A 1,097,513-nucleotide genomic window follows, 5' to 3' on the forward strand; every position below is an offset into this window, starting at 1 on the left:
AGGAATGGCCTGCCGAGGTGGCAACGTGCAAGTTTTGCCAGCCAGTTGCGACAGCGGCGGCAAACTTTTCTTGGAACGCCACCGCGAACCTCTAGCCACGGCGTCACTAGGTCGACTGTTTGTGGAGAACAATACGCGCGTCCTCGACTCTCAGTCGCTGGAGCCGAGTTTGACGAAGCAGGCTTTGTGCCTGAACCCGCCACCGCGGATCTGATCTGCTATGAGCGGGGGAGTTGCCGCGGGAACGTCTACGGAGACCCCTTCCCACGCGCCGTTCAGGAAGCAAGACAATGGACACCACGGCGGCCGCGCTGAGGGGGTCAGCTCCGAGTTGTGCGAAGGCCCTCTGCCCTCGGGGGGGGGGGGGAGACCGTGAATCTCTCTCTCTCTCTCTCTCTCTCTCTCTCTGTGTGTGTGTAATCCCTCGCGAAGACGCGGCTCGTCTCCGGGTCGAACGTTTCCCTCACCTTGGGAGCGAGGGTGGACTGGGTGTTTATAAACCGCTGTTGTGCGCCTGCTCAGTGCACTTTCTCTCGCAGTCATGCTAGACTGATGAACTGCAACATCCTGATGTAGATACTGTAAATAAACCCATATTCCTCGTTCTTGATGAGAAGCAGGCCTTCCCTTCAACAACGTCCTCAGCGTGGATAAGTTGGAGGACGGCATGGGCCAGCTACCTTCTAATTCATGCCCGAGTCCAATCATGACAACTGATTACGAGCGATGAGATTGGGCCCCCAATCCTGACAGCAACACTGCACCAAATTTGACGAGGTTTGTCGCATTTAAAAGAAAAATAAATTCTAATGACTGTTGGTTTCAATTTTTCATTTAGGTTGTCACTTCTTTATTGAAGACTGACCGAAATAACTTTCAGAAAACGAAACTATCAAGTTTAAATCTCGGTAACTCAACAACGAAAGGTTATATCACAATTCTGTGAATTGCATATAACAGTACATCTTCAGCGGGCAAAATTTATATGTTACACATGAATCTAAAAAAAAAGAAGTATTATGGAAATACAGCTTTTGCAAAACCCTTGTACATAACGTAACCAATTGACGTAAGATACAAATTGACATATCGAATTTGTCCGCTTTGAATGATCTAATGGGTGCCGTTTACAGAACCGCGATATCTATTCTTGATGCAGAGCTATTAATTTGTAAACTTCGTGCTTCTATTCTTTCGAACTTTCGAATTTTTCAAAATATTTTAAACAAAGTTCAGGCCCTAAATCGAAATTCCGCTTCCAACAGACACTATAATTTAACTTTTTCTCTCAAATGCAACAAAGTTAATTAAAGCGATCCAGGGGTTATCTCAGAAAAGCGTTTCTGCGTTTTACATGTATTTGAATAGGCGCATCGGAGTTGGGCCCGAGCTAAAGCTTCCTCTTAATGAGACACTAAAGCAAAACAATAAATCAGTTTAGGCTAATAAAGCACTGTTTGAGAACCATGAAGACAGTCATTTCAAAATAATAGATTCATTATTGGATTAGAAAATGTCACTTAGGCGATTGGTGATGACGAGAGGCCCGGTATAGTGAGCCAGAAACTTCTGGCACAGACTGCGCTTACGAAGCGGCATCCAAATCCTTACTATGTCCCCTTTGTCGCACGACACATTCTTATGTCGTGAATCGTAGCCGATCTTGGAGCGGTCCTGGGATGCCAACGTACGGAGCTGAACTATGCGGTGTGCTTCCTCAGCATGGTAGAGAGTCTGGGCAATCGAAGAGTTCGCATGAGGAGTAAAAGGTAAAATGGTGTCAAGGAAGCTGCGGGGTGGTCTGACATAAAGAAGATAGAAAGGACTGTAGCCGGTAGTTTAATGCTCAGCAGTGTTGTAGGCGTATGTGATAAAAGGCAAGACGTCATCCCAATTTTTGTGCCTGGAATCGACGTACATCGAAAGCATGTTGGTCAAAGCTCCGTTACTGCGCTCGACGGGACCATTTGTCTGCGGGTGATATGGGGTCGCGTGGCGAAACTGGCAAGCACAGAGACCCAACAGCTCTTTGACTACGTCGGCCACGAACTGGCCACCACGACCGCTTACAATAACACGAGGGGGTCCATGACGCTGTATAACGGAGGACAGGAGGAAGCTCGAAACATCAAGAGCCGTGGCCGTTGGCATCGCTGCGGTTTCAGCATAACGTGTCAGATGGTCGACGCAGACTATAATCCAACGGTTGTCGTTTGTTGAGCGCGGGAATGGGCTGAGAAGATCCACTCCAACCATTTCGAAAGGAGATGATGGTGGCGCCACAGGGTGAAGGAGTCCGACCGGAGCAGTATTAGGGTGCTAGAATTGCTGGCACTTGTTACAACTGGCCACATACTTTTCTATGTCCCGTCGCATACTAGTCCACTAGAATCGGTCGTGAATGCGGTAGTATATTCTGGTGAAACTTAGGTGCTCAGCACCTGGGTTTCCATCTGTGCATCATCAGCCGCATAATTCTTGTAGTGCAAGCCATCTTGGATGACAAAGCCATTGTTACCTGTTGGTTGAGCAGCTGAGGTGAAGAGGGCATCCAGGCTGCGGTCGTCACGCTGCTCTTCCTGGAAAGTGGCCAGGTCGAGAAAAAATGTCGTCGGTGGAGAAACTCATCGAAATTGTTGGCGTTACATGCAATTGTTGGTAGAGGGAGCCTCGAAAGACAGTCGGCGTCCGCATGATGCCGGCCACTCTTGTAACGGACCGCAAAGTCAAATTCCTGCAAACGTAGAGCCCATCGAGCAAGGTGGCCAGACGGTCGCGGAGACCGACCAAACAACATAGTGAATGGTGATCAGTAACGATCGTGAAGCGGCGCCCATGGAGATATGGGCGGAACTTCTGGACTGCAAAGACGACAGCGAGGCACTCTTGCTCAGTGTCGGTGTAATTCTGTTCAGCCTTGCTCAATGAACGACTGGTATACGGCAATGGCATGCTCGGCGTCACCAAAACGCTGGACGAGGACGGCACCGAGGCCGATTCCACTCGCGTCGGTGTGCAATTCTGTTGTGGCAGAGGGGTCAAAATGGCGAAGTATGGGTCCTGAAGGGAGCAGGAACTTCAGTTGGCGAAACGAGGAATCGCAATCTGCTGTTCAGGTGAAAGGGTTATTCTTGCGCAGCAATGAAATCAGAGGGTAGACAGTATTCGCAAAGTTGGGCACAAAACGTCGGAAGCACGAGCAAAGACCCAAGAAGCTCCTGAGCTCGCGTTGTGACGGCGGTTGTATAAAGCCGTTAACGGCAGCGACCTTCTGTGGGTCGGGTCGTAGCCCCTGCTTGTCCACTAGATGTCCAAGTGCTAGCGTCTCTTGTTGGCCAAAGTGACATTTCTTGGAGTTGAGGGTAAGGGCAGCTTGTTCAAGGCACGTCAGAACTGCGTCCAGTCGATGGTTGTGCTCTGCAAAAGTGCGGCAAGAAATGAAGACGACGTCTGGATAACACAAACAAACCTCCCATTTCAGGCCGCGCAGTACCGTGTCCATAAACCTTTCAAATGTAGCAGGCGCGTTGCACAAACCCAACGGCATGACGTTGAATTCAGACCAGCCATCTGGAGTCATAAAAGCGGTTTTCTCTTTGTCAGCTGAATACATGGGTATCTGCCAATAGCCAGATCGGAGGTCCACAGATGAAAAGTAGGATGTGGAATGAAGGCAGTCGATAGCGTCATCGGTGCGGGGAAGTGGATACACTTCCTTTTTCGTCACAGAGTTGAGGCGATGGTAGTCGACACGAAACCTCCAGGACCCATCTTTCTTTTTCTCGAGGATGACCGGCGCAGCCCAAGGGCTAGAGGAATCTTGGATGATGCCCTTAGCTAGCATGTCGTCGACCTGTTGAGCAATGATCTTGCGCTCTGACGCAGATACGCGGCAAGGCTTCTGCATGATGGGATGCGCGGACCCCGTGTCGATCCTGCGGTGGTACAAACTTTATTCAGTGAAGGCCAAAAAATGAAAAGAAAATTAAGATGCCGCCGTTAGGTGGGTGGCCTTCAGACTGCCGGTCGTGGCCACCAGATCATGCCTGGCGGCGACTTCCGCTGCTCATATCGTTAGCCGTAGCTGGACATCCGGCTCCGAGCTGGGCAAAGCAGCCTCCCACATCTGCGGACTAGATACATGCTGGGGGAGAGTGTTTCGGGCATGAATAGAGAATATGAGCATAGTCTGCTCGTGGGTGTCTGCAGAGCGTGCATTCGGGTGAGAAGGCACCGGGTGAATAAGGGAAAGTCGGGCAGGAGAAAGGAAAGTGTGGGCCTGTAAATGGCGCCACGTGCTCTGTGGCGAGCCCGCGTAGTTGCAGCGCGAACTTTGTTAGCGTTCTGCGCGAAATCAAACAATGACGCATGCTTGCCAAGGACGCCAACCAGGGCTTGACGCTCCTCTGAAGACAGGGACTTGTTAATCATTTTTAAAAAAGGCAACGAGTCTTCAGGGGCACCGGGGCCAGCCCCGTGCTCTCGTAATTCGTGTGACGTGTCATCAGTTAAAGCGACTATGCTGAGACTGGTATCCACTTCAAAAGAGGCAAGTCGCATACCGCTGCGTAGTACAACAGACTGGGAGGCTAAATTTGACGCTCGCAATGCAGTTGTTCCACAGGCCACAGAGAGGACACATCGAGGTACGAGCACACTTCACAACCATCGAAGGCACACGCTCAATAATTACGTCAAATGTATCGGCGTCGACACCGCAAGCAGCAACTCGAACTCTGGATAAGGAACGTGCCGGTAAGACAGCATCTTCAATGACAGCGAGTGCGTGTGAATAGGTAGCAGGTTGGTCGGCAAGGGGAGACAGAAAAAGCTCGCCAGTACTGCAGTCAACAGTGGCACCGCACTGCTGTAGGAAATCGAGGCCAGAAACTACGTTGTGAGTGGATTGAGCGAGCACTGCGAACTCGGCTTGATACACGTTATTGGAGAAATAAACGTTCGCGGTGCACACTCGAATAGGCCATAGCAACCCTCCACTCACAGCACGAAATGCAATAGCGTTATCCCAGCAAAAGATCACTTTACGGCCCAGTCGGGTTTTTAAATCCAACCTGATGACGGAGACACTCGCTCCTGTGTCCACTAAGGTCAACGTAGCAACATTGTCCGCTAAAACACGAATCTTGTTATGACACATGGTGACTGGCGGAGGCATAGGGACGTGTAGCTAATGATGACTGGCGACCTCACCTCCATTGGTCGCGCCGCCTAGTTTCCCGGCGGCGGTGACGTGAGACGTCGTCGCGGAGATGGAGACCTGCGCTGGCGTGAAGGCGGCGGCGTCAAACTCCGCACAGAAGCTGGTGAGTCGCTGCGGTAATTCGCCTGGTGGTTTGTCCTGCTATCGGAGTCAGAAGGCCAACGTGTCCCGTCGCCGTGCCGATTGCTACGCTGATAAAAAGTGCGTGGTCACTCATAGGACGTTGGTGACGTGCGACGGCGATAAGGACAAAATCTGGCGACATGCCCGCGAATACCGTACCGGAAGCAGATGGGGCGCTCACAGGACGCACTGAAATTGTCAGTAGCAGGATAACTGGCACGGCCGTCCCACTCTAGAGAAACTGTAGGTGGTTTGGGCGAGTAACCATCGTGGAGCTGATTACTGGGATGCGCGTTCATAGTAGGGTTTGACGCTCTTGAACAAGGAGCGAAGTTGTAGGCGTCTATGGAGGCGGCGGTGATGGACATCTCACCGAAGTCGCAGTGAGAAAAAGGCTCTCGAGCCCGCGGTGTCGAGCTCTTCGCGCACCACTTGCCGAATAACTGACGCAAGGTCGGATAGAGCTGCGACCACGTCAACACTGGCGACGTTAGTTACGTTGGCCAGACGGCCGAACTTAAATGTGATACGCCGAGCTTTCCGGCAGTGCCGAATGACCTCACTTACGAAGTCCAGACTGACTTTTCCGGTGAGGAACTGGTACACGTCCTCGACGATCCCTTTCAAAAGATGACCAACTTTGTCCTCTTCTGTCATCTGAGGGTCCAGGGCCTTGCACAACTTCAGCACTTCCTCTATGTACGTCGTGTAGGTTTCGCCGGGAACTTGGGCTCGCTGCATTAGGGTTTGCTCTGCACGCTTCTTTTTATCTGCCGAATCTCCGAAGCACTTCCTGATTTCGTCTACAAACTTTTCCCACGTCGCCATGCTTTCTTCGGGGTTTTCAAGCCACACAGACGCGGTTCCCTTGAGGAAGAAGGCAACGTTCTTAAGCTGGGTGGTGGCATTCTAGCCATTGAACCGACTTGCACGTAGGTAAAAGCTGAGCCATCCGCCCACGTCTTCCCCGGCTTTTCCGGCGAAGGTTCGTGGTTCGATGTAGGGCTGCCAAGGGTACCTGGAAGAAGGTGGCGGGTTTTCGCCGTCGGAAGCCATCTCTGGTGGCAGACAGGCAATTCGGCGAAGCTCCACGGATTGCGCTTCTGCAGCCGGTTTGTCGTCGTTCGTCGGGGGCGCCATTGTTTTACCCTGCACCGTCCGCCAAAACTGTTACGATGGCAGGCACGTACCCAGGGGGGGGCCCGGGGGGGCCCGGCCCCCCCCCCCCGAAATCAAGTGGCATACCCCCCCCCTCCCCACCCACGCCACGACACCTCACACATTCCTAAAGCGCCGCCAGATTAATGTTGAGACTTGGCAGCTGTTCATCGGTCAGCCTTATGCTGCCTTTTTCACTCCTTTTAGATGGCGGTAGTTATCGGCATTTCTTGTAATGTGAAGGACAGTTTTCTCATAGATTTCGCACCCGCGCGATTAACTCGAGATGCGCTCAGTTGTCACCATCTATTCAACCGTCACGCGCATAGCTGTTGCTTTTGTTAGTTCAACCTTCTTTGTTTAGGCTGATCCTGGGACCAGGAGAGGGATGCAGCTGTTACTCAGCTGGTCTGTACTCTCATGGAACGAGTTGCGGCCGGAGAAAACACCAATTGCGTTTAACTTTTCTCTTTGCTTCATTATTTCCTTGAGTTACGGCTCGCCGCGACGCTGGCAGATGCCCGGAACCATATACACGTGATATGGGTTAGATAAGGTGGGAAATAAAATGATGTGAAAGAGCGTCCATCATGAAATCCTGCGATAACCCTTAAACCCATAAGCAAGATGACAGCCGCCAGTTACCTCGTCTGTTTTTCCTTAATTGTATAGCACTTTTCGTGCAAAATTGGAAACCGGAAACAAAAATCGCAAGGAGTTGAGAAATTAAGCGATCTACTAAGGGAGAGAGCCAACGCAACAACCAAACTGCAAGCAAAAGCGAATAATAAAAATGTTAACCGTTGTTTATGAGAATATTTATGGATCAGCATCTTTTTATTTAAGAAGGAAGTAGAGAAAACGCCGCCGGAAGTGGAGAATAATTACTTGCTTTGAATGATGCTTCTACAGTTATCGGTCGAACCGCCTCACGTAGCCACTTCTCTGCTGTGCTTATGTGGGTGTTTTTCTAACCTTTCTCGGTGAGCGCAGTACGTCTAGAATCGCAGAGTCCTGCGCTCTGCGCGGTTGTATGGGACTGGCGGCCGCACAGCGTTACGCAATTCGCGGAACTGTCAAAACTGATCCACAAGGCGAAAATAACTGATATTCGAAACTATAACATGTGAAAGACTGAAGAAGCCGTAAAAAAATGAACGCAGCCTGAAATCAGTAAAAAAGAAACCTGGCATAGGACAAACCATGGTGTATGCACTAAAAGATAAGAGGGATAATATCATAAGCAATCTCGAAGATACAGTAAAAGCAGCGGAAAAATTCTAAGCTGACCTGTATACAGTACCCAGAGGAGTCACGATACCTCACTTAGAAACAGTAATGAACAGGATACAGAAACTCTCCTATAACTAGCGATGAGGTCAGAAGGGCGCTGCAAGACATGAAACGATGAAGAGCGTGAGGAGAAGGTGGAATAACAGTCCATTTAATCAAAGATGGAGGAGACATAATGCTTAGAAAACTGGCGGCTCTTTATACGAAGTGTATATCGACTGCAAGGGTCCCAGAAAACTGGAAGAATGCAGACATTATACTAATCCACAAAAAAGGAGACGTTAAAGAATTGAAAAATTATAGGACCATTAGCTTGCTCCCACTATTATATAAGATATTTACCAAAATAATCTCCAATAGAATAAGGGCAACACTGTATTTAGTCAACCAAGGGAACAGGCTGGCTTCAGGAAGAGATACTTTACAATGGATCACATCCATGTCATCTATCACGTTATCGCGAAATCTGCAGAGTACAATAAGCCTCTCTATGTGGCTTATATAGATTACGAAAATGCATTTGATTCAGTAGAGATACCAGCAGTCTAGAGGCACTACGTATTCAAGGAGTACAGAACGCTTACGTAAAAAGCTTGAAAAATATTGCTACATGTGTGTGGTATTTGTTTATTTGAACGAGGTGCGTGGGCGCCATCACTCCAGAAAAGAGGAGGAAGAACGAACTGGGCTCGCGCTGTGAATCTAACCCGTCAGCGCTGCAACCGTTGTTGCAAATATAATCTGTAAATAGTTTCTCGTCTTACTGGCTCGTCCTTCGCGTAAGAATATATACAGAGGTTCTACAGCTACTTTAATTCTACACAAGAAAAGCAGGGAGATACCTATAGGGAAATGGGTCAGACAGGGAGACACAATTTCTCCAAAGCTATTCACTGCGTGCTTAGAAGAAGTCAAGCTATTAAACTGGGAAGGCTTAGGAGTAAAGATCGACGGCAAATATCTCGGCAACCTTCGGTTTGCCGATGACATTGTTCCATTCAACAACAATGCAGACGAGTTACAACAAATGATTGGAGACCTTAACAGAGAGAGTGTAAGAGTGGGGTTGAATATTAATATGCAGAAGATGACGATAATGATAAATAGCCGGGCAAAGGAACAAGAGATCAGGATCGCCAGTCGGCCACTAGAGACTGTGAAGGAGTACGTTTACCTAGGTCAATTAATCACAGGGAACCCTGATCATGTGAAGGAAATTCACAGAAGAATAAAAATAGGTTGGGTCGCCTACGGCAGACATTGCCAGCTCCTGACTGGAAGCTTACCATAGATAGAGAGATAGAGAGGAGAGTTCAGGAAAGGCAGGGATGTTAACCAGTCAATAGTCTGGTTGGCTACCCTACACTGGGGGATGGGAGAAGGGGAAGAGAAAGAAGGGAGAGAGAAGGTGTAGGTGCGTGTACGGACAGCACTTCAGTTAGAGTCGCTCGAGCAAACCAGAAGTTCTGAGAAAACACAAAAGTGCCTTCACTGCCTTCTGAGCCGATGATCGGTCGGGACGGTGCTCTAATATGGTCTGTTCACTCAGAGGACGATTATCGAGTGTCCTCAGTGTGTTGGACAAAGACTGTCTTTGTGCTTGAAATTGAGGACAATGGCACAATAAGTGGTCAATGTTCTCCTCGCATCCGCAAACATCACATGCAGGAGTATTAGTCATTCCAATTAGTGCTGAGTAGGCATTCGTGAAGGCAACTCCAAGCCATAACCGGCACAGAAGAGACGCTTCACGTCGGTGTAGACCCGCTGGAGGTTTGAGTTGAAGTGACGGGTTTAGTCTTTGCAGTCTTGTGCGCCTTGTATGTGCGGTGTTCCACTCTGCCAAGGAGATCGTGCGCGCTAGAATGCCAAGTTGCCTCGCGGCGTCGGTCCTTGAGAGAGGAATGGGGACGCAGCGGTCTTCTTGGTTTGACGTCCGAGCTGCCTTATCGGCGTCATCATTTCCAATGATACCGCAATGACCTGGTATCCACTGAAAAGAGATATCATGGCCTTTTTCTATTAAGTGATGAACAAGTTCCACGATTTCGCACGTGAGCTGATCGTGAGTTCCATGTCGGAGAAACGACTGCACACATTGCAAGGCCGGCCTTGAATCGCAGAAGACCGCCCATTTTCTAGGACTTTCAGCATTTATTACTTGAAGCGCGTCGCGGAGAGCCGCGAGCTCTGCAGCTGTAGACGTAGTGACATGGGAAGTCTTGAACCGCTTGGTTATTCTCATTGCTGGTATAAATAGAGCGCCGCCGGAACTGGTTGATGTAGTTGATCCATCAGTGTAGACGTGTGTGCAGTTATTACTGAAAAGTAAGGTGTGCAATCAGTGCATTTTGCCAGTGCTGACATATGGGGCAGAGACTTGAGAATGAGTTAAGGACCGCGCAAAGAGCGGTCGAACGAAGATTGCTGGGCATAACGTTAAGAGAGAGAAAGAGAGCGGTTTGGATCAGAGAGCGAACGGGTATAGACGATATTCTAATTGACATCAAGAGGACAAAATGTAGCTGGGCAGGTCATGTAATGCGCCGGCTAGATAACCGTTGGACCATTAGGGTTACAGAATGGGTACCAAGAGAAGGAAAACGCAATCGAGGACGACAAAACACTAAGTGGAGCGATGAAAGTAGGAAATTCGCGGGCGCTAGTTGGAATCGGTTGGTACAGGACAGGGGTAAATGGAGATCGCAGGGAGAGGCCTTCGTCCTGCAGTGGACATAAAACAGGATGATGATGATGATGATGATGATGATGGAGGTGGTGGGCCCCCCCCCCCCCGAAAAAAAATCCTGGGTACGTGCCTGTACGATGGGGTGCGTTTATTTAAAGATGAATTGGTGAAAAGGGGGCAGCGCCGACACCGAGTGACTGCAAAGACAAGCGCGCTTCGTTCTCCTCTTCTTTCGTCCTTGCTGTAGCTTTAGCGTAACAATATATTAGTCAATATTGTGCGGTTAGCTCTTTAAATGTATCCATACATTGCAAATGGTCATCGCCAAAGGAATTCTATTTTGTGACCTTGATTTTCTTTGCAGCCCTTAGGTGCAGAAGAAAGCGGCTTGCTTACAGATGACCATGAGTGTCTGAGTCCTTGTCTTGAACCCATTGAAGATGTCATTTCTTCAGGCACTCGCATACTAGAAGCAACCACACAAACTAAGGAGCAGCATGTGCGGACAATTGCAGTTGGGCCTTCCTCGAGGACATGTTTTTTTTAGTGGCTACAACAGTATTATAGGTAGCCCTAGTGCACTGTGTAGTTTGTGTGGTCTGGATGAAAATGCGCTCGCTTTGTTACTCAGCCTTTTTCCGATAGTTAGGGACAGAACCACAGACTTAAAGAATAAGTTTTATTTATTTATTTTTATTTATTTCATACTGCAGACCTAAAACAGGTCCAAGCAGGGTGGTTAAACACAACAATATTACAATGCATTATTCAATCAAGTAAGGTGGTAAGACACAACAGTAATACAATGAGTCAGACAATTGAAACAGGCAACAACGAGTTATTCCAGTCTGTTATAGTTCGGGGAAAAAAAGATTACTTGAATACATCCGTCCGTGCAAAATAAGGTGTTAGTGAATTCGGATGATGGTGTCGAGTAGGCCTAGACGTTGTACTGAACAGATACGATGCAGGATTAATTGATAAGTCTCCATTAATAAGCATGGTAAGAAATCGAATTCTTAAGTGTTGCCTTCTCTGCTGAAGGACTTCGATGCCATTATCATGCATTATTCGTGAGGGGGAATCATAGCGAGAGAATTTAGAATATATGAATCGTACGGCTTTTTTTTGTACCCTTTCGAGACATTTAATATTTTGTTTAGTAAACGGGTCCCAAACAACACATGCATATTCAAGTTTAGGTCTAATTAATGAATAATAAGCAAGCAGTTTTACATTAGGTGGGAAATTTCTAAGTTTATGTCGCAAAAAGTATAATTAAAGTATACTAAAAGTATAATAAAAGTATAAAAAAAGTATAATAAAAAGTATAAAAATAAAAAGTAAAAAGTAAAAGTAAAAAGTAAAAAATAGAAAGTAAAAAGTATAATAAAAGTATAAGTTGCTTATGTTTCTAATGAAAATGAAACTTGGTGGCGTTATTCAGTGCTATACCCGTTATGTTTGGTACACATAAGAGCACTGCCAATCATGTATTTTTTCTGTTTTGAATACATTGGCTGAAGTGACCAGGGACTGGATTTATAAGCCACCCATTGGCGACATAAACATGACACAGCCAGTTTGCTTCAGGAAGGATTACCCTGAATGCACATTGATAATTGACTCTACCGACATCAAGACATAGACACCTACTGAGGTCAGGCAGCAGCACATGCTCTTCTTAAAAAGGGTGTTACACACTTAAATTTATAATCGGTATTATACCTAATGGGATGGTTGTCTTCTCATCAAAGCCACGTGGTAGACGGTGTTCTGACGCTCAAATCACATTGGAGTCTGGTTTACTAAGCATTGTCGAAGAAGTTGACAAGATTTTGGCAGATAAAGGTTTTCCAGGTATACGAACACACCTTGCCAGCAAAGGCGTTGTCATGATCATGCCTCCTTTCTCAGTTGGAGGCAACATTCCATTTACTCCTGAAGAAATGGAACAAACTTACACAATAGCAACAGCATGTGCTCACGTAGAAAGGACAATTCAAAGAATTAAGGTGTATGGCATCCTGAAACATACATCCATTTCCCTTATTCCATCAATGAAAGACATTTTTCATATGTGTTGCGTTCTGGCAAGCCTACAGCCCCTATAATCTGTTCATAAGGTGTTGGCTTGCTTAGAATATCGGCAGATTTTACTTTATTTGACATCTGCGTAATGTGAAGATTTGCACAAAGCGTTGCAGTACAAGGCACAGATGAGGTGTCGAACCAACAGGGCTCATGCACTTGTTGCGAAATGAAAATCCATCAAGCACCTCGGCAACTAGCTTGCACACTGTCGACATAAGCATCTTTGTCGTAATGCCTTCTGTGCTAAAGAACCGGTGTTTGAATCCTGCAGAAAACTTTATATTTTTATCGCTTACTTTTTTTACTTCTATTCCTTTTTCATTTTTTTTTTTGCATTAGTGGGCAAAGTATCGAAATAGCACCTAAGACTTACTGCATTCACCTTTGCTTTCATTTGACAAACATTAAAACCATATCCACATTTAACTTCATTTATTAACTCATCTTGCAAATTAAGTATATATTATTATTATTTTCTACTATATAATTGTCAACTCGTATTCATTTCATACGACACCTTTCACAAATTTTCATTAATTTCTCTTATATCCCTGTATTACTAATTAACAAACCATTACTACTTCTAATTAGTTGTATATGCTACTATTATCTTTTATCATCATAATGTACATTTAAGGGCTGCTTATATCTACTGAACATCTCCTATACTCACTATCTGCTAGCAATGATGGACAACTCGACACACAGACCACACTTGCTCAGAATAACATTCTAATGCTTTGAAATAATATGCTTCAGAAAGTTTTATTATGGAGTTATCTAATTCTTATTTATTTATGATAAAATATGTTGAATTGCAATGAACTCTTGTCAGCCCCACATGTGATTCCATATGATATATTAGCTTTTGCCATTTTGTTTATTATTTTCAGGCATATCTTGTGCTCCAGTATTGGTTATACTGGAGCACAAGGTGTATATAAAGTTATACACAGACATGGATGAATGTGCTGTGCTTGCGCTTATTCTTTGATTTGAAGTAGGCCGTTAAACATTCCCGCATGCTGTTCAGAACTGGAAGTTGATTCAGGAAGGTGCCGTGAAACGCAAGTTGATGCACAGCCATAATTAAGACATACAATCACCAAAGTGCTAGAAAGGGAGTAGGTGCAGCTGTAACATTCATGCGCGTTTTGTCTACTTGTTTACTATTTGCAGTGGAGACCTCAATCTTCATATTCCGCAAGCTTTTGTTTTACAGCTAGTGCTAGTATGTTTTACATTATGCTTACAAAATTTTACATGGTACATCAAATCATATGCAGGAAACTGTTAATTTTGCTAATGTGGTAACAAAGCGTGTCTCTTTTAATGTAACGCCTTATCAATACTGTAAGCAGCTGCAATTATGCAAGATAAGATTGACACATTGAACTTTGGACTACTTTGGAACAACCGGTGTTTATTTATTGTCTAAATGCAACATATAGTCAGTTTTTCAAAGGTGCTTTTTGTACCAAGTAAAAGGGGAGTGTGCTGAGTATTTCTTATATTATGAAGGCCAGCAGAGTCCTTTGATATTGCACAGTGATTAAAAGTAGCCAAGCAAGGGCATAGTGCCGCTAGCAGCAATGCTAGATACCGTAGTTTTATAAGCACCGCTCAGCTGTCATTTATACACCTCTAATCTGCAGTGAAAAACAGCTCATATATGAAGCAGGAGGCATGCATGTTTTTCCAAGCACTCTTTGAACAATGAAAATGTCTACCACTTCTGCATAAAGTGCTTTGCCTGCTACGTCACCACATTTTTCAGATGCACTATAATTACTGGTGTTGTGAACTATATTGCAGCTGAAGGAAGAACGAACATCTGTGGAAGCAATAAATTTTATTTGCATGTGGACCGAAGTGGTGCTTGCTTTGCTACCGTGCTTCACAAGCTATGACTGGGCGAGATGCTTGAGGTTAAAGCGCTCCATCCTCGGAACAGCCTCGGAGAGGAACTCGTCTCTTGAAACAACTATTGTTACACTGTGCTTTGTTGTGCATAGAAAGAAGGAACACTCGTGCTTGTTACATACATGGCTAATTTAATCTGTGAGTAATATGGGTGCCGCTTCCTCAACTTTAGGGGACCGTCTTCGTACACAATGTACTTCACAAAACTGACTTCCGAAAACTGACTTCATTCTGTTCGTCAATGATGACGTCATTTTTTCTTGAATATGGGCACTTTGTCTCCAGCAGTGTTGTTTTATCAGCTCTGGAGAGGCCATCTGCGCTGGCGCATAGCCACGGCTGCTTTGCGTGCATGATGAGCCCGGTCTGCATAACAGGGTGGACAGTTTGTATGCAATTTCATCAAAATAACGCGGTGGCACTGAAGCAATTAGGCACCACTACAGTGCTGGAGTTATACTGCTTCTTATGCACTGCATTATGAATACAGATATTGGCACACTTTGCTATTATAATTTCTTTGCTTCATTAGACACTTATGTAGTACTAGCCTTGATATTTCCTGTTCACTTTTATGCGGTGACTATCTGCATGAATGCCTATTTTGTTGGTAAGAGAGATTTCTATCTACAATACACAGCAACATTGCATTACCACCGAGTTATTAAATTTCCATAGCAGAACTGGCGCTCATATAAACCTGATGGCTCGTTGAAGAAGCTCATGTTTAGTGAGTCTTATCACTCACCTGTAATACGGACAGTCCAATCTTTTGCTCAAAGGCTGCACGCGCTATAGCCTCTGTGTTCTGCCCCGAAAGTAGAAAAAAAAATTTTCTTCCAGATTCTGATGCAAACTTAGGTCACCACAATTTCAACTAAAATACATGTTTTTCTGCTTATCATTGGTCTTAAGCTCATGAAATCCCCGCAGGGGCGTCTGCGTCAGCAGGCGTTTGGTGTGTTGCCACACTACATACCCAAGCACATGAGGGTTGGACCCTCCCGCGTCTAACCGTGCGCGGCTTAGCCGTGTCCGGGGAAAAGGGGATCCAGGGGGTTCAGCCAATACCGGGTGTTTGTACCTTTACGGCCCCTCGGTGGCGGCAACACACCCCTTTGGCCTCGGCTTCACGTAGACGGCACACCAGGACTGACCCATCCGGGGGAAATCGGTAGTTGCCTTTTCCTGTCTCTGTCTCTCCCTCCAACCTTCGTCTTTCTCTCACTTTCCATCTTTCCTGTCTTCTCCTGGCTTCCCTTTACTTCCAGTTTTTCCAGGCAGCAAGGGTTAACCTTGTGTGAATAACCAATCTAGGCTATTTCATATTTGGTTATAGTGGTAATGTACAGCTGGCGTTTGTAGGCTGTGTTTCACAGGTCCTGCAGCCTCCACTTGTAGGACTCCACGGTGGGTGGCTAGCGTTACTGCCGAAAATGCACACTTTTATGGCTACTTCCTTCCCCCCACTACCTGATCGCTCCCTGAAAAGGGGGCGCACCGATGATGCCTTCGAGTTTTTTGCCCACCAAACAGAAACTTTCCCTCGTTTCCATGTAGTCCACTCTGATCAACCAGACAAACCCGTGCGAACAATTTCACCATTTCTCGTGTCTAAGTATCTCACCCAAGTTTTTGGTACAGGTTATAAAGCATCCGGGATGGCAAGTGGTGATCTCCTCTTGGAGCTCCGCAACCAGAAACAATATGAAAAGCTACCCAATCTAGTATCATTTGGGGACACCCAAGTAACAGTAACTCCACATCGTACTATGAATACCACCCGTGGCGTATTCTCCGATGATGATCTCTTGCAGCTGACTGAAGCTGAGCTCCTGGAGGGCTTCAGTGAGCAGAACGTCATCAACGTCAAACGAATTAACATGAGGCGTGACAATAAGGAAATAAAGACCAAGCACCTAATACTTACTTTTGGCACAAGTGTTCTGCCCGAGTCAATCGAGGCCGGGTATATCAAGCTTCGTGTTCGGCCATACGTCCCTAATCCCCTGCGATTATCCAAATGCCAGCGTTTCGGTCACAGCTCGCAGAGCTGCCGAGGCCACCAAACTTGCGCGAAATGCAGTGCTCATGAGCACATCTCTGAATCCTGTGAAAACTCCCTCCACTGTGTAAACTGTGATGGGGAGCACGCTGCATACTCGCGGTCGTGCCCATCTTGGAGGAAAGAAAATGAAATTGTTACAATTAAAGTAAAAGAAAACATAAGTTTCAAGGAGGCACGCAGGCGGGTATCCTTCCTGCAAAAGAACACTTTTGCCGATGTGACGCGTCAGGGGGCAGCGACACAACGGCTTCCGGCGGCTGTCCGACCCACAAGCAGTGAGTCGGCAGTTACGCCATCTGCGGCGTAACGGCGTAGCGGCGGTTGCAGCTAGCGCTGCTCCGTCAACCCAGCAGAACGGGACATCTACCTCCGGGCAGGTGGCCTCAAAGGCCTCGTACAACGTGCCGAGGTCAAACAAAGCGCTCGCAAGAGCGCGTGTCCAGCGCCTCGCAAGAGGCGACGGACACAATTAACGACCAGCCAGACGGCGCCACCAGCGCCTAAGGAGCGGCGAGCCTCTCTCGACCGCTCCAAAAAAGACAAAACTCCCGTCACGGCGCCTGGAAAGGGCTCGTGAGCTAATCCTCGTCTCTTAAACACAGATCACTAAACACAGGTAGCATAATGGATACACAAATACTACAGTGGAATGTGCGAGGACTTCTAAATAACCTCGACGACATTAGAGAACTACTACACAAACACAATCCCAAGTTGCTGTGTGTTCAGGAGACACATCTGAAACTTACAAACACAAACTTTCTTCGCAATTACTTCATCTTCCGAAAGGACCGCGATGAGGCTAACGCCTCTGGCGGAGTAGCAATAATAGCGGACAAGTCTGTAGCTTGTCCGACATGTCGCCCTTCAGACGACCCTTGAGGCAGTGTCAGTTCGGGCCATTCTTTTTAATAAATTAATAATATACCTCCGAACCATCATCTAAAAAAGAAACAGACTTTTACAACCTTATTATCCAGCTTCCAGAACCTTACATACTTGTGGGAGATTTTATTGTCCACCACACGATGTGGGGAGACTCACGATGCGACGCGAGAGGTCGATTAGTAGAAAACGTTTTAGTAAACACGGGAACATGTCTCTTCAATAAAAACGAACCGATATATTATAATCTGTATCACGATTCTCATTCTTCTATAGACCTATCTGTTGGCTCGGCAGATCTTTTCCCTTACCTAGAGTGGAGTGTTGTTAAAAATCCTTACGGAAGTGACCATTTTCCTATACTTTTAAGCTTAATTAACCAACATCAATGCCCTTCATATACGCCTCAGTGGAAGCTAGCTTCTGCCCACTGTTAGCATTTTAAGGAATCGACTTACCTATCACGAGGTTTTATCACCGATTTTAGTATCGACGATGCGGTAGCGTATTTTACCGTTTTTATCATCCAGGCAGCGAATAACTTCATCCCACAACCAAGGGGTACCTCATCCAAAAGACGAGTTCCGTGGTGGAATGAGGAATGCAAGGAGGCGCGGAAAAATACAGTGTGGGGCATACTGCGCCGATACCCCACTGCAGAAAATTTGATAGAATTTAAAAAAAAACGTTAAATAACAGGGAAGGCGGACGCGACGGCAAGCTAAGAAGACAAGCTGGGAGAGATTCTTGTCCGGCATTAACTAATACACACAGGAGGCAAAAGTAGGCAAAAGGAGACTAAAGGGACAACAATTTCAGCCATTGCCCCTGGTTGATAAAGAAGGAAACAAGTTGGAAGATCAGGCTGATGCTCTCGGTGAACACTTCGAGCGCGTGTCTAGCTCCACTCACTATTCGGAGATTTTTCTTAAACATAAAGCAATAGAAGAGCTTAAGCCACTGAATAGGAAATGCATCCCAAATGATCCTTATAACCGTCCTTTTACCATTGCTGAACTTAAAGCTTCCATATCAGTGTGTCGGAGCTCTGCACCGGGCCCCGATAGAATCATGTATGATATGCTTAAAGGGACACTAAAGGTTACCAGAAAGTCAAGTTAAAGTGATAAAGCAATGCTCTAGAACATCTAAGGCGTCAATATTATCGCGAACAGAGCTTTAGTAACCGAGAAATTGGTGTAAATGCATGACACGATTTGAGACCCCCCAGCGACATTCCGGTACTAGCCCGATGACGAAAGTACTCCTCATCATAATTTATGTCGCTAGTACTCAAGAACTCGTATTAAAAATATCATTTCATTAGATTATAAGACGGAAGAAAATGCTACTTGCCTACTTCTATTCGATTCTAAGAAAAAATAACATTTTCACGTTACCCTTGAGTAGTACGGGTGATCGAAAGGTTTCGTTTTCGCTCGACTCTGCGCACTCGACTTTGCGTCGCGCGCGCTTTGGAGTTTCAGTTGCTTCTTTATCGCGTCGTGCTACGGTGGCCCTGCTGGCTCGAGAAACTTGCATTTGGAACAAGCAGCGAGAATGCCACGTCCATGTGATGTCGTGGGATGCGCGAACGGTCCGCGAAACTTGGCCAAGGGCAGTTTCATCGGCGAATCTAACGTTACTTATCACTGTGTGCCAACGAGTGAACCTCTCCGTTCGAAATGGTAAAGTGCCGTACCTCTGCCACAGCGCGCTGGCAAAGAGCCGAAAAATCACATAGTATGCTCGCTGCACTTTCGTCCAGAGGATTACGAGTTCAACGACGAATTATTGAAGTCGCGTGGAGTGCCTTTCAAAGCAGGCCGCCGGCGTAGTAGTACGCAGAAACGCCGGCAGCGCGAGCCCCCAGCAGCAGGTCACGTTCATCAGTGCTTAAATCGCTGAACTCGAGCCCAGCATCGCGAGCCAATCTGTCGTTGTCAGGGTCGTCCATTGCAACGGGCGTCGAAGTTGGCGTCATAAAATAAAGAACAAGCTTATCGTCGCGCGCTATCCCTTCCTGTAGCCACCATAGTTCCGCTTTCGCGCTGCTGTCGGCTCTGTCTTGGCTCTGTTTCTGGCCGCGCGTTTTCGTTTTGCACAGGAAAGCGGTAGCGCCGTCTGCGGGAGCCGTTTTACTCACCGACGGCGCAACGTCACTATGAGACCATGACGTCAATACTCCTCGATCGAAGGGCGGGTGGTTTGAACTGCGCTAGAGCTACGCGGACGCTTCAGAACGCATTTTCTCTTAAAGTCGCACAAAACAAGCGTTTCGAGGTTTCTTGGATGGCGTTTCAACAGTACGCGTTGACTTAATGTTGACCTTTAGCGTCCCTCTAAGCACCCGCACTCCGACACGCAAGTCACGCTACTCGCGCTTCTCGATACGATCTGGGCTGCTGGTTGCCTCCCATCAAAGTGGAAAGAGGCTATTGTGATCCCTGTTTTGAAGCATGGTAAAGACACTTCATTGCTTACTAGCTACCGTCCTATAGCACTTACGAGCTGCCTCTGTAAGCTTTTTGAAAAAAATGATCGATCGCCGTCTCGTACATCTCCTAGAGTCCAGCAAAATGCTTGACCCATTTCAACGTGGTTTTAGGGAAGGGCGATCTACAACCGAGCATCTCGTGCGCATCGAAGCGAGCATTCGCGATGCCTTCGTGCACAAACAATCTTTCTTATCTGTATTTCTGGATATGGAAAAAGCGGACACAACCTGGCGGTACGGAATCCTGCGCGACCTTTCGGTGCTGGGCATCCGCGGCAATATGTTAAATATTATAGAGAGCTACCTAGAGAACCGTGCATTTCGGGTGAAAATAGTTCATGCACTGTCGCGTACATTCATACAGGAAACTGGGCTACCCCAGGGTGCCGTACTCAGCAGCACGCTCTTTGTCGTAAAGATTAACACGCTTCGTGCATCATTACCACCAGCTATTTTTTATTCCGTCTATGTAGACGATATACAAATAGGTTTCAAATCCTGCAACCTGACAGTGTGTGAGAGACAGTTACAGCAGGCCCTAAACAAGGTGTCCATGTAGGCAGACCAAAATGAATTTAAAATCAACCCCCACAAAAGTTATTGTGTTCTCTTCACAAGAAAGAGAGGCCTGGTCCTAGACCCTTTTCTAGAACTGGGCGGACAACAAATTCCTTTTAAAGAAGAGCACAAATTTCTAGGTGTTATACTTGACTCCGAGCTTACTTTCATTTCACACATGAAATGTCTAAAAACAATGAGCTTACTTAAAATCCTATCCCAGACAACATGGGGTAGCGACAGGAAGTACCTGTTGAATCTTTACAGGAGCCTAGTTCGATCACGAATGGACTATGGTGCCATAGTATATCACTCTGCTGCCCCGAGCGCGCTAAAGATGTTAGACCCCGTTCACCATCTGGGAATCCACCTGGCCACTGGCGCATTTAGAACAAGCCCTGTTGAAAGTCTGTATGTCGAGTCAGATGAGGGGTCACTGCATATTCAGAGAACATACATCAGCTTTACCTATTTTCTGAAAGTGCACTCTAATAAGGAACATCCGTGTTTCACAACCGTTGACGACTTGACGTGTGAAACACTTTTTCGTAATAGACCCTCTATGAGATTGCCTTTCTCACTGCGTGTAAGAGAACTTAGCGAAGAAATGGACGTCCCATTCATCGAACATCGCCTAATGCCTGCAGCTAAGCTATTCCCGTCCTGGCAGTGGCAGGTGATAGAATGTGACGTATCCTTTATAGAGGTCACAAAGCACGCTCCTGAGCTTGAAATTGCCATGCATTTCCGTGAGCTTCAATTGGAGTACTCCTGCTCCGAATTTTACACAGACGCGTCAAAATAACATGCTGGCATATCCTACGCTGCTGTTGGTCCCTCTTTTTCTATCTGACGTGTTGAACCCCCTAACAAGTATCTTCACTGCAGAAGCCTATGCAGTAATGTGTGCAGTAAAACATATAAAGAAACTGAAACTTGACAAAGCAATCATATTCACAGACTCGTTAAGTCTTGTAAAAGCACTCATTTCTTCACAAAAGCATACGAATCATGTCTTCAATGAACTCTACTTACTCTTATGCAACATCTATATATCACATAGACACGTAGTAATATGCTGGGTTCCTGGCCATAGAGGAATCGGGGGAAATGTGCTTGCCGACGAGATCGCCAAATCGATAGCATCGCAAGGTATTCGTTCTGCTGCTGTCCCTGCCATAGACATGAACCCCTTCCAAAGAAACAAACTACGAAGCCACTGGCAACGCTTGTGGGACGCAGAAACGAGTAATAAGCTTCACCTAATTAAGCCGAAGTTAGGTTTCTGGCACCCAACTACGAAAGCACGAAGAACAGATGTCCTATTCACTAGACTGAGAATAGGACACACATTTGACACTCATAACTTTCTCTTGACTGGTAACGAGCCTCCAACCTGTTGTAGATGTGGCGACCGGCTGACCGTCCTCCATGTCTTCCTGCAGTGCCGGGAAGCCCAAAGTGACAGGAGGAAACATTTCCCTTTTGCATACCGCCATTGTATTCCCCTGCATCCGGCTATGTTTCTTGGTGAGGAACCGCTTTTTAAGACCAAAGCAGTCCTCGCCTTTTTGAAAGATGCTGTGCTTCATGTCACAAGCCCATTAATTTCGTAGCGCATCCTCTTTCCAGAGGTTGCCGCTACGATAGCTTTCTTTGTATAGCACATGCCTCTAGGCCCTTGACTTTCAAGGGCTCTGGTGAGGCAGTAGTGCTCTAGACAATTTTAGCACCTCACATATTTTATATACTGCATCATTCTTTCTCTATGCGTTCTAATGTTCATAGTACATGTCAGTTGTCATTCCCATAATTTTGCTACACGTAGATTTTATGGAATTTACGTCAACTCTTTTAGGCCCTTTACACCCACGTCACATTAAGTTCACAGAACCCATCAGTCCACTGCGAACTCATTAACACTAGCATGGCGCTCTTTGGCCACACCTGGCCCTTGCGCCATTAAACATCAAATATTCATTCATTCATTAAGCTCATGAATTGTGATGGCTTCTTCAGATAAATAATTTCGAACGAAATTTGTTTTCCAGAAAGTGTGAATCGAGCATTTGCTACATGGACACAGAATAACACAGCACATAGTGTATTCACTCACCATGCATGACAGCTTTCCAAAAACAACTGTTTTCTTTGAAGAATTTGCTGCCCAAGCGTGTCAAATGGCAGCCTTCGAGCTACCACAGCATAAGAAATGGAGCTAGGCAGCTGTACTCTTCGTTCATGGTGCCACATGGATATTAATTTTGAGTAAAACAGGCAACGGATCCTAAGAATCGTGAAAAGTGCGATCGAGAGGCTGTATCTTCGTACATAAATATTCACAGCGCAAAGCAGAATCTATAGTGCTGCATTTCCGACTGAATAACAACAGTTGGCGACGTGCGAGGTGATGGAGTCCCAGCAGAATATTAAGCACACTGAGGACAACCCCATTTTTATGCAACGTACTAATTGCGGCAGCAAAAACGCTGTTGAGCAGGCCGGAAGAATTTTTAAAGATGCAGCATTAGGGGATGCTTTGATACGAGCAAACAACACTGTTCTTTGTCGGAACAAAATTCTTTCGGCCAATGTTATGCAGCTACTGCTTCCTGCGCAAGCCGTCACGCTTCCCTTGTGGTATCATAAAAACTGCACAACCATTTTCAGGCTTCTTGCTGCAGTTATATGCGCAACAGCACTGCATAGCGCTAGCACAGAGATAAGGAAACACAGCGTACAACGCTCGCTACACCGAGCTAAAGCGCTGAGCCAGCCGAGGAGAAAAAATTGGAGGACGCTTAAGCTTCGCCTTCAAGAGTGGAACGCGACAGCGTTCCCGTCGACCCGCCAAGGGGTGTAAGACAATGGGCTACGGCGCAGCGACTACGCGCCCCGCATCGGACGCGGTGAGCGTCGAGCAACGCAGCGTTCGGCGCGACAACGAAATGTGCGCCTGAGCAAGCGACGCACGCCTGAGCCTTAGCAACAGCTCGTTTCTAAGGCAACACCGCGTTCACTAGAGGCGCTTTTGTACCGCTTTGAAGCATCGAACTCGTGGCTCAGTGGTAACAGCGTAAGAGGAGGTCGCGCGAGTCGCGCGGTGGCGGCAAACTTTAAAGAGTGGCGATACTTTCAAATTATCAAGGGACCTTATGCGCGCCGTGATTGCAGCGCTCCCAAACGGTCTGCGTACAAACAAACATAGCATTTACTGTCATTACTGTCCTGAACCACCACGGCAGAAGCACATCGCTGGCCTAAATTGCACAGCCAACGATCGAGCGGCCGTGACCAACGCTTGCGTCGCTGCCCTGTGGCCTTTGAGGCGGCAGCACACCATAGACGTCAGACTCTGGAGTTTTGCAGTACGCGTAGCGCCACCTGCCGGTGCGAAGAGGCAGTAATTGAGTAGTTCGAAGCCCGACTCTCTTGCTAAATGCAGCAAGAGACGGCGAAACGACGATTTAACTAGATTTTGGTCCATATGGCGAGTGTTTTGCGTGTTTAACACCCAGACAGAGAGCTATAAATTTCTACGCTAGTCGGACGCGCCGCCGAACTGCCATAAAGCGCTTGCTGGCTCACTCATCAGACTGATGGCGGAAACGACGGCAACTGCGATGGCTCCACGCGCTACAAAGAAACGCCGCAATAGACGCTACTGTTGTGTTGTAAATTGCTATGAACGTGAAGGACGGAATAACAACGTTCAGTTTTACCGAATTCCATCGCTATCGTATGAAGGGGAAATGCGAGAGCGCTGGATACGGGCCCTTCAACCTGTTGGGTAATCGGATTACTTGCATTCCCCACAACATAGCGGCTCGCACGAGAAAGTGCGACAATTTTCTTCTTCTGTAATTGTGTTGCGTAACCCTGACGGAGGACCGTGGTAACCAAGCGAAAACTCAAGAATGTGCAGCCGACACTTCGTTGGTAACAGAAAAAAACAACGTTGCGTCGAACCATCCTGCTTATGTGCCATCGATATCTCCGCCTTTTAACCGACGTCCGCCTCCGCTTAACTCAACAAGTGGAACGGAGAGATTTGGCAGGTCAGTTTAACCAGACATTTTGGTTCGTTTATGAATTCAAAATCCTGTTCTAGAGCATCGTTGTATCGCGAGCTCATTTCTACTTTCGGTATTTTGTATGTCCTGCGCCGATACAACAAGCACGCTTCGCAATGTGCTGAGCCTGCTCGACTGCGTTTTTCAAATGTGACCAATAAAGTTGCTGTAGGAGCACTGGATGAGTAATTGCGAAATAACGCACGTGTGTAAAGAAAAAAATGTCGCGTTTATTTACATTTATTTGTGCGCGCTTGTTGCTCGAAGCGTCTGCAAAAAGTTCAAATTAAGGTACTGAGCGATGCTGTAGCTCCTGCGATAAAGAAAGATGCAGTGCGCAGGCACTGTAGGAAGCTTACTTCCGTTATGATCGCAAGCTATTTGCTGCCTTGGAAAACGTTTTCTGTTTGTTGCCCCGGAAAAGGCTATGAAAGGATTTACTCTCTGTAAATAATTGCGAGACAAAACATTACGATAAAATACATAAAAATATAGGAGATAAGTCTTGTGTTCAGGACATATTCAATATGAACCAATTTGAAATGCTTAGATTGTTATGCTGATATGCCTATAGACAAACCTGATGCTCTCTGTACTTGCGAGTTGCAGCACGCCGAAATAACACTTGCGACTTTATTTTATATTGTACAAGTACTTCGCCCTGCTGAGCTTCCTTTCCGAAGCGTGAATGGGCGGAAGAAGCTTTCCAGGACCTTGATTTTTTCGGGAACCGTGCTTCAACACAAACGAGAGAGAAGGGTCCATTGTGGCCTATGCACCTAGCTTCGCTTGCGGACAGCTGTCCTTGCACTACTCAGTTTGCGCCAAGGCTCCGATGGGGGCGCTGGTGACAGGTCTTTCCGCAGCGGCGCCTGGGCAGAGTCTGAGTTCTTATGAATAAAGAACGAGCACACCTTGCTGGGAATTACTGGGAATCATCCGCCTTTTTTCATAGCGCGACGGCGCATGCGCCCTGCCCTAGCGGATTAGTCGCGAAATGTTTCGGTGGACGCGCGCCGGAAGGTCCTCCGAAAAAAGAAAGCGCTTGGACGCGCGTTGCTGGCATGCTTCGGCCTCCGTGGCCCCAACCCACGGGCCGCCCTTGTTCCAACTTTGATCCTCCCGCTACCCCTTGGGTGTTCTGGAGATCCTGCGCCGCCTGCCATAACTTCAGGTGCTCACTGAGGCCTCCGTTTGCCGGTTACATGTGCCCTCCTTGAGCACTGCTTGTTTAAAAAATCCAGTCTATCGTCACGACGAAAAAAGCGGCCCGCAACTTGTACAACACCAGGCAGAACCTTGCCCCTTCAGAAACAGCGATCACCAAATAGGGCGCCTGTGCCCACTGCCTCACCGCGCGGGCAACCAGCAGCGGAGCATAGAATAAAAAAACAACTGGCGGAGCGTAATAATGCCGGCTTGTTATGAGACAAACGCATACATGCGCTAATAGCGTCCTCGATCACCCGCACCGGTGCGCACCGGGGCGCCTTGGTGCGCACTTTCATCCTCGATCAACCGCACCGGTGAGCACCGACCATCGTCGATCACCGGAAGCGCACCCTGTTGGAGCGGTTTTCCATTGCCCCGTCTCGCACCGAGAAAATCGGCGGTGCGCCGGGGTGCAATCCCAGCAAGCACTGCGGGAGGCGCGCGCGCACTGCCGACTGCAGAACCGCGGATTCTCTGGCCCGATAGCTGCGGTTGCAACGGAGTTGACGGAGTTAGCTAGTGGAGATGTCGGCAATGAGAAAGGAAGCGCTGCTAATTGCCGCAATCGATGAGCTTTTTTCAAGTTCGTCTGACAGCGAAGACAGCATGCTGATCGACCTCGTCCAAAAGCAATGTGGTGAAGAGCGGTCAAAAGTGGACAGGTTCGTTGAACGGGTCTTCAGGAACGGGTCGTCAGGATTAATTATAAAATCCATTGGTGTTTGCTTGCAACCAGGTATGTCGGAGCACGCAGTTTCACTAGGTTTGAGCGCTTGCCGCAGATGCTCAGCACCTGCAAACAATAAAATGTGCACGCGCGCGTGTTCGCGCACGTCTTGCGCGCCAGGGGCAAAGTAGCGCTGCATGCAAGCACCCTGCACGGGGTGTAGTTTTGTCCTCGATGTTGACCCTCCGCAGTGCGCCAACACGGCGGTGCAAAGCGCGCACCATTCTGGTTTCGGGGCAACCCCGGGGCAAAGTGATCGAGGACGCTATAAGAAACCTCCATCGTAGTGCCTAGGCAGAGTCATATCTATGGTCATATCATAGAGTTTCATATTAGTATACCTAGAGGGAAATCTGGCGCTGCGATCGTTCAACCATCATGGGAATGATGGGAAGTGCAGGCTTCGGATTGGCGTTCTGTTGACTGGCGAACCAGTCTACAAGTATTTTTTTTTCAGTTTTGGTTTCGCTTCAAGCTCAATTGCTATAACCTGCAGTGGGACAGTACAACGCAAAGCTCTCTGCCTTTGTTATGTTGCTCGAAGTGGCGATAGCGCGCTGGGCCAGCGACTGAGACGATGTTTGTGTCGCGGTGTGGTGTCGAAGTCCTGACGAGAAAGCGACGGCATCGTAAACATTGAAAGAACATGTTTTGAGCGTTTGGACTTTGGCTTGTTAAGTGTGTTAGGTTGACGCTGTAGCGTTACGTGCTTTATGAAACTTCAGAATAGGGAAAAGAAGGCACTACTGATACAAGACATATTATACAGTTGTACTTCTAGTGGCTTGACAATCAAATTTTATTGACGGCTTCATCATGCATTGCTGGTTTATGTGCTCATTGAAATGCGTGTTTTAGGTCTCTGAGAACACAAACTTACTTGTGGTAGGACAGGTTGCTGCTTCCTGGCTGTAGTCTAGGGTCGCAAAATGGGTAATTTCAAAGCCACGCCATAACGCTTCGGAAGCGGTACCTCAATATAAAGTATGATGAAGCATACTCGTATGAGGCCACTAGCGTCCTAGCTAGCACTGCAGCAGATGTGCTTAAAAGTACTTGAAGACGTTCAGCAATCGTGACAGCTGACGCAGCCTTTCGAAAGAGCAAGAGAGTATGCAAGTGCCTGTCGTCTGCGAGAAATGTCTCGCGTTTGCAGCGAGCAGGTGTCGTAGCAGACGACACTTGCAGCATTCCGCTCAAGGGCGCAAAACTTTCTCACAATACAACATTGTTATTTCCAATAATACTTGACGAGTATTTTTATATAAGTAAATGCATGGTTGTTATAGCTGTCGCAAAAATAAATAAATAATTATTCTCTGGCGTTGAATCGGGAACATAATCGCACAAGAATGCATACCCTGGTGTGTCCTGGGGATAAACCATAGTAAACCATGCTTCCATCTCACAGTCATACAAAGTTTATGTAGCGTGTTTTACATTATGTGACATACTGCAGAAATAAAATTAGTTTTCATGGGATAATATTTGAGTATAGCTTCGTTTAATGCGCCGCAAGCAAACGCCACTAGTCTAAAGATCGAAGTCAATCCGAAGCCTGTACTTCCCATCATTCCCATGTAGGTTGAGGCAACGCTCATGAGAACCCCCGTAGACACTAGCGCCACATTTCCCTCTAGGGTATTATTAGAAACTCTATGGGTCATATATTCAAGGAGCAAAAGCCCCCAGATTTTCTCTCTCACGCCCGCTCTTACTCGCGCCGGCGCACAAACGGCTGGCGATCCCTCAAATGAACATCTCGTGCAAGCCAGCGTGTTGAGACGATTGGCGCGTTTCAATTTGGCCACCTCGACAGGTTGAGCCGCTGCAATTAGTAGCGATTAGAAAAGTATAGATCGCTTGGAAATAAGAAGAAAAAAAGAAAAAACGTATGAATCCACGAGCATGAACATGAACGATCGCAATGCCAGAGTTCCTTCTAGTCGTGGAGGAAGAAAAAAATTGGAGGCTTATCAAGGTTAAGCCCAGTGGATGCGAAGCATCCACTGGGCTTAACCTTAGCGTATCCTTAGCGTTTGGAGGCATCTTGACCGCATACACGCCCGGCGCAAGGACGCTGGCGCGGTTGCGGGCACAGAGACTGACGCGACGGCGGGCGCGCGCCGCTTCATCCCTGGCGTGACGTCACATATCACGTGATGCAGCGATGGTGGCGCCGCCGCCGCGTCGCGCGCGACGGCGCAAACCGAAGCGTGGAGGCCTCCGCCGGGCGACGTCCGACGGCGCGATATGAGGCCCCATCTGCAGCCGGTGTGACGTCATCACGTGACGTCACATCATGTGATCTCACTTCAGGGTCAATGGTGGCCACCGCCGGGAGGCGACCGACGGCGCGATATGAGGCCCCATCTGCAGCCGGTGTGACGTCATCACGTGACGTCATGTCACGTGACCTACTTGAAGGCCACTTGAAGGTCAATGGTGGCCACCGCCGGGAGGCGACCGAGGGCGCGATATGAGGCCCCATCTGCAGCCTGTGTGACGTCATCACGTGACCCCACTTCAGGGTCAATGGTGGCCACCGCCGGGCGTCGCGCGAAGGCCCGAAACCTACGTTAATATGCTTCGCATAAAAAGTTAGGAGGGAGCATTACGTCACGCAGCCAGCCCTGGCAAGCGAACTTTCCATGAAGCCTATTAGCGGCGAGAATTTCGAGTGGCGCCCCTGTCGCGAGGGACGTCACGGCCAGGTGCGCCGCTCGCTCCGGCTCGCTCGGCTGCCGTGCGCGCTCGTTCCCTAGTGCATGCAGAGCCGTACTTTCTGAGGAATATTTCGGATTATTTCTGCTGCCATGCCTGAACCGCAGTTTCTTCTTCAAAACCGCGTGAATCGAGAAAATTTGCGACTTGGATATCGCAAGCTATGTAGCGCTGAAGGGGTATACTGTTCCTGCGGTGCATATATGTGCTGTGTCTGGCCATAAATGTTGTTTAAAAATAATGTCTGCAAGCTCAACACGCGAAGTTATGTATAATGCTCCTCTAAACATTTAACATTCTCTTACTACTTAGATGTGAGAGACATCGCATTTTACATGGAAGGAAACGTTGAGGTTTCGTGTCAACATTATAAAATCGTGTTAGAAGGAAGCTTTCATTATGATTCTTACTACTCTGGCGAGCTTCAGGGCCTAAAAGGAAGAGTGAGGCGCGCATTTTTTTTTTGTGTGTGTGTGTGAAAAGGTTTGGTACTACTTTCACCGCGTTCTCTGAAACAGGCACCCATAAACGCATTGGCTCTTCACATGACGGCGCATCGTATATTGTATATATATACTTAACGAATACCATACCATCAATCCCATGAAAGAAAATTTCGTGGTTAAAATCGAGAACCAATCAACTGCAAGCGATGAATAGTGCCATAGTGGCTCTCGCTAGCTTTCATCGACGACATGGCGCACCCCTCCCCCAATGGAAGCAACCGACTGTCTTTATGGCGAGGCACGCATTGTTGGCGAAACCGAGCCGTTCACTACAACTTCGAATTGAAACCATGAAGTAGCTCTTTACAGCGCCAAGTACAATGCCTGTAGCATACTCGAAGCCCTACAGCGCAGCTTAGGCTCCCTTGAAATGGAAAATTCAAGCACATTCTGCCTCACCATGTCTCGATCCTGCGTTGTTTAATTATACGAACTGAAAACTATTCGCTTCGTCAGTACGTACAAGAAAATCTCGCATACCCACCTCATAAGAAGACACCACAAGCGTCCCACGAATTCACTTGACTTTTGACCTCCACTGGGGAACAATGGTATCATCATCATCATCATCATCATCATCATCATCATCGTCAGCCTGGTTACGCCCACTGCAGGGCAAATGCCTCTCCCATACTTCTCCAACTACCACGGTCATGTACTAATTGTGGCCATGTTGTCCCTGCAAACCTCTTAATCTCATCCGCCCACCTAACTTTCTGCCTCCCTCTGCTATGTTCCATTCCCTTGGGATCCAGTCCGTAACCCTTAATGACCATCAGTTATCTTCCCTCCTCATTACATGTCCTGCCTATGCCCATTTCTTTTTCTTGATTTCAACTAAGATGTCATTAACTCGCGTTTGTTCCCTCACCCAATCTGCTCTTTTCTTATCCCTTAATGTTACACCCATCATTCTTCTTTCCATAGCTCGTTGCGTCGTCCTCAATTTAAGTAGAACCCTTTTTGTAAGCCTCCAGGTTTCTGCCCCGTACGTGAGCACTGGTAAGACACAGCTGGTTATAAGCTTTTCTCTTGAGGGATAATGGTAGCTTGCTGTTCATGATCTCAGAATGCCTGCCAAACGCACCCCAACCCATTCCTATTCTGATTATTTCAGTCTCATGATCCGGATCCGCGGTCACTACCTGTCCTAAGTAGATGTATTCCCTTACCACTTCCAGTGCTTCACTACCTATTGTGAACTGCTGTTCTCTTCCGAGACTGTTAAACATTACTTTAGTTTTCTGCAGATTAATTTTTAGACCCGTCCTTCTCCTTTGCCTCTTCAGGTCAGTGAGTATGCCTTGCAATTGGTCCCCTGAGTTACTAAGCAAGGCAATCTCATCAGCGAATCTCAAGTTCCTAAGGTATTCTCCATTACCTCTTATCCCCAATTTTTCCCAATCCAGGTCTCTGAAGACCTCCTGTAAACACGCTGTGAATAGCATTGGAGAGATTGTATCTCCCTGCCTGACGCCTTTCTTTATTGGGACTTTGTTGCTTTCTTTATGGAGGACTATGGTGGCTGTGGAGCCGCTGTAGATATCTTTCAGTATGTTTACATACGGCTCGTCTACACCCTTTACTCCGTAATGCCTGCATGACTGCAGAGGTTTCGGCTGAATCAAACGCTTTCTCGTAATCAATGAAAGCTATATATTAGGATTGGTTATATTCCGCACATTTCTCTATCACCTGATTGATAGTGTGAATATGGTCTATTGTTGAGTAGCCTATACGGAATCCTGCCTGGTCCTTTGGTTGACGGAAGTCTAAGGTGTTACTGATTCCATTTGCAATTACCTTGGTAAATACTTTGTAGGCAACGGACAGTAAGCTGATCGGTTTATATTTTTTCAAGTCTTTGGTGTCCCCTTTCTTATGGATTAGAATTATGTTAGCGTTCTTCGAAGATTCCGGTACGCTCGAGGTCATGAGGCATTGCGTATACCAGGTGGCCAGTTTTTCTAGAACAATCTGCACACCATCCTTCAACAAATCTGCTGTTACCAGATCCTCCCCAGCTCACTTCCCGCTTTGCATAGCTCCCAAAGCTTTCTTTACTTCTTCCGGTGTTACTTGTGGGATTTCAAATTCCTCTAGACTATTCTCTCTTCCATTATCGTCATGGGTGCCACTGGTATTGTGTAAATCTCTATAGAAATCCTCAGCCACTTGAACTATCTCATCCATATTAGTAATGATATTGCCGGCTTTGTCTCTTAACGCATACATCTGATTCTTGCCAATTCCTAGTTTCTTCTTCACTGCTTTTAGGCTTCCTCCGTTCCTGTGAGCATGTTCAATTCTATCCATATTATACTTCCTTATGTATGCAGTCTTACGCTTGTTGATTAACTTGGAAAGTTCTGCCAGTTCTATTCTAGCTGTAGGGTTAGAGGCTTTCATACATTGGCGTTTCTTGATCAGATCTTTCGTCTCCTGCGATAGCTTATTGGTATCCTGTCTAACGGAGTTACCACCGACTTCTATTGCACACTCCTTGATGATGCCTGCAAAACTGTCGTTCACTGCTTCAACACTAAGGTCCTCTTCCTGAGTTAAAGCCGAATACCTGTTCTGTAGCTTGATCTGGAACTCCTATATTTTCCCTCTTACCGCTAACTGATTGATCGGCTTCTTATGTACCAGTTTCTTCCGTTCCCTCCTCAGGTCTAGGCTAATTCGAGTTCTTACCATCCTATGGTCACTGCAGCGCACCTTGCTTTGCTTCATGTGCCACACTACTTATGAATGAGGCTTCGGCTTCTTGGTGGTTGCAACGAAACGGTACAAAAGGCATATTTCACTCAAATATTAGGCCCGATCAACCTGTGTCAGTTCTCCAAAGAGGTTCATCATGTCTGTTTCTCAAGCAAGTAGCACCAGTAAATTGCTCAAGTGAGCTGAACGTTTAGCAATTGAAAGGGAGTAAATATTCGTACACATTCCTTTCCGTATGCTGCAAAGAGCTCTAGGCCTCAATCATCTTTGCTTCAAGTTACCCCCACCTAAGTTTAACCGGTGCAGAACGGCCTTTTGAGATGCAGTTAAAAACGCAAGTGGTGCTGGCAGAATCTAAACTGCAGTGTTAGTTAAGTCCTCGTGTTACTGCCGAGCGTTTCTGTGAAGAAATAGAACAATTCGATATTATACCATTGACTACTCGTCTTCAGCAAACATGTTTTTGTGGTTTAAAATCAAAATAAATGTTGTACAAGTCATATACACAGTATGCACGTACGTCATTCAATGATACTGTCACGTGGTGGTGACGTTGAAGAACACAGTAGCAAATACTGTGAAAGACAAAACTAACTTTTATTGGGCGAACCTGTGCCCACAAAAACATGCTACACTTATAGCACAACGATAGCGGCGAACACGGTCGGCGATCGTCGAAAATCTGTTCAGCGGGTCAAGTGCGTCGGCTTTTATAGATCGGTCGTCGAATGTTCCAGATTAACCGCTGGGACCCGCGTGTCTTCCACAAAGTTCTACACTATTCGCGTCGCGCATAGATGCAATCAGATTACACAAGTTGCGGTGAAAGACAGTGGACGGAACCATCGATAACATTCCAGAAACTTCTTTTACATGCAGGGGCGTCTTGCGCTGTGCGATAACGTTTGTTAGGCGGCGAAACGTGGTCGCCCGATAAAGTTAATTACATGTGTCAATACTCTGCGACTTCCGGTTTACGGCAGCGCCATCTTGGGGAACCTATAGGCCTATGCGCGTGCCTGTTCATAGCCTCCTCCATAGCGACAGCCTGATACGACGTCAGGACAGGGGAGGGCTTTTTTATCCATCTGCCGAGTTCGTCTATGTGCTTTACTCACTACGAAAGTACATTGAAGTGATGCTAGAGAAAAGGAGGTTTCTGGCAAAGCCCCTTCAAGCTGCAGTCTCAACTGCTGTGGATGTCCTTGCAGAACATGGGGCATTAAAATGTGCACGTGCACGCAGTGACCATCACAAAGAACTTTTGAAACTTGTTTGTGCAAAGTTCTTCAGACCAGTATTCACGAACTATGCCTTGTCTGTGACAGACAGGAGGGACATAGTCAAGCCACTTACATCCAAGCCGCTTTCTAGGAAGTTGCTGAAGCTGTGACATGTGTTTGCCCTTATGACTTTTCTTGCTTATGACAGTAAAGTTCTTGCATGTCGACTAGATGTGCCTTGCCTTTTGGTTCCGTTGCATTATTACCAGGCAAAAGTGGTTGTAAACACACAGATAAGGAACGCTTTCAGAGTAGCCTGCAAAAAACATCTTCGGAACATGAGATGGTGTTCACAGGCAGAATCTTGTGCCATTGAGAAATACTCTCATATAATGTTTGTTAATGAGGTAACCTAAAGTTTCTAATGTTAGTGCGTTTTATAGGGAACTAGCGAAATGAATAGCATCGCAGGTGATGAAGTCGACAAACTAAACGTTCACCTTGGAATCGCTGCTCACAATTTGCTTCGTAATCCAACTCCTCATTTAGGTATACAAATTCCATCGCGATCCTTCATGTCCCAACTGCCCTGCCCTTTATGCCAACCTATTCTGCCCTGTTGCTCTGTAATGGGGTTTCTTTCACACCTCCTCCCATACTGGCTGGACTGGCTTGGAGCTGAAAGTGAACGGCGCCTGCTCGTGCAGCAGGCCATCGACATCCTAGGCGCCTAATGTTTTGTGCCTTATACTACTACTACTCATTTACGTACGCTTGTATATGTATGAAAACAATATATAGGTAGCCAACATCGTGACCATTTTCCCAAATTATGTATGTTCGGAGAAAAATGGAAGCTGCGCTGTAACAAACAGCAACGTTCTCTACGCTACTTATTACTGCTGCGTCGTCTGCTCATGGATGGATGGATGGATGTTATGAGCGTCCCCTTTGGAACGGGGCGGTGGCTTGCGCCACCAAGCTCTTGCTACTATGCTGCCTAATATCCTACCTAGGTTAACCAATAAAAAAAAAACTATGAATTACCACGTCCAAATTTTCTGATACCCTATTGCGAACTGTGCTTTTGTACGTCTCCGTCTTTTGTCGTTTCCCTACTTTTCTTCCACCAATCCTCCAATCGCCTCTTACTGATGTCTATTGCGGACCTGTTTGCTTTACCACTGCTCCCGCTGAACCCAAGGGCTTCAAAGAGGCCAGGGGTGCCTAAATCGACCGCTGGGTAGACGTCTTCACATTCTAATAAAACATGCTCCGTAGTTTCCCTAGCTTTACCACAGCAAGCACATGCTTCTTCTTTCTTACATCTCGCTTTATAGGTGCGTGTTCTAAGGCATCCCGATCTCGCTTCGAAAAGTAATGAGCTTCCCTTTGAGTTATCATAAATGGTTTCTTTCCTAATTTTGTTTTTTCCCCTTAAGTAGTTACTCATGGCAGGTTTCTTTTCCACTGCCGCCACCCATGAGGTTAATTCAGCCTCTCTGACTTTCCGCTTGACCTTCTTTGTTGCTGTGTTGCCCACCCCACAGGCCGCATACTTGCTGGTAAGCTTCCTAGTTCTCTTCCTCCACTGTGAATCAATGTTTTGCCTGTACAGATACCTGAACACTCTCCCAGCCCATTTACTTTCCTCCATATTCCTCAGCCGTTCTTCATACTCAATTTTACTGCGAGCTTCCCTCACTTCAAAACTAGTCCAGCCCATATCCCCTTGCACAGCTTCATTTGTAGTCTTCCCGTGAGCGCCCAATGCGAGGCGACCCACTGACCTTTGGTTCCCGTCGAGTCCTGATTGTACCCCTGATTTAAAGCAAACAACCGCATTTCCAAAAGTAAGTCCTGGAACCATTACCCCTTTCCACATACCTCGGAGGACCTCGTACCTATTGTATCCCCATAGCGCTCTGTGCTTCATTATGGCTGCATTTCTCTTCCCCTTGACTGTTATGGTTTTTTCCTGTGTTTCCATATATCCGTTGCCTTCGTTTATCCATATACCAAGGTATTTATATTCTGTTACCCGAGGTATTTCTTGGCCCTGTATCTCCACTGTCTGTTCACTGTTTTCATTGAATACAATAACACCTGATTTTCTAACACTAAATTTCAAACCTAAATTGTTGCCTTCCTGTCCACAGATATTAGCCAGACGTTGCAAATCACTTTGCTTGTTTGCGAGCAACACAATGTCGTCCGCATAAAATAAACCTGGGAGTTGCTGCTCTATTACTGTACCTGCCTGTTTGTATGAGAGATTAAACCCGATATTACTTCCTTCTAGCGCCCTCTCCATCCTCACCATGTACATCATAAACAGCAGCGGGGATAAAGGGCACCCCTGCCTGAGTCCCTTGTTGATATGAACTTTCTCCGCGCTCCTCATCCCTTCCCATTCAACGCAAACAGTATTTTCTAGGTAAATCTCTCTCAAAAGCTGTATACAATCGTTACCTAAGCCTTCCCCTTCCAGAATATCCCACAAAATGCTGCGGTCTACGTTGTCGTATGCTCCTGTAATGTCCAAAAAGGCCACATACAACGGTCTGCTTTCTGCTTTTGATATTTCAATACACTGAGTAAGAACAAACAAGTTATCATCCAAACGCCTACCTATTCTAAAGCCATTCTGAAGCTCTCCCAAAATGCCATTATTTTCTGCCCATGCTTGAAGCTTTAATTTGATTGCCTGCATTGCTAGCCTGTATATTACCGATGTAATGGTCAACGGTCTATACGAGTGAATTCTGTCTTTCTCCCCCTTACCTTTATAAATTAAATTCATTCTACTTTGTCGCCAACTGTCTGGTATTCGTCTATCTTTTAAAGTTTTTTCAACTGCTTTCACGAGAGCTTCCTTACTTTTTGGTCCCAGTTCATTTATCAGCCTAACGGGAACCTCGTCTAACCCTGTGGCTGTGCGCTTAGGAATTTTCTCTTCCGCTTTCTTCCAGTTTAAATTTGTAAGCACTAGCTCCTTTCCCCCTTGGGTCTCTTTCATGCTCTTTTTTTCTTCAAGTACAACCTCGTCCTTGCGTTGGAAAGATTCGGCTGTTACTTTTTGGATGTAATTTATTGCTGCTTCTCCTTCCAGTCTGTTTTCATCTTCGTCTAGGATATGTTGTTGTATTGTTGCCTTCCTGCCTAATAATTTTATGTGATTCCAAAATATTCTAGGTGCGGCCTTCTTTTTCTCACGTATTTCTGACAACCAACGTTCACTTTCACCTTTTAATTTTGCTTGCACCAGTATTTGAACCATAGACTTTTTCTCCCGGTATACTTCACATTTACTGGTTACTTCATCCTGTGGCAACTGCGCCTTCTTTGCCTGCCTGTGCTCAACCCAGGGCTGCGGGCGCCACCTGGGAGCGGCTTCGCGTACTTGCGCGAACGGCGCTTGGCAACGGCCCCAGCTGCCATTGACCAGGCACAGAAAAATAAAGGAGGCTATGGCCTGTTGATAAGGTACCCCAATATGGCGGAAGGTAGCGGAAGCCATAGAGTTTCCTACAAAATTACTAGAGGGAACTCTGGCGCTGCAGTCGTTGTCCTACCATGGGAATGATGGGAAGTACATGGATTTGTCTGATCTTCGTGCTTGTGGATTCAGACGTTCTTGTGGCTTTGTATATTACGCTATATAAATATTATTGTCGTATATTTCAGCGCAATCTATATTCTTCGAAGTGTAGAAGACGCCGGGGAACGCGTACAATTGCTATTAATTGCAACGATTGAGCTTGTTTATGTGCCCAAATCGAAACGCACCAAGCGTCTCAAAGCACTGGCATGCCCGCGATAAATTCATAAGTGCGTTTCATTCGCTTGTCGATACATGCATCCGTGGCTTAATGGTTTCAATATCAGGCTTCTGTACTAGAGTCCCTGTGTTCGAATCCTGCAGTCGGGCAATTTTAATGACGTTTATTTAATTATTTATTACGCAATAAACTGTTGAAAATGACGAGTTTACTAAGTCACAAAGCCGTTTGAAGCCAAAAAGGACGAAGTTTAGGCAAATCCATGTACTTCCCATATTTCCCATGCTGGGACAACCGCTCCCATTGTAGCTCACGTAGACACTAGCGCCAGAGTTCCCTCTAGTAATTTTGTAGGAAACTCTATGGCGGAAGCAGACGACAGCAGCGGATGTTACGTCACGTGCATACTATCATAGAGTTTCATATTGGTATACCTAGAGGCAAATCTGGCGCTGCGATCGTTCAACCATCATGGGTATCATGGGAATGATGGGAAGTACAGGCTTCGGATTGGCATTCTATTGACTAGCGAACTAGTCTACAAGTATTTTTTGGCAGTTTTGGTTTCGCTCCAAGCGCAACTGCTATAACCTGCAGTGCGACAGTGCAACACAAAGCTCTCTGCCTTTGTACTGTTGCCCGAAGTGGTGACAGCGCGCTGGGCCAGCGACTGGGACGATGTTTGTGTCGCGGTGTGGCATCAAGCCCTGACGAGAAAGCGGCGGCATCGTAAACGTTGAAAGAACATGTTTTGAGCGTTTGGACCTTGGTTTGTTAAGTGGGTTAGGTTGGCACTGTAGCGTTACTTGCTTTATGAAACTTCAGAATAGGAAAAAGAAGGCACTATTGATACAAGACATATACAGTTGTACTTCTAATGGCTTGACAATCAAATTTTATTGAATGCTTCATTATATGCATTGCTCGTTTATGTGCTCATTGAAATGCGTGTTTTAGGTCTTTGAGAACCCAAACTTACTTGTGGTAGGAAAAGTTGCTGCTTCCTGGCTGTAGTCTAGTGTCGCAAAATGGGCACGTGCAAAGCCACGCCGTAACGCTTCGGAAGCGGTACGTCAATATAACATATGATGAAGCATACTCGTAGGAGGCCACATAGCGTCCTAGCTAGCACTGCAGCAGATGTGCTTAAAAGTACTTGAAGACGTTCAGCAATCATGACAGCTGACGCAGTCCTTCGAAAGAGCGAGAGAGTTCGCAAGTGCCTGTCGTCTGCGAGAAAAGTCTCGCGTTTGCAGCGAGCAGGCGTCGTAGCAGATGACACTTGTAGCATTCCGCTCAAGGGCGCAACACTTTCTCACAATACAACATTTTTATTTCCATAAATACTTGTTGAGTATTTTTATATAAGTACATGTACGGTTGTTATTGCTGTTGCAAAAATAAATAAATAATTATTCTCTGTGGTTAAATCAGGAACAGAAGCGCACAAGAATGCATACCCTGGTGTGTCCTGGTGTCAAACCATAGTAAACCATGCTTCCATCTCAAAGTCATACAAAGTTTATGTAGCGTGTTGTACATTATGTAACATACTGCAGAAATAAAATTAGATTTTACGCGATAATATTTGAGTAAAGCTTCGTTTACTGCGCCGCAACCAAAGGCCGCTATCTAAAGATCGAAGTCAATCCGAAGCCTGTACTTCCCATCATTCCCATGTAGGTCGAGGCAACGCTCATGAGAACCCCCGTAGACACTAGCGCCACATTTCCCTCTAGGTATTTATTTAGAAACTCTATGCATACTATGTATAGGCAGCGTTTGATTGCGACAAGCATGTTGCACCATGGTGGGTATGGGATCCTAACTGGATTCTTATATGCTCTGCTTTTGCGTCTATGCTTTCATTATTCATGTGAGCTACCGCTGCAAAGTGTAGATCCGTGCATGAAAAACCCGTAATGGGCTGGTCTGCGCTTCCTCGAGTGGCATTATAAAAAATTATGGGGTTTTACGCGCCAAAACCACTTTCTGATTATGAGGCGCGCCGTAGTGGAGGACTCCGGAAATTTTGACCACCTGGGGTTCTTTAGCGTTCACCTAAATCTAAGTACACGGGTGTTTTCGCATTTCGCCTCTATCAAAATGCGGCCGCCGCGGCGGGGATTCAATCCCGCGACCTCGTGCTCAGCAGCCCAACACCATAGCCACTGAGCAACCACGGCGGGTGAGTGGCACTATAGCGTTGCCTTTGAGAAATATATTATCGTCTAGGAAATAAGCTCCTTGATTATATTTTAGCGAACGAAGACTTCTAAAAGATATATTTGAGAGGCCTGTCATAAGTATACAAGCATAGACAACGAGAGCGAACAAACAGAAACACTGCAGAAGGCGCTCGGGGACCGCCCGAACTGAAGCAGACGACAGGCGCGAGTCCGTGCCCTGGTGTCACGCGAGTGCCGCTCGCAGCGCCCTCTAGGTCGTTCTCGGGGCTAATACCAGCTAATATAGTGGTATGGTGTCTAGACAGGGGGGTGGTGTCTAGACACCATAGCAGTGGTGTTCAGATGGTGGCTCAACACGTGACGTCTTGAGTTGAGATCACGGAGCAAGAATCGAGATTTGCTGAGACGTTTGGTTCCCAGTAGTTATGCCAGTAGGTTTTATTGGGTGCGCGTTTGCTCGGCTGCCCTACCGTGGCTCTGTCTGCAGCGCGGGAACACTACACTCTAAGAAGTCAAAATGCTATCATGCTGATAACGCGCGTGTCGTTCGTTACTGAAAAGTACCAGGCTCGAAGCGTTAAAGAAAGGAAACGCATCAAGGCAGATGACGATTATCGTTATGCATGTGGCAAAAGGGGCACTCCAAAGGGTGTAAACTGTTCTTAGAGTGTAAAACCAACCGCACTTTGACGTGCGGTCACGTGCTGGGCCGACAGGTTTGGTTTCAATCGCTTTGCGGTATGTTCTCTCCTATCTTTTCCTTCCTCCGTGCCTCTAGTAATTATTGTATGAAACCACCACGGAGGAAGGAAAGCGTAGGAGAGGCCCCAAAGCTGGTTCTTTATTTTACGAGGCCCCGTCCAGCATGGACGTGTTGGAGAAATTGTGGCGGAAGTCACGTGTTTTTCGCAAAGGTGGGACTGGACCCCGTCAACGTTGCCATAGCAACCGCGCTCCTGAAGCTCTCTCTGAAAAGCGATATAAGTTTTTTCGGCCCCTGTCTTTCTCGCAGCACATTATGTTCGCGATACATGCTGTCTTTGGAGTGTGTTGTGTGAGCTTGAAAGTTATGTTTTGGGTCTGTGTGTGTGAGTGTCAACCGGCAACAGACAGCGCGAGTCTACGGCGCGTGTCTACGCTGTCTTCTTCAACGTGCCGCGGAAAAACGCAGGAACGTGGCTGCTTCCCTAAAACTGTTACAGAAGTTTCGTAGGCTTTGTTCTGACGCGCGTCGGCAGCACACCATTCTGGCGGCTCGTAGCAATGAAAGTTCAAAGTTCGCGCCTGTCTGTGCCGGCGAACTGATTGGAGGCGCAAAGTGAGATGGTACACCGTAATAGTGAGAAACTCTATGGGCACACCAACATTCTAGCCACCCTAACATGGCTGCATTTTCGGCTACGTGACCTCAGGGCGCTTCTTTCATTTTCTTTCTTTCTTCCATGGAAACATGTATGAAACTATAGTGTATGAAAGACTGATCTCTATAAAACCCTATGGCGACAAGCGTCCGGCCGGCGCGCGGGCCGCTCATTCAAGTGAAGGCGATGGTAGCGCCACCAACTTTTCAATTAAAATAAGCCTCGGCGGAGAGCCCGCGCTGGATCTACTCTCCCTGTCTAGTACACTGTACCGTAACCAAGCTGGCGGCGCCCCAACATCGGGCCGTGATCGGGCTTCTGAAAGTGACGTCAGGGCCTATTCAAGCCAGCCGCGCAAGTAGGCTGTCCGTGGTAGAAGTGGTAGTTCCGTAAGTCTGAGAAATTGGTCCGAGGTGGGTGGTCGTGCTGTGGTCGCAGAGGCAGCCGCTTCGTAATGGCAAGTAAGTCCGAGCGCGAAAAGCAGAAGCAGATACAAGACAAGTGCCAGGTCATTTTGGGCCAGCTTCTTCGCGAAGAGGACAACAAATACTGCGTCGACTGCGACGCTAAAGGTCCGTGCACCAGCTCTTTATGCAACACTCTCTTCATAAGGCTTAGATTTCAACTACTTTCTGAGCCCAGAAGTTACCAGTTACCGAAAATTAAATAGTTAGGGTCATGTGCTTTCTCAAAACCGATTATAGTGATGTTTCCTGTGCGCGGGTTGCCGTATTGATATATCTTGCCAGGCAGGGAAGCGATGACGGAAGCAATCTCGCCGGAGGTAACCAATTCGTATTTCCAATGGGTGTTTCACGGACTGTTGTGCATTTTTACGCTGAAAGCGTGCACCTGTGCTATTCCATTGGGGGCGGGTCGGCTATAGTTGTCTGTGCTATAGCCGACCGCGTATCCGGCTGCCCAAGTTTCATTTTAGCCTCAGCTAATCTCGTGGGTAAAATGCTTAAAAAGGTGGTGCTGGGCTGCTAAGCACGAGGTCGCGGGATCGGAGCCCGGCCACGGCGGCCGCATTTCAATGGGAGTGAGATGCGAAAACACCCCTGTACTTAAATTTAGGTGCATGTTAAAAGAACCCCAGGTGGTCCAAATTTCCGGAGACCCCACTACGGCGTGCCACATGATCAGGTCGTGGGTTTTACCCGTCAAAACTCAATTTATTTTTTTTATGTTTACATAGAGTAATAATAATAATGACATACAAATGAGGCAGGGCATATGCTGTTAGTCTTATTTAGCACATTTGCATTTTTTGAAGGTTCATCTAGCCCTGATGCTCGTAGCGGCCGATGCCATCCTATTTCAAAAGCAGCACTCATGTTAAAATGCTTTTTTTTTTGTCAAGGACCGCGATGGGCCTCGTGGAACCTGGGCATGTTCCTTTGTATCCGCTGCGCGGGCATACACCGGAACCTTGGCGTACATATATCACGGGTCAAGTCGGTCAACCTGGACACGTGGACTCCTGAGCAGGTCGCCGTAAGTATCGTGGCTATGTCATCATATCGCATTCTTATGACTGTGTTGATTCCCTGCTGTTGTCTTCTGTAGGCCGTCTGAAACCAAGCAGCGAACCATTGGCATACTTGTTTTGCACCAATGCTTCTCGAACTGGCTGTCTGGTGAAATTTTCTACTCTGTTCTCTCGACAGCCAGGAAAATTTTTGAAACGGATTTCTCCCTGCACTCGCCTCCTATTGGCGCTCGGAAGTCACATGACAAAGTACCGGGAAAAACTTCCTGCAGGTGTGCCCTAACCCAACCTTACTTTCCGAGAACCAGTAAGAGGTGAGTGCCGGGAGAAATTCGTTTCAGAAATTCTGCCGGCTGCTGGAAGAATAGACACTGCCAAATATTTATCTGCCTTACATGGTACGACACATTGTTTTCTTGAGTCAAGCAAGAGTTCACACGCTGCTGTTTTCAGCACTAAAATCGCAAAGCTGCTGAGCAGCATGACCTCCTATGAGCTGCAACTTACTCAGCAGAAAGGCAGAGCACACACTCCATTGGTGTAACGAGTGCAATAAAGGAAAATGAATTGGCTAATGTGTCTTGCTGCACTCATGATAAGGAAGCAGGGCATGCTTCTACACTTGCATACAGTATAAACCACTCGCACCAGAATGTGACTCCTACTTTGCTACCCGCCGTGGTTGCTTAGTGGCTATGGTGTTGGGCTGCTAAGCACGAGGTTGTGGGATCGAATCGCGGCCATGGCGGCCACATTTCAATGGGGGTGAAATGCGAAAACACCTGTGTACTTAGATTTAGGTGCACATTAAAGAACCCCAGGTGGTCCAAATTTCCGGTGTCCACCGCTGCGGCGTGCCTAATCGTGAGTATTATAATGAGTTCTCCATTAGGCAGTGGCTGCATGCACTGTGGCAATAGTTTAGGCAATCAGCATGTTGAATCACAACTTGTGACGTGCTCGACCTTAGAGAAACGCATCACAGCTCCACTGTACGATGAGAGAAGCACTGTGAATTTCGGTGACGAACATGCACCCTAACTTAACTCTTTGTCAGCTAGAAGATGCGCATGATCACATTTTTGTCAGTAATTTGTTGCTATGTTGTGCTGCCAACATACCGAAATTCTCAAAGTGCTTGTTTACACGAAGAAAATTTGTATGTGTTTTATTCAGCCTTCTTATGCATGCGTCCGCAGCCTAATGTTAGACCATCAGGCTTAAATCAATCATCAGACATGTCATTTCTTTATGCACACACATATGCACGTACACACACGCACGCCATCTGGCCCAATTAATATTAGCCTAGCTGTTCAAAGAAATAAAAGATGAAAAATGACTGTGCAAGATATGAGTATAAGACTTGCGGTGTTTGGTCATCAACGGTCTTACAAGTGAACACTGTGGGTCTTAATCATGTCTGGCATGGTGCTTTCAAATATTTTTGTTTCTTTGAACAGCTTTGGCTAACGTTAGCTGGGACACTCATATATATATCTTGAGTTTCACGAGTTGTGGAAGCATGACATTTTTTTTGTCATCTGCCATGGCGATGTATTGGCTATGGCATTGTGATGCTAAGCCCAAGGGCATGGGATCAAGTCCCTGCCACTTGGCTGCATTTCAATGAGGGTGACATGCAAAAATGCCCATGTACTATGCGTTGGGTGCCCGTTAAAGAACCACAGGTAGTCGAAATTAATCTGGAGTCCCCCTCTACAATGTGCCTCATAATAATATTGTGCTTTGGCACATAAAACCCCAGAATTAAAAAGTTTTTCCTTAAAGTTTTGATGTTGGTGTGTACCTGTGCAGTCGATAATAGTTAGAATATCTCCAGAGTGCAGAAGAGGCTAATACCTCTGTCGCACAAGAACGCAAAAACTCTTTTACATAAGTGGTCTTTTACCATGTTGAAAGACTTTTTATTGAAGATGCTTTGTGCAGCAGACGCACGGCACCGATAATCTCTTTTTTAGTGTTTCTTTCTGGAAGACTGTACCGATAGCGTGGCTCTACCGTTCGAAACGAAATCTGCCAAGGTAAACAGATGCATCTCGAAATATTAAGTGAAAACTTTTATTACTTGGCTTTCAAATAAATTGAACAACGCCAGATAAAGAAACGTCAATGTAAAGTTTTATTGTGGTAGTATAGGGTGTGTTCGACCTGCTTGCGAGACCTGTTCTACCTGTACAGTCAGCATGTCTGTCACAGCGCCACATCAAGCCCAGAATGTTTTCCATGTGTCGAAACACCCGTTCACCATGCCAGCCGTCGCCTACTAGGCCTAAGCCAAGAATTTGGTCCCCTATCAGAAAGCCTGCCTGTTACAACTGCCCAAGACATGGCGGAAGACTCAGGCCCTGCACAGGTGATTCTTTTGACTCCTCGATCTCCTGTGAGCTTCCACGGCAACGCCTACGAGGATGCAGAAGACTAGCTCGAGAAGTACGAGCATGTAGCCAAGGACCAGGACCAGGGCCTGGACAAATTTTTCTTCAACTGTGAGGCTTTTCTTTTGAGGAACCCGTATGGGGGTTTCCTTTGTAGCAATCGCTACGAACGGGTAGATGTCTGATTTTCCCTGTATTAATTACTTCTCTCCACCTTGCAGGTTTCCACAGAACTATTATGTCAAACTCTTGCTTTGCTTTGTGTTGTCGACAAATTCAACTTCGCCCTGCCATCTGCTAGCCGCCTGGTTAGCTCAGATGGTAGAGCGGCTGCTCCGGAAAGGCGGTAGTCCTGGGTTCGAGTCCCGGACCAGGATGAATTTTTCTTCAACCGTGAGGGTTTTCTTTCGAGGAACCCCTATGGGTTTCCTTTGTAGCAATCGCTACGAACGGGTGAATGTCAGATTTTCCCTGTATTAATTACTTCGCTCCACCTTGCGGGCTTCCGCAGAACAAATTATAGTTGCCAGTATTCGCGCAGCTGCTGGGTGCAATGAACACCGTAGTTCCTGAAACCAGAAACCTGAAACTTTTGCGAAAGCAAGTGCAGATTTCTATTAGGCCTTTTTGGTGAGATACGCCGAATGGTGTGCCAAATATCTTTACTTTATTTATAATAAATCACTTTCATGTGCAGAAATCCCAAGTGATTGGAAACATGCAAAAAAAATTCCCATCCCTAAATCAGGCTACAATCATTGAAGTTCATTGCTCCAATCTTACCGTCCTATCTCCCTACTTTGTACTTCATCAAAAGTGATAGAACACATAATATTTAAGCACATCTCAGTCTTCATAGAAAATAATGGCCTCTGTGACGAGCGTCAACATAGATTCCGTCGTGGTAAATCCACCGTAACACAACTATTAGAAACAGTGCATGAAATCGCGGCAGCACTAGATGGCCAAGGCCAAATTGATATGGTATTCTTAGATTTTGAGAAAGCCTTCGGCCATGTGTCCCACCAAAAGTTGTTATCAAATTTAAAACCTATTCTCAAAAACGACCAACTACTTCACTGGATTGAGGCGTATCTTATGGGCAGGCGACAGACAGTGGTTGTTGATGCGAAAGCAGACTTATCCAATGTGTAATCTGGAATCCCAAAGGGATCAGTCTTGTGCCCGCTTCTCTTTCTAGTTTTTATCAATGATATAGTGAATAACATACCAGTTAAAATTCGGCTGTTTGCAGATGACAGTGTACTTTATCATAAAATTCACCGCGAGGCAGATCAGACTATCCTAAATTCATCTTTATCAGCAATAGCCACATGGTGCTTAGAGTGGCAAATGAGCATTAACCTAAAAAAACAGTCTCAATGATAATTACACGCAAAAAGAAGCCGTTACCCTCTGTATACAGCATTGATGGCCATAACTTATCCTCTGTTACAGAATACAAATACCTTGGTTTAGTAATTACGTCGGACCTTAGGTGGAATAGCTATGTAGCTCACATTAAGAAAAAAAGCCATGAAGAAGCTCGGATACCTGAGGAGGACCTTGGCTAAATCTACAAGTAATATAAAATTATTAGCATACAAGACTTTCATCAGACCATTGTTAGAGTGCGCTACTCCTGTTCGGAACCCTTACACCCAAGCAAGCATAAATATTATTGAAATGATACAGCGGAAATCAGCCAGGTTTATTTTTAATTCCTACCGCCGTCACTGCAGTTAGCGCTCTTTTACAGGAGGCGAACCTGGAAACCCTAGAGGTAGGACAGTATCGAGAGAGGCTCAAAATGCTATATTTAATTCATAGGGAGCATGTAAAGCTAGATAAAAAATTGTATATTACCCCTTGTAGCCGGCGCCCAACGCGTTCATCACATTAATTCAGGTTAGACAAGTATTCGCACCATACCACTTTATTTAAGCCGTCGTTTTTCCCCCGAACCATCCATGACTGGAACGCCCTGCCTGAAAACGTTCTTCAAAGCTCAACCTTATCATCCTTTGTGCACGGTCTCATTAATCTATGACCCGAAACGTTCTCCACGATCTCTGTCCTATTCCACATACTATGTGACACAGATGATATTATGTTAAGGGCACCCTTATCTTTTTTTTTTTTTTGTGCATAAGCCATTGTGCAAATATGTGCTGTAGTGCAGAATTTTTTAATATTGTTGTTTATTGTTTCTTCTTTTTTGCATTGTAACAAGATGACGCTTTGCTTGTTTCCACCCTTTCTTTCTTTCTTTTACTTTTTTTCCCTTTTTTTTCTTTCTTGTGTTTCACATGTTATTAGGTTGTTAAACCCTTTATGCATATCCTAATCCTGCCTAGGGCCTATAAAACAGGCTGGCAGTACGAAATAAATAAAAAATATATATAATTTCAGTGTGCCTGACCCTTAACACGCTGCTTAGTATAAATTAATGTTTCATTTTTCACAGCCTACTTTCTACAACGGCAATTTTTTATCGTAAGTGGCAAATTTGGTGTCAGAGCTATGAAGATATGTTCGGCAGCTTTTTTTTTTTTTCTTTACGGCAGTCCAGATATAGTGATGATCGGTTATAACAATCAGATTTTTCATTCTTTTTAATATCTTTATAAATGGACTGCGCTGTATTTCTCTCTTGAAGACTGAACCCGCACATAGTTCGTAAATCCCAAAGGAATCGAGCCAAGCTGGGATGAGTTCCTCTATATGTTCGGGGGCACCGAAAGGCGAGAACACGCACAGTGTCTTCTCAAATCACGGAATCAAAAGCTGAAGGAAACTGTTGCCATGTTCACTGAGGACACGACTTGTCTTTGTTGTCGTTGAGACCCTGATAAGTCCGAGGCAAAAAAACTCGCCACCTCATGCACAGCATAAAGGAGCAGCTGTTTGCTGGTCTTGTGTGGAACCTGCCAACCAACTCTAGATAAATTTATTAAAAAATTGACAGCCATAGAGCACGCATTACACCTATGCTGCCACCAGTATGGTCACTTGTCTAGCAGTGGACCAGCAAGTGCAGCAGCAGTGACGGTCACAGATGACGGTTCCTGGCGCTGTCTGATACGGGAAATTGTTCAGGAAGAGATTAAGAAGCTCACTGCCATGGCAAGTGAATGCACAGCTGCGTCAGTGGCTGAAGTTGTGCACCAAGAAATAAGGCAAGCGTTTTCGGCTTCCGAGCCCAATTCCCAGACGTGACAGCCCAGCTACGCAGATGTTGTCCGTTGACTGCCATCTCCGATGCCGATGCCACAGTATCACCAGCAGTCAGCACCGGCATCACCTTGGTGCCATAGAGAACAAATGACTCAACTACTGCTTCGCAGAACTGACATGCAGCACACAGGTGAGTATAGGCCCTTGTGCTTCCACTGCGGGGAAGCGGGCCACATCTGCTGTCATTGCCCTTGCCACGTCACAGGGTACCAAGCATTTACATCCACTTCTCGTCATGTTTTCGATGGCAGCTGAGTGAACATCGATGTGAATTCGACTAACTGGTGAGCCGATTCTCCCAGTTACCGGTCTCACTCCCCCTCTCCGGGACATTTTCCACCTGCAAGACGCAGTTCCACTGTCGTGGCCCCGAGGGCGATCTCCCAGCCCTCACCAGGGAGACTGAAATCCACGACCTCAGGAGAGAAGGTTGCCACACGTTGAAGTGCCAAAAACTCCTATTGCCATCGAACGAGCAGCCGATACAGCCAGATGATATGACAACAGACAAGATTGTTAGTGCCAGTGTTACTGTATGACTTGACGGCCACAACGGGACTCCACTGGTAGACACTGGCGTGGACTTTTCGATCGTAAGTGAAAAACTGGCAGACAGACTTCACAGTGTGAAAATGGAGTGGTCAGGCCCACACAATAGAGGTGCTGGAGGCCATCTACTAACACCGACTGACCAGTGTACATCAAGGATCAGCATAGGGGATTCGTCGCAAATTTTTTTATTCTTCCGAACTGTTGCAAAGACAATCTTGGGTATGGACTTCTTATGTGAGTACGGCGCCGTCATCAACCTACCAGAAAGTATACTAACCTTTTCTGGGATGAAAGTGCAGAACTACAATGCAAGTCCTTGTGCATCGTAGATGACGTGACCGTACCATGGTTATCTTGCAGTCTTGTTTCCGTCAGGTGCGACACAGAGTATGACGAGGAAGGTCTTGCTGAACAGATTATGCTTTTGCTCACTCAAGGTGTTGCCGTACCCAGAAGTCTCGTCAAATTAATGCATGGGCAAACAAATACTGGCGACAAACTTCAGCAAGGAACGACAACACATTGCAAAAGGCGCAGCAGCTGCTTACCTTGACCAGATTGCGGAATTCGACGAATTCTGTACATTACAACAGGGAGAGCAAGACACTTCGGCACCGTTATCTGTTCTTGACATGAGCGCGAGCTTATCACCAGCGAGAAAGCAGCGCCTTGTGGACTTGCTGCATCAGTTTCGCGATTGCTTCGCGTCCACATCCGGAGTCGGTCAGACGTCACTGATGAAGCACAGGATTGTCACGGAGGAGACAGTGAGACCAATGTGTCAAAACACATACCGCGTAGCACCAAAAGAATGCGAAGTAATCCAAGAGCACATGAAGAAAATGCTTGACCACGTTATCCATCTATCAAAAAGCCTGTGGGCGTCGCTGGTAGTGATGGTCAAAAAGTAAGACGGCCGCTTACGTTTTTGTGTCGCCATACGTTGAACAGGGTGGCAAAGAAAGACCTATACCCATTACAGCATATTGACGATTCTTTCGACAGGTCAAGGCATCCCCGCTACTTCTCATTATGAAATATAGACTCCAAATAAACGGACACACACAAGAGAAGAGAACGAGACAGGGCGGTATATATGTGCCTGCGTTCTGTGAGTAAAGCAGTTGTGAGTAGGCGCCCTGTCCCATTCACTTGTGTGTGTCTGTTTATTTGGCGTCGTTATATTTTATAATGAACAACTACCAACAAGAAGTGCTTTTCAGCTACTTCTCGTCGATAGACCTAAAATGTGGCTACAGTACAACCCGACTATATCGAACCCGTTTACATCGAATTGTTCTATATATCGAACAATTTCTGGTCATGGTATAGTTACAATGAGTATATATAGCAAAAATTACGCTTACATCGAACAAAAATAGCACCGACTCCCCATATATCGAACGTCACGTGGCGGTAAGTGCCCCTGGAAGTTGGCTTTCCCTCACGGTGGCGGGAAAACCTGGCGGCGCGGCTCCGTTCGACTGCATTCCCTCGGATGAGCCGTTGACTTCCCCCTGCAAGAAATGATCCTGGCCTGCCCGCAGGGCTTGCTCAGACAACCAATCAGAGGCTCTTGTGCCCTCGTGCAAGATGGCGAAAGTGCGAGTTGTCTCGCTGCTTTTCTGGTTCATTGTATGTGCACCTTGTGGGCCTTTTTCCACAGTGTTGCCGGGATGAAGCGGCAGAATTCGCCTTTCGTCGTGAAGTTCGAAAACATAAATTAGGTCGAACACTGAGAAGTCAGATGTCCCCGCAGCGTACAAGATTTCAAGGAGCACTCTCAGCACGATCTTGAAAAATAAGGGGGAGATTAGGGCTAAAGTGGCCAAACTCGCGACCCGGCGCCCGTGGCGCCTGTCGCGTACGCACAGCCGTGTACGAGTGGTTCATCCGAAATTGCTTCAACCATGCCGACTTCCGCGTGCTCGGTGATGACTGTAAATTCTAATGAATGCGACAAAGCCATTGCCGGTGTTGCTGTAGTTTGGAGCGAGCTGTCAGAATTTCCAAAGGCCGTTGAAGAATCAACGGTGGACGAGTTTGTGAGCGCAAATGATGTTGTCGCGACCACGGGAGAGCCAGAAGACTACACTGCCGACATCGTACATAGCACAAGTGAAAGTAGATGCAATAAGGAAAGCAACAACGGTCTTTGGCCCACATCCTCCGAAGTGATTGGTGCGCTCGCAGTAGTCCGATGCTTCTGCGCGAATGCGGTAGGTTGCAGCCTCAGCTTCTCCAACTCCTTAGACAATGTGTAGAAGTGCATGTGCCGCAGGCAGCGAAATTGCCGAAGCAGAAGAAAATGCAGGACTATTTCGTGTGAAACTAAGCTAGTTTCATCAATAAAGTGATTTTATAAATGGTATGTGCTTCTATGACATCCAAATCTGTAGCAGGCTTATATAGATTTATGCTCTATATTGAACTAATAGGCATGTTTTTGCAAGTTCGATATAGCCGGGTTCGACTGTATTTGCAAGTTGAGGTCGATGAGAGAGACAGAGAAAAGACTGCTTTCATAACACCTGATGGGCAGTTTATTCTCAGCTCCCGCAACTTTTCAGCGACTCATGGATATGGTTCTGTCAGGCCTGAAGTGGCAGACATGCATTGTCTACCTCAACGACGTCATAATTTTTTTTTTAAACATTCGAGGAACACCTCAGACAGCTGTTCGCAGTTTTATAAACGATGCGGCCCACCGGCCTAACACTGAAATAAAAAAAGCGTCACTTTGGTTTCAAGGTTTCAAGTTCTTAGTTCATGTTGTGAGTCAACGTTGAAGTCATCAATAACTTCTGAGGGGGGATCAGCACCAACAATTCCACACACAGGTAAAGATTGGACGAACACGTGCATAAACCTTGTTTGCATTGTTGCTACCCACCAGGCCTTCATGTCATCGAAGAGCTTCTCATTTCTGGTACTTGACCAAATCGTTGACCATGCTGCATGGAAGAAAAGCATTCCAAAAATATTGTGACTTGCTTGTCTAAGAAACGCATAATAAGCACCCCCCTTCTTTTTTTTTTGCTTCTTTTTCTTTCCCTTCTCTCTGACTTTCATTGTGTTAAGAAACTTGAGAAGAGCTTGTTGTTAGGCTAGTTTTTACACGCTGATAAGAATGAAAACGTCTGAGGCGCGATGGAGTGATAGACAACTTGCAAAATATTGCCCACTCTCTCCCGAATGTAGCCGTGGTCGTACTACTCACTAGAGGTTCTGGCTGGAAAGCAACGGTTATCTCTACTGTTACCTGGGCTGCAATAAGTCTGACCTGCAAACAAGAAACGAGAAAAAAGGGGGTTAACCGAGGGGCCCTATTTTTATTAGTCGTATCATAAGAAGCCAACAATCACTGACACCAAGGACAACATAGGGCAAATTACTTGTGCTTAATAAATGAAATAAAGAAACTAAATTAATGGAAATGAGAGTGGATGAAAAACGACTTACTGCATGTGGGGAACGATCCCACAACCTTCGCATGCAAACAACTCACGATAGTGTGCTGCCTTGTTTTTGTTTGGCGCTGTTTTTAGTGCTGTTTGTTTTTCCTAGTCATGTACCAGCTAGCTCATCAACATGCATTATATAAATGCATCAATTTGTAAAGAAAATTTAGAATTTTTAATATCAATTTGAAAACTAACATAAGGATGATAGCATAATTCGATGCAATGTGGCTGCACGCCTTGGCAATGAAAAACTTCTGTCAAGAAGTTAAGCGAGGTGCTGTTTTGGCAACGCAGAAACGGGCATATATGTGTGTGCGTGTCTGTGTGTGTAGCAGTGCGACTCCACCAAAGCAGGCGAAGATGGGCTCATGTGCAGGTAGCACGAGCATATAGTATGCTAGCGCTCAACCTGAGTGGCCGCAGTGTTGGCCGCTCCAGAGATCCAGCAACACCATGGCTGGCTGGTTTGAATATACCGTGGCCATGGCGGCTACGTCTCCACGCTGCCTTCCACAGATTGGTGACACCGGGCGACTAAGCTCAACCATGCCAGCGTCACTGCACAAATCATATATATATGTATATATGTAGAGAGAGAGAGTGGTAGCTGGCGAAGAACTGCCCCCACCCCCCGAAATAAATTTCTGGTTACACCACTGGCTTTAAGAGGAAGCTTTAGCTCGGGTGCTCCTATTTAAATACATGTAAAAGGAGAATTCGTTTTTCTTGGCAACCACTGCACCAAATTTGATGAGGTTTGTTGCATTTAAAAGAAAAACTTCAAATCTAGTGACTGTTGGTCTCGAATTTTCGATTTAGGTCATCAATTTTTTATAGAAGGTTGGCAAAAATAGAAAATCTTCAAGAACAAAACTATCAAGTTTACAACTCTGTAGCTGAGCAACCAAGATGTTATACAATTCTGTGAATTGCATCTAATAGTAAATCTAAAGCGGACAAAATTGATATGTTACACATGAACATAAAAAAATTTAGTAATATGGGAATACAGCTTTTGCGGAGCCCTTGTACACCACGTAGGAAATTCACGTAAGATGTAAAATGACATCGAATTTGTCTGCTTTATTATTTTATTTTTTTATTTGAAAAATACTGTCAGCCTTATACAGGCCATTACAGGGAGTGGACGGGTCGGTAAACGTAGGAGTACAATTTATCAACTATACATCAGTAATCATAACCGATACAACAGCAATCGATACAAAATCCTATACAACTGATAACAAACAAATCGTAAGCCTCATAAGTAAGCATAAAACATAAGTAGACATAATATAACCAAGTATAACACATCAATGTTATAGCATAAAAAGGTATTCTTCTACCCTTTCCACAAATTTCTCTACGCTATCCATGCCAATAATTTCCCGGGGCAAAGCGTTCCATATTTCAATGGTAGCAGGAAAAAATGAAAATTTGAACGTGTTGCAGAGTGTGACGTATTGCCTGATATGTTTATCATGACACTTTCTACGGGAATGACGATGTGGTGGTTTCAAGTGGACGTGTTTATCTATTTTTATACGATCATGATAAACCAAAAAAAAAGGAACTTCATTGCTGCCACACGCTGCCGACAAGCAAGTGTAAGAATGCCTGCGGCATTTCAAAGAGCAGTGACGCTGTCCTGACGGGAATATTTTCAATAGACGAAACGTAATGCCTTATTTTGAATTCTTTTCAATCTCTCTATAAGGTATACCTGATGAGGGTTCCAAACTATACTGCCATATTCGAGAATGGGCTGCACTAGAGTTTTATAGGCTAATAACTTAATGTAAGGAAGAGCTGCAGCCAACTTTCTTCGTAGAAACCCGAGCGTCTTAAAAGCTTTTGCGCATGTATTTTCTATGTGAATGTTCCACTTTAAGTTACTTGTAATTGTTAAGCCCAAATATTTTATAGCGTCTGTGCTATGTCGGAGCCCGCTATTCTATAATTGAATTTAATAAACGACTTCCTATGGCTAATAGTCATGCACTTTGTTTTTCTGACGTTAATTTCCATGCCCCAGATTACACACCAATGAGTAATTTTATCTAAGGAGGCATTTAGGAGCTTCTGATCCTCAGCATCATGCACACAGGTATACACAACCAGTTCATCAGCGAATAACCGAACTTTCACGCTTGCTTCAACACAATTAGCAACGTCATTGATATAAATAAAAAATAATAGTGGCCCTAACACTGATCCCTGTGGTATTCCAGAGTGTACCTCAAGTAAATCAGACTTACTATTATTAATGGTCACATTTGTGTACGATTCGACAGATAGGCAGTGATCCAGGCTAATAATTTTGGTTCTATACCAATAGACCTAAGTATCTCAATTTAAGATGTATAACGCGGTCAAATGCTTTTGAAAAATCAATGAATATAGCATTGATTAAATGATCTAGTAGATGCCATTTACAGAACTGCGATATCTGTTTTTGATGCAGAGCTATTAATTTGTAAAATTCGTGTTTCTATTTTTTCAAACTTCCAAATTTTTGAAAATATATAAAAAAAATTCAGGCCCTAAATTGAAGTTCCGCTTCCGACAGTCATTAGAATTTTAACCTTCTCTCTCAAATACAGCAAATTTCATTAAAATCAGTCCAGGGGTTTTCTCAGAAAAACATTTTTGCGTTTTACATGTATTTGAAAAGGCTGCGTCAGAGTTGGGCCCGAGCTAAAGCTTCCTCTTAAGGTTGCCATGTTTCTGAAATAGCAGTTATGTGGGTAAATGTGGGTCTATGTGGGTCTACCATAAACCCGTTCTGTACCATGCAAGTGCGTTTCTGAGTTTAAATGAGTTTCAGGTAGTTACTGTACGTCATAGTTCCCCAAACAGGAATGCCATATGATAACGTTGAGTGCACAAGTTTATTTATTTGCAGGATACTGCTGGCCTTAGTCTTAGGCCTTGGGCAGGAGTGGAGAGTGTGATATACACAGGAAAAAAAAAAATGAGCAGCAAAAATCGTCACAAGAATTAAATACATTGCAATAGACATATTACCTGATCCCCACGAGCTGTACAGAGCATTCCAACAAAAAAGCTTTACAAAATTTCAATATATTTTAGAATACGGACATTTGCTGAACCGCACAAGCTGTACAGAGCATATTGATAACGCAATATTGATAACAAGGAGTCGCATTCATACCGGTATGCTGAAAGACATTGCGCATGCTCGGTAGGTTGAGCAGCAAAAAATACACAAATAGTAACGACAAGCAAGCGAAAATAGCACTTGCGTATATTGTGAAACAAAAAGGAGAAAGAAAAATTATATACATACATACTTTCTTACACACACACACACATATGCATACATATAACATCAAGTCTAAATGCTATTTAGCATGTTGCAGAATGACTGGACGATCGGGCATTCCACTGTACTGGCAGAGAGTGCATTCCACTCACCTATCGTCCGAGGAAAAAAAGCGTGTATTTAGATGCGGTTGTTCTGCAAGAAAATTCCTTTATCCTTTTTGGATGATTAGATCGTGTTGCAGGTCTGATAACTAAAGTAATATACATATCCTTATCTATCCCCAGCATATCATGGTAAATACATGTATTTCAGTCTGTCCCTATATCGCCTTAACTTTAATGTTTCCAGGTTAGTTTTGTTAATAACAATCGCAGATACGTGCCAGCTATAACAGTTAAATACGTATCTAACAAATTTTCTTTGAATGTTTTCCAATTGAGTAATGCTCTTCAGGGTGTACGGGTCCCCATACTACCAAGGCGTACTCAAGAATTGGCCTAATATACGTTTTGTACGCTAAAGGACGGATTTCTTGTGTGGACTGTCAAAGCGACCTTCTCAAGTAACCAAGTTGGAGCGTTGCCTTTTTTGTAATATGAGATATGTGATCGTTCCATCTAAGGTCGGATGAAATTACGAGGTCTAAGTATTTGTAGCTACTAACCGTAGATATATTATTACCACTGAAACTGTAAGAAAATATTAAGGGATGGCGTTTTCGTGTTACTGACATAGCAACCGTTTTCTTTGCATTAATATTCATTTGCCATGTGGCGCACCACGCTTCTACCTTGGCTGGTGAAGAATTCAAATGGACCTGACCATTTACGCTATTAGCTTCTTGATATAGTATAGTAGTTGTCTGCAAATAATCGTATTTTCACGTTTACTTCTTTTATTAAGTCATTGGCAAAGATAAGAAAAAAAAAAAGGCCCAAGGACGAGCCCCTGTGGAATGGCCGACCGAACCGGTGCTGATCCAGAATGCGCGCTGTCAATAAACACACTTTGCTGCCTTAACAACAGATGTGCAGAAATCCATGAAATTAAATAATCATTTTTAAGTATTGTTTGTAGTTTTAACAGTAGTTTAGTGTGAGACCCACGGTCAAATGCTTTTTCGAAATCTATAAATATTATATCAATTTGGCCCTGTCTGTCAGAACTACTGCGAGTTCGTGGATAGTTTCGAGTAGCTAGGTTGTTGTACACACTCCCTTCCGAAACCCATGCTGCCTGAAATCAATTATATTGTTGTCATTCAGGAAGACCGAAATATGCTTAAATATAATATGCTCAAGAGTTTTCGCACATGTGCGTAACAGCGCTTGTGTCTCGTCCATGGTACTTTGTGGTTGCATGTGTTTGCGCTGTTACAATTTGTATGTCAAGGGTAACAATGAAATCGGTCAGTACGAAGTGATAAGTGACCTGTTTTCTGATTTGAGTATTGGGGTAACCTTTGCGTACTTCCAGTCATCCGGAACTTCTGCACACAATAAAGACTTCCTAAATAGGTGCACAGATATTTCGAGCACCACTCGGCATATCTCACGAGGAAAGCAGTAGGTATGCCGTCCATTCCAGGCGATTTCTTTGTATTCAAATTTAACAAGAGAAATAAAAGCCTTCTTCGGTCACTGAGATATCTGCAGTTGGCGGGCAGTCAACTGGAAGGTAATAGCTTGGTTTGTGACCGTCGTGATCCGTAAATACCAAACAGAAAAATTGATTGAAAGATTTTGCTACCAAACTTTTATCAGTTACGGTTTCCCCGTCGATGCAGAAACTGGACTAGGGCTGCTTCTTCAAAGAAAAATGACACCAGAACTTTGCCGCGGAAGACAGCAGAAAATTCTTCAAAGACACACTTTGATAATATTCCTACGCTTTTCTAATGCTTGCCTTTAGTTGCAGCATTGCCATTTGTTGGGCATGTTGGTAAACTGAAAGCATATTTAGTGCCAGCTAGCAAGGACGGAAGGGAGACGACACCACAATGCGCTAGGTGTATATATATAGGTGCATTTCCTGAAAATGAAGTTGAAGTTAGCGCATTGTGGTGTTGTCTCCCTTCCGTCCTTGTTTGCTGGCGCTAAATATGCTTTTAGTTGCAGACATATGTTGAAAAGTTTACTGGCATTGCCCTCTGTTGTATACTGACGGTGCTGTTTTCTTATTCATTTAGCCTTCCGTTCCAGCCGCAAGTGCGGCTGGAACGGAAGGTGCGGCTGAATTTCGTAACCTGGTGGTGTTACTTCCTCGTCGGAAATATCGGGGTGAAGCCAAGTTTCTGTGATTATAAGAACATGTGGCTTGTGTGTTAAAATAGTACTTTCAATATCATCAGATTTATTAACCATGCTACGTGCATTAAGGTTGATGAAACGGAGGTGCTTTTGGGTATTGCTTTGGATTCATTGTGACTGGCGTCTGTCTTTAGTTTGTCTGCCTGTGGGAATCCTTTTGTCACTTGTGCCATCCCATTGGAATAGCTCACCATTAATCCTAATATTGTTGTACACTAGTTGGACTTTCCCCCCAGCAGCTCTAATTTCGGAGGTGCTATTCCAGAGTTTCTTTCTTTTAAGTCTTGTGGGTGCTAAGAAGTCTTCCGAGACAGAAATATCTTTATTTTTCAGTTTGAAACAATTCCATAGTACAGCCATTTTTTTCACTGAGGTCGAAAAGCTTGATCATGACTGGGCGTGGTCTAGTCCCGTGTCTACGCCCAATCCTATGAAGTCGTTCAGTCGACAAAACTTGTACACCGAGAATGCTCTTAAACACGCCTTCTAACACAGCTTGTTTCAGATCATCATGAGTTTCGGCAGCTGTTTCTTTGACCCCAAAAACCAGAAGGTTGTTCCTCCTGGAACGAGCTTCTAGATCAATAAATTTGTCCTGCAACTTCTGCACACTTTTCTCGAGGCCAGAGACTTTTGTGCTGACTTCTTTAATAGCCAATGCCAACTCCTCAACCACCTTTAGTTTCACTTCAATTTCATCGAACAGTTTTTCTATTTTCTTCTGACCATTAATTAGTTCGATTAACAGTTCATCAGTCGTAGGCCCAGGTCCAGGATTGGGTTCTGCGTCCCCAGAAAGCATTAGAAAAGAGAAGACAAAATCCTGAACAACCAAACAGAGCGTACAAAGGCTGCGTGAGCACGTCAGCTGGATGAAACATCTATTGCTGGATTTAGCAGTAGAAGCTTTGTTACTGACCTGCATGTAAAAAAGGAACGGGCTGGTCATGTTGACTAGCGGCCAGCCGACGAGCCCACTGGAAGGTGCTGGTGGTGGCTGGCTTCTTATATGCGCTCTTGATGATGTCGATTGGCCTGGACACGTTGACGCTCAGCAATCTGTCATGGTGTGGTGGTGTGTACGTGCAGTCTCCGTAGGAAGCTGCCGTGGTGATGAACAAGGATGCTGAATCTTGCAATGCGCCGACCGCTGTCGTGCTAAACAGGAAAAACTGTGTGCAAGAAAGCAACGGGTTGGCGGGTTGGCCATGTTGACTGGCGGCCAGCCGACGAGCCCACTGATAATACATCAGTGGGCCAATACACGGATATCTTTAACCAGGGAGTCAACAAATGAGATTTTATACAGACAACGTGCAGTTTTACTCAAATCTGGCACTGTTTCTGTAATATATTGGGAGGATTCCAAGAAAGGTTCTCATTTAGCCAAACGCCAAGCAATTTCTGGCTTAAAACTCGCTTTCCAAATGCTCATAGACAACTTCCAGAGTGATACTTTCTAGTGAAAGTGAAAGTTTATTTTCCATCTTGTAAGGTACAGATCTTGTAAGATACAGATGGAGGGGTGGAGGAAAAAAAGCTGTCCATTGAACAGCTTAAGTCCCCCATCCTTCATTTGGGCAGAGGCAGCATCACATTCTTTCATTCAAATATACGCATGTATACCGTACATACATAATATTGCACATAATATACATTACTCAAGAAGTCACGAAGATCATCAAGGAAAAATACACATATAATGGTCATAGAAGTATTACAAATCAATCACATACATCAGCCGGAGCTCATTGAGAGACGAAGAGAAGAGATTGAAACCAACCGAATTGTAATAGTTTAGGAGTGTGGGTAATGTATACCTCAGACACTGTTTCCCATAGTTTGACTGTGGTGTCAGTACTGCCCAGTCTTCGAAGTGTCTTGTGCTATAATGTAGTGGTCTAGTTTGCAATTGGGCGAGTTTATGCAGATTAAAAATATTCTTATAGACTTCTGCCTTATAGACACGACTTAATCGATATTTGTACAGATTATACGCTGGAATTACACGGGTGTTCATGAAGAAAGTTATTGTCGATGCAGTGTAGGGAGCATTATATGTATGTCGGAGATATTTTTTCTGTACTAAGTGAATATGCTCTAGATTGTTGGATGTCGTGTTTCCCCACACTAACTGACAATAGTTCAAGTGTGAATAAAAAAGGGAATTATATAGCAAGAGTTTGATGCGCGTAGGAAGAATGTACCTTAATCGACCTATTACACCTGTTATTTGGCTCAGTTTGATTACAACATTTTTGACATGATTATCCCAAGACATGTTCGCGGAAAAGATGACACCCAGACATTTGAAATTCTCGGCTATTTCAATACTGCGCAAGCTTAATTTAATATCTTGATGCAGAGGTATATGTTTGTTTTTCGCTTAAATATAACTGCTTTCGTTTTGCTCTCATTTACCTTCATTAGATTAAGTTTCGACCATTCCTCTAAGGATTTCATTGTACTGTTAAATTGTTTAATGAGAATATGGATGTCATTCCCTGTGAAAAAAATACTGGTGTCATCTGCATAGATGATAAATCTTGCCTGAGGGTTTATGTTGACGATATCGTTAATATAAATATTAAAAAGTATAGGGCCTAAAATACTTCCCTGGGGCACTCCGCTATGGACAGTCCTGGCTTTTGAAGTAAAAGTATCTATTTTAACAACTTGGGCTCTGTTGGAAAGGTAGGATTTTATAAGAGATAGTGACTGTCCTCGTATCCCATAATTCTGTAATTTCTCCAGCAAAATATTATGGTCAACTAAATCAAATGCTTTTGAAAAGTCTACGAAAATACCAACAACTATTGCTCTGTTCTCGAACTCTGTTAGTATATATTCTTTCTGTTCTAGTAATGCTAACTCGACTGATTTGTTCTTACGGAAACCGTATTGATGTGGTGTTAACAAGTTATGTTTTTCAATGAAGTTTGTTATCCTTGGACACAAAATTTTTTCGAACACTTTTGAAAACACGGGTAGAATGGATACCGGCCTGTAATTTCCCAGATCATTACGATCTCCTTTTTTATAAATAACAGTAACCTTTGCAAACTGCATTTTCGCCGGAAAAATTGCTGATAGCAAGCACGTGTTAAAAATATGAGCGAGTACTGGGGCAATAATGTCAACCACATGTTTAATAGGGCCAACTTGAAGACCGTCTATGTAACAATTGGTGCTATTGTTCAAGGCTTTTATAACGGACGCAACTTCATTTAGTGTTACAGGATGAAGGTACATTGTGTTGTCATTATAAGTGCATACGTAGTTACTAGTCTGAGAGGATGGAGACCGAGTGTTACCGATACTTGTGAAAAAATCATAAATGCATCAGCGAGCTTAACACCGGATAAATCTTTGCCATTAATGTGTAATTTCGTTAAAGGCCTGTGTGAGTGATTTCGATTTAGGAGAGTGTTCAACCTGGACCATAGCAAACTATGTTGACGACACTCAATGTCCAGCAAAGATGAATAGTATACTGTGCGTGCGTGTCGCAATTTTTTTGTTAGCCTATTGCGATACTTTTGAATGCGACAAGGTCATCGGTTGATCGTGTCTGAAGGAAATGTTGATATAACTTGTCCCTAATTTTCATTTCATTGAGTAATTCAGGAGTAATCCGTGGTTTCCGCATATTCTTACTTTTTCTATGTGTTCTGAAAGGGAAGCTATTGTGGTATAGTTGGGTCAGTATATCTAAGAACTTGTCGTAAGCCTCATTGGCATCTGTAAGGTTAGTGATAGTGTCCCATTTTGTTGACATCAGGGCGTCGCAAAAAGACTTGAATGTTTCATCTGTAATTAGCTGGTACAATACTGGTGGCAACTTTTTTCCTTTCGACTCGCTTAATTCTACACACAGAAACACCGGCAGGTGATCACTGATTGAACACGATAAAGCTCCAAATTTAACGTTTGACTGCATGGAATTAGTAATAAATAAATCAAGGGTTGACTCGCCTTCCGGTGTAATCCTAGTTGGCACATTAAGTTGGCAAAACTATTTGATAATATAACCATGTTGAAAGCGTTTGAAAAATAACTGTTTGTACTCATGTCAATGTTAAAATCTCCACTGGCTATTATTGTCTTAGAATTATGATTATGAGCCACAAATGCTAGAAATTGGTCATAAAACTCTAGAAACGCTGATATATCACTGGACGGTGGCCGATAACACACTGAAAATACATGCTTACCTGTGCACAGTGACAACAGTTCATAGTCTGGAGACATTACGGTATAAGGCTCAATGATTTCACCTTCAGCATCACCCATAATGAGCAGTGCCACTCCACCCCCTCTCGAGTGTGACCTGTTTAAATAATAGGTATTATAATTAGGCAACCTAAAAACATCACAGTCATTACTACTCCATGTCTCGGTTAGCATGATAACCAAAAATTCAAAAGAAAATCTGGTGAACAGCTCCTCCAAACATGGCACCTTATTTCTCACAGATCGTGTATTCAGATGGATGCATTTGATGCAGGGTGCAGAAAATGCTGCGACAATTTCATCTACATCATTAGGCAAGTGAAACTCCACCTCCTCTTGCATCCTTCCTTTATCACACACACATAAAAAAAAACTATCGATTATAGCTCTTCCAGTTCGCCCCTATCCTTAATGTGAAGGGCATGAGCTCCCTCGGTCTTTCGAACAAGCACCTTGCCGTTAACGTACCAAGCAAACTTATACCCTTTCTCTTTTGCCACTTCTTTTGTGGATCGTAGAAGCTCCCTGTTTTGCCGAGTCAAATTTTCTTGAAAGAAAATTCGCGGTTTTTCGTCCCGCAGGTAGTTCTTTCTTTTAAGCCATGCATCTCTGGTCTCCTGCCTTGTGAAACGAACGATTATTCCCGGCACGTAGTCTCTCCTCGCGGGCAGCCGATGCACGGATACAACGTCAGCCTCTACAAGCTGAGGTATTTGTAGCTTTTCAGCAACCTCATTGAGAGAAGACATCAAGTTTTCATTCTCCTTAACAGGGAGTCCATGGACTTCTATGTTCAGTCGCCTACTCCGGAACTCTAGGTCATTTACCTGCTGTTGAAGACTGGATTCTGCGGACGCATTCAACTTTTCTTTTTCTTCCAGTTCTGTCACTTTTTTTCTTAGATCATTAATTTCATTGTCCTGCTTAGAGATCTTTTCCCGAAATTCATCAAATTTTTGTGACAGAAACTGAACTGCCTGTTCCATGCTGTTCACTTTTTCTACCAGAGTCGGCAGGCCCTCGAGCTTCTCGTTGGTTGAAGTAAGTGCCAGGCTTATGGCAACGTCATCCTCACTGCGACTAGCCCGCAAGCCAGCGCTCTTGCATGTGGCGCATTTCCAGGCCTTTTTTGCCGCCTCAGATTTTGATTTGTAGGACTTTTCTTGCAAACCTACTTTTCTTACCGCACTGTATTAGATAGGAAAAAGAATAATGTAGTTTGACTTAGACAAATTAAGGCCCAGCTTGTTAATCAATATACATAGTTTTTCTTAACAGGCATTAATGGGATGAAAAAATATATTCGTGTTGTCGGCCTACATCAATAGATTAGGCAATTCGGGTGTGTTGGCAATATTACGTATGTATACTAAAAACAATAAGAGGCCTAATATTAATCCTCGAGGAATACCATGCTGAATTATTAATTTCTCGGAGAGTGCACAATTAACCTGAACATACAGCAATCTGTTCTTCAAATACAGTTCCTTTTGGGAACCGGAATTGTGCAACGCATGACCCCTGCCCTGTTTTCCACGCTTTCAAGCCATTGGCGAAGATGACAAAGGTGGAGTCGGCGCCATTGCTGACAGCGGCGGATTGTTTCAATAAAAAACACAGCACCAAACAGCAGGAAGCTTGGTAGCGAATGTTGAGTTAGCTAGGCCTAGCATTGCCGCAGTGGTGGCTGTGGCCAACGTTTTTAGATTCCTTTCAGTTTGCAAGCTCCCCCGAGTCACGTGCGAGAAGGTGACCCCCTTTTGTTTCCACTCGCCACGCGGCGCTGCTGTCGCTGTCGGCCTGAAGCACTTGTGCTTGGCAGCGGTTGCAAGAGCCTTCTCCGCCGGCCTTTTCTGAGCTGTTACATTGAAACTTCAGTCACATGGTTAAAGAACTGTTTGATCTGAGTGGTAAGGGTAAGATAAAGAGCAGCCTAATGCAAATTCGCAAAGAACTGATCGTGTAATTTCTTTGTGCTTTGTTTATCGCACGCACTTCCGACATTTACCCTGAACATTTTAGTGTTTGTTAGAGAAGCAGAAGCTTGATGTGGGCAAGTTGGTTTTGCATACTTGAAGAAAAGAGCGCTACGAAGACGCGGACTAAAAGAGGAACATGTACGACGGACAAGGCGCTACTTCCAACTAAATGTTTTTTGAAGAAACAGGCTTTTTGATAGATACAACCTAGAATGGCCCATTGTGACATCCCGACCTCCCTATCTCATTAGAAATGCTATCTCTTTTTCGGTAAGTGCCACTGAAGGGCAGCTAATGCACGTGCCTTTGGCCTTTGTAATGTAGAAAGCTTCTAACATCTCCCGTTCTAGTCTATCTCTAGACCATGCCAGAAACCTGGTGTCACGAAGATACGGGCGGCAATTGTGACGTTTACAGTGTTCTGCCAGATGGTCCCCGCATTGTTATTTACGGCCCAATTGTGCTCACGCGCCCTTTCATTAAAACACCGTCCGATTTGACCGATATAAACTTGTTGGAAACTTAGGGGTATCTCATATACGACATTACTTTTGCAAGCCATGTACTGCACTGCATGTTTCTTAGAGCATTGTTCGGGTTTTACTTTTGTCATCATAGGGCATATCTTGGCCAGCTTACACGGTGCACTGAAGAGAAGATTAACACTATGCCTTTGCGCCACCTTCTTGAGGCTGTGGGACATCCTGTGCCAATAAGGAATCACATGTACTCTCTTCCTATCAAATGGCTTTTTTGTGTTAGTGCCCTCTCTTGCCTGTTTGATCTTTTGAAGAAGCTTATCGCAGACGCTAGAGATAACAGTGAAGGGAAACCGGCTAGGCGTAGCCTTGAAACCTGGTCATTGAAACTGCTTTCTATTTTGTGATTGCAAGACTTTTTTAGAGCTTCTTTTAGACAAGTCATTGCAACTCCTCTTTTTACTAGCTTGGAATGCGCAGTGTCGTATGAAATTAGCTGCTTTTTCACCCTCGGCTGATATTCGAAACAGACATGCGTGTTCATTAGAGTGAGATTGAGGTCCAGAAAGCGAATGCTGTTATCACAAGGCCTTTCGCACGTGAAGTTTAGAGCCTCCGATGCATGTCTAAATGTGTTAATTATAGATTCTACAGTGTCACCTAGCCTAGACCCTGGAACCCCGTTAACAACCATCAGATAGTCGTCGACGTACCTCATTATAGAAGGGGCACATGACTGATTCAGAACGCTGTTTACACACTTGTCAAAGGCGCTGAGAAAGATGTCTGAAAGAATGGGAGCGAGCGACGATTCACGCATGTGGCTATCAACTTCATACACTTCGAACCATGTAAGCACATATGCTGGTCTTCGTTCTCAGCAAATCATGGCTGAGGAAGACCACAAGCACAATTTGCCCATGGCTGCATCAGGAAAGAACCAATGGGAAGCACCAGTTACGGTGCGTGTAAACTGGGAGCCCATGTCGCTGTGCGGACTTATCTCGAGAGACTCCTTACCAACGCAACTGACCAGGCTTCCACATCCGAGAAGCTTAACACGGCGACCAGAACCAATTGGGGCAGCAAAACCAGATTCTGCAATCAATCACTTCAGTGTAGCTTGCGTAAAGACCCAGGTTATCGAGGAAGAAGAGCAATCATAGAGACTAGGAATATGGAAAATGAGAAAGCTTGCATTCAAGAAAGAAGCCACTCTGCCCTGCAAGCATTGAAGGCTAAAAACATTAAGAAAAGTAACATGGTGCATAGCATGCGGTGCGCAGGTTAATGCAAGACACATGCCTTTGCTGAATCAGCTATTTCAGTAGAGGAATTGGGTATGACAACAACATACACTAGAAGATACTGCTTCAGATATGTTATGCTACTAGACAGTGACTGGAATTAAGTATAAGCAAAGAATCGGTTGACTTTTTTGTTTGGATGAGGATGAATTATCTCTAACGAGAATGGGCAATGAAAAAGCTTGCATTTATTTAAAAAAAATTGCACTTGGCACAAATGGAATTGACATGGCCAGGAAGCTGATTAAGGGCAGACTGACGTAACTCTTTTGGCCAGTGTCGTCTTTACTTGGTCAGAAGTTGCAGGTGCATCTGAACACGAAGAATTTTTAGAAAGTCCTTCTTGAATTACCTGGATGACTCGGCCAAATGTCCGTGCTGGGGGAGTGGTGGCGGAAGCTCTTTTAGTCTTGACAAAGTTCTCTGCAGACTTGATATCTCATCCAAATTCTTCTGCATGTGCTTCTTTGTTCATGGTGTAAAAGCCTTGCAAATTCAGCTCCAGCCCCTTCCTATGACTTTAGCTTGACTTAATGTTTGCCTTTAGTGTCCCTTTAAAGGGGCACTAAAGGCAAATACTAAGTCGGCGTGGACTGTTTACATACCATTCCAGAAACATCACAATGCTTGTTTCGTGCCAAGAAAAGACTTAGTTTACGAGAAAATTGCATTTGAAAGGTCCGAATACCTTTTTCGAAATTCAAATCTCCTGCCATCCAACCGGGGGAGTGGTGATATTGCATCCACACTTTGCTGCCGTCGGTGAGTAAAACAGCGCCCGACAGACAGCGGTACCAAGGCAAAAGAGAGCGGTGGGTTTGCTGCTGCAGCTGCTTTTTGGTCAAGTGGTGTGAACTGTTGGCACATCCCACGACATCACATGGAAGCTGAATTCTCTGCTACTTGCAATTTGTGTGAGTTTCGTGAGCTGGCAAAACCAGTGCAGCACCACGCGGTCAGGAAAGGAGTGAAACGTGAAAGTGTGGCCGGCGCAGGGTCGAGCGAAAACAAAAGGTTTCAACCGCATGCCTCCTTGTCAACGGTAATTTCAATGCGCGCTTTTTCTAAAAATGAAATAGAACTGGACATGCAGCATTTTATGTCATCCTATAATACAATACAAGGATGTTTTTGCAATGAGTAGTTGAGTACTAGTGACAGAATTTAACTGAGGAGTGCTTTCGTCATCAGGCAAGTGCTTGAATGTCCTGGGGAGTCCCTAACCACGTCATGCATTTGCCTTGATTTCTTGATTATTAAGGCTTAGTTTATGATAGATTCTCGAGCACTAATCTATCACTTTAGCTTGACTTAATATTTGTCTTTAGTGTCCCTTTAAACTGAGATAGATACTCATTGACAGCCCTTCCATCCGAGCAACTGAACATACTGTTATTAAGCTTCCGTTTTCTTTATTTAGAAAGGAATGCATTCCTCTTTTCTTATCGAACAAAACAAACTATAATGTTAGTCTCATCGGAGTTCTGAGTTGAAATGGGGTGACATGTATCAATGTCTAAGTCGCTGACTGATTTGCCAACAGCTTTCTAATTTTCTTGCGACATCAATAGGCTCTGCATTCTACTTTACACCCTTGCAAATTGTTCAGCCTCAAACCTTCATTACACTTAACAAGTTCACTGACTTCCTTCCTTAATGCCTTTACTTCAGAGGTGATCCTCTTCATCTCATAGCAAGTGTCGCTACAGAATTTCACACTCTTTCACAGAATGAAGTTCTAATCTCATTTTACGTTTAAAATCCTCAAAAGCTTTTGCAATGACCTTAGACATATTGGAGAAAAAAAGAAAACAAATGGAACAGTAACAAATATGGCAGCAGTGCGCAGTGCAGAAAATGGAAAAGTTGCCCCTGGCAGGTGCATCCCTGCGAAAGATACTTTGATTCTGCTTCCCTGCAAAAGATACAAAAGATACTGCAAAAGCTGCCCCGCGCTGATTGGTTGGTTGATGCTTGTCACTCTGATCAGTAGGCATGCACTGAATGGTGCTGTTCATTGCAGCGATCTACGGTGTTAGCTTTGTGACAGCATAGTTGCTGCCACAAAGTTAGTGAAAGAAATGTGAAGTGTTTTGAGAAGCCATGTTGCTAAATTTGTAAAGATGGTAAATGTATGGGCCCCTACTGCTTTACCACTGCATTACTGAAGGGCACTAAATTTTCATTTGTTCTTTCAACTAGGCCTGGTGGCAGCAGTTGATGCAGCTCCGCTCATGCACTTGATCGTCTCTCCTCCTGTGCAGTGCCTCCAGCAGATGGGCAACAGCAAGGGAAGAGCAGTGTATGAAGCTAACCTGCCAGACAACTTTAGACGTCCTCAGACAGACTCGTACGTTATCTTCAATTTTTGACGGCTGGGGTTGGCAGCAATGCTTTGCGGTTGCTTCCTGCTGCACAGCCAGTATGATAGATGTGCTCATGAATGTGTACTCGTATGGCTAGCACCTTTGTAGTAGCGACAGTGAATGATGGGAGTTTTGAGATCGCTGCCCAAAAGTTTCTGCGGCATAACTGTCATTGAACCAAATTATAAGTGAATTTTCGTGCATATGCAGAAGGATGTGCAAGTATCTCGGTCTCATTATAATTTTTGGCAATTTTGGTTATGTGTATTTTGGAAAATCACTCGACAGTGTTCTTGAAAATGGCAGTTTGGATTAAAAATGTTTTCTTAAATAGTACAGCAATGAAAATTTCTTTAGTTCCCATGTAATCTGCGCTCTCTGTGGAATAGATTGAAACTTGTGCTCCAGATTGAACAGAATGAAAGTGCGCTACACAATCATGTGCCTTGTCTAGCATGGCTTCCAAGATCAGATGGTGTCTTTCTGAGGCCCTGCCACTCTCCAGCAGTTCAAGCATAGCATGCACCAATTTGTCCGCTAGCTGCTATAGTAGGGTACAACTTTAGAAAAAAAGGGATGTTTACTCTTCCAAGGCAGATGCACACGAGCCTCCACTAATGGGCCCACACTGTACGCTAATGTCACGAGCCAAACAACTGGTGCGTTGCCGATGGGAAAGATGGCCGCCCACACTTCGAACTGGGCCGAATTGCATCTCTGCCCCTCGTCAGAGTGAATTCCCAAACTATTTGAGGTGGTCTATCATGCCAGAAATATTATTGCGAGCTTACACTGCACCATTCCTGCAGCGGGTGTTTATTCTGAGCCGTGATCCAGTGACAAAAGATAGCAGCGAGCATCGCTGACGCTATGCTACGCGAACTGGCAAGACTGCATGCTTGGAAAAAAAAAAGCTTGAAAATGGGAAAAGGAACAAAACAGAAACCTATTGCATTCTTGAAAATAAGTTTGTGAAAACACAAAACCAAGAAAATATATAAATCTTGTGCTATTTAAAAGGATGAATGAAGCATTTCTGTATCTTTCCTGTCTTGATTGTCTTCTCGACCCAGATTTGTAAGGGTTTTGATAAATGCATTGTTTTTTTTTAAGTACTTGTTAAATAGCAAACTGATTCATTTCAAACTTGGGAAACGAGTAGTAAATGAGCCATGTACATGTAAACCAGTGCAAAAGCCATGCAGAGCTGCTCATTCTGCTTTTGTGCCTTGCAATGAAGCTAAAAAGCAGATGACGCGCAATGTTGTAGAAGGCGTGAAGTTATTTTTTTCTCACAATCTGGCATGTGCTGTAGCATTCCAATCATGAGTGCTCTACCAAACTAGTCATCAAAACAGAGTCTTTGTTTATACCGAGAATTACGCGTTTTAGAAGCACAGTATTTTGAGCGGGACTATTGGCGGCGAGGAGTTACGGAGTCGCCATCTATCGGAAGCGCCTCGCTGGCGTAGTATGAGGGATCACGTGGCGCGCTCCTCATAGGTTTTGCTGTCAGCGCTCACTGAAAACACCACGCGCGAGCTCTCCCGGACATTTCTGTAAGTACTTTTGAAACGAGAGAAGTTTCTTACTGTCTAAATAATAACCTTGGGCAAACTGAAAGCACACCATCGTTTACAGACGCTATCTCTTTACCGAATACGTACAGTGAACGCCACTGCGCGCAGTCGCCGCGATGGAGTCTCCTGAACCGGCTTCTTGCATGAAAGTTAGGTAAATGCTGAGAGCAAACTCTCTGAAATATGTTCTTATAGTGTTTGTATAACTAAATGGAGCGTAATAGAATGAAGCCTCAATGCAGCGATCGCGCAGATTCGCAGCAACCGACTGCGTGTCTGCATGCTTGTCCGCGCACTGTTTCGCTTTCTCCACGCGCGCGTTTTCGCACCGTGCTATGAGCTTTAAGCCGCAGAATATGAGCATTTGACAGTATACAAGCAACCATTGTTGCGTGGGCGCTATCAGAGCTGTTAAAAAATAATTTCATTGTAGAGACTTCAACGCCTACGGGGACTGTGATGTGCCGTCGCGACGATTGAATCTTTTTTTTTCTACTAAATTCTTTGCCCTTTCAATACTATTTCTCGAGTTGCGTCGCACTGTATGTTTATCGGTGTTCTCAGCATGCAATTCCCCGCTGCTCCTTTTTTGTAATCCAGTGAATTAATTCATAACACAAACATGACCATATGCCATGCTTTTTTTAAATGTGCTTCTTACCGCTGCCTTTCCGCTCCACTGAACTTGCCAGTATCTATAGCATCGACAAGTTCATAGACCAAACCGTCATGACATTAGTCGGGCAGCGGACTCGGGCGAGCGTCTCAGTGCGCGTTTTCAGAACATCGCAGACCGGGCGCCGTAGCAGAAATCTTCCTCGCGTCTGTGCTTGCTGCATACCCGAATTGTAGCCGATGACTGTTTGCCGGTTTTATGTTTCGCGAGCCAAGCTTCACACAGCTTCTTGTCCTGCGGCTACGTGTGAATAAGGCTGACACCGTGCTTCGTCGTGTGCATCCGGCAATGCGGCACCGAGCAGTAGCCTACCATGTTGTGCGCCTTCAAAGGCAGCCACTACCTATTGTAGTGCTTTCAAGTGTTGTAAAGGAGACACTCGAAGCGGGAAAATCTCGCCACTGAATGAGGACCGCAGCGTACGAGGGAATTTAAACTCTCGTTTTCAGCTCGCTTCGGCGCGCCCGAAGCAGCCGACGCGGCCGCTATATCCACGTGATCCCTCCTAGCACGTCACGCCGATGATGGCACCAGCTTTTCCAGTGGTGGAGCTCGAGGCCAATTTTAGTTGTAGAGGCAGTCGGCTGTCGCACTTCGGTCACCTGGGCGGGGCCTCCCCTTTTTTTCTAAAGTTGTACCCGACTATAGGTGCATGGTCCACCAAAGCACCACATCGCTTGTTACTAGTGGAAATTGCATCTGCATCACAGATAAATTATTTACATGCTCAAAGAACATAAATACCATATTGATGTGACGCATAAGCATTGAGTGGTCCACTACTGTAAATTTGTGCACAATCACTTTTGATTGTGCTGGAGCACTCTTTAAAAGGGTGTCCCAGTTTTGCAAACAATTTACGTGCATAAATCAGACACATGCTTGATATGATGTATGAGCTTTGTGGGGCACACTTGATAAAACTTTCTTTCTTCTAACCTTTTCTCCTTTTTAAAATATTTCTCTTGCTCATTTCTCAACTGTCTAAGGCCGATTTATTTTTACTCCGTTTAGTGGGAAAATTAACCCCACCAGGTTCAAGATGCCCATTTCCGCTTAGATTCCTTTAACTTTTATCACCTGTGGCATTTCCAAATACTTACTTCCCATTTTCCCACAAAATAGTAACAAAGATGGGCTTTGCATAGTTGAGAAACAAGTGAAAATTATTTCAAAGAATGAGCTCAGCAACAACTGAGATGTATGTATGTACAGGTGTCCAGATAAAAGCAAATAGGAAATTAAAGCAATCAGTAGGAATACTCATTGTCAAAATTTGAGAGAGAGAGAGAGAGAGAGAGAGAGAGAGAGAGAGGATGTAGTGGTGAAATATAAAATAAATCAATATATGTAGAAAGGATACTAAAATTCAACAAATAATGATCATCTATAAAAAGAAAATTAGTAAAGAAACGGTTTGTGAGAAAAAAAATTGGAGGACGCTTAAGCTATGCCTTCAAGAGTGGAACGCAATAGCGTTATCGCACCCGTTCGCACCGCCCACTCATTCGCTTGGCATGCTCTTGAGTCAAACAAAGACGAAACGTGCCCCTGAGCAAGCGGATCGAACCAAACAACTCGGTGTCTCGGAGGGAGAAATTACCTACGCGAGCCAAACGTCGTGATCGGCATGGACAGCCGGGCCGTGACGCACCATGAAGGCGGACGCGATCATGGGGCTGATGCCTCGATGAGATCGTCCTCTATCTCGCTTGGGAGCACCACGCAGACGCATGACTCCTCGCCAGCAGCACGGCACACATTGCAGGGGACACTTTCCCACCAGACGCGCTACGGCACAGCGATCACGTCAGGCGTCGTGCATCGGACGCTGCACCTAGGAATCGCACTGTGAGCGGAAAGAGGAGCCGCGTTGCCTAAACACGAGGGTTCAAGTGATGCACGTTGGAAGTTGGAAGGGGAGAGAGCGAGAAAACTTATTAAACGCAATGGTATTGGGGCATCCTCGCACCAGTCTCCGCAAGGCCCCATTGCGCTCAAACGAGACGAAGGGGAGAAGCGGGCAAGTGGCGCACCACCTGTCAGGGCAGCGCCGTACATTGCGAGGAAGGGGTCTTCTGTGTTTGCCGCAAGATAGCTCTGCGTGTGCGCCAATTGCTGAAGAAATGTAGCGGAAACGTACTTCGCTACTCGTTTAACTGCGACTTCTCTAATTTACATGCTCATAATTATCGATATACACCGCAGTATAACTTTCTACGGCACTTTTCTAAGGCAACGCCGCATTCACTAGAGGCGCTTTTGTCCCGCTTTGAAGCGTCGAACTCATGGCTGAGTGGTAGCGTCTCCGTCTCACACTCCGGAGACCCTGGTTCAATTCCCACTCAGCCCATCTTGCAAGTTGTTTTTATTCATGAATTGCCTTCCGGGATTTTTCGCTCACTGCCAATGCCACCGACCCCGGCTTTTCTGCGACACGAGCTCCTTAACGCTGTCGTGCTAAAAAGTAAATTCGACTGAGACTAGCAAGCACACCTTCCGGAAAAATAGATACACAACTAGCTTGAAAGTATTACACAGAACAAAGACAGGGATACATTGAACACTAACAATAAATTGCTGCATTAATCATTGAATGTGCATCGCTATCAAATGCGGCCTCATATTTGTTGTTGCAGTACAGTTGAGTGCAAATGTCTGTGGACTACAGCAGCGGAGCCTCTCACCATCAAAGTTTCTAAATACATTGCGTTGATTGAAGAGGTGCTATACCAAGAGGCTGTACCACTTGATCTCGACCTTCATGTTTAGGCTGTTAAAAAAAAAAGTCTTGCCATCTGTGTTCCACAGACTTTTGCTGAGGGCTGTACATTGTCTTTCATTTCGTATACTTTGCCATACTGCAAGTGAATTAAACAGCATTGCTGTTTATATTATCTTGCCTAATCTGATATTGCTTCTTTGAAATGTGGGTGTCGATGCAAGAACTAAAAGTAGATGCCTTGATTTGTATTAAGAAACACCTGTACAGCAAGGATTTTCAAGTCTACATTTGGTTGACATGCTCTGAATATTATCAAGTTTATTGCCATTCGATAAGATTGTTCCTTTAGTTTTGTAATGCGTGCAATTCACAATTATGGTACCATTCTTGCCAACAGAATGATGATCGAGACCATGAGCTCTTTCTAAGTCGCGAGGTTTCAAGGTTATTTCCAGATTATTCTGGAAAAAGTTCATGATTGCTTCTTCAAATCTGGCCCATGTTTCGATGCCATTAGGGTCAGATATGCCATAGAAAATTGAGTTATTTCGACGTGATCTGCTTTCAGCATCATCTAGGCGGGTTTCTAATTCTTCAATTGTTGCTGCTGGTGTCTGTCCGTATCTTTCCAATGTCATTTCGGAGGGGAAGGAGAGCTGGGTAGTGTGTTTCTAGATCAGCCATTCATTCGCATAAGTTTGTTATTGTTTTATCAGTAGTACTTAGCTGGGCCTTGAATCTCTGCACTTCAGCGATTAGCTGAATTTGGCCTGTGGTTACTTTTGAAGTTCTGCCAATACAGCATCATTTCCGTCAGGACCAGGGTTAGTTTCAATGTCTCCTGACAACATGAGCAAAGAACGAATTACAAAAGCGCACTCAGTGGCAATGGCAAAACAGCACTGCAGGCTTGGGAATCGCACCAGAACATAGTTACTTGATTGAAGGAAAAAAAACACTCGCAAAACACAAAGGACAAGAAGAGAGGTTCACACCACAACGACTGGTTCTCTTCTTGTCCTTTGTGCTCTGTGACTGGTTTTTTTCCTTCAACTATGTACCAACTGGCACAGCTTTTATATTAGACGAGGTGGTTGATGTTGATGATGAAGCGGTCGTCCTTGAAACTGTTGTTAGCGGCGTATTGCTGACCAGCGGCAGGTAGAGGCATCCTGATGCTGCTTCGGAGCACGGCAGTGCGCACTCCGGGGATACACCGGCAGAAATGCCGGCCAAGGTCGACAGCAGCAGGCTGGCGAACAAACGGAGCGTCGCCTGCATCGAAAAGAAAGTGTGGAAAAGCTTATTCTTGAGTTTTATTTCCCTTTTGTGTGCAAGCGTTTCCCACGGTTTTCTTATTTTTCTGGGTGGTCTAAAAATTTGAAAAAGAAAATTCATCATGTAAATGTTCGTAAATGTCTCCAGAAATTCTATGTCGTTCACATTTCTCTTTTCATATATGCAAGAAAAATCTTGCAATGAACTTTTAGATTTGAAAGCCCCTAAGGCATCATCAGAGATACACTGAACAGTAACTGAATCGCACTGACATTTTCCAGTTTTCCCCAGAGTCTCATAACACATAAAAATTGGACAATGGTCCCTTATTTCCCATGCTCATGTACAAGTGTCACGAATAGCAGTTTCGCAGTTTGTGATCAGCAAGTCTAAAGTAGATGAAGTTGACAATTTTGATTATAATAACAAAGCCAGATGAAAGTAGCAACGTCGTGAGGTCGCATACAATAGGTGCGCCATAAAGAACATTTGTTTGAAGTCACCAACACAAATTAATGTAAAGTTATTCGAGTGAGCCTATTCCAAAAATGCTTCAAAATAATTCATAAACAACATGGAGGGCGATACACCAGAGCAGCTAGCTCAGAGCTATTTTTTTACGCATAAAAATTTGTAGTCATAGGTAATTACCGAGTATTCTGGTAGGATTTTATAGTTTTTTAGAGGTGTCAGTGTAAAGAGCAACAGCACCTCCACACTGATTGGTGCGGTTCATAAAGAAGTTTTTGTAGCCTTCAAGACACAAAGTATCGCATCCTTCATCATACCATGCCTCTGTAATCAAAACTATGTCAAATTTAGAAGAGAATTCACTTAGTAAGTACGTAATAGTATCGTGTTTCCCTTTGGCAGATCGTACATAAAATGTAGTACAGAGTTTGAAGAATTAGAGCAAAAGGTAATCAGATTAGGTGAAACAAACTTGGTAATTCAGAGCCATTGCAATCAGCCAACACTGTTTAAATTATCTTTTCAAGGTCATCCTCGCAAGCAATCTCGTGGCATCAGAAGTCTCAGACTGCCTGGCAAGGATTTTTCCATTGAAGGCCCCAACCGACTTTCAGTGGCTGTCATGTTTTCGTTTCACGGCCGTGCCAAGCAACTTCAGAGCTGGGAAGAGGTGTTCATTTGCGTATATTCATGCTGTGTTATGTAGCCCAACATCAGTATTAGTAATCCGAGCCTTCCTTGCCTTCTTTAGTATTGCTTCACATTTTGCATTGGACTTGAGGTGAACAATTATCTTCGTTTTCTGAGTGTTGTGAGTTGGGACACAATGACAGCACTCAATATCAATTTCAGATATTGCCTCACTAACAACGTTGCCTCTTTTGGAAACAAAGTTCCTGACGTTCTCGCCGTCTTCTATTGGCAAGCCCTTTATTTCTAGATTAGAGCTCCTGGAATACTGGTCCATTTGTACATCATGCCTCTCAAGTTCTTCATTTTGGGTTTCCGAAAATGTGCACCTTTCCTTCAGGCCTTTATTCTCTTTCTGTAATGTGGAATTTTTAGAAATTTTGGCCTCAAGTTTCTTCCGCAGGTCATATATAGATGTGCAATGTCAAGGCTCCTTGTGGTGCTTTGGGGATCGTTTTTCGAATCATGGATTTCAGCTCTCAGCTCTCTTTTAGCACCTTCTCATAATGTCTTCATTTCTTGCCTGAAATCATCTTCAAGCAGAAGCATTTATGCCTTCATCTCCTTATCGAGCTTCGCCAATTCCTTAGCCATCCCACTAGGCACACACAAAAATGGTATCGAAATTTTTGATACTGGTCTCGCAAGCAGAAATAACTTAACACTTTGGCAGCAGTGACGGCAAACAAAAGCAAGCAAGATTATCATACAGATGCCCTGGCACTAACCTGCAGCAAAAAGGCAGAGACTCGCTTAGTTGTCGCTTGCAGTAAGCCGTCACTGCAACCAAGTCAGGATTCCGTTGAACACCAACCCCTGCTTTCTGCCTTGATCCTTTTGAAGTTTTGGGTACATGACGTCAGGGCCCAGGCTGCAAATAGTTGCTTGCTGCTGATGGCACACCGCTTGCAGCAGAAGGAGCAGATCAACGCTTGTACAGACACGTGTGCTTAATTGGATCGAGTAGTGGGTGCACAGTGCAGGCAGCCATGAAAGCAATCTGCAGCAAAAAGGCAGAGATGCGCTAAGTTGCTTCTTGCAGCTGTCGCTGCCGCCAACTGAGGATTCTGTCGGTGAAGAGCTCCTTTTGAAGCCTGGCGTACATGATGTTAGGGCTCGTGCTGCAGATAGTCGCTAGCTGATAATGGCACCCCACTTGCGGTGGAAGGGGTGGATCAGCGCTTGTACAGGCACATGTATGCAACTGGATCAGGTAGTGGGTGTGCAGTGCAAGCATCCATGAAAGCAATCTGCAGCAAAAATGCAGAGACACGCTAGTTGCTGCTTGCAGTAAGCCGTTACTGCTGCCAAGTCAAATCAACAGCGTGTTGTGGCGTTTTTTTCTGCTTATTCCTTGACCTGCCGGTTGATTCAACCAGTTTCTTTAGTCCTGTGAGGATTTAACAGAAGTCGACTGTATACATGAGCTCACATAGATCTAAAGTGTTGAAAAACAATTTTCTCCCCTGTAATTATCATATAGCATGTATGCTTGTTCGGGAAAAGCAGTGTGCTTAAAAAGTACATCCTAGCACTACAGTTTTCTGTTTCAGAATTGAAATTTCCATACTGCAATATGCTTCAATATGTTGCAACACAACTGCTTGTTGGCCTAGTTGGTGCTTACTAAAAGACATGTTTTTTGCCGCAAGTTAAAACACACACAAAAGGAAGACTTGCGGCAAAAAACATGTCTTTTAAAATACTTAAAGTAGCTTCTGTGCAGAAACTGTACAAGATTCTTGTGGAAAAGGCCCATTTGCTGAACAGCTGTGTCAACGAGTGTTTTGTTCTCTCCAGGTCCCTGGAGGCCTTCATCCGCTCAAAGTATGAGCAGAAAAAGTACATAGCCAAGGAGTGGGTGCCACCTCCCATGCCACCTCCTGCTGTAAGTTTGTGCACACTTGGCTGATAGCTTTTGATGTAGATTTATCGAGCAGGCTTAATTGCAGAGTGTTTAGCAGTTCTGGAAAAGGCTGATCTTTGCTTAATTTTAAGGGTAAGTTTTATACTCCAGCGTAATGCAAGCACGCCTGTGCTTTCCTGACACAATGATGTTACTGGGGCGAACAACTGGCTTCTGTACTCCAGCAACATAGCTCAGATGGCCTGAGTGGTGCTATCAGGTGTGCTCTAACATTGTTGAGGCATTGTGTGGGGATGCACGACTCTCACTTGCCCCTGATGTGTTGTTTGCTCGCATAGCTCCGGTTTTCTGTAATCCGGCTTCGTGGCGTGGCTTTACTGAGGTGGCCGGTATGCTTGCAGGGTAGTATGAGAGATGGCGCGAGTGTTGCTCTGCTAACGCCACCTAACTCCGAGGTTACTTGGGCACAAAAAGGAGACGGCTCTTCCTCTTTAGCTTGGGGTCGGCAAGCGGCGCGGAGGTTCTACGCATGCGTCGATTCATGCTTCTGTGAGACCGTCTTGTGAGGCCTACCCCGGAATGGACCAACACTATTGTTCGTTTGCGCCACCATTCGCATGACCGTACGCGCGAACGACTAGGCGTTGGTGTCCAGCGTGGCGTGAACATATTAGCTCGTTATTGTTCGGTCACAGTGAGTCATACTTCCGCGATTTGTCGCACACCCATGGGCATATTTTGTGGATAGCAACTCGGCTAGCAGGCATTACTCTATGAAAGGTGCAATAAATGCCCTTGTGATTGTTTGAACTACTGTGTTGTCGTTCCTTTGTCCCAAGAGCACAGGTGAGAACCCCACATCTGGTGGCCCAACGTGCACCTCTTGGGGCATCGGACGATAGCTTTAACAGTTTTGCTTTGTTTGAGATCTTTGTTTGAACCGAAGCATCGGGCTAGCACGAATTTCGATCGCTAGCGTCAGCGGCGTGCTTTCTTGAGCGAGGCGATAGTGGCTGTAGTGTGTTCGAACATTCTAACATGCTTAGCCTTTTCGCAAATTATTTTTTTTAATGACATTCGTCAGTATGAGAGCCACGTGGTTTACATCTTGGGAGAGCGAGGCTTAGACCCGCAGAGCATTGGCAAGCCTAAAGCGAGTGAGTATCGAAGCCTCATGGGTGGTCCAAATTTCTTTTGTAAATAGCTTGTATCTCTTTGACTCTGATGAAGTCGTGGCTCTGGGAGCCTTGTGGCCGTGAGCCACGGCTGCCACTACAGGCTGACTGGTATTGTGGCCTGGTACTGGGCGCTCCGACACCGTCTGGGACAGTGGGTGCCGTTAACTCGGATGCTGTGTGCACCGAGTGGGTAGGACCACCTAACAGCTAAAGCTGTTGTCTTCTCGCGGCTGCCTGTTTTGCGCCCATTTTGGGTGTTGTTTTTTGGGATGCCAGTTGTTGTCAGGGTAGCGACAACAACGTAATGCTTGAGGCCTAAGGCTTTGTGAAGCTGCCTGTCGTGTGTGGAGGGACACAACCTGGTGGACCGTGGCGTTGAGGTATTGCACTTTGCTTCCCTCATTCTAGTTAGCCTCGCATGAATTGAAATTACACGTTCGACTCAAGGAAGCGAGCTTCGTTCACGTGAACTTAGCATCTGAGTAGCCACCCGATCTTTTGCTAGTCGAGTTGAACATCATACCACGTGGGTGATACACATGCAGAATTCCTCTCCCTTGCTCTACTTTAGTGTTTGCCGAGTGCGTTGAGTGTATGCAACGTGAGTGGAGCCACCCCTGGTTGGCTGTCACCTGCATATTGTGTGCGCTGCTGCCCCGGACTACGATCGAGCCACCCCGGGCAATGGTGATGCTGTGGCCAGTTCGGCACAGCGACTTTGGCGGCCGCCTGTATCCGGCTCGCAACCCTCAGCGGCAGTGAAAAGAGCCAGTGGTCACCAATAGCTATTGTGGCTCTCGCCAGCACGGCGCGTCGATGCGAGCGACGCTTGCTCGTACCTACTACTGCGTTGCCGTTTCCGGAGTCCTGGCCTGGAATCCTGCCGTCGTGTCTGCAGAGCTTCTGTTGTGGCCAGCGTACGCTAGTGGTGTACTCAAGGACAATGTCGGCTCGCATGTTAATGGACAGCATGTGGACATTTCCTCGGCGCAGCCACTGATGCATGTACTACCCTGTTCGCGAAGCACACATTGATGTTAGACCATGTGATATGCTTCGTCGGAATATGTAGTGATTTAAGGTTGGGGGGATGTGGGCACGCGCAACTCTCACGCGTCCCCTGATACGCTGTTTTCTCGCATAGCTCCCATCTCCTGTAATCCGGCTTCACCGCGCGGCTTTACTGCGGCGGTCGGTATGCTTGCAGGGTAGTACAAGAGATGGCGTGAGTGATGCTCTGCTAACGCCACCTAACGGCGGGGTTACTTGGGTGCAAAAAGGAGATGGCTCTTCCTCTTTGGCTTAGGGTTGGAAAGCGGCGCGAACATTCTGCGCATGCGTCGATCCATGCTTCTGCGAGACTGTCTCGTGAAGCCTACCCCGGAATGGATGAACACAATCGTTCGAACATGCCACCATTTGCGGGATCGTACGCGCAAACGACCAGACGTTGATGTCCAGCATGGGGTGAACATACTCGCTCGTTATCCGGTCGCAGTGAGTCGGGCTTCTGCGATTTGTCGCGCGCCCACCGGCATATTTTGTAGATAGCAACTCGGCTAGCAGGCATTAGTCTATGAAAGGTGCAATAAATGCCCTTGTGATTGTTTGCACTACTGTGTTGTCGTTCCTTTGTCCCAAGAGCACGGTTGAGAACCCCACAATTGATAGCTCCTCTCCTATTTATTGCCAGCCGCACCAGACTGCCTTGGCCAAGCGTCTTGGCATTTCTAGTGTGGAGCCAAAAAGAATGGCCTAGCGGCAGCATCCACCCACATGGATGGCTACCTGTGCATGCACGATGGTTGCTTTGACAACATGTACCATTGGTGCAGTTGTAGTCCCTTGCAGTGTAGTGTTGAATTTTCACCAAGCCCGGTGTCAACAAAGTGACATTGGCATAGTTTGGTGAACTGAGAACACCGGAGTGTAACTTGACCTTTAATGAGGGAGCGTTTGTTAAGTAGGTGGGATGCTAGTTCATCTCTTCAATGTCTGAAAAAAAAAAACTTACTAGACTAACTGAAAACAGCTACATTTGCCATGGGCAAGAAAGTGTAAAAGTCGTTCGTTACAGTTATTCATTCAACTGGGCCTGACTGGTTATGTTGCCCTTTCAAGCTGCAAGCCCTGATAGGAGTGAAATCTATTTTGCTGTTGAGAGGAAAAATGTGGATGCAAGCAAGTTTTGGCACAGCAACCATCACAGGTCGGATTTACCAAATTAGACGCTTGTGTAGGGTTTCTGTACACTACTGTGCGGAACTACTTCAATATAAACGACAGCAGAGATATTTCTTGTATTTGTGATGTGTGATAATGTTGATTTACCAATCAAGCATTAAACTGCCCACATTTTCCTTTTTTCCAGTTTGACATTGAGCAAGAGCGTCGCAGGGAGAAGGACAAAAAACGGCCCAAGCCAAAAGCATCCACTGGTGATGTATCGGTGAGGCCATTTGTTCCTACTGATCAGCTTCACTCATTATTAACGTTAAAGGTGGTGTCATGAGGAAAATTATGGCCTCATTTACTGTCATGGCTCTCGTGAGCTGCACTTGTGTTGTAGAATGGTTGAGCAGGTTGGCACATTTTGATTCTCTGTTGCAGTCTTCAACAACTAATGAAATTTTCAAAAACAGCAATTTATAAGTGCATGTTATGGTTAAAGTGGGGCACATAAGTAAAAGTGACAGCATATGCATAAGTCTCCCTTCGATTAGCTTGTATAAAGAGAACTTGTCAGGCCCGAATCTGGTGAGAGTATTATGATTGAGGGCTGGACACTGGCTTCCCATGCGCATTTTGTCTTCCTTCTCTGCCCCATTAATGTTGGCCCTTTTTTGTTTCAAGCCTGCCTTTTCATACCTTGAATTTTTGTTCTTTTCATTGTCGTGCTGGCACTGTGGTGTCAGTCTGTTTCCAGTGCATAAATGCCTTTTTTTTTCTGTTTTGTAGACTTCAAGGCACAGGTTCAGGATCTTGTTGGTCTACAGTGAAATCCTGATAATTCGAAATGTTAATTTGAATTGACGGATAAATTGAACTTCTGTATTTGTCGCGGTAAAGTCCTAAGTATTTTTTTTTTAAACCCAAATACCTTGCTACAAATGTTTTGCTTCCATGGACTGCCTTTTCGACAAACCCGAGCCAAAGGTATTGTTAGCTACCGTAATGTCACAGACTAAAAATAACGAGGAGAGACTTATGGGGAGGAGCCGAGAGGGAACAAGAGCAAGCAGATCAGCATGTACTCTGTCTTTCCCACCCGGTTTTTAAGGGAGCAGAAAGAAAAAAATTCGGTTTCGCTTGAAAGGCAAAGCATTTCAAAGAGGTCCCATTTCAGTTTCTAAGGGACCTTCTTCTGTATATACTTATCATGTAATCCCCACTTTTGTCATGAATAAACCGATTTTGATTCTTATTGATAGCACTAGCAAAGCATTAGGCAATTACACGATGTAAGGATTGTAGTTTTATCACCTATATAAATTACACTAAATGTTGGCTTACTAATTAACAAACATGCTGTCATGCCTGCACGCCCACCCACCCTTTAGTTCAGGCAAACTTGGACCCCACAAAGAAATCAGACAACTGCTTAGCAGTTGCCTTTGGAAGTGTGCCTGTTATGGATGACGGGTAGCGTAAATGGAGCACATGGTCAACTACATGCAGCTAGCCTTTAAAGAGTGGCATTGAACGTGTTGCCATCCATTTACCAACAACCACGAAACTTGACAAGACTGACATGTCATACATTATTTGGCAGCTGTCATGGGTTATCTAGACACAAGAGAACTCCTCCCATTAGTGCATTTGCATGGCAAAGCGAAACAGTAGCAGTAATCACATGGCATGAAGAAATGCACGGGACAATACAAATAGTGCACGACATGGCACAGGTGCAGGGAAGTATTTTATTAAATGTTACAGGCAAGCTGAACAGACCACTTCCCTGTTCTTTATGCTGGTATACATTGCTAAAACTGAAAATTGTTAACGTTTACATTTCAACCAAGAGGTTGCCTCAGGTGCCACCTTGGAGCACACTGGATTCCTTGTTTACATGTTCAACTGAAGCAGCAGCTGCTACTAGAATTTGGACATCTGTGCATGTGTTGAGTACGTAGCCTCTTTGCACTTTCTCTATCCAACCAGACCTTTCACTCAGTACAAAGGTGATACACTGGCACAATTGGATATGGCAAGCTAAAGCACAGCTTTGCCCAGCAAAGTCTCTTCTCGTTTGCCATGCTTGTGCAGTCTTGGACACAGCTTCACGTGTCCACAGCCAGCCCATCGGAGCCGCACCTTCTGGCAACAATACACCTGATCCAGTGCTTCTTCATACGCCTCGCACATTGCCTTTGATCACACATCCTACAGAGTACTATGTGTAGTTTCACTCCATATTATTAGTTTGCATTGCTTTTTCTTTTTCTCCCAAAGGGCATCGGGAAAAGTGTTTTATTCCTGGTTCTGCTACTTGTACATATGACATGCAGGCACCTACAGTGAACAAGGTTGTGCTGCCAAGACCCCAGAGTACTGCCACACCTGTCCCTGTTGTCAACGCCTCTCAAAACACAGCTGACTTGCTTGGTCTTGGTGAGTTTGCTTTCTAGCCTGTAGTGCACACTTATGTTTTAGGAAGAGTTGCACCTAAGAAAGAACAAACACAGGAAAGAAATGAGGTAGACGAAAAGCACAAGCTATCAACTGGGTTTATTTGTGTCGAATCTGCATATATAGGCAGTGTTCACAGGTGACAAAAGAAAGAAAAGGAAGGGGGAATGAGGAGCAGAGGGCAAATCAAGCCTGCCTCATGTCAACACAAGCCGTGCAGGAAATTGTGTTCAGCGTGGTATAAGGCAACAGAAGTATCACTTGCACAGTCATGACCCTATTCCTTGATGTGAAATCCTTCTAAAAGCTCACAGGCTGTTTTATTCTTTCTTCTGCCTAGAATCTTAATTTTGTTGAACAGTGGTCCGAATCCTCTACATGCAATGCAATGAGCGGTACAAGTGTGTTCTTTCTGTTTTTCTAATTGACAATGTGTGCTTCCCCTCGCGTTCATTCACGCAGCGCCCTGTTTGGCCCACATATACTCGTCCACATTTTAGCGGGATATTGTATACCACACCCGTGGCACATTTCATGAACGTTTCGGCATGCTTTATTCCACAACCACTTCGTTGAGCTCCTTCTCCGTTTATCCTCGGGCATAACCCAGCGAGCTTATTTGGAGGGGGGAAAAAAAAACGCACAGGGACGCCATGCCTTTTTGCCGCTTTAATGTTGTGGGCGACTTTGTGCATATATAGCACAACCGTGGGTTTCTTTCTGAGCAGGCACTCAGTGCTGCTGCCACGTTTCTCTTTCTTTTACCTAGAAGGTTTTCTGCCACTGCTTTGATGGCCTTGCAAAAGAAGCTGGCTGAAAGCACCCTGTTAATTTGATTATGCAAACTTTCTTGCATTGGCATGTGGGCATGATTTTGTAAGAGGAGATTGAGGCACGAACTTGCAATCGCCCTCTTAACTATCTTCGAATACATTGTAGCCAGGCAAAGTGTTGCAGCTTGCCTTCCCATCCCGACTGTGATGCTGCAGGCATATGGCTACATTTCATTGGTGGTGGTCATCTACATGCTGCGTTTCCCATAAGCAGAGGTTCTCTCACCGCATTTTCATTGCATGCAGTAAATGTTAAGACAAGTCCTGCCCTTGATGAACAACATAGTTCAAAGTTGGGACAAGTGCATTATTACACCATACTATGCCATTAACTTTAAAACATTGCCCTTTCACATTTCTTTTATTAGAGACGACAATGTGGCATAGTGATGGAGGGTTTCATTCTGCCCCTGTGTGTCTTTCACATGCTTTAGCACAAAGTAAGTCTGCAGCTGCATACTCATATGCCACGAAACAAAGCATCCACCAATTGCATCACATAGTACTTAGTGATCATCACTCTGGCAGCACTATGCAGAGACGTCCATTTCTCCCTGCACATAATGAAAAGTCGGTTTTGCTCTTACCACTGTTTTGTTCTTGCTCAAATTTAGAAGCAAGATTGCATTTTGTGGTTTGAATATATGATGTGGCACTGTTGCAAGCCTGGTTTTAAACCTTTTCTGTGTGGTGTATCATTTATGATACGCATAGAACCTCTAGCATAACAGAATCGAAAAAAAAAAAAAAAACAGCCTACATATTCTCCCATTTTCTGTGTCCTCTCTAGCAAAGAAACATAGTGATTTAGCATTGGAAATTATTTTTTAGTAAATTTTCTTCTAAAATCAGGGGTGGGATTCCTGCGCCATGCTGGCCAGAATGGCTTCGACACGTGTGCTGTGGCAGTGGCTGTGAACAGTGAGTGGATTCATTCTCCAAAAAGGAGTGCAGCCATTCACGTTCAGCACACCATGCAATGCCACCTCCTGCACAGTTTCTCGTAATTTTCACGCTTGTATCACTGGACTTTTTGGTGCTTCCAGCAAGTGGCCAGTGCGCACGCGGGCACTTCTGGCTGTCGATGCTGACATTGGAGTGGCCAGGGTGGCTGTAATTAGTGTGCTAGAATACAGTTGAGTAGGCCAAGTGGCTCTGTGCTTCCTAGCTGAGATGCAAAACAACGAATAGTAGGTTGAGGGCACTGCGAGCGAACTAGATATTGGGGAGGCACGCACTGCAGCGGGTTCAGCGGCTGGGTGTCTCTGTTTCCAGGGCCAGTATAAAGTAAAACTATTCCAGTCTTTTTTTGTGCCCATATGGGTGAGGCCATGGCCATTTTGACTTATCACAAAGGTCTAATGGTGGATTTGGAATAAAAACAGATTGGAATAGTTTTACGTCATTAGCCCTCAGAACGAACTACAGGGGCGTTGCAAGCGGCCGCTCCCGTGACGTCAGGTCACGGACTTGCGCCTGTCATCTGCTGCAGTTTGGGCAGTGTCTGGGTGCCTTCTGCAGCATTTTCGTTTGTTCACTCTTGTTCCCTCTGCTTGTATATTTATGGCGGTCGTCTCAAATATAGTTTTGTGACGTCTTTGTTTGCATAAATTTGTTCAGAGCTTATTTTCTATATGACAATATATTTTTTAAAGGTAAAACTGCAGTGCTAGCTGAAGGAGCTCATACCAGCCCACTGTAGGTTTCTCATGCACGGATCTACGCTTTGCAGTGGTAGCTCAGGTGAATAATAAAAACATCAACGCAAAAACCAAGCACATAAGAATTCAGTGAGTATAGTATACCGGCCGTGATGCAACAAGCATCTCAGAAACACTGCTGATATATGTCTTCGAGAACATTTGCCTTGATTGTAACCCACTAAAACATGTTTGCTCACAACGAGGAAGTTCATAGTATCGTGACGAATTTTCGCATTTCTTCACAGTAGCACTTGGCAGTAACACAGGGACTTATCACATTGTCGTTGTTCGTGCTTATTAACTGCTAGAGCAGCACTGCAGTTTAGATTCTATCAGTGCCACTTGCTTCAACTGCTTCTCAAAGTTAGGCTGTTCTTCATCAGTTAATTTTAAGTGGCGCTAATTTGAAGTAAAGTTAGGAGCTTAAAACTGTTTGCAGCTTACAGGAAGGAATGTACCAACGTTTATTCCCTTTTCGATGCTACACGGTCAACTCACTTGAGCAATTTACTAGAGCTTACAGCTTGAGGAACGGACATGACGAATCTGTTCAACAAACTGACACAGGCTGCTCGGCTCAGATTTTTTAGTGAAATGTGCCTCTTGGACCGTATGGCCGCAGTCAGAAGGAAGGTGAAGCATCATGCATTAGTAGTATGGGACATATTGATGATATCATAATTCCCCAGCGGAGGGTCAAAAATCAAGAGGGATATTTAAGGCTTGTGGTGTCTTCCTTATGAAGGTTTGCGAGGTACTCTTTTATGTACTGACAAACCGAATAGTCCTCTGTTTGTATAATTGGAAAACACTAGATCGAGAGATGGTGAGGCAGAAGGTGCTTCAGTTTTCATTGTCTAGGCACCCTAATCTGCACTGTAGTACCTCGAGTATACTTTAGGCATTGCAATTGGCGCTCTAAAAACTTCTTCATGGTTTCAATTCGAAGTTATGATGAACTGATCGGTTTCGCGAACAACAGCCTCTCCATAACGATAGGCGGTTGCTATCGTTGCGTGAGGGGTGTGCCATATTGTCGATAAAGCCTACTGAGGGCCACCATGAAACATTTCATCACTTGCAATTGATTGGCTCTCGATCTTAACCACGAAACATTTCTTTCGGGTGATTCCTACTATGGTTTTTATGAATTAACTATGTAAATACTTTACATGACGCGCCATCATGTTAGCAGCTATGGGCAATTAGTTTTATGAGGGTTTGTTTCAGAGAGCGGTGAAACGCAATAATAAAGTGGCCATATTTGAGTAGAACAGCTAACCTGAGTAAAAATAATCAGGATGACAGCTTCGCTGGGCAGTGTCGTTCTAACACAGAGCATGTTGACACCGAATGTCCAGATTTTTCGCCCATCTAAAATGTAATGTCTCTCGTAGCTACGTGCGAAGGGAATGTTAAGTGTTTAGCAAACCATCATGCACAACATTTCGTGTTGAATTTGCAGACATTCTTTTTACGAAAACTTTATGGACAGACCCGGCGCGTATATGCATTACACAACCAGTAACTCCTTCAACGCTACATAGCTTTCAATAGCTAAGCCACAAATTTTCTTGACTCACATGCTTTTGAAGAAGGAACTGTGGTTCAGGCATGGCAGCAGAAAGAAGCCGACATATCCTTCAATAAGTGCGGCTCGAGCCACCCATACCCCAAGCATACGCAAAGGGAACGAGCGCGCGAGGCAGCCGAGCGAGCCAGAGCGAGCAACGCCCTGGCCGTGACGTCACTCGCGAGAGGGCACCATTCCGAGCTCTCGCCGCTAATGCTAGCCCAGGGTCGATTGCGGCTCTTTGACTGTGCTGACATATGGTGACCCAGAAATTATGTTACCGCGTCAATTGGACCGTATAATTTGAGACCATTTTCCGCTATCATCGAGAGTGTTCACATAGGAATACATAGTTTGATCGTAGTGCCACCGGTGTTTTCAGATTTACAGGGAAAAATTCACCATGCCACCGCTTGGCCCAATTTTCCGCATTCTAGTATGTTATAGCTACAAAGCACGCTTCTACCGCCCTGCATTCTGATTGGCTTGCAGCCAGGCAAAACTATTTCTAAAATGTAGAAATGGCTTTCAGTGAACTGCATTAGTTGATAGCTCTGGCTTCTCCACACAGGTGAATTTACTGGGAGCGGGGGTAGGCACTTGCCCCCTGTCAAGAGTGGAGGGGCAAAGTATGTCATTTGCACCCCCCCTCCCCACTATTGAAAGCGGGCACTTTTGGCTGCACTTTGGGAAGTCCAACAAAAATACAGTTGAAGCTAGATTTTCTTTCTTTATAGAGGGGACACGTAATACTTTTTACTATGTATACCCTGTCTGGGCAGCAGTGATTGTCTTTTGTGCCCCCTCGGGACGAGCTGTTGCAGATGACATGCGGGATTTGTGGTACACGCTCGTGTTGTGGAGAAGGCCTGGTGCTGGGCAGTTCCCACCTCAACAAATTTCCACTTGTGCTATTTGGATTATGCCCAGTTTTTTGGGACCACCTAACCATATTCGAAAGCACAATCAGCTTGCTGTATTTAAATGGGCCCTCAACCACTTTTTGTCAAAGAGAAATGCATTTGAAGTTAAATTAGGCTAGTTCAGAAATACTTTGCCGGAAAAAGTACTTCGTATTCAGCAGAAGTAGAGTTATTGGCAATCAAACATGGCCTCCGCTGTGCTCCCATTCCTTCTTCAATGCCTTGCCCTGCAACGGCTACAGGGGAGTGGGACGTGCCTATGATGCTCCGCTTTCTAAATATCACTGTGGCACTTGGTTCAAATTTCAATTTGGATGTTAATGTAGACATCACTATTTCTGATAATGGTGCCTACGACATGCTAATTGCAAGCCAAACCCGGTTTTCCTCAGCGAGCCGCAGTGTGCTTAGCCACTGGACTCGTGGCGGCACACCAAGGTGGCTGCGGTATCTATGCTTTGTAGCAGACCGCTGCTACCAATAGCAGCCGTGTATGGGAATCCGCTTTATTACGAAATAAGGCGCCCAGAAGAGACTGAGCAGCAGGTTTCTGTTGAAAAGTGAGCATTTGAAAGAAAGGTTACTTCACGCTCCTCTTGCAAGCTCCACGCACCGCGTGCGGCAGCAAAACTTGGCTGATATGTTCACAGCAGTGTATGCTACCTGCGGACTATGTTATTTCACCAAACCTGAGGGCTGGTTCAGGGCCCCTTTAATCTGCGGACGAGGAGAGGGATTCAGATAAAGTATAATCAGCCACACCCAATGATTAGTGGGCCTTACGGCATGAAATTGTTGGATTATGAAATGCCAAAACTGTAGAATATCTTTCCAGAGATAATCTACGTAGCGTTGCAGGCTGTCTTTGATCACCATCAGAAATCTTATCAATCCTCTTACAGGTCTGTTGAATTTCATTGTGTAATCTTGACTTATCGTAGGGTATTTTTGTGAAAATTAGCTTGATCGAACATGCAGAGCCATTTCAATATCAAGTGTCACTTCTTACTGTCGATTTCATTTTTGGGTTGTGTCTAAATAAGAGTTATGCTAGTACTTATTTCCTAGCAGGAGCAAGAACAGCAGATGTTTCATATTTTGAAGAAATGGGGGCCACTTTTTGTTGACGTGTACTGAAAATTTGAACTGTGTGGGCTTCTTATGTGCTCTAAAAACAGTTACTAAATACTCGCTTTATTCCAATTTTTGTTAGTTATACATGGCATTTAGTTGTTTTTTCCTGGTATCCTTGGTAAACTATGCTGGGTATGTTGTTTATATCTCTTCAAAGTACGAAGCAAATTTTTGAGGGACAAGCGGTAAATGTTTATTTATTCTGTTTATTCTGTGTAGGTTCATTACAGCCTTTGTAAAAATTTGCTCATTCAAGTAATTTCAATTCAAAGCATTTCAATTAGCGGCAGTATGACACTCTGGAAAGGGTGTCATACTGCCGCTAATTGCAATGTTTTACAGGCTCCTAAAACAGCATGAGATACAGACTTGAAGTTCTGTGAAAAATAAGAATTGTAAGCACAGTGCATTGCAAAAATTTCATTTTCCTGCTTTGGATGCACCTGTTGCAGATAATTGCTAAACCACTGTTTTTCCATGTTTTCATGCACTGTACATGATTCGTAATTTGTTTCTCTGGTGTCCTCGGTGACCTAAACAAGGCATCTTGTTTGTATCTGGGGAAGATTATGGTCATGTTATGGACAATGTGTAGGCAATGTTCCAAATTGGTGCGTTAAATGCACTTTTTCCAGCAGAATATGTATGCAAGTGGTCCATAGCTTTATTAATGTGCTTTAAGAGCAGTGTAAAACAAACTGCTGTGCTGGTGTAATGTAAAACTACTCGTACAACTGAGGTCAAATTTTGTGAACATAGGGGGAACATTATGCCAAGTTTATGTGTGATGGTAAATGCATGTTGACCAAATACAGCTTTTAGAAAAAAAAATTGTAAGTAGGTATTCAAAGGTATCCTATGCGGCTGTTATTAGGTAGGTCTCCCAATGTCCCGAGAGAACTGTGCATTTCAAAAATTTTCCACCTTGAAAGAATAGGCAGCATTTTAAGTGCATTGTGTGGTGAAGTTTAACGTTTCTGGCTTATTTACATGCATCATGAATAATTATTGAGCCCTTTTTTTTTTTTTACTTTTTCAGGCATGATATATTAAGTTTGTCTGGTCTCCTCATTGAACTAAAGGAGGCAGCTTCTTTACGTTTGGTGACTGTAAGGACCAGGTAATGGGTGATGTGTAGGTAAAGCTTAAAAATAGATGGCAAATTAGGTCTTTCGCAATGGATTACGTGTGCACGTACACTAGAGCGTTATGGGTGTCTAACAAGCGGGGCAGAATAGAGCCTGCTACCGTAAATGCCACCAAGACCAAATTAAGTGAACATTGGCAGTAATCCATAGAAACTCTCTGTGCGAAGTTAAGTGCAGATGGATCAAACACAGCCTTTCCAAAAAAATTCTTATTCAAGTGTTGGTGCCAAAAAACATGCACTCACCAAGCATAAAAGAAAAATAAAGAACATGACATTTCTGGCCCCATATGGGTCCCTTGATCACAATGAAGATGTAAGCATGGGTGCGTGACTATTCATGGGTGAGGTGGCTTAGTGTACAGGTGTATATCTCAGGAAGATTGCCCCATGTCCTGTTTATTGTGTATCTAGTTGCTTGAATGTAGTATGATTCTCAAAGACAACGCGCGGCTGGCGTAGGCGATGACACGTTCCTGGTCATACTGGCGTCATACTGGAGGACTGCACCTACACCGTGGCCACTAGCATCGATGTGAACTTCTGTTAGGGCTGGAGGGTCAAAATGCGCCAAAATGGGTGGTGATGCAAGTAAACTGACCAGGGTGGGGAACGCAGTAATTTGCTCACAACTCCAAGAAAGAGACGTCCTTGTTGAGTAGGTCAGTAAGTGACCGGGCAATGTCGGCAAAATTTGTGGCAAAGCGGTAGAAGGGCACAAGCTGACAAAGCTCCGGATACCTCTGACTGAGCGAGGAACAGGAAAGTCTTGGACGGCACACACCTTGTCTGGGTCAAGTTGGACACCACCATCACTAACAAGGTGACCAAGAATGGTGATGTGATGTCGAGCGAAACAACACCTAGAGGAGTTAAGTTGGAGGCCAGCGCGATGAAACACATCGAGAATGGCTGGGAGGGTCAGGTGGTTCTCAAAAGTAGGCGTAAAGACAATCATGTTATCTAGGTAGCAAAGACAAATAGACCACTCATAGCCCCCTAAGGAGAGAATCCATCATTCACTTGAAGGTTGCAGGGGCATTACACAATCCAAAAGGCATAACTTTGAACTGGTAAAGTCCATTTAGTGTGGTGAACGCAGTCTTTCCACGCTCCATGCCATCAGCGGTAATCTGCCAGTATCTGGAGCGCAGGTCGATAGAGGAAAAGTATGTGGCTCTGTGGATGCAGTCGAAGGCATTATCGATTCGGGGCAGTGGATATACGTCCTTGCGCGTGATGTTTTTCTAGTGTCAGTAGTCAACACAAAAGTGCCAGTTGCCGTCTTTATTTTTGACTAGCACCACAGAGGACAACGATGGACTGGAAGAAGGTTCGATAACGCCTTTTGTGAGCATATTGTCAACTTTGCCTTGGATCAACACACGTTCGGTGAGGGAGACATAAGGACGGCGGCAGGTAGGGGTCATGTCCCTTGCGTCGATTTGATGCTAGACAACAGATGCTTGGCTCAAAGGTTGATCGTTGAAGTCGAAAATGTTATGGTATGACTCCAGGAGGTGGCAAAGGTCAGTAGCTTGAGCAAGAGAAAGGTCAGCAGGGATCATTCTGTCAAAGGCATCACGAGGCAAACTGGTTGTGGTACAAATGAAGGATGAACTGAAGGGACAAGAGGGATCCAAAGCGCAAATTTCACAGTCTTTGGCAGCAGTGATGGTGGCGAACGACATGCCTGCTGGAATCATCTGAGAGGTGCTGAAGTTTAAAATGGGAATGCAGATGCGATTTCCGGTTACGGTCATGAGGGTGTTAGACACAGCGACGCTTCTGGTGAGCAGAATGTCTGTTACTGGGGAGAGCACGTAATTGCCATCAGCTACAGGTGGGCTCGAGATCATGGAAATATTCATGGCGGCTTGGGGGGGCATGTGCACATAGTCTAGAGAGCAGAGACTGGCTGAAGGCATGGTTGGAACATTGGCTAGATGAGGTACTTCAAGCTGCAAGGGTCCAGTCGCACAGTCAATTAGAATAGAATAAGTTGTTAAAAAGTCCATACCAAATATACGAGAAGAAATGGGGTTAACCGAGGAGCCCGATTTTTATTAGTCATATCATAAGAAGCCAACAAACATTGACACCAAGGACAACATATGGAAAATTACTTGTGCTTAATAAATGAAAATAAAGAAACGATAAATTAATGGAAATTAAAGTGGATGAAAAACAAACTTGCCGCAGGTGGGAACCTAACCCACAACCTTCGCATTTCACGTGCGATGCTCTACCAATTAAGCTACAGCGGCGCCGTTTCCCCATCCACTTTCTTGGGTATTTATGTTCCCTAGTAGAACCCTGGGAGTGTTAGCCAGCGCCACCACTCACAGACCTTGGCGGGGGATGTGGAACGTCCTTTTTGCCGCAGGCATTACGAGAATGTGATCTTTTTGGGTGAAGGCAACTGGTCAATAAACCCACACATGCTACCTGAAGGCATCAATGTTGCCGGATTCGAGACCCTCATTATGTAGTAAACGAGAAGAAAGGGGGTTAACCGAGGAGCCCGATTTTTATTAGTCATATCATAAGAAGCCAACAAACATTGACACCAAGGACAACATTGGGGAAATTACTTGTGCTTAATAAATGAAAATAAAGAAACGATAAATTAGTGCATAAGCATAAAGATTGTATGGGTTTGCCACAGGTGGTGACTCAAAAGGTCTGCGTTCTAGGCAGCGACCCTGGGCAAAGGATGGAGTAGGTTGCAGGAACGACCAGCCATTGTTACAATAGCAAGCAATGTGCCCAACACGGCGGCAGTTAAAGCAAATAGGTTGATCGTCTTCAGTTCTCCAATCAGTAGGGTTCCAAGATCGTGGCACGAACCTTTGATAACTAGAGAACGATGTTGGGGCCCCAGAAGTGGATGCATGACTGTCCATGGTGCAAGCAGCGTGAACCTCGAGATTTACTAGTTCGTTTTGCACGATGGCTTGAACGAGTGAAACCACTGGTGCGTTTGAGTCGCTGGTGTTAGAGCTGACAAAGAGGCCAGCTGGAGCCATTGCTTCGATTTTGCAGTGGAGAATCCTCGTCAGTTTGGCTGAAGGCGGTGAAAGGCGAGATGGCGGCCACTCTGTACATGAAGACATTGCAGCCGTGTTGGGAAGCCGGTCGAATGGTCGTTCAATATGATGGCTCTTGGCCTGCTCGAAGTACTGGCACTTCTCGATCACGGCACTGATGATAGCACAATTTATGCACACAATCAGATTGAATGCATCGTTCGTTATCCCCTTCATAACGTGGCCAACCTTATCAGACGCCAGCACATCCTGTATGTACGGCAGGTACGACTCCGTGGACGTTTGGGCTCGAGTTGACAGTGGTTTCTTTGCAGCGATTTTGCGACTGGAAGCCTTACCGTACAGGTCATGGAGCTTTTGCTTAAATGTATCCCAGCTCCCAAGTTCGGCCTCACGATTGTCAAACCACAACTTTGCTGTTCCACTCAGATAGCAGACCACATTGGTCAGCATGACCGTCAGGTCCCAGTGAGTGTGATCGCTCACCCGTTCGTATTGTCAGCCACTCCTCAACGTCTGCTCGAAGCTCCATCGTGTGGTAAGAGTACCCCGCAACTCCACCAATGTGTGGTGGGGCATCAAATAGATGAAAGCAAAGCATCGATATAAGTAGACAATTTACAGGGATGGCCAAGATGGCTGAACACGTGCAATGACCCAATCATCGTTGTCTTATTCGTTTGTCCAAGGAGGTAGCTCGTAACAATATCTTCACATTGCAGGCATAAAGTGAAGCATGCGAAGCTTTTGCTTCCGCTTCGCCGTCGTGGCTGACAGTGTTGCCTGAGATGAATCTGTCAGCGGAACGCTCTCTACACAGGCCACATAATGTAGCATCAAAACTCACTGGATACTGCAAGAAAAGCTTCACTTAAAGATTGCCTAAAAGCGAAATGATGGGCGAGAACCCTTTGTTCTCGACCAGCATGTTTTTTGTAAATTTGCAACATTGTGCTCATGTGTCGTGTTTGAGAAATCGAGCAAGATCCAGTACGGCATCTAAAATTTCAACCAGTGAAAGTCCCAGTTTTGTTTGAGAGGCGAACTATAGATAACAATAGCAAAGAACTGGACAACTGCGCAAGGGTTCGTAATTTTAGAGGCCGTATAGATTGCAGTAAACATTTGCTTAATAATGAAATTAACAACCATGGTGGGATGCACACACAAACAAGAACCGATCTTACTTGGTCTCTGTGAATGCTTCCTGCCCTAACGCTGGCGTGATGAAGAGCATAGAGGGGTTGCCTCTTGTTTCAGTGAATCTCCGAAACTCGAGTGAAGCCACCAGCCATCTCGATTTGCCCAGCTTTTGCACCTACCGCAAATTACCTCCAAGACAGGACGCATGGGCTGCATATAATGTTGCCATGTGCTCACCCCTCCTTCTTTGCCTTTTGTGATCTTTTTCTTGGGCTCGCAGCATAGCGCACTCACTCATGGTGCCATGGGATCTTATCGCAATTGGACTTCGTATGAAACATGACAACAAGACAATCTTGTTTTCTGCTAGTACTGCTAATCGAGCATGTTTCACTAATATTGCCACATGAGGCAGGAATAATCGGCCAAAAAAGAAACACCATATCCAGTGCTGATGCACTGGATACAGAACTATGCACGATGTAGAATGCGTTGATACGAATGCATGATACACTGCCAACACCACACTCTCCAGTTATAACCTGCAAAATCAGGCGGCATGCACTGGGAGATTTCGGAGGCCGGTACCAACTGAGTTTCTTGCTACTGAGGAGGACACTGCTCTGCTTCGATGCGTCGCACGGCACATGATTTGAGAGGTGTGCTTGCAAGGAACAGCACGTAATTCAGCCCTTTAACCATATGCAACCACAGCAGTTTCCATTCCTGGAATCAACATTCCTTTGTGGCAGCAGTGAAATTTTATGTTGAAATCATGTAAAAACATATGTAAATCGCGTATAACAACACTTCGTTATACTGAGGTTCAAAATACATTATGTCTATGGACCAGGTATAAAAAGTTAAATCCTTTGTTATAGTGCAGTTCATTATGTCGAGGTTTAACTGTATAAAGGCATACTTATGGCATGCCCCTTTCTTGTTCTTACTGAAATTTCGCAGCAAAGTTGCATTTTTTAAATATTCCTAATTCAGTGAAGCACTCAATGTTTGTCTTTTCGGCACACACACAAACCATTGTAAGGGCACCCAGCCATTGCAGAAGTGAGGTTGTGTGGAGACGTAGAGTTCCACTGCCTGTCAAGTTCAAGCCAGGTAAACGATTCCAATTGTTTTATTGAATGATGCAGACCTTGAGAAATGCAGTCTGGGTGAAGACAGAGTAGCAATAACTGATAAATATATTAAAATTAATAAAAGCAAAAGCATGGGTCATTGCACGTCGGCACACACACAAACCGCAGGCTATGCACAAATGCGCATCAAGCACTTGTGAGATTTCTGTACGCAATGTCGACAGGCCTGCAAACTGACATGCTATACACATCGCACTAAATAATTTAGCTTGTGTTGTCACGTATCCTGAAAAGGAACTGGTGGCATATATTGAGAGCAGTAGGCTCCTGAAAAACACATCAGTGGAACCTGGCTGCAGAGCGAGGTGGGTAGCATGAACACTTCTTTCTTCTAGTCCTTGCCTGCCTTTCACTGTGCCCGCTACTGCAGGTGGCATTTTCTCCCTTCCTCGGAGAGAGCATTGGCTCAATGGTTCAGAAATGGTGTAAGAAGGAGAAAAAAACATCTTCAAGGTAGATGCTTACACATATACCACAGCTACAGCTATAGGAAAGTCGAAAGTACAGCAGAGGCATTATAATGTCTTGCATCTATGTGCTGCTGCTGAACATTGTGTATCTGTGTGAGCTGGCGAGCTTCCTCAGCACAGTCAGGAAATTCTTTAGCATCAGTAGTTAGGTGGCTGGTGTCTCTCTGTAAGTTCATTGGACTGTGGATGGTAAGCAGTCTTTCAATGCCTGGCATTGCTCAGTTGAAAATGTTCGTCGATGAGCTGTGCTGGGAATGCCGTCCCTCTGTCTGTGATTATGGTGGAAGTGGCACCATGATGCAGTACGATGCGACAGAAGGAATTGCACTACCGCGGAAGCCGTGGTTTGCAGGAGCGCTCCTGTCTTGGTCGGCGAACGTCTCTACGACAGCCACTAGAGTCATGCGGCCCCCACTTAGCTGCCTCCAGGACGTTTGTTAATAAAACAGAGGCAGCCTCACCCTTCTCCTTTTGCAATAATACCCCCTCCCTTTACACCGCAGCGCCCTTGGTGCATTCTAATTTAGAATAAACGTGGTTTCCTTCATTCCTGTCTTGGTATAACAGGTTAAATAGTCTCGATGATCACACGTTTGTTGCCATTGGTTGATAGAAGAAAAGCCCTGAATGTCCATGCCAACTTGGTCGAATGGCTTATGAGGTGGTTCATTGGGTAACAACAACAGAGTCGGCTTTGAAATAGTGTTTGATGCCTGTCTAAAGCCCGGGCCAGTAATACATTGCCTGCAATCTGGCAAATATTTGTGAGGAGTGCAAGGGGTCATATGTGGGCACGTCATGGCAAGTGAAAAGAACATTGTCTCTCAAGTCATTTGGAACCATCACAAAGTAGACTTGGTCATTCAAACAGGGCTTTTCTTATACAGCACATTGTCTCGTAGACAAAAGGACGTCAACACGCGATATAGGTAGCATATTATGGTTGTTGGGTGATTGATGATAGGTCGAAAATCGGCATGGTCACACTGCCTTCTGATCAAGTCCAGTGCGGTAATGGCACCCAGGAAGCCATAATTTTCCTCTGACTCACAACTGACAGATGTGGTGGGTGCACATGACAGTGTATCGGCGACTTAGTGCTTGCAACCAGATTTATAAACGATAGTGATGTTAAATTCCTGTAGCTGCACGCTTCACCGTGCTGGTCATCCTGAAGGGTTACGAATGTTAGCCAACGAATATAGAGAGAGCATGGTGGCCTATCACCACTTTGAAGGGATGACCAAGAGATAAGGGTGAAACTTTGTGATCACCCACGTGGCCGTAAGACAATCTTCTGGGGTGGAGTAGTTCACCCCGGTGCATGATAGTAAGCGGCTGGAATAAACTATTACTCTTTCAATGCCTTCTTGACATTGAACGAGTACTGCACCAGGACTGGTGTTACTGGCATCAGAATGCACTTTGGTGTCAGCCTTGTCGTCAAAATGTGCAAGGAGGGGTGCTGACTGTATGCATTGTCGTAGTTCACCGAAGGCTGCCTGTTGCTCATTCATCCAGGGAAATGGCATGTCATTCCTTGTAAGGCGAGCCAGGGGTTCCACTATCTTTGAAAAGTTTTCACTGAAATGACATTAATGCGCACGCAAGCCCAGGAAATGCCGCATGGCCTTCTTGTTGGCAGGAAGAGGAAATGCTGCTACAGCGGCAAGCTTGTTGGTATCGGGTCAGACTCCTCTGGCGCTTATGACATGTCTGAAAAACTCAAGCTCCTAGAGCATAGCCAAAGTGTTACTTAATTGAGAGATCAGCCGATCAGAGTGCTTCTAGCAAATTCCGCAGCTGACAAATATGTTGCTCAGAACTTTCAGAAAAGAACTACTACGTCATTAAGATACACAAGACAAGTCTACCAGTTCAGTCCAGCAGCAACAGTGTCCATCATTCGCTGGAAAGTTGCTGGGGCTGAACATAAACTGAAAGGAAGCACTGGAAATTCGTAGTGGCTTTCGGGAGTCACAAAGGCAGTTTTTTTTCATGGTCTCATTCGTCTACCTTGATCTGCCAGTACCCGCTTTTCAAATCGGGTAACAAACGATACTGGACACACCGCATTTTATCAACCGGAGATTGTGGTGACACGGCATGCGAGCGTGTCGCGTTGCGTGTCGGAAGGAACAGTCGACGAGCCGCGCTCCAGGTGACGAAAAGGAAAAGCCCCCCGTTTATTGTGCTGGCCGATAATATACATTCTGGGGACGTCACGTGTCACAAGTAGCTTGGCACTCGCAGTGGTTGTCCAGCTATCTGTCGTGACGTTACACGCCGCACACAGGCAGGCGATAACAGCACATCCCTCTTTTTCAAGGACAGGAACATTCGCACATACATGGTAGGGAATATGTTATACCAGGAAAAAAAAAACAGAGCAGCAAACCACTCAAAGTCACGTCGTATGGATTTCTTCACCACACAAGAACATTCGAAAATACAAGACAGAGAACATATATTGTACTAGAAAAACACTGAACACTAAACACCAAAGCACTACTCATCAAAGCCCAGTCGGATGGGTTTCTTCACCAGTCTACCAAACCGTGTTACAGTGGGAGTGGGGTCACCACTGGCCACCGCGCGAGTTGGAGGCCCCGCTGAATCTGTTGCAGTCGCGCCATCTGGGCTATGAGCCAATTGTGCTGCGCTCGGCTGCTCCGCGGTTTCTGGAAATTCGTAAGTTTCCATGTGCGCCCCTTCTTTTGGGAGACGGTTAAGCATTCTCCTGTTTCGGCGGAGGCAAACGCCGTCGTCTGTTCGCACTACATATGACCGCGGTTTCGGTGCTCGTGCGAGGACTGTGGCCTTGGATTGCATGTCTGTCACCCAGACCAAGTCACCTGCTTTTAGCTCGGGAAGCCGTCTGGCCCGATGGCGTCGGTTGTAGTAGCGGCATTGCCGCCGTCTCACCGTCTGGTCTCTGGCCACGACTTTCGGGCCGCTTTTTCCCGGATTTCGATGACATGGTAGCATTGGGACTCTTGTCCTCAGTCGCCTACCCATAAGTATTTCCGCAGGACTGACCCCAAGAATGCCGGGCGTCGCCCTGTAAGCCAACAATGCCAGATAAGGGTCTTTAGACTTTAGAAGAAGGTGCTTAACCGTCTGAACCATTCGCTCTACTTCCCCGTTGCCCTGCGGGTGCCTCGGACTCACGGTGACATGGCGAAACCCGTATGACATAGCGAACTGTTCAAACTCAGTTGCCACGAACTGAGGACCGTTGTCGGTCACCACGCACTCAGGGATTCCACGCCTAGAAAAAATACTTTTCAGTCTATCAATGACCGTTCCCGACTTTGTGGAAGGAAGAATGGCTACCTCAGGGTAACGTGAAAGATAATCCACGGCGACAAGATATGCCTGGCCGTTGCTTACGCACAGATCTACTCCCACTCTCTCCCAAAGAAACGATGGTGTTGCGGTTGCTATCATGGGCTCGGCTAGTTGCTGGGCATGTCGTGCGCAAACAGTGCACTGATTCACGAACTGTGCCAGATCGGTGCTCAATCCTGGCCACCAGACAGAACCTTTAGCAATATTACGAAAACGCACGATACCCTGGTGCCCATCATGTAGTCTACACAGCACTTCCGTTCTTAGAGAGACTGTGGGATTACAAGCCTTGTTCCTTTCAACAAGAGACCATCAGTTATGCTAAGGCATGCTCTATCTTGCCAGTAAGGCATGAGGAAAGAAGGAACATTCGCTTTCAACAAGAGACCATCAGTTATGCTAAGGCATGCTCTATCTTGCCAGTAAGGCATGAGGAAAGAAGGAACATTCGGTTTCCTTGGCCAATTGGTTTTACACAGTCTGCGCAAGTGTTTGCAAACGGGATCATTAATTTGACATTCTCTCACTCTGGATAAAAAATTGTCCCCCGTTTCCAAGCCAAGCAAACACGCCTTAGAGTACGCTGTGATATCTGACACACTCAAGCCTTTTTCAGAATCGCTGCCTGCTACAGGGGATCGCGAGAGGGTGTCGACCGTGACTAGTGATTTGCCGGGAACGTACTGGACCGTGAAAAGATAGCGCATAAGGCGTAGCCGGAAGCGTTGAATTCGAGGGGGCATATCATCAATGGCCATCTGGCCCAGTAAAGACACTAAAGGCTTGTGATCAGTTTCAAAGGTAACGTTTAGGCCACGGATGTACTCGTCAAATCTTTCGGCTGCCCACGTGAGCGCTAGCGCTTCTTTTTCTATCTGGGAGTATCGCCGTTCTGTGTTCGTGAGAGAACGAGACGCGAAAGCTATTGGTCTACGGTGACCGTTTTTCTGCATTTGAAAAAGAACAGCTCCCAGTCCGAAAGAGGATGCGTCCGCTGAAAGGATGGTAGGAAGCGTTGCATCGTACATGGCCATACACTGCGCAGAACAAATGAGCTCCTTTAGCTCGTTCAGCGCTTTTGCTTGGTCACACCCCCAGACCCATTCGCTATCTTTGTGCTAAAGAGCACGCATCGGAGCGGTAGTTTGCGCCAGGTGAGGCAAAAAGCGACCTAGGTGATTGGCCATGCCGAGCAAGCTTCTCAGTTCGGTGACATTTTTCGGTGCGTTTAGATTCTTAATAGCGCTGACCTTCGCTGGATCAGGCTCAATTCCGTTCTCATTCAGAATATGGCCCAGAAATCCCAGTTTATTAACGCCAAACAGGCACTTTTCTTTGTTCAGAGTCACGTTTGCGCTAGCTAGGCGTGACATAACATCAGCTAAACGTTCGTCATGCTGGGCTTTCGTATTACCGAACACTAAAATGTCATCCATGACGTTGACAACGCCTGGCAGGCCACATAGGATTTCTGACATCCTTTTCTGGAAATACTCCGGAGCGGACGTAATTCCGAACGGTAGTCGGGTAAAACAGTACCTCCCGAATGGAGTCAAGAATGTAGTTAGTTCTTCAGAGTCCCTACTTAGTCGGACTTGATGGAACCCCGAGAAGGCGTCAAGCTTCGAAAACCATTTCGCACCCGCCAGAGAGCCTAATGCTTGTTCGACCGTAGGTAGCGTGAAGCGTTCACGAACGACGCACTTATTTAACCTTGTGAGGTCGACGCATACTCTCAGTTCCCCCGACTGTTTAGTTACCAGGACTATTCCTGCGCACCAATCCGTGGGGCCGTCTACCTTTCTAATTATTCCCATGCGCACGAGTCTCTCGATTTCCTGCTTTAGCCTTTCCATGAGCGGAATTGGCACTCGCCGCGGAGCAGTTATGGCATGTGGAATTGCGCCCGGTTGTAGCCTGATTGTGTATTCGCCTGGAATAGTGCCTAGACTACGACTCATGCGCGGAAAAAGTGTCTCATACCGTTGCTTGTCTGCAGTTAGCGAGTCGGCAAATTTAACGATACCTAAAGCCTCTAAGGCTGGCAGCCCGAGAAGTACGTCGCGAAGAGGGCTAACGACATAGCACGTTTGTCGGACAGTCCTCTGTTTCCACGCAATCTCTGCGACAAATTTGCCTAGAACATTGAGCTTGTTCCCGCCAGCCCCCTGTAGCACCTCGTCTGCGTTATCCAGGTGGGTGGGCAATCCTGGAAATGTAGAAGGTAGAACCGACACTTCTGCACCCGAATCAACTTTAGCAAAGATAGGCACAGAGTTTATCAGAACCTGCACATAGCGCGCTTTCCCGGCCGCGTCAATCGCGCCAATGAAAGTTTCCCCGGTACCATGTTCGACAGCCGAGACGCGTACCTTTCTTTGCGCTGACCCAACTTTCTTAAGGCAGGCTTTCGCAAAATGTCCTTTGTTACCACAGTAGTGGCACTTGGAAGCTTTGGCTGGGCACGTCGACCTCGGGTGCGCGTCGCCGACGCAGTAGGGGCACCGTCCCTCTTTGTGCTGCGGGCGTTTCTGGTGGCCTACGGCGTCCACGATGGCACCTTGGTCCTGAAGTTCTGGCGGGGTCCCGATGTGGGCACCCTCCGGTCGAAGGCTCTGCTGCTGCTGACGCACGGTTTCCTTGAGGCGAGCCTTGGCCAGCGCCGTAGCCAATGTCGGCTGCGGATCCATCTGCAAGGCCTCGGATAGTTGCATGTCCCGGAGCCCGACGACAAACCTGTCCCGGATGAGTCTCTTCTTCATATCCCCAAAGGCGCAGCGGTCTGCCAGCACGTGAAGTGCGGTTGCGAACTGATCCACCGACTCTTCTGGTCGTTGCTGGCGTCTGTGAAAGCAGGCACTTTCATAAACAATGTTCCGCTCTTTGACGAAATGACTGTCGAACCTCTGCTTGACGACATCGTAACTTTTTGCTTCATCGTCGGTCAGCTCAAATGTAGCAAAGACTTCGCGGGCTTGGCGTCCCATTGTGTAAAGTAGCGTGCGCACCTGGGTCTCTCCCGAACGTTCGTTGAGAGCTGTGGCGAAGCGGTACTCATCGAAGTGGTCGATACACGCCGGCCACTCTGACGTTTTGTCAAAGTCCAGCGGTGGTGGCTGCTGGAGCCCGGGGATTACCGTTGCGGGCTTGTTTGCCATTTTCTGGAAATGCCACCGTCCACAGCCTCAGCGAGATAGTTGACCACCGCCCACTTCTGACACCATGTGGTGACACGGCATGCGAGCGTGTCGCGTTGCGTGTCGGAAGGAACAGTCGACGAGCCGCGCTCCAGGTGACGAAAAGGAAAAGTCCCCCGTTTATTGTGCTGGCCGATAATATACATTCTGGGGACGTAACGTGTCACAAGTAGCTTGGCACTTGCAGTGGTTGTCCAGCTATCTGTCGTGACATTACACGCCGCACACAGGCAGGCGATAACAGCACAGAGATGACTGTGAGCTGTTGGAAGATTCAATAATGCCGTTCTAAGCATCTATTGTACTTGCATACAAATTGCTTCGAATTTTTTTGACGACACGTGGTAGGGCTGCTGGCGTATTGGGCCTCCTTGTATTGGGCATGCATCGTCACACGTGATGATCCTGTGTCTTGTAATTGAAACGGGCCATACCTTAGACAAACTTGCGAAGCACGCCTGAGATTCAAACAAGAGCTTGCGCAGTGCTGCCTGGTTGTCTTTCGATAGCTCGTAATAATCTCGATGTTGCCCATTGACTTGTCACCCCACTGCTTTTGGGTCAAAACATTCAGCCACATTCTCTTTTTCGTCTCCAAACACTATTGAAGTACCACTGGAAATGTGTCGATGCTTGTTACTAAAATTGTTGACAAGCAGTTGAGATCGGCCATCAAAAAGCTGTAGGACACTCCTAGCCATACAAACACCTTGCGTCAGTAGATGTGACTTGTTACTTTCTGTGACCACTTCACTTTTACACATTCCACTGCAGGTCCCTTCGACTAGGAGACTAGGAAGCATTTCAATTCTGGCAGAAAGACGAGACACGTCGTCATATCGCTTGCAGTCATGCCGTTGATTGCTTGGTCAGCTGAGAAGGTGATTACACCTCCTTGCAGGTCAATAATAGTGCTGTATTCCTGCAGAAAGTCAACGCTCAGAATGACGTTGTGGGAACATTCACGTAGGACAAGGCAGATCGCTATGAATGTCAATCCTCGAATTTGAACTCTTGTCGTGGGGGTTCCCAGTGGGGTGACGACGTGACGACCAGTGGTCTGAATCTGTGAGCCATGCCATTTAGAAACGTTGCCATCTTCCTGCTTAAGATAGAATAGTTTGCTCCGGGACCTACTAAAGCGCCTACTGCATGACCGTCGATCACCACCGGTATGTCAAGCAAAAGTCGTTCATTTTATTCAGCTGCAGTTGATGTCGGATTCCTACTCTTTCTTGTTCTTGTCGATTTGGGGACTTCAGCACGTCTACTGCCAGTGGGCTCACCCCCCAAAATAGCTGTAGTTAGTTTTCCCGATGGGGACTTCGTGATCATGCGCTCAATTATCGCTGGAGCAGTGATGATCACCTTGACAACGGTGAGCGTGACTGCCGCCTGGTAGGCAGTGGCATGAACTGTTGGACCAGATAGTCTTCATTGTCCCGAGCTTGTTGGCCAAGTCGGGGTGGTGGCGAATACGCAAAAAAGCCCTCAAACCGCGGGGTTGGTATGGGTACTGGCAGTACAGGTGATTTGCCTCACCACAGTGAATGCACCAGGGATTACCAAATTTCTGGAGACCATGGCCCAAGAAGCGGTGTTCCCGGCTTCCTCGAGTGGCCCATGCACCGGTTGGACCCTCGAGCCGAGCCTAGACCCGTGATTGGCGCACACACACACAGGGTCGAGGCGGAACCTCCCCCCCCCTCCCTCTTTCCACCTTGCTGATCGCACCGCGCGTGTGTCCCACTGGTTTGACGGACGGCTGCAGATTCCAGTAGCAGGCGCAGGTGAGCGCGCATCCGTCTTTTCGGCCGAGTTACGGCTCTCTCTAAAGGTGCAGCGGTGGCGTAGAGGTAGAACACCCGCCTCGCGTGCAAGAGGTCCGTGGTTCGAATCCCGGTGCCGGCAATTTTCCACCGGATTAAAAAAAAAAAATACAATCCGCGTGTTGATAAAATTGCACAAACAGGCCTGGAGTGTGGCCTGATCCCGGTGACCAGAACCGGTAACGCACTCCCTCACCAGAGCAGGATTGGCCACCCTGGTGCAGTACTTGGCCACAACCTCCTATGAACACAACAATCAAACCCCGGCCCTCAGTCCCCAGCAGCTGCGAAGCAACTGACCACGGCGGCGGTCAGACCTGCGACGCAGCAGAGGGTGCTAAGAATCACTGGCTCCGGACAGGCCGCCATTGGAATATGAACCTGGCAACGTTTAACGCTAGAACGTTATCTAGTGAGGCGAGTCTAGCAGTGCTATTGGAGGAATTAGAGGGCAGTAAATGGGATATAATAGGGCTCAGTGAAGTTAGAAGGCCAAAAGAAGCATATACAGTGCTAAATAGCGGGCACGTCCTGTGCTACCGGGGCTTAGCGGAGAGAAGAGAACTAGGAGTCGGATTCCTGGTTAATAAGAATATAGCTGGTAACATACAGGAATTCTATAGCATTAACGAGAGGGTGGCAGGTCTTGTTGTGAAACTTAATAAGAGGTACGAAATGAAGATTGTACAGGTCTACGCCCCTACATCCAGTCATGATGACCAGGAAGTCGAAAGCTTCTATGAAGACGTGGAATCGGCGATGGGCAGAGTGAAAACTAAATACACTATACTAATGGGCGACTTTAATGCCAAGGTAGGCAAGAAGCAGGCTGGAGACAAGGCAGTGGGTGAATATGGCATAGGCACTAGGAATAGCAGGGGAGAGTTATTAGTAGAAGTAGAGTTTGCGGAACAGAATAATATGATGATAATGAATACCTTCTTCCACAAGCGGGATAGCCGAAAGTGGACGTGGAGGAGCCCGAACGGCGAGACTAGAAATTAAATAGACTTCATACTCTGCGCTAACCCTGGCATCATACAAGATGTGGACGTGCTCGGCAAGGTGTGCTGCAGTGACCACAGGATGGTAAGAACTCGAATTAGCCTACACCTGAGGAGGGAACGGAAGAAACTGGTACATAAGAAGTCGATCAATGAGTTAGCGGTAAGAGGGAAAATAGAGGAATTCCATATCAAGCTACAGAACAGGTATTCAGCTTTAACTCAGGAAGATGGCCTTAGTGTTGAAGCAATGAACGACAATCTTGTGGGCATCATTAAGGAGTGTGCAATGGAAGTCGGTGGTAACTCCGTTAGGCAGGATACCAGCAAACTATCGCAGGAGACGAAAGATCTGATCAAGAAACGCCAATGTATGAAAGCATCTAACCCTACAGCTAGAATAGAACTTGCAGAACTTTCGAAGTTAATCAACAAGCGTAAGACAGCTGACATAAGGAAGTATAATATGGATAGAATTGAACATGCTCTCAGGAACGGAGGAAGCCTAAAAACAGTGATGAAGAAACTAGGAATTGGCAAGAATCAGATGTATGCGTTAAGAGACAAAGCCGGCAATATCATTACTAATATGGATGAGATAGTTCAAGTGGCTGAGGAGTTCTATAGAGATTTATACAGTACCAGTGGCATCCACGACGATGATGGAAGAGAAAATAGTCTAGAGGAATTCGAAATCCTGAAGGTAACGCCGGAAGAAGTAAAGAAAGCCTTAGGAGATATGCAAAGGGGGAAGGCAGCTGGGGAGGATCAGGTAACAGCAGATTAGTTGAAGGATGGTGGACAGATTGTTCTAGAGAAACTGGCCACCCTGTATACGCAATGCCTCATGACCTCGAGCGTTCCGGAATCTTGGAAGAACGCTAACATAATCCTAATGCATAAGAAAGGGGACGCCAAATACTTGAAAAATTATAGACCGATCAGCTTACTGTCCGTTGCCTACAAAATATTTACTAAGGTAATTGCAAATAGAATCAGGAACACCTTAGACTTCTGTCAACCAAAGGACCAGGCAGGATTCCGTAAAGGCTACTCAACAATAGACCATATTCACACTATCAATCAAGTGATAGAGAAATGTGCAGAATATAACCAACCCTTATATATAGCTTTCATTGATTACGAGAAAGCGTTTGATTCAGTCGAAACCTCAGCAGTCATGGAGGCATTACGGAATCAGGGTGTAGATGAGCCATATGTAAAAATACTGGAAGATATCTATAGCGGCTCCACAGCCACCATAGTCCTCCATAAAGCAAGCAACAAAATCCCAATAAAGAAAGGCGTCAGGCAGGGAGATACGATATCTCCAATGCTATTCACAGCGTGTTTACAGGAGGTATTCAGAGACCTGGATTGGGAAGAATTGGGGATAAAAGTTAATGGAGAATACCTTAGTAACTTGCGATTCGCTGATGATATTGCCTTGCTTAGTAACTCAGGGGACCAATTGCAATGCATGCTCACTGACCTGGAGAGGCAAAGCAGAAGAGTGGGTCTAAATATTAATCTGCAGAAAACTAAAGTAATGCTTAACAGTCTTCTCGGGAGAGAACAGCAATTTACAATAGGCAGCGAGGCACTGGAAGTCGTAAGGGAATACATTTACTTAGGGCAGGTAGTGACGGCGGATCCGGATCATGAGACGGAAATAATCAGAAGAATAAGAATGGGCTGGGTTGCGTTTGGCAGGCATTCCCAAATCATGAACAGCAGGTTGCCATTATCCCTCAAGAGAAAAGTATATAATAGCTGTGTCTTACCAGTACTCACCTACGGGGCAGAAACCTGGAGGCTTACTAAAAGGGTTCTACTCAAATTGAGGACGACACAACGAGCTATGGAAAGAAGAATGATAGGTGTAACGTTAAGGGATAAGAAAAGAGCAGATTGGGTGAGGGAACAAACGTGAGTTAATGACATCTTAGTTGAAATCAAGAAAAAGAAATGGGCATGGGCAGGACATGTAATGAGGAGGGAAGATAACCGATGGTCATTAAGGGTTACGGACTGGATCCCAAGGGAAGGGAAGCGTAGCAGGGGGCGGCAGAAAGTTAGGTGGGCGGATGAGATTAAGAAGTTTGCAGGGACGGCATGGCCACAATTAGTACATGACCGGGGTTGTTGAAGTATGGGAGAGGCCTTTGCCCTGCAGTGGGCGTAACCAGGCTGATGATGATGATGATGAGTGAATGCACTGAGGACGGCGTTGCGGTGCACGCCAAACATCCGACTTGCGAGGAGACATGCTTTGATCACTGGCGTAATGTACCGGTTGCTCCGGCTGAAGCACAAGCGCGGGAGCAGCATGGGGAAACACTGGAGGCGTGCGTTGTTCTTCGATGTACTGTACTGATTAGGCTAGTGAAAGTGCAACTGGGTCAGTGGCATGAACAAACAGCGGGGGAGATGAAGTCGGATGTCTCAAAGCTTCTGCGTAGGTCACAGGGCAGCATTCAGTCATTGCAGGCACGGTGTTAGCAAAAAGAAAGAGGTGGACTGGAGCACATGCTGCACTTTACCTTTTATTACATTCTCAATGGAGCTTACCATAGCTTGTAGCATGCTGGAAAGCTTCTGTATCTCTTTGCACACAACAGTGCGAATGAGTTCTTGAAGGTTGTCATAGTTGCTTCCAATGGCCGTGAAAATGGCAGTAGTGGTTTCATGTTCACTTGCCACTCGTAAAAGCTTGATCGATGCTGAAGCATCGTCTCCGTATTTACAGCCTCGGATAAAAATTCAGCGACAGTCTTCGGAGGGCTCTGCACAAGGCCAGTGAAGAGCTGCTCCTTCATTCACATCAGGTGACTCAACTTGTCCTCGTTCATTCGTGGGTCTGCTTTATAGGGGTATTACTCAAGTTCGCGCGTGCGCACCTGACCCTTCTCTGGATCGTACAGCGCCGGCGGAGCGGCAGTCGCTCGCTAGCACTTTTGCAGCAGCCCTAACAGTCAGAGCTGTGACCCCTAACCCGCGGTTCGCAGTGAGTTGCGACCACGGCGGGTTCAGGCCAGGGGGGACAGGGTGAGTCTCGACCTAACGTGTTTATACACCTTAGAGTACAAGTATACCAACTGACGACAACAGCAACCACACATACAAATACAACACAAAACAAAACCACAGCGGCGGAGCGTTCCGCACGTCTGGGGCGAAATAAACCGCACAATGTGGGAACCACAAAAGAGGCTGATAAGAGTTCAGCTCACCCAGAGTGGATCCGCGCTCGGGCCCTGGGGTGGTCAGTCGCTCACAAAGGCCGGGCGCAGCAGGGGGGACGGCGTGCGGCGGTCTCAGCGGCTGAATTAAGATGCGGCCAGTCGCAAGCTCCTCAGCCAAAAGACCACGGTGCATCGGGGGAATAGCGCTTCTCCCCGAGCGGCGGAGAGGGAGTCTCCCCAGTTCCAAGAAAGGGAAAGGGGTGCCTTGGGCTACGGCGTCGCGGCCAGGCGCGAAAAGCAGCGGGAGCGGCGAACGTGCCCTCTCCCAGTCGCTCTCCGCGAGCGAGCACGTGATTATAACCGCGTGGCCGCTCCGGAGATATCGGGATGTGCCTGCGAACCCCGCAGCTTGTCTGAAGAGGCGCGTCATATCTTTGACGAATGCGGTAATACTTTCACTGGGAAGCTGGACGTCTGCGTGGATCGCTTGTTCCGCTCATTCACGGCGGTCAGCACTGGTGCAGGTGCCCAGTAGCCGATGGCGGAACTCTCCCCACGTCAGTTGCTCCTCACAGTTTTGAAACCACATATGCGCACCGCCCTCCAGGCTTTTAACCCCTTAACTGTCAATGACTGGTCAACTTCTGATAATGTGTGCCTTTTGGTGCCGATGATGATTTAATCATCATAAAATTCCCCATATTTTTTTACTATTCAATGCAATTAAATTCAGTAATGCTTTGACGCTGTAGAAATATGCTCAAAAGGGTCTTATTAACAGTGTTTTTTAAATTGTATTTATTCACTAGGCAGTCAAAAACATCAATTTTGAAATTGGGCCCACAAGCACTTGGTTTTAAAATGTGGCAGGAAGAACCCAGTGATTGTGGACACTTCAGAAGAGCTCACTATTACTGGTGTGCTATTTGATGGTGTAGTGAAACTAGTTAGGCCTGTTGCTGGGAGAGGGCTTTTGTCATGCAGTGAACTTAAAATAGGCTGATAGTGATGAAGCTGAGATAGGACCATGTGAAGAAGGGGGAGCGATGTAGGGAAGCAGGCCTTGTGGAACCATAGATTGTCAGTATAAGCAGATGGGCAATCATACTCGCTCCCCATATTGTGCAGGCTTATGTACTCACTCAATATCATGTACACTGATTCTCGTCCACTCAGTCACTGACTTTCGTTCGTGCTCACATTAACCGGCACTCGCTCATTTTCATACTCGCATCCACTCGAACTCACCGGCCCAAACCCTTCATCACTCAGTAAGGCTCTGTTACAAGCCTGTGAAGTGAGCATGGGATGTGTACAAGTTGATGTACTCGTGAGTGAGTATGCCGACTTAAGCTGGGAGCCACATGAAAGCTTGTTGGGTTTCTTAGGCCACAGTTCAGGAACCCCTGGGTTAGTTTGTTTCCCAAGTGAAGCAGTGCAAAGCTTTAATGTCCAAATTCATTGGTATCCTTTAGTTAAACTTGCCTTGTTAAATGAACCTTCGGTTAAATCTTGAATTGGTCTTCATAAGGAGCAGTAACATGGATTTGTCTCCACTTTGTTATGCAGCTAATGTATGTGACTGTATGTGCTTATGTAACTCTGATCATAACCCACTAAACGAGATGTGCTCAAAATGTTGCTTAAGTTGTCTGCCTGACAGCAGTGCTGGTCTCAAATGGCGCAGATATTGATTCATCTGGAAGCGCTGCTTGTGGACCACAGGCAGAAGAAGATCCATTTGACGAGTTCTTAAGTGCTGCCCCCGTTGCCACCGCTGTTCCGGCATCGGACCCCTGTGCTGAGGAGAAGGCCTTCTTCAGCCAGACTGCAGAGCGGCGCAACGTACTCACCAAGGAGTCAATCCTGTCCCTCTACAGCGCCTCACAGCCTCCAGCCTTCACTGCACCTGCTGCCGGAATGTCCATGCAGGCTGTCTACACACCTGGTAAGCAAGCGCGCCCTCTTGAGCTGTGTTCGCATTGGCGCTCTCGTCGTACGCGACAAAATGTTCATTGCCGCCTGTCAACTCTCAGGAGGAGATGCACTTTGCGTACACGGAAGCTCACAAAATCACTTCTCACAGGAATAAACCACCCAGGAATAAACCGCGCAACGGTTTCTGCAATAATAAAGTTTCTCCTCCTCCTCCTCCTCCAAATTCATGGTTAGTGCTAGAGTGCAGTAGAACCTCTTTCATACTTTTTGAAAAAAAAAAAAAATGCGAGAAAAAAACTTTACCAACCGGGACAACGTAAGACCTAAAGTCACTAAAGATAGGCGGACTCAACTGGAGTTGATGTAATGCAAAGCATGGCACAAATTGTTGCAGCAGAACATGCTGACACGCTGGTGGGGCCAACCTGGTGGGGTTCCCATCGCCCAAGATATGCATTGTCATTTTTGCAGCTAGTTATCACTTGGGCCCTATATAAGACTGTAACAGGAAACCAGAACAAAATCAAGCTGGTGGGTGACACAGGAATATGATGCCACCAGAGGGAAACATGGCATTCAATTAATGCTGCCTGCAGCAGGGAACAGCTCCACATCCGGATTATCGCCTATTAAAAGCGGGCAGCATGCTTCCAACGGCACTAGGCCACACTCGATATGAAAGAGATAGGTGATAAGGTGTATGTGTTTATTGGTATAGGGTTAGTGGCAATAGATGTGAATGCGACATACGATGACCTACTAGCAAATTCACTAATACAAGAAAAGGAAATTGAGTGCGTGCTGGCATTTTCACATGACACGGGCAGTTGACTAATGCCTGGAAGCTGCCATAGTGGGCGCCTGCTGCTCTCGATTGCACATGCGTCATTGTTCCTCTTGTTCACATGGGATCTAGCTGCCAGAAAACATATCATACAATCAGAGTTTAGCAATTTAGTGAACATTGCTGATCACATTTTCCGGGAACAAATTGACTGGTAGTGTAGTGGGTAATATGCATGTGGCGCTGTGCGGACTGCCACCGCTGTGGTGCGAGACCCGAGCTCGGGCTGCTGATGCAAAGCGCTTGGACTCGTCATCAAGAGCTACTTGTGATACCGCAAACGAGCTGCAATAAACCCCTTTTAATTTTGTGGAGGTGCTGGGTAACCTTGGAAACTGGAACTCCGAAGCCGGACACTACCAACTGCTGTGACCATGCCTGACGAAACCACCCAGGAAGATGCACCACAACCACCGGCGGTCATCGTTTCTGGTGTGTTGCGCCAGTGTGATCCTACCATCTTTAGTGGCACTGATGTTCATGACGTGGAGGATTGGTTGTCATCTTACGAACGGGTGAGCCAGCATAACAAGTGGGATGATGCCACCAAGTTGCACAACGTGCTGTTTTACTTGACCGGCATCGCGAACCTCTGGTTCCGAAACCACAAACACGATTTCACAACATGGAGCGCGTTCAAGACAAGTTTCGCAGAAGTGTTCGGGCGCCCCGCTGTGCGCAAGCTTCGCGCAGAACAACGCTTACGGGGGCGTGTGCAACATCCCGGTGAAACTTTCACAAGTTATATCGAAGATGTCATTGACCTGTGTAAATGCGTGAATTCATCAATGGCAGAACAATACAAGATAAAACACATTATGAAAGGCATTGACGAGGATGCCTTTCAAATGTTGTTAGCGAAGGATCCGCGTATCGTGGGGCCAAAGTTATCAATTTGTGCCAAAGTTTTGACGAGCTACGGAAACAACGCATCTTAGCTTGGCGCCCACCGGCTACGGAAGATTCGTTAGCAGCGTTGGTTATTAGCGACAACCACACAACTTTCCTGACGCAAATAAAAGAATTTGTGGGTGAGGAGGTCGCGCGACAGCTCTTGATTTTGCCGACCACAGCGAAGCTTTCTCAATACTTGGCTCCAGTGATCTGACAGATAATTGGAGAGCAAGTGATCGAAACTCTTCCACCTCCGTGTCACCCGGCTCCCGTGGCCGCGCCTCTGACGTATGCTGAAGCCGTTGTACGGGCACCTCATCTGCCGGGGTTCTCTCCTCCGCCTTCAGTGCCTCGCCCGCCGGTGTTCTCTCCTCCACCTTCGTCTCGCCAGCCGGCGGCTACTTTTTTCAGTGCACAGCAGCAGGGTACAAATCCTTGGCGCACTGCTGACAACCGCCCAATATGCTACGCCTGTGGTGCCCTAGGACATGTAGCACGCTTCTGCCGCCGGCGCATGCCGGCCTTCGTGGGCACCCTGCGACCACCCAGCTTCAGCTTCCGGCCATTCCGCATGCCTCAACAGCCGCCACTGGAAGTCTACGCTGCTGATGACATACTAGCACCGCAGTCACAGCTCTATGGCACTCGTCGCTCGCCTTCCCCTCACCGGTGCTCTCACTCACTCATGCAGCGTGGGCCCAGTGCCAGTACTACTGAAGCGAAAAACTGATTTCCGCAGTTCCTGAGGCACGAACTGCGTCATCATCGGAACATCAAAGTCCATTTTTCCCCCACTAACTATATTGAAGTGTCCGTTGATGGCATCAAATCTCTTGGGCTCGTCGATACAGGTGCTGCTGTATGCGTGATTAGTGAGAAGCTTTGTCGTGCATTACGGAAAGTGACCATGATGCCTTCGGTACTATTGCTTAGAACAGCCATTGCACAACAAGTTCAGCCAGTCGCTATGTGCACTGCCAGGGTGCTGATTCGAGACATTTTGTATTCGATTGACTTCTTTGTGCTAACTTGTTGCTCCCGCGATGTGATTCTCGGGTGGGATTTTCTGTCGCGCCATCATGCCGTCATTGATTGTGCATGTGCTGAGGTTCAGTTCTCCATTTTGTGCGATTCGCCATCTCACGACTTTCAAGTTCATGATGTTAGCAGGAGCTGTGTAGCTTCAGATACTGACCTTCCTTCTCACAGTGCTGTATTAGTCCCTTTTTCATGTGCATCACTTGCCGAAGCAACAATCATGTGTACACCCGCTGCCATCTTCAGTCACTGCCAGCCTATATTGTTGCCTTTCGCCCTCCTCATGGCTCACCATGGTGCTGCAGAAATGCTAATTTCTAAACCAAATTCGTACACTTTGACTTTGCACTATGGCGAGACTATTGGCAACATCCAGACTGTGGACGCTGACGTTAATGTGCATTTCCCTGTTGCCAACGACATGGATAAACCAGGGTGTCTACCAACCGGGAAAACTGGGAGAACCCGGAATTTTCAGGGATTTTGAGTAGTCTGGAAAAATTCAAGGAAAGCTCAGGGAATTTGTGCCTCTATCAGGGAAAATTAGCTGTGATTGTATTGAAAGGGTCGAAAGTCGCGGTAATGCTGGCTTGAGCAACAGACAGGAATCGTAATGAATCGTCTTTGATGCCCTGTCGTTGGCTGGAGGAGTTGCCAGTGTATAGTCAACGACCGACTTTCCGGATGCCCGATAATTTGGATGGCTTCGCGGCACAATCACGTACCCCATAGAGTCAATATATAAGAATGTCTCAAATTTCTGACACAAGAAACATTCCCCGTCCGATTTTCTTGACCTCTTGCCGTGACCGCAGGTCTGAAACGACATTAATCAGTCACCACCGCTGCCGTTTTGATTACCTCGCCACCTCGAGCCTGCACTCTCGCACGCAGATACGCTGGCAGCCGTAGCCACCACCGCGGCAGCGTTAGGCCCACCTGCTTCTACGTTCGCTATTAAGCTTCTTGCCATGTGTTGCCGTGTTTTTTATTGAAAAAATTTGCCGCTGTCAGCAATGGCACCGACTCCGCTTTGTGGTCCTCACGATTGTCTTAGAAGCTTGGAAAACTTGGCGCATTGCATAATGCGGGTTCCCGAAAGTCAGCTTCGCCTCAGTACAGGAATGTTATTTGGTGAAACCCGCCGTGGTTGTTGCTCAGTGGCTATGGAGTTGGGCTGCTGAGCACGAGGTCGCGGGATCGAATCCAGGCCACGGCGGCCGCATTTCGATGGGGGCGAAATGCGAAAACACCCGTGTGCTTAGGTTTAGGCGCACGTTAAAGAACCCCAGGTGGTCAAAATTTCCGGAGTCCTCCACTACGGCGTGCCTCATAATCAGAAAGTGGTTTTGGCAGGTAAAACCCCAAATATTATTGTTATTTGGTGAAGCATACTCAAAAGTATTGCAGTGAAGCATAACAAGCGTTGGAAGGGGCTATTGCCACGGGACACAGTATGTATTCCTTAATTATACACGCGCGCACCCGGTATCTCTTGTGACAGCACGACTACCGATATGCCTAATACCTACACGCCTTCAGAGCGTTTTCGAATGTGCCTGTGGCGGTTTGAGCCCTTAAGGGCAGTAAATGACATGCATTTATTTTTTCCAACTGGCCGATTTTCGGAGATTTTCCCAACCCCTAGGGAGTTTTGAAAACTCTGACATGGACTGCGCAACTGATCAAGATTCTTCAAATGGTCCGTGGGGAGAACGAGTGGCGGGAGGAGGACAAGAACAGAAAGGACCTACGCATTGAGGAATGAACGGGAAAGGAAGCGTGCTGCCGCCGTTTTGAAGGAGCTTGAGCTCAAAAAACATTGTTGGCTGATGCCGAGATGCAGGTGTCCCTCATCAAAATTAAAATAAACTCTTTAAAGCAGTGAAACACAACTCTAAGGCGTCGTGCGTGGGCTGAGAGTATGTCAGGACAGTTGAGGTTGACTTACGAGCTGTAGAGAGAGCATCGAAATTCTGAAAAAGTTCGGGCCTCATACCACTGAGCTCGCTATCAGTGATAGAAATGGCTCATATTCGAAAATATTAGCTTCTGTATACATCTCCCTTTCATTCGTATTTGAGAATGTCCGACTCGATTTCCAATTTTTTTCGAAGACATTTTATTTGCTGCACATTTTACTAACCTCTCCCTTCTATTCTCTTTTTGAATTACATAAACACTTCTCCTTAGTATTCAAATTCGATTAAATCGTTTTTTTATATGTTTACTAGAGAGTGACAGCATCGGGCGATATGGTTTCAACCCGTCTTGACATAAAACTTGGTTCTGCATCACTCAGGGCATTTTGCAAAGGTACTCAGGGAAAACCTAAAAAACTAAGGTAATTTGGAAATGTCAACTTGGTAGACACCAGGGTGTCTACCAAGCGGGAATAAATACTCAGGGAAAACTCGGGGAATTTGGGCTTCTATCAGGGAAAATTAGCTGTAATTTTATTGAAAGGGAACGAAAGTCGTGTTAACGCTGGCTCCAGTAACAGAGGAATCGCAACGAATCGTCATTGACACCGTGTCATCGGCACGAGGTATTTCCAGAGCAGTTAACGACCGATTTTCCAGACGCCCGGTTTTTCGGACATGCCCGATAATTCGCACGGCTTCGCGGCACCACCAAGTACTCCATATAGTCAATGCATATTGCCCTGACTGCAGTTCTGAAATGGCATTAATCAAAGCCACCACCGCCGCCTCGAACCGGCACTCTCGCACGCAGATACGCTGGCAGCCGTAGCCACCACTGCGGCAGCGTTAGGCCTAGCTGCTTCTACGTTCGCTATTAAGCTTCTTGCCATGTGTTGCCGTGTTTTTGATTGAAAGAATTTGCCGCTGTCAGCAATGGCACCGACTCCGCCTTTGTAATCCGCGCGATTGGCTTCGAAGCTCGTAAAGCACTGCGCGTTGCGTAATGCGTCTCCGAAAGTTAGCTTCGCCCCAGTACAGCAGTGTGACGCGGTGAAGCTTAACAAGCGTAGGAAGGGGCAATTGTCATTGGACACAGTATGCATTCCTTAATTATACACGCGTGCATCCCCGTCTCCTGTCACAGTACGAACACCGATATGCCTAATAAGTGTACTGGCAGGCCTTAAGAGCTTTTTCGAATGTGCCTGTGGCAATTTTAGCCCTTAAGGGCAGTTAAAGACATTCATTTCTTTCGGACTGCCCAATTTTTCGAATGTTTTTGCGGCCCCTAGGGAATCCGGAAAATCGAACGTTGACTGTACAACTGACAAAGAGGATGCTTCAAACGATCCATGGGCTGAATGCGTGGCAGGAGGAGGATGAGAACAGAGAGGACCGACGCACTGAGGAAGTAACGGGAAAGGAAGCGTACCGCCACCTCTTTGAAGGAGCTTGAGCTCAAAAAAGAAAGTGTTGGCTGACGCCAAGATGCAGGTGTCCCTCATCCAAACCAAAATAAACTCTTTAAAGCAGTGAAAGCCAACACTGAGGTGTTGTGTATGGGCTGAGAGTATGTCAGGACAGTTGACGTTGACTTCCCAGCTGCTGAGAGAGAATCTTAGTTGTGACGAAGTTCAGGCCTCATACCGATGAGCTTGCTATCAGTTGATAGAAATAGCTCATATTCGAAAATATTTACTTCTGTATGCATCTTCGTATTTGAATATGTTCGACTCAATTTGGAATGCATTTTACCATTTTTTTCACTGTGCATTTTACTAATACCTTCTTTCTGTTTTCTTTTTAAATAACATAGATATTACTCCTTACTATTCAAACTGGATTAATTTTTTTTTTTTTGTTTCAACATGTCTACTAGAGAGTGACAGCATCAGGCAGCATAGTGTCAGCCTGTCTTGACATAAAACAAAGTTCTGGCTAATTCAGGGAATTTTGCAAAGGTGCTCAGGGAAAACCTGGAAAACTCGGGGAATTTGGAAATGTCAACTTGGTAGACACCCTGGTTAAACATCCTTTTTGATGATTTTGTTCAGGTGGTGATAATTTGCACAAAGTGCCACGTTCCATACTTCTTTTTTGACAGGTAAGTTGGGAGAAGCCCAAGGTCTACAGGAAAGCTCAATAATGTCCTTTGCAAGCATCTTTTTTCTTTATTTTGGATAACTGCTTGTTCCGATGCGGAAACACGATATGGACATTGGTGAATAGAGTTCGCATCGCCAGTATTTATGCGACGGTTCACGACCCTTCACAAGGCCCCATAGCAAAGTTTGATTATATGCTGGAAATTGTTACGTGTCCTCTAGGGAGCATTCTGCCGCAAAAATTTTTCAAATCGGCTCATTAATAGCCGACATAAAAATATTTCAGTGCCACGAACCCATGATTTCAGAAGGAGAGCTCCACTGCATAGTGAGACTCTCTCCCCAATCGCCCCATCTAGCCTCTACAAGCGAAATTCCTTCCCTGCATTCTCCCATACCTGACCTCGAGGACTGCGTGACACATACAGCAAGGGCCACGCCTTCGTTTTCTTTTTCTCCTTTTTTTTTTTCCTCCCCGGCGCTGCGCATTTCTGCTGACAGTGTGGCACGCGAGCTGTTGTGATGTCTCATTTCGCGGAGCGCATGATTTTGCGCGCTGTGCACATTCGGTACCTGCGCACGTGACTGCACTACCGTGGGACAAGCAGACGAAGCGGGAATACACCTCTCTTGCTTCGGTGCGAAGTAAAGCAAAAGACACGCAGACATTCTGTTTGTGTCTTTTATTATTTCTCTAAACTTCAATTCGTCAATTCAAGCAACAGATCACACGAATAATGGATGTTGCCTTGAATAATTCTCGAAGTGAAATGTCACCATGAGCGACGTCACACTGCGGACACAGTTACGTAGGCACAGGGACACGACTACGTCACCGTCCAGCTTGGAGCGCGAGGGAAAGCCACGAGGGAAAGAGAGAATGGCATTCGGATTGAAATTTCAGACCTTTGCGCAGCGCGTAGCGATTTAATTCTTCGCAAACACGATCATTAGCGTGCATTGTATACTCTGCGCTTGTCAGCTCAATATGGCCAGACCTCGTGAGGGACCCTTTGAGGGTGAATTGCTAGTAAAAAAATGTTGTGGTAGCCTTCAAGAATGTGGCATAGGGCTTCAGCTTGAGCAGGTGTAAGGTCAGAGGAAACTATCTGAATGTTGATTCCACTGCCACGGGTTGACGTCGCGGTATGGGCTGAGCTGAAACTAGCTTCAACAGTGAAGGGCTCGGCCTGATCATCCTGCAGAGTGCTGATTTTAGCCAATGAGATCCCTTGTGGGAGGACTTGTGTGGTTAGCACGAAATTGACAAAGGGAAGGCAGGTGTGGTTGCCAGTAATTGTCAGCAGTATGTGTGAAACTGTAAAACCATATTTAAGGATAACAGCCGGAATTGGTGTGACCGTGTAATTGCCATCAGGTACAGTTGGTGTGGAAAATAAGTCGTGTCACAGATTTAGGCAGGAGGCTATTGAATTCCATGCAGCCTAAACGGATTTGAGGCGGGTCCACAGGGTCGGCAAGAAGAGGCAAGTCAATGCAAAGTGAGCTGGCTGAACAGTCAATGAGGGCAGAATGAGTGGCGAGAAAATCCAGACCAATAATGAGTTTATGAGGGCAACGCTCGATGACGGAGAAGAGAGCGATGGTGGTTCTCTCGACGATGGTGAGTCGGGCAGAGCGCATGCCAACAATAGCGGCAGTCCCTCCATCGGTGACTCATACAACTTTGTTCAGGCAAGTATCACAACTTTCTTAAGCCAGTAGCGAAGAGCAGCACTCATAATGAACACATGTGCCCTGGTGTCAATCAACATGCACACGGGAACATTGCCAACAATAACGTCCAAAAGATTCTGGTTCGTGGGTATGGTCAAGCGAGGATTTCGTGCCAGTGTCGTCAGGGCAGCTCCACCTCCAGAAGCTTCAGTGTCTAGTTTTCCAGTCGGAGGTGCTGCAAATAGATTGGAGAAGGTGCACGGCGTGAAGGAGGCGAACGAGTTTGATGGCTGGAGGGAGAAGGTGAACAAGCGTAGTGGGGTCTTGTCAGAGGTTTCGCAGGGTCAGACAATGGGTTGAGCATAGAGGGAGTTCATGAAAAGGACGAACTAGGAGGAGAGTGGTTGGCAGAAGAATAGCATGTTGTAGAAGTCCAGTGGATGTGGCAGTCGCGAGCGGTATGCCTGATGCGTTGGCAGTTAAATCATATAGGCTTGTCATCAGTAGTGTGCCATTCAGACGGGTTGCATTGTCCATCAGAGTAGTAAGAGGACTGATGTGGGAAATCGGTGGATAAAGAAGTTCAGAGTGCATGGGACAAATGGAGTAAAGGCAGACGTTTGAGAATTCTTGGTGGACGATGGCCTGTATCAAGGAGATCATCGCTGATGAAATATCAAGACGAGGGGAATGAAGTGGCCGCCGACTATCCTGTTTTGAACTCGCAACGAATGATGCGGGTTAAGTTGTCATTGTGTGGGCTGGTGGAAGAGGCCATCACAAGATGATGTAACAGTTATACTGTGAAGGCACATGACGTTTTGGGATACACGGCAGCATTTAGCATGCTTGAGGTGACAGCATTCAGTGAGGATTGTATTGATGCTGATGACGTTCTTAGACACTAGTAGATTGAAGGCGTCATCAGCAGTGCCTTTGAGGACGTGACAAAGCTTATCATCCTCTGATATGTTTCAGTCAGCCTTGCTACAAAGGGCCAAGACGTCGAGAATGTACAACAGATAGGACTCGGTCGACGTCCATATGCATGCGACAAGGACCTTCTTTGCTTTGAGGTGGCGACCAAACGAATTACCAAAAAGGGGCGGAGCTTCTCTTTGAAAAGGTCCCAGCTCGTGATCTTTTCTTCGTGAATCTGGAACCATGCCCATTGCATTGATGCACCCAAGATGCAAATGACCTTTTGCACCTTCCACATCTGGTCTTGCAGCCAACCAGGGTTGCCAGCTGAGAGTGGCGGATGCAGCTATGTCCAACTATCTGCATATGATTCATCTTCCCTCCCTTAACATCAGAAATCAAAACTCATGATTGGCCAACTCAGTTACACACCCCATACACCCATCACGGAGATGTCACAAGGACCACTTGTTTGGACATTGGCCTTCCCACTTTACTGAATTACATAGCTGAGCACAATGTGTCAGTATCAGGCGAGCTGCTGAAACTGTAGATGGTCCATCCGATGAGCAGTGGGGCCTTGCTAATGACTGGAATCTGTAGTATTCCCTCTCTGGGTTTCCGAAACAGTCCATTGTTTGACCGCAGCCATCGGTAAAGACTGATTTGTATGTTTCTTGGTTGACAGCAAATGCTGCCTGTACTTGTGGAGCTTGGTTCCGTTTTCCGTGACCACAGTGTATGACCTCTCTGCTACCTGCTGCTGTACTTCTGCCTTGATTTTCCATCCGCAGTCATAGCGAACTCGTAGGACATACTTTTTTTTTCATGACAGGGAGCAGACATCTTCACTTTGGTAGGTTTCGCTTCCATACTTCTATGGGGACTATCTGCTGCAAAGTCCGGTAACCGTGTTTTCTCAGGCGACAGCTCATGAGAAGCTCACTCAGGCACCTTCCATCTTCAAGAGGAGTGTCTCTGTAGTTTAGCAGGGACAACCAGAAGCATTCTTTTCCACTCAATGTCTTTTGTAGTAACTGCTTAGTAATTTGCACACCTTTCTCTGCCAGGCCATTTGATCGGGGAAATCGTGGACTGGATGTTGTCTGATGGAATTCAAAAACGTTTGCGAATTGTCCGAATTCGTAGCAAGTGAATTGTGGACCATTGTCAGTGACAACCTCCAATGGAATGCCATGCTTGCTAAACATGCTGCCCAACTTATCAGCAACATCCCGGGCATTGGTGCAGATGCTCAACTTCTAGGAAGTTTGTGAATGCGTTATATGCCACAAGGCAGTGCTGCCTGTTCAATTGCCAGAGGTCTACTCCCACACCATTCCACAGCCGTGCTGGTGCTTTGCAGGGCAAAAGGGGCTCGCATGCCTGGCGATATGCGAAGGTCTTGCACATGCTACATGACCTGATTAAAGGTTCTATATCACTGACCAGGCCAGAAGACCAGTGCCCATGCTCTAGCTTTGCACTTGCTGAAACCTAAGTGACCTTAATGAATCGGCTGCAGCATTTCCAATCTCAATGCTAATAGAATTACCACTTTAATGCCCTTAAAGAGCAATCCATTTATCTCCAGCAGCTCTGCTTCAAACGGCCAAAAAGGGCTTTTTATTAGACTGCCTGCCTTGAAAGATTACATGACATTTTGCAGCTCCGGATCTTCTGCCATAGCTTTGACCAATCGATGGGCTGTCTGCTCACTGACTAGGCTGTGTTGGATGGTAAGTGCGTGAAGGTCTGTGTCAGCTGAGGCAGCACAGCCTTGAGCCTTCCTGTTACGTGGAAATGCCCTTAAGAGGGTGTCCGGAATTACAATATATTTTCCGGGTACATACTGCAAGATGTAATTATACACCGTTAGGCGCAAGAAAAACCGTTGCAGCCTTGGTGGCATGTATCGAATTGTCTTGGCAGAGATGGCAGTGAGCGGCTTATGGTCAGTTTCTGCAATATCCCGACGACCATACATTGAAATCGTGAGGTTTCTCTCACCCGAACTAAATTTTCAGCACTTCCTTTTCAATTTGTGAGTAGCGTCCCTCAGCATAATGACGCTACCGGGCGCCAGCCATCATTATGCTTTTCTGGTAAAAATGCCCCCAGACAGTACGATGATACATCAGTTGACAACGTATCTCTTGATCCATCAAAAATGGCTAGGAGGGGTGCTTTAGTGAGAAGTTCCTTAAGTTCTCACATTCTTGCTTGAAAGGATGGTCACTCTTGATCAGTGAATGCAGTAATGCAGTGCTAGCTGACAAGTTTGGGATGCACTTGCCAAAAAAAAAAAAGCCTAGAAACCTCAGGACAGCTATTCTGTCTTCTGGCGGGGGAAAATCTTACTGCCGCCACGAACTCGTCACATGGCCTTATGCCGCTTTTACTAATAACGTCACCCAGGAAAACAATTTCTGAGAGCCCAAACTGACACTTTTCGAGATTCACTGTAACATTCTCGCACTTCAGGCGAGCTAAGACAGTACGCAGTCGCTCATCATGCTCTTGTCTAGCACGTCCCCAGACTAAGATGTCAGCAATACATACTTTTGTTTCCACTAGGTCTTCAAACGTCTCACTTACGGTTTTCTGAAACAACCTCGGGCGCGAAACTGATTCCGAAGGGCAACTGCAAGTACTGGTACCGACCGGATAGTGTTGAGACTGTGCAGATCTTTGATGTGGCCTCATCCAGCAGAACTTGATGGAACCCAGAATTTTCGTCGAGTTTGGAAAAGTAAGACAGCTTGGCTAAGCTTGGCTTCTCCTTATAGAATTTGTCGAGGGATCAAATACGTGAATAACTGCATTGTCATTGCCAGAGATGCTGCAAACGAATTATTGAATGCTATGCACTGTCAAGACAAGTATGTATCTTTTCATAAACGAATATACTCGTATGGCTTAAAAATAGTGCCCAAAATAACTGATATCAATGCTTCAGTGTTTTTTGCCTACTTATAAGTCAAGAAAATATCATGCCAACTTTAGAACTATATCAGTTCAAAGCCAGCAAAGCAGTGCATGCCACTGATATGAAAAAATGTAAAGGCCATGAAATGAACAAGTTGAGGACAAATATTTTAAACAAAACTTTCTCATTCAAGCATCTTCACATTTTTGTACATATGCAATGACCAGGGCAAAATCTCAATGACGCTGTCCTTTGTTCCAATGTATTTCGCAGGAGCTGTCAGTGGTCGTGTATTGTGAGTAATTGCACAGAAATTATAGTCTCAACAGAGTAAATAAATAAAAAGCAGCAGTTGTGCAAAATATACGAGGGTGCGGCAAATGAAAGTGAGCCGATGCGAGCATATGACAAACGAGGTATTTTATTTAAAAGTAGCCTACATGAGCATTTAGACATTTGTCCCACTGACTAACGAGGCTCGTGATTCCCGTCTCATAAAACTCTTTGGCTTGATACTTCAAAAAGTCTAACTGACTTTTTCACGTCGTCGTCCGACACGAATCGGGTTCCCTTGAGCTGTTTCTTCAATTGCCCTAAAATGTGGAAGTCTTAAAGCGACAGATCTGGGCTGTATGGTGGATGTTTCAGCGTTTCCAACTTGAACTTTGCCAGTTTTGTGTTAACCACATCAGCGACGTGGGGACGGGCATTGTCGTGGAGCAAGATGACCCCATTCATCAGGCCTCCACGGCGTTTGTTCTTGATTGTGACACAAAGCTGATTCAGCATTTCACTATACTGGAAACAATTGATAGACTCTCCAGGTTTAGCTAATACGATCAGTAATGGCCCCTACAATCGAAAAAAAAAAAAAAGTCTACACCTTCTCGCGGAAATGGCGGCCTTTGCTTTCTTTGGGGGTGGTGAATTCGAATGTTTCCACTGTAAGCTTTGCCATCGTGTTTAAGGCTCATAGAAGTGGCACTATGATTCGTCCTGGGTCACAACTGCAGAAAAGACATCACCCTCTTTGTGATACCAGATCAGATGAGTCAAGGCAGCGCCGAACCTCTCCGTCTTATGGCAGTGGTTCAAAATCTTGGGCACCCATTGCGCACACAAGAGCCAATAACCAACATGTTCATGAATTATGGCGTGAACCGAACCGTGACTGATGTTCACAGGCTCTACCAGTTCATCGATGCTTATCCTCCATTCTTGTCTAATGAGCTCATGAACCTTTTCATTTGTGTTTGAGGTGATTGCACGGTGGCTTTGGCCCAGTCTTGGATCGTCCTTGCAACTTTCACGTCCGTTTTTGAACCGTTTGCTTCAGCGCTTCACTGTGGGCAATGAAATGCAATGTTCAACGTAAAAGGCAGCCATACGACGACTAATTTCTTTTTGGGAAATACCTTCAGCTGTCAAAAAGCTCGCGGCACCACGCTACCCAAGTTTTTGAGCATCCATTATTCCATGCAACCATGTTCAACCCAGTGTATGAGAGCATTAAAGAACATTTATCCTCACACCTTCATGTCATTTTTGTAAATGAGAGATGTCTGTGTGCTACACAGATGCCTCGCAGATAATCAACTGAACCATTATTGCGCAGATTGGGTTGGCTCACTTTCATTTTAATTGCCGTGTGCATTAGATGTGTGAAGATACAATGGAGTATACAAATGTGAAGATACAGTCTGACAAAGGGCAAAAGAGTGTGACTGGAAACGAAGTTCACTGCCCGTATACACAAAACATCCCACAAGATATTTAAATACGTCTCCAATAGTCTCCAATAAATCTACGTATCTAAGAAAAAGTCACTGTATACAATGCATCAGACAAGGCAAATAGACATGTTGCGCAATGACAGATTCACTGATTACAAAATCCTAAGTCTTCCCTCCACTCCCCCTGACAATTGCGTGCGACAGAAGGCGGCGCGCTTCCTCCCTGCTTTTCTCCCCTGCGCACACAAGACGGAGCCACCATCGTCGGCTCACCCATGCCACTCAACTCCCCCCTTCTCCCCCCCCCCACCTCCCCACATGCTTTCACTTGCACACACAGCATGCAGCATGTGGTCACGATGTTATCGCCGTTGGACTTTATAAGGGAGACAGCAACGGCAGGAATGTGCCTGGAGTGTCCGCATAATTGCTATCGCAATAATATCATAAGAGTATCTGGCAACTGAAGTGTCCCTTGGCCTATTACTTTCCGCAAAATAAGCAACAAAATCAAACTTTCACCATGCAACAATTTACTGCGCAGCAACAATGTCCTTTTTTTTTTTGTGGGGTGGGGGCACCGAAATGAAAAAAACGCGAAGGCAAGCATGTTGGCCACAATTGAACGCCTCTGCATTTGGCACCTACCAAAGGAATATCGAAGAAAATGTGAGACGCTTGGTCGACAGAGAAACATACGCATACTGCTCGATATCCTACACCTGTGAGGCAAGACTTTCTGGGAGGTAGCGCTCAAGCGAATGCGTTGCAATCGGTTGAGTCCCCACAGTGATGGCGGCGAGCGACCAGTGTTTCTTTTTCTCGTCTGCTAGACAAAAGGCGACCAAAGCTCGGCCACAGGAAAACGAACACGCACCAAAGTGCACCGGGCGGTGGTCGGGGCAACACGAGAAAAACACTTGCGCTCTGGCTGTCTCTGGCAGCCCGTAGGTAGCGAGAACAAGACAATTGAAGAGGCTCAATGTGTCCTCACGAATAAAAGCCAAAGTAAAGAAATAAGAACGTACAGTCGCACCTGACTACATTGAACCCGTTTACATCGAATTATTCTATATATCGAACAATTTCTGGACATGGTATAGTTACAATGAGTATATATAGCAAAAATTACGCTTACATCGAACAAAAATAGCAGCGACTCCCGATATATCGAACGTCAGGCAGTGGAAAAGTGCCCCCAGAAGGTGGCTTTCCCTTGCGGTGGCGGGGAAACCCGGCGGCGCGGCTCCATCCAACCATTCTCCCTACCGTGACCACGCTGCCTCGGACGAGCCGTTAACACCCCCCTGGAAAAAATGATCCTGACCTGCCTGCAGCGCTTGCTCAGACAGCCAATCAGAGGCTCTTGTGCTCTCGTCGTGCAAGACGGCGAAAGTGCGTGTTGCCTTGCTGCTTTTCTGGTTCATTGTGTGTGCGCTTTGTGGGCCTTCTCCCGCAGTGTTGCCGTGATGAAGCAGCAGAATTCGCCTTTCGTCTTGAGGCTTGAAATCATAAATCAGGTCGAACGCGGTGAGAAGTCGGATATCCCCGCAGCGTGCAAGATTCCGAGGAGCACTCTCAGCACGATATTGAAGAATAAGGGGAAATTAGGGCTAAAGTGGCCAAACTTTCTACCCGGTGCCCGTGGCGCCCAACGCGTACGCACGGCCATGTACGAGTGGTTCATTCAAAATTGCTATAGCCGTGCCGGCTTCCACGTGCTCGGTGATGACAAAATTTCGATGAATGCGACGAAGCCGTTGCCGGTGTTGCCGAAGTTTGGAGCGAGCTGTCATAATTTCCAGAAGCTGTTGACAAATCAATGGTGGACGAGTTTGTGAGTACGAATGATGGTTTCACGACCACGGGAGAGCCCGAAAACGAAGACTACATGCCGACATCGTACCGAGCACAAGTGAAATTGGGCACAATGAGGAACGCAATGATGGTCCTTTGCCCACATCCTCCGAAATGATTGGTCCACTCACACTAGTCCGGCGCTTCTGCACGAATGCGGAAGGTTGCAGCCTCAGCTGCTCTGACTCCTTAGACAATGTAGAGAAGTGCGTGCGTCGCAGGCAGCGAAATTGCCCAAACAGAAGAAAATGCAGGACTATTTTATGCTAAACGGAGCTAGTTTCATCAATAAAGCGATTTTATGTATGATATGCGTTTTTATGACATCTTATTTAGCAGGCTTATATCGAATTATGCTCTATATCGAACTGTTAGGCGTATTTTTACGAGTTTGATATAGCTGGGTTCGACTGTACTTACCTTTGCTGGCTTTAGTGTCTTCACATGGATTCTTTGGTACAGGTGAAAAAAATGTTATTCTTTTCTGTGACATGATGGCACCAATGAACCACCACAACACTTCGTCTCATGAGACCTCGCTGCGTGCTTTGTCAGCTTTAGAGCAGTACATTCTAGTCAACATGTCTGATTGTGTGTTGATTTGGCTTGTCTGGTTGTATGTTCTAAAGTACGACTTAGGAAAGTCAATGCACTTTGGTATCAAATGTCTATAACAACATTAAACCCACAAAGTTGCGGCATTGAAAACCTAAAGCACGACTTTAGAAATGTGAATGCATCTTTCACATTAAAAGTTTATAAGAGCTTTATAACCATAAAGTTTCGGAATTGAAATTCATCCACTCCGTATATTCCGCGGTCTCCGCGAGATGCTGTGACAAGCCCGTTCACCACCGAAACGCCCTTGAAACTTGGGGCTCAGATGGGGCTCCTTGCATTATGTGACTCCCTGTGCATGGGCGCTGCCACAATATTCAGCCAGAGTTCACAACAATTGCACCGAAATTTTTTTTCAAGTGGGAAAAATACATTCTAAACGAAATCCAGAATGATTTCCGATGATGGGGGTTATTTTAGTCAGCGGTGCATGACAGCATGAAAAAGTTTCATAGGGGGCTACTGCCCCCCATGAAATCACTGCAGCAAAGTGATTCGTCGCAGTGTCGGAGGAAAGGCTAGAAGGTCACTACCCCCGCTGGCCAATCGTAACACTGCCTCCCTTCCTCCAGCTATATTTTGGCACAGCATAGAGGGAGAATATGGGCATGGCGCAGTCAGCGACGAACTCGATGCGGCAGACACTTCCCGACAGCATGAGGTGTTCCATTATGGCCTTCACACTTGCTTCAATGGCACAGTCAATCAATCTTTGCACGTGATGCAGAATGGCTTGTTCGAGTTGCCTTATCTGCTGCTCAAGCATGGCTTCGAAGTCAATGAGTGTGTTCCTTGCGGGATTGGTTGTGCCTCCTGGCACTCTAGTTTTGATATTCGTAGTACTTCACATGGGCACACACTACAGAAGCAGAAAATCATTCGGCGTAGTTGTTACTACGTGCTGTGCATTTGTAATCTGACCCACTTTGTCGAATATGATCTTGCCATGCTCTGATGGAGCAGCACGTTGTAATATTGGCCCCGTATAAAAGGCTCGTCATAAGGCCATTAATGCATGGCGAACATTGGCCTCGCTCGCAGAAGGCTGAGTTTGTGATTTTTTTAACATATTGTTACGCGAACGAAGGATTAAGAACTGGGGACTATTTGCAAATATGTTTGCAAAGGATAACTGCAGCGCTGCCCAGTTCAGCACACAGCTCAAGAGCCAGAGATCGTTTGTAGTCTTCGTCTGGGCACCCGCGTGCATTGTCCACAAGAAACACGCAATATGCATGTATCATTAACCCGGCGGCAGAAACATCGTCCCGGGGCATCTGAAGATCGGTTACAACAGGACAGTAATATGGTTTGAGGCATGCGACATGCACAACGTCAGTGGAATTCGGGGAAGATGAGGCACTGGTACTGACAGGGGTGATTTCGTACGTAACTGGAGTCACGGCACGCAGCACTCAATATGGGCCTGTGTACCAAGACAGGACTTTTTCTGACAGGCCAACATGACGAGTCAGAGACCACAGGAGTACCAGAGATCCAGGCGAAAAGTGGACATCTCTGTCTTGGCGATCGTATAAACACCGTTGCTTCTCTTGGGCGGTCAGGAGGCGAACGCGGGCAACTTCGCTTGACGTCAAGTGCATACTCACTGGTGGTCTCTGCTGCGGCGGATGGAAGGGATGTGTCCAGTGGCAATGTGGGTTCTTGGTCGAACAACAGAAAGAATGGGTAATAACAGGCAGTGTTGTGAGGTGAACAATTATCTGCACAAGAGACATAGGGTAGGGCAAGGTCCCAATCAGTATGGGCGGACGAAACATACTTTGCAAGTATGTCTGTTAGGGCACGATTCAGACGCTCCATGAGACATTAGTCTGTGGATTGTAAGACATAGCTTGTGCTTGGTTGAGCAGGACTGCAGGGTGTCGGCGATGACTTTAGAAAGAAATGTCCAACCACGGTCTGTGAGCAGTTGGTGTGGAGCACCATGCTGCAGAGTAAGGTCGTGTAAAAGAAAATCGGCAACATCTGTGGCGCAGCTTGTTGGAAGCCTTCTGGGGATGGCGTAGCGTGTGGTATAATCTGTTGCCACAGCGACCCACTTGTTGCCAGACGTGGATAGAGGGAAAGGGCCAAGTAAGTCCAAGACAATGCGAAAGAATGGCTCCAAAGAAATGTTGAGCGGTTGAAGGCACCCAGCAGGGAGCGTCGAGGGTGTTTTTCAGCGTTGGCATTTTTCACATGCCGTAAGTATTTCCGGACAGAGTAGGCAAGGCCTGGCCAAAAAAAGCGTCAGCGAATCCGGTCGTAGGTGCGAGAGACGCGAAGGTGGCCTGCCGTTAGTAAATCGTGAAGTTCTTAGAGAACAGCTAACCGGAGGTGCTTAGGAATGACAAGGAGTAGGGCAGGACCGTCGAAGCGTACATTGTGGCAATACAATACACCATCCCGGAGAACAAACATATGAAGGGATGAATCAGAAGACGATTCCAAGCCATCAATGATGGCTCGCAAAGTGGCACATGGCGTTGCTCGAAAACGGAGAAAACGCAAGCGTCGGTATCGGTGTCAGGGTCGGCGGGTGGTTCGTCCGCTGGATAGCATAATGAACAGTCTGCGTCTTGATGTAATCGGCCTGACTTGTACACTACTGCATAGGAATATTGTTGGAGCCGCGGAGCCCACTGACCAAGCCGGCCGGTAGGATCCTCGAGTGAGGAAAGCCAGCAGAGTGCGTGGTAATTTGGAAACCGCCCAGATGAGAGCCAGGCATTCACAATCTGTAATCGAATAGTTGCACTCTGCTGCTGTGAGTAGGCAGCTAGCGTATGCGATAATACGATCTTGAGCCTGTTGGCGCTGGTCTAAGACGGCTCCAATACTGTGACTACTAGAATCAGTACGCACCTGTGTAGGAGAGGACTGGTCAAAGTGGGTCAGTATATAGGTGGCATGGTGAGAATGTTGGTGAAATTGGCAAAGGCGGCAGTTTGAGTGGGGCCCCATGTAAATGGCACGTCCTTCTTCAGAAGATCAGTAAGAGGTCGGGCAATCGCTGCGAAGTCTTTAATGAAGTGTCGGAAGTAGGAGCAGAGTCCTACAAAACTTCGAACATCTTTGACAGACTGACGTACAGGAAAAGACGTGAATGCACGAATTTTCTCCGGGTCTGGTTGAATACCGGAAGCATCGAAGAGGTGGTCCAGCACTGTAATCTGCTGACGACCGAAGTGACACTTCGATGAATTTAGTTGGAGCCCAGCCTCGCAAAAGACTTGAAAAACAGCTAATAAGCACTCAAGATGTCTCAAATGTAGGTGAAAATATGAGAACGTTGTGTAGATAGCAGAGGCATGTTGACCATTTGCACCCTTGAAGCAAAGAATCCATCATGCGTTCGAACGTTGCTGGGGTGTTGCATTGACCGAAGGGCATAACTTTGAATTCATGTAGACTATCAGGGGTGACGAACACGGTCTTCTCTTGGTCCTTTTCATCCACAGAAATTTGCAAATAAACAGACCAAAGGTTTATTGATGAAAAGTAGTTGGCACCATGGAGACAGTCGAAGGCGTCGTCAATGTGAGGCAAGGGGTAGACGTCTTTCTTGTTAATGTAGTTTAGAGGACAATAATCTACGCAGAAACGCCATGTGCCATCTTTCTTTTTAACAAGCATCACGGGCGACGCCCAAGGGCTCGACGAAGGTTCAACCATGCCTTCGGCAAGAATCTTGTTCACTTCATCTTGAGTAACCTTACGCTCTGAAGCAGAAACTAGATATGGCCGGCGATGAACAGGACTGGCATCACCAGTATTTATTTGATGCTTAACAATTTAAGTTTGGCCCAATTGGCGATTGTTGAGGTCGAAGATGTCCTGTTAGAAAGCCAAAAGGCGACACAGAGCTGCTGCTTGTTCAGGCAATAGGTCCGCAGCAATCATGGAACGAAATGTTGCATCACGGCAAATAGCATCCCGTGGACTTGGTGAAGAATCTGAGCAGACGTCTACGGAAAATGTCGTGATGGGGTCATTTCCGATAGCACAGATCATTGCAACCGATATGCCTTTTGGTGGAACTTCGTTTGTCAGGCCAAAGACGGGGAGGCATGTCCGGTTATAGGCGATGGTGATGACGGAGTGGAGTACAATGATATTGCACATCAAAAGGACATCAGGAACAGGCTTAATGACATAATCACCATCGGGCACAGGAAAAGATGATACCAAATCAACAAAAGTCAAGGCTTTAGGTGGTAGGCGGATGAAGGCGGTCATACTAAAGTTGTTCGGCAGTTCGGCACAAATATGCGCGAGTAGAGGAAGTTCAAGGCAAAGGGTACCAGCAGAACAGTCTATCAAAGCTGAATGCACCGTAAGAAAGTCGAGTCCGAGGATTAGGTCATAGAGACAGTTGGTCAGCACTGTAAAAAGAACAGTAAATTGGCAGTCATTGATACTTATATGGGAAGTACACATTTCGGTGACGTCAACAGTGCTGCCATCGGCCACGCATATGGCTTTAGTAGTAGCAGGCATGAGGACCTTCCTCAGTCGACGACGGAGTTTACAACTCATTATGGACTCCTGGGCTCCAGTATCTATTAACGCCGTCAAAGGGACATTGTCGACGTGAAAATCAAGTAAGTTCTGGTTCGTTGGGAGCGTCAGTGGAGGATTTTGACACGACGAAGATAATGCAGCACTACCTCCAGGAGCTGCATGGTCTAGTTTTTCGTCCGGGAGGGTCCATAATTGGTCGGCGACAAGTATCGGCGTGGCTGGAGCAATGGGGATCGACGGCACTGAGGTGACAGCGAGCAAGCAAGACTGTCATCAACGGATACGTCAGAGGTAGGAGGCATGCGGCGAGGCGAGTAATGGCGCGGGCCGGCATAAGGGCGAGGAGACGGGGAAAAGGAGCTCGAATACACCGACGTCCAGGAGGTGCGGCAGTGGCGAGCGACGTGGCCAATGCGGAGGCAATGGAAGCAAATGGGCTTGTCATCCGGAGTTCTCCACTAGGTATGGTTGCGGCATCTGGGAGGGGAATACAGATCGCTATGAGGCGTAGATGTTGGCACTGGTCGGGCATCAGGTCGGGAAACAGAGCAAGCAGCGGGGAAATCTAGGTTTGAAAATTCTTGCCGCGCAAGTGCCTGAATGAGAGAGATCGCTGGGGCTGGTTGGTCAATGGTGGGATCAAGTGGGCTTGGATGGAACGCGCAGGACCTGTAGCCTCGAACTCGCAGCAAACAATACGTGTGACGTGCTCATTTAAGGGTGGTGAAGCGGTAAGGTCGACGCAAGATGACGTCGCAGCCATGTTAGGGAGCCGGGAGAACTGTGGAATAATGCGGCAGCTTTTGGCGAGCTCAAAGCGGCGGCATTCCTTAACAGTGACATCGATGGTGGGCACATTGTTGAAGACCAACAAGTTGAATGCGTCATCCGCAATCCCTTTGAGTACATGGTTAACTTTGTCAACCTCGGCTATCTTCTCGTCGATGTTCTGGCAAAGAGCGAGCACGTCTTGTATGTACAAGACATACAATTTAGTAGAAAACTGAACTCGGGTAGCAAGCTCTTTTCTAGCAGCCAGCTGCCGACCGGTGGGATTTCCAAAGAGGTTGCTGAGCTTCTCCTCGAAAGCATCCCAGGTAGAGATCTCGTCCTCATGTGTCCGGAACCAGACACGAGGAGTTCCGTTCAAGTAAAATAGGACATTGGCTAGCGTAATGGTACGGTCCCAGCAGTTGTTTCAACCAACACGCTCATACAGGCTGAGCCAGTCCTCAACATCAACATTATCTTGGCCAAATATGCTAGGATCACCGAGATGGGTAACCGTAACATACATTGTTGTTGGGGTCGCAGGAGTAGGAGACGAGGTGTCGACACGGAGCCATGGCGACAAGCAGGACGGTGCAGCCGTTGCGGATCTCTGTGGCGAGGATGGGGAATGGTATCCTCCACCATAATGTTACGCGAACGAAGGATTAAGAACTGGAGGCTATTTACAAAGTATATTTGCTAAGGATAACTGCAGCGCTGGCCAGTTCAGCCAGCAGCTCGAGAGCCAGGGAGCGTTCGTCGTCTTCGTCGGGGCACCTGCGTGCATTGTCCACAAGAAACACGCAGTATGCATGTATCAATAATTTTGCTGGCATTCATGGTTGCAAACGTAGCAGCCCATTCGGCATTGCGTACTATTGAGCGGCACCTATTAGCAGTGTCTCAGTTACTTTAATTCATTTCGGGCATTTGCGGTCAGTATTTAAATGCGGTTTTCTGCAATTTCTGCACTTTGGCATTGCGTTCATCCATGACATGTTGTCTTCATGCTGCTTGTGTCTGCATGTGTTGCATCATGGCCTGTTGGCATTAGGGGGTTGTTCCTTACAATGTCCTGTGTGGTGGCATGTGTCACAAACCATTACTTTTGTGTGGTATGGGAGCACCCTGATATTGAAAGATTGTAGCCCGACGCACTGTGGTGGGCTAGTGCCATCAGACGTTGTGAGCACTGTCCCATTGTCACCCATTGGCACCCATTGGCACCCAATCTCGCACTTTTGGCAGTGTAAGATTTTCATGAGCTCGTCCGAAGTTAAGCATCCAGCTTTATTACTCCCTATATTTGGCCTTTCCCTGCTGCTTCATATTGTTACAGAAATAACGTCTATTTACAAATTATTACTATGTACAAGGTTACAGCAGCCACAAGCAGCTGTAACCGTAACAGGGTAGACAAATGCAAGGCTCTCGCTTGTCTCTGGCTACTTTGTTGCCGTTGTCTTTGTCTGCCTGGCAGTAGTAGCCCATTCACTGTCTCGTGGCTTTATCCCCCCCGGGCGAGTGCCGACCCAAACATGTACGACTTAAGTCTCATAATGTGCACGATAGAGGGTGGTGGTGCAGACGCCGCTGGCTCGACAACTGGTTTGATTTCGTATGTGACGTCGGTGACTAGGCGTAGCACCCTGTAAGAACTGTTATAGCGGGACAATAGCTTTTCGGAGAGACCAATACGGCAGAACAGAGGCTATAGTAGCACAAGGGCACCTGGGGAGTAACAAATGTCTCTGTGGCGGCTGTCATACAGGGTTTTTAGGGAAGCCTGGGACACACAAAACCTTGGCCGGTAGTATAAACTGATGTCTTAATTTTATCTTTCACAAGGGACAGGCACTGTCCTATCTGTAGCACAAATGAGAACCATGGTACAAGGCAAGTTCAACTCGGACCCTGCATCAGGCCAGCGTTGCATTGCATGTGAAACAACGAGACCACACCACATGCTCCGCAGGCTGGACACCACAAATAGCATATCTTCCTACAGAGCGATGGGAAGGCGTCCTTCAAATTGGCACCTCCAAGGTTTGCTGCGCACTGATCCGACGGGCACAGGCCATCGCCAAAGGCGTCATAGGAGCCCGGACTCGGGGCGCCTACACAATTTTCTCTTATTTGTCAATAAAAAATGTTTTCATCATCGGCATCATAACAGTGCACTTTGCAATTGTCAGCAGTTGTTTTTGAAGCATCATATGCTGCAGCTTCGCTTCAAAGCTGGTTAGGCCTAAAGGCACCTTCGGCACTTGCTCTGCAATCTAGCTAATAAGGAGAATACACATCTTGCTGACCATTGTAGTAGCTGTCCCACTTGTGAACCATGTTTCCTTAACATGAAAATCCTAGGCAAGAGAAAGCTTAAAAGCGCTTGTGAAACGTTAGAGGCATTTTTTTATCAGAAAAGCAGGTCAAGAGTGTGGAAGCGAAACATTGACTGCACTGTACATTGCAGAAATGAAATTCTTTTCACGCCTGGTTTAATCACTTCCTGTTGGACGAATTCCATTTTTTCTTGTAACGGTGCGTCTGCACAGCTTGCAAATTTATATGCCTGGGGGTCTGGCTTCAATAAAATCAATTGTTAGTTTGCGCCTGTGTTTGTCTTCCTTTCTGTTGTGCCGTCCGGTTGCACGCTATATCAAGATGGTTCTCACATTTATATGGTTTAAATACATTCACCATCAGCATGCATGGGTATTTAGCCCAGTCGGTAAGACACTTGGCTTCTGAGCGTGGTGTCGTAGGGTTGAAAATTACCACTGGCAACGTTTCTCCTTTTGATTTTATTTTGGTTTTACATTAATTTCTTTGTAGCAATTAGTCTTATGTGATGCACGGGCAGGCAGATGGACACGTTTCCGCGTTGGGTAGGCATGGAAGTGCTTATGCATTTAAAAAGTGCCTCTGGTAATGTGCACAAGTTAGTTCAACGCAAAAGTAGCATGATTTACTTGCTTTCGGAACATGCAGCACATGTTGCACTATGTAAATGAGTTGACTGTTAGCGCTCAATTTGCACACAATTTGCAATGAGTAAATGAGCCTAGCCAACTTTTGATGAACATTTGAAAATACTGCTGGAACTTTAAGCCTGATGGCACAAATACCAGTTGGTGTTGGGTGATGTGTGAACCCCCTGCTATGTTGAAAGCAGTTCGCTCTTCCCTTCATCAGCATAACCACTGTGTTCATACGAGCCATTGCCAAGAACTGGAGCCTTGTTAAGAATGGGCAAGGTCAATAGGACAGCTTGGTAGACTACCTTAAAGACCAGCATATAGGTAGAGTAGGAATATAGGTTGTGACCCCTTACCTTGAAGTGAAAAAGAGAAAAAAAAAAATTGCCAGAACACATTAATTTTCACAACAGCGCTGCAGATTCGTGGTGAATTAATTGCAGGTCTCCGGTAGCGGGTGCGCATGAAGCTCCCTCACAGAGTTCACAAGTGCGCCCTCAAGCTGTGGATGTATGCACTGCACAAGATCCAAGAAATGTGTTACATGGGTTTGATGCCAACAGTTTTCTTTTCCTGCCAATATCGCACATCCTTTTCAGAAACGTCAAAATGGCGCTGAGTGGCCATGCCGCTGTTTGCTTTAGCAAAGTCTACCACCTTTATTTTGAACGTCGCTGAGAACTGTCTGTGTCACTACTCGTCACTCACCAGAGAGAAAACGAACAAATCCCACATGAGGTCAGTCGGAAGAGCGCACACAAGAAAACAAGGCAACAAGATCACATTTCAGCACAATGCGTTGGCGGGCTAGTTGGTGCGAATCCATGAATACTTTGTTTAGCGCAAAAAGACAGACACAAGAAAGACGACAGGACAAGGCGCCTTGTCCTGTCGTCTTTCTTGTCTGTCTTTTTGCGCTAAACAAAGTATTCAAAGTTCACATTTGTATATTGAAATAGCTTTGGTTATGTATTTCCCAACATGTGCACCCTAGCTTGCCAGAGGACAACTTTCATTCTGGTAAAGACTGCCATATAAGACGAGGGGTGACTTTAGCCTGATTTCTTCAAGAAAATATCTTGGCTTATATTTTGGCTTATGTGGTACTTATGCGGCTTATGTGGCCCCATAAGCAGGACATCCACAAACTGCTGTAGTGGCCTCTCATTTCAAGTTGTGAACAGGAGGCAAAGAGGAAACATGAATGTGTCCCTAATTGCCACAACGCTCCTTGTGCATTTCAGGTGGTGGTTACACAACTCCAAGCGTGTTTCTCCAAGGGCTTGCATCGATGCCTGGCGGCAGTATGCATCTTCCTCAGGTATCGTAATTCATTGAAATAGCACAATACTTACACATTCAGGTTAGTGCATAGTCCCCAGATGCTTCAGTGTTCATGAACTTTTTTTGTCCACTTCATGTCAGCCTAATAGCAAAAGAGATCAGTGTTTTTCTAGCGAACATTGTTTAGACTTTGCTTTGTTGTGGCAATGTTTTAACCACTCATCTGAAGTAATTAAAACCAAGTGAGACAAAATAATTTTCACTAGGTATGATTTGCATAATGACAAATGGAAAATTCTGTAATTCCCTATTTATCCAAATCTATTGTGTTCCTTTTTTCAAAGAAAATGGACCCAAAAATTGCTTGCACATTGCCTGTACTATCACTTTCAAAAGATTTTGTGTGTCAGTGTAATTGGTCCCAGCATTACTTGCACTGTGCCGAGCTCTAGAACTAGAGCTCTAAATATTATCTGTAAACGTGACTGCTTGAGAATACTGCCCCTGTGTGCTTGTTATCCATGGCCAGTGAAGAGCAAATGGTGACTACAACACGCCACTTTCATCACAAAAGCCTTTGTTTCTGATTGCGAACTTTGGGGGCATTGGCAGCATGTTACATTCAGATGCAATTTTATTTTCTCATAATAAGCCCTTGAAAATTGGGTGTGTGTTAGAATAAAGTAAATACGGTAATCACCACTATGGTTCTTCACCAATTTTCACACTTGATTACTTCAACTCTTTTCCTACAGTAGATAAAATTGCCATTCTTTATAGGTTACACTGAACTTTCCTTCGTGTAAAAAAAAAGCACTCTAGAACTGGTACAGCGTAACATACAAAGGAAAAGACAAGCCGAGCCGGCCGGCTCGGCTTGTTTCTTTTTTTGTAAGTTGCGCTGTACCAGTTCTAGAATGCAATACCAACTCGCCCAATCCTCAACTCTAGTGAGAAAAAAAGAACACTATTGCACTTGTAGTTTTATGTAATACATGAAAACGAAGCAGAATACATCCGCTTTTAAGGCAAAAACCTTCGTTAATGAGATTTGTCATAAAAAATATAAATTGACAAACACAAGATTGTAAAATAAAGTTGAACAACACTTGTAACGATAAGCTTGTATCTAAAAAGAAAAAAAGGCTAAAGAATTTCTGGAATATACAAAATGTTTCACTGTTTAATAACCACCATCTGCAAAGAAATTAAACTTTCCCTGAAAACTATTTGGGCTCCAAAAATTTTGGCCCTTAAGTTGGTTGGGCAAGCCACGCAGCAAAGCATTTCCTTGATGTAAAACATAAGGGAACTTTGCGAGTCTACTGGTATATGTGAGGTGGTGCAGTGTGTCCGTGAGCAGCGTTAAAGGTCTCAAGTGGCGTACGAAACCATTGTTAGCAGACCAACCATTTCTAATGGCCACATTAGGGAAACAGTAACTGTATTTACTCGAATCTAACGCACACTTTTTTCCTGATAAAATGTGTCCAAAAATTGTGTGCGCATTAGAATAGAGTACGACCCTAAATCTGCATTACCATATTGCTATCGGCTTTGCAAAATGGCCGCCATGTACGTGCTTCAAGCCTAGCTGCCATAGCTTTCTCCATGTGCTGCAGTAGGGGTGCTTAGGCAGTGCTTCCTTTGGCTTAGATCAGTGCACCGTCCGTATTCCAGTTTTCTGCATTTACTCTATCAGCATCGAAGTACCGACTGCAAAGACATGGCGAGTTCATCACGATGCCGCAATTAAAAGGAAAGCAATCACGTGTGCAAAAACGTATGGAAATCGGGCCGCATCACGGGCATTCAGAGTTCCCGAAACTTGCGTGCGGGACTGGTGCAAACGGGAGGTGTTCTACACCAGTGGCTGCTATGTACAGCGCGGCCGCGCAGCCCCTATCTTGAAAGTGATCTGCAACGGAGACAAGAATGCGCATCTAGGTGCACTGCGCTGCGTTCTCGTCGCTTAGTTCATGTTGAAGCAAGAGGCCGCACAAAGGTGAATTCCTTCACTCCTGCTACTGCACTTCCTCGCTCCAGCATTTTGATAGAGTTTCTGCGGTCATTAAGTGAGACGTGTTTGTTTGCTTGTGCTTCTACTTGCGCTACTACTACTGCTTGTGCTACTACTGTCTACTAATCTGCTATAGTAATCGATGCTTCGCTTTTCGGACGAAACTGTGACTTTTTTCATTTATCCCAACTTTAGTGCAGTGGGAGTAAATCTTTGCTTTTCCAAATGAAGTTTGTATTTCTGTATGAAAGAATGAGGTGTGTGGCACTGTAAAGGACTTCTATTTTTCTAGGTCATCGCAAACAGGTGCGCATTACAATCGAGGACACATTAGAATCAAGTAAACACGCTAATGAGCATTTGTGCAGTTTCTGAATAGACCGATCTTGCCACAAGTTGCGCTACACCACCGCTGCCGTGGTGCACGCCAGTAGTTGTAACACTCCGGCTGTGTTGCTGCACAGGGAGCGTTTACGAAATGGGAAATTCAAGCCTTTTTGGTCATATGCAATGTTTTTTTCATCGGTGCATTCTGACAGGATATTTATTTATTTATTTATTTATTTATTTATTTATTTATTTATTTATTTATTTATTTATTTATTTACCCACAAGGCTAATGGCATTGCAGAGGGGAGTGGGGGAAAGGATACAATAGTAAAGAGAACAACTTAGTGAGTTATAATAACAAACAAGCATGTACTTAAACAATGGTGCTTAGTGCCTCGCGAGAACGTTGGTTATCAATGATTGATGCGATATCAGCAGGAAGGTGGTTCCACTCAATTGCTGTGCGTGAAAGAAAAGATTAGGAAAATGTTTTCATTTTACGAAATGGAATACCTACCTTATGGCAATGATCAATGCGATGGAACATATATTGCGGTGATAGAATAAATTTGTCATGAACGGTATGATAACAGATGTTATGAAATAAATTCAAGTGGCCAAGTTTTCTATGCATGGCTAGAGACAGAAGGGAAAAGCTGGCTTTCATGGCTGTTATGCTAGCAGTGTAATTGTAGTTGGAGAGAATGAAACAAGTTGAGTTATTCTGAACAAGTTCCAGGGCAGTGATTAATTTTACATGTATAGGATCCCAGACAGAAGCAGCGTATTCAAACTTTGGTCGTATTAATGTTTTGTAAAGAGTTAGTTTAACTGAAGAAGGAACAGTTGAAAAGTTGCGACATAAGTATCCTAGCATACGGTTACCATTGTTAATGTTTTCTATCCACTGTCCAATTTAGATTCCATGATATATGAACACCTAAGTATATATAAGATGCGATGGATTTTTGTGGAACGCTAGAATCTGTCACAGTAGTCCTTCTCAGTATACAGTATAATACTTTACAGTATAGTAAATGACTATACGATTGCTTGCCTGTGTGTTGCAATAAAATACAAAGAAAAAAACCTTTTAAGAGGAAGCTTCAGCTCGCCCACCATTGTAGAGTAGTGGCTATGGTGGTGCACTGCTGTGCCCAAGGGCGCGTGATCAAATCCCAGCCGTCGCAGCCGCATTTTCATGGAGGTAAAATGCAATTAGCACATGACCGGGGTAGTTGGAGAAGTATGGGAGAGGCCATTGCCCTGCAGTGGGCGTAATCATGATGATGATGATGATGACGATGACGAAAAAATGGCCATGTAATGTGCAGTGAATGTGCTTTAAAAAGCCTAGGTGGTCAAAATTAATCAGTACATCATTATGGCATGCCTCATAACCATGTTGTGGTTTTGGCTCGTAAAACCACATAATATACAAGGTGTTTTTTTAGACATTACAGATTTTTCCTAAGGCTATAGGTGCGGCGGTGGCGTAGAGCGTGCAGTGTTGGCGTAGAGCGTGCAGCGGTGGCGTAGAGGTAGAGCATCCGCCTCGCGTGCAAGAGGACCGTGGTTCGAATCCCGGTGCCAGCAATTTTCTACCGGATTAAAAAAAAAATCCGCGTGTTGATGAAATTGCATAAACAGGCCTGGAGTGTGGCCTGATCCCAGTGACCAGAACCGGTAACACACTCCCTCAACCGAGCAGTATTGGCCACCCTGGTGCAGTACTTGGCCACAACCTCCTATATGAACACAACAATCAAACCCCGGCCCTCAGTCCCCAGCAGCTGCAAAGCAACTGACCATGGCGGCGGTCAGACCTGCGACGCAGCAGAGGGTGCTAAGAATCCCTGGCTCCAAAAAGGCCACCATTGTAATCTGAACCTGGCAACGTTTAATGCTAGAACATTATCAAGTGTGGTGAGTCTAGCAGTGCTATTGGAGGAATTAGCGGGCACTAAATGGGATATATATGGCTCAATGAGGTTAAGAGGACAAATGAAGCATGTACAGTGCTAAAAAGCGGGCATGTCCTATGCTACCGGGGCTTAGCGGAGAGACGAGAACTAAAAGTCGAATTCCTGATTAATAAGGATATAGCTGGTAACATATAGGAATTCTATAGCATTAATGAGAGGGCGGCAGATCTGGTTGTGAAACTAAATAAGAGGTACAAATTGAAGGTAGTACAAGTCTACGCGCCTGCATCCAGTCATGATGACCAGCAAGTCGAAAGCTTTTTGAAGACGTGGAATCAGCGATGGGTAAAGTCAAAACAAAATGCACAATACTGATGGGCTACTTCAATGCCAAGGTAGGCAAGAAGCAGGCTGGAGACAAGTCGGTGGGGGAATATGGCATAGGCACTAGGAATAGCAGGGGAGAGTTATTAGTAGACTTTGCAGAACGAAATCATTTGCGGATAATGAACACCTTCTTTCGCAAGCGGTATAGCCGAAAGTGGACGTGGAGGAGCCAGAATGGTGAGACTAGAAATGAAATGGACCTTATACTCTGCGCTAACCCTGGCATCATACAAGATGTGGACGCGCTCGGCAAGGTGCGCTGCAGTGACCATAGGATGGCAAGAACTCGGATTAGCCTAGACTTGAGAGAATGGAAGAAATTGGTACATAAGACGCCGATTGATGAGTTAGCAGTAAGAGGGAGAATAGAGGAATTCCGGATCAAGCTGCAGAACAGGCATTTGGCTTTAACTCGGGAAGGGGACCTTAGTGTCGAAACAATGAATGACAATCTTATGGGCATCATTAAGGAGTGTGCATTTGAAGTCAGTGGTAACTCTGTTAAACAGGATATCAGTAAGCTATCGCAGGAGACTAAAGATCTGATCAAGAAACGCCAATGTATGAAAGCCTCTAACCCTACAGCTAGAATAGAACTTGCAGGCCTTTCGAAGTTAATCAACAAGCGTAAGACAGCTGACATAAGGCAGTAAAATATGGATAGAATTGAACATGCTCTCAGGAACGGAGGAAGCTTAAAAGCAGGGAAGAAGAAACTAGGAATTGGCAAGTATCATATGTATGCGTTAAGAGACAAAGCCGGCAATATCACTACTAATACGGATGAGATAGTTCAAGTGGCTGAGGAGTTCTATAGAGATTTATACGGTACCAGTGGCACCCACGACGATAATGGAAGAGAGAATAGTCTAGAGGAATTCGAAATCCCACAAGTAACGCCGGAAGAAGTAAAGAAAGCTTTGGGAGCTATGCAAAGGGGGAAAGCAGCTGGGGAAGATCAGGTAACAGCAGATTTGTTGAAAGACGATGGGCATATTGTTCTAGAGAAACTGGCCACCCTGTATACGCAATGCCTCGTGACTTCGAGCGTACCGGAATCTTGGAAAAACGCTAACATAATCCTAATCCGTAATAAAGGAGACGCCAAAGAGTTGAAAAATTATAGATCGATCAGCTTACAGTCCGTTGCGTACAAAGTATTTACCAAGGTAATGGCAAATAGAACCGGGAACACCTTAGGCTTCCGTCAACCAAAGGACCAGGCAGGATTCCGTAAAGGCTACTCAACAATAGACCATATTCACACTATCAATCAGGTGATAGAGAAATGTCTGGATTATAACCAAGCCGTATATATAGCTTTCATTGATTATGAGAAAGCGTTTGATTCAATCGAAACCTCAGCAGTCACGGAGGCATTACGCAATCAGGGTGTAGACGAGCCGTATGTAAAAATACTGAAAGATATCTATAGGGGCTCCACAGCCACCATAGTCCTCCATAATGAAATCGACAAAATCCCAATAAAGAAAGGTGTCAGGCAGGGAGATACAATCTCTCCAATGCTATTCACAGCGTGTTTACAGGAGGTCTTCAGAGACCTGGATTGGGAAGAATTGGGGATAAGAGGTAATGGAGAATACCTTAGGAACTTGAGATTCGCTGATGAGATTGCCTTGCTTAGTAACTCAGGGGACCAATTGCAAGGCATACTCACTGACCTGAAGAGGCAAAGGAGAAGGACGAGTCTAAAAATTAATCTGCAGAAAACTAAAGTAATGTTTAACAGTCTCGGAAGAGAACAGTAGTTTACGATAGGTAGCGAGGCACTGGAAGTGGTAAGGGAATACATCTACTTCGGGCAGGTAGTGACTGCGGATCCAGATCATGAGACTGAAATAATCAAAAGAATAAGAATGGGCTGGGGTGCGTTTGGCAGGCATTCTCAGATCATGAACAGCAGGTTGCCATTATCCCTCAAGAGAAAAGTGTATAGCAGCTCTGTCTTACTAGTACTCACGTACGGGGCAGAAACCTGGAGGCTTACAAAAAGGGTTCTACTTAAATTGAGGACGACGCAACGAGCTATGGAAAGAAGAATGATGGGTGTAACATTAAGGGATAAGAAAAGAGCAGATTGGGTGAGGGAACAAACGCGAGTTAATGACATCTTAGTTGAAATCAAGAAAAAGAAATGGGCATAGGCAGGACATGTAATGAGGAGGGAAGATAACTGATGGTCATTAAGGGTTACGGACTGGATCCCAAGGGAAGGGAAGCGTAGCAGGGGACGGCAGAAAGTTAGGTGGGCGGATGAGATTAAGAAGTTTGCAGGCATGGCATGGCCACAATTTGTACATGACCGGGGTTGTTGGAGAAGTATGGGAGAGGCCTTTGCCCTGCAGTGGGCATAACCAGGCTGCTGCTGCTGCTGCTGATGATGATGATGATGATGAAGTGCGGCAAATCTGGCATTTTTGCAGAGGAGTTCCTAGGCGAGGTGAACATACTTAGCCACTAATAAAGTGAGCTTGAGAAGATTAAAGAAAATTTATAAATTCTATTATTGCATTAGGGCAGTTGTTTAAATGGTGGATTTGAAGGCGATTACATTTTAATGCACCTGTATTTTATTTTGTTTCTTTTGTTTATTTATTTATTCAGGTTTCCTGACAGGTTCCATCAGGAACATTGAGTAAGGGGGGCGATTTAATCAAACATCAGTTTAACAGAAACAACGCAATATCAAACAATACAATGTGGTTACATAGTACAAATAAAGAAAAGGTTAACATGACACAAGTACAATATAGTTACAAAAAGGTTATGGTTTGCAAAGGCGCGATAACACCAGAATGTAAGATACACATGGGGTGGAGACACCATGTTTAATGGGCAGGCAATAAGCGCACTGCCACAACTGGTACGCTAAAAAGAATGGTGACAGTACACTTCCACGTAGTCACAACAAAACATAGTTACACTACTTAAGATGTATAAAGTTGATACGCTTGGTTGCGAAACGATGCGTGATCAGTTACTGAAATGATTTCGTTGGGAAGATCATTTCCTAATGTTATTGCTCTGGGCCGACGTCGATGAGTTCTATGCTTGCGTGTGGCCGTAGATGCGTTGAAAGAGCGATGGTTGTTTAATCGATTGGACATGTGCATGGGAGATTCTAGGGATAGAGGTTAAAGATAAGCGCAGTTTATATACTTGTGTAGCAAACAAACAGTAGCGACAGAATGACGAGTGTTTAAGGATTCGAGAGTATTATCAGTTTTTATTTGAGTTATGCTTAGATGACGGCTGTATTTTTGAGAGATGAAACGAGCAGCACGGTTTTGTATTGCTTCGATCATGGAAATTAGATATTTTTGATGAGGAGACCAAATCGATATGCGAACTCGAGCTGAGGATGGACGTATGTTAGGTAGGCAAGTTTACGTATATTGGTCGTGCAGTTTCGTAAATTACGACGTAAGTAACCCAAAGTTCTGGAAGCCTTGGCACAAATGGTGGTGATGTGCAAGGCCCAGGAAATATCATGTGTTAGATGCACACCTAGGTACTTATATGATGGAGCTTGGGATACAGGTATAGTATCTAAGACATATGTAAAATTAGAACTATTGCATTTGCGACTGAAGGTTATGAGCCTGCATTTGGATAGGTTAAGGGACATAAGCCAGATTTTGCACCAATGGGAAATAATGTTAAGGTCATTTTGAAGAGCGATATGGTCTTCGACATCTGTAATTGTACCGTATATGATACTGTCACATGGTGGTGATGTTGAAGAACACAGTAGCAATACTGTGAACGACAAAACTAACTTTTATTGGGCGAACCTGTGCCCACAAAACAGGCTACACATATAGCATAACGATAGCGGTGAACATGGTCGGCGTTCGTCGAAAATCTGATCAGCGGGTCAAGCGCGTCGGCTTTTATAGATCGGTCGTCGAATGTTCCAGATTAACCGCTGGAACCCGCGTGTCTTCCACAAAGTTCCACAAGCGAATGTTACGTACGGCAGGACGGCATCCCAGGTCTTGTGTTCGACGTCGACGTACATTGCTAGCATGTCGGCGAGGGTCTTATTCAGCCACTCTGTAAGACCATTCGTCTGCGGGTGGTAGGCCGTTGTCCTCCTGTGCCTTGTCTGACTGTATTTCAGAATGGCTTGGGTGAGCTCCGCTGTAAAGGCCGTTCCTCTGTCGGTGATGAGGACTTCTGGGGCGCTATGTCGCAGCAGGATGTTTTCGACAAAGAATTTCGCCACTTCGGCTGCGCTGCCTTTCGGTAGAGCTTTAGTTTCAGCGAAGCGGGTGAGGTAGTCCGTCGCCACAACAGTGCCAACAAGTCCATCCCAATCTGCTGAAAAGGTCGGTAAGGAGGCTTGATCAGCTGTAGTAGTCCCGCTGGCCTTGTCGGTGGTGTCTTGCGTCGCTGACAGTCTCGGCATGTCTTGACATAACGGGCGACGTCGGCTGTTAGGCGCGGCCAGTAATACATTTCTTGTATCCTCGATAGCATCCGGGAGAAGCCGAGGTGCCCGGCGGTTGGATCGTCATGTAGGGCGTGCAGTACTTCTGGACGCAGCGCCGACGGAACAACAAGAAGGTAGTTGGCGCCGACTGGTGAGAATGTCTTCTTCATGAGTAGATTGTTTTCAAGCGTGAAGGAAGATAATCCGCGCTTAAATGCCCTGGGGACAACGTCGGTGTGCCCTTCCAAATATTGGACGAGGCCTTTTAGCTCCGGGTCTGCCCGTTGCTGTTCAGCGAAGTCTTCCACGCTTATCATTCCAAAGAATGCGTCGTCATTCTCGTCATCTTGCGGCAGCGGGTCAATGGGGGCGCGTGATAGGCAATCGGCATCGGAGTGTTTTCGTCCGGACTTGTTGGTTACAGTGATGTCATATTCTTGTAGTCTGAGGCTCCACTGCCCCAGTCGTCCTGAAGGATCCTTTATATTCGCTAGCCAACACAACGCGTGGTGGTCGCTGATGACATTGAATGGCCTGCCATATAGATAAGGGCGAAATTTAGCTGTAGCCCAAACGATAGCGAGGCATTCCTTTTCGGTAGTAGAATAGTTGCCTTCCGCTTTTGACAGCAACCGGCTAGCATAAGCTATCACCTGTTCGTCTCCGTTTCTCCTCTGGACAAGAACGGCACCGAGGCCTAGGCTACTGGCGTCAGTGTGGATTTCTGTATCGGCGTATTCGTCGAAGTGCGTAAGTACCGGCGGCGACTGCATGCGTCGTTTGAGTTCTTCAAATGTGTCTGACTGCAACGTTTCCCACTTGAACTCAACATCACATTTAGTAAGATGTGTCAACGGCGCAGCCATGCGTGAAAAGTGCTTGACAAAGCGCCTGTAGTAGGCACACATGCCAAGGAATCTATGCACTGCCTTCTTGTCGATGGGTTGCGGGAACTGTGCGATGGCAGCTGTCTTTTGCGGGTCTGGGCGGACACCAGCTTTGCTGATTACGTGGCCAAGGAACAGAAGCTCATCGTAAGCGAAGCGGCACTTTTCCGGCTTCAGAGTGAGCCCTGATGACTTGATGGCCTCTAACACTCTCGCAAGCCGCCTAAGGTGATCGTCGAAATTTCCGGCGAAGACGACGACGTCATCCAAGTAAACAAGACACGTCTGCCACTTCAATCCTGCTAACACCGTGTCCATGACGCGCTGAAATGTTGTAGGCGCCCAGCACAGTCCGAATGGCATGACCTTGAACCCATGAAGGCCGTCTGGCGTGATGAAGGCGGTCTTTTTGCGATCTCTCTCGTTGACTTCTATTTGCCAGTAGTCAGATTTGAGGTCCATCGACGAGAAGTATTTAGCATTGCAGAGCCAATCCAATGCGTCGTCTATCCGTGGGAGGGTGTATACGTCCTTCTTCGTGATCTTGTTCAGTCGACGATAATCGACGCAGAAACGTAGGGTTCCATCCTTTTTCTTCACTAAAACAACTGGAGACGCCCACGGGCTTTTCGATGGCTGGATGATGTCGTCGCGCAGCATTTCGTCGACTTGTTGTCTTATAGCTTCGCGTTCTCGCGTCGAAACTCGGTAAGGGCTCTGGCGGAGTGGTCGAGCGCACTCTTCGGTTATTATGCGATGCTTTGCAACTGGTGTTTGTCGAATCCTCGATGACGTCGAAAAGCAGTCTTTGTATCGTCGGAGAAGACTTCTGATCTATTGCTGCTTACTCATAGGAAGACTTGGATTCATGTCGAAGTCTGGTTCGGGGACTGTGCTCATCGGGGTAGATGCGGCAGAATCCGAGAGGACAAAGGCATTGCTGGTTTCCACAATTTCCTCGATTTATGCGGTTGTCGTGCCCTTGTTGATGTGCTTGAACTCTTGGCTGAAGTTGGTTAGCATAACTTCCACTTGCCCTCCGTGGAGTTGAGCGATCCCTTTGCGACGCAAATTTCACGGTCGAGCAGTAGATGTTGGTCGCCTTCGATGACGCCTTCTACGTCAGCAGGTGTTTCGGTGCCGACCGAAATAACAATGCTTGAGCGAGGCGGGATGCTCACTTGATCTTCGAGCACACTCAAGGCGCGGTGACTAGGAAGGCTCTCCAGCGGTATCGCATGATCTTTCGACAGCGTTATTGACTTCGACTTCAGGTCGGTGACTGCGCCATGTTGGTTGAGGAAGTCCATGCTGAGAATGACGTCTCATGAACACTGTTGGAGGATAACGAAGGTGACAGGGTAAGTCCGGTCGTGAATGGTAAATCTTGCCGTGCACATTCCAGTCGGCGTTATGAGGTGTCCTGCAGCGGTCTGAATTTGAGGGCCTTCCCATGTAGTCTTAACTTTCTTCAACTGGATGGCGATGTGTCCACTCGTGACGGTGTAATCAGCCCCTTTGTCGACTAAGGCGGTGACTGCATGGCTGTCGAGAAGCACGTCGAGGTCGGTGGTTCTTTGTCTTGCATTACAGTTCGGTATTGGCGTCGGATCACGACTGGGTCGCATTGACCTGTGGCTGGTATGTGACGTCGTCAGGTCGTCTTTCGTTGTCACATTCTTTGCTTCGAGACTTCGTCGCGACGGTGGCATGTCGTTATGTCGTCGAGGTAGTTTTTTCGGCGTCTTCGTTGGCGGCGGAGGATATTCGTCAGTTCGACGAACAGCAACCACACCTCCATCGGTTGCTGCTTTTACTTTTCCGGATATGGCCTCGCTGACCGGCCCCAGGCTGGGCCAGTGTATGGTCGGCGCTGCGGCGACAGGTAGGGGCCTGGTGATGGCGAACGCGACGGTCGTCGAGAGCTCCACTGAGTAGCGGCGAGGTAGTCGGCGATATCGCGAGGGCGTTCACCTTGCTGCGGGCGCGGAGTGTTGACGGCGAAACCTCGCAGTCCCATCTCACATCGTCGCTAGACGTGACCCGCTTCTCCGCAGTGCTAGCAGAGCGGGCGGTGCTCAGGAGCGCGCCAAACGTCTGTCTTCCTTGGGTAGCTGCGCTGGGCAACAGGTGGGCGTGCTGGCGGCGGCGGCGGTCGACGGAATTGCAGCGTTACAGGGCCCTGGCGCGGTCGCGGAGGAGGACCTTGACGGCGTGCGACGGCGGCGTAGGTCATCGCTTCTGGCTCTGGTTGCGGTAATTGAGGTTGCACCTCTGGAACTCCAAGCGACCGCTAAACCTCATCTTTGACGATGTCAGCGATCGAGGCCACTTGAGGCTGCGATGACGGGAAGATCTTCTGAAGCTCCTCTCGTATGACTGCCCTGATCGCTTCGCGCAGGTCATTGGAGGCCAGTGATTGAACTCCGACATAGTTTGTAGAGTTGGTGCAGCAGTCGAATTGCCAGTTTCGCATCTCGAGTGTCTTCTCGATGCTGTTGGCCTCACGAAGAACCTCGTCGACGGTCTTCGGTTGGCTTCGTACCATTCCGGCAAAAAGTTCCTCCTTCACACCACGCATGAGCAGGCGGACTTTCTTCTCCTCGGGCATTTTAGGGTCGGCTTGGCGAAATAGATGGCTCATTTCCTCTGGTGCTTCGGAACAGGTCCCAGGTCATTAAGGTGGCTTCTTGGTTCTCGAACCACGTCCTGGCGGCGTCCTCCAATGCAAAATAGACATGTCGCAGCTTGTTGTCGCTTTCCCAGCCGTTAAACGTAGCCACCCTCCTATACGTTTCCAGCCAGCTTTCCGGGTCCTCAAATGTGGAACCGCGGAATGTCTGTGGTTTCCTGGGCTGGGGTGGGGGGGGGGGGTGCTGAAGAATTATTGGGCCTGCTGCGGCTGCCATTGGGGATGTCTTCTTGGTCGTTTCTGGACGATCCTCTTGGGCTGTCTTCTTGGTCGTATCTGGTAGTAAACCGTGTTCTGGGGGCAGCTGCTGTAGCCGGCGGCTTGGTCGGTGTTCTTGGACGGTGTTCTTGGACGACGTTGGTGTTGTCTTTGCGGTCCGGGCTTGGATTACGGCTTGTCGGGGGCATCCGGTACATGAATGTAAAGCACCTACACCAGATGTCACATGGTGGTGACGTTCAAGAACACAGTAGCAATACTGTGAACGACAAAACTAACTTTTATTGGGCGAACCTGTGCCCACAAAACAGGCTACACATATAGCACAACAACAGCGGCGAACACGGTCGGCAGTCGTCGAAAATCTGATCAGCGGGTCAAGCGCGTCGGCTTTTATAGATCGGTTGTCGAATGTTCCAGATTAACCGCTGGGACCCGCGTGTCTTCCACAAAGTTCTACACTATTCGCATCACGCATAGATGCAATCAGATTACACAAGTTGCGGTGAAAGACATTGGACGGAACCATCGATAACATTCCAGAAACTTCTTTTACATGCAGGCGCGTCCTGCGCTGTGCGATAACGTTTGTTAAGCGGCGAAACGTGGTCGCCCGATAAAGTTAAGTGCACGTGTCAATACAGTCATCCGCAAATAAGTGCATGCATGATGATATGTTGAGCGGTAGGTCATTGATATAGATCAAAAATAAAAGGGGCCCTAGAACACTTCCCTGAGGAACAACGGAAGATACATGGCAACAGGGGGAGGAAAAGTTATTAACCACTGTGAACTGTTGACGGAGAAAAAGGAAATTCCAGATCCAAGTTAATGTAAGTCTAGTCTAAGGGCTCATAATTGGGATATTAGTCGACCATGAACTACGCGATCAAAGGCTTTAGAAAAATCAAGGAACATGCAATCAGTTTGTTTATTGGCATCCATGCTGAAGTATAAGTCGGTGGTAAATTCCAATAATTGTGTGTGGCAAGAAAAATATTTTCTGAATCTGTGTTGATTAGCGAGCATTGTTTAACTGCACGAACAAACGAACCACAAAGACAGCGAGGGACAAGGACGGGCGCAGGTCCGCTGTCTTTGTGGTTCGTTTGTTCGCGCAGTTAAACAATGCTCGCTAATATCTACCAACTCGCCCAACAACAAGTTCTTCTAAACTGTGTTGATTAGACAAGAAAAAGTTGTTTGATTCTGGGTGACTGAAAAATGAGACACGATAATATGTTCCAGCAGCTTGCAACAAATGCATGTGAGCGCGTATCGGATGATAATTATCGGGTGAATGGCTGTCATCGCTTTTGAACATGGGGACGATTTTTGCAACCTTCCAGTTAGCTGGTAGCCTTCCTGACATTAAGGATTGGTTGAATAAATAGGATATTTGACTAGAAATTGACAAGGTATTTTGTAATATATTAGAATTGATATTATCTATACCGGCCGATGTAGATACCTTTAGGTTAGCAATGAGGTGTGAAAAGCCATCAGCAGTAATGGTAATGGGTTCCATAAAGTGCCAGTCATATTCAGGTACAAATGGCATGTTGGAATGATCTTCCCGTGTAAACACTGAGGAGAATAAATTTCGAAATATGAGTGGGCATTTACTGTCGATACTGGTGCCTGGTTAGCATCGTACTATGAAATACGATCAGAGTTGTGGTGAGGGGACACAGTTCGCCAGAACTTTTTACAATTGTGTTGAAGGAGAGAGGGCAGGTCGTTGCAGTAATACTTTTTCTTTTTTAGCATCGCATATTGCTTTAGTATGTGTTTTAAGGAATTCTTTGTATTTTTTTAATGCCGAAGGATCACACCCATGTTTTGTGGTGCGATACAAGCGCTTTTTTGTGTTTTGTAGTCTACGTAGCGATCGATTGAACTAAGGATTTGTCCTGTCATTAGTAATCGTTCTTAAGGGAATGTAGAGATCAATCATAGCTGACATTTGGTTCCTATACCGTGCCCAGTTTTCTTCGGTTGTGCGATCAGTAAAGTTAGGTAAAAGTGTCTCATTAAAAAGTGTTCCAGATCAGAATTCATATCAACGTAATTAGCCCTGCTGAAGTCGCGAATTCCTTTGGTCATTGATCCTGCATGGTCTAGTGGGACGTGAAGTGTTATTTGAAGCAATTTATGATCACTGAAGCTATCTATGTAGGATATTGTTTCTACAGTTTCGGGGGTATTGGTTAACACAATATCAATTATATTTGATTCTCGAGTGGGCTTGCTTACAACCTGGAACAAATTAAAATCTAAAGTAAGGTTGAGAAAATTTGTTGAGTGGTGGCATGAAGACAAGGAAAGCCAGTCTATTTGCGGAAAGTTAAAATCACCGAGAAGGTACACGTGATCTGAATCGAAGGTTGTCTGAAAAATTTTGATCGCCGGTAGCAAGCACCAATCAATATTTTCTTTGTTGGGGTCAAGCATGCTACCCAGACTATCTCAAGAGATGAGTTTGTAGGGATGGAAAATGAAGAGATTTCTTAATGCCTATCAGCACACCGCCTCCCCGTCATGCCACACGATCTTGCTGATAGACGTTGAAGTTGTTGTAGCCTGTAAAAATTTCCGTATCGTGCGTGTCGACGTGTAGCCAAGTTTCTGTCAAAATGACAGCATCTGAGTCATTGTCTTCAAGAAAAGAACAAAGGTATTCCCATTTTGGCATCAAACTGCAGATGTTAGAGTTATTGAAAGGCGTGAAACTGATGTAGTGGGGCATGGTTGAGCGTGATCTTGCAGATAGTTCTTTTGTGGCTATATTTTATATTCTACGACATAATCTGTAACATGGTCATAAATACAGGTTGTTTTCCCTATGTGCAGCTTATCGACGAAAGTTTGGATGGCTTTTTGAGCGGTCGCACGAAGTATAACAGCTTCTTCCGTGCTTGCTGCGTACGCAGCAAAAAATCTTTCCCTATTGAGTATCCCGTATCTTTGAGCTTAGGTGCAGAGGACAAAATTAACTGTTTGTCTGTGAATGCAGCCAGTTTAGCTATTATCGGTCCGGTTTTGTTATCCGAAAGACCACCATGCATTCGTTCATTGTGATCAAGACACCCGTATTGGGCGCCGAAACATCAATCTGTGTTTTGAATTTTTTCAGTTGGCGAGTGTACGTTTATTCAGCCAGGTGAAAGAAAAGGTTGATATTTTCAGTGACCTGACGGCACAAATGAACCAACATAATGCTTTGTCTCATCAGACCTTGCATCCTTTGTTAACTTTAGAGTAGTACACTCTAGTCAATTTGGCTGATAGTGTGTTGATTCGGCATGTCTCATTGTATGGTCTGATGTACGAATTTAGAAAAGTCAATGCACCTTTGGTATCAAATGTCTATAACAACATTAAACCCACAAAGTTCCGGAATTGAACATTTAAAGCACGACTTTGGAAATGTCAATGCACCTTTCGCATCAAAAGTTTATAGAAACTTTATACCCATAAATTTTTGGAATTGAAATCCATGCGCTCCGTAGATTCCGCAGCCTCCGCAAGAGGCCGCAACAAGCCTGCTCGCCATCAAAATGCCCTTGAAACTTTCTGCTTGGAAGGGGCTCCTTGCGTTATGTGACTCCCGGTGCATGGGTGTTGCCACGAAATCCAGCCAGAGGTTGCAATGATCGCGCCTAAATGTCTTTTCGAGCATGAAAAAGGCATTCTAGACAAAATCCATAATGATTTTTGGTGACGGGGGTTGTTTTGGTCAGCGGTGCATGACAGCGCGAACCACCCCCTCTTGGCTTCGCCCCTGGCTGTGTGACATAGGATATGTCGTAGTGTGCTATCATTCATACTACACACCACGCTTCTTTACAGCGTGTTGCTGTCTGAAGTGTAGCCGGACACACTCAATCTCGATATTGCCTTGATTGACCTTTGGAATTCAATAATGAATATCTCAAATTAGATGTGACTTTCAATATATTTATATGTGTGTGCATAAAATGTCACCGCCTCCAAATTTGCCGTGTAGACAAATGCCCCCAAGTCACTAATAAAAAAGTTAGTTCATTAATTTTTGTTTATTAGTCTTATGAAGCTCACATTATTGAGGGCAAGGTATGTCCACCTCGCCTTAGAACTCGTCTACAAGAACGTCATATTAGCTGCGCTCATTGCTTTGTCAAAAATCCGTATCTAAAAAAATAACACCCTGTACATAATATAGGAAGCTTCAGCTCAGGGCCAATTCCATTCTCCCTGTTCAAATAGATATAAGACATAAAATGTACATAAAGTGTAGTGGCAAAAGACCGGGTGCAAGGATGAATGTCAACACAGGGGTCACGGGAGTACTTCGTTTGAATCATATGCCTCCTTGATACGAAGATGACGTAGTGATTGTCTTCACCATCAGAGCCTGTTAACCAACCTGCATTGTCTTCCACTGACATTGCTGCTCGTCATTGCTAAATTAAAGCGAATTGCAGTGACTTGTGACCTATTAAACTGATTTTCATATTCATGGGGTAAAGAACTACAATAATTCAATGAATTTCTTTCTTTCTTTCCTTCCTTCCTTCTTTTCTTTCTTTCCTTTTTTTCTTTCTTTTTGAAGAGCTTCAGATTTCCTTAAAGGGGCCCTCCAGCGCCATTTTTGGGCCACTATATTTGCTTTAGATCTATTCTCAGAATTTCATCGAACACAAACCGAAATGACTTACGAAAGTTGACCCATGCAAACCCAAGTTATTGGTCAGAAAACACTCAAAATACAAACAAAATAAGTTACCCTCCACTCGACTTTTTACATCTTTAAGGTGCACATTTCACTCTCCTGTGACGCCATATGGTGCCAGCCAATAACTGCAGAGTATTGGCAAAAGTCGGTGCACCACAGTTGACAAGCCTGCTCAGCCTGTTGATGGCGTTCCCATGGCCTCTTTAATTGGGCAGCTCACAGGCTATCTCGGAGGCCATGGCATCATTTTTGTTTATAACGGCTGTCGCGAGGCGGCTATTGTATTTCTGTGGTTATAACACTTCGCCCGTGGCTCTGTAACAAATAAAATGGTTGTGAATCGTAATACCATAGCTCTTTTTGCAATACTCGCAGTATTGTGCGGACGTAAACCACTTATTATATTTTTAACCAACCATCGCAGTGGCACACTCGTTCGTCATGTCCTTTCTAGGAAGTGCACAAAATCGCCAGATCAAGAAGATGCCAACAGTGTCATTCAAGCTTTCCCTGGTGGGTTGCAGGACCCCTTTAACGCCATACATTATCTATTTACTTGGTGCTTGAACTGGATAACCTTTTATGTGAGCCGTCGTGGTTGCTTAGTGGCTATGGTGTTGGGCTGCTAAGCACGAGGCTGCGGGATCGAATCCCGGCCACGGCGGCCGCATTTCGATGGGGGTGAAATGCGAAAACACCCGTGTACTTAGATGTAGGTGCACGTTAAAGAACCCCAGGTGGTCGAAATTTCCGGAGTCCTCGACTACGGTGTGCCTCATAATCAGAAAGTGGTTTTGGCACGGGAAACCCTATACTAATTTAGTTTTTAACCTTTTATGTGATCCATGGTTTAATCATTTGCCATTTTCTTCTTTTTTTTTTTTTTGTGTGTGGATGTACATGTCAGTATACTTAAACACAAGTAATTTAAACATCAGCCGCAAATTATTTATATGAGTCGATGGATCAAACACCAACTGTAAAAAGCTATGGAACTTATTAGTCAGGTGTGTAACCACATCAGGGTCATCTGCTATGTAAAAGTTTACTGTGGTGTGTGTACACTTGACTCAACCCTGTTGCAGTGCTGCCGAGCTTCACATGTCCCCGGACCCGTGGTTTTGTTGACCTTTGTCTATAAACTTTTCTTTCTTTGCTCATTTAAAGACGCAGCTTTAAGTAGAAGCGCTGTAAACAACAGGAAAGTTTATTCATTTAAAGCCTGGACATCTCTTTGGTACGCATAAAGCCAGCTCCACTAGTATTATCAGTTACTTCAGTTAATATAGGGACCATATCAGGTATATCGATGGATAGACACTGAGCTAAAAAAGTCTATCGGTGTGCCAAATCGGATTTTACCTGTACCAAAAAGTCAAATGTTTGTTGCACCACTGTAGTTGTTTTTTGGTAAAATTTTATGTATCCCCTCATCTGATGCTTTTTGACGGAAACATGAGAAATAGACGGCAGTACTCAAGTGGGAGAAACAGACATGCTGCTGATCTCAAAAGTAATTCCAGAACTGCTGTGACAACACAGGCAAAGGGCGCTATTTTTTGTAGAAGGTGTGGTTTCTACTCTAGCTGTGTTTTCCACTGTTTGCAGCAGCACATGCCAGTGAGCAGCAGCAGGGAGACTGGAGAGGCGCAGCCGTTCCCCAGCAACCCCTTCTTGAGCCCAGTGACACGGCCAGGCAATTTGCCCCAGGTGTGTGTGCCTTGCCTGTTCGCAGCAGTGACTCTCTGACTGGCCTGAGAGTGACTCTCTGTCTGTGTGTGCAGCTTCAACAGCAGATGGCTGGCCTGCAGCTCAATGCCAGCAATGCTGCTGCTTGGGGAGGGCACCCAGTTGTGGGACGTGTGTCATGGTCCAGCAACCCAGCTCACCAGGGACACACACTGTCCACTAACCTGTGGCAGTGAGGACGGTCAGTCTCTTCCATGTTCACGAGACAACATTGTGCGCCCAGTGGCCTGTGCGCAACTGTTGCATTCACTTATGGAACGAAGTGTTACTATACAGTATTCGCTGATTTAAATAAAAATATGGCACTAGGTTACGTGGATTTCGATATGCACAGCAGAGAATGTTGTAGATTAAATGTTACTTTCCAATGCCAATATAACAAATGCTGCTTTAGCTGAATAGTAAGCAATTCCTTATCAAAGATTCGTTAGTGCATAAAAATGCCTGCTGACAGGTCGTACTGTCGATACATTGGCTCTGTGCTGTCAGGCTCTTTGTTCACTGAATGTTGATCAATTTGTCTCCATCTTCCTGTGACCACATTGTTACGCCAAAATCAAGACTGTTTTATGTGTTGCTTAACAAAATTTCCTTGCGTGTTCACAAAGTAACAAAGGGAAAAAAAATTGTTGCTCAGATCTTTGCAGATCTTTGCAAAACAATAACCATTTCGGTCATGTCATCGCTAAGGTGGTCAAAATTTGTGGAGCCTTCTGCTACAGCCTCTTTCGTAGACCTAGCATTGCTTTGAAACAACAAACCTCACGAATCAATCAACCAAGACTGTGGTTTAACCAAACTTTTTCATTTATGGAGATTTTTTTGCAGGCAACTGTGGGCTTCACAGCACTTGCTCTATATTATCATTTAAAACCACCATTGTAACAGGACCTCTTCGAATTAAATATAGGAGGGCAACAGGCAACTGGCTCTTGCAAATCCTACAACTCCATTTTATATAAAGTGGTATACAGTCGACTTGCGTTAATTCAACTCTGATGGGACCATCAAAATTGATCTAATTATCCGACGGGTCTAATTAAACAAGATGCATAAAAAGTGTCAAAACACACCGCCAATTCATTTGGCAGTATCTTTGAGAATTTGGCATGCCACCGAATGAAATACCCACTGACTTTCTAGGTGTCTAAAGAAGAAAACTATGGTAGAAATTACATTTAAGCTTCTGAACAAAGTAGAAATCTAATGCACACTCGATTTTGTGGGGGTTCAAGCTAACATGCTCGGACCTGGCTAGCTAAGGTCTAAGGAGACACGTAGTTCGTCCCCACTCCGCAGCGCACGCAAAGGGGCGCTGCGGCGGGTTCGCTGACTCACCGGCAAGGTGTAGAGACGACTCCAGCTGTGATACCAATGAATGAGGGTTTATTCCCTGTTATGTAAAAAATGCGCGTACAATACAGGAATATGGCACTAGGCTGGCAGTCGCAGACTGCTTGTGAAAGATCCCGGGAAGTCTGCTCCGCCACACTGGCTCTTCCGAACAGGTTCGCCACACAGAAAGGTGGTCGCCTTGCTTAGAGGGGCGCGGGACCAAGTGGGTCCGCACGTCCGACAGCCAGGAGCACCGAAAGTCAATCTGTCGGGCGAAGGCGCCCACATAGCTCCGATGTTGAAGGAGAGAGCAGCCGAAGAGAGGGCGAGAGGGGCCCGCTCCTCAGGCACTGTTCCTAAGCTCGACACACGGCGTAACATGAGCTGCGCGCGCGCAAGCAGCAGGCTCCGCGTCGCACCAGCGCCAGCGGCCGCAGGGAATGTACGCTATCCAAAATAAGGCTGGAACTGCGTGTTCCTAGCGATCGTGCGGGCGAATGGCCCAAGTCGCGCGTGAACAGGAGTTAGGGGTCCAAAAGGGGTCCCCCCCTCCTGAAGACTCGGGCCGGCCCATAAGGGAGCCGACCGGAATCAATGGCGAAGCTGACGTCTGACCTGTTCTATTTCCTCAAGCGAAAATATCAAAGTCGAGCCTCTCTCCAGGCGGGTTGGTGCCTCCAGCTTGCGGCTAAAGGACAGAGCTGTGGAGAGACGCCAGTGCTGTAGCTTGCTGAACAGTTGCCGTGATGGTCGCCGCAAATGCAGGATCCGAGGCGAGAGCGCCGACAACGGAACACAACAGGGCAGTGTTGACGTCCGGGCCCGTGGTCTTCAGCACCTGTGTGGCTGGATCCGTCCCGGGCTCCCCGGTGCCTGGCTCTGTCGTCTTCACGTGAAGCTTGTGCACCCCGCTAGAGTCATGGGACTGGCACAGCTGCAGCACACCGCAGACGGCGCAGTACACTGCCGAAGGGTCAGGGGCCATGACTGCTCCACCAGAGGCCTCAACCATGGCTAATACCGTGCGGCCGTGGAAGATGCGTGGGATCTCTCGCCCGTTCATGTCGTTCTCCACCTTTCTCTATTCTTTCCAGCGTTTCGTTGACACGAAGCAAAGTGGCACTGCAGAGCCGGATTGGAAGGTCCGCGTAGTGACATGGCGGCGTGAAGGCAAACGGGAACCTGGCTGTGGAGATGCAGGTAACGACAGCACCGTGAAGGACGTGGAGGTGGCAGAAGCGCTAGATTGGACCACGTGTCGTTCTGTGGTCTCAGGAGCGAGTGTAACCGTAGTGGCTTCCTGGACGGCTTGCGACTGGAGGTGCCCACGGCCGCGGCGACAGCTCCCATGAGACCTGGACAATTCGGTCGACGTCCTCGAGGCGCGTTGGGACGGGATCATTGTAGGCGTCTGTCTAGCACCAGTTCGGTTCAAATGTCACGCCGAAGTGTGCCGCGCGCCCTGGCCTTTAAAAATGGCGGGCGGAGGCCGGTTTCTTTATTGTTGTCGTTTGCGTTTTTCTTCATTATGGCGTCGTTTCTTTTTTTGCTTGTATGTGTGTGTGTGTGGTAAGTAAATGATTTGTACTAAAAAATATTATTTAAAAGAATATGAGACATCCACCCAATCGTAGCAATTGCCACAAAGGAATCCCATACGGGTTCCTTGAAAGAAAAGCATCACAGCTGATGAAAACTTCGTCTTGGTCCGGGGCTTGAACCCGGGACCATCGCCAATCTGGGGCAGCCGCTCTACCATCTGAGCTAACCAGGTGGCTAGCAGATGGCAGGGCGAAGTGGAATTTGTTAACTCGAAGCAAGAATTTGACTTAATAGTCCTTTGTAGAAAAGAACTATCACGTCGAACTCTTGCTTTTGCTTAATGTGGTCATGGTTGCCACTGTTTCGAGTTTCAAACGTATTACAGTCAACGACCGATTTTTCGAACCCTCTAGGGAACGTAAAAACGTTCGAAAATTCAGACAGTCCGAAAAAATGAATGCATGCAAAAAAAACGCACTTTTTCTTTTTTTATCGGATCTTGAGGTAAAGGGCGAAGTACCAGGCTTCCGAAACCCTGCCAAAGCATCAGTGAAGTGGCTATAAAAAGAGGCGTTCAAGAACTCTGTATGCAGCCGACTGCCGGTTTATTATGTACATTGCATCGTCGGGCAGCCGGTGTTATTGCTGCAGTGGCTTAAAGAACTTGTTGATTGTTGTTTGGACGGCGTTCCGGTTGCATGCGATCATATTTGCCTCGATCTGAGCAAGGGTCATGTCAGCACTGTACACCGATGAAAGAGTCAACAGTGCACGCGTCAACTCGGCGCTTGTAGTCGGCGCACGCATTGGCTTCTCATTTTCAACATCGGAGTCTTTTGAATCCCTCACAACCTGACGGACTATTTCCTCATCAGTCAGTTCTGCGCAGAAGTCGAGCTCGTTGTCAGCGTCAACAAACTGTTTGAAAGTTATTTCCGTGGGTATGGAAACCCCAGCAGAGCGGAGGTCGTTGATCACGTCGTCCATGGGCGCCGAACTCCTTGCTCACGCCAGCCGGGGATAGGCCGCTCACGACTTGCTTAATAATGGCAGCTTTCTTCTCCATCGTTAACCGACAGTACTGCTTTCCGCGCTTCGATGCCATCAGCGAGGACGACGAAGGCGGAGTGGGGGCCATCGAAGGCAAGTGAAATCCTCAAGTTGCGAACAGTGGAGCTCGCTGACGAGCGTCGAAGCACCTAGGCCTAGCGTCGCAGAGCACACTTGAACAGCACAACCACACACCACGCCACTACTCGCAAGCGAGGATCAGGGGAGCCAATTGAGGAGTTTTTTTCGAAATGAGCCAAATCCACAAACCGAAACTAGGTCAGATAAAACGGTAATGACAAGAAAAACTAGGCAACTTTCTCATAGAAAAACCGTTGCAACGAAATGGGTCAAATACCGCCAGGCGAACGTGTTCGCAGATCGTATTTCGTATCGAAATTGAGCCAGATCCAGCTTTTGCACGGATCAAAATGAGCCAAATCCATTTGCCCAATAGGAGAGTGCTTTTGGCGTGACGTCATTTAGCCATGGCAGCCTCCTTGCCAGTTCCCGCCAAGGAGTTGGTTCCCGCCTGACAGCTCAGAGTGTTTCGTTCGTGTTTTCGCGAGTTCTTCGCTTTTCTGATATCGTTGTTCATGGATTCGGATGGCAATGAAGAGATCGGCGAAAGATCTATCCCTAGACGTCGACGACGAAGTGAAAAGAAGCCGCATCACCACCGTAAAAGCAAGAATGCGCCGTTGCCAAAATGTAAACACGCGAAAAAGACTCTCAGGTGTGCGCTTGTGACAGAAGCATCCACTAAACGTTTCAAGGAGAAGTTTTACGAACTGTGCAGCGCGGAACAAAAGGCGTTCGTTTTGATGTACTGCACGCCATCAGCCGTAAAACGTAGGAGAGGAAAAGAAGCGGAACCTCGTCGGAGCCTTGCTGTTGTTTACAAGGTACGGATAGAAAATGGCTAAGAGATTCGTGTTTGTCGCGATATGTTTTGCGCAGTCCTTGATATTAGTCACAGCACAGTTACTCGCTATATAAAGCACAAGCATGAAAAAGATGAAGTGAAAGCCGATGGTCGTGGAGGTGACCAGAAGATCAAGCGCTACGGTTGAAAGCGATTAGCTGTTGTGGGTTTCATTAAGCGACTTCGGGCAAGAGAGTCGCACTACACCCGGAAGAAGACAAAAAAGTTATACCTTCCAAGTGAGCTGAAGAGCATCCGAAACCTGTGGCAGATTTATAACCAACAAGCACCCGAAGATGTGAGGGTGAAGTATGGCTTCTTTCACCACATTTTTCGAGCGAAGTTCAATCTTTCGTTCAGAACACCCAGGACAGACGTTTGCTCTGTATGCCTGAAAAATGCGTATGAGATGAAAACTTGTGGAGAAGTTTCACAGAAGCAGCGTGTCATAACAGAGCAACGTGTACACAAGTTGAAGTATAAGGCTTTTTATTCCCTGCTGCGTGAGAAGAGGGAAGACTTGAAAACTTTCTCATTTGATTACCAACAAAATCAAGTGCTCCCCAAAGTTCCGGACCAGGAAGCCTACTACAGCCGCCAGCTCTATCAGTACCACCTCTGCGTGGTGGAAAACCAGGCAGATGGATCAATGCCCAAAGAAGCCATCCATTCCTACACATGGAGCGAAGATGAAAGCTCCAAAGGAAGCAACCAAGTAGCTAGTGCGGTACATATTACACTTCGAAGCGCTAACTTCGAAGGAATTAGAGAGGTGCGGTTAGTAGCCGATGGCTGTGCTGGACAAAACAAGAACAGTACTGTGCTTTGCATGCTTCTTTGGTGGCTCCAGAATGAGGCTCCAGCAGGTGTCGCAGTAGTTTCCCTTGTGTTTCCTGTCACAGGACACAGTTTTTTACCCCCAGACAGGGTATTTGGCAGAATTGAAAAAGATGTCAGACGACACGAAGAAATCCTGAATCGACAAAGCTACCAAAGGATTTTTTCAAATCACGGCACTGTGTTAGAGCTTGGAAAACAATGGCATGCATACGACTGGAAGGCCTACTGCACGGCGGTGATGAAGTCGACATCCATCTTGCCGTTCAAGATAACTGAAACGAAGGTCTTCTACATTCAAAGAAATGCAGCTAGTAGGAGTCCTCAAATTAGAGCAGAGCCTCACTATAAAGTTTCTGTGTCAAATTTCGTGTCAGTGCTAAAGAGGGGAAGGTCCCTTGCACAAGCACCCATAAAATGTGCACTGTACGCACACCACGTCAACGAAATGAAAGTCAGAGATGTGACCAGCCTTCTTGTGAAGCATTTCGGAAATTCCTGGCAAGACAATGAAGAGCTTGCGTACTTCGTTAGTGTCTTCAGGCGCGCCCAAGGAAATGATCCTGCGGAACAATTCGAAGAGAGCTGCTTATGCTGCCAAGAAGACGCACCTGCTCTTCATATATAGTTCTATTATTCTTGAAGCACAGCAGTGCCCTGCTGCCAATGTTATTATAGCTTTTCTGTCAAAATTACATGATGCCATTCTGGAAAGCCAATTTTAATAAAGTTTTCATAGCAATACCGCCTAAAATCCAGCGTTTCAATTCAATACGAGCCAAATCCAAAGTTCTCACCCTAATATTGGGCATATCTGCCGCATAATTTTTCATTACTTGTGGTCGTAAACTTGCCCTAGCTGACATGTAAAGCATATCATATAATAGATTTGATAGCATTGCATTTAGGTCCGGTAACAAATTTTCGCTTTTTTCTCAACTTCTGTTTACGTGGATTTGACCCATTTCGAAAAAAAACTCCTCAATTGGCCCTCCTGGACTAAGCTCAGCGAGCCGCAAGAGCCAGTGGAGCCCTGGACTGAGGGCCCCACCCAGACCTGCCATAACTCCGATTAACTGATCAATAAAGTTTTTTTCTCTCGCTCTCTCTAGCCAAAACGTGGCCGGGCTAAACAAACAAAATGGCGCCGCTCCGGAAACTCCGCCGGAGGCGAAAGTGCGGCGATAAACATAGCCAGTGTGGCCAGACCAAATCGGTGTGTGACGGCTAGATTCAGCTAGTTGTGGTTCAAAGCGGTGATATGCTTCGGCTGCAAGTCGATTTCCTTCGCAAGGGCGCTGCGTGAGGAGCCAAAGGACCTTCCGTTGCGTCAAAAAGTCAGGAAAATTGGACGGCGGGGGGTTCGAGCGTCCGAAACTTCAGATGTCCTTATACATTGATTCTATGGGGCTCGTGGCGGTGCCACGAGGACGTCCGAAATATCAGGCATGTCTGAAAATATGGGCGTCCGAAAATTCAGTCGTGGACTGTATTTGCCCAGAAGATGGCACGATCATCCAGCAAATGGTGCAGAAAGAGAACTTTAGAGGTAATTGGTCTTCTGAGCAAATGTATTCATGGACGAACACAGAACACCAATGAGTCAGTCAACCAACTCATCTGGTGCCGCTGCCCTAAGAAAACTTTGTCAGTTCTTATACATTAAAGACAGCAACTAACAATACTGTAGCCTACTACAATGGCAGTAATTCTGCATGAAAAGCTCTTCTGGAGGCCCTTCGAATTGTTCCAAGTCGGTTTTGTATTACTGCCCTCATCAGGATTGACAAAAAGCCTGTTGACAGGGCAGAATTCTATGACTCTGCCGAGAGCGAGGAAGGACGACGGACAAAAAGGAACACTAAAAAGGGTTTTGGAGACACCTGCAAGAAAGTCAGCAATGAGATGTATTCTCCCGGGGCATTTTGAGCATCTACAAGCAGTATTCGAACATAAAACTTCATTTTTCTCAAATTACATTTTATATGAATTTTTCAAGTTCAATGTACCTTTTCTCAGAAAGTATTCATCCCACTGCAGTGAAACTTTGTACACATGTACTACAACCAGCCGTAAATATTCTGAACTAAAAAAAATCTGATGTTGTTATTTAGGAAGACACAGATGAAAAGCTATATACAAGTATATTTACTAGGGAATACACCGCACTTGGCCAAGAGGCAACAGCCCGCGCTAGCCTCCAATTGTCGTCGTCGTCTCCTCACTGCTCGCCTCCTCGTCATTGCAAATACTGTTTCGTAGCACTACCCCCGGCGGCAAAAGCACCGTTCCGGAGTGACTAAAGGCCAGACTCTGAAGCAGTGTAGTAGGCCTTGAGCCTAGTGATGAGCACAACATCACTAGATGCCAGAGTAGAGGATGAGGTTGAACTCACAGCGTGCATAGTCGGCAAGGGCAATGGCGTCGCGCGCATACATGCTTGTTTAGATCGCAGCAGGAGGAAGTGCCGTGTCAAGGGGCAAGGTTGGTTCGCGACCGTACAGGAGATAAAATGGAAAAAATCCGGCGGTGTCGTGCCAGGAAGAATTATAGGCAAATGGGACATAAGGAAGGGCAATGTCCCAGTCGTGGTGGTCCTTGGAAACGTACTTGGACAGCATATCGGTAAAAGTATGGTTTAACCGCTCTGTCAGGCCATTGGTTTGAGGATGATATGAGGTAGTCAGCTTGTGTTTAGTGGAGCAGGAACGCACAATGTCGGCGATAAGTTTCGAGAGGAAGTTGCTTACTGACCACGGTCAGTAAGCAGCTGTTGCGGGGCGCCATGAAGTAAGATAATTTCACGCAAGAGAAAGTCCGTGACGTCAGTGGCGCAACTGGTAGGGAGAGCCCGCGTGAAAGTGTATTGGGTGCCGTAATCAGTCGCGACGGGTACCCATTTGTTCCCAGAGGATGACGTGGGAAAGGGACCGTGGAGGTCTAATCCAACACGAAAGAACAGTTCCACGGGGATGGTGATCGGCTGAAGATAACCGGCAAGTAGCACCTGAGGTGTTTTCCGATGCTGGCAGGGATCACAAGTAGCAACGTAGCGTCTGATGGAGCGAGCGAGACCAGGCCAATAGAAGTAGCGGCGGATGCGGTCGTACGTGCAGGTTACCCCAAGATGTCCTGCAGTGGGTGCGTCATGCATCTCAAAGAGCACAGTCTGTCGTAGACGTTTTGCCACGACAAGAAGATCAGATCTGTCGGGGAGGAAGTTCCTTTGGTACAGAATGCCGCCCTGGAGAACATATCGGCGAACGGATGCGTCGGTAGGTGTAGAGCGCAGACGCTCTATGAATGCTCGCAGCGATAGGTCTCGGTACTGCCCATCGGCGATGTTAGCGAAGGCAGACACAGAAAAAGTGCCGTTGGCGGTACTACTGTCGGCAGCGTCAGGCTCGTCTACCGGGTAGCGAGACAGGCAGTCAGCGTCGTTGTGTAGTCGGCCAGATTTGTAGGTGACAGTATACGAATATTCTTGGAGGCGTAAGGCCCAGAGACCAAGTCTTCCTGTAGGATCTTTCAGTGAGCATAACCAGCAAAGCGCGTGATGGTCTGTGACAACGGAAACGGGTCGGCCACATAAGTATGGGCAGCACTTCGCATCCGCCCAAACTAGGGCCAGACACTCACGCTCACTGATGGAATAGTTGTGCTCCGCGGGCGAGAGGAGCCTGCTGGCGTAAGCGATAACACGGTTGTGGCCGCGCTGGTGTTGTGCCAGTACTGCGCCAATTCCGTAACCGCTTGCATCAGTACGGACTTCGGTAGGCGCAGAACGATCGAAATGGGCCAGAAAGGGAGGCGTTGTGAGAAGGTCAATTAAAAGCGAGAATGCAGAGGCCTCGTTATCGCCACACTGGAAAGGTGCATCTTTTTTCAAAAGCTCGGTTAGTGGTCGTGCTATGGCCGCGAAATTTTTCACGAAACTGCGGAAGTACGAACAAAGGCCGATGAAGCTGCGCACATCCTTGAGACACTTTGGAACAGGGAAGTGCGTAACAGCATGGATCTTGCACGGGTCCGGTTGCACTCCGTTCGCGTCAACGACATGTCCAAGGACGGTAATCTGGCGACGGCCAAATTGGCACTTCGATGCGTTGAGTTGCAGACCGGCTCGCCGAAAAACGTCCAGGACTGCTGAAAGGCGCTCGAGGTGCGTAGCGAACGTTGGGGAGAATACTATAATGTTGTCTAAGTAGCACAGGCACGTGGACCACTTGAAACCGTGCAGAAGGGAGTCCATCATGTGTTCAAAAGTGGCAGGAGCGTTACATAGACCGAACGGCATCACTTTGAATTGATAAAGACGGTCGGGTGTGACAAAAGCAGTCTTCTCGTGGACGAGATCGTCCACGGCAATCTGGCTGTAGCCGGAGTGAAGGTCAATAGAGGAGAAATAGCGAGCACCATGGAGGCAGTCAAGGGCGTCATCAATGTGAGGTAGGGGATAAACGTCCTTTTTGGTAACCCTGTTAAGGTGCCAATAATCCACACAAAAGCACCATGAGCCATCCTCCTTTTTTACCAGTACAACAGGTGACGCCCATGGACTACATGACAGTTCAGTAATGTTCTTGGCAAGCATCTTGCAAACTTTGCGTGAATAACTTGACGCTCAGCCGGTGACACTCGATACAAGCGGCGATGAATAGGAGAGGCATCGTCGGTATTAATGCGATGTTTAACAGCTGTAGTTTGGGCCAAAGGACGATCATTAAAGTAAAAAATAACGTGGTAGGAAAACATAACACGGTAGAGCTCACAAGCGTGCTCGGACGGCATGTCAGGCACGATCATTTTCTGTAAGTCGGCGATGGTACAAGTTGCCGATTGCGATGGTAGAGGAGGATCAGCTGAATTGTCTACTGCAGTAGATGCTACTGAGTGATCCTCTAATGAGCAAAGCTGGACCAGAGACATCCTGCGAGGCAGCACTTGTGTCGTCAAGCCAAAATTGACCACTGGCAGCCAGACGCAATTCGCCGTAATAGATAAAACTGTATGAGGTACTGTGATCCCGTGTGTAAGTAGGACGTCTTGCATAGGAGCCGCGATGTAGTGACCGGCGGGCACTGGTGGGGATGACACTAAGTCAACGTAAGTCAGTGCCAAGGGTGGCAAGCGAACGAAGTTGACGGAACTGAGGCGACTGGTGGGGTTCAGCGGGATCCCAAACAGGCAGGTCAAGGCGGAGAGTACTGGCGGAACAATCGATGAGAGCAGAATGCGCGGTGAGGAAGTCTAAGCCGAGGTTGATGTCGTGGGGTCAGTGGGCGATGACTGTGAATAGCACGATAGTGGAGCGATCAGCGAAGGAGACCCGGGTGGCACACATACCAATTACAGGGGCTATTCCACCATCGACGACATGGACAACAGGCGTCGTGGCGGGCATGAATATTTTCTTCAGGCGGTTACGAAGGTCAGCGCTCATTACCGAAAAATGCGCCCCAGTGTCTATAAGAGCAGGTACAGAAACTCCGTCAACTTGTACGTCAAGAAGGTTCAGATGAGTGAGCAACGTCGGTAGAGGATTTGGTGGCGTAGGGAGCAATGCAGCGTCACCTCGAGGCGCTGCATTGTCTAGTTTTCCGTCTGAGAGCGGGGTCCGAAGGGAGTCGGCGAAAAGGAGCGACGGGGCTGGGGAGAGCGAGATTGTCGTCGTTGGGGTGAAGGCGAACAAGAGTAGGGGTGCTTTGATGCAGGAGAATCAGTGGTGGTATTATCGGAGCGTGCAGCATAGGGACGAGAAGGGCCACCTGAGGGGCGAGAGTAGGCAGTATAAGTAGACCGGGTCGGGGAACTCCAGCAACTGCAACAGTGCCGAGAAATGTGCCTGATTCCATGGCAGGGAAAACAAATGGTCTTGTCGTCAGCAGTGTGCCATTCAGATGGGTCGCGAAAATGTGGTGGGTAATAAGATGCGGGACGGGGCTGAGTCAAATAAGCCGGGTGGATATTGGGGCGATGGGCCGAGCAGTTGGTGTGAAGACCTATGTTTGTAAATTCCTGGTGAACAACTGCCTGGATCAGGGAAACCGTGACTGCAGGGGCATTGAAGGAGCTGGAGTCGAAGGCAGCCAGATAGACGGCCTCAATCTCACGCCAGATGATCCTGGTAACATTGCCAGTGTTGTTGGGACGAGGAGCGTCGGCACAGGAAGATGTCGCTGGAGTGTTGGGCAGACGAGCAAAGTGCTGGTCGATACGTCGGCTTTTAGCAAGTTCCAGGCGGCGGCACTCTTTTATAACTGCATCCACCATCGCCATGTTACTGAAAACGAGCAAGTTGAAGGCGTCATCGGCAATGCCTTTGAGGGTGTGGGAAACCTTGTCGGACTCAGTTATATGTGCATCAACTTTGCGGCACAGAGCCAAGACGTCCTGAATGTACATGACGTAGGGCTCCATTGACGTCTGCACACGGCTAGATAACGCCTTCTGCGCGGCAAGTTGGTGACCGTGTGGGTTGCCAAACAAGTCTCGGAGCTTTTGCTTAAGCGAATCCTAACTGGTGAGCTCATCTTTGTGCGTCCAAAACCAAACTCGAGGTGTGCCACCGAGGTAAAAGACTACGTTGGTGAGCATGATAGTAGGGTCCCACCGGTTATTGCGGCTGATGTGTTCGTACAGGCTGATCCAGTCCTCGATGTCTTCCCAATCTTTGCCCGAGAATACGCCAAGATCACGGGGAGCGGGGAGAGTGATGTAGGTCGACAAAGTGGCGGCAGATGTCGGAGGTGGCTGATTCGAGTTGTCATCGCCGGGAACCATGAAGGAAGGCTCGACATACTGTCCACTGCGGAGCTCCGTGACGAGGTACAGGGAACGTCCACCTCCACTAGATATGTTACGTAGGAAGACACAGACGAAAAGCTATATACAAGTATATTTACAAGGGAATATGCCGCACTTGGCCAAGAGGCAACAGCCCGCGCTAGCCTCCAATCGTCATCTTCTCACTGCTCGCCTCTTCGTCATTGCAAATACTGTTCAGTAGCAATATGAATGATAACACTGGAAAAATTTACCCTGCAAGAAACCCCCCTTGTGGCTTTGTGCAAGCAGAAATGTTTTTTTTTTTTTTTTTTGGGTGCGAACTCCAAAGTGGATATATCTCTTTAGTTCAGATATAGCCTATGAGAATTTAGAATAACACTGTGTAATATCACATTCCCCTGCATGGTTGCAGAGAAAAGGTACATCAAATAATTAAACACACCAGAAATTTTGGGAGTGGGCCACAGGAAAGGCACACCATCTAGACACAAACTAAGTGTCTCTTGTTGTACCCTAGAGCATCTTTTGTAAGCGTGTGAAATTTGATGCGAATATCTGCAGCCGTTTCTAAAATATTACGTTATAACTAACATGTACCATTCACCCTACCATACCTCCTTAAGGTAAGTCTTAGGCCACTCGCGTGTCTGGCCAACCGCGAGTCATGGAAATAGCTCAGTGGCCCTCCATAGAATGCGGGGAATCACCACCTTAAAGGACTCATGAGGAGCCTCTTCAGATGGGATATAGCGCAGGACCACTCCATCAGCATCCAGCAGATACAAATCCAACGCGCCTGCAGCAATATCAGCTGTCAATTTGTGCCCATCGGTGTTGCCACCTCACTCCCTTTCAGAGCTGTGCTCTTTTTCGAGCTCGTCAGCAATTTGCTGACAAAATAGGTCGTTCCGCTGAGCTTCCAGCAGGTCCTGTCTGCTGAATGCGATACGCATGGACTTTACTGGGACTAGCCGGGTGTGCGACGAGTTCGCGTCCTCGCCGGACCTACAATAAAGTTTATTCACTCACTCACTCACTCACAGGGTCCAGCAGGTACGCACTTTCGTCCGGCGACGGCGGCTTATGGGCCACACTGCCGCCTGAACTCGCTCCGTTCGCACTGTTGGAGACAAGGGCACTGGCTTTGTTCGGAAGCGTTGTCGCGGAGGGGTGCCAGTCAAAAGTGTCCGGGTCTGAAACGGGGGCACACGACAGGGCGTCGGCCACCACACTTGTGCTCCCTTTCCAATAGCGAACAACAAAGTTGTAGTGCTGTAATGTCCATGCCCAGCACACGAAGTTGCCTGAGGGCTCGCGCAAGCGCTTCAGCCAAGTGAGCACCATGTGATCGGTTTCAACAAAAAAGGCACGCCGTCCATGTAGTGATCAAACTTACGCAGAGCGAATACTATTGCTTAAAGGGACACTAAAGGTTACTATTAAGTCAACGTGGACTGTTGAAATACCATCACAGAAACCTCGAAACGCTTGTTTCGTGCCAAGGAGAGACTTATTTTAAGAGAAAATGCGTTCTGAAGCGTCCGCGTACCTCTAGCGCAGTTCAAATCGCCCGCCCTCCGATCGAGGAGTACTGACATCATGGTCTCATAGTGACGTTGCGCCATCGGTGAGTAGATTGGCGTCCGCAGACGGCGCTACGGCTTTTCTGCGCAAAACGCGAACGCGCGGCCAGAAACAGAGCCAAGACAGAGCCGACAGCAGAGCGAAAGCGGGAGTATGGTGCCTAGCGGAAGGAGAAACGAATTACGTCCCACATTATGTCCCATGGCACACGGAGAGTCCGTTTTCGTTAAACTATAGGCTGCGGCGAGCTCGCAGCGTGGTCGGCGTGTTCTATGAGAAGCGACGAGCCTTTTCGCACTCGCAACAGGGCATAAAAATGTGCAAATCGACGCAAAACTCGGCCTAGAAACGTGCTTCGCCACAGCCAGGGCTCAATACGACCCAAGCTGGCACGACCCAGATGTCGTTTCCCGCACCGCCACCAGGCGCCGCTACTATACCTCAAACTCCAGCGCAAGACGCCCATAAGCTGTTACTTCATTCTATGACGCTAACTTCGACGCTCGTCGCAATGGACCCTGACACCGACAGATTGGCTCGCGATGGTGGGCTCAACTTCAGCGATTTGAGCACCGACGAGCGCGACCTGCTGCTGAGGGCTCGCACTGCCGGCGTCGTTGCGTACTACGACGGCGGCCTCGACACCGGCTCTCCGGAGCGGGAAAGCAACGAGGGCTTCCCACGACATCACATGGACGTGGCATTCTCGCTGCTTGTTCCAAATGAAAGTTTCGCGAGCAGAACCCTCACAGCACGACGCGATAACGAAACTACTGAAACTCCAAAGCGTGCGCGGCGCAGAGTCGAGCGAAAACGAAACCTTTCGAACACCCATATTACTGAAGGGTAACGTCAAAATGTTATTTTTTCCTAGAATCGAATAGACGTAGACAAGTAGCATTTTTTCCGGCTTATAATCGAATGAAATGATATTTTTAATACGAGTAGTTGAGTATTAGTAACACAAATTATGAGGAGACCTTTCGTCATCGGGCTAGTACCGGAATGTCGCTGGGGGGTCTCAAATCGTGCCATGCATTTACCTCAATTTCTCGGTTACTAAAGCTCTGTTCGCGATTATATTGACGCCTTAGACGTTCTAGAACATTGCTCTACCACTTTAACTTGAGTTTCTGGTAACCTTTAGTGTCCCTTTAACACTCGCGTTCGGTCACGGAATAGTGTTATGCTCTGCGGGCGTCAACGACCGGCTGGCAAAGGCCACTGGTAGAAGAATGTCCTCATGTTCTTGGAGCAGCACCGTCAGCTTGGACTATGAACTCCCTGTTCGAGTCGGGCAGCTTCAGCTCGACTGTGTCCACAAGAGCTTTAGAGAGAGCCCTGAAGGCAGCATCTTGCTCCGGGCCCCAGCTCCAGCTTAGACTTCCTCAACGAGGTCAAGGGAGCCTGTAGAGCGGCGCAGTTGAACACAAACTGGCGGTAGTAATTCACCATGCCCAAAAAGCGTCTGAGGGCCTGTATGTTCGCCGGCGTTGGGTACTTGAGGATAGCTCGGACCTTGTCCTCGCTTCGCAAAACACGACCTTGCTCTATTGTAAAGCCCAGCAGTGAAACACGGGTCTCTACGATCTGAGCTTTCTTCGGGTTCAGAGTGATCCCGGCAGCGAGCAGCCTTCCGAGGATGTCCTCCAATTGGTGGAGGTGTTCCTCAATGGTGCGAGAGAAGAGGACAATATCGTCTAGGTAGGCTAGGGCTTAATGACATTTTGCCCTTCCCAGAACTCTGTCCATCAATCTCTGGAAAGTTGCTGCAATGCCCAAGCGGACAAAGGGCATGCGAGTGAACTCGTACAAGCCTCTATGTGAGGTGAAAGCGGTTTTCTCCGCGTCCCTTGGCTCCATCTGCACTTGCAGATAACTACAGCTAGCATCTGGAGTGGTAAGATAATGTGCACTACCTAGGCTCGCTATGATTGAGTCAGTGCTCGGCATAGGGTAACCATCTTTCCGAGTGACTTCATTGACTCGGCAGTAGTCCACGCAAACACAAGAGGAGCCATCTTTTTTCGTGACCAGCGCTACCGGAGAACCCCACGAACTATTATATCGGCGGATTATCCCAGTCTCGATAATTTCGTCCATTGCGAGGTCGATAGCTTTCCTTTTGGCCACACTTACGGGCCTAGGATAGCATTGCCATGATAGTGCTTCGCCTGTGTCGATCCGGTGTCGCACAAGAGTGGTGCATCCCAGCCGATCTGTAAACATCGCGTGAAATTGGTTCAGCAGCGATGACAGCCACGCTTTCTCACGTTCCAACAAACTGCCAGGTAAAGGCAGCAGCGAGCAGCTCGTTTCGCTTTGCGCCCTTGCGATTGTAGGATTACATGAAATCATATCCGCTAGCGCTGTGCTCAGCTCGGGAGAATGAGTCTCGCTACAAGGATTTGTTCCCTATAGGGAACAAATTACACGTAAAAAGACATCAGCTCAACTCAACACTGTGGGGATGCGCGATTCTCACGCGTCCCCTGATATGTTGTTTTTCCCGCATAGCTTTCGTCTCCTGCAGTGCGGCTTCGCCGCATGACCTGGCGCCTGCGGCGGTTGGAGTGGTTGAAGGGCAGTGCGACAGATGGCGCGAGTGTTGCGCTGCTAACGCCGCCTCACGGCGGGGTTACTTGGGTGCGGGAAACACAAGACGCTTTCTCTTTGGTTCGGGAATGGCAAGCAGCGCGGACGTGCCACGCGTGCGCCGATCCATGCTTCTGCGAGACCATCTCACGTGGCCTTTTTCGAACGTGCCACCGTTGGTGACCGTTCGCGCGTATGGGGCAAACATATTCGCTTGCTATCCGATCACAGTGAGTCGGACTTCCTAGATTTGTCGCGCACCCATCGGCTTGTTTTGTGGATAGTAACTCGGCTAGCAGGCATTGATCTATGAAAGCTGCAATAAATGCCGTTGTGATTGTTCGCACTACTGTGTTGTCGTTCCTTTGTCGCAAGAGCACGGGAGGAGAACCCCACATCTGGCTGCCCAATGTGGACCTCTTGGGGCATCGGACGATAGATTTAAGTTTTGGTTCGTTCGAGACCTTTGTTTGAACCGAAGTGTAGGGCTAGCGTGGATTTTGATTGCTAGCGTTGGTGGCGTGCTTTCTTGAGCGAGGCGACGGTGGCTGTAGTGTGTTTGAACATGTCAACATGCTAAGCCTTTTCGCAAGTATTTTTTTTTTTTTAATGACATTCGTCGGGACGAGAGCCATGTGGTCTGCATCCTGGGACGAGGCTTAGCACCTGCGAAGCATCAGCAAGCCTGAAGCGAGTGAGTACGGAAGCCTCGTGGGTGGTCCGAATTTCTTATGTAAATAGCTTCTTCTATCTCTTTGACTCTGCTGAAGTCGCGGCTCTGTGATCCGGGTGGCTGCAAGCCACGGGTGCCACTACGGGCTGACTGGTATTGCGGCCTGGCACCGGGCGCTTTGACACCGTCTGGGACGGTGGGCGCCATCAACTCGGATGCTGTGTGCACCGAGCGGAGTAGGACCACCTCACAGAGCTGACGTCTCCTCGCGGCTGCCTGTTTTGTGCCCACTTTGGGTGTTGTTTTTTGAATGCCGGTTGTTGTCAGGGTAGCGACGCTTTAGGCCTAAGGCTTAACGAAGCTGCCTGTTGCACGGGGAGCGACACAACCTGGTGGACCGCCACGGTCCACCAGGTTGGGGTGTTGGGGCGTTGGGGTGTTGCACTTTGCTTCCCTCATTCTAGTTAGCCTCGAACGAATTGAGATTACTCGTTCGACTCAAGGAACCGAGCTTCGTTCACATGAACTTAGCATCTGAGTAGCTGCCCGATCTTTTGCTAGCCGAGTTGATCATCGTACCACATGGGCGATGCGCATGCAGAATTCCTCTCCCTTGCACTACTTTAGTGTTTGCCGAGTGCGTTGAGTGTACGCAGCGTGATTGAAGTCACCCCTGGTTTGCTGCCACCTGCTCATCGTCTGCGCTGCAGCTCCGGACTATGATCCGAACTACGACAATGGTGATGCTTTGGCCGGTTCGGCGCGGCGACATTGGCGGCGGAGAAAAGAGGCGGCGGTCACCAACAGCTACAGCGGCTCTCCCCAGCAGGGCGCGTCGGTGCAAGCGACGCTTGCTCGTGCCGACTACTGCGTCGCCGTTTCTAGAGTCCTGGCCTGGAATCGTGCCGTCCGTCGAGTCTGCAGAGTTGCTGCTGTGACCAGCGGACGCCACCGTTGTACCCAAGGACAAAGTCGGCTCGCATGTTATGAACAGCGTGTGGACATTTCCTCGGTGCTGCCAATGTTGCATGTACTACCTTGTTCGCGAAGCACGCGTTGATGTTAGACCGTGTGACATGGTTCGCCGGAATATGTAGTGATTTAAGGTTGGGGGATGTGGGGATGCGCGACTCTCACGCGTCCCCTGATATGTTGTTTTTCCCTCATAGCTTTCGTCTCCTGCAGTGCGGCTTCGCCGCGTGGCCTGGCGCCCGTGGCGGTCGGAGTGGTTGAAGCGCAGTGTGAGAGATGGCGCGAGTGTTTCGCTGCTAACGCCGCCTCATGGCGGGGTTACTTGGGTGCAGGAAAGACAAGGCGCTTCCTCTTTGGTTCGGGACGGCAAGCAGTGCAGACATGCCGCGCATGCGCCGATCCATGCTTCTGCGAGACCGTCTCGTGAGGCCTCATGCGAAAGAGCCACCGTTCGCGTGACCGTACGCGCAAACGACCAGGCGTTGGGATCCAGCAAGGGGCAAACATATTCGCTTGCTATCCGGTCGCGGTGAGTCGGACTTCCGCGATTTGTCACGCGCCCATCGGCATGTTTTGTGTCACTTCGGGTAATCCTTCTTAACAAACTGGTGACTGTGTGTTCTATATGCATACCTCCTATCACTCAGAAAAAGCGATTTCTATAACTTAATTAATCAGCTTCCTGACCCCTGCATACTCGTGGGTGATTTTAATGCCCACGACACGATGTGGGGATTCGCGATGTGACGCGAGAGGTTGATTGATTGAAAATTTTCTTCTGACCTCTAGTGCCTGCCTGTTTAATAAGAAGGAGCCGACGTATTGCAGTGTCCAACATAGCACATATTCCGCAATAGGTCAAGCAATTGCCTATTGTTCTCTTCTGCCTCACCTAGAACCGAACGTCATCAATAAACTGTATGGAAGTGACCACTTTGCTGTAACTTTAAACCTGATAACTCTGCGTGAGAACCCTCTGCATATTCCTCGATGGAAATTAGCATCGGCGGACTGGGAGCGCTTTAAAGAATCATCTTATCTACCGGGAGATTTTATAAATGATTTTACTATAGATGATGCTGTTGCATGTTTTACAGCTTTTATTATTGATGCAGCCGAAAATTTCATCCCACGAATGAATGGTGGTTCACTTTGTGGGGGTTCCACTCTGCGTGCGGCTAGGGCTGAAGGCGAGCTCCGGATCTAGCCCCACGCAGTCGCTTTGTGTTGCTCCCCAACCCGTAGCGCGGGAATCGCGGCTACGTCGGGTTCGAACGAATAAGGCAACCAGCGGCGTCAACTGTAAGAACGTTTATTGCTACCGGCAATAAAGAACACTGGCAGAGGGGCGTCCTCTCTGTAATAATAATAAATAGGCTGGCCTCGTTGCCCGGGATAGTCAGGCAACGTGGTCACTCACGTGTTGCGGCAGGTACTCCAGTCCGGCAGGTTAGGGGTCCGGCCTCAGAGAGCGAGGGTCTCCCCCGGTCGCGCTGTTTTGTACCTTTTTACCTGGGCGAGAGGAATGTCCTCCTCGCCCGTCCTCCCCGCGAGTCGGGGAGGAAGGGCGCGCGCGTCGCGAGAGCGAGGGAGAATCGGGAGAGGGCAGAGTGCGCCTCTCCCCTGTCTATGCCGGCTCTCGACGCGACGGCGCGGGGGAAGATGGGCGCGTGTGCTCCCCACAACTTACAAGACATGTTCCCTGGTGGAACGAAGACTGTAGAGAGGTGCGAAAGAAGCAGAACATTGCATGTGGCATATTGCGTAGATTGCCTAATGCCAAAAATCTAATTCAGTTCAAACAAATTAAATCACAGGGAAGGTGAACACGATGTCAGGCAAAGAGAGAAAGTTAGGTGAGGTTCATCTCCGGCATTAATTCATACACGCAGGAGGCAAAAGTGTGGAATGGCTTACGGAAGCTAAAAGGGCAAAAAATCCATCCGTTGCCTCTGGTGAACGACCAAGGGAATACTGGGATATCTTGTGTCAACTTCCATTTTCGGTTTCGGATTATGTCCGAGAGAATCATTCAGCGCCAAATGCTGTAAGTATACCTGCTGCGTTTCCCTTCGCTGGAATAAAGTAATTCTTTGTCTGGCCCCAACTCAAGCAGTCCGGCTCTTCATTTGCGACGCTTCGTGCCCCAGCCGTTAGGCCTCCTGTCCTAGGTCCTGCGTCCAGCTGCCTCATCGAAGCTACTACAAATACCTTACAAGACCAGGCAGACTCTCTCGGGGAACACTTTGAGCATGTGTCGAGCTCAATCCACTATTCTAAATCCTTCCTTAAATACAAAGAAATAGAAGAACTTAAGCTATTTGTATGTAAATGTAGACACAACGAACCGTATAACCGGCCATTCAGCATTGCCGAGTTGAGAGCTTCCTTGATTTAATGCAAGAGTACTGCACCGGGACCTGACAGAGTCATGTATGACATGATCAAAAACTTGCACACTGACATGCAAGTTACACTACTTGCACCTTTCAACATTATTTGGGCTGCCTCATACCTTCCATCCATATGGAACGAAGCGATTGTGGTCCCTGTTTTGAAGCAGGGTAAAGACCCTTCCATGGTGGTAAGTTATCGCCCGATAGCTCTTACAAGTTGCCTGTGTAAGCTTTTTGAAAAATGACTAAACGTAGACTCATACATTTCCTTGAACTCAACAATATGCTTGATCCTTAACAGTGTGGCTTCAGAGAAGGGCAGTCAACAACTGATCATCGTGTGCGCATTGAAGGATATATCCACGATGCATTTATACATGAACAGTTTTTCTTATCAATATTCCTCGATATGGAGAAGGCGTACGACACAACGTGGCATTACGGGATCTTGCGAGACTTGTCGGGAATGGGCATCTGTGGAAATATGCTGAACATAATTGAAAGCTATTTATTTAATCATATCTTCCGCATGAAAATTGGCAACGTATTCTCGTGACCTTTTATGCAAGGGACTGGTGTATCCCAGGGAGGCGGGCTTAGGTGCACGCTCTTTATCGTGAAGATTGAAGAGGAACATGCTTCGTGCTTCATTACCAGAGACCATTTTTTATTCCGTGTACGTGGACGCCATTCAAATCGGCTTCAAATCCTGTAACCTCGCAGTATACGAGAGACAGGTACAGCAAGGCTTGAACAAGGTGTCTAAGTTGGGAGACAAAAATGGATTTCATATCAACCCCCGCAGAAGCTCTTGTGTTCTTTTTACAAGAGAGGCCTGGTTCCAGATCCTTGTGTAGAATTGTGTGGACAACAAATACCTGTCAACAAAGAGCATACATTTCTGGGTATTATACTTGACTCCAGGTTTACTTTCATTCCACACATTAAATATCTTAAATAAATATGTCGAAAAACAATGAACTTACTAAAAATTCTATCCCACACAACATGGGATAGTGACAAAAAGTGTCTAATGAATCTTTATAAGAGCCTAATACAATCACGATAGGACTATGGTGCCGTCATATATAACTCTGCCACTCCAAGTGGGCTAATGATGCTAGCTCCTGTCCACCATCAAGGTATCCGCATAACAACTGGCACATTTAGGACAAGTCCTATTGAAAGCCTATACGCAGAATCTAATGAATGGTCACTTCATCTGCAGAGAACTTGCATCAGCCTTACATATTTTCTAAAAATACACTCCAATCATGAACATCGATGTTTTAATACCCTTAACGATATGACGTGTGCTACACTTTTCCATAATCGTCCCCCTGTAAGGCAGCCTTTCTCGCACTGTGTGAGAGAGCTTAGCGATGGAATGCATGTCCCACTCCTTGAGCATCGCTTAATGTACATTACCAAGCTGTTACCTCCTTGGGGGTGGCAGGTGGTAGAATGTGACATGTCTTTTCTAGTAGTTACAAAACACACTCCAGGGATGGAAATAAGAATGCATTTCCTAGAACTCCGGTACAAGCACTCCTGCACAGAGTTCTACACAGACGCTTTGAAGTCTAATGCTGGGGTGTCCAATGCAGCTGTCGATCCATCGTTCTCGGAATCTGATGTACTGCATCCAGAAACGAATATTTTTATGGATGAGGCCAACGCACTATTGTCGACTGTGAAGCACATAAGAAAATCAAAACTCCCAAAAGCAGCTATATGTACAGGCTCCCTAAGTGCTGTGAAGGCCTTGATGTCACTCTGTAAGCATAAAAATCCCATACTTATTCAGCTCTGTTCCGAGCTGTGTAAAGCTTATCTGTCTAACCAGCATATAATTATATGCTGGGTACCTGGACATAGGGGAATCGAGGGTAATGTTGTGGCAGACCAGATGGCCACGTCAATTGGATCACATGCTATTAATCCTACTGTTGCTGTCCCTGTCACAGATCTGAAGCCTTTCTTACGAAAGAAACTGCAAAACCACTGGGAACGCATGTGGAATGCAGAAACAGATAATAAACTGCACATGATAAAGCCACCATTAGGTTATTGGCCCTCCGCAACAAAATCACGCCGAACAGATGTCCTATTCTGTCGTCTCAGAATAGGACACACATTTGGGACCCATAGTTTTCTACTATTTAGAAATGAACCTCCAACCTGTAGTAGATGTGGTGAGAGGCTAATCGTCCTCCACGGCCTCCTGGAGTGTTGGGAAGCCGAAGCTTAGAGAAAGAAACATTTTCATCTTGCATACCGTTATTGCATCCCTCTTCACCCAGCTATGTTTCTTGGTAAGGAACCGCTTTTTAACACCAAAGCAGTCCTCGATTTCTTGTATGATGTTGTCCTGCATGTTATAAGCCCATTAAATTCGTCCTTCATCCTCTTTCCAGAGGATGTTCCTGTGATAATGTTTTGTATAGCAAATGCTTCCAGGCCCTTGTGTATCAAGGGCTCTAATGAGGCAGTGGTGCCCTAGCCAAGTTTAGCATCAGACATTTTCTGTATTGTATCATTCTCTCGCAATGCATCTTTATGCTCATAGTTTGTCATATGTCATCGCCATAATCTTATTGCACATACGGTAGATTTTATGCACTTTATAGCGACTCTTTCTTAAGGCACCTTTTCAGCAACGTCACATCAACTTCATAGAAATTATAACTCCACTGCAAATTCATTAACATTGGCATGGCACTCTTTGGCCATACCTGACCCTTGCACCACTAAACATTGCACATTCATTCATTTGCATCTGCCCAATGTAAACATTACCACAGGTAAATGGTATCAAGTGTACCACATTCTGCATCTTACAAATTTGGACTCTTGTTTAATTCCACAGCCACACTTACTTTGTCCTACCAACTCGGACCTCATTTGCACTGGTTGGCAAAGGCATTCTAGCTTATCAAAGGCACTAAGGACTATGCCAACAGCAAAACTGCCAGCCACATTCTTCAAACCGTGTGACAAGGGATCAGTGTATGGTATCACAGCATTGAACGTGCACATGCTGGCTTCATAGGTGTTGCTTTGTCTTGCAGAAATGCTCTCTTGAGGGAACAGCTGCCTTCAGCTTCAGCACTTCATTATTGAAGCATTTAGGCATCTTGTGTTAGCATGATTTATTCAATGCCACTGTAAGCCATGAAACAGGAATGCCATTTTTACAGCATAAGCTGTTATAGGCACATTCCAATAGCCATTTCAATTGATGATGGTGTCCAGTTTCCGTAGCAGCTATCGCCGGGTATGAGAAAAAAAATATGCAGTTCCCACTGGGATCAAACCTGGGCCTCCTGTGTGGAAGTCAGGTACTCATCCACTGATCCATGCCAACGTTTGCTAGCATGCAGTGGAAAAATGCCCTATAAACGTGTCCTAGCACTGGAGGGGACACGTGATGTGACATGCGCTCCACATAGTGTCGATATTTGCACATTTTGCATTGTGGCTGCATATTATTAAACCAGGTAGAACGCCATGTAGCAGATGCGCAGGTAGTGGTACAAGGCAGTTAAAGAAGGTTTGAGGAAGAAAAAGCTTTAAGGAGATGTATACAAGAATGCTAGAAAATGTATATGTTGTGTACCTCATTAAATCCAGTTAGCTAGGTGACTGTCACCACCGCATTTCAAAGGGGATGCCAATAAATCAAGATCATTACCATTGTATAGTGCCACTTGCCTTGCGATGCGATATGCGTACCGCATAGCATCTATATGTGCACTCTTTGCATTGCAGTAGCATATTATTATGCCAGGTGGCACGCTGTGTAGCAGTTGCATAGGTAGTGGTACAAGGTAGATGGAGAAGTCTTGAGGAAGGAAAATATATAGATGTATAAATATTAATGTAATGAACTACATGTATGGCACACCTGATTAATTCAAGCAAGCTAGGTAACTGTCACGGTCCTGTTTTAAAGGGAATGCCATTAAATCATCATCATCACTAGCATTGTATCATGCCATTTGACACGCGATGTGGCATGCATGCTGCATAGTGTCAGTATGTACAAACTTTGCATTGCAGTTCCATTACATTCCACCAAGTGTCCCGCGATGTAGCAGTTACATATAGCAGTTGCATGCTTCATGCAGCTGGACCTGGTTAAAGTGCCCCTCATCATGCCACATAGAAAATTTCGGTTATACACTGGAAGTTATTACATGCCCTTTAGGGAGCATTATACCACAACGATTTTTCACATTGGTTAATTAATAGTCAAGATATATATATTTTAGTGCTGCAAGCCCATGATTTCAGGAGGTGAGCGTTGCCACCAACACAACTCTCCACTTGCTCCGTCTAGCCTCTACAAGCGAAATTCCTTTCCTGCATTCTCCCATACCAGAGCTTGAGGATTGCGTCCTTTTTGCGTCCTTGTGCCCTTTTTTTGCATCGTGGTGCACTTCCACTGGTGGTCTCACGCATGAGCTGTTACGTTTGTCTCATTTTGCCAACTGCACGATTTTGGCAGCTGTGCTTAAGATCACCTGACTTGCTGTATAGTTCAGTGCTACATGAACACTGAGGCCGACACAAGCGGATCACAGAGTGTGATCGCACGCTGAAGCATAGTAGAAAATGACATAGTTCCATTGGCTCCACACTCGACTGAATGATGTGGAAACAACCAGACAAATCGGAAGTACATCTCTCGTGCTACGGTATGAAGCAACAGATTACACAGATAACAGATGTTGCCTTGAATAGTTCTTGAAGTCACGTGTCACTATTAGCGCATAATGCGAAGACGTGGGATAGTTCCCCACCTGCGGCAAGTTTTTCATCCATTTTCATTGCACTTAATTTATCATTTCTTTAATTCAATTAATAAGTGCAAGTCATCATCATCATCATCAGCCTGGTTATGCCCACTGCAGGGCAAAGGCCTCTCCCATACTTCTCCAACTACCCCGGTCATGTACTAATTGTGGCCATGTTGTCCCTGCAAACTTCCTAATCTCATCTGCCCACCTAACTTTCTGCCACCCCCGTTATGCTTCCCTTCCCTTGGAATCCAGTCCTTAACCCTTAATGCCCATCGGTTATCTTCCCTCCTCATTGCATGTCCTGCCCATGCCCATTTCTTTTTCTTGATTTCAACTAAGATGTCATTAACGCGCGTTTCTTCCCTCACCCAATCTGCTCTTTTCTTATCCCTTAACATTGCACCTATCATTCTTCTTTCCATAGCTCGTTGCGTCGTCCTCAATTTAAGTAGAACCCGTTTCGTAAGCCTCCAGGTTTCTGCCCCGTACGTGAGTACTGGTAAGACACAGCTGTTATACACTTCTCTCTTGAGGGATAATGGCAACCTGCTGTTCATGATCTGAGAATGCCTGCACCCCAGCCCATTCTTATTCTTTTGATTATTTCAGTCTCATGATCTGGATCTGCGGTCACAACCTGCCCGAAGTAGATGTATTCCCTTACCACTTCCAGTGCCTCGCTACCTATCGTAAACTACTGTTCTCTTCCTAGACTGTTAAACATTACTTTAGTTTTCTGCAGATTAATTTTTAGACCCGTCCTTCTCCTTTGCCTCTTCAGGTCAGTGAGTATGCCTTGCAATTGGTCCCCTGAGTTACTAAGCAAGGCAATCTCATCACCGAATCTCAAGTTCCTAAGGTATTCTCCATTACCTCTTATCCCCAATTCTTCCCAATCCAGGTCTCTGAATACCTCCTGTAAACACGCTGTGAATAGCATTGGAGAGATCGTATCTCCCTGCCTGATGCCTTTCTTTATTGGGATTTTGTTGCTTTCTTTATGGAGGACTACGGTGGCTGTGGAGCCGCTATAGATATCTTCCAGTATTTTTACATATGGCTCATCTACACCCTGATTCCGTAATGCCTCCATGACTGCTGAGGTTTCGACTGAATCAAATGCTTTCTCGTAATCAATATAAGCTATATATAAGGGTTGGTTATATTCCGCACATTTCTCTATCACCTGATTGATAGTGTGAATATGGTCTATTGTAGAGTAGCCTTTACGGAATCCTGCCTGGTCCTTTGGTTGACGGAAGTCTAAGGTGTTCCTGATTCTATTTGCGATTACCTTAGTAAATAGTTTGTATGCAGCTGACAGTAAGCTGATCGGTCTATAATTTTTCAAGTCTTTGGTGTCCCCTTTCTTATGGATTAGGATTATGTTAGCGTTCTTCCAAGATTCTGGTACGCTCAAGGTCATGAGGCATGGTGTATACAGGGTGGCCAGTTTTTCTGGAACAATCTGCCCGCTGTCCTTCAACAAATCTGCTGTTACCTGATCCTCCCCAGCTGCCTTCCCCCTTTGCATAGCTCCCAAGGCTGTCTTTACTTCTTCCCACGTTACTTGTGGGATTTCAAGTTCCTCTAGACTATTCTCTCTTCCATTATCGTCGTGGGTGCTGCTGGTACTGTATAAATCTCTACAGAACTCCTCAGCCACTTGAACTATCTCATCCATATTAGTAATGATATTGCCGGCTTTGTCTCTTAATGCATACATCTGATTCTTGCCAATCCCTAGTTTCTTCTGCACTGCTTTTAGGCTTCTTCCGTTCCTGAGAGCATGTTCAATTCTATCCATATTATACTTCTTTATGTCTGCTGTCTTACGCTTGTTGATTAACTTGGAAAGTTCTGCCAGTTCTATTCTAGCTGTAGGGTTAGAGGCTTTCATACATTGGCGTTTCTTGATCAGATCTTTTGTATCCTGCGATAGCTTACTGGTATCCTGTCTAACGGAGTTACCACTGACTTCATATTCACGCTCCTTAATGATGCCCATAAGATTGTCGTTCATTGTTTCAACACTAAGGTCCTCTTCCTGAGTTATAGCCGAATACCAGTTCTGTAGCTTGAACCGGAATTCCTCTATTTTCCTTGTTACCGCTAACTCATTGATCGGCTTCTTATGTCCCAGTTTCTTCCATTCTCTCCACAAGTCTAGGCTAATTTGAGTTCTTACTATCCTATGGTCACTGCAGCGCACCTTGCCGAGCACGTCCACATCTTGTATGATGCCAGGGTTAGCGCAAAGTATAAAGTCTGTCATTTCTAGTCTCGCCATTCGGGCTTCTCCACGTCCACTTTCGGCTATCCCGTTCGCAGAAGAAGGTATTCATTATCCGCATATCCGCATATTATTCTGTTCTGCAAAGTCTACTAATAACTCTCCCCTGCTATTCCTAGTGCCTGTGCCATATTCCCCCACTGACTTGTGTCCGGCCTGCGTCTTGCCTACCTTGGCATTGAAGTCGCCCATCAGCAAAGTGTATTTTGTTTTGACTTTACCCATCGCCGCCCCACGTCTTCATAGAAGCTTCCGACTTCCTGGTCATCATGACTGGATGTAGGGGCGTAGACCTGCATGACCCAATCGATACCCATCGCCGCCCCACGTCTTCATAGAAGCTTCCGACTTCCTGGTCATCATGACTGGATGTAGGGGCGTAGACCTGCATGACCTTCAATTTGTACCTCTTATTAAGTTTCACAACAATACCTGCCATCCTCTCGTTAATGCTATAGAAAACTGTATGTTACCAGCTATATCCTTATTAATCAGGAATCGAACTCCTAGCTCTCGTCTCTCCGCTAAGCCCCGGTAGCACAGGACGTGCCCGCTTTTTAGCACTGTATCCTTCATTTGTCCTCCTAACTTCACTGCGCCCTATTATATCCCATTTACTGCCCTCTAATTTCTCCAATAGCACTGCTAGACTCACCTCACTAGATAATGTTCTAGCCTTAAACGTTGCCAGGTTCAGATTCCAATGGCGGCCTGCCCGGATCCAGGGATTCTTAGCACCCTCTGCTGCGTCACAGGTCTGACCACCGCCGTGGTCTGTTGCTCCGCAGCTGCTGGGGACTGAGGGCCGGGGTTTGATTGTTGTGTTGTGAAGTACAAGTAATTTCCCCTATGTTGTCCTTAATGTCTTTGTTCGGGTGCGTGTGCGGGTGCATGTGCAGGTTTATTGACCAGTTGCCTTCACTCAAAAAGATCCCATACTCGTTATGCCTGTGGCAGAAACGATGTTCCAAATCCGCTGCCAAGGTTTGTGAGTGGTGGCACTGGCTAACACTTCCAAAGTTAGTTCTAGTAGCAACACACAAATACCCAAGAAAGAGGATGGGGAAACGGCGCTGTGGTAGTTCAATTGGTTAGAGCATTGCACGCGCAATGTGAAAACATGGGATCGTTCCCCACCTGCGGCAACTTGTTTTTTCATCCACTTTCATTGCCATTAATTTATCGGTTCTTTAATTCAAATAGTAAGTACAAGTAATTTACCCTATGTTGTCCTTGGCGTCTTTGTTGGCTTCTCATTACTTCTCAGCCCATGCAGCAGGTTGTATACATGGGCTCGAAAGTTACAGGGGCATTGCAAAGCCCAAAAGGCATGACTTTAAATTCCTATGAGCTGTCCGGTGTGACAAAGGCCATTTTAGATCATCTGGCATGATGGGAACTTGCCTATAACCACTACGTAAGACAATAGAAAACCCTGCACCTTGGAGGCAGTCAAGAGAGTTGTCAATTCTTGATGTAGGATGAACATCTTTGCAAGTTATTTTGTTAAGACAACGCTCATCAACACAGAATGGAACGGTTGTCTTTCTTCTTAACGAGAACTGGGGACATCCAGGGGCTGCTGGAACGTGGCACGACGCTGCGCTGGGGCATATTCGCTACTTGGTCGTCAATAATGCAATGCTTCGATGCTGACACTCGATATGGTCTTTATCGCAGCGGTGCACTTACTTCTACCTGTGTCGATGCAGTGACAAGCAGTTGACATGCATCCCAGAGGAACATGTTGGCAGTTAAAAGAAGAGAGAAAATTGCCTAGGAGACATAGAAGCTGGGCGTGTTGGGAAGGAGTCACGGCGTCAGCGATAGAACGATTCAATAAATTGTGATGCAGGCTCTTGGGGAGAACTGTAGGTCACCATGTCCATCTCACTGGTCATGTAACCTGTTGGCCTATTGATGATGGTAAAAAGGTCGACGCTCTGGATGTGGCCATCGCACTTGTCACAAAGCAATTTGGGCGATATGGCAGCTGGTTGCTGACGAATAGTCTAGTGACGGCATCGCGCAAAGAAAGCAGAAGGCAGCGGAAAACATTTGCGGTGAACAAAAATGGTAGAATGCATAGAAAGGATGCTTGCGCCAGTAACAATGTTGCAGGATAATGTGGCAAGGGCAGAAGAATACTGTGGAATATAGGTGTCTTCCTTGACGAATACCTTATCATCACATTACTGAGAATCAACAAACGAGGCGTTGCAAAGTGCAGCAAATTCCACTTCGGCACGGGAACAATCGATGACAGCATGATTTGTGAAAAGGAAGTTCCAGCCTAAAATAAGGTCATGGGAACAAGGACACAGAACCAGAAACTCGACAGTGTAGAGCGGGACGTCACTGACAACACGGGCATTGCATGCAGCCGCAGGCGTAATGCAGTGTGAACTGGCAGGGCAAAGTGAAACGTTCGACAATGCTCTCGTAACTTTTTGTATCAAGTGGCAAAGTTTGGCACTAATGACAAACTGCTGCACTAATGTCGACGAGGGCAAGTGCAGCGACGCCTTCCATGTATACGTCGATCACATTCCTTAAAGAAAGAGAGAGGCCTTGGTTTTTCGGCGATAATGCCATTCTTGCCTCAGCAACTGTGGCAATTAGTCTTTTTGGTTGGGCGTAGGGGGCCAATGATGCATTGGCGAAAGAGCATAGTTGAGGTGATTGCAAGTGGCAGTCAGCGAGAGGTCGGGAGCCTAAGTACAGGAATGTCTGGTTGGGATCCCAAAGCTCAGAGGACAACGGATATGGTGAAACATACAGGTTAGGCTGGAAGCTCTGCCAATAGGATGTCACACTGTGATGGCAGAATCGTGCAACATGGCTATGTAAACCACACGAAAAACAAATTGGCCAGTTGTCAGGGGTGCACCAGCATCCACTGCAAGGTGGATATCTCAGCTCTGTTTAGTGGTGCAGCTGTCTCAATGATGAGAAAGTCCGAGGTAGTGGCCGTGCAGCAGCGCCGGGGTAGGTGAGGGGCACAGATGTGTGGGACGCATTTAACTTGGCATAGGCATCGGGTATGTGTGCTGGTGGAGGCTCGCTGGGAGAAGGCAGAGCTTCACGAACTTGTTCCAGTATAATCTGCCAAAGGTGTGGAGGCAAGAATGACAGCGGCTGCTTGGCACAGGATAGCAACAAAAATTGCCGAGTGACCTCCACGCGGATGCCCTCTTTTTATCTGAGAGGACAATTGGTCAAAGTTGGGAGCAGTGGCAATGTTTCATAGGGCTTCATGTGACACAGATTGCTATCACGTGAGAATACACTGCCTGCGGAGTTTGTCAACGCTTTGACAAAGCTCAGCAACCTCAATGACAGTGCCAGGGTTCTTAGCCAGAAGCATATGAAAGTCATCGTCCAAAATCTCTTTTGTGATGTGGCACACCTTGTTCACCTGCATCATCAAGAGTTGACATGTCTACAGAGGTCAACAATGTTCTCTATGTAGCTCATGAGCATCTTGCCAGTTTGCTGGGACCGGCCTCATAGGCGTTGTTTTGCACAAAACTTGAGCACCTCAGGTTGGCCAAAGATTTCTGTGAAGCTTGACTTGAAGCCGACCCACATGCAAAGATCGGCTTCGTTGATTTTAAAGCACAGATAGCCAACACCTGTTAAATAAAAGATGACATTGTTGAGCATCATGGTGTTACCTTATTTGTTGTGGGTGCTAGCACTTTCAGATGATGACAGTAAATCTTCGATGTGGTCATCCATGCTGCTGAAGATAGCAGGATCTCGCAGACAGAGGGCACCAGCATAAACAAGGGCTGATGAATCCAGCAGCGTAGTCTGGCTTGTGTTGTCAGGCATGACGGATGGGAGAGTTCGACTGCGCAATCCTGGGGTGGGCAAAGCCTGCAGCAAGCTCCGCCGAAATATAAGGCAAGGGGATGACTGGCCACAGCAGCAGCAACGTTTTCTAAATATCAATCAGTGCTCCAGAAGCGCAAGCTCTGCTACCAGTGAAGGAATGGCAATGTAGCTACAGTGTATGGCCTTGGTCTTCATCACAGAACATGTATTTAAGATTTAAGATGAAACAGAATCGCTGAAAAACTTTAAACAGAAATTCTGTGTAGTTCTGTAATGTACTGCTCATAATCGTCTTCACTAATGCACAGACTAATGCTGTTGATCAGCTCAATATCAAGTACAGGATAAAATGAAACTTCAGCGTCAACACTGAATTAGTTGCAGCTTCAATGATTATCATCAGTCAGGTACTGAACAACCACCTCAGAGCTATGAACAAGGTGGTCATAATCGCCAATGACAGATGTTTTTGAACGAACAATGTAACCTGCTTGTTGCTACGTGTTTCTTTCAGTTACTATTGCTTGGAACGGTTCAGATGGCTTGTGCATCATGCATAATGGAGACACTTCTAAATTCATGCTTTTTTTCCTTTTTCACTGGTTTTACCAGTTTTCTAAAGTGTGGTTCCTTAGCATGGTCACTGCCTTTATCTTAGTAGGCTTTGTGTTGTAGACAGGGTGCCCACCAAGTTGCCTTTGCATGCAAGGCTTCAGCTTGACAGCCAACTCGCAAGCACTCGTCTTGTATGGTCGGACTTCAGCAGTACAAGGGCAAGCTGAAATGCTACACAACTGATGAATAAGAATGTTTATTGCAAAGCGGGGGTTTCACTGAGATGCAGGCTGGTAGCGACCGAGAAGCTTACCGAGGTCGTATGACGAACAAAGTTAGGGCGCAGCAAAGGAGAGAAACAAGATGTTTCCCTGTAATCTTTTCTTGTTCAGGGCTTGCAATATTCTTCCCTGTGCTTGCCGGCTGCACTGATTTTGGTGCCCCTACTTTGTTCTTTGCCCGGTGCAATGGGCATGGGTATCCGTGGTCGCATGATAGTTTGTGACCGGTTCACAAGAGGGTTGTGCCACTGCTGGAAAAGCCATCTGGCTACCCAGACAGAAAGGAAGAAGGCATTGCTCTCCTCATTCCCACGACACGTTTAGGAACGTGGGAAAATACGAAGCTTCATAATTGCCACAACATTTACTTTCATAAAGTTTTTTTTTTCAATTGTCTCAATATCTTTAACAAACCTGCTCTCGGGAACAATAACAAAACATTTTTGCTTATTAACGGTGACTGGGTGTAGCCCTCTAGAATTGAGGTAAGCAGCCACAAAGCCCACATGGCCATGTCCTTGTTTTGCAAGCTATGTTGTTTTGACTAAAACATCAACACATTCTGAAACATGTCTGGTGCATTCATCTTTAGGAACCTGCTTGATGGCCCTTAGCACACGTTGACCAAGAATATGAATTTTCGAACACTTCCATTTGGTTTTACTAGCCCATATTTAATTGCCTCTGTCCTCTGGATGCTGAAATGCATATACTGCTGCTTGTGTAAATTTTTTTATTTTCTTCTTTACGAGTCCCCCTATTTGTCTTTTCCTTGAAATGTGCGTGTGTTACTTTCTTTTGTGTCCATGTTGATAATGGTCACTGAAATGTACAAAAAAATGAAAATGTACCAACTCGCCCGACTTTCTCTTCTGCTGCAGTACTTTACCTGCGAAGTTTCTTTTTCTGTTCACTGTTGGCTTGTTGCTCTTTTATCATGTGTGTAGTGAAGTTATGGATCATGTAATATGGATTTTATAATGTGTAGTGTAGTTATGGATTCGCACCAACTAGCCCACCAACGCATTGTGTAGTGAAGACATCGTTGCAATACCCCATGCTGTGTTCATTGAGTTTATACAGGGTGCTTCTTTTTTAGACTATACAGATTTTTTTATATAAAGGCTTTAAGTGCAGTGAACATGGCATTTTTCCAGATGAGCTCCTAGGCGAGGCAGACATACTTTGACACTAATAACGTTGGCGTCAGAAGACTAATTAAAAAAATTAACTTTTTTTTAGTGACTTAGGGGCAGTTGCTTAAATGGCGAACTTGGAGGCATTCACATTTTAATGCATCCTCACTTTTTTTTAAATCTTTAAAGTCTCTTCTACTTTGAGATTTATCATAAATTACGATTTATCATAAATATCGAAACTGAGCGCTGTGGTAGTGCAGGAAAGGTGGCCCCATTATCATGTCAGACCAAAACTCGCTGTGACATCAAGTGTGAGGAAGGTTGAAACTTCTGCAGTCACTGCACCTATTGATACAGCACGCTTTACCTGGCAAGCATGTGCGGCTGTGTGTCAAGTCAGGTCAGGATTTGCCGTGGCGTGCTCTCATTCAAATTTCACCCCATACTTCTCTACGGGGCGTTGCCATCTAAGGCGCAGCGAGACACGCTCAGTCTTGATATTGCCTCAATTCACCTTTGGAATTCAATTATGGATATCATCATCATCATCAGCCTATTCATTTCCAGTGTAGGACGAAGGCCTCTCCCTGTGATCTCCAATTACCTCTGTCCTGCGCCAACAGGCTCCAAATGGCACCTGCAAATTTCCTAATTTTGCCACTCCATCTAGTCTTCTGCCATCCTCTATTGCGCTTCCCTTCTCTTGGTACCCATTCTGTTACCCTAATGGTCCAACGGTTATCTAGTCTGCGTATGACATGACCTGCCCAGCGACATTTTTTCTCTTAATGTCTATTAGAATATCGTCTATGCCCATTTGCTCTCTGATCCAAACTGCTCTCTTTCTGTCTCTTAAAGTTATGCCTAGCATTCTTCATTCCATCGCTCTTTGCGCGGTCCTTAACTTGTTTTCAAGCTTCTTTGTCAGCCTGCAAGTCTCTTCACCGTATGTCAGCACCGGTAAAATGTACTGATTGTATACTTTCCTTTTCAATGAAAACGGTTAGCTCCTTTTCAGAAACTCACGTCTGCCGTATGCGATCCAACCCATTTTTATTTTTCCGTGAATTTCCTTCTCATGGTCCGGGTTCCCTGTGATTAGTTGACCTAGGTAAACATACTCCTCCACAGATTCTAGAGGCTGACTTGTGATCTTGAACTCTTGTTCCCTTGCCAGGTTACTTATCATTATCTTTGTCTTCTGCATATTAATCTTCAGCCCCACTCTTACACTCTCCCTGTTAAGGTCCTCAATCGTATGTTGTAATTGGTCTGCATTGTTGCTGAATAGAACAATGTTATCAGCAAACCGAAGGTTGTTGAGGTATTTGCCGTCGATCTTTACTCCTAAACCTTCCCAGTTTAATAGCTTGAATACTTCTTCTAAGCACGCAGTGAATAGTATTGGAGAGATTGTGTCTCCTTGTCTGACTCCTTTCTTTATAGGTATCTTTCTACTTTTCTTGCGTAGAATTAAGGTGGCTGTGGAATCTCTCTAGATATTTTCTAGGGTATTTACGTAAGCGGTCTGTACTCCTTGATTACACAATGCCTCTATGACTGCTGGTATCTCTACTGAATCAAATGCTTTTTCGTAATCTATGAAAGCTATATAGAGAGGTTTATTGTACTCTGCGGATTTCTCAGTAACCTGGTTAATGACATAGATGTGATCCATTGTAGAGTAACCCTTCCTGAAGCTAGCCTGCTCCCTTGGTTGACTAAATTCCAGTGGTGTCCTTATTCTGTTGGAGATTATTTTGGTAAATAATTTATATTGTCACGAAAAGACAATAGACGATGTACCCGGCGTCGGCGAGGGAGGCGGTTGTACTAGATGGCGTGCAATAATTTAAGCCGGCGTCCTCAGCTATATAATACTTGGGAGTAAGCTAATAGGCTTATAATTTTTTAGTTGTTTAACGTCGCCCTATTTGTGGATTAGTATAATGTTTGCATTCTTCCAGTTTTCTGGGACCCTTGCAGTTTATAGACACTTCGTATAGAGAGCCGCCAGTTTTCCTAGCATTATGTATCCTCTATATTTGATTAAATCGACTGTTATTCCATCCTCTCCTGCCGCTTTTCCCCGTTTCATGCCTTGCAAGGCCTTTCTGACCTCATCTCTAGACATAAGAGGAGTTTCTGTATACTGTTCATTATTGTTTTGAATAGATCGTGCCTGAGTCGTCTGGGTACTGTAAAGGTCAGTATGGAATTCTTCCGCTGCTTTTACTATATCTTCGAGATTGCTGATGATATTACCCTGCTTATCTTTTAGCGCATACATCTTGGTTTGTCCTATGCCAACTTTCCTTCTCACAGATTTGAGGCTGCATCCATTTCTTGCGGCTTCTTCAGTCTTTCTCACGTTATAGTTTCGAATATTGCCTTTTTTCACTTATTTTCGCCTTTTGATCAGTTTGGACCGTTCCGCGAATTCTATCTTATCTCTTAAGTCAAACACTTTCATTCTTTGTCGTTTCTTTATTAGGCCCTTTGTTACTTGGGAGAGCTTGCCTACTGGTTGCTTTGGTGCCTTGCCTCCGACTTCAATTGCTGCCTCTGAAGCCAGCCTCGTTACGGTTTCATTCATTACCTCTATGTCATCATCATCATCTCTCTGTTCTAAGGCTGCATATTTGTTTGCAAGTACCAGCCTAAATTTGTCTGCTTTTACCCTTACTGCCTCTAAGTTGACCTGTTCTTTTTTGACCAATTTTACTCTTTCTCTGTTTAAATTGAGGTGGATCCTGGCCCTCATTAACCTGTGATCACTACATTTTACCCTACCTATTACTTGAACATCCTGTACTATACTGGGATCGGCAAAAAGTATGAAATCAATTTCATTTCTTGTTTCACCATTAGGGCTTTTCTAGGTCTCATTTTCTGTTGCTATGTTTCCTGAAAAAAGTGTTCATAATTCTCAGCTTATTCCTTTCTGCGAATTCTACCAGCATCTCACCTCTAGCATTTCTAGAATCGACACCGTAGTTGCCAATTGCCTGTTCACCCGCCTGCTTTTTCCCCACTTTTGCATTGAAGTCCCCCATTATACTGCTGTATACCGCGTTTGCACTTTTCTCATCGCTAATTCAACATCTTCATAAAACTGATCCACTTCCTCATCGTCCTAACTGGATGTTGGAGCGTAGGTTTGTACTACCTTTAATCTATACCTTTTATTGAGTTTGATTACGACTACTGCTACCCTCTTGTAGATGCTGTAAAATTCGCCAATGTTGCCCGCTATGTGTTTATGTATTAGGAATCCCGCCCCGTAGTGCTTCTTATCTGGGAGACTTCTATAGCAGAGGACATCGCCGTTATTCAGCAATGTGTAAGACTCACCAGGTCTTCTAATCTCACTAAGGCCGATGATATCCCAAACAATGTCTGATAGTTCTTTGAAGAGTCCTGCTAAACTTGCCTCTCTCGAAAGGGTTCGGGTATTAAACGTTGCAAGGGTCAGTCTCCATTGGCGGCCTATCCAGACCCAGATATTCTTAGCACCCTCTGCTGCATTGCAAGTCTGACCGCCGCCTTGGTCAGATGCTCCGCAGCCACTGGGGACTGAGGGCAATTTCTTTGAGGAAATCATTTCGTTAGGGAGGTTGTGGCCGAATACTGCACCAGGGAGGGCAATTCCTGGCCGCTATTTTGTAGCGATGCCTTATGCCTTATTCTATGCTATTCTTATCATCCACCACACACGGCCGCCTGATCCCGTCGATAATGTGGGCAGACCGTCGCTCTGACCACTGGCCAAGCGCGAAAAGCCTGAAAAAGCATAGAGTAGTAAAAGGCATCGCTACAAAATACCGGCCCTGTTCTGGTCAGGGAGTGTCTTCGTTCAAGCTTAGTGGGCCTTCCTAATTTGGTTGTACCTTGATTAGTATAGCCATACTCGCTCTCGGCATCTTTTGCCAGCGTCAGGTGCCACTCCAAGCCTGCAGATGTAGTGCACTGGAGGATGTCATACGCAGATGCACCATCGTTTAAAAAAAAAAGGACAGAAAAATAAATTAAATTAATCAAATTAAATTTATTAAATTGTGATTGCCCCCAAGTCTACCATTTACGCAACTGCTCCAAAGCACCAATAAAGTTGATAATTAATGAATTTTTATTTATTATTCTTCTGAAGCTCACATTATTAGCAGCAAAGTATGTCCTTCTTGCCTAAGAATTAATCTGCAAAATTGCCACATTTGCTGTGCTCATTACTTAGTTATAAAAAATTTGTATGGTCTAAAAAAGCACCCTGTATGTATCACCCATCTTGTTTAATCTCAAATTTTGTTTCTGAAATGCTCATATTCTCCCAGCTCTTAAGGATCAGTAAATGAAATGAAGTTAAATGAATATGGGCTGATCCCAAAGGCAGCGGGGCATTATTACACAGTATGTCAAAGTCCTAGCTGGTATGAGGGAAGAAGGGAAGAACTGACATGCTGTCACATTTGTAAACAATTTGATGCATATGAAAGCATTCTTGCTTTGTGATGTGATCCACTCTAAATACCGTGGTAAGGTTTGTAGGTCTCATTTTTGCATGTGTGTCCTAGCTTTCACACATTTTTTCCCTGCATCCATGGCCTAAAAGAAACTGGTGTGCACGCTTGTTTTATGTTGTTTGAGATGTCGTCAGACATCTCAAAGAGCTATGCTGCTCTGTTTCAGTAGTCCCTTGCAGCACTGTGGAAGCTACAGGCATCTTCGAGCAATCAGTAATGCAAACACATCTTGAAAGTGTCCTACACGCCCTGTCATCTGTTAGTGATGACTGCTGAAGTGCAGGTGGGTGGCAGCATCTATGAACAATGGAACTTTGCACCGAGATCAGCTGTTGAGATAGCAGCAGAACATTCACTCTATATCTGCTCTGACACCGAAAAGGCATATCTCTTCACGATATTTTGAGATGCAAAGAAGGAGGGTTGCCGACATGGTGGAAGCAGAGGATTCAGAAGGAGCACTCTGCCAGCGTGTTGCCCTAGGGAGCCTACTATGTCACACTAAAGCCCCTGGGAAAAAAACTAAAGTAGTCCCAAATGCGCCCCTTTACTTCTACCGCCTCTCCTAGAAGCTGATGCAGCATCTCTATGGTGTCTACAAGGAAACCATCGGTGCAAGAGCCATGAGCACGGACGGGCTCGACTGGCGTGCACTCGCTGTCGCAGGTGGATATTCAGAATGGTGCCTGATTGACCTTCTAAAAACATAGTGCGTCACATTTGAAAACCTGTGATTTCACTTCAGTTCCACCGGGCTTACCCAGATGTCCATTGCCAGTGCAGTGGCGCTGCCTTCAGGAGTGTCAACACTGAGTACATCTGCATGCAAGCGCACTGCCGTCCGGCCCTGCTTGCTTGCGAGAATGGTTTTTGTGGTTACAAGCATTTTGCTGACTTTAAACCTCCCCATTTAAAGCCCCTGAGAAAAAAATGATTCTTTTTCAAGGCCTTTATGTCATGCATCTGAACACACTGCAAGCACTTCTGTATGCACTTGACTACCGCATATTTTTAAACTTTCAGACACTACAAAAATCACGCCACTTGCTTCTACGTACGTTCCATAGTCATACTCAACGTTACTTCTTTGCATTTTTCCTTCTCTCTAGTCTCTCTCGAACTGCACTGCACTGCTCCAAACCGCACTGCCCTGGTGTATCTTAGCGGCAAATTGCACAAGGCCATCTTTCCGGCCAAGGGCCATGCACCACAGGCTTCGCACCTCAACTAACTTTACTTGCAATCTACATACTGACAAAAATGGTACTGCTTTAGTTTTTTCCAGGGGCTTTATGTCACACGGGATGCTGGCACCATCTCTTGATCGCTCTTGTAACATCCACTTGCACACGATGCACTCGTTGACATCTGCAAGTGCCGCTGTTTTCTTAATTGGTGTTCGGGCATGTTTGTCGCACTCTTTCTGCACTGTTCAAAGCATTTTCAATGCTGACTTGTTCGTTCCTTTAGTGTAAAAGGGCAGCTTGGAACAACACAACACAAGCAAGCCTGCGGGCGCCATTTCTGTGGAGGACAATCCAGGAGGGAGTCCTCGGCAATGTTTGTGGCTGTGGTGACTACATGCATGAATTTAGCCAATATCAATGCAATTATTTGTTTGTACTTTTGAAATGTAAATTGTCTCTATGGCAACGTTGCATTTCTTTCTTTGCACATCTTCACTTGATCAAGTGGAAAACACTATTTTCAGTATCATAGAGCCTCAGTACATATTTTATTAAAAATGAAGCAATATCACGCAAAAATGTGCAGCTGCAACCTCCAGAGAAGCTTCCAAGTAATCAATTAAACACCTGCCAACATAACCACTTGTCAAGGCCAATTGGTCAAGCAACGAATTCCATACTATGGCATCACATCTAGCTGCGCAAGTATCTGTGCTCGCAGGTCTTACAGCCTTGGCTCTGCTGCGAGCGACTACTGAAACAGAGTATAGTTGGAATTGGCATGAGGGAGGTATGCTTTTGCCCTTGTGGTTAGAGCATCAGTCTGTTGGGCAAGAAAACCAATCTTAAGCTTCATCATCGGACATATATTTTTTGTTAATGAAAAAGCCTGAAACAAGACTAAACAGGGACCTACATACCTAGCCTGCCTACTACCCAACCCACCTACCTACCTAGGTGCTTAGTATGAGACAAGGAATCCTTTTAGTTAAAGTGTCTTGTTCTTTCACTGAGTGTATCATGACCTTTAAACAAAGATCCCTGAAAGATTTTGACAGCACAAAAAATGCATAAGGAGTATGAAAATACTGCAAAATTTAGGCACCATACACAGTGAAAATTTGCAGTACAGCCCATGTGGCAGATAGAGCAAGAAAAAGAAAAGTTAAGTGATGGTAGTATTGCATGACCGAAGTATGTGTTGTGCCCACATGCGCCTGGCTGCACAGTGGCTTCCACTGATACACTTAATTTACTGTTAGCATGCTCTTCAGCACACGTGTCTGTGGGCAGGAATTTTTATTGTGCTGTGAAGCTCTTGCTAAGGAACCTCGGGAAAATGGCCACATGCTACAAGCTTTTATGCACCCTTGTAGTATTTCACCCCAATAAAGCAAAGTCCAAGCCTGTGTGTCCACTCGAATCATTATAGGCCTAACTGCTATTAAAATAGTTGGAATTGGGCATAATTGGTTCTTCAGTTCCAGTTGGATGTCATTGGGGGTCCAGTTGGTGCTAAGTTAGAGTTAGGTGCAATTGCGTGCTTGCTGTGGCGAGTTTCATGCATGCTTCACTGTGTATCCCTTCAGCACTTGCCTTTAGCAAAAGGGCCACTGCTCAGACTGCAGTGATGAATTTTCAAAAGGCTCACCCTTTGAGGGACGGTAAAAAAAGGGCATGACGCTCCTGCACATTGTAGAGAAGGCTCCGAAGTCAGATCGCTAACAGACATGGGTTTATTAACCCAAGATACAGCACAGTATAACAGACTGATCAAGTATGCGTGCCTGCTGCGCTTGGGCAAACCAGGTAGCGGCCCACCAAGCACGAGGACAAGAAGTCGCGGGAGCAAAGGTTGCAAGTAACAACCTCGTTGTGAACCTGTGAGCACCTGCCACGGCAATGAAACAGTCGGCAGAAGAGAGCTTGGGTAGAGAGGGCACCCGGGGGCCGCCACTCGGGAAGCCGATCAGGGCATGTCCTGGTGAAGTATGCTCATGTAGAGGGAGAAACACGTTGCGGGAAATTAGCTCCGGCGCACTAGCGCTGTTCACCATGTTGCCACTGGGGTGGCAGTTCCCAGAGATTGAGCTAAGCACGAAGTGCAAGTTGGGGGACGAAGCGCAGGAAGGCACCTCAATCCCCACAATCTGCAACAGAAGGTGTGGGTAGATTCTGTGAATGCGATCATGTTACATGCTCAGGTACACCTCTCTCTCTCTCTCATACAGCTATCGCACTGCGAAGAGTGGCATGCAGGAAATGCTTCATTCACTAAGGCATGGGCTGTGTGAAACGAGCTGCAGTGTTTTTGTGTGTTTCGTATTCTGTTGCAGTGCTTTCATTTTCTTGAGTGAATGAATAAAATTCTTATCAAGTATGTAAAAAAAGGGAGGGGAGAGCATGTTTCTGTTGTCATTCAAAGGAAGCTTCCTAGGTGAAATTTTGTTTGCTACTGTTCACTTCTTATTCAACCTTGATGGGTCCGGCAAAATTGATCTATTTACTGGCAGGTCAAATTAAAGAGAGAGAAAAAAACGCGCTAACACACTGCTCTTTCAATGAACAATATTTGCTTAATCGTCACGTACCCCCAAATCTAACGTGCACCCAGTTTTATGGCTTTAGAGTAGAAAGCTGAAGTGGAAATAACATTAGAGCTCCTAAACAAAGTTCGAATGTAATACATGTGCAATCTTCTAATGAAAAAAAATAAAGCATGCGTCCAGTTCTGGTAATCGTAGAATGAAACCATCAAACTTGAAGTTCACAGAGTTTAAGTTTATTTACACTTAATGCCCATTGTTGTCACTTATGGACAGCATTTTATTGCTGTCTGTGGGCCACAAGTTGTCCTTTATCCAGCCTATTGCACATTTGATATTTTTTATTGATCGAACTAAGTTGTAACACTCACAAATGAGATGTTGGCTCTCGCCTAGCCTAATCACTTTGCTAGTTCATCCTGCAACGAATGCGATTCTCTAGAATGCTGAAAACACCGCACAAATTTGTTGCTGCTAGCTTATCAGGAATAACTTTGCTTTTTTATTTTTCATTTAACGGGCTTTTCTAACCAAACTGAAAGTGGCACGTTATGTGGAAACTTATCACTGTCTTCTGACTGCAATGGCAGTAATGCTGGCTATGATGGTACGCTGTTTCATACAGTTACCACGAATGCAAAAAACAAGGTTACAGTTTCATATCAGATGACATTGCAATGCGTAGGCAATTTGCGGACCAATTTTTGTGGAAGAAAGGAGCATTAGAAATGGGTAAATAAAGCTATTATTCATTATGAATTACGAAGGAACAGTGAACGTAATTCAAGTATGCACCATCTAGCCCAAATGAATGTTGTACTGAACTATATATTCATTATGACCTGCCGTTTTCAATTGAAAATTTTGCTTGAGCAGGCCAGGAATAGGCATTTTCAGCTGGAGATGCCATATCTTCAATGCATTCACTGTCTCCTAGCACCTAACTTCAAGACAGACGCTGCAGCCATTGGGGTCACTAGTGGGGTCACCAATTGAGTCGTGGCAAGTTCGGATGAGAGCCAACTCGAGGGTTCAAAGATAAACATGAGTTCTGACCCACCGACCAGGACTTTCAGTCACAATGTAATTAACCAATAAATCAAATTAGCCAAAGTCAAATTAACTAAAGTTCACTGTGTTCGGCTATTAACTTGGATTATACAATTTTGCCAAACAGCATGTTTTAGCTTTACAACATATTTTCAGTTTGCAATAGTCTCACGCACCAACTTGACCTGGTGATTCATGGGGAAGTTACAGCAGAATAGTAATGAAGGCCGAGTTGTTGGAGCTCGTAGCAGCCATCAAACATTACCTGTTTAGATGCATATTTAAGTTACTCATGGCATAGGCTTTCCACAAAGTTCTGTCACTGTTGTCATCATTGCTGTTGCAGAGAATGATGCTTGAAGATATCACGTTATAGAAGCCTCGTAGGAAAGGTGGCATAACACACTTTGATGATTGGCTGGAGCAAGGGGTGCACAACAGTGTACGGGGCCACTTCTCAGTATTATGAATTGATGTGCCTTATTTCGTGCAGTCTTAGTTGTCACTCCTATTAACCTCTTGTGTCTGCCACTACCTTCTCATAGCCTTATAGATCTTTGTCTTTGGGTGAGTTATGAAAGGGCTATGAAAAAAGCTTTGTACAATTTCCCATGCTTCAGTGGAATTGCTCTTTACTGCATAAGTGCAGGTAAAACACGAGTGAAAATGGATTGTTTTCTACACCAGTTTAAACCCAAAAGTTCTGAAAATATGTTTTTACTATAAAAATATCCCTGCAGGTGTCTGGTAGGGACGAAAATTGGCTGTGCGGCTCCACTTCATCATCTGGACTTTGCACCTGGGCTTCACATCCTGGAAGAAGTAAATGATGCCACAAAGCCTGAAACATGGAATGCTAGTAGCAGGAAGCGTTTTGCCCAATTAAGTTATTTATACTTCCTCAATCAGAGGTGGGAAGAAAGGCTGTGCCACAATCCTGTACCTAGATCCCCCCCCCCCCCCCCCCCCGAAGTCATTTTTTGAAGCCATGCTTTTTTTTATAAAGGTTTCAGGACCATGTAATTGTACAATGTTGCCTTGCACAAATTTGAAAGCTCGTGCTGCAATTTATTTTTTAAATGGAAAGAAAGCTGAGCTTGCTGCTCTGTTAGTTTGTGTGGAAGGGCAAGGAAGGTCTCTAGACTACCCTTCTGTGCTTTACTTTAAACAACAACAACAAAAAACTTACTTGCTTTCTTAGTTTTTAGCCCACATATGTACCTTTAGTTTCACTGACCTATTAATTTCATTGGTGGAGGTGTTGCGATTAAATTAGTCTCCTTTCAGTTTCTTTTCCATTTACTCGGTTTGATGTTATTTTGCTAGACAATGAATTTTTGCATACGCTTAGTTTTTGTTGCATCCATCTATGGTTTTGGCATAGTTAAAGGAATAGACAGGTGTAAGCAGCTTTGTTCCAACGGGCTCAGTCATAGTTCCTCCTGTTTTCTTATCTGGGAATGGTGTTTTAGGGCAAACATTTGAAAGAAAGCTGGTGTAAGATAGACAACTCACTTTTTCTTATTGTTTTTCTTTTTAATCAGAAGTCCTTTTTAATGAGGCTCGGCAAGTGTTTTGTTATGAAGCTCTAGCCATCACTTTTGTAACTGATTGTTCTGCATGAATAAAAAATGTTGCAATGTTTTTCTAGTGTGCTGTTCAAGACATTCCAGTTGTTGCTTAGTTAGTTTGGTTTTTCACACAATCTTGTCTGTATTTAAACAAACTGACCGAACATCGATTCCTTCATAAAACCATTTGGTGCACATACTTTTTTTTACTTTTCCAAAAAAAGTAAAGGCAACAATATATTGATTCCACCAATTCTGTTGTCTGCGCTCCTTGTCTTGAACGCCTGACAACTTGAGAACTTTATTCAAGTTCTTAAGTTGTCATTTGATAACTGGGTCCCCATTTCAGATAAGTCTGTGGTGCTTCCCTTTGAGCATAAATATAATAGCAGTTCGCATGAACAACAATTCCGAGTGACAGTGATATACAGTATAACCTTTTATACGTTTCGGAAAAAATTGGGAAAGACGTACAATCCGAAGTAACTAACAAATGGCACTCAACTATTATTGACATCTACATAATGCTAAGCATCGCGGGGATCGCTGCGGCACGAGACATCAACGCGCGCCAAGCTGGCGGGGCTCCGGCGGCCCGAAACGCATTTCATTGTTTTCCACTTGTGTTGTGTTTTAAGGGGGCAATGGGAAACCGAATCGAAATTGAGCTGGTGGATGACGCCGGATGCCGCCGAAGCGAAACGTGTTTGGATTGTCACCTACTAAACGTTTCCAGTACACTACCAATGGCACTACTACTCGCGCTGTTATAACAAATAGGTGAAGATGCTTGTTGCAATAGGTTTGGCGGCAATAGCTATGAATGTGGTTTGCGACGACCTGTGCGGAGATTTGCTCATACCAGAATAAACTGCGTGCCATCATTTTCACGTGAGACGGGTGACTATATACTGTTCTTGATCACGCGCCTCGTGCCTTTTCTTGTTCACATAGGATCTAGCAGCTGGAAAATGTATGCGATCACAGTCTGCAACAAGGAATGGTGGCATGTTTCGGTTATTGCCTATTAAAAGGGTGCGCTATGCTTCCGACGGCACCACACCCACTGAACACACATTGGTCTATTAGCCGTCTACAAGCCGTCTTGAAAATCATTATAAACATTTACAACACATCTTCAAGACATCTTGGCAAGATATTTAAGACGAAGACATTTTACCAAAACTTTGTCGGATGTCTTAAAACGTCTTGTAGTCATCGTGAAGACCGTCTAATGCACCACCAAATAAGGAATATAAGACGTTTTGCAAAACATCTTGTAGCCATTTTCAAAACAGCTAGATGTTTCGTAGCTGTTTTGGAAACTGCTATGAAATGTCTTGCAAAACGTCTCATAGCAGTTTTAAAAATGGCCGTAAGAAATTTTGCGAGAAGTGTAGCTGTATTTAAAATGTTTTCCCAACAGACTAAACAAACTTGACGAGCAAGGTACGATACCTTCGAGTCAATATTTGTGTAACATAGCCCTATATTTTAGTAAAGCAGTTTGTTGAGTGACAGGTCACTTAAGGCCCCGAGCTAACGAACGTACAAATCATTCAAAATCTTCAAGAAGTGGCAGCACTTCTGGTCAGGCATATTTAACATTCATTGCAAGCATCAGCACCTTAAAAATCCATCAAAAAGTACCACTTGTTCATTGGGCTAGGGAGTACTTGCAAAAGTGACAGCAAGACCTACAAACCTGTCAATTTACAGTGGGAACACCATTGCCAGGGGAAGCACTAGCACAAAGGTGACATTTTAAGTAGTCTCTTGATGGTAAAATTCAGTCATAACATAGCTATCCAATTTCGGTTTCCTTCCAGATCAACTGTCCAACGAAATGATGCCGAGATTCAGTGATCTGGTAAGAAATGGCATACACTGCACATATGTGATGGTCTGGCAAGACCCAACAGCATTTTCCTTGTCAACATTATTTGAGTGCGAATGGAATAATATCAGACTTCAGCAACACTATCACAGAAGTTTTTCTTCCATGGATGTTTGGCACACACATGAATTTAGAAACACAATACATCCTTCCACAATAGCATTAATTAAAAAGAAATCGAGTGGCTCCTGACAGGCTAAATGTATAAAACAATGGGAATGCTCCTAATCCTTGCAAGGTTGAAAAGTTTGGCTGCACCAACAGAACCAATGCCTATGGCCCATTTCTTACAACCCACCATAGCACCAATAAAATATTTGCAAGGCCGCAAAGGTGACAACACATGGTAAAGCCTCGCTTAACATTAAGGGTGATTAATCACACAAATGAAGCACTGAAGTGGCCAAAGGTTTCAAAGAATTCTTGATAAATCAGATCAATAACACCACTACATAAGCAAAATGTTTCTAATGCACTGTCTAAAGATTTGCTTTGCGATTATGTTATCACATTGGTCACTTCATGAATCAGGGAGCTGTCTTAGGTGGTTCCACAGGCTGATGCACCTGCAGACAATGTAGTTTGTTCGTTATATTGCTTGAGCTCAGATTTGTCACCTGTAATTAGAAGGTAATACAAGATATTAACAAACAAATGTTGCACTACAGTGAAGCTTCGTTGTAATGAAACGGAACATAACGATTATTGGATGTAACTAAGTGAAATCCCAGTTGAAATCTCCGTAGATATCCACGTTTTAAAACCTTCTTTCAACAAAGTAAAATTATCCTGCCAATAGATTTGCCGAACATGACTTGTCTCCGAAACACAAACTTGATTTGTCTTCAAAACAAGAAATGCCTGACCTTTGCAGACTCAATCGCATTCCGTGGGGTATGGTACACATCCAGTGCCAAAATTTTTAGGTAATTGCGTTAAATGCGCCATCAAACACTGTTCCTTCTCACCTGCACGTATCTGTGCATAAGCAGAGGCTGAGTATCACCATCGCAATTTCTCCAACTGCGGCACCGCTCAGGCTAGTACAGCTAGGCGTAGCCTCGGAGATTGTGCTGATGCAATCTCAGAAACCACGGCTCCTTGTGTGGCCTGTGCTGCTCGAACACGACAAACATTGGCATCGCAGCGTGCAACCTACTCAAACGCGCTACCATTTCGCAATGCTAGAGGCAAGCCAATTGAAAGTGGAAGTGAAAGACTATCACATTGAAACAGAAGGCAGCTATCGTAAATGCAATCATGTCAGATGCTAAGAAGTTGTGTGTTGAGGAACGCTGAAATTTCTTTTGCTGCCTTCTGTTCAGCGCATGTGGCCATGTAGCGGTTCTACTGGCCGCAAGGCCGTCTTCTATGCAAGTTCAAATTTGTGCACTTCATTACGCATGCAATGCAGTGAACTGCAGTAATGAATATAATGAATTTAGGCTCCCCTTCAACGTGGTTATAAAGAGATTTGATAGCATGTGACTGATAAGAGCTCCCACTCATTTGCACGGAAGCTTTGTTTGCAAACACTGTGCTAGAAATTCAACCTAGGCATCTTGTCTATGCATACAGAATAATGCCATTGCTGCAATTGAGCCTTCTTGTGTAGTGGGATAGGAAGCACCCGGGATACTGACATGAAATTAAGATTCTTGGCGATAGCGAAAGTTTTATCCAAGGCTAATATCATGGTTAGAGGCTGCCACGTCCACCGCAAGTACGTCACCAGCGACATTTTTTATTTTCGCATCATACACATGCTGCTTCAAGCACTTTTCTAAAATGCATCTTTTGTTCAGGTAAACGTAGGCACAGTTTGCACACGGCTTACCTATACCACACCGAAAAAACATTTTACAGCATGTCCTTCACACGCTTTCAGAAACCTTCATATCACGCATGTGATCGCTCTGCCATCAAGCTATGTTCGCCATAGTAATGGGCTGTGCGTGCTCGGTCCATGATTCATTGGTGGTGCGTTACACATTCATACTTCGTACTGGCGATGTAGCCTTGGTGGGAGAGGTGTTCGTTAACCTAGTACACACTCATCGCACGGCAGCTGTATCATGGTGCACTCAGCAAACTGAAACTTCCTGGCTTGTTATCAGCTGCTTTGCTGCGTCACATTTATCTGTGTGTACTCATAACGCAGCGGGCTTGTAGCTCGGCCATTTTACTAGCTGAACGACTTTAGTGTGAAAGTGAAATTGCTGAATGGGCTATTAGCATTCCATGTGACTCTATTGCCGTGAATCTCTTTGTGCCTTTATGTGGCTCGCTTTACTGCTCCGGACGAGCTGTATTTTTTTTAGTGTGCTGGTTTTCTCAGTGTGGCCGTGGATGGTAGTAATTTGTTTTTGAGTGGTTGCAGCCGTCGGTTATCTTCGAGAAGAATAGCAATGGTGCGTGCCGGTACTCTGGAACCATTTCTGATGTGTAGGAATAGTGTCTGGCTGATAACCATTCAAAATTTTTGACTGCTACAAAGTCAGCTACAAACCTCTTGGCCATTCCCACCAGTGCATAGAAAGCAGCATAATAATGTAAAGATTTTAAGCAGTGATATGTCTGGCCCCTTGCGCATGTCCATGTTTAGTCTCAATTTAATTGAGTGTACTGTTACTGGCAAGCTAAATCTACCACTAAGTAGCTTGAATTTACCATTGAGGCAACGACGCCAGGAGAGTGTAGGTACGTCATTGTGGCCTCGATAATGAAGTTGGACTTCAGAGAACACACGGATGGAACGTCCTGTTGTGTGTACTTATGTTGTTTGCTCCATTAAATAATTAAATTGATAAATGTGCCCTGTATGTGCGGCATATGCGTTTCTGTCATTATCTTTTTTGTACTTCATTATGGAGGCCGCAATGACGTATTTACCTTCTCGCATATTCACCTCAATGGTAAGCTCAACCTACTTAGCGGCAGATTTAGCTTGCCGGTAACAGCACGCACAATCGAGACAAAACGTGGACATGCACAATGGGCCAATCATATCACTGCTTCAAACCATCACATTATTAAGTTCCTTTCTATGTGCACTTGTGGTAATGGTCAAGACGCTGTGCCGTGCTCCCATCATCATCATCAGCCTGGTTACGCCCACTGCAGGGCAAAGGCCTCTCCCATACTTCTCCAACAACCCCGGTCATGTACTAATTGTGGCCATGCCGTCCCTGCAAACTTCTTAATCTCATCCGTCCACCTAACTTCCTGCCGTCCCCTGCTACGCTTCCCTTCCCTTGGGATCCACTCCGTAACCCTTAATGACCATCGGTTATCTTCCCTCCTCATTACATGTCCTGCCCATGCCCATTTCTTTTCTTGATTTCAACTAAGATGTCATTAACTCGCGTTTGTTCCCTCACCCAATCTGCTCTTTTCTTATCCCTTAACGTTAGACCTATCATTCTTCTTTCCATAGCTCGTTGCGTCGTCCTCAATTTGAGTAGAACCCTTTTCGTAAGCCTCCAGGTTTCTGCCCCGTACGTGAGTAGTGGTAAGACACAGCTATTATACACTTTTCTCTTGAGGGATAATGGCAACCTGCTGTTCATGATCTGAGAATGCCTGCCAAACGCACCCCAGCCCATCCTTATTCTTCTGATTATTTCCGTCTCATGATCCGGATCCGCTGTCACTACCTGCCCTAAGTAGATGTATTCCCTTACGACTTCCAGTGCATCGCTGCCTATTGTAAATTGCTGTTCTCTTCCGAGACTGTTAAACATTACTTAATTTTTCTGCAGATTCATTTTTAGACCCACTCTTCTGCTTTGCCTCTCCAGGTCAGTGAGCATGCATTGCAATTGGTCCCCTGAGCAAGGCAATATCATCAGCGAATCGCAAGTTACTAAGGTATTCTCCACTTTCGGCTATCCCGTTCGCAGAAGAAGGTATTCATTATCCGCATATCCGCATATTATTCTGTTCTGCAAACTCTACTAATAACTCTCCTCTGCTATTCCTAGAGCCTATGCCATATTCCCCCACTGACTTGTCTCCAGCCTGCTTCTTGCCTACCTTGGCATTAGAGTCGCCCATTAGTATAGTGTATTTAGTTTTCACTCTACCCATCGCCGATTCCACGTCTTCATAGAAGCTTTCGACTTCCTGGTCATCAGGACTGGATAGAGGGGCGTAGACCTGTACAATCTTCGTACCTCCTATTAAGTTTCACAACAAGAACTGCCATCATCTCGCTAATGCTATAGATTTCCTGTATGTTACTAGCTATATTCTTATTAATCAGGAATCCGACTCCTAGTTCTCGTCTCTCCGCTAAGCCCCGATGGCACAGGACATGCCCGCTTTTTAGCACAGTATATGCTTCTTTTGGCCTCCTAACTTCACTGAGCCCTATTATATCCCATTTACTGCCCTCTAATTCCTCCAATAGCACTGCTAGACTCGCCTCACTAGATAACGTTCTAGCGTTAAACGTTGCCAGGTTCATATTCCAATATTCCCATATGGGCTGCAGAACTGAGCGTATTTTCCCTCTCCCAAATCACGAAGAAGAAGAAAAAGCTTTGTAGCTGATGTTGTACCAGTCAACAATAATTTTGAATGGTTATCGGCTGGACACTATTCCTACGCATCAGAAACGGTTCCAGAGTACCGGCGCGCACCATTGCTATTCTTCTCGATGAAGATAACTGACGCACGCGACCACTCACGAACAAATTACTACCATCCGCGGCCATACTGAGTAAACCAGTGCACTCGAAAAAATACGGCTCGTCCGGAGCAGTAAAGCAAGTCACATAAAGGCACAAAGAGACTCACGGCAATAGAGTCACGTGGAATGCTAATAGCTAATCAAGCAATTTCACTTTCGTACTAAAGTCCTGCAGCTAGTAAAATGGTCGAGCTTGAAGTCCGCTGTGTTATGAGCACACACAAATAAATGCAACACAGCAAAGCAGCTGATAAGAGGCGAGGGAGTAAGTTTCAGTTTGCCGAGTGCACCATGACACAGCTGACCTCTCCCACCAAGGCCACGTCACCAGTAGTAAGTACGAATGCATGATGCACCACCAACGCATAATAGAACGAGCACGTAGAACTAGGCCTGACAGAATTTCATCCTAAACTACGCCAAACGCATTATTATGGCACACAGACCTTAATGGCGGAACAGTAATATACATACAAGTTTCTCACTATAACACCTAGACGGAAATCTGGCGCCACCGTCTATGGGTGTTTCCTAAGGGGCGCTGTGTCATCATGAGAATGATTGTATTAGCCTCGAGCTCCACCACTGGAAAAGCTGGCGCCACCGTCGGCGTGACGTGCTAGGAGGGATCACGTGGGCATAGCGGCCGTGTCGGCTGCTTCGGGCGCGCCGAAGCGAGCTGAAAACGAGAGTTTAAATTCCCTCGTACGCTGCTGTCCTCATTTAGTGGCGAGATTTTCCCGCTTCGAGTGTCTCCTTTACAACGCTTGAAAGCACTACAATAGGTAGTGGCTGCCTTTGAAGGCGCACAACATGGTAGGCTACTGCTCGGTGCCGCAATGCCGGACGCATGCGACGGAGCACGGTGTCAGCCTTATTCACACGTAGCCGCAGGACAAGAAGCTGTGTGAAGCTTGGCTCGCGAAACATATAACCGGCAAACAGTCATCGGCTACAACTCGGGTATGCAGCAAGCACAGACGCGAGGAAGATTTCTGCTACGGCGCCCGGTCTGCGATGTTCTGAAAACGCGCACTGAGACGCTCGCCCGAGTCCGCTGCCTGACTAATGTCATGACGGTTTGGTCTATGAACTTGTCGATGCTATAGATACTGGCAAGTTCAGTGGAGTGGAAAGGCAGCGGTAAGAAGCGCATTTAAAAAAAGCATGGCATATGGTCATGTTTGTGTTATGAATTAATGCACTGGATTACAAAAAAGGAGCAGCGGGGAATTGCACGCTGAGAACACCGATAAACATACAGTGCGACGCAACTCGAGAAATAGTATTGAAAGGTCAAAGAATTTAGTAGAAAAAAAAGATTGAATCGTCGCGACGGCACATCACAGTCCCCTTAGGCGTCGAAGTCTCTACAATGAAATTATTTTTTAACAGCTCTGATAGCGCCCACGCAACAACGGTTGCTTGTATACTGTCAAATGCTCATATTCTGCGGCCTAAAGCTCATGGCAGGGTGCGAAAACGCGCGCGCGTAGAAAGCGAAACAGTGCGCAGACAAGCATGCAGACGCGCAGTCGGTCGCTGCGAATCTGCGCGATCGCTGCATTGAGGCTTCATTCTATTACGCTCCATTTAGTTATACAAACACTATAAGAACATATTTCAGATAGTTTGCTCTCAGCATTTACCTACCTTTCACGTAAGAAGCCGCTTCGGGAGACTCCATCGCGGCGACTGCGCGCAGTGGCGTTCACTGTACGTATTCGGTAAAGAGATAGCGTCTGTAAACGATTGTGTGCTTTCAGTTTGCCAACATTATTATTTAGACAGTAAGAAACTTCTCTCGTTTCCAAAGTACTTACAGAAATGTCCGGGAGAGCTCGCGCGTGGTGTTTTCAGTGAGCGCTGACAGCAAAACCTATGAGGAGCGCACCACGTGATCCCTCATACTACGCCAGCGAGGCGCTTCCGATAGATGGCGACTCCGTAACTACTCTCCGCCAATAGACCTTTTCATCGGGCGAGGAGGATAGGGCGCGCGGAGAGCCTTTCCTCCTCTCTGGCTTGGGCGATCCGGCGCGGCGCTGCTTGAAAGTATTGCTGTCGCGTGCTGCGGAACGATTTCGAGATGTTTTAGATGGTGCTTTGTGAAATTTATGCCATGTCCGTTCACATAAGGTCGTCGGGGAAGCCTTTCGGTGTATCGGTAACTACAGTAGGCGGAAATATCTGTTGGGGGCTCAAAAATGTGACGCGCATAATCAGCCGTGGTGTACGCGCATTATCAGTTGTGATGTGTGTAGGTGTTGTGAACCATTTTGCTTATATCGGCTTTAATTCAACAAAGAAAACTGGTGTCTGTGTATTACCACCATTAAATGGTAAATCAACTCAGTCTGATCGCTTGGCGTAGGGAGTAAAACATAAAACATTCTCGTGCACGGCCAACATAAGGCAACCACGAAACATGTACGCGGCAGGCGCTATCAAATATTTGTGATGCACCGGCATCGTTCTTGCGCATTTCAAGTCTAGTAGCCTTCAAATTACCATATGTCTACGCTAGCATTCCTGCATGAGGCCGATGGCGCTGCTCAACACAGCGATCACTGCGATTGGTGAACCAGTACGATACATATGTAAGCTGTCTGCTTCGGCATTGCTTTTTTGACCCATATACAGCCATAATATATGAGAGGGATCGCCTAAAAAGAATGCGATGCCTATTCTTGAGGACAAAATTTCCGTAATACGTGTGAGTGCGTCGTAGAGAACGGAACGAACACAGCCGAAAAAAAATTCGGTTATCATCCTCTATCACGAACAAGCAAGAGAAAACGGGCTAACGCCGCAATACGACCTCGCATAGTCACGCCGCACAACATTTATAAATATATAACCGCTGATGCCGTATGCTTGAACCATGCTTTATATAGAACAAAGATATCTGTAATCCAGCGCCTACCATTGCCTAGGACGCTCGCGCAGTTCGTAAACAGTCTCTTTGCTGCACACGCTTAATTCAGACTGTAAGGTATGCTGCTATTACTTGCCAAAACTACTTTATTCAGGGGCGGAAACCTCATCCATCGAACCAAGTAGTCACGCAGTGTAACCTGCAGCAAACAGTTTGAACGCTTGTCAAAGTATAACATCACAGCTCCTATCGTAGCAGAACGGTACCGACGCTGTTACGATTGTCGCGTATGTTTAATTATTTTATTTATTTATTTCAGTACTCTCAGGGCCAGAGGCATTACAGAGAGGAGGGGCATACGAAATCGGCGGCAGATTTCTTAAATTTGTTGACGTCGGTGATGGCAGCCATGAAGGCAGGGAGGTGGTTCCGGTCATTTCCAGTTCGAGAAATAAATGAATTTATACAAAGGCTAGTTCCTAAACTCCTAAACCGCAGCTTAGAAATAGAGGATAATACTGCAATAAGGTCACATTAGTGATTGGAACATTCAGAAATACACAATTGATCTCCGAGGCTGATTGTAGGCTCAGATATGCGCGCACACATCGCGCTGCGCGTTCCGTCCACCTCAACGCCAGCAGAAATTCCGGCCATGACGCCTTAAACCACTTTAGCACGTCTCACAAAATGTTTCCCACGTAGAAGACGCACGTCATACTAAAGAGACCGCACGACCGCGAGAACAAACGCCGTATGCAAAACACCGCTTTCACCCAAGCCAGTATGGCGCTGCTCATAGGCGGCGCCACTGCGTTCACAACATGGCGGCGCCTACGAAAAAACCAACGTTCTTAGACATGCTTCAGTTTCGCAGCTCCCTATGCGAGCCCATTGGCCGACGTGGCCGCAACGGGTGTCACTGAAACTACCGGCGCTGCAGTCGTGTCTTTCGTCATGCGCCGCGCGTCGTCTGCTCTTGCTGCGACGCGTCGTTTTCACCAACTGGCTTGTAGGCGCTTATCTGTTGGTAAATGTAGTTTAGATACGCAGTCTGAGTTTTGTGACAAACCTGCCGCGCGTAAGTAACCGGTACTTCACGGTGTCTATGCACTATCGGCGCTGCAGTGACGTATCTCTCACGCAGCGCGCATCGTCTACTCCTGCGATGTCATTTCTGCGGTTGGTTGTTTTCCCCAACTGGCCTGTGCCGTTCGCTCTTTGATGACTGTGTTTTGGCTGCCCGCACAATATTTTATGCCAAGGACCCTTGAATGGCATGTCTAACTAGCCTATAGAGGCTGCAACTACACCGCAAATGAGCGGTCGTGCACTGCGATTCCGCTTTTCAACAAACTTTTTCCCTATAAAAGCGCCACGGTGCTCCCTTCAGCGGGGGCTTTATTTTTTGCTGCTTATTCTTAAGATGTGTCGTAATTAAAGACGGCGAGCGCCTGTGCAGACGTAGGGACATTAACGCATCACGCCCAGCAGTCGCTTGAGACAACGCTGTGGTGAATTAATCAACCCCCGTCAACGCTTCTTCGCCTAATAAATTTAATTGACACATGTACTTTTTATAGTTGTCCGCGGATATTATGGGACGTGCAAATGAGTTTGAAGTGATCTCTGAGCAGTGACAAGGACGAAGTTAAATGCTATGAACATATTTAGGTCGAAGCTTAATTAATTCATTTTCTTTTTGACGAACAAAACAAGCAACAAACACAGTGGCACTTTTTATTTACTTTGTACACAAAAAAGTAATTTTGAGCTACTTTTGCTCAAAGCAATTTTGCCCTCTTTCTGGTTGTTTGCACCTGCTCTGTCAGCGAGTTATCGACGCCAATCAGCACAGGTTATATATGAAATAAATTACGTTAGCTCACCTGTCCATATTTGTGCTTGAGCAAATGGTTGCGTACGCACTTTAGGGCATGTGGCACATCACACAGGAAATAAAGGTACGTGCGCTCAGGCAGGCATGGATGTGGAATCTTGTGAGAAGTTACGCTGCCGCTGATTCCCATCTGCTGCCACATCGAGCGATCGTTCCCAGCTCCGTCACTGACTATACGGCGATCACCATAGCACCATGTTTATGCAATTGCATTACTGCTTACAACACCAGCTCTACTAAAATATTGCCAGGCGCAGCACCTTTCCTGGCAAAGGTGTCAATCGGTTGCAGCCAGCACTCCAGAAGTGGTACGAACATCAGCAACGTACGAGCGCATGATCTGCAAGTTGGTCAGTTCCTTCATTTGAAATACCACCGTAGTCCCCAAAACCATCAAGTTTGAAGGTTGACTTGTTGAAATTGTGTGCCTGGCGTAACTTAATTTCATCCAAAATCAGTGTGCCGAATTTCTACCCATCTGCTCTGTTGCCCAGCTGTTTCCCAATAGCTTCCATACAGAGAGGATTGAACCCATACTTGCATATGGTATTCCTTTCAGAATTTGTGTGAGACGGCTCAGGGAAAGCAAGGGGAGCATGTTCATGTCAGATAGAAGCTTATATGCTCGAGGGCTCGCTATCCTCAGCATTGAACAATTCAGGAGTCAATCCGCATTGTACCGTGCGCCACACAGAGACTTTGCTTTCAACTGTTTAAACGATGTCATAAATGCAAGTAGCTGTAAAGGCAGAAGTTTGGCCAACGCTTCCTCAATTCTGCTATCGGGCATTTCAGAAAGCCTTTTCTTCAGAGCCAAAATTTTCTTCTTTTGCTTTTGATGCGCAGCAGCCGCCCTAAGCAGCCTCTTCTTCACATTGCATAGTTTCTGATATCGCTTGAGCGTAGGGCTCGGAGCCTTAATACTCAGTCGAAGTTTCCTCTGCAGACAGAGACAACGCACGCAGACTATAGTTGCATTGTAAGTACATTGCACTGCTTGTGGTGCATATTATCTGATGTCGCCGTGTCCCGCTGGCCTGCTTTCACGCCCGCACATATGTACAAGCTGTCTGCTTCTCTCACGATTGTTTCCACACTTGCAATGCTAGTCGCAGCTCGAAATAGCCTCTTGTGAATTTTGCTGTAGCCGTTTATGCAGCAAGTACCGTCCTCTTCAAGCACAACAGTTTTCATTACTCGCAGATGCCCGTCTACCAGTTGCCTCATATAAAATACTCCACATCGCTTCTGTGTTGCGTCGTCCTCAACAATTTCGAACTTCCAGAGCGCAGAAGGCAGTGTCAGGTTCGTGAGCTCGTTGAGCGCAAAGTGTTAGAGCATATTTCTGAAGTTCCTTCTTCCAAGCCCAACAGCAGGTTTGAAGTTGAAGCGCTGTCACAACAAGCTTCGCCCGATATACTTGCCGGCACTTACGCTCGTTCTTTTGGTGGGCGTCGCTTTCGCTTCACATTTTTTTGCTTTGAGATGTGCTCAGGCAGCCCAGGAAAGAGCCGAGGAAGTGGGCCGGGAACAAGCATCCATTTCCCGTGAGGTATCAATATTTCTTTGTTACCCACAACATGCTTGTAGTATTTCAAAATGTCGTTGTCCTCAAAGTGGCGTTCACACACTTTTGATTTGTTTGTGAGGCGTTTGTCTTTTTGGTGTAGCATGCGTTCCAAACTGTTAAACTCTCCGGCGTCCTGCGGCGGTGCGAAAAAATGGTGACCAGCGGCATCCTGTCTCAGGCCGCTGGTGCAGCCGGGGGCAAAACAGCACGGCATAGCGAACTTTTTGCTGTCATAAGACGCAGAAGCGCTTCTTCAAGAAGCTTTTCAAAGAGCAAATCACGACAGATCACACAACATCTACAAAACGGAGAAGGATAACGGCAGACGATGCAGTGTAACCAACATGAAACCAGAAGTGAAAGCAGAAGTCAAGTTTCAAGTTCATTACCAGAAACGCATTTACAATAACTAGCTCAGATATGACAAATTTTCACAAAGAGGCTCAAAATTAAGAACTGTGAATAACTACTTCTTAAAATAAAAACCGGTAATCTACCAGATATCAAGAAACTTCTATCAGGAACTAAACAAAAAGTGACGAAAGACGCGGAGGAGCTAGCGGGGCTGGCAGCAGTCTCGTCCTCTCAGCCCAAGTCCAAGCTTTTTGTGCTTAGGGATAAACTAAGAGGGATACATGTGCTGCCACCACCGGTGCAGGTGAAAGTGGGGGTGCACCTGTTGCTGAGGTCCAAACGATTAGGATCCTGGGTCTGTATCTGCAGACTAATAGGGAGGCCTTGGAAAGGCTTAAAAATACGGTCAATGCTACTGTGAGACTAATCATGAGAATCGCCAATCGTAAGCGAGGGGTCAAGGAAAAGGACTTGTGTAAGCTGGTACAGGCGTTTGTGCTCTGTAGAATACAGGCATTTGTGCTCAGTAGTAGGCTCCTGCATTGCTCCCATACTTAGTGAAATTTTTTTAGGCCAATTTGACAAGCGCGTGGCAGCGTGCATAAAACAGGAAAAACATGTTGTGAGGTGTTTTAGATATGTCGATGATTTTATTGTGTTTGTGAATGTTGAAAACGAGAGCGACAAACCACAGGTTATAAAAAGTGTTTTAGAAATTTTCGGTGATTGTTCTGGCAAATTAAGGTTCACGCATGAAGTGCCGATGAACGGATGTCTCAAATTCCTCAAGCTGTGTTTGTACCTTGGCACAGGGCACATCTGCTGGTCGTACCAGCCTCGCACAAAAAAGGAAATTCTAGCATATAATTCGGCTCACTCAAAATTGGTTAAGAGGGGCATTGCAAGAAATTGCCTGTGTGGTGCTCTCGAAAAGTCCTGCCACCATAAAATTGAGGTTAGCTTGCAGATGCAGGTGCTCCGGTTGCAGAACGCCGGTTTTCCGAAAGATATCGTGACGGCTGTGGCGGAATGCCTCCTGAAAGAAATCAGAGCAGGTGGACGCCCTGGCGTAGCAGCCGAAAAAAGCTGCAAGAAGCTGAAACGTACAGCTATATACCGTACGTGCACCAGCTATCGCACCGGCTGAGAAAAGTTGGAGAGAAGTGCGGCGTGGACATGATGTTCACTGCCCCCGAAAAGCTGGTGCGCATATGCAAAGCCGTAAACGACAAGAAAAAACCGGTCTGCACCATAAAACTTGCATGCAAGTTTGTACCCTGCATTGTTGGGGTCGTATACCGCATACCGCTCTCATGCGGTAGATGCTACGTGGGGCAGACTGGCCGCTGCCTAAATGAACGGCTACGAGAGCACCGAACGCTGGTAGATTCATTAGCGGGGGGCGGCCATTTGGCCATGCACTGTAAGCGACGCGGGTGCGTGCCGGCGTTTGACACCACGTGTGTGCTTGGTAGGGGAGGCACAAGGTGGGGGCGCGAGATTTGTGAGGCATATCACATTGACAGGGAAGGTGATAACTGTGTCAGCACGGCTTCACTTGCCTTGTCCAAAAAAGAAAAAATGTACTTACAGAACAGTCTGCCACGTTTTGATTAGAATGTGATTGTACTGTTTTAACACTGTGCGCATGCACCAACGAAATGTATATATATGTACCTTCGCTCGCAGTAAAAACCAGTTGATGTTTAGCGCTTGCCCTGTCGTCTTCTCTGTCTTTGTCCCTGCTACTTTGTGCTATATAGTCTTTTGAATAATGACGCTGTACGCAATGTACCGCGCCACGGGAATGGCGACGGACGAAGGAATATCCGCGGGAAATTTTGCTCTGGCGGAATCATGCTAACGTGCCATCGCAGGCCGAAAGCGATGCGCTTCAGGATCTGTACAATGAACGCTTTGCATGTCAGTGATTCCTGCACTTGACAGCGCATATGGTGCATTTGCGGCACGTATAAAGTACGTTATGAATACACTATGGTTCGTGTTCAGTAACTTGCTTTTGTGCATATTAAAACACATGTTGCTTAACTGTTGCTTGTTCCTCGTATTAGTCGCGACAGCACGAAGTCCTTTAAGCACGCATGTTCGAAGTTCATGCACAGCTGCACAGGTGTACTTCAATACGTGCACGTGCTGATAGAGCGTTATGCAGAATATGTGCATTTCGCTGCCCTCGGCACCGTGCGCCTGCTTCATCCCGGAAGATGGGAAAGAAGCGGCTGCTAATTGACTAAAGGAACGAATCCTCCCTACCACAGGCGTATCTTATCTGTGCGCGCGAGAAGCGCGGGGAAGTGAAGGTAATTAGCGGATGGGCTGCAAGAGTCGGCAAGGCTCCACAGAACGTACGCCTGCGAACACATCGAACGGCTAGCTGTTCCATGGTCGCATATGTAGGCCGGTTCTACGCGCGTACTGTTCTGCACCGTGCGCCGGCTGTCGCAAAACTTTGGTTCCGTGATGCTTCACAATTACCATGGTAAGAAGACATCTCAGGCGCCACAAGTCAATGAATCTAAACGCGGAGTCAGAAATGACATTCTGCCTCCTTGCCGGCGCGCTGTCGCAGTGATGCGCGGCCACCCGAAGTTTGTTCAATAAAGCATGACGATTCCTCAAGCGAGAATGTGTTTGTGCTCATAAACTCCAAATGGATCACAAATGGGTCGGTGTGTCGTACGTGTCTCCAGTGCGGTCTTACAGTGCAGTGAGAATGCGTACATTTTTCTCCTATCGCCAGACGTCTAGCTCGCAAGACCGTCTGAGAGCCCCATGCAGGAAGCCCAAGCAGAGCGAAGCAAGTAGAAGGCAGCGATAAAGGTGGCCTTGTTTTAAAGAAAACACGCAAGAACTGCGCAGCAGCTGGTACCTGCGGTTGATGAGAACAGTTGTTGGCTGGCATTATAAGGCATGTTTATTTTCATAAAAGCCAGTAAAAGCAGCCGATTAGACCTCACGACCCAATTTGGGAAGTTCATTATGAACTTTTGACATGACTTGGGCAACGGTAATGCAATGAGACATCGCGCGCGTCTGAGCAGCCAAGTGACGCCCAGGGGTGCGATCGGAGATGGTTGTTCGGCGCGTTCGTTCGGTTACCGGCGCGCGCGATTGGCCTACTCCGCGCCGACATCGCCAGCCGCGGGGCGCCGCCCCGTTTTTGGTGACGTCAAAATGACGACACGCTCCTGTCAATCATCCGCCCACCGAGCATTTCGTCCGAACGCGACGGGAGTTGAGAAGTTTGGAGCGATCATACGGCTTCGCATGGCGCGTCTGGTGGATTGGATTGGATCCAACAGGCGGCCTTTTCGGCTGCGGAATGGCAAGTTTGAATCCAATCCATAGTTTAATTCTAGAAAATGGCGCTTCCGTTGGAAACTTAGGTTGTTGCGCTGCACGGAGGAAGGAAACTAAGGAGAGGCCCTACCCCCTCCGCGCGCTAGGAGAAAAGTGTGGCGGAAATGACGTATAGGTTCTCATTTTTTTTTGCTGCTTTTTTTATTTTTTTTTGTTGCATGGCCACGCCTTTTGGGCCACAATGGCGGCGTTGTTCTGATTTTTTGAGCGCTCACACGTGTTGCTCTGGTAGGTTTCGTGCCGTGGCAAAGGCGCTGTGTGGGCGGGTTTGCGTTAGTCACCGTGTCTTGTTGCGCTGTGTTACCTGCACCGTGCTCTGCCGGATGTTGCGCGAGCGTGCGCGAAACCACGCGCAGCGCAGCGTGGTTCCGCGAAAGATGTAAACAAGAGAGGAGGGTGGCACAAAAGGCGGAGCATCGCCATGAGCAACGCCAACTTCCGGCTTCACTTTTGCTTCACAAAGAGTGACGTCAGGGCCTCTCCTTAGTTTCCTTCCTCCGTGTTGCGCTGGCTTTTCTAGAGGAAGGAGGAACGCGTTTGAAGAAATGGCAGAAAGTGAATTCCGGCGTCGTTTTTGTTTCTCGAAACAAATGATTCGTCGGTTGTAAAGAGAAATCGACAAGATCATCGGTGCCAGCGAGCCACTGGGATGTTGCCGCTGCCTCTTGAGAAGTGCGCCACTCTTCCCGTCGTTTTTTTTCTTTTTTCCTTCTCGCTGTGCGCGACACCACCTAGGGACGACGCAAAGAACCTAATAGTTAAAATTGCAGTAGTCACACGTACTACTATTTGAAAACGTGTTTGGGCTTGAGAAGAAAAAAAATAATTTTTTTAGATAAAGATTTAATTCACTTGGAAGACGAGAAACATTTGGTTTTGTAGTACACTGTTTGCAAGCAGACGACAAACGACGCAAGTAAACTTCCGGGGAGGTCACCGCTTCCTGATTGGCTGCTCTCTCCGCCCCGCTGACACAAATTTTGCATACTGCAACTTTGTGACGTTGCAGCAACTGAACAGAACGCGTATCGAACAAAATATCTCCGATCGCGCCCCAGCGCGGCGTGGTTTCGCGAGGAATGTAAACAACAGAAGAGAGCTGGCCCGATAGGCGGAGCAACGCCATGAGCAACGCCAGCATGGAGGAAAGTTTCCATCCTCCATGAGCGTACACCAAGCGTTTCGAACAAGAATTTTTGTAGGAAACACTATGGCGTACATGACCGGCGAAAAGCGGCCATATTGAATAATGCTCTAAAAAAATGCGCATTTCCGATTTTTGTTTTAGCAGCGCCATCTGGCGTCCGCCTAGGTAAGTTCCATGCGCTGCCGCTGCTTATTTTCGAACCACTACGGAAGGTAGTTTCCCTTCTCTAACGTTATTCCATATATTTATTCTATGGTTGGTGCAGCGTGTTATGGCTGCAGCAGGTGAGCCAGGCCCCGCACACTCTCAAGTTCAAGAAATGGCCACAGAGGGCGAAAAAATCGACCGCGCGCCGCTGCTATTAAATAAGCATAGTAGAACACCTCAAAGAATTCCCAATTTAGTTTCAATATCTCCCGCTAGAGGCGCCGTAATAAGCGTAATTTTTTTTACAAACTTTTTCCTACAGTTAGCGAAGCACGTTTAGTACGTAAGATAAGCCGTAAAATTATCTTTGCTGATTAGCTACTGTACTTTTCATGAGTAAGTTCACTGTTTCTGTCATTATAAAGGCAAATAGTGTTCAGCATCATCTATCTTTCACGTGACCCCTCGCCTGGATTCAAAATTTTTTTCGAGTGCATGGCGGCACGGATTCATCCGTGCGTACACTTAGACTGGTTGCTTCTTTGTTGCTAAAATTAGTTCATTGCGATTCGATGTCTCGCGTTGCTTAACTTGGGGTGAAGTGATGTGTTTGCAAGTGGACATGTAAGCCCGAAAGCCATGCGTCTGCATCGAAATGGGAACCGTATTTTGCGACTGAGGACAGCAGTACCGGTGACAGTCGTTTAATATCGCTGCCTGAATCCTTAAGTAATATTGCTCTCGTTAATTTACAGGCGGAGACAAGTTAACGAACTAGACGCTGCATTACATATGGGCAGTTAGGACCCTCCGTTGCTGTTTCCGAAATAAACTTTTAGTTGCGAATTTACGAAAGAGAAAGCGATATCGGAACGCGCGTCACATTTTTTATCTCGCAGCCATAGCCATGGATGACAGAGTAGACTTATCAATGTACCTTTTTTTTTCGAGTCCGCCTGCAAGTTCTTTCGTCCGCAGAACCCAATAACCCTTTGATAAACTAAAGCTAAAGTATTGAATTTATTGTATCAAACAGTTGCACGCACGATAATTCACCCATATTTCGTACCTGCTGGTTCGAAATGTTCTTGCTGTTTAGTTTGGTTTACTTGAGGACATTTATTTTTGTAGTAGTGAAGCGGTTCATCACGTTCATGCAGCAAAAGAATGCATCATTGATAATAGCTTCATGTCTTTCATGCATTTGCTTGTGAAACCAGCAGTGTGATCTCTTCAATTGTATAAAATGAGCGCACAAATGTTCTCATTTGTGATCATAATAATACTTAAGCTGTTGACATACATTATAGTTAGGTAGATGCCAAAGTTATGAACAGTGGCAATATTTATTTAACCCCACAAAGCCCAAAATATCATTTTTGATAAGCTGGATGCCTGAAAAATTTCATTTTGTGCTATAAACCCAATGTACAGCCCATACTAGCCTTTTCGATATTCTGGAGGGAGTGTTCAGTTGTGAATAGTTCGGCAAATGGATTACTAATTCGGTAATCATCATACTAATTCATTTTACTGAATTGTAATTTTGCTGTTTTCTTCGTACTAATATACTCTCTGTGACCAGAAATATGTGTTAGCAAGTATTCTTTTTTACGTCTCTTTGACGTGGGACGGTGTGCATTTGCATGTGTTCTGCAGTCACACACCATTACAGTGTCACAGTTTCTTGCATTTCACATAGCAAAATTGATCTTTTTTCAATTTCTGATTGAGTCAAAATTTATTTTCCAGACATGCAGTAATAAGGATGGTGCCTATGTAAAGCAAGGCACTCACGCATTGAAGAGAAGCTACTGTCTACTACAAGACCATTGTGTGGACTTTGCCCGCTACTTCGCCATGCAAGCTGCTCACTTTCAACGGCAACTGTCGGTTCAAACAGGTGGGATGCTCTGTCCAACCTGTTTGCACTGCTGGTTGTCGCTTGTTACCAGACCGCCAGGTCCGACAACGAAGTAGGAGCTCGCGTTATTCCAGCGTATCTCGACATGCAAATTTTATTTTTGTTGTTGCACGAGAATGTACAGGGACACTGCTTTACTTCTGCCAATAAAGTCGCACGTTCAGTTCACTCGTCTTGTTTGTATGGGCGTCAGTAGAGGCTCTTTGGTCTCCTGGCAATTAGAGCGCACCAGCTACGCGGCAGCCAAAACAAGGCATGCCGCAGAGTCATAGAATGCATAGCCAGCAGGGCGAGCACAGCGCGTACCAGCGCACGCTACCGGCGAGAAGCGGCCATATTGGATATTGCTCTAAAAAAAAAAAAAAAAACTGCGTTTCGCTTTTGTGTTAAGCATCGCCATCTGGCGTCCCCCCCGCTAAGTTCCATGCGCTGCCGCTGCTTATTTTCGTACCACTGCGGAAGGTACAGTTTCCCTTCTCTAAAGTTAGTCTTTATTCTATGGGTGAGCTTCTAAGCGTAATAACGACAGAAATACGGAAAGAGAAACAACATGTTCGTTGGAAAGGAAAATAGAAACCGAAAAGCTGGTAGAACAAGGAGATACGAGAAGCGATCGCTGAACGACAGAAAGCATCTCGAGAGCACAGGCAGGCAAAGAAGGCGCAGTTGCCACAGGATGAAGTAACCAGTAGATGGGAAATATACCGGGAGAAAAAGTCTATGGTTCAAACACTGGTGCAAGCAAAATTAAAAGGTGAAAGTGAACGCTGGTTGTCAGAAATACGTGAGAGAAAGAAGGCCGCGCCTAGAATATTTTGGAATCATAAAATTATTAGGCAGGAAGTCACCAACAATACAACAACATATCCTAGACGAAGATGAAAACAGACTGGAAGGAGAAGCGGCAATAAATTACATCCAAAAAGTAACAGCCGAATCTTTCCAAGGCAAGGACGAGGTTGTATTTGAAGAGAAAGAGAGCATGAAAGAGACCCAAGTGGAAAAGGAGCCGGTGCTGACAAATTTAGACTGGAAGAAAGCGGAAGAGAAAATTCCTAAGCGCACAGCCACAGGGCTAGACGAGGTTCCCGTTAAGCTGATAAATGAACTGGGACCAAAAAGTAAGGAAGCTCTCGTGAAAGCAGTTGAAAAAACTTTAAAAGATAGACGAATACCAGACAGTTGGCGACAAAGTAGAATGAATTTAATTTATAAAGGTAAGGGGGAGAAAGACTGAATTCACTCGTATAGACCGTTGACCATTACATCGGTAATATACAGGCTAGCAATGCAGGCAATCAAATTAAAGCTTCAAGCATGGGCAGAGAATAATGGCATTTTGGGAGAGCTTCAGAATGGCTTTAGAATAGGTAGGCGTTTGGATGATAACTTGTTTGTTCTTACTCAGTGTATTGAAATATCAAAAGCAGAAAGCAGACCGTTGTATGTGGCCTTTTTGGACATAACAGGAGCCTACGACAACGTAGATCGCAACATTTTGTGGGATATTCTGGAAGGGGAAGGCCTATAGGTAACGATTGTCTACAGCTTTTGAGAGAGATTTACCTAGAAAATACCGTTTGCGTTGAATGGGAAGGGACGAGGAGCGCGGAGAAAGTTCATATCAACAAGGGACTGAGGCAGGGGTGCCCTGTATCCCCGCTGCTGTTTATGATGTACATGGTGAGGATGGAGAGGGCGCTACAAGGAAGTAATATAGGGTTTTTTCTCTCATACAAACAGGCAGGTACAGTAATAGAGCAGCAACTCCCAGGTTTATTTTATGCGGACGACATTGTGTTGCTCGCTAACAAGCAAAGTGATTTGCAACGTCTGGCAAATATCTGTGGACAGGAAGGCAACAATTTAGGTTTGAAATTTAGTGTTAGAAAATCAGGTGTTATGGTATTCAATGAAAACAGTGAACAGACAGTGGAGACACAGGGCCAAGAAATACCTCGGGTCCCAGGTGAAAATATTTTTACTTCCAGCTGGATACTTTTCTGGTTTCCGGTTCCATAATCCAGCTAGAATATGTCCCAACTGGAACATCTTCCAGCTGGATCCAGCTGCAAGAAATGCCAGCTGTAATTCAGCTGGAAGAGGTTCCAGGTAGAATCTCCAGCCCGGACTGTGGGTCTATAGACCCACAGATCGGGCTGGCACACAGCACCGGTCGCCATGGTGTTGAGCCATGGCGACAACACCATGGTGTTGAGCCATGGTGACAACACCATGGTGTTGAGCCATGCCCAGGTGAAATCCAAGGGTGTAAGCTCGCATGAAGCAGGATACAAACTGGCCAGAACTCGCATGGATCTTAGCTTGCTGTCGCAAGTCGCAGTTAGTTCCTAATGTGACTGGCCGCAGGACCAACTGATCCGGTGAAAATACATGCAGCCAAAAGAGCACGGTGCTGAAACTTGCAACCATTTATTTGAACACTTGCAGCAAGGATTGCGGAAGCATATCTTGCATCTCCCTCAAGATGTGGAATACACTTGCACATCTCCTTGTACACCAACTGAAAGAAATATTTAGACATAGTGAGTGAACTTTAAAACAATCATCACTTTAATCCACTCAGTTTTCGTACACAGTGACCTTTACCAAAATCACGTGGATTGTATCAACAGCCTTTGGACAGTACCACAGTTTACCTTCATCACAGCCCCTTCTACAGTTTATGTGGCGCAAGGCCTCAACCTGAGCTCTCAAGAGGCTCTCAACTTGAGCTGCAGAAGCTATGTAATGATTGTTAAATTGTTTAGCGCCATTGACTGTGGCTTTAGTGCAAATAGAATTCAAATGATCTCATTTGTATTTTGAACTAGGCGTGTGATGTAACTCAACAGCCTCCCAAGAAGCATTTTTCTGCTGAATAACACAGGAGCTTGAGGGCCAGTCTTTTTATGTTATCGTTGTTTTGCACCAATTCAAATGCCTGCCATTCGAGGCAACGTGTTTACGAGCACGCACTCGCAGCGAAAGCACGCCATAAATGTGCTTCTATTGCGTTGGGCAGATTGACATATACGCACTAGTATTTAATAGACGTAAGTATGTGCAACATTGGGCACAAACACTGCACTATATTCAAGTGGGCTATTGGAGACAAAAGGGGCTTACACAAACTGGCAAGCACTTCACATATGCTGCGTGATAATTTTAAGTTTCATGCAATTCTTAACAAATCGCCTGTTGAAGATACTGTAATTCTAGTCCTTGAGCTGGATCCTTCAGAGCAGGAGATTACTTGCACGAAAAATCGGAACACATATTGAACTAATTTTAAAAAATTAAATAATGAACTTCCTAACTTATTACATTACGGCACATATCGCAATCTACGAATTGTAGCCATTGAGATTGCCCGGCGTATCCACTTGGACTTACTTTCCAGAATGACACCAGTTGGAAATATGTGTCATCAAACTCGCCGTAAAAGTGCGCTGTTGGTCTACTTACTTTTTTAACAAAACGCTGTTTTATGTATTGGAGCACAGAAGTAACTGGAACGCCCATTTATTTCGTCTCACACTTTAGAAAATAATATATTGAAACTGATGTAATTCTGGAAATTCATTTAAATTGGATCCATCTTGCAAACTCACAGGCTACAATTCGTACATTTCAATATGTGCAGCAAGGTAATAAGTTAATTTGTCAATTTTTGCTAATTACTTGAAGATGTCTTTCGATTTCGCATGCTAATAATGTCCACCTCTTCGAATAATTCCTCTCAGCGACAAGAATTATGATATCTGCCACAGGCCATTTCTACAAATTCCGCAAAACATAAAAATGATCAACCTGTATACGAACATCACGTACAGCAGGGACCTATGATATCATGCTCAAGCGTGCCAACATTCAGGATAAAAATAAACATTAACTTACGCTCAAAACATAAGCAAGTGAAATAATTACCACCAAATTGTAGAATCAGGGCTGGAGAAAACGGTGCTCTTCGATCCGCACTGGTGAATCACAACACCACAAAGTACAGCAATAACGACCGTTGATACCCGCTTGCCTGTACTTGTAACGCCGTCCAGAGAAGAAGCTGTCCCAAAATAATTACTTTATGCGCAAGATCATGCAGGTTCCTCACAAAAACTTGATCACACGCACACCCGAGAGACGCTCGTTGTCTCAAAATTGCCTCGCCGTGACAGTTTCTGCTATGTGCTGTACGAAACTAGGGCTTCTGTGGCGTCGCCACATTTTTTATAGGCCGCCGTTCCTGCGACCCGGTCGCAGGAGTGGAAAGGGGGGGTAAGCGTTATCGTGCCCTGGTCGTTCGAACGCTTAGGGCCCGAAAGCGTTAGGTTCACCCAAATAGTCGCTAAATAATGGTTTGGCTTGGCTCCGTATATTATTTTTAAATAGGTGGCGCTAAAGCGATGAACGCGACGATCGAGCCATGATCGAGCCCTGAATCGGTGCTTCCGTTCTTCCCGTGCGGTCTTCGCCTGTGTCCGTGGCTGTGGAGGAGTGATTGTAGCTATTTGATGTCGTTAAATGTGAGAGCTTGTGGTGAAGTGATTGAGTATGGCCGTAGTAGTTCTGCCCATGTAGTGTTTTGCGGACTTCACCTGTGCCTGTGACTGATCGTGTTGCCCAATAGCTTTGTGGAAAGCGACGTGGTTTGTGTGGATGTCATCGCAGCGTTTGCCAGCTCCTCGGTGGCCCGTGTGCCAGTTATTGATGGCGTTGCCCAGTAGCTTTGTGGAAGTTGATGTACCTTGTGTGGATTTCGTTGCCGCTTATGACTGCCTTAATTATAGGTGGTCATGTGCACGCTGCCTTTTGAAGCGCGTCCGAGCGCGAGAAACTTCGCCGATTTTTTTGTAAACAACGTGGACGTCTCGAAATGTTAGCTAGAAATCAACCAGCAGCAAGCTAAGTCTTTATTTTGTGGTTTTTCGAGCTTATGCTCATGCGAACAGCAGAAGGACAAAAGGTCCGTTACATAATGTCAGTTCCATAAAATCAGCTTTGCCGCAATACAGTCATGTTATGCGGTGAAGCATACGTAATGTATTGCGGTAAAGTATATGAAAAAGTAGGCAGGGACCACTGCGTTACTGGGGCGATTTTCTTGTATTATGGTCATGGCCGTGCGCGAACAAGGAAAAATCACTGTCGAAGCGCATGGCACAAACCTTGCCAATGCTTCAATTGGAAAAAGAAAGAAAACGAATTGGAGTGGGTGATGCCAAAAACAAAGCCTTGACTTTTGTATTATCAAAGCAGTTCCGAGAATGGCCAATCATATTCCAAGCTCCTGCATTATTTATGATTGTTTAAAGTATATGCATATATTGTGCACCAGCCTTAGCACCAATTCTAATGTACTTTAATGATGTAAGTTTCATAACACGTGGCAAATATATAATTTGTGCTGTATGGTGTTGTGCTGTTTATAAGCGACTGCTTTCATCTGGTAATGTGTACATTGGCTGGAACAGTTGATGCATCCTCCTTATAGAACTCATTGAAATGTGAACCACCTGTCAAGCCATCATTGTTCTTGCAGTTGTACACCAGATTTCACAAACATGGGGATAGTTATGATATAGAAAGAGTAGCTGAGGCTTAACATGTCCACATGCATGCACAGGAGTGCGGGAGTCGACCATCTATCTCTCTAACTCAGGTTGAATGTGCATACTTGAGTAACATGAGTAACTTGAGAGTTGGGTGTCAGGTTTCTTTTATTGTTAGCCTAGTTTGTGTTTTTTCTCCCATTTGTAGGTTTTAGTGTGTGTTGCTGTGTATTTATATAATTGCTTCCAGAGTGGCTTTCTTGTTGCTAATAAATTTAGAGAAGGCAGCGTTCTTCATTTTGTGCATCAGACAGCAAGTGAGCATGTTTCAAAGGATGTTGGATTTTGTTGCCATAAGCAACAAAAAGGCATAAGCATATAGACTGCTTGCTGGAGGTACTATTTATAGCATTAAGGATATTATCATGCTGATTACTCTGTGCACAATAATTAGAAAGATCACATCAGGTCTGATATGTCTTCTTGCCACCATGAAATCTTGTCAGATGCATAACACGGGACAGATACCACAGATCTTGGCCAGCCATTCTCATTTGTGGTCTCGACCTCCTACCACTGAGCAGACTGGTCCAAGAGACAAAACATGCAACTTTTATCTGATTAAATGTAGTGCATGTTGCACAAAATTAGATGTCAGGTGTTATTGTTGACACAGATACATATCTGTGAGCCTCATAAACTAATGTCAAAAGAAAGAGAGTAATACCCATGAAATGCACTCTTGGTAGGATGGCAGGACCATTCTCTTGCAGAGTTAAATAACAACCATGCAGCAATATCATGATATCAAGCTGAACAATAATTCACTCCAAGAATAGGTTTCTTCATGCAACATTGCACTGATAGTCTTGAAATACAATACCCATTGCTAACAGAAGGCCTTCCAAATTATGCATGACAGGAGGGCATATTTTAGGAAGCAAGAATGAAAACGGAGCCGGCTAACTATGAAAGTTGTTAATGCAACTCTGCAGAAGTTAGAAAAATGAACCAAACGGAATAGTTTAAAAGTAAGTGGTTTAGAGACAAAAGGCCGTTTTATTCCATGCCAGAAAAGCAAGCAGAGGTTGAAATGCTTTCCACATACATACCTTCAAGGTGCATGTACAGGGTCTGTCCTGAAAGTAATGTCAGTAAGGCGATTAAAAATCATTTATTGAATTTTTTGTTACAAAAAGTTTAAAAATCTTCAAAATACTCTCCTTTTGTGTCAATACATCGGCTCCAGCGAGACTTCCAGCTCTCGAATGCGTTGTCCTCCTCCGGAATGGCCTTTAATGCTGTGGTGCTAGCTGCTTTAATCACGTCCGCTGTCCCAAAATGATTGCCTTTCAGGGGTATTTTGAGGCATGGAAACAGAAAAAAGTTGGGCGGGAGCCAAGCCCGGGCTGTACGGGGGCTGGGGGATCGTTGGCCCCAATGCATTAACCAGGTAGTCGGTGACGATGAAGGCACTGTGGGCCAGCTCATTATCGTGGTGCAACTTCCAGTTGTCTGCAATGTCCGGCCGGATATGTTGAACCCTGCGTTTCAGTCTTTCAAGGACATCCACATAAAACTTGGAGTTCACAGTGGTTCTTTAAACTCATGATGAACCAGTCCGTGGATGTCAAAAAAAAACAATGAGCATGATCTTGATCTTTGATTTGCTCATCCTGGCTTTCTTCTGGGGAGGGCATGAGTGTGTGTGCCACTCAGATGATTGCCTTTTGGTGTCCAAGTCATATTCAAATACCCAAGTCTCGTCTTCTGTAATGATGTTGTCCAAAAATTTTCGCTCACGTTTGCACATGTTGAGATTTTCTTGGCATGTTTCAACGCGGCGTGACTTTTCATTGTCAGGGAGCACTTTTGGAACCATTTTTGTGCACGCCTTCCGCATGCCGATATCGTTTGTAACAATTTCATGAACTTGAGTTTTCGAAACGTTTAACGTGTCGGCCATTAAACGAACACTTAATCGTTGGTCTGAGTTCAACAGTTCTCTCGCTCGTGTCACATTGTCAGTCATAGTGGTCGTAGATGGCCATCCAGCGCAGTCCTTGTCGTCGCCCTCTTCCCGGCCTTCCAAAAGGCTTTGTGCCACTGAAACACTTGCCGATCTGACCAGGCATGTTCTTTATAAGCAGTCTTGAGCATAGTAACAGTTTCCGCAGCGGTATTGCCCAAGTTTCACACAAAACTTGATCGCAAATCTTTGTTCTAATGAGCGCTGCATTTTCACTTGCACAAGAATAAAAAACAGCTCTCACAAACGGGCCCGTCCGACACTCTCCGATGTTCGGAGCACACTGACTGACGGACCGCTGCTTAGCTGGATTCCGTCACTACTAGTTTCAACCAGTTAGACTGCTCTGACATACAGTCACATCACAATAAATTTACTGACATTACTTTCAGGACAGACCCTGTATGTGGTGATAGACAAGCTTTTTAGATATAAATGTTGGGAACCTGGATGGAGTTGAGGGACATGTACAGTAAAAACAAGATGTATAAGGTCAAAAATTAATTCTTTTAGTCAGAAATTGGTCAGTGGTGTCTGGCTTCTCTTGTTCCCTGGCCCTGGATGGTGAATACAAAGTCATATATATATATATATATATATATATATATATATATATATATATATATAGTTTTGTACAATCAAGCATAGAATCATTGCCTTCTACCTGAGCTAACGTATGGGGCAGAAACTTGGAGGTTTCTTGGAGACGAAAAAGGGCATTGTGTTGTCATGTTGGAAAGCACTTTTCCGGAGGAGGGTGTGTCAGCCACTGACATAAATTTTAATGAAATTTATACCAATATAGCTGACATAAAATGTTGAGCTGTCACGAAGTTGAATCAGTTTGGTTCGACAACAATCTCAAATGATGTTAAGGTGGAAAAGGTTTTCTTTTATGCGCCTTCTTCAGTGCAAAACACACAAGCTTAGGGAATCCATATCAGAACCATTGTGTCGGAATATAAATCATGGCTTCATGTTTCAGAATTTCTGCAGACACACCTTGACAGGCTGGGAATCAACGACCAATTCCTTGCTGCCAGCTCTCAGACTGTTGTACACTTCCTGCAGGAGCATAATCTGGGGGAAATGGGCAGGCTTTAGTATAGATGCAGAAGATTTATACAATTCTTTGCCGCAGGTGCATCTCTTGCAGTTTGTTAAGGACTGCATACACAAGCAAACAAGTTAGCTGGAATTTGCTGAAAGGTGTAAAATTCTTGTTGCAAACTTTCTGGAGCTTCTTGATTTCTATTTAAGGTCAATTTTGCTCTGGTGGGAAAGTAAAATATGTGTCCAGAATGCTGGAATCTGCATAGGTTCCGGTGTTGCACCAGTGCTCAGTAATATTTTAAGTTATGTTGACCAGAAAATAATCAAAACCTGAGTGGGCTTGCTCTTAAAATTTTCAGATACGTGGATGATTATTTGTTTTTCATGAGCAAATGATAACTTTCGCAGAGCTGTCATCGAAGTACTGAAGCTATTTAGAGAACAATAGCAAGGTTTCAACTTCACTTTAGAAGTTCCAGAAAAAAAAAAAGTGCTGCAACTTCTTATGTCAGGCTTACTTTTATGTGGGATCACGTATGCTGGGGATGTCAGTCGAGAACTTCTAAGCTCCTTCTTGATTATAGGTCTAGCCATTCAAAACTTATTAAGTACAGTATTGCCACTCACGCAATTAGAGATGCCCCAACCAAGAGCTATCCTCACCTTATCCTTGAAAGTGTAAGGAATCTGGTGACAAGGCTTAATGAGGCAGGTTATTCAGTTTCAGTGGTTTTTTTATCTTGAAGCACGTTAATTAAGGAACTTAAGGTGCGGCCAGGGTGGAAGAAGCTTAAGGAGTAAGAGCGGAACAAAGTTGCCATTATCCCCTCTATTAATTGTCACACAGGCAGAAAAAGGTGGCTTCTAAGTTTCAGGAGAGGATTGGGTTTTCATTTAAAGATAAGCTGAAGGGAATATGTGAAGCAATAAACAAGCACATTCTTCACAACGGGTGTCTGAGCAGGGAGGACTGCAAAGTGAAATATAGCATACAGTTTGTCTCTTGCACACGAAATGTTGTTTATTCGATTCCTTTTTCTTGAAGCCTACAAAATATATATCAGTCAGACTGGAAGGTGCTTAAACATTCGACTAAGGAAGCACCATAGTTTTTTTAAGGGTTTTTGCGCATCCACACCTTTCTGTGCATTGTTGCAGCATTGGGCGTCATCCAGTTTTTGAAAGTACTATTCTGCTGTTCACACACTGTGAAAAGCTCTCAAATGAATTAATGGAGGCTTATCACATTAGAAAGAAAAGCACACTGTGTGTTAGCCAGCCATCCATCTCGCTGCAAGATAGCGAGGTTGCCGTGTTAGATCTTAAGTAAAACCACAGAGTTGCATTGTGCCTTAGGAATTGTTTTTTTACATTGATTAATCAGCCGTGACATGTGTGTTGCCGTCAAAACATGTGCATTCGGTGATGTGAAGGTTGTTTTGGTATGCATCTGCATATGCTAGGGGGCCGGGTGTTGGTCACGTGATGTGTGTTATATATTGGTTGTTTTCTTTCAATAAACTTCATTTGATAGTGCTGTATCCTGTCCCATTCTATTACTTTTGTCGGCATCTGTCATGCAGTAGCTGCCATGAAGCTTCAACAACTTGTCCAATTTTCTATCATATTTTCAATCGTATGGAGCATTAGAGTTACGAAATGGGTGCCATGGTATATATATATATATATATATATATATGTGTGTGTGTGTGTGTGTGTGTGTGTGTGTGTGTGTGTGTGTGTGTGTGTGTGTGTGTGTGTGTGTGTGTGTGTGTGTGTGTGTGTGTGTGTGTGTGTGTGTGTGTGTAAAGGTAAAATGGTGGTAAGGTGGGGTGGTAAAAGTAAAATGAAGAGATTTTCACATCATGACTAGTCCTTCTAACACATTTACCTACAAAATTAAAGACTCTTCTTATTAAGCACCTTGTACATAGGTATTCATATTACTAATAATCTTTCAATGCAAATGCATATCAACTTTTTGAGTAATGCTAATAACTGAACACATGGCTTTTTGTGCTGCAAGTTTTCTTGGGACTCCTGCTTCCCTTAAACTTATGTTGTATAATATGCTTGCAAGATCAAGACTGGAGTATGCTTCATCAATCCGGGATACACCGACAAAAAAACACAACTCTCATATTTAGTTGAAGCCATACAAAACCAACCTGTACATTTTATTGTAGCTGCTTATTCCCATGCCGCAAGCATATCAACAATTAAAAGTTGCCTTGATTGGCTAGGCAACAAGAAAACTTACCTGTTTATTTCACAAATTCTCAATTGAAACATGTTTTTATTACCTCCTTGTAGCTCATTGATATATATGTGTGTGCGTGTGTGTGCGTGTGTGCGTGTGTGTGTTCTGAGGCTGCCTTTTACAGGAATAGTAAAGATTGGTTTGGGAAGTTGGCACCTGTACCTCGAGGTTGTAGTTCATTCTCAATGAGATACAAGGAGGTAATAACGTATGTTTCAATTGAGAATTTGTGGAATAAATGGGCAAGTTTTTTTGTTGACAAGCCTGGCCAATTAAGGCAAGTTTTAATTGTTGATATGCTTGCGGTATGGGAATAAGCAGCTACAATAAAATGTACAGGTTGGTTTTGTATGGCTTCAACTAAATATCAAAGTTGTGTTTTTTGTCGGCGTATCCCAGATTAAGGAAGCATACTCCAGTTTTGATCTTGCAAGCATATTATACAACATAAGTTTAAGGGAAGCAGGAGTCCAAGAAAACTTGCAGCAAAAAAAGCCATGTGTTCAGCTATTAGCATTAGTCAAAAAGTTGATATGCATTTACACTGAAAGATCACTAGCAAAAAATCTGATAGGGCAACCTAATAAAAATTATATCAGTTTTTTTCTATTGCATTATGAAACGATGCAACTGATGCACTGATAAAATTACTTTTAGTTCTATTCTGGACGTATATGTGCTATTCTGCTTGTACAAGTCTACTAGTGTATTCTTTTTATTAGTGTAATAGTGTATTCATATTAGTTTGCCAGATCTATAGTCTATCAGTATCTATGTGTGTTGTATAGGTGTAATGTGCTTCAAGGAGAAGCAAGCTTCCTCTTTTGCCCAAAAAATGAGTCAGAAATTTTGCATTTATATTATGAGAAAAGACAATACATATAAATCAAATATGAAGCCCAGGATTCAGAAAGGAAAGATTGTTGGAACAAATATACACCATACAACAGCTTAAAAAGAATAAAAATGTGATCCCATTTAAAAGAGAAAAGATGTTTAGATTGGTTCACAACAAAGTTTAGCCTCTTTAAACAGGAGGTTATTGGCAATCAAGCCACCGAATTGGTTCACACTTACACCACAAAGATTATCAGACTTCACAATCTGGAAAGCTAGTGAATGGAAGTGGTGGGTTCTTCATTATTCATTACCATGCCTTCATGGCTTTTTGCTAGATAAGTATGTCAGACATTCCAGTTTGCTTACGGAGGGTGTCTATATACTTCTACTAGACACCATCACTTCAGATGACCATAATGAGATCATCTGATCTTCTCTCGGAGTTTGTTGTGAGAGCACAGTCTTTGTTTGGATTGGGTGCAATGACATACAATGTACACCAAATCCTGCATCTTCCTAAAAGTGCGGCTAAACTAGGACCTCATTGGTCGCATTCTTCATTTGTATTTGAAGGCGGAAATTAACTTCTTGTGAAATTGGTCAGCGGAGCTAATGATGTTCCTTTACAAATATTGGAATGTTATGTACTTGCTCGAAAGTTACAGGCAGCTAAAGCTAGTTTAAATCTTTCACCAGAAGCAGTGAGTTTTTTTGGTGTACAGGAGAGGAGAGCTGGTCAGCGGACAGTTTTGTTAGGCACTGCAAAGCTGTGCCTCAACTTGGATGAAAGTGAAAAACAGGCTGTAGTCCACAACCGTGGCTGTGACTCAACAAGTGTCACTGAATATTAGCGAATGGTCATCAACCAACAAACATTCCACTCTCTCCAGTACACTTGAACTATAAAGACTAAAAACAGTGCATTTGTCAGCCTCTCAGGTGCGTTTTCTCTCATTTGTAGAATTCTTACTGGAGCAAATTCTTGCATAATTCTGAAATGCAAGAAACTATTTCCTGTTGAAATTCTCTATGCAAAGCACCTTTCAGTCTGCGTCAGAAGAGAGGAGCCACTAGTTTACGTAACACCCAGCGAAGTTATGCGCCTTTATGTGTTTATAGAAATAGACAACAATATTTTTGAATGGACAATACGAAACCTTTATGAAAGAGACTAATTCCCATGCTCAAAACATGGCAACGATGAACAGTATGTCTTCAGCCATGGTACATGAATGTCTGGTAATAACAGGTTATAGCTTTAAAAAAAACTGTTGGTAACAGTGCACCACACTTTATGGCATTCTGCAATAATCAGCTTTTTCATGTTTGAATATATTAACCAAGCCAGAGCGATCAAAATTCTAGAGTGTTTATTTTTTCTTGCGTTAGCTTCTTGTTTTCCTAATGAACCAGCTAGCCCAATTTGCCACTCTTCATTATTGTACTCTTGTTGATTAAGTGCTTGGGGAATTGCATGGTCTGCATGTTGGCAGTAGTGATGCAGCTGCTGATGAACAGCTGCAGTAGCCAAAAAATGACAATATTTTACAGGACTTATGCACAGTTTCAGGTCGGTGTCCTTACATGTAGCGAAGGGCCCTACTTAACCACGTGACTGCCTTGAGTGGGTGATCACAGTGAACAAATAGTGCTTCACTAGCAGATGGTGAAGAGGTAAAGATTCTCAGTCTGTATGCAGAGGCATGGAAAGCAGCTGAATGTTAAGTGAGCAGTTGTGCTACTTGATACAACAGCATCATTTTCACACCATGCATCTGTCTGCCTCACTTTATTTACTCCTTTGACTCAATGTAGCTGGTGCAAGTTTATCCATTAACTGTGGCAGCATGACTAAGACACTATCTTTTTTCTGAATGAAACAAGCAAACTCTGAAATTTTATTTTAACAGTGTATTACGGTTTGAATCAAAGACTCCAAACACTATATATGAAGCCTGTTCTGATAGTCTTCTTTGCTTTCGCATGCTGAAGGCTACACAGGTTAAACTACTTTTACACATTTCGACGCGCGGTGGTTGAACTAGCACCCAGTGAAGAATTGTGTCTTCTGATTTTGCAATATGTGCACTGATGTTTAGCTGTTTTTGTTCATGATTATGTGGTTTTAAAAATGGTAAATCCATGTTCTTACTTGAATAAGCTCTCAGATCTGTACTCACTTTTGCTTAAATAATATTGCTGTATTGTCATGTTCTGATACATTGCTGTAGATCTTGTACCAATAGCGATGCTTGTCCTGTTTCCTTGCTTCCTGTCAGTGTGCCATGCCAGTTTGTTCTTTTTGCACAAGCTCACTTGTGTTCTGTCACATATCACAACACTTTTGGGGTGAATGCAAAAATGCATAGTCTAGAGAAAATAGCTTCATATGAAGTTGTAATATTATAAAAGCATATGCCAATTAGACCTGGTGTTCTATACAGCATCTGTGAGCACAAATGGGCATGGTGAAGTTGGTACTTCAGTCTGTGTTCTTCCTCTTATGTGTTTGTTTAAATGTGGCTAAAGTTGCTTGCTTATTCTTTAGATAGTGAAGTGTAAAATAAACCCTAGTCATGTTTGTAGTCATGTTTTTTGTGTCTTGTCCTTGTTCCTTTGTGGATGGATGCATTAGCGTTGTTATAATTTTCAAATCAAGTATGCACAAACTAGCCCAGAAAGTAGCTTTAATGAAATCACGTTGGTAGTGTCTAACTTATGGCATTCACAAACTCAGCCGGACATGTTAGAGCTACAGTTAGTATCCACAGTCTTGAAAGTGCTTTGTTTTGCTTTTGTAAATAAACTTTATTACAAGAGTAGGAAGATACCTATGAAGAAAGGAGTCAGACAAGTAGACACAATCTCTGCAGTGCTATTCACTGCATGCTTGGAAGAAGTATTCAAGCTATTAAACTGGGAAGGTTTAGGAGTAGGGATCGACGGCGAACACCTCAGCAACATTCGGTTTGCCGATGACATTGTTCTATTCAGGAACACTGCGGACGAGTTACAACAAATGATTGAGGACATTAACAGGGAGAGTGTAAGAGTGGGGCTGAAGATTAATATGCAGAAGACAAAGATAATGATAAATAACCGGGCAAAGGAACAAGCGTTCAAGATCGCTAGTCAGCCTCTAGAGTCTGTGAAGGTGTACGTCTACCCAGGTCAACTAATCACAGGAAAACCTGACCATGAGAAGGAAATTCACAGAAGAATAAAAATGGGCTGGATCGCATACGGCAGACATTGCGAGCTCCTGACTGGGAGCTTACCATTATCATTGAAAAGGAAAGTATACAATCAGTGCATGTTATGGGTGCTGACATATGGCGCTGAGACTTGGAGACTGACAAAGAAGCTTGAGAACAAGTTAAGGGCCGTGCAAAGAGGGATGGAACGAAGAATGCTAAGTATAACTTTAATAGACAGAAAGAGAGCAGTTTGGACAAGAGAGCAAATGGGTATAGATGATATTCTAATAAACATTAAGAGAAAAAAATGGCGCTGGGCAGGTCACGTAATGCGCAGATTAGATAACCGTTGGACCATTAGGGTGACAGAATGGGTACCAAGAGAAGGGAAGTGCAGTAGAGGATGGCAGAAGACTAGGTGGTGCGCCAAAATTAGGAAATCTGCGGGTGCTAGTTGGAATCGGTTGGCGCAGGACAGGGGTAATTAAAGATTGCAGGGAGAGGCTTTCGTCCTGCAGTGGACATAAATATGATGATGATGATGATGACAGTAATACTGTTTTGGATATGCATTAAATGTTGCACATCCGTCTTGCAAAATTTGTAAATGTAATTTTGTATTAAAAGAACTGGAGCACACCTGCTACAAAGATGGACTGATACTTTTCTCATGCAACTTCCCCAATGTAGTTTCACAGGCTAAGTAACGCTGCTGTGCTTTGAAAACGTGTGCTTTAATTTATGTTGAAACTTGTTTAGGATAATATATCTGCATACAAGCTGTAAAAAGTTTTGATAATTGCACAGTTTACACACTTCATTTTTATTTGATACTCCAATATCGCAACTGTGTTTGTTAATTTGTTCACGTGGCAGGCAATGCATTCAGGGTTGTATATTCAGTTCATTTTAAAAACGTCTCTTCAGGCGTGTGGGCACCGGCATGTGTGCTATTTCTAACATGCTTTATCAGTGCCTCAATCAGATTTCTGTATGTCGTATGATGATCTCTATCTGGGTTTAAAAGACTGATACGTACATCATGCTATTTGGTCTTGTAGGCAGCACAGTGAGATCTATCTGCTGCCTGCCAGTCTGGTAAGGAGTTCTATGGGTCAGGTGGGAATATATATCACTCTTAGAAGGACCCGTACAACCTATACATATTCCTAAGAGACTATAGAAATTTCTATCAGTTTTTTTTGCTAGGGTACTGATGTTAGGTTTTTAACTAGTGATGGCACTCCGGAGAGACATTAGTGGAGACATTGCCCCACTGGGCACGTGCAGCAGCTAAGCCCATTGGGGGAGGGAGGGGGGTTGATATGGACTGGGCGCCGGCTTGCGAGAGCAAGGATGACGTGGCATTGCGGCGGTGCCCTCTCCCCTCATGCAACACCTGGCGCGCTAGAGCGACGGCAGATGTACCCTTTCACCCGCTCTGCTCCGTAGAGGCATGCTTGCAATGTGGTCACAACCAATGGGATTTGAGGTTCCATTTCGCTGAGACGACAGGCGCTGCCTTTTTTACTCAGTGGGCCATTTGTTTAGTCTGTTTGAACAGAAACGGAGCTGCCAGAGTTTGGTTGTTTCACGACAAAGCACACAGTCATCAACAGAAAGTTTAGTTTTCTACGTTAAGTTCAGTGCGAGATCTAAAATGAGAAAAATCAAGGGCCTAAACACTCAGCATTGTGGCATGCCAGAAGTGACAAAAGACAGATTTGTGAATTGGAGTTGTTAACATACAAATTGTGTTTAGTCATGAAGAAAGCATTCAGTGAATTTTAGTAATTGCATGTGGATCAATATTAAGTTAGCTTATTCAGGAGAAGGAGGCAGTGGCACAAAGTAGCAGAATTTAAAACGCTAATTAAAAGCATCCATTCAATGCAAGAACTAAGTTCAATGGAGGAGATCAAGTTAGTGAACATGACAATATAGTTGTGTTTTTCATGAGAGACAAGGTCTTATGGAAACCATGTTGACATTTGTTGCAGAAGTTTTGTGACACAATTTAGGATTATTATGGAGATTGAAATAAATGATGTTACAGGGAGGCTTGGCAATTGAGGCCAGCAATTGTTCCGCCCAAGTGTCTCTCATGATATTACTGCGGTAGATCACCACGTATGTCGTCTATCGCTGTCCTTGTCCTTTGCGCTGTACGTTATTTTTGATCACCACATGCATTCTGTTCTAGAAGCTGAAAAGGTAATGCTAATCTGTGTAATGCATCTGTCGAATGCCGACAACAGTATGACGCTGATGCGGTGACAACGATGGCATGATCGATGATGGGATGACAATTCTAGAGTCATCACGATTGAGGCATAACGACTTTGGGATGATGAGTGCATGCATGGCAATGACTGCGTATTTACTACACAGTGTGAAGGCGGCAGCATCTGACGGCGTGATATTACAACTAATTTGAAATGACAATGCAATGATGACTGTGAATGTGAATGACTGTGACTGTGAATGGTGAACAATGATGCGTCCACTTGGCAACTAAGGAAAACATATGAGGACAGCTAAGCATGTCTTATCTGAGTGATGATTGCGAAAGCATTAATGCCCCATTGAACGCCGCTGAGCAGTCCTTCGAGTTTTACGCTGCAAGTGTTGCACCCTACAGCTACATTGGGCCCGAGCTAGCAAGCAGCAGCAGCCTGCGGTGCCAACACCGCATGCCACCGACGTGCTGCATGACCAGAGACCAGGAAACAGCAGTGGCCATCAAGGCCGGCAGGCACACGCTGCAGTTAAGCCCAGTGGAGGGGGGAGATACGGACCGGGCGGCGGCTTGCGAGAGCAAGGATGACGTGGCGTCGCGGCGACGCCCTCTCCCCTCACGCAACACCTGGTGCACTATAGCGACAGCAGGTGTACCCTTTCACCCGCTCTGTTTCGTCGAGGTGCGCTCGTGACGTGGTCGCAGCCAATGGGATTTGAGGTGCTGTTTCGCTGAGACGACAGACGCCGGCTTTTTTGCTCAATGGGCCATTTGACGCTTTCGCATAAATAATCGCTACAGAATAATGACTACGTGGTTATGTTGAGCTCGCGTTCACGCTTCGTCTACACGGACCACCCTACCTGTGTACTTTTGGTACTGGGGCCAATTCTGTACCATGCAATACACTCAGCCATGGAGCACCCGCAACGATCACGCGATAGGCAAAAAACGCTGTGCTTTAAACATGCACCTATAGAGTGCCCCAATATTGCAACCAGCCGATCCGTGCATAGTGAAGCGTCCGCATGGCCGCGTTTGCCATGTGGCCGTGCTATGCGAGTGTGTGGCTGATATATCAATTGAGTAATCGAAAGACTGGTTCCGAATGCATTTACTAACCAATTTGAGTCCGCGGCACTTTTATGTGCTGCTTTGAATAACTGCGTGTGGTACTGCGGTTCCCGCCGTTGCCCAATGCATGTGGCACGTACTTTAGCAGCAACGCTCGGCGTGTTTCGACTAAAGCAATTTCATTTCAATTCTGCTCGGCTGTAGCTGCTTATAGTTATACAGTACTTTGGTTATAAAGTACAGTAAGTCTAGTTAATAAATTTTATTGGGATGTGAGGTTTTATTTTGTTAAATCGAGAACTTCATCAAATTGAAACCACTTGATTAGATCACGCAACATGCCATAAAATTGATGCAAGAACCAAAAATGTCGTTTTTGCCTACATTCACACTTATTGTAGCAGTTGAGCATGTAATCTGCCTTAACAGAAGAAACGATTAAACATTCTTAAAAGCTATATGTCAGTGATACTAAAATCACTAGAACTCAATTAGACCTACTATACCCACATTTTTTTTAATTATGGCAAATCAGGCAAGATATTAGTTGATTCTAGGTTTTCAGTGCTCATGAATGTGACAGTGAAAGTATTGAATGTCATGTAGTGTAATGCAACGAAAACAAGGACACAAGAAAAAGCAAAACACAGACATAATTAGGCGCTTGTGTCTGTGTTTCATTTCTTCTTGTGTTCTTGTTTTTTGCTGCGCTACACTACATGCTGTTCCATGATGATCAACGAACAAGCCCACATTGCCGCCCCCGTGTAGAGAACAGGAAATTTCGTTATACACTTAAACTTTGATATAACAAAGTAGGTAAAATCGGCAATTCGCTTCGTTATATAAAAATTTCCTTGTATTGAAATTCGATCTGTTATACAAATGAGTACAGTCGCCGATCGATTTTTGTTGCACGGAAAGGGGCCATGCAATTTTCCGAATTATTGGGCAATAAAAAAAAAAGCAAGTTTGAATGAGAAAACATTTTATTTTGACGAATATAGGAGTCAGCGATGAATGATACGGTTTCATGCCACGTTGATATCTTCACATCAGCGGTACGTACGAATTAAGTGACGCCATATGCTTTCGCGCGCACTCCGCCCCCAAAGCGTCGCCCGGTCGCACTGCGACGACGCTATCATGAAAAGCGCCAGCAGCTGGGAGCGAATGCTTCGTCTGCTTCTCGTTCCAACGGGTCATCAAAACTCGAAATTGCGCAACCTTCAATACTAAACGTGCTGGAAAACAGCTTACATGATGCCACGCCGTCTTGGCATGCCCGCTCTTTCCACATGCAGCAGATTACCTCTAGAGCAGGGTGCGCGGCTGCATATGCGCTCAGCCGCGCTTACAGCCACGCGCAGTCATGGCCGAGAGGCGCGCCAACTTACCCCCTTCCCCCACTCCGCCCCCGCGCGCGCGCTTGATCGCGTTACCACGAGCTCGTTTTCCTTCCCCACTTTGCCATTGCTCGCGTGGGAAGGCCGCACTTACGAAGCCATCATCTTTCTTGTCTCACCCTCGCACTCTTTCACTCGCACCTAAAACACAAGTGCGTGGGGCGCGATAGGATCTGATCGCACTTAGACTTAATTTATACGGAACATGATGCGGCTCCAAGCTGTTGTTCTTGTCGCGCTGCACGCAGCTTGAGAGGTGCGTTTGCAGGCAGCCGCTTGTAATTCAATCATTTGACTATCGGCGTCAGCAGAAGTTACCATTGATTGTCTTGGCACTCCTCTGCGGCAGAAGCGAAATTTCGTTATACTGAAATTGCACACAAACACACTTCTTTATATTGAGGCTCTAAATGCATGGTGTTCTATGGAGAAGAGGTTATGAAAAGTTAAATACTTCGTTATATCGAGAATTTCGTTATACTGAGGCTTAACTGTATAGAGATTTGAATTTATATACCTTGTTGTTCAGCTCCTTGGGTCATGGTTTCTATGACTATGACTCATATAACTCTGTATCTGTTGCGTAGAAAATCTCTCTCGCCCCGTTTCCCTACCGTTCTCCTTTTGGAGGAGGCCCCCTCTTGATGCTATCCTCTTTCCACTCTTGGCCCACATCATTTCATAATCGAGGCATGTAAGGCCACAGTTCCTTATGCGATGCAGCTCTGACACCATGTGTACCATACAGAATTGTACATGAGCCTGAGCCCATGCATAACTATTCTTCTGATCAAATGTTAATTTTTAGACTGACGTCCTTTCCTCTTGCATGACAGTTATCTCTGCTGTATTGTTGCTGCTCTCTCATGTATGTATACCAATCAATTATCTTAGTCAATTACTTCTTGAACATTGAGTCCAATCTTTGCCAACTTAAGTGTGTGTTGAATGTTAATTTTTTAAGACCTGTCTTCACAATCTGTCTCCACCTCATCCATTTTAGCATCCTCAATTCAGTCACTTCTCCATCCTGACTGCTAGGTGAATTTATTAAAATTGTTTAGGTTCCATACAGTATTGCTGGTCATGTATTGTCTTATAAGTTTATTAGACAGTGAAAATCTTCAACTTGACTGGAACTTGTGTAACATAAATATCATAATGCATCTTTTCAGTTTTTCCAAACTATGTCAATTCTGCTGATTCTGTGGGCTGTCCAAATTTTCCATGTTGGTGTTTTCAGTTATCATTGAACCAAGGTATCCGTCTTCTTTATGGTTTACCCTCAAGGCTTCCCTTTCATCTACTCTGAGAAATTGGCATGCGGCTACCAGATGTGGGGAGCTTGCCTCACAACACATGCACATGCTCAGCTACTTTTTCCAACCTTTGTGCTAGATGTCAATCAGCATGAGCGAAGCAGCGAGAATGGGGAATTATGAAATTAAGGCAGAGGCTCGAGCATTAAGGGAAGTCACACTTATGGGGTGAGTACATGTGAAGAAAAGTATTCAGAAATGTTGGGAATTTGCAGTTTCCTGTTTATTGGTCTATTAAACTCTCCCTAGCTATTTAAGTTATTTCATCATGTGTTGCAATTTTTAGTTGCAATATGTTCTTCTTAAGTGCTGCCACACTTACTACTAGAAGTTTGAGAACTTATATTTCTTATTCACTTGGTTCATTCATACCTACAAGCAGCAGTCTTTTCACTTTACATCAGCTATTGAATGTAATGCCCAAATATGTTCTCAGTCTACTTCAGTGGGAGTCACTAACACAGTGAATGATCATGAAGCATGTGTGTTCTTAGAAAGTGCCTTCATGTGATGCAGCTGTAAGTTAAGGTAGGGGATGCTTTGGAAAGCATGTTATGTGGCTTACATGAGAATTATTTTATGCCAGAAAGCACACAAATATTTGTGTTTAATTCTGGTGTTCTTCTTCCTTAATTACTTTCTTGATTCAGTGCATATATATGAAGCAAGAGATCTTGGCTTGTTCTTTCTTTACATTAGCAAATTACATTAATCATATAATAGCACACTTTACATAATTGAGCACATTAAAAGTCACTTGGCGAGCAAAGCATGTACTTGTCTTTTTGAATATCCCAGCTTAATGTTTTAGTGTGTGCAGTTTGGACGTGATTCTTGAGAAGCACTACATCTGCTTCAAGTATATGAGGTATAATTGCTTTTGCTTAAAAATAATCCTAATCTTCCTTGATAGCTGTCCTTTTTTTACTAGACAATATAAACATGGTGCTTAATTCCAAGATAAATATGCCTGCTGTAACTGTATGCATCAGTGTTTGACTATTCGTTACCTACTATTCCTATTAGAAAAATGTATTTGCTAACCTCCAATTATTTGCATTGAAGTAGTGAAGAGTTTGACGGCAGCCTGTCTGGTTTGGTCAAAAGAGGCACGGTAAGTAGTTTAAAATTAGATGCTAACCATAAAAATGAAAAATAAGAACTGGTTCAACTGGAGCTTTGTTCACAATCTTTGCGAACAAGGCTTTCAAGTGGGAGCCGAAGCATCTATCTTGTATGCCCGATCTTCATTTGCTTATTATTATTATTATTTGAATTCATCTAGCCCTAAAGGGGTGGCAATTTATTTCGAATACTACTCTTTGCATTTTGTTTCCATTGCTGAGTTTTTTTAAAAGTAACTTCATGCACCACAGAAGTACAACTCAAACATTTTCATTCTTTCAAGGACGTCACAACTAGTGGAAGGTATTCTGCACTAACATAATTATTTTGAGATTTCCAGTAAATACGTAGTCCTCATAAAAAGTATCTAAATAATTTTTGCCTAAGCGGTTATACATTAACCATGTAGGCTTCATCAACTTCTGACATCACTTGGTCTTGGCAAACTTGTGAGCTGACAAGTTTGAGCCTGCAGTCACTTCCCTCCATATTTGTTTCGATGAAGGCTTGCCCTTTGGTGCTACTCTGGATCCACCCCCGTTTCCTGTGATTACCACTAGGGGCTTCAAGGCCCACACCCTCAGGAAGACTTTTCATGCACAAACCTGGTTCTTTCACACTTTTACTAAGACAGACATTGAAAGCAAGGATGACATAGCAGGCATGTTGGTTACAGAAGTACTTTATTAAATAGCTTTGTAAGTATTCATCTTGTGGACATTTCCTTATCCTCTTCTTCTGAATTAGCTGGGGGAGCATGTCTCCTTCTCATGCATACCCCAGCCCAGCCAATCAGAACTTCAGCAGCGGATGAAATGGATATTTCCACTAGGTGGACACAGAATACATCCCCTGTGCTCTGTCCTATCTTATCTGTCCTATCTCCATGTATCTTACTCAGTAAACTACTGGTTCAGCATGTTGGTCACCTTAATCAATCTTCCAATAGCTCAGCACTTAAAAGGTATACAATACAAATAAGGCACTGTAAACCCAAGCAGTTAGGCTGGCGATTGCTGCTGTTATGCACCATACAGGCTGAAGCAATGGCTTCACCGTAGCTTTTTAAGTTAACTTTACTGAACTTTGAATTTAGAGAAGGCAGAATATAAAAACAGACTAGCATCTTTCTTATGTGCTTCACGCCTCTGCTTTTTTGTGTTACTAAAATAAGTATGTTGAACCTAAATGAAATAAAAGGAAAAGAATATTGTCACACTAATTTCATTTCACTGTCTTTTGAAAGTTATAGCAAGATTTTTTAATTGCATTACGAGTTGTTACTTGTTTCAATCTTAATGTTCATTTCTCATACTCCAATTGGACTACAACTGTTCCCTGATCCACAGCTATCAAGGCCTTATGGCAACTTTGGAAGCTCTCTGAACTGAGTAAATGCTATGCATTGCATCATTTATTAATACATTTTCATGGCTGCCTTTAACCTCTATAGTTCCTTATTAAAGCCAGCCTCTCTCTTGTGACCACATTTAAAGAGCTTGTGGTAATGTATGCCTAACAAGAAAGATGGGCACTTTGTAATGCTAGTATGCTCTAAGTAAATTGTTTTATGCAAGAATTGCTGACATAATTGTCTGACAAATACTGCATCATGTTTGCTATTTTGCTTTCTGTTTCAATTTCACTGCATCTATACATTTTACCAGTGCATGAGTAGGGTTCAAGGCTGGTCTCTAATATGCTCATGAGCACTTATCATGATCAGTTCCCCATATAAGTGGTTTTGCTGATGAGAATACAGGAATACAAGCAAAATTGACATGGAACCAACATATATATAACGTCTGCATGACTGCCTATCAAAAGTTATATTTTCTGAGAAAATAAACTGGAACATGCATCGCGTAATGTAAAACTTATTGCATGCACCGCCTTCATTAAGATGATACTAGAATATTCAGCCGTTGTTTGGAGTCCCCATCAAGTGACGCTCAAGAGGAAGTTAGAAAGGATACAGAGTCTGGCGGCACGTTTTATTTGTTCGAAATACCAAAGGAAGGAATCGGTCACGCTTATGTTACAGCGCTGCAACTTCTATCTTCTTGAGTTACGTAGGAAAAAATATAGGCTGAAGGTGCTTTATCAAATAATGCAGGATCAACTTTAGATTGATAAGCTCAAATATCTACATGCTCCAGGCAAAAGATACCCGCAAACTAACCACGACTACGTCATAAAGCCGGACTGTACCAACAGTGATACATATCGATACTCATTTTTCCTGGATGCGATAGAAATGTGGAACCAATTGCCAAACGCTATTGTTAGCCTAAAAGATGTCACCGACTTTGAAGATGCTGCTGAAGCATATTTATGGGAGTTTTCGAATTAGTTTTGAAGTGCCAAGTGATATGTGCAACTTGATATTCATTGTATGTATTTTGACAAATGTCAGAAGTGTGCTGAACAGCATTCAAGTGAACATCTTATTCAGTGTGAATTGATAAGTGTTAAGCAACTTTACGTACATTGACATTGTCCATATTTGATTTATGTAATTGTATTGTCCTCTCTGTTATTACCCTCTATGAGGGTTGACAGTATTAATAAATAAATAAATAGACAACGAGGAATGTGGGTAAGAACACTTTATTTTCAGCACACATGTTTTTTTAATGAACGGCTGTTATACTGCTAAAATATGCACATTTAATAAAAGTACACTGCTCTGCTTCATCACTCCATGCTAAGTGCAAGTATCCTGTACCAGGAAGTCAAACCAAGACGTGGGATGTTCAGTCTGTGAAAATAAAAACGAGTTTGAAACATTAACGTGCAAAAACTAAAGCACACTCAAGAAAATAAACACAGCACAGGAACATATCCAATGAATCAGAATTACCTTTGAGAGCAAACATATAGTTTCTATGCCACAGTGAAAAAACCTTATTCATCCGGCTTTTTTTGTGCGTGAGAAAATATGAAAGTGCATGCGTTCTCCCCATATTGTGTATCTGTCATCTTTTCACACACAACAAAGATGTTGTCTCAATGTGCCCAACTGTCTTTGCATATCCATTTCTCTGCTCTCATACCATGATACCTACAGTTAAAGGCTGTAGCAATGCTTAGCTTGAATGAACCAACACAAGCTACATGCACTGTGCTGTTGAACATGGCATTGTAAGTTAAGATTCATGCACAGCACATTCATGTGCTATAAACATTTGATTGTTATTGTAGGCGAGATAAATAAAAAGAAGGTATGTAAATAAGAATGTTCCCTAATAAGCTGTGCAGAAGTACTCTCCCGTTTGGACAGACGCCGAGCACAGCTGCAGTGAACAAGAAGCCAACTTATACAGCATTTAAAATCTAGGTTCTAAATGTGCTGCAGATTTTTCTGAATTCATGGTCGAAAATCTAGGTGTTAAAGGTGACAAACATTTAAACAGGTCTCTATTTGGACTGGTAATGCTATGTGTCACCTAGTTTGATAAAATATGCCATATCACTGGTCTCCCAAGCTAAGGCTGCTGTCCAGTTGAAAGTGCAAATTACTCAATTATGTCTAGGGCACGTTTGAGCAAAGGGCAGCCAAGATTACTGTGCCATTGAGGTCTATTTCCTGAAATCTGATTTCTTCTCAGAAAGCTACCTCTCTAAAAAAAAAAACCTTCCCAACAACATAAACCTTTCTTGAGAAAAGCCATCACACTGGTCCTTGAACAGTAATTACACAGTGGCTCCTTGTGATGTAATGTTATGTACGTCAGCACCTTACAAAGTACAGGAAAATTTAATAATGGCAGCGTGACAGGTATACAAAAAAGTAAAGGGATAAAACATAACACAGGCTGCCATCAGTGTTCATATCTCTACTTTAATGTGGATGTTTTTAGCAGTGAATACATGTTCTCATTAAACTGAGTCATAATATTACAAAAGCGAAGGGCAAGGGTCTTTACATTCTAAACTGACAAATGTGCTTTATTACGATCCACCGCAATACAGGAGGCGTTTTGCAGTGAACGGTCACGTAAGGTTTTGGCTAACTACGGCGGGCGTGTCCTGCAGCGAGGCCTCTTGTGTATTGCGGTAAAGCGTATTATTGTGACAAGAGCTAACCTGGCATGTATGGCTTTAGCCAACAAAAGTTCTCAAGACATCATGCATCCTGCTGCGAAAATCTGCTTTGTTGAGAGTAGAACATTAGGTTCGTCGCTGACAGAAACCATACATTCGAGATTCACGTAAATCTTTCCCAATATCGGCATGCTTCACCGCAACACACAAAGATGTTGCGGTGATAACGGTGGTCGAACAGGCTGGTGCAAATGTTTCGACAGGGGAGCGTGCCTTCATCAGGGCAACTGCTTTCCTTGGCAGTTTTCATATACGTGAGCCCCCCCCCCCCCCTCCACTTCCAACAGGGGAGATTTAGCTGGACCTTTGCCAAGAAACGTACCGGCAAGCGTTTGGTAGTGGCTGGTAGAGATGCAGGAGTCTAAAAAGCGTTGCGAAATTCGGTTCCGTAAGGTTAGCTTCACCGCAATACAAATATGTTAAGCAGTTAGACATACATGTTTTGCGGTGAATCATAGCAAGGGTACCTGGCCTTTGATGCAAAGCAGCTTCCCAAGAGGAACGCTAATCCAGTGGCTAGTTATGCAGTTCCCCGCATGCGAGTGAGTTCCCTGCGTTCGGCGGTTTCCCAGTGACATACAAAATGACATTGATTGACTGTGTTGTAAAAGGGCGACGGCACTATATGCTGATGCAAAAGCGTCGTTTCGCTTGCGAAAACTGCGCTCGGCTAAAGAGAACACCTTGACTCGCATATGACCAAAGCAGTTGAACAGGAAACTACGAAATTACGTAGCTATTATGGAAGAAATCAACAGTTAAGAAAAAAATGAGCGTGTAAACATTAACTGGCTTACGAGGTCGACAAACCAATGGTTCAAAGCATCACAGCCACGTCCGAAATAGCGCTGAAGGCCGGCCAGTACACTTAGGCGCCTCGGCGCGCGTAATGTAATAGGAGACGGCAGGTCCACAAGTACATTATTAAGGAACACATATGTCGGCAAAAGCGGTCACTCTTCAGTTCTGACATGCTACACCGCGTAACACTAGTATACTGCGGCGAAGCTGACTTCAGGACGCCGATTTCTTCAACTCATCTAGCGAGGCAGGTCCGTTTATCACGCTTGGCAACGTTTGACATTTTCTGCATTAATTTCGTTTGTTCTTTTTAATTTTATTATCACAGTGACCCTGTATCACGCAGTAGCAGAGCTAGTGCCGCGTCTTAGCTGCGTTAGGAAAGGTAAGCGTGTATGCAGCAGGCACGGCGGCATTGGCTCTTGTTTGGAAACTTCAAGAGACGCTCTTCCGCGGAGCGATGCCATTTGTATTATTAAAAGAATGCAGGTGATCATTAAATGAGCCGCAGCAAAGCTGTAAAAAAGCAGTAATAATAACGCTGTTCTAAGATCCTCTCGCTCGAGCGAGATGGTCTTAGAAAAAAAGCGCGATGTAACGCGATCTGACGGAACAGCTCGTCATGCCAGTGTTTTCTTACGTCCTCGTTCTTACGCGCACCCTCCCCTGAATCAGACTACTGAATGGTTCTGTGCACGCACTGACGATCCTGACGGAGGCAATACCACTCACATGAGCAGTTCCATATAACATGCCACGGCCCATTCCACATGCCGGCTGCAATTTGACGCGGCCATGAGGCAAAATATGCGCACAAGGTACCTAATGGTAACGCATCAAACAGCTCACAGCCCCAATCCTTTATTACACGCATATAGCGTGGAAAGATGAATTACTCACGCTCTAAGTGGGCACGGAATACGAACCGCTTCGCAGCGCAGCCGGCTCCGTAAGACAGACGCCATGGAAATGAGCGGATGTGACATCATGGGTTATAGCGGACGTGACGTCATGGGTGAACGTAAACATTTCGGGCACCTTTCGTCTGCTGTGCCCCGGGCACAGCAGACACGGCCATGTATTTTATTGAGACGGCCGGCGTTGCGCGTACCCGGTGGTTCGAACGGGTGCGTTGCGTTCACCCAAATAGCCAACTTGTTACTGATTTGGCTTGACTCCCGTTGGATTTTTAAAAGGCGGCGGTAGTGCGCTTTGGACATTTCTTGAATTTCTTGTGAGCGTCTGTGAAACAGGGCGTAACCTTTCTCTATGGTGAAACCTTCTCGAGGTGTTTCTGCGTTGTATTTTCGATTTAAGTGGTATTCGCTGCCGTGGTTAGTTTGTTTGGCTGGTTAGTACATGTGCAAACGGTCTTTTGTGATGTTCTGGAGTTGTGGAAGGTCGTCGCCCCTATTGCAAGTACTTGCGTTGTCGCGACATCATTCGAACACTATACGATCAGAGCAGAAACAAGTGCTATAACCTACCCCGGTGGTTGTGTAGGCGTCAGCTCTCAAAGTATTGGGCAATGCACTGTGGGAGCCGTTTTATCTGCGGATGCGTGCTTGCACCAACTCTGACGAAACTCTGATCATTCGGGACGTATGAAAGCAGTGCTGTGTTTTTGTTCCCTGCTTAGTTCGCCTGTTTACAGACTCGCCTGAATGTGTGCTATTGTGATTTGTAAGTTTTCCCCCGTTGGTCTGTACCAGATACCTCGCATTCAGCTGCTTGTCACCTGTAATAATAATAATAATAATATTTGGGGTTTTACGTGCCAAAACCACTTTCTGATTATGAGGCACGCCGTAGTGGAGGACTCCGGAAATTTTGACCACCTGGGGTTCTTTAACGTGCGCCTAAATCTAAGCACACGGGTGTTTTCGCATTTCGCCTCCATCGAAATGCGGCCGCCGTGGCCGGGATTCGATCCCGCGACCTCGTGCGCAGCAGCCCAACACCATAGCCACTGAGCAACCACGGCGGGTGCTTGTCACCTGTGGTCGTTTTATAACTTTGCTGCAGAATTTGGGAAGGAACTTGGGAAGGAAATCGTGAAGCTTTACTCCCGAAAAGCGCTTGTACGTCCATAGAATTTACAGTTCAAATGCAACACATATCCTCATTTAAATTTTAGAAGAATTTATAATTTCAGTAAATTGAAATTGCAGATAAACAGAATACAATAAATTGAAGATTTCTGTATGCACACCAAATAAGTTCTGCAAAGTAAAACGGTTTGTTACATTAAAGTTCAATATATGGAGGTCTAATTGTACAAAATTGATTGATATAGGGGTTGATTGGATACAGGGTGTGCATATTCACATGCCTGCTTCCTTAGTCAGTCGTTCCGTGCCGGTCTACTTGGGAAATAAACCAAGCAACAGTGTTAATGTTTTCGAACTGTTCATATATCGGGAGCACACCAAGAAGGTTATCTAAAACCTCCAGGCATATGGTGACTTTCTGTTCCAAAATAAAAAAAAGTAATAGTAATAATTTGTACAGTGGCATAGCAGAGTGAACAAACAAAAAAGCTGTCTTTTTAAGACAATGCTACATTTTTTTTTTCCTAATTGCAGCAGCCGTGCAAGGTGTTCTAGATCAGTTACAATATTTGAAAATTCATTGTGATGAGCCAGTTTGTTTCCCTTAGTGTTATAATGGCCTCATATTCTTGCAAAGTTAATCATATTACTCCTGTATCCTTACTACATTGAACTCCTGAAATGTTTTATCCCAGCCACTGCTCCTCATCCACCATGCTGCTTCTGCTTAATAGTTCTCAAGGCAATTATATTGCCCTCCTCTCCCTATTATTCAGGCAGAGAAACAGATCCACATGGCCATACTAACTAATTTTCACTTGCACATGCCCTGACGTTCAAAACATTGCAGTTGAGCTAGAAGCTAGAGGGAAGCTAGAATTAGCACTAGTGAAATGTGAAGGTTGTTAGCAAAGGTGCCCACAGTGTGTGAGGCCACAGTTTATGTGAAGATAAAAGTTTTGAGAAAAATTATATAAATTTTGCAGTTGATATTGTTGTTTTATTAATGCTGCTCTTGCTTTAGTTATCCTTTTTTTTTTAGTTACCATATGTGTTAAATGTCACAGCATTTGATAATATAGCATTGACATATATCAGTGGGTGGGGGGTCCTCATCTGGATAGTTCATTTCTTATGCATACACTTTGCATGGCTTGTTCGCGTTGCCAACACCTACTGTATTACTTTGCAATTAAAACCTTCACAATTGTTTTTCGCACAAAAATAAAACAAGCAGTCTAAAAATGTTCCTTTGTCTCATGCAATATAGCGCTCCTCTCACCTAAAGCTGTATGTTCTCGAGACACAAGTAAACAGCTACATGTTAGCTGCAAAACCTCTTAAATTTGCAACAATATCGAATATATTGAGACAAAAAAAATATCTTGGTGAACATATTGCTGCAGATGCTGACCAGCACATGAGTAGTGCTTTTTTATTACAAACATTTAATCACATTGCAGAGAGTGTGTACCACTTAAATCACAATCATTTTATTGAGATATTTTTGTGTCATTTGCATGTGGGAGAAGCAGGAAATAGTAAGCTGACTCTGCCTTAAAGCAAACATATGCATGAGAGAGCGCTTAAAGCATTACTTGTTCAAACCGAGGCTTTGGTGTCTAGACTTCACGACGAAGAGAGTAAAATGTGAGGTCACTTACCCTGTATTCTGAAACCATCTATGACTGGAAGCTTCATTCCACTGAGCTGAGCGCAGTGCCACCCCTAGACTGAAGACGACGCTGTGTTTCACAGTAATTGACATGAAGTTTAATTAAAGCTAAGCAACCGCCTCTGTCAAGGAGCGGGGCTGCTGTGCATTTGAATCCAGGTGGAGTGTTGAGTGGAGAATACGGGAGTTAGTCATCTATACCTATCCTCGAGCCTCTTAAGAGATTTCCTACAACATTTAAGCTCAGCCTTTCTGTTTTTTCTTACAGCATGGTTATTACAGGTGGTACAAAACATTCCATTGTACAGTTTATATAATTCTTTGGGAAAACATCCATCATCTCACTAAACAGGAATAGGCTCAATAGGTTCACTGGTATCATCTATAGTGTCTCCATCCAAGACCTGTTGCTATTACAAGGCATTGCAGACATTCAGTGACTTAGCCAGAAATTTATTTCAGGGAAGGATTCTCCACTGGCCACTACCACTCCCCCATCACCTCTCACTCTCGCACTATATAAATGTGTGGAGGGTTTTACATCACACCAAGACAAACTCCTAGCACTCCCCGGACAGGAATGCTTTAGCAATGAGGATGCACATTTTTACGTTGCCAAAACAACTTTGCTTAACTTCTGACAAAAGTTTTTCATTGCTAAGGCATGCAGCCACTACGCGTAAAATTATGCTATCATCCTTGTGCTGTTTTTAAAAATGACTATATTAAAAATAACATTTTGTTTACAAATTGATGTATTTATATAATGTATATTATGACCTTGTTGGTACATTACTTAGGAAAGCGAGCTGTGCTAAAAACATGACAGCGCTCTGTCTTGTGTCTTCTTGTTTGCAGCCCAGACTTGTTGCAGCCCAAATAACAGTGGAGGTCAGCATTATTTTCTTACCAGATTTGCTAGTGAGTGGTTCAGCCATGGCTGTGTATGGAAGAGAGCGGGCACTATTTTGCAAGTCGCCTATTACTTAATTGCAGGCATTATGGGCATGCTTCCCTGACACCTGCCTATTTTAAAGACTGCAGAGCAGCAAGCACAGCACATGCTATGACAGGGTAGGTGAATCTCGGCTAAAGCAACTGGCCACGGCTATCTGGTGTAGAGCGATCGAGCAGTGATGAGACAATCCCCCTATGTTCCATAATTTTTCACTTCATTCTTGATGCCCTTAATACGCGTCACCACTCTAGCCCCCTTACCGTATCCATCTCCCCACTCCCTGGAGCTCTCTGAAACTCTTTTCAGCTAATCACTGTCCCACTTTTCAACATTCGCGGGGTTGTTGAATGACACAGCATTCTCTAACATGCCTATATTTATGTTTCTGTGTGGACATCGCAGCCATTTACCTAGCTCCCCTAGTTTGTTGTGGCGGCTTCTTAGCTTCCCTGGTCCAGCACCCCATCCTTGATATAAATTGCCGCGCGCAAATCAGCATTCTGTAGGCCTTTCTTTCTTGTCCCAATTTCTCTCCATTTTTTCATTCTTAGCAGTGTGTACAAACTAGCCTGAGAGCAAGCTCTTCTGAAGTTTATTAACATAATGAAAGTCAGAGTCAATTGAAAGTAAAAGAAGAAAAAAAAAGGTGGGGGGAGTGTTTTTTATGAGTTTTCTAAACAAGCAAGTTGTAATATAAGTAAGTTGTATAATAGCAAGCACCAAGTATGAAAGAATAAAAAACGCATTTGCACTTCTCGTCTGATGAAATTTACTGTGCTTTTACAGAAATGAAAATCATTGAAAAGGAAGTTAGTGTTTACATTGAGATACGAGCACATAATCTGTAAGCCTCGTAAGCTTATGTCAAGTAAAACAACATGAAATCCTGAGAGATTGAGCTTCTTAAGTACACGTGTTATAATAGGAACACCAACCTTCTTCAGGATGATAAAAGCACTGTAGATCAAGGTTCTCCACGTAGTGGAAACATTGTTAAATCTGTTAAGATGTGAATGTGGGCAAGTTGGTAACAAATTTCTAACTTGCTAAAGCACATTACTGTCCTCATCGAACTAATAACTATAGTTTCTTGTACATGTGTCTTGATCACATTCAGCACAACATTATGCATTTTTATCTTTCTTTAATACATTCTGTAGCCCCTCAATGGATTCAAGATGCTAGAAACCCTTTGTTGAACTACAAAGTGCTTGCCATTAGAAAAGACAAGAAGTCAGTTCCTGTGTTAGAAATATTTATTAGTTAGAGAAAGGCTAAAATTTAGTATGAACATTAGCCATGTCTTGAAGTTTTCATCCTACTCATTTTACAGTTGAAGCTAGCTTGCTTCTCAGGTTACTTGTGCTTAGAATTAAAGCACAACAAACAGATGAATGGCTTGCCGAAGCGTTATTCACAGAAAGTGGTCACTTTTCTCACTCTCACCGTAGTGTTTGGGCTATTGCTGGTACTGTTGGCCGCATAGCAGCCAGTGCAGTGCCACTGAGTGTCGTGTGCCGATGTGCCAGTTTTTCTTAGCATGTGGACACTTCTCCCACGAGTTTCTTCGATGTTGTCTTGACGAGGGCCGAACAGTGAATGAGCCAGTTCATCTTGAAATTTTATAATTGGCGTAGAGTTTCCTTCAAGCATGCCACGAATGTTCCATGCATTTATGATGGCACTTCCAACAAGCAACTCAAAGCTACCTTTCTGTACCACTTGAGTCCTTTTCTAAAGCAGTTGTGGTATAACGTCATTTGGTCACTATAGTCGACGCCCTTTTTTGCTGCATTGTAATCGAGACCGGCCTGATGTTTCATGATTGGTGCGCCGTCCCTTGTTTTCTTCCCACTGTCCACCAAAGTTGCTTCATATTTGGCGACAGGTGTGAGTATCAGAACAGGCCTCTTGTCCATCCACTTCAGTGCCTTCACTCCATTTTTGGACTGAAGTACGGTAACACTGCCATTTGCAACCTTTACTTCAGTGAGATCTTTTGGCAGCCCTTTCCTCACTGAGCGAACTGTGCCGCGAATGAAAGTGTCTTCCTTTAGAAGGCGAAGAGTGAGCGGCAAGCTCATGTAGAAGTTGTCTACGTACAGCGGGCACGCGACTTCCTTGTAATTTTGCAGGAGTTTCAAGCATACATCTTCGGCATGTCCGATGCCAACTGTTCAGTCACACTTTCCGGCATATACATCAACCTTTAGCCTGTAACCGTCTTTGGTACATGCCTTGAACAGCCTGACTCTGTAAGAACGAAAGTCTGCCACGCCATGGCACTATTGTTTCATCTATCACAACCTCCTTTCCCGGCTCAAGCACAGTGGCAAATATTTTGGTTCAATTTCTCTACCAGAGGATGAATCTTAAAGACATGATCCTGCAACTCTGCAACCAGTTAATTGTCCGCAAAATGCCGGAACCTCAAAAGTAGGGAAAAGGCGGTCACGGCTCATATTTTGACGAATGAGTTCAACACCATACAGGTTACTTTTTGCCCAGTAGTGACTCAGATAGGAAGATGGACGAGATTAATACAAATCGGTATTCCAACAAATGCTTTCGTTTGTTGGAGATTGGTTTCCATCCAATTTTTCAACTTTGATTTAGATTTGGGAGTAGGAAGACCGAGGAGACCAATACAAATCAGTATTCGAATAAATGCTTTCATTTCTTTGGCATTGGTTTCCGTCCAATCTTTCAACCGTGATTTAGATTTAGGAGTAGTTGACTTCAACACTTGTTGTGTGAACCTGTTTGTTTCATTGACCATCATTTGCCAAATGTCATCCGTAATAAACAGTGAACATAAAGATGGGGCATAACGGCTAGATGGCAACTGAATGATAGTGGGCGGCCTAGAGTGTGGTGTCACACTAGGCGAAGTGGTTGTTGCCGGTGTCCATTTCTCTAGAGATGGGCTGAGAGAAATGAGAGCATCGTATCCTGAATCATTCACCTCAGAATCATCAGTCAGGTCTGGCTCTCCATTCGACATGCTGGCTGAGGTCTGTGATGGTTCGTAAACACTATCTTTCTCACTGATTTCACTGTCTGTCCACTGCTGAACATCTGACACTGAAGCACTTGACTCATCCGCTGGTGATCGCGAAGTTGCTGGTGCATTCTTCTGGCCCAAAACGAAGTTTATTTGTTTCCTCTGCATTGTGCTTTTTTTTTTCATCCATAAGGGGCATGAGGATCTATCTATGAGACACGCTGAAAAGTTTGGGAGTAGCAAGAAAAATGCAGGTACTTATTTCAACGGCACGTATTTCAAGAACTGCAGCAAAAAGTTTGCAAGAAACCCAACTGAGAAATGTGCCGCCACTCCACTCTCCGAAACAAACATGCCACCCCATGTCCAGTGCAGTAAAAAGATATATTAGTTGCAATTTCAAACCTCAGATGGCAACACAAGAGCGAGAATTCTTGCGTGTGGGTCACTGGTGAGTCACGCCGCACAAAGCATAAAAACGTTTTCATTGAGTGCATCGTGGATTGCCAGTGGGTCATAGAATTTAACATCAGACAAGTAGCCTACTGGCTATCTATAACCTCACACAACAAAAATCGTACCTCTGAGTTCAAGTGTCATAATGTTATCGAAGCAGCAAGCAGATGAATGCCCGTAACTTTGCTGCTGCATAGGAGCACAGGCTGTGCTGTGATGGCACTCAGAGTAACACGTGACTTAGATTCAAGGCAGCATCAGGTATTTGTTGAATCTGTTGCTTCAGTGGACTAATTAAAGTTTAGAGAAATAATGAAAAATACAACCCGAATGTCTGGGTGCTTTTGTTTTACTTCGCACTGTAGCAAGAGAGATGAATTTCCGTTTCGTCTCCTTCCGACGTTTGCACGCGCGCAGAGAACGAAACTATACGTCATTGTCTACTGTGTTCCAGCATTGCGATCATGCTCTTTCATCCTCTCGCGTTTGCCTCAGTGCTGGGGCACTGACTTATACCGCTAATCACGTGTTCTCGTGTATAGTGCGCATTATCGTCCGCTACAGGAAACGAGACAAGCGCAAGAGCTCGCGCGACACCGTCACCGGAAGTGTGCCGGTGACGGTGAAAAAAAGAAGACGGCAGGGTATACCCGCCGCGCGACCCCTCGGCTCCGGTATGGGAGAACGCAGTGAAGGAAATTTGCTTACACAGGCGAAACGGGGAAAGTCGAGAGAGTGTTTATATAGGCGGCGACGTTCGCCTCCTGAAATCATGTGTTCGCGGCACTTCAATCATTCTCTCTCTGCTGTTAATGAACCAATTTGAAAAATGCTTGCGGTAGAACACTTCTTAGAGGGCACGTAACAACTTTCAGCGTATAACCAAAATTTGTTATGTAGCCTGTGAGGGGCCCTTTAAAACAAACTCGGTAAAAATCGGGTGGACCGTGAGATGCTGTTACAGCTGCGTCGAGCTTCACAGCCCTCTACACAAGTATTGCTGTGAAGCCTGTGGCAGAAATAGAGTTTTATTAAATCAAAGGACTGCATAGAGCGCGCTCTCGTGTTGTGCTACGTGAATTAAATCATTCGTTTCCTGCCTGCACAAACGTTTGCATCTCGAGTGGATTTCGAGCACACCGTATAATGATGTGCAGTTCCGTCGTGCTTCGCAGCACTATACACAAGCACTGCCGTAAAGCTAGTGGCAAAAGTACGATGTCATGAAACCAGATCAATGCATATACCACGCTCTTTTGGTGCGCTGCGTGAATGGAAACATTGCTTGCCTGCCTGCACAAACGTTTGCATCTCGAGTTAATATCAAACAAACCATATAATATGTGCAGTTTTGTCGAGCGCTTCACCGCACTGCATGCAAGCATTGCCGTAAAGCCTGTAGTATAACTAGGGTTTCATGAAGTCAAATTAATGCGCAAACCTCGCACTTGTGGTGTACAACGTAAACAAAGAATTCGTTGCCATGTCTCCGCAGTAGTTGGTCACGTTGATTTGTGTGAGCATATAGGTTCATGTGCCCCATCTACCTCTGTGATGAGAAAATAAGCAAGAATATATCAGCTGCTATGTGTCGATGCATATGCTTTTTATTACAAAGTGTAGGAGCAGTACATCTTACTGCATGAGTAAACCACTCATGGAAACAGTACGTTCCTTGAACATTGTAGCTATTTAATAGCCTAGGAAGCGCGCTATATTGGAAGTTGCAATTTTTTTTCTGTTCGCAAAATTCAATAACTCGATGCTTTTTCTAAAAGCAAAAAATTATAAATTTCGCAATGATACCTATGCTGCGTCAGTAAGTAGGCAGCACATAATTAGGCTAAACCAGAGGAATATCTGCAGGTAGGGATTTATACAAATGTACAAAGTATTTTTAAAAAATTTTTTCTCAACTGTTTTCAGTGTGGAGTAAGGAGTTGCATATGCGTCCAGCGCTGATTTCCAGCGCTTAATTTTTGTTGAACCTTGATGTAACAAAGACCTAACACTCAGCACTCTACTTTGTTACATAAAAATTTTTTTTTTTACAATGGAACACTGCATTCTACTATACGTGCCGCTCATACGCCCCAAAATTTTGGCCCCTCTAAGGAAGTCACTGTTTTAAGTCACTGTTCTCTAAGTTTCGTCAGAAACTTAGATAACGCTACTTCCAACACTCGTGAAACCAGCAGCCACGTCGGCTTGCCGCCTTTACACCGGCCGCAAATTACTTTAAAAAATGTGGCACGCGCGGGCCGTGTATATGCACTCTGCTGCGCGCGGACAGCCATATGCACGGGCACGGCCGGGCAAGAGACGTCGCGCGCTCTCCTACCCTAGCGCGCGCTAGGGTAGGAGAGGGTTTATGCGCGCTGTCCACGGGACGTGGACAGCGCGCATAAAGCTGCCATCCTTCTCGGCTCACCCTCGCACCCTTTCATTCGCAATTAACCCCAGCATGTGGGATGCAACGGGGCACCATAATTTTTGTCACACTTGGACTTTAAACCAAACATCAGGGCGATGGCGAAAATTCGCTTGGGGTGTCCAAAAATTGCTATCGCAATAATACACTATGGAGAAAGGTATTATGGAAATTATCTGTGGATGGGTCGAAACCCCTTAATTTCCCAAACACGCACCCATCCACTGGCACGCTGCACACATCGATCCCGCGCGGCACGCTGCATCATTAAGGCGTATCGTTCTTCTCTAGCTCTATGATCATTTCTGCAGTAGTCACTTGGCGAGAAGCTTAATTTCCAACCTATGCGCAAGTGTCGTACCTGAATTTCGAAAGTACACGGACCATATATATGTTGGCAAAATAATCGGAACTCCCTATCTAGACTCGCCAAAATTATACTTAGCTGCTCACTTGAACTCATAAGAATATACTACTCAGCCGAGCTCACTTGGGCTCAAACTCGCCAAAATACTGCTCAGCTGGGCTCACTCAGACTCATCGGATGATCCGAGGGAGTTGACTAATCAGTGAGTTTGCCAGCGTATGATGTGTGCTGAACCACAAACCTGGCTTTCTTGAATAAAAACAGTTGGTCGCTGCAGCATATGGGTGCACACAAGTGTAATTCAGAGAGTGCGGCATTGTAAAGGCTGCCACAGTTACCATGCCATGCTGCAGCTCATTTCAATCATGTCAAATGCAATACCCCTCCCAGCTTTTAGTCAGTCGATCAAATGTGATTGCTATTTATCTCATCACAACACCTCATTTTCCTGCCTAAGGCTTTGGGTGAATTTTCCTTGGCATCCATTTTGTTACTCTAACAGGTTACCAGTTATCTGTTGCCTATACGAAATTTGAAGTTGTGCACGTCATGTGAACTCCATGCCAAACTCGTAGTACTGCATGCATTTTTGCAGTTAGGTCTAGAGTTACAGAATCGCATGTGGGAGTTACTTTAGTTAGCAACTGTAGCTTTGAAACAAACATGTGCATGAGAGGGTGCTTAAGTGTTACCTGTCAAGACTGGGAGCACCAAGGCAACTTGTGCAGTAAAGGCATGGGTAGTACGAGCCCACAAATTTTACTAAGTGTGGCTGAGGTGATGCGTCCAGACTTCACTATGAACAGAGCCAAATAAAAGGTTGCCTATCCATCATACCTATTCTGGAGCCTTTTCTTGAGCTTTTCTAAACCATTAAGCTCAGCGTGTACACTTTATCACAGCATAATTATTACATGTGATATAAAACATTGTATTGTGCAGTTTCTCCAACTCTTCGTGAAGGCATCTATCCATAGATTAAACAGGAACAGGCTCAATGTTGACATATCTCCACAGTAGCATCTCCAGGACCTCGTACTGTCACAATGCATCACAGACACTATTTAAGTGAACTAAAAGTGAAGCTCTTCGTTAACATTGACTAAAATTGTATCTTTCTATAGCAAAATGATCATGCATAAATCTGTATGTCACGACAGAACACTTCATCGTTTCTCACAGATTTTAGTTTACGATTGTTTTCAGCATCAGGAAAATTGTGCAGTGGGCTAGTTGGTTCGACATACTTAACGCTGTTGTGCAGAGCGACGAAGGGACAGGACTTGAGCGAGAAAACAACACACGACACCTGAGCACAAACTATCAACTGGTGATTATCACAAGACAATGATTCTGCTGAAAAGTAGGAACCAAAGGAAAAGAGAAGTCATGGAAGCATGCAACATCAAGATGTACCTCAGGGCTCATGTGTCAGTGTGCCGTCTATTTCAATCAGCAATAAACAGACTAGCATAATCGCTGACAATAGGTAGGTAGACTGGGAAGAAGACTCCTGTGCATGCATGTAGGCTTTATGTACGCTTCATTTGCAGAAAAGTAAACCAGTTTATAGTTTGTGCTCAGGTGTCGTGTTGTTTTCTCGCTCAAATCCTGACCCTTCATCGCTCTGCGCAACAGTGTTAAGTTTTCAGGTTGTTCGCTATGTGATGTAGGAAGGGTAAAATTGATGGGAAATCCCAATATTCTCAGGCATATCGGGAAAAATATGGCCCAAGTCAAGTGTCACTTTAGGCTCCACTGTCCCCTTTTATAGGGCAAATAGTAATAGTTTGAATTCTATGGACGCTGGTTGCTTTTTCTGACATAACCTAGGCGGTGCTCAGCTCTCAGTTGAAAGGAACAGGTAAACAGGAGGACTTGCCACATAAGTAAGAGGTAGCACTCCAGACTTAAGCTTAATATACTGCGTGCTTCCACAGCCCTAGGGGGCTAGTCTGTAAGTGTCGACTAAGTGGACTGTCCATTCCAGTACACGCTGAATGAATAGAGCACAAGAGCCCACGGTGACGATTGCTGCTTGCTCTACCAACTTAGAGCGCTACCTAATCAGTGTGTGCTGAAATAGTCCACTTAGTGGATCCTTACAGAATCCTTCCCTAGACTGATGTTTCTGTTGGTAGGTTGCAAGTATTGCACTTTCTTTCCTTTCATGTGGGCAGTTCCCACATATGAATGTAATTTAAAATATTGTATTCATATTGCCTTTGGTCTATAAATTTCTAATTCATGCTTATAACCAGGCCTACCAGCTCTTGTCCTGCATATTTATATAGCCTTCTCATTTCTGCATCAACACTGCACATATTTATAGCAAATTGGAGTCATTCTCCATAATACCCTCAAGCACTTGAAGTAGACACTGCCATAACCCTAAGGGAGGGGGGACAGTAACGCAAAAACCTTATTGGGCTTGTAGTGCTGCTGAAGGATGCACACATACCATTTATGCTAAAATTCTCAGCAGACATTCCAAAGTTTGTACGAGTTCGACTTTAGCTGGCTAAACTGAATGATTCATATTGAAGGCAATTCTTGCAACACTTGGTCAAACTGAATGAAACTGGACAGCACAATTAGCTGTGTTCATCTACCATTTATACGACTGCTGCCCCAAGCATTTTGCCTGTTACTTTGCCTTTCGTTTCTGTACTATCAAGTTCAAGTACACATGTACTTTATCACTGTACAAGTAAAATGGCTTCAAGGCTTTTCCTGGGCATTCAACAGTCACTATTTATTCCTATAAACCTTCCTGCATGTGAAGGCAAAAGAAACTTTATTAATTCATGCTGGAAGTATAAAAAGACAGTTATTTGCACAGAAAATGTTTATTTTGAGCACCGAGGTTCTTGCTGATGTAGATATGGTGCTGGCTCCCTCCTTGCCCGAAGCATGTGCTTGCTGTACACAGCACCAGATGATGGCTTCCTAGGTCAAAAGATCAAATTGAAATAAGAGGCATTTTGTTTAGCTCCGGAAAGAGAAAGCAGGATTGAGACATTGTATTGAGACATGTATAAAAAATACTTGCCTAAAGAAAAATTAATACACAAGCAAATTCACTAAAGAGGTTCACTTTCAAGAGCAAAAGTATGGTTACGATGAAAATTACAAGGAAGCTTCACTGCTCATTGAGGTTTCGGTTCAGTAGTTGTTGAGCCATGAGGGTTAGCATGCTACATCTTGCATATTATGTTTTGTAGAACAATATTGCACTTTGAACAATGTAGTGCCTATTTAAATGAACTGACAAGGAACGCTGAAACTCCAGGCTAGTTTGGTCTGCACAAGATATGATACAGACACTGTACTGCATTCATTTAGTGTTTTTGTCACTGATCTCATGCACAAAGGTCATTCACACCTATCCTACATGAAATGCAGTTACTTCTTTGAAGCTTCATCTAGTCCTTGAATTTGCTGCATGCTTATGTCTAAGGGAGTTTGTTTGGTTCCTGTTAATGTAGTACACATCTAAGCAACTGCTATCAAATGCCCATAGTGTTCCCTTGCATGTACAAAGCATTTTTGGCCCTTTCAATGCACAATACTCATTACATTTGACACTTGGGGCTCGTGCAAGGCGCCATTTAGTATTATATGCTTGTCCACATCTGATAATACCTTCATAGCTGGGTCATTCCCATGCCAAATGCCTTGGTTATTACTGTGACCATCTCACACTTTTCCTTTAGAATCTTCTTGTCCACTTTTAAGGAAGCATCCCACGACACAATGTCTCCATCCTAGTGGTGCTATGGAGTTAACTTATGTGCTAGTTGTAGCAGATGACGTCAACTGAAGGCCACTGAAGATAAAACTCTCTGCGAGAATTCCTTTTGCACAAAAAATGCAAACAATACAGAATAGTCAAAATGTAGTTATCTGGCAAGACTGGCTGCATCCATCATCTTTGTTTGGTGCAATTCTGAGGTGGCTCCCTGTTACAAGACGCTTGGCGATTATTGCCATGTGACTGTTCGGGACTCTATAAAACACAAGAATTGCCTTACTCCGGCCTTTCTCTTTGTGCAGCGGCCAACGTTATTATTCGTCCAATCGCACCGTATACTGTTCGTGTGTCCATAGACTAAATTCTTCACCACATTGCTTTTGCGGTATTTCGTGAGTGACCCATGAACTCATCTTGGGGTGGGACTCCTTATCTTTGGCGTTCGCTTCTATCTCTTGTCGTCAGCACCTCACACAACTGGATGCCACTGGCAGTTCTCTTCCTAACCTCGAAGAACGCATTTGTCTCATCACCTCTTCCGATTGCGTTCTTTGGCCACCTAGAGAAGAGATTATAGGTGTCAACTCCTGTAACATTGTGGATGGCGGCGTATTCATTCTACCCTATGACCATACCCTATCTCGAGCAATTCTGATTACCCCTGGCCTTATTCGCTTCTCTGAGGGGTCTGCATTGCTTACTGCAATAAACCAAATCGAACCCCAACTGTTGCCTCGTGGATCAACTGTCACTTGAGCTGTTGACACTCATGTCGTTGCAATTGTCACGAAGACAGCTCAGTGTGTTCTTGCGTCTATTACTGTGCGCTGAACAAAATCGTGCGCAAAGATGTTTACCCCGTGTCACGGATGGATGATGCACTAGATTCACTCCACGGTGCTGAATATATTTCTAGCCTTGACTTTAGACCAGGCTACTGGCAAATACCGACGTCCAAATCCGACAAAGCAAAAACGACATTTGCTACCCCTGATGGGCTCTACGAGTTCAGTGCGATGCCTTTTGGACTCTGCAATGTGCCTGCCACATTCGAACGCATGATCGATAAGTCTTGTGTGGCTTGAAACGGAAAACCTGTCTGTGCTATCTCGACGACATTGTGTTTTCAACCATGTTCTCACAACATTTGCAACATCTTGATGAAGTCCTTGCCTGTCTTGCAAATGCTGGTTTGCAGCTCAGCACACGCACACGTGCGCACGCACACACACACAAATGCAGTTTGGCCAGCAAGGCCATCAAAGTTCTGGGGCACATAGTCAGCAAAGAAGGTATTCGACCGGACCCCGAGAAGCTTACTGCCATCCTCGAATTTTGTGTCCACTGCGTCAAAAAGACATGCACAGTTTTCCTGGACTTGCTTCTTCCGACACTTCATATGCAACTTCGTTACGTTTAAGTCCCCGCTCCATCAACTCCTCGCCAGTAATGCGCCCTTTGTTTCGTCCGACGAATGTGAACATGCTTTCCTGCTTTTGCAACATGCGCCGACGTCAGACCCAGTACTGTGCCACTTTGATCCGACCGCGCCCACCATCTTTCACACCGACGCTAGCAGTCAGTCTCGGTGCCATTCTACTGCAATGTGACAACACATTCCGCGAACGAGTAATTGCTTATGCTAGTCGTGCACTAACCAGTGCAGAAAATTACTACACCATAACCAAGCAGGAGTGCCTTGCTGTTGGGCAGTGCAAAAATTTCACCTATGTCTTCATGGCCGCCATTTCACAGTCGTTACCGACCATAACACACTGTGCTGGCTTTCATCGCTAAAGAATTTATCAGGTCACCTGGGTTGCTGTGTGCTTCACCTACAGGAGTACGATTTCAATGTCACCTACAGGGCTGCAAAGAAGCATCAAGACACCAATGTTCTCTCTTGCTACCCTCTGCCGAATCATGACGATTCACCATAACCTCTCCGTGATTGTGTACGTCCCGAGTCCTCTTCATCGGCTTTACCCATTGTAACCCTCGAATGGCTAAGACACGACAGCCCACCTGTCCTTGTGTCCCACTAACGCGTCGACCCATACTGCTGAACTATTCTCCAACGCATGGAAGATTCTTCGTCGCCTCCAAATGCCAGACTTCGTCGACAACTTAATCAATTCAAGCTGCACAATGGGGTTTTACATCGCAACATTTATCAGATCGATGGCAACAAATGGGTCCCGGTCATACCATGTTCTCTGCAATGTGAGGTGCTTGAAGCCTTTCACGATCATGCGACGACTGGTCATCTAGGCTACCACAAGACTTACAACAGAATATGAAGTCGCTGCTCCTGGCCTGGCCCATCTACAGCCGTTGCGAAGTATGTTGCACCCTGCGTTCATTGTCAAAGCAAACCCAACAGCTCCTTCTGGCTCTTTACAACCTCTGCATTGTCCCGCTTCACCTTTTGAAGTAGTTGGAATAGACTTGTACGGTCCTCTTCCCATGACCTTACATGGAAATTGTTGGATTGCAATGGCCATAGACCAACACGCTATGCGGAGACAGCATCTCTACCATCCGGGACTGCTGCTGAAATCGCCAATTTCTTTCTACACAACATTATCTTACACTGCAGCGCTCCGCGCGTTCTCCTCAGTGACCGCAGCAGTCTTCCTCTCTTCTATCCTTACCGAAGTTCTGTGCGCCTCTAACACAATTTGCAAGACGACTTCCAGTTACCATCCGCAGACCAAAAAGGTTGACGGAGTGTTTTCACCATACCCTCTCTGACATGATTGCGATGTACGTACATCCACCCTGGCCACACGAACGGGGATGCAATCCTGCCGTTCATGACATTCGCCTATAACATGGCTACGCAACGTACTACTGGCTTTTAACATTTTTTCTTCATCTATGGCTGTTCACCAAGTTTCATTCTTGATGTATCATTCCTTTCGACTCCTGTACCCCCATCAGTTCCTTTCTTGGAACAGTTTGTGTCTCGCCTCGCAGAGTGCAGACGCCTCGCCCCGCTTAACACCGGCGTCTCCCAGGACACTCGCATGTTTTGTTATGACTGGACCCACTGTGCTGTGACTTTTTCTCCTGGTGACGAAGTTCTTTGGACTCCTGTGTGCATTCCTGGCTTATGCAAAAAATTTCTCGTGTTTTATTCGACTTTCCACGGTCATTGAGCAGACATCACCTGTCAATTATCATGTCTCGCTTGTTAGAACGCCACCCGATTCCCGTTGCTGTGGCACAGAGATAGTGCATGTCTCCCGCTTAAAATCAAATACTTGACGCATTTTATAGTACTTACGTGCTGCCAGGCGGCCGCTTCCACAGCGAGAGAGAATTAGCATGGGCACAACACATGCCTGACTTTCAACTTCATCATCTGCACATCTTTTCCATCTGCATATATCATCACCAGCAGCACAGTTTAATCCTCGAGGTAGCAGTCCGAGCTTGGCTGGAATAAAGCAGTTCCTTACGATACACACACACACACACACACATATATATATATATATATATATATATTTCTTGCACTTCAAGAAACTTCGCTTGACCTCGAAGACTTGAGCACTGAAGTGACGGCGCTAAGTATATACAAGACCTCATAGTAGGAGACAGTTCAATTTCACAGCCTGAGTCCCCTTGCTGGTGTAATCTTCCTTCGTGTAATTGTCGCATCCTTGGCTATCACTAACACTGCTTCGCCTTTCTGCAAAACTGCAGCCTCTCTTATTTTTCTGCTAGTCCGAGCATAAGTGCTGCCGCACATGACTGCTGTTGATTCTGATTTCGAGTGAATCTGGCTTGGCTTCATTACGGTTACTGAGTGAATTATAGAGAGAGAGAAATAGAAGAGAGGAAAGGCAGAGAGGTTAACCAGACACATGTCCGTTTTTCTACCCTGCACTGGGGAAAGGGGTATAGGGATGAAGAGAGAGAGTGTTCCACAGCTATCATGCACTAAGATTTAAAAAAAAATGCAGTTCCGTTACTCGAAGAAAACCTAGTGCATATTGTTTCCAGTAAAGTGGAGTAGTAGCCAGTAATTCTTTCGTTACTGAGGTTTAATTTGGTAATTACAATTATCTAACTCGAGAAGTACTCTCATAATTTTCAAAGTGTCAATGAGGCATTTGTTGGCATCCCAAAATGACATTTAACTGCAGTGTTTTCAGCCACATACTAATTGCGTACAATTTTACCGACTGGAAAATAACCTCACGAACTATGAAAAACACCATGTGAGTGAACTCTCACCCGCATCATAAAGCAGTGCCCTCAAATAAGCTGATTGAAAGTAACTGCATTGGCTATCGCGAACCCGAAGAGACAGCGCACCACCTTGATAATGGTACGGAAGGAGCCCCAACAGCAGGTTTCGCAGCTTCGCAGCTACTCCTTTCTCTCTACGTCACACTTATTATCTCTCTCTCAAGGCCGACTGATAAATGATAACAAAAGCACCTTGATAACGCAGCCAAAGTGCAGCTCTGACCACACACGAAATGTGAAGAGCAATGTAATAGGCACAGAATGTTTCAAAATCCAGACTTTGCTCGCACCGCATCGAAAGAGTGCGGGCGAAGTTATATTTCACACCAGAAACTTGCTTCGGACCAAAGCCAATATAAAGTGAGCGTCTTATTTTTCATGAAAGTTTATACGTGCTGCAAAAACAGGTTCGTGTCAACAAATAAAAGCGAAATAAACACACTGGAAAGCGACCAACTTGTAGAGAAAAGGCAAAACCAATGCGTTCACGAAATTAAATATACTGCTTCTATGAGCCGAACTGGCAATCAGAATGTCGGCACACACACACACACAGACAAAAAAAAAAAAAAACTGTGTGCGCTTACTATCTATTAATTCGTAAGCCCCGTTGAACATCAGCCTAGAGGACGTGTTCAAATAGGTCTCCTTTTGCAGCTACGCAGTACTGTCTATTTTATCACACCTTTAGTGGCTTTCTTGATGACCGATGCCGGAATTCTATGGCAGACATCCATTATCCTTACCTTGAACTAATCTGACATTCGTCTAATCTGACGTCCGGCACAATCTTTCACATAACCCCAAAGAAAGAAACTTAACGGAGAGAGGTCAGGTGACCTAGCCGGCCTATTTACAGGTTCGTGCCTTCCAATCTATTTGAAAAGTAGCACCCAACCAGTTCCATGCTCGGCTGCTGCTGCATGCAGGTGGCCCATCTTGCTGATACAGCAGAAGTGGAAGATGTGACAGCGCGACTTTGCTGAGAAACTCATCAACCACTCCTTCAAGGATATTGTTCACATAACGCTGTCCAGTCAGTGCGTGATTGAAGATGGTACTGATTATTGCACTGGCGTAAATTCCAAACCACAGATTGAGAAACCACTGGTACTGGCGCCGATTGCGCTGTACTTAATGTAGATTGGAGTCCCTCCAATAGTCTGCGTGAATGACAATGAATGTATATATGATGCGTGGGGTCCTCTCACACCCGTACCCTTGGGACAAAGGAACGACGACACAGTAGTGCAAACAATCACAAGGGCATTTATTGCACCTTTCATTGATCAGTGCCTGCTAGCCGAGTTGCTATCCACAAAACATGCCGATGGGCGCGCGACAAATCTAGAAGTCTGACTCACCGCGACCGGAAGCGAGCGAATATGTTCGCCCCATGCTGGATCCCAAGGCCTGGTCGTTCGCGTGTATGGTCACGCGAATCGTGGCGCGTTCGAGGGCGGCCACGCGAGGCGGTCTCGCAGAAGCATGGGTCGGCGCGCACGCGGGATACGTCCCCGCCGCGCGCCGACCCGCCGGGCAAGAGCGTCGCTGCACGTGCGGCACGGCCGTCCCGCTTCCTGTCTCGAACCCAACAGCCCGAGCGCCTTGTCTCCCGACGCCCGAGTAACCCCGCAGCGGCGCGACGCTCGCGCCATCTCTCGCACCGCGCTTGTACCACTCAACCGCCGCGGGCATCACGCAGGCCACGCGCCGAAGCCGGATCACAGGAGACGCGCCGTGCGGGAAAACTAGATCTCAGGGGAGGCGTGAGAGTCACGCATCCCCACATCCCCCCAACCTTAAATCACTACATATTCCGGCGAGACATGTGACACGGTCTAACATCAAACTGTGCTTCGCAAACAAGGTAGAACATTAAACAGTGGTCGCGCCGAAGAAATGTCCGCACGCTGTCCATCACATGCGAGCCGACATTGTCCTTGGGTGCACCGCTGGCGTCCGCCGGTCACAGCGGCAGCTTTGCAGACTCGACGGCACCATGCCAGGACTCCGGAGACGACGACGCAGTAGTCGGTACGAACAAGCGTCGCTCGCGCCGACGCGCCCTGCTGGGAAGAGCCGCCGTAGCTGTCGGTGACCGCCGGCCCTTTTGTCCGCCGCCGAGGGTTGTGAGCTGGATGCAGGAGGCCGCCGAAGTCGCTGCGCCGAACTGGCCACAGCATCACCATCGCCCGGGGTGGCTCGGTCGTAGTCCGGGGCAGCAGCGCAGACGATGTGCAGGTGACAGCAAACCAGGGGTGACTCCAATCACGCTGCGTAAACTCAACACACTCGGCAAACACTAAAGTAGTGCAAGGGAGAGGAATTATGCATGCGCATCGCCCACGTGGTACGATGTTAAACTCGGCTAGCAAAAGATCGGGCAGCTACTCAGAGGCTAAGTTCACGTGAACGAAGCTCGCTTTCTTGAGTCGAACGAGTAATTTCAATTCGTGCGAGGCTAAATAGAATGAGGGAAGCGAATTGCAACACCTCAACGCCACGGTCCACCAGGTTGTGTCCCTCCACGTGCGACAGGCAGCTTCGTAAAGCCTTAGGCCTAAAGCGTCGCTACCCTGACAACAACCGGCATCCAAAAACAACACCCAAAATGGGCGCAAAACAGGCAGCCGCGAGGAGACGTTAGCTCTGTGAGGTGGTCCTACTCCGCTCGGTGCACAAAGCATCCGAGTTGACGGCGCCCACCGTCCCAGACGGTGTCGGAGCGCCCGGTGCCAGGCCGCAATACCAGTCAGCCCGTAGTGGCACCCGTGGCCCGCGGCCACCCGGCTCCCAGAGCCGCGACTTCATCCGAGTCAAAGAGATAGAAGAAGCTATTTACATAAGAAATTCGGATCACCCACGAGGCTTCCGTACCCACTCGCTTCAGGCTTGCCACTGCTCTGCGGGCGCTCAGCCTCGCTCTCCCAGGATGCAGACCACGTGGCTCTCGTACTGACGAATTTCATTAAAAAAACACTTGCGGAAAGGCTTAGCATGTTGACATGTTCAAACACACTACAGCCACCATCACCTCGGTCAAGAAAGCACGCCGCCGACGCTAGCGATCAAAATTCACGCTAGGCCTACGCTTCGGTTCAAACAAAGGTCTCGAACGAAGCAGAACTGTTAAAACTATCGTCCGATGCCCCAAGAGCCCCACGTTGGGCGCCAGATGTGGGGTCCTCTCACACCCGTACCCTTGGGACAAAGGAACGACGACACAGTAGTGCAAACAATCACAAGGGCATTTATTGCACCTTTCATTGATCAGTGCCTGCTAGCCGAGTTGCTATCCACAAAACATGCCGATGGGCGCGCGACAAATCTAGAAGTCTGACTCACCGCGACCGGAAGCGAGCGAATATGTTCGCCCCATGCTGGATCCCAAGGCCTGGTCGTTCGCGTGTATGGTCACGCGAATCGTGGCGCGTTCGAGGGCGGCCACGCGAGGCGGTCTCGCAGAAGCATGGGTCGGCGCGCACGCGGGATACGTCCCCGCCGCGCGCCGACCCGCCGGGCAAGAGCGTCGCTGCACGTGCGGCACGGCCGTCCCGCTTCCTGTCTCGAACCCAACAGCCCGAGCGCCTTGTCTCCCGACGCCCCCGCAGCGGCGCGACGCTCGCGCCATCTCTCGCACCGCGCTTGTACCACTCAACCGCCGCGGGCATCACGCAGGCCACGCGCCGAAGCAGGATCACAGGAGACGCGCCGTGCGGGAAAACTAGATCTCAGGGGAGGCGTGAGAGTCACGCATCCCCACAGATGGCACCTACACTGTTCTTTTGCGTAAACTCATCATGCCACAGGTTCTTAGTGTCAAGATGTAAAACTTATTAGAACCAGCTTGTCAGTTAACAATATACACTATAGAATTAACGTCTAAGGTTATCGCTAAGAGGAGTGCTAAAACCCCTTAATGCTTACATTAGGACCAGAATTCACAAGTGGCTGTAATATCAACTTGTAAGCGCTCAGAGGGTTCCTGAAGCACTGTTGAGCACATGAACATAACTTCCAGCCGGGATATACACGTGCGATGGGAGACAATGTCACACTCTTAAAAGTCACTCGTTACAAAGCAATACACAACACCCTTTCTCACAAAACCTTATAACACTAGTAAAATTTGTTGGCCACGTTTCGATTTATCCTACTTTGAAGCAAGCACATAAAGAGAACGTCCCAGTCTTCATCCACGATTAAATCACCAGTATTAAATGGACCCACCATAAGGGTTATTTGGCAACAGCATGTGTATGTCCATGCTTGTATCGTTTATTGATTGTCCCGCTCTAGTAGAATGGACGACCACGCAGCCTGATCATGCACTTTGTAATGAAGCTTCTTTCTAGAAAATCACAAATACCGACCGCATACACAACCTTTGTCACATCTGCACAGAGCACTCGAGCGTTACGCTGCGGAGAAAGGTTACCAGAGAATGGCTGTTGACAGCGCAGCGATATTGCTATGTAAAGGCTCATATTACTATGTAAACGAACGCTGTTTCCCGCGCGTGCAATGACGCCGCAAAGCACTCATTTAGCGACTTCATTCACTACCGCCCTTAGTCGGCGGACGGCAGACCTGAACCATGTGTCAGGAATGTGCGTTTACATTGCGAGATAAATGATGAATACTCTTTATTTTCTCTAAACAAGTGCGCGCACATGCCGCACTTGGGTCATCTGCCATTTACACATTCTGCCGTGTAGCAGCACCGTAACCAGGTAATGTTACGTTTAAGTGATTGTGAAAAAGGCTCTTACCAGTACACTGTAGCACTGGCTGATCGGTGCGGCGGTCCGCGGGATGCGTCACAAGGAAAATAAGCTGGTAAGGAACCTGGAAATGAAGTATCAGGCAGCCGAAAGCGTAGGTTTGCATAGTAGAGGCACATCGAATGGAAAAGTGAAGTACTTACGATAGCTTACGCTAGCACAAGCCCCAAAAAATAAACGATCCACATCTTTGTCCAGTTGTTTGAGCGTAGCTCACCTTTGAGCTTGCCATTCTGGCGCCAAAAACCAAAGACGGATGTGACATCACGGACGCGAAAAACAAAGAATAAATGCGACATCCCGGACGTGACGTTTGGGTGAACCTAACGCCTGCGTTCCGTCGACCGGGTGAACGCAGACACTTTCTTTATTATTACTGTCAAAAGAGTACATCAAGACAAGATACGAGACTAAAGCTACTAACTACTCAACAATGGATGGATGGATGGATGCAAAACTCATAGAGTTAGTAGAACAACTCAGTATAGTAACTCTATGCCGGAGACACGCGGGCATAGAGTTACTATACGCCTCGTGCACCGCCTATAGAGGCGCCACTGAAAGCCACCTAGCGGACGCTTCCAACAGTACACGCGGGAGCAGTAGCAGACGACAACCCTTTGCAGCAAGGATGGCTGAAGTTCGCGGCTGCGATTTCTCCTTTGTTCGGGTGCCAGGATGCTTCTTCTGCGGTGACAGCTGTAGGGAAGATGCGGACCTCTGTGCGAGCGGGTATGAACACGATGTTACCAGTGTTTGCGACAACATGGTCCACATACGTGCAAGGTGTGTCCCGCAGACAAACGCCGTGAACGCCATTTACATGAAGTGGAGATCATGTTCACTAGCCGATAAATTTTGTTGACTAATGCGATGTCTCGATCGTGTTTTTTTTTTAAATTCTACCCTTGCCGTAATGCAGCTTCTGTGCCTCAATAATAAGCACCCTTCGTTAGTGCAGAGTTATATCAAATCCGCACGGTGCGATGTCTGCATATTCCGTTTTGATTTTTCTGCCGATGAATACATGTGACATCGCCGAATAAGTGCAGTGGAAGTCGCCTCAAGAAGAGTAATTGCCAATTGGTGGAAATGAGTACACTAGCCAACGAAGTCACCAAACAGACGGGTTAATAAAAGCGCGTCTTAGTGCTGTACCGCCGATGCAATTCTGCTGCATACGCCGATGAACTACCGTTCCCGCTGCAGTTTGTGCAATGTTAAATTCCCCAAGGGAGCTGCTTGGAAACGTACAAAGCTAAAGACTGACTAACTTTTCAGTACTTTTTTATATTACTAGAGAGAGGTGCCACATGATATATTTAAAGGCAGAGCAGCGCCAGTCAAAGTAAATGAGCGCTGGCGGCAAGGCCCGGTTTAGTCGTCTGCAGCGTAAGTATAAGAAAGAATTCAGTTGAGTACAAAACTCACATGCAAGAAGGGACTACGTTGTGAAACAAACAAATCACTCTGCGTGTTAAGTTTGCACAGGCAGCATCGAGGTGTGATGACTTCCCAAACGGGACGCGAACTTTTCAGAGGGAAATGGAACAAAAATACCATATGCAGCAGCTATTAGCAATTCTCGCCCCGCACTACCTATTTTCTAAACACATTTCCCAAAACGCAAACAATATCTAAGATGCCCTCGGGCGAAAAGAATAAAGCTGTTAAAGAAGCACTTCCTTGGTATCATTCCGATAAGACACAGCGTGATTTATACCCTTTACAAACAAGGCAGTGTGCAAACTTCGCAGCTCAAAAGAATCAACAAGAGTTATGCATGGAGCAACTAGCAACAGTTAAACATGTGCGAAACCACGCATTAAATAGATGTAAAAACATGAAGTGCCCGACAGCTGGTGCGAGGATTTACCGCGCCACATGAAACCAACAATTTCAGTTCTTGCAAACTTCAGTAGCTTTAACATACAAAACAATGAACTCGTTCAGTCGTGCTGCCTAGCTAGCGCAACGCGGTAAAGAAGCGAGTAACAGTAGAAGCGGCAAACGGCATTCCGAACTTTAGCGAAATGCCTTTAAACCTCATGCTGCACTGCAGACGAACTTCGTTGCTCACGCGTCTAACTATGATCGAGTGGAAAAAAACACCGACGAGACAAAGGAAAGGATGGGAACAAGAAATTTCCTTTCGAAGCGACGATCCATTCTTGCTAACGTTGCTCCCGCTGATGAGGCTTTGTCGGGAATGATTAGTACCGCATCGCCGGCACGTTTTCGCCGGTATTTGAGCCCCCCACCCTGCAACAATTCTTCGACATTCTTCGGAAGCTTTGGCCATCCCACACATGCGAAGGGTGTTGACCATTTTGCTCTCAAAACACAAATAAGACGGAGAAGCTCTATCAGCGACGCAACAAACTACGGCGCTACGGCGTGCTACGGCACGCGGCTCGCTTCTCTCCCGTGCGTTCCGCGCAAGGCCGCCACGAGTGGCGCGGCCATCGGCGTGGACTCTAGAGGACAAGCTACCCATAGGGCCCATGCATTGAAATCGGGAACCGCAAGAGTGCCGCCATGTTGCTACGCGCCGAGGTTGCCAGCTCCTGAGACGCTTGCTGGACTTGGTGACAGTAGTCAGTTTTAATCCGGCAACAGTAGCAGCTGCATGGCGTCTCGCTTGTACTGTCGTGATGTGTGCGTGCAGCCGTGTGTTTGGGCTTTATAAGTTGGTTCTTTATTCTATGTTGCGGGACGGTGGGGGTGTGGTCCATGTTGGCCGTACAGGTGACAGTTATGCAACCGAGGGATGATCCTGTTGAAGTTTCCAGCGGTATGCGGTTTTCAGCGGTCACGCCTGTTGCAGGAGTGTCACTCGACGAGGTTACGAGCTCGAAGCTGTGGTCAGATTCCTTGTTGGCATTCCGTAACTCTCTTCGCACGAGCGCGGTATGTTGCAAAAGCCGCTTTCGCGATCTATCGTCGCGACGATAGATCGGGCTTTTTTATTACTATAAGTACTGATCCAGCTGGGGTAGGGCACATGTAACCGGCAAACGGAAGTCTCAGGAGAGCACCTGAGATTATAGTAAAGCAGGCGGCGCAGGAACTCTAGGGCACCCAAGGGACAGTAGGGGGATCAAAGCTCGAAGCAGAACGGTACGTAGGTTGGGGCCGCCGAGGCAGGTGTGTGCCAGGGAGTGTTCGCACGGACAGCTCCCCTGGCACGCGCAGCAGAGCCTCGCAAGGTCGAGATACTTTAAAGGCACCTGCGCCCATGGTCTTTCTTTTGCCTCGGTGCAGTGTGCACGATTAACGAGAATAATATGGGGGGCATCCGGTGCAGTCGCGAATGCGTCATGACAAATGTAGCTCGCTTCGCCTGGCGTGTGTAGTAATATCAGAGTTGGTTGTATGAATTTTATGCATAATACGCTTTGTTACGGTACCTTAACGGAATGGGTCTAGAGGACGGTGTTGGTACATTTTTTCGTACCGCCCTGATCCTATACCCCCCACTACAAACACACACACATACCCCCCACTTTTTATGTATACATACAATTCCTTGCCATAACGGATCCATAGCCTCCTTTATTTTTGAAAAATAGAGGAGGCTATGGACCGATTTACCAGTTCAAGTTGTCAACTTGTCGTAGGAATCACTGTATTAAACACAATTCCACGATCGGATTGTTTACATTCATTTTTTGTTGTAACACTGAGGACTACATAGAACTTTATTTTGTATATGTGAGAGAAGTATGTGGATATCACGAGCTCAATCCAATGTGCGATACACAGACAAAGCAGCTGCTACAACATGAACTGCATTGAGGGCCACACAACACATACATAATTAAAGGTGCAAAATATAGGGGGAAGCTTCAAAATACGCTCTGTAGCACTGCAAAGTGTAACATATATTGTATGTGTACAATAAATGTTCAAAAATACAATGCATCAATGTACCATTTGCTTTCAAGTTTATTATCAAGTTCAAGTTTACTGAAGTTTATTATGAGCATATGTACAACAGGAATCTACTGACACACCCGCAGTCAAGGTGGCTGTTGAGGTGTGCTGGCTGCCTCAGTGTAAGAAAAAGAAATTGGGTAAATTTCGACACCAGTGCCACTGCTTCTTGCCTCTGACCTGCACGTGCCTCCACGGCATCTTTGTGCAAAAGTGTGCTGGCGTGGCGAGGCGTAGGAGTCATCCGAGAGAAAGAGTATCGTTTACATGGAGAAGTGGCTGTTCACATTGCCTGCCGCTTTCCTTGGCGACTAGGGTGACACACCCGCAGTCAAGGTGGCTGTTCGAGGTGTGCTGGCTGCCTAAACGAAAGAAAAAGAAAGAAATTAGATGAATGTCGATACCAGTGCTATTGCTTCTTGCCTCTTACCTGCATTTGGCTCCACGGCCTCCTGGCTTGCAGAGTCTGTATGAGGGAGCTGCTGTGGCTAGGCGTAGGCATTGTCTAAGCAAAAAGAGAAGGCCATTCAAATGGGGAATTATGGAAATAAATGCAGTTGTTATGTCTGCTTCTTGCACTCTTCTTGCCTAAAAGTTTTCAAACATAGTGTCCAGTACACACCAGCACTTTGACTGCTTCTGCTTTTTACCTGCAGGTGTTGCTGCGAGATCCTTAGTATGGCTGCGTGCAGCATTGTAACACTTGGTGAAGGCATTTGAAGTGGTAGCCAAAAATATAAAGAATCATCCTTGTCTGCACGAATGCTTTCAATTTCTAAATGCAGGGGTAACTATCACTATTAGTGCAAGGCCCCCCACATCTATGCGGCAAGTGCCATAGCTCGAAACTGAATTTTTCCTTTAGTGTTTCACAAGGCGTCTGATATGTCCACATTAGATGTGATGTGTTTGTTTTTATTTATCCCAGTGTGGAGAGAGCATCATTAAATTGTTTTTTATTTTTGCGTGTCTTGTTTTTTGGTTTATTTCTGAATTTATCAAGCAGCAGTCTCATGATGCTAAAGTGACTTATGTAATGGCAATCAGCTTTTGTTTTGCAGAAAAACAATGTATTTCCTGACCCATTGTTTGACATCCCCTCACTCGCATAATTTTGCAGAGTATTCTACCTATATTGACTTGCTTGACCTCCACTAAAGAGTCTTGCATATTCAAATACGACTCTTTCCTTAAAATCATTCGACACTTCTCATAATTTCTGTACCTTGGGTTTCTGATACTCTGCATTCACCATTTTTGCTTGTTTCTGACTAGAAATGTCTTCTTTAATTTAGAGCTTAAATTTACCTTTGGAACACAGGGAAGGGCTTGCCATTGCATATCTGAATAAAAGGGAAACATGTTTCATGAAACATTTGCAAAATCCAATTGAAGGTTGATGAATGCAGCTTGCAGTGTGATATGAATGAATGAGTCATAAAAGTAACTCATCTCACTTGGTAAATTAAAGCACATATTAGTGTGATATACAAGATACGTTACACTAACATGGTGGGTTCTCTTGCTTATACAGCAAAATAATCGGTGCGCGAGAAAAAAATTATTTTTGCATACCCCTTGTACACACTGATTTAAGGAAAATGAGCTGGAGCTGTCCACATGATGTACTTATTTAACATGCGAGTATGGTCAACAAAAATGTGTCCCAGCTGCTTAGTGGTATTCGGGATTATGTCAGTATTGCATATGTGCCTGTTGTCTAAAATAACTGAATTTTGAAAATGCTCGCAGGGATCTGATGTGCTTATCTGCAGTTTATGGATACATGTAAAAGACTCAGCATCAAGTGCAAGTGAACGGTCCCACAGGCCCGGAGTCGATCATGCAAATAGATTCGCTGCACAAATTTGTGACCAGAAAAGATATTCCACATGAAATGGCATGCAAGGAAGTGTTGAAAATATTGCACAGTTAATAAAACGCCTAGGCTATTAATATGTGGGTTGATGCACTCGTTATGCCAAACGGAGGTGAGGCGTGCAGACAGGACACAAGAGTAGCATATTTACAAGCAAACAACACAAGCGCCGCCCACTTCTCTACTCTTGTGTCCTGTCTGCACGCCTCACCTCTGTTTTGCATAATGAATCCTTACCAACTAGCTCAGCTTTTGTCGTTCTAAGTCTCGATGCACTCGATTTCGTCCGCATTAGGCACTCGCCTCTTGATTACTTCGTGGCACAGAGATACTCGGTCCGCATCAGGCTGTTTTTCTGCTGTGGCCTTTGTAGAAGCATGATTGTTCAAAGTGCAACAATTAAACAGATTCTTTGAGTTGCTTGTGGCTTCGCCAGTACAATTCCGGTGCGCTGGTCCGCCTGTCCAGCAATTTCCTACTGAAGGGAAACCTGCAAATAAAAACGCCGCTCCGCATGTAGAAAAATACTGTGAAGTTTCTCAAACGATTGTGATGCACCACAAGAGCTGCCTACTCGCGTGATATTCTCAACAAGGAGATACATTCGTTTACTTACATGTGAAGGTATATGCCAGAGCACTCCGGGACTTCGGTGGCACATAAGGCACGAGTGTACCATAGCGTCCGATGTCGACGCGCGATCGCATGTCAAACCAGTGCCTCCTTTGTCAAACCTAAACTGTACGAAACTACTACGCATCCAAAAAAACAGATTCGAAACCGAAATTCGCGTCATCCTTTATTGCATGAATACGTACATCGTGATTTACATAAGTCACGGACTTAGCGATCGCTTTCTGTAAACTTAATATTAACGCACCACCTTCATAAAGCCATCAGGTATGCGTTTTTAGATGACAAAGCATAAGGTGACCTGTACTTGTTTTCAGCCCTTTCAATAGTAATTGTGCTGGCCACATTGACCAGTAGCAACAGGGCGGCGCCCTAGAGGTTCCCACCATAGAGTTAGTAGAGTAGAGTATAGTAACTCTATGGTTCCCACTTTTCCGGCCCAGCTTTTCCTCTAGAGTTGTTCTACTAACTCTATGATAGAGTTAGTAGAACAACTCTATGCGAACAACTATGAACAACTCTCTATGAACCAGTAACTCTATGCTATGAACAACTCTATGGGTTGGGGCATAGAGTTTCCTACAAAATTAATTTTGTAGAAACTCTATGGGTTGGGGAACCGTTCCTTTGGCCTCACATGATTGGCCAAAATTTTGATTACGTCACAGGTCGTCAGAGGCAGCGGGGCGGTATCGCAATTTTTGAATACGTCACGCATCTGTCAATCACCTTCAAAGCGAACCGGTCGTAGGAACCGGCGAAGGGGTAGTCCGCTTTGGGTTCCGTTGCTGTGGCTTGGCTGTGGACTTGCGACCCTGGCCGCGCGCGCCGGTCGCGCGACCCCGGAGACCATAGAGTTAGTAGAACAACTCTAGAGGAAAAGCTGGGCCGGAAAAGGATGGATGGATGGATGGATGATTGTGGCTCAACCCTTTGAATCGGGCGGCGGCGGCGCGCGCCACCTAGCCTTTAATGGTTCCATATGCATGCATACCTATGTATTTACTCCTTTACTTTTGCGTTGATATTGTCCACCAATCAGATAGCCTCCGTTTAGTTATTTCTACCTGTTCAAAGTCTATTCTACTTTCACTGTCTTTAAAACCCAAGGCTTTGAATAGTTCCCCGTTAGATTCAACTGCAGGGTGAAGTTGTTTACAAGCAAGTATCACGTGTTCCGCCGTTTCCTCCTCCTCTCTACACGCCTCGCACACCAAATCTATCTCCTGGTATCTGGCTCGGTACGTTTTAGTCCTCAGTACACCTGTCCTGGCTTCGAACAACAATGAGCTTCCCTTAGAGTTATCGTAAATATTTTCTTTGGCTATTTCTTGCTTAAACGTCCTGTATGTCTCCAATGCCGATTTGGTTTGCATCTCTGTACTCCACATACCCCTCTCTGCCTCCTTAACCTTTTTCTTGACAGACGATTCCTTACTTGTTCCCCCGCTACTGCCCAAGTATTTGCTTGTCAATTTTCTAGTTCGCTTCCTCCACCTCGTGTCAACATTCCTCGTGTATAAGTAACTGAAAACCTTCCTAGCCCACCGAATTTCCCCCATTTTTCTCAATCGCTCCTCAAATGCTATCTTGCTACTAGCCTCTCTGCCCTCGAAAGAAGACCATCCCAGATCCCCCTGCACTCCAAGATTTGGTGTCTTGCCATGTGCTCCCAGAGCGAGCCTACCCACACCACGTTGCCTAATTTCCAACTGTTGCCGGGTCTCTGTTCTAATACATAGAACTGCATTGGCAAAAGTCAGGCCTGGAACCATTACCCCTTTCCATATCCCTCGTACTACCTCGTACCTATTGTAGTTCCACAGTGCCCTACTCTTCATAATCGCTGCACTTCTGTTACCTTTAGTCGTTAGATATTTTTCGTACTCTGTCAGATACTCAATGCCATTATTTATCCACACCCCAAGGTACTTGTATTTATCGACTATCTCCAGCGTGGCCTCCTGTATCTTATGCTCGCCGCAACTGTTATCATTAAAAATCATGACTGCTGATTTTTCTTTGCTAAACTTCAAGCCTAACCTGTCTCCTTCTGTACCACATATGTCCATTAATTCCTGCAGATCTTCTGCATTGTCAGCCATTAATACAATATCATCCGCGTACATCAGTCCTGGTAATGACTGTTCAATCAATTTTCCTTGCTTGAGAAATGATCGGTTGAAGCCGAGTCCGCTTTGCTGTATTTTGGCCTCTAGACCTTGTAGGTACAGCATAAACATCAGAGGTGACAATGGGCACCCCTGCCTAAGCCCCCGCCGAATCATCACAGGCTCCGAAACCTGCTTTTCCCATTGTATAATCACCCGGTTACCTTTATAGATATCTTTTAAGAAATTGGTTACTCCATCTTGCACTCCTAAAGTTTCCAGAATGCCCCACAAGCCCTCTTGAAGTACACTGTCATAGGCTCCCTTGATGTCCAAAAAAGCCAGCCATAGGGGTCTGTGTTCCTTTTCAGCTATTTCAATGCACTGTGTTAGCGAGAACAGATTGTCTTCTAGCCTCCTATGCTTCCGGAATCCATTTTGTAGCTCTCCAAGTACCCCCTCGTTCTATACCCATGCCTGCAGTCTGTCCTTTATAATCTGCATAACCACCCTGTAAACCACTGACGTCACTGTTATAGGCCGGTAGTTATTTATGTCAGCTTTGTCCCCCTTTCCCTTATATATCATTCTCATCCTACTTAGCCTCCATTCGTCAGGTACTTTACCATCCACTAGCATTTTGCTCACCACCTCCCTCAATGCTTTCTTAGATTTCGGGCCCAATTTCTTTATTAACATAATTGGAATACCATCGGGGCCTGCCGATGTGCTACTTGGTACCCTCTTCTCCGCCCTTTCCCACTCTTTTTGTCCAAGCGAAAGCAGTGGGTTGACCGGGCTATCCCTCTCCGACGTACTGCATGTACCATTTGTCTGTTCTGTAAATTTTTCCCTCATCATGGTTCCTATATGCTCCATTGCCGCCTCTCCTTCTAACCGAGTACCTTGAGCTGTTACTATATACCTCTGCTCTAGGCTTGTCCTATTACCCAAGGAGTTCAGATGTTGCCAGAATTTTCTAGCTGCCTGTTTATCTTTTTTATTGCTTATTTTTGACAGCCATTGGGACCCTTTTGTCTTGATTTTCTCGTTGATCAAATAAGATGCTTCCCTTTTGCATTTTATGTAGTTTACCCATTTCCTCTCTACTTCTGCTTCAGGTTCTCCCTTACTTTTGGAATACCTGTGTTCCCTGGAGGCTTCCTGACGTTTCTTTATGGCCTTCTTAACCTCTTCATCCCACCAGCTCTTGAGTTTTCGTATCCCTTGCCTTGTTTTCCTGACTCGCGCCTTACCTAGCTCACGCTCAAATAGTCTCATTAACTTTGGGTAAGTCCAATCAGTTTCAGTACTCTCTGATATTTCCTCTTCAATTTGTTTGGCCGCTATTTCCACTTCGTCTTCTGAGTAAAAAATCACATCTGGCGTTTCCTCGCGCGTCGTTCGTGCTTTAGTTTCCCTCTTAAAACTCAACTTGATACGTTTGTGGTCGCTACCTATACTTCTGGAGCCCTGTTCATCTATAATCATGGCTCCTAATCTATCGTACATCCTATGTGACATCAACGCATAATCTATTGTCGAGTGTCGACCCCCTACCTCCCATGTTATGATCCCGTCACACTTTTCAGTAGAGTTACAGACAACTAAGTTAAGCCTCTCACACATATCCAGCAGCATGTTACCTGTGGAGTCTGTGTACCCATCCATATCTTCAACATGCGCATTCATGTCTCCTAATACAATTACTTCACATCCTTTTCCTAGCTCATTGATGTCCGCTGCTATACAGTCCAACATTTTTTTGTTTTCCTCTTTAGCATTTGATCCTGTCCAAAGATATACAAAGCCCAGAAGTGTTTTCGCCCCTGCTACTTTTCCTTCTAGCCATAAATGCTCCTTGCATTCCTGTTTGACCCTTTGCCAATTTGTATTTTTATGAATGAATGCTCCAATTCCCCCACCCTTTCTGCTACCCTGCACTCTGTTGCAGTATTCCCATGCATAATCAGGGTTACAGGGCGGTTGTTCCATGTCCCTAAGATGTGTCTCTACAAACCCATAAACCATTAAGTTCTCCTGCCTTAGTTGTTCTTCGATTTCCTCCCATTTTAGCCTATTTCTGCCACCTTGCATGTTAATGAACCCTATGTCTGACTTAATTTGGCTCTTGCGCTTATTCCTGTCACCTCTCCTACAGTACCGATGTTCGCGTGTTTGTGGCTCCTGCCTCGAAAGTGGGAACCTCTAGGGCGCCGCCCTGTTGCTACTGGTCAATGTGGCCAGCGCAATTACTATTGAAAGAGCTGAAAGCAAGCTTATGCTTTCTCATCTGAAAACGCATACCTGATGGCTTTATGAAGGTGGTACGTTAATATTAAGTTTACAGAAAGCGATCGCTAAGTCCGTGACTTATGTAAATCACGATGTACGCATTCATGCAATAAAGGATGACGTGAATTTCGGTTTCGAATCTGTTTTTTTGGATGCGTAGTAGTTTCGTGCAGTTTAGGTTTGACATGCGATCGCGCGTTGACATCGGACGCTATGGCACACTCGTGCCTTATGTGCCACCGAAGCCCCGAAGTGCTCTGGCATATACCTTCACATGTAAGTAAACGAATGTACCTCCTTGTTGTAAGTAAACGAATGTACCTCCTTGTTGAGAATATCACGCGAGTAGGCAGCTCTTGTGGTGCATCACAATCGTTTGAGAAACGTCACAGTATTTTTCTACATGCGGAGCGGCGTTTTTATTTGCAGGTTTCCCTTCAGTAGGAAATTGCTGGACAGGCGGACCAGCGCACCGGAATTGTACTGGCGAAGCCACAAGCAACTCAAAGAATCTGTTTAATTGTTGCACTTTGAACAATCATGCTTCTACAAAGGCCACAGCAGAAAAACAGCCTGATGCCGACCGAGTATCTCTGTGCCACGAAGTAATCAAGAGGCGAGTGCCTAATGCGGACGAAATCGAGTGCATCGAGACTTAGAACGACAAAAGCTGAGCTAGTTGGTAAGGATTCATTATGCAAAACAGAGGTGAGGCGTGCAGACAGGACACAAGAGTAGAGAAGTGGGCGGCGCTTGTGTTGTTTGCTTGTAAATATGCTACTCTTGTGTCCTGTCTGCACGCCTCACCTCCGTTTGGCATAACGAGTGCATCAACCCACATATTAATAGCCTAGGCGTTTTATTAACTGTGCAATATTTTCAACACTTCCTTGCATGCCATTTCATGTGGAATATCTTTTCTGGTCACAAATTTGTGCAGCGAATCTATTTGCATGATCGACTCCGGGCCTGTGGGACCGTTCACTTGCACTTGATGCTGAGTCTTTTACATGTATCCATAAACTGCAGATAAGCACATCAGATCCCTGCGAGCATTTTCAAAATTCAGTTATTTTAGACAACAGGCACATATGCAATACTGACATAATCCCGAATACCACTAAGCAGCTGGGACACATTTTTGTTGACCATACTCGCATGTAAAATAAGTACATCATGTGGACAGCTCCAGCTCATTTTCCTTAAATCAGTGTGTACAAGGGGTATGCAAAAATAATTTTTTTCTCGCGCACCGATTATTTTGCTGTATAAGCAAGAGAACCCACCATGTTAGTGTAACGTATCTTGCACATCACACTAATATGTGCTTTAATTTACCAAGTGAGATGAGTTACTTTTATGACTCATTCATTCATATCACACTGCAAGCTGCATTCATCAACCTTCAATTGGATTTTGCAAATGTTTCATGAAACATGTTTCCCTTTTATTCAGATATGCAATGGCAAGCCCTTCCCTGTGTTCCAAAGGTAAATTTAAGCTCTAAATTAAAGAAGACATTTCTAGTCAGAAACAAGCAAAAATGGTGAATGCAGAGTATCAGAAACCCAAGGTACAGAAATTATGAGAAGTGTCGAATGATTTTAAGGAAAGAGTCGTATTTGAATATGCAAGACTCTTTAGTGGAGGTCAAGCAAGTCAATATAGGTAGAATACTCTGCAAAATTATGCGAGTGAGGGGATGTCAAACAATGGGTCAGGAAATACATTGTTTTTCTGCAAAACAAAAGCTGATTGCCATTACATAAGTCACTTTAGCATCATGAGACTGCTGCTTGATAAATTCAGAAATAAACCAAAAAACAAGACACGCAAAAATAAAAAACAATTTAATGATGCTCTCTCCACACTGGGATAAATAAAAACAAACACATCACATCTAATGTGGACATATCAGACGCCTTGTGAAACACTAAAGGAAAAATTCAGTTTCGAGCTATGGCACTTGCCGCATAGATGTGGGGGGCCTTGCACTAATAGTGATAGTTACCCCTGCATTTAGAAATTGAAAGCATTCGTGCAGACAAGGATGATTCTTTGTATTTTTGGCTACCACTTCAAATGCCTCCACCAAGTGTTACAATGCTGCACGCAGCCATACTAAGGATCTCGCAGCAACACCTGCAGGTAAAAAGCAGAAGCAGTCAAAGTGCTGGTGTGTACTGGACACTATGTTTGAAAACTTTTAGGCAAGAAGAGTGCAAGAAGCAGACATAACAACTGCATTTATTTCCATAATTCCCCATTTGAATGGCCTTCTCTTTTTGCTTAGACAATGCCTACGCCTAGCCACAGCAGCTCCCTCATACAGACTCTGCAAGCCAGGAGGCCGTGGAGCCAAATGCAGGTAAGAGGTAAGAAGCAATAGCACTGGTATCGACATTCATCTAATTTCTTTCTTTTTCTTTCGTTTAGGCAGCCAGCACACCTCGAACAGCCACCTTGACTGCGGGTGTGTCACCCTAGTCGCCAAGGAAAGCGGCAGGCAATGTGAACAGCCACTTCTCCATGTAAACGATACTCTTTCTCTCGGATGACTCCTACACCTCGCCACGCCAGCACACTTGTGCACAAAGATGCCGCGCAGGCACGTGCAGTTCAGAGGCAAGAAGCAGTGGCACTGGTGTCGACATTCACCCAATTTCTTTTTCTTACACTGAGGCAGCCAGCACACCTCGAACAGCCACCTCGACTGCGGGTGTGTCAGTAGATTCCTGTTGTACATGTGCTCATAATAAACTTCAGTAAACTTGAACTTGATAATAAACTTGAAGGCAAATGGGACATTGATGCATTGTATTTTTGAACATTTATTGTACACATACAATATATTTTATACTTTGCAGTGCTACAGAGCGTATTTTGAGGCTTCCCCCTATACTTTGCACCTTTAATTACGTATGTTTTGTGTGGCCCTCAATGCAGTTCATGTTGTAGCAGCTGCTTTGTCTGTGTATCGCACATTGGCTTAAGCCCGTGATATCCACATACTTCTCTCACATATACAAAATAAAGTTCTATGTAGTCCTCAGTGTTACAACAAAAAATGAAAGTAAACATTCCGATCGTGGAATTGTGTTTATTACAGTGATTCCTATAAAAGTTACTGAGAAGTTGACAACTTGAACTGGTCAATCGGTCCATAGCCTCCTCTATTCTTCGAAAATAAAGGAGGCTATGATCCGTCATGGCAAGGAATTGTATGTATACATAAAAAAAGGGGGTATGTGTGTGTGTTTGTAGTGGGGGGTATAGGATTAGGGCGGTAAGAAAAAATGTACCAACACCGTCCTCTAGACCCATTCCGTTAAGGTACCGTAAGAAAGCGTATTATGCATAAAGTTCGTACAACGAACTTTGATATTACTACACAAGCCAGGCGACGCGAGCTACATTTGTCATGACGCATTCGCGACTGCACCGGATGCCCCCCATATTATTCTCGTTAATCGTGCTCACTGCACCGAGGCAAAAGAAAGATCATGGGCGCAGGTGCCTTTAAAGTATCTCGACCTTGCGAGGCACTGCTGCGCGTGCCAGGGTAGCTGTCCGTGCGAACACTCCCTGGCACACACACCTGCCTCGGCGGCCCCAACCTACGTACCGTTCTGCTTCGAGCTTTGATCCCCCCCACTGTCACTTGGGTGCCCTGGAGTTCTTGCGCCGCCTGCTTTATTATAATCTCAGGTGCTCTCCTGAGACTTCCGTTTGTCGGTTACATGTGCCCTACAGCTGGATCAGTACTTATAATAATAATAAAAAAAACCGATGATCGCGAAAGCGGCTTTCGCAACGTACCGCGCCCGTGTGCAGAGAATTACGGAACGCCAACGAGGAATCTGACCACAGCTTCGAGCTCGTAACCTCGTCGAGTGACACTCCTGCAACAGGCGTGACCGCTGAAAACCGCATACCGCCGGAAACTTCAACAGGATCATCCCTCAGTTGCATAACTGCCACCTGTGCGGCCAACATGGACCACACACACGCCGTCCCGCAACATAGAATAAAGAACCAACTTATAAAGCCCAAACACACGGCTGCACGCACACATCACGACACTACAAGCGAGACGCCATGCTGCTACGCTGCTACTGTTGCCGGATTAAAACTGACTACTGTCACCAAGTCTAGCAAGCATCTCAGGAGCTGGCAACCTCGGCGCGTAGCAACATGGCGGCGCTCATGCGGTTCCCGATTTCAATGCATGGGCCCTATGGGTAGCTTGTCCTCTAGAGTTAGTATAGTAACTCTATGAACTCTATGCCCCAACTGAACCGTTATAAGATTGGGCCCCAGAGCCCATTTTCATGTGGGCAGAATATATATACCTTGGTATATGGATAAACGAAGGCAATGGATATATGGAAACAGGAAAAAAACCATAACAGTCAAGGGGAAGAGAAATGCAGCCATAATGAAGCACAGAGCGCTATGGGGATACAATAGGTACGAGCTATAGGTCCTCCGAGGTATGTGGAAAGGGGTAATGGTTCCAGGACTTACTTTTGGAAATGCGGTTGTTTGCTTTAAATCAGGGGTAGAATCATAACTCGACGGGAACCAAATGTCAGTGGGTCGCCTCGCATTGGGCGCTCACGGGAAGACTACTAATGAAGCTGTGCAGGGGGATATGGGCTGGACTAGTTTTGAAGTGAGGGAAGCTCGCAGTAAAATTGAGTATGAAGAGCGGCTGAGGAATATGGAAGAAAGTAAATGGGCTGGGAAAGTGTTCAGGTATCTGTACAGGCAAAACATTCATTCACAGTGGAGGAAAAGAACTAGGAAGCTTACCAGCAAGTATGCGGCCTGTGGGGTGGGCAACACAGCTACAAAGAAGGTCAAGCGGAAAGTCAGGGAGGCTGAATTAATCTCATGGGTGGCGGCAATGCAAAAGAAACCTGCCATGAGTAACTACTTAAGAGGAAAAAACGAAATCAGGAAAGAAACCATTTATGATAACTCAAAGGGAAGCTCATTACTTTTCGAAGCGAGATCGGGATGCCTTAGAACACGCACCTATAAAGCGTGATATAAGAAGGAAGAAGAAGCATGCGCTTGCTGCGGTAAAGCTAGGGAAACGACGGAGCATATTTTATTAGAATGTGAAGACGTCTACCGAGCGGTCGATTTAGGCACCACTGGCCTCCTTGAAGCCCTCGGGTTCAGCGGGAGCAAGCAAACAGGTCCGCAATAGACATTAGTAGATGCGATTGGAGGATTGGTGGAAGAAAAGTAGGGAAACGACAAAAGACGGAGACGTACAAAAGCACAGTTCGAAATAGGGGATCAGAAAATTTGGACGTGATAGTTCATAGTGTTTTTTTTCTTTTTTCATTAGTTAACCTAGGTAGAATATTAAGCAACATTGTAGCAAGCATTGGTAGCAAGGGCTTGGCGGCGTCACCCACCGCCCCGTTCCAAAGGGGACGCTCATAGCATCCATCCATCCAGAAGCAGCGGTCATGTTCACTGGAAGTTCCATAGAGTTTCCTACAAAATTACTAGAGGGAACTCTGGCGCTGCAGTCGTTGTCCTACCATGGGAATGATGGGAAGTACATGGATTTGTCTGATCTTCGTGCTTGTGGATTCAGACGTTCTTGTGGCTATGTATGTCACGCTATATAAATCTTATTGTCGTATATTTCAGCGCAATCTATATTCTTCGAAGTGTAGAAGACGCCGGGGAACGCGTACAATTGCTATTAATTGCAATGATTGAGCTTGCTTATGTGCCCAAATCGAAACGCACCAAGCGTCTCAAAGCACTGGCATGCCCGCGATAAATTCATAAGTGCGTTTCATTCGCTTGTCGATACATGCATCCGTGGCTTAATGGTTTCAATATCAGGCTTCTGTACTAGAGTCCCTGTGTTCGAATCCTGCAGTCGGGCAATTTTAAAGATGTTTATTTAATTATTTATTACGCAATAAACTGTTGAAAATGACGAGTTTACTAAGTCACAAAGCCGTTTGAAGCCAAAAAGGACGAAGTTTAGGCAAATCCATGTACTTCCCATAATTCCCATGCTGGGACAACCGCTCCCATTGTAGCTCACGTAGACACTAGCGCCAGAGTTCCCTCTAGTAATTTTGTAGGAAACTCTATGGGAAGTTCGGCGTGCGTCTATTTGTCGTACAAAAATCCCTCACGTGACCTGATCCTAGGTGCCTAGGGACTGCATCGTTTAGGGATTTTTGAGAAGGCGCGATGCTGGCGCCGAGCGACGCCGTGGCGTGATCGTTCTCTGGACCCCGCGTTGTTCAACATTGCTCATGTGATTGTACGTGCGTTGCTTGTGTGTTGGTTGTAGGTTCTGCGTTACTTGGCGGAAAGCCGCGAGTAGTGGTGGTGCGGCAGTGCGGCTTTCGCCTCGGTGAGCTCTGGCAGTAGAGAATCTGCGTTGTGTGACCGTGCTTGCTTGACAATTGAAATGTCGAAGTGGCCTAGCGCATCGGCAGCGAAGTTCTGCGAACCGCGATGTGGCGTCGCCGTGTCCGACTTTGCTTAACGGACATCGAGGGATGTGCTGCTCGCTACAAGTCATGTAAATGCGACTGCGTCGACCGCCCACTGTTCAGTGCTGAATGTGTGTTAGGTGTGCTGTGCTTGAAACGAGTGGTTCAGCCGTGCAGCGGGGGGTGGTGGAGGAGCAGAGTGGCTTAGGGTCTCCATTTGCACGTTCACAGATATGTACTCCCGTTTTGGTCTCATTAGCGGCTGTCGCGGGATTGTGGTGTGCTTCTTGCCTAGTATGAAGTTTACGATGCTAACACACAGCATGTTCACGTTTTTCCGTGCTATATGTCATTTGCATGACGACAGAGTTGAAAACAAGGCATATGTATCTGTTGTTTTCGTTTGTGTGTTGTAAATTACTACCTGTTGTGGAAGTTCTGGAAGTCTTATTACGCAAGGAGTACGAACGTCAACATATAAACATATTTCTGTGTGTGTGAAATTATGAATTACCCAGAATAGCCTTTACGACTGATAAGTGGGCTACACAGCCTGTGTGAATCAGCTACCTTTTGTTGCGACGCTCTTCCATGTGTTAGACTGATGCATGGTGCGCGTTTATTTCTGTACTGTTGTAAAAAGCATTTGTTTATTCACTCAATACAAAAGTACTGCTTCTTCGCCGCAGCGCATTTTAGTTACGCGGTAAAGGATACTAAAAGTGGGAGGGGGCCGCTATCACCCAGCATAGTATGTCCACTCAGGCGACCTGAGAGGCGGCGGTTGCGCGAGTGTATAATCATAGGGTATAATTAAAGAACTCTTTTTATGTCCAGTGACAGTGGCCCCTTTCCACTTTTAGTATGCTTCAACGCAGTACATTGCTTAGGCTTCACCGCAGAACATAGGTGTATTGCAAAAAAGTTAATCTTAAAAAGCTCAATTATGCAACGTTTCTTTCGTAGTTTGCTACACCGCAATACAGAGGTGGAAATAAGCATTGTGCAGTAAAGCATACTAATAGTGGAAAGGGCACATAGGTTTGCTCATTATTTTCAATTGTGATATAATTTGCAAGTGCATCTGTGCTCTTGGTAAGCTTAATTGACAATTCTTTGTACATTACAAATTAATATTGCAGGGAAGCTTACTAAGGCACATTCGTCATTTTGTAACGCAGTATTCACCTTCAATGCAGGAGCACAATGCGGATTCATACCTATGCTTCTGGCTGGACTGCACATGCTCTTTGAGAATTGATTCATTTTGCATAAGTGCACTGGTACTTTACTCTAAACTGGAGGGCTGAAGTTTATACGGAAGCACAATTTTTATTAAGGGGACAAGATGTTGCCAAGATGGTTGCAGCACAGCTTTTTTTTCTTCCAGGCACCTTTTCTATTAGAAGCTTCCATTGCAGTGTTTCGAGCCTCTTTGAGCCAGCATATAGTGTATATAAAAATCGGACACCGATTGGGAACATCACCTATGCTCTCTGCAATAAGCTGTGCACAGGATAAGTTCATGCCTATGTATAGAAAAAAATGTAGCATGACCAGACAAAATAAAAGGGGGTGGGCTGCAGCAATACTAGGTGTTAAGTGGTGCCTTATCCTTTCCCTTCAGTTTTCTGTTTTGTGCTTTCTATTATGGATCCTCCACAGTAACCACACGAGTGCTGAACTTGAGCTTGTTGGTTTCAGATCTGATGGTTGTTACTAACAGAACAGTGTGATACACGAACAAGGGCGTGGAGGCATCCGGTCACCTTGCTTGTCTCATGGTGTCACTTTGTGAGCACCATGAGCCTCCAGACCAACTCGGAAGAAAGATTTCTTGCAATCGCTTCTGAACTGTATTGCCACCAAACCAACAGTGCTCTCAATGACAACTTTTGGACAGTAGAATACTTGCACCCAGCAAAGTCTAAGAAGGAAGCATTCAGGATGTGCCAAGTGGGCCTTTTGAAGCTGGCCGCATTGCTGAAGGGGCTTTGCCTATCCGCCCTCTTTATGGATGCACAAGGATGATTTCTTCTTTCAGAAGGATTGTTTCAGAGGTGTCGCATGGCAACAGTGTTGGGTGTTTAGTAGCAGATAAGTTTGCCTTTGGCCACTGTCAATAATCTGTTTTTTCTCCAATGCCCCTGTGAAGTGCCTACTTTTTGGACACAACGTGCTCTCCATGCATGCATGCATTTTTAGCTTGTAAAGATGTCTATTACCCCTTGCCTCAAGCCGGTCCTTGCTGATGTCAACCAAGAAGGCAGTGGGGAGTATGGCGATGCATACTTACAAAGCACTGCTAATACCAGTGAAACCAGATTAGTGGAGCTGCCGTTTTTTTTTGTCCACTCCATCTTCATCAGTTACAATGAGCAGTTCTTTGTCCAAACAGAAGGCATATGTAGTTGGTCATGCATAGCCTGCGCACTAAGATTTGTTGGCGTGTTACAAGAGACGTGCCTGAGAACCTTAGCAGTGTCTATACGCAAAAACCTTCTGATGTGTTGATGACTTCCTTCTCTTTATCACAGTTTGCCTGATGAAGCCAGCAACTTGGTCAATTAAATGTTCAACAGGCTTCCCACTAGTTTTCCCAGCGTCTCCTTTACCAGTGTGCTGCTCATAGATATCTGTTTTCTTGACCTTGCACTGCACTTCAACCATGGCCACACCTGCTGAACCTATAGTATGTGATCAGAAAAGTGCTATACATCACGTTGCTCCAAACTCATGACAAGCTAGAAGGCCTTGAGGAACACCTTCATTAAAGGGACCCTGAAACGCTTTTGACGATTTTCTACAAACGTACTGAGTCGTTAGAGTAGGTCCTTCTGATCATTAATTGACACATCTAAGTGCCCCACGTAAAGCGTGTAATTTATTATAAGGTTTTAAAAATGCACATCGCTGCCGATCGCAGCTCAGTGCTCGGCGGAATTTTAAGCCGCCCCTACCCATATGACCGAAATCACCCATATGACGTCAGTGGGGCGAGCTATCCGATTGGCTGACAAGGGCGCGTGATCGATAATTTTTCCAACTTTATGGTAAACAAATGATCTTCATAATAGTTGGAATGTTACCTAATTTGTTTTTATGAAAAGAAAGTAACATAAAGAGAATGCACAAGAATAATTTTTCAGTGCACTTGAGCACTTCCGGCACACAGCAAGTGTCGTCTGCTTGTGTTACAACGTACTCCATTTTGTCGAGAGCTCCGCGGTCAGAATCAGTCTCAGTCTTTTCGCGAGCACTATGATTCGACTTTGTTGCCTTGTGGACTGCAAACGTAGCGAGTGGCAATGTGTCAAGCTGCGACATCGTGTCCCTCTGCAAGGCAGCGTACGAGCGAACTGGCTGCTGGGCATCGGACTGCCGCTATCCGATCGGCCCCAGGATTTGCGCGTTTGTGGCCGTCACTTTACACCGTAAGATTACTAACGCAATAGCGTTTCGCGAGTCCGGTATTAGGGCAAACGCAAGCGCAAGGGGACAGAGTTTGGCCATGGTTTGGCCGCTTGACTGTGCCGTAACGGGATGACCCACGAGATGAGCAGAAGGGCAAATGTGAATGGTCTGCACGGTGCAGCCACCTGGTGGCACAGAGCTCAACCATACACAGTAGCAGCAAGAAGTGTATTCTTCTTTGTTGCTGGTGTGTATTTTTCGCAGGAGTGTAATCATCAACACGTTGTTTTTATAAATGTTTAAAATGTTTTACACTTGGTTAGAGCAATATTAGCGCTGTGTTTGGCTGGTTAAGCGCTGCGCCAACAAGTGTATGGACCGTGCAGACCGATCAGGCCGCTCACGTACGTCTACGCTAAAGTTCCTTCATCAGCTTGAGTTTATGCCTTCAGTCATTTGCCGAAATGACCAGCTTGCCTGTGGTTACCGCTAGTGTGTGGTTAACGGAATACCAGACATGTTCGGCGCTACGACAGAATGCTCGCAACGCACGCTGCTTCGATAGCTCTCGCTTGGGGTCGACGGCCAAGCGGCTAGCGGAGAGGTCTCGCGCGGGCGGGCTCCAAAACAACCGGAAGTGGACGATGTGACGTCGTATCGTGACGCTGAACCAGTGAAGGCGGAGCTTAGCCCCGCTCGCTTGGCGAACGAGTTGAGGAGGAAAAGCATGCCTAGGGAGGAGGGTAACTTCTAATCGCTTGTAGCTCCATTAATACGTAACGCTTCACTTAAATTGTGGTGCGAATGTTCTACCTAAGCTGAACCCTACGCGTCTACAAAATTTGTCCGAACCGTTTCAGGGGCCCTTTAATTTCCGTACTCGTCATACTGTAGGAAGCTTCGCATGACAAGTGCAACAATTAACATCTGCTGGTTTTTCAGTGCTATTCCTGTCCAGCTTGCTGAAAGCTATCCTGAGTGTTTCAAAAGCAAAACTGCTGCCGGACAAGAAGTGCATAAAGCAAGGGTAGCTATAACCATATATGTCACACAAAATGAAGAAGGCCACCGAGTGTACAGGCGGTTGAATTCATATCCAACAAGCTTGGTTCTCTCTTTGCAAGTGAGTAAACCCAACTTGCCCCAGAAACATGGCCTGTGACAAACTATGTGCCAGATGCTGTGTCCCCTGCAAAGCTGAAGATGTGTACAAGATCCTGACACCCGCAGTGGCTTCTACACTGCGCAAACAGTTTACTATAAGAACGACTGCCTCAACTAATATGCTAATAACATGAAAACGGGCAGAAATTTGGCTATTCATTGGGCCCCACTGCAGGTGCAAGCCACTCTTCCGCCAGATGCGTGTTGTTCACAGGAACTGGAGCTATACAAATGCAGATAAAAACAATGATGTTTGAAAGTCGTAGAGTTGAACTATATTCTGCACAAACAGTGCTACTTGCAGTGCTGGTAACTTATAGCTACAATTCATGGCTGCCCCACCATGCAAAGGCACTATTCTTGAATTAACTTCTATTTATGGTGGCCATATATTGCAAGTACATATCATCCACATTGTGTGCAATATGATTAAATGATGTCAACTTTGATAGCCATTCCTAATCTGAGATACAACAAAAGAACTAATATAGGCAACAAATCGTAATTCAAAAAGACAACCAGTGCACAGGATAAGTGACAGACTTCCTTTATTGAACAAAAGTCACATGTCAACAACAGTGGGTAGCAAGCTTGGGTGACAGAGGCAAAACTTAGCGAAATGCTACACTCATACTCAAATGTAAAACAGCCTATGACACAAAAAACATTATATTTTACTGAATGAAAGGGCAAGACTCCATCCAAGAATGCACTATGGCACCACATAATTGACATGGTGTAAAAGATCTTAACATGCCCTCTCCATAAAAAAAGAAACACTTAAAACATGCCTTAAAAGGCAATGTGCAGATTCTGAAAGCAAGGAAAAACAACCCAAAAAAGGTTTCGCTAAGTCTTTCAATGATTAAAATTGTCAAACTGTCTTGTCACTTCTTAATGAATCTGCACAGCGGAAAAGGATGAAAAGAAAGCCCAATAGCAGGGCCACAGAAAATGTCACCAAATAAATAAACCTTGCTTACCAAGGATACTGGTTTAGTTGTCTGACTCTGCTCTGACTCTGCAAAATAATTGTCTATGAGCTTTTCTTGTTTAGAACGGTTTAGCAGATAGCGGAAAAAATGGACATGAGAGCACTAGGTGCATGCATAGTCGATGCACGAAGAGCCACTGTTTTCTTACTTTTTTTCTCTACTACTATTCACGAATATGTAAGTGCCTTAATAGCACTGCTAAAATACTACTGCAAAACACAAGATTGGGCAAGTTGTGGCATAACGAAAATTGGAGTTCCACTCATACTGTGAAAGTGATGCAATAAATGGTGAAATATGCGCAGGAAGCTTGCTTCATTCGGTGTTTGTTGAAGTGAACACTTGCCAGCGTAAGTCAGTAATCTCCTTTAAAGAAGTAAAATAAGTGGGAGTTGTGCCTCCCAGTGTTGAAGTGGAAAGACAAGTTTTCTTCCTCCTCTTTCACATCCAGACTTGGTCTCTGGTCTCCAGAAAAACAACCCTTTAGCTTCTTACTGCTGAATTAATTTGGTTTCCTCAAAGCTATATTTGAGCTACCCATTGCTAGGTCTCGCGCTCTGCCCCATCAACCAGCCCCATCCAGCAAATCTGAGAAGCCAAGCACTAGAAGATTAATAAAGCAGATGCATCCAATCACTGTCATTACATGTAAGAAGAAAAATTAACATAGTACTGCTTTCACAAGTGGGGCAAGTGATGAGTAAGAATTTGAAGGCGTGGACGCCAGTTCTATATACAGCACGCAGACATTGAACAGGTGTTAGCCAATCATGGCACCTGTTGGCTAGATCGCACTCTCCAGGATCGGTATTCGCCACGACTGTACCTTCAGCAGAGTGGCTGAAATGTAGAATTGTGGACTGCCAATCTTTTGATCATATGCTTGAATGAATCACAATGAGAACTTTATCTGCAATATTCTAGCAATAAATTTGGGAATTAGAGTGACAACACCAGTAGACATCAGAACCAGGGGAGTTGGCCCATAGCAGCTATTGGTGTAAAAAAGAAGACTGGCATAAGAATTGAGATGTGCACGCTACATGCCTTTGTTCTGGTAGTGTTCCACTACTTTGGTGCTACAGTTAATGATCTCGAATGAGTTCAAGGAGCAAGAATTTAGTCCAGAAAAAAATATTACGCATAACAGCTGTATCTAGTTGTATCATTTGCCTATGCCGCTGTATATAACCCTGTCCACACTGCTAGGAAGGGAAGCGTAGCAGAGGGCGGCAGAAAGTTGGGTGGGCGGATGAGGTTAAGAAATTTGCAGGGACAACATGGCCACAATTAGTACATGACCGGGGTAGTTGGAGAAGTATGGGAGAGGCCTTTGCGCTGCAGTGGGTGTAACCAGACTGATGATGATGATGTCCACACTTACCTAAAGCACATGAGTGGCATCCTAAACAAAATTGAGCTTTTGATATTGCTTTGGAGAAAATTAATCTGTTTCAGCCTAACAGTATGTATACATATTGCGCATACCTGCATTCGGTGTACCTTATCACCAACTGTTAAGTCACCTTCTTACCTCATCAGCAAATCACTCCTGCAACCAAGTGTGCTGGTCCGGGTTTTACCTGCATTTCCACCTGTGCAGTTGGTAAAAGTCTTTGGCTGTTTACTATAACTTCATATTCAAACATATGGTTGCATTAGAGGCTTTCACACCACTAATGACTGGGCAGGCTTCACGAAAGGCCACCAGTACCTCCTCATTGCAGACTGTGCTCAACATCCTTCTTGGTTGGACTGTGACTAAGAACCCATACATCTTTCCTCCAAAGCGGCTGGCATTGACGATGGTTTGATGCAGAAAGAGGCTATTGTCTTTCCCAGATGCTGGTTCAGCCTCGCGAGGCACATTCCTTCAGTCAATATGCACACTGTCAATGTGAGTGAGACTGATCAAAGGTTGTCTATGGTGTCAGGTTTCTTGCCTGGTTTCGGTAGTGGCATCATGACCAAGTGTTTTCACTCTGTGGGGAATTCCAATATTCCAGATTTCATTGATTACAAGCAATAGTGCTTGCTTCCTTGTTTCGGCAAGATTCCTCAACATCTGAAAAATGACTCCATCTTTGCCATGTGCACTCTGTGGTGTCTGCTTCGTCAAGGTGGCATCCTCTTGGCCGTATGTCTTTGCATCCCCAGTGCGGGTGATGTGCATTGAGCTCACCTCGACTGAGTATTACGTGCTTGTGAAACCGAATTTGAAGCTGTCAAAGACAAGTGAAGTCGCCTTGGCTGTGGTGCCTGGTTTTGGGACAGAGGTAGACCAATGCCAAAACGGCTTTTAGCCTGCAGTACACCACCGCAACTTTCTGATGAGACATATGTTTATTCAAGCCGTTTCTTCCTTGCCCTAATTCAATAATAGCCAATTTTAGCAGCTGCAAATCAAGCTGACTTCAGAAGACTGCTGATTTTTTAGCCACTTCTAGTAGATTATTGCATGGTTAATTTTCTAGTTGGGCATGACATGCTTTGTGCTTAAAAAATGAACTGTTTAAAGAATTATTGGAGTAATATTAGGACAGGCAACTCTGACTGAATCATCACTGCTTTTGTCGCAAAATGTGGCAATGAGCTAGGCAGATGCTGTCACAAAACCATAGGTTGTACAAGTACAGAAGAAACAAAATTGGAGTTGCGAAATTCAAAGCCATATTTTTACAGCCTCTCTTTATACTGCTGACATTAGAGAGCGTTAGATTAGTGGACGCAAGCAGCGTGTGTAAACAAGCACCATGTTTGGGTATTTCTGGCACCCATGTGGTTTGCATAACCAAGCAGCACACGAGTCGCTTGCGTCCTCTTATGCAGTACTATTATTTTCATTGTGAAACAACCAATATCAAAGTAAGTCTGATCAGCCTGCATCAATATGCTAGAAATTTTTAAGCACTTAAGGTGTGTTGGTTGAATGTTTAAAGCACTTCACCACACCCTTGGTCACTAGACTTGAACTTTCCAGTATTACTTGCTAATCAACTCTTGAGGTGTTTACGTTGCTTTTCTGTGCTGTAAGATTAGTTTGACAGTCCTAATAGAATTGTTAAAGTGAAGGTATGAGCTGTTGTATTGGCCATGTCATTCTATAACTGTTAGATCTGACACTGTCAAAGCACTTGGCAACATTAATCAGCTTCACCTCACTATATATATGTATTGCGGTAGGACCATTCAGCACGTGAAAATAAAAATACCGGCAAATAGAGAGTTCGAGAGCACCTCAGATTATAGTAAAGCGGGCGGGGCAGTATGTTCAGGGTAACAAATGTGTTGCGGTGAAGTTATTGCAGACGTATATACACATTCATTCGTCCCAACTTTGCACTTAACCCTGCGTCCCGTTGCTAAAACTAAGAGCGCGAAAAACGGGCACAAATGCAGCTGAAGATTACAGGGCACAGTATTAGGCTCCACCTCACTGTGCTTATCGCGCCCTTAGTACGAATAATATTAAACATCTACTCTGCATTTCGTGGAATTCTGGCAGATCATGTGACATCACTAAAGCTCCGTTATGTTCACAGCAATACGCGATAATTGTCGTAAAGCCCACGATAAAAGTAAATCACATGAAGTGACGGATAGTGCACTAGCGCTGAACACGATTGAAAACATGCGCTGCCCTATTTCAAGGACGCGTGAACAGTTGTGAGCAAACACCACCTTATGCATTATATTACTTACGTAAGTCGTGGCGAAAAACACGTGCAATACCTCCGCCTACGAGTCCCGTCAAGTAAAAGTGCATGTGCGATGTGATGACGCTGCCGAAAAGGGGCGAACACGACGACGCTGCTGCACAGCGCCGGTTCGCAAATCGCATTGCCGTGGCGCTACGCCACTTGAATATTTCAATCGTCAGCACCAATGAATTCTTCAGAAGTACGGATCTCACACCACCAGAGTTCACCGAGACTTAAAGCCGACATGCCACACCACTACTACTGCGCGACTTTTAGCCAACAAGTACTGATCCCACTGCGGAGACACACGACCAGCGGTCGGCGTGGGCCGGAGATTCAACGCACGCCACGGCATCGCGGTTCGCAGAACTTCGCTGCCGAGGCGCTTGGCCACTTCGACATTTCAAATGTCAAGGAAGCACGGGTCACACAACGTGCCAGAGCTCACCGAGGCGAAAGCACAGATGGCGAAAGCCGCACTGTCGCATCACCACTACTCGTGGCTTTCCCGCTAAGTACGTACAACCAACACACAAGCAACGCAAGCACAATCACATAAGCAACGTTGAACAACGCGCGGTCCGCGCGAGCCGGTGAACGATCACGCCGAGAACGAACACGCCACGGCGTCGCTCGGCGCAACCATCATGCCTTCTCAAAAGTCCTTAAACGATCCTGTCCCTAGGCACCTAGGATCAGGTCACGTGAGGGATTTTTGTACGACAATTATTAGACGCACGCGAAGTTCGGGAGTTGGTTTGTAGCTCTTTTAGTTCGTGCTTGGTTCGAATTTGAGCGAGGGACAGTTGGCGTCGTGTGTTATGGCTGTAGCGGGCTGTAATCAACGGTCATATTCACTGGAATCTCGGGATTAGCTTGTGGCTCTTGAGTTCCCTCCGTGCTTGGATCGAATTTCAGCGATCGAGCGCCGGCATTGCTTGCTGTAGCGTACTTTGTGTGCGATGGAGGTGGATGTTCCCACTCTTGTCACCAAACTGTGCGCATTGGTGGCCGGTGGCGCTAAGTCGGACGTGCCCGTCAAGGAGCTGAGGAAGCTGGCCTTCTCCATTCTACTGAAGGTGGACCATAGGCCGGCAACATCGCCTGGTCAGTTATTGATATTCCGTCAAAGAACAGCGTTGTTGTTGCGCAATATAGATTTTTGTAGTCGATTATTGTTTATTGCCCGTGCTCTATGCTTGAGAATGGGTTTGCTGAATGAAACATCACCGCATGGCAGCTACTACTCGCCAAAGCTGTCTAGTAGAATAGTCGGGACAGTTCTGCTTTATTGTTGATCGGCTGTTGCACTGTAATTTGAAGCACTTAACTGGCTTTTGCGTAAAGGTCGTGGTACGCAGCTAAACCTTTTGTCATGTTTTCAATTACTTGCTATGCCAAACACCTGTGTTAGACTTAGTGTAGCACTTTGACCTATGCTGTTTATTGTCACGTCAACGCACAATATCCTTTAAGTATGTGGCCCGAGGTCCATAGTGCTTTTGCGTTGATTTTCATTTAAGTACCACTTTCATAGGAAATTTATTCTGATATATTGCACTGTGAAAAATTGTACGAAGTAGTGGTGCCATGTTTGTAAACTCTAGAAATTGTCATGCCACCCATCTCTGGCGTAGCTTATGAGCCTGTCAAATTTACCACCATAACTGCAGTGTAGTTTAGTTGAAATGTATACCTTTTGGTATCGAAGTTTAAATGTCATAACGGCACTGAAGTGCGCGCTGTTATGGCTGTACATTGTTCGCCAGGACCTGTTGGGAGCACACACGCACATCTTCCCTCGCGTCGTCGCGCACGCGTCGAGGGCCGGCGTAGACACGGGAGAGGCGCACTAACCCCCTCCCGCTTCTCCCTCGCTCTCGCCACGCGCGCATCCTTCCCCTGACACAGCACTCAGATGACTCCTGTGACGAAAACATGGACACCGCAAGCACTCGCAAGCGTTCGCGCGACGACGAAGGCGGTGGCGAGGTGCCCCGTAAGATGCTGCCGCTGTGTGCCACACCAGAGAAGCAAAGTGCCGACGACGAGCCTGCGACATCCTCGGCGACCCTCTCACCTGGTGCTGATTCTGCTGCAGAGCCAGGTGTGTGTGCTCCACGCTTCTGGAAAGGAGACCCACAGCACTTCTGACTCCAATCAGACTCCCCCACCATCTGGAGCCCCCGCAAAAAATGCAGCTTCCCACATGCCTGCTGGCGTGGAGCCAACTAAACAGCACACCCCTGAAGGCACTGCTCTGGTACTCCTGCTCCTGGGTGCCCTCGTAACGACACCCAAGATGGTTTCGCACTCGTCCAAGGACGCCAGCGTCCAGCAGAGCAGTCTATGTCGTTACATCACACGTCATGCCAGGCCATTGCACAGGCCCTGTCTGTCCTACCTGGCGGCTTTGCAGTAAGGGTCAACACGAAGCTGAAAATTGTTGCGGCAGACATGGACACGCAGGAGTGACTACAGGAGCTGCTCTCAATGGGCTCCATCTGTGGTGCGGCTGTTCGAGCGGGCCTTCCAGTGAACCGAAGCCAGTCCATGGGTTAGGTCCCCGGCATCTATGGGAAATACACAGATGATGAGCTGCTTGCTGCCATCGCCGCCTCTGCCCATGTGCTCTCAGTCTCGAAGAATGGCAACTCACTGACAGTTGCCTTCGCAGCAAGCACACGTCCAACCCACCTCAATATCTTCAAGCTGCCGTTCACAGTTTGCCTATCACGCCCGCATCCTACACTGTGTACAAACTGTGGAAGGCTGTACCATGTTACTGCTGCCTGCCAGTGGCCAACCCGCTGTCTGCACTGCGGACAACAACATGTACTGCTCCGAAGGCCTGCTACCCCAACTGTAGCGCTAGCGACACTGGTGAAAATCCCAGATGCCGTCCATGGCAAGAGGTGTGAAAGGCTGCCACCATAAAGGCTACCACCAACAGCGCCTGTCTCACGCCAACAGGCCTTCGCTGCTGGAAGAAAGGAAACCCCCCCCCCCACCAGGCCAATCCTTGCACCGCACTGCAAGAGAGCTCCCAAAAAGAGCTATGCAGATGTAACGAGAAGCAACCCACCTCCGAGACATCGCAGCCCCCCCACTGGGAAACAACAGCTGCAAGCCCAGGTGTGGCTGCCCCCTCCTCCCTGCCACCCTCTGCTCCAACCACAGCAGTGCTAACACAACAGCTGGACCAGATGAAAGTTCTACTGCGGTCGGTTGTAGCGTTTCTCTCAGAAAACAACCCACTGTGGGCTGTCTGCCTTCAGGCAGGTGGACTGCCAAACACAAGTCCATCATCATGGCTCACACCAGCAGGAACAGCCCCCCCCCCCCCCCCCCACTGTCCTCCAGTGGAATGCATTCTCATTGCAGTGGCGGCAAGGAGATCTATGGATGTATCTCCTGCAGAGTCACTATGGTGTACTTGCCCTGCAGGAGGTCAATGTGACTGCTGGAGACCTGCACCTCCCAGAATACATGGGATACTCCAGCACCACATCCTGTTCCCTACCTACTTGCACAGCTGCCCCTTGCCTGGAGAACAACCGTCCCCATGGCTTCCCACGCTGTGCTATCTACGTACGACGTGAGCTGCAGCAAGCCGAGGTCAACATGGCTGACCTGACAGGAGGGCCCATGGAGTGCTGTGCTGTGACCACGAGGCTCCGAAGGGTGGGCATAACAGTGACTTCCAGTTACGTGCGACCCTCCCAACGATGGGACCTTTCAACACTCCTGCAGCTAGCTACATGTCTCGGCCGTGACTTCCTCCATTGCGGCATTGTGAATGCACACCATACGGTCTGGGGAAGCTGCAGATGCTGCGAACGAGAAAAGGATCTTGTGGAGGTGTTCCACAGCTTGGGCCTACAGGTGCTGAACAATGGATCATTTAACTATGTCCCAAGGGCAACGCACATGACCTGTACTGCCATCGATGTCAGCCTGTCAACGGAAAGAACCCACTATAGCTGGGCCACGCAGCCAGACTCCTGTGGCTCAGACCACCTCTCAGCAGGAGGAAAACGACCCAGTTCCAGGTAATGCAGCTTAGCTGACTGGGGAGCCTTTAGGAACCAGCTCGTCTGCATACCAGAGGACCGGGACTTCTTTCTATGCGTGGCTGAGGCAGTGCAAGCTGCAATCATCTGCTCACTCATGCCCAAAGACCAACCAGCTCCTGACCTCCGGCATCTGGACCTCTGTGCCGCCAGATGCCGGGCGAAAAGGCGAGCATTGAAATCACGGTTGCCAGAACATCGCATCAAGTATAACTGAATTGATGGTGTCTGCTGACGACATGCTAATTGCTGATGACAACAGAGCTGGCAGCAGATCTTCAACTCTTATCAGCGAGGCCAATGGCGGTCCAGAATCATGGCGGCTTCTGTGGTCCCTGCTCTCCAGTCCAGGGTTACGACAGCTAGTGCTCTCAGTGGCCATCTGCATAGGCATCAGCGAGGCATCCCTGGCAGAGCTCTCGGCGGACCAATTCGCAGCCCTCGAAACTGCGAGGTTGTATCGGACCCTCCATCTCCGAGGCAGCGTAGTGGCTTCCACCCAGCCTGGACATCCAGCCAGATTGCTGCCCTCTGCCATGGCTCACTCCAGGCGCATGAGTTGGTATCTACATGGGATGCAAACATTGGATTATGTTCCAGGTGCTATGAAACCTGGACAAGGGAGCCTTTTGTTGGTTCCTGGTGGCCTTGAACGATGTCTGGCAGACCGGCTTGCTGCCGGAGACCTGGTTGACAGCAGTGGTGGTACCCATACGAAAGCCATGGCTATAAACTCCTACAGGCCAGTATCACTGACCTCTGTTGCCTGCAAGCTGATGGAGACTATTGCACTAGGATGGCTAAACTGGATGGCAGGAGTGGTGGGCTTCCTCCCTGAGCAACAGACAGGCTTCCGTCGCCATCGATGCAAGGCCCACTGAATCAAAGACGTGATCTTCACCTGGGAGGAGGCAAGAAGCAAGGGAGAGGTGGCCCTCCTCATCCTGTTAGATGTCCAGGGCGTGTTCGATGGACTGCCTCACAAGGTCATCAAGGTATGCATCAAGGCACACATGGTGAGAACAGCTGTTAGCCGGCTTCGCTAGTGAGGGAGAAGCTGCACAGCATGATGGGCCCTCCTACTGCACTATAGTGCCACCACCTCGTTGTTTCTCTATGTGCCACCTCTGGCAAACCTAACGCTGACCTGCAAGAAACGGCTAGCACTGGAGCAGAGGACAGCCATGAGAACACTTCTCGGACTACCACGCCAGTCACTGGTGGCTGGTACATTGGCGGAGGCCCAAGCCTGCTCCCTCTTGTTGCTCATGCTGCAGCAGGGGCATCTTCGCATAGACCACCTGCACCATACTCCGAATGGCGATGCCTTGGTACGTAGACTGTGGAGCCGACCCTCCTCCTGGATTGGCAGCATTTGCACACTATATGATGAGCTGGTAGGCCAGCCTCCCACAACAGTGACACCACCCATACCCCACCAGCAGCCACTTGAGGTCCATCTCCAGTTGGAAGGAAAATGGAAGAAGAGGCCCCCACAATGAGCAAGAGCATGCAGCGCCTATTTATTATTTATTACAGAGTGGACTTCCCCCTGCAAGTGTTACTTATTGCTTGTAGCAATAAACATCGTTAGAGTTGACACTGCTGATTGCCTTATTCGTTGAAACCCAACGTAGCTGCGATTGCATGCGCTACGGGTTGGGGAGTACTAAGGAACGACTGAGTGTGGCTAGATCCAGAACTTGCCTTCTGTTCTAGTCTCATGCAAAGTGTACCCCCACAGACCATAGTGGCTGCTTTAAGCTATGCTAAGCATCTGCGGCTCTTGGTATCGTGGGTAAGGCAGTGATATTGGAAGGATAAACCGTTATCATATTACGGTGCGAACACTACCACAGTTTGAAGTACGTTTTGCCAGCCTCATTTCTTATTAGTGATTTTGAATACCTGCTGACAAGCAAAGTAATCTAAATTGAGTGTTATGGGCAGCACATATCTTGCCAAATACAAAAGCTAAATTGGTAGTTTATTGTTCATGATAGGTCACGCATGCAACTACATACTTCCTAAGGACCTAATTCCTCCTCTCACACAGTCATCTGTGCTGGGCTCGGCCCATCCCTTTATCTTTACTGCGCCTCTGCTACTTAAGGCCCACTCTTCAGTCACTGCTCACACGTACTGGTTGGATGGCTACACTGGATGGCACCACAATCTTGTGAAATGTGTATTTTACATAGCATAAACTAGGGAGAATATACTGTAAGAATTACAGAATGCCCTCCGAGGCCTCTTTTTAACATTAGCATCTGATTTTCTATTTTCAACAGAATGTTGACAGAACAGAACCAATTACTGACAAGTGTATTTCTCTTTCAGGAAACACTTGAAAGTGCAGTTGCCTCCCAGATTTGATGCCAGCATAAGTGTGAAACAGCACAAACTTTTCCTAAAGTTTTGTGCATTCCTGCATATGAAACGCGCCTGTGCTGGTGCATAAAAATGATATGGTGTGGTTACAGTCAGTATGTATCTTGTAGTTAGTTTGGGTGCGGTGTGTTTGGTTGAAATGGAAAGCAAACAGTTATAGTATGCCACACTCCTTTGTCAAATCTTGGTTATAACTGAAACATGCTGGTGCTTAAGACCAGCAGAACCTGAAGTTGATTTGTTTTCAGCAGCAAGATCATCAACATAGGATGCCAAGAAACATGTGGCCAACCTGCACGGAACATTTACATTAACTGTACTGATGCTATTCACTGTCTGCCTTCAGAGCAGTTGTATGCATAACATTGCACAGTTACCAACTGTTTGCACTAACAAATGTTTTTGCAATGAAGCATGCGAGCATTTGTTATTTTTCTAGGATTTTGTATTTATATATAGTTTTAGTTAAACGCTAGCATAGTAATGGTGTTAAGCAAAATAGTCTTACCGCCTGCAAATGAACCTCGCACAAAGCGAGTTTTAGTACAGCATGATAGCATAGTTTATGTGCAAGATGCTATTCCATTACGTTTTGAATTTCCTTATATAGTGCACCTAAGTGATTTTATCTATTCGCCAAGCTTTGTGTGCGTGTCTCGAAACTGTGAGAGGCAGTGCAATGGAAGGTGGTAGTGCACTTTATTTGTACTTTCCATATCCACCAATCCACGGTGAAATCAGTACAAGCAGTACAGGCTGTCCACCATAGCTTCTGAGATATTCCACTCTCAGAGGCCATATGCTATCGCCCCTATTTCTCAACTTTGCCGATAGTTGGCGCTGGCATCTTGGACATTTCTCTTGTTAGGCCTTGACGCATCCGAAACAAGTAGCGAACTCGAAAACTATACAAGGTTATCCATAGTATTCTGTGGTTGAAGCGGCCTGAGACTAAGCGAAAGCTGTTTACAGTCATTTGCTACAAGTAAACTGAATTCTACAAAACAATGCCAAATTCAGTTCAAAGCGGCCGGCCAGGACCGCCGCCATGTTTTACGTAATCTATGTAAGCCATGCAGAGATGGTAATGTTAAATCTCAGAAATAGCATGTGTACGCTAAATGCTATGGGTTGTTTAGCATTCTGTGCATGCGCATTTCGATCCTGCTATTCCGGTAAGCCTGCTGTTACTCTAAACACGCTAAACTAAAACTATCTAATTACTGCAATGAAAAGAGACAAACCCACTATGTATAGGCATAACAGGGTGTAGTAATACCATGTACTGAAATTTGACATTGATCTTTTGCGTGAATGAGTCCTCACTGAGGGGAAGAGCATCTAAATCATCCTTCTAGAAGGCCTCCTCCCTTTAAAAAAAAAATAATCATATTAAAAAAAGGTAAAGAAGACGGAATTTATAATAAATTATTTCCTATGGATTTCTTTCTTTCATTTCATTTGAGATGTTATGTTCAGGCACAGGTACTGCTCTGTTCTTACACTTTTGTTTTGCTTATTTTAAAACTTCTGTTATGCAGCTTTCTGTCATGTCCCTTTGTTTGCAACTTGCACACATTTCGCACCTTTATTATTTTTTTCCTCTCACATCAATAACATTGGTGTTTCTGGTTTTAGGTACGTGGGATGTACCCGTCGAAGACCGTGTCCTGGCCAAAGCATTTGCAATGCAGCTACAGGACAGGCATCGAGATGCACTGCAGCTCAGGGCATGCATCACTCGGCTCAAAAAGGGTCATGAGCACTGTTCACGTGAGTGCTCATTTAGGTTTAGTCTCGTATCACCCACAAAAAAGAAAAAGTTACAGTGATGTTTGACTTCGTGAACGAGGGTGATGCGCAAGCACATGGGTGCTATAACGCACATGACGCTATCAGCCCTCGGTGCGCCTTGACACATACACTGTCTGTATCACAGACAGCATTCAAAACAGGGCTCACGTGGCCCAGCCACGTGAGCCCTGTGACACACATACAGCAACTGCCGGAGTAGAACGCCCGTTTGTAAACATTCACTTGCTATTTAATTTACCTAGCATGGTGTCAGCATGCACAGGCAAACAGCAATGTCCGCACTCAATGACTGCACTCACTGTCAAAATGCTGGCATGAGGAATCACAGCAGCAGCACCGAGCGAAGTGACCTTGTTGCTGTCTATCGCAAACTCAGCGGTGAGAACACATTGCACTACAAGCTACGAGCCGTCGGCCCACCTAAACTGTGTCCCCAAAGCATATCGTTTTCAAAATAAAGCAGGCGCAACTGCGTGCGGCCGAAGCACAACGCCCCCACTCCAGCCCCTTCCACAGTGCCATGGTGCAATGTGCGCAACGGAATACAGTGCTCTTCCTCCCCTTGCGCATGCAAGGTTGAGCCGCCATCAGCTTTGGAAAAAGTGTCCACAAATATTGGCACTGGTAGTGAACAGGAAGATTTGCAAGAACGCTTACAGAGATGTTTTTTTGAACGGCTGCATCAGCCGAGAAATGGCTTCCTCCTTTGTAAACTGAATAAACCATGGTTCGCGCTGAGGAAATTGCACAATTCACACACACACACATTCCTCACACACTACACATTCCTCTAGGTTGCGGTACTTTGCCCTGTGCTGAGGGTGCTCTTTCGTACTATCCCCGGCGCCTAATATTCTTTACCTCCAGACGTGTTCCTCGTTCATTTGCGCAGACTCAGACAAACACTGCTGATTTGAAGAGCTGGCCAGTTACTCCTGCACATAAAAGAAAAAAAATTGGCAGAAATAATTTGTCGACTATCGATGCGCAAGAGGATTCTAAAAGGATGCTGACTTCACATCTTTAACTCTTCTTCTATTGCGTTAAATGAAGGTTGTGGACCTCAAAGCCCCATAAAATACCCGGCAAGCCTCGAAGCACCCTAAATACTGTAATTTACCAGTTTCAATTTTGTTTCTAATGAGGTGTGCGTTGTCATGTCATGACATGAGTTAACTATATATTTTTTTCATTTTATGCGCTATTTTATGGTCACAAAGGTGGTCATGTAGGAGCAGGATGCTGTGACGCTTTGGAACTTGCTTTGGCTCGCTCAGTCTCCTGATGTACTTTTACATTGGACCGCGGGATAATAGCCTAGTGCCTCTGTTTTAAATTTTTTGCAATGCCTTATTTGATGAGCAGCAATGTAATCTTGCCTGCTGTCACATGCCTTTTTGCACCTGAAGGCAATAACACTGTGGCATGAGTAGTGCAGTCGTACAAGTCTCACTCCGTATGTTTGACCCTGCAGTTGTTTTGATTTGGGACCCCTTGGATGTAAAGCTGCATTATATCACACTTTTTGTGCACCTTCATGCTTCCAGTATGTGACACACTATGTTTTGGTTGCGAGCACAAGTGGTGGGCCGTGGCAGCTGGTTGCGGAAATGTGTCACTCTACTCATTCACTGGTGTGGTAGCTTCAACGGGGTGGCCAGACGCGGGACCTTTGGCATGAGTCCTAACGGCCGGGGCGCGAAGCGCTACAAAGAAGAGCCAGACTGCTCGAGTCGGGGACCAGACAAAGAATGACTTTATTTCAGCAAGGGGAAACGCAGCAGGTATACTTACAGCGTTTGGCACTGAGTGGCCCGCTGACGTAACCAATTCGAAACCGAAACTGGAAGCCGACACAGGATATTACATCATCTCTCCCTTGAGAGAAAAATGCACCGCTCGCTCTCCTCGCAACAAAAGCAAGTCATGAGTTAGAGAACACAGAAGTGTAAGTGTTACACAATGAAGATTTTCCGGTGTAAGTTTTGGACATGTTATCATTTACACATTTTAGTTGGCGTTAGCCAAATGGAAAAATAATCGCAGTGGAAATGCTGCTCACTACATGCCATGTTATCAACTTGAACTGAATTAACTAAAGAGCACATGTTAGCACTGTAACACGCATGTTTGGTGATGAAATCTTCATAGAACAGAAAATTCAGGTACATGTACCTATCAGACTTTTTTCTAAGCGGACATCCTTGGTTTCCCCGTTTGAAAAGAAACACACAACATGGAGTCTGAAAATGGACACTACAGTTCTGAAGAGTACTCGTCTTGGGAAGACAAGGACAAGATGCACAATTGCACATACAGATCACATGATAAAAGTTCACTGAATACAAGCAAATGCAAACATCCGTGTGCCCCCTTGGACAACCCTGATGGGTGGCTCATTCGCTCTAAGCCTGACTCAGAGAGCTTTGTGGCTGTCATGGATTGAAGATTGTCCATATAAAGCACTTTACACTCCCAGAATGTTGGGATCATTGTGAGGATGCTAAAGACCTCAGTAATGTTCAAAAACTTTTCGGCATGAAAGACAAATTCGTATGACGGTCAGTACCATAGTGATGATGTGTGTACTGCACGTTTACGCGATAAGAAATGTAAGGTATCCTCTATACCAGTAATAACTGCAAGAAAAGGTGGGAAACCGTCAAGAAATGGGTAGTCACTGGAATGACTCCTTTAAGTTAAGGTTTCAAGAAAATCCTGTCGTGCAGGGCATTTTACAAGTTTGGATGCATTCCAACGTTTGCCATTTTCAAGCTTGAAAGTATTGCGACCTACCCTACGGTAAACCTTAAATGGATCCGAGTATTTAGGATCGGACGTTCTCAAGTTATGTACTCAGACAAGATCTCCTGGGTGAAATTAAGGGCATTTGGTTGCGCGACGCCGGTCCGCATACGTCTTAACACTTTTGGCATTTGGCTTAACACTTTTGCGCTTGCAACCAATTCTTTATTAGTCTGGAAGCTGTATTCAGGATCAAATGGTTGTCCTTACTTTAGCAGTTTCCTAAGCCGTTCTACCAATTCAGCGTACTGTGGGATCAGTTTAGCGTAGTATCTCGTGAGACCAAGAAATGAATGCAGAGACTTGTCAGTTGGCTGCGGTGCATCAAGACTTGACTTCACTTTGTTTTCCCGAGGCGAAATGCCGTTTGCACTGAACCTATGTCCAAGAAAAGTGAGCTCTGGGACACTGTATACACACTTTGCATTTAACTCCATGCCAGCAGCTGAGATTCCGGAAAGTGCAGTTTGCAGATTTCTATCATGCTCAGCTTGTGTGCGGCCCCAAATCAAAACATCACTTAGGCAGCGCAAGGTACCTGGACAGTTTTTTAAAACAGATGAAATTATCTGCTAAACAGCGGAAGGCACAGATGCCAATCGAAACACAAATGCTTGAAGCGAAAGAGACCGTCCTGAGTGATGAAAGTAGTAAGCTCACGGCTTTTCTCACACAATACAACCCGATGATAAGCGGACTGTCAGTCCAACTTACTGAAGATAGTTGCACCAGCAAGTCGATGCAACAGTTCGTCAGCCCGCGGTAGTGGAAAGGCATCGATGACGATAGCCTTGTTGGGTTCTCTAAGATCGACGCAAAGTTGAATGTAATTGTCTTCCGAACCACGACGAGCGGAGAAATCCACTCGGACGCTGTGACTCGTCCGATGATATCGGCTTATTCCAGCCATTGCAGCTCGGCGAAGACTTGCTCACGGAGAACCAGAGGTGGAGGACGCAGTTTCGCTGAGACTGGTTGCACTGAAGCTCGGAGACGAACGTCGTGGATGAAGCCCTTTACAAGTCCCAATTGTGCTGAGAACAGATGGGCAAACTCTGTGTGAGCATTGTGTAGAAGAGACGGAAGCTGAACGGTTGGGTCAGCTGGAACTCCTGACACTTGTTGACATGTGAGTGAAGACCCTTGAATATCAATGCCCAAAGCTTGAATGGCGTCTTAAGCCCAGAAGAGAAGTGCCTTGGTTTGTGACGTGAAATGTCACTACTGCAGCCTTGTTGCGGTACTTGACGAGCACGTAGAAATGTCCTGAATGCAGAATTTCTTGCGAATAATTCTTGAGTCAAAGACTCGAAGGAGATAAGAGAAAACCCTTGAAGTGTTATCCCAAAAGAGAGTTGTTCACCAGTGACACCGTAGCTCCTGTATCCACTGTTAGGAATGGCCATACGGGGTGACAACGTGCCAGCTTTCAGCCCGCTGCACGTGTTCCAATCCGGCCGGACGGGGCGCACTTCGGAGAACTGCGAATGGCTGGCAGCCACGTGGTGTGCGGTCAGCTCAGGAATGTGGTACTCGGCCGCGCCACCCGGGACAAAGCAGAGTTCTACGAAGCCCTCTGACGTCGGCTCCGGACCTTTGCACCTGTGTGTGTGTGCAACACGAGTGTGTGCGCCCGCCTCCTCCGAAGGGACGGGTCGTCTTCGGTGACGTCGAACGATGACTGGACGAACGTTTCCGTTCGCTTGGAATCAAGAGGATATAAGCAGCGATTGCCGGCTGCTAGGAGTGCTTGTCGTCGGGAGCTGAGTGCTCGTTGTCATGCTAGAAATGTACTCATGAGCTGTGTGCTCGTAAGCTGTTTGCTGTATGTTAGTCTTGCGGGCTCCATATGGGAGTCCCGCTAGACTGCCAATGTATCTTGCTTAATATGTAAATACTGCAAATAAATCCTAGTTCCTGCCAAGGTCCTCCCAACAACTACGACCGCTCCAAACTCTTACACCACGAGCAACTTGAGTGTAGTATTCGCAGTGATGACTTTGGCGTAAATTGTTGCCGGGACAAAATTCGGTGCTTGAATTGTAAGCACAGACGGGACTGTAGTGGCTGATTCTGTATCAGCGGTAGTGGAAACAAGCTGCATTCTAGCAGGGGACTGTCGATGTGTGTGTTTTTTTTTTTACAGTACAATACAATCTTTATTGTGCATAAAGAAAAAGTACATATAGCAGGCCTACCAATGCCTCAGAGGGCTTGACTGGCAGTGCCTGACAGTCAGGTCACAGAAAATTGCACAGGGTTAATAGCGGAGTTATCTATTAGTGGGTCAGAGCAAAATGTTGAACAGTTATACAAAATGTTACATTAAACATAGACAATTCTAAGTAGTTTCTTAATCCCACGTCATGTGTTTGCTTCTAGCAGGTGTTGGCAATTTATTAAATATGGCTGGAACATAGTATAGCCGCGTTCTCTTTTCGTACTTTGTCGCAGTCTTAAGGAGCGGACAGGCGTATATCATGTTTTAAAATCATTATTCCAGAAGTGTTTAATTACAACACTTTCGACAATAAGGGAAGTGAAGTTTGGCAAATTTTAACAACCTAAAGACATCTGCATCTTGCTTTGGACACAAATCTTAAGCCACTGTTGACAGCAGTGAACGTAAAATTGAATTAATTCTTGAGCTCCACCTAAGAGTACAATGGTGATACAGTCAAGCCATGACGTAGCACACTGTAGACTAAAGCATGGACAAGAATTTTTCAAATGGAGATTGGCATAAGACATCGTATGTTGTATGATACACAGGAGACCACGCGCAACCTTTTACAGACGTGGGATAATTGCGAGTTCCATAAAAGATCACAGTCAAAAAGCAATCCAAGATACTTAACAGAAGATGCATTTTTAACAGGTTGACATGTACATTCATAACAGTCCGATGTGTGCAAGAATAATGATGTCGTAGGCAGGATTTTTTTCATAAGGTTATTGAAACAGTCAAGTCGCGTTTTAGAAGGGTTGATGCTTATTAAATTAGCTGCAAACCAGTCCATAGCTTTAGTTTCCTCATTCTGTAAGGAGCTGATTGCATCATAGTAATTAGTTGCACAGGATACAAGAACAGTATCAACGGCATGTTGATATATATAATTACTTAATACACTGGACAAATCATTCACATAAACGTTAAAAAGCAGGGGGCTTAATATTGAGCCCTGAGGGACTCCAGAATGAATACTGGTAAAAACACTATTTCCCACCTTTACACATTGTCGTCTATCCTGCAGAAAGTTAGTTAATAAATTCAAGAATGATCCACGAAGGCCTAGGAGAGACAGTTTCTGTAACAAAATGTCATGAAAAACACTGTCAAATGCCTTAGAGGCATCCATAAAGAGGGCACATGCTACCCGGATACGGTCTAGTGTTAAGTTTAAAAGATCGGAGAAAGCTTCTAACAGTGTTTGTGTACCCTTCCCCTGTACAAATCCATACTGATGTGAGGATAATATACTATGCTTATCTAGAAACTGTGTTACCGTAAGAGCCACATGTTTTTCTAATAGTCCAGCTATACAGGGAATTATCGAAATAGGTCTGTAATTTTTTATACTATTGCGTGCACCTTGCTTATGAAGCGGAATTACAATTGCGGTTTTCATATCAACTGGAATCGCACCACCATCCAAAACAAAGTTTAAAAGAGATAGCAATACATGTTTAATTGTGTCAAAATTTCTCTGGAGTTCGCTGACAGAGATTTTGTCGAAGCCAGGTGATTTGTTCGTCTTAAAGGGACCCTGAAACGCTTTTGACGATTTTCTACAAACGTATTGAGTCGTTAGAGTAGGTCCTTCTGATCATTAATTGACACATCTAAGTGCTCCGCGTAAAGCGTGTAATTTATTATAAGGTTTTAAATATGCACATCGCTGCCGATCGCAGCGCACTGCTCGGCGGAATTTTAAGCCGCCCCTACCCATATGACCGTAATCACTCATACGACGTCAGTGGGGCGAGCTATCCGATTGGCTGACGATCGATAATTTTTCCAACTTTACGGTAAACAAATGATCTTCGTAATAGTTGGAATGTTAGTTAATTTGTTTTTATGAAAAGAAAATAACATAAAGAGAATGCACAAGAATAATTTTTCAGTACACTTAAGCACTTCCGGCACACAGCATGTGTCGTCTGCTTGTGTTACAACGTACTCCATTTTGAAGAGAGCTCCGCGGTCAGAGTCGGTCTGAGTCTTTTCGCGAGCACTATGATTCGACTTTGTTGCCTTTTGGACTGCAAACGTAGCGACTGGCAATATGTCAAGCTGCGACATCGTGTCCCTCTGCAAGGCAGCGTACGAGCGAACTGGCTGCTGCGCATCGGACTGCCGCTATCCGATCGGCGCCAGGATTTGCGCGTTTGTGGCCGTCACTTCACACCGGAAGATTACTAACGCAATAGCGTTTCCCGAGTCCGGTATTAGGGAAAACGCAAGCGCAAGGGGACAGAGTCTGGCCGCTTGACTTTGCCGTAACGGGATGAGCCATGAGATGAGCAGAAGGGCAAATGCGAATGGTCTGCACGGTGCAGCCACCTGGTGGCACAGAGCTCAACCATACACAGTAGCAGCAACGAAGTGTATTCTTCTTTGCTGCTGGTGTGTATTTTTCGCAGGAGTGTAATCATGAACACGTTGTTTTTATAGATGTTTAAAATGTTTTACACTTGGTTAGAGCAATATTAGCGCTTTGTTTGGCTGGTTAAGCGCTGCACCAACAAGTGTATGGACCGTGCAGACCGATCAGGCCGCTCACGTACGTCTACGCTAATGTTCCTTCATCAGCTTGAGTTTATGCCTACAGTCATTTGTTGAAATGACCAGCTTGCCTGTGGTTACCGGAATACAAGACACGTTCGGCGCTACGACAGAATGCTCGCAACGCACGCTGCTTCGATAGCTCTCGCTTGGGGTCGACGGCCAAGCGGCTAGCGGAGCGGTCTCGCGCGGGCGGTCTCCAAAACAACCGGAAGTGGACGATGTGACGTCGCATCGTGACGCTGAACCAGTGAAGGCGGAGCTTAGCCCCACTCGCTCGGCGAACGAGTTGAGGAGGAAAAGCATGGCTAGGGAGGAGGGTAACTTGTAATCGCTTGTAGCTCCATTAATACGTAACGCTTCACTTAAATTGTGGTGCGAATGTTCTACTTAAGCTGTACCCTACGCGTCTACAAAATTTGTCCGAACCGTTTCAGGGGCCCTTTAAGATTGAAGACAATGGACCTTAATTCTTGAAGCGATAGTAAAGGAAGATATGCGGAATCTAGCAAGCTATCTGTTAAAGTACACACCAATGGTCGCCGTGTCCTCGATCTTGAGACACTTGAAAAGAACTGATTAAATAAGTTTGCCAAAGTTAAGTCGTCTGCAGAAAAATAAGACGAAAGGCGCTGTTTAGGCGTTGAAATGTTGCCGCCTCTAAGATTATTGATTAGGGACCATGTTTTCTTTATGTCAGATCGAGCTTCTTGAAATTTCTTTCTAAAATAAACGCGCTTCGCAAGTTTGATCATTGCATTCACCTTGTTTCTGGCACATTTATATCTCAAGTGCGTGTCATTGCAGTTTGACGACCGCTTGGCCTTAGTCCACAACAAGTCTTTTTCCTTTATAGCTGCTAGGATTTCGCTTGTCATCCATTTCTGGCTCAGGTTACGTTGCCTGATTTTGACAATGCGTATTGCTGCCTGCCTAAAAGCATCAAACGCAGCTACAAATTCGCGGTACATGTTTTCCGGTGACACAGTACATAAAAAATTATCCCAGTCATTTTTCTGGACTGGTTTATCGAAACGCCTTGGATCAATTATACAAATTTGTTTGATAGAGTTAATAGCCTCTGATAACAAAGGATTCACAGTCTGTTTCAGTGAACAGCAGACGAAGTAGTGGTCAGAAAGCTTAACTTGTGCAATAGTAGATTTTACTTCCAGATTCTGGGCTCTAACATTTACATGACCAATGCAAGAGGAAACAAGACGTTAAGATAGGAATTCCTCGCGAGTTGCTGCATGGATTGTCATTTCAATTCCACATTTAGATAGTGTATCTAAACAATCAGCAACTATTCCTACTGTTGGACGTAACGTATCTATATTAATGTCACCTGTGAGGCAAATACATTCATCGATTCCTAGACGTGATAACGCAGAGTCGAGCTCAGCCAAAAAAAGACGCCTGTTACCACATGGGGGACAATATACACAAAGCAAGGCCAATGAAAATCGAGGATTAGATATGCGTAGAGTAACAGTTTCGGCATGGTCGAAAGGCAACTTGAGTTCGGAGACTGACCAAGTGTTTTTTACGAAGACAGCTACGCCTCCACCCTTCCGGACTGGACGAAAAAAGGAGAATGACTGATAGCCCGGTAGCGCGAAACTAGAAAATAGACCTGGCGAGATATTTATCTCGGTGAGTACGATGACATCAAAAAGCAGTGGAACAGAATATAGAATGGCTACTAAATGGTCCCAGTGCTTACGAATGCTTCTGATGTTTACGTGAGTAACATGGAAAGCGTCATTACCCGGATAACAAAAAAAAAAAAAAAAAAAAAAAAAGAAACTTCTAAAAGGTCATTGCAAACCTTGAAAGTACTACCCATGACTAGATAAGCCTCTCAATGTCCAATTTTCTATTAATTCTAACGAGTTGAGCGCCGTCTGCTTTCCTTGCAAACACCTTGCCATTTCTTGTCTAGACGTACTTGAAGCACATTTCCTTTGCTTTAGTGCGAGCTAGCCAGAACAGTTCACGATTAACCCGTGTGAGGTTGTCATAGAAATACAACCGTGGAAAATCATTCTGAACTAATCCTGGCATGTTTTTATGTGATCAAAGCCATTGTTCCTTTGCTTCAACGGAGCACATCTGGACAAGAATAGCTGGTGCAGTATTGTCCCTACTGGGTAGACGGTATATAGCAGAGACTTGAGTTGCTGCAAAGTTAGGTACCTCAAGTTGTTGCGCAAGATCACTGAGGAAGGATTGCAAGTTCTCCTTTGGCTTGCTGGAAAGCCCGTGGATCTAGAAATTTTTTCTCCTACTGTACTGCTCCATTTCATTAATTTGCTCACTTATTTTGTCAATCAGGTCTGACTGGAACTCGACGGTAGAAGACAGCGAGTCAACCTTGGAACGTAATTCTGCCCCTTCCGTCCGATTTTTGTTGACTGTCTCCAATACCGAGTCATATTTTGCGGAAAGAAATTCTATTGAAGTCTGCACTTCCTGTATCGCGTCCTCGATCTTTCCAACTGAGTCGTTAAATGTAAGAAGTTCCTGTACCTTCGTGGCGAGTATTTCTACACTAGATGCAAGTCGGTCTAGTTTTTCATTTACAGCAATAAATTGCTGTGCAAACAATTCTTCTTTTGGTGTCTGTGTCTGTGTGCTTTTTTTCGGTCGGCATGTTTGGCACAGCCAGGTTTCGCGTTTAACTGTACTCATTTTTACGTAGCTGTTTTCTCATCTACTGTAGAGCATCGTTTTTCAAGGTGGAAACCTTCTTGGCAAGCCGCACATGTTAAAAATTTCGCATCCAAAGGTAACGGCTTAGAGCAAGCAGCACAATCAGAAGGCATTTCTGTGCAGTCAACGGCAAAAAATTACAATGATAAAATAAGTAAGAACAAAAGGCTCACCTGCCGAAAGGCATGAAATTATTAGCTCCGGGAACGTATTTGCCGCTGACTGCAAAGAAGCCGAGCAATGCTGTTCCTTAAGTAGGCATTCCCAAGCGTCTGGGGTGCAGGCTAGGTGATGTGCCGACGAGAGGGTGACAGCTGTGGGGTCTCTCACACCCATACTCTTGGGACAAGGGAACGACAACACAGTAGTGCAAACAATCACAAGGGCATTTATTGCACCTTTCATAGATCAATGCCTGCTAGCCGAGTTGCTATCCACAAAACATGCCGATGGGCGCGCGACAAATCTAGAAGTCCGACTCACCGCGAACGCATCGCGAGCGAATATGTTCGCCCCATGCTGGATCCCAACGCCTGGTCATTCGCGTGTACGGTCACGCGGACGGTGGCGCGTTCCAAGGCAGCCACGCGAGGCGGTCTCGCAGAAGCATGGGTCGGCGCGCGGGACGTCCACGCTGTTCCCCGACCCGCCGGGAAAGAGGGAGCGCCTTGTCTCCCGGCGCCCAAGTAACCTCGCCTGTCGGCGGCGTTAGCAGCGCAACACTCGCGCCATCTCTCGCACTGCGCCCCAACCACATCGACCGCCGCGGGCATCACGCAGGCCACGCGGCGAAGCCGGAATACAGGAGACGCGCTATGCGGGAAAAACATCAGGGGAGGCGCGAGGGTCGCGCATCCCCACGTCCCCCCAACCTTAAATCACTTCTTATTCCGGCGAAACATGTGACACAGTCTAACATGCAACAGAGGACGCGCCGAAGAAATGTCCACACGCTGTCCATAACATGCGAGCCGACATTGTCCTTGGCTGCACCGCTGGCGGCCGCAGGTCACGGCAGCAGCTTTGCAGGCTCGACGGCACGATGCCAGGCCAGGACTCCGGAAACGACGACGCAGTAGTCGGTACGAGCAAGCGTCGCTCGCGCCGACGCGCCCTGCTGGGAAGAACCGCCGTAGCTGTCGGTGACCGCCGGCTCTTTTGTCCGCCGCCGAGGGTTGTGAGCTGGATGCAGGAGGCCGCCGAAGTCGCTGCGCCGAACTGGCCACAGCATCACCATCGCCCGGGGTGGCTCGATCGTAGTCCGGGGCAGCAGCGCAGACGATGTGCAGGTGACAGCAAGCCAGGGGTGACTCCAATCACGCTGCGTACATTCAACACACTCGGCAAACACTAAAGTAGTGCAAGGGAGAGGAATTATGCATGCGCATCGCCCACGTGGCACGATGTTCAACTCGGCTAGCAAAAGATCGGACAGCTACTCGGATGCTAAGTTCATGTGAACGAAGCTCGCTTCCTTGAGTCGAAAGAGTAATTTCAATTCGTGCGAGGCGAAATAGAATGAGGGAAGCGAATTGCAACCCCTCAACGCCACGGTCCACCAGGGGACGTATTCTGAAACGTTCGCCGCCGCGAAAGTTTCGCCCTGGCCACGCCTCCGCCGTTGCGGCGCGCGCTGAATGGCTGCTTTGACAAAACCGGAAATTCAGGTGGCGCAAGTGAATTTCCGGTTTTGTCAAAGCAGCCATTCAGCGCGCGCCGCAACGGTGGAGGCGTGGCCAGGGCGAAACTTTCGCGGCGGCGAACGTTTCAGAATACGTCCCCAGGTTGTGTCCCTCCACGTGCGACAGGCAGCTTCGTAAAGCCTTAGGCCTAAAGCGTCGCTACCCTGACAACAACCGGCATCCAAAAACGACACCCAAAATGAGCGCAAAACAGGCAGCCGCGAGGAGACGTCAGCTCTGTTAGGTGGTCTTACTCCGCTCGGTGCACACAGCATCCGAGTTGACGGCGCCCACCGTCCTAGACGGTGTCGGAGCGCCCGGTGCCAGGCCGCAATACCAGTCAGCCCGTAGTGGCACCCGTGGCCCGCGGCCACCCGGCTCCCAGAGCGGCGACTTCATCCGAGTCAAAGAGATAGAAGAAGCTATTTACATAAGAAATTCGGACCACCCACGAGGCTTCCGTACTCACTCGCTTCAGGCTTGCCAATGCTCTGCGGGCGCTCAGCCTCGTTCTCCCAGGATGCAGACCACGTGGCTCTCGTACTGACGAATGTCATTAAAAAAACACTTGCGAAAAGGCTCAGCATGTTGACATGTTCAAACACACTACAGCCACCATCACCTCGCTCAAGAAAGCACGCCGCCGACGCTAGCGATCAAAATTCACGCTAGGCCTACGCTTCGGTTCAAACAAAGGTCTCGAACGAAGCAAAACTTAAAACTATCGTCCGATGCCCCAAGAGCCCCACGTTGGGCGCCAGATGTGGGGTCTCTCACACCCGTACTCTTGGGACAAAGGAACGACAACACAGTAGTGCAAACAATCACAAGGGCATTTATTGCACCTTTCATAGATCAATGCCTGCTAGCCGAGTTGCTATCCACAAAACATGCCCATGGGCGCGCGACAAATCTAGAAGTCCGACTCACCGCGAACGCATCGCGAGCGAATATGTTCGCCCCATGCTGGATCCCAACGCCTGGTCATTCGCGTGTACGGTCACGCGGACGGTGGCGCGTTCCAAGGCAGCCACGCGAGGCGGTCTCGCAGAAGCTTGGGTCGGCGCGCGGGACGTCCACGCTGTTCCCCGACCCGCCGGGAAAGAGGGAGCGCCTTGTCTCCCGGCGCCCAAGTAACCTCGCCTGTCGGCGGCGTTAGCAGCGCAACACTCGCGCCATCTCTCGCACTGCGCCCCAACCACATCGACCGCCGCGGGCATCACGCAGGCCACGCGGCGAAGCCGGAATACAGGAGACGCGCTATGCGGGAAAAACATCAGGGGAGGCGCGAGGGTCGCGCATCCCCACACAGCTTGCGGACGAAAATTGCAGACGGAAACCTGCTGTCTGCGCAGGCTCTGTCTGCGCAGAGCCTGCGCAGATCCAGGTTCACCGATGCCAGCGGCTGCACTGCCCGTGTCTCAGTGAAGCGTCCGATGACTGCATGCAGTACCTGCCAAAAGGCACGAAATGATTACCTCCGGGAACGTATTTGCCGCTGACTGCAAAAAAGCCGAGCGATGCTGTTCCTTAAGTAGGCATTCCCAAGCGTGTGGGGTGCAGGCTAGGTGATGTGCTGACGAGAGGATGACAGCTTGCGGACGAAAACTGCAGACGGAAACCCGCTGTCTGCGCAGAGCCTGCGCAGATCCAGGTTCACCGATGCCATCAGCTGCACTGCATGTGTCTCAGTGAAGCGTCCGATGACCGCATGCAGTACCTGCCGAAAGGCATGAAATGATTAGATCCGGGAACGTATTTGCCGCTGACTGCCGTTCGGTTCCTCGAACAGCAAACTGAAGCATAATGTCCCACTTTTCCGCACGCACAGCAGGAAACGTGCTTGGCCGGACAGCCTGGATCGGATGCGATGTGGTGGTAGCACATTGGTAGCAAAGGGCTGCAATGTCTAAACTGGCTTCGCGAGTTCGGGCCGGGCGCCTTGTTGACTGGCATCCCTAGGTTGCGATTTTCCACCATGCCGTTGAGCGCCATCTTGGAGCCGCCGGGTCGAGCTAGAAGGGTGATGGGGACCGCCATCTTGCGTGCCAGGACGAGGAAGGTGATGGCTGTCGACGCCATCTCTATGTTGCATCGAGACGCGCTGAACAGACTAGTTGTTGAAAACTTGAAGTTCTTTGTAAACTTGCTGTACGCTCCGTCCGATTTCTTGAGCTTTCTTGAGCGTGAGGGACGATCCTTTGTAGAAACCTTTCTTGTATTCTTGCTGATGCGATGCCCTGCAAAATTTGGTCGCGAAGGGACTCGTCATGCCAAGCGCCGAACGCACAAGGAGGTGCTAGCCTTTGTAACGCGGTGACGAAGTCCTGAAAAGTTTCCTTGGGTAGTTGCTTTCTGCCCCTAAAGATAATGCGGTGCACCAGGGGATTGGTGCTTTGTTTGTAATGCTGGTCGAAGATGTGAAGAATGTCTTCGAACGTAGTAGATATCAGGTCCGTTGCGACGCAAGGTCGTAGTAGAGATGCTGCCCCTCGTAGCCTAAGTTACTGAGTAAAATGGCTTTCTTCCTCTCGTCTTGTAGTGCCTCGAGAAACGTGCAAAAGTAATGTTTCCGCGTGAGCCACGGTACTGCAGGAGTACTGGGTAGCGCCAGGAAAGGCGGCATGGGGGGTACGAACCATAGAGTTTCATACAATAGTTACTAGAGGGAATTTCATTAAAACTTCTTTCTGAGTGAGTTGGTGCATACTTGACTTAAAAATAGTAACAGCGCAAACACATGCAACCACAAAGTAACAAGGACGAGACACAAGCGCTGACTGTCAAGTAAATTTTATTGACGGAAGACGGTTACCTTATACCTTTCCCCTTCACTTCTGCCTTTCCCCTTGTGTAAGGTATCAGTCTTCCGTCAATAAACATAAGGGGAAAGGCAGAAGTGAAGGGGGAAGGTATAAGGTATCTGTCTTCCGTCAATAAAATTTAGTTGACAGTCAGCACTTGTGTCTCGTCCATGCTACTTTGTGGTTGCATGAGTTTACGCTGTTACAATTTTCAAGTCATACTAGAGGGAACTCTAGCGCTAGTGTCTACGGGAGCTGCAACAAGAACGGTTGTACCAGCATGGGAATTATGGCAAGTACATAGATTTGCCTAAACTTCGTCTTTTTGGCTTCAGACGGCTTTGTGACTTTGTAAACTAGTCATTTGCAACGATGTGCTCATAATAAATAATTAAGTAAACATCATTAAAATTGTCTGACGGCAGGATTCAAACACAGGAACTCTAGCACAGAAGCCTGATATTGCAACCATTAAGCTACGGACGCATATATTGACAAGTGAATGAAACACCCTTATGAATATATCGCGGGAATGCCAGTGCCTTGAGATGCTTGGCGCGTTTCGATTTTTGGCTACCTGGACAAGCTCAATCGTTGCAATTAATAGCAATTGTGCGTGTTGGCGGCGTATTCTGCACTTCAAAGAGTATAGATTACATTGAATTTACAACAATAAGATTTACATGGCGTAATGTACAAAGCCACAAGAACGTCTGAATCCACAAGCACGAAGATCAGACAAATCCATGTATTTCCCATCATTCCCATGGTGGTACAACGACTGCAGCGCCAGAGTTCCCTCTAGTAATTATTGTAAGAAACTCTATGGAACGAATGCCATGCTGGGCACCGTGAACAAAGGCGGGGTAGTTGCAGTTGATGGAGAAGGAGACATAGTTGCGGCATCTTGCATGCTAGAAGCGAGAGTAGGAGCAGAAGGAGAACAGCAAGGGCACGTAGGAAGCAGAGTAAACAGTGTACCTCGTTGCCAGTTTGTAGTAGCTTTGACAGTGCGGCCGGATGCGGGACCTACGGCATGAGGCCTAATGGCCGGGACGCAAAGCGCCACAAAGAAGAACCGGACTGCTTAAGTTGGGGACCAGACAAATAATTACTTTATTCCAGCGAGGGGAAACGCAGCAGGAATACTTACAGCGTTTGGCGCTGAGTGGCGACCTGACGTAACCGATTCGAAACTGAAACTGGAAGCTGACACAGGATATTACAAGTGGTAAAGAGGTTCATAGCTGCAGCACCTTCCTGGTAATAAATCTGTCATAATTTGTATGCAACATAACCTCTTCACTAGTAAAAAAAAATTAAGCAAGCAAATGAGTAGCTGTTTTTAAAAGCTTGATTCATGCTGTTTCAGGAGCTCACAGAAACAAATTGTAGACGTACAAATCATGTTCAAGTTAATATGCAGTGCCCACAAAGGTGGACACAAGTTGGGAAAACATCTCGCGAGGTACTTGCAGCCATTTTCTTTCTTTCTTTTGGCCCTACTTAGGAAGTAGAGTAATTCATGATGCAGGCTAATAAACAAGTGGGATTTTAATAGTCTGTATAGGCTGTCTGCCAGCCTTACCTGCAAAAGGAAGTGTACCAGGATTTATGGAGCTTAAAAATTACTAATTGGCGAGGGTGATCTCGACAAGACTGACAAAGAGCGCCGATCGCAAGGGACGCGTATGTACTTTTGTGGAAGCGTGAACATTTTTACTGGCGAGTGAACAGCGTAAAAAAAGATCATTCATTTTCACGTCATTGTGGCTAGCATTGGGCTTATGGATGTCGTTAATTTATGACCGCCTGGCTCAGCGGTCCGAACGGTTCTCAGGCCTTTCGCTGGCTGGCTCATACATTGTTTCTTTTTCTTTTTTCGTTTATCCATTATTGTATGTTTGCATTCTCTTTATTGTGCACAGTGCCATTTCTGTAGGGGGTACAGACCCCGTCAAGCCGAATTCATTTGGCTTTTTGTCTGTACTCCTGTCATCTGTACATGTATAGATGCAAATAAACTTGTATTGAATTGAATTGTAGTGGACTCAACCTTGGTCCCCATAGTTAGTGTGATGGGATTTACAGCTGAATTTGTTTCCAGTGAATGCAGCAAGTACTTGGCTGTATTGTTACCTGGTTCAAGACTATTCACTTGACCTGACTGCTTTCTTGCCTTGTCACTATTGGAAAGACAGCAGCTTGCCAGATGTCCCACCTTGCCACACTTGTATCACTTGGTGTAGATGTGCTTGCAATCTGGTGGTTTCTGGTTATGATGGGAGTGGGGTCCTCAACAGCAAATGTAGGGTTACATTTTTTCTTGGGATCCGGGCTTGTTTCTCTCTTTTGGCTTTATTGCTGGATCTTTCTGTCCACTTGGTACCAAACAATGCGTTTTATGGTGGTGTTTGACATAATTGGTATGGTGCCTTCTTGAGTTATAAATTGGATGATTCCACATAGCCTTTCTGAAGTTCCATTGTGTTTCGCTCCACTGCTTCTGCTGTTCTCGCAATGTCATAAAAGCACTTCTTGTTGGGCTAGTTGGTAGCTGTTCATTATAAAATATGAAGACTACAAATAAACGAACACACACAAGAGAAGGGAATGGGACAGGGCGCCAATGTCAATTGTGTTTTCCAAGGTAAGGTCCTTCTCAACCAAAAGCCTCTGCTGCACAGTCTTGTCACTGATTGCACACACGAGGTGGTCCCTCAGCATGCAGTTGAGAGCTGTTCTGAAGTTGCAGTTTTCCTCCATTTGCCAAAATTCAGTGACCTAAACTGTGACACTTTAATTTTCAAGCTGAATCCACGTGTTGAATCGAAAGCTCTTGGCTATTTCAGATGGCAGTGGGTTGAAATGTTTGTTCAAGATAGCCATTAGCTCCTTGTACTTCTTTTTTTCTTTTTTTTTTGCTTTGCCGGTGGCAACAAACTGCTAAGGGTGGCATATGTATTGGATCCGACACTCGACAAAAATATCCACTTTTTTTCTTTCATCTTTGGTGCCGTCTGCACTAATCCCTTAACTGCCATGACAAATTTCGAAATTTTTTTTTTAATGTGTGGTTTCTTTTACACCTGCATATCCTGCACCAATTTTTTCTAAAAGATATGATACCAGGAATGGAAATTGCATCATTATTGCTCTTGTTGCAAAAAAAGAAAACCGTGAAAGTCATTGTGCTCTATTTATTTGTCAGAATTACAAGAAACTGCACATACTACTGTGCAGATGTGGAGAAATTGCAGAAAGTTCAAGAGTTAACTCCTCATTGGCAGTTGACGTGCTAAAGAACGTGTTGAACCATTTCACATACGAGAGCCAGGACTCATTGTTGTCGTAGTCCTCCATTTTGCCAAAGCTGTACTTTCATGAGAGAAGGTTGCGTTATCGGCATGAGGTGTTTCGTTATTCTTCAGAGGGAGCATGAACACTTGCATGCTTGCATCTGGGGTTGGTGTGTTCATCAGGCTGTTGCTGCGTCCATGATCCACACGTTAATTGCCAGTTGTTTTTATATTTGTACTGATAACAACGGTTTATTCACGAAGATGTGCAGAAATAATGATTGGGCATGTGCCGGCTTCCATTGTGTGAATGCGTCCCTCAGGCCGCGTGCAGACACTTGAGCTTTCTGGGGGCACAGTCATGCAAGTGGTGTGGCGCCATCTTATAGGGGTGCTGATAAACTTACACAGCAGGCAGGGTCAGTTGAATATCCCTGCCAGAATCCGGATTGAAGAAAGAACATTAAGTTTTGGTAGGTATTTTGTTTAACTTACAACTGCTCATTTTTCTATTACCTTGCTGAACAAGGGCAAAATGCAAATGGATCGATAGTTAGTCATTACTGGTTAATATCACTTTTTAAACAACTACCACCTATTTTAAATATGGTGGTAGCTTTTCATTATGAAAGGTGGCAGATCTGAATATTTCAATAATTATAACGAATACCATCTTATATGAGGTGAGCAATCATTTTTGTATGGTAAGGTTGCATGCCATCATTACGAGAGAAAACATCTTGTCAGGTGTTGTTGGCAACATTAAAAATGAATGGGGGAGGCGAGTAAACCAAGGTCTGGAATCATACGTTCTAGTTGGAGACTGATTGAAAAAGAAATTGTGGAACGGGGGCATCAGCAATTTCTTTTAGATGACTAAAGAGGATCATCATACCTGATATAATATATCTGATCAACTTTTACAGCAAAGCTGTATATGGCCAGCCGATTTGTCCGTCCGTCTGTTGGTCTCCTGTATGCCGAAAACTCCTCCGGCGCAACCCCATGCGCATGCACGAAGATAAAAAAAGAAGAGAGAAATAGAGGCTTGCGATTAGCCAACACCACCTAGATAGATAGCACAAGGCCTGTTTACTCTGATCCGTGGTGTCGCGCTACCTGGCCCGAAATTTCCATTGACAAGACTGGTGTGATGAAAGCGGTGACGTCAAAATCACTGTTGCCTACTCATGAGCATCCCCATTAGATTCTATGGCAATCGGGCGAGGTAACACGATGTCATGAATTGGGATGAAAATGCCTTGTGCTATCAGGTGGTGTTGTATTAGCTGCGCCAGTAGTGACATCATTGCTCTCCATCGCAGCCGAGCACACATGCAGCAGTTTCTTTCTGGCTTCAAAATTGGTAGGCCCTGTGTTATACGTACTCCTTAAGAGCAGGCAGCTTTCGATCAGCAACACCGTGAGCAGAACCAGGAACGAGCTCGTCTACGCTGTGCTGATGCTGCAGTTCGGGCAAAAGAACAGGCTCGTGCAGCTGAGCAGTGCGAGCAGCAACTGCATACTGAGGATCTGGCAGCCTACCAAGCCGTTGTTTAACAAACCATTGGTACTAATCGAGTGATAAACACCGGGGCCGCACATTTCAACTTCACTGGTTAACCATCTGTACAGAGTGCTTGGGTGGTGATTTTTATTTTTCTGTTTAAAAAGTCAGTCACAATTTTCCATATTTTATCATTGTCTGATTTACACTCAATAATCGTGTATTTATTACATTGGCGTTTAGCTTTCTTCAATTTAGCATTGAGAGAGTTGCAAAACATGTATCTGCAAAGCAGGTGAACATTGTAAGGCCACTTTTTGGTTTCTTTTTATAGAGATTTTTGCTTGCACAGATCACCTTTAACAATTATTTATTTACCAGAGGCTTCGAGAAGAATTTTTTATTTTTTACATTTCCTTCTGTGAGAGTCAGAATCAAATGGTGTGCACAACAAACAATTTTGAGAACAGCTTTTGAGGGTCAGTGCTATCATTCACTAAAGAACTTTTGATAGCTGTGATGACATCAGGGAACCTTTTCCTATCTCGAACAAGCTTGGTGAATGAAGACGTTCTGCACATATGCAGTCGTTGTCCAGCTATTTTGCTATAATTTGGCTTGCCTGCTCCTGACTGAGCCGACACAAGTGCCATTTGCGCCAACTGCACAATAGTGCGGTATTTTTGCATTTTCACAGCAATGCATTGTTTTCAGTAGGATTATGCAACTACAGTCAACAACTGATTTTCCGGATGCCTTCGTGGCACTGCCACGGTACCCCATAGAGTCAGTGTATAATAACATCTGAAATTTCTGATGCAAATACTCTTCGCCATCCAATTTCCCGGACTTTTTGCCATGACCACAGGTCTGAAATGGCATTGATTGAAGCCACCACCGCCATCACTTTGATTATCTTGCCTCCATGAACAGGCGGTCCCCAGTTAGCCACAAACATCCAATAGATGGTACAGGATTGATCCAAACATCCAGCAGAAGATGGGATCTCCCATGAACATCCTTTACATGCACATAAATCTAAGGGACGTACAATGGCATCAAAGTTTTGGATGTCCATTGAACATCCATTTAGTTAATTCATCAGATGTAAAGCGGACAGAATTTTGGATGTGCATAGAATTTCTCTAAAAACAGTACTTCAGACGTACATTGCACAAAGTTTTAGATATCAATGTAACCTCCATGAAGTTTCTACTTAGACGTGAATTGTAGGGCCCATGATTTTGATGTGGACGATGCTGCACAGTTAGTGCCTGTAGTTGGTGTGACTATATCACGTTGTATCATCAGTTCACATGTAATGGATGTCCATAAGACGTCCCATTCTTTTGCTTGACATCAATCTATCCTTGCTACTTCATAAAATGGATGTTTGTGCATGAAACATAAATTTTTTCAATACAACAAAATGCACAAGCAGTGAAGCAAAAGAAGAATGTACATGCACTCAAAACTTTCGTGTTGCAGATTTCTGAGTATAAGTAGACTTCTTTGTTTCCAACTTTGGAAAAGTAATAGAAAAACAAGGTACAGTATATTCAGCAATTAAATGACATATAGCAGGAAGAAAGCACATGGAAATTATGTGAAGGGAGTCTACTTTTGTTAAGCACCTCCAAACATTTTAAAACAGCGACAAACCTCACATGTGCAAGTTATTGCATGGCCTCCAATACTTGACGCTCGGTCTCGGAGGCCATGTACGCTGAATGCAAGGAGGCAGAAGCACGCTATAAATGTCGCACTAAATGAAAAATTATCTTTAAAGGCATTAGAAAAGTTAAATGATTTAAACACAATTTACGTAGCATTATTTTCTAATTATCAATTAGTCTAACAGTCGCGTGCCTGTCATGTGTCACCATAAGCGCAGCTATTGCAATGGCACACCAAGCAAGTGCAAGTGGGCACCTGCAAGCGTGTATTTCAGTGCAGGCACTGAGCCGTGCTCCCTCAAGGGCTGCAGAAGAGAGCAAGATAGTGCCAGCCTTTCCTTTCTCACAACAAACCACTTTCATGTTGCGGTGCTGATGCTCTGACACTTCATTTCTTATTCTTGCCATGTCTACAGGCCTAGCTACTTCGATGTTCGCTCCCAAGCTTCTTGCCCCAGTGAACCATTTATGTCCCATAGATGTCCATAGAACATCATGTTTTAGACATTGCACACATCCTATAGATATCTGTATTTCTCCAAACAGTATTACAAATATGTACTATGGATAATCTAAGCCCCATCCAGATCACATTTATCTAACGTTGAAAGGATGTCACAGCTGGACATAAGTGATCTCTAATAGATGTTCCTTTTAGAGATACAGGAGGTTCATAGAACATCTAATAGATAGTTCCTGTTCACGCAATAGTGAGCTGCATACCTGCAAATGAAATGCGAACAGCAGAGCGCGTGACCGAAGCATAACTGGAAACACAGTGTGCGGCATCGGCCAGCCATCATTGTACACATGCACGTGCATGTGGCTTCGACGCGGAATGCAGGGCTGCTTGCCCTAGGGCGATTACGTCACCTGTATTTTGTTTGAAGCTTGTATTGTCACCCTGCCATTGCAGAGCCATTCATATCTGTGATTACTGTTAAGGTGGCTAGCACTGTTGTTGCTCCTCCAGTGCAACGCATTTTTGGTGCTCTTCAAATTACTATTAGACACTGGCAGCTTTGATGGTGATAACAAGAGCAAAACAATGGACATTGGGAAACTGGGTGCTTGCCAGCTATATCATGCTGCAGATGGGGTGATGGGGCTCGCCACCATAAGAGTACTGCCAAGTGGGATTGGCACTGCCACAGAGAGATGAGAAAGCAGCTTCCGGACAAAGCAAGGGTGACATTTATCATACTAGGGCGAGCAGCGCTGCACTCTGCACAAGAACCACATGCCCACGCACATGCACAATGACTGGCCGACAACACGCACTGTACCTTTACTTATGCTTTGGCCACATGCTCTGCTGTTCACATTTCATTTGTACTCAATCGTACATCTGGTTAGGCTCACTAATGCCACAGTTACCACCATTGTCAGTGAGTAGCTGGTGACCTTGTTTGAAATGTTCCATTAAGATGTAATCATGTAAATGTCAAAATGTAAATTGCAACATTCATGAGGTATCTTTCTTATTAAGCCGAAATTATTAAATGACTCATCGGTAGAAAAATCTGATGTCCGGCGTTATGGCACCAAAATTGGGGCTCGAACCCTCGACCTTTGGTGTTAAATAGGGCAAAGCTAATTAAGGCACACTCCATTAAGATATAATTAATTAGGGCACTTTAACCCACATCCTTTGATTGGAGTCGAACCCACTTGGAGATATGGGCAGACCAGCCACATCTCCAAGTAGGATTGCAATTGACATCGAAGGCAAAAGTGGAACACACAACCTTTGGTGAGAGTCAAACACACGACCTTTGGTATTAATTAAGGCAAAGTTAAGGCACTCAAACCTACGACCCAACATGGAGATATGGGCAAACTGACCATATCTCCAAGTTTGATTCCAATTGACATGGTTAAGGTCGAGAGTCGAACTCTCTACCATTGGCATTAATAATGGCAAAGTTAATTAATATAGAGTTGATGAAGTCATTCGAACCCATGACATTTCATGTTAATTTTGGCAAAGTTAACTAAGGTAAAGTTAATTAAGACACTCAAACCCACGACTTTGGTGGGAGAAAACAAGTAATAGGAAATGCACTCGAATGAGAATAACAAGTAATTTAATGAATGTCTCATAAGTGCCCAAGTTTTTGCCTTCATCCTCTTTTGTGTATGCTAAAGTGACTGTCAACTTTTATATATAGTCCTAGCACTCATCGAAATGTGAAAACTGGGCTCACAAAACCGCAGGTGTGTTTGGAACATTATGAATTATTACAAATCCTGCAATGGCTACGTGAAAAAAGTGAGTTCAGTAAGTACTAGGTAAAGCACACAAATGAGGCTCACAATGTCATATCAACGTTACTTTTTATTTTTACAATTGATAAAGCTTCATTGCAAACATGATTGGCACCTAGCCAGGTGCCAATCATGAAATCATGCCAATGTATGAAAATATTCAGTGCAAGTTCTAGCTGTATACAAACAGGTTAAACATGGATCTTAAAAAAAAAAAAAAACTGCAATAAAAAATTCTTGAAAATTCAACTTGACTAAAACAATAGTAATGAGAAAACGGTCTTAACACTCAGAAAATGACTAGCAGTCACAATGCCACAGTTATATTTAGAAGATTAAAACTGATTACTAGGAGGTAATATTGCATACTAATGAACGAACAAAGTGGTATGGCTTGCCTGCCACCACCTGCTTCTGGGACCACGAGATTCAACATAGAAAGCCAGTACTTTCTAGCTATTTTTAAAAATATATACTAAAAGAATATCTACACAAGCAGAATCCTGAGATGGAATGTTCATCTTGATAAGCAACTTGTTCAGGCAGCTTCTCATACCACGAAGTGCCAATAACATAATGCTGCTAGAGACTACGAGATAACCATTACAAATGAGAAATTTCTGACACTTGAAGAGGAGCGCTAGAGACCAAGCGATACAAACATGTCTGAAAGGGAACTATGAAAACGTTACCTTAAGGACATTTCTATAAGCGCTCCACAAGGCGTCGAAAGCACAGGTCAAAAGCACAGCTCTAAATTTCTGTTCTCAACTGTACAGTTCTGCCTAGTATATAAGTACTTGGGCCATGGTCAGTGGAACAAAAGTTGAAAAGACACACCAATGAAGCACACTTCGTGCTGCTCGCACGTGGTATATTACCCTGCGCCTGTGTCGAGGTGTGTCCAGTTCCAGTTGGTCCTGACCTTCGTAAACGGGTTTGGTGGATTGCCCGGTCGGTACAGTCCCTACATATATCTCTTTAATTTTGTCTATCATGTCAGCTTCCCGACCTTCAAACTCGTTTTCAAGCAGCTTAAGTGTGCGATTCGCGACTGTTTTTGTTCCTCCCGGGTCAATCATACTTCGAAGAATGCGCCATGTTTTCTTTGTAGTCATCGTGCCCCGAAGCGAGTCGCTGAACTGACGCAGCGGCACACTCCTTCAAGAAAAACACGACCCCAGGGGTAGATCAGGTCACGAACGCAATGATTCGCAATCTAAGTGACGACACGCTAAAGAGCTTGACCAAATTCTTTAACGACACGGTCTGGACAGAGGACGGCGTCCTTCCACAAGAATGGAAGGAAGCAAAAATTATTCTTATTCCAAAACCAGGTAAGCCTCGTAACATCAACAACCTTCGACCCATCTCCCTAACGTCGTGCGCGGGGAAACTCTTTGAAAAGGTTGTGCAGGTCCGGCTCTCGAACCACATAGAGCTAAACAACATGTTCCCCTCCAACATGTTCGGTTTCCAACCCCACGTGTCAGCGCAGGACGTTTTTCTACTACTAAAGCACGAGGTCCTGCACCCCAACAGAGGGTCGGAAGATAAATTTGTACTGGCATTGGACATCAAAAAGGCCTTCGACAGCATCTCCCACCACGCTATTCTGGAGGGACTGGAAGCGGTGAACTGCGGAACGCGAATTTATAACTACGTGCGCTCATTCCTCAGCCACCGCACGGCCACAATCGGATTAGGCTCCACGAGGTCCGACACCTTCAACTGTCCCGACAGAGGTACCCCTCAGGGAGCTATACTCTCTCCACTGCTATTCAATGTAGGGATGAGAAAGCTAGCCCTGGAGCTAGATAAACACCCGAATCTCGGTTGTGCGATATATGCCGATGATATCACGTTCTGGGCTCACCAGGGGTCCTACGGGGACAAGCAAGAAACCCTTCAAAAGGCCATAGACGCAGTCGTGGAATACGCGAGGGCGGCGGACATGGCATGCGCACCCGAAAAATCGGAATTCATTCGGGTGCGTGCGAAGTACGCAAGAAAGAAGGACTGGGTGCCGCTCACTCTGACTCTCGACGGGGTGCCAATTCGTGAAGTGGAGACACTCAGAATATTGGGGATGTGGATACAGCAGAATGCTGGAACATCTCACACCCTACACAAACTAAAGGCGGTCACAGGAAACGTGGCCAGAATGATAAGGAGAGTGGCAAGAAGCAGAGACGGCCTAACTGAGGGAGAGACCATCAGCCTGGTTTACGCATTCGTAATTAGCAGACTCACATACGCCCTTCCGTATCAGGCCTTGACAAACCAAGAGATTAAACAGGCAAACGCAATAATAAGAAAAGCCTTCAAAGCCGCCCTTGGTCTTCCCGAATGCACTAGCACAGAGAGATTCGAGGGACTGGGCCTGCACAATACTTTTGACGAGTACGCAGTCGCGACGTTATATTCCCAGAAAGAACGACTTTGTTCTTCAACTCAGGGCAGGGAAGTATTGGCGAGGTTAGGCTTTCCCCTGAGACCCCAGTATTGCGGAGAGGAAACGGCACAGATAGACCGCAATGTTCGATCGCACATCGCGGTGGCCCCAATTCCCAAAAACATGCACCCCAAGTACCATCCCGGACGACGCAGAGCAAGGGCAAAGACCCTTCACAAACGTTTCGGCATGGGACCGGGGGTGTATTATACGGATGCCAGTCGAGCCAGCTCAGACACTTTCACCATAGTCTCTACATGCAACAACAACGTAACAACGGCATCCTTCAAAACCGCCTCGGCATGCGTGGCAGAGGCTGCAGCCATTGCCTTGGCCATTCAGGACGCCGAGCGCCAAACCAATTCGGCTGTCATATTATCCGACTCACAAGCGGCTTGCCGCCTGTTTTTACAAGGAACGGCACCCAAATCAATAATCAAAATTTTAGGCACTCAACTAGAGGGGCACCACACTATCGTCTGGTGTCCGGCACACGAGCGACTGGCAGGAAACGCTAGGGCAGACCGTATTGCTCGAGGTTTGAGCGTCCGAGCAACGGCATGGCCTAGCGACGTCCTTCCACCGAATTCTCGTGACATCCTCCTACAGCAAAGGCAGGAGCGGAGACGTTTTGGACATCCTCACTCTGATTTAAACAGCGAACAGGAGAGGGACTGGCGTCGTATTCAGACGAATACATACCCCAACCTGCACCACCTACACAGAATACACCCCACGAGGTTCTCTGACGAGTGCCCGTGGTGCACAGACACACCCACACTAAAACACATCACATGGGAGTGCCCCAGGAGGCCTCCGCACATAGACAGTCCCATATTACACCAACATCCACTAATGAGGAATAGGCAGTGGGAGGCATGGCTTGCGGACGAGGGTCGGGAGAGCCAGTTGGCTCTTCTGTACCAAGCCCAGTGAGCCGCTCGTGCCAGTGGGGCCCTGGAATAGGGGCTCCAACCATCGTGCTTTATTTTATTTACATTGAATAAAGTTTTACTCTCTCTCTCTCTCTGTGTCGAGGTGCATGCTGGCTTGATATCTCTGGCAAAGATATTGCAAGTTCAGAATTCTTTTTTTTTTACAATCTGTCCAAGTATATTAGCAAGTTAAAGATTAGATATTTTTAAGTCTACTAATAGATATAAATGAAAAAGAAAGTGTTTATGTACAAGAAAAAAAATGGTGTAACTGAAAGCCTTGGTTTCTGACACACGGTGTCTAGCAGTGCATGCAGAGGTCGTGCAAAATAGCTACTGAGAACAACGTTACAAAAAAATAAATATGCTCATAACTGAAATTCTGGGCTTTAATACTTCAACTTGAGTCTTTTCAATATGAACAAATGGATATTTCGCAATTCAGGAACATATTCTCCCCCTCTCATAGCATCTCGAACATGCACATGATGGGGAAAAGCAAAGTAAATGCCCGGCCACAGTGTTGAAACAGACAATAGCGTGATCTTTCCTTTCCCAGCATCTCATTGTTAAGCATTGGAGACACCTTGCTTGTATTTCTGTGGCATGGTGCGTTAGTCTAGTCACATGTGTTTGGTACATTGTAATACCTTGTAGCAAAGATGTGTTATCGATAGTAACTCCCTTACTCTCGTGGACTGTCACAAAACATTCAGCTTCGACCATTCGTGCGTTATCGGTGTAGTCCATCATTTAGTGTGTGTATTCCTTAATATGCCAGTCAATATTTTTGCCGCCAAGTACTGCACACATTTTCAGTCCACATGAGTCAATCCAGTGTGATTGGAGCACAGTGAATTAGTAAAAACTCAGTTGAATTTCCGACAGCTGATCGTACAGAAGCAAGGTGGAAGCGGGAATGGTTTCGTATTCGTGCGCTGTCGCTCAGACTACATGCGGCGCACCGCTGAAAGCGCAATCTCGTTTCTCTAGAACAAACTGTGCCACGAAAAGGGTCAGTACACTTGGGTGTCATCATTTGGCGCTGAGACAGGGTTGCCTGTGCTCTTTTCAATGCCAGCAGTCCATCAGTGCTGTGGCGCATCGGCAGCGTCTGGTGCACCGCGGATGGCTGTTTGGCCGAGAGGAGACTTGCAATGAGGTTCTGTCTGTGACAGGAAACTATTGTGTCCATATGGACCAGTGCACAGTAGGGCTTTATGCGGTGTTGTGTGGAGTGCCGTTGCGAACATGCACTACACCCATTTTAAGATTGTTTCTAGTACCACCTCCAACCAACCTTCTTTGGTAGCCATTTCATGCTTACATCTACTCTCGATTACGAGAGATCCAGCATTTCTTTTTTCACTAAAACAATTCGCCGCTGTTAGCAATGGCGCAGACTCCGCTTTTGTCGTCCTCGCAAATGGCTTCGAAGGTCAGAAAGCATGTCGTATTGCATAATGCTGGTTTCCAATAGTCAGCTTCGCCTCAGTATAGCAGTATTACGCAGTGAAGCATACCAAAAGTGGGAAGGTGCACTTATCATGGAACACAGAATGCATTCCTTAATTATACACAGGTGCACCAGCCATCACCTGTTACAGTATGAGCACCGAGGTGCCTAATAAGTGTACTGGCAGGCCTCCAGAGCTATTTTGGACATGCCTGTAGCGATTTGAGCCCTTGGGGGCAGTAAGAGGCATGCATTCACTTTTCTTGGGCAGCCCGATTTTTCTGATGTTTTCGCGGCCCCTAGGGAGTCCGAAGAATCGGACATAGAAATATATGTACTCAATTATATGAATTGATGTGTGAACATTCATATAATTCAGTTCGTGACTCAATTTTGTACTACTCTATTTTTCATATATATTTAGTGAAATACTTGGCTGAGGACGATGCATTGCACACCGCCTTGCTGTGGCACTCCGTTTGTTTTGGGACAAAAGAAAATTTAATTTTGTAGTTCTTACGTGGCAAAACCAGAATCTGATTATGAGGCACGCCTATCTTGGCACAAGGGTCGTCTGGGCCGTCAACTCCAATCGAAACAATTCATATACTTGACGCCGACAAAGGGGACGGCGATGAAAGCAACACCTATGTGCAAAGATACAAAACTGATTAGCCACTGGAAGGCATGCAGATCATATCGCATACACATGTTCATGCACGCAGATTCATGTGTTTGCACATGCAGTTCGGAAGTTTATTTCAATCTGCGAACTTCTATACGCAATTGCAGTAGTTGCCAACTTCGACGGCTGTTAAAAACATCTATGCATGATCGGAGAACCGATCACCAGTTATCCACTCATACGAACATATTAACGCCAAGCTTTCCATGATGGCTTGTTGAACGCTTGCTGGGCACATCGGCCATCAGCCAATTTTCATCATGGCACACTGCCTTGGCCATTAGGCCTAATCGGTAGTTCTTTAAAAGTTTGGCCGGGTATCGTTGACAAAAGTTGTGGTTTTATGCCGAATTGACTTGTATCTATTCACAGAGGCCACACGACAGACAGGAAGCTGACAAACCAAACTGCCTCACAATGAAAGTGAGTGTACGGGATGGTATGAATGTTGTTCTCCACCACCACCATCTTGACACACCTTACGGAGGCATCTCATTTTGGTGCCGTTCATAAACGCATAGTTTTATGCGAAGCATATTAACGTAGGTTTCAGGCCTTCGTGCGACGCCCGGCGGTGGCCACCATTGACCCTGAAGTGGGGTCACGTGACATGACGTCACGTGATGACGTCACACAGGCTGCAGATGGGGCCTCATATCGCGCCGTCGGTCGCCTCCCGGCGGTGGCCACCATTGACCCTGAAGTGAGATCACATGATGTGACGTCACGTGATGACGTCACACCGGCTGCAGATGGGGCCTCATATCGCGCCGTCGGACGTCGCCCGGCGGAGGCCTCCACGCTTCGGTTCGCGCCGTCGCGCGCGACGCTGCGGCGGCGCCACCATCGCTGCATCACGTGATATGTGACGTCACGCCAGGGATGAAGCGGCGCGCGCCCGCCGTCACGTCAGTCTCTGTGCCCGCAACCGCGCCAGCGTCTGCGCCGGGCGTGTATGCGGTCAAGATGCCTCCAAACGCTAAGGATACACTAAGGTTAAGCCCAGTGGATGCTTCGCATCCACTGGGCTTAACCTTGATAAGCCTCCAATTTTTTTTTGTCGAGCTCTTAGCATTGTTATTGTAAAGCATATCAAAGTATATCTGTCATTTGGAATGCACGTAAGACGCTTGTCATCAAATTTTGTCTTGTGCCTGATGGCACAAATTGTTTTCGTTCATTTGTACTTTTATGTATGTCTTGCACCCAGGCACATATGTTTGTTCTCGTTAGCCTACAAAATTTAAATTAATCATTTGAAAAATTAAATTCCTTGACCCCAATAAAAATATTTGCAACCTACCATGCATGGTTACCATCCATGGAAAGCCAAGCTTAATTGGCCACTGTTGGCTTTGTGTCTTGCTTTACTGTTGAGAGCACTTACTGATTGCACAGTAATAACAAGCTTCGCCAAATGGCTACAAATTACTGCTGTACTACTCCAAGTGTTCCAAAAATACCAATATTACTGCTCTGGAACTGCTCCAAAACTCTGGTGTGGCTGCTCCTAAACTGCTCCAGAACATTTTTCCTGCTCCAAAAATTGCTCCACATCCTAAACTGGCTGGACCACCACTATATATAGGATAATAATATATATGTGTGTGTGAAATATATGTGACATATATAAGGATAATGATGTCTATACTCGAGACACTTGCTTTGGGTGGAAGCAACAAATATGACAGTGCATTATCATTACTACACCTTATTATTACTACACCTTTGCCAATTGTGTTATTAGGAACTAAAAAAACAAACAAACAATTATGCAGTTTTATGTGCCAAAACCACGATGATGAGGCATGCCATAGTGGGGCACTCCAGAATAATTCGGACCACCTGGGGTTCTTAACGTGCACCTAAATCTAAATACGTGGGTGTTTTCATATTTCATCCCCATCAAAATGCGGCCTCGTAGCCGGAACTATGAAATAAAACCATGGAAAAAAAAGCAGTTTTATCATGGAATTGAATATTTATGTCGTCAGTGATGATACTTTTCTTGTTTTTGTATAATAGTGTTTTCATGATTATACTGACCATGTCACAAAATTCAGTGGTGAATGAGATGGTGAATGGCAAATAATTCCAAGTACCTTTTTTGCTATCACGATTAAGAAACTGCTTGTTGAGTTCGAGACATACAGACTCGTGATCATGTTTACGCTGACATGTCATGCGAGCCTATACAAAAACAATGCCACCATCTTTGCTTGTTTTTCTATAGCAATACTCTGAACTATAAAGCAGAAAACAGAAAAGATTGTGATCATAACCACACAACCAAGTCTCAAGGCACACCAAACAATCATAAAGGAACTGTGAAATGTAAAAAGTGGATTGTTAATGTCATCAAAATGCTTCTCTAGACATCTAGCATTAAAATGGGTTATAGAGGGAAAGCATTGTGACTTAAATTAGTTGAAACGGTCAACTGAAAAGTCGGATGCCATGTTTGGCAATCAACACAATGAGCAATAGTTGAAGGATCACACATGCGACTAACTGATTATAGCAATGTCAGATTTGTGAACAATGCGATAAATCCTATTGGCATGTTTGGCAATCAACACAATGAGCAATAGTTGAAGGATCACACATGCGACTAACTGATTATAGCAATGTCAGATTTGTGAACAATGCGATAAATCCTATTGGCAGTCATTTTTCCCATCTTAATTTTAGTTATCTGTGCAAATTAACTGCAAGTTGTTTGCCTTCTTTAACGCTAGGGCCTTAGAAAAGGGCACCTTATCTTCTCGAGACGTATTGTTATTGACAAGCACAGGATGAAACCCTCCTATAGAAACCAATATACTTAAAATATCTTTTTAACAAACCCTTTTTAGTTCAAATTGGAGATTTACTTAATTTTGTGCCAACTAAGCTAAACTCTGGTGGCATGCAAAAATAAATTACCCCTGGTAAACACAGTTTCAATACAGGACAAGAGAAAACTGTAACTTGCTAGATTGACTGTTCAAAACTCCTGCAAGCTGTCGGCTACCAGCAGCATACCAACCAGCTGTGTTATGAAGGCCACTACCACCACTCTATGCACACTTGTGCGGATTCTGGCACACAACGCTCTAGCATCCAACAGTGCACCAAGGCTGTTGCTTTGTGCTTTGCACCTGCAATTTTTTTCACTCTAGTGATAAAATCAGCACAAATAAGAGAGAGAGAGAGGGAGAGAGAGAGAGAGAGAGAGAGAGAGAGAGAGAGAGAGAGAGAGAGAGAGAGAGAGAGAGAGAGAGAGAGAGAGAGAGAGAGAGAGAGAGAGAGAGAGAGAGAGAGAGAGTACATTCCTCTAGCCAGCTACAAACAAAAGAATGCCTGCAGAAGCTATCTCAGGTAAACCACTAAGATGCACATGTGAAGAAGAAACCACACATATACCACGCATATACCAAATACCCAGCACATTATGACTATGCGGAATGCACTACATTTTATAGTAGTACAGCAAGTTGGGCAAGTTAGTTTCTGGTCCTAATGAACGCACAGAGTTCAGTAAGAATGTACAGAGTGTCCAGTCTACTATCTTGCCTTCGTCCCTATTAGTGCTCTGATTAAACACTTCATTTCCACACCCATCAGTGTTGACAGACTACTGTATAGTTCAATTATGATATAATGAAGTTTAAATATGAATTTTCTACTTCACCAAATGTGCTCAAGTTTTCCTGACTTGCTGTGGGATGCATATTTTTTGAAATGCACTGCATCATTCAACCCAAACATTTAGTGATATGGACTCGCATGAACACCTTGTTACATCACCACCTTGTCAATTTTCACAAACATTATGCGAATTACTTTTGCACGTAATTTTTTTATTCTGTTGAGTGTTTACTAAAGCTATACTGGGGTAAACTTTGTACATTCAGAGTCAATTAATTGGTTCAGGGGTTGCTTAATTTCTCTGCTGTTCTTTTTGCTACTTTTTCACAAACTTTTCTATGTTGTTCTTTAGGACTGTCTGAACTTTATTTCTATGTGTGCCGACCTTATTACTTATGGAGCCATGTACTAAGATATTAAAGTTTACACATTACTTCTTTTTGGACAAATTTGTTACGGCTGACAAATCCCTGATTTGTCTTTCATTGTGCTTTATGCATATTTTTATAGGCGCCTTTGCGAGTAAAGGAGTATAGGCGAGTATGGGCGCCTAGAGCAAGTAAAGGACAAACCACTTCTATTTGCAGAGGAGGTGCAAGCATGCTTGGAATTCCTGCTTCACGTGGCTGACAGTGGGCCTCCAAGTGCAAAGCAACAAGCACACTCTCTGTTCTTCGAGCTACCCCCAACTGCCCCAGGCAATGAACAAGTGAGCATGGCCTGCTTCTTATGGACGCAAACAGGGTATTTAGTGTAGAGTTTAACCTCATTCTAATGCAGTCACATTTGACACAAAACTGCTTTTGTTATTTTTTTAAATATATTTTTTGAATATATTTTGAATATATATTTTTGAATATAACAGGCTTAGTACTAATTAAGGGAAAAATGGGCCATCCACCCAATCGTAGCGATTGCTACAAAGGAAACCCATGCGGATTCCTCGAATGAAAAGCCTCGCAGTTGAAGGAAAATTTATCCTGGTCTGGTACTCGAACCCGGGACCATCGCCTTTTCTAGGCAGCCGCTCTTCAATCTGAGCTAGCCAGGCGACTAGCAGATGGCAGGGCGAAGTTGAATTTGTCCACTACTCAAAGCAAAGGCAACAGTTTGACGTAATAGTTCTGCAGAAACCCGCAAGGTGGAGAGAAGTACTTAGTTGGATTACGATTGGTGATGCATGCGTGCGGCAGGGCACTGCATTCAACTAGTGCATGTGTCAGTGTGCTGCACGCAACTATTTTCGGTTGCTAGCAGAATTAGCAAAAATTTACTCTTTCTTCAGAAACGAATACACTAGCGGCAACCTTCCTGCAGCAGCGTGCCACACAGTTTTCATGTTGACCACGCAAGCGGACGACTGCTGCCACCACTGTTGGCTCAGTACTGAGGAGCCAAGGAAGCACCATGGTTGCCACTAGGCGTAACCAGCTTTGAAGTGAAGCCATAGCACTGTGCTTCAAAAACAACTGCTGATGATCACAAAATGAACTGTTTTGAGAATGCCTTATTTCTCATTGCGTCAGTTCGTACACAAAAAGAAGACATGCCGCTATATCCGCCATCGAGACATCGATGCACCTACATGATGCCATCTCGCCATCTCGCATGCAGTGCAACAGCAGCTAGACGCAGACTCTCAAGTTGAACTTTCCATGTACTGCAGCTCTTGTTCGTACTACATATCTGACAGTGGTCGTCGCTTGTCGCAAAGGATAAAATTAAGACACCCATTTATGCTGCTGGCCACCGTATTGCTTCAAGAACAAACTGTAACTGCAGTTGTGTCACCGGCGGGGATGGCGATGCGCTCGGGCCAGAAAGCCGCAGCTCTGCAGCTCTCGATGGCTGGCTCCTCACTGGTGTGCCAGCTGTTGTCGATGTATGGTTGTTTATAGGCTAGTACAGTATATAGGTATGGTACGGTATATAGGTACATACAACCACACCTGGATAAATCGAACATGGATATATCGAATTATTATGTATATCGAACACTTTCTACCGTATTTACTCGCATAATGATCGCACTTGCGTAATAATCGCACCCCTGAATTTTGTCGTCAAAATTTGCTCTTTTTTATTTCCCGTGTAATGATCGCACCCCGAACTTGCTGCAGTGATATGTCGTGTGCCACGTCTAGCTAATAATGATAGCGCTATCTGTCGAATGCTACGCGAACGACTCTTCTAGACAAACCAAGCAGTCTGCATGCACCAACCATTCTCAAGCAGATGCCCCATTTCATTCCTTTCATCACTTTCCGCACTTCCATGACAAAAAAAAAAGAAGGCTACAACCAAACTCGCCTTTATTATGTGTAGGCTTTACAATGGCTGTGGTCAACAACAACAACAAAAAAGAAGGCAGCTTTCGATTTTTCTCGTCTGCACTCGTGGGCATGCAACAAATCGCGAGCGGCAACGATAGCAGCCACGTTTACACTGATACGTTAGAAGTGTACCGTCTTCATACGCCGATGCTTGTAACATGGCTAAGATATTCGCCCACCCTTAGTGGAAACATGCTGTATTAGGATGGTAGTGAAGACAAATGCCACAGTTTCCGCAGCATGCCCGCCATGTGTTCCTATGTCACTGGCAGCTAAGCGCGCCCATCTGTTTCTGTCCCCTCAAAGTGGACATGGCTACGTTATTGCCGCAAACTTGCTGATATTAACGATATTATTCGTTACTGATACGGAAGAAACTGTTTCAATGCACGTAATGTACTCACGAGAAGAATAAAAATCGCGTTCGGCGCATTCAGCTTGCTCTGCCGGCTGCCATCTTTGTTTTGGTGCCCCGCACTACATACAGGGTCAGCCGCCTATTTGTTGACCTGTTGTCATCCCGCAGCAAATGCGAGATAAAAAAAAAAAAATTCTTTTTTTTTTTGCGAGAAATTTAACCCACGTAATATTGCACCCCTGAATTTGCTTCAATTTCTTTTTACAAATAAGTGTGATCATTATGCAAGTAAATACGGTATATCACCTGGGAAATGGCGTTCATTTTCTAAAAAGATTTTCGAATGGGGTCGGACGTAAAATGCATATATCGAACTCCGCCACCCCAGACCACGTGTGCTCTGTTTATAGGCAGTGACCTTTCCTGCAACACCCTCGAAAATAGCGGTTGCGCAACGGGCGTTCCCAACTGCTGCGCACCATAGCTGCACACATCGATCGCACTGAGGGCGATATGTGAAAGTAGAGGCTTACGCACGTGGCGGCTTGTCTAGTTCGACAACATCAACAACGCATTGCATTTGTTGCATTGACATCGCCTGCCGTGCCTCATGAGGAATAGTAGTTTGCATTCACAAACATGCGCAACAGTGCGCTCAATGGGCTCACTCATAGACGCCTTGGCAGATGCCACTTAATACTTTGTTATTGACAGTGTTTCAAAATGCTTCAATTGACGGACGTGGAGATCACAGCACAAGAAGTGGCCAAACAAAGACGCTGCCGAGGTTGATCCTGCAAGCACTGATGTTGCCACGCTTCAGACGACAACTGGGGCTAGCCAAGGGCGTATCCAGGGGGGCGGGGGTCTTATGGGGCTTTAGCCCTCCCCCCCCCCCCAATTTTGTTGCGCTGTCATGCACCGCCGACCAAAACGACCCCCGCCACTGGAAATCGTTGTGAATTTTGTCTAGAATATGTTTTTATGCTCGAACAGACATTTCAGCACGAACATGGCGAACTTGGGCTCGATTTCGTGGTAATGCCCATGCATTTGGAGTTGCGTAATGCTAGGAGCCCCATCCGAGCACAAAGTTTCAAGGGCATTTTGATGGCGAGAGGGCGTGTTGCGGCATCTCGCAGAAGCTGTAAAATCTGCAAAGTGCATAGATTTCAATTCCAAAACCTTATGGGTTTAATGTTCTCAGAAACTTTTAACGCGAGAGGTGCATTGACATTTCCAAAGTCGGGCTTTATATTTTCAATTCCAGAACTTTGTTGGTTTAATGTTCTTAATGGCTATATTGTGCTCAGTTTTACACAGACGATATTAAGGAAGGACAGGACGTGGATGGGCGTAGCGCAAAAGCCACGAACGTTCACCAACTAGCCCCCTTCATTGCTTTACTAAAAATTTAATGTTCTTTTAAACATTTGACGCCAAAGGTGCATTGACTTTTCTATACTTGTACATCGGACCATACAACAAGACAAGCCAAATCAACACACTAATGGACAAGTTGACAAAGCACGCAGCGAGGCCTGATGAGAAGGAGTGTTGTGGTGGATTATTTGGGCCGTCATGTCACAGAAAAGAATATCAACATATCTTTTTTTTCACCTGTGCCAAAGCATCCATGTCAAGACACTAAAGCCAGCAAAGCCATCATCATCATCATCATCATCATCATCATCATCATCATCATCATCATCCTGGTTACGCCCATTGCAGGGCAAAGGCCTCTCCCATGCTTCTCCAACAACCCCGGTCATGTACTAATTGTGGCCATGTCGTCCCTGCAAACTTCTTAATCTCATCCACCCACCTAACTTCCTGCCACCCCCAGCTACGCTTCCCTTCCATTGGAATCCAGTCCGTAACCCTTAATGACCATCGGTTATCTTCCCTCCTCATTACATGTCCTGCCCATGCCCATGTCTTTTTCTTGATTTCAACTAAGATGTCATTAACTCTCGTTTGTTCCCTCACCCAATGTGCTCTTTTCTGATCCCCTAATGTTACACCCATCATTCTTCTTTCCATAGCTCGTTGTGTCGTCCTCAATTTAAGTAGGACCCTTTTCGTAAGCCTCCAGGTTTCTGCCCCGTAGGTGAGTACTGGTAAGACACAGCTATTATACACTTTTCTCTTGAGGGATAATGGCAACCTGATCTGAGAATGCCTGCCAAACGCACCCCAGCCCATTCTTATTCTTCTGATTATTTGCGTCTCTTGATCCGGATGCGCCCTCACTACCTGCCCTAAGTAGATGTATTCCCTTACCACTTCCATTGCCTCGCTACCTATCGTAAACTTCTGTTCTCTTCCGAGACTGTTAAGCATTACTTTAGTTTTCTGCAGATTAATTTTTAGACCCACCCTTCTCCTTTGCCTCTTCAGGTCAGTGAGTATGCCTTGCAATTGGTCCCCTGAGTTACTAAGCAAGGCAATCTCATCAGCGAATCTCAAGTTCCTAAGGTATTCTCCATTAACTCTTATCCCCAATTCTTCCCAATCCAGGTCTCTGAATACCTCCTGTAAACATGCTGTGAATAGCATTGGAGAGATTGTATCTCCCTGCCTGACGCCTTTCTTTATTGGGATTTTGTTGCTTTCTTTATCGAGGAGCACGGTGGCTGTGGAGCCCCTATAGATATCTTTCAGTATTTTTACATACGGCTCATCTACACCCTGATTCCATAATGCCTCCATGACTGCTGCGGTTTCGACAGAATCAAACGCTTTCTCGTAATCAATGAAAGCTATATATAAGGGTTGGTTATATTCCGCACATTTCTCTATCACCTGATTGATAGTGTGAATATGGCCTATTGTTGAGTAGCCTTTACGGAATCCTGCCTGATCCTTTGCTTGACAGAAGTCTAAGGTGTTCCTGATTCTATTTGTGATTACCTTAGTAAATATTTTGTAGGCAACTGACAGTAAGCTGATCAGTCTATAATTTTTCAAGTCTTTGGCGTCGCCTTTCTTATGGATTAGTATTATGTTAGCGTTTTTCCAAGATTCCGGTACGCTTGAGGTCATGAGGCATTGCGTATACAGGGTGGCCAGTTTCTCTAGAACAATCTGCCCAACATACTTCAACGAATCTGCTGTTACCTGATCCTCCCCAGCTGCCTTCCCCCTTTGCATAGCTCCCAAGGCTTTCTATACTTCTTCCGGCGTTACCTGTGGGCTTTTGAATTCCTCTGGACTATTCTCTCTTCCATTATCGTCGGGGGTGCCACAGGTACTGTATAAATCTCTATAGAACTCCTCAGCCACTTGAACTATCTCGTCCGTATTAGTAATGATATTGCCGGCTTTGTCTCTTAACGCATACATCTGATTCTTGCCAATTCCTAGTTTCTTCTTCACTGCTTTTAGGCTTCCTCCGTTCCTGAGAGCATGTTCAATTCTATCCATATTATACTTCCTTATATCAGCTGTCTTACGCTTGTTGATTAACTTCGAAAGTTCTGCCAGTTCCATTCTAGCTGTAGGGTTAGAGGCTTTCATACATTGGTGTTTCCTGATCAGATCTTTCGTCTCCTGCGATAGCTTACTGGTATCCTGTCTAACGGATTCACCACCGGCTTCTATTGCACACTCCTTAATGATGTCCACAAGATTGTCGTTCATTGCTTCAACACTAAGGTCCTTTTCCTGAATTAAAGCCGAATACATGTTCTGTAGCTTGATCTGGAATTCCTCTATTTTCCCTCTTACCGCTAACTCATCGATCGGCTTCATATGTACCAGTTTCTTCCATTCCCTCCTCAGGTCTAGGCTAATTCGAGTTCTTACCATCCTATGGTCACTGCAGTGCACCTTGCTGAGCACGTCCACATCTTGTATGATGCCAGGGTTAGCGCAGAGTATGAAGTCTATTTCATTTCTAGTCTTGCCGTTCGGGCTCCTCCACGTCCACTTTCGGCTATCCCGCTTGCGGAAGAAGGGATTCATTATCTGCATATTATTCTGTTCCGCAAACTCTACTAATAACTCTCCCCTGCTATTCCTAGTGCCTATGCCATATTCCCCCACTGCCTTGTCTCCAGCCTGCTTCTTGCCTACCTTGGCATTGAAGTCACCCATCAGTATAGTGTATTTCATTTTCACTCTACCCATCGCCGATTCCACCTCTTCATAGAAGCTTTCGACTTCCTGGTCATCATGACTGGATGTAGGGGCGTAGACTTGTGCAACCTTCATTTTGTACCTCTTATTAAGTTTCATGACAAGACCTGCCACCCTCTCGTTAATGCTATAGAATTGCTGTATGTTACCAGCTATGTTCTTATTAATCAGGAATCCGACTCCTAGTTCTCGTCTCTCCGCTAAGCCCCGGTGGCACAGGATGTGTCCGCTTTTTATTTATTTTATTTTATTTTTATTTATTTATTTGATACCTGCTTCGCCTTTGGAGGCATTGCAGCAGGGGGATACATAAAAATAAGCATCATATTTGACACCAATAAAGAAACTATTTACACAAAGCGCGGTAAAAAGCATCATTTGACACATTGGATACAATCATAGGCGGTAGATTATTCCACTCTCTTATACATCTAACAAAAAATGAATAGCGGAAGACGTCACCTTTAAAGGAAAATTCGTTTATTTTGAGACTGTGGTCCCTTCTTTGGGATATATAGGACGGCTCTTGAATGTACTTCTCCTTATTGATTCCAGTTTTAGAATGGTAGATATTATGGAAAAATTTCAACCTGAGGTTTCGTCTACGATCTTTCAATTCTTCCCATTTAAGTTTACGTTTGCTTTCTCTCATGCTAAGTTCACGATCCCAATTACCTAGAACGAATCGCACTGCCCTGTTCTGTATTTTTTCAAGCGTATCGGCCAGCTCTTTGGTATACGGATCCCAGCAAACGCATGCGTACTCCAGGAATGAGCGCACATGAGTGAAATACCGTTGCTCTTTTAAATTAAATGGAAGTTCGCTGAAATTTCGCCTTAAGAAACCCAAAACACGTGCAGCCTTTACTTTGATGTGGTGAACGTGCTTAGTCCACCTCATCATCATCATCATCATCATCATCAGCCTGGTTACGCCCACTGCAGGGCAAAGGCCTCTCCCATACTTCTCCAACAACCCCGGTCATGTACTAATTGTGGCCATGCCGTCCCTGCAAACTTCTTAATCTCATCCGCCCACCTAACTTTCTGCCGCCCCCTGCTACGCTTCCCTTCCCTTGGGATCCAGTCCGTAACCCTTAATGACCATCGGTTATCTTCCCTCCTCATTACATGTCCTGCCCATGCCCATTTCTTTTTCTTGATTTCAACTAAGATGTCATTAACTCGCGTTTGTTCCCTCACCCAATCTGCTCTTTTCTTATCCCTTAACGTTACACCTATCATTCTTCTTTCCATAGCTCGTTGTGTCGTCCTCAATTTGAGTAGAACCCTTTTCGTAAGCCTCCAGGTTTCTGCCCCGTAGGTGAGTACTGGTAAGACACAGCTATTATATACTTTTCTCTTGAGGGATAACGGCAACCTGCTGTTCATGATTTGGGAATGCCTGCCAAACGCACTCCAGCCCATTCTTATTCTTCTGATTATTTCCGTCTCATGATCCGGATCCGCCGTCACTACCTGCCCTAAGTAGATGTATTCCCTTACCACTTCCATTGCCTCGCTGCCTATTGTAAATTGCTGTTCTCTCCCGAGACTGTTAAGCATTACTTTAGTTTTCTGCATATTAATTTTTCGACCCACTCTTCTGCTTTGCCTCTCCAGGTCAGTGAGCATGCATTGCAATTGGTCCCCTGAGTTACTAAGCAAGGCAACATCATCAGCAAATCGCAAGTTACTAAGGTATTCTCCATTAACTTTTATCCCCAATTCTTCCCAATCCAGGTCTCTGAATACCTCCTGTAAACACGCTGTGAATAGCATTGGAGATATCGTATCTCCCTGTCTGACGCCTTTCTTTATAGGGATTTTGTTACTTTCTTTGTGGAGGACTACGGTGGCTGTGGAGCCGCTATAGATATCTTCCAGTATTTTTACATATGGCTCATCTACACCCTGATTCCGTAATGCCTCCATGACTGCTGAGGTTTCGACTGAATCAAACGCTTTCTCGTAATCAATGAAAGCTATATATAAGGGTTGGTTATATTCCGCACATTTCTCTATCACCTGATTGATAGTGTGAATATGATCTATTGTTGAGTAGCCTTTACGGAATCCTGCCTGGTCCTTTGCTTGACAGAAGTCTAAGGTGTTCCTGATTCTATTTGCGATTACCTTAGTAAATAGTTTGTAGGCAACGGACAGTAAGCTGATCGGTCTATAATTTTTCAAGTCTTTGGCGTCCCCTTTCTTATGGATTAGGATTATGTTAGCGTTCTTCCAAGATTCCGGTACGCTCGAGGTCATGAGGCATTGCGTATACAGGGTGGCCAGTTTCTCTAGAACAATCTGTCCACCATCCTTCAAGAAATCTGCTGTTACCTGATCCTCCCCAGCTGCCTTCCCCCTTTGCATATCTCCTAAGGCTTTCTTTACTTCTTCCGGCGTTACCTTCGGGATTTCGAATTCCTCTAGACTATTTTCTCTTCCATTATCGTCGTGGGTGCCACTGGTACTGTATAAATCTCTATAGAACTCCTCAGCCACTTGAACTATCTCATCCATATTAGTAATGATATTGCCGGCTTTGTCTCTTAACGCATACATCTGATTCTTGCCAATTCCTAGTTTCTTCTTCACTGTTTTTAGGCTTCCTCCGTTCCTGAGAGCATGTTCAATTCTGTCCATATTATACTTCCTTATGTCAGCTGTCTTACGCTTGTTGATTAACTTCGAAAGTTCTGCCAGTTCTATTCTAGCTGTAGGGTTAGATGCTTTCATACATTGGCGTTTCTTGATCAGATCTTTCGTCTCCTGGGATAGTTTGCTGGTATCCTGCCTAACGGAGTTACCACCGACTTCCACTGCACACTCCTTAATGATGCCCACAAGATTGTCGTTCATTGCTTCAACACTAAGGTCCTCTTCCTGAGTTAAAGCTGAATACCTGTTCTGTAGCTTGATCTGGAATTCCTCTATTTTCCCTCTTACCGCTAACTCATTGATCGGCTTCTTATGTACCAGTTTCTTCCGTTCCCTCCTCAGGTCTAACCTAATTCGAGTTCTTACCATCCTGTGGTCACTGCAGCGCACCTTGCCGAGAACGTCCACATCTTGTATGATGATGCCAGGGTTAGGGTTAGCGCCCTAACGCGAGACAATCCACCTCAAATCACTCGTTAAATAAACTCCTAGATATTTATATTCCCTGGCCGTGCTTAAAGTAGCGCTATTTATGGTATACGTATTCAACTGGTATGAACGTTTCCTCGTAAAAGTGACGTGAACACACTTTTTAACATTCAACGACATTTCTGAATGGGCACACCAGGATGATATTGCATTCAAATCATGCTGCAGGTATTCTGAATCACGTTCATTCTCTATAATCCTGTAAAGTACACAGTCATCCGCGAACATTCTGAACGAAGATTTGAGGCCAATAGTAATATCATTTATATACATCAGAAACATAAGAGGGCCCAGAACTGAGCCCTGAGGAACTCCTGAGGTCACGGGAGCATATCCGGAGGAACAACCGTTGAGAACTACCGACTGCTGTCTTAGAGAGAGATACTCGGCTATCCATGCAATAACTGATTCATTCAGTTTATAGCCCCGTAATTTACTAATAAGAAGGTCATGGGGAACAACATCGAACGCTTTTTTGAAGTCCAAGAAAATACAGTCAACTACTTTACGCTTATCTATTGCTAGAGCCAATTCATGCGTGAACTCAACAAGCTGTGTTGAGCAAGAAAAACCTTGCCGAAAACCGTGTTGACTAGAATGCAGCAGATTATGTTTAACCAAATGTGTCATTATACAACTATAAAGGACATGTTCAAATATTTTACATGGTATACTAGTTAACGACACCGGCCTGTAGTTCTCAACGTCATTTCTTGGCCCATTCTTATGAATAGGTGTAACACATGCTAACTTCCAATCACAAGGTAGTGCCTTCTCACCTAAGCACTTCTTAAATAGACGGTGAAAGTACAACGATAACGTTGCCGAACAGTTCTTTATTATCGCTGCTGGTATATCATCTGGGCCGCAAGCTTTAGCTGGTTTGAGATTTTCTAACAATTTACGAATACCAGGCACACTAAAAGTGACCTCGGGCATCACTTCTGCCTCAGTTGGAGAAACCATGTTAACAACGCGTGAAAAACTTGGACTAAACACGGACGAAAAATAATTGCTAAAGATGGCTGCCTTAGATGCATCATCGTCAACGATTGTGTGAGAATATTTTAGAGGAGGAATAGATGTATTATCTTTACCGTTGAGACGAACGTATTTCCAAAACTGTTTCGAGTCCTCCACTAGCTTCTTACCAAGACTCGAGAAGTAAGAATTCTTAGCTACTTTAGTTAGAGTTTGAAAGTTAAGTTTCATTCTTTTCAGCTCACACTTGTTTTCCACAGAATTATTTTTTTTACATTTCCTGTACATTCGCCTTATACGTCGAAGTAGAGTACGCAGCAGACTGTTAAACCATGGTTTATCTCTAGTGCGTTTAGTTGACAAGATTCGAATGGGAACGAAAGTTTCACGCAGATCAAATAGTTTTTCTTTAAAAACGTTCCATAACTCTTCAGTATTCAGTTCGGCTGCTAGTGTATCAAAAGTGGGAAAATAGGTTTCAAATGCCGAATTAATTGCATCATAATTTGCTCTAGTGTACGCGTACACCTTTCTGGCAGCTTTTTTGGGAACAGATAGTGTCTCAACATTTACATCAGCCACAACTATATTGTGGTCACTAACACCGGGTAAAACATGGATATTCGATACAATATTAGGCATATTACAAAGAAGTAAGTCAAGAACATGACCTGTACCATCATTTCGAGATGCCTCACGGACGTACTGTGTAAATGTGTACTCTTCCAGAATATCAAAAAAAGTTGCATATAGACGGCCTCCAGCAGTACACCTTGGTTCATTGCTTGACCAATTAATATGTGGAAGGTTAAAGTCACCCCCGATCAAAATATGATCCGCTTTAATCGTTTCAAGACACTCAGACAATTTGAATAACTGTTCGAACGTTGTGCTAGGAGGCCTATAATATGAACCAACTACGACACCTTTCCCATTCTGCAGCCGTATTCTACAAAAAACACATTCAATATCAGTAACAGAACAATCCAACAATATATTAGGTATATCTGAACTTACAAGTATAAACACCCCTCCTCCTCTTGCACTTCGGTCGCGACGAAGCACTGTATATGCTTCTTAGCATATCGTATATGCTTAGCATAGCATATATGCTTAGCATAGCGTATATGCTTTTTTAGCACTGTATATGCTTCTTTCGGCCTCCTAACTTCACTGAGCCCTATTATATCCCATTTACTGCCCTCTAATTCCTCCAATAGCACTGCTAGACTCGCCTCACTGGATAACGTTCTAGCGTTAAACGTTGCCAGGTTCATATTCCAATGGCGGCCTGTCCGGAGCCAGAGATTCTTAGTAGCAAAGCTTACTAGTCTTATTTATTTTTTCTACTTTGACTTTTATTCGTGAGGACACGTTGAGCCTCTTCAGTTTTCTTCTCGCTACCCGTGGGCTGCCAGACCCAGCCAGAGCACGTGCGTTTTTCTTGTGTTGCCCCGACCACAGTGCGGTGCACTTCGGTGAACATTTTGGTTCAGTGGCCTGGGAGAGTTTTGGATGTGACCACCAGCCATCTAAATCTGCAAGCCATGCCAAGGGGTAATTATACTTTCGTCAGGAGAGTTGCCATCTTCCCACTCAAGATAGAAAAGTCTGCACCAGTATCCACTAAAGCGCTAACCATCATAACCATCAATCCCCGCCGGTATGTCAAGCGAAAGCCAGTCATTCTGTTCAGCTGCAGTGATGTCAAATCGGTGCCCGTCCTTGTTCGCATCAATCGGAGGTCTTCAGCGCATCGACTCCCAGCGGCCTCGCCCCCAAATGTTGCTGTTGTTAGTTTTCCCAGCGGGGACTTGGCGATATTGTGCTTGAATATCACTGGGGACGTGGTAAAAATCGTCTTGGTGGCGGCGAGCGCGACTCCCCGGTAGGCTGTGGCGTGCGCTGTTGAGACAGATAATTTTCAATATCCCGTACTCGTTGGCCATGTCTGGGTGGCAGCGAGTAGGTGGAAAAGCCCCGCAACCCGAGACGTCGGTATGGGCACTGGCGGTACAAATGATCTGCCTCACCGCAGTGGGAACACAGAAGATGGCAGTGTGGTGTCTGCCAAACTTACGACTTCCGAGGGGTCATGCGTCGATCGACGGTGTAATGCACTGGCTGCTCTGGCTGAAGCACAGCAAGAGGGGTGGCAAAGGGAAACGCTGGAGGAGTGCGTCATTGTTCCATGTATTGTACCGGCTGGGCCGGTGAAAGTGCAACCAGATGAGTGGCGGGAACAAGCAGCGGGGGTGATGAAGCAGGGAATTTGAGGGCTTTCGAATAGGTTGCACGCCGGTGTTCAGTCAGTGCAGGCATGGTTTTAGCAAGAGGAAAGGCAGACTGGAGAGCTTGGTGCAGTTCCGCTTTTACAACACTCACAATGGAGCTCTCCGTAGCCTGTGATGTGCCATAAACCTTCTGCAATTCTTTGCGCACCTCGGTGCGAATGAGTTCTCGGAGATTGTCGTCATTCTCGGAGGTTGTCGTTGTTGCCTCCGGTGGCCGTGAAAATATTAGAAGGAGATATCGTGTTCACTTGCCGCCCGTAGCAATTCGATCGCTGCTGAAGCATCTTCTCCATACTGACAGCCTCAGATAAAGATTCAGCAACAGTCTTCGGAGGGCTCCGCACAAGACCAGCGAAGAGCTGCTCCTTCGTTCCTCGCCTTAGGTGACGCAACTTCTTGTCAGCAGTCATTCCTGGGTCTGCTCGTCTGAAGAGGCACGTCATGTCTTCAACGAATGTTGTGACATTTTCGTTGAAAAGCTGGACGCGGCCTGTATCGTGTGTTCTGCTCATTTGCGGCGATCAGCACTGACGTAGGTGTCTAGCAGCTGATGGCAGAACTCAGGCCACAATGTCAGTTGCTTCTCATGGTTTTGAAACCACGTATGCGCGCCATCCTTCAGGCAAAAATAGATGTTTCTAAGATTAGTCGCGTTGTCCCATTCGTTGTACTCGGCCATGCGCTCAAAGTCGGCCATCCAGACGTCGACATCTTCAAACACATCGCCGTGGAACAACTTTGGAACCTGTAGGTTCTGAAGTGTGTACCTGGTCGTTATCATGCTATCCATGCCAGTTGAGGTGGTTGGAATCGCTGTGTTGTCTTCCGTAGGCAGTCCCCTGATCCTACGGCTGGCCTGATGGACGGGAGTCTCGATTGGTACTGTGCTGGTGGTTCCGCATCCAGGAGGGGTCTGTGGCATGAGTTAGAAATATCCAGCACCTCCACCACTTTGTTACGTGTCTTCAAAGAGGTCTCGTGACGTTTAATGCGGACAGCTAGCTTCTGAAAAACACGATGGCGGGACCTGGCTATTGAGCGGGCAGGGGGTAACACGCACGCTTCTTCCTTCTTGTTCTCCCTGCCTCTTTTCTTGCACTGTGCCCACTACTGCAGGGGGCAATATCTGTAGTTATTTATTTTAATTTTGTTGTTTTTGTGATCGCTTACTGATTAGACAGCAGTATAGCAAAGTTTCACCATTTCTCAAAGTACCGCAACCCTAATTTTGGATAAAATGGACTTATTTTGTTATGGACATTTTTCACCAGATTATCAAGGTCTGTTGTAATGAGCGTCAAGTGCATTCGTTATAAGCATATACCCTAATATCGCATAAAACAAACAAAAAGCTTTAGTGTGGTGTGCTGGGCCAGTTGGTGCATGGTGAACGTATAGGGGGTTCCAGAAAGTACAGACACGACCATTCTCCGTTCCTTTTACTTGTGCTTGCGTCTGTTTTTGCCGGAACCCCCTGTACATTCAAATAAATAGCTGCCTCAGGGATATGAAAAAAAAAAGAAATGTGATTGTGATACCTTCTGTGGCCCAGAAAAGGGTTTCCTGCAGATTTTGATAGTCTCTCGGTGGCTTGCAGTGCAGATGCATGGCACAAGAACAGTTAATTACATACGACTGCCACAGTACATGGGATGGTTCTAGAGCTGCTGGCTTGTGTATGTGCAAGTAAAGCTGGATAATGGCTCCCTTTTGTTCTGCGGGCAAGTGTAACCTCACACAAGAGCTAATGAAAATTTACACAAATATGTTTTATTCTGATGTGCACTTTAATACTGATGCGCACTGTCACAACTCACCGCTGTGACAAACAATTTGTGTCAAGCTGCCAAAACCATGATGGAAGCCGAGACATTTAAAAGACATCAAGAAACCTGCAATGGTTAAAAGACATTTGCATCTCTGTGTGTGTGTGTGTGTGTCTGTGCCTTCTCCCTTGAGCATACGTGACGGTTAATGACCGTTGAGTTCTGCATGTGCTTTTGAACCTTCTCTCCCTCAATGCCTGGGACAGTTGACGACCATTAGACTGACTCCTATATACCAAGTCACGGCCGTAAGTGCGGAGATAGTCCACTTCCTCCCTCTCTTGAGCGAGAGCATTCCGAAGATGCTACAAGATGTGCCTACACCAATGAGCCTCTAGCCTTCGACACAAGCTTAGAGTGTTTGTGTCATTCACTGGCGAGAACCTTGTCAAGGTGACTGCTTTGTATGTGGTCATGTAATTAAAGGGTTTGTTACTCGTTACGACATTGCCTCGTCTCTGCCGGTCAAGCTCCAGATTGCTGTGCCAAAGCTCCTCCAACATTCCTGGGTGCCTGTTTCTAACAGCAGTTTAGAATCAAGTACAAAAACGCGGTGAAAACATATGCAGATCCCATGTGCTGTGGGTATCTATTTTAATCAAAGCTTTCATTGGTGTTTGTGAAGATGGATATTCCTGCTTTTCAACCATTTGCAAGTGGAGACCACATGACCCAGTTGGACGCACTTTTGCTGGGAGCTGCCTCACACAACATAAACTTAGTGCGCTCGATCATGCACATGCTATGCATGATGATGATGTAACAACCATGATAGCATGAGGATGACAGTATGACGATGACAGAATAATGACCATGGCATTACTAAGACAAAATGACGGCAGTGGAATGACCACGGTGGCGTCACAGCTATATGCCAACGATGCGATGACAATGGCATGACAACAATGATGTGATGATGACAGCATGAAGTTGACTATAGTACAATACGATAATGATGGAATGACAACACTATAATTAGTGTCGTTATTCCATCATCATCATCATGCCATTACTGCAACAAATCGACGGAACGACCATGAAGATGGACAATGATGGCACAGCCACGACGGCATGACATTGGCTACATGACAAGAATAGCATGACGACGACGGAATGGTGATGACAATGGTGTGACAACAACTTGATGCCAGTGGTATGATGATGACGGTGTGACAAAAGAAATGACAGAGCTGGAATGGTGACGATGGCATGATGACAGTGGGATGACAGCCGCTTGATGCCAATGGTATGGTGATAACAGTGTGACAAAAAGAATGACAGAGCTGGAATGGTGACGAAGGCCAAGATGACCATGGGGTGACAATGATCAAATGATTACAGGGCTCCCACTCTTGTGCCAAATGCACCAAATTGCACCAAGCAAGATTTTATCCACCATCCTGATAAAAAAAAAAAATTGTGCCGAAGTGTGCCAAAATTAGTGACCGCATTACGTGGCTGGCCGCAGTGGTTTGGAGACGTGCTTAGCGTGCATGACTATAGCAGTTTCATAAATTGTACTTCACGTTATCTATACGTCGCTGACTGATAATTTGGGCTTTTTTATTTATTTATTTATGCACATGCCTTTCAGGCTCCAACTGGAGTATTGCGTGAGGGGGATAAGAGAAACAACATGTAACGAGAACTGGAGAACATACCTAACAACAAATCAAACAATTGAAAAAAAAATGACGCTGTCTAAACATCAAGCAAACGAAGAACAACAACACGCTGGACGATAAAAAACGCGCATGGTACAAATGAAACAATGTGTGCACATGACTATGGAATCATTTCTTAAAATGTTTCTCTAAATGATTCCAGATTAATAATTTCAACAATATGGCTTGGAAGATCGTTCCAAGCTGCTATTGCCAGAGGTAATGCCGATTTGTTAAATGCATTTGTGTGGCCAAACACGCGTGTGAAACTGTGCGTTATCAGGGTGTCTACCAACCGGGAAAACCGGAAATTCTCAGGGATTTTGAATAGTCTGAAAATACTTAGGGAAAACCCAGGGAATTTGTGCTTCTATCAGGGAAAATTAGCTGTAATTTTATTGAAAGGGAACGAAAGTCGCAGTAATGCTGGCTCACATAACAGAGAGATATCGTAATGAATTTTTTGACGCCGTGTCGTCGGCTGGAGGAGTATACAGTCAATGGCCGACTTTCCAGACGCCCGACGGCTCCGCAGCACTATCACGTACCCCATAGAATCAATTTTTAAGAATGTCTGAAACTTTGGACACAAGAGCCCTTCGTTGTACGATTTTCTGGACTTTTTGCCGTGACCGCAGGTCCGAAACGGCATTAATCAAAGCCACGACTGCCGCCGTTTTGATTACCTCGCCACCGTGGCAAATGCTTGGCCTAGCTGCTTCGACGTTCGTTATAAAGCTTCTTACTGTTTGGCGCCGTGTTTTTCATTGAAAGAATTCGCCGCTGTAAGCAGTGGCACTGACTCCATCTTTGTGGTCTTCGCGATTGGCTTCAAAGCTCGGAAAGTACGGCGCGTTGTATAATGCCGGTTCCCAAAAGTCAGCTTTGCCTCTATATAAAAGTGTTACGCGGTGAAGCGTAACAAGCGTGGGAAGGGGCAATTGTCACGGGACACGGTATGTATTCCTTAATTATACACGTGTCCATTCACCATCTCCTGTCACAGTGCAGGCACCCATATGCCTAATAAGCGTGATGGTAGGCCTTTTCGGATGTGCCTTTGGCGATTTGAGCCTTTAATGGCAGTTAAAGAGATGCACTCATTTTTACGGGCTGCCCAATTTTACGGACGTTTTTGCGACCCTTAGGGAGTCCGAAAAATCGGACGTTGACTGTGCAGCTGACGAAGAGGATGCTTCGAATGGTCCGTGGGGTGAAAGCGCGGTAGGAGGAGGATGAGAACAGAAAGGACCTACGCACTGAGCAATGAATGGGAAAGGAAGCCTGCCGCCACTTTTTTTCAAGGAGCTTGAGCTCAAAAAATAGTGTTGGCTGACACTGGAATGCAGGTGTTCCTCATCCAAACCGAAATAAACTCGCTAAAGCAGTGAAATGCAACACTGAGGTGTGGTTCGTGGGCTGAGAGTATGTCAGGAGAGTTGAGGTTGACACACCAGCTGTTTAGAATCTCATTTGTGACAAAGTTCGGGCCTCACACCAATGAGCTTGCTATAAATTGATAAATGTAGCTCATATCACCTTCAGTCACGGCATGCACATTTGTAGACGCGACCTATGTTTGCCATTTCTGTGCAGTGGTAGTAAGGAATAGAGCACGAACATTAAGCTTATGGCAAATTGAATGTTCTGTTAACCTAAATTACTTCCATTTTGCTTCTGAGCGATATGTATCATTACAGAGTATCGCTTTGGTGAAGGTACTACCATGTTTTACGTGACGCCTGATGTGGGGAATGTCGGTAGCAACCTTGAAATATATATATATATATATATATATATATATATATATATATTTTTTTTCTTTCGTGAATTGGTTGAGGCTAATGAATAACTTGTGCATGTAATTCAAGTGGGGATTTAATGCTTTTTATGAAGAAGCGTAGCATGACTGACTTTACACAATTCAAATATTTAGTTACTCTAATTATAATGACTCATCATAAAATGCTCAAACAGTCATTCTATCACCTTGATTTGCTTTTAGTGGAGTCTCAAGCACCACCTATGTTTCACACATATGTATCGACAGTCAATCATATTTCTTGACTGAAGTGGATATTTAAAAACATTTGTTTATGTATGAATCTCATTTTTATTCATATTTGAGAATGTTCCACTCGATTTGCAATGAGTTTTGCCATTTTTTTCAAAGTTATCTTATTCGCTGTGCATTTTACTAACCCCTCGGTACAGATTTTTTTAAATATATGAAATAAATGATACTCCTTACTATTCAAACTGGATTAAGTCATTTCTTAGCATGCTTACTAGAGAGTGACAGCATTGGGCAACATAGTGTCAGCCTGTCTTGACGTAAAACAAAGTTCTGTGTCACTCAGGGAATTTTGCAAAGGCACTCAGGGAAAACCTGGAAAACTCAGGGAATTTGGAAATGTGAACTTGGTAGACACCCTTGTTATATAAGCGGCGAGATGTGCGAAAGGGTTGGGAAAGGGGTAATGTAGTTGCGTGTTGACTGTGAGTGATTTTGTGCAGTAAACAAAGCAGAGCTATCGCCCTTCTAGATTCAAAAGATGGGAGTGATAGTGATTTCTTTATAGTAGTAACGCTGGAATGCCTACTGTGATCTTTCGTGATGAAATGTGCAGCATGGTTTTGAACAGAGTCGAGAGAATTTAATAAATATTCCTGATGTGGCGACCAGATGCCGGAAGCTAATTTGAGCTGAGGATCTACAAAGGTTCTGTATGCTATTTCACGAGTGGCTGTAGGTGTTTCACGTAGGTTTCGCTTTAGGTAACCAAGTGTGCTAGATGCTTTTGCTGTAACATGTTTTATATGCGCATTCCATGATAAGTTTGTTCTAATATGCATACTGAGATATTTGTACAAGGGGGGGACAGTGACAGCACTGTTATTAAGTGAGTAAGTGTAAAGAGAGTTTGCTTTCTTTTTGGCTGATGGTCATTAATTTCCATTTTTCTGTATTTAGTAACATTTGCCATAGTGTGCACCAATTTGTAATTTTGTGCACCAGTTTGTGTGCACCAGTTTGAGCATGTGTCGAGCTCAATCCATTATTCTCAACCCTTCTTTAAATACAAACAAATAGAAGAACTTAAGCAAGTCTTACGTAAATGCAGACAGAATAACCATATCACCGGCCTTTCAGTACTGCCTAGTTATCTTATTTACTCAATTCTAATGCACCCTCGATTGTAATGTGCACCCGTTTTTCATGAAAAGAAAAGTACAATATTGCGCACCTCATGCTTTTGTATAGAAATACTATTTTCTCTCATTTGGAAACAACAGGTTTATTCCTAATACTATAAAGTTTCGATGAATAAAAACTGAAATGGAAGTGGCGTACCTTGCCGCCAAGATTTTCACTGTGCCGGTACGAGTCGCGTGGGGCAATAAATGTCACTTTATGTGTCGCATACCTCTCTCATGCGGAGTGTCCTATATTGGCCAGTCAGGTCGTTGCATTAATGACCACATGCGTGAGCATCGCTATTTGCTACCTTCAGATACAGGAGGGAACTTGCCATTGCATTGCAAAAAGCAGTATTGCCGACAAGTTTTTGATAGTGTATCGATAGTGGGGAGAGAGCGCAGCAAACTGGACAGAGAAATTAGCAAAGCGTTCCACACGAAAAAGTTGGGCGCACATACATGTGTGAGTGAACCTTCGGTTCATATCAGTCATAAAGAACTTCAATTTCTAAATTTATTATGCTAATCCAAGTGTTGTTGCCTTTGTCGGGAAGGGTTGTGACTTGGCTTTTGTGTACGTGTATATCTTTTGTTTATATTTGACTGCAAACCTTGTTATTGTTCTTGGGTGTATAGGCATGCGTGGCAGTGATTTGGGGAATGTATTCACAATAAACTTCAGGTGTAAGTTCTGCATTGTCCTGTCCATTTCTACTTACTTGCGCTCGTGTCCGTACTTGCTGGAAACAGTTATATGTTCACCATGCACCAACTGGCCCAGCAAACTACTCTACTTGACTCCTCTTATTCGTTATGTTGTCAAGGCTAAATATGTGGACAAATGATCGCTTATTGGGGCATCAAGGACGCCTGCCTGTATTGAACTATTTGTGCTATTCATAATGGACAAGTCTAGTAGAGTAGAATTGCTATCGGTAATATGTGTTGGGATAGTGATTACATTTAAGAAAAAGAAAGCAAGAAAGTCTGACAATCTCATCTGTTTGGGTGTATTGCTCAACATATCAATGTTAATGTCTCCTCCCAGAACCAATGTATAATTAAGCTCATTGACAACAGAAAATAGATTTTCTAAATATTGAATAAATGAATCAATATTGCCATCAGGTGGCCTGTACAACACTACAAACATATAGCTCTGATACTTTAAGGTTAATGCCTCAATGTCCTCTGTACACTGAGACAAATCTTTAATATATTCGTACACAAATCCAGTCTTTACATGTTGCATACACCACTGCCAATTTTCGATTTTCTATTTTGGTGTACAACTTTAATATCCATCAATATGATACACGTCTGTATAACTACAGTACCAAGTTTCAGTCATCATAATAACAGAGAATAAGAAATTGAAGTCATCAAGCAAGAAAAAAAAAACAATTTTCTTTTGAACGACCTGATTGCATATTAATATGAAGAAATGTCAGCAGCTGCATATGATGGTCGCTTACATATGAGTTCAATTCAGATGCACTGGAATGCATCACCATTGTTCCCTACAAAAAATATAGTAAAGATGTCACTAGGCTAGACTAGTTTAGTCAAATCGGCATCAGTAGTTACATGTAAAAGGGGAGTCCTGTCTGCCTTCCTTATGAAAATTTTGCCCTGTGATACCCACACATATTTCCATTCCCTTTCACGCCTTGCTTGCCGTGCTTTACTGAGCAGAATCTTCAATTCCATGCAGATGTGCTCATTTATATAAACTGGGTTGTTCTTGTCAAAACCAAGACAACTGCTGTCTAGTTTAGCCTTTTTTGCTGCAGACAACAGTTTGTCTCGCACAGTTTTAGTGAGGAATCGGATGATCACATTAGATTTCGTTTTATCTTTTGACAATATGCAGTGCGAAATGTCAATGTCTTTTTCTGTGACATCAGTTGCTAAGCATTTAGCAATGTTTGCGACAGTTTTCTGCAAGTCTTCATTCTCGGTTTGCAGAAGACCTTGGATTTCGATATTCATATTTCTACTGTATTGCTTCAGCTCAACAATCTTCTGCTTAGCTTCCCTCGGGTCCCTCCGTAGTTTTACATTTTCATTGCGGCACTGCGCACTCTCAGCTTTTACCACGTCTATTTCATTGTGGGAAGCCTCTGCGTCAGTTCTAAAGTGCTCAAAGTTCTCGTTCATGAGGCTAATAGCGTCTTGAACACCTCTAAGTTCAGTAAATATTTGAGTGTTCGAGGAAGGGACCTTCATTTCATTCCTTAATATGCCAGTCACTATTTTTGCAGCCAACTACTGCACACGTCTTCAATCCACATGATTCAATCCAGCTTGGTTGGAGCACAGCGCATTAGTGAAAACTTGGTTGCATTTCGGACAGCTGATCGCACAGAAGCAAGGTAGAAGTGGTAATGGTTTCGTAGTCGTGGTTATTTTAAGTGCCTTGTCTCCCCTTAATGGGCGTTGCATTTCTGTTACTTGTATTATGTACAGCATGTCAGGGAGCCATACTCAGGCTGCTTTATAGTTGTGTTGCTTGTGACGACAGACACAAATATTTTCTTCACCTACTGCAGGTTCCACCTTGTTTGGTTCCTGGTATCCCATCTCTTCGTGAATATCCAAGGTAAGCAATGTGTTTGATGTATTATCTGCAGATAACCCTTGAAGTCTCCAACACAAGTCTCTGTGCCTAGCGTCATAGTTCCTGTACCATTGAGGGGAGGTGCTGGATGAAAAATGGCATTAGAAACTAAATTTTTTTTTATTGAGAAAATATGCTATAAGTAGAAGGTGAGAAAAACATAATACATTGAAATCCCAATAATTAAGATCTCTTCATTCGAGTTGACGGATAATTTGAAGTGCTCTGCTGGATCCAGTTGTCATGAGTCACCGGCAAGACTTGTATGACAATGTGAAAAAGACGAAGACATTGGTCGACGGAACGGAGAAGGGACCTGCAGGCGAGAAGCATGTGAACTGTGAAATAAGAAGAATAAATTCAGAAAAAGGATATGCAGGCGGAGATTAGCTGGCATTGCTGGCGTGGTCAAGAGGCAAGACAGTGGCACCTCCAGCTGTGCACTGGAGACGAGAGGCAGCAGCTTCGGGGACCACGGACCAGAGAGGGGATGTTCGTGAGTTGGTGAGCGACAACTCCAGCTCCTGAGCCTCGACTGTTTCGCCGTGGCTGTGTTCCGTGGCCCCGGTCCAACCCAACGCTGGCGAAACCGGTTACTGTCCCGTGCAACGATGGCAATCGCCTGGCCACGTCAGCAGCGCAACGGCCGACTGGTCCAGACTGCATCCTGTGTAATGCAGGTCCCTGCGGAAGACTACTAGCTCAACACTCTCGTCAGAGGTTGACGCCCAAGCTGTGTGTAGTATAGTGTCGCCCCCTGCCAGATCTCCATGTTATCATACATTTATGTTTAGTAGTAGTCCAGCTAGATGGCGCACCCCCATTCTGTCATGTGACGAGCTTGGACCAATCAGGAGGTGCCATCTGGCGAGCGGAGTCTTTTATGGTAATAAACGGCTGCTAGCCGGCTGAGTCTTCGTTCCGGTTTTCATCAGGAGCAGTTAGCTCCGCGTCTCCCTCACTGCGTCGGCGCTCGCCGCGTGTTCGCTGGGCATGGGCCCCCATTTGCCTGCCGCTGCCGACACAACATCTTATGGCGACGAGGATGGGATTCCCGCTGCGGTTCCGACCGAAGCCCCGGGAAACCAACGAGCTTCGTAAATGAAGCGTCCCTTCCTGTGTCTGCACGGCACGCAAACGCTGCCGACGCACTTGGCGTCGCGAGGCTTTCGAGCCTAGGCCTTCTCGAGAGCCCCCCTTGTTCTTCCTTGCCCCATTCCTGCTGCGAGCTCCGGCTTGCCTCCTGCACTGTCTCCTGCACGCTACCCGGCATGGCTTCTTTTACGGCGAACCTTCCCGTTTTTCTTGAAGTGCCCGGGCCACCGTTAATTCCATGGCATCGATGGAAAAAAATTTTTCAGGCCCACCTCGAAGCGGCCGGCGGTGGCGACTGGACGGACGAGCGTCCGCGCTCGTCAGCACTCTCAGGTGTGAAGGACAACGAAAGTACTTTGCAGACGAGGAGCAGGAAGCAGCAAGGCAGTTAACCGGCGCAGCGTCAGCAGCAAGCGAAGCAGCAAGGCAGTCGACCGGCGCAGCGTCGTCAAGTGATGCGGTCCCACCAGCGTCAGAGTTCCAGAAACTCTTGCAGCGGCTTGACCAGCTGTTCGCCGCGTCAACAAATGTTCTGGCGGAGAGGCACGAATTCATCAGTCGAAGGCAGTTCGAGGGAGAAGGATTCCTGGAATTCGTGACCGCATTGAAGGAGAAGGCGGTACAATGCAACTTCAGCACAACCTACAATGAGCGCGTCCGAGACCAAATAATACATGGGGTAGCGAACGTCAGCGTTCGCGAAAAGTTATTAGCTCATGGCGAAACCCTGTCCCTGGACAAAGCAGAAGAAATTGGATGCTCTTTAGAAGCCTTGCATCGAGCGAACTGCGCGTTCGGCTCCGAAAATGTACGAAAAATTGAGGCATTTCAACTTGGCGTTCCGTTGACGAGCCAAGATGACAGACTTCTTCCGGGAAGCTGCCAAGATGTCCGACTTAGTCCGGCAGGCCATGAACTTGGATGACTTCTTCCGAGAAGCCGCCAAGATGACCGACTTCTTCTGAGAGGCCGCCAAGATGGCCGACTTCTTCCGAGAGGCCGCCAAGAGGGCCGACATTTTGCACATGGCTCCTCCGGGAACCGGGGTGCATGCGATCGGTGTGGCAGCAGGAACCATATCGCGTCTGACATCAAGTGTCCAGCAAGAAATGGGCGATGCAATGCCTGCCACACATTGGGCCATTTCGCTTCGGTATGTCGAAAGACCCACACAGCGGTGCAACACGTCTCTTCCGTAGAGACGCTGTCTTCGTCAACTTCCGCAGGGCAGCCGTCCGCGTCTGTCTTGACGGTAAGTGCTTTTGAAACTAAAAAAGATTTGGAAGTTCCGGTCGTAGTTAACGGCGTCTCCATGCGACTGCTGGTGGATACGGGAGCGTCTGTATCATTCATGACGGCCTAAGATTTTAGAAATCACTTTGGTCGACAGCACAGGCTGTCACAAACAACAGTGGACTTGAGAAATTTCTCCAAGCAAGGCATCGACATTCAAGGCCTGTTTCAAGCCACTGTCCAGTTTTTCCAAAGGTCATGCTCCGTCACGTTCCACGTAACGACTACAGGAACATCACTGCTGGGTTTAGATGCCATCCAACGCTTGGGCATACAGATTGACGGTACGTCGCTGACATGTCTACCTTCGCTTCCTCCAGTACAGAACCCCACAGGTGTGCCTCCGGGTTTTGATCACCTCTTCAGTGACGAGTTGGGTCTCGTCAACAACTTTGTGCACCGAATTCATCGGCAGCAAGATGTGAAACCAGTATCTTCAAAGTTGCGCCGACTACCCCTGGCTCTTCGTCACCAGGTAACAAATGAATTGCAACGTCTCGAGGACTGCGACGTCATCGAGCGCGTCGAGGCTACTGAGTGGGTGTCTCCACTCGTGGTGGTGCGCAAGAAGGATGGAACCATGCGGCTCTGTGTAGATCTACGGGAACAGGACAGTCTTGTGCCTCAAGTTCAAGAAAGGGTCTTGCAGAGACAGTGGCAAACTAAGCAGTGCATAGACAAACGTAGAGGTGCTCAGGCAACTCGTGTCAAGGTGGGAGACACCGTCAGAATTAGGTTTAACAGGAAAGGATTTTTTAAGTACAGTAAACCTCGTACAGTTGAGGCCCAGATAAAACCATCTATTTTTGTACTCGGTGATGGGAAGACGTGGCATGTGTCTAAGTTAACCCTACTGATGAAGGATCCAGCAGGTAGTACATTGTGTACAAGTGATAGACTTTTTGTACTCAAATCTGGATAGTCATTCCGATGACTCGTTTGTAGTGACAGCGTCTTCTCATAGTTATAAGCATCAGCTAAGTAGTTCGTCTGACTGTATCACTTCCGAGTCTGCACAGTCGGCAGTCGTCTCTGATTCCGTGGGGGAATCGGTAGCCTCCCAGGACTTGTTGGGACTTCGAGAGGAGCTTCCTGGGCAACCCTCTCCAGCTTTGAGCGACACCCACATTCAGTTGTCCAACCAGGGGGAGGGAAATAGTAGTGGGACGACTGGGTCTTCAAAGTCGACCGATACGCGTCGCAACCCCCAAAGTTCTTCTGAGGTACGCACGCGCCCTCACCGTGACAGAAAACGGCCTCCGTGGCTTGATGATTTTGTTTTCTGAGTGTAGAGCGTATTCCCGTCTCAGGCAATTCACATGTTTCATCAACACAGGCATAAAATGTGTTCCTTGTTGCGGTGCAGTGAGTCTTGTGCTGTGTTCCTTGTCGGATTTTGTTTTGAGTGACTGCCTGTGTTTTGGTGCCCAAGACTGGTACGCGTGTGTGTGAACTTGGGTGAGAACAAACTGAATTTGTCCTTGGACTTAAGTGCGCGTCTTGTGTGCGCGTTTCACTGTATGCTTACTTTGTTTCCAGGAGGGGATGATGTAGTATAGTGTCGCCCCCTGCCAGATCTCCGTGTTATCATACATTTATGTTTAGTAGTAGTCCAGCTAGATGGCGCACCCCCATTCTGTCATGTGATGAGCTTGGACCAATCAGGAGGTGCCATCTGGCGAGTGGAGTCTTTTATGGTAATAAACGGCCGCTAGCCGGCTGAGTCTTCGTTCCGGTTTTCATCAGGAGCAGTTAGCTCCGCGTCTCCCTCACTGCGTCGGCGCTCGCCGCGTGTTCGCTGGGCATGGGCCCCCATTTGCCTGCCGCTGCCGACACAACACTGTGTTGGAACCACGCAGGCCAATGTCGTTTGCCACGCCGAGCCGGAGTCCAACACGACTGGCGACGGTCAGAACGTTCATTTGCTCATGACATCGCGTTGATTAGTCGAGCGGAAGAACAATACGTAGTTCCGGGCTTGTTTGTTTTTTATTTGTATAGCTAGTTTTTAGGAGTGTTTCGTGAGTGTATAATGTTTATAGTGTGTCAGGGTAGTTTGCTGTTTTTTTCTTTCATTATTTTTTTTTCTTCTAGATAAATGTTCTCTAACATTTGAATTGTGTCTCTGTCCATTTCTAGGGTGCTGAAATTCATGACACCAGTAAAGCCCTATGTGTTTGAATAGTGAAAATCTCTCTACAATTTGAAATCCAAAAAATGTGCAATGCTTATTTGCGACAAAATTTCTCACTTCCATGGACCACTTTTCGGACAAGTCCGAGGTAAAGGCTAAGGCTCAATGTGTCGCTAACTACCTTAAGCTTGCTTGCCGTAAAAAGAATGAGGAAGGTGCATGCCTTCTTTTTCCATCCAGCTTGAAAGCAACAGGAAGGAGCCGTCTGTGCGTGCTCTATTACTTTACCATGTGTGATCCCCCCCCCTCATTTCTCTCTCCTAGCATGTGCTTGATCACATTACTGCGCGGCTGATTATGTCACCTCTAACGTTGGGCACAAGAGAGGATGACGTAAGTCCAGCCACCATCCTCCTCGGCTTACCCTCGCACCCACAGCAAACAGCATGCCAGGCTTGATCTTATCGCTCTTGCTTCCGGCACATGTTGCATGCTGATGGAGGAATAAGGCTTTTTCAATGCGAGCCCAGTGTTGGTATTGTGCGCTATGATGTACTGGAATGGGGCAGCGTGTCGTCCATATAGCAAAACAATGGGAAAACCAAGGTTGCTTCTGTGATGATGGCACCAGATGGGCGCTGCAATCGACCGGTTTGCTTAGCATGCAAAATTTAGATCTATTGTCCAAAAATTTCTGAATTTATAAACTAAAACACTTTCAAAACACAATTGAAATTACTATAATTTGCAAAAAATAAATCATACAAACTGTTAAGATAAATGCTGTCTACGCTTGCACGTATCCAATCACAGATGATGCAGTGTTCCTGATCGTTTGCTCAGCATTTTGGTAGCAGAAGACATACACACTCATCTGCTCATTCCGTTCAGTAAGCACGTGTACTTTGTAAGCAGACATTTATTCTCTATGCTTCATACAGGCTTCCTGACGCCGCTGCAGAATTCTTAGCCGAACTACAGGTTCACATGCACCAGCATAAAAACAAGAAAATAATTTTGGCTTTCAATTTTAATCTCCCTGGTATTAATTGGGATTGGCTTGATGCTGAAAATGACACAAATGTTATCTTCGACGTAATGTTAGAGCACGATATTATACAAGTTGTAAACCAGCCGACTTGGCTGCATGGCTCTTCCAGTTCTGTTTTAGATTTAGTGTTCCTTCCGCATTACACTGTACATATAGAACACGGGCTATCTGACCACAAACTTGTCGATGTTTCTATGCCAATTTCTTGCCATAAAGTACAAAAGGAAACTGCTGTACATTACTACAAAGATTACTCATGTGCAGATGATGCGTCAATTTTTTATCGCTTGGAGGCATGTCCTACCGATTTTGATAGTGGTGATGTTGGTGTTTTATGGGAACATTTTAAAAGCAGTTTGCTGGGCCAGTAGGTTGTTTAAAAGTTTGCTGGGCCAGTTGGTGCATGGTGAACATATAAGTGTTTCCAGCAAGTACGGACACGAGCACAAGTAAGTAGAAATGGACAGGACAATGCTGAACTTACAACTGAAGTTTATTGTGATGGTAAAGTGAAAAGATTAAAAAAGAACCAAGCACCACTTAACGTCATAGCACAATCCAATGGAAGCCTTGCAAGAGCATTGCATCATTCAAAGAAACAATATTTCGGTACAGTGCTGCCAGGCTTTATTAAAACCGACCAAACTAAATTTTGGAACTACTTGAGTGAGAAAAAGAAACCAGTTTCACAGATTTCTGCTAACGGCATCATGATTAATGAACAAAGTGACATTACCGCACAATTCAATATATTGTCACGAGAGGAAAAGCCAGCCAGTCAGTTCTAAGTGAACAGCCGTTTACAGTTTGTTTTTGCAGCAGCTACCACGCACAATTCTTCTTCCTCGACTTCTAGCGTAACTAGTGTGTGCCATTACCCCTCCCTCCAAAAAAATAAAATAAAAAAATAAATAAAGTTGGGGAGGTGTTAAAGGCCACAAGGAGAAAATAAAAGAAATGAGAAATACAACGGACGTGACGACAGGGGCCGCATAACAAAGTTTGTGGATGAGAGTCAGCGCGAATGGTAGGGCTTCATCCTGGTAACGTGAACAATGTCAGAGGAATGTGGTCTATGGGAGTGGTGTGAAGTGTCAGCTGGAATAACTTCGTAGTTGACAGGACTTAGACGACGCAAAACTATGTAGGGTCCAAAGTATCGGCGCAATAATTTTTCTGACCGGCCTCGTTGACGTATAGGGGTCCAAACCCATAGAAGATCTCCCGGGTTGTATGTGACGTCTCGATGGCATATGTTGTGTCGACGAGCATCTTGACTTTGTCGGGATAGAATTCGTTGCCACGCAAGGTGCCGCGCTGCTTTGATACGCTGAACAAAGGCATCTGTATCTGGTGCGGTAGGTTGAGACGAAGTTGGTAGGAGCATCACGTCGAGCATAGTGGTGACGTCGCGTCCGTAGACCAGACAAAAAGGAGGAAACCCGGTGGTTTCTTGTAGGGCAGTGTTGTACGCGAGTGTCACATACGGAAGCAGTTCGTCCCAATTTTTATGATCCGTGGCAACATACATGGAAAGCATATCCGCAATCGTTTTGTTCAGACGCTCAGTTAACCCTTTGAGGGTCGAATTATTTTGAAGAAAACTTTCCCAGGTGGTCAAATTACTTTATTGCGGATCTTGAATGTACATGATGTATAAAGTCAGGAATAAATAGTAAAAAAATATTAGGAACAGTGTTTTGGTGTCGGCATCACTCAGAACTGCAAAATGTTCAATAGTATTTCAGAGTGTGGTGCTCCTTGAAACACGAGTCTCTGCACAGCCGCAGAGAGCGAGAATACCTCATGAGCGGCGGTGATAAAGAGCTAAGAGCAGTGCCAATCAAGATAGAAATCAACTTCCGCCGCCCCTGCGATAGCGTGCCGACAAAGATAAAAATCACGTTTCGCGCGTCTCCGTCGCGGCGGAACTGAAACCGCGAAAGCGCGCTGCCGCTGAGAGCGAGAATACCTCGCGAGCAGCGGTTAGGCTAAGAGCAGCGCCAATGAAGATAGAAATCAACTTCCACCACATCTGCAAGAGAGTGCCGACAAAGAGAAAAATAACGTTTCGTGCGCCTCCGTTGCGATCACGCGGCGAAACCGAAACTGCAAAAGGGGTGTTGCCGCAGTCTGCGCGATGCGCTGAAGCTAGAAGTCAGTTCTGTTTATCTCCCCAAGAAGGTAGCACAAATTTCAAACGCTTCTTGTAAGTCCTGAGAGGTGGCAGCACCTCCCAGTGAGCATGCATAGTCATTATGGCGCGAAATTTCAAATGGAGCGTCGAAACCGTACCCGTATGGCAAAGACCTTGCGGGACAGAAAACCGCCGGCGTACATGTGCGGCGAAAACCGTCAAAGGGTTAAACCGTTAGTCTGCGGGTGATACGCAGTTGCCGTACAGTGCGTTGTTCCACTCAGCTGCAGAATATCTCGGACCAACTGGGCAGTGAAGGCCGTACCATGGTCTGTGATGACGACAGTAGGAGCAGCATGTCGAAGGACGATATTTTTGATAAAGAAATTAGCAACATCTGAAGCAGTAGCTCGTTGAACGGCTTGTGTTTCGCAGTATCGAGTGAGGTAATCGGTGGCGACAACGATCCAGCGGTTACCAGCCGAAGACTTGGGAAATGGGCCGAGTAAATCCATCCCGACTTGTTCAAAAGGTGAACAAGGAGGTCGGATAGGCTGAAGTAGACCGGCTGGTTTCAGTGGTGGAACTTTGCGACGCTGGCAACCTCGACAACTTCTGACGTACTGCTTCACGGTTTTTGTGAGTTTTCGCCAATAGTACTTCTGCTTGATCCTCGCGAGAGTACGTGTGAAACCAAGATGCCCGGACGTTGGTTCGTCGTGGCATGCATGTAGAACGTCGTCGCAGAGAGTAGCGGGAACAACGAGCAGGAAAACGGTTGCCGTAAGGTGAATGTTCCGCTTGTATAGGATGTCGCCACGTAGGCAGAAAGAGGACAAGTGAAGCGCGAACTACCGTGGGGGTTGTGGGCGGCTTCCTTCAAGGTATTCAATCAAGGGCTGGAGCTTGGAATCTTGGCGTTGCTGTTGAGCAAGGTTTAAAGACGGAAGAGTACAAAGAAAACCAGAATCGTCGTCAGTATCTAGTGGTGCGGGTTTGGCGGGGGCGCTGGAGAGACAGTCGGCGTCAGTGTGTTTCTGGCCAGACTTATAGACGATGGTCACATCAAATTCCTGCAACCGAAGGCTCCATCTTGCGAGACGGCCTGAAGGATCGTTGAGATTCGCCAGCCAGCAGAGAGAGTGGTGGTCGCTGACGACACGGAAGGGGCATCCGTACAGGTATGGGCGGAACTTCTGGATAGCCCATGTGACCGCCAGACATTCTTTTTCAGTTGCTGAGTGGTTTTTTTCAGCAGCAGACAAGGTTCGGCTGGAATACGCAATAACGCGCTCAACACTAGCTTGAAACTGTACGAGTGTCGCTCTGAGACCAATGTTACTAGCATCAGTATGGACTTCTGTGTCAGCCTCGGTGTCAAAGTGACCAAGGATCGGTGGTGTCTGTAGACGTTGCTGAAGGTCGTGGAAGGCGTCGGATTGTGCCGGGCCCCAAACAAATGTGATGTCGTTCTTGATGAGTCGTTGCAAAGGTTCGGCAATTTCACAAAAATTGGGTACAAAATGGCGGTAATACACACAAAGCCCTAAAAATCAGCGGACATCGTGTTTTGTCTTCGGTATCGGGAACACAGCAACTGCCATGGCTTTGTCAGGGTCAGGACGCACACCGGTGCTGCTGACAATATGACCTAGAAATTTGAGCTCCTCGTAGCCAAAGTGACATTTTTCGGGCATCAGGGAGAGGCCGGCGGTGCGGATAGCTTGAAGAACCGCCTCAAGCTGCTGGATGTGTTGTTCAAACGTGGTGGAAAAAACAACTACATCGTCTAAGTAGACTAAACATGAGTTCCATTTGAGGTCAGATAAAACTGTGTCCATCATGCGTTGAAATGTGACCGGAGCGGAACACAATCCAAAAGGGAGGACCTTAAATTGATAGAGACCGTCGGGTGTTATAAACACCGTTTTTTCCTGGTCCCGTTCATCAACTTCAATTTGCCAGTACCCACTACGCAGATCCATTGAAGAAAAGTAACGGGCATGTCGCAGGCGATCCAAGGAGTCGTCAATTCGAGGAAGTGGGTAAACGTCTTTTTTCGTAATCTTGTTCAGTTTGCGATAATCGACACAGAATCGTAGTGAACCGTCTTTCTTTTTAACTAATACAACAGGTGAAGCCCAAGGACTTGTCGATGGTTGAATGACATCATCGTCGAGCATTTGTTTAACTTGATGACGAATAGCATCCTGTTCTTTCTGCGACACGCGATAAGCGTGTTGGCGAACAGGTTGGACGGTCGGTTCAGTGATGATTCTGTGTTTGATTAAAGGTGTCTGTTTGACCTTCGATGTGGTGGCGAAACAGTCGCTAAATGACGATAGCAGAGTGAGGAGCCTCTCGTTCTCGTTTTGGTCTAGCTGTGGGTTGACGTTGATGTGACTGGTCAAGTCCACATCGCTGGGTTCCGGAATCCAGATTGTCGTTACCGAAGCACAGGAGTTGGACTCGGCCACTGTTTCAAAGTAGGCCATGGTGGTATGCCTCACAAAGTGCTTGTATTCGCCACTGAAGTTGGTAACTAGAATCGTGGTTTGCCTATGTTGGAGCTCTACGAGACCTCGTGCGACGCCGACTTCGCGATCCAGCAATATGGTGAGGTTACCTTCGGCGATGCCTATTCCTAGTTGGTCTTGGGGGCATTCAATGAGGACAAAGATGCTACTTCGAGGCGGTAACGTCACGCAGTCATCAACCACGCGTAAAGCCGCGCGGTGATGTTCATCCTCCACACTCGAATCCGAAGAAACATAGTTATAAAAAGTCACGAACAAGTCACGAAGGTTAATGATCGCCCCATATTCCTGGAGAAAATCCATGCCCAGTATAACTAGCCGAGAACACTTGGGCAGCACAAGGGAAGACGCTACGAAAGTCGAAGTAGAAATTGCAAGTCTGGCGGTTCATCGTTTAATGGGTGACACAAGGTGTCCACCGGCCGTAATCAGATGTGGGCCGTCCCATGCTGTCAGCACCTTGCGTAGCCGAGTGGCCAGTGAGGCACCCATAACCGAGTAGTCAGCTCCCGTATTGACAAGTGCAGTTACCGGATAACTGTCGATGGAAGCAGTAATAGCAGCAGAAGTTCTTTTTGCAGTTTCGAATGAAGGCGGCAGCGGTACGTCGTGAGGGGATGGCGTTGGTGGAGGATATTTGATGGTTCGCATGACAGCGGCCTCACCCCCGGAGGTCGCCGTTTTCAGTTTCCCTGGCGCGGGCTTCCACCGTTGACTCCAGCGGAATCAAAGGCGGGTAGAGCACGGTTTGGTGACGCGCATCGGTGAGGTGAAGGCGACCGTGACTGTCTTTGCTGTGGGGCAGGAGGAAGCCGGTTACTTGTAGTATTGCTCGATTTCGTGTGGGCGTTCGCCATAGCGCGGGCAACGGGCGTCCGGGTGGTATCCCCGCAGACCAATCCGTCGGTACTGGCAGTCGCGATACATGTGACCAGCCTCCCCGCAGTGACAGCACAACGGACTGTTGTCGGGGGTGCGCCATTCTGTAGATTTGCGCGGACCAGGATGAAAGGGTGTTTGCGGATTCGTGTGGTGGATTGGACTTGGGGAGTGTCGAGAAATCCCAGCGGGCGGCTGCAAAAAAACGGCCCGTCGACGGCGCGCAAGCCCGAAGAGCATCCGCGTACGAGAACGTGGGAGGGTCGGGTCGTGTTGGTGGCGAGGGATGAACCACTTTGCCGATTTCTTCCCAAATGACATCCGTAAGAACCGCGGCACTGGGAGGTGTCGGAGCCAATGCATAGGACTTCTGCAGTTCTTCTCGAACAATTTGTTGTATTAGCTCGGTAAGGGACTCCCTGTCATCATTTGCAGGTACGAGAGAGCATGCAGCAGTCGCAGTCATGGTGGTCTGGCGTTCATACTGCGAGAGCCGCTGCCGAAGCATACATTCCATGACTGTTGCCTCATGAACGAACTGAGAGACTGTAGCAGGAGGATTGCGCACGAGGCCCACGAAAAGCTGTTCCTTTACACCTCGCATTAACAGACGCACCTTCTTGTCTTCTGGCATTAGTGGATCGGCCCGACGGAACAATCGCGTCATGTCTTCGACGAACATGGCGACGGTTTCGTTTGGCATTTGGAACCTCGAAGACAGTGCCTGTTCGGCTCTTTCTTTCCTTTCGGGAGTGCTGAAGGCTTCGCAAAGCAGTCGGTAAAACTCCTGCCAGCTGGTAAATGAGGCTTCGTGGTTCTCGTACCATGCTCTTGCCGCATCTAAAAGGGAAAAGTAGACGTTCTTCAACTTACAGCGATCGTCCCAGTCGTTAAAGGCGGCGACCCGGTCGAAATAGTCCAACCAGTCTTCAACGTCCTCAAAGGCGTCGCCATGGAACAGGTTAGGCGTGCGAGGCGCATTGAGAATGCATGGTACGGCAGAATTTGGGATCCCCTCGGTTTGGCTTGCGGTAGTTGTTGACATCTTCCTGACGGAGCTTGCCAGGGGACTGTATTGCGGTGGAAGACCTTGGAGGCGACGGCTGCTTCGATAGATTTCTGCTGTCCCCGAGGTACTGGCGTCGGTAGCTTCTGGTTCAGGACCCGTCGGCATACGATGAATGCCTACCCAGCACCTCCACCAGTTTGTCATGAGAGGAAAAGCCAGTCAGTCAGTTCCAAGCGAACGGCCGTTTACAGTTCGTTTTTGCAGCAGCTACCATGCACACTTCTTCTTCCTCGACTTCTAGCGTAATTAGTGCGTGCCAATATACTTCAACAGCATATTTTCTGCTGCAACTGATGGCCTTCCCGCTGCCACAGACACTGCGATTACAAGTTTTTCAAATATTAGTTACCCTGGAGTGCTCTCAATGCTAGTTAACTTGAAAACTAAGACTTCTTCTGGACCTGATAACATACCAAATGTTTTTCTTCTCCGGTATGCCGAACCTCTAGCAAAGTACCTTGTCATCATATTTCATGCTTCCTTGTTGTGTTCGAGTTTGCCGAAGGACTGGAGGACAGCTCGTGTGGTGCCCATTTTTGAAAAAGGCGACCGACTACTTTTAGAAAACTATTGCCCGATCTCACTAACATCAAGTTGCTGTAAACTAATTGAGCATGTTATTGCAAAAGCCCTCCATGATATTCTTGAGGAGAACAAAATTCTTACCAACTCTCAACATGGTTTCAGAAAGGGATATTCTACAGTAACAGAACTAATCACGGTCATTCACACTTTTGTTTTTTCCGTTGAAAACAACAATCAAATTGATTTAATTTTCTGGATTATGTAAAGCCTTCGATAAGGTACCTCATTCCAAACTAATATTTAAACTAAAAGCTATGGCATACCAGGAGTACTTGTTTCTTGGATCATTGAATACTTAAGCAATCGCAAACAGTTCGTGGATGTAGGTGGGCATCACTCAGCCTGTCTTCCAGTGACGTTGGGGTACTACAGGGAAGTGTACTGGGCCCTTTGTTGTTCCTCATGTATGTGAATGACACTGTTGATATTGTAAAGCCGAATGCTCAAATAAGACTATTTGCAGATGAGTGCGTGTTTTAAAAAATTATCCACACTAGTGACCAAGATGATCTCAATGATAGCCTCAGTAAAATTTTCTGTTGCTGCACTCAATGGGGGATGACCTTGAGTATTGAAAAAAGTGTTTTTCGTCACATTTCCCGCAAGAAAGCATCTCTCCCTTATAGTTATATTGTCGACCCTCCTGACATTTTTGCGGCCGGCATACCTGTCACCGTTCTCTCTCTGGCTGCTTTTCGTGACATTGGAGCTGAACAATGTCGGGACGCTTCCTTACGACGCTTTATTCAACGGTTCACTTCAACGACGCCCGATCCTTCCCTTCGCATGTTTGAACTCCAAGATGGTATATTGTACCGCTTTAACATGCGCTGGATGGCTCTGCTTGACTCTTCGCTATGCCTGAGCATTTGCGTCAAACTGTTCTCGCTCAGCTTCATGATTGACTGCATTCTTATGACGACTTATGGCTGCGTTCGTCGGCGCTTATTTTGGCCTGGTCTATACCGTGACGTCTGCCGTTATGTCGCTGCGTGTGATCTTTGTCAACGACGCAAAAAGCCGACCACACTCCTTGCTGGTCGCCTTCAACCACGTGACATACCATCAGAACCATTCTTCCGTGTGGGTGTTGATCTTTTAGGCCCTTTTCCTACGTCTGCTTTGGGAAACAAGTGGATTGCTGTAGCAACAGACTAAGCCACCCGATATGCAATCACACGGGCTCTCCCGACAAGCTGTGCAACTGATGTCGCCGACTTCCTCCTAGATAACATAATCCTTCACCACGGTGCCCCTTGACAGCTCCTCACCGACCGAGGCTGCTACTTTCTTTCTAAAGTTGTCAATGACATTCTACACTCGTGCACAACTAAACACAAACTTGCTACTGCTTACCATCCACAAACGAACGGTCTAACCGAGCGCCTTAACCGCACTGTTACTGACATGCTGTCCATGTATGTCTCCTCTGACCATCGCGACTGGGACATTGTGCTGCCATTTGTTACTTTCGCCTATAATTCGTCTCGCCATGATACCACAGGCTTCTCTCCATTCACTCCATTCCATTCCATTCCATTCACTCAAAGCACAAGAAGCACGCCATATTGCCCGATGTCAACTTATGGAGTCGCAGGACAATAAGTGGCACTTACATGACGCCCGCCATTGTGACATCCATTAGGCACCAGTTGCCCTGGTTCTCCTTTGGTCGCGGTTGCGATGCGTTGGCCTCTCAGAGAAGTGACTTTCACGCTACTCTGGCCCTTCCCGGGTCTTGCGTCAAGTAATGTCACTTACGAAATCGCCCCTCTTGAGCCTACCGTGACTCAGCATATCTCCAACGTGGTCCATGTCGCGCGTCTTAAGTTGGATCACTCGCCCGCCTCCTAACCAGCACCGAGCCGGTGCTTCAGCTGTCGGGGGTCATGTGAAACGCTGATGAAGAAGATGTTTTTAGCTTGATCGTAAGAAGACGACGCTCTGGACTTCACGCACTGTCTACCATCTTGTCAGCTGCTGCAGTTATTGTAAATATCCTGTAAATATATACATCTGACTGTTTTTAACCCCGTAACAATATGCTAGGCTCCTCCGCACTTAAACATGTTTCTAACTATAGATATTTAGGTGTCACCCTTTGCAGCAACCTGTCCTGGCACCTTCACGTGCAAAATATATCTTTCTCTGCTTTCCGTAAACTGTGCTTTCTCAAATACAAGCTTAAGCACACCCCGACCTCTGTTAAACTGCTTGCTTATTACTACTTAAAGGGACCCTGAAACGATCTTGACGATTTTCTACAAACGTACTGAGTCGTTAAGAGTAGGTCCTTCTGATCATTAATTGACACATTTAAGTGCTCTGTGTGAAGCGTTTAATTTATTATAAGGTTTTAAAGATGCACATCGCTGCCGATTGCAGCACATTGCTCGGCGGAATTTTAAGCCGCCCCTGCCCATATGACGGAAATCGCCCATATGACGTCAGTGGGGCGAGCTATCCGATTGGCTGACCAGGGCGCATGATCGATAATTTTTCCAACTTTATGGTAAACAAATGATGTTTGTAATAGTTGGAATGTTAGTTAATTTGTTTTTATAGAAAGAAAGTAACACAAAGAGAATGCACAAGAACAATTTTTCAGTACACTTAAGCACTTCCGGCACACAGCAAGTGTCGTCTGCTTGTGTTACAACGTGCTCCGTCTTTGACGAGAGCTCCGCAGTCAGTGTCCGTCTGTCTTTTCGCGAGCACTATGATTCGACTTTGTTGCGTTGTGGACTGCAAACATAGCGACTGGCAGTGTATCAAGCTGCGATGTCGTGTCCTTCTGCAAGCCAGTAGACGAGCGGACTGGCTGTAGCGCATTGGACAGCCGCTATCCGATGGGCGCCAGGATTTGTGCGATTGCGGCCGTCGCCTTACAACGGAAGATTACTAACGCAATATCGTTTCGCGAGTCTGGTATTAGGGTAAACGCAAGCGCAAGGGGACAGGGCCTGGCCGTGTCCCCTTATGTGTCGTTTCAGGGGATGAACAGAAGCACAAATGTGAATGGTCTGCACGGAGCAGCCACCTGGTGGCATAGAGCTCAACCACACACAGTAGCAGTAACAAAATGTATTCTTCTTTGCTGCTGGTGTAAATTTTTCTCAGGAGTGTAATCATTAACACATTGTTTTTGTAAATGTTTAAAATGTTTTACACTTGGTTAGAGCAATATTAGCTCTTTCTTTAGCAGGTTAAGCTCTGCGCCAACGGGTGGCTGGACCGTGGAGACGGATCAGGCAGCTCTCGTACATCCACGCTAAAGTTCCTTCATCAGCTTGAGTTTATGCCTTTACCGTTCCGTCGAAACGTTCTGCTAGTGTGTGATTACCGGAATACAGAATGCTTGCAACGCACGCTGCTTCGATTGCTCTCGCTTGGGGTTGATGGCCAAGCCGCTAGCAGAGACGTTGCGCGTGGACGTGGGCGGGCTCCAGAACACCTGGAAGTGGACGATGTGACGTCGCATCGTGACGAAGAACCAGTGAAGGTGGAGCTTAGTCCCGATCACTCGGCGAACGAGTTGAGGAGGAAAAGCATGGCTAGGGAGGAGGGTAACTTGTAATCGCTTGTAGCTACATTAATACGTAACGCTTCACTTAAATTGTGGTGCGAATGTTCTACGTAAGCTGTACCCTACGCGTTTACAAAATTTGTCCGAACCGTTCCAGGGGCCCTTTAATTCGACCGAAGCTCAAGTACGCCTGTATTATTTGGGATCCCTACTCTCAATGTAACATAAAGAAACTTGAACGAATCCAAAGACAGGCTATCTGGTTTGTTTACAACAAATTTTCAACATTCGACTCGCCAACTGAACTAATGAGGTCTAATAATATTCCTACACTTGAATCGCATCGAAAAAAATCATTGCTTGACTTTCTTTCTCAGTTACTTAATAAAAAATTGGCACTCGACGCAGCATTGTAAGTCCACTAGTAACGAGACCTACTCTCCAACATCACCAGAATGCACTCACCCCCTATTTTTCCCAAACCAACCTATTTAAATACCCTTTCTTTTCACGCACCATTAATGACTGGAATGACTTGCCTTTATGAAACTTGTATCATGATTGTTTACTTTGTGTATCAACATTATTGCCATATTGTTGCAGCATTTTGTTGTATTGACGTTGTTTTACTTCTTGTGACCTAATATTGTATTATCCACCCTGCATGGACTTCGTGTCCGCAGTATGCTTTGAATAAAAATAAATAAAGAATAATATGTTTTGATATCGAGGTATTTTGAAACACACGAGGATGAGAAGGCCTGAAGGAGCATCTGCACTGTGCTTTGTGGCTTGCACGGGACTCCGTTCATGCTGCATCAGCCCGAAAAGCAGTCGCCAGGTTTCACTGAAGAAAAAGAAATGTAATTTTCTGTGACAAATGCAGCCACCATTGTTTCCAAATTTCACTCCGCAAAATGGCGCCAAAGGGCAAGAATACAGCCAATATTCCCAATGTGCTCAACCTGAAGAAGCCCGGCGTTGTTCTAATCGTTGTGCATGAACCACGATGTGCAGAAAAAGAAAATGAAAGAAAGAAAAGAAGAAAAAAAAAAGATTTCTACAAACCCAGTGCTTGCTGTGCCAATAAAAGAATGTGCAAACACAGCAGGAAAAGCGGCAGCAAGCAATTGGTGAGCTCTGCAAGGACATGCATAACGTCTGTGACAACCATAACTGCTGTTCCTGGAGGCCCTATGTTGCACCATTATGGCTCCGCTTGCCGGCAATGACTTCAGGATGCAGCGACATGATGCTGCAGTAGAATGGAGTGCTCCAGCAACCCAGGCCGTCATCATAAAAAGACCCACGTTTTCGTGCTGTGTCGCACAGTTGATTGGGTGCTTTAATCATAGGGGCTCTCCTTAGTTCGAACTCCGTTTTGTTCGAATATATTTGCAGTCCCCTTGGAGTTAGATTTTACGAGATTCTACTGTATGACCCAGCAGTAGTAGCTCGAAGAACGCCAATTTTGAGTAAATATTTCCCACATTTCATCACTTGCCATTCTTTTGCTTTGAACCTAAAAGCCACAGCTACATCAGCATTCACAGAAAGTGAATTCTGATGCTCCTGCAACTTGTTTCATTGCAGAGAGGTAATATCAGTAAGTTCTGCAGAAAAATTTTGCAGACTTAGTTAAACACATTCTTCTTTTTCTTCACATTTAGGTGTAATGTAGTTAATGTTCTATTGCCAGTGACACTGTGTCACAGATTCTGCCAGATGGGAGACGGACTGGGTCACAATGCAGGCGCAACACACATCTATAATTCACAACGTGTATACCAACTGGAAAAACCGGGAATTTTCTGAATTTTGAATAGTCTTGAAATACTCAGGGAAAACTCAGGAAATATGTGCTTCTGTCAGGAAAAATTAGCTGTAATATAATGAAAGGGAACGAAACTCACGCTAATGCTGGCTCGAGTAACAGAGAGGAATTGTACCGAATCGTGTTTGCAGTGTGTCGCCGGCTGGAGGAGTTGACAGTCAACAACCAATTTTTCTGGACGCCCGATTTTTCAGACATGCCCGATAATTTGGACAGCTTCGCAGAGTCAACATAGAGAAATATGGAGTCAATGTATAAGAACGTGTGACATTTCCGATGCAAGGACCCTTTGCTGTCTGATTTTCCGGACTTTTTGCCTTGATCGCAGGTCCGAAACGGCATTAACCAAAGCCACCACTGCTGCCATTTTTAGTATCTTGCTGCCTCGAACCAGCGCTCTTGCACGCAAATCCGCTGGCAGCCATAGCCACCACCGCGGCAACTCTACGCCTAGCTGCTTCGATGTTCGCTGTTAAGCTTCTTATCATGTGGTGCTGTATTTTTCATTGAAAAAATTTGCCGCTGTCGGCGAAAGCACTGACTCCTCCTTTGTAATCCTTACGATTCGCTTCGAAGCTTGGAAAGCACGTCGCGTTGCTTAATGCCGGCTTCCAAAAGTCGTTTTCACCTCAATACAGCAGTATTACGCGATGAAGCATACCAAAAGTGGGAAGGGACAATTGTCACTGGACACAGTATCATAAGAAGCCAACAAAGACTGACACCAAGGACAACATAGGGTAAATTACTTGTGCTTAATAAATGAAACAAAGAAACGATATATTAATGGAAATTAAAGTGGATGAAAAAACAACTTGCCGCAGGTGGGAACCGAACCCACAACCTTCGCATTTCACGTGCGATGCTCTACCAATTGAGCTACCGCGGCGCTGTTTCCCCATCCACTTTCTTGGGTATTTATGTGTGCTAGTAGAACCCTGGGAGTGTTAGCCAGCACCATCACTCACAGACCTTGGCGGCGGACGTGGAACGCCCTTTTTGCCGCAGGCGTCACGAGAACGTGATCTTTTTGGGTGAAGGCAACTGGTCAATAAACCCACACATGCTACCTGAAGGCATCAATGTTGCCGGATTCGAGACGCTCGTTATGTAATAAATGAGAAGAAAGGGAGTTAACCGAGGGTCCCGATTTTTATTAGTCATATCATAAGAAGCCAACAAACACTGACACCAAGGACAACATAGGGGAAATTACTTGTGCTTAATAAATGAAACAAAGAAACGATAAATTAAAGGAAATTGTTGGCTTCTTATGATATGACTAATAAAAATCGGGACCCTCGGTTAACCCCCTCTCTTCTCGTTTCCAACTGCTTTTGTATTTAACCAGTCAAAGCGAAACCAATTGGATAGAAAACGAAACGACACTTTTACTTTAAAGTTTGAATAGCAGCGTAAGGACAGCAGAGGGGACAGGAGAGAACAGAATGCTAACTTCAACAGTTTGTTTTCTTTTCAGAAAATATAGCAAGTTTTATAGCCACACATTATCACACCAACCAGGCGCAGAATGCTGCAACAAAGCCATAAAAAAATTCAACGTGGCATCGATAGCCCGAGTTATCTGACCTCCTTGTTAGTTAACGCGACAAAGGAGGTACTGGCGCACTCATCTTTTAAACATAGAATTTTTCCTGCTTCGATTATTTCATGCATGACACGATCACTGTGTTTTGCCATGGTGCTACAGTTTTTGTCTCTTGGCTTACATCCACACAGCAGCAGTGGGCAGAAAGCCAACCCTGTTTAGCGCGTTCAACATTGTACTTGTGCTCTTTCAGTCTTTCATTAACGCAGCGGCCTGTTTGTCTGATGTAATATTTACCACAGGACAAGGGGATCCGAGACATCATATTGTTTTGTGCAATCTATGAATTTATTTTTCTGTGGGACAAGGCACCCTTGTTTGGGCCTAGATGTGGGGATGGTTATTTTGCACAGGTTGCCTAATTTTTCACGAGCAGAGAAGACAAATTTGACGTTAAAACGCTGAGCAAGTTAACTATTCAGACTGCTCACTGAAGCTGTCAATCATTTTATGTTTACAGGAGTTTGTTAAAGCATTTTTGCAGCATGAGCTAATAATGCCACATTTTATAAGGTTAGAGTACGTGAAGTTGAATGGAATAAGTGGCTTGTTGCCATGTGGGTAGTACATCCAACAAGCAAGGTTTTTGTGTAAAGATAACTTAACCTCTAGGAACCTTATTACACCATCCTCAGAAAATTCACGGGTTGGTTCTGGTGGTTTAAAACATTTGCGCACTGTGTCCAGAACTAAAAAAGCATCGGACTCGTATGAACTGGCATCACTGTCAAGAAAAATGAGAAAGTCATCCCCGTATCTAAAAGCAACTAAGACATTAGGGCTGATAAAAGCATCCGACACAGATCTGTCAAGTTTTGCTAAAAACCAGTCACTTAATATGGGAGCGATGCATGATCTAATGAAAATGCCTTCATTTTGGAGGTGAGGTTTACTATCCGAGTGGAGGTAAGTCGACTGTAGATAAGAGTGGAGTAATTCTAAAAAACCACTGATACTGATACCAGACTGAGTCTGGAACTTTTAAGGGCCAAATTCATCAACGCATTCATCAATGCGTTGTGAAGTGAATGCGAAGTGAAGTAGTGAAACATGTGGTATAGAATAATAAAGGTCCTTAACGTCAACTGAAAAGGCAAACAGGTTTTCATTGCATCGTGAGCTGACAAATTACTGGACTGCACCAGAGTTTTTCTGCAAGAAACGAATCGTCCACTTTTAAACAATTTAGATTTTTCTGTAAGAAAAGAGCGACACGTTTTTGCCAGGTGCCATTTTCTGAAAGGATAAGACTAAAAGGCATTTCAACTTTATGGGTTTTTGAAGTGAAGAAAACTTCAAGAGAAACATTTTTTGAGTTGGACATGCCCTTAAGAACAGATTTGAGGTTTAACCTATGAAAAATGCCATTGGCTTTGCTTTTGATCTTTTTCATGGACACCATGTTGTGACAATCAAGAAAGGAAAAAAAGAACTTGTGTTGCGCCTTATCCTGATCCAGAGAAAACACGGGGAAGGTGGGAGATGGAAATTCAGGACGATGAGCAAAACGAGAACAAGGTGAAAGCAGGAGCCCGCTTTCACCTTGTTCTCGTTTTGCTCATCGCTTTATCCTGAAACAGCTTAACAGACATGACTGCATAGCCACCCTCTTTGTCTGCAGGGAGAACACATAGGGAATGTTCTTTTAGAAAACAAGTAACACATTTTACCGGTAGTTTTGAAAAACTTGGCTTACGGCGGCTCAGGACGTCAACATCGTCTGTTATGCATCGCTTATGCTCGTGCTCAGAAGCACGCTGGGAGACTTACCTGACGGTAGCCAGGAGCTCCGGCGGGGAACGCTTCGGCTCAACTGCAAACTTAGGTCCCAGAGAAAGCACATCGGTCACGGGCTGGGGAAGTGCAAGTTTTCCGGGTTGTGAAGCACGCAATTGGGCGATTGCTGCCTCATAGGCACAAAAGTACAAAGCTGAAGAAGTTGGGTGTTCCAGAGAAACTCAGTGAATTGTGAAACAGTTCGACTAAGTTCTTGAAGCCTCCTCGCAGCCTCAGCGGGACGGCTGGTGACACGTAGATGAGCACACAAATACTCATTGTACAACCGTGCTTGCCTCTTCATTTCAGCCTTCGGGATTTTGCAGATTGTCGTCCCGTGTCCTTGAGAAGGAGTGAAGCCACTGAAAAGTTGTCGAATGTCGTCAGAAAGCACTCTTTTTTTCAGATACAGAACGAAAGCGTGCACACTTGGCAGGTGGCAAGTGCAATGATGTTGATGATAGCATGTGGCTGAAGCGGTAGGCATTGAGAAGGGCCCGTTGTGGCTTTGTCGTGGCATTCCGCGCATGGTTGGTGTGATAATGTGTGGCTATAAACTTGCTATGCTTTCTGAAAAGAGAGTAAACTGTTGGAAGTTAGCGGTCTGTTCTCTCTTCTTTCCCCTCCTCTGTCATTGTGCTGTCATTCTAACTTTAAAGCATGTTTTACCAACAAGCCCGACCCTACACCCTTCTTAACGACACTTTTACACTTGATACGCAGTTTAACACGTTGCCATAGTCATGCGTGCGATTTTGATTTCCAAAGCATATAATGAAGCACAAGTGTCTAATAATATTGTTATGTGTAGCTGTAGCCCAATGCTATATACATTTATTCAAAGGAAGCTAACGGAAGGCCACAATGGTGACTATCAAGCGGGTTCACATCGTCTTCCTCCTCCTCAGTGCAGCCACACTGTGGTGGCTGTTTCGTAGCATCACCCCCGGCAGTAGAAGCACCGCCCCGGTGCTTAATCTACACATTCGCGGTGAAAGGTTTATGGTATGGCTTTAGTCTCACCACGTGAACGATGTCACTTGCAGCCGACGATGACGCTGAGGGGTCGGCGGGGACGACTTCATACGTGACATCGGTCACTTGTCACACCACACGGTATGGGCCAGTGTAGCGCGACAGCAGCTTTTCAGAAAGGCCCACACGTCGAATGGGTAACCAGAGAAGCACCAGAGAACCCGGAGTAAAGTGCACGTCGCGATGGTGGCAATCGTAGAGGCGTCTCTGATGCTCCTGTGAGGCCTCGAGACGGGTGCGGGCGAGCTGGTGCGCGTGGTAGGCGTGTGCGATCATGTCGCGGGCGTATTCAGTGGCTGAACGTGTGGCTGAGGGCAACAAAGTGTCTAAGGGCAACGCGGGTTCTTGGCCATATAGGAGGTAGAATGGTGAATAGCCGGCAGTGTCGTGATGCGATGAATTATACGCGAATGTCACATATGGTAAGTGAAGATCCCAGTCGTGGTGGTCGGTCGCAACGTACTTCGAAAGCATGTCAGTGATGGTCCGGTTGAGGCGCTCCGTGAGGCCGTTGGTCTGTGGGTGGTAGGACATGCTGAACTTGTGCTTCGTCGAACAGGAGCGGAGGATGTCCTCCACGACTGCCGACAGAAAGCTGCAGCCACGGTCAGTGAGTAATTGGCGCGGAGCACTGTGCACTAAAATGATGTCATAGAGCAGAAAGTCAGCAACATCAATAGCACAACTTGTCGGAAGGGCTCTGGTGATAGCGTACCGCGTAGCATAATCAGTAGCGACGTCGACCCATTTATTTCCAGAGCCCGAGAGAGGAAACGGTCCAAGCAGGTCTAGACCAACACGGAAAAAGGGTTCCGGTGGGATGTCGATGGGCTGGAGACATCCAGCTGGAGGTGTGGAGGGCTTCTTCCGGCGCTGACAGGGCTCACAAGCGGCAACGTAGCGCCGCACGGAGCGGGCGAGACCCGGCCAAAAGAATTGACGTCGTACATGGTCGTACGTGCGCGAGACGCCCAAGTGTCCAGCCAAGGGAGCATCGTGAAGTTGTTGGAGGATAGTCAAACGCAGGTGCGATGGAATTACGAGCAGAAGGTCAAGGCCGTGTGGATCGAGATTGCGGCGGTATAATGTCCCCTCCTTAAGGAGAAACATCCGGAGAGAGGCGTCGCCAGGCGTTGACTCCAGATGGTCGATGAGGGCTCGTAATGAGGGATCACGGCGTTGCTCGTTGCCGATTTCAAGCAACTGGGACACAGAGAAAACACAAGCGATGGCGTCCGCATCAGCTGGTTCATCGACGGTGTAACGGGACAAACAATCGGCATCCTGGTGCAAGCGTCCCGTCTTATATACCACAGAGAAGGTATATTCTTGCAGGCGTAATGTCCAGTGAGCGAGTCGTCCTGTGGGGTCCTTAAGCGAGGATAGCCAGCAGAGCGCGTGGTGATCAGTGATGACACAGAAGGGGCGTCCGTACAAGTATGGATGAAACTTCGCAACAGCCCACACAAGAGCGAGGCACTCGCGCTCTGTGATTGAATAATTGCGTTCGGCGGGTGATAGAAGTCGGCTGGCATAGGCTATAACACGATCATGTCCACGCTGGCGTTGTGCTAACACTGCTCCTATGCCATGACCACTGGCAACTTCCGTTGAGGCAGACGGGTCAAAGTGGGCCGAAATTGGAGGCGTGGTAAGGAGAGTAGTGAGCTGCGAAAAAGATGCGGCATGGTCAGGTCCCCAAGAAAATGGGGCGTCTTTCTTCAAGAAGTCGGTAAGGGGACGTGCGATGGTCGCAAAATCCTTCACAAAGCGTCGGAAATAAGAGCACAGCCCTGCGAAACTGCGAACGTCCTTGGTAGACTTCCGAACAGGAAAGTTCGTAACGGCGCGAATTATGTCCGGATCAGGTCTCACACCTCGGGCGTCCACGAGGTGTCCGTGGACGGTGATTTGGCGGCGAGCGAAATGACATTTTGACGAGTTCAATATAGCAAGTGCAATTTTAAGAAATAATTAGGTTGTACCCAATAACAGCCGACTTAAGTACAGTGATATCATAGACTACATCCAAAGTACCAAGATTTCATTGCCAGGCCTCATTACTTACTGGCTCATTTAAAATTCTAATTCATACTTAAATCGTGAACGGCGTGCTGGATTCTATCACTGTAAATGATGGTCATTTCATTTCCATCAATGTCTCACAACACATGTTGGCCAGTTATCAGAGTGGGCACGGGAGAGCAGCTACCATGCGGTCGCTGCTAAGCTCTCCTTTCTGCTTTCTTGTGCAGATTGCTGTTTTCGGCTCATCGTTGTCACCGTCTAGCACGTGTGCTACGTCTACATCTCTATCGAATTTCCTGCTGGATCCACCGCTACAAGCAGCTGACAACAGCCTTGATTATCTGAGCGTGGAAGACGTAATCATCTTCACGCCGGTATCAAGTGGGACACGGACACTGCCGCCAGCGGCAGCACTGCAGCGCTCAGATTTAAGCAACTGGCATCAGCAAGGCGCTTCCAGTGGGCACGGGAGAGCAGCTACCATGCGGTCGCTGCTAAGCTCTCCTTTCTGCTTTCTTGTGCAGATTGCTGTTTTCGGCTCATCGTTGTCACCGTCTAGCACGTGTGCTACGTCTACATCTCTATCGAATTTCCTGCTGGATCCACCGCTACAAGCAGCTGACAACAGCCTTGATTATCTGAGCATGGAAGACGTCATCATCTTCACGCCGGTATCAAGTGGGACACGGACACTGCCGCCAGCGGCAGCACTGCAGCGCTCAGATTTAAGCAACTGGCATCAGCAAGGCGCTTCCAGTGGGCACGGGAGAGCAGCTACCATGCGGTTGCTGCTAAGCTCTCCTTTCTGCTTTCTTGTGCAGGTTAGTCAGACCGAATCGCTTTTTTGTAAGCGTACAAATAATGTCGGTTTGCTGCTCTTCCCTTGCCCACAAGTGCTGGCTGCCACTCTGAGTGATTGTGTCTCTGTTGCTATGTTGCTCTTACTTTCCGGGGATGTAGAATTAAACCCTGGTCCCCATACTGAAGCTCAACATAAGCACAATGAAGTTATGGCCGCGATAGCTGCTTTGTCGATCAAATTTGACACGCGACATGCCGAGATGATGAATGCCATAGCTGACCTAAAGGCTAACCAAGAAAACCTTACTGAGACTGTTGCAGACCTTTCCAATAGATTGACTGCCGTGGAAGCTGCGGTTGAGTCTTTTGAAAATATGCCTTCAGGAAGTGATATTACTACTGCAGTCCATGCAGCAGTTTCAAATGAAAGCGCTGCGCTCGCGTCAAGACTAGACGTTCTGGAGGACCATTCAAGACGCGACAACTTGATCTTCTGTGGGATCTCAGACAACGTATCAGAAACGTGGGCTCAATCGGGAGACCAGATCCATCACTTTCTTAGCAAGTGTCTCAAGATGAATTCCTCGGAAGTCGCAATCCATAGGGCTCATAGGCTAGGCACATTTTGTCGGCAAGACACGGCCTGTTATAGCTAAGTTTGTGTCTTCCAAAATGAGAGACCATATACTCTTGCAAAAAGCGAAGTTTAAAGCCGATGGTATTTCAGTCGGCGAAGACTTTTGCAAAGCCACTCGTCAATCGCGGAAAGCACTAAATGATTTTGGCAAAGCCAGCGGCCAGTCTTTTTCTTTGCGACATAACAAACTAATCATAGGTAAAAAATGTTACGTTTATTGCGCAGCTACAGATGAAGTATGCAAGATCGGACCAGCTAGGAGCGCGATTACCCCAACAAACAACAAACCATCGGGTCCACAATCTTCACATTTGGGTGCAGCATAGCTATCTCATGTTCCAAAGCAAGCAAACTCCTTATCACTTCTTTTTACAAATGTCCGAAGTATTGCCAACAAAGGCACATCACTGTCATCACATATCGACGCATGCTCAGCTGATATAGTTGTGCTCACCGAAACATGGCTTTCAGCAAAAATTAAAGATAGTGAAATACTAGACTGTCAAAAAAAATATAACTTTTACAGGTACGATCGCGATTTCCGTACGGGCGGAGGTGTACTGATTGCCGTGAGCTCTGCTATCCATTCCTTCACTATCTCCATTGACTCACCATTAGAAATAGTTTGCACTCTTGTTGCTTTTCCCACTGGCGACCTCATCTTTTGTGCGTGTTATAGGTCCCCATCCTCCACTACCAATTTTTGCACTGACCTTCATGATGTCCTTAACAAATTAGTTGTTCGATAAGCAAAATCACATTTGTTCTTACTAGGTGATTTCAATTTTCCAAACATAGTGTGGCAAAACGGTGTTCCCTCCCTTAAGCAGTCATCTTCCGAGTGCACCCATTTTTTAGACATCTGCGCTGATTTTAATCTAACCCAGCTGATTCACGAACCCACACGCACTACCAGCACTTCCTCTAATACTTTAGATCTCTTTTTTACAACAGCTCCAGATTTGGTTTCTCCTCCAACATACCTTAAAGGAATAAGTGACCACTCGCTTCTCCACTTAACACTTAAGAAGAAAGTTCGCTCGAAGAAAACCGTTAAAACTATATGTGATTACAATGCTGCCGATACCACATGCATTTTAAATGAACTAGACTCATTTATTACTGACTACACAGTCAACTTTTTTGAACGTACCGTTGAAGAGAACTGGTCATTGTACAAGAACAAACTGCTAACACTAATGGATCGCTATGTGCCTAAAAGAAAGGTTGTTTCGAGTCCTTCCTCGCCATGGTTTACTGGAATTCTACGCCGTCTGCGCAACAAAAAGAAACATATTTTTCGTCGCGCCAAAGCAACTAACCTTCCCGAACGCTGGGCAGCATATCATTGCATTCACGCTGAATATACTATCGCTATTACAAATGCAAAAAAGATTTTTTTCGATAACACCCTCCCATCACTTTTGCAGTCTAATCCACGTAAATTCTGGAATATTGTTGGTGGCAAAGAAAGCAAAACAATCCAACTAGCCCGTTCTGACAATGTCGCGATCCCTCCGAACCAGTGCTGTTCCGTTTTGAATGATGTATTTGCTTCTATTTTTCACAAATGGGCTCCTGCCACTCTACTGTCGCTAACTAAATGCTCCTATTTACCAGTGAACTCCATTTATATTGATTGGGTCGGCACACAAAAGTTGATTGAAAACCTGCAAATATCTTCTTCATCAGGTGAAGATTCAATTAACTGTAAAATGCTTAAAAGTACTGAACCATATTCTTCCATTATGCTTTCGATGCTCTTTTCCCAGTCTCTAGGTTCCTCAGTTATTCCAAGCGATTGGAAGGTTGGCAAGGTTGTTCCGGTCCCTAAATCAGGTAACACTCATTCCCCCGATAACTATCGTCCTATATCACTGACAAGTATACCATGCAAAATATTGGAGCATATTATACATTCTCATCTGATTGATTTCCGTGAGTCTAATTTCTTCTTTTCGACTGAACAATACGGTTTCAGGAAAACATTTTCATGTGAAACGCAACTCATATGTTTTACTAATGAACTATTTACCCTTACTGATATGGGCATCGATGTAGACTGCGTGTTTTTGGACTTTGCAAAAGCTTTCGACACTGTTTCACATGATCTCCTCATTCTTAAACTTAGCATGCTTAACATTGACCCTAATGTACTAAACTGGATTAAAAGCTTTCTGTCTAATCGAACTCAGTACGTTTCAGCTAATGAATGTTCATCCTCTCGCACTTCAGTAACATCGGGTGTACCACAGGGATCGGTACTGGGACCCCTGCTTTTCCTGATTTACATAAACGACCTTCCTAAATGCATTTCCCATTCATCTATCAGGCTTTTCGCAGATGACTGCGTCATTTATCGCAAAATAACTAACAACACTGATTCTGATAAGCTTCAAGACGATCTTAGAAGCATATCCAACTGCTGCGATAAATGGCTCATGCGACTAAACATTAATAAATGTAAAACAATGCATGTATCAAGCCGCACTAACACTGACAACACGCGTGTTTACTTACTTCACGATACTTCTCTTGAATTCGTCAACTCTTACCAATACCTAGGTGTCCATATTTCACGTAACTTATCATGGCATGCGCACATCAAACATGTCACTAACAACGCTAACCGGGTTCTTGGATACTTGCGTCGAAATTTCTCTGCTGCATCTATGCCGATAAAGCTTACCCTCTACAAAACATTAGTGCGACCAAAGCTAGAATATGCATCCACCGTATGGGATCTGCATCAAATCACACTGATAAACACGCTAGAATCCATCCAGAATCGCGCAGCACGTTTCATCTTATCTAACTATTCCCGTTACGCCAGCATTACTTCCATGAAAAACACACTTACATTACCGGAGCTTTCATTGCGCCGTAAATGTTTTAGACTGTGTCTTTTCCACAGGCTGTATCACCACAACCCACTATTAAAGGATCATCTTATTACTCGCCCTTCATACATTTCATCCCGTTTCGATCACATGTTTAAAGTTGGTATTCCATATTTTAGAACAAAGATGTGTCATGGTTCTTTTATTCCTAAAACCAGCGCCGACTGGAATGACCTTCCTCCCTCCATCGCTGCCATTTCTGACGTTGGCAATTTCAAGACTGCTGTATTTTCTGCCATTTTGTAATGCCTATTATTGTATAACTATGTACTTTTTTTCACTTACCACTCCTTTCTGTAATGCCTTCGGGCCAGGAAAGTATCCGAAATAAATAAATTAATAAATAAATCAGTCCCTTTAAGGGAGGGACCCTGAACCACCCATCAGGCTTGATGAAAAAGCAGTCTGCAGATAGCATACGCTGCTGGGAACATCTCAGCCAAATTTTGCAGTCATGCCTGTGTGGTGTGGAAGCTCACAAGGGGAGCGTCAAGTCACCTTTTCCTGAAACACTTTAATCAAATGAGGCCTTCTCCTTAGCCGCTTCCCCGCAGGGGCGTCTGCGTCAGCAGGCGTTTGGTGTGTTGCGACACCACGTACCCGAGCACACGAGGGTTGGACCCTCCCACGTGTAGCCGTGCGCGGCTTAGCCGTGTCTGGGGAAAGGGGGATCCTGGAGGTTGAACCGATGCTGGGTGTTTGGACCTTTAAGGCCCCCCCGGCGGAGACAACACACCTCTTTGGCCTCTGCTTCACATAGATGGCACCCCCGGGCTGACCCACCCGGGGGAAATCGGCGGTCGCCTTTTCCTGTCTCTCTCTACTCAAATCTTCGTCTTTCTCTCTCACTTTTGACCTTTCCTGTCTCCTATTTACTTCATTTCATTTCCAAGTTTCCGGGCGGCTAGGGTTAACCATGTGGGCGTGGCCGTCCTTGGTCATGGTTATATGGTTATAGCAGTTATGTATGGCTAGTGGTTTTTGAAACACTCCCGTGTTGGGCTCCATGGTGGGCGGCCAGCTTAGCTGCTGAACTTATATGCAATTTCATGGACAGAACCCTCTCTTCAACAAAAATTGATCGGAGGCCGAAAAGGCACCGGACCGAAGTAATGAACTTCAATAAACCTAGTGATAGCTTCACAAAATTTTTTGTCATCACGTCTGAAACTGAACAAAAAATTCAAGACATGTCCCCCTTCCTCATCGCCAAAGCACTTAACGAGTGTATTGGTGAGACCTACAAAGCCAAGAAAATGAATTCTGGAGACCTCTTGCTCGAAGTTATGACGGCTGAGCATAGCAGGCAGATTAAGAAACTTGAGAAGATCGGTGAGAACAGTGTGTCTGTCTCACCACATCGGACACTGAACTATGCGAAGGGTGTCATTTCAGATACAGAACTCCTTAAGTGCACAGACGAGGAAATCGAAGAAGCCTTGAGAGATCAGGGTGTTGTATGTGCAAGACGAATTAAATTTAGAAAAAATAACATTGAAACTCCGACCGAACACATTGTGCTGACCTTCAACTCCTTAACGCTTCCAAGTGCCGCTAAGGCCGCTTGCCTGTGCCTTAGAGTAAGACCATATTTGCCCAATCCCCGCCGGTGCTTTCGGTGTCAGAAATATGGGCACGGATCCCAGTCATGTCGCGGAAGAGCAATCTCTGCTAAATGCGGTCAACCAGACCATGGTGATGAAACGTGCACAAACGAGCTGTGCTGCGCAAACTGCGCGGGTCAGCACGCGGCATTTTTCAGATCTTGTCCTCAGTGGAAAAAAGAAAAAGAAGTGATTGCACTGAAGGTACGGGAGAATATATCATACATTGAAGCCAAAGAGAGAGTCGCGTTTGCCGATAGAGGTACTTATGCACAGGCTGTGCACAGAGGGCGTGCGCCGCCGATGGTGTCAGTTGGAACCCAGGTGGAGCTGCTGGACAAGGTTTCAGCTCTTCGGCCCTCCTCACCCAGTGAAATAAACGCTCGTCGCAACCCTCTCTCAAGAGGCCCAGAGGCTTCTGCTGAGGCTGACGGCAGTCAGCACACGGTAGAGGCCACGAAGGTCTCAACGCCGGTGCTGAAGGACCACTTTCTTTCCAAGAAGACGGCACCTTCACCAAGCACCATCAACGACGAATGCCCAAAGGGCGTTGATATGATGGAAGTGTGTCCGCCGGACACGAATCAAACAAAAGAGCCTATATCTGGTAGGCAAACCAAAAAGTCGGGTACTCCCCCTGGAAAACACAAAAGGGGTAGACTTCCTGTCACTCCCCCTGCCAAGGAGAAGTGACCTACAAAGCATTTTAGCAAGTTTCTTGCTCATTCACGTATGTCATCTTTGTGACCTCTTACATAGAATCTCTTTGTGAAGTACTTGATAATCCACATCATTAAATATGGCTAATATTGTGCAGTGGAACTGCCGTGGTTTAAGAACCAATATTGATGACATTTACAACCTTTTCGAGGATGCTGAGGCTTCTGTTATGTGTTTGCAAGAAACTCATTTGAAAGGTTGCCATAAACAACCTCTGCGTCGATATAGCATCTTTCGCAAAGATAGGGAACAGGCATCAGTCGCATCTGGAGGAGTCGCTATAGTGGTCGCTCAAGGAGTCCCAGTACGCGAAGTAAAGCTTAACACCAACTTAGAAGCTGTTGCAGTAAAGGTTCAGATAGGGAAAACAATAACAGTATGCTCCCTGTACTTACCACCAGGTAAGAATGTCACAATAAAAGAATTAGAAAATCTCGTGAAAGAACTTCCAGAACCTTTCCTTTTATTGGGTGATTTTAATGCTCATAATAACATCTGGGGCAGTAACCACACTGACGCAAGGGGCAAAATGGTAGAAGAATTTTTATACAACTGCAATGTGTATCTTTTTAATGATGGAAAGCCAACATATTTTATTGCTAAATCACAATCTACTTCAAGCATTGACCTCTCCTGTGGCACGTCGTCACTTGCTGGGTTCTTTACTTGGGACGTGAGGGAAAACCTACGTGGCAGCGACCACTACCCTATAATACTCAAGCCGATCGACGCGCCTCCAACAATGCCAGCTCGAAGACAGAGATAGAAGCTGGGTAAAGCAGACTGGTCGGTTTTTTTGGAAAGCTCCGAAATAAGAATGGATGATGTCATCGCACTCAATATTGACAACTTATGTGATGCGATAACGAAACAAATTTTAGATGCAGCTGAAAAGTCCATACCACTTTCACAAGGGAAACTTCCACGTAGACCAAAACCGTGGTGGAATGATGCATGTGATAAAGCTCGTAGGAAACAAAACTGTGCATGGTCTCGACTAAACAGGTACCCAACTTTCGAAAATTTATTGTTTTTTAAACAAAAGCGCAGTGAGGCTAGAAGAGAAAGATGGATAGCAAAAAGAACATCATGGGTGAAATATGTGAGCTCGATAAACAGTCAAACAACAAGTAAATTAGTCTGGGAGAAAGTCAGAAAAATAGACGGTGTTCATAGAGAATACACACTCCCTATATTTGATGAGGAAACGGATCTTAAAGGGCAAGCAAATATACTTGGCGAGCACTTTGCTGGAATTTCGAGTGACGCTCATTACACTCCCGAGTTTCTTAATATAAAGGCCACGGCAGAAAAGAAAGATCTTAGGATATCACTGAATAGTACTGAGCCATATAACTGTCCTTTTACAAAAACTGAACTCTTCGATGCGATATATTTAGGGAAGAGCCATTCAGCAGGCCCGGACAACACACACTACGAAATGCTGCGACACCTACACATAAACACGTACGACGCAATCCTTCACCTCTTCAACAGGTTGTGGGCGGAAGGCTTTTTTCCAAAAGCATGGAAGAAGGCGATAGTTCTACCACTTCTAAAAGCTGGAAAGGCAAGCTCTGATCCTAACAGTTATCGCCCCATTGCCTTAACTAGTTGTTTAGGAAAAACATTCGAAAGAATGGTTAACAAACGGCTTGTACACCTTTTGGAAAGTAACAGGTTACTTGATCAGTACCAGTGTGGCTTTAGAGCCAATCGCAGCACAATCGACCAATTAGTCTGGTTAGAAACAAAAATCCGTGAATCTTTCGTCCAAAGGCAGCATTGCGTCTCCGTTTTCTTTGACTTATCAAAAGCGTATGATACGACGTGGAGACATGGCATTTTAATGGACTTGCACAGATACGGAATAAAAGGGCACATGCTTCGTATAATCAAAAGCTATCTGGAGGATCGAACTTTTCAGGTGATGTTTGGACCAACTTTCTCCAACTGTTTTATACAGAAGAATGGAGTGCCGCAAGGTGGAGTATTCAGCGTTACACTATTTTTAGTGAAGCTCAATTCGATAACTACTGTTATTCCTTCTTCCTTAATGTATTCTTTATATGTCGATGACATTCAACTTTGTTTCTCCTCTTGTAGTATGGCTACTTGTGAACGCCAACTCCAGTTGGGTGTAAACCCTATAGTGCGATGGACAAACGAAAATGGTTTTAAATTTTGCGCAGAAAAAACAATATGCGTACCTTTCAGTCAATACCGAAGGCTCACACCGGACCCAACATTACATATTAAAGGACAGCAAATCACAGTAAAGAACGAACACAAATTTCTTGGTATGATCTTTGACAAGAAACTCAACTTCAAAGCGCACATCGCTTATGCAAAGCAGAAATCTCTGAAATCCATAAATTTAATAAAGCTCCTATCCCACCGATCATGGGGTTCAGATAGAATATGTCTGCTTCGCATTTACAATGCAGTTGTCCGGTCACAATTAGACTACGGATGTTTTGTGTACGGCTCAGCTCGAAAGTCAGCATTAGAGGTTCTTGATCCGGTGCATCACCTCGGACTACGTCTGTGTTCCGGCGCGTTTCGTACGTCTCCCGTACAAAGCTTGTATGCAGAAACCAACCAGCTGTCTTTGGAACACAGAAGACTATTGCTTGGAAACATGTACATAATGAGAGTACTGTCCTGTTCAACGCATCCTTGTAGACTATATACAAGGCCGCGCTTTGAAATACATTTTAGCAACAAACCGGCAATCATTCCTTCCTTTTTCATCAGGTACCAAAAGCTGAATGCGGACCTATGTTTCGACGTAAGAAATAAATTCTTGCAAGATGAACCTTCTTTTGTTCCTTGGGAGATGAAACATGCGCAATGCGACTTTAGGTAAACAAAAAACAGAAAACAATTTTCACCAAGAGAGGCGTTACTAAGCGAATATTTAGAAATAGAATCAGAATATAATTTTTGCGCGAAATACTTTACAGATGGATCAAAAAGCAATGACAATGTAGGCGCTGCAGTGACATCAAATCAATTTGAAAAACAAATGGGACTTCCAAGTCAGGCTACTGTCTTTACTGCAGAGCTTCATGCCATTTCATTAGCTCTTGAAGACATCCTGAAAAGAGGAAATAACCAATCTGTTATATTTAGCGACTCCTTGAGCTCTCTTCAAGCTCTCGCATCTAGGTTACCATCTAGGAATAATCTACTGAAGAAAATAAAAAAACAATACACAATATGTCACAAGAGATCGTTAAATGTCACTTTCTGCTGGATTCCTAGTCATGTAGGAATTCCCGGTAATGAAAGAGCAGATTTTATGGCAGTCTATACCAAAGATTTGGAGCTACATGATGTTGGCCTAATTGCCTGCGCAATTCTCCACCGGAAAATACAAAAAAAAAAAAAAAACGTGTTGAGAAAATTGCACAAACAGGCCTGGAGTGCGGCCTGATCCCGGTGACCAGAACCGGTAACGCACTCTCTCACCAGAGCAGGATTGGCCACCCTGGTGCAGTACTGGGCCACAACCTCCTATATGAATACAACAATCAAACCCCGGCCCTCAGTCCCTAGCAGCCGCGAAGCAACTGACCACGGCGGCGGTCAGATCTGTGACGCTGCAGAGGGTGCTAAGAATACCTGGCTCCGGACAGGCCGCCATTGGAATCTGAACCTGGCAACGTTTAACGTTAGAACGCTATCTAGCGAGGCGAGTCTAGCAGTGTTATTGGAGGAATTAGAGGGTAGTAAATGGGATATAATAGGGCTCAGTGAGGTTAGGAGGACAAAAGAAGCATATACAGTGCTAAAAAGCGGGCATGTACTGTGTTACCGGGGCTTAGCAGAGAGACGAGAACTAGGAGTCGGATTCCTGATTAATAAGGAAATAGCTGGTAACATACAGGAATTCTATAGCATTAACGAGAGGGTGGCAGGTCTTGTTGTGAAGCTTAATAAGAGGTACAAATTGAAGGTGGTACAAGTCTATGCCCCTACGTGCAGTCATGATGACCAGGAAGTCGAAAGCTTTTATGAAGACGTGGAATCGGCGATGGGTAAAGTCAAAACAAAATACACTATACTGATGGGCGACTTCAATGTCAGGGTAGGCAAGAAGCAGGCTGGAGACAAGTCAGTGGGGGAATATGGCATAGGCTCTAGGAATAGCAGAGGAGAATTATTAGTAGAGTTTGCAGAACAGAATAATATGCGGATAATGAACACCTTTTTCCGCAAGCGGGTTAGTCGAAAGTGGACGTGGAGGAGCCCGAATGGTGAGACTAGAAATGAAATCGACTTCATACTCTGCGCGAACCCTGGCATCATACAAGATGTAGACGTGCTCGGCAAGGTACGCTGCAGTGACCATAGAATGGTAAGAACTCGAATTAGCCTAGACTTGAGGAGGGAACGGAAGAAATTGGTACACAAGAAGCCAATCAATGAGTTAGCGGTAAGAGGGAAACTAGAGGAATTCCGGATCAAGCTACAGAACAGGTACTCGGCTTTAACTCAGGAAGAGGACCTTAGTGTTGCAGCAATGAACGACAATAGAAGTCGGTGGTAACGCCGTTTTACAGGAAACCAGTAAGCTATCGCAGGAGACGAAAGATCTGATCAAGAAACGCCAATGTATGAAAGCCTCTAACCCTACAGCTAGAATAGAACTGGCAGAACTTTCTAAGTTAATCAACAAGCGTAAGACAGCGGACATCAGAAACTATAATATGGATAGAATTAAACAGGCTCTCAGGAACGGAGGAAGCCTAAAAACAGTGAAGAAGAAACTAGGAATAGGCAAGAATCAGATGTGTGCGTTAAGAGACAAAGCCGGAAATATCGTTACTAATATGGATAAGATAGTTCAAGTGGCTGAGGAGTTCTATAGAGATTTATACAGTACCAGTGGTACCCACGACGATAGTGGAAGAGAGAATAGCCTAGAGGAATTCGAAATCCCACAGGTAACGCCAGAAGAAGTAAAGAAAGCGTTAGGAGCTATGCAAAGGGGGAAGGCAGCTGGGGAGGATCAGGTAACAGCAGATTTGTTGAAGGATGGTGGTCAGATTGTTCTAGAGAAACTGGCCACCCTGTATACGCAATGCCTCATAACCTCGAGCGTACCGGAATCTTGGAAGAACGCTAACATAATCCTAATCCATAAGAAAGGGGACGCCAAAGACTTGAAAAATTATAGACCGATCAGCTTACTGTCCGTTGCCTACAAAGTATTTACTAAGGTAATCGCAAATAGAATCAGGAACACCTTAGACTTCTGTCAACCAAAGGACCAGGCAGGATTCCGTAAAGGCTACTCAACAATAGACCATATTCACACTGTCAATCAAGTGATAGAGAAATGTGCAGAATATAACCAACCCTTATATATAGCTTTCATTGATTACGAGAAAGCGTTTGATTCAGTCGAAACCTCAGCAGTCATGGAGGCATTACGGAATCAGGGTGTAGATGAGCCATATGTAAAAATACTGGAAGATATCTATAGCGGCTCCACAGCCACCGTAGTCCTCCACAAAGAAAGTAACAAAATCCCTATAAAGAAAGGCGTCAGACAGGGAGATACGATATCTCCAATGCTATTCACAGCATGTTTACAGGAGGTATTCAGAGGCCTGGAGTGGGAAGAATTGGGGATAAAAGTTGATGGAGAATACCTTAGCAACTTGCGATTCGCTGATGATATTGCCTTGCTTAGTAACTCAGGAGACCAATTGCAATGCATGCTCACTGACCTGGAGAGGCAAAGCAGAAGGGTGGGTCTGAAAATTAATTTGCAGAAAACTAAAGTATTGTTTAACAGTCTCGGAAGAGAACAGCAGTTTACTATAGGTAGCGAAGCACTGGAAGTGGTAAGGGAATACATCTACTTAGGGCAGGTAGTGACCACGGATCCGGATCATGAGACTGAAATAACCAGAAGAATAAGAATGGGCTGGGGTGCGTTTGGCAGGCATTCTCAGATCATGAACAGCAGGTTGCCATTATCCCACAAGAGAAAAGTGTATAACAGCTTTGTCTTACCAATACTCACGTACGGGGCAGAAACATGGAGGCTTACGAGAAGGGTTCTACTTAAACTGAGGACCACGCAACGAGCTATGGAAAGAAGAATGACGGGTGTAACGTTAAGGGATAAGCAAAGAACAGATTAGGTGAGGGAACAAACGCGGGTAAACGACATCTTAGTTGAAATCAAGAAAAAGAAATGGGCATGGGCAGGACATGTAATGAGGAGGGAAGATAACCGATGGTCATTAAGGGTTACGGACTGGATTCCAAGGGAAGGGAAGCGTAGCAGGGGGCGGCAGAAAGTTAGGTGGGCGGATGAAATTAAGACGTTTGCAGGGACAACATGGCCACAATTAGTACATGACCAGGGTAGTTGGAGAAGTATGGGAGAGGCCTTTGCCCTGCAGTGGGCGTAACTAGGCTGATGATGATGATGATGATGATGATGTTGGCCTACCTTGGCAAGATTATAAAGCCACTTTAAAAATAGCAGTTGAGAAACACTGGCAGAAAGTGTGGGATGAAGAAAAACTAAACAAGCTTCATTGCATAAAACCTATTTTACGAGAATGGCAGAGTTGTCGCCACAGACAAAGGTTTTACGAGGTTATATTATGTCGCTTAAGAATTGGTCACACAAGGCTGACACATAGTTGCTTAATTACTAACAAACCACAACCAACATGCCAACACTGCGGTGAAATTTTAACCATGCTACATATTTTAATAACATGTCCAGGCTTAGAAAAATAGAGGGAAAGATATTTTAAGATTTTTTACGAAAAAATAATCCCTATCCATCCTATGTTCTTATTGAGCGATGAACCACTGGTCCCATATGAAGATACTTTTAACTTTTTAAAAGCCACAGGAATCCTACAGGAACTGTAGCACTTTCATGTTTTATATTTTTACTTGGCCATTTACACCATTTTACAGCATTTAAACAAGTAAGCTAATACGAAAAACATGTTCTTGGCGCATTATAGTCTGCACGGCTGCTGTGCCATAAAAATCCCAAATCATCATCATCATCCTTAGCCGCTTTGAAGTTGCCGGTGCACAATCTTCCACACACAAACAGGTCACAAATGGGGCTCAATGGCACCACTGTGCCGTTGTGCTTCACGACCTTGAAAATGACATACCCTTTCTCCGCAAAGAAAAAAAACATAAAGAAAGACAAGAAAAACCAAAATGTTGAAGGTCTATGCACAAGTGCGGAAAAAAAAACGAAAACCTAATAAATTTAACTATACAGCACTATGTGTGAAAATCAAAAACACTTTCATATATTGCAACATAGTTACACTCGGCATGTGCACTGAAACAAAAAGAAAAAGGACATGCACACTGCTAAAATACTACAGAAACAAGACTAGCAGCAAGTGTGGCTGGGACCGGCTTCTTATTGTGCACTGGATGCAAAGAAGCTAGCCCACTGAGACGAGCATGATACTGAGGGCTTTAAGTTGCGAAAAGAACTCTGCCATTAGGTATAAATTCACGGAGGTGACTGCTTCTTCGGGTTGTACCGGTGTATGGTCCGCATGTGGTCTGACATACCAAGTGTGCCCCATTGCTTGTGCAGATTGCCACTGGGCACTGGCGCAAGCTCATAGGTAGCCACGGAGGTGCAAAATCACAGAGGTGACCACTTCCACAGGTTCTACTGGTGCATGGTCCGAATGCAGTCCGACAGCCTGGGTGCGCCCTGTTGCTTGCACGTAATGCCACTGGGCACTGACGCAAGCTCATAGGTATTCACGGACACTCACTGTAATTGGTTTCGTCATGCCAAATGGCTTGCCGCTCAGTGACTTCCGCATTTGACAGGCATGGCAAGAATGGCACTAGTGAAAGAAAACATAGTGATTCATGACAAGCCAGGTCATGATCTGTCTCAACGTTCAAAAACTCTGGAACCGCTTAAGGAACCAGCCAGGGGTTTGTCATGACAGAATTGCAACACTGTGCTTCTCTGGGGGCGAAATGTGAAAACACCCGTGTACTTAGATTTAGTTGCCTGTTAAAGAACCCCAGGTGGTCAAAATTTCCGGAGTCCTCCACTATGGCGTTCCTCATAATCAGAAAGTGGTTTTGGCACGTAAAACCCCATAATTTAATTTTAATTTAACTGTGCTTCTCAGACATTTGGTATAACCACTGTGAATGGGTCCACGGACTCCTCACTTGTGGCTATACATTTCAGCAGGAGCCCATCATGACCCAGCAAATCTGAATCTGTGGGGGACCCAGCGAAACGCTGATACCGGCCCCCACTGTACCCACCGCAATACAAGCAGCATCTCGGCACTTCCTCTCCCTGAGAACGGATAAATTTCCCGGGCCTTCAATAGCTCTTGGCTGCTGAAAGCAATTCCAGTTCTCCCAAAGGGAAGTCTGGTCTTGTCCCCCCTCAACACTGCAGCCGTTGCTGCAACACTGCTCACGTTGGGGTCATGGGTTCGCTTTCTAGAAGCTCACCTGCTCGACTGCTTTCGGGCATGCTGCTTGCCTGGAAAATGGAACAACAGGTTTTCCAGCCTGTGGACTCACCCTTCTCTCTACTCGGCAGCTTGACCACGCTTTTTGCCTCTGACACTTGCCAGTGCAAAAGTGCCACTAGCGGCTGTTGCACCTGGAGGAAGGCTCCAAATAGACCAAGATATTGTGCTAGCTACCACATTTGGAGACCTCTGTGTGTGATCTAACTGAACTGCACAGGCAGCTGAAGAATGCTCTCAGCAACGGGGCATCTGTTAGCACTAACGAAGGACAAAGGTCACTAGGCCTGCCAGACATAACGTGGCGAGCCTGATTCTCAAAGGTGTACTGACTCGGCTAAGCATAGAGAAAGGCCTAATGAGTCTTTGAATCTGCATTGGGCGCCAGTGTGCGGGGTCTCGTATCTCACAGGAGTACCAAACACCGTGGGCTCAGGCTTAGCGAGCCACAGGGCCGCGACAGTTATTGCCTTGCGTACTCTAGCACGCCACTGTGTATGCACTGAGGCCTCATAAGTGGGGAGGGGGGACACCGAGTGCTGCACGCACATGAGAACACAGTATTGCCCTAAGTTAGTGGAAACAGCTTGTCTGCGGCAACACCCATCATTGCATAAATGCCCATTCCTGGGCTGACATGGAATCGAAGCGCTCCCGTGCCACGGGCGAAAAATACAGCAGGGGGTGCCGCTAGTACGTCGCTGCAAAAAGATGGCTTCCCACAATACGCCACCAGGAAATGTCCCTGCGACTATGCTGCTTGCTCTCGCGATAACCAATGGGCGCACTCACAAGAGCTCGGGCAATCTCTGTCAGCGTGGGCCTCCAATAAGTGCGGCTTGGCGTACAGGACCACACTTGAGCACTAGACACTGCCCATCGGCTTAGCATATGGAGACGGAGCAACACAAGGTATGCACTCGCTGTAAGTACAACAGCCCCGTCAACGAGCCGGTCGATGAGGGGAAAACATGTACATACTGAGTGCTGTCCCAGAGAGGTCTCCCCCGTGCCCTATCTGCCCATTGTGCCTGCCGCGGCCACAGTGGCCGGTCATTCGATGTGTCACTGCTACAAACCAGTCCATGGCAAAGGCTTTCCACCCTTCCAGACAACCGTCTCAAGTAGAAAGGAAGGGGCATAGGGATGTCACAACAGGTGAGTGCTCGCACAAGGGTGCTGAGGCGTACCTCCATACCCACAAAATAAACTCAACATGATTAGGCCGCTTGTCATACGATATGAGGAATACTGTCGGAATCATCACATTGCTCATGAGGTCCTCAAGATTGCTAGATAGCCACAACAATTGCCTCCGTTGTGCAACATTACACAGTTATGTGATTAGACATTGACACATATAAAAAAAAGACACCCCCACAAGAACACACAATACGAAATTTCCGCATTCTTCATCATCATCATCAGCCTATATTAAGTCCACTGCAGGACGAAGGTCTCTCCCTCCAATCTCCAATTACCCCGGTCCTGTGCCAACCAATTCCAACTTGCGCCTGCGAATTTCTTAATTTCATCACCCCACCATGGAATAAAGAACCAACTTTAGATAAGGGAAACTACTTTCCGCAGTGGTTCGAAAATAAGCAGCTGCAGCACATGGAACTTATGTAACTGAACTTAGGTGGACGCCAGACGGCGCTGCTCAACTCGGAAGCGGAAGTCTGTTTTTTTTATAACAAAATCCAATATGGCCGCCTTTTGCTGGTAGCGTACACTGGTACGCGCAGTGCTTGCCCTGCCGGCTATGCGGCATGCCTCAATGCCTTGGCTGCCACATAGCCGGTGCATTCTAATTGCCAGAAAACCAAATAGCCTCTACTGACGCCCAGACAAACAAGCCACATATGAGTGAACAGAACGTGCGACTTTATTGGCAGAAGACAAGCAGTGTACATTCTCGTGCAATAGCAGAAATAAAATTTGCATGTCGAGATACGCTGGAATCATTGACGCGAGCTCGTAAATGGCTCTCCATTGTCATCGCACATGGCGGTCTGGTAACGAGCGACAACCAGTGGTGCAAGTAGATTGTACAAATTGTCCCACCTGTTTGCAACAACAGTCGCCGCTAAAGATGAGCAACTTGCATTGCAAAGCAATCAGGTGACGCAGGCATCTGCTGCCACAGCCTACACAGCGACATGGACTACCCGGCATTTTAGCGTTGACTCCTTTCCAACCTGCACGTTTCTTTTCTTTTGGGGGCCGCTAATGTGTGGCTCACATTTGGTGTCCCACATTGTCTCAATATGGGCAAGTCGCTTTCGTGGGCATCACCGTAATCAGCCACTTTTGTGGGCCTTACCACCCATGTGGCTATCAGCTTCATACACGTCAGATTCAGATTCAGGTTTATTGGTTCCAAAAAAAAAAAAGAAGTAATTACACAACAAATATACAGACGAGGGTCCCAAAGTGAAAGAACTGTAGTGGGACCCTACACCGTGTAGTGGGACCATGTAAGCACATATGCTGGTCTCCGTGCTTAATTGCGGCCGAGAAAGGCCACAGGCACAATTTGCCCATGGCTGCAGCAGGAAAGGGTGAACGGGGAGCACGAATCACGGTGTGTGTAAATTGGGAGTCTGTGTCGCTGTGCAGACTGCAGGAGCAAATGCTTACTTCAAGAGACTGCTTTCCAATGCAACTGACCAGGCCCCCACATCCGAGAAACGTAACATGGCTACCACAACCAAGTGGGGCAGCAAAACCAGATTCTGCAATCAGTCACTTCAGTGTAGCTTGTGCAAAGACCCAGGCTATCGAGGAAGAAGAGCAATCATCAATGATTCTAGGAATATGGAAAATGAGAAAGCTTGCATTCAAGAGAGAAGCCACTCTGTGGTGCAAGCATTGAAGGCTAAAAACGTCAAGAAAAGTAAAATGGTGCATAGCACATGGTGCGTAGGTTAATGCAAGACACATGACGAGGCTGCATCATCTATTTCAGGAGAGGAATTGTGCATGACAACATGTAGTAGAAGATACTGCTACAGATATGTTAGGCTGCTAGACAGTGACTGGTATTTAGTATCAGCGAAGGATTGGTTGACCTTTATGTTTGGATGAGGATGAATGATCTCTAACGAGAAAGGGCAATAAAAAAGCTTGCATTTATAAACGAAAAATTACACTTGGCACAAATGGAATTGACATGGCCAGGAAGCTGATTAAGGGCAAACTGACGGAACTCTTTTGGCCAGCGTCGTCCGTGCATGGTCAGAAGTTGCAGGTGCATCTGAAGATGAAGAATTTTGAGAAAGAGCTTTTTGAGTTACCTGGATGACTCAGCCAATTTGTCCGTGCTGGTGGAATGGTGGCTGAAGCTCTTTTCAGTCTTGACACAGTCCTCTACAGACTTGATATCTCATCCATATTCTTCTGCATGCACTTCTTTGTTCGTGGTGTAAAAGCATTGCAAATTCAGCGCCAGCCCCTTCCTGTTGGTGTAGATAGGAGCTCCTGTAATGACCAAGATGTGTTTGGCGTAGACTCTGTTGAGGCAGAATGGTGACACATGAGATACAGCACAGATTAGCCAAACTCATGTGTGTTTTCTTTTATGTTCGAACCAGTTATACTGAACCATAATTACGAACAAACGTTCATATCTGCTGCAAACAAATGACATGTATTTCAAGACTAGCAAGCCAATACAGCATATATCAAGCATATTTATTTCTGAACCATGTGTTGTTTACCTTGTAGTAGCAGTCAATGTCAACACAATGGCCTTGTTGTCGCAGGCAGCAGCTTCTGTTTAGTGTGTGGAGTGTGTTGCTTTATAATGGTGCCGTCCTCATTACTGCATGTCTGGAACAGAAATTTTGACTGAATCAGAAATTGAAAAAGCACAATTTTGCAATATGAAATGCAAAAAGGTGTGAGATACATATTGTAATGGTTTGTGACTACAGAACACATGCAAATGTACCCTGTCTGTTCTAGGGTGCTCATGCAGCATGTTAAATAAATATTGCTATTGTCCATAAAATTTATGTCTGCCTAACTACAATGCATGTCAACAGCTAAAGTATTATTAAGATCACAAATGAGAACATTTGTGCATTCATTTATACTCTAGAAGAGATCACACTGCTGGTTTCACAAGCAAATGCATGAAAGTCATGAAGCTATTAGAACTGATGCATTATTTTTCTGCACGGACGTGATGCACCGCTTCACTACTGCAAAAATAAAGGCCCTACGGTAAGCCAAACTGAACAGCAAGAACATATAGAACCAACAAGTACGAAATATGGGTGAATTATCATGCTTGCAACTGTTTAATACATTAAATTCTGTACTTTCACTTAATTTTATTAAAGGATTATTCGGATTTGTGGACGAAACAAGTTGCCAGCGAACTCGAAAAAAAGTTTTGTATGTATATTGATAAGACTACTCAGTCACCTATGGCCACGGCTACAACAAGATGAAAAATGAGGTGTGCATTCCAATATCGCTCTTTCTTTTCTGAGTGTGTGTGTATTACGACAGCCTCGCAAGTAAAGGTTTATTTAGGAAACAGCAACGGAGGATTCTGACTGCCCATGTGTAATGCAGGATCTAGTTCATTAACTTGTGATAACTTGTGAAGTTGTTAACTTGTGATGTTAATGATATGGATATTATATAACGATTCAAGCAGCAGTGTTAAACGACTCACCTTTATTGCCATTGTCAACCGCAGCAGAATCCAGCTCCCATTTCGATGCAGACGTGTTGCCAATGGCTCATGCCCGAAACCCAACTTTCGGGCTTACATGTCCGCTTGCAAACACGTCACTTCACCCCAAGTTAAAGAACGCGAGACATTGAAGCGCCATAAACTAGTTTTAGCAGCAAAGAAGCAACCAGTCTGAGTGTATGAACGAATGAATCCATGCCACTGTGCACTCGAAAATACCGGCAAAAATTTAAAATCCAGGCCAGAGGTCACGTGAAAGATCGATGATGCTGAGCATTATTTGTGTTTATAGTGACAAAGGAACAATAAACTTACTAACAAAAAGTACAATATCTAATTAGCAATGATAATTTTGCCCTCTTTTCTATGTAATAAAAATGCTTCGGTAATTGTAAGAGAAAGTTTCTAAGATAAAATTGCGTTTATTATGGCGCCTCTAGCGGGAAATGTTGGAACTAATGTAAGCATCCCGAAGTGACTCTACTATGCTGGTTTTGTTAGCAGCGGCGGGCGGTCATTTTTTTGCCCTCTGTAGCCATGTGTTGAACTTGAGAGTGTGCGGGGCCTAACCTCACCTGGTCTTTTGCCATCCTCTACTGCATTTCCCTTCTCTTGGCACCCTTTCTGTAACCCTAATGGTCCACTGGTTATCAAACCTACGCATTACATGACCTACCCAGCTCGATTTATTTCTCTTAATGTCAATTAGACTATCAGCTATGCCCGTTTGCTCTCTGATCCACACTGCTCTATTCCTGTCTCTTAATATTATGCCTATCAATCTTTGCCCATCGCTCTTTGTGTGGTCCTTAAAGGGACACTAACGGTTACTATTAAGTCAACGTGGACTGTTGAAATACCATCACAGAAACCTCGAAACGCTTGTTTCGTGCCAAGGAGAGACTTAATTTAAGAGAAAATGCGTTCTGAAGCGTCCGCGTACCTCTAGCCCTCCGATCGAGGAGTACTGACATCATGGTCTCATAGTGACGTTGCGCCATCCGTGAGTAGAACGGCGTCCGCAGACGGCGCTACGGCTTTTCTGCGCAAAATGCAAACGCGCGGCCAGAAACAGAGCCAAGACAGAGCCGACAGCAGAGCTAAAGCGGGAGTATGGTGGCTAGTGGAAGGAGAAACGCGCGACCATGGGACTCTTGCATTGCCCAGGGGGCGCTGCGAGAAAGGTGCTAAAAAGCGCCCTCTGTCCTAAAATGGGTCGTACCAAGCTCGGTCGTCTGCTTCGGAAAGCACGTTTACAATATGGACCCGCCACTTTTGGTTGTGTTGTAGCACGGCCTGCTGCGTATATCGGGTGCCGAAGATTTTTTCAGGGGTGGCACGCTGCGTAAAGGCAAGAAATTATGCAGTGCCGAATACGTGTACGCCGTTCAAGAATTAGGCGGCAAAGTTTTAGCACGGTGTCAATCGCAAGTGAAGCGAGTCGCGTACGAAGTGGAACTACAGGTAAGGTTTGCACGCTAGCTGCTAGATTCAGGCGCGCAAACGCGAGGAAATGCGTGCTATAAATGAATCCACAGCAGCGATAAGCAGACATCATGTGTACGGAACTGCTCGAGCACACGACGGTACGCGCCGCGATGTACGAACTGCTCGAGCGCACGATCGTACGCGCCGCGACGGCAGCGGTCTTTCGACATGCCGCCAAACGGCGGGCCTCCTGCAATCTTTGTTGACTGCATGCCGCTAAACTGATGCAATGCATGTGAGCTCGCACGTACGTGCGAATCGCGCTGCAGCGCGAGCTCGTGCGCTGCTCGCGAGCTCGTGCGCTGCTCGCTTGATGTAGCTTTTAATGACAGCGCTCGAACATCGATGTGCTGCAATCAATATTGCCTTGCTGCACTGCCTCAACGTGCTGGCTTGAGATCAAGGATGAGCGCATTTAACTCTCTTAACCTGTGCTGCTCGTAGAGTAGTAGTGAATTGTCATCGAATGAGCCCGACCATTTGTGCTCATTTGCACACACTTCACCACTTCGCATCGGTCGAATTGTTAATTGTCGCTGTGGCCGGGTCTCGAATCGTGAATTACCAGCCATGCCTGCTGCTATGTCGGTCTGCTGTCGGTACTGTAGGTGCAAAAGACCGAAATTTCGAACGGAGATAATCAAGCAAGCTTCAAGACAGGCGAAGCAGTCAGCATGGCACGAAGTTTCGCTTACTCAGCGCGACGAACTGCAGCTATGCAGCGTGCCCGACGCTCCACTTCGTGAGGCCTTGAGAAAAAAACGGTAGAATCTGATGTTGGGATTCAGGCCTTCTTGTTCATGGCAGCCCACAACGCAGAAGTAATGACGGTGACGCCTTTTCGAGGCTGGGCTAGGTCTCTCCGGATCGGCATCACCGATTCCTTCTGCTCCCAGCATTACGTCCCACGGCACACGGAGTCCGTTTTCGTTAAACTATAGGCTGCGGCGAGCTCGCAGCGTGGTCGGCGTGGTCTGTGAGAAGTGACGAGCCTTTTCGCACTCGCAACAGGGCATAAAAAAAGTGCGAATCGACGCAAAACTCAGCCTAGAAACGTGCTTCGCCACAGCCAGGGCTCAATACGACCCAAGCTGGCACGACCCAGATGTCGTTTCCCGCACCGCCACCAGGCGCCGCTACTATACCTCAAACTCCAGCGCAAGATGCCCATAAGCTGGTACTTCATTCTATGACGCAAACTTCGATGCTTGTCACAATGGACCCTGACACCAACAGATTAGCTCGCGATGGTGGGCTCAACTTCAGCAATTTGAGCACCGACGAGCGCGACCTGCTGCTGAGGGCTCGCACTGCCGGCGTCGTTGCGTACTACGACGGCGGCCTCGACACCGGCTCTCCGGAGCGGGAAAAGCAACGAGGGCTTCCCATGACATCACATGGACGTGGCATTGTTGCTGCTTGTTCCAAATGAAAGTTTCGCGAGCAAGCAGAACCCTCACAGCACGACGCGATAACGAAACTACTGAAACTCCAAAGCGTGCGCGGCGCAGAGTCGAGCGCGCAGAGTCGAGCGAAAAACGAAACCTTTCGAACACCCATATTATTGAAGGGTAACGTCAATATGTTATTTTTTCTTAGAATCGAATAGACATAGACAAGTAGCATTTTTTTCCGTCTTATAATCGAATGAAATGATATTTTTAATACGAGTAGTTGAGTATTAGTAACACAAATTATGAGGAGTCCTTTCGTCATCGGGCTAGTACCGGAATGTCGCTGGGGGGTCTCAAATCGTGTCATGCATTTACCTCAATTTCTCGGTTACTAAAGCCCTGTTCGCGATTATATTGACGCCTTAGACGTTTTAGAACATTGCTCTACCACTTTAACTTGAGTTTCTGGTAACCTTTAGTGTCCCTTTAACTTGTTTTCAAGCTTTTTTGTCTGACTCCAAGTTTCTGCCTTATGTGTTAGCACTGGTAGAATGCACTGATTGTACACCTTTCTTTTTAGCGATAATAGTAAGCGTCCAGTCACCATCTGAGTATATCTGCCGTATGGGATCCAACCTAGTTTTATTCTTCTGTAAGTTTCCTTCCCATGATCACGGTTCCCTGTGATTAATTGACCTAGGTAAACATATTCCTTCACAGACTCAAGAGGCTGATTGGCGATCCTGAACACTTGTTCCCTTGCCAGGCTATTCATAATTATTTGTTTTCTGCATATTAATCTTCAACTCCTCCCTTGCACTCTCTCTGTTAAGGTCCTTAATCATTTGTTGTAACCCATCCCCAGAATTGCTGAACAGGACGATGTCATCTGTAAACTGAAGGTTGCTGAGATATTCGCCGTTGATCCTTACTCCTAAGCTGTTGCAATTTAATCGCTTGAATACTTCTTCCAAGCACGCAGCGAATAGCATTGGAGAGATTGTGTCTCCTTGTCTGACCCCTTTCTTTATAGGTATCTTCCTATTTTCCTTGTGGAGAATTAGGGTAGCGGTGGAATATTTGTAGATATTTTCCAAGATATATACGTAAGCCTCCTGTACTTATTGATTACGTAATGCCTCTGTGACTGCTGGTATCTCTACTGAATCGAATGCCTTTTCGTAATCTATGAAAGCCATATAGAGAGGCTGATTGTACTCTGTGGATTTCTTGATTACCTGATTGTTGACATGGTTGTAATCCATCGTAGATTATCCCTTCCTGGAGCCTGCCTGTTCCCTTGGTTGACTGAAGTCAAGTGTTGCCCTTATTCTATTGGAAATTATCTTGATGAATATTTTATACAATACTGAAAGTAAGCTAATGGGCCTATAATTTTTCAGTCCTTTAACGTCTCCCTTCTTGTGGATTAGTATAATGTTGCCATTCTCCCAGTTCTCTGGTATACTTGAAGTCATGAGGTATGGTGTATAAAGGGCCGCTTTTTCCTGTTTCATGTCTTGCAAGGCCATTCTAACTTCATCATTAGTTATAGAAGGAGCCTGTGTATCCTGTTCATTACTACTTTGAATGGAGGTATAGTGGCTCTTCTGTTTACTGTACAGGTGAGTATAGAATTCTTCCACTTCTTTTATTATATCTTCGAGATCGCTGATGATATTACCCTGCTCATCTTTCAGTGCATACATCTTGGTTTGTCCTATGCCAAGTTTCTTTTTCACTGATTTTAGGCTGCGTCCATTTTTTACTGCTTCTTCAGTTTTCTCATGTTATAGTTTCTATATCCCTTATTTTCTTCTTGTTGAGCCGTTTTGACAATTCCGCGTATTCTATCTGATCTCTTGAGTTGGAGTGTTTCATTCGTTGTCATTTCTTTATTAGGTCCTTCGTTGTTTGGGAGAGCTTACCTACTGGTTGCCTTGGTGCGTTGCCTCCCACTTCAGTTGCTGCTTCTGAAGCCAGCCTAGTTCCGGTTTCATTCATTACCTCTATGTCATCTACATCTCGCTGTTCTAAGGTTGCATATTTGTTTGCAAGTACCAGTCTGAGTTGGTCCGCTTTTATTCTTACTGCATCTAGATTGGTCTGTGTCTTCTTGAGCAATTTTACTCTTCCTCTCTTCAAATTCAGGTGAATCCTAGACCTCACTATCCTACGATCACTGCACTTTACCCTACCTAACTCGTCTACATCCTGCTCTATGCTGGGGTCGGCGAAAGTATGAAATCAATTTCATTTTTTGATTCACCATTAGGGCTTTCCCGAGTCCACTTTCTGTTGCTACGCTTTCTGAAGAATGTGTTCATTATTCATAGCTTATTCCTTTCCGCAAATTCTACCAACATCTCTAGCGTTTCTAGAACCAACACCGTAGTTGCCAATTGCTTGTTCACCAACCTACTTTTTCCCCACTTTTTCGTTGAAGTCAGCCATTACTACAGTGTACCAAGTTTGCACTTTTCTCATGGCTAATTCCACATCTTCATAAAACTGATCTACTTCCTCATCATCATGATGAGGTTGGACCATAGGCTTGTACTACTTTCAATCAATACCTCTTATTAAGTTTTATTGCAACTACTGCTACCCTCGCAATAATGTTGTAGAATCCACCAGTGTTGCCCCCTATGTCCTTATGTATTAGGAATTCTATCCCGTATAACTTTCAATCTGGGAGTCCTCTAAGCAGAGAACGTGGCCGTTAGCATTGATAAGCCTCCCCGGTTCTTCTAACCTCACTAAGGCCAATGATATCCCAAACAATGCCTGACAGTTCCTGAAAGGGTCCTGCTAAGTTAGCCTCACTCAAAAGAGTTCGGGTGGTAAAAGGATCAGTTTCCATTGGCAAGGATCAGTTTCCATTGGCAGCCAGTCTGGGTCAAGAGATTCTTAGCACCCTCAGCTGCGTTACAGGTCTGACTGCCGCCTTGGTCAGGTGCTCCGCAGCTGCTGGGGACTGAGGGCCATGGGTTAACTGTAGGAATCATGAGGGAGGTAGTGGCCTAATACTGCACTAGGGAGGCCCGTTCCTTTTCTGGTTAAGGAACAAATATAAATATTACAAATAGTTTTACACAGATGGTTCTAAAACACAAGAACACATGGGTGTGTGGGTTGTAAAAAGAAATTGGGAAACAAGTGTTCGAATACCACAGTATGCCTCCATTTTCACAGCTGAAGTTTATGCAGCACATACTGTAGTTGAAAAAATTACCACAGACAAGTATAAGAATGCAGTCATATACACTGATTCATTAAGTATACTGAAGGCTCTACACCTGGAATCTGTGTGTGAACTCCTGCCAGGGGGTATATTAAGCATGGTGGCTTCTAACAAATGTGGGAGATCAGTTCAGTTCTGCTGGGTCCTAAGCTATGTTGCAATAATGGGTAATGAAGCAGCAGATAGATGTGTATCCTTGGCAGCGTACAAAGGCATAACAAACACTGCACTTCCATATAAAGATCATATCCGAGCGATTCAGAAGGCCTTGATGCCAGAATGGTGACACAAATGGGACTCTTGCACAAACGACAAGCTACATCTTACTAAACCCGTGTTTGGCGTGTAGAAGTAATGTAATCACCAGGAACAATTTATTGAAATTCGCAGCACACCTCATAGGCAATATTTTACCATGGGAAAGATTGACCTCCAACATGCGAGAAGTGCCAAGAACCGCTAACAGTGATGCACATTTGACTGACATGTACACACATTGAAACACACATACGAAAATTTTTGTACAATATGGGTAAATTACATGTACTTTACATCGTGTTGTAGTTTTAGGAGATGATCCACTAGTTCCTTGACATCAAGTGCTTAAATTTCTAAACAACACTTTTTACACAAGCTACAGAGCAACAAAGCTTTTGCTGTTCTTAAATTTGATTTATAACACCTTGTGTTTGGGGCAGCATAGCCTTAGTCGCTTTTGCACCACTAAACCCAATTTAACTAACTGACCATTACCTAAAGAACTTGATGATAAATGTGTCCTCTGCTCAGCAGTCACTATATGCTTGAAAACTGTTTTGTTGTTCTTTTATTGGTCATTGTATGTAGCCAAGTTTATATGAGAATGTTTTTTGCATGCCACTGCTTGTTGTCTTACAGGCAGCTTTTTGAGCACCTCGATGATGACCTGCAGGCCATGGACAACCAAGGCAACCTTGTTCTTCCAGGAGTGAGTGTTTTAATATTCAGGAAGTGTTTGTTGGCAAATAAAAGGGGCGTGAGGTCACATGATATAGTCTACTAGGGCAGGCCTAGTTTTTAGGAACTTGGTTGACAGGCACTGCATTTGCTGTTACTGTTGGCAATATTGCTAGAAGCAGCCATGGCGTCATGCAGTCTGTGCACATTCCTTTGCTTGCACCTTGGCTCACAGGCACCTTCGATGCTACAATGATTGTTGCTACATCTTTTGTGTAATCCCCAGGACCAAATCACTACTTCACCCCATAGTGGCCAAGCTCTGCTCATCCTCGCATGTGTGCTTATGTGTGGCAGAGAATGTCTACTGGTGAAGTACAAAAACAAGCCATTCCAAAATAGTGCAACTGTTGTGAAGAGGTACTTTATGTTAGCAATGACCCCATGTCTTTCAGTGCCCATTTTAGTGCCCCCATTCTCTGTCCAAATTATTTAGAAGCCAGCTTTGCAGCAGCATGATTTGCATGACTACAATAGAGCTTCTTCAGTTCATGGGATATTTGTTGCAAAAACATAAGATTTGGCACGTGGAAGAGGCACATAAGTAGCTTAGCTGATACTGAGGACACTGAACACAGATGTTTATGAGTTTTTATTTCCTCATACAAGTGTGTCGTTGCAGCTGTGTGCAGCTGAGCCTGGGTGCGACCTCAATGGGAACCCTTTGTTCAGTTTGCACAGCCAGAGCTGGAAGCCAGCCCCTAGCGACATCCCAGTCAGAGTGCCACCGCTCACTGCATTCACGAGACACAGGTGAGTCATTGGCCAGGACTGATGATGTTGAGCCAGTGGTAAAATATTGCCACTCAGCTTTGAACCCCCCCCTTTAGCTGTGGAAATTGGTTATGGTTATGCCTGTACACATTGTACTTTTGGAGAGGACAGACGGTGCCTGCATGTCGCCTTGATTACTGCAGTGACATGAAAATAATAGGTGGGAGGTGCCCCTATGGTGAGGTTCACTTGACCATAAGTATAAAACAGTGCCAAAGACGTAAACAAGGAAAAGAAACAACATGACGCAGCGCACCATCTTGTTGTTTCTTTTTGCTGTCTGCGTACCTGGCGCTGTTTTATAATTATGTTATCACACCAACTCATCCAGCTGTCCCTACTTTCAATTGACCATGCAATAGTGCAAACCCTGTTGCACTGGTTTGGTTTGTTTAGATTTGTCACCTCTGTACACTGATGTGCATTCAGTATGCCTATGTAGTTCAGGACATGTTAGTGAGTAGATGTTGGAGCGTTTCAGCATTACAGGCCCATTTATTTCAGACGATGGCCATTAGCCTGTTAAATTAGGCAGCAGTACAAACATTGTATGTGTTGTGCAGTCAAGGATTCTTTTTTTTTTTTTCTTGCATCTAAAGTTAGCTGCATTGTGCTTTTCTTGGATCTGCAGACATAAAAGTGTGGATGTATACTGGGTGTGTGAGGTATCCAAGGACATAATGATGACTTCAAGAATAGCAACATTATTTCAATCAAGAATTGAAATATTCTTTTTCAGATTTCTCACATTGTTTCTTTTACTGCTCTTGTCGAAGGATATCGAATAAAACCATCATCTGCTTCAATTGTTGAATGTATTTGACTTGGATAACAGTGGCACGCTCGAATCACATAGTGTGTGTAAATGTTGGACAGTCCTTCGTCAATAGCAGCTTTTACATTGTGTGGCGGCTTATTAGTTTCCCTCTCAGTGACAGTGCCCATATATGTAGATGCATGCAGGTTTAAGTTGGGAGTTGGGAAGGCCACATTAAAGGTGACATGTCTGCAGACATTCCCAGCCAGCCTCTCTTGGATTGTACATGCCTTGCTGGAGCAAGCAAATTCATTATATAGGAGTGGCACATGATGACATCGTGCACAGAAAGTTTGCCTGTTGACTTCCAGTTCCTCAGCAATGGCCATAATTAGCCTTCCAGAGTTCTTATTCATCACGGCCTCCACCCGCTTGAGAAACTCAGCTGCCCAAATGGTGTCTGACTACTGGCAGCACTTATTTGTCTGCATCAGATGATAATTGGGCATAAACTTTTTCTCGTAACAAAAAGAAAGGATTTGGTGACATTCAAGAAGGTGGCAATCTCCAAGTCAATATGCACGTAAGGCAACTAGGACTGTGTATGGCATCATGTGTCAGACCAGAAGCTGATGCCCTTAAATATGCTTAACAGTCTTTTTTTAATTATTTATGAGGCTGGTGTACCCTACAGATAAATCAACATCAGTTAATTGCAAATAGCATGCATGTAACATTCCAAATCCTTTCAAATCCTTACCCCTCATGTAATGTCCTATTTTGGACTCTTGAGGTATTAATAAATAAATTAATAAATAAACAAATACCTATGTTTCTCACAGGCACCCCAACTGGTTACTGGGACAATAGCGCAACACACTGACAAGCAGCCTGTTTGCTTTCATTAAACTTCTTGACCAGAATTATCCACTGGCAACTGTAAATCATCACTGAAACACCACACAAAACCAGATTTTTGCTGCTGCAGAATGCAAGCCCAGGAAGTAAAGTTTCGGTTTTAGTCATAATTAGGGGCCAATATGGTCGTCCTAAAGTTTATGAGAATACACAAAAGGCAGAAATCATGGCAACGATGTTCACAACATGACCTGTGCAGATTGAATCCAAAAAGTTTGACCCTCTCCCTACCGTAGACAAACTGAGCTTGTCCTCACGGTTTGTACCGCTCCCACCGAAGACGATCTGGGTTCGTCCACGCTGAAACAAGTGTTTGTGCACGCTGCAGTTAAGCTGCCTTGATAAATTTTGTTTAGTTCTTTTTGGCTTCAACAGATGGCGCAGTAAAAAAAATAAGCGCATTCAATGCCGGGTAACATTTCGATGCTGGCAACTGGGATATAAAAATGGTGTCCTCCTCTGTGCGTGCGCGTGTAAGCAATGGCTCTGCTCGGGAAGAAAGAAAAAAAAACTTTTGTTTGTGGAAGATCTGTCGGACTCGGACAGTGAAGAAGAAGCTTGATTTTCTTTCGATAGTGGCAGGGGCAATACTGAGCAGCATATCTTTTCCGAGTCGTCAGATTTGGATGACAACAGCGTCTCAACAAGTCGGCAGTGGACAAGGTTTGTTTTCACGGCCATGCCTGGCGTAAAGGTACCTGTGACAGAGGACGGGAACTGTGCGCCGTATTTTGAATTGTTTCTAATGAATGAACTAATAGATTTAATTCTCCGTGAAACCAACCACTACACATACCTAGTGTGAGGAATGGGGAGTAGCACTCTGCACTATTCCGTGTTTTGAAGTATACCACACCAACTCTACAATCTAGGGATCTGACCTCCTTGTTACAAGCATGAGCCCCACTTGTCACAGTATTGTTTTTGAATTTCCAAAGAGGCATTTTTTTGCAACGAGGACTACAGAAAGTCAGAGACTCTCTGCTGTGTAGTGCAGTGAAGCCGATCCTCTCTCCATACTTTCAAAAAAATATTTTGCGTGTATCTTGCAAATAAAGTGCTTATAATAATAAAGTGCTTAAAAAGTGGTTGTTTCAAAATGTGTATAATTATTTAAGAAAATAAAAACGGTATTCTTGTATTGTTTCTGGCCAATAAACTTGGTAGGGAAAGGGTTACTAAACCATCATTTGGTGTCCCAAACGGTGGTGGAACAGCTGCGCCAATTGCACGAGACAATCCTGTGCCAGAACGGTATTTGAGCGGAAAATTTCGCCGAGCTTGGGTCAAACTATGCATAAGAGCGAAACCCTCTTTCTGTCGCTTCTTTGCAGCTACCAAAACTGAAATCAAAACCAACGTCATGCTCATCATCATCATAGAAGGAAGCATATGCCCGTTGGAGTTGTTCGGTTCGGCATTCAGGCACATTTTTATCTGACAGTCGTACCATATGGACGTACAGTGTAGTCCACTGTACAGTCTTGCAGGCATCTTAAGGTACATTCGATTTGCCTGCACCATCTGAACCAGTTCATGAAGTGCTGCACCCTGCTATTCGTTCAAGTGGTGCAGCAATGGCACCTGCTGAACCACTCTGTTCGTTTCAAAAGGTGCAGGAAAGGCGCAGGGTTAGTCCATGATTTTGCTGCACCTACTCCTCTATCGAAACCGACTTGGTTAGGCATAAAGGTGTGAAGCAGCAGCACAGCAGATGACGTAGCATACGGGCGTGAGCATCGTTAAAAGTCTGCTTATGTACATTTGATGTGTCTACGCAAGTGGGGTGTGTATTCATGCCCCAGAAATCAATCATACCTGTAGTTCAGGACCTCTCAAACTTACGCACTCTGTGCACAATAGCCGGACACAACAAAACGCCTGCACCACATATGCACCTTGGCATTCATTTCAAGTTCCTCGCTGTGCCTGCACTGCGGAAATCGAGCTGCACAATCTCTGAACTTCTTGTGAACTACCGTGACCTGTTTCACAGTGGTGCAGGCGAATCGAATGGGCCTTTATTTCAGTATTCATGCAACCTGTGTGGTACCACAGAGTTTACCGAAGGGGGATGTCACATTCTAGGATTAAAGGTTACCTTTTCCGATGCCTATGGGTGACAGAGGGGCTTTGCAAAGGAGCCGCAGCGATCAGATTTCCATGTTGTGCATAGTTTAGAATGGTATTCGCGACGACATGTTGCATTGAGTTAGGGTTGCTGTGCTATTTCTGTGAAGTAGCGTGGCCAACACCAATGCAAAACCCTCCTTGCACCTCGTGCATGCACAGTGACGCTGACGCCACTTCTTTGCGGCCCCTATTCGAAAGCTCCATAATGTGCATGGCATGACACGAGTGTATTGCATGATGTCATGTTGAGTGCAGGCGTGCAAACTCGACCAGTCTTGCAGTGAGCCTTTGTCCACAAGCTGTTACTGTCGCATTGTGTTACATCCTGGGTTAATAATATCAAGTTTGTTTTTCTTCTTGGTAAGCATTGTGGAATACTGGTAACATGCAGTGACCAGGGAAGTAACTTCACATTTATTCTGTAGTAGTCTTCTATCCTGACTGAATGTCGCCAAGAGTGAAAAAATAACAGAGAACATTACGGGAATGGCATTCACTGTATGTTGATGGATGTTCATGGTGGTCACTGAGTATTTCTTGTTCATTGTGCTTGAATACGTTTGATTAGTTGAGGACATTGAGAAATGACCGATAACAGCATTTGACGCAACCTAGAATACATGCAGAGCCTTTTTTCTTTTCTTCTTTTTGATCTTCTCATGATCTTCTCTTCTAAGATCACATTCTCGTGACGCCTGCAGCAGCAAGGATGTTCCATGTCCACCGCCAAGGTCTGTGAGTGGTGGCGCTGGCTAACACTCCCATGTTTCTACTAGGAAACATAAATACCCAAGAAAGTGGATGGGGCAACGGCGCCGCGGTAGCTCAATTGGTAGAGCATCACAATTAAACAATTGGTGAATACACAGTGAAATTTAGTTAGAGCCAGGCGATCATAAACAAACTACTTTCATAAGCCCAATGTTACCCACAATGACGTGAAAACCAATTATTTTTTTTTATGCTCTACACGTGCCGGTCAGAATTTTCATGCTTCCAGAAAAATGCATGTGCATCCCTTGCGATCGGCGTTCTGTGTTGCGGGGATGCGCGACTCTCACGCGTCCCCTGATATGTTGTTTTCCCGCATAGCTCCCGTCTCCTGCAATCCGGCTTCGTCGCATGGCTTGATGCCCGCGGCAGTCGGTGTGGTTGAAGCGCAGTACGAGAGATGGCGTGAGTGTTGCGCTGCTAACACCATCTAACGGCAGGGTTACTTGGGCGCGGAAAGGAGAAGGCTCTTCCTCTTGGTTGTGGGGTCGGCAAGCGATGCGGATGTACCGCGCGTGCGCTGATCCATGCTTCTGCGAGGCCGTCTTGCGAGGCCTCGTTTGAACATGCCACCGTTCACGTGATCGTACGCGCGAAAGACCAGGCATTGGTATGGGGCGAACATATTCGCTTGTTATCCGGTCGGGGTGAGTCGGACTCCTGCGATTTGTCGCGCGCCCATCGGCATGTTTGTGGATAGCAACTTGGCTAGCAGGCATTAGTCTATGAAAGGTGCAATAAATGCCCTAGTGATTGTTTGCCCCTACTGTGTTGTTCCTTTGTCCCAAAAGCATGGGTGAGAACACGACAGTGTCAGTCTTGTCGAGATTACTCGCGCCGATTAGAAATTTTTAAGCTCCATAGAGCTTGACATGCTTGTTTTTGTGGGCAAGGCCAATAGAGAGCCTCTACAAACTAATGAAATCATAAACGGCATTCTAAAGCTAGAAAAATTGCGATAATAACCGACCTTTTACAGCACAGCAAAAGCTTGCGGTGCGTGTCTTTGAGCCCATAAACCTCTTTCGCCTTTTACGTCAGCTGTAGAAACTTTAGAGGTGCGGCGACGCGCTTGCGGCGCTCATTTGGACACCTCTCCTATTTTACTACCGTGGTGGGGACGCTTGACATTCATGCATCTCCTGATATTGTTTTCCCCGCGTGGATTCCATCTCCTGTAATCTGGCTTTGCCGTGTGGCTTTGTGCCAGTAGCAGTTGGTGTGATTGCAGCATATTACGATATATGGTGCGAGAGTTGCGGCGCTGCTAACGCCACCTAACGGCGCAACAGGGAGTAGGCTCTTCCACTTGGGCTTGGGGTCGGCGAGCGGCGCGGACCTTCTACGTGTGTGCTGATCGACACTTCGTGGGACCGTCCCGGGAAAGGTTTAGGGCTATGACACCGACATGGATGAACACGATCATTCTAACATGCCACCGTTTGCATGACCGTACACACGAACGATTAGGCATTGGTGTCTAGCATGGGGAGAAACATATTCGCTTGGTATCCAGTTGCGGTGAGTTGGACTAACTTCGATTTGTCTTGTGTCCATATTCAGCAAGCAAGCATTAGTGTGTGAGATGTGCAATAAATGCCTTTGTGATTGTTTGTACTACTGTGTTGTTGTTCCTTTGTTCCAAGAGCATGTTGGAGACTACACATCTAGCTGCTCAACATGGACCTTTTGGGGCATCAGATGATAGTTTTCACAGTTTTGCTCGGTTCTAGACAACCTTTGTTTAAGCTTAAGCACAGGCCTAGCATGGATTTTGATCACTAGTGTCCGCGGTACGCTTTCTTGAGCGAGGCAATGGTTGCTGTAGCGTTTGAACTTTTCAACATGCTAAGCCTTTTCGCAAGTGTTTTTGAAAGACATTCGTTGGTATGAGAGCCACATGGTCTGCATCCTGGGAGAGTGAGGCTTAGCGCCTGCAGAGCATTGGCAAGCCTGAAGCGAGAGAGTATGGAAGCCTTGTGGGTGGTCCAAGTTTTTTATATAAGTAGCTTCTTCCATTTTGACTCTGGAAGTCTCGGCTCTGGGGGAGGATAGGCGTCACTCATCACATTGCACATGTGCAATTCACACCCTTAGACAGGTTAACTCCTTATCTGACAAGTACACAGGTGGTGTGCTGACGTACCCTGAGCCAAGTCGCGAAATCGTTTCAACTTCAAGTATTTCGCGGGTTCACTATGCCATAACAACAAGCCCAAACAGCCACATTACTCTTTTTTTTTCTTCAAACAACTTGTCTCAAGACTAGCTTTGAATTTATTTGGTGGGTGCGGAAGTGTCATGACCCGGTTGTATGTATGTGCAGAGATGGGGGGTTCATGTGAACTTGCTGTGATCCTCCAGATTTCAGAATCAACAGTGATTGAGTCATGTGGTGCACGGTCCTTTCGTCTGCTGTGCAGGCTGGGAACGTATCCTGCAACAATCACTTTCAATCATACCATCTCCTTCACGTGATGTAGTGCTCAGCCAGCCAATCGGTGCGCACCTGACGGCTAAGGAGATAGTATCACTGAAAGTGATCATCGCAAAATATGTCCTCTGCTGGCCTTACAACAGCCCACCTGCCATAAAGTTAGAATAGCCCTATTGTATTTTGGAGAAAAACTGGAAACCAAAGCATTCTCTGCAATAAGAAAGATTGCCCCAAATCACAGGTCCACTATAGAACATCATTGGTATGCAGTACAACAGAACATCAATAATACATTAGTTTCAGAGGGGGAGAAAAGCACTTGAATCTGAACAACAGAAATTCTATTGTAGCGTTCCTAACTAGAACGGCAGCAGAAATAACATAATCTCAGTGTGACAGGTGTCCGTCATAATCTGAAACCACGCAGTGGAGCTTTTCCAGCCAAATGGTAGGCGGTTGTACTCAAACAAGTCAAATGGGGTTATGAACACTGTGTACTTCTTCGTTTCTTCACTTAGTGGAATCTGCCAAAAGCCCTTGCAGAGGTCTATTTGTGAAAAACAATGGCAACCACCAGTTTTGTCAATGATGTCGACTCTTGGCATTGGATAAGGTATCAATTCAGTTTGACGATTGAGAGCCCGGTAGTCTGTGCAGAGGCGGAATGTCCCGTCTTCTTATGGTGCAATAGTTATGGGAGAAGCAAATGGGGATACAGAAGGCCGGATGATACCTGCATCCAACATTTCTTGCAACTCCTTTTTCAGCCACACCTTTTTATCTCTGGACATATTATAGGAGGTTCTACGAACCACTGTTTTTTCTGTGAGCTCGAAAAGACCGACATGTGATCTCATTGCTGGAGGGTAGCTACCCATGCATGTACGCTCTGGGCACTTACCCCCAAATGAAAAGATCTAACTTGGATCGTGCTTGGGCTTGACTTGACGAAGTCGGCCCAAAGCAAGAAGCAGACTTCAAAACGGCCAAGTCGGCTTTTGCGTTTCATAGACGCTCAAGCTGACTTGCTTCATCAAGTCAAGATTGTGCTTCAATGCAAAAGTAGATTGCTCGTCTGTGTTCGAGGTTAATAATAAATTTATTAGTGTAAGGCACGTTGTACAGCAAAAAAGTATGTATCTTTCCAAATTTCTACAAGGCATAAGTGCTGAAGTATAGTTTGGGTAAACCTATTCCATCTGGCGACGTCCGCCGCTGAGATGCGCAGTGTTGCGTGCGGAAAGCACCCGTTACAGGCGGGTTTAGGTGGTCATCAAGTTTCGGTGTTTTGGCGTGCTTTTTGATTTGAAAGTTCCACCATTTTTTCAAGTCGGTGCTCCACGTGTAGGCGACAGTGTGTTTGAGTGCAAATTAATTTTATAGTCACATTTATTTTGGTTTTAGCTTCTTTTTAACTTAGAGGTCTTGTCTTGTTGCACGTTTGTATAACTGGCCGTAGATAAGCAAACGAAATGGTTGGTTCGTATGGTAGTCTTTCAACGGCTTTTGTTCTCGATTGCCGTAAGGCGTTCATGCGCCATCTGGGCCGGCAACCAGATGCTAGAGGCCGAGATGAGGCATATGGTCGGTTTCTGAGGGAGCTCGCGCATCCCTTTTCGGCTATAGGTATTGCAGCAGGAAGACGACGGCCCTTGTTCTGGTCGGGCTACGTGACCCTTTGAAGAAAAGGCCAACCTATTTGAATGCGCTAGGCCGGAGTCAAAGAAGAAAAAAACTGCAACACATGTTGCAAACGAGGTGGACCGAGCGCCGTATAGACCCATATGGGTGACAACACCCGATAAAGAACAAAATAAATAAATAAATAAAATGACATGTGCAAATGATTTGTCTATTTCACATGGAATCTTTGTCAAGAACAACGCGAGGGAGAGTGTGGCACAGTCATAGACATCGCAAATTGGCAGCATGTGCCGTCTGCTAGGAAAGTGTCGTCTTTAGGAAAGCAAGTTGTGGGGCTCACGCGACGGCCGCGCGCCGCATTTGGTATGAAATTGCTGTCCTGTCAACAGGCTTTGACGCTGAAATGTGGCACTCACGTACGCTCTCCTTCCAAGAGAATGCACCGCAACGCAAGACGGCAGCCCGTTTTACAGAAGACGAAAAGAGCCTGCTCATGGTACTCGTGAACGACTACAAGCATATTGTAGAATGCAAGAAAACTGATGTCGCATCGTTGAACAAGAATGAGACATGAAAAGAAATAGCAAAACAATATAACGCCAACCACGAGATTATGCGGCGCGATCACCTGCAACTGAAAAAATGCTGGAACAACCTGAAGCCTGAAGCAAAAGCGGAAAGAGAAAGCTGCAAAAAAAAATAAAATAAAAAAAAAAGCAAGAGTGCCACAAAACTGGTAAGCGCACATGTTCCGCATGACTGGCTCATTTGGGCTACTTTTTTTTATGCTCGTGCGCATGTTTTTTATTTGGCGGACGAGTGCGTGACAGTTCGGCATGCTGAGCATAAATATAGTCGTGAGCGCTAATAACTAGTGATGGCATGTGTAGTCATTAGAGCTGAGAAAATATGCTCATAATCAATCTTACGGCAATTGCGGGAAGCGCACCAGCATCGGGCGCAGGTGCTTCACGATGAGCAGAGTCATCTTTTCAACTGCGCGGCACACTGTTGACTGAGGAATGCGGACCTGACCCTCGGCAACTGTTTAAAATGTTCTAGTGCCGTAAAACATCAGAGCCATTAGCAACTGCAGCGTGGGAGGCACACAGGTTGTCTTCTGTTGTCCCCACTTACCCGAATAGGCAACATAGCGAGAAGCTGTCGCACGGCGTTCTTCGTGAATCTGTAGCTACCGAGGAATTGTTCGTCATCGTACAACTCCATCAGGTTCCCTCGGTCACATAGAGCAGGTCGCGGAATTTTTGGCAAGGGATGATCCTCTGAAAATGCTGTATCCATGGCGTGGCAAGCAAACCCGAAAGCAGCTAACCTTCGCGCGACGTCCGTTTGGGAGGCTGCCATGTTGGAATAACGCACGAAGTCAGTTTCAAGCGAGCCCAGGAGCAGACTTGAAACTTGAGCGGACTTCGGCCCAGCCAAGTTGTTCGCAAGTCGTCCGCAAGGTCGAGCACGATTTAAGACGCGCGGTGAAGCTGTCTTGAGACTGCCAGAAGTCAAGTTCGAGCCAGGTTAGATCTCTGCATTCAAGGGTTAGTCTTGATGTCTTCCTGGTGAAAAATTAGCCTTGATGCACTAGGTTCATCACCAGGATCTTCTGTTCTTATCGTGTCTTCGGCCATTACTTCGTCGTCCCAATAGAGGTTTATCTTGTTTTTTCATGTCTGGACGGGACAAGAGAAAATCGTAGGTGACATTGGGAATTGCCAATACGTCACTGGTAATAGCATGTCCTTGAAATTCAATACCCAGGGTTACCCATTCACTATGCATGGTCACTGACCCATCGTAGGCTTGGACACGCAATGTTCTACCAGCGTGCAGACGGCCGGCATCCACTCGAGTCTTGTTGATAATAGATAACGAAGCTCCACTGTCAACGAGAGCTTTCACTTCAATGCCGTCTGCCTTAATGGGGGCGTATGATAAGCTTGACACCAAATACACTGCCTCACTCAAGTTCTTTTTCTGGGGCTTATGATCCATGATAGACAGACTATGTGGAAGTAGGTTGCCATGAAATCGGTAATTGGTTCTTCACCATCCTCACGGTCATGATTGACGCTTCCCAGGGATTTGTTTATGAAGCTATCTTCACATTCAGATGACGGGAACGACTCTAGATGCTCACTCAGCTTACGAGAATCAAGTTGCTCTGTTCTACTACCTGGCTGTCTTCTCAATGTAATTCTTGGCACTGAGAACTGTAGAAAGTTCAGAAGGTCATCGAATGTTCTTGGACCTTTGAGCTGGACATGACTACGGATCTCGATATACCAGGGTGTCTACCAACCGGGAAAACTGGGAAAACCTGGAATTATCAGGGAATTTGAACAGTCTGGAAAAACTCGGGGAATTTGTGCTTCTATCAGGGAAAATTAGCTGTAACTTTATTGAAAGGGAACGAAAGTCGTGTTAATGCCGGCTCCAGTAACAGAGGAATCGCAACGAATTGTCATTGACGCCGTGTCATCGGCACGATGTATTGCCAGAGTAGTTAACGACCGATTTTCTAGACGCCCGATTTTTCGGACATGCCCGATAATTTGCACGGCTTTGCGGCACCACCATGTACTCCATATAGTCAACGTATGCTGCCCTGACAGCAGGTCTGAAATGGCATTAATCAAAGCCGCCACCGCCGCTATTTTGATTATCTCGCCGCCTCGAACCGGCACTCTCTCACGCAGATCCGCTGGCAGCCGTAACCACCACCGCGGCAACGTTAGGCCTAGCTGCTTCTATGTTCGCTATTAAGCTTCTTGCCATGCGGTGCCGTGTTTTTCATTGAATTCGCCGCTATCACCAATGGCACCGACTCCGCCTTTGTAATCCTCGCGACTGGCTTTGAAGCTCGCAGAGCACAGCGCGTTGTGTAATGTCAGTCTCCGAAAGTGAGCTTCGCCTCAGTACATTAACGTTAGGCGGTGAAATAACGTTAGGCGGTGAAACATAACAAGCGTGGGAAGGGGCAATTGTCACGGGACACAGTATGTATTCCTTAATTATACACACGTGCACCCCCCTCTCCTGTCACAGTACGAGCACCGACATGCCTAGTAAGTGTACTGGCAGGCTTTAAGAGCTTTTTCGGGCGACTCAAAGGCGGCCTTACAATGCCTTCTGTCATCTCTTCGTCGCGTGGGAAGGGGCAATTGTCACGGGACGCAGTATGTATTCCTTAATTATACACACGTGCACCCCCATCTCCTGTCGCAGTACGAGCACCGATATGCCTAGTAAGTGTAGTGGCAGGCCTTAAGAGCTTTTTCGGGCGATTCAAAGGCGGCCTTACAATGTCTTCTGTCATCTCTTCGTCGCGGGTCATGTGAACAACTCGTGTCGGAGATACGAGAAATGCACCATCACATGATCACGAAAGGACACGACGTCATGTTTCAATGGCTGTCTGGTCATTGCGGTATCTCCGGCAACGACCTTGCTGACGAAGCTGCTGGGAAAGCACACGAAGGAGCAACCCTTGTTTCTATACCTTTATCGCGGACCGATGCAGCCCAACACTTAGGCAAGCTAGCGCACTCTTTGACATTGGAGAAGTGGCACACACCTGAATTCACTCAACATCGATTGCATTCCCTCGATCCCTTTATGCAACTGTGGCTGTCACCAGGTCTTCCGCGAAATGAGGAAACAGTGCTGTGCCGCTTACGTTTGGGCGTCGCATTCACCAATGCATATGCATTTTTGATTGGAATGTCTGATAGCGCCGAGTGCAATGCCTGCGGTGTCGAGTAAACCATAGAACACCTACTGTGCTACTGCCCGTCTTTTGAAGATGAAAGGCAAGACCTCTGCACAACTCTCAATCAGCTAGATGGAAAGCCGTTCACCTTGAACAAGATCTTGGGACCATGGCCTCGAATATCGCAGCTACAAAAAGCCACAGAAGCGCTGCTGCGATATTTGAGAGATACCGGATTGAGTCAGTGTCTGTGATCCGGACTGAGTGACCGACTGATATCCCCAGTGGACTTTCTCTTTTAATCTTTCTGTCCCCCTACCCTTTCCCCAGTGTAGGGTAGCCAACCGGGCTCAGTCCTGGTTAACCTCCCTACCTTTCATTTATCATTTTCTCTCTCTCTCTCTCTCTCTCTCTCTTCGGGCGTGCCTGTGGCAATTTTAGCCTTTAAGGGCAGTTAAAGACAGGCATTCATTATTTTTCGACTGCCCGATTTTCGTATGTTTTTGTGGCCCCTAGGGAATCCGAAAAATTGGACGTTGACTGTACAACTGACCAAGAGGATGCTTCAGATGATCCATGTGGTGAAAGCGTGGTAGAAGGAAGATGAGAACAGGAAGGACTGACGCACTGAGGAATTAACGGGAAAGGAAGGGTGCCGCCGCCTTTTTGAAGGAGCTTGAGCTAAAAAAACTAAGTGTTGGCTGACGCTGAGATACAGGTGTCCCTCATCCAAACCAAAATAAACTGTTTTAAGCAGTGAAACCCAACACTGAGATATTGTGTACGGGCTGCAAGTATGTCAGGACAGTTGAGGATGACTTCCCAGCTGCTGAGAGAGAACCTTAGTTGTGACAAAGTTCAGGGCCTCATACAGATGAGCTTGCTATCAGTTGATAGAAATAGCTCATATTAAAAAATATTTACTTATGTATGCATCTCCTTTTCTTTCGTATTTGAAAATGTTCGACTCAATTTGGAATGGGCTTTACCATTTCTTTCGCTATGCATTTTACTAACACCTTCCTTCTGTTTTCTTTTTAAATAAAATAGATATTAATCCTTACTGTTCAAACTGGATTAAGTTATTTTTGTTTTGTTTCAGCATGCTTACTAGAGAGTGACAGCATCGGGCAACGGGGTGTCAGCCTGTCTTGACATGAAACAAAGTTCTGGCTCATTCAGGGAATTTTGCAAAGGTGCTCAGGGAAAACCTGGAAAACTCAGGGAATTTGGAAATCCTTGCGTTATCGAAGCTTAACAGCAGAAGACGACAGCTTTGGTTCTGCAGAATACAATAGGCAGCGCTTCTCAATACAGTACTCAAGCAGAGAGCCACCTGTATACCTGAATCATAGTGCCGCATCCCATCTTTCTACTGCGTTGCCTTTGAAAGCCGCGAAAGAGTTGCTTTTCCACAGTTCCCAACATGTTGTTCCATGATCCATGAGTTGCACATCATACCATTTTCTGGCTATACCGCCCAAATAGTGGCGCATATTCAAAATCTTTGTGTCGTCGGAGCGCCACCATACTTGTCACGGGCATACTTGAAAAACCACAGCCAGTAGTGTGCACTTTGCGAGTTTCCTTCAAAAACATCCGGTTCAACAATGTCTCACTCTGATTGGCCTCGATTAAGCGCTTGGACGAAAGTTCTCGTTATTTCGATCTGTTATTTATTTATTTATTTGTTTATTTATTTATTTCAGAATACTGCAGGCCATTTCTTGGCCCAAGCAGGAATGAATTTACATTGTTACATAACCAAGAGAATAAAATTTATACAATATTTGCTGCACACATATATCAAATGAATAAACCAAAAGAATAAAATTGTACAATATTAGCAGCACACGGATACCAAAAGAATAAACCAAAAGCATAAAATCATACAATATTGGCAGCACAAGGATACAAAACATACATATTATCAGGTAAGCAGACGATGTAACGCATCAGAAAAATTTTGTGAGGGAAAAACAGATGCCGGTAACGAATTCCAATCTTGCACTGTTCTAGGGAAAAAACTGTACTTAAAGCTGTTAGTTTTGGCGAAGAGGGGAGCAAGTGAATGCTCATGAACGCTCCGAGTCCTTCTCACTAGAGGACGCTTAATGCACTCTGGAAGCTGGAGCTTATTTTTTCCTGTTAAACTATTGAACAAGAATATCAATCTATTAATCTTTCTGCGGGTTTCTAGTGTGTGAATGTTATTTGAGATCATTAACTGCGAGGGAGAGTCTTCCCTTTTGTATTTTCCGTATATAAACCTAACCGCTTTCCTATTGACTTTTTTCAAGGAGCATTATATCTTTTTTTTGTGTATGGGTCCCACACTACTGAAGCATATTCAAGTAAACACCACACACAAGTTTCGTAAGCCAATTTTTTTTATGTGTGTAGGGGCAGTTTTTTAGCTTTCTTCGTCAAACTCATAGCTTTCGAAATGCAGCTGTAGAAATATTAGTAATGTGAGCCGACCATTTTAACTTATTGTCAAGTGTTATACCTAAATATTTATATTTCTCAACTTCCAAAATCATGTTGCCGCGAAGAAAGTGAGGAAGCAAACTGGGAGACTTTTTTCTAGTTACACGTAAGAGAACAGTTTTTTCACTATATTAAGTTCCATAGCCCATTTCAGACACCATTCTTCAATGGCAAAAACTGCTTTTTTCTACAGAGCTGTGGTCATGTTCAGATGAAATTTGTTTAAACACAACACAGTCGTCTGCGAATAACTTAACAGAGACATTTTCAGGAACAACCGTAACTAAATCATTTACATATATTAAAAACAACAATGGTCCCAGCACACTTCCCTGAGGACCTCCTGAATGAACATTAACAACACTAGAAGCAGTCTTATTAATTTCCACATATTGCCGTCTGTCTGTAAGGTAGTCTTGAATCCATCGAATGATAAAAAATGGTATACCCATACATTCCATTTTTATAGAGAAGTTTGCCATGTGGCACCTTATCGAAGGCCTTGCTAAAATCAAAGAAAACCACCTCCGTTTGCCCGGACATATCAAGCACCGGCGCAAATTCATGTACAGACAAAACAGTCTGAGTAACTGTGGATAACCCCTGCCTAAACCCGTGCTGATTATCAGACAAAAGATTATGATCGCTCAGGAACTTTCGCAGGTAACCGGCTACAATATGCTCCAACATCTTACAGCAACTGTATGTTATGGAAACAGGCCGATAATTTGAAACTGACAATCGATCACCTTTTTTTATATACAGGAACCACACGTGCTATTTTCCAATCTGAAGGAATTTTTCCATTTGCTAATGAGAGTTTAAAGATGTCTCTGAGGCAACCTGATATTTGTTCTGCGTAACGCCTCAAAAATACATCTGGAAGACCATCGAGTCCAGCGGATTTTTTAGTGTCCAGTTTCAAGAGCATCGCCAGAACACCCTCACGAGTTACTTCAATGCCGTCCTCTGGTGCAGCCACTGCTTATATTTCATATTCATCTAATTCTGAAAACACCAAGTAGAAATACTGATTAAAATTCTCAGCTATTTTGGCAGCATCAGTGATAATTGTGTCCCTAACTTTTATTTTAGTAAGTGCATCTTTGGGTTTACTCAAGTGCTGCCAAAATTTCTGCGCATCACTCTTTAGAAACTCTGCTAATGTGTGTGTAAAATATTTAGTCCTGGCGCAGCTCACTTTTGATAATAGGTCATGTTTGATTTCTATAAACAGTGGCGTTGACGTCCCCTGCTTCTTACGATATCTCTTAGGTTTACACTTAATGTGTATAATTTCACGAGTAATCCATGGATGTTTCCGCTTTCTAAGTATTCTTCTGTTTGGAACATATTTTTTAATGCAATGCCTAAGCACATTAGCGAACCATTGCCAAGAGCTTTCCACATCATCACATGTAATCCCAACATTTTCTTCAATATAGCCAATAATCGCCACATCGTCAGCTCTACTAAATTCCTTAACTGTGGCGACATCAAGCGCACATGTTTTTGATTTTTCAACCTTCCAGGAAAAAGAAATTAACTTATGGTCAGATATTCCGGGTTCATTTGTAACAGTTCCTTGTCTAAATCCTTCACTAATGAGCAGCAGGTCAAGAATTGATGTTCCGCGAGTACATTCAGTAACTATTTGGTCAAGACCAAGAGCAAGCATAACATGAAGGATTCTATCGCTCGTATGCGATAATCCAAAAGACATATTGTTCCAATTTAATAAAGGCAAATTAAAGTCACCCGTTACAATAACATTCTTATTTTGTGACAACAATAAATGATCATACGATTTACTCAAAAAGCTTTCATCAGTGTCTGGAGCACGATAAACTGCACACAAATGAAACGCCATTTCCTGTTGCATAATGTGCCTTTGCAGTTCCATAACAGTCAAGTCTAGGCTCACCTTCCTGGCAGGCATTTCCTCTTTGAGGGTGCCACGTCGAATGGGTTCCAGAACGAGTTCGCTCAGTGTCTGCAGTTGTAGATTCACTGTCACCGATCCTGTTTGCATGAGGGCTTGGCGGCTGATTGCAGCTTGTTACAGCACCACGTTGATCAGCGCGGTAGAACTAACTTCGAGAGGAAGGTCTGTCGCTGGCTCACCGTGCACTTGGTATCGGGTGAACAAAACAGACTCCGATGACGCCTGGTCGATGAAAAACGTCACCAGCATGGCTGGTCTTCGAAAACTGTCGGCTGCGCCAAAATGTAGCGTTCCTAACTAGAGCAGCAGCAGAAATAACATTATCTCAGTGAGATGGGTGTCGTCCGCCATTTTATTCCAACTTCTTCGGTCTCACTTCTCCCCTACCATTTCTTCGTCTTCTTTCATGCGTCCAGCACAGACTGCTTCATCTATTGATAAAAAAAATGTTTTTCATACCTGCACATACTAGAACTTAGCTTTAATCGGTGCTGGCATATAATTTGGTCTTCCCTTTAATAAAACAGGACCTTACTGTATATCTTGATGGATATGTATCTTAGTTAATAATAACTTGCTGCATTCTTGTTATGTGATGTTAGGTGACTCCCGACCATCTGCAGTGCCATATTTTCTTGGCGAAAATTTGCAAAATTGCTAAGCACAAAGTCGCAGGATTGAATCCCGGCAGTGGCAGCCGCATTTTGATGGGCATTATATGTAAAAACACCCGTGTTCCATGCATTGGGGGCATGTTAAAGAAACCCAGGTGGTCAAAATTAATCCCGACTCCCCTACTACGGCGTGCCTCATAATCAAATCGTGGTTTTGGCATGTAAAATCCCAGAATTCATTCATTCATTCAAAGTTGAGGAAAGTGGGCATGTACCCTGTTGAATGGTGTACTGTGGAGTGCAAGAGGAGCCCTCTCTCATCAAAACTGGCATCATAATCCCTGTGTTGCTGCACAAAGGCTGCAAGCAACAATTTGAGATTCTAGTTAACCCACTCTATCGAATTGCAATGTGGGTTATACAGGGTTGTCTTGCGGTGCTTAATACCTCAGGCCACACATGCGGCGCCTAGCCTTGTGTCATAGGGAGCAGGCCAGTTGCCGACATTTTTCTGTATATTAAGCAGCCTCAGAAACCTATAATGAACCAATGCAGTAGGCAAGGAAGGTGTCGATAGAGGTTGAATGCTGTTAGCTCTAGAGCAGAAAGAAGGGGGAGAACGTTGTTATCGCCTGGGTTGTGGTGTTGTAGGCAGGTGTGACAAAGGCAAGAATGAAGCCCCAGTTTGTCTGGTTAGAGGTAACGTGCATTGAAACCATGTTGGCAAATGTGTGATTAAAGTACTCTGTCAGGTGATTAGTTTGCAGGTGACATCTGATGGTACAGTAATGAACAGAACTGCATTCGACAAAAAATGCTTCAAGTTATTTAGTGGTAAGGTCTACATCGGAGCAAACCGGCCGATGCATTAATGATTGGCTTAGGGAACACCACAGCAATGTTAACAACACTATTCAAGGTTATCTAGGTGTGCACTGTTGTGTTGCAACTGTTGGTGCAAACCGGTCTTCGACAAATGCAAGATTGTATCTAGTAGCAAATGAAGCCTTACTGAAGAAATTGTCAAGGCTGCTGCAAGTTCATATGCAGGAAATAACTGTGTCGGTTGTCCCTCGATAGCCTTGTTTGAAGAAGCGCCTACCTACCTTGATTCAAATGCCAGCATGCGATAACGGTATGAGCAGGTTCTGTGTGCATGTGTGATCTTGTTACCAAGGGTCCACTTTAAAGCTAGCTGTGCACTGGCAAAATAAACTTTCTGTTGAAAGTCAGCGTTGTGTCCGTGTACTTTGTGGGCTATCTTTGTCTCCGTTGGTTCCCATGCTGTAACCTTCTGCCTTGTTCTTGGAGTAAGACATGGCCTCAGCACTGAGGAGTTTATGGACACAGGACGATGTGGCTGAAAAGGAAGGACACAATGTCATGAGCCATGGGGGGCAGGTTATTCTCACATACTACATATTGAAATAATACTAGCCCGGTGTTTTCCCACCACAGTGGGTCGTAAGGCTCTATACCAATGTGACGAAAGGATATTGAGAGGCACGATAGTGGCTCCATTAGTCTGAAGGTACAGCAAGGACTAGGCTTGTGGCATCTGAGTAAGAGCAGAAATGTACATGTGTTGTGCCACACTGTATGCCTATCATTGAGGCAATGGGCATTGCCTCCTCCTCCCTGGTTCTTGTGAAGTGGTCGCCCTTGTGAGTGACAACCTGCAATCTTCCACAATACTGCTGACCCATTCCCGTGGGTTCAAATGAGGAATCTGGTGGCATGCCGCACCAAGACTGCTGCCATGATGAAAGGGGAATGCAACGCTGGGGGCATAAGCTCCTGTCTCACCTCGTTCCTGCCGACGATGGATCGCTAAAGGGATTTAAGGTGGAACTGGGCCATTGTGAGAAAATAGAATCTCCACCAGCTGCTGTGTCGGTATGCTATTATGCTGTATGCCTGTATGCTATTTTCTGTTATATCTGTACCTAATGTATCAACCTTTTCATCTCCTCTTTGTCAGCTCCAAGAGTCTATCCGTTGTCCTTAAAACCCTGAGTCGCAATAACATGCCACACTATTAAGAAGTCTGGTGTACGTCCTGAACAGCCCGGCATGTGCACACTGAGAATCGGCATGGAAAGCAGTTTGTACGAGTGCATCAGTGCAGAGGTGTCTGGCAGTTGTTTGGAAACATATTCTTGGTTTATAGTGCGAAGGGATACAGACGAAGACTAAAAGAAGAGAGAATGAGTGCTCATCCTGTCAGCTTCTAGTCTTCATCTGTGTCCCTTCATGCTATAAACCAAGAATATACTACCGTACCAACTCACCCAACTGTCCATCCTTTTGCATTATTTAAGTTGTCTGGGAGGTGTCTGGGAACCACCAGTACATCATAGATTGCTTATAGTGTAAGTTGCCGGTGTCATGAATATTCGCACCAAAAATGACAATAAACTATAACCAAAACAGCATTCTTCAAAGGCTGCACATGTGAAACACATGTAGACGAAGCAGCCATGCATACCCAAGAATCGAAGCATGTGACCGGGATGTCTGTGTCCATTTAAATTTACAAACTTTGAAAGGTTAATGTCTGGGAACTCATTGTCCAAGGAACCATTGTCTGAGCACCTGCGATCTTTGCATGAAACAGAGAAAGTAAAAAGAAAAAAAAATGAAATGGAAAAAAATTGCTTGATTATTCGAAATTCCCTGCGGCAGTGCCACTACTCTACAGAACTAACGTAGAAAGACGACCGAAATTTTGGACTCTGTTCAGTGTCTTGTTTTATTTCTTGAACTTATTTGCATGTGCGCAATATCGAAAACATGGCAACTGCTTATCAAGTTGCCGTCATTTGAGTGTTGCCTGTGCCAACGGTGCCCTCACTTTTGTTATCAAGGTGGTTCTTTCACTTTCAAAGTACTGTACAGCCTTTCATATAGTGTTTGAGTGGAAACGTTTTCACACGGACACAGGAAGGGACACACACAAGCGCTCACTTTCATCAGAATGTTTATTGCATGCTGGATCACTATTTATTTGTGCTGTGCTACAACGTGGGCATAAGCAAACAGAGATGCATTGAAATATGACATTTCTTTCCTTGTTAACGATAGTGAAGGCATGCTACCACAGTCTTGGCCTAGCTTCTCAATAGTTGCAGTTTTAGTTATCACCCCCGTTATTTCTTCTTTGTGCTTGTGCACAACGAAACATTCTTGCAAAAGAGGCAAGCAACCACACAAGCCGCAGTGGGCTGCTAACCTACCATCACCACCTTTCTTTACATTAACCAGCCTATCGTTTAGACATCACCCGGTTTGTCTGACGTAGTGTCTACCACACGATAGCAGTATGTGGTTTACAATGCCTTCTTTGCAGGGCATGAACCGTGTTCTATGGTTCTTGTTCCAGCCTACCCTTTTTATCAGCAACGGGCTTGTTGCTTTTGCAGTTTTCTCAGCTTGTTCGGGGCTGTGAAACCATGCTAACAGTTGCCCAAGCACCCACCTTTTTTTTGTTGTGGGATATCATATTTTCTGCAGGTATGGCATAGTGTCAAACTTTCTTCGGCCTTCACAGACAGCTGTTTTGCAATCCTGACAACTGGAAGGTAGTTTCCTGAGTAGTGCCTCTGCACCCGATACCAGAATGTGGTCAGGATATCCTGCTTGCATGAGGCGAGTTTTTTGGCTGTTAAGGCTGGCACTGCAAGATGGGAACAGGATTTTTTGCGAACATTATCAAAGCAGTGTTTGACGATACTCTTGTTAACCAATTTCGAGATTGAGGAGCTAAATGGCGACAATGGTTTCTTCCCCATATGTTCATAAGACCAGTACATGCGGTTTGCATGAAAATGAAAACATATATTAAGGAACCTCATAGACAATCATCACCTGGAACTTTGTGTGTGAGTTCGAAGGGCTGCAAACAATCTCAAACCAACATTAGTAAGTTAGAGGCTTCAGATTCGAAGGAATTTTTCTCATACTTAAGCAAAAACAAGTACTCATCCATGTATTTAAAACATTTAAAAACTTTTGTGCCCTTAAGATGCGTCAAAAGTACTTAGTCACGACTTGATACAAAAGAATTGCCAAGGGTAGACGTGACACGAGATCTAATCCAAACGTCTTGGTTTTGAATAAAGGGTTTCGTATCCTATTCGATGTAAGTCGAGTCATGGTTACAAGTTCTAACTGATGCCTTGATGAAATACGGAATGCACCTTTAAAATTGATCTAACCAAACTGTGTTAAGGCATTCATTATGCATTCAAACAATGTGTCACATATTAATTAGTAGTAGAAGTCCTTTATGTCTATAGAGAGGGCACAAAGGCCTTCGTTGAACTAGGGGGCACAACGTTCAAGACTTCTTGAGATATTTTCACTAGAAAAGGGTCATCTACCTCCAAGATACGGGCAAGAACAAGGCAAAGGGATCTTGCCACATGTCTGTTTCAGACACTATGACCCTTAGGGTAATTTGTGGCTTATGCATTTTCGCACTAAAGATGACGTAAAAGAAATTCTTCTTGCATTTCCCCATTTTTGGCACCACGTTGTCTAGGTTAAGTTTCTTGCATAAGTCTTTTGCCCTTTTCTTGATTTTTGACGTGCGCGCATTGACTTGGCAATCAGGAAGAGCAGAAACTGTTTCATTGGCTTTAGACAGAAAGAGGCTATGCAACATTACAGCATATCCTCCCTCCTTATATGTGGGGAGTACACATAACGAATGTTCCTTAAAAAAAACTCAATGCATTTGACAGGAATATTCAATAATCATTGCTTACATCGGGTCAGGATATTGACTTCTTTTGGGATGCAGCACGATTCCTCTGAATCAACCGCAGGACTGGAGATGCAACACACATGGGACAGCAGTTCAGGGGCACCTTGGTTAGGCTCTACTGCAAACTTTGTTTCTAGGGAAAGCATGTTGCAAACGTCACAGGGAATGTCTGAAGGCTCCAGCGTGTGGAATGCACATGTGGGCATCAATTGCCTCCGAGGAGCCTGCATGCGTAGCCCAGGTAGTGGATGGTTCCAAGTAGATTCACTAACTTGGTCTGTGACGCGAAGAAAATTCTGGAGTCAATGTTTTACCTCTTTCATCCAAGTTGCCAAAAAGCAGGGATGCCAGCAAATGACGATATACTCAGGCTTGTCTGTAGCATTCTGACTTCAGAACCTTGCTAATTCTTTTGCCATGTCTAGTTGAAGACTGATAACAATACTGATAACTGAAACTGCAACTATTGAGAAGCTAGGCCAAGATTATGTTAGCATGCCTTCACTATCTTTGCGAAGGAAAGAATTGTCGCATCTTGACGCATCTCTGCAGGTACTGAAGTTGTTGGATGGCATATATATATATATATATATATATATATATATATATATATATATATATATATAGTGGTCCGGCTTCCAGTGAGCATTCTGTTGAAACGTAGCGCTTGTGTGTGTCCTTTCCTGTGTTTCCGCACCCTCCCGCCTCACACCCTCTCCCCTTTAGAAGAACCCCACCTATATATACTGTGGCGAGGAAAGCGTACGTCGCCTTAAAGAAGACAAGTCCACTTGTCGAAACGTTGGCTCCTGCACTCACCTTGTTCACGTTTTGCTCATCTTTCCTGTGTATGTGTGAAAAGGTTTCCGCGCTAAAACACTATATCAAAAATGTCACACCAAGGCCAGAAGTCGACCTTTGCTGTACAGCCACTGCGACGCATTTCGTTGACTTGGCACCAAACCACAACTTTGTTTGCTGACTCCAGACGAGGCGTGCTGGTTAGGCTTAACCGGTAGGGGTGTTGGCCGGCACACCATTGCAGGAAGGTCACCTTTGATATATTCGTACCCGTAGACGATTGATTACATAGAGATTGGGCATGGAATCACATGCATACGGGCTTAACTGACTGCAGTGAGTGTGAAACAGCATTTGGTTCCACAGGCGATCAGCTGCGACTACTACTGGGAACACCTACAAAGTTTTTATGTGCGCATACTGGTAAAAACAGTGGAGGCTTGCATGTGTACGTAAAGCCTAAAAGCTCCAAACTAAATTTGCAGAACACCGCTTAAGCTGAAGTCAAGGTCGCACACGCGATATCTACACTTCACAACGATGTGCATCGCAACAGGCACGCACAGGCTAAAGCGGCATTCAGGGCAAAGTGTGCGCTGCTGATATGGCCAAGCGAAGGCTTCTCTGTTGCCTAGCCAACCACCGCTTGCCTGCATCAGGCCACCACCGATTTTTGTATTTTTTTGTTCCTCATTCATTTGCTCCGCGTCTCCTCTTCGTCCTCATTGCTATTGTTGCCCTGTCCTCCAAATGGCCGGTACACCTCGTTGAGAGAGAGAGAGAAAACTTTATTTTCATGTTGGGTAGGTGTGGTGAAAAGATACTCAAGCCTCATTGAGAAGAGCTCTCACTACCATGCTTGTCTGCGGAATTTTCCCATGAAAGCCGCATTATAAATGGTACTTCACTTTGTGCAGCTTCACTATAAGCGGTATGCTTTATATGGAGTTCTATGGGAGGGTAAGTGGAAGTCAGAAAAGGCGGTGTTGTAGCCAGTTCTGCACTATAAACTGTTACATTATAAGTGGTCTAAGCTGTAACTACTTGCCGTCATCGGATGGGTAGTTGTGGTGAGGGAAAATTCCTTCGTGAATAATCAAAGTAACAGCTGGTCAGCGCAGCACTCAAGAAGGCAGGCACGTTAGCAAATCGGGAAGGTTAAGTAGCAAAGCTTAGAGCCACGGTTTCGGTTCCAAAGCCATCTCAGTGGAAGTGAATGGTGGAGACACGGAGCCATACAGCAGGCATTGTTGGTGAAGGAGAGAGAACGAGCATCGCTGAGCTTCTCGCTGGACCAGTAGACAGAATGCTGTAAGCCCAGTGCATGGGAATAACAGCAAAGGGGTCGCCGTACAGGTATGGCCAAAATATTTTTTGGCCCACGTAATTACTCAACATTCTTTCCCAAATTTTAGGCTCATAAATGCCAGTTTTCATGTTTTTTGCTCAGTTACACAAATATGATTAATCTATTAAATTGTTCCAATCAAGAGGGTTGCAATGTGGGCTTGTTGGTAATGCATCTTCAAGGGGAGTATGGTAGCACGATTCAAAGACGCGCTGTGTGTGTCCCTTTGTGTCTTCTCTTGTCCCGTCTTTGAATTGCGCTACCATACTCCCCTTGAAGTTCCAATCAAATGGGATAAAAGTTTTAATGAATACCAAGCCCTAGTTAACACACCCTCATTATACCTAGGTGGCTTGCCTTGTGGATCCTTAGCCTAGTGTCTTCAAGAAGCTGCTTTTTGGCCAGCTATGTAGTATATTTGTCCACAGAGGGGTAGATGCCTTTTGTTTAAGTATCTCCATCACTTCCTTTGTTTTTTGTTGTCAACTATGTGGTAGCAATTTGCATATTTCACAAAAAAAACAGCCACGAAGCCCCTAAGGGAAACGGCAAATGATGTAGACACTATTTGGAATGCCTATGTTGCACCATAACATACAAATTGTATTGTTTTTCCTTCTTCCAATTTATTCAACTTGCATATTTTGACATGTGGCTGAAAGGGTGTGCTTGGTTTCACTTTCCCTGCAGGGTCCTGAGCAAGTTTTCCAAGGGCCCAGCAAAGCTCGAGGTTAGTGGAGGAGACCGCTTCCGTAGGTGTGCCAAATGAGAGCCTGCTTTTTCTCATGACTGCCACGCAAGATCGGTATTCATCCAGGCGTTCTGCAAGTCCATGTACAGTGGCAGAGATTACTCTGCTGTAACCATCTGACTTGTGGTAAACATGTTACTGTGCAAGCACATGCACCTTGTTAGCTGAGTGATACAGGAGCACTAATGTTTAGCCACTGCGGTGTTCTGCTGCTGAGAATGACTAGGGGTGCAATGCAGAGATGGACAGGGGATCAGAGTGAAACTGCAAACTACAGCTTTTCTTTTTCTGCTTTGAGTTGCACATTATAGGCCTATACTTAGCGGAAACTACTGTAAAATTGTGAGCAAGCACGCCCTCCCCCTAGAGTCAAAGAAAATTGACAGTCACTTTAGCGTGCGCTGAAGAGGGTGAAGGTAAAAGCCTGCGCATTCTTCAGATATTCATTAAATTGTTTCACATTCTCATTCGAATGCGTTACTTCCTCTAACCTGGGTGGGACTCCCACCAAAGGTCGAGGGTTCGACTCCCACCAAAGGTTGTGGGTTTGAGTGCTAACTGTGCCTCAACGTCGCCTTAGTTAACACTATAGCTTGTGGGTTCGACTCCTGCCGAAGGTTGTGGTTTCAAGTGCCTTAATAAACTGTGCCTTGATTAACTTTGCCGTAGTAAACACCAAAGGTCATGGGTTCAACTCCCAATTTTGGTGCCATTAAATTTTGGTGCCATAAAACGGGCTGGTCAAATTTTCAACCCGTGAGTTATCTAAAGGTTTCGCCTTAATAATTGAAGAATTGTTGGGGGAGGGCCCTTTCTCATTCGCAGACTAAAATTCAAGTCGGTGGTGGAACAGTCATGACCAAACAGTTTTTATTTGACTCAAAAGCTTTATTTAAGATGCATTTACTGTGTTTATTCATGTCATCGCCCTCAAAAATATCAGATGACTCCTCTGAGATCAACCCAAGAATTAATTCACGCATTTGGCCTGAAAGAGCCCGAAATCTTTTGGTTGTACAGAACAAACATCAGTTCACAATTATCCAGGTTCACCAGCGCCACTCCACAAGTGCAACCTTTTCTTTCGCTGTCGCATTGCATACACAACAGTAACACTAAAGCACCGCACACCAAATCCACATTGATAACTGACACCTCTCACAACTGAAGCATCTGACGAAAATGGCGACTGACAGTCTATGCAAAAAGACACTTGGCTATAGTGGTGCCATTGACAGGCCTCAGTAGAAATGTAGCTAAACAATACATTTCTCATCCTCACTAAATACACCATTTTCTGTAAGTTGGTCAAACGGCAACATTTAAAAAAAGAGACCGAAGCTGGCGAAGATGCATGTAATGGTAAACACTATGGAGAGAGGAGGGGAACGCTTGCTCAATAGTTGGTGCCAGTTTCAAATCACTTGAAAAATGGGGGGTGGTTGCATGGTTGGGGCGCTTGTTCGAAATTTAACGGTATGCTCAGTGCAGAAAGATGTGGTTTTCAGTCTTGAGCATGAAAACTTGCCCTGTTCCAAGACTGCTGGTGGAAGTGACTGGCTAATTTTTGCTTTCTTTGTCACCTTGGCAGCCCTTGCCAGCAGTAAGACGGCCATCAAAGCAAGCTCAGCCAGACAGGCTGCCCCTGACTCAGGAAGACTGGCAGTATGTCATGTGTGCAGGGAGAAGGAAGCACTTCACCTGGGAGAGTGTTAGATGGTGAGTGCGCTCTGATCTTTATGCCAGAAACTTGTTTCTGCTTCTCTGCCTGTCTGCTGTGATTGTCTCGCAGGAGAAAAGGAAAAGGTGGCACCAGTCTGGTCGTACCCAGAATAGCATCCACAGTGCTCTGTGGACCACTACTCCTCTGAACCGCAGCCGTAATGCAAAATTTATTTATTTTATTTATTTTCACAAACTGCAGCCCAATTTGGGCTATTGCAGGAGTGGATTTGTACATTGCAAATAAAATATTCTTCTGCACAAATCCACTTCAACACCTTAAGAAACATGATTTCAAATCAAATAAAAGACACAATCAGCATAATAAACAATCTAGTTAATTTATACATAAATTCCTCTAAAGGCAGTGACCTAGTTTCACCTGGGAGCAAGTTCCATTTTTCAATTGTATGAGGAAAGAAGCTATACTCAAATAGGTTAATATGTGGTTGAAATAGTGCAAGGTTAAGTTTGTGGCTGTTACGTGTAGGTTTCAATTTATCAGGAGACGGATAGTTGTTCTTTAATGAGTAGCGTGGGGTGTTAATTAGATTATGTAACAATTTAAGGCATTCACGATCACGCCGCTCGGACAAAGGTTGTAAACCTAGTGCGAAAAGCTGAGATGAGGGTGAGAAGTCCCGGTCATAACGGCAGTATATGAAACGGTGGTAATGTCAGATACTTTATAAGGGTTCCAGATGGGGCAACCATATTTGAGAATGGGTCAGATGAGTGATTTATATGATAGTAATTTTGTTTCGCGTGGAGCTTTTCGCAATGTACAATAAAGATAGCCTATTTTCTTTAGTGCTTTATTGCATGTGTATTCAATACGCCTCAAGTCGCCCTCAAGTCGCCCTACACCTTGATAACAACGGGTTCTTTTACGCCAATCAACACGGCTTCAGGTCTGGTCTTTCTTGCGAAACGCAACTTTTTGAATTTACCACCGAGCTTCATTTAAACCTAGACTCATTATTTCAAACTGATGTAATATTCTTAGACTTCTCAAAGGCATTTGATCGTGTTCCCCATCTATGACTAATCTACAAACTCTCTTCTCTCAGCCGACACCCGCAAATTCTAGCCTGGATTAAATGCTTCCTCACCGACCGCCTTCAGTACACCGTTACAGGTGGATGTTCTTCAGCCTCAAGCAAGGTATTTTCTGGAGTTCCACAAGGATCAGTCCTTGGTCCCCTTCTCTTTCTCATTCTCATCTACATTAATGACCTCCCTTGTGGTATTTCATCATCTATACGCCTCTTCGCGGACGACTGTGTCCTTTATCGTCGAATTTCTACTGAGTCTGACCAGGCCCTTCTTCAGAACGACCTGCGTTTAATAGATAACTGGTGTACCAAATGGTTGATGCAGCTTAACATTTCTAAATGCAAATTTATTCAAATTTCCCGCAAGCACACTAACATCACCCATGAGTACTCATTACGCACAGTCAATATCTCGCAAGTACAAACGTATCGCTACCTCGGTATCCTAATCGCTAGCAATCTAAACTGGTCGGAACACATCACGAAACTGATCGCCGACAGCTCTAAAACACTGGGCTTCATCAGAAGAACATTATCGTTGTCACCCCCATCCGTCTGTAAACTGGCATACGAAACTTTTGTTCAAACAAAACTTGAATACGCTTCTGCGATTTGGTGTCCACATCAAACATATCTAATCAATGCAATAGAATCGGTCCAGAACCGTGCTGCTCGATTCATATTTTCAAAATATGACTACAAAACTAGTATCAGTAGTATAAGGTCATAGCTCAATTTACCCACATTAGTCTATCGACGCAAGATAGCACGTCTATGCTTATGCCACAAGTTGTACTACCATTTTCAACATCTGCGCGAATCACTTCTACCACCAGCACGTTCGTCACGACGCCTGTTCAATTCACTCAGTTTACAGCACCTGTATGGATCAACTTCTGCCTTCAATAAATCATTTTTACCCACAGCAATCGAGGAATGGAATGCACTCCCAGATGCAATTGCCAGGTTGCACGATCCTGAAGAATTTAAAGAGCGGTTGCTTTCACATTTTGGAAACTACAATTGAACGATTTCTCTTTTCATTCCAAGTGTTGTTGCATTTGAAGTCGCCTGTACTCCTATTTTTTTTTGCTGCATTACTTAACCTGCATTATTTCAATTCATTCTTGATGTAACATCTTTGACTTATGTATGTCTATGACCCCCCCCCCCCCCTTATGTAATACCCTGTAAAGGGTCCTTAAGGGTCCAATAAATGATGATGATGCCTTGACCATGACATGTTAGGTGTGAAGATGAGGCCAAGGTACTTGTGTTCAGACACCTGTTCAAAGGAAGAGCCATTAAACGAATAGTTAAATAGAGAAACTGAAGTGCGCTTACTAAAAGATAAAGTGACTGTTCTTGTAAAGTTTATATTCTTTGCCATTTGTCGCACCACTTACAAAATTGTGCAAAAGAATCGTTAAGTGAAAGGTGGTCGGCATTCATGTTAATTTCGTTATACAACACACAGTTGCCTGCATAAAGGCGGATTTTTGCGGACACATAATTTGTCAAATTATTGATATACAATAAGAACAAAAGTGGCTGCAGCACTGAACCCTGGGGAACTCCGGATGTCACATTTACTACAGACAAGTTTGAGGAATTAAACTAAACATACTGGGAACGGTTATGTAAAAAGCTAGCGATCCAGTCAGCTAAGGAAGAGTTATTAAGTATAGCTCGAAGCTTATGGAGAAGTTTTGAGTGTGTAGCGGTGTTGAATGCTTTGGAAAAATCTATAAAAATGGCATATATTTTATTTCCAGTGTCGGGAGCTCGTGAAATGTCATGCGAGAATTCTACGAGCTGTGTTATTGTACTAAACCCCCGATGAAAACTATATTAAAGTGGAAAGTTGGGCGAGTTGGTATACATCCATAATGGCAACAGCACGAAAAAGACGACTACGGAGTGCACAGGACAGCTCTCGTCCTGTGTCCTTCGTGTTTGTGTTCCTGAGTGTTTGTCGTGCACTTTAAAGTGAAGCTTTCTTTGTGACCCCTTCGAGTCTTTCCTGACCGTGGCTGCTGCTGTCTTGCTGAATATATTCGTGGATATATACACATATACAAAGGTTATATGAAGGTACCCATGAAATGGCTCATATTTACATGTGTACTTATTTATCCTTTTCTCGTGGACTGCGTTTCACCTGTTAGCAACTTAGTTATCGCTTAGCGTAAGATGTGCCTGCATGATTTGTAACTTACTCGAATGTTATCGTTGATTCTATCTGTTGTGTATATTCTCACCAAACCTTTCGTAATCAGATTGAGTGTGTGTAACACAATTTGAATAGTGCTTTGTGGAAGGCATGCAGGCACCAACGTGCCTCCCTGGAACTTTCGACGAGTCATCAATAAAAGGCAACATGCTTGACCCGCAGATCAGATTTCGTCGATCACCGACTGTGCTTGCCGCTATCATCGTGCTTTGAGTGTCTCTTGCTTTTGTTGGCACAGGTTCATCTGTTAAACAGTTAGTTTTGTGAATCACAGCTATTGCTACTGTGTTGTTCTCCGTCACTACACGCACCATCTAGTGGAGGTGCTTTTGCGTTCATGTGCTGGACGCTCCCGTCAAACCCGCACTACAATGTTACAATATATGAACATTGTATCTGTTCTGTGTAACAAAAGGGTAGCTTCCTACGTAAAACCTACTCTATATTGTCAGGGCTCAGGCATCTCTAATGCAGACCGGTTGGTAATGTTATGGCGAATTATATTTAACGGTTTGTTTGATTTACTTGATCATTTTTTTTATTTACTTAACCACTCAATATTTCGCACTGGGTTCTTGGCCCACTCCTCCAGAATAGGCATGTCCTACTATGTATGATTCATACATAAAACATGAAGATATAATGTCTGCTCACAGAAATATCTAAAGCACACCTATCTGGTAATACATAATAATTCTGCGGAAGCCCACAAGGGGGAGAGAAGTAACTAATAAAGGGAAAATCGGACATCCACCAGTTCATAGCTCAGATGGTAGAGCGGCTGCCCCGGAAAGGTGGTGGTCCCGGGTTCGAGTCCCAGACCAGGATGAATTTTTCTTCACCTGTGAGGGTTTTCTTTCGAGAAACCCGTGTGGGTTTCCTTTGTAGCAATTGCTACGAACTGGCGGATGTCCGATTTTCCCTTTATTATTACTATCTGGTAATAGAATGGTTCAATAGAAGGACGTTGCTTTCACATGGGGCCCTGCTCAAACCAAAGCCTTCTCCACCCTCGTGCGCTTTCTCATGGCTGCCCCATTGCTGGCTCATTATGATCCATCTGCCGCCACTGAACTTCACATAGATGCCAGTGGTCATGGAATTGGCGCTGTACTTGTTCAGTGGCAGCGTAGCACAGAGCATGTTATTTATTATTCAGTTACATGTATCCAGTTACCTCACAGGCTCCCGAAGGAGTATTGTGTGAGGGGAGGATACAGGAAATTAGCAAAAAGAAAGGAGTGCTAAGAAATTGTACATTTTTAGCGAGCAAACATGAAAGAACAAATATCTAACAATATAAATAACACTATAAATGAAACAAAACGACTGTGTGAAGTAGCAAAAAAAGGTGTACCACGAAATTATACAAATGGTAACTGGTGAAGATGAAAGAACAAGTCTCTAACAATGTTAATGCAATACAAAACAAACATTCAGACAAAACGAACAAAAATAGCTACACAACTTCGTTAAAAGTATTTACTTAGGTGCGCAGTATGGTTTAGTTGAGATGAATTATGGAAATATATGCATAAGCTTGCTTTGAAGGATACAGGGTCAAGAAGGTCAACTATGTCGTTTGGTAGGTTATTCCAATGCTGAATGGCACGTGGTAGCGCGGAAGAAGTGAAAGCATTGGTTCGGCCAAAGATATGCTGGAAACCCGGATGATTATGCAGACGCCGAGATGTATGAGATAGACGAGTGAGCGGCAGGGTGGACGCGCGTGTGCTATGGACTATTTTGTTAAACAGACAACGCAATGCTACGATTCTTCGTGATTCAAAAGATGAGAGGGATAAAGATGACTTAATGCTAGTCATGCTAGAGTCGCGGTGATAATCCCTTACAATGAAGCGGGCGGCGCGGTTTTAGACTGACTCAAGAGTCGCAATTAGGTAAGCTTCATGAGGTGACCAGATAGGGGCTGCGAATTCCAGCCGTGGCCTTATGAATGTCTGATAGGCGATTTGTCTACTGAAGGCAGGAGCATCGCGCAGGTTATGTTTAAAATAACCGAGCGTACGTGAGGCTTTATCAGTTATTTTTTCGATGTGTGCAGATCATGACAGGTTAGGTCAGGGTGTCTACCAACCGGGAAAACTGGGAATTCTCAGGGATTTTCACTAGTCTGGAAAAAGTCAGGGAAAACTCAGGGAATTTGGGCCTCTATCAGGTAAAATTAGTGGCAATGTTATTGAAAGGGTCGAAAGTTGCGGTAATGCTGGATCGAGTAACAGACAGGAATCGTAATGAATCGTCTTTGATGCCCTGTCGTCGGCAGGAGGAGTTACCAGTGTACAGTCAACGAGCGACTTTCCGGATTCTCGATAATTTAGATGGCTTCGCGGCCCCGCCACGTACCCCTTAGAGTCAACGTATAAGAACGTGTGAAATTTCCGATGCAAGAACGCTTCGCCGTCCCAATTTCCGGATGTTTTGCCGTGACCACAGGTCTGAAGCGGCAATAATCAAAGGCACCACCACTGCCATTTTGATTTCTTCACCACCTCGAACCGGCGCTCTCGCACGCAGATCTGCTGGCAGCCGTTACCACCACTGCGGCAATGCTAGGCCTAGCTGCTTCGACGTTTGCTATGAAGCTTCTTGCCGTTGGGTGCCAAGTTTTTTATTGAAAGAATTAGCTGCTGTCAGCAATGGCACGGACTCTTCCTTTGTGGTCCTTGCGATTGGCTTAGAAACTTGGAAAATACGGTGCGTTGCATAATGCTGGTTCCTGAAAGTCAGCTTCGCCTCTGTACAGAAATGTATGGTGAAGCTTACGCAAAAGTATTGCAGTGAAGCATACCAAGCGTGAGAAGGGACCACAGAACACAGTATGTATTCCTTAATTATACACACAGGCACCTGGTATTTCCTGTCACAGTATGAGCATCGATATGCCTAATATGTGTACCGACAGGCCTTCAGAGCATTTTTGGATGTGCCTGTGGCGGTTTGAGCCCCTAAGGGCAATAAATGACACGGATTTATTTTTTTCCATCTGGCCGATTTTTCGGACGTTTTCGTGGCCCCTAGGGAGTTTGAAAAATCGGTCGTGGACTGTGCAACTGACCAAGATGCTTCAAATGGTCCTTGGGGCGAACGAGTGGCGGAAGGCGGACAAGAACAGAAATGACCCATGCATTGAGGAATAAACGGGAATGGAAGCTTGCTGCCGCCATTTTGTAGGAGCTTGAGCTCAAAAAATAAAGTTTTGGCTGATACTGAGATGCAGGTGTCCCTCATCGACACCAAAATAAACTCTTTAAAGCAGTGAAACACAACACTCTGGCCTTGTGCATGGGCTGAGAGTATGTCAGGACAGTTGAGGTTGACTTACGAGCTGTTGAGAGAGAATTTCAATTGTGACAGAGTTCGGGCCTCATCCCGCTGAGGTTTCTATCAGTTGATAGAAATAGCTCATATTCAAAAATATTTGCTTCTACATGCATCTCCTTTTTATTCGTATTTGATAATGTCCGACCCCATTTGCAATTTTTTCGAAGACACTGTATTTGCTGTGCATTTTACTAACCCATACCTTCTATTCTCTTTTTGAATAACATAAATACTGCTCCTTAGTATTCAAATTGGATTAAGTCACATTTTTTTTTTTATATGCTTACTAGAGAGTGACAGCATCAGGCAATGTGGTTTCAGTCTGTCTTGACATAAAACATAGTTCTGCATCACTGCGGGAAATTTGCAACGGCACTCAGGGAAAACCTGGAAAACTCAGGGAATTTTCAAATGTCAACTTGGTAGACACCCTGTAGGTGTAACGAGAATGGTGAGGTACTTGTATGAGTTGGTGCATGTGACGGGGTTCTTATCCAGTGAGTAATCGAAAGCGGGAAATGTCTTTCTGCGGGTGAATGTTATTAGTTTGCATTTATCACTGTTTAGGGTCATTTGCCAAGATGAGCACGAGTTATTAATACAGTCAAGATCTCGTTGGAGAGTGATGTGATTAGAAGGTGAGCAGATTTGACGATAGATCACACAATTGTCTGCGAACAAGTGAATGGATGACGTTATTTTGGATGGCAAGTCGTTAATATAGATCAGAAAGAGTACCGGTCCGAGTACGCTTCCTTGTGGTACACCAGATGTTACATCGCTGATACTGGAAATAAAGTTATTGACGACGGTGAATTGCTTACGGAATGACAAGAGATTTCTTATCCAAGATACTGTTAAGGAATCTATGTTTAAGTATGAAAGTTTAGCTATGAGACGGCAATGAGCAACGCGATCGAAAGCCTTAGCGAAGTCTATGAAAATGAAATCTGTCTGTGAACCTGTATCCATGTTTAGGAAAATATCCCTAGTCGATTCAAATAGATGTTTCACTAGATAGTCCTTTTCTAAAACCATGCTGTTGTTTAAAGAATTTGTTAGTTTCCAAGTGATTTGCTACATTAGAAAAGATTATGTGTGCTAGTAACTTACCGGGAATGCTTGTTGGTGATATTGGGCGGTAATTGTTAACAGCGCTTTTATCGGCAGACTTAAAGAAAGAGATAACTTTACCGACCTTCCAGTCATACAGAATTTCCCCTTTAGAGAGGGACTATTGAAACAAACAGGAAAGGACTGTGCTAGAGAGTACTACTGTATATTTTAAGATTTTTGAGTTTATACTGTCCATGCCGGAAGAAGTTGACATCTTGAGGTTGTTGATCAGCTCAGCAACACCAGTGGTTGTTATATCGATGGGGGCCATGTATGGATAATCGAGTTCGATGGGTGTTGGTATTTTTGAATGGTCTTCCTTTGTAAATACGACCCTGAAGCAGTTGTTAAAGATAGATGCTATTGTGAAAGTTCTCGTGCAATCGCCAAGTATTTGTGAAATGTCGGAGTCTTTAACTGGAGAGATCGTTTTCCAAAATTTTTTGTTGTTGTTTTGAAGCAGTGGTTGCAGATCACAAGAGAAATACTTTTGCTTGGCTTGACGCAGGGCATTGCAGTAGGCTAAATCACAAGACTTATGTTTGCTTCAAGATACAGGGGTGTCCACCCAGCGTATTTAGAATTGCTCGTAGATACAGCGGGGCGTGCCACTTTTGACGGAGCTCGACGTTTCTGCGCAGGCGCGAGTAAGAGCGGGCGCGAGAGAGAAAATCTGGGGGCTTTTGCTCCTTGAATATATGACTCAGCCTAGGCACTATGGAAGAGGTTTCTTAGAGCGCGTTGTATTCGTTTGTCCCCTTGACATGCCGGCATTTCGGAGTTCAGTCGAGTTGGTTTTACGCTCCGCTGCTGGCTGCCCGCACGGTGAGGCTGTGGGTGCGGACGCCGCTTGGTGATCACTGTGTCTGAAGGGACAATGTTCTGACTGGTGTTTTATAAGTCGCGGGTCGCTTTTTTCGTCGCGACAATAGATGGGATTTTTTACGAGCACTGCTCCAGGAGGGCACATGTAACCGGCAAACGGAGGCCTCAGGAGAGCACCTGAGGTTATATTAAAGCAGGAGGCGCAGGATCTCCGGGGCACCCAAGCGGTAGTGGGGGGATCAAAGCTGGAAGCCGGGCGGCCCGTGGGTTGGGGCCGCAGAGGCCGAAGCGTCTGGGGGTGTTCGCACAAAACATTGGCTGTCCGCGATAGCGGACAGCCGATCTTATACTCCTCTGGCATGTGCAGGCCTCTGCGAGCCCCAACCCATGGACCAGTCCGGCTTCTAGCTTTGATATCCCCGTTGCCGCTTTGGTGTCCTGGAGGCGCCGCCAGTAATGCGAGATAATGACACGTTGTTTTCATTAGTAAAAACATGATCGATTAAATATGATTGCGTCGAGCCGCCAACTTGCGATGCTAAGTTCGGCACAACCGCGCCCCGCAACTTCTGCCGGCACGCCTAGGGACAAGCGCATACACTGCGCGCCAAGAAACATCTCCGTAGTACCTAGGCAGAGTCGTATTTTCATGGAGCAAAACTCCCCACGTTCCCTCTTTTGCACCCGCTCTCACTCGCGCATGCGCGCAAACGCCCGTTGTCTCCGCAAGTTCCATGCCCCGCTGTACCTACGAGCACTTAGAAATATGCGTCCACCCATTTGGCAGTCCTGTAAAGACGCTTCTGTTTATCTTTTAGAGTACGAAGAGGTTTACTGAACCATGGTTTCGATGAGAACGCAAAATGAGACCTTTGGTATAAGCGCATGTGCTAATTCCATTAGCTTTTCTTTGTACAGGCACCTGTTCTCGTTCACTGTCCGCTCAGAAAAAGTTGCTAAGAATGACGACGTCAAGTTTTCCAAACCATTGTTAATAGCGGTGAGGTTTTCTCTTTTGCAATCAAATATTTGTTTAGTTTTCAGATGACGTGAGCTTGAAGGTCTATGAACTATGAATTGTAATAACCGGTCGTCACTGAGCCCATCCGCAAAAGTGATAGTGTTAACCCTCTTGGGCGCAGACGATAGAACAAGATCCAAAATGTTATAGATATGAGTTGGTTGGTCTGTTAATTGCACAAGTGAAAAATCAAGTGTTAGTTGAACGAACTGACAAGATGCACGTGATTGGCTTCGCAAGTTTTGCCAGTCAATGTCTGGAAAGTTAGTCACCAAGAAGAAAAATGTCAGCTTTGTTATATTTGGATCGAATAGAAGTAATGTTATCGTGTAATTCGGAAATGAAATTGTAGGAGCTTTCGGGTGGTCTATAGCATACAACATAAATTTTATTCGATTGGGGAAATGATACGCAGACCCACAGAATTTTGAGACTCGAAGGAATCGGCACAAAAAATGACGCGATATGTTTTTTTATGGCGAGCAATACCCCACCACCTCTTCTATCGTCCCTATCTCTGCGATAGATAATGTAAACATTAGAATCGGGTAGTACTTCGCCATCCGTAATTTCAGAGCAGAGCCAAGTTTCTGTAAGTGACAATATGTCGCATTCACAGTCATCTAAGTATGACGAAATTTCATTGCATTTAGGAAGAATGCTATGAATGTTAGTTAATAATATGGATAGATGCGAGGGCACGATAGGCTCATGTGGTGAATTGGGTTTTTTCTTAAGTGCACATGTTCCCAGCCTAGGTCTTTGCTATCGGGGTAGGGGGATTACAGCGGCAGACGCTGCATCGTATGTGTACACATTGCTATTGATTCTTAGTTTATTGAGGGTTAGCTTAAATTGCTCGTTTTTGGTTTTTGCGAAGTCAGTCAGTTTGCGTCGAGTGATACGGGTTTGCATAGAAAAATCTTCACGAACAGCAAAATTAGTGTTCTTGAACTTGTAGCCTTTTTCTATTACGCGCTGCTTATCCTTAAAAAATGGGAACTTGACAGTGACCGATCTATTCTTTTCATCGTTGTATTTGCCGAGGCGATGCGTGCGGTCTATTTGAGCTGGATCGATAGTGATACCAAGGTGTTGGTACATATGTCAATGATTTTTTATTCTGATGACAACCATGAGTCGCTTTTGTCATCTGTGATTCCAAAGAATAGCAAGTTGCAGCCACGAAGTCTATTTTCTATGTCTTCACAGCGCGAGTGTATTGTTTTTTGCTTTGTGGAAATGCCTTTAGCTATGTTCAGTGATTCGGGCGATGTATTGTTGACGGAACTTTTCATTGAAACAATGTCAACTTCTGCAGCCTGGAGCCTAGTCGACAACTGCGTTAGCTCAACATCAACTGACGCCTGCCAATTCTTTAATGCTCGCAGGTCATTACGAATCTCGTCCTGGCCGGATTCGATACGTTGCTAAGTTGCGATAATGTTATCCAGCACATCCAGCCGGGGGTTTGATTCGATATCAACGGATAGAAGCAGGCACAAGCGACATATGCATAAAGAAAAGTTTTTGACAATGACAGTAGCTCACTAGGGCACAACACCACTAAAATACAGCGGTTGCTACTTTTCAGACAAGAACAGCGGTTCAAGTAACCAACTTGAAACGTGAGCATGGGTGAGCACTTCATGGGGGGGGTCCAAAACGGTGTTGTGCCCCAGCGCAGTTGATGCGGATGGTCACTTAAATGTGGTGCAGCCAATGCTGTCAGTCGAAGCAGTTGGCTTTGATGATCCCGGTTGCTACCAGATGAAGTGAGTATCATCCGAGGCTGGCAGCTGCGTCCAATTCATGAAGCAGTCTGGTGGCTGCTTCCAGATAAACGGGCCAGTTGTGCACAGGGCGGCAGGTTGTTGGCCAGAAGAAGGGACACCTGAAACGTGAGCATGGGTGAGCACTCCACGGGTCCGAAACGGTGTTGTGCCCCCAATTGCATACTCTGGCCGCCTCCTGTCACCCATCAAGAGGAATCTTTCAACTACCGAACGGGAGTGCCTGGCGTTAGTTTGGGCAGTTGCCAAATTCCGCCCCTACTTGTAGGGCTGCACGTTTTCCGTGGTTGCTGATCACCATGCCTTGTGCTAGCTCTCCTCACTTACAGAACCCATTGGACGATTGGTTAGATGGGCGCTTCGGCTTCAAGAATATTCATTTGCTGTTTTATACAAGTCAGGCTGTTTGCACAAGGATGCCGACTGCCTCTCTTGTCATCCTTTCGACCGCCCTGGATATAATGTGCATGACACGGACTCTTGCGTCCTGGCCATTTCTGACCAGCATGACATCCGCATTGAACAATGGCGTGATGACCTCTTACGTGTTCCCATAGATCATCTCAATTCTGGACATTCAGAGCCCACACTGCGCATGTTTGTGCTCCGCGACGACGTTTTCTACTGTTGCAGCTTACGCCCCAAAGGACCAGAATTTTTACTTGTACCACGCCATCTCCAGACATCAGTTCTTCAGCCGTTGCATGATGCCCCTACTGCAAGCCACCTCAGTGTTTCGCGCACTTAGGACCGCTTACAGCACCGCTTCTACTGGCCAGGCCTGTACTGCTCTATGCACCGCTATGCTGCAGCCTGTGCGCTCTGTTAGCGCCGCAAGAACCTGGCTGTGCTGCCTGCTGGACGCCTTCACCTCATCGATATGCCTTTAGAACCATTCTCTCATGTCGGTCTTGATCTTCTCGAAGATCCTTTCCCAATGTCAAAATCTGGCAATAAATGGGTCATTTTCATGACAGATTACGCGACCCGGTACGTGATCACGTGAGCTTTGTGCACAAGCTGTGCAACTGAGGTGGCGTATTTCCTTTTACATGATGTCATCCTCCACCATGGCGCACCCCGGCAGCTCCTCATTGATTGCGGCCGCACCTTCTTTTCCAAAGTAGTTGAAGGCATACTTCGTTCCTGTTCAGCCGAGCATAAGCTTTCCACCACCTTCCACTCGCAGACAAATGGACTGGCGGAGCACCTCAATCTCACCTTGATTGATCGCATGTTCTGTCCCACTCACTGACGACCACAGTGAGTGGGACAGCACATTATTCTTTGTGACCTTTGCCTATAATTCATACTGTCACAATTTATTATGTCATTTCTCGTATGTGGCTGCTATGCTAAATTGGAATAGGTGGGTGAAAGATAAATTGGAAGCTTTAATCAGAAAAGCCGTCAAGGCTGCGCTTGGTCTGCCTGTGACTACGTCAAACGATATGTTGTTATGACTGGGTTTGCATAATGCTTCAGATGAAATTGCCGAGGCTCAGTGTATGGCACAGAGAGAGCAGTTGCTAGGTACACCGGCGGGTAGGTATATTTTAGAGTCAATTGAAGAATCGGTGGCTGTGTCGCACGATGGGGCGCTCCTACACGAGTTGAACATGAACCTAAGGGCCAATATCATCTTGCACCCCGTGCACAATGTAGGGAGGCGGGTCGCAAGAGCTAGGGCTTTGTTGCGAGAGGCAAAGGATCAGGAGGAGGAGTCTGTGTTTGTTGACGCCGCATGGATTAATAGGAAAGATGCTTATTCGGTGGTGATAGATAGCAAAGGGAGCATTAGAAATGCCGCTCCCATTTATACCAAAGATCCGGGGGTTGCTGAGCAGGTTAGCTATTGCTCTAGCACTAATTGATTCAAGAAAAGCTTTGGTGTTTAGTGACTGCTCGAGAGGACTTCTCGAGAGGACTTGTTGTGGAACCGGCTAACAGACTGTTGCAGGGTAGGGATATCACTTCGCATACAGTAACTTGGTTCCCGGCACACATGGGGACAGTGGAGGGAGCCCCGCATAACCTCAACGAGGTGGCGCACAGGGAGGCATGAGGATTAGTGTGCCGTGTACTCACTGCAGGGACTGGATCTCCCGCTCCTGAGTTTAGGGACCAACTGTTAACCTACAACGAGATCACCAAGCACTATTACTTAGGGCGCAGGGCATTCCCCCTGCCACATTCTAAATTACATAGGCCACAGGCGGTTACATTAAGGCTTCTGCAGACACGAACGTACCCTAACCCGGCCATCATGAATAAAATTAATCTGGAATGCGGGGTTTCAATCTACTGTAGTAAGTGTGGGGGTTCGCTCAATTTAGAACACATGCTTTGGCGCTGCTCGGCATTGGCCAGTGATGGTTCTCGAGGTGAACAGTGGTGGCAGCGGATGCTGCACAGTGAAGTGCTGGCGGACCAACTCACGGCTGTCCAGAGGGCCCGTGTGACGGCAGAGGGGCTCGGCCTCTCTGTCCCGATGTAGGAGCTGCCTGAATCAGTCCCAGACTGATTCCTCAGGACCTAAATAAAGTTCTTCATACCATACAAGACCGCTGGCTTTTCACCCTTTTACCTTCTGTTCGGCTGCGACCCTTCTTTGCCCTTTGACACACTGCTTCCTTCCTCGACGAACACTCCCACTGAATACGCTCAAGACGACTTCGGCCTGGCTCACACAGCATGCCAGATTGCCGGCTGCCGGCTCAACAGAGTATCAGGCCATGCAGAAGATTCGGTACAACAGCCGACATCTGGACGTTCGACTTCCTGCTGGCTCCGTTGTCCTCCTATGAACATCATGTCGCCACATCAACTTGTCTGAAAAGCTCCTGCTACGCTATGCAGGACCCTACACGATAGTGCGTCAGCTTGGCAATGTGAACTACGAGATCGCTCCGCTGTACTCACATGTCCCTATGGACATTGTGCATGTGTCACGGCTGAAGTTTTACTTTGCTGAGAGTTCACCTCCCTTATAGTTAGCGCCAAGATGGCGCCTTTACATACGGAGGTTATGTTACGGCTCAGCCAAGAGTGGCGCCAGTCAAAAAAAGACGATTTGGCATGTGTAGGTGGAATCGGTCTCGATAGCCATCTTGTTTATGCTTCGTTGTCTCTCTTGTAAATATTGCAAATACATTGTTATATGTCACTTTTGCAACGTAACGATATATTTCACAAATTCTTTGATTTACTTTAGTTTTTGATTGAGCCATTCGGTATGTGCCATTGGGGGCATGCCCATTTTTAGCCAATGCCCCTGAATGGGTATGTCCCTCTGTGACACAAGAGGTACAGAATCCTAAATGGGGCTTTACAAGTATCATACTTTAATATTGTACATATTCTTGAAGCAGCATGAGGATTTGCTTTTGCTGATAATGGACGGCTGCAGTTTGCATGAGCCATCGATATGTGCAGCGAGCAAAACTCAGACACGCACTCTGCTCATCTTGTCTCCATAGCATGTACTACTCTTTAGAGTTATTGTCATCTTTCATAGCGTATGACAGCACACAGCAGCATAAGATCTTGCCACTCGCATGGTCGCCGCATATTTATGTTGCCCCATGTGGCGGTGCAGTGAAGTGGACTTACGGGCCGGTACCCAGGGACACAGCGAACGCTCAACGTAACATTTTTTTTTTGCACGCTTAAAATAAAAATCACTCCAATTAAACTTTCACAAATAAATATCTTTTGTTTACTCTTCCAAATGAGTGCATGCGTGAATTTTTACTTAAACCGCATCACCAATGTTGTGCCTGAACATGGGGCATTTCACACATTTCCCAATGTTTGCGCAGCAACTTCCACTTCGAAACTACTTGGTCAGCAAGTTCAATACTTTTTTGACATGCTTATTGCCAAATATTCAGCCATGTAATATAGTCTTATAGTAGCTGTAAACTTTGTAGGAATTAAAAAAGAATAATCAAAATAGGCGCAGAATTGCCATATTGCTTCATCACAACGCACTTTGTGAGACATAGTAGTGGCCGCCAATGGGAGATAATGAGAAAGCGCCATTTCTTTTATAGCAAATAGCAGATATTCAAGGCGTTCCATGTAATATTGTATTTTTGAGAGTATTTTTTGACAACCTAGGTTTCGCCCACTACAGCAACATTCACATCACTGTAAGAGACAGAAAAAAAATTTTATTTCAAAAATACTTTACGAGGACAAATAGGGCACTAAAATGATCATCCACAATTTTTTAGAATTGATTCGGAGAGGGCCGAGTGCAATGTTTGGGACGTTTGGCGTGGAATGACCCTATATTGAGGTTTAAACTGTGGAACCAGCTCCTAAGGGCTTTTTATGTCCTATTTACTGTTCCTAAACAATAGTCAAGCACCAATAACAAGAGAGTAATAAAGTACATTGTATTTGAAGATATATAAAAAAAAAACATTTTGGCAAATTTTTGTCATTTTGGCTTGGGAACAACGCAAATATGCCTAGATTAGCGCTCCTCTGTCACATTTCCACAGTGCGTTGCTTATCTTTATATTGTCACCTCAGCTGGAAAGGGCCCTTCTGGATCACTCTTCTGGTATTCGCTGTGCCGTCAAATGCCGAACTTGAGAAAGAGATTGAGTCCCTGAAGTTGTCACTTCTAGAGCTAGCAGGTGAGCTTCGAACAGCACTTGTTCTCCGTAAGAAAAAAGCATTATCTCAGAAAAAGAAAATTCTGGAAATACAAAGCAGTCTTACATTTTCGAGCAGTGAGTATGACAGCATTAAAGCTGAACAAAACGCTATACTGGCCGAGAGCAACATTCTGAAGAAAGAAAATGAGAAATTGAAAAAAATTTAGTGCCGTCTTCACAAAAGAAATCGCACGATTAGAACAATATTAGCGCACGAACAATGTTGAGGTATATGGTATACCGAATGGTACAGATGAAAACATTGTGCAACTAGTAATTGACATTGGCACAAAAGTTGAATACCCTATTGCCCCTTCAGACATTCATACCGTTCACAAAGTGCCCACTGCTAATAACCCGAAAGCAGATAACATAATTGTTTGGTTTGTCTCAAGAGAAAAAAGGAACAATTTCCAGAGAAAAGCCAAGAAAGCTCGGCTGAATGCGATAGATCTCGGCAAAAGCAAACATTCGAGCCAAGTGTTTTTTAGCGACCACTTAAGTCCGCAAAGCAAAGCACTCTTCTCTGAAGCATTAAAGCGGAAGAAAAGCAAACAATGGCAGTTCCTGTGGATGGCCCAATGTGTCATAAAAGCCAGAAAAACCACAACCGGTGCTGTCCACAAGATCACCAGATGACTTGCATCTCATCACATAAGGCCAAGCTTCAATGACAGACGGAAGGCAAAAAGAAACACCAAGATAGCGTTTGAACGTCTAGAACCACAAACATTTAGTAATCAGTTATCCACTTCATCTAATTTATCATTACTGCATCTGAACACAAGGAGCCTCTAGAAACATAAGGATGAACTTTGCGCAACACTACACCACACGTTTCAGTTCATTGCTTTATCAGAAACCTGGTTATCTGAAAACATGTTAAACATATCTAGTCCCCGGCTATTAGCTGGAGCTCGCTTGTATGCGAACCTTATCCTCAAGCACTACAAGTAACGAAACTGTACATGGGGGTGTAGCTCTGTACGTCAGAAACAATGTAATATATAGAGTTAGAATAGACAGTTTTTAAATCTACATGGTGCAAAGTACTCGTTATCAAAATGCCACCAGATAAAGCAGCCAGAAGCTTTGTACCTCATAAACATAAACGCACATTAGTAGGTGTCGTCCACAGGTTACCGAAAAACAACAAAAATTAAATTATAGAGAATTAGATAAGTGGCTTGATAACGATAATAATGATGCTACTCAGGTTATTATAGTGGGTGATATCTACATTTACATTAATCGAACAGACACTTATAACTACACAGACTTAATAATAAGCTACAGATTACAACAATCAATCGGATTACGAACATGCATTACTAACTCAAGACAGAGCACACTGGATCACATAATCATAAACATATCTGACACCAAATTTTCAAGTGGAACATTAGCATTTGACACTACTGATCACCTTCATATTTTTGCAACCATCATATCCAGTAGCCACTTATGTCCTCAGCAAAAGCATATGACATACTAAGCTGACATTATTTTTGATGCCCTAATGAAAGAAAATTGCGGGTTGTCTACCAACCGGGAAAAACCGGAAATTCTCAGGGATTTTGAGTAGTCTGGAAATATTCAGGGAAAACTCGGGGAATTTGTGCTCCTATTAGGGAAAATTAGCTGTAACATCATTGAAAGGGAACGAAAGTCGTGGTAATGCTGGCTCAACTCGAGTAACCGAGAGGGATCGTAACGAATAGGTCTTTTGGCGCCATGTCGTCGGCTGGAAGAGTTGCCAGTGTACAGTCAACAACTGACTTTCCGGACGCCCAATAATTCGAATGGCTTCGCTGTACACCACCATTTACCTCATAGGGTCAATGTATAAGAACGTCTGAAATTTCGGACTTTTTGCCGCACTTTTTGCCGTGACCACAGGTCCGAAATGGCATTAATCAAAGCCACCACTGCCGTTTTGATAATCTCGCCGCCTCCAATTGGCACTCTTGCACGCAGATCCACTGGCAGCCGTAGCCATCACCGCTCCTGCGCTAGGCCTAGCTGCTTCGACTTTCACTATTAAAAGGAAGCTTTAGCTCGGGTGCTCCTATCTAAATACATGTAAAAGGAGAATTCGTTTTTCTCGGCAGCCACTGCACCAAATTTGGCGAGGTTTGTTGCATATAAATGAAAAGCTTAGTGACTGTTGATTTCGAATTATTGATTTAGTTTGTCAATATTGTATTAAAAAGTGGCAAAAATACAAAATTTTGAGAAAACGACACAATCAAGTTTAGAACTTTCTAGCTCAGCAAGAAAAAATTATATCACAGCTCTGTGAATTGCATCTGATAGTATGTCTAAAGTGGACAAAATTAATATGTTACACAAGAATTTTTTTAAAAATTAGTAATTTGGAAGTACAGCTTTTGCAAAACCCTTGTACGCAACGTAACAAATTCACGTAAGATATAAAATGACATCTCAAATTTGTCTGCTTTCAATGGTTTAGTGGATGCCGTTTTCGGAAGGGCAATATCTGTTCCTTATGGTGAGTATATAAACTTTGTGCATCTATTTTTGTCCAACTTCCGAATTTTTGAAAATTCTGTTCACGAAATTTACGCCCTAATCAAGATTCTGCTTCCAGCAGTCACTATAATTTAACTTTCTCTCTTAAGTGCAACAAATTTCACTAATATCAGTCTAGGGGTTGTCTCAAAAAAGGGTTTTCGCATCTTAAATGTATTTGAATAGGCCGTGTTGGAGTTGGGCCCGAGCTAACGCTTCCTCTTAAGTTTTTTGCCGTTCGGTGCTGTGTTTTTCATTGAAAGAAATTGCCACTGTCAGCAATGGCACCGGCTCCGCCTTTGTAATCCACGCGATTGGCTTTGAAGCTCGGAAACAGCATGGCGGTTTGCATAATGTCAGTTTCCGAAAGTCAGCTCCGTCTCAATAAAGCAATGCTACACTGAAGCATACGCAACAGTATTGCGGCGAAGCATAACAAGCATGGGAAGGGGCAATTTTCACAGGACACGGTATGTATTCCTTAATTATACACGCATGCACCCACCATCTCTTGTCACAATACGAGTACCGATATGCATAATAAGTGTACTGGCAAGCCTTCAGACCTTTTTCAGATGTTTCTGTGGCGATTTGGGCCATTAAGGGCAATGAAAGGCATGCATTCATTTTTTTGAACTGCCCAATTTTTCTGACATTTCCGCGGCCCCTAGGGAGTCTAGAAAATCGGGACGTTGACTGTACAACTGACCAAGAGGGTGCTTTAAATGGTCTGTAGGGCGAATGGGCAGTGAAAGGAGGATGAGAACACAAGGGACCTACACATTGAGGAATGAACGGGAAAGGAAGTGCGCCACTGCTTCTTTGATGGAGCCTGAGCTCAAAAAACAAAGTGTTGGCTGACGCCAAGATGCTAGTGCACCTCATCCACACCAAAATAAACTCTTTAAAGCAGTGAAACGCAACACTGAGGTGTTGTGTGCGGGCTGAGAGTATGTCAGGGCAGGTGAGCTTGACTTACCAGCTGTTGCGACTTGTCACAAAGTTCGGGCCTCATACCAATGAACTTCCTATCCATTGTTAGAAAACTCATATGTGAAAATATCTCCTTTTTATTCATATTTGATAGTGCTCGACTTGATTTGCAATGGGTTTTACAATTTTTTTTTCGAAGATACTTCAATCGCTGTGCATTTTACTAACCCCCCCTCCCTTTTGTTTTCATGTGGAATAAGATAGACACTACTCCTTACTACTCAAACTAGATTAAGTTGTCTCTTTTTATCTTTTAACAGGCTTACTAGAGAGTGACAACATTTTGCGACATGAAATCAGCCCATCTTGACATAAAACAAATTTCTGTGTCACTAAGAAAATTTTTCAAAAGCACCCAGGGAAAACCTGGAAAACTCGGGGAAGTTGGAAATTTCAACTTGGTAGACACCCTGAAATTGGCACTCTGTATATTTGGCAGATGCAACTGATAATAAATATGAACAGTTCATGAAAATATTTAATATATGTGAAAAACTAGGCGAATGTGTTTGAACGATATCCAGGAGAAAAGCAAAATGAAAGCCTTGGCTAACTGCCGGTATTCTAATGTCAATACCGCGCAAAAAAAAACATCATAATCAGCAGCCTGTTTTATGTCCACTGCAGGACGAAGGCCTCTCCCTGCGATTTCCAATTACCCCTGTCCTGCGCCAACCGATTATAGCTTTATAGCTCACCTATTATAGGAAATATAGGTGAGCTATAAAGGCCGCACAGTACAGACGGACTAGTGCTTGTTTATATTTTGTGAAAGTTAATCTGCTTTATTTTCCTTGCCATTGTGTTCCAAATGTAAGGAGCCTGGAAATTGTTTATTTGTATAGTGTTCATTCGCAACTGCTGTAAAAAGTACCATTTGATGGACACAACAGCAATGCAACTGCATGCTGATGGTACATGTTTTTATTTCGCACACGTGCTCCTGATATGAAGTCCTTAACCTTTATATTTATCATGACAGAAAACTAAAACGTGTAACTGTAAGAAATGACTGGGCATAAGGTTACGTCAGTGATTCAGCCTATGACCCTGAGCAGCAATGAATATCAGTTCTTCGAGTATGCATATCTTACGAATGTATTTTTGCAATTTAATTTCCATTGTTATCTGGTCTGATTTCGGGCATGAGTATATCTGGGCATGCTGGCACCTACCATAAAAAGTTTACCTGTGTTCTCCAAATAAACTTAGCTGCGAATGATGTTCTTTTCTGTCTGGTCGTTTCTTTATTGTTGCACGTCTTTCCTGCCATAAGAGTATAAATCAAGTAGCCGAGCAACAAGTAGTGATAAGCTTTATATTATTCCTGCTGCTCGCAAACCTGGTACAATACACACAAGCACAATAAGCAACAGTACTTTGTTGCGCCATTTTAATTGCAAATACAAGAGCTAGCTTAAAAAGAAGGCACAATGTGAAAACCACACAAAAGGCTGATAAGTGTCCAGATCACCTAGCATGGATCTTTGCTCGGGCCCTGGGGTAATCAATCGCTCACAAAGGCAAAGCTCTGCAGGGGGACAGTGTGCGGCGGTGTCCATGGCTGAATTGAGGTGCGGCGAGTCGCAAGCTCCTCAGCCAATAGACAAAAACGCATAGGGGAATAGTGCTTCTCCCTGAGAAGCGGAGAGAGAGTCTCCCGTGTTCCAAGAAAGTGGAAAAGAGGAAACAACGGGTTGCCTTGGCTGTGGTATCGCGGCCAGGCGCGAAGAGCAGCGGGAGCAGTAAAACGTGCCCTCTCCCCGGTACCCTCCGCGAGAGAGCATGCGATCATCGCTTAATAACCGTGCGGCCGCCCCGGAGATATAGCAAGGCGAGTGCATTCCCACATCCCCATGAACTATAGTTTTTTTTTTAACAAAGGCTTGCAGCCTCAGTGCATGCGGTGTGCAGCAAGATAACCGGTTACCGGAACAGACATTGTTTTTACCGTCCCGCAAAGAACTTTCTAGCTTGTGCGCGAAAGTTAATAATCCCAAGCAGAAACACAATGCTTGTGACACAAATCATCGCAAACAGTTTGTTGTCCGATATGTCGAAGGCGTAGTTTACTGCATGACATTGTCATGTGGGAAAGAATATTTGGGACGAACTGGCAAGTGTCTTAACTCTTTTCCTACCATGGGGAAAATAGGCGTTTTTTGTAGCTTACGCCAGATTTTTTTTTTCTGAAGGAACTACTGCACTCAGTATTTTATGTAATACATAAACAAAAAACCAGAATTAATGCACATTTTGCACATACATGTTTTATTAACGAGATGTATGTTGTAAAAGAAGTTATGAATTACCAGAATCATGATTGTGGGATAAAATTGAACAAAGATTGCAAAGACATGCTTGTATCTACTAAGAAAAAAATTGTAACAATAATGCTGAGATATACAAAGTGTATTGCCGTATAATAGGCACTATCTATGAAAAAATAAAAATTTTTCATTGAACAGATATTTCAGTACAAAAAGTTTCAGTGCAGGCACTACAGTTTGGCGTGCCAGGCTGAGGCCGCCGCTGTTCTTGGCTGGCTTGGGTTATTGTGACTCTCGGGTTGAAACTTGATGAAAAAGCACCAACCTTAGATTCTCTGCTACTCCACCCATCAATAAAATTAGCTGCAGTTGCAGCAGAATTGCGAGATCTGTGATCTTTCAAAGCACACGGCACTCTTGGAGGCCGCCATTTTTGCTTTCTGTTTTGACGATCATGAAACTTAGGAGTGCGTTCAAAAAATTAACGCCTGGCAGGGAAAAAAGCGAACTGCTTGGAAAACAATAATATAGTTCTCATTTTTGTCCAATAGTACAGTGTGTCCATGAGTGGCACAGAAGTTCTCGAAAGCGGCATTTCAAACCATTGTTAGTGGGCTAACGATGCCCGATTTGTGCAGTACAGGAACACTTAATAATCACTCACGAGAGCACTCAAACAATGTTGACAAACTGGCAGAACAAACTGGCAGAACAGAGTGATGGCCAGACATTCAAGTGACAAGGGAAATTGTAGAGGTGTTTGAAATTTGGAAAGATTGGATGCGCTTTGTAGACGATCACAAGGAAGAAGACAGGACAGGCACAAACTAACAACTGAGGTTTATTCGAGGGAAACACTTAAATATCAGACCATGCCAGAGCAGGCACATCAGGGTATCAGCAGCTGAAAAGAAGAGGAAAAAAACACAAAACCAGAAAAAACCAATGACGTGGCTCAGCTAATCATATTATCTAGGAAACGTGCCTCCCTATTGTAAAGCATGACCGATGTGTCACTGATGCATGCTTGTTTTTTCTTTTTTATATAATATGCCTCTAGGAGTTCCCGTGCTTTTTCGTTACTGCACTTGCGCAGGATCTTAATCTGGTTGAGCAGAGGCCTGCATTTATGATCTAGGCAATACATGGGTAAATGACATTGCGCCCGGTTTTTAATTGACCTTTCGTGTTCTCGTATTCACACATTCAAACAACGGCCCGTCTGGCCTATGTAGGTTTTGCCGCATGTCAGGGGAATCTGATAAATAACGCCAACTTGGCAATCTACATAGGGGTTCTTGTGTTTCACGCCGCAGCCACCTTGCTTCTTTCTGGCATGAAGTCTCCCAATGTGGGCGCAAAGGTGACTCAGCTTGCAGGGAGCCGAGAAAACGAGTGGGACACTTTGCTTGGCTGCTATCTTCTTCAGATTGTGTGCAGTTCTATGGACATATGGAATTATGACTGGCTTTGAAGCTTTGAAATGAACAAAGTATGTTTGAAACCAGTGTTTGAAATGAACAGAAACAAAGATTGCGTGGGCTGCCCATCTGTAACGTTGTCAGAGAAGGAGGCACTGTACTTGTCACGGTAGCAGTGGCTTGTTATGTTGTTAGGCAATCTGTGATGCTGTGGTGACGTTACACTCACTTTCCGTCTTCTATTGTGCGGTGCTACATATACTGTGACCAAGTACAATAAAGCATCAGTTGTTAGTAGTGCTGTGTCCTTTGTACCTTCTCTCGTGTCATGCATTTATTTGCCCTAAAAGCTGTTAACATGCAATACCAACTAGCCTACCAGTTTGTTTTGTTGAACTAATGAGCCTGTCGACACTACCTAACATATGACCTACTCAAACAGGAAACTAAGCTAGAGTTAGCGCATGCTTTCTGCAATAGTCATGAATATCATGGATGCAAATTATTGTTTAAATCAAAACACTACACCTTCCTTTTCACCTGCTTCAGCGCATTTGCACAGTCCCTTTGATACAAAAAAAGAAATAGTTCTTGCACTTCTAGCATGCCTAACAAGGCTGATGATACTGTGTCAAAGGCTATTTACACAGTAAACACCAAGTACGCGATGAAAGTGTAAGCTGAAAGTGTGTTAATAGCATATATAACACCAATTCTGGGACAACAGCTTCAATGTGGACTGCGTGCACCACGGCGCAATAGAGCAAACCTCAAGGGCGAGCGATGAGGGGAAGTGCGGGGGGGGGGGGGGGGAGGAGGCCAGGAAAAAGAGAGGCCAGGCAAGAAGGAATATCGCTACATTTATTTTTATTCAGGCGGCTTCCCTGCTGCTGTTGCACAAAAAGAGTGAAGAGGAATCACTCAAGTCTGCTGATGCTTCTTTTTTTTCATTCCACATGACATCACCATTGGCTGTTTGAAGAATTGCGCAGTAATTTGGCTTAACTGTCACTCACCATTATGCTATGTGCGCACAATTACAAACTTGACCACAGCTGGCAGATAGCACTGATCATGCTGACAGGATTATTTGCCTTGCAAAATATGAACACGACACCCTATACTTTTTTCACCTTTTCTACAGCACGTAGCAAATCAGAGATTGAAATTTGTGCAAGAGTACTTTGTTTCACATTAGTTTGTTTATTGCCCTTTAATGACATTCTGCCGTAATGCTGTGTGAGAGCTTCTTGCACTTTCAAGGCACCATGGCACCACCATTCATCAGAAGGCCTTCCTTCAATGAGCAAAACACATTTGGGGCCAGTGCAAGTTGCAATTTGGGACACACACTGTGCTCCTGTTGTTGTTTTCCATGATGATAAGTGCTGTGTGATTAAAGTGGAATATGCAAGTGATGATGCCACACGTGAAGTATCTGCCAGTGTGTCATTCATACTGCAGGGGCAGCATAAATTTAGGCAGGCATACCGCAACAAGAAACTGAAAGCTTCACGTTTGTGAGTCACCTATTTTTGGGCAAATCCGGAGTTTAGGACTTCGATTACTCAGACTTTTTGGCAATCACCGTTGAGTACGAAGTATCGTTCAGCGACTGTAACAAGGATTAACTGTATTCAAACTTCACTCAGTGGCACACTTTCTTGCCCCGTTATGTTCAAGTTCAAGTTCAAGTTCTTTATTTGCATAATAATCAGGTTACAAATGGGGATTATACATACATACAGAGGGAGGTCCCATAGTCAATAGACTGTACAGGGGACCTCCCATTACAAATGAGTAGGATATATGAATACAAAGCAGCTATATGCAAAGACAAAAGACACCATGTTAAGTTAGTCACTAGCTTACGCAGTAAAATATTTAACGAAACAAAGCACTTATTAATATAATGATAACGATCAAATTGTTATATTGAGTGCAAAAATTTACGAAGTTTTGATTTGAATGTGTAAAAATGAGAGAATATCCTAATATGACACGGTAATGAGTTCCAAAGTAATGTGGCTGAAAAGTTAGTAGTAAATTTACCATAATTAGTTCTAGGTTTTGGTAGTAAATAGCTGTTGGTAGAAGCGAAACGGGTAGACGTGGAAAATGGATACTGGCTGGTAGTAATTATAGGGAACGGGAGCTTTCCGTTAACAGATTTATAAACAAGTATTCCAAGTGAGTATTTATTTAGTTTCTGTAACGATAAAATGCCGTTAGATCTGAGCAATGGAGATGCTTCCGATGTGTAGCTGCTACGTGTAATGATGCGAATTGCTTGATTTTGGGTATGCTGTAGTGGAGATAAATGTGTAGAATACGTGTTTCCCCATGATGATATGCAATAGTTAATATGCGTGTGAATAAAAGCGTAGTAGAGGGAGATGAGTGTCTTCATATTAAAGAAATTTCGAACTTTAATTAATATTCTAATTCCATATGCTGCCTTCTTTGTTAAGGATAAAACATGCTCGTCAAATTTTAGGTGTTTATCTAATATGACGCCAAGAAACAGTGCACTATCAGTAGGATAAAGTACACCGGAGGCAAAGGTTAGCGATGGATACACTGAGATATGTTTTTGTTTAGCTGAGAAGATGACGAAGTTAGATTTGGCAGTATTAATGTGTAGTTTGTTAAGTTGGCACCAAGTTATAGTATTTGCCGCGTCGTGATTAAGCTTACACATCAGTGAATCAAGACTTTTTGTCTGTGGAGAAGATGGTAGTGTCGTCAGCGTAAAGGATACAGTCAGAGGACTTTAGGTACTTTGGGAGGTCATTAATGTATATTAAAAACAAGAGAGGCCCTAATATAGATCCTTGTGGTACACCAATGTTAGTTGTTTTAGGGTGCGAGTAAGTGCTGGAGATTGATACAGTGTATTCTCTATCTTTCAAATAGTTACGTAGTAATTGCAGTGCCGGGCCAGTTATACCAATAGAGTCTAATTTAGCAAAAAGGATGTTATGAACAAGTGAATCGAATGCTTTAGAGAGGTCAATAAATAATGCACCAGCGAAATTTCCAGCGTCAATTGCCTGCCGAATCTTGTCTGTTAGAAATATTAATGCCAAATCAGTTGAGTAACCTTCCCGAAACCCAAATTGATTTGGTGATAGGATGCAAAATTTTGATAAATAGCTTGATAAGCGTGTTACGATTAGTTTTTCGATAATTTTACTGAAGAATGAAAGTATAGCTATAGGGCGGTAGTTAGATGTTAGACGCTTATCTCCCTTCTTGAAAACAGGGATTATTTTGGCTTTCTTCAAAGAACTTGGATAAATTCCTGTTTTAAAGATAAGGTTCACTATGTGACAGAATGTTTCAGATATTAGGTAAGCTATCGTTTTTATAAGAGAAGGGCTGAAGTTATCAAGACCAGGTCCTGTATTTTTTAGACTGGAAATGACTGTGACTATGTCTTGAGGTGTTGCGGGATAAAGGAAAAAGCTATGGGGCAAACGGGGGTAAGTCTCGGTCAATGAATCTTCACACTCTTCATTATCTGCACAGAAGGAATTAATGAAGGAGTTTGCAATGTCCAAGGGAGTATCAAGGAGAAGATCCCCCGACTGTATCATAGTTATTTCGGAAGTATGGTTCGACCGACCTAAAAAAGAGTTTAATACGTTCCATTGCTTTCTGACATCATTACCTGCAGACTTAATTTCATTTTCATAATACGTCGTTTTAGCCTGTTTGAGCAGTTTTCCTAGTAAGTTAGAATATTTGTTATACCTTTCGTGAAGTGCTGTGTTAAATGGCTGTTTTTTTGTTTTTCTGTAAAGGTTATCTTTTTTCCTTAAGCAATTTAGTAAACTGGTAGATAACCATGGGTTACGAGGAGCTGAAAACGTTTTTTTACAATTTATTAGTACCGTGGAATCTGAAATAGCTTTAGAAATTATTTGTGAGAATGTATTATAGGCAGTTTCTGGGTTATCACATACCATTACTGGGGACCAGTCTGAAGCGGCAATTATTTCAATAAAAATTGACGAATTAAATTTCTTTCTGGTGAAGTTTGCATCGGTAATGCGAGCAGTAGAAGTTAAGCGCACGAATGTTGGGTAATGATCGGTTATTGAAGCTTCGACCACACCACAGTCAGGGTTAGTAAGAAGATTGGATACTATGTGGTCGATAAGCGTGCCCTGTTTATCCGTGGGACAACGAGTCGGAAGAGTAATTAGGTTTTCATATCCTAACCCATTGAGGCAGCTAACGTAGTCATTAAGTAGTGTATTGGATGTATCTAAAAGGTTAATATTAATATCACCCATGATAATGACATTTTTCTGTTCGAATGTTAAATTATGTAGCAAATTACCTAGGGCTAAGCAAAACGCGCTTCCAGATGATGAGGGTGAACGATAGATGCAGCCAACTATTAGGTTTTTCTTATCTTGTGAAAAGAATGTATCATCAAATTCGACCCAGACAGATTCACAGTTCGCCACGTTAAGTGTCAAGTCAGATCGCCTGTGAAAACGCAACTCTGAGGACACAAAAATAGCAGCACCACCATGATTACTGTTATCACGGTGGCAGTATTCGGCTGAGTATGAAGGAAAGCAATACAAGTTATTGTGGGAAGCGGAGAGCCAGGTTTCACTAACGCAGATAACAGAGAAATTATGACGGGTGACAGTATATTGCCGCTAGGAATGCCGCTAGGTGTCACGCGCCAGCGCCGAGAAAGAAGTGACTGGAATGCGAGCTCGGCAAGAGGTGGGCGCTGAAGAAGTAGAGGCTGAGGATGGCGGCTTGAGTTTTGTGTACGCCATCTTGTAGAACTGCCTGTCTCGCCAATGCTGGGTGCATCTTCAATTGACTTTTCGTGACAAAACTGGTGGAGGTGTGGGGTACGGTTCATCCGATGCCACAAACCCCTCCTGGTAGCAGTAGTACAAGCCCTATACTAGTGGACACCCCTGTTCACCGGGCCAGCAGGAGAATCCGAGGATTGCCTCCGGAGCTTGATCATCTCTCCACAACAACATTGACGCCCCCACGGACCAGTATGGAAGGAACATCGACGTCTCTATCGACCATTATGCAAGGTACGGCCACAACAGCAACTCCGTACCTGCTGCAGAATCTCCGAGTGCCAAAAGTGTTCCACGGGGATATCTTCGAGGATCGGGAAGACTGGTTAGCCCAGTTTGAGCGCGTTGCCGAGATAAACGAATGGAGCGACGCGGCGAAGTTGAGAAATGTATACTTCAGCTTGGAGGACGGTGCTCGCACTTGGTACGAGAACTGAGAAGGGCTCCTCAAATCGTGGCTCGAGTTCCCCCGTGCCTTGCTGGAGACATACACCAATGCTGATCGCCGCGAACGAGCCGAACGGGCGCTCCAATCCCGCATTCATCTCCTGAATGAGAGCGTGACGTCGTACGTAGAGGATATGACGCGCCTCTTCCGTCGGGTGGACCCTACCATGTCAGAGGAAAAGAAGCTACGCCATCTAATGCAGGGAGTTAAAGAACAGCTATATGTTGGCCTGGTTCAAAGCCTGCCGAAGACCGTGGCTGAATCCTTAACCGAAGCCACCACGATGGAAAAGATGCTGCACCATCTCTCAGCTTTCTATGAAAGGCAAATGAATGCTACTTCAGCTTCGGACCAGCGCTGAGCTACATATGACAGGCACGCTAATGCTGCTTCAATGATGGACGCGGTTGCCTTTGGAAACCTGGACATTCTCTGAGACCTTATCCGCTCGGTGGTGTGTGATGAGCTTCAATGGTTCAGCTGCCTGCCTCAGCTCACGCTGGGTTCCATTTCTGCCCTCGTGAGAAGTGCAGCAAGCAATCCACGGTCCCATTCCAAGCAGCAATGCACCGCCTGTGACAGCACAGTTGCAGCGGCCGTCGTATGCGGAAGTTTTGGGGTGAGTCCCTGTCTGCGCTCCAACCCATTTCATCCCCGGCACGTCTTACGCCGCGTGATATGTCCCGCCGCTCCCATCAGTGCAACCGATCCAACGCATGGAGGATCGGCGCCCGCTCGAAAGGAAATCTGACGTTTGGCGTACCCCGGTCAGAAGGCCTCTGTGTTATCACTGTGGAGAAGCCGGTAACGTATACTGCGAGTGCCCGTACCGCCGCCTCGGACTGCAAGGTTTTGCTGCGGATTCACCAAGGCCCAGATATGGTGAAAGGCCTAGGGCTATTCAAGATTACCTGAACCAGCAGGGTATGCCACTGTTTCCACGGTGGCAGTAGCGCTCGCCGTCCCCCAGGCGATCTTCCCCAGCTTGTAGAAGCCTTCCAATGGCAGTGCAGGGACGTCCGCCAAGCCCTCGACGGCAAAACTAAAAACAGCGACCTTCTGGGTTGAGGCCACTGATAATCGCCCTTCCGAAGACCTCCCATCGACGCGAGCACGGTCTATTCAGCACGATTCAGCGACCAGCAGCCGAACTCGGTGACAGACTCTCGCTAGACATACCTGTTATGCTCGACGGCCGCCACATTACTGCGTTATTGGACACCGGTGCCGAGTACTCAATCTTGTGCGGAAAACTAGCGACAGAACTGAGAAAAGTTATCATGCCTTGGGGTTTATGCCGACAGTGTAACTTTACCACCACGCGCAACTGTCCTGGTAGCTGTCGTATGCGACGATCTGCATGACGGCAAAGCTGTTGTAGAGGGCAATTCCTCCCTTATGCTGACTCCGTGTATGTGCAGCCCGCAGTCTCATTATGCTTCGAGGTGGACATTCTGCGCTCCTCGTGACGAACTTCAGCCAGGAACATCGGCACCTGTTTTGTCGTACTACTATTGCTTTTGCTGAGCCCATAGCAGACGTTGCTGAATGCTTTGCGTCTATGACAAAAGACAGCCCAGCCCAGCTCAGACACTCAGCAATGTCGACATCAATTCAGACCTTTCGGAGGAAAAGCGTTACGCGAGTTGCTACTACTGTTCAAGGAGTGCTTCGCATCTTCTTCTAAGGTACGCCAGACGCCCATCATGAGACACCGAATAATCACGTATGATGATTCCCGTCCCGTACGACAACTGCCTTATCGTGTATCGGCAAAAGAGTGCAACGTGATTAATGCACAAGTGAAAGAAATGCTTGACGACATCATACAACCATCCCAAAGCCCTTGGCCGTCGCCAGTGGTCCTTGTCAAAAAGAAAGATGGAACGCTTCGGTTCTGTGTTGACTATAGAAAGTTGAATAACGTCACAAAAAAAGATGTTTATCCGCTTCCGCGGATCGATGATTCGTTAGATCGACTGTGGCGGACCAGGTATTTTTCATCCATAGATTTGAAGAGTGGATATTAGAAAATCGAAGTTGATGAATGAGATCGCAGAAATACTGCCTTTGTCACCCCGGATGGACTGTATGAATTTAAAGTACTTCCATTCGGCCTTTGTTCTGCACCAGCCACATTCCAGAGAATGATGGACACTGTTCTGACGGGTCTGAAGTGGCACAGTTGTTTAGTATACTTAGATGACGTCGTCGTGTTTGCGGCGACCTTCAAAGAACATCTGAAGCGTTTAGAGGCGCTACTTGAGGCGCTCCGCTCCGCTAATCTCACACTAAAGCTAGAAAAAGGTCACTTTGGTTTTCGTTTCTCGGGCATGTCGTGAACGCCAATGGCGTCCAGCCTGACCGAGACAAAACATCTGCTGTTGCTGCTTTTCCGACTCCTCATGACAAGAAAGCAGTACGCCGCTTTCTCGGTCTGTGTGCGTACTATCGTCGCTTCATCGCTAATTTCTCCCGGATCGCTGAACCACTCATGCGCCTCACGCGAGAAGACACACCCTTCGTTTGGACGGATGAGCAGGACGCAGCTTTCACTGAGTTACAGCAGCGCCTGCAGGAATCACCCGTCCTCGCTCACTTAGACGAGGACGCTGACACCGAGGTACATACCGACGCAAGCAACATCGGTCTTGGCGCTGTACTCGTTCAACACCAGGAAGGCGTCGAGCGAGTGATTGCTTACGCCAGTCGCACCCTATCATGTGCCGAAATCAACTACTCCACTTCCGAGAAAGAGTGTCTAGCGGTTGTGTGGGCCATCATGAAATTTCGGCCTTATCTCTACAGTCGCCCTTTCAAGGTGGTGACAGACCACCATTCCTTGTGTTGGTTTGCCAACTTACGAGACCCGTCCGGGCGACTTGCTCGATGGAGTCTCCGTCTGCAGGAGTTCGGTGTTACCATCGTCTACAAATCGGGCCGCAAACACGAAGATGCGGACACGTCGCGCGCTCCCATCAAAACTTGCGATAAGGACATGGATGAAGACGCATTCTTAGAGACCCTCACCGCATCTGACCTGATCACACGGCAGCGCGAGGACGCCGAAATACGCCCTCTCATCGATCACCTAGAAGGCAAGAATGTTACAATCCCATGACACATTTCTCGCAATCTATCGACCTTCTGCCTCCGAAATGGTGTCCTCTACAAGAAAAACTCGAGTGCCAGCGACAAAGAGTACCTGCCGCCCTCCGTGATGACATTTTCCTAGCCTGCCATGATGAGCCCACGTCTGGACACTTGGGATTTTCACGTACTCTTGCAAGAGTACGCCAGACGTACTACTGGCCCATACTTTCTACTACGGTGAAGCGTTACTTGCAAAGCTGCCGTGAGTGTCAATGTAGGAAATCGCCGTCTTTGAAGCTCGGGGGGTTACTCCAACCCATAGCACCACCTAGCGCGCTGTTTGATCAAATCGGCATGGATTTTCTGTTACTCTTTCCCTTGTCAGCCAGCTCAAACAAGTGGATTATAGTTACCACAGACTGTCTAACATGCTATGCCGAGACGAAAGTTGTACAACGTGCCACGGCCTATGAAGTTGCCCAGTTCGATCAGATAGTCCTCAGACATGGTGCCCCATCATATGTCATCACCGACAGAGGGACTGCCTTTACAGCCTAACTGATAGAGGACATATTCGAGCTGAGCTGCACGTAGCATCGCAAGGCCACTGCCTATCATCCGCAGGCCAACGGACTGAGGGAACGGCTAAACAAAACCATTGCTGACATGATTGTGCGATACAGAGATGGCCGAAGTGATAGCCGAGCACCGTGTGTGCTGTCTATGTATCTAGGCATCCAGCATAAAACATGGGATCAAGTCCTGCCGTACGTTACATTAGTGTACAACACCGCCATTCAGAAAACAACATGATTCACACCGTTCCGTCTTGTCTACGGGCGCGAGGTCCAGACCACGCTAGACACAATGCTCCTGCACGACACCGATGCATCACTTACTTCCGACGCCGAGCAACTTACTCAACACGCAGGGGAAGCTCGTCAACTTGTGCGCATACACACCACGAAGAAGCAGAGTACAGATGCACGACGCTACAACCTCCGACATCGGCAAGTCGAATACCAGCCAGGTGACCAAGTCTGGGTGTGGACTCCAATCCGTCATCAAGGGTTGTCTGAGAAGCTGCTTAGTTACTTTGGACCCTACAAAGTGATACGCCGCATTAGTGAAGTGAACTATGAGGTGATTCCCAATGGTGCCATGTCGCCTCGGCGTCGACAGCACCACTCAGAGATAGTGCATGTTATTCGCCTCAAACCGTATTTCGTGCGTTAAGGCGGCGCCAACCCGGTGTCATACGAATTCCACACTTCCACTTTCTTTTATAAGCATCGTAGTTTAGTTAGCATCGGGGCGATGCTTTTCTTTTGGCGGGGGAATAATGCCGCTAGGAATGCTGCTAGGTGTCACGCTCCAGCGCCGAGAAAGAAGTGACTGGAACGCGTGCTTGGCAAGAGGTGGGCGCTGAAGAAGTAGAGGCTGAGGACGCCGGCTTGAGTTTTGTGTACGCCATCTTGTAGAACTGCCTGTCTCGCCAACGCCGGGTGCATCTTCAATTGACTTTTCGTGACAGTATGGTTTGAATTGATGTTGTTGTAATGAAGAAGAAGAGCACAAGGACAAGGCCAGCCAGATTGTCTGTTCCGTGCCTGCAGTGGAACTAGTGCTTAGCATGCCAGTGCCATCGCCAATGCTTAGCACGAGCGTGAGCCGTTCGGGCAACCAGTTGTTCCTGCTCTGCGTGACCTTCCTTCTCGATTACGAACAGACACTACCAACTGGACTGCTCAAACACTCCATTACAATTGGTGGAAGGTGCGGGGTGTTCAAGAACTTCTACACCCTGGAACTCCGGTCTCGGACTCTACCTCCCGTCATGCCTGACTCTCCCCAGCCGACGTCACCGCCACCCTCCGTTGCCTGCTCTGGCGCTGTCCGGCAACGCCATCCAGTGGTTTTCAGCGGTACGGATGATCAGGACGTCAATGACTGGTTGTCTACATACGAACGGGTGAGCTTGCACAATCGATGGGACGATACTGCCAAGTTAAATGCCGTCATCTTCTACCTTGCGGGAGTGGCTCACCTGTGGTTTAAAAATCACGAAGCCAACTTTCAGTCCTAATCCGCGTTCAAGGCCAGTTTCGCTGAAGTTTTTGGTTGCCCCGCCGTGCACAAGTTGCGCGCCGAGCAGCGGTTACGAGAGTGAGTGCAACAACCAGGTGAAACATTCACCTGTATATAACAGGTGAATGTTTCGCCGGGTTGTTCACCGAAGAGGTTCTCGACCTGTGTAAACGTGTGGATGCTTCTATGCCCGAAAATGAGAAATTGAAGCACATTTTGAAGGGCATCGCCGATGACATTTTTCAAATGTTGATCGCCAAGAGTCCACGCACCGTAGCAGAGCTCATAAACTTGTGCCAAAGCTACGACGAGTTCAGGAGGTAGCGCGATTTGACCAGGCGCCCCTCAGTGGCTGTCGAGGCCCTTTCTTCCATGACCGTCTTCCCTGATCGCTCCCCCCTGCTCACACAAATCCAAGCTTTCATGCGGGAGGAAAATGTCGCTCAGCCTACTCTGGGTTGCACGTCAACCGTCAGCCACATCGACACTGGCTCCAACGCGCCATTGCGGCAGCGCCCGTACTGCGTATCTGCCAAGGAATGTCAGGTGATCAGTGAGCACGGGGATGACATGCTTCAGCGGGGCGTCATTCGACCTTCCAACAGCCCGTGGGTATCACCGGCGGTTCCTGTCACAAAAAAAGATGGTTCTTTTCGGTTCTGCGTCTATTATCGCTGTCTTAATAAGATAACGCGAAAAGACGTCTACCCTCTACGACACATTGACGATGCTCTGGACAGCTTGCAAGGCGCTGAATTTTTTTCTTCGTTGGGTTTACGTTCGGGCTACTGGCAGGTCCCGATGTCAGCAGTTGATTGCCCTAAAACTGCATTCATTACTCCGGATGGTTTATACGAATTAAATGTGATGCCATTTGGCCTATGCAATGTGCCTGCTACGTTTGAACGAATGATAAACAATATCTTGCGCGGTCTAAAATGGAGCACGTGTTTGTGTTACCTCGACGACATTGTTGTGTTCACCCCTGATTTCAGCACGCATCTTCTTCACCTTAGGCAAGTGTTGACGTGCTTGACCAACGCAGGCCTGCAACTGAACCTGAAAAAGTGCCAGTTCGCTGTGCGCAAGCTCATAATTCTAGGTCACGTCATATCACAAGACGGCATTTGCCCCGACCCATGAAAACTTCGCGCTGTGACAGATTTCCGAAACCTAAGACACTCAAAGAACTCCGCGGCTTCATCGGCCTCTGTTCTTACTTCAGACGTTTTGTTCGCAATTTTGCCTCAATTATATCACCTTTGACACCACTCTTAAGTGGCGCCAACGACCTAGCCTCCTGGTCTCCTGCTTGCGACACCGCGTTCGTGACCTTACGCCGTCTCCTGACGTCTCCGCCTATACTGCGACACTACGACCCCACCGCCCCAACTGAAGTGCATACCGATGCCAGTAGTATTGGCCTTAGCGCTGTCCTTGCGCAGCGCAAGCCTGGTTACTCTGAGTACGTCGTTTCTTACGCCAGTCGTGCGCTGACCAAAGTGGAACGCAATTACAGCGTCACAGAAAAAGAATGCTTGGCCATCGTTTGGGCACTCAGGAAGTTTCGCCCTTATTTATATGGCAGGCCTTTCCATGTTGTTACTGACCATCACGCCCTTTGTTGGTTATCCTCTTTAAAAGACCCGTCTGGACGCCTTGCCCACTGGGCTCTGCGCATTCAAGAATACAACATACACGTCATCTACCGCTCAGTTCGCAAACACACTGACGCTGACGCTCTGTCCCGCTCTCCGCTGCCAGCCGACACGGCCTCCGTCTCCACCATTGAAGCGGTATCCTCGGTCGACATCGACGCCTGCGCATCAGAACAGCGCAAAGATCCTTGGGTGGCCTCTCTCCTGGATCTCCTTTCTGGCTTGCCTGCATCTCCCATCTCCCGCTCCCTGCGTCGCCAGACTGCCCACTTTGCTGTCCGGGATAACCTCTTGTATCGACGCAACTACCAGCTCGATGGTCGCAAGTGGCTCCTGGTTATCCCTAAGACTTTGTGTTCCGACATGTGCGCTTCTTTCCATACTGACCCACAATGTGCACACGCAGGCATTTTGAAGACGTATGACCGCCTGCGGCAACGTTACTACTGGCGAGGAATGTTTACTTTTGTCCAAAAGTTTGTCCGCTCGTGCCCGCAATGCCAATGCCGCCAATCTCCGCCTCATCCAGCCCACGGTTTATTACAGCCGCTTCGGTGCCCTGCTTGTGCCTTCGACCGTGTGGGAATTGATTTGTACGGGCCGCTACCGCTAACACCCGCTGGCAAACGATGGATTAGTGTCGCACTTGATCACCTTACACGCTATGCTAAAACCGCTGCTCTACCTGCAGCTACCGCCAGTGACGTTGCATCTTTTCTGCTCCATCATTTCACTCTTCGTCATGGCCCACCTCGGGAGCTGCTGAGTGATAGAGGCCGTATGTTTTTGTCGCAGGTGGTTGAAGCACTGCTTGCTCAGTGCCGCATAGTTCACTGGACCACCATGGCGTACCATCCTCAAACTAACAAGCTTACGGAGCGTTTCAATCACACCCTAGGTGATATGCTCGCCCACGGCCGGTCTCTAGGGGAGCGCGCGCTTTCCTTCTTACGGCCTTCACATTCGCCGCAGAAGCAATGGTAGTTTTTCTCCAAGTTACGCCTTTCGCCACCGCCAGGGGCACGACGACCCTACTGCTAGGCACTGCTCTCTGCCCGCCTGCTTCTGCGGCGGCGGGCGGTGATCGCCTGGTTTCGTGCTGTTTTTCCGCTGCTTCTTGTTCAACGATTCACCGAAACGAAAGAAAACAAAAAGCAAATGATTTGTCTACATGTCAGCCAATAAGTTCACACGTGAATGGAGTTTTCATAGAAAAATTCAAACCATAGAAACATCAAAGGTCCAATCACTCGTTCCTGAAAGGTATGACAGGGAAATGACAGATGTTGCGGTCTGAAATGCCGAAGGTCGTATTTCGGTCAATTTCTTGCATGTCTCATAGTCCATGCCGAAGTTAAGTGCTGGTAGAGAATTTAGTTAATGCGAAGGTTAACGGAATGGTTTATGGTTTATGGGGGTTTACCGTCCCAAAGTGACTCGGGCTATGAGGGACGCCAATGTGAAGGGCTCTGGAAATTTCGACCACCTGGCGTTCTTCAACGTGCACAGACACTGCACAATACACGAGCCTCTAGAATTTCGCTTTCATAAAAATGGCTCAGTAGCTTAGCACTCCAACCACTGAGCCATCGTGGCGGATTCATATAAGTTTCAATGCCGCCATATTCACTGCTTTCTTCTTCTTGCCACATTATCAGGAATAGGGGGTATCGTCTCCTGACTCGGCTACCTGACGACGCCATTGTCGCCGCTGCTTCCGCGAACGGCATTCCTCACAGCTGCGTGTCGAGTTATGTCTCGAATTCGGACTCATCCGCCTTTGCGTTGGTTTTCTAAGAATCCTCCCAAGGTCCGAATTCGCCGATCTTAACAATGTGCAGAAAACCTGCCAACTTGACTTCCCTCTTATGTGCGAAGCGCAAACGTCACTGTTGGTCTTCGCTTGCTTTTTTTTTTTCCGAGCCTCGCATATTTCTCTCTTGAACGGGGAGTGCTCTCATCGCACTGTGTGCCGACAGGCAGCGTGGCCTTTAGTGTTGTGAGCGCTGGTGCACGTTTCTACCCGTTTCTTCCACGGATTAAGTTATTTGCTGTGCGACGGTGTTTATTGCCCGCCGTTGATCATCCAACGCGGAGATGGTGTACAGCTGCGTACCGCTTTGCAAGTCGCAGTTGGGTAAGACTCAGGGCGTTTCTTTTCATCAAGCCAGCTAGTTATGTGCATAAACCATCCAGGAAGCTTTTCAGACTGTGAACTTTTCTTCTTTTTATTTTGCGCTCTTCTCACTTCCACAGCGTTGTTCATGCCATTTTCTTTGATGGGAAGTTGTTGATCACTCATGTACTAAACCGACTGAATCTGTAATAGATGTGCGTCAGTCGCGATGCTATAGATATGTAGAGTGTTTCAGCCAACTGATATGTTCTGAACGTAAAACATATTGAAATTATGGATCTGAGCGCACCGCATTGGACACCTTGAATTTAGCTGTTAATAAATTTGTTTTCGTTTCTCTGTTTTCGTTTCTCTATGAATTCATGCTAAATCCGCTTTCGTGCAAAACAAAAACGGCAGCACTTGAGATTTCAGGAGCTATATTTTATATGCTTCGGAATTCTTAGGAATCTATCATATAAATGCTTCAGGTCGCTTATAATCCTACACACTGGTTAAAACCCGTCAGTAGGCAAACTGAAGAGGCTGATAGATTTGTTTCTCTCCAAATTTAACGGGTAGAAAGTGTTGATGTGGGTGTACCAAAGCCTCATGCGACCATGCAGTCATACTGAAGAAGAGCACACAATGGCGCGCGGTAGTTATTCTGTTGTTTATAACTCTTAACTGTTAAATCGAAGAGGCTGATTGCGGGGTCTTTGCATAATGCGTAGGGGTGAAATATCAAGACCTGACGGTTACCACTCACGCGGGACGGACATGGAGCGCGCGCGCGTTCTCCTTCCGCGTGAACGGCGGAGCAGTGGGGCAGTGTCGACCCCACCGCGGTGCGGTGGGAGGCGGAAACAGACCCCATTGCGAAGGCCGTAAGAAGAGAAGCGCGCGCACCCCTCGAGACCGGCCGTGGCTCGCCATATACATTTCATCGGAGCATACAAACTGGGACATCATCCTCCCATTTGTCACGTACGCATATAATACGGCTACACAAAGTACTGCAGGATTTTCTCCATACTTTCTTCTCTACGGTCGCGATCCTTCCCATACCATCGATACGGTTTTGCCTTATACACCAGACACGTCAGAGTGTGCTCCCGTTTCAGCCGTCGCCCAATACGCCGAGGAATGCTGTCAATTAGCCCGAAAGTTCACCTCCGCCGACCAACAACGACAAAAAGCCAATCATGATGGCGACGCTACGAATCCGAACTTCGCTCCTGGCACATTTGTCTTGTTGTCCGTGCCTGCTACCACGCCTGGACTTTCGACAAAACTTCTCTCGCAGTATGCTGGACCATACCGTATCGTCGAACGCACCTCTCCGGTCAACTATGTCATAGAGCCGCTTACACTGACATCCGACAAGCGCCGCTGTGGACGGGATGTTCACGTTCACCACCTGAAACAATTCTATGACCCGCTCGTCTCCGCGTCGTAAGTGTCCAGGATGGCTCCGCTTTTGCACCGGGGGTAATTGTAATGAAGAAGAAGAGCACAAGGAAAAGGCCAGCCAGATCGTCTGTTCCGTGCCTGCAGTGGAACCAGTGCTTAGCACGCCAGTGCCATCGCCAGTGCTTAGCATGAGCGTGAGCCGTTCGGGCAACCAGCTGTTCCTGCTCTGCGTGACCTTCCTTCTCGATTGCGAATAGACGCTACCCACTGGACTGTTCAAACACTCCATTACATTGTAATTTCCCTAGGTGTACGTCTGCATGGCTTTTGCCTGTGTCAGGGGAGCCGAAAGGAAATCTGCAAAGATTTTTTTTATTTGCTTTCGTGTTATTCTTGCAGCATCTGAACAGTGCTTTTTAAAAGGAAGACATTGATAAGCGTTTATCTTATTCTGGTGACTGTTTTTCACCGGCTAACAAATGTTACAAAGTCATCACTCTGCACAAGACGTACTTTCTTGTATCAGAACTTCCTCAAATGTTGCCGATTTTATTTGTTGTCCATGTTGTCCCTGAACCTTGTTTAATCAGATAGCACTCGCGACGCAAATAGTGTTGTACATTCTGGAATGCATGTGAGCACTAGCGATTACATTGGAATCTATGATGAGTCAAGTATAAGTATCTGATGCGCTTAATTTGGAGATCAGATTACAACAAGTGATGAGTGTGCTCGTCGCTATCGCAATGTTTTGAGAGTTACTTATTTTTGTTCGGCACCAGTTTGCCCAATAAAGAGTTAGTTTTTGTGACTCAGTTGTGCCACTGTTTGGTTCTTCACTGTAACGGCAACATGACGATATGCATTCACCCACAGTGTGACAAGCACAAGGGAGCATCCATTTGTGACTGAGGCTGCTGAGGGTGCAGCAGAAGCTGTGTGCCAGATACGGTTGACGAGCCTGGCTTCCTTGATTGGAGCCATGCCAGCAGCTCCAGTGCAACCCAAGAGCCTTGTCCGAAAGGCACTGCTGCTGCTCGTGGGAATTCCATCAGATGTTTTTCCCTATGATCCCGTAAGTTTTGAAAGCACACCTCTGCGCAGACAGCTACAGTTTAGTGATAGAATTTTGGGATTGCTGCTTTTCTTGTAGGTGCAACCCCAAAAACGATAGCTTGATGTGCATTCATAATACCTTTGTGCCCATAGCTCTCCTAGGGAACCAAAAGTTTCCACCACCATTGCTTGTCACTTATTGGCAATGTAATCGGTGGAGTGATTAGTTTTGTAATGCTTTTTTATCATTGTTGTCATAGTCTGTAGGTGGTAAGCACAACACTGATCTTCTTGGACTATAATAAGCCTTTATCTCGGAAGTAGGTACAAAATGCGCACACAGGTAAACCTCAATATAAAAAAGTCATTACAGTCTGCAATTTGCTTCATTATATCGAAATATCATTATGTTGAAATTCGATCTTTTATGCAAGAAATACAGTCGCCAATAGGTTCTTTTTACCTGGAAGGGACCGCAAAATTTTCTGAATTATTGGACAATCTAAAAAAGAAAGTTTTAATGAGAAAAATAGGTATTTTGTTGAATTTGAGAGTCTGCGATGAAAAATACAGGGTCATGTTGTGTTGACGATATCTTCACATCAGCGGTACGAAGTGAAGTCAACTACACTTTCACGTTCACTCTGCTCCAATGGCTGATAGTGTCACTTGCAGTGAGACTACGCTATCATGAAAAGTATTGGTAGCTGGGAATGAAGCCTTCGTCTGCCACTTGCTTTAACACATCACTGAAACTCGAGATTACGTCACCTCCAGCAGTGAGTGCGTGGGAAGGCAGTACATGATGCCATACCATCTCAGCTCACCCATTCTTTGCACATGCAGTAAATTACCTTGAAAACAGGGCGCGTAAGCTGTGTTGTGCTCAAGAATGTTGACGGGTATTCTCAGCCACAGCCGCGCTATAAGCCTGCCCCTACTCCCTCCTACTCCCTGCCCTTGTGTGCGTGCTATTACCAGGCGCTCGATCCGCTCCTACCTTCCTTAGAGCTTATGCAGGAAGACGGCGCTCTTCAAGCCACCATCCATCTCAGTTCACCCTTGCACGCTTTCACTTGCAACTATAGCAAACAGTGCCCGGGGCGCAATAGAATTTATTAGACTCCGAATTTATATGAAACATGACACTGCTTTAGTTTAGTGGCATGGCGTTCGATTTGAGAGGTGTGTTTACAAGCAGGTGCATATAATTCAACTGTTTGACCATCTACATATGTGGAGGCAGTAGTGAAATTTCGTTATACTGAAATCTTATATAAACATTCTTCTCACCAGATTTGTTTTAACCATAAAAAACGTGCTATCTGAAGTCACTAAAATCTTGACAGACTTCCCTGTAGTTGACATATAACTATTAAGAAGCATTGCATGAATTATTGCAACAATTGATGCAGCACGAGATGCCCATAGGATATTGGGTATCGGAGAGAACATCACGATATCACGAAGTGCTCCTTTGCCGATTAAGAATAGGACGCACTTATGGCACTCATTCTTACCTCCTGACTGGGGGGTATCCTCCGACTTGTAGTAAGTGCGGCCAAAATCTCACAGTCCTGCACGTTCTTATTCAATGCCCAGCAGTAGAAGCACAGAGAAAGAGGTATTTCATTTCTGCATGTCGCGAAAATATTCTTCACCCGAAATTTTTTCTTAGCAATGAACCGCTTTTTAATCCGAAACTAGTCTTAGAGTTTTTAGCTGAAAGAGACGCTCTGGAAATCATTTGGCCAGGGAATCTTTAGCGCACGTATAACAGACCCTGTACTCAAAGGCTTTCTCGATGCTAAAGTGTCAATGTTATGTTTTATTGCGTCATGCTTTTAACGAAACTTCATTACTATAGCCCACAGCACTACTTAGTCAGTGTCATTATTTTAGCAACTATATATTTTACGCCATCCACAGCAACCGATTTTAGGCCTTTTTACAGCCACGTCACATTGTGGGGTTCTCACACCCATGCTCTTGGGACATAGGAACGACAACACAGTAGTGCAAACAATCACAAGGGCATTTATTGCACCTTTCATAGATCAATGCCTGCTAGCCGAGTTGCTATCCACAAAACATGCCACAAAACATGCCAAAACATGCGCTTGTGTTAGCGCGCCTTCAATTGATCTTTCGAAAAAAGAATTTGATTTTTTAAACGGGACACAGCGGATGGCCTGATGGAGATGACATTTTAATCTTGCAATTACAAAAAATTTTTTTGGCTATACATGGTCGTTTTTCATCTTCGATATCATCCTACACGTGTCTCGTTGCTGTCTCATCTTACTAAATATCAGTACATATGCGCATGCGTACGGTGGTGTCTGTTCCCTATATATATGTGGTACCGCTTCGAGGAATAAAACAATTGTTGGAAGTTAGCGCTGTGTCCGCATCTTGCCACTGTCCTTCGTCCCTTTTCGTGCGCTGAAAAACCTCAGATAGATGCTTTTGGTTCAGAAGTTGAGGCAACAGTCATGGATGTATATTACTTTTTCAAAAGTGCTGTACAAAGTGCTTCGATAAAGGCCCAGCAAGAATTGCTTCAACGGCCAAGCAATGTTTTCTTATGTCATTTGAGCTCCAGGTGGCTCCAGGTAGAATGCCTCATTGAGCAGTTTCCAGCGATCAGAAGTGTTGTCATATCTGATTCAGCTTGTCGTTTGGGAGGACAACTGCATCAACGCCTGAGGAAAGCATTTTCAGACAGAACGTTCTATGCAAAGCTCCTGTTCATAAAGAATGCTGCAGATATTTTTACAGATTTTTTGTCTCTGTTTCAAAAGAGCGAACCTTTGGCTCATGTGCTTTATAGTGAAATGGTGGCTTTAGTTTTTAAGCTGTATGGACGTTTCATGACTAAAGAGTCTTATAGCTCTAAGAAGGGCACAGAACTGCCACTACTGCAGGCCGAGTCTCCTGCAAACTGGAAAGGTAAAGTGGAGATTGGAGAGGACACTGCGCGAGAAATATCATCTAGGGAAGCAGTGGACAAAAGAGCATTTAGGCTGGGTGCAAGAAAGCTTTATATCAAGTGCACAGTGTACCTAGTGTCACGACTGCCATTCGGTAATTTATTGCTGAAGAGTCTACGCTTCCTGAAGCCAGAGTCCAGGGAAAAGGAATCCTCATGCAGTGATCTCGGACAACTAGCTTCGGGGCTTCCACAAGTTATACAGCCGCGCGACATCTCTGCTTTGATGGATGAATTCAGCCTCCTCCGGCTGCAGCACATTGAATCAGATGCATCCATTTCTGTTGAAAAGCACTGGCAGACCATATTTGATGAGAAAAAGCCTGACAGTAGAGCCAAGTACCCTCTGTTGAGCAAGATTGTCAAAGCGTTGCTTTGCATTCCACACGGAAATGCAGATGTAGAAAGGGGGTTTAGTGTGAACCGTCGGCAACTTAATGAAAGGTCTAGATTGACTATTAAGACCGTAAATGGCATAAGGAACATTGTTTCATATGCTAAACGCTTTGGTAGTGACCCGTCTAGCTTTGATGTTACGCCTGATGTCAGAGCAGTGCGAGGGGCAAGCAAAAGGTACAGAGAACGTTTGGCAGCTGAAGAAGAGCAGACTGCCAAACGGCAGCGTGCCAATGTTCCCAAGATGACGCCAAGTGATCCTGACAAAAACCTCCAGTTGGAAGTAGAAACAGCGAAGAAAATGTCGGTGAATGCAGAGCTGCTTATCAACGTCATAAAGACTAAGAATTTTGGCGATATTGAAAGTGAGCAGGCCTTGCTTGCTGAAGGGAAAATGAGGCTTTCAGCTGCTCTTGACAAAATGTCGCCTAAGGCAGCCAACTAGGCAGTATTTTGCAGTTAAAGAGTGAATGATGTTGCTTACAGAAAAAGGCAGAACAAGTCCACTGCTTTTTGATAGGCCAAGAAGCCGAGAAGTTTTGCTGTCGTTAGATGTACATAATTATTATTCAGTTCATACATGTTTAGAACCGTTGATAGTGTTCTTTCATTGTTTTTCTGTAAGCTTGTGATCTGCATTTTAGTCATTTTTGTTTTTTTATAGTTTTCCTGTAAGCTGGTAATTTGCATTCTAGTCATTTTTAAATAAAAGTTTCAGTGACTTGCTTGTTGTCCATTTATAACTGCTGTCCTATAGGGGCATAGCAGCTATAACGCAGCGCTGATCTATACTTGGTCACATAACAAATTAAATGATGCTGAAGTTCTAAAATTTATTTGGGCCAATATATGATGTTGCATAATTGCCTCTAATTTAATTAAATTATGGGGTCTTACGTGCCAAGCCCACGATCTGATTATGAGGCACGCCGTAGTGGTTGACTTCTGAACAATTTGGACCACCTGGGGTTCTTAATGTGCACCTAAATCTAAGTACACGGGTGTTTTTGCATTTTGCCCGCATCGAAATGCCCCTAACACTCTTTTTATGGCACAACACCTTTTTGTTCCCAATGGCTTCCTCCTTATTTTACTATTTTGCTTCTTGGTAAGTCAATTTTTCCACTTGGCAATGAGCCTTGAGCTGCACTAAAAGCCTGTTTCGCTGCTCCAAAATGCCCTTTTGGCTGTTCCAAAATGGCTTCAGCCAATCACATCACTGATAGTGACGTTGTAGTAAGCGGGTTATTTCTCCATAGAAAACATAAAAAATTTGACTCTACAGCAGCTTTTCATTGTGATAACCGATTTATTAAAACCGGTATTGTTATAGGTGGGTTCGACTGTATGGAGGTTTAACTGTAATAACATTAGCATAAAACACTATAAACACAACAGAAATCCCTAATAATCTATAAATTATATACACTAAAAATTAGTGTAAAATATTCAATTAAGTCTTAGCACCCAGAGTCATAATAAATGAGTAGAAGATATTTACAAGGAATTTGTCAATGTTGCCACGTCGCCTAGTTGTCGCTGGTTTTGACGTATAAGTTGCACAGCTCGCCGATGCGTCGAGGATCCTGGTGTCACTGCCTCCATCGTTAGCTCGATTTGGCTGGTCTGACGTGCGACCGATGCGACTGAATCACCGGGCCTGCACTGCTGGGCCTGTGGAACGTAGCCACAGGAGCTCATGGTGACTGCACCGCCAGAGCACAGCTGTGGTTGACCTTGGTGTCGTGCCTGCTCAGCTCACGAGTCGTCACTGCCACACTGACTTCACAGGACTGCTGCCATCTCCATGAATGATGCTTTTCTCTTCTCTGCTCTTTCGTTCTCTTTTCGTTCTCTTTTCTGACATCCCAGAGCGTAGCTGGGCTCATCCTTCTTGCTACGTGTCCTTCTTTTTCGTTGACCACGTAGCCACACATGCTTTTTTTCACTTCACCTTCCTTGATCTATTCAGTTCTTTCTTTGGGCACTTTATTTTCTGGCATCTTCTTTCTCTGCACCCTTCGTGCTTTCTTACTTATTTTCCCCATTAATTTCATTTTCCTTTCTTATTTTATTTCTTCTTGCATCTTCTTTTTTCTTTTTCTTCTTTCCCATGTTTTCCCTTGGAACCATGAGAATGGATCTTAAAAGCTTACATGCTAACACTCCCTTGAAATGTTTTAAAGGGAAGATGAAACTGTTTTCAATTTCCATGAATTGCTGGGATTGGGAATAACAGACCTAATAATTTACGGTTCCGAAATGTTTTTCTTCGTTTTGGTAATATAAGGCGCAGAAATTGCTTTTTAAATCACCCCCGTGGACACGCCCCCATCGCTTCCCGGAGCGCCGGGTGAGGTGGTTGCCAGAGGAGAGAACCGGCGAGAGTGACGTCATTAGCGGGGACCGAGCTGCCAGACCGGCGTGCTGGCATGTGCTGGCATGCCTCTTTCCGTCCTGCTCTTTACTGAACGACGCTACGAGAGATCTGCCGCCGCCGCCGCTCACGTTTGTTTTCTTTTGTGATTTTCTTAAACTGTTCTTTCCTTCTGTGCTGCGTGAGTGCCTACAATTAAGGGCGCCCAACATGCCCTCGTTCTGTGCAGCATTCGGCTGCGCGAACACAGGCGGGCGAGACGATGTGGTGTTTCACAGGTTCCCGAAGGACAAGAAGCTTGCAGCGCAGTGGGTCCATGCGGTGACGAGAGATAAGTTCATGCCGATGAAATCAACCGTGCTGTGCTCGGACCATTTCCGCGATAGCCAGATAGCCTTATGACAAATGCGGAAACGCATTGTTTGCTAGCGTTGCTATACTCCGTTTCATGCATCAGGTGCAACGCTGTCGAGGCTTGAGATACTTCTTGCAGTGGCTGCATTCACACTTAGAAAAAGTTCAGTGTTTCTTGACCCGATTTTTGAGAAAATTTTCCATATATAAGCTCAGTTCTGAATGAAAACAAAGAATTTACCCATAGAAACAATCCGTGTACTTATACGGCTGCTAACACGTTCTTTTAAATCAATTTTCTTTTCGGCATTTTTTAATTGCAGCCCATCGCGGCAGCTTCATGTGCATGCTCGCGCGAGCAAACGCCGCTGGCATGCTGCGAAGCGTAGACGGAAATGCGCGCAGTAATAAATTTTGGTGACTGGACTTCGTGCGTAGCTTCCACAGCGTTGCACCTGAGGTATGAAATGGAGTATAGACTTGTCTAATGACATTCGACGTTCGGTTGCAGTTATCATGTTTACCACACGGTGGTGCTAAACCACCTAATATCTTTATGTCAACACTAGCATGGAGCACGCATACCGATTCTTGATCGAGCCACAATCGCAAAGTCGTCGAACCATAGTATAAATATTGCACATATAATACCTCTGGCCATCTCTTGATGTGTATGATAAGCAACTTCCATGACTGTACCTCGCAGCACTGCATGTGCGCGCTTCGAAACGCGGCACTTATGTTCGCGATTGTGTATCAACACTCAAAAAACCACGGGACTTTAGACAAGCAGCGGCAAGGTGCTTGACATCGTGGAATTGCACCCGTGTTTACAATCTAATGAGAAGTTAGTGCTTCGGCATTCTTCCAGCAGCAAGTTCCCAGTGACACTTTAGCACATTTTTTCTTCCGTCATTGGAACGTGCAGCTACATGGAAAAAAAAAAAAAAAACATACGTACCAGCTAAGATTTCCAACGGGCGAGAAGGTGCACACATCGCTCTCGCTGTTGGCACACTCAACATCGTCGTTGCCACCATTGTTTTCCGTATCGGCTGTCGGTTCGAACATGTACGGCGAAAATACAAGCTGTCTGAGACAGCGAGAACGTTCCATAATGCTTACAACTCAGCTATGAAGCCAGAACAGAACAGCATGCTGTGCTCTGAAACGGCGGCGCCGACCGGCGACTGCCGCGAATGACGTCACAGCGGCCTCGACCAACCACGGGCAACAGCGGCGTTCGCGCAATGCCCTGAGGCGCTGGTGCGCGTTTTCTTGAAAAAACAGCCGCTTGCGTTTGTTTCCGCCCTTTTTGAACCAGATATTCGTGTTCAGGGGACTCAAAATTGTAGAATGCCGCAAAGAACTCATTTTTTTCAAAAAGTGTTTCAGCTTCCCTTTAATGTAAGATATTTCTTGCAACTGTCAACCATCGAGCCAAGCAGCACAGTATGACTACAGAGAAATTGGTGAGATATGGATTAGGTTGATTGTATTGAAGTTTCTTCTGCCAGGCTTTCCTTCTAAACTAGCTCAGATCAAGTTAGGACATTTTACACAAAAGCAGGGTGGCCAATGTCAACTTCGTATATAGAGCTTTGTACAAAAATCATTAAAAAGGGAACTTTGTTGCTGCAATCATTCATGATATTGATGAGTGGTAGTTGATATCCCTCGTGCCTGTGGCTTCGTACTTTGCCATTTGAAAAGGTCTTCTGAGAAACATTGCCGTAATCTGGTGGGTTGACGATGCGTGCAGAGGGAGCCACATTTCCCCTACTGAGGAGAATAGGCTCGGTGACCTGCTGAAGTAAGCTGGTGTGTTGGCCAAGTGCGTGGAGCTGAACACTTCTGCATGTACAGGGAGTGCATAGCGCCTGCCGGAGCATTCCAACGTAATCAAAAACCAAGGTGTCTACCAGCCGGGAAAACTGGGAATTCTCAGCTATTTTTAATAGTCTGGAAGTACTTAAAGAAAACTCGGCGAATTTGTGCTTCTATCAGGGAAAATTAGCTGTAATTTTATTGAAAGGGAACGAAAATCGCGCTAATGGCTCAGGTAACAGAGCGGACTCATAATGAATCCTCTTTGTCACTGTGTCGTCGGCTGGAGAAGTTGCCAGTGTAGAGTCGACAACTAATTTTCTGGATGCCTATCTTTGGGACATGCCCGATAATGCGGACAGCTTCGTGGCACCATCACATACTCCATAGAGTCAGTTTATAAGAACATATGAAATATTGGACACAAGAGCCCTACAACACGTACAAAAGAAGTATGCGTTTTTACAGCCCACGTTCGTGGGTGACCTGACTGATGCGACAAAGCCTGAGTATTCCCTGGTCGGAATGGAAATATTGGCTAACCCCATGAGATTGCCAAGTTCGTACTGTGAGCTCGTCATTGTGTTATGGGAGTCGGCTGCTCGATTGTGTCTGTAAGCGGGAATTCACATTAAATGCCAGTTGTAGTCTAGGGTTCTTTCAAGCTGCCTTTATGCGTAAGGCTTAGGCTTTACGGTCAACTTCCCTTTGCTTGCCTTCTACGGCCGGCATGTGGCAGTGCCAGGACAAGCAGAAAACACGATAACACACCGTAGTATACAAGTACAACAACATTTATTGCTCCAGGGGATTCACTTGGTAGCAGGCTAGTTATGACTGTGAAGTTTGTCGGGTTCATTGTGGGCGAGCAATGGCAGGGCATGACAAAGGATGGGCATGACATCGGTGTTAGCGATGCTACGAAATAGGAGTTCATTGCAGGGATCGTTCGCGTCTTGCACGCTTGACACGGGTACACGTGTATGCGTTTCTTGCTCAACACACATGGTTATTCCGTGCTCGTGGCACGCGAAGGCACACTTGTCGCGCGAGAATTCCGCGTCCTCACGTGCACCAAGTACTCGCATTCGATTTCTTCGTGCACATGAGCGCGCTCTCGCCTCGAGTCACTCGACCCATATGAGACTTGTTTTTCGCAGATCGTGATGATCGCAGTCAATAAAAGCATGGTCAATACGAGGCCCATGATACTTCTTTTTTTCGACTTATCCTTTGTTCATTTATACATACGCATGTCGAACAGCCAGGTGATATTCGCAACACATGCTTCAAATTTTGAGCTTCTAAGCCGAGCACATGCAATGAACTGAAGTCAGCATACAGATTATGTTTTATGTTGAAATGCTACGGTGCATACCCAAATAATGTTGTGCTTGATGCATAACAAGAAATAAAAAAACAACAGAACGCCCAGTAGCTTCAGTTTCACTCTGTCACTATGCATGTTACATAAACCGCTCTAAAAGCACAAGAATTTTATACATCGCCTATGTAACTTAGAAAAAAAAAGTACTGTGTCACCAGTGGGCGTTCCTGCTTTTTTTTTTTACACAGGCAGCAAATTTTGGCAGTCTAAGAAAACAGTCATGAATAAGTTGAGAAGAGTAGCCGGTCATGGAACGCACTAGACAGCCATGCTTATAAATCGCAATGTAGCAAATGGCTCATATTGGCCTTCCACAAGATTTAGTGCGCAAAATGGTCAACGAAGTTGGTTTTTACGCCTGCTGTGCACAGATCGTGTTACGATCATGGCCAAACACCAGTGCGCACACGGCTCACAGTTTGTCGTGCGTATACGGTGGACAAAGTCGCCCGGCAGAATCGAGAACGCGCATTATCCGTTTACAAACTAAATTACATGTATCCGATTTAGCTTGTGAAATTATACAATGGACGTACGTGCCTGTGGCACTCAAGTGTTAGTTTCGTCCTGCTTGGAAACATTCAATAGAAGTAGACAGCTGTCCACGATGTTCATGCCCAAAAGCACAAGCTTGCCTCATTCCAGCTCGACATGACGAAATGTTTCCTTCGTAGCTCCCTCCACCGAAGGGGAAAAAAAGGAGTGCATAAGCTCCCGATAGCAGCGCTAAGCTGCTGCCCGCAATCGTAGCCCAGTTCCAGCAGTAAACACTATCGGCATGCAAAACAACCACCGGCTGTATTACTTCGCACAAAATAACATTTTCTTTTCGTTCATAGCAACCATTATCTCCGGGCACAGAGTATTTGTACTTCAGTAAACACTCAACCCGATGTGTCACCGAATATCAAGCTCTTCCAACACAGCGGCCTTCCCGCGACGCAGTCGGCTTGGAAGGTATATGGTGGTGGCCGCTCAGTGTTGCCAGTCAAATCCCGACCTTTGCGGTACTCTGAAATTTTTTCCAGTGACTCTAGCCGCAGCGCAACACTCGCGCCATCTCTCGTACTGCGCTTCAACCACTCCGACCGCCGTGGGTGCCAGCCCACGCAGCGAAGCCGCACAGCAGGAGATGGAGCCATGCGGGAAAACAAGATCTCGGGACGCGTGAGAGTCGTGCATCTTCACACTACTAAATACTTTTGATGAGGAGACCAGATCGATGAAGCATATTCAAGTTGCGGGTAGACAAAGGTTTGGTAGGCCAGCTACTGAATGGCAGATAGAGATCAATGCAGATACCAACATGTAAATCCTTGAGCTTTATTAGCTGGGGTGAAAAAATTGGAACAAAGTTGGATGCTAAGATATTTATGCTGATAGTACGCATTTAGATGCACTTGGCATTTTATATTAATGCACAGAGACAGGCAATGGCCGAGCAGAGCGAGCGCGAGCACCAACAACAACCACAGTCTTCTTCGTCTGCTACTGGTGCCCGTATTTGTCACTACAATATGTATACACCAAAGGATTTTTTGTGGAACAATTAGTACAGTACAACTTCGTTAATTACATTTTCCCCAGCGTTTGCAATCGTGAACACAAAATATGACCCAATAGAGTTGTGCTTATTTTTTTACCGGCTTATATGTTCTGGGAACACACCATTTTTCACCACCAACATTTAGTACATCACCAAACTGCAATTGTATGGTATGTTTTCCGGCCACTAGATGCTATGTAAACAAGAAAATGCCCACATCACGGCAGCTTCACTGCAATACTCCTCTGCCTGTCTCACGGGAAAACGCCAGCGTGCACTCGGTTTCCTATTATGGTAACAGCAAATCTTCTCCAGGGTCTTCACACGCCACATTCACAGCTATTGCTGCCAACCCTGGTATGATAAGCATCTTTGCCTATTTGTTTCACAGCACATGGTACTGTTGGAAGTGTACTGCACGCTTTTAGTATGCAATAACCCAAACACGCCACGGTTCCTTGCCACAGACTGTGATCGTATACGTTTTTCAGCCGCCATATCCATGTAAACAAGAAAAGGCGTGATGCGCGCACAGTTGAGAACAGTAGCAGCCTGTGCATCAGCTTCCCCGCAATACTCACCTGCCTATCTCACGGGAAAACACTGGTGTGCACTCGGTTTTTAATTTTGGTACCAGCAAATCTCCTCCCGGGTCAGCATGCCACTTTCGCAGCTATTGCTGCCAAATCTATTGCGATAAGCATGTTCACCTATCTCTTTTACAGCATGTGGGGAGTAGTGTCGTTGGTAGTTTACTGCACACTTTTAGTAGGGAATAATCTAAACGTGCTGCCGTTCCCTGCTGCAGGTGGTGGTGCGATGCGAGTTTCTGTTCAGTGGCATCAAGTGTCACCTGCCAGCTCTATTTCATTTCAGTTTCCCGTCTCCGTCTTTAGAACACTATGTGATAGGTAAACAACAAAACGTTTCTTAAGCCTCTGAAGCCCCATCAGGTTGGCGCGCATCAGTGTCTCATGCCTCATGTGCAGCAGTTCACCAATTTTTCGCATTATGTAGATGCCAACAACAGTTGAGTCTGTCCACTTTTTTAGTTGCTCCTGATTCTACATTTTCTCAGTATGTGTTTTTCTCGTGGCTCTTTCCAAAAGGTATTATGAGTGTATAAGTGAAGCTAAAGACGGACCTTTTAACGCTGAAAGAAATAACACAGCACTTCGATGTGTTTAGGGGCATTTGCCAATGGTTACATCACCTGCCGTGGTGGTGTAGTGGCTTCGGCGTTGCGCTGCTAAGCCCAAGGGTTTGGGATCAAGTCCCTGCCATGGGTGGCCACGTTTTGGTGGAGGCAAAATGCAAGAATGACCACATACCACGCATTGGGTGTACGTTACAGGTGGTCTAAGTTGATTGGGAGTCCTCTACTATGGCATGCCTCATAATGATATTGCGCTAAATATGCTTTCCAAGTCAGTTTATTAGCACACCCAACAAATGGCAATGATGATATTGTGGTATTGCCCCATAAAACTCCAGAATTTAATTTTAACGGTTACACCTCTTTTGTACCAGGTGAAAGTCTTCCAAGACTAGAGTATCATCCAGACTGTTTAGAGTTCTGTAAATTACGCAATCATCTGAGAAGAGTCGTGTACAATAAGATATGTTACTGGGCAAATCATTATAATATAATAAATTAGAAAAGGTTGTGGAGGTCTTAGGGTCTCACAGTAGCGCCAACGACCGCAGGTTCAAGCTTAGCAACTACAGGGCCATGTCAGCCGTTGCCTAGTGCACCACCGCACGTGCGCTCAGGCCACAAAGGGGCTACCGAGCACTATGCACACAGGAGAACACAGTATTGCCCTGAGTTGGCAGGTACCATTTATTGTCTCCGGCGGTACCCAACACGGCGGCACCCAACACTGCACAAATGCCTGGTCCCAGGGGTTCGTGGGAATCAAAGGGTGCCCACGCCAAGGACGAAAATACAAACAGGGGCACCTATAGCACATTGCTGCGAGAGCAAAGGCTCCCACAGCATGCTGATGGGAAGAGTCCCCGCGGCTGTGCTGCTTGCTCTCAAGATAACCAATGCCCAACTCGCAAGAACTCGGGCAGTCTCCTTCGGCTTGGGCCTCTCATAAGTGCAGCTCGGCGCAGTTCAACCATGCGCAAGTACTAGGCACCGCTCTTCGGCTTAGCGTCCGACAGGATCAACAGAAGGTACGCGCTCGCCATATGTACAAAGCCACCGTACATGAGCTCAAGTCTGAGACACAAAGGGGCCGGCGGACGAGATGAAAGTGTGTACATATCTAGTGTTCGTTCCGGAGAGAAGAGCCATGCTCCCGTCGTGAGCAGCCGACAGCAGTTATCCCCGTGACGTGAGCACCTTTATCGAAAAACCATCACGAGTGGAGCACCACTGCTGATAACCATCGCAAGTGGAAAGGGGGAGAGGATTAGGGACAACAGAATAGGTGAATGCCTGCACAATGGCACCATGGCATATCTCTCCACAAAGGAGAGGACCAAGTATATTACCTTGGGGTACACTCGACATTATGTATAACAAAGAGGAATTGAAGCTATAGACAGCAGTAAACTGCTGTCTTTGAGACAAGAAATTACAAAACCAAGTTGATGTTAAAGAGCCAAGTCTAAAAGTGGTTGGTTCAGCTATTGAGTGGCAGTAGCTACTCAGTCAAAGGCTTTCGCATTGTATGGAAACATGCAGTCAGTGTATTTATTATTTGAATTAGGAAGGGGAACAGCGCCAACTATGATGATCATGAGAGGGAGAACGACACAGGACAAGCGCCAACTTCATCTATCTTTTATTCACCGAAACATCAGCAAATATAAGGAAAATCATAGACATGCGCACATTAACCATAATGCATCATCTGCGAAACCGTTCTAGATAGGACATTTCGCTTTTGAAGAGGGTCATGGAAGTATCACTAATACAGTTTTTTCCTCTCTTCTTCATATGGAATGCTTCCAAAACCTCATGTGCCTTTGTTTCCCTGCTTCTGCCAAGAATCTTTATCTCTCGGAACCGTGGTTCACACTTCTTCCAGTACTGGCCTCGAGCTCCACCACTGGAAGAGCTGGCGCCACCATCGGCGTGACGTGGCATGAGGGATCACATGGACACAGCGGCTGCGTCGGCTGCTTCGAAGGCGCTGAAGCGAGCTGAAAACGAAAGTTTAAAATCCCAGCTGTGCTGTGGTTCTGATTCAGTGGTTAGGCTTTACCGCCTTGGGTGTCTGCTTGACAACATTTGAAAGTACTGTAGTTGGTGGTGGCTGCCTTGGAGGCATGCAGAATGGTAGGCTACTGCTCAGTGCCGCAGTTCCCGACGTACGCAACAGAGCCCGGTGTCAGCCTTATTCACACGTAGCCGCAGGACAAGGAGCTGCGTGAAGCTTCGCTCTCGAAACTTAGAACCGGCAGACAGCCATTGGCTGCAACTCGGGTATGCAGCAAGCACAGAGGCGAGGAAGTTTTCTACTACGGCGCAGGGATGCGATGTTCGGTGAGTAGCAGAAAACTTGTACTGAGACGCTCGCCCACACCCGCTGCCCGGTTAATGCCATGACGGTTTGGTCTATGAACTTGATGCTAGATACTGGCAGGTTCAATGGAATGGAAAGGGAACGGTAAGACGCACATTAAAAAAAGGGCATGGCATATGGTCATGTTTGTTGTAGTATAGTGTCGCCCCCTGTCAGATCTCTGTGTTATCGTACATGTATGTTTTATAGTTGTTTCTGCCACTCGGTCAATTTATACAACTTGCACGCATGCAAGTTGTGCAATTTTGCGGAAGATGCGCACCTTCTTCTTTCAGTGACTGCACATGTTCAGCTGCACGGTCATTCACGCGTCTACCCGTTTGGCCCACATAGGTTTTCCTGCAGGTCAAAGGTATTTCATATACCACACCGGTGCAGCACTTTACCAACTGCTTTCCATGTTTTTTGGTGCAGCTGCTCCTCGTACCCTCTCTCGCGACGCGGGCACAGAGCTGTGCTTGTTTCCGAGGAGCCGAAAACACGATTGGGACGCCGTGTCTGTTTGCCACCTTTTTCATATTGTGGGCTATCCTATGTACATACGGAACCACTTCCGGCTTCACAGCTTGTTTTTTTTGTGCGCACGGTTTCTTTACCATGGCACCTTTGATTTTCTGCAAGATTGCTTCAGCCACTGCTGTGATAACCGTGCTTGGGAACCCCACCAAAACCAACATATCAACTTGCTTGTCAAAGCTCACACGCATTGCATGGTGACACGATTTCACGAGAACAGACTCAAGACAAAGTTTAGCAATAGAACCTTTTAAACTTTTTGAATGCGCTGACACATAAGGAACAAGCTCTTTTTGTGCTCGAAGTGCATACTGCCAACATACATGCTCTTCACCCAAAATAATGTTAATGTCTAGAAACTGTAATTGCCCCAGCAAGGGTAATTCATGCGTGAATACCAACCCCCGCCCCTTCTCTTTAAAACTGTCTAGGACAGTGCTTACACCTTCTTTGTAAGTCAAAACGTTCAGTTTGTTAAAAACTATTAAAAAATCATCAACGTACCTGAACACCTTTAGTACACCCTTTCCAGTTAAAATTGGCTCCAAGGCGCTGTCAATACAGGATAAGAAAATGTTAGTAAGCACCAGGGCTACGTAGGATCACTGCGCAAGATGCACTGCGTGTGACCGAGTGTGACAATGCCTATACTGCAAGAACCTATGCCTATACTGCAAGAAGTGTGATCCATGGTTCCAAGAGATAAAGATTCTTGACAAAAGCAGGGAAACAAAGGCACGTGAGGTTTTGGAAGCATTCCATATAAAGAAAGGAAAAAACTATGCTACTGATACTTCCGTGACCCTCTTTAAAAGCGAAATGTCCTATATAGAACGGTTTGGCAGGTGATGCATTATGGTTATTGTGCGCATGTCTGTGATTTTCCTTATATTTGCTGATTTTTCAGTGAATAAAAGATAGATGAAGTTGGCGCTTGTCCTGTGTCGTTCTCCCTCTCGTGATCGTCTTAGTTGGTGCTGTTCCTTCCTAATTGAAGTTCTTGAACACTACAAGTGTTCAAGAACTTTGGGGCCAGTTTAAGGCCATGGTACATGAATGTATTGAATGTCACGTGCCGGTTATTGTTAAAAAGAAAACAAAAAACCCATGGATTTCTCGGGCAACACTGCAGCTAAAAAGAAAACTGAAGTGCATGAAACAGAAAAGAAAAGAAAACATTCTTTCTCTGGAATTGGAACAAAATATAACTTTCCTTAGTTCTCAGCTCAAAAGGCGAATGGTCATTGACAAACAGCATTATTTTGAAAAATCTTTGCCCAAATTTATATCAAAGTCTCCTGAGAAATTCTGGCGTTCGGTTTCCCCAACCTCAAAGCCCTGTGATCAGTTTGAAATCAAAAGTGTTCTGGTCAGTGATGCCCAAGAACTGTCTAATGTCTTCAATGAACATTTTAAGTCCGTATTTACTAACGACAGTAACATCTTTCCAAAATTTGAAGCCTCACTGCTGCCTTTGGAGGATCTTGTCATTAGTGAGCATGGTATCTTAAGTATGCTGCTTAACCTCGAGGTAAAGAAATCACCTCGACTGGACAACATACCTAATGCCTTTTTGAAAAGATACGCACAATGGACATCTACACACACACACACACACACACACACACACACACACACACACACACACACACACACACACACACACACACACACACACACACACACACACACACACACACACACACACACACACACACACACGCACGCACGCGCGCGCACACACACACACACACACACACACACACACGCGGTCCTTATGTGGAAGTCAAATCCCGAGAGACTGGGGGACTGCCAGAGTGAAACCGTTTCACAAAAGTAGAGACAAGCGATTGATCAAAAACCACTGCCCAATTTCGCTAACATAGACTGCTTGTAAGCTACTTGAGCGCATAATTCACAATCACATATCAAACTTCCTCGAAGCTAACAATTTCTTTACTAATTATCAGCATGGATTCAGGAGGGGTTACTCAACTTGTACACAGCTAGTAGAAACTATACATGATTTTTCCTCTTCAATTAACAATGGAACACATATTGACACCGTATTTATGGATTTCTCGAAAGCTTTTGACAGGGTCACTCACGAAAAGTTAATTTATAAAATAGACACAATACTTCATATACTTCATAACAAACAATTACTAAAGTGGGTTTCAGCCTACCTTTTAAACAGAGAACAATTTGTTGTTTTTAACAGTCATTGTTCTGACAAGCTTACAGTTCACTCTGGCGTCCCTCAGGGCTCTGTTCTTGGGCCTCTATTGTTTTGAATATATATTAATGATATTATGTCTAACATTCCTGTGAAAATCAGGCTTTACGCTGATGATTGTGTCATTTATACAGAAGTAAGAAGTTTCTCAGATCATATACTACTAAATCGCATGTTGCAAAAAGTTTCTGCATGGTGTGAATCATGGCAAATGTCCATTAATTTTGAAAAAACTGTTTTGATGAGGATTGCTCACAAAAAGAATGCCTTACCATTTGGTTGCAGTATTAATGATGTGCCACTTGCAGAAGTAACAGAATATAAACATCTAGGGCTCTGGGTCACTAACAATCTCAGCTGGAACAAACATATTGATTTCATAACGCGTAACGCTGTTCGTAAATTGTTTTTCTTAAGAAGGGCATTGCGGTTATCCACTCCATCTGTCCGCCTCCTTGCTTACAAATGTATTGTTTTCCCTACCTTAGATTATGCTGCTATCATTTGGGACCCATTCACTAAGACTAACCTAAACAAAGTAGAGAATGTTCAAAGGAGGGCTGCTCGATACCTATATAATAATTACCGACGTACATCGATAACACATCTTTTAATCAAAGCTGGTCTGCCGACAATAAATGAGCAAAATCGTTCTGCAAGACAAGTTCATGTACCAATTAATGAAAGGATACTACAGAACTGAACTCATCCATTTAGTTCATTCTTCATCTGGGTATGCAACCCGACAACGACATCAGCTAACTTTAACTCCTTTTTGCATCCGTAATAATTGTTTTAAATACTCATTTCTTCCACGAACTATTACCGATTAGGATAACCTCACTAACAATGAAGTGTTGCAACTGTCACTGACGTTATTTGCTCAACATATTACCTAGTCTGTGTTACTGCATTTCATCACCTTACTGTTATATTGCGTATTTTATTTTTTACTGTTTCATATCTTGTTCCAATGTTGTATTCCTGATGCTGGCTGCAGAACTTCAACAGCACCCTTATCTCTTTTGTTTACATTTTGCCATTTTTGTGAAACTGCTCAATTCTTTTTCCCACCCTGCTATAATGCCGATACCGGGATTGCAGTATCAATAAATAAAAATAAATAAAATAATTCAAGTATGCACCATCTAGCCCAAATGAATGTTGTCCTGAACCGTATTTATTATTCATGCTATGGTGTAATTCAGACCCGAACTCTAGTGGTTGAGTATCACAAGACAACCAATTTCAGAAACCATGCTGGTTATAATAATAAAAAAAGTAAGTTATTTGCCTCAAGATGATTTACACCGTGAGCTTCCAATTATTCAGTATTTCGGGCAATCTTCGCCAAGTCTAAATAATGTGTAGGCTACACTGCATCGCCTTATATTAGTGTGCGTACCTAAGTTCTTTTTCTCTAGTGCCCCAACCAACTGCACACTTGCCTTGTTGTAGTAGTGACCACCTTATAATCAAATAAATACAGTATATCTCGACGTCTAACATCTCTAATTTTTACACAGATTGTCACCCACCACACACTCTTTCACCATTGTCGCCTTTACTCTTACTTGTGTTGTCTTTTTGGTTGCAGCTGGTTACGTTTGTTTTTTGTTACTGCCACCTGATACTTGTTGCTTTCATTTTTTTGCTTGCTCTTTCTTGTTTAGAAGTGTCGTCAGTTTGGCCTCATGATATATGGAGTTAGTGACCATTGCCAGCCCATTATAGCTCTTGCCGTATTCGGTAGCTGGTAAATTGTTGCTTAAGTTGTGTGCTTTTGAGGCATTGACATTGGCTATCTTTATTGCTTCCCGTCTTTGTCTTGTATATAGACTGTTTTATCAAGGGCGCTGCCATATTGCAATCAAGGCGCCATCTATCGTCCAGCACCATGCGGATATGTGAGATCGTGCTGGGAGGTGTACAATGAATGTGCTGTTGGCGACAAGTGGCACTCTTTTGTGTCTTCCCAAGAGGTTTCAACAAGTTGTTGCACTTGGGAAACATTTTAGTACGCCATTACAGTGTAGACTGCTTATAATGTAAGCGGCTGGAGTCATGAATATCCGCATTATAAGCTGTATCACACTATAACCAAAACAACGATTTTCAAGGCCTGCACATATGTAAAACATGCAGACCAAGCTGCCGCATGTATCCGAGAATTGATGCGTGCGACCAGGAGTTTCGCATCCATTTAAATTTATGAGCATTGAAAGGTTAATGTCCAAGTAGCCGCGGTCTTTGCATGAAGCAGACAAATTATTAATAATTAAAGTGGTGCAGCATGTCCTTAGTCGCTTTTGCGCCATTAAATTCGAATTAACTAACTAACAGTAATAATAAAAAAAAGATGATGGTGATTGAAATTGCTGGGACAGTACAGTGTCTCATCCCATTTCTCAGATTGATCGGCTATGCATGGTGTCGAAAACATGGCAACAGCAGACCAAGTTGCTGCCATCTGAGTGTTGCTTGTGCGCCCTCGCTTTCGTTATCAAGGTGGTTTTTACACTTTTTCATGTGCCTTACAGCCACTGCAATGTGTTTCTTTGGCTCGATACCAAACCACAACTTTGGAAGCATGCTGGTTAAGCCAATGCAGCGGGGGTGCCGGGCGGCATGCCGTTGCGGGAAGCTCGCCCTTGATATGTTCATACCTGTCGGTAATTACATAGAGACTACGTATGCGAGCATGCGCATGGGTTGAACTGACAGCAACGCATATGAATCAGAGTTTGGTTCCTTGGGCCATTAGCCATGGTGGCTACTATGAATGCCTATGGCGGAAGCTCACAAGTGCGCATAAAGCCTAATAGTTCCAAACTAAATTTGCACAAGACTGCTTAAACTGACAGCATTGCACATGCAATATCTGCACTTCACGATGCGCATTGTGATGGTTGCACAAAAACTGAAACCGCATTAAGTGCAAAGCGCACCGCAAGCAGCCGAGCAAAAGGCTTCTTCGTCACCTAGGCAAAGACTCCACATCCACATTGCACCACTGCCGCTTTTTTTTTTCATTCGTTCGCTCTCTGTCTTATGCTCCTCCTCCTCCGCATCACCCTCGTTGCTCTCCCGCCATCGGTGTGCACCTCGTTTAGAAGAGTGCTCGTTAGCATGCTTGCCGGTGGGATTTTCCCGCGGAAGCCACGTTAGAACCGGCATTTCATCTTGCACGGTTGCACTGTAAGCAGTATGCGTTTATATATATATAGAGTTCCATGGGAGGATAAACGGGAGTCAGAAAAGACCACGTTGTAGCCAATTCTGCAGTGTAAAGGTTACATTATAAGTGGTATAAGCTGTACTAAGTTTTGAGCTTCAACACAGCCACGATATTGAACGGTGACAGACCTATAGAAGTGGTGCCACTGCTCTGCCTGTGATCGAAATAGGAGGCGAGTCAAGTCTAGAAATTGTCGATAGTAACATACGTGCAACATGTTACAGCATAGACCGCTTATAGCGTAAGTCACTGGAATCTCGAATATCTGCACTATAAGCGGTACCGCACTATAACCAAAACAACAGTGCTCCAAGGCTACACATGTGCAAAACATGTAGATGATGCAGCCGTGTGTGTCTGAAAATCTAAGCATGCAACCAGGAGTTTCGCAGATGTTTAAATTTACGAATGTTAAAAGGTTAATGTCCAAGTACCTGCGGTCTTCACATGAAGCAGACTAAGTAACAAAAATGTAAAAGAACGATGCTAACCAAAATTTCAGACGTAGTACAGTGTCTTGTCTGATTTATTGGGCTGATCGGCACATGCGCGGTGTCGAAAACATAACGACTGCGGACCAAGTTGCCATCATTTGAGGGTTGCCCATGCCCTCAATTTCGTTATCAAGGTGGTTTCTTCACTTTCCATGTGCCGTACAGCCACTGCAATGCGTTTCATTGACACGGCATCAAATCACAACTCTGTTCGCCAACGTGGCGTGCTGGTTAGGCTTAGTCAGCGGGGGTGTTGGGTGGCATACTGTCGCATGAAGCTTGCCCTTAACATATTTGTACCCGTAGACAATTGCATAAAGATTAAACATGTGAATACACGCATGGTCTGAACTGACAGCAGCACACGCGAAGCATAGTAGTTTCTTGGGCAATCAGCCACAGCAGCTACTGTGTCTGTATGTGTGCACACTGGTAGGAGCAGTAGAAGCTCAGAAGTGCACATAAAGCCAGATTTGTGGAACACTGCTTAAACTGACAGCAGTCAAGGTCACATGCTCGATATCTGCACATCATGATGACGTATTTCGTGACGGGTGCACAGGACCTGAATCCGCTTTCAGTGCACAGCACACCGCTGATAAGCAACCGAAGAAAAGGCTTCCCCATCGCCTAGGCAACTACCGAATGCCCGCATCACGCTGCCGCCACTTTTTTTGTTCTTTTTTTTTTCCCCCCCTTCCATTCATTCATTCATTCACTTGCTCCTCGTCTCATGCTCCTCGTCTCATGCTCCTCCGCATCGCCCTCATTGCTTTCCCCTCCCATAGGCTGGCGCACCTTGTTGAGGAGCATGCTCACTATTGTGCTTGTGAGATGAATTTTTCCGTAGAAGGGGCATTATAACCGGTATTTCGTCTGGCGCAGCTGCAGTGTAAGCGATGTGCGTATATGTGGAGTTCTATGGGAGGGTAAACAGGAGCCAGTAAAGACCATGTTGTAGCCATTTCTGCACAATAAACAGTTATGCTATAAGTGGTCTAAGCTGCATTATTGTATGTGTAGCCTTGAACTCTATTAAGGCATCACCCAAATGCCTTAATTGGAGGTGTTCTCGTGTGGCATGCGGGCCGCCGCACTAGCATACGCCTCAATTCAGGTAACAAGCGAAGTTCTGAGGAAACACATTTTCCTAGCTTTCGTGCTCCAAATATTTGTGCTGTACGAGTTTCTAAGAATTGTTTATCTTGCACCTGGACATAAAGCTTTACAAAATAAAACTGTAGAATAATTCGACCGAAATGGTTGTTAACATGGAGTACACAATAAAACGACCTGGAGACAGTGGCTGCAAATATGCACACTCTTAGGTCAAGTTGTGCTTGTGCAAGGGCACCTTGCCAACTCGAGATAGCTGAAAAACCAACTATTCTCTGCCAAAGCAACTCTATTTTCTGAAGCAATAGAGCACACAATGGTCAATGTCAGCTGGACAGCTTGCTGGCTAGATTTGGGAGCACAGGAGAGCCCGTGGAAACTAGAGGCGGCTGGCATACGGTAGGCATAGGTTCGGTTATAGGAGGAAAAAGAACACACCTTCATTCTCTTCATCGGCACGTACCGTTTTCAGAATACATTGCTGGTCAACTTCCACCAGAACGTTGGTTGCCAAGCTGGATAATCCTGGAACGCATTTGAGCAGAATAGCTTTAACTCTTTGCCTATCATGGGGGAGAGAGGTGTTTTTTGTAGGTTAAGCCAGATTTAATTTTTTTCTGAACGAACTACTGCGCCTAATATTTTATGTAATACAGTTAAACCTCGATATAACGAAGTAGGTCAAATCAGCAGTTGGCTTCGTTATATATAAGTGTCATTGTATCGAAATTTGACCTTTTATGCAAGTAAGTCCAGTCACTGATCGATTTTTCTTAGATGAGATGTGCCACAGAATTATCCAAATTATTGGGCAATCAAGAAAAGCAAATTTGAATAACATAACACTTCATTTTGATAAATTTTGGCGTCGGCAACGAATTATACTATTTCATGCTATGTATGTTGATGATATCTTCACATCGGGGGTGCGAATTAAACGAAGCCAGCCATGCTTTTACATGCACTCTGCCCCCACGGCTGATAGTGTCACCCACAGTGTGATGAGGCTATCAGGAAAACTGCCGGCATTGGGGAGGGAGCAAGCACTTCATATGCCTCTCGCTCCAACAGGTGACCAAAATTTTAGTTTACGCATCCTCCTATACTAAACGCACAGGAAGGCAGTGCACATGGTGCCATTGCCTTCTCGGCACGCCCACTCTTTGCACATGCAGCAGATTACCTCTACAGCAGGAACGTTGCTGCATATGCACTCAGCCACGCTTACAGCCATGCACAGCCACGCCCGAGATGTGCATCACCTCCCCTCACCACTCCTTTACGCGCACTAGATCCTGTTACCGCGAGCAAGCTCCCCTCCCCCTCTTTCTCTTTGCTTGTGCGGGAACGCAGCACTCGTGAAGCCACCATCTTTCTTGTCTCAGCTTCACACACTTTCACTTGCACTTAAAGCCCACAGTGCGCCGGGTGCAGCAGGATCCTATTGCAATTATACTTTATGCGGAACATGATGCGGCTCCACTTCGGCGCTCGCTCTTAATAATAATAATAATAATAATAATAATAATAATAATAATAATAATAATAATAATAATAATAATAATATATTTTATTCACTTCAATTGGTACAACGTGTTCCATCCTGCATAAGCGTTACTGCTTGTATGCGGAGCTGGGCAGCCAGGTTAAGCACATGAAACAACAGCGAATAAATCATAGTAGAAAAAGAAGAGAAATAAAATCAACCAAATATGCAGCAATTGCTTGTGCGATGTAAGAACAAACAAGAACCAACAGTACAAATCATAGCAAGTTTTCCTCTGTGCATGCTTTCGTACACGAAATGAAAACATTAAGAACATGGCATATCAGTTTATATCAATGGCAAATCAGTCTATATTATCATTCAACCAAGATCGAAGGAATTTCTTAAGGTATTTTAATCCGGTAATGCTCGGGAGGGTTCGTATTTTATTGAAGCAATAAGGAACATAGTAGATGCGGGTTCTTTTGCCATAAGTGGTGAAGATGCAGCATATGACATACTTTTCCGAATGACGGAGAGGCCGTACATTAATATTGCAGATTTTAAAGGAACTGTGAAGGAAATGCTTGTATAATATGTCAAAGATATGCCGCGTGATTCGAGAGGTGCATTTGCAAGCAGCCATTTGTAATTCAATGATTTAACCATCTGCATCCGCGAAAGTTTCCATTTATTGTCTCAGCATTGCTTTGTGGCGGCACTGAAATTTTGTTATATTGAAATCACCTCCAAATACACTTCGTTATATTGAGGTTCTCAATACATGGTGTTTGATGCACAAGAGGTTATGAAAAGTTGAATACTTTGTTGTATAGAGAATTTTGTTTTATTGAGGTTCATTATATTGAGGTTTAACTTACAAAAACAAAATGCAGAATGAACTTATCAGACGGAAAAGTCTTATTAATGAGATGTATGTCATAAAAGATATAAATTGCCAGAATTATGTGGCATAAAATTGAACAGTGTTTGTAAAGACACGCTTGTATCTACTAAGAAAAATATGTAATAGAAATGATGAGATATACAACTGTATTGCCATCTAATAGGCACTATCTACAAAAAAAAATGAAAATTTTTCATTTAAGAGGTATTGCACTACAAAAATTTAACTGCAAACACTACAATTGGACCTCCCTGGCTGCGGCCGCCAATGTTCCAGGCTGGTTTGCATCGTCATCACTCTCGAAGTCAAAGCTCGACGAAAAGTCTGCATCCTCAGACTCCCTGCTGCTCAATCTATTGATAAAATCAGCTGCAGATGCAGTGGAATCAGAAGATCTGCGATCCTTAAAAGCGTGCACGCCGCTCCCAGAGGCAGCCATTTTTGCTTCCTACTTTGACGATGCGAAACTTCGGAGAGCGTTCAAAAATTACCACCTGGCAGGAAAAAATCGAACTGCTTAGAAAACAAAAATATAGTTTTCCTTCACGTCTGATGGTGCACTGTGCCCGTCAGTGGCACAGAAGATCTCAAAAGCGGCGTTTAAAACCATATGTAGCAGACGGCCATTTTTGCTTTCTACTTTGACGATCACGAAACTTCAAAGCACATTAAAAGTCACTGCCTGGTGAAGCAGACTGCTGAGAAAACAAAAATTTAGTTCTCCTTCACATCCGATAGTTATCAACTAATGGGCATATGCGACCTATCTTATGTTTCGCAGAAAAACGAATATCAATGTTGTACCTTGAACCAACGTTCTTAAGCCCATGCGCTAGCTTGTGGGCATAAGGTACAACTGTGTTTTTTTTCTTTTTTCTTCTAATTTAGTCTTAATACCTTGGTCATTTATGCTCTTGACGCCGCAAACCAAGGTATTAAAACTAAATTAGAAGAAAAAAGAAAAAAACGCAGTTGTATCGTATGTACACAAGCTAGCGCATGGGCTTAAGAACGTTGGTTCAAGGTACAACATTGATGTTTGTTTTTCTGCGAAACATAAGATAGGTTGCATATGCCTGTTAGTTGGTAATTTGCTGAAGGATAAGCAAGTGAAGCGAAAATGCACCGTCAAACATCCGATAGAGCAATGTGTCCATGAGCTGCGCAGAAGGTCTCGAAAGCAGCGTTTCAAACCATCATTAGTGGGCTAATGATGCCCAGTGGCTGCAGTACGGAAAGAGTTAATGTGCATGCATGAAGAAATAGTAGGCTTCGTCCATTCTCAATGGTCGGCCGACTCAAATACGCACCTTTCACTCATATCTCAGTTTGATCATAGGTGCTAAGTTCATCGCAGTGTGCTCACTGGAAAAAAATATCTTAACATACATGCGATGAAGCTGACGGCTTAACTCTTTCAGTACCATGCCTATTCAAATCAATCGCCGGTGATCAGTGCTTTAAATCGCCAATTTCAACATGTTGGGGCTGTTTCTTATACACTTTAGGCCATAGAATAGTTAGTATAGGCACTGAACTTTCCGAATCAGTTTGCATTTTCTTGCTCCGGCGATCTTGTGATTTTTGACGAACCTTTTGGCAAACTAATGTGCGTATGTTGTAGAAACAAGGTGTGGCTGTCACCTCTTGCCACGCTAGAGAAGAAAGCATGCCGCTCACGATTACACTGCACTAGCATCAAAATTTTGTAATCAAACGACTCCCAGCAAATCAAGAATTAAATTGTATTGCCGGTTTTGCCATCCGACAGTACTGAGTGGTGATAATTGACTATTGACTAATAATAACGCCAGCTGTTCACTAGTTAGCTTTGGTTTAGAGTGCGAGTCATTTTGTTCTGCCAAAGTGTATTTCTGAAGGTCCATCCACGTGTCCAACATGTGGACCTGGCATTTTCAACCAGTTTCCAAGAGTTTTAGTTTCGCTTCTCTCGTAAAATCCAGGCAAGGGGCGCTGCTGGTGTCACTACACAGTTATCGAAAGTCGCTCCCATGGCATCGTCCTGTGTAGCTGCGTCGGAGAAAGGCGTCAGGCTCAAAACTATGCTGCCTGCATCTGCACTTCAGTTTAGTGACGACAGCTCGAGTTCGGATTCTGAAGATGACAGCAAAGCAGATTAAAGCTCTGACAGCGATGATGTTTTGAGTCAGCCTGGGGATGTCCACAGCTGTTCACTGCAGCAAGGAAACTTCCGTTCACGCCAAGAAGGCTGCCCGTAGCACATCTCGACCCTGCGCTACAGATCAGTACAAGGCAGTTTACAACAGCGTGGGGTTTCTTCCTACTCTTCTTCTCTGCAGAGGTAATGACAATCTGCAGTAATGCAAACAGATATGCTTGGATGCATAATCTTGTGGTTGCCCAGCTGCGCTCAGAGCGATTGGTCCTGGAAGAGGTGCATGACTAGACGAACTGGTCAAGTATGTTCCTTAGACTTCTCATTGGACCATCCTCAGAAGATGCTGAAAAGACAGAACTGCAAAATGTGTTAGAAGGACCTCAAAGTTGGAACAAAAACCAGACGCTTTGTTGGAAAAGTGTGGAGTGCACCTATGCTTCACAAAATCCAGGAACTGCTTCACCACATGGCATGAGCGATGAACTGGTCTTAGTTTCTCTTTTTGTATCTGAAGAACAGCAGTGTACTGGGCATTTATTTTTTCAGGCACTACTCCTGTGCTATTTATCTTTGAAATGTATATTCTAAATTTCATTTGATATTAATGTTTGTAGATATTATGTTCTTTTATTGTTGTTTTTATAAACTGGCAGAAATGATAGCACTTTCTGGAATTTCTTGCTTTACCTTATAATTTTTTTGAGCAACGTATGTTTTTGGAAAAAGGATTTTATTATGCACAATATGCTATGCTGCAATGTATGCTGGAATATTATTTGTAGTGGTAAATAATTTGTTTTTGAGACCTATAAAAAATGACCATTTTCTCGCGGTAACAAAAGAGTTAAAGTGGTCAGTAAAGTGGTCATAATAAAGTGGTCCTTGATTGTCTCAAATAAGGTGGGTAGGCCATTGGGATAGTGCAGGTTGACTATGATTGTTTATGCCACGACAAGCTTGTCTCCTGCGAATGTCACATGTAGCTTTCCCTCATAACCTTGGCTCACTTCTTGTGCAAGATGGCAGATCTTTGAGCAACTCTGCTTTTGTAGAGAGCATATACAGTAACTCTAGCCAGTACAATACACACCAACCTGCTACAAATTATTAAAAATTGTTCAGGTGCTGCACAAGTTCAGCATCCAAGACGGGACGCGACTGAAAGGCATATCGTCTGAAGCCCTTGCTGCATCACTTCAATGCTTCCTGGAATGTGGCAGGGACATCCGCTTTCTGGAAGACGTCGTCTCCAGCAATCTATCTGGGAACATCAAGCCTCGTGAGTCCTCATTTTTGTTCATTCACAGCAGTGACTCTTATGCACAAGAGGCTGCACATGTTGGCACCCATGCAAAGGTACATTGTGTTACATTCTCCTGCTGCAGAACTTCATTGAATAGATAGCTTTGAGCAGGCATGCCTTACTGCAACCATAGAATGAAACATTAGCCAGGGGCTGCAAACAAAAATGAGCTTTAATTCGACTCCATCAAGCGCTCAGTCGCCGCTTTCCAAAGTAATCTCCGTTGGGAATGGGGTGCAGACCACTTTTGTAGGTTTATTGGGGGGAGATTGTGAAATGATGTGCGCAGGTGCATCTGATTACAGATCCCCAGACATGTTTATAAATCGGGCATAGTGTGGGTTTCTGCAAGCTTTACACAACTCCTCTGGTACAGATAAAAGCAGTACATAAAAATTGTTTACAGCTAATGTTGCAACGCGGACTCTGTTGCTTTGTTTCAATTGGGGGCTAGTGCTAGTTTTGCTCTTTTGTGTTGCGCATTTGTGGTGCTCCGTGCTTGCCACGTATTGAGAGTTGTCTGAATTAGCCAATGTGTGGCCAAATACATCTCAAATAATGAGAGTTTGATGCTGTTAAACAATGATATGCCTGCCGGGACCGAAATATGAGTCTGATATATCAAATTTTCTTAATGAATGAGCGTCAAATTTATGAGGTATTACTGTATTCATAAATAAATAGTCGGTACTTAATAAATAGTCTAAAGAGAACCATAGCTCATCCCCACTCCACATCACATGCAAAAGGGTGTCGCGGTGGGTTCACTGACTCACCAGCAAAGCGTAGGGACGACTCCAACTATGGTACCAATGAAGGGAGTTTATTTTCTCATGCATACAGTTGCAATTGAAACACGATACTTAGAGTATGTGGCTGCTGGCATGCACAAAAAGTGTCTCTTTTATAGTGCTTTTTGTATCTTTTATTGTAAAAGCGTATTTTTCTATCACATGACAGCAAAAGCCTTTGTGATGCATGGTGATTGCATTAGGTCCCTCAGCAATCACTCAGTGCTCACTGGTGGCATACAAAGCACCGGTCGCCATGCGGTCCTAGTATTGTGGTTCAATCGTCGAGCACTCACTGTACAACAGGCATTAGGGTGGCTGGGAATGGATGCTGCTGGAGAGGGCTAGAGGGACCACTTCTTGGGCACTGTTTGGATGCACAGTGTAGCAAGAGCTGCGCAAGCTGGCAGCATTGTTCGCATTTACTTTGCGTCGCCTGCAGCAGGGCACGGTGGCATGTTTGGTTTATTTCTTACTAATAGGTTTATCAAAGTAGGGTTGGAGCAAATGCTACGTGCGAAGACTTGCGAGGACATTTGCTGGTACCAGCATTTTCACACGACACAGCTGGGCAAATAAAGCGGGGAAGCTGCTGCGATGGGTGCCTTCTGCCCCATATCACGCATCCCTCGTGCCTTTTGTTGTTTATGCGGGATCTAACAACCGGAAATCGCGTCATACAGTCGCAAACACCAAACGTTGTTGCCGAAAGATCATGTTTTCCGGGAACATATTAACCAGAAAAAAGAAAGCATAGCTGTATTGGACCCTTAGCAACTTCAGTGATGCTACCTCTGCGCCAATTGCGCCGAGCTGTGCCGACAGCCAAACCCCGCTACATCCTGCTACATTTTCCCATAATATGAGAAATCTGCACCCGCCCTGTGCCTGAGGGGTGGTTCGGGCTTTCGAAAACGGAACTAAGTCCTCGAGAGTCGTTTCTCCGCACCGTCGAAAGCGGCATAGCCTGGACCAGCAGCTGCATTATCTCTCCGGCGGACCAAGCCAAGCATCCCCAGTTAAACCTGGATTGTACCTTTCTTTCTTTCTTTCTTTCTTTCTTTCTTTCTTTCTTTCTTTCTTTCTTTCTTTCTTTCTTTATTGACACTGTCAGCCCTTTCTTTAGGGCCATTGCAGGAGTGGAGAAAAAATAAATAAAACAAGCAATGTCAACACATCTCATGTCAACACATCTAATTCAGGCAGGGCGTACAATACATCTGAATACAACGTACAAAAAAGAAATTGCAGTGCATATACATTGTAATAAAGCAAGCAGAAAAACCAACCAATATCCCTTGAGGCATGTAAGATAAGAACAACATACACAGATAATAACAAAATCATAAAATCAGATGATTCACAAAGTCTGTTGTACCATTGTTTCTTGCGTGGGCTGTTGTCTATTTTCAATGCCTTCTGCCCTGCTGCGTACGGGTTGCTTAAGCGATGCTGCAGCGTCGACTTTCAGACGGCAGCGAGCGATTGCAATAGTTCCCAGCCATACCCCCATTTTTTTGTGTATGACCAATGCAAATCAGATGACCCAAGTTTCCGATGCTGTATGGTGTTTTGCTCTAATTTTTGAACATATTGCTATGGACCAGTATTCCCGATGCCCAATGACAAAGAGGCCAGTGGTGCGAAGACGAGGACAACTATTAGTGGCTAGTGTGGGCTGTTGCCTTTTTGGCCAAGTGCTGCGTATTTATCTATAAATAGACTTGCATATAGCATTGCATCAGCATCTTCCCACGTAACATATTTGGTGGAGGTTGTGGGGATCGCACGTGCATCCCGATATCTCCGGAGCGGCCATGCGGTTATCACGCGATAATCACGTGCTCGCTCGCGGAGGGTAGCGGGGAGAGGGCACCTTCGCCGCTCCCGCTGCTCCGCGCGCCTGGCCGCGACGCTGCAGCCAAGGCACCCCGTTCCCTCCTTTCCCTTTCTTGGAACCGGGGAGACTCCCTCTCCGCCGCTCGGGGAGAAGCGCTATTCCCCCGATGCACCGTTGTCTTTCGGCTGAGGAGCTTGCGACTGGCCGCATCTGAATTTAGCCGCTGAGACCGCCGCACGCCGTCCCCCTGCTGCGCTTGGCCTTTGTGAGTGACTGACCGCCCCAGGGCCCGAGCGCGGATCCACTCTGGGTGAGCTGAACTCTTATCAGCCTCTTTTGTGGTTCCCACATTGTGCGGTTTATTTCGCCCCAGACGTGCGGAACGCTCCGCCTCTGTGGTTTTGTGTTGTATTTGTATGTGTGGTTTGCTGTTGTTGTCCAGTTGGTATACATGTACTCTAAGGTGAATAAACACCTTAGGTCGAGACTCACCCTGTCCCCCCTGGCCTGAACCCGCCGTGGTCGCAACTCACTGCAATGCGCGGGTTAGGGGTCACAGCTCTGACTGTTAGGGCTGCTGCGAAAGTGCTAGCGAGCGACTGCCGCTCCGCCGGCGCTGTGCGATCCAGAGAAGAGTCAGGTGCGCACGCGCGAACTTGAGTAATACCCCTATAAGCTGAACATTCTTTGTACGTCATCACAGAGCTTTGTAGTGGACGGCACGTTGAGCCTTCTTTCATGGCTCCCGGAGACGACAGCTCAACTCATCTGGCTCCAACACCTGCTGCCACTCCGATGGCCTACATCGCACTCTCCGCTCCACATGATCCTGGTGTATTCCCTGAAAAAGATAGGGAAGACGTTGAGGACTCGATCATCCTGTACGAATGCGTCAGCGCCAGTAACAGGTGGGACCCTACTGTCATGCTCACCAACATAGTATTTTACCTCTGTGGGACACCTTGAGTATGGTTTAAGACACATGAAGACGAGCTCACCAGTTGGGATAGGCTTAAACAAACGCTGCGAGACTTGTTCAGCAAACCTTATGGTCACCAACTTGCTGCAAAGAAGGCGTTATCCAGCTGAGTGCAGATGTCAACAGAGCCTTACGTCACGTACATTCAAGACATCTTGGCTCTGTGCTGCAAAGTTGATGCACAAATGAGTGAGCCAGACAAGGTTTCCTACATTCTGAAACGTATTGGCAATGACGCCTTCAACTCGCTGGTCTTCAACAATGTGGCGACGGTGGATGCAGTTATCAAAGAGTGCCGCCACCTGAAACTCGCAACAAGCTGACGTATCGACCAACAGTTTGCACGCCTACCAAACACCACGGCAACATCTTTCTGTGCCGACACTCACCGTTCCAACAACACTGGCAATGTTACATGGATCTTCCGACGAGAGATTGAGGCTGCCTATCCAGCTGCCTTCAAGTCCAGCTCCCTCAACACACCTGTGGTCATGGTTTCCCTAATTCAGGCAGTTGTACGCCAAGAGTTTGCCAACATGAGCCTTCACTCTGTCTGTTTGGCCTATCGCCCTAACACCCATTCGGATTCTTCGATTCCGCCCCATCCTACATCGTATTATTCACCATGTTTCCACAACCCACCTAAATGGCGCACTGCTGTCAAAAAGCCCATTTGTTTTCACTGCCATCGAATCGGGCACATTTCTCACCACTGTCGCATCGCTGGACTTCTCCAGCCCAGACCACCTCTACTGGCTTCTCTCGTCTAAGCGGATCTTCTCATGCCTATGCCACACGGGCTAATAATGCCGCCACTGAACCTCCTGCACAGAACCGCCCCTATTCTCATTCATTTTCGCCCCAACACCGACAGTCTCGCTCGCCCCAGCCTCGTCGCTCATATTCCCCAACTCCCTATGGACGCTCGCAGCCAGAGAACTAGACCATGCAGAGCCTCAAGGTGACGCTGCATTGCCCCCTATCATGCCAAATCTTCTACTGATGCTGCCCACTCATATGAACCTTCTTGACATGTCAGTCGACAGTGTTCCTGTATCTGCTCTTATAGACACTGGTGCGCATTTATCTGTCATAAGCACTGACCTTCGTAAGCACCTGAAGAAAATAATCGCACCTGCCCCGATGCCTCTTGTCTGCATCACCATCAGGTGAACAGCTCCCATAATTGGTATGTGTGCCACCTGAGTCTCCTTCGCCGATCGCTCAACTGTTGTTCTCTCCACCGTCATTGCCCACTACCCTCACGACATTATTCTTGGCCTGGACCTCCTTTCCGCTCCTGTTCTGATAGACTGTTCAGCCCATACTCTCCACCTTGACCTGCCTCTTCTGAACCCCGCTGAACCACCCCCCAGTCACCTAAGTTTCGTAGACTTCATTCGCTTGCCACCTTCGGCACTTACTTATGTTGACTTTGTGTCATCCCCACCTGTGCACGACGGTTACTACATTGCGACTCCCATGCAAGATGTTCTCTTTGCACACAGTATCATGGTACCTCGTACAGTTATCTATCGCGACCAACTGAGTCTGCCTCCCAATTGTCAATTTTGGCTTGATGACACATGTGCTGCCATGCGGTATGTCTTTGGCCTGGCTTTGCTTCTTTGAGGATCACACAGTAGCAGCTATTGTAGTAGATGACAGTTCAACCGACCCTACTCTACCATTGCAGTCTGCAACTTGTACTATCGCCAACTTACAGAGAATGATAGCGCCCGACTTGCCGTTCGAGCATGCTGATGAGCTCTACTGCATTATGTTTTTATACCACAATATTTTTTACCTTAATGATCGTACTTTGGCTTGAACCACAGCTGTTAGACATCGCATAAACACCGGCGATGTCCCTTATATTCATTGCGGCCTGTACCGAGTATTGCCTACTGAGCGTCAAGTTATCCACGAAGAAGTTCACGAAATGCTTGCGAAGAACATTATTGAACCAGCGTGTAATCCTTGAACTTCACCTGTTGTCCTGGTGAAAAAGAAAGATGGCTCATCACGATTTTGCATCGATTATCGGCACCTTATAACAGAGTTACAAACAAGGATGTGTATTCCATACCTTACATTGCTGATGCCCTTGACTGCCTCCACTGTGTTCGCTATTTCTCTTCTATTGACCTTTGCTCTGGCTACTGGCAGGTTGCCTTTGTTACCCCCGACAACTTTATCAGGTCAAAGTGATACCGTTCGATCTATGTAATGCTCTGGCCACATTTGAGCGCATGATGGACTCCCTTCTTCATGGTTTCAAATGGTCCGTATGCCTGTGCTACTTAGACACATTCTTCTCCCCCACATTCGCCCCGCACCTCAAGCACCTCTGAGCAGTCCTAGACGTTTTTTGTCGAGCCGGTCTGCAGCAAAACGTATCAAAGTGCCACTTTGGCCATTGCCAGATTACTGTGTTTAGACAGCTCGTTGATGCGAGCGAAGTGCAACCGGACCCAGGCAAAATCCACGCTGTTACGCACTTTCCTGTGCCGAAATGTGTCAAGGATGTCCGCAACTTTATTTTTCTATGCTCATACTTTCGCCATTTTGTGAAAAATTTCGCGGCCATCGCACAACCTCCTAGTGATCTTTTGAAAAAAGGACGCCCTTTTCAATTGGGGCAATAATGAGGCCTCAACATTCTCACATTTAATCGACCTTCTCACAAAGCCGCCCGTTCTGGCCCATTTTGATCCTTCTGCCTCTACCGAAGTGCATACCAATGCCAACGGCCATGGAATTGGCACAGTACTAGCAAATGTCAGTGCGGCAAAGATCGTGTTATCACTTGCGCCAGCAGGCTCCTTTCAACCTCCGAAAGCAACTATTCCATCACTGAGCATGACTGTCTGGCCCTAGTCTGGGCTGTTGCGAAGTTCCGCCCGTAGTTATATGACCGACCCTTTTCAGTCGTTACAGACCACCACACGCTTTGCTGGTTGTTCTCGCATGAAAGATCCTACAGGACAACTTGGTTGCTGGGCATTACGCCTGCAAGAATATTCATATTCTGCCATATGTGCATCTGGCAGTCTCCACAAGGATGCTGATTGCCTGTCCCGCTACACGGTCGGCCATCCTACAACGCCGACAGCAGCACCGCCAACGGCATTTTCTCTGTGTCCGCCTTCGCTAACATCGCCGATAAGCAGTACCGGGACCCATCGCTGCGAGCGCTCATTGAGCCTCTGCACTCTTCACCTATTGATGCCTCTGTTCTCCATTATGCCCTCCAGGGCAGCATTCTGTACCAAATGGATTTCCTCCCTGACGGATCTGATTATGTCGTTTTAGATGCCTAAGCATCTACAGATGCCTACCGCTATAGATGCCTAAGCATCTACAGCGGACTGTGCTCTTGAGCTATATGATGGACCCACTGCGGGAGACCTTTGGGTATCTCGCACGTACGACCGCGTTCGCCACCACTTCTATTGGCCCAGTCTAGCTCGCTGCGTCTGACGCTATGTTGCTGCCTGTGATTCCTGCCAGCATCGGACGCCTTAGGTGTTGCTTGGCAGTCATCTCCAGCCAGTCACCGCCCCCGTGGAACCATTCTTCCGTTTCGAATTAGATCTCCTCGGTTCCTTTACAACGTTACCCTCTCGCAACAAATGGGTAGCCGTTACAACTGATTACACCACCCAATACGCCATCATTCGGGCTCTCCCGACCAGTCGTGCCACTGACGTCGCAGACTTTCTCTTGCATGACATGATCTTGCTTCATGGCACCCTGCAACAGCTGCTTACTGACTGTGGTTGTAACTTTTTGTCGAAAGTTATTGCAGACATTGTATTGTTACGCTAAAGCTACAGGAAGAACAGAGGAAAAGGAGAACGAAGTACGCTTGTCTTTGCAGTGGCTCGGTGTTGGCGCGGCCCCTTTTCATCTATTCATCTTTAAATATCTTTGTTACCCCATAATAACAGTTACATTGGAGGTGCGGTGTAAAACAACAGCGCCCCCGAAGAACGACTACAAACCACCCGCAGAAGTGCAATTTGTGGAGCTGCACCGAAGTTGCTGAATTGCAGGTCTGCCACCACAGATGGCTTTCGATGGCGACAACCCGCCACCTTCTTCCAGCTACCCATAGCAGCCCTACATCGAACTATGAGCCTTCGACGGAAAAGCCGGAGAAGACGTGGACGGGTGCCTAAGCTTTTACCAACGTGCCAATCGGTTCAATGGCTTGAATGCCACTCAGCTTAACAAGCATTGCCTTCTTCCTCAAGGTAACCTCGTCTGTGTGGCATGAAAACCATGAAGAAAGCATGACGACATGGGAAAAGTCTGCAGACAAAATTAGAAAGTGCTTTGGAGATCCAGCAGCTAAAAAGAAGCGTGCAGAGCAAACCCTAATGCAGCGAGCCCAAGTTCCCGGCGAAACCTGCATGACGTACATAGAGGAAGTGCTGAAGTTGTGCAAGGCCCTGGACCCTCAAATGACAGAAGAGGACAAAGTTGGTCATCTTTTAAAAAGGATCGCTGAGGACTTGTACCAGTTCCTCATCAGAAAAGGCAGTCTGGACTCCGTAAGTGACGTCATTTGGCACTCCCGCACATTTGAAGAGCTTGAAAGCTCGGCGTATCACACCTAAGTTCGGTCGTCTGGCCAGTGTAGCTAACGTCGCCAGTGTTGACGTGGTCCCAGCTCCATCCAACCTTGCGTCAGTTATTCTGCAAGTGGTGCGTGAAGAGCTTGACCGACGTGAGGCGGCTTCCCTCTCGACTCCACGGGCACGAGAGCCTTTTTCTCACTGCAACTTCGGTGAGATGTCCATCACCGCCGTCTCCATAGATGCCTACAACTTCACTCCTTGTTCAAAAGCGCCAAACCCTACTATGAACGCGCATCCCAGTTATTAGCTCCACGATGGTTACTCCCCCAGACCACCTGCAGTTTCTCAAGAGTGAGATGGCCATGCCAGTTATCCTGCTACTGACAATTTCAGTGCGTCCTGTGAACGCCCCATCTGCTTCCAATGTGGTATTCGTGGTCACGTCACCAGATTTTGTCCTCATCGCTGTCGCACGTCACCAATGTCCTACGAGCGACTGCACACTTTTTATCAGTGTAGCAATTGGCACGGTGACAGGACATGCTGGCCTTCTAACTGTGATAGTAGGGCAAACCAACAGGCGAATTACCGTAGTGACTCACCAGCTTATGTGTGGAGATTGATGACGATGCCTTCACGCCAGCGTTGGTCTCCATCTCCGCGAGGACGTCTCACATCACCGCCGCCAGGAAACTATGCGGCGCAACCAATGGAGGTGAAGTCGCCAGTCCTTATCAGCTACATGCCCCTATGCCTCCGCCAGTCACTATGTGTCGCAACAAGATTCGTGTTTTAGCGGACAATGTTGCTACGTTGGCCTTAGTGGACACAGGAGCGAGTGTCTCCGTCATCAGCCTGGATTTCAAAACACGACTAGGCCATAAGGTGATGTTTCGCTGGGATAACGCTAATGCATTTCATGCTGTGAGTGGAGAGTTGCTCCGACCTATTAGGCTGTGCACCGTGAATGTTTATTTCTCCGATGGCGTGTATCAAGCCAAAATTTCAGTGCTTGCTCAATCCACTTGCAACATAATTCCTGGCCTCGATTTCCTACAATGGTGCGATGTCACTGTTGACTGCGGTACTAGCGACCTTTGCCTGTCTCCTCTTGCTGACCAACCTGCTACCTGTTCACACGCTCTCGCCGTAATTGAAGATGCTGTCTTACCGGCACATTCCTTATCCAGAGTCCGAGTTGCTGCGTGCGGTGTTGAGGCAGATACATTTCATGCAATTGTTAAGCCTGTGCCTTTGATGGTTGTGAAGAAAAGTGTGCTCATACCTCGATGTATCCTCTCTATGGCCTGTGGAACAACTACACTGTGAGTGTCAAATTTAGCCTCCCAGTCTGTTGTGCTACGCAGCTGTATGTGACTTGCTTCTTTTGCAGTGGATACCAGTCTCAACATAGGTGCTTTAAATGATGACACGTTACACGAATCCTGAGAGTACGGGGCTGACCAGGTGTCTCTGAAGGCTCGTCACCTTTTTTAAAAATGATCAACAAGTTACTGTCTTTAGAGAAGCTTCAAGCCTTGGTCAGAGTCCTTAGCAAGCATGCGTCATTATTTGATTTTGCACAGAACGCTAACAAAGTTCACATTCTAACTACGCGGGCTTGCCACAGGATCGACACGGGGTCCGCGCATCCCATCAGGCAGAAGCCCTACCGCATGTCCGTGTCAGAACGCAAGATCATCGCTCAAAAGGTCGACGACATGCTAGCCAAGGGCGTCATTCAAGATTCCTCTAGCCCTTGGGCTGCGCCGGTCATCCTCGTGAAAAAGAAACTTGGGTCCTGGAGGTTTTTTGTCGACTACCAGCATCTCAATTCTGTGACGAAAAAGGATGCGTATCCACTTCCTCGGATCTATGACATTATCGACTGCCTTCATTCCGCATCCTACTTTTCATCTGTGGACCTCCGATTGGGTCATTGGCAGATACCCATGCATTCATCTGACAAGGAGAAAACTACTTTTGTGACCCCAGACAGCTTGTTTGAATTCAACGTCGTGCCGTTTGGTTTGTGCAATGCGCCTGCAACATTTGAAAGGTTTATGGGCACGGTACTGTGCGGCCTGAAATGGGAGGTTTGTTTGTGTTATCTAGACGGCGTCTTCATTTTTGGCCGCACTTTTGCAGAGCACAACCATCGACTGGACGTTTTTCTGACTTGCCTTCAACAAGCTGCCCTTATCCTCAACTCTAAGAAATGTCACTTCGGCCAACAAGAGGCACTTGGCCAGCAAGAGGCGCAACTTGAACATCTAGTAGACAAGCAGGGGGTGCGACCGGACCCACAGGAGGTCGCTGCAGTTGGCGGCTTTAAACAACCGCAGTCACAACGCAGGCTGAGGAGCTTCTTGGGTCTTTGTTCGTACTTCCGACGTTTTGTGCCCAACTTTGCCGATACTGCCTACTCTCTGACTTCATTGCTACGCAATGATAACCCTTTCACCTGGACAGCAGATTGCGATTCCTCGTTTCATCAACTGAAGTTCCTGCTCTCTTCCAGACCCATACTTCGCCATTTTGACCCCTCTGCCACAACAGAATTGCACACTGATGCGAGTGGAATCGGCCTTGGCATTGTCCTCGTCCAGTGTTTTGGTGACACCAAGCATGCCATTGCCTATGCCAGCCGTTTGTTGAGCAAGGCCGAACAGAATTACACCGTCACTGAGCAAGAGTGTCTCGCTGTCGTCTTTGCAGTCCAGAAGTTCTGCCCATATCTCTACGGGCACTGCTTCACGATCGTTACTGATCGCCATTCACTATGTTGGTTGGTTGGTCTCCGTGACCCATCTGGCAGGCAGCCTTGCTCAATGGGCACTACGTTTACAGAAATTTGACTTTGCAGTCCGTTACAATAGTGACCGACATCATGCGGACGCGGACTGTCTTTTGAGGCTCCCTTTACCAACAAGTGCATGTGACGCCGACAATTTCGATGAGTTTCTGGCACTTTGGTTTTCCACTGTGTGGTTTTCCAGTGTCTGTCATTTCATCTGTCTGTGAAACATTGCTTCAAAAATGAATACGGGGAAGGAAGCGCCCAACTAAGGATCGCAACAAAAGACTTGTACATGTAATCCCATACCTCCATAAAGTTTCACATAATTTGAAGAAGGTGGCAAACTGACACAAATTCAGTCTAATTCTTTTCAGCAACTTGCAAATTGTCAGCAGTGTGTAACCTTCAAAACAAGAAGCACCAGGAACGCATGCATGTCATGCTAATCACTGGACCAATTACACCGAATGCACTTCAGATGTTGTGTATCAAATACCCTTAGATTGTGGATGCATTTATATCGGACAAATCGGCCAGTGCTTCAATGACAGGGCTAGACAGCACAACAATGATGTTTGAAAAGGATATGGCAGTCACTTGGCCGAGCAGTGCAAAAAGTGCGCATGCACACCCATGTTTGGTGAAACAACCTCCTTGAGGAAAGAGAACACAAAAACAGAACGAGAAATAGTTGAGGCGTATTTTATAAGGAAAGCAGGTGACAAGTGCATCAGCTGTCCGTCTTTGGTTTTGCAAGAAAAAGAAGTCACATTTCTTTCGAGATACCTAGGCACTTGAACTGATTGACCATACAATTGTGCGTATGATCTGATTCATTTCAATCTTTTGTGTGTATGATGATGAGTGCATGATGTACCTGATGCAGAGAGCATAAATAGATGACCATTTCTATTAAATGCCAGTTGGAAGTAGCGACAGCCCTGTCGTATGTGCTCCTTCATCTTCATCTTTAGCGCTTTTTTATGAAAACTGTCGTGACGTACAGTTTTCACTTGGCACGCTCGTGCTCCTGTGGTCACCGTCTCGTCATGTGGGAATGTTAGAGGAGCTTCTTTCCCAGTACACGGGTGTAGTATCTTCGATGGGGCGACCGGACGCGGGACCTACGGCCTGGCGCAAAGCGGCGCAATAAAAGAGCTGGTCTGCTCGAGTTGGGGACCAGATAAAGAATGACTTTATTCCAGTGAGGGGAAACACAGCAGGTATACTTACAGCGTTTGGCGCTAAGTGGCGCCTTGATGTAACGATTTGAAACCGAAACGGGAAGCCAACACAGGATATCACATCACCTCTCCCTTGAGAGAAAAATGCGCCACTCGCTCTCCTCGCAACAAAAGCAAGAGTCATGAGTTACTACAGAAGAACTCAGAAGTGTAAGCATTACACAATGAAGATTTTCCATTCTAAGTTTTGGACATGTTATCATTTATCATTATACAATGAATAGGATTTTCTACTAGTATCAGTTATTTACATGCATCATCTACACATTATATTTGGCGTTGGCCAAATGAAAAAATAACTGCAGTGGAAATGCTGCTCACTACATGCCATGTTATTTAGCTTGAAATGAGTTGACTAGAGATCACATGTGAGCAGTGTAAGACAACTGCTGGTGATAACATCTTTATACAGTAGAAAATTCAGGTACTATCGTGAGCAATATAAGCGGGAACACGCGAACGCGTGGCAAATAGCCTCAAAACCGAGTTTGAGCAATACGCGGATGGCACTGTCGAAAGCAGAGGGGAGAGGGGGACTCTCTTCCACCAACTGTTTGCACTCCCACAGCGTCTGCGTTTGTCGAAAACGGCAGCTTACGGTATTTCGCTGGCCGCCGATAGCTGATAAGACTGTTACATGCACAGTAACTTGCAGCGAGTCATTTTTTTTCGTCACACTTTCTTTTTCTTTTCTTTTTTGAGAGAGCGCAGCTCTTAGGCGCCTGTTCCTGCGCTTAGCTTATTTCAGATGTACCCCCACAGGACCTGATGTATATCTTATGGAGCGCATCGTGTCACGTGTTCCGGACAGATAGCCAGATGCACAGATTTCCCAGGGAAGTAGCTCTCAAATGTTTACTCGTCGAAATAGTGCGGCCATTGGCCACGCTACGTTACACAAAGTTATCAGTAACTGCAATATCAAACAGCTTTATCAATGTGCACTGTTGATGCGAAGTTCCGCACTTTGTATAAAGAGACACATGGGGGGAATTGCCAACAGTTATTAGAACAGCATCCTCCTTTCCACTTTGTTTCCGACGGGGGCTGCCACATATCGACCATAGCAGGGTTCGAGGCTATGTGACACGCGCTCCTGTTTTCCCGCTCATATTGCTCAGCATAGTACATGTGCCTATCACAGACTTTTTTTTTTTTTCTAAGCAGACATCTTTGGTAGAAGAGATGTGAGGTATACTTTCTGTGAGGATACCATCGACTCGACAAGTTTTTTTTTATGATATTCCCACCACTAGAATCAACTGCTTAAGCTGCAAGTGACACACAGTATAGCAGTAAATGCAGAATAACTTGGAGACGTACGTATTGCACCTTTATGCTGCCAGAAATCCCCCCTTTTGAAGGATACAACTTGTGTGTTATTTACCTAACAAACATGAAAGGAGAGACATTTTTGGCATAAGAGCCGAATTTGCATGGGAGGGTTGAAACCTCTGTAGGCAATAAACCAAAGCAGAAAGCTACTTGGAAACATAATCTTTAAACCGTACCAAAGGTTGTCTATGATGTGTAGACCTACAGAGGACTGGTTCTAGTTGTAGAGTAGGATCAGAGGAATTGTTACTCGCACAAGAACTGAAATGTATGTCGGTGTCCTGAGTGCCTTCGGGAGCTGTCTTGGGAAAGAGTGTCATATGGAAGTTCAGGAGACGTTTCTTCCATGGGGTGAACCTGGTGTGCGGGTGAAACAGGTGGTCGTAATGAAGTGGATGCAGCATGAAAACGGGTACCAGTAGGAACTGTAAAAAAAGGTGTAAAACTATCATCAAAGGATGTGTCGGCATTGAACTTTTTCCTTTCATTTGTCGTTTCATCCTGACGTACCGTGTACTTCACCAGTTTAGAAGCATTCCAATGCTTACCATTTTCAAGCTGGAAAGTACTTTGACCTACTTTACAATAAATCTTGAACAGACCAGAGTATTTAGTACTAGATTTCCATGAGGTACTACATATTTTAACAAGATCGCCTGGCGTAAACTGAGGAAATTTGGTTGCACGACGACGATCTACATACTTTCTGGTATTTTCCTGTTTTTGACATGCTCTACACTGCACTTTCCGATGCAACTTCGGAGAAGCAAATTCTTGATGAATTGGAGGCATGTTTGCAACGTCAAGTTAAGTCCCCGGTTGGCGACTATGGAGCAGCATAGCTGGTGACACACCAGTAGTCATATGTGGAGTAAGCCCATAAGACTGCAAATCTGAAGTTTCTTTGTTCCAGAGTAACAATCTGTATGAACTCTTTGAGGACCTGGTTACATCTTTCTACCTGACCATTGGCCTGTGGGCAGTAAAGAGAAGACAAGAAATGCTTACTGCTTCTCTCTTTCAGGAAGTTTTGAAATTCTGCAGCAACAAACTGTGGTCCATTGTTAGACACTATAGCATCAGGAAATCCTTGTCTACTGAAAATGGAAATAAAACTGTGCATGATGGCTTCGAATGTGACTGAAGGCATAAAAGCAACTTCAGGCCACTTGGAATCACCGCATGCTGCGCCAGGTGACGCCTGTGACCTATGAAATTGCTTTGGTCAGTTCTGTCTCACCCTCTACCCTAGCCTCCAGTGATGTTGTGCACTTCTATAGGCTCACTGCCTACTACACTGCTTCCAAGCCCCGCCCCTAAGTTGCTCCTGGACAGCGCTTTCGCTGCGGGGGCAGAGCTATGTAGCAGTATTCCCGATATCCAATGATGAAGAGGCCAGAGGTGCAAAGACGACGACGACGATGATTAGCTGCTAGCACAGGCTGTTGTTCTTTTGGCCAAGTGCAGCGCATTTATCTGTAAATATACTTATATATAGCGTCACATCTGTGTCTTTCTACGTAACAATATTGTGCAAGATGTCACGTAAATGACGATCATGAACAAACTGGCTGCCATTAAAGTCGTCACCTATCCCCTACTTTTGTTGGTGAGGTGATTTCATGGGTTTAGGAATGCCATTTGGCCGCTACTAAGATTTCGGTTGACTCGGCACCAAACAGCGGCTCGCACCACAGGATAGTGAAGAAACGGTGCAGGTTAGGCCTAGCTGCACCGCGTGGCCATGACGAAAGTGCGTTGCCAGCTGGTAATTGCGGCAAGGTGGTCGCCATTATGTTCGGACCAGTAAACCGCCTCAGCGATTGGGTGTGAGATCGCGGACTAGAGTGGCGCACGGAAGGCGCTATTGGGCCTGAGGGCGATGTGCCGGCAACTATACCGCTAATGCTTTTTGTTCGTTGTACACGCAGAACGGGGAAACCTCGTGTGTAGGCAGAAAACTACCAGCTGAATTCGGGCATAAGAGCCTAAACTAACAGCATTGCACGGTGAAAGGTCATGCGCGCACATCTGCACTTCGCGACTACATGCGACGCACATCGAGCGAAAGCAAAATGCCTCCACTGTCACGACCGTCAGGGTATATTAAATAGATGGTATATTAGTGAAGCATATAGCACTGGGCATTAGTAAATATTTTGTAGCGCTGGAATTGAAAAAAGCATCAAAATAATTTTAATGCAAAATCTTTTTTTTTTGTTGTTTTTTGCACTGACCAATTATTCGGCCCTATTTTTGCAAAAGAAGTCCACAATAATACGGCGGCGGCTGCCTTTACCATGGAGTTCGACACTCAGTACACTAATTTTCACATTCAGAGGTGAAAGTCTCGACATAAGGATGAACCCACCATGTGATGTAGGTGAATATGTAGCACGCTAGCCTAGAAGCCTGGCAGAGTTGATAGCTGCGCTACAGCCCTTCCAGCATGACATTACCCCAAAATAATCTACGTAAAAAAGGCGGAGACACAAGCCCCCCACTTATGAATGCAAAATTATCTTACTGAATGTCTAATTTGGTGATGAATATTTCCGAACGGAAGTGTTCTTGAATAATCAAACAAAATGATATTGTCTTAGAATTGATCACTCAAGTTTTGAATTAAAACAGATGTGCTTCAAATCGCGAAACAGAAATGAAAAAATAAAAAAAGACATTTTCGTTTGTCAGTTCTACTTGTTCGCAAAAATTGTGCCTACCAAAGCACAAAAGCGACCTATGCAAGCAAATATTCACTTAGCTGGCATTAAATTTATCAGTATTACTGATATTTCAACTTTAGACGACATTTCGTATTTACTCGCATAATGAACACACTCGCGTAATGATTGCACCCCTGAATTTTGTCGTCAAAGTTCTTTTTTTTTTCTCGTGTAATGATCGCACCCCGAACTTGCCGAAGCAATATGTCGTGTGCCAAGTCTAGCTAATAATGATCGCACTTACCATCTGTCGAATGCTACTTGAACAACTCTTCAAGACAAACCAAGCGGTCTGCACGCACCAGACATTCTTAAGCAGATGCCCCATTTCATTCCTTTCATCACTTTCCACACTTACATGACAAAAAAAAAAGCTACAACCAAACTCGCCTTTATTATGTGTAGGCTTTATAATGGTTGTGGTCAACACCAACAAAAAAGGCGCCTTTTGATTCTTCTCGTCTGCACTCGTGGGCACGCAACAAATTGCGAGCGGCAATGATAGCAGCCACGTCTACACTGATACGTTAGAAGTGTACCCCATTCAAACGCCGACGCTTGTAACACAGCTAAGATATTCGCCCACCCTTAGCGGAAACCTGCCGCATTAGGATAGTAGTGAAGACAAATGCCGCAGTTTCCGCAGCATGCCCACCATGTTTTCCTATGTCACTGGCAGCTAAGCACGCCCATCTGTTTGTGTCCCTTCAAAGTGTACATGGCTACGTTATTGCCGCAAACTTGCCAATATTAACAATATTATTCATTACTGCTATGGAAGAAACTGTTTCAATGCATGTAATGTACTCACGAGAAGAAAAAAATTGCGTTTAGCGTGTTCGGCTTGCTTTGCTGGCCGCCATTTTTTTTTGTGTGTTCCACACTACATACAGCGGCAGCCACCTATTTGTTGACCTGTTGTCATCTCGCAGTGAACGCGGGATCTCGCAGCCATAGAGTTTCTCACCATAACACCTAGAGGGAAATCTGGCGCCACCATCTATGGGAGGTTCTTAAGGGGCGCCATGCCATCATGAGAATGATGGTATATGTGTCTGCAAGGCTCGTGTTGGCTGGTGTTGTAAGAGGCTTCGTCTAGAACGTGGATATGGTTACACAAATAACACATTCCTAAAGTAAAATCTTCATCAAATGTTTCCATTCACGCATATTACATCTTTACTCACCTACAATGCATGACCAACCGAAGAAAAGCAAGAACAGACGGCAAACTGTTTCAAAGCAAGCGCGAATCTTGTCATCTGTCCTCCAACTTTAGCACCCCGCTGATACTTTTTCATATCATATAATTGTATATGCAATAACAAGTTCTCGTAGTTAACCAAAACATGTTTTTGTGTAATAATAAAGCTAAAACAGCTTTTTACGCGGTTTTAGTAGAAAATGAATCGTTGTGACAGACGGAACGGTGCTTGCCTGGCTCTCCGAGAACGATGCCCAATCCGAAGTCACAATATACTGGCATTCCCATGCATACCACAGTGAAGCAGCGCTAGATTTCCCTCTAGGTATGTCACGGATCTCCTCCGGAGAACACTCTGGCCGAAAGAATGGACTAGGCGAAAGGCGTACCCACACAGACGCGCATTTAATACAACCCACGTGAAACGAACAGCAGCACACAAACCTAACAAAACTAACACACACGGTACAAAAACTATCAGTACACACGAACCGGTAACACTGCCACTAGCGTTCTATTGAGAGTGGTTGGCGTTCGTGCTCACGTCTGGTTCGGTGCGTATGTGGCGTGGTGTGGGTCCCGTAGCCGGCGTCGGAGTGGCGTTCGACGTTCGAGGACTGGCGTCGTTGGTTGCGTCGTACACGCTCCCGGTCCGAGCGCCTGTGGAGGTGTGGCCGATGATGTTGGCGTTGGGGCACCACCCGGAAGGGTGGCAACAGCGGTAGAGACACCCCTGGCCGTAGCAGGTGGTGGCGTCCTCCGTGGACTCCCCGGAACGGGCTCAGGAACGGCAGGAAGTCTGCGGTGCAAAGCCGTAGAACGCGAGCTCACCGGAGCACTAGCCGGCGTCGCTCTCTTCCGGTCGAACCGTCCCTCACCCGCCGAGTCTCCGCTGCTTTCTTCTCCCCCTGTGTCTCGTCCTTCCTCGCCCTTTTATAGCCTTCTTGTTAGTCCACGTAATCCTCTTCGTCTTCTTCTCTTCTCCACCAATCGTCGCTCTCCATCTCACCGGATACTTCTCCACCAATCATCTCTTGTCACCTCACTGGAAACTTCTTCTTTATCTTCTTTCGTCTTCGGTTAATCCACGTCATTCTTAACGCCATCCTCGTCGTCTTCTTGAAACCTTTCTTCGATCGTCTACCATTTTATTTCATCTTCCCTCTTATATGTGACAAGGTAATATGGTGAGAAACACTATGCTCGCAGCAAACACGAGATGAAAAAAAAAATTTTTCTGTTCGCGGGAAATTTAACCCGCGTAATGATCGCACCCCTGAATCTGCATAAATTTTTTTGACAAGAAAGTACGATCATTATGCGAGTAAATATAGTAATATGGGGAGTTTGCAATTGCCTTTATTAATTATGCTCCAAAATTTCAGTTTACTGCTCCAAAACACATTTCTGGCTGCTCCAAAGCTGCTCTGAAATGAAATGGGCCAGTAGCATCACTGGAACTTGCAACCGGCTGAACATCAGTGCATGTAGTTGCTTAAGTGCAGCCTGCCACAAATTGACAAGCCAGTAAAAATGATGTAAAGAGGGTCTTTTGTTGTGTTATTTGTGCATGTCAATAAATAGCATGGATTTCATGTTTGTGATTACTCTCATTATTTGCTGAAGTTATTTGCTCATTATTTGCTGAATCAATAAACAGTGTTTATTCCACTTGACAAATACTGCTACTCTTTGTCGCGACATCGTACCTAAACTGCCCCTCCCCCCACCCCGGGGTCTCTTGGGTCAGCCCTTAAAGGGACACTAAAGGGAAATACTAAGTCAAACTAAAGTGATAGATTAGGGCTCGAGAATCTCTAAGGCATCAATATTATCGCGAACAGGGCCTTAATAATCGAGATATGGAGGTAAATGCAGGACATGATTAGAGATTCCCCCGGGACATTCAAGCACTTGCCCAATGACGAAAGCACTCCTTAGTTAAATTCTGTCACTAGTACTCAACTACTCCTTGCAAAAAAATATCCTCGTATTGTATTATAATATGAAATAAAATGCTACTTGTCTAGTTCCATTTCATGCTTAGAAAGAAGAGCTCATTGAATTTACAGTTGACAATGATGCGGGTGGTCGAAAGGTCTGCGCCGTCCATGCTTTCATTCTGCGCCACCCATGCTTTCATGTTTCGGTACTTTCCTGATCGCATAGTCCTGCACTGGTTTTGCTGGCTCGCAAAACTCGAACAAACTGCAAGTAGCACAGAATTCAACTTTCATGTGAGGTCTACAGTAAAACTTAGTGCTGGGCTAATTGGTGATGCATTCTTTAAAACTGATGGTAGCGCTAAAAAGGACGGACACACGATGAAAAGACGACACAAAGTCTAGAGGTCTACAGCACTTGACCAAAAAGAAGCTGCAGCGGCGAATCCGCCGCTCCGTCTTGGCTCAGTGCCGCCGTCTGTCCGGCGCTGTTTTACTCACTGGTGGCAGCAAAGGGTGGCAATGGCGAATGCAACGTCACCGTTCCCCCGGTTGGGTGGCGGGAGATTTGAATTTAAAAAAGGTATTCGGACCCTTCAGATACAATTTTCTCGTAAGCTTAGTATTTCAAGGCACGAAACAAGTGTTGCGAGGTTTCTGGAATGGTATTTAAACAGTCCACATTGACTTAGTATTTTCCTTCAGTGTCTCTTTAGGGGTCCCTGACACACCCATAGTTAAAACAACTGATCTAGCTCAATCACTGGAATAATTATAAAACACCATGTACATCATTTTTAATAATTACAGCCACACAGCTTATGTGTCATTCAGTATGAAAATATCTCTGCAGCTTCCTTTGTTCTCTAATCGTTGCACATACCTGGCACTGCTTTGCAAGGTCTATTTCCACAATTCGTACCTGCGTGCCAGCATTATAGTTGTGCTCATTGATTGTTGTAACCAGGTTGTGATTTTATTATCTCGCACAGGAGCCTGGTATCAGTGTTTCATTCCATGACAACACTGAAACCACCTTCCCAACATATTGGCCTATATTTTCTGCCCGTGCTTGGCATGTCCTTACTATCATGGGTTTTGAGCTGATTGGGGACGCTCGACTCTCTCACATCCACTGATGTCATTTTCCCTGCATGGTTCTTGCACCTTCTGTAATCCGAGTTCCCCTGTAGCTGTGTGCTGCCAGTAGCCAGTGTAGTTGGGCAGTAGTATGAAAGATACCACTAGTGTTCTGATGCTAGTCCTTCCTGATAGCATGGATACTCACGTGCAGAGGGAACGGGCCTTCTTCTTCTTGGCTTCAGGTCAGTGATGTGCATTGAAGTCTCAAGCAAGGGTGTCTACCAACCGGGAAAACCGGGAATACCGGGAATTCTCCGGAATTTTGAGTAGTCAGGAAAAACTCGGGGCAAACTCAGGGAATTTGTGCCTCTGTCAGGGAAAATTAGCTGTAATTTTATTGAAAGGGTTAAAAGTTGCGGTAATGCTGGCTCGAGTAACAGGCAAGAATCGTGATAAATCGTCTTTGACATCCTATCGTCCGCTGGAGGAGTTGCCAGTGTACAGTCGATGTCCGACTTTCCAGATTCCCAATAATTTGGACAGCTTCGTGGCACCACCACATACCCCACAGAGTAAAAGTATCAGAACCTCTGAAATTTTGGATGCAAGAACTCTTCGCCGTGCGATTTTCCGGACATGTTGCCATGACCGCAGGTCCGAAACGGCATTAATCAAAGGCACCACAGCTGCCATTTCAATTACCTCGCTGCCTCAAACTGGCGCTCTCGCACTTAGATGGCACGCTGGCAGCCGTAGCCACCACTGCGGCAACACTAGGCCTGGCTGCTTCGACATTCGCTGTGAAGCTTCTTACCATTGGGGGCCGTGTTTTTTAGTGAAAGAATTCGCTGCTGTCAGCAATGGAACGGACTCCGTCTTTGCGGTCCTCACGATTGGCTTAGAAACTTGGAAAACACGGTGCGTTGCATAATGCTGGTTCCTGAAAGTCAGCTTCGCCTCTGTACAGAAATGTATGGTGAAGCTTACGCAAAAGTATTGCAGTGAAACATACCAAGCGTGAGAAGGGACCACGGAACACAGTATGTATTCCTTAATTATACACGCAGGCACCCGGTATTTCCTGTCACAGTACGAGCATCGATATGCCTAATATGTGTACCGACAGGCCTTCAGAACATTTTCGAACGTGCCTGTGGCGGTTTGAGCCCCTATGGGCAGTAAATGAGACGGATTTATTTTTTTCCAACTGGCCGATTTTTCGGACGTTTTCGTGGCCCCTAGGGAGTTTGAAAAATCGGTCGTGGACTGTGCAACTGACCAAGATGCTTCAGATGGTCCTTGGGGCGAACGAGTGGCGGAAGGCGGACAAGAACAGAAATGACCTATGCATTGAGGAATAAACGGGAATGGAAGCTTGCTGCTGCCGTTTTGTAGGAGCTTGAGCTCAAAAAATAAAGTTTTGGCTGATGCTGAGATGCAGGTGTCCCTTATCGAAACCAAAATAAACTCTTTAAAGCAGTGAAACACAACACTCGGGCCTCGTGCACGGGCTGAGAGTATGTCGGGACAGTTGAGGTTGAGGTTGAGAGAGAATTTCAATTGTGACAGTTCGGGCCTCATCCCGCTGAGGTTGCTATCAGTTGATAGAAATAGCTCATATTCGAAAATATTTGCTTCTACATGCATCTCCTTTTTATTCGTATTTGATAATGTCCGACCCCATTTGCAATTTTTTTCGAAGACACTGTATTTGCTGTGCATTTTACTAACCCATGCCTTCTATTCTCTTTTTGAATAACATAAACACTGCTCCGTTGTATTCAAATTGGATTAAGTCACGTTTTTTTTTTTTTTCTTATGCTTACTAGAGAGTGACAGCATCGGGCGATATGGTTTCAGCTCACTTGACACAAAAAATAGTTCTGCATCACTCGGGGAATTTTGCAAAGGCGCTGAGGGAAAACCTGGAAAACTCAGGCAATTTGGAAATGTCAACTTGGTAGCCACCCTGCACGCTCTCATTGACATGCTTTGTGGGACTGTTTTATGAAAGGTTTCGGAGTGGGGCAATGGAATGGATGAACACTATCGTTCAAATACGTCACCGTTTGTGTGACTGTGCACATGAATGATTACACATTGCTGTCCGGCTTGAGGTGAGCGTATTCGCTCAATGTCCTGTCGTTGTGAGTCAAACTTCGTCGATTTGTCAGCACCGATCAGCATGTTCTATTAGCTGCAATTCGGGTTGCTGGTATAAGTGTATAAATGGCATAATAAATGTCCTTTTGTTTGTTTACACTTCTGTTCCTTTGTCCCAAGAGCATGTTTGAAACTCCACATTGCGGTTCCAGCCCTGACGTGGCAGGCATTTGTTGGAGCGCTGAGGCGTTTCCTGCACTGCTTTCATGGCTGCCTGGTGCCCATAGCAGGCCGTGCCGACACGCTTACCATCCTTCAGCTACGTCACATTGTGAGCCGACTTTGCGACCACGTGAGGTGAGTTATGCATGATTGATAGAAAGCTGCCACTGTCAAAATGATGTCCTTCCACATATGCAAACTGTAATGTGTTGCATTAGTAAAGCTCTTGCAACTCAAATGCTGGCTTGCTGGCGCTTTGCACAACAGTGACATTTTATGGCACATTTTCTTCAATAGTTCACCTCCTGAGAACAAGTTGGAAGCATGTAGCGACCAAACAGAGTTTCCTCTATGCAAGGTACCATGTTGCTGTCTTAAGGGAACATGCTACTCGGAAAAAATTTGAACAATTTATTATTTGTACCAACGATTTGGAAATACTGTCATTCATAGAATTCTTTATGTAAGTTTCAAATATGTCATTAGTTCTTGTGTAACTGCTATATTTTTTTAGTTATGTCCTACACAACTGCAAAATCTCGCAACTGCAAAAGGCGAAAGCAGCTTGTGGTCATGATGCTATACCGTCTCATGTAATAATAACTTGTTCTGAAGCAGTAGCCTACTTCCTAGTTGTCTTATTTAATAAATCATTGCGTAGCAGTTCATTGCCTACCCAGTAGAAGGTAGCTAATGTGGTTCCAAGTCATGAAGGCGGTCCTAAAGATTCACTACAGAACTATAGGCCCATATCTCTGATGTGCGTAAGCTGTAAAACAATTGAGCATATTATTTACTCTGCCATAATGAAACATCTGCATAATAATAACTTCTTTTTGAATTCCCAACATGGGTTTACACCATGATTGTCATGTACGATGCAAATTGTAGAATTCGGCCATGATCTGTTTTATTCTTATGATTCAGTATTTCAAATTGACTGTATATTTTTGGATTTTAAGAAAGCTTTTGATACCGTTCCTCATGATTTACTTATACATAAATTATCCTGCCTCTCGATACACCCTACTATAATCGATTGGATTAGTTGTTCCTTAACTGGGCGCCTTCAATAAGTTCTGGTCAATGGAGTTTCATCAATTCAAGTCACCGTAACCTCAGGTGTACTGCAAGGTTCAGTTCTGGGGCTGTTTTTAATTTTAATTTACACAAATGATATTGCGAAGCACCTTGAGTGCAAAGTGCATTTATATGCAGATGATTGTGTTGTTTATAGAAATGTGCAAAACATACGGGATGTCTCCAGCTTTACAGGATTCTACAGGATTTTACAGGATGTCTACGGGATTCATGCATGGTGCCAAAAAAGAGACATGTTCTTCAACAGTTCAAAATGTCAGTTCATGTCATTTACTTGAAAGCATCTGCCGATAATATCACTGTGTAACTTGGATGGCCTTCTTGAAATGGTTCGGCTTTATAAATATCTTGGTGCATTTTTTTTTTTCAGAAAAGGTAAAGTTGAATAAACATATTAAATATCTCGCTTTAAAGTCATCCAGAATACTTAACCTTATCAGACGTAATTTTTATCAGGCCCCTTTAAATGTAAAAGAACAACTTTACGTTACATATGTGCATCCAATTCTTCAATACTCTTGTGAAGCGTGGGACCCTCAAACCTCATACCTTGTTGAAAACCTTGAACAAATTCAAAACCGTGCTGCCAGATTTGTTTCTGGCAATTATGACTTTCGCAGCAGTGTCTCAGTAATCAAAGATAACCTAAGGACCAGAAAACACACTAGCTTATTGCATCTCCTTCCCATCACTGCCCTAGAGCAGTGGGAGACTGCACCGCCCAGCTCAGACCTGGATCTCCAACTGCGGGTCATCCAGATGGCCGAAGATGCCGCCAAAGTGCAAGGCCTGGCCGCCGGCTGAGGAAGAAGAGGACAGGCCCTCCCAGTCCCCTCCTCTCTAACCTCTCTCTCGGACAAAATAAAGTTTATACTGCTACTATTAGGTTGGAAATCACTAGCGCATCATCGAGTCACTGCAGAACTGCAACTGTTTTCTTGGGTGCCTTTGCTTACGTTTTCCTGCTGATGTTAGTCTTACTCTTTTTATCTGGGCTTTGTGTATATGTAATTTTATTTCTGGAGTCAGTCCTTTCTGTACCAATGTATCTCTGTAGTGCCCCTGCAACATTGTGCTTGTGGCGTTGCAGGTATTCACATAAATAAATAAATAAATAAATAAATAAATAAATAAATAAATAAGTAAATAAGTAAATAAGTAAATAAATAAATAAATAAATAAATAAATAAATAAATAAATAAATAAAATCTTTAGAGCCAATTCCTTACGTACTAAATTTTCAAAAATTCGTTGTAGCCCGCCAACTGCCAATATCTTTCCAAACAGCATGCACAATTACTGGAACTATGAAAAAAGAAATTAGGGCACTTTAACTAATTTTTCTTACAATCCCATAAAATATAACTTTGTATTTCCACAGCTACTGCCGAGAGATATTGCAATTTCAAGTAGACATCAGTGTTTTACCTGTCTTGAAGAGTGTGTAGGCCAAATTTCATTAGCAAAGGACAATTATAAGTGCACAATGTTATTCTCATGGGATTGCGAAAAAAAATTAGTTGAAGTTTACTAATCATTTCTTGCATAGTTCCACTATTTATTCAAGCAGTTTGGATAAGCATCGGCACTTTGCAGCATACTAAGAGCTAAATAAGCTGCAGCACGAGGGTTTTCGTGAAAATTTCATACACAAGGAAGTGCCTCCAAACATCACTATGTTTTGCAGTTGTGCAGGACATAACTAAAAAAATATAGCACCTACACAAAAACTAATGTTGTATTTGAAATCTACATAAAATTTCCATGAATGACAGTATTTTGACATCTTTAGTACAAATAACGGGGGGAAAAATGTTCAAGTAGCATTTCCCTTTAAAGAAAGGTTAAACACCTGCGGCCACTGCTTTATCAATACTGATTGATGGAGCAGTTTCACACTCCAAACAGCACCACCCAGAAGATCTTCATTTTTCATCCAGCTTTGCTCCAGACAATCACTTGTGATTTATTCTGGAAAAAAAAAGAACAAAAAACTTGTGAACACTACATCAGAGTGTGGTACATTAAATGAAAGGAATTGAGAAATGGCACCTATGTGCAAGCACTAAACAAACCAGCACACTTTATCATGAAGAGCTTCCTTTTCAATGCAACATTATTATTACATACAGTGCATAATAGATACTGCGCTTACCATATTTGATCGTACCCTGAAATCTAATGTGAAACCAATTATCGTAGATATTTAAAGTACGAAAATAAAAGTGGCACCTAAATGTAACATGACTTCAATTTAAAAAAAGAATTGCATTTAGCATTACCCATACATTCACGATTCACAATGAAAGCAGCCTGTGATTGTCGCTATTTGTGCTTGAACTCGGAATTTCCTTTCATGTGCAGGTGCACCACAGACATTTGCCGCAGTGTAGTTCAAGTACAGGGGGCTCCCTCACAACGAACGCAAGTAATGACATTCTCTGCAACCTGTGTTCACAGATCGGGCAAAGGTTCTTGCGCTTGAACTGCTGTATTTACAGGCTGTGCTTTTGTAATGTGAAGCATTGTCCAAGTCACCCTAGCTTTTTTTATGTCTATCTGGCCATTTTTTGGGAGGCAATCCTGCAGATAGTGTAGTCTAAAAAAGAAAAGCTGCCTGTAAAAAGAAAAACCACCGTTTCAATAGTCATGTTTTCAATGTTGCTCGAGGCAGTTTAAAATTTGGAGCAATTTTTGGAGCAGGAAAAATGTCATTCTGTAGCAGTTTAGAAGCAGCCACATAAGCATTTGTAGCAGCTTAGGAGCCGAAAAATTTGTCTTTTTAGAACACTTGAAGTGGTATAGCAGTAACCTGTAGCCATTTGGCAAAGCTTGTTATTAATGTGCAATCACTAAGTGCTGCTCAAGACTGAAGCAAGACAGAAAGCCAACAGTGACCAATTAAGCTTGCCTTTCCATGGATGGTGTAGCATGCACAGTATGCTGCAAACATTTTTATTTGGGTAGGCAAGAAAGTGAATTTTGTGAACAAATAAATAAAATTTGTACGCTAACAAGAACAAAAATATGTGCTTGCATGCTAGACATACATAAAATTTACAAATGAACCAGAACAATTTGTACCCTCAGGCAACAGACAAAAAGCCATGGCAAATTTCTTATGTGCATTCCAAATGACAGATGTGTTTTGACATGCTTTACTGCACTAGACAAAATGTGCGTTACGCTGAATAACAATGCTAGAAGCTTAACAAGCGACTATGCATCTATGAACGGCATCGAGATGAGAAGCCTCTGTACGGTATGTCGCAAATATGGTGATGGCAGTGGTGAACAACATTCGTACCATCCCTTACACACGCTTTCATTATGAGGCAGTTTGTTGGCTTCCCGTATGTCATGTGGCCTCTGTGAATAGAGTCGATTCGGCATAAAACAGCAACTTCTGTCGCTGATACCTGACCGACCTTTCGAAGCACTTCCTCCTACTGCCCCCAAGAGCTAAAATCACCACAGGCCCGTCCGAAATAGCTTTGAAGGCTTGCCAGTACAATTATGTATCGGTGCTCGTACTGTGAGACAGAAGATGGCGAGTGCACGCATGTGCAATTAAGGTATACTTACTCTGTCCCCGGGACAATCTGCCTTTTGTGACGCATTGTGGCACCATCGTGCGGTGGCCATGAGAAACAATTTGGCAGGCGCCGCTGCTCGCCACGACAGCCGCCCCGCGCGAGATTCGCAGCCAAACAAGCAGCATGTGTGACAAGATCGAAAAATGTGTACGCACCGTTATATTTTATCATCGTCAGCTAGCCATGGAGCCCGCCGGTGAATGCTTTGGACCCGGAGGTTTCTTCAGAGTGATGAACAGCTGGAAGAAGAGCTTCGGCAACGCTTTACAAGCTCCTCCTTTACCTGAAGCCGCTGCACCTGTGGCGTAAAGTGAATAAGTAATAAAACAGTATGAATACGCTCAAAAATGCATGACTCGAATAGGGCATGAGGTGTAGTTCTTCGGGCGAATATCACATTTCACCACTGCATGTCTTGCTTTATGGTGTGCCATAGTAATATAGTCAATACGTATGCACCAAGAAAGATCACAACTGATGTGGACGCCAGTGTACTTGTAAGAGGTCACAGCATCTAGTAGGATACCGTCAAGAAAATATGTGCTGGTGACACTATGGCCGTGTCACGACATTCACATGCTTTTACACTTCTTAATGTTTAGCCAAATCATCCATTTATTGCACCATGAGGACAAATGGATATCTTCTTGAAGTTTCTGCTCATCAGAGGTTTGGTCGAGTTCTTTTATAAAAGCATGCAATTGTCACGTAGTAGTGATGGTGAAGAAGGCAGCAAAACTGTGATTGACGAAACTACCATATTATTGGGCAAACTTGTGCCCTCAAAAGCAGGCTACACTCAAAGAACAACGATAGCGGCGAACACAGTCGGCGATCGTTGAAAATCTGATCAGCGAGTCAAGCGCGTCGGCTTTTATACATCAGTCATTGAAGGTTCCAGAGTAATTGCTGGGACCCGTGTGTCTTCCAGAAAGTTTTATGCCATTCGCGTCGCGCGATGAAATCAGATTACACATGGTTCGGGACAACAGACAGTGGATAGAACCATCAATAACTTTCGAGAAATTTCTGGTGCATGCAAGCACGTCCTGCACTGTGTGATAACATTTGTTAGGTAGTGAGACGCGGTCACCCAAAAAAGATAAACATGGACACGTGTCAATACTCCCTTCTTAAAAAGCATTGTCCCTATGCTACAAACATAAGAGAGTGAAACACAAAAGGACACTTATTAAACAAAAGTAACAAAACAATGAAAAGAAACAATCCAAAGTAACACAGTCCAAAAGAAAGAAAGTCCATAGGTCAGCTATGCAAAGTCACAAAGTTCATTAGCGCTGGTAGAACGGCTTAAGTCGCACAACGTGGACTATTTCAGGTCGTGAGCAGCACCGCCATGATAGCAAAATGCCATCTGGTACGACCTTATACTCGAGTGCACCAATGCGTCGGATGATCTTGTAGGATCCGAAATTGCGGCGTAAAAGCTTCTTGCTAAGTCCTTGTTGGTGTATTGGGGTCCAAACCCAAACGCAGTCTCCGGGCTGGTACTTGACGTAGCATCGTCGAAGGTTCTAGTGTTGCCTGTCGGTCCTCTGCTGGTTCTTGATCCACAGCCGGACGAGCTGTCTGGTGTCTTCGGCGGGCTGGAGATTGGTGGCAACATCAAGATTCCCTTTGTCGGTAATATGTGGCAGCATGTTGTCAAGAGTCGTCGTCGAGTTCCTGCCATAAACCAGCTTGAATGGCGTGATCTGTGTTGTTTCTTGCACCGCCGTGTTGTAAGCGAAGGTTACGTATGGTAGGACGGCATTCAGGGTCTTGTGTTCGACGTCGACGTACATTGATAGCATGTCGGCGAGGGTCTTCTTCAGGCGCTACGTAATATCGTTTGTCTGCGGGTTGTAGGCAGTTCTCCTCCTGTGGCTTGTCTGTCTGTATTGCAGAATGGCTTGGGTGAGCTCTGCTGTAAAGGCCGTTCCTTTGTCAGTGATGAGGACTTCCGTGGCGCCATGTCACAGCAGAATGTTCTCGACGAAGAATTTCACCACTTCGGCTGCGCAGCCTTTTACCAGAGCTTTTGTACCAGACCATTGCCATGATGATCCACTTATTTCCAGTTGTCGACGTCGGAAAGGGCCCCAAAAAGTCCATCCCAATCTGCTGGAATGGTCAGCGAGGAGGTTCGACCGGCTGTAGTAATTCTGCTGGCCTTGTTGGTGGTGTCTTGCGACGCTGACATTCTCGGCATGTCTTGACGTAACGGGCATCGTCGGCGGTCAGACTTGGCCGCCGACGATATCTTTCCTGTATCCTCGACAGCGTCCGGGAGAATCCGAGGTGCCCAGCGGTTGGATCGTCGTGTAGGGCGTGCAGTACTTCTGGACGCAGCGCTGACGGTACAACAAAAAGATAGCGGGCGCAGACTGGTGAGAAGTTCTTCTTCACGAGCAGGTTGTTTTGTAGTGAGAACGAATACAACCCGCGCTTAAATGCCCAAGGGACAATGTCAGTGTTCCCTTCCAAATACTCAATGAGGCCTTTTAGCTCCGGGTCGGCTCGTTGCTGCTTAGTGAAGTCTTCCGCCCTTATTATTCCAAGGAAGGCGTCGTTGTCCTCGTCGTCTTGCGGCGGGGGATCGATGGGGGCGCACGTGATAAGCAGTCTGCGTCAGAGTGTTTTCTTCCGGACTTGTATATTACCGTGATGTTGTATTCTTGTAGTCTGAAGCACCACCACGCCAGCTTTCCTGAAGGATTGTTTAAAATCGCTAGCCAACACAGTGCGTGATGGTCACTCATGGCTTTGAATGGCCTGCTATATAGGTAAGGGCGAAATTTTGCTGTAGCCCAAACGATGGCGAGGCATTCCTTTTTGGTCATAGAATAATTGCCTTCCGCTTTTGACAGCGACTAGCTAGCGTAAACTATCACCCATTAAAGTCCGTCTTTCCTCTAGACTAGGATGGTACCGAGGCCTAGGCTGCTGGTGTCAGTGTGGATTTCGGTATCGGCATCCTCGTCAAAGTGCGTAAGTACCGGCGGCAACTGCATGCGTCATTTGAGTTCTTGAAATGCTTCGGCATGCAGCGTTTCTCATTTAAACTCAACACCACATTTAGTTATATGTGTCAGCGGCTCAGCGATGTGTGAAAAGTCCCTGACAAAGCACCTGTAGTAGGCACACAGGCCAAGGAATCTACACACTGCCTTCTTGTCAATGGGCTGCAGGAACTTGCCGATGGCTGCTGTCTTCCGCGGGTCGGGGTGGACTCCAGATTTGCTGATGACTTGGCCAAGGAACAGCAGCTCATCGTAAGCGAAGTAGCACTTTTCTGGCTGAGGTTTTCGTCAAAATTTCCGGTGAAAACGACAACATCCAAGTAAACAAGACAGGTCTGCCACTTCAGTCCTGCTAACACCGTGTCTGTAACGCACTGGAACGTTGCAGGCGCCGAGCACAGTCCAAATGGCATAACCTTGAACTCACAGAGGCCGTCTGGTGAGATGAAAATGGTCTTTTCGCGATCTCTCTCGTCGACTCCTATTTGCCAGTAGCCAGACTTGAGGTCCACCGACAAGAAGTATTTAGTATTGCAGAGCTGATTATGTGTCGTCTATCCGTGGAAGGGGGTATACGTCCTTCTTAGTGATCCTGTTCAGTCAACGATAATTGACGCAGAAACATAGGCATCTTGCCTTTTTCTTCACCAATACAAGAGGAGATGCCCACGGGCTTTTTGACAGCTAGATGATGTCATCTCACAGCATTTCGTCAATTTGTTGTCTTATAGCTTCATGTTCTCACATCGAATCTTGGTAAAGGCTCTGGCATAGTGATCGAGTGCACTCTACAATTATTATGCGATGCTTTGCGAGTGGTGTTTGCCGAATCGTCGATGACGTAGAAAAGCAGTCTTTGCAGTGTTGGAGTAGACTTCTGAGCTGTTGCAGCTTAACCATGGGGAGACTTCGATTTATGTCGAAGTCTGGTTCGGGAACTATGGTCGTCGGGGTAGATGTGGCAGAATCCAAGACGCATTGGTGGTTTCCAGAATTTCCTCAATGTACCCGATCGTTGTGCCCTTGTTGATATGCTTGAACTCCTGGCTGAAGTTTGTCAGCAACACTTTCGTTTTTCCTCTGCGCAGTCGAGCGATCGCTCTTGCGACGCAAATTTCCCGGTGGAGCAATAGACGTTGGTTACCCTCGATGACACCTTCTACATCTGCAGGTGCTTTGGTGCCAACGGAAATGACAATGCTGGAGTGGGGTGAGATGCTGGTTCGATCTTCGAGCGCACTCAAGGCGTGGTGACTACAACAGCTCTCCGGCGGTATTACTTGATCTTCCGACAGCGTTATCGACTTTGACTTCAGATCAATGATTGTGCCGTGTTGGTTCAGGAAGTCCATGCTGAGAATGACATCTCATGAACACTGTTGGAGGATAACAAACGTGGCAGGGTAAGTCTGAGCATGAACGGTAATTCTTGCTGTGCAGATTCCAGTCAGCATTATTAGGTGTCCTCCAGCTGTCTGGACTTGAAAGCCTTCCCATGCAGTCTTAAGGGGGGACACGGTCCTTGAAAACCAAAAAATCGCAAAAAAGTCGATTTTTGAAAAACAATATTTCCGGTTTGTATGTCTCATGAACTACCTGTTCTGTAATTATCACCACCTAATTCAACCGCAAAGTTAAAAAAAAAAAAAGAAACGCTGCTTTTGAGGCCACCGCGGCCCACGAAACATGCGCAAATGCCGAAATGAAGTCAAACTTAGTGCGCACGCCATTCCCGGCCCATGCGGCCTGCCCGCGCCATCTTGGTGTCGTTTCGACCATGAATTCTTTGTGTCTGTTTTGCCACCTTGCAAAATGGCATCATCGGCGTGGTTGAGGCGCTATGGGCGTTTTCCCGCGATGCGGAGCGCTGATTGGCCGTAGCAGCGCGTTCAAATCCCACGGGCTAAAGTGTGCCTGCCATTGCCTGCTGCGCGGGTGACAGCGGTGGCTGCTGCTCCCTTTGATGACTCACCCGCCGCGCTCACGGCGTTGTTGCCCTTTGCTCCATCCGCCTCAACAGACGCCTGCTTGCGAGCTGCTCATCGCCTTGCGCGATCTTTTAGATATCATCTCAGCTTTTTTTTTTTTTTGCTATTTCTTTGCTGCTTGTGATGCCGGCAACGAAACCCAAGACAGTGCAGATGTTTGGTGCGCAGAAGTGCGATATGCGACCTGTACGAGCATTGAACTTCTGATCGTCTGCCGCGAGTACCGACTGTGTAGATGCTCTCAGCGGCGGAACTGTGCTGTCGGCTGTCGCTAGTCAAAAATCCGACACATTGAGTGTGCCTGGAGCCACAAGAGCTGATTAGAAGCTCTGCAGGAGCTTTCTAATAAAAAACACATATGTTCACCTTTAAGGCCTGTTTTCTCGGAATGGATTTTTTCGCTAGTAGTGGTGCTTGGGAAGGCAATATCTCAAGAACCGCTCTTCAGATTTGTGTGCTGTTTTATTTATTCTGTAGCTGAATGACTTTTCCAGGGTGTAACAAGCTTCTTTTTTTGAAACGTGGTGCATTTAAATTATAATAAGCAATTAATTTTTGATGAATGTGGTCATTACTGGCTACCATCAAATTCAAAGTTCTTTAAAAATTTTTGGGAGGGGAAATTAAAAAAAAAAAGGGCTTTGTGGCCCCCTGGGATATCTATCAAGGGATCATCACAGTGAATTTCAGCTTCCTATGATGACCTGGCATTTCTCCAGGCTCTTCCTCAGGCATACACATGAACAACCTGGTTAGACCTTAATAACTCTGGAACTAATAAACACACCTTCTTGAAACTTTGCAGTTCCTCATAGTTCAGTGGTGTGAACATAACCTGACGTTTCATCTGGATATCTAAAAAAATAAAAAACTTCGGTCTCCAGGGTAGCTTGCCCCTAGCTTTCTTCAACCGGGTGGCAAGAGGTCCACTCATCACAGAGTAGCCGGCTTCCATGTCCACTAAGGCAGTGACTGCATGGCCATCGAGTAGCACATCGAGGTCGCTGGTTCTTTGTCTTTTTTGTCTTGAGTTGCAGTTAGGTATTGGCGTTGGGTCGCTGCTGCATCGCCTTAATGTGCGGCTGGTACATCGCGGCATCAGGTTCTTGGTTAGTGCATTCTATACTTCCAGGCTTCGTCAGGATGGCAGCATGTCGTTATGTCGTCAAGATAGCCTCTTCAGCGTTTTCGGCAGTGGCGGAGCATCTTCGTCATTCGATGAACAGCAGCGACACCTCCATCGGTTGCTGCTTTTTGTTTTCGGTTTATGGGCTTGCATACCGGCCCTAGGCTTGGCCAGTGTACAGTCAGCATTGCGGGGACAGGTAGCGGCCAGGTGATGGTGAACAGCATGGTTGTCGAGGGCTCCACTGTGTGGCAGCGAGATAGTCGGTGATGTCACGTGCGCGTTCACCTTACTTTGGGTGCGGTGCATAGATGGCAAACCCTCACAGTCCCATCGCGCGGTAAGGACATCTGCGGTAGATGTGCCCGGCTTCTCTGCAGTGATAGCAAAGCGGACGGTGGTCGGAAGTGCGCCAAGCCCCAGTTTTTCTTGTAATGCTGTGTGAGGCAATGGGTTGGCGTGCTGGCGGCGACGGTGGTGGGAGACGGAGCTGTGGCGTCACTGGGCCCTGCCAAGGGCGCAGAGGGGAAATGTGATGGCGGGCTACAGCGGCGTATGTCATGCTTTGCGGCTGAGGCTACGGCAATTCAGGGGCTACTCTGAGTGATTGTTGGAGCTCCTCGCGTACGACATCGGCAATTGAAGCCACTTGAGGCTGTGATGGAGGGAATAGCTTGTGAAGCTCCTCCCGCATGACTGCTCCGACAGTCTCGTGCAGGCCGTTGGTGGCCAGTGATTGCACTCCGGCTTAGTTTGTAGAGTTTGTGCAGCGGTTGAATTGTCGATTCTGCATTTCCAGGGTTTTCTCGATGTTGGTTGCATCGCGATGAAACTTGACGGTCTTTGGTGGGCTTCGTATCGTTCCGCCAAAAAATTCTTCCGTCACACCACACATGAGTAGGCGGACTTTCTTCTCCTCGGACATTTCTGGGTCGGCGTGGTGGAATAGATGCCACATTTTTTCCGTAAATATGGCGACATTCTCGTTCGGTAGCTGCACTCAGACTTCCAATAGAACTTCGGCCCTTTCTTTCTGCACGATGCTCATGAAGGTCCTCAAGAAATTACTTTGCAACAGATCCCATGTTTTAAGGGTGGATTCCTGGTTCTCTAACCATGTCCTCGTGGCCTCTTCCGAGGAGAAGTACATGTGGGGCAGCTTGTCCTCAGAGGTCCAGTTGTTGAAGACTGAGATCCTTTCGAAGGTTTCGAGCCAGATTTCCGTATCCTCCAACGAAGCTCCACAGAAGGTAGGGGGCTCCTTGGGTTGTTGAAGCACGATGGGGCATGTTGCGGCTGTCATTATGGCTGTCGAGCTGGCCACGGTCTTCCTGGTCGTATCAGGGAGAAGTTCATGCTCCGGGGGCAGTCTTTGCAGTCTGCAGCTAGCTCGTTTGTCTTGGGCGACGTTGGTGCTGTCTTCGCGTTTCAAGCTTGGATCACGGCTTTGCAGGGGCGTTCGGTACATGAATTAAAGCACTTCCACCAGATGTCACATAGTAGTGACGGTGAAGAAGGCAGCAAAACTGTGATTGACGAAACTAGCGTTTTATTGGGTGAACTTGTGCCCTCAAAAGTAGGCTACAGTCAAAGAACAATGATAGCGGCGAACATTGTCGGCGATCATCGAAAATCTGATCAGCAGGTCAAGCGCGTCAGCTTTTATACATCAATCATCGAAGGTTCCAGAGCAATTCCTGGGACCCACGTGTCTTCTAAGAAGTTCTACACCATTCAAGTTGCGCAGTGAAATCAGATTACACAAGGTTTGGGATAACAGACAGCAGACAGAACCATCGATAACTTTCGAGAAACTTCCGATACATGCAAACGCGTCCTGCACTGTGCGATAACGTTTGTTAGGCATTGAAATGCGGTTACCCGAAAAAAATAACCCAGTACACATGTCACAATCATCAGCAAAAAGTTTTATTAATGAAAACGTGATACAGTAAGAGGCAGGAGAAAAACACCATATGAGACAGGAGAAAGAGTAGATGAACAGTTGTTGGCAGTCACAAACTCGGTGTGGTCAGAAAGAAAGTCTTTAATCCAGTAGAATACCTTGATGTCCATGTTGAGTTTGCTTAACTTAAGAAATAAGCCATGCACTACCCTATTGAAAGCTTTAGCAAATTCCAAGAATATGCAATTAATGTCAGAACTGATGTCATTATATAAAAAGAGATCAATAGTAAAACATAATAGCTGCGTTTCACAGTAAAACATTTTTGTGAAACCATGCTGGCAGTTAGTGAAGAAAGAGTTGTCTTGTAAAAATACTTGTGAACTTAGTCCACATGCGCTACTCTTTCTGATCTCGTTGCTTCACGAATTTACAAGGTGCTGACCGGCCAAGCAGTCGCCGCTCACGCGGTACTGTTAACAAATTGATCGACTGTACATGGAAAAGAATGTTAATTTCCGTGAACCTGGCCAGAAATTTGCTAAATTCATCGCTCCCATTTAGATTCCCTAGTAAAGTTGACACCATTTTTCTCGCCATTGAATTTGAGAGAAGGGCTTGCTGCTTGAATATTGAAAATTTCAGAGTTTTAGCTTGTATGATTTTGTCACTACACAGGGATTGTGCGACCATGTACAGCCATAAATTGCCATGATGGCATTTTGAAGTAATAATAAGTCATGAACCAATTATGAGAAACACAGAAAAACATTGCACACATGATAAATAGTATGGAGCCTAGAATATCGATAAAAATAGTTGTTCTGCATTAAACAGAAAAAAAGATAATAATTTGTACACCTTTATTGTTTTGTCCATTTTTATTGGGGCTTATATGTATTTCTAATTGCTTTATGCACAATATTTTTCTATAGAAATGTTGTATGACAATTAATCTAAAGGCACAGCAAACCGCATGTCCTAAACACAGACCAACGGAGGCTAGTACAGTAAAAACTCAGTTTCTTTGCTTCTAATGTTTAGATTGCCATCAGATTACCATCATGCTATACGATTCTACTAGGTATTATTCGAAAGCGCGGAAGTTAAGCTTTCTAATGCAGTATGGCTCCTATCTGCCTAATGTGTGCAGAAAACAAAGTGTGTTCACGAACATTGTCCAAAATGCAGAGTGTGTGCCGCCGGAGTGGGACCACCACTTAATGGAGGCCGAATAGCTAGCTTATTAAATGAAGCAGGGGTAATGACAGTGCCCCCTCCTCATAACCCTCTGCAAGCGCGCTTGTAATTAGCATGTAATCATCAATGAACACGCCAAGTTTCAAGGACCTTTACTTAGCCACAAGCCAAATGCAGAAAAGCAAAAATACTTTGATATCCCTGACGTTACACTGATGTACCAGCACTAGGCTTTCGGCGCCAAATTAAAAAAAAAATACAACTTCAAGCTTCATTTTCTCTTCTAATGATCAGCTCATTGCAACAACAGTAACGAAAAAAGAGTTTTGGAAGAATACTTTATCAGTCTAAGCTGACTTAGTGTTTCTCTTTTGTGTCTTTTCAATGTATCCCTGTCATGTTTCATTCGACGAGTATAGTACATTTGTGCCACTACTATTCATGATGTTCCCTACTTCTTCATTGGGCTTCACGATTGGTAATTGCTTATATTTATTGTTTGACATTGAGACACGTTTGAGCAATAAGAAAATTTCTGATTTGTGAAATTGTAAACGGTTGCTCACAGCTTCTGCTACAGTGCATTGACATAGTGAGGGACGGTGCACAGCAAGGGTGTTTTTGTAAACTGTTCAGAGCATGCTGCTACTGCGCAATCTCTGTCAACATGCCAAGAGCTGCTGGGGCCAGGAGGCATCATCCATCGTGGCATTCCTTCTTCAGCAGAGCTGCCAGCCTTACCTCCGGTGAGCACTAAAATTTTTATAGCAACTCGGGGCCGAGTTATAGATGTTCTCATGTAAGGGCATACTTTTTTAGGGGGGGGGGGTCCACATATTATCATGTTGTCGTGACGGTGAAGACCACAGTAGCGAAAACTATGACTCACAAAACTAACTCTTTTTTGGGTAAATCTGTGCCCACAAAAGCTAGTGACACTCAAAGCACAACAATAATGGTGAGCGCATTTGGCGATTATCAAAATCTGATCAGCAGGTCACATACGTTGGCTTTTGTATATGGCTCGGCGAAGGTTCCAGCATAATCCCCGGTGCCTGCATGCCTTCCAGAAAGTACCACACAATTCATGTCACGCACACAGTAGAAGCACACAAGCTTTGGCGATGATAGACAACGGACAGAACCATCTATACTGTTTGAGAAATTACGATACTTGCAGGCGCATCCTGCACCGAGCGATAACATTTAACATTTGGCAGCCGGTGAAAAGCGGTCACCGGAAACAGGTGAAGAAGTGCATCTGTCAATATTTAGTGTGTGGCCAGAAATTATAATCATCATCATACACTTGAAGGACACGCCAAGGAGGAAGCAAAACAATCTGTAATATGGAATGGTCACTATTGTATACAAAAATAAAAAACAGCAACAAAGGGGGAGAGAGAGAGAGAGAGAGAGACAAAATCTTTTATTTTTACGCCAATGTTTGGCGCTCACCTCTAGTCGGTCAGCTAACAGTCCTCATCCAACACATCTCTAATGTGCTGGATAAGCACCAGCAGGAGAATGTTAGTTGCATGGAGTGGTGGAGTGAGCCAGTTTGACCATGACTGTGGCAGGATGTTAGTGGGAATGGTGGAGAGGGCTGACTGCAGCTTGAGTTGAATGTGAGGGCAATGCCATAGGCAATGCTCTAGGGACAGTTATTCTATGCAGTTCGGGCATTTTGGTCGCCCAGGTAGGCCTTGAATGTAGTGGTGAAAAAAAGGAGTCGCTATTGAGTTTGTTTCAGGTCTTCGGAGAATACCGCTGTCTTCTTACGAGAGGTTAGCAGGAGGAGTATTAACGGTGACGACATTGGCGCGAAGTTCTTTTAGAAGTGATGTATGCACCTTGTGCAGTCTTTCTGTGTTTCCTTGGGTTAAGTTCGGATGGCCATAGGCACGAAGGACTCAGAAAACTAACTGCATGAGTACACTCATGAGTTCGGGAGTGTGCCCCCATGACTTTGTGCCCAGATATCCACTGCAAAGTAACACAGATCGAAGGGTGTTCATGAACGAAGGAAAATGAGAACAGTCGGACTTGCTATACAAAAATTTGCAAGTGAAATTAACATTTCCAAAATGCACTACATTACACAACACGAGTTTATTTATTCATTTTATTTATTTATTCATTTCCTCAAAGTTGAGACATTACATGAGGGAGTGGGGAGTTAGTGACAAAGAGATACTACAAATTACAAAGGGATATTTCCGATGAGTCGCTTGAATGCAAGTGGGTCGATGATAGTGGCAACTTCGGCGGGCAGGCCATTCCAGTCTCGTGTTGTGCGCAGAAAAAATGATTGCTGAAAAGTAACGGTATGGGCTTGTGGGGGATATACTGTATTAGAGTGACTGGTGCGGGCAATGCGATGTGCTCTTTTTATCTACGGGTTGTCAAAAGGCAAGGAATGAAAGAATTTATGAAAAAGATTAAGACGGGCTATTCTACGGCGTGAGGCTAGAGAGGGTAGGTTTATTTGGGCTTTTAGTGCCGAGATGCTTGTATTGTATGAATAAGTTGCCAGGATAAATCGTGTCGCGCGGTTCTGAACCGACTCGAGGGCTTTAATAAGGTTATTGTGGTGGGGGTCAAAAATAGCTTCGGCATACTCAAGCTTAGGCCACACAAAGGTTAGAAAAGCAAGTTGTTTAATAGAGGGAGGAGCGAGGAAGAGGTTACGGCGTAGATAACCTAGAGTACGATTAGCAGAGTTTATTATGTGGTTAACATGACAGGTCCAAGTTAAGTCACGCGAGATGTACACACCATGATATTTGAATGAATCCGTTGTTGCAATCTGCGTGTTATTGATGCTATAATTAGGGATAACGTAGTTACGACGATGATGAATAGACATTAACACAGTTTTAGCTACATTTAATGACATGAGCCAAGTGGTACACCAGTTTTGTATGCGCGATAGGTCATTTTGTAACGCCAAATGGTCGCTGGGGTTAGTAACTGCTCGGTAAACCACACAATCATCAGCGAAGAGTCGGATATGAGAAGAAATATTACAAGGTAGGTCACTGATGTACATTAAGAAAAGGAGGGGACCAAGTACGGTACCTTGAGGTACGCCTGAAAGCACGGGTGTTAAGGATGAAGAGTGTGAGTTAGTGTATACGAATTGCTCACGGTTAGTTAAAAACCCTCGAATCCAGCTTAGAACACAAGGATGAATGTTAAGACGTGATAACTTTATTAAGAGACGACCATGAGGGACCTTATCGAATGCTTTTTCGAAATCTAAAAATATTGTGTCAGTCGGGATGTTACGATCTAGGTTTAAATGTAAGTCGTGCAAGAAAAGAGCAAGTTGAGTGTCACAGGAATAATTTTTGCGGAAACCGTGTTGACTTGGGTGAAAAAAATTGACGGATGTTAGGAAGTTAGCAATATGCGAGTATAAAATATGTTCCATTATTTTACAAGACACGCTTGTTATGGAAATAGGGCGGTAGTTACTCGGTGATGATCGGCTTCCTTTCTTGAAGACTGGGATGACCTTGCCCACCTGCCAGTCATGTCGAATTGAAGCGCTGTTAAGCGATTCCTGGAATATGAGTGATAAAAACAGGCTACACACATGTTTAGTATTTTTTAGAACTTTGGCATTGATACCGTCTACTGCTGTAGATGACGAGTTCTTCGATGATTCAATTACTTTGACAATGCCGATGGGATCGAATGTGATATTTTGCATGAGCGGATATGCAAGGTATGGTGGATCGGGCAAGCCATCAAGTAATTCATTAGTAAAAACTGAACTAAATGTTCTGTTAAGAAGATCCGCAGCCTCAGTCTCAGGGATCGGGAGTCCGGAGCTATTGATAAGTGATATCTCATTCCGCTGATTAGGATTAATAGTTTTCCAAAATCGCTTCGGGTTAGGTTGTAGCATAGCTGGTAAAGTGGTAGAAAGAAACTTGTGTTTAGTTTGAGAGGTTAACTTGTCATATTCTTTCTCGACTGCGTAATACTTCTGCCATGTGCAAGAAGAATTAGATTGTTTGGCTTGTCGAAACAACCGTTTCTTCTTATTGTTTAGTCATTTGAGGGATACATTAAACCATGGTGATGTTGTTCTTTATGTTATTGTAATGGTGGGGATGTAAAGACGTATAAGGCGATGCATCTCTGATTTGAAAAGCAGCCAGTTCGACTCGAGAGAATTTAGGTGAAAGTTAGCGGCGAACGTATCGAAGTACGCAGATAATTCTCGGTTGATGCTGACATAGTCTCCTTTATCATAGAGTGTAAGTGTTTTCCGATTTTTTTGTTTCTTTAGTACATTGCAACGAAACGAAACATGTACTGTCAGGTGGTCGCTCAGACCGCGCAATAAGGTGACAGGGGTAAAGTTATCAGGGTGAGTTGTTAATACAAGATCTAGAACGTTGGACGTTCTAGATCTAGCAGTGACGCGTGTTGAGTCAGTGACGAGCTGCGTTAAGCCGAATGTCATACACGTGTTTAAGAAGTCACTACCGGGGCTGGTTTTAGATAATGTAGAGGCAGGATCGGACCAATCAATAGTTGGAAAATTAAAATCGCCAAACAGAAGGACAGGACTGTTAGGATATGTTTTAGTTAACGTATTTAAGGCTTCATGAAGTGAAGGCGTGAAAGAACTGTCGGTACTAGGGGACCGATAGCAAATACCAATCAGTATGTGCGGGTGTGTAGCATTGCATCGAATCCAAATCATTTCCAGTTGTGAAGAGAGGTTTACAAGTGAACAATGTAGGTTACGCTTAGTGGCGATTAATACACCCCCACCGCGTGAGTTATCGGGTCTATCCGAAAAATGTCAAAATGCGAGAGGTAAGGGAGAATTTCGGTATCATCGATTGATGTGTTAAGCCATGTTTCTGTTAGTAGTAAGACATCGCAAGAAGATGAGCCTATTAGACTGCACAGTGCATCACGCTTGGGAACAACACTTCGAATGTTAGCGAGCAGGAATGATAAAGGCTGACAGTTCTGTGGTTGCGGTGTACATTTTGGTCTCAATGATGGCTAAAGGCGTTCCTCAATGACCTGGTTAGTAGTGTGGTCGAAGTAGTAGGTTTTTTCACCTATTATAAGCTTTTCATGTCGCAACTTGAACCGCAGTTTACGGGCCCTTCCAAACTCGATGAGGCGTTTCTGGGCAAGGCGCGTGCTTGGGGCGAGATCTTGTGCAACGGCATAGCACGTACCTTTAAACTTACGAGCCGAAGAAAGGACAAGATCTTTGCCTTTAAAGTGAGCGAACCTCACAATTATAGGCCTGGACTTTCCAGTTTGGAAAGACCCAATGCGATGTGCACGTTCAATATCACGCGGTTCTATTTGTACATCTAAATGTTGTCTACAATGTGCAATAATAATTTTCTCAGAATCAGACCATGATTCTTTAGGTTTATCGGCGATGCTGTAAAAAACAAGGTTATTTCTTCTAGATCTATTTTCAGCATCGTTTATCCGGGCAGACAGTACACCTATCTGTGCCGTATTTTCAGTGCTTATCTCATGTAGTCTGCCTAATTCAATTTGCATGTCATCGATACCAGCACAAGCTGTCTCAATTTTGTCTAGTCGTGTTTTAATTTCACAGAACGTCTTATCATGATCAACTAGTTTTTTTTTCAATAGACTTTAGCTGTTCAAGCATTACCGTCTGTCCAGATTGCAGTTCTTTCAATACGTTAAGAATCTCTATGTCGGGGCCGGGGTTGGATTCGATATCACCAGCTAGCATGAGAAGTTTGAACAGCATATGCGCACAATCACACACAATGGAACAAAAGCGCCGTGGGCCCGGCAGCACAAAAAGCGCACGGTGGCTACTAGGTTTTGCGTAAAGGCAATAAGAGTTTGTTACCTGCACCAGGAAGAAGCGTGGAACGTTAGCACGGGCAATCGCTAGCTTTCTGCCGGGCCCACTGAAGGGCGCGTTGCTCGGGCGCAGCTTTTTAACAAAATTCCACGCATGCGCAGAATGCACAGGGGTGGTTCCGGTGTTTAGATGACTCAGTGAATGCCACGATGCTTGCAGATATAGTCGGTGGCCGTGTACAAAGTGCGCGAACCGCAATGTGCTGTTGGTGAGCCGGTGATTTGAAGCCCAGCACGGCTCCACTGGATCCGCCGCAATACGCCCGTAGATCGGAAGTCTTACGCCTGGACCTAACCCGGCGACAGACTCTGGGCACGGGGCACGAAAGCTGGAAGGCTCCAGAAGCTGCAAGCTCCAAAGTCCGAGGAACTGCACCAGGAAGAAGCATGGAACGTTAGCAGGGGCCATCGCTAGCTTGCTGCCAGGCCCACTGAAGGGCGCGTTGCTCGGGCGCAGCTTTTTAACAAAATTCCACGCATGCGCAGAATGACAGGGGTGGTTCCGGTGTTTAGATGACTCAGTGAATGCCACGATGCTTGCAGATATAGTCGGTGGCCGTGTACAAAGTGCGCGGACCGCGATGTGCTGTTGGTGAGCCGGTGATTTGAAGCCCAGCACGGCTCCACTGGATCCGCCGCAATACGCCCGTAGATCGGAAGTCTTGCGCCTGGACCTAACCTGGCAGCAGACTCTGGGCACGGGGCACGAAAGCTGGAAGGCTCCAGAAGCTGCAAGCTCCAAAGTCCGAGGAACTGCACCAGGAAGAAGCGTGGAACGTTAGCAGGGGCCATCGCTAGCTTGCTGCCAGGCCCACTGAAGGGCGCGTTGCTCGGGCGCAGCTTTTTAACAAAATTCCACGCATGCGCAGAATGACAGGGGTGGTTCCGGTGTTTAGATGACTCAGTGAATGCCACGATGCTTGCAGATATAGTCGGTGGCCGTGTACAAAGTGCGCGGACCGCGATGTGCTGTTGGTGAGCCGGTGATTTGAAGCCCAGCACGGCTCCACTGGATCCGCCGCAATACGCCCGTAGATCGGAAGTCTTGCGCCTGGACCTAACCCGGCGACAGACTCTGGGCACGGGGCACGAAAGCTGGAAGGCTCCAGAAGCTGCAAGCTCCAAAGTCCGAGGAACTGCACCAGGAAGAAGCGTGGAACGTTAGCAGGGGCCATCGCTAGCTTGCTGCCGGGCCCACTGAAGGGCGCGTTGCTCGGGCGCAGCTTTTTAACAAAATTCCACGCATGCGCAGAATGCACAGGGGTGGTTCCGGTGTTTAGATGACTCAGTGAATGCCACGATGCTTGCAGATATAGTCGGTGGCCGTGTACAAAGTGCGCGGACCGCGATGTGCTGTTGGTGAGCCGGTGATTTGAAGCCCAGCACGGCTCCACTGGATCCGCCGCAATACGCCCGTAGATCGGAAGTCTTGCGCCTGGACCTAACCCGGCGACAGACTCTGGGCACGGGGCACGAAAGCTGGAAGGCTCCAGAAGCTGCAAGCTCCAAAGTCCGAGGAACTGCACCAGGAAGAAGCATGGAACGTTAGCACGGGCCATCGCTAGCTTGCTGCCGGGCCCACGAGTTATCACAATGCAGTTATCTATCATAGTGTGTTGGGATCGATTTGCAAGAAAGCAAGTTACCATAATGAACATACCAAAATTTTCATATTGCACAAATAGAACTGCGCAACTACGTAACATAATTCATAATGACAGCATTGCGATGGGAGATTAAACTGACTTAGTTGTTTTTTCTTTAGTGCCTTTTTAAAATATCCCTGTTGTGTTTCGTTCCACAAGTTCAAAGAGCAGGACAATGATTGCTCAAATTATAATGGATCCCTCTTGTTAATTGTAGCCTCTGGCAGCACATTTCATTATTTGATAGCAGTGGATAAAGAAGATTTGTTAGTAATTAGTCGTACCATGCAAGGAGATGAATACTAAGGCTGTTAAAAAAATAATGCAATGCTCAGTTCATCATCATCATCAGCCTATTTATGTCCACTGCAGGACAAAGGCCTCACCCTGTGATCTCCAATTACTCCTGTCCTGCACCAACCGATTCCAACTAGCACCTGCAAATTTACTAATTTTGGCACCCGTTCATCCCGTTCATTCACCCGTTCGTAGCAATTGCTACGAATGGGTGGATGTCTGATTTTCCCTTCTTTAATTACTTCTCTCCACCTTGCGGGTTTCTGCAGAACTATTATGTCAAATTCTTGCCTTTGCTTCCTGTTGTTGACAAAGCGTGCTTTGTCCGAGGCAGCAGTAACTTATACGAAGTCTGCAAAGCTACCAGTGATGAAGTGATGCCTGAACTTTGGTCCACAGTAGAAACATCAGAACTCCAAAGTGATGAGGTGATCGTTGCAAATGTGCTTGCATCAGATAGCAACAGTGATGGTGACAAGAGCAGTGATGACGATATAGGGCAGGATGCCTCAACATTGTCCTCACAGGAGGCCCCGCAGATGATTCAGCCCCTCTAGGGCTTCGTTTTCGTAAGGGACCTTCGACTTCACTATGTGGAGCACCTGGATGCCTTGGAGAAGGATGTCAGCAAGCTTCGCATAAAGCAAGCAAGGCTGACGGACACGGGATTCTCTCGTGCACTTGGCTTTCATTTGCAAGGTGGCTTTCTGGCTTTCGAAGTGCTGTGTAGCTTCTGCAAATAGGTCTGCGTCGATTCGGCACCAAACTGTAACTTTCATCGCCGATGCCCGTTGAGGTAACGCCGATTCAGCCTCAACTCACCACAGCTTAGAGGCTATGGTGTTGTTCTGCTAAGCATGAGGTTGTGGGATCAAATCCCGGCCGTGGTGGCCGCATTTCAGTGGTGGCAAAATGCAACAGTGCCCATGTCCTGTGCACTGAGGGCATGTTAAAAATCTCCTGGTGGTCAAAATTAATCCTGAGTCCCCCACTACGGCATGCCTCATCATCAAATCGTGGATTTCGCACATAAAACCCCAGAATTCAATTAAATTCTGATTAGGCCTATTGAGTGTGAATGTGATGAAAATTCGCTGCTGGCAGACGATTTGCGACAGCTGCAAGCAGTTGCACAATGCTTGCTGCTAATACATTATTTTAGGTGGGGCTCTTCAGTGATTGGTCCCGAGATCACACCTGCGGGTTAGATTGACTGCTTTTGAAGCAGCGTCAACTTCGTCGCCTCGTATCCAACACAATATGCATGCCTATTGTAGGGAGCCAGTCGATGAATTTTTCACGGCGCTTCGTAATCTTGTGAAGTGTTGCTGGTATAAAACCCTGAAGTCGAAGACCACCTTGTTTGTGACAAGTTCGTTGTGGGATTGCGGTACAGAAAGCTATCTGACCAATTGTGCCGATGTACGAAACTTTTGATGGAAGAAGTACTGCGCCAAGTAGGTGTGCAGGAGGAAGCCCAATTTCACCCATGCAAGCTTCCATGAGAAAGTAGCTTTTGACAACTTAAACGTCGACGTAGCGTGACACAGGAAGATTGCGCCAGGTGCATTGTCATGCTGTAGCATGTCAGCACAGCCAAGTCAGTCAACTTGCACTTACTGTGGCCATTGTCTCCACACACGAAACAAATGCCCTGCTCATAAGGCTACTGCGATTTCTGTAAGAAGCAAGGTCACTTTGCTGACGTTTGCAAGGCCAAGTAGAAGGAGCTGTTGGGTTCTGTCGAACTTCATGCGCTCAGTACATGTCAGGCAAGATACACTGATGTATGCATGAATGTCTACCTTGCACTGTTCAAAATAGACTCAGGAGCAGAATGAATGGCAATTTCACCTACTTTCCTGGGATTGCCTGCCGTGTTGGATGAAGTGGAAGCCGAGGTATCTGGTCCCGGAAATCTAAAGTTGCAATGTGCTGGGAACTTTCACTGCAGCTTTGGAGTGCCATAACAGGTGGACTGTGCAGACACTGTATGTTGTCAAGCATCAGACAAGTGTGTCTTCTGCATCTTCTGGGACTACCGGCAATCAAAGACTTGGGCATCGTTAATTTCTTGAACTCTATCATGAGCATTCCGTCAGCCCAAGCCGATATCTTTTGTGGACTGGGGAAGTGCAAGAGGAATACCACATCCGCCTTTCTCCAGATGCTTGTCCCTGTTCACTAACTGTTCTGAGATGAATACCCCTCCCTCTGCTTGAACACAGAAATAAGGAACTGGATGATATGGAATCCCAAGGGGCCATCCGAAAATTCAACACGCTAACTGCATGGTGTTTGGACCTTATCGTTGTACCGAAGCTGTCGAGCGGGTACAGGCTCTGTGACTTGATGAAGCTTAACAAGGTCATCCAGCGGGAACGCTACTTTCTACTAACAGTTGAAGATATCTTAGGCCAGCTTGGTGGGGCACAAGTATTTTCCAAGTTCGTAGCAAGATTCAGCTTCCACCAAATCAAACTAAGCCTTGAGAGCGAAAAACTGGCAATGTTCATCACTCGTTTTGGCCAATATTGCTGCAGACGTCTTCCCTTTGGCATCACGACAGCGACCAAATATTTATGCCAGGACTACTAGAAGGCACTACTGGAGTCGTCAATATGATAGACAATATACTAGTCTTCAGTAGGGACCACCAAGAGCACGACCAACACCTAGCTGACGTCCTGGCTCGCCTAAATCAAGCAGGCATCACTCTCAACAAAAAGAAATGTCAGTTCCGAGGGTATTCGGTCAAGTTCCTAAGAGTCGTCAGGAACGAACAGGGAATTTCACCAGATCTAGACAGGGTCAAGGCTATCATGGACCTCCCACCGCCAGTTGATGTCAGTGGTGCTCGCCGATTACTGGGAATGGCCAACCATGTGGCCTGTTTCATTCCAGACCTGTCTGACATCTGTGCACCCATTCGTTGACATGATCGAGTGCGACAAATATTAGGAAGACAAAAGAATGCATGAAAAAAGAAAGTTCCTGCTGAATGCCGGCGATGAATTACTGCCATTGCTGCCACTAATGTGAGGTCTTGCAGGGAACCATTAGAGCTGTGTCACTGTCAAATTTTTGAATGTATATTTCAGCATCCCAGCGTAAAACGATTGTTCCTTGACGTGCCTTGAAGCTTTAGCCACCGTACACACGTGATGGGTGTTGCTTATTTTGCTACTATAATGTGCATCAAACAGAAAAGCACAAGCAATAATGCAAAAAACTACCGTGGACGGGTGCCTCCTTCCCCAAGTGAACTTGGAAAGGCTGGCGAGTCCGTCCGCGCACCTAATGCATATAATGGGTGGCAGTTGCGGACTGCACGTGAAAGCTCCTAGGAAGTCTGCTCAACCACACAGGCAATTCTGAGCTAGGTTAGCCACACGAAAGGAGGCCATGAATACTTTGTTTAACGCAAAAAGACAGACACAAGAAAGACGACAGGACAAGGCGCTACTCTCAACTGACATCATTTTATTGCGTCACTCCTTTATAGACCGCTCAAACCAGAGGAACATGCACAGTGAGCACCATGCGGTGGAGCCACCAACATCTGATCCCAAGAGCGCACTCATGCGACAGAATCCAAAAAACCAAATTCAGCGCTGTACAAGTTTAAGGAAGGCACACTAATGCACTGTGACCCCAATGACTGAATGAAAAATGCTTCCGATAACTCTCGGGCGGTGGTGTCACGGCTCTTCTTCAAAATCGTGGTATCACGAAACATGGGTTTGCACTTGCATGTTTTGCAATGCTGAGCCAAATGCGAACCTGTGCCTGTTGGTATGGATCGCTCATGTTCTCTAAGGCGCTCGTTAACACAGCGGCCTGACTGCCCTACATACATTTTGCCACATGACAAGGGATTCTTATAAACCACACCGACGCTGCAATCTACAAACTTCACGTGGTTCTTTTCACAATCAGGTTTTTTACTTGTTTTAGAAATACGGCTGCACAACATTGACAGTTTCTGAGGAGCGGAAAACACTACCGGAATTTGGTATCTAGTAGCGACATTCTTCAAATTGTGAGCCACTCTGTGGCAATACGGCACAACTTCAGGCCTCTTCTTTTGTGTGATGCAGTTACTTTTGTGCCGCTTCCCTTTCAGTTTTTGAAGCAATACTTCCGAGACTGACGTCACCACCACACTTGGGTAACCAGCAGCCTGCAGCCTATTTAACTGTGCAGTGAAACTCATGTTCGCAGAGTGATGACAAGATTTCTTTAAGGAAGATTCTAAACACATCAAAGCAATGGTGCGTTTCACAGTCTTTGAGTGCGCAGACGCGTAAGGTAAAAGTTCCTTACGTGCACATGGCGAGTACATCCAACAGGCGTGGCCTGTTTGTAAGGATAGCTGCAAATCTAAAAACAGGAATTTACCGTCCCTAGATAGCTCATGTGTGAAAGTTAAACCTTTGCCATTGTCATTGAACAGAGTTAAAATATCAGCTACCGTCACGGAGCAATCGTTGTTAGTCTGTTTTATCACAACAAGAAAATCGTCAACATATCTAAAAATTTGAACCGAGTCATTGTTTAAGGCACTCTTAAGAGCGCGGTCGACAAACGATAAAAAAATATTACAAAGAGCAGGCGCCACACATGAACCAATACACACACCATTTTTCTGGATAAAAAGGTTATTTTCGAACTGGATAAAAGTTGCACTTAAATAAAATTCAAGAAGGGACATGAAACTTTCCGAAGACAACCTGGTCGTCGCATTGTGAAAATCTACCTCGCCACTTTCTTCGATGCACGTCATCACACTGCGAAATAGCTCATCATGCGGTATCGAATAGTAAAGATCTTCGAAGTCGAAGATCTTTACTATTCGATACTGCATACAGACTCTGTTGAAACAATGCAAATGGAGAACAATGGCACTAATGATAGAGATGTCTTATGGCAAAGGTATTGCACTGAAAAGCTAGGTCTTACTTTATCAATGCCCAATTTGAATGAGTGCTTAGGCTTAGTTGTTTCGCCCATGTATAGAGATGTCTTATGGCAAAGGTATTGCACTGAAAAGCTAGGTCTTACTTTATCAATGCCCAATTTGAATGAGTGCTTAGGCTTAGTTGTTTCGCCCATGATAAGCACAGAAAAATAATTGCAAAGCTTGTCGTATTTAAAGACAAGCAAAACATTCCTGCTTCTGTGCACAAGCTAAAAGGTTCCCCATTTTCTATTTGTGAGGATTTTGCACCAAGCACTCGCTTTGCAGAATAAAAAGCTGCTACAGTATGCCAGTACATAGGAGAAACCATTCAAGTTGTTTTTTAAGTGACTGCACATTGAAAACAAGGCTTATGAATATGATGTAGCTGGCACCATTGTAGTGAGTAGCAGATAGCTAAAGAAAGCTACTGGCTCTTGGGTTTTTAAACTCCCCTTGCCACTCATGTAGCTCTGCTGCTCAAGCTATCATATACTACTACACGTAGCATACTGAACAAGCAGGATCTACTTTGTTCTTTTATAGAAGACAGCGTTTCTGAAATTTTTGCTTTGACGGAAATGGGGTTGCATCAGAACATCACTGATAGCATATATCAGCACAACTGTACTGATAAAAGGAGTGGTAGTGTCCTGCTTGCAGTGAATAAAAGCATTTCATCTTTTGCAATTGACACTGCATCCTCCTTTGAAATTACCTGGGCTGCTTGCCAGACCCCTTTTGGAACAATTTTATTTGGTGTCTGTTATTGTCCTCCAGAAATATGCCTTTCCTTTGTTGATCTTCTGCATGAAAGCATTGCTACCGCCTTGCAGAAATTTCCAGCTAGTAGTGTTTACCTACGACAGGATTGTAATTTTTTCCAAATTGCTTGACCAAAGTTGACATCCTCTTTAGAGCTGTAACCAATTTCATTAACTTGACTCTAGACTATAATCTTTTTCAAGTAGTTGATTAACACACCTGTGATACTAGCATTTTAGACTTGGCACTATCTACCACTCCTGAAACTGCTGCTTTTATGTCAATCTCAGATGGTTTCAGTGATCATTAACTGCTACAACCAACACATCAGGTATACTTGCAGTTTATAGCATTGCAGCATTTTAAAAAATACGGCATTATAACAATGCTAATTATCATGTCATCAACCCTAAACTTGGTCTTTCATTTTTTCCATCATTATCACATCACTCTGTCAACGAAAATTGCATCTTTTATAAGATAATGTTGCTTGATCTTGTTGACAAATAGACCTAGTTTAGACAAATAGATGGTTGGTTCATGGCTATGGTGTTGGTCTGCTAAGCACGAGGTTGCGAGATCAAATCCCGGCCACGGCAGCTGCATATCAATAGGGGCGAAATGTGAACACACTTGTGTGCTTAGATTTAGCTGCAGGTTAAAGAACCGCAGGTGGTCAAAATTTCTGGAGTCTCCCACTATGGCGTGCCTCATAATCAGATTGTGGTTTTGGCACATAAAACCCCTTAATTTAATTTTTTTTTTGTTTATTTCTTGACAAATATGTACCATATGCTTATGCAACTAATGACAAAATGAAACCATGAGTCACTGAGAAGTTTCAAACACTTTAAAATAAAATAAAGCATCTCTACCATAACACAAAACGTAGTTCTTACGAGTCCTCATAGCGCAAGCAAAAAGATTTTCTAAACGAGCATACTCTTGCCTTACACAGTGCTAACATAAGTATGGTACTTTGCCCGCGACTTACCTTCTCTCCTAAAGACTAATCCACCGAAGTTTTGGCAGACGATAGAGCCTAATCATGGTGACATTTCCTTGATGGACGACAACCAACTGCCTCTTCCAGATGAAGAATGTTCTATGGCATTTAATATGTTCATTTCATCTGTTTTTACCGAGGAAGACCATTCTGGTGTTCCAGTAGTTCCGGAATGTGATCACGCATTTATGGCGTCCATCGATATCTCAACTGAAGGTATTTCCTTCCTTGTTAAAGTCTCAAAATATCATCTGTCTATGGTATTCACAATATTAACACTAAGCTCTTCGAAAATGCAATGTCTAGTTCAAGTGTTATTTTTTATCACATCTTCAAGAAGTCTCTATCAACTTGTGTGCAAAACCATTAACTAGAAGATCATGAAGGTTGTCCTTATTTTAAAAGTGAACCTCGCCATGTTTCGTGACTGTTAAAGCTGCGGCCTGGCTGTTCTCTTGCCGAATAGGCCAACAAACCACAACGGAGCACTTGCGCCGCATGCGCCACTGGGTTCCTTGCAGCACCACCAGATGGTGCTTGCCTCAGCGCATCCACGGCAGCACCGGCTCCAGCCATGCGGGGAAAGAAAAAGAAAGAACCAGAAAGCTCACCTTCACGCATCCACAGCTGCATGATAATGTGGAAGTTGTCAAGTACATTCCTTATTTCGGGAAATCCTCGGCGCACGCACACATATGCAGTCTGCATTCCGTTCCGCTGCACCGCACATGGCTTGCTCTGCTGATTGCTTCACTCAGTTCGTTGTCGCGTGCTCCCCGCATGCCGACCACGCACACACGCATTCCATGTTCTCCCTCCTCGCCACACACCTTTGCCTACCGTCTCGTGCTTGCGACTCTACGCCACCCGGTGTCGGCCTGCTACCCTCACAGATCCGCTTTCCCCCCCCCCCCCCTTTATCCTGTGAAGAGAACTTCCAAGGCACATGATAAGGGCTGAGCCTGTCTGCATTAACGAGGCCTTTCTGTTTCCCTGTAGCCGGGTCTCTGAGTCTGTCTCTGACTCTTTTTTCTTTTTTAATACGTCTTTATTTCTGCATTTAATAGGCGAAGCCTTGCGGCAGAAAGGGGGTGCTCTATGGGGGAGGGGGAGGGGGACCGGTGCTCTCTTCTTCTTTATGCACTCACACAAAGCTTCACTGTATGTAGATTCCAACTCATCAGATCTGCGGCATTAAAAAAAGAAAAGTAGGCACTCCCCTGAAAACTATTGCCCAGTAATATTGATATCTGTTGCATGTAAACTGCTTGGGCACCTAATCGGATCGCACATCTTGAAATGAACGAGTTCTTCTTTACAAAACAACATGGTTTTAGGAACAGCTTCTCTTGCAAAACACAGTTATTAGAGTTCACCACTGATCTACATATTAATCTGAATAACAGCCAGCAAACAGATGCCATATTTCTTGACTTTCCAAAGGCATTTATTGTTTTGCTCATTGCCATCTCATTTCTAAATTATCTGCTCAAGGTATTGACTCACTAATGCTTTCATGGCTTCGAAACTTCTTATCCCTTCGTCATCAATTCACTGTTGTTAACAACTGTCTTTCTTCTGTTACTGAAGTCACGTCCAGTGTACCCCAAGAGAACGTCTGTGGGACTTTTACTTTTCTTGACATATATCAATGACTTACCTGACAACATTTCCTCTTACATGCGACTTTTTGCTGATGATTATGTTGTCTACCGCGCACTCGATTCTGCTTATGACCATAGAGCCTTCCAGAACGATCCTGACATTATTAACAACTGGTGCAATGCATAGAAGATGTTGCATAATCCATCCAAATGCAAAATACCCTCGTTATCATGTAAACGCAAAAGTTTAATATTTTCTTGTGACTTCAATAGTAAGGCTGTGTCCCGTGCTACAACCTACAAATACCTTGGCGTGTATCTAAGAGCTAACCTTTCTTGGATTTCATATGTCACCATCGTCTGTGCTACCGCATCTGAAATGCTTGGTTTTTCTGTGGTGCAATCTGTGAACTTCAACTACTAGCGTGCGTAGATTAGCATACCTTACGTTTGTGTGCTTGCAGTTTGAATTTGCATTGTCTGTATGGTTGCCATATAAAAATCACTTATCTGCAATGCTCACATGCGTACAGAATACAGCTGCCTGGCACATTTCTAGAAACTATGATCGTAACTTTAGTATAACACACATTAAGTTTCATGTCTCTTTGCAGCCTCTGAAAACTCATTGCACAGTCGCTATGCTGCGTCTACTTTACAAGTACGTTTGTACCGATAGGGCATGCCCCATGCCCCTTGAAACACCTGCACGCATCACGTCAAAATTAATTAACCATATTCAAGCGCATTTTAGGTAAAACCCGCGCCTTCAATTTATCTGCCCTGCCTCATGCCATAGCTCACTAGAATGGTCTTCCCAATGAAATTGTTTTCACAACAGATCATGAAAGGTTCTGCAATTACCTGCGCATGCTTTTCGCCTGATGCGCCTTGTGTGTTTATACTAAGCAGAGGCGCAATCGGAGATCGTTCTTTGGAATTCGTTTTCAGATTCGCCTCATAAGATTGGCCTACGCTGTCCGCCATGGGGTCCGGCCATGTTTGGGGTTATGCCAAAATGACGACATGCTCCTGTCGATCATTTTCAAACCAAGCACATCATCTACCAGGAGCAGAACACGACAAGAGGTGTTCTGTTCGAGCAATCACGTGCTTGCTATGAGATCGGCTTCGCATGGCATGTCTCGTGGATTGGATAGAATCCAGTCCATAATATAATTTGAGAAAATGGTACTTCCAATGACATCTTCCATTGTCGCGCTGGCTTTGTTTGAGGAGGAAGCAGAGCGCTAACCTTCGGAGGCCTTATCACACATTGTGCTGCTACATGCTGTTGGTATTGCCTCTTGAAAAGCGTGCCACTGTTCCCATTGTTTTATTTTTCGCTGTGCATTACACCATCTAATGACCATGCAGAGAAACGAAAGTAATAAATTGTAGTAGTCATGCGTATTACTTTTTGAGAACATGTTTACTCTTGAGAATAAAAATTCTTTTTTTTTTCATATAAAAATTTTGTTCATTAGAAGGTGAGAAACGTTTGGTTTTGTAGTATGTTGTACCCAAGCAGACGACAAATGAAGCATGTTAGCTTTCAGGGAATTCAGCGCTTGCCGATTGGCTACTCTCTCCCTCCCATTCTCACAAATTTTGTAGATTGCCCACTTTGTCATGTTGCAGTGACTGAACACGTTCTGTTCCGAACAGAGATCTCCGATTGTGCCCCAGTTATGTTTCTGTGTCCTAGACACTGGCCTCCGCCACTGCTGCCGCCAGTTTCCACTGTCTGTAGCAGTTACCACCGAGATTGAACCTGGGGCCACTGTGTGGGAGTCAGCCACTCTACCACTGAGCCACGCCAGTGCTCACTAGCATGCTGTGAAAAAATGCCCTATAAATGCAGCCTAGCACACGAGGAGACATGCAATGTGACATGTGGACCGTGTATTGTTGATACATACAAATTTTGCATTGAAGTTATGTTATATTCCACCAGGTGTCCCTACATCTAGCATTTGCATATAGCAGCTGCTTGCTGCATGTAGCTGGACTTGGTTAACTCAAGCAGGCTAGGTAACTGTTCGTTACCACCCCATTTCAAAAGGGATGCCAATAGATGGTCATCATCAACAGCAGCGTACCGTGCCACGGGTCAATGGATTTGACATATGTGCCACGTTGTCTGGATACCTGTGTTTACTCTTCGTTACACATTATGGCACCTCCTCGTAAGGTATGAACCGCTGCTGAAGAAGCGAATCATAGAGCTATGCGCGTCACTGCAACCAGGCAACGTCGGGCTCAGCAGACCGCTGTGCAGAGCACAAGCCGCAGCTCGCCGTCGATGCGCGGACAGATTGTTCTCGTGAAAACATTGTGGAGAGACTTTGCCGTGAAGATCTCGTAGTGCATTGTGTCAAAAATAGAGCTCCTATGGAGCTGCTCCTCCAGCTTATGCTGTGACTGCATGTGCCGTGCAGGCATGTGATTTTTTTTCTTTTTTTTATGTGTGTTGCTGAGGTATGTATTTTTTACTTTAGCTCCAATAGTTCATTTACAGCTTATTGTTTTGATGTTCCCTTACCTAATGCCTGATGGAGGGCCTGTAAAGGGTTTCTAAATAACTAAATTAATAAATAATGAAGCAGGTTTGTCCCACTGAAGCATACATGGAGATTTCTTTCATTCTGCATTGTTCAGCTTCAATCAGCAGTTTCTAGCTTCTGTACTATTTTCTTGCCATCTTGAAGGGGCAGCGCAAAAAGACGATGACTGAAGGCAGGAACACACAGGACAGCGCTGTTTTTTGCCTGCGCACTGATAATGACGCCATAGATGGGAGAGCACGTGGCTATGGGTTATGTACATAAGTGTGTGTATGCCTTCGAATAAAGTTAGTTGTGAGTTCAGCGCTGGCCTGTGTGTTCCTGCCTTCTGTCATCGTCTTTTTGCTCTGCCCCTTCAAGATGTTCAACCAGTACCAACTCGCCCAAATGTCGATCCTTCTACAGTATTTTCTTGCCATCCTGCAGTATATTGAGTGCACTGGCCCTCCCGTCACATGCGAAGGCTTTCTTTAAAGCAGGTGGCTTGTTGTGTTGGTGACATGTTCAGGTTTCTCCACCAAACTCTGGCTTCGTTTAGGGCCAGGGCTTTCTGAACTGTCTTTAAGGATGCAAAGTCCATCTCAAGTTTCCACATGAGTATGCTGAATGACTTACTGTCATTTTGGGTTCGTCATCTTGATCAGTGTTTGATAAGTTTAGCCTGCAGGGTGATAACACCATCTGATGGAATTGCGTTGATTTGCTAGCGGTGGACTTGAATCTGTGAAATCTGAGGGCTTCCGGGCTTGCTGTACTTGCTGAATTCAGGGACTGTTCCTAAGAAGTCAATGGAAACGCAAAGCACAGTTATCGAATGTGTGAAAATGCACATGCGCTGTGAAACGGTGGCTGCATCAGTCATAGCTACAATTTTGTTAGTTACATTCATGCTTGGGCAAAGAGCAGGATTCAAGAGTAATACCCACATGTGCTCACTTTGTCAATGCGCTCTGGAAATGGCAGTTATGGGCAGCCATCTCATTTGTGAGGCATTTCCAACACGCGAATAAACGTGAGTTTAAGCTTTTTCTACAGCATGGATGTTGTTAACATAATTTTTCTGGCAGGTTCTCAAAGAGTCAAGAAACCCGAAATTATAATAATTTAAAAGCATATTTTTTAACCGAAACACTTGCGCCCCTTCTATGGGCAAACAGACGTGGTACTAGTGCTGTTCCTTGTTTAATGTGCATTGGCTTTGTTGCCTCATCTGCAGTCTTGACTTGTAGGTTTTTGGAGGAGTGGCTCTATGATGGACGTTGCAATGACCCATATGGAGAATTCCCCATTCTGATACACAAGCAGGAGGTGGAGATGCGAGGTGAGGCCTTTTCCTGCTTTCTTCAAATAACCCGTTCAGAGCTAACTTTTTCCTCTTCTGATTGATCAGTATTCTGCAGCAGCAGTTGGCATTATTCTTGACTTTCTCTTTTATTGCAACTGCACTTGTTCAAAAGTCAGGACAGAGTGTAGTCAAGCCGATTAATCCCCCTTTTGCACGATTTTGCATGCAAGTGCCAGAAACGTTTTGACGGCATCGATGGTTCATGCAGCAGACATTGCGCACATATGCAATAGCGCTTGCAGCCTGCAGTATTGTCAACGAGGACGCAAACTGGTATATCATCGGTGCAGTGCTGATGATGCGGTATTTGCATTGTGTTTCAGTGGAAACTTCAGCTGTTCACAACGATATTTGGTTAATGTATGGTACGTCACAATATAGGCCGACACAACACCAACGTCTATAATAAGTCCACCTGACGCCAAAGCCAACATTCAGCCAACTAGTTGACAGAGTGTGTCAGTGGGAGATCTATATTGTCACACTAGTATGACGAAGACACAACCAAAAACATGACCAATGGCAGTGAGTCGTGATAGTGTGACAGGTTTTCGTGCCTATGATGCCGACAAAACCAGTGTGCCGATTGCCGTGTGAATGGCTGCCAAATGAGAACATTGCACCGGCAATGCGAATGTCGCATGCAGCTACACCTGTGTATGTATTTATTCATGCTCAAATTGAGTCGAAACATCCTTCCTAAATTGAAATGCACAATTTCAAGCCCTTGCCAGCCATCTACATTGAGTTTGAGGTACTAGTGTCAATCTCGTTCAGCGCAGCTTCATTAGGCCTAGCGCAGCCTACAAAGTTGTCCACTACTGGCGGACCTGAAACACAGGATAAGCAAGTATAAAAAAGGAAACTACATTTATAGGTCTGTCCTCGCCTTACCGAGTTGAAGTAGACCACTCTTAGCATAGTACAATACGCATACAAAAAATGGGAAGCGGCGACATGGTTTAGTGCCAACACCACGGTGGATCACCGTTCTTGATTCAGGGCTGTCTCCATGATCACCGGCGCTTCCATAAACGAAGTGCAAGTATGTGGAGTGGTAGATCTGTTTGTATTGTTATGCTGACAAATTTGTTAGTTACCAAGAAACACAGTTTGCCTCTTATGCCAAACAGCCAATAAGTGATGGCCCTTTCGATACTTCAGCGTAAACAACATCACTCAATGCCATGCGAGTACAGCAGGCATTAGCATTTTCAGTTAGTAGCTATATAAATGAGCACATATGTGCACAGCGTCTACTCTAGCAATGCGCAATCGAACACACAAACTATAGGCTGATGAACACAAAAAGTGAAGACACCTGTCAAAATCGGCAGTTACCGCCTTCCCAAAAGACGGCGACTACTGTGTCGTATCATCTCATGGTGGTTTGCAACGGCGGTGCTCCACTTGTGAAGATTTACTGCAGTGGCACTCGTGTGGCCAGCCACCGCTGTCAGAGGTCAACAGAGCGAGCATGAGGGAGGTCTCTCTGGGACAGCAATGGGTACGAACACGTTTTTCTCTCGTCTGCTGGTCCCCTTTGTTTGGGTCTTGGACTTTAGGTCGCGTACGGTGCCTTTGACCATGCAGCGAGCGCATGCCGTGTGTTTATTGTTTTTTTGGACATTAAGCTGAAATGTGATGCCTAGTGCTCATGTGTGATCATACTACACCACATTGAACTTATTGCAGGTCCTAGCCAATGGAAATTGCCCGAGCTCTCGCAAGAGAACCCATTGGTTATCGCAAGAGCAAGTAGCATAGCCGCAGGGACTATTCCTAGCGGTGTGTATTGGGGAGCCATCCTCTCACAGCGACATGCTAGCGGCACCCTTCCTGTATTTTTCGCCTGTGGTGCGGGAACCCTTTGATTCCCGTGCTGGCCTAGGACCAGGCATTTGTGCAGTGTTGAGTGAGACGGAGCGCCAAGACACTGTTGGAAGTCCGGCAGGCACAGGGGAACAAAACCAGCATGTGTCGCTTAATTGCCTGTGGTTTCATATTTGCTGGATCTTGATGGGCTCCTGCTGGAATGCATAGTCACCGATAAGGAGTCAGTGGGCCTGTTTAATGTGGTTATCCCCAAAAGTCTGAGAAGTGCACTGTTGCAATTCTCTCATGTTGAACCCTTGGTCAGTCATTTGAGTGACTCCAAAGTTTTTGCAAAGCTGAGCCATACTGTGACGTTGCCCGGCATAAAGCATGGCATTTTTCGTTATTGCCGTTCCTACCATGCATGTCAAACGGTGAAATCAAGGGGTGGCAAGCCACCCTGGCTGATAAAACCAGTTCACAGTGAGCGTCCATGACAAGTGGCCAACTGCAATCTAATGGGGCCTTTCCCCAGAAGTAAGCAGTGGTTCAACAACCTGAAGGTAGTCGATTATTTTTCGAAATGGGTGGAGTTGTTTCCTCTCCTGAAAGTGACAGCACGAGCGGGACTGGAAAGGCTGCAAGAAGTGTTTTGTCAGTTTGTCTTTCTGAAGAAACTGATAGCGGATGTGTCCTATTTCACCACTCGTCTGTTTGGTGCTACGTGCCGTTCTTTAGGAATTAATCACTGCACTACTTTATCCTGCCATCCACTGTACAATTTGATGGAGCGAATCCATAGCACTCAAACCAATGTTAGCAGTCTTTGTAGGAAGTCAGAAGGATGGGGCAGTCCACTTGAGTGAACTAGCGTTCACAATCCGAGCTGCCGACAATTTTTCTCTTCTGCCTTCTTCAGTTTTGGAATGAAGTTGGCAAATCAGACTGGCAATTAGACATAAGCAGACTGTTCTGCTTATGCTTCAGCGCTTTGAGACAAGCTTTGTTGGGCTCTCAGTAGAGCAAGGCAGAGTTTGGTGTTGGCCAGGGCCTAGCACAAGGCTCAGTATGGCCAGAAACATCGCCAACTTTCATTCAGTGCCGGCAATCTTGTTCTGAAGCACAACCACGCTCTTAGCAATGTGATCAGGGGGTTCTCAGCCTCGCTCGCTTTTAAATGGCTTGGTCCATACTGTGTAGAGAAAGTTTGGTCTCCACTTGCATACTTGTTGAAGGATCCCCCTTCAGGAGAACTCAGCTGTGCCCATATCGCCAACCTGAAAGCTTTTGCATCACGTTCGGATAAGCTCACGTTGGTGCCTGTCGGTGCGTGCGTCAATGCCCAATCTCAGTCAGTGCCAACGGAGATTGCCTGAGCTCTCGCAAGTGGGCCCAGTGGTTATCACAAGAGCAAGCAGCATAGCCACAGGGACTTTTCCTGGTGGCGTATCACGGGGAGCTATCCTCTCGCAGCAACATGCTAGCGGCGCCCTTTCTGTATTTTTCACCCTTGGCACGGGAGCCCTTTGATTTCCTTGCCGGCCCAGGTCCAGGCGTTTGTGCAGTGTTGTGTGTCCCCGGAGACAATGAACGGTTTCGGCTAACAAAGGAAAGTACTGTGTTTTCTTTTGTGCATAGCACTCGTTGCCCCTCCTTTTGCAGCTTATGGTATACAGCAGTGCGCTAGACTACGAGAACCCGCCGTGGTTGCTCAGTGGCTATGGTGTTAGACTGCTGAGCACGAGGTCGCGGGATTGAATCCCGGCCACGGCGGCCGCATTTCGATGGGGGCGAAATGCAAAAACACCCGTGTACTTAGATTTAGGTGCACATTAAAGAACCCCAGGTGGTCGAAATTTCCGGAGTCCTCCACTACGGCGTGCCTCATAATCAGAAAGTGGTTTTGGCACGTAAAACCCCATAAAAAAAAAAAAAGACTACGAGAGGTTCGACAGCAGGAAGTTCTGAGAAACCATATAATGCCCCCCTAACACTTTCCGAAATCAACAAAGTACTCACTACTGGCAAAAAAACAGCGCCAGGTCCGGACAGAATACATTACGCAATGCTCGCACACCTATCTTCAAAAGCAGTTAGACATTGCTCCGCTTTTTTAAAATAATCTGGGAAACAGGAAAAATACCGAATGAGTGGAAAAAAAGCCATTATAATCCCTTTCTTGAAAGCTGGAAAGCATCCTACAACAGCTACCAGCTACCGACCTATAGCTCTCACAAGCTGTCTCGCCAAGTCCTATGAATCCATTATAAACATCAGATTGGCATACGTCCTCGAAACTGAGAACCTGCTCGATAATCATCAGTGTGGGTACAAGAAAGGCTGCTCTACAACAGATCATCTAGTTCGGTTAGAACACGAGATACGTGCGGCCTTTCTACACAAGCAATATTGTCTCACAGTTTTCTTTGATCTTGAAAAGGCGTACGACACAACATGGAGGTTCGGTATTTTAAGGGATTTAGTGTATTTAGGGGTCCGCGGCAGAATGCTTAACTGTCTAGCTGATTTCATGTCTGATCGAACATTCCAAGTGCGTTTAGGAACGGTGCTGTCCAGCGTATTTATTCAGGAAAACGGAGTACCTCAGGGATGCGTATTGAGCACAACATTGTTTGTGGTGAAAATGAACTCGCTCAATAATGTAATTCCATACTCTATAATGCATTCAGTATATGTGGATGATCTTCAAATTGCATGTCATGCATCGAACATGGCAACCTGCGAACGACAAATTCAAATTACACTAAACAAACTAACGCACTGGGCATCTGAAAACGACTTCCGCTTCTCAAGTGAAAAAACTATAAGTGTTATCTTTACACAGAAAAGAGCCCTACAAGCAGATCCTATCCTCAAACTACAGGATGCCACACTACCCGTAAAACAAGAACACAAGTTTCTGGGTGTCCGGTTTGATAAAAAGTTGAACTTTCTCGCACACATCAATAGTATTAAAATCAAAGCGAACAATGCACTTAACATTCTAAAAATCCTCTCCCGGAAACGGTGGGGCTCTGACTGTAAGTGCCTGCTACACATCTACCGCCCTTTGGTGCGTAGCATATTAGACTACGGTAGTATTACATATGGTTCAGGCAGACTATCTTACGTCCGACGACTTGATCCAGTCCATAACCGAGGACTACGACTGGCATGCGGTGCTTACAGAACATCACCTATACAGAGCTTACATGTTGAATGTAATGAGCCTCCTTTACAGCATCGCAGAGCGCTACTAACTTTTTCCTACATACTCAGAATCCGATCCTCACCACAGCACATATGCTACAACATCGTCACACAGTGCAGCTCCACGCTTACATTATACAAATAAACCAAACATGATTAGGCCGCTTATCCTGCGATACGAGGAATACTGTCGGGATTATGACATCCCTCGGGAAGTCCTCCAGGTTGCCAGAAAGCCAGTACGTTTACCCCCGTGGTGTGATTTCATAGAGTTATGTGATTGGACACTAACACACTTAAAGAAAAAAGACACACCACATGAACACATTATACAAGAATTCCGCGCTCTTCAAGACAAGTATATAAACTAGTACATGGAATTTTATACTGATGGCTCTAAAACGGAAAAACACGTGGGTGTGGGGGCCGTAACAGAAAATTGGGAAACAAGTATTCGATTACCTCAGCATGCCTCTGTCTACACAGCCGAAATGTACGCAATATGGACGGTAGTTCAAAAGATCATTGCTGACAAACTTGAAAACACTGTCATATACACAGATTCATTAAGCATACTGAAGGCTCTACACATGAAATCCCAAAGTGAACCCTTGTTAGGCGATATTTTGAACGCATTATCGTCAAACAAATATGGCAGATCAATTAAGTTTTGCTGGGTACCAAGCCATGTTGGAATATTGGGTAACAAAGCAGCGGATAGATGCGCATCAATGGCAGCGTACAAAAACATTCAACATACAGCACTTCCATATAAAGACAGTGTCAATGCGATTCGGAAGGCCGTGAAATCAAAATGGCAACGCGATTGGGACAATTTTTTAAGCAACAAGCTTCATCTAATTAAACCTGTAATTGGTGAGCGGAAATCATGCAGTCACCAGCAACGATTCTACTAGGTGATCTTGTGTCGACTTTGAATTGGACACACACATCTGACGCACAGTTTCCTTCTCCGAAAAGAAAACCCGCCAACTTGCGAAAAATGCAGTGAAGCTCTCACAGTCATGCACATCTTAATAACATGTCCACACATCAATACACTGAGACGGAGGATTTTACACAGCCTGTATAATTTGCACATTTCATTACACCCTGCCCTATTACTAGCAGACGACCCCCTAGTGCCATTTCCTAACCTCATCTACTTTTTAGAAAAAGCTGGTTACTTACACCAACTATAATGTAAAGCAGGTTTATCTGCCCTAACTCTCCGTTTTATTTTGTCTTGTGACTGGCGCAGCATGGCCTTAGTTGCCTTTGTGCCATTAAACCCCAACTAACCAACCAACCAGGTGACAGGTGACACGGCCCTGTGGCTCGCTAAGGCCGAACCCAGTCGGTACTTCTGTGAGATACAAGACCTCCACACGTATCTACACATTGCCACATACTCAGTGAGCCAAGTTGATCTGACGGTTGGTTTAGAACCCAATGTTACCTCAGCACAGAAGCCCGATGCACTAACCATTTGACCGCAGACAACCCAGTGACCAAGGTATGCAGGAAAACGGTTAGATACGAATATACATATATCCATACATACGTGCAGCCACCAATCACAGTTAAGAGCACAGGGGTTTTGTTTGTATGTCCCTTCACTTGAACTACTGTAATTGTTTTTTTAACTCTTCCTCATCTCTTAAGCAATACCCCACCACTCGCTAATGTCTAAAACCGGAGACGCAGCGGAAGGAGATAAAAATATCACCACAGATGGGCTCCTTGCAGCAGACAAGTGGCCGTGGTCACTTGAAGAGGTGGTGGGATGGAGGGGTTGATAATGGGAGCCAGTACGATCCTTGTGATAGCAACTGTCTCTTCAGGCCCATTGCGCAAGATTGTGAAATGGTATTCAGAACGTTTGATGACAGGGCAAGAACCGTCGTAGTGGGGCTGGAGAGAACAACGAGGCATGTCAACACGAACAAAAACGTGTGAGGATGTTTGCAGGTCTGAGGGTAGGAAAATTTCACGCTTTTTCATGTGAGCAGATGTTGGCGATGGACGAAAGTTATGCATGAAAATGCGCAGACACTGGATGAAAGAAGATGGATCTGAAACATTCTGCGTAGATACAGGGTTGACGAGGTCACTAGGCAAATGGAGGGAGCAGCCGTAAACCATCTCAGCTACAGAGCAGGCAAGTTCTGGTAGGAGTGTTGACCGAAGGCCAAGCAGCACGATTGGAAAGTGCGATACCCAATCCTTCTCGTGAGGCTGAGTGGGCAGTGCAACTTTCAAGTGTCAATGTAGCCTCTTGACGATGACGTTAAATGCGCTATGGTAAGCAGTTGTGCAAATACGTGCACAACCCAGAAGGGATGTTACAGATGTGAAAAGTGCCAACTCAAACTGTCTGCCCCGATCAGTGGTCACTCTTGATGACACACCAAAATGACTAGTCCAGGTAGACAAAAAAGCATGAGCAACTGTCTCTGTCGTTATGTCAGGCATTTGAGCTGCTTCAGGCCACCGTGTGTACTTATCACTACACGTAAGCAAATAAGTATAACCACGGCATGGTGGCAAAGGTCTAGCGAAGTCCAAATGAATGGTGTCAAAACGTGCATTTGGAAAAGGAAATTTGCCCAGTGGAGTCTTGGTGGGTCGTTGCACTTTGATACATTGACTGTGCTGTGCGATGCCAGTATTCGGTGACAGTGACCGATTGTGATTGTGTGTCTATGCTCCTTCCTTTCCTTATCTCTACTTTGTTACCACTTTACCTCCCCCTCCCCTCTCTCCCCAGCTTAGGGTAGCCAACCGGATCTTTTTTCTCTGGTTAACCTCCCTGCCTTTCCTCTCTCTCTCTCTCTCTCTCTCTCCGTTAAGTAGCTATACGTATGTGATGAAGCTCGAAATTCGGCCATTGTCAGCGTAGATCATAAAACGCTCCCATGAAACAACCGGACATGTGTAATACTGACTTGATTTGTTTTTCTTCAACGGTATTTTTGTTCGCTATAAAGCTGTAACCATTGCACGGTCAGATTCAATAATTTCGTTTGTTTTCTTACGTATACATGCCTGAATTACTATTATCTCCCCTATTATTGCGAGCGCAGATATCGCAACGTTATTTAAATGAGTTTCTACATGGTAAATAAACTGCATATCTTACAGTTAGGTTAGGTTCACCAGACCGGACTCGGCCCCGATCAAAATGTTAGTCACTGACGCAGAGTAACCACAGCCGCACGACCAAAAGCTTGGCATTTCAATTTCATCTCCTGTATGCAAGGTTACCGCGAAGCCCTCTGGACACTTTCTTACCCTTCGTACTGCACATTGACGATTCTGTATCGAAGACATTGTGTCTCGCCGAAGAAGCCCGTCGAATAGCTCGTCTTCGTACTCTGGCCTTGCAAAGTCTACGACCGTCACATACAAGTATCGTTGGAAAAAGGTGACTTGGTCCTTCTTTGGACACCGCAACGCAAGCGTGGATAGTGCCAAAAGTTCTTGTCACAATATTCAGGCCCATTTGTAGTTGTGGACCGCCTGAGTGAACTCACCTACGTCATAGCTCGCCTCCTGTGCAATGGTCGGCGATCAAGCAGAACTCAGCTGACTCATATTGCTCGCCTGAAGCCTTCTACCCTGCTCGTCCATCCTGACTCGCCCCGCAGGCTTCGTCTGCCTGCGGGGAAATGTTATGGATACGAAAAGCGCGGACAAGAAGAGAGAAGAGAAGACTAAGAGAACGAGGAGTTTCGAGAACAAGGAGACTCTCGGGGACAACAAGCAGAAAACGCGCTCCATGCCCGGTGTAATTAGTTTTGTAGAGCAATTTATCACGGACAGTAAAGCGACCGCTGCCTTTAGATGTACAGGCGGCAACAAAAAGTGGATCGAGGGTCACATCATTCCGTTGTTCTCGCTGAAAGTCTGCCGCGTCAAGGAACGTAGAAGTAACAGCAGTGAGACAGTCGTCAAAATTCTCAGCATCGCACTCAGTAGTCATAAGAGGAATCCGAGAGAGGCAGTCTGCGTCAGCGTGACGACGGCCACTCTTGTACGATACCACAAAGTCGTATTCCTGGAGGCGCAGCGCCTAATGTGCGAGGCGACCAGAGGGATCACGCAAACCGACCAGCCAGCATAAAGAATGATGGTCGGTGATAATCTTGAATGGTCTACCGTAAAGATAACACCGAAACTTTTGTATAGCGAAAACTGCTGCCAGGCATTCCTGTTCCGTAACCGTATAATTGCATTCAGGTTTGCTCAGGCAACGGCTGGCATATGCGACAACATGTTCTGCGCCACTGTGACGTTGTACAAGCACTGCTCCTATCCCGATTCCACTAGCATCAGTGTGAACTTCAGTCGGGCAAGATGGATCGAAGTGACGCAAGAGAGGTGCTGACGTTGGTATAAACTTCGGTTGAGAGAATGATGCGTCACACTCTGGTGTGCAATTGAAGGATGCATTTTGTCGCAAAATACTTGTCAATGGGTAAACGATGTCGGCAAACCGGGGAAGAAAATGACGAAAATACGAACATAGGCCAATGAATGAGTGGAGTTCTCATGCTGACTGCAGTGGTTTGAAGGAGCTCACCGCTTCAATTTTACGAGGATCGGGTCTGATGCCATTCTTGTCGACTAAGTGTCCCAGGACCAGTGTTTGACGTTCGCCGAACCGACACTTTCTTGAGTTTAGAACCAGTCCAGCTTTCTCAATGCAGTCGAGAACGAGGCTGAGGCGTTCGTTACGTTCTTCAAACATGCAGCCAAAGATTACAACATCATCGAGGTAACACATACATATCTCCCACTTTAGACCACGTAATACTGTGTCCATGAATCTTTCAAAGGTGGCAGGAGCATTGCAAAGGCCAAAAGGCATAACATTAAATTCGAATAGGCCATCTGGAGTCACGAAAGCAGTCTTTTCCTTGTCGGCAGGCTCCATAGGTATTTGCCAATACCTCGATCGCAAATCAAGTGTTGAGAAGTAAGAAGCAGGGTGTAAGCAATCAATGACGTCATCGATTCGCAGTAGTGGATAGACATCCTTTTTCGTCACTGCGTTCAGATGTCTGTAATCCACACAGAATCTCCAGGAGCCATCTTTTTTTCAGACCAGGATTACTGGGGCCGCCAGCGACAACACCCGCACGTGACGTCACTGCACTAACCCTTTAAAACTAACACGCCGAGGATGACGAGGCCGCCTTTGACGAAGATAGGTCCTCCTATCGAAACGTTGGCCAGCCTGTCTGAGGCACTTCATCCCTGTTTACAAACTTTATACCACAGTGTGCTATTCCATCTGTCAGCCCCTTTCTTGTTTTTGGGGCTGCCCATGGAATAGACGACTCTTGAACGACACCTTTGTTCATCATCTCCTTGACTTACTCTGCAATAACTTTGCGCTCTGACGATGACACTCGGTAGGGCTTCTGGCGGATGGGGTGTGCTGAGCCGGTATCTATTCTGTGATGAGTGCTGGACGGCGGTAAATGAAGGGGTGCATCTCCATGCGTGAAGTCGAATGCAGCCTCATGTCTGGCAAGGACCTGTACTAGTGCTTGCCGTTCCGATGTACCGAGAGCCTTGCTGATCATGCCAAGCATTAGCTCTTCAGAATGACGATTATCGCAAGGAGAGAAAGCTGTAGAGAAGTCCGTAATTAGTGCCGCTATTGAGCTACATGTGGCTTTATCGAAGAGAGCGATTTTCATACCGCGAGGAAGGACAACCGGCGTGGCGGAACAGTTCAGCGCCCACAATGTGGCGACTCCTTTCGTCGTGCACACGACAGAGCAGGGCACAAGTATATCTTTCTTAGCACAGTTTATGCGGAGAGGCCTAACTACAATGTCAACACAATCAGCATCAACAGTAGTTGCCGAAACACAAACGGGCGTCAGGCACCACGATGGTGCAATCACTTCATCAAGAACACTGAGTGTGTCTGTGTCCCTGTCTTCACCAGCCGAGCTTTGTTCAGAATGTGCTGATATAAATAACTTGTTCAATGATATTTCGCCACAACCACAGTCCACGGAAGCGCCGCACTGTTCAAGAAAATCGATACCAAGAATAACATTGTGCGAACAACGAGAAAGAACAAGGAATTCCAACACGAACACTTTCCCAGCCAACAAAACACTCACAGCACAAACACCAAGGGGATGAAGCCACTCGCCGCCTACTCCACGAAAGGTAATGCTGTCGTTCCAAGAAAACATAACTTTGTGGCCTAGACAGTTTTTGAAAGCGAGGCTCATCACAGACACAGTCGCCCCAGTATCAACTAACGCCATGGTCGGTATTCCGTCAATCGAGACATTCACTTTGTTTTTGTACATCACAACAGGCAGAGGTATTTCTTGCAAAGACCGTCCTGCGACCACACCTCCATTGGCCGCGGATGCTAGTTTCCCAGCGGCGGTGAGCAAGAACGGCGCCGAGGGGACGGAGAGCGACTGAGACGGCTATTTGGTGGCGTCGAACTCCGCTCAGATGCTGGCGAATCGCTGCATCTGGTCTCGTGAGAGAAGTGATCCCTTGGAAGTAAATCGGTCGTCCGCCAGTCATACGAAGTGCGGGTTCTGGGTGGTGAGAACATCGATGGTGTCCTACGTGATTGACGGGCTCGGTGACAATACTGAGCTATATGGCCTGTGGAACCACAATTGTAGCACACGGGAGGGTCGCAGTTCACAGCGTCTTCCTCGAAACGAATGGTAGATGGCTGCGGGTGGCGAGAAAGTCCGTGGTCATGTTGATAATGTGTCTCTGCTGCTTGCTCAAATCCGTTACATCTTTCATAAGTCGCGTCATGGTAGTAGGGTCGGTGCTGTTCTTGTCGCAGCCTGACAGAAGTCGCAGGGTGTCGGGGGTAAAAACGGGGCTGCTCTCGTTGTGGCCAAGCGTCATAAATAGGGCCTCTGTCGTAGGGATGTGGCTGCTGTCGGGGCGCGAGTTCATAATCCTCAGTGCCCCTTGCTGCAGGGAACGGGGAGAAGGATGCCATGTTTGGCTCAAAATCTGCTGGTAGGCGGCAGCTATGAGTGCCTGGATGTGTCACTTGCACGTGCAGGCTGAGTTCTTCCTGAACTATTTGTCGGATCGTTGATGCAAGATCAAGGGGCTGGTTGCTGTCCACGCTTGCAACTATCGTCACATTGGCTAGCCTGCCAAACTTCGGCGTTATGCGCCTCGTCTTTAGTTGCTCGAAAGTGCGACAGAAGCCAGGTTGTCTTTTGCGATGAGGAAATTGTAAACATCCTCGGCAATTACTTTTAGGATGTGCCTGACTTTGTCTTCCTCGGACATTCCAGAGTCCACCATCCTACACAGTTTTATTACTGCCTCAATGTAGGTCGTGCAGGTTTTGCCTGGCACTTTCGCACGTTGCAGTAGCGTCTGTTCTGCCCTTTTCTTTTTCATCGCGGAGTCGCCGAATCGCTCTTTGATTTCTGAAACAAATCTTCCCCATGTTGTGAACGTTTCCTCGTGGTTGTCGAACCACAACAACGCCGTATCCGTTAGAAAGAACACGACATTCGAAAGCTGAGAAGCACTGTTCCACTTGTTGGCGGCACTCACCTGGTGATAATAGATGAGCCACTCCTCGATGTCTTCATCTGATCTTCCGGCGAAGGGACGCGCATCTCTCAGTTGCAGAACAGAACTTGTCGGGACAGCAGTTGGAATGGGCCGTTGTTCGTCTGCGTCGTGGGACATATTCAGCTCCGGTGGATTCGGTGGGAGTCCAGCAAGGCGACGGCTCCGTCGAAGAACTTGTGCTTCAGCCTCCGTCTTCGGGTGTCGACTACCCCGCACCTTCCACCACAACTGCTACGAAGCGTTGCGAAGAAATGGTTTTATTTACAGGCGAGGGACGATGATCGTAGCGTGATTGTAGCGCAGCCCGGCCTCTCAGACTCCTCGTTCTCTTCGTCTTCTCCTCTCTCTTCTTGTCCGCGCCTTTCGTATTCGTTACAATATATATATATATATATATATATCACCTGGCGGAGAATATGGAAATTTACAAGACCTCATAGTAGCTAGGAGACAGTTCAGTTTCACAGCCCGAGTCCTCTAGTACCACCAAGAATCTGGTGTCTCTCGTTGGTGTAATCTTCCTTCGTGTAATTGTGTTATAATTGGCTATCACTAATATTGCTTCGCCTTTCTGGCAAAACTGCAGCCTCTCTTTCTCTTTCTTTCCATTTTCAGTGAGTGCATGACTGCTGTTAATTCTGACTTCAAGTGAATCCGGCTTCGCCTCATTTCGGTTACTGAGTGAATTATACAGGGTGCTCCAACTATGCACCAGCAGTAGTGTTTCTCCAGCTGCCCAGTAACTTTTTGTTACTGAGATATATTTCGGTAATTGCAATTATTTATCTAACACGAAAAGTAGTGTCCTAATTATCAAAGTGTCAATCGGACATTTATAGGCACCCAGTGGCGTCATCTATCTATCGCCATCTATCGGAAGCGCCAGCGAGTCGCTCATACTACGCCAGCGAGTCGCCATCTATCGGAAGCGCCTCGCTGGCGTAGTATGAGGGATCACGCAGCGCGCTCCTCATAGGGTTTGCTGTCAGCGCTCACTGAAAACACCACGCGGGAGCTCTCCCGGACATTTCTGTAAGTACTTTCGAAATGTGAGAAGTTTTTTACTGTCTAAATAATAATCTTGGGCAAACAGAAAGCACAGAATCGTTTAGAGACGCTATCTCTTTACCGAATACATACACTGAACGCCACTGTGCACGGTCGCCGCGATGGAGTCTCCCGAACCGGCTTCTTGCGTGAAAGATAGGCAAACGCTGAGAGCAAACTATGTGAAATATGTTCTTATAGTGTTTGTGTAACTAAATGGAGCATAATAGAATGAAGCCTCAATGCAACGATCGCACAGCTTCGCAGCGACCAACTGCGCGTCTGCGTGCTTGTCCGCGTATTGTTTCGCTTTCGCCACGTGCGCGTTTTCGCACCATGCCATGAGCTTTAGGCCGCAAGATATAAGCATTTGACAGTATACAAGCAACCATTGTTGCGTGGGCGCTATCAGAGCTGTTCAAAAATAATTTCATTGTACAGACTTCGACCCCTACGGGGGCTGTGATGTGCCGTCGCGACGATTCAATCTTTTTTGTTTTCTAAATTATTGGACGTTTCAATATTATTTCTCGAGTTGCGTCGCACTATATGTTTATCAGTGTTCTCAGTGTGCGATTTCCCGCTGCTTCTTTTTTTGTAATCCAGTGCATTAATTCATAACACAAACATGATCATATGCCATGTTTCTTTTACCCGCCGTGGTTGCTCAGTGGCTATGGTGTTGGGCTGCTGAGCACGAAGTCGCGGGATCGAATCCCGGCCACGGCGGCCGCATTTCGATGGGGGCGAAATGCGAAAACACCCGTGTGCTTAGATTTAGGTGCACGTTAAAGAACCCCAGGTGGTCGAAATTTCCGGAGTCCTCCACTACGGCGTGCCTCATAATCAGAAAGTGGTTTTGGCACGTAAAACCCCAAATATTATTATTATGTTTCTTTTTTAATGTGCTTCTTACCGCTCCCTTTCCCCTCCAGTGAACTTGCAAGTATCTATAGCATCGACAAGTTCATAGACCAAACCATCATGACATTAGTCGCACAGCGGACTCGGGTGAGCGTCTCAGTGCGCGTTTTCCGAACATCGCAGACCCGGCGCCATAGCAGAAATCTTCCTCGCGTATGTGCTCGCTGCATACCCGAGTTGTAGCCGATGACTGTTTGCCGGTTTTATGTTTCGCTAGCCAGGCTTCACGCAGCTTCTTGTCCTGTGGCTACTTGTGAATAAGGCTGACACCAGGCTCTGTTGCGTACGTCTGGCACTGCGGCACCGAGCAGTAGTTTACCATGTTGCGCGCCTTCAAAGGCAGCCACTACCTATTGTAGTGCTTTCAATCGTTGTAAAGGAGACTCTCGAAGCGGGAAAATCTCGCCACTAAATGAAGACTGCAGCGTACGAGGGAACTTAAACTCTCGTTTTCCGCTCGCTTCGGCGCTCCCGAAGCAGCCGATGCGGCCGCTGTGTCCACGTGATCCCTAATAGCACGTCACGCCGACGATCGCGCCAGCTTTTCCAGTGGTGCAGCTCGAGGCCAGTACATGCTGTTTTTTCTGCGCCAAATAATACAGGGTGCTGCACTGATAACTTGTGATAAGCGCATGTGCACATCTTCTGTCAAACTGTAAGGCTTCGCAACCAATACAAATGCGGCATCGTAGAAAATAAGGGTCACGTCACAAGTAAAAAAAAAATGTACAAAGTTTTAACCATCTTTTAACTACCAATTTTAGCGGCAACATTTCATTTACAAAATTGAAGGCCGACATTCATATCTTGCCCAACAACAACTTCACAAAGATCGTCGTAGGTACTATGGCCTGCAGTATTTTGGCTGTGGGCAGCCCTGAACGAAAATGAAAATTAAATTGTGTCTGAGTGACGCTGATCTCCCCACCATATTAGAAAAACGGAAAACACCACTTGCCTCCCTGCTGCGCGGGCGCCAATGTTATGACAATTACGAGTTCTCTTCATTCTGATAAAAAAAGCCTTGTTTTTATTTGCTGCTATATGGACAAACATGATTATCCGAGCTGCGGTACCACCAAAAGATTGGGAACAAAATAGAGCACGCTTCGCGTCGATTCTTGGCGTCACCATAAAAAAAAAAAAAAAAAAAGAAAGACTTGCGAAGAAGTCCGTGCCAGCAAAACCTGTTGGTCTGCACTCGCAATGGAGAGGGTTGAAGGATCAACCTCACTGGTCCACTATTTCATATTTCTTTCGCTACTGCCATACTGGGCGCCGCCCGCAGTGCCAAAGTACTGTAGGTTGTAGCACCCAAAACGATTTTGTTTAACAAGCTTTTGTTGAGTTAATAATATGATTTTGAGTCCTCAGTTCTGGAATTGAAGGGCTTCCTCTATAAGTACTAATTGAGGGATTATTAAGGATATGGTTATTACTTATCTGCCATATTTTTCACGCTACCGAATTCCTAGTAATCACAGACACATAACTTCATAAAATATCGGGAAATATCCTTACAAAATTCATGTTTGTAAAATTCTGTGCAGCTGGCACAGACGCTGTACTTGTGACATGAAATCACACAACCACAATAGTTTTCTTAAACGTTCGAGGGTAAGAAGGAAAGCGGGAAACATAACGGCAGGTTTGCAGCGGCTTCTCGGAGCGAGCGGGAGAGGGGAAGTAAAAGCGAGCTGAACATCGCAGCGCCCGCGACTATATACAGACTGTCGAGTCATACGCCGCCAAACTCTTCGGCTGCACCGAGTCTGAAGACGATCCAGAGAATCCCATTCGCGACTTTTGACGGCTGCACTTATGCGCCGGGCGCGCTCGTTGAGCGTCCTCTTGCTGCTGTCTTTGTTCGTCTTCGCTGCGCGTTCTGAACGGAAGAGCCTTAACACCTTACAATGCCTCACTGTATGTTTAGCGACTCCTGCTCCCAGCATGAACGCACGGCATGAGCGCACCCCACACGAAACGTTCCACTAAGGCGAATAGTTTAGCGACCATGTTGCGAACTAAATTTTTTAGCCCGCACATTCGTGCAATTATTTCGTGGGGTGTTGATAGAGCTGCAGCCGACAATTCTTCGGCGCAATGCATCGGGTACATGAGCTCGGGCTACTTGATACCGGAGCATTCTTTGCCATTTGTGCCCAGTCAAGCCGGCGGAAAGAGGGCTGTCTTCAGGCGTATGACACCCTCCCCCCCTCCCCTGGCCCCTTGCACCCAGGGCCCATGGCCCTCCGGCCCCCCCTGTTGCTACGCCAATGTAGGCACCTCCAAATGACATGTAATTGCAGTGTTTTCATCGAAGTACTAATGGCGTACAATTTTTTCTGACTGGCAAAGAAACATCACGAAATATGAAAAATACCATGTGACTGCGCTCCCACCTGTATCATAAAGCAGCCCCCTCGAATAAGCTGGTTGAAAGCAACTGCATGCCTTTTGCAAACCTGAAAAGACAGAACATCACCTTGATAATGGTACAGAAGGAGCACCAACAGCAGGTTTCGCGTTTCACAGCTATTTCTTCCTCTAATTTCTACGGCACACTTATTATCCATCCTTCAAGGGCAACTGATCACATTGATAACAAACGTGCCTTGATAATGCAGCCGAAACGCCACTCTGACCACGCACGAAATTCGACAAGCAATGAAATACGTGTGGAATGTTTGAGTATCCCTGCTCTGCTCGCATCGCATCGAAAGAATGAGCGCGCAGCTATATTTCGCACCAGAAACTTGCTTCAGACCAAAAGCAAAATAAATTGATGGTTTTATTTTTCATGAAAGCATATGCGTGCTACAAAGACAGGTTCATGGCAAAAAATAAAAGCGAAACAAATAGACTGAGAAGCAACGCACATCCAGAGAAAAGGCAAAACGATGCGTTCAAGAAAGAAAATATATCACTTCTAAATGAGCCGAATTGGCAATTAGGATTCCTGCACAAAAAATAACAAACAACATCGGATTTCAATTTGCCCTCATTAGCTATGAATTCTTAAGGCCCATTGAACATCAGCTGCTGTCTAGAGAATGTGTTTGAATAGGTCTCCTTCTGCAGCCACGCAGTACTGAGTTCACTTTATCACATATTCAGTGGCTTTCTTGATGACCGACGCTGGAACCCTACGGCAGGCATCCGTTATCCTTGCCTTGAGCTAATCTGACGTCCGTCTTGATCACCTAAGCATGATCTTTCACAAAAGCTTAAAGAAAGACATTGAGTGTAGAGAGGTCAGGTGACCAGTCGCCGGCCAATTTACAGGCTCGCACCTTCCAATCTATTACACATAAAAAGTGGCATTCAGCCAGTTTCATGCTCGCCTGCTGCTGTTTGCTGGTGCCCCATCTTGCCAATAGCACAGAAGTGGAAGACGTGACAGCGGCACTTCACTGAGCAACTCATCAACCACTCCTTCAAGGATTTAGTCCATGTGACGATGTCCAGTCAATGTGTGATCGAAGAAGATGGCACTGATCATAGCAACCGGCGTAAATTCCGCATACTCATCGTGGTTGCTCAGTGGCTATGGTGTTCGGCTGCTGAGCACGAGGTCGCGGGATCGAATCCCGGCCACGACGGCCGCATTTCGATGGGGGTGAAATGCGAAAACACCCGTGTACTTAGATTTAGGGGCACGTTAAAGAACCACAGGTGGTCAAAATTTCCGGAGTCCTCCACTATGGCGTGCCTCATAATCAGAAAGTGGTTTTGGCACGTAAAACCCCATAATTTAATTTTTTTAAATTCCGCATTACATATAGAACTACCACTGGCACTTGTGGCGATTGCCTTCTCTCTCTCTTCTCTTTTTTTTTTTCTTTCATCTTTATGTCCCCCTCCCCTTCCTCAAGGTGCTGAGTCATGCTCCCTAAAGTCATGCACCACACTCTCTCTCTGCTGGGCAGTCTTCAGATTTCCTAGTCGGCTCGCCTAGCGAAGACGACGGGATTAAAAGCAGATACTTTTCAAGAGTGAGGACAGAGGGTCCTGATGTGAACTGAGACGTTTAACTTGCTCCTGCACGGACTGGGCTCCCGTACTGAAGCCGTGCAACTAAGCTTAATAAACCCTTTTTGCTTCATTTTCTACAACTTGACGTCGTAGTCGATGGGCTTGGTGGATTTCTTGCCCAGAACGCCACCCTAGCTGCAATACTGGGTGGCCACGTCCTGCATGCTAGCATAATAAGGGTTTGAGGCCATGAATGGTAGAATGTCCGTGCTTAGGTTAGGTCTAAAAGATGCAATCCTCCACTGTTGTTTCTTGATGCTGCCGGTTTGCCTCACATTTTCATAATTTCTGATGATAGCATATTTAGCGCCAGCAAACAAGGACGGAAGGGAGACGACAACACAATGCGCTAACTTCAACAACGGGATTTTCAGGAAATACACCTATATAACCCATGCACAGTGGCGCCATGTTATCCAAATCTTACCCATCCAAAAAAGCCGTTTCCTTATCTAACAGGTCGATTGAAGGGGCACTAACACACATGTCTCTATTCCGCCAGATAGCCTGAGCTTCAATAATCTCTCACACCTCTTTATCTTTGTGCTTCGCAAGAACCTGGCAGGATTCATACACCGGCGCACAGCCGCATTCTTGACAGTGGGTTGACAGTTGACCGTATTGCTTATTTTTCACAGTTTGGCAATGTTCCCATAATCGGTCATTAAGACATCTCACTGTCTGTCCGATGTATTTTTTCTCACAGGACAGTGGAAGCTCATATACAACAGTCTCTACGCATCCCACTGGCGCTTTTCGATGATTCGTAGAGCATCCGGCAGCTGGCTTATGGTACGGGTCCATCAATCGACATATTTTTGCCAGCTTTTCTGGTGCGGAAAAGACCATTTTTGTGTCCACCCGGCTAGCCATTTTCTTAAGTTTATGTGCTGTTCTATGCAGGTAGGGCACTACCGCTACCTTCCTTCTACGTTCCGTCCCTTGATTTGCCATGTCCTGAATTGTGCTATCTGACCTGCACCTCTTTAGCAGCCCCTCGACGACCGAATCTTGCACTGATTCCGGAAACCCTGCTGCTGATAACCTTCCCGATTGATCCATAAGGCTCGTATAGATCTTGTGGTGGCAAGACTTCTTTAGAGCATTTCCAAAGCATACTCCTCTTGACGAGCTTTGAGTGGGCTGACCTATACGATAACAGGGGCTTATTAGCTCTAGGTTTATACTCCCAACACATGTGCTGTTCCATGAACTCGAGCTGAATATCTAGGAAGCGCAGCACGTTATTGGAGGGCTCTTCAACCGTGAGAGTAAGTGGGCTAAGGCCTGCAGATGCTAAGGCCTGCAGATGCTCTACGAATCACCGAAAAGCGCCAGTGGGATGCGTAGAGACTGTTGTATATGAGCTTCCACTGTCCTGTGGGAAAAAATACATCGGACAGACAGGGAGATGTCTTAATGACCGAGTACGGGAACATTGCCAAACTGTGAAAAATAAGCAATACGGTCATCTGTCAACCCACTGTCAAGAATGCGGCTGTGCGCCGGTGTATGAATCCTGCCGGGTTCTTGCGAAGCACAAAGATAAAGACGTGCGAGAGATCATTGAAGCTCAGGCTATCTGGCGGAATAGAGACACGTGCGTTAGTGCCCCTTCAATTGACCTGTTAGATAAAGAAACGGCTTTTTTGGATGGGTAAGATTTGGATAAGGTGGCGCCACTGTGCATGGGTTATATAGGTGTATTTCCTGAAAATCCCGTTGTTGAAGTTAACGCATTGTGTTGTCGTCTCCCTTCCGTCCTTGTTTGCTGGCGCTAAATATGCTTTCAATTTACCAACACGCCCAACAAATGGCAATGCTACAATTTATTTCTGATGATAGTCGATGCGTTTAGTCTAGCACAACACTTCCATATATTTGCAGCCTTCCTATTGTTGTCATTTGCAGCTCCGAAGGCAAAGATCTTGTTTTCCTTTTGCTCATTATAGAAAGACATGGTGACTGGGATGAAAGAAAATGCACCTTTAAACCCTTGCACTGATGTTGTCAATTCGCTTTTGCGGTGACAGGTTTTGCAGCAAAAAAAAAAAAAAAAAAAAAAAAAAGAAAATTATGCACTTTATCTATGCTAAGACTACGGCTATCACAGCTTGTTTCCAACTAACACCAAATGCGATGTGTTAATTCGGCCAGGGCGTGGCAGATAAGGCACTAGCTCGATTACGATGTTTTTCTTTATTTTCTTTATTTCGTCCTGTCTAACTCGGATGGAGCATGTTCGAGGGCGCTGCTTTATTATGCGGGTGGTAGCGCAGTCATATGGTATTCTCCATATTTTGCAGAGTTTGTTTATCAATTGTATAAAAGTTGTACGCAATTAGTACGCCGCTGAAACTACCACAGTTAGCCTACACAGTTACGCCTACAAAACCTCATTGACACTTTGATAATTAAGATAGTACGTCTCAAGTTAGATAATTCATTACAATGACCTAATTAAATCTCGGTAACGAAAAAATTACTGGCAGCTACTCCACTGTACTGGAAACAATATGCACTCGATTTTTTTAGAGTAATGCATTGCTCTCTTTTTTAAATCTTCGTGAATTATAGTTCATTGGGACACCCTATATATATATATATATTTATGACCTCTGTATACAATTGACGATATTTCTATCCCTAATAAATATTGTATATTATTAGAATAAATAATGTAAATTATTAGAAATGTTCTTTTGTCATGAGTCGTTAGCATTGTTTACGGGAAAGAGAAGCAATCCTGAGACACATATCATTCACGTACATTTCACATGCCATTGATAAAATATTCTGCCGAAGGAGTCACTGATGTCTATAGGTCTTTTTCAGGGTCAAAAAAGCATGCAAAGCAATCTGAAGCGAGGTGAACATACAGCAACGTATTCATTCTCTAGGTATAGGCTATACATACTTTTAGAAATAATTGTTAATTGGCTACCTCCTTCTCTTTCAAAAATATAAGGAAATTTGTCATGTGTATATATTTAAATATATTGTGTATGTGCATAGTGTTTACAGTCTAAATTTAAAACAATATTCAAGTGAGAAAATGCAGATGAGGCAGCCACCGCTGGTGCTTCTAATGTGCTTGTCTTCCTGTTGTCAGGATTTGCAGAAATAAAGCGAAAGTGTGAATTAAAAGCCACACACCTCCGCAGCAACAATGATGCAGTAAGCTATTAGCCACAATAAAATTCTAAGTGAAAAGGTCAAGGCAAGTCAAAAGAAACCTCATATATATGGGTGAAAATGCTCTAGTAATGACACTTGAGGAGGGAAGAAGTTTGGGCGTGTTGGTGGGATACATGCAAACTGGGATACATAGCGCAAGAATGACACTAGGACAAAGCAGGAACACGGGACGAGTGCTAACTTTCATCAATTGATTTATTGCAGCTGGTGAACATATATATACTCACTGGGACGCCACTGCAACAGACACACTGAAGGGAAGGAGGAAAAGCAGTCATGTGACTACTATGCCCAATGATTCAAGCTCTTTCTTTGATAAAAGAATAGACAGCGTGCTAACACAATCGTCACCTGCTCTAACTATCTCAGCTGCTTTGACAATTTCCCTCGTTATCTTATTCCTGTGGCGATAGAAAACAACAGTTTGTTTTAAGAGAGAGAAGCATAGTGCCTTCGCGTCACATTTTCTACAATGGGCAGCCAGATGCCCATCTATTGCGATGCTCTCCACTTTATTACTATGCTCCGCCAGACGCATGTTTAAACATCTCTCCGTCTGGCTCACATAGTACTTCCCACACAAAAGTGGAATCTTATACACCACATTGTGAGTGCATGTAACAAAAGGATCCTTGTGCACGGTAGCGCAACCTGGCTTTCGTTTCCTCATGGGACAGCTGAACACACTCAACCTCAAGAGTTTGTTAGGTGCTGTAAAAACAATGTTTACACCAGACCGTTGCCCAACCTTTTTTAGGTTGTGGGAAACCTTATGAAAGTAGGGTATTACAGCCACCTTTCGTTTGTCCCTTTCTTCGCCCTCTCTTTCGTCATCCGCTCTCTGCTCATTGCTCATGCGTGAAGTTAGCTTCCTTCGACGATGCAGGCTTTCAGCAACCGAGATAATGATGTGTCTCAGATAGTTCGCTGCTTCCAGACGAGCCACCTGCTTAAAGGCCTTCGTCCAGCAAGTGAGCACATGACTTAGAAAGAGCGCATGACAAGAAAGAATGTACGATACTTCTTTTTATGAGTTTTGAGTGTGCAGAACTGTACCTCAAGGGCGGCTTATTAGCTCTGGGCTTTTATACCCAACACACATGTTCAGCTTTGAAATGCAAACGCAAGTCTAGAAACCTGATATTGCCCTGCGCAGGAAATTCAGTGGTGAACGTAAGTGGCCTATAATACTCATTGAATGAGGCAAGAGTACTGTCAACAGTAGGGTTTGAACAGTCAAAACAGCAATCTGCATGAGAACTGGCAGCCGGAACAAGTAGTGATCTATCCAAAAATACCAAAAAATCATCTACATATCTAAAAAACTTTACAACGCCCAAGTCGCCCAACCGCGCAGAAAGAGCTTTGTCACATCGAGCTCACTTTAGGTGTGTATGTGGGGGGAAGGGGGGGGCGTAGGCTTCGGAATCGCCGCGAAGGGGGGGCTCAGCCCTCCCCCATAGTCAATGCCTGTGAAAAACAGCATGATGAAGAAGAGCAGGAACGTGAATGGGGGTACTGTTAGGTGAAACATCGCACCAAAGTGTGACATCGGGGTCGGGAAAGTTGACAAGTGAAGGAATGTAGAAGATCACAGTCATCGAAGTTCATCAATGCATGCTTGAGTCACCATGAGTGAAAACAAAGAAAGGTGTTGCCAAAGACCAAAGATAGTGTTGATGGTAATACGACTGAGAGCCTCCACTGGCCTGTTAAGGCTGCCTATGATGTAGCGTATGTCTGTCGTGAATTCGGCAATAAAAGCAAGGGGCTGGAGCTCTCTAGGAGTATTGGTGACACTGCAGGAACGTAAAGCCGAAACAAGTGGTTTGTGGTCGGTAAGAATTATAAATTGTTGCCTTTCCAGAAAGTACTATTTGAAATGCTTCACTGCGAGGTTGGCCGTGAGGAGTTCCCATCCGAAAGCATTGTATTGGCATTCAGTGTCACATAACTTGCGAGAAAAGAAGGACATGGGGGCCCATGCACCATTAAAGGGAAGCTGAAGGGTCTTCCAGAAAAAATGAGTGAAGAGCTGTACGTAATGGTGTTCAACCCTCCGATTTCGAATATCGCATCGAAATTGAGTGAAAGAAAGCGCAAACAGAATTTATTTGGACGAAAAGTGCCGCAGCAGACTTGGGGCAGCTCACGCGCCTCGTCTCCGCCTGTGATTGGTTGGGCGCCTCATGACGTACTATTATGTTCCTGCATGCTTCCTCGTGGAACGTAAGCAGGGATGCGATCGTCGGCATTTGTGTGCTGCCCCAAAGCTGTCAGCAATCTACACAGACGGTTTACACGCGGGAAGTTTCCCGGCTCTTGTAACATGTGTAGTGACCTTCATCAGCGTGCCATCCGCACGCTACTTATAATCGGAGCCGTAAAGGCGGCAAATTTCGTCGACTACATGGGACAGCCGATTTCTCCATGCGCGAGGAGGAGCGCAGCGTCCTGGTGTGCGCCGGCTTTCAAACACATGCAAACTTTACAATTGCACTGCGTTATGGTAGCTGCATGTAGGCTGTTTCACAACACCCGTGCAAATAGAAAATTAACGGCGGTTTGTGACGAAACCTGTGTCAAACGTGGGAGATAAACATGTACCTTCCGTTCAGCGTGCTAACACGAAGGAGCTAGCAGTAAATCAAAATCCAGGTTTGGACGAGCTCATGTATTCATAAGGTCTTTCAAGACCAGTTACCATCCGTCCACCCGCACTCGTCCCGCCTTTGTGCATTCGTTGCCCCAACCTTTTCACGCTGCGTTTAGAAAGCCTGCTAGCAGCAAGTCGTACTCTCACTCATTCACGCATTCTTGATAAACTGTAGTAGTAACCGTCATCACGGAAGTGGCTAGAACACAGTACTGTCATTCTGGAGCGTTTGAAATTCTTTCGATTCACAGCAGCCTCACACTTAGCTGCAAGCTTCTTGTCTTAAGAGAAGCAATGGAACATCGTCGCAGCCACTGGTGCTCGTGCAACCGTAGGCTGCACAGAACACCGGCATGATCGGCCCACCATTTCAATTGATGCTGCGCAAGTCAACTAACACTCTGCATACACATAAACAAAGGAATGCAATGTAGAGCAAAGCAGATTATGACGGCACGCTCGCAGAAACAAGCACGGTCAGGCATGGTCGCAGAGACTGCGAAGGAGCAGAACACCAGTGCTGACGTCCCTACTCCGCCGTTTCCGGTCTCCGCTCGCATCGTCAGTGTCAGCTACAGCGAAGTTTTAACCGGCGATTACGTCGCTCCTAAGTGAGAAATCCCGCCCAAAATTTTACCTGCATGGTTTATAAGGTTCCCGCATCCGTATATGAGCATGTTATTGAATTCGGCAGACTCTTCAGCTTCCCTTTAATCCACTGATGAAGAGCTGCTCCAACGACTTTTGAAGAAGCGTCCACCATAAGGCTAGTGGGAGCAGTCTGTGAATGGTGATGCAGGAGGGTGGCTTGTGCAAGTTTGGTCTTAACGGCGGTGAAAGCTTGATCAATTAACGTGTCCCAAGGATGTGCAGTAGACTGAGCTTTCAAAATTGAAAGGAGTGCTTCAAGAGATTGCACCAACTTAGAGCATGTAGGGATGAAACAGCGATAAAAATTGCTGAGTCCGAGAAAACATCGCAAGCTGCGTGCGGACTTTGGTGGTGGGTAGTCATTGATAGCCTGAGCCTTGTCAGGCAGTGGAGTGGTGTCATGATTGATGATATGTCCGAGAAAATCTATCTCTAGAACCCGAAACTGACATTTGTGAACATTGATAACGAGATTGTAATCTCGAAATCGAATGAAAAGTAGATGTAGATTTGCTTTGTGGGTTCCAACATCGCTGCTGGCAACAAGTCATCTATGTATGCAAAACAAAGCGGTAAGCCTCTGGTGACTTCGTCTATAAAACGCTGAAAGGTTTGGGCTTTGTTGCGGAAACCGAAAGGCATGCGTAAATACTCAAAAAGGCCAAATGGGGTAGTTATAGCAGTCTTTAGAATGTCGGCTTGCTCAACATGGATTTAGTGATAAGCTTTCACAAGATTGATATTTGAATATATTGCTGCGCCGGTTAAAAAGGCAGTGCAATGCTGAATATTGGGTAGCGGGTGTTAGTCGAGAACAGTGACAGCATTCAGTGCGCGATAATCGCCACAGGGCTGCCAGCCATTGTTCTTCTTAGGCACCATGCTTAGTGCTGACGACCATGAGCTTAATGACTGTCAAATTATTTTTTTTTGCAACATATGCTCAAATTAATTGCAGGCAACTCGAAGCTTATCAGGACTGAGTCGGCATGAGCAGCAGTGAACGGGTCGGCCTGTAGTATTAATACAATGGGTTACAGTGTGTTTAGGGGTTTTATCCATTGGAGACTGTGTAGTAATCTCTGGAAACTCATTGAGTAGAGCTGCATACAGTGAGGTAGGCAGTTTGATGAAAGTAGGGTTGAGAGCAGTAGTGTGTGACAGAAAATTACGGTGAATGACAGACGCGTGATGTTATCCACCAGGCGAGAGTGGCTCATGTCCACTGGCAGATTAAATTACACAAGAAATCAGCCCACAAGATGGCATGGCGGACGTCTGCTATGCAAAATAGCCATGGCAACCTTCTGTTAAGACCGAGATGAAGGGTAAGAGACTTCTGTCCGTAAGTTGAGATAATGGAAAAGTTGATTGCTTGTAAGGGGTTGACTTTGCACGAAGGTACCGGTCAGCTCTGAACGCAGGAATTATTCTGACCTCCGCACCGCATCAGGCAAGCGTTTTCTTTGCCCGAATTGCTACCAGACCAGTCGTCTATAAGTTACACGTCGGCCGTCGTCATCCAACCCCAGTGCCGCACAGCTCGTCATCCCTGCCTCGTCCTTACAACGAGTCGCTAACATCTGCGCACCACCTGCTGCCGCCGTCGACCCTACAGCCTAATGTGCCTGTGGAAACGCCGTTGTTCTACCCTACACTGACTACCCCTACTTGGTCGCAAAGGCCACCCATCAATTGACCACTTGTTTGCAAGACGGACTTGTGGTGCTCCGTCCAACGACGTCCACTTTGCTTCCATTGCGGGGAAGCCGGCCATATTTATCGTTTTTGCCCGTATCATGACCCTGGATACCAGACCTTTCCAACCAGCTTCCCTTGCCCACGATGAGACAATTGACGTGACATCAGCGTATCCATGCCAGCACAGCCATTCGCTCCACCATATCATCGACCCTGCTCTCCATTGCCTGCACAGAGCACTTCACCGCACTGTCACAGTTACACCGATATCGTCCAGGGCAGGTCTCCTAGTCCTCGTCGAGGAAACTAAAAGCAGTGACCTCTCAGGGGAAGGTTGCCGCCTGTCAAGATGCTCCAACACCCCCAACGTTATCAGTACAACCGGAAGATACGATGTCGCTGACTCCAATGGAAATTATAAGCGCCGACCTCGCCGTTTGCATAGATGGACGCCCAGTGACAATGCTAGTGGAAACTGGTGCGGACTTCTCTATACAGTAAGCCAAAAACATGCCGATTGCCTTAATAAGGTCAAGACTTCATGGGTCCCCAAAGAACCGCAGGAGGCCAGTTAATGGTGCCCACAGGCGAAGTTACCACTAGAATTAAAATTGCTGCCTTGGCCTTTGTTGGCACTTTTGTCACTTTGCCGGAGTGCTGCAAAAACCTGATCTTGGGTATGGATTTTCTGCGTGAATATGGTGCGGTTGTAAACATTCCGGACAGGTCAGCCAGGTTTAGCATGGGCCCAGGTTCAGTTGTACTCTGTACAGGGCAGTGACATAGACCTTTATGTGTCGCCGATGGTGATGTGACCATCCCACTGCTCTCAAGCTCCCTTCTGTTGGTGACATACGACATAACACGCAACTCCGACGCTGTTGCCAAACAAATTCCGATGCTGCTATTCAGCCGTGGCAAATCTATTGCAAGAGGCGTTGTCAACATTAACTGTTGCCATGCAGAAGTTCTTGTGACAAACTTTAGCCCTGAGTGCTGGCATCTTCCAAAGGGTATGACACTCGCGTACTTGAAAAGTTCACTGAGGTCACAGACTGTTTCACTGTAGAGCAAGGTGGTTCCACCAGTCTGCCTCTCGTGCCCTGAGATCTATCCATCGATGTTGGCCAAAGCTTGCTGCCTGCACAGAAACAAAGCCTCCTGGAGCTTGTACATCAGTTTCAGGACTGCGTCTCGTCGACGGTTGTTGAAATGCCGTTAAGCAAACATAGAATTATCACTGATGATGCAGCCAGGCCCATATGGCAGAACCTGTATTGGGTGGCCCCACGGGAACATGAAGCCATAGAAAGTCAGGTCAAAAGAATGCTTGAAGACAACATTATTCAGCCATCGAAAAGTCCTTGGGCATCGCCAGTGGTGTTATTACTAATCTTGCCTGGAGCTCTCACATTGAGATGATATGCACTAAAGCTAAGAGAACTTCTGTTTTTACGTCGTCATCTGCACCTTTCGCCATCTACCATCCGTCAACAGGCCTATCAAACTTTTGTACGCCCTCAACTTGAATATGCTTCATCAATCTGGTCTCCTCATCGACAATACCTAATAGATAAATTAGAATCCATTCAAAATCGTGCTGCCCACTTTGTAACTTCTAATTACAGTCTTCAATCTAGCATTTTCCAAATTAAATGCAATGTTCCCCTTCCAGACTTGGATTTTCGCCAATATGTTGCCCTCCTATGCCTCTTTCATAATTACTACTATAACTCATGGTCCAGCCGTTTGTTACTTGAAATTCCTTCTCACACATCTACTCGACTTCATAACCATCTCGGTTTCGGGTGCATTTTTGGCCGCACACAGTCATTCAATAACTCTGCATTACCACACACCATCACACTGTGGAATAGACTTCCATATGATATTGTTTCCTTAAAAGATCCTGCCAAATTTTGTGAACTTTTGGAACTTAACATGTTCGCTTGACTATGTTGTACGACTTTGTATTTTATTTGCCTTTGTATTGTTTTTCGACTTTGTTTTGTATTGCATTCCTTTGGCTTTGTATGTTTTCTTTTTCTAATGTTTACCGGTCTTCCTTTTTTCCCAATGTACAAATTTATTTGTTTCTCCTACTATTTAGTTCCCTTTCTTGCCTTATTTATTGTCATATTTCTGTGACCCCCCCCCCCCCCCACCCAATGCTCGTCCAAGCATGTAGGGTAAAGTCAATAAATAAATAAACGAATAAATAAAAAGATGTCAGCTTACGCTTCTACGTTGATTACTGCAAGCTCAATCAGATCACCAAGAGAGACGTTTACCCGCTCCCTCATATAGACGATTTTCTCGAGAGACTGTGACATGCCCGTTATTTCTCGTCGGTGGATTTAAGGAGTGGGTACTGGCAAATAGAAGTTGACAAGAGAGACCATGAAAAAACTGCATTCTTGACACCTGATGGCCTCTATGAATTTAAGGTACTTCCCTTCGGCTTGTGCTCTGCGCTGGAAACATTTCAGCAGCTAATGGACACAGTGCTCTCATGCCTCAAGTAGCAAACGTGTTTAGTATAATTGGACGATGTGTTTGTATTTTCTGCAACTTTTGACGAGCACCTGAGGTGACTACACACGGTTTTTTCAAGCCATCCGATCGGCCGGTCTCGGGCTGAAGCCGGAAAAATGCCACTTTGGCTTTGAAAAGCTTCTCTTCCTCGGTCATGTTGTCAGCAGTGAAGGCGTACGGCCTGATCCCGACAAAATAGCTGCCATTGCAAATTTTCCAGTGCCATCAAACGAAAAGGCTGTTGGACGATTTTTATGCCTGTGCGCCTATTACCAACACTTCATTCTGAACTTTTCACGAATTGCGTCATCGTTGACACAGTTCACCAGGGAAGACGCCGCATTCGTATGAGGTGAAGAACAGCAACAAGCATTCAACAAGCTGCGGCAACACCTCCAAAAGCCCCCTGTCCTCGGACACTTTGACAAAGACGCCCTGGCAGTGGTTCACACCAACGCCAGCAATTTCAGCTTAGGAGCAGTACTCTTGCATATGCAAGGCAGCGCTGAACGAGTAATAGCTTGTGCAAGCAAAACCCTTTCCCGTACGGAAGCAAATTATTCCACCATGGAAAAAGAGTGCCTTGCGGTGGTGTGGGCCGTTATAAAATTTCGTCCGTATTTGTACGGCCACTCCTTTGATGTTGTCAGTGACCACCACCACCTTTGTTCACTGATGAACTTAAAAGATCCACCAGGACGATTGGCGCACTGGAGCCTTAAGCTTAAAGAATTCAACATGGTTATTGTCTATAAATCAAGAAAGCGGCATGCGGATGCCGATTGCCTTTGTCACGCCCCGTTTGAACCTGCCACTGTGGAAGATGACGACGAAGCAGGCTTTGTTGGAGTTATCAACACAGCTACAATCGCACAGCAGCAACGCGATGACCCAGAATTGCAACCAATTATTAGTTTCCTGGAAGGTCGCACTTCTGTTGTCCCAAGACTTTTTGCAAGTGGACAACCATCATTTTGCTTGTGTAATGACGTCCTGTACAAGGCTAACTTCTCTCCGAACGAAAACACCTACTTACTCATCGTCCCAACACCTCTCAGGAGTTAAGTATTACAGGTATGCCATGATGAAGCAACATCCATTTGGGCTACACACGAACGCTGTGTAGGGGGGAGGCAAAAATACTATTGGTCAAGACTCGTGGCGACCTTTCAACAATACGTCTGGACATGCCTTGAATGCCAGCGGTGAAAAGTGCTGGCAGTCAAACCAGCAGGTTTTCTCCATCCTGTTGAAGTGCCCGAAACTCTATTTGCTCAAGTCGGAGTGAAATCTACTAAGCCCACTCCCAACTTCTGCTGCAGGTCACAGATGGATTATCGTAGGTACACCCTACCTTACTTGCTGTGCTGAAACCAAGGCTCTGGAGCGGAGTACGGCAAGTGAAGCAGCCCAATTTTTTTTTATAGAGAATGTTGTACTGAGGCACGGCATTCCAGCAGTACTATTAACTGACAGGGGAAGTGCATTTACAGCCAAGCTATTGGGCACAGTATTAAGACTTAGCGGAACAGCTCACCAGCAAACAACGGCGTACCATCCACAAACAAAGACTGACAGAATGCTCGAATAAGACGCTCACGGATATGCTCTCCATGTACGTGGTTGTCAAGCACAAGAACTAGGATGAAATCTTGCCGTATGTCACCTACGCATACAACATGGCTCAGTAAGAGACAACACGAATGACACTGTTCTGTCTCCTACTTGGTCGTGAAGTCACAACTATGTTAGATGCGATGTTGCCACATGAATGCGATGGCATTGAAATGGATGCTGAAGACTTCACTCGACGTGCTGAAGAAGCGCGACAACTTGCTTGCATATGTATTCATAGCCAGCAGGATGATGACTCAAGACACCATAATCTTCGTCACCAACCAGTCTCCTACAAGCCTGAAGAGAAAGTTTGGGTTTGGTCTCCTTTTTGCCGTCGCGGCCTTTCAGAGAAGCTGTTAAGACACTATTTCGGGCTGCATAAAGCTCTTCGGTGGCTCACTGATGTCAACTATGAGGTTGCTCCCGATAGTCCGCATTGCTCAAGGCGTCGACGGCATCTACCAGCGGTTGTGCACGTGGTCCAGATGAAGCCCTATTTGTCTTAGTGAATTCACTCAACCAAAAGCGTGTCCCGGTCCTGTTGCTGTGACAATAAAGCATCGGGATGTTGCTTTCTAGAAAAAGAGGCTAATGTCACCACTAAAGGATAGCAAAGGAACAGAAGAAAACGACTTCAGGGACATGAGCAGTGGCCACGCTCCTTCTTGAAAAGAAGACGAAGTTGGCACGTAAGGTCTTGTGGTCTCTGAATATAGAGCTGGTTTTTTGTTTGCCGCATCCTGGTCCTGCGTCCTGCGTTTTGACGTCATGGGAATACCCTGAATGGTATACTGTCTGTGGGAATTAAGGCAAGCTTAATTAGTTGCTGTTGCCTTTGTGACATGCTTCACTTTTGAGCAACACTTACTGATTGCACTGTAATAACAAGCTTCACCAAATGGCTGCAGATTACTGCTATACTACTCCAAGTTTTCTTAAAAGACCAATTTTTCTGCTCCAAAACTGCTCAGAAATGCTGATGTGGCTGCCCCTAAACTGTTCCATAACAACATTTTTTCTGCTCCCGAAATTGCTCAAAATCCTAAAATGACTGGACCACCACTGACAATGTCATTCCCACTGAATGTGAGAATGACACAGTATTGATACTCATGCAGCACACAAGCACAGACTAGAATGGCAATACTTTTTACACATTTGCCACAGCAACACAAATAAATTTGCACACTGTCAATCAGTTCTTGCTTTCTCATAATGACTAATGAGCTAACTTCTCCTTGGCCAATTCCTCCTTATCGACTGTTGCATTGTCTTTCTTCATCTAGAATGCTAGAGAAGGGGGGCACCCCTATGGGCTCACAAAGCTATTAGCCTCAGAGCGTTTGAGTTGACTGTCAGTTGGATGGAAAGTGGGCCACTGCAAAGCACATAGGAACTTGCACCTTTCAAGGTTTGCAACATTCAAGAATGCTGAGGAGTATTGTTCCTTCGTGCATGATGTAACCTTTTGCTTCCAAGGTGCTTGCATAGCACCCGCACTGGTGGCTTAGCTGCTTTGGTGTTGCAGTGCTAAGCATGAAGTTGCGGGATCGAATCCCAGCCTTGATGGGAGCGAAATGCAAGAGCGCCCATGTCCTTTGCATTGGGGCCACATTAAAGATCCCCAGGTGGTCATAATTAATCCAGAGTGCCCCACTACTGCGTGCCTCATAATAAAATCATGGTTTTAGCACGTAAAACCCCAGAATTCATTCATTCATGGTCACATAGGCCTAGTTTCTTGAGTTCAATAAGGCAACAGCAATTGGGTCCTATTTCAGATGAAAGCTTCTGGGAGAAAGGATTCCAGTATGCAGCCTCAGAGGCTCCATTCCTTGCCACCTTCATGCCAAATGTCTTCACCAGCGCCAAGAGTGCCATGCTGCTCAAAGTCTGCAAGCCTGAGGTGTGTGTGGCATGCCATCTTAATTGATTGTGAGATGCTATTGCAGTGATTATTCATGGTACATTCGGCTTATGACTTTCAAGCACTCTTGTAGTGCAGTTCAGGTTCAGCTGATTGAAAACAAGCACTCTAAACACAGTCATATAGTTCATTTAGAGTGCCATGGTCCAGCTTGGAGCGCTTGGGGGATCTCTTACCTTTGAGCTGTGATTGCGACTGTGATCTGATAGAAACTCAATCATTTGGCTACCCCGATTCCTCAGGCTGGCCACCATCTCTCGCAAAAAAAAAGGGGAGGGGGATCGTGTTCACACTGCAATTAGACAATGGATGGTCCTGCCGTTTCCATGGGCTATAGGAGAAACATATGTGGAACCTAGTATCTACCACGAGGTAGCGACTACGGTCGCTGGCACAATGTACACCCGGCTAATCAACCTCTCTAGACAATTGTGTTCAGTCTGTACATTATTTAAGCACACTTTTATTGTCTAGAGCAGTGGTTCTCGGCCATGGATGTGTCGGAGACCCCTTGTGAACCAGTAGAAGTGATGGGAAACCGATTGCAGGGACGGGGCAGGGGGTCAAGGATTTATTTTCTTCTCGAACAAAATTGGCAATGACGATCATGACGTGTTTGATTTTTTAAAATTTTTGTGCGGCTTGCAGTCACAGTTCTGGGAGCAAGTCTCGGAACTAGGAATGAGTCAAGGATAAACTGGGTTCCTAAAGACATGCAATTAAAAAAAAAATCTAAGGGTTTGCGAAGATCAAAGTTAAGTGAAGATGCTACTCGAGAAAAAAAATACTAATATTTGTACTGGAGATTTGAAAATGTTGCCATTCGTAGAGTTTTTTTTATGCAGATTGCAAATATGTCATGAGTTTACGTGTACCTGCTATATTTTTTAATTATGTCCTGCACAACTGCAAAATATAGTAATCTTTGGAAGCACTTTCTTGTGTATTAAAATTTCATGACAAGCATCATGCTGCAGCTTTTTTAGCTCTTTTTAGACTGCAAAGTGCCGATGTCTATCCAAACTGCATGTATAATTAGTGGAGAGAGAGAGAATATTTAATGGCAGAAAGGTGGAGAGGTCGGCCTGAATGAAATGCCTCTAGCCTGTTACTCCACGCTGGGGAAGGGGTTTGGGGAATGACAGAGATAGGATGTGAAGAGGAAGGAAGGTGGTGGTATGGTAGATATGATGAGGGCTGCACAGCACAATGTTTCTGTGTAATGCGTACGTGTACACTTCACAGCACAGCACAGTCATCTTCGCGGGCAGAGGTATAAGTTACTGCAGCGTAGCGAAGAGACTGTCTATAGCATCCATAATTTTTGCCGCTGTTAGCGGCACTGGAGTATTTAAACCGGACAGTAGCAGCTGCAGGGCAGCGATTATTTGTCGCAGCATGGCTTTGATTATAATTAGTAGAACTATACGAGGAAAGATAAGCAAACTTCAACTAATTTTTTTCACTATCCCATTTCACTACTTTGTACTTTCGCAGCTACTGCTGAGAGATATTGCAATTTCAAGTAGCTATCAGCATTTTACATATCTTGAAGAGTATGTATGCCAGATTTCGTTAGTATATGACAACTATAAGTGCCCAACGTTATTCTCGTGGGATTGAAAAAAAAATTTGTTGAAGCTTACTAACTTCTTTTACATAGTTCCACTAATGATACATGCAGTTTGGATAGATATCAGCACTCTACTGTCTACAAAGAGCTAAATAAGCAATGCTTTTTATGAAAATTAAATACACAAGAAAGTGCCACCAAAGATTACTGTATTTTACAGTTTATAGGACATAACTAAAAACATGTAATTACACAAAAATTCATGACATATTTGAAATCTTCATAAAAAGCTCTATGGATGGCAGTATTTTCAAATCTCTAATACTAATAATATTCTTTTTTTTTCGAGTAGCATGTCCCCTTAAGCTTCAAATATTGAATATTGCATACCAATTCATGATCTGCACATGCATTTGTTCGCAAGTTGTGTTAATTTTATATGCTGCGACATTGCAATTACAATGTCATTGTTACAGAATTAGACTAGTAAGCCATTATACGAAGACTTTGTACATTTGGCTCATGTTGGCTTGGAAAATTCAGTAATTGCCACTAGCTGTCCTTGCCAACCTGTGCCTTAATATACCTCATTGAATCTCCGTAAACTTGGAAGCATTGGACCATGTGCCAGTCATCACTTATCGCACTTCCTTTCAAGCAATACACTCAGAATTCGTATACAACAGAATATTCAAACATTTTTGAATATCTATTTTTCGAATCTAGTTCGAATATAAATTATTAATATTTTTTAAAATTTTTATTTCTTTTGTTGCAAGCTTGGCTTTTGCGGACACACATTTGAAAATCACTGGTCTGGTACCTTAAAATTGTAATGTTGTCTCCTCAAGAATTTCACAATGTTTGGTTTCCTTGCACTTGCAAAGGTTTACAGTTTTATTCCATGGTTGTTCATAAAGAAAGCTCATATAAAAGCTTAGAGATACTGTCAATACTTGACACTTACTGTTGGCACGATATGTAGTATTCTACTGGCATTCAAACAAGATGAAGGCAATTCAAGTAGGCATAAAATTTTGCTAATTCAATCCACTCAGGAATACCAGACTAGATTGTACCTTGAGGCTTTTCTTGCACTTTCTTATTTTGGTCGTTTAATCTAGTTTAAAATGCCTCTTATTAGCATGCTCTAAAATTGACCTAATACAGATTAAGTACATGACATAGATTGGGATCCTTGCTTTAGTTTCGGATGAAGGAACCATAACATTTGCTTCAGTTCCAGAGGCGCACCTCTGTAATTCGCAGTACTGTGACACCACTCCCATGCACTCGTGACTTTGAGAATTCTAGAAGGCAACAGCAGTTATTTGTTTGCTTTTTTGCTTCAATCGACAAATTAAAATTTAAAGAAATAACAAAACATCCACACTGAATGTCTGCATGTTTGTTTTTTATAATTGTCTGCATGAATGTCTGCATGTTTTACTTTGTGCCGTAGCAAGAGAGATGTACCTTCTGTTTCGTCTGCTTGTTCCCACGCCATGCAGTTGCACACACAGAAAACAAAACTACACCATTTCCTACCATCATCCAGGGCCCGATCATGCTCTTTGATCTGCTTGCATCTACCTCGGTGTTCATACGGCACTAACTTATCATGCCGCTTGTCTGTTGCCAGCAGTACAACAGCGAGGTGTATCACAGTAAGGATCCACAAACCGGGCCAGCGTCTCCGAATGTGCACACTCTGAGGGATTCATTTCACTGAAGCAGTGATACAACAACGCAGGTGTTCTTGTGTACAGCTTGCTACATAGTGAACAGGGCAAAACGAAACAAACGCCACAGCTCACGGACTCACACACGAGACTGTTACCAGAAGTGTGCCGTGCAGCAAGAACGTGAGATAAAGGGAACTGTGATGTGTATGGAACGCAAACGTCTGGTGAGAGTGGCGATGTTGGCAGGGAAGTTTGCCTGCTGAAATCATGGTTCACGGCGCATCAAGTATTTTTATCTCTGTTATAATGAAAGAATTTGAAATATTCTTGCTGTACAATGCTTCCTAGATGGCACATAACGGTTTCCAGCGTATAACCGAAATTTGCTATTTGGCCTGGTGAGGGGCCCTTTAAAGAATCTCCACATGAAAACAGTCATTGTCAATCCGATGGGCTGAGCTTTCCCTGAAAAACTTGTTCTTTCTGCTTGTTGTAGCACACTTACCTACTGTAGTTATTCTTAGTGGTGCCTTTCTTTTTATGCATCCACTTCTGCTTGGGCCAGAGCATATTGCAGTAAATAAGTTTGCCGAAACCAGGATGCTCCTTCTTGAAAAAAAACGCACACACGCCAGGGCTCTAAACAATTTGTTGCACAAGAATTCACTGTGGATAACTGCAGAATGCTCTTAATATATTTGATCAACACATCATCTGTGGGATTTGAGCGCAGGAGGATTTGCCAAAAGCAAAGTGCAGCTTCAAAAAAAAAAAAATGGAGAGAGAGATAGAGAATAAAAACTCAGAAACGATACTTTAAAACAATTCTTGTTCGAGAATTCACTGTAGATATTCACAAAATTAATTCCCATAGATCATATCAGCTCAGTATTTATGCGATTTGCACATGTAAGGAAAGCATTTGCACAAACCAGGTCCTCCTGTAAAAAAAAATAGAGAGAAAAGAGAGATGCTGGCCTGTCAGAAAAAGCTTTTGTGGAAGAATTCACTGATGTTACCTTCACAATGTATGAATATTGTGTCAATGCAATATCTGTGTAATTGTCTTCTGTAAAAATGTATTTGCCAGAACCAATATGATCGCTCAAGAAAAGTAATAATAAGTATAAAACGGTTCTGTATATTTTTTTTTTTTGCAAGAATTTACTGTTGTTGGCCTCACAATGCTCAAACATCACATCATTTCAATATCTGCATTATTTATTCACCCCAATGCAAAATTATTTCCTACTACTTCCCTCGTAAACCAAAACTGTATTTTGTGGGGTATGAGTAAATGAGGTGCTTAGAAGTACTTTGCAACTAGTTTCACTTGTGTACAACAAGCCGTTCAGTTTTTAAAAATGGGACCCATTTGTCCCACTGACCTTCGAAAGTCTGAATCAAAAATTTTATGTAATAACTTCCGTCATAAAACAAAGGAAGTGATTACAGTTGATTACAGCTGAAGTTCAGCAGAATTGTCAGTAGACAGTATAGTTGAAATCAAGGTGTCATATTGAAAAAAATACCAGTTCAGTTTGGGTCGGGGTTCAGCGCGCTTCGATTTCGTTCCAGTTTGGTTCTGGTTTGGAGAAATAAAAATTAATAACAGCGATCCTGTTCACAACATTCAGCATGTTTGCGAACCAGTTCGGCACAGTAAACTTTATTGATGAAAGAAGGGAACTCCGACCAAGAAAAAAGAATTTTCGAGTTAAAAATTAAAAGACATTTGGACTCCCGTGGGGAAATGAAATTTTAATTTTTCGCTTAAAAAAAAATTCTCTTTTGGTTGGCATTTACTTTTTAGTCATGTCTCTTCCCGACCAGACAAAATTCCATCAAGCCCTGGATTTCATTAAACTTTATTCTGCCCTATAGCAACATGGTGCACAGTGCTATTGGCTTGTCCACAGGCGCACACACAGGCTTTGTCGGGAAGTGGAAGAAATGGGCCCCTGGCACATAGGAGACCGAAATTGATGTTTTTATTTTACATATATATATGTTAACTTTAATGTTGTACAGCTACAGTAGCCATCCATACATATAAAGACGGTCATCTTAAGCAGTGTCACCACAAGTCTATGTCCTAAGCGCTGGGTCCCTTGATGCGTTGTCACTCTTTTCTGCGTTTCCCTTCATTGTCAGCGATACTGATTATGGGAAAAACAGTAGCAGTTTATAGGGGCATTCGAATAGCAAAATTTCTTGTCGAATTAAATATGAGGATGAAGTGTAGATCCGGCGGTTAAAGTGCCGACATGGCCAGTGGCTGCATTGTACATTGACAGTTTTTTTTTTTTTTTTGTACACTCATCCAAAGCATGACGCAGGCTGCTTGGATAAACTTCTCGTGTGGCCACCATTGCTGCGATTTCAGCAGTGGCTTTTTCGTAGATGAGCTATCAGAAAGTGGCCGAAGCACCTTGAAAAGAATAAGTAAAAACAATTTTCTCTACAATATGCAGTTTACGATTAGAGTGCACAGATATAGAAAAATTTTTGTGTACCTATAAAAGGCAAACCTAATTATTGAGGATGCCTGTGTCTGCATACGGTAGGGTTACTGCGGCATGTGACAGAGGATAGATTCACATTACATTACATAAATTACAATTTGAAACTTTTACTCTGCAGCAAGGAAAGAAGCCAGCAGCTGTCATTTTCCCTCAGTTTATAGTTCTTTTTAAATGAAAGAAGGTGAGGACATTGATGCTTCAGCACGACGAACAAGGACGGAGTGTGCTAAACGCTACGGCACTCTTTTTTTTATGCAATTGCACATGGTGCAGACTGAATAAAGGCATCTATTTGCAGCAGCCACATGATACTTGGAAAGCCAACAAACCGCCTCGCAAACGAAAGCAAGTGCACAGAATGGTAACAAAGTTTTTCACGGCCACCATCTTTGCGACACATCCTATGGCAGCCTCTTGTTCCCGACGCCATAGTAGACGCACATCAGTGTTGTTGTAGCTTCAAGCTTATCTCAAGGCTATCTTTGGATTTACATGATGACGCTTTGCACAGACTTAATGCAGACAAAATTTTCCAAATCACACACATTGTGACACGGGATTGATTTTTAGAAATCGAAAAGTGCGTTGTACTCTGCTTGTAGCCCCTAACTATGCGTTGAACCACGGCACTCCTGTGCCCTTTACAGCATATGTCACCATGCACTAAGAAAGTGATGGCATCTATTAGTGACCCTAGTGTTATTGTTACAAGAAGCTGAGTTGATCAACTAGTTGCTTTTCCTATTTTCTAGGAGTGTGCAAACACCGAATACAGTGAAACCTCGTTAAACCGTAGTTGGCCGGAGCTCGGAAAAAGTATGTACTATACTGTAGTACTGCTTAAACAAAATAGCATGAGATCGCCCACTTACCGTTAAAAACGGAAGTCAGAGAGAGTGCAATGAAAGGGGGAAAAACAGGCGCTATTTATTCACTTTGCATGACAAAAGTGTTATTTTCATGTGACACCATGGTGACCTAGGTGCGACAACTGTGGCCTCAAACTTACTGAAGCTGCAAGCCAGCTTTTCAGCCAGCCCCCTCTTCTCGGCAAATACTGGCATGGCAGATTCCTCGTTGGCATTGCATATTCTACGTGAACTGGCGCTGTAGCGCTGCAGAAATCGTGGGCCGCCTATTTCATTGCAGGGTGCTGTTCTCGTCACGACGATTGCATTCATGAGGTTGATGTAATGCACAGCTTCTGCCACTGTCTGGCCTGAATCGCCCGTGCTGTCGCTTTCCATGTCATTCTCATCACTGTCATTAAGCGACACTTCGGCAACAACAGTGGCAACGTAACGATGGTGAAAAGTCGAACCTCGTAGCCGACATCTCATCGTGGTCGCAGCAGCGCTGCCGAGCAACTTCTTCACATTCCAAATGCTGCACACAATAGTCAACAGTAGACCCCTGTCACGTGCCAGCACCGACTTCTTCGTGTCATGTTTGATAGCCCGAACGATGTGTAATTTTCTTCTATGCTGACACCCAGCATCTTTTTTTATCAGAGCTTCAGTATGACGCGAGTGCTTGCTTGCACGATGCCACAACACTCTCTGGCACGGCACGGCGCCAAAGTGATGTTGATGTGGCTTCGTGCACGAACGCACAGAGCGCTTGGAGGCCGTTGTTCTGATCTCTGAGGCTTTTTGTTCTACCCGGCTGCCCGATCTTGACGACGCACCACCGTGATTGCACGATGAAAAGTGGAAACACTAAATGTTAAGCGATGCGTACACAATAAGCTGGTAGGGTTTATGCAGATACAAAACACAATATGTTCAATGGCTGCTGAGTCGAGAATATGACTTTACTACTTTTAAAGTGAAACTACTGTTTAAGCGGGTACTGTACAATGAGGTTTTACTGTACAGTAAAACCTCGGTGATACAATCATGGCTGGTATGAATTTTGGTCTGATACAAATTTGTGACGTTCTCCGATCAAACTACATTGCTTACAATACTAAAAACATTGACTGTTCAGAACGCGTTACTGCGCCGCTGCGGATCATACCAATGCGTGAGGAACAGCGGTGGCATAGCGAGTCAGCGTAGCGACCGGCACAGACAAGCCAGCACAACGGGAACTGGGCAGGATCCATAGTCACCAAGCAACTGGCTACATCATACAGCTGTACAATCTCTCATTGGTCAAGCGCACTGTGCCACATCGCAGCCTGATGCATTGACCAGCGAGGAAGAAGACGAGGGCCGCTACAGCAATGACAACTGCAGCAGCAGCCATAACGGGCAGCCCACGACGGCCAAAACACTCCTTGCACTCGGATGTGCCAAGACATTCAGTGGCATGCGGAAACATTCGTCAGGTCACATGCGCACACTTTTACACGTTCCAGAAAGCGATAATTGCTTATTTTGATAAGAACAAAACATAAACGAATAGTAGAACCCCGTTCATAAACATCTTTCAAAGACCTTAAAAAAAAAAAAAGTAATAGCCAGGAAAATGTTAACTGTGAGGAAGGCCACCAATCGCCACACCTATGTCAGAAATGACTCTGAATGGCTTCTAGTACAGTTATTAGACGTCTAAGTACTCATACTGTTAACAAGGACAGTGTGTGCATGCGTGTATAATTAAGGGATATGTACAATGTTTTGTGACAGTGGCACCTTTCAACTGTTAATATCATCATTAGCCTATTTTTATGTACACTGCAAGACGAAGTCTTCCCGCTCCGATCTCCAATTACCCTTGTCCTGCGCCAACTGATTCCAACTTGTGTCTGCGAATTTCCTAATTTCGTCACCCCACCTAGTTTTCTGCCGTCATCGACTGCGCTTTCCTTCTCTTGGCACCCATTCTGTAACTCTAATGGTCCACCGGTTATCCATCCTACACATTGCATGGCCTACCCAGCTCCATTTTTCTCTCTTAATGTCGATTAGAATATCGGCTATCCACATTTGCTCTCTGGTTTACACCGCTCCCTTCCTGTGTCTTAACATTACACCTAACATTTTTCATTCCATCGCTCTTTACATGGTAGATCTTCCTTGTCAACCTCCTTCCTTGTCGACCTCCAAGTTTCTGCTCCACATGTTAGCACCAGCAGAATGCAGTAATTGTACAGCTTTCTTTTCAATGATATTGGTAAGCTCCCATCAGAATGTGGCAATGCCTGCCGTATGTGCACTGCAACCTATTTTTATTCTTCTGTAAGTGTCCTTCTCTTGATCAGGGTCTGCTGCAAGTAATTGCCCCTAGATAAACATACTCTTTCAGACTGTAGAGGCTGACAGGCGATCCTGAACTCTTGTTCCCTTGCCAGGCTATTGATCATTATCTTTGTCAACAGTGAAGAAAGAGTGAAACAGTGAAGCGTGCGGCGGTACCCTAAACAGTTGGAACAACTGAAGCCCTTGGAAGAATTTTTAAGGGCTACGGTGTGCAAATCACCAATGTGCCTTCCCGTAAACTTGGCCAACAGCTGGTTCACGCAAAAAGACCCTTTGAAACATACAGACTACCCGGGAGTGATCTACAAGATGCCATGCAACGAATGTGACGTGTTGTACATCGGCGAGGTCTTCTTTATCAAGAAGAATAGAGATAGGTGCGTAAGTGAGTGTTCTATCACATTGCTAGAAGCTCAATTTAACTTCCTGCATAACTGCCTTTGATCTGCATGTGCCTCTTTCTCTTCTGCTTGGTAGGCGCATGCGTGACATGAGGATATATATGTACTATCATTCCTTCCATTAAACCGTTGTGAGTAGCGCTTGTCCTTGTCCGCCTTTCTTGTTTCCTTGTTTTTATCGCGCTAAGTTACTACTTCAAATATAGGCAACCAACTAGCCCAACAGTCAACTCTTTTCGTACATCGGCGAGAGTGGAAATTTTAAACGGCACTTGAAACAACACACGAATGACATCGCCGAGGGCCACACAACCATGAACGCCCTGGCAGAACATCACGAACTAACTGAACACAGCATTGACTGGGACTCAGCAGCCATCATCGCAAAAGAGAAACAGTTATCTGCCCATTTGTTTTTAGAATCATTTTACATTCAGTCAGTTAGATGCACGATAAACAGGACACGGGGTAATATTCCCGATATATACACCTGCATGCTGCGCCACTTCACCCATAAATAGCCGCACGCCCATGCTTACATCTTCATTTCTTCATTGTGATCAAGGGACCCATACAGGGCCCAAAACATCTGTTCTTTATTTTTATTTTATTCTTGGCGAGTGCACATTTTTCTGGCACCAATATATTTCCTTGCCAGTTGAGCTTTTATCAAACACTTGACTATGACTTTGTCTTCTGCATATTAATCTTCAACTCCACTCTTACACTTTCTCTCTTAAGAGGAAGCTCTAGCTCGGGTGCTCCAATTTCATCATCATCACCCTGGTTACGCTCACTACAGGGCAAAGGCCTCTCCCATACTTCCCCAACTACCCTGGTCATGTACTAATTGTGGCCATGTCATCCCTGCAAACTTCTTAATCTCATCCGCCCACCTAACTTTCTGCCGCCCCCTGCTGCGCTTCCCTTCCCTTGGAATCCAGTCCTTAGCCCTTAATGACCATCGGTTAACTTCCCTCCTCATTACATGTCCTGCCCATGCCCCCCATTTCTTTTTCTTGATTTCAACCAAGATGTCAATAACTCGTGTTTGTTCCCTCACCCAATCTGCCCTTAACGTTACACCCATCATTCTTCTTTCCATAGCTCGTTGCGTCGTCCCCAATTTAAGCAGAACCCGTTTCGTAAACATCCAGGTTTCCGCCCCGTACGTGAGTACTGGTAAGACACAGTTGTTATAAACTTTTCTCTTAAGGGATAATGGCAACCTGCTGTTCATGATCGAAAATATCTGCCAAACGCGCCCAGGCCCATTCTAATTCTTCTGATTATTTCAGTCTCATGATCTGGATCCGCAGTCACTACCTGTTCTAAGTAGATGTATTCCCTTACCACTTCCAGTGCCTCACTACCTATTGTAAACTGCTGTTCTCTTTTGAGACTGTTAAACATTACTTTAGTTTTCTGCAAATTAATTTTTAGACCCACCCTTTGGCTTTGCCTCTCCAGGTCAGTGAGCATGCATTGCAATTGGCCCTCTGAGTTACTAAGCAAGGCAATATCATCAGCGAATTGCAAGTTACTAAGGTATTCTCCATTAACTTTTATCCCCAATTCTTCTCAATCCAGGTCTTGGAATACCTCCTGTGAAAACGCTGTGAATAGCATTGGCGAGGTCTTATCTCCCTGCCTGACGCCTTTCTTTATTGGGATTTTGTTGCTTTCTTTATGGAGGACTACGGTGGCTGTGGAGCCACTATAGATATCTTTCAGTATTTTTACATACGGCTCGTCTACACCCTGAGTTCGTAATACCTCCATGACTGCTGAGGTTTCGACTGAATCAAACGCTTTCTCGTAATCAATGAAAGCTATATATAAGGGTTGGTTATATTCCGCACATTTCTCTATCACCTGATTGATAGTGTGAATATGGTCTATCGTTGAGTAGCCCTTACAGAATCCTGCCTGGTCCTTTGGTTGCAAACTCCTTAAGTTTGCCCCCGCAGGGGCGTCTGCGTCAGCAGGCGTTTGGTGTGTTGCGACACCACGGACCCGAGCACACGAGGGTTGGACCCTCCCGCGTGTAGCCGTGCGCGGCTTAGCCGTGTCTGGGGAAAAGGGGATCCTGGGGGTTGAGCCGATGCTGGGTGTTTGGACCTTTAAGGCCCCCCGGCGGAGGCAACACACCTCTTCGGCCTCGGCTTCACATAGACGGCACCCCCGGACTGACCCACCCGGGGGAAACCGGCAGTCGCCTTTTCCTGTCCTCCTCTCCAATCTTCGTCTTTCTCTCTCGCCTTTTTCATCTTTCCTGTCTTCTCTTCACTTCTGCTAACTTCCTAGTCTCCCGGCGGCAAGGGTTAACCTTGTGTAGCTAGCCAGCCTTGGTTATGCTGTATTTGGTTATAGCAGCGATGTACGGCTGGCGTTGGCAGGGTTTCTCTAGCAGGAACTCCTGTCACGTCCCCCTGTTGGGCTCCATGGTGGGTGGTCGGCATCGCGGCCGAAAACCCTACTGTACTCATGGAAAACGCTTTTCCTAAACTCCCTGATCGCCCTCACAAACGAGGGCGCACCGAAGATCTCTTTCAGTTTTTCGGACGACAAGTCCAGAACTTTCCTAGATATCATGTAATGCACTCAGAAAACCCAGACAAACTAGTGCGTAACATTTCACCGTTCCTTGTTTCGAAGTCTTTAACTGAAGTTTTTGGAACAGGATATAAGGCGTCGAGAATGACAAGTGGTGATCTTCTCTTGGAGCTCCACGATAAGAATCAGTACGAGAAACTGCCGAAACTTGTCTCATTTGGGGAGACCCAAATAACAGTTACTCCGCACCGAACCATGAACACCACACGCGGCGTTGTGTCGGACGATGACATGCTAGAGCTCACTGAAGCTGAACTCTTGGAGGGTTTCAGTGAACAGAATGTCATAAATGTAAAGCGAATTAAGATCAGGCGAGACGGTAAAGAGATCAATACGAAACACCTGATACTCACTTTCGGTTCAAGTGTCCTCCCCGAGTCCGTCGAGGCCGGTTATATCAAACTTCGTGTTAGGCCATACGTGCCCAATCCTCTCAGATGCTTTAAGTGCCAAAGGTTCGGCCACAGTTCACAGAACTGTCGAGGCCGGCTGACATGTGCCAAGTGCAGTGACAAAGAACATTCCTCCGAAACGTGCCAGAACACTCCACACTGTGTCAACTGTGAGGGCGAGCATGCCGCATACTCGCGGTCCTGCCCGTCCTGGAAAAGAGAAAAAGAGATTGTCACAATCAAAGTCAAAGAAAATATATCTTTCAAGGAGGCACGTAGGCAGGTGTCATACCTGTCTAAGAGCAGCTTTGCCGATGTGGCGCGTAAGGGGGCAGCGTCACAACGGCCTCCGGCGGCTGTCCGACCCACAGGCAGTGAGTCGGCAGTTACGCCATCTGCCCCCGCGGCGGTTGCAGCTAGCGCTGCTCCGTCAACCGAGGAGAAGGGACCATCCACCCCGAAGGTGGGTGCAGCCGAGGCTGCCCCAACCTCCGAGGCCCCTTCCAGCGCTGGCAACGGCCAGCGCAGCCAAATCCCTCAGGGAGCCCCATCGACCTCCGGGCTGGTGGGCGCAGGGGTCTTGCCCTCCAAGGCGGGACTCCTTCTGAAAACCTCTCGCTCGCAAGAGCGCTTGTCCGGCGCCTCACACGAGGCAATGGACACTACACCTGTCCCCAAGGCGCACCAAACGCCTAAGGAGCGTCGAGAATCGCTCGAACGCTTCAGAAAGAACAAAACACCTATTACAGGGCCTCGAAAGGGCTCTGTAATATAAGGCATCCACTCCGTTTCCGTAAACACAGGACCAATTTACCTTAAACATGGATACACAAATAATTCAATGGAACATCAGAGGTCTCCTTAGAAACCTTGATGGTTTGCAAGAACTCATCCACAAACATAATCCAAAAGTGCTGTGTTTACAGGAAACACACTTAAAATCTAAACACACAAACTTTCTCCGTACTTATGTTACGTTTCGCAAACATCGCGATGATGCCGTCGCATCATCGGGTGGTGTTGCGATTCTTACTCATAGAAGTATTGCGTGTCAACCTTTACAGCTACAAACGCCCCTTGAAGCAGTGGCGGTTCGAGTTGTCCTACTAAACAAACTCATCAATATTTGCTCCCTTTACATACCCCCGCATTACCAACTGAACAAACATGAATTTCACTCCTTGATCGATCAATTGCCAGAACCTTATGCTGTTCTTGGCGATTTCAATGCGCACAGCTCCCTGTGGGGCGACTCTCGTATAGATGCGCAAGGTCGCCTTATTGAACAGTTCCTTTTTTCTTCTGGAGCGTGCCTTCTCAACAAGAAAGAACCCACGTATTACTCTCTTGCAAACCGATCCTTTTCGTCAATAGATCTTAGTATAGTCTCCCCGTCTGTACTGCCTGAACTTGAATGGGAAGTTACCGACAACCCTTACGGTAGCGACCACTTCCCTATACTGCTAAGATCATATAAAGAAAACGAATATCCACCATACGCTCCTAGGTGGAAGATTGAGACAGCTGATTGGGAGAAATTTCGATCTCTAACTAGTATCTCATGGGCTGACCTGTCTTCGTTAGGAATTGACGCTGCAGTCGAGTTTTTTACAGCATTCATAATAGATGTCGCATTTAAATGCATATCAGAAGTAAAAGGCTTGGCCTGCAAACGGCGTGTCCCATGGTGGAACGACGATTGTAGGATCGCTCGTAAAAAACAGAACAGGGCGTGGGGGTTGCTACGCGCTTCTCCCACTGCGGAGAATCTAGTTAACTTTAAAAAAGTAAAATCCGAAGGCAGGCGAACCCGCCGACAGGCCAGACGAGAAAGTTGGCATAAGTTTCTATCGAGTATTAACTCGTTCAGAGATGAGGCGAAAGCCTGGAACAGGGTCAATAGGATAAGAGGGCGACAAGCACATGCACTCCCTTTGGTAAACACAGAAGGCGATACCCTACAAGATCAGGTGGACTCACTTGGGGAGCACTTTGAGAGCGTGTCAAGTGCCAACCATTACTCGCAATCCTTTCTGAAACATAAACAAATAGAAGAATGTAAGCCACTCATGAGAAAATGTCAACAGAATGAACCATACAACTGTCCTTTTAGCATTGCAGAGTTGAGAGCTGCCTTGAGCGCATGCAAGAGCTCTGCACCGGGATCTGACAGAATCGTGTATGAAATGATCAAAAACTTACATAAAGACACCCAAGTTACACTAGTCACAATTTTCAACACGATTTGGGCTGCGGGATACTTCCCGACTACATGGAAAGAAGCCATTGTGATCCCGGTTTTGAAACAAGGCAAAGATCCTTCCTCAGTGGCAAGTTACCGCCCGATAGCCCTGACAAGTTGCCTTTGTAAGGTATTTGAAAAAATGATCAATCGCCGTCTCGTGCATCTCCTAGAGTCCAGTAAAATGCTTGACCCATTTCAATGTGGTTTTCGGGAAGGGCGATCTACAACCGACCATCTTGTGCGCATCGAAGCGAGCATTCGCGATGCCTTCGTGCACAAGCAATCTTTCTTATCTGTATTTCTGGATATGGAAAAAGCGTACGACACAACCTGGCGGTACGGAATCCTGCGCGATCTTTCCGCGCTAGGTATCCGCGGCAATATGCTAAATACTATAGAGAGCTACTTAGAGAACCGTACATTTCGAGTGAAAATAGGTCCTGCACTGTCGCGTACATTTATACAGGAAACTGGGGTACCCCAGGGTGGCGTACTCAGCTGCATGCTCTTTGTCGTAAAGATGAACACGCTTCGTGCATCTTTACCACCAGCTATTTTCTATTCCGTCTACGTAGACGATATACAAATAGGTTTTAAATCCTGCAACCTCACAGTCTGCGAGAGACAAGTACAGCACGGTTTGAACAAGGTGTCACAGTGGGCAGAGAAAAATGGATTTAAAATCAATCCTCACAAGAGTTCTTGTGTTCTGTATTCAAGAAAGAGAGGCCTGGTTCCGGATCCTTGCTTACAACTGTGTGGACAACAGATACCTGTAAACAAAGAACACAAATTTCTAGGTGTTATACTTGACAGTAGACTCACTTTCATCCCACACATAAAACATCTTAAAGAAAAATGTCTTAAAACAATGAACCTATTGAAACTTCTATCGCAGACTACGTGGGGTAGTGACAGGACGTGCCTAATGAATCTCTATAAGAGCCTGATTCGGTCACGATTAGATTATGGTGCCGTGATCTATCAGTCTGCCGCCCCGAGCGCGCTAAAGATGCTAGATCCGGTCCACCATCTAGGAATCCGCTTAGCCACGGGCGCTTTCAGAACGAGTCCCATACAATGTTTATATGCAGAATCGAATGAGTGGTCACTTCATATCCAGCGAACATACATCAGCCAAACATATTTTTTGAAAGTCCACTCTGATCCTCAACATCCGTGTTATAATACCGTTAACGAGATGACATACGCCACACTCTTTCGCAATCGACCCTCCGTAAGACAACCTTTCTCGCTGCGTGTGAGGGAGCTTAGTGAAGAAATGCATGTTCCACTCCCCGAGCTTCGCCTAATGCATCCAGCCAAGCTGCTACCTCCTTGGGAGTGGCAGCTGATGCAATGCGACACATCTTTCGTTCAAGTTACAAAGCACGCTTCAGACATTGAAATCCAAATGCATTTCCGGTAACTCCAACACAAACACTCCTGCACGGAGTTCTACACAGACGCATCGAAGTCGCACGACGGGGTGTCCTATGCAGCCGTCGGTCCATCCTTCTCGGAATCCGGCGTACTGCATCCGGAAACTAGTATCTGTACGGCTGAAGCCTACGCAATATTATCGACCGTGAAGCATATAAGGAAATCAAAACTCAAAAGATCAGTTATATATACGGACTCTCTAAGTGTTGTGAAGGCTTTGATATCGTTCTGTAAGCACAAAAATCATGTTATAATTGAACTCTATTCCATCTTATGTAACGCATATATATCTAACCAGCATGTGATTATATGCTGGGTGCCAGGACATAGGGCCATCGAAGGTAATGTTCTGGCGGACCAGATGGCCATGTCAGTTGCATGCCATTCTGCTAATCCCACCGCTGCAGTTCCTGTCACAGATCTGAAGCCCTTCTTGCGGAGGAAACTACGAAATCACTGGCAATGCCTATGGGACGCGGAAACAAATAATAAGCTCCACGTGATAAAGCCACAGTTAAGATTCTGGCCTTCCGTAACAAAATCACGCCGGACAGATGTCCTATTCTGTCGTCTAAGAATAGGACACACATTTGGCACACATAACTTTTTACTCACCGGAAACGAGCCTCCAACCTGCGGTAGATGCGGGGAGAGGCTCACCGTCCTCCACGTCCTTCTGGAGTGTCGGAAAGCCGAATATGAAAGAAAGAAACATTTTCCCATAGCATACCGGCAGCAGATCCCCCTTCATCCAGTAATGTTACTCGGCCCAGAACCGCTATTTGACACCAACGCGGTCCTAAGTTATCTGAAAGATGTTGTGTTTCATGTTTTTAGCCCCACATGTTCGTAGCGTCTCCTCTGTTCAGAGGATGGCGCTGTGATAATTATTTTGAATAGCACATGCCTCTAGGCCCTTGTGGTTCAAGGGCTCTGGCGAGGCAGCAGTGCTCCAAGAAATTTTACCATCTTATATATTTTATATTTTGCATCATCCTTCTACGATGGATTTTAATGTTCATAGTACTCGTCATTAATCATCGCCATAATTTTATAGCACATATATTTTACGCACTTTACAGCGACTATTTTTAGGCCACTTTACAGCCAAGTCACATCTTCGTCACAGAACTCATCATTCCACCGCGAAATCACTAACACTGTCTTGGCGCTCTTTGGCCATATCTGGCCCTTGCGCCACTAAACCACATACATTCATTCATTCATTCCTTAAGTTTGCAGCGCATACATGGCTCCACAAACTCATTTAATAAATCTTTTTTACCTAGCTCCATTACATTGTGGAATGACTTACCCGATTCCATAGTTACTGAAATAGAACCTAATAAATTCAGGCACTTATTAACAGCACATTTCAAGAGCTGAGCTATTTTGCCGTGTTTTTGAATGTGTATGCGTGTTTTGTTTTGTTTCCAAGTTGTTCTTGAGCCGCTGTGTCTATCTTAGTGTTGATGCTTCTAATGATGTTAATGTTGAACATGAATCCTGAACTTTGTGTTGCTTTTTTGTTGTTACCGACCATTGTATATGTAACGACTGCTCCCCCCCCTTATATAATGCCCTAAGCCAAGGGCCTTTAAGGGTAAATAAATGATGATGATGATGATGACAGAAGTCCAAGGTGTTCCTGATTCTATTTGTGATTACATTATGAAATACTTTGTAGGCAACGCACAGTAAGCTGATCGTTCTATAATTTTTCATGTCTTTGGCGTCCCCTTTCTTATGGTTTGGGTTTATGTTAGCGTTCTTGCAAGATTCCGGTACGCTTGAAGTCATGACGCATTGCGTATAGACGGTGGCCAGTTTTTTTAGAACAATCTGCCCACCATACTTCAACAAATCTGCTGTTACCTGATCCTCCCCAGCTGCCTTCCCCCTTTGCATAGCTCCCAAGGCTTTCTTTACTTCTTCCGGCCTTACTTGTGGGATTTCAAATTCCTCTAGACTATTCTCTCTTCCTTTATCGTCGAGGGTGCCACAGGTACTGTACAAATCTCTATAGAACTCCTCAACCACTTGAACTATCTCATCCATTTAGTAATGATATTGCCGGCTTTGTCTCTTAACGCATACATCTGCTACTTGCCTATTCCTACTTTCTTCTTCACTGCTTTTAGGCTTCCTCCATTCTGGAAAGCATGTTCAATTCTATCCATATTATACTTCCTTATGTCAGCTGTCTTACGCTTGTTGATTAACTTGGAAAGTTCTGCCAGTTCTATTCTAGCTGTAGGGTTAGAGGCTTTCACACATTGCCGTTTCTTAATCAGATCTTTCGTCTCCTGCAATAGCTTACTGGCATCCTGTCTAATGGAGTTACCACCAACTTCTATTGCACACTCTTTAATGATGCCCATAAGATTGTCGTTCATATCTTCAACACTAAGGTCCTCTTCTTGAGTTAAAGCCGAATACCTGTTCTGTAGCTTGACCCGGAATTCCTTTATTTTTCCTCTTACCGCTAACTCATTGATCGGCTTCTTATGTACCATAGGGTGCTCCTATTTATATACATGTAAAAGGAGAATTCATTATTATCGGCAACCACTGCACCAAATTTGGCGAGGTTTCTTGCATTTAAAAGAAAAACTTAAAATCTAGTGACTGTTGGTTTCCAATTTTCGATTTAGGTGGTGAAATTTTTATTAAATACTGGCAAAAAGCGAAAATTTTCAGAAAACGAAACTATCAAGCTTACAACTCTGTAACTCAGCAATGAAAACGGTAACACAATTCTTTGAATTGTGTCCAGTAGTACATCTAAAGCGGACAAAATTAATATGTTACATATGAATCTCAGAAAATTTAGTAATATGGAAATACAGCTTTTGCAGAACCCTTGTACACAATGTAACTAATTCAAGTAAGGTAAAAAATGACATAGAATTAGTCCGCTTTCAACGATCTAATAGATGCTGTTTACAGAACCGCAGTATCTGTTCTTAATGCACAGCTATTATTTTGTAAACTTCATGCTTCTATATCTTTCAAACTTTCGAATTTTTGAAAATTCTTGTAACAAAATTCAGACCCCAAATCGAAATTCCGTTTCGAACAGTCACTATAATTTAACTTTCTCTCACAAATGCAACAAATTTCATTAAAATGGCTCCAGGAGTTATCTCAGAAGAGGGTTTTTGTGTTTTACATGTATTTGAAGAGGCCACGTCGGAGTTGGGCCTGAGCTAAAGCTTCCTCTTAAGGTCCTCAGTCATTTGTTGTAAATCATCCTCAATGTTGCTGAACAGGGCAATGTCATCTGCAAACGAAAGGTTGCTGAGGTATTTGCGATTTATCCTCACTCCTAATCCTTTCCAGCTTGAATACTTCTGATAAGCATGCAGTGAATAGCATTGGAGAGATTGTGTCTCTCTGCCTGACCCCTTTCTTTATAGGTATCTTTCTACTTTTCTTCTGGAAAACCAAGGTAACTGGAATCTTTATAGGTATTTCCGAAGATATTAACATATGCCTTCTGTACTCCTTGATTACGTAATGCCTCTATGACTGCTGGTATCTTTACTGAATCATATGCCTTTTCATAATCTATGAAAGCCATATAGAGAGCTTGTTTGTACTCTGTGGATTTGTTGATTACCATATTGATTACATGGATGTGATCCACTGTAGAGTATTCCTTCCTGAAGCCAGCCTGTTCCCTTGGTTGGCTTAAGTCGAGTGAGTCCCTTACTCAATTGGAAATTGTCTTGGTGAATATTTTATATTGTGAAACGTCAAAAAACAGGGGTTGTAGAGTGCTATTCAGGAAACACAACGTCAGATCGACTTTTTGATACCAAGCGCAACCACCACTTCTTCACTGTGCCTTGAGAAAAGTGCTCATGCATACTCGCATTGTCCTTCTCTTCATCGGAGAACAGGCGCAGCATTTGCGTACCTGCGAAGGCAGCATCGTCCCGATATACAATTTAAGCATATGAGGGCGGTGTACAACGGCAGAGTAACACACGCAAAAAAGAAAGCAAGAAAAAAGCAAAAGTTAGTTTGACAGGCAAGGCTTCATCCATGCCACATGCACCACTTCGGGTAGGTGCATGTGGCGATTGGAGTTATTGTCACTATCAGGAACGACCTCGTAATTCACATCGCTCAAGCGGCAGATGACTCTGTACGGCGAAATGTACCATCTTAAGGAGTTTTTCGGAGAGTCCACAATGACGTATGGGCATCCATACCCATACTTTGTCATTGGGACTGTAGAAAACATACTTGTGTCGAAGATCGTATCATTTGGCATCTTGGTCTTGCTGAATGCAGATACGTACGCGGGCAAGCTGTTTGGCTTCTTTGGCACGCTGAGTAAGTTCGTCAACATCGATAGGTATGTCGTCAAACTCGGGCGGCAGCATGGCATCCAGCGTCATTGTGGCTTCGCGACCGTGGACCAAGATGAACGGTGTCATTCCAGTAGTTTTTTTGTCTAGTGGTATTGTACGCGTAGGTTACGTAAAGTAAAATCTGATCCCAGTTCTTATGTTCCATGTCGACATACATGCATAGCATGTCTGCGAGGGTCTTATTAAGATGCTTGGTTAGTCCATTTGTCTCGGGATGATATGCAGTTGTTTTCCGGTGGCTTGTACCACTGAGTCTAAGAACCGAGTCAAGGAGTTCGGCAGTGAAGGCAGTTCCCCTGTCCGTGATGATGACTTTTGGGGGGCCGTGCCTAAAGATGACGTTTTCTATGAAAAAAATGAGCTGCTTCGGCTGCTATGCCCCGCTGTGTAGCTTTCATCTCCGCATAGCGTGTCAGGTAATTGGTGGCAACAATGATCCATCTGTTGGCAGCTGTGGAAGTTGGAAATGAGCCCAGGAAATTCATTGCAACTTGGACAAATGACTGGCCTGGTACCTCGACCGAATGTAAGAGACCTGCGGGCTTGCAGCAAGTGCTTTGTATCTTTGGTAGTCGGCACATGTCAGATCATGAACAGCAGGTTGCCATTATCCCTCAAGAGAAAAGTGTATAAAAGCTGTGTCTTACCAGTACTCACGTAAGGGGCAGAAACCTGGAGGCTTACGAAAAGGGTTCTACTTAAATTGAGGATGACGCAACGAGCTATGGAAAGAAGAATGATAGGTGTAACGTTAACGGATAAGAAAAGAGCAGATTGGGTGAGGGAACAAACGCGAGTTATTGACACCTTAGTTGAAATCAAGAAAAAGAAATGGGGGGCATGGGCAGGACATGTAATGAGGAGGGAAGATAGCCAATGGTCATTAAGGGCTAAGGACTGGATTCCAAGGGAAGGGAAGCGTAGCAGGGGGCGGCAGAAAGTTAGGTGGGCGGATGAGATTAAGAAGTTTGCAGGGATGACATGGCCACAATTAGTACATGACCGGGGTAGTTGGAGAAGTATGGGAGAGGCCTTTGCCCTGCAGTGAGTGTAACCAGGCTGATGATGATGATGATGACATGTTTGCACATGATGTTTTACAGCAGTGGGTAGCTTCGGCCAGTAGCACTTTCATCGGAGTCGGGACAATGTTCTTGTATAGCCTAGATTACCTGCGGTGGTTTCATCGTGGCATGCTTTTAATACAGCATGGACCACTTATAATGTAGGTTGTGGGAGTCAGGAAAATCCGCATTATAAGCGGTACCGCACTATATAAAATACGCCATTTTTAGACTCTTATTCACATGCAAATATGGTCAACCCACCTTTTAATATGTGTTTTACAACTTAATGCGCAATAAAGCACCAAAAATGGACACTAAACAAAAAGTTTTTCTTCATCAATGAAAAAATGCCGTTATCTTCGTCTGGCGCTGAGCCTTCACCGCATTATGCACCATCTCATCTTAAACAGCGATCAGGCACTGGGTAGCTTTCTCGCTCAAGCCCTTCTGCACGCAGTACAGTACAGTCCACTGTTAAAGGGAACCTCGCACAGCGTGACCGCCGCGCTCCGCGAAGCGCCCCTTCTGAGAAGTGGCGAGAATCGGCGACACCAGGCGCATGCGCAGTAACCGCGGAAGGTGGAGCCAGCCCCGCGTCGTCTGCTACGGCGCTCTTCTGGCGCTTGGCTTGCTGAGGCAGAAACTCTGGAACGTGACGGGAGAACTAAACATAAAAACCTGGTTTTCCTCGCAGCTACATAATGGGTGTGCATTTCTGCAATATATTTTTTAATTTCCTATTCTAGTGGGGCACTTTTTACGCGATGCAATAGTGCTGAAGGAGAAACATCTCTAGTTCTCGTCCACTTTCTGTTCTGAACCCACGCAAACCACCTCCTCTAGCTGCGGCTGGACTGTTAGTGCAGTTGGTGCGTCGCCCAACATCAATGGCTAACATGGTTGCGGTATTCATACTCCAGAACGACAAACGGTGCAGCTGTAGTCAACGAGACAGGTTAATGATGCAGAAATACCCAGAATTTGATGCAAAAAATGTTTCCGGTTCATTCAGGTCCGAGTCCACGATCGGCGGCACAAGGCACACGGGCATTAAGCGTGGAAGGAGCAGCCGGCCGCGTGTGGTGTGCAACAGCGCGGCGCAGCCTCGCCGCCAGATGCCAAGGATGCCGTTCTTCGAACTACTTTCGCGTCAAAGGCTAAAATAAAGGCAAAACATACAAACTGAGCTGGAGATAACCAGAAAGCCGTTGATTTTGAAAGTAGCCCGGTAGCAAAAGGGGTGATGCAGCATTTCGTGTTTCCCAGGGAGCGGGCAGCGGTGATAAGACGCTGTTGGGTTCCCAACGGCTTCAGTTCTCTGGCGGCAGTCAGTTCAAGATGGCTAGAGGACCAGAGAGCGAGAGATGGAATATCGTGCGGCTATGCCTGCGAGGATACTCGCAGCGTGTGATTTCACAGTTGTCACAAAGGCCACTCAAAACTGTGAACCGGATCATACAAGCTTACAAGAAGGAAAACCGAATCAAGGATGCACCTCGCAAGCCGCGGTCTCGAGCAACAAGTCACGAAGAAGACCTTCATATCGTCGCTGTCACAGCCGCGGATCCACATTCATCCGTCCAAGAAATACAAAAAGCGGTTGGTCTTCACGCTTCCAAAACAACGATCAAGCGGCGCCTTCGTGACGCAGGCCTGAGAAGCAGATGTTCAGTTCAAAAACCATTGCTGCGTGTGTGCAACAAAACGAAGCGCTTGGCGTTTGCCCAACAGCAGGAGTCCTGGACTGCTCACGATTGGAAAAAAGTTGTTTTTACAGATGAGTGCAGTTTCACAACCAAATGGGACCAAAAGGCTCGTGTTTGGCGACCCATAAACACCCGGTGAGTTTTCCAACTCTAATGGACTTCGTGAAGAATCTGTCTCATTTTGTGCCATTTGCCAAATATCTTTTCTTTATTTTTTTTTTACTTGGAATTCCTTTTCTATTGCTAGAAAAACTAGGTTTGGTGTGTTTGCGGACAAGACCACTGCCTGATATGATGACATGTTCTCTCTTGCATATAAAGAACGTGAACAAAATTTTAACCGTCATAACTTAGTTTTACTACGCATAGTAAGGGATCTGCGTAATGGGCACGACCAACCACTTCTTGGTACGAAAGCCTAAACTGAAATAAGTGAGCGAAAAAACTTTTATTGTGCAAAAGAGAAGGCCTCCCCCCACCTCAGCGCCAAGGCCAACGTGCAATCTTTTTGCGCAGCATCTATCAGAGCAATGTTGACGACGCATTTTTTTTCTTTTCTAGGTTCCGACCCCAGTTCGTGCAAAGAGTTGCAGCCAGTGCCCGGACCGTCGTTAGCGTGTGGGGCGTTGTTACAAAGGAAGGCCTCGGCCCCCTCGTATGGATTCAAGGAAAATTCAGGGCTGAGAGGTACTGCGACATTTTGAAAGACGTAGCTTTGCCCTACCTCGCACGTGGCCCGTTTCCCGATGAAGACTACGTGTTTCAGCATGACTGCTCGCCTGTGCATACTGCCAAGAAAGTGGAAGCACTACTACAGCAACACGGCGTGGTTGTCCTCCCCTGGCCACCTCAGTCACCCGACCTTAATGTGATTGAAAACATTTGGGGGATGATGAAGGTTGCTCTGGCACGCCAGCGTCTACACGGACTGTCTGCAGACGCCTTGTGGACTGCAGTGGAGTCCGAATGGGAGCGGCTGAAGCGAGACACAACATTAACCGAGGCGTTGTACCGATCATTGCCCGCACGTATGAGCGCAGTCATCGAATCTGAAGGCGACGTTACACGCTACTAAGTGGATGAAGAGCTCGTTAAGTCGCCTTATTTGTTGTGAATAAATTAGAGGAAAGTCCCTCACAACCACGATTTGCGAAGTAGTGTTATACTCAAAACGCATTGCAATATTCTCGATACACGCACTTCACTTTCGAAGGCCTCTCGTTTTCGAAATTACTACCCCTGTTTAAGGCGGAAAAATAGGAAAATATTTCTTGCACACAGTAGTGATTAAAGTAAAATCTCGTTAATTCGAAATGTAAGGGAGTGGGAAAAAACGTCCGAATTATCCGAATGTAGGATTATCGAAAGGTTCCGAAAAATTGCCGAAAACTGTTCGCGTGAAAGATAAATTTATTTCGTGAAAAACTGCGCAATGGCCATTTCCTCTGAGGACAAAAACTGCACGACAATGACAGTCTCTTTCAATTTCTTCGAATTCAATTTGTGCACACTATCCACAGTGCCGGAAGCAGAACTGATCCATCGTGGTAAAGGTTTCTGCGGTTACTTTCAGTATATGGTAGGTGCTCCAGCAGGAGCTTTTTTGCAAGTGGTTTCGCACTGGAGGCAGCTTTACCGCTCAAACGGCAAAGAGCACGTAGAAAGCCTGGAGTTTCGACTCATCGGAACTGAAATGCGCGCTGACCGAAGGAAGGCAAGCGCACATTGGCTGTGAAGGGACAAGACGCCTTCGAAAAACTTGATGAAGAAGGGTCAGTGACCAGGCAATAAATGTTCTAAACGGCTTGCAGCTACACGCTTCGCTTAGTATCTGATATGCGTGGGTGTTAGTCGCCGCCGCCACGTGCTGCATGACAGCGATGCTCCGAAACCGAAATTGTGCGGCAGAATTCTTTCTCGACCTATCAACGGTGGTCTGAAAATTTGCCAACACACCTGCAACCACGCAAAGTGATAGGGACGCAGGAAACGATGCATCATGCAGTTCAGGGCAGAGAACGAATATTTGAGCCCACCAGGGTAATACCTCGGCCCGTACCACATCGGGAGTCCGTCTAATAAAGAGAATCCAGCCGCGGCGCATTTGAATAAACAAGTTTTCGATGCCATAGACTTCCATAGGCGTTTGGCAGGACCTCGAAGGCAGTCGGAATTATCCGAATAAACGGTGGCCAGATTACCAAGGTTTTTGTGTATTTCTGCGTCATTAACCTGTCTCATCACCTGCAGCTGCACCGTTTGTCGTTCTGGAGTATGAATACCGTAACCATGTCGGCCGTTCATGTTGGACGAAAGATCAAATGCAGTAATAGCCTCGCCGCAGCTAGAGGATGTGGCTTGCGTGGGTTCAGAACAGAGAGTGGACGAGAACTAGAGATGTCTCTCCTGCAGAACTATTGCATCGCGGAAAAAGTGGCTCACAAGAATCGCAAATTAAACAAATATATTGCAGAAACGCCAGCCCATTATGTAGCTGCGAGGAAAATCTGGTTTTTATGTTTAGTTCTCCAGTCACGTTCCAGAGTTTCTGCCTGAGCAAGCCAAGCGCCAGAAGAGCACTGTAGCAGACGACGCGGAGCTGGCTCCACCTTCCGCGGTTTCTGCGCATGCGCCTGGTGTCGCCGATTCTCGCCGCTTCTCAAAAGGGGCGCTTCGCGGAGTGCGGCGGCCACGATGTGCAAGGTTCCCTTTAACAGTGGACCGTACTGTACATCTCAAGCTTGCTGATGTAATCCAGTACATCTCTGTGCAAAAGTTTCGGTGTGCTGTCTCCTTCGTCATCGTCCGATACATTGTCATCGCGATCACGCACTGCTGCTACAATTGCTTCATCTGTGTCTGCGTTTTTGCGGACAAAGTCATCGCAATCCTCATTCACGAAGCCTTCGAATGTGTCATCCTGTGCAACAGTGTTTTTCACCAGATCCGACCACACACGTCCGCGTTGAGGACTTCATCGACATTACCGCGGTGGCTATCATCGCTCCTCACATCAGGATCGCTGACCACGGCGTTGCGCACAAACACCACCTTTGCGAAACACTTGACGATGGTTGTTGCTTTTATCTGTCACCAAGATGCCATGATCATGCCGATGGCACTCCGCAGATTTACTTTCATTGCTTCGTCTCGCTGAAGATTAATCAGCACTCTTTTGCATATGCGCCTTTTATAAGGCGCTTTCACTGCGGCGATTACTCCTTGGTCCATCGGCTGGCTCTTGGCTGTCGTATTTTCGGGCAAGAACTTGAGGCTTATTGCGCTGAGCGTTAAATTTACATGATGGGCGCTGCAGAAATAGGACAACTTGTCACTTTTCTGACACCATGTCTTCATCAAATTTCTGAAGCCAAGTTGCGAATAGCTCCCGAGTCATCCATGACTTTCTGTTGGCCTTATATGTAATCGGCTCCACTTTTTTGAAACAGCATGGCCGCACCGACCTTTTGATCACAAATAAACGCCTCTTGTCGCTGCCATCCATATTATCGCAGAAGAGAAACAGTAAACCACTCCTTCAAAGCCTTTCTACCGGAGCAGCGTTCGTGGGACAGTGCAAGTGTGCGGCTTGGGAGCAAATTGTAAAACGAGCCAGCCTCATCCACATTATAAATGTCCCGCTAGGCATACTTCGCCAGCATGGTCTCAATGTTATTCTGAGCCAGACCTGAACATCAAGATTCGTCATGGGCATCTACGACTACAAAATTAGATGTTCGCAAATCAGGGAAAATCTAGGGTGGCAGTTGTTGTCCACATGCAGAAAAATAATCAGGTTAAAGCTTTTACACAATATTAACAGCGGTAACACAGGAATCGATAAGAACATACATTTAAAACCACCTGATTATCAGTCTAAAAGACGTGACAATTCCTCGAAAATAAGGGCCTATTAAAGTCGTATTAATGTATTTAAGTTTTCATTCTTTCCGCGAACAATTGCAGAGTGGAATTTGCTCCCGAATGAGGTAGTGTCTGCACCCAATTTTTCATCTGCCATAGAGAACTTTACATGAATCGGTTTTAGAGAATATTTCCACTGTGCCATTTTATGCATTGTCTAACAAATTTTATAATCGGATGTTGTTAGTATTGGATCTGTTGTCTTTCTCTACTAATTACGATTATTGTATTTTTAATACCACAGAAGATACGATGCCGTTGTTTGCGAAGTTGACCTTTATGTTTGTAATTAATCCCCCTACGATAATGCCCAACTCGGGCGCTGTAGGTATTTGTAATAAATAAATGAATAAATAAATAAACAACAGAATTGTCAACTTGTGCACTCTCGCCGGAGATAACACGGCAGCTTATTTCATGTCCGATCCTTAAACCGCTGAATCCACTCATTTAATGGGTTGAAACTGTCGTGGCCCAACAAGTTGGCAAATGACCTGGCCTTTGCTTGCAGAATCAGACCACTCACGGGCACATTCTGGTCTCGTACCTCGCAGAACCACTTGAACAAAGCAGCATCGACATCTTCATACTTTGACAAACGTATCCGCTTCCTTGCTAGTGATCCATAATTTTCTTGCAGTTGCTGTTGCACCTTATCCCTGTTTTTCCAAATTGCCGATACTGTTGTGTCGGCGATGCCGTACTTCTGCCCAACAGAAATCTTCTTTAGGCCACTTTCGACGTCTTTAATGATGCTTTGCTTCGTCTCCAGGAATAAAGCTTGCCGTTTTTTGAGTTGGAAAGATGAGGCGCCATGGCAACTCAGCCCAGCGTGGCACAAGTAGCGCGACACAAACGCAAGACAAGGAAACACATTTTCCGGTAGCTAGGCCTACGACGCTAGCAGGGCACTTTGGTATCACAAGACGACAACTCGCGCACACCCACACAGGAGAAAAGGCAGAAGACTGGCGCATGTGCAAAGTCAGCCTGTCAACTGGCCACCCCCAGCAAATGGACCTCCCCAACGTTTCCCCTTCTCACCCTCTGAATGGGACCCACCCCGTTACAACAGCGGCACGGTTGCTCCGTCTGACTCGGCCTCGCCCTCGCGGCGTTGCACGAAGAAAAGCAAAAGATAAGGCTGATAGTTGCACTTCTTTTCTTTGCAAGCTGTACAGTCTCTCTCTCCTCTATTTTTCTCCCCTCTTGCGACGGGTTTCGGGGCTTTCTTCTCTCATTTTATAGAGGGTGTGGGCATCGTAGTGCGGGGGAGGGGGGGGCTCCCTTTTCTTCGGAGAAACCGCACTATACCCGGTCTTCATTCGTGCGCGACTGAACACTAAGCGGTAAGCTGACACATTAAACTCTGTGGGAGGCATACTGGTGGTCACATAAAGCCGCATTATATGCGGTCTCGTGCTATAGGTGGTTACGTTATAAATGGTCTATGCTGTATTTCTTTTCGAAGTGATGCCAGTACGACAAGCAGGTACTTGCTGCCACTGGCAGAAAAGTTCTTACAGAGAACATCGTTCTGGAGACAAAATGACGGCAGTCCCCTGGCATAGAGTTGTGGAACGTCTTTACTTCAGCCTTCCAAGAAATTAATTAGTGGGAACAGCTCTGCGTCATGGCGCTGCTCCTGTGAAATGGTGACGGCGTCGACACTGCCCAAAAATGCACCGTCCACGTCCACATCATGCGGACTCGATGGCTGACCATGAGAGGCAGTCGGCATCGGTGTGCCTCTTTCCTGATTTGTAAGTTTTGGTCATGTCAAACTCCTGAAGCCTAAGCCTCCAGCGCACCAGACGGCCAGATGGATCTTTCAAGTTAGTCAGCCAACAAAGAGAATGATGATCACTGACAAACCTGAATGAACGGCCGTACAAATGCGGGCGACATTTGATAACCACCCTACGGCAAGGCATTCCTTCTTGGTAGTCGAGTAGTTTTCCTCCGTACAAGAGAGAGTTCGGCTAGCGCAGGTGATTACTTCTTCGGAGCCATCTTACCACTGCACCAGTACAGCACCCAGACCAACATTGCTCGCATCAGTGTGAAGTGCTGTAGGGGCATCTTGGTCGAAGTGCGCAAGAGCAGGAGGCGTTTGCAGGCGTTGGCGTAGTTCGCTAAGTGCTACTTGCTCATTTTCTCCCCACAGAACGCAAACATCGTCTCATGTCAGGCATGTTAACGGCATAGCAATACATGAAAAATTCTCAATAAGGCATCCTTAATAGGTGCACGGCCCCAAGGAGTGTCTCACGTCCTTCTTGTCGGATGGTGTGGGGAACTTTGCCACAGCATCTATTTTGGCTGGATCAGGTCGTTAACCCTCGTGACTGACGACGTGGCCGAGAAAGAACAGTTCACTGAAACCAAAATGACATTTCTCTGGCATTAACGTCAGGCCAGCCGAGTGTATGGCTTGGAGAATAGTGAGTAACCGGCTTAGGTGCTCCACAAATATAGCTGAGAACACTATGATGTCATCTAGATAGACCAAGCATGTTTGACACTTCAGGCTTGATAGTACGGTGTCCATTAGACACTGGAAAGTGGCAAGCGCTGAGCATAAACTGAAAGGAAGGACCTTAAATTCATAAAGACCATCAAAAAACATGAATAGGAACAACAAAAAAATACCACATTCCTGAAAATAAGTTTGTGAAAACACAAAACGAAAAAAATATAACTCCTATGGTACTTAAAACCAAGAGTAAACCAAGAGTATTTATTTAAAATCGTCTCAATCGTCTCAATCGTCTTCTCACCCCAGGTTTGTAATGGTTTTAATAAATGCATTGTATTTTCTTTAAGTACTTGTTAAATAGCAACTGATTCATTTTAAGCTCGGAAAACAAGTATTAAATGTCCCATGTACATGTAAACCAGTGCAAAAGCCATCCAGAGCTGCTCTTTCTTCTTTTGTCCTTTGCAATGAAGCTAAAAAGCAGACGATGCGCAGCATTGTAGAAGGCACGGGGTTATTTTTATCTCGCGATCTGGCATGTGCTGCAGCTTTCCAATCACGAGAGCTCTACCAAACCAGTCATCAAAATACAAAAAGTGTTTATTTACACCAAGAAATATGCGTTTTTGACATTATTTCATGGTTTTCGTCAGTATTTGCATGTCATACTCTGTTATTCTTTCGAATTCAGCTTCAGCGTTATCTTTTGTATGAAATTTCTCCATTTGTTCATTGGCGCTCTTGAGGCTTTCGCTTATTCACTTGATCTGTGCTTGCATTGTGAGCAACTGTTCTCGATTAGCTCCTTCATTAATTTGCTGTTCTGCTCATTGATGAGCTGCGTGATCTGGGAGTGAAGCACTTTCCTTTTCTTTGTTACTATTGTTTGCTAACTTCTAGGTGGGTAACAATGACGTCTTACTTGTCAGTCAGCCATTCCAATGCTTATGGTTTTCACTTCGGTCTTCTTGCTCGATCCAGGGGCCGTATCCTGAAAATAACCACTTTGGCGATACTATTGCCTTAGCAACGCCTCTGCCACTGCCGCACGCTGATTGGCTGTTTTAGCAAAGCCAGAAAATACATAGTGCCATGTAGTACTTCTGGCCTACGTCAGTTTGCCATTATGGTGTTGTTGGGTGCTTCCGACATATATTAAGTAAATGAACATGTCTTTTTGCGGTCGATTAGTGATGTAGTGTAATAGAGACAAGAGAGTTGGTAGTTTCTAGTATTCTTTTTATGGCAGTTTGCACATAGTTTTGCACAGCCGTATTTGTTGACTGTTGATCAGCTATTGCATTGTGTTTCCTTAATGTCAGTGACAATTTTCAGCTACAGTGTCTTAGAATAGCTGGCAGCGGAACTCTGAACAATGCATTGCTCGCGTGATTAAGGGTGACCTGTTGGTGGTGAAGTGTAGTAGAGACAAGTCAGACGATGCCGCTCTGGCGGTGCACGATGGCTGACAAAGACAAACGCAGAAATTGTGTGTCACTTTATAATATCATCAAAAACGTGTTTCACAACCGTGAGAGTTGTAGGACAATTTATTCATTAAAATAAAACTTTTCACCCTTTGTTTTTCAATTTCTTTTACCTAAAGTGGCCGTAGCCAACCATAGTCAGTGCGCAGAAGCCATACTGTGGCCATTACCCTCGAAAGCAACATACCTGAGCTGCTCTGTACTCGCATAGCACGCTCGCTCATGCGTTGTGAAGCATCTTAGAGTGCGTGTTGGTAGTGCATGCTGTGGTAGTGTAAGCAGCCATTTGATTTATTGACCTTGATTATCGCCAAAGTGGATCGTTTCAGAATACGGCCCGAGGTTGATTTGCTGCTCCACGACCGTTTCCTTATCTGCTGCTTTGCAAGTTGACCTTTTTAGTGGGAAGGGAGGTAGTTTCCTGGTTCATGGCACCATTTGTTAAAACGATCGAGACCGGTGACTGCTTCAAACATGAGCCATTTATTGAAGAAGTAAAGTAGCATGCACTTGCTACAAGGAGCCGTTCTTATGCTCTTTGTCTTCAAGTCCTTTAATGATGATATTTTATAGCTGGAAATGTGCAAGAGTCGTTAGCTGTCATTTTGAAAATACCTGGACTGCCAAATTCACTCCTATTTCACATTTGAAGTACAAACAACACGGTGAGATCAGTTACAGTATGACAGTAGGATGCATGACCCCTTTAAGGTCACAAATTATTCCTTTCGTTTCTGCTTTATTTTTATTCTTTACATGCTTGCAGTTTTTTACCTCTTCTGCATTGAATCCATTGAATACACCAACAATCAGGCAACAATTTGGTCAAAAGTACAGAAAATTGGGCATCTTGGTGCTGGCTCATGTGTGCAGACAGCAGAAAATCACAATCACAGAGAGAAGGAATTCAAACGCCACTGAACTTGAATGCAGTTTAGCACTCGCCTTGTTAAAGAACTACTGGCAGATCCAGAGGGAGGGAAGTGTAATTGTTTTTATAGTGTGCCACATCCTTTTGGCATGTTCTTCATTATGGTTTCTGCAAAGTGCTCTGATATAAGAATACTTGCATTAAGGCCAACTGTTGGCTGCAGAGTCGCCTTCTGTGGAGCAAGCAGCTGAGACCTGAGTTGAGGTTGGCTTTCAGCAACCTTCAACTGGATGAGACCAGGGAGTCGTCAGAGTGCTACAGCCGTGCCATGGAGTCTGAGCTCACGCTGACACCACTTCCAGAGATTTGCCTTGGACTTGATCCACATGTGGAGAGTGAGTGTTTGGTGCTTGTGCTGGTTTGTCAGATGCCCTGTTTCTGCGCAAGACTGCAAGATTAAACAGCACGAACATTCCACAAAGAACATACGCACAGGACCTGTCTTTGTCGTTGTCTTTTCATGCTGTTTAAACTTGAAGTCTGTTGCACGTACTTGCCAAAACAGAAGTACTTCTCCGTGCAAGAATTTGTGAACGTAACTGAGATGTAGTACAATTAACTAGTTGGTTGTATGTCTTCACATTTGAGAACTGACGGCAAAACACTCATCGCCTTTTGGCAAACTAGTTCTGCGGTAGCCGCAAGGTAGCAAAATTTTCATAGAAGAGTAACATTGTCATCTACCCATGAGTAGCACAGCGCTACAAGGGAAACCTACATTGGTTTGTCAGAGAAAGCTTCACCGGCCAAAATAGACCATACTATATGTAGCCTGACATGGACCATCTAAAAACAGAATTCTTCAGTCATACCAGTCACGAAAGTCTGCTGCAAAACCTGGACACACCCATAGGCAAATCCACACGGGTTTGCAAACCAACGTGCCACCTGTATCTGTTCACTTTAGTATCTATTGAATTTATGCTAAACAATTTATTTTGCTGAATGGGCTTAGTCTGCTCCATAGCAAGTGGTACAGTGCATGACCATTATAGCCAAGTGAACTGTATAATGAAGGATTTTGGAGGTCTCAAGCACTTCGTTATAAAGGCCTTTGACTGTACTGTGTGAACTCTTTTCAATGCATTCTGGCAGCACCTCGAGACACACGTGGGTATAGGTAGTTTTAACATTACGAAAGCTCCGTCTCATCTAGATGTGAATATTAAGTTGAATATGCATAATTTTTCTCTTGTCATATATGCTTATGATTTGGTCTGCCTAGTATCATTTCTTTGTAAACTTGATGCAGATCATGGTTACAGCAGCTCTCACCAGACACAACATTCTCAGTGTGGTTTGAAGATGATAGTTGGAGAATTGTTTCTTTTACACCCGAGCTTCAATACTGTGCCTTTAATTCTTTGATGCAATTTTGCTGGCCCTGCATCTTTGATGGTTGTCCTGTGCCATGAAAAGTTATTTTCATTGCTGCTACATCACCCAGAGACCAGTTTGGCATTTTTCATTATGCTCATTCTTTCAGTCCCAAAAGAATGGATCAAAGCTCAAGAGGAACGAGTTGACAGAAGGAGTCGTCTGCTCTATGCAATTCCTCGGTATATGCTCTCTGTTCAACCTCCTTGCTTTGCTAATCAGTGGCATGCCATGTGTAGGCTTGTATTTGCTACAAATAATTCTCACCTCTACACGTGTAGCTCTTGCACACTATGGACTGGTCTTGTGCAGTTGGATGATCGAACCGAAACATGTCAAGTTTCCACCTGTTTTAACTCCTAGAAGAAAAGAAGTGTAGCGTAATCAAAGCCATGCCAATTAAGCGCCAGCCACCCCTTCATCACTTGCTTAGAGGGACACTAAAAGCAAATATTAAGTCAAGCTAAAGTGATAGATAAACATGTCAAGTTTCCACCTATTTTAACTCCTAGAAGAAAAGTGTAGCGTAATCAAAGCCATGCCAATTAAGCGCCAGCCACCCCTTCGTCACTTCCTTAGACGGACCACTAAAGGCGAATATTAAGTCAAGTTAAAGTGATAGATTAGTGCTCGAGGAACTCTGAGGCATCAATATTATCGCAAACAGAGCCTTAATAATCGAGAAACTGAGGTAAATGCAGGATATGATTAGAGACTCCCCCAGGACATTCAAGTACTTGCCCGATGACGAAAGCATTCCTCAGTACTTCTGTCACTAGTACGCAACTACTCATCATAAAAAAGATCCTTGTATTATAAGACAAAATAAAATGTTACTTGCCCAATTCTATTTCATTGTTAGAAAAAAGAACTCATTGAAATTACCCTTGACAACGACACGGGCGGTCGAAAGGTTTCGCTTTCGCTGAGCTCCGCGCCGCCCACGCTTTTGCATTTCAGCAGTTTCGTTATCGCATAGTGCTTCACTGAGTCTGCTGGCTCGCGAAACTCGCACAAACTGCATGTAGCAGAGAACTCAACTTCCATGTTATGCTGCGGGATGCCCGAACAGTCTAAGCCACTTGACCAAAAAGCAGCTACAGTGGCGAATCCGCCGCTTTCTGTCAGGCGCCATTTTACTCACCGATGGAAGGCAGCAAAGAGTGGTGATGGCATATGCAATGTCGCCACTCCCCAGTTTGGTGGCGGGACATTTGAATTTTGATAAAGGTACTTGGACCCTTCAAATGCAATTTTCTCGTAAACTAAGTCCTTTCTCGGCACGAAACAAGCATTGCGAGGTTTCTGCGATGGTATTTAAACTGTCCACATTGACTTAGTATTTGCCTTTAGTGTCCCTTTCATTGTGGACTCTCCAGTGTCTCCTGTAAATCACACATGGGCTGCTCTGGTCGACGCCGCACATCGTGCGCTCTTGTATTACTTTCAAATGAGTTTCACAGAAAAATGTAAATTGCCTTTTGTGAAACACATTTGTGGATTTTTTGCACTTGCAACTCGATTTGGTGCCCTAGTACAAGTGCCACTCAGGACGAGCAAGAGTGCGTACATTCTGTTGACACATCACATAAGCCTGTTTGATCATGACATGGTCGTGACCACTGTCGCCAGGCCGTCTTAATGAGTTCGGGCATGTTAACGGCTGTCTTGGTATACAGTGGAATCTCGTTGATGCGGTCTTCAAGAGAACTGGAAAATAAAATGTATCATTCGTAAATCGTGTAATCAAAAGCAAGCTCTAAAAAGTATGGAAAAATGCATTCTCATTGACTAACTCAATAGCAAAGGGTCGTGTGGCATTGAGTGATACTGCTCCGCATAACACCTCATGCGGAGCATCGTTACTTGACACCACATGAACCGCAGCCAATGTATTTTTATTCAGGAACGTTGAAATAATTTGTCAGTTTGCGCCGAACTTCCTTCTTTTTAATGTCCATAAAAAACTTCTTCTTGAAGTTAAATAAAGAAGCCGCCGTTTCCTCACTCAACTGAGCAGCAGCACATCGCCAGTCGCTGTAGCCACACTACCACAGCAGCATTTTACCATCAGCAGTGTACCACATGCATTTGTCCTCCAGTGTGGTTGGGCTTAACACATCGTTTGTGGGTCGTTGAAATGTTATTTAAGCTGGTGCCCTAGAATCTAAAGCTACGAGTATTATAAATGCCAATAAAAGCCCACTTTTGTAGTCATATTATTCAATTTCATATGAAAACGCAATCGCAATAACCGTGTGAAAAATATGTTGCTCCTATTGGACGTTGGCCGCGAAAAGAAAAAAATGCATTATCCCGAGAAACATATTATGCAGAATCGTATCAATGATATTCTACTGTACTTACGTTGTTTACCAGAGGCTTGTTTGAATTCGCAACATCTGACATCACAAATGGACATCCGCCGATCGCTCCGAGCTTTAGGAACCAAGTGTAAGCTTCCTTTAATATCGTTTGCAGCGCACGTTCTTGGTAAGTCATTCTGACGTGTTGAATAAGTAGTTGCTGACAAAAATCCAATATAAAGTATCGTAGACTTGTATGTGTGCTGGGGCTACTCATTTTTATGCCAAATGTTGCAACGTGGTCACAATATTGAAGTTTTCCTAACATGACTTGTTTAGGTCCCCGTTATCGCTATCAAAATTGGGCCAGTGACCTGCCACGTTTACATACAACAAACTAGTCCGTGCCACTGTGCCATGTGTAAAGTGCAGTGCTGTTTATTGTGCCCTACAGGCCAGATTGCGCATCACACCTTGGCAAACTTAGTGGGCACATGCACTGGTGAATTGATGCATAATCATGTCTCCTTGGAACAAACGCCACTTACTTGCATTCATGCATGTTTTCTAAAATGTGTGTAAGCAAATGAATGTGCTTGCCTTTGTGCACAACACAAGCGTGCATACACACATACAGCACACGTGACATGCACATACCTGTACACGTGCAAAGCATATACCGCCACTCGATTGCGCTCGCACATCTGTCCGTTCACTCACAATGACACTTCCAAATGTATGTTTGTGTCGCAGTGGAGTTAAAGAGCAGTAGATCACAGTGAAAGTACATGACTCAATCACAAATACATGCTCAGACTCTGCTCGTCGAAGCAGACAAGCGCCAATTTATGCATATGGAAGCATACACACGAGCGTCCCTATAGCATAAAAATAGAGAGATTGCACAAAACAGAAATGGTCAATGCCAGACTCAAATTTGCACTTATCGTGCGGGCGGTATGCACATGGCAGATGGCATCGAAACAAAGCGCACTCTTTGACGTCCTTTAACATCATCGCTGCTCCACTGGCTCCTGGCCATGACTACTCGCCAAGCTCTCAGAATATATTGTCACCTGGTAGTGACAGTGAAGAAAGCAGCCAAACTAGGAAAGACGAAACTAGCGTTTTACTGGGCGAACTTGTGCCCCCCAAAACAGACTACACAAAGAACGGCGACAGCGGCGAACACAGTCGGTGATCGTCGAAAATCTGATCAACGGCTCAAGCGTGTCGGCTTTTATACATCAATCGTCGAATGTTCCAGACTAATCGCTGGGACCCGCGCGTCTTCCACAAAGTTCTACACTATTCGCGTCGCGCATACCTGCAATCAGATTACACAACGTTCGGTCACAGACAGCGGATGGAACCATCGATAACATTCCAGAAACTTCCCATACATGCAGGCGCGTCCTGCGCTGTGCGAGAACATTTGTCGGGTGGGGAAATGTGTCGCCGGATAAAGACAAGTACACGTGTCAATACCCCCTCTTAAAAAAAGCATCTACCCGATGTTGCAAACAAACAAAAGTAATAACGAAAAGCACTCGTAGCAAAGAAAACAACAAAATAAGGAAGTTCGTCAGCGTCCGTAAAAGGGTTTAAGACGCACCACGTGGACCACTTCAGATCGTCCGCGGCGCCGCTGTGAATGCGAAATGCCGTCTGGCACAACCTCATAGTCCAGTGCGCCAATACGTCGGATGACCTTGCGGGGTCCGAAATAGCGTCACAATAGTTTCTCGCTCAGTCCTCGTCGGCGTATCAGGGTCCATACCCAAACATGGTCGCCGGGCTGGTACTCGACGAAGCGTCGTCGGAGGTTCTAGTGTCGGCTGTCAGTATGCTGCTGGTTCTTGATCCGTAGGCGGACGAGCTGTCGGGCTTCTTCGGCGCGTTGGAGATAGGTACAGTCGAACCCGACTATATCGAAACCGCTTACATCGAATTATTCTATATATCGAACAATTTCTGGACACAATATATTTACAATGAGTATATATCGCAAAAATTACGCTTACATCGAACAAAAATAGCAGTGACACCCGATATATCGAACGTCAAGCGGCGGAAAGTGCCCCCGGAAGTTGGCTTTCCCTCGCGGAGGCGAAGAAAACGCGGCTGCGCGGCTCCATCCAACCGCTCTCCCTACCGTGACCGCGCCCGACCACGCTGCCTCAGACGAGCCGTCGGCACCCCCCCCCCCCTGCAAAAAATGATCCTGGCCCCCCCACAGCGCTTGCTCAGACAGCCAATCAGAAGCTCTTGTGCCCTCGTCGTGCAAGATGGCGAAAGTGCGACTTGTCTCGCTGTTTTTGTGTGCGCCTTGTAGGCCTTCTCCCGCAGTGTTGCCGTGATGAAGCGGCAGAACTTGCCTTTCGTCGTGAAGCTCGCAATCATAAATCGTGTCGAACGCGGTGAGAAGTCGGATGTCCCCGCAGAGCGCAAGATTCCGAGGAGCACTCTTGGCACGATCTTGAAGAATAACGGGGAGATTAGGGCTAAAGCGTCCAAACTCGCGACCCGGTGCCCGTGGCGCCCGACCCGTACGCACGGCCGTGTACGAGTGGTTAATCTGAAATTGCTTCAGCCGTGCCGACTTCCGCGCGCTCGGTGATGACGGTAAATTCTGATGAATGCGACGAAGCCGTTGCCGTGTTGCCGAAGTTTGGAGCGAACTGTCAGAATTTCCGGAAGCTGTTGACGAATCAACGGTGGATGAGTTTGTGAGCGCAAATGATGTGTTGCGACTACGGGAGAGCCCGAAAACGAAGACTATATTGCCAACATCGTACCGAGCACAAGTGAAAGTAGGCACAATGAGGAAAGCAACGACGGTCTTTGGCCCACATCCTCCGAAGTGATTGGTGCGCTCGCACTAGTCCGGTGCTTCTGCGCGAATGCGGAAAGTTGCGGCCTCAGCTGCTCCGACTCCATAATGTGGAAAAGTGTGTGCGTCGCAGGCAGCAAAATTGCCAAAGCAGAAGAAAATGCAGGACTATATCGTGCGAAACTAAGCTAGTTTAATCAATAAAGTGATTTTATAAATTGTATGTGCTTTTATGACATCCAATTATTTAGCAGGCTTATATCGAATTATGCTCTATATCGAACTGATAGGCGTTTTTTTGTGAGTTCGATATAGCCGGGTTCGACTGTACCGACATCAAGATTCTCTTCGTCGGTCACGTGCGGCAGCATGGCGTCGAGCATCGTCGTCGGGTTCCTGCCGTAAACCAACTTGAACAGCGTGATCTGTGTTGTTTCTTGCACCGCCGTGTTGTAAGCGAAGGTTACGTGCGGCAGGACCGTGTCCCACGTCTTGTGCTCGACGTCGACGTACATTGCTAGCATGTCGGCGAGGGTCTTGTTCAGGCGCTCCATGAGGCCATTCATTTGTGGATGGTAGGCAGTTGTCCTCCTGTGGCTTGTCTAGCTGTATTGCAAAATGGCTTGGGTGAGCTCTGCTGTAAAGGCCGTTCCTCTGTCGGTGATGAGGACTTCTGGGGCACCATGTCGCAGCAGGAGGTTCTCGACGAAAAATTTCACCACTTCGGCTGCGCTGCCTTTTGGTAGAGCTTTAGTTTCAGCGAAGCGGGTGAGATAGTCCGTCGCCACGACGATCCACTTATTCCCAGATGTTGACGCCGGAAACGGTCCTAACAAATCCATCCTGATCTGCTGAAATGGTCAGCAAGGAGGTTTGATCGGCTGTAGTAATCCTGCTGGCCTTGTCGGTGGCGTCTTGCATCGCTGACAGTCTCGGCATGTCTTGACATAACGGGCATCGTCGGCGGTCAGACGTGGCCAATAATACCTTTCCTGTATCCTTGACAGCGTCCGGGAGAATCCGAGGTGCCCAGCGGTTGGATCGTTATGTAGGGCGTGCAGTACTTCTGGACGCAGCGCTGACGGTACAACAAGAAGGTAGCGAGCGCAGACTGGTAAGAAGTTCTTCTTCACGAGCAGGTTGTTTTGTAGTGAGAACGAATACAACCCGGGCTTAAATGCCCAAGGGACAATGTCGGTGTTCCCTTCCAAATACTCAACGAGGCCTTTTAGCTCCGGGTCGGCTCGTTGCTGTTTAGTGAAGTCTTCCGCACTTATTATTCCAAGGAAGGCGTCGTTGTCCTCGTCATCTTGCGGCGGGGGATTGATGGGGGCGCGCGTGATAAGCAGTCGGCGTCAGAGTGTTTTCTTCCGGACTTGTATATTACCGTGACGTCATATTCTTGCAGTCTGAGGCTCCACCGCGCCAGCCGTCCTGAAGGGTCCTTTAAGTTAGCTAACCAACACAACGCGTGATGGTCGCTGACAACTTTGAATGACCTGCCATAGAGCTAAGGGCAGAATTTTGCTGTCTCAAAAATGATGGCGAGGCATTCCTTTTCAGTCGTAGAATAATTGCCTTCCGCTTTTGACAGCAACCGGCTAGCATAAGATATCACCTGTTCAAGTCTGTCTTTCCTCTGGACTAGGACGGCACCGAGGCCTAGGCTACTGGCGTCAGTGTGTATTTCGGTATGGGCGTCCTCGTCGAAGTGTGCAAGAACAGGCGGCGACTGCATGCATCGTTTGAGTTCTTCAAATGCGTCGGCCTGCGGCATTTCCCACTTAAACTCGACATCACATTTGGTTAGATGTGTTAGCGGCTCCGCGATGCGTGAAAAGTCCTTGACAAAGCGCCTATGGTAGGCACACATGCCAAAGAATCTGCGCGCTGCCTTCTTGTCGATTGGCTGCGGGAACTTTGCGATGGCAGCTGTCTTCTGCGGGTCGGGGCAAACTCCAGATTTGCTGATGACGTGGCCTAGGAACAGAAGCTCATCATAAGCGAAGCAGCACTTTTCCGGCTTTAGAGTGAGCCCTGATGACTTGACGGCCTCTAATGTTGTCGCAAGCCGCCTAAGGTGATCGTCGAAATTTCCGGTGAAGACGACGACGTCCTCCAAGTAAACAAGACACGTCTGCCATTTCAATCCTGCTAACACCGTGTCCATGACACGCTGGAATGTTGCAGGTGCCGAGCACAGTCCAAATGTCATGACCTTGAACTCGTAGAGGCCGTCTGGCGTGATGAAGGCGGTCTTTTCGCGATCTCTCTTGTCGACTTCTATTTGCCAGTAGCCAGACTTGAGGTCCATTGACGAGAAGTGTTTAGCGTTGCAGAGCCGATCCAATGCGTCACCTGTCCGTGGAAGGGGGTACACATCCTTCTTCGTGATCTTGTTCAGTCAAAGATAATCTACGCAGAAACGCGTCGGGGGGCTCGCCAAATGGCGGCTCGCGAAATGTCCGTCTTCCTCGCGTAGCTGCGCTGAGCGACGGGTGCGCGTGCTGGCGGCGGTGGACGACGGCATTGCGACGTTAGAGGGCCCTGGCGCGGCCGTGGAGGGGGACCCTGAAGGCGGGCGGCGGCGACCTAGGTCATCGCTTCTGGCTGGGGCTGCGATGATAGTGGTTGCACCTCGGGAACTCCAAGCGATCTTTGGACTTCTTTTTTGACGATTTTGGCGATTGAGGCCACTTGAGGTTGCGATGAAGGGAACAGCTTCTGTAGCTCCTCCCGCACAACCGCTTGGATAGTCTCGCGCAGGTCATGAGTGGCCAGTGACTGAACTCCGGTGTAGTTTGTTGAGTTAGTGCAGCGGTCGAATTGCCAGTTTCCCATGTCAAGTGTCTTCTCGATGCTGGTGGCCTCGCGAAGAAACTCGTCGACGGTCTTCGGTGGGCTTCGTACCATTCCGGCAAAAAGTTCCTCATTCACACCACGCATGAGTGGTGGACTTTCTTCTCCTCAGGCATTTCAGGGTCGGCGTGGCAGAATAGACGGCTCATTTCCTCCGTGAAGATCGCGGTTGTCTCATTAGGTAGCTGCACCCGGGTTTCTAATAGCGCGTGGGCACATTCTCAGCATACGACGCTTGCGAATGTCTGCAGGAAGCCACTTTGGAACAAGTCCCAGGTCGTTAAGGTGGCTTCTCGATTCTCGAACCACGTCTTGGCAGCGTCTTCCAATGCGAAGAAGACATGTCGCAGTTTGTCGTCGCTGTTTCAGCTGTTAAATGTAGCGACTCTCTCATACGTCTCAAGCCAGCTTTCCGGGTCCTCGAACGTTAAACCGCAGAACGTTGGAGGCTCCCTGGGCTGCTGCAGCACGATGGGGGACGCTGGGGCTGCCATTGGGGTGGACTTGGTGACAATCTTTCTGCTCGTCTCAGGCAAAAGTCCGTGCTCCGGGGGCAGTCCTTGCAGCCTGCGGCTACCCCGCTGGTTCTTGTTAACGTTGGTGATGTCTTTCGCGTTCGGGCTTGGGTCACGGCTTTGTGGTGCCGTCCGATACATGAACGCAAAGCACCTCCACCAGATGACACGTGGTAGTGACGGTGAAGAAAGCAGCCAAACTGGGAAAGACGAAACTAGCATTTTATTGGGCGAACTTGTGCCCTCAAAAAGAGGCTACACTCAAAGAACAGCGACAGCGGCGAACACAGTCGGTGATCGTCGAAAATCTGTTCCACGGCTCAAGCGTGTCGGCTTTTATACATCAATCGTCGAATGTTCCAGACTAATCGCTGGGACTCGCGTGTCTTCCACAAAGTTCTACACTATTCGCTTCGCGCATACCTGCAATCAGATTACACAAGGTTCGGTCACAGACAGCAGATGGAACCATCGATAACATTCCAGAAACTTCCCATACATGCAGGCGCGTCCTGCGCTGTGCGATAACATTTGTTGGGCAGTGAAATGTGTCGCCCGATAAAGGCAAGTACACGTGTCAATATGGCTCTGAGCTAGAGTGCCCCATGCTGCTGCTGTGAGGGAATAGATGTCAGCTCGTCGAAAGCATTGTACATGGCAACTAATGCATTGTTGAGGCTTGCCTGAGGTGTGTGTGGCAGGACTATTAAATGTGAAAAACATATGCATTAAGAGGCAGTTGAAGGCATAAAGATAAGATTCCTGCAATTTTAGCATAAGGAGTTCCCTCTAACAATTTTTGTAAGAAACTCTTGTGTTTGAAGGGGCATGAATGATGAGGTATACTACTTTGTGCTTGGTTGTGCATTGGGAGAGGCTTGTATGTGTGGGTGGCACATAGGTTACCTAACGTATGTGCCCCACGTTTGACATCGAAGAAGGGCTTGGTGCATTATGTGTGACTCAGGGTTGCCATGAGTCTGGCACTTTTGGCTAAATATGACACTGAGGCATAAAATTGGGTAAACAGGGCTGAAGTGCTTCAGAGAAGCCTGGCCGACGTTTCGATAGGTGGAGCTATCTTTGTCAAAGGGGGCTCTTTGTCAACAGGGTAGCAGAGTGAGTTTGGCCAATGTCTTGGCCATTATGACAAAGGTAGTGTTCAAAAACCAGTTCCTGTTTACTGTTGTTTTTTAGTCAGGTAATTTTCAGTGCATGATCGAATTCCCTAATGCATCCAGAGAAAAGCTGAAAACATCTGCCAAATCTAACCTTGTTCTAGTGCCACGCATTTCCAAAGAGTTGTTTTAATGTGTTATTCTGTGACATGCAAAGGCCATCAAAATTGAAAAATGCAGCATATGTGTTTCGCTGCATCCCAGGTCTCCGAGCTCCAATTCCAGGTGTCAGCTTTCACCGTGCAATAAGAGGGCTGTACAACCTGCACCTGGGATTCCACCAACTACAGCAGCTAGCGTCAGCCATGATGACCTGCTCTACTCACTTATAACTGGCACACACATGAGAGTAACTGGCAGGTCGACAAGCCGTGTTGCCATGGAAACAGAGCAGCCCAGAAACTTGGGACTTTTCTGTGAAGCAGCAGGGACATATGGAAGAAATAGACAACGGAACATCTTTGGTCATGCATCCGATTCCCAACTTCATGACATCCTCTATCCTGACTGTGCTAGTAAAGTGTCTAGCAAAGGAAACCAAAGCACAGCAGAGAGGAATGTTGAAAACATGGCAGTTGAGGTTGGCATAGGTACACCAACCGGAATCACCTCAAGTCCCAATTTGAAACCGATGATGTTATCTGGTAGCAGAACTGATCGTGGGAGACCAGAATTGCTGCTGCAAGAACCAAGCGCTTCTGGAATGTCACCTGACAGTCCTGGCATGTATGGGCACTCATTTGAAGACAACAGCTATGAATGTGAGGGGAAAGGGCTGAACCAGTCTTGTGGTGACAATCCTGGTTTGCTGCTCCCGGGGCCCACTTGTGACGAGGCACACAGTGCTGAGGACGGCGGTGGAGATGCCAGCATGTTGGCTGCTGACAGAGAAAGCAGCATACCTACCACTGCAAATGAGTCCTTCCCTGCGGCCTTGAAGATGACTGGTAAGCGCTGTGTCTCAGGTTCCACTCTGTTTTCTGCAAGCTAGCCAGGATTGTAACAGAGCGATCTTTGTTATACACAATGCAGCATGCTTCTGGTCGAAGGTGGACAGCACATTGTCTGTGCGGCACATGTGCATCATGATTAACCATCAATATACGATTACAGCACTTGCACAACTTGTCAACAACCAAATTTATCAAAATTCTAAAGAATCCTCTCTTGCCATAACTTCTTGTTCCAACAGTTTTATTTCAGCCAGTGCATGTTGTCATAGACAAACTGATTGTAGCACATCGAGAGCCCCCTTATAACAGTTAAGTACAGTGGTTTTCTGGGCCAGTTGGTGCATGATGTCAATAGGATGGTTCCTGCAGCTAAAGATGCGAGCACTTAGAGAAAAGAAACACACAGGAAAACGCCAGACTTGCAACTGAAGTTTATTGCAAACAAATTGTGTAGGTCACCGCCACACATGTGCAAAAACCAAGCAATGAAAGACGAGAAAGAAAGCCTAGTCACAAGACCCCTGCCCACCGGCTCTCAACACGTGCTTAGCATGGTATCTTTAGAGATAGATTTAAAGATTCAAGTTCCTTATTGGTGAGAGGGACCAAAGTTTCACTCACACATAACTGTGTCCCGACTTTCTGCCCGACTTTCTGATATAGAAAGCTTCGCTGATCTCTTTTTCCAGTCCACAGGATTTGTTCGCAATAAACTTCAATTGCAAGTCCACCGTCGTCCTGTGCATTTATTTTTACAGTGGAGCTGTTAGAACCTCGCTGGGTTTCTCTTGATGTCCGTAGCTTCGCCAAGCTGGGGGAGAGAAAGCTGAGAGAGAGTGAAAGTACCCTGTAAGGGTGGCTGGAGCCTAGCAGGGGAGAAGGAGCAGCGCGGTTGGGACACAGGTTGTGTGACGTCATTGCTCTCTGATAAAAACCTTCTTGCTCTCTACGGCGGTCCTCATTCACGCAGTGGGGAAAAAATTATGCCTGGCTCTGCTATCGCAAACACCAGATACCAGTGTAGCTCGGAGAAGGCCAGTATAGTAGTGCCCAACTGCACACTTAGTCTAGCTTTCACTAACTTTCGCTGGGCTTCCCCCAGCTCCGCTTGTTTGGTGTTTGCTATAGCTGAGCCATGCATAATTTTTTCATTATACAGAAAAAGAGGTGAGGCGTGCAGACAGGACACAAGAGTAGCGAAGTGTACAACACGAACGCCGACTATCAACTGAAGGGAGCACTGAGGTGAATAAAGAAAGACACAAAACTCATCTGCGCAAGCTCAGGAATGGTATCACCACGTGCCAGACGGGTACATGTGCCGGTCTACGTGAGAGATAACTGTTAAGGCACTTAATCTCTTCCTTATATAAAGTAATCGAAGGCTGGATCACGCACCCACTTCCACCATTATAGATATGCCATGCCTCTACCATAAGACGCGTATCTTCATTCTTATGCCTGTAAAATATCGTGCATTCATCTAACTCTGGTGTGCAGTTACAATCTTGGCAATGTAGGGAAAGATTAGAAGGCAATCCATCGGTTAACGACCTTTTATGTTCCATTAGCGTCTGATTGATACACCGTCCCGTTTGCCCTACGTAGAACTGGCCACAGCTAAGGGAAACCATATAAACCACACCCATACGACAGTCAGTAAAAATGTTGTTCTTATTGTGCTTCACTGGACAAATATCTGGTTTTTTTTTCCTTTTACCTGCTCTTTTCTTCCTCTGTATGGCAGCGCATATCTTACCTAGCTTATTGGGAACAGTGAAAGCTACATTAACATCATATCTACTTGCAACTTTTTTAAGCCTGTGCGACACCGAATGAATGTACGAAATAGCCACTACTCTTTTTTTTGCTATTACTGCTTTCTGTAACCACGTCCGTCCCCCTCAAAACCGACTTCATTAGGCGCTCAGCCACAGTGGCCACTGCTACACTAGGATAACCTGCTTCTAATAGGCGCCGGAGCTGCTCATTAAAACTGACGCTCATTTTGTGCATGCAGAATCTAATGAGAGAAGACTTAAGGCACGACATGGCAATTCTATATTTTACTACTTTGGAATGCTTGGATTGAAAGTTTAGCAACGGCTTCTTGCACACTCCTAGTGGCCGGATTTAATTGTTATAACTTACAGTGCCACGTGGGGGCATTGTAGTAAGTGGTTTATTTTACCATAGAACATACATAGAAGCTCCCGCTGCAGCAGCTACTTATTGTTATATCCAATATATTGTTAAAACTGGTATCGTTATTAGTGGGCTTGACTGTGTTGACATAGCTTACATGCAGAGGCGTGAGAAATATGGTTACTGTTAAATTGCGTCATGTCAGCAATGGCAATTGTAAAATGTAATATTGACTTGTCTCATTTGCCATGCTTCCCTAGAGAATAAGCTGTCCTTACATTTCAGCATACAGATGTTCAGTCTCTGGGATCGCACGCACATCCCGATATCTATGGAGTGGCTGCGCAGTTATAACGTGATGATCACGTGCTCGCTCGCGGAGGGTAGTGGGGAGAGGACACGTTTTGCCGCTTCCACTGCTCTTTGCGCATGGCTGCAACGCCGCAGCCAGCACACACCATTCCCTCTTTTCCCTTTCTTGGAAATGGGGAACTCCCTCTCCGCCGCTTGGGGAGAAGCGCTATTCCCCCGATGCATCTTTGTCTTTCGGCTGAGAAGCTTGCAACTGGCCGCATCTCAATTCAGCCGCTGAGACCGCTGCAGGCCGTTCCCCTGCAGCGCTTGGCCTTCGTGAGCGACTGACTGCCCCAGGGCCCGAGCGCGGATCCACTCTGGGTGAGCTGAACCCTTATAAGCCTCTTTTGCGGTTACCAACATTGTGCGGTTTCTTTCACGTGAGACGTGTGGAACACTCCGCCACTGTGGTTTTGTATTTGTGTTTGTGTTTGCTGTTGTTGCTCTGTTGATATTGTAACTATAAAGTGAACAAACACCTTAAGTTCAAGACTCACCCTGCCCCTGCTGGCCTTAACCCACCGTGGTCGCAACTCAGTGTGAACCCCGGGTGTGAACCGCGGGTCACAGCTCTGACTGTTAGGGCTGCTGCGAAAGTGCTAGCAAGCAACTGCCACTCTGCTGGCACAGTGCGATCCAGAGAAGGGTTAGGTGCACACACACGAACTTGAGTAATACTCCTATATTTGGCACCCAACACAGGGCCAGAGGTGTAACAGGTTGAGTCTGATTGTGTGAGTGACTGCCACCACACAAACGAACCATGACAGCAAACGGGGCTGACTTACAGCCATTGTATACGCTGTCACAGGTGGCTACCAACAGGCAACAATTCGAAGTGGTGGTAACTGCTACCGCACAGTCAAGCCCTGTGGTGAATGTTAGCCTGGGAATTAGATCAGCTTTGAAGAGGGTAGCTCTACACATGAGGCGCTCTCTCTGGCAGGACGTACCCTTGAAGGCGCAAGGCACATTACGCCGAACCCTTCTCCAGAGTTTGTGGAGAGCACGGAGCCACAGCGGCACACTTGCTCAACGCGTCCTGCTCCTGTGCCAGACTTTACTGGCCAGTGCAAGCCTCGGCAGGTGCTGTTCTGCGATGCAATGCGCCTGATTAAAAGGTTGACAGGTGTCATGCAGAACACTGCTGACATCCACCACAGCTGCTAGACCAAGAATGAGGGTGGCCTTACCCACCTACGGCAGGTACCATGATTCAGTCAGTGCCAACGAATACCTCTACCACATGCTGACTTACCAGCAAGTGATGGGACTGTCCGATGGCAAGATGCTGGAACGTGTCGTACCAGTGTCACTGACTGATCACGCTGCCAGCTGGTTCCGGCTTGCTGGCTACCGGTCTCGCATGCTGGCCGAGTTCCGAGCAACCTTACGCAAGGAATTCCTGTCCGCAGATTACCAGCTTCGTCTGCAGCACGAGTTGGAGCTACACACTCAGCATCCGGACAAATCCTTGCTCGAGTACGTAAGGGCAATGGATGAACTTTATCGTACTGCTGACCCCTCTTCTCCGAACTGCGATAAGGTGGAGCGAGTCACTGCGACTAGCTCATCCCACCTTAGCAGCGTACTTGAGAGGCGGCAAGTTCAGGAATTTGGATGAGCTGGCCTCGGAGGCAAAGTGCATACATGCGGACATACTCGCCTCGCGTTCATACCGACCTCCACCCCAAACGTTGCAGGCACTTGAACCACGATGCACGGGGAACAGGGACACTTTTTGCGCTCGTTCTTGGGAAGATAGTGCGGTGGCTTTCAATGATGAACCCCTGAGAAGCAGTTGGGAATTATCTGACCGGGCTCTCGACCCGTACACTTATGCCATGCGTGCAGCATGCATTGCCGATGGCCAAGGTATGCAGAATTGTGGTCGGCATGCGGACCCGAGGATGCCAGAGCATGGCGTGCTTGCAAGGGAGCAGTCGATAGGGAGGAGCAGTGGTCAACAGGTGCGAGGCACTGAACGCCAAGCCCAGCAAAGGCTGACTATGCTCTGTTATCAGTGGAACCAGCCGGGGCACTACGCCTGGGATTGCAGACAACTTGCGAACCGAGAGCACGCACTTTCGGGAGACGAACGGGACCGCCGGTGAGCAACACTGCATGGTCGGTGGCAGTTACAGTGGCACGAAGTGAGACACATGAACATCTTGCCCTGCTGGCTTGTCATTTCGGACCGCCCAACGACACGGCGGTGCCGCTCATAGAGGTTGCAGTCGCCCGGTGAAGGTTTTTTGCACTGTTAGACATGGGAACGAGCGCTTCATTCTTTGGCGACGAGGTGTGTGAACATCTCCGTCGGAACGCTATCCGACTGAGAGAGAGTAATGTGACCTTCCGACTAGCCAATGGCACGGCGCACGTGAGCTGTGCTGCTAGGTGTGGTGCGGTGGGAGAAACGGGTGAGGCGACAATGCCTCGCTCACCTTCCCGGCCTGTCGGTTCCTATAATTCTTGGCAGAGACTTCCTCGCCAAGACGGGCATTGTTATTGATGCCCGTCTTGCAACGGAGGATATAGGGAGCGAGCATGTGGTGCCCTGAAACCTTTTTTTTTACATTTCAAAAAGCGTCAGAGACAATTTCGTTCGATGACGCTTCGCGCGCGGACCAACCCAACGATCGCCTGGAAAGGTCCCTCAGAACGGTTGCGGCCGGGTCGACATGCCGTCCGGCCAACCGCACTGAGAAAAGAGGCGCGGAGGGGAACTGCTCCCCTCCCGCAAAGCCCATAACCCCCGCTGCGGTGGCAGACTGCCGTAGTGAGGGGCGAACGATACCACCCGCTGCTGGACGACTCAAGCAGTTTGTCGGGGGAAGAAAAGGCTCGCCTCTCATCGCTTCTGACTGAATATGACGCCGTATTCACAGAGCGGCCTGGTTGCACTACGCTATACAGGCGCAAAATTGAGACAGGCGACGCCTCTCCGTGGAAGTGTAATCCTCGGCCGGTGAGTTTGGCTAAGAGGAAAGCACTAGACAGCGCTCTGGACGAACTGCTCGATACAGGCGTTGTTGAACGGTCGGACAGCCCATGGGGTTTTCCTGTGGTGTTGGTTCCTAAAAAGGATGGGACGCCCTGCCTTTGTGTTGACTATCGCCGCCTGAACGAGGTGACACGCAAGGACGCATATCCGCTTCCTAGCATTCCCTCGATCGTATCCAACGTTGGCGGAGCGAAGTACTTCACTACGCTCGATGCAAGCAGAGGATCGTGTCTTGGGTGACGCAAGATGGCACTGCGCTCTTGCTTACCTAGACGATGTGGTACAGTTGCGCACCTTTGATAAGCACTTATGCTAACTCAGGGACGTGTTGGAGTGTCTGAGGTCTGTGGGGATAACGCTAAACCCGGCCGACAAGACCCAGATAGCAGCCATCCGAGTAACGCTACTGGGGTTTACTCTGGATAGCGGATTCCTTCTGCCATGTGATGTCAAGGTTCAGGCATTATTGAACTACCCGTCACCGGCAGACATAGGCGGACTGAGACGCTTTGGGGGCTGGTGAACTTCTATCTCCACTTCATCCCAAACTGCGCTGCACTGCAAGCCCCCTTGATTATGTTGTTGAGGAAAGGTGAGCCGTGGAGGTAAGGTCCCGAGCAAGAGGCGGAACTGTGCAACCTCGTAAACATGCTCGTGGAAACCATTGAGTTAAGGCTACCAGATTTGAACAAGGAATTTGTTATACATACGGACGCCAGCAACCTTGGCCTAGGAACGGTTTTGCTCCAACAGCACGAGAGTAGCTTGCGCCCTGTAGCATTTGCCAGCTGCTCTTTAACTCCCGCAGAGCGAAATTATTCCATAACAGAAAAGGAATGTCTCGCAATCATTTTCGCTATCAAAAAGTTTGACTACTACATTGATGGAGTTCCATTCATTATTGAGACCGATCATATGGCATTAACTTGGCTTAGGCATATGGGAGAGCCGAGTAGCCGGCTCATGCGATAGGCACTTCTCCTGCAGTGATGCAACTTTACTGTTCGCTACAGGAGAGGAAAGAACAATGTTGTGGCAGACGCACTTCCGCACGCGCCTGTTGACTGTGAGAAGAGTAACATTACCACTCAACTCACCTCGCCCAAAACTGAGCTTGAGAGTGGACTAACTGCTGTGACAATTGAGGTGGTCAGGAGGGGTAACTTAATGCCCATCGTGACTCCTCAGTGACTCAGCCTAAGAGCAGAGTAATTGTTGCAATGTTTGACGGCGCTAGTCCCAAAGGAAGGGTGGACAAACCACTTTCTCGGGACGAAAGCGTGAACCACTTGGACTGCATCAGTTCAGTGGGGAGTGTGTTCAACAGAAAAGAGCTGTTAGAGGCACAGGGAGAGGATCGCTTTTATAAGAAAGTGTTTGAGGGGCTCCGGGAGCCCGGCGGCGCAGCCGTAGCACACATGGATGCAGCTGGTATTGCTGTGGGCGCGCGGTGCTCAGAAACAACTGCTAGTGCTGTGACCGTGTTGGATTCCTACCTGCTAGACTCTGCCGGAGTCCTGCTGAGATACATTGCCACGGAGAAGGATACACATGAGTCCTTCAAAGCGGTGATTCCACGCACACCGAGAGTAGCACTTTTACACTACTTTCACGATACATGCCTCGCCAGGCATGCAAGTGGCCCTTAGACTTACCTTAAGTTGTGCCACTTTACTACCTGGCCAGGAATGAAGCGGGATGTGATGCACTACACCCGCTCTTACAACGTGTGCCAACGTGGGAAGCCGCGTAGTCGACGACCACCTGGGCTCATGCAGCTGATCAATAGCCGAACACCGTGGCAAATTGCGGCAAGTGACGTCATGAGACCTTACCCCATGACACCGAGCAGGAACCAATTCCTTCTTGTAGTCACAGACCATTTCAGCAAGTAGGTGTAACGTTTGCCCCTATGGAAGCTGTCGGCACGTGTAATCATGGGAAAGCTGATTGAGGTGTTTACACGATTCGGCTCCTGAGCAGCTGATAACGGACAAACCATGCCCAGACGAATCCCACTGAATGTATGAACCGCAACATTAAGCACATGCTCATTGCATTTACAGAAACGCATAATGAGTGGCACACTTCTCTTCATGAAATTGGATTGGCGATGAGGTAAACAGTGAATCGATCGACTGGGTATACACCCACCACCCTTAACTTTGGGAGGGAGCTGTTGAATCGGTAGAACATACTCTACAGGAACGCAGCAGTGCGGAACTGGTTATTTCGTCGGCACGCGCTGATTATGTGGCTTGGCTGCGCATGAAGGTAACAGAGGCTTTACGCAAAGCGCAACGGAACCTGAGCACTGCGCATGCCAAGCAGAAAGCGCAGTACTACCGCTCTCATCCGGACACTACAAAGTGGGCGACCTGGTGTTGAGGTGGAATCACATCCTGAGCGATGCCATTAAAAAATTCTCAGCTTCTCTGGCGCCTAAATGGACAGGACCATACCGGGTGCAAGAGACTGTCTCTTTGCTTGTGTGCAGGCTGGTGGAAGTTCAGACCGATCAGCTGACCGATGCATGTCTGTGACTTCAAACCCTACTACAACAGAGGGAACAAGTGGCCTGAGGAGGACACCCTCCCGTGCCCGCAGGCAGCGGCATCGGGTGGCTGGCAAAACAAACTCTGTCCGGTTTGTAAAGGCTACTTTATTGTGTGCGGTATCAGACAGAACGCTCCTCTGATGTCTACCGTGCAGGCTTCCAGAGCGAGCACGTGCTTTCTCTTTGGAAGAAGCGAGAGGGGCTTACCACATTGTCGCAGCAATAGACCGCCCATCAGCAGCCGTGCGACAACAACCAAGCAGAAAAGACCGTCTCCGCTGTAGGTACGAACGAGCAGGTCGTGAGCAGTCAGCAATGCATTCCACGCAACAGGCGGCGAGAAAAGCGGATCCTCCGGTAGCCAACAACGAGGTGAGAAGCGCAGCGAGCGGCTTCCAGTCCGAAATGGTGGCGCCGACGCATAATTCGCCGAACCGAGCCGCACAACCCCACGACCAAGTTGCAAACCCCGCAACCAAGCACCTATCCTCAAGGCCGAGCGGAAGACTTCGGCTGCAAGAACAGAGTGGACCCCTGCTGTGCATCGAGGTGCAAGCCATCATAAGGGGCCAGTCAGTGCACCTTTGCTGATCTTGCGTGCCAAAATCCGCGACAGCAGCAGAGGCACAACGACAGAGAAAGCTGTGTTGGGACGAACAGGAAGAAGCGAACAGGAAGAAGCCTGGAATCGTGCCGTCGAGTCTGCAAAGCTACTGCTGTGACCGGCGAACGCCGGCGGTGTACCCAAGGACAATTTCGGCTCGCATGCTATGGACAGCGTGTGGACATTTCCTCAGCGTGGCCACTGTTGCATGTACTACCTGTTTGCGAAGCATGCATCGATGTTAGACCGTGTGACATGTTTCGCCGGAATATGTAGTGATGTAAGGTTGGGGGGATGTGGGGATGCGCGACCCTCACACGTCCCCTGATATCTTGTTTTCCTGCATAGCTCCAGTCTCCTGCAGTGCGGCTTCGCCGCGTGGCCTGGCGCCCGCGGCGGTCGGAGTGGTTGAAGCGCAGTGCGAGAGATGGCGCGAGTGTTACACTGCTAGTGCCGCCTCACGGAGGGGTTACTTGGGTGCGGGAAAAGACAAGGGCTTCCTCTTTGGTTGGAGGTCGTCTAGCGGCGCAGACGTTCCGCGCGTGTGCCGATCCATGGTCTGCGAGACGGTCCCGTGAGGCCTAGTTTGAATGTGCCACCATTCACGTGACCGTACGCACGAACGACCAGGCGTTAGGATCCAGCATGGGGCGAACATATTCGCTCGCTATTACGTCACGGTGAGTGGGATTTCCTAGATTTGTTGCGCGCCCATCAACATGTTCTGTGGATAGCAACTCGGCTAGCTGGCACTGATCTATGAAAAGTGCAATAAATGCCCTTGTGATTGCTTGCACGACTGTGTTGTCATTCCTTTGTCCCAAGAGCACGGGTGTGAGAACCCCACAAACTTGAGAGCCAGTGACCACTTTTATAGCTTGATGCTATGCCAATAAGTTCTCTTCACAGCAGGTAATTTTTTTTTTTAGTATACCTACATTTCATCCATTCGGGCTTTACAGCAGGGTGAGAATTACGTAATGAAGACACAAAGTATGCACCACATACTTGAGTGAGCATTAAAACAAAAGAAAAAAGTGTACAGTTAGCACAGTCGGCCCAGTTAGCGTGTTAAAGGAAATGTGGAAACTACGCATTCGGTGATGAATAGAGACAAGTAAAGAGAACGTGAAACCTATCGTAGAGTTAATGCAGTGAATAGGGTGTTTAGTACATACTTGAAATGCTGGCAGCGAGAAAGAAAAAAACATGACGGAGACGTGAAGAAAAGGACGAGCGCCGAACCGCAAGATCTTGACGACTCGTATTCCATGGCCGACGGATGGCAACTTTGGTACTGTCTCTGTGCCAAGGCGGTGACACCAAAAAAGAAGGCGACACCGCTGACAACTGATGTTCCTTAACAAAATGTGCCAAGAATCAAGCAAAAATGGCTATATTTTTTTTTTAATGCAGCACTAATACCTTGGTTACTTTACTTGCTTACTTGTATTGACAAGTACCTTTTTAGGGAAAGGAAAGGGGGGGGGGGGGTTTAAGTTACTCCCTGGAAAATTTTCTACCTTTAACCTTTCGCCATATCTGACTGCCCAGGGTCGATTTTCTTTTTATTGCAGATTCCAATTTTTCTTAGGGACCTATTTCACAAAAAAAAATTACCGCAATTTTTCTAGGCTGACCGTAAAGTGAGAAAAAAATATTTAGCATCGGTATATATGTACTCTTCATTCATGAATAACAACAATAAAAAAGAAATAAACTTATAAGAATTAAAAATTTGATGCATTGTTATACACATAGTTCAAGACCTTGAAGATGCGCACACGAGAATATTTCGCAAGACTCAAATGTTCCTGCTCTTACACTAATATGTACACCCATAGCATGATCAAACTGCGTAGGTGCGCACACTCAAGAAAACTGTGTGGTTGTGTGCCCATCAAAAAAAAAACACTCATGACAAACTTCCGCTAATCTTCATCTTATTGCCAACCAGAGGCAATGAGTTCTCATGAGTGTCAAAAAAAAAAAGAAGAAGAAGCAACGGAAACGCATGCATGGTGGCATCCTTCCTTTACGCACCCCTGTGAGCACTAAATGAGCGAGAAACAAGCAGTCGCTCTTTGAGCAATTAGTAACGAGATAGCCATCAGTTTTACAAGTGCAAGAAGCTGAAACCGCCCACAGAACAAAATCCAAACTGCCGCCTGCCCGCGCGCATGCCAGTGCACGAGCTGTAGTATATAGACATACGGGAGCAAACTAGCTATAAAACAAGCCATGCAACGAAAACCGAGAGAGGGAGGAGTGTGAAAAAAATTCCTTGTATTCTCACATAGTGGCAGCACATGACAGAAAAGAAAAGTTAGGAAATTGGCACGCTTCCTAAACGTACAGGTGGCGCCATAAATATATGGCATTGACCATTTTTGAACTTGTTCGCGGCGCTGTATATTTACATCATTGACCCTCAAAGGGTTAATACCTTTTCCTACTTTCTTTGCATCTACTTTATGGTAACATTCTCCTCCTAGACGTTTTTTCTTAGCCTGTATTTTTCTCATAACTGCTGGACAGTTCAGATGTCCATAGAGAAGTGAGACAGTTATGATGCCCTAAGCCCTTCATTTTTGACAGGACTATGATGTCCCATAGTAATGGCAACAATGAGGCAGCAGGTGATGTTCAAATAAAGAAGTAATAATTTTTGTCACATTCAACCAGCATTCTTGGGAATATGTAACCTTCTGTGTGCCAGAACTACTGGCCATAAATATTACTATAGTCAGGTACATTTTCGAAAAAAGGGGAGGCCTCGCCCAGATGACCAAAGCCTGAGAGCCGATTGCCACTGTGACTAAAATAGTCCCATTAAAAAAAAATGTGTTTCAAGAATGCGTAATTCTCGGTGTAAATAAAAACATTTATATTTTGATGACTGGTTTGTTAGAGCTCTCGGGATTAAAATGTGTCAGCACATGCTGGATCTCAAGATAAAAATAACGCCGTGCCTTCTACAATGCTGCGCATCGTCTGCTTTTTAGCTTCATTGCAAGGGACAAAAGAAGAAAGAGCAGCTCTGCATGACTTTTGCGCTGGTTTACATGTACACAGCACACTTACTGCTCGTTTTCTGAACTTAAAATTAATCAGTTGCTATTTAACAAGTACTTAAAAAAATACAATGCATTTATCGAAACCAATACAAACCTGGGCTGAGGAGACGATCGCGGCAGGAAAGGTACAAAAATGGTTCATTCATTGTTTTAAATAAATACTCTTGGTTTTAAATAGCATAAGAGTTATATTTTTTTGGTTTTGTGTTTTCACAAACTTATTTTCAAGAATGTGGTAGTTTTTCTTTTGCGTTCCTTTTCACATTTTCCTTTTTCTTTTTTGCAAGCCTGCAGCCTCGCGAGTTCACACAGCGTAGCGTCAGCGATGCTCGCTGCAATCTTTTGTCGCCAAATCACAGCTCACAATAAACACATGCAGCACAAATGGTGCATCGTGGCCTCACAATAATATTTACGGCATGATAGATGACTGCAAATAGTTTGAGAATTCACTCTAACAAGGGGCAGACACACATGACTGATGCAATTCGGCCCAGTTCGAAGGGCAGGTGGCCATATTCTCCATCCGCGAGGTCACCGGCCGTCCGGCTTGTGACGTCAGTCTAAAGTGCGCTCCCATTGGTGGAGGCTTCTGTGCATCCGCCTTGGAAGAGTAAACGCCCCTTTTTTTCTAAAGTTGTACCGAACTATAGGTGATTTCAAGCAGATCATGCATGAATATATTTTTGTGCTTTCAATTATCACTATACTGCTGCACGGCTGTTCTGTTCAAACCTGCAATGAATCTCTTTCTAGAGCCTCTGGCGTCATCTAAGCTGGCATTCTTCATGCCAGACAGCACCTTTGGCGACTGGGCTCTTGATGGTGGACTATGCGGTCTCCCTCTGGAGATTGCCATGAAGCGCTCCCTGCTTCCCCCATTGATAGCACAGTGAGTTACCTTACCCAGTACTGTTGATCACTGTGAAAATTGGTGTACGCAAAGCTTCTTTGATGTGGATGCTTGTGTTAATACCAAGTGTGTTGACATTATGTGATGTTGCATTAATATGCATACTGTATTACATTATGTGCTGTGGATGCCATTGTTACGTCTCAATGGGGCGATGAGCATTCCTTATATGTTTTCCACAAGGCAGTCCTTTCATCAGCACACGTCCACATGACGTGGGGCCCGAAATAGACTGTGACACGTAAACAAAGGAGCTCACTTCAAGGTGACAACTACCACGACCACGAAGATCGCTTTACCTGGACCTGACCCTGTCAAGCTAATGTAATTAATGAAAGGGGCCAACGTCGAAGGCTACCATGAGAACCGCTTCGACCTTTGATTTCCAGATTGCTACAGGCTTGTGCCATATGCGGGTGCGAATGTGCAACATAGGAGGCGGAACGGTGCGACATCATGGGTGGGATGTTGTGACCAATTCGACGATGGTGACTGGCTGAGATACAGTCACAGATTCCCTAGTCTAGTCTCCTAGGGAAGATGACAATGTTAAAAGCAGAGAATTTTGATGCAGTGGGAGGAAGTGGGCTGACATGTCTTGATGTGAACTCAGACGTTTCATATGCTGCTACATAGCATGGGGCTTCCATACTTGGGGCCAGTGTAAATACCGTAAAAAATATGCAGATCCTACGCACTGTGGGAGTCAGTGTAAGCGAAGCTTTGTCTGCTGTTTGCGTTCTTTGACGTTATTTGGCAGTGACGTTCTTTGACGTTATTTGGCAGTGACACTAAGTGGCACTAAGTACACGCCTCGGCGCCATTCTGGTTTTTACATTGTAGCTCACAAAACTGCCTCGTCTCTCGCTCTCTCTCTCTCTCTATTCCTTCGCTAACATTCTCCCTACCTCCTCCGTCTACTGTTGTTGCTGTTGCGGGTGAGCATGGAAACAAGCGCGGCAGCTCCTGCACTGCATTTGAGGGGGGTCACGCCTAGTTACAGTGTCCGGAGGGTATTGGTGCACATGTGACGCGGCATAAACGTTGGCACGAGCTTTTCGGGTCGTATTTCCTTTGTGCCACACTCCTGTCATGTACTGGTGAAATTGCATTAAGGGACCCGTGTTGCAGAAAATACGGTGTCGACGCCGTGGGCATCGCTTGGCAAACAATCACTTTGGATCACAACCGCGCAGGCCCTCCACATGGCGCATACCTTGTCTTACATTCCATACAAGGTTATTCCTCAGAATTTTGAGAATGACAGCTCATAAACAATTGTCATGAAACAAAACACTGACAGCTCATGCCTTTTATGTTCTTGTGACGTGGCCACATTGTGACGTGGCCGGTGTTAGCGGCGTGCAGGACGACAGCAGCAGCAGCATCGGCGGAAAGTGGAAGAAAGAGGGAAAGAAAGCTTCACTTTAATAAACCCTTTTTTCTTTGCTCCTACTACCGGACGTACTCACCCCTGTGCCGGGTTGATTCCTGGCCCAAATGCGAACTCGAGTCATAACATCATGCTTACATTATTCATATGCTACATATATACCATGCCTGTAATGACATTGTTTGTGCAGAAGGAACACACAAGAATTAATGAAGTTGCATTTTTTGAAGAAGGGAATGATTGTTACTGCTTGACATTGGAGCACATCCACAATGGCTACCATGACTCACTCAATACCGAGATGTCATGTGATGGACGTCTCCCAATCAAAACATTAGTTGGAGTCTTTTAGGTCACACTGAAATCTACAAATACCATTTATGATGTATAAACCAGTGACACTACACATGTGTTTCCAATCCAAACTCCTCCGTGCAAACATACAGCTGTTCTTTGGGCCATTGGGCTGTGACGCAGGTTCTTGTCTCCTGATGCCATTCTCCGTGTTGTGATGGAAGCATTTCCTACATGCCACTCTTCACACTACGACAGCTGTCTGAGAGAGAGGCGTACATGAGCATGTGATGTGAGCACATTCACAGAATCAACCCACACTCCCTATTACATCTTGTGGGGATCGAAGTGCCATCCCGTGCCGCATCCCCCAGCTCACGCGTCATGCTTAACTCAATCTCAGGAAACCACCGCCCCAGTGGCAACATCTTGCTGTCTGTCAGTCCCGGCCAGCCGGACGGACTCAACTGCGCTCGGGATGAAAAGGGGCCAGTGAACAAGCGGGAGCAGCACGTCGGAGGGGCTAGTAGGCACCTGCTCCCACACGTCTCGAACAGTTGAGGAAACATGAAACTGGCATGGCTAGGGTACACATGACAAACAAATGGTGAAGACCCAGTGGTCGACATGACCAAAGGGCTGTCCAAAGAAGGGATGGCTCCCGGTGGCCGAAAGTAGGGGGTCACCGAGGCGAACGTACCTCATGCTGTCGGTGCCATCCACATCGAAGGACATTAAGTCCGTAGCCAGGGGATCAAGCAGTAACCAGGGCCGTGAAGCAGCCTGCTCTGATGCCACTCTGAAACCAAGTTGGGCGCCAGTTATGTGGAGATGGGTATGCACAAGGCTCAACTTACAAGTGACGGTCAGGAAAGAGTACACCGCTCCTCCACTCCACAACACACAAAAGCTCTGCGGCAGGGTTCATCAACTGTCCCATATGGCGCAGAGTAGGCTCCAGAGTCAGGTCACCAACAAACATAGGTTTATTCACCCAACATACAGCACAGTGCAACAGTTGCAGTGCTTACAGGCAAAGGTCCCATTTAACCAAAAGTCCCATGTAACCGCCACTCTGGCGCCTGTTGGCGCCTAAAAAAGCACAACAGGTCTTCAGTAGCTCGCTCATAGTGTGAATGCCAGACAATGCTTCGAAGCATCCCCATCGACTTTCTGTGCTATCACCCCCACCTTTCTTTCCAACCTTCTATTGCAAATAAAAAGCGCTTCAGTATCACACTGCCAGACTGGCTCCTGCGCCCAGTGGCTCACGCACGCAGTCCGCCAACATGGCACATTGGAAACAATTTTTTTAAATTACCCGTGAAGAAAACAAACAAGTTGCACGCTGCAAGCTTTGCTCCGAAACTATACAGGCTGTAGTCGGAGTTTCATCTAATTTGATTCGGCACCTAAAAAGAAAGCATGAACGTGCGTACACGCAACAAGAGGAAGGCTGCCAAGCCAGCCGAAGATAATGTTGGCCTTCATTGCTAGCTGCAGCTTTGTGCCTGTTCATCGAAAGGCTGCTCATCGAGACGCCATAATCAACGTGATTTGCACTGACATGAAACCCTTTCATATTGTCAAAAGGGACAGATTCAAACAATTCATAAAGGGAAAATCAGACATCCACCCGTTCGTAGCAATTCTTACAAAGGAAACCCATGCGGGTTCCTCGAAAGAAAAGCCTCAGAGTTGAAAAATTCGTCCTGGTCTGGGCTTTTCTTTCGAGGAACCCATATGGGTTTCCTTTGTAGCAATTGCTACAAACAGGTGGATGTCTGATTTTCCCTTTATTTATTACTTCTCTCCACCTTGCGAGTTTCCACAGAACTACTACGTCATTCAAACAATTCGTAACGGTAAGTTTGACAATATTATAAGCCGCCTTTCATCAAAGTAACTGTTTTGTATTCTTTCAGATTTAGGTCGCCGTCGCGGGCTACAAGTTGCCATCACGAGATGACCTCAGAGAGAAGGTTCTGTCCAGGAAAGTATTAGCACTGCAGACCAAAATATCATCTTTGGCAGGAGCAGAGTAAATCTGTATCGCCCTAGACATGTGGACGTCGCGATCTACGGATGGCTTCCTGGCTGTCGAAGCAACATTCATGGACAGCGACTTCGTGGCTCACACTTACCTCCTCAGTTTTACTCGCCTGACAGAGAGCCACGCAGCTGCTTGGATCCGCTCTGAGTATGACTCAGTGTTGCTGCAGTGGAACATTGCTGACAAAGTGAAATATGTATTTTTATACAATTTCACCTCCGTTAAATGTTTCTGTTTCATTTTCCAGGACCCTTGCATGGTGACAAATAATGCTTCATTGATGCCAAAGGCATTTGCATTTACCAGGTGGGAAACTGAAGAGGACAATGATGATGACAATTTCGACGACTGCCCAGAACGCTTAGCCAAGGAGCTTTTAAACGAGTGCCGTTAGTTGGAGCAATTTCGATTTGGCTGGGCTGCCCACAGCCTGCAGCTTGCCGTAAAAGATGCCATTTGGCAGGTATGTGCTATGAAATAATGTAATGGTTTCATCTTATGTGCTTTGATACGTCGTTCACGTGTTCAGGGACGCAGGTGTCGTCCAAAAGTACGACGTATTGTCCGTGTGCCTTGGACTTGGGTTCTTTCTTGGCTAACCGGAGCAGCTGCTGACGGCATACAAATTCAGCTGCCTCAGAGGCGAGGTGCAGAGCTTAATGAAAAACCTTCTGAAAAATTTGCACGCAATCAGTAAAAAGCGTATCTGGTGCTCGTCAAACGAGGCATCGCTAAGGCATGTTTGCGAGCTGCTCTGAAGCGCTCGTGCAAGCATTCTGTTGAACAGAGCTTTTCAGCGCAAGTCAACAGACTAACATCAGCAGGCTACCCAACCAGCATGTTGTGCAGTGTTGCTGGTGGCCTTGTAAAAGAGTTAAAGAACGCCGGAAAACAAACTATGCAGTCACCGCCTTCGAGATCTAGGCTTGCCATCATTCCTTATGTACACCGTGTTTCCCATAACATGAAAATTGCGGCCAAGGCAGAAGCGAGGGTGGTGTCCAATGCCCCTAATAAACTGAGCAGGTTGTGCAAAATAGTCAACACGGAGGATACTGTCGCACACAAAAGCTGCTATAAGAATCATGTTCGTGGCTTTATTGACTGTACAACGCAGGTCGTCTATAAAATCCCGCTTGATTGTAAACATTGCTATATCGGGCAAACGGGGAAGTGTATTAATGATCACCTATGCGATCATGCTGCTTCACTAAAAGGAAACCCATACAGTTCTTTATGTCACATTCAACAATGTCCTTATATGCTACTTCTGCAAATAAAGCATTTGGTTGCTAGTCAGCGTTCTGTCCTGTGCTCTTTACTCGCTCGTCCTGTGTTGCGCTGTTCCTGTTTTTATTTGAATGTAAAGAAATGCCCACGGCGTCCCGAAGTTACATTTGAAAAGATTTGGATTATGTTTATTCCTTGTTCAAGCTATTTTTGTCATATTGTATTTTGTGCTCATTGCTATTTTTCTCCTTTCGGGACCCCCTCTCCTCTTCTTTTGGGGGGGGAGGGTGGTACACCCCCCCACCTCCGCTTGGGAACATGAAATCCTGTGTACATCACTCCTTCTAGTACAAATTGCTCTGCCCATAGACACAGTTGCCTGGCATATAAGACCAGTCAGAAAGGCAGCAGTCTGTTGCTAGGATGTTTATTTGAATTACGAAGCCCATTTCCTTAAGTTAATACCAGCCACAGTGCTGTAGCCATGGCACTACGTGCACAACACAACCTCGTTTATCGTAGGGCTGCAGAAAATGGACGTGTCTGTCCCAACTTTACTTTGTCTAACGCAGTCTTGAAGAGCACCAGCGTGTTGTCGAGTGCAATACCATACGATTACATATGTCATCATTCTCTTTCTGAAACTCTATTGCATTGCATGTTTGCCGTTTGTGCTACTTGTACTTGCAGTGGCAATATTCACTAATTGTCGTCCTCACTTAATTTTAGGACTCAAATGCCAAGGAAGTCGCACAAAAATGTGGTGCTATCATTGCATCTATATGCAAGAGCACCGTTGACATGGAAGAAGTGTTGAATGTGTCCGGTCTGTATTTGGAATCTCACAACCCAATGAGGTGGAACTCGCAACTGCGAATGATGAGAGAGCTCATTACCACTTTTTCGAGTCATCCAGGCCCGACAGAAACTTTCCACGCGTGCAAGAAGGCTAATCTGTCTAAATATGAACTGAGGCTGATGACAGACTTGATTGAGCTGCTCTACCCTGCAGAAAAGGCACAAGAAAGCCAGGCTTTTGCTTCCCATGTTGCGAAATATCGAAGTTTCCCGTGCAGAAATTTTAAAGCAAAGGCAAACTTCTTTGCATTGAGGTTCCTAAAGGCCTACAATGTAGCCTGGAGAAGCGGTTCGCAAGCACGTGGACTGAATCTGTTTTTTGTTTGTTTGTTTGTTTCTTTAAATATGGGTACCCTCCTAGACCCACGGTTTAAGGCTTCTTGCTATTCAGCTGACGCATTCTGCTGTGCTCGGGAGGGGGCCTCTTCTGTTAGGGCAGGAGAGCGTGAGCTCCGTCACGAATGCAGACTCTGAACCAGGGCCAAGCAGACTGATGTTTAAAAACATCAGGCAAAATGAAACCTCCACCAAGACAATATGCCTCGGTCCATTGCAGGGGAAATATCTCTTTACCTTACAGAGGGAACTTGCACAGACACGGTTAAGCCCCTGACCGAAAGCGTCAGGGTTAAGCCCCTCGCGAATGCCAGCCATTTTTCCTTGCTTTCCCGCCTCACAAGGGCAGCTTTTACTGTGAGTGCACCATCGGCTGACGTGGAATGCGTGTTTTCTACGGCATCCTTGATAATGACAGCAAAGCGAAATCGGCTGTCAAGCATCTCTTTCAAGCAGCTCATGTTTCTGAAGCGCAACACAGTTAGGTAGAAGGCAATTGTTTTATCTCACTTTTTTTGTTTTTAGAACTAACCGTTGAAGCAGCCGTCATTTACACTTCGAGTCTTCAAAACTAAATGGCAAAGTGCCCATTTAGCTCATGCCATTTTGTGTCAAAATTTCAGTGACTAAAACCAAAATAAAGCTTCTTTTTGCACCTTGCACTGCTAGCGGCCTCTATTGTGGCATTTAAAAATCACGAGGACACCTAAACAAAAATAAGCTACGTCGTTATTTTAGCATTAACACAATTATGCTCAAATAATATTAAAACATCGCAAGCCGTTAAACATGCTGACCATGCAAATACTATAGATAGCGGGAGAACTTCCCCTATGGGAATTAGTAGGGTTGTTGCACTGCACCAGATATGTCACCAAGCTACTATCCCTCGACCTTGGTAACACGTTTTGCATATTTTTGCAGTTCTTTATGCGTCTGATGATATCAGCTTCATGTATTCATCGGTAACTCGATAAAACTACCAAGATGCCTTTCCTACATTGAGGAATTACAGAAATGTAAGTGAACTGCCTGGCCATTCTCAGAGGCGGAATAGGCTAAGTTTTTCATTCCAAGAAATTGATAGGAATAGAATTGTGGCAAGTTATCATTCTCCAAAATGAAATTGGAATGGAATGGGGGCGTCCATTCCACAACACTGCATGTAACCACCTGTTGCAGGCCTGTGAACATCTACCCCAGATGGGAGAAGCACGGTTCGCACGGGAAATTAGCTCCAATGTGCCAGCCGTGTCCGTTGTTGCCGTTACGCCAGCGATTCCCGGAGAACGAGCTGAGAACAATGCTCGAGCAGGGGGACGAGGGACAGGAAGGCACCTCGATGCCCACAGCGGATAATATAACTCACTGCATAGAGATTTCAGTACCTCAGAATAGACCTTTAGTGATAGCATGTCTAGATATTAGAGGAGCCTATGATAACGTAGACAGGGAATTGTTATGGGTTGTTCTCAAGCACGACGGAATAGATGACGATTTCGTGGAGCTGGTAAGGGAAATATATAGAGGCAACCAACTACAAATTGTATGGGAAGGCCAAAAATGTAATGAAGTGGTGGAAATTTATATGACTTAAGTAAGGATGTCTTCTCTCTCCATTGTTGTTCATGCTTGATGTTAAGGGCATAAAAGACAACTGGAAAACAGTGAATTACGGTTTGATTTATCCTACACGCGTGATGGACAAATGGTGCAATGCTTGTTAATGCCATTCTGGGTTTAAAATTGTATATGTTGTCGCGGTTGGAAGTTCACCAGACATCAGTAGGTCAATTGGCTTTGACAGCCCACGGTAAAATGACAAATGAGGTTGTGCAGCGTGGTATGGGCTTTTGAGCCTGTTTAGTAGTCTGAGAAGTGCAGTGCAAAATTAGTTTTAATGAGATTCAGGAACATATATAAAAATAAATGGGCGCCTAAAGTGCACAAATATCTGTACCTGAAAAGCGTGCACACAGAACGGAGGAAGAAGCCAAGAAAGTTTGCAACCAAGTACAGGATAATTGAAAGTGCAAATAGACAACCAGGAGTCATCAGAAAGAAACAAAGACGGCGAATTGGATGCGAAGAATGGAAGCAGGAAAGACCATAGAGATTTACAAGAATGGAAAGAAAGAAATTAGAAGGAAACATCTGTATGATAACACAAAGGGCAGCTGCTTGCCTAAGGACAAGAACATACTGGAGCACATATTCGCAACATGATAAGTCATGCATATGCTGCAGCGAAAATCCGGAGACAACTCAACACATCCTAATAGAATGTGAAGGGATTGGCCCAGTGAAACCCGTATGCAAAAGAAGCGCTTGGATTTAAAGTGGGTGGAAGCTTGAGCTGGGGTCAGCATTCGAGATAAGCAAGAGACATTTAGAGTATTGGTGCAAAAAAAGCAGGGAAGAGATTGATATGACCGGCTCCATTACAGGCATAGGTACAGTAGAACCTCGTTGATATGTTCCTGTTACGTACATTTTCCCAGTGCCAACGTTCCCAATCAAGAACTGTCACGAATTTGTCACCTGTCACTGATCTTGGGGGTGTGCGGATGTTAGGAGAGGTGGAGTCAGAAGACACAGGTCAACACAGCAAACAGATTTTAATTAACCCAAACTCAAAATGAAAAACTCAATTGACTAAAATTAAAGCTCCACTAAGGAACAGTAATGCTTGCATAGCCTAAATAAATCCTCGTCTACGTTCATCCTTAGCGGTTTCTAAGCGAAAGTCAGGCAACCCTATCCTATGGTCGCGGCGCCGTCAGAAGGAGTGTTCTTGCAAACTTCTGTCGTCTTACATATCTCCGAGTCCAATGCCGTCAGATCTTGCTCATCGCCGACGGTGCACACATTGCTGCTTTGATGTCGGCCAGTCAACCCGTCCGTCTTTAGTCCCGGTGTCCCGAACTCCATCGATGACAGGGCGCTCTTGCCTCACTGGCTAGGCCTAAACCGGGTTCCGCCTCTACTTCTTTGAGTCCCAATGAGACACCCCAGGAACTATCGTATGTGCTGGTCTGCGTCTGAAGGGGGATCCTTCCTGGAGTGCCCGGCACTGCCGTAAGAGGCTGCAGCAGGTCCAAGGAGCCTCGCTCTTAACGTCGCCGAGGTCGACGGCCACACCCTGGATCGCCAGCATCACGGCCTTAACCGAGCCTCCATGGCTACCGTCGCCAGTGTAATGCTGACGTTCCAACCTTCTTGGCCCAGAGCCACATTGATAATGCCAGCTCAGCACCACTTCTCTGCCGATCACAGCTCGGGGCACACTCCTCGAGGGCTCATGCCATTCAGACCGATCTGCGCACATCGTCCTCTTCCTTTCTTTTTGCACCGCATGCCTCTTACATATGACATGGGTCCCTTGTTCAGGACCTTTTTTTTTTTCAAAAGCTACCTTCTGTCGGTCTTCTTGGTGGCGGATTTGACTCTCCCACTATGCCTTGGGTGATTTTTCTGGCGTCGTCAAGGTGCGCGCAATCGAGAATATATACGCATAGGGCGCGCCAATGGATGCACCACTGGTGACGACCTTGTGCAGTGCACTCGGAGAAGAAGCCAGCTGCGCACCATAGTTTTCTGTGTGGTTGATCGTGCTCGTTTGTCTCATTCACATTTTCAGAGCAAAATAAGCAACACCCTTCGAATGTTTGGGTGGCCAAAGCTGTTGTGTCGTTAATTTTGGTTGATACTCGATACCTATCTGGAAACCCTGTGAATGACTGTGTCGCTGCTGTTCCCGTTGGGTGTCAGAAAATAAAGGGAATCATTCGTTAGGTTATGGTTGGTTGGCTCTCTTCTTCCCCGGCCCGTAGGCCGCGATACCACATTGGTGACGAGGGTTCTTGATTGTTCAAAATTTTTTTTTCCCTGAAGGTGTTATCTCCCCTGCAGCCAAGCCGGCCACGTCATTTTTTCCGGCCACGCTCCACCACCACCTTTTCTGCCTGCGCATGACTGCCTACTGGTTCTGTGGCCACAATGGTTTCGCATGTTTGACATCTTTCTTTTGGCATCCGGAGTATCTGAACTGGTACCCATACGATGCAAAGCCCTCCTGTTACACAGTCTGGGAATTGAAGGTCAGCATATTTTCTTTGCTCTGCCATACCACGTCTCTGAACCCATCCTGCCGGCTTCCACCTTGACAGCTTCCGATGAGGCCAAAAAGTCACCCACAGCTCCATCATCATAGGGCCAAGCTGTCACTGCATTAACGCAACATTTTGCCTCGGCAAGCAATGTCGTATAATGCCATCATTTCCGCTGCTGTACCCAGCAACCAGTCGAGGACATGCGAGAGTATGTCGCCACTTTATGAGAGCTTGCTGCTTCGTGTCCTTTCTTCGCCCTTGACGACTCCCTCTGCGACCAGTTCTTAGAAGGCATCACGTCACAACACCTGCATGAACGGTTGCTTCTTGAAGGTTCATCGCTCTCCTTTATTGCACGCTGTGCTTCTGGCACAGCAACTGGAGCAAACCGCTCAGCAAGCTCGAGAGCTTGCACCTGGGCACATTCAGCAAGTAATTTCATGAGGTGTTCGGTGTTCAGGAGATACAACGCGGCCGTGCTCATGTCCCTGTTGGTCTACTTCCCCTGAGTGCTCTCGCGACTCAAAAAAGGCGTCACCGCACTGTTTCCGTTGCGGTTCCTGCCAACACTGCCCCTTGTCATCCTCCTGTCCAGGTCCACTGTTGCCGCCCATGAAGTCGACTGCCGGGACTCAGCTGATGATGCTAAATGTTTAAGCGTTCTTACCGTGGTGGGTCCTGCTCGAGCTGGCATTTTCGTTGATGTTTTTGTCGCCGGCAAGTCCTTGAAATTTCTTGGCAACTCGGGATCATCAGTTTCCATCCTGGAAGAGAACCTTTTCCAGCATTATTTTGTTGACAAGTCACTTCTTGCTGCTCCACGAGTGAAGCTTCACGATTACCCTAAGGGCTCCATTTCCGTACGTGGTTGCTTCTTCACAGAAGTCACGTTCAAGGGACACACGGCCTACCTCCTGTGCTATGTTGTGCTGAAAGGCACATCTATCCTTGGAATTTATGCAATCAAGGCTTTGGACCTGCACATTGAAGGTTCGTCTCCGCATTGCTTCGAGACATCAACCATGCCAGCAACACTCGACGTGACCCAGCTCTCAGGCCCGCACCAAGTTTTACCACCAAGCCCTCTTCCGAAGACCCTGTCTAGTGAGTTCAGCTCCCACTTCGTCCCAGGCCTTGGTCTCCCCAAGGGTTTCGTCCATCGGATCAAGATCTGATTCGCGGTGCCTCCTGTGGCATCGAAACTTCGGCGCCTCCTGCTGACACTCCAACCTCAAGTTTCGGAATAGCTTCGTCAATTGGAAGAACTGGATGTCATCGAGCATGTTATTGCCTCGGAATGGGTGTCCCCCTCTTCGTGATAAGGAAGAAGGATGGCAGCATTTGACTGTGTTGACCTTTGTGAACCTAACAAAGCAGTCATCGCCAGCAGCTTCCCGTTTCCTCACATTGAAGAACTCCTGAACAGCCTTGCCGGTACCACTACCTTCTCCAAGCTGGATCTTGCATCCGCCTACCACCAGGTTCTGCGGCATCCCGAGAGCCGAGACTTCACTGCATTCATGACTCGCGAGGGACTGTTCCGTTTCAAGCGGGTATGCTTTGCGCTGGCATCCGCCCCCCGCAGCTTTCCAGCAGTTGATGTCGCAGATTCTCAAAGGGTGCTCTGGCTTTCTGTTCTACATTGACAATATCATTGTGGTTGGCAAGACCAAACAAGAGCACCTAACACACTTGGCCGCTGTTCTGCGCCGCATCAAGGCAATTGGACTCGAGCTCAATCACAAGTGCATTTTTTGCATTGAAGAATCGTCTTTCTTGGACGACAGGGTCATAGCCCAAGGCAACTCACCGCTGCCACAGAAAGTGAATTCTATCATGAACACTCCTGCTCTGGCTGTTGCCACTGGTCTGCGTTCATTGCTTGGGCTAGCTGAGTACTATGCCAAGTTTGTTCCCTGCCTTGCTGGAGTCATGGACCTGACGCGCGCTCTGCTCTTCAAGAATCAACCCTTCATATGGAGTGCTGCCATCGACACTAGTTTTCAGGTGAAGTTCCTGTAGTCATCCAGCAAAGTACTTCAGATGTTTGATACAACTCTTTCGGGGTTTGTCTCCACGGATGCTTCTGATTTGCGGCCTTGGTGCTGTTCTCCAACAAATGGATGGGTGCCAGCTACGCACAGTCGCCTTCCCATCTCGCTCACTCTCCCCAGCAGAGAGGAAGTATGCAGTTGGTGAACAAGAAGCACTCGCGTGTGTCTGGGACTGCGAGCGTTGGCACACATACCTCTGGGGACCGCGCTTCATACTTCGTACAGACCACCAAGCCTTGGTCTCCCCTCTGTCGTCTCAAGGCTCAGTGAGAGAGAGAGAAACAACTTCATGTAGTCGCCTGCAGAACGACACCATGGCTAAATGGCGCCGTGACGCGGGCCCCGACGTCTTCTCAACGGGTGGTCTCTACTCAACTACAGCGCATGTTACTCCCGCAGTCGGTCGCCCTGAGGGGCAACATTCCGTCGGTTTCGCTCGGCCTTTGTCTTTCAAGAGCCGCCAAGACCTGCTGGACGGCCCAGGTTTGGCTTTCGTGGTCGTAGCATTCCGCCGCAGCCACGAGTCGTGGCGGAATCGTTGCACATGTCGAAGCTTCGTCGGGGAACTTGGTGCGATCCCATAGGATGTGCGTCAGGGTGGTCCTCTCGCACTGGCACACGCGGCACACATCACTCACATATAATTTCGGGTATAGATGAGTCATTAACACTGGGGTGGGTAAGGAACCAGTTTGCAATTGTCTGAACAGTACCGTCTCCGCTCGGCTCATCCCCGGGTGTGTGGGAGAGTCCTTCGAGCCAGGCGGTGGAACTGTGTAAGCTCGTTGAACGTCGTCATGCGGTCCTTGGCACTACACCACGTTGGACGGTCGGTTGCAGCGGCGGGGTTCGTTAGCGCTCGCGCCACTGCATGTGCCGTGTCTCGTGGTGGTTATCGTGCTTCTCCGACGCATCGTTGCCCACGTGCGCGGGGAACCATTTGATTCTAATATATCAATTCTCTCGTTGCAGGTCAGCCGAACACAAAACGCGCACAGCCTCACCACACGCTTTGCCCTTTGCATAATTCCGCACTACACTTCGCGAATTGCACAACACCGTCCGGCACCCGGGGTCGGCAATGGCCAGGGCAATGGCCACCTCCTCCGCCTGACACGCCTCACGGACCCGTAAGCTCACCGCTGCCCTCGTTGTGCCGGACGACGCCTCGATGACGGTAGCTACGAACGCCGCGCAGTCTCCCTGGTGTTCTGCCGCATCCACGAACCTTGCGTGTTCGTCCTTGGCGTGTAAGTCGATGAGGGCCAAGGCCCTCGCCGTTCTTCTCTCCTTGTTAAACTCTGGCTTCATGTTTCTCAGGATGAGGTCTACCCGAATCTGGCGCCGGGTCCCGTCCGGGACAGAAACGTCGCTACTCGACTTTTTCGCCCCGGGCGTGAAGCCTAAGTATTGAAGTATGCGCCTGCCGGCTTCGGTCATAGAGAGCCGCTCCAGCTGGGCGGTCCGTTGCGCTTCCGCAATTGCCTCGAGGGTATTGTGTACCCCCAGGCTCAAAAGCTTGTTGGTGTTCGTACACTCGAATAGTTCGAGCGCCGCCTTTAAGCTCGGCGTATCAGGGCGTTGATTTTATTCTTTTCACACTGCATCCAGTTGTGGAAGGCTGCAACGTAGGTGACGTGGCTGATTACGAAGGAGTGCACAAGCCGAATCAAGCTTTCCTCCTTCATCCCGGCCTTGCGGTTGGTGACCCATCTGATGAGCCGTATTGCGTTGGTAATCTTGGCTGTAAGGCGGAAAATGGTCTCGCCGTTGTCCCGTCGCTTGTCTATAATCATGCCGAGCACCCAGATTTTGTTGACCTCCGGGATCACTTGGCCGTTCCTCGTCACGATCTTGATGGCCTCGTAATCCCTCGCTTCGTTCTTGTTACGTCTGACGTACTTCGGTGGTAACACCAGCAGTCCTGACTTGCTCGGTGAGCAGATCAAACCGGAACCGTTCAGCTGGTCTTCGACCGCATTGACGGCTTCTTGCAGCTTGCTCTCAATGTGACCATCGCAGCCTCCCGGAACCCACAGCATGATGTCATTGGCGTAGATGGTGTGCCGGACGCCCTCGACGCGAGAGAGAGACGCCCACTTCGCATCGCATGTTGGTCAGAGTGTCTTCTGTGCTACAACAATACGGTGAAATACCGCAAGGGGTCAGAGAATCAAGTTGCGGATGTGCTGTCCTGCCTACCAGCGTCTGTTTCGCAGGAAGATGCTTCATTCAACGAGGAGGTCGTCTCTCTCATTGCTCCACTCTGCCTCACCAAAGAACAGTTCCAGCAGTCGCTGCTAGTCAAGGCTTATGTCACATCGTCTTGGCCTCCTCACAAGTCCATCCCGGGTGAACTTCAGCCATTCCTCGCCATGCATGGGGAACGGCTCATAGTTCCATCTTCCCTTACCCCACAGGTAATTTCCACCACGCACGAAGCTCACCCTGGGCTAGTTCGCACAAGGTGCGACTACGCGAGCGGTTTTGGTGGCCTGGCATGGGCAAGCAAGTGGGAATTGCCATCCACAACTGCATAGTCTGCCAGGCTGCAGACAAGAGTGCCAAGACTGCAGTAACTCTGCAGGAACCTGTGCCCTTGCCAGAGCATCCATGGCAGAAGCTCGCCATTGACACTGTCAGTCCCATGGAAAGAGCGCCACACGATTACAGGCTTGCTATCACCCCTGTAGACTACTTTTCCAAGTGGCCTGGAGTACAGTTTTGCAGCAAGGTGTCAACGCTCACAGTGACAATCATTCTGCTCTCAATATTTTCTCAAGAGGGCTACCCTGACGAGATTGTGTGTGACAACGGGCCTCAGTTTTGCTCCTGAGAATCCAACCAGTTCCTGAAGGACCGTGCCATTCACCTCTCGCACTCTTCGGTGTACTACCCCCAGGCGAACGAACTTGTAGAATGATTCAATCATGTTTTCAAGTACTTCGTGCAGACAGCTTTGCTGGAACATCGACCACTCCGCCCAGCGGTCATCGAATACCTTGGCATCTACCGGTGCATACCACATGTGACCACTGGGGTCACCCCAGCTCTGTTGCTGCATAGAAGGCTGCCGAGAACACGCCTGGACGTCGTCGGGCACCGGTTGTCTTCTTTCTTCACGCACCCAGCTACCGAGCTCCGTCAGCTGCATCGTTGGATGAAGTACAAGCAAGAGTGCAGCAAGAAGCGGATAGATTTTCGTCAAGCCGTGAAGAAGACTAACATCGCAGTTGGTGACTTCGTCCATGTGAGAAAGCACTCAGTCACCTTCAAAGGAGACTCCTCGTTTGGCAGTCCCCACAAAGTGCTGGAGCAGCGCGGACAATCCTCTTTCTGCCATGATGATGACAGGACCTGGAATGCATCCAAGCTTGCCAAAGCCTCTTCGGGTCCCCATACTCTGCGTCCAGAGGAGACCTGGAACGCGCAAGAGGCTAGCACACCGAGGTTCCCGTCACCGGGGAACCCTGGACCAAGAGCTGCTCGTGAGGCATTTCAAGCGGCAGCTGCATCTCTGCTTGCTCTTGTGGCCACCTGTGCTACTCTCGACCAAGACACGCCTGAGCTACAAGCAGCTGTGCCTCTTCCTGCTGTTGTGGCCAACTAGGCTACTCCCAACTCAGACCCCCCTAAACCACAACCGGGTCAAGCTCCTGTTCGCGTCCAACTGCCACAGGCAAGACAACCTCTGAAACATTCAGCAACTATGTGTCACAACTCCATTAGTTTTCTTGTTCTTCTCGTATAGCCTGTGTGTTTTAAACATCTTGTGAAGATTTTCTTTTTCCTTTTTCTTCTTTTAGGGAGAGAATGTATTTTTGTATATAGAAATTTGTAGGTGCTGCTGAGTGTACTTGCGTTAGTGTGATGTTCCTTTGTTGCTGTCCGATCACCATTTTCATTGCCTTATATTTCCCTTATAAGAGCGAGGTAATGTACAGTCTCGTCCACTCTTAGGGTGACCACGGCTCACCGTGGCCGCGCTCCGCGGGGTGCCAGTGCGTCCAGTGCGGCGGCGCATCGAAGCAAAGCGGCGCAGGCACACACGGACCCAGGGGACGTGCTTCACATCGTCTGCTACAGCACTGGAGCGCGCCGCCTCTTGCTTTGCTGTAAAGTACACTTCGCTAGACCCAGGTGACTGAGTGCCCGAGGCAGCATTGCGAGAAGGCGCACTTCACTAACTGGAGTATTTTCCAGGTGGTTCCATCTACAGCTTGTGAACAGCCTCCTTAATCAATATACAGAAACAGAAACAAGCTTCTCACCACATAAATAACTTAGCATGTTTTTTATAAGTGATGAGGGTAAAAATACAGTAATTTTTTCGTGCTCTTTATTAGGCTGGGGCGTAGAGGCTAAGCTTGATAGTCGTGTCAGGGACGCCACCCAGCCTGAGGCTGTTCTTAATTTCTCAAACGGTGGAGGTCGGTTTTGCAGCAGCCGCCGCAACAATGGTCACTCTTTGCCGGGCTTTACGGGGAGCATCCACAATTCTTCCATCCTTCTTGTAAGCCTAGACAATTCTATTTACAGTTTTCAGTGGCCTTTTTGTCATCTCTGATATAACGCGTTGAGAATAGTTTTGTAGGGACAGCTCTGCAATGCGTCGTCTTTCTTTTTCCCGTACCCGCAACATGGCTAGTTTCCAAAGTTCACTGGGGAAAGGAAATTATCCTGCACTGTTACAGCGTTTTTATCAAAGTGCCATGGCAACCAACAACTGAACAAAATGCAATTCATCATGCAAGTCGAAGGAAATGCGTTTAATGGAAACACCTCTGGTGCCTTTCTATTTGGCGAGTCATCCCAGCATCTTTAACTCCTGAGCGGCCAGTCACTCAGTTGAGTAGTCGTGGCTGCACCGCATCATCATATTAAGCTAAGATGGGGTAGCATGACTTAAGCAAAAAAAAGGGGGGCGGGGGCTCGGTGGTTGATCGGGCAGGCGCCCATGGTCAGTTAAAAAGTAAACTTGCCTGACCACAGCAATCTGGCTTGGGCTGGGCTTAGCTTTTACAAATGGCGAGCCCGTTTGCCGGCCACCGGCATAGTGTGGGCAGACGACACCGGGTCGGCCTCATGACCGCCGGCTTAAATATTGTGGCCATGTTCGTCCAACACACGGACCGGCCACTTCACCACGACGGCAACAGCATCGCTTGTCCGCGGCAAGGGTTCCTGTGCCGCATTCATATTTGGGTTTTATCCACTCAGCCCAGCCCACCCCCGCTTACCCCCTAAAAAAAAAAAAGACATCAATTCCCCCTAATCTCCAAATTTATCCGATGCCCACCTCTATGGCGTAACGCAGAGGCCATGTGTTGCTTCGGGACGTATACCGCACAATTAACAAATTATTATATGCTGGTGAGTATATGCATATAGCCCATTCCGAGGATGTACTGAAATGAAATAGAAGCGAATAACGACTTAATTACCCGGAAAGACGTAATTTAAGCTAGAAAACATACATGTAGATTACAGATTTTTCACTACAATTACCTATTCGAAACAGACGGAAACAGCATTTGCATGCGGCATGCATTGACTCCAAGGAGAAAAAAACAAACAACCAAAAAAATGTCGGCGCCACATGTCTTACTTCACCTAATCAATGTAACCAAATAATTGACCGACGATTCCTCTAAATGAACTTCTCGCGTCAGGTGCCGTCAGAGGACCGGCACCGCTTCGGTGATTTTACCCAAACTGTGACAGCAAAAATGAATTTACTTTTTTATAGGATGTAGAAAGAGGAAAAGGGGGAGTAAAATTGCCGCCAAATCAGTTGCTATGCCGGGGAGAGCACTTTCCTACATCTCGTAAAGCGCTCCATGCTTTCCTACTGGCAACATTAACGCGTCAGTAAGAGAGTGCGAAGCAGCGGATATCACTTCTTAGTTTCTGTCGAGTAATAGTATTGCCCTCCTTAATGGTAAAATCCATGGCAAACATGATGATGCGTGATTGAACAATCGCTCTCTAACTTTCTGCAAAATTTATAGCGGGTTTCGGTCGCTTTCTTAAGTCAATTAAGCACATTTGTTCTAGCATCAAGACATGCGCGAAACGGCGCGCTGGGCTCATCACATGATGACTCCAACCAAGAGCGCGCCTAATAGGTTTCTCGGTATGCACTACACCAAGTGCTGTGAGAGCAAAATAAAAGGGCCCCAGCCTAATAAAGAGTGCGAAAAAATTACTGTATTTTTACCCTCATCACTTATAAAAAACATGCTAAGTGATTTATGTGGTGAGAAGCTTGTTTCTGTTTCTGTATATTGATTAAGCAGGCTGTTTACAATCTGTAGACTGAAACAGCTGGAAAATGCTCCAGCTAGTGAAGTGCGCCTTCCCGCAATGCCGCCTCGGGCACTCAGTCACCTGAGTCTAGCGAAGTGTACTTTACAGCAAAGCAAGAGGCGGCACGCTCCAGCGCTGTAGCAGACGACGCGAAGCACCTCCCCTGGGTTCCTGTGAGCCTGCGCCGCTTCACTTCGATGCGCCGCCGTGCCGGACGCACTGCCGCCCCGCGGAGCGCGGCCACGGTGAGCCAGGTTCATCCTAAGAGTGGACGAGACTGTACAGACCACCTTGCAGTACTAACCTACTAACACCTTACTAAACCACTGAAAGTTTTAAGGGGGAGAAAATGTTGTGCCATTAATTTTAATTGATATCTATACCTATTCGGAAACACGGTGAACGACTCTGTTGCTTTTGTCCCCGTGTTTATAATTGGGTGTCAGAAAATAAACAGGATCATTCATTTGGTCATGGTTGGTTGGCTCTCTTCTTCGTTGTCCCGTAGGCCGTGATACCAAAATAGCTTCAAGCAGCCCCCCCCCCTTCCAAATTAAGCCCCTCCCCCCCTCTTCCCGCCCATGCCACCACTCCTCACACACATTCCTAACACGCCTCCAAGCCAATCTTGTGAGAGACGGAATGGTGCTTGCCTGGCTCTCCGAGAACGATGCCAATCCGAAGTCGCAATATACAGTGGAATCTCGATGATCTGAATCTCATGGGGTCACGAAAAATATTCGTATTAGCCAAAATTCGTATTATCGAAACAATTAAAACTAGCTAAATTAAAGAGTCAGAGGTGAACTCACTCAGGCACACGTACGTAAAAAGCAGGCACACGTACGTAAAAAGCAGGCACACGTACGTAAAAAGTCTCTAATGTCCTTCTGCCTCTTTTTCTTTGTCAGGTCACTTAGCAGACTTTGTTCAAATCCATGAAAACGCGTGCACGTGTCGCTGATTTCATCCGCGGCCATAGAACGCCTCAGAACTTAAAGTGCGTGCAGCGTTTCAGCCGCCGGTGGTGCACCTTCGCTGTCACCCACGTCTAACACAAAGAATGCGGTCTGAAGCACAGCAGCTACTCCATCCGATGGCACGCGGAAAAGTAGGAAAAGCACAAAAGCAACAAAAGCGCCACCGCTTCAAACTCTTCGCGCCCAGTCCCGCAATGCCGCCTCGGGCACTCAGTCACCTGGGTCTAGCGAAGTGTACTTTACAGCAAAGCAAGAGGCGGCGTGTTCCAGCGCTGTACCAGACAACTCGAAGCACCTCCCCTGGGTACGTGTGCGCCTGTGCCGCTTCGCTTCGATGTGCCGCCGCGGAGCGCGGCCACGGTGAGCCAGGTTCATCCTAAGAGTGGACTGCCTCCGCACTGTCCGGCGCCGCGTCCACGCCTCCACACCAAAAGAGAAAGGGAGAAATTGCATGACTGCTCGCTGTTCTCTCTCTCACGATCACCGGTGGGGCGTCGTTTATTAAGGCGAAAGCTTTGGCTGATGCTCATGGTCGCGTCCGTCCGTGCGTTGGAATCGTGCCAACTGTGGCCTCTCCTCAGCGCAGCGGCGCAACCTCCTCTCCTCCTTACCAACCGGCGTGCAGTGTGGGGGGGGGAGGGGGGCGCTGTGCATAGCAACCGTGACGTCACACAGTAGTGGTAGAATGAGCGCCTGCACGTCGGCCATGCGTAGGCAGTGGCAGCTGCACCGCCGCTCCTTCGCGAGACGTCACGTTGCAGTCAAGTGAGTGAGACGCATGGCTCCGAAGCGGCCCAGTGGTTCCGCGCCAAGCGGTTCAGGGAAGCTGCAGTGGACGTCTAATTCCCCCAACACCAAACGCCAGAGGAACAAAGCGAATGCGCATGTGACGACTGAACATGTCACCAGATGCGAAAGCAAGGGAGACAGAACAGAAACGCCAACGGCGACTGATTAGATCGCTGGGTACCAAAGTGGCGGCAGCGACAGGCGATATCACCAAACACCAAAGCGAATTAATTGGAGCGCAGATGGCAGCAGCGACTGGCTATGTCACCGAACAGCAAAGCCAGGGAAGTGGAATGCAGACGGCAGCAGCATCTGGCTTTCGCCAAGCACGCTTTAGAATTTCCAGCATCTTCGGTAATTTTCATATTAACCGAGGCAGGTTGAAAATTTATTCGTAACAACCATTCTCTAACACATTGCAAGTAATGGGGCTCGGCCAAGACCACAGAAAAATTCATGTCATGCGGAAATTCGTATTAGCCGTGATCATATCATCGAGATTCCACTGTACCGGCATTCCCATGCATACCACAGCACAGCAGCGCCAGATTTCCCTCTAGGTAATATACTAATAAACTCTATGGTACGCACATGGCTGATGCAGCTGACGTGACTGCAGTGTGGGCACATTTTCGCGCATGAGCTGGAACCCTGTGCAAGCTGTTTCATCCACGAAGGCTTCATTTACACGGCAGAATGTGTCAGGCACATACCCAGGGGGGCTCGTTCCCTGCCCCACACTACTACTACTCACACACATTCCTAAAGAACTGTGAAATCAATGTCGAGACTTGGCAGCTATTCGGCGGTCAACAATTTGCTGCCTTTTTCACTCCTTTTGGATGGTTTTAGTTACCGGCATCTCCTGAGGTGTGAAGGCTAGTTTTCTCATTGATTCAATAACTCAAGATGTGTTCAGTTGCCACCCTGTACTGTAATGGTCACGCGCATCGATCTTGCTTCACTAGTTCAACCTTCTTTACTTAGACTGATCCAGGGACCAGGAAAGGTATTCAGTTCGTAGTCAGCTGGTCTGTATGCTCGTGGAATAACTTGCAGCTGGAGAAAACGCCAGTTGTGTTTAACTTTTCCTTTTAAGGCATAAGCCTTTAGTGGCTCATGAGTATCCGTGCACAGTCCATGGTGGACGTAGGAAAGCGGTGATCAATCACTGCCGGTGACCCTGCGCTTGCATCCCATGCTCACGGCCACGGTGGCGTCTGTTTGCAGAACTGTTCATACAACAGCAACAGAGGCAGTCATAGATAGGCTTTCGCCTATCGCAGTTTAGCTCAGCAAGGTGCCCATAGATTTTTTGCTTCATTATTTTCTCGAGTGACTGCTCGCCGCGACGCTGGCAGATCCTCAGAACCACATACCCGCGATATGGGTTAGATAAGGTGGAAAATAAAATAATGCGAGACAGCACCAGGAACAAACCCTGCAAAAACCGTTAAACCCACAAGAAATATGAATGTCACCTGTTACCTCATCTGGTTTCTCCCTAATTGTACAGCATTTTTCATGCAAAATTGGCAGTTGGAAACAAGAGTCGCAAGGAGTTGAGAAATTAAGCGATCTACTAAGGGAAAGAGCCGGAGGTACAGCCATGCAGGAAGGCAAAGCAAAATTAACAAATTTAATTGTTGTTTGTGAAAATATTTATGGATCAACATCTGTTCATTTAAAAAGGAAGTAGAGAAAATGCCGCCAGGAGTAGAAAATGATCCCATGTGCTTTGAATGACACTTCTACAGTTATCAGTCTAGCCGCCTGACGACACTTATCTGCTATGATTACGTGGGTGTTTTTCTAAACTTCCGCAGTGGAACTTCATGCAGCACCATCATCAAACCCTACAAAAACCGTTAAACTCACAAAAAATATGAATGTCACCTGTTACCTCGTCTGGTTTATCCCTAATAGTACAGCATTTTTCGTGCAAAATTGGCAATTGGAAATGAGTCGCAAGGAGTTGAGAAATTAAGCGATCTACTAAGAGAAAGAGCCGAAAAAATAGCCGTGCAATAAGGCAAAACAAAAATTTACAAATTTAATTGTTTGTGAAAATATTTATAGATCAACATCTTTTCATTTAAAAAGGAAGTAGAGAAAACGACACCAGGAGTAAAGAATGATTCTGTGTGTTTTGAATGGCGCTTCTACAGTTATCAATCGAGCCGCCTGATGAAGACACTTATCTGCTATACTTATGGAGGCGTTTTTCTAAACTTCCACAGTGGGTGCAGTACGCCTAGAACCACAGCGTCCTGTGCTCTACAGGGTTGAACTGGTGGCCACGGGTCGTTACGCAACTTCTCAAATAACAATACGAGTCGGTTTTGGCGCATAACTTGGTAGAGCAGTAAACAATGGATCCAAAAGGACTGTAGTTGTTTCACAAATATATTGTTACGGGGTTAAAAACAGTCAGCCCTGGAAACAAAACAGCCCCGGCGGCTGAAGCACCGGCTCGGTGCTGGTTAGGAGGTGGGCGAGTGATACAACTTGAGACGCGCGACGTGGACCATGTCGGAGCGATGCTGAGCCCCGGTTGGCTCAAGAGGGGCGATTTCGGACGTGAAAGTGAAAGTGAAAGTTTATTTTCTTTTCAACGAAAAGAGGGCGCCAAGACAAAAGACATGAGCCTGACAAGGTCCCGGTCACCCATAAAACAGCTGGCATTGTGCACAAGCACTTCACAACAAATACACAATGAATTTCTCAAGCATTGTAAAAGCATGAAGCAGTAAGTTAACATGCACAAAATTTGTACAAGAAAAGAATAAATTGAATACACAACTTATTGTATGAGCGGTGTAAAGATACAATATCTTTTTTTTTTACAAACAAAAATATCAGTCCTAAAACGCAGAAACAATATCACACAGCTTACAACATGTGCGTTATAGAAAAAAACATTTGAAAGGTAGTAAAATAAATACAAATAAATACAAAGTATCTCGACTAGATAAATGTATCATTCCGTTTGTTCCAATAGGTATTTTTTAATTGTAGATTTAAAACGTTTTTGCGGAAGGTAATACTCAGTTTCAAAGAGAGTTATTTACTACCGTGGGAATCTGGTAGCTTAGTGTTTCCTTGCCATAATTGGTGCGTGTGATAGGAACAAGCTTACATTTCATCCGAAATGCATAACGGCTGCTGGAATTATCTGGACAAGAAAAGAACAATCTATGACGATGGATGTACTTAAGTAGACAGAAGTTGTATACTTCTTTTACTTTAAGGATGCCATACTTCTGAAATAGCGGTGACATAGAAAAATCTGAAGGTCTGCCATGAAACCCGTCAATAGCACGCATAGCGCGTTTCTGAATTGAAATTAGTTTGAGGTAATTGCTGGACATCGTAGTTCCCCATACAAGGATACAGTAAGATAACCTTGAGTACAGAAGTGCATAATACATGGATATCTTTAACCAGGGGGGCAACAAATGAAATATCTTATACAAACAGCCGACTGTTTTACTGAAATCAGACATTAATTTGGGGGTATGAAAATTCCAAGAAAGATTCTCATTGAACCAAACAACAAGAAATTTCTGGTTTGAAACACGCTTTAATTCAGTATGTTCGTAGAAAATTTTCAGAGTGATACTTTCTACTGTATTAATAGGCTGAAAAATTATGTAGTTAGTCTTTGATAAATTGAGGCTTAGCCTATTCGTCAATAACCAGTTATGTAGCTTTCTTAAATATGCATTTGCCGTAGCCTCCATTTGGGACAAGGAGTGGGATGAAAAAAATATGTTCGTATCGTCAGCGTACATGACCAGATTAGGCGATTCGGATATGCTAGCAATATCATTTATGTATACTAAAAACAAGAACGGTCCTAATATAGATCCTTGAGGAACACCATGCTGAATTGCCAATTTCTCTGAGGGTATGCCATTAACTTGAACATACTGTAATCTGTTATTTAAATAGTTCTATAGCAAGTCAGATGCAATACCACGTATGCCATAACTGTTGAGCTTGCGTAGCAGGGTGTTGTGATGAACACAATCGAATGCCTTTCGGAAATCCGAGACAAGACCAAGAGTGTACTGTTTCATTTCGATATTCTTAATAATTTTTTTTTTTTACTGTTAAAAGCGCCTGCTCTGTTGATTTGTTTTTCAGAAATTTATACTGCGAGGAAGTAATAACACTGAACTTATGGAAAAAATTCTCGAGACGAGTATTAATGACACCTTCAAAAACTTTTGATAAGACGGGTAGAACAGAAATGGGTCTATAATTCGATATGTCATTCTTTCCCCCACTTTTGTAAACTAGACATACACATGCTATCTTCAGCTGATCTGAGTACATTCCGCTTTCTAACATACGATTTGCGATGTAACACAAGACGTCACATATTAAAGAAGATACATGCTTCAAAGGTACCGCTAGTATACCATCATGCCCTGGTGAAACATGATTTTTTACCTCATGTATTAATGAAGCTATTTCATGAGTAGTAGTTGGCACAAGCGCAATAGAATTTTGTAAGGGAGTGATTAGATTAGAAAGTGCGTCTGGTACTGATGATGTACATACAGAATCTGCTACATTAATGAAAAAAATCTTTGAAAGTGGTTGCGAGGTCAGAGCCTGTAAGTTCGCCATTGACTGTCATAATAGTAAGGGGCGGGTCCGGATTACATTTATTAGTTAAAAAGGCAATTTCATGCCAAACTTTTCTACTGTCAGAATGTACTTTGGTAAACCGATCAATATAGTAATAGATTTAGCCATCTTAACATCATGGTTAAGTTTATTTCTGTATTTTTTAAATTCAATGAGGGTATTGGCATCACGGCTCTTGATAAACTTGTGATACAAATGGTTTTTCGTTTTAATTCTTTTGTATAGTTCCCGAGTCATCCAAGGCTTTTTAAACTTTTTGCAAGTTTTAGTTTCCTTTAGTGGAAAGGCATTGTCGTAGCACCAAAGAAACTGTTTAATAAATGCATTATATGCTTTGTTTACGTCAGTTGTATTGTACACATTATCCCAATGTGAACTTTCGACTAATGTTTTGAACATACTCATCATGTTAGCATTAATTACTCTGTATAACCGTGGGACCTTCACATCGGTGTCGTGAATGATAGGCAGGAAGCAAAAGATTGGCAAATGATCGCTGATGTCATGGGACAGGACACCAGAGAGAATGTTGTTAGACACCAGATTTGTAATACATACGTCTAGTAGACTACTTGTTTCAACAGTTACCCTTGTGGGTAAAGATATGCAATTCCAGCAGGCAAATGATGCAACGGTATCATTGAATTGCATTGCACATGAATCGTTCGACAATAAGTTAATATTTATGTCACCCATAATAATAAATACGCATCCAGTAGGAGTGAGATACACAAGTAAATTTTCAAGGAAGTCGAAGAAGTGCTGTTTGTTACCGGTGGGAGGTCTGTATATTGCGACGACCACTACATTTCTAGTAGATACAGTAATGCATTCCACATTAGAATCTATTATGCAAAATTCATCTGTTACAGAATGTTTGTACAATTTATTTACATACACAGCAAGACCACCACCCTTGCAGTGAAGCCTTAATAATCCATGATAAGTGTAATTGTCAAAGCGGGGATGATCCTCATGGGATGTTAGCCATGTTTCTGTAAACACCAAAAAATCAAAGTTATGCTTTATGGACGCAAAAAACAAGTTCAGATGGTCACCCTTGTGTTTGATACTTCGAGCATTAAAATGAATAGCACTGACCCCTTTCTCTAGAGAGCCGAGCTTCGTTTTGAAATCTTCAACATTATAGCCAGCACAAGTTGGCTCGCAGTTCATGGCGGTGCGACATTCCATCTTAGGAAACGGACCTTACCTAGTCATTTTTTCCAGATCACCATGATCGGGGATCCTCAGAGCGTCAGTCAGTTCACTTTGACGTGCGAACACCTTACCCCCTATAGTCCAGACATATTTCCATGACACTAATTTCTTACGTGCAATGGCAGCACCTTACAACTGCTTATTAAACTGAGATAGATGCTCATTAACATAGACAGCCCCTCCATCCGAGGAACCAAGCATACTGTTATTAAGTCTCTGTTTCCTTGCCTTAGAAAGGAACGTGTTCCTGTTTTCTCGTCGAACAAAACGAACTATAATGTTTGTCTCGTCCGAGTTCCGAGTGGGAATGCGGTGACATGTATCGATGTCTAATTCACTGACTGGCTCGCCAACAACTTCACCAATTTGTTTTATGACATCAACAGGCTCTGAATTCCCCTTGACACCCTTTACTTCCAAATTGTTGAGCTGCGTGTACTGTTGTAGCTCTTCAACTTGTCGTGTCAACCGCTTGTTCTCGCTCCTCAAACCTTCATTACACTTAACAAGTTCGCTGACTTCTTTTCTCAGTGCCTTAACCTCAGAGGTGATCTTCTTCGTCTCATCGCAAGTGTCGCTGCAGAATTTCATGCTCTCTTTCACAGAACGAAGTTCTAATCTCATTTCACGCTTAAAATCGTCGAAGGCTTTTGCTAAATCCTTAGACATATTAGAAAAAGAAGAATGACAAATTGAACAATAAAAAGTGGGAACTGTGAGTGTGGCAGCAGTGCGTAAAAAAGAACAAGATGTTGCTACTAGCGGGTGCTTACCTGCAAAAGCAGAATACTTTTAGTAGATTCTCGCACGGCCTGCGCACTGCTGCCAACTAAGAGGACAGATGAGGGTGTGTCCGCTTTGAAGTACCCAGGGCAACAGCTGGCCCACGCCGATTGGTTGATCGATGCTTTTAACACCGATCAGTCGGCACGCGCTGAACAGAGGGTGCTCCTTGCGGCGATCTACGGCGCTAGCTTCGTGACAGCACAGTTGCAGTCCGAGATACACTTGGTTCCCTGGATCAGCTGCAGCCTGAGATATGGATCCTTTCGTTGTCTCTGCAAAAGCAGAATACTTTTAGTAGATGCTCGCGCGGCCTGCGCACTGCTGCCAACTAAGCGTCAGTTACTGTGACGTCAGTTACTTGACGCAAGACACGGTAAGGGCCGGAGTAGCGTGAAAGTAACTTCTCCGAGAGGCCACCGCATCGCGACGGCGACCAAAGGAGAACCAGGGCACCCGGCGTGTAATGGACATCACGGTGGCGGGCGTCATATAAGTGCCGCTGATTGTCCTGCGACTTCACAAGTCGATGTCAAACAATATGGCATGCTTCTTGTGCTTTCAGGATGGTTTCACGGGTGTACTCGGATGTGGAATTCAGACTAGCAGGCAGAACGGTGTCGAAAGACAACGTAGGGTTGCGGCCAAACAAGAAGAATAATAGAGAGAAGCCTGCGGTATCATGGCGAGGCGAATTATAGGCAAAGGTAACGAACGGCAACGCAACATCCCAGTCGCGATGGTCATCGGAGACATACATGGACAGCATGTCAGTAAGGGTGCGGTTAAGGCGTTCGGTTAGACTGTTCGTTTGTGGACGGCAAGCAGTAGCAAGTTTGTGTTTAGTCGCGCACGAGTGTAGAATGTCATTGACAACTTTAGAAAGAAAGTTGCGGCCTCGGTCGGTGAGGAGCTGTCGAGGGGCGCCGTAGTGAAGGATAACGTTTTCTAGGAGGAAGTCGGCGACATCGGTTGCACAGCTTGTTGGAAGAGCCCGTTTGATTGCATATTGGGTGGCGTAGTCTGTTGCCACAGCAATCCACTTGTTTCCCGAAGCAGACGTAGGAAAAGGGCCTAAAAGATCAACACCTATACGGAAGAATGGTTCTGACGGTATGTCAAGTGGTTGAAGGCGACCAGCAGGGAGTGTGGTCGGCTTTTTGCGTCGTTGACAAAGATCACACGCAGCGACATAACGGCAGACGTCATGATATAGACCAGGCCAAAAGAAGCGCCGACGAACGCAGTCATAAGTAGTAATAAGAACGCAATCAATACATCATGAAGCTGGGCGAGAACAGTCTGACGCAGATGCTCAGGCACAACGAAGAGTCGGGCAGGGCCGTCCGGGCGCATATTAGAGCGATACAATATACCATCCTGAAGTTCAAACATGCGAAGGGAGGGATCGGGCGTCATTGAAGTGAGCCGTTGAATAAGATGTTGCAAGGAGGCGTCCCGACGTTCTTCGGCTCCAATATCATGAAAAGCAGCCAGAGAGAGAACGGTGACAGGTATGCCGGCCGCAGAAATGTCAGGAGGGTCGACAGGATGGCGCGACAAGCAGTCCGCATCTTCATGTATACAGCTGGTCATGTATACAATTGAATAGTTGTATTCTTGAAGGCACAGAGCCCAGTGGCCAAGGCGCCCTGAAGGATCTTTGAGTGACGAAAGCCAACACAGAGCATGGTGATCAGTGATGACTGTGAATTGGCGGCCGTACAAATAGGGGCAAAATTTACCCACTGCCCGAACGAGAGCCAGACACTCGCATTCGGTGATAGAATAATTGCACTCAGCAGAGGAAAGAAGGCGGCTGGCGTAGGCAATAACACATTCTCGCCCTTGTTGTTTCTGTGCCAAGATAGCTCCAATACCATGGCCACTGGCATCGATACGGACTTCTGTTGGAGCTGACGCATCAAAGTGAGTGAGAATGGGCGGGGACGTAAGCAGCCTAATCAGCTCCGTGAAAGCACCAGCTTGCTCAGGGCCCCAAATGAATGCAGCACCTTTCTTGAGAAGCTGATTGAGAGGGCGCGCAATGTTCGCAAAATTTCGGACAAACCTACTGAAGTAGGAGCAAAGGCCCAAGAAGCATCGAACATCCTTGGCACATGTTGGCACGGGAAAGTCTTTGACTGCCCGTATTTTATCGTTATCAGGGCGTACACCAGAAGAATCGATGAGATGCCCAAGCACAGACATTTCACGACGACCGAAGTGGCACTTGAACGAATTTAGTTGTAGCCCTGCCTGACGGAAAAGAGATAGGATCGTCGACAGGCGCTCGAGGTGTGTCGCAAAAGTCGGAGAAAAAGACTATCACGTCATCCAGGTAACAGAGGCAGATGGACCACTTGAAACCGTGTAGGAGGGCGTCCATCATTCGTTCCAATGTGGCCGGGGCACTACATAAACCGAAAGGCATCACTTTGAACTGATACAGGCCATCGGGAGTAATGAAAGCTGTCTTTTCGCGGTCTGGCTGGCGTTATTTGCGCCAGGGATATTCCGCGCGGGAGTACTTGTGTACAAAGTTCACAAGTGGAAGGCAGGGCGTGTTGTCCGAAATGGTAATGACGGTGTGAGGAAAAGCGACGTTATGTGAGAGCAGGACATCTGGACTAGGAGATATGATGTAGTCTTCGTCTGGTATAGGTGGAACGGGGGAGACACCTATGTAGGTAACGGCACGGTGAGGGAGGCGAATATGCTCTGTGGAACATAGCCATATCGGAGCACTATCGGGAGAGTCAATACCAGCAGGTAGAGCCAGTTGCACAACATCAGCAGAACAGTCTATCAAAGCGGAATTTGTAGACGTAAAGTCAAGGCCCAGGATGAGGTCGTGAGGGCCCGGTGCTCTAAAACATAAAATAAAACAGAAGTCTGATATCTGGTGATATTCACGCGAGCCGGACACATGCCAGTAACGGCTGGTGTGCCGCCGTCAGCGACGTGTACCACAGGCGAAGGGGCAGGAGCGAGGACTTTCTTGAGACGATTCCGAAGCTGAGCATTTATCACAGATACGTGCGCGCCAGTGTCAATCAGAGCCACGTTCACGTTAATGAAGTTCCGATGTGTGGGCAAGGTCAAAAGAGGATTTTAGCGTCAGGTTGGTTTGGCAGCATCACCTCCAGGTGCTGCACTCGTTAGATTTCCAGGAGGGTGGGCCGGAAGGAGCTAGGGGACAGTGATCGGCGAGATGGGGGCGATCGGGAGAAGCGGCGACGTGGTGAAGGAGAGCGGCTGGAGCGGGTAGGACGAGAAGTGTCGCCAGAATTTGCTGGCTTCATTTGCGGGGCGAACCGAGGAACAGCATGAGGGCCGTGGGATGGGTGGTAGGACCAGGTGGTCGAATTCCACGAAGAACCGGCAGTGACGTGAAATATGGCCGATACGGCCACAAGTGAAGCATATAGGTCTGTCGTCTGGATTACGCCATTCGGCCGGGTTGCGATACCGCGTTGAGGCATTCAGGCTGCGGGTGCGTATGACAGTGCTGCACGGAGTGTAGTCAGGCCGATTGACTGAGCAGACATTGGTCAAGCCAACGTTGGCCAATTCTTGGTGCACAACAGACTGTATCAATGAGACAGTCGCCTGGCAATTGTCGGGGCCATGGGTTGGGGTTGTGACAGGAGATGCGGCTTCTATTTCACGTCGGATGACATGGAGGATGTCATCAGAGCGATTGGGTGTGGGCGGACTGTGGAGGTCTTCGCAGGTGGACGTAGCAGGCGTGTTGGGAAGGCGAGGAAATGGCTGGGCAATGAGGCGACTCTTGGCTTCTTCAAACCGCCGGCATTCAGTAATGATGGCTTGCACAGTGGAAGAATTCTTGAAAACAAGGAGATGGAAAGCATCGTCTACTATGCCCTTAATGACATGTGCAACCTTATCAGTTTCGGACATCTTCGGATCCACTTTGCAGCACAGAGCGAGCACGTCCTGGATGTACGTGAGATAGGATTCAGTGCACGTCTGTACACGCGAAGCGAGGTCTTTTTGGGCGACGCGCTGTCGTCTAACAGGCTTGCCTAACAAATCTTCGAGTTTCTGTTTACATATGTCCCAGCTGGTAAGTTCCTCCTCGTGGGTCTGAAACCAGACGCGTGCTGTGCCCACGAGGTAAAATATCATATTCGCGAGCATGATGGTCTGGTCCCAGTGGTTGCTGGCGCTCACCCGCTCATATAGTTGAAGCCAGTCTTCAACATCAGTGTTGTCGGTGCCAGAAAAAGTTCCCGGGTCGCGGGATTGTGCTAGAATGACGGTGGGCGTGGGTGCCAACAGGCCCGAAGCATCCTCGTCTAGAGCTGGCATTGTAGATGCAGCCAAGGAGTGCCCGCTGCGTAGATCCATCTTGATAATGATCCCACAACCTCCACCAAAAATGTTACGGGGTTAAAAACAGTCAGACTTGTATTTACAGAATATTTACAATAATTGTAGCAGCTGACAAGATGGTAGACAGCGCGCGAAGACCAGAACATCGTCGTCTTCCGACGATGATTAAAACATCTTCTTCATCAGCCTGTCACAATATATTACTCTACAATTCTTTCAGAGATAATTCAGAAAAAGACAACTAGAAATTTTTCTTTTACACTTTCGCTTGTTTACTTGTTCTTGGCAGTGTTCTTCCTGTGCTTCTTTCCTGCGTGAGTCAATGTCATGTGGTTCCTTGTTTGCTAAGTAAAGGAGAGATGTGTCTCACAGGCGTACCTGTGAGATACACCTTATTTAATTTCTCTTGCAGGTTTACACGTCTTTATGGCGAACGGTGGGCATTATTAACATTTGTGCTGGTAAAGATGCCCCCCCTTCATTTGCATAGAAACGTTACCTTGTGTTGCCCTCCCCCCTTCAAAAAAAAAAAAAAAAGAATCCTGGCTACATGCCTGGCTTCAAGGAATGTCAAAGAATTGTTGCACGATGGGGTGCTCAAATGCGGGCAAAAAGGTGCCCCGTAAAGCCTCATAAGCGGGAGGTACAGTAGCAATAGATCGCTGTTGTTCGGCAGGAAATTTTTTGTTCTCATCCTTTCTTTTGTGGGGTTGGTGTTTTTTCTATTCGATCATACTTAGAGGGCTTAAAAAAAAGTTCGTCTGCATTGCAGCATGTGGTTTAAAAGCATTTCGCTAAAATTCTTAATGCCATTTGTCATTTCTTTACTGCATTGTGCTAGCTAAGCAGCATGACTGCACGAGTGCATCATGCTGTATGTTAAAGCTATTCAAGCTTGCAAGAACTGATATTGTTGGTTTTATATGGCCCGGTATATTCTCACACCAGCGGTCATGCACTTCATGTTGTTGCGTCTATATTATGCTTGGCTTCGCGCATGTTGAACTGTTTCTAGTGTCTTCATGCAAAACTGTTGATATTTTTGAGGTGCAAGGTTTTTACCATGCCTCGTTTGTAAAGGCGCTAAATCACGGTGTCTCATCGGAATGACACCAGGGAAGTGCTTCTTTAACAGCTTTTAGATATTGTGTTTTTTTGGGAAATGAGTTAATAGTGTAAGAGTTGGGGTCAGGCATGAAATGATGGTAGCTGACCCATGCCGTCGTCTGACTCATCCATGCTAAAGACGATGTTGACTGGAAGGACTTGCTCTCATCCTGAACGAGGAATACAGGATTTATTTACAATATTTACATGAAGGGTGGAGAACGTTACAGTTCATCAGTCTAGCATTACTGAAAGAGAATGCACGCTGAACAGCTGGAAACAGCTGCTTAAACACGCTCTCTCCTCCCTAGATCCCTAGGTGAGGGAAAGTGGCTGTTCAACCTTTGACCAATGGGAGCGTCCAAAGTCATCGTGGTCGACCCACCTTTGAAGGGGAGGGTTCACACACTCACTTCCGCACTTTGGTTTCATTGAACACACCGAGGTGAGAGGGTTCTTGCAGACAGGGGTCTTGACCTGAGCAGGCACCTCTTGATCCTGGAGCTGACCCTGCAGTCAGTAGCCGCCGCGTCTGTCCATTGACTGTGACGACTTCTGGGGCCTGTGAGATTGCACCGCAAAACACCGTTTCAGGAGTTCTCTTGCTCCAAGCAAACCATGAAGGCGATGGCGAATCAACTAACAATACTCAGTCCGCCGACTGTCACTAGACATGCCGGCTCCATTGGGCTGTTGAGGCGGTGCATTGTTGCCCTTACAAAGCGAGTCGTTGCAGTGGGCTGGGAAGGGTTCAGAGGTTGCTTCTCCAAAGACCGCCAGCCCCCGCAAGCCTATCGTAACAATAACTAGTTCAAGGCGAGAATTGCAAATATATTTGCTGCATATGGTGTTTTTGTTCCATTTTCGCTTAAAAGTTCACGTCACGTTTGGGAAGTCATCACACCTCAATGCTGTCTGAACAGACTTACCACGCCGAGTGGTTTGTTTCACAACGTAGTCCCCTTTTCCATGTCAATTTTGTGCTCAACTGAATTCTTATTATGCTTATGCTGCAAAGGACCAAACCCGGCCTTGCTGCCTGTGCCCATCTGCATTGCAGGGTGTCTACCAACCGGGAAAACCGGGAATTCTCGGGGATTTTCAATAGTCTCGAAATACTCAGAGAAAACTCAGGAAATTTGTGCTTCTATCAGGGAAAATTAGCCGTTATTTTATTGAAAGGGAACGAAAGTCGCAGTATTGCTGGCTCAATTATCAGAGAAGAATCGTAAATAATCTACTTTGACGCCGTGTCATCGGCTGGAGGAGTTGCCAGTGTACAGTCAACGACTGACTTCCCGGATGCCCAATAATTCGGACCACTTCGTGCACCATCATCTACCCCATAGAGTCGGTGTATGAGAATATCTGAAATTTTGGATGCAAGAACCCTTCGCCATCCGATTTTCTAGACTTTCTGCCGTGACCGCAGATCCGAAATCACATTAATCAAAGCCACCATTACCGCCATCTTGGTTACCTCGCCGCCTCAAACCGGCGCTTTCGCACGCAGAATCGCAGGCAACAGTAGCCACCACTACGGCAATGCTAGGCCTAGCTGCTTCAACATTCGCTACCAAGCTCCTTGCTGTTCGGCGCCGTGTTTTTAATTAAAAGAATTCGCCACTGTCAGCAATGGCACCAACTCCGCCTTTGAGATCCTCGCAATTGGCTTCGAAGCTCGAAAAACACCATGTGTTGCATAACACCGAATCCCGAGAGATACCTTCGCCTTAGTACATTAATGCTGCATGGGGAATCATGCAGAAAAGTATTGTGGTGAAGTATAACAAGCGTGGAAAGGAACAATTGTCATGGGATACAGTATGTATTCCTTAATTATACACGTGTGCACCCGTCATCTCCTGTCACATTAAGAGCACCGATATGCCTAATAAGTGCGCTGGCAGGCATTCAGAGCTTTTCAAATGTGCCTGTGGCGATTTGAGTCCTTAAAGGGCCCCTCACCAGGTCTGGCCATTTTGAACTGACAAGTGCAGAGCATACATGGCGCGATAACGATCGTGTCTGCAAAGTATTACATCACTACGCGCTGCGGAAAGACTTGAAATTTCAAACTGAATGCTGTTTTCCCTTCTCCTCGTGGCTGCCGCGCTCCAAGCTGGAGCATGACGTACACGTGCTAGTGCGCCTACGTATATGTGCTTGCACTGTGACGTCACTCGTGGTGACACGTGGCTTCGAGAATTATTCAAGGCAACATCTGTTATTTGTGTAATATGTTGCTTGAATAGACCAATTAAAGCTTAGAGAAATAATAAAACACACAAACCGAATGTCTGCATGTTTTTGTTTTACTTCGCCCTGCAGCAAGAGAGATGCACTTCTGTTTCAATCGCTCGCGCAGACACCGAAACTATGTAATTTTCTACCGTGTTCCAGCGCAGGATCATGCTCTGTGATCCGCTTGTGTCTGCCTCAGTATTCATGTAGCACTGACTTATACCGCTAGTCAGGTGTCCTCGTGCACAGCACGCAAAATCGTGCGCTGCGTGAAACGAGACAATCGCAACAGCTCGCGCGTGATGCTGTAAGCAGAAGTGCGCTGCGGCGCAAAAAGCGAGGGAAAAAAAAGGCGGGGTCTGTATGCATCACGCGATCTTCGAGGTCTGGTATTGGAGAACACAGGGAGGGAATTTTGCTGGCGGAGGCTAGACAGGGCAAGTGGAGAGAGTGTCTCGCTTGGCAGTAGCGCTCGCCTCCTGAAATCATGGGCTCACGCACACGCCCATTGAAGGGCATTGAGTAATGGGGGCAACAGTAATTACATGACAAAAATAGCAAAGTGCAACATCGTTGTACAATATTAACACTCAATGAATTCAGGTTATCACAGAATGTTTCACGATTGGATATGGATGCAGTGTGATCTGGGAGACCGTTCCAATGTTCCAATGTCTAGGTAGTGATGATGAGTTAAATGCTTGCGTTTTACCATGAATGTGCATGAAACTAAGTGCATTGTGAATGCGTCGAGATGTGTGCACAGGAGCATGAAGCAGCAAACTGAAAGTTATTATTATAAATGTACCTGTGAAACAGACACAAAAGAGCAATGACACGGTGATCTTCTAATGACTGAAATGTAAGGTCTTGTTTTATTCTGGTAATGCTCGAATGATAGTCATAGCTGCCAGAGATGAATCTGGCTTCCCTATTCTGAACGGCTTCCAACGTACGGATTAGATAATATTGATGTGGTGACCCTGTGAACGAAGCGTATTCTAGTTGTGGGCAAACATAAGTAAGATGTGCTAAGGCGCGTTGCACAAGTTTCTACACAGGTTGCCGAGAGGTTGAGAAGCTTCGGATGAGACAGTTGCTACATGCGTTGTCCAGAATAAGTCCAATGAAACATAAACGCCAACATATTTGTACGATGGGGCAGTTGAAACTATGGTATTATTTATCGAATAGTGAAACACTGAGTTAGTCCACTTTCGACTACAAAAGGCACACAATTTTTAAATCAAACAGCAATGAGGTACAGTATCAAACGCCTTAGCGAAATTGAGAAAGAGGCAATCGGTTTGATCGTTAGTGTTCATGTTAAAGTGAAGGTCAGTCGTGAATTCAAATAACTGAGTGTCACCTGGGTAGCCTTTTCTGAAGCCATGGTGATTAGAGCAAAAAAAGCTATTTGATTAAAGGTGACCGTAGATATGAGAAGCTATAATATGTTCAAGTAATTTGCAGCATATGCATGTTAGTAAAATGAGTGGATAATTACAGGGCGAGTGCTTGTCACTGGATTTAAATAGGGTAACTACCTTACCAATCTTCCAGTCCTTAGGCAGCTCACCTGATGATAAGACTAGTTAAAGAGGAGACACAGAAAGCGACTGGAAATATCAGTAGTATTCAGTATTTAGAGTTGATGGGATCAATGCCAGATGAAGTAGAAACTTTAAGGTTCATGGTGGGGTTCACGATACCTTCGGCAGTGATGGTGATCAGAGCCATGAAAGGGAAGGGTTGTTCAGGAATAAATGGCACATTGGAACAATCTTCCTGTGTAAAAACAGACATGAAATATGCATTGAAAGCAACCACAGAATCTTCATCAGAAAGCGAAGATTGTTTTGAATTGTTTATTGTAATGCGATTAGTGGACTTATTGTAGGGAGAAATTATTTGCCAGAATTTCTTAGTATTATTTCTAATAAGTGAGGTCAAGTCCTGCGAATAATATTTCTTCTTGGCTGCGTCTATTGCTTTACAATAAACTTGTAAGCAATCCTCGTATTTATCCCAGTAGGACACAGCATTCTTATGTTTCGCAGTATTGTAGAAATTTTTTTTTTATTTCGTAATGTTAAAAGTTGTTTAGTAAACCAAGGGTTAGTTTATCGTTGGATACAGAGATTAGCGACACATACTTGTCAACTACGTAATTCTAATATTTTTTGCTTAAAAAGAACCCGTCTCATTTACAGTTGGTCCGTTAGGCAAACGACGGCAGAAAAGGTTCATTATAAAAAGCTTCTTGTTCGGTGTTGAATATATCATAATTACCACTGTTATAATCCCAAATAGCTTTAGCCGCTGAACCTGTAAAAGTTAAAGTTAGAATAATTTAACTTAAGGAACTGGTGGTTACTAAACCTTCTGTGTAAGGCATCACGTTTCGCTTCGGTGTCATCCTGCATTGCCCACCAGCTCGATTTCGTTTAGGTTTCCCGTTGCCTTCTTAAAATAACACGCAGGCACATCTCAGGCTGAGGCTGCCGGAGCACCACCAGATCGACCCTCGTCGGCGTCCCGTGCCACCGCAAGGATCCCCGTGATGCTTCACATTATGTAGATGTCAACAATAGTTGAATCTGCCGAATTTTCTTTCTTTTTTTTTTCGGATCATACATTCTCTTGGTTAGCAATTTTTTCTCATGATTTTTTTTCCAAAACGCATGAGCGAGGTTCTACTGTATATAGCGGTGCAAGGTAGATGGATAGGTTTTGAGGAAGAGAAAAAAAAAATACAGGAGACGTATACAAAAATGCTAGAATGAAAACCATGTATAGGTTATCTGACTAAAGGCAAACTGCAACGAAATTTCACTTGGGCTAAATTCAATATAGATGTCTAGCGTATACTCTCAAAGTAGTCTTGGCAAAGCTGCAGGGCTGGCAATTGCCTAATTTTTGTTATTAGCAGCTATTAAATAACACCTATACAAACAATGCATGCGCGTGGCGATAAAGCGGTAGTGATGTGGATATGGCGAATATTGAATAACCGTATGCAACTATTGATATCTCAGCTCTTCCATGTTACACCTAGGCAGCCGGGCGCATTGCTCGCTCATCATTTGTGAGTTGACGGGCGACGGGCATGCATACTCCCTGTTGCGCTCGTGATTTAAACTGTTGCAAAAATGACAATGCATTGTGTGGCCATTGGATGCTCGAATACATACTCGAACACAAGCAATATGGCTGTGCAGTACAGAACGCTGAGTAGAGGGAGCCCGTACACATCTTTCCTGTCCCAGCTTTCAGAGCGAAAACGTGCACGAAGGCGCATCAAGCAAGTGAAATGCGGACCAGCTTGCACACATAAAGCATATTTAAACTGCAGTTCATGAAGCTCCACAAGCTGCATTTCAACAGCAGTCACTTACCCATCAATATTTGCCTAGAAAATGCTTTCTAGGGGTGGCTATAAGTACCATATGCTGCAATAACACACGAAAACCAAAGGTAACAATCAAAGGTAAACTGTATTCAAGGGCGATATTCTCGAATGATCATTTCCAGTACTGCATCTTGTTCCAGATATTTTGTGCATCTCTACATCGGATGCATCGAAGTAGACAAACGAAATCCTTTCTGACACAGTGCCAGAAACGAGCAGGAACCGTAGGCTGCATTTGTCATGAAGTAGAAAGTGATGCGGCAGTCATGGTGTCGATGCAGCGGCGACCCATGCAGAAATGCAATGCCATGGAGTGAAATAGACAAAGCTTTATCGCAGCCACAGTGTAGCCTGTCTGGCCATGAGTTTGTGCACGCTTAGAACCCAGCCCCTCTAGCCCGGCCGTGCCAAGCCTCAGCTACTTATCATTCTACAGGTGCCGGTAGTTGTCTGCCGGTGGGTGCCGGTAGGGCAAAGAGTTTGGCCCTTCCAGCGTGCCAGGCAGTGGCCGGTGAAGTTGGATATGCCATGCCGGAGACGCTAAGATCACTAAAATTTTGACCTGCGCTTTAAACGTGACCCGCAGCAGCGTGGCGATCAGTTGTTCCTGCAGCGCTAGCGGACAATTGCGCAGCAAGTGACTGCTTTTTGTTTGTCGAAGACGCAAACGCAACACACTCGCTTCAGTCAGCCTGAACACCATGCTGCTGTTCAGCCAAGGCAGCGCACGATGCATCCTGTTCCAGCTGCTCCGGCATGCTATAGGATATGTTCTCTTCCTGTGCCAGCCACACTAGACTGTGGAGCATCCAATTTTCGCTTATGTAGCGTAACTGTGCCACACATGCATCGCATCTGCGTTAAGCTGGACTATACCACACCTTTAGCTTGGCCACCCTAATGTGCTCTTCTTCGAGAGGAAGAAGAATGCATCGAGGCCCTGCTGTTAAACGCTGACCACCAGATAGAGAAAACGGCTGGACTCGGAGGACACTTCACATTAAAGGAACATTACGGGCTCACAACGGCATAGTCACAGCACACGAAGCAGCAAATAAGTATACTAACTCTGTGGCTAACACACGTACGGAACTTGGTCACTTATCCACCGAAATGGAATACAAGCAATGGAAGCAGACAGTACGGGTGCTGGTTCCCCATGTTCTTCACTGTATGTCACTTTCGCCAGGTGATGATGGCAGCATTTTTTTCAGTTTCGGTATGAAAAACATTGATTTTTGCAAGCGCTTTGTGACGCGTTTACCTGTATTTCAAGCGTAAGATCTTGTACAGAGGCTTCTGCATGTCTAAATTATCTGAAACTGTGCATTTTACGCAGTCAAAAATTTCGTTGCAGTTGGGCTTTAACTCAGCCAGGCTAGGTGACTATTTGTCACAGCACTGTTTCAAAGGAGAGTGACAATGAATCGCCGTCATCATCATAAAACTCATGTAACATTAAGAACACCACGCGAAATGCAAGTGAAGGACAATGCATCTGCGTTGACTGTCGTGAGATGTGCTTTGCTGCTGTACATATACATCTTCATAGAAGCACGAGAGAGAAGCCCAATTGCCACATGATGGGTTTCTCAGTGTTCACATGTGCCTGTGCTAATGCATTTCGGATGGCACCCCAATATTTGTGGCAGTGGTACAAGATGGCAAAGAGTATTTTAAGGGAAGCACAAAAGAGAAGTCCTGCTGTAGTACATGCCTCATACATCTTGAAGGGGCAGCGCAAGTCTTTGTCATCTTGTGCTGCCCCTTCAAGATTTTCAACCAGTACCAACTTGCCCAAATGTTGATTCTTCTGCCTCATACGTAATTTGGTTCGACAGTGGCAATACATTGTTTGGCTATATTGATTCAAAGCTAACGCATTACCGTCGACAGTCATCATGAATGGATTCTGCCATAATTTTTTTTATTGACTGTGCCGAAGACATTTTTTACTTTTCCTGCTAGCAAAAACATCCTGATGACTCGAGATGAAATGACTCTAAAGAAATATTGCACAAATCTTACAGATGGAGCGCCACGTTCAGGCTACGACCTACTCAAGTTTTTAAGGGACTGAGCATATAGGGCCACAACTCGGTGCAACACAAGAGAAGGTCTTGGAAGGTCGCGGACACAAGTCTTAGACCTTAAGCTACTGCAACTGCAAGCAGCGTGCAGGGCTGAATGATGGGCTATTCGGACAAATAGCTTTGCCAATTGAATGACATACAACCACATTGATGCTACCACCCACAGACATACACAGCAGCTACACAAGGAGTGATGGGCCTCACTGTGTGCATCCCTTAAATCTGATCAACATTAGTAAAAGGTATAGCGAGCTTTCACTCTTTACCATCTGTGCTGTCTAACAGAAAAGCCGCTGGCCACACTGGCCATATATTTGCATGTTCACTTCTACATGCTCGCAGAACAGTTCGCAGACTGTTTTGTTTGCAAACTGTTCTGCAAGTATGTCAACACTAACCTGCAAGTGTAGACTGTTAGCAGAAATTACTGCTTCCGCATGAGTCCCCCTGTGTGGCAGCAATGGACAGTGCATCGGATGATGTCATTACTGCATCAGAGCTAGATGCACACTCATGTTGTGCAAGCGGCACTTAGCACTGGAGCATGATGACGTAACCTACCAGAGAACTGCTTCTTGAGCTGTTTAATAGGGTGTGGGTAACTGGAATGCTACAGGAGGAGTGGCGCTCAGCAGTTATCACTTAGATATTTAAACCAGGTAAATCGGCACTTGAGACCTCCTACTGTCTCATCACACTAACCTCAGCAGCATGTTAGCTTTTTGACCCTATCATGTTGCGACTGTTCGAGGGTCAGACCACCGAATTCTTCACAGAGCAACAGTTCGGATTCTGAATGATGCACTGCATGACTGATGCGATAGAAGATGCGTTGTTTCTCAAGCATGCTTGTGCGAGGAGATTAGTGTGTTGCCTGGCGCTTCTTGACATTTACTGAGCATTTGACAACATCAATCCTGTGCCAATACTTGGAGCACTTGATGAGGCCAACATCATCAGGCGTCTGCATTGCACTCATAGAGGGCTTCCTGCACATCTTTGCTGTACAGGTTCATATAAACTAGCACCTGTTGGCACCATGCTTGGTTGCAGCAGGGGTCCTTCGTAACAGCATCTTGTCGCGCATACTCTTCAATATGGCAATTGCACCGCTCCCCGAGAGCCTGCCCAGGGGAAGGCATAGGTACACGGTCTTTGCTCGGTGCACATTCGGCCGCCTGCAGCTTGAAGGCGCACACCTGCCATGACGCTGACACGTAAAATACGTGAGGCTCAAGATAGACCATTGCATCAACTTTATCCTGACAGCAATGAAGCTGCGGGCCAGAGCACTGTGGTCGGTCGCTGCCATTGAGAAGCTGATGGCTGCTTGCAGCTTGTGGTCCTGTGGTTCTGCAATGCCTTAGCTATGGGGCCCTCATGCATGCACTCCCGCTTGTCATGCTTCAGAAGACTTCTGTATTCAGAAATGCATCTTAACTGGAAGCCCACGCTTGACTTGATTTAAATGACACCTGTCATGAATGTACCAAAGGAAATGCAATGAGCGTCTTGGGCACGTTCACTTGATTAATTTATATCAAGTCAAGCATGGAATTCGCATTAGGGTGCATTTTTTGAATACAGGGGTTAGTCACACTATAGACTAAAGCAGTCATTGTAATACCTAACCACAAAGTTTGTAGGCATTTCCTTGGCATGTAAAAGTGTACTCGAGTGCATAGAGCATAGGTGACCATGACGGAGGTTGTGCTAGGCTGAGCACAGGACAGCACACCCTGTAAAATCATACTGTTTCAGAAACATAAATTATTAAGCCAAAAGCTTTTGATGGCTCACAGGACCAAGAATTCTATGTCTGGTGTTATGGTAACAAAATTCATAGGGAGTTAAGGCCCCTGACCTATGATGGGAGTTGAACCCACGACCTTCAGTATTAATTAGGGCAAATTAGGTCATCAATTTCTTTACAAGAAAGCATTTAGCCTAGGCTAAGAAGTGTCAGCATGACCTGTGGTGTTAATTATTGTAATGTTAATTAGGACAAAGTTAATTAAGACACTCATATTCACGACCTTTGGTGAGAGTTGAACCTTTGACCTTTGGTGGGAGTCAAACCCACTTGGAGATATGGGTGAACTTGCCATATTTCCAAGTAAGAGTCCAATTTACATCATGAAGGCCGAGAGTCGAACCCACGACCTTTGTTGTTAATTAATGTGAAGTTAATTAATCTTTTGGTGCAGCAACAGATTGAAGATGCTTGCAATTTGCCTCATGCCCAGTGGGATATTCTGTTCTCTCTAAAAGAACTGCAGCAGGCTCTCTCGAAGACACGCCAAAGAACAGCGACTGGTCCTGACAATATCTCTTATTGCACCTTGAAAAACCTTGGCCCAACAGGCAGGTCCACTTTCCTACACGTCTTCAACAAGATGTGGAAGGAAGCACATGTTCCTGCAAGTTGGAGGATTGCTAACGTGGTCCCATTGCTAAAACCTGGCAAAACGCTACTGTCTCTTGACTCCTTCCATCCTGTTAGTTTAACCAGCTGTGTTTCAAAGTTGATGGAAAAAATGACCGATATTAGACTGCAATAGTGGGTAGAATCCATCAGTTGTCTACCACATCAAATGGCTGGTTTCAGAAAACATAGATGTACAATGGACTGCATCTTTGACTTGGACCACGAGGTCAGCTATGGAAACATTGCCGTTGCTGTGTTTATTGATGTTAAGAAGGCCTTTGACTCCGTCAGTCACCTTCATGTTCTACTTGGACTCTCAGCTCTCGGAGTGTATGGACGGCGCCTCAAATGGATCGCTAACATCTTGAAAGGCAGAAAGCTATATATAAATACAAATGACAGACAAAACGATGCATACACCATAAACAAAGGAGTACCACAAGGAAGTGTATTAAGTCCTCCTCAATGCAGCAATAGTAGGTTTACCAGCAGTACTTCCAGCAGACATAAACATATCTATGAATGTTGATGACATTTGTATATGGACATCGAACAAGTCTCTAGAAATTGTCAAGCGTCGACTGCAGGAAGCTTTGAACACAATCAGTGATTATTTAAGAGAGTGGGGCATGTAGATATCTTATGCCAAATCAGCAGTTTTGCCTTGCACAAGAAAAAAGGTGAGAAATTTTGGTCTTTCAACAGACGGCCATGAGATCGAGCTGGTTGGGAAACATTGTTTTCTCAGCGTGATTTTAGACCACCAGCTTCAATGGACTCATCATTTGACTGCCCTGGAGGACCAAATTAGTTGTGTGATAAATGTTTTCTCCAGAATTGCAGGCACGAAGTGGAGTAGAACAACTGCATCCCTGCTTCATGTCCACTCAGCACTTGTCCGTCAGAGAATTGCTTACTCCGCCCCTGTATTGTACAAATTATCTGCGACGTCCCTCCACCGACTACAGCTGTTGCAGGCTCAAAGTTTACAAGTGTGCCTAGGAGTCTTGCTAGCTACATCCAGTCACCTCACTATTGCAGAAGCGTGGGAACCACATTTAACCATAATTCGCAGCCTGGAAACATGCTGACATCTCAGAATTTCTACCCAGCGTTCTGCGCACCCACTTATCTCTCTGATAGAGAACCGTCCGTGTGCACAGGTAGACGCCATGTTTCAGGAGAATAAATTGCGACTTCCACAATCAGCTTTTTGGCACTCATACCTCTGCTACCTACCATGGCTTCTGCAGGTGCCGAAAATAGAAACGTCAATCGACGGGCTTAAAAATAAAAGTGATGTTTCCACATTAGCAGTGAAACAATTAGCGTTACATCCCCTATTTGACAAGTACCAGGAATCTATTCACGTCTGCATGGACAGTTCTGTAATCAAAGAAAGTGCGACTGCAGCTTATGTTATTCAGGTAGTCAGGCTCTCGTCAACCAGGGCAGGGAGACGCATCCTAGACGAGGCCTGCATGGCTCCAAGAATACTCAATGAATGGAAAATCACCTTATCCAGGGAGGCACGGGCAACCTTTGTGGTCAGTCCATTCCCTCGAAATATGCACCCGCAACACAATGTAGGGAGGCGAAAAGCCTGAGCACGGGCGATTTTACAGAAGGCCAGCGAGAATCAAGATTTGACTGTCTTTGTCGACGCGACTCAGTATGGCAACTCTAGCATGTTCGCGTTGGCAATCATTGACGGCAAAGGGGAATTGCGCTCCTTGGCCTCGGTTAGGTTAGCTACGAGCGGAGTCGCGGAACAGGTTGCCATAGCCCTGGCCATGACCGACCCCTTGCGTACCAACGTTTTCACCGTCTCACGAGCGGCCATCAAAGGTTCCGAATCGGCTAACCTAGCCCAAGAGGCTGCCTCCATTCTGGAAAAGAGAACAAACCCTGGCACTCACTTCATCTCTTTGTTTCCCGCCAATATGGGTGCGGACGTTCATCAGAACATGCCGAACCTCAACAAGCTTGCCCATGACCGTGCTCGAGATCTAACGCGCGGCGGCGGCATGGAGGCCTTATGGGGACAGAATGAAATCCAGCAGAACGATCCGCTCGTTACTTTTCACGAGATAACATCTCACTATCGGCTTAGTAGAAGGGCCTATCCTCTTCCTCACCCGAAGTTAGACAGGTCTCAGTCAGTTTCACTTCGAACGCTCCAGATGGGCTCATTCGCCTCGCTGGGCTTTCTCAGCCGTATCTACGCAGACATCGATTCAAGCTGTCCGGACTGTAATGAGATTTATTGTTCCTTAGCGCACATGCTCTGGCAATGCCCCGCATTACCTAACGGCCCTCTGTCCAGCGAAGCCGACTGGGAAGAGGCACTCCGGAGCCCATTGCTCCAGACACAACTAGAGGCAATCCAGAGGGCCCGAGAAAGGGCGGAACATCACGGTATTCCTGCCCTGACTTGGACGCAGCCAGCGGCTTCCGCGGGTCCTCGATAGAGACCCCCGCTGAAGCTCCTCAGGATCGAATAAAGTTCATTGTCTGTCTACCTGTCTGCAGCTTATGTTATACCATCCTTACAGGTAGAGTCCGCTTGTCGACTAGGATGCACGTCGTCAGCAACAATAGCGGAATTAGTGGCAATTCTCCAAGCGACTTATTTTATCAAAACATATGAGGCAACAACAAAGTGGGTAATTTGCACGGACTCCTTATCGGCTTTAGCATGCCTTGAAGATATTAATGACAGCCAACCACACGCACGAATAACATACACAGTACTGAACAGTCTAACTCAGGCTAATGAAAGGAAACATGAAGTAATATTACAGTGGGTCCCAGGACTTGCTGGTATAGCAGGCAACGAATTAGTGGACACGTTGGCAAAATCAGCCCATAAGGATGCAGAAATTCAACTCCTCCCTTTATCACCAATGTACATGAAACATATATTGAGAGTACTAAAGAAGGACTTGTGTACGTCAACCTGGTTTAATAAAAATATTAAGGAATCAATTCTTTATGAAGTGGACCCTCAACTCAAATACCAGCTAAATGTAGAACTTTCGAAAAGTACCAAAACACTAATTCATCGAGTGCGTCTTGGGACAGCACACGCCAAACATTTCCTATATCGTGTAAAACGGGCTCGTTCTCCGGCTTGCTCCTGTGGCCACAGTGATGAGGAAGTTCCCCATCTACTTCTCGAATGCCTCATATATGCGATGCAAATATGGCAGCTAGAACAAGAGCTACGCTCCTTTGATCCTCACCAGCCTCTCTCACTACCTAAACTGCTGGGCCCATGCCCATCGAAAATAGCACAGCGAAAAGCATTGAACGCACTTCAACATCTTTACGAAGGAACAGGCATCCTTAACAAGTGCTAGATATTTCTCTAAATAATCACACGATGTTACTATAACTTGCTTCTGTTATTTGTAATTATTGGTGCTTGTATATTACGTGTTATAACTTTCTTTTGTATCCTGTGCGTGCATTATTTTAACTCTGTGCAATTCCTCATCTGTCTATATGCTCATCACAGTCTACATCACGGCTGTTTGTGTGTTTGTGACTTTGTTTACAACCTCATTGTGGTGCAACTTGCATTTGACCTTTATACTGTTATGTTCTTGCGTGTTTATATAGGACTGTGTGCTGTGGATTTCTGACTCTATGACGCAATTTCTTTTTCATTTAATTACATATTTTTTTTTATATTGTTGTTTCTGCTATGAGAATAGAAGTACAGTCGAACCCGACTATATCGAACCCGTTTACATCGAATTATTCTATATATCGAACAATTTCTGGACACGATATAGTTACAATGAGTATATATCGCAAGAATTACGCTTACATCGAACAAAAATAGCAGCGACACCCGGTATATCGAATGTCAAGCGGCGGAAAGTGCCCCCGGAAGTTGGCTTTCCCTCGCGGAGGCGAAGAAAACGCGGCTGCGCGGCTCCATCCAACCGCTCTCCCTACCGTGACCGCGCCCGACCACGCTGCCTCAGACGAGCCGTCGGCACCCCCCCCCCCCCCCCCCCTGCAAAAAATGATCCTGGCCCGCCCACAGCGCTTGCTCAGACAGCCAATCAGAGGGCTCTTGTGCCCTCGTCGTGCAAGATGGCGAAAGTGCGAGTTGTCTGGATGTTTTTGTGTGCGCCTTGTAGGCTTTCTCCCACAGTGTTGCCGTGATGAAGCAGCAGAATTTGCCTTTCGTCGTGAAGCTCGCAATCATAAATCGTGTCGAACGCGGTGAGAAGTCGGATGTCCCCGCAGAGCGCAAGATTCCGAGGAGCACTCTCGGCACGATCTTGAAGAATAAGGGGGAGATTAGGGCTAAAGCGTCCAAACTCGCGACCCGGTGCCCGTGGCGCCCGACCCGTACGCACGGCCGCGTACGAGTGGTTAATCTGAAATTGCTTCAGCCGTGCCGACTTCCGCGTGCTCGGTGATGACCGTAAATTTTGATTAATGCGACAAAGCCGTTGCCAGTGTTGCCGAAGTTTGGAGCGAACTGTCAGAATTTCCGGAAGCTGTTGACGAATCAACGGTGGATGAGTTTGTGAGCGCAAATGATGTGTCGCGACCACGGGAGAGCCCGAAAACGAAGACTACATTGCCAACATCGTACCGAGCACAAGTGAAAGTAGGCACAATGAGGAAAGCAACGACGGTCCCACATCCTCCGAAATGATTGGTGCGCTCGCAATAGTCCGGAGCTTCTGCGCGAATGCGGAAAGTTGCGGCCTCAGCTGCTCCGACTCCTTAATGTGGAAAAGTGCGTGCGTCGCAGGCAGCGAAATTGCCAAAGCAGAAGAAAATGCAGGACTGTTTCGTGCGAAACTAAGCTAGTTTAATCAATAAAGTGATTTTATAAATGGTATGTGCTTTTATGACATCCAATTATTTAGCAGGCTTATATCGAATTATGCTCTATATCGAACTGATAGGCGTTTTTTTGCGAGTTCGATATAGCCGGGTTCGACTGTAGTCCTCACTATTATAAGGTGACTACCTCTCTTTTTTTTACTTTCATTTCAGTAACCAAAAAAATGCACTCGAACATATAGCATGGAGATATGGGCGAACCGGCCGCATCTCCAAGTTGGATTTCAATTGACATTGTGAAGGTCAAGAGTCGAACCCGCTACCTTTGGTGTTAATCAAGGTGACATGAATTAAGACACAGTTAACTAAAATAGAGTTCATTAAGGCACTCGAACCTACGACCTTTGGTGGAAGTCGAACCTACTTCAAGATATGAGCGAACCGGCCATACCTATAAGTTGGATTTCAATTGACATTGTGAAGGTCAAGAGTCGAACCCGCTATCTTTGGTGTTAATCAAGGTGACATGAATTAAGACACAGTTAACTAAAATAGAGTTCATTAAGGCACTCGAACCTACGACCTTTGGTGGAAGTCGAACCTACTTCAAGATATGAGCGAACCGGCCATACCTATAAGTTGGATTTCAATTGACATTGTGAAGGTCAAGAGTCGAACCCGCTACCTTTGGTGTTAATCAAGGTGACATGAATTAAGACACAGTTAACTAAAATAGAGTTCATTAAGGCACTCGAACCTACGACCTTTGGTGGAAGTTGAACCTACTTCAAGATATGAGCGAACCGGCCATACCTATAAGTTGAATTTCAATTGACATTGAGAAGACGAAGAGTCTCAGCCCACGACCTTTGGTGGTAGTCGAACCCATGACCTCTATTGTTTATTAAGGTAGAGCTTACTAAGGCACTCGAACCCACACCTTTTGTAGGAGAAAACAAGTAATAGGAAGTAAAAACACATTTGAGTGAAAATGTCAAGTAATGTAATGAGTGTCTTGTGAGCATGCAGGCTTTCGCCTTCATCCTCATTGGCATATGCTAAAGTGACTGTCAACTTTTTCTGTGGTGAATGGTCCTTATCGCACAAAGGGCCTACTTAGTTTACTGTATAACCTTGCATCTTACATCCGTAATTTTTTATTTTTTTTGGACACAAGCTCTTTAGTTGCATATGTCCTCACTCGTAGCAAGGTGATTCATTGGCCATGGCATTTTGCTGCAAGCCATAGGCTCCATTTTCGGCTGAGGCACTCTGATGGCTGCACTACTTGGGTGTATGTCCATTAACTCCAGCAAGTCTATCACAACCTGTCTGGTGCTCTGGCACATTAATTTCACTTGATTCATGTCCTCACTTAGGCTCACTGCTTCCAGTGGACCCCACTTGCAGATAGTCAGGTTCACTCGGGAGCACATATACTCTGCCTTTCCTGTACTCTTTGGTCTCAGAGACATTTGGAGTTGCACATGGTTCAGGCTTGCTCAAACAAGTTCCAATTTACTGCTCATCACTTGCAGCAGTTTGCAGAGGCTTACCTTGAAATGAATGGCTAAATGTGATTGTCTTAGCTCACTTGATTTGGTTTTGGTGCTGTGCCACATTCAAACCTGCCAACTTTTATGATATTATTGTGAAATGCCCGATTTTTAGCGCTGATTTATGATTGTTGTATTGACACAAATATTTTACGATTTATCATTGCATATAGTTTAAGCAAACAAATTTGCTAAGTGCTTTTCTTATGACCTGATTTTTCGGACCCATTGATTATACAGGCGTACTTGTGTGGCAGCGACATCAGCTGATAAAACCATTACATAATAGCAACTGAATCTTCAACAGCTGTTATGTGAATTATTCCATTCATCAACTTCATAAACACTTCAGCTTGTCAGAGGCAGAGACCATTGTTGCTGCGACTGTATATAGCAGAAATCCTGTTCACGGCATCCCTAGAGAACAGTGTCTGCGAATCTTTAATAAACAGTATAGATGTTGAATAGTCAAATAATTTTTAGTACTCTGCAATGAATTTTAGTAGTTTTTGCTTTCTGCTACAGTGTATTTTTAATTCTATGGTTGGTAGGTCTATACATGAGCATACACAGGCAGCACTAAGCCATGTTCTCAAGCAGAGATCTGCTGTGCAGGATGAAGCTGCTGAATCGGGTGTGTGTGTCCTACCTTGTGATTGAGCTGCGGCTTTATGACCACCTGGAGGCACTCACCAACTATTTCTGCTTTCAAGATGGCGAGTTTGGACAAGCACTGTGTGACGCCATATGCCACAAGGTGTGCATTTGAATGTATCCTAAGGACGATATTGAATACCCCCTTGCTGGTTTGTCGTGAACATTGTAACTGTGATTGGTTCTTAAAATGTTTGCATTAGTGAAACTTGTTGGATATCTACATTGCACTTTGCCCTTTATGCATCAGTCAGCAGCTTTGTGGGCACACTTCACAATAAGCAAACAAGCACTTGAGTTAGTGTGTGCAACTTCAAAGTAATCTTGCACTGCCCTGCAGTTTCAGTCATCCTTGCATGTACTTAGTGACACTTGCAAGAGAAACTGAGATGGAGGCAACATACACAGACTTGCCAGCATCATTGTCAAAAGTGAACATGCTGGGCTCACTTCAGTTGTGTTCACCGAGAAGCTGGGAGTAGATGGGAGCTGCGGCAACAGCAGCCAAATGTAGTCATAGCGACAAACACTATGTGGAGTTTAATGCCAGCGTAGTAATGGAGACAGCAGACGTGTTTTTACAAGTGGTTTACATATTCCACTGTGGGCATAGTAATATTGTCATGCAGGTTAGTACATTGCTGCACCTCCAGTTAATACCTAGGTGAAAGTAGAATTGCGAATTACCACAAATTTCGAACCTGTTTAAAGTAATAAAGTAATAGACCTCAGCAACTTATTTTACAACTTGCATTATTAACTCAGCAAGTGTATAGACCAGGCTGGCCAACAGAGTAGCTCACACAAACACGATTTGGATATAAAATGTCACCTCAGCTTGAGCAAATGTGAAAACGGCAATATGGCCATCGAGTTGGACTTAATTAAGTATTTTAAATACTGCAGTATGAGTTCTTACTACAAAGCAGTGAAATCACATTTCTCTCTTTGTTTTTGTACTTCAGTACTCAACATTTTATTGGCCAACAATGCGTCTTTTCTATTTTACCTACACTCGTTACAGTGGCTTTGCGGTAAAGACAGCTTAGCATGACGCCACAATTCCCTGCTGCAGTGGACATGATCTAAGAATATACTATGTCTAAACTACATAGATGTGGGGCCTAAAATATGCTGACTAGTGTGTTGGCCCCTGGGCGTCTCCAATGAGAGACGGCACAGCCGATGATCTAGTCACATATATGCAAAGAAGCACAATTAATTGAGCTTTGCTTTCCATCTCATGTAGCTCAAGTCACCCATGCGCTCACCAGCAGAATTTTTCAACCCAAGGACGCTCAACTGGATTCTCTCTCAAGCCTTGAGCTCATCTCTGCATGGAGAGAGTGCAGAGGCAGCAAACCTGAACCTTGATGCATGCAGCATTCCTTTTGTCATCCCTCCAGGTAAGAGCCTTGCTTTCACAATCCAGAAATGTGGTTTCTTTTGAGGTCACAGTCCCAGTGACAACACTTGAAACAGTATGTAGTGCAACAGAGTGGACATTTTAACAGCTTAAGCTGGTTCTCTTTTCTTCCACTCGCACTGCTCACTCTGTAATGGTAGACTTGGTACTCATGTATGCTTTGGTGAACACAATAGTAGCCATGCATTTCACCACTAGGCAATCTGAAACATATGGATGGCTGCTGGAAGAGCAACAACATTTTACTGGATAAATTATATTTTATTTGATTTTGGGCAGTTTCTTCTTTTTTCAATTGCTGTTCTGAACTTTTATGAGGTGAAACTATATTCATCATTGATAACCAACTTTATATCACTGTAAAAAGAGCTACCGTATTTTCTGGTGTATAAGTCGTGTGTTTTTTTCTGAATTTTTCATCTGTGCAGCTTGTAGAACACTGCGCGGCAAAAAACTCGTCAAAATCAGATTGGATGCTATGGCCACACGAAGCACGCTGCGTTGGCTTCCTCTGGCAGTTGCTATGGGTTGTGTGCTCGCTATGGAGATGCTGGCTTCATCTCACGATTGAGTTGCCAAACGCCGTGCGAGAAGGATGGAGCAGCAATGCGAGCCGACCGACTCTGAAGTCGTCACAGCTGCAGATCGCTTTCAAGATACAGCGTGTGCTGCTGCGCAAACTACGTAGTTGCCACCAAAGTACAAGCCACCCCTCCCTCGCCCACTGCCTTGCCGCTTTCATCCCTTGTGAGCGATTTGATTACCATTGCACGCTTTCACTCGCACATACAGCATCTGGCACACAGGGACAATGTTATCGCCCTGGACTTTATACGGAACATTGCAACGACCACGATGCACAAACACACCTGGAGGGTCCATATTGTTGTGGAAGGATAAAAGAAGAGGGAGAGAAAGAAGACGATTGCGAGACGCTGGCTGCTACGTGTTGTTACTAGTCAACCATTTTAACCCCATTGACTCTGCTTGTATATACATTGTAAATACAGTCTTATACTCGCAACATCCCCGTAACATATTGCTGGGAGGTGCGGGGTACCACGGCTGGAAACAGAGCTCCGCAGTGGACGTCGCATCACCATCCTCACCATGAATAACGGTGAGCACTTGGGATCAACGTCGTTGCGGCCTCCAACGTCACCATCGCCCGCTACGTCGCTGTCCCCTTCGGTTATGGTTGTGCAACCCAAGGATCCCTGAACTTTCTGTGGGACTGATGGCGCCGACGTTGAAGAGTGGGTGGCTATGTGCAAATGTGTGAGTAGAATCAACAGATGGGACCCTACGCTTATGCTAGCTAACCTGTTGTTCTACCTAAGAGGCACGGCAAAGGTGTGGTTCGAAAACCACGAAGAGGAGCTTACCAGCTGGGACCACTGCAAAGAGAAGTTAACAGAGTTGTTTGGCAAACCAGCCAGCCGTAAAATTGCCGCAAAGCAGGAACTGGCCTCTCGTGCCTAATCCCCCACAGAGTCCTATGTTTCATATATCCAGGACGTGCTGGCGCTTTGTCGTAAAGCCGATCACGACTTGACAGAAGCTGAGAAGTTAGGGCATGTGCTCAAGGGAATTGCTGACGAAGCCTTTAATCTGCTCATGTGCAAAAGCTGCTCTACAGTTGATGCTATCATCAAAGAGTGCCGACAATTCAAGCAGGCCAAAAGCCGACGCATCCTGCATCCATTCACCAGACTTCCCAATGCTGCCGCAATGTCGACGTGTGAAGATCAGCTTGCACAGCAGCATGCGTCGCCGTCAGAGCACGTGGTGCAGATCGTTCGACGTGAACTGGACGCGATGGCACCTGCAGCTTTCTGTTCGCGTAGCCCTGATGCTGCCCCTTATTCAGTTCCCCTCGTGCAAGCCATTGTTAGACAGGAACTTGAAAACTTTAGCCTACATTCTGTCTGTGCTGTCACCAACCCCAGAGCCAAATAACACCCTTCTACTATTTTCGCGCTTTTCTGTGGCTTTTGGCCGCACCCTTTTGGATAACTAAACAATGCAGCCCTCGGAGGTGGTGCTGCATTGCCCACAACTGCAACAAGTCCTCTGTCTGTGCCCACAAAGAGAAGTCTAATTGACGCTAAAATAGACGGCTTACCTATCCAAGCACTCGTCAACACTGGAGCCCACGTATCTGTGATGAGTCCTAGCATACGTAGACGTTTAAAGAAGGTCTTCATCCCAGCAGCTGCCTGAGTGCTTCATGTGGCCGACGGCGGTGTGCTGGTTGTACTTGGAATGTGTACTGTGCACATAAATATAGCCAGCCGGCCTACTTCTGTTCTCTTTGCTGTGATCGACAACTGCCCTCACGACATTATCCTTGGATTGGACTTTTTATCTTATCATTCCGTCTGATTGACTGCGCAACCGGTGTTCTTCAGTTGGAACTGCCTCAAGTTACCAATGCTCCAGGCACCGCTCCACCGCACCTGTGTTCTCTTCAGGATGTGCGTCTGTCACCTGAAGCAGTGACTCACATCGCTTTGACCGCACAGCCACAAATTCCCGACGTGAATATGCCCTTTGCCCCATCGTGGACATGCTTTTGAACCGGAATGTTGATCTTCTGCATATCCTGGTGACAATTACCAATAACAATGTCGTTCTTCCGCTTCTGAATTTCAGCCTGTGCCCTCAAGTGCTTCCAGCCGGCATGTTCTTGGCCAGTGTTTCTAATACTTCCAAATTTGACATTGAAAGTCTGAATGCCGGGAGCGGTTTCTTAGCACCAATTGCAGGTCACAGCTCTGGTGCTCTAACAACGCAGATGATTGCACCTGACCTCACCTCTGCACGGGCCACGGACATACGTCTCCTCCTAGAATCGTAACTTGACATCTTTGATTTCGGCGACAAGCCTTTAGGACAAACATCTGTTGTTTGCCACCGTAGCAACACTGGAGACACGAATGCTATTCGTCGGGGTCCCTGTTGTGTAACGCATGCTGAACGTCGAGTCATCCAATCAGAAGCGGACAAAATGCTCCGCAAAGGGGTCATCAAACCATCAGCCAGCCCTTGGGCTTCGCCTGTTGTCCTTGTAGAAAAAAAAAGATGGTACCTGGCATTTTTGTGTCGATTCATCATCATCATCAGCCTGGTTACGCCCACTGCAGGGCAAAGGCCTCTCCCATTCTTCTCCGACAACCCCGGTCATGTACTAATTGTGGCCATGCCATGCCTGCAAACTTCTTAATCTCATCCGCCCACCTAACTTTCTGCCGCCCCCTGCTACGCTTCCCTTCCCTTAGGATCCAGTCCGTAACCCTTAATGACCATCGGTTATCTTCCCTCCTCATTACATGTCCTGCCCATGCCCATTTCTTTTTCTTGATTTCAACTAAGATGTCATTAACTCGCGTTTGTTCCCTCACCCAATCTGCTCTTTTCTTATCCGTTAACGTTACACCTATCATTCTTCTTTCCATGCTCGTTGCATCGTCCTCAATTTAAGTAGAACCCTTTTCGTAAGCCTCCAGGTTTCTACACCATAGGTGAGTACTGGTGCAGCTGTTATTCACTTTCCTCTTGAGGGATAATGGCAACTTGCTGTTCATGATCTGACAATGCCTGCCAAACGCACCCCAGCTCATTCTTATTCTTCTGATTATTTCAGTCTCATGATCCGGATTCGCGGTCACTTCCTGCCCTAAGTAGATGTAGACTTTTTATCTTATCATTCCGTCTGATTGACTGCGCAACCGGTGTTCTTCAGTTGGAACTGCCTCAAGTTACCAATGCTCCAGGCACCGCTCCACCCTTACCACTTTTAGTGCCTCACTACCTATTGTAAACGGCTGTTCTCTTCAGAGACTGTTAAACATTACTTTAGTTTTCTGCAGATTAATTTTTGGACCCAGCCTTCTGCTTTGTCTCTCCAGGTCAGTGAGCATGCATTGCAATTGGTCTCCTGAGTTACTAAGCAAGGCAATATCATCAGCGAATCGCAAGTTACTAAGGTATTCTCCATTAACTCTTATCCCCAATTCTTCCCAATCTAGGTCTCTGAATACCTTCTGTAAACACGCTGTGAATAGCATGGGAGAGATCGTATCTCCCTGCCTGACGCCTTTCTTTATTGGGATTTTGTTGCTTTCTTTATGGAGGACTACGGTGGCTGTGGAGCCACTATAGATATCTTTCAGTATCTTTAGATACGGCTCGTCTACACCCTGATTCCGCAATGCCTTCATGACTGCTGAAGTTTCGACTAAATCAAACACTTTCTCGTAAACAATGAAAGCTATATATAAAGCTTGGTTATATTCCGCACATTTTTCTATCACCTGATTGATAGTGTGAATATGGTCTATTGTTGAGTAGCCTTTACGGAACTGTGCCTGGCCCTTTGGTTGACAGAAGTCTAAGGTGTTCCTGATTCTATTTGCAATTAGCTTTGTAAATACTTTGTAGGCAACGGACAGTAAGCTGATCGGTCTATAATTTTTCAAGTCTTTGGCGTCCCCTTTCTTAAGGATTAGGATCATGTTAGCGTTTTTCCAAGATTCTGGTACGCTCGAAGTCATGAGGCATTGCGTATACAGGGTGGCCAGTTTCTCTAAAACAATCTGCCCACCATCCTTCAACAAATCTACTGTTACCTGATCCTCCCCAGCCGCCTTCCCCCTTTGCATATCTCCCAAGGCTTTCTTTACTTCTTCCGGCGTTACCTTTGGGATTTCGAATTCCTCTGGACTAATTTCTCTGCCATTATCGTCGAGGGTGCCACTGGTACTGTATAAATCTCTATAGAAATCCTCAGCCACTTGAACTATCTCATCCATATTAGTAATGATATTGCCGGCTTTGTCTCTTAACGCATACATCTGATTCTTGCCAATTCCTAGTTTCTTCTTCACTGTTTCTAGGCTTCCTCCGTTCCTGAGAGCATGTTCAATTCTATCCATATTATACTTCCTTATGTCAGCTGTCTTACGCTTGTTGATTAACTTCGAAAGTTCTGCCAGTTCTATTCTAGCTGTAGGGTTAGATGCTTTCATACATTGGCGTTTCTTGATCAGATCTTTCGTCTCCTGCAATAGTTTGCTGGTATCCTGCCTAACGGAGTTACCACCGACTTCCATTGCACACTCCTTAATGATGCCCACAAGATTGTCGTTCATTGCTTCAACACTAAGGTCCTCTTCCGGAGTTAAAGCCGAATACCTGTTCTGTAGCTTGATCCGGAATTCCTCTATTTTCCCTCTTACCGCTAACTCATTAATCGGCTTCTTATGTACCAGTTTCTTCCGTTCCCTCCTCAGGTCTAGGCTAATTCGAGTTCTTACCATCCTGTGGTCACTGCAGCGCACCTTGCCGAGCACGTCCACATCTTGTATGATGCCAGGGTTAGCGCAGAGTGTGAAGTCTATTTCATTTCTAGTCTCGCCGTTCGGGCTCCTCCAGGTCCACTTTCGGCTGTCCCGCTTGCGGAAGAAGGTATTCATTATCCTCATATTATTCTGTTCCGCAAACTCTACTAATAACTCTCCCCTGCTATTCTTAGTGCCTATGCCATATTCCCCCACTGCCTTGTCTCCAGCCTGCTTCTTGCCTACCTTGGCATTAAAGTCGCCCATTAGTATAGTGTATTTAGTTTTCACTCTATCCATCGCCGATTCCACGTCTTCATAGAAGCTTTCGACTCCCTGGTCATCATGACTGGATGTAGGGGCGCAGACCTGTACAATCTTCATTTTGTACCTCTTATTAAGTTTCACAACAAGACCTGCCACCCTCTCGTTAATGCTATAGAATTCCTGTATGTTACCAGCTATATTCTTATTAATCAGGAATCCGACTCCTAGTTCTCTTCTCTCCGCTAAGCCCCGGTAACACAGGACGTGCCCGCTTTTTAGCACTGTATAGGCTTCTTACAGCCTCCTAACTTCACTGAGCCCTATTATATCCCATTTACTGTCCTCTAATTCCTCCAATAGCATTGCTAGACTCGCCTCACTAGATAACGTTCTAGCGTTAAACGTTGCCAGGTTCATATTCAATGGCGGCCTGTCCGGAGCCAGTGTTTCTTAGCACCGTCTGTTGCATCGCAGGTCTGACCGCCGCCGTGGTCAGTTGCTTCGCAGCTGCTGGGGACTGAGGGCCGGGGTTTGATTGTTGTGTTCATATAGGAGGTTGTGGCCAAGTACTGCACCAGGGTGGCCAATCCTGCTCTTGTGAGGGAGTGCGTTACCGGTTCTGGTCACCGGGATCAGGCCACACTCCAGGCCTGTGTCGATTATCGCCTTTTAAACAAGATCACCTGAAAAGACGTCTACCCACTACCACGCATCGATGACGCCTTGGACTGCTTGCATGGAGCTAAATACTTCTCGTCCATCAGTCTTCGATCCGGCTACTGGCAGATTTCAATTGATGAAATGGACCGTGAGAAGATGGCCTTCATCACGCCGGATGGCTTATATCAGTTCAAAGTCATGCCCTTTGGCCTATGCAATGCTCCTGTGACATTTGAATGTATGATGCTCTCTTCTGCGAGGCTACAAATGGACCACCTGTCTCTGTTACCTTGACGACGTTATTGTTTTTTCTCCCACGTTCGGCAGCCACCTTCCCTGACTCGCTGCCATTCTTGCGGTCTTCCGAAAAGCAGGCCTCCAACTGAACTCCACGAAGTGTCAATTCAGGCGCCGTCAGATTACCGTGTTAGGACACCTCATTGACGCATCTGGTGTCCAACCAGATCCGGAAAAAGTTTACGCCATACGCAGTTTTCCTGTGCCACGTTCTGCTTCTTACATGCGCTGCTTTGTCAGCCTGTGTTCTTACTTTCGCCGTTTCGTCAATAACTTTGCCAACGTTTCTCGGCCTTTGACAGAGCTTCTAAAGAAGAACACGCCGTTCTCATGGGGCCCTGAGCAAGCTCACGTGTTCGCCGCTTTCATCGGGTTTCTGACCAACGCTCCCATACTTGCCCACTTTAATCCATCTGCACTGACCGAAGTCCACACTGACGCAACTGGCCACGGTATCGGCGCTGTTCTGGCCCAACAGCAGAATGGTACCGAGCGCGTGATAGCTTACGCCAGCCGCCTCCTGTCACCTGCTGAGAGAAATTACTCCTTCACCGAGCGAAAGTGCTTGGCTTTAGTTTGGGCTGTCGCCAACTTCCGGCCGTATTTATACAGCCGCATGTTTTCGGTCGTTACAGACCACCACACCCTTTGCTGGCCGTCTTCCTACCGGTACCCCACAGGATGGCTTGGTCGCTGTGCTTTGCGGCTCCAGGAATTTTCATTTGTTGTCAACTATAAGTCTGGATGTCTGCACAAGGACGCTGACTGCCTCTCGCATCACCGCGTGGATCCTCCTGATCCTGTTGTGCATGATCCGGTGACCTGCGTGATGGCTTTGACTGACATGACCGACATGCGCACTGAACAATGTGATGGATTCTTACAGTCCATCGTCGCCAGAGTGCAATCTGGCAGCACCGACGGCATGTGCCGCATGTTCTTGCTGCATGACGGCATCCTCTACCGCCGCAATATCAATCCTTACGGCCCTGAGCTGCTCCTTGTCCTTCCTCATCATCTGCAAGCCGTCTTTCTCGAACAACTTCACGATGCACCGATGGCGGGACACCTTGGTGTTTTGCGTACATACGACCGTGCACAACACCGGTTCTTTTGGCCAGGTCTCTACCGCTCTGTGCGTCGTTATGTCGCAACTTGCAAATTGCGTCAGCGCTGGAAGAAACCTCCCCTGCCACCTGCAGGCCGACTCCATCCAATTGAAGTTCCCTCTGAACCATTCTTTCGCGTAGGCCTTGACCTGCTTGGCCCTTTTCTGATGACGACGAGAGGGAATAAGTGGATCGCTGTCGCTACTGATTACGCGACACGCTATGCGATAAAAAAGGCGTTGCCGATTAGTTGCGCAATTGACGTCACCGATTTTCTCCTTCACGACGTCATTCTCCAGCACGGTGCACCTCGACAGTTACTTCCAGACCGTGGCCACTCGTTTTTTTCTCAAGTTGTGGACGACCTCCTCTGCTCTTGTGCGACTGAGCACAAGCCATCCACCGCCTACCACCCGCTAACGAACAGTCTTACAGAACGTCTCAACCAAACACTCACAGAGATGCTGTCGATGTACGTCTCCAACGATTACTGTGACTGGGAGCCACGCTGGCCTACATGACATTCTCGTATAACTCGTCCCAACATGACACCACAGGATATTCACCCTTTTATCTTTTGTATGGTCACGACCCCACTTTGCCCTTTGACACTTTCCTACCTTCTTTGTCCCGTGCTGCAATTGAGTACGCTCGTGAAGTCATCAATCGTGCTCACATGGTGCGTAAAGTCGCCCAATCTCACTTATTAGTGTCACAACATCCACAAAAGGAGCATTACAACCGGTGCCATTGTGATGTTCAGTTCGCCCTAGGTGCCTGGTGCTGCTTTGTCCACCATGTCATCGGGTCAACTTCTCCCAGAAGCATCGCTACACACAGCCTTATGAAGTGCTACGTCAAGTTAACGACGTCAATTACGAGATCACGCCGTTACAGTTTCATCCATCCTCAAGTCCGCCGCCTGTTGACGTCATGCACGTTTCGTGGCTGAAGCCATAGTTCGCTCACAGTTCTTCGCCTACCATGCGCTGAGACGGCGCTTCACCACCCGAGGGTCCTGTTACAGAAGGATGAAAGAAGAGAGGGAAGAAGAAGATCGCGAGATGCTGGCTGCTACGTGTTGTTACTAGTCAGCCATTTTAAACCAATTGACTCTGCTTGTATATACATTGTAATTTCAGTCTTATACTCCCAACATCCCCGTAACATATCATTGCTATCATAATTCTATAGGAATGGTACCGATATGCTTGCACATGACCCCTGTTCACGAAGTGAAACGTGACTGTATTTTTTTTAGCGCTTAGTGAATGGACGTGTGCATCTTATACGCCAGTGCGACTTGTATATGTAGATTTTTTTACTCGTTTTTAGGGGAGTGTAACTTATATAAAGGTGTGACTTGTAGACTGGAAAATACGGTATATGGTATAACTATATGGTCCTTGTCGACATCGCCCAACGCATTCATAACGTCAGGCATCAGCACCTAAACATGCAATAGTAGCTTTCAATTTGCATAGGAAACTACAGGTTGAAAGATACATGGTCATGAAAGTTGCATCCATAGCCAACCAATATTTCAAAGTTGAATTTTTCAGAGCCACCCAATTATTCATACTTGATAGCATAAAATGAGCACAGCACAGAAGAAGACACAGTTGGGACTGACTTGCAACAAGTCTTTTTCATGCTAATTTAATAGCGCGAAATCAGCCCAAGCTTCCATGCACACTTGATTGCCGCACTGCAATGTACTCCATATATGCAACTGTAGTGTGCACCATGGTGCAACTTGGTGGTTAACAATGGATTTGAATGGGAGGTACAGCTCGGCATATTGAGTTGTACTGTCACCGGGAAGTAAATACCGTCTCTCTAAATTTTTTTCACTTGTATAAGCTTTGTTTCCCACAAGTGTTCAATTACTGGAAAGAAAGTTATTCTGCATATTGGGGAACAGCACAAAGATAGTACACAGCAAGAGTGATATACAAGGTCTTTCAGAGAAAGCTTGCAAATGTTTCTTAAATTGTTTGAGGCAGATAGCACAATTCTAGTCCATGAGCTGGTCTACTCATAAAGAGGTGGATTTTACTTGCACAAAAAATGTAAATGCATAATCAACTAATTATCAGAAATTCACTATTTCTTTAACTAATTATCTTATGGCACATAGCAATTTACAAATTCTAGTGGGTGAGACTGAAAGGCATATCCACTTGAAAACACTTGTGTGGATGACGCCATTTACGAGATATGTGTAGTAAAACTTGCTATAAAAGTGCACCGCCGTTCCACTTACTTTCTTAAGAAAACATCGTTTTATTCATTGATGCACAAAAGTAAGTGGAATGCCAATGCATTTCTCCCCAAAGTTTGGGAATTGTTATCTCGAAACTGGTGTCATCCTGAGAATCCATTCTAGGTGGATCTGCCTTGCGAGCTCCCCTGCTAGAATTTTTAAATTGCAATATATGCCACAAGATAATTAGTTTACAATGTAATTTGTAATTTTTTTCGTTAGTCTATATGCTTTGTTTTTGTCAATTTTTGATCGTGCCATCTAGCAGACCAACTCATGGACTATAATTGTGCTATCTGCCACAGGCAATTTCTAAAAAAATTTGAAATGAAACACCCAGAATGGTTCACTAGCCTTGCTAGTAGCTATAACCACTTCATAAGTGTGAGCCCCTGTCTCACTTTGGAATGTTAAACTTCTTAGGGGGATCAGAAGAAGAGAGAGGGAACAATGAAAGACAGGGAGGTTAATCGGACGTGTTAGAAGCACTGCGTAAGGGATTAAAAAAAAGTAGGTAAATGGGTTCACGCGCACAGTAAGAGACACAGGGTGTCTATAGGTGTCTTTTCAGGTCAAAAGAAGAGCTGTACGTTCCTGCTTTTCTTTCTTTTTCTTCTTAAACAGGCCAGAACATCATGAACTGCCTTTCAATGAGCTACAAGGTAAGCTTTGTGGGGGGCATGGGGTCTAATATCACGATTATCACCAAAAATAGGCATTTTTAGATTTATGTTGTTTTAGATTTTTCCACTAATAAAGAAACTTCTCAACAAGCTTCATTGCTATCTGCAGTAGTGTAAAAAAGAAGGAAATTATCTTTTGTATGATGGTGGTACGCATTCACCAATGAAAACACTCAAGAATGCTGTTGTAAGAATGCGAGAGAAACTTAACGTTAAGGGAATGCCCTAATTCAGCAGAATTTCATTTTTTTTTTTACGTTTAAAAAGAATGCTGCAGCATAACATGCAGAAAAAGTGACAGAAGAAACGACACATTTTTTATTGCAGCAGGTCGAGATTGAGTCACAAACTGAATCTGAAACAAAAGAAAGAGACCTATTTTAATCATGGCTAGTTTGGATTTAACTGGTAAACTGATATAAGAGCTTAGATTTGTGGATTACAATCAATGAATACTTGGATTACATAGGCATGAAGCCCTGGCTGATGCTAGAAAAACCCGCAGGGCCATATGCGTCAGCAGGCACTTCGTGTGTTGCGACGCCACGTACCTGAGCACACGAGGATTAGACCCTCCCACGTGTAGCCATGCGCAGCTTAGCCATTTCTGGGGAAAGGAGGATCCTGGGGGTTGAGCCGATGCCGGATGCTCAGACCTTTTAAGTCTCCCCTGCGGAAGCAACACACCTCTTTCGCCTCTGCTTCACATAGACAGCACCTCCAAAATGAGCCACCTGGAGGAAATCGGCAGGGACCTTTTCCTGTCCTCCTCTTCAATCTTTACCTTTTCATCTGTGCTGTCTTCTATTCCCTTCGCACTTCAAAATTTCCGGGCAGGAAGGGTTAACCTTGTGTAGGTAACCAACCTTCGGTATACAGTCGAATCCACTTATAACGATACCGGTTTTAACAATATATCAGTTATAACAATAGGAAGCTACCGCACCATCATCTTACGTATGTTTTCCATGGTGAAATAACCCGCTTACTACAATGCCCTGATGCCGCATTATCAGTTATAACGATGAAGTCTGGCTGCTGGCTGTCCTAGCCGAAAGCTAGTGAAATGCGAAATCCTTGAAAAGAAGAAAAGAAAACGAGAAAGTCGAGCTGCTGCACGATGGGCCGCTGCTCCAAACAGCAACCACGCGCTCAATTTTCAGCCATCTCTGCGCGGCTCTCTCCCATCACCCTTCCACCCCTCCAAACATGAATGGGCTGCGCCCATAGCCCTACGCCGCCCCACCCTCCGAAACACTAATGGACCGTGCCAACTGCGCCACTCGCAGATTGCGCATATGTTGCTCTGTTGCTCGCTGGTCAGCGCAGTTCTGTAAACAGCTTAATCGCTCGCGTTTGTTGGTTGAGTTAAAATCATTCCTGGCCATGCGGTTTCTCAGCCTCGCTTGATTCACCATTGAAACGAAAGATGGCTGATCCACCCGATGATCATTGGCAGTGCACGACGTTGCCGGTGAAAAGAAAGCGCACGGCTATGGACTTGGAAACTAAGTGCTTTTAACCAATGAAGCGATCGTTGCGAACGAGCTTGCATCAGATAGCGATGGCAGCGATGATGCAGTAGGGTAGGCTGCCTCAACGTTGTCCTCACAGGAGGACCGGCAGATGGTTCAGTCCCTCCAGGGCTTTGTTTTTGCGAGGAACCTTCCGCTGCACCACGTCGAGCACCTGGATGCATTGGAGAAGGTTGTCGGCAAGCTTCACATACAGCATGCAAGTCTGATGGACATAGGCCTTTCTCGTGCAAACCAGTGAGAAGTACATGGCAAGATGCCTGTGACGATCTCTCCTCAGCATTTCTTCTGGAGTTCTCAAGCTGACAGGCTGCTGCGGCAGCCTTCTCGCAATGTCCAAAAGGCCCCTTTTGGGGCCACCAAAGCGATGCCTCAGCGGTGCTGGCATAATGCTTGCCACTTGTGACACCCCTTTGCAGTTGTTATAGCAGTTTTCAAGGGGTGTACGGTAGCGCGATTAAAAAACTGGGCAAAAGAAGACACACAGGGACACACACAGCGCTGTGTGTGAGTCTTTTAATCGTGCTACCGTACACCCGTTGAAGATGCATTACCAACAAGCCCACATTGCAACCCTTGTGAACATTATGGCAGTGCCATTCTTTCGGAGCGCCCAGGAAGCAGTTAAGCGCATGAACACAATCAGAAGCCGGATGGAGGAAGGTGGTGGGGAGGGGCACTGACCTCCCCGCCAATATAGGTTTCTCACATCAGCTCTGCCATCCCCCTATTTTGATTTTTTCATTCAACCTGGCTATAGCAATTATCAGTTATAACAACGGAGTTTTCGTGGCACTTGAATTTTGTTATATGTTATATGTTGAATATTGTTATAAGTGGGTTCGACTGTGCCATATTTGGTTATAGTAGTGGCATCATCATCATCATCAGCCCATTCTATGTCCACTGCAAGACGAAGGCCTCTCCCTGCGATCTCCAATTGCCCCTGTCCTGTGCCAGCCGATTCCATATAGCACCCGCGAATTTCCTAATTTCATCGCCCCACCTAGTCTTCTGCCGTCCTCGACTGTGCTTCCCTTCTCTTGGTACCCATTCTGTCACTCTAATGGTCCAACAGTTATCTAACCTGCGCACTACATGACCTGCCCAGCTCCATTTCTTTCTCTTAATGTCAATTAGAATATCAGCTGTACCTGTTTGCTCTCTGATCCAAACAGCTCACTTTCTGTCTCTTAACATTATGCCTAGCATTCTTCGTTTTTTACGGCTTTATTTATTTATTTATTTATTTATTTATTTATTTATTTATTTATTTGTTTATTTATTTCATAATACTGTGAGCCTTCCTCAGGCTATGACAGGAGTGGAATGAACAATAGGTAGTACAACAGGTTTGTTGTCCCGGAACATGAATGAAAAGACACATAGCTTACATACATAATCAAATCAAAAGTCTACAGAGCTCTAGAATCATACAATTCATGACCCATAAGCAAGAAAGCTATGGCTGCAAACATATTTACAAAAGGGACTGCTTTTCAAAAAAATATTCAACATTCGCAACAAAAGCATCAAGTGACACATCATTCATAATATGGTGGGGCGGGTTATTCCATAGTTCTATGGATCGAGGAAAAAATTAAAATTTGAATAAGTCACATCTAGCAGCAAATGGCTGTATGCACATGTCGTGGTTGATTCTTTTGGAGCGGTAGTGAGCTGGCTTTAGGTGCGCATCTTTAGTTATGCTTATACAAGCATGATATAACAGGAAAAGAAATTTCATACATGCAGTTGGTCGTCGGCATTCTAACGTCGAGTTGCTAGCCCTTTTACGGATAAGTGTCACGCTATCGTAGCAGGAGTAACAGGAATAAAACGGAGTGCTAGGCTGAATTCTTTCAAATTTTGTTTTCTGATAAGACTAATGGGGGTTCCGAACTGTGGAGCTGTACTCAAGAATGGGTCTTACTAGAGTCTTATAGATGTTTAGTTTTACATGCGGGGATGCAACTGCAAATTTTCGTCGGATGAATCCAAGTTGGTGGTATGTTTTTGTACATATGTTATCTGTGTGGGATTCCCAACTCAATTCCCAACCCAAGTAAATGTTACCCTCAAGTATTTTACTCCATTATTACGCGTCACAACAGATCCTGATAAAAGGTAAGTAAAGTAGATGGGCGTTTTTTCCTTGTTATAGTGACAGATGACGTTTTGCTGACATTTATTTTCATATCCGAAGTTTTACACCAAGAATCAATGTTAATGAGTGTTAAGTGCAAATTATTTTGGTCATCTTGTTAACAAACAGCAGTGAACACAATGCAGTCGTCTGCAAATTATCTCAGTACAACATTTGGAGTGACACAGGAAAAAATGTCGTTCATATAGATTAAAAAAGTGTAGGTCCTAATGCTGATCCCTGTGGAACACCAGAGCAAACGTCTAGGCTATTGGATTTGGCATTTTTTTATTTCGACGTATTAAGTACAGCCTGAGAGGCAAGCTGCAATCCAGGAAGTTATGTTTGAATGCCAATAATATTAAACTTCTCAATTAATTTACGATGTGGGACAGCGCCAAAAGCCTTTGCCAAGTCAACAAACACTGCATCCACTTGCAAACTAGAGTTAATAGCTGCCGCAAGGTCACATGTAATTTCAAGTAATTGTGTAACTGTTGATAGTCCCTTCCTAAAGCCGTGCTGGTTTACATATAAAAGTTTGTTGCTTTCCATGTAGGCTATGACTGCTTTGTTAAGTATATGCTCCATTAACTTGCAGCAAGAGCTGGTTAGTGATATAGGCCTATACATGCTTACTAAGAGCCTATTCCCTTTTTTTTAACACCGGGACCACTTTGGCACAAAGCCAGTCGGCGGGCACGGATGCTCTTTCTATGGATAAGAAAATTTTTTGAAGAAGAGGAGGCAGTTGTTGCGCTTATCGTTTTAGAAAAGCATTGGGTGATCTATCGGGCCCAGGTGATTTCTTTTCATCAAGCTGTAGCAGTAAGTTAAGAATGCTGCATTCTGTTATGACAAGGTCAGGCATGTGGGAATGGTATTCCGCTTGATTGAATTCTGAGGCAGAAGCACGGGTGAACACAGACTGGAAATAGTGATTAAAAGTGTTCACGATACAGTTTGCGTCATATGTAATGGCTCCTTCTATTTTCATTTGGTCGATCAAAGCCCCCGGTTTTGCCAGGTAACGCCAGAACTTTCTTGGCTCATGTGTCATAAAATTGGTCAATGTATTTGTGAAGAAATTGCTTCTTGCTGAAGAAATTTCTGCTTTGAGAATTTCTGAAAGCTCAATTGTAGCATCGACGTTGGCTTTCTTTATACACATTCTTTGTAACCTTCTTTTGAAGTGGATAATTCTGCGTGTAATCCAAAGTGTCTTTCTATTTACTCGCTTTTTTATTGATGGCATAAATGTTTCTTCACAGTACGCTACTATTCGTTTCAGCTTCAACCATACGTCACTCACGTTTTCAAATCCCGACTGTAAAAGACTATCTAGCGTTTTTCAATGTAGTCAATAACACTGACATCATCTGCCCTGCCGTAATCCTTGACAGATATATGAGATATACTTGTGATTTGGTTAGGACTGAAACTGAAGTTATCAAAAGTAAGTAAAATCATTCTATGGCCCGAGATTCCATTTTCAATACTAATATCAGGGTTAAGTGTCTTGGAAACGAAATCAAGATCAAGAATTGAGCTTGCTTGCCCTTGTATACGTGTTGGCTTTTTAACAAGCTTGGTTTAAGAAAAACTAAACATAAGATTCAGAAGCATTTCACAACTACTGTGCTCGTTTCTGCCAATTGTCAGATTTCCCCAGTCAGTCCCTGTTAAGTTGAAGTCTCCGACTAAGATAAGCTTAGTACGCTCGTTAATCTTACGGCACAGAAAGTCGTGCAATTCAGCAAGATAGTCACTTGGTGCATTTGGTCGTCGGTATATGCTGTGAATGAACACTGACGTTCCATTGATAGTGATACTGCACCACACGCTCTCGTGATTGGGTATTCCTTCGTCTTTATTATATGATAAGCCTTCTTTAATAGCAATGGCAACGCCCCCTCCCCGGCTACCGCAGTCGAAACGAACGATAGAATAGAAATTGGGAAGCACCTCTGAATTGTGAATGTGAGAATGCAACCAGGTTTCGGTGATGACAATTATATCGGGGCTGTATACAAGCACTATTTCTCCTAATTTTTCGGTTTTATTGACAACACTCCTTGCATTCAAACATAATAGCGAGGGTTGAAGTGAATTCTGTCACGAGCTGGAGTGACTGTTTTCATAAGCCACACGGTTTTCGCGCTTCATGAGTGTCCTCTTATTTTCATGAAGTGCTATTCCAGGCATACAGATCGCTGTTTATCCTCACTTTATCAAATATTAGCTTGACCTTGTCTCCTCTGGTACGATTTTCTTGGGATGAATTGCATAGATTCCGGCGCATTTCCCATACTGCTGGTGAGAAGTCTTCTGAGATTGACATGTTTTCGCCTTGCAACTTGGAACAGTTTTCAAGAACACACATTTTCTCAGTGAAATCGAAAAAACGAGGAATTACTGGGCGTTCACGTGCAATACCTTTCTTGCTGATACGATGAGTCCTTTCAATAGATTTAATGTACCACTCAATGTTCTTTTTTGCACGTTTGTTTCCGCTCGCACGGTATATATTTATCGATGCGTGCGAAAATAAAATATATAGTTGAAAGTGAAGCGCTGTGTCTGTGTATCTGTTTCTTTCTTCGTCCTCGTCCAGTCGCGCTTATACACTCTACCATGGTATTGCGGTGAAGCTCAACAACCGTGGGAAGGGGCAATTGTCACGGGACACGCGTGCACCCGCTGCCTTTTGTCACAGGATGAGCACCGATGTGCTTAATAAGTGTACTGGCAGGCCCTCAGAGCTTTTTCTGATTTTCTACGGCAGTAAAAGACATGCAGTGGCGTACCAACTATTTCTGGTGTGTGTGTGTGTGGGGGGGGGGTGCAAACCACAGATTGTCTGACCTTTCGTTCTCTCTCTCTCTCTCTCTCTCTCTGTGTGTGTGTGCGTGTGTGTGTATATATATTTTGCCAATTACTATTACAATAAATGAAATAGCCTGAAATGCTTCTGTTTAAGTATATTTAACTGACAGGGACCTATTTATCAATCACACATGGTGAACCATGGTGGCCCGAAAAATGAGCTGAATTTGCATTTATCTCTTGCAACTATATAACATCTCAAGATGATACAGGGGCAAAAGGCAATGAGTGCACCCACAGTGGTCTTGAATCGCGCCCAGTAGCAGCAGTACTGCGTACATAAAAAGGCACATTTGCCACAGAGAACTTAAATTATTCAACAAAGAATTATATTTGCTGTTTAAGTCTACAAAATAAATGTATGGCTAGTTTAGGTAATAGTACTGTCGAGGTTATAGGCGATGATGTACAATAAACATAAATTGCTTGCAATATTCACACATTAAAAAAAGTGGACTCGCCATATCGGCCCTGCGACAATTGACATCCAGCAAACCTGTTAAAAACCACCACTACAACTGCTGAGGGGGGTATGCAATGCTTTAGTGCTTTATAATGCCCTCCCCACCCTTCCCACACACTCAATTTCCACTAGATTTGATATCTGTTGAGTTCACAATTATTCCAGGGCAATGGGATAAATTCTTTGTTCACAAAACGCATTCATAAAGCTCCAAATAGCTTACATGCTTAATATACTAAAAATATCATAATTAGTTCTCTATCTTCGAAGTTTGCCTTCATATTGGTGATAATGCGCCCTTTATTTTCGCCAAATATAAACAAAATGTATTGTTTAGTTCATGAAGGACATCGCTGAAACAAGGATGGACGGTGTTATGACACATGAAAATAAGGAAAGTAAAATGACGGCTCATTATTATTTGCACCTTTAACCGAACCAGGAACGTAAAAATTTTGTCACATATTGCAGTTACAATGGCCCCCCTCCACTTTCCACAAAATATGAACCTGTTGTAAACTACAGCTATGTCGGGACACCGAGAAGCATATTTGATAGCGGCCATATCACACACTCTAATGCTTGTATAAGAAAATTTTTACAAAAACTGTATTTGATCCAACCACTTCACACAGGAAGTTTCCATTGGGCGCCACCAATTTTCGCTAAATTTGGTCTTGGCGGCTTTTATAGTGCTGCCAGAGCAGCGGGCTCAATTCTTTCGCTCTCGTTAGGCACGCTCAAACACACTGGAGTGCTTGCATACGTAATTTATTACGAAAGCCATTTATTTGGAACTTCACCTCCACTTCACCCTTTAATTTTTCCTTACAGTCACCAAACCTAACGAAGCTGCCTTCTTTAGTTCAGTGAGAATACCAGCCGAAACTAATATATCACGTATGACAAAGTAAGTACAAAAGAATGAGGGTTCAATGATTGTTCGTAACGCTTCTCAATAACCCAGAAATATTAAAACTATGCAACACATTCCACTTGAAATGCTGCCTATTCCTTCAAAGTATAAAGTATCTGAAACTCTCTTGGGACAATAGCAGTAACGTGATAATTTCGAACACTTGTTCACTATTATATATTTGATGTTGTATTTGATTAACATGCATTTACCATCGCACATAAACTTGGTAAACTTGGCGCATTTCTCCTCTTCGCACAATTTTATCTCAGTTGTTATTGTAATTATGCAAGCGCAGCAGTGTAAGTCTTACACCACTCGTAAAACAAACTAATGAGGTTATGGACCACTTGCATACCTATTCTACTTGAAAATTTGCATTTAACCCACCCATTCATTGCCTACACCTTATACATACCATGCCCCTAATTTCCCTTAGAAATAAACAAGATGGCTTGTTTAGCTCACCAGAACACCGGAGAAACAAACTGCGAATCTCGTAATTTCCCCTTCGGTCACGGCATAACATTTGCGAACGCAACTTATTTTTGCCCTTACTGTGAGGTGGTTACAAGGAATAGACACTGAACAATGGGCTTTCAGTAAATTGCACATTCTGCTTTCTTAAGGTACACCCATTCCACTTCTCAGTGGAATGTATCCCTTCAAACGACCGCTTTCACGAAGGCATTGCCCTCTTTGACGTCCCTTCCAACAGGGCAATGCCCTCTTGGAAGGAATGCCCTCTTCCCTTGTTGTAATGCTTGGGCCCAATAATTAACCTTTACAAGTAATGTGGGCGGATGATTCAATATATTTATTGAAGAAACGTAGTACAATTCACTTTACAATTAATGAATATAAGTTACTATATATTTACGATGGGTCACTATAAAATTCAGAGGCATTCTCCCACCTTGACTTGCCTTCTCTATGAAGTCTCCAGCAAATAGCTAATCTTCGAAAATATTTGCTTCTGTGTGCATCTCGTTTTTATTTGTATTTGAGAATGTCTCACTATGAGATTTGCACATTTTTTTTCCAATATATCTTTTTTTCGCTGTGCATTTTACTAACTCCTCCCTTCTGTTTTCTTTTTGAATAAAATAAACACTACCCTTTACTATTCAAGCTGGATTAAGTCGTTTTCTTTATTTTGTAGCATGCTTACTAGAGAGTGACACCATCAGGCGACATGGTGTCAGCCCGTCTCTTGACATAAGACAAAGTTCTGTGTCGCTCAGGGAATTTGGCAAAGGCACTCAGGGAAAACCTGGAAAGCTCAGGGAATTTGGAAATGTCAACTTGGTAGACACCCTGCAGCATCATGCGCCGTACGGTGCCGCCGAGTCCACAGTCTTTCACTCTTTATCATGTTATAATTTTGAATATCCCTTATTTTCACCTTGTTGATCAGTTTTGACAGTTTCGCGAATTCAATCTTATCTCTTGAGTTGGGCACTTTCATTCTTTCTAGTTTCTTTATTAGGTCCTTTGTTACTTGGAAGAGCTTGCCTACTGGTTGCCTTGGTGCCTTGCCTCCCACTTCAATTGCTGCCTCTGAAGTCAGTCTAGTTACGGTTTCATTCATTACCTCTATGTTATCTTCATCTCTCTGTTCTAAGGCTGCATACTTGTTTGCAAGTACCAGCCTGGATTTGTCTGGTTTTACCCTTACTGCCTCTAGGTTGACCTGTTTCTTCTTGACAAATTTTATTCTTTCTCACTTCAAATTGAGGTGAATCCTAGCCCTCGCTAACGTATGATCATAGCACTTTACCTTACCTATCACTTCTACATCCTGCACTTTACTGGGATCGACAGAAAGTATGAAATCAATTTCATTTCTTGTTTCACCATTAGGGCTTTTCCAGGTCCACTTTCTGTTGCTACGCTTCCTGAAAAAGGTGTTCATTATTCGCAGCTTCTTCCTTTCTGCAAATTCTACCAGCATCTCTGCTCTAGCGTTCCTAGAATCGACACCATAGTTGCCAATTGCTTGTTCACCAGCTTGCTTTTTCTGCACTTTTGCATTGAAGTCACCCATTACTACAGTATACTGAGTTTGCACTTTTCTCATCACTAATTCAACATCTTAATAAAGCTGATCTACTTCATCATCATCGTGAGTGGACGTTGGAGCGTAGGCTTGTACTACCTTTAATCTATACCTCTTATTGAGTTTGATAATACCCTCTCATTAATACTGTAGAATTCATTAATGTTGCCCGCCATGTCCTTATGGATTAGGAATCCTAGTACATATTGCTTCTTTTCTGGGAGACCTTGTAGCAGAGGACATGGCTCTTAGTCAGCACTGTATAGGCTTCACCAGTTCTTCTAATCTCACTAAGGCCATTGATATCACAAACAATGTCTGATAGTTCCTCAAAGAGTCCTGCTAAGCCAGCCTCACTTGACAAGAGTTTGGATTTTTAAGGGCCCAGGGTCAATTTTCATTGGTGGCTGCCCGAGTCCAGAGATTCTCCGCACCCTCTGCTGCATTACATGTCCGACCGCCGGTTTGGTGAGGTGCTCTGCAGCTGGGGACTGAGGGCCATGGGTTAATTGTAGGAATCATAAGGGAGGGAGTGGCTGAATACTGCACCAGGGAGGCCAATTCCTGTTCTGGTGAGGCAGTGTCTTTGTTGAAGCTTAGTGTGCCTTCCTAATTTGTTTCTACCTGGATTAGTATAGCCCCACTTGCTCTCGGCACAGTGTCAGGCATCACTCCAAGCCTGCAGATGTAGTGCACTGGAGGAGGTGACATTCAAGCTCACCATCGTCAAAAAAAAAAAAAAAAGAAAGAAGATTCGAACTTCCGACTATGGCAACGGAGCATCTGACATAGCTCAGTCAAATAATCCCGTAAGCTGCGAAACTACCTTATTGCCAAAAAGTACAGCCCAGAGGGCCCTACAAGCCTAAGAGATCTGTTGATTTATCCGCTCTTTGCGGGTTTTGCTGATCGTCGTAGGTTGCACGATATAGTGTCGTGCAAATTTAGTACTGGCGTACAGCTGGCGTTTGCAGGACCTGTCCTTTCCAGGTCCTGCCTCATCCCTTCATTGGGCTCCATGGTGGGTGGCTGGTGTTGTTGTCAAACAATTCACCTTTACATATGGCAAGTTCATTCCCCCCACACCCTCATTGCCCTCAGAAACGAGGGCACACTGAAGAAGTTTTCAAGTTTTTTGGCTGAAATATTCACAATTCCCCACAATTTCATGTAATACATTCAGAGAAAAAAGATAGCGAGAATGATCTCACCTTTTCTGGTTGCAAAAACACTGACAAGCTTTTGGTCCAGGTTATAATGTCTCCAAGTTGGCAAGCGATGATCACTATCTGGAACTTCACAAAAAGGAGCAAGATGAAAAACTATTCAATCTAGTAACATTCGAGGAGCTCCTAGTGACACTGACACCGCACCGCACTATGTACACTACCGATGGAGTCGTTTCCAATGCTGATCCGATGGAGCTGACTGAAGCTGAACTGCTAGAAGGCTGCAGTGATCAGACTGTGACCAATGTCAAGAGAATTAAGTTGAGGTGTGATGCCGAAGAGATCAAAACAAAGCATTTAATTCTAACTCGTATCAAGTATGCTGCCTGAGACTATTGAGGCAGGGTACATAAAGATCCTGGTCAGACCATACATTCCCAATTCTCTCCGATACTTTAATTGCCAAATATTTGGCCACAGTTTACAGAACTGCCAAGGCCACCATATTTGCACTAAATTTAGTGCCCAAGAACACCTATCTGACAATTGCGAGGACACTCCACACTGTGTGAACTGTGATGGGCAGCATGCCGCATACTCGTGTTCCTGCCCATCCTGGAAAAAGCAAATAGAAATAGTAACAATCAAAGTCAAGGAAAACATATCGTTCAAAGAGGCTTGCAGGCGGGTAGCGTACCTGCCATCAGTGCATCATCAAGCAGTGCATCAGGGGGCAGCGCCACAATGGTTTACAGCTGCTGTCCGGCCCACGTACACTGTGCTGGCAATGATGCCATCCGCCTCCCCTGGTGGCTACAGCTAACACTACACTGCTGTCTCGGAAGAAGGGGCCATTGACCTTCGGGCTGATGGCCTTAAGGGCCTCGTCCCCTGAGATGAAGCGTTCTCGTCAAACAGACCACTCGCAAGAGTGCATGTCCAACGCCTCTGAAGAGGTGATGGACACAACACCCACCCAGACGGCACCCTTAGTGCCGAAGGAATGGCGTGGATCTCTTGACCGCTAAAAAAGAGACAAACGTCATCACTTCGATTGTGTTTGCCGACAAAATAGAGAATGGGGCTGAATGTTTTGCCTCTGAAGCAGTGGGAATGGTTGACAAGTCACTGGATAACATCGGCATTGATTCAGAGCTATCACAAGATGACCAGGCAACACTACGCAAGCTCTTGCTTGAATTCAGGGCATGTTGCGCAAGTTTGTCTAAGGTTCGCCAGAATTCAATAGCAAGGCATAGGATCATCACATGCAACGACGCACGGCCGATACACCAACAGCCCTACCATGTGTCAGGGAAAGAATGCGAAATGATTCGTATGCAAGTAAAAGAGATGCTTGAAAATAGCGTTAGCGAACCTTCCAAGAGCTCATGGTCGTCTCCGGTTGTTCTTGTCAAAAAGAAAGACGGAACACTACGCTTCTTCTGCGTCGACTACCGGAAGCTCAACAACGTAATTAAAGAAGACGTGTACCCATTGTCATGTATCAACGATTCGTTAGATAGGCTACAGCACGCCCAGTATTCTTCGTCACTCGATTTGAAAAGTGGATACTGGCAGATCGAGGTAGATGAAAGAGACCGCGAGAAAACTGCCTTTGTATATCCCAATGTGCTTCCTTACGGCTTGTGTTCAGCACCAGCTACGTTGCAATGAATTATGGATGCTGTCCTCGCTGGACTGAAGTGGCAGACTTGTCTCGTGTATCTCAATGACGTAGTAGTCTTTTCTGAAACATTTGAGCAACATCTTCATCGCCTGCAGAATGTGCTAGAAGTGATCTGATCGGCTGATGTCACGCTTAAACCAGAAAAGTGCCACTTTGGTTATGAAGAGCTCAAGTTTCTCGGACACGTCATAAGCGCTAGAGGAGCCCGACCCGATCCCGACAAACTTGCCGCGGTAACTGCCGTTCCTCCTCCTGCCGACAAGAAGGCCATGCGGCGTTTTCTAGGTTTGTGTGCATATTATCGACGTTTCATTTAAAATTTCTGGCTGATGGCAGACTTGCCTTATAAGAGGTGACATGTCATTCGCCTGGACAAATCAGCAGCAGGCAGCTTTTGCTGAACCACGACAGTGTATGCAGTCAGCACTCTTCGTGGCACATTTGGTGACGAAGCTGACACCGAGGTACATACTGACGCCATAACATCGGTCTTGGTGCAGTACTCATCCAGCATCAAGACAGGAATGAAAGAGTAATAGCTTATGCTAGCCGCTCACTGTCCTGTGCCGAGGCAAACTACTCTACCACAGAAAAAGAATGTCTCGTGGTTGTGTGGGCGATCACAACGTTTCGCCCTTACCTCTATGGCCGTCCTTTCAAAGTGGTGACTGACCACCACACCCTATGTTGGTTGGCAAACATACGTGATCCTTCAAGACGACTGCCAAGGTGGAGCTTGCAGCTACAAGAATTTGACGTCACTATCGTTTACAAGTCCTGCCGCAAGCATGAATACGCTGACACACTGTCGCGTGCACCCGTTGAATCTGTCAGTCGAGAGTCAGAGGAGGATGATAGCAGCGTGACGACGCTGAAATTCGACCTATCATCAACCACTTAGAGGACCTGCCAACAGCCATTCCACGCCATCTAGGTCACGTACTGACGTCCTTCTGTCTGCGAGACAATGTGCTTTACAAGAAGAACGCCCATTCAAATGACCGAGCCTATCTCCTGGTGGTTCCAAAAGACTTGTAGGACGACATTCTTTTCACTTGCCTTGACGAGCCCACATCTGGCCACTTAGGCTCCTCACGAACGCTTGCCTGAGTATGCGAGATGTATTACTGGCCCAGGCTTTCGGCAAGCGTCAAACAGTATGTTAAAGGCTGCCACGAATGTGAGCGGCAAAAGTCACTGCCCACGAAGCCCGTCGGGTTATTGCAACCCGTCGAACCACCTCATAAGCCATACGACCAAGTCGGTTTGGACTATCTTGGGCCTTTTCCTTTGTCAACCGACGGCAACAAATGGGTGATTGTCGCAGCTGACTCTTTAACCCGCTATGCCATGACAGAGGCACTTCCACGAGCCACGGCTTCTGAGGTAGCACAGTTTTTCATGTACCACATTTTCTTGTGTCATGGTGCCCTGTCCACTGTAATCACAGACCCAGGGACAGCGTCCACAGCACAGCTCATGGACGAAACTCTTCAGTTGAGCAACACTAGGCATCGAAAGACTATTGCTTACCATCCGCAGTCCAACGGACTTACAGAGCGCCTAAATAAGACCATCACGGACATGATCTCGATATACATCGACATCGAGCGCAACACAGGGGATCATATCTTGCCTTACGTGACCTTCGCGTATAATACCGCCGTACAAGAAATGACACACTTTACACCATTTCGTCTCCTTTACGTCCGCGAAGTTCAGACGATGCTGGACGCTATGCTGCCGTGTCATGACGGTGAGCGCCTAACTACTGACGGCGAAGAATTTGCCCAGCGCACTGAGGAAGCTCGCCAGCTTGCGCAGCTGCACATCGGTCAGCAGCAGCACACAGATGCACGGCGTTATATAACATCCGCCACAGACATGTATGCTACAACCCCGGTGACCAAGTGTGGGTGTGGACTCCTGTTCGACGCCGTGCCCTTAGTGAAAAGTTGCTCAACCGGTATTTTGACCCATACCCAGTCCTGACATTGTTCGTGTCGTCCGCATGAAGCTATATGTTCTGCATTTGTGATTATTCATTCTTCATTTATTCTTTTTTTATATATATTTGTGGTCATATGTGCAGCTAATGCGATTACCTCTGTTTCTTTAGACTCTGTACGTCACAATTCACCTCTGCTGCACTTGTTCCTCCTGTGGCGATCACTGTGTTCTTTGCGCCAGCATCTGCCTTGACCACGTTTTCGTTTCCTTTACAATGCTTCTTAACCATCGAGCCAATTGTCTTTTTGAGGGAGGGGGGAAATGCCACCTGTAGTAGTGGCGACAGTGCAAAGGAAGAGACAGGAAGACCAAGAAGAAAGAAGTGCGCTTGCTACCCCCACCCAGTCTATAGCCTGGTCCCGTCACCATTATTTTTCAGAAGCCAGCTGTCCCCATTAAACGTCGCCAGTCCTTCTTTTTGAGGCACATGACAATATCCTTTAAAGAGGCACGCAGGCGGGTGTCCTGCCTGCCTAAGACTACCTTAGCCGATGTGGCGTGTCAAGGGACAGCATCACAACAGCTTCTGGCGGCTGCCCGGCCCACTCGCAGCAATCAGGCGGCACACGAACCAGCTCCTCCGCGGTTGCAGTTAACGCTGCTCCGCCATCCTAGAGAGGTTCATCAACCTCTGGGTTGGTGGCCTCAAAGGTCTCTTCTCTGGAAAGGAGGCCCTTGTGTCAAACAGCGTAATGAATATCACGATGAATATCAGTAATGAATAATATCGTTAATATAAGCAAGTCTGCGGCAATAACATAGCCATGTTCACTTCGAGGGGACAGAAACAGAGATGGGCGTGCATAACTGCCAGTGACATTGAAACACGTGGCGGGTATGCTGCAGAAACTGCGGCATTTGTCTTCACTACTATCCTAATACGGCACGTTTCCACTAAGGGTGGGCGAATATCTTAGCTGTGTTACAAGCATCGGCGTATGAATAGGGTACACTTCTAACATATCAGTGTGAACGTGGCTACTATTGTTGCCGCTCATGATTTGTGTCATGCCCAAGAGTGCAGATGAGAAGAATGGAAAGGCGCCTTTTTTGTTGTTGTTAACCACAATGATTATAAAGCCTACAAATAATAAAGCCAGGGCAAGTTTTGTTGTAGCTTTTCTTTTTTCATGGGAGTGTGCAAAATGATGAAAGAAATAAAATGGGGCATCTGCCTAAGAATGTTTGGTGCATGCAGACCACTTGGTATGTCTTGAAGAGTTGTTCGCATAGCATTCAACAGCATTCGACAGATGGTAAGCATGATCATCATTAGCTAGACTTGGCACACGACATATCGCTGTGGCAAGTTCTGGGTGCGATTATTACATGGGAAAGAAAAAATCGAATTTTAATGACAAAATTCAGGGTTGCGATCATTATGCGAGTGGGATCATTGTGCAAGTAAATACGGTAACTAGCCAGACGGTATTATCAGAGCCTAAGGAGTGGCGTAATTCTCGTGATCGCTTCAGAAGACACAAACTTCACATCACGCCGCCTGGAAGGGGCATGTGAGCTAACTTTCATCTCTTAAAGGGACACTAAAGGCATATATTAAGTCAAGCTAAAGTGATCGATTAGTGCTTGAGAATCTTTAAGGCATCAATATTATCGCAAACAGATAATCAAGAAACTGAGGTAAATGTAGTACATGATTAGCGACTCCCCCAGGACATTCAAGTACATGCCTAATGACAAAAGCACTCCTCAGTTAAATTCTGTCACTAGTGCTCACCCACTCGTTGCAAAAAACATTATTGTATTGTATTATAAGATGAAATAAAATGCTACTTGTCCAGTTCTACATAAATTTTAGAAAGAGGAACTCATTGAAGTTACCCTTGACAACGATGTGGATGGCTGAAAGGCTTTGTTTTTGCTGGACTCCTCGCCGCCCATGCTTTCGTGTTTCAGCAGTTTTGTTATCACGTAGTGCTGCACTGGTTTTGCTGGCTCGCGAAACTTGCACAAACTGCAAGTTGCAGAGAATTCGACTTACTTGTTATGTTGCGGGATACCTGAATTGTCTGTGCCACTTGACCAAAAAGAAGCTGCAGCGGCAAATCCACCGCTCTGTTTTGGCTCGGTGCCGCTGTCTGTCAGGCGCTGTTTTACTCACCAACGGCAGCAAAGGGTGGTGATGGCGTATGCAGCATCACCACTCCTCCGGTTGGGTAGCAGGAGATTTGAATTTCGGAAAAGGTATTCAGACCCTTCTGATGCAATTTTCTCATAAACTAAGTCCTTTCTTGGCACGAAACAAGCGTTGCGAGGTTTTTGGAATGGTACTTAAACAGTGCATGTCAACGTGACTTATAATTTGTTTTTAGTGTCCCTTTAAACACAGAGTACCAACACATTTGTCATCATGGAGACACAAATACTACAATGGAATGTTAGAGGACTCATTCATAACCTCGACGATATTAGAGAACTCATACACAAACATAATCCAAAGTTGCTTTATGTTCAAGAGACACATCTCAAACCTATGAACACTAATTGTCTTAGCAACTACACCATCTTCCGGAAAGACCGTGATGAGGATAACACCTCCATCAGTGTAGCAATAGTAACTGACAAGTCTGTTGCTTGCCAACACCTCACCCTTCAGACGTTCCTTGAAGCAGTGTCAGTTCAAGCCATTCTTTTTCATAAATTTGTCACTGTGTGTTCCATTTAGTATATACCCCCGAACCATCATCTCGAAAAAAGTCTTTTATAATCTCATTGATCAGCTTCCCGAGCCTTACATGCTCGTGGAAGATTTCAACACTCACAACACGATGTGGGGAGACTCACGATGCGACACGAGAGATCAACTCATTGAAAACTTCCTTTTAAACTCCAGTGCGTGCCTCTTTAATAAGAAGGAATCAACATATCGTAATGCCCACCATAATTCATAATCGTCAGTGGGCCTGTCAATCGGCTCCTCTTCTATGTTCCCTGATTTAGAATGGTTTGTAATTAAAAATCCATTCAGAAGTGATCACTTCCCAGTAACACTAACCTTGGTAACCCAACATGACTCACCTCCACATGCCCCTTGCTGCAAACAGGCCTCAGCTAACTGGGAATGTTATAAGGAATCCACTTACTTATCACAAGATTTTATTAATAGTAGTTTTAGTATAGATCATGCTGTATCATTCTTTACCGCTTTTATCATTCACGTCGCTGAAAAGTTCATTCCTCAAACAAGTGGCACTTCACTCAAAAGACAGATCCCCTGTTGGAATGACGATTGTAGACAGGCATGAAGGAGACAAAATAAAGCTTGGGGCAAACTACGAGAATGTCCTACAGTCAAAAATCTAATAGAACTTAAACAGGTTAAGTCCCAGGAAAGAAGGACTCGACAACAGTCAAAGAGGGCAAGCTGGCACAGGTTTCTCTCACATATAAATCTGTACACTCAAGAGGCTAAAGTATGGGACGGGCTGAGAAGGGGCTAAAGGGAGAAGAAATTTGTCCGTTGCCCCGAGTGAATGATGAAAGGAACTGCTTGGAACACCAAGCTTATGTTCTTGGCAAACACTTTGAGCACATTTCCAGTTCCAATCATTATCCCAAGGCATTCCTAAAGCACAAACAAATAGCAGAACACGAGGCCATCGACCGCAAATGCAGACAGAACAAATCCTATAACCTGCCTTTTAACATTGCCAAGTTGAGAGCCTCCTTGACTGCATGTCAGAGCTCTGCACCTGGACCTGACAGGATCATGTACGACATGATTAAACACCTCCACAGTGATACTAAAATAACGCTACTCACACTTTTGAATGCTATATGGGCTACCAGGTTCCTTCCTACTGCATGGAAGGAATCCCTTATTGTTCCGATTCTGAAACGAGGCAATGACCCCACATTAGTAAAAAGTTACCGTCCAATCGCCCTTGCAAGTTGTATTTGCAAACTTTTCAAAAGAATGATAAACTGTCACCTTTTACACTTCCTTGATTCATACAAAAGTCTTGATCCATATCAGTGCCGTTTCAGAGGACAGTCTACAAGCTACCATCTCGTGCGCATTGAAGCAAACATTCGCAACGCCTTCTTACATAAACAATACTTCTTATCCGTTTTTCTCTATATAGAAAAGGCGTACGATGAAACTTGGCGTTACAGAATCCTGTGTGACCTGTCTGCATTGGGCATTCACGGCAATATGCTAGACATTATTAAAAAACTACCTACACAACCTTATTTTTTGGGTGAAAATAGCTAATGCACTGTTAGAGGTTGGATTGTGCTACATTCTGACAAGACATACAGAAGAGAAACACACACCACATAGCGCTACTTGCAACTATAGTTTTATTCCCTTGTCAGTGGTATAAATACAGGAAGATACTCAAAGGGCGAGAGCAACAAAAAAAAAAACTTCACAAACAGGGCTATCCACCAGTGCCAAGCTGGCTTTGTCATGTGATCATTTTTACTGCACTTGACATTGCAAAAAAGGAACAAGGGTACAGAATTTCAGATTAGCGCATGAGGAAATCGATTTCTTTTGCAGTAAGGGAGACGGATGGCATGCTTATGCATATAGTTCCCACACATGCAATCTCAGCAGCTTCAATTATCTCTCTTGTCATTTGGCTGCCGTCTTTGCTCACAGTCTTGCATTTCATAAACAATGGCCGACATCCTCAATCTCTACAATGTATCCCAAGGTGTCTGGCGACTGCTTTCGAAGCATTATAATCATGCTCCTTTAATCTTTCGTTCAAACATCGTCCAGTCTGTCAGATGTACTTTCTGCCACACAGAGGTGCGATCGGAGATGGTTGTTCAGCACGGTCGTTCGGTTACCGGCGCGCACGATTGGCCTACTCCGTGCCGACGTCGTCAGCCGCAGGGCGCGGCCACGTTTTTGGGGACGTCAAAATGACGACACGCTCCTGTCAATCATCCTCCCACCGAGCATTTCGTCTGCTAGGCGCCGAACCCGACGGGAGCTGGGAAGTTTGGAGTGATCATACAGCTTCGCATGGCGCGTCTGGTGGATTGGATTGGATCCAACAGGCGGCTGCGGCATGGCAGGTTTGAATCCATCATCATCATCAGCCTGGTTACGCCCACTGCAGGGCAAAGGCCTCTCCCGTACTTCTCCAACTACCCCGGTCATGTACTAATTGTGGCCATGTTGTCCCTGCAAACGTCTTAATGTTATCTGCCCACCTAACTTTCTGCCGCCCCCTGCTACGCTTCCCTTCCCTTGGAATCTAGTCCGTAACCCTTAATGAACATCGGTTATCTTCCCTCCTCATTACATGTCCTGCCCATGCCCCATTTCTTTTTCTTGATTTCAACTAAGATGTCATTAACTTGCATTTGTTCCCTCACCCAACCTGCTCTTTTCTTATCCCTTAACGTTACACCCATCATTCTTCTTTGCATAGCTCATTGCATCGTCCTCAATTTAAGTAGAACCCTTTTCATAAGCCTCCAGGTTTCTGCCCCGTAGGTGAGTACTGGTAAGACACAGCTATTATACACTTTTCTCTTGAGGAATAATGGCAACCTGCTGTTCATGATCTGAGAATGCCTGCCAAACGCACTCCAGCCCATTCTTATTCTTCTGATTATTTCAGTCTCATGATCCGGATCCGTGGTCACTACCTGCCCTAAATAGATGTATTCCTTTACCAATTCCAGTGCCTCGTTCCCTATTGTAATTTGCTGTTCTCTTCCAAGACTGTTAAACATTACTTTAGTTTTCTGCAGATTAATTTTTAGACCCACTCTTCTGCTTTGCCTCTCCAGGTCAGTGAGCATGCATTGCAATTGGTCTCCAGAGTTACTAAGCAAGGCAATATCATCAGCTAATCGCATGTTACTAAGGTATTCTCCATCAACTTTTATCCCCAATTCTTCCCACTCCAGGTCTCTGAATACATCCTGTAAACATGCTGTGAATAGCATTGGAGAGATCGTATCTCCCTGCCTGACGCCTTTCTTTATTGGGATTTTGTTGCTTTCTTTATGGAGGACTACGGTGGCTGTGGAGCCGCTATAGATATTGTCACGTGGTGGTGACGTTGAATAACACAGTAGCAATATTGTGAACGACAAAAATAACTTTTATTGGGCAAACCTGTGCCCACAAAACAGGCTACACTTAAAGCACAACGATCGCGGCGAACACGGTCAGTGATTGTCGAAAATCTGATCAGCGGGTCAAGCGCGTCGGCTTTTATAGATCAGTCGTCGAATGTTCCAGATTAACCACTGGGACCCGCGTGCCTTCCACAAAGTTATACACCATTCGTGTCAGGCGATGACATCAGATAACATAAGGTTCGGCGTCAACAGAGAGCGGATAGAAGCATCGATAACTTTCCAGAAACTTCGGATACATTCAGGCGCGTCCCGCGCTGTATGATAACATTTGTTAGGCGGCGGCGAAACGTGGTCACCCGATAAAGATAAGTACACGTGTCATTACCCCCCTCTTAAAAAGCATCGACCCGATGCTGCAAACAAACGAAAGTAATGAAGAAAAAGCACTCGTAGCAAAGAAAATAACAAAATAAGGAAGTTCGTCAGGGTCCGTAAAAGGGTTTAAGGCACACCACGTGGACCACTTCAGATCGTGCGCGGCGCCGCTGTGAATGCGAAATGCCGTCTGGCACGACCTCATAGTCCAGTGCGCCAATACGTCGGATGACCTTGTAGGGTCCGAAATAGCGTCGCAGTAGTTTCTCACTGAGTCCTCATCGGCGTATCGGGGTCCATACCCAAACACGGTCACCGGGCTGGTACTCGACGAAGTGTCGTCGGAGGTTGTAGTGTCGGCTGTCGGTCCTCTGCTGGTTCTTGATCCGCAGGCGGGCGACCTGTCGGGCTTCTTCGGCACGCTGGACATAGGTAGCGACGTCAAGATTTTCCTCGTCAGTGACGTGCGGCAGCATGGCGTCGAGCGTCGTCGTCGGGTTCCTGCCGTAAATCAGCTTAAATGACGTGATCTGTGTTGTTTCTTGCACCGCTGTGTTGTAAGCGAATGTTACGTACGGCAGGACCGCATCCCACGTCCTGTGTTCGACGTCGACGTACATTCCTAGCATGTCAGCGAGGGTCTTGTTCAGGCGCTCCGTGAGACCATTTGTCTGCGGGTGGTAGGCAGTTGTCCTTCTGTGGCTTGTCTCACTGTATTGCAGAATGGCTTGGGTGAGCTCTGTTGTAAAAGCCGTTCCTCTGTCGGTGATGAGGACTTCTGGAGCACCATGTCGTAGCAGGATATTCTCGACGAAAAATTTCGCCACTTCGGCTGCGCTGCCTTTCAGTAGAGCTTTAGTTTCAGCGAAGCGGGTAAGATAGTCCGTCGCCACGATGATCCACTTATTTCCGGAAGTTGATGTCGGAAACGGTCCTAGCAAGTCCATCCCGATCTGCTGAAAAGGTCGGTGAGGAGGCTTGATCGGCTGTAGTAATCCCACTGGCCTTGTCGGTGGTGTCTTGCGTCGTTGACAGTCTCGACATGTCTTGACGCAACGGACGACATCGGCGGTTAGGCGCGGCCAGTAATACCGTTCTTGTATCCTCGATAGCGTCCAGGAGAAACCGAGGTGCCCAGCCGTCGGATCATCATGTAGGGCGTGCAGTACTTCTGGACGCAGCGCTGACGGAACAACAAGAAGGTAGTCGGCGCGGACTGGTGAGAAGTTCTTCACGAGTAGGTTGTTTTGAAACGTAAACAAAGAAAGTCCACGCTTAAATGCCCTAGGGACAGCATCCGTGTGCCCATCCAAATAATCGACAAGGCCTTTAAGCTCCGGGTCCGCTCGTTGTTGTTCGGCGAAGTCTTCCGCGCTTATTATTCCAAGGAAGGCTTTGTCATCCTCGTCATCTTGCGGCGGCGAGTCAATGGGGCCGCGTGATAGGCAATCGGCATCTGAGTGTTTTCGTCCGGACTTTTTTGTTATAGTGATGTCATATTCTTGTAGTCTGAGGCTCCACCGTGCCAGCCGTCCTGAGGGATCCTTTAAATTCGCTAGCCAACACAAGGCGTGATGGTCGCTGACGACTTTGAATGACCTGCCATATAAGTAAGGGCGAAATTTCGCTGTAGCCCAAACGATGGCAAGGCATTCCTTTTCGGTTGTAGAATAATTGCCTTCCGCTTTTAACAACGACCGGCTAGCGTAAGCTATCACATGTTCATGTCCATCTTTTCTCTGCACTAGGACGGCACCGAGGCCTAGGCTACTGGCGTCAGTGTGGATTTCGGTATCGGCGTGCTCGTCGAAGTGCGCAAGTACGGGCGGCGACTGCATGCGTCGTTTGAGTTCTTGAAATGCGTCGGCCTGCGGCGTTTCCCACTTGAACTCGACGTCACATTTAGTTAGCTGTGTCAGCGGTTCAGCGATGCGTGAGAAGTCCTTGACAAATCGCCTGTAGTAGGCACACATGCCAAGAAATCTACGCACTGCCTTCTCGTTAATGGGCTGTGGGAACTTTGCTATGGCAGCGGTTTTCTGCGGGTCGGGGCGGACTCCAGATTTGCTAATGACGTGGCCTAAAAATAGAAGCTCCTCGTAAGTGAAGCGGCACTTTTCCGTCTTCAGAGTAAGTCCTGATGACCTGATGGCCTCTAGTACTGTTGCAAGCCGCCTAAGGTGATCGTCGAAATTTCTGGCGAAGACGACGACGTCATCCAAGTATATGAGACAGGTCTGCCACTTCAATCCTGCTAAAACCGTGTCAATCATGCGCTGGAACGTTGCAGGCGCCGAGCACATTCCGAATGGCATAACCTTGAACTCGTAGAGGCCGTCTGGGGTGATGAAGGCGGTCTTTTTTTGCGATCTCTTTCGTCGACTTCTATTTGCCAGTAGCCAGACTTGAGGTCCATCGACGAGAAGTATTTAGCGCTGCAGAGCCATTCCAATGCGTCGTCTATCCGTGGGAGGGGGTATAAGTCCTTCTTCATGATCTTGTTCAGACGACGATAATCGACGCAGAAACGTAGCGTTCCGTCCTTTTTCTTTACCAGGACAACAGGGGATGCCCACGGGCTTTTCGACAGCTGGATGATGTCGTCGCGCAGCATTTCGTCGACTTGTTCTCTTATAGCTTCACATTCTCGCGGCGAAACTCGGTAAGGGCTCTGGCGGAGTGGTCGAGCGCACTCCTCGGCGATTATGCGATGCTTGGCGACTGGTGTTTGTTGAATCCTCGATGACGTCAAAAAGCAGCCTTTGTATCGTATCGGAGCAGACTTCTGAGCTGCTGTTGCTTAATCATAGGGAGATTTGGATTAATGTCATAGTCTGGTTCGGGAACCATGGTCGTCGGGGTACATGTGGCGGAATCCGAGAGGACAAACGCATTACTTGTTTCCAGAATTTCCTCGATGTACGCGATCGTCGTGCCCTTGTTGATGTGCTTGAACTCCTGGCTGAAGTTTGTCAGCAACACTTCAGTTTTCCCTCCATGCAGTCGAGCGATCCCTCTTGCGACGCAAATTTCACGGTCTAGCAGTAGACGTTGGTCGCCTTCGATGACGCCTTCTACGTCAGCGGGTGTTTCGGTGGCGACCGAAATAACAAAGCTGGAGCGAGGCGGGATGCTCACTTGATCTTCGAGCACAGTCAAGGCGTGGTGACTACGACAGCTCTCCGGTGGTATCGCTTGATCTTGCAACAGCGTTATCGATTTCGACTTCAGGTCGATGACCGCGCCATGTTGATTCAGGAAGTCCATGCCGAGAATGACGTCTCGTGAACACTGTTGGAGGATTACGAAGGTGGCAGGGTAAGTCCAGTCATGGACGGTAATTCTTGCCGTGCAGAGCCCAGTCGGCGTAATCAGGTGTCCTCCAGCGGTCCGAATTTGAGGGCCTTCCCATGCAATCTTAACTTTCCTCAACCGGGCGGCGATGGGTCCACTCATGACGGAGTAATCGGCTCCTGTGTCCACTAATGCGGTGACTGCGTGGCCGTCGAGAAGCACGTCGAGGTCAGTGGTTCTTTGTCTGGCGTTGCAGTTAGGTCTTGGCGTCGGATCACGGCTGCGTCGTGCTGAAGTGAAGCTGGAACGTCGCGTGGTCAAGTCGATTTTCGTCGGTGCAGTCTTGGCTTCCTGACTTTGTCGGGACGGCGGCGTGTCATTATGTCGTCGACATGGTCTCTTGGTTGTCTTCGGCGGCGGCGGAGGATCTTCGTCAGTTCGACGAACAGCAACCGCACCTCCATCGGTTGCTGCTTTTAGTTTTCCGGATATGGGCTCGCAGAGCGGCCCCGGGCTGGGCCGGTGTATGGTCGGTGCTGCGGCGACAGGTAGCGGCCTGGTGACGGCGAACGGGACGGTTGTCGAGGGCTCCACTCAGTGGCGGCGAGGTAGTCGGCGATATCGCGAGGTCGTTCGCCAATCTGAGGTCGCGGCGCGTTAACGGCAAACCCTCGAAGTCACATCTCACGGTATGGGCATCGGCGGTAGATGTGCGTGGCTTCTCCACAGTGATAGCAAAGCGGGCGGTGGTCGGGGGTGCGCCAAACGTCAGTCTTCCTTGGAACGTCGCGTGGGGTGACGGCTTGGCGTGCTGGCGGCGGGGGTGGTGGTGGACGACGGAACTGTGTCGTCACTGGGCCCTGCCGTGGGCACGGAGGGGGAACGTGATGGCGGGCTACAGCGGCGTAAGTCATTGCTTGCGGCTGAGGCTGTGGCGATTCAGGGGGTACTCTGAGTTGTTGCTGGAGCTCCTCACGTACGGCGTCGGCAATCGAAGCCACTTGAGGTTGTGATGAAGGCAACAGCTTCTGTAGTTCCACCCGCACGACCACTCGGATAGTCTCGCGCAGGTCGTCGGTGGCTAGTGACGCAACTTCGGCGTAGTTTGTCGAGTTCGTGCGGCGGTTGAATTGCCGGTTCCGCATTTCCAGTGTCTTCTCGATGCTAGTGGCCTCGTGAAGAAACTCGTCTACGGTCTTCGGTGGGCTTCGTACCATCCCGGCAAAAAGTTCCTCCTTTACACCACGCATCAGTAGACGGACTTTCTTCTCCTCGGACATTTCCGGGTCGGCGTGGCGGAATAGGCGGCTCATTTCTTCTGTGAAGATCGCGGTTGTTTCATTAGGTAGCTGCACCTGGGTTTCTAACAGCACTTGGGCTCGTTCTCGGCGTACGACGTTTGCAAATGTCTGTAAGAAGCCGCTTCGGAACAGCTCCCAGGTCGTTAAGGTGGCTTCTCGGTTTTCGAACCACGTCCTGGCAGCTTCTTCCAATGCGAAGAAATGTCGCAGTTTGTCGTCGCTGTTCCAGTTGTTAAAAGCAGCGACCCTCTCCTATGTCTCAAGCCAGCTTTCCGGGTCCTCGAACGTTGAACCGCGAAACGTCGGAGGCTCCCTGGGCTGCTGCAGCACGATGAGGGACGCCGGGGCTGCCATTAGTGTGGACTTGGTGGCGATCTTCTTGGTCGTCTCAGACAAAAGTCCTTGCACCGGGGACAGTCCTTGCAGCCTGCGCCTACCTCGCTGGTTCTTGGCGACGTTGGTGGTCTCTTTGCGGTCCGGGCTTGGATCACAGCTTGTCGGGGGCATCCGGTACATGAACGAAAAGCACCTCCAGCAGATGTCACGTGGTGGTGACGTTGAATAACACAGTAGCAATACTGTGAACGACAAAAATAACTTTTATTGGGCGAACCTGTGCCCACAAAACAGGCTACACTTAAAGCACAACGATAGCGGCGAACACGGTCGGCGATTGTCGAAAATCTGATCAGCGGGCCAAGCGCGTCGGCTTTTATAGATCAGTCGTCGAATGTTCCAGATTAACCACTGGGACTCGCGTGTCTTCCACAAAGTTATACACCATTTGCGTCAGGCGATAAAATCAGATAACATAAGGTTCGGCGTCAACAGAGAGCGGATAGAAGCATCGATAACTTTCCAGAAACTTCGGATACATTCAGGCGCGTCCCGCGCTGTGTGATAACATTTGTTAGGCGGCAGTGAAACGTGGTCACCCGATAAAGATAAGTACACGTGTCATTATCTTCCAGTATTTTTACATATCGCTCATCTACACCTTGATTCCGTAATGCCTCTATGACTGCTGTGGTTTCGACTGAATCAAACGCTTTTTCGTAATCAATGAAAGCTTTATATAAGGGTTGGTTATATTCCGTACATTTCTCTATCACCTGGTTGATAGTGTGAATATGGTCTATTGTTGAGTAGCCCTTACGGAATCCTGCCTGGTCCTTTGGTTGACAGAAGTCTAAGGTGTTCCTGATTCTTTTTGTGATTACCTTAGTAAATACTTTGTAGGCAACGGACAGTAAGCTGATCGTTCTATAATTTTTCAAGTCTTTGGCGTCCTCTTTCTTATGGATTAGGATTATGTTAGCGTTCTTCCAAGATTCTGCTACGTTCGAGGTCATGAGGCATTGTGTATATAGGGTGGCCAGTCTTTCTAGGACAGTGTTCCCACCATCCTTGAAGAAATCTGCGGTCACCTGATCCTCCCCAGCTGCCTTCCCCCTTTGCATAGCTCCCAAGGCGTTGTTTACTTCTTCCGGCGTTTCTTGTGGGATTTCAAGTTCCTCTAGACTATCCTCTCTCAAATTATCATCGTGGGTGCTACTGGTACTGTATAAATCTCAATAGAACTCCTCAGCCACTTGAACTATCTCATCCACATTAGTAATGATATTGCCGGCTTTGTCTCTTAACGCATACATCTGATACTTCCCAATTCGTAGTTTCTTCACTGCTTTTAGGCTTCCTCCGTTCCAGAAAGCATGTTCAATTCTATCTATATTACACTTCCTTACGTCAGCTGTCTTACGCTTGTTGATTTACTTGGAAAGTTCTGCTAGTTCTATTCTAGCTGTAGGGTTAGAGGCTTTCATACATTGGCGTTTCTTGATCAATCTTTCATCTCCTGTGATAGCTTACTGGCATCCTTTTTAACGAAGTTACCAGCGACTTCTATTGTGCACTCCTTAACGATGCCCATAAGATTGTCGTTCATTGCTTCAACACTAAGGTCCTCTTCTAGAGTTAAAGCCGAATACCTGTTCTGTAGCTTGATCCGGAATTCCTCTAGTTTTCTCATTGATTGGCTTATGTACCAGTTTCTTCCGTTCCCTCCTCAAGTCTAGGCTAATTCGAGTTCTTACCATCCTATGGTCACTGCAGCGTACCTTGCCGAGCACGTCTACATCTTGTATGATGCCAGGGTTCGCGCAGAGTATGAAGTCGATTTCATTTCTAGTCTCACCATTCGGGCTCCTCCACGTCCACTTTCGGCTAACCCGCTTGTGGAAAAAGGTATTCATTATCCGCATATTATTCTGTTCTGCAAACTCTACTAATAACTCTCGCCGCCTAATCCTAGAGCCTATGCCATACTCCCCCACTGACTTGTCTCCAGTCTGCTTCTTGCCTACCTTGGCATTGAAGTCGCCCATCAGTATAGTGTATTTTGTTTTGACTTTACCCATCGCCGATTCCACATCTTTATAAAAGCTTTCGACTTCATGGTCATCATGACTGGATGTAGGGGCGTAGACCTGTACTACCTTCAATTTGTACCTCTTATTTAGTTTCACAACAAGACCTGCACCCTCTCGTTAATGCTATAGAATTCCTGTATGTTACCAGCTATATCCTTATTAATCAGGAATCCGACTCCTAGTTCTCGTCTCTCCGCTAAGCCCCGGTAGCACAGTACGTGCCCACTTTTATCACTGTATATGCTTCTTTTGTCCTCCTAACCTCACTGAGCCCTATTGTATCCCATTTACTACCCTCTAATTCCTCCAATAACACTGCTAGACTCGCCTCACTAGATCACGTTCTAACGTTAAACATTGCTAGGTTCAGATTCCAATGGCGGCCTGTCCGCAGCCAGGGATTCTTAGCACCCTCTGCTGCATCACAGATCTGACCGCTGCCGTGGTCAGTTGCTTTGCGGCTGCTGGGGACTGAGGGCCGGGGTTTGATTGTTGCATTCATATAGGAGGTTGTGGCCAAGTACTGCACCAGGGTGGCCAATCCTGCTCTGGTGAGAGAGTGCGTTAGCGGTTCTGGTCACCGGGATCAGGCTGCACTCCAGGCCTGTTTGTGTAATTTTCTCAACACACACTTTTTTTTTTCGGTGGAGAATTGCGCGGCACCAGGATTCGAACCACGGTCCTCTTGCACGTGAGGCGGATACTCTACCGCCCCCGCAGGAGCTGTACGCCTCATTTAACCTACAGTGGTGCCTTATTTGATCAGTCAAGGTGGACCAATCTGAGCTCGGTTATACCGCACAAATGGCACTCAACTAGAGAACCTGGTATTTATGACCTGCACATGTGTGGCCATACATAATAGAGGAGATTGGTGGGGTTTTTTTTTTTTTAGGAGCATCCCCGGGTCCCCGTACAGTGATAAACTAAAAGAAAAGACATATTAAAAAGGGGGGGGGGGAAGAAAGAAAGAAGGAAAACCAAAAAAAAATGAAGAGAACAGGTGATTTGAACTCGTGACCCTTGGATGTTGCCCGGAGAGATCGCTCAGTCGGTTGGTCCGTCAGGCCCCAGGTTACTTTGAAGTGCCATGGCTCCTGTCCAGAGCCTCATACTCACGTGGAGGGTGAAATACTTTCGTGTAATTGTAATAACCCTAATAAGACTACTTTCGAAAAGAGAACGGTCCAGAGGGCTGTACTATGAGTACTATGACAGATAAATTTCTCTATCTCTCTCTCTCTATATATACATATATATATATATATATTTTTTTTTCATCTCATCTATGGGATCGAATGCAAGCGCTGTTGCTTTGTCTCTGCGTGTAGTAGTTAAGAGAACGAGTTTAAGGGAGGAGAAGAAGAAAGGAAAGGAAAGTTTCTGAAGCCTAATTGCAGTGCCATGGTTTTAAGGCACACCCGCGGTAGAGAAACGGAAGGAGATATAAACATGTGTGGCCATGATACACACACGACAAACTGCCTTAATAAATTTAGAGACTTGAGAGAAAGTTTCGTTAACAACCGATAACATAGCAATGGCAATCAGCACTCGAATACGAGGAGAGAAATTATTGAGATGTGGAAAATTTCCTTGAACTAAGTACGGTTTGCGAGACAAATGCTTGTAAGTATTGAACTTTTTAAAAGTGAGAATATGCGCTCACCGAGAGGACGGTGTCCACACGAGACCACACCAGGCATCTTACTGAGACATGGAGCGCTTTGTGGCCGGAACAAAGCCCCCCTTCTCTGCTGGCCAAGCGCAGATAATGTGCATTCCGATCGCTCAAGGCTGTGCGGACATAGTATAGCTCTAGAGTCTAGGAAAAGCTTAAACAGGTGCGAGCGCGGCACGCTTAACGTGGGAAGCTAGCCCAAGTAACTATCTCAAGGACTGCTGCTCACGAGGGCGAAATACCTTCGTGTAACTATAATAAAACTAATAAGACTGCTTAAGATTATAAAGATTAAGATTATACTCGCCGCTGGCTGCCGCCCGTTCGCGTAGCATATTGGTGTTGTCTACGCTTTTCCTTCACTTTTGGTTGATGTTTTAACGCGTTCAAAGCACCCGTGGGATCCTAAAGGAGACTTAACATGCTTAGAATGAGCAAGCATAGAAGTAACCGTATTTGCTGCGTGCCGCAATGGATGCCAAGCGGTGGTTCAGCGGTAGGTGATGTGAGCCTTCACTCATTCCCATCGGCTGCCTCCATGAGGAAGGAATTGATTATTAAGCTGCGGATCGGCCAAGCTGTCACAGAAGCGATGAAGGTCTGCAGTGCGCACTTCATGCCGGAGGACTTTTTTTGGAATACGACAGATGAGTGACGATTCCGAGCACTTGGAATCACGAATAGACGCACGTCCATAAAGACGCAGGCATAGCACTATATTACGTGCAGGGAAAGAAATAATGTGCAATCTTAACTCAAATGTGTTGTAGGATGATTGATGTTTGCGTTATTGCCACTCATGCCATTGCGGCTACGTTGGAGCTCAAGCATTCTCCGTGAAGCCTTGTACCTGCTTCAAAATTTCTTGTTCTCGTTCAAGCATTCGTTCTCTGCAACGCCGGCTTGACATTCCACCATTTTCGAACAGAGAGATGAGTTTCTCATTTGTGCATCGAAGCAAAGTGACACAGGCGTAGAGGGACCTGGAATTCATACCTTGTCTGCCACATCGATGCGCGGCTGCAACGTGTGCAGAGGCGCGCATGACTGCACTTGTAAGGTAACAAATCCTAGTCCAACAAACGTTCAACTACTGTGCAATGTTCGTGTAGCGAACCCTTAGCTGATCTGCGTGTATATTATTTTATAAAGATAACTGAAAGAATGAAGCGAGCATTGTCGCAGACTGGTAAATATCGACTATATGTCGTTTGATCTGCCTGTAGGCAAGACGCGGTAGGACTCACGCAGGCGGTAAAACTACCACAAGACTGTAGCTTGCACAGCACGCATAAAGCGTAATAACTAAATTACAAGCGTGAACGGTTATCGTATTAGCTCGCCAAAGCGGTCAGATATTCTTCTTTTTTTTACTTCTCGTGTTCAACATCCAGCTTTGTGAACATAGGCAGGGATAACTAGACAAGAAATTTTCGCACACAAAACGCTGCTTTAGGGCTGCTTTTCACGCCATCGATGTAAAGGACTTTGGTCGCGCAACACCAGGGAGGTTTTTTTTTCTCGACACGGCGGATTATTCAAGTGGTCTAAGTAACAACTTGCAGAGAGCAACACACCGTGTAAAAGCTCAGTACCCGTTCAAAGAGGTGAAATTAATAGAATAGCAAATAGAAAGCACGGTCACGTCTCTTAAATAACACCGTCGCGGTAAAACTGAAACCACAGCTCGTGTGGTTTGCTTCGAAACCGCCAAGTTTGTATGCAAAGGCCTTCAACAGCCATGGACGTCGACGTGCACGCTTTTATGCCGCAGCACACAAGATGACCAACGTTTAGGACTTCCTCACCTTCAAGCAGGCTTCGAATCCTGTGTTCTACTCTCTCAATGTGAGCCATTACGCAGGCTAACGACAGCGGGCGTGTAAATTGAAGAGGCATTTCAACATGACGACGCGAAACAACGTGTCACTGAGAAGATGACCGCAGCACTGCACCGACTGCTCTATTTCTTAATCTCTTGGACAGCCATGTTGGATTTAAGGTGGCACCCCCTATAGGCCGTGAAAGTTGTGCTCGAACCGGCACATGCCGGCACTCTCGCATGCAGATCCGCTGGCAGCCGTAGCCACCACTGCTGCAACGCTAGGCTTAGCTGCTCCGACGTTCACTATTAAGGTTCTTGCCGTTGGGTGCCGCGTTTTTTATTGAAAGAATTCGCCGCTGTCTGTAATGGCACCATCTCCGCCTCTGTAATGCTCGCGATTGGCTTCGAAGCTTAGAAAGCATGGCGCATTGCATAATGCCGGTTCCCGAAAGGCAACTTCGCCTCAGCACAGAAATGTTACACAATGAAGCATACCTGAAGTATTGCGGTGAAGCTTAACCAGCGTGGAAAGGGACAATTGTCACGAAACACAGTACGTATTCCATAATTATACATGCGTGCAACCGCCATCTCCTGTCACAGTAAGAGCACCGATATGCCTAATAAATGTAGTGCCGATATGGCTAACAAGTGTACTGGCAGGCCTTCAGAGCTTTTTGGACGTGCCTGTGAGGAGTTGAGCCCTTAAGGGCAGTAAAAGACATGCATTTATTTTTTTGGACTGCCAGATTTTATTTTTCGGACGTTTTCGTGGCCCCTAGGGAGTACGAAAAATTGGACGTTGATTGTACAACTGACCAAGAAGATGCTTCAAATGGTCCGTGGGGCGAACGTGCGGCAGAACGCCATTAGCAATGACCGTCGCATTGAGGAATGATCGGGAAAGGAACTGTGCTGCCGCTTCTTTGAAGGAGCTTGAGCTCAAAAGTGTAGGCTGATGCAAAGATGCAGGTGACCCTCATCCGAACCAAAATAAACTCTTGAAAGCAGTGAAACACAAAACGGAAACATTGTGCATGGGCTAAGAGTATGTGAAGACAGTTGAGGTTGACTTTCCAACTGCTGAGAAAATCTCACTTGTGGAAAAGTTCGGGCCTAATACTAATGATCTTGCTATCACTTGATAGAAATAGCTCATTTTTAAAATATATTTGCTTCTGTATGCATCTCTTTTTATTCGTATTTGAAAATGTTCTACTCGATTTACAATGGACTTTATCATTTTTCTTTTTCAAAGCTATTTTATTTGCTGTGCATTTTACTATCCCCTACCTGCAGTTTTCTATTTTGAATAAAATAAACACTACTCCTTACTATTCAAACTGAATTAAGTTGTTTTTTTTTTAATTTCACTTGAGAGTGACAGCATCAGGTGACGTGGTGTCAGCTTGTCTTAACATAAAATAAAGTTCTGTGTCGCTCAGGGACAACCTGTAAAACTCAAGCAAATTAAAATGTCCACTTGGTAGATACCCTGGTATGGCGTCACCACTATTTTTTCACGTGTGCTTGGACCGCTAGGCTCTCTCCCAGATAATAGACAGTTTTAGTTTAGCATATGCTATGCATTATAGTATAGAGCACACTAAGCAGAGCATGTTTTTTACAGTTTTAGCTGGCCTGCGAGATCTTCGGATCTCAGGGGCCCTATGCCGTCATTGTGGCTATCTCCTGACTAGCAATAGGTGGCACTGACATCTCGAATGTTTCTTTCGTTAGTCTTCGACTTGTTCAAAACGAGAAGCAATCTCAAAAACACCACAAGGTTATCCATAATACTCTGTCTTCGAAGCAGCCTGAGACTATGCGAAAGCCATTTACACAGTCATTTGCTAGGAACGAAGTGCATTTTACAAAAGCAACGCCAAATTCAATTCGAAGCAGGCAGCTGGGACCACCGCCATGTTTCCCGCAAACTCTGCAAACCACGCAAAGACGCTGATGCTAAAACTGAGAAATAGCGTGCGTATGCTGTACGCTATGGGTCGGTTAGCGTTCTGCGCATGCAGAGTGCTGACCCACTATTTTATAGCGTATGCTAAACTAGAACTGTCTAATGGTGCCCTGGTTCTGATTTCCTTGAGCAATGATTGTGCCAAAGATACTAATACATGGAAAGGATAACCTGCCGCTGTGAGCCTGCGTGTTTGCTCCCAAAAGCTGTCAGCAATGCTATGATGGCACGATTTTTGTAACACATTTTTGTAGCAAGACTTATCTATGGCTTGTTTTACGACTTTCGAATGTACAAATTCAAATGGCAAAAGAGGCTTATTTGCATGCAGTTTGTATTGCCAACAACTTGAGCCCAGACCTACTTTTAAGTGAAGAAACCTAACTGATCCACCGTCTGGCTCTTCACTTGTGATCACCAATAGCTGCAGATACTCCCTGAAAATTCTTTCTTGTGTGTCAACGGCGACTGAATCTTGTTTTCAGCATTTTCCACTAAAGCTAAGTAATCGCCAACAGACCTGAACACACAAGCAACCCGTGAATTCATTAGGCGCTCCTCCAGGGTTCTGTCAATGTTGGCTAGGAACAAGTAGCTCAGAATTGGTGCAATAGACAGGTGGATGGCCCTGCTTGTAAAGGTTTTTTTTTTTTTTTTGTTGCTCTCCTTTTTTGAATAGCTTCCTGTATTTATTCCACTGACAAGAGAATAAAACTATAGTTGCAAGTACCGCTCTGCGTTACTCTTCTGTGTGTCTTGTCAAAATGTTGTGCAATCCAACCTCTAATATGCTACACCAACACGCCCAGTCTTCAACCTTGGTAATGCACTGTCATGTCTATTTATACAAGAAACTGGTGTACCTCAGGGAGGTGTACTCAGCTGCATGCTCTTCATCGTAAAGATGAACACACTCCGTGCCTCATTACCACTGGCTATTTTTTATTCTGTTTAGGAGGACGACATACAAATAGGTTTCAAGTCTTGTAATCTCGCAGTGTGCGAGAGACAGGTGCAGCAGGGTTTAAACAAGTGTCCGAGTAGGCAGACAAAAATGGATTTAAAATCAGCCCCCTCAAAAGTTGTTGCATTCTTTTTACAAAAAAAGAGAGGCCCAGGTTCCAGATTCTTTTGTAGAACTCTGTGGACAACAAATACCTGTCAACAAAGAACAAAAATTTCTAGGAATTATATTTGACTCCAGGCTTACTTTAATTCCACACCTAAAATATTGTTACGTGTGGAAAGACACAGACGAAAGATGCTATTTGCACGCTATTTACACTGGAGCCAGGCAGCCATGCTGACACTCGCTCGTGCCAAGGGCACCGACCAACTTCTTTGTCGTTCTCGCGGTGGCTCGTCTTTTGAGCATCGCTCAATGATATCGTAATATTACCCCCCGGAGGCAAAAGCACCGTCATGGTGCTGTTAAATATCCAAGGTGCATGGAGAGTTGTAGAGCTTGAGTCGGGCAACATGGACAATGTCACTGGTTTTCACAGCGGAGGACATAGTGGGCGTGGCTAGAATGATTTCATAGGTGACATCGGTCACTTTGCGTATCACGCGATATGGGCCTGTGTAACAGAAAAGCAGTTTTTCACAAAGGCCGACTTTATGGGATGATGACCAAAGCAACACAAGGGTGCCTGGCACAAAATGGACACCACGGTGATGGAGGTCGTAGCGTTGTTTCTGCTTGTCTTGAGACACTTGTAGACGAGCGCGCGCAAGTTGGCGAGCATGGTCAGCATGGGCAATTGCATCACGGGCATAATCGCTAGTGGAAGCTGTGGTGGACGGAAGCACAGTGTCCAGTGGTAGCGTCGGTTCGCGGCCATACAAGAGGTAAAACGGGGAAAAGCCAGCAGTTTCGGGACAGGAAGAGTTGTATGCAAAGGTAATGTAAGGTAGAGCCAGGTCCCAGTCACGGTGGTTGTCTGAAAAGTATTTGGATAGTATGTAAGGGTGCGGTTCAAACGCTCAGTGAGGCCGTTCGTTTGGGGGTGGCAGGAGGGGATAAATTTATGCTGTATTGAGCAGGCACGCATGATGTCGTCAGTTACTTTGGTGCGGTGCGGCCGCGGTCTGTAAGCAATTGACGCGGACCACCATACATCAAAATGATATCATGTAGGAGGAAGTCCGCAACATCAGTTGCACAACTGGTCGGAAGAGCACGGGTTACAGCGTAGCGGGTCACGTAGTCCGCCGCAACTGCAACCCACTTGTTTCCTGATGTAGATTCCGGAAATGGGCCGAGAAGGTCCAAGCCGATACGATGGAAGGGCTCGGCAGGGATGTCGAGCGGCTGCAGGTAACCAGCGGGGAGCTGGGAAGGCTCGCGTCGTTGGCAAAGTTCACAAGCGGCGACGTAACGTCGTACGGAACGGGCAAGGCCCGGCCAGAAAAAACGGCGATGTACACGGTCATAGGTTCGAAATATGCCGAGGTGTCCTGCCATTGGTGCGTCGTGAAGCTCTTCTAGAACGGTGGAGCGGAGGTGTTTAGGTACTACAAGCAGGAACTCAGAGCCGTCCGGATGAAGGTTATGACAGTACAGAGTACTGTCGCGGAGGACGAAGAGGCGTAGAGCAGCATCGGCCGGAGAGTGTTCAAAACGGTCGATGAGTGCTCTGATGTAGGGGTCACGGCGTTGCTCGTCGGCGAAATGAAGCAGCTGGGATACAGAGAATATGCAAGAAGCACTGGCAATATTGGAGGAGTCAGAGTCGTCAACAGGGTGACGCGACAAACTGTCAGCGTCTTGGTGCAGGCGGCCAGACTTGTACACCATGGTATATGAAAATTCCTGTTGCCTCAAAGCCCATCGACCAAGCCGGCCTGTAGGATCTTTTAGCGATGTGAGCCAGCAGAGAGCATGATGGTCAGTGACTACGGAAATAGGGTGACCGTAAAGGTAAGGACGGAACTTTGCAACCGCCCAGACAACAGCAAGGCATTCGCGTTCCGTAATAGAATAGTTGCGCTCCGATGGTGCTAGGAGGCGGCTCGCATAAGCAATAATGTGATCCTTGCCACGCTGACGCTGGGCTAAGACGGCACCTACGCCATGACCGCTGGCATCTGTACGTAATTCTGTAGGGGCATCAGGGTCGAAGTGGGCAGGAATGGTTGGTGAGGTTAGAAGAGTGACAAGACGAGAAAAGGCGGTGGCTTCTGCAGTACCCCATGAAATTTGTACGCCTTTCTTCAAAAGATCAGTTAGTGGCCTAGCATCAGGGTCGAAGTGGGCAAGAATGGGTGGTGAGGTGAGAAGAGTGACAAGACGAGAGAAGGCGGTGGCTTCTGCAGTACCCCATGAAATTTGTACGCCTTTCTTCAAAAGATCAGTTAGAGGCCTAGCAATTTTTGCAAAATCTGGAACAAAACGACGAAAGTACGAGCACAGCCCGAAAAAACTTCGAACGTCTGCGGCTGTCTTCGGAACCGGAAACTCTCAGACAGCGCGAGTTTTGTCAGGATCAGGCTGTACTCCGGAAGCGTCAACGAGATGGCCCAGAAGAGTAATTTGTTGGTGGCCAAAACGACATTTGGACGAGTTAAGTTGCAGCTTCGCCTTTCGAAATACATCAAGTATATTGTGAGACGCTCAAGGTGAGTGTCGAACATTGGCGAGAAGACGATGACGTCGTTGAAGTAGCAGAGTCTTGTGGACCATTTGAAACCTTGGAGCAAGGAGTCCACCATACGCTCAAAGGTGGCAGGGGCGTTGCATAATCCAAACGGCATTACTTTAAATTGGTATAGGCCATCAGGTGTGATGAACGCGGTTTTTTCTCTGTCCATATTGTCAGCAGCAATCTGCCAATATCCCAAACGAAAATCAATAGATGAGAAATAGCTAGAACCGTGCAGGCAGTCAAGGGCGTCGTCTATACGTGGGAGCGGGTAAACGTCCTTTTTTGTAATTCTGTTCAGGTGACGGTAGTCTACACAGAAGCGCCACGTGCCGTCCTTCTTCTTAACCAACACCACAGGTGACGCCCAGGGACTCGATGAAGGCTCGGTGATGTTTTTATCGAGCATTTTGTTCACTTCGTCTTAAATTACTCGGCGTTCCGACACACAAACACGATACGGTCGTCGGTGAATAGGCGCAGCATCGCCAGTAAGAATGCGATGCTTGACCGCGAGCATCTGGCCTAAAGGGCGATCGTCAAAGTCGAAAATATTGCGGTAGGACGATAATACTTCGCAAAGGTCTTCAGCCTGCGTAGAGGACAGGTCCGTCGCAACCATTTTCTTCATGTTGGGATCGACGCCCGAGGCTGGCACGAGGGGCACGCTAAGCTCGTGAGAAACATCGGTTGATAAGGCTGCCACGTATTGGTCGCCGAGAAAATCAATAGTGGCAAGGCAAATACCTTGCAGTAGAATTTGCTTTGCCAATCCAAAGTTACAGACAGGCATGCGAGTGTGGTTCGCAGTAATAGTAAGTATACCGTGAGCCACGGTGACGTCATACTGTATTGGGATGTCAGGCAGAGGAGTGACGAGGTACTCGCCATCAGGAACTGGTGGGAAAGACAACAGTTCAATGTAGGCTATGGACTTTGGCGGCAGGCGAAGAAAGCCGGTGGAGTGTAAGGGGTAGTGGGGGGCGTCAGAAGGTTCTGCGAGCATCTGCAACTCAAGGTGAAGGGTACTGGAAGAGCAGTCAATAAGAGCAGAATGGGTGGAGAGAAAATCGAGGCCGAGAATAAGGTCGTGGGGGCAATGAGCAATTACGGTGAAGAGGACAGGAGTGTGGCGGCCGGCGATGCTGACTGACACATGCCGTACACGTGCCGATGATAGGCACAGTACCGCCATCCACAACGTGGACGACGCGTGTTGACACTGGGGTGAGGAGCTTGTTCAGTCGTCGTCGGAAGGCAGCACTCATAATAGAAAGATGTGCTCCTGTATCGATGAGTGACGTGACAGGATAGACGTCAACGTCAAGAAGGTTTCGGTTAGTAGGTAACGTGAGCAGAGGATTTGAGGGCAGGGTCGACAACACAGCTTCACCTCCAGAAGCTGCAGTGCCTAGTTTTCCGGCTGGGTCTTGGAGGCGATAGGCAGCGAAGAAAAGCGGCGGGGTTGGGGCGAACGAGACTGGTGGCGTCGAGGTGGGCGCGAGCGGCTGTAGCGAAGGTTTGGTGCAGGGGCTTCAGCGGTGGTGGGTTCATGGCGGGTGGCATAGGGTACAGAAGGTCCAAAGGTGCGGGAATAAGTGGCAGCGTAAGGCCAAGGAGGTGGTGGCCATCGGTTGCGGCAGTGATGGGCGACATGGCCGATGTGACAGCAGTGGAAGCAGATCGGCCTGTCATCAGGGGTGCGCCATTCGGATGGGTTGTGGCGAGATGTGGCAAAAAAGGACTTCCGGGGATGAGGAGGGCCGCTAGATAAATGGGGAATGCTGGGTCGAGACGTGGAACACACGGTGTTCAGACCCATGTTTTCAAATTCCTGTCTGACGGCGGTCTGAATCATCGCAGTCGTGGTTGCTGGCGGATCGGGAGGTGTCGTGGAGAAGGCTGGCGAACAGGTGGCCTCGAGTTTGCGGCGAACAATACGGGTGATGTCGTCACAGGTGGGGGTCTGACGCGGTCGACCCTCACATGTCGACGTAGCAGCAGTGTTGGGTAGCTGCGCAATGTGGTGTGAGATACAGCGGCTCTTACCCTGTTCAAGGCGACGGCATTCTTTTATAATGGCGTCGATAGTCGAGACGTTGCCGAAAACAAGCAAATTGAAAGCGTCGTCGGCGATGCCTTTTAGCACATGTGCCACTTGTATCTGCTTCGGACATATTATCGTCAGCTTTATGGCATAGAGCCAAGACGTCGAGGATGTAGGAAACGTATGGCTCTGTAGATGAATGAACACGAGATGCAAGAGCCTTTCTCGCGCCAGCCTTGCGCCCAATGGGTTCACCGAACAGTTCCCGTAGCTTTTCTTTGAAACTGTCCCAACTGGTCGTTTCATCATCATGTGTTTGGTGCCACACGCATGGGGTGCCGCCGAGATAAAAGATGACATTGGCGAGCATAATCGTTGGGTCCCACCTGTTATTAGCGCTGGCATGTTCATAGAGCTTGATCCAGTCGTCGACATCCTGTCCCTCCAGGCTAGAGAACACACCTGGGTCACGATGTGGGGCAACCATGACGATTGGAGCAGTCAGACAAGCCAAAGCTGTTGCAGAGGTGGGCTCGTCACCGGGAGGCATGGTGACATGCTCGGTGTGCCGACCACTTCGGAGTTCCGTGGTGAGGACGGGGATCGCTGACCTCCACCAGAGATGTTACGTGTGGAAAGACACAGATGAAAGATGCTATTTACACGCTATTTACACTGGAGCCAGGCAGCCAGGCTGACACTCGCTCGTGCCAAGGGCACCGACCAACTTCTTTGTCGTTCTTGCGGCAGCTCGCCTTTTGAGCATCGCTCAATGATATCGTAATAATATATTAAAAGAAAATGTCTAAGAACAATGAACTTACTGAATATTCTATCCCACACAACATGGGGTAGTGACAATAAGTGTTAAATGAATCTTCACAAGAGCCCAATTCAGTCACAATTGGACTATGGTGCCATCATGCTGCCCTGACCACGCTAGAGATGCTAGATCCCGTCCACCATCTAGGTATCCATTTAGCCACTGGCGCTTTCAGAACAAGCCCTGCCGAAAGTTTATGCGTAGAATCAAAGGAGTGGCCACTTCATTTGCAGAGAACATATATCAGCTATATAAGCTTCACCTGTTTTCTCAAAGTGCACTCTAATCAGCAACATCTGTGTTCTACAACCATTAACGACTTGACGTGTGCAACGCTCTTTCGTAATCTACCCTCTATGAGACTACCTTTCTCACTGCATGTGAGAGAACTTGGCAAAGAAATAGATGTAGGTTTTTTACCAACCGGGAAAACCGGGAATTCTCTGGGATATTGAATAGTCTGGAAATACTCAGGGACAACGCAGGGAATTTGTGCTTCTATCAGGGAAAATGAACTGTAACTTTATTGAAAGGGAATGGAAGTCGCGCTAATACTCGCTTCGAGTAACAGAGGGATCGTAACGAATCGTCTTTGACGCCCTGTTGTCGGCTGGAGGAGTTGCCAATGTACAGTCAACGACAGATTTTCCAGACGCCCGATTTTCGGAACATGCACCATAATTCGGATGCCTTCGTGGCACCACCACGTACCCCATAGAATCAATGTATAGAAACGTCAGAAATTTCGAGCAATAAGTTGTTAGCATCCTTACGGGAGAACTATCCCAACTTGGGAGTGTAAAGTGCTTGTATGCACAATCCCCAATCCACGACAGCCAAAGAGACTGTCTCGAGTCAGGCCCAGGGCGAATGAGCCACCCATTGGTGCTGCCCCATGGGGCACACAGATGTTTGCACTGTCTACTTTTGTACTCTGTGAATTTTTTTCATGTGCGATCTGTGTGTGCAAGGCTGCATATCACCGTCTTCCCAAGACGGGTACTGAAACTCTGCAGAACTGGAGTGAAATCGTGTTCATTTTCAGTTTTCATGTTGTGCGTTTTTCTTAAAATGGGGAAGCCAAAGATGTCATTTTCTATTGTGTAAATATGTCATCACTAAACATGTGTGTTACAATGCTAACATGTGTTCTTCTGTGACTCATGGCTTACTTTTGTTGCAAGGAGAGCTAGTAGCGCATTTTCCTTTCAAGGGAGAGGTGATGTGGTATCCTGTGTTGGCTTCTGGTTTCGGTTTTGGGTCGTTTAAGTTGCCTCCTGTTTCCCCTCGCAGAAATAAAAATTCATTCTTTGTCTGGTCCCCGACTGAAGCAGTCTGGCTCTTTCTTGAGGCGCTGCGCACCCCGGCCATTTAGGCCTCATGCCGTGGAACCTCCGGCCGGCCGCCCCGTCGAAGCTACAACAAATATGCTTGCAGGCAAAATCACTGCTGCCTTCTGCTGCTGCCCCGGCCACAGATCTGAAGCCTTTCCTACGAAACAAACTGCAAAGCCACTGGCAATGCTTGCGGGATGCTGAAACGAGCAATAAGCTTCACATGATTAAGCCAAAGTAATGTTTCTGGCCCTCAATTATGAAATCAAAAAGATCAGATGTCCTATTCTGTCGTCTCAGAATAGAGCACACATATGGTACTCACAATTTTTTATTGACTGGCAGTGAACCTCCAACCAGGTGGTAAATGGGGTGAGAGGCTTACTGTCCTCCACATCCTCGTGGAGTGTTGGGAAGCCAAAAGAGAGAGAAGGAAACATTTTCCTCTAGCATACCGCTATTTTGTCCTTCTGCATCCCGTTATGTTTCTTGGTGAGGAACTGCTCTCTAACACCAAAGCTGTCCTAGGTTTCTTGAATGTTAATAGCCCAATAGTTTTGTAGTGCATCCTTTTTCCAGAGGATGCCGCTGTGACAGTAGTCTTTGTATAGCACACGCCTTCAGGTCCTTGCACTTGCACTTGTACAAGGCAGTAGTGCTTTTTGGAAATTGTTTTCCTCTGACAAATTTTAGTACATCGTAATTCTGTCACAATGTATCTTTCGTGTCCTCAGCATATTTCATAGCCATTACCATAATTTTATTATATGTAGGTTTTACGCACTTTACAGCGATGGTCTTTTAGGCCCCTTTACAGCCCCGTTGCTTTCATTGCTCGTAATTCACCGCTTCACTTCGAACTCATTACCACTGGCCTGGCGCTCTTTGGTCTTATTGACCCTTGTGCCACAAAACACTATATTCTTGATCAGTTTTATTATGAATATATTTACGCACTTCTCAGCCAGTATTTTTTAGGTCTCTATACAGCCATGTTTCATCCACATACCAATATTCATTATTCATTTACCCATGACAGTCTATTACCATAGCCCTGGCGCTCTTTGCCCACATCTGGCCCTTGTGCCAATTAACTCCAATAATCACCGAGCATCATCATGCTGGAAAACCATCAATACCAGGACCAATGATCCACCCTTGAGCAGCGACATTGTAAAATAGCCTGTGACTGTGCAACAGGCTTAGTATGCCAAAACTCCTTACACAAGGTTCCAAGATACAGACAAATCATCTGAGGCTTTAGTGTAGAAGAGGTGCCTGAAAACTGGGCTTGTGTCCTCGAGAACAGTAGACACTGCTGCAGTATTGGCTGTACTTTAGTTCATCGAGGGCACAGGTGGCATCAAAAGCAGTTTTTGAGAAGCTGGAGCTGGAATCTGGAGAAACGACAAAAAAGCATGTTGAACAAATGAATAAGACAGGCATTTCACATACGCAGATAATGGCTTTGTCAACAGCTCTACAACTGTTGTCGTGGCACACACATGCAAGGACACATGGCACTTTTTTTATTTTGCATGATACGAGTAAAGCTTGGAAAAAATAATTATGAAGAACAGAAATTACAAAGAAAATGACTGAGTGAGATGATTTAGGAAACAAGAAAAGATTTCGCATTGGAAATCATGCGCTCAATGCAAAAATGAAGCGTTGTTTAATTAATATTGACTAATTACCCACGTAATTAATGCAAAAAAATATTCTGATTGTGGGAGAGGCTGAATGCCAGTGCTTTCATGATTGTATGTTGTGCCAGTGTTTTTTGACAGCTTGGTGAACATTAGCAGGGTATGCATGCTGTAAAGCCTGTGCAGGTGCTGAAACACAGAACAATTAATTCCATTACCCCAGTTACCAAAAGTTGATCCACATTCTTATAGTATTTTCTCCAAAACGTTGATAGACTACATCACCATAAGAACTTCTAATCTGATTGTGATACATGACTGCCTAAATGCAACAAAATTAATGATACTTGAGCTGGGTTTAGCACCGTGCGATGTCCTACCATTTGAGGCTGAGCAGTGAATAACGGGTAATCATCATGTCGCCTTCAGGTGGAGTGGCCGCTGAACGTGGTGATCACTCGGGCTTGTCTGCTGCGCTACAACAAGATATTCCGCTTCCTCCTCAGCTTGAGGCAAGCCTTATGGGCGCTTTCAGATATCTGGAGCCGTCTCAAGCCATCTGGTGAGCCGCTGTCGTCTGTCTCTGCTAAACATGAAAGAATGTACTGATGTGTTCAGTTAGAATGTTGATGCATGTCTGCCGGCCCCTTTTAATTTCACCAAAAAAAGAAATATTTTGCTGTCCAAGTCCCCTCAACCACAAAACCAATCTTAGTTTTGCGAAAAACATTTTGCCTTCGGCAAAAAAAATTCAAAACTCAACACTGAGCCGGAACCAGTTCCTTGTGAATTGCTTAAAGAGGGGATTCCTATGAGATTGCAGAAAAAATTTGTTGCAGCTGTGGGTATGAAAAATTTTGGTGACATACTATGAACAGCATGCATTAATAAAGTGTTGTTACCTTGCAGTGTTGGTGCTTGTGGTGAAAGACAACAATGGCAGCTACACATACGGCACAACGTGGGCAATAAGAGAGCTCGAGGGTCATGCAGAAGAAGGGAAAGAATCGAAAGACACTAGCGTACGGGCAGCTGCGACCACAAAGGCCGTTAGAATGATCCGAGTGAGGTTTGTGGAACGAGTCCTGAGAGAGTTTCGTGGGTGTACTACTGGGCATCTTCGTGACGGATCGTGAGCTGTTGAGCCAAGGTATTACCCACGTCATGTGCCTGGCCAGTTCCTGTGCTCTTAAGTTAATGTTCTACCAGTTATCCTGAGCCATCACCCAAGCAGCTCGTCATTGCGTCTCCGCCACCACTCCAAGCTGCCTCTGCCACAAACGTTGTGCTTTGGTCAACGAAGATTGCTACCAAATGTGAGCAATCTGAGCTGGGCCATATGCCGCGACGGATCCCGCGCGTTAGTGGGTGAGTGACTGGAACTCTGCGATATGCCGTGTCACAAGATTTCACATGTTAATAGATAATCTCAATCTGTGCTAGGGAACCTTGTTTGTATCTGTGTAAGAGTGCAGTTGTAATTATATGTCCGCCTGTTCTACCTGTCCGATTATAGCCTTTGATTTTTTCCTCACCGCATGTGAACAAAGTGAGGCTTTCAAAGGTGTTACGAGAGTTTAGTCCTGTCGTGGACGACAAATAATGTAGAGTAATAACATGGACAGTCATGTTTGTTTGAAGGCAATAATTGGACATGTAGAATAGGCGGACATATATGTACAATTGCACTCTTACACAGATAGGAATAAGATTCCCTAACACAGATTAAGATTATCTTTTAACATGTGAAGTCCTGTGACACGGCATACCGCACAGTTCCAGTCACTTGTCCACTAACGCACGAGATTCAAGCGTTACGGCATACGGTCGACCTTCTTTTACTAAAACACAACATTTGTAGTGAAAGCAGCTTGGAGATCAACCAGGTCGGCAGTGGCAGTTATGCAATGACAAGCCACTTGGTTGGTGGCTCAAGATAACTGGTAGTACAGGAACTGGATCCAAGAGCACAAGAACAGGCCAGGCACAGGACACGGGCAGGACCTTGGCTTGATAGCTTGAGAACCATCATGAGGCTGCCCAGCAGTACACTCTGGTTGCCTTCTCGGGATTTGTTTCACGAACCTCACTCAGCTCGTTCTATCAGTCTTCATGGTCGCAGCTGGCCGACCCTCATGCTCTCTTGTTGTCTGCGTTGTGCCACATGTGCGGCTGCTATCATCGTGTTTCACCAGTGTTGTTATCATAAGAAAAGAATCGTATATATGGCACATAGTTCAGTAGTGCTCAACTTCTAGATTTTTTTGCTCTGCATGTACTATAAAAGTCGGAATTTTCATAATTTTCCAGAGTGCTGCCACATATTTGGTTAACAAGTGCGCTAAATGTAATTTCCAAGAGTGACATCCAAGGCTAACCAAAAATGCTTAAAAAGTAAGGGCATGTCTATATAAAAATGCACTATTTTGAAAATCAATTTAAAAGAGAGCCATCTTCGATCTTCTTTAAGCTCTCCAGAATTAAAGCCAGGCACGTCACCTAACTCACTCTGTAGAACATGCTGCATTATTTTTGTGAGATCGGAGATATAAAGCCAGAAAAGTGGCCAAATTGACATTAACGCTCTAAATATGGAACTGAGTGGGCGTGTAGCTATAGTTGCCAGGGTCATTATTTTTAGGCCCTAAATGGGCTCTGTTGTAGTCGGGAAACGACAAATTGACAGAAAAAAAGAGAGTTGATTTTTAAGCTGACACATTAATTTCTCCAGGGTAATGAATTCCAGACAGTTTCACCTAAAGGGATCCCGCCCGTGTTGTCTTTATGTGTCTTCCTTCTGTGCCTGTTAAATTGTGGCAAAAAACATGTCTTTTAGCAAGCGCCAACTAGGCCAACAAGCAGTTCTGTTGTGACCCTGAAATGATTTTGATGCTCTTGTACAAACATACTGAGTCGTTAGGGTAGGTGCTTCTGATCATTAAGCAACACACTTAAGTGCTCCGCGTAAAGCATGTTATTTATTATAAGGTCTTCAAAGTGAGCATCGCTACTGATCGCAGTGGCACCACTCCCCTGAGTTTTCAGCCGCCCCATTCCTGTTGAAGCATTTGGCCCAACTGACATCAGTTGGGTGACTGGCTACCCAGATTGCGTCATCGATAATTTTTCCAACTTCGTGGGGAACAAATGTTGTTCATAACAATTGGATGGTTGGTTAATTTGTTTCTGTAAAAATTAAGTAACAGAAAGAGAACATGCAATGACGATTTATCACTACACTCAAACACTTCCGGCAGACAATAAGTGTCGTCTGCTTGTGTTACAATGTCCTTCATGTTGGCGCGAGCTGCATGTTCAGTGTTGGTCTCAAGCTTTCTTTTCGAGAGCGCCATGAATCACCCTTATTACATTGTGGGCTGCAGATCTAGCTGTGCGAGGCGGTGCGAAGAGGTAGCCACCATAGCCATATGGCTTATTTACAGGGTGTCTACCAACCGGGAAAACCAGGAATTCTCAGGGATTTTCAATAGTCTGGAAAAACTCAGGGAATTTGTGCTTCTACCAGGGAAAATTAGCAGTAATATTATTGAAAGCGAAAGAAAATCGTGGTAAAGCTGTCTCGAGTAGGAGGAGTTACCAGTGTTTAGTCAACGACCGACTTTCCGGACTCCCGATAATTTGGACGGCTTCGTGGCATCACCATGTACCCCATACCAAAAAAAAAAAAAAAAGAAGAAAAATAAAGCTAGGCCTTATAGAGCCTATGTATAATAACGTCTGAAATTTCGGATGCAAGAACCCTTCGCCATCCGATTTTCCGGACTTCTTGCCGTTATGGCAGGTCCGAAACGGCATTAATAAAACCACCACCACCGCCACCGTTTTGATTACCTCGTCGCTGCTCGAACGCTCTCGCACGCAGATCCGCTGGCAGCCGTAGCCACCACCGCAGCAACGCTAGGCCTAGCTGCTTCTACGTTCGCTATTAAGCTTCTTGCCGTTCTGTGCCGTGTTTTTCATTGAAATAATTCGCCGCTATCAGCAATGGCACCTACTCCGCCTTTGTGGTCCTCGCGATTGGCTTCGAAGCTCGGAAAGCACGACCCGTTGCATAATGCCAGTTGCCGAAAGTCAGCTTTGCCTCACTACAGCAATATTACGCGGAAAAGCGTGCGCAAATTATTGCGGTGAAGCTCAACAAGCGTGGGAAGGGGCAATTGTCACGGGACACGCGTGAACCCGCTGCCTTTTGTCACAGGATGAGCACTGATGTGCCTAATACTGGCAGGCCTTCAGAGCTTTGTCTGATGTTCTGCGTCAGTAAAAGACATGCAGTGGCGTACCAACTATTTCTAGTATGTGTGTGTGCGTGTGCGGGGTGGGGGGGGGGGGGGCAAACCACAGATGGTCTGACCTTTCGTTCTCTCTCTCTGTGTATGTGTGTGTGTATGCGTGTGTGTGTATATATATTTTGCCAATTACTATTACAATAAGTGAAATAGCCTGAAATGCTTCTGTTTTTAACCGTTTATGCCACTTCTGTTTTAACTGTTTATGTTTATTTAACCGACAGGGACCTATTTATCAATCACACATGGTGAACCATGGTGGCCCGAAAAATGAGCTGAATTTGCATTTATCTCTTGCAACTATATAACATCTCAAGATGTGACTGGGGCAAAAGGCAATGAGTGCACCCACAGTGGTCTCGGATCGCGCCCAGTAGCAGCAGTACACCGTACATAAAAAGGCACATTTGCTACAGAGAATTTAAATTATTCAACAAAGAATTTTACTTGCTGTTTAAGTCTACAAAATAAATGTATGGCTAGTTTAGGTAATAGTACTGTCGAGGTTATAGGCGATGACGTACAATCAACATAAATTGCTTGCAATATTCACACATTAAAAAATGTGGGCTCGCCATCTCGGCCCTAGACAATGGACATCCAACGAACCTGTTAAAAACCCCGACTACAACTGCTGAGGGGGTATGCAATGCTTTAGTACTTTATAATGCCCTCCCCACCCTTCCCACACACTCAATTTCCACTAGATTTGATATCTGTTGAGTTCACAGTTATTCCAGGGCAATGGGATAAGTTCTTTGTTCGCAAAACGCATTCATAAAGCTCCAAATAGCTTACATGCTTAATATACTAAAAATATCATAATTAGTTCTTTATCTTCGAAGTTTGCCTTCATATTGGTGATAATGCGCCGTTTATTTTCGCCAAATATAAACAACATGTATTGTTTAGTTCATGGAGGACATCGCTGAAGCAAGGACGGAAGGTGTTATGACACATGAAAATAAGGAAAGAAAAATGATGGCTCATTATTATTTGCGCTTTTTACCGAACCAGGAACGTAAAAATTTTGTCACATATTGCAGTTACAATGGCCCCCCTCCACTTACCACAAGATATGAACCTGTTGTAAACTATAGCTATGTCGGGACACCGAGAAGCATATTTGATAGCGGCCATATCACACACTCTAATGCTTGTATAAGAAAATTTTTACAAAAACTGTATTTGATCCAACCACTTCACACAGGAAGTTTCCATTGGGCGCCACCAATTTTCGCTAAATTTGGTCTTGGCGGCTTTTATAGTGCTGCCAGAGCAGCGGGCTCAATTCTTTCGCTCTCGTTAGGCACGCTCAAACACACTGGAGTGCTTGCATACGTAATTTATTACGAAAGCCATTTATTTGGAACTTCACCTCCACTTCACCCTTTAATTTTTCCTTACAGTCACCAAACCTAACGAAGCTGCCTTCTTTAGTTCAGTGAGAATACCAGCCGAAACTAATATATCACGTATGACAAAGTAAGTACAAAAGAATGAGGGTTCAATGATTGTTCGTAACGCTTCTCAATAACCCAGAAATATTAAAACTATGCAACACATTCCACTTGAAATGCTGCCTATTCCTTCAAAGTATAAAGTATCTGAAACTCTCTTGGGACAATAGCAGTAACGTGATAATTTCGAACACTTGTTCACTATTATATATTTGATGTTGTATTTGATTAACATGCATTTACCATCGCACATAAACTTGGTAAACTTGGCGTATTTCTCCTCTTCGCACAATTTTATCTCAGTTGTTATTGTAATTATGCAAGCGCAGCAGTGTAAGTCTTACACCGCTCGTAAAACAAACTAATGAGGCTATGGACCACTTGCATACCTATTCTACTTGAAAATGTGCATTTAACCCACCCATTCATTGCCTACACCTTATACATACCATGCCCCTAATTTCCCTTAGAAATAAACAAGATGGCTTGTTTAGCTCACCAAGAACACCGGAGAAACACACTGCGAATCTCGTAATTTCCCCTTCGGTCACGGCATAACATTTGCGAACGCAACTTATTTTTGCCCTTACGGTGAGGTGCTTACAAGGAATAGACACTGAACATTAGGCTTTCAGTAAATTGCACATTCTGCTTTCTTAAGGTACACCCATCCACTTCTCAGTGAAATGTATCTCTTCAAACGACCGCTTTCACGAAGGCATTGCCCTCTTTGACGTTTCTTCCAAGAGGGTAATGCCTTCGTGAAAGCGAAGTGGGGGTTTCGGTAGTAATCGCAAAAGATTATTTCTTCCGTTGTTGTAATGCTTGGGCCCAATAATTAACCTTTACAAGTAATTTGAGCAGATGATTCAATATATTTATTGAAGAAACGTAGTACGACTCACTTTACAATTAATGAATATAAGTTACTATATTAGTTACGTTAGACGATCTTATCGTTACATTCAAACAAAAAATATCGGAAGCAAAAGCCCGCTTCTTCAACACTACATTACCTTCGTTTATGGCGCATGACCCTCACAAATTCTGGCGATATTTGTCAGATGAACGAGAAAAAATAACGCAAATCAAAATCTCGGATCATGTTATTCAGGACCCTGAACACATTGCTAAAGAGATGAATAACTTCTTTCAGACAGTTTTTACGAAACATGCTACAAATGCAGCTTTAACACCTTACGATGTCAAAATACCAATGAAAGAATTAACTGTAAGTGAAGAGGGTATACTGTCTCTATTGCATAAACTCGATCTTAAAAAATCTACCGGCCCCGATCAAATTTCTAACTCATTCTTAAGTCGATACGCAAGTTGGACATCAAAGTATCTATTTAAAATATTCACTCTTTCTCTTCAAACATCAGTGCTACCAGACGATTGGCGCAAGGCTGCAATAATTCCAATACATAAATCGGGCTCGAAATTAGATTTAAATAACTACCGCCCAGTGTCATTAACAAGCTCATGCTGCAAAATAATGGAACACGTAATATTTAAGGCCATAATAACTCACCTAGAAACAAACGAACTCCTATATAAACAACAACATGGTTTCAGAACAAGCCTGTCAACCATAACCCAACTAGCAGAGTTAACTCATGACATAGCTAACGTACTTAATAATGATGGCCAATTAGATGCAGTTTTTTTAGACTTCTCTAAAGCGTTTGACGTAGTTCCGCAGCAGGATTTAATCACAAAATTATCGGCTTTCGGTATTAGTAATAAAATAATATCCTGGATCAACAGTTTTCTAACCAATCGTAAACAGAGCGTTTCAATCGATAATAATCTTTCACAACCACTCGATGTCTACTCCGGAGTACCTCAAGGATCAGTTCTGGCACCACTTTTGTTCTTGATGTACATAAACGACATCCAGTTTTGCGTTAAAAACTCAATTCAGATGCGCCTGTTTGCTGATGACTGTGTCGTGTACACAGTTGTACACAACCAAGAAGACCAAATAGAACTTCATAATTCACTTCAAACAATTTACTCTTGGTGCAACACTTGGGGCATGAAACTAAACACATCAAAAACACATTACATGTCTTTCACAAATAAGAAACTCCCGCTTAACTTTTCATATTCGATCGGAAGGTCAACAATCAACAAGAGCAACCAGGTAAAATACCTAGGCATTAAACTCACGCCTAACCTTAACTGGGAACCTCATATTTCGACCATGTGTCAAAAAGCCATAGGCAAACTTACCTTTTTAAAAAGGAGACTGCGTGCAGCACCACCACACCTCAAACTAAACGCGTACAAAACACTAATAAGACCATGCCTAGAATACGCTGATCTAATCTGGAGCCCTCATCAAAAATGCCTTATAAATAAAATAGAACGCATACAAAAATTAGCAATTAGGTTTGTATATTCGGACTACAAAAGGCAGTCCAGTGTCTCGGGTCTGCTAGCAAGAGCTAACCTAAAACCCCTCTCGCAGAGAAGAGCAATTTCGCGACTAAAATTCATCTATCAATTATACCATGGTCATTTCCAAATAGCACGTTCTCATTACCTCCAAGATCCTCCAAAACGTTCAACCAGACTTAATCACTCCAAAACAATCTATCTTCCCCGAAGTCGCGTTAATGTTCACAAGCATTCCCTTTTTCCGTCAGCCATTTTCCAGTGGAACAAGTTAACTAACGATATTGTGTGTTGCAATAACATCGACTCTTTTATTAACTGCATTCAGTGTATTGACTTGTCATCGTGATTTTTTTTTTCATTGCGTCTCTGTACCACTCCTGCACGGGCCGTGAAGGGCCTGCAGTATATTCAAATAAAAAAAAAATATATTTACGATGGGTCACTATAAAATTCAGAGGCATTCTCCCACCTTGACTTGCCTTTTATATGGAGTATCCAGCAAATAGCTAATCTTGTAAAATATTTGCTTCTGTATGCACCTCGTTTTTATTTGTATTTGAGAATGTCTCACTATGAGATGTACACATTTTTTCCAATATATCTTTTTTTTCGCTGTGCATTTTACTAACTCCTCCCTTCTGTTTTCTTTTTGAATAAAATAAACACTTCCCCCTTACTATTCAAGCTGGATTAAGTCGTTTTATTTATTTTGTAGCATGCTTACTAGAGAGTGACACCATCAGGCGACATGGTGTCAGCCCGTCTCTTGACATAAGACAAAGTTCTGTGTCGCTCAGGGAATTTGGCAAAGGCACTCAGGGAAAACCTGGAAAACTCAGGGAATTTGGAAATGGCAACTTGGTAGACACCCTGATTTAGGCCAGCCAGCTATGGTTCCACAGGATCTCTGCAGCAGCTGATACCACGGCGGCCCAGGTTGATTGCCAACACGTTGTAGATGGAACATGGTTATAACGGCACGTTTTGAGGACAGGACACAGAAAGAATGCACCCAGGACAGTCGCCGAACTTCAACTGAGCTTTACTGCACAGAGCAAGTTCCAACCAACTAGTCCATCTAAGTCTGTTAACCAACGTGGTCTATTCTCGTGCTACATGCACGTGAGCCATCTTCTTCATCACCGGCTCTGGAGGCGATAGTCGGGCCACTACAGGGCTCCCCTTATAGTGCGAAGCACGTTTGAAATATGTGCAAAAGGCATGCATATAGAAAAAAGAGAAACTGCAAGCCTATACACATAAGTTGCAATTCGTAGCATCCTTCAGAAGTCCAAGTAAAGTCCGTGTTCAGGCCGTTGAGGGGAACAACGCAGAAAACGATGTCACCGAATGGTGACAGTGGTGGAGAACTGCGAGTCTTACTGTGCTTTGTAGTCCTTGCTGATTCATGCAGTATCACCATTTCAGCAGCGGGTACAATTGTACAGGGCAGCATATTGTGATGACCAGCAAGACCTTGGTCTCGAGATGGCGTGGTCAGTTTGGCCGCTGCTCGTTTGGTGCTTGATTTGCCAGTGCTTTCGTCAGAAGGGTAAGGAAAGCAGATGCTCTCGTTGTTGGTAGTGTCGGGTTCACAATCCGAGAGAGATGTACCAGGCAGCACTGGCAGTATAGGTTTTCAGAGAGACTCTGCAACAGTGATGCCGTAGTGCAAAATCATGACCTGCCGCAGGTGCTCGTAGATGCTCGGGCGTGGTAGAAGTCGGAACTCCATAAGAAGACCGTCTGGCAGCTCAGGATTTGTGTGGGGATAGCACAAGTGCTGGTCACTCACAATATAGAAGGGATACTCGAGCTGAAGAAACCGGATGGTATAGCTGCATCTGCAAAACTTTGGTGGGCCATGCATCCACAAGAGGTGCGAGCATAGAACATCGTAAGGGTCGCCTGCTGCTGCTTGCGGTGAAATCTCAAATGCCAATAGCATCAGGGTTGTGGTGGTACATGAAGGTGTCGCAAAGGTCCTGCTTGTGGCATCATCGTGCCTGCAAGAGGGAAGTTTGTGCCTAAGGGAGTCGGTGGGAAAGCCTCTGAATCCGTGATGAGTGAGGTGGCCCCGAACGAAAAGCGGTTAGCTTGTGGAAACGTCTAAGGAAGGAGATTGGCGGGCCATAGAATAGCCGAAAGCGCTTGCATTTGGCCCAATGAATTCTTTGGAAAGAGTCATTGCACAGCTGCCTTTGAGATTCAGAAGAGACTCGCGGACCAAGTAGAGGTTTGACGCTGGGGCTAGCGCATGCTGACGATCAGCACGGGTGGACACAGGCGACATGGGACAACAAGACGCAGAATGGCACGATGGTTCAAATGGTGAGAGCCGTTGTGACCGAGCGCTCGAGGTGGTGTAGTGAGCAAGGACAACTGCCCACAAGTCTTCTTAAAAGACGGGGCCTGGGGGTGACACCTAGAGCCTGGAATGCAGCCAGAGCCTGGAACCTTGTTGATATGGACGTGGCTGTCCAGCTGGATGGACCAGATGTCCGGCATGCCGATGCAGAATTCCCAGAGACCCTACAACTGCGGGACATCTGCCAGACCGCAGGAGACCACGTCACCCTCATCTTGATAGAGTCGGTGCATTTATGCTGGCATGGCTGGGCTTAGTCATCCAGTGTCACCGATTTGTAGGAGGCAGTGCGAAGACGTAGCCACGGCTTATTTAAGCAAGTCAGCCATGGTTCTGCGGGATCTCTGGAGCAGCCGATACTGCAGCTGCTCAGGTACAGCGCCAGCGTGTTTTATTCTCGTGCTGCATGCACATGAGCAGTCTTCTTCATCACCAGCTGTGGAAGCAATAGTCGTGCCGCTGCATAGTGATCAGTGACATGTCAAGCTGCAACATCGCGTCTCTTTGCAAGGCAACGTGTGAGTGGAGTGGCTGCAGCGCATCAGGCTGTCGGTACCCAGTCGGCACCAGTATCTACACATTTGCAGCCATCACTTCACATCGAAGGATTACTACAGTTGAAACTCGATTTAACGAAGTGGTGACCACACTAGAATTATTTCGTTAGATCGTGAAGTCGAGAAAATCGAGTAAGGGATTTTTCGGTCCTTCAAAATTTAAAACTGTAACGTAGTGACACCCAAAAGGTACCGCGGCATTGCATTTACTGTTAACCCATGCATGCACGTGTAAAAAGTCTGCGCTGGCAGCCCAACTACTGCGACCCCTAGTGCCATTTCGTATGTAAAAACGCTAGCGACTGCAGAGCCCATTGTTTCGTGCATGGGCACGGCGTGCAGCTTCATCAAAATACAGCTAAGGACGTGACTAGGGCGCCTAATTGTTTTAATGCGATAGAGAGTGCACGCTCGAAGAAAAACCCGTCTGCGTCAAAATTAGAAAGAAATCAGAGCTTTCTTCCCTCATTTATTTCTGGAAAAGCTTTGTTAAATCGAATTTAATGCAAACTAGTTTCGTTAATTCAAGTTGATAACAACATTGAACCTTATGAGTGCTTGCCAGGGAATGGAAATTTCTTTGTTAAATCAGGTTTAATGCAAGCTGGTTTTTTAATTTGAGTTGATAACATTGAACCTCACGGGTACTTGCCGGGGAATGGAAATTTCTTCGTTAGATGGGAAGCTTCGTAAAATTGCATTTCGTTAGATTGAGTTTTAACTGTACCACAATAAGGTTTGGCATTTTAGGGGATGAGCAGACACGCAAACGTTAACGACATGAACGAGCCACCTTGTAGCATAGAGCTCAACTAAACAGAGAACCAATACAGCAGTATTCTTCTTTGCAGCTGGTGTGAGTTTTTGGCTGGAGCATAATTATGAACACGTTGTCTTTTTAAATGTTTAAAATGTTTTACACTTGATTACAGCAATATTCGCTCTGTCTTTGGCTGGGTAAGCTCTGCGCCACAGGGTGGCGCTGGACTGTGCAGGCCAATCAGGCCACCCACGTATGTCTACGCTAAAGTTCCTTTAGCACAGTGGTAGTAGTATGGAGGGACTTTAGTTTATGCCTTCGCCCATCCACCAAAACACCCAGCTTGGCTGTGGTTACTGGAATACCGGACATGCTCTGCGCTGCAACAGAACGCTTGCAATGCACGCTGCTTGTATAGCTCTCTCTGGGGATTGACTGCCAGGTGGCTAGCAGTGAGATTGGAGAGGCTTCGAACACTAGCTTCAAGACAACCGGAACTAGACGACATGATTTCGCATCACAATGCAGAGCCAGTGAAGGCGAAACTTAGCCCCAATCACTCGGCGAACGAGTTGAGGAGAAAGAGCACGGCTAGGGAGGAAGGCAAATTGTAATCTTCCACAGATCTCTTGATATCAAATGCTTCACTTAAATTGGGCACTAATTTTTTGCTGTAGCTGTATCTTACATGTCTACAAAATTTGTCCAAACCATTTCGGGGACCCTTTAAAAAACCAAAACTGAAGTGCGGGAAAGTGTAACTGTCACACTTTCAGCAAATGCCCATGAGTGATATGCTGTTTGCACCTCACCATTGTCTGAATTTCAAGTGGGCATCCTTATCAAGCCACATGTTCTTCGCTGTGGGCTTGCACACTTGCCTAGTTTGGGCTCAGTGTATGGACTTGTCGCACTTGCTTAAAAGTATTGATCGTCTTGCTCATGGTCATGATTAATACGCTGTAACCACATTTATGCATCACTGACAGCATTTAAATTGATCTATTTATTCATTTATTTATGACCTAAATTCTGCGTTACAATAGAGAGGTTACAACAACAGCAACAACCAAGTGAAACAGTGCGCTGCATCAAAATGGTTCAGATCTGAATTAACACATTATCCATGTAACATAATGCACATAGTCTGGTTGTTACAGACTATAGTATATGTGTTATGAAATGGGGTGAAAAAAGAGACCCGGCTCATCGCTCTTGCCCGAGGCCACAACGAAGTGGCTGCAGTGAACAGACAAGCAAGGTCCATGATAGAGAAAAGGAAGGTGAAAAGAATAAGCGGGGAGTGCAGCTTGGCGCAGGGTCTAAGCTTGGTGCTGGCATAATTGCTCACTACACTGGTGAAAGGCAAGTGCACGCGATGCAATGCCACTGCCGATGCTGCTCTTTTGCCTAGGCAACCCACATGCAGCAAGGCAATAGGTACTGATGTGAAATTAGGCCCCAACAACACAGATGCATGCACGCCCATATGACATGCCAAGTTTGGCGGAAGTCATGTGAAGGTATATGTATGCCTGGTAGTGAAACTCCCACAGAACATACATACACTCCCATACATCCTGCAATGGTGGCTTGTGGAGGCACCGCAGTGCCATCTACATTTTGTGGGGCCAACTTCTTGGTGGGGAAAAAAAAAATCAATGTTTGCCATTCGAGGCTCATTTTACTAAGTCTCCCACTCCTCCAGTTTACATAACATTGCATTTACTATATACACAGAGCAACACAACAACAGTATAAGTGATGCATAAGCAAGTGAAAGTATTCACCACAACCTCCCGTCACAACCCAACATGAATAGCCTAACTGATCCATCTTTATTTCAAGCCCTCATTGTATAATGGCATGCAATAACGCCAGTGAGGTTTGAGAGTTTTTCATTAATTCTGAGCAGTGCATTTGCCCAGATTTTGAACTAGTGCCACATGCATGTGTCCTTAGTGACAACACACGTCTGTTATTTCGCTGTCAAGATAAAAAGAACACTACGTTGCAATAATCCACAAAAACCACACTTCCTTCTTCAATAGCACACCATGCATGCCACCTGTAGTTTTCTCTGGTACTGAACACAGCTAAAACACAATATTTAGTGAAGAGGCAACAAAAAATTATGCTACTGATCAAATCTTATAATGTTGATATATATGTATTGCCATTACTTTTTATGGCTTAGCATTTTATTTATTTTATTTCACATTACTGCCAGCTTCCATTTGGAAGCCCAGGCAGGAGTAATACAAACATCACGTGATTTCAAACTTTTTCCTCAAGGGGATAGAAAAAGTAAGTGAAACGACAGCCTAATAGGCAAGGCAGACATATGCAAATACACAAAAGAAATATGATGATGCTGTCACATTGCTGCCAATAGGAAAGGCGTAATAAGAGAGACATCAGAATATGTAACAAGCAAAAGATACAATGAATGCATGACATTACAAGCATGTCTGTACTGCATAAGAGAGTTCTGATGACATTGCGGTGTTAAAACGGTAATACTATCTCGGGATATATCATCATGCATCACCGTGAGCAAACTGCAGAAAGCATGCACAGTTTCATACCCATAATTATTCGTTAATGAAAGCAAACAGCCTATGACTTCACATTTTCCTATTCTAATGACATCGTCTGCACTTTTACAAATGTTTCCATTATTGACGTAATGGATGCGTAATTTTCATCAACTGGTGTTGAGATGTAGCCGCATTGCTATTGCATGAACTGCTTTTCGGCCTTGCCTTTGCTAGCAATGTGGATAAACTTTGGTCACGTGTCATTTTCTGCCCTTGTTTATGGGGGAAAATAACTACGGTTGGGCATTGGTTGCTCTCTCTGGCATCATATGTCCTTGGTTGGTGTGACACAAATTGCATAGGTGTGCTCAGCTCTGAGTGCAAAATGGCAGTTAGGGAGGGAGAGTATTAATTGTCCGGCAATCATTTGGTGGAAGTCGCCTGTCATTTTCTCATTATGCAGATAAAAGTGAGGTGTGCAGACAGGACACAAGAGTAGAGGAATAATACAGGTCTTCGATATCCGTATGGATATCGAAGACCTGTATTATTCCTTGCCGCATGACGGGTTGCTAAATTCCGTAAATGAGTGCATTAAAGAACAAGTGCAAGAGCCGGCTTTTATTGACAGATGCGGTGTTTCCACGGGAGCTTTTCTAGAAATTCTTTCAATGTACTTGAAGCCGACGCTGATTGGGTGGAGAGATGGCGTTTTTCTGCAGAAATCAGGCATTTGATTGGCTCAAAGGTTGCCCCTATTCTTAGCAACATTTACCTGAGTAAGGTTGACAACTGCTTAGAGAAAGCCTTAGGTGATAGCGTTATCAAGATATTTTGTTACGTTGATGATTACCTGATTTTCTGCAATAGGGAAGAATTCGATTCCGCTGCTACCTCAGTAAGTGAGCAATTTAAACTTTATGGGGGAGGATCAAAGTTTACCAAGGAATTTCCTCAGCGACGCGTAATTCAGTTTCTTGACATTTCCTTGATCTTCGAACAAAATCATGTTTGTTGGGAGTACTCCCCAAGATCTTCGAAGCCGTTGCGAAACTTTCAATCCAAGCATTCTAAATTAGTAAAAAACGGAATTGCCATGTCGTGCCTTAAGTCTTCCCTCACCAGATCGTGCATGCACAAAATGAGCGCCAGTTTTAATGTGCAGGTCCGGCGTCTATTAGAAGCAGGGTATCCTAGTGTAGCGGTGGCCACTGTGGCTGAGCGCCTAAAGAAGTCGGTTTCGAGAGAAATGGACGTAATTATAGAAAGCAGTAATAGCAAAAAAGAGTAGTGGCTATTCCGTATATTCATTCAGTGTCGCACAGGCTTAAAAAAGTTGCTAGTAGATATGATGTTAATGTTGCTTTCACTGCTCCCAATAAGCTAGGTAAGATATGCGCTGCCATACAGAATAAAAAGGGACGGGTAAAAGGCAAAAAACTAACAGATATTTGTCCAGTAAAGCACAATAACAACAACAGTTTTACTGACTGTCGTATAGGTGTGGTGTATAAAATTCCCCTTAGCTGCGGCCAGTTCTACGTAGGGCAAACGGGACGGTGTATCAATCAGAGGCTAACGGAACATAAAAGGTCGTTAACCGGTGGATCGCCTTCTAATCTTTCGCTACATTGCTGAGATTGTAACTGCACGCCAGAGTTAGATGAATGCGCAATATTGTACAGGCATAAGAATGAAGATACGCGTCTTATGGTAGAGGCATGGCATATCTATAATGGTGGAAGTGCGTGCGTGAGTCAGCCTTCGATTACCTTACATAAGGAAGAGATTAAGTGCCTTAACAGTTATCTCGCACGTAGACCGGCACGTGTACCCGATTGACACGTGGTGTTACCATTCCTGAGCATGCACAGATGAGTTTTATGTCTTCTTTCTTTTTTCGCCTCAGTGCTCCCTTCAGTTGATAGTCGGCGTTCGTGTTGTCTACTTCTCTACTCTTGTGTCCTGTCTGCATGCCTCACTTTTATCCTTACCAACTAGCTCAGCTTTCTGTCGTTCTAAGTGTCATTTTCTCATTTGTGAGGCATATAGCAGAAGTTGCTAAGGGCACTAGTTGCCTTGATCGGTATTGCATAAAGTGCGAAGGTGCGCCTCACCGGGAGTGATGGGAGGGCGGCAGGGACTTGCAGGGGATTGCATGACCTGACGTTGCCACAAGACGCGTGACAAGCTTTATTCGCATTGTTAATCCGAAGTTGCCATGGCCACAGAATTCTGTTTTCACTAGCTGGGGATGTCATAGCTACACACAAAGTTATGAGAACCTTTGGGTATGGATATCTCTCTTCTATATTTGCAATCAAGATTCAAGATATGCATACCAGCGCAAATACGTCTTCATGATGAGGTGGAAAACATGTGGAGTTAACATTTAAGGTATCAGAGTTTGAGTTAACGAGAGTTTACTGCAATTGCATTAGGAGCACATATAGGCTTTGTATATGTCATATTTGCTGGACTATAAATCACACCTTTGTATAGATTGCACACCACACTTTTCGTGCGTTTCTGAGAAAAAATTTGTATATAAATTGTACTAGTGTATAGGAAGCATTTATTTTAACTCAATCAGCATGATAAAACGTGATTATGGGTGCTTGTACATTAATCGAAAAATGCCATCATTATCCATTTCAGGAAACTAAATTTCTGTAAACATAATTCCTACATGCTGCAATTTTAAACAGAAGAAAAATTGTGCACATTCCTGCACTGTGGGAATCAATCTTATGTGAAGTATTTTACAGGTAGCTGACTATTTAGCATTGTTTGAGGTTTTGCAAAGCATTACCGAGTGGATGTGTAAATCGAATGTTATATTTGTGACATGAGCGTGCATGTGTGTGACAACGGCAGCAAGACAACTATGTTGGCGATGATCACATGATGGCAATGGCATGACTTCTGCTGCATTCATTGAATCATATTTATACATGGCAAATGTTGCATTGTTCATAAATATTTAACAGGCGTAAGCAAGAGAGACAATGTTTGCGACCTGATCTGCAAGTGAGTGTTATACAATCGTACATACCATGTCTATGTCCTCTAGTCTATGTTTTGTGACAATGGCGTTTGTACTCCAATGAATAAATGCTAAAATGTGGTCAACCTGGGTCAGTAGTGAAGGTTGTACCTTTAAACCGTGTCATAACAAAGTCGATAAAATCGGCAATTTCCTTCATTAATCAAAATTCTGTATTGAAATTCCACCCTTTATGCCAATAAGTGCAGTTGCCAGTCAATTTTTCTTACATGGAAAGGGACCACAGAATTTACCGAATTATCGGACAATCAAAGAAAGCAGACTTGAATGAGAAAACAATTCATTTTGATAAATTTGAAAGTCAGCGATGGAGTCAGCGCCGAATGATACTGTTTCATGCCACATATGTTGACCATATCTGCACGTCAGTGGTATGAATTAAGCGAAGCCAGTCGCACGTTCACCTGAACTCCGCCCCCGCCGCTGATAGTGTTGCCCACACTGGGACAATGTTATCACGAAAAGTGCTGGCAGTGAGGAGCGAATGCTTTGTCTTTCTCCCGCTCCAACGAGTCACCGAAACTTGAGATTACACAACCTCCAATACTAAATGCACGGGAAGACAGCTTACATGGTACCACACCTTCTTGTCATGCCCACTCTTTACACTTCGAGCAGATTACCTCTAAAGCAGGGTGTGCAGCTGTGTATGCACTCAGCCGCGCTTACAACCATGTGCAGCCTCAGACGAGACGTGCTGTCTCTTGGCTGGCGGCCAAAAGTATAAGAAAGGTGGCAATGGTCATAACGTGATGTTGAAAGCTTGCTTGAATACACTAGCTTCTGAAGCTTCTTCATTACTTGAGTCGCCGCTGGTTGGTTTGGAACTTGAGCTACATGAATCATCACTCCCCATAAGCAGTAAAAGTGCAAGTTGATTATGCGAAGCACCACTCATTTCTTCCAATAGACTGCAATTTGCGTTCACGAGTGTGCACACCACAGCGGTATGTTGGCTGTGGGTGGGCTGACACCAAGTGACTTCGTCTCGACTCCGTCAACTTTTGTGGAATAGAGAGCACTGCTCTGTGTAGTGGATCTAGCGGTGGAGCTGCTCCCAATCCGCCAATTAAAGATACAGGAGGCACTGCCGTTGAACTTCACCATTACACTCACACCTAAAGCACACAGTGTGCTGGGCACGATAGGATCTCATCGCACTTGGACTTCATACAGAATGTGATGCTGCTCCACTTCGGCGGTCGCTGTTGTAGCACGGCGTATGATTTGAGAGGTGCGGCTGTAAGCAGCCGCTTGTAATTCAATCATTTGACTGTCTGCATCCGCGAAAGATTCCATCTATTGTCTTGGCATTCCTTTGCGGCGGCAGTGAAATTTCGTTATATTGAAATTGCATACAAACACACTTTGTTATATTGAGTTTCTAAATACATAGTGTTCTGTGGACAAGAGGTTATGAAAAGTTAGATACTTCATTATATCGATAATTTTGTTATATTAAGTTCATTATGTCAAGATTTAACTGTACAATGTCGCATAGTTTCTACGTAGGGTTAGCTGCTACAATGAAAGTAATGCGGAAAGTGGGCCGATCCTAAATGCAGTGCAGACTAACGCACCGCCCCAAAGTGCGATCTGTAAGAAAAGATGAGAAAGTGGCACAGGAAGGGGCACAGAAAGTGGCGCAGCAAGAAAGTAGAGAGAAAAAAAAATGGAGTGTGGGCTCATCACGTGAATGTGACGTGGATTCTCAGCTCCAGTGTAGGAGAAGACGGAAAGAATACCGCTTGCAGATGCTAGTTGAGGCAAAGGGGCAGAGTGTCTCTGTTGACAGCGACGTTCGCCTCCTGGCAGCATGGCAGCAGGGCAGTTCAGTTTTTTCTCTTTCTTCCAGTAATGAACATATTAGAAAAATTAATTCAGTAATGTGCTGCCTTGATGGTGCCTTACAATTTCCAGTGTATAGTTGAACCCACTTATAACTATCCCAGGTATAACCATCTATAGGTTATAATGACTGCATTTCAGTGCATTTTCGACCCTGCCTATTGAAACTTCTTTCAGGTATAAGGAAATGTTTTTTAAATCACTGTACTGTTACAATGAACGCTTCGAACCCGGTCATGGTAAAGAGAGGGCACATGCAAAATAGCAAAGCACAGAGGCACAACCAAACCGTGATAATGATACGGCCTTCGAGATGAGCGAGCATCTACCACGCATGGATTTTAGAAGCCACAAAGAAGATCACTTGCTTTCAAAGCAAGGCATACGGCATGGTGCAGGATCTGCATTGGCGCTCCTATTTCAACAATTTGGAACAACCATCCATGTACTTCCACTATGGGAACAATGGCTGCTCAAGCGTTGCTATCGTTAGTGTCGATATTCACACTGCCTGAGTTTGTGAGAGCACCGCACCACGAGCCGCCTCCATGCAACCCTGTAAAGGGTCACTGGTTACTATCAGGAGATCCATTATCAGGCGATTGCGGTTTGGCAAAGCTTCGTTTACGCATTGCCGATTGCTGATAATAGTTCGCAATGGCATTGTACCTTTCGAACATCGCATTTTTTTCGCCTAAAGCAAGATAGGTAACATAACTTTACAACCCCTGTGTGACTGACACACAGTCGTAATGCCAAGACAGGCGATCTGAACTGGGCACCATTTTGAAAGAGCTTTATAACACCGCATTTCGTTCTTTAGATAGACATTTCTAGCGGAAATTTGCAGCCAGGTGCGGCAATGCACCCGGACCAAAAATGGCACTGAAAATCTGGTTTTCAGACCAAACTGTTTCTGAATTGTAACTGCTGATGCCAGCTTCAGTGCCATTAACAATTGAACATTTTTAAGCGCGAGTCCATATATAATGAACTACTGATATGACGACCACTTTTTGTGGTACTATCAAGTTTTTTTTATAAATAGGCTCGACTGTACAACCAAAATTTGCTATGGAGCCTGGTGAAGTGCTCTTTAACAGCAAGTCTACTGTATATCCTGTATATCCTGTTTTAAAATGAATAATCAGCTAGCCTGTGTTTCACCTTTAGTAGCTTGCACTCTGTCCATTCGTGACAAATGGCTGCTGCTGGCTCTTTGTACGCAAGGCCATGTGACAGTGCTTTGCTGAGCCTGCACCTCAGCCGTAGCAACGTTCCTGTCAACTTGCTAGTTGGTGGCGTTGATGACCTTACATTGAAGTAAAGAGCACATTGTTGTATACTTCCTTAGCACTCCCCAGGAAGCCAGACTCATCACTGGAATTGAGGCAACTTCAGCTGATGAGGTAAGTGACGGAAGATCTGGTTTCCTTTCACTTGCCTTACCATTGATTCTTGCTTTCTTTTTCTTTTTTATTAAGCATTTGAAATGGTGAGGTTTCATGCATGTGAGAGGCACTAAGATCAATAGCCAGCATCACCTCTACTGGCTTGTAGCGAATAGACCTCTGGTAAAACAGTGAGCACTAGTGCAGCATTGCACAAATCCTTGAGAGAGAGTGCCAGCTGTGATAAAATCAAAGGAAAGTACCCAAATGAAGACAGCAGAATGCAAAGGAAAAGTTTTGTGCTGAAGTGGTCGGCGCTGAATTTTATGAAGTCAGTGCTTTCCTCTGTGTTTTCTGCCTTCTGTCTTTGTTGTCTTGTGCTGCTCCTTCAAGATGTTCAACCAGTACCACCTTGTCGAAATGTTGATTCTTCTATGAAAAACCTGCGTTACAGCCTGCAGGCAAGAGGTGCAACTGTGCAAGTGGTTGTCACATATTTTTCTTTGTGATGGGTCACATGATTCATATCAAGATGATCTGTCTCTGCACTCTCCTTCTATGAAGGGTTTAAAATTGGGCATGTTGGTACCTTTTGAAACATATTCGGAGGAGCACTGAATGACAGGACAAGGAAAGACAACACTACGGTACAGACTAACATACAGTTTTCAGTATATATGCTCCTTCAAATAAAAACTCGTTACCCTGCACCCTTATGTTGTCTTTCCTTGTCCCATCGTTTAGTGCTTCTCTAAGTAAGTTTCCTTCGATTACTTTTTTTGTGTGCTGATGTATTCGTGCACAGCGAAACCTCGTTACTGCAAACACCACATTGATGAACTTTTCAGATAAACCAACTTTTCAGAAATCTCCTTCTGCCGGCTTATATTTTAAATATAAAAATATTTCAGTACTATGAACTTCAGAATGCTGAACTTTTCAGAATAACAATCTTATTCAATTTCTGTCTCCTGTTAACATCACCTCAGTACTGCGAATTAATATTTATTTCAAAATCTGGGGATTCTTAGATTTCCATGTATCCTTCAGAGCAGCCGTAACAGTGGTCTAGCAGACTTCAAGGTGCAGAAAGTAGATGCGGCGGCACGTGGGTTTAGAAAACCTGACACAGTGCTGGAGGAGAAAAATGCGGGTGGGAACTTTAGTGTTGTTTCTTTATTGCGGAGGAGACAATGCATAAGGTATTGTGAGCACGTGCTTTATCCAAACAAATGTCGCCTAGCAACGGATGCACATATCTTCCTCCTTTTCCTGTTATTTCTGGGCACACCTCTTCATTATTTTATGCTTCTTTCTGTGGCCTAACCAGCTACACACAGATAAATGTAACCTCCATGCTCGTAGAGATGCCACACGGTTGTACTTTCTGAACAGTGTTGTTTACATGCGCTTGCACTTTGGAATAGTTGAGACAGTTGCATTGTTCATGGGAAGAAATGTGAAAAAGAAACAAACAAACATTACACTTTAGAGGCAACATGGAACTTCCTCTTTGTCGGTGGTTTTTTCGGCATCAGTGTCTCTTGTGCACACACCACTCTTACTATATGGTGCTTTGGGAAAGTAACAACAGCATGGAACAAGAGCCAACAGCAACGTTTTCGTGGATAGCTCATACAGTGACAACTGATGGGTTGATGGGTGGAATGGGTAATTTTGGGGCTTTCACTCTAACAACCTTTCAGAATAACGAACAATTTGCTGCAGTCCCCTGAAGTTCGTTATACCGAGATTTCACTGTATGACCGCATTCCTAGACTCTGTGGGGAGCACACATGCCCATTTCCTCCCGTGTACTCACGTCATCCCATTCTCCTTCACTCTTGTGACGTGCATACCCTTCCCTCCCCCTCCCCCCCGGCTCACACGTAAAGGAAAGGTATCCGACAGGTGAGGAGGAAATTCCCCTCCCAAGAGGTAATAAGGTATGAAAGCACGTATGCCACCGCGTGAGACCCTCGCTCTCGGGCACCCGACCTCTAACCTGCCGGATTGATATGCCTACCGCAACCCATGAGTGCCCTCATTTGCCTGACTATCCCAGGGAACGAGGCAAGCCTATTTATTACTTATTACAGAGTGGACTTTCCTCTGCCAGTGTCCCTTATTGCTTGTAGCAATAAATGTTGTTAGAGTTCACACCACTGGTTGCCTTATTTGTTCGAACCCGGCTTAGCTGCGATTACATGCGCTACGGGTTGGGGAGTACTAATGGTGCGACTGTGTATGGCTAGATCCGGATCTTGGCTTCAGCCCTAGCTGCACACAGAGCATACTCCCCACAACTCGTGACACAGCCCTGGCTATTTGTTTTGAACAACTGTGGCTCCTGATTGCATAATTTGATGTCATTACACACCATACTGGCATTTTATAGCAGCTCGAGTACAACATTCACTTGTGATAATTTGCACAAGACTGGTCCCCAAAACCAAAATGCTATGATGAGTGAAATCCATAATGACATGTTGAGCACAGGACCTGCTGTGATCTGTAGTATTAAGTTATGTGGGAACTTTCACCTGTCAGAGCTTCTTTGCTTTCTAGGTGGACTGCTTAACGACTCCATTTTAAAGGTTCACCGGAACACCTTCCAAACACAGTAATAGAATGTCGCCAATCACTAGAGCCAAGCATTTTTCACCTGCATGATTATTTATTTATTTATTTATTTGTTTGTTTGTTTGTTTGTTTGTTGCAATCCCATATAGGGATTTTAGCGGGGTGGAGTTAACAGTCGAGAGTGATAAAAATGAAAAAGTTTTGGCAGGTATACAATATTTAGCAAAAACATAAATAAGGAAAGAAAATACAAGTAGGAACATAGAATTGCACAAGTTTGAATGTTACAGGTTATACAATATATAATGCCATACAATATCTAATGCTTGAAAAATAAAATGTAAGAAAACCATAAAATAATTCAGTGGATCATTATAGATACCACACAAATATTTTAAAAGAGATAATTGGAGGATATACTAGTCAAATTATGAACAATGTCACTGTTAATAGTGAACAACGGCAAAACTTGAAGCTCAGTGAGCTCTTCAGGGTACCGGGCCGAAACCAGGTGGCGTAGAGTCATGGGCACGAAACTGTGTAGAGTATCAAAAAGCAATGCCTCATCTACTAGATGCCTGCCGCATGGTCCGGTGAACTCGGTTCCGTGCCCTCTCCCTTTTCTTGTCTCCACGAAATAAAGCCTCTTGATAATTTGAAAGTAGCGACACTCTCCTTCTAACGGCGCTTTCCTCCTCGATTTTCCTCGCCTGCTGTTCTCCTCGCCTGTCAGCTGTGCACGCCATGCTTTTTCTCCTGGGCTCCCGCGGACGGGCCACAGCATTCTATGGAGGTGCATAATTTTGGGCCAGTTGTGCGCCCCAGTGGTGATGAAAAATTTGAGAAATGCTGAAGGCAAAGTTTTAAGGAGGTTGGTATTTTCTTAAAGCCATATGAACAGGGTATACTGACATAAAAGGAGCTTTGAGGCGAATTCTATACTCCAGACAAATTTTCTGCCCCATGATGAGATACTTTGCTTAGTGCATCTGTTCTAGTATTGCTTGTGGCACATCCCTTTGTGTGGCTTTGAAAGTTGTGCAGGGTGATGTGGGCTGGGCAAGTTTTGAAGTGAGGGAAGCTAGCAGTAAAATTTATTATGAAGAATGACTGGGAAATATGGAAGAAAGTAAATGGGCTAGGAGAGTGTTGACGTATCTGTACAGGAAAAACATTGATTCACAGTGGAGGAAAGGAACTAGGAAACTTACCAGCAAGTATGCTGCCTGTAGGGTGAGCAACACAGCAAAAAAGAATGTCAAGTGGAAAGTCAGAGAGACTGCAATAACCTCCCGGGTGGTGGCAATGGAAAAGAAACCTGCCATGAGTAACCACTTAAGAGGAAAAAACGAAATCAGGAAAGAAACAATTTATGATAACTTAAAGGGAAGCTCATTGCTTTTTGAAGCAAGATCAGAATGCCTTAGAACACGCACCTATAAAGCAAGATATAAGAAGGAAGAAGAAGCATATGCTTGGCTGTGGCAAAGCTAGAAAAACGATGGAGCATGTTTTATTAGAATGTGAATACATCTGCCCAGCGGTCGATTTAGGCACCAGTGGCCTCCCTGAAGCCCCTGGGTTCAGCGACAGCAGGGGGAAAGTAAACATGTCTGCAATAGCGATTAGTTAGAGGCGATCAGAAGATTGGTGGAAGAAAAGTAGGGAAACGACAAAAAAAAACAGAGACATACAGAAAAAAAGTTCACAATAGGAGGTCAGAAAATTTAATTATGGGTATTTATCCTAGCATTTTTTTTTTTTTTTTTTTAAGCAACCCACCACCCCATTTCAAAGAGGACACTCATAACATCCATCCATCCATTAAATGCTCAAAACATTTGCTGAGAGATCAACCACATTGACCCAAAGATCCGTGACACATCACCTCCCCCAGGAGAGACGTAGGACTCCTATGTATGTAACACAAAAGTACACGACCTAGTTATACAGACCACTTTTGCCCTGTAAACGTGAACGTTGTACATTACAAAGACACTGAACAGTTTTGGCATGCAATAACACATGTGTAAGATCAACTAGTAACAATACATTGGAATGCTTTCGTGCAAAGTAACGATTTGATGCACGACCATTAAGACTTTTGTAGAAATTCGTGCAATATAATATAGCAACCTTATACAATGGTTATCACAGGTATGCCTGCAGGAACGTATTCATTCTTTATTAATATAGTAGGATGGTTTCAGACTGTACAATGCTCTGAACAGAATTCAGGCTGCAACTTATGTAATGCAATGAGCACGCGTATGACCCAGTTAAGTAGAATTTAACAAGCAATATAGTATTCATGTTACATGACATGGTGCTCCCTCGCACACTGTAATATGGAGAAAAATATTGTAGAGTATTGCAAAAATAACGAAATATATGCAAGGAATAGCATATATGTATACAGTCTATGCTCATTACGACGGACCCACGTACAACAAACTTTTGGATATAACATACCATACTTCAGCCTTAGTTTGTTTGACCTATTTTATTAATACAACAGAGCTCAATTTTAATGGGCCACAGTACAACGTACTATTGGCTACGGCGGACAAAATTAGCGACAATTTTTTTCACAAAATCGGGTGTATAAAACATACTTTTGCTGTGTCGACACGGGCTGACAACTGACTTGCGAGGGTCAGGCAACGATCACAACTCAACATCGCGCACGTGAGGGAGGAAGGCGGGGCGTAAATCTGCTGCGGAGGGGGGGGAGGCGTAGGGGAGAGAGAGAGAGGAGTTCTACTCCGACGGCTGCTGTATATGGCGCGGCCGTCGTATCTTGAAAGCGATCTGCGATGTGGACAAAGCGCACCCAGTGCCGGTAGCTTCGTATGCACTCTGCTTTTGACGTTTAGTTCACATTGAAGTGAGGGACAGCACGAAGGTGAATTCGCTCACTGCTGCTGCCACGCTTGCTTAATTTGCTATCGCAATCGGTGCTTCACCTTTTGGGTGAAACTGCAACCTTTTTTTGTTTGTTTTTTACTTTAGACGTTTGTGAGTCACTCTTTGCAAAAAGGTTGTGAGACATCACAACGAAAGTTTCAGAAGTGAGGCGTTTCGTATATTACGGACTTCGGATGAAACGGACATATTTTGTAGGATTATCAGGGTCCATTGCAACGAGAGTCGACTGTATTAGGGTATGTAGTCCTTAAAAGGCCCCTCACCAGGCCTGGCCATTTTGAAGTGCAGTGCATACAATGCACGCTAACGTTTGTGCCTGCTAAGTATTACATCACTACACACCACGGAAGGAGCTGAAATTTCAAACCAAATGCTGTTTGCCCTTCTCCTCACGGGCCCCGCGCTCCCATCCAGAGAGGTGATTTATATGCGTAAATGTGCCTACTTACATGTATATGCTGCGATGTCGCTCATAGTGACATGTCGCTTCTAGAATTACTAAAGTCAGTATCTGTTATTTGTTTAATCTGTTGCTTCAATAGACAAATTAAAGTTTAGAAAAATAATAAAACACACAAACCTAATGTCTGTGTGTTTTTGTTTTGCTTCGTACTGTAACAGGAGAGATGTACTTCCGTTTAATCTGTTTGTTGCCACATCACTCAATTGCACACATAGACAACGAAACTAAGTCATTTTTTACTGTGTTCCAGTGCCCGATCATACTCTGTGATTTGCTTGTGTCTGCCTCAGTATTCGTGTAGCATTGACTTTACCGCTAGATCATGCCCTGTGGTCCGCTTGTGTCTGTCTCAGAGTTTGTGTAGCACTGACTTATACCGCTAGTCAGGTGTTCGCATGCAAAGCACACAAAATTGTGTGCTGCGCGAAACAAGACAAACTCAACAGCTTGCGCATGACACCGTCAGCGGAAGTGTGCCATTGTGGGGTCCGAGGTGCCTTCCTGCACCTTGTTCCCCCAGCTCGCACATTGTGCTTAGCTCGATCTTCGGGTGCCGCCACCATAACGGCAATATGGCGCCTGAGTTAATTTCCCATGCAAAGCATGCTTCTCCCTCTTGGGGTTGAGTCACTGCGCGAGTGACTCAACCAGGTGGCGTAGAGTCGTGGGCACGAGACTGTGTAGAGTATCATAGAGCAATGCCTCATCTACTAGATGCCTGCGGCATGGTCCGATGAACTCGGTTCCGTGCCCTCTCCTTTTTCTTGTCTCCACGAAATAAAGCCCCTTGATAATTTGAAAGTAGCGACACTCTCCTTCTCACGGCGCTTTCCTCCTCGATTTTCCTCGCCTGCTGTTCCCCTCGCCTGCCGGCTGTGCACGGCACGCTTTTTCTCCTGGGCTCCCGCGGACGGGCCGCAGCATTCTATGGAGGTGCATAATTTTGGGCCAGTTGTGCGCCCCAGTGGTGATGAAAAATTTGAGAAATGACAAGACAAACTCAACAGCTTGCACATGGCGCCGTCAGTGGAAGTGTGCCATTGTGGGGTCCGAGGTGCCTTCCTGCACCTTGTTCCCCCAGCTCGCACATTGTGCTTAGCTCGATCTTCGGGTGCCGCCACCATAACGGCAATATGGCTGACACGCTTAGTGCGCCTGAGTTAATTTCCCACGCAAAGCATGCTTCTCCCTCTTGGGGTTTAGTCACTGCGCGAGTGTCACTGGGACGCGCCCTAATTGGCCTCCTGAGTGGAAGTCCCTGGGCGCCCTCTCCACCTGAGCTCTCTTCCGCTGAGTGCTTCATCGCCGTGGCAGACGCTCACAGGCCCGCAACAAGATGGTTATATGGGGCCTTTGCTCCCACGACTTCTCATTCATGCGCTTGGTGGTAGCCTTAGCGCAGTGGGTGCACATACTCAATCGGTCTTGCAGTGAGCCTTTGCCCATAAGCGCCATCACTGTCACACTGGGCTGTATCTTAGGTGATTAAACCTGTGTTTTTTGGCAATCTCACTCTGGAACCTTCTCTGTGCTGCGTCGGAGAGTTGATAAACCCTGCTGTAGCGTCCTTGTGTGTTGCAGAGTGGAGAAGCGTTCTGCCCTTTCCTGACCATCACTCATAGGGTGAGCCTTGTGCAAATCAATCTCCACACCCTGCAGCAAAAAAAAGGGAGAAAAGAAAAAACAGAAAGCGGAAACTAAAACTCGTGAATCACGTGATCTTTGAGCTCCTGTATGGGAGAATGCAAGGAAGGTATTTCACCTGCTGAGGCTAGATGGGGCAAGTGGAGTGAGTGTTATGTTGGCTGTGACATTTGCCTCCTGAAATCATGGGTTCACGGCACTGGAATATTTCTATCTCGACTATTAATGAACCACTTTGAAAAATTCTTGCAGCAGAAAGCTTTCTAGAGGGCATGTAACAACTTCCAGCGTATGACTGAAATGTTCTATGTGGCCTGGTGAGGGGCTATTTAAAATGAGCTGGTCGCTTTCGGCTATGTTTGGGATGAGGGGGTGCAGGACGTATGGATGAACTTGTGTTCACTGCTGGAGCCTTAACTGACTCGGAAACAGCAGAATTTGAGCCTTGGGGCTCACCTAAGTGCTTTTCCACAAGGTTTGGGAGCGAACGCAGTACCATATCTGAGGTAGTAGAGCATGACGGCTAGGATAGATGCCCATCAGCTGTGATTAAAGACAATGCATTAGGGCTGGGCACTTCAGGCATTTGTTGTGAAGGTGCCAGCTTGTCTGCTCAGTTACGCACTCCTGAGTGAACTTCAGCCATTTGTTGAGTAGGTGCCTGTACTGAACTTCGCTGTTCCTTTATGCACTCCTGAGTGAGTTGAAGGAGTGAAGCATGTTGGCTGGGCACATTAGCCAGTATTTGGCAGCATGCCCAATCTTTTACCCCCTTGAAAGGAGACGATTGCATGGCCGGTATCCAAAGATGTACTAAGGTCACCAGTTGTATCGCCGGTGACTGTGGCATATGTGCTGTCCGGCAAACAAAGGGGTGCACTCGTGCAGAGCATGCTAGCATTAAATCAGACCAAGCTGCGAGTTGGGCATGAACTGATTTTAATAAACACAAACTGTGTATATATGGAGCTCCTTGACATCACACTACATGGTTTTGTGGCTGGTAGAGACACACTGCACCATTCCTTTAAACACCCAAAACATTGACTTAGAGATCAGCCACATTGACCCAGAGATCCACAACGCCACAGTATAGGCGTAGTGTGTGCCGGTAGACGTGCCACTGGTGGCGGCCTTGCAAACTGCACTTGGGAAAGGAGGCAGCCGCGCACCGTAGTTTTCTGCATCGTTGATCATGCTTCTCTGTCTTATTCACGTTTTCAGAGCTAAATGAGCAAAACCCTTTGCACGTTTGTGGTGGCCAAAGCTTCAAGGAATGTTGAAGAATTGTTGCACGGTGGTGTGCTCAAATATCGGCAAAAACATGCCGGTTGTACAGTTCTAATCATTCCCCTCAAAGCCTCATCAGCAAGAACAGCGGTAGCAATGGATCACTGCCGTCTGCCTGTAAATTTACTGTTCTCGTGCTTTCTTTTGTTCATCATCAGTGCAACACGCGGTTTAAAGGCATTTCACGAAAGTTCTGAATGCTGCTTGCTGCTTCTACCATTTGCAGCTTCCTTACCATGTTGCGCTAGCTTGGTAGCACGACTGCATGAGTTCATCGTGTTGTATGTTAAAGCATCTCAGAAGCTTGGAAGAACTGAAATTGGTTGGTTTTATGTGGCCCGGTAAATTCTCGCACCAGCTGTCATGCACTTCATGTTTTTGCATCTGTTTTATGCATGGCTTTGAGCATGTTCAACTGTTGCTTGTTGCTTCATGCAGAGCTGCTGTTGATTTTTTTTAGGTTCGAGGTTATTCACCTTGCCTCATTTGTTAAATGCCTAAATCATGCTGTGTCTTATGGGAATGATAACAGGCAAGCGCTTCTTTAACAGCGTCGTTCTTTTTGCCCGAGGACATCTTAGATATTGTGGTTTCTTGAGAAATGTGTTAAGAAAATAGTTCAGGGCGAGAATCGCGAATAGTCGCTGCATATGCTATTTCTGTTCCATTTACCGAGCACACTTACCATGCCTAGTGATTTGTTTGTTTCACAATGTGGTCCCTTTCTGCATGTGAATTTTGTATTCAACTGAATTCTTTCCTATTATGCTTACATCATGGAAGACAAAACCTGACCTTGCACCCAGCGCCCATCTACTTTGGCTGATGCTGCTCTGTCTTAAATTATATCAAATGGCATCTCCCTAAATTAATATTCGAGAAAAAAAAAAGAGAACAAACTGCTGAAAAGTTGGTCAGACTTTAGCTTTGTACGTTTCCAAGCAGCTCCTTCAGGGAATATAAAATTGCGAAAACTGCACCAGGAATGGCAGTTTGTCAGCGTATGCAGCAGAATTGCATCGGCGGTACAGCACTAACTCATGCTCTTACCCCCAAATGCTGAAATCTAACTTGGATTGGGCTTGGACTTGACTTGATGAAGTCGAGCCGAAGCAAGAGGCGGACTTCAAAACGTCCAAGTCGGCTTTCGCGTTTCATAAATGCTCAAGCTGACTTGCTTCGTCAAGTCAAGACTGTGCTTCAATGCAAAAGCAGGTTGCTGGTCTGTGTTCGAGGTTAATAGAGGTTAATAAATTTATTAGCATAAGCCACATTGTAAGCAAAAAAGTATGAATCTTTCCAAATTTCTACCAGGGCATAAGTGCTGAAGTATAGTTTGCGTAAATTTATTCCATCTGGCTACGTCCACGCTACGATTGGCAGTGTTGCTTACAGAAAGCGCGCGTTCCTAGCGGGTTTAAGTAGTCTTCAAGTTTCAGTGTTTTGGCGCGCTTTTTGAGTTGAAGGTTTCACTATTTTTTCAAGTCGCTGCTACACTTTTAGGAGACAGTGTATTTGAGTGCAAATCAATTTTATAGTCACAGTTATTTTGGTTTTAGCTTATTTTTAACTAAGAGATCTTGTTGCGTGTTTGTATAACTGGTCGTAGAGAAGCAAACGAAATGGTTGGTTCATATGGTGGTCTTTCAGCGGCATTTGTTCTCTATTGCCGCACGGTGTTCATGCGCCGTCTGGGCCGGCAACCGGATTCAAGAGGCCGAGACGAGTCATACGGTCAGTTTCTGAGGGAGCTCGTTCGTCCGTTTTCGCCTATAGTCAATCCAGCAGGCAGGCGACGGCCCTTGTTCTGGTCGGGCTACGTGACCCTTTCGGCAAGGGCTGCGCCTCTGAAAATGCTGTATCCATGGCGTGGCAAGCAAACTCGAAAGCAGCTAACCTCCGCGCAACGTCTGTTCGGGAGGCTGCCATGTTGAAATAACACACGAAGTCAGTTTCAAGCTAGCCCGAGAGCAGACTTGAAACTTGGGTGGACTTTGATGCAGCCAAGTCGTTCACAAGTCGTCCGCAAACTGGAGCATGAATTAGGGCGTGCGGCGAAGCTGTCTTGAGACTGCCAGAAGTCAAGTTCGAGCCAATTTAGATCTCTGCATTCGGGGGTTATTAACCCATGCACCGTGTGACGTAGTTGACTAATGTATGCATTTCCATCAATAAATTCGCAATTACGCTTCTTGAGGCGACTTTGACGACACTTAATCGGCAATGTCACATGTATTTATCGGCAGAAAGACCACTACGGCGCATGCATACGTCACACCATGTGGATTTGTTTGAGATATGTTTGAGCACTAACGACGTGTGCCTATTATTGAGGTACAGAAGCAGTATTACGGCAACGGTAGAATTAAAAAAAAAAACGATTGAGACATCGCATTACTAAGCAAAACCGGCTAGTTAACATGAGCTCCGCTTCGTGTAAATGGAGTTCATTGCGTTTTTATGCGGGATGTACCTGGCATGTATGGGGACCGGGTTGTCCCAAACACCAGTAACATCATGTTCATGTTCGCTCTCATAGAGATCAGCGTCTTTCCTGCAGCTGTCACCGCAGAAGCACTCTGGCACCTGAACAAAGAAGAAATCGCAGCCACGAACTTCAACCATCCTTGCTGCAAAGGGTTGTCATCTGCTACTGCTCCCGAGCGTACTGTGGAAGCTCCCACTAGGTGGCGCCTCTATAGGCACTACATATAGGACCAGGCGTATAGCTGTCTAATAATTTGTTATCAATGCTTTGCCTGTTGGGAGGAACTGACTTTTTCTTGTATACTACTTTTGAGATTCACTTTTGAAATGAATTGGTCGAAATACCACTAATAAACGCTTAAATTATTGTCTACATTCTTTCATAAAAGATTTTGCTTTAAAGAATTTGTCAATTTTGGTCAGATTTTACTATAATAGCGAGGCATGGAAGGGGTTAAATACTAGTCTTGAAGAGTGTGTATCCTGCGTAACAAATTACCAAGCAGTGTACTGGTGATTTTTATTGTGTTAGCAATTACATGGACACTCCAGGTGAATTTTCACCGTCGGCGTGATATTCCGTATCAAATCGAAGTGCGATAACATCACGACTGCATGCTGTAGGCACAAGGGTGAGCCGAGAGGGATGGTGGTTTGATGCGCGGTGTCGGTGGCAAGGGAAAAAGGAAGGGAGGATGCATGCCGTCTCCTCACGCGATCAAGAAGGAGAAGTGTGGGGGATGTGTGCACGATAGGAGGAGGGGGCAAGTTTGTGTGCATCTCCTCTTCTACTCTGGCTGCGGCAGTGCGGCCACTATCTTTTAGGTAATCTGTGGTGAATTCGAAGGCTAGGAGGCCTCAGATAGGTGATGGCTGAGCATGCGCTGTGTTCTCATATGCTTAGTTTGCATTGAAGCAACAGGCAGCACGAGCAGTGTTTCACTCTTCACTGCTGCTGCTTTTCATCATGCCAGCATTGTGACAGTGAGTGTCTGCGGTCACGAGTAAGATGTGTTTGTGTTTGCCTATGTGTGCTTGCCAACGTGCTCATTAATTTAGTTAGGAAGCAAATGTTTACAGCAATTTATACAGCTGATAAAACTGTTAACCTTACGTCATATAGTTGTCTAATAATTTGCTTTCGTTATCAATGCTTTGCCTTTCAGGCAAAACTGCAAAAAAATATTTTTAGCACAGGCTGACATATTAAGATGATGCTGTGCTGGGACTAAGTAGTCCTTTGTGTGCTAGTGAAAGCCCTGAGGAGTATGTGACAATATCCTGAAGCTTTTAATTACTAAAGTTGGAACGAGTAGAACAGGCAGGCACTAGATCAGTCTATGGATGTTTCTAACAATCTTCATGCTAGTTTGTCGATACTCGAGTGACCTCAGTGAATACCCCATCATCAGCTAAATATTCATTATACCTATAATTTAAGGTGCCAAATAACAACACACAGCACACAAGAGAGGACAACGAGACAGGCGCCTTAAATATAGGTATAATGAATCAATACCAACTTGCCCGGCAAGAAGTTCTCATCAGCTAAATATTGCGGTTAGAAATTGATGCAGACTATTAGCGGTACAATCTCAGTTCTAAAGTTTTATTAAAGTTTCTTTAATGTATACGACAGTTTCCTCACATGTTATGTGATCTTTGATGAAATAAACTCCCCGGTGGTGCAGGCATGAGATGCTACACTTTGTGCACATGGTCCAGTCGTACGTGGGCAGTCAAGTCATGCAGGCATCGCTTGCAGAGCTACGTGCCGAACTCAACAAAGAGGCGCAGTCTGTTGATGATCTCCGCAATGCCCACTTTGCCTTCCTCAAGCGTCTCAGCCAGCGGTAAGAACAGAGTAATCCGCAGAATATGGCTTAGTTTTTCTTTGCTGTTCATGCAAACTGCTGCCATGCATTTTTTTTTTTTTTGAGACTACAAGTTTTTGTGGATTTTGTAATAACTCAGATAAGTTTACTTCTTTTGTGGATCATGCGTGTATTTTCTTGCAAAGTTAAGATTATTTGGTGCTATATTATGACAAGCTGAGCTTGATGTGGCATTGCTGGCAACCACCTTTTTCTAGGTCATGTTAGCAAGGGAGGCAGTTAAGGTGATGAGTTTTGTGATTCTGTCACAAGTTGCCTAATTGGAAATAAATTAAAGGCAGCAGTCGGGAGAAACAGTGATGAGGTCTCCATGGCATGAGCATAAAAAAAAAAGCTTGGATGAGCTTCCAGTCTTATCCTGAAAGTAGGCTAAGCTTGTTGGCCCATATAGCAACCATGCCACCTGTGACATCAGCCCAACTTCTGTGCCACCCTATTCAAGTCAGCACCAGCACATATGATTTTAATTTCAAATAAGGCCATGCAGGCCTCTTTGGAATAATGTTAGTGTAAGGTAGCCATAACAAGTGTACAGTGTATTTTATTTCTTACTAGAGTTTGATATCTTTTACAGCTCATTCTGTGACAACGGTTGTTTCTTAGGTCTCCTTCATTCATGTCTGACCCCCAAGCATCAGTGTCGTTCCTTTACTCCTTCTGTGTATCTTTAGCTGAAAATTTCGACAGCAGCACTTGTTTCATTACATTTAGCATTATGATCATAAGATCTTAATTTTCTTGTTTGTTGAAAAGAGCCTCTTCACACTAAAATTCAGGCAAGTGTGAACAAGCAGTAGAAAAATTGGACAAACTAAAGGATGATTATCAACCTTCATTTTTTTCGCACAATGCCAGTGCAGCAAATTTCCACGCATTCTCTCTTTCTTTTTTTCTTCACATTTACTATCCCTGCTTTGTTGACTTTTTGTCAAGCACGAAAACGCTCATTCAACATAAAAAAGAAATCTAGGCCCAGAGTGTCAAACCAGAACTTTATTTCATTAAGATATTTCCAGTTCAGTGAAAACAGTGCAGTTCCAGTTCAACTCTTGAGTGGAAAAAAAATATATTGGTTGAAACAAGCACATACCCGGGGGGAGGGGGGGGGGTGCCTGAAATTAAGCTGCATACCCCTCTCCCCCCTCCCCACCCATGCCACCAATCCTCACACACATTCCTAAAGCGCCGCCAAGTCAATATTGAGACTTGACAGCTGTTTGGTGGTCAACTTTTTGCTGCCTTTTTCACTCCTTTTGGATGACGATATTTATCAGCATCTCCTGGGGTGTGAAGGTCAGTTTTTTCATCGATTCGGTGCACGTGCGATTAACTCGAGATGCGTTCAGTTGTCACCATCTATTCAATGGTCACGCGTATGGCTGTTGCTTCATTGGTTCAACCTTCTTTGTTTAGACTGATCCAAGGACCAGGAAACAGATTCGGTTCGTAGTCAGCTGGTCTGTATGCTTGAGGAACGAGTTGCAGCCGGAGAAAATGCCAGTTGAGTTTAATTTTTCCTTTTGCTTCATTATTTCCTCGAGTGACGGCTCGACGCGACACTGGCAGATCCTCGGAACCATATGCCCGCAATATTGGTTAGATAAGGTGGAAAATAAAATAATGCGAAATAGCTTCCATGATCAAACCCTGCAATAACCGTTAAACCCATAAGCAATATGACTGTCACCCATTACCTTGTCTGGTTTTTCCCTAATTGTACAGCAATTTTTGTGTAAAATTGGCAACTGGAAACAAGAGTCGCAAGGAGTTGAGAAATTAAGCCAAGAGCAACAGCCAAACAGGAAGGAAAAGTGAAAATTAACAAATTTAACCATTGTTTATGAAAATATTTATGGATCAACATCTTTTTGTTTAAAAAGGAAGTAGAGAAAACGCTGCCGGAAGTGGGGAACAATTTTGTGTATTTTGAATGACACTTTTACAGTTATCAGTCGAGCCGGCTGATGTAGTCACTTCTCTGCTGTGCTTATGTAGGTGTTTCTCTAACCTTCTGCGGTGGGTGCAGTACATCTAGAACCACAGTGTCCTGCACTCTACACGGTTGTACGGGACTGGCGGCCATGCATCATTACGCAACTTCCCTAATCACAATACGAGTCTGTTTTGGCACTTCATTTGGTAGAGCAGTAAACGAGTGATCCAAAAGAACTGTGATGGTTCTGCAAATATATATTTCTCTATAATTCCTCCAGAGCTAATTAAAGAAAAACACATTATAGTCGGATACAACTTAAGTCCAGTGAAGCCCCGTGCATGCCCTCATAACCACCAGCCGCCGTTCCTCCGCGAGGCTGCAAATAATTTGTACTTTAAACTTTTCCTGTTACTCAAATAAGGCGGTAACCACGAAAATAAAATTATTAGCGCATAACCTTATACGTTTTCCCTCGCCTATTATAGTGGAATGGTGGAAGCCTAATTCTTTATTGAATCTAAGTAGACGGGTGCCTTCGCATTTCGTTCCCATCAAAATGCAGCCGCCGTGGCCGGGATTCGATCGCTCGACCTCGTGCTTAATAGCCCAGCACCATAGCCACTAAGCAACCACGGCGGGTAGACTTTTGAAAAATGAAATGCTCAGACTCCATACGTTTTGTCCATGTCTGTTGCACACCTCATTGCTTCCGTCCCTGAAAACACTCAAGAAGAGCAGACGTTCCGGAGCTATCAAGTACGACGCCATTTTGAAAAGGCCGCATGTCGACGATTTTGTTTGCTTCTGTGATTGGCTGGCGGAGTAACACAACCCCACACGATCCGTGTGCCTTGGTTGCCAACTGCTGTTTTATTAAGTTGTGTGCTACTACAGAAATCTACTATAGGGAGAGGCCTTCGTCCTGCAGTGGACATAAGATGGGCTGATGATGTTGATAGAAATCTTTATTTTGCACTTTCCTTTGTTTACTTGTTCTTGGCAGTGTTCTTCCTGGGCTTCTTTACTGCGCAAGTCCATCCAGTGTGGTTCCTTGTTTGCCAAGTAAAAAAGAAGTGTATCTCACAGGCGTACTACTTGTGAGATGCACCTTATTTCACTTCTTTTTTGCGGGTTTACGGGTCTTTATGGCTAATGGCGGGTGTTATTCACATTTGTATTAGTAAAGGTACCCCCCCCCCCCCCCCGCTCATTTGCATAGAAAAGTTACTTTGGGTTGCTCCCCCCGAAAAAAAATCTTGGGTATGTGCCTGGGTTGAAACTGGTTTCAACCGGTCTGTGTTAGTTTGCATAACAGGAGAATAATTACAGGAAGACAGCATGAATTTCTACAAAAACTCAATGGTGCTGCTCTGCCAAACAGAAAAACTGAAGGAAAGGTACACATTCTGTCCTTCAGGCCGCTAGTAGTCACAAAAAAAAGCACCAGTTTCACCTGAAGGGTGAAGAATTGAGAGAGATGGCAAGGTTTAGCGTTGCACTTGTACTCTTTCATTTAAAGCCTCTGCTCTGGGATTCAGCCACAGGAATGTTTGCTCTGCAGTCCAGGAAATTCTTATGAAGTTCAACCAAATTCCGTGTTAGATTTGTGTGCTTTGCTTTTTGTCTATGTCAGTTATTGATTATTGTTTCTTCTTACTATTATTGCTTTCATTTTAACCTCCTCCTCCTACACCTGCTCGAAATCCTTGAAAATCCTTGAATTTGGAAGGAGAAATTCAAGGGCATTTAAAGCTCCTTGAATATAGATGTGCCTCCTGAACCTTTGAAAACTGATGTTGGCGGAAACTTTTGAACATTCAAAGTAACCAGCTCCACGTAGGGGAATGCATTATCTAACCGCGCAAACGACAACGGAAGAATAAGGAAACACACAGGACAAGCGCGGAATAATGTTTGCGTGGTTACATCATGCATTCCAATATCGACCACCAACTAGCCCGCCTCTCCCTGTTAAATATCCAAGTAGGGGCTATCATGGACACTGTCTATGGGGAAAGTTTCCTAGATATTTTCTTTTGAGAGTGTCACTAAAAAATTACAATGTGCATCTCCACAGATACAAATGACAGGCTTGTTTGAATCACCGTTGTCATCATGGAGCTAGACAAAACTAGATCAAGCGGCCAAGCCATGCCACCATTTTTTTGTTTTCTAGTTCGCACCACAGCCACCATGGCTGTATTTTTGAACCCTAAGCTCTGGAAATGTCTAGCAGAAAGTGAGATTCAGCCATTTGGCTTTAAAGGGACTCTAAAGAGAAACACTAAGTCAGTTTAGACTGATAAAGTATTCTTTGAAAACTCTATTTTCATTATTTTTGCCATAAGAAGTTGATTAGAAGAGAAAATGAAGGTCAGTTTTATTCATTTTATTTCACGCCAATACTGGTATGTCAGTGTGATGTCATGGATTTCAGTGTTTTTCTGTATTTGAGCAGCTGTTGGCTCAGTAAAGGTTCTTGAAACTTACAAGTTCAGACTTTTGGAACACAATGTAGTCTACATTTAACTATAAAAAATCAAGTAGGCCCAAGAAGATGCTGTCAAAATCTGTGACGTGTCACGGCAAGCTCCATACAGTAACTTCGAGGCGGTGTCAACACCCGTCTCTCATTCTTGCATCTTTTCTCGCTTACCAAGCCTTTTCTCACAGTAAGAGCGGCTTTTTTGGTATTGTAGAAAGGTAATTTTCTAATACAAGTTAAATAATTTTTATTTTAGTGTCCCTTTAACTTGACAAGGATCTTTGGCTCAAGTCAGACATTACTAGCCATTATTTATAATGACTTGAACAGCAGCATGAAATCAGTGATGAAGCTTCACCCATCTGATGCCATCTATCTGCTAGGAGACTTCTATTTTCCTTTGATCGGCCGGGTTAACTTATCTTCATTCTGTAATACTTTGACACAATTTGTCAATTTAACCTTAGATATTAACTTTTTCAGGTTGTTACGCAGCCTACGTAGGGTAATAATATCTTAGATTTAATCCTCGCAATAGGTCCTGAGGCAATTGATCAAATTGTGACTATTAATAGTTTTAGCGATCATTCCTTAATGGAAATAACTCTCAACGTACCCTCATCTTTTACAGGTTTCGCTACTAAAAAAATACGCGATTATAATAAAGCCAATTTTAACATTATGAATTTGGAATTAGGTATATTTTTTCCCACATGCTGTTACCTTCATTTCATAGTCTGTCAGTGGAGGAGAATTGGTTACTGTTCAGGAATCAGATGTCTGCCTTGGTTAGCCAGTACGTCCCTCTCATTAAGATAACCTATGATAAATCTAACCTATGATTCACCAGATCTTTGCACTTACTTAGAAACAGGAAGAAGCGCCACTACGAAAGTGCTAAGCGCTTGCGCACGCAAGCAGCTTGGGACACGTACAAGGAAAGCTTAATAATTTATTGTTCTTCCCCATCTTCAGCTAAAGATAAATGCTTCACTCATGACCTACCATCTCTTCTAAAATCTAATCGCAGAAAGTTCTGGCACATTTTAAGCCCTCATCAGGACCACACTAACATTTCTTTACACAACAATAATAACATTCCCATTACAGTTAATCACTGTGCTTCTACTTTCAATACTTATTCTGTATGCTATATTCGCTATAGAAGATAAGCCTGATCTGCCGGACGTATCGGAGCTAAACTACCAATACAGGTCACCAATAGAAATAACAGTTGAAGGTGTTGCATGCCTGATAAATAACCTCAAGCTAACCACATCCTGTGGTGTTGACGACAGTAATTTTAAAATTCTGATAAACACCATCACAGCATCTAGTAAAATTCTGTCTCACATCTTCAGGCAATCTTTACAGACTGGCGTGCTGCCTCAGACTGGAAGATAGCAAAGGTCATACTCATATTTAAGTCAGGTAATAAACACGCACTGGAAAACTATCATACGCTGCAAAATGCTAGAACATATAATTGCATCGAATGTCTTGGAAGCCAACAAATTTTTCTTTTCTAATCAACACGGATTTCGGAGAAACTTTTATTGTGAAACGCAATTATTAGAATTAACAACTAATTAGCATATTAAAATTATGGGTTTTACGTGCCAAAACCACTTTCTGATTATGAGGCATGCCGTAGTGGAGGACTCCGGAAATTTCGACCACTTGGGGTTCTTTAACGTGCACCTAAAGCTGAGTACATATACAGGTGTTTTCGCATTTTTCCTCCATCGAAATGCGGCCGCCGTGGACTGATTTGCATACTAACATGGAAGAGGCCCTTCAAACTGATTGTGCTTTTCTAGACTTTTCAAAAGCGTTTGACCTCGTTGCACATTGCCGTTTGATTTTGAAATTATCTGCTCTTAAATTAGATCCCCTTACACTAACCTGGATTCGCAATTTCCGTTCTAATCGTCAGCAATTCACAGTATTTAATAATTTGTCCTCTCCTCTATCGCATGCTACTTCAGCATTCCATCATTCCTAACCTGTCATTCCATCAAGTATGCCGATGATCATACAATCCTCCAAAAAGATTTAGAACCTACTTCTCTTTGGTATAACTCTCGGCTATTGAAGCTTAACGTTTCTTAATGCAAAATTATTTTTTTTTAACTGCAAGCATACTAAATCTTTGTTTCTTTATCACATAGATAACATCACTGTTTTGCATGATACTCATTATAAATATCTTGGTGTTAACCTAACTTCAACTCTTTTGTGGTCAACACTCATTGCATACATCTGTGCCAATGCTTCGAGATCATTAGGGTACATAAGACGCAAGTTACATAATTCTACTAAAGACATTTGTAAACTAGCTTATCTAGCATTTGTTCCACCTCAGCTTGAATACACCGTATCCGTCTGCTCTCCCCTCGAGAAATACTTGATAAAAAAAACTCGAATCTATTCAGAATGGGGCTGTGCATTTTATTTCACATTGTTATGACATAAACAAAAGCATAACACAAATTAAACTCGACCTCTCACTACAGCCCTTGCATGATTGTCATGATATAGCCCTGCTATCATTATTTCATAAATACATCCATAATACAGCACCATCAGTTCTGCTTCTTGAAACTCCTCATTACAGGTCACACTGGTTGTACAATAATTTCAATTTCATGTGCATCTACGGAAAGACTAATTAATTCAACTACACTCTTCCAAGAGCCATTCGCCTTTGTAACGACCTTCCTAATGCCATCGCTTATGAGAGTGATCAAGAAAATTTTTGGCGTCTTCCAACAACGCATTTTTCAAACTCTACATAACCTAACGTGTTACTTTTTCTTGCCTTTCCCGTTATTAATGTGCTAGTATCCCATAAGTACTGTTTTGTTATAGCCAAGTATGTCCCGCTCGCTCTGTAATTCTATTGATTATCATGCCACATGTTTGCGCTACACGCTTGGGCGACTAGCTCCCAGAAGAAGACGAGGACAGCCTGGCTCACGAGCTCGCGCCTTAGTCTTTGGTCGGTGCTGCGCTGCCCCTTCGACAGCTCATACTTTAACAGCCTCTTTTAGAAGTCATCTATCAATTAAACGTGACATTCTTCTGGTGGAGGTGCGGGGTAATCTCGACCCATGCAACAGACCCCTCCTAGCAGCAGGAATGCTAGACCATTACCGGAACTCACGGCAGTATTAGCCCCTGTGTTTGAGCCTTTACCTGTGAGGACAACGACAACAACGGCAGGTATGGATGCTACATCCTATACTACCACAACTAACCCTGCGACGGCTACTGTGGTGCCTTCTCATGCTGCAAAAACCGCGCATGCCAAGTCCCTTCCATGGTGACCTTCTTGAAGACATGGAAGACTCGCTGGCGGACTTTGAGCTCGCAGCAGAGTTCAATGGATGGGACGACAAATCGAAGCTCCAAAACGTCTACTTCAGCCTGTTGGACGGTGCTTGCCCATGGTTCTAGATCCGCAAAGGTGTTCTGACATAATGGTGTGAGTTCTATTGCAGCCTCTTGGACACCTATGCCAGCTCCGATTGCCAGGAACGAGCAGAATGGGCTCTCCAATCTCGCATTTATTCAGAAACCCAGTGAGAGTGTGGCTATGTACGGGCAAGACATGGTACACCTCTTCAGGCGAGCTGACCCTACCATGTCTGAAGACAAGAAGCTGCGTCACTTGATGCGAGGCATGAAGAAGCAGCTTTTTGGTGGACTCGTTCATAGTCTGCAAAAACGGTTGCAGAGTTTCTCACTGAAGCCATCACCATGGAGAAGGCCCTGCACCAGCGCTCGCACCAAAACGTTCTGCAAGTGAATCTCTTCTCTGCTACCATTGGACTAAGAGTTCTCACAACTGACGTTGAGTCGCTTCGCGAGATTATTCGATCGATAGTCCGCGACAAGCTGCAACAGGTGCATCAGGTGCAGCAGCCTTCAGCCAACATAATAGTTAGCGTCATGCGTGACAAAGTGCAGCATGCACTCGGTGTACCATGTTATGAAGTGTCGCTTCAGGCCGCTCCACCACTTCAGGCCGCTCCACCACTTCAGGCCACTCCACCGCTTCAGGCGTTCACAACTTCAACTGAACCATGATGCACAACATATGCTGACTTAAATGATATTGCACGACAAAAAAAAGCGACATGGACGTGAGAGAAGACGATGCACCAAGCACAAACTTTCAATTAAGTTTATTGTGCCACTGCGTCGAGTTTATACATGGGAGGCAGTGTAGACCGCGCATGCTCTTACAAGAAAATGATGTGCGAATTCATGTAACATAGTTACGAGTCATGTGATGCCGTGTCCAAGAAACTTAATTCTTTTTCTGTGAGAGCAAGAGACGGGAAGCTAGCACACTTATCACCCAATTTCGCGATCATCTGCGCATCAGATATTTCATGGATGAGCTGCGTGCTGCCACGGGAAACAATCATGCATTGATCGACAAGAGGTTTGCATCCATGATTGCGACAGTGGATCACCAAGAAACCACCAGAGCCGTTTTTTACATTGTTGCTGTGTTCGCAGAGCCGATCATTGAGGCAACGCCCAGTTTGTCCGATATATTTCTTCCCACATGAAAGCGGGAGGTTGTACACCACCCGGTGGACACACTCGACAAACTTTTTGCAGTGATGCTTTCTGCACTTATCTGAAGGGACAGCATTTGGATCTGTCAGCCTGCAAAGCCTGCCGAGCTTGTTGGGAGCAGAAAAAACAACTCTTACATTCGCCCTTTGGGCCATCTTTTTCAAGTTATGGGATATCCCATGCATGTAAGGTATGACACTTACTTTAGGGCGTATGCCGGGAGGGGCATTGGCAACTGACTTCTGCGTGCTGGATCGCGCTTCTCTTAAAATGCATTCCGCGACAGACACTAGCACCACCCTAGGATATCCAGCCAAGGACAAACATAGAGTTTGCTTTTCAAAGCTTACGTCCACTACATGACAGCAAGACTTGCTCAGGGCATTCTTGATGCACAAACTGATAATGGCCTGCTTAACAAGCTTAGAATGTGCGGACGTATACGGCAGAAGTGGCTTGTTGGCTCGCGGCTCATACGACCAACACGTGTGGCTGTCCTGAAAGCTCAGGCGAAGATCAAGGAAACGAAGAGACCTATCTACTGGCATCTCATGAGTAGTTTGAAGTGGGACTAAGCACTTCTGAAATATTTCTAACGCTTTCTTAGCTTCCAGAATGAAGGCATCAGAAGAGCAGTCAATGAAAATTAAAAAGCCATCAACGTATCTAAATGTTTTAAAAACTGCAGTGCCTTGCACTTGGGATGAAATGTCACGGTCTAAGCAGGATAAAAACAAGCCACTAAGAATGGGAGCAATGCAGGAGCCAATACAAACTCCGCTCTTCTGCAAAAAAATATAACCAAGTGATAAAGGTGGAATTAAGATCAATCTGTAAAAGTTCTAAAAATTGACTGCAAGACATTGCCGGCCTCATACTGGAAGGAAATAGCACCATACTTACCAATACATTGCTCAACACAGGACAGTACACTTCTATGCGGCAAGGAATAATAAAGATCCTTTACATCAATGTCAGAATGTGATTTCAAAAAATCAATCACAGTGTCTGAGCTCTTAACGAGGAAAGGGTCGCTGACAGGCAGAAGGCCCAACTTTTGTTGTAAAAACACCCCCAACGGCTTTTGCCAAGTATCAATTTCTGACACAACAACCCGTAACGGAACACCGGGTTTATGCGTTTTGGCACTGAAGAAAACTTGTAGATGATCTCGCTCGCTGTTTTCAAAGGCCTTGGCTAATTTTTGCAGATTAAGTCTGTTGCACATGCGCTTTGCCACAGCCTTTACCTTGGCCAGCGACACCTCCCTATGACAGTTAAACGTGGCACTGATGGCTTCTAGAGCCTGGGCGTTAAAGTGTTCAGCAGGTAACTCAGCAAAACCGCGTTCTTTATCGGCAGGAATTACACACAGCAAATTGTCAACGAGTGAAGAGGCCACCCGATTCACCAAAATCCTCGCCTTCGGTTGCTCGCACCTTTGTAGTACATCGACACCTTCCGATACGATACGGCCTACCTCGGGGTCTGGGACAAGCCTTGAGACATCTCGAATGTAAGACAGAAGTTCTCTGGGGGGCCTTTTGGTTTGGACGGCAAACTTCGGCCCGAGAGATAGGACCTCTTGAATCTTTTCAGGCAAAGCAACAGACCCTGGAATATGGACGAGGTTCTGCGGGGCTGACCACTTCTTTTGTGGCTGCTGTTCTCGGAGTCTACGTAGTTGTTGCTGCCATAGGAATTCAGTTGTCTGGTCCACCAACCGAAAGTACTCAGGATGCAGACCATTAGCTGTGAGGCGCCCTGCACCGCTCTGAAGTTGTACCGAAAGGTACTGCCTCTAGAGTCGCGCTTGGTGGTTCCACTCGGAACGCAGGATCTTGCAGATTCTGGTGGAGTGTCCCGCTGAAGGAAGAAAGCCTCCGAACAGAGAAACCAAGTCCGGAGGGGTGGTCTTCATGCGTAAACAATAGGAGAGCATCCGTGCTTTGCAAATGATAGCGGCAATGAAAGAAACAGTGGCACAGGGATCACGAAGAACATTTAGAAAAAGGCCCGTTGAACTAGAAATGAACTTAATGAGAGCTGCATTCTGGCCAAGTTGGTAATCCATTACTTAAATAATATTGCGCGTGTGTTGTCTTCTCTCACGTCCGCGTCGTTTTTTTGTCGCGCAATATCATTTAAGTAATGGATTACCAACTTGCCCGGAATGCTGCTCTCATATGCTGACGTTTTAAGAGGCACCGTCCTGTCACCGGCGACACCTCCTACCGTGAGCGAATACCTGCGTGCGACTTATGCCGATGCATTCGGGCACCCTATTCCTGCACCAGCGCCACTACCTGCTGTCACCCCATATGCCATGCTTCAGTCAGCACAGGTGGTGCCTTATTTTGGAGAGGCTTGAGCAGCCGTACGTAAATCGGACATTTGGCGCATGCCTGACCGACGACCTCTCTGTTACCACTGTGGTGAGGCGGGTCATGTCTACCGAGAGTGCCAGTACCGCCGCCTTGGACTCCAGGGGTTTCCTGTTATTTCACCCTGACCCCGTTTCGGACAACGGCCACCTGAGATTGAAGATTTTATCGGCCAACAGTGTGCGCCACCGTCATCAAGGCGCCAGTCACGATCGCCGTCACCACGACCATTCTGTTCTAGAGGTACAAGTCGGATGTCACAAGGACAATCTCCAAGCCCTAGCCTGGAAAACTAACGTCAGCAACCTTTCTAGGCAAGGCCACTGACACTTGACGTGCGCAAGACCTCCAATCGACGTGACCTCAGACCAACGGGGACTTGACGACACTGGTTTCTCAGGCTGGAGACAACTTTTCACTGAACACTCCCGTGCTGATCGACAGTCGAAATGTTACTGCTTTAATAGACACTGGCGCTGACTACTCTATTATCAGTGGAAAACTGGCAAGCAGTTTAAATAAAGTGGTTATGCCTTGGACAGAGGCATACGTATGGACAGCTGGCAGACATGTCATCAGACCACTTGATGTGTGCACTTCTCGTGTAAAAATTCAAAATTCTACGTTTCTGATCAGTTCCCTTGTTCTCCGAGAATGCTTCCATGAACTGATACTTAGAATCGACTTTCGTCAAGAGTATGGTGCCATCATCGACCTCCGCCGATGCTGTGTATCGTTTTCTACAAAGAAAGCGACGACACGAGACGCCCGCCACCATAGAGCCACTCTTCGAATTTCCAGTGACAGCGTCACGATACCACCTCGTGCTATTGCAATGATTCTGGTAATATCCAAGGGCACATGCGAAGGCGAAGTACTTGCAGAGTGCAACGTCTTCCTTCTACTTACCCTCGTAATTAGCGTGGCTCGGAGAATCATTGATATTAGGGATGGCCAAGCTGACGTCTTGATCACCAACTTCACAAATGAACACCAACACCTCTTCCATGGCACTGTCATCGCTTACGCTGAAGCCTTGGAGGATGTCATTGAGTGTTTCGCTTGTGAAGAAAGCTTTACAAATATCGACATCAACAACGAGCTGTCGGAGGACATAATAAGGAGGCACTGCGAGGACTTGTGTGAATTCAAGGACTGCTTCACTCAATCATCTACAGTCAGTCAGGCGCCACTCAGGCAGCACAGGATAATTACTTACGACAATGCATGTCCTATTGACCAGCAGCCGTATCGTGTTTCGCAGAAAGAACGTGAATTCAACAACAAGTCAAGGACATGATTGACAATGTCGTCATCCAACCTTCGAACAGTCCATGGTCGTCGCCAGTTGTCCTGGTAAAGAAGAAGGATGGCACTCTCCGCTTCTGTGTTGATTACAGAAAATTGAACCTCACAAGGAAAGTCGTCTACCCGTTGCCGCTTATAGATGACTCTCTCGACCAGCTACAGCAAGCCAAGTATTTTTCCTCCCTTGACTTGAAAAGTGGGTACTGGCAGATTGAGGTAGACGAGCGCGACCGGGAGAAAACAGCCTTTGTTACCCCAGATGGACTTTAAGAGTTCCGAGTTCTTCCGTTCGGGTTGTGCTCTGCTCCGGCAACTTTCCAACGGATGATGGAGACTGTGCTAGCCGACCTAAAATGGCAAACCTGTCCCGTCTACCTGGATGATGTGGTCGTATTTTCAGACAGCTTCTCTGGACATCTTAAGTTACTGCAGCAAGTGCTCGAGGCAATCCGATCGGTCAACCTCAGAAATGTCACTTCAATTGAAGAACTGAAGTTACTTGGGCATATTGTGAGCACTGAAGGCATCCATACCGATCCAGAGAAAACTTCCGCTGTAGCTGCTTTTCCGACTCCTACCGACAAGAAAAGCATTCAACGTTTCCTGGGACTGTGCGCGTACTACCGGCGCTTTATACACAATTTTTCTAAAATTGCCAAACCACTTACTCGTCTCACTAGAGACGACATGCCGTTCATCTGGAGCTCCGAACAGGAAGCTGCTTTCACTGAGCTTCGACACCGCCTAACATCGCCCCCTGTTCTTGGGCATTTCGACGAGGAAGCTGAAATGGAAATTCATACCGATGCCAGTAACGTTGGTCTGGGTGTGGTGCTCGTACAGTGGCAAGAGAACAGCGAAAGGGTCACAGCTTATGCCAGTCGCACCCTATTGCAACCTGAGTCCAATTACACTACCACAGAGAAAGAGTGTCTTGCCGTCGTATGGGCACTTGCAAAGTTCCGGCCTTATCTCTATGGCCGCCCATTCCGGATCATGACGGATCATCACTCCTTATGCTGGCTGGCATACCTAAGAGACCCTTCTGGACGACTGGCACCGTGGAGCTTGCGCCTGCAGGAATATGACATGACCATTGTGTACAAGTCAGGCCGCACACACGAAGGTGCTGACACAATGTCGCGCATGCCTGTTGAACCTGCTGATCAACACACCGAAAATGACAGCGATTTTCTCTGCGCCATAAGCGAGGCAGATGTATCTGCACAGCAGCGAGCAGATTGTGAATTGCGACCTATCATTGAACACCTAGAAGGCCGCAACGTACGTCTGCTTCAACTAATTGCTCGCAGATTGTCATCATTTTGTTTACGACAGGGAATCTTATACAAGAATTCTGCTGCCAGCAACAAAACCTATCTTCTTTTGGTCATACCAGCAGAGCTTCATGACGAAATCCTGTTCGCATTCCACGACGAGCCTGCGTCTAGTCACTTGGGTTTAACTCAAATCCTTGCTAGGGTACGGAAATCGTACTACTGGCCAAAACTCGCCAATTGTGTTAAAAGATACGTCTAAGCCTGCCAGGAATGCCAGTGCCGAAAGTCATGCAGTGTGAAACCTGTGGGATTGCTGAATCCTATCGAGCCTCCTCAAGGGCCCTTCGATCAAGTCGGCACGGACCTTTCGGGCTCATTTCCATTGTCTACTTCCGGAAAAAAAAGTGGATCATCATCGCTGCAGACTGTTTAACTCGCTATGCTGAAACAAAGGCTCTTCCTATAGGTACAGCTTCTGAGGTTGCACAGTTTTTCGTACAGAACATTGTGCTACGTCATGGCACCCCAACATGTGTCATCACAGATCGAGGGGCGGCGTTTACGGTAAGACGGCTTGAAGAAGTTTTTCAACTGTCTTACACCACGCACCGAAAGACGACTGCCTGTCATCCGCAAACAAATGGCTGGACGGAAAGGCTTAACAAAACGATGACCATCATGCTGTCTATGTACATAGACGTGCAGCATAGGACATGGGACAAGGTACTACCGTAAGTCGCGTTTGCGTACGATACCGCTATGCAAGAAACCACAGGCCTCATGTCGTTTTGTCTTGTTTACGGTCATGAAGTTCAGACGATGATAGAAGTCATGTTACCATGTGGCAATTCTGACAATCTTGATGAAGACACCGAGAGTTTTGTGCAGTGGCCGAGGAAGCACGCCAACTGGCTCGCGTGAACATCAGGAAACAGCTGTGTATTGACGCGCGACACTACAACCTCCGCCGCCGACAAGTTGACTACCAACCGGGTGACCAAGTGTTAGTTTGGGCCCCCGTCCGCCATAAAGGCTTTTTGGAAACGCTTCTTAGTCGGTACTTTGGCCATTACAAAGTGCTTCGGCAAGTGAGTGACCTCAACTATGAAGTTCTTCCGGATGGTACCCAGCCAGCATGCCACCGACAACCGCGGCCTGAGATTGTGCATGTTATGCGGTTAAAACCATATCGCACACCATAATAGTCATGGTGTTTGGGCCATTGCATTTGTCCTGGGACAAGTCTTTCTGCCCGTCAACGATTTGTTTAGCATCGAGTTGATGCTCTTTTGGGAGGAGGGATAATACCACGCACTTGTGCCGCGCACTTGTGCCACGCGCTTGGCCCACTAGCTCCCAGAAGAAGACGAGGATGGGCTGGCTCACGAGCTCGCGCCTTAGTCTTTGGTCGGTGCTACGCTGCCCCTGCGACGACTCGTACTTTAATGGCCTCATTGAGGAGTCGTCTATCGCCCGCCGTGGTTGCTCAGTGGCTATGGTGTTAGGCTGCTGAGCACGAGGTCGCGGGATCGAATCCCGGCCACGGTGGCCGCATTTCGATGGGGGCGAAATGCGAAAACACCTGTGTACTTAGATTTAGGCGCACATTAAAGAACTCCAGGTGGTCGAAATTTCCGGAGTCCTCCACTACGGTGTGCCTCATAATGAGAAAGTGGTTTTGGCACGTAAAACCCCATAATTTCTTTTTTCTTTTTTTAGGTCGTCTATCAATTAAACGTGACAATATTTTACAATGTGAAAGTTTCTTGTTCAGTGACCTCTCGCATTCAAAGGCATTGGGTTTGTCCATTGTACAATTTTAATTCCACATTACTTTATGTTAGCGCATTTCTTACATTGTATTCTGTATATGTAATCACATATGTATTCTATGTATGTATTATATGTTGAATATATACAGAAGAAGAAGATGAAGGGCTAATATAATGCTCACACAATTTCCCCCGCATGTGGAAGCGGCCAACCTGGCCGCTGGTTATGGCGGGAAACGCCGTATGAAAGGTTTTAAGTGCGAAACATGCACAATCTCTGTGGCACGGCAGCGGCCGTCCAAAGGCGGAACAACAGGAGTGACACTATAGTTAACTGGCGAAGTCTGTTCGCGAACAATGTAGGGCCCAATAAAACGGGACTGAAATTTCTCGCACAATCCAAGAGCGCGAACTGGGGTCCACAGTAACACTTCGTCTCCAGGGTGGAGGGAAACGACACGGTGAGATGTGTCATGGCGAATTTTGCGGTCTTGTTGACTGGCGTCGGTGTTGAGGCGGGCACTTTCGCGACACCGGGCAATGCGCGAAACGAACTGCTCACACACTGATGTGGACGAAGGCACGGGAACACCTAAGAAAGAAATATTGAGGATAGTGAGCGGTTGGCAACCATACACAAGGAAAATGGGCGAGTACCCCGCACCTCTACCACTTGCGAGACAGCTGTTAAGCCTCAAGGGTTTATTTCGCAGCTCGCGCGCTCAAGAAGGTGAAGCTGGCCATGATGATGAATATATGCAAATGAAGAAGATGAAAGGGTAATATAATGCTCACAATATATATATATATCAGAGGGCAATTAACATCATTACAATTGAAAAGTCAACTTAGAAAGGTGACCTGAGGAGCTTGATGCATGTGTCCAATTCTACAGCTGCTTAGCTGCAAAAAAGTTCAGCTAAGAAGGAGATTTTACTATTTTATGTGTATAAACAAGGTTTGTTTCCCCCTGCTTCAGTTTGGCCTTTGGCATCCTTGAAATGCTTGAATTGTCCTTAAATTTTGATTCATATGTATTGGACAAACCTTGAACCAGTAGAAACCAGCTCAAATCTGCAACTTCATGCAACAAGCCACTTTCATGGGGTCATTCCTAGTTTACATGTATTGCTGTCTCTCTTGCTTCTTTTGTACAGATTGCTTCTGGGACGTAGAGCGGTACCTGTCCGCAAGTTACTGCACGAAGCGCTCAACACTGTGCTTTTCTTCCAAGCTGAGCTTGCAGAGTACTCATGGTGCATTCGGGATGGTGTTCAGCTGAGCCATCCATCTTTTGCTAAGTTTGTAGCTGCCCACACCAAGTTTCAGAAAACTGTGGCCACACTGCAGACAGGTAAGAAGCACAGTCACTGAAAGTGAGGCTGCCATAAAATAAAAGGGTGCATTCTAAGGGGTTGTCAGTTGCAGTTGCGTGTGCTGTCTTCGCTATCTTGAGGATGCTACGTGTAGTTAGGCAGCATGATGGATCCTGTGTAATGTAATTCTACTGATAGTGAGCTGGCTGCTCACCTGGGTAAAGTCAGAGGGACAGAACTGCAACAGATGTAGAGCCACCAAGGAAACACTGCATGGTATTCTATGTTGGACAGGTCTGAGACGTGGCGCCTTGACCCGCATTCGTCATCTGTGACAATTTGTGACATTGGCTAAGGAACAAATTCATACCTTCATATCATTTTCAATGCCTCACTTGACCAAAGTTGCCTGCCGAGTGATTGGTTAGTTGCCAGAATAGTGCCTGTGTTTAAGTCAGGTGAAAAGTTTAATGCTGGAAATTACCGACCTATCTCGCTTATATGCACGTGTTTCAAGTTGCTTGAGTACATAATAGGCCACCAGGTATCCAACCATCTTGAATCCACCAACTTCTTTGGGAAATTTCAGCATGGTTTCCTTAAGAATGTGTTGACTACAACACAGCTGCTATCAGTAATTCATGACTTTTCCTTGGCCATTGATAATCGCAAACAAATAGATGCAATTTTCCTGGATTTATCAAAGGCATTTTATTGTGTACCCCACAGCTTGCTTATTGAAAAACTAAATGAAATTGGGATGCCAGACAATTTTGTCAATTGGTTGCAAGCATATCTACAGAATCGCAGACAATTTGTAGAATGTGGTGGAATTGGTTCCTGTGTGCTTACAGGTTCTGTCCGGTGTACCACAGGGGTCATTGCTCGGGCCCCTGTTGTTTCTCATGTATATCAATTATATTGCTCAAAATGTTGACGAAGGTATCACTGAGAAGTTGTTTGCGATGACTGCATTATTTACTCTGTCATTAAGAATTCTTCCTGCCAGCAAGTACTGAATACTAATTTATGTAAACTCGCGGACTGGTGCGAACAAAGGGCGATGAAAATTAGTTTTTCAAAAATTGCATCAATGACAATTATACAACTAAAATACATCCCTTACAATACGTTTACATAATTGGCGATCAGTGCACAAATCCTGCTACATCCATTAAGTACCTAGGTCTCACAATTACTACCAATCTTACATGGGATATGCATATGAACGATATATGCTTGAAAGCATTCAAGAAATTATGCTACCTACGCAGGAAATTAAAAGGGTCTCCATCAAGCGTAAAACTTGAAGCATATCGCACTATGATTCGACCAGTCCTAGAGTACGCGTCGGTGGTGTGGGATTCGTACCATGCCAAAAACATCGAACAAGTGGAGCGTATCCAACATCATGGTGCCAGGTTTATCTCATCTGATAATCAAAAACATTCATCTGTTGCTGATATGCCAAGGCAACATAAGTTAGAGCCGTTCCAGTTACGCAGGCAGATTACCAGGTTGAAATTCTTGTAATTACTTTATCACAACAAAACAGCATTGCCACGTGAATCATACTTACTTTCTGCTCCACAAATATCATCAAGATTAAACCATACAAAAGGCCAATAAGGCCATATTATGCCAGAACTAAACAATTCCAAAAATACAATTTTTCCCTACACAATCGAACAATGGAACCGCCTGCCTGCTTGTGTTGTTGAATGTACTAATGTGAATAATTTTAAGCCTTCTCCTGTTTAACCCTCTCCTGTTTGGGCAGCACTGCTGCCTGCAGTATTTGCAAATAAATAAGTAAATAAATAAATAAATAAATAAAGTTAATTAATATAAATTCTAGGGTTTTACCTGCAAAAGCCACGATCTGATTACGAAGCATACCCTTTCTAGTCGAGGGCTGAAGGAAGCTGGACCACAAGTAAACCAATTCTTATCAAGTGGCCATAGACTGGTGGCACTACACTCAGCTGCAGTATTGCCTTATCAGCATTGATATGGCACTGATGAAGCCAAGTGGATGCGTTGTCTGACACATCATCTGCTGCACTTTGAGCTGCTACAAAGTCACATGTGCACTGTAGTTGGGCTGCAAACATAGTCTTGCCTCTCTATGAGTCGTACTGTGGTTTAGCTGATTTATTTGAATTAGCAACTAGTTGCCCACAACTGCCTGCTACACTGGAATTCATTATCAGGCAACCATGTTGTAGCTCTTCCGAAGAGAGGTATATTGGGTTGTACAAAAGTGTGGGTCTCGGCCATTGTAAGTAAGCTAGGTGTTATGACCTTTGCACTTTAGTCACTGCAGTGTGGGTATAGTTTGGTTTGATTGGTCCGTCCTTCACTGGCACAGCAGCACGCTAACACTGCATAGCTTAGCAATAATATTCAACCACTTGCTGACAGTGTCAAGTTTTCGGCATAAGGCAAAGACAACTTGAAGCCATGTAGTACTTCTAAATGCACCACATTAACACAAGGATAGGGTAAGTAATGTTGTAACAAAAACAACCACAGCTCATCGGGTTCCATGACCACAAAATATTGCAGTGTGCTTTTATCTTGCTGTGTAGCTGATACGGTACATGTATGGTACATAATCAAATTTTGATTGTACATGTGCACTAGGAGCACTGTTTCATGCCATCCAAACACTTTCTCTCAGCCTGGCATTGATAGTTGCTTTGTGCATGAATTATATTACATAAACAACAGTTATGAGCAAATTGTCCTCATCATGCCCACACAAAAATATAGCTGCTGCTGACATGCCAGCTGTTGTGCCCATGTCTTGCAAGCTTGTTTCAGTTTTTCTGCCAACGCAGACTGCTTTATTGGTTTGTTATTTACGTCTTTGACACTTGCTCTTTGTTTTCTTACTTTGCTTTCTTATTTCTCTCTTCTGCTCACGGACTGCTGCTGCTGCAAAACAAAAAAAACACCTGCACACATTGTGGAATGTTGCAGCTTGGCTCTCGGACGCTATGGGAGCCCCCAGGTGCGCACTTTTAGTCTGCATCACCTTTACACTGCCTGTCTCTACTCCCATGTTTGCTCCAGCCAATAAACCATTTCAGAAAGTCACGTGGGCCCATAGCGACAGCTTTCCAAGGAGCCCAGATGAAAGTGCACCGTCTTCACTGTTGTCTGCTAGTGCCATGTGTTGGCATAGTCTTTGCAACAGGCATTTTCTGGTCATCCTGTCATAGGTCAAGAAGCGCACTTTGCAAGCTTACTGGACTTGTTTCGCATATGTGCAAGTATTCAAGCATCGTGCTTCAAGGCTTGATAATTCATGCCAATCACTTCTTATGCTAATTATTACTGCTGCCCCTTTGTTTAGCTTCTTGCCGGGTTCTTGCAGGTCGGATTTTGTGTGTGCTGCATTGACACCTGACGAATACACAACAAAAATGGTGATAACATATACGCATAGGCACATACATTGCCGATACGATGTATGTCTATCATCTCCGCCTCTAGGAAAGAACAACTAACTTGCTCTTGGCCTAGTTGGTACTTGCTGTGAAACATAATTTTCATTGAAAGGGCACACACCCAGAGTGGTACAGCTGCACCAATTGCATGTAAGTGCTTCTTGTGCGACTTGTAAAAACTTGCTTGTAAATTCATAAAATTATTGATAATTATCAAAAGCACATTGGTGCTTACAAAGTATATTAAAGCGAAGCTTTGTTGCCAAGTTCAAGGCAATTTTTCGTACATATCTGGCCTCTAATGCAGAACCTGTTTAACGGGATGGTGGCGCCACCGTCCTGTAAAAAAGTAGTTCACGAGTTTACTGTTTCAAGCTTAGAGTTTCATAGTCGAATCTTGATAATTCGAACTTGATAGGGCCCAAAAATTTGTTCTAATTAGAAGGATTACTTGTTCTTGAAGTACTCGTGCACCATAGCATGACACACGAGCGGTGAGAGTTGTGAAATATCGCGGCGCGCAGGCACACAGTGAGCAAGGACCATGAAACTGCCCATGCCGGGCAGCGCTCACTACCCTGTACCGGCAGAAAATGAAACTTCAGGGAGCGGGCTAAGCTAGCGCCAGGTCGGCGCGGAGGCAGGCACGTGCGGAGACCATCGAAGGTGAGGGAGTTACAGGGCAAAGGGAGCGCAGTTGGGAGGAGGGGTGGGAGGGAAGCAGATTTGTTTTCCCTCCAGCTTGATGGATGGCGTTAATGACCTCTGCCGTCTAAGCCCCCTTACTGCCAGCTAAGATTGCCACAGCGGAGTTGCCGAGGCCAGACTGGGCCTCTGCCGTTGCTTCCTTCTGCATGCTCGCGTGCTTTTTCCTTCATCTGCTGACAGGTCAGCACTGCGTTTACTTTCTTCGTCCTGCGTTCTTAACACGTCATGTCTTATGAAGATGACGAAGTCATTGCCAACGATCATAATCACGTTGGTATGCTCGCTACTGTTGCAGAGTCGCCGCATGCAAAAGATAAGAATGAGGTACTTGGTGTCGCCTTCACATCCTTGTATTCAGGGTCCGTCTTGTACAGAATCGGATGTGGCGCACTGTCTCTGACAGCCTTTCCATTGGGACATCTCGGTTTAGACTCGTCATTGTAAAAGAAAGGCGCAGTTTCGCTCGAAAGACAAAGCATCGATTGCAATAGCAAATTAGTGGACACCTATACCAAGCAAGGATAGCAGTTTTATCGGCCGTATAAACTTGTAAACATAGGCGTACTAACTAAATTAACAAGAATGGTGCCGAGCGTGCACAAGCAAACATGAACACATCTCACTCGATGATTGCAGAAACCTACTGTCAGAGTACTGTCGTGAGGAAATGCAGCAGTAGCAGCGAGCGAGGTGACATTCGTGCTGTCTATAGCTTCAACGAAAAGTGAGCGCCGAGAACACACAGCACGCACAAGGCTACAAGCCGCCAACACACCTAGACTCTGCCCCCAATGCAGATCACTCTCAAGATACGGCCGCGCAACTGCAGGCAGCTGCCACATGCACAGTTGCAGCTGGAGTAGAGCGCTGCCGCCCCCCCCCCCCCTCTATCAGCCCCCACCCCCTGGTGCTTCGCACACAACAGAAGACGGCCCACTTCCTTCCCGCTCTGTCTCTTTCGCGTGGGCGAGATTGAGCAGCAAATGTCAGCTCTTCTCACAAGCTTTCACTTGCACATACAGCGCAAAGGACACGCGGCAATGGTGATATCGCCCTTGGACTTTGAACAGAACCTCGCGCGTGGTGTTGAGGGGTCCCTCCTAAGCTTTTCCTCCTTGGCGGGGTCAGAGCAATGTGGTCAGAGGCGCAGTGCCGCCGTGTGATTTGGCACGCTGCCAAGAGCATTGTCGGAATGCGGTACCTTTGAATGCTTGCGCCTGTACATTCAATTTTTAAGCTGAAAAGAGTGCTGCTGTCATGGCCCAAGCTTCCGTGGCACTGGATAGCTCATGGTAAGGACCATTGCCAGAGGTCATGGTGCACTGTCACGTAGCCAGGGCTTTGCCGAAGCTATTATCATTCATCTTTCGGTCAACCCTTCTCCAGCCCAGGTCCCAAATGCTGCCCTTCGACATCCCTAGAAAACAGCTGAAGAAGCGTGCGCACCACACCAAGGATGCATCAGCCCAGTTGCCTCTCCCCTCCTCTTCCTCTCCTTTCACAATTCACATGGCATCCATCTTCTCGGATAGTTTCGTTTTCCTTTTGCACTAACCACCCGTCATCTTTTTGTATTCTCATATTCTCACAAGATGCACAGAATCCACCACACTCATGACAAGGTTGCCATGCACGATAGTGTTGAACAGCTGACCACAATTTGTTTCGGACACCTTCCGGCAGTTTGTGACCTGCAATCACAATCATCCGCAGTCAAACAGCATCACATAAAGAGCCATTTGAACCCTAAAAGATGACCGTAAGAAAACGAAGAGAAGCAGCTTTATAGACTGCCTGAACCGACCCTTTCATTGTTATACCAGTGCAGGGAGAAAAGTTGCCATCTGAACAGTTGTTGGGGTACCAGCTATTGCTGCATGCCAGAGGACAATGGCGCACGTGGCTGGCAGCATGAGTTGAACATGCCATTTGCAGTTTCTGTCCCTGTCAAAGATGGCTGCCACCACTGCTAGACAGGGATCACCATACCTGCCAACCTGCGAGCTTTAATATTTGGAAAATCTCACTCACGAAAGAGTGAGGGGCGGATATCATGCATCTTTTTATTTAAAGCTTGCCCTGAGCACACGCCTCTGCACGCACACATGCACACTTTATAAGAGATCATTTAACTTTTGATAAAGCGCACAAGCAACAACAAACTTAGTACAGCAAATAGTGAAAAGCCACACATTGATTTAGATACAGTGACCTTTTTCATGACTGGTACAGGAGAGAAAAGTATATAATAGCTGTGTCTTACCAGTACTCACTTACGGGGCAGAAACCTGGAGGCTTACGAAAAGGGTTCTACTCAAATTGAGGACGACACAATGAGCTATGGAAAGAAGAATGATAGGTGTAACGTTAAGGGATAAGAAAAGAGCAGATTGGGTGAGGGAACAAACGCGAGTTAATGACATCTTAGTTGAAATCAAGAAAAAGAAATGGGCATGGGCAGGACATGTAATGAGGAGGGAAGATAACCAATGGTCATTAAGGGTTACGGACTGGATCCCAAGGGAAGGGAAGCGTAGCAGGGGGCGGCAGAAAGTTAGGTGGGCGGATGAGATTAAGAAGTTTGCAGGGACGGCATGGCCACAATTAGTACATGACCGGGGTTGTTGGAGAAGTATGGGAGAGGCCTTTGCCCTGCAGTGGGCGTAACCAGGCTGATGATGATGATGACAGGAGCATTTCTTGATCGAAGCAAGTAGCCCTCTTACATTCTTTCACCTTGCATGCATCGAAACATACTTCCAATGGAGGGTTCAGGGACCTATAGAGGGGAAGGGGAAGGAAAATAAGGAGAGGTAATGGCAGTGTTACATGAGTACAGAATGTGTTCTGCACCTGCCCTTATCTCCGGACTGTTGGGGCAGTGAGCTGTGCTACGCCAACCGAAGTTGTAGAGCGCTAGTGGCGTGAGAAGAGTGTTCGTTTGAACTTTACGAAGGACATGTGCTTGTTCCGTGTTGAGTGAAGGGTGAGGTTGGGGCAAAATAGTTCGGTTTTCCTTGATGTTCTTGTAGTGTTCAGCTATTTGCGCTTTGTACGTGGCAGCGTCTTCCACTGTCGTTGGATTTGGCCCGGGAATCGAGGGCGCCCGGAGGTTAATTTCGCGGGCACGTTGATGAACCAACTCATTTCCCTCAATCCCAGCATGACCAGGCACCCAACGCGGGGTGATTGTAATGTTCGGTTTGCGGTTACAGGATTCTGTTAAGATGTCATGTAGGTGTATTTCCAACAGTCGGTGTTGTATGTTGCAAATGGCTTTGCTGGAGTCGGTATAAAGGTTGATGTTACTGGAGTGGTGCTTAGTGAGTAGAGAGGCTTCTTGTATGGCATATATTATCGCGTGAGTCTCCAGAGTGGCTATTATGTTGGAAGGGTTGGAAAATGGCCCAGCTGTTTGGATGATCGGTGCTGTCTGTCCAGGTGTATATATTGCATACGCGTATGATCTCGTGTCAAAGCGTGTGGCGTCCGTGTATATCGTGATGCATTTCCTGCCTATATAGTAGTGATGTTTTGCTTGCGCTTGACGTCGACCATCATGTAGGTGTGGCGTCATATTTTTTGGTATGTTTGTAAATGCAATGTTAAGTGGTAGCGGAGGGCTTTGATTAACTGGTGTCAACTTGTCTGTCTCGGTGTTGTTGTGTTAGTTCTGCGAAAGTGTGAAAGAGGCCCGTTTGTTGAAGGCGATCATTTGAGGTGTATATTGGTAGGCCCAGGGCAGCCTTGTGAAGGGTGTTGAGTGAATATTCGAGTTTTCGAGTTTGTGTTTGTGTCAGTGTTAGGAATGGGGCGGTGTACAGAAGCCTACTATACACAAGCGCAGTCACGAGCTGTGTTGCTTGTTCTTCTCTCAGTCCGTGTTTTTTGCTAATGATCCTTCGCATTAGGTGCGTGAGATTTCGGCAGTCATTTTGATATTGTATAACGTTAGAATTAGCATTGTTGTTGTGATTTATGATAAATCCAAGTATTCGGCACGATGTAACCTTTGGTATCTGCTTGCCTAATAAGGTGTGTTGTATCAGGGCATTTGTTTTCTTTTGGTATTGTGTTCGATTCATGAGGAGAAGTTCCGACTTTTCTGCTGAAGGTTCGAGTCCAGCTTTGCGTAAGTGGTTAACTATGGTCTCGACGCCTTTCTGGAGAGTCGTTTCGACGTTCCCTGGAGATCCGGTTTCGCACCATAGGGTAATGTCGCCGGCGTAGAAAGTGTGGTGAAGGTTAGGGATTGTGGTTAGCTGCCTTGATAGCGCTGTCATGCAAAGATTAAAGAGGGTGGGAGATATAATCGATCCTTGAGGTGTACCACGGGAAATCTTGATGAGGGAGGAAAGAGACTGCGCTACCTTGAAGCGTGCTGTCCCACCTTTGAGGAAACTGCGTATGTAATTGTACATGTTGGCGCCGCATCCACTGTCGTGAATCCTCCTTCAAGTTGAGATCAGGGATGTGTCACCAGGTGTCGATGAGCCCAGTGTCTCGCAGGAAGGCTATCAGCAGGCGTTGCAATTGCCGGCTATGTATGCCAGGCTAACCCCGCCTGCTTCAACATCACCACCACCACCACCACCACTGTCGTGAACTGATTTGAGTACGTGATCATGTGTAACATTATCGAATGCCTTTTTTATATCTATTGCCAGAAGGGCTTGGGTCTGTGCTGTCTTTGGCTGCAGAAGCGTGTTCTGTAGTATGAGAAATAAGTCCTGTGTGGAAATGTTCTTGCGATAGCCTATGAGCTGGTGCGGAAAATGTTTCGTGTCATCCAAATCTTCTTCTAGTCTGTTCAATGCAAGCCGTTCCATTGTTTTCCTCATACATGATGTTAAGGATATTGGTCTGAGGTTGCAAAGCGTGGCTTTTTTCCTTGGCTTTGGGATCATGGTAATGTGTGATGTTCTCCATTCCTCTGGGAAGGTACCCGTGTTCCAATGCTCATTTATGTGCGAGAGAAGCGTTTCTTTATCTTCGTAGGGCAGATTACACAGAAGAGTATATGTGATGCCTTCAGGACCCGGCGCCATCGCCCTATTGTTTTGCAACAATGTTATGTTTAATTCTGCCATAGTGAAGTCGGCACCAATGTTGTCATTTGGGGGGCCCATATAGTCTGTGCACGGTGACTGATGTGCCGCAGGTATGTAAAGGGTCCGAAGTTCATCAAATGTTTTGTTTATACCTTGTGTACTGGCATGTTTCTCTATGGTAGGGATCACTTGTTTCTTTGTGCCAAGCAGGGCAAGCAAAAGATGCCACGTGTGTTTTTTGTCTAACGTATTCTGGATGCTATCACAAATACGGTTCCATTCTGTCTGTTCGAGCGCCCGGGTATAATTGATCGCTTGAATAGTTATATCATCTACCTTTTCACGAAGCTGATTGTTATGCGATTGCTGGGATAAGACTCTCAATAGTTTTTTGTGTTTTTTCCAGACGCGTGTAACGTGCGGGTCGGGCCGGTCTGCCGGCACTGAAGTTGTGTGCGTGTCTGTAACTGCTGTCTTAGTTTCTATGAGGCCTTTAGCCCATGTGCCCAAGTCATGCCCTGTGTGAGTGTTATTCTGCCTCAGTTTCCGGAATTTGTCCCAATTTGTCAAGGTGACTGTAGCGCGGCGCTTTCGAGGTGTCATGTGTATAGTGATGTTTATTATGTCGTGGTCGCTAGTTAGGTTTTCATGGCTGTTCTCCCAGCTCGTTGCATATTCACCTTTGTGCAACATGAGGTCCGGTGTAGTAGGAACTTGATTTTGCGCCCCTGTGCGAGTTGTTACCCCCGGAGTGTTGAGAACGGTGTACTGAAATTTGTTTATGTTGTCTTCCAGCAACCTGCCCATTTTCGTGTCCGCCTTGTATCCCCATGATGTGTTGGGCGCATTGAAGTTTCCCATGATGTAAATGTCATGTGTCTTCTCATCTTTTTTAGCGTGCTTGAAGATCTGACTAAGGTTGTACATGGATTTTGGTGGATTGTAGACATTGTACAGCTTGGCAGGTCGTTGTGAGTTGTCCGGGTATATTGTGGTTATTAAGAAATACTTTGCTAAACAGTCTGGTGCTATTTCCGTATAGTGTTTAATGTTATGTTTTACGTACGTCGAAATTAATGGTTGGTCATATTCGTTGTGCACTGAATGTGTAGCTGTGTATCCTGGGATGTTGTCTTCTTTGTATGTTTCTTGCAGAAGTAACACATGTGTTGGGTTTTTCGATTCTAGGAAGTATTGCCTCATTATTGCTTTTTTGTTACTGAGACCGCGGCAGTTCCACTGCCAAACGCGAAAGTTTCCGTCCCTTACTTCTGCCATGGATTAGCGACCTTTGCGGTCTTAGACTGGGTGCTGGATGTGTCGATTGGGTCATCAGGAAGTTGTCTCTTTTGCAAATGAGACATGTGGTCCATGTTTTCGTAGCTAAGATCTTCATCTGGAAGAAGGCACTTAAGCATACGGTCTACTCGTTGTTCCAGCATGGTTAGGCATGTTTCGTGACGTTCGTAGGCTGAGGCAAGTTTTTCGACAATGTCAGTGAGGCGGTCGAGTTTCTTTTCTATGCTTTCAAAGCGTTCTAACAGGGTCTCTGATTTGTTTAGAAGAGACTCTAGCGTTGAAGGTGTCTTGTGGGAATGCGCGTGTAGGACGTGTTGCTGATATTGTGGTGCTTCGTAAATTGGAGTAGGAGAATGTGCTTGTGATGTTAGGGTATTGAAGGATGGGAATTGCGGGATGATAGGAGTGCTTGGCTTACCAGGCGCCTTGGGTATGACGGTTCTCCCAGACTGTGGGGTGCGCGCAGGGCTTTTGCTCGAGGCTGGTCGTTGCGCGTTCAGTATAGCGCTTGCCTAAGTCGTCGGCTGTGACAGCGGTGTGTTAGGTCGCATGTCTTGTTGCTTCTTCTGGGGCTGTTGCGTCTGTGTTGTTTGCAGTTGCTGTCCGTGCGATAATAATGCAGGGTATTCGCGATGGTAATCAGTTGAGGTTGCGGTGTTTGGGGCGCTGGAACCAAGTGTAGGCTGTTGCTCGTTGCGCAGTTTGATGCGTTGTAAGTAGGCTCGTTCTGTCTTGTTATGGTCTTTCTGCCTTTTAATTTGGCAGCTGGGGTCGTTGGTCCTATGGTCGCCACCGCAGTGCAAGCAGAGGAGAAAGCATTGGTGTTCGTCTCCTGCCTGCTTGAGTTGTCTCGTGCAGTCAGGACATCTGATAATAGTTGATTTGGTGGGGCAGTTGTCAGCACGATGGTCATACATCAGGCATAAGGAACAGAACTCTGCTTTGGGGTGGTGGGGCAAATATCGGAACATAGCTCGATGATAGAGGACTTTTCTAGGGACAATGCTTCCTTCAAATGTAATAATAGCAGTCTCTGAATGGCCCATCATCCGGGAGGCTAGTATGGTAGGTCCAAAAGTGTCCAAGTTCTGCATCAGGTGCTTCGAAGATGTGCCGGCGTCAACTCCGTGGATAACCCCTCTGCAGGAGTTGGCCGGCACGGTTATGTATGCTGTGACAGTGTGCGTGGTTGGTTCAAGTGCAAGTTGAGACATGGCAGCGATTTTCTCCGCTGCTATTGAACTTGGGGTCTTGATAACGATTATATTGCTTCGTGGCTTAATATTCAGTGAGAGATCCAGGGCTTCGTGTGGGGTGAGGGGGGCTTGTTGCCGCACGGCCTGTGAGATGTAGTGCAATTTGTGCTGATGGAGGTGCACATCACTCTGAGGTCGAATTACGACTGTGTGGAGCGCAGCAGGGTGCAGGGGGGTGGTAAGATTCTTCTTCTTGTATTGAACTGTTGTCCAGCCGTCTTCAGCAGCGTTCTTGGTTTGCTGAGTGTCCATTACATTGGCTGGTTCGGTTGCGGCGGCAGGCGGGGTAAGGTCCATTATAAGTGAGCGAGGCGCCTCCGATTGCACTTTGGCGTCTACGGCACGCGACACCTCGTGGCACGCAACCGCACGCTGTGGCGCGAGGCCGGCGTCGACGGGAGTGGGGGGTAGGTTCCAGGATTGCGTCTCAGCTCCGGCGTTAGGCGTAGCTACGTGGTCGGGTAAAAAACTCTCGTAAAATCCAAAAGATGGGCTCACTTGTGGAGGGTAGAACATCCAGCTGTTCCTTGAGCGAAGCCCTGTCCGAGGATAATGTCGTCGATAGGCTGGTAGCAGGAAAAAACGATGAAACGCATGAGATTGTCGGAGCTCGATGCGAAAGCGTCTTGACTGGTCGACACCACCTCTTGATGCCCTACAGAGGGAACCTTTTCATGAAAATAACTTATCTTTTGTAATGCTTGACGCAACATTTGTAAAATTGTAAAATGATTCCTAATTCGTAAAGTTTACAAAAAATTTGGGAGAGTTGGCAGGTATGGATCATGCATAGCCATGGTAGACCTCCTAAGTAAACAGCGTCATGTAGGACAGATAAAGATTGGCACACCAGGAAAAGCTAAGGCCGAGCCTTACGTCCTTTACACCACCTAACCTGGTTATCGACAACCAGGGAGGACCAGGGGCACACACTTCTTTAGCAATCCTAGCTTGAATGGTCAACGAGGGAAAGACAACTTGTAGAGGGGAAGGAGTACTCTGTAGCGATTGCACAACAGTGGTAACGTTCATGCCCTTTCATGCATGACCTTGAGCAGTGACAGTACAGGTGCAGAGTGTGTGAAAAGACCAAACACTAAATAAACATGCTGACACATTTATTCTTGTTATTCAATCAACATACCGTTTATGAATGTTGGGACCACTGTTCTATAATTGATCTGCAGAACATTGTGCAAGAGCAGCACTTGATTTGGACTGGTCTTTATTTTTCAGCATCAAGGAGCCTTCACATATCGCAGTACCCGACGAACTGTCTCAAGCTCTCAGAGGTGCTCGACTTCAGTGCGTTCCAGTGGCCTGAGCAAGGCACTCGCTCACTGAGCATCGTAGGGAAGGAGTTCTCGCCTGATCTCTTCTGAAAAAGTGTGCCAAACTGCACCCAGAACTTTGCTATGCCATACAATTTGGGAGAGGGTGTATATGCAATAAAACTGTGTGTTCTCGTCCATTATCTTTTGTTACATTTAATTGTGTCTCAGCATTAACCCTTCAAGGGTCGTTTTTTTTTTTTTTTCGCCATATGCGACCGCCCAGGGTCAATTTTTTTTATTGCAGATTCCAATTCTTCTTAGGAACCTATTTCGAAAAAAATTTACCGCAATTTTTCAAGCGTGACCGTAAAGTGAGAAAAAAATATTTTGTGTTGGTATATATGTACTCTTCATTCATGAATAACAACAATAAAAAAGGAAATATACTTACAAAAATAAAAAATTTGATGCATTCTTATAAACATAGTTCAAAGCCTTGAACATGTGCACACGAGAATATTTCGCAAGACTTCAATGTTCCTGCTCTTACACTAATATCTAATATGTACATCCATAGCGTAAGCGAACTGCGTGGGTGCGCGCACTCAAAAAAACTGTGTGGTTGTTTGCCCTTCAAAAAAGCACACTGTGCGACAAACTTCCGCTAATCTGCATCTTATCACTAACCAGAGGCAATTCGTTTTCGCGAGTGTCAAAAAAAAAAAAAAGAAGCAACGGGAATGCATGCATGGTGGCATCCTTCGTATGTGCACCCCTGTGAAAACTAAACAAGCGAGAAAGAGGCGGTCGCCCTTTGAGAAATTAGTAATGAGATAACCATCAGTTTTGCAAGCGCAAGAAGCCGAAACCGTCCACGGAACAAAACCGAAACCGCCGCCTGCGCGCCCACGCGTCAATGCACGAGCGGTAGTATATAGACGCACCGGAGAAAACTAGCGTTAAAACAAACCATGCAATGAATACCGAGAGAGGGAGGCGCGCGAAAGAAATTCCCTGTATTCCCACATAGTGGCAGCACGTGACAGAAAATAAAAAGTTAGGAAATTGATGCACTTTTTAAACGTACAGACGGCACCGTAAATATATGGCATCGATTATTTTTGGACTTGTTCGCGGTGCCATATATTTATGTCATTGACCCTCAAAGGGTTAAAAAAATGTTGACTCATTTTTTTGCAAATAGGTCCGTACTTGCAATGCTACCAATGTTATAATCTCTTCACATTTTGCAACTATACGAAGTTTCAGTATGTATTCCTGTTGTTTTTCATATCTTATGCACTATTTTTGGGCCCACAAATGCAGGCAGTCTCTTTAGCCTACTACCAGTGACGTGTAGATTGCAGTTGCTTTAAGGCAGGACATCCTTTATTTTTATAGTTGGGCCACAAGCAATAATATTAATATATCTTAACTTTTAATTTTTTGTTGGCACCAATTTCTGCAGAAAACTGACACTAATTTGCGCAAGAATGTTGTGCCATTACTGGCAAAAAGACAAAAATAAAAATAAATGCATGAACATGGCTGTCGCGTAGTGTCAGGCTTCACCCTTATGTTTAAGCAAAGAAAAATGTTTTCAAATGGCCAACCTTAAAATGGGCTCTTTATCCATGTAAATGTGTGCACAGCACAGCATTGCATTTAAAGAAACAATGGGTTTTGAGGTACTTAACACATAATTCAATAATAAGCAGAAATTTGAAAGTATTAGGGAGATACTATTACCCGAAAGGTTTGCCTACTTTGTGTGTTTTAACAGCAAAGAAGGGTCGGAGCAAATTTCCCTTCTCATTTTTCACAGCCGCACATAGTTTACTCAGCTTTCTTTTTCAGGTCAGCCGCTCTATCCATTGCTCTCCTTAGGTTCTTATTCACATCCTGTATCTCCTTCTCATAAAAAGTGCCTTAATGCATGACAATGAAGTCACTATATACACAGAAGTGGAGTGATTATGATGTCGAACACCGTGAGGGGTTGGTCGACTGTGGAAAGGGTGTAGTGTATCACATTCCCGTCCTGTGGGAAGTAGCACATTGGCCGTGTTTGAATAACTGATTAATGGACCACAGAGCTTCCTTGAAAGTGCAACCGTCATCTGATGATTGCTTTCATTGCAAATGATGCAAGTAAAAACTGTTGTTAAAAGAAACCAAGGTGCTGTCAAGATGCAAAGATAGGATAGCGAGGGAGATTGCTAAGCATTCTTTATTCATAAGTCCGGTGACGTGCGTGGCAAAGGCCATTGGCAAGTGTGCATGAACTAGAAATTATTTAACCACTAATCTTTAAGCTGCTACACATGTTTATGCCAGGGTATATATTTAGTGTGTTTGTCAAAATAAACCATTGTTGCTAGTTTGCGCTCATCTGTGTTTTCTATCTCGTCCCTCTTCGTTTGCACTTCTTCCTTAAGTGCGACTTCATGTATAAAAAATCCCAAACCCCATTCTAGGCCCTTTGGGTGTGCGAAATCTGACACTCCCTACATTATCACTGTAGTTAAGTGAATTTTATTGCAGTGCAACCGTATTACAGAATTTCGTAGTTACATTGCTCTTCTGCAAGAACACTGTAGTGCAATTTACATGTGAAATTGTTTTCTGCATCGCAGACCAGTGCAAGGCATACGCAAGGCTGATGAACTTATCTGATGTATTCAGGGTGTTTATTTCAAAACACAGATCAAGGAAATGGCTATATCTTAGCCCTTCGCCTTGGCACGCAATCTGCGAACAAGGGAGCTCTTGCTGCATCACCAATCGTCTTGCGGCAAAACGTAAGTGTCATTGTCGATCTCCAGAAATCGCAGGCACGGGCCGAAGTAACTGATCACATAATGCGACCCGTCGGCGGGACCAACAACCTGCATAGAGATGAGAATAATGTCCACGAGCTGGCCGAGGAACATGAACCCGAGCGTGCAGAACTTCGCAAGGCCGACGGCAGGGTAGCCCAAGTAAAAGCGATCCACGCCGAACATGCCGAGGAAAACGGAAAGCAATAGTGCGGTCTCGAAAGAGTAGCCGTTGGTGTAGCGGCACGGAATTTCCTTCTCGAAGGTGTCCCGGCCGGTGCCGGTGCCGTTCTTGCAGATTATACCATCGGCCGCGGTGCACATAATACGGGCTCGGTTGTCGGGGCCGCATGTCTTGGGCTGCTGCGTGGCCGAATCGATTTCGGGTGCCGCACACAAGTACTGGCCCATCAGGAGCGTACTGCAATTGGCTTCGTAGGTGCCTAGAGCTGCGCAGTTTACGGCGATGCTTATTAGCAAAGTGCACGCTGCCGCTAACGTCAGCATCGCCCTGAAGCCGTTCCACAGAGTCTCTCTGAAAGAAGTTTCATTGCACAGCACACCCGATGACCCTGGAGCAGCGTGTGTGGCTTCACATTTCTTTATGCTATCAGACAGTTCACATAGTCCGGCAAAAGAATTCTCGCGAAAGAACAGTACAATATACTGGCATTGGCGCACAGCCGCAAATGTCTTTGGTTTAAGGGGCTTTAGCCATAGAGTAAAAAAAACCAGCTGCACTTGCCCCAGTTTTTTTTTTTTTTTTTTTTTCCTTCTGGATTGGATTGGCGCGGTTCCATACGTGAGAAACCATCGCTCGGAAAGACTCGTTTCTCAACGAGACGTTTATTTCAGGGATTGCCAGTCGTTCGTGCGTAGGCGCGAGTAAGAGCGGGCGAGAGAGAAAGTTTGATCCATCCTAGGTACTACGCAGGAGGTTTCTTAGCGCGTGTTGTAAGCGTGTGTCCCTAGGCGTGCCGGCATTGCCAACACCACCTAGATTAGCTCAAGGCCATGTATTGATTAGCTCATGCTGTTGTATTGTTGTTGACTTCCTGCCTAATAATTTTATGTGATTCCAAAATATTCTAGGTGCGGCCTTCTTTTTCTCACGTATTTCTGACAACCAACGTTCACTTTCACCTTTTGATTTTGCTTGCACCAGTATTTGAACCATAGACTTTTTCTCCCGGTATATTTCCCATTTACTGGTTACTTCATCCTGTGGCAACTGCGCCTTCTTTGCCTGCCTGTGCTCCCGAGATGCTTTCTGTCGTTCGGCGATCGCTTCTCGTATCTCCTTGTTCCACCAGCTTTTCGGTTTCTTTTTTCCTTTCCAACGAACATGTTGTTTCTCTTTCCGTATTTTCTGTTGCTATTACACTTAGAAGCTCACCATATTGCCACTCTTTACTTGGCCATTTGCCAAGTTCATCCTCAACTCTAGTGACTATATTTGCTATTTGTTCAGCGTTCAAATTTGGACTGGCCATTTTGCTCTCCTTGCTCTCTTTCCCAACTACATATCCCATTTTCAATATGATGCGTTTATGGTCACTCCCTATGCTGCTAAACCCTTCCTCATCGATGACCATTTCTCTCAACTTATCATGAATTCCTTCTGTCATCAGACAGTAATTATGGTCGATTGCCGGTTTCCCACTTACCACGTGATCTGTCCTTCACACTTAGGCCTTGTATTCACGATCACGAGGTTATGTTGCTCACAAAGGTCTATCATTAACTTCCCGTTATTGTCGGTATAGCCATCTAAATCCTCTATGTGGGCATTCATGTCACCTAATAGGACAATTTCAGCACCGTTCCCGAAACCCCTAACATCAGCGCTTATACATTCCACTAACTCTTTATTCTTCTCTGTGCAATTTTTTCCGGTCCACAAATACGTAACGCCCAGCCAAGTTTCTTTCTCACTCATTGTACGTGATAACGAAAGATGCTCTTGACATTGTGAATTTACTCTTCCATTTGGCTCCCTAATGGATGAGTGTTCCGATTCCCCCTCCCTTTCTTTCCGACTTAGTTCTTTTGCACCTCTTCCCAAACATAATTCTCAATAATTGGCGGCTCTTCTGAGTCTCTAAGGTGCGTTTCTGTAACCGTATATACACCCCTATTTGTTCTCTATGTAACTGCTCCTCAATCTCTGCCCACTTTTCCTTTCTTCTGCCGCCCTGCATGTTTATGTATATCCTATTGCATGGCGAGCTCTTTTTCTTGCTTTCCTCCTTTTTCTGTTATCGACGGCGATGCTCTTCTGATGTTCCCCTAGGGGACCTTCTTCATTACTATCTACTTTGACCTCCTGGGCGCCCGCGGGCCCCCTAATAATGCAACAGCGCGACCACCAAGTCGCCAGCCCACTTCTCGTGCTAGCCTGTAATTGAAGTATGTGGATCCCGTCTCGTTTAAAACCACCACAGCGTCTCACCTCCCTGTTTACTTCAACAACCTCGAAGCCTTTCTCTGGGCTCATTTTCCATATTGCCTCATTAGCAGCCACTACGGCTCTTTGTACGTGACTGTCACGCACAGGCTCCGGCACCGGGCACACCACGATCTGCACCTAGGGGATAGCTCACGCAAGTCGTCCATCCCCTTCGCCAAGCGCTGGGCTAGTCCTGGCCCTTTCCTGTTTAGGACGTCATTTATCCCACCTGCTGAGGTTGCGCACGTGGGCATTTTCCGCGAGCTTTTGTTTTGCGCGCTCCATGACAGAACCCACTGTGCGCCCTGGAAATGTCCCTACCACCACTCTTTTGTCGCCTTTCACCCTCTCCACAATTGCTTTTGAGCGCCCAGCCAGATTTGAGTCGCCAGTGATAATCACCCTTTCACTCTCTCCTACCTCTCCCTGCTTCCCTTTGTCCTTTTCCGCGTGGTTCGGACTCGACAAGGGGCATTGTGCCCTGGGCTCCTGCTTTTTCCGCGTAGCGGCCTCAAGGTAGGTGCCGCTCTTTCCAGCTAACCCTTCATCACCCTGCCTGCGTTTCACGTATTTTGCTGACCCTCCCTCGCCTGTCTCGTCGGGGGTCTGCGTTCCATTGTCGCGCACATTATCGGTCACAATGGCGGCCCTGTTCAGCTTTTTCTCGGCTGCTTCAAGTCTCTTTTCAACTACCTTCCGTGCATCGCGCTCCCTGTTTAGCTCATTTTTGAGCTCTTGCACCTGTTTGAGAAGCTCTTCCTGGAAAGCCTCCATTTTCTGCAGCCTAGTATCGACATCACATTGTGTTCCGGTTGATTCCACGCCCTCTCCATTCTCATCCGTCTCCTCATCTGCCTTGAGGGACCCCCCGCGTACTGCCTGCTTTACCGGCTTTCTCGCCATGTATTGCACGGTTTTTACGAAGTTACGGAGTCGCCATCTATCGGAAGCGCCTCGCTGGCGTAGTATGACGCGGCGCGCTCCTCATATATAGGCTTTGCTGTCAGCGCTCACTGAAAACACCACGCGGGAGCTCTCCCGGACATTTCTGTAAGTACTTTCGAAACGAGAGAAGTTTTTTACTGTCTAAATAATAACCTTGGGCAAACTGAAAGCACAGAATCGTTTACAGACGCAATCTCTTTACCGAATACGTACACTGAACACCACTGCGCACGGTCGCCGCAATGGAGTCTCCCGAACCGGTTTCTCGCGTGAAAGGTAGGTAAACGCTGATAGCAAACTATCTGAAATATGTTCTTATAGTGTTTGTATAACTAAATGGAGCGTAATAGAATGAAGCCTCAATGCAGCGATCACACAGATTCGCAGCGACCGACTGCGCGTCTGCACGCTTGTCTGCGCACTGTTTCGCTTTCGCCGCACGTGAGCGTTTTCGCACCTGAAATAAGGTCTTATGGTCAGTGGCGTAGCTGGGTCGTCTGGCACCCGGGGCCCATAGGTCTTCTGTCACCCCCCTCCCCGGTTGTAGCCGGCGGAAAGAGGGGTGTCTTCAGACGTATATCACACCCCCCCCCCTCTCACTGGTTCCTTGCACCCGGCCCCCCCCCCCCCCTTTTGCTGCGCCACTGCATATATGGTGTTTGTATAATTAAATGGAGCGTAATAGAATGAAGCCTCAATGCAGCGATCACACAGATTCGCAGCGACCGATTGCGCGTCTGCACGCTTGTCCGCGCACTGTTTCGCTTTCGCCGCACGTGAGCGTTTTCGCACCGTGCCATGAGCTTTAAGCCGCAGAATATGAGCATTTGACAGTGTGCAAGCAACCATTGTTGCGTGGGCGTTATCAGAGCTGTTCAAAAATCATTTCATTGTAGAGACTTCGACACCTATACGGGGACTGTGATGTGCCGTCGACGATTCAATCGTTTTTTTTCTCCTAAATTCTTGGATGTTTCAATATTATTTCTCGAGTTACGTGTGCTGTATGTTTATCGGTGTTCTCAGCGTGCGATTTCCCGCTACTTCTTTTTTGTAATCCAGTGCATTAATTCATAACACAAACATGACCATATGCCATGCTTTTTTTTAATCTGCTTCTTACCGCTCCCTTCCCACTCCAGTGAACTTGCCAGTATCTGTAGCATCCACAAGTTCATACACCAAACTGTCATGACATTAGTCGGGCTGCGGACTCGGGCGAGCGTCTCAGTGCGCGTTTTCCGAACATCGCAGACCCGGCACCGTAGCAGAAATCTTCCTCGCGTCTCAGCCACTTCCAACTCACCAAGATCCTCTCTACGGCAGCCGGCTTTCCAGCCACTGCGGAGCTGCGCCAAGACATCGTTACCATCAACCCCACCACCAACACAGTTACCCTCAGCACGGAAAGCTGCGATCGCTTGAAGAAATACCTCGCCATCAAGTCGCTCACAGCCGACGGCCAAGAGCACGAAGTCACCTCCTACAGCGTTCCAAACTCCGAGACGTGCAAAGGCATTATCTACATCGACAGAGTGTGCCTGGGAGAAGTTATCTATGAAAAAGACATTCTACCCATGCTTCGTGAGTGCAACCCACAAATGCACTTTTTAGAAGCCGGACGAATGGGAAAAACTTCCGATGCAGTCCTCGTGACTTTCTTGGGAACGCAAGTTCCTTTTTGGGTCAAATATGAAATGGCGATGCTCCGGTGCAAGCCTTTTCGACAAAAAATGGAGGCCTGCACACGCTGTTGGAAAGTTGGACATCGACCGGACGTGTGCCCTACGCATACTGAGGATATATATATACTTGCCATAAATGCGGAACTGTGAATCCTCCGACTGATCATGTGTGCATTCCTAAGTGTGTACTATGTAGTGGAAGTCATGAGACTGGATCCATTCAGTGTCCACTACGATATAAGCCCAAAATCTCACTCCTCAAGGCTGACAAGACTCCTCCTCAATCCAAGACCAAGTCTTCTCCTTCGCCCAAGAAGCAGGGACCTCTTCCTAAGAAAAAACAAGACGAAGATTGGCCTCTTCTATCCGCTGCTCCATCTAACAACAAATCAAGCTCTCCTCAGGTAAGCTGGGCATCGGTAGCTTCCCACGGCTTACCTAAACCTAAGCAACCTGATGCCCCAATCTATGCCCTCCTACAGCACTATCAGGACGAAAATCGTCTTCTGCGTAAACAAATTCTCGACCTCCAAACCCCTTCTCCATGTACGACTACTACCACTCGATCTCAACCCTCCACTGATGAGCAACCCACTGTAACTCCTCCCCCTGTCAGTGAGAATGGCGATCAATCTCTAACCATGGACACTTCTCCTCCTCCCACTACCATAACCGCCACAAAGCGCAAATCTATTGATGATGGGAGAGATACTTGGGAGGAACACGATAAGCTAAGTCGTAAACTCACCGCACACATTAGAAACTCTAACAATCGCTTTGAGGCCCTTGAAAAACGCATGGATGCCGTAGAAGCCAAGCTTGAGTCCCTCACTACTAACGTTCATAGCCTCAGTGCCCATATAAATGCTAAATTTAACCAGGATGACGCGCGACTTAGCCAGATTGATGAGCGATTCAATCAAATTATCGAAAGACTCGATCGACTGCATGGCCGCATCCCCTAAGCGCTCCAACCTAGTTGTTTGGCAGTGGAATCGTAGGGGCTTTTCGAAAAAGAAGGCCAGTCTGCAACAATACATAGCCAATCTCACGCAACCACCCGCAGTCATTGCTTTACAAGAAACGAATGGTTACGTTAAATTCCCCGGATACAACACATTCCAATGCAAAAGATGCGAACGTCCCAATACCGCGATCCTAGCACAAAAACATTTGACTGTTATTTGCTCCCATTTTGAGAATATCGACATTGATCACGACTTCGTAGAAATACTTCCTAAAAAGACCAGGTCAGCTCCTATTTACATCCTTAACGTTTACAGCAGTCCCAGCTCTAAACACCACCGTTTTACTACCGTTTTTGCTCGTGCTAAACAGGAAGCTCGAAGAAACCCGCTCCTCATTGTTGGCGATTTTAACTCTCCAAATCAACTATGGGGTCACAGTACTTCCACACCTAAAGGTCGAGCTTTATGGACCCACATTCAGGATCATCAACTCACCCTCCACAATGACTTCGACATACCCACTCGCTTAGGAAATAGTGTCTCCATAGATACATCACCAGATCTTACCCTCACCTCTCGGGTTAACTTCACTAAATGGGAAAACCTTCAAATCAATTTTGGTAGCGATCACTACGTCATACAGATTTCTGTTACCTTCTCTCACAAGCCCTTTCACACTCTGCCTCCCAAACTTACGGATTGGGACAAATTTCGGAAAACTCGCGCAAATAATGCTCCCAATTCCATTCTTGATCTACAGCAATGGATTAGTCAACTCCAAACGGACGTTGACAATCATACTACAACTATGCCACCTGACGCTCCTTTTCAAACAGCTGATGCCAAACTATTACACATGTGGCAAGCGAAGGAATCACTACTAAAGCGGTGGAAAAGACGCCGCCATAACCGCAGGCTTCGCATACGTGTAGCCAGACTTGACGATGACATACAAGCATATGCGACCCAACTAGTTAATCAACAATGGGGCCAAGTATGTGAGAGCATGCATGGTAATCTCAGTAGTAAAAAGACTTGGCAACTGCTGAGACATTTGCTTGATCCCTCGACCTCGCGCGCGCAACACAGTCACTACATCACTCAATTATTGCACAAACACAAGGATAATATTCCCCATCTTTTTCAGGAGCTTGCACGATTACACCTCCCTCCTACCACAACTCATGAGAATTCAGATTATACAGGCGATGTTAACGAACTTCTCGACGCCCCAATAACGGAGGCAGAAGTGCGACATGCCTTAGCTTCCCTTAACACTACATCTGCTCCCGGTATAGATAATGTAAATAATAAATTACTCCGAAATCTGGACGACAAATCAATCTCTGCCCTCACAGAATACTATAACCATTGCTTCGATAACAGCTCTCTTCCGAGCTCATGGAAAACTGCTAAAGTAATATTTATTCCCAAACCCAATAAACCATCTGACATAGCTAATCTTAGACCTATTTCCCTCACGTCATGCTTGGGCAAAACGCTCGAACATGTCATGCTTAATCGCGTCAATAAATACGCAGAAGACAATCAGTTATTCCCGCCGGAGATGATTGGCTTTCGCCAGTCGCTTTCTTGCCAGGACGCCATGCTAAGGCTCAAGCATGACCTTCTCACTCCTACGTTTAGTAAAGACACCCAAGCCATCTTAGGACTCGACCTTCGCGGTGCATTCAACAACATAGATCATGGATCTATCTTACGTGAGTTGAATGTTATTAACTGCGGTAGAAAAATGCATGACTACATCCGCGAATTTCTTACCAATCGCACAGCTATCATAAGTCTCAATGATCAAACTTCGCCCCCAATCACCCTAGGTAGCTTTGGCACTCCTCAGGGATCTGTGCTCTCGCCGTTTCTATTTAACCTAGCTATGAGGTCTATTGCTGGGAAGCTAGCACAAATACCGGATCTCCAATATTCCTTATATGCAGACGACATTACCCTATGGATTAAGGGTGGCTCGGATGGCTACATTCAAGATACCTTACAAGAGGCTGCAGACGCAGTGGCTACGAGAGCCGGGTTCATGAACCTCGAGTGCTCGCCCACCAAATCTGAGCTGTTAATTCTATCCGCAAATAAACGTGTTACGCCGAACATTCAGATTAACATTAACGGGAAGGAAGTTCCCGTAGTAGACAAAATCCGTGTACTTGGCATGCACATTCAATCTAACAGACTCAATACGTATACACTTCAAACGGTTACTGCCAGCGTAGGTCATACCACACGGCTAATAGGAAAGGTGTGCAATAAGCACGGAGGTGTCCGCGAGGCAGAATTGCTAAGACTGGTACAGGCGTTTTCTGTCAGTAAAATCACATTCTCCCTACCCTATCTCCACTTAACTAGGGCCGAGGAAGATAAAGTTAACTCATTGATACGCAGACTCTACAAATTTGCCCTTGGAGTGCCAAGTAGAGCTTCTACTGAGAGACTTTTGGCTACAGGTACCTTGAATACTTTTAGTGAGCTCGCAGAAGCCCACCTGACCGCTCAGTATACCAGCGCTTATCGAACACCCACACTGGTAGGCACATCCTAAACTCCCTAAGTATTGCCCCAGCACCCATGACCAATGAGAAATTCAATATTCCCCACTCGATACATGAGCACTTTCATATCCCTCCTCTACCTAAGAATATGCACCCTGTTCATCACGAACATAGAAGGCAACAACGAGCTAAAGCCCTGCAGAAAAAGTTATTTAACTACAAAGACGTGCTCTATGTCGATGCCGCAGAGTATCCGTGTAGACATAAATTCGCCATATCAGTTGTTGACTCCACTGGCAGTATTGCGACGGGAGCATCCATTATAGCCTGTTCCTCGGAGGAGGCAGAGGAGGCGGCGGTGGCACTCGCCGCGACAATACCCAATTACTCTGTCATAGTAAGTGACTCCAAAACTGCCATACACAACTTTGGAGCGGGTAGGGTTTGCAGGACAGCCCTGGCAATTCTATCTCACAATCCGCCAGCCCAACTTCTGAGTTTAATCTGGACACCTGCTCACGCAGGCCTAATCGGCAATGAAGCGGCCCACCTAAGTGCTCGAGCTTTCACGAACCGAGCACAGGCAGGGGACGGTTCAGACGCCAATAATCTCCCTCCAGCATTCACCTCCAAAGACAGATTACTTACTTACCACGACATTTGCGGGCATTACCGCCTAGGTCGCCTAACCCTCCCTCCTTTAATGATTCGGTCGTCACGCATACACGAGGTACTATGGCGTAAACTACAGACTCGCACTTTTCTGTCTCCTGCCTTACGTCACAAAATTCACCCGGGAATATACCCTAATTCAGCCTGCAAGTTTTGTCCTGCCAGCAGAGCGGACCTTAACCACATTATGTGGCAATGCAAGAACCACTCCCCTCCTCCTAACCTTTGTAGAGCTTTAAGTAGTAGGGAGCTGTGGGAGGCTGCCATGCGCAGCTACAACCCCGAACTTCAGGAAGCTATCCTGAGGTGGGCTGAGGTGGTAGAGGAGGCCTACCGCGAGTAGGATAACCTCCCTCGCCTTCTTCCCGCACTTCCTTTCCCTTTAAGATGGGGTAAATAAAGTTGTCTCTCTCTCTCTCTCCTCGCGTCTGTGCTTGCTGCATACCCGAGTTGTAGCCGATGAATGTTTGTCGGTTTTGTTTCGCGAGCCAAGCTTCACGCAGCTTCTTGTCCTACGGCTACGTGTGAATAAGGCTGACACCGGGCTCCGTTGCGTACGTCCGGCACTGCGGCACCGAGCAATAGCCTACAATGTTGTGCGCCTTCAAAGGCAGCCACTACCTATTGTGATTTCAAGCGTCGTAAAGTAGACACTAGAAGCGGGAAAATCTCGCCACTAAATGAGGACCGCAGCGTACGAGGGAATTTAAACTCTCGTTTTCAGCTCGCTTCGGCGCTCCCGAAGCAGCCGACGCGGCCGCTATGTCCACGTGATCCCTCATAGCACGTCGCGCCGACGTTGGCGCCAGCTTTTCCAGTGGTGGAGCTCGAGGCTAACGCGAAACCACGCCGCAGACGCCGCGCTGCGCGCAACCTAGCTGCTCGGACGCGCGCGCTCCGCAGCGATACTAAACAATCGTTAGCACGTTAGCATGATTCCGCCAAAGAGGGCAAAATTTCCCGCGGATATTCCTTCGTCTGTTGCCATTGCCGTGGCGCGGTACATAGCGTAAAGCGTTGCATGCGCGTTCATCTCACGAACTTTAGTTCTTCCTGTCCCACCTGGCCACAGCAATTAACATCCGGTAGAGTACGGTCCAGATAACGCAGCGCAACAAAACACGGAGACCAACGCGAACCTGCCCGCACGGCGCCTTTGCCACGGTACGAAACCTACGGAGCAACACGTGTGAGTGCACAGAACAATAACAAAGCCGCCATTGTGGCCCGAAAGGCGTGGCCACTAGAGCAAAGAAAGAAAAAAACAGCAAGAAAGGAGATCCTACTACATCATTTCCTCCACACTTTTCTCCTAGCGCGCGGAGAGGGTAGGGCCATAGAGATGGAAGCAGGAAACTAAGGAGAGGCCCTGACGTCACTCTTTGTGAAGCTAAAGTGATGCCGGAAGTTGGCGTTGCTCATGGCGTTGCTCCGCCTATCAAGCCAGCTCTCCTCTCTTGTTTACTTTTCTCGCAAAACCACGCCACGCTGCGCGATGCTGCACGCAACCAAGCTGCTCGGACGCGCGCGCTACGCAGCGATACTAAACAATCGTTAGCACGTTAGCATGATTCCGCCAAAGAGGGCAAAATTTCCCGCGGATATTCCTTCGTCTGTTGCCATTGCCGTGGCGCGGTACATTGCGTAAAGCGTTGCATGCGCGTTCATCTTTAGTTCCTCCTGTCCACAGCAACCCAGCAACATCAACATCACAGGCCACAGCAACATCCGGTAGAGTACGGTCCAGATAACGCAGCGCAACAAAACACGGAGACCAACGCGAACCTGCCCGCACGGCGCCTTTGCCACGGTACGAAACCTACGGAGCAACACGTGTGAGTGCACAGAACAATAACAAAGCCGCCATTGCGGCCCGAAAGGCGCGTGGCCACTAGAGCACAGAAAGAAAAAAACAGCAAAAAAGGAGATCCTACTACGTCATTTCCTCCACACTTTTCTCCTAGCGCGAGGAGTGGGTAGGGCCATAGAGATGGAGGCAGGAAACTAAGGAGAGGCCCTGACGTCACTCTTTGTAAAGCTAAAGTGATGCCGGAAGTTGGCGTTGCTCCGCCTATCAAGCCAGCTCTCCTCTCTCGTTTACTTTTCTCGCGAAACCACGCCACGCTACGCGATGCTGCGCGCAACCAAGCTGCTCGGACGCGCGCGCTCCGCACCAATACAGAACAATCGCGATGTCTCATATCACTATTACCGTTGCCGAAGTTTGCGAAGTTCATTATGAACTTCGCAAATTGGGCCGTGACGTCGAATCGGCTGCTTTTACCAGCTTTTATTAAAATAAACATGCCTTATAAGGCCAACGAACTGTTCTTATCAGCCGCAGGTACCGGCCGCTGCCCAGTTCTTGCGTGTTTTTTTAGAAAGGTCACCTATCACTGCCTTGTACTTGCTTTTCTCTGCTTAGGCATCCTGGGGCACTCAGACGGACTTGCGAGCTAGACGTCTGGCGATACGAAAAAAAATGTATTCTCACTGCACTGCAGCAAGAACGCACTGGATACACGTACGACACACCGACCCCACCGACCCATTTGCGATCCATTTGGAGTTTATGAGCACAAACACATTCTCGCTTGAGGAATCGTCGTGCTTTATTGAACAAAATTCGGGTATCCGCGCATCACTACGACAGCGCGCCGGCGAGGAGGTATACTATGCCATTTCTGACTCGGCGCTTAGATTCATTAACTGCGACGTGAGGTGCCTTCTTCCCACAGTACGTGAAGCTTCACGAAACCAAACTTTTGCGTGTAGCAGCGTAGCAGCATGGCGTCTCGCTTGTAGTGTCGGGATGTGTGCGTGCAGCCGTGTGTTTGGGCTTTATAAGTTGGTTCTTTATTATATGTTGCGGGACGGTGTAGGTGTGGTCCATGTTGGCCGTACAGGTGGCAGTTATGCAACCGAGGGATGATCCTATTGAAGTTTCCGGCGGTATGCGGTTTTCAGCGGTCACGCCTGTTGCAGGAGTGTCACTCAACGAGGTTACGAGCTCAAAGCTGTGGTCAGTTGGCGTTCCGTAATTCACTTCGCACGGGCGCAGTATGTTGCAAAAGCCGCTTTCGCGATCTATCGTCGCGACGATAGATCGTTTTTTTTTATTATTATAAGTACTGATCCAGCTGTAGGGCACATGTAACCGACAAACGGAAGTCTCAGGAGAGCACCTGAGATTATAATAAAGCAGGCGGCGCAGGAACTTCAGGGCACCCAAGCGACAGTGAGGGGATCAAAGCTCGAAGCAGAACGGTATGTAGGCAGGGGCCGCCGAGGCAGGTGTGTGCCAGGGAGTGTTTGCACGGACAGCTCCCCTGGCACTCGCAGCAGTGCCTCGCAAGGTCGAGATACTTTAAAGGCACCTGCACCCATGATCTTTCTTTTGCCTCGGTGCAGTGAGCACGATTAACGAGAATAATATGGAGGGCATCCGGTGTAGTCGCGAATGCGTCATGACAAATGTAGCTCGCGTTGCCTGGCGTGTGTAGTAATATCAGAGTTGGTTGTATGAACTTTATGCATAATACGCTGTTACGGTACCTTAACGGAATGGGTCTAGAGGACGGTGTTCGTACATTTTTTCGTACCGCCCTAATCCTATACCCCCCACTACAAACAAACACACATACCCTCCTTTTTTTATGTATACATACAATTCCTTGCCATGACGGATCATAGCCTCCTTTATTCTTCAAAAATAGAGGAGGCTATGGACAGATTGACCAGTTCAAGTTGTCAACTTGTCAGTAACTGTCATAGGAATCACTGTAATAAACAATTTCACGATCGGATTGTTTACTTTCATTTTTTGTTGTAACACTGAGCACTACGTAGAACTTTATTTTGTATATGTGAGAGAAGTATGGTGGATATATCACGAGCTTAAGCCAATGTGCGATACACAAAGCAGCTGCTACAACATGAACTGCATTGAGGGCCACACAACACATACGTAATTAAAGGTGCAAAATATAGGGGGAAGCTTCAAAATACGCTCTGTAGCACTGCAAAGTATAGCATATATTGTATGTGTACAATAAATGTTCAAAAAAACAATGCATCAATGTCCCATTTGCCGTCAAGTTTATTATCAAGTTTAAGTTTACTGAAGTTTATTATGAGCTTATGTACAACAGGAATCTACTGACACACCTGCAGTCATGGTGGCTGTTCGAGGTGTGCTGGCTGCCTCAGTGTAAGAAAAAGAAATTGGGTGAATGTCGACACCAGTGCCACTGCTTCTTGCCTCTGACCTGCACGTGCCTCCGCGGCATCTTTGTGCACAAGTGTGTTGGCGTGGCGAGGCGTAGGAGTCATCCAAGAGTATCGTTTACATGGAGAAGTGGCTGTTCACATTGCCTGTCGCTTTCCCTCAAATGTTTCCTTGACGACTAGGGTGACACACCCGCAGTCAAGGTGGCTGTTCGAGGTGTGCTGGCTGCCTAAACGAAAGAAATTAGATGAATGTCGATACCAGTGCTATTGCTTCTTGCCTCTTACCTGCATTTGCCTCCACGGCCTCTTGGCTTGCGGAGTCTGTATGAGGGAGCTGCTGTGGCTAGGCGTAGGCATTGTCTAAGCAAAAAGAAAAGGCCATTCAAATGGGGAATTATGGAAATAAAAGCAGTTATGTCTGCTTCTTGCACTCTTCTTGCCTACAAGTTTTCAAACATAGTGTCCAGTACACACCAGCACTTTGACTGCTTCTGCTTTTTACCTGCAGGTGTTGCTGCGAGATCCTTAGTATGGCTGCGTGCAGCATTGTAACACTTGGTGGAGGCATTTGAAGTGGTAGCCAAAAATATAAAGAATCATCCTTGTCTGCATGAATGATTTCAATTTCTAAATGCAGTGGTAACTATCACTATTAGTGCAAGGCCCCCCACATCTATGCGGCAAGTGCCATAGCTCGAAACTGAATTTTTCCTTTAGTGTTTCACAAGGCGTCTGATATGTACACATTAGATGTGATGTGTTTGTTTTTATTTATCCCAGTGTGGAGAGAGCATCATTAAATTGTTTTTTACTTTTGCGTCTCTTGTTTTTTGGTTTAATTCTGAATTTATCAAGCAGCAGTCTCATGATGCTAAAGTGACTTATGTAATGGCAATCAGCTTTTGTTTTGCAGAAAAACAACGTATTTTCTGACCCATTGTTTGACATCCCCTCACTCGCATAGAGTATTCTACCTATATTTACTTGCTTGACCTCCACTAAAGAGTCTTGCATTTTCAAATATGACTATTTCCCTAAAATGTGAGACGCCATGCTGCTACGCTGCTACGGTTGCCGGATTAAAACTGACTACTGTCACCAAGTCTAGCAAGCGTCTCAGGAGCTGGCAACCTCGGCGCGTAGCAACATGGACAAACACTTGAACAAATAGTAGTAGGGGGAGATGTTCCACAGGACTGGAAATCAAGCAGAATGATATTAGTTTACAAAGGTAAGGGAAGCAAGGACAACATTACATATCCTACAGGCCAATAACTATCACATCAGTCATATACAGAGTAGCAATGCAGATGGTGAAAGAGAGAATGGAGGAATGGGAAGAACGTGAAGAGATCTTGGGAGAACTGCAGAATGGATTTAGAAGGAACAGAAGGCTAGATGATAATTTATTTGTTATAACACAGTGCATAGAGATAGCGACAGCCAGGCAGAAACCGCTATGGATAGCTTTTTTAGACATTAGAGGAGCCTATGATAATGTAAACCGAGAAAAGTTATGGAGCCAGTTGAGGGAATATGGTCTAGATAGAAAGATGATTGAGTTCCTACAACAAACTTATACAGATAATGAGGTAGAGATAACATGGGAGGGGAAAACTACAAAGCCAGCTAAAATAAGAAGAGGTCTCAGGCAGGGCTGTCCATTGTCGCCTCTGCTCTTTATGATCTACATGAGCCAAATGGAAAGGAGACTAGAACAGAGCACAATAGGAACTGACATAAGCTATATGCTGGAAGGGCAGAAGGTAGCTCAAGTACTAGCCGGACTGATGTATGCAGATGATATTGTACTGCTTGCTGACACCCGAGTAGGGCTACAGGAACTAATGAGCATATGTGGAGAGGAGGGGGAAAAATTGGGACTACAATTCAGTAGAGAGAAGTCTGGGATAATAGTATACAATGAAGAAAGGGGGGAACCATTGGAAATACAAAGCACTAAGATTGATCATGTTGAAAAATACAAGTATTTGGGCATATAGCTAAACGAGGGCAAAAAGTACTTGGAAGACCAGGAAAAAATTATGATTGAAAAAGTGAAAAGGAACTCAGCTGTAATGAAACACAAGGCACTTTGGAACTATAATAGGTACGAGGTGGTTAGGGGCATATGGAAAGGAGTTATGGTACCTGGCCTCACATTCGGAAATTCAGTACTGTGCATGAAATCAGAAGTTCAGGCATGCATCGAATTGAGACAGAGAAGTGTAGGCAGGTTGGCCTTAGGAGCACACGGGAACACCCCTAATGAGGGAGTACAGGGGGACATATGGGATGGACGTCATTCGAAGGTAGAGAGGCAATAAGTAAACTAAAATTTGAACAGAGACTCCCAGCACTGGAGGAAAAAAGGTGGGCAGGAAAAGTGTACAAATATCTGTACATGAAAAGTTTGAACACAAAGTGGACACTCAGGACGAGCAAGCTGAGGAATAGATACCTACAGCCGAGGGAGGGGGTCCAACGTGGTTCTAGTGTGGGAAAGGAGGTGAAGGAGACGGAAAGAAAAATGTGGGAAGAAAGAATGCTCGGAAAGCCAGCGCTATCAATGTATAGGTCACAAAAACAGGAGATTAAGAGAGAGCTCTTATTTGATAACTCGCGGGGCAGCTCACTATTATTCGAAGCTAGGACGGGGGTTTTGAGAACGTAAACATACAGGGCTAAATTTGAAGACGTGAGGGCGTCGTAGAGAACGGAACGAACACAACCGAAAAAGAAATTCGGTTATCATCCTCTTTCTCGAAAAAGCAAGATACAACGGCCTAACGCCGCAATAGGGCCTCTCATAGTCACGCCGCACAACGTTTATAAATATATCCGCTAATGCGGTATGCTTGGACTATGCGGTATACAGAACAAATATATATGTAATCCAGCACCTACCCCTGCTTAGGATGCTCGCGCAGTTCGTAAACAGTACCTTTGCTGGACAAGCGTAATTCAGACTGTAAGGTATGCTGCTATCACTTGCCAAAACTATTTTATTCAGGGGCGGAAACCTCATCCAACGAACCAAGTAGTCACGCAATGTAACCTGCATCGAACAGTTCGAACGCTTGTCAGAGTATAATCACAGCTCCTATCGTAGCAGAACGGTACCCACGCTCACGCTGTTAGGATCGTCGCGTATGTTTCATGGCTCCTAAACCGCAGCTTAGAAATAGAGGATAATACTGCAATAAGGTCACATTCGTGACTGGAACATTCAGAAATACACAATTCATCTCCGAGGATGATTGTAGACTCTAATATACGCGCACACATCATGCTGCGTGTTCCGTCCACCTCAACGCCTGTAGAAATTCCGGTCATGACACCTTAAACCACTTCAGCACGTCTCACAGAACAGTTTACTACGTAGAAGACGCACGTCATACTAAACAGACCGCACGACCACGAAAACAAACGCCAGAACCTGCCGCCGAGCGTATACCTGCCATGCAAAAGACCGTTTTCACCCAAGCCAGTATGCCGCTGCTCATAGGCGGCACCACTGCGTTCACAATATGGCGGCGCCTACGAAAAAACGGTCTATACATGAAAAGTTTGAACACAAAGTGGACCAAGTGGACACTCAGAACGAGGAAGCTGAGGGATAGATACCTGCAGCCGAGGGAGGGTGTCCAACGTGGTTCTAGTGTGGGAAAGGAGGTGAAGGAGGCAGAAAGAAAAATGTGGGAAGAAAGAATGCTCGAAAAGCCAGCGCTATCTATGTATAGGTCACAAAAACAGGAGATTAAGAGAGAGCTCTTATTTGATAACTCGCGGGGCAGCTCACTATTATTCGAAGCTAGGACGGGGGTTTTGAGAACGAAAACATACAGGGCTAAATTTGAAGACGTGGACCTTTGGTGCACAGCTTGCGGAGCCGAAATGGAGACCACAGAGCATTGCTGAGATGCACAGACCTTCGCCCGACTCTGGCAGAGGGAACAGTGGCAGATATGGAAGGGGGATTAGGCTTTTCCGGGGAACGAGGGTAAATAGACGAGAAAAGAGCGGCAGTAACGAAAGGGAGGCTACAGGATTGGTGGAGGAAGTCAAGGGAGAGATAATACCATAAATCGGGGAGATAATGTTTCCTATACTTTTTTAGATAGTTATTTTGGGGGGAGGAGGGGAGTGAAAACTAGTTTAAGGAGAAGAGGATATAAAGAAAGAAAAAAAATAGGAGGGGGAGCAAAAGGCTAGGTGACGCCAGCCGCCGCCCGTTACAAAGGGTATAGCCGCCATCCATCCATCCGGCGGTGCTCTTGCAGTTCCCGACATAGAGTTTCTCACTATTACCTAGAGGGAAATCTGGCGCTGCTGCGCTGTGGTATGCATGGGAATGCCGGTATATTGTGACTTCGGATTGACATCGTTCTCGGAGAGACAGGACACCTTGAAGACGCGCCTGGCAAGTACCGTTCAGTCTGTCACAATGATTCATTTCCTACTAAAACAGCGCGTAAAAAGCTGTTTTAGCTTTATTATTACGCGAAAACATGTTTTGTTTAACTATGAAAACTTGTTATTGCGTGTACGACTATACGTTACGTAAAAAAATATCAGCGGGCCGCTAAAGTTGGAGGACAGACGACAAGTTTCGCGCTCGCTCTGAAACAGTTCGTCGTCTGTTCTTGCTTTTCTTCGCTTGGTGATGCAGTGCGGGTGAGTAAAGATGTAATATGCGTGAATGGAAACATTTCATTAAGATTTTACTTTGAGAACGCGTTATTTATGTAGCCATATTCACGTTTTAGACGAAGCCTCTTACAACACCAGCCAACACGAGCCTCGCAGACACATATACCGTCATTCCCATGACGGCACGGTGCCCCCTTAAGAAACTCCCATAGACGGTGGCGCCAGATTTCCCTCTAGGTATTATAGTGAGAAACTCTATGGTTCCCGATTTCAATGCATGGGCCCTATGGGTAGCTTGTCCTCTAGAGTCAGTATGGTAACTCTATGGGATTGTCCTCTAGAGTCAGTATAGTAACTCTATGCCTGCCTCCGTGGTCGTGGCCTAGGCAGAGTCATATCCACGACCTACTGGTCATAGAGTTTCTCACTATAACACCTAGAGGGTAATCTGGCGCCACCGTCTATGGGAGTTTCTTAAGGGGCACCGTGCCGTCATGGGAATGACGGTATTGGCCTCGAGCTCCACCACTGGAAAAGCTGGCGCCACCGTCGGCGTGACGTGCTAGGAGGGATCACGTGGACATAGCGGCCGCGTCGGCTGCTTCGGGAGCGCCGAAGCGTGCTGAAAACGAGTTTAAATTCCCTCGTACGCTGCGGTCCTCATTTAGTGGCAAAATTTTCCCCCTTCGAGTGTCTCCTTTACAACGCTTGAAAGCACTACAATACGTAGTGGCTGCCTTTGAAGGCGCGCAACATGGTAGGCTACTGCTCGGTGCCGCAGGGCCGGACGCACGTAACGGAGGCCGGTGTCAGACTTATTCTCACGTAGCCGCAGGACAAGAAGCTGCTTGAAGCTTGGCTCGCGAAACATAAAACCGGCAGTCATCGGCTACAACTCGGGTATGCAGCAAGCACAGACGCGAGGAAGATTTCTGCTACGGCGCCCGGTCTGCGATGTTCTGAAAACGCGCACTGAGACGCTCGATCTAAAGCCCCTCAATTTTTCAAAAGTAGCGCCATTCTTAGATCTTTCCGCCACCCCGCTCACCCTGGCGCTTCCTCCTCCACGCCTCCTGTCTCCCCAGCTTCCTCCGCTCCCCCATTGGCCGATCTGTGTCACGTGGAAGGAGGCGCCGCGCTTTTGTAGATTTTTTTCTTTCCAGAGCGGAGCAGGCACCGCGCTTTTGTATATTTTTTCTTTCCAGCGCGCTCCGACCTCCATTGTGGGGCCTGCGCGACGAAAGTACGGCAGGCGGACTGACGGAGTGCTTTAGCGTAATACAATGTGTAGGGCCGAGAACTTAATTGAGATGGCATGCTGCTGCGCCTCCGGTTGCCGCAACAGACACAGCGAGGGCAAAAAGCTTTTTGCTTTGCCGTCCGGCGGGCGCAACGCAAAAAGAAGTGTGGATTCGCAGGATCAGGCGGGCTGACTTCGAGGAAGTGGCAAAGAACGCACGGCTTAGTGAAGTAAGGGCCACGGCTACTCACAACCTCTTATTTCGAGCCTAGTTCACGCCTTCCGCTTCGAAAAAGTATGTGTTCATGCTCTGTGCGGTTTTTAGTGCGTTGTTCGAGTTTCTTTTTCGAATGTGCTCTCTTTGTTTCATGTAGTTTCGTCTTGCGGTGAAATGCACGCATCTGCAGCTGGCCTGTGACATAAAAAGGACTTTGTTCAGGGTGTGTTTTGAGCTCGACCAGAAGTTAGCACATTCTCGACGCTTTTGCAAGGCTCAATATGACTTACGATGCAGTCTTTTAGCTTCGAATGTACGCCCGCATGTATTGATTTGGTTTGTGGTGATTAACGTTTTTAATGTACCGAAGCGACTAAAGCTCTGATGAAGGTCGTAGTTCATGGCTCCGGATAACTTTAGCTAGGTCGCCAGGGGATGTTTAACGTGGACTTTGGTCGTAGAGTCGTACGTGGGCCGGTAATTTCCTCGTTGGTGTTTCATAATTCTCGCGCGGGCGCGCTAGCGCGCTGCTTTAGAAGTTGGCGCCTCAGCGCGATTGTATTTCTTCAATATATTTTAACGTGTCATTATTTCGTACTATTGACGGCGCCTCCAGGGCACCAAAGCTGCAACGGGAGCACCAAAGCTAGAACCAGGGCTGGATGGGGCTCGCCAAAGCCTGTGCATGCCAAGGGAGTATATGATAGGCTATGCGGACAGCCGATTTTTGTATGCGAACACTCCCTGCGCCGCCTGCTTTATTGTAATGTCACGTGCTCTTCAGAGGCCTCCGTTAGCCGTTACGTGTGCCCTCCTGGAGAAGTACTTGTAAAAAAACAATCTATCGTCACGATTACCAAAGCACCCCGCAATGAAAAAAGCGGCCCTGTTGCCAGGCGTCGCTGCCCGCAGACAGTCGGAATCTCTCACGCGCCGGCCGAACAAAAGTATCCTGCAGGTACGTAAATGAACCTACGAAACCACGTACACATACTTTCACGCTGTCAAAACCTGAAACTGGTAATTACGCGCGTGTGTGAGCACACCGCGTGCTTGCGTCGTGTTTCAGCAACACAAACTTTCAACGTGCGCGCACTTTACGCCTTAAATATGCCTTTAATAATAGTCCTTTTCTCTATTTCTTCCACAATTCCAACACGGCATTTTTAAGGCCAGTTACCGACTGACGAAGTAACATCTGTATCGAAAAAACTGCTCCGCAGGGCTCGAACAATCTTTTCCGCGGATTTCTTCCCGTAGCGTGTTAGCCGTCGTCTGCTACGGCAGGCCCACCACCGGCGGCGCCACCGTCGAGGCCGAGCGGAGGAGGAGGGAAGTGAATGGCGCTACTTTGGGAGATTAAGGGGTTTTAGCTCGATCCAGTCCGCTGCCCGACTAATGTCATGATCGTTTGGTAGGTCGTGGTTTGGTCTATGAACTTGTCGATGCTATAGATACTGGCAAGTTCAGTGGAGTGGAAAGGCAGCGGTAAGAAGCACATTTAAAAAAAGCATGGTATATGGTACGTCATGTTTATGTTATGAATTAATGCACTGGATTACAAAAAAAAGGAGCAGCGGGAAATTGCACGCTTAGAACACCTATAAACATACAGTGCGACGCAACTCGGGAAATAATATTGAAAGTTCAAAGAATTTAGAAGAAAAAATATTGAATCGTCGCGACGGCACATCACAGTCCCTGTAGGCGTCGAAGTCTCTACAATGAAATTACTTTTGAACCGCTCTGATATAGCGCCCACGTAACAATGGTTGCTTGTATACTGTCAAATGCTCATATTCTGCGGCCTAAAGCTCATGGCACGGTGCGAAAACGCGCGCGCGGAGAAAGCGAAACAGTGCGCGGACAAGCATGCAGACGCGCATTCGGTCGCTGCGAATCTGCGCGATCGCTGCATTGAGGCTTCGTTTTATTACGCTACATTTATTTATACAAACACTATAAGAACATATTTCACATAGTTTGCTCTCAGCGTTTACCTACCTTTCACGCAAGAAGCTGGTTCGGGAGACTTCATCGCGGCGAGCGCGCGCAGTGGTGTTCACTGTACGTATTCGGTAAAGAGATAGAGTCTGTAAACGATTGTGTGCTTTCAGTTTGCCCAAGATTATTATTTAGACAGTAAAAAACTTCTCTCGTTTCTAAAGTACTTACAGAAATGACCGGGAGAGCTCGCGCGTGGTGTTTCAGTGAGCGCTGACAGCAAAACCTATGAGGAGCGCGCCCGGTGATCCGTCATACTACGCCAGCGAGGCGCTTCCGATAGATGGCGCTTCCGATAGATGGCGATTCATGATAAGTTGAGAGAAATGGTCATCGATGAGGAAGGGTTTAGCAGCATAGGGAGTGACCATAAACGCATCATTTTGAAAATGGGATATGTAGTTGGGAAGAGAGCAACGAAAGCAAAATGGCCAGTCCAAATTTGAACGCTGAACAAATAGCAAATATAGTCACTAGAGTGGAGGAAGAAATTGGCAAGTCGCCAAGTAAGGGGTGGGAATATAGTGAGTTTCTAAGTGTAGTAACGACAGAAATACAGAAAGAGAAACAACATGTTCATTGGAAAGGAAAAAAGAAACCGAAAAGCTGGTGGAACAAGGAGATACGAGAAGCGATCGCCGAACGACAGAAAGCATCTCGAGAGCACAGGCAGGCAAAGAAGGCGCAGTTGCCACAGGATGAAGTAACCAGTAAATGGGAAATATACCGGGAGAAAAAGTCTATGGTTCAAATACTGGTGCAAGCAAAATTAAAAGGTGAAAGTGAAAGTTGGTTGTCAGAAATACGTGAGAAAAAGAAGGCCGCACCTAGAAGATTTTGGAATCACATAAAATTATTAGACAGGAAGTCAACAACAATACAACAACATATCCTAGACGAAGATGAAAACAGACTGGAAGGAGAAGCAGCAATAAATTACATCCAAAAAGTAACAGCCGAATCTTTCCAAGGCAAGGACGAGGTTGTATTTGAAGAAAAAAAAAGAGCATGAAAGAGACCCAAGGGGGAAAGGAGCTAGTGCTTACAAATTTAAACTGGAAGAAAGCGGAAGAGAAAATTCCTAAGCGCACAGCCACAGGGCTAGACGACGTTCCCGTTAGGCTGATAAATGAACTGGGACCAAAAAGTAAGGAAGCTCTCGTGAAAGCAGTTGAAAAAACTTTAAAAGATAGACGAATACCAGACAGTTGGCGACAAAGTAGAATGAATTTAATTTATAAAGGTAAGGGGGAGAAAGACAGAATTCACTCGTATAGACCGTTGACCATTACATCGGTAATATACAGGCTAGCAATGCAGGCAATCAAATTAAAGCTTCAAGCATGGGCAGAAAAAAATGGCATTTTGGGAGAGCTTCAGAATGGCTTTAGAATAGGTAGGCGTTTGGATGATAACTTGTTTGTTCTTACTCAGTGTATTGAAATATCAAAATCAGAAAGCAGACCGTTGTATGTGGCCTTTTTGGACATTACAGGAGCATACGACAACGTAGACCGCAGCATTTTGTGGGATATTCTGGAAGGGGAAGGCTTAGGTAACGATTGTATACAGCTTTTGAGAGAGATTTACCTAGAAAATACTGTTTGCGTTGAATGGGAAGGGATAAGGAGCGCGGAGAAAGTTCATATCAACAAGGGACTGAGGCAGGGGTGCCCTTTATCCCCGCTGCTGTTTATGATGTACATGGTGAGGATGGAGAGGGCGCTAGAAGGAAGTAATATCGGGTTTAATCTATCATACAAACAGGCAGGTACAGTAATAGAGCAGCAACTCCCAGGTTTATTTTATGCGGACGACATTGTGTTGCTCGCAAACAAGCAAAGTGATTTGTAACGTCTGGCTAATATCTGTGGACAGGAAGGCAACAATTTAGGTTTGAAATTTAGTGTTAGAAAATCAGGTGTTATTGTATTCAATGAAAACAGTGAACAGACAGTGGATTTACAGGGCCATGAAATACCTCGGGTAACAGAATATAAATACCTTGGTATATGGATAAACGAAGGCAACAGATATATGGAAACACAGGAAAAAACCATAACAGTCAAGGGGAAGAGAAATGCAGCCATAATGAAGCACAGAGCGCTATGGGGATACAATAGGTACGAGGTCCTCCGAGGTATGTGGAAAGGGGTAATGGTTCCAGGACTTACTTTTGGAAATGCGGTTGTTTGCTTTAAATCAGGGGTACAATCAGGACTCGACGGGAACCAAAGGTCATTTCAGTGGGTCGCCTCGCATTGGGCGCTCACGGGAAGACTACAAATGAAGCTGTGCAAGGGGATATGGGCTGGACTAGTTTTGAAGTGAGGGAAGCTCGCAGTAAAATTGAGTATGAAGAACGGCTGAGGAATATGGAGGAAAATAAATGGGCTGGGAGAGTGTTTAGGTATCTGTACAGGCAAAACATTGATTCACAGTGGAGAAAAAGAACTAGGAAGCTTACCAGCAAGTATGCGGCCTGTGGGGTGGGCAACACAGCAACAAAGAAGGTCAAGCGGAAAGTCAGAGAGGCTGAATTAATCTCATGGGTGGCGGCAATGGAAAAGAAACCTGCCATGAGTAACTACTTAAGGGGAAAAAACGAAATTAGGAAAGAAACCATTTATGATAACTCAAAGGGAAGCTCATTACTTTTCGAAGCGAGATCGGGATGCCTTAGAACACGCACCTATAAAGCGAGATATAAGAAGGAAGAAGAAGCATGTGCTTGCTGCGGTAAAGCTAGGGAAACGACGGAGCATATTTTATTAGAATGTGAAGACGTCTATCCAGCGGTCGATTTAGGCACCACTGGCCTCCTTGAAGCCCTTGGGTTCAGCGGGAGCAGTGGTAAAGCAAACAGTTCCGCAATAGACATCAGTAAGAGGCGATTGGAGGATTGGTGGAAGAAAAGTAGGGAAACGACAAAAGAAGGAGACGTACAAAAGCACAGTTCGCAATAGGGTATCAGAAAATTTGGACGTGGTAGTTCACAGTGTTTCTTTTTTTCATTGGTTAATCTAGGTAGGATATTAGGCAGCATAGTAGCAAGAGCTTGGTGGCGCAAGCCACCGCCCCGTTCCAAAGGGGACGCTCATAACATCCATCCATCCATCCAGCCGCCAATATGAGGCATTGGTTTCATAGAGTTTCTCACTATAACACCTAGAGGGTAATCTGGCGCCACCGTCTATGGGAGTTTCTTAAGGGGGCACCGTGCCGTCATGGGAATGACGGTATATGTGTTTGCGAGGCTCGTGTTTGGCTGGTGTTGTAAGAGGCTTCGTCTAAAATGTGGATATGACTACGCAAATAACGCGTTCTCAAAGTAAAATCTTCATAAAATGTTTCCATTCACGCATATTACATCTTTACTCACCCACGATGCATGACCAAGCGAAGAAAAGCAAGAACAGACGACCAACTGTTTCAAAGCGAGCGCGAACCGTGTCGACTGTCCTCCAACTTTTGCGGCCCGCTGACACTTTTTACGTAGTATATAATCGTACACGCAATAAGAAGTTGTCATAGTTAACAAAACGTAATTTTGCGTAATATTAAAACCAAAACAACTTTTGACGTGCTGTTTTAGTAGAAAATGACTCATTGTGACAGACGGAACGGTGCTTGCCTAGCGCGTCTTCAAGGTGTCCTGTCTCTCCGAGAACGATACCAATCCGAAGTCACAATATACCGGCATTCCCATACATACCACAGCGCAGCAGCGCCAGATTTCCCTCTAGGTAATAGTGAGAAACTCTATGCATACCACAGCGCAGTATCGCCAGATTTCCCTCTAGGTATTGTAGTGAGAAACTCTATGCTACTGGTCATATTATAGTGAACTAGAAGGGGGTAGTGGGGTCAGGGAGAGCCCGCGGGTGTAGCATCTCACGTCGACGCCGCCAGATGGTGCCACTAGAGCATGGGCTGTACGGAACGCGAAACTCTGAGCATTTTCCCAGGCCCCGCACACTCTCAAGTTCAACAAATGGCCACAGAGGGCGAAAAATCAATCGAGGCGCGTTTCAGCGTAAGCGCGCAAGTGGAGCTACTGTAATTTGGTCGAATACATTAATTTGTGCTTTCTCTGCTAGGGGCGCTGAACATGCCGGATTTTTTACTTTACCCAAACCATTGACATAAACAATCGAGGTGTCTAAGGATGTTTTGTTACCTCAGACAAATAGGCAGTTGATTTTTTTTAAATTCGATTGTTGAAGCTGCTTTTTAGTCATAGCGTCAAGGTTTTTGTACTTGATTAACCACCGACAGCCGACAGCCTATTGGTATCGATGTGTTTCCTGGCCGTTGGCGTTCGAATACTACGGCGGTAAAACATTTTCGAAAGCATGCTGGTTTCGTCTGCGAGTCACTACATAGACTTGCTGTAAAGAGGTCTACTCTTGGCAAAAAATAGTGCCTCATTTTGTTTAGGCGTTGATTATCATAATGAATGCGGCGGAGGTTGAGGGAGTACGCTTGAAGGTACGTTTTTATGCCGTTGATCTCCATAACACCGTAAGTACGCAAACCGATGTCACAGAACACTCGATGCATCACTGTGTGTTCTCCGTCATCGCTTGTTTGCTGTACGCCTACTAATTCTTCATTTCTTCTTCAAGTGTTGTATCCTCCTTTTGTCCTTGTTCTCTTGTGCTTCACTTACAGTATGTCGTTCCGTCAGCTGTAATGCGCATTTGCAAAACCAATACGTTTGATAAGACGCAGTGGTTATCATAATTTCACTACACATGTATTAAGCTGGCACATATGGTTCAGATACAGATACCTGTATGCGGACTTGCACGACGTTGATGCGGAGATTAGGATAATTATGACACCCGTAAGGAAGAGGCAGCTGACGGCCGTAAGCTGTTGCGTTCTTTCCGCCAAACTACCCGGCCTGGTAGTGCTGTAAAGATGCTGTATAAAAGTGACACGCGGTGACAGGGAAATTATTATACTTAGCAGCTGACCATACGTTTTGTAGCTTAGGTCTTCTTGTGCGTTTGTGCTACCCTTATTAATGAGCCATTTCTTGACTATGTAACCGCGCAACGTTACTAGATACTTTTCAGTTGTAAAACTCCGCCTGGGAGCGGCGCGAGAACGTGACCCTCTGCCGTCTCCACTCGCGAGGTGGCGCTGCCGCCACGGTCGGCCCGGTGGGCTGCGGAAGCTTCCCAAGGCAGCAGCGCGCTGCCGACTCAATGCCAGGTTTTTTTTTTTCTTTTGCTGGTCTCCGCGGCGCTAAGTATTCGAAGAATATCCTTTTTACATTGTGCACTCTGTAAAAAGCAGCTAATAGGTGAATGAAGGGGTCAGTGAGGCTTTTCGTTTTGGCATGTTTTATGTACACATGGAAAAAAAAAACGGGAGCGGTACAACGGCGGATTGATGAATTTAAGCGTGCTGCATCGATATTCACAAAAGACGCGCTTTCTTGGTTGCTACAGATACCTTGTGGCTGCTTTCTAGTTGACAGTTTATATCCCTGGAGTAAAAATGCATCCGCATAACAATAAAGAAATTCAGTACTTCGCACGTGAACGCGAACATATGCTCTGTACAACCAAGAAGAGGGAGGCAGCACCCCTCTAGGTCATCTAAAACTTTCCAAAATATGTCCCCGCAAAGGCCTGCCTCATCCAGGGAAGCTGACACACTTTTGTTAGCAGTCTTCATAAAGCCCAGCATCTTTGGCGTCGGGTGCTTTAACGAACCTTGCTTGAAACTTCTGTACTCAGTTAAGTAACTGTCGCAACCAACTGCTGGGGTTTCAGAGCTTATGTCCGCTATACATAGATCACATGGTGCGCCCTTTCTGACTTTATGTATGATATATCCACACAGATAATAAACAACATTGTCCTCTATGTTTCCTCGAGCATAGGTGTGCTCATTGCAAGCACAATCTGGTGAACTGCTTGGCTCCAGGCAACTTATCAACGACGCCTCAATGGCACTGCGAAGACTACTTTGCTTTGACTTGCAGGCTTCTCTGGTCTGCTGGAATGTGTCGTTGACGCCGACGAGCACAGGGCTTGGCACACCTTCCACACTCCCACGTAGCGCTGCTTTAACAGGTGTATACAGGCTTAGAAGGCGGAATATCTGCGTGAAGTTGGTTATAGTTGGATGGGACTCATCTCCACCGAAGGAACGCACCAGTCCAAAGTGTCGCTGAAAAAACAGAGTGGGTGAATTTTCTAGCAAATAGTACAATGTGAATGCAGTCACAACAAATGTGAACAGTGTGCCTTACCTCCAGTGGATCTTGATTTAACTTGGCTGTCAAAACATAGAGCGCACCCTGACGCAGCAGATCATCAACAATATCTAAAGTGGACATCAGAGTTACTCGCAGCGACTCTGTCGTTTGTTGTGATGCAAAAAGCTTCAGGTTTTTTTGGATTGCATTCTGCTCTGTCACGTTTAGCAGTTCCAAAAAATCTTTGATGACCTGAAATGAATAGCATAACAAGTTTATAGCCCTTAGGAAATGCACACAAAGTTCAAAGGCTGTGGTCTGGTACACTATTTCGTCGTAGAATGCTCGCAAGTTTTTAATAACACAAACAAAAAAGAGGAGTAAAAACAAAGTGATAGTTAGGAAGGGCAATGCACTCTCCCTAGCTATCACTTTGCCTATTTCTCGTTGTTTTTCTTGTTTCATTGCTGTTCACTGGCATTGTATGACGCAATAATGTAATAACTCGCCCAACAAACCACCCATATGACGCATTACCTGTATTTCCTTCGAGTGGCGCCTGACTCCTCTGGCTGGCAGCTTTGTGTTCAGGGCATCAAACAAGTCATTCAGCATCATGGTAAAAGTCTCTGTGCCTTCCGAGTCTTCCATGCCTGCTGCCTTGGCTTCTCGGTACACTCTAATACCAATGGCCGTTCCACGGCTAAACAGCTGTTAAGAAATAACATCTCAGTTAGTCTTATGAAAGGAAGCAATGGTATTTACCGACCCATTTACATGAAAAATGCACGTTCTAAGTGATAAACACCTGTGTAGCCAGTCGGACGCTCTGCTTACGAAGATTGTCAGGGGCAACATGGACTTTTGACAGCTTTGGGACTACTCGCACGTATTTATCCTTTTCTGCTTCATAGAGTGCACTGTAATGTTTAAAGTTGATTTGATGATGACCGGCCTGAAAGAAAAACAAAATGTTAAAACTCAAGACAATGACTACGGTGTTGTTTCTTACCATTCCATAGTTGTGCTTTTGTAGATGATTCCTGATGCACTTCATGATATGGGGAACATCACAGACGAAGTATATCTTTTGGGAAAGATCCCAAGGGTTCTCAATGTAGTGACGTGCGGAATGTAACTTTCCAGACAGCCCAAAATGACTCCACATTGACTTATTGTTGCCGGCCCCATCACTGATTACAGCAAGCACCGAGGCATTGTTCTTGCGCAACTCAAGGATGGCGCTCAACACAAGCTCCGAAAGGATCCTTCCAGGTGCTGCTCCTCTTGTTGTGAAGCTTGCTATCGGCTGCACCCAGCCCTCGAAGAGCGGCACGAACATGAGTACTAGTGCATGATCTGCGAGTTGATTTGGGTTTTCGGCTTTCAGGTCACCGTAGTCAACAAAACCATCCATTCTGCAGGAAGCTTTGTTAAATGCAACAGCCTGCTTCAGTTTGATTTCATCAAGCAGTAACACACCATACTGTTTAAGCTGATCCTTGTCGTGGAAGTGTAGCTTAATATTCCTCAAGGCAACTTCATTGAAGCCGAACCTGCAAGGGATGCCACTGATTATTTGTTGCAAGCGTGCCTTGGAAGGAAGCGGCAACAGTTCCATGTCCGAAATTAGGGTGTATGCTTTTGGACTTGATATCCGTAAGAAAAGGCAGGTCATTAGCCACTCGTTGTCGTACCGCCTCCCTTTCTTGGCCCGAGCCCTCGATGCCATCAAAGCTGTCTTAAACAAGAGCTGCTGCTTTGCTGGGAGAATGTGGAGAGCACTGTCGATCTTTGCTTCAGTGATATTGTGAAGGGAGTTCTTCACGACCGCAAGCTCATGTTTCAGTTTTTCTCTTTTAAGTGTTGCCCGTATTGCTTTGCGACGCAATGGTTTCAAACAGATGCTTCTTTGCCTTGGTTTTCGGTGCTGGCGCTTTTTCATACGGTCCATGAAGAGTTTACTTAGCATCTTACATTCTGGGCAGGTGGTGTTTAAGCTTATGACAGTACATGTCTTCCGTCTCCACGTTTCACCGCCTTTCGTGGCAACCGTTGATGACTCGATTTCTGGATAGAGCTTGGCGGGGATACCTTCGCACGGTTTCATTTGGTCTGTGTAGCTGAGCAGATATTTCAAGTCACGAAGTGAAGTCCTTTGGACGGACGTGTTTGTGGCATAGATGCTTGACGGTACAAGTAGGCCGTTCGCACTAACAGTTAGCTCAAGGTCGCTTGATATTGTTACGGCTTTTTCAATGCGAGGAATAGCGTTTTCCAGTACAAGTTTGAACAGCACAACCGTATCATCAACTGCTTCCGTCGACCAGCCTTCCACGCGTTCGCCCGCTTTAGCGATGGTCGAAAGCTCGGCGAAGAGCGATGCAGGGCTTTCGATGGCAACCGCGTCGTCCGTGGAGCGCACTCGTTCACTATGGTCAGATTCATTGGGCACTGCGTTTTCATTTTCGCCTCCATTTTGTTTCTTGCGGCGCTTAACTTCACGAGCTGGTCTCACAGTGGGTAGCTTGCGCTTCTTTGAGGGCTTTGATAAATATTTCGGGCAATTCGGAAAGAGACATGGTACAGCGTCTTCCTTTAACGCCCACTTATCACGTGGTATGGCGACCACTTCACCATTTATGTTGTGCACGAAATCTTTAACGATGTCTTCTGGCTGGAAGTGTACGTCACACACCACACAAGAGCTGGAAAGTTCTTTGTCGAGCCTCGGAATCGCACGCTGCCATTCGCGAAGGCGGGGATGAGTCTTCGGCGGCCTGAAAAAATGTCTCTTCTCGTTTGAAGATTGCACTGAGTCGTACCCACTCCTGCAGCCTGTCACAAAACACCGAGGCATGCTTGCTCACAAGGGGAGCAGCATATTTCTGGAACACAAATAAGAAACGCGCAAAACGTGGCACGCTGCTGCACTCGTCGGTCTCCGTCCGCTCGCACAAACGTTGCTCGCACCAACGTGGTGGCTCGCACCGCCCGCCTTCGGGCCGACCGTGTCGCGCGCGCCGCCCCGCGGCCGCGACAGAAAGGGGTCAGGTGCCGTGGCGGAGTTTGGCAACTGAAAAGAATCTAGTAACGTTGGTAACCGCGTTTGTGTGGATGCGTAGACGTGTGCTTTTTGTTGTACTTGCAAAATGCAAATAAAATATTTTCAGGCTTACTCAATCTTTGGTGTCGTGTGCGTTTATTCCAGTCTAGGCCATCGTGCCACCTGGAAACCGCATTCTGTCAGTAGCCCTACACGAAATGCAACAGCTGGAGCGCGGCGGCACAACTCGGGGTAACGGCGGCGTAATAAACGAAAAACCGCTCGGGATGCCCTTAAAAGTCAGTTGAGAGTGTGCCTTAACTCGATATGACTCAGCGCTACATGTATTCTGCTGCGCCTCGATCGTGTTCCCGCCAGTTTGGTTGCTGTGTGGCAAACGTAGCGCCTACTTGCATATGTAGGCGTTACGTTTGCCACACAGCAATTAAACTCGCGAGAGCACGATCAAGGCGCAGCAGCCAGAAACCCAGCAAAGCCACAGAACACCTGGTAAACTGTGCAAAACTCCGTTTCCGTTTCCTGTTGTACAGCGCCACCCGTGGTCGCATACTTTAGTTCACGACGCCACCGCTACGCTTATTTCCGTAGCACTGTGGAAGGTACAGTTTCCCTTCTCTAAGTTTGTATAGGTGTTCTGTGATTTTCCAGGTAGAGAAAGCCGTGTGCGCTAGGTATCACGCCGAAAAAAGAAAGCGCACAGCTCCGTAGCATGTTTTCTGAAAACTTCCTCTGAAATTAAGACAAGGCGCAGAGAAAGGTGGAAAGACGGACGTTTTTCAAGCTTGCGTGAAAATAAAGCCGACCCAACGAGTGCAGACTAACGGCCGCACAACGATGCGACTGATTTCTAAACTAAAAGCTCGCGAACACCGTAGAAGAGGTAAATATGTGAATGGGTAACTTGCTTAATTCATTTGCCATTAACAATTTTTATACAGGGCAGGACCCAATCGCATTCACAAGTTCAAGTGAGCCAAGCAATCGCGGCGCGTGTGCTAACACATTCGGAACAGAGGTCAGATATGATGAGGTTTTATTCCTTTGACTGCGATTTTGTTTACGAGAGCATATATCCACTGAAAGCTAGGGAATTAATCCTAGGATGATGCTACTATTATGCGGACTCGTAGTGGTTACCAGGGATAGCGAAATTTCGTAACACAGCAAAATAAAGAGAACTCGTGGTGGTCACAAACAACTCTTTATTGGTACAAAAGATGGGCAGCTACTCCATTCTCAAAGTGCATGGCTGCTACGAGAGAGGCACTATGAGGAACGGCTTATCTTCGCGTGCAATTTCTTTTTACGCCGTTCCTGTCGCAATTGGTTGATCCCTTTTACATAGAAGTGCAGCCTGGTCAGCACATAGAACTTGGTCAACTTAAAGCCCCTTGATAATCAACTCTGTTGTGAGCGCATCCTAGTGCTGGCTGCAGCCTAAGGCATAGCCGAAGTTTTTCACTAGCAACATTACATCCACTATGCTGTCACTGCAGAGTTTCTCTCGGCTGAAGAACACAGTGAAGATGTCCTCCAACTTCTTCACTGCCCTGAAAAGCTCCAGCGAAGGATATAACAACCCTCCCTTGTCGCATGTCACAGCGAACTCAGAGTTTCTGCTTTCCGTATTGGGGGTTTGCAAAAGAAAGGCCTTGCAAGACATGCAGTAATAACACTTCAGAAACTTTCGAGCAACATACCCTGCCATGTAATGTATTAGACGGTCGTCGCTTTTCTGCTCCACCTGTGCTCAGCAGGATCGAATACTACGAAGCATGCGCTCGGCTGAAGGTTTCCTTCCTCAATGAGATGGTCAATTGCAGCAGCCCTGGCTTATTGAGCTGGAGCATCTTGCGCAATCAGGAGAGAAATCGTTTCTCCACTAGCTCCATTAAGGTCAGCATTGCCTGAGCGTACCATTTTCGCAAGGTTATAAAAGGATAGGAAACTAACGACAATTAGAAACTGCGTTGGTGTTGGGTGGACATTAGACCCACATGATTGCCTGACTATACCGAAAAAGTTTTCCAGCGAATCCTGGCTTAACCTGGATGTCATAACATACCTAAATCCCTGGCTGACACGATAATCCAGCAGTGATAATGTGCAGATATCGTCACCCTTATAGGCCATCTGCAGTTGGATCGCTTAAAAATCCACCTACTCTTTTAGCGTGTTTCGCACACAAACCGCACATGTTTCGTCGCGTTTTTTGTCTTGGCGGTGCAAGTTGCGTTCCCAAATTCGCCGTGTTTATTCATCTTTCGGCGCGGTGAACGACGGCTGCTTTCCTTTTTTCCACTTATATCCTGTTTCACAGCCGGGAGCGAAGCAGGGTCGCTGCCGTTGACGTTTCGACCTTCCTACTGCTCACGTGTTCGGCCGACTGCGCGCGAAACAGACTCGAACGGTAGGTTGAAACACCAAGAAACAGTCAACGTCGCGAATCAAGCCCGCATGAACAAGCGCGCGAAGCACTTTATTGTATGGCGAAGCAGCGGAGGGAGCCAGCCCACGCGACTACAGCGCCGCCACCGAAATCCGCGTCCCGTCCACACTCGCCGCCTCGCTGCAATGCATAGGGCGCTCCGGCTCCTGAGCCCACTACCATAGAGTTTCCTACAAAATTTTGTAGGAAACTCTATGCCCACTACATAGAGTTTCAACCATAGAGTTTCCTAGAAACTCTATGGTTTCAACCACTACCCCCTTCTAGAACACCATAGTCATATCATTCAAGGAGCAAAAGCCCCCATATTTTCTCTTACTCGCGCTTGCGTACAAACGGCTGGCGATCCCTCAAATGAACGTCTCGTGGACAACGACTGCAGCGCCAGAGTTCCCTGTTGTAGTCAATGCTGTATCTGTGGTTGTATTTCATTGTAGGAAACGCTATAGTTTCATGACCTACCATCGGATTCAGCTTTCAGCTACCGATCGGAGTATCGGTGTTCCATTCATGATCGTTTGTTTTCTGCTGCTGATTTCTGCCACCTTCATGTTCGTTTGAACTGTTGATACATCCCGACTCTATTTAGAGGTAACTACTTGCTTTGTTGCAGCAGGCTCCTGCCTTCATGAGCTTAAGCCTGTGCTCACACACCAGGCGCATAACATCAAATGAACTTGACGAAAAAGGCTCATCATGTCTTATTGCCACAAGTATGTATCATGAGTGGATTTTGCTGCAGTAGGTAAACAATGCGGTGCTTAATGGTTGTCCGCTGACAGCTGACGGCTCGTCAAAGCGACATTCAATGAGCAGTTTCCGATTGAGAGCGTGTGTGTGTACCGACAATGCATATTGGTCGCAAGTACAAATCCTCGTTCTAAAGGAGGGCGGTTACGTAAGTGACCACTTTTTGCTGCCGCCTATTTTGGTGTTGTTTTCTTTCTCGTTGATCTTCTAGTCATCCTTAAAATTCGCGCAGCATTTTAACCACATGTGATACGTGTTATATTTCAACTCGGTACCTGGTGCTTATAACATTAAATTGTGGTGCGCAAGTTTGCAGGACCTTAACCTACAAAAGTTTTTTCCATTTTGTCGTGAGAATAACGCGATTGAACATGTTAATGCGCACGCGCACGGTAATGAGCGTCGTTTGTGCCCGTCTGTGTCCATGTGCGATAACGCAGCTGTGGGCGTGTTGTCGTTGCCCTTTGTTTCCGTACACATATCTGTTTGCTGTCTCGTGTACCTGATAATGCGCCTCTTGGGACAGAAATCGTACTACGTGCCTTCTTGATGATCTTGCTTAAGTTTACACATATCAGGTGAGAAGCCTGCTCTCGACATGCTTCATACATAGCCTTCATTCTCGTGATATCATTGCTTAGACATCTCACTGTGCATCCGCCCAACTTGGTGTTTTCATTTCAGCATAGCTTGTGAGCAGTGTAGTGCATAAACATAAGAATTGCGTGAGATTCGAGTTTTGTTTTTTGCGGTAGACAAACATAAACATTGTATGAGGTTTCATGCTGCATAGGATGGAAGAACACTCAGTTGTGCACTATTTAGAGCACACAGCTTGACTGATGCTCCGCTCTGCATGGATTCCAACGTGTGCATCAGATCTCCATAATTTTTCAGGCTTGCTTTATTTCTGAGTAGTAACTAATTTCTCATCATATAAAATACCAGAGCATATGTCCTTATGAGTGGCACTCTTCTAGCATAACCACACATACATTTGTTGAAGACTGAAATTTCTCTAGCTATGCATGCTTTTGTGTGCATATGAACGTATTGCTACGTCTCAACACCAGCAAGGGTGTCAATGTTTGCCACGTGTCAAACCACCAAACCTCCTAACCAGACGTCAGCACGGCGTGGACGACTAAATGCGCTCCCCCCCCCCATTACCTGGAAACCGGAGAAAAGGATGAACGAGAGGGAACCTATCAACGAATGGATAAGTGCATTTAATTAGACAAGTCAAATCACGTAGCAGGCTGAGCAAAGAAGAAAGCGTGCAAACCGGCTGCACCAGGATTCCACGAAAGGCCCTCAGCCCACGCCTCACCTTGCAGGCTGAGCGAAGAAGAAAGACAGCGTGCAAATCGGCTGCTGCAGGATTCTGGATGCTGCAAGGCCCTCAGCCTGAATTTCACCCTGCAGACTGTGCAAAGAACGGGGTGGGCCACGATGAACCAACTACGTGCCGCCGGATGATTTCTTTCAAACAGTTTCCAAATAGTTTCTTTGAGGCGGAGTTACTGCTGGTTATGGATAGCCTGGGCTGGTATCGCAATGGAACGGACGATGGTGATTTGCTGCTTGACAGTCTTCAGATTCCACAGTCGATTCGCCTAAGGAAGACGACGGGATGAAAAGCAGATACTTTTCGAGAGTGTGAACAGGGTCCTGATGTGAACTGAGACGTTAACTTGCTCCTGCGTGGAGTGGGCTTCTGCACTGGAGCCATGTAACAAAGCTAAATAAACCCTTTTTCCTTCATTTTCTACAACTTGACGTCGTAGTCGATGGGCTTGGTGGATTCCATGCCCTGAACGCCACTCTAGCCGCAACAACTTGGCAGTGGTGAGATCAAGAAGGCAGTCCTCACGATCTGGGATTGGCAAGCCTGTGTACGTGGCTCCAGGAGAGATGAACTTCAAAGATCAAGGAAAACTATGGACAGAAGAGCGACTTCTGTGGATCCGGGATCAGCAGACTTACTCTTCATGGCTCAGGGAGGCACAAATGTCGCAGTAATGGCATGGAGTCTTGGATGACTCGAGGAATCTGGAAGGAAGAGATCAAGAAGGCAGTCCTCATTATTTCGGATCAGCGGACTTGTGTGCGTGGCTCTAGGAGACACTAACTTTTAAGATAGAGGAAAACTACGCCGGAAGAGCAACTTCTGCAGATCCGGGATTGGCAGACCTCCAGGGAGATGCAACCGTCACAGTAATGGCGTGGAGTCTAGTACGACTCGAGGAAACTGAACGAAAAGCAGTAGAAGGCACTTCCACCATCTAGGATAAACGGACCTGGGAACGTGGCTTCGGGAGACACAACCTTCGCAAGCTCAACATTGGGTGAGTGCTTGAGCGACTACGTTTTGCCGGACGATAAGGACAGGGTTCTATCGAGCAATTAGGTATATTTGATCGCCACCGTGTGTGCAGTCAACACAGGCGAAGTTGTGGCCAGCTCTTGAAAGGCATGGATTTTACAGGGTTAAAGAAAGAAGAGCTGCTGCTCTTGGCAGCAGAGCTCGGTGTGGAGACTAACCATAGGTTAAAGAAGCCTTAAATTCATAGGGCAATTGAGGAAGTGTATTTTGATGAGGACGAGCTCACAGATGGCTGGAAAAGAAAGGTTGTAGTCTGACTGAGCGAGGCCGAGGCAGACAAGTACAGTTTAGTGAAGGTGGGTTTGCTCGCTAAATACAAGCTCTCCACAGAGGAATTTCACGAGGAACCGATTTGCTTGACCAAAATTCAGAAAGAGGAGCAGGCGCTGTGTTGCGACGTGGAACACAGTGCAGAGAAGGATGAAACGGCTAGCTCGAGAGACGTAGTTCAGCCGGAGGAGGAAATCTTTGCAATTTCCCCTTCCGAAATTCAGGAAGAGAGTCAGGTGCTGTGCTGAACTACGATGAAGAACTCAGTATGAAGAAAGAGTATGAAACAACTAGGTCGGGAGGCACAGTAAAGGGGGAGGAGGAAATCTTTCTGATTTCCTTGACAGAAACTCAGAAAGAGGATCAGGCACTGTGTTGGGACGCTGAACAGAGAAGGACAATGAAGTAACTAGCTCGGGAGGCGTAGTTAAGCCCGAGGAGGAAATCCTTCTGATTTCCACGATAGAAATTGAAAAAAAAAAAAAATCGGGTGCTGTGTTACGATGCGGAACATGGTACAAAGGACGAAGTAACCAGCTTGGGAGGCATAGTTAAGCCGGATGAGGAAATCCTTCTGATTTCTTCGACAGAAATCTGGAAAGTAGATCAGGTGCTAAATTACAATGAAGAACTCAGTGCGAAGAATGAGGAGGAAACAGCTAGCTCGGGAGGCATAGTTAAGTCGGACGACGAAATTTTTCCGATTTCCCTGACAGAAATTCAAGAAGTTTGAGGTCAGGCTGAGGAGCCACCAACGAAAAGAAAAGAAAGGCACTCGGAACTGAGAACCAGAAACGGTGCCAAGAGAAAGAGGCGTCTCAAACTTGGACTTGCGTCAGAAAAGACAACATGGCTGAATAAATCTAAAGCCAGTAAACCTTGTGGGGAGCGCTGAGGAAGATTTAGACAGGTGCATTTGTCATTTTAAAAGTTACGACTGAGCGCGTACGAGTCACCACACGGGGTGGAAAAGAAAGTGACGTTCGGCACGGAGGTGGACAAAAGTCGGGGGGGGGGGCAATTGTGTTCCCCCTCGTTTGGCTCTTTCCGAGGTTTAGCCTTCCTGACGGGAGAATGTGGCAGTCAGGTGACTCGATATGGTCATAACCAAGCTATGCATTCCGAGGGCAATACCAAAAAAGCAGGGGGACAGTATGAAAGGTATCGGGGCTCTGCAGCGAGTGGAATGATATGTGTGCCTTTTGTAATCCCGGGTTGACTTGTTTGACAGGAACTTTCAGACAGCACCCGCTCGATTGCGGTTTAAGGAGATGATTTTCCCATAAGTACATTTTGGGAACCTTGTTTTTACAATATTGTCACGAGAGGAAAAGCCAGTCAGTCAGTTCTAAGCGAACGGCCGTTTACAGTTCGTTTCTGCAGCAGCTACCACGCACACTTCTTCTTCCTCGACTTCTAGCGTAACTAGTGCGTGCCATTACCCCTCCCTCCAAAAAAATAAATAAAATAAAATAAATAAATAAAGTTGGGGAGATGTTAAATGCCACAAGGAAAAAATAAAAGAAATGAGTAAGACAACGGACGTGACGACAGGGGCCGCATCACAAAGTTTGTGGATGAGAGTCAGCGCGAATGGTAGGGCTTCATCCTGGTAACATGAACAATGTCAGAGGAACGTGGTCTACGGGAGTGGTGCGAAGTGTCGGCTGGAATAACTTCGTAGTTGACAGGACTTAGACGACGCAAAACTATGTAGGGTCCAAAGTATCGGCGCAATAATTTTTCTGACCGGCCTCTTTGACGTATAGGGGTCCAAACCCATACAAGATCTCCCGGGTTGTATGTGACGTCTCGATGGCATATGTTGTATCGACGAGCATCTTGACTTTGTCGGGATAGAATTCGTTGCCGCGCAAGGTGCCGCGCTGCTTCGGCAAGCTGAACAAAGGCGTCTGTATCTGGTGCGGTAGGTTGAGACGAAGTTGGTAGGAGCATCATGTCGAGCACAGTGGTGACGTCGCGTCCGTAGACCAGACGAAAAGGAGGAAACCCGGTGGTTTCTTGTAGGGCAGTGTTGTACGCGAATGTCACATACGGGAGCAGTTCGTCCCAATTTTTATGATCCGTGGCAACATACATGGAGAGCATATCCGCAATCGTTTTGTTGAGACGCTCAGTTAGACCGTTAGTCTGCGGGTGATACGCAGTTGCCGTACGGTGCGTTGTTCCGCTCAGCTGCAGAATATCTCGGACCAACTGGGCAGTGAAGGTTGTTCCACGGTCTGTGATGACGACAGCGGGAGCACCATGTCGAAGGACGATATTTCTGATGAAGAAGTTAGCAACATCTGAAGCAGTAGCTCGCTGAACGGCTTGTGTTTCGCAGTATCGAGTGAGGTAATCGGTGGCGACAACGATCCAGCGGTTATCAGCCGAAGACTTGGGAAATGGGCCGAGTAAATCCATCCCGACTTGTCCAAAAGGTGAGCAAGGAGGTCGGACAGGCTGAAGCAGACCGGATGGTTTCAGTGGTGGAACTTTGCGATGCTGGCAATCTCGACAACTTCTGATGTACTGCTTCACGGTTTTTGTGAGTTTTCGCCAATAGTACTTCTGCTTGATCCTCGCGAGAGTACGCGTGAAACCAAGATGCCCGGACGTTGGTTCGTCGTGGCATGCACGTAGAACGTCGTCGCGGAGAGTAGCGGGAACAACGAGCAGGAAAACGGTTGCCGTAGGGTGAAAGTTCCGCTTGTATAGGATGTCGCCACGTAGGCAGTAAGAGGACAAGTGACGCGCGAACTGCCGTGGGGGTTGTGGGCGGCTTCCTTCAAGGTATTCAATCAAGGGCTGGAGCTCGGAATCTTGGCGTTGCTGTTGAGCAAGGTTTAAAGACGGAAGAGTACAAAGAAAACCAGAATCGTCGTCAGTATCTAGTGGTGCGGGTTCGACGGGGGCGCGGGACAGACAGTCGGCGTCAGTGTGTTTCTGGCCAGACTTATAGACGATGGTCACATCAAATTCCTGCAACCGAAGGCTCCATCGTGCGAGACCGCCTGAAGGATCTTTGAGATTCGCCAGCCAGCAGAGAGAGTGGTGGTCGCTGACGACACGGAAGGGGCATCCGTACAGGTATGGGCGGAACTTCTGGATAGCCCATATGACTGCCAGACATTCTTTTTCAGTTGCTGAGTAGTTTTTTTCAGCAGCAGACAAGGTTCGGCTGGCATACGCAATAACGCGCTCAACACCAGCTTGAAACTGTACGAGTGTCGCTCCGAGACCAACGGGTGTTTTTTCCTGGTCCCGTTCGTCAACTTCAATTTGCCAGTACCCACTACACAGATCTATTGAAGAAAAGTAACGGGCATGTCGCAGGCGATCCAAGGAGTCGTCAATTCGAGGAAGTGGGTAAACGTCTTTTTTCGTGACCTTGTTCAGTTTGCGATAATCGACACAGAATCGTAGTGAACCGTCGTTCTTTTTAACTAATACAACAGGTGAAGCCCAAGGACTTGTCGATGGTTGAATGACATCATCGTCGATCATTTGTTTAACTTGATGACGAATGGCATCCTGTTCTCTTTGCGACACGCGATAAGCGTGTTGGCGAACAGGTTGGACGGTCAGTTCAGTGATGATTCTGTGTTTGATTAAAGGAGTCTGTTTGACCTTCGACGTGGTGGCGAAACAGTCGCTAAATGACGATAGCAGAGTGAGGAGCCTCTCCTTCTCGTTTTGGTCTAGCTGTGGGTTGACGTTGATGTGACTGGTCAAGTCCACATCGCTGGGTGCCGGAATCGAGATTGTCGTTACCGAAGCACAGGCGTTGGACTCTGCCACCGTTTCAAAGTAGGCCGTGGTGGTATGTCTCGCGAAGTGCTTGTATTCGCCACTGAAGTTGGTAACTAGAATCGTGGTTTGCCTATGTTGGAGCTCTACGAGACCTCGTGTGACACCGACTTCGCGATCCAGCAATATGGTGAGGTTACCTTCGGCAATGCCTATTCCTAGTTCTTGGGGGCATTCAACGAGGACGAAGATGCTACTTCGAGGCGGTAACGTCACGCAGTCATCGACCACGCGTAAAGCCGCACGGTGATATTCATCCTCCACACTCGAATCCGAAGAAACATAGGTAGAAAAAGTCACGAACAAGTCACGAAGGTTAATGAACGCCCCATATTCCTGGAGAAAATCCATGCCCAGTATAACTAGCCGAGAACACTTGGGCAGCACAAGGAAAGACGCTACGAAAGTTGAAGTAGAAATTGCAAGTCTGGTGGTGCATCGTCCAATGGTTGACACGAGGTGTCCTCCGGCCGTAATCAGATGTGGGCCGTCCCACGCTGTCAGCATCTTGCGTAGCCGAGTGGCCAGTGAGGCACTCATAACCGAGTAGTCAGCTCCCATATCTACAAGTGCAGTTACCGGATAACCGTCGATTGAAGCAGTAATAGCAGCAGAAGTTCTTTTTGCAGTTTCGAATGAAGGCGTCAGCGGTACGTCGCGAGGGGATAGCAGTCGGTGGAGGATATTTGACGGTTCGCATGACAGCGGCCTCACCCCCGGAGGTCGCCGTTTTCAGTTTCCCCGGTGCGGGCTTCCACCGTTGACTCCAGCGGAATCAAAGGCAGGTTGAGCACGGTTTGGTGACGCGTACCGACGAGGTGAAGGCGACCGTGACTGTCTTCGCTGTTGGGCAGGAGGAAGCCGGTTACTTTCTAAGTATTGCTCGATTTCGTGCGGGCGTTCGCCATAGCACGGGCAACGGGCGTCCGGATGGTATCCCCGCAGACCAATCCGTCGGTACTGGCAGTCACGATACATGTGACCAGCCTCCCCGCAGTGATAGCACAACGGACTGTTGTCGGGGGCGCGCCATACTGTAGATTTGCGCGGACCAGGATGAAAGGGTGCTTGCGGATTCGTGCGGTGGATCAGACTTGGGGAGCGTCAAGAAATCCCAGCAGGCAGCTGCGAAAAACGGCCCGTTGATGGCGCGCAAGTCCGAAGAGCATCCGCGTACGAGAACGTGGGAGGTTCGGGTCGTGTTGGTGGCGAGGGATGAACCACTTTGCCGATTTCTTCCCGAATGACATCCGTAAGAACCGCGGCACTGGGAGGTACCGGAGCCGATGCATAGGACATCTGCAGTTCTTCTCGAACAATTTGTCATATTAGCTCGGTAAGGGACTCCCTGTCATCATTTGCAGGTACGAGAGAGCATGCAGCAGTCATGGTGGTCTGGCGTTCATACAGCGAGAGCCGCTGCCGAAGCATACGTTCCAGGACTGTTGCCTCACGAACGAACTGAGAGACTGTTATAGGAGGATTGCGCACGAGGCCCGCGAAAAGCTGTTCCTTTACGCCTCGCATTAACAGAAGCACCTTCTTGTCTTCTGGCATTAGTGGATCGGCTCGACGGAACAATCGCGTCATGTCTTCGACGAACATGGCGACGGTTTCGTTTGGCATTTGGAACCTCGAAGACAGTGCCTGTTCGGCTCTTTCTTTCCTTTCGGGAGTGCAGAAGGCTTCGCAAAGCACTCGGTAAAACTCCTGCCAGCTGGTAAATGAGGCTTCGTGGTTCTCGTACCATACTCTTGCCACGTCTAAAAGGGAAAAGTAGACGTTCTTCAACTTACGGCGATCATCCCAGTCTTTAAAGGCGGCGACCCCGTCGAAATGGTCCAACCAGTCTTCAACGTCCTCAAAGGCGTCGCCATGGAACGGGTTAGGCGTGCGAGGCGCGTTGAGAATGCATGGTACGGCAGCATTTGGGATCCCCTCGGTTTGGCTTGCGGTAGTTGTTGACATCTTCCTCACGGAGCTTGCCAGGGGGCTGTATTGCGGTGGAAGACCTTGGAGGCGACGGCTGCTTCGATAGATTTCTGCCATCCCCGAGGTACTGGCGTCGGTAGCTTCTGGTTGAGGGCCCGTAGGCATATGATGGATGCGTACCCCGCACCTCCACCAGTTTGTCACGAGAGGAGAAGCCAGTCAGTCAGTTCTAAGCGAACAGCCGTTTACAGTTCGTTTCTGCAGCAGCTACCACGCACACTTCTTCCTCGACTTCTAGCGTAACTAGTGCGTGCCAATATGTTGTTTTGTTTAGTAGATAGGATTCCTTTTTTTTTTTTTTGATAGGCTTACATCGCCAAGCCTAGGTGTAGTTGTTCTAAACCCATAGGGCATGCTTGAGTAGCAGTTAACTTTTCAAAAGTGTTCACGAGATTTTTTTCTTTGGCAGAAAGATGCGTTGTTTAGCGGAGCCACTTTAATCACACGATTTAGAAAGTGTTAGTACTGAGTCTTTGAGGTGTGTCATGGTTGGACACAAAGAAGCCAAGCATTGGTGCGTATATCGCACATGTATGCATGAGACAGCAGCATTTGAGAATCGATTACAGCATGCGTGGTAGAAATTAGAATTATCTTGAATCTTCGTGAAATGCCAAGTGCGTAAGTTACACAACATGGTTTCGATTTGCATTAGTGCAGGTCCTTTGTGGACAAGAGAAAGAAAGTGTTAGTGTGTGAGTCGCATGAAACTTGAAGCTTGGCGGAGCTTACTTGGAAAATGTAGATTGCTCAAAAGGGAAGGTTTGTCTTCACGGCCTGTACTTGTTCTGCCAGACTTCTGCAGAGAATGCATTCTCTGGTGTGACGCCTATAGCCGTGGTCAGGGTGCCGACCTTGCCCAAATTAAAGAAAGCGGTAAAGCATACCCTGTGTGGTAACTTAGTCAAAACCTGACACCGCAAGAAAAGGCATTAGCTCCTCGGAGAAAGAATGTTGTTGCGTGGAATGGGCAATTCAAAAGCTAGGATACAATATTCAAGGCGCTAAATTCTCGGTCAAGATCCGCCATGACCCTCTTGCATGGCTGAAGCAAAGGTTGGAAAGAAACGGGAGACGAATGAGATGGTTGCAGTGGCCGGAATAAGAATGCAGATGAACTGGGCCGAGGCCACGTGCTCAGAGTTTAAAAAAATGTTTTTTTTTAAACATGTGTTGTATGTATCGCTAGTGATGTTACTAAGTTAGGAACCTATTTCTGTCTTGAGCTGACCACGACTAGAAAGGAGGAAGACAAGAGAGAGGGGTAAAACATTGTAAGAGATACGAGGATCATAGCGTCCAGTAGTCATGTCACCCTGGCATGCCGACGAGTGGGTGTGCCTGTGCATTCCCAGGGAGGTAGACACAACGAAGCTAGGGCTGGGTCCTCGGGTTGTCCTGTGACATCAGCCATCACAACTAGAATGATCCCCGAGGCTGCGACCAAACATCAATGCTTCGGGCAACCTGACATCTGGTCTCCCTCACGTCGGATCTCTTGGTGGCGGAGGTTTTTGTTACGTCTCAACACCACCAAGGGTGTTAATTGAAGGTTTGCCATGTGTGAAACCACCGCACCTCCTAACCAGACGTCAGCGCGGCGCGGACGACTAAAAGCGCCCACCACCCATTACCTGGAAAGCGGAGAAATGGATTAACGAGAGGGAACCCATCAACGAATGGATAAGCGCAGTTAGACGAGTCAAATCACCTGGCAGGCTGAGCAAAGAAGAAAGACAGCATGCAAACCGGCTGCTGCAGGATTCCACGAAAGGCCCTCTGCCTGACTTTCACCTTGCAGACTATGCAAGGAACGGGATGGGCCACGATGAACCAACCAGATGTTGCCAGATGATTTCTTTTTGCCACAAATACCAAACAGTTTCTTCAAGGTGGAGATACTGCGGGTTATGGATAGCTTGGGCTTGGTATCGCAATGGAGTGGATGATGATTTGCTGCTGGGGAGTCTTCAGATTCCCTCGTTGACTTGCCTAGGGAAGACAATGGTATGAAAAGTAGATACTTTTCGAGAGTGTGGACAGAGGGTCCTGATGTGAAGTGAGATGTTAACTTGCTCCTGCATGGAGTGGGATTCCGCACTGGAGCAGTGTAACTAAGCTAAATAAATATTTTTTCCTTCATTTTCTACAGCTTGACGTCATAATCGATGGGCTTGGTGGATTCCATGGCCTAGCCATGGCCAAGTCACCCTAGCCGCGACAGTGTCTAATGCTATTCTATGTCAATGCTTCTATAGTGGTAGAGCTTGAATATCTGAAGGTTTATGTGCTGTAGGGGAGCAGCCGGGGAAATACAACCGTCCTTTGGAACTGCTGCCCTTTCCCCCTGTGGGGACTCCGGAGAAAAGAGGTGCCAGTTGCCTTTCATGTTCGCACTTCTGTAGACAATACACACATGACAAATTGATTTATATGTATAGCCACCTATACTACTGCTACAAATGCGCTGGTTAACGGATGGCTGATATGCAGTGAAACAACAAATGCTACCTAAGTATCCTCACTGAAACAAATATACGCCTCCAAGCGCATCACGCCTTTAATATAGAAAATAGTCATCTCCTCTCTTCAAGTTTCCCCGCAGGGGCGTCTGCGTCAGCAGGCGTTTGGTGTGTTGCGACACCACGTACCCGAGCACACGAGGGTTGGACCCTCCCGCGTGTAGCCGTGCGCGGCTTAGCCGTGTCTGGGGAAAGGGGGATCCTGGGGGTTGAGCTGATGCTGGGTGTTTGGACCTTTAAGGCCCCCCTGGCGGAGGCAACACACCCCTTTGGCCTCTGCTTCACATAGACGGCACCCCCGGACTGACCCACTCGGGGGAAATCGGTAGTTGCCTTTTCGTGTCTCTCTCTCCCTCTAGCCTTCGTCTTTCTCTCACTTTTCATCTTTCCTGTCTTTTCCTAGCTTCCGTTTACTTCCAATTTTTCCAGGCGGCAAGGGTTAACCTTGTGTGAATAACCAACCTGGGTTATCTCATATTTGGTTATAGTGATAACGTACAGCTGGCGTTTGCAGGACCAGTTTTTACAGTCCCTGTAACATCCCCTTGTGGGGCTCCACGGTGGGTGGCTGGCGTTATTGCCGAAAATTACATAATTCTATGGCTAGCTCCTTCCCTCCCCTCCCAGATCGCCCTCAGAAAAGAGGGCGCACCGAAAATGTATTTGTTTTTTGGACGACAAAGACCCAACTTCCCCCGATTTCATGTGATTCACTCGGAAAAGTCAGACACACAAGTACGCACAATCTCCCCATTTCTGGTTTCAAAGTCTTTAACTGAGGCTCTTGGTCAAGGTTACAAGGCAACAAGGATGGCAAGTGGAGATCTCCTCTTGGAGCTCCATAATCTGAAACAATTTGAAAAGTTACCCAGTCTCGTGTCATTTGGGTACGTTCAAGTGACAGTGACTCCACACCACACTATGAACACTACCCGCGGCGTTGTCTCAGACGATTATTTGCTTCAGCTGACAGACGCAGAGCTCTTGGAGGGCTTTAGTGAGCAGAATGTTGTCAATGTGAGAAGAATAAAGATGAGGCGGGATGGTAAGGAGATTGCAACCAAACACCTAATACTCACCTTCAATTCAAGTGTTCTACCCGAGTCAATCGAGGCCGGGTACATAAAGCTCCATGTTAGGCCGTACGTGCCAAATCCACTGCGATGTTTGAAATGCCAGCGCATCGGCCACAGTTCGCAGAGCTGCCGCGGCCACCAAACATGCGCAAAATGCAGTGCCCACGAACACACCACTGAAGCTTGTGCGAACGCTCTCCACTGTGTAAACTGTGATGGGGAGCACGCCGCGTACTCGCGGTCGTGCCCTTCCTGGAAAAAAGAAAAGGAAATTGTTACAATCAAAGTCAAGGAAGACATAACTTTCAAGGAGGCACGCAAGCGGGTATCATACCTGCCCCAAAAAACCTTTGCCGATGTGGCGCGTCAGGGGGCAGCGTCACAACGGCCTCCGGCGGCTGTCCGACCCACAAGCAGTGAGTCGGCAGTTACGCCATCTGCCCCCGCGGCGGTTGCAGCTAGCGCTGCTCCGTCAACTGAGGAGAAGGGACCATCGACCCCGAAGGTGGGTGCAGCTGAGGCTGCCTCAACCTCCCAGGTCCCTTCCAGCGCTGGCAACGGCCGGCGCAGCCAAATCCCCCAGGGAGCCCCATCGACCTCCGGGCTGGTGGGCGCAGGGGTCTTGCCCTCGAAGGCAGGACTCTCCCTGGTAACTTCTCGCTCACAAGAGCATGTGTCCGGCACCTCACAAGAGGCAATGGACACTACACCTATCCTCAAGGGGCGCCAAGCGCCTAAGGAGCGGCGAGGCTCCCTCGAACGCTCCAAAAAGTTCAGAACCCCCGTTACAGGGCCTCGAAAGAGCTCTGTAACCTAAGGCATCACCTCCGTTTCCATACACACAGCTCTTATTTACTTTCAATATGGATACACAAATTATTCAATGGAACGTTAGAGGTCTTCTTAGGAACCTTGATGACGTGCAAGAGCTTATCCAAAAACACAATCCAAAAGTGCTGTGTCTACAGGAAACACACATAAAACCACAACACACAAACTTTCTCCGACCATATGTCAAGTTCCGCAAAGATCGCGATGATGCTGTCGTATAATCAGGCGGTGTTGCCATTTTTATCCATAAAAGTATTTCCTGTCAGCGTTTACAGCTACAAACGCCCCTTGAAGCAGTGGCGGTTCGTGCTGTTCTCCTAAACAAACTTATCACCGTGTGCTCGCTCTACATACCCCCACATTACAAATTAGCTAAACATGAATTTCAGTCCTTCATAGATGCATTGCCAGAACCTTATATTGTTCTTGGCGATTTCAATGCACACAACTACCTGTGGGGCGACCCTCATATAGATGCGTGAGGACGACTTGTTGAACAATTCCTTTTCTCTTCTGGTGCGTGCATTCTGAATAAGAAAGAACCCACATATTACTGTGTTGCCAACAGAACCTTTTCTTCAATAGACCTCGGTATAGTTTCCCCCTCTATACTGGCCGAACTCGAATGGGGAGTTGCGAGCAATCCTTACGGGAGCGACCACTTCCCCATACTGATAAGAACACCTAAAGAAAATGAATATCTACTACAGGCTCCTAAGTGGAAGATTGATACAGCTGACTGGGAGAAATTCCGAACTCTCAGTAGTATTTCATGATATGATATGTCCTCGTTAGGAATTGACGCGGCTGTGGAATATTTTACAGCCTTCATAATAGATGCCGCAACTAAATGTATATCACAAGTAAATGGATTGGCATGCAAACGGCATGTCCCGTGGTGGAACGACGATTGTAGGATTGCTCGTAAGAAACAAAATAAAGCGTGGGGGTTGCTACGCGCCTCCCCCACTGCGGAGAATCTTATCAATTTTAAAAAAGTAAAATCCCAAGGCAGGTGAACCCGCCGACAGGCCAGAAGAGAGAGTTGGCAGAAGTTTTTATCCGGTATCAACTCCTATACAGATGAGGCCAAAGCCTGGAACAAGGTTAATAGGATTAGAGGGCGGCAAACATATTCACTCCCTCTGGTAAACACACAGGGCGATACACTGCAAGATCAGGCAGACTCACTTGGGGAGTATTTTGAGAACGTGTCAAGTTCAACAAATTATTTGCAATCCTTCCTAAAATATAAACAAATAGAAGAATGCAAGCCACTCATCAGAAAATGTCGACAGAATGAGCCTTACAACCGTCCTTTTAGTATTGCCGAATTGAGAGCTGCCTTGAGCGCATGCAAGAGCTCCGCACCAGGATCTGATCGAATCATGTATGAAATGCTTAAAAACTTACACAATGATACGCAAGTTATACTACTCACACTTTTCAACACCATCTGGGATGCAGGGTACCTTCCAACCGCATGGAAGGAAGCCATTGTGGTCCCTGTTTTGAAACAAGGCAAAGACCCTTCCTTAGTGGCAATTTACCGCCCGATAGCCCTCACAAGTTGCATTTGTAAGGTGTTCGAAAAATTGATAAATCGGCGACTCATTCACTTCCTTGAACAGAGCAAAATGCTTGATCCTTATCAGTGTGGCTTCCGAGAAGGGCGCTCCACAACCGATCATCTCGTACGTGTTGAAGGAAATATCCGGGATGCATTTATACATAAACAGTTCTTCCTATCTATGTTTCTCGATATGGAAAAGGTGTACGATACGTGGCGTTACGGCATCTTAAGAGACTTGTTAGAAATGGGCATCCATGGTAATATGCTTAACCTAATAGAAAGCTATCTGTCCACTTGTACCTTCCGGGTAAAAGTCGGCAATGTACTTTCACGTCCTCTTATGCAAGAAACGGGTGTACCCCAAGGATGCGTGCTCAGTTGCACGCTCTTTATCGTGAAGATGAACACGCTTCTTGCTTCATTACCACCAACCATCTTTTACTCTGTCTACGTGGACGACATTCAAATAGCTTTCAAATCTTGTAACCTCGCAGTATGCGAGAGACAGGTACAGTATGGCCTGAACAAAGTGTCAATGTGGTGGAACAAAAATGGATTTAAGATCAATCCTAACAAAAGTTCTTGTGTTCTTTTTACAAGAAAGAGAGGCCTGATTCCAGATCCTTGCTTAGAACTACATGTATGTGGACAACAGATACCTGTAAACAAAGAACACAAATTTCTAGGTGTCATACTTGACTATAGACTCACTTTTGTCCCCCACATTAAACACCTTAAAGAAAAATGTCTGAAAACAATGAACCTAATGAAACTTCTATCCCAGACTAGGTGGGGTAGTGACAGGAAGTGTCTAATGAATATCTATAAGAGCCTCATTCGATCACGACTAGACTATGGTGCCGTGATCTATCATTCTGCAGCCCCGAGCGCGCTAAAGATGCTAGATCCGGTCCACCATCTAGGAATCCGACTGGCCACTGGCGCTTTCAGAACGAGTCCCATACAAAGTTTATATGTAGAATCAAATGAATGGTCACTTCATCTGCAGAGAACATACATCAGCCAAACGTATTTTCTGAAAGTCCACTCTAATCCTCAACATCCGTGTTTTAATACCGTTAACGAGAATACATATGCTACACTCTTTCGTAATCGTCCCTCCGTAAGACAGCCTTTTTCGCTGCGTGTGAGGGAGCTTAGTCATGAAATGCATGTCCCACTCCTCGAGCTTCGCCTAATGCATCCAGCCAAGCTGCTACCTCCTTGGAAGTGGCAGCTGATACAATGCGATATATCTTTCATACAAGTTACAAAACACGCTTCAGACATTGAAATCCAAACGCATTTTCGGGAACTCCAGCACAAACACTCCTGCACGGAGTTCTACACAGACGCATCGAAGTCGCACGACGGGGTGTCCTATGCAGCCGTCGGTCCATCCTTCTCGGAATCCGACGTACTGCATCCCGAAACTAGTATCTTTACGGCTGAGGCCTACGCAATATTGTCGACCGTGAAGCATATAAGGAAATCAAAACTCAAAAAATCAGTTATATATACGGACTCCCTAAGTGTTATGAAGGCTTTGATACCGTTCTGTAAGCACAAAAATCCTGTTACAATTGAACTCTATTCCGTCTTATGTAAAGCATATGTATCTAACCAGCATGTGATTATATTGCTACGGGGTAGTATTCCCAATGACGAAGAGCCGAGTAGGAAGAAGACGAAGACGACGATTGGAAGCTAGCGCGGGCTGTTGCCTCTTGGTCAACTGCGGCGTCTTGCCTTGTAAATATACTTGTAAATAGCTTTTCGTCGGCGTCTTCCTACGTAACATATTTGGTGGAGGTGGACGTTCCCTGTACCTCGTCACGGAGCTTCGCAGTGGACGGTACGTCGAGCCTACCTTCATGGCTCCCGGCGTAACATATGCTACGTCTTCCTACGTAACAATATGCTGGGTGCCTGGCCATAGGCGCATCCAGGGTAACGTTTTAGTGGACCAGATGGCCACATCAATTTCATTGCATGCAGTTAACCCTACTGCTTCGGTCCCTGTCGCAGACCTGAAGCCTTTCTTAAGAAGGAAACTGCGAAACCACTGGCAACGTATATGGGACGCAGAAATAAATAACAAACTGCACGTGATAAAGCCACAGTTAGGTTCTTGGCCTTCCGTAACAAAATCACGGCGAACAGATGTCCTATTCTGTCGCCTCAGAATAGGACACACTTTTGGCACGCATAACTTTTTACTCACTGGAAATGATCCTGCAACCTGCTCTAGATGTGGGGAGAGGCTCCTGGAGTGTCGGGCAGCCGAATCTGACAGAAGGAAACATTTTTCCCTAGCTTACCGGCAGCACATACCCCTACATCCCGTAATGCTACTCGGCCCAGAACCTTTATTTGACACCAACGCAGTCCTAAGTTTTCTGAAAGATGTTGTCTTGCATGTTGTTAGCCCCACATGTTCGTAGCGGGTCCTCTCTTCAGAGGATGCCGCTGCGATAGCTCTTTCGTATAGCACATGTCTCTAAGCCCTTGTGTTTCAAGGGCTCTGGTGAGGCAGCAGTGCTCCAAGTAATTTTACCATCTCATATATTTTCTATCTTGGATCATTCTTCTACGATGGATTTTAATGTTCATAGTATTCGTCATTAGTCATCGCCATAATTTTATAGCACGTAGATTTTACGCACTTTACAGCGACTATTTTTAGGCCCCTTTACAGCCAAGTCACATCTTCTTCACAGAACTCATCATTCCACCGCGAAATCACTAACACTGTCTTGGTGCTCTTTGGCCATACCTGGCCTTTGCACCACTAAACCACACACATTCATTCATTCTCTTCAAGTTTGCACCAGTGGCAGAAATTCGTAGTCCAGGACCGCTATGGGTTTGCTGCCTGTCGGTACCACCTCACCAGTTTTTGCTGGTCACACTGGTCAAAACTGAGCAGCATGGCTTCCCACTGTTCAATGGCGGGATTGTGGGGATGTTAGGTGTATGACAACGTGTTTATATGAAGTGGTATAGGGGTGCATGCTCGGTGCAATGGGGACATTTGTTCTAGTAGAGGGAAGGTGTTCCCCTGAAGTTGCCACCAGGCAGCAGCTTCGTCCCTATTGAGGGAATTGAAGGGGGATTTTGCCGGGAGGGAGACATGACAGAGTTGAAGGAGTGTGTTGTGCAGGGGTTTATAGAATGCTCCTTGCGCTCATGGTCGTCTCGGTGTGGTGTCTAGTGGATTGCTTCAACTCGAGCGATAGCGTGAGTGAGTTGGTTGCTGTGAAGGTACTCTGGACCGGGAGTCCAGTCTAATTCGATTTCCGTCAAAAGTTAAAAAGCACGGCAGAGTATAGGGTGGGCAGTGGCATTGGAAGTTGCGGAAGGCAGCATGCAAATCCGAGAAAATAATGGTGTAGTTATTGTTTGGGCGCAACAATGGCTAAGGTGATGGTGGCTCCCTTAGCCATGTTGGTGGTGTGAGCAACTGAGTCTAACATTATCTTCCAGAGGCTGGAGCTGATCATACTCTCTGTCTCTGGGCAGTGGTGGATGTGGCTGGTGGTGTCCATGCACAGACTACTAGCTAGGTAACCAGGCACGAGCTCGGCGGTGGCCGGTATGAAATTCTGAGTGCATATTCCACGACACAGGAGTGGCATTGAGGCACTCTCTAATATGCGGCAATATGTTATAGGTGAAGGCATGTTCCAAACTGGTGACAGTATAGGCCAGTCGAAGGAGGACTTTGCGACCTGGAGATGTAAGAATGAGACGCTTGTGCTAAGTGGTCATGTAGGCCTCAGTGATTTCTCGTACAGTGTTGTGCACTCCAGACGAAGAGTACTTAGCAGAAGAAAGAGAATGTGTTGAATTTCATGGAGATCGGAAGTAGCATAGGCCACTCAGCTGATGATGGGGAGCTTTATAGAAGAATTCAGTGAAGTGACATTGTGTAATAGAAAACTTACATGCACAACACAATAAAATAGGCGAAAAAGCACCATGCTCCAGTACTGCCAATAGGGCACGCCAGATTTGGCACCACAGAATGGCAGCTTGCACAACTTTGCAGGAGTGCCCAGCTGTAGAGGGAAGGACGGTCTTGTTGTCGACCTTTGCTGTTCACTTTGTATGCGTGTAGCATGTTGGGGCTTCACTGCTGGACATCCATTCCTCTGTGATAGTAGAACGAAGAGCAGAATGCTTTAACAAAAGGATCCAAGAGACTTGTCACTGGCCATCCTAATTTCTTTATAATTCTTGCACATTGTTGGTCTGAATTTTTTATAGTTCAGGCTTATTGTTGGTTTCGTTGCAGAATGATGTATTCTCTGGTTATGCAGGTCACGCAAGATGTTATGTTTTGCTTGGCTTGAGTTGGAGCTGACCGGTCTGATGGCAAAGACTGCAGTGTGGCCCAAGTTTTCTGCTCATATTTAAAATGATAATTGCACCCCCCTGAATTTGTCTCCCTGAAAGGAGCACAAAGAGTGACAGTAATAATTTGAGCACATTATAATTATGTATTCTTTGGGAACATTGTAATCATTTGCTGAAAGCAAATTGATTACTAGTGTAGAAAATTAAAACCGAACTTGCTTCTTTAAAAAATTTGTATTGGAACCACGGTGCTAGTACATCAGTGTGATGTTGCAGATTTTTAAGTATTTTCTCATATTTCGGCAGTTTCTGTGCAGCAGTAATTGTAAATATGTGGCAGGTTTTTATTCACAACATAGTATGATGTCATAGGTTAACTAATATAAACTCAAGGGTGTGCCATTTTTTTTACTCGCCAGGCTTGCACATATTCTGTATTCCAAAAGTTTAATCTGGCCTAACATTCCTCTTTAGTGCCCGCAAACTTTGCTAGAATAGTAAGTGCATTATTTGCAACCTTCTTCAGTAGGTCTTCTTAGATGGCATTATTCGGACACACCTGGAAGACCTTTTCCTGTGAGCTAGACACTGTTCACTTTGTCAGTGATGGTGAACATAGTTGATGGCATCTTATTGGTTTCCTTTCTTCTTTGACTCCGTACACTGTGCTATTGGACTGACATGGTGTGTTTTCATGCAGCAATCAAAACTGGAACAATCTTTTTATTACACAGCACAGTAAGTTTCTTTGTCGCAGCATCCTGCCCCAAGGTCCTTGTAAAACTTGTGTAATGGTTGTTCAGTAAAGTGGAAAGTTGGGCTAGTTGGTGCGTGATCATCATACCTTGCTGGTGAAGCAGCGCACTGACACGGACACAGTGAAGGCAAACAGGAAAAGATGACACTCGCTGCACTCGCAACTATTTTATTTCAGAACACATACTTCATATTTATATACCTGCACACCCTCAGGCGTCAAAGAAAATCAAGGCAAGATTAAAGGCATTTTTTAAAAATCATTTGCCCGCGCATACTCGGGCGTCAAAGATACGGCACCTATCTATCATGGTGTGCAATCCTATCTTAATTTGCTGCAATCCTATCGTAATTTGTTGCAACCCTAACAACCATTTTTATTACACAATTTTTTTTTCTCTTCTTTTTAGTGTACTTCCAAAAAGGCAACCTCACCATGGAATTTGTTATGTGGAATAATGTTATGTACAGACAAAAGTCCGGTATATGTATAGGCTCAAAAGTAGCTCCGGTACTTAGCACAATTTTTTTAGGTAGCATAGACAAAGCGATAGATGCAAACCTTAAAGACCTAGCAGTAAAAGTGTCCCGCTTTGTGGACGATTTTTTGGTTATAGTCGAACATGGTGTTTTGGACGTAAGAGTGAATGAAGTCTTAAAAGTGTTTAAGGACAACAGCCAAGGACTGGCTTTCACTGTTGAGTTGCCGAAGATTGGCAAGCTACAGTTTTTAGATTTGGCTTTAACTTCCGCACCGGACCACGTTTGCTGGTCATACAATCCACGATCAGAAAAACCCTTGCTTAGCTATAATTCGGGACACTCTAAAATTGTAAAAAGTGGCATAGCTTTCTCGTGGCTGAGGGCGGCCTTAACTAAGTCTTGCCCAGAAAAAATAAAAGAAACTTTAAGCCAACAGGTTATCAGACTAAAGAATGCTGAATATGAAAAACATGTACTCTGTACATCAGCTTATAAGTTGATTCATTATGTGCGCAATGGCTATCAGAAAGAGCGCAACAGAAAAGAGATCGACAGCAAAAAAATTGTGTCACTACCATGTGCACACAAAATTGCACATAACTTAAATAACGTAGGTGGCAGATATGGTCTACGAGTAGTTTTTTCAGCGCCTAACAAACTCGGAAAAATATGTGCCGGACTGGATCATAGAGTTTCAACAAAAGTAAAAGTAAATGGTCGTAAGTGCACAGTCAAGCATAAAGAAAAACTTGTCGAGTGCAGGTCATCTGTAGTCTACTGTTTGTCCATATCGTGTGGAAAAGTATATATCGGCCAAACAGGTCGGTGTGTAAACACGAGACTTTTGGAGCACAAAAGGTCACTGGGGGGAAACATTAATTCCCACATTAAGGGGCACTGCTCACAACATGGGTGCTGGCCACTTTACAATGATACCACAGTTTTATCACACCATAAGGATTAGCTAACCAGGGAAATAATCGAAGCCTTTCATATTCACAAGAGGGGAGAGGGTTGTATCAGTCAGCCATCTGTACATCTAAGCCATGGTGAGGTTGCCTTTTTGGAAGTACACGAAAAAGAAGAGAAAAAAAAATTGTGTAATAAAAATGGTTGTTAGGGTTGCAACAAATTACGATAGGATTGCAACAAATTATGATAGGATTGCACACCATGATAGATAGGTGCCATATCTTTGACGCTCGAGTATGCGCGGGCAAATGATTTTTAAAAAATGCCTTTAATCTTGCCCTTGATTTTCTTTGACGCCTGAGGGTGCACAGGTATATAAATATGAAGTATATGTTCTGAAATAAAATAGTTGCGAGTTGCAGCGAGTGTCGTCTTTTCCTGTTTGTCTTCACTGTGTCCGTGTCAGTGCGCTGCTTTACCAGCAAGGTATGATGATGTAATGGGTGTGTTGAGCATTGGGCGCACGAACTTGTTATAAGCGTATGTGATGGACAACTGTTTCACTTGTGTCTTTTTTTGCTTTTGTGCACACTGCCTTGCTTATGATTTCAGTGAGCATGTCTGTGCATTTGATGTGACTGTAATTACTCATAAAAAATGGTGGTAATTTCATTTCATCTGAATGTGTGTGACAGGATTGTAGCTGGCTTGGTGTTTCAGAGAGTGGAAATGGCCTGAGTGCTGTACGGCAACACAACGTGACTAAGATGACCAATGACTTGCTGGGTAGCGGCATGCCCAGTACTTCCAACCTTTTCAACATCACTTCATCATCACCCACTCCAGCTGTTGTCGAGCCTGAATACTTCTGCAAATGGGTCCTGTACCACGAAATCCCTGGCTCTCGGTGAGTGAGTGGTTCATGTATTGGAGGTTTCCCAACAGGCACCCTTGCCCTTCTGGAACACATTTCCCTTGTGAACATTGCAAAAGGTTGGGAAAATGTGCAAGTGGGTGTTTGATACTCAACTCACGATTAATTCCTCATATTTGTGCATGGTAATGCCTTGTAAGGTAATTTGAAATCCTGATATGGAGCATGCAATGTTAGCTTTAAATTCCAGCATCTGAAGCAGTTGGTATTTCATGTTAATATTTTATGATGATTTCATGTTGACAGGCAGGGACGATGGCCATTCTGTGATAAGGTGAATAGGATTGTGCACCTAGATCGAAATTGGACGCATTGTTGGCATACTCTGTGAAAGTAGCTACTGGCATCAAGTTATTTGTTTCTGCATTGAGTGCTCTTCAGCACTGCTGCTGAAATGTACTTCCCATGGGGCAGACTTGTTTTTCAGCTCTCATAGCAGCAGGAATGCTGTCAACAACATGATTGTGAAGAACCAAGCTCTGCCAAAAGTGTAAGTCATAAATCGTTATTGGGTGAACTTGTGCTGTGAAAGACAAGCTGTGCTCATTCATATCCCCAGTGGCGCAGTAAAGAGAGGGTCCGGCGGTCCCTGGGTCCCAGGTTCCAGAAAGGGGCGAGTCATCTATGTCTGCAGACCTCCGTCTCCCCGCCGCTTTGACTGGGAATAAATAGGAAACAGTGCTCCACTAACCTGCAGCCCTTACTCATGACACCTGCTCCACTTCGCCCCATTCCTTCTCCATTAGTGGCATGTGCTGATCAATGCACTGGAGTCGCTGAAGCACTATCCACTCCCTGCAGGGTGCTTGTGAGAAGCTCAGGAAGTTGCGCTGAAAGCAAGTGTATCTCAAGTAAGAACACATGCCTCCGTTGTCCCCATCATTACTTACAGCGCACACAGATGTACCGACTCGCCCAGCTAGTTACCATACTACAGTCCATCGTTCCAAATTAGAAGCATGGTTTATATGGATGCGATAAGTGGCATGTTGCAATACTAGCACTTTGTAACCATGTAAACAGTGGTAATGCGCTAGCAAAGTGAATAGCATTGATGTGCCAATGAACTAGTGAGTCGGCTCATGCGATGCTTGCAAACACTTTCATGTGACATTAAGAAAGAGATGAATTTCTGACAGCTGCGGGCACTATGGTTCTGGCTTGTTTCGGACGAAGGAGAATGCACCATATGTAAGCGTATAGAATAGTAGAAATATGACATGCCACTGTCGCATTCACGTAAACCCGCGTGGGAGAGGAAGGCGTTAAAAATAATTTGTGTGTTCTACCCACCCCTCCGCTAATTCTTCTTGAACTGCAGCTAGTACGAATGGGCTAGGGCAGCGCCTCCTTGTTCTAGGTGGGTGGCTTTGGCTAGGAGCAGCGTTCTAAGCGTAGACACTCCCGCCTCATTATTATTTTTTTTGGCTATTGCTGTTTGTGTGCTGCGCTGTTTCGTTTAATAATCTTTCTTGAGAGTGTGCTTACCACTGCTTTTCGAGACAGGAGCCATAACGTGAACCCGCACTTTGTGTTCTGTTGAAATAACTGCATTAGCATACATGTTCCTTCACCACTTCACTTCACACCTAGGCCAAGCTGTGCACTTTAACATTAATCAGGATGCTAGCAATATTTCATGCCAATCATTGATTCTGGAACCGTAGCGAAAGCACTGTTTCCAAGTGCCAAAGTGGCAAAGGGACAAGCAACTTTGAGATGACCACGCTAAAAATGAAGCCTCAAACTCCCCCCCCCCCCCCCCTTCTCCCTCCTTCCTGCACCCCACTGGTAAAAACATGACCTTATTTGTCGACACACTCTCAGAGAGATGAACAGAGCTGTAGGCTGGTCGGGTCCTAGAAAAGTCAGAACTGTTCAAAGTGGGCAAATTTATTTGTGCTACGCTCTCATATTTATTGCATTAGATGTTGTAGTATTACCTATATTATATCAGTGGTACTAAACTTTTGTTGTTTGGCATTGCTACCAACATAAGCCGTTCTTCGAAGAGCAACTCTCGGTCACTGTGTTTGGTGGAGATGCGCTCCCCTGCGGGTCAGTGGCGTAGCCAGAAATTTCGTTCAGGGGGGGGGGGGGAGGGCTCAAGTTGCAACTCGGCCTTCTCCTTAAGAGGAAGCTTTAGCTCAGGTGCTGTGATCTAAATACATGTAGAAGAGGAATTCATTTTTCTCGGCAACCGCTGCACCAAATTTGAAGAGCTTTGTTGCATTTAAAAAAAAAACTTCAATTCTATTGACTGCTAGTTTCAAATTTTTCATTTACGTTGTCAATTCTTTATTAAAATTTGGCCAAAATCGCACATTTTCAGAAAACGAAAACATCAAGTTTAAAACTCTTAACTCAACAATAAAAAATGTTATAATTCTGTGAGTTTCATCTAATAGTACATCTACAGCAGACAAAATTGATATGTTACACATGAATCTAAAAAAAATTTGTATTATGGAAATACAGCTTTTGCAGTACCCTTGTACACAACATAACCAATTGACGTAAAGTACGAATTGACATACCAAATTTGTCCGCTTTGCTGTTTACAGAACCACAATATCTGTTCTTGATTCAAAGCTATTAGATTGTAAATGTCGTACTTCTATTTTTTTCAAACTTTCAAATTTTTCAAAATATTTTAAACAAAATTCAGGCCTTAAATCAAAATTCCGCTTCCAACAGACACTAGAATTTACCTTTCTCTCTTAAATGCAACAGATTCAAAGCGATTCAGGGGTTATCTCAGAAAAGCGTTTCTGCGTTTTACATGTATTTGAATAGGCCACGTTGGAGTTGGGCCCGAGCTAAAGCTTTCCATTAATCAATTTGTTGAGGAATTAAATACATGAATAATAATTGCATTGCCATTGCCAGAAATGCTGCAAACTAATTCTTTAACGCTGCACACTGTCAAAACAAGCAAGATATGTATTATTTCATAAAGGATATACTTGTATGAGCCAAAAATATTGCCCGAAATAACTGATATCAATGCTTCCATGTTTTTTTGTCTATTTTATAAGTAAAGAATACATCACGCGAACTTTAGAACTATAACAGTTCAAAACTAGCAAAGCAGTGCATACCCAGGGTGTCTACCAACCGGGAAAACCGGGAATTCTCAGAAAATTTGAATAGTCTGGAAATGCTCAGGGAAAACTCAGGGAATTTTTGCTTCTATCAGGGAAAATTAGCTGTAACATTATTGAAAGGGAACGAAAGTCGTGCTAATGCTGGCTTCAGTAACGGGAATCGCAACGAATCATCATTGATGCCCTGTCAACGGCACGGGGTATTGCCAGAGTAGTTAACGACCGATATTCCGGACGCCCTATTTTTCGGAAATGCCCGATAATTCGCACGGCTTTGCGGCATCACCACGTACTCTATAAAGTCAATGTATGTTGCCCTGACTGCAGGTCTGAAATGGCATTAATCAGAGCCACCACTACCGCCATTTTGATTATCTTGCCGCCTCGCACCAGCACTCTCGCACGCAGATCCGCTGGCAGCCGTAGCCACCACCGCGGCAACGTTAGGCGTAGCTGCTTCTACGTTCGCTATTAAGCTTCTTGCCGTGTGGTGCCGTGTTTTTCATTGAAAGAAATCGCTGCTGTCAGCAATGGCACTGACTTCGCCTTTGTAATCCTCGCGATTAGCTTCGCCTCGGTACAGCAGCGTTACGCGGTGAAGCATAACAAATGCATATCATATTGACCGCAAAAAAGACGGGGACAGAGGGAGAGAACACATAAACAGCACGGGCAGTAACTCGGTCAACTGATGAGAGGCACGTCTAGCAGCCTTCAAATCCTTTTCCGCATGCCATTCTGTAGCTTTAGTAAAGCATATGATGCGAAGCCAATCGTTGAGCAGTCTAACTTGCCACCACAACTCAGACGTGCCTCTCATCAGTTGACCGAGTTACCGCCCGTGCTGTTTATGTGTTCTCTCCCTCTGTTCCCGTCTTTTTTGCGGTCAATATGATATGCAGTAAATACCAACTAGGCCAAAGTGAAGTTCTTCTGAAGCATAACAAGCGTAGGAAGGGGCAATTGTCATGGGACACGGTATGTATTCCTTAATTATGCATGTGTGCACACCCATCTTCTGTCACAGTACGAGCACCGATATGCCTAATAAGTGTACCGGCAGGCATTAGGAGCTTTTTCCAACGTGCCTGTGGCAATTTCAGCCCTTAAAGGCAGTTAAAGACAGGCATTAATTTTTTTCGGACTGCCCGAATTTTCTGGTGTTTTTGGGGATGCCAAAGACTTGAAAAATTATAGACCGATCAGCTTACTGTCCGTTGCCTACAAAGTATTTACTAAGGTAATCGCAAATAGAATCAGGAAAACCTTAGACTTCCATCAACCAAAGGACCAGGCAGGATTCCGTAAAGGCTACTCTACAATAGACCATATTCACACTATCAATCGGGTGATAGAGAAATGTGCGGAATATAACCAACCCTTATATATAGCTTTCATTGATTACGAGAAAGCGTTTGAGCGTTTGATGGAGGCATTACGGAATCAGGGTGTAGGTGAGCCATATGTAAAGCCACAGCCACTGTAGTCCTCCATAAAGAAAGCAAGAAAATCCCAATAAAGAAAGGTGTCAGACAGGGAGATACTATCTCTCCAATGCTATTCACAGCGTGTCTACAGGAGGTATTCAGAGACCTGGAGTGGGAAGAATTGGGGATAAAAGTTGATGGAGAATACCTTAGTAACATGCGATTCGCTGATGATATTGCCTTGCTTAGTAACTCAGGAGACCAATTGCAATGCATGCTCACTGACCTGGAGAGGCAAAGCAGAAGAGTGGGTCTAAAAATTAATCTGCAGAAAACTAAAGTAATGTTTAACAGTCTTGGAAGAGAACAGCAATTTACAATAGGTAGCGAGGCACCGGAATTGGTAAAGGAATACATCTATTTAGGGCAGGTAGTGACGGTGGATCCGGATCATGAGACGGAAATAATCTGAAGAGTAAGAATGGGCTGGGCTGCGTTTGGCAGGCATTCTCAAATCATGAACAGCAGGTTGCCACTATCCGTCAAGAAGTGCATAACAGCACTGTCTTACCAGTACTCACATACGGGGCAGAAACCTGGAGGCTTACGAAAAGGTTTTTGCTTAAATTGAGGACGACGCAACGAGCTATGGAAAGAAGAATGATGGGTGTAACGCTAAGGAATAAGAAAAGAGCAGATTGGGTCAGGGGACAAACACAGGTTAATGACATCTTAGTTGAAATCAAGAAAAAGAAATGGGGGGGTGGGGGTGGGGCATGGGCAGGACATGTAATGAGGAGAGAAGATAACCGATGGTCATTAAGGGTTACGGACTAGATTCCAAGGGAAGGGAAGGGTAGCAGGGGGCGGGAGAAAGTTAGGTGGGCGGATGAGATTAAGAAGTTTGCAGGGGTAGTTGGAGAAGTATGGGAGAGGCCTTTGCCCTGCAGTGGGTGTAACCAGGCCGCTGCTGCTGCTGCTGTTGCTGCTGATGATGATAAATGTATGAATGGATAATAACTGATAAAACCAATTTTATGTGTAAGGCAGGGGCATTGTATAGCCCGAGAGCTGCTATATGCACTTGTGAAACCTGCTGTACTATATGACCAAATGTGACATCGCCTGAAATTCTTATTTTGTACTCTATTTTTGCAGTTCTCTCCTCTCTTCTATTAGGGGCGGTACCAGGACATTTTGACTGGGAGAGCACCCACAACGAGTAGTTTGTTCGGACGGGGGGTGGGGGGGGGGTGGCAGGGAGGCGGCAGGGAGGCAGAGAACTTACGTGCTGTGTTTTGACTATTATTAACTTGGCTGAAGGCCTTATAAACACATCAGTGTGAATAAGCTATTCTAGCATCGCAGTAAGATATAAATTAAATTTTAGCATATTTACATAGCAGTACTTCTGCTAAGAAAATGAGAACTTATATAACACATGGTAAAGCACATACATAAAAAACAGTTAAATCAAGAAAAAGAAAACAGGTACCCAGCAGCAACAAGATAACATCAGTTAACTTAGATTGCGATATAGCTTCAGAGGGGTATATTTCACAACAGGAGAGAGAACTAACACCTCTAAGCAAAGTGCATATCAATTCCAACTTTGGTAAAGATGCGCTAGATTAAAAAAAAAAAAATGAATGCACTCGTGTGGCGCTGACTGGTGATTCTGAACGCTGTAAATAGGGAAAAGATTAACAAAAAGGTATATGGCAAAAGAATAACAAAAACAAATAGAAGAGAGGAGAGAACTGCAAAAATAGAGCACAAAATAGGAATTTCAGGCGATGTCACATTTGGTCATATAGTACAGCAGGTTTCACAAGTGCATAAAACAGCTCTCGGGCTATACAATCTTCACTACGCAAGCTATGCCACCGACGTGGCCTCGGACAGCACCCTATATGGAGTCTTTCAAAGCGATGACAGGGACAGAGGAAGGTTTCATCACAACTACAGATGCCAAGGCCTGCGCTGTGACAGTACAAGACAAAACACAGCTGGGATTTATGTGGTGGTGAAGCGGGTGCTCCAATATCGGTATAGGTGTCCCCGCAAAAGTGCCACATATTTGATGGGGTATCATTACGCTGGCATACTAGTGCAGACATATACGTCGATTACTGTGCACAACATCAAACATGCCCGCAACACGCTGAAGATCTATCTTATTGGCAAGAGATCGCTCGACTGCAAGCACAGCTAGGTCACTCAGACAGTTATTCATCATCTTGCTGCGAAAATAAGTCTTCAACCTTTGAAGGCACGAAAACCGTGCGCTTGCAACATAATGACAATTCAGGTATTGTTACGGCAATAACACCTAGTGTGTGCAGTTCGTGGAATGCTAGTTTATATTCGCTCAAGACAGTCACTAATTGCAGAAGTGTCTCTATCTTGTGCTTCCTTTCGGCTTCGATGCACTGAAAAAGTTTTGTTATCAGCTTGCACTCAACTTCAATGCTTTCAATGTGTCATGCATAAAACTGAGGTGAAACAGCGCGAAAAAGACGAGGACACAAGGAAACAAATACCACAGACAAGCGCTGACTGCCAACTGGAAGCTTATTTGAAATTCACCAGACATTTATACCTTCTTCAGCATAGGCATGCGCACATCAGTCGCAAAAACATCTGCAAATCAACATTTTAATCTTTCTTCCAAAAGTTTTTTTAAATCAGATATCGCGACTACAGAACGCAGGCTTTCCCAGTTCTGTGATCACTTCAGTATGCGAAGCCATTTTGCAGAAAGAGAAAGGAAGTTCCGATGCTTCCCAAGAAGAAAACAAAGACAAAAGACAAGCACACGTGGTGCCATATCTACACAAGTTGTCTCACAATCTGAAGAAAGTTTCCAATAGACATAATATTAATTTGGTTTTCAGTGCCCCGTGTAAGTTGTCCTCGATATGCAATCGCATGAATAAGCGCGAAAGGCACCTGTGCACCACTAATCATAAAACTCGTTTCACTGAACAGGCGCAATGTCATCTATCAAATACCGCTCAGCTGTGGGAAATCTTATATAGGTCAAACGGGACAGTGCTTCAATGAAAGAGCTCGTCAGCACAGCACCAACCTAAAGAATGGCTATGGGAGTCATTTAGCTGGACACTGTAACAAGTGTCAATGCACCCCCATATTTGAAAAGACAAAATTCATAGGGAAAGGAAATAGTGAGAAGGAAAGGGAAATAGTAGAGGCCTTTCATATAAGAAAGGAAGGCGATAAATGTGTAAGCATTCCCTCTCTTGCCTTGTAGGGAAAAAAAATCACATTTTTGGAAGAAAGATTAAAATGTTGATTTGCAGATGTTTTTGCGACTGATGTGCGCATGCCTATGCTGAAGAAGGTATAAATGTCCGGTGAATTTCAAAAAAACTTCTAGTTGGCAGTCAGCGCTTGTCTGTGGTATTTGTTTCCTTGTGTCCTCGTCTTTTTCGCGCTGTTTCACCTCAGTATGAACGAAGTAGCCCTCATCAAGATCTTACTAATGTCATGCATAGTGCTCGGCGAAAGGCTTGAGTAAGGAGATGTCCATAAAATTCTCACTCCATGGGTGGAGGGCGCTAACTCCCCATAGTACATCATTATTCTCTGTGAACCACCTAGTCAGCCCCGCAATCAGGTGGTCCAAAACATGTAGAAAAACTTTGACTCTGAACATTTCTTTTGAATCCAGACTCTTCTTGAACGGGCCATCCTTCGCTCAATACATACTTATTAAATGCAACGGAAGATGTATCATTGTATGCTTTTCTTTTTGGGACACCCTGTTCTCCTCAGAAACACTGCAGGTTTGTGCCCAGGCAGCGTCAAATGCGTTCTGCGATTTTCTCATTTCGGAGAACTCGTCAATGACTGTGTGTGCCGTGAGGCATACCTAACTAATATTGCAGTGTCTATATTGTAATAAGTCCGAAAGAACCTTAAGGCAGCTGAGTACCTTGGTAAATAAGCTATGGAAGAGAAACGAGAAGTTCATTTGCTCAAGCAGACCATTAGTTTCCGTTGCCCGCCTGCTGTTTGTAGCAATGACTTCGGCAAGGCATACAAGGATAGCAGGAAAGCTTTTCATTGCCGCTGTGCAAGCCGCTATCTGGCAGGCCCATTGTGTATCGCCAAGATGCTGCAGCTCTATCCATGGCAAAGACAACCTTTTCTGCACATCTACGTACAGACAGTGAATTGCAGATCCACTCAGGAAAACATAGAGGCATTCTAAAAGAGAGAGAAAATCCCTCACTGGTTTTATCACTTTGCAGACATCCACGGTGACTATCTTGAGGCGGTGGTTCATACAGTAGACGTACACTATCGGCGGCATTTCCTGCCTGACCACTCCTGGACGCCCCTTGAAGTACATACAGCTCATGACACTCGTATTTTATTATTTTATTTTATTACTTATTAATACTGTAAACCCACAATGGGTCATTACAGGAGTGGAACAAGTACAGAAAGAATGTACAAAGTGTTACATTCCTTGGCAGCTAGTGGAACATCATACGTCAATGTTGATTTTCTAGGTACAAGAATATTCTTTCAGATGAAAACTTAGAGAAAACAGCAGGTACTAGGTATACAAGATCAAGAAAGTGTGTTGTACACTTTCTTGCACTCAAAGTGGCATACAAAGGTGATGCATAGAAAGACATACAAAGAGTGTGCAGACCCTAGCAAAAGTAACATGCGGTATGGATCGGAACATTGCACTTCTAATACTGTCTTCATAGTTGAGCAAATATTCTAACGAACGAACACTTTCTGAAAGACGTAGTACAGAGGTATACTCATGAACAAATTAAGGTCACAGGGGACAAATTATGTAAAATATGTAGACTTAACTTTTTCCTGAAATTCACCTATTGATGATAGTTTCACTATAGTGTCTGGTAGCCCGTTCCATTCATTTATAGCCCTAGGGAAAAAAACTAAATTTAAAAGAATCAATAAAGACAGAGGGAGGGGGCATGTTCTTACTGTGTCTATGCCTAAAATAGGTGTCTGGTTGGATGATAAAGTAATCGTGTTTATTTATGCTAACGAGATCATGAATAAAAAGAAAGAGAAATTTTAGTCTTTCGAGGGAAGTTCTAGATTCTAGAGAGAGTTGATTGGCAATGTTGTTAAGTTCTGAGGGGGAGTCATGCCGCCGATACTTATTGTAAAAAAAACCTTAAAGCGAGGCATTGAATTTTATCAAGTTTAGATTTAATCATTACCGTGTAAGGGTCCCATATTATTTTCACATACTCCAAGATTGGTCTAATGAACGTTTTGTATGCCAGAGTCTTTATTTCAGGAGTTGCGCTGTGAATGTGTCTTAAGGACCATAGCGCATTGCGTGACTTGGTACACACGTCATCGATATGAACATTCCATCTTAAGTCGGACACAATAGTAACACCAAGATATTTATGAGCGGAAACCCTTGTTAAGGAAGTGTTCTCAATGGAGTACGTATAAAACAGAGGTTTCTTTTTTCTCGTAACCGTCATGACAACAGTTCTTTTGTGTTTAATACCATTTGCCATGTTTCACACCAGGTTTTACTCTTTTGCAAGTTTAATTCAAGAAGAGTCTGGTCGTCGGGTTTTTCTACCTTATTATAAAAGACACAATCATCTGCGAACAGCCGAATGGGTACTGTGATATTATTGGGCATATCATTAATGAAAATTACAAAAAGGAGCGAACCCAAAACGCTACCCTTGGGTACACCGGATAGTACCCCTGAGGTATCAGAGCGACAGTCTTCAAGCACAACGTACTGTTCTCTGTTGGAGAGATAGGATAAAAACCATTTTGTGATCATCGGATTTTTGAAAATTTTATCAATCTTTAGGAGCAGTTTAGGGTGGGAAACTTTATTGAAAGCTTTGGCAAAATCAAAGAATATTATGTCTACTTGTTTGCGTTCATTCAAGGCACTTGCGAGATCATGTGTTAATTCAACCAACTGTGTTATTGTGGAGTGCTGCTTACGGAAACCATGTTGGCAGCGATCTAGGATATTGAAATTTGTGAGGTATATGGATAATTGTTTGGAGACAATACGTTCTAGTATTTTGGCACATGTACTAATTAATGAAATAGGTCTATAGTTATTAACATCCAATTTATTACCACTTTTATGAATCGGAACAATTTTCACACACTTCCAAGCAGATGGGAAGCAGCCAGTAGAAATTGAGGACTTATAGATAACTCTGAGGTATTCAGCGGTCCACTCTGCATATCTATACAAAAAGTCATTAGGAATGTTATTGGGTCCGTGACTCTTTTTGCTATCAATGTTCAGTATGAGACAATACACCCTGTTCATTTGCTTCAATGTCATTCATAGGGGGTTGATTTGGAACTTCGTCAAAATTAGGTGTGGAGCAATCGTCTTTAGTATAAACGGTAGAAAAAAAAACTCTTAAAGGGAAGCTGAAAGCTTTTCCCGAAAAAATGAGTGAAGAGCAGTACGTCATGGTTTTCAACCCTCTGAATTCGAATATCGCATCGAAATTGAGTGAAAGAAAGTGCAAACAGATTTTATTTCGACGAAAAGTGCAGCAGCAGACTCGGGGTGGCTCATGCGCCTCGTTTCCACCTGTGATTGGTCGGGCGCCTCGTGGTGTCAGTAATGGTGTTTGTCCGGACCGACTGCTGCCGCTACACATGAAGCACGGTGCAAGGTAGTTTGGTGCTGTTTTGCTGAGACTGTCATGGAAAATTTCGAGAGCTTGCATTTCTCTGAGGAGTTCGGCGTTAAGTCCAAACCACACTAGAGCGATTTAGCGCGCGACGGCGACGGCTTCGAGCGACACAAAACAGGCCGTCGCTTGAACAGATCGCTCGGTGTTGTCGCTCGATTGCTCGTTTCTAGAAATCTAGAACTCGTCGCCCGAAAGTGCTATGAGCGACTAGCCAATAGTGCAAAGCCGGAACTGGATGTACATAACTCAAATATACTACTGTTCGTCGTACGGAACGAGCAAATTATTGAATTTTACATGTGCAAGAATAGGAACCTAATGCAAGACCTTCAGAAATATTTTATGCTCCTTTTTACAGTAAAATACATCAACTTAAATTGATAAAGCACGCGTCACGCTAGTTTCGGCACGTATATTGCTGGCCTCATACGGGGAAGTCGTCGCTCAAAGCCCTCGCTCGCGTAGAGTTCGGCTTGTAGGCGACGAGTGAACGCGACAGCCATCACCTCGCTTGTTGCTGTCGCGTGCAAGATCACTTGTATGGGATTTATACTTTACTCCCTACATGTACGAGCCGGTTGCGAAGAGCCGGCCTCTCCAAGAAGCAAAGAATGCTGGTGCAAGCAGTGCTTTCCACGCAAACGAAGGTGAAGTGTTAGCATCTTCTCGTGTTGGAAATGTTCTTGGCGAGTATGTTTTTTGCCAAGCTGCATTCAGCGATCCAGTGAGTACGTTTCCGGGCAAACAACTGTAGTGTTATGTTCCTGCATGCCTCCTCATAGAACGTAAGCGGTGATGCAATCTTCGGCATTTGTGTGCTGCCTCAAAGCTGTCGGCAATCTACACAGACGGTTTAAACGCGGGAAAAGTTTACCGCCTGTTGTAGCATGTGTAGTATAGAACCTTCATCAGCGCACCATTCGCACGCTACTCGTAACCAGTGAATTCCGTCGGCTACGTGAGGTGGTCGGTTTCTCTATGTGTGCGAGAGAAGGGGGAGAGCAGCGCCCTGGCTTGAGCCGGCTTTCCAACACATGTAAACTTTACAATTGCACTGCGTTATGGTAGCTGCATGCAGGCTGTTTCACAACACATGTGCGAATAGAAAATTAGCGGCGCTTGGCCATGAAACCTGCGTCAAGGGTGGGAGATAAACATGCACCTTCCGTTCAGCATGCTAACACGAAGGGGAAACCAAAGCACGCATTATTGATAAACTCTGGTAGTAATCGTCGTCACTGAAGTGGTTAGAGCACAGCACTGTTGTTCTTGAGCGCTTGAAGTTCTTTCACTTCACAGCAGCCTCTCACTTAGCTGAAAGCTTCTTGTCTTGCGGGAACTAATGGAACGTCGGAACATCGTCGCAGCCGCTGGTGTTTGTGCAACCGCAGGCTGCACAGAACGCCGGCATGATCGGCCTACAAGTTCAATTGATGCTGCGCACATCAACTACCACTCTACATGCACACAAACAAAGGAATGTAGGGTCGAGTGAAGCAGATTAGGACGGCATGCACGCAGAAATAAGCATGGTCAGGCACGGTTGCGGAGACTGCGAAGGAACGGAACACCAATGCTGACGTTACTACGCCGCGGTTTCCGGTCTCTGCTCGCCTCGTCAGCGTCAGCAGCAGCGCGTGGCGCTCAATGGGGGGGGCGGAGCTACAGCACAATTTTAACCTACGATTACATCGCTCCTAAATGAAAAATCCCCCCCAAATTTTACCTGCGTGGTTTGTAAGGTTCCGGCATCCGTATATGAGCGTCCTATTAAATTCGACAGACTCTTCAGCTTCCCTTTAAGAGAGAGAGCTCTATCTAAAGTATTATCCTTACAGTCAGTGTGAGGCGAGGGGTTGACATATCTCCAGAATTTACTAGGAGCATTTTTGAGTAATGTGATACCAAGGTGTTGTTGAAAAAGTTAGTTTTTGAATCTTTAATAAGTTGCTTGGATTCCTGGCTCATAGTCTTCATAACATTAATGGAATGTTAGCTACCAGACTGTCCAAGCACCTGATGCCTAAGCTTTAATCTTCTTTTTGCATGGATAATGTCTCTGGTTATCCATGGATTTCTTTTTCTAGTGGTCTTAAGATGGTGCGTAACATAGCACTTTATGCAACGTTGAACCATGTTGGAAAAATGATCCCGGAGTTTGTCAACACTCTCACCAGAACAGTGCATAGTAATGAAGTCTTCAAATGATAAGGCAAGGTGATCTAATATGCATACATCATTAGCATCTTTAAAATTTGGCATCAACTTTCGCAAGCGGTCCTCTGAGATCCTTGCATCGAGCCTAAAGCATGTGATAACCATTTTGTGGTCAGACATTCCATCCTCAACTGAGCAGCTAGAAAGATAGGGGTGTAACGGCTCCGGAAGAAATACAAGATCTAAGATTGAGAAAGTATCCGCACACACTTTAGTATGTTCTGAGACAATCTGGGATAAATTAAAGCAGAAGGTCAAATTAAGCAGTTCTTCACAGGATCAAGGTTCAGATGAGCCAGGATTCCTTGTTACCCAATTGATTCCAGGTGAATTAAAGTCACCAATCAAGCATATATTATCTGTGTGGCATAAACTTGCTTCCATAAATGCTCTAAGGTTTCCCATTACGCTGTCGGTTGAGCCAGGAGGTCTGTAAAATACACCTACGCAAAGTGAACGGTTTGGAAGTTTTACTTTAATCCATAGAGCTTCGATATTTCTGAAATCCGGCAATATTCTGTACCGAATGGAATTTCTTACAAGTAATCCTACGCCCCCTCCTCTACTGCATCGGTCCTTTCTCAAAAGAGTGTAACCGCAGGGAGTAACCTCAGCGTCAGAAATGTTATTGCGGAGCCATGTTTCCGTAATGCCAACAATATCTGGCCCATGCTCGAGTAGAATACTTTCTAACACATCTAATTTATTCTGTATGCTGCAGGTGTTAAGATTTATGATCTTTAAAAATGCAAGGTCATTTGGTTGAAGTCATGCATTCCTGCTCATTGAAGGATCCAAGCACGCGTACCGTTTATGATTTACGTCATCCCAATCATATACGGTGTTATTAATTTTTATCTTATCAAACATGAGCTTAACTTTAGCACCCCTCATTTTTTTCCTCGAGTGCCGAGTTCCACAGGCCTTTGCGCGCACTATTAACTCTCATAGAAAAATCCTCCTGGACATTGAAATGTGTTCCCTTAAGCTTCAAACAATTGTTTAGTACCTTCTTTTTTTCCCTGAAATCAGCGAAGCACAACATAGCCGGCCTGTTTCTTCCGTCTATCTTCTTACTAAGCCTGTGAATACGTTCAGTCGAGTTCAACTTCACGTTCAGTATTTGCTCAAAAATGTCAGAATTTACTTTGCGCATGAGATCTTCGCCTGTTTCTTTGTCTTCTTCTGCTATACCCCTAATTATAAGGTTATTTCGCCTTGAGCGGTTTTCTATATCATCAATTCTTTTAGCCAACTTGCCCATCTCACCGTCCAATTTACTTGGAGCACAATCAAGCACCGAAAGATGCTTATGAACATTGTCTAAGGATTCAAGTTCTTTTCAATAGCTTGAAGTCTGCTGTCAACCTGCGAGAGGAAAGCCTCTGATGTTACCTGCTTATCTCTAATTTCCGTCACTTTCTCAAGTACTTTTTGAGACAGATGAGCTGCTCAAGCATGCTATCCTTAGGTCCTGGGTTTTTTTTGATGTCCCCAGAAAATTTCAGTAGTAGGTTTATTACGGATAGGCATTCAGTGATACAAAAACCAAGAAAGCGTGGACACGGCAGCACTAATAAGCAGATGTAATCACTGCAGAAACCATATTTGCTTTTACCAGCCTGCACAAGAAGCGGAATTCAGGTGGCATAGTCACGGCAGTGCTGCCTTGTCCACTGCTGGTGGATGAAGCCAGCATCCCTTTTAAAGGTGTCGGTCGGGTGATCACATGGGCATTTGTTGATGTCACTCCATGAGCAAGGTAGGCATTACCCGGATCAACCACGTGCTGTCCGGCCAGTCGGTCTAATGTCGAAGCTGCGTGATTCCTGATACCCGTGCGCAGTCGCAGTGGTGCGCTGTACCCGTAGAGACCTTCATCAGGTGGGAAAGAAGCATCCGTGAGCTATCCGAGGCAAATGCATCCGTAGAACACCTGCACAAGAAGCGGAACTTCAGGTGACATGGTCACTGTGGTGCTGCCATGTACACTCAAAATGTTTGAGCAATGCACAGCTGAGTATCTATGCTGCAGCGATTCAATGTTTCCCTTACGTAGCCTGGGAGTGACCCCTTGCATCCAAGTGCTCAGTGTTGTTGAATCCGAAAAACTGGTCAAAGACAGCCCTACTTGCTTAGTACTTTACTACAATTGATAATTGTTCCGTCTTGCTTAAGTCCTTGGTTTCATCAACAGTAAGTGCAAAGTACTTGAAGCTTTTCATCTCTTCCTTTATACTTGTTAATGTGACATGGCTGAGAATATTGAGGATGTGGTCTTGTATCGAATGGTGAATGTACTTCGCGTTCGCTGCTCCATCGTTCAGTTTCTTTCCGACAATATCGTCATATTTGCCAAACAAGTTCAAGAGCTCAATGAAGTTTCCCTTGTTTTCACTTGTGTCATTTTCATTGTGGCCCCTCTGAGCGATTCCCTGAACGGCAGTGAATCACAAAATATACTTGCTATATAGAGGCGATATTTCTGCACCGTCTGCACTTTCCGCCTGCACCGTTTCTGCACTGTCACTAAGATGTGTTGCAACTGACTTGGTCTGTCCTCCCCACTTCATCTGCATGTAGGAAACCCACGATGTCTGGCAAAACTTATGTACGAGTGAGTTTTCGTACTTTTTCTATGGCTTTTTTGCAGTTACTGTAACCACCATTGACAAATGCAGATTCCTCATTGTCACCAGTAGAAAACATTCTGCAGGGGTAACAGAAATATGTGTCAGCCTGCACGCTGTACTCCAACCAAGTAAATGGCTTGCCGGGTCTTTTTGAGAGTGGGCAGCGTTGTGCCTACGATTTTATGTGAGAAAAGAAAAGAAAAGAAGCCACAACCCTGTTTGACCAAGTGTTTGAAAAATTCAAGAGCATCTATCGAGGTTTGACATTCACAAGGGAATTGCCTGAAGAAGGCCAAATCCGCTTCCTTGACCTTGCACTACACCTCCAGGAGGGGCACACGTGTTGGATGTATGTCCTGCGTTCCAAAAAACACCTCATCTACATATCCAATCATTCAAAAGTGGTGAAGCGCTCCATCGCCCTAGGGACCCTTAGAAATGCAGTCGTTTGCTCTTGCTTCCACTCGATGTCCTGCAGCTTCTCCAAACAAGTCCAGCAGCATAAAGCAAGTGGCTATTTTGCATGAGTCAGCCTTCGATTACTTTACATAAGGAAGAGATTAAGTGCCTTAACAGTTGTCTCTCACGTAGACAGGCAGATGTACCCGACTGACACGTGGTGATACCATTCCTGAGCTTTCGCAGATGAGTTTTGTGTCTTCTTTCTTTTTTCGCCTCAGTGCTTCCTTCAGTTGATAGTTGGCCTTCGTGTTGTCCACTTCTCTATTCTTGTGTCCTGTCTGCACGCCTCACCTCTGTTTTGCTTAATGAATAGCTATCCTGCACAACTGCTGTCATCCTTGACGGAAGTTTTATTGCAAGAAGTTTGTTCCCCCAAGAAACAGCGCAAAGCGGCTGTTGACTTAACCAAGACTGTTGCGATCCCGTAGATACATGGTGTGTCCCATTGCATCAAGAAAGCCGCAGGCCGGGCCGGTGTAAAGGTGGTGTTTACCGCGCCTAACAGGTTGGGAAGGTTGTGCAAAAAAATCAACAAAAGCAGGAGAACACCTGGACTGTGCAATAAGCAACATGTCGCCAAGCCTGTAAATTGCAGTACCAATGTAGTGTATTCCATTCCAACCTCTTGCGGCTGCACTTACATAGAGCAAACAGGACGTTGTATCAATGATCGTTTGCATGAGCATGTGCACTGTGTCAAGATTAAGACTGGCAGTAATCTGGCTTTTCATTGTGCAAAGTGGGGCTGTTCACCACTCCTAGGACAACACACGCGTGTTGATAAGGTATAGCAATCAGATGGCCAGAGAAATCTTTGCGGCATTTTCAATGTGTCAGTTAGGAGCCACCTGTGTTAGTTCCCTTTCCATAGCTCTTTGTGATAAAGAACTTAAGTTCCCTAGAAGTTAATCAGTTTGGCATGTGTCCACTATGTGTATGGTTACATTTGTATTGTTTAATGATATCGACGCATGCGCAGCAGTAGTTGACCTACGACTCGCCTTCCCTTTCTTCTTTTACTCTCTTTATGCCGGTTGTGAATTGTATATATTTGCGCAGGCTTCAATAAAGGTGTTGTTGGAAGTCGGTGCTTGTCCTGTGTCCTCCCTTGTCCGTGTTTTTGGTGCTGTTTTAAATATGAATGATCTATACCAACTAGCTTGCACCCAAACCCTTCTGAGTCATGAATATACGGTTGTAAGTATCGGGTTAACTTCCTACATTGCCTTTCACAATATGTTGTACCAGGCATATTTTTTAAGTGGCTGGATAGGTAATTTTCAAGCCTGATAGACATGAAATAGTTGATACCCTTATACCTATTGTTCCTGTAGTGAGTTCTTGCATGGAGCGCACAATCTGTGCAGTTGACGAAGCTCACTAAATAACTGAAAATTCCTCGAATATTCTACAGCTGTACATTTAAAAGAAATACATCTTAAGGTGCAAGAAATGTGATGAAAGTAAGTTTTCAATCAATATAATTAATTGATGCCTGAAAGGGTTATGACATGGTTGGCGTGGCCCCCAGTATTTGACCGAAGTTCGAGTGAGGCTGGCAAAAAAGACCTGCTCATCCTTAAACCCCACTGTCACCCCATATCCATGGAAGCTTTTGAGTGAGCACCAAGCCAACTTGGAAGGGTCCAGTCACATTGTGGCGTGCTTCCTAAATTCGGCACTCTTCAGTTTAAGCCGAATTCCTAAAATGGAAATCAGCAGGTATTTTTCAGCATTTATCAGCAAAAACTGAGAACTCCAAACCATAACTATGGACCATGCCTTTGGCCATGTGTTTCATTGATGTGGACTCTGCTGATGCACTGAGCTCGATCTCCTGGACAGGAAGTGTTAAGTGGCTTGCGGACGACAACACAGCATAGCATGACCTGCAGCCACAGCAGCAGCAGTACCAGCATAGTATCTCCGGCTACTGCTCTCACCACTGACAGCAAGGGTGGTCGTCACCTCACCTGGTTGTCTAGACCAGCAGAAGCCCTTGATGGTTTGAGAACGATGTGGCAATGTGTCTTTGGTGCAGTATGGCCTCAAATGCCAAGCAGCCCAGGACACCAGCATGCATCATGAGTCTGTCAATTTTTTGGCCCCTTACTGCAAATGCTGCATTTTTCTACGTTTTCCTAATGTATTATGGCAATTACCCCTGGTTTTAAGAAAGTAATTCACAACATTGTTAATGGATAAGAATAGTTGTAAAAACAATCTAAACCAGTTGCACGAAGGTCCACTTGCAAAAGAGGTTATTAATTGCAAAGGTCCATGTAGATACATATACAACCACTGTTTAAGAAGAAATGTGGATGAATACTTTTGTGTCCTACATTACACCAAAGGTTAAACAAATAACCACTAGCTTAATATATATAGGTTGTCCCAAAATTCACGCACGGTTTGAATTTCGCACCATTTGTGCATTGAAGTGTTGCGAGCGAAAAAGACAGCATGACAACTGATAGACCAGAATTATTAAAATGGAGCACTGCACAAAAGAACAAAGCGTTGTTATTGTCCAGCAATATTTTTAAAGTAATGAAGGTTTGGCAGGTTTCCCATTTTAGTGATCGAATTGGCCGCTCAGACCATAATATTTAACGCCATTGGACTTTTTTCTTTGGGGTTTTTTGAAGTCTAAGCTTCAATACCAACAAGCCCACAATCACCCATGCCTTGAAGGAGGAAATTCAGTGCTGTATCAACGAAATTCAGCGACACTTAAGCATAATGTGCCAGCAAAGCTGTGAAGGCCATTTCCCCATTGTGCTATTCCATACATAAGCCTTTATTGCATATTTTTGAATCAATACAAAATTTAAAAAATTTATTTATGAACTGTGTTCTCTATCAAAATTACTTCTTGCATGAATTTTGGGACACCCTATTCTTGGTAGTGCAAGGAAATGAATATGGCTCAGATAACATGCTCCAACTTTATCAGAGCCTTTGGTACAATCAACTAAAAAGAAAAGAGTACTGAAAGAGTAAGTTGCATTGCAAAACTCCATTTAGATATTTGGCTGTGTGCAAATATTGCAAAGGTTGATGTTCCGATTGTATGACAAATGGTTTGCTATATGAATACAGATAGTATTTTTCTACTGCCCATACAAGTGCCAAACACTCCCATTGTATAGTGGTATACCATGTTTCCCTAGGCAACAGGTTCCGGCTAGCTGAGCAACAGGATGCAAGACCTAATCATTTCCTAGCATGAGCAGTACGGCATCAAGACTAGTGTTTAAGGTGCGGGTGGCGGCGGAGAAATAATTTTGGCACGTTGGGTGCTTGCAAAATGGGAGCGTCGCCAAGCTTAAAATAGTATTCAGAGCGGTGAAAGCTTTCGCTTGAGCCGTTGCCCATGCAATATCGTCAATATAAAGGCTTGATGATCATGGCGTATTTGGAAATGAACTTTCTGTAGTAGATCATAGTAGATGGTTTCTCTTTAGTTTTCGAAGGATCTTGATAATCTTGGCGATGTTAGAGACCCACTGCATGGTGCGTTATTCATGCATCTATAGAAAATTGCTGTGAAATATTTTTTTCCTCATCGTTATTCCGTTTGTTTACTTCAAACGGACTCTTCTGTTGCATCAGCAGTTTGCTGGAATCAGTAGACTGTGGAACAAGTACTTTGTCACCGATGGGTAACTTGCAGGGATGGCTCATCAGGTCATAGGAGGTCTTGTATCGCGTGTGCCTTCTCCAGTTCATCATGGGCGAGTTTACACGTCTTTTTGAGGCGATTCTGTTGATCATCCAGGTACATGTAAGCTGTGCGAGTTTCAATGTTGATGTCTTCATTAGTCCACAGCTCCTTGAGCATTGTCAATGGTTCTTGTACTTGCCAACCACAACTCTGCTGAAAGGGCGAGGAGCTCAGGCTTGCTTGCAGCACTACTACATAGGTGAAAAGCAGTGGCACTTGAAAGAAGACAGTTCGTAGTTTGACAGTATAAGTGATCGGGGCTAGAATAATGTAAACATAATGATCACTTCGTTTTATTCCTTTTTTACCCTCCATTCATGTCCGACCAGTCACAGTGACAATGTGATAAAGTGCCCTTTGTACTACTAATAAAGACTGAAAATTAATAAGACTGATTGAATCATCACATTAGTTCAGCTCAAAGCTTTGATTTTTCTTTGATGGATGTGTCGATGTCATTGCAACCTTCTGTACCAGCCCCCACTCTTCCGTCATTCTCTATAATTGGATGCATGTCAAACACAGAAGTGCTGCTGAACCATTTTAAATTAAATTTCAACATAAAAATTACCTGTATTCTAGCAACTGAGCAGATGTTCTCAAGCATACTTGTTTTAAAGCTGTGCCATAGGAATGTGTGTCTCGTGTACTACTGCACTGTTGTGCTTGCCAGATTGCAGGCCGACAGTGCGCCTCCATAGGGATTTTACTTGGAACACATATTGAAACAAGCCTGAAATTTTTGTTGGTGTCCCAAAATGGTGAATAGAGCACAGCAATCCTCTGGTGTCCCTAGGGTGCGCATGTGGGACCTGTGCATCCTGGTGCCCAATGTGGTCTTCCTGCTGTTCATGGCACTGCGCTTCAACCGGGCACGGCTCAAGCTGCGTGCTACCAGCAGTCCCATCTTCTCCACTTTTTACATCCTTGTGAGTCATCAACTTGAACGCATGCATTCTGTGCACGATTCTTCCATGCAATTTCTGTGGCATTTTTCATATAGAATGTAAGCATGCAAGCAAATATTTAATTGAATGTTTATGTTCATGTGTTATACATAACGAATGGTGTGAGTAAATAGCACAATCTAGCAGCTTGACCAGTTCCCACTACCTGCAAAGCAGTGACATCTTATTTTGGAAAAAATAAAATATGGAATATGCAAATTGATACAACAGCACTAAGACACTACTATATACTAGACACAAATTTAGCAGGGCACAGTAGTTAACGTATTTGCACAATTCTACCGTGCCCCCGATAGTAACACACAGTAATATTACCGCCTAAATATAAAAAAAAATAATTTGCTGCCGATTCTACTGTGCACACCAAGTAGCAAAACTTGAGTCAATGCATAATGTGTGGAAACAACTTCATGGAACATACAAAGGCACACACTCGCACACAGCTGAATCTTAGCAGCCAGTTGCTGTTGGAGTTTGACAGCCTCTTTTTGCTGTGTACAGACCACAGAAAGTCATCTTCAGTTCCATCTAATTCCTTATAAATGCCACATGTACAGCGAACTGGAAAATGGTGACCCCAAACAATGGCATAAATAAACGTCCATTCCATGGCATTGTGGCCAGCTACCTTGCATTTAGATTTCTATTTTAGTAAGAATCTGTTTCGTTTTTGATTTTCAGTAGCGTTAGCTACGATTGTAACATGTATGCAAATTTGAATGCACTTTTTATTCAACAAAGCTGCACGTTAAATGCGGTATTCATTAAGCATAATGAAATAATAATAATGTAGCAATACCAAACAAAACTTGAAAAATAAATACAAGTGTGTGTATACACAAAGCAAAGAATTGGACTGTAGTAATATGATTTGGCAAATAACACCTACGAGTATATGAAATAGAGAACAGAACTGACAGCCAGGCTAGTTGGTCTTGATTCTTCTTTGAATTGGTTTTTCCAGCTCAAGAAACAACACGGATGGCAGAGAAGTACACACACGGCAGAGCTGTCCATGTGTGCTTCTATGTTGTCTCTGTTGTTTCTTGTACTGCAAAACCAACTCAAACATGAATATAACACAAGTAACCATTAAAGTTATGAAATTTTTTTCTTGTCAATATTGCTAATTATTTATGTTGATTGTACTTCGTTGTGTAGAAGCTTGACAATACTGCTACTTAACTAGTGATACATTTGTGCTGTAGACCTGATCACCAAGCAATAATTCTTTTTAGAGCACAGCTGTTAAGCGCCTGTTATGTTGAGCGTTGCCGCCCCTCGGTGTAACCATGCGAACACACACATGCCACTGCTCGCACATTCGCCACCATCTTCCACAGCTGGCTCTGATGCTCATCATGCTAGTGTTCCCATACTGCCTCTCGCACTCGTACTACTGTTCGTACCTTCGTCATTTTCTTCTACAGCTGGCCACAGAATAAAGAACAAACTTTAGAGAAGGGAAACTGTACCTTCCACAGTGGTACAAAAATAAGAAGCAGCAGTGCATTGAACTTATCAGGGTACCCTACATATGGCGTGGCTCAAGCAGGAAGTGGAAATGCATTTTTTGTGCATAGTGCGAAATTCAGTATGGCCTCTTTTTACCGGTAGCATATGCTGGTGTGCGCGGTGCTCGCCATACTGGCTTTGCGGCATGCCTCAGTGCCTTGGCTGCCTCGTAGCTGGTGCGTTCTAATTGCCAAGAGATCAAAGAGCCTCTACTGATGCCCACACAAACAAACCACAACTGATGAACAGGTTGTGCGACTTTATTGGCAGAAGACGAGCGGTGCACCTTATTATGAAAGAGCATAAATAAAATTTGCATGTTGAGACGCTGAAACCATTAACACGAGCTCATGTACTGCTGAGTTTTGTAGTCACGCATGGCAGTCTGCTAATGTGTGACAACCAGCAGTGCGAACAGATTGGACAGTGTCGCACCTGTTTGCACCGGTGGTCACCGTTGAAGATGAGCTACTCGCATTGCGAAACATTTGGGTGACGCAGGCATCTGCTGCTGCACCTAACACAGCAACATGGACTACCCGGCCTTTTAGCATTATCTCCTTTCCAACCTATACGCTTCTTTTTGGCTTTTGGGACCGCTAATCTGTTGCTCACACTTGGTTCCCCACTTTCTCTCAATATAGACATGGTCAGTTTCATGGGCGTCACCTTCAGCAGCCACTCTTGCGGGCCTTCACACCCACGTGGCTATCAATGTTATTCAGTTCAGACCATGCAAGCATGCATGCTAGTCATAGTTCACTCTAAATCCTGGCCAACAGAGGCCACAAGCACACTTTGCCCACGGCAGCAGCAGGAAAAGAATGGGGAGCATCAATCAAGGTGCATGTAAACGGGGTCTTTGTCACCGTGCAGAATGCAGGAGCAGGTGCTTACCTCGAGAGACTGTTGCCCAATGCAACTGATCAGGCTGTTACATCCAAGAAACACAACACAATGACATGACCAAGTGAGACAGCAGTGAAACAAGACTGCATTCAATCACAGCATAAGCTTCAGACAATACACTATACATTGGCTAAGATCCACATGACAACAGTGAGCATTCATGTATATGAGTTGCTTACGGCACATTCAGTCGTCCGACTTCAGGCAAATGCAACTGACTAGGCTGCCATATCCAAGAAACATAACATGGCGACCACAACCAAGTTAGACAGCAGCGAAATGAGACTGCATTCAATCACTGCATAAGGTTCAGGCAATACACTATACATTGGCTACGATCAACATTACAACAGTGAGCATCCACGTGCACTAGTCGCTTATGGCACATTCAGCCGTCTGACTTCAGGCACAGTACTTGCGTTCGTCGCACATGACGGTGTGGCAACGAGCGACAACCTCGCTCAAGCAGCTCAAGCAGGCAGCTCAAGCAGATTGGACAGAGTCAAGGTGTCTACCAACTGGGAATCCTCAGGGATCTTGAATAGTATAAAAATACTTGGGGAAAACTCGGAGAATTTGTGCTTCTATCACGGAAAACGAGCTGTAATTTTATTGAAAATGGACGAAAGTCACGCTAATGCTGGCTCGAGTAACAGAGAGGAATCGTAATGAATCGTCTTTTCATGCCGTGTCCTCCACTGGAGGACTTGCCAATGTACAGTCAACGACCGACTTTTCGGATGCCCGATAATTCGGACGGCTTTACGGCACCACCACGTTCCCCATAGAGTATGTATAAGAACGTCTTAAATTTAGAACGCAAGAAACTTTCGCCGTTCGATTTCCGGACTTTTTGCCATGACAGCTGGTCCGAACCGCCATTAGCCAAAGCCACCACCACCACCATCTTGACTGCCTCGCTGCCGCGAGGCTCGCACGCAGACTCACTGGCAGCTCTAGCCACCACTGCGCCAACGCTAGGCCTAGCCATTTCGACGTTCGCTTTTAAGCTTCTTTCCATTCTGTGCTGTGTTTTTCATTGAAAGAATATGCCGCTGTCAGCAATGGCGTCAACTCCGCCGCCTTTGTAATCCTGGCCAATGGCTTTGAAGCTTGGAAAGCACAACACGTTGCATAATACCGGTTCCCAAAAGTCAGCTTCGCCTCACTATGGCAGTGTTACGCGGTGAAGCATACATGAAGTATTGCGGTGAAGCATACGAAAAGTTGGAATAGGCAATTGTCGCAGGACACAATAGCTATTCGTTAATTATACATGCATACAGCCACTGTCTCCGATGCCTAATAAGTGTACGGGCTGGCCTTGTGAGCTTTTTCGTATGTGCCTGTGGCGATTTGAGCACTTAAGGGCAGTAAAAGACATGCAGTCATCGTTTCGAACTGCCCGATTTTTCGAATGCTTTCGTGGCCCCTCGGGAGTCCGAAAAAATCGGACGTTAACTCTACAACTAACCAAGAGAATGCTTAAAATGGTCCGTAGTGTGAACACACGGTGTACGGAGGTGACAACACAAAGGACCTAAGCATTGAGGAATGAATGTTCAACTCGATTTGCAATGGGTTTTACCATTTCGAAGATATTTTATTCGTAGTGCATTTTACTAACCTCTCCCATCTGTTTATTTCTTGAATAAAATAAACACTGCTCCTTACTATTCAAACTGGATTAAGTAGTTTTTTTTTGTTAACTTGCCTACTAAAGAATGACAGCATTGGGCGACATAGTGTCAGCCTGTCTTGACATAATACAAAGGTCTGTGTCACTCAGGGAAAACCTGGACACCCTGAGAGTGTCCCACCTGTTTTCACCGACAGTCGCCTTTGAAGAAGCATTGCGAAGCAATAGGGGGACGCAGGCAAAGCTACGAGGCTGCATAGCTGTGTGAAAGGAAGAAATGAAGGTCGTAGCTGTAGCAAAACGCACTCGAGGATGGCGATAAGTAGGTTCGAAGCAGTTTGTGGTGGTGTCTGTGCTTATTGATTCATTGTCTGTATGAGGCAGTTTAAGACGGTCAATGGATACAGTGTCTTTGCACCAGTTGATCATCACTGTACAATATTTGTGTTGAGTACCCTGAAGGGTCATCATATTGTCACAGTACAACACAGATAGAAGATCGGGAGACATTCTTCAATAACAGCAAGACAATCTGTTCAAAAACAAACAGGACAGAGATATGTCTTCTTTGTCCTCGCCGGATCTCACTGACCCACTAGACGAAGTCCGTTAAGGTCCATATCGTTGTTGTTGTCTGCATAGAATACATGCGTCATTTGTCCCTCCCTAAGAGAGCATCACCCCGATGCTAGACCAGAAGTGTCACTTGGGGAAGTAAGGGTCTCTCCCATAGTTAATCGCTCACACACAGCTTCATGCGGACAACGTATGTGACATCACTGAGTTGGCGCAATACTCGATGCGGTCTGAAGTATTGCCTTAACAGCTTCTTGGAGAGGCCTCGTTTCCGTATGGGTGTCCAAACTCAATCTGTTGCCGACGTCATAGGTTACCATGCTACGATGAAGATCATAGCCCCCTGTGCCATAGTCTTGCTGCTGGCAGATCCGCAAGCGTGCGAGCTGTCGAGCCTCTTCTGTGCGTTGCGTAAACACATCGGCATCTGTGTCAGTGTCGTCAAAGTCGTGTGGACGCGTCACATCCAACATCGTTCGTACATCCCGTCCGTGAACAAGGGTGAACGGAGTAATGCGCGTCCTCTCTTGTTTTGCCGTGTTGTATGCAAAGGTGGTGTAATGTAGGATGTCATCCCAAACTTTATGTTCAACATCCATGTACATTGAGTGCATGTCTTCAGTTGTTTTGTTTAGGCACTGTGTTATTCCGTTGATTTGTGGATGGTAGGCAGTTGACTTCCGATGAGTTGTTACACTTAGCAGCAAGGCGTAATGTAAAAGTGCAGCTCTGAATGCGGTTTCTCGGTCTGTTATTACGACGGTTGGTGCGCCGTGTCACAACACATGTTCAATGAAAAGGTGCTTCACCTCGGCTGCTGTGCTTCTCTGGATTGCCTTTGTTTCAGCATAACATGTGAGATAGTTGGTTGCGACGATAACAAAGCGATTCCCTGCAGTATAAGTAGGAAGTGGGCCCAATATATCCATTCCAATTTGATCAAATAGTCTTCGAGGAAACTGGACGGGTTGTAAGAGACCGGCTGGTTTTGACGGAGGCGACTTGCGCCTCTGGCAGTCGAGGCAAGCGCGAACATGATGTTTCGCAGCGGTGGTAAGTCGTGACCAGTAGTACCTCAGCTGCACTCTGGCTAATGTTCTCGTGTAGCCTAAGTGACCAGAAGTCACCTCGTTGTGACAGGCTTGAAGTACTTCCGTACGAAGAGCTGCAGGAATGACGAGCAGATTGGGGGACCCGTTCGAAGAAAAGTTTCTTTTGTAAAGGACTTTGGCCCGCAAACAAAACGACAACAGTCCTCTTGCGAAAACTCAAGGTGGTTTCAGAGATCTGCCCTCTAAGTAATTGATGAGTACAAGCAACTCAGGGTCACCTTGTTGTTGCGTGATGGTGGATGTGTCCAGAACACAAAGAAATGCTGAGTATTCTTTGGGTGAAGCAGATAACTTTATTGGTGATCGAGACAGGCAGTCAGCATCCGTATGTCGTTTCCCCGGCTTGTACATGACAGTCATGTCAAACTCTTGCAGCTGTAGGCTCCAACGCGCCAATCGTCCTGAAGGATCTTTAAGGTTTGTCAACCAACACAGTAAATGATGGTCGCTGATAACTGTGAAGTGGCGGCCATACAAATATGGGCGAAATTTCATAACTGCCCATGCTACGGCGAGGCATTCATTCTCAATTGTGGAGTAATTAGTCTTTATGCGTGAGAGTGTTCTACTTGCATAGGCAAGCACTCTTTCTGTGCCCTCCTGCCACTGCACAAGAACAGCTCCTAAGCCAACATTGCTGGCATCAGTGTGAAGCAGTGTACGAGCAGTCTCATCAAAGTGAGAAAGCACTGGAGGTGCCTGGAGACGTTCCCGCAAGTCGTTGAATGCACCTTGCTCTTCGCTGCCCCATACAAAAGCAATGTCGTCTCTCCTCAGGCGAGTTGACGGTGACGCAATGGGAGCAAAGTCCGCTATAAACCGCCGGTAATAGGCACAGAGGCTGAGGAAGTGCTTGACAGCCTTTTTATCAGATGGTATGGAAAACTGTGCTATGGCGGCAATTTTCTCAGGATCCGGGCGAGCCCGTGTGGCTGACGATGTGACCAAGAAACTAGTTCTGCAAAGCCGAAGTGGCACTTCTCTGACTTCAGGGCGAGGCCGGCAGATTGTATGGACTGAAAAACTGCTTCAAGCCGTTCAAGGTGTTCTTCAAACGTTGTGAGAACACGATGACGTCGTCGAAGTACACTAAGCAGGTTTTCCACTTCAGACCCGAAAGCACAGCATCCATGAGGCGTTGGAACGTAGCAGAAGCAGAGCACAAGCTGAAACGCAAAACATTAAATTCATATAGGCTGTCTGGCATCACAAAAGCAGTTTTTTCACGCTCTCTCGGATCTACTTCGATTTGCCAATATCCGCCTTTTAAGTCCATTGAAGAGAAGTGACGTGCGTGACGAAGCCTGTCGAGTGAATCATCTATACAGGTAAGCGGGTACACGTCTTTCATTGTGACCTGATTGATCTTACCGTATCCTCTGTAATTATTCGATGCTTCGTTAGAGGCGTCCAACAGATGCTGGGCGTTGACGCAAAAGAGCCGTTGAACTTGGACAATAGTGTAAGAAGCCGTTCTCGTTCGTACTGCGACAAAGCAGTGCTGACGTCAAGTGCAGGAGCTGGGTCTTGCGTAGACGCTTCTTCGAGTAGTGAACAGCAGCCGCGAACATTCGCAACACCATCAAAATAAGCCACAGCCGTGCCCTTCTGAAGGTACCGTCGCTCTGTGCTAAAATTGGTTAGCAACAGGTTCGTGCGCCCGTTGGTGACATTTACTATTCCTCGTGTGACCGAGATGCCGTGAGTAAGCAACAACATGGTTATTTGGTCGGCAACTCCCTCACACTGAAATGGTGCATCACATGCTACCGAAACAAGGGTACATGATCGAGGTGGGATGACGACGTCGTCTTCTGCTAGATGAAAGGAGTTGCGCTGCAGCGATAAGCAATGGACCAAACCAGGGCTCTTATAAAACGTCACCATGCGGTCTGGGATGTTAATTACAGCGCCATACTCTTTCAGGAAATCCATTCCAATCAAACTTTATAGCACACAGGAAGAACGATGAAAGTGGCCGCGAAAGAATCCGCAATGTTAATTCTAGCAGTACATCTTCCAGTAGGCATCAGTAATTGCCCGCCTGCCATCCTTATGTGAGGTCCTGTCCATTACGTCTTTACTTTTTTCCTGCACCCCGCAGGGGCGTCTGCGTAAGCATGCGTTTGGTGTGTTGCGACACCACATACCTGAGCACACGAGGGTTGGACCCTCCCGCGAGTAGCCGTGCGCAGCTTAGCCTTGTCTGGGGAAAGGGGGATCCTGGGGGTTGAACCGATGCTGGGTGTTTGGACCGTTAAGACCCCCCGGCGGAGGCAACACACCTCTTCGGCCTCGGCTTCACATAGACAGCACCTCCAGACTGACCCACCTGGAGGAAATCGGCAGTCGCCTTTTCCTGTCCTCCTCTTCAATCTTCGTCGTCCTCATCTTTCCTGTCTTCTTTTCACTTCTTCTTGCTTCCGAATTTCCTGGCGGCAAGGGTTAACCATGTGTAGTATATCCAGTCTTGGTTATATGCATTGGGTTATAGCGGCAGTGCATAGCTGGCGTGTGCAGGTTGCCCAGAACCTGTAGCGTCCCCTTGTTGGGCTCGGTGGTGGGTGGCTACCACCGCTGCCGAATTTTGAAACCATGTTATGGCAGAAGCTTTCCTGCGACTTCCAGATCGGCCTCTTTTCAGAGGCCGCCCCGATGCACCTTTTCAATTTGCCCTCTGAAACGACCTAGACAACTTTCCATGTTACCACATTTTGCATAGTGAAGGAACACTAAGTATGCGTAAGTAATCCCCTTTCTTGGTGGTGAAATGCCTCATAGAAAAAATTCAAAAAGACTACAAAGCCTCGAAAATGACCATCGGAGACCTGTTAATTGAATTGAAGAACAAAGAACAAGTGCAAAAGCTGTCAGAACTCGCCAGCATTGGTGAAATCAAAGTGACAATGTCTCCCCATCGCTCATTAAACACTTGCAGGGGCGTTATTTCTGAGGAAGATTTTCTCAGCTTGAGTGAAGAGGAACTCCTCGAGGGGTTCCAAGAACAAGATGTGATCAAAGTACAAAGAATTACAATCCGAAGAAACAATGAACAACTCCCCACCAAACATGGGATCCTCACATTTGATACTAGTATTCTCCCCACCTCTCTCGACGCAGGATACCTAAAGATAAATGTCAGACCATACATACCGAATCCAAGGCGGTGGTTTAAGTGCCAGAGGGTCGGCCACGCATCACAATCATGTAGAGGCAAAGACGCATGCGCGAACTGCAGCGCCAATGATCACCCATCTGAAAACTGTAACGCTCCCCCACGCTGTGTAAACTGCAAAGGGGATCATCCAGCGTATTCACGATCATGGCCCTTGTTGGAAGATGGCGAAAGAGGTGATTGCTCTCACAGTAAAAGAGATTTCATTTTTCGAAGCAAGGAAGAGGCTTTCACTCTTACCTCAAATAAGCTATGCCAATGTGGCGCGGTAGGGGGCAGCACCACATCGGTCTCGGGAGTCTGCAGGGGTCACAGTCAGTGGGCCTGTAGCAACTCCATCCGCCCCCTCGGTGGCAGCAGCTAGTGCTGCTCCACCATCATCCAAGACGGCCCCGCAGACAGTTATTCCGCAGGTCCCAAGACTAACCAGAACACCAAGGCGTCATTGATGCCAAAAGAACCAGCGCTCTTCTGAGCGCTCTAAGAAGGACAAGGTCCTTATAACTATACAGAAAAAGGGTCAGGCAACCTGAACGGTTACTGCCCATTAAGCATGTACTGTCCCATATCGTATGTCACCTTTAATTTTTAATTTCGCAAACATCAGTATATTTTTCATTTTACAACCCTGGCTTTCATTGTACACTGGAATTACAGAGGTCTTGTACACAATATAGGTGACACCAAAGAGATTATCAACACTTTTTCGCATCCGCCGTGGTTGCTCAGTGGCTATGATGTTTGGCTGCTGAGCACAAGGTCATGGGATCGAATCCCGGCCACGGCGGCCACATTTTGATGGGGGCGAAATGCGAAAACACCCGTGTATTTAGATTTAGGTGTGCACATTAAAGAACCCCGGGTGGTCGAAATTTTCGGAGTCCTCCACTATGGTGTGCCTCATAATCAGAAAGTAATCTTGGCATGTAATGGCCAGTTGTAGTGTGTTTTCAAGAAATGAATCTTGGTCCAAAAAAATAGCAAAATTCTCAAAGGTTTCACTGTTGTCTGAAGAGACCTTGAATACCCTAGCCGTTTGTCGGGAGGAGTCGCCACAGTCGTTCAAGGCGCACCCCCACACGAGATGTTCTGGTGAATACTTCTTTCCAGGCTGTCGCCGTCACCCTTCTATCACATAAAGTCATCACCATCTGTTCACTTTACATCCCACCCCATACTCATTTTACTACTAGACAACTGGAAAATCTAATGCACCAGTTGCCGGAGCCTTTTATTTTAGTAGGAGATTTTAATGCCCATTGTACCCTCTGGCACAGTGATAGAACAGACCAAAGAGGGCAAGTAATCGAAGATTTTATTTTGTCTAACAGCAATATGTCTTTTAAACTCGGGTTAACCAACATAATTTTCACCAAGCTCACGCAAATTTAGCTGTCTAGATTTATCCTTCTGCTCACCGTCTGTCTTTAGCGATTGTAAGTGGGAAGTCCTCGACACTTCGTATGGAAGTGATCATTTGTCGACATTTATCAGGCTATCATCCACATTACCTACCATAAACTCTAAGCCACGTCGCTGGGAAATACATCTTGCCAACTGGCCGCTTTTTATGAAACATGCAAAACAAAACTCGAAGTATTTTTAAAGAAACTCTGCGTAAATGAAATTAATGAGAAGTTCACTGTAGTTTTAATTTCAGCGGCAGAAAAGGCAATACCTCAAACATCCAGCCTTGTGCGCAAAAAAAAAAAAAAAAAAAAAAATTCCCCTGGTGTACTCCTGAGTGCACAGAAACAAAAAACTTCAAAATAGGGCCTGGGGTATGTTACGAAGACACCCCACCTACACCAACCTTCTATGCTTTAAACAGGCCAAAGCCAAGGCACGATTTATCAGACTGCAGGCAGAAAAATCATTGTGGAAGAAATACGTACCTTCCATAAACAGTTCAGTCAAGTCTAAACGCACGTGGGTACAGGTTGGAAAGTTTCGGAGAGATTACTCATCATCATCATCATCATCATCATCATCATCATCATCATCATCATCAGCCTGGTTACGCCCACTGCAGGGCAAAGGCCTCTCCCATACTTCTCCAACTCAGCTTACACAATAACGTTAGAAGTCCAGACACACAAACAATAATACAAGAACAGGCAGATATACTTGGCGAACATTTCTGTGATGTATCCAGTTCAGGGAATTATACCAAGGAATTTTTACAGTGCAAACAGTCTGCTGAAAAACAGAAGCTGCCCACTACTGGCGTGTCAAATGAACCATACAATTCCCCCCTCACACAACAAGAAATAAACAGAGCCCTTTCTGCAGGGAATAACATAGCGCCAAGTCACGACCGTATTCACTACACCATGCTTGCTCATCTGTCTCAAGCACCTGTAGATGCCCTCCTCAAATTTTTCAACATAATCTGGGAACCTGGTATAATGCCGGAAGAGTGGAAAAAGGCAATAGTAGTTCCATTTCTAAAAGCCGGTAAATCCCCAACATTCGCAAGCAGCTACAGACCCATTGCCCTCACAAGCTGTTTGGCAAAATCATATTCCATTCTTTCGCGGTGCGAGGTATGAATGACTGACCAAATGCGAGGGAATGACACATTATGCATTTAACTTTGCAAGAATGATCCCGCCGCGGAAAAATGGCTGAGGGTTTATGCATGAACTCGTTATGAAGGGATACGTGATAGTAGAGCTTATGGAATAGTGTTAAACGAGATATATTACGGCGAAGTGACAAGGCTTCAAGTTCGGCGCGATTTTTTAATGCTGTTATACTGGTTTCTCGTGAATAATCTGAAAAGATGAAGCGTACAGCACGGTTCTGCAGGGCTTCTAAGTCAATTATTAGGTATGCTTGATGGGGATCCCATATGGCTGACGCGTACTCCATTTTAGGGCGTATTAGTGTTGTGTATGCCAATTTGCGTAAGTGTACGGGAGCTTGTTTGAGGTTATGTTTAAGGAAACCAAGCGAACGGTTTGCAGAAGCAAGGATATGATTAATGTTATTATTTCATGTCAAGTTAGGGGTTAAGTGTACGCCAAGATATTTGCAGCTGGAAACTTGTTCAACAAGGCTGTTGTTTAAGATGTAAGATGTTGATGTTCGGGGCGCCTGATTAGTAAAAGACATGAATTTAGTTTTAGTAAGATTTAGAGGCATTAGCCAAGTTGAACACCATACGTTTATTGCGTTTAGGTCAGATTGAAGAATGTCGTGATCATAGTTAGAGTGAATATTACGATATATGACGCAATCATCAGCAAATAGTCTGATATTGGATTTGATGCCGTCTGGTAGATCATTAATGTAAATTAGAAAAAGTAGGGGCCCAAGCACACTTCCCTGTGGTACACCAGATGTTAATAATAATAATAATATTTGGGGTTTTACGTGCCAAAACCACTTTCTGATTATGAGGCACGCCGTAGTGGAGGACTCCGGAAATTTTGACCACCTGGGGTTCTTTAACGTGCACCTAAATCTAAGCACACGGGTGTTTTCGCATTTCGCCCCCATCGAAATGCGGCCGCCGTGGCCGGGATTCGATCCCGCGACCTCGTGCTCAGCAGCCCAACACACACCAGATGTTACGGGGACTAGAGATGAGTTGTGATTGTTAACCGATGTAAATTGCATCCTGTTAGAGAGAAAGTCTTTTATCCATGTGACAACAGTAGAGTCAATGTTCAGCTGTGTAAGTTTGTGAATAAGTCGACGATGAGGGACACGGTCGAATGCTTTTGAATAATCTAGGAATACGGCATCTACTTGAATTCCGGTGTCTATTGATGAATGTATGTCGTGAATAAAACCAGCGAGCTGAGTGTCACATGAATAGCCTCTGCGAAAACCGTGCTGTTGCTTAAATATGAGGTTATGTTCTTCAAGGTAGTTAATGACCTGGGAATGTATAATATGTTCGATTAATTTACAAATGTTACTTGTTAAAGAAATTGGTCGATAGTTAAGCGGTGAAGAACGATCCCCAGACTTGAAAAATGGCACTACCTTAGCCACCTTCCATTCGTGAGGGATAACGCCTGTTGATAGTGATTGTGAAAATAAGGCGGACAGTACTGGGAAGATGCTTGGGGCAATATTTTTTAGAGTTGTTTTATTTAAGCCAGTATTATCAGCGGAAGATGAAATCTTAAGATTAGTGAGGAGAGAATAAATTCCAGAATCGGTAATTATTATTTCCGGCATAAACGAATCAGTGCGAGTCATGGTGGCTAACGGTTCCAAATGAATACCGATGAAAAAGTTTCTTTCAGTAGTTGGGAACAATCAGTGTCAGTTAACGCTGCGCCGTCATGATCAGTAAGGACGATGTCAGAATTATGCTTGGGATTAATGACACGTCAAAAGCGCCGAGGGTTAGTTGTTAACATCGATGACAGGTCCCGTTTATAGAATTGTCTGCGCGTGGCTTTGAGTAAACTTTGGTATTCTTCGTCACATGCTTTGTACCGACGCCAGGATTTAGATAATCGATTTCTGTCAGCTTGCCTGAATAATCTTTTTTTCTTGTTATTTAGGCGACAAAGGTTCAGCGAAAACCAAGGAGCAGTGTTATCGGATTTTATGGAAATGACCGGGATGTATTTATCTATGAGATTAGTGAGTGCGTTTTTAAGTAGTAACCAGTTTTCTTCTGCTGTCCGCGACAAGTATTCTCTCAGAAAGTCGATAGAAAAAAGCGATAGTTCATTGTTAATATGATCAAAGTTAGCTCTTTTGTAACACCTAATCTGCTTGCTGATAATTTGACTTTTGATAGGTGAAGGAACAAAGCGACCAGTTAAAACATCATGATCGGATAGACCAATAATCTGAGTTATTTCAGAACATATATCTGGATTGTTCGTTAGGATCAAATCAAGAATATTAGAAGAGTGCGCAGAACATCGTGTCGGGCTTGAAATTAATTGGGTTAGGCTGAAATCAAGACAACACTGTAGGAACGCATGCGACTCTGACTGTGTGCTATAGGTTGATTGTGGGGACTATGCTATGTCTGGGAAATTAAAATCACCAAAAATGATTACATTAGAATGTGGAAACCGATGAGTAAGTTCAGTAAAAATGCGATGAAATTCCGCTGATAACCCATGAGTAAGGTCCGGTGGGCGATAAAAGACACCAATAATTACGTTACTTGATCTGAATTTAAAACAAGTTACTACGCATTCAAGGAAAGTGCTAATAACCACGGGCATTACAATATACTGTCTGTTTATTGCAAGGAGGACACCACCACCTCGACGATTTTTCCTATTACAACGAAAGATATTAAAATCAACTTCACAAACGAATATGTTTTCATTAGGAGTAGCATCGTTCAACCAAGGTTTAGTTAATGCTATTACTGTTGCCGATGTTGAGTCGATTAGTGAAGATAGTGCGACATTTTTAGACATAACGCTTCTAATGTTAGTGTATAAAAAGCAGCAACTGTCCTCAGTATTAATCGTACTATTTGTTAATGTTTGTGGTGTTTGTGCAACCTTAGGTGAAGTTGAAAAGTTGGTGCTATGTCAAACTGGAGACACAACCGGGGAAACGAGCTTCGCACAATTTGCTTGAGTGTCCCATACGTATACTTCCTTGTTAATTTTTAGTTTGTTAAAGACAAGGCTTACACGGTCTTTTTCTTTCTTTATGGTTTTGGAGAACTGCCAAAGTTTACGTCTTTTATCGCGAACCGCCTCAGAGTAATCACGAGAAATGCCAAAGTTAGTATCTTTCAGCTTGTGGCCATTACTAAGCACTGTTTCGATTTCTTTATCATTGAAAAACTTCACAATAATTGGTCGAGTGCGTTCATTTAAAAATCGTCCAAGGCGATGCGCACATGCGATTGAAGCTGTTGATACTCCTAGTTGATCTTTGCAGAATTTAGTTACTATTTGCTCGGACGTTTCCCAGTCTTCCGAATCACCCGTGTCTTGTATGCCATAAAAGAGGAGATTAGAGCGCCTTGAGCGGTTTTCCAAATCGTCTATTTTATTGTGCATCATCGATATATCACGCTCGCTGCTGCTGCTGCAAGACTGAGGCGACACTCCTGATGCAAATTTTGATTCTAAATCCTGGATTTGATTTTGCATTTTGGCTAGATTAACTTCTTGGCTTGAGATTGGTCTCTCTGAGGAAAGTGACTCAAGTTTACCTTCAACTTCATGTACGCGTTTAGTTAGTACTTCAAGATCATTTTTTAGTCCACTGTGTATGTGTAACACTTTGTTCACTGATTCCAACAAGTTATAATTACTCGCTTCGAAGCGTTGTATGGCACTGAATACCATGTCAAGTTTTTCTTCTTGTGCTTTCGTCATTGGACCAGGGTTCGCTTCAATGTCTCCGCCTAGCAATAACAGGCGCAAAAGATACAGTGCTGTACGCGCAAACCGCTTGACGCCGTTGGACATATCAGGGGGCCACGACACCGCAATGAGACAAGGATTGTTGTTACGATAACATGAAGCTTCAAGGTAACTAACCTGTACGAGTGCAAACTGTGAGCGAAGCATTCCAACTGCGGTGGCGTGGCCCGAAATGTGGAAGAAGGGTGCGTGGTTATATTCGGGCAGGTCAGCTGACATGGTTCCGAGTTGCCAGCCGAGTGGATGACCATCAATTAGGTTTGGTGGTGCGACATCTGGTGGCTCCCGGCTGCTTTTTCTGGAAAATGGCTCGCTGCTTGAGAACTGGTTGTGGTAGCAGCATTCGCTCAGCCGAGGCCCAGCCAGTGGTGCCGGTGATGTGGAACAGGACTGGCCAAGCAACGCCACGAACAGGACCTGTACGAGTGCAAACTGTGAGCGAAGCATTCCAACTGCGGTGGCATGGCCCGAAGTGTGGAAGAAGGGTGCGTGGTTATATTCGGGCAGGTCAGCTGACATGGTTCCGAGTTGCCAGCCGAGTGGATGACCATCAATTAGGTTTGGTGGTGCGATATCTCGTGGATCCCGGCCGCTTTTTGTAGAAAATGGCTCGCTGCTTGAGAACTCGTTGTGGTAGCAGCATTCGCTCAGCTGAGGCCCAGCCAGTGGTGCCGGTGACGTGGAACAGGACTGGCCAAGCAACGCCACGAACAGGACCTGTACGAGTGCAAACTGTGGGTGAAACATTCCAACTGTGGTGGCGTGACCCGAAAAAATGATAATAAAAGCAATATCAATATAAGACTCTCATTTATTTTAGAATCAAGAAACCTCATAGGCCCCCACCAGTGTGGATATAAAAAAGGGTTGTTCAGCTACTGGTCATCTTGTCCATCTAGAACATGAAATTCGATATGCATTTTTGCACAAACAACACAGTCTTGCAGTTTTCTTCGATTTAGAAAAAGCCTATGGTACCACATGGAGATATGGAATTTTAAGAGACCTGGCTGATCTCGGCATTTGTGGTAAAATGCTGAATTGCCTAGCTGATTTTATGTCTAATAGAAAATTTCAGGTACGTCTGGGTACATACAGTACATTCTCATACATTTACGCAGGAAAATGGCGTTGCACAAGGCTGTGTTTTCAGCATGACACTGTTTATAGTAAAAATGAACTCGGTTAATAAGATTATACCGTCGTCTCTTATGCACTCTGATTACGTAGAAGATCTCCAAGTGGCTTGCTGCGCCTAAAATTTGCCAACCTGTGAAAGGCAGCTTCAAATGACAATAAATAAACTTATTCAATGGGCTAACAAAAACGGTTTCCGTTTCTCCACACAGAAAACAGTTACTGTTTTGTTCTCTCAGAAACGAGAGCTACACAGCGATCCAGTCCTAAAATTGAACGACACCATACTGCCGGTGAAACAAGACCATAAGTTTTTAAGAGTAACCTTTGATGCCAAACTTACCTTCCTAAATCACATAAAAGCACTAAAGATTAAAGCAAATAAAGCTCTAAACATCCTTAAAATTTTGTCTCATAAGCACTGGGGTTCCGACCGAACGTGCCTTTTACATGTTTACCGGTCTCTTGTGCGTAGCCTTTTAGACTACGGCTCCGTGGTTTACGGCTCAGCCAGACAGTCCTACATCCGACGACTTCATCTAGTACATAACCTTGGACTGCGACTGGCATGTGGTGCCTACAGAATTTCACCTATTCAAAGTTTATACGTCGAGTGTAATGAACCCTGCTTACAGCAGCGCAGAGTATTACTCACTTTTTCTTATATACTCAAAATTCAGTCATCACCGCAACACATATGCTACAACATCCTCACACAATGGAACTCACGCTTACACTATACAAATCAACCGAACATGATTAGGCCACTTGTCCTGCAGTATGAGCAATACCGTCGGCATTATGACATTCCCCACGAAGTCCTCCAGGTTGCCAAAAAGCCACAACGGTCGGCCCCGTGGTACGATTTCACACACTTATGTGATTGGACGTTAACACATCTAAAGAAAAGAGACATCCCACACGAACACATTATACAAGAATTCCGTGCACTTCAGGACAAATATCAAAATAACATGCAATATTGCACTGATGGCTCTAAAACAAAAGATTACCTAGGTGTGGGGGCCGTAACGGAAAATTGGGAAACAAGTATTCGATTGCCACAACACGCCTCCGTTTTCACGGCCGAAGTTTACACTATACGGGTTGTTGTTAAAAAGATTATCACTGATAAACACAAAAATGCACTCATATACACTGACTCTTTAAGCACACTGAAGGCTCTACAGCTGAAATCTGAGTGTGAACCCTTGATAGGAGACATTTTAAACATGGTGGCGCTTACCAGATACGGGAGGTCAATTCGTTTCTGCTGGGTTCCAAGCCATGTTGGGATGCCGGGTAAAGAAGCAGCTGATAGATGTGCATCGATTGCAGCGTACAAAGAGATAACAAACACAACACTTCCATACCAAGATAGCATCCGTGCAATTAGAAAAGCCTTAACAGCAAAATGGCAATGCTAATGGGACCGTTGTGCCGACAACAAGCTACATCTCACTAAACCCATAGTTTACGAGTGGAAGTCATGTTATCATCAGGAGTGGTTCATAGAAGTAGTTTTATGCCAACTATGCATTTGGCACGCACACCTCACACACAATTATTTTCTTGCGAAAGAGGACACACCAACATGCGAGAAATGTCAAGAGCCACTGACAGTTATACACGTATTACTGACATGTACGCATATTGAAACACACAGAGGAGCATGTTTACACAAATTATATCAACTACACATACCTTTACACCCTGCTCTAATTTTAGGCGATGATCCGCTAGTCCCATTATGGGACGTCCGTAAATTTCTAGATGACACTGGATTTTTACATAAAATATAGATTATTAACAAAGCCTTTTCCTTCATCAACTGGATTTTAAAACACCTCGTGTTTGGCGCAGCATAGCCTTAGCCGCTTTTGCGCCAATAAACCCCATTTAACTAACTAACGAGTTCCTGCCTCATTATAGAGAAGTCGGCACCAGTGTTGACTAACCCTGTCACCAGCTGCTGATCCACGAAAATATTGCTGTCAGTGCTCACAATTTCTTCGGTGTCAGTGTTTATCTGCTTCATGTCGTTCTGCGGCGAGAGTGTTGGGGGCTTTTCATTGTATTGTGGCGGACCTGCAGCCTTACCCCCGAGGTCACCGCCTTCAGTTTCCCCGGCGTGGGCTGGGCGACCTTTGTTCTCGGAGGTCAGTAAAAGTACGTCCACTAGCGGAAGGCATCTGACGTGGAGGGGTTGGAGAGTGCCACCGACGGCTAAAATTAGACCGATGATTGAGCATGGATTCGTCACTTGGGTGCACTGTTGTAGGTCCCTGAAAAGCAGCGTCATTACGGCGTAGCATGGAGTCGTCATATGCATGTGGACCATAGGACCACGGATGAAAAGGTCGAAATGATGTGTCGCGATGCCAGCAATGACACAAAATGTGGCTGGTGCCTTCGCAGTGAAAACAGAGTAGGCGCCTATCAACGGTGCGCCATACGTCGGTTCTTCGAAATTGTGGCTGCCCGTAGCGTTGTTTTGCGGCGGTGACCAAGGAGCGACTGTCGGAGGCTGTTAGTGCAGCGGTGTGGTTGTAACGGGTGGTGGACATCGGATAGCAATGACGTAAGTCATGGAATGCCGGTGATCTTGAAGGTCGGCTGCCGGGAATGCCTGCCTGGTCGCCCCGCACTCCTCCGGCGATTGACGCTACGAGTCTATCCACTGTTGGTGTCAGAATCTCTTGAATTTCCTCTCTGATGAGTTCTCTGATCAAATCACGCGAGGGGTTCTGACACTCGCCAGTAACTGCGGCGGCATTTATTGGGGTGCTGGTGGACAGTCGATCGTACTGTCTGCATCATTGATAAAGGGCCCGCTCAATAGCTGTAGCCTCTTTGATAAAGTCAGCGACGGTGACTGGTGGATTCCGCAAAAGACCCGTGAACAATTGCTCTTTTACACCGTGCATGAGGTAGCACAACTTCCTCTCTTCAGTCATGTTCTGGTCGGCTCTATGAAAGAGGCGGGCCATGTCCTCGGCAAACATAGTGACCGACTCATTAGGTTGTTGTACCCGTAGCTCCATCATCTGCTTGGCGCGGCCGCGTTGGTCGGCACTCGCAAAAGTATTTGTGATTTTGAAAGTCCTTCCATGTTGTTAGGCCAGCTTTGCAGTTCTCGTACCAAGTACGGCCACTGTTGTCAAGGGCGAAATAGACGTGGAAGAGCTTTTGCTGCTCACTCCATTGGTTAATCTGTGGGACGCGTTCATGCTTGTTAAGCCAATCTTCACTGTCTTCGAAGACTGCACCGCGATAGCGATTGGGAACCAGAGAATACAGAACACTTACTTGTTGTGGACTGGAAAACTGGCTGCTTTGGAGTGCTTGCAGTGGGCTGGTTTCGGCCATTGCAAGGTGTGTAGAGCTCCTGGAGAGAGGTGCTTGAAGAGGGGAAAACTCTGGGGCAAGGCCTAGCAGTCAACGACTAAAGCGATGCACAAGTGTCGTAACTGGTGGTAACGCGTCCGGGCTCGATGAACGACTCCCAGAAGGACTCCGAAGCATCAGACGCGGTCAACACCCTGCACCTCCACCACTGTCGCAGTACAACACTGATAGAAGACCAGGAAACGTTCATCAATAACAGCAGGACAACCTGTTCAAAAACAAATAGGACAAAGATACGTCTTCTTAGCCGAATCTCACTGACTCATTGGACGAACTCCATTAATGTCCATATCGTCGTTGTCGTCTGCATAGAATACATGCCTCAACATGGTGGTTGTAGTGGAGCACAGACTACACCTCGGCGTATGAAGACGTGTGTGCAGTTGCTGAGGTGTGGGCTTACAAACTAGTTCTGATGAGTGGGGCAAACAGGTAGCGGAACAATGGTGTCCATCATTGCTTAGAGTTGGCTTGTGTAGTTGCTGATTTCAAAGGGTACAGGTGATGACTGTGTACCACAAAAACTCTCCGGGCACGTGGAGTGTTGTGCCAAAATCAAGTTCTGCCATAGAGCACTGCATGTCGCTCTTTAGTGCAGTATGGAGACTGAGGAGCACAAGAGGAAGTTTTTTCGTTCATGGCATGGTACTGGAACACATTAGGGCAGTCTTTAACTGTTGATGAAAACATTCGACCATTCTGTTAGACGCCAGATGGTAGGCAGTTGTCTTAATGTGTGTGCTAACAAGTGTTTTTGAGATGTTACGGAAAAGTGTGGACTCAAACTGATGACCACGGTCAGTGGTTATAGTAGAGGGTATGCCATATTGGCTGATCCAGACTTCGACAATAGCCTGTGCGACTGTTTCTGTGGTAATGCTCGTAAGTGGAAGAGTTTCGGGCCGACGAGTAAAACGGTCGACGCATGTTAATATCGATACATGCATATTGCATGTTTCTTGTGAAGGATGTACGCAGGCGCCCCGACGAAGATGACAAACGCTCTTGAGCTGGTGGCTGAACTGGCCAGCACTGCAGTTATCCTTTGTAAATATACTTTGTAAATAGTCTGCAGTTAGGGGGGTTCTCACCCATGCTCTTGGGACAAAGGAACGACAACACAGTAGGGCAAACAATCGCAAGGGCATTAATTGCACCTTTCATAGATCAACGCCTGCTAGCCGAGTCGCTATCCACAAAACATGCCGATGGGTGCGCGTCAAATCGCGGAAGTCTGTCTCACCGCGACCAAATAATGAGTGATTATGTTCGCCCCCATCCTGGACACCAATGCCTGGTCGTTCGCACTTACGGTCACGCGAATGGTGGCACGTTCGAACGATCGTGTTCGTCCATTCCAAAGTAGGCTTCGTGAGACAATCTCTCAGAAGCATGGATCGGCGCGCACGCAGAACGTCCGCGCTGCTTGCCGATTCCGAGCCAAAGAGGAGGAGCCTTATCCTTTCTGCATCAAAGTAACCCCGCTATTAGGTGGCGTTAGCAGAGCCACACTCGCGCCATCTCTCGCAATGCGCTTCAACCACACCGACTGCCGCAGGCATCAGGCCACGCGGCGAAGCCGGATAACAGGAGACAGGAGCTATGTGGGAAAACAACATATCAGGGGACGCGTGAGAGTCGTGCATCCCCACATACCCCCAAGCTTAAATCACTACATATTCCGGCGAAACATGTCACATGGTCTAACATCAACGCGTGCTTCGCGAACAAGGTGGTACATGCAACAGTGGCCGCGCTGAGGAAATGTTCACATGCTGTCCATAACATGCGAGCCGAAATTGTCCTTGAGGTAGATCGCTGGCGTCCGCTGGCCACAGCAGCGGCTCTGCAGACTCGACGGCACAATTCCTGGCCAGGACTACGGCAACGGCGACGCAGTAGTCGGTACAAGCAAGCATCGCTCATGCCCTGCTGGCGAGAGCCACAGTAGCCGGCTCCTTTCTCTGCTGCCGAGGGTTGCAAGCTGGATAAAGGCGGCCGCCGAAGTGGCCTCAGGGCGGCTCGATTGTAGTCCGGGGCAGCAGCGCAGACGATGTGCAGGTGACAGCAAACCAGGGATGACTCCACTCACGGTGCGTACACTCAACGCACTCGGCAAACACTAAAGTAGTGCAAGGGAGAGGAATTCTGCATGTGCATCGCTCACATGATACAATGTTCAACTCAGCTAGCAAAAGATCGGGCGGCTACTCAGATGCTAAGTTCAGGTGAATTAAGCTCGCTTCCTTGAGTCGAACGAGTAATTTCAATTCGTGCGAGGCCAATTGGGAGTAGGGAAGCAAAGTTCAACACCTCAACACCACTGTCCACCAGGTTGTGTCTCTCCACGTGTGACAGGCAGCTTCGTAAAGCTTTAGGCCTAAAGCGTCGCTACCCTGACAACAACCGGCATCCAAACAACAACACCCAAAATGGGCGCAAAACAGGCAGCCAGGATGAGACGTGTTGATGGTGCCTATCATCCCAGGCGGTGTCGGAGCGCCCTGTGCCAGGCTGCAATACCAGTGAGCCCGTAGTGGTACCTGTAGCCTGTGGCCACTCAGCTCCCAGAGCTGCAACTTCATCAGAGTCAAAGAGATAGAAGAAGCTATTTACATAAGAAATTCAGACCATCCACGAGGCTTCCGTACTCACTCGCTTCAGGCTTGCCAATGCTCCGCGGGTGCTAAGCCTTGCTCTCCCAGGATGTAGACCACGTGGCTCTTGTACCGACGAATGTCATTAGAAGAATCAGTTGCGAGAAGGCTTAGCATGTTGAAGAGTTCAAACATACTACAGCCACAGTTGCCTCGCTCAAGAAAGCACGCGCCGATGCTAACGATCAAAATCCATGCTAGCCCTACGCTTCGGTTCTAACAAAGGTCTCGAACGAAGCAAAGCTGTTAAAACTACCGTCCGATGGCCCAAGAGGCCCCACGTTGAGCAGCTAGATGTGGGCCAAAGAGAGAGAGCCCGCTCTTAGGTGGTGTTAGCAGAGCCACACTCGCGCCATCTCTTGCAATGCGCTTCAATCACACCAACTGCCGCGGGCACCAGGCCACGCGGCGAAGCCAGATTACAGGAGATGGGAGCTATGCAGGAAAACAACATATCAGGGGATGTGTAAGTCGCGCATCCCCACAAGTTCTTAATCCTTCGCTTACCTAACATTTTGATGGAGGGTGCCGTTCGCTGTCCTCGCCACGGAGCTCCGCAGTGGCCACACTATCCTGCTTTCTGCCTTGGCACCTGGTGACGACATCTCATCTGCTTCTACTCCTGTGACCCCGACAACAACGCACGTTACGGTTACATATCTCTGCCATCCTGGCATATCCTCCGGCCAAGATAATTTCTATGTGGACTTGCTCAGCCTGTATGAGCGTGTTAGCCGAAATAACCGCTGGGATCCTACCATTCTGCTAGCAAATGTCCTATTCTGCTTGGGCAGAACTCCTCGTGTCTGGTTCCGGATACACAAGGACGAGAGCTCTAGCTGGGATGCTTTCAAGAAGTTCAGCGACCTCTGGAACTCCCACTGCTCAGCAGCTGGCTGCTAGAAAAGAGCTTGCTACCCAAGTTCAGTCTTCTACTGAACCGTATGTCTCCTACGTACAAGACGTGCGCTCTCTTTCGGGAAAGTTGACGAGAAAATGGCCGAGGTTGACAAAGTCGGCCACACACTCAAAGGGATCATGGACGACGCGTTCAACTTGTTGGTCTTCAACAATGCATCCACCATCATCGTCATTATCAAAGAATGCTGCTGCTTTGGGCTCGCCAAAAGCTGCCGCGTCATTCCACAGTTCTGCCAGCTCCCTAACATGGCTGTGATGACGTCTTGCGTCGACCTTACTGCTTCACCACCCTTAAATGAGCACATTACATGTATTGTTCGCCGAGAGCTTGAGTCTACAAGTCCTGCGCCATTCCATCCATGCCCATTTGACCCCACCATTGACCAACCAGCCCAATCTATCTCTTTCATTCGGGCAGTTGTGCTGCAAGAATTTGCAAACCTTGGTTTTCCTGCTGCCTGCTCTGTCTCCCAACCAGACGCCCGACCGGTGCCGACATCTATGCCTCATAGCGATCTGTATTCCCCTCCCAGATACCGAAACCCTAGCAAGTGGAGAACTCCAGACGACAAGCCCATTTGCTTCCGTTGCCTCTGCATTGGCCACGTCGCTCGCCACTACCCTACCTCCTGGACGCTGCCGTATTCGAGCTCCTTTTCCCCGTCTCCTCACCCATATGCCGGCCCGCGCCGTTACTCGCCCTCACCATATGCCTCCTACCTCTGATGTACCCGTCAAGGACAGTCGTCCTGCTCGTTCGCCATCACCTCAGTGCCGTCAGTCCCTGTCGCCCCAGCCACACCGCTATTCGGCGCCGACTAATTATAGACTCTCCCGGATGAAAAACTAGACCATGCAGCTCCTGGGGGTAGTGCTGCGTTATTTTTGTCATGTCAAAATCCTCCATTGACGCTCCCAACAAACCAGAGCTTACTTGATGTTCACATCGACGGTGTCCCTTTGATGGCGTGTATATATACTGGAGCCCAGTTCTCCACAATGAGTTGTAACCTCCGTCGTTGACTGAGGAAGGTTCTCATGCCTGCTACTACATGTGCCGTATGCGTGGCTGATGGCAGCGCTGTTGACGTCACTGGAATGTGTACTTCCCATATAAGTATTGCCGATTGCTACGTTCCTGTTGTTTTTACTGTGCTGACCAATTGTCCCCATGACCTAATCCTCGGACTCGACTTTCTTACGGCGCATTCAGCTTTGATCAACTGCTCTGCCGGTACTCTTTGCCTCGAACTTCCTCTACTTGCGCATATTCATGCAGAACTGCCAAACAACTTAATTACGGTCGCCTTCGTTCGCCTGCTGGCTGAAGCCTTGACTTTTGTGGATTTGCTATCATCTTTTCCTGTGCCCTGTGGTGATTATGTCGCCACACCTCTTCCTGATGTCCTTTTGATGCACGATATCACTGTGCCCCGCTCCGTCGTCACCGTCGCCAATAACTGGACATGCTTTCCTGTTGTCAATATTGGCCTGACAAAGAGTTCTGCCCCAAGACATATCGGTTGCAACACTGCATGCTATAGGAGATGACCAGATCACGACGTTTTCAGTAGACATCAGCATGTATACAGGACGCCATTTGTACTGACGCCACATTTCGTCCCATGATTGCTGCGGACCTATTGCCTAAACTATCAGTAGCTCTGCGTCGCCTTTTGGTTTCCTACAATGACATCCTTGGTCTCAACAATTGCCAATTAGGCCAGACTTCAATTGTTAAGCGTCACATAAATACTGGTGATGCCAGTCCTATTCATCGTCGGCCATATCTAGTTTCTTCTTCAGAGCATAAGGTTATTCAAGATGAAGTGAACAAGATGCTTGCCGAAGGCATTGTTGAACCTTTGTCGAGCCTTTGGGCGTCGCCCGTGTTGCCTGTTAAAAAAGAAGATGGCACATGCCGTTTCTGCGTAGATTATCGTCATCTAAACCACATAACCAAGAACGACGTCTACCTCTTGCCTCGCATTGACGTCACCCTCGATTGTCTCCACGGTGCCAACTACTTTTCATCAATAGACCTTCGGTCTGATTACTGGTAAATTTCTGTGGATGAAAAGGATCAAGAGAAGACCATGTTCGTGACCCCTGATGGTCTATACCAATTCAAAGTTATGCCATTCGGTCTATGCAACGCGCCAGCAACGTTCGAACGTATGTTGGACTCTTTGCTTCAAGGGTTAAATTAGTCAACATGCCTCTGCTACCTAGATGACGTTCTCGTATTTTCACCTACATTTGAGACACCTTGAGCGCTTATCAGCTGTTCAAGTCTTTTGCGAGGCTGGGCTCAACTAAATTCATCGAAGTGTCACTTCGGTCGTCGGCAGATTACAGTGCTGGGCCACCTCGTTGATGCTTCATGTATTCAACCAAACCTGGAGAAAAGTCGTGCTGTCACGTCGTTTCCTGTACCTCAGTCTGTCAAAGACGTTCGAAGTTTTGTAGGACTCTGCTCCTACTTCCTACCCTTCGATAAAAACTTTGCAGCGATTGCCCAAACACTTACTGATCTTTTGAAGGACGTGCCATTTACGTGGGGCCCCAATCAAACTGCCACATTTGCCTACCTCACCAAAATTCCCCCCACGCCACCTAAACTGGCCCACTTTGACCTGTCCTCTCCTACAGAGATGCGCACCGATGCCAGTGGTCACGGTATTGGAGCTGTCTTAGCCCAGCGCCAACAGGGTCAAGATCGTGTTATCGCCTACGCTCGCCGCCTCCTCACAACAGCGGAGCGCAACAATTCGATTGCAGATCGCAAATGCCTGGCTCTCGTCTGGGCGGTTTCCAAATTCCACATGCACTTCTCTGTAACCACAGACCACGAAGCGCTCTGCTGGCTTTCCTCACTCAAGGATCTTACCGGCCGGCTTTGTCGCTGGGCTTTGTGGCTGCAAGAACATTCCTATGCAGTAGCTTACACGTCTGGCCGATTACATGAAGACGCAGACTGTTTATCACGCTATCAAGTGGACGAACCACCCGCCGACCCTGACCCCAATGCCGATGCTTGCGTTTTCTAATTCTCAGCTGCTACATGTTGCTGACGAGCAATGCCGTGATGCCACCTTGCGCGCCATCATTGATGGCTTAGAACCTTCGCCTTCTGATTTGTCTTTTCACCTGTTTGTTCTTCGGGATGGTCTATTATACCGCCACAATGTACACCCCAACGGTCCTGCCGTACTCCTCATCATTCCTAAGCACCTCCGGTCAGATGTTCTCCAAGTTCACGACTTACCAACAGCCAGCGCCGAAAAACACCATTGAAGCACTCTACCGTGTGCCTTCAACCGCTCGACATTCCTTTGGAGCCGTTCTTTTGCGTTGGCGTGGGGTTACTTGGCCCTTTCCCTCTATCAACATCTGGCAACAAGTGGGATGCTGTGGCAACATATTATGCCATCACCACAGTACTGTGAACTAGAAGCAATTCACTGCAATGAGCGGAGGGGGCCACGCCTTGCGGCGCGTGTCACCAGAAGTGGCACCCAAAGCGGTGGTGCTGCTAACAGTGCGAAAAAGCCATCGCTATTCAAGGCACTTGCAGGCCCAGAACGGAGGTGCACGTGGGAGAGAAAACTACATAAAGCCAACAAGCCACTAACCACAGACTGCAGTATGTGAACTGCATTTTGAGCAGCGCTTCATTGTTAGCGACTATGTGCACCGTATAAATGGTGAGGAAGTTCGCATCCCACGCGGTACACCTACGCTTCGTCCAGACTCTGTCCCCAAAATTTTGCCAAATCTACCAGCTTATCTGAGCAAGCAGCCTACTCCCAAGAGGAACGAAAGAAAAAGGAAGGGTGATGACGAAGTCCCACCATGAAAAAAGGCACGAGGGCAGCTTGCAGAAGCGACAGAGGTTGACGAACCTATGGGTGCTATGGTTGACAACGAAATCTGTGCAGCCGTTATTCACTGTGGTGATGAACATCGAAGTGCCTGGGAAGCACTGGATGCTACATGAACTTCATGACGCAGACGGAGTATGTTTTACTTCATGTTCCCTCGACTCGCTCTTAGGTGAAGTGACTGTGGAAAAGTCTGTATTCTTCACTGCAAACAGTGCTGATGCTAAGCACTCGAAGATGTTCGTGCTGCGTAAGCAGGTGGCTGGCGCGTCGGTGCCAATTATTCAAGATGCTATAACCACTCTACAGGAAGCGCATGATATGCATATCTGCAAAGGCGCAGCATCAGGGGATGAAAGCTGCCTAACTGCCAGCTTAACAATGAGATCGCAAGGCCAAATTAAGCGCAAGGCAAGAGCAGTGTAGCACTAACTGCCAAGGCAAGACAACAAAAGAAGGAACTGCCGGGGCAGCAGTAGTACAGACGATGTGCAGGTGTCAGCAAACCAGGGGTGTCTCCACTCGTGCTGCGTTCACTCAACGCACTTGGCAAACACAAAAGTAGTTCCCTAGAATAGAATACATTTCTAGTACCTCAGGCCCTTTTCAATGTTTCACTCTCTATTTCTCAGCCCTCATTGTCTTCATTGTCAACGCTGTCTGCCGAACGAGAACCATGTCGTTCTGCACCCGTATGAAGATTCTTCCGCCGGAAGTGAATGCCCTCTTTGGAGGGCATTCACCCTCTGATAGCCATGGGCGAAGATGTTTTAAGATATTAAAATCTGAATGGTACCGCCAGGCCCGTCTACAGGGATTGCTTACGCCTCCATGTCTCCAGCAGCACCCGGCATTGGTGGGACACGTTGCGCGTCATCGACAGGTATACCGAGGCTCTGTGGAGCGTCACTTTGGCGAAGCTGCACGCCGACACTACCCTAAAAAGCAGAGCAGCAGAAACACGGACACCTGGAAGCAGTGTCCATACTAGCGGAGTCGAGGCTCTGCCTCACTTGATCCTGGAGGTTCTACGTCATGGACCGAAATTCGCCGTTGAGCCAAGGACTTCTACACCGAGGACTTCTACACCGGAACTACTGGCAATGGTGCGACGAGTCACACGTGCAGGGCCAGAGTCTGAAAGTGCCAGGTGCGTGTCTGACAGAGTTGACGTGGTCGCCCGCTGCAAAATGCACACAAAGATCCTACCTGTGCGACAAGTCTTGACATATTTGAAAGAACATTCCCTCTCGTTGCTTACTTCTGACAAGGAGGGGGGGCTTCACTGCGATGCCAAAAGACGTCTGCCAATATAAGGCGTTATAGGCCATAAGTTCTGTTTTTATCAGTCATGAAAAGTCTGTTCTGCAAAAAGCAAAGTCAGCTGCAAAGAAGCTATGCAGAAACCTCAAGCTCGACCACCTTGTGTGTAGCATCGAAACTGGCAAAAGATAATACCTTGACATGTTTTTCACTGTAAAAACGCATAAACCTGAGTGGCCCCTCTAGGTTATAGTATCTGAGAAGGGCACATGGCAGAAAACAATGGCCCGTTTTTGCAGGAAAAATTAAATCTACTAACTGTTGATGATCCTTTCCAGGTGAAATCCTCAGACGATGTAATAAGGTTTTTAAAAGACAATTCTAGCACTGACTTTGCAGCATGCTCTCTAGGCTTTAAAGATTTATATTATTCGATCCCCCAAGATGAGATATCGGAGTGCGTGGAAAAATGATTAGATGCACACGGTGCTGTCGCTTTTCAAAATGCCTGCGGGGTTTCGACTGGCGGGTTCCTGGAACTCCTTTCTGTATATTTGAAGTCAACTCTTTATGTGGGAGGGGAACATGTACCTCCAGAAACCCGGTGTCTGTATAGGGTCTTGTATTGCGCCAGCACTTAGTGATTTGTATCTTGCCCAGAAAGGTAGATTACTTCAGAATGCCCTAACCAGAACAAGTGTCCGGAAAGTCTTTCGTTATGTTGACGATTATTTATTTCTGTGTGATAGCTTTGGTGCAAATTCAGATGACGCAGTTTCGGAGGCAGTAACATGCTTTAGTCATGCGCTTCAGCCGCTTGCTGTTACCCACAAGGTCCCCACGCAAGGATCTTTGAGATTCCTTGATTTTAGACTCGAGCTCTACAGGGGGAAGGTCTGCTGGGCCTATGTACCCAGAGGCGACAAGGCGTCACTGCCATTCCAAACAGCGCATTCAAAACTGCTGAAGAGAGCCATTGCAAACCTTTGTCTAATAAATGCGCTTAAAAAATCGTGCATCCACGTGTTGGAACAAAGTTTTCGTTGGCGGTTGACCGTCTTACTAGGGCTTGTTACCCGTCGCATCTTCTTGCGTCTGTTGCGGAAGAAATGAGCAAGAACCGAAAACTCGAGCGTGTCCATGGCGAGCAAGGTGGCAAGAAGCCAAAAATGAATGGAAAGCGAAGGACCATGGCTCTGACATATGTGCACAATTTTGTCTCACCGCTTAAAAGAGATTGGGTGCAAGGCTGGAGTTAATGTAGTGCTTACTGCCCCGGAAAAACTGAAAAGCCTCTGCTGACGCGTCAATGCAGAAGAGCCGATAAAGCAGCAAGGGTGCACGATAAATCACCAGAGCTGTTTTGTGGATTGCACAGAAGCCATGGTGTATTCAATACCTTTGAAATGTGGAAAAAAGTATATAGGACAAACTTCAAGATGCACAAACGAAAGACTAAGGAAACATAAGCTTAGCGTCGAGCAGGTTAACAGGAATCTAGGTATCCATGTCAGGGATTGCCCCTCTAAAGCTTGTGCCGCAAATTTCAGATGCTGTGAAGTGCTGAAAGAACACAATGACAAGCTGGTTTGTGAGATAATTGAGGCAGCCAAGAATGCCAGACTTTGTAACCAATGCGTTAGCATCCCATGCTTGTTATTAACAAAAAAATAACTTGAGCTTTTGCACCTACAACCGCTATCTTGAGTGAAAGAAAATAATAAGAAAAACTGCGTGTTTCACATGATGTGCAATCACGTGACTGCAACACGTGTGGGCAATGGTATAAGAAGCCGTGTTTCTTTCAAATAAACGTTGTTTAAAGTCAGCACTTGTGGGTGTCGTCTTCTCATCTCGTGTCTCGTCTACATTTTGCACTGTTGACACCAAAAACAAAAGTTGTGTAAGTGAGTGGAATTCTGCATGCACATCGGCCACATGGTATGATGGTCGATTCGGTGAGCAAAAGATTGGGCGGCTACTCAAATCCTAAGTTCACGTGAACGAAGCTCACTTCCTTGAGTCGAACGAGTTATTTAAATTCGTGCGAGGCTAACTAGAATGAGGGAGGCAAAGTGCAACACCTCAATGCCACGGTCCACCAGGTTGTCTCTCTCCATATGCGACAGGCAGCTTCTAAAGCCTTAGGCCTAAAGCGTTGCTACCCTGACAACCGGCATCCAAAAAACAACACCTAAAATGGGCGCAATACAGGCAGCTGCGAGGACATGTCAGCTCTGTTAGGTGGTCCTACCCCCTCAGTGCACACAACAATCTAGTTGACGGCGCCCACCATCCCAGACTGTGTCGGAGTGTCCGGTGCCAGGCTGCAATACCAGTCAGCCCGTAGCGGCACGCGGGGCCCGCGGCCACCATGCTCCCAGAGCCGCGACTTCATCAAAGTTAAAGAAATAGAAGAAGCTATTTACATAAGAAATTAGGACCACCCACAAGGCTTCCATACTCACCCGCTTCAGGCGTGCCAATGCTCCGCAGGTGCTAGGCCTCGCTCGCCCAAGATGCAGACCACGTGGCTCTCCTACCGACGAATGTCGTTACACTTGCGAAAAGTGTTCCTGCCAACCCTCCCGATTCGCCCGGGAGACTCCCGATTTCTGACTGAGCTTTCCGATTGTACAATCACTGTCTTACACCTCACGAAAAGTGGTCTCTGTTCGCGCAATAATGATTTTTGTTAAACCGGCACCGCGGAATCTACAGCGACATCGTAATCGTCCGCATCGCCAACAACGGCTGCACCAGCACCATCGGTATCATCGACTAAGTAGTCGACTACGGTGCCTAGTAAGCCGACCAAAGCCAGAGCCAATGTAGCTCTTGCATTTCGTGCATGCCTTCTTCTATGGTGCATCTTGTTGCTGCTGCTTGTGTGTTTGATTAGTGTTGGCTAGGCCATGTGTGTGTGGTGTACCGTGTAAAGTTAGAATCGTCATGTGCTTGATGCCATGGCGATATCAAAGCCCTAGAAAAAGTATTTGCATCAGTTTTTGCAGTCTTATACTTCTGAATTTCTGTGCTTTTTGACATCATGAAAAGGAAGACATTTTGCATTTTGTACAACGTGTGGATGCAGCGTCAGCATGTGTCACGGTGACAAAGGTGACTTAAAACTGCATGTTTCCACAGTGAAGCATCAAAGCTATGTTCGCACCGCTGATCAACAAGACAACATAGTGAACTTTCTCCTTAACAACTGTGAAGACAGTGTCATACTTGTGCAGTGCCTATTTATGGGATTCCTCATCCAACACAACCTACCCCTTAGTGTCAGCGACCACGTTGGGCCTCTTCTACAGAAAATGTTTCCGAAATGCGGCTAGGCGAAGCGTTATGTATGTGGACGCAACTCGGAAGAATGCGGAGGTGGCCAACCTGAAATTTATTTCACAGGCATCGCTCTTGAGTTTCGTTTCTTTATTCACAGTTTCCCTCAGCTGCTGCCCCGAGATTCCAATGAATCTGCTGAAGACGCTTTAGCTGCTCTCGAAGCTGAGTTTGCCACACTACAGGCATACAGTCTTCCAGAGGACATTCTGCATGAACAAAGGTGGGACTTGCAGTGGTTGGAAAAATGAAAAACAGTGACGGAAAACAGGTTTCACCTAGTCACTAAGGTGATGCCGGATTTACTTGGGATACTGCATAGCAACGCAGTGATATCTAGCATGGCACGAAAAACTAGGACTGAATTTCGCTCATCAATGTGCAGCACAACCCTCCAACAACTGCTAGTGAAGGGCCATCAGTCTGGACCATGTTTTGAGCAAAGCTACTCCGACAAATTTTGGAAGTAAGCAAAGTCTGCTACGTCAAGGTTCCTGCAAAAGGACGCAACGAACACTGCTTGAATGTTTAAACGACCTCCCCCCCCCCCCCCCGGTCCCAGCGGAAGTTGAAACAGGGAATGCAACCCCCCCACCCCGTTGGCGCAAACAAAAAGTCTCCGATTTTTTATCTCGGCAGGTTGCCGGTATGGAAGAGGCTTTGCACATTGAAAAGTTCAAACACACTACAGCAACCACCGCCTCGCTCAAGAAAGCACGCCGCGAACACTAGCGATCAAAATCCACGCTAGCCCTACGCTTCAGTTCAAACAAACGTCTCAAATGAAGCAAAACTGTTAAAACTATCGTCTGATGCCCCAAGAGGTCCACATTGGGCAGCCAGATGTGGGATCCTTATCCATGTTCTTGGGACAAAGGAACGACAACACAGTAGTGCGAACAATCACAAGTGCATTTATTGCACCTTTCATAGACTAATGCCTGCTAGCCGAGTTGCTATCCACAAAACATGCTGATGGGCACGCGAAAAATCTAGGAAGTCCGACTCACCGCGACCAGATAGCGAGCGAATATGTTCGCCCCATGCTGGACACCAATGTCTGGTCATTCGCGCATACGCGGTCACGCAAACGGTGGTACTTTTGAACAAGACCTCGCGAGACAGTCTTGCAGAAGCATGGATCGGCGCACACGTGGAACGTCCGCGCCACTTGCCAACCTCGAACCAAAGAGGAAGCGCCTTCTTTCCTTGCCCAAGTAACCTCACCATTAGGTGGCGTTAGCAGCGCAAACTCGTACTGCACTTCATCCACACCGACTGCCACGGTTATCAAGCTATGCGACGAAGCCGGATCACAGGAGACGAGAGCTATGCGGGAAAACAACATATCAGGGGACGAGTGAGAGTTGTGCATCCCCACAAGTGTTAGTGTATCTTCACACCAGTGACAGTTGTCTTCGTGTCTGTTGAGGTACATCTTGTGTAGCCTGTGCAAGTTAGGTAAGGTGTTCATCTGTAGTTCATTTGTAGTTAATCGTCAGTTCCTTGCCTGCACCCTGTTGAGCTTGGGATGGGGAGGAGCTTTTGTTTGTCGGCCGAGTCTTTGCATCTCCAGTATTTCTCTTGGCTTGCCAGGTGTGTGTGTGAAAGGGGGGGGGGGGGGTTCGTTTTGGCAGAGTCCATTCCGGCATGTGCTGGGCACACCAGGTGATCCCATGGTCTTGTGTTAGTCATGGTCCCATAATGCGCATGATGGTGGCCGGCGAAATAGCCGTAGGTATAGCTGGCCTGCGTCCTGAGAGTCCATTGGTACGCGAACCGATCGGCCGTTCGCTTCAGTGCCTCTTACGGCTAGGGCAGTGGCATCAGCCTCTACTGTTGCGCTGGACGAGGTGTGCAAGGGCATAGCCATGACCATGCGTGCCCTATCTGTCGCTACCGCCACGAAAGCGGGGGTCCGTGTTGTTGTGAGGGGCTATAGACTTGCGTCCCCGAAATACATGTCCGGGTGACCCTGCCTTTGTAGCAGGGCTGTCGCCCTGGCACGTCTTCGTCTTGCATGGTATGTCAGGTGCATGTTGCGTGGAATGGGATCGTCGTGTAGCCCTGTTTGCAGAGCAAGTGGTATCAGTCGGTCAGGCAGAGCAAGTGGTATCAGGCAAGCGGTGAGTCACGTCCCTGCAGATCTGGTCCATTTGTTAGCCAAGACGCACTTTGGTCGTCCGTTCTTTACTGGCCAGGTTGTTAAAATTTGGTGCTGAATGTCTAGTCCCAGTGCCGTGGCGCTGGTGATGGCAAGGTCTTTTCGAGCCAGCGTTGCCACCATTGGGTGCCCCGGGTCCATGTATGGGCACCCTGCAATGATGTTTCCCTGCGCATGTCGCGGCAGCTAGCAGTGGCGGTGAGCACCTGGGGCTAGGCCCTCACCGTCATTTCACCATTGTCTGTGGTGCACTCAGGCCTGCCTGAAAGCCTGCTTTTCCAATTTTCCAGTGGATCTGCCGTGGCCTCTTGGCAGCTCCTTTGTGAGAAGTGTGAACAAAAAGAACAAGCGCAGATACTGCTGTGCTGATTGTCACAACTGTGAAGGGGATATTGGCATCAAATTGTACTGCTTCCCTTCAAAGCCGAAGGAAGCAACCTGGCGGCTGAAGTGGATCGTTGCGGTTCGTGTCGGTTTTGCAAATTTCTGTTAAACAAACTAAGACGTAAATCCAAAAACAAGAAAAATAAATAAAAAATAACCAACAGTGGCATTCCTAAAAACATACGATAGAGCGTCAATTGCATAAACGCGTGAACTGATTCCCGCTGTTGTAAATCAGTTTACATAGTTGTTTAGCTTGTCTTGCTCCAAAACAAACACACAGTGATTGTTACGTGTCAAATTTAGCTTCATAAGTGCTCCATGCTGGAGCGTTGTAGGCACTGTGCTTCTTCCTGTGCCAAGTTCAAGATGTGAATGCTGGAACCGAGATGTTTTCTTGCGCTTAGAACAACAGAACTAAGGCTGGACTACACTGTAGCACACATCGAGTATTCGAAAATTAGCTTTTCTCTCGCGCATGCTAGTGCATATATTTGCTCAGTCTTCATATTGTTTAGTCTCAGCTGATTTCTCTCTATGATGCTTGAGCGGTAATGCCCTCTCACATTTGAGCCCGAACGAGAATATGAGAATATGGTTCACCTCAGCACAACCATGTTACGTGGTGATGCATACGTGAAGTATTGTGGCGAAGCTTAGCAAGCGTAGGAAGGGGCAATTGTCACAGTACAGTCGTCCTCCCTAATCATACATGCGTGCACCCACTGCCTCCTGTCAAAGTACAAGCACCGATATGCCTAATAAGTGTACCAGCAGACCTTCAGAGCTTTTTCAGACGTGCCTGTGGCAATATTGAGCTTTTAAGGGCAGTAAAAGATATGGATTCATTTTTTTCGGACTGCCCAATTTTGCAGATGTTTTTGCGGCCCCTAGGTAGTCCGACAAATCAGACGTTGACTGTACAACTGACCAAGAGGACGCTTCAAATGTTCTGTGGGGCAAATGTATAATGGTGCGAGGGCGAGAACAGAAAAGACCGTCGCATTGAGGAATGATCGGAGAAGGAACTGTGCCACTTCTTTGAAGGAGCTTGAGCTCAAAAAGCAAAGTGTTGGCTTACGCCAAGATACAGGTGACCCTCATCCAAACCAAAATAAACTCTTTAATGCAGTGAAATGCAACATTGAGGCATTGTGCACAGGCTGAGAGTACGTCAGGACAGCTGAAGTTGACTTTCCAGTTGCTGAAAAAATCTCACTTGTGACAAAGTTCGGGCCTAATACCAAAGAACTTGCTATCTGTTGTAGAAATAGCTCATAGCTCATTTTCGAAAATATTAGCTTCTTTATGCATCTTTTTTTATTTGTATTTGAAAATGTTCTACTCAATTTGCAATGGGCTTCTCGTGTGCTGCACTGCAGGTGTCTCTGAATGCTGTGATGAGTGTCATCCGGTGCGTCGTGTCCATGACAGTCAACGCAGCTGCTCCTGCTGGTGGCATAGCCGACAAGGTGAGCGACAACCTAACATTGAGTGAAGCTCCTTTTTCTAACATCACACCCTCGCCAGCAGTCATGCAAGGTACTTTGAGAGGAAGCGCTGATATTCAGAAGCAAACTATCTATGCTGCGTGCTCGTCTTTAGCACACAGTGTGCTGCAGTTTGGTATCTCTTGCTGCTTTTATTTTTGTTTCAATAATTGGCCAGGGTGTCTACCAACCGGGAAAACTGGGAATTCTCAGGAATTTTTAGTTGTCTGGAAATACTCCGGGAAAGCTCAGGGAATTTGTGTTTCTATCAGGAAAAATTAGCTGTAATTATTTTTAAAGGGAACGAAAGTCGCTGTAGTGCTGGCTTGAGTAAGAGAGAGGAATCGCAACGAATTGTCTTTGACGCCATGTCATCGTCTGGAGGAGTTGCCATTCAACAGCCGACTTTCTGGATGCCTTATAATTCGGACTTCGCAGCACCACCACGTACCCCATAGAATGTCTCTGAAAATGTACCTGAAATTTTGGATGCAAGAACTCTTCGCTGTCCGATTTGCCGGACTTTTTGCCATGACCAAAGGTCCGAAACGTCATTAATCAAAGCCACCACCACTGCTGTTTTGATTGCCTCGCCGCCTCGAACCCGCGCTCTCGCACGCAGATCCAATGGCAGCCGTAGCCTCCACTGCTGCAACGCTAGGCCTAGATGCTTCGACTTTCGCTACTAAGCTTTTTGCCGTTCAGTGCTGTGTTTTCTATTGAAAAAATTGCCGCTGTCAGCAGTGGCACCGACTCTGCCTTTGTGGTCCTCACGATTGACTTAGAAGCTGGGAAAGCACGGTGCGTTGCATAATGCCGGTTCCTGAAAGTCAGCTTTGTCTCTCTACAGAAATGTTACTTGGTGAAGCATACGCAAAAGTATTGCAGTGAAGTATATACTAAAGCGTGAGAAGGGGCTATTAGGGGACACAGTATGTATTCCTTAATTATACACGCGTGCATCTGATATCTCCTGTCACAGTACGAGAACCGATATGCCTAATACGTGTACCGACAGGCCTTCAGAGCATTTACAAATGTGCCTGTGGCGGTTTGAGCCCTTAAGCGCAGTAAATGACATGCTTTTATTTTTTCCAACTGACCCATTTTTCGGACGTTTTCGCAGCCCCTAGGGAGTTAGAAAAATTGGATGTGGACTGTGCACCTCACCAAGAAGATGCTTCAAATTGTCCTTGGGGCGAACAAGTGACGGAAGGAGGGCAAGAACAGAAAGGACCTGTGGATGGAGGAATGAAAGAGAAAGGATACGCGCTGTGGCCGTTTTGATGGAGCTTGAGCTCAAAAACAGTGTTGGCTGATGCCGAGATGCAGGTGTCCCTCATCCATACCAAAATAAACTCTTTAAAGCAGTGAAACACAACCGGGAATTTTTTACTGTTTACTTTTTACTGTTTTTTAAGTTTACTAACAAGATTGAAGTGTCGTGCGCGAGCTGAGAGCATGTCGGGACAGTTGAGGTTGACTTACGAGCTGTTGAGAGAGGATCTCAATTGTGACAAAGATCAGGCCTCATACCTCTGAGCTTGCTATCAATTAATAGAAATAGTTCACACTAAAAAAAATTTGCTTCTCTATGCATCTCCTTTTTATTCGTATTTGGGAATGTCCGGCTGGATTTGCAATTTTTTTCGAAGACATCTTATTTGCTGTGCATTTTACTAACCCCTCTCTTCTATTCTCTTTTTCAATAAAATGAACGCTACTCCTTAGTATTCAAATTGGATTGTCTTTTCTTAAACATTTTTTCATGTGCTTACTAGAGAGTGACAGCATCGGGCAATATGGTTTTAGCCTGTCTTGACAAAAAACATAGTTCTGCATCACTCTGGGAATTTTGCAAAGGCGCTCGTGGAAAACCTGGAAAACTCAGGGAATTTGGAAATGTCAACTTGGTAGACACCCTGTTGGCAAAACAAGGTCAGCTCTCTTCTTGAAAGTATTGATGGGGGCAGAATGCAAGAATTTAGTCCAGAGTCCCCCACTAAGGCATGCCTAATCAAGTAGTAGTTTTAGCATGCAACATAATTTGATCTTAATAGCTGCAGCAGTTGCATATCTTGCAGGACGCAGCTTATCCTGTGCACAAAAGAGCGTCATGGCATTAATGATCTCTTAATTCATAAACCATGACTAGTGTATTTTCATACCTGGGGATGCCTAATTTTGATTTATTGTTCAGAAAAACAATTGTGTTAGAGTACGTCTAGACAAGAGAGCTTTGCTTTGCTTATTAAGCGGCGAGAATCATGACTGCCATGCCTCCTGTACACAGCACAGCAATTTGAGTCAGGAGGCGCCATCCCACTCCACATTTATATGCCATATTTTATTCAAGCTTTTTTGTTACACATTATAATTGGAGTGCATGTGTTGAATCTGCAACTTTTAGGGATGTCCTAAGTGTGCTCCGCATATCATTGGCGAGTAGGAGCGCTTGTAGCCCGCAGAATCAATCATGACGCACACAAAAACTAGTGGGGCGTGACATTGCACCCTTTGCCTGATGCAGGTGATGATTCTTGTATACAAGAAGTCTTATCGAGAGGTGTCATAAATACATAGTTCGATGTTTCATTCCTGTGGGACTCAATTGCATGGTCATAAATAATGAACATGTTTGCTGTCACGGAATTTATGAATTAAGAGATCATTAATGCCATGATGCTCTTTTGTGCACAGGATAAGCTGCGTCCTGCAAGATATGCAACTGCTGCAGCTATTAAGATCAAATTATGTTGCATGCCAAAACTACTACTTGATTAGGCATGCCTTAGTGGGAGACTCTGGACTAAATTCTTGCATTCTGCCCCCATCAAAATGTGGCCACCGTGACTGGGATTGAATTCGTGGCCGCATACCATAGCCACTGAGCTACTGCAGCGAGTCAAGGCAACTATTCACAGCAGGAAATCACAGTTGTTTATACAGGTTATTTACCTGCCCATATGAAAGCTGGTTTGCAACATATCGTGTGCGGTATATTGCCTGTGGGAAGGCACACTTAATTGACTGCTGCTGACTTGTGTATTCTTTTACTGTCGAGCAGCATTTTCTTATTCCACAGTAATATCAAGCCACACAAAATTACTGCAGTAATGCTTCAAATGTTCCAAAAAGGCCAATCTCTGCTCCAGAAAGGCTGGTCTGGCTGTCCTTACTCTAAAACTGCTTTTTTCATGCTTCAAGAATTGCTTCAAATCCTGAACTTGCTGGGCCACTACTGATAATCCCAACGGGGGATTGACAGTATCTTCAAGTGAAATAGATTGAGCACCTCTTTGTGACCACTTTAGATTACAAACTAGTCCGGGAAGTCTCCAAGGGCTGTGGAACTTTCTCCTGACAGGTTGTAAGCAGTTCAAGCCATGTACTAGTTTGTCTTAGAAAGTGTGATGTACTACCTGTTTTATTTGATGTGCAGGCACTGTGGGTGGTCGTGCGCTTCTTCCTGCTCTCCACTGAGATGAGTGTGCTCATCTTTGGGCTGGCCTTTGGTGAGTGCATATCCATGCGCTCGTGTAAACGGGCACTGACCATTGCAGTTTTTGCGTAGGCCATTTGGACAGCCGCACCAGCATCCAGCGGGTGCTCTTGGTCACCTCCTTTGTGGCACTGCTCTACTCAGGCACCCAGGTGGGAGAAGGAGGCTTCTTTAGGAGCCATTCTCAGAATATGATCCTTTCTTTTGTCAAGTTTTTATTTACCTCCACTAAATTTACTATCAACTACAGTCAACCTTGGGCGATGTATCGAACCCGAATGTATCAAATCATTGTCTATGTTCATGGGGATCTTAAGATCCCCTTGGAAATTTCATGCAAAAGTATAGTGCCATCGTAGGCACATATCCAACTCCCATTTATCGGTATGTTCAATATAATAGAACACTGCACCCCTGTAAGTGCATTTCTCCTAATGTGACACAGTCACTTCTTGCACAATTATAAATGTACAATGCCAACGAAACGGCTATGTTTTGGCAGAGGCTGTGAAACAATAGATCGACACATGTACTTATCTTTATCGGGTGACCATGTTTTGCCGCCTAACAAATGTTATCGCACAGCGCGGGACGCTCCTGCATGTATCCGAAGTTCCTGGAAAGTTATCGATGCTTCTATCTGCTGTCTGTTGTCGCAGAAACTTGTGTTATCTGATTTCATCGTGTGACGCGAATGGTGTAGAACTTTGTGGAAGGCACGCGGGTCCCAACGATTAGTTTGGAACATTTGATGACTGCTGTATAAAAGCCGATGCACTTGACCCGCTGATGAGATTTTCGCCGATCGCTGACTGTGTTCGCCGCTGTCGTCGTTCTTTGAGTGTAGCCTGTTTTTGAGGGCACAAGTTTGCCCAATAATACGCTAGTTTCGTCTTTCTCACTTTGGCTGCTTTCTTCACAGTCACTACCACGTGACAATATTGCATCTGAAGGGAAGTACATGCCATGGAGAAAAAATGAGCAAGGTGTGTGTCCCAGTTTCGTTCGCTGTGCAAACTGCAGCCATTCGTTACATGCTAAGTGGATTGCCACGCTGCTTCTAGAAAGTGAAAGGGATTTTGGTCTGATATGCATGCCACAAGAAAGTATGGGTGATGCGTGGTCTTTTCACTGAGTGGCTTTGGACATGTTGCGGAACTGGAAATGTCTGGCCGCCTTGTTTGTGTTTGAAGACATGGGGTTCCCAAATAATTGGGTTCCATGAGGGGCCAAAATGAATCCAACCCCAACGGACTTTAATGAATTTTTACAGTACCGTTTGGACTTAACAAGAAAGACCATCACATGCCGCATATGTACTTTGGTGTAGTTTTTGTGGCAGGACAATTACGGCAGTGGCATGCAAATCTCATCGCTGTGTGATGCGTGGGCTCACAGTGTCCATGCTGAACGACTTTCATTCATGCTCATGTGGGGGTCTGTAACAAGTCAACTGGAATGGATGTTCAATCTCATCGCTGTGCGATGCGTGGGCTTACAGTGTCCGGGCTGAACGAATTTTATTCATGCTCATGTGGGGGTCTGTAACAAGTAAACTGGAATGGATGTTGTGCAAGCTAACATGCCATTCCTGGCTGTGTAAGTGATGCACGAGAGCAGCATATGGCATGCTCATATGATGTGGTGACTCTCGACTGCTTTCATTTCTGCAAGCGATGTACACTCAGACAGGTCCCACTCTAAGAGGTAGCAAGGAATGGTGGCACATTTGAGCTATCCTCTATTACACGCATGCAGTATGCTTACAACAGCACTATGCCACACGCACTGTCACACAGATCAATGAAGATGCTCATCGTGATGGGGTTGGTGATAGCCATGAATGCAGTGTACGATAACATAACCCGCAAGGAGATTTGCTGGTACTGGAACAGGAAACTGAGTGCACGTTGGCGTTTTCATGTAACACTGGTAGTGAGTGAGTACTGCGGCGAAACGGCTGCAGTGGTCGGCTATTGTTTTTGATTGCATACACCTTGTGCCTTTTCTTGTTTACATGGGATCTATCGGCCAAAAACGTATCATATGATCACAGTTCAGTGATTTGCTGAACATTGGTTCCTTTCAGTGAAAGATCTTATTTTTAGAAAACACATCAACCAGCAAAAAAGAAGCATAATTGTATTGGGTCATTTTTCATTATCTCGATTGCAAGTGTTCACGCCGGGAAATCATGCTAACTAGATTGTATCAACGAGGTTCTACTGAACGCTAACAATGCACATATGGCATCACAAATGCTGTATACAGAGGTACAAGTTATTGCTGTTAATCTTCGTGTTTTAACAAAACCAAGGTTCTTGGTTTTGTACGCTATAGATAAGTTGATTGTTTGCAACAAATAGCATCTAACATCTAACATGTTTTATGAATTGCATTAATGTGGTGGTTCATCAGATACCTGTTTCCTGCTGCAAGCAGAAGGTTTGTCAGATGAGCTATTGCCTGAATGCTAGATTAAGAGAGCACTGTAATAATGTCAGGAAAGGACACCGTGGTTGTCCCACACGGCTTTCTTGAAAAAAAAAAGTTTTTTTTTTTTTTGATGAACCTGTATTGGGGGGTTTCCTTTGTAGCGCTTGACTACGTTTTGGTGGATGTCTCACTTTCTCTTTATTAATTACTTATCTCCACCTTGCGGGTTTCTGTAGAACTATTATGTCAAACTGCATCACAACACATATGGATGCAAACCAAGAAACGGTTTGCATCCATGTGTGTTACAATGCAGTGCTAGCCAACCACTGTGTCCTTTCCAGACATTATTACAGTGCTCTCTTAATCTATCATTCAGGCAGTAGCTCATCTGACAAACCTACTGCTTAGAGCAGAAAAGAGGTCTCTGATGAACCACCGTTTTATTGCAATTGATAAAATGTGTTAGGTGTTAGGTGCTATTTGTAGCAAGCAATCAACTTATCTATAGTGTACTGCTGATTTTAAAAACTTGCACAAAACGATATTGAACAGATTTTTTTCAATTGCAAAGAGCAGTGGTTTACGAGATACCGGTTTCTTGCTTCAAGCAGTATGCAAGTCATATAATCCATTGCCTGAATGATAGATTAAGAAAACAGTGTAATAATGTGAGGAAAGGACATGTTGTGTGCCTGCCATTGCATTGTTGCTTATGCTTGTTATTACTCCTTGGCTCATCAGATTTATGTGAATACTGATAGAGTTGCCAGCCATCTTTCCTTTTTTGTGCTGCAAAAATACACTATATGGCTCCAGTGATGCATTAGTACTATTCATGTTCTACAACATATATCCCAAATTTAAATTTAGGGTGTTGTTCTCACTGCCACAAAATGACCAAATTGCTTTGCTAAGTAGTCATGTCGTTACTTGCAGGGTGTTTTAGAGTTGGTGCTTCCAGACCGCAAGTTCTATGTGCCGGACAAGAACTTTGAATTGTTTGGCCATGGTGGCATGCTCTTCTGGTTCATCAGCTCAGTCCTGTTTGCTGTGGTAAGTGTTGCCAATGTGTAGCCCAATGATGCCACCAGCACTGCATCACGGTTACAGGTGTGCCATGCTTCTTGATCGCTGGTCTTATGGAATTAAGGCTTTCGGAAATACAGTCGCCGACCACTTATTCGGACCTCACGGGGACTGCGGAAATGTCCGAACAAACAGGTGTCCGAAAAAGCAGATTAAGAAAAAAAATGAAATCCTTTATTTCCACGCACTTATTCGGGCTCTTCAATAGGCTTGAAGAAATCGTGAATGCGCCGTTGCACGCTGTTCCGTTTACGCGCAATCAGATAAGCCTGAATCTCGGTGAGGGTTGTACGGTCACTATAGGCGGCTGAAAGCACAGTCACTGCTTGTACACGCTCCGCATGTGACGGCAGCGTAGCGCATGGTGCGTCATTTTCCGACTCGGAGTCATCGTCTGGTGGTGCAGCAGAAACCTGACGAATGAACTCGCCGTCGTAGAGTTCTGCGCATGTCAGTACAGCAGTGTCAGCACCTGTGAAACTGTCAAATGAGACGGTGTCCGGAATCGCAATGCAACCACTGCGCAGGTCTCGGCAGAACATTTTCCGCGTCAGTAGGGAGCACATTGGAAGGCGACAAATCTTAGGCCTCCCGGCACCCGCTTGCCGGCATTCCCCACCGCAGTCTGCGCGGGCACTGTCGATGCCATTAGACACTTGACGCGATGTTTCCGTATGCCGCGTTGGATCACCGAAACCTTGACACAGCGCACAAAGCAAACACCACCGTGCGACACCAGTCGCACAAACGAAAAACGGGGCCTGCTCGCAGCGTCGTGCGCGAAGAAACAAATCAGCTGCTGGATTGTCTTGACATGGCTTACTAAGCTGAAACCGGAACTGCTGTAGAGCCACTCTATCGAACCAGTAGAAACGATGATGATGAGCGGGGATTTTCAGTAGCGCCACTTCGTGGGGTAGCAAGGAGGCTCTGTTCAAAACAAAAATGGCGTTCAGCAAGTCGAACCATGCACCGGTCACAGTCGGTGCTTGGTGCTCTCGATCGAGTTGGCTCAAGGAGTGTCCGAAAAATCAGACGAGAGGTTGCAAGGTGTCTGAAAAAGCGGCACTTGTTATACATTATGGTCTATGGGGAGAATGGCGGTGCCGCCAAGCTGACGGAATAATCGGGCATGTTCGAATTTTTGGAGTCCGGAAAATCAGTTGGCGACTGTATGTTTGACAGCAGTAAAGTCATCATTTTATGAAACTACCTCCTAGCATGTTTTAGTAGTTACACTACTACCATTGAAGGTTACAGTAGAGCCTTGTCAATTCAGTGTTTGTTGAACCAAAAACAAAGTGAAGAACTAGTAGATTTTAAAATAATGCAACAAAAGAAAAGTTGTTATTGCGCCTCTTAAGCTTTGCACTTCTGGCTAGTCATAGGCTGGTGGAGTGCACAGCTGGAAGTTAGTTTTCCTCAGATTGCTCTTCCCACCTCTTGGTACATTTCCGCCGCACGCTCGTTTTTCTCTGGCTGGATGGTTCTGGTTACCCACGGGCTGCCAGATCCTGCGAGGGTGATTTTGGTTTGGCAGCTCTCTGGAAGCTTTCTGGCTAGCATATTACATACAGAGGGGGTGAGCGTCAGTGGCATAGCCAGAAATTTTGTTCGGGTAGGGGGGCTCAAGTTGCGACTCGGCCTCCTCCTTAGGAGGAAGCTTTAGCTCGTGTGCTGCGATCTAAATACATGTAGAAGAGGAATTCATTTTTCTTGGCAACCACTGCACAAAATTTAAAGAGCTATGTTGCATTTGAAAGAAAAACTTAAATTCTATTGACTGCTAGGCTGCTATCTTATATACGTTCGAAAAGCCCATGTTCGATTTCACCTCATGCGATTGGACTAGATTGCTCTAGGCCGCGATATTGGCGCAGCCTGGACAATCGCGTGAGGCGAAATTGAACGTCGGCGTTTCGAACGTGTACAAAATAGCGGCCCTAATTTCGAATTTTTCATTTACGTTGTTAATTCTTTATTAAAAATTGGCGAAATTCGCACATTTTCATAAAACCAAACTATCTACTTTCGAACTCTGCAACTCAACAATGAAAAATGATATCATAATTCTGTGACTTTCATGTAATAGTACATCAACAGCGGACAAAATTGATATGTTATACATGAATCTCAAAAAAATTTAGTATTATAGAAATACGGCTTTTCCAGTACCCGTGTACACGACGTAACCAATTCACGTAAGGTACAAATTGACATACTAAATTTGTCCGCTTTGCTGTTTACAGAACCGCAGTATATGTTCTTGATACAGAGCTATTAGATTGTAAACGTTGTGCTTCTATTTCTTTCGAACTTCCAAATTTTTCGAAATATTTTAAACAAAATTCAGGCCCTAAATCGAAATTCCGCTTCCAACAGACACTAGAATCTAACAATCTCTTAAAAGCAACAAATTTCATTCAAAGCGACCCAAGGGTTATCTCGGAAAAGCGTATCTGCGTTGTACGTGTATTTGAATAGGCCGCGTTGGAGTTGGGCCCGAGCTAAAGCTTCCTCTTAAACAATTTGTCGAGGGATCAAATACGGGAATAATAATTGCATTGCCACTGTAAAAGATGCTGTAAACGAATTCTTCAACACTATGCACTGTCAAAACAAGCAAGATATGTATTTTTTCATAAAAGAATATACTTGTATGTGCCAAAAATTTTGCCCAAAATAATTGATATCAATGCTTCCACGTTTTTTTGTCTATTTAATAAGTAAAGAATGCATAACGCAAACTTTAAAACTGTATCAGTTCGAAACTAGCAAAGCAGTGCATACCGTTGACATGAAAAATGTAAAGGCCGTGAAATGAACAAGTTGAGGACATATATGTTAATGTCGTTCTTTGTCTTATATGTTTGTCATTCAAGAACCGTGTTCAAGAACGGCCAGTGAAAAATCTCAATGATGCTGTCATTTATTCCAATGTATTACGCAGTAGCAGCTGACACCGGTTGTGTATCATGAGTAATTGCACCGAAATTATAGTCTCAACAGAGAGCACATATAAAAAGCAGGAGTTCTGCAAAATGTACGAGGGCGAGTCAAATGAAAGTGAGCCAAAGCGAATACATGACAAGCAGGGTACTTTATTTGAAAGTAGTCTCCATAAGCATTTAGACGTTTGTCCCATTGACTAACGAGTCGCGTGATTCCCATTCATAAAACTCCTTGGGTTGCTGCTTCAAAAAGTCTGTAGCTGACTCTTTCGCGTCATCGTCCTACACGAATCTGGTTCCCTTGAGCTGTTTTTTCGGTTGCCCCAAAATGTGGAAGTCGCAAGGTGACAGGTCTGAGCTGTATGGTGGATGTTACAGCGTTTGTTCTTGATTGCGACACGCAGCCGTTCCGGCGTTTCAAAGTATCGGAAACAATTGATAGTCTCTCAAGATTTAGCAAATTTTATGAAATGGCCCCTGATGACCGAAAAAAAAAGTCACCACCTTTCCGGCGGAAATGACGACCTTTGCTTTTTTTGGGCGAGGTGAATTCGAATGTTTAGCTGTAAGCATTGCCGTCGTGTGTAAGGCTCGTAGTAGTGGCACCATGGTTCGTCCCCGCTCACAATTGCAGACAAGAAGTCATCACCCTCATTGTGATACCGGATCAGATGATTCAAGGCAGCGCCAAGCTTCTCCCTCTTCTGGCGGTGGTTCAAAATCTTGGGCATCCACTGCGCACACAAGAGCCGATAACCGAGCTTTTCATGAAATAGGGCATGCACCGAACCGTGATTGATGTTCACACGCTATGCAAGTTCATCGATGCTTATCCTCCGTTCTTGTCTGATCAGCTCATCAACATTTGTAATTTTGTTGGGGGTGATTGCACGATGCCTTTGGCACGGTCTTGGATCGTCTTTGCAACTTTCACGTCCTTCTTTGAACCGTTTGCTCTAACACTTCACAGTGGACAATGAAATGCAATGTTCAACGCACACGGCAGCCATATAGCTACTAATTTCTTTTGGGGAAATACCTTCAGCTGTCGAAAACTGCACGGCAACACGCTATTAAACTTTTGCAGTGTCATTTATGTCACGTAACCATGCTCAACCCAGCGTATGAGAGCATTAAAGAACCTTTATCCTCACACCTGCATGTCACTTTTGTAAATGAGATATGCCTCTCTGCTTTGCGCAGGGTGGGTAGGCTCACTTTCATTTGGTTCGCCCTCGTGCATTAGAAATGCGAAGATACAATGGTATATACAAATGTGAAGATACAGCTTGATAAAGGGCAAAAAAGTGTCAGTGCAAACAAAGTTCAATGCACGTATACACAAAACTTCGCAACAGGGTATTTAAATATACATATAAGTCTCCAATAAATTTACGTATCTAAGAAAAAGTCACTGTATATTATCGTCAAACAAGGCAAATAAACATGTTGCGCAACCACAGATTCACAGAATCCTAGATCCCGCTCCCATTCCATCCACTCCCCGCGATGTATCGCGCGCGACGCGCTTGCTCCCCGGTTTTCTCCTTTGCGCACTCAAGACTGAGTCACCATCGTCGGCTCACTGATTCAACCCCACTCCCTTACGCTTTCACTTGTACATACAGCATGCGGCGCTCGGTCGCGATGTTATCGCCCTTGGACTTTATATGAAACATGAGGGCGACGGCAGGAATGCGCCTGGCGTGTCCAAATAATTGGTATCGGAATAATATAAGAGTATCCGGCAACTGAAGCGTCCCGTGGCCCATTACCTTCCGCAAAAGAAGTAACAAAATCGAACTTTAACCTTGCGACAATCCGCTTCACCGCAACAATGTATTTTTTTTCCTCTTGTGGGGCGGGGGCACCGAAATGAAGAAACGCAAAGGAAAGTATGTTGGCTGCAATCGAATGCCTACTTTGGGCACCTAATGTGGCTGCCGAAGGAATATCGAAGAAAATGTGTGACGCTTGGTCTACCGAAAACCATACGCATACTGCTCGATATCCTACACCGGCGAGACAAGACTTAACGGAGAGGCTGCGCTCAAGCGAATGCTGTGCAATCCGTCGAGTCCCCGCAGTGATGGTGGCGACCGACCATTGTTTATTTTTCTCGTCTGCTAGCCACTAAGCGTCCAAAACTCTGCTAGGTGAAAATCCACTTGGCCATAGCAAACCGAACGCGCACCGAAGTGCGCCGCGCGGTGGTCGGGGCAACACGAGAAAAACATAAGCGCTCTGGCTGGCTCTGGCAGCTCGCAGGTAGGGTAACGAGAACAAAAAAAAATGGAAGAGGCTCAATGTGTCCACGCGAATAAAAGTCAAAGCAGAAAAAATAAATAAGAACCTAGTTACCTTGGCTGGCTTTAGTGTCTTAACATGGTTCTTTTGGCGTAGGTGAAAAAAAAAAGTAGGTATTTTTTTATGTGACATGACGGCGCAAATGATCCACCACAACGCTTCGGCTCATCGGACCTCGCTGCGTGCTTTGTCAACTTGTCTGATAGTGTGTTGATTTCGCTTGTCTCGTTGTACGTTCCGATGTAAGACTTTAGAAAAGTCAGTGCCCCTTTGTCGTCAAATGTTTATAACAGCATTAAACCCACAAAGTTCCGCAATTGAAAATCTAAAGCACAACTTTGGAAATGTCAATGCACCTTTCACATCAAAAGCTTATGAAATTTATACCCATAAAGATTTGTAATTGACATACATGCGCTCCGTCGATTCCGCAGCCTCGGCGAGGTGCCGCGGCGAGCCCGTTCGCCATCAAAAGGCCCTTGAAACTTTGTGCTCAGATGGGGCTGATTGTGTTATGTGACTCCCGGTACATTGGCATGGCCGCGAAATCCAGCCCGACTTCGCAATGTTCGCGGTGAAATGTCTTTTGGAGCGTGAAAAAGACATTCTATACAAAATCTAGAATGATTTCCGGCACAGGGGGTTGCTTTGGTCGGCGGTGCATGGACAGCACTAAAGAATTTCGGGGGGGGGGGGGCTGAAGCTTCATAAGCCTCCCCCCCCGCCCCTGGCTACGCCTCTGGTGAGCGCTCGCTGCCATTTTTGTAGGGACATGATGATTGTAACATGGACACTTGATCTTCCTTAGGACATTCACCTTGCTTAGTCAACTGCTGCCAGTTCTTATTAAATATGGCATTATTTTCAAAAGACTGCTTCGCCTTGTGAGATGATGCGATATATGAGGTAGTGAACATTTCAACTTGTTAGCACTTAATTTGGGCCATCACTCTTCTTGCGTCTCATGTAAACAGCGGTAAACAGCATGCAGCACATTCAAGATAATCGACAAGGACCTAAGCCCACACGAATATGTGTCTTATGACTCAGCATGTGCGATCTTGGTTAGAATAAATATCAAAACATCATTGTATGAAACTTCCTGATTTACAGCTAGCTAATGTTCGGAAGTGATGGGGTGGCCACACTCAAAATATAGCCCTATATGTGAATTTGTTTCTGGGAACAATCAAACATGCATTTTCTTAGCTTTTTGACATGTCAAGACTGTATCTATGGCATTTTAACCCTTTGAGGGTCTATTGTTTCCGACATATACGACCGCCCAAAGTCGATGTTTTTGTATTGCAGATTCCGATTCTTCTTAGGGACTTATTTCGAAAAGATTTACTGTTATCTTTCTAGAGTTGACCATAATGTGAGAAAAAAATATTTTGCGTTGGTATATATGTACTCTTCATTCATGAATAACGACAATAAAAGATGAAATAAACTTATCAGAATTAAAAATTTGATGCGCTTTTATGCACATAGTTCAAGGCTTTGAAAATCCGCACATGAGAATATTACACAAGCCTCAAATGTTCCTGCTCTTATACTAATACGTATGTCCATAGTGTAATCGAACCGCGTAGGTGCGTGCACTCAAGAAAACTGTTTGGTTTTGTGCCCATCAAAAAAAGCAACACATGTGACAAACTTCCGCTAATATTCATCTTATCGCCAACCAGCTAGGGCAATTAGTTTTCGCGAGTCTTAAGAAAACAAACTGAAATGCATGCACGGTGGCATCCTTCCTATGCGCACCCCTGTGAGCACTAAACGAGCGAGAAACAATCGGTCGCCCCTTGAGCGATTAGGAACGAGATAGCCATCAGTTTTGCAAGCGCAAAAAGCCGAAACCGCCCGTGAAACAAAATCCAAACAGCCGCCCTCCCGCACGCACGCCAATGCACGAGTGGTAGTATATAGAAGCGCGGGAGCAAACCAGCGCTAAAACAAACCATGCAATGAAAACCGAGAGAGGGAGGCGCGCGAAAAAAATTCCCTGTATCCCCACATTGTGGCAGCATATGACGGAAAAGAAAAAGTTAGGAAATTGGCACGCTTTTTAAACGTACAGACGCCACCGTAAATATACGGCATCAACCATTTTTGGACTTGTTCGCGCTGCCATATATTTATGTCATTGACCGTCAAAGGGTTAAGCCGCAAACTTCTAAGCAGAAAGTGCAACTTTAGGTCACCGAGCTCATGCTAAATTCTAGTGGATATGTAGAAGCAGCTGTGGCAGGCTGAGCAATGTGTTTTTCTTGTGCATTGGCTCTGACCGTGGCTCTGCATTGGCTATGACCAATGCTAACCGTAAACTTTCTTTTTTCTTAGGCGAGCGCTAAAACTCTCCACCCCCAGAGTCCGGCTCCTAGCTTACAAATCGGTTGTCCTTCCAATGTTAGATTATGCGGCGATAATGTGGGATCCATTTATTAAAACGAACATTAATAAAATTTAAAAAGTACAAAAGAAAGCAGTTCGTTTTGTTTACAATAACTATGGACGCACATCAGTAACTGATCTGTTAAATAGGGTTGGTTTGATACCTGTATCCGAAAGAAATCGCATTTCCAGACTTAAGTTCTTATATCAATTAATAAAAGGTCATTTTAAGATTAATATTGATGGACTAATATCCTTCTCTTCAGGTTACACTACAAGACAATGTCATAATCTCACAATCGCCCCTTTTCGTCAGCGTGATAACTGCTTTAAATATTCGTTTTTTCCAAGAACAGTAACGGAATGGAATCGACTTACTAACGATCAAGTAATACAGCAATCTCTGACGTCATTCATTAGAAGCCTCAGTGTCCATTAACATCTATTTTCTGTTGTATTCATTCCCTGCTGTCCATATAGTTACCCATTTCTTATTGTTATCAACTTTATGCCCCTCGCATTTTGTATTACTGTATTAACCAATATTTTATGTTTCTGAGTATTTACGATATGCCATAAACCTCACAGTGCTGCTTTGTCTACTCCTATGTTACACTGTCATCATTGAACTTTGGTTTCTCAAATGCTGATCCTTTTTGTTTGTTCGCTAATCATTTGCGGCCTTTTTTGCTGGCTTCTTTTGTAAATATTTGACCAGTGCTTGTATCTGTACGCCCACCCTGCGAAAATCCCTTCCTGGGATTGCAGTATCACTAAATAAATAAAAAAAATAAATTAAATAAAGTTGTATCGCATAAAAAAAATGAAGAAACAAGGGTGCGACATGTTAAAGGAGTACTGACGGAAAGTATTGAGGTTATCTCTTTTGCCCTTAAAGGGACACTAAAGCAAAACAATAAATCAGTTTAGACTAATGAAGCATTGTTTGATTATTGGATGAGAAAATGAAGGTCCAAGTATCAGTATTTGAATTTCGTGCCAAAACCCCAGCACCGGTACGTCAGCGTGACGTCAGGGATTCCAAAGTATGTTTTCGCATTTGGGCCACGTTGGCTGAATAAAGGTTCCCGAAACTTGCCATGTTTAATATTTGGTTCCTTTAGAACACAATGTAGTCAATCTGTACCGCTATATATAATTAGTAGACCCTAGAAGATGCCATCAAAATTCAAGACGTCATAGCTCCCAGGTGTGGGAACTTGAGTAGGTGTTGCCACTCGTATTTTGTTCTTGCGCTTTTTCTGGCTTATCAAACGTCTTATCGTTCTAAGAGTGGTGTTTTTGGTGTTGTAGAACGGTAATTTACTGACGCAGAAGAAATCGTTTTTCACTTTAGTGTCCCTTCAAGTAGCTAACAACTTGGTAACCATGATAAAGAACCTCATTTGCTCCAGCGTGTGACGATTGCTTAGTTGTATGCTCTCAACTTTCGACCAGTCATGGTTTCGACTTTGAAGAGCACTTCATGCCCAACGATGTATGTGACATGCCTTGTTAACAACAAGGCATGTGAGCATGCACACCTGTGACACACGCTGGCGCATCCTCTGCCGTGCCGTGTGTACTTCTTTCATGTGCTAGTTTGTTGTGCGTGTGCGCCAATTAACTGCATTATATTTGCTTGCTTCAACAAAGACTCTTCCTCACCAGATCAGGAATTGGCCTCCCTGGTGCAGTATTCGGCCGCTACCTCTCATGACCCCAACAATTAAGTCAGTCCCCAGCAACTGCGGAGCACTTGACGAAGGTGGCAGTCAGACCTGTGATGCTGCAGAGGGTACTAAGAATCTGGATCTGGACAGGCCACCACTGGAAACTGAACCTGGCAATTTTCAGCACAAGCCATCACAAGTGAAGCTAGCTTAGCAAGACACTGAGGAATTATCATGCATACAGGGGATATCATTGGCCTTAGTGAGATTAGAACTGGTGAGGCTTATACAGTGCTAACAACAATCATGACCGCAACTATAGAGGTCTCCCACATAAAAAGCAATACGGGGTAGGATTCCTAATCCATAAGGACATAGCGGGCAACATTGACGAATTCTACAGCATTAATGAGAGGATAGCAGTAGTCGTAATCAAACATAATATGAAGCACAGATGAAAGGTAGTACAAGCCTATGCGCCAACGTCCAGTCACGATGATGAAGTAGATAAGTTTTCTGAAGATGTTGAATTAGTGTTGAGAAAAGTGCAAACTCAGTATACTGTAGTCATGGGTGACTTCATTGCAAAAGTGGGGAAAAAGCAGGGTGAGGAACAAGCATTTGGCAACTATGGCGTCGCCTCTAGGAACACTAGACGTGAGATGTTGGTAGAATTTGCAGAAAAGAATAAGCTGAGAATAATGAACACCTTTTTCAAGAACCGTAGCAACAGAAAGTGTTCCTGGAAAAACCCTAATAGAGAAACATGAAATGAAATAGATTTCATACTCTCTGCCAATCTCAGCATAGTGCAGGATGTAGAAGTGTTAGGTAGGGTATAGTGCAGTGATCATAAGTTAGTGAGGTCTACGATTTCCCTCAATATTGTTACGTTGCAGTAGTCACATATAAAGATATATTTACAATATTTACACGGAAGACAACGATGCATAACCAAGATGGCTGTCGAGACTGATTCCACCTCTACACATCACATTGTGTTGTTCTGACTGGCGCCACTCTTGGGTGCGCCGTAACAATATGAAGAGAGAAAGAGTAAAGTTAGTTAAGGAGAAACAGGATAACCTAGATGCAGTAAGAGTAAAAGCTGACCAATTCAGCCTGGTACTTGTGGACAAATATGCAGCTTTAGAACAGTAAGATGAATGAAGATGACATGAAGATAATGAATGAAACCGTAACTAGGCTTGTTTCAGAAGCAGCAAATAAAGTGGGAGGCAAGCCACCAAGGCAACCAGTAGGTAAGCTCTCCCAAATAACAAAGAACCTAATAAAGAAAGAAAGCATGAAAGTGTCCAACTGAATAGATCATATAGAATTCACAGAAATGTCAAAACTGATCAACAAGGAGAAAATAAGGGATATTTGAAATTACAATGTGAGTAAGACTGAGGAACAGTATAAAATGGACGCAGCATGAAATCAGTGAGAAGAAAACTTGGCATAGGACAAGCCAAGATGTATGCACTGAAAGATAAGCAGAGTACCATCATCAGCACCTTAGAAGATACAATAAAAGCAGCAGACAAATTCTATACTGACCTGTACAGTGCCCAGAGCAGACAAGTTACCTTCATTCGAAATAGTAATGAACAGGATACAGAGGCTCCTTCTATTACTAATGAAGTTAGAAGGGCCTTGCAAGACATGACCTGGGACCTTTTATACGCAATGCCTTACGACTTTAAGTATACCAGAGAATTGGGAGAATGCCAACAGTGTACTAATCCACAAGGAGGGAGACATTAAAGGATTGAAAATCTATAGGCCCATTAGCTTGCTTTCAGTATTGTATAAAATATTCATCAAGATTAAGGGCAACACTTGACTTCAATCAACCAAGAGAACAGACTTGCTTCAGGAAGGGATATTCTACAATCGATCACATCCATGTCATCAATCAGGTAATAGAAAAATCTGCAGAGTACAGTCAACCCATCTATATGGCTTTCATAGGTTGTGAAGAGGCATTTGAATCTCTAAAGATACCAGCAGTCATAGAGGCATTACATAATCAAGGAGTACAGTAGGCATACGTGAATATCTTGGGAAATATCTACAAAGATTCCACAGTTACCTATCAAGAAAGGAGTCGGGCAAAGAGAAACGATCTCTCCAATGCTATTTGCTGCATGCTTAGAAATATTCAAGCTATTAAACTAGGAAAATTAATCTGCAGAAGACAAAGATAATGTTCAACATCCTGGCAAGGAAACAAGAGTTCTGGATTGTCAGTCAGCCTCTTGAGTCTGTAAAGGAGTACTTTTATCGAGGTCATTTACTCACTGGATACTGGAAATTTGCAAAAGAATAAACATGGTTTGGAGTGCATATGGCAGGCATTGCCAGATCCTGACTGAGAGCTTACTACTATCATTGAAAAGAAAGGTGTACAATCACTGCTTTCTACCGGTGCTAACATATGGGGCAGAAACTTGGAGGTTGATAAAGAAGTTTGAGAAAAAGTTAAGGACCACACAAAGAGCGATAGAAGAGAAATGTTTGGTGTAACGTTAAGAGACAGGAAGAGAGTGGTGTGAGTCAGAGAGCAAACAGGAATAGCCAGTATTCTAATTGACATTAAGAGAAAGAAATGGGGCTGGGCAGGCCATGTAATGCGTAGGATGGATAGCCGCTGGACCATTAGTGCTACAGAATGGGTGCCAAGAGAAGGGAAGCACAGTCGAGGATGCCAGGAAGCTAGGTGGGGTGATGAAATTAGGGAATTCGTGAGCGCAAGTTCGAACCGGTTGGTGCAGGACGGGGGTAATTGAAGATCGCAGGGAGAAGCCTTCGTCCTGTAGTAGACTTAAAAATAGAGAGAAAAAAAAGGAGGGGCTGATAATGTTGATGATGATTTGCTTGCTTGAGCATCAAACCATACATATCCACTGTAGAGGGTTGGCAAAGAAGCCATGGAAGAGGAAGTAGTGTTGAAAGAACTTGCTATTTACTGCGCAATTTTGTCGGTGTCTGTATATTGTTTTCAGGGTGTCTACCGACCAGTAATACCGGGAATTATCAGGGATTTTGAATAATCTGGAAAAACTCTTGCTTCTATTTGGTGCTTCTATCAGGGAAAATTAGCTGTAATATTGTTGAAAGGGAACAAAAGTCACTAATGCTGACTTGCATAACAGAGAGGGATTGTAACGAATCATCTTTTGACGCAATGTCGTCGGTTGGAGGAGTTACCAGTGTACAGTCAATGGGCTCCCTTCAGTGGTCAGGCGGCGCAGCGATTGACTCAGCCGTCAGTGCCACTGTATCAGTTGCGTGAAACACTGAGGTGGTCACTGCTACGGAGGCATGCTTTCGCGGCGCTTGTTTGAAAACCTGTCGGTCGATCTACATAGCGGTTTTAAGGCAATCAAAAGCATCAAGGCCTATTTTGGGCCACCGACACTTGAGAAAGGACGTCAAATTTACGACTAAAACCGTGTCAAAGTAGTAAACAGCACGAACATCACAGCGAGGTGCCTAAATTAAATTATGGTGTTTTAGGTGACAAAACCACAATTTGATTAGGACACACGCCGTGGTAAGGGACTCCGGCATAATTTGGACCACCTGGGGTTCTTTAATGTGGACCTAAATCGAATTACACGGGTGTTTTAGTATTTTGACCCCATCGAAATTTGGCCACCGTGGCCGGGATTTGATCCCACTACCTCATGCTTAGCAGCCCAACACCATAACCACTAAGCAACCACCGCAGGTCGCGAAGTATTTCTCACAACAAAGCAAACATGCTTACGACATCGAACAGAAAGTGAGTTTACAAATCATTATTTTATGCCACTTAAGTGAGCAAATATGGCCGTGAATGCCTCAAGCGTATTCTGGTATTGTCGTTTGGGCTCAACTGTGAGAGGGCATTACCGCTGAAGCATCATAGAGAGTAATCAGCTGAGACTCAACAATGGGAAGACTAAACAAATATGCGCTAGCGTGCATGAGAGAAATGCTCATTTTCGAATGCTCGACGTGTGGTGCAGTGTACTCCAGCCTTAGTTCTGTTTTAAGCATGAGAAAACATAGGCACAATCTTGGTTCTAGCATTCGCGTCTTGATCTTGGCGGAGGAAGGAGCACAGTGCACACAAAGCTCCAGCACAGAGCACTTATGAAGCTAAACTTGACACGTAACAACCACTGCGCGTTTGTTTTGGAGCAAGACGAGCTAAACAACTATGTAAACAAGATTTACAACAGCGGGAATAAGTTCACATGTTTTTATGCAGTTGACACTCTATCGTGTATTTTTAGGAATGCCACTGTTGGTTATTTTTTTCATTTATTTTTTTTGTTTTTGCATTAACGTCTTAGTTCGTTTAACAGATATTCGCAAAACCGACACGAACCGCAACGATCCACTTCAGCCACCGGGTTACTTCCTTCGGCTTTGAAGGGAAGTGGTACAATTTGATGCCGACATCCCCTTCGTGGTTGTGACAATCAACGCAGCAGTATCTGTGCTTGTTCTTTTAAAAGAGCGCTAAACAACAGGACTTTTTGTTCACACTTCCCACGAAGGAGCTGCCAAGAGGTTTCGGCGAATCCATTGGAAAATTGTAAAAGCAGCCAGGCTTGAGCGCACCACGGACAATGGTGAAATGACGGTGGGGGCGTAGAGAAAGAAATACAACACGAGCGGACACTCCCATAGAGCCTAGCGGCCTAATTGTCTGCAGCGCACCAAAGCCGCCGGCGTTAATGCCTTAACGACACTTCCGGTTTCGGCTTTGTGCTGTCTGCACAGTTTCTTTCTTTTTTTAGCTTCTACAGCTTAACCACGCACAATCTTTCTGCGAAATCGTTTCATTATTAAAATTGATTGCAAATGATCTTTACAAGCCTCCATCGAATATGTTCCACCTGCAATTTCATAAAGACGCCTTGTGAAATGAGGAAATGTTTATTTTATTCTATATAAATGCTTGTTGCGGGCTTTTTGTGCATCTAGCGTTGTGGCACCAGGTAAGCAACAGTAGTTCCCGTAGGAAGCTTCACCAGACGACGTCAGCTGAAAAAATTAATTTACAAGCAAATGTCAGTTTGGTATTAACATGCAAGAATAATGCGTGTAGAAGCGAAGTGTGCGATCGTGGTGAATGGGAGGCATTACCAACAAAAACAGTTGGCTTTTACGTAGACGGCATAGAAAATACCAGACTCATCCAAAACAATATTGTACATACCTCAAAAACATTCTATTTCCAAGCATTCCCCTCTTCCTGGGCCTTATTTCCTGCACTTTAATAGCACGAATACACGGACTACTGCGTGTTTCCAGAAGTTGGCTACAACTTACGCGATAGTACGCTACGAATACAGAGAGGTGGTCACAACACAGGCTCTCAACCAGACCATGCTGGATGCTTGCAGAATTTCTTCTGCTCACACTCTAGACAAATGCATGGATGCCGTTCAGAACACAGAATTTTCGAGTTACTAGTTCCTGGCGTTTCAGCTCCTTGGCGTTATGTTTTGTGTAATCTGCCGGCGCAAGCAACACGCTCCCTTGCTATCACTCTTGGCAATTACTCGTCGCATTTTCGTCAAGCGTGAGTACGGAAAGAAGGCTTAAATTGTTGCGTAGCCATAAAAATTGTCACAAACTTGTTGCAGTAAGATTCAATATGCACCAAACTAACTGTCACCATGGCAGAGCTGCTTTTCGCTGCGTCACGACATGGCGAGCATGCCTCATAAGTAACAAAAAAGTACCGAAAATAATTTTCAACAATGTTGGACATCAGAGAAAGCGCCACGAACTTGCCACTGTATTAAAGCCCCAAACTTAACTGCGCACCACGGTCGAGCTGCTTTTCGCTAACCGCGTCACAGCGCCAGGCACACCCACTGCGCTTGAATAGTACCCCCAAAAGTAACAAAATTAGTTACAATAATGTTGGGTGTCAAAGAAAGTACCCAAATTTGTCCCACTAAGATTCAATACATGCAAAACTACGTCACAGCGCCCTGTGCGACTAGCATGCCCAAAAACTACCGAAATAAGTTAAAATATTATTGGGGCTCATAGAAAGCATCGCAAACATCTCCCAGTATGCATCATTAATTCAAATTAACTGCGCCACAACAGCCGCGCTGTTTTTCTTTTACTGCATCACAAGTCTAGTCTAGGTGTCATGCCGTAAGCCCAATTGCTTGAAATGCATCGCAGACTGTCGAACAAAATTTCTCTCTTTGCCATGGTCCATTAGTGCAGTGGTGCCATGTTGAAGTTCAGAAGGAACGCAAGAATTCGCTGGGAGCCCACCAAACCATGAGACGTTCATTTGAGGGATCACCAGTCATTTGTGCGCAGGCGCGAGTAAGAGTGGGCATGAGAGAGAAAATCTGGGGGCTTTTGCTCCTCGAATACATGACGCTGCCTAGGCACTTAAGGAGGAGGTTTCTGTGCGCGTGTTGTATGCATTTGTCCCCTAGACATGCCGGCATTTTGGAGTGCGGTCAAGTTTGTTTACGCTCTACCGCTGGCTACCTCCACGATGAGGCTAGGGCATGGACGCCCCATTTGGTGATCCCTGTGTCTGAAGGGGCAATGTTCTGACTCGTGTTGTATAAATCGCGGGTCGCTTTTTTCGTTGCGACAATAGCTTGGATCTTTTACAAGCACTGCTCCAGGAGGGCACATGTAACCGGCAAACAGAGGCATCAGGAGAGTACCTGAGGTTGTAATGAAGACAGGCGGTGCAGGATCTCCAGGGCACCCAAGGGGTAGCTGGGGGATCAAAGCTGGAAGCAGGGCGGCCCATGGGTTGGGGCCGCGGAAGCCGAAGCGCACCAGGGGGTGTTCGCATACAAAATTGGCTGTGCACGATAGTGGACAGCCGATCTTATACACCCCTGGCACACGTAGGTGTCGGCGTCATTTGGTGTACTGGAGGCGCCGCCAATAATGCGAAATAATGACACATTACAATTACTAAGAAACATGATTAAATAAATATCAATACATCCAGCCGACAACTTGTGACGCTAAGTTCAGTACCACCGCGCCCCGCAAATTCCTGTCAGAACTTTTTCTCTGAAGGTACGTCGGACAGACTTTCTCAGCTTGCAGCGCTGGTGCTGGGTCAGTCATTGTCACCGGCGGCCTTTCAGCCATTTGCGTTCAACCGCAGTTGCTAAAGCGCTCTGCTCTGCCTTCTAGATTTTCAATATATGCGGCCCAGGCTGTACTACAGTCGCTACTGCTCCCACAGAAACAGCTGTAATGTTATTTACAAGGTGCATCGCTGTAAGGCACGAGAAAACTATAATCCACCATGACTGACTTAGCTTGCTGCTTCACCTACTTTACCGCGCCGGCAGCCAGCGTTCGAGCGTAAACAAACTCGATCCCACTCCGCAATGCCGGCACGCCTAGGGACGAAAGCCTACAACACCCGCTAAGAACCCTCCTCGATAGTACCTAGGCAGAGTCATATATTCAAGGAGCAAAACCCCCACATTTTCTCTCTCATGCCCTCTCTTACTCGCGCCTGCGCACAAACGATTGGCAATCCCTCAAATGAATGTCTCATCACCTAACCAGGCTAAATCCAAAAATAGAAAAACAGGGTCACCGAACAGGCCAACACTCAGATGCGCAGCCAGTCTCTTTCACTTCGGCGGTGTGTCTGAGGAATAACACATACATCTGGCTCGTCATTTGCTGATTTGCCTGTCGCTAGGCAACGGAAGTAAGCCGCAAAGTTTAATTTAATTTACACGCAGATGTTTTTATTTTTGCTGTGAAAAAACTTTTTAAAAAATGAAACAATTTCTGTTAACCTCATTTGACATTCTCCCCCCGTTTTTTTCTTTTCGATGCTCTCGACAGCAAATGGTTGGCGTTAATACTAGCGTGACATATTTCCTGTTGCCACTTTTCGCCGGGCATCCCCTCTTGTTATATTTATTTCTCTACTTCATTGCAGGGTGCCCATGTCCGACTTTGGCTTGGCTATACAACCATGCATTCCTATAGAGTCAATGTATAAAAACGTCTGAAATTTCGAACACAAGAGCCCTTTGCCGTCCGTTTTTCGTACTTTTTGCCATAACCGCAGGTCCGAAACGGCATTAATCAAAGCCATCCCTAACGCTGTTTTGATTACCTTGCCGCTGTGGTAAATTCTAGGTCAGGCTGCTTCGACATTCGCTATTAGGCTTCTTGCCATTCGGCGCTGTGTTTTTCATTGAAAGAATTCGCCGCTGTAAGCAGTGGCACTGACTCCGTATTTGTGGTCCTCGCGATTTGCTTCGGAGCTATGAAAGCACAGCGCGTTTCAGAATGCCGGTCCTGAAAGTCAGCTTTGTCTTAAGACAGAAATTCTACGCGGTGAAGCATAACAAGCGTGGAAAGGGGCAATTGCCATGGGACATGGTATCTATTCCTTAATTATACACGCGTCCAACCGCCATCTCCTGTCACATTACGAGCACCAATATGCCTAATAAGTGTACTAGTGGGCCTTTTCAGACGTGCCTGTGGCGATTGGAGCCCTTAATGGCAGTAAAAGACATGCATTCATTTTTTTTACCTGCCCGATTTTACGGAAGTTTTTGTGGCCCCTAGTGAGTCCGAAAAAGCAGACAACGACTGTAAAACTGACCAAGAGGATGCTTCAGATTCGCGGTGGAACGAGGGTGATAACAGAAAGAACTGTCGCATTGAGGAATGAATGGGAAAAAAAGCCTGCTGCCGCTTCCTTCAAGGCGCTTGAGCTCAAAAAACAGAGTGTTGACTGATGCTGAGATGCAGGTGTCGCTCATCCAAACCAGAATAAACTCTTTAAAACAGTGAAACACAACACTGAGGCGTTGTGTGCGGGCTGAGAGTATGTCAGGACAGTTGAGGTTGACACAGCAGCTGTTGAGAAAGGCCTTCACTTGTGACAAATTTTGGGCCTCGTACCAATGAGCTTGCTATCAGTTGATAAAAATAGCTTAGATCCCCTTCAGTCACAGCATCCACATTTGTGGACGCAACCTATTTTTGCCATTTCTCTGCAGTGTGTGGGATTCTCACCTGTGCTCTTGGGACAAAGGAACAACAACAGTAGTGCAGACAATCACAAGGGCATTTATTGCACCTTTCATAGACTAATGCCTCCTAGCCGAGTTGCTATCCACAAAACATGCCGCTGGGCGCTTGACAAATCGCAGAAGTCCGACTCGCTGCGACTGGGTAACAAGCGAATATGTTCGCCCCATGCTGGAAACCAACGCCTGGTCATTCGCGGGTGCAGTCACGCGAACGGTGGCGTGTTTGAACAAGGCCTCGCGAGACGGTCTCGCAGAAGCATGGATCAGCGCACGCGCGGAACGTCCATGCCACTTGCTGATCCCGAGCCAAAAAGAAAGAGCCTTCTCCTTTTGCGCCCAATTAACCCCCGCCGTTAGATAACGTTAGCAGAGTAACACTCGCGCCATCTCTTGCAGCGAGCACCAGGCCACGCAGTGAAGCGGGATTACAGGCGATAGGAGCAATGGGGAAAAACAACATATCAGGGGACGCATGAAAGTCACGCATCCGCACAAGTGATAGCAACAAATAGAGCTTTAACATTAAGCTTAGGGCCAATTGAACATTCTGATAACCTAGATTATTTCAGTGGTTGCAGCACTGACCGGTTATATTCACAGCGTGAGCCCAATTCGTTCTTCCTCCTCTTTTCTCAAGTGATGGCGCCCACGCACCTCGTTCAAACAATCAAATACAACATGCGTGTAGCATAATCCCCCGGCGGCAGAAGCGACGTCCCGGAGCGTCTAAATGTCATCACTAGGAGGGTGATACTGCTTCAGTCCTGTAACGTGCACAATATCACTGGACTGGGAAGCAGATGGGGCGTCAGGGGCGATCTCGTAGGTGAGAGGAGTTACGACACGAAACGCTCAGTATGGGCCTGTGTAATGAGATAGCGGTTTTTCTGACAGGCCAACCTGACCTGACGGAGACCATAAAAGCACCAAAAAACAAGGCGGGAAATGCACGTCTCGGTGTCGCTGGTCGTACAAACGCCTTTGACTCTCTTGGGATTTCAGAAGGCGGTCACAGGCAATTTCTCTTGCGTGGGCACCACGGGTGATGGCGGCAAGTGCATATTCACTGGTCGGTGCCGCGTGGACAGGGAGGGTTGTGTCGAGGGGTAGCGCTGGTTCGCAGCCGAACAAAAGGAAAAATGGGGAATAACTGGCTGTGTGGTGGCGCCAGGAATTATAAGCAAATGTGACAAACGGTAGAGTGAGGTCCCAGTCAATGTGGTCTGAAGAGACATATTTCGCGAGCATGTCTGTGAGAGTGCAATTGAGACACCCCGTGAGCCCATTTGTTTGCGGATGATGGTATGACATGGATAGCTAGTGTCTCATGGCACAGGATTGCAGGATGTCCGTGATAACTTTTGATAGGAATGTCCTGCCACGATCTGTGAGAAGTTGTCACAGAGCTCCATGTAATAAAATCACGTCATGTAGAAGAAAATCGGCGACATCTGTGGCGCAGCTTGTAAGAAGCGCTTGGGTGATGGCGTAGCGCGTGGCGTAATCGGTGGCCGCAGCAATCCACCTGTTCCCAGAGGTAGAATGAGGAAAAGGGCCAAGTAAGTCCAAACCAACTCGAGAGAATGGTTCCGCGGGAATGTCGAGTGGTTGAAGGTACCAGCAGGGAGCGTCGATGGTGTCTTGCGTCGCTGGTATATCTCACACGAAGCTGCGTATCTTCAAATGGAGCTAGCAAGCCCAGGCCAAAAGAAGCGTTGGCAGATCCAGTCGTAGGTACGTGACACGCCCAGGTGACTGGCAGTAGGGAGGTCGTGAAGTTTCTGGAGAACAGCCGAGCGAAGGTCTTTAGGAATCACAAGGAGTACTGCAGGGCTGTCGGGGTGAACATTGTGGCAGTAGAATGCGCCCTTTTGAAGTGTACATTAGCTAAGGGAACTGTCGGCAAGTGACGATTCGAGGTGGTCAATGATGATACGCAAGGACGGGTCACGGCGCTACTCGTTGGCAACATGGAGCAGTGGAAAAACAGAGAGAACACGGGCAATGGTGTCAGTATCAGACGTAGAGGTCGCGTCTTCGACTGGGTAGCGAGAGAGGCGACCTGCGTCCTGGTGTTCATGTCCCGACTTGTAAGTCATTGTGTAGGGATTTTCTTGTAGTCGGAGGGCCCAACGGCTGAGCCGGCCAGTAGGGTCCTTGAGTGCCGAAAGCCAACAGAGCGCATGATGGTCTGTGATTACTGAGAAGGGCTTGCCGTATAAATATGGGTGGAACTTTGAAACAGCCCAGACGAGAGCAAGACATTTGCGCTCGGTAATGGAATAGTTGCACTCTGCAGTTGTCAGGAGCCGGCTAGCATAGACTGTGACATGGTCGTGTCCGTGTTGGCGTTGCGATAAGACAGCGCCGATAGCATAACTGCTGGCATCGGTATGGACCTCTGTAGGTGCGGATGGATCAAAGTGGGTCAAGACCGGTGGATTGGCGAGAATCGTAATAAGGCGTGAAAATGTGGCAGCCTGAGGGGAACCCCACATAAAAGGCGCGTCTTTCTTCAGAAGTTCAGTGAATGGTCGAGCGATTGCTGTGAAATCTCTCACGAACCGTCAGAAATAGGAACAGAGTCCCACAAAACTCCGGATGTCTTTGGCAGACTGAGGTACAGGAAAAGCCGTTACTGCTCGAACCTTCTCCGGGTCGGGTTGTACTCCAGAAGCATCGACGAGATGGCCTTGCACTGTAATCTGTCGGTGCCCGAAGTAGCACTTCGATGAGTTTAATTGGAGCCCAGCCTTGCGGAAGACGTCAAGGATAGCTGCGACGTGCTCAAGGTGCTTCTCGAATGTAGGATAAAACACAAGGACGTCTTCGAGGTAACAAAAGCAAGTTGACCATTTGAAACCTTGAAGGGGTGAGTCAATCATCCGTTCAAACATGGCGGGGGCATTGCATAAACTGAACAGCATAACCTTGAATTTGTAGAGGCCATCTGGAGTGACGAAAGCGGTCTTTTCTTGGTCTTGCTCATTGACGCAAATCTGCCAATAACCAGATCGAAGACCGATTGACGAAAAGTATTTGGCACCGTGAAGACAATCAAGAGCGTCGTTGATTAGTGGTAAAGGGTAAATATCCTTTTTAGTGATTCAGTTTAGGGGGCGGAAATCAACGCAGAAACACCACGTGCCATCTTTCTTTTTGACTAGCACGACCGGCGACGCCCAAGGACTCGACGAGGGCTCAACATTGCCTCTGCCGAGCATCTTGTTTACTTCCTGCTTAATAAATTGCCGCTCTGCCGTGGACACACAATACGGTCGGCAGTGAATGGGAACAGCATCACCAGTGTTTATCCGATGTTTAACAAGGAACGTCTGGCGGTAGGAAACCAAAAGGCAATATAGGGCGGCCGCATGGTCAGGTGCGAGGTCCGGAGTGACCTTAGAACGTAATGGTCCATCGAGGTTCAAGGCATCCTGCGGGTAATCGGGAGGATCTGGAGGCGCTTCGGCTGCAAAAGCAGTGACGTGGTAATCTGTAACTGACCGAAGAGTGGCCACCGCTGTGCCTTCAGGTAACACTTGCTTCATCAAGCCAAAATTGATAACGGGGAGACACATCCGATTAGCGGCAAGGGTTACGAGGGAGCGTGGCACAGAGATGTCGCGCGCCAGGAGGACATCACGAATAGGTGCAGTGACATAGTTGCCATCAGACACAGTTGCCATTGAGACCAATTCAACAAAGGTTAGGGCTTTTGGAGGTAAGTGAACAAACACTGTAGTGCAGAGGGTGTTTGGGTTTTGGGTGTTCGGGGCGAACGTCTGAAAGAAGAGGAAGCTCGAGGCACAGTGTACCAATGGAACAGTCGATGAGGGCAGAATGCGTCGTCAGAAAGTCGAGCCTGAACATTAGGTCATGAGGGCAACTTGTCGGCACAGTGAACAGGGCTGGAACTTGGCGGCCAGCAATTCCTATGCGAGCAGTGCACGTACCTCTGACAGCAAAAGTGGCGCCATCGGCGACTCGTCCGGCTCGAGTGATGGCAGGTGTAAGAATTTTTTTAAGGCGACAACTCCAGTATCAATTAATGCCGTCAATGGAACACCGTCTAAGTCTACTTCAATTAGGTTCATGTTGATGAGAAGATAGTTCAGCACAATGTGTTGGCGGGCTAGTTGGTGCGGATCCATAAATACTTCGTTTAGCGCAAAACAACGGACACAAGAAAAGGTGCCTTGTCCTGTCGCCTTTTCTTCTGTCCGTTGTTTTGTGCTAAACGAAGTATTGATGAGGAGCGTCAACGGAGGATTTGGACAGGACGAACGTGATGCGGCACTACCTCCAAGAGCTGCATGGCCTAGTTTTCCTTCTGTCACTTTGGTGAGGAAAAGCGGCGAGGTTGGGGCGACGGTGATCGCACAAAGGAGCGGCTGTCAAGGGCATCAGAAGTAGGGTACAGATGGCGAGGTGAATAACAGCGAGTGTCGGCGTATGGGCAAGGAGCAGGGAATGAGCTCCAGTATGGCGGCATCCAGGTGGCGCGGCAGTGGTGGGATACATGACCAACGCAGTGGCAGCGGAAGCAGATCAGTTTGTCGTCTGGGGTTCGCCATTCAGCAGGATTGCGTGGTCTGGGAGCGAAATACTGGTCAATACAGGTTGTGGACATAGGAATGGTTGCCGAATCAGGTCGCGGGAGACAGAGCAGGTGGTAGTGAGTCCAAGGTTTGCAATTTCTTGCTGCACAACTGCTTGAATAACAGAAATAGTGAGGGCCGCTTGGTCAAATGTACCGTCAAGGGGTTGTGGATGAAAGGGGGTCGTACTCGTCGCTTCAATCTCACAGCTAACGATACGTGTGACATTCTCTTGAAATGGTTGTGTGGCGGTAAGAGCGGAGTAAGAGGCAGGGGCGTTTGGGAGCTGAGAAACTGCGGGACGATGCTGCGGCTTTTGGCTACCTCGAAGCGGCGGCATTCTTTGACAATGGCGTCAACGGTAGAAACGTCGTTATAGACGAGCAAATTGAAGGCGTCGTCTGCGATACCTTTTAGTATATGGCCCACCTTGTCAACCTCGGTGATGTGCTCGTCGACTTTCCGGCAAAGTGCGAGCACTTCCTGTATGTAGGAGACATATGATTCGGTCGATGACGGGACACGATTGGCAAGCTCTTTTCGCGCAGCCTGTTGGCGACCTGATGGGTCGCCAAATAGGTCGTGAAGCCTCTCTTTGAAGATGTCCCAGCTAGAGAGCTTGACCTCATGGGTGCGAAACCAGACATGCGGTGTCCCGTCCAGATAAAAGATCACATTGGCAAGCATGATGGTAGGTTTCCAGTGGTGGCTTTAGCTAACATGCTCATACATGCTGAGCCAGTCCACAACGTCAATGCCAGTTTGGGCGGAGAATGTCCCAGGATCACGGAGACTAGGAACCATAACTTACGTTGTGGTTGGCGCCACCAGTCTAGGTGCCAACGAGGTTGTTCTATCGAAAGCCATGGCTGAGAAGACGACAGTGCGGCCACTTTGGAGCTCCGTGGCGAGGACAGGGGACGTTCCACCTCCACCACAATGTTACGTGAAAGACGAGTCAGTAAGATGAGCAACTATTTACAGGTTAGATTTCAGGGTGTCTGAAAACTGGGAATTCTCTGGGAATTTGAATAGTCTGGAAACACTCAGGGAATTTGTGCTTTTATCAGGAAAAATTTACTGTAACCTTATTGAAATGGAACGAAAGGTGTGTTAATGATGGCTCCAGTAACAGAGGAGCTGCAACGTATCGTGATTGATGCCATGTCATCGGCACGAGATATTGCCAGAGTAGTTAACAACCAATTTTCCAGACGCCCGATTTTTCGAACATGCCCTATAATTCGCACGGCATTGCGGCACCACCACATACTCCATATAGTCGATGTATATTGCCCTGACTGCATGTCTCGAATGGCATTAATCAAAGCCACCACAACCGCCATTTTGATTATCTCGCCGCCTCGAACCGGCACTCTCGCACGCAGATCTGCTGGCAGCTGTAGCCATCACCGCGGCAACGTTAGGCCTAGCTGATTCTATGTTCGCTATTAAGCTTCTTGCCGTGCGGTGCTCTGTTTTTCATTGAAAGAATTCGCTGTTGTCGCCAGTGGCACTGACTCCATCTTTGTAATTCTCGTGATTGTCTTCAAAGCTCGCATAGCACAACACGTTGCATAATGCGTCTCCGAAAGTTAGCTTTGCCTTAATACAACAGTGTTACGCGGTGAAGGATAACAAGCGTGGGAAGGGGCAATTGTCAAGGGACACAGTATGTATTCCTTAATTATACACGCGTGCACCCCATCTCCTGTCATAGTACGAGCACCGATATGCCTAATGAGTGTACTGGCAGGCCGTAAAAGCTTTTTCGGGCGTGCCTGTGGCAATTTTAGCTCTTAAGAGCAGTTAAAGACATGCATTCATTTCTTTCGGACTGCCCGTTTTTTCGGATGTTCTCGCGGCCCCTAGAGAGTCCGAAAAATCGGACAAAAATTCGGACTGTACAACTAACCAAGATGATGCTTCAAATGATCCATGGGGTGAACGCATGGCAGAAGGAGGATGAGAACAGAAAGGACCGACGCAACGAGGAATTAACGAGAAAGCAAGCGTGCCACCGCCTCTTTGAAGGAACTTGATCTCAAAAAACAAAGTGTTGGCTTACACCGAGATGTAGGTGTACCTCTTTGAAACCAAAATAAACTCTTTAAAGCACTAAAACCCAGCACTGAGATGTTGTGTACGGGCTGAGAGTATGTCAGGACAGTTGAGGTTGAATTTCCAGCTGCAGAGAGAATCTTAGTCGGGAAAAAGTTAAGGCCTCATACCGATAAGCTTGCTATCTGTTGATAGAAATAGCTCATATTAAAAAAAAATTACTTATGTATGCATCTCCTTTTCATTCGTATTTGAAAATGTTCGACACAATTTGGAATGGGCTTTGCCATCTTTTTCTCTATGCCCTCTGTTTTCTTTTGAAATAAAATAGATATTACTCCTTACTATTCAAACTGGATTTAGTCATTTTTTTGTTTCAACATGCTTACTAGATAGTGACAGCACTGAGCAACAGGGTGTCAGCCTGCCTTGACATAAAACAAAGTTCTGGCTCATTCAGGGAATTTTGCAAAGGTGCTCAGGAAAAACCTGGCAAACTCAGGGAATTTGTAAATGTCAACTTGGTAGACACCCTGTATTTACAGAAGCGGTTGCAGCGCTGACCGGTTAGATCCAAAGCGCGAGTCCAGTTCGTTCTTCCTCCTCTTTTCTCGAGTGATGGTGCCCACGCCCCACGTTCAAACAATCAAATACCACACGCATGTAGCAATTTGTATCGTTACAGAGTATTACTTCGGTGAAGGCACTACCATGTTTTACATGATGCTTGATGTGGGGCATGTCAGTAGCAACCTTGAAATATATATTTTTTTACTCTCTTGAAATGGGGGGGGCTTAAGGCGAGTGAATAACTTGTGCATGTAATTTGAGCGGGGAATTTAATCCTTTTCATGAAGAATCGTAGCATGACTGACTTTACAACATTAAAATATTTAGCTACTCTGTAATTATAATGATTCATCATAAAATGCTCAGAGTCATTCTATCACCTTGATTTGCTTTCACTTGAGTCTCAAGCACCACCTACGTTTCACACATACGTATTGGCAGTCTATCATAATTCATGACTGAAGTGGACATTTGAAAACGTTTGTTTCTCTATGCATCTCCTTTTTATTCGTATTTGAGAATGTTCGACTTGATTTGCAATGAGTTTTACCATTTTCTACACAGGTATTTTATTTGCTGTGCATTCTACTAATCCTTCCATTGTGATTTCTCTTTGAATAAAATAAATGACACTCCTGAATATTCAAACTGGATTAAGTCGTCTTTTAGCATGCTTACTAAAGAATGACATCATCGGGTGATATGGTGTCAGCCTGTCTAGATGTAAAAAAAGTTCTGCATCGCTCAGGTAATTTTGCAAACACACCCAGGGAAAAACTGGAAAACTGTGATAATTTGGAAATGTCACCTTGGTAGAAACCCTGTGTTTTTGTTGTTGTTGTCAGATGATGATATCTTGGACTCTGTAGTCACTGCAATATATTTGATGTGGTGAACCATTTTCACTTCTATGCTTTGTAGAGCATCATGTCGGAAAGACATGACGGAAGCAGCGGCAGCAACCACCACATTGGGGCCAGGTTTGAATTGGACACTAGGGCCACTCCAGTTGCAATTCATGGTGTTTGCTATTTTGAGAATGTAAACAATTCATTGCTTAGACACGTGCACATGTTGTGATGTAACACGTTGTTGCACTTATTATTTCGATCACGCTACATTGTTATTAAAGTATGCTCAGGGCCATTGGTGAATTGCAACGTATGGCGCACATCTTCATTCACGGGTTGTGGTACTGCGCTGCCAACGCGGTCGCTGCTACACAATGGAGAGCTGAAGGAATCCTTGTGTGTTCTTTTTCTTTTTTTTCACTGCACTATGGGCATATGTCGGCACTGCTCGGTTTTCTTGAAGTGATTGATGTTACTCTCAAGTGTTTCTCGTTGACCTGCATGATGTTCAAAATCTGTTTTTTTTTTGTTTTTGTTTTTTTTTTTTTTTGTCACGCCTATGGTCGCCTTCAGTTCTGTCATATTTTTCAGATGTAAACGCCAGCAGTAGGGAACGAAGTACAACTGAAAGTACCACATGCTGGTCATTACTGACTGCTGGCTCAACCTTTCTTGTTTAAAGGGACACTAAAGGTTACTATTAAGTCAACGTGGACTGTTGAAATACCATCACAGAAACCTCGAAACGCTTGTTTCGTGCCAAGGAGAGACTTATTTTAAGAGAAAATGCGTTCTGAAGTATCCGCGTACCTCTAGCGCAGTTCAAATCGCCCGCCCTCCGATCGAGGAGTACTGACATCATGGTCTCATAGTGACGTTGCGCCATCGGTGAGTAGAACGGCGTCCGCAGACGGCGCTACGGCTTTTCTGCGCAAAACGCAAACGCGCGGCCAGAAACAGAGCCAAGACAGAGCCGACAGCAGAGCGAAAGCGGGAGTATGGTGGCTAGCGGAAGGAGAAACGAATTACGTCCCACATTACATCCCACGGCACACGGAGAGTCCGTTTTCGTTAAACTATAGGCTGCGGCGAGCTCGCAGCGTGGTCGGCGTGGTCTGTGAGAAGTGACGAGCCTTTTCGCACTCGCAACAGGGCATAAAAAAGTGCGAATCGACGCAAAACTCGGCCTAGAAACGTGCTTCGCCACAGCCAGGGCTCAATACGACCCAAGCTGGCACGACCCAGATGTCGTTTCCCGCACCGCCACCAGGCGCCGCTACTATACCTCAAACTCCAGCGCAAGACACCCATAAGCTGGTACTTCATTCTATGACGCAAACTTCGACGCACGTCGCAATGGACCCTGACACCGACAGATTGGCTCGCGATGGTGGGCTCAACTTCTGCGATTTGAGCACCGGCGAGCGCGACCTGCTGCTGAGGGCTCGCACTGCCGGCGTCGTTGCGTACTACGACGGCGGCCTCGACACCGGCTCTCCGGAGCGGGAAAGCAACGAGGGCTTCCCACGACATCACATGGACGTGGCATTCTCGCTGCTTGTTCCAAATGAAAGTTTCGCGAGCCAGCAGAACCCTCACAGCACGACGCGATCACGAAACTACTGAAACTTCAAAGCGTGCGCGGCGCAGAGTCGAGCGCGCAGAGTCGAGCGAAAACGAAACCGTTCGATCACCCATACTACTCAAGGGTAACGTCAAAATGTTATTTTTTCTTTGAATCGAATAGACGTAGACAAGTAGCATTTTTTTCCGTCTTATAATCGAATGAAATTATATTTTTAATACGAGTAGTTGAGTATTAGTAACACAAATTATGAGGAGTGCTTTCGTCATCGGGCTAGTACCGGAATGTCGCTGGGGGGTCTCAAATCGTGTCATGCATTTACCTTAATTTCTCGGTTACTAAAGCTCTGTTCGCGATTATATTGACGCCTTAGACGTTCTAGAACATTGCTCTACCACTTTAACTTGAGTTTCTGGTAACCTTTAGTGTCCCTTTAACTTTCAGGCAGTAGAGGTACGTGGAGGGCCTTCAGTTGGTATGCTGGGTGTGTGGCATTGGCACGAAATTAGGGCAAAACGTTGCCCAGCACTTGCGTTGTAGCAGCAGTAAGGAACGCCTTCCGATTTGAAGGATATTCAAGATTGACGTATACAGAATACCATAATCTAACATATCACTGCCACGAATTACAGCAAACTAGAAACTAGAGAGGGACAAGATGCATATGTAAGACAAATGTGTAATTGAGAAAACAAACATCAAACAAAATAATTTTAAACAAACAATGCCCACATGTCAGAACACTTACACTATACAATATATACAGTCGTACTAGGAAATCCAGTTCTCACCATTGTGGGCTCACTCTCCGTCTCCCCGCACGGCATCGCCAAGTGGCGCCTGGGAAGTGGAGCTTCACGACGCAGCACGACGACGTACGGCGATAGACCCACGGCAGGTTCGAGCACTGAGCCAAAAGGCCTGGCCAGCTCTGGCTGTACGTATGGGCGCTCTCCCAGGAACACTGGACGTCCAGGACAGTTAATGCGTTTAATTATTACAAATGGCCAACATGTACCAGACTGCACCCAAACACACGGAGCACACTCGGCGCCCGCGACCCCTGTTGGCAGGGGAAAGCAAGTTCCACGCCGCGTCGAACAATGGTTCACACATGCGGGCCGAAATGCGTTCGCAAACACTACCTAGCGCTTCCCGTCACCGACACTGGTCAGCGACGGTTCTGACATGCAGAATGTGATGCACCGAGCGCCTGCGACTACCACAAGGGTGGAACGCAGAGCCACTCAGCAAGCCACACTTACACAAGCTGACAAAGCACGTGAATGTACCCAGGCCGGGGCCGTTGGGGACACAAATAGCTGGTTGCTCACGTACCTTGCCGTTTGCCTCTCGTGACTGGCGCTCGTCCCTCCCGCAGCTCGACTCCCCCATGCATGGCGATCTTCCCCAGTCGGGGCTCCTTCCCTATGTCACGCCCCACGACCCAATCGGAGGGCCGCGTAGCATGAGGTCGCGGTACGCGGCCGTGGCGCCTGGGGAAAACGGCGCGCGGTCGAGGGGCAGGCATTTGGGGTGGGTTTTTCTCGCAATGGCGAATAAGTCCGGAGCCGGAGGCACAGCAACGACTGCGTCCCGGTAGACCCAAGGAACTCCCACACCATTTATGTTGTAGCTCACTTGTAGAGGTGTCGGGGCAACCGCCGTGGCACAAGATCGGTCAGGTTGTCAGGTGGCTGCTGTTGCATAAGATTAGGCCTGACAAATGGTTAGCTGCCATAGCACAGGAAGGGGCTTGGTGCATAGGTGACAAGATGGAGCTCTGTTGAGCTCCATCTTGTCACCTATGTGAGATGTGGTTAAGCCTGGGCTGGCCTCTGTGGCACAGGACTGGGCCAGAACTGCAGAGGGATCCTGCCTGGGTACTGTGATACACTGTCGCTGCACTCTAGGGGGACAGCTGGACAGTGCGTTGCCGGTGGGTCCCCTATCTGGATCAGGTCTTGTGAGCCATTTGCCGCCGTCTCCAGAGCACGGCTGGAGACTTGTCCTCACTAGCCCAAGGCCACCTCACTGACTGACCAGCACCTCATATATGCCTTCCTCTTCCTTCTCGTTGCGGTCTTGCGCTCACACTCGGTTTCCAGTTCCACTTTTGCATGTCTTGAGGACTACTTCGTTTCTTCTTTGTCGTGCTCTTCATTATCTTAAATCCACACACAAACTCATGACAATCACTGTACATTTTTTACCTCACCGATTGCTCGGAACCTTGTTACAAAAAATTTTTTATGAGAACTGATTTCAGGAGCGTTGCCATATGGTCATTGTTGAGTGGCTGTTTGTACTGTGGGGGTCTCATCCGTGCTCTTGGGAGAAAGTAACGATAACACTGTACTGCAAACAATCACAAGGGCATTTATCGTGCCTTTTATACATTAATGCTTGCTAGCCAACTCACAACACACAGAATGTGCCGATGGGTGCGCGACAAATCTAGAAAGTCCGACTCACCGCGACCGGATAGTGAGCAGATATGTTCGCCCCATGCTGAGCAGCAACGCCTGGTCCTTCACGTGTACAGTAACGCAAATGGTGGCTCATTCGAACGATCATGTTTGTCCATTCCAGTGTATGCCTCATGAGACAGGTCTCGCAGAACCATGGATCGGTGCACGCACGGAACGTCCGCGCCGCTTGCTGAACCTGAGCCCAAGAGGAAGAGCCTGCTCCTTGTCACGCCCAACTAACCCCGCTCTTAGGTTACTCTAGCTGCACCACACTCACGCCATCTCTCATAATGCGCTGCAACCAAACCAACCGCCGCTAGCACTAAGCTACGCAGAAAAGCTGGATTACAGGAGGTGCGACACATGTGGGAAAAACAACATATCAGGGTACTCATGAGAGTCTCGCATCCCCACAGTACTGTAGTAGGTTAATGTCATTACCTCCATAATCATCTTTTTATTGCCAACTGTAGGAGCATGCTTTCTGTTTGCTTCTCTTCTTTCCTATTATTTGATCTTCTTTTCTTACCACTGACATTGTTTGCACTCCTCATGTAGTAATCCTTTCTGCAACCGATAGATTCTGTAAGCTAGCGAACATGCCGTGAAAGAGTGTAATGCATGAAATTATGTTGCTACAGTGCAGTCTAACAGGAAAGACAATGAGAAACCAAGTCTTTATTACAAAAATTAAACATGCTCCTTAACACAGGAGAAATACAACACTGTATGTCCCAAAACTTTAATGAGTTGGTCTCCCTGGCGTCGCGTTGGAATATAACTGTTAGTGTAATGCTTAATTAAACCAATGCCTCCTTTACTAGATGCCAGCCGCGTTGTCCGTAAACTCGGTTCTTGGCCCTCTCCCTTTTCTCTCCTCCGCGAAAAGGCAACGAGCGCCACTTGTGGCGGACGTCTGCAACCTAGATCACATGCTTTGGCCTCTGAGATTACCATGGCGTCTGTTGCCATCTCGGAGGCCCGCGATAACGCTCGCTAACAGACGCCCGCGCATATAAAGCGCCGGCGGAGCATTCAACCGCCGCTGCCACATCCGCCGGAAGTTGAAAAGGCAACGAGCGCCGCCTCACGGAATTTATGCTGAACTAACTTCAACTAAGGGAACCGCCGCCGCAATGGGAAAGCGAGCAACGTGGCTGGCATCTAGTAAAGGAGGCATTGATTAAACACACAGTGCACTGAACTTAAGAGTGCTTCAAGTTTCGTGAGCAACAAAAAAATGCAGGAGAAGTCCACCCGAGCTCTCTTCCACAGAGTGCTTCATCGCCGCAGCAGATGCTCACAGGCCTGCAAGCAGTTTGGTTACCTAGGACCTTTGCTTCCACAACTTTTTGTTCTCGCGCTTGGTGCACCGCTACCTGATTACCCTTGGAGCATTGCACAAACTTGCGGTGGGCCTCTCGGTTTGAGAACTTGTTACTGTTGAAGCCGACCACGATAGACGCATGCAGCGCCCATGACCGCACGTAGCGGTGCCAAGTGACATGGTGTGCATTCCTCACTTACGTGCTGACGATAACCCACGAAGACTACCTTCATAAAGATGGAAAAATCTGTCTTTTTCGACGAAAACTGGAAGGCAATACTTTTTAAGCAATAGACGATTGCCATTGAGCACAGTGTGACCCACTATTAAACTAAAATCTCCATTGGTATTTAGGAAAAGGGAGGCATACAAAAACAAAGTTCACAGTAGGGTTTCAGAAACTTTGGTTATTGAAATTCATCGGGGATTTTTTTTTTCTTTTCTTTTTTCTTCTTTAACATCGGTACAACATTAGGCAATGAAATAAGAGCTTGGTGATGCAACCCACCACCCCGTTCCAAAGGGGACGCCCATGACATCCATCCATCCATCCATCCATCTAGTTATCGATTTCAAATAAGAACTGGCACGTTTTTTAAAATCTTTGAATGTGAGCCAACCCTAGAGTTTGCATGTCTTATGATTGTTTCAAATAAGAAACTATGAGCTTAGATGGAAATAAATACAGTAGTTATTTCTTCAATGTCAGAGGGAAGAAAGCACTTAATTCTATTTGACAGACATTCTATCCATAAAATATATTTCCCAGACTTTCGTATACGAACTTAGTTGTTCTCACTGCTGGCACACTAATTTGGTTTTCCTTTTAATAACAGTAGAGCATGCTATGCATCTCGATCCATAGGTACCTAAGTTGCTGATAGCTAACAGGATTCTTGTTAAGTAATGTGATTAGCCTCCTGAGCATGTGCAGCACGGTGATTTCTTTTGCTCAAAATTTGGAAGCATAAATGTGTTTGTTATTTTCTGATATTCAATACATATTCGATTCTACATTCGGCTGCGTATGGCATGGTTGTGCAGGCCCGATCTTGAAAGTGATCTGCGATGGGGACAGAGTGTGCCAAGTGCTGATAAATTCGTGTGTGCTGTGTTCTCAGTGCTTAGTTCACATTGAAGTGAAAGGGAGCACAAATGTCAATTCACTCGCTGCTGCTGTCACACTTCCTCACTCCAGCGTTTTGACAGCAAGTGTGCATGGTCATTGAGTGAGATGTGTTCATGTTTGCTCTTGCACATGTGACACCATGCTTGTTAATTTCGTTCATAAGTGAATGTCTGCAAGTTTATACAGCCCATAAAACTACTATCATTTCTTTCTATAGCTGTCTACTACTGTGCTACTGCAATTGATGCTTTGCCTTTTGCGCAAAATTGTGACTTTTTCATGCTCAAACAGAGGCACATGCTGAAAAAAATTAGCCGAATTTCTATGTATGGAAAGATTATGCTATGTCATACAGAAAAGTTTTTTTTTAAGATCAAAATCTAGTTGTGATCTCTCAGTTACTGTTCTTACTCGAAGGCAAATTTACTATGCACTTTGTAATAAGAAAAAAGAAAAACAGTCGTGTCTGTCCACGTGGAAATGCTTTCCTAACAGGTAAATTGCTTAACTCGGTAAACATGATGCGCGACTGTCAGCAGTTTCACTGTTGGAGTAAAATTGAAAGCAAATTGGTGACTTTGGCACGCAACCCAACTGACTCTTTTGTGTGCAGGTGTACATCATTGTGTTCCTACTGCCATGGACTGGCTTGCGGGAACGCGTAGCCCTGCCAGGTAATGTTGTCATTGTTCTTTAAAATGTGACTGCACTTAGCATAGAACCATATACATGGGAACAAGCTTTTCTTAGCACATCAACTGGCCAGCTCTTGTGTTGAGGAGATAGGAAACCAAGCATGGCCCAGATTGCACTGTGCATAATTTATTTACAGGATACTGCAGGCCCATTTGGGCCCATGCAGGAGGAGTAAAAGTATGAAACAAGAAAAAATGTGCTTTGTACAAATGAACATATCACTTTCAAGTTGTTAAAGTGTGGTGTCATGAATACGTTGTAAAGAATGAGTACCTCCTAGCAATGACAATGGTAGAGTGTTCCATTGATCTACAGTGCTGGGAGAAAAAGAAAATTTGAAAGTGTTTGTTCTTGCTTGATAGGGAAGTAAAAACTCAGACTAATTATGTCTGGTTAGCTAGCCATGATGCTAATGAATGGGCATGTTGGTCAAAGTGCTACAGCAATTAGTTACTTTTGAGGAAAGAAATAAGACAAACCTCAACACTTTTCACCAAAGTTACAATGTCTAGGTGCTTTGCTTTTGCATGGGAGTTATGGGCAAGTCGGTTTTACAGTACTTAGAAAAAAATTAAGCGAACTGCATTCCAATGAACCATTTCAAATGCGTTAATACTGCGTTTAGTGTAGAGGCTCCAGGCGCTGCAGGTGTATTCCATTTTAGGCCTAATGAGTGATCAGTATGCATGAACTAATTTTGGGGAGGTGCTTGTTTTAGTTTGTGTTGAAGGATACAAAGCTCGCAAAATGACGAATCGGAGACGTGAGAATTCCAACTCGAGTTGTTAGCAGGCTTGTGCGAATATCAGTTTTTTTGGTTCGAAGCAATTTCAGAAGCAAATAAGTATTGAATAATAAGTATCAAATAGTTTCGAAGCAAATAGTTGAATAGTGGGATTAGCATACTACCTTGGCACAACTGCCACGTGTTGACAAATATAAGAAAGAAAAATTGTTGGTCGAGGCTACAGGAGTATTTTGCATTCGCTTGTCGGGATGCAGGGGATCGTGTGATGTGTGATTTTGATTGCATGATGCCCACAGTCTAGGGGCAGTATTCTCTGATGATCACTATTATTTTTGCGAAATTTTGTGACTTGGCACTGGATGCGTTAGCCATATACGCGGACGCAGCTGGTGCTGAATCGTGTGGAATCTTGCAAAAGTGACAGTATCTCCAAAAAGGATCACCTGAGAGAGAGAGCAAGAGAACAACTTTATTTGCTGAAGGTAGAATTGCCCATGCAACCCATTAAGTGGCACCTGCCTGTGACGTCCTAGGCGTCTAGAGTTGCAGCCTGGATGCAGCTGTCGGTTGATCACAGGAGGCGGTCCCATGCTTCCAGCTGTATACGGGTGTCTATAAGCCTAACTGCCCCTCATGCAATGTATCCAGCACTTTTTCCCATGTGCTATGAGAATGTAGGGATCACCTGAGCAGATAGCTCCAGCTCTGTGTCTTCTGCCTACAGGCGAGATTAACTTGTTTCGTCTAGCTAGCGCGCAGACGAATTTGCTAGGCACACTTGCCACTTCTCAGTCTAGCCCACGTAGATAATCTTGGGCCATATCACCCGTCAGTGCCAAACTACCCGCGATGGTTTGCCGCCAACTGCCGCACCTTCCTCAGCGATTACTTCTAAACAGTGCTGCTTTGCCGGGTGTCTGCAACCAAGGCCATGGTTTCGTGCCGAGTCAATGCAAAGTTTTTCGCAGCGACTATCCGATTCTCGAGAAGCCCAGAAACCATCTCACCGGTGAAAGTGGGAGTAAGGGGGATGAACAGAATGGCATTAACTTTCTTCATGGCCATGGTATTTCATGCACGCAGATCATGCCCAAAAGGTAGAACCAGACTACTTTCAGTGTTCATAACTTCAGTTGCCGTCATACACTCAGGAAAGAAAGTGGAGGTGCTGCGTGATCAATATGTGAATAATTGAGTAGGTGCAAACCTCAATCGGTGATTGCATATAAATTTTCATCTTTGGCTTGTAATGGCTATAAGCCATGTTATGGCAATGAAGCTTGCTCACTGAAACTGCTGATCATACACATTTTCAAATTTATAATTGTTTGTTTCAAATACCTTGAAAGCTTCAAATTCAGAAATTAAAGCCAAAGATAATATAGAATGCCGTAAAATTCTATCTATTTTCTCAAACCTGGTTGTTAGTTATTGTAACCCTGTCACGATCCACCCGGGTTCGGGATCAAGAGAGGGCTCGAGGCATCCTCCGTTAGATGGACGCTATGCAGCGTGGTGGTGACGAACGATGACTGACCGCCGAGCAGCTGTGCTCGCCGGTATTTATTGGTGCGGTGACCAATGTTGCCTAACTGACCCTGGCAGGCCAACGAAGATTATGCTCGAGGAGGCGTCACATGCTTGCTACAAACCCCTAAATATTTATATTGATTAACTTCAGTAAGAGGATGAGTAGGAAGACCATAAGGAAACATCCACTTATTTCTCTTCTTGGTAATATGCATGTTTACAGTGAACCACTTATACACATTAGATATAACGATGAGCAGCCGATGTGCCATCAACTTTTGCATGCATTCTATGATTAAATAAACTGCTTACTGGAATGCTTCCATACCGCATTATCGGTTATGACAAATGAACCTGGCTTTTGGGCATGTGCGCCAAAATGAAAAAAAAAAGGCAAAATCTTTGAAAAAAGTTGTGAGCAGCTGCATCTGTGTCGTGTGTCACCAATCTCGGGGACGTGCAGATGTTACGAGAGATGGGGTTGAGAGACGCAGAGCAGCACAGCCAACAGATTTTAATCACACTCTACCCCACATTCAAAATAAAATTCACTCAAACTAAAACACAATGAAGAAATAGTAACAATTATAATAATAATAATATTTGGGGTTTTACGTGCCAAAACCACTTTCTGATTATGAGGCACGCCGTAGTGGAGGACTCCGGAAATTTTGACCACCTGGGGTTCTTTAACGTGCACCTAAATCTAAGCACACGGGTGTTTTTCGCATTTCGCCCCCATCGAGTAACAATTATGTAACCTACTTAGTAATCCCTTAACACGTCCTTATTCCCCTCTACGTTAGTCACTGGCATTTTTTATGCAAAACTCAGGCAACCGTAGCCTATAGCTGCGATGGTACTGGAAGGGACCATTCTTACTGACTTTTGTCGTTGCACGCATCTTCCGAGCGAGTCCGATGCGTGTTGGATCTTCATCATAGTCGATGTTCTCGCCGACTCGGTAAATGTTGCTGCCTTGGTGTTGACCATTCAACTTGTCCATCCCTGATGCTGGTGTACTGAACTCCGTTAATGACGTGGCACCCTGGCCTCACTGGCTAGGCCTAGCTCCGGGTTCCGCCGCTACTTCTTCGAGTGCCGACAAGATGCCTGGCTTCACCGATTAGGCCTAACTCTGGGTTCCGCCACTACTTCTTCGAGTGCCGACTAGACGCTCTGGGGACTATCGTACATTCTAGTCTGCCTCTGAAAGGAAATCCTTCATGGAGTGCCAAGCACTGCCATGAGAGGCTGCAGCTGGCCCAAGGAGCCTCGCTCGAACGTCGCCGAGGTCGACGGCCACACCCTGGACCGCCAGCGTCACGAACTTGACCGAACCTCCATGGCTCCCGTCGCCACTTTGATGCTGATGCTACAACCTTCTTGGCCCAGAGCCACATCTATAATGCCAGCTTGGCGCCGCTTCTCTCTCGATCACAGCTCGGGTCTCACTCCTTGAAGGCTCGTGCCGTTCAAACTGATACGTGCGCATCATTCTCTTCTTCCTTTCTGCGCCACATGCCTCTTACATATGACAATTCGCTCACGTGCCACGCACACCACACAAAATGCCTTTGTCACATTGCTGGCCTCACGTCTCCCATCTTCCTCCCACCCCTTCGAAGGCAACGTGGTCAACTCGTGTAATGAAAGGGGTACAAGGAAGGTGGGAGATGGGCGCAGAAGGCCCATAATGTGACGAAGGCTTGCTGTACAGGATACGTGGCATAAAGGCGGGTGTGGCAAAGGCGTTGGGCATGCAATGGCAGGTGGGGCAGCTTGCATTTTTGTTTTATCATTTTCTGGATTTCTTTTCTATTTTAGGGGCAGATACCCAGTAGCCAGATTTAATTTCTGTAGCCAATAATGCGGCATGGAAACATTGTAGTAAGCAGTTTTATTTTACCATAGAACACACAGAAACGTTCCCAGCAGCAGTTGCTCATTGTTTCATCCGAGTATTATTAAAGCGAAGCTTTCTTTGCCTTTTCCTTCGACTTTCCCACTTCTGCTGCTGGTGTGGCTTCTGTTGTCCGGCACACTGCGTCGGGGGGGTGGTTCAGAGCGTGTGTATACATGGAAGAAGCGTGGCAGAGAAAAAAAAACGAGAGGAACTCATTTAGACCGCACTGCGTCAAGTGTGCACAATGTCCTCTGGAGCTCCAGGGTCCTCGCCACATTAGCCTCTTGATGTCTGTAATTATCCGTGACCCCTCGCAAGTGCTTACCTTTCTACAAACGTGCAAATGCAGAGGGAAGCTAGCTAGAATGGAAGAGAGGAGTGGGAGAGGAGGCAGAGAATGGGTAGAACCAACATAGTCGCAAAACGAGTTAACAGACTTGCCACTCTTCGCTCGCACTTCCCATACAAATACAAAATCGGGGGGAGGGTAAAGGTGATGTGAGAAGGCAAGGAAACTCTGGATTAGTAAGTTCAAGGTTCGGTACGATGCGTTTCTGCTATTTCTGAAAGATAAAACCATATAAATATGTCTAGCAGACAACTTATAGAGGGCGTGCCGAAGCAGAGCCGCATTAATTAAAGCGCACTGCAGGGCCTAGGCGACACAATGGAAGCAGTTGCACATCAAATCAACACTTCTGTGCCCGCCGCAATAGCTTTGTGACCGTGGCATTGCTCGAGGTCGTGGATTTGACAGAGTCAGCATCATTTCGGCAAGGGCTAAATAAAGAATGCTCACGCACTTTGATTTAGGGACACCTTAAAAAAACCATGGTGCCACAATCCGTAGTGCGCCACTACAGCCTGCCTCACGCCACCACAACGACAGTGGTCACAAAAATCTCCTTCTTGACACAGGTTCTCGTCCTGTGGTTCGTATTGTCGCTTCGGCTGAGCTTCCATGGCAGCAACACGTTCCTGGCTTATCACCAAAGCGCACCCGCCCAGATTCTACCCGTGGCCCTTAATGATTCTTTGCAAGTCATCTCACACAAGCCGTTCCTTGCCACAGTCCGGTGTTTCGTCTGGCAACATCGAGCAACTATGCACGAGGAACAGCCGCATCGACTACATATTGCACCACCGGACTGGGGCCAGCTGGGGCACGCCACCACAACGACAGTGGTCACAAAAATCTCCTTCTTGACGCAGGTTCTCGTCCTGTGGTTCGTATTGTCGCTTCGGCTGAGCTTCCATGGCAGCAACACGTTTCTGGCTTACCACCAAAGCACACCCGCCCAGATGCTACCCATGGCCCTGAACGGTTCTTCACAAGTCACCTCACACAAGCCGTTCCTTGCCACAGTCCGGTTTTTCGTCTGGCAACATCGAGCAACTATGTGCGAGGGACAGCCGCATAGACTACATATTGCACCACCGGACTGGGGCCAGCTGGGGCACGCCACCACAACGACAGTGGTCACAAAAATCTCCTTCTTGACGCAGGTTCTCGTCCTGTGGTTCGTATTGTCGCTTCGGCTGAGCTTCCATGGCAGCAACACGTTTCTGGCTTACCACCAAAGCGCACCCGCCCAGATGCTACCCATGGCCCTGAACGGTTCTTCACAAGTCACCTCACACAAGCCGTTCCTTGCCACAGTCCGGTTTTTCGTCTGGCAACATCGAGCAACTATGCGCGAGGGACAGCCGCATAGACTACATATTGCACCACCGGACTGGGGCCAGTTGGGGCACGCCACCGCAACGACAGTGGTCACAAAAATCCCCTTCTTGACGCAGGTCAGTTACCTTCCAAATGCGGTTTGTGTCCGCTCTGGAAATCGCTGTTTTCTTGCGGTGTCGTGCCCCCTTGTGTTATTGGAACTTGTTGTGGGCTGTTGTGTGAAATGCTATCTCTATACATCAATGCTAACACAATTACTCTGCTCCTGTTGCTGTCGGGAGATGTAGAATTAAACCCAGGACCAAATGACGTTTCACCGCCGTCCATTGAAACTATTGCAAAGGCCATATCTTGCATAGAAACATCACAAAGCTCTGTTCTGTCTGAGCTTTCTCTAATCCGAGCATCACAGAATAGCATTGAGACCCTCGTGACCAGCCTTTCGGTTCGCGTTGATGCCCTAGAGAAGATTGTCCAGTCGACTCAGTCAAACGAAATAGGTTTAAAGGTGGACATGAATGGTAGCCTTGCAAAACTTTCCACTGAAATCAAAGTTCTTACCAAAAAATGCGATGATGCAGAAAATCGCCTGCGTCGTTCAAACTTACTTTTTTGTGAAATTCAAGACACAAAGGGGGGGTGAGACTTGGCTTGAGTCCCAGACAAAAGTAGTATCATTCTGCTCCGAGCAACTTGGTTTATCCGTTAGTACAGATGACTTGGAGCGTGCACACCGACTTGGTCATTACCAGCAAGACAAAACTAGGCCTATTATTGTAAAATATGCAAGATTTAAAGATAAATCAAGAATTCTTGCAGTGGCTTCTAAGCTCAAGGGCACGAATTATTCGATTCGCGAGGACTACTCAGCCAGAGTTCGACAGGTGCGAAGGAAACTTTATCGTCATGGACAACAGAGCGGCAGATCATTTAAACTTCGCTTTGACAAGCTGCTGCTTGATGGCAAGCAATTCACGTGCAATGCTGAATCTGATTGTATAGTTGAACTGAGGGCATAGCGGTCACTGCGTCTCTCCAGGCATGCGCATCCCTCTTCTCCCCCCCAGACCTGCCTTTCCTCGATTACTGTCCCTGTTTATCAGAATGTCCGTCTTGCTCGCAAACCTGCCTAAGAAAGATGCTCTAAAATCTATCCTGAAAGACAACAATACCGACCTCGCTATACTTACGGAATCTTGGCTGCATCCAAATATTGCTGACCACGAGCTACTAAATGATAGCCAAACATACGCTGTTCACAGGCTTGACAGGTTGGGGCGCAGGGGAGGTGGCATTTTGATTTTTGTGAAAGAAAGTGTTCCTTCGTATGTCACCAAATTGAGCTGTCAACATGAAATTTTGTGTGTAAATATATCACTTCGGTCAAGTATGACTGTGATTATTGCTTGTTATCGTGCTCCTGACTGTGATGTTTCTTTCAACCATGAACTAAATTCTGTACTAGCGAATCTCTACTCACGCTTCCCGTCTGCGAATTTTATGCTCTTTGGCGATTTTAATTTTCTGGACATTAACTGGGCAAACCTAGAGATTTTCTTGACACAATCCTTACCTGCAATTTTACTCACATTGTTAATATGGCAACCCGTGGGGAGAACATTCTAGACCTTGTCCTTGTTTCTAACCCCAAAATAACATCGCTGTCATCCGTTGCTGGTCTAAGCAACCACAAATTACTGCTGTTTAATCTCTGTGTCCCAGTTACTTTCAGACAGTCCTCGACCAAATACATTAGGGACTACAACAAAGCAGATTTTAGCAAAATTAACACTGAACTGAACACTTTATCAAATTTTTTTCGTGAGACTGCTCCTTCTCGTACAGTAGATGAAAACTGGTTATTTAAGAAAAAATTATGGCTTGTTGAGAGACATGTACCTCTTGTTCGCATTTGTGGTGATTTAGGGAAACCCTGGTTTTCTAACACACTTCGGAGGCTGTCGGGAAGGAAAAAACGTCTGTTTCGTGATGAGAAACGCTCTAAATCTTGTTCAAAGTGGGACAAGTACTTCAAATGCCTGCGCAAACACACTATCACTTTGAGACAATCCAAAAAGAAGTTCTTCCACCACGATTTGCCTAACATCATACGTGTCAACCCCCCAAAATTTTGGAATATTCTAAAACCAATCACTAGCTCCAATAACATTTCCTTGACTTATCCTGACGGTTCAAACGTGCCGCTTGATCAGTGGTCATACGTAATGAACTCATATTTTTCTTCTGTTTTCACTCGTGAGCCTGCACTGAAGGACTTTGATTTGCCCAGCCACAGTTTTCCCCTCATGTTTCCCATTACGATTAATTCTCAAGGCATTATGAAACTTATTGATAACCTAAAGATTTCAAGTGCCCCTGGGCCAGATAACATCACTGCTAAGATACTAAAAGGTACGAAAGCAATTTGCAGTCTAATATTACAAATAATTTTTACCCAGTCCATTACTGATAGTTCACTTCCAAATGACTGGAAGATTAGTAAAGTGGTACCGGTATATAAGTCAGGCAGCCACTCTGATCCTTCCAACTATCGCCCCATTTCCCTAATGAGTATTCCCTGTAAACTCCTAGAACATATAATATATTCGTAAATAGCATGTCATCTCGGTGATCATTCCTTTTTTTTGCACAATCAGCACGGTTTCCAGCCTGGTTTGTCATGCGTTACATAGCTTTTTGAATTTATTACTGAACTTCACCTGGACTTAGACTCATCACTTCAAACTGATGTCATATATCTAGACTTCGCCAAAGCATTTGACTGTGTTCCCCATCAGCGGCTTTTGGCCAAACTTTCATGCCTCGGTCTCGACCCTCTCGCACTGTCATAGATCCGTTGCTTCCTTACTAATCGATTCCAGTACACAGCTATCAGAAATCATTGCTCAACCACTGCTAGCATCATCTCCGGAGTACCGCAGGGGTCCGTCCTCGGTCCCCTTCTCTTTCTCATCTTCATAAACGACCTTCCCAATGGCATATCATCCAATATCCGACTTTTTGCAGATGACTGCGTAATCTACCGTCGCATTACAGACCCAGCCGACCATGCAGTGCTCCAAAAAGACTTACGTTCATTAGAAACCTGGTGTTCCAACTCTTTAATGAAACTTAACATCTCCAAATGTAAAGTTATGCATGTATCCCGTAAACACTCTAACAAGAATCACCCGTACTTTTTAAACTCGACAGCCCTATCCACCGTTGAATCGTATCGTTATCTCGGCATCACTATTAATAGGAAGTTGAGCTGGTCTGACCATATAACAAAATTGGCTACCGACACTAATAAATCACTTGGTTACGTCATACGTACCCTTGCGCTGTGCCCTTCATCCACAAGAAAACTAGCTTATAAAACTTTTATTCAAAGTAAACTTGAATACGCCTCAGCTATTTGGAGCCCGCACCAAGCTTACTTAATACATTAGAATCGATACAAAATCGTGCCGCTAGATTCATCACTTCCAGGTACAGCTGTGAGGAAAGTGTCAGTGCGATCAAATCATCTCTAGGACTCGAACCATTGGTGTTGCTTCGGAAAATTGCAAAACTGTGCCTTTTCCAGCGACTTTATTATAACTTCCCCGAACTGCATGGAAGGCTTCTAATCCCGCCAACCCGTACATCTCGTTGCCTTTTTAACTCTTGCAGCATCCAGTGCTTGCATGGTTCAACTTTTTCCTTTAATCAATCGTTTCTGCCTAGCACCATTATAGAGTGGAACAATTTACCAGATAGAATTGTCAATGAGCGCAACCCCGTTATTTTCAAGCAGCTGCTTACTGATCACCTTAAACCCTAACCTTATAATGACCGTACTGTGCCTTCATTCTTTTGCGATTGCCATCTCACATTGTGACTGTTCTGCTGATTTGTATTTGCATTCTATTCAGTGTGCCTCTTGGCTTTTTTTTTTTCTTTAAATGCGAATCCACGGGCTGAGTCTTGTAAGAAATTGTAACCATATCTTTGTTTCTATCCTTATCTTCTGTAACCCCCCCTTATGTAATACCCCAACAGGGGTCCTTAAGGAAAAATAAATGATGATGATGATGATGATGATGATGACGATTATCCGATTGTGGTTTTGGCACATAGAGCCCCGTAATCCAGTTCAAGTTTAATGCTTCTGCCAAGATGCTATGTGCCATGCGAGGTAATGACATTGCTCAATCCTCTCGGAGGTTATGAAATATGGCGCACAACAACGCCTCAAGCAAACACCTCTTCCTTTGTGTTTTATGTACTACGCAGACAAATGGCAGTGGTGCACGCAGAATAACATTTAAGATCAACTCGCCACTCTTGTGCTGGACAAAATGTTGAAAAAGTTCAGCATTTGCTATTCGCATCACCGCTAATTATCGTCAATCAAAGCAAACAGCACAGAAAGCTTCGCTTACATTGATTTCCACAGTTTATGGGATCTGCATAATTTTTAAAACCGGCAATGCTATAAGTAGATTCGAGTGTACTTCTTTCTGTCTAATTAAAACATTTGGATGTTTGTCCGCTCTGCTTTTTTTTTGTGCAACCCACTTACAGTTACAGTTATAACAATGGGTGTTCCTTGGCACGTGAATATTGTTATAAGTGGGTTCGACTGTACTGTTCTTTCATGATTAAGCTTCATGTCCTATTATTTGCACCAGTAGTAAGTGTTATTAAGGTTAACATTCAAAAGTTCTTAATCCTCTCAACAAACAATCTCATGTTACAAAAGGCTGTCGTCTGCAAATAATTGGATTTGGAGTGGCCCTTCAATAATGTTAACAGTATCATTAATGTAAAGCAGGAACAGGAGCTGCCTGAGTTCACTAGCTTTTGGTACCTGTGCAGTAGCTAGCAAATGGCGTCGTCAGCGACCATTAATGGAAACAGATTGGACACTGTCACATATTTCAGTGCTTTAGAAAGAGACTGAACACAGTGCAAGCATATTCAAAAACATGTATCTGAAGAAAAGGTTCTAACTAAGAAGAATGAACACTAAAGTATTCTCAAACACCATAAATTCTATACACACACGAAGAACTCCCAGGACAAGCTATATACATAGCAAACGAGACCATAACTATATACTGTTCTTCAATTCGACTAAACAAGTAGCCACTAAAAATCGAACATTCTGACCATCACCAGTAGTCGTGAACACCGGCCTGGCATTGCACAAGATGCCGGCCTTTGCGGTTCTGGCGCCCCTGGGGGCAATGGCCTCTATTGTAACTGATAGGGTTTGGCTCTCTGCCAAGACCAGCGTGGCACAGGACGCAGTCTTGGCCCATCAGGTATCATGCTGCTGACCTGGCCAGGCATTTTCCCTCATGGCACTGGACAGTGGTCAGTGACAGAATCATGGGGCTAGACCAGGCCCGCAAAGCAAGGCTACGGCAACATAGCCGTGGCCTTGCTCAGGATTCGGATCCGCTGCCAGCCATCTCCAGGTTGTCCCTTCTATCCGGGTCCTCGAAGCTGCTCCTTCCCGTCTTTAAAGCACAGCTGGAGATACGTCTGCCCTATTCCGAGTCCACGTTCGAAATGCCCTGCTCAGCCACCTTTGCCTTCTTTTTATTCCTCCTCTCTCGAACTTCACGCATCACATGTCCCAGTTCATCTCCTTTTTCTTTTCTTTTAGTAAACACTCCCAACTTCGTTTTGCCGACCGGCGTCATCGTCTTTTTCACATGTACCTTCACACCTTTTTTGCTGCGTGTGTTCAGCCTTCCCACTTCTGACACAGTTTGCTATATAGACAGAAATCCAGTTTATTATTAAAGAGCGGAGGCCAGTGTACTTTAGCTAAAGCATTAACTTGTGGTGTAAAACAAATTCAAAAGCTTTTTGAAAGTGCAAGAAAATTGTCAGTTTTTCCATATTTTTTGAGAACTGGTACAAAACTTGGAATTACTGTGGTTAGTTGTGCAACTGTAGAAAAGCCTTTCCTGAAACCATGCTGAAAAGAGGAAAGAATTTATTGTCTGTCAAAAACTTGGTTATGTAATTATCAACAATATGTTCAAGTAGTTTACAGCAGGAAAAGAGCTGTACCTTGTCGCCTTTCTTTTTGTGTGTTGGCACAACACATTCCACCCGCCAGTCAGCCGGTAGATCTTTAGATGATATGGACACACTAAAAAGAACTGGAGCAAGGATTTCAGCGTAGTAGCGAAGGAACGTGTTTGGAAGGTTATCCGGTCCAGGTGGTGCTTTAGTTTTTAGGTTAAAGGGGCCCCGAACCAATTTTTATTAAAAAGGAGAGATGCATTTGAACTTAAAATAGGCTATTTTAAAAATACTTTGCCCCAAAAAACACTTCAATTCATTCAGCATGAGCAGAGTTATTGGCAGTCAAACATCTTTGGTGTGCTCCCGTTCCTTCTTCAATGCCTTACACTGCGAGCGCTACGGCGGAGTGAGGCGTGCCCACAACACTCTGCCTTCTAAATGTCACCATGGCACGCATTTCAATTTGGCTTTTGGATGTTAACATGGATGCCACTACATCCGATTTTGGTGCCTACGTCGCGCTAAACGTGCTAAACGTAAGCCAAATGCAGTTGTCCTTAGCGAGCCGCAGTGCGCTTAGCCAGTGGAATCATGGTGGCACACACTGGCAGCCGTGGTTTCAGCGCTACGTAGAAGACTGCAACTACGTGCAACTGTAGTGTGCATGTGCAGTGTTTTCTTTGTGCATGACAGGGCTTGAGTGCTTGCTCCCGTGTATATGCTACAGTCTGATCATGCTACCTGGTACGGACCGACTTTGTCCTTCACCAGCTTGACCGACGGATAGTAGCCACATCCAACTTGTGCATCTTTGAAGCATTATCAATTAGTCTGCCAAGGCATCTAACCAGGAGCGGCCAGGAGTGAGTGTGCATTGGCAAACATGCGTGTTGTCTGACCTTAAGTTTCGCGTTGTTCGAGGCTGGTTGAGCGTTCAAAACTAGTCTAAATTAACGAGACCTGCCGGGTACGACACTGATAAGGAGGGTGGCCAAAGTTTAATTCCTGTGGGGGCAGCCATGGCTGAGTGTACGAGTGGACGATGGTCGGCTTCTTCCAGAAGTAAGTAATTATTATCGAAATTCGAAAGCACATTTTCGCTTACTTCAGCCTATTTTTCTAACTTTGTCTATAAATATACACAGTGACAGTAGGAAGAGGCACACTAATCCAAATGCCCTTCTTGATTGATGTCAGCTATTGGCCAATAGAAGTGGCGTATGGGAATACACTTTATTATGAAATGAAGGCTCCAGAAGGGTATGAGGAGCGGGCTTCTGTAGAAAAGAGGGCATTTGAGAAAAAGGTGACTTAGTGCTCAACTTGCGAGCTCCACGCGCCGTGCACGACAGCAAAAATTGGCTGAGAGGTTCCCAGCAGCATATGCTATCACAGACTTTTTTTTCACCGCACTCAAGGGGCGGTTCAGGACCCCTTTATGGAGCATCAAAACAAGACCTGGCAGTAATATAATCTCCAAATCGTCAGAACAGGATACAAGGTTATGACAAATTAAGGAACAAAAAAGGCACTGTGAAAATATACATTAATATGCTCTGCAATGGCAGCTTTGTCAACGATTTGCATACCATTCTGTTTTGGCAATAGTCTTTTTCTTCTGACTCAAGAAGGCCCAGGACATTTGGGAAAAATCTTGCGAAAAATTCGACAGGGCATGTTGAAAATACAATCAAACCCAGATATATCGAACTCGATGGGGTTCGCGAAATGGTTCAATATATTGATAATTCGAAATATAATATATGCCTGTCTTAAGCTTATCTGAACCTTCCGCACATCTCAGACAACGGACGTCTCCTGATGAGTCGTGGTCTCATAGTCTGGCTTCAAATCGAGGTTCACACTCTAGTCTGGTATGCCACCGGTGCTTCTCAATACAGGTACAGTTGTTTACATTGAATTATCCTGTATATGGAACAATTTCTGAACACGGTATAGTTGCAATGAGTATATACGTATATCAAAAATTACGCTTACATGGAACAAAAATAGCAGCGACTCCCGATATATCGAACATCAAGTGGCAAAAAAGTGCCCCCGGAAGTTTGCTTTCCCTCATGGCAGTGGGGAAACCCGAAGGCGCGGCTCCATCCACCCGCTCTGCCTACCGTGACGGCGCCGTATTGTGTGAGCCATCGACACCCCCCTGCAGAAAATGATCCTCGCCCGCCCGCCCGTAGCGCTTGCTCAGACAGCCAATCAGACGCTCTTGTGCCCTCGTTGTGCAAGACGGTGGAAGTGCGAGTAGTCTCGCTGCTTTCCTGGTTCATTGTGTTTGCGCCTTGCATAACACGAAGCAACGAAATTTGCCTTTGGCTGTGAAGCTCGAAAACTTGAATCGAGTCAAATGCGGTGAATAGTCGGATGTCGCCGCAGCGTGCAAGATTCCAAGGAGCACTCTCAGCACGATCTTGAAGGAAGAATAAGGGGTAGCTTAGGGCTTCAAGCAAACAAACTCGCGACCCGGTACCTGTGGCACCCGACGCATATGCACGATGACGTTGAGGTGGCTATGTGCAAGTTATTCATCCAAAATTGCTTCAGACGTGCCGGCTTCCACGTGCCCGGTGGTGACTGAAAATTTTGATGAGTGCGATGAAGCTGTTGGCGAGGTCACCAAAGTTGGGAATGAGATGTCAGAATTTCCTGAAGCCGTTCACGGATCAACGGTCGACTAGTTTGTGAGTGCGGATGATGGCATCGCGACCACGTCAGAGCCCGAAAATGAAGACTACAATGCCGACATCGTCCCGAGCACAAGTGATAGTGGGCGCAATGAAGAAAGCAACAATGATCCTTTCCCGACATCATCCAAAGTGATTGGTGTACTCGCACTAGTGTGATGAAAATCTGGCAACACCTGCTTTTTTACTTGCAGAAGTGAACCACGGTGGTCTGTGATGGATTGTGCAATGAAGAACAGTGGCATTGGCTTTTCCGCAGAAATGTGCCACATTTGTTGTGGCATGATAAATTACACGGAAAAAAAACGGCTTCAGTATTGGCTCATCTTTTTCGTAGGGAAATGGGCCACATTGTTTGTGTGTGCCGTACTGTGTGATTAGCAATGCATCTCGTTTGAGAAAATGTGTATGCATATTGCGTGTTTCATGATCAGTCATGGGCCATGGACAGAACTTCAGGGCTTGTCATTTTTGTACTGGTGAGAATGAGATGTGATGATTGGTGAGTACATGTACCGTATCTACTCGCATAATGATCACACTTTTTTTTTTGTTAGAAAAATTGCCGCAAATTCAGGGGTGTGATCATTGTGCAGGTTAAATTTCCTGCGAAAAGAAAAAACTTTTTTTCATCCCGCATTTTCTGCGGGATGACTACAAGTCAACAAACAGGTGGCTGCTGCTGTAACAGTGCGGGACACCAAAACAAAAATGGCGGCCGGCGGAGCAAGCCAAACGCGCCGATCGCATTTTTTTTTTCTTTTTGCGAGTACATTATGCGCATTGAAATGGTTTCTTCCATATCAGTAATGAATAATATCTTTAATATCGGCAAGTCTGCGGCAATAACGTAGCCATGTTCCACTTTTAGGGGACAGAAACAGAGATGGGAGTGCTTAGATGCCAGTGACATAGAAACACATGGCAGGTATGCTGCGGAAACTGGGGCATTTGTCTTCACTACTGTCCTAATATGGCATGTTTCCGCTAAGGGTGGGCGAATATCTTAGCTGTGTTACAAGCGTCGGTATATGAATAGGGTACACTTCTAATGCATCAGTGTAAACGTGGCTACTATCGTTGCCGCTAGCAATTTGTTGCATGCCCACGAGTGCAAACGAGAAGAATCGAAAGGTGCCTTTTTTGTTGTTGTTGTTAACCACGACCATTATAAAGCCTACAAATAATACAGCCAAGGCAAGTTTGGTTGTAGCTTCTTTTTTTTTCGTGAAAGTGTGGAAAGTGATGACAGGAATAAAATGGGGCATCTGCTTAAGAATGTTTGGTGCGTGCAGACCGCTTGGTATATCTTGAAGAGTTGTTCGCGTAACATTCGACAGCATTTGACAGATGGTAAGTGCGATCATCATTAGTTAAACTTGGCACACGACATATTGCTGCGGCAAGTTCGGGGTGCGATCATTACATGGGAAAGAAAAATAATAGAACTTTCACGCCAAAATTCAGTCAGTGCCATCTGGCTGTGTGCAGAAAAAAAATTATTTGTTTGAGCATATTCATCGGCTGAAAGGTACAACTGTAAATGAGCTCCCAGAATGTTTTAACGCGACAGCGTTAAGGAGCTCGTGTCACAGAAAAGCCGGTGTCGTCGGCGTCCGCGGCGTTGGCCGTGAGCGATAAATCCCGGCAGGCACTTCATGACTAAAAAACAACTTGCAAGATGGGCTGGGTGGGAATCGAACCAGGGTCTCCGGAGTGTGAGACGGAGACTCTACCACTCAGCCACGAGTTCCATGCTTCAAAGCGGTGCAAAAGCGCCTCTAGTGAATGCGGTGATGCCTTAGAAACGAGCCGTAGAAAGTTATACTGCGGTGTATATCGGTAATTATGAACATGTAACTTACAGAAGTTGCAGTTACACGAGTAGGGAAGTGCGTTTCCGCTACATTTCTTTAGCGCTTTCTGCACACGCAGAGCCATCTTGCGGCAAACACAGAAGATCCCCTCCTCTCAATGTACGGTGCTGCCCCGACAGGTGGCGCGTCATGCGCGCATTGGGGTTGTGCGAGGACAGGTGCAAGGCGCATCGCGTCCCGGACTCCCTCTCCCCTGACGACGTTTCTCCGTGCTCCCACACGGGTTGGAGAATCAAGCGTCCTTCCATTCTTTAGATCACTATCTCTCTATCTCTCTGCCCGTGCCGATCACGACGTTTGGCTGGCGTGCGTCGTTTCCCCGGGGCTCCGAGACACAGAGTTCTTTGGTTCGTTCCGCTTGCTCAGACGCACGTTTCGTTGCCGCGCCGAACGCTCCGTTGCTCGACGCTCACCGCGTCCGATGCGGGGCGCCTCGTAAGTGATCGCTGCGCTGTAGCCCATTGTCTTACACCCCTTGGCGGGTCGACGGGAACGCTGTCGCTTTCTACTCTTGAAGGCGAAGCTTAAGCGTCCTCCAATTTTTTACCACTGCTGAAGCTGCATGTATACATTTCACCGTGGGAAATACACAAACGGCAACCCACTAAAATTACTATATGTGATTGCCGATCTCTTGTGTCTTAAGCGAAATAGTGAACTTGCTTGTTTTTCTTTTAATACTTACCTTAACGACACAAACTTCATGCTGTGATGATGCACATAAACATACAAAACTGGGTCTTCTAAAGTTCCAAGCATCAAAGGGAGGCAGCATTAGAGGCATTAGAGGCATCAGACACAGTGAAGCTACCATGCAACGAATTTTGTATTAATGTATGCTTTTGCTTTGTGCATTCACATGACGATGACTAATAATTAAAATTAAGTTATGGCATTTCACATTCTAAGCTGCACAGTGGCTTATGAAGGATGCTGTAAGGGAGGGCTCTGGAATAATTTGGCCACCTAGGGTTGCTTACCATGCACGTACAGCACGGTAACGGGGGTTTTTGTATTCCACCCCCATTAGAATTTAGGCACCCCCACTGGGCATGGCTCCACTGAGAGCGACAGTGACAGGTACATATGTATACGAAGTTCATTTTGCCAACTTTTAAAAATGCTGTGTAAGGAGACACAAATGAAGTACCTTCAAGTCAATGGAATCCACATTTTTTCTCCAAAGACTGGTCATTCAAGTGCATTGTCGTTTCAGTATCATGAAAATGTGCATCAGCCACGGTAAAATGTTCGCTTTCAAAGAGTAATAAAATTTTTCTGGCTGTTTGATCTATGGAAGAGGCATTCTAGCGTTTTTATGAAATCACCATTATGCTGACATAATGGAACCGTGCACTTGGCAACAACCATTTGTTGTGCTGATAAAACAAAGACGGTTGGTTTCTGAGAAGAATTATAGGCTTCGTCACTTCAAAAAACAGCAATATGCTGAAATTACGATATCGGCAATTTAGATACAAGGAGTGCTCTTATTCAGGGAGAACCAGCTGGATTAAAGTTTCTTGCCAGGCAGTGCCTACTTGGAATGTGCAGCAGATGTGAGGGGTACTCGCAGTAACATCACGCAGTTTGCACACAAGGAGATGTCTATTTGTCGAGATTGTGAAAAGCAGGAACAATTTGATTTACTTCTCTGTGGCCGTGTCGTATGAACAAAAGCTTACTTATTCATTTGCATGTCATAAGTCGCTCGTGCTACGGAGTGGTCTGCTAATCACAACTCTAATCCTAAAAGCTCGCATCACGGAAATGAAAGATCGCGGTGTGCTTGTTGTGGGGGGGGTGGGGGTATTAAAAATAAGGTGAAAATTGACGCAGTGCCGCCATCACTGCACTTCTACTGCGAATCATGCATGAATGTGCCAGGCCTCTTTTACACTGTTTAAACATTGATTGTCATACAATCGTCCCTTGCCGTCGATGTCCCGATTAGTGACTCCCAACGCTACGGCTGCCAAACATAAAGAAATCAAGAGGGCAGTCCCGGCTTTTCAGTAAATGCCCCATGTCCTGACTTGATCCACCAAGTGTCCCGACTGTTGCGTTTCTTTTTTTCTACTGGCTGACAATAAATAAACCAGATTTCTTTTTTATAATGCCTGGCAGCCTGCCTGCACATTTTTCTTGTTTCTGTTCCGTTGCATTGTGATAAACAAAAAGGCTGTTTTGTTGTTCTAATTCTGCTTTAAACCCCAACTGTCTATAGTAACCATGTCCGTATTGGTAGCTGCATTAGTCACGCAACTACATCAATTTTCTTGTAAAATGTAGCATAGTATGAATTTAGAAAATGTCGAATTTTGTTGCATATACTGACTGGTGGCTCCTGGCACTGACAAAGTTGGTCATCGTCAGCCGCCCCGCCATCCTCTCCTCAACCCCCAGCCCCCTCCTGACTTTGACCACTCGAGAGTTGGCAGCCCTACACTGCACAGATGCTGTTAGATTGCAAAGCGAGTTTCAGCTTGTAGAATATCGGAGTCCATTAACATGTGACCTTAGCGAGAACAAACACATTCAGCGCAGAATGAAATGCATGGCATATGCAAGCCTTGTGTGCCGCTGCTGCAGTGGCCTTTCTGCAGTGTTTTGTTAAATCCGAACTGTGATGTAAAATTCCATCCAAAAAGGGGGGATTGGCGTTTGACTCATTTTAGCCACCCACAGGAACCTAAATTGTCATTCACTGTGGGGGTTCCACTCTGCGTGCGGCTAGAGCTGAAGGCGAGCTCCGGATCTACCCCCACGCAGTCACTTTGTGTTACTCCCCAACCCGTAGCGCAGGAATTGCGGCTATGTCGAGTTCGAACGAATAAGGCAACCAGCGGCATCAACTGTAAGAATGTTTATTGCTACCGGCAATAAAGAACACTGGCAGAGGGACATCCTCTCTGTAATAGTAATAAATAGGCTGGCCTCGTTGCCCGGGATAGTCCGGCAAACCAGGTCACTCACGGGTTGCGGCAGGTACTCCAGGCCGGCAGGTTAGGGGTCCGGCGTCAGAGAGAGAGGGTCTCCCACGGTCGTGCTGTTTTGTACCTTTTTACCTGGGTGAGGGGAATGTCCTCCTTGCCCGTCTGCTATCTGCCCGCGAGTCGGGGAGGAAGGGTGCGCTCGTGTCACGAGAGCGAGGGAGAATCGGGAGAGGGCGTAGTACGCCTCTCCCGTGTCTATGCCGGCTCTCGACGCGACGACGCGGGGAAAGATGGGCACGCGTGCTCCCCACATCACAAAACGCCTGGTCTATAACGCCAAACCTGGCAGCACAGCTCATCTCCAGTTAAGACATCCCATGCTCAGAGCTACTCAGTCAAAAGATTAAGTGTCATCCATTCTTTCTTGTGGAACGTGTTTAGAACTGGGAGGTCAGTTGCCTTCTTCTTGAAGCAAAGTGGCAGTCTGCTCTTGCCACAAACGATCGGCCACAGTTTGCATGGTTGAGCCATCCAGGTGAGCAACTAGCAAAATGGAGACACACGCCGTACTTTTTCTTCCATGACATGTACTGCCCATTAGATTCAGCATCTTGTTTGATAGCATCTGCTAAAATAGTACCTTTTCAAGTCCATTGGCATTAATGTTTCTGACAGTGCAAGAAGTGACCTGGTACCCATTACAAGTGCACTTGCAGGAATGCGGCACAGTGTTCAATATATTGAATGTGGCAATGAAGAGGAGCAGAAATGATAGTTGGGCAAGTTGGTACGTGTGTCCCCCTTCACTGTGTCCTTGTCAATTGTGTGCGCTAAATATTTCACTATCAATGAACAGGAGTTTGATTAACGCATAGTATAACGCTATACTTTCGCATGGAATTTCCAAGGGGATGTTACAACTGTTACAACACTTCGATATAAACAATAATTCGGCATACTCAGGTCCAAATGCGAGGATGTTTTGAATGTACCAGTTTTTGAATAAGCAATGTTCGAGCATATTTAACAATGTAAGTGGAGGCACTTTTTTTTCTTTCGTTGTGATATTTCTTGTTATCCAGGTGTTCTATTTTCTTCTTTTCTTGATTTTATTTTGTACGAAACTATCAAGACAGTAAGTACACATTTCTTTAAACAATCCCAAGCATTATTTAAATCTCAGCCTTGAAAGCTACTTAGCTTAAGTTGTAGGTAGTCCAGGCCACACTCGTCTCTGGCTCAAGAGAAATTATATACAGAAACTAGTCCTGTACATGTAACAGAAAAAAAGTTACTGATTACAATTACAATTACTTCTTTGAATAATGTAATCTACTTTATATACATGCATAATGGCTGCACCAGTGTAAATGCTGCACCCAAAACATTTTTTAAAAAAATCCCCCCAAAAATATACCCTATTTACTCGCACAATGATTGCACTTTTTTGTCACATAAATTGACACAAATTCAGGGGTGCTATCATTACGCACGTTAAATTTCCTACTAAAAGAAATATTTTCCTTTTTCATCCTGCATTTGCTGCGGGATGACAAGCAGGCGGCTGCCGCTGTCAGTGTGGGACACCAAAACAAAAATGGCGGCTGGCGGAGCAAGCCGAATGCTATGGTGTATGGAATGGGGCAGTGTGTCGTCCACGACCACGACCTACTGTATAAGGGGCGACCTGCGCGTGCGGCGCTCCGCCAGCGCCGCTGATTTGCTTTTGCTTGTGTGGCTTTTTTTAGTTTCCCAAACCGCCGCCGCGAACAGTGGCGCTAGTGCTCACCCCCACCTACCCCAACCCCGCGGCCGGCCGCACGCACGGGCAGCAAGCAGCGAGAGCACGGAAGGACGCAAACGCACGCGCGCGAAACAATCGATTAGCTGAGTGCTTGGTGATCTGTTGGTGTCGCTAGATCTTGATTACCAAATTCTATTTCAGTGACACTGATTCTCAGCCCCGTGGGCGCCGGCTTTCGCGTTTGCGGCTTCTTCATGCACGATGGTTTACTTCTGCATACCGTTGTGAAAGTCAAGCGGCCGAGCATCAAGAGGAATTTCATTTCATGAGTTCCCCGTGACCGATGTTAGAAACCAATGGTTGAAACCTGAACAACAACAACAAAAAAATGGCTGGGGCTTAGCTAAGGTTAAGCCTGGATATCTCTAAGCGAAAAGGTTCGGTGATGCTTATGGTTTAGCTTATAGTTATGCTTTATGATTTAGCCCATGATTATTCTTACGGTTTAGCTTATGGTTATGCTTCATGATTTCGCCTATGGATATGCTTACGGTTTAACTTATGGATATGCTTATGGTTTAAGTTATGGATATGGCTTACGGTTTAGCTTATGCTTTATGATTTAGCCTATGGTTATATATGCTTATGGTTTCACTTATGGATATGCTTTGGTAAGCTTATGGTTATGCTATACGTGTGCCTTGTGTAGTGATGCAAATTGCTTATGAATGATATATACCATAAGTTGTGCAGGATTATTAATCTTCTTTATTCATCGCTGTTGGGCACATTGTCTTGCGATTTCTACAGCCATAAACACAGAGCTCTGTATCGGTAGTGTCACTCTCTTCTCCTTCCATGTTGAATGCGCACGCCTGTTCTCCGGCAAGCGGTTATATAGTCTGCCTCCGCGATAAACACGCGCTTGCGGCGAACGTCAAACGACGACGCATAGCGACCTGCGACCTGCAAAGCTTGCAAAGTGCAAACGTGCAAACGTGCAAAGCTTCTACGTCTCAAGTTCATATTCCAGTTTTTAAATAATGAAGTAAACGGAAATAGTCGACGACTCCTATCATTCTCAGACACCAGGCCCACTAGAACAATACATAGTAGACACTTGAAAGAGTATAGATTCCACAATGATGCATTTAAGTTCTCATTTTTCCCACGGACAATAACAGAATGGAATGCACTACCTAAACACGTCATTGGTAGTAGTTCATCTAATATGTTTTTCTCAAGACTAACCAATTATATTTCTCTACCGCCTTAGCTTGAAAAATTAAATGTATGTATCGGTGTTTTCCATGTCAGTAATAGTTCGTGGCAAGTTTTCTTTCTTTTAAATATGTTTATAGTGCTATTAATACCTTTGTGTATACGAATTGCATACATTGACATCACTTGCAGGAAAGTATCTGTACTGCCCTTTATTCTTTGTCCAAAATATTTGGAATTGCTATTAACAGAAATTGTTAACCATGTTTGATACCACTTTCACAGTTGTATTTGTGTCCCAACCCTGCTACAGCCTTATATATAAGGCTAGCAGTACGTATTAAATAAATAAATAAGTAAATAAATGGCTAACAAAGATACTACAAGTTACAATGGGATATTTTCGATGAGCCGCTTGAATGCAAGTGGATCGATGATAGTAGCAGCTTTGGTGGGCAGGCCATTCCAGTCTCGTGTTGTGTGCAAAAAAAAAATGATTGCTGAAAAGTCAGGGTATGGGCTTGTGGGGGATATACTGTGTTAGAGTGACTTGTGCGGGCAGTGCAATGTGCTCTTTTCATGTACGGGTTGTCTAAAGGCAAAGAATGGAAAAATGTACGAGAAAGTGTAAGACATACAGCTTCAGGCTAGAGAGGGTAAACCTTTTTGATCTTTTAATGCTGAGATGCTTGAATTGCACGAATAATTTGACAGGATAAATCTCTGCACGGTTCTGAACCAACTTGAGGGCATTAATAAGGTCATTGTGATGGGGATCAAAAATAGCATGGGCATACTCCAGCTTGGGCTGCACAAAAGTTAGAAAAAAGCAAGTTGTTTAATAGAGGGAGGAGCAAGGAAAAGGTTATAGTATAGATAACCTAGACTAAGATTACCAGAATTTATTATGTGGTTAACCTGACAGGTCCAAGTTAAGTCACGCGAGATATACACACCAAGATATTTGAATGAATCGGTTGTTGCAATCTGCATGTTATTGATGCTATAATTAGGCATATCGTAATTATGACGACGATGAATAGACATCAACACCATTTTAGATACGTTTAATGACATTAGCCAAGTGTAACACCAGTTTTGTATGCGCGATAGGTCATTTTGTAACGCGAAGTGGTTGATGGGGTTAGTAATTGCTCAGTAAACCGCAGTCATCTGCAAAGAGTCAGATATGAGAAGAAATATTACAAGGCAGGTCATTGATGTATAATAAAAAAAGGAGGGGATCAAGTATGGTACCTTGAGGTATGCCTGAAAGCATGGGTGTCAAGGATGAAGATTGTGAGTTAGCATGTACGAACTACCGATGGTTAGTTAAAAACCTTCGAATCCAGCTTAGAACACACGGATGGACGTTAAGACAGGATGACCTTATTAAGAGAAGACCATGTAGGACCCTATTGAATGCTTTTTCGAAATCTAAAAATATTGCTTCAGTCGGGATACAGTCGACTCCCGTTAATACGAAGTTCACGGGGACCGCAAAAAACTTCGAATTAAACGAACTTCCAATTAAGCACAAAACACAAAAAACAGCACTTTATTTGTGGCGAAATCGAGTATTTTCTCTAAGAAAAATAGTCGGTCATCTTGCTTTGCTTCTTCTTGCCGAATCGCGTTGCTGAAAGCAAGTTCTGCAGGCTGTAGATGTGGCGGAACGCTTCTTCCGCGTTACCTTCAGCGGCAAAGAAGCGCTCCGCAAGAGCAAGGCCCGCAGCTACATCGGCAGCCTTAAGTTGCGGCTCGCCTTCAACGTCATCGTCGCTTTCCTGGGTCGCTTCCTGGGGCCGAATATATTATCTCTACAATTTCGCTATCCGGCAGCGCACCGCACGTTTCGACCGCCTTGTCTATGGCGACGTAATCTTCAAAATTGACGTCCCTGAGAGTATCACCAAAATCAGTGCCGTCAAGCTCGCTTGTTGACGCTTCCTCCGCTGAAATTTCAGAGGCATCCTCCGAAGAAGCTGCCACAAAACCGCAAGCCCTGAAGCAGTTTGCGATTGTTTCTTGCTTCACACAATCCCATGCTCGCGCCAACATGTGGATGGCACTAAGCAGGCTCACCTCGTACTTTGTGGAGCTATCCATACACAAAATCATGCGCTCGAGGAGGTGCCGCCTGTACAGGACTTTAACATTCTTGACGATGCCTTGGTCCATTGGCTGCAAAACAGCCGTTGTGTTTGCAGGCAAAAATGCGAGGCGTATTGCACTCAAGGCTGGCACATTCACGTGAGCACTGCAGTGATCGACAAGGAACAACACCTTGCGGTTCGAAGCAGCAAACTTGCGGTCCAATTTGCTTATCCAGCTCTTGAAGATTTTAGCCGTCATCCACGCTTTTTTGTTCGCCTCATAGTCCACAGGCAGCGTCTTCACGCCTTTAAAACATCTCGGCTTCGCGGCTTTCCCGATCACAAGTAACCGACATCGTTCCGTGCCAGTCATGTTTGCCACGATCAGCACCGACACTCTCTCCTTGCTGCGTTTGCCCCCAGCACAGTCGTCGTCCTTGAATGTCAGGGTCTTCTCTGGTAGAAGCCGATAGAAGAGTGCAGTCTCATCTGCATTGAAGATGTCTTCCGGTCTGTATTCGGCGAGATATTCACGCAGCTTTCCGTCCTTCCACGTGGTGCATGTTTCCTGGTTAACGGACGCCTTTTCACCACACACGCTCTTGAAAACCAGGTCATGGCGATCTTTAAAGCGTGTCAGCCATCCATTTGACGAAACGAAGTCATCGATCCCCAACACTGCTGCAAGCGTTCGGGCTTTCATCGCAACGATGTCTCCGCCGAGAGGAAGTTTGTTGCTCCTGGCGTCCCTAATCCAAACCAGCAGAGCCTTCTCCAACTCTGGGTAAGTACCGGTGCGCATTCGCTTCCGAGAAGTCTTGAACTTGTCGTTCTCAAATGCATCCATTATTGTCCACTTTTTCTTGATGTAGTTAGAGAGCGTGTTCGGCTTGATCCCGTACTTCCGCGCTATGTCTTGTTAAGGCGGAACCGCATGGCGCGATTTCAGGCGCGATTGACGCGCGGATGGTGGGACGCGCGCGTCATTTTGACGCGTGCCCAGCATGATCCGTCACGAAATCGCGCCGCCGCGTGCTGCTGCTCGGAGGAGAAAAAATCGCGTCGCGCGGCGCGTCCACCAATCAGAGTTCAAGTAAGTCACGTGGCATTTGGTCACGTGGCATTTTGGTTCTTTTTTTGCCATCAGATGGCCCTGGTCTCTGTGCATCTCGACGGAACCTCCTTGGCAGATTTTTTTTTTTTCGCGGCAGAACTGGCGCGCGCGTCAAGGAAAACGTGTGCTACCGTGATTTCGTTCGAGCATCGTGTTGGTTCGCGCATCGTGTTCACCTAAAATGAACAAAGCAACCTTCAACGAGGCCCTAATTGCTAAAGTGGAGAAGCGTCGCGTCTCATCGCTAATACTGGCAAGACAATTTGCTAATAATATTACCAGTGTATGGTGCTCGCTCTCTTCTCAAACAGGCAGGCCGCACCCACAAGTACTTCCTGACCCACATTTTTTCTTGCTTCAGTATCAGCATCCCCCTTAATAGTAGCAATCGCCTCTTCTGCTCGGTAGTAAGCGGCCGACCCTCCTTTTTACTTCTCAGCATGCGGAAGGTACATAGTCGCAGTTTCGCACACGATTTTGCTGGTTGAAATTAAGCTTGATAAATACACTTCGGAAAGAAATGTCGCTGTATAATCCCACTCAGATTATTTTTATTGTAGTGTTCTGTAAGTTTAAGGGCATATTATATATGCGGTAACAGAGACAATACATGTCGTTGAGAGTTATGTTGTCTGGCAACCCGGAAAACGCGGCGCGAAAGCGCCGCTCCTTTTTTTTCGTACGGGTGCTCGCGCGTCGGCGGCAACGCGGGAGTTTGCCGCCCGTCGCGTTTTTCGCGAGCGAAAAACGCGCCATGCGGTTCCAGCTTTAGGCGGCACCTCCCTTCTCAACTTCCTTCAAAACCTCGACTTTCGTTGCCAGGTCAAGCGTGCGATAATAGCCACGGTTTGCCATGGCTATAAACTGCGCGACTAGGTACAGTCAATTCCGAATCACTCGTGGAACAACCTAGCCTACGAGCTTTCCGCACAAAGGCGCTCGACCAGCGCACGCTGCAAGACTAATCTCGCACAATCTCGCCACTGCCAGTATGCAGCGCTGCGTGCACCTATGGCACCCGCGTGGCCTCCGGCGGGAGCCGCTTCGCCTCCCGCCAGAGTTGATCGCGAAGGCCACGGCAGCCGTAGCAATGAATAATCGCGCCGCTCCAAGAAGGAGGGCGTTGCGGGCGGCTGCGGTGGCGATGACAGCAACGCGGAGCACGGAGCTGTTGCAACACTTGAAAAATTGCACATTCTACCAAAGAATGACGGTCACCTCGAGGATCCCGGCTGAAAATTAACTTCCAATTAAACAATATTACTGGATGAGGACTTCGAATTATCGAGCGATTTCTTCTATAGGATTACATGCAAAACTGACGGGACCAGCACTTCACTTCTAATTAACCGAAAATTCCAATTAAGCGGCTTCGAATTATCGGGAGTCGACTGTATTACGATCTAGGTTTAAATGTAACTTGTGCAAGAAAAGAGCAAGTTGGGTGTCACAGGAATAATTTTTGCAGAAACCATGTTGACTTGGGGTGAAAAAAATTGACAAATGTTAGGAAGTTCGCACTATGCGAGTATAATATATGTTTAATTATTTTACAAGAGACGCTTGTTATGGAAATAGGGCGGTAATTACTCATGATCGGCTTCCTTTCTTAAAAACTGGGATGACCTTGCCCACCTGCCAGTCATTTTATATTGATTATCTGTCCTCCCTACTGTAATGCCCAATGGGCGAAGTAGGTATGTAAATAAATAAACAAAATAAAAATGTGGAATTGAAGTGCTGTTAAGCAATTCCTGGAATGTGAGTGATAAAAACAGGCTACACACATGTTTAGTATTTTTTAGCACATAGGCATTGATACAGTCTACTGCCGTGGATGACAAGTTCTTCAATTAGGTATTCAATTACTTTGACAATGCTGATGGGATTGAATGTGATATTTTGCATGAGCAGATATGCGAATTATGGTGGTTCGGGTAGGCAGTCGAGTAAATCAATAGTAAAAACCGAACTAAACATGTTAAGAAGATCTGCAACCTCTGTCTCTGTTATCGGAAGTCTGGACCTATTGTTAAGTGAAATCTTATTCCAGTGATTAGGATTAATAGTTTTCCAAAATCGCTTCGGGTTAGTTTGTAGCATAGTTGGTAAAGTGGTAGAAAGAAACTTGTGTTTAGTTTGAGAGTTTAACTTGTCATATTCTTCCTCGACTGCGTAATACTTCTGCTATGTGGAAGAAAAATTTGATCGTTTGGTTGATCGAAACTTACACGATACTTACACAATACTTACGGTTTGCCAAATTTCCGAAGAAAATAATTTGCCCATTGGGGTGTTTGCTAGTAATCTGGAGGAGTGCATCGTTAAGTTTATGTGCTAATTTTGGGTTACTGTTAGGAGTCCTGTAGTAGACACCAAGCACAACGGTCTTCGGTGGGGCGCTGCATTTTAACCATAAAATTTCTAGGTCCGAGGTAATGTTAACCAATAAACATGGAATACTTTTGTTAATAGTCTAAAGGTCTAAATAAAGTAAAAGTATAAATAAGAACACTTGCCCCGCGTATGCCTGACGATCATTACGGTAAACGTCAAAATTCGGTAAGTCATCCAAAACCTCATTATCTGTGATGTCACTTGCTAGCCACGTTTCAGTTAAGATTAGTATGTTGCTACCAGAAGACGAGAGGAGATTAGACAAGGCTTTGCGCTTGAGAAAGAAACTGTGTACACTGGTGTAGATTATGGAAAAGGAAAAAAATAACTCGACGGTTAGTCCGCAGCTGCTTATGCGTGTTCCGACAGCGAAACAATTCCTAGGCGATTTCTTTGACTGACAGTGTTTTTGCTCAAAGATGGGCCGTTTAGGTCCCATGTGCAGCATTTTTTATTGGATGGCAAAAGGTGCAGACTCGGTCCTGGCAAAAGCCACAAGGTGCTTTCGTGCATTTCGAACTGGTCGAGAAAAATCTTCACCAATACTGAAACCTGTGTTTTTAGCTGTGCTGCCTGTTATAGCTTGTTTTGTCAAAAATCTAGGATTAAAGAGGATGGATCACAAACCATCCAGGCTCAGTTACCACTTGCTGCACATCATGGTTAACATTTTTTTCAAGCAAATGAACTGGCGTCGGCACCTTGATCTGTATTTGAGAATGGAAGATTCCACTTAACTGCAGGCAAATTGAAATCGCCAACAAAAAAGCATTTACAAGAAAATACTGCCAAGCGATGGCATATATCATGCAAAAATCGAGGCGCTGGTTCCAGAGCGTGATAATCCGCAGACAACAAAAACACACATCCTGAGCAGAATAACATAAAAGTATAGCTTTCATGGTTATCTACCTGATTTCACAGAGTTGCTCAGGTGCCATGTTTTATCAAAATAGCAACACCGCCACCCTGATACTACAAGGTGGATTCATCAATACTCCCTTATAATTATGGAGTGTATGAATGTGCACTGGCTTTATCAAGGCCACAATTTGTTGTTTGCTTACCACATATCCTTGCAGCCAAGCAGAGCTTCTATTGGTACGCCCTGTTCCTTGCTGTGCTCAACCTGACCCAGGCAGCAGGCTCGGGCCTCTACTACTATGACATCCGTGAAGGTGTCTGGTAAGCATCTTACTGCATACAAAGAACGAATGGTGGAGATGACTGTCTTTTGTCCAGCACTCACGACTTTGAAAGCAGCTTTCCTGCATTTCACTGATGTCTTGCTGTGACTGCTACCTTGCAGAATTTGCAGCTAAGCAGTGCTCAAAACTTGAGGTGGCCTGATTTCTAGCACCGCACTAAGCACCGCTAAGATCCTGAGAAATGATTGTCAGAAGGAAATCTGACTGCAAAAACCCTCTTGGATGAGTGATTTTCTTACTTGAACCCTAATAGAAAGCTTGAAATTGGGTCACCTTGAAAAGTGTTGACTTGCAGCCTTGTCAGTAAGGCATACTTAAAATTGACAACAAGCACGAGCATGTGGACACACACAATTTGGCACTTCTAAGCACCATAGCCATATATACTGACCTTTACAGGTAACGCACCATTGGGATGAACATGCTAGCATGGTTTTGAGCACTCTCATAGGTAGCTATGTGCACCTCCACATGTTAAATGAATGGAAATTTCCTAGCAGTGCTTCATGCGTTGAGGATGTGGTGGCTGGCAGAAACTGCAGTGATGTTGAAAGCATTGCTTGGGGTAGATCAGGCCAATGGGAGGGAGTATGGGGTACTATGTGTACCTAACATGTGCACCATGCTCATGTTGCAGAAGTGCAGGTGCTCAACTCACCTTTGGACATGGTTGCAGCTAGATAACATAGAAGAATGTTGCCATACTTTGTGCTGTTTCAACATCAAAATGGTGTCGATTGTAGGTGACCCACGTTAGGTGTCCCAACTTCAAAATTAAATTAGTATACGCTAAGGACACTGAGTATAGATACATAAGCACATGCAATAGTTTATATAAACTCGAAAATTCTCCCCCGCTTTAGTGCTATACTGTGCACGATTTGTGAGAGCACATCGCTATTGGACCTACCAAATAGCATTGACAAAGACCCAAGGACAAAGCCAAGGCACGTTTTCACATCCTCTGTTCTTTAGGCTGGTAATGATTGCTCTCTGAAAACATATTTTGTGTGTGCCATTTATCACTATGTAGGGCTATGAACTTGAATTTTAAACCATCTCATAAAATATGGCTTTGAAGCTTTTTACAGTGGTCATTTTTGAATGTATGTGTATAGCGTGTTTAAGAGAATTTCTGCATTCGTTTTATAAGTGGACAGGTAGTGTGCTTATCCTGTTGCGTAGTCTGATGGAATGCAGACAAGGCTGTAGGGCATCTGTCATGTTCACCAGAACTTTGTTCATTCTGTTTGTCTTGACTGTGCTGCAGGACTCTTCTTCGCATAAAACTTTTTGAAATGGACATTCTTCTGCAGCACTATATGCGAAAACAGCTTGTGCACAGCCTCTCTCATACTCTGCTTCTTTCTCTGACAGTGTGGTAGATGTGACAAGCTACCTCTACTTTACCATCTTCACCCCACTTGTCTACAAGACGTTCCTTGCGGATTTTTTCAGGTAGGCAGTGCCGGACGTTCCATTCTGCATGTATGTAACTCCAAGGACCTACTATGATGAAAACACACATAAACATTTGATTTGATCAGTGTTTAGGCCAGGAAATGTCACAATAGACCAGCTCAATCTGGTCAGGGAGATGCCCGTCTAGCTGAGCTCGCACAGGGGCTAAAACATGAGTTGTTTTAACCCTTTGAGGGTCGATTTTTTTCGACCTGTGCAACCGCCCAGGGTCAATTATTTTTTTGTTGCATATTTCAATTTTTCTTGGGGACTTATTTCGAAAAAAATTCACCGCAATTTTTCTAGGGTGACCGCAAAGTGAGAAAAAATATTTTGCGTTGGTATATATGTACTCTTCATTCATGCACAACAATAAAAAAGGAAATAAACTTATAAAAATTAAAAATTTGATACATATTTATACACAGTTCACGGCCTTGAAATGCACACACAAGAATATTTCACAAGACTCAAATCTTCCTGCTCTTACACTAATATCTAATATGTACATACATAGCGTAATCCAACTGCGTAGGTGCACGCACTCAAGAAAACTGTGTGGTTGTGTGCCCTTCAAAGAAGCAAAACGTGGGACAAACTTCCGCTAATCTTCATGTTATTGCCAACCAGAGGCAATTAGTTTTCGCGAGTGTAAAAAAAAAAAAGCAGCGGAAACGCACACACGACGGCATCCTTCCTATGGGCACCCCTGTCAGCACTGAACGAGCGAGAAAAAGGCGGTCGCCCTATGAGCGATTAGTAACAATATAGCCATCAGTTTTGCAAGTGCAAAAAGCCGAAACCGCCGCGAAAACAAAACCCGAACCTACACCCGCCCACGCACGCGCCAATGCACGGGCGGTACTATATAGATGCACGGGAGCAAACTAGTGCTAAAGCAAACCATGCAACGAAAACCGAGAGAGGGAGGCGCGCGAAAGAAATTCCCTGTATTCCCACATAGTGACAGCACATGACAGAAAAGAAAAAGTTAGGAAATAGGCACGCTTTTTGAACGTACAGACGGCGGCATAAATCTACGGCATCGACCATTTTCGGACTCGTTCGTGGCGCCGTATATTTACGTCATTGACCCTCAAAGGGTTAAGCTTGGATCGTTTCATCAGCTGCTTTATTGTTATGAGCTCATCTAGAAACGTGGGATTTTCCTGCAATGTCTTCTTTTCACCCACCTGTAGCATCTCGCAGCCAAGCATCATGTTCTCATACAAGGCTCAGACAGATGACCCCATGGAAGATGACAATGTGAGCTTGCCCCACCAGCTGTCCTGCTCATCGCTCAAGACGGACTCGGACTACATTTACCAGGTGCACATTGCACACATATGAACCCTGCTTTTCTTGTTGCGCATCCATGCCAGTGTTGTGCCCTGTTAAAGCTAAAGACACGCAGGGCTATAATGAGGCGCTCTTAGAGCTTGGCAAGGACATCCTGGATTGAATACTTCCCAGTGTTCACTTGTGTATGCAGCACACATAGAACATGTGTGCTGTAATAGTGCTTTGAGAAAGACAGTTCTGATGAATGCCTTCTTTTGATGCCACTAAATGCTTTGCTTGTCGCTTAATATATTAGTTCACTAAGTAGATGGGTAGTCTAGTCAACATTGCGCAGTACAGGATCCACTAATGAGAGGTTGCATGCTTCTGTCCTGTGGAGTTTTTACTGTCTCCTGTCTAACATTGTTGTTGAGTTTTTCCTGTCATTGTGTTGTTACACAGGCTTCTTATGTACAAAATGCAGGACACTCCATTGGTTGAACAACTGCTCCAAGAGCAGCCTTTTGTGCATTTCTACCCCATATAAAGCATAAGAATGAAAGCCTCCTTCCACTGATAATGCCTTAGTAGCACTAAAACAGGATCCTAAAGCATGCTGCCATTATTATCATCATCTTGGAGGTCACCGGAAATGAAAGCTTTATTTAAACCGATTCCCCACAGTGCATGGGATCTGCTTTTTGTTTCTGTCGTTTGTGCTGCAGTTCAGTATTCCTCGTACCAGCATGGAATGGAGGTCACGGAATGGAGCTCATTTAATATCAGATCAAAAAGAAGCCTCGCATAATAACCGGTCGCATATTTTTTTGCGTATTTATTGGCGGTGCCACTTGGTGCCATATTAAAAATACAATGAAACCTCATTAAACCGTAGTTGGCCGGAACTCAGAAAAAGTACGTACTAAACGGTAGTACTGTTTAACCGAAATAGCATCAGCTCACCCACTTACCTGTCAAACAGAACTCAGAGAGAGTGCGATGAAAGGGGAAAAAACATGCAGCATTTATTCACTTCGCACGACAAAAGTGTTATTTTCGTTTGATGCCGCAGCAGCCTAACACGACGACAGCGGCCTCAAACTTACTGAAGCTGCATGCCAGCTTTTCAGCTAGTCCCCTCTTCTCAGCAAACACTTGCATGGCAGATTCCTCGTTGGCGTTACGTATTCTTTCTCCGTGCACGCGCGCAGTAGTGCTGCAGAAGTCCTGGGGCGCCTTTTTCATTGCCGGGTGCCGGAGTTCGGAACTTTTCGTTTGGAATAGTTACGTTATCGCACCCCTGTTCTCATGATTGCATTCATGAGGCTGACGTAATGCGCAGCTTCTGCCACTGTCGGGCCTGAATCGTTCGTGCTGTCACTTTCCGTGTCGTCCTCATCACTGTCTCTAGTCGACACTTCGGCAATAACAGAGGCAACGATGGCAAAAAGTCTAACCTCGTAGCCGACATCTCTTCGCAGTCGCAGCAGCGCTGCCGAGCAACTTCTTCGCATTCCAAATGCCACACACTGTAGTTAAAAAGAACTTGTTGTTGGGCGAGTTGGTAGATATTAGCGAGCATTGTTTAACTGCGCGAACAAACGAACCACAAAGACAGCGAGGGACAAGGACGGGCGCAGACTTGCAACTAAAGTTTATTCCACAACGTACACATATAAGTACACACCTGACATACACCACTGCGCGTGCGCAAAAAAAGGCAAGGTAAAAGAAAAGTAAAACCTTGTATAACCGAAACGCGACCTACCTACGCTCGTCAATAAACCTCATCTCACTGTTATGTAAATAAACTGAGGTGTCACTGACACATTCTTGTCCCTTCTTTCTAATATGGTACGCCTCGAGTAGCTCTCTGGCTCGGCTATCTCGGCAGCGGCACAAAATCTTTGCTTCCTTCATGATCGGCTTGCACGTGCATGCCAGGCAGTGGACAGGCAGGTGCCCATTCGCTTTATTCCTAATAGACAATTCATGCTCACGCAAGCGCACATTCACACACCTTCCTGTTTGACCTATGTAAACTTTGCCGCATGATAGAGGTATCTGATATACTACTCCAACACTGCAATCTACGTGGGAAATGGAGTGTGTTGTTCCGCACCCTTGGAAGTTATTTTTACTTCTTCCTATGCGCGAGCATAGCCCAGCGAGCTTGCCGGGAGCCGAGAGCGCTATCTCAACTCCATACCGTTTCGCAACCTTCTTTAAGTTGTGGGAAGTTTTGTGAACATAAGGCACAACTGTCCGTTTCTTATTTTTGTGCTCCCTTGCGTCTTCAGCAACATTGCCGAGCCAGAGAGCTACTCGAGGTGTACCATATTAGAAAGAAGGGACAAGAATGTGTCAGTGACACCTCAGTTTATTTACATAACAGTGAGATGAGGTTTATTGACGAGCGTAGGTAGGTCGCGTTTCGCTTATACAAGGTTTTACTTTTCTTTTACCTTGCCTTTTTTTGCGCACGCGCAGTGGTGTATGTCAGGTGTGTACTTATATGTGTACGTTGTGGAATAAACTTTAGTTGCAAGTCTGCGCCCGTCCTTGTCCCTCGCTGTCTTTGTGGTTCGTTTGTTCGCGCAGTTAAACAATGCACACTGTAGTTAACAGCAGATCCCTGTTGCGTGCCAGTGCCGACTTTGTGTCACGTTCGACAGCACGGACAATGTCTAATTTTTCTTCTATGCTGAGCACCCGGCGTCTTTTTTATCTGAGCTTCGGCATGACGCGAGTCCTCGCTTGCACGATGCCACATCGCTCTCTGGCGCGGCGTCGAAATGATGTTGATGTGGCTTCACACGCAAACACACAGGGAGGGCGCTTGGAGGCCGTTGTTCCAATCTCTGAGGCTTGCTGTTCTGCCGGGCTGCCCGATGAAGACGACGCACCACTGTGTTTGCGCAACGAAAAGTGGAAACGCTACGTTTTAACCGATGTGTACGCAATAAGCTGGTACGGTTTATGTGGATACAAAACACATTATGTTCAATGGCCGCTGAGTTGGGGATATGACTTTACTACTTTTAAAACGAAACTAGTGTTTAAGCGGGTACGGTTTAACGAGGTTTTACTGTATCTTGTAATATGTGTGCTCAACTGCTGACACATGTGTGGGGACCTTTCTTGCAACCCTACATAATCGGAAGAGCAGATTTCGTGGTTGTAATTTCATCAGCTTTCACACATTCCATGGCACAGTTATGCAGGAGAGGTTGAGTACATTACAAAGTACATTAACAAGAACCTGATGACGTCTTCACTGTACCAAGCTACAGTCTGTAGTTTTTCAAGCAAAGCTTGTATTGGCTCACAAGTTTCGGTGGCGCAAAAACCCAGTTGCTCCCAGAGCACAGCAGCTGCAGGAAAGGACGATGTGATAAGTTGAGAGCTGCACCGGTGCCGGAGCATGTGTCATTAGCAAAGATTCTGTAACCAGTCAGAGCCATTTCACTTCCGCCGGAGAGGAAAAAGGCAGGAAAGGGCGTAGCACGTGCTTCGCCGGCTTCATTTCCGTTCACTTCATTCTCGGAAAACGGATGGGACAGCCACACGTTGTGCATTCCTCCGAGGGACTGGCAGCGTTCGACAATCGGCGGCGATGATGATGAAACTTTATTTGACCTTCTTTAAAGGGAAGGGGGCAACGGAATAGAGGGTGGGGGGAGGAACTACTTGAAGTGCGAGAACTCACCCATGAAAGGGCTCATCCTCGGCACACCAATCCAGCCACATTAGTGAGAACAACAGCATCTATAGTTCACCTGGGTAGCTGAGGGAGCGAAAAGCCGAAGCAATCCGGCACCATTACCTTTAGGAAATTAGGAAATTAGCGGGTGCTAGTTGGAATCAGTTGGCGAAAGACAGGGGTAATTGGAGATCACAGGGAGAGGCCTTCGTCCTGCAGTGGACATAAAACAGTGTGATGATGATGATGATGATGCCGCCGCCATCAACAACGACAATGGTCAGGTGCACTAGGACAAGTTTCTCTTACCCCCATTTTCTGGTAGGGGAAGGGTTTGTAATTTTCTTTTTCCATCACCCCATATTTCTTGTGGAGAAATAAAGGCTCCTTTTTATTGATAACTTTAGTTCAGTCGCGCACATTATAAGGCACGGTTTTGTTTACTTGCCCTGGTTCCGCAAAGCATTTTTTTTTTCTCTTTTTTTCTTGTTTGCTTGAAGCATGACAAAAGTGCAAGCGGCTTTATTTCGCAATGCAGTTAAATATCAATATAACAGCATTGATGAAACCGGCACTTTGCTTTCTTACGCCAAAATGTCTTTATATAAAATTTGTTTTATTCTCATAACTGGCTACCGACAAATTTTTCTTACATGCAAGGGGTCATACGGGCAATCTGAAAAAAACTGAAGTTTTACTGAGAAAAAGATTTCATTTTGTTAAATAGTTGGCAGCCAAAGATACAGTTTTGTGCTTTGTCGACGATATCTTCACAACGGCATTACGAAGCGAAGCCTTCGCGTCCACACAAGTTTTTGTAAACTCACAATCCTCTATTACAAACAGTTGCTGCACTGCATCGGCAGAAAGGACCCAACAAGCTTGCTGTTCCTTGCGATTCAAGTACTGTACTTTTGCTATCACTTCTATGCAATCATTAGCGACACTGCAAAGGACAACGACAAAGCAAGAGGACAAGGACAAAGTGAGGCGAGAAGCATGGTGCTGTGTTTGTTTTGCTTCGTTCTTCGCCTTTGTGCTGCTGCTAATCACGAACCTTAACCAGCTTGCCCAACTCACCACTCTTCTATGCAATGTTTCGTTATGTTTTGTTTAAACCTGATGATCAGTAGTATTTCATCTCCATGCACCATTTTGTCTCTTCTATATTTTAAGCCTTATTTGCCCGGTCCCATATTACAATGCTCCTGTATGTTCATGTCGAGTTTGTTCTGAATGCCAGTACTTATGACATGAATGCAGCTTATCGTTCATTTGAACTTTCTCTGTCTTAGGTTCTGCTTCTTAATTCTTGTGTCTAGAACAGAGGTTCTCAAGCAGCTTGGTCCCAGGAAACCCTGCTAAGTTCCATTAAGTGCCAAGGAACCCCCCCCCCCCCCCCCCCCACTTGCGGCTAGGCGTAGCGTGCAACATGTTTGGTGCTAATGGTAGTCTTGGGCATGCTACTTTGACAGTAATGTGCAACCCACGTGGTCCAAACTAGGCACGATTGTTATGAGCGAAGACAAGACAGCATCGCAACCAAGGCATGACAAGAAAAAATGTCAGTTTTCAGTGCTTATCGCATGGGGACACTTATACCATTTCACCAAAAGGGCTTAGAATTAGTGTCGACTCGACTTTGAGTACGGTAAAACCTTGTTAATTTGAATTTCACGGGATCGAAAATAAACCCACAGAATTAACCGAATGTCGAATTATCGAGGGTATCAAGTAATCAATAAGCAAGTGCTTACTACGGCAACACACTTTTATTTACTAAAGGATTCGGCAAATCACACGTCTGTTTCACACAAGAGCAGTGCGGAAGCTGTAATTCTCGTCATCTCGTGACTGATTTACCCTCGCCACGGTGAAGCCCTCGCGACTTCCTTCGCAGTGCAACCACGTCTTCATCTGAGACACATTTTTCAGTACCGCGCACACATCCTGCTTATTTTTTTGCCAGTGTGCTGGTCGCCAACATATCGTCCGTCCGTTTCGATGTAGCCGGTACTCTTCATCTTCGACAGCTTTGCCTTGAGTCAAAGCGAAACTACTGTTTGCCACAACTGCTGTGGATGAAACCACGGCCGCTATCGACACAATTATGGATGGTAACCTTGTGGTTCTAAAGGCAGGCGGTCTACACATGCACCATGTCAAAATGAAACTGCCATTTGCTACAAGTGCGGCAAAAACCATGGTCGCTATTGAAACGATCATGGATGGCGACCACACAGTCTTGAAGGCACGCGGCCGACACGTGCACCGAGTCAAATGAAACTAGTGTTTGCTACAACTGCTGCAGACGAAACTGTGGTGGCTATTGACGTGATCATAGATAGCGACTACGCACTTATGAAGGCATGTGGCCAGCCGCTAATGTGGTGTTATGTGCGGCAATAAACGCAAGAATGAAGGCTTTAAGGACAGGGTTAGGCCCGAAGCGTTCCAGCATTGCTGTCAGTGACATATCACATACAATTTCCACCGATGACCATGGCGATGCGGACTCAGCTGTTTGTTTTGGTTGGACGCTAGTGCCGTTTTTGCTCTGCTGCGTTGCGCACTTGCAGTGCACCGCGCTCACTGAGCTACAGTACTAAAATCAAAGGATGGAAGCTGCACCATGGCCGCTGGATTAAAAAAAAGGCGCAGCCTCTCACTGGCCTAGCTAGGTCATCTGGCACCAGGGGGCCCATAGGTCTTCTGTCATACTCCCCCCCCCCCCCCCTCCCCTCTTGGGTGTAGTCAGGAAGGTGAGGATATAAAAAATTTCCGGGGAAGGGGGGTGATGTTTCAGCACTAGCACAGCTGCCTTAGACCCCCCCAACTAGGCCCTTCACTTTTGTTCCCAGAGATCGCTAATGTAGCAGGTATATAGGCTGTTTTATTTTCTGCACCAGATAACACAGGGTGCTGCACTGATAACTTGTGATAAGCGCATTTGCACTTCTGCTACCAGACTGTACGTCTTTGCAGCCAATACAGATGCGGCATCGTGGAAAATATGGCTCACAAGTAACAAAAATATTTTAATAAAGTTTAAATAATAAATATTTTAATAAAATATTTAAAATAAATAAATTTTATTTTATATCTCTTAAACTAAAATAAAATAAATAAATTTAATAAATAAAGTACCGCAGAAACGAGAACGCCGTGATGAAGCCCGTGCCAGCGAAAGCTTGCGCTACCGTTAGCCTGCACTCGCAATGGAGAATATAGAGATATCGACATCACTGGTGCACTATTTCATATTTCTTTCATTACTGCCTTACTGGGCTGCCCGCAGTGCCGAAGTACTGGAGACTCTAGCACTCAAGACGATTATGTAGATGGCAGCACCTTGGAGACCTGCTCCTGGATGACTTGTGTGATAGATGGCGCTGGATTGTGCGTAGGCACTTCTGGAGTTGGCAGATGTGACAAACAGGAGATCTGCCGTGCCACTTCGTCACGCACATATTCTTTGATTTGCCACAGTAGCATATTGTGGTCAACACCTATAGTTAAGGCAGCGAAGGAATCGTCTGTTGTTGTCGGCCGCTGAACGAGATGCATTGTTTACGTAGCTCATCAGAGCTTTGGCACAAGGTCGTAAGCTCAACGATGATGCATAGGAATCATCGAATCATCAAGATGCAACATTTGAAAGGAATCATCGTCAATGACTTTCAAGATGTGTTTAATCTTCTCTTTCTCAGTCATAGAAGGATTCAGGCGCTTACACAAGTCGATCACGTCTTCTATGTAGCTAGTAAAATTTTCGCCTTGCTGCTGTGCACGTCCGCGGAGGTGCTGTTTGGCACAGAGTTTGCACACGGCGGGGTGGTCGAACATATCTGCGAAGCGTTTCTTGAATGCAGTTCATGTAGCAGAGTCAGACTTGTGGTTACGGTACCACAGGCTTGTGACATCTTTGAGATAAGACGAGACATTCTGTAGTTTCAACGGGTCATCCCACTTATATTGGCTGTTCACCTTTTCGAATGTCACCAACCAATCTTGGACATCGTGGTCATCTGTTCCACTAAAGAAGGGATGGTCACGCTGGCACTGGTTACAAAAACCTGCAGGGATTGGGCAACGGCCTGCTGGGTGATTTCGTGAGGCATTGTCGGGGCGATTCGTAGCACCTGACTTCAGAGTTCCAGGTTTTAATACCCCACACCTCCACCACTTTGAAAGAGGGTTTATTAACTTTGGACGGCAGGTGGAAGAACCGCACGACGGGCACAGCAAGGAGAGTCTCAGCCGGCATCAACAGCTCGCGATCTGCGCTCACACCTCCCACCCAGACAGTGTCCCACTGCTGCATGCGTTGCTTCATCCCCACTACAATTAAAAGATGATGTCATATCCGTTTATGAGGGCTTGATGGAGAACCTCTCTTGTCTCAAAGAACAGTTGTTCATGGGTCTTGTGTTGTAAGGCTGACTGTAGACTCTGAAGGGCTGCCTTCAAGTTGCAAAAAACGACCCACTTTCGAGGTTTGGCTTATATGATGTAATTAACAGCGGCACGTAGAGCGGCAAGTTCTGCTGCCGTAGAGGTCGTTATGTGTAACACTTTGAACGTAATTATGACTTGTAAGGCCGGGATGATAACAGCGCCTGTGGAGCTGGTAGCTGAGGCAAATCCATTGGTGTAAATGTGTGTTCTTTGTTCATATGTCTTGTTCAGTAATGGCAGTGTGAACTGACATAGAGCCACTGTTGAATGATCGGTCTTTTGTAATCATGAGGTGTACCCGTGGCTGTCATGGGCACCAGAGGGGTAACAGTGGTCTTGCTGAAGTGTAAAGCCAAACGGAAGGTAGCCTTGATTAGTAAAATCTTGATGAGGGCTAGTTGGTTCATATTTAGAATTGAGGTTGAACAGCGTGAATAAAACAAGGACATGAGAAAGGACATGCAGAGCTTGTCTGTAGTATTTGTTTCCTCGTGTCCTTGTTTTATTCGCGCTGTTCAACCTCAGTAGCCTTGACATGTTGCAACAAGTTTGGAAAATGTTGCTTAAGGTCTTTGTGCTGGCAAAGGGACAATATAGTGACTGGGTACGTGACACAGATGTCGAATGTGTGCTCTGAGTTTTTCAATCATTATATATGTTGGAACCAAGTAGTCTCTAGTAAGCATGAATGTTGCGCGAGTCAAGGCACATCGTGGTAGTCCAAGACATGTCCGTAGAGCCTGGCCTTGCAGCCTTTCGAGTGTACAAATGTTTGTTTTATATGTGTTCGCCAAAATCGGCAAGCAGTGCCATAAAAAGCCCAGAAACAGGGCTCTGTACAGCTGCAGCATGGACCGTACCGACATGCCCCAGGTTTTTCTGCACAGGAACCGCATTATACGTACAATCAAAATTAGTCTCCGCTTCAGATAGATGCAGTAGGGGCTCCATGAAAGGTCACTGTCAATAATCAAACCTAAGAAGCGGTGAGACTTCTGGTATTTGATAGCCTGGCTTGAATGAGGAAGGAACAGCGCCAACTAAGATGATCACAAGTGGGGAGAACGACACAGGACAAGCGCCAACTTCATCTATCTTTATTCACTGAAAAATCAGCAAATATAAGGAAAATCACAGACATGCGCACAATGACCATAATGCATCATCTGCCAAACCGTTCTAGATAGGACATTTCGCTTTTGAAGAGGGTCACAGAAGTATCACTAACACAGTTTTTTTCTCTTTTCTTTATATGGAAGGCTTCCAAAACCTCACGTGCCTTTGTTTCCCTGCTTCTGCCAAGAATCTTTATCTCTCCGAACTGTGGTTCACACTTCTTGCAGTACTGGCATTGTTTTTGTGGCGAATGTTCTGCCGCTCGGTCACACCCAGTGCAAGTTGCGCAATGTTGCGAAAGATGCGCACCTCCTCCTTTCAGCTACCGCACATGTTCAGCTGCACGGTCATTCACGCATCTGCCCGTTTGGCCCACATAGGTTTTCCCGCAGGTCAAAGGTATTTTATATACCACACCGGTGCAGCACTTTACAAACTGCTTTCCATGTTTTTTGGTGCAGTTTGGTGCAGAGATAGCCTGGCCATTGAGAGAAACATGGTACGGTTCCATGGGTTTGCGCGTAAATGCAATTAAACCACATTTTTCGTTGGGCACACTAAGGCCTTGTTTGCGGAAATATAAACTTGTTTGGGTGACTGCCCACTGAATTATTGAAGACGAGTCATCGCAGGAGACCTATGACAAATATCATCAGCGTACATTGATAGGTGAATTGTCTTTGGTAATATCTCAGCCAGGCCAACCATACTTAGGTTAAAAAGAATAGGACTCAATACCCCACCCTGTTGGATGCCACCATGACAACAACAAAATGACAAAGAGACGGTTAGCTGCGACTATGAGACAGTGTTTTTATTCAGCACTGCAAAACTGATACAAAACTGATACAGTAAATGAAACACTGTATACATACTGATGGCACGCAAGCCCTGTTGGAACATGAGCGCAACACATGAGTGCACCGCGCATGAAACATTGCGCTAAGGCGAGTAGTTTAGCAACCTTTTAGCGAATAAAATTTTTTAGCCCACACATTTGTGCAATTATCACATAGGATGTTGCTAAAGCTGCAGCTGACAATTCTGCGACACTAAACATATGACACATTGGGTACAGGGGAAACACTCATCATACGTTTTCACTCATCTATTATAGCGGAACAATGAAAGTCTAATTCTTTATCGAATTGAAATGAAACTCATGTATCGCTGCAACTATTTACTGTCAAGTTTCACCTCAGTTGGCAGTGGTCTCATGAGTAAAACGAGCTCATCAATGAAATGAACTGTATCGCGGACTTTTGAAGAGTGATATGCTCAGACTCCATACACTTTGTCCATGTCTGTTGCACACCTAATATCTTCGAACGATGAAAAGACTCTTCAAAGACAGCAAACTCTCCGGTGGTATCAACTATGATGCCATTTTGAAAAGGTCACATGACGACGATTCTGTTTGCTACTGCGATTGGCTGGCAGAGTAACACAACCCCACGCTGTCTGTGTGCCTTGGTTGCCAACTTCCATGGGCAACGGCGTTCCAAGCATGTTCCTGACGCATTTTCTATGCCGATCCCAGACAACAGTCCCCAACTGATGGCGCTGCGGCGGATCCCACCGTTTTCAATGTGTGTGGCAGGCCTTACCTTCTTTTTTTATCCAGTAGCCATGGCTGTACCTTCCACAGTTTAACAGAAATAAGAGTAGCGGTGGCATGAACTAAAGTATGCAACCAAGAGAGGGTACGGACAAAATCAAAACTAATATCATCATCATTGTGCAGTGATCAATATGCCCGCTGCCGTGGCGGCTGGTGGGCATGGAGGAAGGAAAAAATGGCTGAGGTTTAACTCTTCTAAACCTAATCATCAGGACCGAATGGTCTGCTTGGCTTGGTTTTGCAAAGACTACGCACACAGTGTTTCATTAAAGTTAGGCCACAAGTCTTTCACACGCATTACACGCGCTGCCGAATGGGTTGTCCGTGTAGTCGCGGTGAAACCTGGCCGTCACAGATGAGCTTGTTGCCAGCTGAAGGGTGTGGTTCATCAAACGTTCTTTGTGGGCACCGTTGCTTGTATCCAGGGTTTCGTCTCCTTCTCCTTGTTTTGTTCGTGTTGCTTGACGACGGCAGTGGTTGCAGTAGCTACGATTTTGGCACACTTCTGCACTTGGTAAGCTTGTCTATAATGTGCTACCCTGGCATCCCTTTGCTTAGGTGTTTCAGCAGGTAACTTTGACTTTATTTGAGATTTCGCAGCCTGCCGTCTAGCTCTATGTACTGGATAATTGGATTCAGCCTGTTTGCACTGAAGCACATGCACAGATGGCCCAGCCTGCGCACCACCCATGGCGAGACTTATGACCAAGTGCCGGTGAAGCAACCATTAAAGGAGCATTTATAGACCAACGTAATCCGTGCATGGGCGAGTGTCACTTGACACCGGGCACATTGGAGTGCGTTAGCTGCGTCCAGTTACGTTGGCTGTTTCATTGCGTCGAACCATCGGTCGGAACTATAGACGCTGTTGTTCTCGCCAACGTGACGTAATGTTTGTGTGCACTCACGCTACATTGTACTATATTTAGCCTCTTAATCCTCATCTAGTCACGTGGTACTGCAGTGAAGAGGCTCAGACAAAGCACAGCTGTGGCGCCTCTCTGCAGCGGATATGTGGCACGATGTCACACCTGCCACACTTGCGCTCCGGCGGCTCAAGGTCATTGTGATGTGATGGATGACCTTGAGAGACATGGCATAGTATAGCTTTCGCTCTAAAAGTTAGCAGGAAGCATCGTGCAACGATATTGAAGCCAAACCTGTCGGCCCAACACGTGATCGCATGTCAAAGTGTGTGGTTGGTTTTAGCGTTCCTGCTCTGCAGGCAGAGCCACGGCAGAGCAGTACAACAAGCGTGCACAGAATAAAAACTAGTACTGGCATAGCTACTGGGAACCAAACGTCTCAGCAAATCTCGGTTCTTGCTCCATGATGTCAACGCTAGAGGTCACGTGTCAAGCTGTCACTGAGCAAAAGGACTGGCCTCACAGAATGTTCACTTGGCAAGGCTGGCTGCGTGTGATGTAATGCTCTCTCCTTATCTTTTCCTTCCTCAATGTTGGTGGGGCTGGTCGCGCTTCTCACTCGGAGGTTTTGAGCGTTTTATTACTGCTGTCGAGGCGATATTCATGGATACAATACTCTATCCCTACTACAGATATCTTTATGTAACTAGGCGACCAAGATGCCTCAACTGGCCAATAAACACTTCAAACAAGTAAGCTTACATTGTTTATTGTTAATGGTGAATGAAGCAGTACATCATCACAAATTTCATACAGGACAGGGCAAGGTTATGACTGGTGTTGTAGAAATCGCGGGGCGCTTTTTTTTTTTTTTTTTTTTTTGTTGGGTGCTTTTTTTCATCACGATGATAGATTGGATTTTTTGCAAGTACTGCTCCAGGAAGGTACATGTAACCGACAAACAGAGGCCTCAGGAGAACACCTGAGGTTATAATAAGCCTGTCTCTAAAGGTATGTCGGACTGCTTGTTTTGCTTCCATTTTGCTAGCTCTGTGGCTCCCGCCTAGCGATTTTTGCACATTTTTGCAAAAGGACATTTATTTAACTCAAAGGGGACTATTAAAAAAATTCTTTTGAAAAGTCACGGGGAGAAGCCTAGTGAAAGCCTGGTACGAGCGAAGATACTGCTTCAGGAGAGTAGGCCCGGTCTCTGCTACGACCCCTACTGCTTCCTCAGGAAAATCAGTGATGCTCAATCAATCAGGATTCCTGCAAATATTGTGTGAATAAACCAGTACACTAAACAAACGTATAAGCAAACCCTATTAATGCTCACAGATCCCTGGAAAATGCAATTTACTGTTTCATGCTGAAAAAAAAAAAACAATTAATCACAGTTTATGTATGCAAACAAGGCAAAGCAAGAGAGATAGATGGGGTGGGAAAGGCAGGGAGGTTAGCCAGAGGAGATTCTGGTTTGCTACCCTCCACTGGGGAAAGGTAAGGGGAAACGAAAGAGGGAAAGAATAGTGGAGAGAAAAATCAAAGGTATGAAAAATGAATAGAAGAGGTTGGGAACGTCAGTAAGAACTAGAATCTTTATAATAGGCCCCTCGAACGCAAAAGTTTCAAGAGTGCCTTGACCGTCTTGTGGTGTGACGACTGTATAGGTCAGCGTTCCAGGACTGTCTGCTACAAAAGCGGCTGGTCATCAAGACATGGCAGCTCAGTACCTAGTGGCTGCCTGTGTGTGTTGTATAGGGGACAATGGCAAAGGATGTGCTCGATAGTTTCTTCATTGCCACAGGGGTCACGTGCAGCACTATCTTCCCTTTTGATGCAGTAAGCAAAGGATTTTGCAAAAGTGACACCAAACAAGGCAGGTTGCAAGGAGATGAAGACTTCAATTGGTCGTCCACTGTTGATTGGCTGAATGTTAAGCCAAGCTTACTATTCTTCGAGTATATTTCAAATACTTTTTGGGAACATGCTGCACTCAGATTTGTGATCTGCTGTTTAACCCTTTCGCTGTCGGACCTTTCTGGCCGTGATGCACCCCCAGTGTCGGCTTGGTTTCAGGGAACGAGCATAACAGGAAAAGAACATAGCAATTTATTTTTTATTATGATTGGTATACAAATAACATAGTCAATGCAATATGCACATTTCAGTGTTCTGCAGCTGTTGTTAGTAAACATCATCATCATCAGCCTAACTATAACATCCGATCAACATCCGAATTTGACGATGCTGAACTCATCTCTTCCTCGCGTGAGACGCTGTCAGAGTCCAAATCCGAGCTCAAGTCATATTCTGAATCGGAAGAGCCACTGCTCCAATGAGCAGACGAAGGTCCCGCGCGCTCAGCCATCCAAAAGTAAGCGCGCAGGGAGGAGGCGCTTTCAGTCGCCCGCACAACAGAGAGAAATGGGACGTTGTGTGATCAAGAAGACAGAGGGAGATGGAAAAGGGCTAAAACAAAGTTCGAAGGGCTTTACGTTTACTGCTGCAAGTCGGAAGCGAGGGTGCGGCGAGAGAGCAAAAGCAGCAATCGAGTCACTCTTTTCGGAGAGGCAACGGCATGTGCACCTGAACTTGATGCGCCGTAGCAGACACACCAACAGAAGAAAAATAAAAACCTTCAAACTAGCGGAGATGGCAGAACAACCCTTGAACCCATAACCACACGCGCGCGAGGCATGATCCAGCGAACGTGGAGCCACTGCGCCACTCAGCAAAGACAGAGTGGGGAGTGGCAGTCGTACCGTACTCTTCAATACATGGATTAACACAGGTCAGGTAGAAAATACGAATTTGTAGGAAGAGTCAACAGATGGCGTGACCAGTCCAGGAGCGCCAGCTTTGCACTCAGGCACGAAATTTTGAACGCACGATAGAGAACGTACCGGTACGTCAGTGACAATGGGGGGGGGGGGGAGCGCGATGACGTGCCGGTACGTCCATGACAGCGAAAGGGTTAGAGAGAACGAAAAATTGTTTTTTGTGATTTTTCATGGTTATGAAGTATGGAGTGTGCTGGTTGGATGAGCTTGTTTCTTCTAGCTATCTCTTATCTTATGGTGCAGGGCTAGCCTAGTTATTGATTTCATGCTGACTGTACATGAACCATGTTAGAGTGACTGCCAGAGATTGTCAACATGAAGTATCATTTCCTCAAAATTGCATTGAGCGCTTTTGATCATTTTAATATTATTTGCATTTTCATGTAACAAATTATCATTGTGAGGGAGCATGTGATGTTTGGTGGTAATGCCCGTCTCACTGATTTGCAGAGAGCAGGTGACAGAGTTTGTGCATTAGCAAGTAGGAGCACCTTGTTTCTGTTCTGGTCGTCATGATTATAATGACTAGAAAAGCAAGAAGTTCGTACTCAACATGTTACTTCTCCATTTGTCATAGAAAGTAAGCTCGTATGTTAAATTTTAGCATTTCCGCTCGGTATGATGCAAAACTGTATGTAGACTGCTGCTTTCCTGATAGCGCTCACACCCCTCTGTCCGGTAAACTTGCAAACATGTCATGGTGAGGCACATAGTTCAAGAGGATCTGTTGTCATTACGTTGACCACTGAGCTTCTTATGGCTTGGTCTGGGCAGCTTGCAGACCAATAATCTCTCTTTTGTCCATCTTCCTGAAAAGAGAAAAGATGAAACCATGACAAACATGCAAGAAAAAAACGAAGAAACAAAATTTAGTTCAATAAATGAACAAATCATGGTTCTAGGTGCAGTGTTCAGAAACATACCATGTGAAGATTCTAGCCCTTGATGTTACTTCCAGGGGTGACACATTCGCTGTTGACTTGTACATCCAAAGAAGTGAACAAATATGAGCAGCGTCTTGGAGACTGGAGTAAAAAAAAAAAAAAAAAAAAAATCCTGAATTACTATGGTGCAAGCGGGGTTGATTTTGTGATTCATGTCAAACTAAGAGCAATGCAAGAACACTTCATGACAGAAAGGCACAAGCACACACAACACTGTTTTGCATGTGCATTTCTTTCGATGGTGTCCTTGTGTGGGCTGTGCTTAGTCAAGTCGCAATAAGATAACAATCGTTTCTGCCAAATACTAGCTTTATTATGTCTCAAATGCAATAATCTAACCTGGGTAGCCTCCAAAAACGGTATCAAGAGGAATTTCATCAACTCATGCCTAACCTTTGGAATAATGCAACTCGTCAATGCACCCACATGTTCCAGCAATAATTCTTCTAATATTCAAGATTTTCTTCTTGCCTCTGAGCCCGACAGGGTATCAAAAATGACGTTTTTGCCAAGGCTCAGTGAGTAATCCATGCATACTACTCCTGTTAACTTTTGCATCCACAAAGACAATTAAAACAAAAACATTGTACGATAAGCATAATAATTCTGCTATAAATTCCGAGTTCGAAGAATTTACTACTTTTCTTCTAACAGACTTTTCAAAGTGTTCAATTGATACTAACTGGTTACTCTTTAAAAACAAAATACTAGACCTATTCACTAAGCATGTACCCAACATTATCGTAACCGAAAAGAAGTCATCCCCATGGTTTAACGTCACATTGAAGCAACTGAACAATAAAAAGAAAAGGGTTTTTTGTTCCACAGAACACTCCAGTGACGCATGCGCTTGGAGCAGCTACTATGCCATAGAAAAAGAAATCAAAAAGCTTGCAAACAGAGAAAAATTTTCCTTTTTTTCACAGACATTGCCTGCTATGTTATAAAGTAACCCAGAAAAATTCTGGAACACCATTAACCCTAATAACTCCCAGACATTAGCATTGTGCGACAAACAAAACCATCCAATTCCAAATCATGAGGCCGCTGAGCAGCTTAACCACTTTTTTCTTCCATGTTTTCCGCCGAACCTGTCAACAACTTGCCTCCATTTCCTTATCTCAACCATACTGTGATGCCTGGAATCACATTTTGTTCTAACGGCATAGCTAAACTTATTGACTTGTTAAAACACATTTGGCGTGAACGGTATCAATGCGAAAATGCTGGAAAACACGAAATCGACTACTAGTGTGATACTATGCCATATTTTCCAGCAGTCACTATCAACAGGAGTGGTACCAGTAGACTGGAAAGTAGGAAAGATTGTTCCAGTACCCAAAAAAGGTCCTCCATCTTTTTGCAGCAGTTATCGCCTTATTTCACTTACTAGTATTTGTTCTAAACTGATGGAGCATGTGATCTACTGAAACATTGCCATGTTCTTAGACTGCAATAGTTTCTTTTGTTCTAGTCAGCATGGCTTTCGCACAGGACTCTCATGTGATACTCAACTAGCTTTATTCTTAACAATATTAGTACCAACTTTGACTTAAACAGACCCGTCGATGCTCTCTTCTTAGACTTTGAAAAAGCATTCAACAAAGGTCTGCATCAACAGCTACTCCTAAAACTCTCGACTAAACATTAACACATCTGCATACAATTGGATTCGCAGTTTTCTCGCCAATCGACAACAATTTGTCTTTGCTAACACCCACTCATCTAACCAATCCCCTGTAATCTCTGGTGTGCCACAAGGTACAGTACTTGGACCTCTAATTTTTCTCATTTATATTAATGACCTCCCAGCTAATATCTCTTCTACCATTCATCTATTTGCAGATGACTGCGTTGTATATCGTTCAATTAGAACCAGCACAGATAATAATACTCTTCAAAACAACCTCAACCTTATTGAGTCCTGGTGTAGCACATGGTTAATGCCTTAAACATAAAAAAAAACTTCATTAAAGGGACACTAAAGGTTACCAGAAAGTCAAGTTAAAGTGGTAGAGCAATGTTCTAGAATGTCTAAGGCGTCAATATAATGGCAAACAGAGCTTTAGTAACCGAGGAATTGAGGTAAATGCATGACACGATTTGAGACCCCCCAGCGACATTCCGGTACTAGCCCGATGACGAAAGCACTCCTCATAATTTCTCTTACTAATACTCAACTGCTCGTATTGAAAATGTCATTTCATTCGATTATAAGACGGAAGAAAATGCTACTTGTCTACGTCTATTCGATTCTAAGAAAAAATAACATTTTGACGTTACCCTTCTGTAGTATGGGTGGTCGAAAGGTTTCGTTTTCGCTCGACTCTGCGGGCTCGACTCAGCGCCGCACACGCTTTGGAGTTTCAGTAGTTTCGTTATCGCGTCGTGCTGTGCGGGTTCTGCTGGCTCGCGAAACTTTCATTTCGAACAAGCAGTGAGAATGCCACGTCCTTGTGATGTCGTGGGAAGCCCTCGTTGCTTTCCCGCTCCGGAGAGCCGGTGTCGAGGCCGCCGTCGTAGTACGCAACGACGCCGACAGCGCGAGCCCTCAGCATCAGGTCGCGCTCGTCAGTGCTCAAATCGCTGAAGTTGAGCCCAGCATCGCGAGCCAATCTGTCGTTGTCAGGGTCCATTGCGACGAGCGTCGAAATTTGCGTCATAGAATAAAGTACCAGCTTATGGTAGCGCGTTTCTCCTTCCGCTAGCCACCATACTCCCGCTTTCGCTCTGCTGTCGGCTCTGTCTTGGCTCTGTTTCTGGCCGCGCGTTTGCATTTTGCGCAGAAAAGCCGAGGCGCCGTCTGCGGACGCCGCTCTACTCACCGATGGCGCAACGTCACTATGAGACCATGATGTCAGTACTCCTCGATCGGAGGGCGGGCAACTTGAACTGCGCTAGAGGTACGCGGACGCTTCAAAACGCATTTTCTCTTAAAATAAGTCTCTCCTTGGCACGAAACAAGCGTTTCGAGGTTTCTGGGATGGTATTTCAACAGTCCACGTTCACTTAATAGTAACCTTTAGTGTCCCTTTAACATCTTTACACCGCAGGCCACATTACCAGCCAGCACAACATATCATTTCCGGCTCCGTAATATTATTCACTGAATCTTATAAATATCTTGGCATAACATTTTCAAGCAATCTCTCCTGGTAAACCCACGTAACTAACATAGCTAACTCCGCAAATCATGTTTTGGGCTTTCTTCACAGGACTCGCTCCCCCAACAGTGAAACTAATAGCTTATCTTGCATTTGTTTGCCCTAAGTTAGAATATGCATGTGCTATTTGGGATCCTCATCAATATAACCTAACTAATGTTCTCGAATCAGTCCAAAATCGTGCAGCTTGTTTTATTTACTCTGTGTATTCTTACCATTCCAGAGTTTCCGAGCTTAAAGCTCATGGTCACCTTACCAACCTTGAATTGTGAAGCCACATATCAAGGCTATGCCTTTACCACAAATTTTATAATGTTCCCTTCAAAGTTCCAGCTATCTTACCAGTTCATCGCTTGTCCAGCCGCACAAGCCATCCTAGAATAATTTACGCTCCCCCAGCCCAAACTACCACTCACCTTCACTCCTTTTTGTGATGACTGCATGGGACCGGGACTGGAACCATCTACGTACAATTGCCATGCACCACTCCAATCCACTTCAATTCAAGACGGCACTGGAATCATGCTTTCACTGTAATTTAAACCCAACCCTCATGTAATACCACACCAGTGGCCTTTAAGGTATAATAAATAAATAGATAAATAAACTGTGTCAACGGAAGTACATTTGCTACTAATGTGCAGTGAATTTATCACGGTTTATCATTATGCAGAAACAGCCAAACCTATTCTTTATGCTGTACTCCATGTTAAGAATTTTAGCAATGTGGCAAAATAACAAGAGTTTCATTTAAATTGCCTTTGAACAGTAATAAGATTATAATTATTATTATTTTTGACATTAAGAAATAACTACAGGGATCTGTTTTATCCACCTCACACGCAAAGAAATTCAAAGTTGAAAATGCAAAACACTGCTTTTTTACTCACCGGTGCACTACCCAGAGGCTGCAAAGTTAATCCGCTTTTGTGAGTAGTCTCCAAGCAGACTGTGCTTGGTTCCAGTAATTAATTTTTGTGCATGCTAGCACATTTCTTCTTTTTTTTTCAAGCAACACGTCATTATGCGTCCAGACATGGCAGATCACTAACGACGGAAGCCGTGCAGCCGTTATGCCAGTGAAACTTGCAGCTGATAGAATTCACCATCTTTAAAAGGGACACTAAAGGCAAATACTAAACACCATTCCAGAAACCTCGCAATGCTTGTTTCGGGCCAAGAAATGACTTTATGAGAAAATTGCATCTGAAGGGCCCGAATACCTTTAACACAATTCAAATCTCCTGGCACACAACCGGGGAGTGGTGACACTGCATACGCCATCACGGCTCTTTGTTGCCGTCAGTGAGTGAAACGGTCCCTGACCAACGGCAGTATGGTTTTTTGCTTGGAACACAAATGCACGGCCATAGAGAAACTCAACCAAGACAGAGCAGTGGAGTTGCCGCTGCAGCTGCTTTTGGTCAAGTGGCGGGGACTGTTCGGGCATCCCACGGCATCACATGGAAGTAGAATTCTCTGCTACTTGAAGTTTGTGCAAGTTTCACGAGCTAGAAAAACCAGCGCAGCACTAGGCGATACTGAAACTACTGAAACTCGGAATGCGTGGGCGACGCAGAGTCGAGTGAAAACTAAACCTTTCGACCGCCTGTGTCGTTGTCAAGGGTAACATCAATGAGATTTTTCTGAAAATGAAATACAACTGACTAAGTAGCATTTTCTGTTGTCTTTTAATGCAATACAATGATGTTTTTATAATGCGTGGTTGAGTACTAGTGACAGAATTTAATAGAGGAGTGCCTTCGTCATCGGGCAAGCATTTGAATGTCCCAGCGGAGTCTCTAATCATGTCCTGCATTGACCTAATTTTGTCGATTGTGAAGGCTCTGTTTGCGAAAATATTGGCATCTTACCCCCGAATGCAGAGGTCTAACTTGGACTTGACTTGATGAAGTCGGCCTGAACCAAGAGGCGGACTTCAAAACACCCAAGTCTGCTTTCGCATTTCATAGACGCTCAAGCTGACTTGCTTCATCAAGTCAAGACTATGCTTCAATGCAAAAGCAGGTTGCTCGTCTGTGTTCGAGGTTAACAATAAATTTATAAGCGTAAGGCATGTTGTACAGCAAAAAAGTATGTATCTTTTCAAATTTCTACCAGGGCATAAGTGCTGAAGTATAGTTTGGGTAAATTTGTTCCATCTGGCTAGGTCCGCCGCTGCGATGGGCAGTGTTGCTTGCGGAAAGTGCGCATTCTCGGTGGGTTTAAGTGGTCTTCAAATTTTGGTTTTCTGGCGCGCTTTTTGATTTGCAGGTTTCACCATTTTTTAAAGTCGGTGCTCCACTTTTAGGCGACTGTGTATTTGAGTGCAAATCAATTTTATAGTCACTATTATTTTGGTTTTAGCTTATTTTTAACTCAGAGGTCTTGTTGCGTGTTTGTATAACTGGCTGTAGAGAAGCGAACGAAATGGTTGGTTCGTATGGTGGTCTTTCAACGACTTTTGTTCTCGATTGCCGCAAGGCGTTCATGTGCCGTCTGGGCCGGCAACAGAATACAAGAGGCCGAGACGAGGCATACGGTCAGTTTCTGAGGGAGCTCGTTCGTCCGTTTTCGCCTATAGGCAATCCAGCAGGCAGGCGACGGCCCTTGTTCTGGTCGGGCTACGTGACCCTTTGAAGAAAAGGCCAACTTATTCGAACACACTAGGCCAGAGTCATAAACAAGAAAAAAAAACTGCTACATGTGCTGCGAACGAGGAGTACCAAGCGCCGTAGAGTCCCCTGTCTGGACCCATATGGGTGACAACACCCGATAAAAAACAAAATAAATAAATAAAATGACACATGCAAAGGATTTGTCTACTTCACATGGAGGGTTTGTCGAGAACAACAAGAGGGAGAGTGTGGCACAGTCGTAGACATCGCAAATTGGCAGCGCGTGTTGTCTGCTAGGAAAATGTCTGTTAGGAAAACAAGTTGTGGGGCTCGTGCGACGGCGGCGCGCCGCATTTGGTAGGAAATTGCTGTCCTGTCAACAGGCTTTCACGCTGAAATGTGGCACTCACGTACGCTCTCCTCCCAAGAGAATGCACCGCAACACAAGACGGCACCCCGTTTTACAGAAGACGAAAAGAGCCCGCTGACGACACTTGTGAAGGACTACAAGCATATTGTGGAATGCAAGAAAACTGATGTCGCATCGTTGACCAAGAAGAATCAGACATGGAAAGAAATAGCAAAACAATATAATGCCAACCACGAGATTACGCTGCGCGATCACCTGCAACTGAAAAAATGCTGAACCAACCAGAAGCAAAAGCAGAAAGAGGAAGCTGCGAAAGACAAGCGAGAGCGCCACAAAATTGGTAAGCGCACATGTTCTGCATGACTAGCTCATTTGGGCTACTTTTTATTATGCTCATGCGCATGTTTCGTATTCGGTGGATGAGTGCTTGACAGTTCGGCATGCTGAGTGTAAATGTGGTCATGAGCGCTAATAACTGGTGATGGCATGTGTAGTCATTGGAGATGAGAAAATACGCTCGCAATCAAGCTTTCCGCGACTGCGGGAAGCACACCAGCATCGAGCGCAAGTGCTTCGCGATGAGCAGAGTCACCTTTCCAACTGCGCGATACACTGTTGACTGAGGAATGCCGACTGGACCCCGGGTGACTGTTTGAAACATGCCAGCATCGTAAAACATCACAGCCATCAGCAACTGCAGCATGGGAGGCACACAGGCTGTCCTCTGTTGTCCCTGCTTACCCGGATAGGCAACATAGCGAGAAGTCACACGGCGTTCTTCGTGAATCTGTAGCGACCGAGGAATTGTTTGTCGTCGTACAGCTCCATTGGATTCCCTCGGTCACGTAGGGCGGGTCACGGAATTTTCGGCAAGAGCTGCGCCTCTGAAAATGCTGTATCCATGGCGTGGCAAGAAAACTCGAAAGCAGCTAACCTCCGCGCGACGTCTGTTCGGGAGGCTGCCATGTTGGAATTACACACGAAGTCAGTTTCAAGCTAGCCCAGGAGCAGACTTGAACTTGAGCGAACTTCGATGCAGCCAAGTCGTCTGCAAGTCGTCCGCAAGCTCGAGCACAATTTAAGACACATGGCAAAGCTGTCTTAAGACTTCCAGAAGTCAAGTTCGAGCCAAGCTAGATCTCTGCATTCCGAAGTTAGAGATTCTCGAGCACTAACCTATCACTTTAGCTTGACTTAATATTTGCCTTTAGTGTCCCTTTAAACACATTCACTTGGTGGTGGCTAATGAATCTTGCACGCATGAATTGGCTGAGATATTATTGCTATCTAATTAAAATGAACCTGTGTGTTGCTGCTGAAAGGAAACGACCACCGTGTTCACAAATATTACCGCCGTACAATTTGAATCGATAAGTGGCCCAGTCTGCAATTGATGCCAATGGGCTGCTGCTTATCTCACATCAATGAGGTCTTAAAACCTTCGTTCAAGTAATAAAGCACTGACTTTAATAACAGAAGCCTAATAATAACAATGGCCTACTTTGTTCGTAAAAAATGGCATGGTAACCATGTTTGTTGGTTACTATATGTATTATCTATATATTATTATATAGATAAAATATTTAGCCACATTGAGTGCCCCTAGAAGAATAAATATGAATTAATGTATGTGACCAAATTACAGTACGTAGCTCCACTTACGTGCTTCATGCTGGAACGCGCCGGCATTGATTTTTCGCTCTCTGTGGCGATTGCTGCAACTTGAGTGTGCGGGGCCTGCTAAAATGAACTTGGTTGCGCTGCTCTGCGCATTTATTTTTTTAATCCTTCGATGTATACGTCAGTGTGCATGCTAGCGGCACCTATCTACAAATGGGTCAAATGTGGATGGTTTTGGTTACGGCTTCCGAGATTTAAGTGGAAAAGCTTAGATGCGCTGCCCATCTTCGGAGGCTTTGTAGCTAAGAGCTGCTGGTGGATTTGTTGCGCAGTTTGGTTTGTTTCTGTTACGCTCTCAGGTGTGCTTTTTGACACTTGGGCATGGGTAATTGCAGTTCCTTAGATCGAGCTCACGGAACCCTGTGGAGGGGCCTGCGGAACCCTTTGGTTCCATTGAATCTACTTAGATAGCTCATGGTCTAGAACTTTGATCAGTGTGAAGCAATAAAATTTTGTTGTCTAGTCTTTGCTATAAGTGCAGTGGTTATTCTCCTGTTCTGTTTTATGAAGTTAACTAATAATGACAATAGTACATTTATGAAAAGAGACATTTTTTTCTGATAAAATTTTGTTGCTTATTTTCTCAAGAAATATAGCTTAGTACACCTCCTTTCACTGAGAAGAGATACTGCAAATGCCATTTTTTTTTTTAGCAAATCAAGTGTTCATGAACAGTGGTCTCGTGAAGAATTCATCACATTGAGTTTTCCGCTTTTGTGTCCAAACAGTGACATGATTGTTTCATGAAATTTAGTTCCTGGAAACTTTTTCGGGGTTTCATCATGGAATGAAACCCCAAGAAATCAAGCTTGCAAATAACATTTTTTTTACAGTGCTTGGACCAAACGATCCAATAAGGATTTATTTTATTGATGCATGTGTTAGCAATAGTTCATCCTTAAATGTGTCACTTCCTAAATTGATTATTCATGCGACATCTGCTTTATGTCTAATGTAAGATTACTGCAAAGTCATTACTGCTCCAGGAACTGCCCTAACAACAACGAAAAGAACGTTTGATTCCAACCTTTTAGAGTGTGTTGAAAGAAAACATTAGCTTAAAAATCAGACAAGACCTTAGCACAATTTCCACTGTTTCTTTACATGGTAAAAAAGCTAGGCTGCAGTGACAGAAAAAGTGTGCCATGCACCAAATGAAATCTTGCCGATTTCTACACCTGTGTCGGAGTTTCGGGATTGTGGCCACCTCTCGTAGCCTCCATTTCTACTGCGCACTATGCGTTGCAGATAAACACATAGATGCACTAGCTTATGTAAGGTCCACAGAAGTCAAGTGATAGCTGCTCACAGGGAGCATAGCTGGCCTGCTCTGTCATAGCTGTGACATGTATCATGGCAGATGACATTAAGTGGAAATTGAGTTCCACTGTACATTTGGCAATGTGCTCATGTGACCGTTAGTGGGTGTTGTCCTGTACCATGTCCTGAAAAAGTGACTGATGGTCACTTTTTCAGTACATGGTACAGAGTCGCTTGTTCCTATTCATAACATGCAAATTGCACAGTGACACACTGTGATGGAGCTTTGATTATCATAAACACCTAGCTACAGCATCTCTGCCTCTCATGAGGCCTGCATAGGTACACAACATGCCTGCCTTTTTATGTCTGCTGTGGTTGCTCACTTAGCTCACTCAAAGCTGTGTTGGTGCTCATCAGTGGAGAGAAATTTGTCAGCATCCAAACCAACACCTTGTGTTCATTGTTCTAGCTGTGTGGCATACATGGTGCACATTTGGACGCAGACGGGCTTTGTCAGGCACTTGTCATGGCTATTTTATCGCAGCGCACAAAAAATTGAATGGGACCGACAGAGTAGATACCATAAAGCACTGACTGCAACTGGTTTATTGCCACTCAACGTGCTTGTAAATATAATACAGTTATACAAGTATTATTAATTATTATTATATTATTATATAAGTATAAGCACTCGCAGAAAAAAAAAGCCAAGGCGAAATGTGAAGCCCTTCCTTGATAGTGGTGAAAGATCTTGTGGGATTGAAAGCCACGTCACACATAAAACAAAAAGCAAAACTGCAATATGATTGAACTCGTGATGACCAAGTCACCACGTGAACTGGTGCCTTTAAGACAACCGTTGTTGGGTCACTATGCCTAAGAAAAGGTGCTTTTGTCGTTTAACAACAGTGAAGGCGTGCTGACACAATAAGTTTTGATATTTCACCTGCTTCTACTGTTTCTCTCGGGGTCATCTTGGCGCACCTGCGCAGAATTGTGATATGCTCAAAGAAAGGCCACTGTTCCTCACACCACTTGCAGTCTTGACAATGTATATATGTAGGTGTCCCATCGCGTCACTGCTGCCTCTGGACACCTATGTATACATTGCCGAGACTGCAAACAGTGTAAGGAACAGGGGCCTTTCTTTGAGCAGAGCACGATCCTGCGCAGGTGCACTGAGGTGACCACGAAAAAAATAGTTGAAGTAGGTGAGATATCAAAGCTTAAAAAGAACTGTGTCAGCACACCTGTGTCTTTCCTTAGGCATAGTGACCCAATAATGGTTGTTTTAAGAGCACCAGTTCACGTGGTGACTTGGTTGGCAGATTTCATTCATAGTGCAGTTTTGCATTTTGTTTTGGTTTTATGTCCAACATGGCTTTGATTCCCACTTCGTGTATCGCCTTGGCTTTGTAGTTTTTTCTGCGCGCGTATATGCGTCCAATTGTATACGTACTTTCAAGCACTTTGCGTGGCAATAAACCCGCTGCAGTCAGTGCCTTATGGTGTCTGCTCTGTCGGTCCTTGTAAAATTTTTGTGCACTGTAATAAAATAGATATGCATAACCAACTAGCCCACCAGTTCATCCCGAGCAAATTCACTTCTGTGGGTTGGCTGGTTTCGTCTCACTTCTATGGGAGCCAAAGAATAGAGCACAATGCACGTCAGATTTCACCTGCTCGCTGGTTTCATGAGCTTTCATGACCCACACATTTAAAATGCAGCATGTCATGACATTGTCTCCTTACTGCTCCATGGCACAGGCCTCAGCTTGGTAATGCCTGTAAGGCACTATTTTCATCAGCATGCGATTTGCTGTGAGCACATAGGTGAAGCAGTGCTACCAATTTTTCCATCAGATGATGCTTGCATTTCAGTATGGTAAGGCACTTTAGCTTCCATTTTTTTTTTATTTGCAACTGATTTCTTTGCCTTTCTAGTGCAAGAATTGAAGCAGTGGCTCATGGAAGTTCTTGTCCATGAGCCGACACTGTTTCTGTGATGAGTTGATAATGATTGGCAGCTCTTTTCTCTCATATAGCTCCTGGGTTGCATTTGGTTCCACATAGCAACTGTATAACATTGCCTTGTAGAGTTGCCAAAGGTTACTCGATTGCAAATATGCCTGTCGGCACAGGTGGCATGGCCAGGCAATGCATTTCAACTCCTTGCATGCACGCTTACCCTAACACAGTGCATTGCATGCCCCTACAGCATGCCCCCCACTTTCTGTCCCTGTGAACCTGCATGGGATGCCTGCCGTCTTGGGGCACCGGTCAAACGTAAGTTTCCCTCCATTACCTTGGCTGTAATAAGGAGTGGCATTACTGCACATTTCAGCAGTAACATCAGCTGTAAGAGTTCAGCAGGGGCAGCAACGATGCTGTACCTTTTTCTTAAGTGTCCAATATAACATGTTTCAACACTTCAAATTAACATAGTTCTGTGGTCTTCACCACATGGTCTTCCCTTGTAACAGCGCAGTCTCTGTGGCATGCGTGATTGCAGCTTCTTAAGGCGGCAAAACAAGCTGCAGCAACCCAAATATAATTTTCTCTTCGGTGTTTGGTTTTGAAAACAAAATTGGTCTTGAAGATGCTATCAAGTAGGAACATGCCAGATTGAAACGCAGTGTACCAAAAGATTAGCCATTGGGCAATCGACAGGTTTCACAGACATTGTTTTAGACCCTGCACATTGCAGAGCTCCGTGCTTTTCTTGAATTCGTCTTCTCCATGTGTGAATGATCACTATATTTACCCGTGTAAGGCCTGCACTTTTCTTTTTCTGGATTTTTTACTAGGTGCGTGCCTTACACGAAGCAGGCTTATAACTGCTTGTTGAACCGTCAAACAGTGGTCAGACTGCTATGCAAAATAACACAACCACTAGGTGCCAACTAGTTTTCTGGACATACAGTGCTGTGAAAATTCTTAAATAAGCAGCTCTTAAGAAATGAATCACTGCAGTAAAATTGATTTTGTTGTTTTTTTAAAGTGGCAGCACAGCGGGAAATTGATTTATGGACTTTTTTTTCAATGTTCTGCTTCAATAAAATAACGTTCTAGATTTGTGATGACCGAGGCCACGGGTATGTTTCGCATCCACCCATCATGCAATGCAGGCTGATGTATGTGGCAAGTTGTCCTGAAGTGCGGATATCATGCATGTGGCCTTTACTCTAGGACAGTGTCGGTTTAGTTTGTGTGGAACAAAATAAGTTTGGAGCATTATTAGCTCTATGCCCTTGCCTGAGCTTCTGCTGTTGCATCTACTAAGGGCATACAAATTTGGTAGGCATTCACAGTAGTTGCTGGCTGATAGCCCATGCATCCAAACTTCACTTCACACGTGTGGCCATCAGTCTAGCCTGTGCACGGAGTTTAATGTACTGGTACACAAATTTTATTGGCAAAGTTCCCACAACAGCTTGCCGCCTGTTGCACTAGTTGACTAGGCTTAACCATCACTGCCACACCTCTTTGTCCGAGTCAGTGACTAAAGTTGTGGTGTAGTAGGTTTGGATGCTAATTCCATTGTTGGCAGGACAACTAGTGCCATCTCACAGTGGCTTGCAGACATGAATCGGCATGTGGGCGTGCATGTGACGCTTCGTTAGATTTTTTTCCAAATTTTCTTACTCCAGAGGAGGGGGACCTTGCACGAAAGCGGGCTTAACACGAGTAAATATGGTATTTAGTCAGTCATATTCAACTGGTTTGAATTGCACTTATCTGTTCTAGAGATGAACCTGAACTAAAATGTGTAATTCGTAACCTGTTGTGAAGTGGAAAGCATATTGGTTTAGTAGCTTGAGTACATGTTCCCAAACTACAAATTGAAAGCCAGTATTGCAGTTCGGCCATATAGAGAACATTGTGCAGAAGCACATGCAAGAAACCAGCCAACATTTCGTAAACATTTTTAATTTTCGTTGTTCTTTATTGTTTTATAGTCCCACAAATGTTATTCTCTCAGCTGTGTTCACAGAACAAGCTTAGCCTACAGGTGCACAAAACAAGCTAAATAAAGACATTGAAGAATATTTGAAAAGTGGGTGTTAATTGCACTCAGAGTACAAAATTTTGTAATAAATACCACGAAGAATAAATTGAAAAACGAGAACTTGACGACCTTCGTCATTCTCTTGAGACCTCACAGATTGAGGGTGTCTTGGGTAACCTTGTGTTTGCTACAAATTCTCTTATGCATAGTTGGATGACTAGCACTTGGCCCTTTTGAAAATATCCTCAAGTTCGGGATGCTATCTGGTAGCGCCTGGACTTTCTTTCTCTTGGTCAATGGCAGTACTAGCCATGAATGGTCTTATTGGTGCCCCGTTAAGTCAAAGTATTAAACACATTCTTCATATCTAAATTCTCAGCCTGAGTATGTCACCAGGAAAAGGTGCTGTAAAAGGGAAGTCTAGCAAAATAAGGATGAATGGAGCTTAAAGGTCTGCTGTTTCTCTTCTGTGCAGAACAACTCGCTTTATGACAGCACCCACTTCGACGCAGCCAATGTCAACCCCTTGTATGCTCAGTCACTCCAGTCGCCAGACAGTGTCGTTGACTACTGTGGTGCATCACAGCGGCCTACCTACCAGACTAGCATTGCTCCATCCCAGCAGCCACCTGCACGATGAGAGCCTCGATTGGCTCAGCTGTGGGTTGCTCTTCAGAGGATGAGTCATCGCTTTGATGGATGGTGTGGTGCTTCACAAAACAGCATTGCTTCTAGTGCAGTCACTCATCTAGTATGCAGTGTGTCTTCAAGTGTCTGCTTGTATCAGTGTTCCTGGACTAATTCAAATCCAAATTTCATCAGGCATTTTGAGTTGCATTGGGTCCAGATGAAGCAGCTGAGACACATTTGGACAGTGCTCCAGGTACAGTCGCTTTAGCAGCACACATGGGGTGCAGTTGATAGTAAACAAAATGATTTTGTGCCTCTTCTCGGTAAATACACACTACAGTTTGTATGCATTGTAGAAGCAAAAGCTCTGTGTGTTTCGGTATGGGCCATATGTTTCTTAAAGGTGTTGCGTACTTTGCTGGCTCAAGTGCTTGCATGGCTTTTCCTTTAAAATAGCCAGAAAAACTGGACATTTCATGGGATGGACATTTCATGGACATTCATTTCGTGGGACATTTCATGGAGACATGCAAGCAGTGTGTACCACTCATTCTCGCCAAGCCAAGGTGTGTTCTATGAAGGGACACTTTTGCTGTCAGTGCATGGCTGTTGGTGTCTTTTGTGTGGCTTCCGTCCTTATACAACAAAATACGTGCTCAGTCAAGTAAGACATGACAGTGCAGTTGTTTCATGTTTTGCATTTGGCTATAACACAGCAGAACAGATGCAAGGGTGTAAGCGCCATTGCAACTTGCCCTGTGTAAATGATCACAGCGGCAGCATATAATACGCTCATTGAAGTGAGCTCAAATGAATCATTTCATCGGGATTTAGATTTTCATGTGTGTAGACAAACCTGTTGGGGTGTGTGGAACTGTGATGGCACTGGGTTTCTGTTAGTTTTCTGGTGTACTTAATGTTGGTCATCAACTTCAACTTTATCCCCACTGACTGCAACATACTTAGCAAGTGTTCTTACCAGGCTTTAGGTGAAGTATTCTTGGATTGAGACATCAAAAATGGATTGCATGCTCCAGTGTGTGAGACAACACGCAAGTCTGAGCCAAGGCTTACAAAACTGTTTAAAACTAACTACTACATTTTGTGTAGCAGTTCTCTAGATTGTCATATACGCATTTGTTAATTAGAGGAAATTAAGACATCCACCCAATCGTAGCAATTGCTACAATTGCTCTAATTAATTACTTCTCTCCACCTTGCGGGTTTCCACAGAACTATTACGTCATATAAGCATTTGTGTTTGGCAGCACTCTGCTGCCCTTTCTTACTTGGAGAGTCCTGCTGTGATGGCAGAGCCTTTTCATGTATGACAAAATATAGTGGCAGTTGCCACCTCTAAATAGAGAAAGAGCTCCTTGGACTTCGTTCTAGGAGAGTGACCTTTGTAGCCTGTTGTAAGGAGCAAACACATCAGGTGAGAGCTTGGTTATCAGTTGCATTAAGAGTGTTTATGGATTATGTGCAAAAGTATGCAGACTCACTGTGTTTTTCATATCATTCCACTCTTCTAGCTGAAGTCTTTGTTGCATGCTCAAGTCCTATAAGTTCATCCAGCATCTTCGTAACACCTTGAAAGAACTAAGCTAGCAACGTGGCCACTTGTGTTCTCGCAGCACTGCTAGTCGCACATTTAATCAGAGTCCTCGAACAAATTTGGTTCACCATTTGTCAAGCATGTAATTGTGATATTGTGCTGACACAGCTTTTTGGGGCCCTATAGTTTTGTTTTATATTCAGACCTCTTCTTTTGATTACTAAAAGAAAATTGCCAGATGATGCAAGGCTCCTAAGCTGGTCTGAACAAAGCTTATTTCTGTTGTGCTTGTTATACATGTCGCACTTTCTGGATTCAGCATTAATAGTAAATTATGCTGGAATACCTATGTGAGTAATGCAGACGACGCTGCTTTGCCAAGCTCATATGCATATTCAGTGCTCGTTTTGCAGGCCATCTGCTGCAGTCATATCAGAGACAGGGTACATTGGCATCATCAAGTTTGATGCACTTAAATGTATTTCACCCATGTGCAGGACTTAAGACTGTGCATAAACACGCACAGCATCTCCACAGTCTCCACAGGGCATGATAGCTGCAACTCAAGTGAGGCCATGGTGGGCTTTTTGTTACACACTTGTCCAATGGGTAGGTGAAGACATCACTTGTAACCCAAAGCATCACATATAATATGCATTTCCTAGCAATTTGAGCAATCAACATTCCAAGTAAAAATGTATGAGCCTATGTGGTAGCATATTTGGGTGTTTCTATATTGCCTATTTAGCTTCTTTTGCAGCACAATACGCTCGTTATGTTCCTACTTTCACAATGACATTAAAGGGACGTGCTAAAGAAAAACACTAAACTAGCCTAGACTGCTTATAGAAACCATGGCTGGGTTTCTGTGTGTGCAGGCCCACATACTAAGTTGCAATGCAGTTGTGCAACATGTTTTGTGCATGATGTGGCAGTCTAGCTGAACTTAATATTTCTTTTCAGTGTCCCCTTGCACAATGTGTTGGTTGTGTGCCTCTTCATTATTGAATGTCTGTCAAGGGGACTCGTTATCTGTACAGATGATTTATTGCTGGATAAATTTATTACTATTTTGTTGGGTTTAATTTTTCTTGCTATACTGGTCTCATGTAATGGCTGTGCGTATGCACCTAGATGGAAACTCATGCACTGGCATAACATATCGATACTTATGCATTCAAAGGCTGGCAAAGAACCACAGGCTCTATCACGTGCCCATTTCTGTCTACAAAGACTCTGATGTGCCTTGGTGTGATGTCTGGGTTCTGGGTATTTGTTTTAACACAGGAGAGTTTGTAGTTCAGTCACCCACCAGCCTCCTATAAAATTCTGACTTGGAACAAGAGAAGTTACTGGTGCATATTTTAACTGCGTATGTTCACTGTCCACACTCGAATTTGCTCAAGTTTTCATTAGGCACGCATTTTCTGCAACTTCTGAAGTAGGTGTCAACTGAAAGCTCTTCCTTAGCTATGCAGAACTCCTTCTTTCATGCAATAAGGAGTTCAGAAATCCACCTGTGCTCTAGCACGCAGACACCCTTGTTGCAAAATTTTCTCTGAAATCTTCGAAGAGCGTCATTGAAAATAATGGCCATTGAAGGCTTATCCTTTGCCCATATGCACTTAAATTGCCCATATGCACAGAGGGCACCATTGCTGCAGCACTGAAATGTCATGACTAGAGTGTACTAGACAATAGAGAGTTTTAGTTCAGAATCTTTGAGGTCCGCTCTGCTCAGAATTGCTCTGCTAAGCCACAGTGGAGTGGTGGGTGATTTTCACGTTTTAGTTATGCATTTAGCTTAGGGGAGCGGTCCTTTCGTAGTTGCAGTGCCCTCTGGCCAAATTCAGGGTAATGAAGCAAGATAAAAACACCCATTGATCACTTTTATAAAGTAAAAATAAAGCGCAGTCTTGGGGAACATCACGTGATAGCCAGCAAGCTTGCATTCCACATGCAATCTTTTCTGACACCAACGCTACAGTTGGAAAAAATTTGCTGGAGTGGAGATGCCGTCTCAAAAGTGAAGCTGAACCGCTGCCATCTTAGCATAGGAAAGAAGTAATGTTAGCAAATCGCGGGGAATATACAAAGTGCTCTTTTCCCACTCTGCTGTTTAGGATGTTTAATTTAGCTGTAGAGATATCGCTGGACGTCTTTTTTCTGTCACTAGTTTCAGAAGAAATACGCTTTTTTCAAATTTTACGGAACATCATGATATCAATACGCAACCAAAGGTAACATTTTGGGCAATAACTTAAGAGCTTCTGTGTTCTAATACCCCTAGCATTTGCAATAACTGACCAAATGAACGCGAGTTGTGAGAAATTTCACCTGTTGTGGCCCTCTTTCACAGTAGAAGTATAGGCAAACTCGGGCTTCACCTGTGCTGGTAAGAAACTATGGGGGCTGCCCCTCCAGCATTTTGTTTCTAAACCTCCTTGAAGTACTGTACCAACGCCCTGCACAGCGCTACTAACAGCGTGCACCACATTCTCCCACGGTGCGGGGTTTTCAAATGGGTCAGCACTTGCAACTTTTTTTAGCAAACATTAACCTTCATTTATGCGAAATCGCTTTTGTGGCTTGCGCTGCAAAGACGAACATAAAGGCATGGTTGAAGTGCACGGCATGGTCGAGAACATGTCACTGGAGGCAGCGATCTTGGAAAGAGCAAGGCAAAAGAGGGCGCATACACTGACCGCCCTCGCTAGCGAAAGACTGCAGCGACGCTCCACTGAGGCAGCTTGTGGTGGTGGTAGAAACATTTTATTCGAAAAGCTAATAAGAGACTTGCTTGCTGTGTGCCTGAGTGGTAGCCCCTAGTCCGGAACGCCATTGGAGATGGTCACTGCCCGGGCACGCACCACCAGTGAACGTTGAGCTTCTAAGGTAGAGCAGCCAAGAAGGTACTTCTCCCAAGCCTCTCTAGCAGGGATGGGAAAGGGGATGAGAAAGAGAGTGGGGTAGCGGAACACAAAGCCACGACGTGAAAAGTGTCGGCGAGAACTTGACGATTTGTGCATGTGCCAGAGATTTCCGGCATGAATTCAAGTGCCGGGTGACCACCGGGCTAAGGAAAGTATTGGTCTGAAGGCGGCGTAGTAGTCATTCATCCGCTTTCGCCAAACCGCCTGCAGGTTCAGGGTAGAGTCGGCGCAAAGTGCGATAATAACTCAGAGTATTGCTGTAGCGCTAGCGTGTGAGGCTCGAGTTTCCAGGATCCGATTCGGGACATGGAGGAGCAGCAGCCCAGAAGAGAGAAGCGCGGGCAGTGGCATTTGTCGCCTCTTTGCCGGGAGGACCTTTGTGGCCTGGGGTCCAGATTATTCTGATGGAGTGAGGGTTGAAGTGCCAGGAGGCAGCCTGAAAGAGACTAGCCGCCAGTGGGGCAATGGAACCCTGGATGGATCAAGAACAGGCTGAGTGCGAATCTTTCAAGATAGCGCGAGTGGTGGGGTGGGAGTCTGCCAAAGCGATGGCAACCTCCTCTGCATGAGTTACAGTGTCAACTCTAAAGGAGAGGCCATCGATATGGTGACCCTCAGTGATCACAGCGGCCGTGAAGTGACCCGAAGGGGAAGGGCCCGAGACGTCTACATAGAATACGCCAGGGCAATAGGAGTGGCGCGACTGAAGGGCAGCAGCACATGCTTGCCTGCGACCGGGGTGTTGCATATCATATTGACTGCAAATAAAGACGGGGACAGCGGAAGAGAACACAAAAACGACACGGGCAGTAACTCTCAACTGGATTATTCACAGCAACCTGTGGCAACACAGTCGCCGACCATTTATTCTTACCTCACAGGGTCCTTGAAGAGCGTCATTGAAAATAATGGCCATTGAAGGATTATCCTTTACCCATATGCATTTAAATGGTGTCCTCTTCACCTGAATTTCCTTCACGGCTAATATTAGACAGCATAGTTTAATGTTAGCGTAATAACAGGGTTAAGGGGCTGCGGAAATGTCCGAATAAACAGGTGTCCGAAAAAGCAGATTAAGAAAAAAAAAAATAAGTCCTTTATTTCCACTCAATTATTCGGGCTCGGCATTAGGCTTGAAGAAATCGTGAACATGCCGTTGCACACTGTTCTGTTTACGCGCAATCAGATAAGCCTGAATCTCGGAGAGGGTCGTACAGTCCCTATAGGCGGCTGAAAGTACAGTCACAGCTTGTACACACTCCGCATGCGACGGCAGCGTAGCACATGGTGCATCATCTTTCGACTCGGAGTCATCGTCCGGTGATGCAGCAGAAACCTGACGAATGATCTCGCCGTCGTCGAGTTCTGCACCTCAGTACAGCAGTGTCAGCATCTGTGAAACTGTCAAATGAGACGGTGTCCGGAATCGCAATGCTCGGACGAACATTTTCGGCGTCAGTAGGGAGCATATCGGAAGGCGACAAATCCTAGGCCTTCTGGCACCCGCTTGCTGGCATTCCCCAGCGCAGTCTGCGCGGGCACTGTCGGTGCAGTTAGACACTTGACGCTATGTTTCTGTATGCCACGTTGGATCACCGCAACCTTGACCCAGCACACAAAGCAAACATCACCGAGCCGTCACGCCGACACCAGTCGCACAAACGAAAAACGTCGCCTACTCACAGCATCGTGCACGAAGAAACAAATCAGCTGCTGGATTGTCTTGACATGGCTTACTAAGCTGAGACCGGAACTGCTGTAGCAATGGCTGTAGCCACGAACCAGGCAGAAACGATGATGATGAGCGGAGACTTGCTGTAGCGCCACTTCGTGGGGCAGCAAGGAGGCTCCATTCAAAACAACAATGGCGTTCAGCGAGTCAAACCATGCACCGGCCAGGGTCGGTGCATAGTGCTCTTGATCGAGTTGGCTCAAGGAGTGTCCGAAAAATCAGACGAGAGGTTGCAAGGTGTCCGAACTTTCGGCAGTTGTTATACATTATGGTCTATAGCGAGAATGTCGGTGCCACGAAGCAGACCGAATAATCGAGCATGTCCAAATTTTTGGAGTCCGAAAAATCAATCGGCGACTGTATATAGACAAATAGAACATGTGGAACGCAGCAAGCAAGAACACTCATCAGCCTAGCGGGGCAACCAATTATAAAAGATATCTATCTCCGATTGAAACAACCTAATGGAAATGTCACTAACACAGCCTTGCCTTTCTTTTTTATGTGATATGCCTCCATCAGTTCACGTGCAGTCTGGTCCTGGCTTCTCCCCATCTTCTTGAAAAGTGGTGCACAGGGAAGTGCGCCAATTCATCTTTCATTAACTTTTGTTCATGTTCCCTGGCTAGATCACTCGGGCACCGTCCCATCTGCCCTATGTAGGACTTAGTCATATTATAAGAAGCGAACAAACACTGACACCAAGGACAACATAGGGGAAACTACTTGTGCTTAATAAATGAAATAACCCCTTTCTTCTCGTCTATGTAGGACTTGCCACATACCAAGGAGATTTCGTACGCAACTCCTACATTGCATTTCGCATACGGCTTGGTATGGTTCTTTCTACAGCCTTGCCTTCCTTCAGGATCATGGGAGGTGCGTCGACTACTGCTTTTTCATGTCAAGCTGGACAGTGGCTGCCCGAATGAGCATTTTGGGCCCTGCATAGTTATTCAGGGCTAATAACTGTATTTGCATTCAGATTTTCCAACATTTAAGCATGCTTCCATGCCAGTACTTAAACTGAGCATGATCTGTGCAGGATGTTGCTTTTTCAGAATTGAGCTTCCATTAAAAGGAATATGTCACCAAATAAACTGCTTATTTATTTGAGAGCTCATGGGAGAATGTTTGACTGCTACGAGCCCACCGGCAAAATTTTGGTAGCCCCAATAAGGGCTGTTCTTTCGCTAAGAAGAAGCCTTTATGCTTCGTTGAGTGGCTCAATGCCGGACAGCTCGCAGTCAGAGTCACTTTCTTCAGTGTCATCTCCACCCAGTCGGATGATGATCAGTTGGATGTGGTCACTCCCAGACGTGTCAAGCCTGAACTTTGCCTCCAGGTCCATCACATGGTGAATGTTATTCCTGCAGTCTTCGGCCGTTACCTGTTTGATTTTTTCCCTCAAGACATCTTCGACCGTGGACAGCTTGAAGTGTCTGTTGTCCGCAGCGATGTCATTTTTCACCTTTGCCTACACGAGCTCAATAGCATTAATTCCCCAGTGGTACAGTGGGAGCCTGCGTACAATGCAACCGGCCCTTTCAGCTGCATTGTCTACGATGTAGCTCAGAAAGTGTGGCTTTGCAGATGCTACCAACTGAAGCAGCAGCTTTTTCACCATCCTTTCACTGTAGGTGATGTTTTTGCTTTTGATCCACTCCTGTATGTTTTCCTTCTTCCAAGCTGTCGTCAGCAATTTCTCTTCTCGCCGGTTATGGTAAGGTTCATCGTCCAAAACGACGACACTACCAGCTGGCAACTTCTGCAGTACGTCATTAAACCATCCCTCATAGCGATTGCCGTCCATTTCTTCGTGGTAGTCGCCTGTTTTTGGCCTTGGAATACATCTAAGAAGCCGTCGACGAAGCGATCCTCGCTGCCGATGTGCGTCACAATCAGGCGCTGGCCTTTTCCAGAAGGTTGTTTCAGATCCGTCAACAGGCCAGTTGCTCAAGCGTACAGGCGTCCGCTCTTCTGCACCACGGTGTGTGTCCCACCGTCACCCATGTCTCGTCCAGGAAAAAGATCTTTCGGCCTTCTGCCAAGTAACACTCCACATCACAAAGGTAGCGATTCCGCCATTCAGCGATGTCATGCCGGTCGATAAGCAGCGAATTGCGGCTCCTCTTCTCCTGCTTGAATTCGATCTCGACTAGCAGGCGACGCACAGTACATGGCTTTAGTGATGGGAGATCCATACGCTTCGAGAACTCGTTGTCTTCTCGACTGTTGGTATCTTGTCGCGGTGAAAAAAATTGTGCACAGATGACCTCAGCGTGCATGTGAAGCTGCCATACTTTGTGCTGCGTCTTCTTTTCTCCGCATTTTGTGGGTGCTTTCCCGAGGGCTTCGACAGTTTGCCGCCCGAAATATGCGATGCTTCGACCTCCTTCCTCACCTTGACACCGAGCATCTCGGCAGCAAACTTGGTCGTGGCCTCCACGCTGCATTCAGGCTCCCTGTTATGCCAATATGTGTAGCAGTGGAGGGTCATGTTACGTGAATTGCTATTCAGATGGCCACTCTTGTTCTTGTCGAGGCTCCTTGGTGGCGTGGACATCGAGACAACACAAGGCTCATTCGGCAACAAAGTCCGATGTCAGCTCGCTGGGCTCCATGGCAGAAAACTCGCACGGAATGCCTTGTGTGAACTCGCGAGATTGCAGGCTTGCAAAATAATAATAATAATAATTAAAAGGAAAAAAATTTGTGAAAACACAAAACCAAAATATATAAATTTTTTATGCTATTTAAAACCAAGAGTATTTATTTAAAATGAATGTAGCATTTTTGTACCTTTCCTGCCTCGACCGTATTCTCGCCCCAGGTTTGTAACGGTTGCGATAAATGCATTGTTTTATGTAAGTACTTGTTCAGTAGCAACCGATTCATTTTAAGCTCGGAAAATGAGTAGTAAATATGCCATGCACTTGTAATCAAGCACAAAAGCCATGCAGAGCTGCTCTTTCTACTTTTGTCACTTGCAATGTAGCTAAAGAGCAGACGACAGGCAGCGTTGTAGAAAGCACGGGGTTATTTTTCTGTCGTTATCCGGCATGTGCTGTAGCAGATGAGCTCAACTAAACCAGTCATCAAAATACAAAAGTCCTTATTTATACCGAGAATTACATGTTTCATGAGCACGATTTTTCGAGCCGGACTATTTTAGTCGCGGAAGCAATCGGCTGTCGCCCTTTGGTCATCTGGGAGGGGCCTCCCCTTTTTCCTAAAGTTGTACCCGACTATAGGTTTCATTTAGTAATGCATTGCCCTTTTTTTAAAAATATTGGTGCATCATAGTTAATCGGGACACCCTGCATATATTTATGACCTTTGCATGCAACTAACGTTGTTTCCTTCCCTAATATATGTTGTAAATTATTAGAAATGTTTTTTTCTTGAGTCGTTAGCATTGCTTACTGGAAAGAGAAGGAATACTGAGACAAACAACATTCACGTGCATTTCACACGCCATTGATTAAAGACTCTGCCGAATGGGTCACAAGCCGATGTCTTGAGCTCATTGGTCATAAAAATAGTGGAAAGCAATGTCCCATTTGTACTGGAAGCAAAAAATAATGTAGAGAAATGAGTAAATGTTTGGAATGGTACGGTTAGTTCTGCCGATGAGAGAAGTAGTTTAAATGCATGCTATATGTTAACAAATATCAATTTTTTCGCTACAGATGATCAGACAGCATTTTATAAAAGCAAAGTGCATCATGTAAGTGAACGTCAGTATCTTGGAATGAACTGGTCATGCCTTTGTTAATAAGAATGCAGACAATTATTTTTCTGTATTAAATTTTACAAGGCAATAAGAGCAGAAGAAAACTACCAATGCAGATGTATTGACAGAGGCACATTTAATCTGCAGTAGCATTGGATTGATCAGTACAGACAGCTGATTCGCAGCCTAATGGCAAATACAGAACACGCTAGTGTACATGCATGCAAAGCACAACACACAGAGCGTAGCGTAGATGAAGAAGATGTGTGTAAGTGGGGTTTTGATGGTGTCTTGTCTGCTGCATCGTTGATTAGCACCTGTACTTCTGCACCAAGGTAGCAATCCATGAAACATGCTGCACCGAGGGATGGTGCTGAAAAATTTTTAACCAACCAAGCACCTTTTGAAATGAATAGCAAGGATTAGAAGGCACTATCAATGAAGCACTGAAATGAATGGTAGGGTTCAGCACCATGTGAACTGTTTCAAATGGTGCTGGCGAATCGAACAGCTATAAAATGACAGGGCAAATATGGTCAATGAAGGACAACCAAACTCAAAGTGTAATTCTGTTTCTAATCACTTTTGACAACATGAAAAGATTCAGCACAGCACTCTTAGAAACAATGGCACCCTGTACTGATGCTGAGAGGTGATTGAGAAAGCTGTCAATGTAGACATCGCTAGATACTCGTGCGGTACACAGAACAGGTGCTTAAAAGGGGCAGCGGTGCCGGTGCAGCAGATAAACAGTGCCATGGATGCTGATGCAGCACACGCTGCTCGCACTTTTCAATCAAGCAATGAGGTGCAGGCCGTGTTATTTGCTTGACTAGATCACTCAGTGGCCTCGTGCATATGGCTGCTTTTTTTAATCAGTGCGAGCTTCTTATGCTTTCTGTAAAGTTCTAAAACACTTACACAAAGTTGAGCCACAAACGACATTGCCTGCTCGACCTGGAGCATAGTCAGGCAAATCTGCCAAGAGCTTTAAATATAAATAAATAAATAATAATAATAAATACTACCATTGTACAGTAAAGTAAAACCTTGTTATAGAATTGATACAGACCATCAGGGGTCACTAACGCGGTCTTCTCTTGGTACTTTTCATCCACAGAAATTTGCCAATAACCAAGACCGGACGTTTATTGATGAAAAGTATTTGGCACCGTGGAGACATTCGAGGGCATTGTCAATGCGAGGCAAGGGGTAGACGTCTTTCTTGGTAATGTGGTTAGACGACGATAATCTACGCAGAAACGCCATGTTCCATCTTTTCTTTTAACAAGTACCATGAGTGAGACCCAAGGGCTCGACGAAGGTTCAACAATACCTTTTGCAAGCATCTTGAATAAACTTACACTCTAAAGCAGAAACTCGATATGGCCGGCGATGAATAGGACTGGCATCAGCAGTATTTATGTGATGCTTATCAGTTGAAGTCTGGCCTAATCGGAAATTGTTGAGGTCGAAGGTGTAGTGGTAGAAAACCAAAAGGCAAAACAGATCTGCTGCTTGTTTAAGCAATAGGTCCGTAGTAATCATGTGACAAAATGTTGCGTCAGGGCAAATAGCATCCTGTAGACATGGTGAAGAATCGAAGCAGAGGTCTACTGAAAACGTTGTGACGTGGTCATCTCCTATAGCACGCAGCATTGAAACCAATATGCCTTGGGGTATAACTTCCTTTGTCAGGCCAAAATTGACAACGGGGAGGCATGTCCGGTTATCGGCGACGGTGACGACGGAGTGGGGCACGACAATGTAATCACCATCGGGCACAAGAAAAGACAATAGCAAATTGACGAAAATCAAGGCTTTAGGCTTTAGGTGGATGAAGGCAGTTCGGCACGAATATCCACAAGTAGAGGAAGTTCGAGGCAAAGGGTACCGGCAGAACAGTCGATCAAAGCTGAATGCGCTGTAAGGAAGTAAGAGTCCGAGGATTAGGTCATGGGGACAGTTGGTCAGCACTGTAAAAAGAACAGGAACGTGACGGTCGGCGATACTGATAGGGGAAGTACACATTCCTGCAACGTCAACAGTGCTACCATCGGCCATGCGTACAGCTCGAGTAGTAGGAGACATGAGAACCTTCCTCAGTCGACTACGGACCTTACAACTCATTATGGACACCTGGGCTCCAGTATCTAATAACGCCGTCAAAAGGACACTGTCGATGTGAACATCATGTAAGTTCTGGTTCGTTGGGAGCTTCAATGGAGGACTTTGACACGACAAAGATAATGCAGCACTACCCCCAGGAGCTGCCTGGTCTAGATTTCCGTCTGGGAGGGTCCATAACAGGTCGGCGACGAATAGAGGTGTGGCTGGTTCAACGGGGACCGACGGTGCTGAGGCGACGCCTGAGGTAGGAGGCATACGGTGAGACGAGTAACGGCGCGGGTCGGCATATGGGCAAGGAGATGGGGAAAAGGAGCTCGAATACGGCGACGTCCAGGAGCTGCGGCAGTGGCGAGCGACGTGGCCAATGCGGAGGCAATGGAAGCAAATGGGTTTGTCGTCTGGAGTTCTCCACTGGGTAGGGTTGCGGTATCTGGGAGGGAAATACAGGTTGCTGTGAGGCGTAGCTGTCAGCACCAGTCGGGCGTCAGGTGGGGAGACGGAGCAGGCAGCAGGAAAACCGAGGTTGGCAAATCCTTGCCACACAACTGCCTGAATGAGAGAGATCGCTGGGGCTGGTTGGTCAATGGTGGGGTAAAGTGGGCATGGGTGGAATGGCGCAGTACTTGTAGCCTCGATTTCACGGCAAACAATAGTGTGACGTGCTCATTTAAGGGTGGTTAAGCAGTCAGGTTGATGCCAGACGTCATCACAGCCATGTTAGGGAGCTGGTAGAACTGTGGAATGACGCGGCGACCTTTGGCGAGCCCAAAGCGGCAGCATTCCTTGATAATGACGTCGATGGTGGACACATTGTTGAAGACCAACAAGTTGAATGCGTCGTCCGCGATCCCTTCGAGTACGTGGCCTACTTTCTCAACCTCAGACATTTTGTCGTTGACTTTCCGGCAAAGAGCGAGCACTTCTTGTACGTATGATACGATTCAGTAGAAGACTGAACTCGGGTAGCAAGCTCTTTTCTAGCAGCCAGCTGCCGACCGGTGGGATTTCCAAAGAGGTCACTGAGCTTCTCCTTGAAGCATCCCAGCTAGAGATCTCATTCTCATGTGTCCAAAACCGGACACGAGGAGTTCTGCCCAACTAGAATAGGACATTTGCTAGCATAATAGTCCCAGCGGTTGTTTTGGCTAACACACTCATATAGGTTGAGCCAGTCCTCAACATCGACATTATCTTGGCCGGAGAATATGCCAGGATCGTGGGGGTTAGTAACCGTAACGTAAGTTGTTGGCAGGGTCGCAGGAGTAGAAGCAGATGAGGTGTCGTCACCGGGAGCCATGGCGGAAAGCAGGACAGTGCAGCTGCTGCGGAGCTCAGTGGCAAGGACGGGGAACGGCACCCTCCACCAAAATGCTACGGGAACAAAGGATTAAGAACTGGAGACTATTTACAAAGGATAATGCAGTGCTGGTCAGTTCAGCCAACAGCTCGAGAGCCAGAGAGCATTCGTCGTCTTCGTCGGGGCGCCCGCGTGCATTTTCCACAAGAAACATGCAATATGCATGTTTCAGTATGTACCCACTTAATAACCAATTCCAATTTAAATATAGTCATAATGAATCCCCTGCCCTGTCGCCATTCAACATGATGTATTGACTGAGCACTTAGCCATAGTTGCTTAATGCATGCCAAACGGTTAATGCGTAGTATTTCCTTCATTTTTCAGAGGGTACAAGCATGACACTGACGAATGACTGCTTAAACCGTAGCCACTTGATGCATGCCAAATGGCTAATGCGTAGTATTTACTTCATTTTTTTGGCGTGTACAAGTGTGACATTGGCAAAATATTGTGCTTGCAGACCATAGATAGCGAAATTGTGGCACACAGACCTTTCCCGTACTGCAGTTGCCACCGATAGTAATGTCAGAACACGGTAGCCATGACGTGTTTCCTGCTCCCATAGCTTCTAGCACTTCCACGTCGTCGTTATGGATGACGACATGGATGATGGCCCTTCCGTATCTGACATGGCTAGTGTGTTGACCATCATCAGGGCATTTGCAGAGAAGTGGGGACTGATGGAGAAACTGGCTGGCGGACTTGCCGAGTTTTAGGATGCCGTCACCACTGCAAGGTCGCTATGGCGCAAGTGAAAGTCACAAGTTTTTTGCTTCCTGCCCGCAAATAAAGCTTGTCTGCGTGTGTGTTTGAGGGAGAATTAACATGTTTTTTTACCCAGTAAGTCTATAGCCGCTCATGTGATTGTCGGCTAATTGGTACATCGATTAGTGCATACCTGATCCACGTTACCCGCCAACTACATATTAACGAAGTGTTAAAGTAACAGTGCCCGCAACAAATATCGATGTGCTGGACACTTTACTGGCTGCATGTTGAAACCTTGTCAAAGAGGTTATGGAGTGCATTCACGCCCACTGTAAGTGCCCACTGTGTCTGCAAACATCACCCCTGTGAGCATCGTTTGCATGGTGCTGAGAACCTCAGCAGCACCAGCTAATGATCAGGTGCAGCGGTTCCCTGCAACACAGTGGCACATCACCTACACCATGCCACAATTGAGAACTGTTGTGCAGCGGCATGCTTTTGCACAAAAGAATTGAGGGTTATGGGACAGCACACAATGACTGGAGCGCATGGTGCAGTAAACTGGGCATAAATCGGACACACCTTATTTAGTACATAAACCACCATGTCTGCAGCTTGCCAAAGTGCCATAGCCATTTCAGCCACAGCTGTGCGCATCACTGAGTGACGCTCCACGATAAGGCTATCAAAGCAGTCTGCGCAGTGGGCTTCAGGGAAGATTCTTCAGCAGATATTGAGTGTGCACCCAATGGAAAACAAGCTAAATTAAAGTTTGTTCTTGTTCAGGAACCTTGACCCCTGTTTCTCACTGATGGCAGCACAAAGGCATATGTACTACAATGTTTAGACATCAATTACCATAGACGTTTAACATTTTGATGAAATGGAAAAGATCTGACAGTGATGTTCAGGACTCGAGAAGCACAACAAGGCAAGGACAACGAATGTATAGGATGGCACCTGCACTGTTCTTTTGCGTGAACATCATGCCACAGGTTCTTAGTGTCAAGATGTAAAACTTGCCAAACCCAGCTTCTCTTGTCGGTCAGCAATATACACTATAGAATAAAGTTAATGAGTGCTTTAATGCTTACATTAGGACCAGAATTCACAAGTGGCTGTAATATCAACGTGTAAGCGCTCAGAGGGTTCCTGAAGCACTGGTGAGCACATGAACATCACTTCCAGCCGGGAAAATACGCGTGCGATGGCAGACAATGCCACTCTCTTAGTCACTAGTTACAAAGTAATACACAACACCCTTTCTCACAAAACCTTATAACACTAGTAAAATAGGTTGGCCAAGTTTCGATTTATCCTACTTTGAAACGAGCACATAAAGAGAACATCCCTGTCTTTCATCTATGATTAAATCACCAGTATTAAATGGACCCACCTTAAGGTTTATTTGGCAACAGCATGTGTATGTCCATGCTTGTATCGGTTATTGATTGTCTCGATCTAGTAGAACGGTCGACCACGCAGCTTGATCATGCACTTTGTGATGAAGCTTTTTTTTACTAGAAAAGCACACATACCGACCGCACACACAACCTCCGTCACACCTGCACAGAGCACTCGAGCGTTACGCTGCAGAGAAAGGTTAGCAGAGAATGGCTATTGACAGCGCAGCGATATTACTTTGGCTGTAAAACGAGCGCTGTTTCCCACGCGTGCAATGACCCCGCAAAGCACTCATTTAGTCTTCATTCACTACCGCCCTTAGTCGGCGGACGGCAGACTTGACCTGTGCGTCAGGAATGTGCGTTTCCATTGCGAGATAAATGATGAATACTCTTCATTTTCTCTAAACCAGCAGGTGCCCGCACATGCCAATTGGGTCATCTGCCATTTACACATTCTGCCGTGTAGCAGCAACGTAACCAGGTAATGTTACGTTTAAGTGATTCTGAAAAAGGCTCTTAAGAAGTCTGAAAGCTAAACAGTTTCGTCTAATATGCATTCTTGGCACTAGTACACTGTAGCACTGGCTGGCCGGTGCGGCGGTCCATGGGATGCGTCAAAAGGAAAATAAGCTGGCAAGGAACCTGGAAATGAAGTATCAGCAGTATCAAGCAGCCGAAATCGTAGGTTTGCATAGTAGATGCACATCAATTGGAAAACTGAAGTACTTACGATACCTTATGCTCTACGCTAGCACAAGCCCCAAAAAATAAACGATCCACATCTTTGTGCAGTTGTTTGAGCGTAGCTCCTTGCTCCTCTTTGAACTTGCCATTCTGCCGCCAAAACCGAAGACAGATGTGACATCATGGACCCGAAAAACAAAGAATGAAAGACATCCCGGACGTGACGTTTGGGTGAACCTAACATAGAAGAGTTCAACCTAACACCTGACCATTGCCTGACAAACACTCCTATTAACCCCGAGAACGAACTATGGATGGATGGATGGATGTTATGAGCGTCCCCTTTGGAACGGGGCGGTGAGTTGCGCCACCAAGTTCTTGCTACTATGCTGCCCAATATCCTACCTAGGTTAACCAATGAAAAAAGAAAAAAAAAACTATGAACTACCACGTCCAAATTTTCTGATCCCCTATTGCGAACTGTGCTTTTGTACATCTCCGTCTTTTGTCGCTTCCCTACTTTTCTTCCACCAATCCTCCAATCGCCTCTTACTAATGTCTGTTGCGGACCTGTTTGCTTTACCACTGCTTCCGCTGAACCCCAAGGGCTTCAAGGAGGCCAGTGGTGTTTAAATCGACCGCTGGGTAGACGTCTTCACATTCTAATAAAGTATGCTCCGTCGTTTCCCAAGCTTTACCGCAGCAAGCACATCCTTCTTCTTCCTTCTTATATCTCGCTTTATAGGTGCATGTTCTAAGGCATCCCGATCTCGCTTCGAAAAGTAATGAGCTTCCCTTTGAGTTATCATAAATGGTTTCTTTCCTGATTTCATTTTTTCCTCTTAAGTAGTTACTCATGGCAGGTTTCTTTTCCATTGCCGCCAGCCATGAGATTAATTCAGCCTCTCCGACTTTCCGCTTGACCTTCTTTGTTGCTGTGTTGCCCACCCCACAGGCCGCATACTTACTGGTAAGCTTCCTAGTTCTTTTCCTCCACTGTGAATCAATGTTTTGCCTGAACACTCTCCCAGCCCATTTACTTTCTTCCATATTCCTCAGCCGTTCTTCATACTCAATTTTACTGCGAGCTTCCCTCACTTCAAAACTAGTCCAGCCCATATCACCCTGCACAGCTTCATTTGTAGTCTTCCCGTGAGCGCCCAATGCGAGGCGACCCACTGACTTTTGGTTCCCGTCGAGTCCCGATTGTACCCCTGATTTAAAGCAAACAACCGCATTTCCAAAAGTAAGTCCTGGAACCATTACCCCTTTCCACATACCTCGGAGGACCTCGTACCTATTGTATCCCCATAGCGCTCTGTGCTTCATTATGGCTGCATTTCTCTTCCCCTTGACTGTTATGGTTTTTTTCCTGTGTTTCCATATATCCATTGCCTTCGTTTATCCATATACCAAGGTATTTATATTCTGTTGCCCGAGGTATTTCTTGGCCCTGTATCTCCATTGTCTGTTCACTGTTTTCATTGAATACCATAACACCCGATTTTCTAACACTAAATTTGAAACCTAAATTGTTGCCTTCCTGTTCACAGATATTAGCCAGACGTTGCAAATCACTTTGCTTGTTAGCGAGCAACACAATGTCGTCCGCATAAAATAAACCTGGGAGTTGCTGCTCTATTACTGTACCTGCCTGTTTGTATGAGAGAAAAAACCCTATATTACTTCCTTCTAGCGCCCTCTCCATTCTCACCATGTACATCATAAACAGCAGCGGGGATAAAGGGCACCCTTGCCTCAGTCCCTTGTTGATATGAACTTTCTCTGCGCTCCTCATCCCTTCCCATTCAAAGCAAACGGTATTTTCTAGGTAAATCTCTCTCAAAAGCTGTAGACAATCGTTACCTAAGCCTTCTCCTTCCAGAATATCCCACAAAATGTTGCGGTCTACGTTGTCGTATGCTCCTGTAATGTCCAAAAAGGCCACATACAACGGTCTGCTTTCTGCTTTTGATATTTCAATACACTGAGTAAGAACAAACAAGTTATCATCCAAACGCCTACCTATTCTAAAGCCATTCTGAAGCTCTCCCAAAATGCCATTATTCTCTGCCCATGCTTGAAGCTTTAATTTGATTGCCTGCATTGCTAGCCTGTATATTACCGATGTAATGGTCGACGGTCTATACGAGTGAATTCTGTCTTTCTCCCCTTTACCTTTATAAATTAAATTTATTCTACTTTGTCGCCAACTGTCTGGTATTCGTCTGTCTTTTAAAGTTTTTTCCACTGCTTTCAGCTGAGCTTCCTTACTTTTTGGTCCCAGTTCATTTATCAGCCTAACGGGAACCTCATCTAGCCCTGTGGCTGTGCGCTTAGGAATTTTCTCTTGCGCTTTCTTCCAGTCTAAATTTGTCAGCACCACTTGGGTCTCTTTCATGCTCTTCTTTTTCTTCAAATACAACCTCGTCCTTACCTTGGAAAGATTCGGCTGTTACTTTCTGGATGTCATCTATTGCCGCTTCTCCTTCCAGTCTGTTTTCATCTTCGTCTAGGATACATTGTTGTATTGTTGTTGACTTCCTGCCTAATAATTTTATGTGATTCCAAAATATTCTAGGTGCGGCCTTCTTTTTCTCTCATATTTCTGACAACCAACGTTCACTTTCACCTTTTAATTTTGCTTGCACCAGTATTTGAACCATAGACTTTTTCTCCCGGTATATTTCCCATTTACTGGTTACTTCATCTTGTGGCAACTGCGCCTTCTTTGCCTGCCTGTGCTCTCGAGATGCTTTCTGTCGTTCGGCGATCGTTTCTCGTATCTCCTTGTTCCACCAGCTCTTCGGTTTCTTTTTTCCTTTCCAAAGAACATGTTTCTCTTTCCGTATTTCTGTCGTTATTACACTTAGAAGCTCACCATATTCCCACTCCTTACTTGGCCACTTGCCAAGTTCTTCTTCAACTCTAGTGACTATATTTGCTATTTGTTCAGCATTCAAATTTGGACTGGCCATTGTGCTTTCCTTGCTCTCTTTCCCAACTACATATCCCATTTTCAAAATGATGCGTTTATGGTTACACCCAATGTTGCTAAACCCTATCTGATCAATGACCATTTCTCTCAACTTATCATAAATTCCTTCTGTCATCCGACAGTAATCAATGGTCGATTGCCGGTTTCCCACTTCCCACGTGATCTGTCCTTCACACTTCGGCCCTGTATTCACGATACAGGGGCGCTGCGAGCGCCACTCGCGAGTGACTCTACACTCGCGTGACGTCAGGGCACGGACTCGCGCCTGTCGTCTGCTGCAACTCTGGAGAGGCCCTGACGTCACTCTTTGTGAAGCTAAAGTGAAGCCGGAAGTTGGCGTTGCTCATGGCGTTGCTCCGCCTCTCGGGCCAGCTCTCCTGTCTTGTTTACATTTCTCTCGAAACCACGCTGCGCGCAACCGGGCTGCTCGGACGCGCGCGCTCCGCAGCAATACTAAACAAAATCGTGATGTCTCAATGCATTATCGTAGCCGAAGCCATGTTGAAAGAAGTTCATAATAAACTTCGCAAATTGGGCCGTGGGTCGAATCGGCTGCTTTTACCGGCTTTCATGAAAATAAACATGCTTTATCAGGCCAGCCAAATGAGCTATTCTCATCAACCGCGGCTACCGGCCGCTGCCCAGTTCTTGCGCAATTTTAAAAAAAGGTCACCTTTATCGCTGCCTTGTACTTCCTTTTCTCTGCTTGGACTTCCTGAGGCTCTCAGACGGTCCTGCGGGCTAGACGTCTGGCGATGCGAAAAAAATGTAGGCATTCTCACTGCACTGCAAGAACACACTGGAGACTCGTACCACACGCTGACCCATTTGCGATCCATTTGGAGTTTATGAGCACAAACACATTCTCGCTTGAGGAATCGTCGTGCTTTATTGAACAAACTTCGGGTGGCCGCGCAGCGCGCCGGCGCGCGGAGGCAGCTTATGTCATTTATGACTCCGCGTTTAGATTCATTGACTGTGACCTGAGGTGCCTTCTTACCACGGTTAGTGAAGTATCACGTAACCAAAGTGTTGCGATAGCCGGCGCACGGTGCAGAACAGTACACACGTAGAACCGGCCTACGTGCGACCATGGAACAGCCGTTTGATGTGTTCGCAGGCGTACGTTCTGTGGAGCCTTGCAGACTCTTGCAGCGCACAGACAAGATACACCTGCCGTAGGGAGGATTCGTTCCTTAAGTCAAAGCAGCCGCTTATTTCCCATCTTCCAGGATGGAGCGTCGGCTGGCAGGCGCACGGCGCCGAGGGCAGCAAAATCCACATATTCTGCGTAAAGCCTCTGTCAGCATGTGTATTGAGGTACACAGCTGTGCACGCAGGTGTGCCATGAACCTCGAACGCGCTCTGCTTAAAACACTTCGTGCTGTCGCGAGTACTGCGAGGAACAAGCAACAGCTAAGCAACATATGTGTTTTAATATGCACAAAAGCAAGTTGCTACCGAACACGATATATGCATTCATTACGTACGTCTACGTGCCGCAAATGCACCATATGCGCTGTCAAAAGCAGGAATCGCTGACCTGCAAGGCGTTCATTGTACAGATTCTGAAACGCATCGGTTTCAGCCTGCGATGGCACGTTAGCATGATTCCGCCAAATTTGAGAGCAATACTTTCCGCGGATATTCCTTCGTCCATTGCCGTGGCGCAGTACATTGCGTATAGCGTTGCATGGGCGTTCAATTCACGAACTTTAGTTCCTCGTGTCCCACCTGGCCACAGCAAAATCCGGGAGAGCACGGTCCAACTAACGCAGCGCAACAAAACGCAGAGGCCAACGCGAACCTTCCCGTACGCGTCGCCTTTGCCACGTTACGAAACCGACGGAGCAACACGTGTGAGCCACGGTGTGAGCGCACAGAACCAAAACAAAGTCGCCATTGTGGCCCGAAAGGCGTGACCGCCACGGCAAAGAAATAAAAAAAATCAGCAAAAAGGGAAGAGAACGTACTACGTTATTTCCTCCAAACTTTCCTCCTAGCGCGCGGAGGCGGTAGGGCTTCTCCTCAGTTTCCTTTCCCCATGGCTACAGTCTGGGAGCTTTCTGCGGTGTTTTCGTTTGTTCGTCCTCGTTCTCTCTGCTTGTATACTTTTTATTTTATTTTTATTTACAGATACTGCAGGCCCTTCTTGGGCCCATGCAGGAGTGGATACTAAGAATACAAACAAGAGAAGGAAATTTAAACTAATTACTTGACATAATTTCAAAGATATAATACATACAAAAGTGAGAAATAAAATATGGCAATACACTGGACATAGATGACAAATGAATAAGCGAACAAGGCAACATTATCAACTCAGTGTGTACACCACTTGGACTCGAATTTCAACAAAAGTTGACATTACTAATACATTCAACAAATGATTCCAGCGAAGCGGAGTTCACTGCCTCCTCGGATAACGTATTCCAATAATAAATTGCGCGAGGAAATAAAGAGAACTTGTGAACATTGATGTGGCTGACTGGCTGTTTAATAGTTTTACTGTGGTGCGTTCGCTCTGATCATTTGAAAGGATCCTGAAGATATCGTTCCCGTGATAGCTTGAAGTTCTCATGATAAAGTTGGTAAATAAATGTTAATCTAGATATTATACCTGCGCTGCTCAAGTTTTTCTAGGTTGGCCCTATTACGTAAGTTGCTGACACTAGAGTGACGGGAGTAAACAGAATAAATAAAATGCAAAGCTAAATTCTGTACTCTTTCGATTTTGTTAATCAAGTATTGTTGGCAAGGGCTCCAAATAACCAATGCATACTCCAGTTTTGGTCGTATTAGCGCTTTGTATGCATTTAGTTTTACTTCAGGAGGGGTATTTCGCAGTTTCCTTTTCAAAAACTACAATTTCTGTAGTGCACCCCGACAGATGATTTCAACATGCGGCTCCCAATTGAAATTACTGCAGGGTAAGTGTGATGCCTAAATATTTAAATTTGTCAGTTCTTGTGATGGTAACGTTACCTAATGAGTAAGTAAAGTCAAGGGGCTTCTTTTTGTTGCTAAACGTAATGGAAGCTGTTTTGGAAGTGTTTATTCTTAAGCCCCACCTTGCGCATCATGCATCAATGGAGCGTAAAGAATTGTTCAATTTAATTTGGTAATCTCGGTTATTTATGGCTGTGTATACAACACAGTCGTCTGCAAATAGTTTATTCTGGATTGGTGGTTCGACGCAAAGATGAATATCTTTAATGTATACCAAGAAAAGGAGAGGCCCGAGGACTGAGACCTGCGGAACACCAGAGTACACATCCAAATCTTCGGAGACACTCCCATTTATGGCAACACACTGATTTCTATCTCTCAAGTAAGATTCAATCCATGCCACTACTTTCTGTTCAATGCCAATTGCATTTAGTTTTGTTAATAAATCTTTATGAGGAACAACATCAAACGCCTTTGAAAAATCCAAGAATATAGCGTCCATTTGGCCTTTTATATTGAGTGTACCAATTAATTCATCAGTTATTTCAGCAAGTTGGGTTTAGATAAACCAGATCTAAAGCCATGCTGTTGCGGATAAAGCAAATTATTATTTTCTAAGTAATAACAATGGCCTTAAAGATAATGTGTTCGAACATTTTACAACAGGTGCTAGTTAAAGAGACGGGCCTGTAGGTGTTAATTTCAAGAGTAATAATAATAATATTTGGGGTTTTACGTGCCAAAACCACTTTCTGATTATGAGGCACGCCGTAGTGGAGGACTCCGGAAATTTTGACCACCTGGGGTTCTTTAACGTGCACCTAAATCTAAGCACACGGGTGTTTTCGCATTTCGCCCCCATCGGAATGCGGCCGCCGTGGCCGGGATTCGATCCCGCGACCTCGTGCTCAGCAGCCCAACACCATATTTCAAGAGTAGAGCCAGATTTATGCACCGGAATGATTTTTGCCGAGCGCCAATCATCGGGAATTACTGCAGTGCTTAAAGATATAACGAAAATAGGATGTAAATATTTGGCCGCCCATACAGCATATCTACTCAAAAAGGTATTGGAGAGTTGGTCAAGACCAGGTGATTTCTTCACATCTAGTCTATGCAAGAGGCCCAGAACACCGTCCTCTGTTATCTCTACCTCGGGCATAGGACAATCATAGCCATATGATTGTAACAGTGCATGCGAAACTACGCGTGAACACGGATTGGAAAAATGCATTAAATGGTTAGAAATGACAGTTGAGTCGACAATACTTTCACCTGAAACTTTTATCTCTGATATACACCGTTTATCCTTTGATAGATAGCGCCAGAACTTCTGGGGTTCTTTGTTCATAAATGACTGCAAAGTGACTGAAAAAAGAACGTTCTTTCGCCAACCTTGTTTGCTCCCGCAGATTAAAAATAAGGCTTGAAAGGTCATTTGTATTACCGCATTTACGTCGTCGCTTAATTTTACGTTTTAAATGAATCATTTCTCGCGTGAACCACGGGTATTCCCTATTGGTGCGTTTCTTCTTTAACGGGACATATTCTTGCTCGCAAAAAAGAAGGGTTTCTCTAAAGTATGACCACATTTTATTAACATCACTGATTTTCTTGAAGTTAGCAAAGCGTGATTCCAAATAGTTTAAAACAGCGATATCGTCGGCGTGTGTGTAATCTCTGACGAAAGTATCTAAAGGCTTAGTGAAAGAACGCCTTCCCACAACCGGACATGACAGAGCAAGCAACTTATGGTCAGGTATGCCGTCTTCAACACTAACCGTACAGCCTTGAAGTGAGCTGCTAACAAGTGCTAAATCAAGGAGTGAAGATGATGAATTATTGACCCTGGTATTGTCGGAAACTAGTTGGGGTAAACAAAAGTTGAATGTAGTCGTGAGCAATGCATGAGCACTTTTAGAATCTTTGCCACCGTGAGAAAAATTAGACCAGTCTATTCCCGGCAGATTAAAGTCTCCCGTTATTATAATGTTCGACCGGGAATTCGTATTATCTGCAAGGTAGTCGTGCATGGTTTCCACATATTCCGGTGAAGCATTTGGGGGTCGGTACACACCCCCTAGAAGTATACTTTTGCCCCGAAATTTAAGTTTGCACCATATGCTTTCATGGTTATTAATCCCATCCATTAGTGTGAATGCAATATTATTTTTAATCGCGATAGCTACTCCACCACCTCGTGACTCTCTGTCTTTACAGATAAGCCTATAAGTAGAAGGTACGACTTCGAATCCTGTACATGAGCATGTAACCATGTTTCAGTAATTACTAAGACATGCGGATGACAACAGGAGATTACATCTTCGAGGGAACCGGATTTATTTACGACGCTGCGCGCATTGAGCGATACAACTCGGAGAACTTTGCTTGAAGATTATCATTTTTTATCGCGACTTCGTGTGGTCACACGGACAGAAGCAGGGTGATCGGAATCACGCTGCGTCTGCGCATCAGATCGTGTGATTTCCACTCGGCAATTTCGAAGCTGATCCCAGATATAAACTTTATCATCTATTTTCAATTTATCAAAAGCAAGTGAAACCTTTGCTCCATTGGCCTTTTCCACAGCTGCAGAACGCCACAGTCTACCGCGCAAGTCGCGAATTCTTTTAGAAAAGTCCTCTGATATTGAAATCTGCGTTCCTTTTAGCTTATAGCATGATGACATTATTCTAGCTTTCTCAGAAAAATGAAAGAGCCTCAGCATAACTGGTCGGCATTTCCCAGCATGTTTATAACCAACCCTGTGAATGCGCTCAATTGAATTCACTTCGGTGTCAAGCAACTCCTTAAATATATCTTGTTTGACTCTGTCTTGCAAGGATTTATTATCCTCTTTTGTTTCTTCACTTAATCCATAAATGATCACATTATTTCTTCGACTACTGTTTTCAAGATCATTAACCTTATTCGATAACTCATTCACTAGCTCCCTCGTCTCTTTGTAGTTTACTTCGTACTCAGCCAGCTTCTTTTCACATTTTTCTAATCGCCCAAGATATAAAAGATGAGTAAAATAGTTCACAACACATACACACACCGCGACTGATAATGTGCGTACACCGCGGCTTACAAAACGCATCACATTTCTGCGCTCCCAAAAGGTATTTCCGCCTACTGTAGTTACCGATGCACCGAAAGGCTTCCCTGACGACCTTATATGAACGGACACGGCGTAAATTTCACAAAATACCATCTAAAACATCTCAAAATCGCTCCGCAGCACGCGACAGCAATACTTTTAAACAGCGCCGCGCCGGATCGCCCAAGCCAGAGAGGAGGAAAGGCTCTCCGCGCGCACTATCCTCCTCGCCCGATGAAACGGTCTATTGCCTCTCTACCTTCGAATGACGTCCATCCCATGTCCCCCTGCGACTGGTGCGACGCCCAGGGTTGCTTACTGCCAGGTTTCGTGACACACGCTGCATAATTATTTTATTGTAGTGAATAAAACGTTTACACTATAATATTATTGACTTATCTTGATTAGAAGCAAATAATATGTACGTTTACTAATTTAAAAACGTTAGTTAAGATTTGTCTTGGAGTGCGCGGCGGCGGTTTCTTTAGTTCAGTGTGACATCGCGCACGTAAACAGCTGTGCGCAGGTGGTTCAGCGATTCTTTATTCTATGGTTCAGCGCTGTGTGTTGTCTTATCTACCTTCTATGACCGTTTCGTTCTGCCTGCGCTACAACAATCTACACGATGACCTATCGAGAAGTTCATATAGCTACCCTCACCGCATATGCAGTATTCGGAATTCGGCTGCCACGAAGTTGTCGTGTCAGCCCGACAAGATCCTCGCGCTACCCGTGCTCGGCGTCAGCCTCTGGAGAAATGATGCGTGTATATTGCCCGTCATTGCGCATATGTGGTGCCTGCTCCTAGCCATATTCTCACGCCAAACGCAACAAGAAGCACCAACCCGAACGCCTGCGTGTGCCCCTGAACGAAGCCTCAAACGATCTGTGTGATTACGACGTGGAATGAAAATTGTGTTGTGAAATTCAACCTTAGCGCTAGCCTGGTTCGTCCATCGCCGTGCTTGCGCTGCGAATATATATATGGGAGCCCTCTCTAAATATTTCTAAAGGCGCAAAAGCCGACACATCAAATGTTGCGAGCAGTTACCGTCACTTTTGTAGAAACCTGAGCATTCTAAATGACACGCTTCTCGTCCACTTTGTTGTCCCGTGTCTCGCGCTGGTAGTATACTCGGAACTTTTAACAAGAAGACCATATCAATACGCGCTATCCATAATGCAGGATCGTAGGCCCACGGCAGGCGCACTTGCCGTAGAATTTTTCAGCTTTCTGCTCAGCCTCACCCGCCTCTCACGGTTAGCCTGTTTTGCGGAAATAAATATTATTATTATATTATTAATGTTATTAGATATTATAGTTTCTGCGCTGTAATTTATAGCAATCATCCAGATTTCTTAAGCTAGTCATGCATTTAACCTATATTAGATCAACATTGTTACGACATGCTTATGGGAGTCATCTCAATCTAGATTGCTCAGCCAGAGAAAGTACAAATGCAAGCCTCGATGTTTATTCCAATTTGGTATTCCTAAACAGATTATATCGGCAGAATTTTATGACTGCTTGCATTTCCTGCAATTCAATGTTCAGTGCTGAAAAAACTTATTTCTTTTTTTGCTGTCGAAAGGCTGCTTCAATGTCGATAGCAAGCTATAATTGTTCATTTCGAAAGTGTTAAGCAATGACTATATGTCTAAGCTTATCAATGCGTTTTTGTTCCACGAGCACAATTAAGTTTTCTCTCTCCCTCTAATTCACAGCCATGGAATGAAACCATTCACGTTCATAAGTATCAGGATGCAAACATTCTGGAGTTTGTCCTGAGCATTTGTCTGCATCCTATAGTGCGCATGTTTGTATCAAGTTCTGGTGTTACAATCGCAGTGATCTACACATATTGTTATATTGCAACAAACAAATTTATTTCACTTTGTTTTCAAATCTACGATGTGGCCATGCAGTAACGACTGCATTAATAAGCAAAAAATAAAACTGCAGATTCAGTGTATGTGTTGGAATCTATGCGAAGTGAAGTTCTTCTCAAGAGGTCAATTAAATGCTGTTAAAGTAACTGCGATATATACAATTTGTCTTATTTTCAACAATCCAAATGCCGAGGTTGAAATAACTCAAGCTGCTCCGTAAGCGCGATTTTTGCATGCTACTCAACAAAAGAAAATTGTGACGACTTCGTCGTCTGCTGGGGATCGAAGACCTCCTAGCACTGACAACTCGCAAAGGCGTACGAAGCAAACGTGAAAATGCACTTCATTTGCTGTGTAGCATGTCAACAAACGCATAGCAATCGGAGAATGCAATCTGCGGTACAAGTTTTTTATTCTCCCTTCGCGTACGTACCGAATTCGACGATCCACGTCTCCGCGCATTGCACTTGTCATGCGAGACGCCATTTTTTAAAACAAACCGGCGAAATAGCTCCGTTGACAGCTCTCCGCGCAATTTCGACGGACAATCGCAGCGATCGGTGCGACTAACCTCCATACACGTTTCCGCCGACCAGGTTAAGTACCGCCAGCCTGCTCTCCTCCTCCACCCCCCTCTCCCACTCACCCCCTTAGCTTCCGGCGTCAAGCGGAACTTGCGTAGCTGCAGCTTCCTGTTCCGAGTGGAAGTGACACTTTGTTTTTTAGCGTTGTTTACTTTCGCGCCGCTGGAGAGGCTTTAATTGCACGAGCGGCGGTTGAAACCGCGAATGCGATTCCATCCAAGAACCACCGCCTACTGTAACCAGCGATCTGCTCGTGTTCGCTGCTTCGCGTCAACCTGCGACGGGTTGTGGCACAAGCGACAACGTACAGTGGAATGTAGTGCCTGGGCGCTTGGAGACCACTGCCGTTTCTCGTGCATTTGGACAACAGCGACCGCGAACTACTACTTCAGCGGAATACAACAGCTTGTCCCCTTTGCATTCTTCTTATGGTGACTGCCACAGCTCTGCTAAGCACGCGCGGGCGTCTCACCATCGTCTAACAGCAGTCAAAGCAGCAATTCCCGCAGCGCAACTACAGGAAGCGGAAACACCGGAACCGGAAATTTTTAAACCGGAAATACCGGAACCGGATTTGGTGTGAGGGGAAAAGGCGTCGCACAACAAAGGTTGTCGCTACTTAAGAAAGCGGCGGTGGCGCGTAGATGCAGGGGCTTTAGGTGCGACTGTGCTACCAACCGGTTGGTCGCAGCCGAAAATCGGGGGATCGGCACTGCGACTGCGATTTTCATCGCAAACGACGGAAATCGCACTTCCGGTGGGACGAAAATCGCATCATGTGAAACAGGCTTAACTCGAGATGCATTCAGTTGTGTCGGAGTTTGTCGGACGATCTCGCCGCTGCCAGCAGTTGAAGGGGTTCTAAGTCGTAGGGAGGAACTTGGGAGGACAGGACAAGGCGAGCAGGATTTATTTACAGATATTTACATTAGAACAAGAGAGACATTCGACATTCTAGCGTGGCTCCCAAATGGAGCACGCAAGACGAAGCATACAGCATACGAGCACGAAGCTCCAAACACACTGCTCACGAGCACGATCACAGAGCACCCTGACGAGCACGCACTAGCAGCGAAAAACAGCTGCTTATAAACACTCTGTGTTCCATAGATCCCTAGGTGAGGGAAGCGTTCGAGTCATTGTAGCCGGCCCGCCTTTGAGGGAAGAGGATTTACACGCACACGTTCCGCACAGGTTTCACTGCCCCCTCCAAGGTGAGACGGGCCCCTTCAGAACTCGGGGCTTACGTCTTGGAAGGCGTGTCTTATTCCCCGAGCTGACCCCGCAGCGTGGCCGCCGGTTGTCCATTTTCTTGCGTCCTGCAGTCGCCACGAGTGTCAGCAGACTGTGACGAATGCTGGGGCCCACGTACCGCAAAGCACCCTTTTGTTAGGGAAGCTCTTCTTGCTGCAGAGAGACCATATCGGCGGTGGCGGGTTCAGTAACAATAGTTGGTCCGCCGATCGCGTTTAGTCACAACGGCGCCAGGGGCGTAGCCAGGAGGGGAGGGGGCTTATGGGGCTTCAGCGCCCCCGCCCCCGAAATTTTTTCTTGCTGTCCATGCGCCGCCGGCCAAAACAACCCCCGGCGCCGGAAATCATGCTCGATTTTGTCTAGAAGGTCCTTTTCACGCTCGAAAAAACATTTTAGCACGAACATTGCGAAATGGGGCTGGATTTCGCGGCAACGCCCATGCACCGGGAGTCTGATATCGTAACGCAAGGAGCTCCATCCGAGCACAAAGTTCCAAAGGCGTGGCGGGCGGGCTCGTCGAGGCATCTCGCTGAGGCCGCGGAATCGGCAGCGCTTGGATATCAATTCTGACACTTTATGTGTATAAAGTTCTAATAAACTTTTGATGCGAATGGTGCATTGATATTTCGAAAGTCGTGCTTTAGATTTTCAAATTCCGGAACTTTGTGGGCTGAATGTTGTTATAAACATTTGACGCCAAAGGTGCATTGACTTTTCTAATGTCTTAGATCGGAACATACAACGAGTATCAGACAAGTTTACAAAACACGCAGCGAGATACGATGAGACGGAGCGTTGTGGTGGTTCACTTGTGCCGTCATGTCGCATAAAAGAATATTAATTCTTTTTCACCTAAGCCAAAGCATCCATGTCAAGACACTAAAGCCAGCCAGGGTAACTACTTTCTTATTTATTTTTTCTACTTTGACTTTTATTCGTGAGGACACATTAAACCTCTCAAATTTTTTTATTCTCGCTACCCTACCCGCGGGCTGCCAGAGCCAGCCAGAGCGCATGCGTTTTTCTTGTGTTGCCCCGAAACCACCGCGTGGCGTACTTCGGTGCGCGTGTGGTTTTCTCTGGCCGAGTGAATTTTCGCCTGGCAGAGTTTCGGACGCCTTCTGGCTAGCAGACGAGAAAAAGATACAATGGTCGCTCACCGCCATCACTGTGAAGACTTGACGCATTACACCGTGTTCGCTTGAGCGCAACCTCTCCGGAAAGTCTTGTCTCGCCGGTGTAAAATACCGAGCACCATGCGGTGGACCAAGCGTCTCACGTTTTCTTTGATATTCATTCGGTAGCCACATTATAGGTGCCCAAAGTAGGCATTGGATTGTGGCCAACATACTCTCCTTTGCGTTTTTTTCCCCTTTCGGTACCCCCGCCCCACAAAAGGAAAAAAAAAAGTACATTGTTGCGGCGCAGCGAATTGTCGCATGGTGAGAATTTGTTACTTCTTTTGCGGAAAATAATCGGCCACGGCACGCTTCGGTTGCCGGAAACTATTATTATATTATTGTGATAGCAATTATATGAAGACTCCAGGCGCATTCCTGCTGTCGCCGTCGCCCTCATGTTTCGTATGAAGTCTCAGGGCAATAACGCCGCCACCGCGCGCCGCATGCTGTATGTGCGAGTGAAAGCGTAGAAGGGGGGGAAGATGGAATGGGTGAGCCGACGATGGTGGCTCAGTCTTGTGTGGCTCAGTCTTGTTTCCCTTTGACGGTCGTCAATGCTATAGTAGAGTCTCTTCTGCAAAAAGTAAAGCTTGGAGCTCGAAGGGCGAGCGCAGAAGTCGAACGACAGAAGGTAAGACCAGAGGTTATTCCCTATGTACACAAGGTGTCACACAACCTTAAAAAGGTTGCTAACCGTCATGGTATTCCTCTGGTTTTCTCTGCGCCCAACAAGCTTTCGAAGCTGTGTTCTCGAGTTTGCTGTAAGAGCAGGCGGGGCTGCCGCACGAGGCATGAGAAGCCCTTTGTTGAGTGCTCCAGAGGGGTTGTTTATGCAATACCCTTGCACCCTTGTGGACTGCTCTACATTGGTCAAACTGAGCGTTGTGTGAATGACCGTTTAAGGGAACATGCGCAAAAACTAAAGAAAAAAGAGGATAAGGGCGCACATTTGGTGGCTCATGTTACCGCGTGTGGTTGCGACGCTCGATTTTCTGCGACAACTATTCTTGGCAGGAGCGGCAACGCGTCTTCCAGGCTCGCTCTTGAGGCCTTCTTTATCAAGACGAATAGAGATAGATGTGTGAGTGAGCCTTCCATCACTTTACTGGATGCCGAATTTAACTTCATGCGCGACCGCCTTTGATGTGCATGTACCGGCTTCACTTCTGCTTGGTAGGCGCATGCGTGACAAGAGGATATATATATTTATGCACCATCCTTCCTTCCATTAAACAGTTGTGAGTAGCGCTTGTCCTTGTCTGTCTTCCTTGTGTCCGTGGTTTTATTTGCGCTAAACTACCTCTTCAAATTGTGTGCGCAAAGGAGAAAAGTGAGGAGCAAGCGCGCCGCCTTCCGTCGTATACGCGATACATCGGATGGAGTGGATGGAATGGAGGCGGGATCCAGGATTCTGTGAATCTGCGATTGCGCTACATGTTTATTTGCCTTGTTTGACGCATTGTATAGAGTGACTTTTTCTTAGAGACGTAGATTTATTGGAGACTTGTACGTATATTTAAATGTCTTGTTGCGAGGTTTTGTGTATACGTGCAGTGAACTTTCTTTCCAGTGACACTTTTTTGCCCTTTATCAAGCATTTGTATATTCAATTGGATCTTCGCATTTCTAATGAACGAGGGCGAGTTAAATGAAAGTGAGCCTACCCACCCCGCGCAATAATGGTTCGGTTCATTATCTGCGAGGCATGCGCGTAGCACACAGGCATCTTTCATTTACAAAAGTGACACGCAGATGTGAGGGTAAATGTTATTTAATGCTCATACACTGGATTGAACATGGTTGCGTGACGTAATTGACACTTCAGAAGTTGAGCAGCGAGGTGCCGTGAATGTTTTGACAGCTGAAGGTGTTTCCCAAAAGGGAATTATTCACCGCATGGCTACCGTGTACGTTGAACATTGCTTTTCATTGGCCACTGTGAAGCATCGGAGCAAACGGTTGAAAAAAGACGTGAAAGTTGCAAAGACGATCCAAGACCGGGCCAAAGCCATCGTGCAATCACCCCCAACACAAGTGCAAAAGTTGATGAACTGATGAGACAAGAACGGAGGATAAACATCGATGAACTGGCAGAGCGTGTGAACATCAGTCGCGGTTCGGTTCACACCATAATTCATGAACATCTCGGTCATCGGCTCTTGTGTGCGCAATGGATGCCCAAAATTTTGAACCACCGAAATTATTGTCCTAACAGAGAGAACCTATATAAAGCCGTTCTGCAAAATATACGAGGGCGAGTCAAATGAAAGTGAGCCAATGCAAATATATGATAAACGGGGAAAGGTTCTGCGCTGCCTTGACTCATCTGATCCGGTATCACAATGAGGGTGTCGACTTCTTGTCTGCAATTGTAATCGGGGATGAACCATGATGCCACTACTACGAGCCTGAAACACGACGGCAAAGCTTACAGTGGAAACATTTGAATTCACCGCCCCCAAAGAAAGCAAAGCCCGTCGTTTCCGCCGGAAAGATGTTGTTGACTTTTTTTTCGACCGTCAGGGGTCATTACCGATAGAATTTGCTAAAGCCGGAGAGGCTATCAATCGTTCCCGATATTGTGAAATGTTGGATCGGCTGCGTGTCGCAGTCAAGAAAAAACGACGTGGAAAATTGACGAATGGGGTCATCTTGTTCCACGACCTGGCTATGGTGTTGGGCTGCTGAGCACGAGGTCGCGGAATCGAATCCCGGACACGGCGCCCGCATTTCGATGCGGGCGAAATGCGAAAACACTCGTGTACTTAGATTTAGGTGCACGTTAAAGAACCCCAGATGGTCGAATTTTCCGGAGTCCTCCACTACGGCGTGCCTCATAATCAGAAAGTGGTTTTGACACATAAAACCCCATAATTTAATTTTAAATTTTCCAACCATGCCCGTCCCCACGTCGCTGATGTCGTTAATACAAAACTGGCACAGTTCAAGTTGGAAACGCTGCAACATCCGCCATACACCCAAGACCTGTCGCCTTGCGACTTCCACATTTTGGGGCAAATGAAAAAAAAAAACAGCTTAAGGGAAACAGATTCGTGTCGGACGATGATGAGAAAGAGTCAGTTGCAGATTTGTTGATGTAGAAACCTAAGGAGTTTTATGAGACGGGAATCACCCGACTGGTTAGTCAATGGGATAAATGTCTAAATAATCAGGGAGACTACTTTTAAACTAAGTTCCCCGTTCTCTCTGTTAGGACAATAATTTCGGTGCAATTACTTACGATACACGACCGGTGACAGCTGCTCCTGCGTTATACATTGGAATAAATGACAGCGTCATTGAGATTTTTCACTGGTCGTTGCATATGTACAAAAATGTAAACAAGGTTGTTGAATGACAGTTTCATTAACATATTTGTCCTCTAGTGCATTTCATGGCCTTTACATTTTTCACATCAGTGGCATGCACTGTTTTGCTGGTTTCGAACTGATATAGTTCTAAGAATCGTGTGATATTTTCTTTACTTATTAAATAGACAAAAACATGGAAGCATTGATATCTGTTATTTTGAGCACAATTTCTGGCACATACGAGCATATCTTTTTATTAAAAAATGCATGAATTGTACTAAAGACCAGCATATGTGCTTACATGGTTCGAAGTGTATGAAGTTGATAGCCGCATGGGTGGAAAGGCCCGCAAGAATGGCTGCCGAAGGTGATGCCCACGAAAGCGACTTGTCCGTATTGAGACAAAGTGGGACACCAAATGTGAGCCAGACATTAGCGGCCCTCGACAGAAAAGAAACGTGCAGGTTGGAAAGGAGTTAACGCTAAAATGCCGGATAGTCCATTTCGCTGTGTTGGTTGCGGCAGCAGATGCCTGCGTCACCTGATTGCTTCGCAATGGAAGTTGCTCATCTTCAACGGCAACTGTCGGTTCAAACAGGTGCGACGCTCTGTCCAATCTGTTTGTACTGCTGGTTGTCGCTCGTTACCAGACCACCACATGCGACGAAGTCAAGCATTATGCCTGTAAGCAGTGGCGTAGCAACAGGGGGGGCCGTGGGCCCCAGGTGCAAGGGGCCAGTGGGGGGGGGGAGGGGGGGAGTGTCATATGCCTGAAGACACCTCTCATTCCGCCGGCTTGACTGGGCGCAAATGGCAAAGAATGCTCCAGTATCCAGTAGCCCGAGCTCATGTACCCGATGCGTTGCTCCGCAGAATTGTCGGCTGCAGCTCTATCAACACCCCACGAAATAATTGCACGAATGTGCGGGCTAAAAAAATTTAATTCGCGAAATGGTCGCTAAACCATTCGCCTTAGCGGAATGTTTCATGTGGGGTGCGCTCGTGCCGTGCGTTCATGCTTAGAGCAGGAGTCGCTAAACATACAGTGAGGTTGTAAGGCTTGGGTCCCTCTTCCGTTCAGAGCGCGCAGTGAAGACGAACAAAGACAGCAGCAAGAGGGCGTTCAACGAGCGCACCCGGCGCTCTCGTTTACGGTGAAGCGTTCGTTGAGAGCGACGTTGCATAAGTGCGGCCGTCAAAAGTCGCAAATGGGATTCTCTCGATTGCCTTCAGACTCGGTGCGGCCGAAGAGTTTGGCGACGTATGACTCGACAGGCTGTATACATAGTCGCGGGCGCCGTGATGTTCAACTCGCTTTTACTTCCCCTCTCCCGCTCGCTCCGAGAAGCCACTGCGGAACCTGCCGTTATGTCTCACGCTTTCCTTCTTACCCTCAAAAGTTTCAGAAAACTGTTGTTGTTGTGTGACTTCATGTCACGAGTACAGCGTCTGTGTCAGCTGCACAGAATTTTATCAAAAAAAAAACGTGAATTTTGCAAGGATATTTCCCGATATTCTATGAAGCTATGTGTCTTTGTGATTACTAGGAACTCGGTAGCGTGAAAAATATGGCAGATAAGTAATAATCATATCCTTAATAATCCCTTAATTAGTACTTATAGAGGAACCACTTCCAGAATTGAGGACTCAAAGTCATATTATTAAATCAACAAAAACTTCTTAAACAAAATCGTTTTGGGTGCTACAACCTACAGTACTTTGGCACTGCGGGCGGCGCCCAGTATGGCAGTAGCTAAAGAAATATGAAATAGTGGACCAGTGAGGTTGATCCCTCAACCCTCTCTATTGCGAGTGCAGACCAACAGGTTTCGCTGGCACGGGCTTCATCACGGTCTTTTTTTTTTTTTTTTAATGGTGACGCCAACAATCGACGCGAAGCGTGCTCTATTCTGTTCCCAATCTTTTGGTAGTACCGCAGCTCGGATAATCACGTTTGTCCCGTATAGCAGCAAATAAAAACAAGGCTTTATTGATCACAATGAAGAGAACTCGTAATTGTCATAACAATGGCGCCCGCGCAGCAGGGAGGCAGGTGGCGTTTTCCGTTTTTCTAATATAGTGGGGAGATCAGCGTCACTGAGACACAATTTAATTTTCATTTTCGTTCAGGGCGGCCCACAGCCAGAATACTGCGGGCCATAGTACCTACGACGATTTTTGTGAAGTTGTTGTTGGGCAAGATATGAATGTCGGCCTTCAATATTGCAAATGCAATGTTGCCGCTAAAATTAATTTGGTGATTAAAACATTGTGACATTTTTTTTTTACTTGTGACGTGAGCCGTATTTGCCACGATGCCGCATTTGTATTGGTTATCATGCCTTACAGTCTGACAGAAGATGTGCACATAAGCTTATCACAAGTTATCAGTGCAGCACCCTGTGTTATTTGGGGCAGAAAAAACAGCGTGCATTGGCCTCGAGCTCCACCCCTGGGAAAGCTGGCACCACCGTCGGCGTGACGTGCTATTAGGGATCACGTGGACATAGCGACCGCATCGGCTGCTTCGGCTGCTTCGCCGAAGCGAGCTGAAAACGACAGTTTAAATTCCCTCGTACGCTGCGGTCCTCATTTAGTGGCGAGATTTTCCCGCTTCGTCTCCTTACAATGATTAAAAGCATTACAAAAGGTAGTGGCTGCCTTTGAAGGCGCGCAACATGGTAAACTACTGCTCGGTGCCGCAGTGCCAGACGTACGCAACGGAGCCTGGTGTCAGCCTTATTCACAAGTAGCAACAGGACAAGAAACTGCGTGAAGCTTGGCTAGCGAAACATAAAACCGGCAAACAGTCATCGGCTACAACTCGGGTATGCAGCGAGCACATACGCGAGGAAGATTTCTGCTATGGCGCCGGGTCTGCGATGTTCGGAAAACGCGCACTGAGACGCTCCACCCGAGTCCGCTGTGCGACTAATGTCATGACGGTTTGGTCTATGAATTTGTCGATGCTATAGATACTGGCAAGATCACTGGAATGGAAAAGGAGCGGTAAGAAGCACATTAAAAAAATCATGGCGTATGGTCATGTTTGCATTATGAATTAATGCACTGGATAACAAAAAAAGAAAAGAAGCCGCGGGAAATTGCAGGCTGAGAACACCAATAAATATATAGTGCGAGGCAATTCGCGAAATAATATTGAAACGTCCAAGAATTTAGAAAAAAAAAAGAAGATTGAATCGTCGCGACGGCACATCACAGTCCCCGTAGGCGTCGAAGTGTCTACAATGAAATTATTTTTGAACTGCTCTGATAGCGCCCACGCAACAATGGTTGCTTGTATACTGTCAAAGCTCATATTTTGCGGCCTATTGCTCATGGCATGGTGCGAAAACGCGCACGCGGCGAAAGCGAAAGAGTGCGCGGACAAGCATGCAGACGCGCAGTCGGTCGCTGCGAAGCTGTGCGATCGCTGCATTGAGGCTTCATTCTATTACGCTATTCTAGACGACCAACTGTTTCAAAGCGAGCGCGAAGCTTGTCGTCTGTCTTTCAACTTTAGCGGCCCGCTGATACTTTTTACGTAACATGCAGTCATACACACAATAACAAGTTCTCATATTTAAACAAAACATGTTTTCGCGTAATAATAAAGCTAAAACAGCTTTTTAAGTGCTGTTTTAGTAGAAAGTGAATCATTGTGGCAGACGGAACGGTACTTCGTCTTCAAGCGCGTCTTCAAGGTCATAGAGTTTCCCATAGAGTTTCCTACGGAAACTCTATGGAGTTTCCTACAAAAATTCTAGAGGGAACTCTGGCGCTGCAGTCGTTGTCCTACCATGGGAATGATGGGAAGTACATGGATTTGTCTGATCTTCGTGCTTGTGGATTCAGACGTTCTTGTGGCTTTGTATATTACGCTATATAAATCTTGTCGTTTACTTCAGCGCAATCTATAATCCTCAAAGTGCAGTATATAGACGCCGCGAACGCGTAAGTTTGCTATTAATTGCAACAATTGAGCTTGTCCAGGTGGCCAAATCGAAACGCGCCACGCGTCTGAAGGCGCTGGCATGCCCGCGATAAATTCAAAAGGGCATTTCATTCGCTTGTCGATACAAGCGTCCGTGGCTTAATGGTTTCAATATCGGGCATCTGTGCTAGAGGCCCTGTGTTCGAATCCTGCCATCGGGCAATTTTAATGTTGTTTATTTAATTATTTATTACGCAACACACTGTTGAAAATGACGAGTTTACAAAGTCACGAAGCCGTTTGAAGCCAAAAGGACGAAGTTTAGGCAAATCCATGTACTTCCCATAATTCCCAACGTTAATTCCCATAATTCCCAAAGAATTTAAGAGCGTTGATAATTCCCATGCTGGGACAAGGACAACCGCTCGCATTGCAGCTCCCGTAGACACTAGCGCCAGAGTTCCCTCTAGTAATTTTTGTAGGAAACTCTATGTTCAAGGTGTCCTGTCTCTACGAGAACGATGCCAATCCGAAGTCACAATATACCGGCATTCCCATGCACGACCTATACTGAACTCCAGACCTGCACAGATCTCCCTCCTCCAGCACGCCTGGTCTAGTTCGCCCCTTTTGCCACTAGGGAAAGAACGTACGAGCAGAGTGGCGCTAGTTATAAGCTGTTCACTGTCGTCTGCTTCTGCGATCTGTTCAGCGCTTGTCTTGCCACTTCGGCAGGCACAAAGCGCTTGTATTGGCGGTAAATGAATAAATTCACAAATATACAAAAGAAAACATATTTGTGAATGCTTTGCGTTTAAATAGTGAAACTAGAAGAGGAGGAGCGGTGCAAGAAATGTAAACAACGAGCATAGCTGGCAGCTGCAATGCTAGATCGACGGCATAAATTTCCCTTTCCTTGCCTCCGTAAGAGACTGAAAAAATTGCTTAAGAAGATTCATAGGATAATCTACCTTTTTTTAGTTGATTACAGATAGCCTAATGTCGTAGATGACATTAGGATTTACTGCTGTGTTCCGTAGTGAAAGGCAGATTATCTGGTAAAAGTGTAGTAAAAGTATTCACGAGTAAGTCCTCTGCCCGATATGTGCAATAGGCTGATCGATTCTGTTTCAAGGGAAGGTAAGCATATCTTGTTTTTTTATGTCGTTGGATGTCTAGCTCAGTAGAAAGCTTGCAAAAAATTAAGCGATCCCAGTGCTTTAAAACGCGCTGCACTGCAGGCCTTAAATCGTGTCACGGACAAAAGCGTGGCAGTTTGGGCGAGTTGGTATGTCATAACTGTTTAAGGCTATTAGCGCAGCTCAGGACGAGCAAAAAAGGAAAAAGGAGTTTTCCGCTCCCTTTGATTACCCCTACCTCTTTCCTTTTTTGCTCGTCCTGAGCTGCGCTAATAGCCTTAAACAGTGTCACGGAACTCTTTTCAAACTGTAAAGCTAGCTTTTCTGCGTGGTACGGCGGCAGCATAACGGTGGTGCTTAAGATACGTACGCAGTGAAGCTGTGTGCGTAATTCACTTTTTAAACTCACGACGCACTCACGTACGGACAACTTTTAAGAGTTAAAATGAGTGGTAATCGTTCTGTCGTCGAACATTACGGTTGTTTCAAGTTTCTAAAGAGCGCAGAAGAGAATTTTAAAACGTATACAATGAAACTGTTGTGTACGTTACGAACTCTATAAACAATGTGACTTATAAGTATTTGCCTGAAAAAGGCAATATAGAAGCGGCTATTTAACGCTATTTTAGAGAGCAGCGGACTACACGCTCCGACATTCTTTTAGGTTCGGGCAGTCAACTTTTGGCGCGAAGTGACCGATCAAAGCCTTGTGACATCACTGTCACTGTGTTAGCAAAAATAATCAACTAGACAAGCAGTTCGTCACAACACAACAGCTGCCGTACTAATTACAACGCCGCATAGCCGCCCACCGCGTAGCAGACGGATGGATGAATGGAAGGTAGGAGCGTCTCCTTTGAAACGGGGCGATGGCAGTTGCCACCATGCTCAGATTTTTATTTTGCCTTTTATTTTTATCTGTGTTGTGTGTTATTGAATTTCTCGATTTTCTTTAAATACGTCTTCCTACCCTTTTAACCTTATTTCACCTCTCTGCTTTTGAGCCACCAATCCTCCAATCGCCTTTTGCTAATTTCCACCGCATATTTATTTACATGACTATCATTATCTCTGAACCCTAGGGCCTCAGGAAGGGTGACTCTGGCCGCATCGACATCGGGATTGATACCATCACATTTTAGTATGAGGTGTTCCATTGTTTCTACATATTTACCACACACAGTACATGTGTCTTCTTCTTCGTTAAATTTCTTTTTATAGCGCCGTGTTCTAAGACAGCCTGATATAGCTTCAAAGAGCAGGGCACTACCTCTTGAGTTATCATAAAACGCTTCCTTCCTGATCTGCTGTTTCCAGTATCGATATAGTTCCACACTATGCTTCTTTTCCATTGAATTTATCCAATTTTTACCTTCCGCATTTTTAACCTGTCGTTTAATGCTCTGTCTTTCTTCGTCCTCGTGTCTGGCATACTTACTGGTTAGCTTCCTAGTTCTTTTCCGCCACTGTGAGTCAACGCTCTTTCTGTATAGGTATTTAAACACCTTATCTGCCCACCTGTTATCGTCCAATTTCCTCAGACGTTTTTCGCACAGGATATTACTCTGAGCTTCCAGTGCTTCGAACGATGCCCAGCCCATATCTCCCTGTACTGCTTCGTTTGTGGTTTTCCCATGGGCACCTAGTGCTAACCTTCCCACAGCTCTCTGATTTACTTCTAGTCTCGACTGAACATCTGCCCTTAAACACAGGACCGCATTCCCGAAAGTAAGCCCCGGCACCATTACTCCCTTCCAAATGCCTCTCAGTATCTCATACCTGTTGTACCCCCACAATGCCTTATGTTTCATTATCCCGGCATCTCTTCGCCCTTTTGCTATGAGAGACTGTTCGTGCTTTTCCGTGTACATCTGCCCTTTGTTTATCCATACCCCGAGATATTTGTATTCGGCCACTCGGGGTATTTCATGGCCTTGTATTGTAAGCTCCTGTAAGCTCCGAACAGGTTATGAAAGCGCCACCTACGGCCGTCGGTTGAACGAAAGTGGGCGCCAGCTGCTCGCATAGAAGCCGGATATCTGTGCAGGTCTGGAGTTCAAGTAGGTCGTGTTCCCATACATACCACATCGCAGCAGCGCCAGATTTCCCTCTAGGTAATGTGGTGCGAAACTCTATGGGTACAGTCAACATTATAGGAGGCGTTGGTACAGTTCGCCTCCTATAACGCTTGCTGCGGTAAAGCTAGGGAAACGACGGAGCATATTTTATTAGAATGTGAAGACGTCTATCCAGCGGTCGATTTAGGCACCACTGGCCTCCTTGAAGCCCTTGGGTTCAGCGGGAGCAGTGGTAAAGCCATAGAGTTTCTCACTATAACACCTAGAGGGTAATCTGGCGCCACCGTCTATGGGAGTTTCTTAAACCGTGCCGTCATGGGAATGACGGTATATGTGTCTGCGAGGCTCGTGTTGGCTGGTGTTGTAAGAGGCTTCGTCTAAAACGTGGATATGGCTACATAAATAACGCGTTCTCAAAGTAAAATCTTAATGAAATGTTTCCATTCACGCAAATTACATCTTTACTCACCCGCACTGCATCACCGTGTCGAGCAGCCTATATAGCCGAGTGTCGAGCAGCCTATATTGGCTTTTGTGTGTGTATATATATATCAATTCTAAATATTGTAAGGCAGTTTGTCGTGTGCGTATCATGGACACGCATGCTTATATCGCCTTCCGTTTCCCTACCACGGTTGCGCTTTAAAACCAACAGCGCGCGCATGCGATCCCATAGATGAGATGAATACATATATATAGAAACATATCAGTCATAGCTCTCGTAGTATAGCCTTCTGAGCCGTTTCCCTTTTCTTTTTCTTCTCTTTTTTTTTTCTTTGAAAGAAGTCCTATTAGGGTTATTATAATTACACGAAGGTATTTCGCCCTCGCCAGCAGCAGTACTTGAGATAGCTATTCCGGCGGCTAGCTTCCCACGCTATGCGTGCCGCCCCCGCACCTGTTTAAGCTCTTTCCTAGACGCTAGAGTTATACAATGTCCGCGCAACCTTGAGCGATCGGAAAGCGCGTTTTCCACCCTGGGCCGGCGGAGAGGGGAGAGAGAGAGAGACAACTTTATTTATCCCATCTTAAAGGGAAAGGAAGTGCGGGAAGAAGGCGAGGGAGGTTATCCTACTCGCGGTAGGCCTCCTCTACCACCTCAGCCCACCTCAGGATAGCTTCCTGAAGTTCGGGGTTGTAGCTGCGCATGGCAGCCTCCCACAGCTCCCTACTACTTAAAGCTCTACAAAGGTTAGGAGGAGGGGAGTGGTTCTTGCATTGCCACATAATGTGGTTAAGGTCCGCTCTGCTGGCAGGACAAAACTTGCAGGCTGAATTAGGGTATATTCCCGGGTGAATTTTGTGACGTAAGGCAGGAGACAGAAAAGTGCGAGTCTGTAGTTTACGCCATAGTACCTCGTGTATGCGTGACGACCGAATCATTAAAGGAGGGAGGGTTAGGCGACCTAGGCGGTAATGCCCGCAAATGTCGTGGTAAGTAAGTAATCTGTCTTTGGAGGTGAATGCTGGAGGGAGATTATTGGCGTCTGAACCGTCCCCTGCCTGTGCTCGGTTCGTGAAAGCTCGAGCACTTAGGTGGGCCGCTTCATTGCCGATTAGGCCTGCGTGAGCAGGTGTCCAGATTAAACTCAGAAGTTGGGCTGGCGGATTGTGAGATAGAATTGCCAGGGCTGTCCTGCAAACCCTACCCGCTCCAAAGTTGTGTATGGCAGTTTTGGAGTCACTTACTATGACAGAGTAATTGGGTATTGTCGCGGCGAGTGCCACCGCCGCCTCCTCTGCCTCCTCCGAGGAACAGGCTATAATGGATGCTCCCGTCGCAATACTGCCAGTGGAGTCAACAACTGATATGGCGAATTTATGTCTACACGGATACTCTGCGGCATCGACATAGAGCACGTCTTTGTAGTTAAATAACTTTTTCTGCAGGGCTTTAGCTCGTTGTTGCCTTCTATGTTCGTGATGAACAGGGTGCATATTCTTAGGTAGAGGAGGGATATGAAAGTGCTCATGTATCGAGTGGGGAATATTGAATTTCTCATTGGTCATGGGTGCTGGGGCAATACTTAGGGAGTTTAGGATGTGCCTACCAGTGTGGGTGTTCGATAAGCGCTGGTATACTGAGCGGTCAGGTGGGCTTCTGCGAGCTCACTAAAAGTATTCAAGGTACCTGTAGCCAAAAGTCTCTCAGTAGAAGCTCTACTTGGCACTCCAAGGGCAAATTTGTAGAGTCTGCGTATCAATGAGTTAACTTTATCTTCCTCGGCCCTAGTTAAGTGGAGATAGGGTAGGGAGAATGTGATTTTACTGACAGAAAACGCCTGTACCAGTCTTAGCAATTCTGCCTCGCGGACACCTCCGTGCTTATTGCACACCCTTCCTATTAGCCGTGTGGTATGACCTACGCTGGCAGTAACCGTTTGAAGTGTATACGTATTGAGTCTGTTAGATTGAATGTGCATGCCAAGTACACGGATTTTGTCTACTACGGGAACTTCCTTCCCGTTAATGTTAATCTGAATGTTCGGCGTAACACGTTTATTTGCGGATAGAATTAACAGCTCAGATTTGGTGGGCGAGCACTCGAGGTTCATGAACCCGGCTCTCGTAGCCACTGCGTCTGCAGCCTCTTGTAAGGTATCTTGAATGTAGCCATCCGAGCCACCCTTAATCCATAGGGTAATGTCGTCTGCATATAAGGAATATTGGAGATCCGGTATTTGTGCTAGCTTCCCAGCAATAGACCTCATAGCTAGGTTAAATAGAAACGGCGAGAGCACAGATCCCTGAGGAGTGCCAAAGCTACCTAGGGTGATTGGGGGCGAAGTTTGATCATTGAGACTTATGATAGCTGTGCGATTGGTAAGAAATTCGCGGATGTAGTCATGCATTTTTCTACCGCAGTTAATAACATTCAACTCACGTAAGATAGATCCATGATCTATGTTGTTGAATGCACCGCGAAGGTCGAGTCCTAAGATGGCTTGGGTGTCTTTACTAAACGTAGGAGTGAGAAGGTCATGCTTGAGCCTTAGCATGGCGTCCTGGCAAGAAAGCGACTGGCGAAAGCCAATCATCTCCGGCGGGAATAACTGATTGTCTTCTGCGTATTTATTGACGCGATTAAGCATGACATGTTCGAGCGTTTTGCCCAAGCATGACGTGAGGGAAATAGGTCTAAGATTAGCTATGTCAGATGGTTTATTGGGTTTGGGAATAAAGATTACTTTAGCAGTTTTCCATGAGCTCGGAAGAGAGCTGTTATCGAAGCAATGGTTATAGTATTCTGTGAGGGCAGAGATTGATTTGTCGTCCAGATTTCGGAGTAATTTATTATTTACATTATCTATACCGGGAGCAGATGTAGTGTTAAGGGAAGCTAAGGCATGTCGCACTTCTGCCTCCGTTATTGGGGCGTCGAGAAGTTCGTTAACATCGCCTGTATAATCTGAATTCTCATGAGTTGTGGTAGGAGGGAGGTGTAATCGTGCAAGCTCCTGAAAAAGATGGGGAATATTATCCTTGTGTTTGTGCAATAATTGAGTGATGTAGTGACTGTGTTGCGCGCGCGAGGTCGAGGGATCAAGCAAATGTCTCAGCAGTTGCCAAGTCTTTTTACTACTGAGATTACCATGCATGCTCTCACATACTTGGCCCCATTGTTGATTAACTAGTTGGGTCGCATATGCTTGTATGTCATCGTCAAGTCTGGCTACACGTATGCGATGCCTGCGGTTATGGCGGCGTCTTTTCCACCGCTTTAGTAGTGATTCCTTCGCTTGCCACATGTGTAATAGTTTGGCATCAGCTGTTTGAAAAGGAGCGTCAGGTGGCATAGTTGTAGTATGATTGTCAACGTCCGTTTGGAGTTGACTAATCCATTGCTGTAGATCAAGAATGGAATTGGGAGCATTATTTGCGCGAGTTTTCCGAAATTTGTCCCAATCCGTAAGTTTGGGAGGCAGAGTGTGAAAGGGCTTGTGAGAGAAGGTAACAGAAATCTGTATGACGTAGTGATCGCTACCAAAATTGATTTGAAGGTTTTCCCATTTAGTGAAGTTAACCCGAGAGGTGAGGGTAAGATCTGGTGATGTATCTATGGAGACACTATTTCCTAAGCGAGTGGGTATGTCGAAGTCATTGTGGAGGGTGAGTTGATGATCCTGAATGTGGGTCCATACAGCTCGACCTTTAGGTGTGGAAGTACTGTGACCCCATAGTTGATTTGGAGAGTTAAAATCGCCAACAATGAGGAGCGGGTTTCTTCGAGCTTCCTGTTTAGCACGAGCAAAAACGGTAGTAAAACGGTGGTGTTTAGAGCTGGGACTGCTGTAAACGTTAAGGATGTAAATAGGAGCTGACCTGGTCTTTTTAGGAAGTATTTCTACGAAGTCGTGATCAATGTCGATATTCTCAAAATGGGAGCAAATAACAGTCAAATGTTTTTGTGTTAGGATCGCGGTATTGGGACGTTCGCATCTTTTGCATTGGAATGTGTTGTATCCGGGGAATTTAACGTAACCATTCGTTTCTTGTAAAGCAATGACTGCGGGTGGTTGCGTGAGATTGGCTATGTATTGTTGCAGACTGGCCTTCTTTTTCGAAAAGCCCCTACAATTCCACTGCCAAACAACTAGGTTGGAGCGCTTAGGGGATGCGGCCATGCAGTCGATCGAGTCTTTCGATAATTTGATTGAATCGCTCATCAATCTGGCTAAGTCGCGCGTCATCCTGGTTAAATTTAGCATTTATATGGGCACTGAGGCTATGAACGTTAGTAGTGAGGGACTCAAGCTTGGCTTCTACGGCATCCATGCGTTTTTCAAGGGCCTCAAAGCGATTGTTAGAGTTTCTAATGTGTGCGGTGAGTTTACGACTTAGCTTATCGTGTTCCTCCCAAGTATCTCTCCCATCATCAATAGATTTGCGCTTTGTGGCGGTTATGGTAGTGGGAGGAGGAGAAGTGTCCATGGTTAGAGATTGATCGCCATTCTCACTGACAGGGGGAGGAGTTACAGTGGGTTGCTCATCAGTGGAGGGTTGAGATCGAGTGGTAGTAGTCGTACATGGAGAAGGGGTTTGGAGGTCGAGAATTTGTTTACGCAGAAGACGATTTTCGTCCTGATAGTGCTGTAGGAGGGCATAGATTGGGGCATCAGGTTGCTTAGGTTTAGGTAAGCCGTGGGAAGCTACCGATGCCCAGCTTACCTGAGGAGAGCTTGATTTGTTGTTAGATGGAGCAGCGGATAGAAGAGGCCAATCTTCGTCTTGTTTTTTCTTAGGAAGAGGTCCCTGCTTCTTGGGCGAAGGAGAAGACTTGGTCTTGGATTGAGGAGGAGTCTTGTCAGCCTTGAGGAGTGAGATTTTGGGCTTATATCGTAGTGGACACTGAATGGATCCAGTCTCATGACTTCCACTACATAGTACACACTTAGGAATGCACACATGATCAGTCGGAGGATTCACAGTTCCGCATTTATGGCAAGTATATATATATATCCTCAGTATGCGTAGGGCACACGTCCGGTCGATGTCCAACTTTCCAACAGCGTGTGCAGGCCTCCATTTTTTGTCGAAAAGGCTTGCACCGGAGCATCGCCATTTCATATTTGACCCAAAAAGGAACTTGCGTTCCCAAGAAAGTCACGAGGACTGCATCGGAAGTTTTTCCCATTCGTCTGGCTTCTAAAAAGTGCATTTGTGGGTTGCACTCACGAAGCATGGGTAGAATGTCTTTTTCATAGATAACTTCTCCCAGGCACACTCTGTCGATGTAGATAATGCCTTTGCACGTCTCGGAGTTTGGAACGCTGTAGGAGGTGACTTCGTGCTCTTGGCCGTCGGCTGTGAGCGACTTGATGGCGAGGTATTTCTTCAAGCGATCGCAGCTTTCCGTGCTGAGGGTAACTGTGTTGGTGGTGGGGTTGATGGTAACGATGTCTTGGCGCAGCTCCGCAGTGGCTGGAAAGCCGGCTGCCGTAAAGAGGATCTTGGTGAGTTGGAAGTGGCTGAAGCGGGAGGCGTCGAAGCCTCCGCGAATGCGAAAAATGGCCTTGTATGAGCCTTTGGGTAACTTGGGAGGCCTCACTTTGTTATTCCCTGAGATCATCTGTTTCCATACAGCAGCCTTGGCCGAGGCAGTGATGGTGTCCTTGCGGAGTGAGTCTTGATATGCGGCGTCGTATATGTGCGTTTGTCGCCACTTGAGCATCTCCTCCGGGGAAAGATCTTCCCCTTCTACTACCTCAACCGAGTTCATGACGCCCGCACGAGGCGTGTCAACGCCTACGGCGTCGGAGAGCCACCAAGCTCTCGTAGGCGAGGAACCACAAAAGTCACAATAACAAGCGTTCTAATGCACAGACCTCTTCAAAAATAGTCTCAAAACGTCGCGGAAATCTTCACACATGTCGCGTGAAAGAGCCACACGGACATAGCAAAAAGAACGGGCGCTACACCCAAAAACTTACGGAGCCGATGAGACACGTCCACACGCGGCGACGCCACCTCGCGTCTCCGCGGAGAGGGGAGACTTTGTTCCGGCCGCGAAGCTCTCTACATCTCAGTAAGATGCCTGGCGGTGGTCTCGTGCTGACGATGCCCTCTCGGTGAGCGCATATTTCCCCCCCTCATCTTTTAAGAGATTCAATACATACAAGCATTTGTCTCGCAAACCAGATTTATTTCAAGGGAATTTTCCACGTCTCAATAATTTCTCTCGTCGTATACGAGTGCTGATTGCCGTGCTATAGTTTGTTAACGAAGCTTCCCCTCAAGTCTAAATATTTTAAGGCAGTTTTCCTAGTCTATAAAGCCGCTCGAGTTCACGCTGCTCCTCTGGCGGCCATTTTTCCAAGAAATTATGCCTTCCAACCACTCAGAATGCCGGTGACAACTTCACGTTTGATCAATTCTGGATATTGTAAATAGTAAACAGCTACTTTTGCTTACATGATCGGCCATGACATTGAAATTGCTGATACAACGGAAAGCATTGCACCGGATGCACGTATATAGAGCTGTGTATGTTGAGTGAGATAAGAGCTGCACTATAGGCATCGCAGGCAGTTTTAATTGGAGGCAAACTTGGCAAGTGCGCCTCGAATGATAAATTGTTTTGTCTAAACCGAAACAGCGCGAATTGGTAGGCTGCATGAAAGAGAGACATTCTTATTGAATGACAGGAAGTTATTCGGCATATATCTGGCGATCACTCAGGAAATGGTTGTTGTGGAACGACGAGTCGGTTCTGATGTACGTCGCTATAAAAACGCGCGAGATAGTGTCGAGCAGCCTATATTGGCTTTTGTGTGTGTATATATATATCAATTCTAAATATTGTAAGGCAGTTTGTCGTGTGCGTATCATGGACACGCAGGCTTATATCGCCTTCCGTTTCCCTACCACGGTTGCGCTTTAAAACCAACAACGCGGGCATGCGATCCCATAGATGAGATGAATACATATATATAGAAAAGTATCAGTCATAGCTCTCGTAGTATAGCCTTCTGAGCCGTTTCCCTTTTCTTTTTCTTCTCTTTTTTTTTCTTTGAAAGAAGTCCTATTAGGGTTATTATAATTACACGAAGGTATTTCGCCTTCGCCAGCAGCAGTACTTGAGATAGCTATTCCGGCGGCTAGCTTCCCACGCTATGCGTGCCGCCCCCGCACCTGTTTAAGCTCTTTCCTAGACGCTAGAGTTATACAATGTCCGCGCAACCTTGAGCGATCGGAAAGCGCGTTTTCCACCCTGGGCCGGCGGAGAGGGGAGACTTTGTTCCGGCCGCGAAGCTCTCTACATCTCAGTAAGATGCCTGGCGGTGGTCTCGTGCTGACGATGCCCTCTCGGTGAGCGCATATTTCCCCCCCTCATCTTTTAAGAGATTCAATACATACAAGCATTTGTCTCGCAAACCAGATTTATTTCAAGGGAATTTTCCACGTCTCAATAATTTCTCTCGTCGTATACGAGTGCTGATTGCCGTGCTATAGTTTGTTAACGAAGCTTCCCCTGAAGTCTAAATATTTTAAGGCAGTTTTCCTAGTCTATAAAGCCGCTCGAGTTCACGCTGCTCCTCTGGCGGCCATTTTTCCAAGAAATTATGCCTTCCAACCACTCAGAATGCCGGCGACAACTTCACGTGTGATCAATTCTGGATATTGCAAATAGTAAACAGCTACTTTTGCTTACATGATCGGCCATGACATTGAAATTGCTGATACAACGGAAAGCATTGCACCGGATGCACGTATATAGAGCTGTGTATGTTGAGTGAGATAAGAGCTGCACTATAGGCATCGCAGGCAGTTTTAATTGGAGGCAAACTTGGCAAGTGCGCCTCGAATGATAAATTGTTTTGTCTAAACCGAAACAGCGCGAATTGGTAGGCTGCATGAAAGAGAGACATTCTTATTGAATGACAGGAAGTTATTCGGCATATATCTGGCGATCACTCAGGAAATGGTTGTTGTGGAACGACGAGTCGGTTCTGATGTACGTCGCTATAAAAACGCGCGAGATAGTGTCGAGCAGCCTATATTGGCTTTTGTGTGTGTATATATATATCAATTCTAAATATTGTAAGGCAGTTTGTCGTGTGCGTATCATGGACACGCAGGCTTATATCGCCTTCCGTTTCCCTACCACGGTTGCGCTTTAAAAGCAACAGCGCGCGCATGCGATCCCATAGATGAGATGAATACATATATATAGAAAAGTATCAGTCATAGCTCTCGTAGTATAAGCCTTCTGAGCCGTTTCCCTTTTCTTTTTCTTCTCTTTTTTTTTTCTTTGAAAGAAGTCCTATTAGGGTTATTATAATTACACGAAGGTATTTCGCCCTCGCCAGCAGCAGTACTTGAGATAGCTATTCCGGCGGCTAGCTTCCCACGCTATGCGTGCCGCCCCCGCACCTGTTTAAGCTCTTTCCTAGACGCTAGAGTTATGCAATGTCCGCGCAACCTTGAGCGATCGGAAAGCGCGTTTTCCACCCTGGGCCGGCGGAGAGGGGAGACTTTGTTCCGGCCGCGAAGCTCTCTACATCTCAGTAAGATGCCTGGCGGTGGTCTCGTGCTGACGATGCCCTCTCGGTGAGCGCATATTTCCCCCCCTCATCTTTTAAGAGATTCAATACATACAAGCATTTGTCTCGCAAACCAGATTTATTTCAAGGGAATTTTCCACGTCTCAATAATTTCTCTCGTCGTATACGAGTGCTGATTGCCGTGCTATAGTTTGTTAACGAAGCTTCCCCTCAAGTCTAAATATTTTAAGGCAGTTTTCCTAGTCTATAAAGCCGCTCGAGTTCACGCTGCTCCTCTGGCGGCCATTTTTCCAAGAAATTATGCCTTCCAACCACTCAGAATGCCGCGGTGACAACTTCACGTTTGATCAATTCTGGATATTGTAAATAGTAAACAGCTACTTTTGCTTACATGATCGGCCATGACATTGAAATTGCTGATACAACGGAAAGCATTGCACCGGATGCACGTATATAGAGCTGTGTATGTTGAGTGAGATAAGAGCTGCACTATAAGCATCGCAGGCAGTTTTAATTGGAGGCAAACTTGGCAAGTGCGCCTCGAATGATAAATTGTTTTGTCTAAACCGAAACAGCGCGAATTGGTAGGCTGCATGAAAGAGAGACATTCTTATTGAATGACAGGAAGTTATCCGGCATATATCTGGCGATCACTCAGGAAATGGTTGTTGTGGAACGACGAGTCGGTTCTGATGTACGTCGCTATAAAAACGCGCGAGATAGTGTCGAGCAGCCTATATTGGCTTTTGTGTGTGTATATATATATCAATTCTAAATATTGTAAGGCAGTTTGTCGTGTGCGTATCATGGACACGCATGCTTATATCGCCTTCCGTTTCCCTACCACGGTTGCGCTTTAAAACCAACAGCGCGCGCATGCGATCCCATAGATGAGATGAATACATATATATAGAAAAGTATCAGTCATAGCTCTCGTAGTATAGCCTTCTGAGCCGTTTCCCTTTTCTTTTTCTTCTCTTTTTTTTTTCTTTGAAAGAAGTCCTATTAGGGTTATTATAATTGCCGCGGACAACACCAGTCCCTTTCCACATAAGTATGAGGCTCGGAGCAGGAGCTTTGGCACTTGAAAGTAACCGTTGGCTTGACGAACCAACCGACTGAGCTACCTTTCCGGGCAACATTGAAGGATCACGAGTTCAAATCACATGTTATGTTCCTTTTTTTCCCTTTTTTTTCTTTCTTTTAATGTATTTTCCTTCCTTTTATCACTGTACGGAAACCCTGCTAAAAAAAAATTATATATCCTCAATTATGTGTGGCCACACATGTGCAGGTCATAAATACCAGGTTCACTAGCCGAGTGCAATCCATGCGGTATAACCGAGCTCAGATTGGTCCACCTTGACTGATCAAATAGGGCACCACTGTAGGTTAAATGAGGCGTACAACTCCTGCGGGACCCGCCGTGGTTGCTCAGTGGTCATGGTGTTAGAATGCTGAGCACGAGGTCGCGGGATCGGACCCCGGCCACGGCGGCCGCATTTCGATGGGGGCGAAATGCGAAAACACCCGTGTACTTAGAATTAGGTGCACGTTAAAGAACCCCAGGTGGTCGAAATTTTCGGAGTCCTCCACTACGGCGTGCATAATCAGAAAGTGGTTTTTGTCACGCAAAACACCATAATTCAATTTTTAATTTAACTCCTACGGGGACGGTAGAGTATCCGTCTCCAGTGCAAGAGGACCGTGATTCACATCCCGGTGCCGCGCAATTCTCCACCGAAAAAAAAAAAAAACCGTGTGTTGAGAAAATTGCACAGACAGGCCTGGAGTGCGGCCTGATCCCGGTGACCAGAAGCGGTAACGCACTCTCTCACCAGAGCAGGATTGGCCACCCTGGTGCAGTACTTGGCCACAACCTCCTATATGAATACAACAATCAAACCCCGGCCCTCAGTCCCCAGCAGCCGCGAAGCAACTGACCACGGCGGCGGTCAGATCTGTAACGCTGCAGAGGGTGCTAAGAATACCTGGCTCCGGACAGGCCGCCATTGGAATCTGAACCTGGCAACGTTTAACGTTAGAACGCTATCTAGTGAGGCGAGTCTAGCAGTGTTATTGGAGGAATTAGAGGGTAGTAAATGGGATATAATAGGGCTCAGTGAGGTTAGGAGGACAAAAGAAGCATATACAGTGCTAAAAAGCGGGCATGTACTGTGTTACCGGGGCTTAGCGGAGAGACGAGAACTAGGAGTCGGATTCCTGATTAATAAGGAAATAGCTGGTAACATACAGGAATTCTATAGCATTAACGAGAGGGTGGCAGGTCTTGTTGTGAAACTTAATAAGAGGTACAAATTGAAGGTGGTACAAGTCTATGCCCCTACATGCAGTCATGATGACCAGGAAGTCGAAAGCTTTTATGAAGACGTGGAATCGGCGATGGGTAAAGTCAAAACAAAATACACTATACTGATGGGCGACTTCAATGCCAGGGTAGGCAAGAAGCAGGCTGGAGACAAGTCAGTGGGGGAATATGGCATAGGCTCTAGGAATAGCAGAGGAGAATTATTAGTAGAGTTTGCAGAACAGAATAATATGCGGATAATGAACACCTTTTTCCGCAAGCGGGTTAGTCGAAAGTGGACATGGAGGAGCCCGAATGGTGAGACTAGAAATGAAATCGACTTCATACTCTGCGCGAACCCTGGCATCATACAAGATGTAGACGTGCTCGGCAAGGTACGCTGCAGTGACCATAGGATGGTAAGAACTCGAATTAGCCTAGACTTGAGGAGGGAACGGAAGAAACTGGTACACAAGAAGCCAATCAATGAGTTAGCGGTAAGAGGGAAACTAGAGGAATTCCGGATCAAGCTACAGAACAGGTATTCGGCTTTAACTCAGGAAAAGGACCTTAGTGTTGAAGCAATGAACGACTATCTCATGGGAACCATTAAGGAGTGCGCAATAGAAGTCGGTGGTAACTCCGTTAGACAGGAAACCAGTAAGCTATCGCAGGAGACGAAGATCTGATCAAGAAACGCCAATGTATGAAAGCCTCTAACCCTACAGCTAGAATAGAACTGGCAGAACTTTCTAAGTTAATCAACAAGCGTAAGACAGCGGACATCAGGAACTATAATATGGATAGAATTGAACAGGCTCTCAGGAACGGAGGAAGCCTAAAAACAGCGAAGAAGAAACTAGGAATTGGCAAGAATCAGATGTGTGCGTTAAGAGACAAAGCCGGCAATATCGTTACTAATATGGATGAGATAGTTCAAGTGGCTGAGGAGTTCTATAGAGATTTATACAGTACCAGTGGCACCCACGACGATAGTGGAAGAGAGAATAGCCTAGAGGAATTCGAAATCCCACAGGTAACGCCAGAAGAAGTAAAGAAAGCCTTAGGAGCTATGCAAAGGGGGAAGGCAGCTGGGGAGGATCAGGTAACAGCAGATTTGTTGAAGGATGGTGGTCAGATTGTTCTAGAGAAACTGGCCACCCTGTATACGCAATGCCTCATAACCTCGAGCGTACCGGAATCTTGGAAGAACGCTAACATAATCCTAATCCATAAGAAAGGGGACGCCAAAGACTTGAAAAATTACAGACCGATCAGCTTACTGTCCGTTGCCTACAAAGTATTTACTAAGGTAATCGCAAATAGAATCAGGAACACCTTAGACTTCTGTCAACCAAAGGACCAGGCAGGATTCCGTAAAGGCTACTCAACAATAGACCATATTCACACTATCAATCAAGTGATAGAGAAATGTGCAGAATATAACCAACCCTTATATATAGCTTTCATTGATTACGAGAAAGCGTTTGATTCAGTCGAAACCTCAGCAGTCATGGAGGCATTACGGAATCAGGGTGTAGATGAGCCATATGTAAAGATACTGGAAGATATCTATAGCGGCTCCACAGCCACCGTAGTCCTCCACAAAGAAAGCAACAAAATCCCTATAAAGAAAGGCGTCAGACAGGGATATACGATATCTCCAATGCTATTCACAGCATGTTTACAGGAGGTATTCAGAGGTCTGGAGTGGGAAGAATTGGGGATAAAAGTTGATGGAGAATACCTTAGCAACTTGCGATTCGCTGATGATATTGCCTTGCTTAGTAACTCAGGAGACCAATTGCAATGCATGCTCACTGACCTGGAGAGGCAAAGCAGAAGGGTGGGTCTGAAAATTAATCTGCAGAAAACTAAAGTAATGTTTAACAGGCTCGGAAGAGAACAGCAGTTTACGATAGGTAGCGAAGCACTGGAAGGGGTAAGGGAATACATCTACTTAGGGCAGGTAGTGACCGCGGATCCGGATCATGAGACTGAAATAACCAGAAGAATAAGAATGGGCTGGGGTGCGTTTGGCAGGCATTCTCAAATCATGAACAGCAGGTTGCCACTATCCCTCAAAAGGAAAGTGTATAACAGCTGTGTGTTACCAGTACTCACATATGGGGCAGAAACCTGGAGGCTTACGAAAAGGGTTCTGCTGAAATTGAGGACGACGCAACGAGCTATGGAAAGAAGAATGATGGGTGTGACGTTAAGGGATAAGAAAAGAGCAGATTGGGTGAGGCAACAAACGCGGGTAAACGACATCTTAGTTGAAATCAAGAAAAAGAAATGGGCATTGGCCGGACATGTAATGAGGAGGGAAGATAACCGATGGTCACTAAGGGTTACGGACTGGATTCCAAGGGAAGGGATGCGTAGCAGGGGGCGGCAGAAAGTTAGGTGGGCGGATGACATTAAGACGTTTGCAGGGACAACATGGCCACAATTAGTACATGACCGGGGTAGTTGGCGAAGTATGGGAGAGGCCTTTGCCCTGCAGTGGGCGTAACTAGGCTGATGATGATGATGATGATGATGACTGCATCACCAAGCGAAGAAAAGCAAGAACAGACGACCAACTGCTTCAGAGTGAGCGCGAACCTTGTCGTCTGTCCTCCAACTTTAGCGGCCCGCTGATATTTTTTACGTAACGTATAGTCGTACACGCAATAACAAGTTTTCATAGTTAAACAAAACATGTTTTCGCGTAATAATAAAGCTAAAACAGCTTTTTACGCGCTGTTTTAGTAGGAAATGAATCATTGTGACAGACTGAACGGTACTTGCCAGGCGCGTCTTCAAGGTGTCCTGTCTCTCCGAGAACGATGTCAATCCGAAGTCACAATATACCGGCATTCCCATGCATACCACAGCGCAGCAGCGCCAGATTTCCCTCTATGTAATAGTGAGAAACTCTATGCATACCACATCGCAGCAGCGCCAGATTTCCCTCTAGGTAATGTGGTGCGAAACTCTATGGGTACAGTCAACATTATAGGAGGCGTTGGTACAGTTCGCCTCCTATAACGCTTGCTGCGGTAAAGCTAGGGAAACGACGGAGCATATTTTATTAGAATGTGAAGACGTCTATCCAGCGGTCGATTTAGGCACAAC

General features: G+C 45.7%; 6 protein-coding genes, 3 long non-coding RNA genes, 2 other non-coding genes and 1 pseudogene across 38 annotated transcripts; 4 read left to right on the forward strand and 8 right to left on the reverse strand.

Annotated features, from left to right (window-relative positions):
- The first annotated feature begins 41,302 nt into the window (after nt 1–41,302).
- On the forward strand, nt 41,303–200,908 carry LOC142557849 (stromal membrane-associated protein 1). 3 transcript variants are annotated; one of them, XM_075670051.1, is made up of 11 exons: nt 41,303–41,602; nt 42,394–42,527; nt 68,035–68,120; nt 77,357–77,444; nt 80,973–81,050; nt 83,110–83,212; nt 110,617–110,877; nt 136,929–137,005; nt 156,213–156,311; nt 156,386–156,531; nt 200,005–200,908. In XM_075670051.1, exons 1-10 carry the CDS (start codon nt 41,485–41,487, stop codon nt 156,524–156,526), a joined length of 1,185 nt encoding a protein of 394 aa, XP_075526166.1. In that variant the 5' UTR covers nt 41,303–41,484; the 3' UTR covers nt 156,527–156,531; nt 200,005–200,908. The 3 variants fall into 3 exon arrangements, with proteins under 3 accessions (XP_075526166.1, XP_075526165.1, XP_075526167.1); XM_075670050.1 differs by having other exon boundaries at nt 41,304–41,602; nt 156,210–156,311; XM_075670052.1 differs by lacking the exon at nt 41,303–41,602 and adding an exon at nt 42,000–42,176 and having other exon boundaries at nt 156,210–156,311.
- Nucleotides 92,738–92,810, reverse strand: TRNAS-UGA (transfer RNA serine (anticodon UGA)). The gene has a single exon. It is a non-coding gene; the product is annotated as a tRNA-Ser (tRNA).
- An 18,392-nt stretch (nt 200,909–219,300) lies between the features above and the next one.
- LOC142557850 (uncharacterized) lies at nt 219,301–220,894 on the forward strand. Its single transcript, XR_012822875.1, has 2 exons — nt 219,301–219,531; nt 220,555–220,894. It is a non-coding gene; the product is annotated as an uncharacterized LOC142557850 (long non-coding RNA).
- A 2,249-nt stretch (nt 220,895–223,143) lies between these two features.
- LOC142557851 (uncharacterized) lies at nt 223,144–225,220 on the reverse strand. The gene is made up of 2 exons (XR_012822876.1): nt 224,657–225,220; nt 223,144–223,250 (listed from the first exon to the last, which is right to left on the reverse strand). It is a non-coding gene; the product is annotated as an uncharacterized LOC142557851 (long non-coding RNA).
- Nucleotides 225,221–245,411: 20,191 nt separating this feature from the next.
- On the reverse strand, nt 245,412–248,776 carry LOC142557852 (uncharacterized). The gene is made up of 2 exons (XR_012822877.1): nt 248,629–248,776; nt 245,412–245,581 (listed from the first exon to the last, which is right to left on the reverse strand). It is a non-coding gene; the product is annotated as an uncharacterized LOC142557852 (long non-coding RNA).
- Nucleotides 248,777–260,899: 12,123 nt separating this feature from the next.
- Nucleotides 260,900–271,837, reverse strand: LOC142557853 (uncharacterized). 11 transcript variants are annotated; one of them, XR_012822878.1, is made up of 5 exons: nt 271,689–271,837; nt 271,460–271,535; nt 265,714–265,866; nt 262,705–262,983; nt 260,900–261,619 (listed from the first exon to the last, which is right to left on the reverse strand). XR_012822878.1 is itself a non-coding variant. In XM_075670053.1 (4 exons), the coding sequence occupies exons 1-4, from the start codon at nt 271,734–271,736 to the stop codon at nt 261,501–261,503; spliced, it is 396 nt and encodes a 131-aa protein (XP_075526168.1). In that variant the 5' UTR covers nt 271,737–271,837; the 3' UTR covers nt 260,901–261,500. The 11 variants fall into 11 exon arrangements, 3 of the variants coding, with proteins under 3 accessions (XP_075526171.1, XP_075526168.1, XP_075526169.1); XM_075670053.1 differs by lacking the exon at nt 262,705–262,983 and having other exon boundaries at nt 260,901–261,619; XR_012822881.1 differs by lacking the exon at nt 262,705–262,983 and having other exon boundaries at nt 260,906–261,619; nt 265,714–265,808; nt 271,615–271,837.
- A 26,942-nt stretch (nt 271,838–298,779) lies between these two features.
- Nucleotides 298,780–824,675, forward strand: Grip163 (gamma-tubulin complex component 6). 4 transcript variants are annotated; one of them, XM_075670058.1, is made up of 31 exons: nt 298,780–299,188; nt 306,184–306,318; nt 339,651–339,772; nt 361,566–361,615; nt 413,143–413,212; nt 413,864–413,994; nt 439,056–439,095; nt 440,708–440,835; nt 480,652–480,850; nt 508,508–508,664; nt 531,535–531,679; nt 535,010–535,073; nt 546,121–546,230; nt 565,454–565,545; nt 567,265–567,357; nt 598,345–598,469; nt 619,410–619,484; nt 630,716–630,887; nt 632,039–632,111; nt 641,825–642,567; nt 645,304–645,393; nt 655,074–655,209; nt 704,931–705,072; nt 706,219–706,375; nt 716,961–716,998; nt 760,775–760,907; nt 781,016–781,070; nt 794,139–794,300; nt 811,258–811,454; nt 814,402–814,432; nt 824,422–824,668. In XM_075670058.1, exons 1-31 carry the CDS (start codon nt 299,044–299,046, stop codon nt 824,507–824,509), a joined length of 4,098 nt encoding a protein of 1,365 aa, XP_075526173.1. In that variant the 5' UTR covers nt 298,780–299,043; the 3' UTR covers nt 824,510–824,668. The 4 variants fall into 4 exon arrangements, with proteins under 4 accessions (XP_075526173.1, XP_075526174.1, XP_075526175.1 ...); XM_075670059.1 differs by lacking the exons at nt 619,410–619,484; nt 814,402–814,432 and having other exon boundaries at nt 298,781–299,188; nt 824,422–824,675; XM_075670060.1 differs by lacking the exons at nt 567,265–567,357; nt 814,402–814,432 and having other exon boundaries at nt 298,781–299,188; nt 824,422–824,675.
- TRNAS-UGA (transfer RNA serine (anticodon UGA)) lies at nt 380,590–380,662 on the reverse strand. The gene has a single exon. It is a non-coding gene; the product is annotated as a tRNA-Ser (tRNA).
- A 2,303-nt stretch (nt 824,676–826,978) lies between the features above and the next one.
- Nucleotides 826,979–828,055, reverse strand: bisc (TM2 domain-containing protein 1 biscotti). The gene has a single exon (XM_075670062.1). It carries the CDS (start codon nt 827,783–827,785, stop codon nt 827,237–827,239), a length of 549 nt encoding a protein of 182 aa, XP_075526177.1. The 5' UTR covers nt 827,786–828,055; the 3' UTR covers nt 826,979–827,236.
- An 18,587-nt stretch (nt 828,056–846,642) lies between these two features.
- LOC142557859 (transmembrane protein adipocyte-associated 1 homolog) lies at nt 846,643–1,057,355 on the forward strand. 12 transcript variants are annotated; one of them, XM_075670070.1, is made up of 15 exons: nt 860,963–861,184; nt 879,329–879,401; nt 883,020–883,223; nt 904,339–904,471; nt 940,356–940,445; nt 943,906–943,978; nt 944,038–944,117; nt 947,341–947,457; nt 981,107–981,167; nt 1,010,260–1,010,362; nt 1,011,763–1,011,843; nt 1,013,046–1,013,175; nt 1,017,677–1,017,815; nt 1,039,992–1,040,059; nt 1,042,258–1,045,040. In XM_075670070.1, exons 3-15 carry the CDS (start codon nt 883,084–883,086, stop codon nt 1,042,420–1,042,422), a joined length of 1,380 nt encoding a protein of 459 aa, XP_075526185.1. In that variant the 5' UTR covers nt 860,963–861,184; nt 879,329–879,401; nt 883,020–883,083; the 3' UTR covers nt 1,042,423–1,045,040. The 12 variants fall into 12 exon arrangements, with proteins under 12 accessions (XP_075526189.1, XP_075526185.1, XP_075526187.1 ...); XM_075670072.1 differs by having other exon boundaries at nt 883,037–883,223; XM_075670074.1 differs by lacking the exons at nt 860,963–861,184; nt 879,329–879,401 and adding an exon at nt 846,643–846,869 and having other exon boundaries at nt 883,037–883,223.
- On the reverse strand, nt 853,928–858,137 carry LOC142557858 (uncharacterized). 2 transcript variants are annotated; one of them, XM_075670064.1, is made up of 5 exons: nt 856,090–858,137; nt 855,886–856,032; nt 855,615–855,788; nt 855,132–855,329; nt 853,928–855,049 (listed from the first exon to the last, which is right to left on the reverse strand). In XM_075670064.1, the coding sequence occupies exons 1-5, from the start codon at nt 857,935–857,937 to the stop codon at nt 854,291–854,293; spliced, it is 3,126 nt and encodes a 1,041-aa protein (XP_075526179.1). In that variant the 5' UTR covers nt 857,938–858,137; the 3' UTR covers nt 853,928–854,290. The 2 variants fall into 2 exon arrangements, with proteins under 2 accessions (XP_075526179.1, XP_075526178.1); XM_075670063.1 differs by having other exon boundaries at nt 855,886–858,137.
- Nucleotides 891,293–892,123, reverse strand: LOC142557924 (uncharacterized; annotated as a pseudogene).
- Nucleotides 1,057,356–1,097,513: the final 40,158 nt, after the last annotated feature.

The sequence above is a fragment of the Dermacentor variabilis genome, chromosome 9 (genome assembly GCF_050947875.1).
Source record: "Dermacentor variabilis isolate Ectoservices chromosome 9, ASM5094787v1, whole genome shotgun sequence".
Lineage (NCBI taxonomy): Eukaryota > Metazoa > Arthropoda > Arachnida > Ixodida > Ixodidae > Dermacentor > Dermacentor variabilis.

What these genes read in the sequence shown, in the direction of transcription:
- LOC142557849 (XM_075670050.1), top strand. Translation starts at nt 41,485, where the DNA reads ATGGCAAGTAAGTCCGAGCGCGAAAAGCAGAAGCAGATACAAGACAAG. An exon ending in GGACTCCTGAGCAGGTCGCC is followed by an intron (nt 42,528 to 68,034) that starts GTAAGTATCGTG and finishes CCTCCTGTGCAG; the next exon opens with TGCCTCCAGCAGATGGGCAA. An exon ending in AGACGTCCTCAGACAGACTC is followed by an intron (nt 68,121 to 77,356) that starts GTACGTTATCTT and finishes TGTTCTCTCCAG; the next exon opens with GTCCCTGGAGGCCTTCATCC.
- LOC142557853 (XM_075670053.1), bottom strand. Translation starts at nt 271,736, where the DNA reads ATGTCACATCCGTCTTTGGTTTTTGGCGCCAGAATGGCAAGCTCAAAG. An exon ending in CCAGAATGGCAAGCTCAAAG is followed by an intron (nt 271,536 to 271,688) that starts GTGAGCTACGCT and finishes CTTCATTTCCAG; the next exon opens with GTTCCTTACCAGCTTATTTT. An exon ending in AAGCGGCCGCCTGGCAGCAC is followed by an intron (nt 261,620 to 265,713) that starts GTAAGTACTATA and finishes CTTTTGACCTAG; the next exon opens with GAAGCCATCATCTGGTGCTG.
- Grip163 (XM_075670058.1), top strand. Translation starts at nt 299,044, where the DNA reads ATGGAGGTGGATGTTCCCACTCTTGTCACCAAACTGTGCGCATTGGTG. An exon ending in CTTCCCCCATTGATAGCACA is followed by an intron (nt 655,210 to 704,930) that starts GTGAGTTACCTT and finishes TCTGCTGTGCAG; the next exon opens with GATGAAGCTGCTGAATCGGG. An exon ending in GTGACGCCATATGCCACAAG is followed by an intron (nt 705,073 to 706,218) that starts GTGTGCATTTGA and finishes CATCTCATGTAG; the next exon opens with CTCAAGTCACCCATGCGCTC.
- bisc (XM_075670062.1), bottom strand. Translation starts at nt 827,785, where the DNA reads ATGCTGACGTTAGCGGCAGCGTGCACTTTGCTAATAAGCATCGCCGTA.
- LOC142557858 (XM_075670063.1), bottom strand. Translation starts at nt 857,937, where the DNA reads ATGCCTCGGTGTTTTGTGACAGGCTGCAGGAGTGGGTACGACTCAGTG. An exon ending in GCGTCCGACTGGCTACACAG is followed by an intron (nt 855,789 to 855,885) that starts GTGTTTATCACT and finishes ATTTCTTAACAG; the next exon opens with CTGTTTAGCCGTGGAACGGC. An exon ending in TAAATCAAGATCCACTGGAG is followed by an intron (nt 855,050 to 855,131) that starts GTAAGGCACACT and finishes CTGTTTTTTCAG; the next exon opens with CGACACTTTGGACTGGTGCG.
- LOC142557859 (XM_075670065.1), top strand. Translation starts at nt 861,222, where the DNA reads ATGAGCTTAAGCCTGTGCTCACACACCAGGCGCATAACATCAAATGAA. An exon ending in CTGGTGGCATAGCCGACAAG is followed by an intron (nt 940,446 to 943,905) that starts GTGAGCGACAAC and finishes TTTGATGTGCAG; the next exon opens with GCACTGTGGGTGGTCGTGCG. An exon ending in GGAACGCGTAGCCCTGCCAG is followed by an intron (nt 981,168 to 1,010,259) that starts GTAATGTTGTCA and finishes ATATCCTTGCAG; the next exon opens with CCAAGCAGAGCTTCTATTGG.